Genomic DNA, 928324 nt, shown 5'->3' with positions numbered 1-928324 from the left:
ATTTTTGTCTGGACTTTTTTAAAGATTTTCAAAAAGTTTGTATAAGAATGAAATTAATAACTATACTTAAATATTATATATGCAAAAAACAAACGAAAAAAGAAGGACGGAAAAGAAAAAATCAAATATAGAACGACATATAAATATTAAGAGATGATAGATTCTTATAAAAATTGTACAAAGCAGCCGCCAACTATATATTAATATTGCTTCATAGATGTTGACGTAAGGCTTCGGAATCAAAAATTCTAGTAGAGTTCATTTTAGACTAAAATAATAGGAAAATGTAACTTACAATAGGATATTGGTGGTATTATAAGTTTTATTGATATTTATAGTAAGAAATTAGTGGTACTATAAATTGTTATTGTATTGCTTGGTTTTTTCTTTCTACATAACTAATATACAAGATACAATATTATACAGTATACTCCTTTTATCTTCGAATCTTCTTTAATATAAATTTTTATAACTTACATGGATGTATTAATTTTTATTGTAGCAATGTTAATGGACATTATTTACTCTACTCATATCCCAATCATCTGATAACTTTGTTACTCTTTGTTAGACATAGCAACATAAATCTCGAAATGAATTACAACCTTAAACATTTTGTATAATAAATAATATCAATAAACTCTGAATATTTATAATAACTCATTAATTATTATGTTGAGGCTAATTTGCTATTTACTCTAAACTGTGTGCTATCTTGGATCTTAACTGTAATATTACCAATATGAATATAAGTATTAGAACAAGAACATAACTAACGTGTTTCAAACTATCTAATCTGTTATAAATGATCTAACAACTCTTCCAATAATGTATTTATAAATATAATCTGTATTATGAACATCCCATTAGTAGAATATTATTTGTATTAATTTAACAGAACTATTTGTGATACTACAGTTCATTGTATTAAAATAATCTCTTTGATTATCCCAATACTAATACAACACTATGACAATGAGATAGAAAAAGATGATAATCTATATGAGCAATAAATAAACCTGCTACTATTACTTACTGAAGATATTTTTGATGTTATTAATATTATTAATTATTCATATCTCAACCAAGAAAGCTATCATTATTTAGAATGCTTTTATACTCTTAATAGAAATTTATATATTAATATGTTTGTTTGATCATCAGGTAACATATCAATAATGATCATTGCAACTATCTTAAATAACATCTTACTATCTAACAAGTTAAACATTTCTGGCTTATGTAATACACCAACTCAAACAGGTCTCTATATACTATACCCCTAACTCTTTCTCATTCTTTATCTTTTTCAATCTCAATAAATTTTAATTAATCAAAGAACATTTCACCTTTTAATCATTTCAATACATGCAAATGTACAAATAAAATAACTTGATTATTCATAAATCATGTGGCAAATTTTATTCCAACAAGAATGGCACCTACTGGTATTGGTATAAACCTTAATAAAAATTTAATATGTTTCCAAATTTATTTTTCTTTATCTAATGATATCATCATCGTAAATTGCAATATTCTAACAGTAGATGATTTTGCACTACCACTAATTGACTAGGTAGCAATTGCAACCAAAAATATTTGAACTAAGAAAGTATTGATGTTGTACAATTCATTAGAGAACTAAGCCAAAAATGACTAGAGGATAATTCACGTAACTGTATTGGATATCATTCAGTATATGCTCAAAAGTTAGAGAGTGAAATCATATAAAAGCACAATAAAAAACTTTACACCTAACCCAGACATAGCTCATAGCATTAATACACTATATGATATTAATTTTTATCCACAAAAGATGGCCATAACAAAAGAAACACTAGACATTTGTTGAAAGCTGCTGGTTCATAGAAAAAAACTTCCTGTTTCATTGTATTAAATATCTCATAACATCTTGTAAATTGATTACTCAAGCTAAACTAACGTTCTTTGTTTGAATAAGTTAGATAACACTGTATAAAGTAGGAAAAATCAACTTATCATTTGATAGTAATACTCAAAACGAACACTATTCCACTTTTCTCAATTGTATATAAATATGGTAACTCAGATAAAATAATTCCCACAGATCAGCAAAAAACCTACTTTCTGTTGTGTATCTCACACTTAAACCATTTTTGTTTTTAATTACAATATATTTACAAGTTCATACATGTGTATTATTTGATTTAATACTGTTGATTGTTGGATATTATGTTGGTGTTGTAAGAACTGACAACAGTGTTATGGAATTTTACTAATTGACATTCGGCAATAATGAATAAATTTTCATGAAGAAATATAATCTTGGTTATTGGTAGGGTGTATTTTTGTGAGTGATTTGGATGTAATATTTGTGATGTAGTTGAGTAGTAGTACGATGGTAGTTGGCATAGTGTTGATAATTATACTGTGAGGTTCATCCATATGAATAGATTTCATGGTAGTAGTATTGAAGTGATCACTATATGAAATTGATATGTGCTATCAGATTATATCATTTAGGTGGAAGATACTGTAAGTGTTTGTGTTTATGTATTTGTAAATACTCATAGCAATAGAGTAACCATACCATAAAGATAGATTTATTTTGTTTATAAATATCTTCCTTAGTAATAACCCATGTACAAAGTGGATTGTCGTGAATATACTCTCTATAGTTAAGGATATCTTGGTTGGCTGTATCAAATATATTTATGGAATAATTATATCATGTTGAATGGGAGTATCTCAATGTTATATAATGTGAATTTGTGAAGTGCATAGATCTCAACTGAGGATGTGTTCTTGTCTGTAAGCAGGTTTCCTTTGTATTGTTTACATCAGTGTTTGTGTGGTGCAGTGATTGATATCTGTTTGAGTTGTTTTTATTTGATTGAAAAAAGTTTTTGGAATTTAAGAAAAATTGGATTTCAGAAAAGAAAAAGAATGAAAAGATAAGAAGACAATTTTAGCATATGTTGGCAGTTACAGTTCTACAAACAGTGCTGTTTTAACCAACTTGTAGGTCTAGATCAAGAAAGTCGTGTAAGAATGAATAAGTGGCTATTCTATATTGTTTGCTATGGTATGGCATAATACACAATAAAAGATAGTATTGTGCAAAGTGATAGTTGTAGTGGGTAGTGTAATTTAATAAGAGCTATTACTAGGATATCAGTAGAAGTAGATGTATTAATGCACATAGCACTTCAAAATATTAAATGTATGGTAGAGAGAAGAGAATATAATGTATAGAAATAAATCTGACTAGTGAGATATTGTCGTGGTGTTATAGGGTATTGCTGTGTTTATGGCTTATTGAAATATAATTGAAGATCTCTTTAGTAATCTGAATTTATCATATTAAATGAGTGACACAATATCATGTATTTTAGTTATGTAGAATAAAAAACTAAGCAACATGAGATAAATTCACAGCACCACCAACCCTATTATAAGTAAACTGAGAACTCATCATACTACCAATATTCTATTATAAGTTTATATCAGTTCAACATGTTAATATTATAATAATTTTTAAAAAGGTTTTGATACAGAGACCATGAATTAACATATGACTGCTAGTGTCAATAACATCTTAGATAAATTTTCTTATTCTCTTGAAATAAAATATTCCAGAATGAAATACATAGAAAAAATGAGATTATAACAGATAACAAACAACGAAACTATTTATACATATTTTACTGTTCGTGGAGGAAAATCACTTGATATCCATATAAATAAAACTAAAGATTTTCTCGTATCATACCTTAATTTTATTTACACTTTTTGTATATTATTAAAAGCATGTTCTGCATAAAAAGTAAAGAACATTGCTATAATTTTGTGTACAAATAATTACATAATAGTCATAGAATACAATTGAGAATATATCTGGTTTATTCAATACATAAAGGTGCTAATTCTCAACAATAACTTCTACTATGTCTCATAGATAATGCATATAGTAAGAGTCCAGGTAGCTATTAACTATTAATAATTGTTGGTAATTAAATATGAGATCTAAAAAAAGTGTTAAGTTAGATCATGGATCCCATTATGTAATATGTATTACTTAGTCAATATTGGTTATATTGGTAAAGTTACATTTTTATTATTAGGTCTAGAGATATGGAGTGAGTCTACATCTTTTATCTATCCAAGTTATCTATTAATATTAATTCCAAGTCGACTATTATCAAAAGCTAATAATCATAAGGTTATCACAATTGGTAGCGTTTGGTATCATATCACTGAACACTTGAAACTTCTAAAGTGGTGTAATCTATCATATACAAATATAGTTAATTCAAACTCATATAGATAGTAGTTTACGATACAACAACTGCAGCCTGATAGAAAAGTAATAATAGTGAATAGGAATCAAAAAGGAAGAGTGGCAATTAATGACCTGTATCACATTGGATCCAATGAACCCAATTATCGGTGTGTGCAAGACACATACACCATGATATTTCCCAATCTTCATCTTTACTGTTTTGTTCCACTGTATACATTTCGTAAAAGTTCAGTTTCTATCTACTATTAACGCCATTTCCCAACAGCTCTTCCAACATACTTTGAAGTGAAACCACAACAAGGTTTATATTTCCAAGTAGTTTATCACAGATATGTGAATACGAATGACGTAATAGAAGATCATTGTTCTTCTATTAAAAATGCTGCCTGAGTTATGTTAACTACTTTGTAAAACACTATAGTTTTTCTTATTCAATATAATCCCATTGCATCCCTACAATATTCAGTAATAATTATTATACTAATTCTCACATACTATTATCATCTATTTCTATAATATTTGTTTTTATTAGCTTTTATTATATCTTCATATAATATTGAAAGTTTTTAATACTTATTTTAAACCGATTCTTGCATAGTATGAATATCAATATAATATTAAATATTCCAATCTTAAATTTATCTATTAAAAAACAAATGCTATACTATCACGTGTTGATTCTTCCATACTAATATCATATAGGTGTTTATTAACTACATCTCTATATGCTTTCATTGTACATATAATAAATTATTATACTTCTACAGAGTATATCCCTATAATAGCAATTTATTTTATGTCTGATCAAGTATCATATTTTGATATTAAGCAATGCTGTGTTATGCAATATAAATAATACTAAACTATTTTTATACATATATAAAATACTTATACCATAAAACTTAATAAACTATACAAATTACTAGAATTTTAGCATATATTTATTATTTCTTCAGGTTCAATTTTGTATCTTCTTGTTCACTAACTGATAATACCATCACAAATTACATCATTAAGTACTCTCCATCTGTTAGTCGTAACGAAATGATATGGAAAATTGTATATGTTGTGACAGTTCTAGTGCTTAAACTTATTAACAGTAGTTGAGTTTCAACGTGATCTAACAATCATATTTACTCATACCTAACATTAGCGATCTTTCTTTGGACAAGCATTTCAACTTACTTATTGTATATAATAATTTATATCTTTACAAGTATTAAACATGTCAAGGATATTTATATGTTTATTAAAATTATTGTAAAAATAATTATATATAAACGTATGTTGTATTTAATGATAATATATACTTTATGTTAATGAATCATAGAAATCCATATAAAGGGCCTATCAAAATAATAACAAGGTCAATTATATTATACATTTTCTTAATCATTAAGTAGAACGGACAAGTCACTTTATATGAGGTATAAATAGTGAGATGATGGTGGGTAAAAGATAGTTCATTTTTCTCTATTATTTAGTTTCTTCATGAAATTCTAGCATTAGAAGTATTCTCTATATGGAATAGTAATAACTAAATCAAACTTTAACTAGCTAAAATACAGCTGTGTTAGGATTGAATAATATTCTCTGCACGTCTTCTCTTTAATTATTATATATATATTATCGAATCAACTTACTTCAGACTTAAAAGTTGTTAGCTTACCTGGTAGTTTATCCCCTAATTCCTATTTATAATATTCAACTCTATGTATATATATATCTTTTATATATTATAATAAATATTCAATGGGGGATATTAATCAATATACTTATTATATGTTCATTTGTATTAATATATACCATAATAATATATAAAATAACAGCTTAGATAGACCTATATTTCCATATGGTATAGTATATTTAGTAAGTACTGTTATTTAATTAAGATATATTATAAAGACAGTTAATAAATTATGATATAAGGAGCTGTATATATCAATTGATAGTATTGATATGTTCATAAAATAGTATGAGGATCCATGTGTGTGAAGAATAATATATCGTATGAAGCAGACTACTAATACTAGATTATATACATAAGATACTACTGACAACACAGTAGTGTTATTTAAATATATGTACACCTTGGTATATAATTACTTTTGAATGTCCATTTCCACTTCACACTTACTGGAAATACTATCTCAACAGTACACTCTAAAACATTCTTTTTATTACTGATCTCACATATAACCACATATATTTGTCTCTCTCATTACCATTATCCATTAAATATTAATTTTTAAGAATATACAGTACAATTTCAATATCACATATTGATATATCATCATTTCTCGTTATATACAAGTATCATTTAGTGTTCACGCCTATCACAATATCAAGAATGTAATCTCCTTACACTCTACTTCATATTACAGATCTGTTGTGTCAAACTAAATCACAACATCTGCAATATATCAACCACATTTGTTTCATTCTATTAACAAGCACTTATTAAGCAACTACCACTCCTGCAGTTATTTTTACTTCCTCATAGTTTTATAGTCCACTTCTTTTTTCATTTTTTAATAATAATATTTTACAAGTTCTGAAATATCATCTCAAGAAACACAAGAGTAATATGATTCTAGCAACAAGAACACACAACAATACATACTTACTTAGGTTACCGTATTTTTTGCCAGTATATTATCTCCAAATTTAATTGACAATGAAAATGCTTCAACACCTTTATAATTCTTTATTTGTTTATATGATTTAATCTTTATCACAATCTAGCAATATACAATCATTCTTATCCATACAGTTGTTGAATTATGATCTTGTTTTGTTTTTTGATATACTATTTGCATAGTAATATCTTTTTATATCATATGGAAATAATTAGCATGTGCATTCGCAATCAACAATCACTTTCATTTACTAATTCCTGCACATCAACAAAATACAATATACTCAACTATGTTACATCTAATCCTATTCTATATGTATTTCCTCTTTAAATTAGTTCAATAAAATTCAAAAAGCATGATCACGAGAATCTAATATTGTTCAAAAATTTCATGGTTAAATCTTGTTTTTATTTATAAATAGACAGTGATCTCCATTAGCACACTGTTATTAATTCTTTTACCAATCAATTTCTTATTCTAACAGTATCACTTTATTTATCCTATTTTATCATTTCTTATAACATCTTAATACCCCTTTTATATTGGTCATTTGTTTGTTATTTAATTCTTAGAAGTTCTCTTTTCTTACCATTGTATTTCAACATATATATTCTTACTCTCTTTCAAGAGTTATCATGACAATGAAATATCAACTTTACCAAACTACTATTTTTTCACATCCATCTGTTTGCTTCGTGAAATTCAGATATATTACATTATCTCTTCTTCGAATAATTGTTTCATATAACTTATTCTGTGTTTATTATTCATAATAATATTATAACCTTTGGATAAACGTATCTTCTCACCACTGATACATCATTACATTTCCATACTTTTTTACTAATCTTTGTAAAGTATCACGCCTTCATTATACCTTATATTCTATGTTACTTCTATTGTTATATATTAGAATGAAATTTCCACAATAAAAAAGTAGTTATTATAGAATACCACTATTATATTTGTCAGCTGTCTTATATCTTAATGTTTTTCAATACAATATAAGTATGGTATCTAAGAAGGTATGCAACCCACTCAGCTCAATAAAAATAACACACAATATTTCAAATAGTTCATGTGGTATGTACTTGTGAATATTCTAACTAGTTCTATTACAATATGGTCATCTAGTACAACTTTGCTTTTTGATTGGTTGAACCAGTAAGAACCCTATATAGTGTCCATCAAATGGAATATGCAATTAGGAACATCACATTAGTTACTTCTTGTATATTTGTTATGCAATATCACAAAAATACAGTCTCTAGAAATAGTATTTATATGACTTAACCTAACTACAATAAAATATATTTATTAAATATCGTTGCTTGTATTTGTTCAAATTGTATGCACATTAGTCATTACTCCGGGTTATTCTTCAATCCTTGGATGATTGATATTCTAATATACTTTTAAATTGGCAGTGTCATTCTTGAAGTGTTATAATTAGTGTTCTTGTATACTCGTTCTTTCTAGTGTACAGTAAATAAACAGAAAATATTTTCAAAAGGCTAGTGGGAAAGTATAGAGTGAACCACACTGGAGAAATCTAGCAGATATAACATGAAATATATTCTAATCGTAGCATTCATTGTTTAAACTAGTTACTTAACACTCACAAAGAAATATACTAGTCAAAACACAGTTACGTGCTTTGTATTTTTTCAAATTTTTAAATATTTTTTCTCGATGTCATCACAGAATTTTTTTGCTGCAGCAGTTTTTCCATCAACGATGAGATGAAAAGTAGATTAAGAGAAGAAAAGGAGAAGAGAGTATTTGTAGTAATTATCTCTAAATAGTGATGTTGGAACTTTCATTAGATAGAAAACCGGATTTCAATATGCAGTGGTATATTTTATTTCTAACATGAATTGGTATATATTCATAGTGTGATAATATATGTTGTGTTTTTAAAATATCAATATACCTTCTTAGATATTATCATAGTTCAACTATTAAATGAAGTACATTAGCATTTCAATTTCTCTGGATAGAAGTTTATCTAAAGTGTTCTTTGCTACGCTAGTTTATTAAACTTTCATTATGTTAGTATATATGGATTATTTATTAATGTTCAGTTAAATTATTGTGGTTTTATAACTCCATTATTTGTTGTTGAATGTTAACAATTTCTGTGTTATACTGTTACTTTTATTATGTCGTCGAAATAGAATATTTGAGAATGAAACAAATGGAACAATGAGATTCCAACATATGACACCACTGGAATGCTGAGGAACTGTTGCTTACATGTCACAAAATGTTAATAATACTGCTTGCTTGATTTTTGCCATTCATAGAAGAGAAGTAACAAAATTTAACATACACAAAGACAACATTTTTTCAAATCGTGTTTCTTTTCCCGCATACTTTTCACATATTATCATTTCTGTGTTATACATACAGAAGAAGATGGAAGAACTTTAATACAATTTTGTAATATATATTTATCCAATTACAGTATTGAGAACGTTCATTATTTATCCAATGACTATGAGCACCAATTCTTAACAACTTTAATATACTGTAATAAAATATATATTGTTAATGTGAGGTGTGGGAGAGGCAACTATGAATTTACAGAATGATTATTCATATGCTATGACTATTACTATTATTCAAAGAAATCACAATCCACAAAACTATTTCTGAAAGTATTTCCTTCTCTCTTATTTTTGAGTTTGGAAAGATCATTGCATTCTGACAGTTAATTTTCTAGAACAGTAGTTGTCATAACTTTTTCAAATGAACTATACCATAGTACTCTTGAGAATAAAAATATGAATTGTATATGGGTAATTGTCAAAGAATTCATTTTCTGTAATTGATATAATTTCTGTATTAGTTATACAAACACTCTTACTTATACTCAGATATAGTTTTTAACTTGTTGTTGCTGGTCTTATTCTATAGTAAGAATTACCTTCGGATATCATCCCCAACATGAATGTATAAAGATATCTGTGAATGTATTTCATTATCACGACAATACATCATCTTATAAATTACTTATATCCCTATGGATCTTATTAACAACAAAATTATTACGTTAACATTAGGATAAGTTCTATTACATGAAAGTATTTGCAGACGCGTGACAATCGATAATATATTTTGTAAAATCTTGTATTAGACGTCAATAAACAAAATAGCAACCATTAGATAATCATTTTATCAATCTTTTTTTTCTACAAGGATAAGACAAAACAGAAAGAACCTATTCGTTTTTATGAATCTATGATTATATTACTGTTGTATTTATTTGTTTTTTGAATTGTTTCTAAGAACACTTTTAAAGTGGTATGATGGGGAATATTTGATTTTTCTTTTATGTTTTTTTGACAATACTTTATCAATAATATTCTTGCATTTGGTTTAATCATCATGAAAGTTTGGAAAATGTCATATCAATCCTTCGTATATTTATAGTTCTTGAGGTCTTGAATATGTTAATTTATGCTGTTTTGGCTGTATTGTTGTTAAAACACAAGTTTTTTGAGAATCAAAAGTATTAGGGTGTTGTTTATATTCTGTTTATATCTATTTAGCTAGTATTAATTCCTCACGTTTTGTAAATAGTATTGAAGCAAGATATCCGATTTCATGAATACCTTAATATACAATCTTGTGATGAGAAGATCGACCCAAAACATTACAAAAACTTATAAATATCTACAGTTGTAATTATATATAAATAAAGAGTTGTTACAAGTTCTCCAGAGAAGTGATCTTTATTTATATTTCAAACCACAGTGCTAAGAGACCTGTTTTAATAAATAAACAACAATAATAATATTTGTTGATTGTCTAACTTACAAATATGGAAAAATTATGCTAGGCTCTAAAGGTTCATTATGAGTACTTATTTATTAAGTTGTAACTATTTAATCCTCGCGTGTGATGTTCTGAAACATGATGAGATAAGAGAAATGATGTTGTCAATAATACAAATTAGAATGTGTGAGTTTTTGTAGTCGATTATCAAATAATCCACGTAGGAAATTTTATATCAAAGCTCACTTAAAGAGGTCTTTGATCCAGTTTGATAGATCGTAGGGATAATTATCAACATTGGATTATGATATAGTTGAGTCCAATATAATATAATTAGACAATATATCGTATGTTCACAAGATCTTTTTTGTTAAAAACTGATTTTGGTAGATCGTTGGTAATTTTTTTGAAAGAAGTAAAGTTGTGAAAGATCAATATGTATTTAATAATAAATACAATATATACTATTTGCATGGGTTTTCAATAAACGAGAAATCCAATTTACTAAATACTTAAAACATAACAACGTTAGACTTTAAGTCTACTATAGTTCAGGAGATACCATATTAGCATCCCTAAGACTCTAATCCCAAATGTTAAATCTACAAAACTATATTTCCATAAACAATTAAGATTATTTAAATTAAATATCATTTTAAATATTTTCATAGGATAAATGCTTGATCATAAACAGTAGAAAGATGGTATAGTGTTTAACATAAATCTATTTATCAAAGTCTTCTTTGAAATGAAAAACGTAAGCAGATTTTTCAAATTTGTGGCTTTCACTGCATATAGAACATGTAGATTGTTTTTGAATCGATCTTGTTTTCTGGAAAATAATTTTGTATTATTAGGCATAGAATATTTCTCATAATTCTCTAAAAACTGTCCAAGATATCTTTTCCCATGAGTAGAGCAAAAATTATTTCCCATGTCAAATGATTATATGAACAATTTATATTTAATCCACCAACTATACCAAGGTAAACAAAGCAATGAGCTCTTTCTAAAAAGTTTCTGAAACATATATATCACTATCTCTTTCTTTAAATTACAAAATATGAGTGAACCACAATTTTCGAATGAATAAAAATAACAACGATAGAGTTATTTATTTTGTGATAAATAAGTCAATGAATTTTGACCATTCTCTTTTCATGTGTAAGATATAGAAACAATGTAAACAACATAAACATAATACACTGGATTAATCTGATTCATCAATGGTTACTCTATCACATCTTATATTTACGGTCACATTTTTATGTTTATTATAGTGATATCATCTAGTAAATTTTATTGCTCTTTTAAACCTATAACATTCAATGTTATTCACAGTATCTGCTATCATGATATTAACATGTATCTTTACTATGGATTTATACATAGTAGACTAAGTTCATATCAACCACTATTACTTTCAATTATGTTTTTATTCTTAAACTGCTTACTTCATTTAGACATTAATAACTGGTAGATTGTATGGTATCACTCTTAAACTATGAACTCTTTGTTAATATACAACTTCTCTTGATATTACGTCTTAGACAAGAATGATACTACACAAACACATCACACTTAATTACTCTTAGCATCAGCTATCATGATCTCTTCATTATCCACCAATCTCATTTCATTCAAATTTCAATTGTCAATTTTCCTTTTTTCAAAATTTGAAAAAATAGTTCGAAAAAAAAATTAACAACAATAATAGCCACACTCATCGACAACCATATAAAATACAGATCCATATAACCATAAATAAACAGTTACGATATGCTTACTATATGGTATAACTTTGAACATTGCTAAACCACTATTTAAGATGGTATAGTTACACCACTGTATACTTAATAATCATTCATAAGTAGCTATAGAGAATATTCTCAAAAGAACTTACTCCATACATATATTGTAACTAGGGAAACTATTTATTAAATACCACTTTCATTTACTGTTATACTACTACTTTCATAATAAATATGACTATTTAAGAATTCTCCAATAACACATGAACACTATCCCTTACTAATATTTTCAATATGAAAAATATAATTATATCTTCTATATCACTTCATTATCCATCGAATGATAGTGTTATAATAATTTATGATCATATGCAATACTCTTTTGAAATTAACACATAATGATAACTGTTATAAACATAAATACAATTATGCTATATCCATAAACAAATTTACTATATCATCTTTTTACTCATATCTTACAGGATATTTATCCTTACTAATTCCAATCTATTATACATGGATTTGATTTATGGTTGATTTTCAATGCTTATGGTAATAATGATAAAAGACAAATTGATTTGATATAATGAATAATATTTTGATTATATCTTTATTTCATTCTACTGTACTACTTTCCCTGTTCAATAATTTTTGTTGTGTCTTTTATTCAGATGATCTTATTTTAATGTTTGAAAAATAACGTAATAAAAAGAGATTTTATCTCGATCTTTGAACATTGAACAACATTTAAGAATATACTATGGTGGAGTATTAACATGTTAATCTTTCAATTTACTATTCAGAAAATCTACTTTCTTTAAGAATTAGTCTGACATTATTATGACTGGATGTCTAATACTGTATATGGATCTCTAACTGCAACAAAGAATGATGAGAAGTTATTGAAATTCAAAAAAAAAAAAAATAAGAATTTAATTCCATTATAACATTAAAATAACAAGACATACTATATTTATGAATTAACATTTGCAAAAATACGACTGTGTTATGATAGTTTTACATGTTCCTTATTTAAAAAGAAAATTTTCACATTATCGGAATCCTTGGATAATTATTATTATTATTATTATTACAATATCTTTCACATATAGAGGGGACATTCTCCTGTATCTTGTAAATCTTGAAAGTTCTACATCCAGTAAAAGACAAAAAGAGATATCATATGTTTTCAAAAGAAGGTACATTACGAAATTCTGTGTATCTACATTTTTGTGTATAATATTCTTAACATGTAGAGTAAGTATAATATATCATCAGTGTGCAATTCTCTGCATTTGGGAAATAGCATGTTATTTCTCTTTCTTTCCCTTTTTTCCTTTGCTACCTAAAAGGAATCTCCATTTCTTCAAATATTGTTAGAGTAATTCTATAGTATGTCTCTACTGTTCATGTGAGTACAATAGTTATTGGATATGTTAGCTTACGTACAATTGAATATTATATTACAAAAAAGAAAGAAATAGAAGTATAACCATAAGTTTAAGCGAGTTAATAACAGTGACCATATTAACACAAATATACATATATATAGTTATTTGACTTAGCAAGATACAGTGGTATTTAATTAGTGTACATCCATGTATATATGTATGTATTATATGTTCCCTATGGATGTATTTGTATATACAGAGGACAGAAAGAAAATAATTAAGGAATGTGGGAATAAATACATTTGTCTAGTTAACTTTTCAGTAAATACAGGTAAAGAAAGATTGTAACTGTTTTTAAGACATGTGTCAAACCTTTTATTATGATCTTTGAATTAAACTAGCATCAAATCTTCACAATTACAATTTTTCTTAATTAGAAAAGATTTAAAGACCTTACATCCTTTAAACCATGATCAATCGATTTATACAGAAGTAAATTTCCTAATCACAATCTCTTTATTAAAAATTGCCAAAACATGTAGCAAAAACATACATGTATTAAAATGTCTATATAGCAACTATTAGATTGTATAATTGTATTGAATAATTTAAATTACTTAAAATTGGGAGAAGATATTATCGGTTTATTAGGAATGAGTAAATCTATTTGTGCTGTATAAGATATTTGAAAATCAAATAAATAATAAAAATACACAATATAAAAAATATTAGAATACTATATACTTATATAGAAATATTTAATTATTAAATTATTTAGAATTCTTTATTTTAAAATTTTTTGCCTTTAATCAATTTAAATTACCATGAATAATAATAAACCAATGCAATGGGCAACACTCCACTTCATCATATACATGGTGCTACCTTTACCTTCATATGATACAAGAGAAGGTACACCTTCATGAGGTACTGTGATAGCAATTGATGATGAGGATGGCTGTTCAGGAATATATTGGGAAACTTGTGGCACCATTGAAGGCATCGATGTTTCTGATCTTCTAGACTCATTATTACCGATTACAGTGGTAGATGTTCTAGAGTTTCTAGATGTTGGGTGATTTTTACCATTGGTAAATGCTGGACCAGGGGTAGTAGAAGTAACAGAAATAACTGGAGTTGCGTTGGAAGCAGCAGAAAGTGAGTTGGTCTCTTCTTGTTGGTTCTTTGAATAAACAGATTCAATAGAACTATGTCCAATGATAGCAGTCATACTTGTTTCAGAAGTTGCAGATGGTTCTGGACAATAAGTTGTAGTCATAGTAACTCCATTAACAACCGTAGTCAGAACAACTAGAGTGCCACTCAAAGTAGATTCAATCTTTTCACCAGATATAGTGGAGTTTCCATAGAGAGGAGATGGTACAGAAATTGGTGATGTCATAAAGCTACTAAATGGAGATGGTGTGATTATAACAACAACAACTTCAGTAGAGGAAGAGCCATTACTGTCAGTGACTACAGTTGTGTAGGTAGATGTGATTGGGACAGTGACTGCACCAGTGGTAGTAGTGGATAAGGTAGATGGAGCTGGAGTGATCACAACAACAACAACCTCTGGAGAGGAAGAGCCATTGCTGTTAGTAATAGTGGTGGTGAAGGTAGATGTGGTCAAGGCAGAGACATTCGCAGTAGTAGTGGTGTAGATAGTTGGGCCACTTGGAGATGGGGTGATTACAACAACAACAACCTCTGGAGAGGAAGAGCCATTGCTATCAGTAACAGTGGTTGTGTAGGTGGCTGTAGTTGGAGCAGAAACATCCGCAGTAGTAGTGGTGTAGATAGTTGGGCCACTAGGAGATGGGGTGATCACAACAACAACAACCTCTGGAGAGGAAGAGCCATTGCTATCAGTAACAGTGGTTGTGTAGGTGGCTGTAGTTGGAGCAGAAACATCCGCAGTAGTAGTGGTGTAGATAGTTGGGCCACTAGGAGATGGGGTGATCACAACAACAACAACCTCTGGAGAGGAAGAGCCATTGCTATCAGTAACAGTGGTTGTGTAGGTGGTTGTGGTTGGGGCAGAAACTGGAATGGTGGTAGTAGTGTAGGTGGTAGATGGGGATGGGGTGACCACAACAACAACAACCTCTGGAGATGAAGAACCGTTGCTGTCAGTAACAGTGGTTGTGTAAGTAGTTGTGATTGGAGAAGAAATATCTGCAGTAGTAGTGGTGTAGATAGTTGGACCACTTGGAGATGGTGTAATCACCACCACAACAACCTCTGGAGATGAAGAGCCATTGCTATCAGTAACAGTGGTTGTGTAGGTGGCTGTAGTTGGAGCAGAAACATCCGCAGTAGTAGTGGTGTAGATAGTTGGGCCACTAGGAGATGGGGTGATCACAACAACAACAACCTCTGGAGAGGAAGAGCCATTGCTGTCAGTAATAGTGGTTATGTAGGTGGTTGTAGTTGGAGCAGAAACTGGAACGGTGGTAGTAGTGTAGGAGGTCGATGGTGATGGAGTAATCACTACAACAACAACCTCTGGAGATGAAGAGCCATTGCTATCAGTAATAGTGGTTGTGTAGGTGGTTGTGGTTGGAGCAGAAATATCAGCAGTAGTAGTAGTGTAGGTGGTAGATGGAGATGGAGTAATCACAACAACAACAACCTCTGGGGATGAAGAGCCGTTACTGTCTGTGATAGTAGTTATGTAGGTGGTTGTAGTTGGAGCAGAAATATCAGCAGTAGTAGTAGTGTAGGTGGTAGATGGAGATGGAGTAATCACAACAACAACAACTTCTGGAGATGAAGAGCCGTTACTGTCTGTGATAGTAGTGGTGTAAGTAGTTGTAGTTGGGGTAGAAATATCCGCAGTAGTAGTAGTGTAGGAGGTCGATGGTGATGGGGTGACCACTACAACAACAACTTCTGGAGATAAAGAGCCATTGCTATCAACAACTGTAGTAGTGTAAGTAGATGTTGTTGGAGCAGAAATATCAGCAGTAGTAGTAGTGTAGGAGGTTGATGGTGATGGGGTGACCACTACAACAACAACTTCTGGAGATGAAGAGCCATTGCTGTCAGTAATAGTGGTTATGTAGGTGGTTGTAGTTGGAGCAGAAATATCTGCAGTAGTAGTAGTGTAGGTGGTAGATGGAGATGGAGTAATCACAACAACAACAACTTCTGGAGATGGAGAGCCGTTACTGTCTGTGATAGTAGTGGTGTAAGTAGTTGTAGTTGGGGTAGAAATATCCGCAGTAGTAGTAGTGTAGGTGGTAGATGGAGATGGAGTAATCACAACAACAACAACTTCTGGAGATGAAGAGCCATTGCTGTCAGTAATAGTGGTTGTGTAGGTGGTTGTGGTTGGGGCAGAAACCGGGCCTGTGGTAGTGGTGTAGGTGGTAGATGGAGATGGGGTGACCACTACAACAACAACTTCTGGAGATAAAGAGCCATTGCTATCAACAACTGTAGTAGTGTAAGTAGATGTTGTTGGAGCAGAAATATCAGCAGTAGTAGTAGTGTAGGTGGTAGATAGTGGAGGTACTGCAACTTGATAAATCTTTTCAGACACAGTAATGAAGTACTGGTTAATTGTAGAGGTTACTAAAGTTGAAAGAGTGGTAGCCTCGGTAATAGAATCTATAGTAGTAACAATTGTTGTCTTTGTAATTGGTTCAGATAACCATGGACATTGAGAACCTATGATATCCATCATGTATATATCAGTACCATAAAATTGGTAAAGAGGATCAGATGGTGTAACAATAATATTACCTTGAGCATATTCAGCATAATCATTTGTACAACTTGAGTTAAACCAGTAACGGTGACCATCTACTGCAAAATTAGTCTGAAGGTAGTAAGGTATGGTGCCCAAATCCTCAGCATACCATTTGTTAAAGTCTATATTTAAAAAAACGAATTCTGATCCGATAAAATTCACAACTTTAAAGGAACCTGGTACAACTTTTGGATTAATAATATACATACCATTGTGGACATTAAAAGTTTGTTCTCCAATAACTTCTGTGTTAAGAAAAATTACAGCCCCAGTATTACCGGTGACTTCACCTTCACCTTCTATAGGATTATTGAAGACAATACCTTTCATATCGTATCTACTACGTTGATACGCTCTTTGGTCGGCTAGCAATGCAGATAATCCACCAGAATTGATGATACCATTATTTGTCATAGTACCAAGGTACAAAAACCCATTTGTGGTGCCACCTTTATCAGCTGTGTCAAAATCAATAGTACCTGTGTTAATGAAGGAACCTGTTGGAGCTATAGTGAAATTAGTACCTGGCACAGTAGCAGCAGCATTTAATTGCGAGACAGTGAATGTACCAGAGTTATCAATACTTGCAGGTGCAATAACAAAATCACTGGCAGAACCTGCCGATTTAATATTTTCGATGTTGATGTTACCACTGTTTGTAATTGTTGTAGTAGAACCAAATTGTAGACTAGTTAACCCGTTTGTTGAATCACCAATAATGTCTAAAGAACCTTTAACATCAATATTGCCATTGAAGGAATATGAAGAACCAGATACTAATGCAAGAGTAGCACCTGATTCAATTACGATATCATCGGAAAATGTTTGATCACCAGACAAGGTTGTTGGTAATGAAATAGTTGTAATAGCGGCACTTACTTTGGTCACAAGTAATCCTAATAGTGACCACAAGATTAATGTCTGCATTTTAACAATAACAAAGGAATAATGGTTACTAATATTTTTTTATGTTATATAATCTTATCCAGCTATTTTTTTCTTTTCTTTGTTGGTTTTTGTTTGTGGACATTTTAGGAAAACACTCAGGAGAGCAAGAATGACACAGAAAACAAGAAACCAGAAATAAAGAGAATGAAAACAAGAATCAATTTGCAGACTGTATACAAATAGATATAGACCCACATTTATATATGTGTCTTTTGTAAAATATATATGACAATTAATCATTAAAGAAATTACCAAAAATGAGGCTGGAGCATTTAGTAAGATCCAAGTCCTTATGCTGAATGTATATGTGTGGGTGTGTATCATGCATGTACATTTCGACCATTCCAGGCTGATGTCAGTGTGATGTAAAAGATCTGCATATACTATTGTTTTCTATTCTTGTAGGGTTTACAAAAAGATCAAGAGTTTTTCTTTTTGTTTTTTCTTAAAACATAGTCATTTAATGTTCTATTTGTTGTGGAGCGGAACATGATCTGGAAGTATGGATGTATCTTGCTTGTATGTTTTAATTATTATTTTCAATAATAGTGGATAAGAATACTCAATGAATATATCTCTTACCTATGTTTTACTACTAAAGGTAAATACAAAACATGTATAGTTATATTCTCACTATTCAATTGTCTGTCTTGAACTAGTTGCCTATCTTAAACATAAAAAGTGGCACTTCACCCAATGAAATTGCTGAAATAGAGTTTTCAAATTGAGAATGTATCTTTACTACTTTATACATAAGGTACTAAGTTATGACAGGTACATACTCCACTAAGAAACACAAAATACTTATAGTGTGTTGATATTATCAAAAATCGATCATCTCAGCAACAAATGACAATGTGCATTTAAGAATTTGGCATAATTAGTTATTTCATTTCAAATTAATGTGCCTTGTGTGTTCTTAACATATTCTGTTTATTTAAGTTTTGCCTTATAAAGTTTAGAGACTTCATAATTGACAGGTCTTTAAACTATGTCATTTTCTTTTGTGCTTTGTATAGAAGGGCAAGGTTTGTGGTTTTTTTTTCTTTTTTTTTATGAAAATTAAGAAAATACAAGATGGGATTTTTCCCACCATTTTGACACCTAAAAAGGAAATATTGAACAATAGTTCAAGCACTTGCACATATTATAGAAAACACCATTGTTGTATTAAAATTTTTTTTTGAGTGGAGATCTGGAAAATTAATTGTTACCTTTTACATATCAGCTGACTGTATAGGAATTTAATTGTTTAATAATAATAGTACAAAAAATGACAGTTCAGTTCTGAAAATTTAAAATATATCTTTTGCTTTATTGTATGTGCAGAATATCACCAGATAACTTTTAAGTATAATAATTCTTTTTTAAACGTTAAAGTCAACAATTCTATATTTATGAAAGCATAGTGTAGGGGTGTGAATATTGCATTTTTTATTTTTTTCTTAGTTTCTCTTACTTGTAAAAATTTTTCTGTGTTTCTCGTTTAGATGCTCTTGAAAATAAGAAGAATCTAATCAAAAGGCATAGTAAAGAAATAGTTTAATAGGGTTAGACCATTATTGTTACGTTAAGTATAATGAGCCTGCATTATTTTTTTAATAGATACTTCCATTCATAATTAACTATTTCTGCACAAGTTTACATAGAAATATTCTAACTAGAGTTAATAAGAAAAACTGTTATAATAAAACTATTGTTGCATGTGGAACACATAATGTATTGAATGAAAACATTATATTTCTGAAAAGGTAATAGTTCAAATAAACAAACAAGCTCTTTCTTCTGGTATATTACAACAAGTACATAAAATATCCATAACAACAGTTATCTCGCGAAAAATAAAAGTTAGGCAATTGTGAGTGTTTTTTTTCACTGTTTTCCCATTTCTATTTGTGCTATCAAAACCAGTCAGTGTAGCTAATCTGTAAGCTAGGAGATGGCATGTTTGTATTTTATGCATCTATTTCTACAAAACTTAATCCCCTATTAATAATTCATAAGTATGATTTGGAATTGTTGAAAATTTGTTGTGAGAATTTTTATTTATCAATAAAATTAAACTTAACAAACTCATTTTCTTTGATGTCTTATCTAAAAGGTCACTATTATCAGTAATTTCCCTAGATTCACCACTACTGTTGGCCAACTTTTCAATATTGGTAATTTTTAATAGAGTGTAAGGTTCATTGTCAAATTCTCAGTTTCTTTGGAAATATTTGGTAAATCTGTTACTAGTTGTCCGATGTTAGAGCAGTGGTTTTTTATCAATTGATTTAAGGTTATTATTATTCTATATCATATGAGGAAGTAAGAAAATAGGAGTTACATATTAATAAATAATAAATTTAGTTTAGATAATTAAATTCTTTGAAAAAAAAAAAACAGTAATAGAATAGTGGTCATAATGTTACAAATTAAATGATATTCATCTTCTCCGTTATTATACAATAATTGAGCAAGTAATATTCAAAAATTAATAACGAAGAGATCATAATTTTTTGTTGTCTAAGGAAATGAAAACGTTGAAATTTGTTGAAGTATTTTCATTAAAGTTTTCTTAATGCTGAAGAAGAAATGGGATAGAAAAAGAGGTTAAGAAAGTTTTGAAATTCGATTTTTTTCAAGAATGTATTTTGATTATTTATATATCAAGTTATGGAAATTTTCTTATTCAATGTAACAAAATAATTATTTGCAAGTCTTAGATATGTTCCAAAAAGGGTAAAAATAAGATTATTTGGCATGAGATTTTATACAAAAACACTAATAGAATCAAAATGTAAAAAAGAGTTGATTTTTGATAGTTTTTAAAGTTCTTTTTCATACAAATAAAGTTCTGGTATTAAGGGTTAACGTTCTTACATATTTAATATGTAGTATACAATCTTAATTATAACTAGTATACACTTACAGTGTAGAAAGTTATAGTAAACTACTTCTATTTTCTTCTGTGGTACAATATATAAAAAGCATATAAAGGATAAAGACATGATATGAAAAAACTATTGATTTTATATATATTTATATTTAGCTTTTCTCTTTTATAGGTGACAATTTTTTTATCAATTTATCTTGGTTAAATTTATTAATAAGTAAGCAATAAAGGCTCTTTATTTTAATAGAGATTTGTATTTGCTAAAATCTAATTGACCTATCTATTTATTATGAGACATTCAATTTTAGTAGAATGTCAGAGATATTTTAGTATCAACCCATATTTCTTAGTTCTTTTAATTTATACCTGAGTCTTCATTGATGTAATTTTTTTCAATCTTTTCAGTTATTTAGTATGGTGAAATTATTTTGATAGAGATATCTCTAAACTTTTTTCAACAGTATCTCATTTAATATGTTATAAAGTCTGTACTGATATTATACATGAACTTACATTTTATTAAGTTGTTTTTATTAATTATTAAATTAAATATATAGCATACTATTACTATTGAAACATCATTTAGTTAGAATCTGATGGATAACTGATAAGAATATTCGTGCCAATAATCACTTCCGTCACAACACCCCTATAATCAGGTGTTTTTTGAATATGTTAGCGGTGTTAATCTAATCATTTTTGAATACATTTGAGAATGTAATCTACACATTAAATGCATACAGACACTACTGTTTCGCATTAATAATATTTGTATTTATAGAATAAGAATGAACTAAAATATTTTGGTGTAATATAGAATAAACCATAGTATCACATCTATTATTGCATATAGAGAATATGTAATATGGAGGATCTAATTAATAATTCTAGCTATATATATGTCTTATATTGAAAGAACAGGAGATAAATATATAAATTTCATACAACATTTGCTCTCAAAGTAATCAAATATACTGAACTGAGTAACATATATAGTAATAATACAAATACAATTATGACAAAAAAGTGAAGATTTATTTTTCAAGATTAAACTTGGAAAAAGAGAGTATGGTGTAAAATTTAGAGCAATTACTATTGCTATTCTTTCAATATTAATAAGATAATATCATTTTTTTATCAGGTTGGAAATTAGCAACACAAGTAAATCATTCTCTGATATTCTTGAACATGTAACAAAATCTATTTAATCTCAATAACATCTTTCAAGGTGGTAAGCTAATGTAAAGAATATACAATTACAATGCATTAAGAAGTACAAAAGTTCTCTCACTAAGTATCATGTTAGTCACTAGCAGGTAGTTTTCGTACAGATGGTCAAGAGTTATTTTGAAAGTTTACAAAAACCTTGTTTCTTAAAAGTAACATTCTTCAAGTGGACAAAATGTGTAATTTTTAATTCGACTAAATATCTATTATTATTACCTTAAGAAGCTCCAGGTATATTGATACGGCTATTTAATCAAAACTAATCCATTTTCTTTATATCTTTGTTTCCTACATGATATAATAGATAGCTTAAAAGTATCTCATTAAAAAGAACTATGCAACAAAGTTTATGTATATCAGCAATAAAAAGAAAGATTTAAAAAATAGGGTAAAAACAATCAGTTTAGAGTAAGAAAAGAAAGGAACTGACAATACAATCAATTTACTATTTAGAAATTGGAATAATAATTCAAATATTACATAAAGTATGAAAAAATCCTTGTATCAATATGCATGTTAAATGATACTATTGCAATTAACTTGTTTTTTAAAACTACCAAGAGATAATTTAGTTAAAAATTGCTCTGGCAATTCATCACAAAAATTATGAATTGATATTACTTAAGTAAAAAATAAAGTTGAAGAAATTAAAATAAAGACAAATGTTATCTTATTCATAAATGGATAATATTCTCACCATGCTTCTTTATTAATGACTGTTACTTATTATAGAGTTAGTAATTTTCAAGGAGAAAAATATTCTAGAAAGAGAACAAAAATAATGAAAGATCAACTTGTATTTATTCGTAAACAAAATATATAGTTATATATATTACCTATATAGGTTCTGAATAAACCAAAGATCCAATTTACTAGTTAGTTAGGTTATTGAAAATGTTAAATATAAAATCTACTACTTTCCAAGAATGTTGATCTAGTCAACTAGAAACTTATTGTGTTAGCAGCATTAGAATCAATTTTATTTGGACCAATCTGATTCGACAAAAGCCTTTGCAGACATATAACAGTAAATATCAATGACAATCAATGCAACAGATTTTGGTAAAATCCTGTATAGAATGTATGAAGGAAGAACAACAATAAGCAAAATAGCAGCTAGTAAATAAGTATCTAAAAACATTATAACAATCTCTTGATTCGTAGGAAAACGAGGTATGGCTTTTGATAAAATACAAACAGATGACAAAAAAGAATTACGGTTTCGCTATTTTTAAAAATCTATCTTTGTGTGAAAAAAAGCTTTTGACGTTATGTTAATATAACTCTTTCAAACTCTTAATTTATTTTTTTAATAAACAGAATATATGAACTTTTGTTCACCAAAGTTTAAAATATTTAGTAATTATTTACCATTCAAAAGTCTCGCTACTATTTTGTTGTGCTACATGTATCAGATTTTATATATTGGTTGCGTGTCCCTATTTACTAAATTATAAATATGCATTTTCTATATTTAGGTGTTCTAAAACATGATGACTCAAGGGGATTGATTCAGTCAAGAAAATGCATTAAATGGGTAACAATGGTGATAATAGTTGTTGGATAATCCAAGTAGGGAAAGTTATTTTATTTTTTATTCAAAAAGACCTTTGATTTATTGAGGTAACTGGTAGAAATACTCATCGATATTTAATTATTGTATATTTAATTTAATACGCTGCATAAAACTAACTTTTATAGTTTAAGTAGAAGTTTCATATGGGATCCAATACTAAAGATGGATGGATACCTTCTTCGATAAAAACCCTTACAAAATTTTGGCTTTTATTTATTGTTGATATCATCTATGTATCTTTTCCTGTCTTGTCATACCATATTCTACTCTTTAATCTGCATTAAATTCTTTCTCAAATACAATTTGTTCAGTATTGGTTCCTTCTTCCAAAAGCTTTCCCTCTTTGTCTCTTTTTCCTTTATGTAAACGACATCCATTATCCAGAGTCTGTTTTGTCAATTCCCTGTTTTCTTTTATGCCGTTTCAAATTTCCTTCACAAGATCTACCAAATTATTAATTACCATGGCTAACATATCAAAATCACTTTCTGTTATCCTTTTCTTACTTCATACACAATGCTTTTATTTTTTTTTTTAATTGAGAATGTATTAATCATATCATTATACTAGGAATATGTATACCTCACATCACATCTGTCAGCGCCAGCAGATAGAATTCTTAAATGGAAAGGAAATTATAATCCAATCTAAAGTAAATAACTGTTAAGATTTGCACTTTTTTAAAGATAAACCTTTTGTTTGACAGAAAAAGTTCGAAAAAATCTACGGGTTGCAGAATTTTTTATTAACAAATCGTGCATCTGTATTTTTTTGTTCCGTTTTGAGATGCTTCCCCTGGAGCAAGATCTAGAAAAATAGAATGTTCTATTTTTCTGAGATTTTGTTTACAACTGAGACAAAAAATTTCTCAGACTACATTTAGTAGTTTGAACATTAATTTTCCTACGACTGTTTTCATACCATGATTTTGATTGGCAGAGTAGAACATGCCATTATCAGGAAAAAATATAGTACCATTTACTTGGGTCTTTCAAGTTTATTGCAATCTCTAGCCCTAATGATGTTATATATGATCGGTTATAAAATCAAATTCGATATTAATACTAATTCATAATCCCCTACTTTCTAGTTTGAGTTGTCTCTGATCCAATATATTACGCATTTCTTCATACACTAGATATTCTATTGATATTCATAACAATATTAACATTAAACAAAATCATAAATTTTATTGTTTGTTGGAAATAGCAACATTATTTATTAGAATTTAGTGCACTCTATTGAGCGAAACTATTATGACTAAAGATATAATGGCTCTCCCATTCAAATTAATAGAAAATGTTCACTTGGAAATTTTATAATAACAAACAACATTTTAGTTCAAAATTATTTACAAAAAAACAGTTCTTTTTTACTACAATATTTTGTTATTTATGAATTATCTATTTATAATTTTTCTAAAGGCAACTGTGATATTTGATTTCTTGATAAGGGAGGTTCTTTTTTACAAAGAAGAATATGGTTGCAAATCCTTTGTTCACTAATAGCTACTACTTACAGTGCTGCTGCTAAATGGAGAAAATTGACTGCCTATTGTACTGGCTGTCCACCGAATGAAGAAGGTTGTGATAGTGGATTAAATCATGTTATTACTAGCGTTACTATATCTTATTCTATCTATACATATGTCTAGCTTACTACAATATTTATAAATAGAGACAAAGAGTCATTGAAATCATTACCTTTCCAATTTTCTTGATAGTTTTTTTGAACTTATTTTCAATGAAGCTGATAAATTATATAAATAAGATCATACAAAATTCCCCCTGCATAATGTTATTACTACCATAAATGACATTCTTATTTATAGATTGAATATATCTTCAGATGAGTTAAATAATGAAATTAAACTATCATTTATAAGGAGAGACACTATTTCACAGAATACAATAGAATAAAAAAGAAATTGGTACAATGTAAATTATGAATATGATTCAGCTGGAAGTTTCAAATATAAGTATTGTTCTGTACATCTTGAACATTATTTAACTATTTGATATAATTTGAATGACATCTGGAGTGCAGTAGATTCCTATATTGGTAATATGGTTGCATATCGTGATGTAGATTCTAGAGATGTTGACATGAACAATACAGCTAAAGTGGGGTAGGTGTAGAGTTTTAATAAGAACAAGTAAACTAGTTGTTTCAAAATCCTGCTTCTTTTGGTAGTTACTTTGAAATATGTGATAGAAATACATTTAATCAGTCTGCCAAATAAAAAATGCTACATTGCTATTATAATTGTTAGCGTATCATTTCTTATTTAGACTTTAATGACAATCTTCTCTTAAGCTCTGTTCTAAGTAGGTATTAATGGGGTGGTATACTTTTAAAGCTTAATATTAACCTTCCCTCTTGGAAAGTAGAAAATTAAAATATTTCTTGTTGACGAATTAAACAGTAGGCCACCTGATCCCTAATTTTTTAAAATTATGGATAAGTAATACATACATCGGTATAATCTGTATATGAATAAGTACATATCAATCTTTTATAATTTTTATTCTCCTCTTTAAAATGTTTTTCTTTTTGAAAAATCTTTTATGAACTATATTACTCTTAGAAAGTATAAAAATTTGTATTGAGGAGTTATGTACCTTAAAGGCTTATTATTAGCTTACTTTCTCAGTATATGAAGTATACAGAAGAATGCATGATGAAAATATAGTAAAATCTAGCAAGCCACAAGAGCAGAATAACTTTCTCTTAAATGAGGTTCTGTGTTACGATGATTTTGAACGGTCACCGACAGTATTAAACATTGATCTTGTTGTATGAGATTATTTTCCCAAATATAATTTATCTGCTATTGATACTAGATTACATAATTTTTTTTTAAATGGCAAACAATAATATTATTATGTTACTTTTGTTTTATAATATTCTCTGATACTTTTTTACTATCTATAATAGTTATGCACTGCTGTTTAAAAAAAATAAAAATAAGTAAAACTAATACTTATTATTTATTTGTTTTCTTTTTTTTTTTTTTTTGAATGCAATTATGAATGAAATAAAATATCCAAACTAAAAGCAATAAGAGATTTAAGTTTTCGTTTTGTTTCCACATTTATTGTAACATATCCAGTTGCTACGTTTTCATATTGAATAAGAATGAATAACATAATATGATTTTTTTTTCTACAAGACAGTAAATAATATATATAATCCAATAGTTCTTGTCTGATATGTGTAGTCCATATTGTTTCAATAGATAGCTGCTGTATATATCGACTACTTTAGACGGTGCATCTTGTTCAGTATTAACCAAGTTAGACAGTGTTACCAATTTATCTCCTCTATTACAGAGCAATTAAAATAGTTACAGGGAATCAAATTGAGGTTACTTGTCCCTGTGAAAACCATTTTTTTTGTCTTCTATTTCTCAATCTTTTTTGTTGTTTTCATCCATAGAATCTCATATTGACAGCATTCAACATCGTATCCAATTACAAAAAAATTTATGGATGTTTTTTTTAATCAAGAACACGCCAAACTAGCTTTGTATTGTACTGCATCGCACATTGTTTTAAATCTCAGCTTTTTTGGTGACTATGAAATTGCAAAACTGATCTTAGAAAAATCTTTCAGAATCTATTGTCTTTTTTTCTTTCATTTTTTTTCCTTAGCTATTTTTTTCCTTTTCTCTTTTTCTTTTTTTGTTTTTATTTCCAAATCTTCCTTGACCGAGAAAACGGGGAAGATACTCGATAAACAAACTGCATCACGGAACTTGTCCTTCCTTTTTGTTTGATACTTTATCCATAGTTCACAATTAAATTGTAACTGACCCAACGAAGGGTGGGCATATAGATTAATTGCCCTGCTAAATAATCCCTCTATTTATTGTTTTTGTCCCTTCTGAAATCATTGATGAAAAAGGACGATGAAGAGACCTAGTAATATGAATTTTCTTGTTATTTTGCTTTTCCACAAAAAATGGTGACATTATCATTCATCGAGGAAAAAAAACAAAAGATAAACAGTTTAATTCCATAATAAAGCTTCGGAGCAAATCGGGATGACAAATGTGACAAAAATTAAGCATCAAATTAAGCAGACATAATCACAGAAACAATTATTAATTTATAAAGGAATAATAAAAAGATATAGAGTCTTTCATTAACTAATAATTATTGTTTATTTTTTATCTAATAATATGTTGTTTTCTCAATAGGGTAAATTGATACTTTATTAAAAATACAGTTCAGTATAAAAAATGATTTAAATCAACGCTGACCGAGTCAAAATGTAATAATAATATATATATATATATATATACAACTTTTTTTTTATTGAATGCATTATGTTTCGAGTTTTATCGATATATTCAAGCACTCTATGACTTTCATATTGAACATTCAATTAAGGATTTTTATACACATTCTATCTTTCGCTTATTGGGTTGTTCATCGTTCCTACACACATTGTCAAACGCAATATTGAACATTATTGGAACAAACATATATATATAATGCTTAGTGTGCAAACTACTTCGTTGGATCCAGAAACAAGCACAAGTCAATATTTGAAGAACCAGGTCAAGGCTGGTTCTAGTGATATGGAAAAATCTATTTCATACTTAGCTCAAGGGGTGGAATCTCAAGTAGATGCTTTGTGTGTAAACGGTCCTATTGAATGTCCCTTGTATGGTCCTTTATTATTGAACTCTCCTCTTTTCAATAAAGGTACTGCTTTTACTGAGCAAGAGAGAGCCGACTTTAATTTAAATGGCTTACTGCCACCACAAGTAGAAACTCTGGATGAACAATTGGAAAGAGCTTATTTGCAATTGAGTAAATTAAAGACTGCTATTAGCAAAAATGACTATATGACCAATTTAAGAGTTACTAACAAGACTCTTTATTTTGCTCTAATTAAAAAACATATTTTAGAATTAGTCCCAATTATATACACCCCAACAGAAGGTGATGCTATTGCTTCATATTCTGAAAGATTTAATAAACCCGAAGGTGTTTTTTTGGATATTAATGACCCTGCTTCCATTGAAGAAAGACTGCAAAGTTATGGTGGTAAAGCTAAAGACATTGATTATATTGTTGTGTCAGATTCTGAAGGTATTTTGGGAATTGGTGATCAAGGTGTCGGTGGCGTTCGTATCTCCGTCTCTAAAATAGCTTTGATGACTGTATGTGGTGGGATTCATCCAGGTCGTGTCTTACCCGTTTGCTTAGATGTAGGTACAAATAATAAGAAATTGTCTAATGATGAGTTATATCTAGGTAACAAGTTTTCGAGGGTACGTGGTGAACAATATGATTGTTTTATTGACAAATTCATAACCGCAGTAAAGAAGTTGTATCCAGGTGCTATATTGCATTTTGAAGATTTTGGTGTTAAAAATGCAAGAAGAATTTTAGACAAATACCGTTATGAGGTCCCATGTTTTAATGATGATATACAAGGTACAGGTGCTGTTGTTGTAGCCTCGTTACTTGCTGCCCTAAAACATACACATAGAAAATTAAAAGACATCACAGTACTAGTTTATGGTGCAGGTTCTGCAGGCCTTGGTATTTCTGACCAAATTGTGTCTCATATGGTTACACATGGTCTTCCAATTGAAGAAGCCCGTTCTAGGATCTATTTGATGGACAAGGAAGGATTGATATTGGAATCACATAAAGCTATAGCTACTGAACAACAATATGTGTATGCCAAGCCAGATAAAGACTGGAAAGATATCAATACAAAGTCTCTAGTGGACGTTGTTGCCAATACAAAACCCATATGCTTGATCGGTTGTTCGACACAAGCTGGTGCATTTACTAAAGAAGTAATTCAAGAAATGCATAAGCACAATTCAAGACCAATTGTGTTCCCATTGTCCAACCCAACCAGATTACATGAAGCTTTCCCTGACGATTTAATGAAATGGACCAATAATAATGCCTTAGTAGCTACTGGTTCTCCATTTGAACCTGTGGATGGATATCGTATTTCCCAAAACAATAATTGTTACTCTTTTCCAGGCATTGGGTTGGGTGCCGTCTTATCTCGTGCATCTTGTATCAGTGATAGAATGATTTCGGCAGCTGTGGATCAACTGGCTGCCACATCAATGTTGACAGAAGGTGATTCTACTCCAGGGCTGTTACCAGGCCTTGAATCTATTGATGATACATCAGCAAGAATTGCTGCTGCTGTAATATTAGCGGCCCTTGATGAAGGTATTGCTACTGTTGAAGAAACATTATGTACTGACAACACAGATAAAAATATCAAGGTTCCTCGTGACTTTGAAAAATGTGTCAAATGGGTTAAGGAACAAATGTGGACACCAGTTTACAGACCACTGATTAAAGTCAAATATAACTCTGAACTTCATACTAACCAAATTTAATGAAATATTAATGTCTCAATTAAAATTATTATAGATTACAGAAAAAAAATAAGTATTTTATTGATAATCTTTACTTTAAATACTATATATAGATATATTTAAATATAAAGTGAATATCAATCAGATGTCATAGCAAGTCATAATGTAATATATTTTTATATTTACTCTTTATTTTATATTGATTTTTTTTTTTTGTTAAAGCAAAACATATTGTTTTTATGAACTTTGTAGGCCAAAAAGCAAGTTAATATTGTACAAAAGGATATAAAATGCCTTTATATTAATTTATTATTATGTTTAATTTTCTATAAACAATTTCAATTACATATATTCCTTAAGAAGAAATTTAAAAATAAAAAAAAACATTTGATCCTGTGAATATATAATGCTTTAGATTAATAATTTCATGGAATAAATATTTTTTTATTCAAACGACAAACTGGTCATGAGTATGTATAAATTTACATAGCTACTATTTCTAATATTGCATACATATATCAATGCCATTTATATATATTATGATTAAATATTTAATAAAGAAGGATAGAATATACAACTCATTCCAGCTCCTCTTCAATACACTTGTCAATCACTCTTTTGACTAATCTAGCAGATTTTTCGTAATCAGAGGCAATATTATATATATTAACGCTAAATCTGACCCACAGTTCATTGTTATGAGCAATAAATGGGGCAAATGTCTTATCCTCCTTAATCATTCTAGTTTCACATCTGAGCTTAAATTTTCTATAATCATCATAGGATTCAGATAAATTTTCAATGAATTTAGTATTTTTCTCATTTTTTGGGAAGGAGATATTAAACATGCCAATGCAATTCAAAGTGTGTGCATTGTTATCCAAAAATTTGGCTCCCGAACCAAATTCTCTTAATACTATATCAATAGCTTTTTTCTCTAACTCTTTTTGGTACTCATGAATATTTTCTTCGCCTCCACAAATATTTTTACGGAATTCAATAGCCTTTTCAATACAGAAGGCAGCACTATAATTAATGGTACCAACATACCAAAACTTTTCAATCAATATATTCTCTTCCACTTCTTTGTTGTTCTTTGTTGAATTTAGAGGGTAAGACCAAGAAATAGGAAAAGTTTGCATGAGTCTATGATGTTTAGGATCAACATAAATGAAGGCACAAGATTTTGGAGTACTAAACCACTTATGTAAGTTAGAGGTAATGAAATCTGGTTTCAATTCACATATGAAATCCATATTTTCTAAACCAACGCCATGAGCACCATCAATTAATGACCAGGTATCATATTTTTTACAGACTTTAATTAGTTCCTTGTAAGGGAACCTCACACCAGGCATAGAACAAATAGTGTCAAACATGCACAATTTGTACTTAGTATGGCTCAATTTTGTTTCAAATTTTTGAACAATTTCGTCATCTTCCATAGGGTAGAGGATATCAACGACATCAAATTGGAGATTGAACCTATCATGTAGGAAATCTACACTATATGCACAAGCACGATATGTAGAAGAATGGATTAATATTTTATCCTTCTTAAAATCCCATGGGATTGATCTCAAAACACAGTTAACAGCCATAGTAGCGTGTGTTATCAATATCAAATTACGGTAATCAACTTTTAAAAATTCACTTAATGACTTTAATTGATTAACGTATCTGTCCTTAGCTCTGATTAAGTAAAACTCATCCGGATCAAGTTCATGTTCTTTATTCATTGCATCCAAATATTCTAATATAGGTTTTGGTGTTAACCCACGTGACCCATGGTTTACTGGAATAAGGTCATCAGGAATATGAGGGAAATATCTCTTTCTAAACTCAGTACCAAATTGAGCCATTATGTATACTTTGTCTTTTTATTTTTTAATTTTCTGTTGTTATGTTGGGTTATTTGATGAAGGATAAAAAAACATTTGTTGAGATCCAAGAAGAATTATTCTTATCCAAAATTGATCACATCCCTATTTATATACAAGTATTTTTGAATATGTACGAGAATTTTGGGAATAAAATTGAGAAAAAGTGTGTAATTCTTGGCAAAATGTCCTTATAATGACACATTCAGGTATTTTTACCCTCCATGAGTGGATAAAAGTGTTTACCAATCTTCTGACTCATTATTTCCTTTCACATCAAAGAAGATCTGTTGCCATGACTACCAAAATAGAAAATGGGATTTTCACAGAAGTGGAAAAACAGACTCATATGCTTTCTTTAAAGAGACAAAAGGGCTTTAGGGTATAGTTTTATTTTTCACACAAAACATTCTCTAGAGGCGAATTGCATGTTAGAAAAAAATGTTGTAATTAGGGTTTATCAAAAATAATGTTAATGATATTGTTTAGTTTTCTGACAATTTCTGTGTTTACAGTGACAAAATCCCACTGAATTAAAAAAAAGCAGTATTAGGGCTTCATGTTGACTATTTGTTACATATAGATAATTTCCATGAGGGCAAAAATTGGCTCATGTCTGGTGTTCTGTGTAAAAAGACAGAAGGAAAGGAGTCAATGATAACTTTTGTTTTGGGGTGTGATGAGAAAAGCAAATCTGTGCAGTATTTGGCTGACTATTTATGGGTCACAATGTAACAGATAAATGCGGTAATTTATTTAATTGGTTTGTTGTCCAAGTAATAATGGAGAGAAGACAACTTTAGGGTATAGTTTATAGCAAATATGAAAAAAAAAATAAATATTGATTTGATAGGTTGGTATGGTATACTGGTAATTTTGGAACTTAATTCCTTTTTTGATATACAACATGATTTCAAGATAACTTGTATTAAAATTTTCGAGAAGAATCATTCTAAATTAACCAAATACTTGATGATGTTCTTAATTTTTTTTATTTCGAAGGTAAGGATAAAGTAAATCGAAGATGAGCTGAGCTAGTGGCAACATATATGGAAATATGTCAACTACAAAAACAATTAACAGTATTATTTAGGATAGGTTTATCTTTTTTAACAGCTCTCCCCAGGTTGTTACAAATTCATCTATAGTAATTGATGTAGGAGTAATACTACATGCTTCTATACTTTATTTGTCTGTATGGACAAAAATTTTCCTCGTTAATATATGTATATATAGTAAAACAGATAATCGTTTATCTTTTAAAAGGATTTTCCTTTCTCTAAAAAAAACATAACAATGATGTTAACTCAAAGACGTTTGGTTGAGGAACGAAAATTTGCTATACTTTCATAATTACTTCAAATTATTGAAAATTTTAACTTTTTTATTCTGCTTTAGTTGTGTTTTCATTTTTTTTTTTTATTTTAGCTTTGAAGTTTGGACAAGAAAAAAATTATTCTATATTGTACAGGAAGACATAAATATTTTTGACAGTTCAAAGAATTTCACAAAATAATACACTTTTAAGATAGTTTCACCTTAGAAATGGACTCAACAGTATAGGTATAATGTCTCAGGAATACCAACAATCCCAAAACAAGCGATTTATCCCATGTGAGGCAATTTTATTTTGTATTGAACTGACAGATGCAATTTTCAAGCCACCGGTAGGATCTACTGGTAGATCCTATTTACTTGAAATACTGGACTCACTACTAGAATTAATGAAACAGCTAATAATAATTAAACCTGAGAGTGGAATAGGTTGTTACTTATATAATTCAGACAAAGATTCTTCAGAAAATAACATATATCAATTGATACAACTAAGAAATATAAACATTAAAGCCATGAAAAAGATATCAAATTTAGTCGATGATGTTAGGTTGAATAGATATGATCTTCCATCTTTCTGTCAAATATCACAGACTAAGACACCATTAGAAAACTTGTTTATGTTTATTCAAGAACAAATCACACAAAAATTTCAAGATCAAAAGTCCTACAATTTCGGTAGAGTGTTTTTATTTACAAATAATGATTCTCCTGTAGAAGCACAAGATGAAAGTATAATAAATAGATTAAAACAAATTACAGCAGATTTATATGACCAACAATTCGTCAGCATAACAACTTTTTTTTTTCAGGATTCTGAAGATAAACCATTTAATACTGCTTTTTATAAAGATATCTTGAACAGTGGATCTTGGGTCAAGAACTCAACGTATGATGGGCCAAATGTGACTCCAATTTCTTTCAATGCGATTAGATCTCGAGTACTGAAGGCAAGGGATTCAAAACGTATTGCATTTAGGTGTTCACTAATCATATCCGAAGACCTTGGTATAAAAGTTGGAGTTAAAACGTATTCACTTTTCACTAAGGAAAAACCTGGTACTAAGTATAAATTAATATATGAACATGATAATATACAAGAAGAAGCATTTTCGTCGAGAAAATACCTTCATCCAAAGACAGGAGAAATTATTAACCCTTCTAAATTATGTAAAGTTTTCCAATTAGGAAATATTAATATTGAATTGACAGAAGAAGAACTTGACTCGGTTAATGAAATGTGTGGAAATAAAGGAACATATTTGAAAATAATTGGGTTTCGTTCCACAGAAAAATGTATACATTATTTTAACAACGTTGATAAATCATATTTTGTGTATCCAGATGAAAAATTGTATGTTGGTTCAACAAGAATTTTAGTATCATTGTTTAAAAATCTGCGGTCGATGAATAAAGTTGCGTTGGTTTGGGGTAAACAAAGAAATAGCACGAATGTCAGTTTTCATATTTTAAAGCCAACAGATGAAAGAGATATTAATGAAGGTTTCTTTTTGTATCGAGTGCCTTTTATAGAGGAAATGAGAAAAGTACCAAATTTAGTTTTATCTAACACAGATAGCAGTAATACTCCAGAAGATGATGCTCTATTCAATGTGACAGAAGCTATTGTTAACAATTTCAATCTTCGTAATTGTTACTCCCCGAAATTCTTCAGAAATCCCGTATTGCAAAAATACTACAATTTATTGCATAATTATCTATTACAACAAGAAGATAATTTTGGAGATAGTAGTAAGGTCAATGACTGGGTAAACGAAGATGATACGTTAGAAAAGTTAAGACATGTCAGAGACAAGATTTTAGCATCAGCTCACTCATCAGATAAAGATGCAAGAAAACTTAGTCTGTATTTTGATATATGGAATCGTCTATATGATAAAATAAAGCAAGAAGATGAAATAAAACAAGAAAAAAGAAAAAAACCAAGAAAATCATTACCTGATAATTGAGTAAGATAGTCAAAAGAAAGAAGGAAAAAAAGTTTTAATTTATTTTTGTGAAGTATATATTTGTTACATTTATACAGTTAGATATATTTATACCTAAAGAATAGCATTACAACAAAGTAACTATTTGTTTACCATGCATATCTTTTTACATTTTTTTGTTCATAACCATATGTGAAAATGACAAGATATATCTGTATAAAAGTTTGTACATGAAAATACACTAAATTTAACAAGAATCGGACAACGCTGTATCTCTTCCAAATTATATAGTATGGTAAAGTGTTTCACAGCTTTACAAATACTTTGAAAAATGGCTTTTAAGTAGACTCTACTTTCGTTTATTATGGGTACGGCTCCCGTACAAACTGAGGAGAAATACTGTTTGTTGTTTGGTCAAGTAAATAAGTTTATGTTGGTACTTTCGTTATTTATTGAATGGGATTCTCACAACTAATTGTGTTTATTATCACAAGATCTGAAAGCCGTTTAAAATTAAAAACATGGGGTGATTTTGAAAAGGCCCGATTTCTCTTCGCTCAAAAAGATATCTCCTTTAGGAAAAAAAAAAAAAAGAAAAAAAGACAGGGGTTTCCTTCTTAATAACAAAAATTACTATACATCTACTTGGTAATATTTCCTTTTTTTCTTTCTAGAAAATTGGTCAACCCTAATAGGAACACAAGTACATTGATAAAAAGTACAGAGACTCTTACTCTTAAATACTATTGCCCTAGATTGTTATGATTAATTAGTGAAAAATAGCACCGCCTCTAGTTCTATTGAGGGCGAGAAGAAGAAGATCATGATGGTAGGGAGGGGGAAGGGCAGAGGATGCTGACTATTTGAAGTTGTTTTTGACAGGTGATGATGATTCAGTAAAACCTGGAAATTGAAAAATATATATCACATAAGGGTTGGGTTCAATTTATATTTCTTCTTTATTTTTTTTTTTCTTGAAGTCTTGTAAGTCTGCCGCTCATGAGTCATTTGTATAATGATTGGAATACAGTTTTATGTTCAAGACATATTTATATTGAAAAAAAAAAGAAAAAAACTAAACAAGCTAATATATAAATACATCTATATAGCTTTGTAGTCATTTTAGAATTTTTAATACTCTGTTTTCTTTTATCTGTTTTTTTTTTTTTTAGTTAAAACAATTCCATTATGAGAGGCCTTGCTTATTTTAAAAAAGGTGACATTCATTTCACAAAAGAGTTGCCAGAACCAGTAATTACAGCAGACGATGAATTGATAATTGACGTCGCCTATTGTGGTGTATGTGGTACAGACTTACATGAATATACAGATGGACCAATTTTCATGCCAAAGGATGGGGAAGTCAATCCATTGTCAAATGAACCATTACCACAGGCAATGGGTCACGAAATGTCTGGTTATGTCGTTAAGGTTGGTCCTAAAGTGACCAACTTTAAACCTGGTGATAGAGTGGTTGTTGAGGCTAGTGCTGCATGTGTTGACCTGCATCGTTGGCCAAATTCAAAACATGCTAATGCTCCACAATGCGACGCTTGCGAAGATGGATGTGAAAATTGTTGTGATTACGCTGGTTTCACGGGTCTTGGTGTCTGTGGTGGTGGGTATGCTGAAAGAATGAAGGCTATTGAACATCACGTGGTCAAATTACCTGATTTTTTACCAATGGATGTTGGTGCATTGATAGAACCATTATCTGTTGCATGGCATGGGGCTAGAGTAGCTAAGTTCGAAGAGGGCAAGACAGCACTAGTCTTGGGTTCAGGTCCAATTGGGCTGGCTATGATTTTAGTGTTAAAAGCAAAAGGTGCTAAGAAAATTGTGGTTAGTGAACCTGCAAGTATTAGAAGAATGTTGGCTGATAAGTTGCATGTAGAGACTTTTGATCCATCAATACACAGTGATTCAGCTGTTGAAAAACTGCGTTCTATTCCTGACGCTAGAAACGGATTTGATTTTGCCTTTGACTGTTCTGGTGTTGAACCAACTTTCCATGCCGGTATTGCAGCTGTTCATTATAGGGGTACGTATTGTAATATCGCCATTTGGGGGAAAGGTTTGGATTTCAATCTGATGGACATTACTTTACAAGAAAAGAATGTAACCGGATCCATTGGTTACACTGTCGAAGATTTTAAACAAGTGGTCCACGCATTTGAAACTAAAAAGATAGATCCCAAGGAATGTAAATTATTAATCACTGGTAAACATAAGATTGAAGATGGTTGGGAAAAAGGTTTCTTGGAATTGATAAATCATAAAGACATCCATATTAAGATTTTATTGACTCCAAACAACCATGGAGAATTAGGTCATTGAGTTGGTTTAATGATGTTTATCATATTAATGCCACTTTTTTTTTTATTATACTAAAAATATTTTTTATTCTAATGCAAAAATACATATTTGTTGTTTATCAATAAGTAAAACAGTTCCTGTTTAGGCAATATAAGTTATATATCTACATATTTTATATCAGTACGTTGATTGTGTTTTAGCAATGTTGTTATGTTCTTTTTTTGAATGAGTGATCTTTTTATAGTGTAGAGTTTATTATCTAAGTGTTCTCTCTATTTTTAGGGCTAGTTAGGGTTTTCCTCAACACAATATAAAAAAGAAAAAAGAAAAAAATGATTTAACTTTTCTATATCTTTAAAAACAATACGATCTGTTATTGATCTCGAGGAAATACTTCGACTTAGTGGATAACAGATTATTACCGGAGAATCGATCACTCTTTAGTTACTTTATACATATTTTCTTTCATCGATCTTAAATACGCAATCATTACGTCTAAACGACATTCGCTTGTATTACCTGTTGGTTCCTTTTTTTTGCTTTTTTTTTTAAGCTCTTAACTCAGTAACAATCACAATAACAGAATTTAAGATGACAGAAAGCACAGAACTTGCTAAACCAACTGAAACAAAGACTACAGTTAAGAAATTTAAATGTTCTATGAAAGGATGTGATAAGCAATACACGCGATCTACACTTTTGAAGCAACATGTTTTATCACATACCAATGAAAGACCATATGTTTGCAACGTTTCTGGATGTGGGAAAAGTTTTATTAGACCATGTCATTTAAGGGTTCACAAATGGACGCACTCTCAAGAGAAGCCTCGCAAATGTCAGATATGCGGTAAAGGCTTTATTACTAACCAACAGTTAAAAAGGCACCTTACATCTCATGCAAACAAGACAAGACGTCAATACGAGAAACAGATGAACGAGAAAAATTTCGAAGAAGCAGAAAAATTATTGGCTTTACTTAATGAAATATCTTTAAAAAATCCAGACATAGCAAAGAGTAATGAAACAACAAACAAGATACCCCCTCTCAATAATGTACCTGAATTATCTACACAAGATCAGCAGATATATAATTATTTAGATGACAATATACCCCAACAGAGTAACTTGATGCCAGCAAATACAGCATTGAAATGTCCGTATACGTCATGCACACTTGAATTTCAATCGAGCCATAGTTTAGCAGATCATATGCTTGAATGTCATGTGATGAGTCCACTTACTGGTTTAACACCAATATATCCTGGAGATGAAGAATATGATCCCATATATGAGACAATTTTTGAACCTGAAGAACCGGTAAAGGAGTATGAAACTACCAAAGACAATAACGTACAAAGCGACACAGTTCCTCAATTACCTTCTCCTTCCTTAAGCACTAAAACAGATACACCAAATACCGTCGTTTCATTATCTGAATTGCTATTAGAAAAGCCCCAATACTCAAACTCTATCAACACAGTTGTGCCTGCTAATCTGAACTCCAGCAACGACAATGACATTAACAATGTGGTGTCGACAAAGAATGATAGTTTGGTGAACATGAATAACTCTCCTGCAAAAATTTCTGCAGACATTCAGACCATACCTGAGAGAAGTCAATATGTTTCACTTAATGAGGTGGAAAACGAATTTTTATCATGGAAGAATTCGTGTTGTAAGGAATCAAGTTGTTTGCATTTGGTACCTTTTCATTCTGCTTTTGACTTGATTGAACATTATGATCACTTCCACTCTTTTATTCCATCAAGTCTGGTCAAATATGGTTACATGTGTATATATGGTGAAACATAAGTTTTTGATTTTTTTTTTATTAGTTATCTTCTTATTTATCTACATATTTTTTTTATGATATTAGATTTGTGTCGGATGAGAAGAAAAGGGACATTATTGTTCATATGTAAACGCGTTAGGGATACAGGTGTAAATAATGAATGTCGATATATCTGTTTACTGCTAGCTTTTCTTGTGTTTATGTATATTTGTTTTGAATATGTATTAGGAAAACACACGTGAATGTCGAATTTAACAATTGCAATAATAGTAATAGTAATTTATATTAAGCGGGTTTCTGATAATGGTTTTAGAAATATGTTTCCTGTGTAGTTTTAAGCAAATTAAAGATGTACTATTTTTATAAAAAAAGAAATGGGTAAATAGGGGTGTATTAATGGATTGATTGACCTAAGGTGGATGTACTTATTTTGGTGTACCATTAATAAAGCTGAATTGTAGATAGGTTGAGAAAGTTTTGGGGAAACCACTTACTTGTTTATTATTATTATTATTATTGTTGTTGTTGTTGTTTTTGAGAAACCAAGCTGACTATAACTTAGAACAAAGCTAACCAGTTTCTAGTACATATTGTTTAGATATATATGTGACTAAGAGCATAACACAAATACAATATTGACACATTGACACAACAAAGAAACGAAGTGTGTAATTCTGCGTGATAAAACAAGTCATAGTGACTACATCCCTTAGTTTAAGATATTTGTTAAATCTCTTCTATAGATATGAGATCAGATAATAAACATATTTTGATTCGTATGTTACGTCAAGAGGGGAGGGAGGGAGCTATCTATTACGAATTCAACATTATTGTTGATAATTATTGTTCTGCCAGTATGATACAAATGAAAAACAGACATATCATTAGTCTTTTCAGTCAACACGACGGAAAAACCTCCCTCAAGACGTTTTGGAGAACACGGAAAATTCAATTAGGGTTTTCCCAAAGGAAGAATTATCAAAAACAATACAATTGTTCCGATATAATAAAGTTATGCTGTTTTAGTAAAAAAAAAAAAATCGGTACAAAAAAGATTTTGTGTTTTGTGTTTTGTGTTTTGTTTTTTTATTCTTTTTTTAATAGAGCAAAAACGTAACAGACGACGATTGTCCATTCATACCATTATACGAAGATTCTCCACGTTAAATTATGATATTGTATGTTGCTCTATCGAAATTCTTAACTGTTCCCAAACGTGTCTTTCAAAACCCTAATTGTATGAACCATGGATTTACTATGAATATGTAAAATCATAAGAAATTTGCCTTCTTTCCTTTTTCCTTTTTTCGTTGTTGAGCACTGTAAAGCAAATGATGATTACGCTTGTTTGTGTTGTCATGAGTGAAAGTATTTAAAAAAAAAATAAAAAAAAAAAAATAAGTAAATAAATAAGGCAAACAGGATCACGTGCCCATTATTTTGCTGAAGGCTTTTACAAATAATTGTGAACGGTTCGTTTTTCGAACGTTTTTGCTTTTATGTCCCGGAAGTTTTGTGGTGCCTGCTTTCATGATACTTTGTCTCCTCAGTTATATAAAAACTGTACATTTTCGACACTCGCTTCCTATCTTTTCTCAATTAGGTGTTACTCTTAGTTACTGCCACTACCTTAAAGTTTCTTTTTAAGATAACCTTAACCCGTTTTTTATTTTTTCTTCCTTTACGTTCCATTCTTTACATAGCTTGCGTTGTCTCATGTATATCTCTTGTGCTGTCTTTTTTTCGTAAAGTTAACCCCTTGATAAGCAAATCAGTGTTTATAACGAAATAAGAAAAATGGTTCATTTAGGTCCAAAAAAACCACCTGCAAGAAAGGGCTCCATGTTGGATGTCCCACAAGAATTGATGAGAGAATTAGAGGTCTTGGAAAATGCCTTTTCAGTTTCCAATGATCAATTGGTTCAAATTTCTGAGCATTTTGCCCATGAATTAGCTAAGGGTCTTTCAAAGCAAGGTGGTAATATTCCAATGATTCCTGGTTGGGTTATGGAATATCCAACTGGTAAGGAATCTGGTGATTATTTGGCTATTGACTTAGGTGGTACCAACTTAAGAGTCGTCTTGATTAAATTAGGTGGTGACCGTACTTTTGATTCCACTCAATCCAAGTATAGATTACCTGATGAATTAAGAACCACTCAAAACAGAGATGATTTGTTTGGTTTCATTGCTGACTGTTTGAAGAATTTTGTTGATGAACAATATCCAAATGGTGTTGAAAAACCATTACCTTTGGGTTTCACCTTCTCCTATCCAGCTTCTCAGGATAGAATTAACCAAGGTGTGTTACAAACATGGACTAAAGGTTTTGATATTCCAAACGTTGAAGGTCACGACGTTGTTCCATTATTAATGGCTCAAATTGAAAAGAGGAACATTCCAATCAAGGTTGTTGCCTTAATTAACGATACCACAGGTACCTTAGTTGCCTCTTTATACACTGATGGTGAAACTAAGATGGGTGTCATTTTTGGTACTGGTGTCAATGGTGCCTATTATGAAGTTGTTAAGGATATCCCAAAATTAGAAGGTAAATTAGCAGCTGATATTCCTCCAGAAGGTGTTATGGCCATTAATTGTGAATACGGTTCCTTCGACAACGAGCATGTCATTCTACCAAGAACTAAATATGATATCCAAATAGATAATGAATCACCAAGACCAGGTCAACAAACATTCGAAAAGATGTCTTCAGGTTACTACTTGGGTGAAATTTTAAGATTAGCTATTGTGGATTTACACTCTAAAGGTTTGATCTTAAAGGATCAAGATATGACAAAATTAAATACTCCATTCATTATGGACACTTCCTACCCATCCAGAATTGAAGATGATCCATTTGAAAACTTGGAAGACACTGATGAAATTTTGATCAAGGAACTTGGTATTAAAACAACGTTGCCAGAACGTAAAGTTATTAGAAGAATCTGTGAATTGATTGGTACTAGAGCTGCCAGATTAAGTGTCTGTGGTATTGCAGGTGTTTTCAAGAAGAGAGGTTACACCCATGGTAATGTCGCATGTGATGGTTCTGTTTTCAATAGATACCCAGGCTTCAAGGAACAAGCTGCTCAAGCCTTAAGAGACATTTTTGGCTGGGAGAAAGGTGAAGCTTCTTCTTACCCAATTGTCTTAAAACCAGCAGAAGATGGTTCTGGTGCTGGTGCTGCTGTCATTGCTGCTTTAGCAGAAAAGAGATTGGAAAAAGGTTTATCCGTTGGTATTATTGGTGCCTAAGAAAGTCCCATCTTATATCTGTTTCTCTGTTTAAATTTTTTTTATGATATAATGTAATAAAAGGTAAATATTACCAGCTACATTTTTATTTATGTCTTTGTCTATGACGTTATATATCTATTTTATTTCTTAATTCTGGTTAGAAAACATCTAGTATTATAAAGTATTATATAAATTCACTCTTGTCAAGATTTATCTTTCCAAAAAAGAAAGTCTGGTGTTGTAACTATTATTACGTATAGTTTTATGTTGAATGATCATTCATGTTTTAATATGATGTGTTTCAAGAAATCAATATTCGAAATGGTTAACAAAAAATGTAAAATAAAATACAATTTTATTTTAAATTTCCATTTTATTTTGAAGACATTTGGCTTAATTGATTTCAACGTCCGATCCAAAAAAATTTTGCATAATAGTGTCATTTTCTTCGATTGAGCTGGAATGGTTATCACTATATTCATTTTCTGAATTTTTATCCGTATCTTCTAAAATGCGATGTACTGATATATTAGGCAGTAACTTTTGATCATCGATTTCGTTTTTATTTGTGCTATTTTTGATCTTGTTATTATCGGAGTAATAGGGTGGTTCTAGTAAGGTATTATCACATTTTGACATGTCTTGCCAACTATCGGTGTCATCATTATTGGCTTCTTTTTCTTCCCCTTCTGAATCTATCACTATTTCTTCAATAGTCAGTATATTCATAGAAGGTTGGTGAAAACTTATATCTTTCTCATAGCTGTAGTATTTAGGAATTTGTGATGTCCCAAATTTATCTATTTCTGGATTGCTTAGATCGTATTTATATTCACGTGATGAGTGCAAGGAAAATCGGGTTTTTGATGGGCTCTCTGTATTAGAATACTTTGGAAATTTAGCATTTTTAAGTAATTTTATAGGTATCCCATCTTTACAGCAATAGTGTCTACATTGTTTTTTATCTTTGCAGAAGTGATTACATTCATAATTTCCATTAGATAGCATTTTTCTTGCATTGATTGTGCCCTGTGGATTTGCAAGATTGATTTGCATATCTGATTTTATAGAAAGTGACGGCATATTTCTATCTTCTTTTGGTTCAGTGGTATTGTTATGGCATAGACGTGTTTTGTCAGAGTCATTTGATTTATTGACCTTACTGAGTTTCGTTTCCTCATCTAAATATTGCAGTATACTATCGTCAGATAGTAAATCTTCACTCAATTGGTCTTCAACAAAAAGACATTTATCAAGGCATTTAAACTTTGATTTGCTTTTTAACATTTGTTTATATTTAAAGTCTATATCATCGTAAGAAAACTTAATGGTTTTGCCAATGCCAGCTATTTCTTGACAATTTAGTAAAAACAATACAGTAAACTCCGAAGAGTCGACCCTTGTTTTAAGTTTAAAGGATTTTGGTGACCTTAATTGTTTTAAAAATATTCTTCTGAAATCTAAAAGTTTTCCCTTATGATTGATAGATTCACAATCAACAGATAAATATTTACCATGCCATACTACAGATTTGTATTCAGCAGAAATTTCTATCTTAAATGTGATGTCTAAGGACGTCTCGTCGACTACTTCATATTTGTCTGGTTTCATTCTAATTATGAGGTTTGGTAAAAGGGATAGATCTTCCTTAATTTTGTTTCCCAAACCTAATCGTATTCCAAGATAATATTCAAGTTGCTCTTCACTCAAATTTGATATATCTTGAAATGTTAAAATTCTTTGATTGACCAATTTCCGATGAGCTACAAGTCCTATTAACTTTAGCTGACGAACAACGCCGCTTGAATCTTCCCAAGTATTACCATTAATGCACCTTAATAAATATAACGCATTTTTGAGAGAGTTTCCATCTCTTTTAGTAATAAATGTATCAATCATACATTTCAATAAACGTTGGCAATGTTTGAACACTAATAATTTATCTTGAATAACTGCCGCACGGATTTTAAAAGACCATTCAAAGAGAGGAAACTCCAAACCTCCTAATTCATATTGTATTAATAAAGACATCTTCTGGTATGTCTGATCTATAATCTGTCCTTGTTTCTTTCTTGTCAGGTAAGGATATCTAATTAACGGTGATAAATTTATTTCTTTATAAAAGCGCTTTTCATTTTGTCGTATTCTTAACTCTTTGAACTCTTTACTTTTAACCAGTAATGTTAGAACGTCACTTAATGTTAGGTTTTTCTCTATTCCAATAAAACATTTCATTGTTTCAAAAAGAATATAATGTCTAACCATTGCTTGTCCATATGGAGAACAAATAAATGTGTCATCAGTAACATTTATTAGCTGTTCTTCTATAAGCTCGTTAATTAACAAAGTACAAAAAGAGACTAATTCTGAATCTGCATCATTTTGTTGGTTAACAATTTTCCTGATTTGCCAATAGAATTTAGGATTCTTTTTGTAACGAACATAAAAAAACGTACGCCTTAACCAATTTATTGCATCAGTTGGTGATTTTATGGTTTGTAATGATATTTCAGAACATAAATGTTCATACATATTTAAATTTAATGTGCTTTCTAACAGATCATTTCCGTCTAGTAGATTTTCAAAATGCACTTTTTTGTTTGAATCAGTAATTATAATTGCACAACCTTCTCTCTCAAATTGCGGTCTTCCAGCTCTACCAATCATTTGTAGTATATCCAAGTTTGAGTAATCTTTATTTGCATGAACGTCCCATATACTTGTTCCCTTAATAACAGCTAGGTATGCAGGTAGGTTAACTCCAACAGCTAGGGTAGAGGTAGAGCACAGAATCTTTATATTACCATTCCGAAAGTTTTGCTCAATAGTATTTCTATCTTCTAATGATAACCCTGCATTATGAAATGCAATGCCTTTATAAATACATTCCCTTAATGCACTGTCATTAATCTTTAAATTCCGACTAGTAGTCTTGAGTAATTGATCTGTAGGAAAGTGACTTAATAAATATTTGGCTGTACTGATAGTAGAAGATCTCGTTGGACAAAAAATTAAGACTGGTTTTTGTTTATAATGGTGAAGAATAATTTTACATAATTTTGTATTGTAGTAAGCATCTTTCTGAAATTCGTTTTTACTATTGTAAAAGGAAAATCCGTAAACATGTTTTTCTAAGGACACTTGTCGAAATTCATCACTGAACGTCAAAGTTTTTGCGGATTCCCCGTCGCTTGATTTCAACCATTCAGCTATATCAGTTATATTTGGTATTGTAGCACTTGCAGCAATAAAGCGTATATTGGAACACAAAGTATTCATTCTCGTTAAAATCACCTCCAAAGTAGCTCCACGCGTTTCACCGATTGTATGAATTTCATCGACTAAGATTAGTTTTACCAAATAAAATAATTTACTGTAATCATTCCATTTTCTAGTTAATAGGTCCCATTTTTCTGGTGTGGTTATGATAATATTGGATTTTTTGATATTTTCAGATTCTTTATAAGTAGTATCGCCTGTGAACATTCCAATCTCCAAATCCAGTAAGTGCATACTGTTCCACTTATTTAGAATTTCAGTGCATAATGATTTTGTGGGGGCAATATATAATATTTTTAAATTCATAAGATCCAATTCATTTGAATTTATTATTAAATTAAGAATTGCTAATTCAAACAGAACCGTCTTACCAGAACCTGTAGGTGAAGATATTATGGCGTTAAATTTAGTTTGATAGATTAGTTGGAACGCCATTGATTGCATTTTGTTAAATGTTGAAAAATTAAAGATACATCTATACCTTTCAGGCAAAACATCCACCGATATCAAAGACTGTTCTTTTCTTTGTTCAAACCTAGATTCATTTGTGGTTTTTTTAATTTTGATAATTTTTCTTTTTTTTAATGGTATTGGTTCATTTGTTATTTGTGGAATGCATAAATTTTCTCTTGGAATGCTGTGGTTTAGAATGTTTTTTGCATTTATAGTATTGTGATTATTATTATTGTTATTGATTGAATCTTCGTTTATAGTATCATTTGTAGAAAAATCAGCTTTAGTGAAAATAGAGTCATTATCATATGTCATTGTATTTACTTCTGGAAATAAAGCATTATCATTATCATCCATATCAAGAAAAGTATTATGTTGCAAAGGCACAATAAATGGTTTATCAAAGAGACTGTTGTCATAGTTTTTATTTCTATTTCTTCTTTTTTTGCTATAATTAGAGTATTGTGATTCTTCTTCTTCCTTTGAGTTTTGTTGAAAATTGTAATTTTTTTCATCCATTTCATCTATGCTATTAGAATCACTTGATAAATCAGAACTGTAATCTATATTGAAGGGATTGTATCTTTATTTTTATATTATGCTATATAAAATAAAAATAAAAAGAAGAAGGTAGGTTAGTAACAGATTTTATAAATATTCTTTTTTGATTAAAATTGATAGAATTCTTTGATGTTCTGTTGAAAGCAATAAACATACGTCTATTAGAAGAATGTGCTTTTTTAACAAATAATGTCTTTTTAAGTTTTCCAAATTTAGTCACCATTTATGAGTTATTTTTTTTTTTTAGTTTTATATTCTTCTTGGTACTTTCTTCGTTTTGCTCTAACAAGGTGATAGTAATATTTTGTGGAATAATGGTCTTTGAAATAACTAAAAGAGAAATAAAGATATATATATATATATTATTATTATTATTATTATCCCTGGAGGTAAATTTAGCCGCCGAGAGATTCTTCCCCAAAATCCAAAACCCAAGAAAAAAAAAATAAAAATAAAAAAAAAAACGAAAAAAGGGGACTTCCAACATCCACACATTTGTAAAATTTGTGGCGGAATCTTCCGAAGAAAAAGAAGGGAAACAAAATGAAGAAGAGAGAATTACAATTCAAGTTCAAGTCCAATATACTTTAGTATATACAAAGTGGATGGGATGGGAATGAGTAATTGATAAGAGGTTGAAGAGAAAATAGAAACTAAATACCATTTGTTAGAAAGACGGTGTGTGTGTGTGTGTGTGTGTGTGTGTGTGTGTGTGTGTACAAAACTGTGTAGTTTGGAATTTTATCTAGTTATTCAAAAAGTAATGGACTCTCATAAGGCGGATTTTAATTTAGAAATCGACTCTGGTCGCATTGAAGAGATTAATGATGATTTGGGAAGTGAACAACAAATAGACAGTACGGATAAAAATAGTGGAAGGGGTGGGTATGATGATGATGATGATTTATTGATAGATGACACTGGTGTCGTAGTTGAGGATAATGGTAATGATGTTGATAATAGCAGGTGGATAAGTGGGAAAAGTGTCAGCGAGATGGAAGAAGATTTATTGAATTATGACTCGGATAATGATATGGATATCCAAGAAGACGAAAATTCTTCTAATATAAGACGCATAGCAAACGAATTACTACAAAAACCAGTTAATAAAGTTTTAATAAATTGTAATAGTGACACATTTTTATTATTTGATTATAAAAAGAATGGAAATTCAAAAAATATAGATGGACTAAGTTCAAGTAATGATAGTTGTAGCAATACTGTAGATGATGCGGACATTTCTTATCCTATTATCTGTGCTGATGATCAGATAAATTCACAGCCAAGTAATGTTTTGATGGCTACAATACGGCAATTTTTGGAAAGTTATTATGGAAAATTAAAATTTACTACTAAAGAGATAATATTAAACATACCATCTTTAGATATCACTCTTTTTGAGGATAATATTTATAATAATCAAGTCACTTTTGAAGATATCCAAACCATTTTTAGAATTCTTAAATCAAGATCGGAAAAAAATAATGAAGCTAATATTCCCAAGTTTCTGGTTGGTAATATTGAATTAAGACCAAGGTTTGTTGCTCGTTATAATACATTAGTCGAATTGACAGAGAGTTCGGCAACTCTAGAAAATATCAGACCGTTTTCCAATGATAAAAGTCACCCATTGGTATTAGATGATAATGTTGTAGATATGCAAGAGACGGTTGTGATGAATATAGATGAAGATGATGATAATGATGATGGTGATGATAAGAATAGGAAGAACAATAGGGAGGAAAAGGAAGAAATAAAAATTGGAAATATCAATTTTCCTGAAAAACGGTCTAATAATCAGGAAGATGATAATGAAAATATAAATTCTTCAACTGAAAGTAATATAGAAAATGGTGATTCCAAACTTAAGGATAGTGATGATGATTTATTGGAGATTGCATCAAATATTGAATAATCTGACTGAGCTAGATGATGATAACGACAACAGTATTGATGATGAAGTCATTATTTTTTTTAAGTTAACAATGCATAAGTATGGGTTGAATTTATATGCACTTATACATGTACATAGTTATATATATATATGTATATGTAAATATTCTTGTTATTTCAAATAGAATAGAAAATGTAAATGTATAATGTAGTTAACTATTCCGAAACAAAGTTTTAAATAATGATAGATGTAAATTGAAAGCAGATGTAAGGTATTGTTAGTGTTGAAATAAAATATTCTATAATGAAATAGATAGAACAATAAGATTTTAGCAGACACTAAACGATAAATTGTTGAGTAATAATTGTTGAGAGGTCACCAAAGGTTGTTGAGTTTGTTTATTAAATATCTTACTGTTCGTAGAGGAAAATGACTGAATGTTAACATATATAAAGCCAAGGATTTCATCATACATTATTTTTATCTTATTTACAATCTTTGTATATTATTATTTCTATGTTGTATATAGAGAAAAAAAGCGAAGAACTTTGTTATAATTTTGTATACTAAATCTGTTTAATATAATATTGAAAATGTTTACTATATATCCAATGAATAAAGGCGCTCATTCTCAACAGTTAGAATAGCTGATCAATAGTGTGTCTTAAATTAAAATGAGGGGGATAAATGCTCGTAAAAAAAGTATCTATAATATCTATATATGAAGAAATAAATATATTACTAATATAGTGTTATGTGGAGATGTATGAGAAAAGAGCTTGTTTTATGTTTGGGTTCAAAAAAATAAAATTTGCGGGATTAGCGGAATTTTCTCTTCGAAAACCTGTTTTGTATTTACTTCCTTTTACAATATACAAAAATACCTAGAAGAGCTTACAGAAGAGAACTCTGAACCAATTCCCAGAAACCACAATGCCTTTTTATTTGAACACATCAGCTATATTTCTTCTACTCAAATCAAAGCGTCAAAAAGTATGTTTATTAAATATTGGCTTTTTGATAAATCCAAAATAACAGCCGAGGTGAATGCCAATAAATATCTGAAGGATCCCACTAAAGAAAATTTGACACTTAGTAAAAGACAAGCGAAACATTTAAAAGCTTTATTTAGTAAATTAATTTCTACAGATAAAAATAATTTAAGTTGTAAAAACTTTCAAAACTTTGAAGTTGATTCTTTATTTCATATAAAGCATTTTAACAAGATAACAAAAGAAATTGAGTTACCAAAATGGAATGAACCCTCTTTAATAAACAAACGTGATTTTACTAAGGAACTAAAAACCACTATAAAGGAGAAAGTAACACTTACTAAAGAAGATAAAGTGTATTTAGAAAAAATTATATCTTTGCGAATTAGAAACTTATATGTCGATCCCTTTACAATTAAAATTCTTTGTTTTCAGGACACATCTTATTCCATTAATCTGATTAGTGCACCGAAGCATATTCACAATATTAAGAAATCAATTATAATAGAAAAATATATTCCAACAAATACATATCAAGACATAGACCAAGATACAGCACTATTAAACGAAAATGAAGATTTTAACTTATCCCCAATTGAAAAGATCATCCCTAAAATTTCCTTAGCTTTACTACCATTTGACACCATGGATCAATATATTTTTCATATTGATTCCAAAAAACAAAATAATAACAGTTTAAGAATACCAATAGATATATTAATATGGGATGTTAAGTATAAAGAACAGGAAAACAAAATTATTTCAACGTTTTTCAAAGAATTGGAATTGAAATTATTTGATATTGAATTCCATAAATTTGAATTCTTTAAATTTGCTTGCCATAAAAGATTAAAAAATAATTCAAAACCAACAAAAATCACCAAGTTTTGGAAGTTGTCCAAAATACAACTGAAACAAATGAAATGGTCTCCATTTAAAAAATGGAATAAACTGGAGGTATATAAAAGATTTCAAGATGAGCAAATATCATTAGTTGATTTTTCTATGCCCACTTTCACTTCTAATGTCACATTATATATTCCCAATACAGATTTGGATCTATATGAAAGAAATAGAGGATACATGAAAAATCTTCAAATTAACACTGAAATTATATTATATGATAAAAATAACGAAGCTTTAATAGAAGTAGATAGTAGGAGAAAAGAAAGCAAATCAAAAGATAGTTATGAGGGTGAAGATCAAAACAACAAAAATAGCAGTCACTTGCCAGTACAATCCAGTATTTTGATAGAAGGGTTTTCTGATAAAAAATCTCTAACCATACCCAAAAAAAGGTCATTCCTTGATTCTGAATTACAATCAATAATCGCAAATAAAAAGTCTCAAATGAAAGTTAACAAAAAAACTAGTGAGCAAACAGACAAAATATCACGAGATTATTCTACAAAGGAAGATATTACTGATATTTTTCGGAGTGGGATTTTTAGTAACTTTGAAAATACTACTGAACTCAGGCATATTGAACAGATGGGAAATGTATCAAGTCAATCATATTTTGATTCAAGTATAAGCAACCTTTTGCATGAGTGTTTTCCAATTGACTTAATTCCAAAATTTAATATTAAAGATAAATTGATCATATTCAATTCCAATAGGATCACTAATAATTATAAATTATTACAAGGGTTAATTAAACAAAAGGTACCGAGTTGTATCATTATAGAAAGATATTTTGCAACAAATTGTGACATAGTTTTAAACTATTCAACATGTATTATCTGTTTGGAATTAGCAAAATTTTTTCAAAGACGAGCATCTGGTGATCTTTACTATCTTGACATTTTAAAAGATTGTTTACAAGAGTATAAAAGAATAAAAATAATGTTTGATTATGATCCAGATTTGATATTTTATGATAATGATATTTTTTGGAAAATATATCTTTACCTCCCATTCCCTTGTTTTGAACTATTTTTTGTGCCTAATGGAAGTATATCCATACTAGTTCAGCATATGAATAAGTTAATTTGGAAAGAAACATCGACTAACATCTCTGTAGCTGAGCTCGAAGATAACAAAGATAGTGAAGATGATGAATATGAAGAGAATGGTAATAATAGTTACAGAGTAGAAGACATTTTATTAAAATTAAACTTTAATCCTATTTTAGCTAAAATATTAGTAAAAAAATACAACAATAATCTAACCAATATTCTTTTGCAAATAAATGATGGAGTTGATCCGTACCTTTTAAAAACTATGACCACATCGCAACTAAATCGATTAAAAAAGCTTAATTCAATTAATTGGTAATAAAATATAAATCTGTTCTCTTTTCTCTTTCTAAATAAAGAAATTCCCCTATCCCAATGACATTCTCTACCACATACATAAACCTTCTACTTATCTATAAATCTTAATTACTGTCTATGTTCTAGCCGGAGTTCTGTAATTTACTTTGAAGTTATGCAATTAAATCAGAATTTTTAGATATATATTAAATGAATAACCAAAAAACGAAGATTTCTATGTGTACCTATGAATATTGTGGACATCATTCTATTGATCCTCATGAAGAATATGATACAGTCCCTATTTATGTGTCACTCACTATATGAAAAAGTCAAAATCGTGGGAACAAGAAATACAATGTACTGAAGGAAAAAAAAAATGAAAAAAGACAAAAAAAAACCATTAAACAATTTACTTTTTTAAGAGTGTGTTTAAATCCCAATTTCATAAAAATTTGCCACATATAGGGTAAAGATATACAACAAAGAGTTGTTCAATGTCAATACCAATACAGAAACGATCTAGAAAATTCAATTAACTATTGAATAATCCAACAAGTAAGACATATCTAAATTTGTCTATTTTCATTTCTCTAGACATCTAATACAAATATAAAATTATTCGTAAAATCATACTAATTAATCTAAAATGAATCACGATCCATTCAGTTGGGGCAGACCTTCCGATGAAACTTATGGTACTTACAATAACACAATTGCTAGTGCTTCTCCATTTCCAAAAATGAATACGCAACAGCCAATAATTACAGGTACATCTGTAATTTCAATGAAGTATAATAATGGTGTCATCATTGCAGCAGACAATTTAGGTGCATATGGCTCTCTTTTACGTTTTAATGACGTTGAAAGATTAATTCCGGTAGGTAAAAGAACTATTGTTGGTGTATCTGGAGATGTTTCTGATATGCAGCATATTGAACAAATATTATCAGACCTAGAAATCGAAAATAATTATGATAATTCCTATGCTGATGATGAAGAAACTTTAAAGCCAAGTTATATATTTGAATATTTATCTACATTGATGTATCAGCGTAGATCTAAGATGAATCCGCTTTGGAATGCAATAATTGTTGCAGGTGTGGAAGATGACAAACCATTTTTGAAATACGTGAATTTATTAGGCGTAACGTATTCTTCTCCAACATTAGCTACTGGGTTTGGTGCACATTTAGCTATTCCACTTTTAAGACGTGTTATTGATCGTGAAGAGGATATTGAATCAACAAATTTGGAATTAGCAGAAAAAACCATATTAGAAAGTATGAAAGTTTTGTATTACAGAGATGCACATTCTTCCAGGAAATTTTCTTTGGCTATTATTGACAAAGAACAAGGTTTAGTTTTCAAAAAGGGATTACAAGTGGAGAACATGAGTTGGAAATTTGCAAAAGATATTAAAGGTTATGGTACCCAGAAGGTTTAATTGAGAAATCATTTGAAAATTGAAATTTTAAAATTATATAAATCCTTCCGGGAATCGACTATATCCTACATTTTTTTGTTCTCATCTTATCATAAATCTCAGAGAGATATGTTACAATCATGCTTTTAACATAAATATAACTATATACATGAAGAGATGTGTACGTAAATTATTTTTATTATTTAATGTTGTAATAGCCTTTTTTTTAACCTCTCGTAATCTTCTACCTGAAAGTTACGTGTGTAGGAAACGACACCATTCCAACTTTTCTTTTCTTTTAATTATAGTTTCTCATATTAGCTTGATGGTATGCTCTATTACCCAATAATTTATGCTCCTAAATCTTTGATTATTCTTTAAAATAATAAAATTGTGGAATATATATATATATATATATATGATTCATCTAAATAACAAACACATACATAATTATATGTTCTTACATCTCTTTATTTGTATGTGTATATTTATGTTAGTAACTAGTGGCGAACTTGTGAATACTTTGTCTTTTAGGATTCATTCTGTATAACAAATAGCAGCAGAGGAAAAGATTCTAAGGAGGAAAACAACTAAAAGGAGATAATAGCTGAATCAAAAAACGAATAACAAGGAAATAATAAGCTGGTTAATAGAAGAACAACTATAAAATTCGTAGCGAAGACACATGATATATACAAGCAAGACATAAATTTAGGAGATTAATATTCGAATATATAAAGTAAAGCAAGGAGGGGTACATAGCATAATGGTCTGTTTTGAAGTAATTATATTGGGTGGCTTAGGTGGTCCCTCTGAATTTTCTACTCAATGTTTCATGGTAAGACCACTAGATTCTGATAATTTGAAGTCAATTTGTATTGATGGTGGTGCTGGTGTAGGTCATATTATGGATACTTTACTTATTTCGGACGAAGATAGAAATGTCACAATAGAGGATTTCAATAGGGCTAATGACGATTTTAATAGATATTTCAATATCTGCCACAATAAGGACAGCAAAGACGTAAATTATAATGTGAATCCAGATAGATTAATTACTAAGAGAGTACGATATAATACAACTTCCTTAAGCAATGTTATTGATACAACTATGCTTGGATTTTCTAACAAGGTAATGGGTTTATTGGAGGATAAGCCAACCGTACTTCAGAAGGCATATAGAATATACCAAGGAATTATTAGTTACTTTATCACACATCCACATTTAGATCATATTAACGGTATGATCTTAAATTCTCCATTACTTGTTGACAAGGAAGTTGAAAGTAAAAAGACAATATATGGATTAGATTTTACTACAAATGCATTAAAATCATGCATCTTTAATGATATAATATGGCCAAATTTATCTGATTCCAAGATTGGTAAACTTCAAATAGAAACTTTGAATGAATATGATAGTCATCAATTACGAGAATTCCCAGAATGGGAGATTGTTCCATTCAGATTATGTCATGGAGTCAAAATTACCACTGAGATAAGAAGTTACAGTACGGTTTATCTTGTCCGAAACAAAGTCAAAAAGAATGCAATTATCTTTTTTGGCGATATGGATTATGACCAGATTTTGGTCAAAAATAACAACAAAGTGGATCTATTAAACATATTCTGGAACTATTTAGTTGAAGCTGTACCTTTAGCTAACCTGAGTGGCATATTTATAGAATGTTCAAGTTCAAGTAAAATAAAGGATAAACAATTATACGGTCATCTTTCTCCAAAACATTTGATAAGCGCTTTGAGAATGTTATATGACAAATATCTTTCGATATCTAACAGTAAAAATAGCGGTGACAATAAGATACAAAAGTTTAAACTAAATGTTATTATTACTCATGTTAAAATGGTGGCGGATTCAAGAGATTCAAGGGAAACTATTTTGGAAGAACTGAAACTGCTAGCTAAAGAACATGCTGAACTTCAAGATATAACTTTTTATTTGGCTTTAAATAAGTACCGGTTTGTTCTATAGAGACATCCAAATAAAAGTAATAATGTTAATATTCTGTATTTATGCTTGAGAAGAGGTTTATAATATATGTGAAGTATACTTAGGTAAGAAAAAAACAATTTTTATAAATTCCATGTATAAAAAAAATAATATCTAAATAATGTACGTATAATATACTCTCCTATCGATTAACACACATATTACTCTATTTGATATATATAAGTATATATATTTATGTACGTGTATGTATGTAGTTAGGATTTGCAGATGAAGAAAATGCTGATTAGTTAATTGAATTTAAGATTTATTTTTCCATGCTTTATACCTTTCACTAAGAATTGTTTCTCCATTCACTATACCTTCATATTCCTGATCATTTGATTCTATTTCAATCAATTTCAAATGATTATTATCCAATATTAACTTAAATGGTTTGATAATCTCAGAGTTTTCTTCATGGGGTACTATTTTTAATAACCACTCAGAGAATAAACCATACCATTTAATTGCATTTGTACATTTAGTAGCCAATTCCGGGTTGTGTTCTTTAAATAAAATGGGAATTTCTTCAGTCATGAATTCTTCTACAGTTTTTAAAACACTACTACCACTATTATTATTATTATTATTCCTACTATCATCATAGAACCCATATATGATTTTTGGTACACCCATTAGAAAACATCTAAGCCAAGTCTTAAAGATTAGAGTTTCAAACTTATGCGAATCGTTTAAATTGGATATGACTGGTGATACGCAAAGTTTTGCATAATGCTTTAAATCATCTTTATTATCCTGCTTAAAATCATAAACACAACTAACTTCCTCACTAAGTAAGAATTTTGATTTACTTATGCCAGTTTTCACCAAAGAGAAAAACTTATCTCCATTGTTCGATATCTTTCTGTGTCTTTTCTCAAGGATATCTCTTTCAATATATGGCAACGGCTGTGTCAGAGTGGATACTGTTTCAAATTTAAATGGAATATAATCTTGTATGCCCAATGGTCTCTTTAGAACGTCTTGCAAAGTCATATCTTTGATATATAGTTGTCCTCTATACGATATTAACCTCATGTCAATTGGATTAATCTTAGAATTTTCAAAAGATGCACATATTAACTTCACGATCGTTTCACTGTAGGCGACAATGTCACATTTTAAAGATTTACCTTTCAAAGTCTCATACTGGATTATTGTCTCCAGGATTGGATGCAAAGTTGCGATATCTTTGAACAATTGTTGACAATTTTTAAATTTTTTGAACCCACTGTTAAGTTCTATATTTTTGTCGATGTCACTATTTGGCAGATAATAATACTTCAATTTTCCATCATCAAAGGGGAATATATCGCCTTGTTGGTTTCTAGAATAGTATCCAACTTCTTTTGGCTGCTTAAGGGCAGTGGTAATGCCCTTTTGGTTGATGAAAAGACTAGCTGAAATTGCCATTGTCTATATGACTTGTAAAAGAAGTAACCGAGCAGGGCAAAAACTGGAATAGACTGTCTGTGGTAAAACAAAAAAAATGCTGAGGGGAGGGATGCAAAAACGGTCATTTCGACAGTTTATAGATCATATATACATGTATACATGCATTTGTATATTTGTTTGTGTAGCATGATATGATTCAACCTCTCAAGTCTTCGACTTTATTACAGTATATGAGAAAAGGATTCTTCATAATTCATTGGCCATTGTTTGTTAAAAAAAAAAAAAAAAAAAAGAGAATCCCAAAACGGAATAACAAAACCCGTAAACTTTCCGAGGCCCATATTCTGCATTCCGTCAATTCTCCTCCCCCGCATGTTATTTGATTCAATAATATGCAGTAATATAGAGAGGTCTGTTCTTCTACTGAATAATATTATACTACACAATATAGATATACAGTATGTAATTGATACATTATACAATCTGAGCTATTACATTTCTTCTCTTTCCCTTCTTCCTTTTTTTTTTTTTTTTAATTCTTTCCCTTATATAATCAGCAAGAACAAATGTTAACAAGTTACCAGTTGTTACAACTAGATTGTCATTAGTCATTGCTTGAGCGAAGAAATCACACACTAAGGAGTACCAGTAAAGTGATATAACGTGGATTATAACGCTCTTTCTTTATCTTCTTCACTACTAAAAAGAGAATTGAACATCTTCTAGACAGTGAGAGCAGTCCTCAGGTTTGTTTCTTGGTTTGGAAGAAAAGTTTTTTTTTTTCTTTGTCGGAAGAATACAAATAAAAAAAAAAACCAATCAAATAAACTAATTGCATCTAATGTTTCTTTAAACAACGTAATGTCCATTTTACCTATTTGTGTTTATAAGACTCTTTCACCTCCACATTCACCTCCCCAAACACACATCTAAAATGTCTACTACTTTAGTTATCAACGGTAAGGCACCAGTAGTCGCCTATGGTTCCTTAATTGCTGCTCGTATTGTCAATGCTTCCAAACCAGATACTGTCACCATCCAATTCGTTGATGACAAAAAGGCTGCTCCAGCTACTTTCAATGGTGATGCCACCGACTCCTTCAACAGAATAATCGCTTCTTTCCCAGAAGTCTTCGGTGAAGCCGTGGAATCTGAAACTGTCTCTCCATGGGTCACCGCTTCAGAAGAAGAATTTGTCATCAAGAATTTCCAAAAACTATCCCAATCCTTGGAAAAACTAGATCACCAATTGAATCTAAGAACTTTCATTCTTGGCGGTCTAAAATACTCCACCGCTGATATCGCTGTTTGGGGTGCCTTAAGATCCAACGGTATGGTTGGCTCCATCATCAAGAATAAAGTCTATGTCAACGTTTCTCGTTGGTACACCCTTTTGGAACTGGACCCGGTCTTCGGTGGCGCCCATGAATTCTTGACCAAATCCTTACAAGATCTAAAGAAGGCTGCTTCTGCAGGAAAGAAGAAGGAGAGCCACAAGGCTAACTTCGAAATCGACTTGCCAGATGCTAAGATCGGTGAGGTTGTTACTCGTTTCCCACCTGAACCATCTGGTTACTTACACATCGGTCACGCTAAAGCTGCCTTATTAAACCAATATTTTGCTCAAGCTTACAAAGGTAAGTTAATCATTAGATTCGATGACACCAATCCATCGAAAGAAAAGGAAGAATTTCAAGATTCCATCTTGGAAGATCTAGAACTATTGGGTATTAAGGGCGATAGGGTTACCTATTCCTCTGACTATTTCCAACAAATGTACGATATGTGTGTTCAATTGATTAAAGAAGGTGGTGCTTACTGTGATGACACCCCAACCGAACAAATGAGGGAGGAACGTGGTGAAGGTATCCCATCTGCTAGAAGAGACCGTTCTGTGGAGGAAAACTTGAGAATCTTCACTGAAGAAATGAAGAATGGTACCGAAGAAGGTTTGAAGAACTGTGTCCGTGCAAAGATTGACTACAAAGCCTTGAACAAGACTCTAAGAGACCCTGTCATTTACAGATGCAACCTTACTCCACATCATAGAACCGGCACCACTTGGAAAATGTATCCAACTTATGATTTCTGTGTCCCAATCGTTGATTCTTTAGAAGGTGTCACTCACGCTTTAAGAACCATCGAATACAGAGACCGTAATGCTCAATATGACTGGATGTTACAAGCTTTACACCTAAGAAAAGTTCACATCTGGGATTTTGCTCGTGTCAATTTCGTTAGAACCTTGTTGTCAAAGAGAAAACTACAATGGATGGTCGACAAAGGTTTAGTCGAAAACTGGGATGATCCAAGATTCCCAACTGTTAGAGGTGTTAGAAGAAGAGGTATGACTGTGGAGGGTTTGAGAAATTTTGTTCTATCTCAAGGTCCATCAAGAAACGTCATCAATTTAGAATGGAACTTAATTTGGGCCTTTAACAAGAAAGTTATTGATCCAATTGCACCAAGACACACTGCCATCTCTAATCCAGTCAAATTCCACATTGAAGGTGCTCCAGAGACTCCAAAGATTGAAATGAAACCAAAACACAAGAAGAATGCAGATGTTGGTGAAAAAAAAGTCATCTATTACAATAATGTGGTCATTGATAAGGATGATGCTGATTTGATTGATGCTAATGAAGAAGTCACTTTAATGGATTGGGGTAACGTTATCATCACCAAGAAGAATGAAGATGGTTCTTTGGAAGGTAAGCTACATTTGGAAGGTGATTTCAAAAAGACTAAGCATAAATTGACTTGGTTAGCAGACACTAATGACGTTGTTACTGTAGATTTAGTTGATTTCGATCATTTGATCTCCAAGGATAGATTAGAAGACGATGAAGATTTTGCTGATTTCTTAACCCCACAAACTGAATTCCACAATGCTGCCATTGCTGATTTGAATGTTAAGGACATGAAAGTTGGTGACATCATTCAATTTGAAAGAAAGGGTTACTTCAGATTGGATTCTTTACCAAAGGATGGCAAGCCTTACACGTTTTTCACTATCCCAGATGGTAAAGCTGTTAACAAGTATGGTGCCAAGAAATAAATTACACAAGATTTATTATGAAATAATTGTAAGTCAATATATGTATTTGTACGTATCTATCTGTATGTCTACACGTATATCTCCATACTTAGGTTCTTCTTTTTATTTAAAAGATACTTCTACAACAATAATTTAATTTGATCAAAAAAAAAAAAAAAGCAACAATAACAACAAGAAGAATAAGGAATTAAAATGTACATTGACAGTGTGTATCTAAAAACTATGGATCTCTTGTGCGGAGCCATCTATGCCTCCTAAAGTTAATCATTGTCATGATTCAATAGCGTCATCTTTATTTTATTGTTGGTCCTCCTCCCTACTTTTCTCACTTCCAACGAAACAAACTGTTCTATTTTTCTTCTATTGAAGATTTTAAATATTTGACTGATTGGCAAGGTGACGAATAAAATAGAGGTAAATTAGATAATGATAAAGGAGAGCATACTACTTGACATTTCTTTTCTACCCTATAAGATAGGATTACAGTAATACAGATTAATTGGAATACGTTGCGAAAACTAGTGGCAGACTAGAATCGAAAAGCAGTAGGTTATTGAAATAAAAAAAAATATGTCTGATTTAGACGAAGATTTATTAGCGTTAGCAGGTGCAGGTGAGGGAGATGAAGAAGAGGAAGAAGAAATCTTACTGTCTTCTTCAAAAAGAACAAAACAAAATCAAGAAAATACCTCCTCAAAAAAGAGAAGGATCGATGTAGATAGCGAAGAAGAGGATGAAGAAGATGATTATAATCCTAATGTTGTATCTGCTGGTGGTTATAATGGAAATGTATCAAACGAGGAATCCGAAGAGGAACCAAATCCATTCCCCTTGGAAGGTAAATATAAAGATGAAGAGGATCGTGAACACTTGGAATCCTTACCAGAAATGGAACGTGAAACTTTGCTATTTGAAAGATCTCAGATTATGCGTAAATATCAAGAAAGAAGACTATTTCGAGAGCGTAGAAGACAACAAGAAATTAATAAGAATAGAATGGCTAAGACTAGATCATCTGGAAGAACAACACATGCTACAGGCCACACAGAGTTGATGTCTTCAAAATTGTCTCAACTAAAAAAACAAAGAGAAAAGAAACAAAACCGTCGTTATAGTGATAATGATGACGATAATGAATATAAGGAGGGTGATGAAGAAGAAGAAGAGGATGAATATAACTATGAAGATGATTATAATGACGGTGATGAAGATTACCTTGAAGATGAGACAGATTATAATCCATTGGCAAGAAAATCGAAGTACGATGACCGAACTCATATTGACAACGAAGTCAAGTGGGCAGAAGATGAAGACAGAGATTCAGATTTAAATGATTTTAATAAGATAAAGGTTGGACGTTCTTTTGTGGCCAAATTTTGTTTTTATCCTGGCTTCAACGATTTAATGAAAGGCTGTTATGGTAGAGTGAATGTTGGTATAAATAAACGTTCTGGCCAACCAATGTACCGTATGGTTAAGATTGAAAGAGTTTTTTTACAAAAACCTTACAGTATGGGTAAGTTTTATACAAATCAGTATTTTGGTGTTACACAGGGGAAGGATAGAAAAGTATTTCAAATGAATTTTTTCAGTGATGGTCTAATTACACAAAGTGAATTTGATAGATACTTGAATGCATTAGATAAGTCAAATATGACAAAACCAACATCTCATGTTTTAAATAACAAGAGTAAAGAATTGTTTTCTTTTGTGAATGAACCACTCACAGAAAGGAAGACTGATGAAATCATTCGTAATAGAATGTTATTTAACAAAAAATTATCTGGTACTAACGCAGTTATTGAAAAGACTGTACTGAAGAATAAGTTACAATATGCCCGTGAGAATGGTAATGAAAGAGATATAGCTAAATACTCGGCACAACTGAGAAATTTTGAAAAGAGAATTAGTACATATGAGAAACATCATGAAAATGATCAAACTGGAACCAAGAAATTAGGTGCCTTAACATCAAAGAATAGAAAATTAAATATGGACAAGATTAAATATGCAGAACACTCAAAGAAGGAAAAGACACCCTCTGTTGATTCCAAGACAGATCCATTTAGTAGATTGAAAACAAGAACTAGAATGTATTACCAAGAAGTGCAACAGGAAGAAAATGATAAAGCTAAAGCGTTAGCTCAACAGAAGCAGATAGAAGAGGACCAAGAAGCTAAAGAACGTAAAGAAAAAGAACTACTGTTAGCCAATTTCAAGAGATTAGGTGGATTAGAAAATATAATTGGATCTATTGATATTAAGTTTAACATTGATATCTAGGTGCCCTACTATATTCTACAATGAACATTTATTTTTGACGATCTATTTGCATTTAAATGAAGTGCATTTATAAGATGTGTTATTATTTATTTTTTTACTAGTTTCTTTGTCTTATGTACTATGGTATGTAGCAATATTATAATAATATTTACGAAAAATAATGATTATGTTGATATGTGCAGGGGCTTACCATAGAAACGTACAAGTTCCTTCTGGTACTTTCAAATATACAATTTCATTCAAGTTTGTTTAGAATATTTTCAATTGCATGTTCAAGGATATAGTTAAATTGTATTCAATGGTGCAGTACTGTTTTGAATTGTATTATTTATAAGATTGTCATATATTTGCTCATTGACTCTCTTTAGTGATAAAAAAAGATGATAGGAAAGTGAGTTTCTTTTCAGATGACTTTCTAAAGACTGGAAATTTTCTACAAACAAAAGTGCAGAAGTGTACCAAAAAAAAAAAAAACTAATATGAATTAAAATACTTTATGTTATTTTAATAAAACGTGAAGATATGAAGAGATGAAGCGTTTCGTTTTGATGGATTCTTATCCTTATTTCTTCAAATTATGTATATGAACCAAGTATTAAAATAAAAGACGTCTGTATGCAATGAATAAAAGTACATTTTTTGATTGGTAAGATAGAGGGGAAGAAGACAAATAGGAAAAGATGACATGTTCAGATTTGGCAAACGATATTACAAGACTTGTTTATGCTGAATATGTGAAGTTGAAACCCACCAACAAACCCAAAGTGAAATCCAACGGAATCAGAGAATGCACAGTATTGGCCTCAATAGTAGCGGTACGTAATGACGGACAATCTATTGATGATTCATTACATATTCTTACATTAACCACTGGTGTGAAAACTGTCCCTGATTTGGAGATTGCTAGAAGTAATGGTAAGATGGTTCATGACTCACATGCCGAAATACTGGCAATTAGGGGGTTTAATGTTTTTCTCTTAAATGAGATGATCCAATTAAAGAACGGGGAAAATTCTCAATATCTTTTGAAGAGTATTAGAAATAGTGATAATGGTGACATTTCGAAATATCGGTGGAATTCCCAGTGGTCTTTAGCTTTATTTATTTCTAGACTACCTTGTGGGGATGCCAGTATGGATGCAATGGAATCCTCGTGTTTTACAGAAGATGAAAGACTAGTCAATATCTCCGATGATGATCCGTATCAGTATGTGATACCATCAAAGAACCAGACTTTGCGTGGCCGATTCAACTTCAAAAAGAAAGGATATGTAAGGACAAAACCAGGACGTCAAGATTCTAAAATGACATTATCTAAATCCTGTTCTGATAAAATTTGTCTTCGGCAAGTGATTTCATTGAATAATGCTCTCACATTTTGTTTAATGGATACCCCGGTATATTTAAAATACATGATAATCCCAGATATTGACAAACAGTCAAATAAGGCATTACATAGGTGTTTTCAAGAAAGATTGCAAAATTGTTCGTATCCTGTTCATTCTCTGGAGATTGTGTCAAGTCAAGACTGTTTTATTGATGATATCTCTAAGGATAAAGAGCCAAGTCCAATCAGTGTTGTAAAAATATTCAATGATCCAGAGTGCCGTGTTTTAGAGCAAGCGATTGTCAATGGAGTTAAGAATGGAACCTACACAAAGCCAGGCAAGCCGTTGCGAAGGGGTTGTGAATCAGTAGTCAGTAGATATGGGCTCTGGAAAAAAATTACAGACTTATTTCCAAACAGGGATTTCAACAGCTATACATATGAAACATACAAAAAAGAATTTAGTAGTGAGAATAAAATAAGAAATGATATGATCCTAGCAGTTAAAAAATGTCTAACAAAAGGAGAAGATTGGATTTGTACTCATAGAGACGATTTCAATCTTTAAGACGAAGGGAGCAAATGGCAAATGAGTTATTCTTAATAAAGAAAGAAAGGAAAAGAAAAAAAAAAGCAAACGAAACAAGAAACAAAAATCGTTTAATTGACTAGCATAACGGCCTCTATGGTCATAGTTGCAATCTGATGAGTTGTTTAGTTGGTGCATAAACCATTGCATCGACCATTTGGATCTATTTCGTCTGGATCAAAACAGTCACGTGCAATCCTACTCTGGAGAATTTTAATTTCGCATGACGGATTTTGTGTTTTATTGTTTTTTGTTCGTTTTGTCCACAAAAAAAAAAAAGAAAAAAGAAAAAGGAAATGGAACCAAATATTAAGAGATGATGAAATCCGAGACAGTCGATTAAAGAAACTGTACTTCATAACTACTTAATGATAGACTATGGGAACTGATAGACAGGAATCCATTTGTTACACGAGAAAGATAGTGGTTTCTTTCTTTCTTTTTTTTTTTTTTTTTTGGTTTTTTTACTGAGATTGAAATGAATTACAGTGAAGTAGATGCTGTGCTAGATTCGTTGACTCCTACAGATTTATTAGTTCCAATCAGTGGCAGTAACAGGCAACCTTTCAAGAATATTGTGGAGTTAAATGATGAAAAGGCTAGAGAAAATCATTCCAATAATACATTTATCAGTGTTGGAATCGACAGTGACGACAGCAGGGAACAGGAAGGCAGTGATGATTCAATGGACATAGATCAGAAATTGTCTAAAGCCAAGACGAGGTTACATCGTAGATATCTAAGGGGTATTCGTCAATTGTCTCTAATGGAAGATTTGACCAATGTTAGTAATCTTGCATATTGGAAGGCATCTTCGTTCAAGACTTCGAATCCAATTGAAAATGTTATAAATGATTATCCAGAATCTTATTGGCAAAGTGACGGTAGTCAACCATATATTGTAGATATCTATTTTAGCAAAAGGATAGAACTGGCACTGTTAGCCATCTTTTTTGGGTTTGAAATCGATGAATCTTATAGTCCGAAAGTGGTTAAGCTATATGTTGGAGATAGTATATCTGATCTAATATATTATGAAGAATGGTATATAGGTAAGATAACTCAGTGGTATGTAAAGAAGTTCCCAAGCCTGGAGGATAGTGAGGGAGAACAAAACATTCCCATTAGGTGTCATATATTAAGATTGGTATTCCCTGTAAATCATGATAATGGGAAAGACACACATCTGAGAGGTGTTAGAATATACACGAGAGATCAGAACAATAGAGCATTATCAATGATCTCAAATAACATGAGTTCTGCAGTAAAGGATACAGATCGTGTCTTGGCAAGTATAGATCCTAAAAGTAAGTTCAATGATGAATATTTTACAATCAGATAATAGCATCCATAGGTATGAAAGTATTTTGACAAACAATCATTGCTATTTAACGTATATACTTGCATGTGTACATCTCCATTACTCAAATTTATTCATAGTTAGCCAGTATTCCAACTTTTTAGTATTTGCTTCAACCCTTAATTCTCCCCAGCAGTATTTTAAAAGCTAAGTATTTTGGCACCTATTAAACACGTACTAAATAAAGGATAGCATCATTTTAGTGACCTTTTTTATATATATATTCATATCCTTCTTTCATTCCCTTTAACTATTTATTCATGGTCAATTGAATTATGCACATATATATACATATATTTTGATATTTTTTTTGTCTTCCATTAAAGAAATTTAAAGAAGAGAAAAAGAAAAAGTGAAAAATTTTATTTCAATTTTGAAGAGAAGAATTAATATGTTTAACAAGATTTGTATTATTTGAATAAGATACAAGTTTCGAATTAGCGATTACATTGGATCATTGTTGTCAATTGGAAAATATAATTAAATTTATAGAATCCAAAAGTGTTGGGTGTTATAATGTCTGATATAGAGACCGTGGCAAGACTATTATCCGAATCTGTGATTGCTTCAACAGCTAAAACATCAGAGAGGAGCTTAAAAGAATTAGAGAATCAAAACGGCTTTGGTTTAACCTTGTTACATGTAGTGGCATCCTCTAATCTTGCTATTTCAACCAGATTGGCAGGTGCTTTATTTTTTAAAAATTTTATTAGAAGAAAATGGGTCGATGAAAATGGAAACCATTTATTGTCCAATGATCAGGTAGAATTGATTAAGAAAGAAATTATACCGTTAATGATCTCTTTGCCAAATAATTTACAGGTCCAAATTGGTGAAGCAATCTCCTTGATTGCAGATTCTGACTTCCCCCAACGTTGGCCTGATCTTTTACAAGATTTATCAGGTAAACTATCTCCAGATGATATGGTATTAAATAAAGGTGTATTAACTGTGGCTCATTCTATATTCAAAAGATGGAGACCTTTGTTTAGGTCAGATGAATTATTTTTAGAAATTAAAATGGTTCTTGATGTGTTTACTGTTCCATTTTTAAATTTGTTAAAATTAGTCGATGAACAAATTGACGCTAATGTTAATAATGTCTCTCAATTAGATAAATTGATGGATGTTTTGTTACTTTTAACCAAACTGTACTATGATTTTAATTGTCAAGATATTCCAGAATTCTTTGAAGATAACATCACAGAGGGCATGGGAATTTTACATAAATATTTGTCTTACAATAATCGATTATTAGAAGATCCAGAAGATCCAGATCACGTCACTACCTTAATTAAAATAAAATCATCGATTCAAGAAGTGGTCCAACTGTACACAACTAGATACGAAGACGTTTTTGGTCCAATGATTGATAGTTTTATCGAAATTACCTGGCAATTGTTGACCTCCGCCTCAGAGGAACCTAAATATGATATTTTGGTCTCGAAATCTTTAGCATTTTTGACTGCCGTAAGTCGTAATCCAAGACACTTTACTATCTTTAACACAGAGGATGCAATGAATAGGGTCACTGAGCAAATTATTTTACCAAATGTTACTTTACGTGAGGCAGATATTGAATTATTTGAAGATGACCCAATCGAATATATTCGTAGAGACTTGGAAGGTTCAGACGATGACACAAGAAGAAAAGCATGTACCGATTTCTTAAAAGAATTAAAAGAAAACAATTGTACCTTAGTGACAAAGATTTTTTTAAATCATATGAAGTATTTCTTCGAAAAATACCAGTCCAACCCAGTTGAGTTTTGGAAATTTAAAGATTTATATGTTTATTTGTTTACTACATTAGCTATCAATGGTTCACTGTCTAATAATGGTGTTTCATCTACTAATCCACTATTAGATGTGCTTGATTTTTTCAAAAACCAAATATTACCAGATTTGACTAGTTCCTCAATTCCACATCTTATTTTAAGGATTGATGCCATTAAATTCATCTATATTTTCAGAAATCAGTTAAATAAAAATCAGTTAATTGAGTTAATGCCATTTTTAGCTGGATTTTTGCAATCAAATGAATATATTTTATACACGTATGCTGCTGTTACCATTGAAAGGATTTTAACTATAAGAGAATCTTTAACTTCTTCAAAACTCATTTTTACTAAGGAAGATGTAGCAGGTAGTGCTGAAGTGTTATTAAAAAATTTATTTGGTTTAATTATGAAACAAGGTTCTACTCCAGAAAAATTAGCGGAAAATGAATTTTTGATGAAAGCAAGTTTTAGAGTTTTACAAACAGCAGAAAGTTCAATCATATCAATTTATCCTGAATTAATGAATCAATTAATTTCTATTGTGACAATTGTTTCTAAGAATCCATCAAATCCAAGGTTTTCTCATTACATTTTTGAATCAATTGGTGTAATTTTGAATTATGCAACGTCGGATATTCTACCTAATTTGATTGATTTAATTATGCCAAGTTTCTTACGCATCTTGTCAGAAGATATCCAAGAATTCATTCCATATATTTTCCAAATTTTGGCCTTTTGTGTAGAAAAAGGATCTAGTATTCCAGATTCTATTAAACAATTGGCTCAACCACTTTTAGCACCATCAGTTTGGGAGTTAAAGGGTAATGTTCCTGCAGTAACTAGAATGTTAAGGGCTTTTGTTAAAACAGACATATCTGTATTTTCTGATTTGATTCCGGTTCTTGGTGTTTTTCAAAGATTAATTGCTTCTAAGGCATACGAGGTGTATGGGTTTGAGTTATTAGAAGATATTATGTTGACTATTGATTTGGATAAGTTAAGACCATATATGAAACAAATTGCAACACTTCTATTACAAAGATTAAAGACGTCAAAGACAGAACGATATGTGAAGAGGTTGATAGTATTTTTAAACTTACTAACTCTTAAGTATGGTGGTGATTTTATGATTCAATTTATTGATGAAGTTCAAGATAGTGTTTTCCAACAAATTTGGACTACTTTTGTCATACCTACTATTCCAACAGTGGCTAATTTATTAGATCGTAAAATTACAATTGTTGGTATTTGTAAGTTGATTTGTGAAAGTCCAATTTTTATAAATAAATACGGTGCTAATTTATTAGTTCCAACATTGGATATTATAATTAAAAATATTATCAGTGATAACCTTGGTCATTTAAATACAGAATATATTGATTTAGATAATATGGAAGAAATTTCCACATTTGGTTCTTCATTCAGTAAGTTGGCATCAGTTAGTGAAAAGCCTCGTGATCCAATACCTGAAATAGATTTGACTCAAGGTTTTAAGAATTATATTGCTAATAATATAAAGAAGTTTTTCAATTCAAACAATTCTAATATTGATACAAATACAATTATCTCCCAGTTAAGTACTGAATCCCAGAGTGCATTAAATCAAATTATGAGTAGTTAAAAAAATTATATAAATAAGTATGTATGAAAGTTAAATACATTTATATTGATTTACTATTAAATAATAATGATATTGATAAATCTAAAATGAAAATTTGTAGTTCAGATTGAGCATTTTTCACATCTTTATTTATGCATGAATATTATATGCATATCTATTTCAACATGCTTGATTGTTAGATATTAATAAAGGAACTCATAAATGTAGGACATACGGGAAGTAGAAAAAAGTGTCTTTTACACAAGATGTTGAAAAGATATATAAATATTTTTATTTGAAATAATATTTCAAAATAATGTTGTTGGTTAAATGAAATTTATCATGTTAAAAGTATATAATTTATATATAACTAGGTTGATACCAACGAGTCAAAAATCCAAAATGTTTTTTAACGATTTTTTTGTTTAATTTGACCTTTAAAGTTAGTTATTTATTTACAGGAAAGTCTGTGGTATTATTACCTATCTTATTTACCGTTAATTGACTTTTTAGTTTTATACTATCAGAAGTACTGATATTGCCAATTCTTGATTCTGTATTATTTTGTTTACCAGTATTGTCATCATGACAATTATTATTGCTGTTATTATTGCAGCTAGTGTCACCAGTGTTATTATCTTTATCTACTGATCTTGTTCCGTCACTTTCTTTTTGTTGTGATTCTTTTTCTTTAGCTTCTTTTTCCTTTAGAGCCTTGATTTCAGCAGCAGTCAAGAATCTGCCACCTTGACCTCTAGGCCTTCTCATGGCATGCTTATGTCTTGACTCATGTAAATATGGTTTTCTTTCTCTTGAAATACGCAATCTTTCCTCCAATTTAGCTCTGGCATAACGTCTTTTCAATATTCTATAATATTGTTTTGCATTTACGTAATAAGGTTGTTCATTTACATAGGGATCATCATCATTATTTGTATTTGTAGTTGCATTTATATCGTTATTTTGATTATTTGTATTATTATTACTAGTATCATTATTTTTATCAGCACCGTCATCATTCTGGTTTTTATTATTATTGGTATATACTGTGGACTGTAAGTTAGGTTGATCAAGCGAAGTATCAAGGCCATTGATAAAGGGTAGATCATCTACTATAACTTCAGATGTCTGTAAAGATGTTGGATTAATATCAGTGCTTGTTTCTTGTTGTCGTTGTGGCATTTGCTTTGTGGCATTTTGTGATATTCTAACAGGCCTTTCTTCATCAGTCAATTTTTTATTGATATTAGTAGGCAAGGATCTATTATTATTTATGGTTGAACTAATTGCGTCAATAAAGGGAGGAAAATCTTCTGTTGCTGTAGTGAATTGAGACGTGAATTTATTATCATTTTTGGCATTAGATGTTTCATTATTATTATTATCATTATTACCCTGATTGTTAATATTCTGTTTTTGGTTATTATTATTCAATTCATTCAAGATGTATAATTCAATCGATCGATTATCAGACTCTAGTTTGGTTGTCTGTATATTAGGCTGGTCATTTATATTATGAGTAGTAGTAATATTAGTATTATTATTTAATACTGTTTCTGATAGATTGGTTATTGAATCTTGTGCCTTTGATAGAGGGGTGTTAATATCGGTAACAAAGTTTGTATTCTGATTATTAATACTAGTGGTGACAGAACCGTTGTTCTCATGCTGCTGAGTATTATTACTTATGCGATCCTTGTTATTATTCAAACCAGGACTTCTATTAGAGAGGATATCATCTATTGAAGCGTTATTATTGATAAGATCAGTAATATTTTGTTGTTGTTGTCCAGTACTATTTGACTCTTGCACATTTGAAGAGTCATTATTGGGTGTAATTATATTTGATTCTACAGATAAAAAATTGTTTTCTTCAGGATTGATCATGGTCAAAGGATGTAAAAGAAAGAATATAGATAAAAAACCGTAATATACATATAATTTCTTTTTGTTTTGAGAAGAAAAGCGAAAAAAACAAAAAGAGGGATTAGGATGAAAATGAATGATAATAGTAATTAGCTGATAAAGAAAAGTAAAAGAATGTATAAATCTGTGAGTTTATCAATTCAGTCAGTATTTGGGTTGGGAATACAGGGTAGGAAGAAAGAGTTACGAAAGCGTTAGTATTGAATGAAAACGAATTACGGTGTTATTGAATCCGTTTAGGTTAATTGTTGCAGTATATTTGCTAAGACAAATACATGTGCTTATGTGATTCTCCACGAAATAGTTGACTGATATACACCTTGCTGATTAACGTTTTCTGGTATCTCCTTTACAAAGAAACTAGTAAAAAGGGAAAGGAAGGTGAACTGGAAACTGGAAATAGTCTTTCGCAAAAAGAAAAATAAAAAAAATAAAAAAAATAAAAAAAAAAAAAAAAAAAAGATTCCTACAAATGCAAAACAGTGTTTTTTTTCTTGTGTGTTTTTCGGAGTTTAAAGACTTCGGAATACGAATTGTAAAATTCCGTACTGTGCTTTCCGCAAAAATTCAGAATCTGGCGGGTTAAAAGAGGCATACAAATCCCGGAATTGGTGGAATTCAGTGTTTCCGTATGTAGCGATAATTTGTTTCTGCTGATTACGTAAGCAGCGTGCAACTTTATTTGAGTTGGTTGATTCATACAAAAATTTGCAAAATATGATATTCATATATTTATATATTCATAGATTTAGATCTATATGTAGAAAAATTATGTAAATGAACATATTTAGACTTAGCGATATCAAAAATTTTGTAAACCTTTAATTAGTTGTTCATGTTGTTCTTTATTATATTCCAGATTAGTTAAATTTGGGTTTCTTGTTTGTTGGAAAATATCTCTTGTTTTCTCGAAATACACAGTCTCTAAAGAATTTCTCATCTGTGATTCAATATCTTCGATCATAGTACCAATGTTAGTTAAATGTGCAATATGAATAGATTCTAAATTATCGGTTAAATCATTTACCATGAAGTTTTTTTCAGTTTGTTTTGTTAAATTGCCTGCCAATTTTATATCGATATTGGTTTTATCCTCTAAATGAAGTATAATGGTGGTCGTTACTTTGTAATTGTATTCTGATCCCTCGATACCGCTATTATCAGGGGAGCGTGTCACTTCTAATACATGGATACTGTCCCAATCACCGATGTTGCCCTTCTTGAAAAGAATAACACCAGCAAAATCTGTCTCAGAATCGCCTCTCTCTGAGTCCTCATCTTCCAAATTCCATAAATAAACACTTGATATCCCACCTTCGTAGTATAGATCTTTATAGATCTCAAACGAATCGTTGCACATAACTTCCAGTTTTCTTAGTTGACTGTTAGGAAAGGGGGATTCTTGTGAATCATCCTCATTTAATTCAGGGAAATATTTGTTTGACCATGGGGACCTATAGGAGTCAATATCACGATTATAATCACAGCACAAATATTCTTTACTTGAACTATCTGGGTCTCTCTTTACAATTAACTGACTATCTACAGATGATAATAAATCTTCGGCTAACTCAGGCTCCAAATTTATTAAATTGGTTAAATTGGTCTTGACTTTCGTTGGGTCTAAACGACGTAAAAGGTCTAATGCAGCATCATATTTTTCATCTAAACTCATTTTTTTAATAATATTTTTATTAACTATATGCTATGAAGGGGGGAGGGGAAGAAAGGAAATTCTATTTTTGTTCAACTCGGGATGTATATATATATATCATTGGAAGTAATATTAGTACTTTAGTAATAGGTAACACACGAACATAAGTATGCATAGCTTTTCTGTATACAACAATTTATTTGTCTATAATTCAAGTGGATAAATATGTGAATCAAAGACAAAGAGGAGCGAGGGGGGGGTAACTAAAAAAAAAAAAGAAAAAATAAAAATAAAAAAATAAATATAAAAAAAAAAAAAGTAATAATAATATTAATAACTATACATATGATTATATACAAAACGTAACTTTTATGATGCTAGCTTTAATGATGAAGGAAAACTGTTGAAATTTGCACCGTACTAATATCAATTCAATCCCACTACATCAATTGATATATGTGTCTGCATTATTGTAGTTATAATAAATGTTTTTTTCTTTTTTTTTTTTTTTTTGTTTTTAAAAACTATGAGAATCTGAATATGCTATATTTTATCAAAAAATTATTTATTAATTTATTTACTACATTATAGCAATAGTAATAAAACCAATAATAATGGAACTGATTTGTAAAACAACTTTGAATAATCTTTTCGTTTTAGAATCTTGTTTATCTTTTTGACTCTTAGTAATAAATTCAGGTAAAATAGATACCATTGAGATATATATTAATCCACCTGTAATCATCGGTAATAATAAAGATGTGGAAGTGAGAAACGAAGAAGAAGAAGAAGAGGAGGAGGAGGAGGAGGATGAACCTATTTCATTTAGATAGCAACCAAAGACTGTACCTATAAGAGAACTTAAGATGGTGAAAAAATGGGTTATAAGACAGGATTTGATTGAGATTCCATTGGATAATAATATTACAAAATCACTTAATTGATGTGGTAGTTCATGAAATAACATTGTGATAACCGTGATAATGCCAACCTCTTTTGAAGAATAGAAAGAAGACGATACAGCCATACCATCAGTAATGTTATGTAGTAATCCAAAAATAATGTTCAATATTATTGAAGCATTTAGCTGTCTGTAATTTGAATTATTGTCCTTTTCAGAAGTTAAAAGAATGTGGGAATGTGAGTGACTGCCATAATTATTATTGTTGTGGTTAGAATTCTCGATATTCTTGTCGTTCAAATTGGTGTCCGTTGTCGAAAAAATTCTAACAACTTGATCTATAGTGACAAACAATAAAATACCGAAAAAGATTCCAATGCCACTATTATTGTTATTATTTATGGTAGTAATGGATGTGGAGGATGATGATAAGTTATAGGCATTACATTCTGGTAATAGATGTAATAAAATATCACTTAGCAAAGTACCAAATGCAAAGGGAATTAATAAGATTCTGATAAGTGATGAGTTTAGATTAAATTTCAATTTAATTAATAGTAGAATGGTAGAAAATGGCAACAATTGAATGATTAGTGTAGCTAACATTGAGTTGTATCTATTTGACCATATAAATATCGACTGTTTTAAATAATTCTGTAACGATAATGACCATATAGTGATGAAATTAGGTAAATAGTTTGAAATTATACTATTTATTTGAAAATTGGAATGAGTATGAGAGTGGGAGTGGGAGTAGGCATGAGAGTGAGAGTGAGAATTGGAATAAGAATTAGAAAAAGTGGTTTCATGATTTAATTCGTGAGTATTAACATTACCAAAGAATAGGAATATTGATATGAGTATCCAATTAATATATAATTTCATGCTTCCTTAAAACTATCCATCAAAGAGCAAATGAACAATGTATAACTATGTGAATATACTTGAATATATTGAACCCAGTATATGGCCAAATCTGGCACCAGTTGAGTTTAAAAGTTAAACAAAAACCATAAATCCCTGAATATGGTTTTTAATGTTCTTTGGAAGAGTAAATGGTTTATTTAGTTAAATAAAATAAAGATCAGTCTATTGAAATAATTTTTCGTCAATAAAAATGACTAAGGAAAAGAGAGAGTAAAATATTAGTTAGCCCTAATATATCTGTTTAAATTTAAAAGAAAATTGGGTTTGGAGTTTTACCAACCCTAAATGGTGTTTCTTGCTCAGGAACAAAAAAAGAAAAAAAAGAGGAAAGAGGAAGAAACAAAGAAAAAAACAAGGAAATTTTGCAGACAGCCAGAAAGAAACTCAGGGAGTGCAATTAATTGCAAGGATAAGCCAGAGACAAAAATATTCAAGGGATCTTGTAAAACGTAAACCTCTGTTCAGCTACGATTCAGAGCCCTTACTTAATATATCACTTTCTTTGTCCTCGTAGAGGTTTATGGCAAGTGATACTATCGATTTGAAAATTTACTGGTAGTTTTATCCCTTTTAGCACTTTTTGGCTTGTCTGTTTTCCTCATAAATACACACACACTCGAACAAATATCAACCAATAAACAGACAGTTGCATAAATAAATAAAACAACACATATAATATTATTATCAACATATTATTTTACTTCTCCTTTTTTGAAAGAAAAACAAAAACCGTTTGAGATGCCTTTAAGTGAAGAACAACAATTTGAATTGGATCAATTCAAAAAGGAAGTTGAATTAAGGAATCCATCTGATTTTTTACAATTTGGTGCTAATTATTTCAATCAAAGATTAGAGGTGCAAAGAAAATTTATTAAAAAGCAAGAAGAGTTGAGTTTATCGAAAGGTATTGTCTTATTCCCTCCTATGTCACAGCATGATTCTATATCTTTAACCTCTCCGCAAATGATCAATTCTCGTTCTCAATCAAGAACTTCTATCACCTTTTCTAATCCAAATTTTGGTTCTAGCTCAAAACTTTCATTATCCAAAACAACAACAGTAGCAGCAGCTAGCAAGAATAATAGTAGAAGCGAAAGTGAGGACCCATTAGCTAAAACCCCTGATAATGAGAATTTACTCTTTAAGCCATCTTTCGCTACTGATGAAGATCCAATTAGTAATATAAGTATAAGTACAAATAATTCACAAGTTTCAATAAAGGCACCTGTTCCTGCACCTTCCTCTTCTTCTCCTATCACATCTGGTTCTCCAATTTCCATTACACAGAATTCCTCTAATCCATCCACTTTTAATAATAATATTTTTAAGGGTGGGTTTAATATAGGACAAGAGGCTTCTAGAAAGAGAATCAATTCTCCTTTGGATCCATCTGATCCTACAACAAAACGTAAGTCTACCCCACCACCAAACTCATCTTCCGATATTTCTTCTAATGATAACAACTCAAAGCAGCAGCAACAACAACAACAAGAAGTTTTTCATCCAATTCCATCTAGATTCAATGCAGAAAGACGTACTTCTGTTAGTGGTGAAACTCTACAACCATCTCACTTTGATAACTGGACTCCAGAAAATTATAAAGAAAAGACGGAGGCTCAATTGAAAAGATTGGAAAAATCAATTGGTAAGAATTTCTTATTTAATAGATTGGATCCAGATTCCAAGAAATTAGTCATTAATTGTCTTGAAGAGAAGCACGTTGAGGCAAACGATATCATAATTAAACAAGGTGATGAGGGTGATTATTTCTACATTGTAGAGGATGGTAACGTTGAATTCTACGTTAACGATGTTAGAGTTAGCACATCAGGCCCAGGATCTAGTTTTGGTGAATTGGCTTTAATGTATAATAATCCAAGAGCTGCTACAGTCGTGGCCACTACAGATTGTATACTTTGGACTTTAGATAGATTAACGTTTAGAAAAATCTTATTGGGTTCTTCTTTTAAAAAGAGAGTATTATATGATGATCTATTGAAATCTATCCCAGTTTTACAAAAACTGACTACTTATGAACGTAGTAAATTAGCTGATGCATTAGATACTCAATATTTCAATTCAAATGAAATTATTATTCGTGAAGGTGATAGAGGTGAAAATTTCTATTTGATTGAATATGGTGAAGTTCAAGTGATTAAAGAGGGTAAAGGTGTCATAGCTACATTAGGTAAGGGTGATTACTTTGGTGAATTAGCCTTATTAAAAGATGTTCCACGTCAAGCTACTATCAAAACAACAAAAAGGACTAAAGTAGCTACTTTAGGCAAATCTGGATTCCAAAGGTTGTTAGGACCTGTTGTAGAAGTTTTAAAGTTAAATGATCCTACACGTTAGATTCATTTTTAATTTTTTTTTTTATTATTTTCATCTTTTTTCTTCTTTCTTTCTAATTTTCTTTCTTTATATATATATGTATATGTGTGTGTGTTAATCCAATGAATCAAGAATTTGTATGCTGGAGTTATTATTCATAAGAGAGTTTAGAATAAAATAATTGGCAGGGTAACAATAAATTATAGATCTTTGGGAGCGAATCTTATGTAATAGAATTAATGTTCAAGAGTTTTGGTGATTATATAAAATCATTATACCACAAAATCTTGTTTAATAGTAAGTTACTTTGCTTCTGTAAATCTTTAGATTTCAGTATATATTTATTAGTTGTATTTATATATATATCATATAAAGAGAGAATAAGTTAATAAAAGGTTTGTAAAGTATGCAAAATACCAATTGTCAGGAATTAGCACGTATAGTTACTGGGTAAGTAAGGAACATTCTCAATATTATATTATAAAAATTATATTAAAGTTCTTCGATCTTCTTCTGTATGTATCATATAGAGATGATAATATATAGAAAGTATACAAAGGAAGAAATATTATATTGAGAATTGTTGGTTTTATATATTTTCATATCCACCACATCTCTTCTATGAACGGCATCAATTTAATGATTATTTTGTATTTTTGTTTTTTTTTTTTTTTAATATCAGGTTAAGAGATATTCGTATAAAAAGTAAAAATTTTTTGAATTCAATTAACTGGTAGTCAATAATTTCAAAAAAAAAAGGCCAATTGTGTCATGAAATAAAAATGTAGGGAGCTTAAGATGATATTCACTCCCAATTTGAAACAAGACTGGTGAATATATTTAAACTAAAATATATAGGATAGTATATATGTGTTCTGTGAATCATTATTCCCACAAAGTATAAACAACAAAAATAAAGATTGATTCGATGTTTTTCTATGAAAAAAGTTCCTCTAAACCAAAATATACAATGCATAATCTATAGTAAAAAAACTGTTTTACACAACCATACAATTATAAAAGATAAAAGGATAAATTATTATGGAATATTCGTTAAAAATAAAGGATATACAAATGAGTGACTCTAAACCTATACATATTTATATTATAAAAAAACAAGAGGAAAACTCTTATGTTTATTGTATATTACAACAACAATTTTATTAATAAATATCATTGAAGATATTTAATATGATTCACAACATTGTGACTTAAAACATGAAGAATCCAATGTACACAAGATATTTTTATTCAGAAGAAATACATAATAGTAATTCTATTATGCTAGGAATATTCACTGTAAATAATAACATAAGTGCTAGTCTTTATTACATTATCTTAAGATGAATTAAATGTAAGGTCCAAAAACTTGAGCTGTATATACCTTTTATTTATCACTCAACAGTGATTTATTGTATATTCATATCACTTACTATCTGTTTACTTGATTTGTCAAAGAGATTTTATTAAGACTATTTTATTTTTTTTAATCCTACATAAACAAGTATCGGCCTTTTACTTTATTAACTTTTTTTTGTCACTTATACCAAGCCATTAATTTAGCATGCTATAGCAGAAATCCAACAAGTATCAAGATATACATAAACTAATCAAATAATTTTTTAAAAAAATTAAACTTTTCAGAAGTATTTGAGTATGTATGCTATTAATGGTTAACACAAAATATAAGGTATGTATTCAATTATATAACATCTAGTTACCTACTACCGATCAACTTATAAAACAAATATGAACAATTGTTATTTAAATTATAAATCCTTTATAAAAGAAAAAAAAGAACAAAAAGAATTAACATCACTTATCCATGTAAAAAAAACCAATAGCAAGTTGATTTCATAAGAACAGAAAAAGAAAATTGCATATTAAATGCAATACTGTCAATCTTGAGTTTTACAAATTACCTTTATCTCCATTTGAGAAAAGAATAGTAACGCTTGCTGTTTGAAAAATATCACTAGATGACTGGGAAGAACTAATGGATGGATTGTAGTAATAATGTGGATAAAGCATCGTATGGAGTTAATAGCTATCAATAAATAACGCTGTAACAGAAACAGCTGATTTACTTTGAGTTGTGTGAGAAGAGTATTTAAATTACCAACTCTAAAAGTAAGGATTTGAGAATCATATTATCAATCAGTAGTTGCTATGCCCGTTTACAAAACTTTTGAGCCTTAAGAAGATATTGCAATTATGCTTTCGTATCTTGAATTATTATTATTATCAAAAGTTACCGTAATGTTAAAAACCAGTTCTGTCAGTGTTGGTAATATAGGTTGCTAAAATTAAAGTCAGAATTGTAGTTCTAGCATTTAACACACTTAAAAAAAGAGTAAGAAGAATAATCTTGATTTGCCATAATAACTTCTGAAGGTATAGCACTGTTAATAACTAGTGACTACTATACCAACCTTCACCACTTTTTGTAAAGACCATTTTGACAAAACTTAAAAATACAAATACAATAAAATATTTAGCAGGTGTGTCATACTTGCTAACCCTTAATCTCTTATAATGACCAACTGTCTTCGATATAGATGGATAATATGCCACAAACTGTAACATATTTCAGAGAAATGTCTCAAACTATTTAGTATGTCTAAATTGTCGAATAGTATACATAACATCAAATGTAATAATTTCTATAGAATTGCATATTTATACTATAAATTTGCAGAAAGAAGGAGATTACTGTGTAAAAGGCAAGTAATAAACAAAAAATAAATTCAATAATACTAGGTTTATTAGGGTATTTAATATTTTTTATTCTTTTATAATAATACAGTGCGTTTAAAAAAAATCTAGCCATTTATTCATTCAAAAACGGGTAAAAACCTGCTTTCTGACATATTATAAATTATTTGAAATATATTTATTCTTTAGAATTGTCTGCTAACCAATCTGATATTTCCTTTCTCTTTCTTTGTAAATCTACAAAATTTGGTGTAAAAGTAACTTCACCATTTGGATCGTTACCAATTAAATTATGAACATTATTAGCTCTACTTAATGATATATCTTTCAAATATTGGTCTGTAGTCAGTAACCTCAATTTATTATTGATCGAGGGTTTGATAGGATAATACTGTAATTTGGTAAAGGATAGAAAAGAAGTTAATATAAATAAAGCAAGTCCAATACAACACTCTAATTGGATATCTTTGGGCAATGAATAATGATCTTTATAATTTGTATTTTTCACTAGCTGATGAAATTCATAACTTGAAAACCCGGAATGTAGTACTTGTAATATTGACACAATATAAAGAATTTTTATAAGAAATGACATTAAAATCTTTTTTTTTACCAGTGTATGAGGTGACTTGTTTATTAAGTGATATAACTAAATTATCTGCTATTATGGTATTGTCTACGAATGAAAAAAAAAAAAAGAAGGACAGAGTAGTTACAACTAAATGTCAATTGACCAACTAATCAATGAATATATAAAAAGACAGATAATCCTTCTGAAAAAAAAAAAACAACACTGCGATGATTTTTTGTCAACTTGAAAATTCGTATTTAATGATAGAAGATAATTATTGTTTCTCCAATTTCTAATGCATATAAATACGGTATTGTTTTATTTTTTGCAGATTTTCCTATTATTAATTTTAAAAAAAAATGGTGAATACATGTGCCAAATTTATTTTCAATCCAAAGAAAGTTGCACTATCGAAAAAAGAAGAATCAGTAGTCTCTGATACTATACACTTAATATGAAAGTTCATAGAAATTAGATAGCAAAAAAACCAACTGGAAACCAATAGAAATAATATCGCCTTCTTCTATAATAATAAAGACAGTGAAAGATTTTTTTTTTATTTTTTATTTTCTAACGTTGAACGATATAAATATTTGGAATACTACAATAAACAAAGGATATAATCTATATAAATATAAATAAGTAATCAACCAACCAACCAATCTTAGATTTTGTTTTCTTCTCTTTTCTCAATAATAAATTCTTAAGAGCTTCAAATTCCATCAAATCTGAATAACATGTTGAATAATTCTCTAATAATCTGGAGAATGATTCTTCCTAATTCAATAGTGTTACCCACTCTGTTCTATAATACGAACTAACGAGAAAAAGAAACCTGCTTAGTGCATCCTCAGTTTTTCTTGGGTATTCCTGATCTATACAGGTTGCTATTCTTCTTTTCTATATATGCAGCTTGTCTCACTAAATCCATCCTTTGGAATCACATGCTTTGTGTTTATTTTTCTCGTATTTTAAACCCTTAGGGTTTCTTTTGTGAAATTTTCCGAACAAATAAAAGAAAAAACAAAACAACCTAAAAAAGCAGAATTTATAAAAACAAGGACTTCCGTTGTTTTGCCAAACAAATACCGAAAACCCTAACACAAAAAATATCTGGGTTATAAAATTTTTTTGAGTTTTACAAAATCACTGCAAACGACAGAAAATTGAGCGATGAGTTTAAAGAATTTTATTTTAGAAAGACCAAATAAACAAACAAATGGAGGAAAACAACTACTTAAAGTTACAATATTCCTTTCATATATACACACATGCGTAAACACATGTCTTTATATATATATATATATATATTTTACTCTTGTTTCGACATATCAACATAAGTCAATCTAAAGTAAACATCTATTTAAGCAAACATATACAGTAGGTTTTATCGACTAATTACAGCACACATAAAAGGGAAATACAAAAAAGAATAACAAAAACATATAATATCTTTTTGTTCCTCTCCTCAGTATCACGATATCTTCTTCTACTTTTAACAAGTGGTATTATTAACTATCACCAATATTTTGAACACCAACCATTTCTTAATTTTACATTTAATATAGATATATATACATATAAAAGATAGCAAAAAGAAAAGAAAGAAAAAAGAAAAGGGAATGAGTGCTAATAGTATTAATGAAGATATATTTAATCCAAATAATGATAGTACCTCTGCACCAAAGGAAGCTTCAACAAATGTAATTCCTTCAAATGCCACATGTCGTATCTGTAGAGGTGAAGCTACTCCTGATAATCCTTTGTTTCATCCATGTGAATGTAAAGGTTCCATCAAATATTTGCATGAACCTTGTCTATTAGAATGGATTTCAGCTAGAAATCTTGATGTAAATAAACCTGGGAGTATCATAAAATGTGATATCTGCCATTATCCATTCAAATTCAAAACCAAGTATTCTGATAACATGCCTGATCATATCCCGATATCTGAAATTGTAAAAAACTCCTTATTAAATTGTGTCGCTAAAATTTATTCTACTTTATTAATCGCTATATCGTTGAATTTATTTTTCTTTGGTATACCATTAGTATGGAATTTTTTTGGTAAGTGTTACACTTTCATGTTAGATGGACAACTACCATTTCATGGTCAATTTTGGAAAAGTGTTTTATTAGGTTATAGAGAAAAATATTTTTTTAATAATGAAAGTTTTGACTATTCTTTTTATTCAATTATTTTAACTCTTTTGGAAAACACTAAATTTTCATCTATACAAATTGCATTGATTATTATTCTACATTTAGCTTTGTATTTCCAATATGATATGATCGTCAGAGAAGAAGTGTTTAGTAAAATGGTCTTCCATAAGATTGGCCCCAATTTTTCTGTGGAGGAAATGAAAAATCGTTTAAAAGCGACCTTCCCTGCTATGGAAGATGAAATGCTAGACCAAGTAGCAACCATGATGAGAGATCGTGAAAGACGTGAACATGAAGCTAGACTAGACGAAGAAGAAAGGGCCTATAACAGACAATTTGATATACCTGAAGAAGAGATCGAACCTATCACCGAACACACAAATGAGCTTCCAACTGGTCAACAACAACAAGAAAATGAAGAAAATAATGAACAAGAAGAAGGTGGTCATGACACTGAAGTTAATGATCCAGATTATGTAATAGGTGATGATCATACTACCGATTCAGATGTTGATACTGTGGATTCTGAAGGCGATCATAATATCGATCCAAATGAAATTGATCATTTACAAGAAGAGAGAAATCAGGCATTAAGAAATGTTGCTGAAGTTGCTGAGGAAAACCATAATAACAATGTATTTGCTGAACCTTTAGTCCGTCCTGTACGTCCTCCACAACCACTTCAACAACCAAGGAATGCAAACGAAAACATCGATGCACAAGAAATTATTAATGAATTACAGGGCAACCAAAATAATATTGAACAAGTAGCACCATTTTTGATTAATATTAATTTAAAACCAACCATGGTTCTTGTTTATACTATGGCAGCAGTTGCAATTATTAGCATCTATATTTTGATTTCATATTATATTCCCTCTTTGCTTGGTTATATGCTAATTTATTTATACTCAAGTGTCATTAGTATATTTATTCGTGGTTTAATCAGTTTATTTCATTTAACAAATTGTGATAGTGTTTTTAGCTTATTGTTCAGTAAAAGTCCATACTTCAACAATATAGCCGCCTGGTTCAATGAAAATTTAGCTCATTTTGTTGTGAAATATTATCACGGTTATGTGCATAATACTCTGCCAACGTCTTTGTTTGTTAGAAGTGTACCTGCTCTAACAACTTATTTAACTGCTATTGCTATGATCTGTACTGCCTCAACCTATGTTTCAAAGGGTTACAGTCGTAGAAACGGTATGTCAAACTCTACTAGAAGATTAATCTTCCAATTGTTATTTGCCATTAGATGTACTTTTAAAGTATTCAGTTTATTTTTTATAGAATTGGCTGGTTTCCCAATTATTGCAGGTGTTATGTTAGATCTTTCATTAATATCGCCGATCCTTGATTCATCAACAAGTTGGTTATGGATTCCAAAAATGTGTTGGTTTTGGACTAAGGCTTCTATCATTGTTTATTGGATCATTGGAACTTTGTATATGTATTGGTTTGCCAAATATATTGGGATGATTAGACAATACATTATCAGACCAGGGGTGTTATTCTTTATCAGATCACCAGATGATCCAAATATTAAAATATTGCATGATAGTCTAATACATCCAATGGGAATTCAACTTTCTAGGCTTTGCCTGTCAATGTTTATCTATGCAATCTTTATTTTGGCTGGATTTGGTATCCATACTAGATTAATTTTTCCACTATTGTTTGCAAACAATTTCCTTAACACTTACAAACCATTTAGTGAAGTTAATTTTGTAAATGTGTTGACTATGTTAACATGTTTTTATTTAGCTAAATTAATCATTGAAAACAACAGAAATGTTATCGTTCTTGTTAGAAAGTATTGGATTAAAGTCTTCCAAGTTATCTCTAGAAAATCTCGTCTATCATCTTTTATTTTAGGGAAAGATTATTCTTTGGAACGTGGTCATATCTTATATCGTAATTATTTCTATAAATTTTTTGCGCCTAAAACTGCACAATGGTCCAATCCTGATTTATTCTCAAATCCAAAAACCGAAACTAGTGCTAAACAATTATTTAAAGAAAATGATATGATCCATGCATATTTCATTCCAGATGGTATGTTGATGCGTGTTCCATCTTCTGATATTGTTTCCAGAAACTATGTTCAAACAATGTTTGTTCCTGTAACGAAAGATGATAAATTATTAAAACCATTAGATTTGAAGAAATTAAAGGAAAGAAACCAAAAAAATGCAGGCGAGTTTGCTTACTTAGATCAACAGAATACAGAGTTTGACGACTATTTTGTGTGCTATGTTCCACCAAATTTCAAATTTAGGTACATCTCTTTAATTGTGCTAACTTGGTTGTTTGCATCTTTGCTGATTATTGGTATTGCGGTAGCTTCACAATACACTTTTAATACATTGACGCTAGTGATATTGCCTTTATTATGGGTCTTAAGAAAAAAGAACGAGTTAGGCTCATTTATTACTATAATACTTGATAACTACAAGCATGCCAACTTACAATATGTCTGTTTGGGTGCAATTATTTTATGTTTAAGCGTAGATTATTACCAAAAACATCAACTATCTAAATTCTTTTTCCACGAACATGCCATTGATCCACACGATGATCAACATGCTGTTAATGATGAACCAATAGAACCACAAGCAAATGAAAATCAGAGAAACCCACTTGAAATTATACAACAAAGCTGGATTATAAGAATGATTGCGGCTAGTTTTATGCTATTTATCTCTAGAGCTGTTGAAATAGTATACTTATGTATGGTCATGTACATGTGTTTCTTTTCTATTGGCTATTGGCTATCAAGATTGAATGATTATTTAGCAACTGGGAAATATAACCATCTTGCCTTAGATCAAGTTAAGGTAATTGATTCTGGTATTCAAATTGTTAGTTTTTTCGTTATTTCATACGTTATACTAGATACAAAGCCAACTGCCATTGGACGTTTAGCTAATCAGCCTATCTCATCTATAGTAAGAATTGTTTGGAGAAGTAAATTAAAAGCTACTTTGAAATCTACACTAATTCTTGGTGGATTCCTTATCCTTAATATGGGTGGATGCGTATTGTCTGAATACTATTTAAACCAGGGTGTTTTCAATACATTGGATGATTGCATGGCCTTTATAAAAATACACAATTTTAAAACAAAGGATTTTATGATAACACATACTACTGAGCTACATTTTACCATAATTAGTATTGTCAACTCTTTATTTATTTTAAGATACTTGATGACAAGTCTAAAGATATGGTTTGGTAAGGCAACACAAGATGTTAAAGACCAAGTTTATGCAAGTGGAAGAGCACTTGAAAATTATGATATACAGAATTAAGCAAATAAGCTTTAAGCAATTTCATTGATATACGATTATATAGTGAGAAATGTGCCATTTCTCATTTTCTGTGTATTGACAAAAGTTAGACGTATATAATTATCTAATAGAACTATAGACATGACATAAGTGCTACCGAAATATTTTGAAGAAAATGCTGTATGATGAATGTCAAACAATATATTATTTTAATAACGACTTAATATGCTATATAATGCTAAATGTATTATTAATGCAATTATTGAATGATCAGCCTTATTTAATAGCTAATCATCATCCAGAGAAATCAACTCATTTACTGGTTGCGATTTAATACCATCTCTAAGGATAACAGGAGAAAAAGTTTTTAGTATGTCGCTTTCATCAGTTTTTATAATATTATTTGTTAACGTATCCTTACCCTCAAAATTATTATATATATCCTTCTCATTCAATTCTTGTTCCATCTTTTCACTAATTACCTCTGCAGTGTCTCTCTTGTTAATCCTTCGTATGTCATTCGATACCACTGTTGAAGACTCTTTATCTTTACCTACTAGTTTAACATCTTCGTCGGCATCTGATACAATAACACTATGAGAAGTATCCTCATTCACGGAATCATCAAGGTATTTATTCGGCGATCTCAATAACCTATAACGTTGGGTATGGTAAGTATTGGACGATTCCTGCAACAATGATATCTTATCGTTCTTGTTTGTTTCATTTTCATTTCGGTCTGAACTTCTTATTTTGTTAAAAAATGGACTGAGGATAGGTCTGATATTTTTCTCCCTTTGATGATTGCTGTGATATTTAGTTGGAGAACTTTCTAAGAAATCAGTATCAACTATTGCTTCTTTTGGAATAGTTATACCAGTATAGTCGATATTGCGTGATGAATTTGGTGTACTGGATGGACTGGATTTCTGTGATTCAAGGTGTAATGGATTCTTGAAATGTTTAGGTACCTCTTCTGATGGACTCGAAGGAGGATCAGAAGTTAGACCATCACTGATTCTTGAAGTAGAAACATGTTTATCTTTACAAGGTGATACACTAACTTCTTTATCCGCCTTTTCATCTTTTGTAATTTCCTTGTCTTCTTGCAATTCCTTCTCTGCTTCTTTCACTTCTTTTAAAAGCTTGTTTTTGTCAGGTAAATTTGTATATTTTGACATATCTTCTATGATCTCAATATCTTCATCATCTTCATTATCATCCATACTTTTAGTATCGTTATCAGACTTGATACCTGTTCTTTCAATCTGAGCAGCTAAAAGTTGTTTCAAAACTGTCCTTAGGTTTCTCCTTTCTCTATTTCTCTTATTTTTTTCAAAATAATCATTCACAATTTTATTAGATTGTTTACTTTTACTCTTTGCATTTCTCCAAACATCCATAGTTGAAATAGGATCCTCAAAAAATTTAGAGATAGTTGATATAACATGAACACCACAATCACTCATATTTGGTTGCTGTGGGACTAAACATGTTTTCATTTTGATGCAATCTTTATCAATCAATATATTATATTTATCCTTTGCATATGCTATGATAAATTCTTTAATGGGGTCTACTTCTCTAGAATGTGTTCCCCTTAAAGAATCAAATGTTAATATTTCAATTACGGGACAACTTAGGGCAATATCATCATGACCTCCATTGTCTTTGAAAGATCCATCTTGCGTATTTATTAACATATTAGACTCCTTTGAGTTTTCTGTGTTTGAATGCATAGTAATTCTATCAGAGGTGTCACCTGCATTCATGTTTTTTTTGTTAGAGACATTAGCTGAATCATTTCCATTTTGACTATTATCTTCAATAGACTTGCAATCAATTGGAGTTTTTGTATTATTATTATTACCAACTGCATTATTATTATAATAGTTTCCTTTGACACTGTTATGTTTTAGCACAAAATCGTGATATATATCTAAATTAGTAATTATACAACCAAACCAATGATAACTTACATTTAATGGGATCACTACATATTTGCGATTCAATAAATCTGAATTTTGAACCCATTTTTTCACATTTTCATATAATTGATTATGATCACTTATCAATTTTGTATAAAAAAAGGATGACATAATATAAACTTCTTCTCTTTTAACAACCTTTCTGTCAATTGATTTTTCCACGTAAAATTTAATGAAAAAATCAATAATACTGTCATTTATCCAATCATTATTATATAGACATTTAAAATCTTGATTTGTCACTGTATAACATGTATTATCTTTAAACATCTGTTTAAGACATGGTTTAAATTCCTCTGGTTCTTCAAATGATACATTTGATTCTTCCAGATCTAAATCAAGCACCTGATGGCACTTCTGAAGATTATCTAAATTTCTCGTGGATCGCCTAACGTTCAATTGAAGTTTATTATTATCAATAGAATATGGATTTGTTGGTGAAGAGATATTGGAATAAAAAGAGGAGGCTGGAACATGCTTAACTGAAGTCACAGCCGTTGGCGTTTGACTAATTTCAGTATTATGATTTGGAATATGTATTTTCGTTACTGAGGATGTTGATGTTTTATACATGGATGAAGTATGCTTTCTTTTAGCACTTAATGAGTTAAAGAATGGCTTATTTAAAAAACTATCCTTCTTAATTCTTGATTGTTGATTGAAAATGGTTTTTATGGCAGAAGTAGCCATATTTTCATTGCCCAGATTCGAAATCCTCCTATGTATAGTCTTTAAAGTATCCATTATTTCTGTATGTTTATTTAATACTGAGATGTTACATTTAATATTAAAATGTGATAATTGCTTTTCAATTTTAGAGAGTCCATTCTGTGTTCGTGCCTCGTTATTTTCCCAAAGAATCAATCTAGTCCTTACTTTAAACCCACCATTACCAGTCTCAGAAAAAATGAAGATAGATTTATTCAAAAAGACCCCCAAACATGAATAGTTGGAATCAAAGTATAAATCATGACAATCCTTCTCAAATGATAAAGGTCTAGTCAAAAGGTCCTCTTCTTTATGCTGAAAGCTTATAAAACAGCCATTTTTATCGACTTTAAATTTCAAGGACACTTGATTAATAGATTGATAAGAACCTCTTTCGTTAATAAATTTTAAAACCCCAACCATTCTCATAAAAAGGGAAGATGGACCAGAACTTATTGGTGATGAATGTAGCAAACCTTTACCGGAAGTATGTGGTCTATTTTCCGAAGTGTCGGATTTATTATTAGCAAATTCGAAGGAATAAAGTTCTTTATTTTTATCTCTATTTATTTGATTAACTTCTAAGATTTGAGGTTCTGTATCGGTCTCTATGGGGTGGGAGGATGGTGAACTAGAGATGAGTCTTCTTGAATAATGTTCGATATCTTTATCTGTTACCATACGACCTGAATGAGGGGTAATATGGGAGAATGTCTTCTTATTAGCACCGTTATTGTTGTGTTCGTTAGCATCATCATTATGAGATGGAACAGAAGCTTTCGGTATTGATTCTGGGCTGAAGACAAATTCTTTAGTAACTAAATTATTATTAATATTTCTAACTATTTTAGGATCTTTTCTATAAGTTCTTCTTACTTTTGATCCGTTAAGTACAACTAAATCAGACTTGCTATTATTATTATTGTTGTCGTTGTTGTTACTGGTAGTATTAGTATTAGAATTAGTTATTCTATCCATTGGTGCCAATTCACCTCTAATCTTACGTCTTTTAACCATATTAAAACGACCGGCATATATATACATGTATATATGGCCATAGACACTTCTATTTGAAGAGATGTCTTAAATGTAATATCCAAAAGGTAGTAGAACGATTAACATTAGATATATTATAAATTATAATCTTCATTGATGCTAATTCAAGCAGAGAGATACTAATATATCAAAAATACAATCAGAAACACAAAATCTGAATCAACTTTCGTATTTCCCTTACTCATTTACTCTGTTTTTTATCTTTTAGATAAAGCCCTAACTTTCTAAGTATAAAAACTCTTTCAAAAACTGTAAAAACAAAATATACCCTAACTTTAAAAATGAACATAGAAAGGAAAAACAGTTTTTTTTCTGTTCTTTCCCTCTTTAATCCGCCATATAATTCTGTGCGGGATCTTTATTCCGCCACAGTTGTCGGCTCATCTCTTTTTGACTCAATTCTCGTTTTTGTTTTGTTCGTGTTTTGTTTTTGTCTACTGAACGTTGGAGAGAGAACTTTGGTTCCCGCCTTTGTTTTCTGTTGCCCTTATCGTTGTCGTTGATTTTTTTTTTTTGGTGATAGTGATGGAAGAACAAGAGAAAAACGAAACTATAGTGAAAGATATTACTCCCTCTTTACCTTTCAGATTTCTGCATCAATTCTGTCATTTAATGTGCCCACAAGTATCCCCTTGTACACTAGACAGTAAAATAAATTTTTATCACTTTTCAAGAGAACAAGAAGCATCCTTTGAAAAGAAGAGTGAAAAAAAAATAATCTTTCACAAAATATAATCTATCACTGTCCCTGCCTTCCACGCTCTTCGATTTTTCTAATAATGATAACCAGTAGAAAAACTGTTACAATAGGGTCCCGTCAAGTGGTGAACTTATTATACTCTTATAACAACCAAACCACTATCGGCTTACTCCAGTTATCTTCTAAGTTACACACTTCAAGATTATTATATGAACAAAATACAAATAAACATAATCAAAGAGAAGACACAAATGCAAATGATCCGAGGTCCCCATTAAGCATCTTCCGTGAAACCTTCAAAAAGGAATGGCAAAAATCAGCTGAGTTGCAGGATAACATTAAAGCTTTACAAGATGCATCTGGTCGTCTTGGTGAATCTGAAGCATATAAGAAGGCGCGTGAAGCGTATTTGAAGGCTCAAAAAGGGTCTACTATTGTTGGTAAGACTTTGAAGAAAACTGGGGAAGCTATGGAAGATATGGCTATTAAAGCTTGGGATTCAGAGATTGGTAAGACTACCAGAAAGGCTGCTGTCAAGACAGCTCAAAAGATTGATGAAACTTTAGAGCCTGTTAGACAAACCAAAATATACAAAGACGTCTCTGAGGTTATTGATGATGGTTCAAGTTCCAGTTATGGTGGGTTTATAACAAAAGAAGAAAGAAGAGAGAAGAGAGCTAAAGCTTTGGCTACTGGGCAAAGAGTAAGAGCTGTTAAGTCCAATGATGAAGCCGGAACTGCATTAGTAGCTACAAACATTGAAGCTAAAGAATCCATTGGTAAAAAAATGGAAGATTTTAAAGAAAAGACAGTTGTTGGTAGATCTTTACACAATCTTAAAGTTAGACTTTGGGATGAAAGTGAAAATCCATTTATCATATTCTTGAGAAAAATTACCAATAAGATTGGTAAATTCTTTGCAGAGACTGAATCTGGTAGAGTTTATTACCAATTTAAATTAATGGATCCGACTTTCAATAGTGCCTCTTTCACAAAGCACTTAAGAGAATACATCGTGCCAGAAGTCTTAGAGGCTTATGTTAGAGGGGATGAAGAGGTATTGAAGAAATGGTTTAGTGAAGCTCCATTCAATGTCTATGCTGCCCAACAGAAAATGTTTAAGGAAAAGGCTATCTTTTCAGAAGGTCGTATCTTAGATATTAGAGGTGTGGAAATCGTTAGTGCCAAATTATTACAACCACAAGATATTCCTGTATTAGTAGTGGGTTGTAGAGCTCAGGAGATCAACGTCTACAAAAATATTAAGACTGGTGAAATCGCTGCTGGTAGTGAAGACAATATTCTAATGAGTTCCTACGCTATGGTTTTTACCAGAGATCCAGAACATATCGATGATGAAGAAACGGAAGGTTGGAAGATTCTAGAATTTGTACGTGGTGGTTCTAGACAATTCACATGAACACAAAATATAAATAGACACACAAAGAAAACGAACAAACAAACATATTAATAAATTGGAAGTAATACAGGGAACTTATATTTAAAATATTTTATATGAATATAGTGAAGAATTCCTTGTAGAATATCATTTGCATTAATAGTAATAATAACGATGATCATAATATATTAATTATAATTCCTGTAGATATCAGTTACTGTTTAGTTATGTCAATGTAATATTTATAATCACGGTTAAAATTGACGAACAAAGGGTGCATACACAAATATAGAAACATAATAGTAAAGAGAGAGAGAGAAAACTTGTAAAGGGGCGGTACAATGTCACATTATCTTTTTTGGCTTAATCATAGACAGATAAGTGTATACATATATATATATGTATGTGTGTGTGTGTGTGTGTGTGTGTGCGATTGAATTTGTATAATGATACTACTTATCTGTTATGTTTTATTCTGCTTTGTCTTTGTTCTTTGTCGACACCGTTTGGCTTACGGCACTATCAAAAATGAAACATTATTATTTAACATACGTGGTGTATGGATGTAAAAAGATGGAGTATATGCTCACGTGACCCCAATAGTTCTCTCTTTTTTTTTAGTTTGTTGATTTCGATTTCCTTTAAAATAAAGATATGATAAATTTTACAAAAGGAAAGAAAAGAGGAAGTAAAGCGTTAAAAAGAAAGTGCAGACTCAATATCTCCAGAGAACAAGAAAAGATTGGGATTCTAGCGAAAGTTAATACTATAGTGGGTATATTAGGACAATTACATTCATCAACTTTCCAATATTTTATGATTTGATAATAGGTTTTTGTATAGGATCCAATACAACATAAATTAAAAAATAAATAAATAAATAATAAAGATATAAAAAATGAGCGAAGAAGGACCTCAAGTTAAAATAAGAGAAGCCACTAAAGAAAATGTGGATTTCATTTTATCAAATGTTGATTTGGCACTAGCTAATTCATTGCGTCGTGTTATGATTGCTGAAATTCCAACCTTAGCCATAGATTCTGTTGAAATTGAAATTAATTCAAGTGTATTGGCAGACGAGTTTATTGCACATAGACTTGGGTTGATACCTCTACAAAGTATAGATATTGAACAAATGGAATACAGTCGTGATTGTTTCTGTGAGGACCACTGCGATAAATGTTCGGTAGTACTAACTTTACAAGCTGTTGGTGAAAGTGAAAGTACGACGAATGTATATGCTAAAGATTTGACTATTGTTTCCAATTTATTAGGACGTAATATTGGTCATCCAATCATACAAGATAAAGAGGGCAATGGTGTGTTAATTTGTAAATTAAGAAAAGGTCAAGAATTGAAACTGACTTGCATAGCCAAAAAGGGGATTGCCAAGGAACATGCCAAATGGGGTCCCACAGCAGCCATTGAATTTGAATATGATCCTTGGAATAAATTGAAGCATACTCACTATTGGTATGAAGCGGATCCAGCAAAAGAATGGCCACATTCTAAAAATTGTGAATACGAAGATCCTCCGGTAGAAGGTGAATTATTCGATTATAAAGCTAAGGCAGATACCTTTTATATAAATGTAGAGACTATTGGTTCTATTCCAGTAGATCAAGTAGTTACAAGAGGAATTGACACTTTACAGAAAAAAGTTGCATCTATTTTGTTAGCTTTGACACAAATGGAACATGAAAAGGTTAATGCTGTTGGTAATATACAGGGGATGAATTCAGGCATGCAAGATCATGATTTTAACATGGGTGATATGAACGGTAGTTCATACTCTAATGCTGTAAGTGGAAATGCTCCAGGCGCCGGTGGTATCTATGACGATGCTTGGTAAATGTCATTAAAACACAATAATACATAGATATACCTATAAGCATACGGGCAAACAAACATATACATGCATATATATGTATATATGTACTCATTTGTAATAATGACATAATTACAAAAAGACAAGAACTCACATTAAGAAAAAGGACTTATTTCAAACCCTTTATACGTTCTGCTTGTGATATATTAATGTAAGAGGGAATTATTTTTTTTTTTAAAAAAAAAAGTAAAATCAGTAATTTTAACTACTATACAAGTCATAAAATCCAATCCATTTCTCTTGTAATTGATACATACCCTGCATATATAGATATATTTATTTTTCAAAAGAGTACTTTAGGTGATAATAGAAGGATAAGAAATAGTATAAATGTTAAAAACTTAAATGTTTTAGTGATGATTATTCCACTCACAACAATCTTCAAATTTCACCAAACTTCCACCAAAGATATCCAAAGAGCTACCATATGTTAAATCTACTTTACCTTTGCTTAATGTATCAACTAATGCCAAATCATCTATGCTTTTAGCACCACCTGCATATATAATTTTAATCTCATCGCCTAGTTCCTCAGTCCATTCAGCTAATTTACAGACTAACTGTTCGTCAATACCATTGCATAGACCTTCCACATCGGCTGCATGAATTAAAAATTCATTGGTGTACTTACTTAATCTAATAAATGTATCTTGGTTTAACTCTAGTGTAGTTAACGTTTGCCATTTATTCATTGCTACTATCCACTTTCCATCAGAAGTCTTTTTGCAACTTAAATCGACAACAAGACGATCTTTACCACATAATTCACTTATCTTAATCAATCTGTCAAGCAAAAAGTCACCGTCTTTATTGAATAGCCAACTTGTTATAATGACTTTAGAGGCCATCTTCAACCAATATAGACAATTGGTATCGTTAATACCTCCACCAACTTGTAAAAAATGTGGTGCAGCCAACAACGCTTCCTTTGCAGCATCATCATTATTAGGTCCTAATTTTATAACGTGAGCACCTGTGACATTATATTTTTTATACAACTTTGCATAATACGACGAAGGTTTTGAGGAGACAAAGTTAGTCTTTAAATTAGAATTGTTATTACTATCGCTTAAAGTCCCACCCACAATTTGTTTTACTTCACCATTGTGCAAATCTATACAACCAATAAATCTTGTCATTTTTTTATGTTAGATGCTGGAATTAAAACAATTTTAGTCTTATTCAAAAATAAATCATTCAACAAGTTAACTCGTAAAAAGCTAATGTAGTCTATTTCACTGGGCCTTTATTTTTTTTTGCACATATTTTTGTTTGTAGGTGTATGTCGAATTTTAATCATAAGAGTCATAGGATCTGTACACCACATAATACAAGAATATAATAGATTTTCAATTTTTAAGAATGCAAAAATCCAAGTTAAAGGATGATTTTGCAAATATCTAAAGGGTGTCAGCTGATACAGTGGAAAAGAAAGCAAGATATGCTTAATAGATGAGAACATAGATAAAAAGAGTGTGCTCAAAGTTGTTACACCCGTTTCATTTTATTGCTTTTCATAAAGAGAAGTAGAGCATAACAAAGAAAGATTAAGTGTAGCAATTGAGCTGAGTAAGGTTAATTTTAGTAGACAAGACACGACACATGCTCTCTTCAATCCACTATATTTGCTGTTATTATATTTTTTTATTTTTTCCACTGCTTTGGGACTGTTTTTATTGATCTTATCTTTTTTTTGTTTTTGTTTTTCTGTTGTTTTATATTTCGTATTTGTTTCTCTTCAAATGATATAATTACCTAAAACAGAAACCAGTACATTAGAATTGTATATGTTTGAAAATATTTACGTACCATCACGTAACTTCGCGATGCTCAAGGATAAAATGGATTATGTCCGTCCTAGTGTTCTTCTCAAACTGTGATCAATTATTCTGAGCCACATGATTTCCCAAGTAAGACCCAGAGAACACAGAAAACAGAGGTGGAGACTAGAACGAAAGAGCAAGAGTGGAGGGAGCATTCTTGTTTATCTAGAGATGTCTCAGAAGGAAGGAAATAACATGTGGAGAGCAAGAGATGGTGAGAGGTCCATTCTACAGAAACGATTGAGGGGGAGCAGGCGGGGAAGAACAGTGTTAGACAAAGCCTGTCAACTAGCAATTGGCTCTCTCCCTCCCTCCTTTCTCCACCAAAGAACAAGATCCTGCAATTTTCCAACACACGACAATTTCTCTATCTCTCCCTTCTACACAATTACAGAATCTGGGTTGTAAACTAAACACGCTAAACAATATTGCTTGGATTAATTCCGTATTCTGTTCATCTATCAACGTGTATGTGTGTGTATGTGTGGCAGAGTAGTGTCTAAACATCGTTAGGTATACTGTAAACTTATTCAGAGTGAGATAGAGAGAGAATAGACCCATCCCTCACCTGCATAATCAAGGAAATTATTCTCTCTTACGGTAGCAACGCATCAAGGCGATGTCAATTATTGTAAACTGTCTATTGTATTGCTTAATGTGTAACTGTAAACGCTAAGATCTTATACGTATAGTAGCATTGTAATACAAGGTGACTAGAGTTTGCTTGTAGCGCAATTATTTAATGGGTGTTCTGGATGCTCATTTTAAGTTACCAGCCGTTAAAAAAACCAGATAATTGATTAACAATGGGTATGTGACAGGGTGTGGAAGAGCATTGGAAGATATACAACAATAAACTGTGTTCAATTTTTTAATTAATAATAAAGTAGAAGAAGGAAATAGAAGCGAAAATACACTTGTACTGATGATTTTATTAGACTTTAATATACAAATCAGCAAAAAAAAAACTATATATGAATTTAAATTGTATACGGAATAAAGACTGCGGATCATTTAATAATTTTTTAATGTAAACAGATTGATTGTATTAATATTTTATACGATGTAGTAAGAATGTGTTTTGTTAAGTAATATCTGCTAAAGTTTTAGATACTTCTCTTCAATCGTTATTCGATATTGGTAAATAGTATTTCTACTTGGTCTACATTGAGTTATTTTTAAAAGATAATTGATTCCCCTTTTATATGCAGATCATATTTAAATTCACCTGTTTATTGTTGCTTCTAGAATATTAAAAGGAATTGATTACTAACAGAAAGTTACTTTATATCAATAATATATCTTTCTCGAACATGTTTTGGATATAAATATATATACACACTTTTTTTGTGCAGGTAGAGTTATTCGTAACCAAAGAAAGGGTGCTGGTTCCGTCTTCACCTCTCACACCAGATTAAGACAAGGTGCTGCTAAATTAAGAACTTTAGACTACGCTGAACGTCACGGTTACATTCGTGGTGTTGTTAAATCCATCATCCACGATGCTGGTAGAGGTGCCCCATTAGCTAAAGTTGTCTTCCGTGACCCATACAAGTACAAGTTACGTGAGGAAACTTTCATTGCCAATGAAGGTGTCCACACTGGTCAATTCATCTACGCCGGTAAGAAAGCTTCTTTAGCTGTCGGTAATATTCTACCTTTAGGTTCTGTTCCAGAAGGTACTATTGTTTCTAACGTCGAAGAAAGACCAGGTGACAGAGGTGCTTTAGCCAGAGCCTCTGGTAACTACGTTATTGTTATTGGTCATAACCCAGACGAAAACAAAACCAGAGTTAGATTACCATCTGGTGCCAAGAAAGTTATCTCATCTGACGCCCGTGGTGTCATCGGTGTTGTTGCTGGTGGTGGTAGAGTTGACAAGCCGTTATTAAAGGCTGGTCGTGCTTTCCACAAGTTCAGAGTTAAGAGAAACTCTTGGCCAAAGACTCGTGGTGTTGCCATGAACCCAGTTGATCACCCACATGGTGGTGGTAACCATCAACACATTGGTAAGGCTTCTACTATTTCTAGAGGTGCCGTTTCTGGTCAAAAGGCTGGTTTAATTGCCGCCAGAAGAACCGGTTTATTACGTGGTTCTCAAAAGACTCAAGATTAGACTTAATCTATTGTTTTTAATTCAGTTATTTTCAATCAATTTATCTCTAATCTTTATTACATATATGTTAACAGACAAAAACCCCCTTCTTTTGTATATTTATATGGTTTTTTAATCTAAAATATTATATATCTATATATGTGTCATCTTAATTAATCATGAACGGTTCCTAAATGATCTGTATGTTTTGAATATTTCATTATGAGTGAATAGATATCGTGCAGAGGTAGGACTTTTTCTAAAAGTTCATTGTTTTCTCTCTTGTTGTAACTCATCAAATTCACATGAGATGGTGAAATCATCTAAATTTTAGTGCATATTATAATGCGTATTCAATACTAAATTATTCTTCAATTATATATTTCCTGAAAATTTCATACCTTTTTAAGCAATAAGTCCATATGATACAATAGTGTTCTTGCTTTTTCTCTGACATCTAAAGAATCATCAAATATGTTTTGTTTAATAAGGGCATACAAACCAATAGCTTCTAACTTTTTACATCTTTCAACTGTATAATCACCTGCATGTACAGATTTTGTATTAATGTCATCGGTTGCACTCCTAAATGGATGAATAAATTCGTCACTTGCTTTATCGTTATCATCATTCTCCGTTTCTTCTTCTTCTTCTCCAGCGATAGTATGTCTATCTTCTCCTGTTAAAAGATTATACGGTTTTGACTCATTATTGCTACCATAAGTATTCACCTCATTGCTACTTCTACTACTTCTACTACTGCTACTACTGTCTTGAGTATCATTTATACTACTAGTATTATTATTCGCATTCACAGAAGAAGTACTCTTGTTAATATTATTTTCTGCTGTAGCAGTGTAACCTTCTAACACATATTGTGTATATGTTGAAAGAGACGAATTCCACAATAGATTATTTAGAACCCAAAGACTAGCCAATTTTAAGTCACTATCATTACCGTATTTTAATGAGTTTTGCGATGATTCAGATAAAATGGCCTTCAAAATCTCTAATATATCATTCTGTTCCACTACCAATCTTTTTTTATCTTCATTAACTGCTGCAATATTATTAATAATGTAGAGAATTGCTTCCAATGTTTTTCTTTGACATTTGTCCCTCATGTCTAACAGTCGCATCTTTCTTGCTAAATACTCAAATAAATAAGTAGAACCGACTTTCTTGTTTAATCCAGTTTTTGAATCAATTTTAAATTCCACATATTTAAATTTCTCAAGTAATACATTGACAACTCTTCTTGAATTACAAGTCAAATTTCTTAGCAGTTGACAGCATTGTTCTTGAACAGACCAATTTGGATCATTAATAAAATCTAAGATAATATCCAGTGGGATCCTCTGAAGTAATTTCATCTTCTCCGAATTTGGACAATTATACATTAAATGCCGTAATACCCATAATGAATAAGCCTTAATATCTTGTAACTTTAAATCTTTGAAAGCATCTGCCCTTTCTTTATTAAAATTTGTCTCTGAGTTAGGATTAAATAAACTATCAGTTAAAATTTCTTTAATAGTTCCTATTATGTCAGTCTGTAAAACAGAAACTTGCAAACTAGAGAACTCCACTATAAAATTGCAAATATTACCCAAGGTTAATTCCATTATCTCCAACTCAATCTTCAAAAAACTGTTGCCAACATCATATGTCATATGTGTTAATCTATATAAAACATTTAGCATTTTGGCTAGTGTTTCGGTAAGGTAAACTTTTTGTAATTTAGTCCTTAGTATAGTAATACTACGAGAAAATGATTTTAATAAATGTAACCAAGCTAGGACTAGTTTACTATCGTGTAGAGGTGGAAATTTTCTTTTGGTATGTAATTTATTTTTGTTGACAGATTGATAATATTCAATAAATTCATTTAATAGATTTATATGTGATTCAACATCACCCTTTAACCTCGTTAATATATTTGGAATATTAACCACAGCACATCTCGTCCGTTCTTCAAATGAAGAGAGTGATGCCCAAATGTGTACCATTTTAATTAATGTCTCTAAAATATATTGATTTTTCGATGATAATTCTATACAACTGGTAAATACATCAAGGAATGTCTTGTATAAATTTGATTCATCAATATACACTAAGATTGGATTATTTGTTGGGTTCTTTTCATTGAATAAAACTATTAAATCTATGATATAGTCGAAAGGATCAAACCAAAATGGTATATATCCATAGTCTAAAGATTGAAATAAATAGGGCAAATATTTTGTAATATTTCTTAGATTATTTGTATTGTTTTTATTTAAACTACTATGTTTAACATGTAGAAATGGGAAAAGCAGGAATTTCAAAGCAGATAATTTTAATTCGATGTTAGGATATTTTAATAAACTTGAAACAAACAGCATGACATGCGGATTTTGCCAAAGTTGTAAAGTTGAAGGATTAATTATTTTGCTGTTGATATCTATGTTATTATTATTACTACTACTATTGATTATTGAAATAGATGAATTAATTTCTGTGTACAGTACTAAACATCTTGACAGGATAGTACATTCAATAACGCTAGATATTTTAACTGGATTAGGGATTAAGTTAGATAAAAGGAGTCCTTTATTAGATAAACAATCATAGGCAACAGAATATGAAGTATTTTCTGATTGTTGTTGTGAAATTTGATAATTAATAGTTTCGTTATCTTTAGAGGAAATTAATAATGAATTGTATGAGTTATAAGACTCATTTTTGGAAAGCCTGACTTTTAAGGAATATTTGAAATTCATACCATGGATATATTTATTAATTATTTGAAATATTAAATCTTCTAGATATGTATTAAAAGTACAATCAAATTTCCAATCAGTATTGCTAATGTGAAGAAGAAAAGTAAATAACAAATCACATATAATAATATTACATGACATTCTATCATTACTGTTTATTGAAATATCGTTTTCATTCATAAATAGTTTGAAACTATCAATTAAATAAAATAAATATTCTTTAAATTGTATCAAATGCGGATACAGTAGATAAGGGCATTTATTAACACACAAATTTATGAGTTTAAAAAATTTTATATTTGTGATTAAATCATTTTTTATCAAAGTCTCATTTAAAGATATATGAGAATATAGGTAACGAACTGTCCTTAAGTAATCATGACTAATCTCTTCCCTTAACATGTCGTTAATATTCATTAAAGAATATAGTGTATCTAATCTTTTCTGCTGTATTAAAGGTGGAACTATTGATAAATCATTTAGTAGGCTATTAATAAAATCAAAATCTGGTTCGACAATATATCTAACATTCAATAATTGATTTTCACTAGAAAGAGAGGTTATCGATGGTAAATAAGGTTCTGTGACTTGTGTACTCATGATTTAAAGTATAATAGAGAAGTAGAAGGAGCCAATAGTAGCAATATGAATATTATTAATCGATAATAGCTTTTACCAAAAAAATAAGGGAGGGGAAATACTGTGATAGAATATATGAATCACTCTATAATAATCAGAAAAGTTTCTATGGATCTTGTTTCTTGCTACATATAATATCTATAGAATATCAACAACAATAATTTGTGTATATTAGCAGATGGTATTTTTCACTTCAGTGGTACTCAGTAAATCATGTTCTTCTATCTTCTTCTGAAAGACTCCCCTCTTTTATGAAAATTTAAAATTTCACTCTTCTGGGAAAGTTGAAAATTAATTATTCAAAAACCAAACAAAGTTAGATAAGAAACTTAATGAATGGATACAGATGATCTAAAAAGCTTGGTTAAATCATGTGTCAACAATATACGATTTATAGTAAGCATGTTTATATCAATATGATGATCAGAAAAAGAGAAATTTATTTTATCAATAATATCCTCACAATTGTTTGTTGGGAGGTAAAAGAAAAGAGGAAGAGGAGTAATAACGGTTAGAGCGTTTCATTTTTACTCCTGTGGGTAGTATCAGTATTGATTCAGTTATCAATTGCAGAAATACGCACCAATATATAAAAATACTATTTAATACTAATCTGGACAGATAGAAACAAAAATATTAATAAAGTCGTGCATTATGTCGTTTATAAGTTCTGATAACAAAGACTCTCAATTAATTGCTATGGTCGCAACTGGGACATTCGCGATTTGTATAGCCTACTTTATTTGGGGTGTTTTTGCAAAGAATCCAATTAAACAATCTACAGTAGCAAATAATACAAAATCAGCAAAAGATATACAAAAGAAGAAATCTGTTGTTCCATTGACGTTAGAGTCACAAATCGAGAACGTAGAATTGAGATATGAAAACGAGTTCAAACCAAGAATTCAAAAGTTACTAAAATCATTCAATAAAAATATTGAAAAAGATATTTATGAAAGAAATTATTGCAACGAAATGTTATTAAAATTATTAATTGAATTGGATGGTATTGACCTTGTTGATCTAGAGCCAGAAAGAAAAAAAATTCTCAAGAGTAAAAGAAAAGATGTAATTAAGCTTATTCAAACTGAATTAAAGCTTTTAGATTCTTTAGAATAAGCTGTACATATACACATAAATATAGATACAGTATATATAAAAAGCCTTCTATTAGAATTTTCTTACAACATCTATCAATTGACTGTTACCATGTGTGTATATTATATACATGAGATAGATTAGTTAACATACTTATGATACGAAATAATTCTATTTTAGATATATAGTTTATAAATAATATGAGATATTTCTATTATACAAAATTTTAGTAATAGTAAATGTTATATCAAATGTCTAGTTTATCTTGTATCTATTTATTTACTGTTATTATTATTATTTGATTGTATTTTCTACAATTTGTGAGTTTAATTTGGTACTTCAAATATCAACGAAACACCTTCATCACCAGCAGTAATAACTTTCCTTAATTGAGTTTGGTCTTTTGGATTCACTATTACAAAGTCTAGCACACCCATATTATGACCGGTACAAACAAATTTCTCCTGACCTGTTTTTGAATTGAATTGATAAACTTTACCATTAATACAAGATGCAAAAATGTCATCACCGTTAAATACTAATTTAGTAACAGAATCTTCCAAAGTGAATTTACGCCTAACTCTCCATGTATTAGTTTCATATAATATAATATCACCACAGACTAAACCAATGGCCATAAGTGGGAAGTTATGGGCCCAACTAATAGATTCAATGGATGCATCCAATTCTTCTTGGTCCTCCTTCAATTGTACTACAGTCTCTAAATGTAAAACAGCACCATTATTATTAGCATTTATGATTGCTACTATACCATTATTAGACCCAAGGGCAACGATACCAGCATTACCATTGGTTAATGTTGATGGAGCCACTGCAATAGAAACCCATGGAGCTAATAATCCTTTAATTTCGGCTTGTGTGATCTTAAAAGTTGGTTGGGCAGTATAACAGTTCCATCCAATGACAGTACCATCAACAGAACAAGTAACTAATTCCAATGCATTTTCACCTTGATCAATATTGATGAAATCACCATTAGTACAGTCTTGTTGATGAATAAACCCACTCATTAATTGTTCCAAAGTACCATCTGGATTAATTTGATAGCACCAGACAGACCCATCAGTAGCTCCGAAGGCGAAAATGTTATTTATAGTTGGATGACATTTTAACCAGACAACTTCTTCTACTTCATTTAATTCAGATGTCTTTTTCCACTGTGAACCACCCTTTACACCTATTTCAACTATAACTTTACCTGTCATGTCGGCGGTCACTAAAAATTTGCCATCAGCAGTAAATGAACAAGCAATAACAGATTCCGTGTGTCCATTAACAGATCCTGCAAATTTTGGTGGTTGCGAATGAGAAGTCCATAAATGAGCCACATTGTCACCTCCACCAGATACAACTAATGGTAAAGTTGGATGATGAGCTAAAGTAAATACTGAATCTGTATGTTTATCAAAATAGGTTATCGAATTGTTGGACATATCGATTTCTAAAGTTTCTTGTTCCATGGGAACGTCATTGCCAACATCCATATTTGCTTCTTCTTCATCTTCCTCCTCGTCAATCGGTTGGTCTTCATCATCATTAGTTGGGACAACTTCTGCTACTTCATCGTTATTTATGAATTCTTCTTGAGGCTCAACCTCGTGTTCAACTGGAATAGTTATATTATTAGATCCGTCTGCGGACATTATGTAATAATGGAATATATATTATATTTGAAATTTTTAATAATCCAATATATTGAAAATCAATGACGATTATAAGAACAGTTCTAGTAAAATGATCCTCTGTAAATATGGCTGTGAATTCAAACTGCTATGATGATAAAAAAAATCGATAAAGGAAAAGGGAAAAAATGTAAATGATGTGATATAGAGTTTTAAATACTTTTTATCTCTGTGGTTGATTTAAACGTTCTTTAACTGGGTATTCTTGAATATCGTTACAGAGTCAATTTTATTTTTGAGAGATCACTGTAACTTGGTGCTTACTGAACAGGTTTTTTATTTTATCTTATTTTTATTTCGAGGTCATCGGAATTTTTTTTTCTTTCTTTCTTTTCTTTTTAAAATTTTTCTTATTTTTTTACAACTTCTGTTCATTTGGGTTTTTGGTCTGCTTACTAAGCAATGGAGCTTGAATATTAGTAAAGAATGAATAAAGAGGCTGCTGACTATTGTATATTGCTGATGGGTTGTGACATTATGTATCATGTTAAAGTCTTTCCGATTTGTATATATTGTTACCGGGCTGATATTTTATTCTATATCTTATTTATAACAAGGTTAATTGATTTTCTATGTGTTTTTGTAAGTAATAAGAATATACCATTATATTCTTTCTAAATAAAATAAACAGGATAGTGTTATTATATTAAGGATATATTTAGCATTAGTAACAGTAATTCAACACTATCAGGAATTACTAAATCCTACAGTATTGTATTTAATTGTCATTTAATAACAAAAAATTGAATAGTAAAAGTATATGATTTTTTTATTGTAATACTCTTTTCTATTAATTCCATAGCAGCTGTGTAAAATAAACATTCTTGATTATTAATATTTTATCTATAATCAACTAAGTGGAGGAAGAAAAAAAGGTTTTTACAACTTAATAAAATTTTATAAATTACTATCTATAATATTTTTTATCAAATACACATGTGAACAAAAGTATGTGTTGATTTTGTGGAAATTTTTTAGATTAGTAAGTTCAGTCATATCAGAAGAATGATTATCTGAGAATATTTGTATATATTTATTTATATAACAGAATAAAATATATCAACTTGGTATTAATGTTTTTTTTTCATGTTCTGTGATGAGTAGCGTATTTAAAATTTAGTATAATTAGTAACTTTTGGTATTTATACATATATAAAATAAAATCAACTCAGTAGTAAAAACAATGCTCTGTGTTTACTTTCTCAATTCATGTCCAAGTCTTTCTTTTAAATATACAGGTGGAAAGAATAATTATGAATCATTGAATTAACAGTTATTCACAAAATATCACGTAGTTATTCAAAAAGAGATATTTCTTACACTGGATTCAATTAATCTTGTATAATTGATTGAAGTAAGAAAAAATTGGTTTAAAATAAAATATTGTCTAAAATGAGACTAAATTTATCTTTATTTTATGTTTTTTATCTATTTTATAAGAAGGTCTTATTCTTTTATATTATGTGTTACAATAATGTGGCTATTATTAGTGTTGGAGTCAAAATGTCACTCTACATTATTTATTACGATTATCTGTTGAAGTAAGATCTCAGTATCAAAAAGTTTATTAAAATTCATTATAAATACAATGAAACTATATAGACTTATAACAAGATATTTGTGGTACTATCAGTCTAACTTCTGTTGTCTGTTTTTTTTTATATTCTACATAATCACTATATAATATATAACAATATACAGTGTGAAACATTTTATATTAAAGTTTTCTTTGAGATAAACGTTTATAATATTTCCAATATATTATGATAAATTTAGATTATCAAAGATACATTTGATTATATTTCAACACAATCTGAGTAAATAAATATACCTGATGATTAATTATTCTAGAAAAAAAAATTAGACAATGAGACTTGTGGAAGGAAGAGCAAATAATAAAAAAAGAACTTTTGATATTGGATTATTAATAAATTGCATAATCTATAATGAAATAGATAGAACAATAAGATTTTAGTAGATATTAAACGATAAATTGTTGAGTAATAATCGTTGAGATCACCAAAAGTTGTTAAGTTTGTTTATTAAATATCTTACTGTTCGTAGAGGAAAATAGCTTAATGTTAACATATATAAAGCCAAGGATTTCATCATACATTATTTTTATCTTATTTACAATCTTTGTATATTATTATTTCTATATTGTATATAGAGAAAGAGCGTGAAGAACTTTATTGTAATGTAAGAGTTGTTGTATGTAAATGGATGAATCATATCAATTAGTATAAGTATAAACACCCTTACGTAAGCTCTATATATTACTATTTAATAACCCTGATGTTGTACTATTACTTCTTCTTGTTGTTTTCTTTTTCTTGTATGATATTAAGAGTTACTTCTTAATGTCATTACTAAGATGTATTTAAATAAGATGATTATCCCTAGCCTATCTCTCAATAATCAAAGGCCTCTTGACAAGATCTGATATAATTATCGCTCCCTGGAAATCCTCCAATCAGATTTAATACCTTATACAAGCCACTGCGCACATGGCTGTACCAATCCTCCACCCAAATACCCAGGTGTTACCCTCGGAATTGCGTATCTACTGGTGTACTAAATCTGTTTAATATTATGTTGAGAATGTTTATTATATATCCAATGACTACAGGCGCTCATTCTCCGCACAATGTTGTTTTAAAGTAAGGGATAATTCTGAAAATTTGAAAAAGTTTTTTTCACGTGTTGTTGCATATTGACACTTTTTTTTACAAAAAAAAAAATCTTACCAAATTTATAAAAACTGTTATAAACAAATAATTTTCTAGAAAGAATTGAAATCCATATCTATATTTATCATGTTTTAGATTTTAACAAGTCAATTATCCAGTTTTTTTAAATTTTAAAATAATTTTCAGGAAAATTATATTTTTATGAATTAAAAAAATGGTAACATTCCACTAAAAACAGTCTTTATAAAGAAAAATTAGTGAGTATAGTATTTATCTTCCAATAAATATAATATCTTATTCTACCCTCTATCCTAACCATTCATTTTGTAGGAATAATGTAAACTAACTGTAACATTGTGGTTGAGTGTAAAATTGGTTCTGGATTTTATGTAATTAGATAATCAATTGTTCTTGTATGACTATTCCAATTTAGAATTCAACGAAAAATACTTATTGAAATACTTTAGTGAATGATGTAAAGAGTTTATCAATTAAATATAGTACTAAGACATTTATACACTTAAAATATTTGCCATCATTAGACTGTTAGTAAGTATAAATGTCTGAATGCATTTATTAAAAAAAGAAAATTATAAAAGCAATTGGTAATCATTACAAAATCTAATCAAGAATATTTTTAATCCACAATTTTATAAATAATGGACCATTATTTTATAGCTCAAAATTTTACGTATATACAATCTATAATTGTATGTTTTTTTTCATTGTATGAGATAGGTAACAAACAATAACTGCTGTAATTCCCTATATATGACAACCTTCCATATATTTATTATTATCCATTTTATTTATTTAATCATGAAACTTTATTCAGCTTATTTTATAAAATTCTATTAGAATTTGGAGCCCTTAGCGTCCATAATAATGGTAGACATCATTAAGTTATAGATGCTTGTTGTGTTTTGTATTAAATACATGTATATACTTATTATATAGTGTATACAGTATGCATTCTTATATTTACTTTGACTCTTCTTTTAAGTTTTTCATTTCTCTTCAAATCTCCGAAAAACATATTTGGTGAAAAATAAAATGTCTTTCCAATATTGTGGTACATCTGCCCACCACATAGCATACAGAAAAGCTAATTAAAAAATAATTCTTATGGAAATGACAGTAATAAACTCTCATTTTCCAACAAAAACAATAGGTAAATTCTAGATTTGCCAAAATCTTATGTAATCTAATCTCTCTATTATGTAGCATCTAATGTTGTAGCATGTGTATGGCTTATTAAGACAATAAATAGTTCTAGATTCATTCAGGATCTTACGTAATCTTGATGGTAATAACTGTTATATTCTACGACAAGGATACCAATTACAAGGGCGTGTGGTCTAGTGGTATGATTCTCACTTTGGGTTGTTGTGACTTCGAGTATGCGAGAGGCCCTGGGTTCAATTCCCAGCTCGCCCCGTTTTCTTTTTCATTATTGTAAATGTAATAACGCTGAGGTTATGTGCTTCTGATAACAGTAGTTCTCGTTCAAATCTCAATAATTATTTCACTTGGATAGATATAGGATATAGACTCCTTCTATATCTCTAGATGTAATATTCCTATATATCTATATATCTATATCCCTAATCTAAGATAACGTTGTTGTTCTTCTTAGTTGCTCTCTTGTACTTATATTGGTTACTCCTGCTTTTATCTATGTTTGTAAAATTTTGCAAAAAGGAAAGTTCAGAAAAGTATCGTCAACCCTCATTTTTCTAAACAACCCCTAAACAGTAATATCAGGGATATTACAGTAAATAACAGATATACCTTTATACCAAACATGCAAAAAAAAAAGGTATATTGTATAAATAAATTATTGTTTCTATTTAATGTATTGAATTCTATAAACGACTCTCTGTCAATACTACCTTATTATATGCCCAAAAAATCAATATCTAAATAAATAAAAATTACTTGGATTGTGCATTCTCTCTCTTTTTTTTTTATTTACCTAGCACAAGAAATGTGAGAATTTACATAGCAAAAATAGTGCAAGTATTAATATATTTTATTAATCTCAAAAACTTTTCTAGTATTTACTCTTTAATTAATATAAGTTACATTAAAAAACTTGAATTCAATTTGCTAATTGCACAGTATGCCATCAAAAAATTTTATTTTCTAGCTAGTAGTTTTTTTGGACATTACTTATTTTAGTATAAATGAGTACATCTATTTATATCAACGTAACTAAATCATAAAATACTTTAAATCTAGCATGCAATTACTGTAAAAGTGATAGAGTGAACGAAAACTGTAATAAATAAATGCTTTCTACTTGTCAAACTCAATCACTTATAAAGAATCTCTTTTATACATAGCATGCGTAACCTTTATTCTAAATTTTGCAATTAATAAAACAAATAATATAATATTGTAAAAGTCTGAATAATATCATAAGAATACCCAGACGCTTATATTGTAAATTAAATTTTGTTATTAGAGTAAGATACAATTTCTTATTATTATTACAACTAAATATATATCTATATATATATATTTATACCTCAATATGGAATACATATTACATTTAACATGTTTCATTTATAAAAATGAATATAAAATTTTATGACAACAGTTAGTGTAAAAACAAACTCACACCTTCCTGATAGAATTACGATTTTCTTGCTGAACTGATTCTAGCAATGCATGCCTCTTTAAATTTTATCATTATTATCATTATTATACTTTGTTTTAGCTCGAGATAAATCCAAAAGAAAATCTTTCACGTTTTTTGATTTTATAGTTTTTTTCTTTTGATTGTGTTTGAATTCTGTCACAAAAAAATCTATTCTATGTGCCAGTGATTGTGTTAACAACTGAGAATAAGACTTGTATAAATGTGAATGTGCTTGCAATTTATCGACTCTTTCAGATAACTCTAATCTAATGTTCGAGGCGCTTTTATCTAATTTTTCAATATTGCTAATTAATTCAGGATCCATATTTTCTTTTATACTACTAGTATCATGCTCTTGTCCACTTAATTTTATGACCGAATTCCATTCAGAATCTGGATGCTTTTCATCAATAACTTTTTTCCACTCATCAATTTCATCTTTCAACTTACCGATCCTTGTATTTAAAAGCTCCAGATTTTTCTCGTTTTCGGCATTCTTCGGATTTGGTAACAATTTCTGTAATAATTTATTCCTAGGTTGCATATTGGGACCCTTTTTGATCTTACTTGATTTATTATCTAATTGTTTATCCTTGTTTTTCTTAAATTTCTTCATATTGAGCCCATCATAATAATATGTAACATTATCTGGGTCATTTTTACTAATTTCACTTATATTATCTTCATCATCAAATAATTCCTCTAGAATAGGATCCTCATTCAAGTCTAAATCTATATTATCTCCATTACTATTATTTAATCTTACTATGGTTTCCTTTCCCTGTTTATTTGTAGTATTTTTTGAATTAGATGGAGGACTCCAATCAATATCCAATGAACCATGCTGTAAGTCATTTATGAAGTCGTTAATAATACTTAATGTCATTCTCTTGGTATCTAAATATGTAGAAACTGTACGAGTAGGATCAGTTATACCATAGTAAGAATGTTTATTTAAAAAAGTAGAATTTCTTTCTTTAAAATCTTGATAGGTCTTAATTGCACACCAGGTGAATAATTGCTTTAACTTATTGGATGCATTTGTATTTGTCAAATGCCTATAATATTCTTTAGTAGATATATCAGGATGAGGCATAATCATACTATTTTCTCGATTGGATACAATGGACAACCTTCTACTACGATTACTGGACAATGTATATTTATTAGAAGTAGGCTGTTTACCCAAATCATTAATATTTGTCGGTATGGGAACAAATTGAGGAAATGGTTGTACAACAGGTTGTGAGCTTGGTGGATACTGAAAAAATGCATTTGGTATCGCTGGAATCGACCGAATATTTCTATTGGGATCATTAGGTTTATTATTAGAATTTGCATTGTAATCAGACGCATAATACTGCGGATTTATTGGAGATGTCGGCACAGGTACATAATACATTGGATACATTTGATTTGAATATTCTAAATTTTGATTTAGTGGTAATAATGTTGGGACATTTAATTTACTTTGATTGTTACTCCTACCAAGTGAAGAAGAAGTTGGCGACTGAATAGAATCAAATCCAGAATTTTCATTTTTGGATAATTTATTATAAACCCTGTTATGATTATCGTCTCTGTTATGATTATTGTTGAGATTGTGATTGTTATTTTGAGATGATGGTTGTACCGGAAAAGATGAATCAAAATTTTCCATTCTCTTTGGAGGAATATTTTGCTGTAATAAATCTAGTCTCTCGCCTAAAGTAGGAACACCAGACCTATTTTTATGTCTTTTAAATCTAAAACTTTCATCATTTTCTTCAGTATTACTATTATTATTATATTCCAAATCACCATGCTCTCTTTTCTTGCTAGTTTTTGTTTGTAAATCCTTCTGTGTGATCGTGGTGATAATTCTATTCGGAGAAATATCTATTTCACTTTCCTTTGGTAAATCTTGCACTGTTGATTGGACAACATTATTATCTTTTGATCCATGTATTGAATCATTCAAGGGCAGAATTTCCATTTTCAAAGGATAAACATGTTTCCTCACAGTGTTACCAGCCACATTTAATGAGTGTTCCATGTGTTATAAGAGAGAGTCACCAATATACCTTATATTTATCTCTATGTATGTATGTACATTTTCTTCTCAATATTCTTATATCATAATAAAATAGTGCTACTGTCAAAACAACATCAGTCTTTATCATTCATTATTTTTTCTTTTTTTGTTTTTTTAGAAGATTGCAAACAAAAAAAAAAAGCGATTAAATAAAAATTACCCTCATTGGTATTGAGAAAGCTACAATATATAAAAGACACAAGACATAGATTGATTCAGCGTAGATACTTGCTTGCCTGTAGAGAACAAATACCATATTATATTAGGGGGAGAGGCCATTTTATCTGTGATATATTATATTTGTATATGTTTGTGTAGGTTGGAGAATATTTTTTAACATATCTTGTAAAATCAACATAGAAAAAGAAGGAATTAAAACATCTTTCACCGTGTGTACAAATTCAATATGCTGCTATATACATTTCTTTGTTTTTCTATATGAGAATATTTTTTCTATTATCATGCAATTCTTGAATCAAAATTATACAAATAGGTGTAAATGGTTTTACTATAGTACATTATTATTAAAGTATTTTAAAATACATAAAGGAATATCTAATTTATTTACCAGTACTACCGAAGCCACCTTCACCTCTTTCACTTTGTTCTAAGGAATCAACAACCACAACCTCTGCATCATCCACAATCTTTTCCAAAATCAATTGTGCGACACGGTCACCTTTGCATACTTCGAAATCTTTCTTAGAATGATTGAAAAGAACGATTCTGATTTCTCCAGTGTAATCCCTATCGATAACACCTGCACCAGCTTGAATACCATGCTTCACTGCTAGACCAGAACGTGGTGCTATTCTACCATATGTACCTACAGGAACAGTGAAAGATATATCTGTGGAGACTAATCCTTGACCCATGGCTGGAATCACACATGGTTGAGAGGCATAAATGTCATAACCTGCGGCAGCAGCAGACCCCTTCGTTGGAACAGTGGCATCCTTGGAACGTAACTGAATCTTTAATGTGTGGTTGTTCTTAATTTGCTTAGCGTCAGTCATGATTGTATATATACTTTGATTTACTTATATGGGTGTGTAATTTTATGCAATATTTAACGATTATTCGGATGACTTATATTAGTAACTTCAATGAACGGGAAATGAAAGATTGAAAGTAGAAATGGAAAAGAAAAAATTTAAATCTAATATGGCAGAAGAGTTACAAAAAAAAGAATATACTTACATGCATATATACGTACATATATATATATATATATATATATATATCCATCTCTTATTACTGTTTTCTATTCCTATCAGTTTACTTCTTCAGTTTATAAAATTCTCTTTATGTCTTCGAGAAAAAATTAAACAGTTTTCGCGTTGGGACGCGTAAACTACTTTATTCTGAGTAAAGGAATACAACTCTGCTTGAAGATGTCTGCAGAATATATATACATGTATCTGTGAATGAATCCTAATGCTACAATAAAACTAACTCTCTACTCTTAAATAAAGCAAAAAAAAAAATCAGTACTTAAATAAGTAGATGAATAAATAAACAGTTAAGAATAAATAAAATAATCACACTATTAAGAATAATAAATATTATATAAACATGTGCTTGTGTTTGTGTCTATGCCTATTTAAAATGCTCATCTCACAGTTCCCACACTTCAAAAGTTACACCTTATTTGCTATATTCTACCAAAACTTCCACCATGATTTATTTGCTTTTTTAGTTTCCTTCTCCTGTCTTTGCTGCTCTTTTAAAGCTTCTATATTTTGTCTAACTTTATCTATTTCTTCTTGTTCACGTTTTTCCAGCTGCTGTCTTTTAGCTCTCTCCAAGACCGTATTATTTGAATATGAACCCAGATTACCTCTTTCGAACGGAGATTGTAATGGACCAGTCTTCCATATGGGGTCTTTACTGTTTGCACTCTCCTGAACTATTTTAATTAATTCCCTTTGTTCTTCTTCTCTCAATTTCTTGTTTGCTTCGTATTCTCTTCTTACCTCAGGTGAGAATTTACTAATTAATTCTTCATCTGTTGGACGACTATATTTATATAATAAGAGACCTGACCCAACAATTGAACCACCTACTATATAAACTCTAACCCAACGCCAAAACAATGATCTTTCCATCATAGATATATAAATATATATGTGTGTGTGTATGTTTGGGTATCTATCATAAAAAAATAAAATACTTTTACACTTGCAGTACTCACGCTATCCTTAATATACAGTTATATGTTGCCCCTCTTCTCTTCACAGAATACATTCCTTCATCTTGCATAAAATAAAACCTATCCCATTATTAAGATTTGTTGAATTATCATTAATCGCTGATCTTTATCCCCCCCTTCCTTTTTCTTTTTCTTTTTATTTTTTTTTTGTTTTGTTTTTGCTGTAAGAGTTTTGGTTTTGGTGATGGTTTCACCGATATACATTTCTTAAAGAAAAAGATGATGGATTTACTAGAATGACCACTTAAAGAATTACAATTTAATTGACAATTATATTGATATAAAGTTTATAAGGTACATAAATAACGATAAATAAATGAATAACAATCAAACGTAAAATACATTGAGTACATAAGCGAAACGAAGCCACAATACAGCACATTAAGATCAGTAAAACAATTAAGGAAAGAGACAATTGAATAAAACAAAGAAAAAATAACATAAATAGAGAAGAAAAAAAGAGTGTATGAGGGTTTCTTTCTTTCTTTTTTTCCTCTTTCCTTAGTTTGATTAACCCATGAACTCACCTAAAAAGAATGGAGTAAAAACTTTAATAGCAGTTAATAAGATCATGAAACCTTCTATTAAAGCCATTGGGAATCCAAGGAAACCACGTTCTTCGATTCTTAGGTAGATAGAGTAAATAGCAACGGCGAAAAACACCTTAGTTAATTGGAAGGGACTTGGTAATAAACCAGACAGAAATTGAATTGGGATGTTAATGCAATCTCCACCACGTTGGAAATATTTGAAACAACCCTTTTGTAAAGCTCTCAAGTTATCTGAGTCAGCAGCAAACAAAGAATATAATGCAACAGATAACACGTTAATGACTGTGTTGTAGCTCTTCTTGTCGTAATGGAAATCTAACAATTCGTCTAATACAGTAGCACGATCACTGAAATCTAAGTCACCGATCTTACGTAACAATAATACAACATCATTTAAACCAACAGTCATACCACCACCAGTCAATGGGTGTCTCATATTTAATGCATCACCAACGACACATAACCCAATAACGTCGTTCTGTCTTGCTGGCAAGTAAGAGTTTGGCATAACACGGAACTTACCGGTCTCCAAAGCAGAATCGAAGGCTTTAGAGATTTCCTTTGGTAAATATGGTTTAACATCTTTAAGCATCCAAGATTTGATATCCTTAGTTACTTTAGCAGAGTTGTATGCACATAAAATTCTAGTTTCGTTTGGAGAGATTTGGTAGACAATAATAGGCATATGGTTATCACCTAGGATGACATGACCATGGTGGTCTGTTGGTAATTTAGTGTCATACAAAGCCATACCAACAAAGGAGGAGTTCACGGTTGGAACATGTTCAGGATGTAGTTCTTTTCTAAAATGAGAGAAGATACCATCACAGATAAAAGTAATATGAGCTTTGAAGTCGACAACACCTCTGTTTGGAACATCCACTTTAGCACCGATGACTTCATTATTGCCACTTTTCAAGATCTCGATACAGTCCCCTTGTAAACAAGTCACATTTGGTTCTTTCTTAACGATTTCTCTTAAGTTATTCAAAAATCTACCGTGAACAAAGGCGACACCTCTTTCTCTTTCGTCATCTTCAAAGTCCTTTCTTTTGATGTATTCATCGTCTACTACTTGATCATTACCGTCATGGACCAAACCATCGATTTTAACTAATGGAGCGACGTCAGACTTATATGGATATGGGATATCAACTTTTTCACCGTTGAACATAACGGTATAACCGGTGACTGGTTGGGCGTCAATGTTATTTATGGATTGAACCATACCAAGAGATCTTAAAGCACGGACCCCACCCGGTTGCATTAACTCACCGACAATTCTATCTGGTTGAGTCCATTCTCTTTCCACAATTAAAACTTTCTTACCCTTTCTTGCAAGACCGGTAGCTACACATGGGCCAATAACACCGGCACCAATGACAATGGCGTCATATGTGATCTTATTATCAGCGTCAGTTAAAGACATCCTTTTCTTTTTTTTGTTATTATTACTATTATGTATTAAGTTTTGTTATTTTTTGGTTAACTATTGTTTTGCTGGTGCAATTGAGTTGATCTGGGTATAATTGACAAGAATTATTGCTTATACAACAATGTGACTTAAGAAGTAATAAAAATGAAAAAAAAAGAAGAAACATATAATTGGTAGAAGGAAGAACTGTAATCCAGCCAAGAACATGAAATTTTAAAACCAATTAGTAATCAATTGATAAGTTTGATTGTTGTCAACAAACTCCAATTGCTTACAAATAGGAAAAAGTCTCTAGAACATATATTTATATATATATGTGTGTGTATATTAAAAGGGTTTATTCACGATATAAAATGTCATAGATAATAATAAGCCATGCGCAAATCCACCTACGTCAATGTTAACGGTCTTTAGAAAGATATCGATAATATAAAAATAACCATATATTTCTTTTTCATTTTTCTTTTTTTTCTCATTACATTTCTTTCGTTTAAGATCGAAAATTTTTTTCTACTTTTTTTTCTTTTTTTCTCGGAATTCCTTCTTTAGAGGCTTATGTTTTCTTTTTATTTTTTTTTTGTTTCCGCTAAACGTCTTTTGCCTTGTATTCTTAGGGTTGTGCAACAGAATGATGCATTTTTTTCCCCACTGTTTGTTTGCCCTCTTTGTGGTAGTATCGGTCTCTCTTTTCTTGTCAGTTAACCCCGACAAAATTGCAGAACCCTAAATACACACTTAATTTTTTTTCTTTGTCTTTTTTTTTTTTTTTTGAAATTTCAATTGTCTTTTTGATCTGGAAATTACAATCATGACTCGTTTGAAAACAAGACAGATAAGAGATTCTAAATAATAATGATAATAATAAATACATTCCAAGACAGAGATAAACAACAGCTTGTAAAGAACAAAATTGCTCTTACTTAATATAGATGTATTATCTGTTTCCTTATCTTTGTTCTTTTCTGCTTGTTTTATTTCAATCAGTCGATGTATTTATTCATAGAACACGAATAAACATATATTCCCCTTATAGGTTTTCTGTGGTTCTACATAGGATGAAAGAAACTATGTGCAAAAAAAAAAAAAAACAAAAAACAAAATTGCATATATATGCCACTTGCCTTTTTTCTTTCGATCATAACACAATTATGTGTAATACAAGAGCCATCGTTCAATAAAAGTTATGATGGTTAATATCTTCTTTTATTGTAAAAAAGATCGAACAAATTGATAATTGTCCTTTCGACAACAATAATTTGACCAAACATTTATGCAAACAGCCATATATGTGCACATGTGTGTGTATGTGTGTATTATTGACAGAAAAAAAAGTTTTTGGATGATCAAGTTGTTAAATTCAATTTATATGATAAGAAACACAGTAACTTATGACTCGTCAAAAAACTTTCGTTGAAAAGTAGTTTCTTTTTCAGTATCCGTTGAAGTATCACTTCTTTGATATTGCTGACTTCTTGCTATATTATTATATTTTTTACTTGTTAAAAAAGAAAAAGAAAAGTAAGATCGAACTTCAAACCCGACATTTTCAAGATTCTTTTTTACGAATTGAATTCAGAAAAACAATTTAAACCTAACTCTTGTTTATAGATTCGAAACAATTGTATGTTTTTGATTATGTTTACTTAGAAAATATACCACTCTATTTCCATTAAGAAAAAGGTATGCATCCGTACTTAATGATCATTCTTAATCCTTTTTTTTTTAATTTTTTTATCTTATTTTTATTGTTTATTCTCAGATAGTTTTCGCCGGAGTTGTTTAAACGACTTATTTATTTATTTATTGACAAAAATAGCAAATTAAACGGCCAACAGTTTTCCTTTGTTTAACAAACGAGAACAATAGGGAATCGTTCTTCATCACTTTCTTTTCCTTTCATCTATTTTGTTTTGTTTTGTTTTGAAAGTGTTACTACACATTTAAACGATCCTTGCTACACTCATTAATATAGAAAGAGAACAAGCTCTTACAGCTTCTTCGAGTCTCTCTGTGCTGTCAGAAGACAAACTTTTTCTTCTGTAGCTTAGGCAGGCTTATTATTATTATTATTTTGTACTTGCTAGATATCCTGTAATATATTTATTTCTTTTTTGTGCATCAAGAGTATAGCTTATGCTATCGTGGGATATGAAGCTGAGAATTGGGAAAAATGGTTAATCTAAAGTCATTAACGGTTTAACGATACAACTCGGACAGTCTTGCTCTGTATAGATCCGAACATCATATTAATCTTTAGTACACATAAATACCTACACGTAAATATATACATACATACATACATACATATATATATATATATATAGAGAGAGAGACAGGCACAGACACAAAGAAAGGGCTTATCTATTCACAGTAACTCCTTATTAAATTTTCCAATTCTTTGAATGTAGCGTTAAATTTCTCTCTGTCACCAATGGTACCTTCAATACCACTTACACAAACATTCATACCTGATTTCTTTGTGCTACACACATTAACTACCAATGAAAAACCTAAAGTGCCAACATTTTGAATAAATTTTAAGTCTTTAATACCACCAGCAAATGGTTTCTTTTCATCATCTTCAATCTTATTATTTCCACTCTTATCAGTATGTAACCCGATATTACTTAATATAATACCACCACGCTGGTTTCCTAAATAGGAATCTGTAATTATCTTATCCACATTCTGATTCTTGTAGACAAAATCCAACATTAATGCGCCCAAACCAACATTATAATCTGCACTTTGTATCACTTCGGTATAGTATTGGCTCAATTCCCATATTTGGTCCCTTTTTATACTGGAAATTAAAAATGAATAATGGGATCCTGCGACGTTAGCCCCGTATTTATATTGTTCCTCAACTAATTCTTTTGGCAACGATTTTCTATGATCATTCGGTATACTTATATCCACGCCCATTTCATTCCATCTTCTATCCTTGAAGACTCCTGATTCATTCAAGACTATGAATAAACATGCTTGTAAAAATCCAGTCATGGAACTTTTATGTCTCTGTAAATTAGTCTTCAACTGTTGTACTTGGTCCCATCCGATATTGATATTGTAATGGAAATTTTCTCTACGATCCTCTTTGATCCTTTTCGTTTCACTGTCCTTAAATTTATACACCAGATATTTCATTATCATAGAGGTTACCATTAATTTACCCATTGCTATCCAATTAGGTCTGTAATCTATTCTCTCAGTGATGGGAATTGCTAATCTTTTGAATTTTGTATAGTCCTTATCATAATCATATATCTCCAAGGATCTACTGTTATTATTAACACTATAATCATTATCTATAGTGTCAATAATAATATTAGTAGCTTCTTTTCCCAACACAGCTAATCCTTTGTTAATATCTTTAAATAGATTTATACCACTCATCGCATCTGAACTGCAGTGATTACTAATATAAACGATATGCTTAAATCTCCTGGGGGTTTTCTGGTCAAACAAGATTAATAATCTCCAATTAGGTCTATTGGGTAGACATATAGGAATTCTAATGTTGGAAATCATTTCAGTCAAAGAACAAGTAATCTGGAATGCGTCATCGTTGAACCTTTTTATGATCGAATCCACAACGTCTCTGTATTCTTCTTGTTCATTAATTATAATGTCGTTCAAACCTAAATGAGGGACAATTTTAATGTAGTCGTGTTCTGGATAAGGTTTTTCCAAATACTGTTCGCTTAAATAGAACTCTTCATGGTTCGGATAATTCTTAGGAATAATTGTGTGAACTAATATTGGATTTTGAAAAAAAATTTCTCTTAAGATAGGCACCAATGTTTCAGTGTCCACATATGATTCAAATTCACAATATGTGGTGAAATTACCATAGAGGTCTTGTCTTTGTAATAAAGCAAAATAATTCTCTAAATGACCCATCCGACGAGCATGACCTCTTTCTAAAATATCTTCGCTTATCATATTAGCATTTGCTAACAAAGGCTCTGAACAGGTATCACTTTCAGTTGACATATTGTACCTACGTATTATATCACCTGTTATTCTGAAATGATAGACTGTGCTGGACTTTTGAAGTCAAGAGAAAGATTTCCAATTGACCTAAAATTATTCCTCTGGGAAGTTGATCAACGCATATACTTTTTTCTTTTCTCGCAAATATTCATTCTTTTATAAAAGGTTACTAGTAACTGACACATTTCAGTCAACTGAGGCGTTTTTTATCTGATGAATTCACATGGTAAGCAGAAGTTGTTGTTGTGTGTAGTAGTTAGTATCTTCGAGAGAAGATACAACTGAGCTTTTATTGTTGTTTTTTTCTTTTTTAGTTCTCGTTTAGAGATCTAAACGAATTTAAAACTTTGAATCCGATATAAAAACAAACTCAAATAATTCAGATCAAACTGTAGCGAATTAGATTTCGGAGAATGTGGATATTGTTTTTGATAATTAGGTGACGGACGTATGCTATGGATAGTATATATGTATATTGTTTTATATGCTGTATCCTTTATACAGTATCTCACTAATAATATAAACTATGGAATATACAAACAGATAAACTAGTAGAGTGAGAAGGTAAATTCAAAATAAAAAGAATGTATATCTAATAAATATTGTAATAGTATTTGATATAAACATACACATAGAGTATATACTATTGTATACTTTATATTTGAGACTAAATTACAAATTATCTTTCTTGTTAAGAAAACAATTGAAAAACACGTTAACAGTTGGTTGAGAAAGATATCATTATTTTTGGTTATTTTTTTGTAAACTATCTTATTACTGATTTAACTGCGTGTGCGTCATATTTCTATTAATATTTCTTGAACCATGATGCCCATGATAACGATGATTATTGTTACGTTCATGATGGCCATTGTTGTTGTGGTAATTGTAATGGTTGCCGTGATTGTGATTACCATTACTGTTCATTGCATGGAATGGAGGTGCATTAACAGGATATCCAAATGGTGTAACAGTATTCATATATATATGAGGAATTTGTGGTGATGCGGTTTGAGATGGTGCATTAGACCTCATATCTTCGCTTCCCCCACCACTACTACCACTACCACCCCCACCGGCCATCATGGGCATCATTGGATTACTCATAGATGGATAAAATACTGGTTGTGGATGGAATGGGATATACATGGCACCTCCTGAGAACCCACTCATCATCGGATTCATCCCTGCTTGAGCGTGGAATCCCATCATTGGTGTACCACTTATTCTCATGTTTGGTGTCATGCCTGCATACATGGCGGCCATACTATTATTAATGCTCATCATACCGGCAGCACTCATACTATTAGTAAATGCCAATTGACGTTGTTGCAATTTAATTTGTGCTTGTTGAACAGCTGTAGCTTCGTCAGGAAAATAGTTCTTAAAGGACTCTTCTACAGTACTATTCCATGTTGGTGCAGTGAAATATGGTTTTTCAACAAAAAATGGTTCCATCTCTTTCTCTTCATCATGCGATTCCTTAGTCTTTTGGAAGAAGTTGAAATTTCTGTTAAATAATTCCTTCTTGTTACCAGTTAATGATTTTTTGCTTCCAAAAAAACTACCTTGGTGACGCCTTCTTTGATGCATGGCATTATTTTTACCATTCATTTCAGAACCAAGGTTATTATCCTTTGACGAAGTTTTTGAATTTGTGTTCTTCGATGAAGTTTTATTTTCGCGTTGTTTAATGACATTTTTCATATCCTTTGGTACATCATAAGGGACTTTGAATTTTTCAGAGAATCTTTTTAATTCTTCAATTTGAGCTTCTTTAGTGGATGGTAATGGAATTCTAGGTTTAGGAGAATCTCTGGCAGATTTATGATGATTATGCAATGTTCTAGCTATAACAGAATCCTGTTGTAAACTTGGCTTTCTTGAAACTCCAGGTTTAGTGGGTTTATTTCCTGTAGAAACTTTGTTTGGAACCACTTTTTCGGATTTATTTGAATCAACTTTTGATTCTTTATCTACAGTATTGTTCTTATTTTGATCTTGTACTGTCGTTTTACCAGTTGTGGAATCTGCTGTATTATGACTGTTTACAGTGACAGCAGTGGCGGTAGTGTTGGCAGTTGTAGCAGTAATATTTTTAGATGTAGTTGACGAAATAATGGCTGGATCAGTATGATGGGGTTGATTTCTCAAAGTTGGTGGAACATATTTCTTAGTAGTATTTACACCATTTTTGCCACCATCATTAGCATTTTTCTTGATGTTATTGCTAGCACTTTTCTTTAATGATGCTAATAATTCATCACCTCTTCTGTCGACACCAGAGTATAAGTCCTCTTCATCCATCCCTGAGTCATCGATAATGATACCTCTATCTTCAGCAATGTGAATATTACCTGATACACCTTGACTTTCAATTTCTTCTGCCAATCTTTCAGCCTCTTTCAATCTTTGTTCAAAGTTTGGATCATCTTTATTAATCTTTGTAGTGTAAAAATGTTCATCATAAGTAGATTTAACACCAAATTTTTGTTCATTGACAGAGAATTGATCCCAGGGGCCAGAACTTTCCTCTAATGTTTCATGTTGGCTTTTAACAGCATCAATAAAATTTGAGTCCAGTGGAACATTTTCTGGAACCCATTTTTGCAATTCTCTTTCTTTTATAACAGGCTTGTTAGCTCCAGAAATATCGGCATCTGTCTTGAAAAATTTATTTTTAGTCGAAATTGAGTCACTATTATTCTTATTTCCATTAACAGGGGTTGAACTTCCACTAATATTAACTTTAGAATCACTCCATTTATCATTTAATGTAAAATCAATATTCTTCAACTCTATTTCCATCACATCGGAGCCATGAATTAAAAGATTCCCATCAGGTTGAAGGATAATAGAATTTTCATCTTCTCTATCACTACTATTATTACCATTGATAACAATAGCATCCCCCACTTTTTCAGGGTTATGTAAAATTATTTCTATTCCGTCCTTTGATTCTAAATTAGCAGCGATTAGTAGACCAGAGTATTGTGCACCAGAGGAAACAGTAACTTTGACTATGTGCCCAATAGTATTGATCATTAAATAATCTAAACGATCATTATACTGTCTTGTAGTGTCTAAAGATTCAAAAAAAGTAGATGAGGAACTAGTGGTGTTTCCACCATAGGTATTGGTGCTAGTGTTATTTGTTCTATTAGAAGGTGTTCTTTTCATTGATAGTAAATTATTAATGTTTTATTTCTTGACCAGAACCCTTATTTTATGAAAACTTAGTCAATCAATATGTATATGTATATATATATAGAAATATGCCTACTAGTCAATCAAAGGGGTGATAGGTATATTAGAATATTGACGGTAGTAACACTAATCCACAAAAGAAAAAAAAGAGAAAAGATAACTTGTTTATGTGATACACCTAGAATGTATATCCTCGATATATTCACTTCTCAGATTGTGTTTTTTTATTTTAAGCGTGTAGTTAAAGGCCACTTGGCATCCACAAGCACAGATTATAAAATTATTAGTAATAATGTAATACTTACCACCAAATAGAGGATAAAGCAACAATCTATACTGTAAGAAGTCTGAAGTATCGACCCAACGTTCTCTATCTACTGACACGTTCTCTTTTACTCTGTGCAAAATATTTTCATTTACTTATTCGCATTAATCGAATGATTCACTTGAATTCTAAGTTGCTGTTTTTTATTTTTTGTTTTTATTTTTTTTTTTTTGCGACAAACAAATAGAAATATAGGCGGGATATATAATCCGTACAAATTCCGTATATATTCTATAATCTGTCGACTGAGATATTATATGGAAGAACAGAATGATGAGGTCGAGAGTCAATAGAGATGGGTATATATATATATATACTGGTATGTGTGTATGTGTATATGCTATTATTGATTATTGAGTTGAGGGAAAGAGACATTTCGAAGCTTGTAAGTTCAATTGTTTGTTTTATGCAGGAAATAATTCTTGTAATTGTTTGTTTTGTTTAGTGGATAAGATGCGATCAATTATTTTGGTCATTGACGGTATAAATTCATTAAGTTGAGTCAAGGAAGGCAATGAATCGGCCACTATTTCGTACTGATCATTGTTGTTATTATCGTCATTCACTGCCAGATCTGTCGATATAATTAGATTATACGTTGCTATGTTCCGTCTCATAGGGCCCGCATATTTCAGTATAATATCTTCATTTTCCCCTTCTCCTTCTCCTTCTTCCTCTTCTTTTTTCTCATTATTATTATTGTTATTCAACTTTGATAGTTGATCAATTTTAATCAAACCATATTCATTTTGTAGAACTTTATTTACTAAAGGATGTAAGGTTTGGTCTAGTAAATTTTGCTTTAAAAGCTGATCATTTGTTCTTTTCAAATTCCTTATAAAGTTCTTAGCTTCGTTTAATTGATTAGACTCCTTTTTTAATTCTTCTTTTAATAAATGAACCTCTTTGGTCATATTATCGATTAAGCTTTGAATATGTTTCCTTTTAGCAAAAATATACTCTGGATCTATATCATTTCTTATTATATCGTTTGTATCGTTAGGGAAAACACATTTATGTAACTGTTTTCTAATCTGTTTAACGATATCCCCAATTAATTTCTGTTTCATGACGCCTACTTGGTCTTGATGGACTTTTGGTAAAAAATTGTCAATTTTTTTGGAGTACTCTGATAATCCAGAACTAATGGAATCGTACATATTATTGATCCATGGCTGCAATGCAATTTCGACTAAATTCGACGATATGGGACCCCATTTATAATCCTTCATTCTGATCCCACTTTTATCTATCTTAAACTCTTGAGTAAATTTATTTGATGCCACATTTGTCAAATCCCAGATACTTCCATTTTTTGAAGCGGTTCTGTTTGTTTCTTTATTTGTTTTATTTTTATGATGAGCACTAGGTTTGTTTGTAGGTTTCTTGATTTTATTAATCTTTGCATATCGCGTTACTAAAGGAACTTTTGGTTTCAAAAATGGAGATGATAAAATTTGTGGTGGTGAATTCAGTGGTATAGAGTTTGGTGGTATCGATGGTGTAGATTCATTATCACTTCGATAAAATAACTGGTTTTTACTCATTTAGAACATAAAAAAAAAAAGAATAGTGTCTTCAAAGACATACAGATAAATGTGTTTACAGATGTATATTAGTCAATTATTAATAGGGATTACACAGTTAGCTGTTTTGTATATTGCGTATTCTTTTTTTTTGTTCTGTTTTATTTTGTTTTGTTTAGTTTTTTTAATGTATATCATATTACTTTAAAGATAGAGGATGTTTTACAATATGTTTTTCTCTTTTTTTTTCTTTTTTTATTTTTTTGGTTTATTCTTTTAATTATCATAAATGAAGATTTTAAACTGCCTTTTGCATGCTGCGGTATAACATAATATACATAGAGAAATAAGGAAGAAGAAACACTTTTCGGTCCCCTATTACTATACATGGGGATAGATTTTGCTAAGAACACATACATAGACGATTATATTTGCATACATGGCAGGTTAGATTTAAACTATATATATTTGATGTATTTTTTTTTCTTTTGGGGGAAAAAAAAGAAAATTATTATATTTTATATATTCATATTGGTATAATAATCCACTACACTCGTGTAATATATATATTATTAATATTTATGATTAAATATGTGTATATGTGTGTGTACATTAGGAAAGATGTCAGCAAAAAAAATAGAAATAAATAAAAAAAAAAAAAAAAAAAAGAATAAGTGAAAATAATATCTTTCTTTTCTTATTTTATTTTACTTTAATTTTTTTTTATTCTTATTTTTTTTTGCATAAAACAATGTGAGAAGAAGGAAATAGTGCAGAGATTGAAAGATGTAACATTACTATCACTTAGAAAGATTCGTTGAAGTTGAAGGCTTCAGCAGCAGCGACTTGTTGTGGTGGTTGGTTAGCCTTCATGAAGTCAGAGACTTGTTTTTCAAAGAATCTAGACTTTCCGATAGAGGTAGTTTGTTCCATGAATTCGAATGGGTTAGCCACATTGTAGAATTTCTCGTTACCGAAGGATAATAATAGAGAGTCTGCTAAGTATTCGACGTATTGGAAGACTTGTTTTTCATCTAACCCGGAGTCCTTAATGTCAACAGTTTCGGCTAAGATTTTCTTTTCGATGTCGACGGCCTCTGTAATGATCTTGGTAACAACTTCTTGTTCTGGTTTATTCTTTAAATGGGCAAATAAAAGACAGGAGAAGTCAGTGTAGTAACCTTTGTCACGGAAAATGTTGGTGTTTGCTTTGTTGAAACCTGGAATCAAGCCTTGTTTGCCCAAGTTGAAGATGGCAGCATGAGAACCAGCTTGGAAGATGGCTTCCTTGGCAGCCAAAGCGACTAATCTTTCGGCGTATAGAGAAGTTGGATCGTGGATCCATCTGTTGATGAATTCGATCTTTTCGTTTGCAGCGGCGTTATCTTTAATGGTTTTGAATAGTTCGACATTTGCGGAGCCGTTAAAGTAGGCGTCGATAATAAAGGAGTAGACTTCGTCGTAGATATTTTCCATCATGATTTCGAAACCGTAGAAGGACTTACCTTCTGGGTTTTGTAATTCTGCAGAGAATTTTTCAAGCAAGTGGTAGTTAACGGTGTCTTCATTGACGGTTAATATAGCCAAAAGCTTACCTAAGAAGTCTTTTTGTTTTTGAGTGATTCTGCCAGAGTCTAAATCTTCAACGTCTTTAGACAATTCGATTTCTTCAGCTGTCCAGAAGGCAGCTTCGACCTTCTTGTAAGCAGCCCAGATTTCATGATACTTGATAGGGAACATAACGAATCTACGCTTATTTTCAATCAATAAAATTTCATCTTTTTCAGATTCTCTTAAAGCGTTACGAGAGGTTTCAAACTTAGCTAAGAATTGTTGGTGAGCTTCTGCCATTGTTAATCAATAATCAATAATCAATAATCAATAATAATAGTAATAGTAATAATAATATATATATATATATATATTTATGTACGCGTGTGTGTATGTGAATGGATGTGTATCTGCGTACTCAGATATATATGTTTGGTTATATATATGTATATATATTAGGATTGAAAGGAGAAAGAAGAGTAGATCAAGGATTAAAAGAAGATAGAAAATAAAAAGGTAAATCCAAACCAGTCTATATATATATATATGTGTGTGTGTGTATGTATATGTAAGTATTATATATGTAAATGTTGTGTGTGTACAAAGAAATCTACTAATCTATCTTTAAAAAAAAAAAAAAAAAAAAAAAAAGGAAAGAAAGAAAAGAAGAAAAGGGGAGAAGAAAATAAAAAAAAAAAAGGAAAAAGGAAAAAGGAAAAAAGAAAAAGAAAAAGAAAAGAAAAAAATAGGGGCAAAACTATCTAATAAAAATCACCAATACAATGGAAATAATACAATACACTGAAAACATTTACGAGAATGACTGGGAATTGAAAAAAAAAATAGAATAAAAGATATCACAATAAATAAAATTCAATAGTCAAAACTTTACACATTGGGGGGGAGGAGGAGGAAGAAGAGGAAAGACGATGATAATTTATTAGAGGCGTCTTATTTCACAGAAACAAATAATAGAAAAAAAAAGAAAATGGAACTAAAAAAATGGAATAAAAAAAAATTTTCATTTTCCTATTATTCTGGTTCTCTTTTCTTTTTTTTTTTCTTCTTCTTTTTTCCTTTTTCCTTTTTCCTTTTTTTTTTTATTTTTTGCAACGTCCACATAGCAACAATCCTCACAACGAAAATTTCCTAATCTGCCGCGCAAGTTTTTTTTTTTCTTTGTTTTTGTCGTTTCTTTTTTCCCTTTCCTTTTGGCATTGTCTCTCTTTTGTTTTTCCCTTAAGTGCCCTTAAAAATAGATGAGGAAGGCATAGAAATACAAAAATAAAAAATGGAAATGAAAAAGAAAAGCTATGAAAAAAAAAACGAGTGGGTCAAGGTAGTATACATCCTTGCACCACAACTATACAGATGATAAATTACGACAACATCAAAACATATCACAATAAAATTGGGGAAGATGACAATAATACAGAAAGAGAAAACAATCTTGTGTTTCGTTTTATTTTATTGTATTTCATTTTTCATTTTTTTTTATTTTTACAATCTGGTTATGTCTCCATGTAGTTTTCCCATTCACATTGCCGTTTTTCTTTTCTTTTCTTTTCTTTTCTTTTCTTTTGGTTTGTTTGTTTGTTTGTTTGTTTCCACTTGGATTGTGTCTACTTTGACCCACATATTTCCTTATACGGAAATTATGTTGTTACCACTAGCAACCAACGACGATGACGGGTTTTTCTTCAAAAACAACTGTTAGTACTTAAAACAAACGAACAAAATAAGTGAAAAAGACAAAAAGACAAAAGAAAATATATATACATATCAAAAAAATCAAAAGAACAGAGTATTGTTACTGATTAGTTTTTCGACTTCTCTTGTCTTTTCTTTTTTTTTTTTCTTTCTTTCTTTCTTTGGATTTCTATTCTCTTAATCATCTCATCGATTAAAATGATATTCTGTTGCCAATGACAAGATTATACTCTTTTTTTTTTTTTTTTTCACTAAAGACCTATCTTCAATTTATTTCTATAAAATGATACTTCTTTGGGTTTGTAGAGTGGGATATATAATGATTCAAGATTGAAAACAAATCCCCAGGTTCTTTTTTTTTTTTCTTGTACTTTATTTTACTTTTTGAAATTGTCGTAGTAAGTGATGTATAATGGGTATTTTTAAAAAACAAATGAAAAAAAGGACACAGACTAACTAATGTCGTATCAAATGATACCAAGTGGTTTTCTTGAAGTGATTTATATTTAGATCTTTATTGACCTTCTTTTATAACTAGTAGATAACAAGCACGCTAATATTAGTACCAGTACTAGTATTAGTATTATTATCAGTACTGGTATTCTTTACCATATAATGTCAGTCTGCGATTGTAGATATTTTAAAAAATAAATTATATGTATTTGTTTTAGAATGAGGAGCAACATACCACAACCACAATAAGTACAATAATCTTTACTTACATTCCTTAGAATAACTTTCTCAATATGTCTAGTTTAGCTGCTTTAAAAGAACAAATTAAACAAGAATTGGCTATTGTAAATGCACAAGAGTTGATAGATAACAGCTCCGATATTTGTGCCAATAAATGTCTCTTCGCTCCATACTCCAAGAATAATGATCATTGTATAGATGCTTGTCTCGGTAATTATCTATCCGCATGGAACATAGTCTCAAAGACATACATTAATAGGATAAAAGAGTCAAACAAATAAATAGATATGGGACTGGATTGAATATATATTCATAGAATAAATAAAATAGGAAAAAAAAAATTGTTTTACACATACAGATATATATATATATATACAGATATAAATTTATTAGTCTTTTGCTTTACTCTTTTTGATTTTCTTTTCTCTCTTTCTTTTTTATAACGTTTTTATTTTTTTTTATTTTTATTTTTATTTTTTTGATATTTGTTGGAAAAAAGGGATATAAAATAGATAGAAAAAAAATCCTTGTGGTCATTATTACTACTATTACTATTATTCTTCCTCTGTATCACCATTTTCTAATTTATATTTAACATCATCCCATAATTTACCTTTATTGTATGTGCTCCAAAACTTATTGATACCGACATCAAATGTAGTTTGGAAGACTAATGCACCGAGGAAAATGGATCCTATAAATACGGAGTTTCTTCTGAACACTAACTTATATAGAGATTGGAAGGACTTGTTTTATTCAGATAGAAAGGCAGATAGATAAGGTACAGTATTATTACATACATTTATAATTATTCAAATTCTTTGTTAGTAATAAAGAAAAAGCACTCAACATATATAAATATGCATGCAGAAATCTTTCTGACCATTTAACCTCAAACATACCATTTTGCTTCTTGTTATATTTTATTAACAGATATTGGATGTTGTTGAGTTGATATTTAAAAATTTTTGTTTCTATTTGGTGATCGTACCAGAATGTTTGCAACTTGTTTTAAACTAGCAACGGTAATAAAAAAAATTAAAAGTAAAAAAACAAAGTCACTAACACTATCAGTATTGAAAGTAATAGGTGAATATCAATAAATATACACAAATAGCATGCGTACACACACGTACGCAACTAACAGACAACGAAAGAAGTGAAATGTATATACTAATGGGGCTATTAGACGAAACTACAAATTAGCTGGTTTGAGTTTCAATATTATGTGTGTGAAGAAAACGCAATCATTTCCCTCTTCGCTTCCATCTCTTCTGTTAAATCCGTTCTATCGCTGTTTTTTTCTCTTTTTGCTCTTTCTTAGTCCCTCCCCTCCCATCTTCTTTTTCTTCCTAAACAAAGTAGAATTCTTTGCTGTTTTTGTTATCTTGGTGAAAGGGTTTTTTCGGAGATTTTTCGAAAATACCTCCTCTTTATTGGCCAAAATTTATGGAACTCGAATGTTCTAAACAAATTAAAACGATATGTATTAATTTTTTTTTCCTTTTGCTTATCTTGTCTATCTTGCATATAGTTACTTACTTATTTATAACATTTGTATAGAAATAACAGTACAGTCATAACGTCAGGTTGACGTCTTGCGATACATCCTTAATTGAGCGCCTAGCTGGGTATCCGCATCCAACTAGTTGTGATCGGATGTATCATTTTCTTGAGTCTCTTGTTCTTGATCAGAACCTTCATCATCATTCATAGCTTCTGGCTGCATATTTTCAGTTGGAAATTGAGGCTCTCCTAATAATTCAAAGAATGGTGTAGCTAAATCAATGCCTCCAGGAGTGTCTCTATTAGCGTCTGGTCCATTACGTAGAATTTCAAAAATTTGAAAGAAATTACGTACGTCTCCTACCGTTGTAGCTCCATTAGGCCCTCTGAAACCCCTTTGATTGGCATCATCATCACTGCTACTGCTCTCACTATCGTCTTCAACACCAAGACCCCTTTCATCATCATCATAATTTTCGTCTGCATTTTCTTCAAATCCAAAATCATCGGCTCCTTCATCTATATCTATCTCTATATCTTCATCTTCAATGTCATCGTCATCAATATCTCTATTGTTCACGAATGGTACACGTCTTACTCTTGGATCTCTATTGAATGTAAATAAAAATCCATTGGATAATATAGATAATCTGAACTCATCACCCATCACCCTACTGATATATCCAGGAATTTCATTGTTGATCCAAAGTTTATTCAAATGTTCATACCTGATCATATTTAACTTAGTCAAATCACCACGTTTCATTGCATTTCGGCCGGCTTCACCATGTGAATTCAAATATGGGGCTGATATAAAGATATGTGAAGATGGCATAGTAAGTAATAAACATATCTCTGATGTATTTGGCAATAAAAAAACACCAAAGGATTGAAAACAATGCTTCATTAGGTGGCGAGTCATTTCATGGTGTTCGATTGTGTGATGGATCTTTACACCACATGTCAAACATATCTTAAAATCTAATCTATTCTTACTGTTTTTAACATGTTGATTCTCCTCGCGTAATTTCATTTCCGGTGCTTTTGTGACATATGTATTTAAATACTCAGAAAGATTAATCAATTTAATTATACCACAATTCTCAATTGGATACTCCTTAACATTTTCCATAGAATCCTTAGAATTAACGATGATGGTTAGCAGCTGTGCAAAATTCTCAACTGGTGTAGTGATATTAACCAACTTATCAATATATTGAGGTAAACAATCTTCTGAAGAATCTGTGATGTTCTCTAAATTTATACTGCCTAAAATAAATGTCTTGGAATCATTATCATTGATCAAATTATAAAATACTTTAAACATTATTAAGCATCTCCTTAAAGTAGGTCTTAGATGTCTTAAAATGCATGAATATGCTAAATCATAATTTGTTAAACCATCTTGCATCATGACACAATTACTAATTAGACTAGTAAATAATTGCTTCACACCTTCATTACAATGATAAAATTGGGCATCTTTGGGGAAATTCATTGTCTGTTTAGTAAAACGATCACTAGAAACTACTTTCTTTATGATGGTCTTAATATAGCTCAATAGCACATCTAATATGATTTGTTTCAAAGTTTTACCATTATTAAAGAATAATGCACCGCGTACAATATCTTGAAAAACTTTATTTTCCACAGGATGGTTAGATTCTTTATATGGTTCAAATTCATTTTCTGGCTTACCAATAATATTAAACATTAAAATTATGGTTAATAGCATATTCCTTAAAGTTTTGAATTTTTGCTCTTTGTTGCTCAAAAAGTCGCAATTCGTATTTTTATCCAAACGTGATGAGATTTCCAGCATTGATATAGTGTTTGCCCAATGGTTTGCTAATATAACAGATGTATTGTTTTTATTAAAATCTTTGCTCCTTGAGATTTCTTTATCAAACGAATGAGAATCCTTAAAGATCATTTCAAATATAGAGTAAAGGGTCTTGGCATCACTAGCACTTGTAGGTTTTAAGGCTTTTGTTAATATTTCTAGGGAACAATTTTGTGTTAACAAGAAATCTAAGGTTAAAACTTCCTCACCTGCGTCATTTGTAATCGAATCTGTCGATCTTTCTCTTGAAAATCCTACTCCAGAAAAAATTGGTATCACACAATTTGAATAGGTTTGGCAAAGTGGACATATAAATGAAGTTAATGAAAATCTTTTCTTTTGTACGTATCTTTTGAAACAATTGTAGTGGATATGGTGATTACAGGAAACAAAAACTTTTCTAGAATTATCCTTATTAAATTGTTTCATGCTTTTAATTGTGGAAGGGGATTGGACCATCCCAGAAAGATCGTTGTTATTATAAAAACCATTCCATGGTAGCATGTAATCATGCGAATTTGAAATGTTTGAAGGACGGAATACAGGTGAATAATCTTGATATATTGGAATGACAAAAGTATCATTAGATGTATTATCTTGACATAATGAACAACTGAATTCTTCACCCTCCATAACTTTTTCTTTATGCATCATATCAACATCACCATCTTCTTCTATATTTGATTCTTCGAAGGCTTCTTCGTGCTCCTTTATAAATTTACTCTGTAAGTTATTAAACTTGGCCATCATTTTAGCTTGATGTTTCTTAGCTAATCTTTTCTTTCTTTCTCTCTCTGTCTCTTCAAGGTTGATACCTTGATTTAGTTTACGTTTCTTGTATGTATCTACACAATCTTTACCAAAGCTATAGGTTAATATAGAAAATATTTCCTCTGATTTCTTCATTATCATTTTCTCTAACAAATAATCTGCTTTATTTACAATACTTTCAGAAAAGACTGCACTTTTAGAATTAACGATAGATAAGAAAAGATTGCAAATTGGTAATTGTATGTATGTCTCAGGAATAGCTTGCTTACCATGGATTTGCTCATAATCCTTGAATATAGCATGAATTAAGTGTAACAATTCATTTAAATATGTGGTATCTTCTTTGTCTAGTGAAATTTGTAACAATTTATAGATAACTTTAACAAAAACAGTGTTATGTGTGAAATCACCGATATGCTTAACGTCTGGATCCAAGTGTTTAGGAGATATCAACTGTGGTTGTAATATTATTTTTGACACATCCTCTTGTTTAGTTTTGGCTATATGTGTTTTTATAACAGTTGCACTATTTTCAAACTCATTCCCAAGGTTGGATAATCTTAGTGGATCGATTTTTGAGTAATATGCATCTTTCAATTTAAAAACGGCGTTGTCAGCTAATCCCTTTGGTTCAACAAAGATTGATACTTCATATAAAGCTTTATCAAAATCTGTGGCATTTTCCGTGTAATAGTCAGGGACGAGTCTTAAAAGTTTTGAATAAGGTAATGGTTTTTGATATAAACTATAGATAATGGCATTTTTAATAAAAGCCATTTGCCTTTCTTCTTGTGAATCGAATTTTTGATAAAATTGTCTCTCAGATAATACTTCATAAACAAAGGTAATAAATTGTTGAATTAGTGATGAGATTTTATCCTTGTATACTGTATCGTCATATGTCAGTTTGCCTGTAAACCAATCCAACATTTCCCATCTATCAAGCATATTGTATATGATTCTTGGGATATCATCAGTTTCCCATAAAAGTGCTAGTTGATTTAAATGTATATCTCTTGAATATGAATTCAATTCAGGATTTTTTTTGTAATATGAAGCTTGATGTAGTACAGAGACACCATTTCTAACCCAGAATCCAATATCAATCTGTGAACATAAAACAACGGAACGTAATGAAAAGTCAGATATTTTTAAGAAGTCGAAAACAGATTTCCTTTCTGAAATGGTTTCTTCAGGGTTTGGACTTGACACTGCATCTGAATACATGACTGCTTCATACGCTTTATGTAATGGGACTTTTTCAATCAAAAATGAGAACAGTGTTTGAACAGGATTCATAAATGCAACTCTATCATTACTAACTACGAATTTAACTACTTCATGGGTATTATTTACCAATTTGTATGTCAAGGATTTATGACTTAAGAAGGTATTCAGTAAACTAATACAATTTAATAAAAGTTGTTCAGAACATGGTTTGTGAACCAATCTATTTTCAATCGTTTGAATAATAGAATATATGGTTGTAGTGTATTCTAGATAAGGGATGAAATGTTGATCTTCATGTAGGACATGATCACCTTCTTTACGCTTAATTTTCCATGCACCATTGAAAAGCTTACATAGGGTTACCAATGAGATAAATTCCATTGGTTGCATAATCATACTAGAATCCTCAACTTTGCTTAACAAGGTTTCAATAGTGTATAATCCTTGTTTAAATGAGATGCCATAACTCATGGTTGGATTTGATTTTTGCACTCTTTGCCATATTAAAGTACTGTTCTCAAACTTGCAAAATTCAACAAATATATCAATGATGGACCATAGAATATCAATAAAATAATTATTTGGATGATTAAAAATCATCAACGCATTGGTAGGACACGTAAATAATTGGACAATACATTCTCTTAAGGCTGTCAGTTGAGGTTCTCTATCCATATACGTTATAGACCTTGTCAAATGGTTGAATATTTGAACCAATTGTTCACAAAAAACTGGCTTATAAGTTACTGATGAGGATAATGTTGGAATAATCAAATTTTGTATATCTTTTCTGAACCGTTTCCAATATCTGTTATCAAAAAATAAGATGTATTGAAGTCTTGAATTTGCATATTTTCTGTCCATTACATGTTCTATTTTATTTAAAGAATTAGAGATAGAAGTCAAATCTGACTGAGAGACTCTTTTATGATGACCAATAGGAATTCTATTTTCTTCGTTGAGGATTGAACAATCTAGACATCTGTATGGGTTTGTAGGTGACAATTTGTTTACAAAATATTTAGAGATTGTGTCATACATATTAGTCTTTTCTTTATAACAGGGATATTCTGAGCATAAAACTTTGCCTAGTGTATCTCTAAATATTGTTTGGAAATCGTGATTTGGAATATTTAAGCAATGATTACACCATTGTACAATATACTTACAAGCCTCTTGATGGATATATTCACTCCAAGAGATTAAGGTAGCACTCAACCCATTAGTTTGGACGGCAAAAAATCCATCTGTTAAAGAATGAATATCTTCTGAACACTTCAGCATTGCTCTACCTTCACTGTCGATGTTAGAAGTCAATATATCAGTGTGGATATTGTCAGGAACACCTTGTCTTAATGCTGTGGTAGCCTGAGAATAATTATGGTACTCATCATTGTAAACCATTACTGTATAATTTTCTGGTTTTCCGATTCTTGGTTCAATTCCATCATTTCTATAACTTAAGTCGTTTAAAAACTCATACATTAAATCTTTGTTATCATTTTGAATCATTTCTCTTAATTTCAATGTTATGTCTGAGGTGAATGTTGGTAAAGGTTCGATACTTTGATTGAACACATCAATAAAATAATCGAATATTTCGGATAAAACGATTTCTAAAAGTCGTTCATTATATAACAGATTGTTATTATTTTCGTCTATATTAACATCTGGGTTATCCGTCATAATTTCATCATTATCATCGTTACTATTACTATTATTCTTATTTACTTTGTTTTCTACATCTGCATCTGCTTTACAATGCAATTTATTATGCCATGCTTCTTCATCACCACAGTCGCAGATACCGCTTGTGAAGTCGTTGCAAATATCGATATAAATATGATGATTTTCATGGTCCTTTGGATTAAAACAATGGATACATAGCACACAGGTATCGTCGTACCCACACTCCTGGCATCTGTATAGAGGTTCGCCTACTTTAAATTTTCTGCCACAGTTTCTACCTTGATGTCTAAACATTTGGTTTTTATTAATTGAATTCAAACTAATCTTATAGAAATCGGTGACAAAATTGACGTCGAAGACTTGATCTAGACTGGTAACATACGAATTTTTGTTGGGGAATAAAGAATTCAAGTATCTGCCTGAATCTGTGATCAAGAAATAAAGATATTTGAATACGAATTGTTTCAAAACACGATCCATTTCTGTTCTCTTTGTTGGATCCCTTACATTTCTAAAATATTCGATATCGTGAATAGACATCAAAGTGGATCGTATTTGAAGTCTTAAATCATCTTGATCGCCCATATTTGTCCTCATGTTATTTTTTTCTTTTCTTTTCACTGACTGTTTTGCTTGCTCACAACCAATTCCACCTATATTATTATTTTACTTATATGTTATCAGATGGCAATTCTGCAGAGATATCCTATGCATATATCTATATCTATACCTATATCTATATCTATATCTATATGTGTATTGTTCTTTGTTTGATTTTTTACAGAACTATTAGAGAAATGCGTGTAAGTTACTCCCTTTTTGTCTATCTATCTATGTATTTTTGAACTAGTTAAAATACGTTCTGTGTAAACTGCATAGAGTCTTGTGGACTGTCTTCCTTTAACTCATCCACTTCCTTTTCCCAAAATTCCTTCTTTAGTTCTTTTTTTTTTTTTTGTTTTTGATATTACGCACGCACGTCTTTTTTTGCCCCATCAGTTTTATTTTTTTTTTTTTTTTGCAAATGATTCAGTTCTTTCTTGGCCAATGACGAAATTCTCTCTGTGTTTCTTTTTTTTTTTTTTTCATTTAAATTGGTTTCTCAATCGGGTAACTGTCAGTCACATGATCTGTCGTATAGACAAAAAAAAAAAAAGAAAAAAAGAAAAAAGTTTTGCATGGAAAAACAATAAGGGAGAGCGCCTTTATTGTTTCCCTGAAGGGTAGAAAAACAAGAAAAGCAAGAAAATCCCTGGTATAATAAAGTTATTCAGGGTATTATAAAATGTAGGAGTGTAGTAACATGCCAGGATATGGAACACTTGAATGGTAATTGTGTAGCAGGGTGTCTATGCTGAACTATACTTGTGTTCCTAGGTTTCCTTGTTTTTTTTTTTTTTGTGATCTCTGGTGTTGAAGATGGTGGTTTCACTGGACATGGTGTTACCAAGTTTTCAATGAGATAAGAAAACTGGTTCTTGTGGGTAATAGTAAATTAGCTGTTACAAAAAGTATGTGTGTATTTTTTTTTTTAGATTTATCAATAATAAGCAAACGAGAATAAGAGTTATATGTTTGGTTCACTTTGTCAGATTCAACAAGTTTATAATTTATAAATGTTTATAAATAAAATTAATACCCATATTTTCGTATCTTACTTATGATGGCTCTTGCACAAAATATCTAACATATCTATTAAAAAAATAGTAGTTCTGTGACCAGTGAGAACAAATTGTTCTGTGCAAAACTTGAAATCTTTGCGTATGCATTAGGAACAAAAATAATGAAAAAAAAAAGGAAAAAAAAAAAGAGAGAAAGACCTTTCTTTTTTTTGGCCATGCTTTCTATATAGGAAAACATGAAAGAAGTTTAACTACAATTCACGTATTAACAACACTATCATATAACCATGATCATAATCTCAGTCATGAGTTTCAACGACAGATTAAATTTTAAACGTATCTCTTGATTTTTTTTCATTATTTTTGTTTTATTCCTATATACACGATCACCACATGACTCGGTAGTAAAACAGTTCTTTTTTTTCATTCATTTTTTCTTTTTCCCTTTCTTTCCCAATTTTTCGTGGGTAGTGATGTGCCATCACAAGAGAGAAATCAAATATTAAACATTTTGGTAAATCTAAGGTTTATATGAAAAAGAGAAGAGTGTATGAACTTCAATTATAGATAAAAGTATGTATTTTTATCAATCCAGAGAAAGCTTTAAGGAGGAACAAAGTAATTAGTAGTTGATTATTATAAAGAAGAAAAGTAAAGAAAGAAAAATCAGGTAATTTGTTTACTTTCCTTTCCTTCCCTCTTTTTTTTTTTTTTTTTTTTTTTTTTTTGATAAACATTAATATCCCACTGGTTATCATTCTGGTTGATTCAGCTGAGAATCAGCAATTAAATAGTGTATAAAATTCCAACTACCTACATATTTTGCTTATTGAAAGTTTCGAAGTGAAGTGTTAGAAGAAGAAAAGGATTTTTCGAAATATAAATTTAAACACAAATAATAATATCAATGTCTACCTCTAGACGTTCTGCCCATAGCAGCGGAGGGGGTCCAGTATCTCCCTTTATCAAAAAGGATAGATTTAGAAGGGCTTTCAAAAAGGCAAGGTCCACCATGCCAATCAATATTAAAAAGGAGGATCCAGAAGAAATTGAAGCTAGAGAGAAGAAGCTATTGGGGGTGGAGATCGCTACTAATAATATTTCATCGGTGAAAAAGGAAAATGAAGAATTTAATGAGTTTCCTCTAAGAGCCACATCGAAGGAAAAATTAGAGAACATGCGAACCCATTTATTAAAATTTCAAAGCAAGAAAAAAATTGAGTTTAAAAATTCGTTCCATTTACCTATTAGATTGCACAGAAAGGATACAAGAAATCTGCAATTCCAATTAACAAGAGCTGAAATTGTACAAAGGCAAAAAGAAATAGCTGAATATAAAAGAAAACAGGAAGAAGAGAAGCGCAATGACCATTCAAATAGCCATAGTAGAGGCAACTCTTCCAGTGGTCGTAATGCTACTCCTGTAAGAACAGCTATGTTACATGGTACACCAATTGTAGCAAACGGTAGTAGCAGCAATTCTAGCAGTGCATCCAAATCTTCCACTTCTAAGCCTGCTGCTAATGCACCCAGTTCCACTGATGCTAATAGTGCTGGTAACATACCTAATGGAGATACTAAACAAGGTGCTGATCAATCTGCTGCTCAATCAAATGATCAAGTGATTCCAATGATTACAAAATTAGAGGAAGCAGGTATATCAGAACATCCAGAAAAGGTAGGTATGGTTAAATATGATGGTCATGAAGACCCAGATGCTACATTTGAAACAGGAACCACGGATCCATTTGCTGATGTTGCGCCAGATGGAGGTGGACGTGCAAGAAGAGTTAACTCAAAACGTAAAACACGTCAATTGAAAGTGTTAGATGAAAATGCCAAAAAGTTGAGATTTGAAGAATTTTATCCATGGGTTATGGAAGATTATGATGGTTATAACACATGGGTTGGTTCTTATGAGGCAGGTAACTCTGATTCTTATGTTTTACTTTGTGTGGAAGACGATGGTAGTTTCACTATGATTCCAGCTGATAAAGTTTATAAATTTACTGCAAGAAACAAATATGCTACTTTGACCATTGAAGAAGCAGAAAAGAGAATGGATAAAAAGAATGGGGAAGTTCCACGTTGGTTAATGAAACATTTAGATAATATTGGTACCACCACTACTAGATATGATAGAACAAGGAGAAGACTTAAGGCAGTCGCAGACCAACGTAGCGTTGGTGGTGATGACGAGGAAGAACATGATGATAATTCTGAAAACGAATTAGATTATGATGAAGAATTTGCCGATGATGAAGAAGCTCCAATTATTGACGGTAATGAACAAGAAAATAAAGAATCTGAACAACGTATTAAGAAGGAGATGTTACAGGCCAATGCTATGGGTCTTCGTGATGATGAAGATGTTCCAGATGATGGGAAAGATGATTTGTTCAATGAAAAGAAGATTGACGAACAAGGTGAGAGAATTAAGAAAGCACTACAAAAAACTGAATTAGCTGCATTATATTCATCAGATGATGAAATTAATCCATATTTGTCAGAATCGGATTATGAAAATACAGAGGTTAAGAAAGAAGATGCAGAAAACAGCAAGGATAAAAGCGGTAATGAATCACCATCAAAGAAATCAAAATCTCCTCAAATTAAAAAAGAGAAATCACCAGCTAAGTTGGAGCCTCAATTAAAAGTCAAAAGTATTAAAGATTGCGTTATTATATTAAAAGGTGATAAGAAATTACTAAGGAACTTTCCTGCAGGCGAATGGAATCCAAATACTTCTAAACACCAAAGAAAAGATGATGTGAATAATACTACCGTAGAATCTACCGCTACAGTTGTTAAAACAGAAGAACCTGAATCTAAAAAGATTAAAACTGAAAATAGTGATGCCGATATACCATTAATTACAGAACAAGATATTAGAGATGCGATTGGTGATGGTAAGGTAAACGTCAAAGAATTTGGTAAAGCTATTAGAAAGAGATTCCCGGGTGCTGAAAATAAAAAACTAATGTTTACAATTGTTAAAAAACTTTGTAGAAAAGTTGATAATGAACATATGGAATTGAAAAAATAAAACTGTAAAAAAAAAATAAGAAAACAGAAAATTACTGAATAAGAGGTATTTGTATTGATAGGGATCTTAGTTAGCTGAACTAAGAAAGTATGAAACAATACTATAAAGACGTGGTTTCATATAATATTATAGGCACATATATGAGGCAAACTTACACGTATTTTTTTCGTTGTATTTTTGAAAACGATATTGAAAAATGAAGTAAATGAATAAATATTACAATCAAGATCATTTCTATGATTATATTTTTTACTTCCAGTAATGGTAAATGAAAGGAATTAACTTTTATATTGTACAGTGTTATTATATCATATAGAGGCATATTATATAAAAGAGTTTATAAATGTTTAATTATTTCCTCTATTTTAATTTCTATCATCGCCCTATAGTAGTCAGAACATCAGACAATTTCTATCATAGCGTCATCATCCTCATCCTCATCCTCATCAATATTTGGTTCAGTTTCTGCACTCTTTGAAGGCATCTCTTCGAAAGTTGTAACATCTGGGTCACCTCTCATTAGCATATTAACAATTCTGTAACATAATTCACCGATATCTTCATCTTCCACATTCTTGTGTAATTCTCTGATTAATGGATATACAGATTTACTTCTCATATACTCTCTTGCAGCCTTTGTAGTACATAAAAGCAAAATACTTTCTAAATGGACACATATAATTGCTGGGATAGGATCTCTTTTCTTGTCTTCAGGTAATAATTGCAATTCATCGGGTAAATTAAACATGTCTTCCTCATCGATTTCAGAATCCTTGGCATCAGCTATAGGTAACAGAATGTACGGTAATAAATTGATATCTTCATCTGTTAACAATCTCTCATGAGTTTCTGAATCAAACAATGAATTTTTGATAGTGGAAGCTACACCTTCTCTTCTTGTTTTCGAATCATATTTTTCAGTAAATACTAATAACTTTGAAAGTGGTACAACACCATCATATTCTTGACGGTGAATGAAATATTCTCTACCTTTTTTAAATCTAGCAATATCAGCAAAGAAATATGCTAGATAATCAAAGTTTGCATATTTATTTAATTTTCTATCGTAACCTTTAACAAAACAGTCCATTAAACAATCCATGATTTTATTACTACCAAAAATGGGTTTTTCATTTTTTAACTCCTTTTCATGATCAAATATTATTCTTTCCATGTCGAAGATCTGTGTAATAGCATCTTCCTTAGCTAAATTACTTAAAAGAATACACATAATATCTGCACATGTGTTAGACAAATCACAGATTTTGGAAGCAATATATCTAATGAAATCTGGTTCTTTAGCAATCAACCTTCTTAATTCTGGGTCACTTGACAAATTGACTAAAATGGTGACTGATTGTTGAACTAAAATCTTTGATTTTTCTTTAGCTAACTCTTTCAAATCCTGAATAGCTCTGCAGTTATCATACTTAAAAATAGAGGCTGATGGACCTGAACTAAACCCAACTAGATTATCTAAGGCAATTTGTCTTACAGCAGGTTGTGGCGAATGTAGAAAACTAACTAATTCCTCCAGCTGAGTAGGCATTTTTTTTTTCTATAATTTAAGGTTGCTGTTTTAATATAGTAATAAAAGAATATGGAGGAGACTGTGGTCAAATCAAACGGAGGCTAGCATGTCAGTGCAATCTTTCGATTTAAGGTTAAAATGCGATGAGCTTGCTAAATAGTTTTTCACTTTCAGTCTTTTTCATCTTTAAAAACTTTTCAAAAAATTATCGGAAAATTTTTAATTTGAAAATTTTTAGACTTAAATGAAAGAAAGAAATAATTTTGGGAAATACAATAATCTGTGTGAAAGAAAGGCATGTTTGCTAGACAACTTGTTTAAGGAAGGGTGCCTTCTTGACAAAAATGCGTTGCATGACAGGAAACAATACAACTTTACTAGTCTATTTAATATATTATCAAGAATATTAAGTGATTGGGTGAGTGATTTATTATTTTTAAGGTATACTATTGGAAACATTTGGTAAAAAATACAAAATGAGTGTGAATAATGTAGATGATAACGGGAATCCGGTGGTAGATTTGAACAGTGCCACTTCTGCTTCGATATTACAGAACATGGATAATGTGAATTATAATAAGAAGATGTATGTAAATGTGATGGATAAAATATCGTTAATGAGTGGTACAGTGACTGGGATTTTGCAATATGAGTCTCTTACCGGATTCCGTAATTTTTTCATAATATATTTTGGGTGCATTATTATCTATATCCTTTTCATTTGTAAGGGGAAGCCCTCCAGATTTTATGCTAATGTATTTAATGATTTGGTATTTGAACATCTTGTCAGAGAACTACTTGGATTTGTGATGGCTTGGACTTTTAGTTTTGCATTGGTTGGTTAGAAAGAGATGAGGAGGGGGAAATAGATTAATGTAGGTACAGACATGGAACATGTATAAGTGAAGGAATTATTTGAAAGTGTCCTTGAAGAAATGTATATCTGTATTATAGTATTTACAAATTATTCAGATAATTTCATATAAGTTTTATAAAACAATTTGAGAAGAACAATTTGAAGAATCAGTTTATATCTATTATATTAATGTATGTAAGTTAACGAACTTAAATTATCAAAAAAGAGAAAAATAAAGGGAATGGGGAAGTTAAATGAATAAAACTAATTAAATATTATTCTTTTAGAATTGTTTATGTTACAAAATGTTATATAATATATATAATAAAGTTAAGAATAAAATAAAATATAACAAATCAGAGCAATCAATAAAAACAAAAATAAAGATGTATTCAAATACTTTGCCTTGAAGTAAATAGAAGTAAGAAAGAGAATAAAACACATAAAAATAAAGTAGGATGTAATAAAATAAAATAGAACAAAAATATCAAAAGATAAAAGAAAAAAGTTTTTTGTTCAAAATTAAACCTTGATAGTTTCAACTAATGCAGCCAATTTTTCCACACTTGCTAAATGTCTGTTACCTAAAGCATTTGTGTTATTTAATTTATCAACATAGGCTCTAATGGCAGTTACAATTAAAATCTTGCTTTCGCCTTCAGAAACAGTTACTAATTTTTGAACAACATAATTGGCAAATTGATCTTTCATCATCAAGATTAATGGAGCATTATCTTCTAAGTTGGCTGCATGTTCGTTGTCTCTTGGTAAAATTCTTGAAATGATGGAATTCTTTTGTTCTTTTGTACCATATAAAATAGCTTTTTCTACCACATTAGATGCAAATTTATGTTTTGAAAATTCAACTACATTGTCAGCTACAATATCAATAATCTCTTGTTTAGTGTTGATCATTGGTAGACAATTAGCATCATCTGAACCATGTTGTAAAATGTGTTGAATCACATAATTACCATATTGATCTTGTAAAAGATATGGGATGAAATTTTTTAATTCATCTAAAATCACGGTCTGATCCTTGATTGTACCAAACTCTAACAATCTTTGTATAACACGACATCCATAAGAATGTGTAGATAAATGATAAATATGACCAATCAAAGAATTAAGCACAAATGGTAATAATTCAATTGGAATACATTCAATCGCCTTTTGAATCACGTGGTTACCATTCTGATCTTTAATCATCTTTAAGACACAATCAGATAATTCGACCACCAATTCAATTCTTTCTTCGGGTTTAATAAATTCCAGTGCTTTTTGAATGACACGGCATGCATACATTTGAACAGAAAGCTCTTTCATTCTACCCTTAAAATTTTCTACTAAAATACTTTTTTGGGTTGGCGTACCATATTCAAAGAATTTTTGGATTACATAATTCCCAAAGACATCATTAGACAGAATCAATATATGGTCTCTCAATTCGTTGAAAACAACTTCCTTTTCCGAAGGTTCAGCAGTAGCCAATTCCTTTTGAATAAATCTAGAACCATATTGATCCTTACAGAATTCCAAGGTGTGGCCGACAATATCCTTCAATGTGTATTTATTATCAGCATTATTTCTAATTTCTTCTAGTAATGGAGATCTATGATAACCGGAATTTTGTTGAGATGGAATGGTAGTTTTATGTCTTGTTGATTCATCAATATCTAAATTGCTATTGAATGTATTTTCATTTAATTTACTGATGAAATTTGGAGTAACAGTAGTATTATGTGGATCTAAATATGGATTGCCTGGATTGATTGTAATATGATTAGTATTTGGAATTTGTTGTGAATTAAATAGATTGCCTTTCTTAATATCATTGTTAATATTATTGTTGTTATCATTATTCTTACTTCTAGGATGCTTATTTACAGTTGTAGTTTTATTTGGGTGTTGTTGTTGCAATTTTTGAGAATGATGATGATTCATATTCAAGGCCATTGGTTTTGACGAAGGTGATGTAAATATCATTGGTACACCTTGTAAGCCTATATTATTTGAATCATGTAAAGCGTCATTTGTATCAATGTTGTTAATGTTGTTGATAATAGGAATATTTGATTCAATTAAGTTTTTGTTATTTACAGGCAAACTATAATCAGGGATAGATGATGGTACGTTATTATTACCATTATTGTTGATAGTAGCAGTAATACTAGTAGTACCGACGGTTGTATTATTTTTATCGTGGCTAATATTTGTTGTGTTTGGAATACCAGTATTGTTCATTTGATTGCTATTGTTGTTATTTGGCGGAATCTGTGGTGGGATAGAAGGATGTTGACCCAATGGATAAAACATCTGAGGAATGAAGCTAGTTGGAGATCCCAACGGAAACTGGGAGAAATTATTACCATAGAGGAACCCGTTATTTAAGATAGAATGATTGAAAAAGAATGGTGGAGACTTCATTTGGTCGTTCTTTTGTAAACTCTCTGGATTATCATTCATGTTGGGCTCATTGGTGTTGGTATTATTGGTGTTAGTATTAACATTGCTATTTTGTGAAGAAGTTTCATTATCAACCATGGCACTATTTTGCAGTTGAAATGAAGGGACTGTAGACTGATTCCAAACATTTTGGTTTGTTAAATTCGTGGCACTAGTATTATTGTTGGTGGTATTTAAATATTCATTATCCATACGATCATTAGCAGAAGTGTTAACAGTGGTGTTAACAATGGTGGGAGTAGAATCTTCATTTTCCAATTCTTTCGTACCTTCGATTAAGGATTTACCAAATTTTTCGAAAAATCCAGTGGTCGAAGTGGCACTCGAAGTAATATTTTGAATGGTGTGAGCATAATAATTTTCTTTATCATAACTTAGGTTAGTGTTACTGAAATTATTTACAGTATTATAGTTGTTGTGGTTATTGAACGATGAATTCAAATCATTTGAGTTCAAAGTGTTCATATTCAAATTATTAGAATATGTATCTAATAAACTCAATTTGTTTCTTAATTGGGTGGAAGAAGAATTATTAGTATTCACATAAAGTCCAGTGTTATTAGTATTAATGTTGTTGTTGTTATGTTGTGTATTAGTGGCATAAGTGGAGACATAAGGAGGAGCGGTGCCAACAGAATAGGTAGTCTGTTTATTATAACCAAAGGATCCTAACCCAAACCCTGTATTATAGGCATTGTTAATGTTTTGATCTAAATAAGAAGTTGATCCTTGACTTAAAAGATCTGATTCATTGTCACTTAAAGTTAAACTAGAACTTCTAAATCCACCTAGTTGTTTATTATTATTGTTGTTGTTGTTGTTACTAAAGCCATGTGAGTATTGTTGTTGAGACAGACCTGGATTAGATAGTGCACTTAGAGAGGACACAATAGATGCCAATTCTGCATCCATACCGTTTGGATCCATGAAAATGAGGTATTATGAATGAATAAAATAGTCTAAGCAATAGTAGTAGCAGTGGTCTGTAGTGGCCTGTAGTTGTAGTAGTAGTAGTAGTAGTAATATTTGCTATCGAGATAAGATTAAAGATGACGATAAAAGAATAAGAGAACCGATGGGCTTAATCAACAAGGATCAGGTATATAGTAATAATGATGAAAAGACATAAAATAATCGGTTTATACCTTTATATTTATGTGTATATGTATGTGTTTATCAATCAATCAATGAATCAATCAATTAATCTTTTCTCTCCCTCTCTTCTCTTCTTTTCTCTTCTCTTCTCTTCTCTCCTCTCTTGTTTTCTCTTTTTTATTTTTTTTCCTCATTCTTTTTCTTTTTTTTTTTTTCTCTCTTAAAGGCAACTTTTTCCTCTTTCCCTTTCTTCTCCATTTATTTATGTTGTTTTATTTTTTTTTTTTTTCAGTTTTTTTTTTTTGATTAATGGCGGTCACGTGATTATTTGGATTTTCTGGAAATGTCTGTCCGGTGTACGGATGTTAGATAAATGGGAGGAAAAGCTGCCATTCCCTTTTCTTTCTATTGTTTGCTATAATAAACATATCAATAATTAACACATAAACATACAGATATCCATATATCTATCTATCTATCTATGTACGTATGTATATTACGAGTAAGAGGGACGTAAAGAGAGGAGAGAATGAGAGAATGAGGGAAGGAGGTGTTTAGTGTCAGACAGATTTTGATTCTTTAGAAAAGTATTGTATATGTCCCTTCTTTCCTTCCTTCTTTTTTCCTTCTTTCCAAAAATAAAAAAAAAAAGAATAACTAGCTGAACAACTAACTGAACAATTATGTTGTTTTTTTTGAATCATTTCTACACATCATACATAATGTCAACAAGTATTATGATATAAACATTATTATATGAACTATCTACATCACCTTTTATGTAAACCCCCCCCCCTCCCCCTCCTCTCCTTCTCTGGTTGGGGACAGTAGTGATTTTCCTTCAATCATTGCAAAGGGAAGAATAGAATAACAGATAAACGTGGAAATATTGGAGAAAAAGCAAGGGAAAAAAATTACTGTTTCTAACCCTAATAATCTTTTTCTTTTTTTTCTTTTTTTCTTTTTTTCTTTCTTTTTTTTTCCAAACCCTCGCATTAAAAACAAACTCGCCAAAACAAAAGAAAACAAGAAATTGAAACTTGAAATCTGCAAAAAAACAAAGCAAAAAACAATTGTCTCGTTTAAAAACCAAAGAATTTTCTTTTGTTTCCTCTTCATTTTCTCGGGATTTCTATTCTATCAAACTTCTGTGACATATATTTGCCAATTTTTTTTTTTTATCTTTTAGTCTTTTGTTTCATTGTATCTTATTTCATTTGTATTTTTTTTTTGGATCGGGCCTGTAGTTAGAGGCTTATGAGTATACCAAATCTCATATATATATATCTATATATGTATATGTATGTGTGTATGTATGTATATATGTATATATGTATATATGTATATTATGTCAGTGGTTGATATATGATACAATATAAGAAACTTGCACCGCTGTTGCATATAGTTTTGATTCATATCGAGATCTATCTTACTATCATTTCCAATCTGACTATCTGATCTTCTTTTTTTTTTTTTGGTTAGTTCAATTAAATGGATAAAGAAATATAGATAATACATATATTTATATATAACACAAATACAGATATAAATAAAAAATAACATAAAATAAAATAAAATCATTATCACTATCACTATCATCATCATCATCATCACTACTTTCTACTATGGAAGTCATTGGAGAAGTTAGAAATCAATTTAGAAAATTAATTTCTATTATAATATTGCATGCCGGCCTTACCGTTATTATGGTATGTGCCCTTTATAATCATTTGGTAACGAATCTCTATGATAAAAATAAGAATATTACTAATAATAAGAATAAGAAAAATAATAGTAATAATGAAGAATTAGAATCGAATATAATTCCACATGACGATGATTTTAAAAATCAACATAATATTCCATTAATCAACGATAGAGAGCATGATATATTGATTCCTGCATTATCCTTCTATTACAATAAACTGAATATTATCGTCGAAGAGTTTCAGGTGATGACACCAGATGGTTATCCACTGGAATTATGGCATTTAAAAGACATGAATATCCCAGCCTCAACAAATAAAAAACCTATGTTGTTCATTCATGGACTACTGCAAAGTAGTGCCTCCTTTGCATCTGGTGGTGAAAATTCTTTAGCCTACTATTTCAACCAAAATGGTTTCGATATCTGGTTAGGTAATAACCGTATTGGGTTCGAATATGAAACTGAAAAGAATCGAAACGATAAGAATTATTGGAATTGGGACATGAATGAAATGTACAAGATAGATTTGCCAGTCTTGATTGACTTCGTTCAAGAAAAAACAGGCTACGAAAGGATTCATCTTGTCGGGCATTCTCAAGGCACAGCAGAGATTTTCCTAGCTCTCATCAATAATGTGGAAGACATCAGATCTAAAGTCGACACCTTCATAGCCTTGGCTCCTGCTTGTTATCCTGGTCCGTTAATACTCAACGATTCTAAAATTTTGAAGATTATGGCAAAAACTATAGATAACCCACTTGTCTTTGGTAATAAATCGTTTGTCAAAATAATGATGTTGACAAGACAATGGTTTCTTGGCACAAAATTCTTCGGCTTTATCTGTTACTTGTTCTTTTCCTATGTATTCGAATGGGATGATAAATTATGGGAAAGGGGTAAAACTGCAACACATTTTATGTTCTCTCCTGTCTATGTCTCTGTCAAATTAATGCAGTGGTGGCTAAGTCCAGATCCTAATAAAATATCATTTATTCAACACTCTTCAACCTTATTGTTTCCTGAAAACAAAAGATGGTTCGATTTTACAAATAGTGAAGAAGATTTATTTCCAAAGATTTTATTGGTTGTACCACATAGGGATAAATTGGTTGATGGCTTTAGGTTAATCGATCACTTTAATAAGTGCGAAGATCCTAGAATATTTAAATACTGGATATTCGACGAATATTCGCATTTGGATGTTTTATGGGCAACAACCGTACAAGAAAGAGTCGGTAAACCTTTAGTAGAAGCATTAAAATCATTCAGTCCATAAGCAGCCCTTTCTGTGTTCAGCTCTTCTCATCATAATTCTAGTATGACTATGCTTATAAATAAAAATAAAAATAAAAATAAAAATAAAAAGAAATACAATAATAACAACATGCTAATAATAAACATCATAATATGTATATAAATCTTATCTAGTTGAACTTGAACATACATATATATATACATATATATTATACACATATGCATAAATAATAATTTATTGAATATAAGAAGTAGTTAAAGTGACCCTTATTTATTTTGTTTTTAGTCATATAGATATCAAAATAATATTGAATATTCATGTATAATAAATTAACGAGATATGTATATGTAAGAATATACTATAAACGATCACTATTTACAGCTGATAATACTATTTATAAACAAAAAAAAACTTAAGGGAAGTGGGAAATGAGGTACCTTTCACATACCTTAAGTTGATATTTAAATTTCAAATCCATATGATTTCATACATTCTTTGTATTTGTTGATATATTCTTTACATTTAATCATACTATCTTCTTTATTGACATCTGTAAATAGTAAACACTCATCTCTCTTTTTCTTCTCGTCTAAACAAACACAACAGGGTTTTGGTTTTTCTGTATTTTCTGGATTGGTCTTAGTTTGATCAATTGATTCAGACATTTTTGCTTAGCTATGTATAAGTAATGTATTCTTGCTGGGGTAAGATCTAAACTTATATGTTTCCTATTTAAATATTTTAACCTCTTTTTATAGTGTTGATTGTTAGTTGAACTGATACATAACGTCTTCATCCTTTTTATAATGTGTTCCTTATATTATTTTTCTAAATATTCTCTTTTTTCTCTCTCGATTACCAAGACATTTAATGAAATTGTAATATTTATAATCATTTTAAAAAGGGAATATTCCTTGATACCTTTTATTTTTAGTTAGGTTATATTTGTCCAATTCTTTATTTCCATATTTGAAAAAACAGATATAATTAGGGTGTATTGTAATTTTTTTAGTGTCGTACCTTTTTAAGTGGCTGGGGAAAAAAAAAAAGATACATAGAAATCTAACCTTTTAGAAACGGTATTGTTTTCTTCTACAATAATAGGAAAGGTAAAAGTTTTTATATTGAACAATAGAAATCTATAGAAAACTACAATAAATAAAAGAAACAGTATATATAAGTATACACAAACAAGCAGTTTTAGATAGACAACTCCCTGACACTCTCTATAAATAAATAACTCAATTATACATCAAAATAAACGAAACATATTAAGGCTAAATTACAAACGAGTAAATGTGTCAACTAATCCTTCAACGTTGTAAAAATATCTGCAATTCCATTTCTGTCTTGTGCCAAGAAAACTCTTTGGTTTTCTAAAAATTTTTGTATCGCCCATTCTTTTCTCCTGCTACCATTTAATTATAAGTATTAGTTCGCTGATAAATTTAATAACATTATTTACTAATCGTACTTTAGGATATTTTGTCAATATTTATATGAATTATTACTAGTAATATGAAGCTGGTAAGTAGTTTGATTTAATTTTCTGTCAATTGAAAATAAAGCTCTCCCCTGATATGATGCTCATATCATCAAAACCGTCTATATTCCTGTTGGTAATATTATTTTCTTCTGTATTCAAAATATTAAATTCTCTAAATCTAATTGAAGTAGAGTTAATATTTTTAATTCTGTTATAATTTAAATCATGATTTAATAGTGAAAGTAATTTCATTGTAATTTAGAGTATATAACTTAAAAATGATGTTATTTTGATATACCATTTTTTAATGCAATGTTTAATTAATGGCTACATAGAAAATTTGCTATTGAATTTTTGTGGATAATAGGCACATTTCCAAAGATCCAGACCAGCATAGAACTCTTTTTTTATCAATATTGGTTTTTTCAATTTTTTTTTCATAACTAATTAATATATCTTACTGTGTTTTTTACCAGACAGCTGGTTTGCTAATAACTGTTTTAGATAATGGAGTTAAATGATTAATTTCTTTGTTAAGTCTGTATTTCTATTTTTATTTTACTATGTTATTTATAATGTAAAAAACAGCATCTAATATTAGGATTGCCTTTCATTTTAATGAATTGTTTTCCATTAAATTTTAGCTGCATGGTTTCATAAACTATATATATGTCGTCATAAGTATTGTCCACAAAAAGATTAGAAGCACTAAACTAGATTTGTTTTTTTCTTTCATTAAAACAAATTTATATATTCTATATAATACTTCTTTATCTATTTTTTCTAAGGTTCCCATAAAATGAAGCTTACTTCTTCTTAATTCCTCAATTTCATCTTCCATCTTAAAAAAAATTGGAACTCTTTCAGAAATATGGTCATCTGTCTTTTCATCCTGTTCCTTGTTGATTGATCGAACTTTGTTAATAATATAGTAGTTATTAATTAGATCATTTTGTATAGGTTATAAATCTTTTGCTGAAAAATACTTTTGTGGGTGTTCCTTGTTAAGTAATTACTGGCTAAAATATTAAGAAGAAATATTTTCAAAATATTCGTTTCTTATATATATATGTTTTTTATCTTATTATCTTTATTATTTTTCCCTTTTTGGAAACGTATCAAACTTTCTTTATTTACATGAGGTAAAGAAAAGAATATATTTAAATGAAAATCAGAAAGCCAATCAAAAAGAAATCATTTTCATTTTTTCTATAAAATTTAATATAATTAAAAACATTATATTACAGCCTTTAACGATTTTTAGTTCAAGGTTTTTGGTTAGAATATATATTTCATTAGTTACCTTTAATCAAATATTTTTCGAATATATATGCATATATTTCTTAATTTGAAATTAAAACAATAGATACAGAAGGATTTCCTTCTAAAAAAAATAATCGACTAAATATTAGGATAGAGCGTAGAGAATACAATGTTAGCGTGATTTGAACCTCAAGTATATATATTTGCATTCCATACAATATCTTTTTGCTTGGTTAAAACAATAGAAAGTAATCTTCATAGACAATAAAACAGAATACGCACTATTTTTAAGAAAACACAGTAATCATCGATTTTCGTGAAAAATAACATTTACGAGGATTTAGTCTTTTTGTGTAAGAAAAAAAATATATTCATTCAATTAGGATAATAGTGTTGTTAGAAAATTTAAAATAGTTTTTTTTATAATTTTTTTTTTTGCCATGCAATGCGATGAGCTAAAAATTATTTTTTTATATAGACCAAAATTATAATATGAGATGAGCTTGAAAGGATTGATATATAAAATATAATTTTAAAGCAAAAGTGAAATGTCAACAACTGGAATTAAATTAGAATAGTTTCCACTATCACTGCCATACATAGCACTATCATATTACTTTATATTTTATTGTATATCATATATTTAATTGATTGCTTTCATCCTTTCTAATTTTATAAAATGAAAAAATTTGATACTTTGGATTTTATTCCAACTATTAGTGATAGTGAAGAAGATGTTCCAGATTTAGATCTATCTGATGAAGAATTAGGTTCTTCTGTAGTAGTTAACACCACTAATCACAAAGAACAGAAGAAAGGTTTAACAAAAAATAAAAATAAAAATCGTGAGGAATTAGATGAAGATGTTCATGAGGATATTAATACTGATTTTACATTCCATTTAGACGATTCAAACCAATATGATACGAAGTTTGATGGTTGGAATTTTGACGGTGATAATGATGATAATGGAACAAACAATGATAAAAAAGATGTTGATTTAGATAAAATCATTAGAAGAAAAGGTGGACTAATTAAAATGGCTCACATTGAATCCGATAATGATGATGATGATGAAAAGGAGAAGGATAGTGAGGAAGAACCAGAAGCACATCAAGATAAGGACGAAGATGATGATGAATTGGCTATGGATGGTTTTGGGATGGGTGCTCCAATAAATGCTAGTGAAAACGAAAGTGATGAAGATGAAAATGAGAATTCCGAAACTGATTCCAATCAGGACTATACAAGTATATCAGGGGATGATGATGTCGACGATAAAGGCATCGATGAACAAGAAGATAATGAGGAAGACGAAGAAGATGATTCTGCAGAGGCTAAGGCTGAATTTTATGCTCCAGAAACTGAAGGTGAAGAAGCAAAACAACAAATTCACAAAACGTTTAATTCATTATCATTATCACGTCCAGTGTTGAAGGGTTTGAGTCAGTTGGGGTATGTTAAACCATCTCCAATCCAAAGTGCCACTATTCCAATTGCTCTTTTAGGTAAGGATATTATTGCTGGGGCTGTAACTGGTTCTGGTAAGACAGCCGCATTTATGATTCCAATCATTGAACGTCTTTTATTTAAACCAAGTAAAATCGCATCTACAAGGGTTGTTGTGTTAACACCAACTCGTGAATTGGCCATTCAGATTTCAGATGTAGCCAAAAGAATTGGTAAATTTGTTAGTGGTTTAACATTTGGTCTTGCTGTTGGTGGTTTGAATTTAAGACAACAAGAACAAGCTTTAAAGACAAGACCTGATATTGTTATTGCTACACCAGGTAGATTTATCGATCATATCAGAAATTCTGCTTCATTTAATGTCGATTCAGTAGAAATTTTAGTTTTGGATGAAGCAGATAGAATGTTAGAAGAAGGGTTCCAAGATGAATTAAAAGAAATCATGACATTGTTACCAGGTAAAAGACAAACATTATTATTTTCGGCAACAATGAATTCTAAGATTAAACAGTTGGTATCTTTGTCTCTAAAAAAACCTGTTAGAATTATGATTGATCCACCAAAACAGGCTGCATCTAGATTAACTCAGGAATTTGTTCGTATTCGTAAAAGAGACCATTTGAAACCTGCCTTATTATTCAGTTTATTAAGAGAATTAGATCCACAGGGACAAAGAAGAATTGTTGTCTTTGTTGCAAGAAAAGAAACTGCACACAGATTAAGAATTATCTTAGGTTTGTTAGGTATGAGTGTGGCAGAATTACACGGTTCTTTAACACAAGAACAACGTTTGGATTCTGTCAAGAAATTTAAAAGTCTTGAAGTTCCGGTTTTGATATGTACAGATTTGGCTTCTAGAGGTTTAGATATTCCAAAGATTGAGGTTGTTATTAATTATGATATGCCAAAGACCTATGAAATTTACTTACATAGAGTTGGTCGTACTGCCAGAGCAGGTAGAGAAGGTCGTTCTGTCACTTTTGTTGGGGAATCGTCTCAAGAAAGAAGCGTAGTTAGGGCGGCTATAAAAAGTGTAGAGGATACAAATAAAACCAATAACAATTCTGGAAGAGCATTAGGTAGAAATGTTAATTGGAGTAAAGTAGAAGAAATCAATAGTTTGGTTGATAAATCTAAAGACGTTGTTGAGGAAATCTTGGTAGAAGAAAAAGAAGAAAAAGAAATATTGAGAGCAGAAATGGAATTAAAAAAGGGTGAAAACATGTTGAAATACAAGGACGAAATTCAAGCAAGACCCAAGAGAACATGGTTCCAAACTGAAGCAGAAAAGAAGAACGCTAAAGTACTTAATGTATTAGCTAAGCAGAAAAAGACGGTTAATAGCAAAAAGAGGAAGAGAGAAGAAGCATTAGAAGTAGGTGGAAGGTTGTATAAGAAAACACAAAAAGACCGTATTAAAGATCAATTAAGAAGCCAAAGGGGTAAAAAGTCAGGAAAAAGCGGTAAGAAGAAAGGGAAAAAATGATATAAATAAATATTTTTACTAAATCAGAATTATTTACTAGATAGAGCAGATAATCAATAGTGTATAATACTATGAATATATCAAAATACAGAATTTAATCTACTTCTAAATATCCCAAATAAATAGGAGACTATGAATAATGCATGTGTGTGTTGTAAAATAATGAATTTTTCAAGGTTTGACTTTGTATATTTGGTTGGTAAAAATAATAAAATTTACTATACTAATAATTCAGTTGTGTACCTTTACTTCTAGACCAGGTAAGTTCTGAATCTATAAATGTATATATATCCATATATTGTGTATGTTAGCTTACCCTTTGTGTACAATATAGTTTATTTATCATATATAGACAGAAATCGAGAGTCATTTATTATATTTTATATTCCAAAAGAATATATCTCATGTGACAGATCTTCACATACAGGTCAAGATATAAAAATTATGGGTTGTAAAAGTGTGATAAGCTTATGGTTATGCATTTCTGATAACAATTAATCTTGTTAGAATAACAATAATACTTCACTTGGATAGATATAGGAATATTACATCTAGAGATATAGAAAGAGTCTATATCTTATATTTATCTGAGTGAAATATTATTGAGATTTCAATAAGATTAACTGTTATCAGAAACACATAACCTAAGGGTTATTACATATAGAGATATTAAAAAATCTACAAAAAGAATGGTTCCTAGCGGGATCGAACCGCTGATCCCCGCGTTATTAGCACGGTGCCTTAACCAACTGGGCCAAGGAACCACCTCCGGCGGTGGTTGTTATAGTTTGGACTTAGGATCAATTTTTTTAACAGTACTATTGAACGAATAGTAAGGGCAATAACAAATATATAAGAACGTTATATATAACTAGGAGGGTTAAGGGGTTATTGCTTGTTTTTTTTTTATATTATACAATGTGCTACATATAATTATAAATCAACCAAACATATAAATTTAGATACCAAAATACTGGTCCTTTATATATGAACTATGGGTTGATAGTTTCTTATTTGAGGTTCTGTAACGATTGTCACCATAGATACATTTCTCCTTAATTAGCTATTTAATGTTTCATGAATGTTTCATTTTGTTACATATTATTCAACAATCACATGGGATTTATCAACAAACCCTAAGTCCTATAAATCCAAACTAGAACTTTTTCTTGACAACTATCACAAAACCCTAACAATATTTTTCAACCTTTATCGTTTTTTTCTATATAATCATTATTTCAAGGTTGATCTACAACAATGGATATTGCATAACAGAGTAGTTATCACCAACAAGATTATATAAGATTCTGAATGAATCTAGAACTGTTGATATTGGGTGCTCTCAGCGTTCATAGTAATGGCAGACATCATTAAATTATAGATGCTTGTTATATCTTTTACTAAATACATGTATATACTTATCATATAGTGTATGTGTTGGAATTTGGAGCCCTCGGCGTCCATGGTAATGGCAGACATCGTTAAGTTATAGATGCTTGTTGTGTTTTGTATTAAATGCATGTATATACTTATTATATAGTGGATACAGTATGCATTCTTATATTTACTTTGAATCTTTTTTTAGAGTTTGCATTTCTTTTCACATCTATGAAAAACATATTTGGTGAAAAATAAAATGTCTTCTTGATATTATAGTACATCCGTACACCACATAATATATAGAAAAACTAATTAAAAATAACTTTTATGGAAATGACAGTAATAAACTCTCATTTTCCAACAGCATGCATTATATATTCTTGTATTTACTTTAACCCTTCTTTTAAAGCTTCTCATTTTTCTTCAAATCTCTGGAAAACACACTTGGCGGAAAATAAAATGTATTCCGCATATTATGGCGTATTTATGTACCGCAGAAAATATAATAAAAACTGGATTAAAAATCGGTTTTTAGGTTAATGACAGTAATAAAGCTCTTATTTTCCAACACTTTCAACATTTTATTTACTTAAACATTCAACATATAATTTTCTGATAAACCTTAAAATTAAAATTTCAACCTAGAATAATTTATTGACAAACATTATAAAACCTGAATTGTTCCAATGTGATTAAAAATATTATTGATAATCTAAATTCATCGTACTAAATGACTGGAAATTATAAAAGTAATTAAAAGAGAATTCGAAAATGGATTGAGTTACACTACATATTATTATATTTTGTATATTAGCTATGTTAGAACAAAAAGGGGCAAATATCTAAGATATTTTTATAATACTACTAATATTCTACTATATATAGTTAAGAAAATGTAATACTACCAACATCTTATTATAAGTTGATATTATTTTGTCATTTCAACTTGCAATGAAATTTGATAGAGTTTTTGACTCTGAAGTTTTGTGTTAATATGAATGACCATTTCTCAAACTTTTCTTAACATCTGTTTTCAATCCTAATATTATGGTTATTTCATAGCATTCTATGTTGTATTCTTGATGTGTTGTTATGAACATCAAATATAATTGCATTTTTTGAAAAAATTAAAGTGTATGACATACGTTTTTTTCTCATTTGAAATTTAACAATATAAATTATAATAGTTTTTATTAGTAGTTGAATATTGTTTATGTTTAGCTTTTAAAAATGGACAAAAAAATAAAAAAAAACAAAACTTTTTTACGTAAACCTTTTCAAATCATTTTATGAAATAACTGTGTAAGGGGCTATCACAAGCAATATATTAAAATATAAATATTGATTATGTATATAAACGCTTACAAATCATATAATTGACTGATTTTAACTATTGAATAGGTTAATCCTAGTTATTATCGATATTCTTGTTATTATTATTGTTTTTCCTCTAGGTTGAACCCATCAATAGAATACGAATGTCAATGCTGATAATTACCTTTGGTACTATCTCTCAATAATCAAGGGTCTCTTAAGTAAGCTTCTCAGTAATTTGTTACCAATGTTTATCCAACGATCAATCATTTGTTCAAGTACACTCAAAACATTGAGTCCAGAGTTTCAGTTGTTCCAAGTCTTTCAATATTTGGCGTTACCCACATACTACGTATTTCAGGATTTCCAATTAAGGCTTTTTACAATATATTATACTTTGAGAGTAATAAAAACATGCATTAATAACATTTGTAGATCAAATGCCTAATATTAGTTTATTTTCTTTTTATATAATACATAACCTATTGGCTAGGGCGAACTACCTATACTTATTATTATTAAGAAAACCTTTAACGCAACAAAATAAAATTTATTTACATATACGTTAAGATTGAATGATTCTTAATAACTAATAATATCTTATATGAACTTTCTTACAGTTTGTTTGAGAGAAGATTAAGTATTTCTCTACTAAAACAAGAAAACAGAAACTAGAATATTAAACAACGGGTTTTTTATGAAATTTAAATGATAAATAAATACATAAACCTCTCTGTTTATATTTTTTAGCGATTCCAACATACACAATATTTAAAAAATACAATTTTTATTTTTGACACTTTAGATATATGACAATAATTGTTTTTTGCTATAATTTTTTATATAATCAATAAATGAATAAAAAAATAATATGAGTTGAAAAAAGCCGCAAAACATACAAGCTAATGTAGAAATATATATATTTACATATATCAAACAGTATTTGTTATGAAAACTTTTTATATATTCAAATTTTATTAATATAAACTTGGATAAAACAGAAGTCCTAAAAAGTAATGTTTTCACAAAATTCAAATACAACCAGTTCATTATATATTAAAAATGTGACAACAATCCATAGAAACTCGTTGCTTTTTGTGACGCATACAATTCTAAGATATTTTGCAGATACAACAAGAACAGGTTCTGCTCAATACCAAGAAGGGATAACGTTAAAAGCTTTTATTGAAGGTCTGTCCATCTCCTTTTCCTATTTTATATTTCAAATAATATTATTTTCTATTTTCAGGAATATATTCAAATCCATATATCAACCAAATGCACTTTTACAAAAGAGAAATTTTAACAAAAACTGGATTACCACATTGTTTAACTCTAACATTAATGATTTCTTATCCCAAAAAGGCTTGGATGCATTTTTCATGTTAAGGTATTTAAAGGTTTTAACAATATTTTTTTTTATTCTTTCAATAATAAATCTCCCATTACTTTTGCCTATACATTATCAAGCAAACGTTTCTAAAAAAACATTAGAAATGTTCAATATGTCAAATATTGGAACTGAAAAAATGACATTACATTTTGTCTCTTGTCTTTTTACCATAATCTCACTTCATTTTGTGATGTACTCGGAAATATCTAAGACTAAACAAATTATTGATAATCATATTATGAAATATAAATACCAGAACATACTCCTTATATGTGAAAACAGAACTACTGTCATAGATATGAATCAAAAATTCTTAAAGATTGGTATTTTAAATAGAATTCAATATATTGCTAAAAATTACAAACAACTTTATCTGATATGGAAGCGTATATACAAAATGGAGGAAACTATAGAACAGATTGTCTTTCAAATTTATTTAGAAACATATTACCGAAGAATTTTCACGATAGTGCATTCTTCTTATATTCGAAAAATCATTTACCGACTTAAGTGTATAGGTAAATATGCCATATTTTGTCAAAAGACTCTTGGAATCCGCCTATTATCCTTACTAAAAAGAAGTGGAAAGAATTCTCTAGAAGCCATCCAAATAATCTCTCCAGCATCCAATTTCAATGAATCAAAATTTTTATACAGTAGATACATGTGTTTGACTGATCTCATACAACAATATAATTACCTTATTGAAAAATATCAGTATTATAGAACAAGAGATGAGAATAAGCAAACTGCTGACTTATTACCAAACCACGTGCTTAAAAACGTCATGATTTTAAATTTTAAAACACCATTTGAAGCAAAATTGTACAAAAATCTCATTGAGGATGAACATTACACAACCATCGCATATCAAGGTTTACACCCACAAGATATTATCTGGAAAAATATGGAATCCCATAATAGAGTGATTCATTTTTTAAAAGCCTCTTTAGCCAATATCTTAAGTATATTTGTAATTGTTGGATGGATAATACCAGTAGCACTAATTGCATCAATATCACAAATTCCATATATCACACTTTTCTTTCGAAATTCAAAGGATAAAATATTTGAGCCAGATTTTCTTAGTAACATCATAATGATGATTCTGCCAGTAATAACATTAATAATTTTAACAGAAGCAGTTCCTTTAATATTTAATTTTTTTGCATTTTTAAAGGGTTGTAAATCAAGAACTGAGGTTGAAAAAGATACTCAACATTGGTTTTTTGCATTTTTATTCGTTCATATATTCCTAGTGGTTACTATATCATCAGGCATATCGTTTATAATAGAGAATATATTGGATAACCCAACCAATTTTCCGACATTACTAGCACAGGAATTACCCAAAAGTTCCAATTTTTTTTGTTCTTTTGTAATAATGAGAGGTCTTTCTTATGCAGGTGGCAATTTTTTACGTTTCAAACAACTTTTGTTGGAGTTACATAGAATAATCTTCACTTTATCACCACCACATAAAAAACTCAAAACATTAAGAACGTCATTATTATTCCGATGGGGATCAATATATCCAATTTTTTCAATTTTAAGTTGCATAACTCTAATCTACAGTGTAATAGCTCCTTTAATCCTACCATTAGCTTGTATTTCTTTTTCAATAGTCAATCTATCATTTCAGTATTTATTTATCTACGAATACAACACAGAGAATAAATCGGAAACTTTTGGAAAATTATATTTACATGGATTGCTTCAACTTTATGCTGGAATGTATTTCCTCGAACTATGTTTACTAGGAATATTTTCTATTGGGAATCGTTATGATCTGGTGATATATATGCTGATTCTTTTAATATGTACAGCTATTGCACATTCAAAATTCACTAAACATTCTGCTTATGAATTTTCGCTTACATCTCTTCAAGATAATGATATAAAACCGACAAAGTCTGAAGAATATGTATCTATAAATAATTATTTTCATACATACCAACTACCAAACATTGATTATACCAAAAACCTTAATAAAATATGGATACCATATGATGATTATGGAGTAGCAAATGAACAAAAAGACACTTTGTATAAACTGTTTGGATTAATATGTGATATTGATAAATCTTACATGGGTGAAGATGGTCATATAAACTTTTATAACTAAATAATTAACTTGAAACCAATACAATAGACATAATTATAACTCATAAACCATTTTTATAACTTAGAAAAAAAGAAAGCGTCCTATTATGAATTGTTGTCATTTTTTTCTTCTCTTACATTCTTACTCCTGGGCCATATGCTGGGCAGCTTAATGAATTGAAATCTGGGCTCAACACATCTTTCAACAAACCATTTTTTTATCTGATATTCGATCAAACTTGCCACCTTCGGTGTATTTTCTAATTTTGATCTAGTACCAATTAAAGATGTCGTTTCAAATTCTAATACATACTCAGGAGAAAAAGAAAAAATCAAAAAATATCCATTATTATTTTCGTCTTCAACCTCTGCTTTCATTTGATTTGTATTTTTCTCTTCTAATGGATGTATAAACTCATCAGCTCTTGTTAAGGAAACTGTTAGTGATCCGTGAAATCTAACCACAGCCACTGTTAAACTGATTGGTAACGCTGCAAATGCTTTTTTGGGAAAATTCAATAATAGTTTTGTTTCAATCCCCAATGCAAGTCTATCTTTTAAATCAATATCTATTTTTGCTTCTAATTGTTGTTTTTCATTTTCAATTCTGCAATTTGAAAATATAGGAAAATTATTACCAATATCAAGCTCAGTTACTTTTATTGTATCCAAATAATCTGGGAATGTGATAAAGTTGTTTGTAAAGAACTTATTTAAAGACATCAAAATATTGTTTTTACTGACAGCTTCTTCCCTAAATTGTTCTATAATTTGTGCAATCAGGACATTAAACCAGTCCAGGGATTCTGATTTATGTAAATTAACATCATAAGAAGTTTTAGTTAAAATATTATTAATTTGAACCGACCTTTCCGATGTTTCATTTTCCTGGATATTACCGCTTTTATCAGTGATAGTCTTCACTTCTTCACCCCCTCTTTTCAATATGGTGGAAAAAGAAATCAAAGAATTTGTTAAAGTTGAAGTTAAATTGCTATTTCGTTGTGCGTCGTTTAAACCATGCCTTCTAAATGAAACAGAATTCTTTGGAATAGATGGATTATTATCTTTCTCCTTAACATCTGCGAATATGAAAAATTTAATAAAAAATATCAATAAAATGACAATACTTAACTGTCCAACGACCAATCCTTGTATAAATGACCATGCAGACGTTGTAATTTGTTTAGCACTATTTTGAATTTCTGATATTGATTTATTTAATATCTTAGACTCTTGCAAAATTTGATTCTCTTTAAAGATAGTCTCCGTGATTCCTGATAAATCTTGGAGTTTCTTAAAAAGATTATTTAGAGATGTTTCATTTAAATATTCTAAGGGAAAAGAAATATTTCTATCTATTGAAAATAGTTGTTTTAGAAGTAAACTCTCTATAAGGCTTTCGTCAAAGTCTACTGTCATATTATTATATTTCATTCTACTAAGATCTGGAAATTTACTTAAAAGGGAACCAGCATGTAGATCTACCATCTCTTTCTTTTTGGCACCATATAACTAGTAAAACAATTGAAATATTATTTTGATAATTCTAATTTAGCTTCAACACTCGTAACTGCTGTGTAACTATTATTAATAGATTTCATCCAATACGCATGGTTTCAACACATTACTTTATTATGTTGTTTCCTTCCCTATCTTGATATTTTGTATAAACTGATTTCTATTTTCAAAATTTAGTCCTTCCGAACAGAAGAAAAAGGATTAAAGAAAACATTCTCTGCACATAAGTAAGAATATATGCCTAAATACATCTTTCATACAATAATATCCAAATTATATACTTGAGGCATATGTATTTTAGGGGGCGTTAATTCGAATAGTTTCAAATTTTATTGGAATCAGATTGCAATAGTTTATCAATCCTTTATAATTATAGGTTACTAAAAGGTATTTGTTAATTGCCATTATTAGCACAAGTTTTAAAGACCGATCTAGAGGTTCAATGTTGAGCGAACCAGAATTTTACTTATCGTAAAAAATATTCAAAACTATTGTTTACACTACTTTTTTTCAAAGTTGTTCATCTAAACTCGCACTTACACTATGCAGTATGACAGAAAATGCTAGTACTAATATTTCACCATTATTATTGAACGAAGTATCCGAATTAACAATTCTTAATGATATACTGAAAAAACTAGAGGATGATGAAAGTATAAAATTGTCCATATTACACTCTGAATTATATTTTGATAATTTGTTGATTTTGAAAGAAAAAATTGATATACAAGCTTTAACACCAATACTGAATAAATTTATTATACATTGTAATACGGAGACTTTACTTGGAGATGTTATATCTAATGTATCATTTCTGAAATTATTAAATTTATTTTTATCAGTAAGCTCCTGGAAACAGCATATTACTGTGATTGGACTCATTTTAAAAGATTTTCTTAATAACCCTAATAAATATGTTAATCAGATTATAATATTTTTTGAACACACATTAAAAAACAATTATATCCCACCAAATATGATTAAATTTCTTCAGGATACCATATCATTTGAAGATCAAACAATTATTATTGCTTTGCATTATGTAAATTTAATTCTTAAAACACATTTACTTTTAACAGTTTCTCATCAGAAATTAATGGGCACATTAATACCAATTCTATTATCAAAAATTAACAATGAAAATCTATCTAAAGTTTTCATTTTTTTAGTACTTCGCTCTAAATCATTTGATATTAGAAATATTATTTTAAATGAAATAACATCTTCAATGTTACAACTGTATGAGTTTCTAAAAGCTGAAAGTTTACAAAACTATCCGCTATTAAGAGAGAAATTGGAGAATTCAATCAGAAATTTCTTTCCCATATATAATATTTTAAATAATAATGATTTTTCATTATTTGCTATAAGTTATGGTTCTCTAAACCTGCTACTTGCGGTAGACCTTCTCGCCTTTTTAAACAGTCCGCAAACATCATTTAGAGAACTTTTGTATGATTATTTGATATTTTATAATGGTAATAAGTTTCCCCTATTTAATATACTTTCCAAAATCTCTGAAAACGTCCACGAATTTTGCTATAAAAACAAAAACGAATTAAAAGGATTGCTATACCCCTCACTTTTTATTTTTCAGAAAAATTGCATTATCTATGAATTGTTGGTATTTCAACTACAATTATGGATGTCATTTGCCAACTCCAACATTACAAATAGTGATTTACAATCATTAATAGATTTAATACCTGTTGCATTAAAATTAATCTTTAAAGAAGTGTCTTCGATTAAATTAGATCAATCGTATGAGACTCATTTTAGTGCATTAAGAATGATCATAAAATCGTTAAGTTATGAAAAATTAAGATCATGGCAAATTGAAGCATTAAAAGGTAGATTTGACACAAAATGGTCTATTCAATTTAAAAGTTTCGATAAAATTTTAAAGTTGCAGGTATATGATTTTATCAAAAAACAACGGTTGTCAAAATTACAAAGAGGTACATGGGTCTCGGTTCAAAATCCATTAGATTTAGCACTAAAGCCGCTTTCTGTTTACTTCATTATTTTATCTTATAATCAAAATACACTATTAGCTAGAGAATTTTCTGAAAAGACAACAAAAATACCAGAAGTATTTGATAATAAGATTATTGCGAATGATATTAGTGGTACAAATTTTCCAACTATAAGTATATCGCTTCGAAGCATAGGAATATATGAATGTGAAGAATTTAACACAAAGACAAAATCTATTAGAGATCACACATATTTAATCAATAGAATCGACAACCAATATCTATGTGAAATTTCATTATTAACCAAAAGAAGAAAAGTTTTATTAAACTTTTTCATAGAAAATAAAGAAGATAAATTCATATGGTTTGATGGTTTACAACTACTATCTCCATTCCTTTTAAAAGAAAACTTATCCGAGGAAACAAAAGAACAAATAAATACCCTTACGAAAATAATAAAGCAATTGCAATTAATGAACTTATATTACGGTGATACTCCTTCTGGAACTGAACAAAACTTTATTAGCTACAATGATAAAGTTACAAAAATACTAGGCAATAATAACGATTACAACAACAGTGATAATGATATTGATGAGGATGCAGATGAAAATGATATTTATAACTTAGAAACTCTAAAAGAAATTTCCCAAAGCTCTTTTTACGATTAACACGTACATTATACAAATATTATTACATGAATATTTTTATCTTACTTCATTTTATATTATTGTTGTTCATGCATATGAATAAAGTTTACCTTAACAATAAGGGGGAGGGTGAAATAATGCAAATAAATGAATAAATTAGGAAATTGCTAAAATAGGCATATATATATGGACATGTATACACCTTTTAAGTACTGTCTCTTCCACTGTTTTTGCTAAAATCAAATATCTTAGAATAAATAGATAAACCAGTCAAATTTTAACAATTACAAATTAATAACAAAATGCGAAGAATGTATTATTTGCTTCTCTGTAAATATAAACAAAACATATTGATAAATTGGTTCCCTTTATAGATGAAATATACCTGATATAAAAAATATAAAGCTAATGATTTTTCTCATATCCTTTTTCTTCTCCTATATAATTTTTATATGTTATTTTCTCTGTATTATACATGCAGAAGAAGATCGAAGATCTTCAATTTAACTTTGTATACTATATCTGTATAATTATAATATTGAGAATATTCACTATTTTTCTAATGACTACAGGTGCCAATTCTTAATAGTTTCACTTTTTGCATTTAAAGAAATTAAACACTTGCTGAAGTCAATTGTTGATTTTATATTCGTTGTTTTATTCATTATAAAAATATTGATACGAAAAAAAAAATAAAATGAAATAAAACATTTATTAAATTATTTTCTTTTTGAAACCTTTAAATCCACCAGTAGTTTGAAAATTTGTGACATTTTTTATAAATACAATTAATTAACACCTGTATACAGTGAATTCTATTCAGTTTCTGTTAATGTTGTAGACACGTTAACTGTAAAGATTAATAAAAAATATCAACTGATAATTTTAAAACTTTCACAAAGTACTATTAAATATAGAATAAAAGCCGCAGCTAATTTCACTAATCTTAAATCCAAGAGGGAAAGTAAAGGAATTTTTACCAACATATATATTTAGAATTTTGGTAAAATGTTAGTTCAATCCTTAGATATAAATACTCTAAAAATCGTTTCCAAGGTTTTTACACAAGCATATATTCATGTTATTTTGAAAAAAAAAAATATTATTATTATACATATTTTTATTAAATTCTTCTCCAGTAGACCTTATTCATGAAAATAAGCCTAATATATACGTATCGTCTCTTTCTTTTTTTCACAAAAAAGCCATGAAAAAAAGGAATAGAAGACATCTCCTTTCCTCTATAAATTTAATCTTTCGTCAAAATCATAAGTATGCTTTATTACAAGTCTTGTTTGAAATTATATCTTTTTGTCTAGTGTCTCTTTTGTCTATTTGAAAAAGAAGTTTTTCTATGTTTTGTGTAAGTCTAAACGTTGCTTAACTCATAACAAAAAATAATAATATATATTTTTCGCCAATGGTAAAATATTAGTACCATTAAAACGAGAAGACCATCGTCCAACATATAACTCTAATATTAGATAAATCAACTTATTTTTGGATAATTTTTATTACTGAACACTATGCAGAATAAGTATTCTATTATCTGTGCAAATCACCGTCAAAAATGACCTTTTTCAAACTATAAAAAAATAGAGTTTAATACTAAGGCCAAAATTTTTTTTTATGTTTTATTTTTTTCGTTTTGATCCAAATTGTAAACATTGAAAAATTGGATGAATTAAATAAATTGTTATTGAATATTTAGAGAAAACTTGGTTATTACAATCAAACAAAAGGTTATTGGATTTAGAAAATGAGAAAACAAGAGGAGTAATATGAAATACTTACTATAATTTACAGTTATAATAATAATAATAATAATAAGTAGACATAAAATATGATAAATGTTAGTAGTTTTGCCGATGCTCAAAAAAGTCATAATATTATATATCCAAAATTTAGCGGATCAATAAATTTTAGTGAGGAGTGTATTCCATTTGTCAAATTATTGGATGGAAAAGAATCTTCTGAAGTTTTAGAGAAAAGATGGCAATTATATCACCAACTACACTCTACCTTTCATTCACAAGTTGATAATATTTTAGCTAATATTGAAACAGATTTGAAAAATGACATCTCCAGAATTTTATTAAATAATAATAATAACACAAGTATTCACAAAAAACCATGTTTTAATACCCTGTTTCTAATAGGATCCGACAGCACTACTGATCTGGATTATCCTAACATTGTCACTGGTACAGAAGTAAATACTGTTATTGATTTAACTCCCAAAGAATCACCTAACGTAAGAATGATGTTGCGGAGATCTATGTTCAAATTATTTTCCCATACAGAAGAAATTCTTCATAAACATAACATTAATGACAATAGAGATGAATTGGGTTATGAAAATAATGATGATAACGATCATTCCAAAGATAACGATACAAATAATATAGATGATCGGCCCTCTACAGCAACCTCCTATGATTTAACTTTAGTGGAAAACTTCAAAATATTATTTAAAAGAGATCTAAATATAGTATTCAACTTCAAAGATGTAGATTCATTTAACTTTAATATATTGAACGATTTTATAATCTTATTAAAGAGTGCCTTAAAATATGAACATGTCAGAATTAGTTTGGTTTTCCATATAAACACAAATCTTTCTAACATTGAACAAAATTTGAACCAATCTATTTTAAGAATATTGAAAAGAAAATACCATAAATTAGACGTTTCTAGCAATAAGGGTTTTAAATACGGTAACCGTATCTTTCAAAGTTTTTTAGATACTGTTGATGGTAAACTGAACTTATCTGAAAAGTTTGTAAAATTTGTATTAGATAAGATGGCAAACAATACTAACCATAATTTAAAATTACTTACTAGAATATTAGATTTTTCTTTAATGGCATATTTTTATCAAAATCCATTTTCTGTTTTCATTGATCCTGTCAATATTTCTTTTTTACAAGAGGATTATTTAAATTTACTTACACATTGTCCCACTTTTATGTTTTTCATTGATGAATTAGCCAAAGAAGAAGGTACCACGGACGACATTATTGGATTATTGACAAATAATAATGGTACATTAGAAGATTTTTTCATTGAATTTTTAGTTAGGGACAATCCCATAAACAGACATGCAAAACTCGTTGCAAATATATTAGAGGAGACATTGAATGTTATGGATTTTAATTTTATTGAACTATATTATAACCTACTTAAGGGTAACCTTGATAAATATTTAGAACGCTGGCCTGAATGTCAACCATATAAGGAAAAATTATCCTTTGAACCTATTGATACTATGTTTCAAGAATTGTTTACTTTAGATAATAACACTGGATTATTAACACAATCATTATTTCCATCTTATAAGGCAAATATAGAAGACGATTTATTGAGTTGGGAAAGGGTATTACCAATAGTCTCTATTCTTCAAGAAACAACAGCTGAAGAAATTGAAAGCTTAAAAATATTAAATAATTCCATGGCCCCTATAGTTTCTCAAATGTTCAAATTGTACAGAGAAGCTAACTCAATGATTAATCTTTATGACTTTTATGTTGCTTTAAGAGAATCATTACCTGAGGAATGTATTATGAATTTTTTGATTGAGCAATCTCAATATGATAAAAATTTGAAAAAATTTTTAACATCAAGTGATAAAGCTTTTGAAAAGACTGTGCTGATATTTTTCATGCAAGGACTATCTGATTTGAATCATCTTGGTTTGTTCAGACAAACTACTAATAAAAAGACTGAGGTTGTTGAAAAATGTGTTTGGAGGGGTATTTAGATATATTCTTTTTTTATTTCCCTAAGGGCCCTTTAATTATTATTCTTATTATACAAAAATAAAAAAGAAATTTTTAGTTATCATTTTCATAACATATAAACAACACTATTAGACAGCACACATATATAAAGATACATTTATAATGAGAAATATTAAACAAATCCTGTCAAAATAATAGGATCCATTCCCTTTTGTTTATTGTTTTCAGTTCTGTCTTCTGACGTAGACGAAATGTTACTGCTATTATTTGTCTCTTTTTTGTAAATGTTCATGACCAAACACAATATGATCATAAAAAAAATATTGATATTTCCCATAAACATGAAAAATATCCAGCTTAGTTTCTGATCAGAAATTAAACGTATCATACAGATAAGATACATTGCAATCACAAAATATTGGATCTGTGTATAAATAAAAGGTATTTGAGAATTTCTCGAATCATACGCAATCTTTATACAAAGAATATTCGGTAAAGTGCATACAGCTAAAGAATAACAAACACATTCCACAAACAAAAGACAAAAAAAGCTCATGATTAGATCTTCTCTTACAATTCGACTCTGGAAGGCAAACTTTAACAATATTGAATCTACGATATTGATTACAGAAAATAATAGGATAAATGCTAGAAAGATTTTATATTGCAATTCGATAGTTATTTCTAAATTTTCAAAGAGTTTATATGATAGTATGAAACCAATCAATGTTAACATAAGAAGAACCGCACCAGTAGAACTATCATGCTCATCTATAATAATTGTAAAATATATGGTATAACAATATAGGATAAACATTCCACAAGATACTTTCATTAAAATAGAAAATAGCAAAATTATTTTTTTCATTTTAATTGAGTCCTTATCTTCTACAATAGAGTTGTTTAAATAAAAATCTACTAAATCAACTTTATTTTTTGAGGGATATATATCTAGTTTATCATATAACTGGGCAAACTTTTTTTGATTTTCTTCTGCTTTATCATAATTACCTTTTAAAATTAACCAAAAAGGAGATTCTGGAATAAAAATTGAAAAGCAGTATGTTATTAGAGCTAACAACAAATATATCATAATAAGAAGGTCAGTATTTCTAGTTTTATGATTATGATTACATATATAACATCCTCCTAAAAAATGCATCAATATCCCTAATGTTTGAAATATTTCTAAAATTGTTATAAATTTATTAAAAATATCAAAGGGAAAAACTTCTGCTATGTACATCGGAACTACCAATTGTATTGCAAATATCAAAAAACCTTTAAGGGTCCTGGTCACCATACTAAGGACAAAATTAAATGGATTAATCAACTGAACTATGGTAATTAGTATCCAAAATAGTATTGCAAATTGAAATAAATCAACTCTTGATATGTTTTTATTTAAGTTATAGAAAATTATTCCACTAATGTTACTCCCCAAAAATAAAGATGCATTTAGTAATCCAAATATCCATATATTAGGGCTTCCTAATTTTGTTTGAATCTCAGAATCAATAGCAAAAACTGAAATAAAGACTATTTCTGTACCAATGATAAAATAAATAGAAGCAAATATTAAAATGATATATACAAATTTATATGTTGGTTGAACTCTTTGTACTGGTAAGAACGTTAATGGAAACAATAATCTTTTCAACATTTAATATATATTAAACTTGACTTTTTCTGGACCATATTCTAAGAAAGTTACTATGCTATCAATTAAAGTGACGCAAAAAAAAATAACTATTTTTATATTATAAGTACATACATATATATATATATATTTAGCATGACACAAAAAAAAAACAGAGAAAAAACAAAAAAATATAATAAAATATATGTCTAGGCCATTTATTGTGGTGGTTGTGAGAAAGCCTTAGCCTGTTGTTTATCTGAAAAGAAAGATATAACATATTGTGATTTTGTAATTTCTTTATACCATCTAGTTATGTTTGGATATTGCTTACTCCAATTTTGATCAAAAGCAAAGGTAAACCCAAGGTAAAAGCAACTTACTGAACTTAAATCTGCAAGTGTAATATGGTCACTAACCAAAAAATTATGATTTTTTAAACGATCTTCATAAATTTGAAGGACTGCTTCAAAATCCTTTCTTGCTTTTTCATGGGCCATAGCTTCATATGGAATTAAACCAATTAATGGACCGATATAATCAACTTCACGATTCAAAAAATTACTAACAGACAAAGATTTTCATCTTAAAATTTCTGATTCTTCCAATGTGGTATAACCTAGTAACTTTTTAACTTCATTTGTCTCTTTAGCAAATGTTTTAATGATATAGTTACAGATTGCAATTATTTCAGTCAAATAAATACCTTGCTCATTGTCAATCAATGCTGGGCATTTCTTTAAAGGAAACTCTTTTGAAAACTTTTCTTGCTCTGTTGCCATATCAACAGTAGTAACATTTGCATTGAAATAGTTGACAAGACAAAGTGGGACAATTGGTCTAATGTAATTTGGTGAATAATATAAAATGGTTGACATTTTTTTCTTTTTGATATTTAGAATTTTGAAAGTTTTATCCTTGAATAATAACAGAAAATATAACTTATGCTTGTTTTTGTTATTTTAGTTTGGCATGTTTTATATTGATTAAAATTTAAAATTACATATTCGACAATAAAAGATTTGTTTCACAAATTATAAGAATTTTTTACCCTGTATTTATACTTTATCTTTTATTAATCAATATTTTGTAAGATTTGTTTATTTGTACTATTGATTTGTGAAAATAAATTACACTGGTATACTCAGATACTATGTTAACTAAAAAAGGATGACAATAAATAAATCATGTTACTTATTACAGCCTATCAATTACAAAGGAACTTTCCAATGAGGTATTATTATCTTTTTGGGACAGATCTAAAGATGTGCTGAAACAATACAAACTCTGGCATATGGTTGCCCAAAAAGGAAGTTTGCTACCTGCAAAAAAACAACAAAGAAGTAAAAATGATAGATCACATAATAAACTATAAGGGATACTAAAGAGGTATTTGTAGGAGAGCTTTATTTTTGTTTTCAATAGAATATGGTAACATTTAAGCAAAATTCTATTACGATTTCCTTCATTTCCATTAACAGTATATCTAAATATTATTTTTTGTTGAATTTTGGAAAGTTGTTTAACATGTATCATTTTTTTGATTTGATTATTCAAATAGAAACAACTTAAAATCTCTTTTCTTTTCTTTTATTGTTGATACTATGTAATAAATAAATGCTTCAAACATTATTAATTGTAGCTTATTTACATCAAGTGAAAATATTTGACAAAGAATTGTCATAACATTTCACATCCCTACCAACTTTATTTTAGAGATATCTGATCAAACAAAAAAAGTGTACAAACATTTGATATACAAAAATATTCTCTAAATTTTTTTTACCTATGTATTAACATATATATGCATACTTATTCTTTTATTATTAACACCGTTTTGTTTTTTATGTTTCCATTCAGTTATTAATGGATAGATTCAAAGAACGAATTACAAAAAATCCCATCAATGCACTGAAAAAGTAAGCTGCAATAGATAAAGGTTTCTTATATAGAGCAGCTTTAGAATACCTATATTTAACAAGTAGATCAGCTTTGCCAATATCAGTAAATAAATTCTTGAACTCAAAAGTCAATTTAACATGACCTTCTTTCATATCAAAATAGGAGTGTTCATGAGCTGTTGATATAGATTTATAAGATACTGGAGAACCTGCATCTAATAATTCAGCACCTTCTGGAAGGTAAATTGTGACGTTAACATTGTCATAGACTGTATCTTGTGGACCATTTAAGATTGGGACAGTCAGTAAGAAAGTTTCATCATCATTTTCATATCTCTGTAGAAATTGGTTTAATGGGTTAGTCCAACCAATAGTAAAATTGTAAAACCAGCCACCAAAAATAGGGAATCTTGGTTTAATGTAGAAAGTATCCCCAACAACGTCAGTGGTAGATACCATACCAACTTTATCTGTACAGAAATGTTCTGTGGCTTGCTCTGGTAAACTCATTTCTAAAATATGAATCCATGGAATCATACCAAATTGGGCCAATTGACTACGCTTCATGAATTCTAATCTAGAGAATCCATCTGTTAATCCGACACCTTTGTTTGTCAATTCATAATATTCTTCAAATTGAATAGTAGATGCCCAGTGAGCCACCCAGATATCTCTTTGTAAATTGATAACTTCTTTCAAAGCAGGCACATGCTTGTAAATTAGATCTACATTGGATACTGTGTATGGTTTAATATCGTACCAAGGACCAAACTCTAAGGTATTTGTGTCGTCATTGAAAGTACCTTGTAAAAATTGATCTTCCGGTTTGTTATCCTCCTTCACATCACTCTTGGTTTTGACTAACAAACGACCTTCCAAAGTGGAATATGGAGATAGTGGTAATCTATTAGTACTAAAATATAATTGTTGGACTTCACCAATTTTGATCTTTGAAGGATATGGGATACCAGCGATATTATAGAATATTCTGGCAACAATGTCAATTTCCTTGCCTGGTTGAAGAGGAGTTGGCAATTCAACAACACCATAACTCAAAACAGTACCGTCTTCTAAAGTATTTAAGGTGTCAGATACATAACAATTTAATAAAGCATCAGTATTCTTAGATAATGATGCGGTTATTGTTGAGAGCTGATCCCTTAATTGTTTAGGAATAGGGATAAAGTATTGTTTCAATGGTTTATCAGCAATATTTTTGATAGTTAATTGAAAACTCTCAACGGTAAAAGTATGCTGTAGATCCAATTCTCTAGTTAATTTTATATTTTCCCAACCACTTGGTAGTATTCCTTGAGCAAAAGTTCCAATCAATTGGACCAATAAAAGAACAAAAACAGTTAAGGATTGCTTGGTTAACAACATTGTTACTAAGTATTGCTGACAAAATAATGTAAAAACTTTCAATTATACAGGTGAAATTGTAATAATTTAAAATCTTTTTATCTATTGGCCGTTTCTAATACTTAATGTTATCTATATACTATTTTATTACAATTGTCACCAAATACCCTCTATATTTATAATGTTAACTTCACTCTTTTTGTATGATTAGCGGTGATCAGTTGTAAAAAAACAACAATATTCCAAAGTAAGGTTCACCACTAAACAAAGTTAACTTGTTATAAACAAAAGCAGAGTTCTACTTCTCTTCCTTTTAAAGTGTTTTTTGAAATTTTCAAAAATTTTCTGTAATAGGGAGGGTAAATGCTAGCGCACATTGAGGTGAATCAAAAGAGAAAACAGTGTGAACAACTTAAAAGAAGAGACATAGATAGAGGTAGAAACAAATTTCTTAGTTCATCAGCTATAGAAATTTCCTTTCAGGAAAATGTAACTGCTGTTGAATAGATATGCGGAAAAGAGGCGACACTATTTACTTCCAATATAGCCAGTTGTCAGCTACCAATTTTCTTTTGTAGAACTCTTTTTTTCATTTTATAGTTTCATGGCAGCCGCTAATCCCTTTATGAGTAAATTAACTAAGATTAGCATCGGTGAACACGACAGAAGACATAATTGTACAGAAAAGAAAGATGATGATTACACAAGTGTACAGACTGAAGACACATCCACTTTAGAATTACTTAATAAAAAATCGGTTTTCTTTCCTACTGAACGATTAATTGGTGAGTCCATTCCCAATTTATTGGGGGAAATAGAAGGTAGTTCTGACCCAGGATATCAAGGATTTATCAAAAACACGGAGGAAGATACAATCTCAGATGAACTAGCACACTTTAATAATATCAAACTATCAGAAAATGATCAGTTGCTAAACAGCTATAATAATGTGGTGACACCTCAAAATCAATTTAAAAAAGACCTCGTAAATGGTAATCTTCCCTTTGTACCATTAACCAAAGATATCTCAGATGAGGAATTATTAGAAATATTACCTAGACTATATAATAGAATTCAAGTATTTTTACTAAGAAATCAATTATCCTTAAACTTTTTGAAGAGATTCAAATCCTATATTGGTTATTTAATTGAATTGGGGTTTAATCCATTAACTGACGAATATTTACTTCAAGTTCAAGACTGTCTTTCAAAGGGTTTTTCATTGACTTATGAAATGGAATCCATTATTAAAAAATTCTTGTTTAAACCAGATAATTTGATTTTAAAATTGGTTAATTATCAATTTGATAAAAGCTCAAATTTATTACAAATACACTTTTCATTATGGAAGATTAAGTTTGTAACCCAAAATAGTCTTACACTGTATGAAACATTTATCAAAGCTAAATTTCTCCATAAATGGACTAGCTCTTTTAATAAATATGGTATGGAATATAAAGAACAATCCAATAATGTTAATAAAACAAGATTAAAAGAATTTGGTTTTGACAAATTATTAATTGCATATGATACCTTACAACAGATGACTTTAGTAGCAGATAGTAAATTTAAGCAAACTATCTTCATGCGATTTAAAAAGATATATTCTTTATTAATGGAAGATGAAAAAATATTTACGCAAAGAAGAGATGACCTTTTAAGGAAACATTACCTAAAAATATGGATTTTTCAATTTAGGCTTAATGAATTTATCATGAGAAGGATATATTTGAAGAAAAAATTTTTATCAAAAATAAGGACAAAGTATGAAGATAGAGAAGCAATGATAAAAGAAGCTGCAACAGCTAGATATCTTCTTCTTACTAAAAAGACTATATTAACTTGGAAGAATCAACTGAAAAGAAAAAATAAAAAGCATGAAAAGTTGATCTTATCATATAGAAAATCTCTCAAAAGGAGATATTTTAATAGATTTTTGTCTTCTTATAAACTATCACAATCAATATCTATTGCAAGAGATCATTTAGATAAAACATTGACAAGCCATATTCTTTGTGAAATGTGGTATAAGAGACTGCAGGAGAGGTTACATTTCTATTCGTTCACAACAATACAAAATGAAGCGATGAAGAAGAAGTATATTCATTTAATTACTAAACAATTTTATCTACAGATAAAAGCTTATCAATTTAGAGAAGAATCCCTTTTGAAATATATCTGGAAGTTATGGAAAAAAAGATATTATCTTCAGAAGAAACTGACACAGTTTAAAGGAATTAATTCTAGACAAAAATATTTAGAATATTGGAACAAACAAACTAAATTGATTTTTCGATATCAAAATAGTGTTATATCAAAAATTTATTCAAAATATTTTACAATATGGAGGATTCATAATGAAAAAATATCATATTTGAATAAGAAAGAACTTGGTATTTACAAGAATAACCTAGGACGCAAATTCATACAAAAAATAACATCCAGGACTACTATTATTAGCAGTTTAAATAAAAAATGTGCTGTATTAATTAAAAGTAAAGTATTCAGTAAAATTAAAAGAAAATATAGTAAACTAAGAGAATTAAAATTAATGGGGAAATTGGAATGGCCCCAGGTATATTCGTCAATAATAATGAATACCTATTTACAAAAATGGATTAGCATTTATAATTTACTGAAGGAGAAAAGATTAAGGAATAATCTAAGCTTATATACTGATCATAAAAGATCCATGCTGTTAAATAAATATTTTCAAATGTATTATAGGAGATCTATTATATTATGCCGAAACCTGATAATCATTGCAGATGACATGAATAACCGTCGGTTATTAAAACATTTTTCTAATCTAATGCTGTCAAAATTCAATAACTACCAATCCGAATATCTTCGTGCCGATATACTAAAAGAAAACACAATTATATATGACATCTTCGCTTTATGGAAATATCGCTTGGATGAATTAAATAATCTTTTACAGCAGGCAATTAATGAGAAGAACTTGTATTTATTGTCTACATATTTACGGTTGTGGAGTATGAATCATTTTAAAATAGCTCGAAATGAAAGAACTGTACATTTGTTCAGACAAAGGTGGGAAAGAGCCACAGTAAGAGGTTTAATAACGTTATGGAAAATGAAGACAGAGAATCGTCGAGATCAAATAGGAAACCAATTTACAAGTCTGGGTTACTCTGGCATTGATGATGAAGGACATTTCTCTGACAATAGTAACATATCTCCACGTCATATTGTAGAAATGAGGACTCCTAAAAAACAAGTAAGCAATACCACTATTCCTGGATCGTTACAGATGAGAAGGTACAAAATGCAAGAGATGATTTCCCATTATAATAAAGCTAGAATTATTCCAAGTCCATTAAAAGAATCTTCTACGTTGCCTAACACTGTGAAAAAAAGATTACAATCGAAGATCATGTCGCGACAAACAGAAATTCCTAATGATCCCAGTAATCATACTAAAAGTCCTGGAAAATTACGTTTTAGTGATTTAACATTTTTGCGGCCACCTCCACAATCCCATCGATTGAAACACAGAAGCCAATCCGTATTAAATGGATCTCCAGAGAGAAGAATTCCAATTCCACAACTTTCCAAGCCTGGATTTTCCCCAAGATGACTGCATTAAGAATATCCATATAAGTATTAACAATGCATGTGAGTATATATATATATATGTGTGTGTGTGTATTATAAAAAGAAAAAGCGACAATTTTTGCAAGAATATAATCCATATCAGAGTACTTTCGATTTTAAGTCATATGTTGATCTCAAAAGGATATTAGAGTATACCTATAATTTGGGGGGATTGCTCTTTTTAATTTCTGTCTTATTTATATAATTAATTTTTTTCCTTTTGGAAAAGGTGCGGGTAATAAGTGGTGGCAAAATCAGAAAAAACAAATATTTTAATGGAATTTAAAAGACATTGCAGAGAAAGGGTTTGCTAATCTTTACCTGTGAAAAGAAGGACAGTTCTGTATTATTTATATGAGTACAATTGTCCAGTTGAGTTATTACATACGGTTGTATTATCTTGATCAACACCAAAATCAGTTGATTTTTTTAACTATCTGTCGTGCAAATAATAACATAAAAAAATAAAGGTGAAAAAAGATAATAATAAAGATAGCAGTAAATTCAATTGATTCATATTATTGCTGTTTTACTGACTCCTGATCTATTTTGTAAAAAAGCATTATATTCTTTATTGAAATTAAGTTGCATAAAACGAAATGAATGGTATTCAAGTAGATATTAACCGTTTGAAAAAAGGGGAAGTGAGTTTGGGTACATCCATCATGGCGGTTACCTTTAATGGTGGTGTGATATTAGGTGCTGACTCAAGAACCACCACCGGTGCATATATTGCAAATCGTGTTACAGATAAATTAACAAGAGTTCATGACAAGATTTGGTGTTGTCGGTCTGGGTCTGCTGCTGATACACAAGCCGTGGCAGACATTGTTCAATATCATTTAGATTTATATACAGCGCAATATGGTACACCGTCTATTGAAACAGCCGCATCTATATTTAAGACTATATGTTATGACAACAAAGATTATTTGACAGCAGGTATCATTGTAGCAGGTTTCGATGATAAAAAGGAGAAAGGTGAGGTTTACAGCATTCCATTAGGTGGTTCTGTTCATAAGCAAGATTATGCTATTGCAGGGTCTGGTTCGGCCTTCATATATGGTTATTGTGATAAAAATTATAAACAAAATATGAGCAAAGAGGAAACAGTCAATTTTGTGAAACATTCCCTATCTCAAGCTATTAAATGGGATGGGTCTTCTGGTGGTGTCATCAGAATGGTCATTTTAACTAAAGAAGGTGTGGAAAGACTAATTTTTTATCCTGATGAGTACGAAAATTTATAATAATATAATAGATAAAATACATAGTATTAAATATGATACATTGTTAAAAATTGTGTTACATGAATATTTTTAGTAGTTTTTCTTTCTTTCTTTCTTTTCTTTTTTTTTTTTCTTGTGTAAATTCAATATGAAAATATATCTGGCGTATATAATCTGGAATCAATAGACATTATCACCGATTCTTCTTAACAATGTTTTTGGATTGTCATACCAAAAATATTTATTGTTTTGTAAACAGTTTATTTATCTAAAGCATTTCTATTTAATATCATATAGTTAAACTCTTTTAAACTGAGAATTTTAATGTTTTTTAATTCAGAAAAATTAATATTGGATAAGTGCACACATATAAGGAAAACAACTACTGTTTAAGAAAAAATAATGACTTCTCTTTCAAATAGGGTAAATATGAAACATTGATTATTTAGCCACTTTTGTCTTTTATTTTTGAAACTATAGATTCCTATTTATTTATGGAAAAGTTATTAAAGCTCCTTGATGTATTAAAACTTTAATGGTCATATTTATGATATTTATTTTATATGAAAATAAAAGGCCTCTAAGACTCTGACTTCTATAAGTGAATTAATTTTATCTCTATGCTAGTAAATATTTTTTTTTCTAATTAATTTTTTCAGTATATATGGAAATAAATTCGCACAAACTAATATCAGTATTCTAGTAGTTTAATTGTACATTATCATTAGAATATTCTGTCAGTATTAGTTGTTTAAGACAAAAAAATAAAAAAAAAAGTACTATTAACATTTATTTAGTGGAATAACTCTGCTAAAAAAGGAAAATTTATTACTCCATAAGAATCATTTTTAACTTAGTTTTTCTGTATGTTATGCAGTGTGTGGCTGTGCTCTAGCAGGCAGGAAAGATTTTACTTTTCACTGAATGGGTTTTTCAAAGATTTGAAGAAGTAAAAATTTATAAAAGGGTTGAAATAAAAACTCTAATTTTACTTTCTACAGAAGAAAACAGGTGTACACATATGTTTAATATAAAATAGAACAAGCTTCTACAATTTAACTATGTATATTATTATTACAGATATTTAATGTATATTATCTTCCTAGCTAAGTCTAAAGAAAACTGTTGTAATACGTAGTGATCAGGTTCTTTTGTATGTTTCGGGGAAACACCAATAGTATCAACAGATATTCAAATAGTCGAGACAGTAATCAACTATAGTCGATAATATAATTACTAAAACAGTCATATATATTGAGCAGCTTTTATTGAGCTAATATATTTATTCGAAGTTACTTGGCTTGTTACTTGCTTGTTATTCTATTTTTGTTCATCTATAATATATAAATTATTTACAAGAAACGGTTATGGAAGATGATCTTTTATCTCCAGAAAACGTTGTTCTTTTATATGTTTTCTGGAGCTCGATCGATTATTCAGATTAGTACATTAATGACTTGACTGATTCACCCTAAAATTTATTACATTAATTTAGGTGCACTAGTGGATTAGAACTGCACCCCAATTCTCTAATCATGGTAATTAGTAATACACGTGGGACTTATTAAAACAATAGATAAATTCTAGATTTGCTAAAGTCTTATGTAATCTAATCTTTTTATTATGCAGCATCTAATATTGTAGCACGTGTATGGCTTCTCAAAACAATAAATAATTCTAGATTCATTCAGGATCTTATGTAATCTTGATGGTAATATCTATCCTATTCTGTAACAAAGGGCATGAGTCAGTGGCAACTTGGCCGAGTGGTTAAGGCGTAAGATTAGAAATCTTTTGGGCTTTGCCCGCGCAGGTTCGAATCCTGCAGTTGTCGTCTTTTTTGGACTTTTTGAAGTTTTTGTAATATATTGTCAACCCTCATTTTTCTAAACAAACCCTAAACAGTAATATCAGAGATATTATATTTTTACTTTATATATGACATATGAAATTCGGATATCACTATAAACAATTTTGTGAACTCTTTTTGACAACGACGTTCTTGTTTACATAACTATGTTTATCTGTATATATGTGTGTATTAATTTATTCCTTGTTTAGAGTATAGTTTATATATCATATATAGATAACAAATCAAGCTATATCTATCTATTTTAGCGTCTAGAAGAGTATATTTCTCGTAATCGAGTTTTCATCTATTATAATACCGGTATAAAAATTGAAATGTTAATATTTTCTATCATTATATCATTACAGACGAATTTTAGACATTTTAATAATTAATGCTGTTCTTGTTTTTTAGTAACTATAAACCTTATACATATCAATATTTCTATTTATCTGAAATACTTTCCATATACACTATATTTTGTAATGCATAAATAGGGAACAACAATCAGAAATTATTTATCATATTTTACATTCTAGTAGAGTATTTTTTTGTAGCAGGACTACATCTATCAAGGAAATAATATTTCCGAATTACTAAAAAAAATTTAAGCAATACAATAGGACCTACTACAAGAGATATGCTCTTCTAGAACATAATGAGTCGTTCTTGATCTTCCTCGTATATACAAAATCTATAAGTCATAATCTACATAAAAAAAACTTGCATAGATAGATGCAAAGTTTGCAAACAAGAAAAACATAAACACTGCCAATTTACTTAAAAGATTATAATGCCGTCTTTGATGACACAAAGAATAGTGTTTGTTATATTCAAAAGGAGTTTATTTGTGATATGTGAATTTATGAGGTGTAGTAATATTCTAAGAAGCTATTGTTAGAAGGACAGACTTAAAAATGTGAATGGTATATGATTTATATGTTTTGTTTATTATCTTCTTACTTTCATGAATATATGGATCCATCTCAAATTATTTAACTCACAGCTACATGGTATAAAAAAATTAAATAAGTTACGAAATAATGGTATTATACCTGAATTTTATTAAAATAATTATCCTTTTTTTTGCTTTTTTATACGTTTTGTTGAAATATAATTATTAGAGCTATGTTTGATAATCTAAATTCATCGTACTAAGTGATTAAAAGTTATGAAAATTTATAGTAAAGAAGATTCAAAGATAAAATGAGTATACTGTATAATATTGTATCTTGTATATTACTTATATAGAAAGAAAAGGACTAAGCAATAAAATAACAATTTATAGTACCACTAACTTCCTACTATAAATAATAATAGAACTTATAATACCACCAATATCCTATTGTAAGTTACATTATCTTATTACATTAGTTTAAAATGAACTCGACTAGAATTTTTGATTCTGAAGCCTTGCGTCAACACGTTTATAACAATTATAATCATTGCCTTCTTGTATAGAGTATAAATGAACAAAATGACTTACAAGGTGTTTATGAAATTTAATAGTAAGTTTTCATATTCACTATACATACATAATACACATTGATTATTAAAAGAAAATAGTTAATAATAGTAAAGGTAACAACGTATGACCACTACAACCCAAGATTACATTATATATATGCATATATCTCTAAATTATGTGTTTTTTATTGTTTATCTATTTATATATATTACTCCGTTTCCGTATTATAAAATACTTTTTTTTTATATTTGAGTATTTGATTTCAGACTCCTTATGTACTCAGGTAACGTTATAACTCAAGAAATATCCATAAGAATGTCTATTCAGGAATTTATCATCTTATTAAAATTTATTTTTATATATCTAACATGACGAAATGAAAACAACTGACCTCCACTCTCAAGCATGTCAACTATATTAATTTGTTTTTGTTTCAATTCTAATATGATATGTTGAAATATAATTATTAGAGTTATGTTTGATAATCTAAATTCATCGTACTAAGTGATTAAAAGTTATGAAAATTTATAGTAAAGAAGATTCAAAGATAAAATGAGTATACTGTATAATATTGTATTTTGTATATTACTTATATAGAAAGGAAAGGACCAAGGAATAACTAATAATACCACCAATATCCTATTGTAAGTTACCTTATCTTATTATATTAGTCTTAAATGAACTTTACTAGAATGTTTGATTCCGAAGCCTTGCGTCAACATGATATGACATAACATGAACAGATATTTTCAATTTTATAAATATAAATTAATATTAATAACATGATTTTATAATATACAAAATTATTGAGTAAATATAATAATAATGATTACAGAAAAATGAAATAACTAGAGTAACTTGTACGGTTAAATATACAAAGTATCATTCAACGTTCTTTTAAAGCTTTGTTTCTCTTTTCTCTTCTTCTTAATCTTTCCACTTTCTTAGCATGCATCCTAGCAGCCATTTTTTCATATCTTTCTCTTTCTGCCTTCTTCTCTCTTCTCTCACGTAATAAATTTATACGATTTTGACGAAGTGTTTCTTTCTCATTCTTTAATTCTTTCAATCTTTCTTTAAATTGTAAATCCTCCAGTCTTTTTTGCTTCTTCAATTCCCATGATGTCAAAGTTTTATTTTTTACCACTCTACCCTTTGGTCTAAATGGCTCTTTTTCTGCCTTCCATGGTCTTCCACTAACGTTTGGACCCTTGATTTTAGTTTCTTTTACCTGGTTGTTATTGGAATTTTCTGCATTCTTATTCATAGTTTCTTCACTCATGTTTTTCCACTTATTTGATTAAGAGGCAAATATTGACAATAAGTCTAGTAATTTTAATATTCTTAGCAATTTTCTAATCGGAGACAAGAATCAAGGAAAGTGATCTTAATGTTTTCAATTCCTAAGAATGTTTTTTTGAGCTCATCTCATTTTAGCTCATCTCTTTTTTAACTTTACAATTTTTCTTTTTTTCCTTTTTTATTTTAGAGAAATTCTCTTTTTGAAAACGGAATTAGGTTGTTTCCGAAAATGCTTGTCAGATTTTATGCTTCCACAAGATTGTTTTGTTCGAGCATTTAGTATTGCAATTATCTCTGTCAAAAGTTACTGTTGCTCATCGTTATGTATACAGAACACACATAAAAATATATATGATTTCTTTTACGTGAATATTTATAAGTTACTCCAATGATACAAAACTCTAAGAAAGTTAGAGTTGATGACTCTATCAAGTTAAAGTAATCTACCAAGATAAATTATATAGTTTGAAGAAAAGTCTTATACAATATTATCTTCATGGTTGCTAGGCTTTCTCATCTGTTGAGTAAAAATGCCACTTTAACAGGATATAAACAAGTCTTATCTCAAAAGAGATATGTTTTTATCCCTCGCGCAACATCTAATGTAAAGATAAAGAAAAAGCAAAAAATACCAAAAAGTTTTGAAACATGGGACAAATTGGATTCAACTGATTCCATGAGTATTGAAGATTCAAAAATTGTAGAAAAAAAATTACAGAAATTGCAAAATTTCACCAAAAATTTGAAACAAAAATTATCGCACTCCCCAAATCATTTGACTATAGCATATGAAACCTTAAACGATTTAGATAAAACAGATTTGGATAGAGATGCTGATGAAATTTATAGATCTTTAACATTTGATAATGAAACTTCGCTGTTAACAACCAAACTCAAACAAAAAAACAACTCACAAAAACTTCCTAGTCTTACGGATATTATATCCCAAACACAAGTTGCTCAAGCTACAAGTCTATTGCCAGAAAAAATCCAAAAGATTATAGATAATGATGAACTTATTATTAAATATCTGTCTAACAAAACACAACAAAATTGGAATCCTATAATTGAACAATTATATTCAAATAAGGAAAAAGTGAAAAAATTATCAAATAAAAGTTTCAAGAAATTTTTGTCCTTAGATATTCAGAATTTGTCATTCGACAGTATTAATAAATTAGATGAAATCTTTAATATATTTGTAGATAATAAACTAGAGAAATTTTCATTTGCCATGTATAATTGTCTTTTCAAGAATATCTCAAAATTATCTTATTTAGGTCCAATTCAAACTAAAGATGGATTAACTGACAATAATTCTATACTGTGTAAATTAAAAGATCTTATTCAACGATACGATAAAACTATTGAAAGTGCTCAAATTAAAAATAACAAGCAACTTACTGAAAGGGAGAAACAACATAATATGATATTAAATTATTGTATAACTTATACTTCCAAATCTTTAAATGTGACCACTGTGGATTATTTTTTAAAACATTTTAAGGAAAAATATGACATCTCACCAGATAGATTCACTTACACAAATATTATTCAATTTTACTCTAAACTAAATCTGTCAGATAGGGCATGGGATGTTTTTGATACTATGAAGTTTCTTTCTACAGCACATTCGCCTGATACAAAGACCTATAATAACATGTTAACAATTTGTCAAAAGACCAAAAATTATGCTAAAGCTATTGATCTATTCCACGAAATGAAAGATCGGAAGATTACACCAAGTGTAGAAACATTCTCCTTAATGGGAACTCTTCTAGCTACTTGTTCTTCAGACAATATTTCTTCAGAAGGTAACAATGAAGCATTAAGACTGTTAGGTTGGAAATTTATAAGTGGAATGATGAATAAAAATGATCTATTTAGTGTAGGTGCAATGATGTCTTTGGCTGCATATGATGGCGATGTGGCAGTTGCTCGTGCAATATATTTTGAATATACAATGAACCAATACCGACGTTTTAAACCACAAAGTACCAATGACACTGAAGCTTGGCAAAGAGCCATGAACCCAGTTTTATTTAATTATCTGTTACTTGCTTATTCAAAATTCATTCCTGGAAAAATCCCTTTATTAATTGGCTGGGACGAAGGACGTAATTTGAGAAGAGATTTATTAAATTTTGCTGATTACACTTTAAGAAATTATGAAGATTGTCAAGTTATATTACCCTTTTTACCATTGATAGAATTAAATGATATAGATCAAGTATTATTTGAATCTAATGCTTTATGGCACTTCCATTTAAATTCAGGCCGTGTAACTGATGATTATTTATCATACCCAGATATTTTTATTGAAGCTATAAATCAATTGATAAAAGAAGCCAAAGATTTAATAGAGCTACAATCTCATCTTTCAACAAAGTTAACTGATATGAAATCACAGAATTCTGTTAATTATCAAATACTTAACTATAAATGCCTTTTAACGTATTTAACCATCCCAGTAAGGTTAAACAAAAAGGAAGAATATTATAGGAGATTAAAACTTTACACATTTGATCAATGTGAATTAAGGCAAACTCTTGAATATATTATTGAAAAGAAAACTTTACCCTTGACCAACAATAAAAATGAGGCCGCCGAAATTAATGAATCTGAGAAGTATCTGACATTAATAAATTCTGATGTCACACAATTTTTTATCTCACTACAGCATAAACTAATGATGGAAAATTCATTATATGCCAATTGTATGAAAGCTGCAACTCAATTTCATGATTCCGATTTTGGATCTGATATTTGGAGAGCTCGTGGTGAATTTAGAAAAACTTCACATTTTACAATGCTATCTATGAAGGACAGAATAAATTCAGACACCGAATTTGCGAAAATCATGGTCAATTTTTTCACTGAACAAAAACAGTATACAGATGCATTAAGTATTATACTTTCTTCACAGAGATACATTAACTGGACATACCCAATGATAAAACCTTTACACCATGCCTTGATAGAATTGGAAGATAAGAGGTCCATTAATAGATTGTTAGAAGTAATTAATAAGAAGGACCCAATTAAAGACTTAAATTTACAAATTGAGGAATTATCTTTATAAAAATAATAATTCATTGTAAGTTATATCCTTAAAAATTATTATGAATAATTTGTTATTTATATAGATATAGATACTTGTAAATAAATATATTGATATGATGATATATAGTTGAATTCTTTTGTATTTACGTATACATAGAAAGAAATCTCTCTTTTCCAGATACTTGCATTTTTCTCCACTTGAACTATCACATTTGGCAATATTTTTTACTTTTTTTCTTTAACAACTCTAAATCTTATTTTAAGTTACTAATTTAGGGTATCAAAGCTGCTGTTACCATAGGCATCTATGTAATAAGTAACATCACTATATATGACTTTCAAAGAGATACAATGTAGAAAAATATTGATGCTCTTTATTTACATCTTAAGCAGAAGAAAAAAAAAACCTATTACATAATTAACAGAAATACCGAGCTACAGTGTAAATAACAATGAAGATTTTAAATTGATCACACAAAAATTTCTAAATAGATTAGTCATCACATACCCAAAACTAGTTATCTTTTAGCAGAATTCAACATTTTGTGATTATTTTTAAAATAATAAAATAAGAATACTACATACGCCATATCATATAATAAAATATGACCCACAATGTATTCGTCTCTGAATTTAAAGTGGTATGCATTGCTCCAGAAAACCGGTACAATTTATACTATTTGTTTAAGGCATAGTAAAATATATGTAATAATTAATAGTGAGATTATATATATATAAATCAAAAAGCAATTTTTTCAATAGAATGTAACTGTAAAGAATTTCTTCAAGTAGTTATTGCATAAGATAATGATAAGAAAGTTAAAGCAAAATATAATTGAGACCAATTCTGCAAAATCGATAATACCAAAATATAGACTAAAACATGAACATTAACAAAAAACAAGATATTCATAGGGGACGCTCTACTTCTTATTTCAAAACCTTAAGAAGCTCAGATCAAAATAGATCACACTTTGGTTACCCTTTAAAATGTGATTTAAATATAAAGAAGAAAAAAAATTCTTCAACTAAAAAATACCACAGGACTGTACTACAAGACTATATTTAATAAAACCAAATAAAAGACACAACTATTAACAAAACAATATTTTAGGAAGGTTCTATAACATTTAGACAATAGATATTTTAGCGAATGATTTTTGCAATTCTTAAACTAGTAAAATTAAATTTATGCACCAGAAAAAAAAACGTTTTTTTAAAAACTATGTAAATAGACAGACTTCAGAAAAAAAATTATTAGGCATACTAAACAATATAAAATCGAGAATTTGTACTAAGGCTTATTTTAGGAAGGTGATCTTTATTAGACTTCCAAAAAAAAAAACAATGGCTAATATGGTCATCTTTCCCAAAAGGTACCACTTTTAAGCACTTATCATTTTGAATCTTGAATGGTGCTTTCAGTAACAGGATATTATCACATATGTGACTAATACTTGTACAAGTATATTTCTTAGCAACTCAGATATCTAATATTTGAATGAAAAAAAGTTTTATTTAAACATTAATAGTGTTATGAAACCTATTTCCAAATCATCTCGTTTATTGTTGTGTACTCTTTTTCTTGTTCGTTCCCGATCTTTGTATTTTTCTTATTTCTTTTCTTTTTCTTTGTTTATATTGTTATTTTTTATTCTATGACAGATCGAGAGGATCATTTCTTTTTAGTGAGATCTTCGAGGTGAAAAATGTAAGTGGTAATAAATTGGATGTATAGTGTTGAATAGTACTTAATCCAACAAAAGAGATATTTGAGAAGACACACACCTATGTACATATATCTGTCCGCGTACCAATATCTTCCTTTATCATCCTTGTGAAATAGCAGACTAACAGCAGTTACAGATATTTATTACTCTCCCTCTCCTCTCCCCTCTTCTCAAACATGAACATTTTACGTACCTCAGTACCTTATAAATTAACCTTGATAAACTTACGTAATTCCTTAAGATATCAATCCACTCAAGTCCAACATAAAGAATTGAAAGGTATCAAAAAACTCATCTCTGTATATGGATACTCTGCACTAATAGTTTACATTGGTGTAACTTTCATTAGTTTACCTGGATGTTACTTCACAGTTCATTCTTTAGGTGAAGAAAGAATATCAATTTTATTGAATAGAGTGAAACAGGTATTTGGATATGGTGAAAGCGATGATAACGCAGTCAAAATAAAAGTAAAAGAAAAACAAAGACAAAGGCTAGAAGCAAGAAATAAGTACATAGCAGATGAAGAAGAGGAGCAATTAAAAGAGAACGGAGTGAATGGGACCAATAGATCCATGAGTGTAAAATGGAAATTAAGATGGGAATCCATTAAAACATCTCCTATTTTAACCGAGCTAATTTTAGCATATGGTTTACATAAAAGTTTAATATTTATTAGAATTCCATTGACTGCTGCAATTACTCCAACTTTAGCTAGATATTTACCTCGTAAAGTTGGTCAATCTTTTAATAAATCTACCATAACAATCTCGAATATCACTGCTAAAAATAAATCTACTACAGCCAATGATCCAATATATCCAAAACAACAGAAAACAGCCTTTCAAAAGTGGTTTAATGGGTTATTCTAAAAAAGAAAGAAAGGAAAAAAAGAAAAAAAAAAACGCTACAAATAAAAGTTGAAGCTGAAAGAGAAAAGAGAATAATACCTATATTTCATGCCCAAAATGAAACCATTAATATCTCTTCATATAACGAAAATAACCCTACAACATTATAGTGTCTTCTAGAGAAGAAAACAAGATTTTTTTTAAAAAAAAAATAATAATAATAATATTATTATTATGAAATTATAAACTTTCTCATATATCTGTAAATATGTACAAGCCAAATTTTGTACTTTATATTTTGTTTTTTTTAATTGATGATCTTAGAATAATAACTCAATATATAGTTGCTAAAGTATTGCTATATATTTAACTGTTCTTTTTTATCTTTTTTTTGTTTATGTTTTATCCCCAACCACTTATTTTTCCACAAAGAGAGAGGGGAGGGAAATGTTTTTACTTTGTTAAAGAAAAAGTAATCGTTTTTTTTTCTAACAAACATGCTGCAGCCGTTCGTCACACTGTCAACCAATCTCTTTATTTATTTATCTATTTACTTTTTTGGCAACCATGAAATATATTGTCTGTCTACCACAGACACGTTCCCTACGTGTAATGTCTCCTCCCAGGTCTTTTTCTTACCAACTCTCCACATATTTGAAAGTATTTGTCACTGCTACAGTAATTACTAACTTACTCATGCTATTGCTGGTAGTTTTTGCGTGCGAAATCTAAAAAAGGTTCCTTTTACTATTATTACATTTGAAAACAGCTTTCACATCGTGCTCTTTTTCTGTTCTTCTTTATCCATTTTAAGTTCTTGGCACACTTTAATCTGCTGTAATATATAGGCATATAAATATATATTTGTTCCTTTGACACGTTTGGCACCTTATCAATAAAGGTGATATTCATTTACAATCCTACCCCTCCCCTGATTATTTTCTTTCATTTTGTCTTCTTCAAATTCTTTTTACTTATCTTACGTTTGAACAAATAATCAATATATGAATTTTTAACAAAATACTAATACTGCTATTTGCATGGTTTTACTTTAATATAGCTACGAAAGTATCGCTTTTTTAGTTGTTAATATACACACATACTTCTGAACTTTTTATTTGGCTATTCACATATTATACACATTTATTTATTCTTTTTTCTTATAATATTACTGATGGATTCGCACTATGCTCTATCTTCTACAAATCAGTGCGATAAAGATGAGGATCGAAGTCTCTGCTCTTTGCAACTATATACCAATAACATAGATGAATTATTGAAATCTCCTTTAGTCAAGTCTTCTGAACCGTGTGCAGTTGATCGACATAGTTCTTCTTCGTTTTTAGTTGACTACAAAGATCTATACGATATAAATCATGAAACTAATGACAATTTGTATAATCTTGCAGATCATATTGCTGAAATGAACTATAAAGTATGGCTAAGCTCCAAGATGGTAAATATTTAGCCCTTACCAGTACTAATATACACATATGCACCTACCTATAGATACGCCTATATACATTCTACGTATTCATACATTTTTATTCATTTAGCTTAGATTGACTATTCTAAGTGGGTAACTGCATTCGCAATTGAGCACTAAAAAAGTTGAGCTCCCCTTTTCCTCGAAGTCCTTTCCTTTTTTATTTTTTTTTTACCATATTCTTATTTCCCCGGAAAATGTCCGACTTTGATCAGATCAAATCAAACTTTATTCAATAAATTCACTTTCATATAAATCCTTCACATCGGCACAAACATATTCAGGTAGATATGAATATATTGAGTTTAATGTATAATATACTCTTTATATAAATAATAGATGCAAGCGTATATATATATATATAGTGTGTGTGTGTATTAATGGAAAAGTATCTATTTTAATTGTTTTCCCCTATTTTATCTTATTAAAGTCTTCGAATATTTTTCACATGCCTTTACACCAAAATGTTCATTGGCCATATGTGTCACAGCAACATTACCATATAAATTAGTAAACCTTCTTCTTACCACAATATTGTTATGTGAGTCAGGCTGAATTTTAACTAATACTTTTCTCCATTCCATTGTTTCTTGCCATTCACGCGCTATTCTCTCTTGTATTCTGTTAACATTTTCGTTCGGGTACACAATTTTCTTATATATTGGTCTACCCAAATAATGTCTTGGTGGTAGTTGGTCCGGTCTATATATTCTATCATGTATTATACTATCTGTTCTGGCTTCTGGATTTTTAATGTATTCCTGTGAAGGGATTGGTGCTGTTAAAGTGGATAATGCGGACTTCACTGCTGACGCTTCATCTGGTGCATATTTAAATACATCTTTATTGTTGGATTCTATATTACTATTTATAACATCAATAGTTTGTGCACGCCCAAATTTCTTGTTTTTTCTTCGAACTTCCTTTATTAGATTCGGAAAATGCAACCTCTCTGATGTTTTAATATCCATGTCTTCTTCTTTTGGAATCTCTGATATATGCGACCCCTCTCTCAATTCCATCTGTGAATTACTTTCAGGTTTCTCATTATGCTTTACTTTATCAACATTAGCTAATCCCTTCCAATCAAGGTACATCAATGCAGCCGTACGTAATGGAACTATCCCATCATTTACTACATTGGCATATAAGGTCCTATTAGTAAATTTTTCAAATATAGATCGTATCGGCTCATGTGGAATAATCTCTAATATTAGCCTAGGAAACGCTTCATTGCCTTCCTCTATATATAAACCGTCTTTAGATTGAAATGGTGTATATTTTAAATTCAAATCTCTACCTGTTAACCCTAAAAATCCCATATCTAAAGGAACTGATAAATAGAAAGGGAAATCTCCAATAACACCAAGGTATGGTGATGCTAGGGTAATAAAATTTATTGGTTGAATCCTTTCAAAAAAATCGGGTCTTTTGACTTGGATGTAATGAATTGCCATTGATTGTGTAGGCCCACCTAATGAGTGACCTATAAAAGAGATTTTATCTATGCAATATTTTTCTTCTCCTTGTAGTTGGTCAACTAATTTTAAGATATAATCTCCAACTCGTTTTCCTAGATAATGAATACCCCTTTCAGACTTACCCATATTCCCCATATATCCACGAACGATCACATTTGAGTTTATGGAGTCATCTACAGAATTGGACACTTGTTCAATCTTATCTTTCATATATAACATATCACATCCAATATTAGAAAAGATACCATGTGTAATTATTACTAAATGGACAGACTTGTTATGTCCATACTTAGGAGGTAAGTTCCATAATGTGTTTTCATCCCATTCTTCTATATTGAAAGTCTCCTTATCTAAAATCGTTGTCTTAACTTGTCTAGATTTTTTGCTTTTTGTAACACGTCTTGACGTTCCTATTCTAATTGAAAATTTTATAGCTACAAATGATACCAATGCTAATTGAGATAAGATATCTACAATCCAACAATATGTTCCATCAGTTCCCTCAACTTGACTTCCTTTATTAAATCTTAATGTTGCTTTAAATGCTTGATCAGGTTTCAAATTTTCCATAAATTCAATGGGTTCTTTGCCTTCATATCGAATATTTTCATCATAATTGATTGGTCTCATATCAACATAGTACGAATAAGGCCCAGTAATCCAAACACCACGTAGCAATGGGCTCTCTTCATTTTTAATTCTTAAGTGTAAAAATTGATCTTCTGGTTTTAATATACCTTGTTCAATTAAACGATTTCTGTTAATAATGATTTTAAATCGTGACATTCCACCTATTTTGTGCTCTCTAAATTCATTAAATAATAATTTACCATTTTCGTAAGTAGACTGGAACATACTGAACTGTTAAGTTAGGTAATAATAATGATACAAATAAAAATAAAACAAATAAAACACAATTTAATTGTTGATTTCTTCTGACTTTCTTATTTGAGGTAACTAATAATTTAATTGGTTTTTATTGTATTTTTTTTTCGTTATTTCTTAATTTCTTTGGTACTTTAACAGTGAGTGAAACCAGAAAAATAGTACAAAACGACAATATTAAAATCGTATAAGCTCTTAGCCTATCCTTCCTTAGGTTATACTGTACACTATCTTATTTTATTCTGACTTGATGATTTACCTATTTGTTTGTGTTCTTTTTGTCTATTCTTTATTTCCTCGAGCTCAAATTTTGGATTTTCTAAATTTCAATATATTTTGCAATATTTATGATAAATCTTTAATCTGTGAACAAGCAAACAATAATATATAAAAGTGATATATATTTAAAAGAAAAATTCGGAGGAAGAACTAGCAAAAGAAAGTAACCAACTGGTTATATTTATAGTGATTATATTAAGAGTTCTAGGAATCAAAAAATTGTATTTTTTTAAAAATCTACTGAAATTATTTTGTAGAATTTGTACTATTTTTTACAGTACAATATAGTTGATGATATAGATGACGTTTCATTTATTCTGTTTAGTAATTAACCGTTATCAGTAAAATTTAATTTTTTTGTTTTCAACCATTAATATTGAAAATATTTTCTACCAGATTATTTTACAATAAAGCAACTTTAATTGTTGTTTATTTCCAACAAATAATAATAATATATATATACAGTGAAAAGATATAGCCATCTTCGGAACTACTCAAATTAACAAATATGATAGAAATAGAAGATATTACAGATAAATACAGGCTAGATGAACTGATATCAAATTTTTACAAAATACAAGACATTGAAAAAATTAATTATGCCCAATATTCACCACCAAACCAAAATGATCAATGGTCCATTTATATGGAATTCTTTTTAAGAAAGGAAAATCCTAAAATTTTGTTAGCCCTGTTATCAAGAGAATTATGGTGTTTTAGTATAAATAATGATCCTTTACCGAAATTACCGTCCAAGTTTGATATATTTAATCAAAGTATTAATTATTTCACAAACAATTTTACTGCTGATACAAGTCCTATTGAAGTCCAATATGTTCAACCAGTAAAATGCGGCGAATTTAATTCAGATTATTCAAAACCAAACTTACCTCCTTATTATGCACTTTTCTTAAAAGCCATACGGAGATCTATTTATATTAATTTGAGTATTAACTCAAATAGTAGTTTGATTCAGTATGGGAATGGATGTATATCGTTATTAGATAACCATCAAATCATTTCTAATTATGTAAAGTTCAGGTCCACAAACGGTAGTAAGACAAATATCAATAGTAATCCGATATTACAAATAGAACCCCATCTTTTTGCTAATAGTATACTTGCAGTATCTGTCTGCTTAAAAGATTTAAATTTAATAAAATTAAAAGAGGAACACTTACAAGATGAGAAATTTTTGTTGGCACATTCTCTCTATTTAGCACCTTCTGGCATTAGAATGAAGATTCTTACTGAGAATGGTTTATCTTCCTTGAATACCCCTTTTACTAAATCACCTAAATTATGGGCACCGCCACCCAATGCGGATATATTATTAAGAGCTTTGCAAATTTCCCATGGAATAACATTGAAGAAAAAAGATCAATTGAAGTGGATAGCGGTGATGCCAGATCTTGATTATTTAAATGGAAATACTCCAAGTATAACAAATTATAATAAATTATCTGCTAAGAATGAAAAAAAAATTATTTGGCCTTTAGATCTTTGCTTTGTTCAAATTCATGATGTAAAAAACAATATTAATAGCAATAATATTAGAGACAATAATATTCTTAATGAAACTTCTACAAATAATGATATCGAACTAAATTTTAATGATACAGATATACAATTTGACAATTTAAATGATGTTATGAGTACTATAGATGATTTCATACAAATACGACAAACTGCAGCACTGAGAACTCCAGGTAGTTCAGGCACATTAAATACGAACCCACTGAGCTCAGGAGGTGCATATACGGAACAATTTCAACAATATTATAAAAACACAGGTGTTTCAATGCTTCAACAATCATTCAAAAATAAGATATCCCCAACAAATTCATATTCAAACGTATCACCATCCTTGACGTCATCTATGGATAAGAATATACCTATTGATAATGATGCTTTTTCTACAGAATTTTCTATGACACCTATTACTACCTTAGACAATAACAATGAATTATTTTCCACAGAGAAGACAAAGGTAAAGATAGATAATTCTTCTTTATCACCTTTAAAAAGTATCGAAGACAAAAAATTAAACATAGAAAATCTAAGATTAGTCCAAGAACTTCATGAAACTCACGATAAATTAGAAAACGTTATGACTACTACAGAAATACAAATATTAAATGAATCTGACAACATTGACAACAATGATACTAATGATAAAGACTTATTTGGTGAGGATGACGAAGATGAGGATTCTAAGTTGATATTAATCAACAATAAAGAATCTGACAACAATCAAAGTAAACTAAACAAAATAACTGCCAACAAGTCAAATATGGATGAAGAAGATGATCTTTTTGGTGAAATGAATGATACATCTATAGAAGAAAAAAAACACGTTTCTGAAAAAGCTACTTCCGATGAGATTACGGAGGATATGTTCGGCATGTCTGATGACGAAGATAACTCGCGAGAAAATATGAGAAGTACAATCGAGGAACATCCTGCTAATGAGTCATTTTCTAATAATGAGAATAAAAAAGAAAATAACAAGCTAAGTTTAAAACGTAAATATTTAGATATACCATTAGAAGAAATTACGTTATCAAATAGTCCACTTTACACAGATCCAGGTGCACCTTTACCAATAGAAACACCTCGAGATAAAAGAAAAAGTGTTTTTGCTCCATTAACTTTTAATCCGAAAATTGAAAGTGATGTTGATAATAAATACAAAAATGGTGGTAAGTTTTCATTTAGTCCAACTCAAAGGGATGAAGCATTAAAATTTGATATATCTGTTAGTAATGTGTCAAGTTCAGATGATGATGAGGGTGAAGATGACGAAAGTGATTCGAGTTTTGAATCAATTGAATATAATAATATTAAACAAGAACTGAAATTATTTGATGGTAGTGTACATGATACGCAATTTTTAAACTATCAACCAATGCTAGGTGTTCAAGAGTCTGTTCCTCCGTCTTTGATATCCGGTGGTTATTCTTTATCTGCTGAGTCATATTCTAGGGATACTTCAAATCCAATTTGGAAACTTTCACATCCAACTAATGAACAAAATTTATCGCCAATAAAAGGTACTACTTCTAATTTTGTGATAGATACAGATAATGTGCCAGAACAATCATCTACTGAAGAGATTAAAGAATGCCTATCTGATATAGCAAAATCAGAAGATCTACCTGTTTCAAATTTACCGGTTACTAATCTCTATCAAACAAGCCCACTATTTAATACGCTTCCATTTTTGTTGAGACATATTCCTCTTTCTTTGGTTCCTGATATATATCTACCTTCTAATCCGAAAATAGAAATAACGACAGCAAACAAAGATATCTTAAATATTATTTGTGAACAAATTGTATTTGATAATGACTTACTGGATAACTTGAATATTCCATGTGTTACTTATGATAAAATAATTTTGAATTCAGATGGTTTTATTTCAAACACGATGCAGAATATGTTTCCATATTTTACTGCTCTAAATGGACCTGGATTGGTTAATAAAATCTACAGAATGAAACAACCTTTCGTATTTATCAAAAAGCAACATGAAATTATTAAAATTAAGTCTGATTCTCATCCCTTTGGCAAGTTTTTAAATTTAAAGCCACCCATGGGTAATAAAAATTTCAAATTTTTTTTATTGACCGATTCATCAGATATTGTATATGAAATGTTTGTATCTACATTATCTCAAGCGTATATTAATTATGAATTTGGGTTTTGTGAATTGCTAAAATTGACACCTACCGATACAAGTGGATTAATTCAATTAAAAACATTTGAACAAAGTGAATTATTGCTTCTTGCTGCTCAAATTGTATCATATTGCTCGACTAGTAAGAATTTAGGAAAAGATGCAACTTTACTGATTATATTGCCATTAGAAGTTAACACTCTCAACTGTTTATTATCTAATCTCAAAGTTTTTCAAGTCATTAGAGATGAAGTAAGATCCAAGATCCCACATATTGACTTGCTTTTAAAGGTAATACCACATGATTTCATAAAAAACCCTTTAACTTCAATAGATGAATATTACAATCTTTGTGTTAGCATTTACAATATTTTGTGGCCAAAAGATATTAAATTTACTGCAATTGCACATAAACTTCCAAGTAAGATATCTTTTAAAACCTTTCAAAATAATGATGGATTAAGTGCTATAACTTATGACTCTTATATCCATATAGCCTACTCTAGAAGCATTGACAAAAAGTGGGTATTCTGTGCGTTAAGTGATAGTGATGGAAAAACTAACAGTGTTAAATCATGGTACGTCGGGAATTCTAAACAGAAGTTTGATGATGCTTGTACACAATTATGGACAATGGCATTGCAATTGGCATATAAGAAATACGGTAAGATATGTTTGATTTTAACTAGATTGAACGGTATTTTACCTGATGATGAATTAATCAATTGGAGGAGATTGTCAAGTAGGAGTATTCATCTAGCTGTTGTTTGTGTTGATGAAGATACAAAAAATTCATTTTATGATGGGGATAGAATGTATCCAAGCTTTAAACCACTCGTTAGAAATCCTAAATTGTTTGAAATGATTGATTATTCTAATTTAGATAATTATGAGGTAGTTAACATAGACGATGATATACATGGTGTTATTTTTCAGAATCCATTTCCATTATCTAATTCTCAACATAGATGTGCTATAAAAAGTGGTGCCCTAGTTAGATTTAATGTGACTGGTGATAAAACGATATGGGACAAATTGGAAGTTAATTTGTTAAATTGTCCACATTCAGATAGTACTAAATTACTCGAGATTGTCTTAGAAGAATTTAGAAACCTTGCTGCTTTAAGTATATGGTTTGGTGTTTCTGATGGGAGAACATCACATATCCCATGGCATATTTTAGCAGTGAAAAAATTGATGAACACATTAGTGCATATAGAAGTTGATTTAAACGAATCTCAACCTGAAAAATAGTTGTAATATCGTCCCACTAGCTTAAAGTATATAATATACCTTAAACATATATAAATATACATATTTTTAATTAGAACTTATTTAAATACTAGAATATTAATATGATTTAAAACTACAACCTTCTATACATATATACATTCCATATATATATTATTCAACAGCTTCTCATCTTGTATATTTTATAGGTCTCTTAAGCTTTCTAAATCTACTTTTAATATCTAAAAGTGATTCATCAATTGATTCTAAGACTGTTGAGATATAGTATTCACCGCCAGTGTGAGTCCATGATACGCTATCTTCTTCAAAATTAAATTTTTCGACCTTCAATCTGCTTAATATATTATCAGTATTATAAAAATCAAGAACATAACCAGGTCTTCTTAAACTTTTTAAAGAAATAATCTTACAGCCCACTTTAACATTCTGTATCAGTTTTTCAACTTCTTTGTTTAGTTCTGCATCAAATAAGAAATTATTTATTAATAAAACATCACAATCTCTTATAATATTTTCTACAGCTTTATTAGCTACAAAACTTTGTTTTAAGAAGAACTTTACTGGACTTAAATTTAATCCCATAATTTTACAACGTTCTTGCAATTCTCTATGCTGATATTCCGTCATATCACTAGCCTCTTTCATAATCTCACAGCCTGCACTAAGCTTGCATTGATACTCAAGTGCTGCTTGAATAACACAATTTCCAACACCTGAACCCAAATCTAAAAAAATACTCGATTGATTTAAATTACACTGTTTATAAATTTTGGATAAAAAATTAGGTAATAATTCACCATAAACATAATTACTAAAGGCTTCATAATGTTTTAATTGATTAGCTCTTGGATAAATAGTTCGAATATATACAGTTTGCAAAATATCATGTATAAATGATACCGGTATTTTTTTTACACTTTTTAAATGATTAATTATTTCATATCTTGGTACTTTCTGAATCAAATTGTTATATTCCTTTACCATCCCAACAAAATATTCACCATTCGATATATCATATGCTTCATTTAATTTTGGTATTATATCGTCTTTTAATGATTGAGAATATGGATCGGGTAGATAAATTAGGGCAACATATTCTATAAATTTTCCTACTTCAACCATTGGGTTGTATCTCGAAACATCCTTTGAAAAATTTACTCTAAACTTTTCAGCCTTGTTAAAAAATAGAGGGTTTTGCAACTCTACCACAAGATCTTCATAAGATATTTGTTTTTGATTCATTGAAGCTTGATCGTCAGAATCCTTTCTAATTACATGATCTTTTATACTATTATTTTTTATGGTATTTTTATTGCTGTACCCTTTAGATTTTTCTAGATTCGGAGGATGATATCTTTTCTTATAACTGTCGATATGATTAGTAACTGTGATAGAATCACAAGTTTGTGCTATTGAAAAATTTTGGTATTTGCAAGCAGTTATATTAAAAAAATCGTTACATATATCAATAAATGGAGCATCCCAATTGAGAAATGTTGAAATATTATTAACACTGGTATTATCTAGTATTATATCATTTGGATTATTATAATTGTTATCAGAAATATTATTAATTTTACTTTCGTTTTCTGGTAATTGAGCTTCTTCTTTGTTAGACAGTATTCTATTAGATTGTTGACTAATACTTGACTTCTTATCCTTCTTATTCAAATGAATATATTCAATGGTAACAACAGTTTTCTTTTTGGAAAAAGCCTTCAAATTAGTTAACTTTAACTTTTGTAAATCTAAATCTTTCATAAAATTGTTTAATTTCGATGAATTAGTATTTATATCAGCATGATTTTCAATATGATTATTTTTTTGTTTCTTCTTGTTTGATTTACTGACTTGTATTAATTTATGCTTTTTCTGTTTAGATGTGGTAATATTAACAATTTTTTCCCTCTCTTCTTCTGCTATTGCTTTTATTTTTTTTTGTTTCACAATAAATTTTTCACCCATTTTATCTAAATCTTTTATATTTGGATGATCATCATAATAACTATAACTGTTCCCATCACCATTGAAATAATATTTTCTTGGTTTAGACCTTTTATAGGAAGTGGGTAAAGAATATTCAAAATTTGGATCATACCTACTAGCATCTTCCAATAATGATTCCAGTTCCCTTGCAGCACTTCTCTTTTTCTTCTTGGATTTTTCATTCAACGTAACTTTTACAGAATCTGTACTGCCATTAAGTAAGTTGTCATTTACATTTTTATCTTCAATTCCCGGTTCTATGTTATTATTGGTATTAGTCGTGAAAGAATCATCTATAATACTAACTGATTCACCAGCCCTATCCACCGAAAGAGAACCAGATTCCGGGGTAGGATATGTATCAACCGGAGTTATTGGCCTTTTCCCATTATATGACATTCTTGTGTGTTTATTATCATGTATAACAAAATTATTATGGCTATTATCTTTAGGATCTGGATGGATTGTTTTACTATTCTGTGTATCTTTTAAATCCATACCCATTCAAAATATTTGAATACAAAAGAAAATAATAATTAATAATTGAATATCAAATGTATATGTATTTATATTAAATTAAAAATTTGCACTCTGCAGAAATTCTACTAAAACGTCTTATATATTATAAATTTGATAACGTGTTTCTTTTTTTTTTGTATTGTATACTTATTATTTCTGCTTATATCAGGAATAATGACTTTTTAGTATTATGAGGTGGATGTATACTATAAAAATTTCTAAACAGGCATTTACTTCCAAACGTGATGACTTGTAAATATACTAATCACTACTTCGTGTATTTCAAATTGACAAGCTTTCTTTTCCATTTTTTTTTTAATTTTTGAAGAATTTTTTCTGTTTATCTTTTTTTTTTTCTTTTGATAAAAATTCAAATTGTAAATTTCAAAAGTTTGTTGACAAATCAGAAACAAATATTTATGCATGAAATATTAGTGATAGCATCATATATATATTTATATTGTATGCTTACATATATCCATCTATATATATATATATATATATATAGATTACTGACTTTCCAGATGCAACAACTGTTCATCGTCGGATGATACTTGTATCTTTTTGTTTGATAACTTACGTTTCTTGGAGGTGGTAGAATCATGTGTTTTCAAGTTCGGTATATCTATCTCATTTAGTTTTAAGACTTGAGTTGTTGATTTTTTCTGTGTAATAATGTTCTTGTTTTGACTATTATCATTAGTGATTGCTCTTTTAACAGGAAGTTTAGTTGGTGTAATACTTAGTCCATTTTTTTTATTTTTTATCTTATCTTGATTGTTTGTCTTATTATTTGTAATAACAGTATCTTTACCTTTATTATTTAGTGTTTCCTCTAATTTTTCATTCAATCTGCTTTCATCATACTTCTTCAATGATAATATAAATGAATCGATTTCTTTAGAATTACTTTTATTGCTTGAACTTAAAAAACGTTTATCATTATTACATTTATTATCATATTTTTCTTCATCATCATCACTGTCACTACTGGAATCATCAAATATTGTATGATTAGAACTTCGTGATTTGCTCGAGATACTTTTACCTAAAGGTGACAATAAATGAAATTTTGATTTATGCCCATTACTATTATTGTTATTTATATTCGTATGGTTGGCATTAGAGCATGTCTCCTCATTTGATTTTATGGGTGTTCTCATTTGAGAGTGATTATTAACGGTACTGACATTAGTATTATTAGACTTGTTGGAATTACTGTTAATTTTATTTTGCGTTGATACAGTTTGTTGTAAGCCTTGAACTATCGCTTGCAAAGTAATAATCTTCTCTTCTGATGCTATACGTTGTGATTTGTTTGTTTCTTTTAATTTGTCATTTTGCTTAGTTAAAGTCTGTATCTGCGATGATAATTTATTGATTTGTTTCTGTAATTGTAATGCAACCAAATCATTTGGATTGGGCGTATCGGTATTGTCTTTCCCATCCATTGACTCTTTCACCACTTTCTTTTTTTCTGCATCTTGCTCCTTCCTTAGTTGTAAATATATGTATTCATTATAGATTCTTTCTGACTCTATTACAGATTTATAATAATTAGTTAATAGTTGCAATATATTACTCATACTTCTTCTACTTCTAATTTTTTTTATTTTCCTACGTTTATTTATAACAATTTAAAATGGTATCCTTTACAAAGCCAAGTATCCACTGGTGTCAATTAAATAAACGTTGCTTCCTGTTTTCAAACAGTCTAATCTTTCCTTTTTTTTATAATACTTTTTGCATAGAACAGTACGGAACAAAGAACCCATGCAATTCAATAATTTAGTGCTACTTTCATGAATCTGCCACTTCCACACCTAACTTTCACTTTGAAGCGACAGATCAAATGAATCTTTTGATGCTGTTCAGTTCTCAATGGAGAAATTCAAGTCTTCGAGAGTTTCTCACCGCAATTCTTTTTATTTTTTTTGTTGGCAAGAAATCTAAAAAAACAAAATAAAAAAAAAGACAGAAAAGTAAAAGAAAAAGAAACGACACATTATTTTTATCTTTGTTTGTCTCTATTTTTTTTTTTTTATTTTTTGATGTAATAATTGACATGATATTATGCTAGAAAGAATATATTATTATTATTTAATATGAATGGTCCAAGGTATATATACCCGTACATACTACTATAGATATAGACATGTGTATCGATTGTCTGTTTATATGTGTTTGTTCATGATAATGAAGAACCAAAAAGAGAATAGATAAGCAAACAAATAAACAAATATGCAACAATAAGACTTTTCTGCTTTTCCTTCTCCCCTCTCTTTTATTTTTTTTTCTATTAAACTTCAAATGTACCATATGATTCAACGCCATAATCAGCCAATAACTGTTGTTGGCCCTTATCAACATCGTTAGTATAGGATGCAGTAATAGTAGTGGCAGTGGCAGTAGTATTGCCATCACTATCAATGCTTGTATTGATTAAAATAAATGACAATACAATCAGAATGGAGCCGACTATATACCATGGAGTGATTTGTTTACCCCTGAATATGAAATCACCAAACATAGCCAATGGCATTGTAAAACTCAAACCTATTGTAACAGTCAATGGAGACGTCAAAATCACGGCTTTAGCCCAACAATAGTCACTTAGGAAAGTAACCGAACTATTCATTATAATTATTGAAATAATTCTGAAATCCCATTTGAATTCGAAACTTTCCCAGCCAAAATAATTGAAAAGTACTAAAATTGGCCATAATCCAATAAATGTAAATAATCCAACAAATCCCAGATATAACCTGATGTCGATCTTACTTGAACCAGCATTATTTGTACGATTGTCATTATTGGAAATGTGTACTAAAGATTTTTTAAAAAATGTGCTGTAAACCCCATAAATTAAAGCACCTACCAATGCTAACACATTTCCGATAACGATACTTGCATATGAAAATTGATTGATATCGGACTGATTAGATACAGGAGTAGATTTAATAACAATAATAACAATACCAATAAATGAGATAGCCAACCCAATAAGTTTGTAAAGATTGATTGTATCAACCTTCATTATAACGCTAAAGAATAAGGTGAAAAACGATGCAGTTGATGACAATATAGTCTGTGCTGTCACTGAAGTATATAATAACGAGGTATTGGTGGTTACATTAGCAGCAAACCATAGAGTACAGAAGATCATACTCAACTTAATAATAGAAGACAGTGGTATTATTTCATTGTCACCAGCGCTATTATCGTAACTGTGACATTCTTTAGATTCATCAAATTTTTCATTATCGCTATCATTATCTGGTTCAATTAAATGTGCGTAGTATTGCGATTTGTAGGCTGTTTGAATATCCCAGTGACCGCCATTATTCCAGAATAATTTTATCAGTTGTTTTAAGAGGGGCAAAAGATATAAGGAACATGAGGAGATAGAACAAAAAGTGATAAATATGGGTTTTTTGTAGTAGTTGGATTCAAATATAGAATTCAATAAAAATGACGATGATACCCATGCCACAACCACGATAAATAACATAAACAGTCCCAGGTACCAATTATTATCTTTATTTGATAAGTTTATATATCTCAGCATTTTCATAATTTATGTTCATATATATATATATGTATATTTGTATGTTTAATATTCAATAAATTTATAATGCAACTTCAGATAAGCAAAAAGGAAAACAAAGAAAAAAAAATTAAAACAATTTGAAATCCAGGTTTTAGTCACTTCTTTATTATGTCTCTTTGATTAGAGAGAATTATAAAGATGATAAAAGTAAAAGTAAAAATATAATTATACGAAACAGGATACACTCAAAGTTTTGAAAAAGTTGAAGTCTTCATAAGGCTTGTTCTCGAAATGCTTCATTATTTAAATACATACATGATCTAAAATCAGCAAATAAAAGAGAATAATAATAAAAAAAAAATTAAACGTATTCCATTCTATACTTTATTCTCATCCTCTTTTTGTAAACACAATTTCTTTACTAACTCTACCCACTATCTTTAATGATATAGTCTCCTTGTTTCTGTGTTCTTTTCATGCCACATACTGATATCAATAATAATAACAACAATGAGAATAATAAACTATACGTTGCGTTTACTAGTCAGACAAAAGAAAAAAAGAGTCAAATAAAAAAAATAAATAAAAACTGTGTACACCCGTGCCGCACAGCCATTTAACTCGAACAGGTTTGGAAAGAATTAAAAAAAAAAAAAAAAAAAGGGAAACAACAAGTAAGAAAAAAATACAAAAATGACTCTCCCCCCCTTTGTTTGTAAAAATTGTGAGAGCAAAACAAAAAATGAGAGAGAGAACTTTTTACTGCTCCCAAGAAAAAAATTAAAAAAAAAGAAAACTGTGGAAACTGGCACGTGATCTACAGTTCTTGTTCAATTGGTTTGAATTGTGTAACATTTGCGATCGTGTTCGATTCGTCTGTGCCCCTCTTTTCTCCCCGTTCCACTTTCCCCTCATGGTATAATAATCAATTTGCACCGTACAAAATTTGACAAACATCCATTATTGGCAAATCCACCACACCAATTGTCTGTTCATGTAGATATTTATTGCTTGGCTCATTTATCGAAATCTCTAAATTACTGCTTCCATCTGTAATATATCTAAAATCATCCAAGCTCGGAGACATTATATCCTCTCTATACAGATTCAATCCAACGTATGCAAACATCATACCCATCAATCCTAAACATTCACTCCATATTAGCCATCTTCTATCCGGTAGTAAATCTAACAGAAACTGTAAAATTTTGTGGTACTTGTTGTTGCTGTTGTTATTGTTGTTATTTAATCTTGAAGGTTCATCTCTTGGTAACACTGATATAAGAATACATGTTACTAAAATCAAAGTAGCAATAAAGTGATGAACAAAAAAATAATAGTCTGATGATGTTGGAGGTTTAATCTCTCTTTGTCTCATTATTGGTAATGTTCTAAGAATTTTGTTTGACTATAGATCTTCATCTCTTATTTCTTTTTTTCTTTAAATGATATGAAATGAAACTATTTCTAATATATATATTGATTTGTATTGTTTAATACTTCAAAAAATCTTCTACTTTATATTTTTTTTTCCTTTTTTTTTTTTAACTTTGTTTTATTTTGTTTTTCCTTCTTCCTCTGTATTCCATAAAATAAAGTTGTTAAAAAATCACATAAATTAAAAAGAGAATTGGAAAGTGTTATATATGGTAAATCTCAATTAATAGTATCAACTAAAAATAAATAAAAAGGTATTGGAATATGTATATGCATATATATGTATATATATAATATTATTGAATGATGTAAATTTATGTTGTTCTTTACGAAGACTGCTACAGTAATATTAAGAGGTTATATTATTATAACTATTACTGTTGTTGGTGTTGGTGTTACTGTTGTTATTATTATTAATGCTAGTGTCTTGACCACTGTTTAATAATTTTCGTTCTTGTCTACCTTTTTTCATGACTTGTTTCAATGCAGCTTTATCTAATGGATCTAATAATTCAAATGAACATAATAAACCTTCGCTAACAGTCATCACTGCCCCCCAATTATCAAACTCACCACAATAATTTGGCGCAGAAAATACAGTGACAAGACTTCTGTCATTGAAGAATTCATATCCATCTTCCACAACCATATGTGCTCTGCAAACCAGATCAAATCCAAACTTATTTAAAAACTTGTTAATTGCTACCTTATTATAACAGTAACTAACACCACGTTCATTATCTTCCCATTCGTTCGGTGAATCTGTTGGGTCAGACCATAGTAAGTCATTTACTAACCCAAAATCAGGGACATCGGTAGGTCTACTCACATGTCGAATTTCATCCATCGAATTCAATACAGGTGACAGACCACCATGAACACAAAAGATTTTGCCTGTTACAATTGCTGCTAACGGCAATGTGTTAAAAGTATCAATGAAATGTTTCCACGTCTTGATATTACAACGACGTTTACATTCATCGTAGAAGCCATACACTCTTGTCACATTGGCGCATTCATGGTTACCTCTTAAAAGAAAAAAATTCTCAGGGTATTTAATCTTATAACACAATAGTAATAAAATGGTCTCCAATGATTGTTTACCACGATCAACATAATCTCCAAGAAACAAATAGTTAGATATTGGTGGAAACCCACATTTGGAGAATAATCTTAGTAAATCACAATATTGTCCATGCACATCACCCACAATTTTTACAGATGGTGATAATTCTAGTAATGTTGGTTGTGATAAAAATATTTCTCTCGCCATTCTACAGATCTGGGCAATCTCATAATTCTTCAAACAGACATTTTTAGTCCGCTTGGCTGCATATCCTGCATCAATTAATCTTTCGATACAATTATCAATGTCAACTACTTTTTTCTTTTTAGGCATCATCGGCATATCGCCCTGTAATTCAGAACTATTTACGTTCGTTATTGATTGTCCAACAATTGTATCACCATCACTTGATTTGGAATTTAAATTTAGTTCACCATCCTCTTCATCAAAATGCATATTTTTAGGGATTTTGGCTTTACTACTAACTTTTACATTAAAATAATCAACATCATCTAAGTTACCATTTATCATTTTGTTTTCATCAATAATGTTAGGTGTGTGAACAGGAGTACTATAGATTGTATATCCACTAATCGAAGCACTAGCAGAGTTTGAACCACGCCTACTAGCGCTAGTGCTATTACTGTTAGTGATAGAGTTATCAACTGATGTGCTGTTATTACTTAGACCTTTATTATTATTACTATTACTATTATTATTATCTGATCCTGATAATAATTCTTTTATGTGTGGATGAATACCTATATTTTCAGATTTTCTAGTACTACGTGGTCTGAACTGTGAAGCATTTATTAATAAATTGTTATTATGAATACTATCTGTTTGATTTGTGTTTTCATTAGACGGTCTTATATCATGCATAGAGTTATGACGTTTAATGGAGAGAAGATGTTTTTTACTTTTTGATGTAGAGGAAGAAGAATTTTGTCTTGACTTAGATTTAGATTTAGATTTTGGATTCTCGATGGAAGTATTAATATAATCATCGTTATCATCATCTGTGATAGCATACTCACTGTAAATTGGTGAATTACCTGATGTATTTGTACCCACTTTTTTTAAAATTGGTGTCATTGGTTCGTTATTAATGCTGTGAGTATTGCTGACTCGTCTTCTAGAAGAGGACGGTAGACTAGTAGAATTATTCATATTGTTGGTAACACTAAAGGGGCTTGCTGTTGTAGAGTTTGTATTGTTATTGCCATTTGATTTTAGCAGAATAGATCCATTGTTAGTTCTTAGTGAAGATTGGGATTGACGAGATTTTAAAGATTTTCCAGAATGTATGGTTTCAGTTCTATAAATTTGGATAGGTTTAGAAGTATTATCAGGATCCAAGTTAACAGGATTAAATGTATTTTGCTGATTAAATACATTTTCATGACTAGAACCGTTACTTGAAGTTTGCCTGTTTGTTTTTTTTACGAGTGTTTTCGGTTTTGAACCTTTTGCTATAGAAGTGTTGTAATCATTATCATTACTATTATTAGATATATAACTATTTTTAGTTTGTTTAAATTTATTTTTATTTCTTTTTATACTACTATCAGCATTATCTTTATTAGTTACATTATGACTAATTTTCTTATTAGAAGATATTTTGGAATTTGAATTACCCATAATCTATTCTAATATAATTGTTTGATTGAAATATGTACGATACCTATATTCTAAGAGGCCAAAATAAAATAAAACAAAAACTAAAATAAAATGCAAATGCAAATGCTATTGAAATATGTTTTTTGGTTTTCTTATTGAAAAATTTCCTTTTTTTTTTGGCACACACACACACTTCTTTCTCTCTTTTTTTCCCTTTTCTCTTTCACACTATACTGAAATACCGACGGTCTCCTAGTCAGAAAGAATCATGTAGACTTATAATATCCAAATGCTCTACAAAGCCCACACACTCACGTACATGGATAGTCTTGTATCTATGTGAAAGTGAGTGCCTCTTTTTTTTTCATATCTTTCTAAATCTTCTTTCTTCAATTTTTCTTAAACGTTAAAAGGTAAGAAAAAAAAAAAAAAAAAAAAAAAAGAAAAGAAAAATTACCAAACCCTAGGGCTTCTGTTTAGGGCAGGAGTGCAAGAAAATGAGGGTTTCTCGACTGCAACAGAGTGAGTGTACGGATCTGTAGGTAGGGTAAGTGTGTTTCCCCTTTGTAATCTCTTCATTACCAATAACAACTGTGATGTTAGAAGAGAAAGAAGAGAGAAGAAAAGAGAAGAGAAGAGGAGAGTAGAAAACGAAAGACTTGAGTCATTTGAATAGTGTTTTGAAATCAATTATGTATGTATAGGTGGATGGGTATTCATTATATATCCAATGGTTTTGTACATATATGTAATACGTGTGTAGACACAATACTATGCAATCTATTCAACAGACAGATTTTGATGCCTTCTCAGCTAAATTGGCCTGTATCTCAAAGGGCTATTTACCGACAAACAGGCAAGCTTTAATTGATCCCATCGAGAAATGGGACCAATTTTACCAAGATTATAAATCATTATATTTTGAATATTTGAATACTATCAAAATCTCAACTTTAAAGGGCAAAAGACTATTCTTAAAGATTACAAGAGCTATGCAAAGCTCACAGCCTGTGATGAACTATGGTACCTATTTAAGAACATTATCAATTGATATACCATTATTACAATATCTCAACAGTAACCTCATTCATAAACAATGTCAGATTGTTAATCTCGGTTGTGGTTCTGATTTAAGATGTTTGCAAATTTTGAATAACAAAGATATTTTCCCTCATGTAATAAAATATATTGATTTAGATTTTAAAGAATCTGTAGAGTTGAAACAATCAATCCTAAAATCTATTTCATCCTCCCAAAATTCCCTTGTGCCGATTGATACCACATGGGGTGGTAGATTTGAAGCAGTGGCTTCTGATTTAAATGATTTAGACAACACCCTGTTAATATTAAAATCAAAACTTGATGTTAAGATTCCCACAATTTTCATCACAGAATGTACACTATGTTATATCAAGGAAAAAGAGTCGCAGGATTTGATTGATTCAATAAGAACAGTTTTTGATTCTGGATTATGGATATCATATGATCCTATCGGCGGCGCTAATAGCGATAATAGGTTCGGTATTATAATGAAGGAAAATCTATTGATGTCTAGAAATTTGGATTTACCAACTTTGTTATTATATAATTCAAAAGAAAGTTATTCAAATAGATGGAAGAATTATAAAGATGTTAAGATTCAAAACATGTGGGATTTTTTAAATTCTAATCTTCATCCAATGGAATTAAAAAGATTGCAATCCTTACAGTTTTTAGATGAATTTGAAGAATTGAAAATTATGCAAAATCATTATGTAACAATGAATGCTCGGTGGTAATATATAAAAGTATACATACATATATATATATAAATCAAAAACGAAAGGGAAAATAAACATTAGTAGATACTCATTTAACGAAACAATTCACCGTTTGCTTCACCTTTAAATCTCCACTGTCCTGAAACATGTTTATCACTCTGTAGTTGGTATAGTCGCCATGCTTCTCTAATATGTTCAGGTAAAATTGGGCTATTATTATACCTTTCTATACTGACATCCGTTGAATTAAACTGTTTAACTAATTTATTATATTGATCAATCAGGCCTACTCTAATTTCATTTGTATTCTTGTTATCTTCTTTTAATAATTTATTGCCCTTTTGAATCTCTTTCATATTATCTTCTTCGTCGTCAAAATATTCATCGCTTTCGTTTATGTTAATATCGTCGTTTTCATCTTGTTCTAAAGTTGTAAGCAAATGATTATTACCGCTATTACTGCTACTATTATTACTATTAGTAGTAGTATGATAGTTATCAGAATCACTCTTAATATTTTTATCAAGTGTTAATCTTTCTACTAATATAGTCAATTTTTTTAAATATTTCTTTAATCTATGACCAATTATCTTTCTTTTATCAAATTGACAAATCATATAATTTATGAACCATTTCTTTCTAACTTCCAAAGTCAATTCAATAATCTCACCAGCAAACACTTTACCAATTGCTTGTAAGAAAACCCTAATATTCTCAGTTATATTCTGTCCACAGACAAGACTAGCTAATCTTTTAACTTGATTTTTATTCAACGATGTTCTGTGAAACACTTCAAATCGACTATTTTGGTCATCATCCAAATTTAATATTAATAACTTAAACTGGTCTTCAAAACTTAATTCCTCAATAGGTTGTAATTCTTCAAATTCTTCATTCCTTTGATTTTCATATATGTCCCGAATAAATGTCAGCCCTTGAGGTACTTTATTTATTTTATCACCTGTTGTTGTTATCTGATTATTAGTGCTGGTAATGGTAGTAGAGGGTATTTTAATTTGTTTCTTTCGAAGAGGTTTATAGTGTATTATATCAGAAGGAACAAAAGTATTCATAGTTCCGCCAGTTCTGAGATCTTTAATTTTCCACGATACATAGTCTTGATCTTCTGAGATAATTTGTTCAATCATTTGCTTGATAGAATAATAATTTGCTGGCGTTAAAAGTGGCGGATAATTCGTCTTTGGTATAGTATCTAATGGGCCTTGTGGTGGTATATCAGACATGGATGACTGTTTTTTATGGTGCTATTTATATAAGAAAATAGTTAACTGGGTCAGATAGAAATTACTAAGTTGCTAGTAGTAAACTCTCACAGGTAAATGTACACGTTTGTTTTGAAACACCTAAATATATTTACAGATATGCTAATATCTTTAGTCTTGACTACTTCTTTCCTTTTTAATACTTTACTTAAATATTATCATATGCCGTTGTTAAGTTATTTGAAGAATATTCATTTATTGTTTTTCCTCAGAAACCTTTACTTTCATTTTCTCTTTTTCTAAAGTACATTTTTCACAGGCCTAGATATAATAGAGAGCATCTATAAATAATAGTCTTTCTTTTATATCTTTTATTATCTAGATTATGTTGATTATATAAAGTTATATATGTTCATACAGATACATAAATACGTACATGTAGATATCTGTAAAGCTTCATTCTCCTCTATTTAATTATCTTTCTCTTTTTTCGAATTTTCATCGTTGTCGTGCTGTTCTTTAAAAACAGCTTTAAGGCCAGATAATATCACTACAGTCAATGGCCCCAATAAAGGTAGATAGACTGCCAATTTATGTTCTTGTGGGAAAAAGTTTTGTTGCAACATTTCACCATGAAAAAATGCTCTTTCACAATTTTTAACAATTTGGTTACTCATAATCAAACCTTTGTTCCAATCTTTGTCACTACCTTTAGATGGGTTATTCAATAAATCAATCAACTCTAACCTTGTATCTAGTGCATCAGTCAAATCTTGTAGGACTTCTTTAGGAACAGTCATTTGTTCAAACTGTTTTGTTAGTTTCACCAAAGACCATAATGTGTCAATCGACTTATTTAAGTTTTCGATAATTCTTATCCTCTTTAATGAATCAATGACTAAGTATGGTGATGTATATTCAAAATCTTTATCATCAGCATTGATTCCCTTATTACTGTTATTTGCAATGCCCAAGAAACTTAGTAAATCTTTAATGAATTTCAATAATATTGGATTCAAATATTCTTCTGTTATTAAGGAGTTTGCTTCTAAAGACGACTTGTTTACGATTAAAATCCCCCAACGAGGTACAACAAAACTACCCCACTCAACTGGAGCAGCAGTGATAGTACTATTACTGTCATTATTATTGCTCTCATGTAAAATTTTTAATCCATTAAGATCATTATTTTTATTTGGAAAAACAATAACTAAATTAATGGCATTTTGTTCGACAAAATAATTATTTGATGATAGCTCTGATAGGTCAATAATATGGGACAAATCATGCCATGTAGGATTATTGATTTGGTTCAATTTATTTAGATTCAAATCATTAAAATGATCTATCTGTGTATCAACAGTGAAATTATATAATGGAGATATTAATTCTCTGAAAGGTGTAAAAATCTTTGTTAAGCTTTTATCAATTTCCCATGATACCGGATTGCCATTACCATTTAATAAAGAGATACTTAAATGAATATTAGGAGTGTAGTTTATTGCAAATTGCTCGGAATCGAGAACACTATTATATTGATTTGGTTCTGTCTGACCAGGTTTTAAAATCCATTGATTATATTCAATTTGGAATGTATGTTCTACTAAGATTTGAGCAATGAAGAAAGGTAAATCATTACTTGCCACAGATTCATCATTAAAGTATATTGTGGTGACCATAGAATCATAAGGTAGACTATATCCTATAAATTCATCAAGTACTAAATCTACCACATGATAATTATCACGATTAGAATCATATTCTGTACTAATTAAAGTCTCATTGTATGGGAATATTTCTAGTGACCAGTCCACATATTGTCTTTTGGATCTTAATAAATAATTGACCTGGACTTGTACGGCATCATGAATATCTGGGAATCGATATGTATCAGATTTGATGAATACAGGGATGGTTAAGTGGATCTCTTTAAATTTAGCATCATGTAAAGTTTGGATATATTCAACAGGCAATATGGCTCTATATATGTTGGTTAATTTATACCAAAGCGGTATACCAATAAAAATATATAGCGCCAAAAATACTACTGCCACAGATTTTCTTAGTCTTAATGTAGTTGCCATTGGCAAATAAAGGATCGTCAATCAAAAGAAAATAGAGATAAAGGCTATAGAGCGGAGGTAAAAAAGTTGTTAATATAATTAACAAAAAAATGAATGGTGCAATTATTGGTTATGTTGCACGAAAAAGCTTTGTTAAAAGTTGGTCAAAGGCTGCAGTACTCAAGTTTTTCACCTAATCAGTAGTTGGTAATATCATCATCAGATTATGGAGGTTTGTAGTTCACAAACATATTTGGCGAATTCTGAAAGAAAGAAAAAACAAAAAACAAAAAAAAAAAAAAAAAAAGAGGGAAAATAACAAATGTCCATACAAAATACAGACGTCACGAAATAAGAAATGACACAATGACAGTTATCATAAGAAAAAGCTATCAAACTTATTATCAAAAGTATATTGAAGAGTTCATACAAGATATATTTAACTACTTATTCGTGTGCAAGATTCAAAATATGTTTTACTCTTTATATCTCTATTCACTTGCATATCTTGTCACACATTTAACATGTTAGAATAAAGACATAGAAGATGACAGTATATAATGATGATGACAATAATAAGTTAGCAAAAATGCTACGTGGGTACAAACAAAAAGGAAAATACAATAATAGGTGACAAATTTATCTTTTTTTAATCTTTTATGTCAAGATAATAAGGATATGATTCATACAGAGTAATAATCACAATAATTCACAAGAAGTGTCAACATCTCCTCATTACCCTTTTAACCACTCATATTAGGGAAGGATTCAATTATCTAAAAAGGCATTACTATTATCAAAACTAAGCGAATTCTTAGATTGTTTAAAATGTATAGTTGTTGGGAATTTATAATCACAAGTACAAATATTCCACCATTATCATTATTTGATTTTTTTTCTATTATTACTGTATATCTAACTATTTTATAAGTTTTTGCTAGTATTATCTAATTACTAGGTGTTTGAACATTTTATTGCAGTTTAACAACTTTATAATTTTATATTACAACTGGAATGAAATATAGAGATAGGTGGAAATACAATACTTCTATTCCAACCAAACTAAAAGGATAACAAATACACTCTAAAGCACAAATAAAAAAAGTTCTTAATTCTTTCAGTACTTAGAGTTTAAAATGAACTTTGTATATTTTGCTTGTTTTTCTTGGTTACAGATATTGTATCAAAACATTTGCTCCAGAAGAAGTATCACACACTTTCACATAATTTAACACAGTATAAAAAATAAGATAAAATAAAATTCTAAATTTCACTATATATATTTGTTCCTAATTTTAATTAATGTTTAATAATGACTATAATAATAGTAATAATAAGTTACTGGGGAAAGGGGATCTAAAACAAAAGGTAATACTAATGTAAATTTAAATTTAAAATAGAATAAAATAGAATAAAAGTTTTTTCAACACCACTTCTTGATATTCTTCTTTTGTTCTTTTCCGTTTTTTTGTTTGTATATGAGTAAGCCAAAGAAATAAATTGAAATAGGCATATTTTATCTAAGGAAGAAAGATAATAATAGTCTATACTAGAAATAAAAAATGAAAGATGAAATTGAAAATAAAAATAAAAAATAAAAAATAGAAAGGAGAAAGAGAATAAAAGTTTATTTTTTTCCTTTCCTTTCTTGTTTCTTCTTTTACCTGGTTGGAGAATGTTCTCTTGGAGCACCACTATCTCTAGTTCTGTAAGGATCTCTTGGGGTACCATATTCACCTCTTGGGGCACCGTAATCACCCATCGGAGGAGGAGGACCTCTTGGGGCACCATAGCCACCTCTTGGAGCACCATATCCACCACGGTATCCACCACGATAATCATTTCTTGGGCCACCGTAACCTCCACGATATCCACCTCTTGGAGCACCATAGCCACCACGGAACCCACCTCTTGGAGCGCCGTAGCCACCACGGAATCCACCTCTTGGAGCACCATAACCACCTCTGAAACCACCACGGTAACCACCACGGCCACGGAATCCACCTCTACTAGATCTTCTAATAGGTGGTGGATTGTCATCTCTTTCCACAGAGATGACAGAGCCTCTGACTTCAATGTTATTCAATTTGTTCAAGGCATCGTTTAAGATATCTTCGTTTGGGAATTCTAGAGCACCGGTACCATCGAAATCTCTTGTATTGACACTTGAAAAAGTCGTTTCTAATTGGTGCTCTCTTGCTAAATCTTTCAATTCTTGCCATGAGCAACCTTCTGGCAGGTTTCTTAAAGTAACACGGTATCTCTTAGCAGGTAACTTGGAGAAAACAACTTCTAAAGGTTGATTAGCAAAAGATTTACCATTAACTTCTTCGATAGCACGAGATGCAGCTTCTGGTTCTTCAAATTCAACGAATGCAAAACCATTAAGGATTTTAACTTCTTTCATTGGACCAAAGGGACTGAAAATTTCATTTAATTCCGATTCTTGGACATCTGGTGGGAATGGCCTAACAAACAATCTAGTTGTGGATAATTCACCGCTATCAACATCATGTGGATGACGAGTTGGAGGATGACCCTCATAGCCGTGATGTGCTGGTGGTGGTGGAGGATAGTTATGTTCATTACCATAAGGTTCTGGTGGAGCAGGTTGGTGTTGTGGTGGATAATAAGGTTGTAATTCTGGTTTTTCTGAGCTACCATTAGAGTCTTCTTCCATTGGAACATTCCCTTGTTCTTGGTCTTGTTCTTGTGTTTGTTCTTGCTCTTGCTCTTGCTCTTGCTCTTGTTCTTCTCCTTCTTGTTCTTCTCTGTTCTCTACTTGTTCTCCTTCCATGTTGACAGATTCTTCTTGTTGAACATCTTCAGTAACAGGTTCCTGTTCTTGCGGTTGTTCTTCAACAGTAGTTGGTGGAGGTGGAGGTGGAATGTCACCTTGAGAATTATTTTCTTCAGACATACTTACTGATATTCACTGGCTTAGCTAGTTTGAACTTAGTAGTCTCGATAAGAAGATAAAAATGAACACAAAGATAAGAGAACTGATGTAAGTAATAGAGTGGATACGATTCCTCTCTAGAAATAAAAGTCGAACAAGCAAAATGGTCAACTTCGTTATTAAAAAAAGGTATATGGTTCTCAGTTTCTTTCCTTCGTGTTTCTCTCTTCTCTTTCTCTTTTGGGCTTGTTTGGATGAAAATTTTCTTCTTGTGTGGGTGTGTGGATGTGCATTTACACTGCCCGTTCGTTAGAAATGACAAATGCTGTTCAAAAGCTTTTTGGATGTAGAATCACATCAATATTTACAGACCACATGACATGGTGATGATCTCAAGGATAATGCTTCGTGTTTTGATAAGACGCATTGATATTTGTGGGATACGGGTGGAGGAGAAGAAGGGTGTGGTTAATTTGCTGAAAATATGTTGTATATAGATATGTAAATATATATATGTTGTTGTTTTTCTATTTTTAAAAAAAAAAAAAAAGAAAGAAAGAAAAAAAGCAAAAGACTCAATTTAGTCTGGTTTATACCCAGATTGAGGAACCATATTGATCCATGCGGTTAGCTAATTGTTGGACATTGGAATTCCATTGAATCAATTTCTCATTCATTTTTTTGATTTGGTTCAAATTGATGATTCTTGGTTGAACCCAGGTAATAGTGACCAACTGATTAACTTGGTCGATTGACCCCTTGATTAAACCCAATGAAATGGCTTTCATAATGAGGTGCTCTACGTCAGTGATGTTATCAGTGAGGTGAGTTGCCTTGGCGATCTGTTCGAATGATAAGATTCTTAAATTTTCAACAAAGATCAATTCAATCAAGGTCATGATGCAAATCTTCTGTCTTAAGAAAAGTAATGTTGAAGTATCTGTTTGATTATCCTCTCCTGTAATGTTGAACAGGTTTAAGTCACGGTATGGAGATGATGGCTCAGCAGCTTGGTTTAGCAATTCATTGAATCTATTGAAATCACCTTGTGATAGACTGATCAGGATATCAACGACATATTTCAGTTTTGGGTTGACGGGACTGTTCGGAGCAGTGGAATCTGTTTGCAGACAGTCTTTTAAGATTGGATGTTGTAACAGTTCCCCAAAGTTATAGATTTTATCACCTTTGATTGCAGAAATACATAATTTTAGTTGCAGATCGGAATTTAAGTTTGCATACTCACTCTCTTTACCAATTACATTGTTATTGTTTTTATCTAAAGTAGACAGATATAACAAACTTGTTGTGTAAAATGAGTTATAGTCCCCTTTCAAATCATAATATATAGAATTAACTTCGTAGAACTTATTTATAATGAAGATCGGAAGTTCTTCCTTCAAACTACTGTTCAGGTTAGAATTGGAATTGGAATTGGAATTAGAGCGGGGATAGAAAATGCTGCTGTTATTGTTATTGAGATACAGGGATTCAAATTGGTTTAGATAATCTTTGCCGACAACTATATTGTTGAGATACAATTGGTTTTTAGAGATTTCTAAGTGAATCAAAAGGTTTGAGTACAGATAATTGATATAGTTCCTTCTTGGTTCATTTTTATTTTTCAATTCATTTAATTTCTTATCAAATGTATTTAGCAGGAATCTCAAATCAGATAAATTATGTTCATAGTTATTATCTTGGGAAAATAGCAGAAAATTGACAATGTCCAAGGGATTCAATTTATCTAAAAGAAAGGATAGGATGAAATCATTGTATAGATCTAGTGATAATTGAGGATCTAATTTGATCAACTGTTTCAGTTGTAAAGTCAATTGGTACCATAACTTATTGTTATACGAGTTAAGGATGGATTGGAAAAGTGAATAAATTTCAGTATTATGGCTGTTGTTATCATCATTATTATAGTGTTTTGTGTAGATGGTTGTCAAACGAGAGTCAATATCAGACATAATGTTATATATATATATATATATATATATATATATTCTTTCCTGTTTTAGTGCCTTGTGTTGGTTGAAACCACGACTTATGATAATACACTAGTGTTTCTACAACGAAATTCTAACATGATATTGCTACATCATATATCCAACAACCTTTGTAACAGAGTGATAATCACACCAAATAATTCTGTGGCAAATACTATTCATTTTTTGTGTATTTTTTTTTTCATTTTTCATTTTCTTCCACTCAAGAGAATGTTTTATTGAAATTGCACATCCGCACACCCAGACCCTCTGGGTTCTAGAACAATCAGCTCAAAGGGCGATCCGCACGGTGTTGTCATTGATTCTGTTCTTTTGTTCTTCCGTTCTAAGAGCAGGAATGAGTGAAAAAGAAAGAAAGAGAGACAAGAGGAAAGAAAAGAAAAGAAGACGGGAACTTATCTTGCTTTTTTCAGGTGACATAATCTATGCTAGTGGCATATGCAGATTCTTTTTGTGTGACACAACAGTATTGTTAGATAACTGAAAACCTCAATTATACTTTCAAACACACGCAAACATACAAACATATAAACGTACAAATATATATATATATATATATATATATACATATACACATATACACATATACGCATATATATATAAAAATAATACACAAATAAGCAATAATGGATGTTACTATTAAAGCTACAGATATGTCAGATGATCTGAAAGATCAAATACTCGCAACCATTAAAGAATTGATGGCACCATTAACTAACAATAAGTCGTTGGAGAGAGACGTCGCACATGAAATCAAAGTTAAATTAGATAAGGAATTCGAACCTACATGGCATGTTATTATCGGTAAGAATTTCGGTTCTTTCATAACACATGAACAAGGTCATTTTTTATATTGTTATTTTGGTCCATGGGCTATTCTACTATTCAAGACAGCATAAAAAAACATTAAAAGCATTAAAAACTAACAGATAGGCAAGAAAATGGGTAAATATATACCATTTAATAGCATACTCATATATATGTGTATGTACATATACTATGTAATTCCCTCCCATTAATTCCATATTATTATCCCTCGAGAAGAGAATTTCTGATGTTTTTTTGTCTTAGTACTTCTTCGTGTGAAGTTACATTGCGTCGGTAAAGTTCGAGAGAAAAAAAAAAAGAATAGCATATACATTATACACACCCTATCTTTTTCTTCTTATTTTTATTTTTATTTGATTTTTTCGATTTTTGCTTTGATATATACATAGAAATACAATATTATCTTTAAGATACAGAGTACCAGTAATATGACCAATAATATTATCATACATAACATTGAACAAGAACAACAGTAATAGGGCAATCTTAAATTAAAATAAGAAATAAAAAATAAAGAATAAAAAATAAAAAATAAAAAAAAATAAGTTGTAATGACCACTACCGCTCCTGATACCAAGGAAAATATTCTAAATGATCCTCCAATCATAAAGAGGAAAGTTGGCAGACCTGGAAGAAAAAAGCTGGATGTTGAATCCAAAAACAAAAGAACACAGCAGAATAGAATTGCACAACGTGCATATAGAGAAAGGAAAGAACAAAAGTTGAAAAATTTGGAGAATAAAATTGTTTGGTTGGAACAATTAAACTTACAGAATCTGAATGAAATTAATTTCATTAATGCTAATCTGAAAAGATTGTTGGATGATTTGAAACAATATAGATCCTTTAATGATGATGATCTTTTTTTACTGAAATTTTTAAATGAAAAAAATGATATTAAATCTCTGATTAATAATGAAATAAGTAAAATTAACAACAATCTAAAAGAGTCAAATATAAATAGAAGTAATCATCATGATGAAGATAATGATAATGATAATAAAGTTATACCTAATACGGATTTAAAATTGAATAATAATATACAACCTTTATCTTCCAATAATAATAGTTTTGATTTGATAAATACATGGGTTAATACTACAAGTATAACTAATAGCAATAGTAATAATAATTCAAGTAATTGTGATAGTAGTCCTGATATAATTGACAACAATATTAGTAACAATATTAGTAACGGTAATAATAATAGTAATAATAATAATAATAATATATGGGACTCTTTTCCTATATTAGATAATTTAACAAGTATTAGTAGCGACGATGTATTGGATTTCAATAACGCTTTTGAAGATAATAAAGGGTACAAAGATATTTTAAAAGTGAAAAATATTGATAATAATAATATAGATATAATTTTAAATAATATAGCATTTCCAGATATATGGGAAAATTCAAACAAAGATATGATTCTAAAGGATAATATTAATAATAATAATGATCTGGCGTCCAATTTAAATATTTTACCATTTGATTGTAATTGTGGTGGGGTATGTTTTAACAATCAAATATCATTTGATAATAAGTATAATGACGATAGTAATTATAATAATGTTGTGTGCAACAGTGCATGTAATAGTGCGTGTAATAGTGATGATGACAATGATGATGACTACAACGATGATACTGCTGTAATAAAATGTGATTTATTAACAAGACATTTACTAAATAAGGAATCCATACAATCAATAATAAATGATAAGAATTTTATGAATAACAATACCACTAATGATACCTTTAATGCTAAATTCCCGCTATCATGTTCGCATTTTATTAGGAGAATTAAAGTTAGAGATGAAATTTCTTTTGAGGATGAGGTAGAAAAGTTGTGTAATGAATTAATGATTAAATGTAGACATGATCCAGTTAATGAGTCAATACTGCTAGAGAAAGGGGAATTGAAAAAGGCTATAGTATCGTAACAAGGATAAATCTAAATATTATCATTTTTGTTATTATTATTATTATTATTATTATTATTATTATTATTATTATTATTATTATTATTATTATTATTATTATTATCACATGATGTTATGAAAATCTTTTTCAGCCTATCGTTTTATATAATGTCTTATTAAATTCCAATTGATCTATGATAGAACTCTTTTTTCTTTATCTCATTTAGTATCAGCAGCTTCTTCATAACACTTTTCATCCCACTTCCAGGTTTCAGAATCTGTATATACTTTCTCTTATTTTCTCTTTTCCGATTCTAGCTTGAAGACAAGAAATGAAAGCCATGTCAAACCTGTGCGGAACTATGATATTCCGTCAATCCCTCAATATTTCGTTATTGCGATTTTATTTTCCGTTCCGTTGTCCGATTTTTTCTTTCTTTCTTTTTTTTTTTTTTTTTGTCTTTTGTTTAGATTTTTGTAAAATGTAGACGTCAAAAGATTCAATATTTGAAGAAATTTATATAAATGCAACGATATTATACGTATGTATATATACACTTCTTATATACGAGTTTGACACAGAATAACTTTTAAGGTTTATACACTATCCCATTTATCTAAGTTTATAGTAGGATTAAGAAGGAGTAACGGGTGGTAGTGTGAGGCAAAAAATAGTGAATCGTTTGTTGGTTGATGTTATACTAGATAAAAAGCGTATTTATTAAAGTGAATTCAATTATTATTTCACATTCCTTTCTATTTGTTTGTTTTTATTTTTTTCTTATTTCATTTTTTTTTTCTTTTGGCACGGTTTTAAATTATAAATAATGTCTGATATTCCTTCTACAAATTTGGGTAAAATGATTGATCAGAGTTTGGCCAATTTATCTTTAAATAATAATGATATCGAAAATGTTGACCCTTCAAATGATTTAAATTCAAATGTTCTACAAAATAAAGATAAATTTTTTAGTTCAAATCTTAAAAAGGGCTTCAAAAGAAAGCGATTAGATCCAAGTCTAAATATAAATAGTTTAACGCCTTTGACACCTAACACAGTTGATTTTCCTACTGGCAATGACAATTCTAATAATGCTAATAATAAGAATACTACTAAAAAAGAAAATATATCCGTAGAACCAAAACCGATGTCTGCCACTGCAAGAATTATGTTGAAATTATATGGTGATAAAACCCAACAAATGAAAGAATCTAGGAAGAGTGAATCTGTTAAGTTGAACAAAGAAGTGAACAGTACGACCATTTCAAGTATCTCTAATAAAACCGTAGTTCCTGATATGGCAAGCAGTTATTCACGAGACGTACTGCGAAAATTTAATGAAAAAATTGGCTCCAAGAGTTCTAGGATATCTAAAACAGAAAAAAATGAAAATCTTTTAAATGAAAAGGATCAATTTAATCAAGATGATACAGATATTGATAAGGGCAACTTAACAAAAGAAAATTTTTATGAAAAAAATGCTAAGTCGGAATACATTAGTTCGAACACTACACTGTCATCAAAATCATCTGCTTCAACCTATTTTGGTGACACACAAGATTTATCTACGAAGGGTTTTGATGGTGATATCAAGGGAAGTATATTTAATGATACAGTTGAAGTCACATTAAAATGGAAGGATCATTTACCTGGTATTGATCCAAACACTAAAATTCTTATTATCAGTAAAGATATCGTTTCCACGTTATATTCGTTGAAAAATGAAAAAACTTCGTCTCCAACTATTTTTAATAAAGACACAAATTCACTAGCCATGGATTATGATAGTAAAAATAATGAATGGTATATGAAGAACCTTTTTTTGCCACCAGGGATATATAAATTACAATTTTCAATTAATGGTGGTATATATCATTCGAATTATTTACCCACTGCAACAAATACTAAAGGTAATATAGTCAACTGGTTTGAAGTACTGCCTGGATATGACATTGTAGAACCATTCCGTGAAGAGACTACAACTGCTCATACACATAATAAGAAACATGCAAATAAAGATAAGAAGGATCAATCATATAAATCAATAACTTCATTGACCGATTTTACTGGTGTATCAAGATCAAGTTCTTCTATAAATAAAAGAAATTCAAATTCATCATTTTTCATGTTTGGTTTACGTAAATTTACTACATTAGAGAAACCAACACTAAAGGTAAACTATTCTAATGAGATTCCTGAAATTTTTAAATTTGATAACCTGGATGATGATATGGATAGTAATGATGAAGGAAACGCTACAAATTTTGATAAAAATTTTGATTTTACATTATCAAAGGTAGTGGATATCAATCAAGACTCTTTATTCTCTAATATTCAAAGAATAGCTAAGATGACCACTGAAGAGGCAGAAGAGTATTTTTTAACAAAATATAAAGTTCCAGATTTACCCATTTATTTGAATTCTACATATTTGAATAAAAATTTTAATAAGAATAATACGATTAACAATATCATACCACATGTAAATTTAAAACATCTGTTAACAACATCAATCAAAGATAATACTGTTTGTGTTGGTTGTACTATAAGATATGAAGGTAAATTTATTACTCAAGTCATTTATGCTCCATGTGACTATGACAAATAGACACATAGCAATACTTGTTAATAAAATAATCTACTCAATTTCTGTCACTGGAAGACTTATATTGATATATTTATTTATCTATAGAAGGGTTAAGAACTGACAATAGATGATTTTTATATCTCTAGTGTATATAGTCACCACCTTTTTTTAATGATTAATGAACATTCATTCTAAATAGATATACATATATAAATTATGCAAGAAGTAAAAACAATATTATATATTATTTGTTTTAGTTATTTGGTTGATGAAGCATTTTATTCTGACTGTCATTTTGTGTAGTTTAAATAGTAACTACAACACAGATTTATAACTTATCGGAGTGGAATAATTAAGCCCATGTTAGTTATTTTTAGGTTTGAAATAAACTAGACAGACCATACAATAAGGTATTTTTGGGTTTATGTAAAGCATTTTTTCCCTACCAGTTATTTTTAAATAGCCATGCTAGATAAAAGAAAATAATCATCAAAAATTAACTCTGCTTTCATCAAAAAAAAAATAGTAGGTAATCAAAATTATTATATCCAATGAATTTTATATAATAACTCCAAGGGTAACTATGATGGTTCTTATTTCTCAAATTCATAACCAAAATAGTTATATATATCTTCCGCATTATAATCAAGCGTATCAAAGTCTGTATTACCATATTGAAGATATTTTTGTTCAAGCATTTCTGTCCAAGGCTGTACAAAATCTAACCCAATATTTGTACTTCCCGAAAACCAATCAATGGCTTTATCAGGTAATAACGGGTTGTCACTTGTTGATATTATGGTAGTGTCTAAAATAACATTGTCATTATTATGTATGATAGGATTGAAGGAGGAATTAACTATTGAGGCTTCGTTTTCTACTGTCATTATATCGGCATTGTTTTTGTTGCGTATATTTGAAAAGGATTTTGATGGTTCCACTATGGTCATATTACACTTTTTAGTAGTGTTGGAATCGTCCAAGTTGTTATCTTGATTTGGAACTACACATACTTTTACTTTCTGTTGCTTGTTAGTTTTATTTGTAGAGGCCAGTGTATTTCCATTATCCTTTGTATTAATCTTGTATAGAGGAGCAGTCGCAAAATCATTTGAATTGTCTTGTGAACGATTTTCTTTTATTATGATTTCACGATTTACTAATAATTTTTTGTTTTGTTCCTTTTTTAGAGTCATTTCTTTACAAAGATATAATAATATTGCTGAATATCTTAACGCCAAATGTAGTTCATCAGGGCTTGCTTCTTTTAATGTTATTGCAGCCAATTTGATAACATTAAGGGTTTCATCAAGAGATATACAACACAGTTTTAAAATGGTTCTAGCCTCGGAATTCCCGACCGTCTCACCTGAGTTGGTCAAAGTTAAATAACATTTTACCAGGAAAGAAACGGCACGAACTATTCGCATTACCCATTTGACTGGCATGTATTTTAATAATTTTAATTTATGTACTCTGACTGCTGAATACAATATTTCTTTGGCAGCGTTGTAAGCTTTTGCAACATATTTAGCACTTTTAGTAATTTCATTCATTCTTAATTTGGATTCTCTTGCATCAACTTGTAGTGCTAAAGAATAAATATATAATTGGCAATAATAATAATCACATAATAATGATTCATGCATAATTTGCTGTGTGTAATTATGTACAGTTCTCTTGTCTTTCTTTATTGAAATTTCATAAGCTTTGCCAGGTAAAATTTTCATACATTCTCTATAAGTATCATACCAGCCCTCGATTAATGGTGTTAATATATTAAGAACAGCGAGATTATGTACTTGGTTATTAGATGCCAATTTTCTTCTTCCTTTGTCATAGTATATTGTATCATATCCAATAAGTATGATACGTACTAATTCAATATTGGCTCTCTGACTAAAAGAGAATTTTAAAGGGTATGGAAGTTGATTTTGTTGTTGATGCTGAATAATCTCATCGTTATTTCTGGAATAATATAAAATATATTCATCATTTAAAAATTCCCTTTCTAAGTCTGTTAAACCACCTGGTCGTTCAATTTGAGCGGCTTTTAATATTTCGATCCACTTTTCTTTCTCTGGGTCGTCTTTTAATATTTGTTCTAAATAAAATAATTCATTTCCAATATTCGTTTGACCTTCTTCTTTACATATTTCATATGAGGTGATAGTTCGATATTTTTGTCTTTCAAAACTAATATCACTGAAGCTTTCAGAGAGGACGGATTTTTGATTCATATTCATTGAAGTCAAAGCATCTGATATATGAGCTGCAACAAACACTTTTGTGCTTGTTTCAAGAAATCCCATATCTTGAGCTAAACGAACTGCAGTACCTGTGAGCATCCAGGACATTCTGTCACTTCTCCTAATTGCACCAATACCTGTACTTTCCTCATTACCTTTACTATTAGCTTGGATATATTTATTTTTATCCGTATTTGCTTCTTTGGTGCTATTAGCATAATCAGCTTTTTTCCAGTGTATTTGTCTGGGATTCCATTCAGTAAATATAATAAATGCTAGCACAGTTCCAATTGATCTTGTACTAGCTTCAGCCCATATGGTTTGAGATATAAGTTTTTGGCAAATATCCCACAGTTGTTCATGAACCCTAATATTACGTTTATTATCTCTACCATTATTATATCCAATTTCATTGAATGTGTGATACCTTGTAGCAATGGTTAGTATTGCACAAAGTAATATAGGATATTGTGCCAATTCAGTTGGATCATGTAACTGAAGTGGAATGTTTGGAAAATAAGGATGCATAGTCGAAAAATAAAGTCCAATGAATTCAACTGCCTCTTCTTTTGTCAACAAGCCGGTGGGACCAATATAGTTAAAGTCAGAAAGTACTCTGTCAGGTCTTGGTCTAATCTTAGTTAACTTGTCTATAAGGAGGGAAAATGGTTTTTCAGGTCCATTTAAGTTATATAATGATGCAATAGCAGACTTATGCAAATTTCTGGTAAGTTTTCCGTTATTAGATAATGGTTCTTGCTTGTTATCAACAAATCTTTTTGACTTTTCAGTAAAAAGATTGTCTTTATTTAATTTGTCTTTTGCGCTTTCGACGGTATTATGTTTTGCAACTGTTCCAGCTGCATCAGCTAAAAATTGCAGTGTAGTTTGCATTGAAGCTAGTTCTAATCTCCATTTTTTACCACCGGAAAAATCATCATGATCTGTTATGTCTTCTCTATTTGTCAAATGTGTACTAATATTATTCTCAAGATTTTGCTTGGATGTGTCCTTATGATTTTTAATTTTATCTATCTTATCATTAGGGGATAAATTGTTGGGTTCTCTATCAGGGAACTTCACTAATTTAACTGTCCCATCTTCATTGGAAGATTTACAGGATACCTGTACGTTATTGATATCAGATAGTTTATTTAATGATTTAATTTCTTGTGAAACAGAAGTAGCATTGGCATTAATGGATACAGTATCAGTTACAATAGTTTGGCAATTCTCACGTATAGTATTTGTAAATAGACATTCCCTCTGTTGTCGTATACATCTTTCACAAGGTGGTGGATGTGGGTTATCTACAGGACCCAAATCGCATTTAACTTTCCTTATTCTGCAGTTTAAACATGCTTTGTAGTTTCGTTTCCATTTAAGTTTTTTTATTCTAACGTTCTTATTTAAACAATCTTTATTTTTAACAATCTTTTCCTGCAGATTATCAGATATCATAGAGCATCACTTATTATTTACGTTATGGTATATTTAGAATAACATATATGTTATTTTTAATAGTGTTACTTTCCAACTGAAATATTATCTTTTTTTTTTTTTCTCTACTTCATGAATTATATTAAAGAAAAACCATCACTAATGAATAAGATAAAATTATAGCAAAGTAGGAAGCAACATAAAAAGAAAGAACACTATAAGTACTTAGAAGCTTATATACTTATATTTGTTACATAAATAAAAACATTTTGTTTATATTTAAAGGATCAAAATTGTTGTTATTATTGTTAAATGTTTTTTTTTTCATTTATTTCTATAGTAAAGTTATTAAATCACAATATCTAATTTCCAATGTCAGGTATTGATGTTATAGACTTATATATATGCTGTAGATCTTAGTAGACCATAGTTCTGAGCTCATACTAAGTGAATTATTAACAGTCATGGGACTTGTAGAAGAAACTAGTAAAACTTTATTGAGCTTTTTTTTTTCGCATTATCACCAACTTTGGTTAATATTTATTTATCAAGTTGTAGTTCGGAAATTGTATTCTTTTTACTATAATAAAAGTTAGCAACACTATCTGTGACATGTGTACTGTATGTGTATCATTATTACATATGTAGCCATAAGGACATTACAGATCTTGTTTGAACAAATTTTCACATGTACTAATGTAATTTGACCTTACTACTGTGAATAATGATGGTTGACAGAGGTTTATATAAATAAAGGTTTAGTTGGTATCTAACCATTTTTTTTCTTTTAAGCAATTGATAGCACAATATTGTTATTTTGACTTTATTGCTTATCTTGCTAAAGTCTAATAAGGAATAAATATAAATAAATATAGGAGCTGTAACATAAAACAAAAAAAATAAAGATGATCACCTTATTTCTCGAATTGGCATTAGTTTTCCAACCAGCCACTAACAAAAAATTACACCATAGAAAATCAGGTCACTAAAACTCTGGAAGATTCAAGTCATTTGAATTAAAATTATTGTTTTGTGATGCTATACAATTTTGAGAATTGGAAATATCGGTATTTTAGGCATCACGGTTAATAATGGATTCAGATGAGGTTTCAACTATATTTGAAAATACATCAAACTCCGATCTATTATTATTCTAGCTTAATGAGTGACTGATGTTGATACTTCCTAATGTACTGGTTTTGTGCTTCTTTGTCATGGATTTTTTAAATAAGATGAAAATATCAAAAAGAAGCAACTTCCAAAGAAGATGAGGGCGTAGTATAATGGCTACTTGTATTATAAGAATCATTTTCAGATCACGAAAAAGGCAAACTAATTAAAAAAATGTCAGAAATAGTAGATTGAGTAATAGATCGAGCAGTAAGATTGGATAACTCCGACCATTTTAGAAAGGATCTTTGGATTTCGATGTTGCATAGAACAAGTAAAACAGGAAATAGAGAAATTAGGGTTAGATATTTTTCCTTGTTTCCATGTGGAAGTTAAAGATTGCTAGGAGTGAGGTTAAGTATATGATTTCTCTCCCATTTATTTGTTTTTTCTTTTGAATAAAAGAAAACAAAAAGGTGGAAATATGAAGGTTATTAAAGAAAAGAAAAAAAAAAGCACACGCTCGCAAACATATATATGTATGTATACATATATATATATATTGATTATTCCAGTCTTCTTCTTTTCGAATCATCATATGAAACATCACTATTAGGAGTTGTCATTGATGACCCATTTGATTTATTTTTACGTTTCTTAGACCCACCGAGACCACCTCCACTTTTTCCGGTCCCATCCAAATCGAATGCTAAATCTTCCAATTGAAAACCTGCCGATGGATTTTGAAATTCACTTGGATATGATCTCTCAAATTGGGATAAGACATTTGAACAAAGATCCCAGTCGATACCAGCGCTACTCTCGAATAATTTGGAGTCTCTATTAATCAACATCTGTCTCCAATCTTTGTCATCTGTCATATCAGTAGGACGGTGGACTTGGTTCATCATATCTGCATTTGTATTAAACATAATTGGTGCCAGCTCACCACCTTTACCATTCTCACGGGTCGGTATAACGGAGAATTTGCCGGAAAGGTCGCTTATTTGATTTTTGTAAGATTTACGTAGCTTTATAGCTTTTGATCCATCTATATTAGTTCGTGCAACTTGACGTGATATATCAGACAAATGATAGACAGATATTAAATCATCCAATGGATTTGGCTGCTGTATGGGGTAATTGATTGATGGGTCAATATAATAATAATAGGCAGGAATGGTTTGTTCAGTCATTTCTGGAGTATTTTTTTATTATCTATGTTATGTGATATTATTTTTGTGTATCGGTTATTTGGATAGTAGTTGTTAAATGGTGCTAACGTTTGTTTTTTTAAGGTGAAAAGTGGTATTATCTTAGTTGATGCCTGTGTTTATATATATATATATATATATATATATTAAGGGAAAGGAGGCAAGCTAATTATGCATTAAATTAATGTGTGTGACAACGTTCTCTTTCTTTTTTTTTTGTTTTGAAGTGCGTATTCTCAACAATATGATTTTGTAGTTTCAAAAATTACCAGTACTAAGCATATAACTTTGTGTTTTTACTGCTTTCTTTTTTTTTTTCTTTTTCTTTCCAATTTTTCAACTTATGAAATTTTCTGTGTTTTTTTTTTGTTTTTCCAATATAGCAGTAAGAAAATGAAAATACCAAAGAATTTTTCTTACCCTTTTTCTTTTGTTTTTCTGTCAAAAAAAAAGAAAAATAAACACACTTTTAGGCAAACCAAAAAAAAAAAAACAAAGACCCTAAAGAGGAGAAAAACTTATATTAACATTATTGTTGAAATCTATGCCATTTAGGGAAAGTCTCTTTTTTCTAATGTTTGATTTGGTATTTTTGTTTTTGTCTTACTTTCTTATTGTGAAGATTGTTCGTATACAGAATTACATAATACAGCATGAGACGAATTCGCAACAGAGTTAGATTGTGTCGTTTAAGAGATCGTGCCTTATAATGTTCTTTCCTTTCTCTTACTTTTTCTTACCTTCTTCTTTCTTCTCTTTTAGGTGTCAGTTTGCCTATCACATTCCTAGGTGTGTATATAATATATAAAATACTGATGCCTGTTATTCTTTCCCTACTTTCCCCTTTTGTGTTTCCTTTCTTTTTATATAGACGTAGTTTTGCCTGCTCCTTTGTACTGTTTCTTTGGAAATTATATTAAAATCTATATTGGATTTGTTTTTTCATGTTCTACAATTGGTTTGAATTTCCAAAAGAGGTGGTGGTAGTTAATGAAGGAACATTACTAGGTATATGAAATTATTTATAAATTTTATTTTATTTTCTTGTTTTCTTTGTTTTAATACTTGATTTTTTTTTTCAGTTTTCTTCTTTTTGGACCAAGCAACTTTTATTTTCCTTTGGATCATTTATAGTTCTTGCTCTGATTTACAGATAGTATGATTAACATTAGCAATCTGTATATGATAAAACTATAAATGGTACTACCATTAATTGTTGTGAGCTAAGTAGAGTGTTAGTGTTGAAATAGAATGTTTTATGATAAAATAGATAGAACAATAAGATTTTAGCAGACACTAAACGATAAATTGTTGAGTAATAATTGTTGAGAGGTCACCAAAAGTTGTTGAGTTTATTTATTAAATATCTTACTGTTCGTAGAGGAAAATGGCTGAATATTAACATATATAAAGCCAAGGATTTCTTCATACATTATTTTTATCTTATTTACAATCTTTCTATATTATTATTTCTATGTTGTATATAAAGAAAGAAAGTGAAGAACTTTATTATAATTTTGTATACTAAATCTGTTTAATATAATATTGAGAATGTTTACTATATATCCAATGAATAAAGGCGCTCATCCTCAACAGTTAGTTACAAAAAGAAATAGTTAAATAGGATTTTGAAATGTTTGCATTTTGCGTTTTAAGTTTTGTTGAAAAACACAAGTAAATTAAAAATCGACCACGCAAAATAAACATAATAACAAAGCACTTCAAAAATTGAAAAGTAGAAGATTTAATATCTATCTTTATAACGACTTAAGTGTTAAAAAATTATACAAGTATTGTACATTATTTTTATATATTGTTGACACTAGGCTTTGGAATAAAAAATTCTATTAACATTCACTTTAATTTAATATAATAAGATAATAAAACTTACAGTAGGATATTGGTGGTATTGTAAGTTCTCAGCTATTAATAGTGGTATATTAGTGGAACTACAAATTATTATTATGTTGCTTGGTTCTCTTCCTTCTACACAACTTATATACAAGATACAATATTATACAGTGTACTAATTTTATCTTGAGCCTTCTTTAATATAAATTTTCATAACTTTTTTTAATCACATGGTACGGCGGATTTAGGTGATTAAACATAAATCTAGTCATAGCTCAACATATATCATATTTATAATTGAGTATATTCCTGTATACTTTTTATTCTTCCCCTGAAAGATTTTTCTTTTTAAAATTCTAGTCATTTTTCTATAAAAAAATACTAACAGTTTACTAAGAACATTCTTTGGGTAAGCCAAACTAATGTATACATTTTCCATTTTTTAATAGTTATTCCATCCTGGCTCTAGTTCTTATCCTTACTCTAATGCATATTATAAAAAATTTATAAGAAGGAAGCGTTGTAGAAAATGAATTATCCTCATGAAAGTAGTGTCCTTTTATATTCTTATAAAACCCAACTGAATATCCATTTCCTGTTGTATTACGAATCAATTATAATTGTAATTGATTGATTAATTATGTTACTGTTGTTGGTATAAATAACCAAAAATATTCAAAATATTTATTTTTTTATCTTTTCAATAAAGGTAGCACTCAGCTTAATAACAGGAAACTGTTGTAATATGATGTGGTCAGAGTTTTGCGTTATTCAGGAAAGCGCTAGAAATATCAAACAGATAATCTATTAATAATCGAGACAATAATTGATACAATCGGTAATGCAATTATTAATACGGTCTTATATATTAACGGCTATATCGTGCTTATATAATTATGTTGGAATTTGGAGCCTTCTGCGTCCATGGTAATGATAGACATCATTAAGTTATAGATACTTGTTATGTTTTTGTATTAAATACCTGTACATATTTATTATATAGTGTATTCAGTATACATTCTTTTATTTACTTTAAGTTTTCTTTTAAAGTTTTTCATTTCTTTTCAAATCTTCGAAAGACATATTTGGTGACAATTAAAATGTTTTCCTGATATTATGTACATCCGTACACCACATAATATATAGAAAAACTAATTAAAAATAATTCTTATGAAAATGACAGTAATAAACTCTCATTTTCCAACATGCCCCTTTAATTGGTTTTTCTTATAACTTCCTCCTGTTCACTATAACTTAATGATTTCCATTACCAGCATTCCAGAGGACAGTGATTGGAAGCAACTCTTTGGGTGTTAATTCATGTTGTACAATCATTCTTAATTTATTTATATCTTTATTAGTAGTGGATTTTGTTAATGGATCTGCAGGATTTTCTTTTCCACTGATTTTTCTTAGACTTAAGTCTGAATCTAATATTCTTTCTTTTAATCTTTCAATTCTAAGTCCCAAAAATTTGGTTCTTGCTTTAAAATAATCTTGTTTCAACCAGTCCAATGCTGGTTTGGAATCAGTAATTACACATATTCTTATGTTTTTAAAATCCATCATCTTTTCTAATTTCAATTTTAATAGCAATGCAATTTTCTCAGCCTGATTTATGGCATCTAATTCAGCTTCTGCTGATGATGTACATAAAATTGATGATTTTTTTGAAAATCCATGGAAAAAATTGTTTCCTAACCATATTAATGCACCACATCTTGATTTAAGATCAAATTCAGATGCTAGCGAAGCATCTGAAATCACCGTGATGTTTGATATATTTTCTACTTCTTCTCTTTTAAAAACAGTCTTTGTATCTTGTGTTTTATAAACATATTTTAGTATTTGTTCGGTTAACTCAATTACCTTTTTATGAGGATATAAAACTAATCGAGCCATTTTACTTACTGCACATTCTATATCAATTCTTCCTCTAGACCTAATATAATTTAATTTACCGATTAACTCTTGTAAATATCTTACTTTCTTCTTGTATTCCTCTTTAGTCATAATTAATTTATCTTGTTTTGGATTTATTTTAAACTTATCAATATCTGGAATCATTTCTTCTTTTAATTTATCATTTAATATCATTGGATGTTCCTTTTCTAATCTCTTTATATAGCTAGTCATGCTTAATGCTATCTCCCCTTTTTCATAATCATAATTCAAATCCATTCCCAAAATATCTGTATTAAGCATATTATTTTTCATTCCACCAACTATTTTTATTGAGAATTGTTTTTCCAATGTATTTATAAATTCATCTAATTCTTGATCTGTTCTAGCAGCAATTATACAATCATCAACATATGCTGCTATCATTAAATTACCATCCTTTGAAACGAATAATCCAGGTGAGTAAATATTATCATATAGACCCATACCATTCATAGACTCTTTTAAGGTTTCATTCCATCTTTTAGGGCTTTGTTTTAGTCCATACAATGCCTTTCTTAATGGAGTAACCTTTCTTGCATTTTTTGGATGTTGTATATACAACTCTTCATTTAAGGTTGCATATAAAAATGCATGGTTGATATCTAAAGTCTTTAATTTCATCTTCTTATTGTTAGCAATAATCAATAGAATTCGCAATGAATCAAGACTTAAAATGGATGTTTCAATATCATTATAACTACTGCTTGTTTGTTGATCGCCTCTACAAACAATTCTGGCTTTATAAGTTCCATCTCTCTTAATCGTAAAAATAGAATTTGTTCCTACGATTTTATCCTTTTGTATTTTACTTTTGTCTATGGCAATATTCAAATCAATTACTTTCATATTAACTAGATTTTGTAATTCTTTATTATACGCTTCTATGAATTTAATCTTTTCTTCTAAATTTTGATTCTCAGTTATAGCTTGTTTATAAAATAATGCTCTAATCTTTCTTTCTGGAACACTTTCCCCCCGTGATTCAGGTGTGAATTCTTCCCATTTTTCTGTAGGAGTAATATAACGAATTATCTTTTTCTTCTTAAAAATCTTCTTAGGGTGTAAGTCTTTATTTTTTTTATCAATATTAGTTAAATTAATCTTGGGGATATTATCAAGATTGGTTTCTTCGAAGTTGTTTTCTAATAATCTTTTCTTTAATTCTTTAATTTTAGGTTTCCTTAAGGAAGTAAAGTTTTTTTTTGTCCAGTCTGTAGTATTGGTTGATTTAGTTAAATTATCTTCCTCTTTTGGTAATGTAGATACTAGTGAAACAGATTCTTTAGCATCATAATACTTTTCTTGTTCTTCGTCAATCTTAGCAACACTAATATCATTACTTTCCAGTGCCTTTTCTCTTTCTAGAACTTGTTGTAAACTGTTATTTTCATTGTTCTTTTCCTTTTCCTTTTTGTGTTCAGTTTCTATCTTCCGTTTTATAAAATTTTTAACATTGTCATTAATTTCTTGATGTAATTTATTATTAGTTGATCTCAATGATTTTGATGATTTCTTTAAATTATGTCCTATCTGACCTGTTATGTTTGTATCCATTGTTGTTATTTCTTCATGTTTCAAAATATTTTCTGCGCCTTCATTATTGCTTAATTCTATTTCTGATACTTTCCGTTGTTCAACATTATCTTTTTCTTTTTGTGTGTCTTCTTGTTCTATATTAAGAGTATCAGGTTCCTGTAGTGTTATATTGAGGTCATTCTCTAAGACTAGTTGTTTATCAGTTTCTAATTTCTTTTCTGTTGTATGTGTTTCGTTAAGTTTCTCCAAGGCATATGCTTTACTATGTTTAAATGAGTCTTCAATAATGTTTGTTTTAATTTCTTCCTGTTCAATCTTATTTTTCAATATATCCTTCCATTTACTTACCAATGAGTCTTGCATGAAACTAGCTTGATCATTTTCTTGAGATTTATATGTGCTGTTTAATTCCGGATATTGTTCGACACCAGTATTTTTATTATTATCATTATAATTAGTTTCTGGTTCATATTTGTTCACATTCAGTTCATCTTGTTCATCCTGTTCTGTGTCTACAGTATTTTGAGAAGTAATCAGCTCTTCTCCTAATGACTCTCTTGATTCCGTTTCCTCGCTGATATGTTCTTCTTCAACTTCAAAATCGTCAAACAATTCATCTAATTTAATATTTTCTATGCTTCTAGGTTCAATAATTGGCGTTACATCGTTAATTTCTTCTTGGATGTCATTTAGTAAATGTTCTTTAACTCTTATTTCATCTTCGTGTAAAACATCTACCAGATTATCATGTTCATTTTCAAAATCTGATGGTAACAATGTTACTATTTCATTCTCGTCATAATCAATGTCATTTATATCTCCAATTTTGTTTTTGACCTCATGTAAAAATGTACCAATAATATCATATCCTTTCTTCTCATTTAAACTGTGATTTATTGTATAATCTGGTAATATATAATTTGTGGTACTTATCACTCTTTTTTCTTTTGGTACATAAAAATAATATCCAAAACCTTTTGGATCCTTGGATAGTGTTATAGCCCTTTTTCCTGGTGCTTCTGTTTTTCTGCTTCTGTAATCCCATATCATAGCTGGGGCACCAAATGGTATGAATGATCTTAATTTAATTTTCACTTTATGTTTTGATATTTTCATTAATGGTGATTCTCCAACATTTTTGTTATATACGCAGTTTCTCACATTCACTGAAGCTTTAGCTGCATATGTCCAAAACCTTAAGGGAAGTCTTGATTGTAGCAATAATGTTCTTGTGTCCTCAATAATTGTTCTTATACCTCTTTCAGCTCTTCCATTAGCTTGGTGATCTTCAGTAGAAGTATATATAATATTAATACCGTTTTCGTGAGCTAATTCTTCAACTACGTGATTGTCAAACTCTTTACCCCTATCCATGATTAACTCTTTAACTTTTACATCGAATTGTTTTTCAATCCAATTTATATTGTATCCAATTTGTTCTCCTATTTCATTTTTATTTTTCTTGATATGGGTTGTTGCAATAATAAATCTCGATACACTATCCACCATTATGAGTAAATATCTTTCTTTAACATGCTCAACAGGACCAAATATATCCAAGCTCCAAGAAGCACCTGGTTCCTTTTGTGAAGTGTAGTGATTCATAGAACCAGTATAATGAAAGTGTCGATGTAATTTACCTGAAGCGCATATCTCACACCATATATTTTTAGAATTTTTTTTATCATTTATCATTTTCACATCATCAAAATTGTTCATTTCTATTGATTTTATTATTCCACTGGCTGGAAAATGATTTAAACGTAAGTGAGCTTCTAAAAGTGTGATATTAGGTTTTATCGCTAATGGATTAATAGGTTTAACTGCTCTAATTATCTTATCAGTCATCTTGACAGCTATAATTTTATCTGTATCGACCCATATGGTGTTTCCTAATTTTAAGGTTTTCGTATCAAACTCATTTTCTTTGTTCACTAGCGATTCATACCCTTTGTCTAAGGTAATGCCAGTTTCTTGATATAGTTTGTCTGCAGACAAAATTGTTGCATCTTGTTTTGGAGAATAGTATGCTGTAACACCAATTATTTTATTTCTACCTCCTTTAATTGGTAGTATCCCTTCTCCAAGTATTTCTATTGGGTTTCTATCATCCCCTACACCCCAATATTCTGGTCCTTTTATCAATGATGAAAAGTTTAATAACCAGTCTTTATTGTGTACCAAATGTATACCAGCAGCTGTATCAATAACTACTTTGTCATTAGTTTTATTTTTTGAGTATGTTTTTTTTATCTTTATATTGTACTTATTATGTATATCTTTAATGTTTGATTCTTTTCGAGTCTGTTGTTTTTTGTTCTTTTCGATTTTCATATTCTTTTCTCTGGAATCTATGTTAGTATTCATGTTCTTCATTTCTTTCTTGATGGTATTCAGTTCATTTACCTTTTCTTTTATTGATCTAGTGTTCTGATTCATTGATTTCACCAGGCCTAAGTAACTTCTTCTCTTCCTTGTCTTCTTTCTTATTATAATTTATTCCTTTCAAGTAAGTATTGTTATTATTGATTTTTCTACAATTTTTGGCATAATGTAAACACGAATTACAGTTAATACATCTTCTTTTTTCAATACGGGTTAAATTTTTTGATTCACAGTATTCTATATTCATCAATCTAATTGAATCCCGAATTGCTTTTATATATTGTTCAACATTCAATTGCCTTAAGTCACCTTTTAATTTACCGGTTAAAAAATTGTTAATCATTTCTTGTTTTACGTTTTTTGTTAATGATTCTTCAATTTTTGTTTTTAAAAAGTTATCATTTATTCTATAGAAATCATCTTTTACATGGCTCCATTTCTCTAAGTTCACCATGTACATAAATTCCTTGGTAATCCTTTCTGGTTCAGTACAGAACTCATCAACAATCAGTTCTTTCCACATTCTGTCCTTAACTCTTCTAGGGAATTCTTCACCTAGTAGCTGTTTAATAAACAAAATAGCTTCAATACCTGATTTTTCATCCAAGTCAAAATTTTCCATATCATCAGTCATAGAATTAATAACAATGTTTCTAATTATTTCCTCTTCATTTTTATCTATTTCTATTTTACCTGTCAATTGTGTAACATCATCAAAGTTCCATGATTTTAGATATCTGGATAATGATCTGAACCAGATTGGAATTTCCTCAATTTTAGATAATTTCTTGTTAAATTTATAGTTATCATTTTCATAGTAATATTTAATAATATTGCCATCTAAATTTTTAAAAGTATAATAAAAACCATATTCATCTTTCTTTGATAAAAGTATGTAACCTTTATAATTATTTATTTCTTGATTCTTTGGAATAAGATCTATCTTTTGTTCAACATCTATATTTTTTTCTATGTGAACATTGTCCATGTCTTTTCCAATTTTTAAAATCTTTTGTAGGGCCTCAATCAATTCCCCTAACTCTTTAGTTTTCTTTGTCTTTTCACTTACAGTCAAATCTGTATTAGATATGACTTGTACAATTTCTTTTTTCAAGTCATTGATTTGATCATTGATGATTTTATCGTTCCCAGTATCGTTATCATCAACAACGGCGACGCTACCATGTTGGAATTTGGAGCCTTCTGCGTCCATGGTAATGATAGACATCATTAAGTTATAGATACTTGTTATGTTTTTGTATTAAATACCTGTACATATTTATTATATAGTGTATTCAGTATACATTCTTTTATTTACTTTAAGTTTTCTTTTAAAGTTTTTCATTTCTTTTCAAATCTTCGAAAGACATATTTGGTGACAATTAAAATGTTTTCCTGATATTATGTACATCCGTACACCACATAATATATAGAAAAACTAATTAAAAATAATTCTTATGAAAATGACAGTAATAAACTCTCATTTTCCAACAAATTATACTATTTGCTTATTGTATTCTGCATTCGATGTTCGGTGGTTGCTTTGTTGGTTGTTCATTTTATATATAATATATTTAAATTATGTGTAAGAGAGGAGTAACAGAAAATAGTTCCATCTACAGAAAACGTTGTCCTTTTATATGTTTTCTGGAACTCGATCAACTATTCAACTTGATATATTAATGAATTAGTAATCCATATCTTTATTATTAGTTACAATAATATAATCGAAGATCATAGAACATTTAGAACAATATGTTATGGTGGAGCAGTAACAAAAATGTGTGAACACGCTGTATACTAGGTGGCAAATGGACGCGTTGAACTTAAAACACAATAGAGCACTTTAGATTCAGATAGAATCTTATATAATCCCGGTAGTGTTACCTCCTTATTCTACAGCGAAAACCACGTTCTTTTGCGGATTTAGCTCAGTTGGGAGAGCGCCAGACTGAAGAGTTATGACTTCGGTCCTGTTATCTGGAGGTCCTGTGTTCGATCCACAGAATTCGCATTTTTGTTTTATGTAAAAATATATATCATTTAATACGACATTATATGTAAATAGAACCATCTGCAGTTTTTTTGTTGTAAAACATAAGATTCCAACAGAGAATTATGTTTTTCTCAAATAGAAATACTATCAGGAGTATCCTCTGTGTAATGTGTAGTTCACATATTTGAATGCAAATCATATCAACATGGAAAAACGAGAACTCACCAATTAATACGCCAACTAGCTAACGCACAGTGATAGATGACAACATGATCCACAAATGCAAAGTTTTATTATAATGAAAGTATATTGGATAATAGGTAGATATCTATGACGTAAACTTGTGACTTTATTGTGTAAGAAAAAGTTTTTATCTTTTGATTCTTTGTCAAGTATTATATATGTTTTTATATAAATATCAATTACTTTAAAATTTGATAAACATTCACCATGGAGGTGAACCATTATGAAAAAAACAACCGAGCAACCGTTACGTTATCATTTTCAAAAAAATTTGTACACTTAATACATAAATAGCCATTATATAATTATATTCAAAGATCAGAACCTTCCTACAAACTTGATAAAAATTTCTGTTTATGAATCCTTGTATTAGATGTAACCTATTAACATGTAAAATTTGGATAAAAATAAACAAGGGCAGCCTAAGAATTAAAAAAAATAACTTAAGTTTATATAAAGGAATAGGACGGTCTCTTTTTTCATTTTTTTTGCTCAATAGAATCATTTTACGCTAAGCGTATTGCAGCTAGCCTTCCAAAAATAATGGGCTTTATTTGAACTCTATTCTCTTTATTTGTGTTGAGTCAGTTAAATGTACTTTCTTAATATTATTGGTTAAAATAACATAATACCATATGAAAACTTTTCATTAGCACAAATCACTTACCATTTTCGAGTTGTTTTGTTATAAAAAGACAAGTGTTAAATAGGTAATTACCTACGATATAGTTAAAGTTTAATAATTTTTAAGTACTAAATGCAATCTCCTTTATTGTTGCACCTTTGGAATCGCTGTCATCATCAAAAGTACCTATAACAGATAAGACAATATACCTTGATTTTAAATCATCTGTAAGATGAGAAGAATGATTAAAGCACCTTAAAGTATTATTGAAATTCAATTTTGAATAATCAATAACAAAATCTGTTTTGTTACTTGGTAACAATTCAATGGAGGACTTTTCCATCAATTCTCCAAAATAGGGCTCACTTGGCGTAATTTCTAACTTTTCTATTACTGTAACAAATTTCTCATAAAATAATCCTATATCGGGTACTTGTTTTCCTATAGTGTTGATTTTATCACTTTTCCAATCTAACACAGTTAATACATCTTTAATACATTCTTTATGATCTGTGTCAACACTGGAAATGTTTTTTAATAATTCATTAATAGTTTGTTTAACAGTAACTAAGGACGATTTTTCTAAGATAGAAGTTATATTTGATATAATCTGCTCAATGATATCACTATGAGGGAGAATTGACACTGAGAGATATTTTGCAGGTCTTTGTCCCCACAAAACCGTGCCTTTTATGATTTTTTGTGCATTTCCCCTTCCTAAGTCAATTAATAGTCTACCCTCAGCTTCCTTATCCAAAGGTTGCCAGTGTGTGTAATTATTGCCGTCAATAGCTGAGAAGCTTACATCTCCAGCCACACCTGCAGTTAAATTAGTAATATATTGATTTTCTGCAATGTTGTTGGCAATATTAAGCCCTGGCTTAAATAAGGGTAGAACGAATTCTTGTTTTGGATTTAGAATGTAATACTGACCAGTGTTATTCAAGCTAGCTGTTTGATGAGATTTGCTTTCATTATGGTGAACTGGGTTGTATTCATCAGTTGATCTTGTGTATACATCAATATCACGATCAACACTTAGCAATCTCTCAGGAACTAAAATTTTAATGGGCTTATTCCCATATTTGTGAACAATTGTACCGTTATAGTCATCAATAATTATGTCTAAAACTTGACCCATGTATTTAAAATTTCGTATTGCTAATCCACCTGGCATCAAAGGCAGTTGCATAGGGTTAAATTTTAATACCCTTGACATTCGTTTAGTTAATGGATCAACATCATAAGAATATCTTATTCCTGTTAAACCAAATAAAATACTTTGAAGAAATCCACCATTGGCTGTTAAAAATGGAAAAGCTGGTTGTGTAAATCCATTAGTGAGAAAATTATCGTCAGCCTGCTCACTGAATTGAGCAAAAGGCTGTCGTAAATAAGGTAATACCGATTTATAAAGATAGCTTTGTGATGATGAACCATGATTTAATAAACTAGCAGCTGCAGCAGAAAAAACAGGATATGTCATTGCAGGACCAGAAGCCGATTGTCTTTCAGAATAGTAATAGAGATCCTTGATTGCATTATACAGAATTGATTCATCGTTAATGTATCCTAGAGGGTATACCATTAATGTTACATCAGCTTGTTTAATTTCAACAGTATTATTCATTCCTGAATATTCTAGTGTAATATTAGATTTAGACCTTGGTATATGTATATTATGTGATACGTCTTCCCACTTTTCATCAACAGACTCCCCTAAATGGTTTCCAATATCTATAGCCCATTTTAACAAAGTCTTAATGCCAGCATTGGTAAAAGCACCATTGTTAATGTTATTCGCATATTCATCAGGATCAGTCAAATTATAAGTTTCATACTGCTTCAAAGTTTCATTATATTTTACATATTCAGTAAAAAATTGAGCAGCATCACGGACAATCGGCCACGTTGTGTATTTTAAATAGTTATCGTCTATCCCTGTAGCCCCATTCATATAAATTGAAAAAGTAGCTAATGCAATATCAACATTAATATGATACTCATAATCAATGCAAGGTCCAGTAGAAGTACAATTTGCATATCTTCCAGAAGTCCATGGATAAACAGCACCTGAATAACCTGCCCTTTCAGCGTTCAACCGAGCCTGTTGATGTGTTGAGTTTCTGTAATTGTTCATATTTTGTGCAACTTTTGGAAAAAATGGCAATAAAGCTGGTGCCATCCATATATCGGCATCCCAAAATACCATGCCACCATAAGAATCAGAAGAGAGACCACAGACACCTACTGGCAATCCTCTCTCTGAAACGTTATAATGCCTAGTATTTGCTAGCAACTGGTAAAGTGATGATCTTGCTGTCATCTCAAGTAGTGCATCAGAAGGAATTTCAATAAATGCATCATTATAAAGTGCGTACCATGCCTTTTTATGAGATGATAGTAATTCATTATACTTCCCCTTATGTTCCAAAACAATATCTTTAGCTACTTCTAGCGTTGAACAATTTTCATAGATAATATTCGTTTGAAATTCTGATGACATAATACCAACATATTTTTCTATCTGGATTGAAGGCGAATCTCTTGATAATATTGTTTTTCTGGCTAGAGATACTTTATTTTCTTCTTTTTGAAATAATTTCTCCACTGTCATATTGGAATTCTTAGTTTTAATGACACAGGTGGAATAAATACTTGCATTAGAATATGGTACATTATTCGGCTGTACGGTAATATAAATAGCATCATTTTTTTCATCGATGGCCAATTCTTTTAATACCGTTCTCTCTGAAGTTTTAAAATCCAAGATATCATATATATCAATTTCCAAATGATCAAAATTTCCAGCACCACCACCATCATGATCATCAATTTGGTCGATATTAAGTGAGATTTCCAGTTTCATAACACCTAGGGGATGAATTCTGCGATGAGCCCAAACCTCACTTTTAATATGAATCAATTTATTGTACCAATCCATTTCAGTAGTGACAATTCCATCCTTCATGGACAGGTTTTGATTATAGTTGGAAATATCATCAAGTTGAACATCTACGGGATTGAACCAAGCTGTATGGTTAATAATCCTTTGCCGGTCAGTCACTTTAATTTGTAAATTTGTCCATTCTGGGATAGACGCTATTACAGTAGAGTAACCCAAATCATCCAATTCTGGAAAATTAGTTGAATTTAAAGTGCTTTCAAGACTATAGAAATCTGAGATAAATGAGCCTGCGTACCTTTGATTTCTTAAGGGCCAACCGTTATTTAAAGTGCCTGGTTCGTCAGACCAGAAATTCAAAGTATCTAAAGCGTAACCAAACCCTACATTTGGTAACCTCGATCCTATGTAACCATTAGCGACATAAGGTTGTCTTGAATAGACATTTTTGGTAAACCATGTTGTACCTAAAATCATATTTTCATCGTCATAAAAGGAGGTATCGGAACCTGATAACAATTCATACAATTTTTTGGAAGATCTTCTTACTTCTGAATTGTATGTCAAGCTATGAGAAAAATTCGCGGGCTGGATTATACCTTGTCTTTTAAAATTAAATAAATCCGAAGGATTTCGACCTTGTTGAACATTAGAATATGTGTCACTCACAGAAGTTCTCATTATAGATGAAGCATTACTGAGGTATATAAAAAGTATTCCAACACATAAACTTATTACCATTATACCAGTACTCAACACAATTTTATAAAGACGATTTTTATTACTGTTTGAAAGGGAAGGAGAAGGGATATTTTCTATATCTGAGGTATTATCATTCATGGCAAACTGGTCTGTATGAATAAAAGTATCAGGAAAACTCAAATCAAAATCTGTTAACAGATAGGAGTCATCAGTTGTATCAGAATTATGATTATTATCATGAATATATTCTGATTCAGGCTTATTGAAAGGCACGTTATTTATTTTAAAAGTTTCATTAGATAAATTATTATTGCTATAATTGCTATTATTAGGATAAAAATTTTGATTTCTACCCTCATTAATATTACTTAAGAAAATATAAGCATGTTTACTTTTAGAAATAAATATGGACCAAATATTAGTAAATTTATCCATTTTTAAAAAACTTTTTACCCTAGAATAAATATATTGGAAAGGCAAGTAGGAACAGATAGATAAATGTTTTTCTTTTTTCTTTTTTTTTTAAATATCACATATGCCTAATTAACAATTAAAGTAGTAGTTCTTCTAAAAATTGTTGTACTAATAAAATAAAACCAGTATACATAAAAAAATAAAAAAAAAAAGAAATAGAATAAAAACTGACCGATCAATTCGTAACCAATCTGCTCTTTGTAGTCATATGATTTCCTTTTGAGTTCCATCAACTTTTAGACGATAAAGCTGGAGAAACCAAAAAAAAAATAAGTTCCTTCGAGGATTCTCTTCATTCTACCATTCTGTTTTAAACAAACTTGAAAAGAATGTGTTGTAAAATTGAATCAAATCATGTTCTTACTCTTTTTACTTCAAATATTCTTGATGTCATCGACTTGATCTTTTGAAGTTCTTTCCCCTCCCCTCTTCTCTCCCCTTTTTTATTTCTTTCCTTGTATTTATTTCTGAAAAAGAAGGCACTGGTTGTTGCAAAAGAAAACAAAACAAAAAAAAAAAAGAGAGGAGGAACTGAATAATAGTGAGTATTACGTAATCCAGAAGAATAATTTATGTTTGTAAAATATCAATGGTCATGAATAATAGACTAGTAAGTAATGGATCGTGAACAATAGATAATGAATAATAAATCGTATGCCAAACCACTGCGATTTGCTTAATTACCAGCGACCATTGTGTATTGTTTTTTTTCTTTGTTTAATTCTACTGCAGAAGAAAAGTACGACCCATTGTAAAATATGTTGTGTTATAATATAATACAATAGAATATATAAAACACTTCGAAAGTCTTCAACAATCATAATAATAATATATCAATGTAGGGTAACAAATTCAGTTTGTTGGTTTTTTTTGTTTTCCGTATGTTTTTAATCTGTCTATATTTAGGTCTTTTAATAAAACTTGTTTTTTTTTTTCATATTTCAAAATTTTCTTTAAAGCTAGATTACTAAACTAAACCAAAACCGCTACAGGGAAAACACTTAAAAGAATAAAAATATCCAACGTTTACAGTCTTCACGTGCAAGATCATATATATATATATTCTTTAAAACTTTCGTAATGAAACAGAATAATTTCAAACAAGCTTATCTCTACATTACTTTTCTCACATTTCACCCTTTGAGTTACTTTTTTGTCTGATTCTTTTTTCCTTTTCTCTTATTTTATTTTGCACACTACTTAGATATGTCGTCTATATCAGCTGAGAAGGATACAACAACTGTATCAGAAGACACTAATACAGGTGTCACAAACATACCAAATCAAAATGAACTCTCATCGAATAAAGAAGAAATCAAAAGGCCTAAAAGAGTCACAGATGATGATTTATACAGACGATCCTCACAATATAGACTTTGGTCCTTCACAACAGACTCATTAAGGGAAAAACGATTTTTAGTAAATGAAAACGCAACTTTGAAAGTGAAAGACTCTTTGAATAAATTTATTGAAGATAAACAAAATTCTTTATCCGATATAGAGATCCAAACAATAAAGTCAAAGGCAGTTCCTGTTACCCCGGATGAAGAACTTAAATTGGTTAGCTTTTATGCAAAGAAAGTTCAAATGATTGCACAACATTTGAATTTACCTACAGAGGTCGTGGCTACCTCAATCATCTTCTTCAAAAGATTTTTTCTAGAGAATTCTGTCACAGAATTCGATCCAAAGGATCTAGTTCATACTACAATATTTTTGGCATGTAAATCAGAAAATTATTTTATTAGTGTCGACTCCTTTGCCAAAAAAGCTAAATCAAAGAGAGATGAAATTTTGAAATATGAATTCAAATTACTGGAAAGTCTGAAATTTACTTTATTGAATCACCATCCTTACAAACCGTTGCATGGCTTCTATTTAGATATTCAAAATGTCCTACACGGTAAAGTGGATCTTAACTATATGGGCAAAATCTATGATAAATGCAAAAAAAAAATTACTGATGCATTATTGACAGATGTTGTATATCATTTCACTCCACCACAGATAAATTTAGCTGTATTTTTAAACGAGGATGAACAATTAATCAGAAGATACCTTGAATTGAAATTTAGTTCCACTGAAACAAATCAATTCACAGATTCTACTACCACTGCTACTACCAACAACAACAACAACAATAATAATAATGCTAATATTACTGAAAATGATGATAAGAAAAATGGCAATAAAGATGAAGAAAATAAAATTAATCTTGAAAGTTTATTGAATATAATATTGGACTGTAAAAAAATGATAGCTTCATATCAAACCATATCTACACAGGATGCAAAATTAATCTATGCTAAAATATACTACTGCAAGAATCCAAATGTAATTGTTCAAAAGTTGAAAAGAAAACTTGAACAAGCATCTGATGGTAACAGTAATAAAAATACAGAGCATGTTGATAAAAAACAAAGTACATAATAATTATTCATCTTGTGTATACATACAATGAATGCAGCAAATATGAAAAAAAAGAAGTATACTAACTATTATTCAATCACAACACAGTCATAGTATTACTAAAATTACCAAGTAGTTTTTTTTTTCGTTATATTGAGTTCAATATATGTATGTATGAATGTATTTACATGGTTATGTATGTCAGTCATGGTTGTTTAAAAATAAACAAGTAAACAGATAAATAAATGAATTTAATTAAAAATTAGTAATAATAATAGTACTAGTAATAACAGTACAATTACAACAATACTTATGCTTTAATTAATGTTGGTATCTTTGATGTTCCACCTACATCCTTACGTTCATCATTATCTGGACCTTCAACGATTGTATTCGTGGACATTTTTAATTTGTTTAGTTTTTCACCTTTACAAATTTTTGCAATCTCTGCAGCATCTAATGTTTCATATTCTACTAACCCTTCGGCAAGTCTATGCAACTCAGTACTCTTTTTTGTTAACAATTTTCTTGTTCTTTCCTCACTTTCTTTCAAAATTTCAATGATTTCATTATCTGCAATATCTCTTATCTTACCAGACCAACTATCCCAATTATCAGCTAAATTCACTGGGCCGACATGATCACTCATACCATACTGTGTAACCATGGCTCTGGCTGTACTAGTAGCATTTTGTAAATCTGACCCACATCCACTTGTAGTATTTTCTTTACCAAAAATGATCTCTTCGGCAATCTTACCACCCATACATACATCTAGACGAGCGAGACACTCTTTCTTAGTGATATCCACTTTATCCATTTCTGGCAATTGGAACGTGATACCCAATGCTCTACCACGTGGTAGAATTGTGGCTTTGTATAAAGGAGTGGCTCCATTAGTATACATTGCCATAATTGCATGACCTGCTTCATGGAATGCGGTGGCCTTTCTAGCAGCATCAGTTAAAACCATAGTCTTTCTTTCAGCGCCCATCAAAATCTTATCTTTAGCCCATTCAAAATGAGACATATCGACTGCTAACGCATCCTTTTGACAGGCATATACGGCGGCCTGATTAACTAGATTAGCTAATTCAGCACCAGATAACCCTGGCGTCCCACGTGCAATTATTGTGGGATCAACATCTTTACCTAAAGTAATTTTTTTCATATGATGTCTTAAGATATCTGCACGACCACGAACATCGGGCAAATCCACATTAACCATCTTATCAAATCTACCTGGCCTTGTCAGAGCTTTATCTAAGGATTCAGGAAAGTTAGTAGCCCCAATAATAATAATACCAGAAGTTTGGGAAAAACCATCCAATTCAACCAATAATTGATTCAAAGTTTGTTTAGCATATGCTTGATCTTTAGGATTACGTTTCCCGCCAATAGCATCTAATTCGTCGATGAAGATAATAGCTGGAGCGCGTGCCCTTGCTTGGGCAAATAAGTCTCTTATACGTTTAGCACCAACACCAACATAGACCTCATCAAACTCAGAACCTGACATAAAGAAGAAGTCTACACCAGCTTCGCCTGCAGTAGCTCTAGCTAGCAAAGTCTTCCCTGTACCTGGTGGACCAGTTAACAAAACACCTTTTGGTAACTTACCACCAAGTGATTCATATTTAGCTGGATCTTTCAAGAAATCTACAATTTCTTCTAGTTCAGCACGAGCCTCATCACAACCTTTAACATCATCAAATTTTACGTCAGTCTTAGCAACGTCTACTGATTTGTCTGCCACCTCGGTGCTCTTTAAAAGACTTGTATTCTCACTAATGTATTTGAAAGTTTCGGAGACACCATATGTTAATAGACCAACTATCAACAGCCATTTAACCCATCTAGAAACCACTGTTAAAGTGGATTCTGCTACAATGACATGCAAAGGTTCTTTTTTAGAGCCATAGAATGGAGAATACATAGATGGAAAGTTATTGCTTGGGTAATTATCACTGTTTGTTGAGGATGATGCTAAGGATGGGTTCACAGCGCCTGCGGAGCTTGCGGTTAATAATCTTTGTCTAACTGCATCAGCTTCTGAATGTCTTCCAGTTCTCTGTAAACCTTCCATATATAGTTCCATACATTCAGGTGAAGATGCAATACCAGGTGTTTCAAATCTTGAGACAACATATTGAGGGTAATTTGCTTGTAATAATAGTCTATAAAATTCTGCTTGTGCTTCTGGACTAGAGATATTTCTATTAGCCTCTTGTTCCTTTGTAGCCAATAAAGCGTGATTGATAGTTTCATGGTTAGATTGTTCCGATTCAATACTCTTTTCAGATTTACGTATATTTAAAGAGGAATACAACCTAGATGCCAGGGATTGTTGGGTAAATTTGGGGCTTATATCTGCATTAGTGGTGGCATTGGCACTATTGGCATTAATGTTGGTATTAGCATTGGTATTAGCATTAGTGTTAGTGTTGGTGTTAATGTTAGTGTTAATGTCGGTGTTAGCGTTACTATTAGTGTTATTTTCGGAATTATTAGTTGCCTTATTGGAAATAGAATCTGTGATTATATTTTTTTTATCATGATCAGAAATTTTGTTTTCATTATTTTCTATACTATTGGAAATATCACTTTTATTATCATCATTCTTTTCAGTGGAGTATAGTCTTTGTCTCCATTTAACATTGTTTAAAAATCTTTGAATATTATTATCATTATAACTGTTTTGATTAATCAACAGATTACTATATTTTGAATTAATAGAATAGTGCCTTGTCAGCAGCAATGGAGCAGTTTTAATATATGATGTTTTTTGTAAACTAGCTCGGATTATGTAAGATCCATTTAATAAAACGTTAAGTGTCATAGTCATTATTATTTGATCGACTTAGATATCTCTTGACCTTCTTTTCACTGTTAAAGAATAGCGTATATATATAGATAAATAGATAGATATAAAGAGATTTTTTTTATTGTCTTATTGTTATTTGACTCTTACACATCCAAACGTGCACGACAAACTCTCTCTTTCTCCCTATATACATATATGTATATAAGTGTAGATGTATCTGTGCTTATGTTTATGGGTATGTATGTATTTAATTGTATACACCGCTCTCCCTTTGATTTGCCTTGCCAGGTTTCATCCTCTTCGAATGTCCAAAACTTCTACTCCAACAAACGTAATTGTTATTCAACACGCTATCCAGTTAGTCCTTTTCAGCTGGATCACACACACACACACACAAAAGCTTTGAACTCACATAATAGATAATATGCACACACCCATTTAGCTGTCGTTGAAAGCGAGAAGAAAAAAAAAATGGAAAAGAAAGAAAAAGAAAAAAGACAAGAAAACAAAGCATAGACATCATTAGTTACGACTTTTTTTTTCCTATATGTATATTTTTTGAAGGACACCCAGACACCGAAAAATGCAGTGAGCTGTCTGGGTGTTCTAAATTTATTTATCTTTTTTTTTTTTTAGTGTCTTCGGGTTGGTTTGTTTTGTTTTGCTGACGTTACTTTTTTTTCTTTTTTGGTTTTGTTTTTTGTTTATTTTTGATTTGAAAAATACTAGGATCAAAGGAAAATGGGGTAAACAAAAACATAGATAAGTTTAATCAGCAGGTGCAGTTAATAAAACACTGAGTGTTATTTATTTATCGCTCAATGCAAACCTGAGAGATATATGTATCTACCAAGGAGTTCTTTGCACAAAAAGCAAAAATTAGTAAGTAATTCAACAAGGAAAAGCAAGGAATAGGTGAATAAATAAATAAATAGGTAAAAGTTGAATAACAAAAAAAAAATGAGCAGTGACGACGGTGAAGTTTTTGTTTCTGATGAAGTGAGACAACAAGTATTCCAAAGATTATCATCCAAACTAGAGAACCGTGTGTGTTTTGATTGTGGTAACAAGAACCCAACATGGACCTCTGTCCCCTTTGGTGTCATGCTTTGTATCCAATGTTCCGCAGTCCATAGGAATTTGGGTGTCCATATCACTTTTGTCAAATCATCCACTTTAGACAAATGGACTATTAATAATCTAAGAAGATTTAAATATGGCGGTAATCACAAGGCCCGTGACTATTTTATGAAACATAACGGCAAGCAATTTTTAGATACATCTAATTCCAATGCAAAATTGAAATATACAAGCAATGTAGCTAAACGTTATAAAGAGCATCTTGATAATTTAGTCCAAAAAGATACCGAATTATACCCCTCTGAACTAGTCCTTGATGAAAATGAAGTCGATATTGACACTGACACCGACTCTAGATCTACAAGTTCGTCAAAGAATGCCAGCGTGGATGATTTCTTCTCAAATTGGCAAAAACCAAAGAGTTCCTTAAACTCCACTTCCAAATTGAATTCAGGTAATTCAATCCCAAGAAATAGTTCTGCAAGTCCACTAAACTCCTCTAAGAATTCTCAGTCAGTTTCTTCAACCTCAACTGCCTCCAATAGACAAAAGTCCTCCATTCTAAGTGGTAATAATAGAAATATAGGTGCAAAGAAACATTCTATTTTATCATCCAGCAGAAAACCAACGAAATTATCCGCTCAGAAAGTTAACAAATCTGAAGCAGAAGATTTATTCGATCAATTCGAAAGGGAAGCAGAAAGAGAAAAACTGGAATCGCAGACAAACATGTACCAAAATAATAGTAATAATAGTAATAGTGGTGGTAGTGGCGCTAATAAATTTGTTTCCAAGCCATACACTAATGTTTCTGACGATATGATTAATAAAAGTAAAAATAACGATGATATAGATTTTCATGATTCTTTGGATGATTCCTTGGATGATGATTTGCCTAACAGTTCATCTAATTACTCTGTAGAAGATTTAAAACCTAAGTTTGCTAAATTAGGGTTTGGTATGACTCAAAATGATGCTAATGATTTGGCTAAACAATATACCGAGGCAAAGAGGGCTGCCTCAGGTCCTAAATATACTGGTAAGATTGCTGCCAAATTTGGCTCTCAAAAGGCAATTTCATCAGATCAGTATTTTGGGCGTGGTAATTATAATGAAGATGAAGCTAGAGAAGCTAGAGAAAAATTGAAAAGTTTTGATAATGCTACATCCATCTCTTCTTCTTCATACTTTGGTCAAGATCAAGCTGATGATAGTGAAAGTTCATTTGGCAATGGTTATACAGGGGGAATAAATGGTAATGGCTATAGCAATAGCAGTAATAATGGGTTCGTTGATTTTAGCATCAATGCAGATGATGAATTGCAAGTCATTAAAGATGCTATGGAACAAGGTGCTCAAAAATTGGGCAGTTATCTAAGGGACTATTTAAGAAGATAGAGAAACATATCTACAAGATATAACAGTACATAGGTAAATAAAGTAGAGTGAACCAAAAATAATAACATATAGTAATAATAGATAAACACATTTAAAACAGCATATGTCAATTATAAAAGCTATAAATATAAAAAGAGCAAAGCACTAAAGAAATAGTCCTGTTTTAGTAACTACATCTTCTCTATAAATTAGAATGCCTTGTATAGGTCATGAGCAAGAATATATGATAATATTAAAAAGAAGAAAAAGAAATCAAAATCTATAAAGATTAGAAAAATAATTACACCATGAAACTATCACTTTATTAATTTGGAAAAATAAAATGACACATTCTGGTAGTCACTACCAAAATCTTCTTTTCTTTCCAGGATAATTATATGATTGATTATCCCTCCCAATATCGGTATTATTTGCTTGAATAGTTCTTCTTTTCTTCACGTAATTTGAATAATAAATCTCAGTTATCAGTTTTTTGTTATAATCCTCCGGTCTTATACCACATACGTCACAAACTCTATTAACCATTCCTGGGTATAATTCTCGTCTGGTAAGAGATTCTTCTCCGTTCTGCAAAGTGTTAGCGTCGCCATTATTAGAATTGTTATTTCTATCATAATTTTGGATTAATGTCTGTTCAGGAAAACTTTGATTTTTGTTTAGATCATCATCACTCTCAATAACAGTTGACATTTTTTCAATGTTTGTCAGGAATACAGTAGCCTCTGGACTTGTTACAACTATGTAATGCTTACCCAATTGATTTTGCTTAAAGTTAATCCATGACTTCTTTCTTTTTCAAAACAATACCATATATCTCATCGCATTTACGATGAAGACTATATGTTTTCTTTTAAAGTTTCTATAAAATAGAAAAAAAAAAAAGAAAAAAAAAGTAATAAAAAAATAAAAGAAAGGAGCATAAGGTTTTATTGATTCTGTTCCATAGAAAAGCATCCATGTCGAGCTAAATGGGTGTCCAAAGACAATTTAGAGTATAAAGATATTTGGCTTTTGCATAGACTGGGTCTTAATACATAGTACGATACATTTGTCTAATGTATAATATGCTAGTGTAAAAATAAAATTTCTACCTTGGAATCAAAAGTGATACCCATTTTTCATGATCCGTAAGATGTATTTATGGTGTCTATTAGTATTAAAATTAATTATATGTAAGTCATTCAAGACCTTAAAGATAATGTGTGAAAAAAAAATAAACTTATTCCATCTTATTTTAACAGTTGTTGGTATTACCATATTTGAAAACATCTACTAGTAAAATAGTTCTACTTATTGGTAGTATGTTTTACTAATAGAATATTCAATCTTGTTTTTTTGCATTAGTACTAGTATATATTCTTATTATGAGGATCTTCGATATAATGAACATAGACGTCATAACCAGAACTTTTAGAAACTATTCTGGTATGGTGTGTGGATGTATAATATAACAGTCCGTCGTTTTTAAAAATAATATTGAAGAATTACCTAATTAGGAATATTAAATACGAAATCTTCTTTTGAGTTTTTGCGTGGTTTTCTCTTTTAATTTTCCTCGTTTTTCCCTTTTTTAGAGAGTTAGAATATGTATATTTCAATGAAAAACTGAAAGTCTCGAGTGTTACTACCTCCTCTCCATTGTATCCTATATGGTTGTTGTGGATGGTGTTGTATCTTAGTAGGAAGTTTGATGAAACTACAGGGAATCCTGCTGTAATTTTGCTCTTCACGAGTTCACTTTTCCTTCCAAAAGAGTAATGGAAAACTTATCGTGTGCTTTACAAACTATCCCTATCCCTCTCAGTCTGAGTATGCTAGACTCTTAGTAGTATGATATAGTCTTTGTGTGTCTATGTGGGTATGTAATACAGTGTTATGGTGATATCCAAGTACTTTGTGACTAGCAAAGTTTGAGACTGCCTGATTGTTTCTCAATTAATCGATCTATCCATAATAAAGATGATTCTTGATAAAATTATATAGAAAATATTTACGTAATGACCTGCTAGTAGTATTATATGTTGGTGCTAAGTTCTGATGTACTAGTGTATTTTGAATACTTTCTTGAGTCCCTCCACTTTTGAAAACCATAAAGACTGTGAATATTAAGGTATGTACCAGGATAAATATGCAAGTTCCAAGAATGGTGGATGTTTTCGTTGTTAGAATATAGACTAAATTATTGAAGATAAGATAGTGAGAAATATTTAAATATATTTTGTAGAAACTCCAAGATACATCCTAAAATCAGGTTTGATAGAGTACTAGAACGGGAGTAACAGCAAGATATTAAAGAATACAACATTTGAAAAGTAGAATAGGAAGATTAACAAGTTGAAAAGTCGTATCTCGGTTACCTTAATGGTTTTTATAATAATGTCCTTTATTTTGTTTAAATTAAACTGTATTTCACCTGAATTCCCATGGGACAGCTTGATTAGATACTTATGGTTATAAAATATTGAAGTACTAACAAAGAATGATCATAAAATAATAAAATTCTTAGATGTTATTATTTTCTCTCATATATTTTATTTTCTTTTTTTAAATAGAATGGCCTCTTCCTTACCACACCCAAAGATTGTCAAGAAGCACTCCAAAAAGTTTAAGCGTCACCATTCTGACCGTTACCACAGAGTTGCTGAAAACTGGAGAAAGCAAAAGGGTATCGATTCTGTTGTCAGAAGAAGATTCAGAGGTAACATTGCTGAACCAACCATTGGTTACGGTTCCAACAAGAAGACTAAGTTCTTGACTCCATCTGGTCACAAGGTTTTCTTAGTCGCCAACATTAAGGACTTAGAAACCTTAATGATGCACACCAAGTCTTACGCTGCTGAAATCGCTCACAACGTTTCCGCTAAGAACAGAGTTGGCATCTTAGCCAGAGCTAAGGCTTTAGGTATTAAGGTAACCAATCCAAAGGGTCGTTTAGCTTTAGAAGCTTAAATGGAATTTTAAATTAAAAACTTTATATAAATTAGTGTATTATGTGTTTTAGTTTAATTCTTTAAATAATATCAACATCATTTTTAATATTTACATCTTATATCAATTCTGTTTTCTTTTTGTGTTATACCTTGAAAATGGGTCTATATGCCACAACTATTACTATATATATAATTTAATTCAAATAAAGTATAATGGAATTTGGAATAAGAAGTATTATCATCTTCTCTCTACAATTCATTATTTAAAGTTTGGTAAAATGCAATAACTAAAAAAAGAAATAAGTTGCATATACTATATTATGTATATAAATATTAATACAGAAAATAGAATCTTAAAAGTTCATAACTGTAGTATATAAATATGAAGGCAATTAAAATGACTTATTAAATAAGTAGTGAAAACGAAAAAATGATTATTAGAATAATATAAAGCTCTAATTAGGAAAAAAAAATTAGGAAGATAAATATCACTTAATATGATAATATTTCTACATTTTTGAATTTTGTTTTATATCATTGTCTCCCATACATGGTGGTTTGGTGAATTTCTTGAATATTATAAGTAGAATTTACGGACAATCAAAGCGATCAATAGAACAATGATGGCTACTATAATTGGTGGAACAAATGATGAAGATTGAGGTTGATACACTTCGTTATTTGAAATTGTTTCAGCAGACTTTTCAGGTACATGTTCCTTAACATCCTCAGGTACTTGTTTTTCTTCTTTCTTTTCAAGTTGATTAGTTGAAAGATCAGTAGTGGCAGAAGTTGGTGTAATTTCTGCAGATGAAGTATTTTCTCTTTCTTCCATATTTTCTTCTTGTGCTACTTCTTCTTCCTTCTTGGTACCAACGGGTATAGTTTCTTCTTTGTTTTCGTTTGTTTTAACATCAGCGACCTCTGGTTCAAAATTTTGAGCATATTTAACCTTAATCTTCTTAGAGATAGCTTGAGAACCAAATTCTGCTTCCAATTCGGGCCAGGCTTCAGCAACACTCTTGTCACCTAAATCATGTGGGGCAGGTAGTGTTATAACCAAGAATTTATCACGACATTTGGTATCAGCACTTGGTTCCTCAGCTAAACCAAGAAAGATAACTTGTATTTGAACGGTTTCACCAGGAGCCACCACAGCAGCGTTTGGTCTCACGCAATAGAATTTTGGAGCAGTAGTCTTAACTTTGAAAGCTATAGTCTCTGAAGAATTGTTGGTAATGGTAGCATATTCTGTAGATTGTTCAGTTAATGGTGGTTTGTATTCTAAAACATCTGGAAGAATTTCAATGGAAGACATAGTGAATTATAATAAAGTTGTTGCTTTGTTTTTTTATTTAGTCTTTTTGAGGTTTGTTTGTTGTGCTCACTTTTTATTTAACAAACAATTAGACACACTGTTAAGTCGTCTTTAATTATGTATAATTACAAACTCTAATACTTAGTATTAGTAAATAGTAACTTTCGGTGTCAACTATGAGTCCCACTGATGTCAATTTACACAGATTAATCAATGATGTTCTTACTATTTGTTATTTGTTATTTGTTTTTTGTTTTCTTTTTTTTTTTTCCATTTTGTTTTTATTTTTTATTTTTTTTTCTTGTGTTTTCTGTTTCTCATCTTTAAAAAATTATGGTAGCGCTGATAGATTGAATTTCCTTTCTTACATCTTTCCTCTTCTCCTTTCTTTGTTGAGAGGTAGTGCTACTAAACTGTTTTATGTTGAAATATATAGAAATATATAGAAATATATAAACAGCAACTCAAATTAGTAGTTGGTAGTTGGACTTGGTATTTATAATGCATTCTTAGTAGGTACTCTGGTAGAGATTAGACAATATGTCCCACCGTTTTTTTCACATTTGATTAATGGGAATGTTTGTCATTTTGGGAAGTCATATAAATAGATAAATTAAGTCAATCTATATATATGCTTGTAGAAGAAAATAGATCCATATATCCAGATATGTAAAATATTTATATAAAGTATGTATAGTAATTCTGTTCTTTTTTATATTTTTTTTTTCTCTCTTCTGTCCTTCCCTCATTCTTTCTTGTCTTTTTGTATTTTATGTGATTCTAATAGTCATCACCTTTAGACACAATTTCCTTTTTATGTGGATGTAGTAGGATGGTATGTTCGAATTGAGCAGTGTAGGAACCTTTAACGTCTACTAATGGTGGGTAATCTTGAACATATCCCTGATTAACAAGATTCTGCAATGCAAACAAGTATTTCTCTTCGCCTAATCTATCTAAATAACGGCGACAAAATGGTAAAGTACCAAAATAAGTATCTATATCTTTTAATAATTTCTTAGCACTATTTAAATTAGGTGTTCCACCAACGTTGGCAACTCTAGCATAATGGGAACATTCACCATCACCAACTACGTAACCTCTACCGGTGGAGCCAAAGGTTTCTATAGCAAAATGTTCACCTTCCTCCATCTTTGTATTATCACCATTTTTAACAATAGGAACAGATTTACCAGCATGAATAGTCCATGGACCAATACTATGACCACACAGATTTCTACATGGTTTGACTTGATAGGTTTTCCCATTGATTTCTACTTCATAGGACTCCATAACTTCTTGGATAGCTTCCCCAATATCTGTTAATCTGACATCGATACCTGCTTCTTTTATACCCGTATAAGTAGCATCTTTCACAGCGGCTAATAAATTGTCGTACTGTGGGTCAAAGGCAACGGTCCATGCAGAGTCAATAATATTACCATTTACTTGAACACCAAAATCTACTTTCATAACATCTTCATATTTTAAAACAGTTTTATCTCCTGCATTTGGTGTAAAATGCGCAGCAATGTGATTAATCGATAAACCTGTAGGAAAACCAATACCTTGACTCTTTGGATCCGCCATCTGTTTCAAATCTTGTGCTCCTGTATATTTTCTTGTGGCATTTTCAATAATATCTGCAATATCAGTTAAATTCATGCCAGGTTTGATTTTATTTTGCACATTTCTCCTAACCCTTCTGTGGATCTCTGCACCTTTACGGACGTCATTCCAATGAGATTCTCTTTCCTTATCTCTTTGCAAATAACGCTTTTCTTCGTCCGTGGTCCTTGCTAAATTGAAATCTTGATCATAAACCATCCATTCACCTTCAGGATAAATTTCATTTGGATAATAATTAACAATATTTTTTATGGTGTTCTTCTTCTTCTTCTTCTTCTTTTTCTTGTTGTCATCATCAGTATTAACTTCTACTCGGTTATTCTCTGTTGTATTTACATTGCTATTAGATGTCTCCACATTAGACACTGGAACAGTCATGTCTGTATTAGTCTTCTCTGCCACTACGTCTTCGACCATATTTCCTGCTTGTTTTCTTGCTGAATGGATATGTAATAATTATAACTCTTGATAATAGTAATTTGGCACTAGAATATGAAGTAACAGTATCTCACACTAATAGTGCCTTAGTATCCATATAAGTATACTTATATGTTTACCATATTACGTATTTCTCTCGTAGTTGTTTTCTTTTTCTGTCTTCATCAATTTTCTATACACTTGGCCCAAATTTTAGATACAAACAACAAAAATGAATAAATAGAATGCGAAAAAAAAAAGAGGGAAAGTAAGAAATGACTTCGGAAATAAAAAGAGTTGATGGACAGGGGAAAAATTATTGCAAGAGAACAGAGAGTTGAAGACATTGGAAATATATACAAGATTTAGTTCTTGAAGAGTACGGGTAAGTTGTTTCAAGAAAACCTAATCACCTTCTCTCTCTTCTCGTCTATCCTTTTCAGACATTGAGGATTAATTGTCCCCATAGTATTCAATCAGTAGATCCTAAATCAAGAAAAATTAACACACACATATATATATACATATATATATATATATACACCATATTTGCATACAGGAATCATGTGGAAACAGAATACCTCACTCATAATACGTAGTGGTGTTACTTTTCAAAATAGTGGTAAAATATTGTTAGGAAGGCAATTTTCACAATTAACTACTCCTTTATTACAGAAAGGACAAAGACAAGACAATAATGGTAATATTAATATTCCTGGATTTTCGAATAATCCATTGAGAGACTTTACTTTACATGATTCAACAACTGGCTTAAATAAACCGTCATCACTATCTGGTTTGAAGATTGATTTGGACACATTGACCAATACTTCTGGTGCTATTAATAATCATAATAATAATAACAATAATAATCCATTCTCCATGGCTGATAATGCCAATAATGAAATTGAAATTAAAAAGAAATTAGAAAAGGCATTGTTATTAGAAAATTCAGACATTAGAGAAACTGCATTATCCACTAAATTTGGTCCACTTGCTGGTAGAACGGTGGATGTAATTAATAGCGACACAGCAACTGCATTTAGAAGGTTGGCTTCAATTTTATCATCAAATCAAGTGTGGAAAGACCGTAGGGATCAAAGATTTTACATGAAACCTGGTAAAAAGAAAGAACTAAAGAGATCACAACATCATAGAAGGAGATTTATGAAGGGATTCAAGAGATTGATGGATATCGTTAAAGATGCGAATAGAAAAGGCTACTAAGTGTAGCAAATGTTTATAAATATGCAATTGAAATCTTTTTGTCTATCTCATATCTTCTTTATTGAAGGGCCTATTCCTTTCCTGTATATAAGTTCTATATGAAGTATTCTTTTATAAGAGGAGTATAATCATGATAATATATCGTTGTTCAATAGAAAAAAATAATGACAAAAGTAAGAACTCGTGTAGTGTCATTCAGCCTTAGTAACTACCTTTCAAAAATTACTCTGTATGGTTGCAGCTTACTTTTCTACAATATTAAAGGAATTCATTAAGAAATGAAATTCAAAGAAAAAGGGATGGGTATATATATCTTCACTCAGCTAGACTTTTATCTGTTTGTAAATTGGTATGATTAATACAACTCAGCTTAACCCCCCCTCCCTCTTTCTCGCTTTCCCCCTTCTGTTTTTTAAAACGTGACGAATGTAAATGATAATCTAAATCAATTTTGATAAGAGCATGTTAAACTTGGTATGGTATAGATATGTTTATTTGTTTTGGATTTTCTAAATTTAAAAAATATATGACCCATTATTTTTAATGTGTTTTATTGAAAGAATAATTTATTATTATTATTTTCCATAAGTGATAAAAATGAGTACTTACATTGATGTTTACAACAGATTTTTTTAGTTTAATATGTATCGATGCATGTATTGAGTAATTATATATTGTATTTATTATCAGTAGATGATTTTTGGTTATTTAATTGTAAAACTATCATCCCCAAATATGATAATAAAAGTAGCCTATTGTTAAAAAGATTTCATGTTGTTAAGTTCATATTTCTTATATATTAATTTCTAGTCAACATCCTTTTCCCAAAATATGAAGTATATTTGTAAAATGTATATATTACTAACCCTCTTATTTATAGTGGACTAGTTTTAGAATGTTGCAAAACTAGTTTCATAATAGTTTAAAATTTTCTTTGACTATCTTATGTAAATTAAACAAATAGTGGTTATTTTTTAAATTTCATAAAGAAAAAATAGATTACATTTGAAATTGAAATTTTGTATAGAGATCTTGTAAAAATTATATCAAGTAATATACTAAAATATGGATATTAATTATATATATAAACACTTATAAAGCATATAGTGGTCAATAATAAACTAATAAACCAATTATTCTTGAATAATCCCAGTTATCTAGGTTAATCTCTACTTATTCTTCCTTTTAGTTGAACCCTATTAGGTAAAATATGAATGTTAATGCTAATAATTATCTCTGGCACACTATTTCAATAATCAGAGGTCTCGCAAGTAAATTCCTCAGCAATTTGCCACCAACATTAATCTGTTAATCGATTGTTTGAAGACACTCACAGCCTGACCCCAGAGTATACTTCACTCTCCCTTTACTTATCATATTATTTCTGATAAGATTTGGCTATTTGTATGTTTTGCTGTAGTCAATGCTGGTATACTTGTGGTTAGAATATATATTAACCTTTAAACTCTTTTTAGTTGTATATTATACAGTGTTCAAATTTTTTAGTATATTATTTTTCTGGCATCCTCCTAGTTAATGATAGCCTCTTGTGTGTGTACTTAGGCAACTAACTGAACTTTTTACAAATTATTTTTTTTTATTAAGAACATTTAACATGACTCAAGTATATGACAAACTGATGAAAAAGGTGCAAGTTGATACAAATCGTATTCTTCTTAATCTTATAATTTTTTTGTTTTCAAGAGCAAATGGTGAGACTCTAAATATTTTTTAATAGTTATATATAAATTTTCCAACTTCTATACTCTTATTAACTATTAACTAAATATATAATGTATAAAGTCGTGCAATTACTATTAAAAAATATTGCCTTATAGATATGGTATTACTAAATATTTCTTTTATCTAATGGTAGGGTGATACTTTTTCTTATTATTACAAAATTACTTCAACCTTTTTATAGGTTAACTTTATCAAATATATTAAATGTAGCTATTCATATTAGGTTTCCTTTCATTATCATTTTATTGACATTTTTACGCTTTTGATAGAAATCAATAGTATGCCAAATTAATTATATTTTATATATATTAAGATATCTTCACTATGCAAATATTCTTAATAAGTAAATTGTCGGAGCATTTAACAGCAAATCTTTTAAAGTGGTAATATTATCAAGTTTAATTTCTAAAACCAAAAAGAAGGTAACTAATTACATACTATACAGCACTTTAGTTACATTAATTTAGTCATAGCTTAATAATCTGTTCAAGTATATAAGTGAAGTCTATACCTTATATTTATTAAATTAAATTATTATTCGTATTATTATTTGTAAATCGACTAGATTATCGCGATTAGTAGAGTCATATGATATGTTTAATATATGGTTTTCTGAGACACAAACATTAACTAAGATTTCTTTTGAACATACAGTTTTTATTTTCCATTTTTATCCAGTATCACTTTAAATAATGATAGTTGAAGTGAAAGAATCAATATAACTTTTGCCATTAGAAAGCCATGAAGTGCCAAATAAAGAAATAATGGAAGAGAGATGCATGGTGTATCACAAGTGTCCCATAGGAAATGCAAAAGAAAAAAAATCCTAAGTTTAGGATTACTATGATAACAATTCTTATATTTAGTACTCTATTATCGCTATTTCACTTTAAAAGACTAAAAAAAACCATTATTCTAATAGGCTCAATATTATCATAACTTACACTATCACTTAGTGCTATAGTTAAGTATCATTTCAATTACAACTATTGGAAAACCCCATAAAAAAACAATATAATAGCTAGATAAAGTAGACTAAATTAGACTTAAATTAATCTCTAGTTTTTCCTATGGTAATGGATTTAGTGCAATTCTACATTCTGTCTACTTCAAATTTGCATCAACTTTTTAATAGTGAAATTCATCTTTTAGGATAATTATTTATTATCACATAGCATTTCATAAAATTGTTTTGACCTTGAACAGATTAGTACTCCTGTTAATGTATTTATATATGTATGCCTCTGTAACTGCTTAATTTCTATATCTTTCTTTTTTTTAAACTGACGTTTATAAGTTGTTGGTAAGTTGTTTACAGTTTAACTAATTTAGAAAAATCTAAACATCTTTAGCGTTTAAAGAAGGTTTTTTCATCATCAATATAGAATTTCAAGATAGTAAGCGATTACATAATTAAACAAACACATTTGTAAATATATATGTGGTCTTTTACCCCCACTGGTAGATAACAGCAAACATATCACCAATTCTTGCCAACGTCATATCATTGTTTACCTATCCAATCCTATTCTTAAGCATTACTTATATAGCTATAATCATGGATCTACCAAAAAGACCTATCAGAACAAGAGCAGGGTTCAATCATATGTTTGATATAAAAAATCTCTTGGGGGATCCATTTGCTTTGGCCACATTATCAATTGCGTTTATATCATGGATTATTACCCTTGCTGGGTCAGCTGCTTCTGCTTCCAATAATGAAACGTTTCCTCGATTCACGTGGTGGGGGATAGCATTTCAATTCGTTATCATAGTTGCTTTAATTTTATTTTATGCATTTGATCTTATAGACTATTACAGATCTTTCCTTGTTGGATGCATTTCTATTTGTTTTGTTTATAATACAAACAGTGCTACAAATTTGATATATGGCCTCGGTTCTAGAAAAGCTGCAGCCTCTGCGGGGGTCATATTATTATCTATTGTCAATTTCATCTGGATATTTTATTTTGGTGGTGACAATGCATCTCCAGTCAACAGATGGATAGATAGTTTCAGTTTGAACGGTATCAAACCGTCACCTTTAGAACATTCGAAACTTAGAGCACGTCGTAGATCAAGTAGAATGGCAACACATAATCTAGAAAATAATAACATGCATGACTATAACAATCGTAATACGAGATTTGCAAGCACAACGAGTTATCAAAACTACAATAACAGTAATTCAACTGAAAATGTGCCACAACATAGTTATATGTCTTCTAATGCATTGGCTGGATTTGAAAACACTGAGCCTGGATACACCCATCAAACAGATTATAAGAAGGATATTGACACTACTACAAATATAAGTAATATACATAAGAACCATAATAGTGGTCTTGGTGATACATTTATGTCTAGTACGAATGGCGACACTATGATGACAGGTACAGTAGGATTATACAGTGAACTAGGTGAAGAAGATAGTTTCCCATACATGGCCCGAGCATTATTTTCCTATGAGGCAGACCCCAACGACCAATATGAAATATCGTTTAACCAAGGTGAAATCTTAAAAGTAACAGATATAGAAGGTAGATGGTGGAAGGCTAGAAGAGCAGATGGCACCATTGGCATTATACCAAGTAATTATGTTGAATTAATTGATGCTGCTGATAAGTGAAAAAATAAATAATTGATTAATTAAGATGTAAATAGATAATATATATAAGTTGACATTTATAGATAGTTTTTAGTATCTAATCCAAAATAAAACAATTCTGTTTCTTTTGTTATCAAACTCTAACCGCCTCACAAAATACTGAGATAATAGAAACCTTGTATGCCTCACCTGTAGATATGTATACATACCAAATACAATAATAAATTCACTTATATTACAATTAAGATAACAAAGAAATTTCTCCTTGATTTGAACTAAATGATTATGAGATTCTTTTTTTAATATATATATATATATATAGAAAATATGATGTAATATTAATATTTGTATTCAATTATTAATAAACTTAAACAACAACACCGGAGTTAGAAGCAACTCTTGGCCATAAGTCGGCACATTCCTTACCAACTGGACCAGTGATAGCAGAACCCTTCATTTCACCCTTTGGATTGGCGATAACACCAGCATTGTCTTCAAAATATAAGTAAACACCATCCTTTCTTCTCCAAGACTTGGCTTGACGGACAACAATGGCTGGCATAACCTTCTTTCTTAATTCTGGCTTACCCTTCTTAACAGTGGCCATAACCATATCACCTAAGGAGGCAGCTGGTAATCTGTTTAATCTGGAACCAGAACCCTTAACAGCTAAGATGTATAAGTTTCTGGCACCACTGTTATCAGCACAGTTCATGATAGCACCAGTTGGTAAACCTAACTATTTAAAAATAAGAATACAGATTAAAAATTTTGCATGAAATATTCCAAATATACTATGAAATATTACAATATGTTATCATTTGTTAGTAATCTAGTCTCTATCAATCATACTTATCATCAGAATGTAAATTTTCTTGACACAATCCTTTCTTTCCACTCTTTTGAATAGTAATTACGTATCATCTTACTCTGATCTAAAAAAAAATAGTACAAAAATTCTGAGTTTAATTTCTTAGTCTATCACTCCATATTTGCTATCAACAAATTAATACGAATCAATAACAAATTGCATTTTGTAAAAACCAATATTCACTGTGCTTGTTATACTACTACTAATATTTTTCTTACATAACCCCAACATCAAAGAATTCTCTTATTCTATTTTCACATTTTCTCCTAGCTTACTGTCTCAAATAATTCCATTCTTCTCATATAATAAAAGTGTATTCAAATTTAACATACAGAAATTCTAAATTTAGTACCTTGAGCACCGTTACCTGACATTGTTACCGTGTATTTAGTTGTTTGGGTCTGTTAAGAACTCTTTACGAGTGGTTCGGGAGAATGTACTACACGTCAAGACTCCTTAATACTGCTTTTCATATAACCTTGATTCAACAGCATGAAGTACAAAAACGGTATTATGTTCCTTGCTTAGTAGAAAGGTCAAAACCAGACGTATAAACTCACAACGCCCCCATACAATACCTGTAGACCAATCTACCTACTGATGAGATTGACCTGTTGCTTGTCACATTACCGTTACTAGTTAGTTGGTGTTACGAAAATGAAAGCATCGTTGGTAACAGGTTAGTTTCTCTCCTCAACTGCTCAATTGGATCCCAATCCTTGCGGTAAGAAGCCTAAGACTAGAAAGACTAGAAAAACTGGAAAGACCAGAAAGAACAGAAACCTGAAGGAAGCCTCTTAGCAAGAGACAAACTAACTTTGGTCCAACAAAGAAGGTTCTACTGAACAAAAGACAGAAGGGAAGGTAGAAAGAGAGCAATGGTAGAAACCATTCGATGACATAACCCGAGAGAAACAACTGGTCCTTCCTACAGGAAGCAATTAACAGTACTGAGTCCTCCCCCCCTTCTTGCGTATTAAACACCTGTTCAACAATAACCATTGCGTTCCAAGGTTAAACATATCTGCCCGTTCTAATCATGCTTTACCCCCAAGAATTCATTTACTTTCGACCGAATATCGAAACGAACAGGTGATGCAACTAGGGATTACAACTGTAGAACAGAGAAAGGCTCATCCTACCCTTCAACGGCCCACAACACCAAATCTACAGCACTTTGCTGTTTTTCCTGCTTTTCAAAAGTTCGTTTCTAGAAAAGAAAGATATTTGCCAAATCAGGAAATACAGGAAGAGATTATACTTACCTTATATTGTAGACAAAAAAAACAAGAAAAAAAAATTATTTGTCAAAAATGTATGGGTGTTCATACTTAGACAGTCAAGGAGAATGTGTGGTTTATACAAAGGGGAAGACTCGAAATCGTTTATAAAATTTCATTTGCTTTTAATCTTACTGTGGGACATTTGAACATCGCAAGCTTGAATAAATGGGGAAAATAAAAAAAAAAAAAATGAAACAAAAGAAAGAAAAGCAAAAATACATAAGATAAGTGATCTGAACCAAACCAAAAATTACAAGATCATTATGCCCATCAATTATACATCTTGCGTATTAATCTAATAAACATGTGCCAAGTAAAGAGAGAATATATCAATGTACCTATAATCGTAAATCTTTAACAGACAAGTTAAAACTCGTTTTTATGAACACTATTTAGTAATTGAACGTTCACTATCAGCCTACAGGACATTGATGATTGTAGGAAAAACAACATAAAATCAAACAATAAGTGAAAATAGCTGGGGTCAATTTGGATATGTCCAACGTGCAAACAAATCTTTTTGTTACTGAAGACACAAGCGATCCAAGTATCACATTAGGAAATGAAGAGGCTTTAAATATAGAAAATGATGACGAGGCGTCTACAGATTTTACTGGGATGAGTTCAGATTCTAATTTACTGGAAATGTTGGATAAGGAAAATTCACATTATGAAAATAGAACTAACCAAACTTCTAATTCTATTTTACAAGATTCTGTATTACATCGTATTTCAAGTGATACACCAATAAATACTATTACACCATCAACTCCTCGTATAGAATCCAATAGCCATCAGGATGATAATCTGACAATAATTGCTGCTCAAGAACCACCATCTACAAATAAACATACTGTTACTAATGATAATAATAATATTACCACAATAGACTTAGATGTTGAAGAACAACAGGTAGTGGAAATTTTAGATGATGAAGAAGATGATCTAGAACTGAAAAAATCCAGAAAACCCCCTGAATCATACAAGCCGATTAGAGAGTATAAATGCCCAATATGTTTTGAACCACCAGAAAGGGCATTAATAACACAATGTGGTCATGTATTTTGTTGTGATTGTCTGTTTCAAATGGTCAATAATTCAAATCCAAGTCGAAATTTACAAAATAGTTATTTAGGACTATGTGCATTGTGCAGGTCTAAAGTCGATTTAAGGACTGTTGTACTACTAAGAATGAAACGTAAACAAATCCAAACATCAAAAGAGGAAAATAAATGATATTCACGATAAATAATATTACAAAAAATTGATAATAGGAAATATACAATTTTTTCTTAATTTTGAAATAATGATCATAGATCATCTTTTAATTAAGGTTAGTAAATGTAATCAATAATCAAATTTTAATTTTTTATCCTATATTACTTAAGGATATTTTATTATTTAATTAAATAAATCATTTTTTAAGTATAAATCAAAAGTTTATAAATATCGAAATAGAAAATAGTAATAAGAGGCACATCATACTTCTCTTTAACCATTGCTTTTAACAATGTTTCAAAACTGTTGTAATATTAGATTTATCTTTTCATTTTTCATTGCTACTTTACACTGTTTCATTATAATTCTAAAAAGGTGTTATTGCTTCAATTAATAATGTGAATAATATCAATGTTTTTTTTTTCATGTTTCAAATATCAAATACAGTTTTAACAAGTTATATGAAGATCAAATATAATTAAAAATAAAGGAAAATTATGTTAATACCAGTATACTACTATATTTACCACAATTTCTTATAAGATATCACGAACTTGTATAGTGATTTTTTTTTTCGAATAAACCAGGGAAAATATATAGGGTAAGTAATAAAAAAATAAAAGAGAAATTGATTTTTCAATACAATTATTATCGTGATAGAATCATCAATGTCATTGAGTAACTGCTATATTGAATCAATGCGATTAGATATAAACCCTTTTTCGAGAAATATAACAACGTACTATGATAACATATGGGAAATCCGTTTAGATAACATTTTATCTGACAAGTCGTCTACATCTATGGTCTCTTCGTTATCACTTGAACCATTAGAGATATTGTTTGAGAATCGATCTACTAAAAATGAAAGTATTGATTGTAGTGACGACACCGATACAGTTAATGATCTGTATGATAAACGCTTTTACTCCAAGTTATATGATACAACAAAATTAAGTCCAAATATATCGTTAACAGCTATTCATAGTCATCTTGCTGCTATTAAAAAGAAAGATAGCGTTGAGATGAGTATCAAGAGAAAATCAAAGGGTAAAAGAAATAATAAGGACAGAAAAAAGAAAAGTATTCTTCAAAAGAGTCAAGTCTCTTTGTTTTTTCAAAGACAAAAAAAAATTCGTTCAATGAAGCAAAATATTGATGAAACTAATAATACAGTTGGATTTGGCTTTTTCGCGGGGGATGTTGATAAAAGGCATGAAGCCTGTGCTATTGATGGGATAAATTATTCTACATCAATGAAATCACACAAAGATTGTGTTTGTCGGTCATTTGCAATATGTAGAAGCCCTTTGAGACAAGAAATCCGATAATAAACTATTACCACACTTGTTCAGTGATATATATATCTGTGTAAATGTATTTATATTCTTATTTCTATTTTATTCTGTATTTTATTAATTTTCAGCACTATTTTTACTCATATAGTTGATGGTCTATCATATATATACCTATATATATTCTGTCTGGATCATCCTATTGATCCTCATAGCGTCGTTCAATTTCAGCATTTTTGTCTGATTTTCCAGTAGTGTGTACTTTTTCTTCTCTTTTTCAGTGAAAGGGATGATATTTGATATTTTTCTTTGAAAAATTTAAAAGTAATTAAAAAATGAGATGAAAAAAAGGTCGATCATGTAGAAATGTATATTTTTACTATAATAAACATGATTAAGAATATCAAGACTTATTTGCTTTCACTATCGTCTATATATAATAATAAAAAGTCAATAAATTCTTTCGTTAACTAGTGTCACCGAAAAGACATAAATTCTGTTTTTTAAACAGCTATTCTATTTATCACACTTTTAAACACTTCTCAAAAAAGAAGGCGGAAACAATAATAAGATAGTTACTTATACAAATAAATAAATCAAACTATTTACTAACATACAAAAAGGCAGCACTGCAAAAAGAAATACTTTATATTGGATTTACTACGAAAGTCTATCTATAAGAGATAATATTCTATCAATGAGTAATAAATTATCAGCAATATTGTCAGATATTGACACAAGTGTACACTCTGAGTCCTCTCAACATAATATTAATGAAAACAATACCATAAGTCCAGATACTCCTAGGATTTTTCCTATCTATATATGTATTAATGAATATTCAAAAAGAATGGAAGATGAACTAAATATGAAACCTGGTGATAAAATTCAAGTCATCACTGATGATGAAGAGTATAATGATGGATGGTATTTTGGTAGAAATTTAAGAACTCAAGAAGAAGGGCTATATCCAGTTGTCTTTACTCAAGTAATAAGTGCTGAAAAAAAACCAACGTTAATGAGGGCGAAATCTGTAAAAAGATTAAATATGCCCCTTGGTGTAGAAAACCCAGAACCATCTAATAACAGTAACAATAGGAACAATGGTTATTTAGCCTCACAAAATGGGTCTAATAGCACTATACCAACACCATTAGAATTGCAAACAGCATCTGTAGCCCCATTTTCGAAATACCAAAATAACCAAGAGGCAGACAAGACTACTGGTGTAGAAACTAAAAATGCTTCGAATACAAATAATACTATGGATAAATATACTCTATCTAGAAATATATCTATGAAAAGTACGATGAGTGATATCGACAAAGCAATTGAAGAGCTGACTCATGAGCCTACAGAATCATTAAATACAGTGACATCTAGTACAAAAGAACCAGTTGGTTATAATATTGCAGAAGATACAGTGATCACTGAAACAGAAGACCTAGATCTAGTTGATCAATCACAAAGAGCTGAGACAGAATTTTCTGGTAAATCTCAGAGTTATGAAAATGTAAAAGATATTCGTGTAAAAGGTAAATATCTGGATCCAAAAAATGTTTATAATTGGAGTCCCGAGGAGGTATCTAACTATTTTATAAACTGTGGCTTTGATGTCGAATCTGCATCACGTTTTAAAAGACATAAAATATCAGGTGCTATTTTATTAGAATTGGAACTAGCACATCTAAAAGAACTAGATATTAATTCCTTTGGAACACGATTTGAAATGAATAAGGAAATTGAAGCATTAAAAAAGAATCTGAATGCTACATCAGCGGCAAGGAAGCCAAAAAAATCTAATATGTTAAAAGGATCAGTTCCAATATCCAAAGAGTTAATGCCACCAGCACATGTTGATAAAGATAATAGTCGAATTTCTCGATCCATGGTGGAATTAAGTACTACAAAATCAGACAAACCTGTTCTATCAAAGAAAAATAGTAACCATAACAATAACTTGGACAATAACAGACCTATCTCTTTGATGCTCAATGATCAGTTGACTAAGGATATTCGAGATGGGACTATAATATTGCCAATTACTGAAGATTTAGAGAATGAAGATCTATTTACATCTCCTAGAAGAGCACCCAAACCTCCTTCATATCCAAGTCCTGTACAACCTCCGAAGTCCCCAATGCCAAATACAAGGAAGAATTACACACCAAATACCAGTAGTAAATTGACTTATTCACCATCATCACTTTATCAAAATAAGAAAGACTCGATTATCAGACCAACCGCGGAAGATAAGGAAGGATCACACGATAGTCAAGTTATCAATAATTTACAGGTACCGAAAAACGAAAATTTGACTGTTCCATCATCCAATAAAGAAGTTGATCAAAGAAGTGTTGACTCAGATAGACCTTCTTCCAGTATATATGAATCGCCAGCATCATCAGTTTCAATTAGTCAACCTCCAGCGCAAAGTACAATGACAGAAGATACCGAAAATAAATATCTTCAAATGGAGGATTCGACTACTAATAATTCAGGTAATAAAGTGAAAAGAAATTCTTCTTTATTGTCATATTTTGGTAAGGGAGAGAAAGCGTCAAATGATAATTCCATCAGAAAGAGTACTTCTTTTAGTATAAAGCAAAAGGATGGTTTTACAACTAGTTCTATTAGACAAGAATTTACTGAGAACGCCACAGGGACTACACCAGACACAAAGAATTCCAAGTTATTAATTACTTCACCTGTGAAAAAGGATAAGGTTAGATCAGTAAGCGCTAAGGATCAATCGACAAGACCTATTGATATGAATAAGAAGATATTGGAGGATGATAAAAACAAAAGATCTGTAAGTGAAGTCATGAAACCAAAGACTTTACGTGCGATGACAACAAGAGCACCTTTAAAAAAACAAAACACAACAGCTTTTATGGAGGGGTTAAGAGACATCTCTGTAAGAGATGCATTAAAGACGGCTGATTATTCAGGTTGGATGAGTAAGAAGGGAAGTGGGACTATGAGTACATGGCGAACAAGGTTCTTTATCTTAGAGGGTACTCGGTTATCATATTTTACAAGCACAGCAGATACAAAGGAACGTGGATTAATTGATATTACCGGGTATAGAGTTGTTCCAGCAAGAGATGACGATAAATTTGTGGCATTATTTGCGGCTACCGCAGGGAAAGGGCGTTATTGTTTCAAATTATTACCACCACAACCAGGGTCAAGGAAAGGGTTAACATTTACAGAACCTCGTGTACACTATTTTGCCGTAGATACTAAAGAAGAAATGAGAGGCTGGATGGCTAATTTACTGAAGACTACAATTGACATAGATACCTCTGTTCCAGTAATTAGTTCATACAGTACGCCTACAATATCATTAAATAAAGCCAAGGAGATGTTAGCACAAGCTAGAAGAGAGACAGAAGCCAGAGAAAAGAAGAGATTAATAAATAAGAAAAATAACGGTGGGAATAGTTCTGAAGATTTCACAAAGAATAGCGGAATAGAAGAGGACGAGGATGAGGGAAGAAGATTATGGGAAGAGCAACACAATGCTACTATAGGTGGATCATCATTATCTATTGAGAAATCCGAAGAAAGGTTAGAATATAAAAACCGTTCAACAACAGATAATCATAATCATAATCATAATAGTAATAATAACAATGACTCTATAGAAGATGGGGTGTTTTCAAATTTACAGAGAACTAGTACTACAGGCAACACAAGTGTCGGTTCAAATAGTAATGGGTTCGCTAGCCCATATTTATTAGCATCGGGTATGCTATCCCCTGGTATTGGGCATAAAAACAATAGCCCAAGAAATACATCTAGTCAAACCAAGAAATCAAACGAAGATTATTTAACAGGCGGTGTTTTGTAAAAGAAAATCAATTAATCAATCAATCAACAAATAACAAAAATATATATCAAACAAAAAAAAGGGGGAAGAAACAGAAGCTGATCTAAATATACATGCATATATATATATATATAGGGAGAAATACTCAATATATACACTATATATATTATATCAGAAAGCCTTTTCTATAAGTTCTCTAATTAATTAAGATAAATAACTCTAGTCTCTTAATTGTTCTTTCTCTCCCATTCAACATTTGGAGAGCTAAGGTGATCGGATCTTAAGGGCAAAATCCGTCAACAGCCGAACAGACCAAAAGCGAAAAATAAAAAGTAAATAAAATAAGAAAAGACGGCTCTTTTTTGTTTGTTCTAGAAACGAATATTTTTGACGGTTTGAAAAAGTGTATGCATATATATTTGTGATACAGACAGTGAATGATGTGTTTCCAAGATACCAATTGAAAAAGAGAACAAGGATAGAAAACTATTTCTTATATATACGATACTGAATCATCTATTTGATGAAATATTTATATTTGGTGAGAAAAACAGTCCTTAAATGGATTTATATGCATGTAGAATGATTGATCGTGATGAGTTTTGTTCTATATAACGCCTTCATTTTTCTTGTTTTTTTTTTTTTCCTTTTCTTTTGTTTCATCTTTTTTTTTTTCTATGTAGATTACAAAAAAACACGACAGATTTTTAGGATCTGCGAATTTTCTTTTTCTTCCTTTTTTTATTTGTTTTTAGATTAGCTTTAAAGTAAACAAAACAAGATCTAATTATTACAAGCAATAATCTTTAATTATACAACTAACAATAATTCGGGCCCTAGTTAAGTACAGCGGTAATTTTCTTTTTCCCTTTTATTTCTTCCTATTATTTTTTTTATTTTTTTTCACAGTATAAAAGAATTAGACAAACAAACTATAAATATCATTTCTACTTCTTTTTATTTGTGACCTAAATTATATTATATTTAAATAGATTATAACAATTCCTGTCCTAATTACAACTACATTAATTGCAGTAACTGTAGGAATATAATTGAATAAAAATAATTAGGTTAAGTAATAAATGAGGTTTTCATACACTTTTTTAATACTAGGTTCAATAGCTCTCGGACTACTTCGAACTCTATTTGCTTTGGTTTTATCAAGTGATGATGGTTGGTTAACGCCGACAATTTACAAAAGCGGAGATCCAGTTGAAATTATTGTCAATAAAGTCGAATCTGATGTAACGCAACTACCTTATGCATATTATGATTTACCTTTCACCTGTCCTCCCACCATGTATAAGAAACCTTTACATTTATCACTAAATGAAATTATTAAGGGCGATCGTAAATGGCAGAGTGACTATAAATTAGTCTTCAACGAAGATAATGACTGTGAAGCACTTTGTGCGAGAAAGACAACAAAGGATGGTATGCAGACATTAAAAGATTTAATACAGAAAGGTTATGTGGTTCAATGGCTCATTGATGATGATTTGCCGGCTGCCACTACCTTTATATCGACTACTGATCATAAAAAATATTATGCATCAGGTTTCCCACTAGGTTTTGTAGATAAAGACACTGGCAAAATTTATCTTAATAATCATTTGATGTTAGTTATAAGATTCCATGCTATAGACGATTATAATTTTACGATTGTTGGGTTTGAAGTCTATCCTAAATCTGTCTCAGATTATCACTGTCCTGGCGCTTCAAAGGATTATGAACAATACGAGGTTATTGTCCCTACGGATCCAAATGAACTGACTTACATTCCCTTCACTTATTCTGTTTATTGGAGAGAAGAATTTGATATAGATTGGAATCATAGATATGATCTGTTTTTCCAAAATGGTGAACTATCTAATAATGTTTCTACAAAATTCCATTGGATAAGTCTGGCCAACTCAATTGGTATCGCCTTCTTAATGACATTTATCGTGTCATTAATATTTATCAAAATCAATAAAAATGATAAAGATATTTTAGATGAAAACTATAACGAATCTATTTCATTAATAGATAATTCCCATCAAAAGGATGTGCAAATGAAAAGGAAAAATTCAATCTTTGTAATAGCAAGAAGTTGGTATCATAATGATAGATCACCTTTACCTCATATTTTCATCTTTTTAGTATCAATGGGTGTTCAATTCCTCTTCACAATTATCGGATCTTTAACTATTTCCTGTTCATTAAACAAATTACATAATATCAGACACACCGTATTATCCATGGCCGTATTCTTTTTCATACTTGGCGCATTTATGGCATCTTATGTTGGCACATCTTTAGCCATTGAAAATAATAAATTAGTAACCAGACGGGGTTCTTTAAAAAATATTATCGTAAATACAACTATGTTCCCCATTGTTTGTGGTTCCCTGCTGCCCGGACTTGTTATGATCATTACAATCTGTCTGAATAGCATTATTTGGGCACATGATTCTACCAATGCATTGCCATTTGGCACCATTGTGAAACTGATCTCTTTATATTTTATCGCTTGTATTCCATTAAGTTATTTTGGTGGTATCTTCGCCCAAAGGAATAGAACAAAAGAGTACACAAGATTAAGAAGTGATTCAATTAAACTGTCTCCATTTGATGTAAAAAAAACCTTGTATAATAATCCAATTCATTTGAAGTCTTCAACTAACAATCTCCTAAAGAATATCAAAAGAAAACTTATACTTAACGTTAAAAGACTGGCATTAGATTCATTCACTGTTATTGTCATTCTCCTATGTGGTGTCTTCCCATTTTTTATCATCTATGTCGAATTACAATATGTTTATAAATCAGTTTGGCTAGAAAAGACGACTTTTTATTTCTTTTATGGGTTTTTATTAGCCAATATCATTTTGTTATGTTTAGTTATATGTGAGATTGCAATTATAAGCTCATATCTAATGATGACAGTATCGACAGAAAATTATGCAAACACCTGGAGATGGAAATCTTTCCAATTATCAAGTTCATGTGCTTGGTATATGGAATTTTATTCATTGTATTATGTCTTTAAGGTTTTAAATATTCGTGGATTTACGTCAATTTTCTTTTCCGTTTGCTATAGTCTCCTATTTAACACTTTGTGTGGGTTAGCCATGGGTTCTCTAGGTTATGTGGCAACCTTAACATTTGTTAAGCATGTTTTCAGACTTCGTTATAAACACTAATAATAATAATGATAATAATAATGATAATAAATAATTTTTCATTTTAAAGGAATGTCTTTCTTTTCCATCGTACCACTCTAACTGAAGGAATAAAAGATAGAATGATACATATTACAAATTCTTTAAATTGTGTGCATTATTAAAACAAAATAAGCATAGCCACGAAAAAGATGAGTAAGAACACTAAGTAGTTACACTATAAACTTCTCTTATACAATATCCATGACTCTCTATATTTATAATATATATATATATATGTAATATTTATGATATACAATAATTAATATACCTAAAACTGCATGTATAATTAGTAATAGCTAGAATATACTTCGAATAAAATCAATCTTTACTATATTGTAACAAGAGAAGTAGAACAACTACAATATCTATATTTATTGCCTTTACATTATTTTCTATTTTCTTTAATGTATGTATATATAATTAACTACACATGTGGATTTAAAAAATCAGCTTGCACTTTAGAATTCTATTGTACGATCTGAATCAATATTTTTGTTGTTATTTGTATTAATATCTATACCATGATATTGGACATATCCACCTATACCATTAATATTAGGTTGTGGAATAGAATCATTTGGTTGTATTTGATTATGATATTGACGGCCACTTCCATTAATATTAGTATTACTATGACTGTTGTTGCTGCTATTATTATTTTGATTATAATTTCTTCTATTCATATCGCTCTTATAATGTTTTTTGCTTCCTTGATATTGTCCCCCATAATGTCTAGCATCTCTGTTATATCTGTTTCCACCTCTATGATAATTCCTATTACCACTAGAATCTCTATTGTTTGAATCCCTATTATGTTGGTTGTTATGTATCTGTTGTTTTAAGTTATCTATAATATTATCTTGTAACTTAATATATTTAATATAGATACCCTTCAAGTAGATTTCTTTCATAGTAAGAATCTCCACGTCTTCTTTTACAGTTTGGTCAGTACTAGATCCATCAACTAACAATGAGGTTCTATATTCCTTGACATTAGACAGAGTTAGATTCATCCAATTGTCAACATTGGTTAACACACCTTCTACAATTTCACCACTCTTCAATTCAACACTTAATTGTTGTCCTCTAGCATTTGTTAATAGGTATAATGGTAACATGGCTCTCTCGCTCTCTCTCTATTTATCTATATATATATATATGTGTATATATATAGTTTGGAATTTTGTCTTTACCCTAGGTACGTTTTTCCCCTTTATTTATTGAAAACACACTTTTTTCCTAATCATTTATGTTTTGTAATTACTGATAATAACTACTACGTTTCTAATTATTGCAAGAGTAATAAGACCACTCTTTAATGCAAGATCGACACATTCATTTAATCTACCTGCCTTACAATTCATTATTTTTCCATCCTTCGAATTGGAAAACAGACAGTAATTAATGATTTCATTAAGAAGACAAAAAAAAATAAAAAAAAGACATTTAAAACGTAATTTCTCGTAAAGAATGAGATTTATAAAAAATAAGGATTTGCTAATAATATCATTGACTACGAATTTCAATGTATTCGAAAAAAAAAAACTAAACGTTGAAAAAAGAATAAGATATTAGGGTTTGTCTGAAACCCTACTTGCTGTTTTATTTATTGAATTTATATTTGGAACTTACAAGAATTTTAGCCGCCCATTAAATCATAAAAAAATCAATTTAAGTACATTCGTAGTTCAGAAATACTGTTATAAGGTCAGTTGTGATAATTACAAAGGATTTTTTAACAGTTAAGATAGTAATAGGTTCAAGAGAGTATGTCAATCTATAAGTGACTAGAAAAAGCGTTTTTCGTTTTGCAGTTACCAAGAGAGTTACTATCAAATATAACAAAGGATTTCAAGAGAATAGTATTTTATAATGAATACAGTTTTAGTGATAATAGACAATTATAATTATGATTTTTTTTTCTTATTCAAAACACTGAGTCAAAGTTATTTTGATTGTGCATTGAAGAATTGATAGTTATTTATTTATTTTTTTTTTATGAAGTAAGGAACCTATAATTATTTTATGAAATTTTATACATTTAATTTTCGTGACAAGTTATTAAGTTATTAATTTTAAGGTCAACAAGATATCGATTTTTTTCTTCCATATAAGATTGTTTATGTCCAAACTTATTGTTGAAAAAAACAGAATCTATGCTTCAATTATAATGCTTCTTTAAATTACAAGTAATAGTAAATTTATGATATGAAAGTTTATATTGAAAATACCATTTAGTCGAAAATATCTTTATTAAAAGCTTTCACATAACAGGTAGCACTAAAAAATATTATTATTTTTTATTTTCGCGGTATCTTTAACTAACCTATCAAGAAAGAAAAATCAAATATTGATGATGTTTGGAATAGACAAATATATTGTTGAAATATGATTAGAATTCTGTTTGATAATCTAAATTCACCGTACCAAGTGATTAAAAGTTATGAAAATTTATATTAAAGAAGATTCGAAGATAAAATGAGTATACTGTATAATATCGTATCTTGTATATTAGTTATGTAGAAAGAAAAAGACCAAGCAATACAATAACAATTTATAGTATCACTAATTTCCTACTATAAATAACAATAAAACTTATAATACCACCAATATCCTATTGTAAGTTACATTATCTTATTATATTAATCTAAAATGGACTCTACTAGAATTTTTGATTCCGAAGCCTTGCGTCAACATATATAGTAAGATACTAAACAATACTCATAGTTAGTAGTTTCATCTTCTGGACATGAAAAATTATACACTATGTGGTTTTATTGTTAAAGAGAGCCTTATTTCAAGTTGTAGAATTTTTTATTTGTGTTATGTAAAAATACCATTTAATCGAAATAGTTTTTTTATTGGAGGAAAATTGATGTTTCTAAACATAAAGAGAATATATTTAAGAAGGGAGCAATATACAAACTAGGCACAAGAAAGATTTTAATATATAATACCATCCTAAAAACAACTTAAGAATATACAGTTCAAGATTTGTTCTATAACCACTAAAGTAGATGAGAATTGAGCGTGCTACATTGAAAAAAAATTTTTTAGTAGGTAATTTTGCAAGATAAAATGATAATTTTTCCTTAAAGGAGGTATTGTTATTTTCTATATTTGTTTTCTAAGCAGGACATTAGATACATCACTTCAGTTGCTTTTATGGTTCTTCAACAAATATTTACAATAATCAACTTTTCTAAGCAAGGAAGTTAATAGTTAGGCGCTTTTAATGTTTGTTTCTCTTTTTTTTTTTTTTTTTTTTTTTTGCGTGTTCTTTTCTTTTTTTCTTTATAATATTTTTGTTTGTTTATTTAAAAAACGAAATAAAAAGAAACGTCGCGATGAGATGATTTTTAATAAAAAAATTTTTTTTTTCAAGTTAATAATTTCATAATTCCTTGTTTATTTAAATCAATCATCTTCTCCGTATTCAAATTTGTTACAGAATACAGATTTGCAAGCTATTGTTAGTATAACCTTACTTTTTCGTATACATAAGTTTGCTGAATTTATATCCAAAAGAAACAGAAACGATCATAGCATCATTGTTTCCATTTGTGAATTGTTTAATTCAATAATCCATTATAACCAAGAGATAAAACTAGTAAGTTTAATAAAAACAATTTCTCAAGATGGACCAACAGTTTTTGAGCCAACTTGAGCAAGCTTTGAATGCTATTGTTCAGCCAAACTCAGCAGGGTTAAAAGAGGCTACTAAAGTCTTACAAACCCAATTTTATAGCCAACCACAAACTTTGCCAGCATTAATTCATATTCTTCAAAATAACCCTAACGATTCCTTAAAACAATTAGCAGGTGTTGAAACTAGAAAATTGGTTTCAAAACATTGGGATGGTTTAGATGAAACTACAAAAACTCAAATTAAATCGTCTTTATTACAAACCGCTTTCACTGAACCAAAAGAGATTATTCGTCATTCTAATGCTCGTGTGATTGCAGCTATTGGTAATCAAGAATTAGAATCTAACAAATGGCCAGATTTGGTTCCAAGTTTAATTCAAACTGCTGCTGGTGATAATAGTCAAAATAGACAGACTGCTGTTTTCATTTTATTATCCTTATTAGAAGATTTTAACACTGCATTGACTGTGTATATTGACGATCTATTAAACTTATTTGCTCAAACAATTAATGATACCACTTCTTTAGAAACTAGATCTCTATCCGCACAAGCCTTAAATAATGTCTCTGCTTTAATTGAAGAACAAGAAAACATTGATCCAAATCAAGCTGCTAAGTTTGCTGGTTTAATTCCATCTATTGTCAATGTTTTGGATGCCGTTATTAAGGCTGATGATGCTACAAATGCTAAATTGATTTTTAATTGTTTAAATGATTTCTTATTGTTAGACTCTCAGTTAACTGGTAATGCCATCATTGATTTAATAAAATTAACTTTACAAATCTCCCTTAATAGCCAAATTGATGAAGAGGTCAGAGTCTTTGGCATTCAATTTGTCATTTCTGCCTTATCTTATAGAAAATCAAAGATCATTCAAGGTAAATTAGGTCCAGAAATCACTTTAACTGCCTTAAAAGTTGCTGCCAGTGAAATTGATGTCGACGACGAATTAAACAACGAAGACGAAGCTGGTGAAAATGAAGAAAACACTCCTTCTTTAGTCGCCATTAGATTAATAGCCTTTGCTTCTGCTGAATTGCCACCATCTCAGGTTGCAGCTGTTATTTGTGAACATATTCCTGCTATGTTACAATCATCTAATCCATTTGAAAGAAGAGCTATTTTATTGGCTATCTCTGTTGCTGTTGGTGGTTCTCCAGATTATATTTTATCTCAATTCGATAAGATTATTCCGGCTACAATTACTGGATTAAAGGATGCTGAACCAATTGTTCAATTAGCAGCTTTAAAATGTGTTCATCAAATGACTGTTGAGTTACAAGATGAAGTAGCTAAGTTTTATGCCGACTACTTACCATTAATCATCTCTATAATTGATTCTGCTAAGTTTTTTGTCATCTACCACTATGCCACTGTTGCATTAGATGGTTTACTAGAGTTCATTGCCTACGAAGCTATTTCTGACTACTTAGAACCATTAATGAACAAGTTATTCCATATGTTAGAATCCAATCAGTCATCTAAATTGAGATGTGCCGTTGTCTCTGCCATTGGTTCTGCTGCATTTGCATCCGGTACTGCATTTATTCCATACTTCAAAACGAGTGTTCAATATTTGGAACAATTTATTCAAAATTGTAGTCAAATTGAAGGTATGAGTGATGACGATATTGAATTAAGAGCTATGACATTTGAGAATATTTCAACTATGGCCAGAGCCGTTAGATCTGAAGCATTTGCTGAATTTGCTGAACCATTAGTTAATTCTGCCTATGAAGCTATCAAAACAGATTCTGCTAGATTAAGAGAATCAGGTTATGCGTTCATTGCTAACTTATCTAAAGTTTATGGTGAAAATTTCGCTACCTTCTTGCCAACCATTTTACCAGAAATTTTTAAAACTTTAGAATTAGAAGAATATCAATTCAACTTTGATGGTGATGAAGAAGAGCTAGCTGCTCTTGCTGAAAGTGGTGCAGAAGAAGACCTACAAAGTAAATTTACCGTCAATACTGGTATTTCTTATGAAAAGGAAGTTGCTGCTGCTGCTTTATCTGAATTAGCTATTGGTACCAAGGAAAGTTTCTTACCATATGTTGAAAAGAGTTTAGAAGTTTTGAACAAGCAAGTTGATGAATCTTATGGTTTAAGAGAAACTGCATTGAACACTATCTGGAATGTTGTTAAAGCTGTTTTATTAGCTTCTAAAATTGTAGAAGAATCATATCCAAAAGGCTTACCAGCTGGTTCTTATGTTGATGAAACCGTGTTAATGGTTATCAAGAATGCCAGAGAAGTGTCTATCCAAAATTTGGTTGAAGAATTTGAAACCACCATGATTATTACTATATTAGAAGACTTTGCTAACATGATTAAGAAATTCGGTCCAATTATTATCATGGATAATGGTGATTCTTCTTCTTTAGAAACTTTGTTGGTTCAAGTCACAAGTGTTTTAAAGGGTACTCATGCCTGTCAAACTATTGATTTAGAAGACGATATTCCAAAAGATGAAGATATGGATGCATCAGAAACTGAAGCTACCTTACAAGATGTTGCTTTAGAAGTTTTAGTCAGTTTATCTCATGCTTTAGCTGGTGATTTTGCTAAAGTGTTTGAAGGTATGAAACCAACTGTTCTTGGTTTATTCCAATCCAAATCTAAAAACAAGAGGTCATCAGTTGTTGGTGCAGTTTCTGAGTTAGCTCTTGGTATGAAAGAACAAAATCCATTTATTCAAGAAATGCTAGAGGCTTTGGTGATTAGATTGACTACTGATAAGTCCTTAGAAGTTAGAGGTAATGCTGCTTATGGTGTTGGATTGTTATGTCAATATGCATCCTTTGATATTTCTAGTGTTTATGAACCAATATTGAAAGCTCTTTATCAAATTCTACACACAGCAGACCAAAAAGCACTTTCATTGGAGGACGATGAGGCTACCAGAGAAACTATTGATAGAGCCTTTTCTAATGTTTGTGGGTGTGTTGCAAGAATGGTTTTAAAACATGAAAATTTAGTTCCTTTAGATCAAACCATTCCAGCTATTTTATCTCATTTACCATTCCAAACAGGTTTTGAAGAATATACTCCAATCTTTGAATTGATTATGAAGTTATACCAAGATAACAACTCTATTATTACTAAAGAAACACCAAAAATAGTCGAAATTTTTGCTGCCATTTTCACTAAAGAAAGTGAAAGAATTAAATTAGAACAAGAATCTACATTGGGTAGAGAAGAAAACATGGAAAGATTAAAACAATTCCAGACTGAAGAAATGAAATTAAGAGTTATTGAATTATTGAAATTCTTGAACTCTAACTATGACGGTGTTGTAGCCTCCAACCCTGTTTTAGCTCCATTAATTGCTTAGATGTATAGATAGAGATGTGGCTAATACAGCATAGCTTTTTTACAGTGTTTCGCACTTTGATCTCTTTGAATATATTTAATATATAAAATATAAACACAAGCTCATTCTTTATTTATCACTTCCTCACGTTCATATACGTAAGTAGATCATTTAATGTATACTATGAATTGTTTGTCAAAAAATACCCAAAAAAAAAAATAGAAATAATTTTGTCAATAAAATATAAGAATTTCACTATTGATCCAAGCATCATTGTTTGTTGAAACTATCAGAAGCATATTTTGTAAGCCTAATCTTATCCTTGTACAACTTCAAATAGTCAAGTTGTTCTTTCTTTGATTTTTTGTGACATCCGTTAAACTTTTTAATTTCCTAGTGATACACCCATACCTTCATCGCCTGTCTTGATTTTCCTTGTTTTTTTTGTTGTACGAAACCTTGATCACGTGATAACTTTGTGTTTGTTTGTTTGTTTGCTTTTTTTTTTTTTTTCGTCATTTGAAGATTTGGATCCGAATTCAAATTAAATAAGGAAGAAAATTTGAAGATTATTCCAATAACGACAGTATCTGTCAAAAGTAGTTGTTATTAGACTGCATTAAACTTTGGTCTTAACTAATGGCAAGCAGACTGTTAGAAGGGTGGAGGGAAGCAGACAATTAAGTTGACCAATAATTACTTAAAATATTGAGACATAGGCTACAACTTTAACACGCATATCTATACGTGTCCGTGTGCATGTGTATGCACAATAATTGTTTCATTTTCTATTGATTTTACTCTGCACTTTAATTAAGATTCATTTGTTTTGTTGTAATAGTTAGTATCAAAGATATATTTGTATTAATTGTATTGATATTTTGTTTTCTTTTTTTTTAAAAAATAATTGTATTTTTTTGCATATTCCATCAATATAGAGGTTAGATTATATTTTTCAATTTTATTACCATCATTATTTCATTTCATCATTTAATTACGTTAAGTTAATATCACAATTAATTTTTGATTATGTCTGTAAACTCTTATGGTTCACCAGCTGTTTTAAATGGATCACAACAATATATAATAACAAATGATATTCCTTATCAAGGACAATTTACGCCAAGTGAAGGTATGTTTCCCTTGCAACAACAACAACAACAACAAATACCGCAACAACAACAACAACAACAAATACCGCAACAACCACAGCAACCACAGCCGCAACCAATGTTTTCTCAGCAACCAGTATATCCATCAGTAACCACACCTGCAACCAATACTTTTCCTCAGCAACCTGCTGTATTTGTTCCTGTATCTAGACAAAATTATATGAATCCATCATCACGACAACAACAACAACAGATACCCACCCAACAATCACAATTACAACAGCAACATTTAGTAAATGCATATTCTCCAAACTATACATTAAATCCTGTATCTAGCATACCAACAAACGTTCCTAATCCACAACAATACGCAGGTTCTATGTTTCTAAAGCAAGGCCAACAACAACAGCAACCGCAACCGCAACAGCAGCAGTATCCACCTCAGAGTCAAACACAGTCGCAACCTTTGTATATGAATCATATACAACAAGGGCGACCATTTGATCCAACCATGCAACAGTGGATAATGACTCAGCCTATACCTGCAGGACCTCCTATACCTAATTCTTCCTTTGCTCCTGCTCCTGCTCCTTCTTCAATGTCCCCCTCTTCTTCATATTCTCATCCTATTTCAGTTGCCCCTACATCTTCTTCCTCTGAGCAGAAAAAAAAAGCAGGATACAATTCCTGCACGATCTTTTTTCGCAGCAACAACAACAACATGCCTTATACAATCCTCAACAATCTGTTCCTCATAGACAACCTCAAGTTAATTTTATGAAAAGTCGGAGGTATGGTACAATGCATCATATTCATGGTAACAGTAACAGTAATAATAGTAGCTCCATTGACTTTAATAACAAAAGTACCCATTGGAATAACAACAATATTGAAAGTACAAATATAAATATCAACACCAGGTTTACAGAGTTAGAAAAATCAAAGGAAACTTTAAATAACTATATTTTTGATTTTTTACAAAAATCCAAGTTTAACAAATCAGCAACTATTTTTAAGCAAGAAGCAAAATTGAATGATTCCAAAAATATTACACAATTCGAATATTCTAATACTTCAAAAGGATTTTTAATTGAATGGTGGCATATTTTTTGGGATTTATTTAATACAATAACAAAACGTGGTGGTACTGAAGTGGCTAATAAGTATTATCAAATTGTATCAAATCAAAGAAGGCGAGATAATTCATATAAGGCCCAGATGTTATATGCCGCAAAATTACAGAATTTAGCAGAACAAAGAGGTGAATATGGCGAGCACTCAAGGGATCCTTTATCCTTGTTACCTTTGATTTCCAAGTATCATAATACTAATAGTAATAATAATATACCAAATTTTGAGTTTAATAGAACAAAGAAAAATAATGATTATGATAATAAAAGCACTAATAGCAATTATAACAGTAATGGAAATACGAGTAGGAATAATAATCAAAATATGAACCAAAAGCAAATAAAGCCTGATTTTGATAATTTAAGTAATGGAAATACTATTCCACAAAAATTACCGATAGACCAACAAGCTAAATATGTCCAATTACCTCTTCAACAGGTTCAACAGGTTCAACAGCAACAAATGCAAATGCAGGTTCAATTACAACTTCAGAGACAAATTGAACAACAAAGACAGCAACAGCAACAATATCAGAAAAGGATTCCCAATCAGCAACAACAGCAACAATCTTCTGTGTTATACTTTGGTCAAGCTCAGAATCAAAATCAAATAAATAGTTCCACATTTCAACAGGCATCACCATGCGAAAATGTAAACAACATATCTCAATGGAGATCAGCACAAGTTTATAATAACCCAATGAAGTCTATGGAAGGCTTTTACAACTCTGTTACTGATTATAACGACTATTATAATGCAGGTGGTAGTAGTGATAAATGGGATACAAAGTCTGCTGTATCAAAATTCTCTAAACAAGATCAACTTGATGCTTATAACAATTATAAAAATCCTCTTAATGATAAAAAAGTGAATAACCAGAATAGGCAATACAGTATACAAGATACCGGTGAAGATAATACGGAAAATAATTTTGAATCAGTGAGTAATGATTATGCTACCTTGAATAACAATTCTAATCTTCCAACAGGGGACACTAACAATATGTCTATTTTGGATAATGATCTTACCTCTCCACAGAATAATAAAACTAAAAAATCGAGGATAAAAAACAAGAAGCCATCATTGTACGATACAAAGAAAAAAACTTGTATGAAATCATTTACTCCGTCAGTTGGTTCTTCCATAGCAACTACTTCAAAGACATCAGGATTAAACAAGAGTAAAAGTGAATCAAAAATAGACTTTCAAAGCAATGGTATAATGTCAAATAATAACAATATGAAGTACATAAACTCAAGCATTCTAAATACAGATACTGTCCTAAGTCCAGAATCTATAGGAAATAACGGCTTCAATACAAGTGCAGTACCTTCCTATGTATCAGAAAATTTAACATTCACGCCTCAACAAGGGGGTGTTTCTCCAAGGACTGGTGACCTACCAAATAATTCTAGTAACTCTAATATTAACACAGTGCAATCTTCGTTTTCTGCTGATACTAATTACACTAATAAGGATAAAGATAGTAGTCATAAATCGCATAGGAGCAGCATTAAAAACACATCAATGGTACATGAAAATGGTTTCTCTAATACGTCTTTTTCACAAAATAAATGGGTTCATCAGGATAAAAAAGTTGATAATATTGATTGTGCATCTATAAAAAGAAGGTCATCTGATTCATCTCTTGGTATTATTGATATAAAAAACAACCAATTTTTAACAGAAGAGCCAGGTAAAGATAGTAAAGGAAAGTTTATTCAACATTCGAGAAAAAGAAAAGAAATGAACAAGAACGAAAAACACTCAGAATCCTCTCGTAAAAGAGGAAGAAAGCCCAAAAAATCAAAGACTAGTAATCAAGACATTAGTGAAGCAGTGTTAGATAAAGATGAGAAATCTAGGGTTTTCAAACACCAGAATTCAAGTGAAAAAAATGAGAGAGATAAAACCATTATAAAAATGGGCGCATTATCAGACACAGAAGAGATTTTTGAAGAAAACGGTAAGAACCAAGTTAAAGATACTTCACTAGCTAGTTCAATGAACCCAGATATATTACAGTCCTCATTTAAAAATGATACTGATGATTTTGTAGACTTTAATTTTTCAAATTTGGAAGCTCCTACTACTGATCATTCCAGTTTAAACGCTATAATACCTAATGGTAATTCTGTTGAATCTTTTTCCATACTTTCAGGTAACCTTAATATTGGAGGAGGCCATGAAAATGATACTAGCAATAAAAAAGGGGCATCTCCAAATAATGTAGAAGGTGGAGATATAGACTTTAATTTTATAGACTGGCAATAAAATTAGATTGTTCAAGCTTTGGTTGGCCTTTAGACAACTAAAATTTAACACTCATTTCTGGTTATTTTGAATGGTTCATAACCTGTTTGTATCATTTTCTGCTTCTAATGTTTACTAAATATTATGATATATAAATTGTATATGTGAATGTTTGACAAGAAGTTATCCTATTTGATTGAGTGGATCTATAAGATAGACATATTAAATTTAAATGGGTATTAATGTTATATAGATTCATTCCTATTTTTTCTGTAATTTTTAACGGTTTGTACACTAAATATCCTGATATCCGGGTTTTTTTTTGTATTTTCTTTAAGCTCTTGAAAAGTGAAAAAAGTAAAGCTAAAGAAGATCAAAAGTTAAAAGATTCGATAACTTCGAGATAAGTTATAAGCAGGAAGAGGTTCTAGAGTACTTATTTCTATCCTCTTATTGATTAGGGGTGAGTTCCAGTAAGATATATTATTGGGTGTTATTGCATGTACTCACTGAGAGTTTAAATATACATTGCCTAATCATACAAGAGTGAATATTATTTTCTAAATGTCATTTTTTAGTACATCAAATAATAATACGGTATCGGCAACAATGACTACCGAAAAGGATCTAGCTAATGATATCATAATACAAAACCCTGCTGATGACTCGATTTCAGACATTGCATTTTCTCCACAACATGATTATTTATTTTCTGTTAGCTCATGGGATGGTAAAGTGAGAATTTGGGACATTCAAAATGGTGTGGCTCAGGGACGTTCTCAATATGAGCATTCAGGGCCTGCATTAACGACAAGATGGAGTGGAGACGGTACTAAAGTTGCCTCAGGCGGTTGTGATAATGCAGTGAGAATATTTGATGTAACCAGTGGTCAATCACAACAAATAGGGATACATGATGCTCCAGTAAAGAGTCTTAGATTTGTGAATTGTGGACCTACAAATACAGAATGTTTAGTTACAGGTTCATGGGATAAGACGATTAAATATTGGGATTTAAGGCAGCCTCAACCAGTAGCGACAGTAATGATGCCAGAGAGAGTTTATACAATTGATAATAAAAGACAATTATTAGTAGTAGGTACTGCTGAAAAACATATTATTATTATAAATTTAAATAATCCAAGTACAATATTTAAAGCAACGCAGTCACCGTTAAAATGGCAGACAAGGGTAGTGGCGTGTTATAATGAAGGTGACGGTTATGCTATTGGTTCAACAGAAGGAAGATGTGCAATTAGATATGTAGATGATGAACAACAAAAGAAAAATGGGTTTTCTTTCAAATGTCACCGTCAAACAAATCCTAACAGAGCTGCAGGCACTCAGACACAGTCTATAGTATATCCAGTAAATAGTATTGCGTTTCATCCTATATATGGTACTTTTGCCACTGCAGGTGGTGATGGGTCATTCCATTTTTGGGATAAAAATCATAGACATAGACTAAGAGGATTCCCTTCAATGCAAGCATCTATACCTGTTGTGAATTTTAACAGAAATGGTACCGTATTTGCGTATGCTTTGAGTTATGACTGGCATCAAGGTCATATGAATAATAGACCTGATTATCCAAATGTGGTAAGACTTCACGCTACTACTGATGCTGAAGTAAAAGAAAAAGTTAAAAAATAATATGCATCATAATTTAGAAATATGTATATATGTGTGTGTATGTACATAAGTATAGTTTAATATAGAATTAGGTATTATTAGTTTGTATTAGCGGGTGTGGGTTAAAATTGGTTTTTTTTTTTTTGTTAATTCCAACAATTTTTAAATTTTGTGATAGATGGACGTTATTCAAACGTTCTTTAACCCATTATTAGTAATAAATAACTTAGTTAAAAGACAATGTAGAAAATCGCAACTTTATGTTCTATGAGAAGAAAATAACCTAAAATTCCAATATTTAACTTCTAAAATATGAAAGTTTATTATCTCTTCTCACCATTCTTTTATTACTGGAACCACTTTCTGTTAAGAGCTTTTTTTTCTATATCATTTAAAGGGGAGCTTTTTTCATTTAAAATGCTTGTTACATTGATATTAATTGTATCAAATACTTTTTTCTTATCTCTAACCGCTAGATAATTACTTGGAATTTTTTTCTGTTTGGTAGTTTCCAAAAATGACTCATCCTCTATTACACTCTCAATCAAAATAGACATATCTGACAAATCTGTGGAATTTTTTTGATGGTAGTAAGCACCCCCAATATTAATTGGTTTAGGTAAAATAATGTGCGTTAGCTGCATTTCAAATATTTTTGAAGGTAATTTTTCTTTTAAACAATTGCTTTGTGGCCAATTTGGATCGATCTTAGCATATACTTTTTTATAATAACATTCATTTCTTAGATTAATACCACCATTCACTGACATTTCTAACTCAAACAGAAACCATAGTCTTGAAAAATCCACTGTTTTCATATTCTCATTACTACAAAGATAATGTGAACATATATCACTAGCTGTTTCCAATTCCCCAATATTTCTTTGCAAAAGTTTCAAATTTCTTGATGACAATGAAGTGCGAATACTATTCAATTTAGTTGAAAAAACATGATTACCCTCTGTTTGTCCATACTTCTGATTGAAGCTTAACCTTTCTCCACTATCATCATATAAAATATCGCTTTCTTTTTTTAAAGACAGTTTATTTTGTAACTGTCTCCCTGTCATATTTTCAATTTTAACATTTCGAATCCCTTCAGTTCCTCTGATTCTATTTACATTCTTGGATAAAAATGGCTCTTTACCTATTTTATTTTTTTTCTTAACCTTGTTATCAATATTTTTATATTGAATACTTACCATTATATATAGTTTCGTTTCTATAACCTTTTAGTGAACAGCTAAATAATAAAATATCAGTTTTTCTACTTACTTCTTCTCAAACATATATCAACACCAAACCTATCTATCTATGCATGTATATATCTATGTATGTATATATTTCGAACAAACTACAATGGTGCACTATTTTTTCATGTTACATGAAATGATAATTAAATAGGCGCTCAGTATTTCTTGTTCTTAATAATAATAACTTTTTCTCTGATAGCACCTACGCCAGAACACAGGTTAATAATTATGAGTATTCCACCTTTGTACATGCACAAATACATAGTTGCATTCAATTCTTAATATATGTAATTTTAGCTTTGACCTAGCTAGTAGTACAAATGTGTATCATATGATTCCCTTTATACAAAAAATGATATAAAACTAAACAGAATTAGCCAAACTTCCATTACTGAAGTTCATGTGAATATGAACACATAAATATTTCCAACATATAGAAAATTAGTTTGGAATTTTGTTTGAAAATTTATCATCACAATTAATTCACCTGATTTCTTCGGACAAAGTAATGTCATACCTTGAATAACATAAGAATAACTATTAAGAAACTACCCAAGACAGCGTCTCAGTCCAAAATTCATTAATAAGTACTTATTCCATATAATCATGCTTAGGTCATTGATAATTCTGATAATAATTGTTCCAATTCTCCTTCATATCTTTCCTTATTCTCAAAATACCTGATCAGATCATTATCATCATCACTACCATCATCGTCATTATCGCAACTTTTTTCCTTTTTTAATGGTGGTTGATTTCCCTGATCCTGAAACATCGATCTATATCGATTCTTATGAAAAGGTTCCACATTGTCTTCACTTCGACACTCTTCTTCAAATGTATCTACAATATCTTCTGGAATCGCGTATTCTAAAGCTAATCTTGCCAAATCATCAAGTTCTCTTTTCCTTTCTCCTTTCATTACAAATTCTTCCATTTTGTTTAAGCCACCTCTATTTTCTAACAATTTTCTTTCTCTTTCTTCCATTCTTTGTGTCTTTTGTGTCTTTTGCTTATTTTTGATTTTAGACAAAGATCCATCTTTTGAACTTAATGGCGATGAACCCATATTATACGGATTACTAGCATACTTCTGGGATCTCGCTGATCTGTCTTGTAAAATACTATTGACAATATTTTCACTATTTTGGATATCCACGATATCGGAAGACTTTATACATTTGGTTGGGGTTCTTGGAAACAATCCCAAATTTAAGGAAATTTCTACATTTAAGAAATTTGATTTTAAATCATTGTGGTTAAAAGAATTTGACATTATTCCATACTTGAAATTAAAATAGCCAATATTGTTATAGCTTTCTTCTCTAAATAAAATAATGAAGACTATATTCAACTGGTTTTCCAAAACTTTCCCCTACTTCTCAATCCATTATTCTCAAACTCCAACAGCCTTTGTTCTATAATTACTGAATATAATCACCTTCCAAATATACTCATCATTTTTACTTTTTATATATATATCGCATTTTACTCAAACTCAATTATCTTCTTTTTTTCCCATCTCTATTCTAAAACAATGGTGTCATGACTTTTCCGAATAAGGACATTTCACATCATATAAAAATGATAAATGAAGCCCACTATGCATATATACATATACATATTTATGCAGCTATAGAACAAATATACACATGCCTCGTATTTCAAAAAGAAGCAGAGTTGTAGTGAGGCATTTTACCGTCTTTTTGTCTGCTTTCATAAGTAAAAATAAAATAAAATTATATTTTCACATATATAAATTTATACAAGAATTAAAACAAATAAGAATTAAATATATAAAGGAACAATAAATAAGTATAATCTTTTTTCTTCAACTTTAATAACTGCTAATTTATTCAGTGAATATAAACAGTAAAATTTCTTCATAAACAACAAACCTTTCTATTTCCCTGTACAACTTTCTTAATCAACTTCTTCCACAGTTGGTCCTGATTCACCAGCTGGCCCAGAACCAGCACCAGGCATTGGGCCAGCACCAGGCATTGGACCAGTGCCCCCGTAAAATTTGGACATTATTGGATTGGCAATTACTTCCAATTCTTTTTGCTTATCCTTATATTCCTCCGTAGAAGCTGCTTGTGAAGCATCTAACCAGTCAATCGTTTCTTGCGCTGCAGTCTCCAATTTCTTGGAATCATCTTCACCCACTTTTTCTTTGAAATTGTTTTCATTGACTGTGTTCTTTAGGGAAAATGCGTATGATTCTAATTGATTCTTAGCTTGGACACGTTCTGCCTCCTTTTCATCCTCAGCTTTGAACTTCTCTGCTTCTGCCACCATTCTCTCAATATCTTCTTTTGACAATCTACCCTTATCATTTGTAATAGTGATTTTGTTAGACTTACCAGTACCCTTTTCTAGTGCAGAGACATTTAGAATACCATTAGCATCAATATCGAAAGTCACTTCAATCTGTGGAACACCTCTTGGTGCTGGTGGAATACCAGATAATTCAAACTTACCTAACAAATTATTATCTTTAGTTCTTGTCCTCTCACCTTCAAAGACTTGAATCAAGACACCTGGCTGATTATCAGCATATGTGGAGAAAATTTCTGATTTCTTTGTTGGAATAGTAGAATTTCTTGGAATTAATTTTGTCATTATACCACCTGCTGTCTCAATACCTAATGATAATGGGGCTACATCTAGCAATAATAAATCTTGGGTCTTACTAGATGTATCACCGGTCAAAATAGCAGCCTGTACAGCAGCACCATAAGCAACTGCCTCATCTGGGTTGATAGATCTGTTTGGTTCTTTGCCATTAAAGAAATCAGAGACCAATTTTTGAACTTTTGGAATTCTTGTAGAACCACCAACCAAAACAATTTCATCTATCTGTGATTTATCTAATTTAGAATCTCTCAACACCTTTTCAACCGGTTCTAATGTAGATCTAAATAAATCAGCGCATAACTCTTCGAATCTAGCTCTAGTGATAGATGTATAGAAATCAATACCCTCAAACAATGAATCGATTTCAATAGAGGTTTGAGCAGAAGAGGACAATGCTCTCTTAGCCCTTTCTGCAGCAGTTCTCAATCTTCTTAAAGATCTTTGATTCTGTGTAATATCTTTTTTATTCTTTCTCTTAAACTCCTCAGCCAAATGATTAACCAATCTATTATCAAAATCTTCACCACCTAAATGAGTATCACCTGCAGTTGCTTTAACTTCAAAGACACCATCATCAATTGATAACAAAGAAACATCAAAGGTACCACCACCCAGGTCGAAAATTAAAACGTTATGTTCTGCTTTACCCTTCTTATCCAACCCATAAGCAATAGCAGCAGCAGTTGGTTCATTAATAATTCTCAAAACGTTTAACCCTGCAATAGTGCCAGCATCTTTAGTAGCCTGTCTTTGAGAATCATTGAAATAGGCTGGAACTGTAACAACAGCATCTTTAACCTGAGTACCTAAGAAGTTTTCAGCAGTTTCTTTCATCTTTGTCAAAACCATAGAAGAGATTTCTTCTGGTGTGAAAACCTTAGTTTCACCCTTGAATTCCACTTGTACAGCAGGTTTACCATCTTTATTAACCACCTTGAATGGGTAATGTTTGGCATCATTGACCACTTCTGGATCATCGAATTTTCTACCAATTAATCTTTTAGCATCAAACACTGTGTTTTGAGGATTGATAGCAGCTTGATTCTTTGCAGCATCACCAATCAATCTCTCGGTGTCGGTGAATGCCACATATGAAGGTGTTGTTCTATTACCTTGATCGTTTGCAATAATTTCCACACGGTCATTGGCAAAATGTGCGACACAAGAATATGTTGTACCTAAATCGATACCAACAGCTTTAGACATGTTTAATTTTATATATGGTTTAATCTATTTGTTAATTTAGTTATTTTTTTTTCCAACAAATGTTGTGTTTTTGTTATTTTGATTTTATTTGATTGATACTAGTCGAGAAAGAAAAAAGGACTTTGGACCATACTGGACTGACCGTCAATGAGAAATATGATCCATGCCTTTATATATATATCAAAAACCCTACCATTAGCACTACTTTAGTGTTCATTCATAGCTTCTTACCTTTTCCATCTAATAATAACGTTCCCTATAATACTTATTAAAGACACCCTCCCCCTTTAAAGTAAGGAAGAACAAATAGAATATTAGAGAGTACTATTATTCTCCCCCTATGAAACAGAAGTGAACTTTCTGGAAAATACTAGAAATAGTAATTTACTTTTTTTATTTATTTTTTTTTAGCTTATATCTTCTTGTAAGGTAATTAATAAAAAAAGAAAAAAAAACCACTCAACTTACAAGGAGAGATTGAATACTGCAAATAAAAAACTCAAATATCACAAAACAGGTAATTTTCTTCGTAAGATTTACGCCATCAACTTACTACTGCTAGTAATAGTTAATGGTAACATAATCAAAAAATACATGGTGAAAATAAATGACTTCATAGGAAAATACATACATCCCTCCAAAATTGTTCGAGAGATAAAGGAAAAAATAACACCAAGATTCCATTGTTTTCGAGATTTTTCGAGAACTCCGTGTAATTTCTTCTATTGCTCTCTTTTTTTGTTTTTTTTCCTTTCTGTTTCCCTTTTCTCCTCCCTTAAAAACCGTTGTTTTTTTCGAGTTTCTTGGCTCCCTGTGTTCAGATCAGATGATCTAAGCCCATCTAGAAATAAATAACCACTATTAAGCTTCTGCGTTTTTCCGTTTGGTGTCAGTGTTCCTCCGTAAATGTTATTCTTTCTCTCTTACTGGTGTTTACCTATAATCCTTGAGACTAGTTTAATTGAGACCTGTTGTGTTATTATTATTGTCATCTTTATCTAAATATAGATAAGTAAGGAAATTCATTCTAAAAAGGAAAATACAACGGGGGAAGAGGTGGAGGAAGAGAAAAAAGCCAGTATTAAAATCCTAGGACAAAAAATATCCAATACTTACGAAGATAAGCTTGGGAAATAGATAAAAACTAGTTATTTCAGCACAATGTTAATATAACAGAATCAAAAAAATATTACTAGTATATACATCATGGTAGCTACCTATATATAAGACGTTCCACAACCATAGGTCCATCGTCCTCCTCATTATCACTGTCTATTGGAGGCAGCATAATTCCATCATCTTCTTGTATATAATCTTCCGCTTCTCCTTTATCCATTTCATTATTAGCTATATGATCGATTTGAGAGTTTCTAAGGAGGTGTGGCAGTTCTTTTTTTATTATTTCCCTTGTTTTTAACAGCTTTGGACCTTGATATGAATCCAATAAACACTTATGCCACATGGCCTCATTTAACAACATTTCAACGTATTCTTCAGGCAACATAGTCAATTGTTGGGATAATATTTCATCGATAATATGGACAACATCATTATCAGTGCCATTTTCATTTCGTATCTCTTTAGCAAAACAGAAAACTTCTATCATTGAATGCCACTGCAAACTAGAACCATAATTTCCAAACAAGATAGTATTCATATATGCAAATTGCAATTCACTATAATATAAATTCAATCTACCATTATAATATTCTTTTACTATAACCTCATTGAAATAATATGTCTTGTCAATATAATCCTCCATTTCATGACCCTTCCGGATTGCTGCCTTTGATTTTAATTTAATTAGTGTATATTCTAGGTATGGTTCATTATTGTTTTCAAATCTTGGATCACCATCATTTTCTTTCAATGCACGATTTTTCAAAACATTCCTCAAACTTTCATTCTCTTCTCGAGTAGTCATTGATGAATCTACAAACACAACAGGAGAATTACTTTGTGTTATTTTAATAATTTGATCCCACTTGATATATTGTATTAATGGTGTCCACATATCACCATCTTGCGTCTTAGGATATGTGACTACTGTACCTCTTTGTTTAAAAGATTCCAAAATATTTTCATATTTAGTAGCATCTTCTTCAATCTTCAACTCAAAACTCTCTGTGTCTCCATTATATTGAACATAATAGTTACTGCCTTGATGAATCCAGTATCCATATCTAACACCACCATGCTGGAAATGAATATTGTGCAAACCTTGAATTATCTCTATTATTCCATTAAATATTTGACCTTTGACAACATCAAATGAGTAATGATCCAGTCCAACGGTTACAGCAATAGGAATATCCGAGAATAGTATATTAATCATTGCCCTCGATGTGTGGGTTTCAATAAACCTTGCACATCATCAATTAAACATTGCACTATACAATGACCTCTTGTCTTACCTTTTTTTTTTTTGACGTTTTGGTTTAACCTACTCTAAACCCTAATATTTTTATATCAAAAACAGAGAAGAAAATCATCGTTGAAATATGTTTTTTTTCTTCTGAATTTTTTTTCTGTGGTTTTCTAATTAACACATATAAAAAGCATCATGTTTCTTCAATGACAGAAGGACAAGTGCTGACCGCTTGCCCAGCAACCTAAAACTCGCCGCGGTGTAAGTTACTCATAGTACTCTAAATATAACGTCCTCTTTCTAAAGGGAGAAGGAGCTTGTGAGTGCAGCGATCTATTAACATTAAACACACTAGATGGCTTTTGAAGGCTCACAAGCATTTAGTGTAGTATCATAGAGGAAAGGTGATTTTTTATCTTCTATGTAATGATCTCTTCTTTCTCTTTGCAGAACATTTTAATGATGAAAACAACTTTTTACACAGACCTGTTCTGACCTTAATTATTTAAGGAATGCAGAAACTCACTTTATTGCCTATTTTTTCTGATTTCTATTATATTCTTTTCTATCTATTTTTTCTTTGGCGGTTATAACAACTTCTAATAAGTATACTATCACTACATTTCTGTTTGTTTAATATTTCTTGATTTTTCTCTCTTGATATATCTTTCTCTTATCAGTTGCAAAAATCATTCATTTTTGTGTATTTGCATAGTGCAACGATCTGTTTTTCACAATTAAATTCTCTTTACTTCGTAGCTGACTTTAGAACCTTACGTAGTTACTTATAATATATGTATATATATCATGTACTAGAAAAGCTTATCCATATCACTATCACTTTAATATTTACTAATTCTTCTCCAAATTCAAAAATTCTATAACTTCCAGCAAAAACAAAAAACCCTAACCTACAACCCGCTCTCACTAGAAAAGAGCTATATCAAAATGGATATATTGTATATTTGATTTTAAATTAGTAAAACTAAATAAAAGTTATATGAAATGGTACATGAAATATATAGATTAAAATTAAAATTAAACTTTAGAAATTAACTTATTTCTTAGCAGTTAATCTTCTTAAGTAGAAAGCTAATTCTTCACCTTCTAAGATGTAACCATCACATCTACCAGATTGACCTGGTCTAGAAGAGATAGCAGCGTATAATCTACCAGCAGTAAATTGAGAGGCAACAGCGGTTTCAATCTTGGCAGCAGCAGCTCTAGAAGCCCACTTCTTTTCAGCGTTCTTGGATGGAGCAACAATTTCTTCTTCCTTAGAGCTCTTCTTCTTACCTAAGGTTTGACCGTAGTGACCTTCGTACCATTGCTTAAATGGAGTTGCATCAATTTGAACAATGGCGGACTTGGTTAAAGTGTTAGTTCTAACTAATTCGTTGTTAGATGGGTGGTAAACGACACCAACGATTCTAGTCTTCTTGGAAACACCTTCAGAAGCCCAAGAGAAGTTACCGGTTTCAATTCTTAAAGCTCTGAACTTCTTGTTACCACCTCTGGTTCTAACAGTGTGAATTCTCTTAGCACCAATCTTGGTGTTAGCTGGCTGTCTACCTAATTCGAACTTTCTCTTCTTTCTGAATTGAGCACGCTTAGCACCGGTGGCTGATCTTTTGTGACGAGAATCACGAGAAATACCCATTTTGCAACTGTAATGAAAATAAATAAATAGTATTAATAACAATAATCCCAGATGTTATAAATATTAATATATCCAATTGTTAGTAATCTCTTGTTCAAAAAACTATTTCAGAATTCTTCTTCTTTTTCACCCCTTTCCATATTAATATTGAAGCCAAAGATTAAATGGTAACTTGAATCAGTATGATTGTAATATAACGATCCCTCATTCCTAATCACCTTTATGGATACAATTTCTCGGTAAATTTGATAACAATTTTTCTATAACTCTCCTCTTTTTGTTCAATTTCAGTTTTCTTTCTTTTCTAAATATTAACACTCTCACACCTGCTGATTAGTACTCAATAATCAGATGCTTGACTCTATTCCACATTCCCTACTTTTTCAAACTATTTAGACTAATGCCATTATACGTGTTTCTTTGGAACGCCAATATCAAAATCTATAGTGCACTTCTTACATACGTTCTGGTGTGATTTGATTACGGTTTGCTAAAAGAACCAAAGGGGTGCCAATCAGGAAGAAAGCACATATGCTCTAATATAGATAATACCCAGGTACCAACATATAATAGTAGTCTGTGTATAACACACTATCCGAAATCTACAAGGTCAAACAAAGAGAATAAGCGTGATGGATAATACCCATTAGACAAAGGAAGACAGGAGGAAGGTTTCCCGCAACCACAGGACCTTCTCCCTCCTCACTACAAGAGTAACTCGATCTGAGTTGACACGAAGAAAAGAAAAGTGGAGGGAAACAAATGCACAGCGTGTTTGCTAGAAAGACGAGGGAAGGGATTAGAGGAATAAAATGAGGCGAGGGTGTTTCAGGTTACTTACTGGCAAGTAGCAACAGTTGCAATAGTCTTTCCCCTTGAAAGAACATTATTTGTCTGGGAGTGGGTTTTCGAATCATATTTCTGTGTGTCTAATAGAATTTCAAGGAGCGCATCCTCCAAACAATTTGGACTTGCTTTTTTTTTTTTCTTTTCCATTTTCCAAGAAAAAACATAATTAATCAAACATTAATTTCCAGAATAGGTAATTATACAAGATCTCTTAACTTTTTCCGAATTATTCGTATGAAAAGAAAAAAAGACGATAGAATGTACTGATGTTAGATTATAAGCCGTCCTTACAGTGTTTTTTGAGTCTAGCACTTTTCTGTTGCCATGGTGATAAACCAACTTTATCTGCACATAAAGAAGAATTGAGGCAAGAATGTTAATGTTAGATTATCTTAACTTTGATATTACTTTAACTCATTGTAAATACATATATGTAAAGTACAATAATATGCTCCAACTATATGAATTATTCCCACTAAATATAGATAAGTCTTGCTATTTTCTTTCCTTTCTCTTTCTCTCTTTATTCAAGTATATCCTTTGTGATATATAATATTGATAAGTACACAATTATAGTTTATTTCTTCATACTTTTTACTGATAGTATCTTACAACTCCATGCTGTTATTAACAATCTTGCTTTCTTTATGTAACTTGTTAATTTTCGTTATTCATTTTTACTATACAATAGCTGATTATAAGATAAGACTAACCAATATGTACTATGGAGATCAAGAACGTAATTCTTGCTTTTTTTTTTTCTTTTGTTCCTAAAAATACCAAGAGGAATAAAATAACAAAAACAAAAAAAAAAATGTAAACAAACTTTGTAAACAAATACCAAAATAAAATGGATTATTATTATACTAATCAATATCACTTACAAAAAAAGGGTTTCGGAATAACATATCTGCTGAGTAAGTATATATATATATATATATATATAACCACAGAAATTTATCATATCTGACTAATAATTATCTTCCTTTTAGAAGTAACAATTTTCCAATCTACTTTTAGCATTATATAAAAAATAGACATACGCCCTAATAATTTGAAATGTCTGACAAAATTTTAACGAATGGAGACCCAGTATTAGAAAATTTGGTAACTAACCCAACTATTGAGGCACCAAAAGAAATTAAGGTAGACGAAGTTAAATTACAAAGAGTAGCTAGACCATTAAGACATGTCAAGAACATTCCAGTGAAGGCACAAGTATTCCATTCTGATAAGGGTCCTATCACTTTTTCTTATGAAAACAAAATTAAATTACCCATCCCTAAAAACAAGCTGGTGGTAGATGTAAATTATGTAGGTTTAAATCCTGTAGATCTGAAAATTAAAAATGGTTACACGCAGGCAATATATGGTGAGGTAGGTTTAGGAAGAGAATACAGTGGAGTTATCACCCATGTGGGTGAAAACTTAACAGATAAATGGAGCGAAGGTGATGAAGTCTTTGGTATTTATTTCCATCCACATCTAGCTAAAGGTGCACTTCAAACAGCTATTTTAGTGAATCCAAATGAAGATCCAATTTTACTAAGACCTGAAAATGTAGATCCAAGGGAAGCAGCTGGTGCATTATTTGTTTTAGGTACAGCTTTTAACATTTTGGATAAGTTAGATAAAAGAGGCTATTTAAAACAAGATTCTAATGTTTTAATTAATGGTGGGACAAGTTCTGTTGGGATGTGTGCGATTCAATTATTAAAAAGATATTATCAATTAACCAAGAAAATCGTTGTAATCACGACTGGTTCCTCTGCAGAAGCTTTGAGAACATTTTATACTGATTTGGAAGGGGAAATAATATATGTTGATTATTTGAAATGTAGAGGGAAATCTAGTAAACCTTTAAGAGCTATGATAGAAGAACAAAGGACAACCGTATTTGATCCTACAACAGGGGATGAAATAAAAATTCAATACCTACAAGGGAAATTTGATATTGTTTTAGATTTTGTTGGAGGTTACGACATTGTAGCTCATTCATCCTATCTAATTCATAAAAATGGTGCATACTTAACAACAGTAGGCGATTATGTTGCCAATTATAAGACTGATGTTTATAATCAATGGGATAACCCTAAGGCCAATATGCGAAAAGCTTTCGGTTCTCTACTCTACTCCTATGATTATACTCATTTTTATTTTGATCCTAATGCCAAAACTGCAGCAAAAAACGACTGGATCAATAAATGTGGTGAATTCTTAAAGACTGGTGTAGTTACATGCAGAATTGATAAGGTGTATAATTGGAATGATATTGATGAAGCGATTTCATATATGAAAACACAAAGAGCCCAAGGTAAACTAATATTAAAGGTTGAAAGATTCTAAAAATACAGCTAATAGGTCGAGGATCTTGTTAAATACTTTTTTTGCAGCATTCTTAATTCTTAAATAAGTTGTAGTTAATCAAAGAAAGACAATATTAAATCTGTAAACCCATTATATAATTAACAAAATCATTTTACAGTTTCGCTTACAATCTTTACTATCAGCATAATCTTCTTATAATCCTATTTTTCTTCCTCCTTGATCAAATAGCCCATGCCAATTTAAAAACCTTTCCAATAATGTTCTACCTTTTTCTTTTTTCTTTTTCTTTTTTTTTTTTAAATTACATTCAATGCGAAGTGATTAAAACCAAAAAATTTTAGATAAAAAATTTAGATGATATCCAAAAAAAAAAGTATAATAAAAAACATGTCGATGAGATAAGTCATCTTAGGCTCACATCCTACCCACAAGTCACCCTTGTAGATGGGGCATGGTTGTTAACATTCTCACCATCTTTAATGACAGAATCCCAGGGTCCACAAAACTTTAATAATAAATCTGAGTTAAAAACTACAGAAGAAAATTCTAAAATGACTTCAAATAGCATAAAATTATTAGCAGGTAATTCTCATCCTGAATTGGCTGAACTTATTTCCAAAAGGTTAGGTATTCCGTTATGTAAAGTTGGTGTGTATCAATATTCCAATAAGGAAACTTCCGTAACTATTGGTGAAAGTATTCGTGATGAAGATGTCTACATCATTCAAACAGGGATCGGTCAAGAAGAAATTAATGATTTTTTAATGGAATTATTAATTTTAATCCATGCATGTAAGACAGCCTCTGCTAGAAGAATTACAGCCGTTATTCCAAATTTTCCATATGCCAGACAAGATAGAAAAGATAAATCTCGTGCCCCTATCACTGCCAAATTAGTTGCTAACCTATTAGAAACAGCAGGTTGTGATAATGTTGTTACCATGGATTTACATGCATCTCAGATCCAAGGTTTCTTCCACATCCCAGTTGATAACTTATATGCAGAACCAAGTTTCTTGAACTATATGAAGTTAAAGGTTGATTTGGACAATGCCATTTTAGTGTCCCCCGATGCAGGTGGTGCTAAGAGAGTTGCTTCATTAGCTGATAAGATGGATTTAAATTTTGCCCTAATTCACAAGGAAAGACAGAAGGCCAATGAAGTTTCTAGAATGGTACTTGTTGGTGATGTTACTGGTAAGACATGCTTATTAGTCGATGATATGGCTGACACTTGTGGTACTTTAGTGAAAGCTTGTGATACTTTATTGGAACATGGTGCCAAAGAAGTTTTCGCTATTGTTACACACGGTATATTTTCTGGTGATGCTAGAGAAAAATTAAGCAACAGTAGATTAACTAAAATCATTTGTTCTAATACTGTACCTGTAGAATTAGATTTGCCTGTTGTTGATCAAGTAGATATAAGTCCGACCTTAGCAGAGGCTATCAGAAGATTACATAATGGTGAATCTGTTTCTTACTTGTTTAATTACGCACCACCAGTATAATCATAACGAAAATAACAAAATTGAAAGTGAGAAAAAAATAATCAAAACATTATTTTTAAGAGTTAGGTTTATTTTTGTCTGTGCATACCCAGACAGGTTTAGTTATATGCTCACTCTTATTAATATTATGCTTCTCTATTTATAACATATATTTAATTAGATATTTTTTGCAAAAATGAAAAACAGAGATTAATTATTATAACATAAAAAATATAGGTAGTAATCACTAGTCATCATTCAAACCAATACGTAGTCCTCAAGATATAATATTATAATATAGTCAGAGCAAAAGTAGGTTACTTCATCATAAAACTTCCCAATAAGGATTTTCTCTTATTAGTCTTGTGTGTACTTTTATCATCATCTAGTTTATTATCGTTAAGTGGAACAATAAAGTTTGAATCTCTTTCTGAAATGTGACTAAATATATTATGAACTGCCATATCATTTATCTCATTATACTCATGCTCTTTGTTTAACCTTCGCAGTTTTTTCTCTTCTAACTCTCTTATATAATCATCTTTTTTTATTAAATTTTCAATTCTTTTTTCATATTTATCTTTACTCTGTGGCTTAATATCTGATACACTAACTATTTCTTCTACTTCACTACTGGATTTATCTCTAATCTCACATTTCTCATTATAATGGAAATTGTTTCCAAATACTTCCTTATAAAACAATACATATGCAGTCGTCTGATTATTTTTATCTCCAATAAATTTAAGGACCGTACTTTCTCCAACTGATTCTACAGTTTCATCATCGAACAATAACCACCCATACTGTGAACTTTTACATATGGATATATAATGTCCATGTCTTGAGCTAACTCCCATATGAACTACAACCGAAGTTAATTCATATCTTTTGTAAACTTTATTACCACAACTCATACTAGAAGAAACATCTAGAATTAGAGGATAAACAATTTTGTTAAACAATTTTACATTAGTTCCTAATTCTTCAGAATATTCAAACCTCTTTAAATGTAAAATCAAAATATGTGGTAGCATATCTATTGTAACAGATCTTTCCGCTTCTTGGAGCGAATTACATTGGTTGCAATAAAATTTATTTGAGCCCTTCAAAAACTCGCTTTGTTTGTAGTCATTAAACAACTCTTGAATACTGATATTCTCATCTTCATTTATTAATTCAATAGGAAAGTCTAAAAACGATTCGATATTTGATGTCTTACTGTCACAGGTTAAGCATTTTATAGTGCTTTTCATAAAACCTTTGAATTGGTCCTCGATAAAATTTATAAAGTTTGCAGGTACATAGTTAGAACCTCCCTCATGATTAATAGTTTTTAAATAGTCATCTATGCTATTTAGAATAAAACTTAATAATTCGTGTGCATCCTGCTGGGATGATGTTCGAAATAAAATATTTTCTTTCTTTAAGATCTGCATAAATTGTAATGGAGACACAATCCCTGTAAGCCTATCATTTTCAGTAATACATTCGAAAATATCTTTTAGTCCATTATAAATATTTGGTTTAGCCGATACATTCACCATATAATCAATATTTATAATAGGACCATGTATCAGTGCTGATTTTTTCCTCTTTTCACTAGTAAAATTATTAATGGAAAAATCAGAATTACGAATACCATTATTATCTTTTAATAAGGTAGTTTGATCGGGATTCAACAATTTTTCTATATTTGTATCAGATAACTTTGAAGATGGCGTCAATAATTGACTTTCAGATCGTATTGTTGAAATAGAAGAGGTTACAATAAAAGATGATTCAGTGGAGGTGATTGGAAAACAATTACTTCTGCCAACAATGATCCTCTGACAGCCTTCATGTAACTTTTCAGTTGCATAATCAGCTTTCATAACAGTGGAGTGAGCTGGTCCAATGTCATCCGCATATATATTCGCACTTAAATCTTTAACAACAGATTTATTATTAGGATCTTTACTGTTATATGTTTCTGGAGATAAACTTTTATTTTTTTTATGTTTAGAAAAAAAGTTAAATGAAGATGATTTAGTTTGGTTCTGATCTACTATATTATCGCTAATATTATTCATTATAGGCTTTTCCTTATTTACTTTAGTACTATTGTCTGATTCAACACAGTTTACTTGTTTATCATTTTGACACTTGTCCTTTTCCTTTATAATAGTTTGAAAACTCTCCATAGTAAAATATCTTTTTTTTCTTCCATCCATACTTCGCTTTCTATGTCTTCTTAATGTATTTACACTACCATTATTATTGCAATTATTATGACTATTTGTAGGTGTACTACTATCACGAATAAAGCCATTAGTTAAATGCAAAGGAAACGATAAAATAATAGCACGAAATGAATCTAAATAAAATAAACATTGTAAAACTGAATTACAGTAACAAGTGTTACCAAAATTTTCGTATCCAAATACTTTATTTGAACCATCACCAAATGGTAAATAATGACTATTTAACAATGGAATAGATGCATGAACTGTTTGTTGATCAACTGAGGAGTGAAAATAACATTTTTCAGTACTATAATAATCAGAATCTTGTTCTTTAGAATCTGAACCTTTAACTGTAGTCAAATCTAAATTTTTAGTAAAGATAATATTGTCCGAATCAATTATAGTTCTTGGTATAATATGATCAAGTTTAATATCATTATTTGTATGTTTATATGTTACTTCTTTACTCTCTTTAGTTCTATTGTAATACTCTTCCTTCTTATTGATAAGTAACAGCTTTTTAAAATGCATAATTGAGCAAGTAATTAATGTACCAATTGGTAAAAAAGGATATAACTTTTTTTATTTTATTTTATTTTTTTTTTGTTGACCTAAATTCTTTTGATCTATGGGAAATAAATTGCAATTGAATAACTAATATCTTAAACAACAATATGGAATATTAATAGTAATTGATAATTTTGACAAATATATTAAAATATATATTTTTAAATAACTTATTAACTCGACCTAAAGAGCTATGAAACTTTTATTTATTGAATCAGTGAAGGTTATGGAAAATCATAAAAAACTTATAAACCTATGCTATGACTATTTTATATTTCAAAAAAACACTAAACAGAAGGGCAAAGCAGGCAAATAAGAACGAGAAAGGGAATAAAAAGCTATGTCAGAGACATAGGTCGCAAAAGTTCTGCGTTAATATTTCTTAAATTACAGGATATCAATTAGAATGGAATACAATTGTAACTACGCCATAGTCTTAAATATATTCTTGATCCCTATGTAAATAAAAGGGTCAACATCTAAATTAGAAACATAGAAAAACAAAAAACAAAATAAAAGAAAAGAAAAGAAAAGAAAAGAAAAGTGTTTTCCAGAGAATTAGACTGTATATACCTCATTCACCTTAGTCCTGTTGCATCTTGTCTCTTGCAACACCCATCTTAACAGCAATAAATCGAAATCCCAAAACTCAGGGAAACTCAACAAAATTATAAAAAACTTGCTAGAGAGGAAACCAAATGGAACATTTAGCAAGATCAATCAAAAAACTCCCGCAACATAATAAAAACAAAATAGAAAAAAAAAAAAGAAAGAAACGTAATTATCCATAAACAATAAATCTATCAGAAACAATAAAAAACAATAACCCGCTATTTCCATTGTTTTCTTTTCCCCTTCGCTTTTTGTCTTTGTTTTAATTCTTCAGATCTTCTTTCCTTTTTCAGAATACGTAAGCCTGGAATAAAATAAGATACGTATAAAGTATTCATTATCAAATATATTAAACATAGATATAGATGCATATATTCAAGGGTATATGGTTTACAGTATGTATAATTTTTCAAATGTTGGGGTACACTAACAAATATATTTACATTAACATGAATTGAAGAAGGTAATGCGATTAGATGGGTAGTTTAATATGATTCCAGATTTAAAAAATAGTCATGATAATAACAACAACAACAATTATAATAATACTAATAATAAAAATAACATATAATTATGCACATTTATTCATCTTCCTCCCTTGGATCACCTATACCATCTTCATATATTGCAAATACACATTCTGCTTCTGGTAGACATGGAGAATCAACTACTTTACAAAACCTTTGACATCCACGTCCTTTTTTAAATGCCAGCCTTGTTGTAGATGAATGTGCCATAATGTTACCACCAATTGGTTTTTTAGGATCCGGATTGAAGCTCATTGCACCATCCACTTGTGCAACAACCTGATTTGTTACTACTACAGCAACACCAAATTGATCTGCTAATCTTTGTAATGCTCTCATAAACTTGGCTAAATGCATCTGTCTTGCACTCAACTCTCCACGACCAGCAAAATCAGTTCTGTATAATGCCATTACAGAGTCAACAATAATTAAAGAAAATCTGGACTCACTCATCATTTGGGCTGCTGCATCTAATAGCCTTAACTGATGATCAGCGTTGTACGCTCTAGCATATGCAACATTGTTCAAGGCATCGTCAGGATCCAACCCAAACCTCTGTGCAATTGAAACTAGTCTAATAGGTCTAAATGTACCCTCCGTATCAATATAAAGACATTTACCTTCACCGCCACCAATATCTAATGGGATTTGACAGGTGACAGCTAAGGTGTGACAGAGTTGTGATTTACCGGTTCTAAACTCGCCAAACAATTCTGTGATAGACCCAGTTTCAATGCCACCACCAAGCAAAGTATCCAAATTCTTTGAACCTGTCGTCAAACATATCATCTCTGATCTTCTCATATGGAAATCTGCTGCTGTAACAAATCCCATTGGAACCAAACGGGCAGCTTCATTCAATAGCTTATCTGCCTTAGCTTCCGATATACCCTTAATTTCCAACAGAGCTTTACGTGGAGCATAAGCTACTGCCTCTACCGTATGTAAACCATTCTCTCTCAATTTCTTCAAATCTGTGGTAGTAATCCCATTAACTTGTAACTTTTCTAGGGGAACAAACGATACTAGTGCTACATCCTCTTCTCCTTCCCCTCCTCCTCCCTCTTTTCCATGTTCATCATACTCTTTAACACCTGCCCCTGTTAATTCAGGATGTTGGTCTGTTATACCACCTAATGATTGCTGTGGTTCTAAAAGATGGTTTTCAGCTTGATCTGGATCTTCAAAATTTTGTTCAGGTTGTGTTTGGTCTCTTGGAGCTGTAGACATTAAAGACAATGATGGTTCTACTTGAGATGCACTCATACCTGACCTAAGCTAATAGTTCTATTGTTTGTTTTGTGGTTCTGTTTTATCTTTCCTTTATTCTATCTAATTACGGTATTATTGTAGCAATGATATCAGTATTTCTCAAACCTCATAAAGGTGGCAATAGGAAACTGAGCCCGTACTTGTTTTACGCGTTATTTCAGGAAATAACATTTCTGTATTTTATTCAAGCAACTTTCGCGTTTCTATTTATACTTACAACACACAAAGAAAAGAAATCACCAAAAAAAAAAAAAAAACTTTTTATTTTTTTGTCCTTTACTTTTAAGTTTCGAGAAAATAAAACCAAAAAATAAAAATAAAAAAAGAAAATAGAACAGGAATCAAAAATTTCTAAATCGGGGATCTTTTCCCAATTTGAGAATACTCAAAACTGATAAAAAAAATTTCCCTAAAACGTAATTTTTTCTGCCATGCTGGCCATTGATTTCTTTTTTGATGGAAAAAAAAAAGAATTCTTGAAAAAGTGACTTTTTGTGGATGTGTGGGTGCATGTATGGTTTGCTCAAAAAATCGTGAAATATGACAATGCAAACTATCATATTTTTTAAATCTTTTTGAACGAAAATAAATTCAGCTGATATAATTTGGTACGACAACCATCCTTCAAAGCGTCTTGCTCTTTTTATTCTCGTACTCTTTTTCTTTTCTTTTCTATGTTTAGAAGAGCATTCCCTTTTCCCTTTGTAAATTTGCCACTACTTTGTGAAATGGAAGAAGTTTAAAATAAAAAAAAAAGAACAAACTACTTATATATTACAAAACGGGGTTCATGTTGACAAGTTAATCCCTTTAGATACATATATATCATTCGTTAAGATCAATTAACATCATTTGAATTGACAAAATATATTCAAACTATTTGCAATAACAGGGTCAATATTATTTATTCCTTTTTGTAAGTGAAAAAAAAAACTAACAGCATAACACATAAGAAGCCAAAAACAAAAAACCTTTATTTTTTTATTTCTACTTTGATAATCAATATTTCATCTATAAAAAATAACAAAAATATAATATTCCACAATGTCTGATCCAAGTTCTATTAACGGTGGTATTGTATTGGCTATGGCAGGTAAGGACTGTGTTGCCATTGCGTGTGATTTACGTCTAGGAAATCAATCACTTGGTGTGTCTAATAATTTTGAGAAAATATCTAATTTTGGTCATGTCTTTTTAGGCATAACAGGCTTAGCTACAGATGTGATTACACTAAATCAAGTGTTCCGTTATAAAACTAACATATATAAACTTAAAGAAGATAGACCTATTGAACCAGAAACTTTTACACAACTGGTTTCCTCTACATTGTATGAAAAGAGATTTGGTCCTTATTTTGTTGGTCCTGTAGTAGCTGGGATAAATTCAAAAACAGGAAAACCATTCATTGCAGGTTTCGATTTGATTGGTTGTATAGATGAAGCTAAAGATTTTATAGTAAGTGGTACTGCATCTGACCAATTATTCGGTATGTGTGAATCATTATATGAACCAAATTTAGAGGCGGATGATTTATTTGAAACTATTAGTCAGTCTTTGTTGAATGCTGCTGACCGTGATGCATTATCTGGGTGGGGGGCTGTTGTTTATATCATAAAGAAAGATAAAGTCACAAAAAGATATTTAAAAATGAGACAAGATTAAATTAAAGTAATTTTCCGTACATTTTCTGTAATTACACACACACATACACCATATATATATATATTAGAATATAACTCCGAAAAATTATATACCTACCATTTCAATAGGTTAAGACATGAAACCTTTTTCTTATAAAATATTCATGCCATTAAACCAGTTCCCATCTTTTTATTAAACTATTTGTATTTTATGGAATTTTCAAAAAGTAAAAGAAAAGAAAAAAAGGAAACTTGGTAATTCTTCTGTTCCAATATATATATATAATAGAAAATAAAAAGTTACTCAATAACCTACCAGCATACCTTATTGTCACTATAAAAACACAAGTACTTCCATTCATACCGTTATGTTAGAGATTGATCAAAATCGAAGAAACAGAGAATTTCTGAGGTTTTTTGGTGCCTCTGCCATCTCCTTAATATTTGCAAAATTAACACGTAGAACTTTACTCAGTTTGAAATGTATGTAATAATATAGAAAATTGTCTATATATGTTTAGCAACAATTACTAACAAATAAACTGTTCACTTCCCTTTTCATTTATTTTTGCTTATTTATTTTGCAATTGCAACTTTGAAATTATAGACAATCCAAATGTTTTTCAATCAAATATAAGAATTCCAATTCATCATCATAATACCCTAGGACTACAAGCAATTACATTATCTATAGGATTGTCAACAGGTATTTTTTCAATGGTGCTTTTTGGAACATGCTGGATTGCAGATATTGACTCTATCGACGAATTCACTACTGGATTCAGAAAATTACTAAAACCATTGAATACAAGAAATAATGTAATGAATCACCAAGATAAGTTTTCCCTTACTGATGATCAACAGAGTTTAATAGAAATATGGGACTCTTTGACAAAATAATTTAACCATACTGTATTATTATATTTTACACATAACCTTATTCTCCTTTTGTAAATACGCACTTTTATTATATAATGTACCAATATTCAACCTCCTCCTATCCTAAACTCTTTTATAATGATTGTCACCATAATAGTTATTTTTTAATATATTTTCCTTTTGAGAAATTTGAAAAAAATAAATAAAATCCGATCTTGAATCAAAAAATAATATTTTTGTATACATGTGGTCATCATTGCCAGTCACAAAGCTATTAGAAAACGCTCAACATTTACAATTAAAAAACGAACTACGAAGTATATATATACCAACATATTAAATTGTTATATTCTGTCAATTTATTTTTTAGATTATTTTTTTTATTTCCTTAATATTCAATTTCTTTAGTTTATGGGCTGATCTTTTTTTTGTCTTATTATTGCATAAGAATCTATCCGAACCATGAATAAAGATAATATAGAACAACAAAACAATAATGTATCAAAACCAAGTAGGTCAATAACACCTCATTATAATACTAGTAATATAAGGAATTCTATATATAATACATCTAATAATGCTATCATGAATTCTAACACTGATCTTAATAATGATCACTCTAATAAAAAATCTTTGGTACTTGCAACTTCATTTTCACGAACAAAAAGAAATGAACCTCACAATATTATGTCTCCACAATTAAATATGACCTCCCCAATTAGTCCCTATTCTACAGGCCTTCCTAAGACTAGCATTACAAAAAGTCGACAAAATTTGAAATTAGAAATAGAACAGTTAGAAAACGAATTATTTAAACTCCGAAGTAAGAAACAGGATACAGAAAAATTTAGAGACACTTCAGAGACGGCTATATTTAGTGCAACTTATTCCACTGAACATTTACAAAAACATTCACAAAGAATTCGTACTAATACCCAAATAAGAGAAATCGATATGAACCTTAAGAAATTAGAAAGACAATTAGAAACCTTAAAATCTCAATACAAGGCTGTGAAAGATAACTATTCATCACTTAATTCAATTAGTGATCATGAAGATTCTTCTTCCGAAGATCATTTGGAAAATACTAATAACAAATACGTAAAATCAATTAACATAAACGAAACCAATGCCATTGATACTAATAACAGACCACATAATTTTTTTGATATTGGTAGTACTACTCTGCGTAATATATCTTCAAGAAGTAGTTCATTTGATCCTGATGATTGTAAATCTATAGAATCAAAAAATAATCAAGAATCAAATGTATTCATTATTCCAAAAATGGAAGCCTCAAAACAATCTCTTCCTGAAGCGAGTTTAATCAAAAATAAAAAAAGCCCAATAAAAGCCATTACCAACACTCATCCAGTAAAAGATAAGATGGAAACAGCAACTTTAGAAAGTGCTACTTGGTATATTAGTGATTATATGGAAAGTTTACAAGAAAATGATATCTCCAAGGAATTTATTCTAGAAAAATCAAATAATCTAATCAAAATTTTGAAAGATCACCCAGAAATCAGAAATGATCTAGTACTAACATCATTTATGAAGACAATTAAGAATCATTTTCTTCGTGACGACTGTTTGATAAGCGCTACTACATATAGAGTATGTCGATATTTGATTAATGGACCTGAATTCATTAAAATCTTATTTAATATGAATATTGAGACCTTTCTAGAAAAGTCTCTTATGAAGGACAATAAGTTTCAAGTAGAGAAGGAGCAAGCACTAAAGTTAATACAAAGAATGTCAGAATATGAGAATGGTATAACTACAAAAATTACACAGATATTAATTAATTGTATTGAAAGGAATAACGATATTTTAAAAGTTCTTTTTGTGGAAACATTATTAGAATTTTGCATTAAATCTCCTAAGATTGTCAACAAGTGCCAGGGCATTCATATTCTAAGTAAGCTATTACAAGAATGTAGTTCTTTCGAACTTTCTTCAGTTATATTAGACACAATTTTAAGTTTGATGGAATATCCAGCAACAAGGATATATTATATTGACGATTTTGATATTACAGTACTTTCATCTGTATTTTCTGATATGAACACAAAAAAGACTTTAAATATCGAGAAATTACAATCTATCACTATATTAATAACCAAAGCATTGAAAAATTATGCAGGATTTATGTTGTATTGTATGAACAACTTTAAACCCTTGAAGGATTTGTTGATATTTTTTCAGGTACCTCTTTGTGCTCATTATTTAATAGATATTTTTCTTGATATTTTAACGATTAAACCATTATCCTTAAAAGGAAGAGCAAAAAATGCAATTTTTAATGCTAAAACTTCAGAAATTCTTAAAGGTTCTGTTCCAAGCAATCAAGTGTTAGCTATAACGTTGGAAGTACTGAGCAGATGCAAATTTGAAAATTATCTGATTGATTTAATCAACTGCACTTTAGGAGAGGATTCGCATACTACAATGTCAACAAAGGCACGATTATTACTAAGTGAATATCTAAATTTGAGGTCCAACTTATTAAATGTTAGCTCCTTACCCAGTTTAAAAAAAACACATAATACGGATGTGTCTAAAAATCAAGAAATCTTTCAATTTTGCAAAACTGTTAACAAGTTAAACAGAGGGAGAAATACAATAGGTATGGGTGATATAGACAGTAAAGAGCAAATTAGACAGTATACAAAGTCCGTTAAAACTAATTCATTAGTTACAAATGTAGATGACCTAAGGTTTAGAAAAATGGTTTTGGACAGCAAAGTACTTCAGACTAAAGATTTTTCTCATTGGAATTGGGATGTAATTCAAGAATTACTTGAGGGACCACTGATGAATAAAAGACAATTGGAAGAATTGGCAAGATCCACAAAATTTATTCGGAGATTACTAGTATTTTATAGGCCTCTTAGATTAAGATTTTCTAACATTGATAAAGGAACACGATTGGCACAAAAGTACATTCAAGTAGGTTGTAAATTTTTTAAAGTGTTAACAAGAAACCCTGAAGGGCTGAAAATCTTTCTTGAAGATACTAAGATAGTTCCACAATTAGCGTCATTACTATACCGTGCTATGGAAGGAAATACTAATGATAATATTTTTAGTGAGGAAACCTTAAAAACTAAGATTGTAGATGGTTATTTTAAATTCGTTGGTGTGTTAACCGAAACGTTAAGTGGGATCAAGATTTTAACAAAATGGAATTTTTTTACTGTGATATACAAGATGTTTCAAGAGGAATCTTTCATTGGAATGAAGTTTCTTTTATTGACTCTTCCAGAACTAAATCTTGTTTATTCAGTGCATTGTAGGGTTATATTTGGGAAAGCATTAACTGCAACCAACAAGAAACTTAGAATAAAGGCAACAAAAATTATAGGTGACAGATTGAACAACTTAAATAAGCATGATTATAATCTTTATGATTCAAACACAGTTACCAAACTTCAAAAATTGAAATTAGAACTATTGACAAGACAACTATACGATTTATCTTCTTCTGTGGTAGCTATTGCTGACAAAGCTCTATACGAATATATTTTAAACGATGATGCATCTATTAATACTAAAATATCTATCAAGAAGTTCCTCAACCAAATGGTATTTATAGGATCGCCTATATTGTTCGAATTATTAAGTAAACCATTGGGCTTTAAAATGTTAGACGAAATTGATTTTGTGGAGAAAGAAAGAAAATCATGGCTTCTCACTAAGAATAGAGAGTATGTTATTATTATGGAGCAGTTTTTATCCAATGGTCAGTCATCACTTTCTATATTCAATTCAACAAGATACAATGTTGGTGATAAATTGCCGTTGCATTTCTATGAGAGTCTTTCTAAGACAGAAGGCGGAATATCTTTATTAACTCAGTCGGGTGACTTATTAAAATGTATTAATGTTATAAAAAAATATGTGGATACATTAGATGGTGGTAGACACAAAGATATCGATCCAACCACAATCAAGAGCATGTTATGGTGTTTAGGTTACATTGGTTCAACTGTACTTGGTATTTCGTTGTTGGACAATTATTCCATTGTAACAGATATCGTTCGTATCGCTTATGATTCTGACATTACGAGTATTAAGTTTACAGCATTCTTTGTATTGGGGTTAATTAATAAGACATGTGAAGGTTATGAAATCTTGGATGAATTAGATTGGAATTGTACACTGAGTATTATGGGAAAACCTGTAGGAGTTTCATTACCTTCCAAGTTGGATAAATTCTTAGCATTTAAAGAAAAAGCATGGACAAGCGATGTGGCATATAAAGAAGAGACTTTTGAATACAACTTATCAACTAATAAATTGATATGTGATAGCAACACTAAGATCACAAATTATTGCCTTGATGAATTATTAGATAATCAATATTATTCTCAAAGAACTGTTAAAAAAAAGAATTAAACGTTAATTTAATTTATATTATATGCTATATATCTACATAAATACATATTCATACATGCATATATATAAGTGTATTCTTTTATGATTGTCCTTCTAAATCTTTATGTAATAAAGGTATCTCTTTCATAAAGTTATAACTCTCCCTTAAAGATGGTGTTATATCCTCATTATCTTCATTATTATTACTATTATTTTCATGGATCTCATCATCTATCATATCATCCATATTTGAAAAATTTTTATCATTTGAATATTTGTTACAAATCTCTATTATCCTGTCATTATACTTTTGTAACGCAGGAACAATTCGAATAGCTTCCTCAGATAACATGGGAGGGTATATAGTGTTGTTGTTGTTGTTAGCAGTATTATTAGCGTTATTACTATCTATTTCTGATTCATTGAATATCGATTTAATTAAATCATCATGTTCTAAATTTTCCAATATACGTAAGGTACTAGATATTTTTCGTAGAAATGTTGCTGAAAGTTTCTCTAGACCAGCTAATTGCCTTTGATTTTCATCATATTTAGACAATTCTCTTTGATATTTATTGACTAATGGTGGTTTCTTAGACATAGTTAATCTATCTGAAATTATTTTGTTTCTTTATACCTTGCTTATTCTTCTTTTCTATTGTATTCTAAGTTTATTGATTTAATAATGCCAATTATTGGAACTATGTTTTAATAAGATGTTTAAATTTATAGTTATTGATTTATTTTATTCGATTTAACTTAGTTTCCGTATATATGGAGAAAGCTACTTTCTTCTTCTATATCTATATCTATGTCTTTATAATCTACATCAAAAATACTATTAATATTTGCACTAACCAAAATTTATTATTTTATCAACCCTGAACAGTTTACATTATATTATTCTAGGGTATTATTAAAAAAATCAAAAATATCTCTTTTAGCCCTTAAAACTCAAGTAGGGTTACTATTTATTTTCTAAATGTGTTTTTCTTCCTTTTTCTCTCCACGATTAGACAACTACACAAATTGTCAGTGAGTACAAAAGTTTTACTTCCCACAGTCACAGTTTTTCTTTTATTTTTTATTTTTTTTTTTTTTTTAAAAAAATTTCCACATTTATTCAAAAACAGAAAAACTGGGATATGTGGAAAATCACAAAAATTGTGGGACAGAGTCAACACAAAATTAAGAAGAACCAAGAAAAAGGGATACCGGTATTCTCGAAAAAAAAAAAAAAAAGAGTCACCGACAAATTTCTTTCTCGTTTTTTCTTCTTCTTTCCCTAAAAATGAGTGTTACAAAAAAAAAACACTGATAGCCGGAAACGGAGAAAAATTGTTGTTCAATATTTTCCTGTAGAATTACAAACCCTAATCTCCAATACAATCATTTTCCTTAATTGAAAACAATATATTGTTATAACCCTATTTATACTATTAAAAGAGAGCACAAACTACTTTAGTAATTTTCCAATGGTTGCTTTTTCAGCAATAAAAAGAGCATTATAACCCTAAGTTTTCTTTAATAAAACGATAGTCCTTGGTTGTTTATTTTATCCCTTTAACAGTAAGTAGACTTTTGTATTCCATTGAACCCTAGATTCTCTTTTCCCCTTATGAATTTTGGAAAATTGACCAATTTGAACGATGACTCTTATCGTTTAAGAGGGAATTGAAAGAAATATACATACTAGGGAATTAAACTGAAAAAAAGTGGTGGTGAATAAAATATTCTATCGTTACATACAGATTCTTGCCATTGTTGTAAGAATTTGTTTGTAGCAGTAGTAATAATAGTAGTATCATCTTTTTCATAGTAACATTTAACTTACTCCTTTTTTTTCTTACTTAACCTTAAAATTTTGTATATAAATAAATCTTAACTAGATTAAATCATGTATTTTCTACACTTGTTTTTTCCCCTTTATAGTACTAACATTTTTACAGTCCTTATTACTTTTCTTTCTGAATAATGAATAACACAACTACAGTGACTTTGGTCAACGCAACAACCCCCTACACATATATCTAGATATACAGAAAATGGTTAAATCCGCAGTTTTAGGTTTTCCAAGAATTGGTCCTAATAGAGAGTTAAAAAAAGCTACAGAGGCCTACTGGAATGGTAAGATTTCTGTAGATGAATTATTCAAAGTGGGTAAAGAAATTAGAGCTGCCAATTGGAAGTTACAAAGGGATGCTGGTGTGGATATTATTGCATCCAACGATTTCTCCTTTTATGATCAGATCCTTGACTTGGAAGTCTTGTTCAATGTTATCCCAGAACGTTATGCCAAATATGACTTACCATTAATTGATACACTTTTCGCTATGGGTAGAGGTTTGCAAAGAAGGGCTACTGAAACTGAAAAGGCCGTTGATGTTACCGCCTTAGAAATGGTTAAGTGGTTTGATTCTAACTACCACTATGTGAGACCAACTTTCTCCCATTCTACTACTTTCAAATTGAATGGTCAAAAGCCAGTCGATGAGTTCTTAGAAGCTAAAGAATTAGGTATTCAAACTAGACCTGTTTTAGTCGGTCCAGTATCTTTCTTACACCTAGGTAAGGCTGACAAGGATTCTTTGGATTTAGATCCATTATCCTTACTGGACAAGTTATTACCACTTTATGTTGAAATCTTAAAAAAATTGGCTGCTGCTGGTGCTGTTGACGTTCAAATTGATGAACCTGTCTTAGTCTTAGATTTACCACAAAATGTTCAAGATGCTTTCAAGACTGCTTACACCAAGCTGGGTCAAGAAGCGGGTTTACCAAATATCATTTTAACTTCTTACTTTGGTACTGTCGTTCCAAACTTGGAAGCTATCAAGGGCTTACCAGTTGGCGGTTACCACTTCGATTTTGTTAGAGCTCCAGAACAATTTGAACAAGCTGCTTCTATTATTGGTGACAACCAAACTTTATCTGTTGGTATTGTCGATGGTAGAAATATTTGGAAGAATAATTTTGCTAAGTCTTCTGAATTTGTCAACAAAGCTATCGCAAAGTTAGGTCAAGACAGAGTTGTTGTCGCTACTTCTTCCTCTTTATTACACACACCAGTTGACTTAGAAAATGAAAAGAACTTAGATGCTGAATTAAAGAACTACTTCTCTTTTGCCACTCAAAAGTTGACTGAAGTCGTTACTATTGCTAAGAATGTCTCCGGTGAGGATGTTTCTGCTGCTTTGGCTGCTAATGCAGAAGCTATTAAGGCTAGAACCAATTCTTCTTTGATTAATGATCCAGCTGTTCAAGCTAGAGTTGCTTCCATCGATAAAAAGATGTCTACTAGAGCTGCTCCATTCGCCACTAGATTACCTCTTCAACAAAAGAGATTTAACTTCCCATTATTCCCAACCACCACTATCGGTTCTTTCCCACAAACCAAAGATATTAGAATTAACAGAAACAAGTTTGCCAAGGGTACTATCACTGCTGAAGAATACGAAAAGTTCATTGAATCCGAAATCGAAAAGGTTATCAGATTCCAAGAAGAAATCGATTTAGATGTCTTAGTTCATGGTGAGCCAGAAAGAAACGATATGGTTCAATACTTTGGTGAACAAATTAAAGGTTATGCTTTTACTACTAACGGTTGGGTTCAATCTTACGGTTCCAGATATGTTAGACCACCAATTATTGTCGGTGACTTATCTAGACCAAAGGCTATGTCCGTTAAGGAATCTGTCTATGCCCAATCCATTACTAAGAAGGCTGTCAAGGGTATGTTAACTGGTCCAATTACTTGTTTGAGATGGTCTTTCCCAAGAGATGATATTGATCAAAAGACTCAAGCCTTCCAATTAGCTTTGGCTTTGAGAGATGAAGTCAACGACTTGGAAGTCGCAGGTATTAAGATTATCCAAGTCGATGAACCAGCCTTAAGAGAAGGTTTGCCATTAAGAGAAGGCACTGAAAGGGCTGCTTATACTGTCTGGGCCGCTGAAGCCTTCAGAATTGCTACCTCTGGTGTGGCCAATGACACTCAAATTCACTCTCACTTCTGTTATTCTGACTTGGATCCAAAGCATATTAAGGCTTTAGATGCTGATGTTGTCTCTATTGAATTCTCCAAGAAGGATGACGCTAACTATATTGCTGAATTCCGTGATTATCCAAACCATTTAGGTTTCGGTTTATTCGATATCCACTCTCCAAGAGTTCCATCGTTAGAAGAGTTCACTGCTAAGATTGAGAATATCTTAAAGACATATCCAGCTGAAAAGTTCTGGGTTAACCCAGACTGTGGTTTAAAGACAAGAGGTTGGGAAGAAACGAGAGAATCTTTGACTAATATGGTTGCTGCTGCTAAGCACTTCCGTACCAAGTACCAAAAATAAATTGATTGATATGCATTTTTATTTTTTTTCTTCTTTCAATCATAATAATAAAAATATAGGTAATTGATATTGATAGTGTTATATCTATATCGATTATTTCTGATTCAACATCGGGTGGTTATTATTTTAATTATATTTATATACTTTTTGATTTTATTCTGCATTTTTTAGATAAGTATTTTTTATTATATATCATGTATATTATAAATTTAACGCATTCAACATTCGTTTTCAAAAGAGAAGTTGGTTTTATATATATGTCAATATAGAAGTAGTGAATATAGGTTTACTTTAAAGTTTTTCAAACTATTAATTCTATTTACTTTCATTTTTTATATATTATATTTAATTGGAATAACTTTAAATACTACCAACTTTGGCGGCCCAGATTTCTTCAGCTTGAACAATAGTGTTATGATTAGCCATCATCTTATTCATGGTTTCAATATATTCATCATGTTCATCAGAGTCAAAAACGATACCACCACCTGCTTGTAAATAAGCAATACCGTTTTTATAAACCATAGTTCTTAAAGCAATACACGTATCCATTGTTTTGCCATCGTAAGACCAATTACCTACTGCACCTGCATAGACACCCCTTCTCTCACCTTCTAACTCTCCAATAATTTCCATGGCCTTAACCTTTGGAGCACCTGAAACAGTACCGGCAGGGAAGATAGATCTAAATGCATCAAATCTTGTCTTATCTGATCTCAAAGTACCACTAACTTCAGAGACCAAATGTTGAACATGAGAGAATCTTTGAACAGTCAACAATTTATCTACTTTCGTAGTCATTGGGTCACAGACTCTATTTATGTCATTACGTGCTAAATCAACAAGCATGACGTGTTCAGCACGGTCCTTCAATGAGTTGGATAAGATGTTAGCCAATTCATCGTCTTCCTCAGGTGTTTTACCACGTTTAATAGTACCAGCGATTGGGTGCGTAACGACCACATTTTTATTATTGGATTTGACCAATAATTCTGGAGATGCACCAATAATTTGGAAATCGAGACAATCGATATAGAAAAGATATGGAGATGGATTAACGGTACGTAGATGACGATAAATGTTGAAAGGATGTAAAGAAGTTGGTCTAGCGACTCTTTGGGATGGGACCCCCTGAATAACATCACCTTTCTTGATATGGTCTTTCAACGCACGTACATGTTTTTGGTAGCCTTCTTCACCGATGTTGGATGTAAAAGTTTGGTTCAAGGCAATTGGGGGTTGCTCAGGATATGGGATAGGTTTAGAGTTATCGTTTAAAGTATTGACAATGTTGGAGATGATTTCGGTGGCCACGGCATACCCTTCTTTCAAAGAGGTTTCTTTAAGGTTAATGTTGTGGATGATTTGGAATCTTTGGAAAAAATGGTCATAAGCGATTATGGTGTCACATAACATCAAATAGGCTTCAGGGACTTTCAACGTATCCTTCAATGGTCTTTCGGTCTTTGGTTCGAAATAACGTACACAATCGTAAGAGATGTAGCCAATGGCACCACCACTCAATTTAGGTAAACCAGGAATGTTGGATGCCAATTTGCATTTATTCATCTCATCTTCTAGAATATTCAATGGGTCTGTTTCTATACCTTCAGTTGGGCCAGTCTTAATGATTTTTCTTGGTTTGATACCTATAAAGGAGAAACGGTCCAATTCCATGTTAGTGTTAGCACTCTCTAAAAGAAAGGATTCATGTCTAGCAGGATTATTAAGGTCAGCCAATTTTAAATATGCTACATGTGGAGTTAAATCTAGTGCTGGTAAGAAAGTGTATACTGGGTACATATTGATAGAAGAATTATCATTTTCTTTGATTAATTGGTTAAGAGTATTTAAGTCTGGTTGGATCTTTATAGATGAACTCATTATGTTGTGTATTATTATGTTGTTATTATGTTGTTAAACTTATCAGTTATGTGGTACTGTCGATATGAAGAAATTTTGTTTTATAGTAGTGTCGGTTTCAATAGGTGGAAAAAAAATAAGTAAGTGGATAAGTAAATTAATCAAATAAAATTGGATACTTATGCTTGCTTGTTTTTCTTTTAGGTATTTCTTTTTTTAATGTATAGTAGAAAAGGACAATAACAGAACAAATTAAGTGTATGATGAAGTTGGAATGAATATGGCCGATTAGCACAACTGAAGGAAAAAGCAAAAAGGAGAAAGAGTAAGAGAAAGAAAAAGAAAAAGAAATAAGAAATAAGAAATAAGAATATTTTAAGAACTACAATAGTCTTTAACAAGGAAAGTTTTTCTACCCTGATTATTACAATTAAGAATCGTATGTTCACTCTGATCTATGACTATTTCATTGTAAGTACCTACCTTGCCTATATTTTCCAGATTTTTCAATAATTAAGTTTTTCGAAAAAACAAAAATAAATAAATATATAAATAAATAAATCAAAAAAATGAAAAAAAAAAAGAGATAGAAGGATCAGAGATAGAGAAATTGATTGAAGACTCGCCTTTTTTTATTTTTACCACTTTTTTTTTCGAACTCAACTTTGAGCGATGATGAGTCAGCGATAACAACAACCGTACACCCAAACGATTGAATGTAGCGATAAACGAACGGTGCATTTTGCGCCTTCGTCGAAGATGATTCACACCAAATTTACCGATGTCTTGCATTTTTTGTCCCGCGAATTGCCGCTCCTATTTTTCGTTGTGGGTGTCTGGGTTGTACCGTTGACAAAAACTAGGGCTTGGAAACAGAGAAATTAGGGCTGGTGGGCACGAGACACAGAGGAGGGAGACAAACAAACGGAGAAAAAAGAATGCGTCCGCCATTAAAAAAATAAAAAATAAAAAAAACAGAATAAAAAATAAAAAGGAGTTTAGGTGTTCTTTCATTTTTTTCTTTTTCTCTCTTTTTCCTTTTTATAAAAAATTCTTTGAGAAAAACCTGAAGACAAAAAAAAAAGAAATAAGAACAACTTATAACACATCATTCGAGAAGTTAGTTATATACCAATATTGATTTATCGCCTATTACCAAGTTGCTCATTCCTCCACGTCTTTTCTTGTCGTCTTGTATATCATAGATACCTCGTATTTGTAAGATCTGTATAACTTATTGCTTCTCCTTTAGTTTTTTGTTTTGTTTTCCCTTTGTCTTTTTTTCTTTTTGTTTCAATTTTGGCTCATATTCAATTGAACTTTCAATAGGCATAAACTCAATACAGGATAAAGGATACTAATCAATTGATTATTAATTGGGATCTTTTTTGTTGTCTTCTTCTTTAATTGGAATTTTTTTGTTATATACCTTGCCAAAAAAAAAAGAAAATAAAGTAAAGATCATTAGAATAGAGGAGCTTTTTTATTTTAATTGAGTTGTATTATTAAATTATTTTTGTCTAAATATAAATAATCAGAAGTCGACTCATTTGATTAAAGGAAAGAAAGGAAGAAGAAAAAAAATAAGTAAGTAAATATGGGACAGATTCTATCTAATCCAGTAATAGATAAGGAACATCATTCAGGCGAAGACTTGTTTACGGCTTTTGGTCTTTGTGCCATGCAAGGATGGAGAATGTCGATGGAGGATGCACATATAGTAGAGCCAAATGTTTTGCCCGAAAATGATAAGGATTATATTGCATTCTATACAATTTTTGATGGACACGGTGGATCAGGTGTTGCTCAATTTGCTGGCGAAAAGATGACCTCAATCTTACAAAAACAAAAATCTTTCCAAAATGGTGATTTATCTAAAGCCTTAATCGACACTTTTCTATCTGTTGATAAGGAATTGCTAAAGGACCCAATCTTGAAAAATGATCACAGTGGCTGTACTGCAACTACCATTTTAATATCCAAATTACAAAACCTATTAATTTGTGGTAACTCAGGGGATAGTAGAACTGTTCTTTCCACTGGTGGTCTGGCTAAAGCTTTATCCTTCGATCACAAACCAACTTTGACTTCTGAAAAGTCCCGTATTGTGGCTGCTGATGGATTCGTGGAAATGGACCGGGTTAATGGTAACTTGGCTTTGTCTAGAGCTATCGGTGATTTTGAATTCAAATCCAATGATAATTTGAGTCCATACGAACAAATCGTTACTTGTGTACCGGATATTATTCAACACAAACTAAATTATGAAAATGATGAATTTGTTATCTTAGCATGCGATGGTATTTGGGATTGTTTGACATCTCAAGAGTGTGTCGATCTAGTACATTATGGTATCAAGAAAGGTGATATGTCTTTAAATGATATCGCATCTCGTATCATTGATGTATGTTGTTCTCCAACTACAGAAGGTACAGGAATCGGTTGTGACAACATGAGTATCACTATTGTTGCTTTATTGAAGGATGGGGAATCTGTAGAACAATGGTTTGAGAGAATAAGAGCTAAAAATTATGATCGTCCAATATCATTTGAGTTGAAAAGAAAAGTTATATATAATTATTATGAATTTAAAGACGATAAATCTATATTTGATATCACTACAAAGAAACCACAGGAAAGATTTAATCATGATTCTAGTGCAGACGACGATGAAAATTCCATGGAGATTGATGATACAGATGCCGATGATAGTGAAGATGGTAATAAGAGAACAAAGAAAGGAAATGAACTTGGCGCATTCCCAATTGAAGCATTGTTAGGTAATGGAATACATTTGACTACAGGTTCAGATAGTAATACATATATTACAGGCAATTTGGTCGATATGTTAGCTACATTTAAAAAGGTGGCATCAGAAGGCCAGATTTCAATAGTTAATGACGTTGAGGGAAAAGAGGGAGAAGAAGAAGAAGAAGAAAATATCGGTAAGGATGGAAATGTTAGTTTGAGTGATAAAAATAGTAAGGATAAGGGTACTGATGATTCAAAAGAGAATAAATCTTCAAAAAGCCAAAACTGAAAGGTAAATAAACAAAAAAAGCATTTAAAAATATAGAAAAAAGAGAGAGAAACAGGGAAAGAGGGGTGTGTTTAAATTAATGAATTAAATGTAACTGATATTTTCACTGTATATATCATTTCTAATCAGCTTTGTAGTGTTAAATTATCTTTATTACTAAGAAACTTCATATTTTACGTTATTTTATTTCTATTCCTTTATTATTTATCTTTATCAATTCTATTAATAATAATGAAAATTGTAGTAATATCTCCATGCACTTAATTTTAACTACATTGTAGTACAATGAATAAAAATACAAATAGATCTATAGATCTTTCTAGTAGTGTAAACCAATGTATTTTTTTATTTGTATATATAAGTTATTTTAAAAAGATAAAATGAATGTGTAGAGAGCATTGAATAATTTGTCTAAATAGTTGAGTAATAAAGATTGAAATTTGGGCAACTTTTCAACAAAAATAGAAAAGAAAAATTGGAAATAAAAATTTCCTGTTTTAAAAAATGTTATGGAAATACAAATGTGTTTTACAGTATAGGCAAAATACTTTGAAGATATTTTTTTTCAAGTAGTGGGTATTTAATTGATGTTTTACCTCTACTTTTTTTTTTGAATTTTTTAGATTAAAATATTTTTTGTTTTCTCATATTTTTATAGATTACGCACAGTTTAGAAAAAGATTTCCAATAGATAAGAGGATAATAAAGAATATGATTAATAGAGATTATATATATTTATAATAAATAATATTTTCTAAGATATTCCTTCTATCTGCAAAATAATGAAAATTCAAATAAATTCTTAGTTGCTTGATAGCTAGCTATAATTTTATTTTATTAGTATTATTAACTACTACGTTAACTAAAAAAACTTTTTTTTATATTAAATGAGGAATGTGTTTTTGTAATACATATACTAGTAGTTGTAACTTTATTGAAGAAAATTTAGCACATGTATATTTACTTAATTAAGAACTTTTTAAATATGCAATGGTATACAGAAAGATTATCCTTGATCTAGATGATGTTTATGTTTATTGCCTGAATCAAGTTTTCTAGGCTAATAAGGAATCAGAATGTAGAATAGAGATTTCCGAATATAAAATGTAAATATTTTGTTTTACTATTTTTGAATGATTTATTTTTGCAAAGAATAAATTGCAGTTAGTTAAAGAATTGATCTAAAATATAATTACCGAAAATGGAAAAGATTCACAATAAAATTAACCACTGTTATTGTTGTAATAATGAAAACAAAAGGAAAAGTCAAATATATTATTGGAATAACTTAAATAGAAACAAAACACAGAAAAGATGTATCAAAAAAGGAAGGAATACGCTAAAATAAAAGAAATTTCTTATTGTATTCTTTTCTTTTTAGTTATTAGTTGATTACTTTGTTTTATGAAACAAAAAAAGTAAATGGTGACTATCTTTAGAGAATCAATTTACTAAGACGAATCTAAAAACTTAAATAGAGCGTTATAAAATAATAAATGCTCTTTATTAAATATCTATCTATCTAAGGCAGTATTTAATGGGAATAATGATGAAAATATGTAACATCTCTTATCAAAGTTTCCTCTACTTATGATTACTACAATTACTAAAACAGTAATACTGACTTCTGTCTCTTAAAGTTTTCATACAGTTGTAGATGTGTTCATATATTAGTATATTTGTTTTGATTAACTGGTGTTGCGTCTAACTCTATCTGGTAATAACATATAAAAAAAAATCTAGAATGTGTTTGAAAGAAGGAAATATAGTTACCTAAGACTGAATCCCTTTAAATAAGATTAGAAAAAATGTGAGTTTTCTGAAAAAATTACAAATTAAAAAGAAGTTTAGGTTAAAAAAACAATATTATTTGTTTTCTCAAATGTTTGAAATTATTTGAAATTAGAGTTCTGGAGAAGACTTTTTCATAGCCATCGAATTACAAGAAATTTATGTATAACTTTAATGAAATAAAGAATATCAAGACCTGCTTACAAACTCTCAATTTTCTCATGTATTTTTTTTCTCTTGAAACCTAATAGTATATTAAATGTTGAGCGTGTAAGTGAAAAGAAAGAACAAACATACAGCAATAACAACAACAACAAAAAAAAAAGAAAAAGATAGAAAGATAGTTTTCGGCTTATAATGTAGTAAAGAAAATGCATTTTGAGCCTTTTTTCTTTTTTTTTTTTGTTTCAGTAGTATTCATTGACGGTTAGTATCTGGAGTTCAAAAAGATCGAAAAGATACCTCTAAGAGCTATTCTATTTGAAAAGGATACGGAAATACACCATCCTGCAAACATGCTTTACTTTCATCCAAAATGAGGCAGTTCTCTTTAGGATTTTTAGTTTTTTTTTCCTTTTTTTTCTTTTTATTTTTCAATCAATCACAAAGTAAATAATTGTTTTTGGTAGCTCAAAAGAATAGGTTTATTCACAAACAAAAAAAAAATGAAAGAAAATAGTTTATAGCCCTAACTACTCTAATGTAATGTGTTTGAAGTTTCACTATATATGTTGTAAAAAGTAATAGAAAAATGCCTTGATTGCACGATCCATCCCAAACAGGAAATTTTTTTTGAGCTGTTTTTTTTCTTTTGTTTTCTTTTTTTTTTATTTTGTTTTATTTACTAACTCCATTAAAGTCTCGATGTAATTCCCGTTTACGTCAATTTCTCTATTGTCGTTTCTTTGTTGTGCCTCCGCCTCACTAATTTCCTCTTCCGGAACACGGAGCTCCACTTGAGCGAGGCTTTCCGCGATGATTTTTTTTCTTTTTAAATGAGGGGAAGATACACACACACAAAAAACAAATTAAAGGGGGGAAGAAGAAAGGACATAAGAGAAAACAGAGGTGTGGTGCATGGGTGTGCGGTGTATTCGACAACTGTCACTTCTCCTGGTCTCCACACACAAAACAAACAAAACCAAGAAAATAAAAAAAAGAGAAAATAAAGAAAAACAAAAGAAAAATACAAAAGAAAAACACAAATACTGTTTAATCTCATCTCATCGAAGCGGATCTCATCGCATTATGACGCTGTATTCTTAATTGTCGATGCCTATTGCAACTTCAGTTTTGTCCCTCTTTGTCTGTTTTCTTTCACTATTATCCATCTATTATTAGAATAAAGTAGCATACCTCTGTATTATTATTTTTTTTCTCTTCTTCTTCTTTGTCTGCTGCTGTCATAAGCTTATTGTTTGATGATTTTGACATGACAACCACAATGGTGTCTTCGTCGACAACAACAACAACGTTATTATAATCATTATCGTCATCACCGTCTTCATATGCTTCTTTTTCTCCTTCTTTCTCTTCTCCCTCTTTCTACATGTTATACAATCTTCTTTTATCTTTTATCTTACCTATTCTACTCCATTAACTGAATCTCCTTCTGTTCATTGAAACGTGTCCCACTTTTCTATCTTCTAATGGTTACAAAATATTACGTCTTGTTGCAACCATTTTCTTGCTTCTATATATAATATCTTGTATCTTGTTTACCGATCATCTATCATCCTCGAGGAAGTAATCCAAATCGACTATATCACTTGGATAAAAACCACAAAAGAAAAAAATAAAGAAAAATAAGCAAATAACCAATATTGTCATTGTTTTTATTTTTGCATGTACTTATAGGGCAGAAGTATCAAGTTTTTAACCGGTATAAATATCTTAAAAAGAAAAACAAAAAAAAGCCTAAACAAATACATAAATAATATTGATATAATATGTCTACCGCTGCAGTAACAAGTAATAATAACAATAAAAATATCAATAAAATTAATATTCCAAACATTATTGAAAATGACACAGATATCGATCACCCAATCATAAAACATACACATAAATTAAGTTCCAAAGACTTGATAAGTAATAACACTCATAACAAACATCCTTCATCATGGGAACCCATTGATGACTTACTGTTGCGTCATTTAAAAGAAATTAAAAAGATGGGTTGGAAAGAAATTTCACAATATTTTGAAAACAGAACCCCCAATGCTTGTCAATTTAGATGGAGAAGACTAAAATCTGGGAATTTAAAATCAAATAAAACTGCCTTAATGGATGTTACCATATTTCCAGGAGAGATCAAAATTTTAAATCCATATCCTGCATTTAATGAAAAGAAACAAAGGAATAAAGCGAAAGATAACAACAATGATGATGATAAGTTTAAAAACAAAGGGAAGGATAAGAATACGACTAATTATAATATAAGTAAAGATGACTCAAGTAATACAATTACTTTACCTAAGCCATATAATTCAATATCTGCCCCACAGGTTGTTTCTTCTTCATCTGATTCTAAAATGACAAAACTAGCTTCATTAAAATTATTTAGTGATAACATTTCTTCCTCGAGATCCCCATCTCTCACTACCAACTCTACTTCTGGTTCAAGTCTTAACAAGAGTAATATTTCTATTAGTAAACTTATTAATACTAATGATCAACATGAATCAATTACCACGTCATCTATTGATAATAGGAAGATGATTGGTGATTTGAATAGTGATAATAATAAAGCTGATAACAATACAATTCAAACAATGACTCAAAACAACACTTTACTGAATAAATTTGCTTCTCCACCATTACCTATTTCTTCAGAACAACCTGTTACGACCTCCAACAATACAAAAAATATCACATCTACCGATGGTAGTAATAATAATAATAGTAGTAATAGTACTAGTAGTAATTCTTGTGATGGAACGGTTAAGAAGTTTATTAAACCAAGATCATATTCTCATTCAGTCACTTCTAATTCAGCAAATCCTAAAATTTCTATCAACTCTCCACAATTTGCCAACTCAGATGATACAGAAAGATTCGGCTTTATTCCCAAAGTTTTCGTAAAATCAAGACGTGGTTCGTCCATCATAATACCTTCATCTCCAACATCTTCTTCCTCTTCCTCTTTATTAGGTTCTTTCCCCTCAGTCAATACTGCTTTAAATACAACTTTGACTACATCTAAATCAAGAAAGAATTCATTTGTCAGAAGACATTCATTAGTTACACCAACAAGCGCCTTGTCTTCAAGAAGATCATCGATGGTTATTGCACCAAATTCATTATCTATCAATTTTAATAACTATCAATTACCCACTGCAAAACATAGAAGAGAATCTGTCATCTCCAGAAGTCAAAAAGCTATATCACCTAATAACAATAACAATACTTCTTTGAATATAACAAAGAATTGGGAGGCACCTATGACTACAAATTATCTTTTTAATCATAACTATAGTTTTACAGACATTCCTGTAAATTCAGAAAAGGTAGTAAGAAAAAAGCATTTTATTCCATGGTCTATGCAAGAAGATCAATTGTTGTTAGAAAACCAATCTAGAAAATTGTCAATATCTGAGCTATCTATCTTGTTACCCAATAGAAGTGAGTCAGATATAGATGCAAGGTTACATTCATTGACTGAAAGGCTGAATAACAATAACAATGATGAAAGTTCAGAAACAAATACCGCCATAACTACTTCTGCTTCGTCTTCAGATTCATCTAAATTACCAACTCCACAACCTGAATTGCCAGATTTTGCGTCTCCAATACATTCGCCAAACCGTTCCTATATTTTGAATCAAACAGATCCAACAATAAATGCCCAAGAATTTAAGGATCATTTAGAATTAGATAGTCTGAGATCAGAAACTGCACAATCTCATACATATTCCTCAAAAGAGGTATCTCCATCTACATTTTCTCAAATCTCTTTGGATGACTCGGCATCTTCCTCTTCAAGTGTCACACATTCCAATATTGTAATATCAGATTACCGTACATTTTTAAAGTCTACAGGTCAAGAACATTCTGCTCTAGTATATCAAAATTTCCTCTGCTATCAACAACATATATTACAGGAGAGACAACAACAGCAGTCACAGACTACTTTACCAAGTATTAACACCATATTACAAAGATATTGAAAGCATTTTCTCTTTTCTAACGTAGTAATTCATTTTTTTTATTTAAGAAAACAAAACTTCCATTTCAAATATATAGTGAATACTCAACATATAGTTGCCAGTTTATTTTTATGATATTAAAACATTGAAAATTTTTTAGTAGTTAGTAAGTGATGCTTTCTATCTCTCTGTTATTTATAATTCATATACCCCTCTTGGTCAACATTTGAACAACAGTACGGTAACAAGTTCCAAAAACATTTCGTGTAAAACGATATATATCTTATGATTAAAAAGTGGAGGAAATAACAAAATAAAAAAAATTATACAAAAATAACAAAATATACAAGATACGGATGAAAATCAGATGATGAAAATATCAAAATGTATAATTAAGTATTGAAAATAGTGATCCACAGTCACTATACTACTGAACCAGCAAAAAAGTATCAACGATTTAACAATGTCTGTAACTCCACCAGGTGGTCAACGTACTTTACAAAAGAGAAGACAAGCTCAATCTATTAAAGAAAAGCAGGCTAAGCAAACCCCAACTTCCACAAGAAGTGCTGGCTTTGGTGGCTCTTCTAACTCCATCCTAAAGATCTTTACTGATGAAGCAAACGGTTTAAGAGTTGACCCATTGGTTGTTTTATTTTTAGCTGTTGGTTTTATTTTTTCTGTTGTTGTCTTACATGTTATTTCCAAGGTTACTGGTAGAATTTTCTAAGACAAATAAATAAAAGATATGAGAGAAGGGAACGCCAATAATAGCAATAATAATAAAAAGTGATTAGGTTAACGTATAAATATTCAAAATCTGAATTTGGTTTTGGTATCTTATTTTTTTATTTTATTTTCGAAATCCTTTTTCTGGTTTTTTTTTTACTATTTACTTATTATTTCTTTATTTTATTTTAATATCATTCTATTTAAACATAAACAGATAGATGAAGTACTCAAAAAATGTTATATCATTTTCTTTTTCTTTTATTGATTGCCACATAATAACTATATTTATCATAGTTTTATAAAATTATTTGAAAAGAATAATCTACGTTGATGTTGGATCTACGTTTTTTCGTATATATATACATGTCATTAGTACTAAAACAATATCGTCATACTATATATAAGTATGTGTGCTTAACACATATATTATTATATACAATGATATCCACTATTATATATTTGAATTAATGATAAAACCACATGAAATTTAACTTGTGTGATTTAATTCTTCATGATTACGATCAGTCCCAGTACCAATGGTTACATAATTACAGAGAGTCTCTTAATCATTTTTTTATATAAACCTAAAATACATGCCATTAAATGAATTAAAGAATAATTATATATATAAATCCAAATGGCTACTTAAAATATGAAAATGAATAAGTGAATCTATAATAGTATATTATATTAAATAACAGGCATAAGTAAATCAATATTTTAATAATTTTTGATATACCATATTATCAGTTTCATCATGATATTTATATCCTAAATCTTCTAAGAATTTTTGGAAAGTTAAGTTTTCTCTTGGTGGGACAGAGATACCGGCTAGCACTTTACCAATGTCAGAACCATTGTTTCTGTAATGGAAAAGAGTCAAGTTCCAAGATTCGCTTAAACCAGCCAAGAACTTGGTTAATGCACCAGGCCTTTCTGGGAATTCAAATGATATGATTTTTTCATTTGGAATTTTAGAAGCACCACCAACCAAATATCTACCATGAGATTTGGCTAATTCATTATCAGAGATGTCCACTGCATCAAAACCTAATGTACGTATTTGTTGCATAACTTGCTTGATTTCCTTTTCACGATCTACAACACTGAAAGAAGTGTAAATATAAGCCTTTGGAACTTCTGAACTGGATTCATGACGGTGTTCATTGTAACGGTAGGAGAATTCAGTGACTGCTCTTGGATGAATCACCTGTTGTAACCTCTTAAATGCACCTGGAATGTCTGGTAAGGTCACCAATAAAAAGACTTCTTTACCTTCACCAAGTACGGCACGTTCAGATACAAATCTTAATCTATCAAAATTCATATTTGCACCAGACAAAATTGGTACATAGGTGTATTTCGAGTGGTCAATCTCTGGATGTAAATAAGTAATATATTTTTTCATACCAGCAACGCTTAATGCCCCAGATGGTTCCACTATACTTCTAGTATCTTCAAAGATATCCTTTATGGCAGCACAAATTTCATCAGTATTAACAAGAACTACTTCATCAACGACCTCCTGGGATACTCTAAAGGTTTCTTCTCCAATCAAACGAACAGAAGTACCATCAGCGAATGTTCCTACACCTGGAAGATTAGTTCTTTTGCCATTTTGCAACGATGTATGTAAGGTGGCTGCATCAAATGTTTCTACACCAATAATTTTAATATGAGGAGCAATTCTCTTTAAATAAGCACCAATACCAGCGATCAAACCACCACCACCAACTGGAACAAAGACAGCCCCGATCTTGCTAGCATTACGTACTTGCCTTAATATTTCCATTGCAACAGTACCCTGGCCAGCAATAACATAAGGATGATCAAATGGTGGAATATTAGTTAAACCACGTTCCTTGGCCAATTTCGCACATTCAGCCTTAGCTTCATCGAAATCATTACCGTAAAGAACCACTTGGGAACCTAATCTAGAAACATTCTGATATTTAATGGATGGTGTAGACACTGGCATAACAATTGTGGCAGGGATATTTAAATGTTTAGCAGCAAATGCTACACCTTGGGCATGGTTTCCTGCAGAACAAGCAATAACACCTTGATTTTTTTGAGTATCATCCAATTTAGCAATCATATTGTATGCACCACGAAGCTTAAAGGAAAAAACAGGTAAAAGATCTTCTCTTTTCAATTGAATATTGGTGTTTAAACGGGATGATAACCCTACACCTTGACTTATAGGAGATTCTTCTATAACATCGTAGACGTTTGATCTTAATATTAAACGAACATAATCCGGGGTATTGTCTGTCTGTAATTCATCTAATTTAAGTTCTGAATGTAATTTCACCAGAGATGGGGATAATTGTTGGTGAAACCTAGCACGTAAAGTTAATTGATAATGTTGGTTTTGATACTGATTTCTTAATTGTGTAGTGCGAGTAAATACCATTTTGAATGGACTTCTTCTTAATAAAGTTGTCGCTGTCATCTTAAAAATATTATATAAAATAAAGTAGTTAACTTACTTTTAGCTTCTATCTCTTTTTTTTTTTTTTTTTAACTAGCTAATTGACACTTAATTTAAGTAAAAATATGAACAAATATAGTCGCTTTAGAATTTTCTTTTATACTTCCATATATCTACTAGTCTGATAGTACTTTTTAATTTGACAAACAATTATCTACCAATTGTTTTTACTCTAAGCTGGTATTGTCAATCAGTAGAGATGCAATAAGTACAAATAATCAAGGTTTTGTTTCTAATCTTAAAGAAACTTATTTTTGTGAGATATCTATTTGTTTCTTTGTTTATGTAAACAAATATTACTTAATAGCATTCAACTACCTTAGATTAGAAGTATTGATGGGAAGTCAATATGTCAAAAGAGAACAAGCAAACAGACTAGCATATTAACAGGAAGGAATAAGTAGAAGTTATTTCTGTATGACTCATCTAAAACATTAAACTTTTTTGTCAAACGAAGATTAGGCTAGATTAGATTAGACAGCCTTCTTCGATAAAAGTTTGAGATAGAAACGGTAAAAAAGTAAATAAAAAAAAAAAAAATGAAAAATTTTCTATTTCGTGTACAATTATATATACGTTTGTACCTCCGCAAATACCAAATCAAGTAATTACGTTCTCGAATTTTTCTGTTTTTTCTTTTTCATTTTTCAGTAGAATGCGTTTGCTGACACATATGTATTAGTAAGAAGGGGATTGATAAAGGTAATGAGAGTAAAAGAATGCAATGCTTTTAAATGTAATGAATTGTCAGTTGTTTTGTAAACAAACTAGTGATAAGATAAGATAAGACAAGATAAGGTAAGAAAAGATGATATAACATAGAGAAAGAGATAAATATGGTATGCGCCTATATTTACAACCACAATTTACTCTTCTTAAACATAATACATTAATATATATATATATATATATATATATATATATATATATATATATATATAGAGAGAGAGAGAGAGAGAGAGAAATTGTGTTTTGTACATATGTATAACTCAGAATTCATTTTCGAGATATTCTGGTTCGTTTGGATCAATTGTAAAAATTTTATCTGGATTCATGATCCTATTTGGATCAATGGCTAATTTAATTTTTCTCATTAAATCAACTGGTTTATCACCCAACTCTTGTAGAAGGAATTGTCTTTTTCCAATACCAACACCATGTTCACCTGTACAAGTGCCTTCAGCTTCTAATGCTCTTTTAACCATATTTTTTACCAGTTTATCACATGCCATTAATTCCTCTTTATTTGTATAAACAATAAATGCATGGAAATTACCATCTCCTGCGTGACCTACAATTGCATTAATCAATCCAGACTGGTCCATTTCATGTTTTGTCTTATTGATAACTTCTGAAAATTTCGAGATTGGTACTGCAACATCTGTGGTCCATATCTTAGCATCCTTAGATAATCTTTTAGCACTATCTAAGACGGACCAAAGAGCCACTTTTCTTGCTTCCCATAATTCTTTAACAGTATCTTCATCTGGTGCGTATTCAAAATTAATTGCATTGTGTTCCTTCGAGACCCTTTCCATCTCTTGAAGCAATTCTTTGATTATTACTGGAGTTTTACCACCAATCTTAAAGAATAAAGTTGGTTTTTCTATCCAGTCGTTCTTTTCTGTTTGATCATTGGTGTTGATTAAATGCATCATATTGTCATCTAACAGCTCCATTGCATTCACTGGGATACCTTCTTGTGTGATATTACTTGCACAGGCTGCAGCATCGGCGACACTTGGGAACGATACCACAACGACATTTTCGAATTGTGATTTTACATGACATTTGACAACAACCTCAGTGATGATCCCTAAGGTTCCCTCACTGCCACAGAATAACCCATTCAAATTGTAACCTGCACTAGATTTCTTTGGTCTTTTCTTTGTCTTGACAATGGTACCGTCTGGTAAGACTACGGTCAAACTCAAGATGTTTTCTTTCATTGTACCATATCTGTAAGCGTTTGTACCTGAACAAGAATTTGCTACACAACCTGCAAGCAATGCCCCTGGACCTGGGTCACAGCCAAATAACAGACCTTGATCATCCAAAAATTCGTTTAAATCTTCCCATGGGACACCACCTTGTACAGTAACATCTAGATCAGTTTTATTAAATTTGATAATATTGTCCATATACTTAGATATATCGATACAGATAGTTGGATGTCTAGTCGGTAAGAAATGGCCTTCCAAGGACGACCCACCAGAAAAGGGAACGACAGGAACATTAGCGTCATGACATAATTTCAACAACTTAGAGACTTGTTCTGTGGAATGCGGGAAAAGTACGATCAATGGACGCTGATCTTCGCTTGGATGGTGTGTATTAAAATCAGAGTCAGAATGTTGTTTTAGTTCACTGGCTGTGTTTGTATAGTTGTTTGGATCATTATTCAGGACATTTTTTAATTCAACTAATAACTTTTCGATCTGTTCTTTATCTGTGTTATATTCTAGTGGTTTAATATCATTTACGGAAAGGGTAGATTTTGAAACTTCGATACTTTGTTTTGAGACAGGTAAAGATGAGGGAAAGGAGGAGGAAGATGATGATGAAGAGAAAGGGTTATTTAAATAATAACCAATTGATCCTGCAATAGCGGCAATAATAACAGTAGAAAACCAGAATTTAGCATTTGAGTTACTATTGTTATTGTTATTGTTATATTTTGTACTGTAATAACAATGGTTTGTATTTTTAACGAAATTTGATTTTTTAATTGAATAAAAACGTTTATTTCTAAACAATAACGAATATTTTGAATAAGAGCAATTCAACGCATCCAATGGTCGAATATTTTCCAAAATGGATTTGGAGACTATATTCAACTTGGTCATTTTTATTCTGCTTCTTCTTTTTTTATTTATTTATTTTCCAAACAGAAAAAGAAAAAAAAAAAAAGAAAAGAGAAGAAAAGGATTAAACTGTACTGGACATATAAAATTACAAAAGGTACAGGAGGCAGAAACAGAATAAAAAAAATAAAAAGAAAAATAGCAAATGGTTATACCTAGTTCAGTTTAACGTAAATGAGCATGCTCTATATATAAGTTGTTGAAAGATTACAGGAGAAAAAAAAAAACGACAAAACACAAGGTAGTAAGAAAAGAGGTTTATTGGAACGAGAAAGTAGTTTCCACAGTATGTGATGTGTAATCGGATAGAGGTTTAATCTTTTATGCAAGGTACATGTGTACTTTCAAATAACACAAGTGTGGTATTATTTATGCAAGGTTTATATAGAGGTATACATAATTAGTAACTTTTTCAATATATAAAATTAAAGATCACCTTATTGGTATCATCTTAGGATTGAGAGAGATGGTTGGACAGTTAAGAATAAATAAGACAAAGATTGGATAGTTGATTGGCTAGATTAACAAATCCTAAAAGGGCTAATAAATGGCGTGGAGTTAAGAAAAACCAAAAACGTAAAAACATAAAAAAATAAAAAAATAAAAAAAGGGGCGGGTGAGTACAACCGGAAAAGTAGCGGTTTCTTAAAAAAATAAAAATATAGATACATACATACAAATTTATATATATATATATATATATATATGTGTGTGTGTCTATGTATAAATCCGATAGGAAGAGGTTCGGGTTAAAAAACAAAATTTTGTTTTTGCTTGAATGTCCGTAGTTATTTGGAGTTAGGGTTCATGTAAAAAAACGTCTTTGTGACTGTCTATTTACATGAATTTTGTATGTAGCTTTGATGAAATGAATAGTGCCAAGACCTGGCTATGAATTAGGAACGAAGAAAAAAAGAAAAACAAAAAAAAAATATTATAGTAAAAACTATTGAGTGTAAAAGAAAGTTGGTGGTCAATCTATCATTGAACATGCGGTTGTTGTTCATGTATCAATTATTAATATTGTTACATCGTTTCTCTTTTTTTTCAATTGCAACTAATCTTTTTAGGGTATAGTAAAAAAAAACAAAGAAAGTTAAAGCAGAAGATAATTTACAGTAGGGTTTTTGATGAGTTTTTAAAAGCTTTTCTGTAGAAATACTTTTTTCTTATTTTTGGTACAAGATATATTTGTATAAAGTATTTTTTTTTGTGTGTGTGTGTGTGGGTGCGTTTGTGGAAGAGGAGGAAAGCAGAAACTATTTGTGTTTGTATTTTATTTCCGATATCGCCCCAACAAAATTTCAAGAGATGAAGAGGATTTTTAAAAAAAAAGTTTGTTTTTTTTTTTTGGTTCTTTTTTTTTTTCCATTTCCTCTCTTCAATTGAAATTGTCTTTCTACAATTCGACAAAGACGAATAAAAACGTGGGATTCTATGTACATCCATACATCACACCGTGTTTCCCCCTCCTTCTTTCTTTTCATTTAAGTTAGAAAAAAAAAAAAAACAAATAAAAAGAAAGAAAAATCGAAGCGATTTGTTTCTTCGAGAACGGCAGTTTGTGTGTTTGGAAATTCCAATTTCCATGGATTATAAAAAAAATAAACAAATAAATGACACTGGTTTTGCATTTGTAGGAATCTTTTTCTTTTTCTTTTTTTTTTTTTCCTTTATTTTAAGTTTTTGGAGAGATTTGATTCCAGACATCTTCTTTCTCCCCCTCATTGTGACGTGAATGTTTACCAATTTCGCTTTATTTCTTGCCTCAATCCTAATCTTATTCTTAATCTTGAGTACATTCTTATTTTCTGTTTCTTGTAGTAATTCCTCGCATGTTCTATCCATCGTCACTTATTATCGCTTTTTTTCTTTCTTTATTTCTCTATTTCTAACTCGCTTCTCGTTCATTTCTCCTTTATCGTTTTCTAATTGATATCATATCCTGTGATATCCTGTGAATCACTATTGTTTATTTTATATCTGTAACTGTATATATAATTTAACAGTGAATATATCCATATCTAATATTCATATCCATTATTAATTATTAATTATTAATTACTGACTATTAATTTTCATATCTAACACTATTATTGCACTTTCACTCGTACAGACGATCAAAGAATAAAAAAAAACGAAAAAGAAGAGAAAAGAAAAGACACTAGACTAAAGAAAGTAAAAAATATTGAAAATGTCACAAGGTTATAGAGTGTCAACGGGTAGAGGAGGTGCAGGTAATATGCATTTCTCAAATGAAAAGATTTCATCACCAAAAATCATTCCTGAAGGTTCACAGACGCCAAACATTTTATCTCCAGTTTATTCGACAGGTAGGGGTGGAGCAGGCAATATGAGGAAAAATATTGATCCCACTATAACCAGAAAAGCACAGGATGTGGGAGATGTACCGGTACCCCACCATCATCATCATCATCTTAATAATAATAATAATAATAAAAATAATAACAATAAGAAACTCAATAAGCATACGGATAAAGATAAAGATAGGGATAAAGATCTTAGTAGCAAGAATCCTGACGTTAGTTATATGGATACTATTGAAAATACCATAACTGATTTGGATGTAGCTAATGAACCCTTTATTGCTTCTTTGGAAAATAATACAATGGAACCGTTGAATAGTCGTCATAGTCAATTTTTGTATCAGATTACTCGTACCCATACGAGAAACAGTAATGAGGAGGAGGAGGACGCTATCATTATAGATGAAGAAGACTATATTGCACCAATCACCAATGAGGATTTATTCGAAGATAATAATAATAATAATAACATATCTAAAGTTACCAACGTGTTAAGCAAGATTAGATCGCATATTAGTCCTGTGACATCTTCAAATAAAGATACGATTAACCAACAGGAGAAGGTTAAATTTATGAACACTGATCCAAAACAACATCATTATCGCAGTGGTAATGGTACTAAACTTCGGTTGGTTAAAACCATCTCTCATTCAAAAGATGGTTCGCCAAAGACTATCACATTGAAGAAAAGTCGGAGGAAAAGTAGTCACGGAGGTAATAAATCACCACCCCCAATTGTCATTGGTAGAGGTGGAGCAGGAAATATTGTGTCTCCGATAAACACAAATAGTAATCATAATCCCAATGTCTCCGTATCGAATTCAAATAAAAAGAAATCATCATTCTCATCACCGTCATCATCCTTATCAAAAGATAAAAATAACAGTAATAATAATATTCCATCCCAAAACAAGGAAAAAAAAGGTTTCTTATCATATATAATGAACATATTTGCATAAATTATATTTACATATATATATATATATATATATTTGTAATAATAGTAATAGTAGTTGTTGTGATAGTAGCTTTCTTTCTATATTTCATTTATATTTTTCTGATATATGATTTTATCATGAGATTATTAGAATTATTAAAAAAACAAATCAGAAAAGTAAAAGGCCATATTAATAAGAGATATCATACTATCATTAAATTAATAAAGAGAACAAGCATATGTAAAAAAATAAATAATATACAGTAAAATAAATATTACAAAATAGAAGCGACTTTTTGCCCAATTAAAATTTGATTCAACCTATACTAAGCAGTAGCAGTAACTTCTTCTTCTAGTAAATCAAATGTACGTGGAGTAAATCCACCAAGATCTGGTAAATAGCTCTTCTTGTCTAAGAATTCATCAATAGCTCTAGCACATCTTCTACCTTCTTGGATAGCCCAAACAATCAAAGATTGACCCCTTCTACAATCACCAGCAACAAAGATCTTGTCGTCCTCCTTATATCTGTAGGAGTCAGAAGATGTAGTCTTGATGTTACCCCTTTGGTTAACTTCAATCGATTTATTCTTAATCATTTCTGGACCAGTGAAACCCATAGATAATAAAATCAAATCTGCTTCTAGAACTTCTTCGGTGCCTGGAATTTCCTTCATTTCCCAACGTTTAGTTTCAGCATTGCGGTTCCATTCTAATCTTATAGTTTTGATACCAGTAACATTACCTGCTTCATCACCAACAAACTCTTTGGACATGATACTGTATTCACGTGGGTCATTACCATAACGTTCTTTGACTTCTTCGTGACCATAATCCACTCTCATGATCACTGGCCATTGTGGCCATGGATTATTTTCACCATTTCTCTTTGGAACAGGTTGTGGCAACAATTCTAAGTTAACAACAGATTTGGCGCCATGACGAGTGGCAGTGGCTAAACAGTCATTACCGGTATCACCACCACCAATAACAATAACCTTCTTGCCATCAATTTGTTTACGGACAGTTTCCAATTTATTAGATAATAATGCCTTTGTGTTTTGTTCTAGTAAACTCATAGCGAATTCAATGTTCTTTAATTCACGACCTTTGATGGACAAATCTCTTGGGATAGTGGAGCCAACAGCGAAAACAACAGCATCATATTCTTTCTTCAAATCTTTTAATAAGATATCCTTACCAACTTCAGTGTTATTAACAAATTTAATACCTTCTTCTTTTAATAAGGTTAATCTTCTCTCGACAATATCCTTGTCTAATTTCATGTTCGGAATACCATACATCAACAAACCACCAAATCTATCATTTCTTTCAAAGATAGTAACATTATGGCCTACCTTGTTCAATTGATCAGCACAGGCTAAACCTGCTGGACCAGAACCAATAATAGCAATTTTCTTATCAGTTCTGACCTTTGGTGGGTTTGCTTTCATCCAACCATTCTTATAACCAACCTCAATAATTTGCCTTTCAATTGACTTAATACCAACTGGATCATCGGAAATACCCAAGGTACAAGACCCCTCACATGGGGCAGGACATACTCTACCAGTGAATTCCGGGAAGTTGTTGGTTGATAGCAAAGTCTTCAAAGCTAATTCCCATTCATTTCTAGCAACAAAGTTATTAAATTGTGGTATCATGTTGGATACTGGACAACCGTAATTCAAATCAGATTGACAGAATGGAGTACCACAGTCCATACAACGAGAAGCTTGGATCTTAATGTCCTTGGCAGATAACCCATTTTGGAATTCACGCCAGTGCTTTAATCTTTCTGAAGGTGGAATGGTGTTTTGAGGTAACTTACGTTTGTATTTAATGAAGTTGGCCACCTTTTTGGTGGGTTTCTTTTCTGGAATGTAATCTTCAAGATCTTGTAATTTTGGTTCATCCACAGTTGATTTGTGGGAAGTGGAGACACCATTAGCTTCTTGAACTTCCTTCTTGGCAGAAGCGGCTTCTTCTTGTGCGATGGCTAAAGCCTTCTTATAATCACTTGGAATGACCTTGACAAACTTAGCAACATTAACATTGAAATTAGAAAGAATGGTTTCAGCTCTCTTGGAACCAGTTAATTCAAAATGTTCTTGGACCATCTTTTTGATGTAAGAAACATCTTCTTCTTCAACAGTCTCTAATTCGATAGTATCCATATTGATAACACTCTTGAAATTGTCTTTGTTTTCAGAATAGCAATATATAATACCACCAGTAGCACCAGAAAAGGCGTTAACAGAATGCATTTCAGTTAAAACAATAGCCCTACCACCAGTCATATATTCAAAAGCGTTACCACCAACAACAGATTCGATAACAATTTCAGCACCAGAGTTACGGACAGCAAATCTTTCACCAGCAGAACCGGAAATAAAGGCAGTACCAGAAGTAGCACCATAGAAACAGGTATTACCAACTATAACATTTTCTTCACTAACTAATTTAGATCCTTCTTCTGGTTTGATAATGATACGGCCGCCAGACAAACCTTTACCAACATAATCGTTAGCGTCACCTTCTAATTTGAATGTAATACCAGAAGGTAGGAAAGCACCGAAAGATTGACCAGCATGACCATGGAATTTAACAGTGATGGTATCTTGTGGTAAACCAAGTTCACCGAACTTTTTGGAAACTGTGTAACCTAAAGTAGGACCAACAGCCAGATCAGTATTAATGATCTTGATGTCTTCAATAGAAGTTGGGGTCTTGTTAGCCAAAGTGGCTTCAGACTTTTCAATCAACATATTGTCAATACGGCCTTCAAATTTAACATCGTTCTTTTTAGTGTTGAAAATAGAGGCACCTGGTCTAATGGATGCAGATGGTTTCAACAAAGCAGCTAAATCGATATGAGATGTTTTTGCATTTAAATCTGATCTGGTTCTTAACTTTTCTGTATGACCAACCATTTCTTCCACAGTACGGAAACCAAGTTTAGCCATAATCTTTCTGAAGTCTTCAATTAAGTTGTAAAAAAAGTTAATAACATGTTCTGGTTGACCCTTGAACTTAGATCTCAAGTATGGATCCTGTGTGGCAATACCAACAGCACAAGTGTTAGTGTGACATCTTCTTAACATGACACAACCCATAACAATCAATGGGATAGTAGCCAAAGTGAACGATTCTGCACCAAGTAATACAGCAACTGCAATATCAAAACCTGTACGTAATTGACCATCAGTTTGTAAAACAACTCTGTCTCTTAAATCGTTAAGTACTAAAGTTTGTTGGGCTTCAGCCAAACCTAATTCCCATGGTAAACCTGCGTGTTTGATAGAAGTCCATCTAGCTGCACCAGTACCACCATCATGACCAGAAATGGTGATATGATCGGCCTTAGCCTTAGCAACACCAGAAGCAATAATACCAACACCTACTTCAGAGACTAATTTAACAGAAACTTCCGCCACTGGGTTAGCACACTTCAGATCGTAAATTAACTGTTTCAAATCTTCAATAGAATAAATATCGTGATGTGGTGGGGGAGAAATTAGACCAACATTTGGAGTGGAGTGCCTAGTCTTGGCAATTTCTTTGGAAACCTTGTGTGCTGGTAACTCACCACCTTCACCTGGCTTAGCACCTTGAGCAACCTTAATTTGCAATTGATCAGCATCAGATAAGTAGTACGAAGTAACACCAAATCTACCGGAAGCAACTTGTTTAATAGCTGATCTCATTGTATCACCATTTGGTAATATTTCAGATCTTTCAGCATCTTCACCACCTTCACCACAATTCGATCTAGCCCCAATACGATTCATCGCGATGGCTAATGTAGTGTGTGCTTCTGCAGAAATAGAACCATAAGACATAGCACCTGTGGTAAACCTTTTAGCAATGACGGTCCATGGTTCAACTTCATCTAATGGGATTTCAGTAGAGTTTTCATAATCAAATTCAAGTAAACCTCTCAAAGTACATTCTCTAATTACAGCCATCTCCTTCTCAACATATTTAGTCCAAGCTTCATTATTATTGTTTCTGACAGAATCTTGTAAGTTAGCAATAGCAGATGGATCATTGACATGCTTCATACCACCATGTCTCCAGTGGTACTCACCACTATAAAGGACAGTAACTGGCTTAGATGGTAAAATATTATCTTCGGCTGGGAAACCACGTTCATGTAAAGTAAAGGCATCTTGAGCTAAAATTTCAAAAGTAGCACCTTTTATTCTGGAAGCAGTGTTAGTGAAACATAAGTCAACAACTTCGTCATCTAAACCTAAAGCTTCAAAGATTTGAGCACCTTTATAAGAGGCTAATGTAGAAATACCCATCTTCGACATAACTTTCATAATACCGTGGTCAATAGCATATATATAGTTAGAAATGATCTTGTCATCAGCAACTAAACCTTGGTCTTCATTTTTAACAGTGTCACGTAACAAACCCTGTTGGTTCAAAATAACTAAGGTTTCCATAGCTAAAGATGGGTAGATGGCATCACACCCATAACCTAGCAACAAACAGAAATCATGAACTTCTTTAGCTTCGCTAGTTTCTAAGACTAAAGCGACTTCTGCACGATTTTGTTTTCTAATTAAATGGTTGTGAATAGAAGAAACAGCAATTAAGGAAGCAATGGCAACTCTATCCTTGTTAACATTTCTATCAGAAATAATAATGATTTGCTTGTTGTATTTGACAATTAAATTGTTGGCTTCTTCGATGATCCTTTCAATAGTAGCTTTGTAACCTGATAAACCTTCTGATTTGTCAAAAGTTATATCAATAGTACCAACAGTCCAAGATGGATGAACTTTTTCAATATTGGCAATCGCATTGAATTGTTGTTTGGTTAAGATTGGTGTTTCCAATTTCAATCTTTCACATTGGTTTTCATTCATTTCTAGTAGGTTACCTTGAGGACCAACAAAACATTCCAAAGACATAACGTTGGCCTCACGAATTGGATCGATTGGTGGATTGGTGACTTGGGCAAATAATTGTTTGAAGTAATCAAACAACATGACAGGTGCTTCATTTAAGCAGGCCAATGGAGCATCATTACCCATAGAACCCAAAGCTTCTTTACCAGTTAAAGCCATTGGAGCTAATAATAACCCAATCAATTCGAAGGTGAACCCATTAGCTAAAAGGCGCTCATTATCAAGGACACAGTTAGCCGGTATATTAGTTTCAATTGGAATATCTTTAATTAATTGTTCTAAAGAGATTGTTTTATTTTCCAACCACTGGGAGAAATTTTCACGTGTGGCAATTTTATGAGTAATTGTGTCTTGATTTATAATAGTACAATTTTCAGCGTCCACAAGTAATAAATCACCTGGTTTCAATTTACCCTTGGAAATAACTAATTTATCATCAATATCTTGAACCACACCGACTTCGGAGGCACATATGATTCTATCATCAGAAGTAACATAATATCTACATGGTCTTAAACCATTTCTATCAACTCTAGCACCAATGTATCGGCCATCAGTGAAATTTAACAAAGCTGGACCATCCCATGGTTCCATTAAACAGGCAGCCCAGTCATACCATGATTTCAAGTCTTTGTTCATATCATCTTTATGAGCCTCTGGGACCATCATCATAATTGCTTCAGGTAAAGATAAAACTCCTTCAGTGACTAACAGCTCCAAGACATTGTCAAGAGATGCAGAATCAGACCCTTTATCAGGGATAATTGGGAACAGTTCATTCAAATCACCTAGATTCTTTGTTTTCATGGAACCTTCTCTTGCTTTGACCCAATTGATGTTACCACGCAATGTGTTAATTTCACCGTTATGAGCGATCCATCTCAAAGGTTGTGCTCTATCCCATGATGGGAAAGTATTAGTGGAGAATCTCGAATGGACCAAACCCATGAAAATCTTGAAATCAGGATCTTCCAAATCATACTTATAGTATTGGAAAACTTGTGCTGGAGTCAATTGACCTTTATAAACCATAACTTTGTCAGATAAAGAACATATATAGACTTTACTGTTATCATGATTAAAGATTTTTTCTAATTTTTTTCTAAATATGTATAATCTTTGTCTTAAGTCAGATTCAGACTTGTGTGGTGTAGTGGAGACAAATAAAGGCTGCAAAACTTTTATAGGAGCAGTTGGTAAGCAGATTGGATTTAATATCGATGAATCAACAGGAACATCACGCCATTGTAAAATCTTCAAATTTTGTTCAGCAGCCAATCTATCCCAAAGATCTGGGTTAAAGTACAATAAATCATGGAAAAAGACGTTACCAATGGCATAAGATCCTTGTTCTAAATTAGGCAACTGGAATTCACGTTTGATGAAGTCATGTGGAAGAGACAATAATATACCTGCACCATCACCGATACCATTATGAGACGCACCACGGTGAGTCATATTTACCAAAATTTGTTTAGCATCATTTAAAATATTATGGGTTGGATTGCTTGCCTTAGTGACAATGAAACCAACACCACATGCATCACGTTCATAATCAGGATTATAAAGACCAATAGGTTGACTTGGTTGTTTCATTGTTGTGATTGGAATTTTTGAAGTAATATTTTATAAAGGAAAAAAAATCAAAATAAATAAAGAGAAAATAACAAATGTATGAATAAAAATTATGAGTATGTCGTTTCTATCAGAAAAAATTAATAAATAAATAAATAAATAAATAGAGTAATAAATAAATAAAGAATATGGATAGGTCTGTTTATCCCTATGGTTGTTTAAAGTGTATCAGTATCTCCAACTAAAGATACGGGTGAATGAGAAAGATAGATGCGCGGTTGTTCCTAATTCTGGTTCTTCTTTTTACTTGGCCTTGAGGGAGAGAAGTATAGTAGCAGGGAATAAGTTACAAGTAAATAAATAAAGAGCCTGCTGTAAAAGGGGGAAAAAACAGCTAGCTACGACTGGCAAAGGATCGGTCAATGAGGCAACGGGAATGAGAACTTTAATGAAAAGATCTAGGTTCGTCTCACTAAAACAAGATTGGAACATAAAAGTTCTTATATATACTTCGGAAATATTAAAAACAACTTAAAGAAACCAGGAAATATCTAAAAGATTCATATTGGAAAATACGTAAAAAAAAATAATAGTAGTAACAGTGTTAATATTCCGGTTTAAAAGTAAACAAAGATACAGGAAGAATTTTTTAAGATAATAGAAAATGTGAAAAAAAAAAATAAATGAGAGGAGCATCGACTGAAAGGAAAAAGAATTTCCTTTTGAAAGAGAAATCTTGAATCGTTCAAAAATTTGCAGTGCATTTTTTTATTTTTGTAAGTGGAGTAAATTTTTTTTTTGTAGATAAAATTGAAAAAGGAAAAAAAGAAAAAAAGAACAGGAAAATATAAAATATTGTCCATTTGTTCTTAAAACAATAAAGAGATTATTGTTTGAGAGATGACTCTGCTTTGTTTGAAATAATTAAAAAGATTCAAAAGAAAAAAAGAAAAAAAGAAAAAAAGAAAAAAAGAAAAAAAGAAAAATAATACTGAGCCTTTAAATGTGTGGATAAGAAATAAGATTTTAAATATTTCTCTATAGGGTAATTTCCTAGATGTTCCGATCGGAAAAGGGTACCATATCTATTTTATTAGCTTGGTTGAATTGTGAACTTTAAAATGTTTGGAATATGTTGTGATGAGCCAGCTATAATAATGACAAATTCACTTTAAAGCTAGACCAGGAATTATTAGCAGAAGAGTAATGACTTCCAAAGGAATAAAATTATTGATGACAAAGGAATATTTGTCCAATTTTAAGAATCATTTAGAGAATAAGAATTAATAGTCAGACAGTGATGAATGTCGTTAGCTGATTATAGAAAAAGGTGATTTTCGGGGAACAACTAATTGGCCTTGAAAATTGTTCCTTGTCTTTATCAAATATTGAAATTAAAGATTATAAAGACTGATATGATTAGATGGAGATAAAAGTTGAGATAAGAAAGCCAATAAAATTGACACATGGAACAATAGTGGCACGTGATCCGATAAGCATTCTTGTTTTTGATTGGTCAATATTTTTTTATTATCCATTCCGGGATAGTTTTTTTTTTCTTTTGTTTTATATTTGCAATTTTTTTTCCATTTTCTTTATTTTTCTTTCTTTTGTTTTCATTCTGCTCTCATTTCAAAAAAAAAAAAATTGAATTTTACTGTCTGAAATATTTTGTATTGAAAGATTTGGTGTGCTCTACAACACACAGATAGCTTTAAAGGCAGCATTAATGTAAGAGTGCAATAATTACGACTTATTCTGACAGTTTTACGAGGATAATCTTTTTTATTTATGTTAGAGAAAGACAGTCTGATTAGATTATTGCTATTTTTTCTAATGTTAAATCTACGACAGTTGTTATTACTGGTAAAACGGGCGGGTAATAAGTGTTACTGAATGCCACAAATCATATTATTCTTGTTAATATAGTATCGTTCTTTTTTTATAACCATCTGATAGTTAGGTAAAAATATGCATCCAGCTCTTGAAAAAAAAGCTTAAATACTTTAATGTCTCATCATTCATGTAAGTAACGTGTAACTGTTTATTTCATATTACTTCTTGTTTTGTTAGTTAGACTCAATATATTAGAAATATCAATTACATTTTTTAATAGTCTGTATTGTTAATGTTATTAACTGATTTTGGCATGCTGTTGAAAAGAGTCGGTGTTTCAATAGTATATCATAACCTGATTTTGAAAATAACACCCTTCATTAAATACACATCGAAGTGAGTACAATTATGTATGCTTGTTAAATATTTTACAAGAAGGGTCTAAATAGCAAGTTTGTTTAAATAATCACGATAAATTACATGTTCAGCTATTATATGTTTTTATATTTTTATTGTTAATCTATTAGAAAATATGTAAACAACAATGTTTTTATCTTTCATTATTGTTACGTTGATTAGTGTTAGCATTATTAAAAGAATATTATCTTTCTCTTTATCTTATGAAATTAACTATCTTATCTCAATATTTACATTTATGTTTTCTGTATATCTTATCAGTAGTTTTTCCTATTTTGGAATACGTAATATTCTTCATTTTTTGTTTGTTTTTTGTTTACTTTTATTTTTAATATTTTTTTACTAATTTTGAACTTCTACAATGTTTTTTTTTTTTTTTTTTTTTTTTTTTTTTCAATCAATATGATAAGTTAGACCTCATACACTTTTAATCTCAACTTAGGAGCCACTTGTAATAATCTAGATGTTTTTTAAATTCCTTTTTGGTTATTAAACCCTTTTCACTTTGACTGAATTCATCACAGTTGTCTTTACTTTGTTCTAAATATTCATTCAAAGGTAACGACAAATTAATTAACCCATTCTTTGAATCTCTTTTAAAACTTATACTATTACTGTTGGATCTTCTTCTGTACTGTATTCTTCGAGACAAATCTGAAATACTTCTTGATTCCAAAGTCTCTATATCTTCACTAAGTGAATCTTCATGTCCATCATATTCCACTTGATGATTCTGCTGGTACTGAGTAACAAATAAATCCTGATTCCATTGAAATCCTTGTGATTGAGATAACGCAATATAATAATGGTAACAATGTTCAAACATCTCTTCTTTAGATAAGTCTACTTGGGTCTCTTCTTTAATTATTTCGTTATGTGTAGTTGAATATACTATTGATATTTCATTTTCCATCATAGCTTCAGATAAAAGAGTTCGATTTTCTTCATATGAATTTAACCTTGCCATAGCTTCATAAATATATATATATATATTTAAGAGATGATTTCTACCTTCACTTACAAATAGTTTATAATTTTTTGCTTTTCTAGGTGATAAGAATAAGAGTCCAATATCAAAATATAACGTGAAAAAAAAAATGAACACTACACTATTACAAATCAATATCAAGAAAACTTTTTATCTAATACAAGATTTATCGTTTGTTTCCCCCCCCTTCTCTTTTCTTCTATATATAAACATCTATATCTATTTATATATACATGTAAATTATTTAGACACCCTTTATTTAAACATAATTTTTTTTGCAGTATTAAATTTATATTTTTTTGATTCTTCTCCCCCCCCCTTTTTTTTTTTTGGCTTCTAACATATTCAGTAGTAATAAATTTGAGTTTAAAACTGTTACCTACTTATATTACTTATACTTTAGCTTGAACATTTGGTTAACATCTATATATTTACAAGTTGAGAATATCAATATTAGAATATCTTAGTTAGTCTCTTACGTTTGATGGAGTTAGTGCCCTTTTTAATACGCTTTACTCCTTTTTCCCAGATCTATAAACACACATAAGCATACACATATATAAAATCTTCAAAATTCACTTTTACTGACCTTAGTTATATAATTTCTCCCACATCTTAATCTGTTAAAAAAAATCCGATTTTGTTTTTTATTATTCTCTTAATTTAACCTTCATCTTCTTAGTTGTTAACAGCTTTCTGTCCCATTTGTTACCAGTTGCATGAAGATTAATAATATATATATATGTGTATAGAAAGAGAGACTGTGTGTGTGAAAAGGAGTAAGTGAGTAAGTAAGGAAGACAAAACGAATAGTGCCAGTGCTGGCCAACTTTAATATCTCTTTTCAGCGTTTTCTTACTAAATTATCTTTCTGTTTTTTTTTTGTTGCAGAATTATCTTAATCATTTTGAAAATTCTGCCTATATATTTTATATTTGACAGTCGAGACGAAAAAAAAACTTTTTGAAAGTTATAGTAGACTATACGATGTTTCAAAAATATATCAAATATTTATTTATATAGTCTTTCTTCATTGTCTGCTCTATATACTAGGAATTCTCATATTCCTGTTATACTCAACAACGGATAATATTCTTTGAAAATATCAACTACCAGATTTTTTCTTTTGTAGGATATGTTATATCCGTAGATGCTAAAATTTAATAAAATATATCCAATCACTACAAACATTATATATCTATCGCAACCAAGATTCTTTCCTTATTCTATCAACCTTTCAACATTCAAAACCACTCTCAGTAAGTATTTAATTAGATTGTTTTATTATTCAAATCAGCAAAATTATTTATCCTATACATATAATCGTAAAATGAGTTCAGGTGATAAGAAACAAGCTACTTTAGCGAGATTTTTCTCTTCAATGAAGAACAAAGATGATAATACAATTTCTGATAGAAAAATTAATACTAATAATAAGAATAATAAGAATAATAAGGATGATGACGAAGACAAAATACCTGATTCCATAGATACAGATGATAAAAACACTGTAAAAGAAAACCAAGTCATATCTCATGTTAAAAAAACAAGTCCTGGAATTTCTTCCTCTACTTCATCTCCAATATTGAAAAGATCATTTACTTCAATGAACAAAAATAATGACAATTCTAACAATGATGGCAGTAATAATATTAACGGAAAAGATGCTCAAATATCAAACAGTTTAAAAAAAAGTAAAACTGAATCAACCACATCCCTTAATACGTCTATTAACAGTGATAATCCCGATAATAAGAATAAAGAAAATTTTGTATCCGATATACCTTATTCAGATCTGTGTAATTTATTCCAAGAGATCGAATCTATATCTTCGAGACTAGCCATCATTAAACTATGTTCAGATTTTCTTATTGAAGCGATGAAAAAAGATCCACAAAACTTAATCACGATTACATATTTGTGTATCAACAAATTAGGTCCTGATTATGAACAAGGTTTAGAACTAGGACTTGGTGAAGGGTTACTAATGAAAACTATAGCTGAATCCTGTGGTAAATCTTTGAAACAAGTTAAATCAAAATATCATTCCATCGGTGATTTAGGTCAAATTGCATTAGAAGCAAGAAATGTTCAACCAACCATGTTCAAACCTAAACCATTAACCATTGGAGAAGTCTTTACTAATTTGAAATTGATTGCAAAGAGTCAGGGAAAAGATTCCCAAACTAGAAAAATTAAATTGATTAAAAGAATGTTGACTGCTTGTCAAGGTGTTGAGGCAAAATTTTTAGTCAGATCACTTGAATCTAAATTAAGAATTGGGCTTGCTGAAAAAACTGTTTTAATTTCATTAGCTAAAGCATTATTGATCAAAGAATATGATGAAGGTATTGACCCAGATATGAATCTATTAGAAAACGCAGAACAAAAGATTAGAGATGCATTTTGCCAAGTTCCTAATTATGAAATTGTAATCAATGCATGTCTTGAGCATGGTATAATGAACCTAGAAAAAGTATGTACTTTAAGGCCTGGGATTCCACTAAAACCAATGTTAGCAAGACCAACAAAAGCGATATCTGAAGTCCTAGACCGTTTTCAAGGACAAACATTTACATCCGAATACAAATATGATGGTGAAAGGGCTCAAGTTCATCTATTAGAAGATGATTCAATGAGAATATACTCTAGAAATGGTGAAAATATGACAGAGCGGTACCCAGAGATCTCTATCAAAGATTTTATTAAGGATCCAAACACCACCAAATCCTTAATTTTAGATTGTGAAGCAGTTGCATGGGATAAAGAACAAGGGAAAATTTTACCTTTCCAAGTATTATCAACAAGAAAAAGAAAGGATGTTAATATTAGTGACATTAAAGTTCGAGTCTGTTTATTTGCGTTTGATATTCTATCCCATAATGATGATAGATTGATCAACAAGTCATTAAGAGAGAGACGTGAAATTTTACATAAAGCAACAAAGCCTGTCCCTGGTGAATTCCAATATGCCACTGAAATGACAACATCTAATCTAGAAGAATTACAACATTTTCTAGACCAATCAGTTAAGGATTCATGCGAAGGTTTAATGGTCAAGATGTTGGATGGAGAAGAATCGTTCTATGAACCAAGTAAAAGATCGAGAAATTGGTTAAAGTTGAAGAAAGATTATTTAGCAGGTGTGGGAGACTCACTGGATTTATGTGTATTAGGTGGATTTTTTGGACGTGGGAAGAGAACTGGTACATACGGTGGTTTCCTATTGGGTTGCTATAATCAAGACACAGGTGAATTTGAAACTGCATGTAAAATTGGTACTGGTTTCTCAGATGAATTATTAGCCGATCTTTATAATAAGCTGAAGGACACTGTTATTGATGGACCAAAAGCCACATATGTTTATGACTCTGGTGCTGAACCAGATGTTTGGTTTGAACCTACATTACTATTCGAAGTTCTAACAGCAGATTTGTCGTTATCCCCTATTTATAAGGCAGGTAGTTCTACATATGATAAAGGAATTTCTTTAAGATTTCCAAGATTTATTCGGATCAGGGAGGACAAAAGCGTGGAAGATGCCACTTCATCAGATCAAATTATAGAATTATATGAAAATCAAGCCAGTTTACAGACCTAACATCATCATATTTGTCATTAACAAACTGTATAAAATATATAATTAGACATTTACTTACTTATAAAGACACAGATTTGACATTTATGACAGCTCCATTTCTCTCTCTATGATTATGGAACTTTGTATCAGGCTTATAATACGCTAAACATTTACGATTCATATCCATTTTTTTTTTCACTTTAATTTCATTTTTGTTTTTTTCTTTTACGCCTTTTACAGCACAGTGAAAATGCTATTAATGAAATAAAAAAAAAAAAGAAAGAATACAGGCGGACTGAATTGATTAACAATGTAAAATACAAGGGGAGAAGGGGAGGAAAGTTATAGAACAACATTCAAACTAAAAAGTCGAATTCACTGTCAATGAACACATAAAGCACATAATAGTATCTCATTCTTTGATAATTTATTATACAAATTAGACACTTATTATTTACTATAGTAAATTGATTGCTATACATTTATTATTATTTTTATCCATATGTTTGCTTCAAAATCAATACATGTTGAACGATTTTACTATAGAAGCTTCAACTTACCAAATGTTATTCAGTCAAGAAATATTGTTGGATTTGTTAGAAATGCTCTGGGGTTAGAGCCACCCCCATCCCCAGACGCTCCACAAGAATCAAACAGATTTCATCCTTGGGAAGAATCGCCCTGCCCTGATTTGCGCGCAAGAGCTATGAGGATTAAAAAATTAGCACGTTGTCCAGTTACTGAGAAGGATATTAGATATACATGTCCAATATCAGGTATTCCAACTCATCATTCCAGGGAAGCGTGGGAAATGGATAAGAATTACCATCAAAATAAAATCTATGAAAAATTAAAGAAAGTTAACATTTATGAACATGATCTAAGAAGTGGTAGAGCCTTCCCAGAATTTGATTTTCCATTAGAACAAGGATTTGATAGAGCGGTCAGTTTACAAAATTGGGATTTATTCTTTTATACAAGACAATTTTATTCGATGGATACCGAATTTGAATTGGCTACAGTCACAAAAATGTTAAGTTATCCCATCACAATTGCATCTATATTACATGAATATTCTCCATACTCTTATAATAAGAGAGGTCCACTAACTTTAGAAGGTTTGAAGTCCATTGCTGCTTTAAGATACACTCTATATCCATCAAAAACTAAAAATACATTACCAACTAACAACCCAATGAGAATCTTCATTGTTGGCGCCAGAGCTGAAAGTCAACTACCTGGTCATGTTTGGAAGCAACTACAGTTTTTGTTCCCTGCACAAGATTTTGAAATTCATTTTATAGGCCCTGAATGCCAATTAAATGAAACTAGACAAACTGATTCTACCAGTCCATTAGTGAAGAAGATTGATGATACATTATCATTAATATATCACCCACAATATTTTCATGAATTACATCTAGCCCAAGATTTTTACCCATATGACCCATACAATGATGTTTTTTTCATTTTCCACCCAGGATTTGCCTATAGTGATACTACAAATTTATGGATGAATGATACTATGAAAGGTCTTCTAGATACCAAATGTGCAATTTTTCATACTGGTTTCAATGAAAATGATATAATGAATGATGTAGCATTACTAAAAGATAAATATGATAGAGAATTAGATGTCTTATTAGAACCTGTCAAGAATGTATTTGGCAGTACCAAGTGGGAGCTAAATGATTACAATCCACAAGAAATCTATCAATTTAATATGTATATTACTGGTTTTAGAGGAAAGAGATACCGTGTTCAAAGAGCTTGATATCTTTTTATTTTTGCGATTTTGGTTTATTTTACTTTATTTTACTTTTAGTTTACTGTTGTCTTCACTAGTACTGAATGAACATTTTCAACACATAATTAAAGACCAACTATATCCAATATCTGTATATTTTTTTTTCTTGACTAGATCTAGTTTATTAATTTAAGCCTACTCCAACACATGTATATACAATTACATATATATATCACTAATGGTAATTACAATATATATACTTGAAATCTTATCTTTATGCCTAAACTCAGTTTTTCCTACTCCTGCTAATAATAGATAGAAACAATGAGATTTGCCTTTTATATAAGTATATATATCTTTATTACATGATAGCATTATAGAATAGAAGAAAATCTCTTTGACATTTTTCCCATCTTTGTGGGTCAAAAAATACATAGGAACCTCTTTCACTTAATCCATCCTGAGAAACTATTGGCTCCATCATTGGATCTTTAGTCAACCAGGCTTTCAAAGTCTTATGATATCTCCAATTTCTTTTTCTTAACTCCAAATATGTTAGTTCTTGAACCACAGTACCAGGATGTTTATAAAATAAATAAAAAAGTGTCTCATCTTGAAATAGCGCTACTTTTTGTTGATCTCTTTGTATTGAATTAATACATGGTGGCGTACACTCCGATTGAAGTACTTCAGGTATATTAGTGAATGACTCAGGTATATAAAATTGTGGTTCTACTTCACTTCTAGAAGTCTCAGCCCATGGGGATTGAAATGTCTCTAACACTCTTTGTCGTCTTAAATCCTTAGATATACCTAAAGAATGTAACATGGAAGCTAAATCAGCTCCAAGAGTCATTGAATGATCATATTTCTTGGCTAGTTCTGGATCATCTTGTTTAATTAATGGTAATAATGCTTGTAAACCGAATTTGTCCATTGTATCTTCTCACTTTAATGTGTTTTTTATTTCGATTTTATATTTGATTGGGGCAATTAAAAATCCCTTCCTACTTGCAATTTTTAGTTTAAAAGCGAACTAAAAAACAATAAATACTTGAATATATGTATCAGAATTTTAGTTTACACAGCTCTTCTAACAGATATATCAGATGCAATAATATTTTCTGTATGAAATTATAGAGCAAGTCCTGACCTTTTATTTTTAGGTCTTAGATTTTTTCTTTTGATGTTTTGTTCTTTAATTTTTGCCATGTAAAGATGAGTTCGAATTAAAAAAAAAAAAAATTAGAAGGAAATATTTACTGAGAAAACTTGCGATGAGCATAACATTCAAAAATGATGATAGCTGTTTGTATATGTAATAAAGAATGCATTCTTGTGTGTATAGAAGTTTCATATTACCATCTACAATGAATAGACTATTGTAGACTTAAAACTGTGAAAAAGAATTATATAGTACACTTTTTCATTTAAAGGAAAGGAAAAATAAATAGAGAAAGAAGGATTAATACAATTACACATCAATTATTATGGGTCAAAAGGAATCTCGTAGATATCAACCAAATTTGTTAATTACAGGTACACCAGGTTGTGGAAAATCCACTACATGTGAATTATTACAACGCAGATTACCAGATTACAAATATTATAACATATCAGATTTTGCAGAAAAACACAAATGTTACGAAGGTTATGATAAAGATCGTAAATCGCACATAGTCGATGAAGATAAGCTATTGGATGAATTGGAACCTTTGTTGCATGAAGGGAAGAGTATTATAGATTGGCACGTTAATGATGTCTTTCCAGAGAGATTGATCGATTTAGTTGTTGTTCTTAGATGTGACAATTCAATATTATTTGACAGGTTACATGCTAGAAAATACCATGAAAGCAAGATCCAAGAAAATTTAGACGCTGAAATTATGGGTGTTGTACTCCAAGATGCAATTGAATCTTATGAACAAGAAATTGTGGTTGAACTACAAAGTAATACAGTGGAAGAAATGGAAAGTAATATTGAGCGTATTGTTGAATGGGAGAAATTATGGTTAGAACAACATAAAGATGGTGTTACCAATGAGTTGCCAGAATATTTATTAAATAAGGAATTAAAAAAGAAAACCTCAGGAGAAGAAGAGAATGAAGAAAAAGAGGAAAGTGAAAAATCAAGTGAAGAGGAAGAAAGCAATGAATCAAGTGAAGAGGAAGAAAGCAATGAATCAAATGAAGAGGAAGAGGAAGACGATAAAAGATCAAAGTAATAAATGTGCTTTTAGGCATATACACTTCCTTATTCATTTATACATAAATTATGAATCTATATATCCACATACACACACACATATATATATTAGGAATAAACATTTGATTTGATATTTTAACTATCTTCCACAGACTTCTTAAAGGAGTTAACTAATCAAAATCAACAACCAATAGTTAATTCTCCTTCCCTATTATTAGTAATACGTTATTTCCTTTAAAAATTTACACTAATCACTATAGCTTATTTGATTTTACTTATATATATGTTTTTCTATGTATATTACAAGTTTTGGTTAATTTTTTCTCGATCATTTCTAATTTTATATTCCTCCAAGTTTTGCTCATCTCTAAATTTTAATATTGCATAAAAAAAATCCTTCCCATTAGTCAGACTAATACAAACAGTCTTATATAAGGCATTTAATTAACACCTGTACACAACTGAAACATTTTCTTTAGGATTAGAGGAGGAAGGGGTAAATAACCAAAATAATATAACTACTTATTCAGAAAAAGAAATAGAAGGTGATATTATATAATGTATTATGTGGTACTAGAAACGTCCACTAAATATCTACCAGAGGAGCCAAAAGATCAAACAAATATTACAAATTTCTGTTATATATTTATAGATACAAAGACGTTACAGACAATTAGTGAATCTTCAGAATCAGAATCATCACTGTTACTGAGAGAACTACTAAATCAATCTAAGTCTATTCCTGTAAATTATGATATATCCAATGGATTACAAATTGCTGTTGATAAATTGCATCAAATAATAATTGAGACCTTAAACAATTCCGAATTTATTATCTGTTCTATGTTTTCCACATGGACTCTTAAAGTTGTTTTACAAAGACAGGCTTTCGACGAAAATGTCAATTTACCAAATTTCTTAAAACATTTAAGGATATGTGATCTTTGGAAAGCATATGGTGTTTGGTATAATAATATTTATAACAATGATGTGATTGCTCCAGAAACTATTAATAGAAATGATATACAAGATCTGTTTGAGTCAAGAGGAGATCTAAATGATCTTAGACTAACTGGTTGTTTAACACTATTAGGTCTTACTGAACTGTGTCAAGGACAAAAAACTAAGACAATCAAAAAGGAAGGGAATTATGCTACTGATGATCAATCTAGGATTTCCTTACAACCCTTGAAAAATATTGACACGACAATAACTGTTCTTTCGAAATTATATTCTAAACAGAATAACAATGAGACTGAATTATATGATATTTTGAGCCATCTATACAATTTAGAATTAGATTTCAAAACATTTCAAGAAGAAGAATCCAATATTCTTTATATGACAAATCTCCCTGTAGACATTACACAAAGTGAACTAGAATCATGGTTTACCCAACATAATACAAGACCGATAGGATTTTGGACTTTTAAAAACATTGTAGAAACTCTATTTAACTTTAATAACTGTAATAACAACAATAATAACGAAGATCCATCTATTTGGCAATATAACCAATTCTCATACGTTGAAGAGTTAAACAGTATACCTGGATTTGTTATATTTCAGAACCACGAAAATGCAAAAGATGCCTTAAACTTATTGAACGGTAGATCAATTCTATCTAATGTTGCCAATACAAAACAACCTAAGGTAGTAGAACATATCATTGAATTACAACCATCTTCTAATAAAGTTATTGATCTAGCGAAGGAAATTTTAATATCGTTTCCACAGAGCAAAAATAAACCAAGACCAGGCGACTGGAACTGTCCATCTTGTGGATTTTTAAATTTTCAAAGAAGGATTGCATGTTTCAGATGCTTATTACCGATTCCAAGTGCATTACAAAAGATGAAATCTGAAACTTTTATACGAAATCATATCAACAACAACAAAAACCACAACAACAACAATACCGATGACACCACAAACAAGCATGGATCACCTAGTTCAAATTCGAATTATTATAACCATAATTTAATGACTACATATGATAAGGACACAAATTTATCTCTTTCACAAAATCCACGTATGTCCAATGACAATTTTACCAACAACACAGATGATAGAAATTCTGCAACCACCACCCTCATAACTGCTACTACCATCACTACCAATTATAATCCAAAAATAGCATATATAAATACACCTTCTTATGGTAACCACAATACACACAGTAATATACCATTCCGTGCTGGAGATTGGAAATGTGTTGTATGTGATTATCATAATTTTGCCAAGAATATTACTTGTTTAAGATGTGGTGAGCCTAAAAAAACAACAACATACTCAAAATCTTCAATTAATAAAACAAATCAAAATAAAAGTAATGAAAAAAGCAACAATAACTCTATTAATTTCAATTTGGAAATTAATACGACTAGAATGGACACTAATAATAAGATGGGAACATTAGAGGATCATTAGAATATACAAACTGTAGGGATACTAAATTTCCAATCAAGGTGCAATATTGTTGTGAAAAGAACAAAAAAAAAAATCTTATATAATATATACATATATTAAATATTATTTGTTAAAGAGAAACCTATACTTTATAATTCTTTTTGTCTTTTGCTCTTCTAATTTGTCTAAAAATTTAATACGGTTCTTAAACAATCACCATGATGTAAGTCTTCAAAACCTTGATTAATTTCATTAAATGGTCTAACATGGGTAACAAATTCATCGACCTTCAACTTACCTTGTTGGTAATCTTTAATCAAACCGCCCATTTCAGATCTACCCTTAACACCTCCAAAAGCACTGCCCTTCCATACTCTACCAGTGACCAATTGGAATGGTCTTGTCGATATCTCTTGACCAGCGGCAGCGACCCCGATAATGATGGATTGACCCCAGCCTTTATGACAGGCCTCTAATGCGTCTCTCATGACTTTAACGTTACCGGTACAATCGAAGGTGAAATCAAGACCACCGTCGGTCATTTCGACCAATTTGGATACTATTGTCTCACCTTCTTCCAAGTCCTTTAATGGATTAACAAAATCGGTGGCACCAAAATCAAAACTCCATTTTTTCTTGTCGTCGTTGATATCGACAACGATGATTCTAGAAGCTTCTCTAGCTTTAGCACCTTGAACCACGGATAAACCTACAGTGCCAGCGCCAAAGACGGCCACGGTGTCACCCTTTTGAACGTTAGCAGTTTTAATAGCGGCCCCATACCCAGTGGTGACACCACAACCTAGAAGACAAACTTTATCTAATGGAGCTGTTGGGTCGATGGCGACCACAGAGACGTCAGCCACCACAGTGTATTCAGAGAAAGTGGAACAACCCATAAAATGAAGTAAAGGTTCACCTTTTAAGTTGTGGAACCTAGTGGTACCATCAGGCATGACACCTTTGCCTTGGGTAGCTCTAACGGAACCACAGAGATTAGTTTTACCAGATTTACAGAATTTACATTTAGCACATTCAGCAGTGTATAAAGCAATAACATGATCACCTACTTTAACAGTATCGACGTCAGGTCCAACAGATTCCACAATACCTGCACCTTCATGACCTAAGATACATGGGAATGCACCTTCTGGGTCGGAACCGGACAAAGTATAAGCATCGGTATGGCAGATGGCAGTATTAGTGATCTTAATACGAACCTCATGGGCCTTTGGTGGATCAACAATAATTTGTTCCACAGATAAAGGCTTACCTGGAGCATAAGCAACGGCAGCAGTACATTGAATTGGCTTACCTTGAGTAGAAGACATTTTAAAAAAAGAAAAAATAGTGAATTAGTCTAGTTGGCTAGGGTACACGGTTCGCGTTTGAGATTTCTTGCAAAAAAAATAAGATAGAAAAGCGAAACGAGTCAAAAATGATAGTAATTGTATATATATATATATATACAAACCCAGTACTACTTATCCATCTAAGTTCAGCTTCCTATGCTACTCCTTTTCCTCATCGCCTTTACCACTTTTCCCAGCCACACTTTCTGAATATTTTCTTGATATCACTTTTAGAAGAAACGAACTAAAATAAAAAAAAAAAGAACCCACACGAAACTCGAACGGACAGTTTCCAAACGCTTTTATTACGTAATCACCAACTCCATGAAACGAAGGAAAAAAAAAGATAAGTTACTCATTAGTAATCACAAGAAAATGACTTCGTTTAAAAAGAGAGAGACAGCCCTCTTCCTTAGTCCCTTCTTTCCAGCTTATCGAACCTACATAACTAATTAGTATGTAAGTATGATATATTATCTTTGTACCAACTACTTTTTGTCGACAGAAAAAAAAAAAGAACAGACACCTCAATGTTCACTACATTGCATCTCTCTTTTATGTGACACAGAGAAACAATAAAGTCTGCATATCGAAATTTAACTCTTTTTTTTTTATTTTATTTTATTTTTCTTACGAATAGAAAATGTGAAAAAAGAAAAAAAAACAAATAAAAAAAGACGTAAACCCATACATCCATACTTCACACAATCGTTGTTCCTTTTGTTTTTTTTTTATTTTTTTCTTATTTGTCTTTTTTATTTGTATTGGTAAGGAGGGAAAAAGGGAAAAAAAAAAGCCCTCTAAAGGTCAAACGTAGTAGAAACCGACGCAAAAGGAAAAAAGATGGAACAACGTATGGATAGTTAGAGGTAAAAGAAAAAATCAAACAGAGATAAAGGAGAGAAGAGAGAAGAGAGAAGAGAGAGGAAAGAAGAAAGAAGAAAGAAGAAAGAAGAAAGGAAACAAATATAGATAACTTCTTTATTTTTGTTTTGCATTTTGTGCTTTTTTAAGCATATGGATGAAACTGGAATAACTATAACAACAACAATAATAATATCACCTGATCTTTTATTCTAATTCAACATTTGAATTCAGTCAGTTTCTACTTTCTTTAAAACATTATTCCAACAACTAAATATTTCTGCCAGGAAAAAAGGAAGCAAAGAAAAAGAAAAAGAAAAAGAAAAAAAAGAAATGTTACGTTCTGCCAAAAATATTGTCAAGGGCTACTCCTCCACAGAGGTACTAGTGCGTGATGCAACAGCAAACAACTCCAATGTGCCAGACAGGTTCCTCCTGGAAGAACTTGCCGATAAGTCGTATAATAGTACCGATTTCTTCGAGATTATGGACATGTTGGACAAAAGAATCAACGATAAAGGGAAATATTGGAGACATGTACTCAAGTCGTTAGTGGTACTGGACTTCTTGGTTAGGTTTGGTAGCGAGAACTGTGTGCTTTGGTGTAAAGAAAATATCTATATTATAAAGACTCTAAGAGAATTTATGCATACCGATGAGAGTGGTGCTGATGAGGGGAAAATGATCAGAAGCAAGGCTAAAGCCTTGACTTCTTTATTGTTGGATGATGAAAGATTAAAACAAGAGAGAGAATTGAATGGGAAAAGAAGAAAAGAATGGGGGAGAAGAGATAGAGATGGAGATAGAAATAGCTCAAGAAGTTATTTGGCTGATGAGGAAGATGAAGATTTAAGAAGAGCTATTGAGGAAAGTAAAATTACTGCAGAGGAAGAAGAGGCTAGGCGTAAAAGAAATGAACGTGAAGTGGAAGGGGAAAGGAGAATGGCTCTACAACTAAGTAAAGAAGAACAGGATCTAAAAAGATTACAAGAATTACAACGTCAACAACAGCAACAGATGCAACAAGCACAGCAACCTCAAATATATTACGATATATTTGGTAATCCAATTACCCCAGAAGAATATCTACAATTTCAACAACAACAAGCTCTTTTGGCCCAACAGCAACAAGCCGCTCTACAACAACAACAATATTGGGCTTTGCAACAACAACAACAGGCTGCGTTATTAGCACAACAACAACAACAATTATATGGCATTCAACAGGAAACCTTACCCACTGGCTCGAATAATCCATTTGCCAGAAACAAACAACAGCAACAAACAAGTACCATTTCAACATCTAGTACACCCTCTGAATCTCGACCACCTTCATCAATAACATCATTACAAACTTCATCAGCATCTACAGCAAATACTACTGTTCAACCACCATTACAACAGACTAGAACAGGTAATAAATCCATCACTGACAAATATAGTGCTCTAAATAGCCTATTAGCTACCGGTGCTGGTGTCGATACATTTGGTAATACCGGTAATCAACGTATCCCTGCTCAACACACACAAACAGGTACATTTATAAATTCACAAGGTACTGGTTATAGACAAGTCACAGAAAAAGATCTTGCCAATCCATTCTTTATTGGAACACAGTATACAGGCTTACCAAGTACAAACATTGTTCCTTCCCAAACTGGATATGGATTTGGTAATTCAACTAACAATACCACAAACAACAATAACAGTACTACTTTACTTGATTTGTAAAATTAACGGTTGAAACACAGTAAATCTAATCAAAGAAACAAACTTATCAATTAATTGTGTATAGCATTTTCCATATCCTAGTATATATAAGACAATATAAATTACATACCTATATTATTACGTTATAATTTTTTCTGCAACATTTGTGTACCATATCCACTAATATTAGCATTTCATAATATAAACTCTGTATCACCGCAAATCTAATTCATTCTCCAAAAGAACAAAAATCACTGAATCAAATGATGGAATTAAATTTCATAATAAAACCAGCTAATCCGTTTGCTATTCAAGATATGTGTGTTTTTTTTTTTTGCTTTTTGCTTTTTCTCACATATCCAACAGCAAAAGACCAATTATTCTCTCTATATCTCTTTCATTAAGAACTATTTCGTCATTATCTATCTCACTCTTTGGTTTATTTTCAATAGATCTTAATACAATTTCATCTGTAAACTTATCTAAATATTCTTGTAATTTTAATAACAAGTCTTCTTTAGTATTGGAGTCTAAAGTTGTATTACTACTTTGAAAAGAAGATACTAAGATCTTCTCAATTATATCAACCGAAATCTTCATAACTCTGACGAGATTTCCCCTACTTTAAATAACTATAATATCTTCCTAATTCTCCCAAGTTAATTAAAATAGAAAAAAAAACTTTACTGGTGATTTTTTTTAATGCATAAAAAAAATAATCCATTACTTTCTGCATATGATCTATATATGTATATATACATACATACATAAAAAATAAAGTAAAATGAAATAAAGTATATATATATATATGTATGATCATTATTTGTTCAAGATAACAACAGAATCTAATAGATAAAAAAAATGCAATATCATGACATTCCTAATAAAAATGCTTTCTTTATTCATATTTATATTTTTTTTATATTGTATTTTAATTTTTGTTTGAATTTCAAACCCAATTTAAATTTATCTCTCAAACCACTAAAATTGTTGCTGTTGTTGCTGTGGAATTGGTGGATATTGCATTTGTTGTGGATGTGGTTGTGTCATATAGTTTTGTTGAAATTGTTGTGGGTGTGGTTGTTGTTGTGTTGGGTGTATATTCATAGAAAACTGAGGATGATTTTGTTGTGGTGGAATATTTATACTACCAGTTGTATTCATATTATTGTTATGCGATATTTGAGTGTTTTGTTGATGTGGTTGTTGGTGTTGTTGATTATCCGTTATAGTCATTGGAATGGGTACGTTAGATGAGTCTTCAGCAACATATAATGATTTATCAATTGTGGCTGGAATAGCAGCAATTTCAGTACCTAACTCTTGTTCAATCTTATAAAGGTTGAATCTATCATTCCAATTAATTAAGTTAATGGCAAGACCTAAATGACCAAATCTACCAGATCTACCAATTCTATGTAAATACGTTTCTGCAGTCTTTGGGAAATCAAAGTTTATTACTACATTAACAGCTTGAATATCAATACCACGAGTCAATAGATCTGAACAAACCAATGTTCTCACTTTACCTTGACGGAATTCATGGAATACACGATTTCTTTCCTGTTGTTTCATTCTCGCATGAGAATAGTAACATGAATAACCTAAATCTGTAATTTTCTTGGCTAATAACTCCACTCTATTTGTTGAATTACAGAATATAATTGCCTGGTTAATTTGTAATTTAGAAAACAAAGTGTTTAAACAGTGCAATTTTTGTCTTTCTTCTACAAAAGCATAATATTGGGTAATACCCTTTAATGTAAGTTCTTCCATCAAATTAATTTCATAAGGTTTATTCAAATGTTTAACCATAAATTCTTTTACAGTTAATGGGAAAGTGGCAGAAAATAATAAAGATTGATGATTCTTTGGTAAGAAATACAAAATTTGTTCAATAATGGTTTTGAAATCACGTGACAACATTTTATCAGCTTCATCCATAATAAATAAATTACAATCAGAGAGATTGGCAATTTTCCTTGAGGCCAAATCAAGAACTCTACCTGGAGTCCCGACCAAAACATGGATAGTGTCGTTTAATCTTAAGATATCGTCTCTTAAATTGGTACCACCTGTGGTAACCATACAAGTGATCCCACAATGCTTACCCAAAGTTCTGACAACCTGGGAAGTTTGTAAAGCCAACTCTCTAGTTGGAACCATAATTAAAGCTTGAATTTTGTTTAAAGTTGGCTTGATTTTTTCCAAAGTTGGAATAACAAAGGCTGCAGTCTTACCAGTACCGTTTTTAGCTCTTGCTAATATATCTCTACCTGTGATAGCCACAGGAATAGCTTCTTCTTGGATTGGGGAAGGTTTTTCAAAACCGGCTTCAAAGATACCCATCAATAATTCTCTCTTCAAATAAAAGTCTTCGAAAGTGTTACCTTTAGTGTTCAGAACATCTTCAGTTTGTGGCCTAGTATCCTTTTTAGGAATATTTAATTGCGATTTCCAATCTTCACTCATCTTAAACTTACAAATAAGAAATTTAAAAACAATTAACTGCCCGTGTTTTAAATCCTAGTTTACTCTCAAATTTTTTCTTGCTTCCAAATAAAAAAAATAATATAATTTCTGATCTTAGTAGATATTGATATATGTGTATATGCAAAATTGGATAGTTAACAAATGATAAAAGTAAATGTATTAGTGGTATAGTTAAACAAGCTTAATAACTGAAAGGAAATAAAAAAAGAAATATTAAAAAGACAACTATAACAGATTAAAATAATAAAAAAAAATTTCTTCTTCTTAATATACCTCTAATATATAACAATATAATTAATATACAGTTTTAGATATTAGTCCTGGATATTGACAAAATAATAAAGTAGAAAAAAAAAAGATAAAGAACTAATATCTAACTAAATAAACAAAGAAATGAGCGTCCTTATTAATATTTTCTACTTATCCTTGTAATTTTGAAATTGAATAAATCAATAAAAAATAAGTCAGATAATATATAGGAAAAGTTGTGTGATTATACTCTTAAGAATTAATAAACAGTGAAGGAAGAATAGGTTATAGAGTGAACAATCAGTTTGTCCATAAATTAGAAAGTTTCTAGTAGAGTACTCAAGTATAAAAGAAAAAAAAAAGGTACACCAAGTTTGTTGTGTTCTTGTTGTTTGTTTTTGAAACTTTCAACGATATTTTTTTTTCTATTTCTGGTTTAATCACAGGACACGAAACAGTAAAAAATCACTTTCAACGGAATAGCACTTGTCAAAAAACACTGATCGAGAAAAAAAAACCAAACTGTTGTATGTGGTGTAAGGCTGTTACTATTTGAGCTTTTCTGTTTTCTTTTTCTTTTTTCTTTTTTTTTGTGCAGCCAATGACAGAACCTTTTGAAATATTATTTTTCACGAAAGCTGTCGAATATTGTCTTTTCTTAAAAATAATGCATATTCAGTTCTATTGTTTTTATACAAGCAAATATACTGTGTGTGAAATACAAAATATCTACATGCGAGTTCTTAGATTAAAGCAAATATGACATTATTAAAAACAGTAAGTTGTTTTAATGAAAGCACAGCAAAGTATGTTTTTCAAAAGGAAATCCTTCTTTGTTTATAGCTTTGATTCTCAAATACGAAAAAAAAAAAAAGATTCAGAAAATTGGACTGAAAATAATTATGAAGCAACATATTTTTTTCCCAGAAACCTGGAACAAAAAAAATCTTTAAAATAAATATATAGTATTTTGGAATGTATATAATTATATGACAAAAATCCTATAAATTTTTCTTGGCATTCATCTACTCATTTAAACATATCCATTTTATAATCCGAAAGAGTAAAGAACCTTATTAAATTTCTTTTATCAAATATTTCCATATTAATCTATTATTTGTTTCCCAAGAGTATTTTTAATAAATTTCTAAAAAAAGAAAAAACATTAAAGATAATAAAATATTGATATTTCTTTTTTAAAAACATATATATATTGAATATTTTCAAAATATTTTTTCTTGATATATTAGTAAGTAATTACCTGAAAAAACTACAATAATACTTAATCAATATTTATTCTACAATATGGAACAATCTTCATGCTATACTATTTCTTATCTTTTTTTTTTTTTTTTTTTTAATTTAAAAGGAGCAAAACAGAATCAATAAATGGAGAAAAGAATGAAAAAAAAAAACTGATCTTACTATGGTTACTAAAGAAAATACTGAATATTTTTATTGAGACAATGAAGAGATTGAACAATCACCAAACATTATGTCTGATCTGTTAAAAAATCAGATAAATTGCACGACAAAATTCTGAATACAAGTTACAGATATATTCTAGTGAGAAATAAGAAAATGTTTCACATTTAATATCTTTGTAAGCAATACTTTTTGACATCATAAGTATAATTCGTAAAATCAAATGTTTACCAACACACTTGTTAAATCATATTTTAAATCTTTAAAACATAATCAACTAAAATATAAAAGAATATTACAATTGGATTTTATTTTTTTGCATTAAAAACATCAAGACCCAATGAGAATACAATCCCAAATCTTAACAGTAAACTCAATATATCTTCATTATTCAGAAAGCATATCACCGATATATCTGTGCACTAGAAAAATATGAAAAAAAATAATATAAACCAGTCATAGCAAGAAATTAAAGAGAACAACATTAATAGAAGGAAGTTTTATACTAATTTGAATCTTTAGATGCCCAATCAAATCAACAGAAATTTAGCAATTACAGTATGAATAGATCTTTATTAAAATATTCCATCGAAAAGTTGAATAGCACTATAATACCATTTTTAAAATTTAGATCCTATATTTAAAGTACAACATCATTACTGGTAAATAGAAATCTATATCATAATAAACCTGAAAAAAAGGTAGCTCAGTCTTAATTCGATATAAAGGATGTTTTATTAAAAAAAAACAAAAGAAAATAAAATTCTAATGAGAGTAGCGATAGCAGTGATCATGAAGGTAATAAAAACAACACGTCATATTAATTAGAGTCGAAAGAACATGAAGATAGCGAAAATAACTTTTTGAAGAATAACTTTATTTTCAGTTGTTAAAATTAGACAAAACTACTCTCCAATTTCATCATACTAGATAGTTTAATACAGATATCAACCAAACATTCTGAAATAGAATCAGTACATCATATTATTTATGTTATCAGTAAATAAGTACTTATAACTAACTGATAGCTGGAGGGGAAGATCAACGATGTCAGTACTATTAGGAAATCAAGTTGATATCTTAACACAGCATGAGATTAGAATCTTAATTAGTTCTGCGGTATTGAAGAACGAATTGATATATTTACTTGTTCATAGTCTGTCTTAATATTTTTTGTTTTTTTCTTTAGTCCCTCAATTAGGTTATTTGGTTGTGAGAGTCAGCAGAAAGCTATCTAGCTAAGATTGTTTGACTGATTAACTGACTATTTACTTGTCTCTATAAACTATTCTCCCTATTCATTATAATTTTCCGAAAATATCTATTGTTCAGTGAAAAAAATTTGCTTTCCTGTTATTTTTCAAAAGAACAATACTGTTTCTAAAAAGCCTATTTTTTAATGACTTTTTTAAGCTATTGATGAAAAAGTTCAAAATTTGGATAAACTGTTTAAAGATATTTGTATTAACTCTTCCACTTTATGAATATATAGAAGTGTATATCTGGAAATGATAAAATAAGACAATAAGACTCAGAATCAGTGGTTTTATTTTTATTAAAACCTTCATACAGCACTATTCATACTAAAAAAATAAAACAAAACAAATTATACATTTCTCTGTTCGATTTTCTATTACACTTATCTTTTGTCAATTTGATTTCGCTTTATAAATTGTATCTGGACTTTAAAATAAAAGTATTTCAGTCTACTAAAAAACCTTTTTCTATCATAACACATATTTATTTTTTAATTATCCATTTATTTCTCTGTGCATATGCTTTTACTACCATTACTGATAGACCAACACTTGATATAAACTGTCTTTTTTTTCTTTTTTTACTGGAAATTACAATGGACATTTATGTACAAACAATAGAATGTTCTTCTAATAGTGCTACTGCTATGTCTTCTTCTTTAGATAATATTACTAGTATTAACAATGTTAAAACCAAAAAAAAATTGTTCCAGAATAATTCATTACAAAGAAAAAATCTAAAACATTTGATATTGTCCTCTAGCAATAATCAAAAAAATGGTATTAATCAAAATCTATCCAATCTGCCCTCAATAATTTCACAAAACGAACCCCTCGTTAAGACCAACACTATTACTACCATAGATAATAATAATATTCCAAATTTAGAAAATAACATGAAATCCTTATCAATAAATAATAATACAAAAAATACAACCATTAATAATATACCACAACAAATTGAAAAATTCCAATCAATGTCCTTACGAAGAAAATTTAATCATCGTTTAGATAATACTGCTAGAAAATCAAACTCTAATTCTTTACAGATTTCTGCGTCCTCAATTCCATTTATATCTTCCCCGACGTCATCATCCTCATACATTTCATCATCTCCTGATTCGAATATATCATCCTCACCATTAAAAAATAGCTTTACTTCACCGACAAAAACTGTGATAACATCCAACACTAAATGGAATTATAATAATAGCAACAATAAAATAATTGCCAACAATAACACATCATCTATTCCAAAACTATCAGGTGATAAAAATTTCCATCATATTCAAAAGATTACAGTTACAACATCTACAGAAGAAGTTATTTGTAAAGAAGAATGTATATATCAACTACAAGATATGGTACGATTAGGGAAAATTGGTGAAGGTAATTCAGGTACAGTAACTAAAGTTTTACATGTTCCAACGTCAAAGATACTCTGCAAAAAAACTATTCCTATTGATAAAAATAACGAGATTGTCACTAAACAATTAATAAGTGAATTATATATTATGAAGGCAATCAGGAAACATCCAAACATCATTGGGTTTTATGGGGCTTTAATCAACCATAGTATAAATGATGACTTGGTAATATTAATGGAGTATATGGATTGTGGATCTCTTGATAAAATATTATCTGTTTACAAAAGTTTCAAAAATAGAAAAATGACCCATGCTAATAAAACATGGTTTAACAACCCTATGGTAATATCAAAAATATCATACGCAGTTTTGACAGGCTTAGCATATTTATATGATAATTATAAGATTATACATAGAGACATTAAGCCGTCAAATATTTTGGTGAATTGCCAAGGTGAAGTGAAAATATGTGATTTTGGTGTCTCAAAACAGATAGTTAATTCTATTGCAAACACATTCGTTGGGACGTCAACATACATGTCTCCGGAGAGAATTCAAGGAAATGTATATTCGGCAAAGGGCGATGTCTGGTCATTGGGATTAGTTATTATTGAATTGGTTACTGGTGAATTCCCATTAGGTGGACACAATGACACACCTGATGGAATACTAGATCTTTTACAAAGAATTGTTAATGAAAGTGCACCGTGCTTACCTATAAATGATCCAAATTATAATTTCCCACCAGATATGATAGACTTTGTTTCTAAGTGTTGTATTAAAGATGCAAAACAAAGACCTTCCATTAAAGAAATGTTATCTCATATATTTGTTTTAAAATACAATGATAATGCTAGTGAATATTCAAAGGATTTTAACCTTTGGTGTAAGAAAGTCAAATCAAAGATTAGAAAAGATCGACAAATTAGAAAAGAAGTAATTGAAAGAGCAAAACTTGAAGCAAAAAAAACTAGTAACATAAATTCTTAGCCAGAACAAAATAAATTATTTCACAAAATAAAGTAATATTAATGGATATATATTATATATATTAGATGATTATTTTTTCTTTGCATGCTTTTTTCATTTTATGTAAAGATTTGGACATCATCATCGTTATAATTCAACTCTTCATGTATTTTCTTAACTATGGTCCGCTGCTCTTCTAAATTGGCTCCTCATACAAAAGAATTTAATATAATACCATGATGAACTGAAAATAGATATCAACAAATTCTTTGTTTCTTTTGGTTTTGCTTTTTTTACTAGTTATATTAATTATATAATTATATATAAGATATTATTGACAAAACATAAGCTTTATGAACAAAGGTGTTCACAGTTGCCATTAGAATTTATTTTTTACATTATTGTGAAATGGGGTTTTCTAATTTTCTCCACAATTGATAGGTTTCAACAGCTCTATAAAGACCAAAAAAGACTACAAGTCCACCTACAGATCTTAATGAAGTTCTCCACCATTTTGGATGAATCTTATTATACTGCTGCTCAGTCCATTGGGGATTGCTTTTTCTTGTTGGATATCCACTTAAGAGATAACTGCCACCAACAAGTGAAAATAGGGAGCTGAATGCATTACAACCAATACAATCTTCATCTACCTTACTTTTATCTTGATTGTTATTATTTTGTTCACCAATTCCATTAGGTTTAGGAGGATTGAATATCTTTAAAATATTGCTACGATCACTCATGTCTTAAGCTATTATTCTCAATATAATTTGAATTTTTTTTTTTAAATTTTTTTTATTCTTTCTTGTCTTTTGATGTTCTTTCTTCTATTTAGAAGCTTAAAAGTTCTTCCTGTAGTTAAAATATATCTATATCTAAGTATGCTATACCCTGTATAATTTTGATCACTGTCTATAAAAACAAAAGAATTAGCCAACCCAATTTCAAATTATGAACAACACTAATAAAGAATTAACAAGCTTTCAAAAGAAAAGATTGGAAAATATAAAGAGAAATAATGATCTATTGAAAAAATTAAATTTAAATAATATTATTAATCTTCCAAAAGATACACAATTGAGATCACCAAATCACCAAAGGAAAAAACAAGTGAAATCAGTTTCAAAGACTACTAAACGAGTTAAAAAGGAGAAACCTGCTGCTATACCAACTAGAAGATCGCGTCGTTTACAGGGTCAATCGGCTACAATTAATGGCGATGAAACTTCTAAATACTTAGATGACAATCTAGAACCTAAAAAGAATGTGAGTAACGGAGAAAACAATATGTCACCTGCACCTTGGGAAGATATTAAAATCTTGGGCGATGTTAAATTAACTGATATAATACAGGATACAGAGAAACTAGATAAATTAAACTCGTTAAAATTATCAAGTGGTGATTTCTTCAATGAGCTGCGTGAATTTCAAAGAAAACAGAGTAATAATGTGGATCAAGGTGAATTAATGTCTCTATCAGATAAATATGAAAGCATGAATATGATTGAAGCAAAAGTTATCTATGAGAGAATCTCCTCTCTTTATACTCATCCTGATAAAAATCAAAAAATTATTATTGCAGGTGATGTTTCAGGGAATATTGGTCTTTGGAATGCTAACTTTAAACAATTTATAGAAGACAATTATGATCCAGACGAAGATATTACAAGATTCCAATTATTCAATAAGAATATATCCAAAATAGATTGTTTTCCTAATCAATCTGAAAATTTATTAGCTACTAGTTATGATGGTAGAGTCAGATCAATAAATTTAGAATCATTGAAAAGCGATGAATTGATTACACTAAAGAATGAATACGATGATATCTTAGGAGTTAGTGATTGCCAGTTTAGTTATTCTGACCACAATATGTTATATATCACTACTCTAAGTGGTGAATTTACTCAGTTAGACGTAAGAGAAAACAATAAAAGTATTACTTTCAAAAGATTAGCCGATAAGAAAATTGGTTCTATGTGTATTAACCCCCAAAAACCATACCAGATTGCAACTGGATCTTTAGACAGAACTTTGAAACTATGGGATATTAGAAAAATCGTCAAAGAACCAGAATGGTCACAGTACGATGATTTTTCAAGCTATGAAGTAGTTGCAAAATATGATTCTCGTTTGAGTGTTTCAGCTGTTTCTTTTTCTCCCAATGATAATACTTTAGTATGTAACGGATACGATGATACAATTAGATTGTTTGATGTTAGTGATACAGGTTTAACATCTGAAGACTTAGTGCCCAAATTAACAATTAAACACAATTGTCAAACTGGGAGATGGACCAGTATTTTAAAAGCTAAATTCAAACCTAACAAAAATATTTTTGCCATTGCTAATATGAGTAGAGCTATTGATATATATACTAGTCAGGGACAACAACTTGCTCATATGAGAACACCCACGGTTCCTGCTGTAGTGAGTTGGCATCCCTCTCAAAGTTGGATTACTGGAGGCAACTCAAGTGGAAAAGTGTTTTTATTTGCAGAATCACCTTCTACATAAATAAAAGAAGAATGAGAAATTTATTTCACAGTATTTTCGTCTCTTACGATAAATTTTGATTTATTCATTCACTTGCCAAGTTCTGAATTCAAAAAGACTGTAAGAAAGATTATAGACAAAAGTTTAGGAGCTATGAGAAAAAAGTATGTCTCGATTAAAATATGTGTATATAATTAGATAGAAAACAATACAGTTGTGTAATAAAATCAGATTATTAAAGGAACCATCTGTATGTTTGTATAGGTATATCATTTATGAATGTCTTTATCATTGGAAATATATATTATCAAATTTAATGATGTCTGCTTCATTCACAAAATCATAAAATACTATTAAAATATGTACATTTTGTACTGTCTACCAACATTTCATATTTTTTTTAATACTGTCAACAAAACCATAAAGACATTACATAGAATTATACGTATGTATAAAACGCTTTTAAACTGTACTTTAAAATCATCTAATAAAAAAAACCTCCCAGAAACGTTATGTGACTTTTATTTGAGGTTAATTCTACTCTTTTGAAATCGAATTTGTTCATTTGAATTCTTATTTTATTTAATGTATATTAAACCTGCAAAAAATGAATATAAAATTCAAATGCAAAGTATAGAAAGTTTACAAGACATATAGACAACTATTTACAAGAAAGGTGCACAAATAGAGAAACATGCACTCTAATGTGTCAATCATTGAGCATTTATATCACTTGAATACTTTTACAACCAATTATAACATCTAATAACTTGTTTTTGATGTGTTTTCTATTTAGTAAGGCTACAAGAGGGTAAATTCAACAGGACTGATCTGCCTTAAAAATTAAGTTCGCAACAAAATTTTAAATATTGTTTTTTTTTATTTTTTTTTCGAAAAAAAAAAATAAAACGATATCGTATTGTTGTTTTCATAATTTCCTGTTTTGTTTGTTGTTTAGTTTGTTTGTTTACATTTTCATATTTGTGATCTCATAAATAAAGATACAACAACTATAGAAACAACAAGAAGAACAACTACATTACTATTAAAATTATTGAAATCCTTCTGAATAAACCTAAACAGATCGAAAATACTAAAACTAGACAAAACTAATTTTTTGCAATTGAATATAAAAAAGAAAAAAACCTTGGTTTAACTATTTAAAAAAAAAATAATTTAGCTGAATATCCAACATCATAAAATCTATCGGTATAAACGTTTTATATCATCTTTTGTTTTGCTTGGCCATTGCTCTCTTCCTTCCTTCCTAAATACATAGCTTTTAATTACTATTTTTCAATAAATTCCTGCATCTTTTTTAATTGCTATTTACATTAAGTGCTATATTATCTTCTATCAACAGAAATTTTTTGCTAATTACTACTCTACTGCTTACATTAGACTTTTTTTTTTTGATCAACTGATCATAACACAAAATATCAACATTAAAAATATGAATGAAACAAGACACAATTATCATCACCATTCATATTCTGCAGGATCAATCATACCTTCTTTATCCAAAGATAACATAATACACACCAATTCATTTATGGAGAGCAAATGGAGAAACAATAATATTGATGCAGAGTCTAAAAATTTACAAGCAGATGTTAGTCAGGATATTTCCATGGATAAGGAGAATCAACCGGCAGCAGAAAATGTCAGTATGAAATATAATAATCATAATAATAGCATTGCTAGTAATTCTACGATATTATCAAGAGCAACGATTGGGTCAAATATAAATCATCTCTCAACAACTTCATCAAATAGAAATTCGACTTCATCCTTTTCTGGTTTACATATACCTAAACATAGAACAGCACTTTCTGATGTGACTTCAAAAGTAGAAAATAAACAAAAATTGATACCTGAAAATGATGGTAATTATTTTTCAAGAAAAGAAAATATTAAACTGAATAATAATGAACAACTCAACCAAATATATTTGGATAATGAAAATAGTAGAATTTCAACTGATGTCGTTGATTTAGATAATTCAAAGGACAGAAGTAATAATATTCATGATAAGAAATGGAATAAACATCAAAGTGGAGAGACATATAATAGAAATATAACAGAAATTGCAGCAGAACAACAACGAAATGAAGCAACAATATCTAATGAGTATTCAAATGTAGAGGAAGATGACAATAATGACGTTCTAAGGAAACCCATGCAACCAGGATCAGATGATGTAAGTAAACAGATGATAGATGAAAGTTATCAAAAATATTATAGGTCTACGCCAGATCCCATGGATGAAGATACATATGATGTTGTAATGGTATCTGAACTAAGTAATGACATATTTGATTACATGAAACAGTTAGAAGAAAAATATAGACCCGATCCCAATTATATGCATTATCAACCAAATTTGAAATGGTCATACAGAAGAATTCTTATGGATTGGATTATTGAAGTTCATCAAAGATTTCATCTTTTGCCAGAGACATTATATCTTACAATTAATATTATTGATAGATTTTTATCTAAAAGTACGATCATCTTAGATAAATTCCAATTGGTTGGTATATCAGCATTATTTATTGCATGTAAGTACGAAGAAATACATTGTCCCACATTAAAGGAAATCATATATATGCTTGATGGCGCATATGATAGAGATGGTATTATTAAAGCAGAAAAATATATAATAGATACATTGGAATTTGAGATTGGTTGGCCTGGTCCTATGTCATTTCTGCGAAGAATAAGTAAAGCAGACGATTATGAATATGATATTAGAACATTGGCTAAATATTTATTAGAATCTACAATAATGGATTCTAAGTTAGTATCCGCTCAACCAAGTTGGCTTGCTGCAGGAGCATATTTTCTGAGTCGAGTTATATTAGGTTATAATTCATGGACACAAAAACATATTTATTATTCCGGTTATACACAACAACAATTAATACCATTAGCATCTTTACTAATTGAAAATTGTAAGGACGCACCCGCACATCATAATGCTATTTATGAAAAGTATTCACATCACCGTTTTGGATCATGTTCCCAAATCGTCGAAAAGTGGATAACTATAACAGAAAAAAAAATACGAGAGAAATCCAAGTAAAAATAATGTACAATTAAGATATTTCAGATAAGCATTTTCACGAGGTAATAGCAGCCACATAAACAAAAAAGACATATAAGAAGGATAAATAAAATAACAATCGGCAACCTAGGGCATTCTTTTTCAAATTATATGCATTTTTTTTGTCATTAATATTTGTAAGAAATGAAATTACTTTCTTGGTAGTTTTGTCATATTGGAAGTAATAATTTTATTCACAATACAGTATATCTCTATACATTCTCGTTAATGTATCATTTCTTTTAAAACCTATTAATCTATCTATACGTTTTATATACACAAAACAGAACAATCTTTTGATTATTTATAGTAATCCTATGTAACCATTTCTATATATATCAATACATTTCAATACATTCTATTTTAAACAAAAGTTTCTTTATTAATGATTAATACGAACTACTCCTATTTTTTTTGGTAGGCATTTTATTCCACTGGTATTACATATATTTCATAATGTGCTTCTATAGCTTATAGTTTATTTTACAATTTTTTCTTCAGGAGTGTAACATTTCCTTAGAAATATGACTTCTTCTGATTTTAATATAGTATAAATGTTAGCCGCCCAGAATTTCTATAATTATGCTATATACTTTTCACATTTAAAGCTAACAAACTTTACATACAATACACAGAAAACACACCAAAAGCAACAAAAAAATGACTGATCTAAGATCAAATGACACATATAATGACCAAAGCTTTTTGGAATATAGTTTTGATTCTCAAAGTTCAAAAATTATATGCTTAGACATTAATAAAAATAAATTAGGCATTTCAATTATAGATTGTTCTACTGGAACTCTAAAAATATTTCCTGTGGATTATACCCTTAGTAGAAAATATGATTCTGGAGAGTCCCAATTTGATGAGTTGAACAAATATAGTGGTGAAATAAACACAATAGTTGGACAAATCTTTAATGGATTAGTTCCGAATCTATGCCTAGTATCCTCAAGGTTAAATGAAAGTACATATCAATTTATCTCTAACAAATGCAATGAGCTTAATTGTAAATTGGAACTTCAGAGCAACCGGTACTTCAAAAAAATTGCAAATATTTTAACACTAAAGTTTGAAAGCAAAGAGGAGCATTCGATTCTTCAAAATTTAATAGCTCATAAAGAACTTGGAACAAAATGTACGGTTGGGACTGTTTGCTGCATATTATTCTTTTATAACCAGTATTCTGCAGTTGACAGTTCATATATACAAGATGCTACCACTGAACAGTATGCTAGTGATAACAATATCGCGTTCGTAAATAAACTTGAAATAATAGAGATAAATAATAGAATGCTTCTTGGTAACGATGCCTTCTATTCTTTACAAATTTTTGAATCGCAGTATAAAGCAACCTGTTCTAATACAGCTAATAACGGGTCTTTATCCTTATATGAGCTTTTAAATTATACATCAACATCATATGGAAAGACACTTTTAAGGTCGTGGTTGACATTCCCACTCACTGATGTCATTCAAATTAAAAAACGATATTCCATGATAAAGACATGGCTTTCCAGTTCAAACACTGTACATTTTGAAGATTTTAGAAGTTGTCTTAAGAAATGTCCTGATATTTTTACAGTTATTAATCAGCTAAAACAAGGCAAAGAAACATTTCAAACTTGGCTTAATTTAGATAAGTTTCTAACAACTGCAGCATCAATATTTCAAATCATTTGTTCTTTAAAATGTCCAAACTCCAATAATCTGATATTCCATATAAGAACAACTATTGATGGTACAAAATTTCACCATTTATCACAGATTCTTCAAAATGTTATTGATTTTGATATATCAAAAGAATTGAAGAGAGTAATAGTCTCAAACAATATTGATGAAAGATTAGAAGAACTTCGAACAATTGCGGAACATATTGAAGATCTAATAATAGAAGAGACTAATACAACTGAAAATATAATATTGGATATATTAACTGAAACACAGAAGGACAAAATATACAATAAATCTACAAATAAATTAACTAATTGTTTATTTTTGCCGGAGTTAAGTTTCTTAATAACGGTTAATAAAATTGTTGAAGATCATTTTGTAGGTTTTAGTAGTCTTGGTTGGGAAGAAATATTTAGAACAGACACAGAAATTTATTTTAGAACGTCACAAACAGAATCACTGACAAATAAATATGGCAATATTTACTCAACGATTGTTGATATTGAAATTGAAATTCTTTATAATCTAAAACAAGAACTTCTGTTAGAATCAAACTTGTTTTGTCAGTTTTATACACTGCTTGGTGAATTAGACGTATATCAATCATTTGCCCTAATTTCAAAGCAAAGAAACTATATAGAACCAATTATAACTGATAAGAGATGCTTAATAAACATAACAGAAGGTAGACACCCATTATATGAAACTTTTCTTGAAAATTATATTCCTAATGATATTTATATAGAAGGGGGTAATTTTGAAGACAATGAATGGAATAAACAAAATAATGAAAGAATTCAAGTATTAACAGGACCTAATGCGTCGGGTAAAAGTGTGTACTTATCCCAGGTAGGATTACTTATTTACATGGCACAAATTGGGTGTTTTGTTCCAGCATTAACTGCAGAGATAGGTATAGTTGATAGGATATTTACAAGAATCAGAACTCAGGAAAGTATTTCTAAAATTCAAAGTTCATTTGAAATCGACTCAGAACAAATTTCTGAAGCTTTAGCCCTATGTAGCGACAAGAGTTTGTTATTAATAGATGAATATGGTAAGGGGACGGATGTGGTAGATGGCCCAGCTTTATTTGGTGCTATTATTCTTTTTTTATCTGAAAAGATTAACTGTCCACGAACAATTGCATGTACACATTTTCATGGGTTATTTCATGCCAATGTTTTATCTACAAACATTTCTGGGGTATCTTTCTATCAAACTGATGTTATACAATCTGAAAATATAGATATTATCAAAAATATAACAAATGAAAATATAGGTATAACTTTTTTATTTAAAATAAAAAAGGGGATATCAAGAAATTCTTTAGGAATTTATTGTGCCAAAATATGTGGAATGAGGAAAGAAATTCTTGAGAGGGCAGTTCAGTTAAATGAAAGATTAGAGCAAGGTCTAGATCTTTACGATGAATTTCAGATGATTACCGAAGAAGATAGACAAAGTTTTGCTCAGAAACAAAAAATTATTAAGGCTTTCTTATCATGGGATTTGGACTTAGAAACCAATACAAGTAGTGAATTATTGAGAAAAAATTAACTGATATACTATCAGGTGAAGTTGATCCACTGATGTTAAAACAAGATTCGATGGGGAAATTATTATAATAATGTTTCACTGTTTTTGCTTTAGTATAGTCGTATTTAAAAATTCTATATAGAATTATATATTACAATACCATATTTATTATCAATAAACCACATGCCTAGAATATATTTGAAATGATATCTTCTTAGGTGCTTGCTCATCAACAATCCCATCATTTTAATTTATAGGAGCTCAATTTCTAAATTTAACAGATCTTGTTAAGTTCTTCTTAATACCAGTCTTTTCACCTTCATAAACACCAGATTGACCACCTGAATATACTGCACGAACAGATTTAAGTTTCTTTTGAGCTTTTTCATATTTCTTTCTTTTCTTAACACGTGCATTTCTGTTTTCTTTCTTTCTCTTTGGCGTTAAACCTTTATTTTTTAAGATTTGGTAGTTAATTGCACGCTTACCATCTTCACCAACTGCTTCTATGGCATCAGCTAACTTACCGTCTCTAGCAGCTATCAGAGCAGTTTTATGTGCCTCTTTACGGCTCTGTTTTCTTTCTTCCCTATTCCTTTGAATTTGATGATAATAGTCATTTATACTTTGATCATTAACCGATTTTGCTATTGCAGCCTCTTCTTGGGAATCATAATCATCGACACCCAAGTCTGTGCCATTTTTATCATGGAGACCACGTTGTCTGGCTTCTTCCAATAATCTTTGTTGTCTTTCATATAATCTCTCTTTGTATGGGATATCATCATCACCCATAAATCTATCCATTTTCTTATTACTTTGTTGATCAATTTTAGAAGTGTAGAAACGTAAAGATTTTTTTCTCTTTTTCTTTTCCTGCGCATCAATTTCTGCCATCTCAGATTCAACGAAATCATCAACAAGTTCGACATTATTAGTCTTATGACTTTCTTTATCAGCAAATGTCATTATTTGCTTTGGAGACTTTCTATCAATACGAGATAGACCGACATATTCCTCAAAATCATCTAGATCTGCTTCGTCACTGTTGTCACTATCATTTTCATTTGCCATATTATTATCAGCATTGTCGTCTGTCTCATTATTCTCATTCCCAGGAATGTTGTTAAATATTTCTTTATCTATTTCTTGAACATCTTCAACCATATCATTATCATCATATTCAAAATTTGTGTTCCTTTCTTTTTGAGTGTTAGAGTCAAAACTATTTGGTAATTCGTTGGCTTGTCGCCATATTTCCTTGGTTGTTAAAATGGCCTCCATAACGGGATGATTCTTCATGGTTGTAAAGTCCTCGTTATTATTAAATTCATGGGATAACACACCTAGATATGCAGCAATTGAACCAAGATATGTCGAAAGTGCAATGGCTTTAATTTTAACGAATTCATTATCTTGTTTTGAATTTTTCAGTTTATTAAGAACTTCAGTCAATTGAGTAAATTCCTTACAAAGTGGTAGGTATTCTGGAAACATGGTTTTGAAGTATTTCTCTTTAGATTCTTGGTTCATATTGCGGACATCTTTCAATGAAATATTATTATTACTAGTTTGCCTAGTAGACTGTTGGAATTCAGAGACATCAAACTCTTTTGCATTTTGTACCCATTCTTCTTCAATTTCATCATCTAGATAATCAGTCATATTTAATTCCTGTAAATGTTTCTTTTGTTGACGCAAAGCTTCCTTCTCAATTTCTTTAGCTGTTTCATCGTCATCCAGATCATCAGCACCATAGTATTCATTCTTAGTCGAACCCCAGGCATTCTCGTTATCTAAAATAGCCTCTTCATCCTCTAAAGGTCTTTGATCATCCTTTAAACTACGACCAAAAATTTGTCTGTACGCCTTTTCACTCTCCACTTGCATTTCATTTTCATCCTCATCTTCACTTTCATCAATATCACTAATATCCATAACTGCTTCTTCATCATCGTCATCAAGTTTATCTTCATCAGTTTGTCCATTTTCATTATATAATGTGGAATTTTCTAACAAAATTCTTTCATTTTTAGCAGCAAATTCATCTACTTCGTTCAGACCATATGGATCTTGTTCTTCCTCCTCTCTTCTGGATGCCCTTCCTTTCCCTTTGACCATTTTGGCAATTAATTTATTATTTAAGGCTGTTATTTTTGAAATGGTTCAACAGTTTGGTGGTATATATGTTTCAAGCATAAAGTACACAATACTAATATAACTGTGAAAGGATGAGATGAGCCAAAAATGATCTCCAAAAAAATTTTTTTATCTCTAAATACTTTTTTTTCTTTTTTTCTTTTACTATGATTTTCAGAAAAACAACAAAAAGAAAAAAATTACAACATAAATGAAAAGAAAATTGCAAATTTTGTATACAAGATGCTCATCAAAGAGCAGATATATTAATCAAAAATACAAGAAACGTGGGTTTGTATAAGCATAATTCAGCAGTTCTGAGAATTGTATTCATTAAGATAGATAGAAGTCAGTTGTTTTTGATAGTAATTTACATTGACTGGTTAGTTATCACTATTTTATTAATCAAGTAGACATAAATAAAGTAAGGATAACAACTGTAATAGTAAGAATACGCTTAATACACAGAGAGATAGTCTACACATAATGAGTTCTGGCCGTTTACCTTCTTTACGAGATGCTGCACAAGATACACTGAATAATCCAGGTATGAAAAAAAAGACCACGCTTAAATTTAAACCAAAAGCAGGTACAAGAAGATCAAAGGAAGAAAGAGAAGCATCAGCATTAAAGGTAAAAACAGAAGTATCAATTGAAAAAAAGGATAATAAGAATGGGAATCAACAGAATCGGATGGGTAATCAAAGACAGAGAAGAATCCCCAGGTATTTAGCCAACACACATGTTATTTCATCTGGTCCATTAGCTGCAGGTAATTTTGTTGGTGACAGTGGCCGTGGTGGAGGAAGTATGGCCAGAAGAGGATTTGTTAAAGTGGAAGGTGATAGTTCTTCTTTAGTCAAGAAGGGTTTATTAACCATTGAAAATAATGCAGATGATTCTGATGTAGATGAAAATGGTAGTTTTGGAGACGATAATGATGTTGATGAAAAGAAAGATTCTAAAAATCACGCCACTAAATTCAATATGGGTAGAGAATATAGAGTTGGAAAAGATGATTTTGAATTGGATGAGGATGATATCAATAGTGACATAGAACTGGATGACGAAGCTTTGCAGGCTAGAAGAATTGAGGAGATGTTTCCAGTTAGACCATTACGTATTAGACATGAGGATATATATGTACTAAAGAAGGATATAGAAGAATCTTTGACTGAAGCTGCAACACGTGAACAAACTCCTGGTGTTGTGGTAAATAACGAAGTGTCTTCACCATCCTCTGATATAAAGATGGAAAATGATGATAATATTAATGGTACCCTTATTGATACCTTGGAAAACAAGAGGGAGGAATTACAAGAAAAATTGAATAGATTGGATATTGGTTCAGAATCTCAGTCAATTGATGCTAAGGAAATGAAGATCGAAACTATTCAGGTTCATCGTGATTATGAAAAATTGAGAAGTAAGTTAAAAAGAGTAAATAATAAAACTGATAAATTTATATTGTTCCAATTACCATATGCATTACCCACTTTCCAAGATGTAACATCTAAGGATGAAGAAAATGAAACAAATGCAAAAGCTGTAAAAGTGGGGGAAGAAACAGAGGATAGTAATAATAACAATAATAAAAAGAATGACGATGTTGATAACAGTAGTACTAAAACTAATGGTAAAGGTGACACAAAAAAACCAACAACAAAAAAGACTAAAGCTAAGAAGAATAAGAAGAAGATTACTGCTGTTCCACAAGAAGAATTAACAGGAAGAATTGGGTCCTTAAGGGTTCATAAATCTGGTAAAATCACAGTTCGTGTAGGTGAGGTGGTAATGGAAGTAAGTAGAGGTGCCGAAACATCATTTATCCAAGATATAGTGGCATTAGATATGGATGATGAAGAAGCACCTACAGTAGAATACTTAGGTAGAGTTTGCGATAGAATCCTTGTTACTCCAAACTTTTTATAGGTGTTTAATGACATTTTCAATAGTACTGTAGCATTAACTTCTTTGAAAGAGAAGGAACTTGAAAAATATATTGGTACGATAAACCGTTTAACAAGGATATGGTGATATGCTATCATTCTTATCAATATATATAGATATAGATATAGATATATGTTATACAGTATATGTTATATACTGTATTGATCACATATTGCATATATTCATATCCAGGTAATTATCGTAGCATACGGCAAAGAACACTGTTTTTTTATGTATTTTTCTATTTTGGGCTATTTTAGCCGCTAAAACTTTTTTTTTTTATACTACTTTTTTTCTCCCCTTTTTTTTTTGCTGGTTTTATCCGCCGATCAAAAGCAAAGAAATTTTGTGGAAATAATAAAATACACAACACATACACACGTATATATATATATATATATATAAAGAGAGTAGGAAACTTCATAAAAACAGAAAATGATGTAGGGAAATTTACACAACGCTTCAACATCATTTTTATTAATTAATTTTTTAGGTATTATGGCATGACGTCAAAGCTATATAATTTATACAAGGAATAAGAAAAACGTTGTTTGACTAGTACAGCTGAGAATCTTTTTATTTTATATGTGTATTTTTGTCAATTACAACAACCTACAATGGACATTCGATCTGAATATACACATGAAAATGAACCAATTGATGATCCAGAGAGTCAAATAAACCATGTTGGTAAACGTAATACTTTTTTGTCGAAAATTTTTGGAATTCAAAGTGATGAAGCTAAAAAACTAATAGAAAGTGAAGAAATGAGTGCTTTTCCTCTTGAAATAAAAGAATCAAATAATAACAATATAAATGACACTGATAATAATATAGGTAACTCTAGAGAAAGTATTACAAGTAATATTAATATTCTTCCAAATTATATTCATAACTATGCGTCAAGAGTACCTGAATCAGATCAAGAGTCCTCTACTACGATATCTTCTCCATCATCCTTGGTAGTAAATATTGAGTCAGATAATCATACACTAAAATCTCAATCTGATATACTCTTAACTAAAAAAGAACAAATAAATAATGTGGAAAATGAAAGCATTGAATCTGTTCCTAAAGTAGGTCAATTCTCCATATATGAACAGTTTCAAAATAATAATAATAATAATAATAATAATAATAATAATAATAATAATAATAATAATAATAATAATAATAATAATAATAATAATAATAATAATAATAATAATAATAATAATAATAATAATAATAATAATAATAATAATAATAATAATAATAATAATAATAATAATAATAAAAGCGTTGATATAGATGGTTACAATATTGATTCTGAGAATAAACAGACTGAAAATGATAACCAATTAGATTCCAATCTTATTAATCAGAAATACTCTCAGTATTTTAATAAATATTTTAATACACATATTGATAAAAAAATACAAGAAGAAGGTAAAAGTTTTATTTTTAAAGAAGAAAATACAGATAATATACCGAAAAGGCCAAGCATTCTTCGACATATTTCTATCCTTAATAATACATCTTCAAATAAAATCCATACACTAAATGCAAAGGAGAAAGCTTTGTGGAAGTGGGCTAATATTGATAATTTAGATACTTTTTTTCAAGATGTTTATAATTATTACTTGGGAAACGGGTTTCTTTGTATTATGTTACAAAAAGTTTTGAATTTGCTAACTTTATTGTTTGTTGTTTACGTCTCTACTTATTTAGGTTATTGTATTGATTACTCACGGCTGCCAAAAGCACACAGTTGGTTTGAAATATCTCAAGATCAATGCTATAAAAATAACATAACGGGCTTTATTAAAGTTTTACTTTGGGTATTTTATATTTTCCTATTTTTAAAATTAATTCAATTATATTTTGATTATAAGAATTTAATTGACATAAAAAACTTTTATAATCATCTATTAAATATTAATGATGGTGAATTGCAAACCATTCCCTGGCAAAATGTGGTAAATCAAATCATTTCATTAAAAGATCAAAACGCACTGACTGCAAATGTAGTTGAAGTTAAGGCTAAAAATAGAATCAGTGCACTTGACATTGCAAACAGAATTATGAGAAAGGAAAATTATTTAATTGCTCTTTTTAATAATAATATATTAGATTTGTCATTACCATTGCCATTACCATTGTCATTGTCATCTTATTTAAGTTCTCACTTGTCACAATCCTATAATTTAACAAAGACTTTAGAATGGAACATTCATTTATGTGTAATCGGTTACATTTTCAATGAATCTGGATTTTTAAAACAAAATATTTTAAGAAAATCACAAAGACAATATATTAAGGATGAACTGAATAAAAGATTCATGTTAGCAGGATTTTTAAATATTATTTTATCTCCATTCTTAGTTTCCTATTTTATTTTACTTTATTTTTTTAAATATTTTAATGAATATAAAACGTCCCCAGGGTCAATTGGTGTTCGTCAATATACACCATTTGCTGAATGGAAATTTAGAGAGTATAATGAACTTTATCATCTTTTTAAGAAAAGAATAGATTCCAGCATACCTATAGCAGACCAATATACTAATCAGTTTCCTAGAGAAAAATATAATATTATAATGAAATTTGTTTCATTTATATCAGGGTCATTTGTTGCCATTTTGGCTATATTAACTATTTTTGATCCTGATTATTTTCTAAATTTTGAAATTACAGAAAATAAATCAGTTCTATTTTATTTAACTTTATTTGGTTCTATTTGGACTATCGCGCATAACTCAATATCTAAAGTGTACACGGTTTTTGAGCCAGAAGAAAAAATAAAGGAATTAAGTAATTATACACATTATTTGCCAAAGGAATGGGAGGGAAAATATCATATGGAGGAGGTGAAAGACGAGTTTTGTATGTTTTACAACTTGAAGATTATTTTACTTTTTAAAGAGCTGACAAGTTTAATCACTACCCCTTTCATTTTGTGGTTCTCACTACCAAAATCAACTGATTCGATAATTGATTTTTTTAGAGAATCGTCTGTATATGTAGACGGTTTAGGGTATGTTTGTAAATTCGGAATGTTTGATAATATGGAAACAAGAACAAAAACATTACCTAGTAACTTAACTTCGGGACCCTTGACTAATTCTGCTATTGTTGGTGGGGTAGAAGACTTGAGTGTTAATGAAGATACATTAAATAAGATGATACAATCATATTTATATTTTGCAGATGACTATAATGGTAAAAAGAAAACCTTTGGAAAATATCAGCTACCTCAAGGAAATCAGAATCTATATGGCACAAATAAAATTAGTGGTCAATATAAATATTCATGGGAAAAGCAATTTAAACCAGGACAAAATCCAAGGTTATTTCAGACAAATTTAACTAATTATCAAGATAGATATAGAAACAAAAATTCTAGAAATGATCAGTTGTATCAGAATAATACAACAAATTCATTTATTAAACTTTCATCTTCGTCATCAGTATATAATCACACAATTGGAGCCGGCAATGGGTTAGAATCAACAAAAAGAGAAGGAATTTTAAAACTGGTTAAGGAATATTATGAAAAGTCAAATGTTTAATTATAGTTTGAATATTTATTTTTTCTATATCTTCTCTACAAATATGTCCGAATAAATTCAATATATTTGAAGATGCGAGAATATTTCAATTACCTTGAAATATATATTTCTAAGAACAATAACCGACTATGGGTTATAAAAAAAATGATGTTAAAAGGTTCTGTATTTTGTAATTAAACTGTCTTATCGTTTTTTAATATGTTATAATGAAAACTTGAATATAAAACTCATTAAATAGCAGGTATGTATCGTAAATGAAACGTCATTAAGCGAGTATGTGGTGCTGCTACAATAATTGCAACAGTTTTTTCTGTGATAATTAGTCTCAATTGTAATTCTTAAACTTCATCAGGTTCTCATGTTGTTTTATATTTAATATTTCAAATAATAATATCTAATGAAATAAATACTATAAAAATGCTTAAATACTGGGATTTGTCTTTATTTTACAAATATGTGAAAATTTTTTGGGTTGAAGACATACCTGTATCTAGAAATTAGTATATTTTAAATAACCGATTATCTTATATAAATTACTTTTTGCCAGCACGAAGTTTTTTCTCTCTTTCATATTTGTTTTTTTCTGCACCTTCTTCAGTACTGATAGTATTATAGATACGGGCCATCTTAGCATGATATTCTTCATTTGCTTTCTTCTTCTCTTCAATTCTTTGCCTAGCTTCAAATCTCGCATCTTTACGGATTTCTTTCATAGTAAACTTACGTTCCTTCTTGATTTGGGCCTTCATCTTATTAATTTCATTTCTAGTTCTATCTGGGTCATAAGATTTCTTATCTGGGTTGAAGTTTTCTTCAAATTTAGGCGCATTTGATGGAATAGATAGTGGCTTGTGATTTTGTAATGTTAACGGTATATGTTTGTGGAATTTTTCTAACTTGATAATTTTATCGAAAATGTTTTTGGCTATTGTTAAAGTCTCAAATCTACGTATATATTGAGACAAAACTGATTTAATATTAATTATGATTTCAGGAAATGCAGGTAGATTTTTCCAAATGTTGGAGATTGTTGAATCTAATGAATGTAAAATATTCAAAAGAACAGATTTTTGAAAATCTGTAGATTGATTTATTTGGTCATTGAAAATATCATGTAAATGTATTATAGATGAATCATCGTTATCGAATCTTATATCATCTTTAAAAGTCAATTTATCTGTATCTATCCTGATAGCCATAGTTTCATCAATGTTGATAAATGTCGCTAAAATTTTTTCATAGAAGAAAACCAATTCTGGTATGTATCTTTTTGATATTCTTTGATATTGTGAAAGAATATTAACAATAACACTGGCATATGAAATTTTAGATAGACTGTTGAACTTAATTTGTTCCAAAAATTCAACCATTAAAATTACACAGGATGTAGCCACCAAATGATAATGGTCAGATGTTGAAAAAATGGCGCCAACAAGAATGAAAAACATTAGATCATCATTATTGAGGGATTTGAAATTTTCATTTTTAAAATTTTCTTGAATTTCTTTAATTATAACTCTACATTCATTGGAAAGTTCTTTATTGTATTTTTCAGAGACTGTTTTTAAAATTGATATTAAGGATTCTTGAACTTTTCTGAATTCTGCAATATTTTCTGAATAATCTTCGGTAGCCAAAAACAAGATGTGTCTTAAAAGAACAGCGGTGAATTTGCCTAGACGTTCTTTATTACCTTCAGCTAATTTTGGTTGATGATCTCTAATAATTTTTCTAATAATTTTTGGATGATCAGATAATGAGGATTGTTCTAAAATATTTAATAATGACTCATGATCATCTGGACATGAAATAGACTTATTCACTGTTATTCTTGCAATATTATCTTTTTCTTTGCTATTAGTCGTTTCTTGTTCTTGATCATCTTCTTTAAACTTAACGTCATCATCTGAATCCGCAATAATGTCTTCTTCATTTGGAAAATTGTCCTCTATTTCACTTTCCCAGAACCCATCATCTAAATCTTCCACACCTCTTTCATCACCATCCTCATCAACAAAAATTCCGTTCATTCTATCTAATCTTTGTTGTTCTAATCTTTTTTTCTTTTCCTCAGCCTCCTTTAATAATTCTTCTTCTGTCTTAGTTCTATCAGCTGGGACTGCTCTTTTATCTAATAAGAATTTTTTCACATTCATATCATATTCAATATCCTTCTCTGATTTAGTTTCAATAATAGGTTCATTAGAAGCTGGTTTTTGAAAAGCACTGGTATTAGAATCGAATAATTCAGCCATAACATCATCAAATTCATTATCAACATTTTCAATTTCATCTTCTAATTTTCTTTGAGCTTTTTGTCTTTCTTGTTTATAGAATTTGGATTTAGCAATGATTTCCTGCATAACTTCAGCTTTAGTCTTCTTCTTTGGTGGACCAGTTAAATTATCAAAACCTAAAGAATCTTCTTCATAGTGTGACCTTTTATTATTTTTAGTTGAAAAGAATTCATCGTTATCACTACCAAAATTATCGGTTTCATCCATATCGTATGATAAAGTACTACCCAGATGAGTTAGATTATTCTCGAATTCGTTTCCATATTCATCGTTTTCGTCGTCGTCATCTAGGTTATATAGATTTGATTTTCTCTTGGATTGACTTTGTTTTTCTCTAGTGAATCTCTCCAACATTTTCTCTTCTTCCGTCAAATTTCTATCTCTTTCACCAAATCTTTTGTCATTGATACCTCCGCGTCTATTCTTCAGTTGTTTTTTAACATTATAGGCTTTCAATCTTTGTTCTTCACCTATTTGTTTAGATATTCCAGGTTTCCCAACGGCTATAGAACCATTTTTGGGATCAGCCTTATACAATTTACTCTTTGTGTTTTTGATCTCAAATGGGTTAAATTGTTCTCTAATTTTATTTAGAGTCTTGGCTTTCTCTTCACGGTCATATTCTTTAGCTTGTCTCTTTGAATTTTTTTTATTTTTTTTTTATGTTTGCTTGACCAGTGAGTCCATGTGCTCTTAATGTTGCCTTTAATCTTTTCAACTGTGAGCCTGCCATGTTGGATCTTTACTCGTATCAAATTCGTTCTTGCCTTTAATTACTAGTTTATACCAGTGTATGAAATTATTAATCACCTAAACTATTCAAAAGAATATGTATATGGTATATATATATATCACAAATGTACACCCACACGCACACACACTCAAGGACAAATATGTTCACCAAAGTTACTTTTTTCCTGAAGCAGTATCACAGCTCATAGACACACGCAGATAATCTATCGATCAAGAGTAATACCAATAGAGGAAATGATGATATATCTGTTCCTTTGTCTCTCAACAATGTTGTATTTATTTGGCAGGCTCACGTCAACTTCCAGCTCATCTCTTCTTTCTTATTATCACATTTTCGAATTTCACAGCACCAACGGCTCATCGCAAAAAAAAAAAAAAAATTAAAAAAAAATTTTCTTTCACCTGTTTTGTCCAGACACCATGCATGACCGAATGCGGACATGGTCGTGTGAGATGACACAAAGCAAATAAAGCATTAGTGGCAAAAATCCAGAAAAGAATAGAGAGATTCCTTCTGAATTTGTTGCCAGAGAAGTTGAAGAAGAAGAAGAAAACGATACAGAAGCTGAAGAAGAAGAGTTTTTAGTGTGTAGATCCTTTACACCAATTTGGTGTTACTTCACTGATATATATAAACAAGTGAAATATATTCGCATATACAATTAGAGCAGTAGCCATGTCAAGAGACGCACCTTTGAAAGCAGAAAAGGATTATAGTGATATTTTAAAGGAGGAATTTCCTAAGATTGATAAATTGATTTTACAAGACACGGATTATACGGAACCTTTAAATAAATTACTTACATGGGAGAAAAAGACTAGACAAGCCGCAGATTTGTCTTCTTCCAAACAGGTCTTGGCTAAGATTGTAGATATGTTGGCCAATAAGGGACAATGGGATGAATTGAATGAACAGTTGATCTTATTATCCAAGAAGCATGGTCAATTAAAGTTGTCTATCCAGTATATGATTCAGGAGATCATGAAATATTTGAGAGATGATTCGGAATATAATGTCAAGATTGATTTGGAAAATAAGATTAAAGTCATTGAGACTATTAGAACTGTTACAGAGAATAAAATATTTGTTGAAGTTGAAAGGGCTCGTGTCACTAGAGATCTTTGTAACATTAAAAGATCTCGAGGTAAGATAGATGAAGCATGTAACCTTTTATGTGAATTGCAAGTGGAGACTTACAGTTCGATGGAGATGTTTGAAAAGATTGAATTCATACTTGAACAAATGGAACTTTGTATATTAAAGGGGGATTTCCAGCAAGCCACAGTTTTGTCTAGAAAAATTCTGAAAAAGACATTCCAGAATTCAAAATATGAATCATTGAAATTAGATTATTACAATTTGTTAATTAAGATCGGTTTACATAAAAATGAATATTTAGATATTGCTCAATATTATCAGGAGATTTACCGTACAGAATGTGTGCAAAACGATGAACAAAGATGGAAGGATGCCTTGGTCCATATTGTATATTTCTTAATTCTTTCTCCATATGGGAATTTACAAAACGATTTAATCCATAAAGTAAAATTAGATAATAATTTGAAAAAATTAGAGATTCAAGAATCTATGATTAAACTTTTCACCACAAAAGAGTTGATGAGGTGGCCAAACGTAAAACAAATTTATGGAACCGTCTTAGAAAAGGATCCGGTTGCATTCGGTGGTGAAAATAATAAAATTCATTGGGAACAATTGCAGAAGAGAGTCATCGAGCATAATCTTAGAGTTATCTCTGAATATTATTCTAGAATCACACTTGGAAGATTGAATGAGTTACTGGATTTATCAGAGGCTGAAACTGAATCATTTATTAGTGATTTAGTGAATCAAGGTGTCATATACGCAAAAGTTAATAGGCCAGCAAGAATCGTCAATTTTGAAAAACCAAAAGTTTCAAGTGAACTGTTAAATCAATGGTCGAATAATGTTGATGAGTTATTGGAGCAAATTGAAACTATTGGTCATCTAATTACTAAAGAAGAAATTATGCATGGATTGAAGGTGTGAAAGATGGGAGTGGGTAGGAAGTAAATAAATAACAAAAAAGAAAGAAGAGAAGATAATAGAATGAATTGATATTATTTGAGATATATATATATGTATATGTATGTGTATGTGTATGTGTATGTGTATATTTATGATATTACTTCTTTTTTTTATTTTTTTGAAAAGGTAAATCTTCTAGTCTTGTTATTCATTTTATAAATAGCCTCAAAATTTGTAGTGATTTACTACAGTTCAGTATCAAACTGACTGTATTTCTTGTGGAATGTAGCAAGTGTCAGTTATTCAATATGTAAATTTGCAGACAATCCTTTCTTGTTTTCTTATTTTTTTTGTGTCAAGACAAGAAAACGAAACATTTGCAAATTTCAGATGCGGAGAATTAGAAAACATAAAAAAAAAAATACGATGAAGTAAAATAAAAAAAAGGTGAGGTTCACTCCTTAATAAACAAGTGCAACAGACATACATCTGAAAAGTGTACAGACTATCTGTGATATTATCCACCTTAGTATTACCGTATTAACAATTAACAACAACACGGATAATATAAACTATTATAATATAATTTCTTTTAGCGTTTTATTCTGTTCCTTTTTCCCTCGTTATTATTCGTGTTGGCTTTTTTTGGCTTCCCATATTAATCTGTGCTTATTCTAATAGGTATACGTATACACCCATCCACACTCACACATATATGTATATGTATGTATATATATATGTAAATTAATACAGACTTATATATGAAAGAAATATAATGATAATAGATGGCGATATATCTCCCAATGAAATTCAATATGATAAGGATGAACTTATCAGATTTTGGAATTCCATGGAAGAGCTTTTGGATTACAATCAAATATCTAAATCAGAAACAGCAGACAATAGTGTAGCTAATTCTTGTTTGGTGAATTTTTTGAAAATATCTACAGATAAATATAAGGATCTTATTAACAGTGACAAAGATATCTACAGGTTATCCTTAATTCTAACTGAATCTCAAATCTTCACAAAGTACAAGGATTTTTGTATAAGTAAGTTGTTGTCATTATTAAATATAGACCTTTTAGAATTAAATATGAAATTTATTATTAGCTATATTTTGCTATTTGAAATTAAGAAAAATTTAAATTCAGTCGAACTTATATTGAAATATCAAGGGTTCACTGTTATCTATAATACTCTATACACACAGTTTGCTTATTTAAGTAAGTATGATATCACAGCTAATACGGGTGCAAATTCAAAAGGGAAAGTAGAGTTTACTGAAATCGATGCAGGTATCATTAATGAAATGAAACAGATTTGTACAGTGTTGATGGATATAATGTATCAGATATTCAAATACTGTAAATGTTCTATATCGAATGTCCAAATTGTTGATGATTTTTTTGTTCACTTTTTGATAAGCACGATAAGGTCGGATACATTGGATGACCTTTTCAATAATTCAGAATTCAAATTGCTGTTGGCTATCAATGAACAATATATCATGTATAGCAGAGAATTTAATATCGAAAATAAAATATTGAAGTATGTCATTAATAACAATTATTCAACAAACAAAACATTTTCAGAATTATTATTATTAACGTTTAATAGAAGTGAAGATCCATCATTACAAATTATGATGTGTAAATTACTATATTTAATTTTCTCAAATAAATCAAACAAAATTGCAGAGGATTTTTTCTATCTAAACGATTTGAATGTATTGGTAGATGTTTTAATAAGGGAACTACATGATATATCTGATCAGAATGAATTTCTGAGAAACACATTTTTAAGAGTATTGATTCCTCTATTGAAAAATACAGAATTGAATAAGACACACTACAGAAAACAAGATTTAATACAACTTCTAAACTATCTCTGTGTATTTGATAACATTTGTTCTAATGGTAATATCACATCTGAACATAAACTTACAGTTAGGTTAGCATTTAAATGTTTAAAAGAGGTTTCTTGGTTGAATAGTATTGACAGTATCAATAAGGAAATTGATGAACAAAATATATCATCTAAGAGAGCCTTTAGTATGTCTTCCATGTCTATGAACACTCCTACAATAATCAATAGAAGGCAAACTGATGATTCAGAAATGTTTTCCACCTCATCCTCCAACAGTGTCAGCAGTGATAGTCTTCATAATAACAATAATAACAGTAATGATAACAAAGGATATACGTATAGAAACACTTCATCTCAGTTAGAAAACAATAACCAATTTTATAATATGCTGTCAGACATATCTGCTGAATCTTTATGGGAAAGAAAAAACAAACCAATACCTCCACCTCCACCTCCACGTTTAAGAAAATCTACCTTAACTACGTCAACTGCAAATACCAACAGTAATACTAATAATAATAATACAGATTATAGTAGAAACGTAAATTAATTGGCATAAGTATATGGATATTAAAAAAAGATATTAAACCAGTTTCTTTTTTTTTTCATTATATTGTCAACTAACTTCTATTATTTCCATGACTATATAACTATTAATGACATAAATGAATCGATATTATATTAAACTTACAATAAGACAGAATAAAGCTGGAAAAAAGAATAAGAGTTGCTGATCAGTGATCGATTAATCTTGAGATTTTTTCATCAAATACAATCAATCCTTTTTCTTCTTTTAATTTACACTGAACTAATATTAATAAATTGTATAACATTTCCAATACAGGTGTCTCGACTCCGTATTTCTTGGCTAATTTAATTGGGTTACCTAATATAACTTCAATTTCCATTAATTGATGTTTTTGAACATCAACACACATTGAAGGTTTGAATAATAGATCTCTTGTGCAGTTGACAAAAAAATCGATAAATTTATCTTCCAATATTATCCCCTCCGCTTCTGCAATTCTAACAATTTCTTTCATTGCAGGTCTAAATATACCAAATTCAGTAGATTTTTTGTCTTTGCCGAATTCTAATGCTCTTGGAACGTCAAGACCTACCAAGGCTGTGGTCGTATTAATGGCAGCATTATATAATAGCTTTTTCCATCTAGAATAGCGCACCCTTTCATCAAATTCAATCGAATTGAAACCTTCATTTAAATAATAACTTATAAAGTTTTTGGCAGCAAGAATAGAGTCTTGGTCGGATGAATCAAAGGAACCAACGCTTAGATGTTCATGGCCTTGCTGATTAATAACACCTTTATCTATTTTGGTAGATCCAATGATTTGAATCCCAGACAAGATATTATAATTATATGTAGTTTTGTTGAAAGTTGTCAATATATCAGACTCGATCTCGATCCCATTTTGAATTAGTAGAATGTTACACTTCTTATCAATATGATAAGTCAAATTATTTTCCATAATTGGTCTGATGATCTCTGGTACACGAGACTGAAATGGTCCATCTGGAATATTTTTAGTGGTAACTAAGACATACTGATAAAATCTTTTTGGATCATCTTTGATTGCGTGTTCTACATTCTTGTATAGATGGTGTGGTTTCCAACCTTCTAAGTCACCATAATCACAGGAAGATATCTTGTAACCATGGACCTTTACATGATCATAATCCGATCTTACCACCAAGGATACCTCTGTTTTATTACAATGGAATAAGGATAAAGCTGCAATGACACCAACGCCGCCTGCACCAATGACAATAACGTGTGGTTTGTTACCTGAAATATTCGAGCACATGGTCATTGCTATAATATTGGCGAAAAGAAAGACAGGAAGAAAAGAAAAGAAAAAATGGTTATAGGTGAGTTATATTTTGCTATATGTTTTCATCAAAGTGTAATTGTCCCCATAACTATCCTCATAAATATGTACATAAAAATCTGGTATGTAGGATATAAATTTATATCTTTCAGGTGCCCCTACCTCTATTGATTCAAAAGACAATTAAAAGGGAAAATCGCTATCACTCGAGAAGCCGTAAAGAAAAATTATGTTCTCGAGATTGGATAATGAGATGTATGGGTCTATACAAAGATTGTTGCATCCCTTAATAAGCATGATGAGTAATCCTAGTAATTGCATTATTATTTTTACACCAAAGTGGAACAAAATGTAATAAACAGCAATTCTAAAGATAGAAGAAAGAGATAGGATGCGATTGACGAGAAAATGGGATGAAGAGGAGAAGAACAGGGAGGAAAGTAGTAATGTGATGTGTTGTGTTGTGGTGAAAGACAGTAAAAAGTTTAGAATTAAGCACGTCTATTCGATAGAAACTTCCTCAATATATGATTGCAATTCTTACTCTTCAAAAAAGAAAAAGATGGCAGAAAAAGTGTTATATAAACTGCCTATACTATATCTCCTTCGTATCTAATCTTTGTTTGTTTTGAAAGATAAATTAAGAGTGCCAAAATAATCACCCATTGCTTTTGAAGATACTATGAACCATGTTATTGGAGGAGTATCAGGGTATATAGGAAGGGTACAGTCATATATATGTATGTGTTTGTTGTTATTTAGTATTGGTAATTGGTGGTGAAGTTTGTTCGGTGCTGTGTTTATATGCTGTTGTGGTTCTTGTACGGTATTCAAGGCTGTTTGCCGCGATCATCATCTACGAAGTCTTTTCGTTAGGGTTTTGTTTTTTTCTTCTCGAAGGAATTTCTCTTTCTTTTTTTTTTTCATTTTATTTTGTATTTTATTTTTTTTTTCTTCTTTCATTTTTCTCTGAAGCAAAAGAAAAGTGGAAAAAAAGGCAAAAAATAGAGAGTGTTGATTTTTGAGATTGATTGGGATGTTTCCAAGATTGTTGTTAAATTTCTAGCACAGAGTGAAAGAATAAACTATTGAATTGTAGCAATTTGCAATTAAGTTTAGATATATCTGTAGGAATCGGTTTAATTTTCATTCTTCCTTTTTTTCTTTTTTTCTTTTTTCTCCATATTACGTTGTCCCTTTTTGAATATTGCTATTACATACTTACTAATACCCTGAGATTTGTTTAACTTTAAATTATTAATATAATGTCTGGCGTTTCAAGTGCAATGTCCTCTAGAGCAGCTGTTGGTCCTTCCAATGCCACTTTTAAAGGAAGAGAAAAACCACAAGAAGTACGTAAGGCAAATATTATTGCTGCAAGAGCTGTTGCAGATGCCATCAGAACTTCTTTAGGGCCCAAGGGTATGGATAAAATGATCAAAACATCTCGTGGTGAGATTATTATTTCAAATGATGGTCATACAATTTTGAAGCAGATGGCCATCCTTCATCCAGTGGCTAAAATGTTAGTGGAAGTATCAGCTGCACAGGATGCAGAAGCTGGTGATGGTACTACCTCTGTTGTTATCTTAACAGGGGCTCTATTAGGTGCCGCAGAAAGATTATTAAATAAAGGTATACATCCAACTATTATCGCAGAATCTTTCCAAAGAGCTTCAAAGAGGTCTGTTGAGATCCTTTTGGAAATGTGCCACCGTATTAAACTATCTGATAGAGAGGACCTAATCCGTGCAACCACAACATCCTTAAGTTCAAAGATTGTATCTCAATACTCATCCTTTTTGGCTCCATTGACTGTGGACTGTATATTAAAGATCGCGAATGAGGAATCAACAACGGTGGATCTAAATGATATTCGTTTGATTAAAAAAGTTGGTGGCACCATTGATGACACTCAAATGGTTGATGGTGTTATATTGACACAAACTGTGGTTAAATCTGCTGGTGGCCCAACAAGAAAAGAAAAAGCAAAAATTGGTTTAATTCAATTCCAAATTTCTCCACCAAAACCAGATACCGAAAATAATATTGTAATAAACGATTATAGACAAATGGATAAAATTTTAAAGGAAGAAAGAGCGTATTTATTAAATATTTGTAAAAAAATCAAAAAGGCTAAATGTAACGTTTTATTAATTCAAAAATCCATATTGAGGGATGCTGTCAATGATTTGGCGTTACATTTTTTGTCTAAACTAGGTATTATGGTGGTTAAAGATATTGAAAGAGAAGAAATTGAATTTCTTTCAAAGAGTCTTGGTTGTAAACCGATATCTGATATTGACTTGTTTACAGAAGATAGATTGGGTTCAGCAGATCTTATTGAGGAAATTGAAAGCGATGGGTCCAAAATCGTTAAAATTACTGGTATTAAGAGTCCTACTGCAAAGCCAACCGTTTCTGTGGTTATACGTGGTGCTAATAACATGATTTTAGATGAAACTGAACGTTCTTTGCATGATGCATTATGTGTGTTACGTTGTCTTGTAAAGGAAAGAGGTTTAATTGCAGGTGGTGGTGCTCCTGAAATTGAAATATCTAGAAGATTAACCAAAGAGGCAAGAGCCATGGAAGGTGTAGAATCTTTTATCTGGCAAGAGTTTGCACAGGCATTGGAAATTATTCCAACCACTTTAGCTGAAAATGCAGGGTTGAATAGTATTAAAGTTGTGACTGAATTACGTTCTAAACATGAAAATGGCGAATTATATGATGGTATCTCAGTGAGAAGATCCGGTACTACCAATACATATGAAGAGCATATTTTACAACCTGTTCTTGTATCAACTAGCGCTATCTCCCTTGCTGCAGAATGTGTTAAATCTATATTACGTATTGATGATATCACTTTTAGTCGTTAGAAGTCAAGAAACATAAGTAAATCTAATAAATAAAAGTATATAAACAAACAGGTAATATAATTTGGCCGGTTGTATAATATAAATATATAAAGAAGTATAATTATCAAATACTTTTTGGGATTTTCTTTTGGTCTAAAAATAACAGGAAAAAAAAACCTACGAAGAAAGAAGTTGAAGTAATGAGGGTGAGGGATGACTAAATGCACAACAAAAGATCGTTTTCTATTTTATAGTTTGTAGATTATATTACCATTATTAGTAGTATCGTTAATTATTTGAACAATAATTATGCTTTATCTTTTCTCTTTCCTAGAATATTTGATCAAGCATAACCAATTTGGAAATACAAGTTTTTTTTCTATGATGTTTACTAAACGTTATAATATAATGTATATATGTTTGCATGCATATATGTTTTTTGTTCGCAGCAAATATAAATGGTTTTGCTTGTGCAACTACCCAATTAGGAAAAGAGACATTGTCACAGATCTTGAAAGGTTATTATTTCTTGAGCTACTTTCTGTTTTCTGTAGTTAAACACTAATGGAATATGAAAAAAATAACATCAAACGTCAGAAAGTGAAAAAACCATCCTATAAAAGACATATATGATAATGGTACTGATCTAATCAAGTGAAAATTGGAAGTATAAAAAGCAGGGTTTCCGTTATAGTCATAATTATCATACTTTGACATCCACAGATTAGAAGTAACATCACTATTATCTCTCTTTCGCTCTCTCTTTCTTTGGATGAGTTGATCTTTCTGTATTTGTTTGTTTCGTCGCCATTCAGTCTTAATTTACACTATCTAAAATAGCTATTTTCCCCAAAATTCTTATAACTGTTACTTTAAAAAGGTTTCTATCAAAAATAAATAAAATGAATGTGTTAGTCTATAATGGTCCTGGTACTACTCCAGGTTCTGTGAAACATACTGTCGAAACACTACGTGATTTTTTGGAACCTTATTATGCAGTTAGTACCGTATCTGCAAAGGTTTTAGAATTGGAACCATGGGTGGGGAAAACATCTGCTCTTGTGTTCCCTGGAGGTGCTGACTTGCCCTACGTTAAAGAATGTAAACCGATAATACCAAAAATTAAACAGTTTGTGTATGGTGGGGGTATATTTATCGGATTTTGCGCTGGTGGATATTTTGGTACAAGTAAAGTGGAATTTGCACAAGGTGATCCAAATATGGAAGTAACTGGTAGAAGAGATCTAGCATTTTTTCCAGGGATTGGAAGAGGTCCGGCTTTTAAAGGTTTTCAATATAATAGTGAGATAGGTGCTAAGGCAGCTAAACTAATCACTTGCTATGGGGAGGAAGTGTACAACTATTTCAATGGTGGGGCAGTTTTTGTTGATGCTGATATTAAATCTAATGTGGAAGTATTGGCTCACTATGCTCAACAGACAGATGTACTATATGCAGACGTGAATGAACTTAATATTAAACCTGCTGCTGTAGTGTTATGTAAGGCAGGTGAAGGGAAAATATTGCTAACAGGTACTCATCCAGAATTTATTCCTAAAATATTAGAAAGATCTAAGGATTATGAGTTATTGAAACCAACTATAGCTCTTTTGAAGAATACAGATGAGAAGAGGAAAGCTTTTGTCAGATTTATATTAACCAAAACTGGTTTAAATTGTAATAATGAGTTTGGTAATGTTAGAGCACCAAACTTGACACCAATATTTGTTGCCTCACCAAGAAACTATGATAATATCCTCCATATGAAAGATTTACTGCTTAAAAATTTTAACTATTTAGATTCACAAGAAAATTATGTGGAAGGCCAAGATGGGACAGATAAATTCAGATTTTATGAAGGTTTCAGTAAGTCGCATGATGTAGCTAGTAAGATTTTACAAGAACAAGAACCAGAAGATGTGACTAAACCAATCATATTTCCAACTAGGGAAGAAATTTTACCACCATCTGAACTGATTCCAAATTTTGATATGCACAAATACTTTCAACACTTGAAACCAAGAAATACACTAGGCTCAATGCTAATGTATGGTGAAGTGGTCACTTCCACAAGTTCTTTGCTAAACAATAATAATGGATTATTATCCTCGATCCCCGAAAATTCTACCATTCATATTGGTACAATTCAAGTGTTAGGTAGAGGAAGAGGGGGTAATATATGGGTTAATCCTAAAGGTGTCGCAGCTGCAACAGCAGTGGTCAATTTGCCCCTAGTCTCTCCAACATCTCAACAAAAAATTTCTATTGTATTTGTTCAATATATTTCAATGTTAGCATACTGTAAGGCAATAACCTCATATGGTGAAGGTTATAGTGATTTGCCGGTGAGAATCAAATGGCCAAATGATTTATACGCATTAAACCCAAATTATTACTATAAAAACAAAATGAAAATCTTGAATACTGGATTCGATCATTCCTTAGTACCTCTAGTTGATATTGAACCTGCGTATTTAAAAATTTCAGGTTTACTGGTAAACACTCATTTTATTAATAATAAATATACTCTTTTATTAGGGTGTGGTTTAAATATAAGTAGTGATGGTCCAACCACATCATTGAATAGCTGGGTTGACATTTTGAATGTAGAACGTAAGGAAGCTGGATTGCCTGCATTATCTCATATTGAGCCAGAAATTTTACAAGCTTATTATATGAATAATTTGGAAGAATTATTATCAAGATTTGTGGATTATGGTGGAAAATCTATTTTGCCAGAATATTATAAATATTGGTTACATTCTAATCAAATTGTCACTTTATCCTCACATGGTAATATAAGAACTAAAATATGCGGTATTACTGAAGATTATGGTCTTTTAATAGCGAAGGAACTAAATTTTAATAGTACAAATGACTATACAGGTGCAATTTATCATTTGCAACCTGACGGGAATACTTTTGACATATTCAGGGGACTAATCGCTAAAAAAGTTTTGTGATTTCAGTAGTTTGAAAGTTTATACACTGATTGTATGTATGCTAAAAAATATATGGAATAGGCTGTTCATTATTTTTTAGTTGATTACTGCAATAGCACCGATTATTCTTAGAGGATCTACTTTTCTAAGAATACGTGCTTGAATGGGGAAACGTAAGAGTTATCGCAAGTAGCATATTAAAATATGGATATTAATTATGCATATAAACATTTACAAATTATATAATTGGTTGATTCTAACTAATAGATAGATTAATTTTGGTTATCCATATTATTGTCTTATTTTTCTTCTAGATGGAACCTATTAAATAGAATATAAATGTTAATGTTGATGATTACCCTTAGCACCATTTGTAAATAAGCAAAGATTTCAAAAATAAACTTCTCAGTGACTTGTCACCAATATCCATCAAACAATCGTTCGTTCATTCGAATATACTCACAATCTGGGACTCAGACTTTTGACTATTCTAAGTCTTTTACCTCGATATTCGGTGTTACTCATAGACAACGTATTCCAGGATTTCCAATTAAGACTTCTTACAGAAAAGAATTACATACAATTGATATAGTTAACGCTTTAGACATTGTAAATATATATTCGTAGGTGGATGTACAACTATTAAATCTAAATATTAAAATATTGTTTATGTTAGTAATAAACGTAAATTTTCGTTAAATTTTCTAGTTTCTATATTATACATATAAACATATCCTAAAGAAATAAGAGGCATATTATCATCAAACAGAGGTTATAAATAAAATTATATTTTGTCTTTCAGTAATTATTCATTTTCTTTCTTATCTGTACTGTTAGAATTTGGAGAATGTCTTGGCGATCCAGGACTATATGATGGTGATGTTGGAGAATAAGATGGTGATGTGGGAGAGTAAGTTGGAGATGTTGGGGAATATGAAGGTGATGTTGGAGAATACGATGGTGAAGTAGGTGAGTATGAAGGTGATGTTGGGGAATAAGAAGGTGACGTAGGACTGTAGGATGGAGACGTTGGGGAGTAGGATGGAGACGTTGGACTGTAAGATGGGGAGGTTGGGGAGTAGGATGGAGACGTTGGACTGTATGATGGAGATGTTGGAGAATACGAGGGTGATGTAGGACTATAAGAAGGAGAGGTTGGTGAATATGATGGGGATGTTGGGGAATATGAAGGTGATGTTGGAGAATATGATGGTGAAGTAGGTGAGTATGAAGGTGATGTTGGGGAATAAGAAGGTGACGTAGGACTGTAGGATGGAGAGGTTGGTGAATATGACGGGGATGTTGGGGAGTACGATGGTGACGTAGGACTGTAAGAGGGAGAAGTTGGAGAAAACCCTGGTGATGATACACCCCCAAATCCTGGAGAAGCAGGAGCATCACCGTATGAGGTAAATGGGGAAGTAGCACTACCGTAGTCTGCACCACCATAAGCAGTAAATCCACCTGACATTGAATCAGATGCACCTGAGTCAACTAATGGTGAAAACATTAATTCATCTTTGACATCAATATCAGCATTAATCAAACCATGATCATCAGCATATGGAGTTGCACCACCTTCCTCTCCAACTTCCAACTCTGTTATCTTTTGTTCAGGCATATATTTGACTAGAGATTCTTCGTCGATCATCACATCAAATGCACCAGTACCAACTGGAGCCATTTGGCCTAATAAAACATTTTCAGAAACACCACGACAATCATCTAATTCCGCAGCAGCACCAGCTTCGAAAAGAATTTCTACAGTTTCTTCAAAAGAACATCTCATCAAAGCACCAGTATTTGCTCTGTTGAAACCATGACGAGTAATAGATGTTAAACCACCTTGTGTGGTCATGACGTCAACTAATAAAGCCATATGACGGTAGTTAACATAAGAACCATCGGATGCAATGACATTGTAAACTTCTTTATACAAAGCGGCACGGCCTGCTTCAATACCTAGAACTTCCATAATATCAATGAAGGAATTTGTGTATATTCTGGTGGCATCGACACCAGGGACTTGCATTACTTCAGCAAGATTTACACCATCTGATTCTAATACCCATTCAGGAACCTTTTGGTATTCACCGGTTTCGCTAGGTACTTTACGATCATATTTCATCATAACCACACGCTCAATATTTTCAACACCACGAAGAGTGATATTTTCAAGCATGGTATTTTCTATTTTCTTTAGCATATGATCTTCCTCTGCTTCAGTTTCTGCATCTAATGATTTTGGACGAACAACACGACAACGTATGATTAATTTCTCAGCATTATCTTCAGACCAAATGACAAATAAGTCGTTCTTAAAAGTTTCTTTAATTCTTTCACCAACTTGACCCATAGTCAAATCTTTATCGTTCATTGCAGCACGGTCTAATTCTAAACGTAGTAACCAAGGAGATTGTTGATCCAAAGAAGCTTCCATTTCATCATCCAGCAATGAAAAGTGTAATTGAATAATTTCTTCATCTTCTTCGATAACTGTAGAACGTGGATCAGGGTCATAGTAAATTTCTGATGCCACCGTGACACTCTTTAAAGTAGTATGTTCAATTGCAGATCTGATTAGTTTAGCCTTTTCTTGATCTGATGAGTATCCATCTTCTAAATATACGGTTAAAGAAGGTGTTTTCATATTCTTTGCGACATTCAAAATTTCTTTCAAACGTGGGACACCAGAAGTAACCTTTTTAGAGGCAACACCAGCAAAATGGAATGTATTTAAAGTCATTTGCGTAGCGGGTTCACCAATAGATTGTGCAGCCAAAACACCAACCATTTCACCTGGGTGAACAACTGAACGTAAGAATTGTGCCTCAATATTATTCAGTACCCATTCAAAGGCTTCTTTAGTTAATCTGTATTCTTGTAAAACTCTTCTAGTAGCTAAACGTGAACGTACCAAACAGCAGAATAGTGTCACTGCATCCTCTTGGGCGCGCTGTATTATGTCACTTTTACCACGAAGTACAATAAGTCTTGATTGTAAACCTTTTACCCCATCAATGATATCACGAATTGTCAAATCAGATGGCTTAGAATAGTCAATTCTAAAGGTTTGTTGAGAATTTTGAATGATACGTCTAATGTTAACAGGTAATGGCCAGTTAGATTCACCATCAATAAAGACATCTCTCAAGAATTTACGGTCTTCAACCAATTGTTTGTATTCTTCATCTAATAACGATTGAAGCTTTAGATTGCCCATGATTTCAAAACCAGATTCTAGTAGGGTTGGATCTAAGGAGTGTTCAACATTTAATAGATCAACTCTGTATTTCTTTTCAAATGCAACATCCGAGCCTCCAATGGTATCAATAGATTGTTTTTCTATATATGAGGCATCTATACCATCTTCACCATAGATAAATTGAATAACATTTCCTAATGAATTTCTAATAGTATTATCATAATGAACCATAATATCTTCTAGGGCCTTAACTAAACGACGTTGAATATAACCGGTTTCAGCAGTTTTGACGGCAGTATCAATTAAACCTTCACGACCACCCATAGCATGGAAAAAAAATTCTTGTGGAGTCAACCCTCTCAAATATGAGTTTTCAACAAAACCTTTAGATTCTGGAGAATAATCATCTTTGGAAAAGTGAGGTAGAGTACGATCAACAAAACCATAACCAATACGCTTACCTTCAACAGATTGTTGGCCAACACAAGCAGACATCTGCGCGATATTAATGAAAGAACCCTTTGAACCAGCACTTACCATTTGTTTCACATTATTGGTATCATTTAAATTAACTTCTGCCAAACGACCTGCTTTATCTCTGGCCTCGTTTAAGTAACGTAGCACGTTATCTTCAAAGGATTCACGAAGTGTCATACCGTGTTTAGCTGTTAACAAATTGGCTTGTGCTTCCTTTGTAACTTCTTCAACCTTTCTTTTAGCTTCAGCAATAGTTTCTGTAATTTCTTTAATAGTTGCACCATCAGCGATGGTATCACCAATACCTGTGGAGAAACCATTGTGTAGCAACCAGAAATTAACAACTTTTTGAATATTACCAAATAATCTTGCACATACATACGGACCTTTCTCTCTTGTTACAACATGTATCAAACCACCACTTGAAGATCCAACGGTCTTTTTATCTACAACACCAAAGATAATTTGACCATCAATAATAAGCATACCGTTATCCTTTGGTGATAATAGTGTGGTACCTTCATCAAAACGTTGCAAATGGATACCTTTAGGGATTGCAGCAGATAATATTTGTTTACCGGTCCATAATGGTTTAGGTTTGACAATTGCTGGAGTTGGAATAACACCATCCCAATCAGGAATCCAATATAGCATATTTAGTACATGATCTAATTCCAAGAAAGTGTCCTTCAATGTTAAAATACGAATACCACACAATGTATCCTGCACAATACCCATACATGGTTTATTACTTTGTGGGGAAACAATCTGTAGTGGAACTGCACATAATTGGGATAATTCTGCTTTAGTTTCTTCAGATTGAGGGACATGTAGATTCATTTCATCACCATCGAAATCTGCATTATATGGAGAAGTAACAGAAAGATTCAATCTAAATGTAGAATATGGAACCACTTTAACTCTATGAGCCATCATTGACATTTTATGTAAAGATGGTTGACGGTTGAATAAGACAGGATCATCATCGACAATATGACGCTCCACTTTCCAACCGTACTGTAATTGAATGTCACCTGCTCTTTTACTATATCTTAAGTCAATACGATCACCATTATCACGGATAACATATTTAGCACCTGGGTGTTCATTTGGTCCATTACGAACTAATTGCGTTAGTCTGTCAATATTATATGGTGTAACAACTTCTGGGTATGTCAAAGTTCTAGCAATCGATTTAGGGACACCAACTTGATCTAGATCTAGATTAGGATCACCTGAGATAACTGTTCTTGCAGAGAAATCCACACGCTTACCCATTAGATTACCTCTAATACGACCTTCTTTACCTTTTAAACGAGCACGGATAGATTTGACTGGACGACCTGATTTTTGAAGTGCCTGTGGCTGCCCTGCAATATCATTGTCCATATATGTTGCAACATGAAATTGCAATAAACTTTCTGCTTCCTCGATGGCATGATGTGGAGCACCATTATGTTCTAATGTTTCCAGACTGATGTTTGCTTTTAGGATATCAGCCAATTTGAAAGTCAAATCATCCTCACCTCTTTGAGATTCATTAAATGAAATAGATGGACGAACTGGTGGTGGTGGAACAGGTAAAACGGTTAGGATCATCCACTCAGGACGAGAAAATTCTTCATTAAACCCTAATCTTGTTGAATCTTCCGGAGAAATGTGTTTGAAGATATTTAAGATTTCCTCTGTACTTAAAACTCTTTGCTCAGGCTCTTCACCGTCATTTATTTTATCCTTTTTCCAACTACCAACCAGTTTCAAACCATCTTTACGAATTGTTGGCTGTGCGTTACCACACCCACCTCTTGATACTAGTTGTGTTGGATCCGTTTCAGAAGGTACGTCGGTTTCACAAATCATTTTAGTTTTACAAAGAGTCCAAACAGCATTAAACCTTTTCTTTGGATCTTTTATGCGTATGGCTTGGCGCATTTGTTCGTTATGTTCATCTAATAATAATTTACCACAATGCATGCAAACAGACTCACAAACCTTTTTGATTCTTGTAATAAACCCAATATGAAACACAGGTTTGGCTAAATCAATATGACCAAAATGACCAGGACATTCATTCATACTTTCTTGACAGGTTTGACATCTTAAATTTCTATCTATAGAACCCAGTCTGGGATCGTTTAACCCACCAATCTTTGCTCTTGTTTGGGTTTCATCCATAGTTTCAGGAAATCTAATCTTGGCCACACTAATGGCACGGATTTCTTCAGGAGAAAACAGACCAAATTGAACTTCTTTAACAGTACGTAATGGAGCACTTGAATATTGTTGACCAACCATTTTCAATGTTTTTTTTTCTATTTTATTGTAGTTTATGTTGTATATCTGTATAAATATATAAGAGTTTATATTACTGGATCAAAATAATTTTCGGAAATATAGTTATTTGTATGACAATAAGTGGAAATAAAATAATGATATACTAATATTTGTATGATTATGAAGGTTTTATTAAAGTTTTTTTTTATTTCACTTGAGTCGAATGGGTTTATAATACAGAGGGGGTTAGGAGTAATAGATCTTTTTTTACTATATTTTTGTTCTATGGAATAATTAAAATGAAAAAGAGTAATGAAATATGTTAAATAATTAAGAAAAAGAGGTGTAATATAAATGAGGGTAGTCTAGAAGGGAAGTAGCACCACGGAAAACGTTCTTTTTAATAAGATATAATCCGAGTATAGAAATTGCTTATAATATGTAAATAGCAATATCACTCACCTTTCTAGTGCACTGAGAAAGTTCTGGTTTAACTCAATTACAAACTAAAAAGGAACAATAAAGAAAATTAAGGTTAATGCGTGCTAATATATATTTTTACTCTATCTTTTACCAATCAAACATTGTTAATAGTTGATTATTGTTTATAATGTTTTTTTAAAAATTTCACTTCAATTTTGGTCGATTTTCGTCAATTTTTTTTCTCTTCTCCTTTGTTTTCTTTTTTCTTCACTTAATTATCAGTTCCAACACATTTCGTAGATAGTGATGGGTCGGGTAACCCTATCAGTTTCATTAGTAAAGACCGTGGGCAGGTGTTCGAATTCCAGCGGTGTCATTAGTGTCATTATTCCAATAGTCTATATAGTAATGATGTTATCAATACGTGCTACTAACGTTATATAGAGGTCTATAAATTGGTGTTACTATAATTATGCTATGTATTAATACCAGTATCAAAGCCACACATTCTCTTCATCACTGTTTTCTTTTATATTAATTTCAATGTCATCAGAATTAGCAACATCTTCATAGTTATCATTATCATTATCTGATGGGTCCCATAGGCTTTTAGCTGAAGCTTGTTGGCATTTAGTTTTCTTATCCGATAACCCTGCAACAAGGGATTCTTTATTGTTGGGTATGAGTTTATCTTTTTTCCGTATTTGTTTTCTTTCTTTTTCTTCTTTTTCTTCTTCTTCTTTATATAAGATATCCATGATGCTAGTTTTATAAGAAGTGGTTATACGATCAACCAAAGGTAATCTGGTATTATCACCTTTTAAATGTCCATGATCTTCTATTATTTCACCTGTTTGTAAATTTAAAACATCACCCTGATCTACAACATTTTCATATTTCTCAATAATCTTGTTCCATACATCTCTCATTGTTTCATCTGCCTTTTTATGCCTTACCATTAGTTCATCATCCGTTAGCTTAGGTATGAATCTGTTTTCCTTTGATTTAATATATATGATACCATTTTTTTCTAAATATTCTAACTGTGAATCGTTTATTTTGGTTTTCCGTTTTATTATTTTATCGCCGTTACTAATAGTAGTACTAGTAGTAGTGGTGGAATTGTTACTCGTTACATGAGAACGCTTCTTATTTTTAAATGAAGTTGGATTTAATAAATCATGGCTCGTTGATTTCCTAACAGTGGTATCTCTCTTAATGTCATTTAATAACCCTTTTATTGCACCATGTAAAGATTTTTTGGTAAGAAGAACTTTTTTTTTGTTTTGATTTTTGTTCTTCAATTTCTCTTCCGTCTTTTTTTTTGCCATTTTAAGTAGTTAATAGATATCCTGATGCTTTAATATATACAAAATGTCATCTGCTATCAAAAGAGAATTTAAACAGTTTTTATCCTTTACAGTTTTGTAGATTTTGGAGCATGTGTCCTATTGTAGTACCTCTTTCTTCTTTTTTCCCTTCTTGTCATTTATTGAAAACTTTTGAAAAAAAAAAAAAGATAAAGATAATAAAAATAATAAAAATAATAATGATAAGAATGGAACCGAATGTGATGAGATTGAGTTTATTTCAGTTTATTAGCATCTATTAACTGAGAGACAAGCGTTATAGAATCATACATACGAACATATATAGATTATCTTATGTTTATCGCAATTTTTTCTACATTTCTGCCGATGTTTGTTTAAATGAAAGCAAAACAAGAAAGATGCTTAATCAATAGTATTGAATGGTCAATAACATGAAATAAACTTAGAAACACAATATAAAGGGAATTTATCTCTTTCAATGCCAAACAATATTTTTATTATAGGTAATTACTATGAGAATATGAAAGAAAATAATAATATATATTTTAGTTTCCAATAGAAACTATACCGACGGTAATAATAGTTACAATCGCAATAGTGCTTATGGCGGATCATTTATTTTTTGTTTATATTTGCACATGTAGGGAACACTATAGGTAAAAATGGAAAGGTAGTTTCTGGTGAATATCAAAGAGTACTGTCATAGTTATTACCCTTAAAATCCAAAGTCATGACCTTATTGATGGGTTTGCCTATTACAGTAAGTGGGCTTTTATTTGGATATGATACTGGGTTGAATAATAGTGCAATAAAATTACCTGTATTTACCGAAGAGATAACTGGGGATCCATTCAAGGTTTTTAATAGGTAAATATTAATCTTTGTGTCATTCTTTTTTTTAGTTACTTTTTTATGATTCTTTCATGGACTTGTCATTTATTATGGATATAGTGGAAAATTAACCATTATTGTGTCCAATTTATTATTGTTTATTATTCGAATATCATTACAAATTACTGCACAAAAAATTTGAAAGTTTTACTGTTTTTACTAGAGAGATGCTATGGGACAGTAGGGCTTATGCTGCTACCATACATGGAGTGTCTATTATCACTGTTGGGATGTGTTATCTCAGTTGTTAGTATATGGCTAATATCTACAATAATTCTTTTGTATCAAGTAGAAACAGGAAAAAGGCGTTTGAAAGGTGGTATAATCTTTTCATTTTACCATTTAATTATGATTGAGCTGTTAGTGTTTAATGGAATAGTTCAAAGTATACAGTTAGGAAATGATTTATATGTACATAGAATCCCATTAGGGTTATAATCCATTTGGTTAGTTTTCTCGGTCATAAGTATGATTTGTTTTTATTGGAAGGGTTTTAGATATTTTATTAATAAAATCGATAATGCAGTTAAGTCATTATTTTTCTTAAGAAGTGTGCTATAAGTTGATCTAAAATTACTAGAAGGACTTAATGGAATTAAAGTTATGTATGATTATGGGACATTCTTCAGTTAAACTTTAATTTAAGATTATGTCAAATCAAGTGGAGATAGACGTGAACATGGCCTTAGAATTTTTACAGAAATAATAATTGAAGACTCTCAACAATTTATGGGATACATTTTATTTTTTATCAAAGGCTAAGATTGTTTTTACATCACAGAATTAAGCCAGCCATATGTGATTTCATTGGAAATATATGTTGTTATTATAGTATTTAGTATATTTGGGCTGTTTCTCGATGAATATTTAGATGAGAGAAATGTTTTGATATAGGTGGGAATGGTTTTGACATTGTCTATTTTTTTTGTAATCGATATTAAAACTATAATTAAAATATACAACTTAATCTCTGTTACTGTAGTTTTTTGTTTGCAGGTTTATTATTGCATTTTTTTCAACATGGGGACGTATAGTAAATAATTGTTTTGTTGAATTATTTTTATTAGATGCAAGATTTAAAAGCATTACAAATTATATTGAAACTATTGGGTATTTATTTTTTTTTCTTTCACAATATTATATGTTATTTCTTCCTAAGCATGTTATATTTTCGATGTTTTTATATCTGGGATACAACCATTGCATTGGCTATTGTTGTTGTGTATTTTACACTTTATAAAATGAGTACTTTGATCTCAGATAAAATAGAATAATATTATTTGAGAAAGACTTACCTTGGAATCTGTTTTTTCTTTTTTTTTTTGCTTTCTATTTACTGAATGATAGACGAAGAAGGAATTAAGAAGGTAGTCCATCTAACTAACAAGAAATTGAAATAGAAACTGTAATAAATGATGAGGGGGGGGGTACTAACAATGAAAGAGAGGGTTAAGATACATTTTAGAATAATATATGTTACTTCGATAATGATCATAGTAATAATAATGAAATGTATGCTGATAATAACCTAGGAAAAACAGAAAAGTGTCTCTTAAAAAGTAATCTCTCATGCCAGGGATTTAATAAAGGACATCCATATAATATTGATGATATTAATGATTTAACAAATAAGCAATATGGTAAAATAAGAAATAATGTTATACATATGTGCAATGGTTTTGTTTGAATTTATATAATAGGAGATCTTTGTTTATTTTATTTGAATCAAGAATTAAATTTGTTGATATAATGAAACTTGACAATGCTACCATTTATTATTCAGACAGATATCCTATTTTAAATGGCAAACAAAAAATATGTTAAATGAAATTAATATTGTATTTTCAGACACTGCATCTTATGTAAATAATTATGTAGATTATGAGGTGATTCTAACCATTTAAAAAAGTAAATCATCAGATAATCATAATTAAAGAGGTAGAACGGATAATGAAGGACACAAATAGTTGATAAATACAATTTGAAATTCCAATAATAATAGTTGTAGTGGTGTTCATATCAAGAAGAGTTGTAATATTATAAGTAACACGATGGCATTGAATAGCAAGAGTAGAATGCGAAACATTGATCTAAAGGAAAGAAACAAAATGTCAAAAAAAGATGTAACAAAACAATTACCTATTCATGCATGTATATGTTCGTTGCTATAATTATAGTTGCCGTTATTTAATGATATGTTCTTTCTAGTTGTTAACTTACATATCCAAATATTTCTTTCTTTCATATATAGATTCTCATCGTTATACGAAGAGTTCTGATGTTTCTTCATATGATTATGTATTCATCCATTTAGAGGATTAACTATCAAAAATATCCTTATAATAACGTATGAAATGATCTGAGTGCAATGTTTCCTTTTTTTTCTTCCTTTTTTTTCTCTTTTTTTTTTTTATTAAAGGAAAAAAAATAACTTAAGAAATAAACAAAATTGTATTTATATAATCAATTATTGTATTGATTTATATTCATACTTGGTTGTTACAGGAGTCTTTGTGAGACAAATTCTCCAGGACAGATAAACAAGTGAAACAACAGGATAAGATATAACGTGCAGCAATGGGTTTATTTGCTTCAAAATTGTTCAGCAACCTTTTTGGCAACAGGGAAATGCGTATTCTTATGGTTGGTCTTGATGGTGCCGGTAAGACCACCGTTCTATATAAATTAAAGTTAGGTGAAGTTATCACCACAATCCCAACCATTGGTTTCAATGTCGAAACTGTTCAATATAAGAACATTTCCTTCACTGTCTGGGATGTTGGTGGACAAGACAGAATCAGATCCTTATGGAGACATTATTACAGAAACACTGAAGGTGTTATCTTCGTCGTTGACTCCAATGATAGATCACGTATTGGTGAAGCAAGAGAGGTTATGCAAAGAATGTTAAATGAAGATGAACTAAGAAATGCTGTATGGTTAGTTTTCGCTAATAAGCAAGATTTACCAGAAGCCATGTCCGCTGCTGAAATCACTGAAAAGTTAGGCTTACATTCAATTAGAAACCGTCCATGGTTTATCCAATCCACTTGTGCCACTTCTGGTGAAGGTTTATACGAAGGTTTAGAATGGTTAAGTAACAACTTAAAGAACCAATCATAAATATAATGAATGGGAACACTCCATTTTGACCAAATTAATCATACCTATTATACTGATAATTGAAAAGTCAGTATTACAATATATATTGCAGACGGCTGTATATTGTATATATAATTAAACATGCTTTTCTTTTTTGATTGAATTTGTCCATCTTTATATACTATTTTTATAATTTAACAGAAAAAGTAATATAAATCTTAGTTACATATCAGATTCTAAAATGAAAGATACTATATATTAAGTTTGTAATGATTGAAAATATGTTAAAGTCAAAGGTAACTTTAATGGTTTCTGATGTATATGTTTACATTGAAGTTTCTTTTTATCTCTTATACACATGATATGATTTCTACGACGAGAAAAAAAACTTCAATTTTAATGTATCATTTTTCATGGAAATTCCGAGTTGTGGCATCTTTACTACAAAATATAAAAATATATAAAGAAACCAAAAATTACAGTAACATAAACTTAAATAGAAATATAAAGATCAAAAACTTTTCTACTTTCTTTATACATTGTTTTATATTTATTTTTATTTTCAACTTTACTTTATTTCAGTTATTAGTCAATTATAAGGATTGAAGTATCCTAGAGAATTTTTTTTTTCAGATTAAACTTTAGAACTGTTGCGATACTTATAAACTAAAAAAGGAAGACGTGAATATTGTATATTATTGAATATTAAAAAATATTTTAAACAAATTGCATATTACTCCAAGGATACTAATAATACAAAAAATAAAAATACAAAAATAACGCTAACTGTGTTTATAAGAAGACATATAACTATTAAAATAGTAAATCATATAGACAGGTAAATTATTTTTTTTTTAATATCAATATATTCCATGTATATTTAAAAAACATATTTTTAATACTATCATACACTAGTAATGAACCAACCAAAACTAATTATGACAGAGAGTATTATTTTAGACAAAATATTAATAAAAATGTAAATTCTGATTCATATATTGGGGAACAACTATACGTAAGTTATATATATTTCTATAATTTTTTATAGACAAGAACATAATAAGAAATCTGATAATGTATTTTTTTATTTCTTAACAATCTCAACACCCCAATTCAATGTTAGATGATTGACCTTATCATCATCAATAAATTTTGAAACTGCACTATAATTACCTCTAGCTAAAAAGCCACTTGGTGCCTCACTTTCAGGCAACTCAACCTCATATACAGGTTTAGTTTTTGTATTTGGTGCATAAGAACCTAAATGGTCGTCAATCTTATCTACTGCAATCCCTGCTTTCTTAATATATTGAACGTATCTTAACCCAGTGATAATCTCATGTTGAACTTTGAATATTATCTTCAATTTATAAATCGAATTCTCTTTAATCTTATAACGCTTGCTTGCCAATTCTTTAATAGTCTGTTCATTTGTCAAATCAAACGTAATTGGTTCTTTCTCAGTATCGATGATCAATTGAATCTTTTTAATAACAACTCTTCTCTTATCTCCGGGGAATTCCAAAGGCAACACATCAGCACATAATCCAAGAGACTCCTTCCACTTTGCCAATGATTCATCTTCTGCATCTAATGTTTTATATTCATCTAAGGTCTTCTTAGCAGAAACCTTATAATGATCTTGACTTTGTTCATCATCAAATTCCTTGAATTCATTTTCAGTAGACATGTTGGCTTACTTTATTTTATTTTTTTTATATAGTATACAGTATTTGAGTTGATAGTAATAATAATATGGTAATGTTTCGATCCAATCTTCCTGTAACGAAATAAAATAAGAAGATCGCTTGCAATCTAAATTGATTAGTCCTTACTAAAATATATAACTGATCAATTAATTAGTCGAAAGTATATGAAACCAAGACGAAACGACTTTGATCCATAGTATATAAACCTGTTTGACCAATGTAAAACACGATTGAAAGGTTTAGATGCCTTTCTTCAAAACCTCCTTAAAAATTAATTATATAACGTCTACGATTTCCAAATGATCCTCATAAAATACAAAAAATATCCAAAAAAGAAAAAAGGAAAAGAAAAGAAGAAAAAAACTATTTTTTGGCGTGTTTCATTCTTAAAGCCTCGAGAAGACAAAAATAACCGAACCAAAAAAAGAAAAAGAAAATTAATGAAGTCTTTCGAGAAGAGAGGGCTAAAAACTTGAGAAAGAATGTTTTGCGTGGTGAGTCACCTAAGCTACTATCCTATTTAATTTTATGTTACCAATATTATAATTAACCATTTAGAAGATTCAACTAACTTGCAAAGGTTCATAAAATTCGAGAAGATTAATTTGAATTTTAAGATTGTAAAGTCGAGCAAGCACAAAAATAAGAAACTCGTAAAATGTTACTATTGATATATATACATATATGTGCGTCGTATATATACACATTATTATTTTGGAAGATTTTATCCATCTAAGTTCTACAATGGAACATCACTTTTAAAAAGTTACTACCGTAATAGGACAAACTTACAATAACAACATTTTTAAAATAAATAACAGATTGAATTTTTTTTATAGCCATTTCAATAGTGTACATTATCAACCAACCACTCGTAATTTCTTCTAAACCCAAAGTGAACAATGATTTCTCAAATTTTTATCGGATATATGTCACCACAATAATTAAATCAAATCAACGATAAATTAGGAAATTACCTTATCCTATATAAAACTTTGTAAAACTAAGGCCAACTCAAATGTTATTTTGGTAACTTTTGTTCTTTTTTTGAATAGAGACTACGAATCGTTATATTATTTTCTTCAATGATTCATGCACTTATTTAGATCATCACATACCAAACGTAACTGATAATGAACTAGTAAATTACCATATTTACCTTCTACAAAATACATTATTGCTGCTAGTATATTCTTTTTAACAAAATAATTCACTGAGATGAATATCAATCTTAACCTGTCTATTCTATACATTTAAATAAAAGTAAATCCCAAATGATATCTCCAATCTATTTGGGGCTAAAGTAATTAATAATAGAATCCAGTATATAGACAAATATGATATAGTTGATTTCAACACTAAGTTTTCAAAGAGTAAAACGTCATACATGAGAATGGAATAGTAACTAAAGTACAGTTTTTTTAAGTAAAAAGTAAGCTGGAACAAATTAAGAAATGTATTACGAGACAGCAAATGAAATTATTAAATGACATATGTCTTATCTTGCAGAGAAAAAATACAAAAACACAACCAAATGATTACAACGAGTAATAGATTTAGCCTTATATGTTGATATTTTACACATATACATAGTATGCTCTATTGTGTGAATACATTAGCAGGACGTACGGTATATTCCTTTGCTCAAGTCATTAGTCTCACCAAGCAAATCTTACAATAATAACAGTTGACTAGAATACAATACATCAGTTTAGAATAAAAAATCAGAGCTATCTTTCCAAACCACAGATAGTCAAAAAAATAATGTACTTAAGAAAAATTACATCCATGAGATCTTATAACTGCGATAAATAATTCTTAACATCATATATCTAGATTAAATGGGAAATAAATCTAAAGTATTCAAAATGATTTGCCTGGAGGTATCATTTTTAAATACTGTTCTATCTCTTGTATTTGAACAAATATCAACCCATTGTGACCATTACCAGAACAATAATGGTAGATAGAATTATTATTATCCTCTAACTTTATGTATATGTATATATATCAAAATACACATAATTACTTTGCAATCTTATAAAAACAAACGATTCAGAATATAGCGACAGCTGATTGATCTCTATATATATATATTGAACATGGAGTTTAATGATACATAAAACAAAAAAAATTGACATAAATATATAGTACTCACTGATATGATGAATTGTTAAGGAATTTAATAGGCGTACATCATTATTTTTATATTTATATATTTTATATTTATATTTTTGGGAAGACAAAAAAATAATAGGTTATGATTAATCAACTAATTAAAAAAATTAGTTATTTATTTATTATTTTTATTTTTTATTGTTATTATTATTATTATTTTTAGTTTTTTTTTATTTCTTATTTTAATGTTGTTCTTGATGAGAAGAAATGAATGATATCATAAAAAGTAGTCTGGTGTTTTCCTACTTACGGTTGGTTCACCAGGTCTAACAGATGGATCGTATTGTAAGAACTGTCTATTATTATTTTCATCAACTTCCATTATAGCAGCTTGATTCCCACATCTATAACAATAATTGGGAGCACTAAAAATAGTGACGACATTTTGCTGATGTGACCATGCATATCCCTCCATGACTAATTGATGTGCTCTAGCAACCAAGGACAAATCATTTGTATGGTTAAATTGTTCACTGATATCTTGACCAAATGTGAAGCCTGCACCTCTTGGAGAAATACCCCATCCACCTCTATCATCGGGATCGGACCATAATAAATCGCACATGGGACCCTCATGAGGAACTTCTTGTATCCTATTTAATTCTCTAACCTGATCAATTGTTTCTATCATTGGAGATAACCCACCATGTAGACAGAAAATCTTATTGTCTACCAATGCAGTGATTGGGAAATAATCGAACAGATCTGTAAACATTTTCCAAACATTTGCACTCCCATACTTTCTCAAACATTCATCATAAAACCCATAAACCTGTGTGATTTGTCTTGATTCATGATTACCCCTCAGTATAGTGATTCTATGAGGATATCTAACTTTCATAGCCACCAAAAAGGAGACAGTTTCCACCGAGTAATAACCTCTATCGACATAGTCACCCATAAATAAGTAATTTGTGTCAGGACAAGGACCACCAATCTTAAATAGCTCCATTAAATCATGGAATTGACCATGTATGTCACCACAAATAGTAACAGGGACATTAACGGGTTGGACATTATCCTCAAATTGTAACACGTCTACAGCCATTCTACAAAGTCTTGATACGTCATCTTCAGATAAGATCTCACATTTGGATAATTTTTCAATCCAGGCATCTAATTGGTTTATATTTGAAGGGTTTAGTTCTAAAGGTTTATTTGATTTATTGTCTGCTATACCAGAGGAACCAGGTTTAAAATCTATCTCTTGGTAATCATTCTCATTGTCACCGCCATTGCCACCATTATTAGTAATATTATTATTATTATTATTATTATTATTATTATTATTATTATCATTATTATTTCCGTTAGAATTTATCGTATTATTAGTGTTGTCATTATTTTCATTATCAGAATTATTTGAATCTTCATTAATTGTAGGAATCAATTGCTCTGACATAGCATCATGCATAGGTACATCCATATCCATATCCATATCCATGTCCATTATGTGTAATTATTATTTGATCTTATTAGTTTGAATATAAATAAACAAATATTGTGTATATATAACTATACGTATGGATGAATGTATGTGAATGTGTATGTGATATACGTTTCTTCTTATTTTCCTTTAAAAATTTAGACAAAAAAAAAATTATATATGTAAAAGAAAAAAAAAAGAACAATTTGGAAGGGGGAGAATGATAATAATAAAAAATGATGAAGAACGGGAAGTAAACTAAGGCAGAATAGAATTTGTAAAACTGTATTAGTAGTGATAGTAATAGCAGTAACAGTGATTGAATATCACTAATTGATTACTTGCTTGTGTATTTATCTTGTCTTTGTTTTACTGATCTAACAAAATAGAAGAAAAGACGAAAAAAAAATACAAATACAAAACTCAAAAATTAAATCTCACCAAAATAAAACGAACTTATTACAACAAAAGTTCTTATTGAATATTGTAGTATTTATTAAACGTATTAAAGAAACAATAAAAAAAAGAAAAGAAAAGAATAGAAAATGCTATCTTATATATTAGACTAAATTCTTGTTATATATTACACTGTATAACATAGCAAGAGACATAAAATACAGTTATAAGTAAGTAGTTAATGGTCAATAGTCACAGTAGTAGCAGTTGTTAGTTACTGTTCGAACATATTTCATAGTTCCTGTTTTTACACACACGACAGCGTTAATCCTGAGTCTCCTTTATTTTCTTTTCCTTTCTTTTCTTTTTGATTTCTACTGCTTTCTGAATTTTGTCACCTTCCCCTTATTTTTTTTTGTCACTTCACTTCGCTTCACCTTCAATTTTTCTTTTTTCTTTTTTCTTTTTTCTTTTTTTTTCCTTTTTTCTTTTTTGCGTCTTCCTCCTTTCTTGATGGAAAACTCCCAGCTAAAAAGGAGGGTAACGTAACGCAGTCGGCTTTTCCCTCTTTTTTTTTTTTGTTTTCTCCTCCACCAAATTTCTTTCAAAAGGTCACGGTATAGGGGAAGGGGAAAAGGGAAGGAAACAAGAAAAAAAAGTTGTTTCCGCGCTTTCCTTGGAGCTCGAACATTGCGAAATCGATACGTTCCACACCCAATCCTCGATTTCATCTCCCCCTTCTCTTTACCATCTCCGCATAGCTGGACACACCTAGCAGGTTTTTTAGAAAAAAGGATTTCGGAAAACTATTCCGCCAGGTGTTTAATCCTCTAAACTGTTCAGGATTCTGTTTTTCTTTTCTTTTCTTTTTCTCTCATTCTGATAGATGTAGGGAAACACTAATCATCCTGGAATAAATAGTGGAAGGAAAAATAGAACAAACACTCAAATTATAATACTGATTATTGATAATCAAAAAAAAAAAAATCAAAAATTAAAAAATTAAAAAATTAATATGTGTCTATAGGGTGGGGTGTATATGTGTATAATTTAAAATACACTAACTCTATCAAGAAAACATATAGAAGATAACTATTACAAAACAAAACAGAGAGAAACAAATCAATAAACAAACAAACTAATAATAAAACTTTGTTTTTTTTATTTAATTTTTCTTTTTTTGAAATAATTACTTACTTTATTCAATTAAATAATTGGGTGTGTACGTGCGTGTACCTGTATTTCTAATTCTTTCTTTATTATTTTTTTTTTTTATTTGGTTTTCTTTCTTTTATTTTATTTTCAATCAATCGACTTAATATAATTCCCTAGTGTTCAAATATTTATATTATAGATAAACTGATATCGGAGTTTTGGATTGAATATTCTCTATTGAAATACATTCGAATATACTTCCAAAAATAAAAATAAAATAAAACGATATAATATAATACAATACAATACAAAACTAATAATTATACCTTAATAATAATAATAATAGTAATAATTAATATTAATAATAATATTAATAGTTCATAATGGCAGGTACTATCGAAAATGCTCGTAAAGAGATTAAAAGAATCTCTTTAGAAGACCATGCAGAATCAGAATATGGTTCTATTTACTCTGTCTCTGGTCCTGTTGTCATCGCTGAAAATATGATTGGTTGTGCCATGTATGAATTAGTTAAAGTTGGTCACGATAATTTAGTAGGTGAAGTCATCAGAATAGATGGTGATAAAGCAACTATTCAAGTCTATGAAGAAACCGCAGGTGTCACTGTGGGTGATCCCGTTCTCAGGACAGGAAAACCATTATCTGTCGAATTAGGTCCAGGTTTAATGGAAACTATCTATGATGGTATTCAAAGACCCTTGAAAGCTATCAAAGATATGTCTCAATCTATCTATATCCCAAGAGGTATCGACGCCCCTGCTTTAAACAGAGACATCAAGTGGCATTTCACACCTGGCAAATATTCCGTCGGTGACCATATCTCTGGTGGTGATATCTTCGGTTCTGTCTTTGAAAATTCTTTGATTGATGACCATAAGATTCTTTTGCCACCAAGAGCTAGAGGTACAATCACTTGGTTGGCACCAGAAGGTGATTACACTGTAGATGAAAAGATCATCGAAGTAGAATTCGATGGGGTTAAATATACATACACAATGTTCCATACCTGGCCTGTTCGTGTCCCAAGACCTGTTGCTGAAAAACTGTCTGCTGATTATCCTCTGTTGACTGGCCAAAGGGTTCTTGATGCATTATTCCCTTGTGTTCAAGGTGGTACCACTTGTATCCCTGGTGCCTTTGGCTGTGGTAAAACAGTTATCTCCCAATCCCTATCTAAATATTCCAATTCTGATACTATTATCTATGTTGGTTGTTTTGAAAAAGGTACAAAAGTTTTAATGGCCGATGGCTCAGATAAAATTATCGAAGATATTACTGTTGGTGAGCAAGTGATGGGTAAAGACGGTAAACCAAGAGAAGTTGTGGGCTTACCACGTGGTAAAGAAACCCTGTATGAAGTCTGTGAAACTGCTCAACAACTCTCATCTAACCAAAGCATTTCTGGTTTAATCAACTTTGTTTGTTCTGGAAACCATATGTTAGTATTATGCACTCCACAAAGTGTTAAAATTAGTCATCATAAGTTAAACGGTAAGATGTACAGTAGTGTCGCTTATTTGGCGTCTGAAGACTTCAAAAATGGACAAATAGTCAGAGAAAAGACAAGAGTTTATCCACATGATCTATACGGTGAAGAAAAGGCTAAAAAAATGGCTAAAGATTTCTTTGTCAGTGTTGATCGCAATCCAATCTATTGGGAGATGGAAGCATCTAATTATATTAAAGTCAGTCACAATGTTAAAAAAGTTACCACACAGTTAATTAACCCAGTATTCTACCAGTCGGGCAAATTGGCCAAGCTTTTGAAGGATATCAATTCCAATCCATTATATGCTCCTCAAATTGCTTGGTTAATGGGTGTATGGGCAAGTGTTGGTTTTGTAGATCGTCCTGCGTTTGCTGCTGATCAATTAAATGATGAATTAGTAACCCGTATTACTGAATACAGTAACATTTTTGGTCTATCTGTTTCTACTTCTGAAAATAAGCCTTCATCTTTGTTTAACAAAAAGACCGAAGAAAAGATACTTTCCCAAATTGAAAATGGTGAAGTTCAAGAAGATGGCTCAATTATCTTTGATAATGAAGAGATTGAAGGCACTACAGATGGTGCATCTGGGTCTTTCTCTTTGAATGAGTATGGTGATATAGCCATAACTTTAAAAGCTAATGGGGTTGATAACAGTGATGCAACTACAAAGAATTGCTTCTGGAACACTATTACCTCACTCGGTATTAAAACCAAGAACGACAAGGGTAAATCTATCAAAGCTATTCCAGCCCATTTATCTTCTGATGATATTGAAGTTAGAGAACAATTCATTGCAGGTATGATCGATGCTGCTGGTTATGTTAAGAAAAGAGAAAACGGTGACATTGAAAGTGCAAGTGTCAGCACCATTTATGAAACCGTTTCTGATGGTTTAGTCAAGTTAGCTCGTTCCTTAGGTATCAGGGTGTCAGTCAATAAAGAAGTACAACATGTTGACAAAAACGGCATCGTTCATCAATTAGTACATCACATTTACCTAAGTGGCCCTGCTCTTAACGGTGTTTTGAGATTATGTGCTTCCACAAGAAACAGTGTTAGTTCACTTCCATTCAAAAGAAAAGCCGTTCCCTTCTATTTCACTCTTCAAGCTAAGGAAGAAGATGAGTACTATGGTATCACTCTACCTGACTCCACTGACAAACAATATTTATTATCTTCTTTAGCTCTAGTGCATAACTGTGGTGAAAGAGGTAACGAAATGGCTGAAGTTTTGATGGAATTCCCTGAATTATATACTGAAATTTCCGGTAGAAAAGAACCAATTATGAAACGTACAACATTAGTAGCAAACACTTCCAATATGCCTGTGGCTGCTAGAGAAGCTTCTATTTACACTGGTATTACATTGGCAGAGTACTTTAGAGACCAAGGTAAGAATGTTTCCATGATTGCAGATTCATCTTCAAGATGGGCTGAAGCTCTAAGAGAAATTTCTGGTCGTTTAGGTGAAATGCCAGCTGATCAAGGTTTCCCAGCTTATTTAGGTGCTAAATTAGCTTCCTTCTATGAAAGAGCTGGCAAAGCCGTTGCTCTAGGTTCACCAGATCGTACAGGTTCCGTGTCTATTGTTGCCGCTGTTTCCCCAGCAGGTGGTGACTTTTCAGATCCAGTTACGACTTCTACTTTAGGTATTACGCAAGTTTTCTGGGGTTTAGATAAGAAATTAGCACAAAGAAAGCATTTTCCATCTATCAACACATCTATTTCATATTCCAAATACACAAATGTGTTGAACAAATATTACGACAACAATTATCCAGAATTCCCAACTTTAAGAGATAGAATGAAAGAAATTTTATCTAATGCAGAAGAATTAGAACAAGTGGTTCAATTAGTCGGTAAATCTGCTCTATCTGATAGTGACAAGATCACATTAGATGTAGCTACATTAATCAAAGAAGATTTCTTACAGCAAAATGGTTATTCTACATATGATGCATTCTGTCCAATATGGAAGACTTTTGACATGATGAAGGCATTTATATCATATCATGACGAGGCTCAAAAGGCAGTCTCAAATGGTGCCAATTGGTCTAAATTGTCTGAAGCCACGAGTGATGTTAAGCATGCAGTTTCATCATCCAAATTTTTTGAACCAAGCAGGGGTCAAAACGAAGTCCATGGTGAATTTGAAAAGTTATTAAGCACGATACAAGAAAGATTTGCTGAGTCTACTGATTAATTTACTTGTGAACCTAATAATAATAAAGAAAAGAAGCAAAAGTAACGAAATAAATATAATTTAATAAAAGATTATAAATATAACAGTAATGAGACTGTATGATATACTCTATTATAATATAAAAATTTCCATATTATCTTTTTATTTTTTTATTTTTTTACTCTATTTATATCATCTCTAAATATTTTCTATGTACTTTACAAATATTAATAAAACAATATTTAAATGCTCTATAAGTGTATTACAGAAGTGAAGACACATGTTTGTTAATATTTGAGATAAGAACTGTAGAATAAGACTATTTATCAAAAGAGTTGATCTATATAGACAAATAAGATAAAACAAGCAAAAAAAAAGATACTTAATCAAACAACAGTTATTTATTTAATAATATTATTTAAATTTTTATGTGTCGTTATATAAATGATATTAACGGTATATATCAATTGTAAAAAAAGACATTTACTTAGATCTAGCTCTAACCTTCCGTCTCTTTCTCTTAAGTCTTCTAACTCTCTTCTTTTTCCATTTAGCTCTCATTATTAAAAACAATCATAAAATAATATGCGTTGTTTTTGGTGTTGATGAAATAAAGTCTTGTGCCAGAGAATAAAGACAAAAAACTGAAATTAACTAAGATATGTATTCCAAGTCCAAAGTAAAAAAAATAATCGAATTATCATTTACACTGCTTCCTTATATATATACATATATATCCACATTTATTTTTCTCAACCTATAAGATAAAGGGTTGGCACGGTGATCCAAAAAACAAAAGCAAATTAATTCAAAATGAAACTAAGGGATACTTAATAATTCTATTTGTTGCCCACCCCAAAAAACAAACAAACAAATAAACGAACAAACAATATACATAAATATATATATATATATATATCAACAGGCATATTCCCTTATTTACGTGATAACATTTATTTGATTTCAAATTGATTAAATAAAGAACAGAAAGCAAGCAAATCACCTTCTAACTTCAATCTATTTTATTTAAGTGTGATTCTCTCTGTTATGTATGTAATTTCCTGTGAGTCTAAAAATACAATGGAGAGTTTGTATATAGAATAAACCTTTCTTGTTTATTACTATCCTTCTGAAGAATCTTAACAAGTACGTCACCTATCAAACCCTAAAGAATATTCTTTAGGGTTTGATAATTTCATTTATATGTACATCTCCACATATTTATATACACAAAACAAATAAGTAATAAGATAAACGAAATTAAACCGAGATGGTAACGAAATCTTCTACTTTGCAGTCTTGACAATCCATCTAACTTAGTCTAACCAATATATACCAATTAGCTTGAAAAAAAAAAAAAACTACAACAACAAAAACTTAAATAACATCTTTTTTAATTTTTGCTAAAAAAACCTATTGCATTATTTGTTATATTATTATTATTATTAGTATTATTATCCTAATTTTGCTATATAGTTACAGTACATAGAAGGGTAAAATTGAAATGGATGATAAACATTCCGTTCAAGGAAGTGACCCTTCTGATTTAGACATTGATAAAGACAGTAGATCAATATCTCCACTTTCTCCTACAAGCTCTTTTGAAACATACAAAAATAATGATGCTCCAATAACTGCCATTCAAACAGATATAACAAACACTGTACTTATCACTAGCGCTGAAAAGCATCCACAAAGCGTTAAAAATAACATTACATTGAAAAAAAAAGGATAAAATATTACCCACTTACAGAAAACAGTTATTAACACATCCAGTATATCCTGTAACAGTTCCACCATTTGTTCTTGATGAAATCTACACAGATTTAGAGAAACAGTCTAGTAACTTCTCATGCCAAACCGATCTACATACTGAAAATATATCAGAAAGTGACTTGAAATGGTCAAAATTAGCGCATAATGTGGGAACAAATACTAATTATTTTCCGAGTAAATTGGTTCCTATTTTTGACAAGAAACAGGTTGGTATCAAAGATAATTATTCTATAATCAGTAATAATAGCAGAAAAACTGTTAATTCCTCCAAATTTTCAATAGATGATATATTTGATGCCGCAGAAAAGGAAAAAATACGAAATGAAATATTATGTGATTTGGATTCTGATTGGAAGGGTGATCAAAGGTTAGAAAAAATATTAAGATTTAAGAATTCAAATTATAATTTTAACAATAAAGACGAGGAAAAAAAATGGAAGGAATATTTACCAAGATTATTTGAACAAGTATATAAATCCGATGATCAACAAGAACAAGGAACTGAAGGAGATACCACTCACTTGAAAAATCAGGATGGGATGAGATCACAGTTAGAATATGAAACGGAAAAATGGAGAAAATATTTTGATCAAAAAGTGGTTAAATGGAAACCACATATCAGTAATTTTATTGATAATAGCAGAATTCTTCCATTAGCATTTAGAATTATTATTCTCATATTATCCCTAATATCTCTAGGACTCTCTGTAAGAATATTTCAAAATTCTAGAGACTATGCTAATGAAACACTAGACTCAATTCCACAACAACCGAGTACCATAATGGCTATATGTGTTAACGCAATTGCATCAATATACACGGCGTATATAGCACATGATGAATTTAAAAGTGCCCCCATTGGCCTAAGAAATATATCTGACAAGATGAAGCTGATTTGTCTTGACCTAATTTTTGTCATTTTTTCAAGTGCTAATCTAGCATTAGCCTTCAATACAAGATACGATACTAGATGGGTTTGTAGTGATACTTATCCTTTAAATGTGAATGGCCAAATTACAAAAGTATACCCTTTGGTCCCATATATTTGCAGAAAACAAAAAGCATTATCTGCATTTTTATTCATCCTACTATTCACTTGGATACTTTGTGTCATATTCAGCATGATAAGAATCATTAGACGCACAGTCCCCAAATGAAAAGCACAATATAATATAGAACAATCGAACAAAACAGAAAGCATATAGAATCATATCAATTTTATAAATATTATTCATATAGATAGACGTATATATTCATTTAGCATTTAAGAACTTTCTTTGATTATGAAATATTACCGGATTTTGTTCAATTCAAGCTACCTATATGAATTAGTTTGAATCTTTTTTCTTTTTATGGTGAAAATTACCCGCAAGGTGCTGTTAAAAGTCCTTCTTTCCTATTTCATTTTTTTTTTTTAAAGAAAAAATAATTTTTTAATAATAAAAAAAAGGTGGTGCTGGAAACTTGGTCATTGATGCTAGAGCAGATGTGGAAGTTTTAAAAGAAATATTATACGTGTCATAAAATTGCAAAATATCCCTTCACTTTCCGGAAAAAAAAATACCATCAAGAAATATACGTTCAAATAATTGAGTTTATCTTTTGTTTAATCTGTTAACATATTCAATATTGATTTCTTTTCCTCCAAGTAAATCAATATTTTCATTTTTCACTGAACAGAAGGAGCAACATTTTACAATTGATATATAAAGAGTAATTTCATAGAGATCTCATTTTTTTTATAACTTATAATTTTAATACCTTATTACTGATTAACAACCTTTTGTCTTAATTCCCACTGGAGGATCCTTAATAATTAAGTTAATACAAAGAACAACTTTTAGTGCTTACCTGATCTGTTTTAGTCTTTTATTCACAGTAATTTTACCCCCTCCAAGAATATGACTGAAATGCTACCTAGATCCGATGATTTAAACGCCACTTGGAATTTTATTCAACCTGGTATTAACAAAATTCTAGGAAGTGAAGATAGCCAATCAACCAAGAGAGTTAATAAGGTCTTATCACCAACGATGTATATGGAAATTTACACTGCTATTTATAATTATTGTGTGAACAAATCTCGTTCTTCAGGCCATTTTAATGCTGATAGATCTACTGACATTCCAAATCAGAGCTCAATTTTAGTTGGTAGTGAGATTTATGAAAGGTTACAGAAATATTTAAAACATTATATTAATAATTTTCAGAAACAACCAAACGAATCATTTTTAAAGTTTTATGTTAGACATTGGAAAAGATACACAATTGGTGCGATTTTTCTTAATCACACTTTTGATTATATGAACCGGTACTGGGTCCAAAAGGAGAGAAGTGACGGGAAAAGACACATTTTTGACGTCAATACGTTATGCTTAATGACATGGAAAGAAACAATGTTTGATCCTAATAGTGAAGTTTTGGTTAGTGAGATTTTGCAACAAATAACCGATGAAAGAGATGGCAAGAGTATCAATAGAGGAACCTTAACTACTGCAATCAAGTCCTTTGTAGCTCTAGGAATAGACCCACAAGATTTAAAAAAATTGAACTTAAATGTCTATATCCAAGTATTTGAAAAACCATTTTTAGCTAAAACTGAAGAGTATTATAGAGAATATTCCAGAAATTATTTAGCTACTCACTCTGTGAGTGAATATATCTTTGAAGCACATCACATATTATATCATGAAGAGAAAACATTAAGTATGTACTGGGACGAACATACCAAGAAACCGTTATCAGAGACTCTAAACAAGGTTTTGATTATAGAGCACGTTGACAAATTGGAATCTGATTTCATCACGCTTTTAGATTCGAGAGATGAAGCACAACTATCTGGGATATATAATTTAATGAACAGAGATTTTACTTTACTACCTAAATTGGCCGCTGTATATGAGGAATATATCAAGAATTCTGGTGAAAATGCAGTTAAACAACTATTAGCACAACACAGAGCAGCCATTGTTAATGATCAAAACCAAATGAATGATAAGAATCCCAACCAACGTTCTATCAATAAAAAAATAATGCTTGCTGCAACCAATTCATTACCACCAAAGGAATACATTAAAAAATTACTAGAGGTTTACAACCTTTTCCGTGGAATCACAATGGATTGTTTTGACAATGACACATTATTTGCAAAGGCGCTAGACAATGCCTGTAGAGAATATATAAACAACAATGAATTTGCATTACCACCGGGATCTCTTAGATCTGCAACCTCAAGAACATCAGAGATGTTGGCTAAATACAGTGATCAATTGTTAAAAAGATCTACCAAGTCTGAAATTTCTAAAGACATGTCCATTGATGATATCATGACAATTTTCAAATTTTTGACAGATAAAGATGCGTTTGAGTCACATTATCGTAGATTATTTGCCAAAAGATTAATTCATGGTACATCTACAAGTGATGAGGATGAAGAATCTATTATTCAAAGATTACAAAGTGAAAACAGTATGGAGTATACAGGAAAGATTACCAAGATGTTCCAAGATGTCAGATTATCTAAATTATTGGAGAATGAATTTGATGTTATGATTAAGAGATCACCGGATTATACTAGTGCCAAATATCCAGAAGTAGAACCATTCATACTTGCAGAGAGTATGTGGCCATTCACATATCAAGAGGTTGAATTCAATTTGCCAGAAGAATTAAAACCCTCACATGAACAACTGCAGAACTTGTATACATCAAAGCATAATGGACGTGTTCTCAAATGGTTATGGCCATTATGCCGTGCAGAATTAATTGCATCAATTGGTAAACCTGGTAGAGAACCATTTATCTTTACAGTAACATTATTTCAATTATCGATTTTATTATTATTCAATGAGTCTAATATATTAACCTTAGAAGAGATTCAGGATAAAACCAACTTGTCGATTCAAAATATTGCTGCATCCATGGTTCCATTCATTAAATTTAAATTACTTCAACAAATACCTCCTGGCTTGGAAGCTTTAATAAAGCCTGAAACACAATTTAAATTATCTACTCCATATAAAGCATTAAAAACGAATATTAATTTTGCAGGCGGTGTTAAGAATGATATATTAAATGTCCTTGCACATTCGTCTGATGTAAATGCCAGAAGGCTAGGTAAGAATCCTACAGGAAATGGAAATAACGCCACAGGCACAAATAGTGATGAAGAATTAACTGAATCCGAACGTATTGAAAAAGAATTAAGCACGGAAAGACAGATATTTTTAGAAGCATGCATAGTTAGAATCATGAAAGCTAAGAGAAAATTACCGCATTCTATGTTAGTTAACGAATGTATTGCCCAATCTCACCAAAGGTTTAATGCTAAAGTGTCCATGATTAAAAGAGCCATTGATAACTTAATTCAAAAGGGATACTTACAAAGATCTGATGATGGTGAATCATATTCATATCTAGCATAAAAAAAGGGTTTTAAGAGGAAAACAAGTGAATTTTTAGCCTATCTACAATGTAAGTTCATATAAAGTTCTAGTCAGTTATATTAAGAATAGTGATATATACATATAAATTCATAAGTTAAAATAAAAAAAGAAAGACAATAAGAAATAAAAAAAAAATTAAGAAATATAGTTGTATGTTTTATCCATCAACTGCGTAAAAAGAAAAAAAAGTATAAATTATTCATTTGGTTCATGTAGGATTGTAGACTATTTTATACAAAATTTTTTTTTGTCCTTTTAAAAGATACTAGTGATATAATTATGTAATAAGTAGCCTTACTCACCTTCATCTTTTCTTAAAATATATCTTTTACTCAAGAAATATACGACAAAGATATCTAACTTATAAAGGTTAGTCAGCCAGTGAAAGTTCACATTAACTCTCTTTCTTTAAGAAACTTCTCCATGCTTAGGTCTTTTTTGTTTTTTTTAACTCAGGATAGAAATCCCACTGGGAAAAAAAAAGAAAAATAAAACTGACGTAGAACAAACTGAAAATCAAACACAGACAAAATGGGATCAAGAAAAAAACAATACTCTTTCCTATTTTTGTTTTTCACCTTCAATTTTCAGAACCTTAAATTGCGAAACAACATTCGTCTAATTTATTTCTAGTAAATGAAATATGTGCAAACATTAGAAACTTCTTCTCGAAAAATCCAACTTTTAAATACAAAAAATGCGATATATCTATATATATATATATACTAAAAGAATTATTTCCTACTCTAATTCCTTTGTAAAACTTCAAGTTCGTATAAACAATCCCTCTCAAAACATTAAATGAGTAGACATTCTTCTTTTGCTCAACTTGCATGAAATTTCAGAAAAGTTCCAGAGCATTTTTAGGGTTAGTCCTCATTTTTTTTTATTTTCTCTATTTTTCCGTAGCTTTTTTCCCTCAATGTTTTTTTTTCCTGTGTATTTTTTCTCTCGAGTTTCGTTTTTTATGACTCCAAAATATTTTCGACTCCTCCTGTCATTCTTCTCTATGTGTGAAATGAGCAATAAAGGAAAAAAAATATCGTACGGATAATTTAATTATTTGCAATCTCGAGGGAGGAAGGAGAGAGCAAGAAACTGTGGTGACTCAATCTATTTTATTTTGTATGGCTCTGCTCTATTTCCCCTGGACTCTCTGACTAATTCAAAGGGACAAATATTGTATGGAATTATTTTTCTATTCTTACACGTCTCCTTTCCTTATATTGTTGAGCTTTTTATAGCTAGTCAACGGTATATAAATAATGTAAATATATATATATATATATATATACCGATGGTAAGACGCACATGTATTGCAGGTGTTTTTTTGTATAATTGTATAGGATCTAAGAATTTTTCAAATTACTTCTTTGGCATCTTCCTCTAAGACTTGTACACATTTATTTAATTACTGTCTACTCTCAATCTCAGAAAATCGTCCAATCCATTTTTTTACGTCTAACGTATACCATAAACACATATTAACATACACAAACACGTACATATACGTATATATATACCCATATCTATACATCAAACATTGAGCCGACCTGTACAAAAATGAGTGATACTGAATTTAAGAAAATCCATGAAAGTGATGCCTTAGCTAGGCATCAAGTTAATCCATATGGTCCTAACCCAGCTGACTATTTATCCAATGTCGATAATTTCCAATTGATTGATTCTACCTTAAGAGAAGGTGAACAATTTGCTAATGCTTTCTTCACTACCGAAAAAAAGATTGAAATTGCCAAGGCTTTAGATGATTTTGGGGTCGACTATATCGAATTAACCTCGCCTGTGGCATCTGAACAATCTAGAAAGGATTGTGAAGCTATCTGTAAATTAGGTTTAAAGGCCAAAATTTTAACTCACATTCGTTGTCACATGGACGATGCAAGAGTTGCTGTTGAGACAGGTGTCGATGGTGTCGATGTTGTTATCGGTACTTCTAAATTTTTAAGACAATATTCTCATGGTAAAGATATGAACTACATTGCCAAGAGTGCTATTGAAGTCATCGAATTTGTCAAGTCCAAAGGTATTGAAATTAGATTCTCTTCTGAAGATTCCTTCAGAAGTGATCTTGTCGATTTATTAAATATCTACAAGACTGTTAGTAAGATCGGTGTGAATAGAGTTGGTATTGCCGATACCGTTGGTTGTGCTAACCCAAGACAAGTCTATGAACTAGTTAGAACCTTGAAGTCTGTTGTTAATTGTGATATTGAGTGTCATTTCCATAACGACACTGGTTGTGCTATTGCCAACGCTTACACAGCTTTGGAAGCCGGTGCCCGTTTAATTGACACCTGTGTCTTGGGTATTGGTGAAAGAAACGGTATTGTCCCCATTGGTGGGCTAATGGCTAGAATGATCGTGGCAGCTCCTGATTATGTTAAATCAAAATATAAGTTACATAAAATCAGAGACCTGGAATTATTAGTTGCCGACGCTGTTCAAGTCAATATTCCATTCAATAATCCAATCACTGGGTTCTGTGCCTTCACACATAAAGCTGGTATTCATGCTAAGGCCATTTTAGCTAATCCATCCACATATGAAATCTTAAATCCACATGATTTTGGTCTAAAGAGATATATCCACTTTGCCAATAGATTAACCGGTTGGAATGCTATTAAATCAAGAGTTGATCAATTGAATTTGAATTTAACAGATCCGCAGATTAAAGAAGTTACTAGTAAGATTAAGAAGATGGGTGACATTAGACCATTGAATATTGATGATGTTGATTCTATAATTAAGGAATTCCATGCTGAAATAAATACCCCTGCCTTAGTACCTAAAAAGACTAAGGCCGATGAAGAGCCATTAGATATTACTGCTGAACCAGCCACTAAAAAAGCTAAGAAGGAATAAACTACCTTACAAAAACTGTAACTTTTTTCCTGTTTATCTAATTTTCTTTCTTTCTTTTTTTAGCATATTTCAAATATTCTGGATAGAAGTGACAAGAAATCTCGCAAGTTTTACAATATATTCAAAAATTCACGGTCCCTTTTTGATTCCTGATTTTTTTATTTTTTATGTTACTATCATTTTGTACATTGGTCCCACTTTTAAAGAAGTATTATAAAATACATACATATATATACGTCTTTTACTTTTATGTAATGAATAACTAATATTTAGATAAGAAAAAATCAATAGATATATTAAAGATAGGCAAATAGTGCATTATATGAAAACTGAAGGTTGACAATTGTGTTTTTATTTTATTTTGTTTTATTGAACCAATAACAGAAAGGAGAAGCGCAAATAAAGACAGGAGAGAGGAGTGGTTCTTCTAATTGCACGGCAGAAGACGTCCTTTTTTTTTTTGATTTTCACTAAAATTTCCGCCTCCTTCTTTTTTTTCATTTTTCTTTTGACAGATAGGAAAAAAAAACATAAGCTGAAAGTTTATAGGAAAAGTAGTAGGGGTTTTGATAAATCATATACATTTATCATTTTGAATTCTTACTTGATTATCCCAACTGGTGTACATTTTCCTTCTCCATTATCCTTTTATCTTGGTTATCCCAATATTGTTAATGTTTGGTGTTATAACAATTATAAAATTATTCTAAATATCTGACAAAACTTGACTTAATATAACATATTACTGCAACTGATTCATAATCGAAAGCAAATATCAAATTAATTTCATTGTATATATATATACATATACATACATTTTTTTCTCACCGAAACAATTTTATTGACTAGCTTATTCCTTCTAATCAACTTTACAACATTAATATAACACATACATTCAAAAATGCTGGTAACTCCACGTATTGTACTTTTTAATAAATCCCTGTTATTTAACAAAAGAGTACTCATCAATTCTTCAAGAACATATTTATTAGATACATCTTCAGGTGGTTTAAATTCATTTACGAAAAGAGAACAAGCTCAGGAAAACCAGTTTATTCGTAATTTAGAGAAAGAACAACTGGCACATATAAGGGAAGAAATTAAAAGACACAAGGAAGAATTGGCTTCTTTAGAAAATAAGATTAATGAAATATCAAAAAGACACAATAAAGAGGGCGATGAAGCAAAAAAAAAATAATTTTTTTTGTTCATGCTAAGTTACAACTCTATTTTCTTTTATGTTTTCTTTTTTTTCCCTTCTTCCTTTTTCTCCAATAAATAAGTATACATATATATCCTTCTATTATTTTGAGCTATATTAATTCGTTTATGCTTTTCCACATATTCCAAAATGCTAAATCCTTATTATATAATTATCAAGTTTGCTTCTATTCATTACAAACATGATCTCTATAAATTATTCTTTACATAACAAACACACCATTCAATATTTTTATCTTTTAATTTTAACTATATTATAATAAGATGTAGAACAAAAAAAGTAACAAGTATATATATTCTTTATTTACAAAGATAATTACGGTTATATTAAAGTCTGGAGTAATGACTTGTGAAATAGTTATAAGAAGTTCATTTCTTTCTTTCCTTTTTTTTTTTGATTAAATGTATAGTTTTTTAATTTTTTATCCCTTAAAATAAAATAAGAAAATGATTATCTTTTAGTTTAAATCAATATTTTTAACTAAACTATATGTGTTGTTATATATTATATAATTCTTAAAGATATTTTGAAAACCAAATTAAACCGAACATCTACAAAAGCTTCAAGCTTGAAATGTTTTTGTCTAACAATAACAACATGGCTATGTATGAAAAAGAAATAAAGAATATCTGATATTATTATTACTTTCTAATGTATAAACTATTGTTAAAGAAAGTAGTATCTTCTACTGTATCTAACTTGAATTATCAAATAAAAAAGAAAAAAAAAAAGCAAAATATAAGTATTTTGACACTAAGAAAACTGTATCAACAGATGTTTTCAATTTGAAAAGACATAATGAAAAGACACATCAAGAAGATAGTGTTTACTTTGCGATAAGTTCAAGTGCCTATCACTGACCCCCATCAGACTTATATAATCCGTCAATATTACATCCCAGTCATTAAACAGGTAAAAATAAGGAACAAAATATAATTTCGTTAAAACAACAATGACTGTTTTGAGTTTGGAGAGTAAAATAAACTGGAGTTTCCACATCATTATTTACATATTTGCAAGGATTTAGATATCCCACATTTATTTCTTTTCCTTTTTCTCTTTCTTTTGTGATCTTGCCGATCAAACTAAAACAAGGAAGCAAAATAACAGATTACTCTTTTTCAATTTTCACCTAAATAGGTAAAACCAGTAAGCTGCACTTATTTCCAAAAGAGGAAAATAAATGAGATCTGAGCTTCGTATGGGAAACTTTTTCGTAATGGCAGGAAATAGATGAGATAAAATATGTTATTTATTATTCTTTGATATCGGATTTTTCACGTAGTCCATTAAACCAGCATTTCTTTTATATTATTCTTTTTGTCTTTGTTTCTTTTACTTTGAAATCATGAAAATCGAATACTGTCTGGAGGGATTATACATAAAGACCACAATTGTTAATCTCCTATTGAATGTCAACGTAATCGAAAAAACAACCCATCAGTTTTTCTCTTTTTTGCCCCCTTCCCCCCCAAGATAATATTAGAGAGAATCTTCTCAATTATATACCATATTAGAAAAGTCATTTCATATCAATCTAACTCGTAGTTTTTTTTCTTTTATCAATAAACATAGCAGACACAAATAGGATTGTACACCACATGCCATGCTTAGTGATTATAGCACACTGATAGAGTTTAATAAAAAACCAGTGAGTGATGATATGGTCCGATATCTAGTGAATTTAACATCAAAGCTGATAAAAATACCAACCAATAAAGCATGTAATACATCAACACCCAATTTATCTACTTTTATCAAAAGATTGATCGTGCAATCCAATGTTCACACCTCAACATTAATGGCTACTGCTGTTTATTTAGCTAGATTAAAGAATATCATTGCTAAAGATGTTTATGGAATGGAAACTACGAGACATAGAATATTTCTTGGTTGTCTAATCTTAGTATCTAAAACTTTGAATGATACCTCACCAAAGAATAAATATTGGGCAGAATATACCGGAGGTCTCTTAAATATACAAGAGGTTAATACTATCGAAAGAGAATTATTGAAATATTTCAAATGGGATATTAGGATCGAGACCAATGATTTGTTAAAATCTTTGAAACCATTACTCGATAAACATAAAATTGAAATGATGAAAGAGAAGGAAAAGACCAATCTATTGTATTTTAACGCACCTTTAGCTGTTAGTCCTCGTAAAAAACCATTTTATGTGAACAACAATTTGTCTGAAGAGATAAAACATAAAAGGAGATCTACCTCTCAAGTATCAATACCATCTATATCATCGAATAGTATAAAGAGCAGTTTTGGTAACGCGGATCTAATATTTGAGAGAGAGGAGCTATCAAACCCTTATACTATACCACTAACAGAATCCTTTACAATAGAATCATCCAGAAATAATGATTCAATAACAATATCGAATAAAGGACAACCTAATTGGCCCATAAGATTTAGAAAATCAAATTATTTGAAAACTGATAAATTTGTAAAATTCAAAAACAGTCTACTGAAGAAGACATAAATGAATTCTAACAAGCATAACAAAAACGTCATTATAAAAATATGTAACTCTTCATTAATACATTAGCATTAATAATATTCTAATAAAAAAATTATAAAAAAACCATTCCGTATAATACATACTCATATATATATAAAACAGTATCAATTCATTGATTCAATTTTTCTAACAACTTAGCATGTAACTTACCTGTCTTTTCAAAATCTGTCTCTTGCGCAGGCCAACCAACAATTAGGCCGGTTTCTTTATCTCTCTTTGGAATCAAATGAAAATGAACATGATTAACTTCTTGATGAGCAATCTTACCATTGTTTTGTAGAACATTGTAACCTGGTACATCACCGTCAATATCTAAATCAAGCAATTTTACTAACCTCTTGGTAACAGGTAAAATATCAGCAAGATATTCATCTGGAATGTTATGTAATTTGGCACCATGATACTTTGGAATAACTAAAATATGTCCTTCTGCAGTTGGTTGAATGTCCAAGAAAGAGTAAGAGTGAGCAGTTTCAATCAATTTAAATGATGGGATTTCCTCTATATTTTAAAGAAAGATAGAAATAAAAATTAGATATATAAAAAAAAGTTAAAGAATTGACTGTTAGTATTCAATACAAAACGTCAAAGTGAAAGTAAAAAAAAAAAGCAATTCTAGAATTGTTGACATAAAAGCATACTTTTAAGAATCTTGCAAAAGATGCATGCAGCATCATGGACAGCAGCAGTAGGAATAGACATTAGTATTATATTCTTCTCGTATATGTTATTTTGTCACTTATTATCTGGAAAGATAGCAAAAGTTGAGAAGATTTAATATCAATCTATTATGTGTAAGTGTAAGTCTAGTAGTTACACCATATATATTTAAGGAAAATAAAAAAAACAGAGCTTTTTTAAAATCTAGTTCTGTTTGCATTGCACAATCTGCAATAAAAGTGTATGTTCCGAGCAACTTATGTTATCATTCAAAACGAACATTATGAACTTATTAAAGGTGAATGAATTAATGGGATGATTGTTATAGATGAACCGAGATATTTCATGGATATAATAAACAGAAATTAAGAGACGGAATGATTAAAAAGATATCTCCAAGAAAAAGTAAATAACAAGAGATATAATTAGATGTTGAAGAATGTATATGTTAGGATAGCTGTTGTTATTTAATTTGCATGGACCAAGAGTCTTACATATGATGCTAATCTATGTACGCTTCTTAAAAAGTCATGCATATAATTAAGAGTTTCGCCATGCTTCTGACCTGTTTTAACTAGTAAAAAAATGTATATTAGGGCTTAGTTAATAAATTAAATGTGTTTGATATATTTTTTTACCATCAAAATGCCAATAAAATAAATGTATAAATAACAGCAGTTATTGTAACGATAAAAAAAATTGTTATTTCTGAAACAACGTCTCTGATAGAAAGTAAATATATGACTGTATACCTTATACTGTATTCCTGGATAATTCCAGATTGGAATGTTGCTAGTTATTTTGTTAAATTGTCTTAAAGTTACCAATACATGTGACCATGCTCCATCTCTAAATCAGGGAAAAGGGGAAGTGGAAATTTCATTAATAATTGTCCAAAAGTGTTCAAACACAAATGTTAAACAGGAGGGGGGGATTGATACAAATTGGGTAAATACAACTTTCTGTTTAAACGGTTGGTTGATCAATGCGTTGCAGTACCATTGTACTTCCTTTCATTGCTCAATAGTTGTGCAAAAAAGGATCAAACACATCAGCAAAGACTTAGTACCAATTAGTAAACGAAGGTTTTACACCCCTAATCAATCAGTTCTGTTGAGTTACTAAGAATACAATATTACAGGTTATCAACTTTTCAAAAAAGGAATGAATTCTAGATACTCAATATTAATTTTCTTTTGATTTAAATAAAAATGAAATTGATGAAATTACAGAGTTAGGCTTGCAAAATAAACAACAAGGATTGTATTTAAATAGATAATATTATAAGTTTAATGAGGAGTCTCATGTGAAACTATGAAATGAAAAATATTATCGTAGTAAGAATAAAATTAACATCACTTGCAAACATTTAATAGATTTAATTGCTTTCACAAATATACATACATAGTCATATACACATACAATACTGATAATTAATGGTAGAAGAAATGTAAAAACAAACAAAAAAGAAAATAATACAATATACTATTATTTCTTCAAATATATCTCTCATTAATCATCTGTTATGTCTAAATCAAGATATTTCACTATATGGGGGTGGTGCAATCTGTTTATTTGAACAAGCATCCCCATTTTGAGACTCTTGGTTTGGTGGTATTTCACTAATCATGGATACGTTATTTGAACTTTTGTTAGAACTAATTAAAGGTGCTTGCATAGTTTCATATGAACCATATCCTCTTGAATTATTCCTATCATTTCTTTCAATATCAGCTATGCCTTGTTGAATAACATACACATATTCAGTCTGTCTTCGTAAGGGACTTGTAATTGTTATATAATAAAAAGCATGCACTAATCCAGGAAAAAATCCTAACATAGTTAATAAAATATTCAATAATAAATCTGAGGAGCAGAATCCTGATCTTAATAGGACTGCAATAGGAGGAAAAATTACTGCAACAATATATAGAATACAGTCTGACATGGAACAGATAACGCAACACATTTGACACTTTTTTTTTCTTTCTACCCTTATTAGAATTCTTAATAAAAATGTTATATATATATGAAAAAATTATAAAGTATGTAGTCTAAGGCTTCTCTGGTAATTTAATTAGTCAATAATACAAAACACAAGGACATAGCTTTAGTTTCAATATACCCTCTTTTGTCTTTTTATTCACAAAGGGGGCGTTTTACTATTTTTTTTTCCTATATCTTATTTTCTTTAGTTCCTAATGTGTTCCTATAAAGATCATTGAAAAATTGCTGATTTGTATTTGCCATGACAAAAAAATATTACAAACGCATGCGATTCAATACGGACAATATAGTCATAAAGTTATTCCCATATTATGCAATATATTGTTGTAAATAATAATGATTGGTATGTATCAGTGAAAATAATGAATTTAGTCATTTGGATAATGATTGGAGAAAAATATTAATAATAAATACTTGATTTATATATGCAGTGATTGTACAGGCATTATTATTCATATCATTTACAGTAAAAAGTCAAATGTTATATAAAATTTCTCGAGTTAATAGATTATAGAAAACTACATGATAAATACTCGTTCTTTTTGAACTTTTTGTTTTATTATCGGTTGATTTTTGATAATAATTGCTGTGCCTTCTTTCAACTATATATATATAGATACTGTTAATTGCAAAAGAAACACAAAAACGTTATTTATTAGAAAAATATGAATTAGACATTTTCAATTGTCATATATATATATATATCTATATAAGTATATATACTCTTTTTTTTTGGATAAACAATTACTTACAACCGTCGCTATTGTACCAAGCATTAAAGATAGAAAATTACCACGAAAAAAACAGTACCTCTTCAATCTAAAATAGAATAAATTATTTTGATAATCCACAAAATGTTATGCTTCATTATTGACAACTAAATGAAACAAAAAAAATTACATACTTATTAGCAACTTATCTTAACTATTTTTAAGACTAAATACAAAAGAAGTTTTAAAATAAGCTCTGGATTTGAATTTTTTTTTATTCTGAACAAACAGTTAATAATGCTTGTTTCCCCTAGTATTTTTGTAAGTAAGAGTCGATTGAAATAAAAATGGTAATCTATTTTTATGTATATCATTTTACCCATAATTCTTCACAGAGAACTTTTATAACTTGTAATTGAAGGTATATATGACTTAAATTTTTTCCTAATGCTTGGGAGCATAAGTTATTAAAACAATACGTTTTTCCTAATAGGCTAATTTAACTATCGATTTTAAAGACCTTATTAAAAAAGGCAACAGGACTAATTATGCTATTTTTCTGTTAAATGACTTATTATGGAAAACCAATCGCACATCTACATATGTCTATGATTACCTTAACAATATATATAATAAAAGTAATAAATTTTGGATAGGAAAAATTTTACAAGAAGTTCTGATTGGAAATTATAAACAACATAGTATATATGTTTATAGTAACTGTGCTCGTCCTCTGGATAAATAATAGTAGTATACGTGTTTTTAGCGTCCGCAATCATATTATATGTTATTATTTTCTGTTATTAATTATGTTAATATGTAGAGTAATTTTCCCTCCATTTCTTATTCGGGAATTAACAATTATATAAATATAATAGAAAATACAATATAATGTATATATACTATTCATCCAGATTAGAAAATTAATAAGTAAACTTGTCTACTTATATATCTTTACCTTTCGACAATATGTCATAATATATTGATCCATTTTAGTTCTATTTGATCTTATCTCTGTAATATTGAATGGGCATGACAAACATTTTCCTCCTTTGATATATTTACTTGTTTCCTAAACAGTTAATATATCATTCCAGCAATTTGAATAAACAAACGATCACCGGATTAATATTGGTGACACATTATTGAAAAGTTTATTTAAGAGACATTTGAGCATTGAAAGATGGAACCAGAGATAATTACCAGCATTGGCATTCATATTCTATTTAATAGATTTTGTCCAGAGGAAGACGAACTAGATTACCAAAAATAATTAGAACTAATCTATTTATTGGTTGGAATCAACCAATTATATAATTTGTAAGTATTCATATATATAATTAATATCCATATTTTAATATATCAATTATGAAAATTTAATCCTAATACTACTCATAAGATATTTTGTTAAGCTCATATCATTGAATTTTTTTATATGTTTTATTTCTTGTATTTAAAAGTTCAAGTATTTCAAAAACCTATTGCATATTTAGCCTTGAGAGGATTTTGAATATTTTTCAATTATCTCACTCACGGTCTAGTATAAATATAAGCTTAATTGTGAAAAATATTATTTTTTTTATGTTTCTAAAATTTTATCAACTCTGCCATCTAATTCTATTCCACAATACGGGTCTGTTGTGGAATAGAATAGTTATAACCATCAAGATTACATAAGATCCTGAATGAATCTAGAACCAATTAGTGTATTAATAAGCCATACATGTGCTACAACATTAGATGCTGCATAATAAAAAGATTGGATTACATAAGATCTTGGCAAATCTAGAATTTACCTATTGTTTTATTAAGTCCCACGTGTATTACTAATCACCATGATTAGAGAATTGGGATGCAGTTCTAATCCAGTAGTGCACCTAAATTAATATAATAAATTTTAGGGTTTGAATCAGTCAAGTCATTAATGTAGTAATCTGAATAATCGATCGAGCTCCAGAAAACATATAAAAGGACAACGTTTTCAGGAGATAAAAGATCATCTTCCATAATCGTTTCTTGTAAATAATTTATATATTATGTATAAACAAAATAGAACAAGCAAGTAACAAGTTAAGTAACTTCGAATAAGTACATTAGCTCGATATAAGCCGCTTAATATATAAGACCGTTTTAGTAATTATACTATCGACTATAGTTGATTACTGTCTCGATTATTTGAATTACTATTAATATTATTTGCGCTTCCCTGGAATACACAAAGAACTTCACCATACCATACTACAACAGGGTCAATAGGTAGTTGGTTCCTTGGCCCAGTTGGTTAAGGCACCGTGCTAATAACGCGGGGATCAGCGGTTCGATCCCGCTAGGAACCATGTTTTTTTACCTTTGTAGTATAAGATTTTCTAATGAGAATGTGACAGATGAAAATTGTCATAGATGAAAACCCGATTGCGAGGGATATACTCTTCTAGACACTAAAATAGATAGATATAGCTTGATTGAATGTCTATATATGACATATAAACTATACTCTACATAAAGAGTAAACTAATATATACAGATATACAGATAAACATAGTTATATAAACATGAAAAACAAGAAAAACAGGAACGTCGTCATCGACTAAAGAGTTCACAAGATTGTTTATAGTGATATTGGGATTTCATATGTCATATATAGAGTATGAAATACGGTAAATCATTTTTGGTTGTTGTCCTCTAGATATGATACATTATTGTACTTTTTATATATGGAGTAATCTAGATATATGTATATACAGGTATGTACAACATTTATTGATGAAAAACAAGAGCACTATCGTCAATTAGAGGGTTTACAAGATTATTTATGATGACACCAAGACAACATTTGTCGTGATTATACTTCTGACTAGTGCTTTATGGAAATGCGAGTTATTGATATTATCCTTGAGTCTTCTTTTTTGAAAAGTTTAGATACAAACGTAGGAGTAAAAATAACAGAAAAGAAGAAGGATCATAACCGATGAGAAGAACAAAAAAGACAGGTAAGTGTAAATTATATACTGATTAGTCAGTAGTAATTATAATAGTTTGGTTATATTTTAAAATTACATTTGAAAATATAGAGAAGGTAGATATTTTATGTTTATTTATTTTAGTTATTATTGTTAATATTTTTTTAAATTCACTACCATCAGGAGCTCGTAGCAATAGAGTTATCGTGTACAGAACCCTCATATAATAACTTAATTTTCTATTACAGATGTGAATATATACATTTTACAACAAAATAATTTGATATAGTTATAAAATTTAAAGAATGCAGACAATACTGGCTAAAATAAATAGTCTGCATATAAAAATATGTATATTATTCTTAGCTTCTCTGTCTCTAAGATTATTTAGTCCTTATGACAGTAATTTTTCAAGATGATGCTATACTGCCCTAGGATATATGGTATAATGAAGCTCTTCTTGGATAATACTACATTGTAAATATATATATATATGGTTAGCATGTGCCGTAGTTACTACATTCTAAAAAATATCATTTAAAAGGAAGTGTTGATAACCATTACCTTATGTTAAGATGATAATATGTACGTGCTCCATATACTCAAAATTAATACTGAGTGTGTTGAGAATGAGCGCTCTTATTCATTAGATATATAGTAAACATTCTCAATATTATATTAAACAGATTTAGTATACAAAATTATAATAAAGTTCTTCGCTCTTTTTCTCTATATAAAACATAGAAATAATAATATACAAAGATTGTAAATAAGATAAAAATAATGTATGATGAAATCCTTGGCTTTATATGTGTTAACATTCAGCCATTTTCCTCTACGAACAGTAAGATATTTAATAAACAAACTCAACAACCTTTGGTGACCTCTCAATAATTATTACTCGACAATTTATCGTTTAGTGTCTGCTAAAATCTTATTGTTCTATCTATTTCATTATAGAACATTTTATTTCAACAAAGTATGACAAGCTAAATTAATTTAGTCTAATCTAAACGAACAAGTCTGGTTAATTACACTAAATACCTTATATTTATTTGTTTGCTCATGTCATGATCCTTTCCTACTAACGCTATTTTAGAAAACTATTAAAATATATGTTTTTTTTTTTAAGAAACAATATTCGGGAAATTTTCTAGGAAGAAGGGTTTGCGTACCAAATATTCAAAATTAAAATATTACAGTGAACTTATTTTACATAAAAGCCCAAACAACACACTGAACAAACAATTTATAGCAACCTTACAATATCACTAATATTTTAATATACATAGATCAAGTATTCTATGAAATATCGAATGTATTTTTGCATATGTAGATATAAGTTTGTATAGGTAAATAACAATCAATTTTCATTAAAACATAGCACCTTACCTAAGGTGTAATATGAACACCTTTGGAATTTATTCAAAAATCCCCCAAGAATATTTAAGCTGATATAATATGTATATTTTAATATATAAAGTCTCCATCACTAATACAAATTAGAGTATATATATAACATTAATAAGCGTTTCATTCATAATACTGAATATACTAGGATCAATATCCTTACATTTACAAAAATATGCAATCCATAATGCCTCTTCTTAACTGTACAACAGTTACATTACATCCACAGCCCTTAGTAAAAGTAAAACTACATTCCAATATTGTCTACTATACATCCACACTCTCTTTATACCGAATCTTCTTACCTTGAGATACCTGATTAACCAAAGCATCAATATTTATTTGTTTTATTTTTAACTTCCTTTCATGAAGTTGTTTATAAACATATTCTAATTCACCTTTTGAAATAAGTATTCTTAAAAGAATATTTAACGTTGTATATGCCCTCTCTTGGCTACTTTTTTCTATTAAATTAAACTCTTTCTCATATTGTGATCGTTTAGCCTTCGAGGAATTGGCCATTATAGTCTTTCTCCGTTGGACTGTTGTTAAATGCCGACTGACTTCAATTTGTGATGACTCAGTTAACTTATCGATATATTTAAAATAAAGTGGCGTTAACTGAGAAATCTCCTTTTTCAGTTCTGTCACAGGTTTATCATAGTAAATAGGAATTAACAGTAAATTTTGATATTGCGTATTCTTCAAGCTCTCTAATGGAGGCCCTTCCCCATCATTATAAAAAAAATCAACACATAAAGCATCTAACCATGTAAACACAATTTCCATTTCAATATTAGTCAGCGGCCTTCCATAACCCATAATATTTGAAGTATTCCCAATATTCCATAAAGCTTTCTTAGCCTGCGCTAATTTGTGTTTCGCAATACCCAGTTGGGGCAATAATAAAATATCAGCTGTTCTTAGTAATCTATTCCAAACTTTTAACATAACCATATAAAGTAACTCTTGTGTCAAAGACTGTGCAAGAATATTCAAATTTTCATTTAAATAATTAAACAATGGAATAACAGCAGAATATACATCGTTTTCTGTACTTTTTAAAATTCCATTAGAACCACAAACTTGCTTTAAACCTTCTTTAGAGAATGTATAATCAACAAAAGGTGTAAATTTATTTACTATTTGTTCAAGTATTTCATCTCTCGTTCTCGATAATATTCTGTAAGCTTTACCTATACCAAATAATGGATCTAACTTTTCATTTTCTAGAGTTATCTCAACATTTAACTCACCTTGTGTATCTAAACAAAGGGTTTTAGCAGTTGGCAGACCATCGTCTACAAACTCTTTAGAGTTTAGTGATAAAGTTACTTTTCCACAAAGCTCATTTTTTCTTACCAATTTGAACCTCCCAGGAAAGTGAAATACATTAAATACTAAAGTCACTGCACTATCTGTCCTTGCACGTAGATCAAATTCTTGATCCCAAATTGGATTATTTGAATTAGGATAAATAATAGTTTCCCCTATTGTTTTGTGCTTTTCACTATGAATTATTGATACTGAGCTGTTTGATAAACCATTACTACTATAACCTCTTATATTATTTGCGCTTTTTACTCTGATTGTATAAATATTTACTGATGTTTGTGTCGACACTGAGCTTTTCTTTTCTATTGAATCCTTGTTTATAACTTCAGACAGTTTACTAGCATCAATTTTTGTTTCTAATTTTTCTAGCAGAGTAATCATCATGTCAATATTGTTAAGTATAGTACAAACTATTCTCTTAAATTTGTATGCTTTGGGAACTGAATCTTCAGCTGACGCAAGAAGGGCATTCCTTATTGTATGAAGATTCCATTTATTTGATTGGTGAGTAGCTAATACTTCCTCTTCTTGATTTTGAAAAGACTGGTCAGAATCCACCGAACTTTCTTTCAAACTTTTTCGTATTATATCAACAACGGTTATGCAGTATTGATAAATACCATTGGAAAATGCTTGCAACAATAATGCAATACTAATTGCATATGTATAATCATAGTTCCAATCAAAATTCTGCAACAAATTTAACGATTCATTTACCATTTTGAAAATATCAAGAACTGAAGAACTGTAAAAAATATCACCATTTAAAGGTTCCCATTTTTCTACCTTTAGTGCATTGATACACGTTTTACTTATTTCTTTAGAAATATTCTTTGAAAATTTAATTAAATATTTACTAAATGTAGATTCTAAATTGGACAAATTATTTTCCATGGTATTTACTTGTTGAGAGATATTTCTTATTTCCTTTAAAACTGAATATAACTCTAGTGCATCAACCGGTGAAATAACAGTATTTTTCGATTTTGATGACTTTTGAATTTGTTCAATCATTAAAGGTGTATCTATAGATACTGCAGACGTTAACATTTTTGCACATTCAGTGGCAATGTTAATCTTATCCAATAGGGGTTTTGTATACTTTTTCTGAATTAACGAAATTTCTTTAATTATTAACTCACAAATATTTTGGAAGTCTTTAGTAGTAAAAGTACCATCTTTTGGCAAAGTCTTTAAAAGACCATAGTAATATTCTTCACTGGTTTTAAAAATTGTATTCTTAAATATCTTGAGATATCCAGCGTCAAGAGAAGATCTTGAACTGTCATAAATATATCTATAATAAAATACTAATACAGACGAAAATTTTGGTTTAGTTTTTGCATATAATCCAGATAATAAATTATCGATTGTTTTAAAACATTTATTAGCAGTTATCTTAATATTGTTTTCCCATAGCTTAATATCTGATGCATTCCAATCATTAAAATCTATATCCCTTTCTTGCACCTTTAAAATCTTATTTTCAATTATACTAAACATGCTTTCCATTAAAGGAATATTAATTTCTTCATATTTAAGATTATTCTGGTTAATTGCAGCAAACAATAATGCAGATAAAGTTGATGGATAATTTTGTAACCAATATTTAGCAATTTTGAAAATAAAAAAAGATGCAGATTGGGAAAAACTCAAACAGTTTATTCCACTAGTTGATTCCAATCTCAAAACCAAGCTAAATAAAGCCTGAAGTAACACCCTCGGATTCGGTGGTACTATTACATTTTCCCTCTTAGAAGAATCGGAAGCCCTTCTGATAGTTCCAAATTTTAATAAAAGTTCATCAATAGAATGCAGTTGTTGTGATTGCCATCTTTCATAACTTTGTTTCTGCAAAAAATCATTCTCAGAGAAAAATCCTGTACCATTTTTTAAATTACGTTGTATAGTTGTATAATCTTTATAGATATTAAAATTTGAAGCTTCTGGAATTAATTTGATGATATCCTGTTGAACCACTAGTTTATCCATAGCAAAAAGTTTACAAAAATAATCTGAATATGGTATCTCATCAATTACAAAAGTTGGTTTTCTTTGACTGTATTTAACTTCTTGATTCAGAATTTTTGATTGAGAATCCACTGGTAATGAACTCACTCTACTTTGACCAAATACTACACTATGTCTCTTCATCTGCATTTTGGATAGTTTCATTGTATTTTTATACTCTTCTAATTTTTTGATATACTCTGTTGAACTACTTTGGGGTAATAATTTAATTATGAGATCAACAAAGCTAGATATTTGTTTGTACAATTCTTCGCGAGTATTTTCAATTGGTAACTTTTTTAATTCATTATTAGCTGCTTTAGTGAAATATACTATTAAATCTTCAACATTGCTCATATGAGTTAAAGTCGACTCCATTAAACTGTCCATAAATAAATCATTATTTAATTTCAAAAGACATCTTCTAAAGATTGAATTATCTACCTTTTTCCGGTTAATAGTAACATCATATAAATAATTCTTCAATGATTGCTTCAATATTTCTGTCAGCCTTGATTCATCGTCATCAATTAAAGTATTTTGTTGGACTGACATTAAGGCTATAACAGAATTACTATTTTGTGAGGTATCACTTTCATATGTGGAGGAAAGTGTCGCTATTTGTTTAAATTTTGGCTGATTAATATATTCTAAAATCAATATTTTTAGCACATACTGATATAAGTTATTGATAAATTTTGATGATGAATTTGAGTTTATATATACATTATTTTGACCATATTCCATTATTAGATTTTTCCTAAAATTTTAGATGAGCGGGCATAATCAAAATATTAATTGGTTAGATATACAAAGATACAATGTATATATACAGCAATTGATCTTTTCTGTCAGTATATACATACATGTCCACATTGAGTCTTTACTTATATGATGCAACCATTTTTAAACATTTTAATTTATCACATTAATTTTTCACTTTTCGCACATTTTTGATTTACATTAAAGATCTTGAATTTTTCAATTTTTTGTATTTCCGTGACACACATTCTTTTCAATACCTCTGTATGAAACCAAACCCTCTTCTATTTTTAAATGTAAGAGAAAGAGCCAAAACCATGTTGAGTTAGTTTAAAAAATACTTGGACGTTAAGTAAACTAACCGGCAAAATCAATAACTTTTGTCATCTTATTAGACTCATCCGTAACGTAACAACATAAGAACAATGCATGCTGTTTTGGTATAAATACAAGAATTGAATTAGCCTCATAGACGCAGCAGTTCAACAGAAAACTTCTTGAATACTTGTTTTTGCTATTTATTTTCTTTTTTTTTCATTCTACTCGTCCTTCCAAGAAGCCATATATCGGAAAGTATGTAATACACTGATAACTGCCATACCTTCCAATATCACTAGTAACTAATATTCATTCATTGTCCCCATACAACCTAATTTTTTTAGATTCTTATTTCTCCACAGAATCCTCTTCAACCTTTGTAGCACCTTGTTGTTCATCACTACCATTAATTATTACCACTTGAACATCTTTTTGTACAACACCATAACGGTATTTAAGTAATCTTTCAATTGGTATTTTCCTTAACCTAGAAAAGGTAAAATGATTTCCAAATATTGGTACTAACTTTTCATCGCATTCTATCACATCTGAATAATTTGGATCCTTTGATTTTAATTGATGTTGTTCTATATATTCTCTAATTTTTTTAATAATTTCAAATCTTGTGCCTTGTTTTAACCCTGTTATGGCAAATATTAAATCATTTGTCTCATAAACTGTTTTATTAAAACGAATATTGTTACTACTTTTCTTAATTAACCCCTTATAAACATAATTTCTGGCACGTTTCGTCTCCTTAATAGCAACTTGTTGAAGAGAATCTACCTCAGCCTTATCCATTTTTTTAATTTTAATACTAGTTAAATCAGTAGGAACTATTATTTCTGAGAGTAATTGTTCATCACTACTAACCTTTTTGTCCTTATTATCACCATCGACATCCGGATCTACCTGTGTATTTTTATCAACATGATATTTTGCTTCAATATAGTTTCCTTTCAAATTTCTTAAAAAATTTACCTCTCTTATTTGCATATGTTCTCTTTTAATTTTAACAATCCATAGTTGTTTGAATTGCTCCCATCGAAATTTTATAAATTTATATATTACTTGTTTATAACTATACAAATCAATCCCAAAAATTTCTCTTAACAAATAAAGAACTTTTCTTGTATTTATTGGTTTATCCAAATCCGATTTCATCCCTTGAAAGATAGAATCTATCATAGGTACAAGTTCCTCAAAATTATCATCACCAAGGCCTGCCATTAGAATAACTTTTTCATACTTCTCGTCTCTTTTCGTGTACACTATACTCTCGGAGATGTAGCAACAACCAATGGCATACAAATCTCTCTATTCCTCTATGTATGCTTAAGAGCTATGCTTTTTGCCAATTCAAAAAAAAAAAAGGAAAGTAAGTATTTAATGCTTTTCAAACTTTATCTTTTGCATATACTATAAGTTCTACAGTTCCTATTTTTAAGAATAAATTAGAGACACTCTCCCCCTCGATATTTCACATCTAAGGTTATTATTATAAGAACAACATCGAATAAATACTTTTGCAACTCTTTACACAAGTGCGTACCATCACCTTTAGATGTATAATTATTACAATATACATACACAGTTTGGAAAATGCTACTAGAACATGAACCAATAGACAAGTAAAAAACATAACAAGATCAAAAAAAAATACACTTCATAATAGGGGAAAATGCTTAAAAAATAATTTCAACTACTTAATATGAATGAAGACAGAATGAAACTACTAGTATGACTAATGCAAAAATACCCCTAACAATGAATTTAATATTATTTTCTACTATTATTATTTGCACGAAGATGTCAACATAGTTGATATGAAAAACAAAAAAAAAATTGAGTAGTATATGATCAGTTAATTAATATTATTAAAAAAGAAATACTCTTAACTATTTATTAACTTAAACAATTTAGTATCTTCTTTGTGGTCTTTGGTTTTGAGATCTGTCTTGGATGTAAGTACCTGGAACAATGTGTTCTGGTAAATGCAAGTAATCTCTTAGGTATTCAACACCTTCTTCAGTTAAGGTGTAGTAATAATATTGCCATGAGAATTGAGTCTTGACGTAACCCTTGGAAGTCAAAGATTGCAAAGCCTTGATAACATATAAGTTTTTGGTGTCAATTTCTTCGTGTTTGGCTTGGTTGAAATCCTTCTTAGCGACAACAACACCTTCTATTTAAATATTAAAAAAGACATGAGAAAAATTTATAAGGCATAACGAAAGCATGGAAAAACACATAGCAAACGTGCACACAGATATCAGTCCTCTGTTAGTAAAAATATTCGTACTCACTTATAATAGATAGTACAATCTATATTATGGTCAGGAAAAGGTCAGGTTACTAATGTCTATTCCCTAATCAATGAAATAGGCGATCGTTGAAAATGCTCAAATTTATCTTTCTACTATTTTTGACAAAATATTTTTCCTGAAATAATATCTAAACAGTCAACAATATTTCAATATAATAATCATTCAACGAATTTGTATTAAGTCATCTACCTAGCGGTTCCAGTTTTATCAATATATGGATCAACTGATGGCGATGTAATCATTTTTCTAGATTATGCTAAATATATTTATTTTTTCTCTGATTATTTCAACAGAACCATATACTTTTCACTACTTCTCCATCAAAGTATCAATGCTCTTACATACCTTGGAATAAGTATCTGTGGATCTTAGTTCTTTCTTCCTTTGGCATCAACATCTTGAACTCGTTGTATTTACTGTACTTGGCTTTCTTTTAGCTTGAGATCTACCACAACCATACACTACCACACTGAATTGCTATATACCAATTTTATGTATATGAAATACCACCCTACACAGTGATTAATCACTATTTGCTAGTAACAATAGCTGTAAACTACTCTGCCCGTACGTTTCACCAAGTTATTGAGAGTTTACTGATACTCCTTTGGTCCCCTTTCCTCTTCCAATGGTGAAATGAACAATATGAACAGGTCTCTCCTGCCAATCGAGTTTACTCTCCAGCACTGGGCTCAGAATTTGCTTTACGGAATTCGCATAGGAACTGATCCGTAGATTGTCCTACCCCCTTCCTGCAGAAGTGACTTCATGGTAGATTGGTTAACTCTACTACTACTAGACAATCTTAACGGCTGAACACTTGGAATAGCCACTACGGAGACAGAAACCTTTCCTTCTGGTTCGAAAAAAACAAACAGGAAATTTCTTTTCTGCGTGATACGGAAAAAAATGAAACTAATCGAAAATAACATTTTGCTATTTCCTAAAAGGGAATAATTATTTTTAAATTATTTCCATTAAAAAATTATATTTTGGGTGTCCTGATGTTATCAATTCAAAAACGTCGAAAATAAAGGTGTCAAGATTTTGCCTTATAGTTGTTTTAGGAAAAGCAGGAATAAAGTTAAATCTTGAACCGATTAATTATATTAAAATAAAGTAAATAAATGATTCACCATGTGCCATTTCATTCGGTCTCACAAAACATACATTAAAGCTTAAAGATTTGTTTAAGACCCCCCTTTTAGAGGCATATCAATAAAGAATAACTGGTTTATTCTGTTATTGCTATTGGTCGTTTCTTTTTTTTCAATAAATGATGTTAGTATGGAAGAAAATAATGAAGATATAAATATTAATAACAGGATACATTTTAATGAAATAAATAGATCATATCATGATTCATTTATTGAAAAACTCACTGCCGTTAGATATACACTAATAAATCTACAAAAAAATATATGTAACTATAAAATATTGAATATAACCCTCTTACATTGGATTCTATTACTCCTTTGGGTTTCAATTCTAATATATTTTACAACAATTTATAGGACATTTTATAACAAAAATAAATTATTTGCAACCATGTGTACAAACATTCTATTATTTGGGTTGTCTGATATTTTAGCGCAATGTATTTCATGCTTTTTTATGAGTTCCATTGACCCAATTCCTCAGTTGATTGATAACGCAAACTCACATATTATTCATAGTGTACTATACCGAAATACTAGTGAGAATATAGAAAATGATATTGAAAGTGACGATTATTCTGTCTTTAATGATTATGGCCTTACACCTGTCACATCTTATGACACAAATGTTTCCACTGATATCAATAATATATTTAATTTAGAAAATACACTTAGAAATGAGGAAAGTTACACTATATTTAATATATGGAGATGGATATGCTTTATGGGATGGGGCGCATTTATTTCAAACTTCCAAGTGCCTTGGTACAGGCTTCTTAATTTTTTTTTCACTACTGATCCAACATTAATCCAAACTTTTGAAAGAGTTCTTTGTGACCAGCTGGTATACTCACCTATTTTTCTTTTCCTGTTCTTTACTTATTCTAATTATGTGATAGAAGGTGGAAATGATAGCACTTTAAGAATCAAAATTCAAAGAATATATTTTTCTACTTTGGGTTGTAATCTTATAGTGTGGCCAATTGCACAGATCATCAATTTTTCCATTGTACCAAAACACCTTCAAGTTCCTTTCAGTTCATCTGTCGGAGTCTTATGGAATTGTTTCTTGTCAATGAGAAATTCATCAAATTCCATATGAACCAGTATCCAAAGGACGAAACAAATTAACGGGCTATAACATCTCAAAAATAACAACAACCTTTTACATATATATCTGTTACCTAATAGTTAATTATACAGTATACATATCACAATAATTTTTTAATATATTCTTATATTTTTTGCTACTCTGTTTTTTCTTGAAATAAGGTTTGATCGCATTAGGGAAATACAATTGAACCAAATAATTTAATATTATCCAAAAACAAATGAACATTTTAAAACCAAAAGTAATTTCTGTCAGTTGGAATAACTTGCCTATTAAAGAATTTACATTAACAAACATTAATATCACACTTACCAGAATAGAAAGTATAATATCAAAGATAAAACCAAAATTATGACTCATTGGCTCCCTATATGGTGGCCCAACTGACAGAATAACAGCTGTCAAAATATATTGAAAATTCGCTATAAAAAATAATATAGTGTTGTCAGTAGATTGCACTACATCATCACCACCAACAGTTGGCTTAATATACCAATCTCTTGTTTGAACGTATAACCATGGAATTAGTTGGAATAAGAAAATAATGGCAAAACTTAAAAATAATGGAATCAAAATCTTTTGTGACACTAGATTAGCAGAGGGTCTTTTTGAGCTCAATTTGTCATATGGTTTAGACCATGACATGAAAATTGCAATTGGGACAATAAGACATAAATCAATGTACAGAAATTGGAAATCACCCAAGTTAGACCCTCTACTGTACAAAATGGAAACTGTTATAAATTGAATGGCGGAATATAAACTCATATATTGGAAACATGCAAATGAGGTGACCAGTGATGACCTACCTTCTTTAATCACATCAAGAACGCAACTAATATCAAATATTTTTGAAGTAAAAGGAGCAGCTACTGAGGCTTCTGCTTCAGACAAAGAGATACCAATATCTGCAGCTTTTAGCGCACCACAATCGTTTGCACCATCCCCACAAAACCCTACTGTATAATCTAAACCTTGCAAACGTTCCATTAATTCATGTTTTTCATCTGGGGACATTCTTGCATAAATAGATGTTTTCAATAATATCTCATTAATATATTCCTCAGGTATATTATTCTCATTTGAAAATAATATTCGAAATACTTCACCAGTTACTGCAATAGTATAATCTTGATCATAATCAATAGGCTGTAATGTTATGGTGTCTAGTGTCTTTTCAAAATCGTCAACATTACGCCAAACTAAAAATTCATCATTAGGATCATTTAAATAGGGGACATAGACATTACTTGAAGTTACTAAGCCAGATTCTCTACCAACCGATATTGCTGTTAAAACATTATCACCGGTACACATTACAGTTTTAATAGAGGCATCTTGTAAAACTTTTAATGTAGGAGCTGTTGTAGCTTTCAATCTATTTTCAAATATAATAAAGCCCAAAAATTCCATATTGTTTTCAATATCTTCTCTAGCAACCTTCTGAGAGTACAACCATGTATGTTTTGGTAAAATCTTACCTGCACACGCAATAACTCTATGCCCAGAATGTGTATAATAATGTAAAATTTCATCGAAGTTAGAAGGTAAGGTTGCCTTGTTACAGATTTGAGCAATGACCTCAGGAGCACCTTTGGTAAAAGCCCAGTACAACTCATCACCATTTGGTTTCACAATAACACTCATTCTTCTCAATTCAGATACAAATTCAAAACTCCTTACTATCCCTAAATAATTATGGGCATTAGCCTTCGAAAATTTATTTGACTTTATATTTGTATCTGACGGATGGACTACTGCAGGTATTATATCGACGTTATCAGGAAATATAGATTTATTTGGATCATTTTTACTCAAATCATCATGCGTTTGATACTCAAATTCTTCACTATAATCCCAACCGGTAAACTGAAACATCTTGTGATCCAAGGGGTCACCAATCAATTCATTATCAACTAAGTTTAGTGAATGACAAGTCAACAATGCCATTAAAAAGTTTTTGTTTTTAACATCTAATGGAGAGGTGCAGTCATCTAAGGAATCCTTACTAAAGACATCATTTACATTCTGTTTCAATTCGCCAAATCTAAATAAATTATGTTCAGCAGGCTCCGATATTTGTACTCCCAAAACATCTAAGCCATCTTCGGTCAGAGTGCCTGTTTTATCAAAACACATTAAATCAACTTTCCCACCGACATTAACTCTTGTTGGGGCAATACAGAATATACCTTTCTTTTTAAGTCTGTTTAGAGAAAAACTAGTACCAATAGTCAAAGTTGCAGGTAAAGCTGGTGGAACCACAATAGTAATGATATCGAGTGCTCTCAAAATCATAACTCTTTTATCTAATCCTAATTCAATGAATTGAATACAACTTACTAAAAACCCAAGCAACGCAATTATTGTCATAACACCAATATATTTAAACGAATCTTTATAAAATTTAAACCCGGTTGGTTTTGGGAAAACCATGGAACGAATTAGAGAACCCTTTGTAGTTGAAAACCCTGTTCTGATGACCATTGCTAATGCTGCAGACTGATCTGGTGGAACTTTAACTCTAATGATCGTAGTACCATTAAAAAGAAATGACTTAGAGACAAAACTAGAAATCTGAGTATTTTCAAAATCTTCCATTAATTGGTACATAGTATCCTCTGTAGCAGGTATTTTAGAGATAGGAACAGATTCACCAGTCAACATAGACTCATTAACAATACAATCACCAGTAATTAATATAGAATCACATGGAAGAATATTTAAATTTGGATCTGAGATTTCATAAATATCACCAGGAACTAATTCACTAGAATTCACATTTGTCCAAAACTCATCCCTTAATACACGAACATCACATGAAAATTGTGACATATCTGCGAGATTCTTGGATGTTTTTTTGGTTTCAACCAAAGTCTCCATAATTGACATTATAGATATCAGGAAAATGCATGAAGCATAATAATAATATTCGTCTAAACTCCACAATATAATTGAAAAGATTTGAAATACGTAAAATGGATGTAGTACTTCGTTAAATAGAATCTCCGATGTTGTTTTTACCTTCAAGTTAATTTGATTTTTATCAAAAGCAAGTATTCTATCTTCTTGAACTAGACTTGGTAGGCCTTTAACAACTGAAGGTAGATGTAGCCAATCAGGATCAACCCAATTAGTGTTAGTTTTGAAAATATCTTCTACTGGAGAATAAATAAATTTAATATATCTATATTGGAAAGATATTAAAATTGGAATATTCGGATTGGGATCTGTTGTATGATGATGACGTGTTCCAATAGTTGAGTGGTTTGAAGTATCTAAAAAAGTTTCTTTTGTAATATGCAAAAGTGTACTTAAAGGTCTATTGTACCATTCTCTCTTAACATATTCTATTGAAAATTCACCAAATTCATTTTCAATAACAACCCATTCAGCTTTCCCTAATGGACATTTTACACCAATACATTTAACCTTTTTTGCAGGTAACCATCTCATTAATAAAGAAAAAAGCCCTATAGTTAAAATACAAAATATGTTGTATAAAAACACTTTTTTTGCGGAAGTTCGATATCCACCTATACCAATCACAATATCTTCTTCAGTAATATAAAACCTTTGAATAATCTGTTCTGGAGAAGAATTTGGATAAAATTTTTCATGATAGATAGGCTTTAAAAGTTCGTTCTGATACGTTCCCTTTTTATAATGACTATGAATATCATCGTTAACATTGTTGTTACCTTCTTCATTCTCTTGAGCATTTAAACTCGATGTTGATATAGATGTAGAGTCCATTGACGAAGTATTATCCAATATTTCATCTTCATCTTCCTCCAATTCAATAGGAATTCTTTCAGTAACACTATATCGAGATAAACTGGTGGAGGAATCAATAGAATTGGCACTATACACTTGAGATAGGTCATGTAAATGTTGTTGGAGTTGGTTTTGTCTAGCTAAAGACTCTGCTCTTGACAGAGGATGCCCTATATAACTGCCCGTAGTTCCGTAAGAACTACTGCCACTCCTAGATATAGATGATCTTCTGGAAAAGCTGTGTATAGATGATCTTTTAGATGGAATATCAGACCCGTAGATCCTTTGTTGTTCATATGATGGTTTTAAATCCCACTGGATGTCATAATCTGTGTTTTCTAAAGTTGCCGTCCCTTCAGCATCATGAATTTCTTCATTAGTAAAGAATCTAAAACTTTGTCTCCTTGATGATAAATTAGAGGAAGATGAAGAACGTTGTACACTAGGAGAACGCTCCATCAACGGTTGAGTATCTGCTACTGATGATCGTCTTCTTTGTTGTTGAGGCGTAAACCGAGAATTCAAAGACGATGAAAGAAACCCACTTGACTGAATAGAATGAGGATGATGAAAGGATACAAGAGAACTTGGAACTGCTTCAGGCCCCGTCCCAGAAAATGGCTCACCTGTATCTTGATCCAAGGTTAATCCCGAAGTCAAAGTAGCAGCAGTTGAGTCTGTCCAATTCGATGAAAATGACTGCCGTCTAGACCTTTGTCTTCCATCATACCTAGCCGAAGAATATAAAGATGGATCATGTTCAGATGATGTCATTTCACCCTAATGAAATATATTAATGTGACCTGTCCGTATAAATGTAACCAGCAAATATATATATACGTGTGTGTGTGTGTGTATACGTGTCCGTATAAGTATGTATGTCTGTGTGTTTTTAAGTGTATAAACATTCAGCTAATGAATTCATGTAATCTCTACATTTATCCATTCGGAATAATTAATACTTACCGCTTAATTATTCTCCGCACTATTTTTCTTCCCTCCCCCCGTTCCTTTAAACTAAATTATTCACCATTATGTCTAATGTGTTTCAAAACAGTTATTAAATGAGTGAAATGAAAAAAAAAAATACAGAGAAGATTATAGCTATTTTGTGGTGTACTACATGTCTGTCTAGCAAGGGAATAGATAATTCCATTTAAATGCAGTGTGTTATATATTTATTTAAAATGCATAAATAAAGAGATAAAATTGATAACCATCACGAATGAATGAATACTAAAATGATCAAAAAAACATATTTGAATTCAAGAAACAGACTGACTAATTGCGTTTATTTATAAATAGGAACATATAGGTTATGATAAGTATATATGTATTCCTGTTCATTTACAAAGACTCAGATACATTTTTTAATTCTTTTAATTTGGATTCAAATTGATCATAGGCAATCATACTTTTATGTCCCTCGTATCTTATTACCTGAACAAAATATTTATCATAATTTTCGAATATCTCGGCTGGAGAAGCTAACACATCGGCCTTCTCGATCAAATTAATGAATGTATCTCTTTTATCCCATCTTTGCTCTACCATAACATCAGGTAAGAATGTGGCGCTCAACAATTTACCGTGTTTAAAAGGATAACGAAATTTTAATTCTATTCCATGTTTACCAATTTCCCAATCTAATATATCACCAGTAATAGTCTGGTTATTATTTAAATAGATTGTAGTGAAATTACTCAGTATATTACAACCACACTTAAGTAGCGGTAATTCGTTCTTTGTTATTGGTGGAAATCGAGGGTCCTCTAAAGATGCTAACAAGGAATATCTTTCAATACCATAATAACAGGGTAATTTAGAGAACGTACCAATACAACCTCTCAAATGGTATTCATTACCATGTTTAGCTTTTTTCTTCCAAGTGATAAATAAAGATTTCTTTTCATTAAAATCAGTTGGATCAAATTCGGGGAACAATTTCTGATTTATTATATTTAACGAAGGATCGAACTTTATATGATCACTTGACTTATGATTTCCTTCGAATTTACTGCCTTTATTTAAATGATTGTATAAAGAATAAAAGGCCCAAAAGGCATATGGGGAGATTTTATCTTCTTCTATTAAATCCATAATAAACTAATAAACCAACCTCAAAAGATATGTTTTTTGGCGTAAATATGGTGAAAGAATAAATTAATTATGTAGAATAGCTATCAATAAGAATAGATGTATTTTATCCTCTCTTGTTCAAAACACACTTGTAGCAGGGGCTTACCCTTATACTCTTTTTTTTTTTGTTTTATTTTTGAGACTATTGGTAAATATATCCCAAAAAACCCTTTGTTCTCTTGATTACATTGAACTCTCATACACTAAAGCTTTACTTATATATATATATATATATGAGGAGTATCATGTCGGTAAGCTCTGTCCAAAAGTTCATAAGGAGATCTTTTACTTCTTTTCGTAATAAGATTCCTTCCCTCTCCCCTTTCTCCGTTCTCCCTTTGTTTCTTTCACCTCAACTGGTTTCGAATTTCTTAATGATGAAAAGATTCATCCATTCAAACAGGAAAAAAAAGAAAAAGAAAGAAAATTGATAAAACTAAAGAAGAAGAAAAGGAGAAAGAAATATCGAGGAGAAGACTTCATGTTTGAGTGGTACATCCAAGTCGCACCAATTTATATTGCGAATACTAGTAGTAGAATTTTTTCTAGAACTGTCCCCTTATCTATCTATCTATCTGTCTATCTCGATTTACATGTACATTATTGTGATAAGATGAGACCAATTTTTTTAACATTTTTTTGTTGGCTCACAATTCTTAACAGTGTTTTTTCGATCAATTCCTCACCAAGTAATTTTTATAATGACGATATAAATATAATTGAAGCAACAACTAAATCATTTGATAAAATTATTTATAGATCAAATTACACAACTCTTGTAGAATTTTATGCCCCATGGTGTGGACATTGTCGTAATTTGATGCCCACAATGAAAAAAGTGGCGAAAAAATTAAGTGGGTTAGTACAAGTAGTGACAGTGAATTGTGATTTGGAATCAAATAAACCACTCTGTGCAGAATATCGAATCGAAGGATTCCCAACTTTAAAAGTGTTTAAACCACAAAAGGTTAATTTTTGGAACACGAAAGACGATAAAACTAAAAAGCAAAAACCAAGATTGAAAAAACATATATTTGATAATTTTATGGGAGAAAGAAAAGTGTCTGCTATCGTAGACTATTGTTTATCAAGAATCAAGAATTATGTCAAGAAATTAGAGACATTAGAAAATGCATATAAATTAAAGAATCTACCTTACAATAGAACTCCAATGATTATCTTTAATAAAAATGATCGTGTTTCACCTATGCTCAAATCTATGGCAATTGATTGGCTAGATCATATACAATTCTTCTCGATCTATAATAAAAAAATATCGTTGCTCTCAAAAGATACCAGATTTTATACAGAGTATCCGAATATTGTGCAACAATTAAATAAATTGATTGAATCAATAAAGGATGTTCCAAATCAATCTCGTATGATTATTTTAGACTTTGATAACGATACCATAATTGAATATGATGAAAATAAGGTAATAAACAAAGAGAATCTAGTAGAATTTTTATTTGAACAATTTCAGATAAAACCTAGAGAGGGTCCATTTAGTGATCGTGAAAATTATTTAAATGTGTTGAAGAAAGGTTCCACTAAAAAAAATAAAAAAGTCAAGAGGAATAGTAACCAAAAACCTAAAAAAAACAAAGATTCTAACATCCATGATGAGTTATGATCAATCATGAGCATTTTTTAGCGATGGTTAAAGTCCTCCAACCATGCTATAATTTAATCAATAGAAATGGACCTAAAATCCTGTTTTAATCAATTCCTAAATTTTCATTTTTATTTCTATTCTTATTTGTTATTTCTACCTTTGGATTTTTTTTATTTTATTAAGTTAAAGAAAAAATATCAAAATGAAAAATAAAAATCCAACAAAATGAAAAATAAAAATCCAACAAAATGAAAAACGTAAGAAAGTTTTGCTCATCGCAAATTGTGATGTAAAACTTACGGCTTTCAATTGTACATACATATATAATTATCGTACTTCTAAAGCGTCTAGCGTACACATAGTAATAATAATAATAATATCCAAAGGTAAACACATATAAAATAATCAAGGTACTTTTACATTTTTTTCTTTGTTGTATACTTTTTTTGAAAATAAAAAATTAGTAAATCGCACCTCTAGTATATATATATATATATATATATATATATATATATTAACATTATGTCATATTATTTTAAAAATTTGCAACCCAACAATGATTCAGAAGATGAAGAAATTGATGAAAAAGAGTTAGGTAAGACACTAGAAAGAATAATGAAAAGAAGAAATAAAAGTTCCAAGGGCGATTTAAGTCAGAGTGGTGCAGAGGAAGTGGATGAAGATCAAGAAGATGACAGTGGGGATGATGATGATGAAATACAGACCATATCATTTGGTTCATTGAAAAAAGCTGAAGATATGTTAGCTGAGGAAGAAAGACAACAAAGGAGGAAAGTGAACGTTGAAAATTTGAAAGTTAGATCACACAACGAAGAAAATTCGGCAAGAAATAAGAAAACTTATAAAGAGGAACCATTCAATGATTCGGATGCAAACAGTTCATCTGAGTCAGATTCTGATGGTGTATTCTTTGAAGAGGAAGAAGATATGGGAAGAGGAAAGAATAAAAATAAATCTAGAAAAAGACATAAACATGCTCCGGTGGAATCCTCATCAAAAAAGCCAGTCTCAAAGATAAGACAAATTCCTGGGTTAGAGATTCCATTAAAACAAAACTCTAAATTATATGGTGACATTAGATTCAATAAAGCTCTAGGTGGTGTAAATACAGATAAATCGGTGATTAGACGACGCTATCAATTCTTGGATGAATACAGAGAAAAAGAGATAGCAGAGATGGAAGCATTATTAGAGGATCGTAAATTTTTGAATAAAATTAGCGATCAAGAAAGAGAAGATATGGAGAGAAAAGTGAAATCAATGAAATCAAGATTACAAAGTATTAAAAACAAAGAATTGGAGAATAAGATTATCAGGGATTATGAAAGAGAAATGAATTCAAATAATAAATCCAGGTATTATTTAAAGAAATCTGAGAAACGTAAAATCATTCAGAAATGGAAATTCGACCATATGAAAGCAAAACAACGTGAAAAGGTCATGGAAAGAAAAAGAAAGAAAAGATTGGGTAAAGAATTTAAACAGTTTGAATTTTATAACAGAAAGTAGAGAGGAAAGAAAGTATATATATTTATATATATTGCAAATAATTATTAAACATTATTGATTATTGATTATTAGATAAATTGAGATAAAGAGAAGTAAATGAAGATGATTATTTACAATAATATACATATATACATATATATGTATATATAAGTACGTATATGTATTTATAGTTATATGAGGTAAAAAGGGAGAGGAGATGGGAAACACGGAAGAAGGATAACAATCATAAACACACACACACAAACTCTAAAAATACATAAAATTAAATTAAATTCATTATTCGTTCATTTATCCTCCTTTGTCGTTTTTTTAGGGACAGCATCTTTGCCACCCTTTTCTAGCCATTCTTTAATGGATCCAAGATATATTCCAGTATTTTCATAACCGAACGATCTAGCTAATTCTTCAGCAGTTTGTGCTCTTGCACCCTTCGCACATAAAAAAATCAATTCACTATCAATTGAAGGCTTATTAAATTTGAAAATTTCTTTGAATTCCTCGGATTTTAAACCTAAAGCACCAGGAGCAGTCTTTAAAGGGATATTGATCGAATTTGGTAGTGTATAATCTTTTAATTCTTCTGGTTCTCTTACATCGATAAGGATTTTTTTGCTATCTGGATGCTGTACAAGTTGTTTAATATCTTCGAACCTATAAATCTTAGCAGCCTTTGTTGAAAGAGATCTTAAAAAAAAGGGTTGTTTATTTAAGATAGGTTTAATATTGGACAATTTAAACATAATTAACTGAATATAGAGAATGAAGTAGAGTGAAAGATAGATATATTCGAAAAAAAAAAAAAAAAAAAGACAAATTCCTTTAGCTTTTTTTCAGGTCTACAAATGACAATGATAACAATGAGATTGCGATGTGTATTTTTTGTTGTATGTCAAAATTCAAATGTCTACACATAGCTTAAGGACATAATAGATTTAAAGATGATGTAGTCATGTATTTTTTGTGTCTTTTTTTCATCATCTTTAATTTTCATCCTTCACTAAATAAAAAAAAAATAAAAATAAAAAGAAAACAAATAAATAAAAGTAGAAATTTCATATGCATTTCTGTCTTTTCTTTTTTTCTTTCAAATAAATATAAGTCAATAAACAAATAGAAACTGCAAGTTAAAAGAAAGAAGGAAATAAAATTGGCTCATATATATATATATATATATTGTAAAAATTAATCAGATATAACTTTAAATAGGTAAAGTAGCAAAAAAAACATCATTCATTAACAATTACGCATACATACATGTATATATTTAAAAGACTAATTTATCACCACCTTTTTCAACCCAGTCATTCATAGAACCAGAATAAATAGCAGTATTATGATATCCATTTTCACAAGCGACATTTTCAGCCCCTGCGGCTCTTCTTCCAGCAGCGCAAAGGAAGACCAATCTTTGATTTTTGGATGGTTTATCAACTTTAAAAGTTGATTTAAAATCGTCCTCATTTAAGGAAAACCCGTCTGGATGTGATGTATATGGAACATTTATTGAGCCTGGAATTTGTACAACTTCAAACTCACCCGGTTCTCTGACATCCACAATGACAGTATTTGGGTCTTTCTTTTTAACAATTTCTACCACATCTTGAAACTTTAGAACTGGTGCTGGTGTTCTTTGTGGGTGTTCTCCAGAAGAAGAAGCCGTTTTAGAATCATCTACTCCGTTCCATGCATTAACAATAGCTCTCCACATATTTTTTTTTTCTTTCTTCAACTAACCTGACGGCAAAGAATAAAATCCTAATTAGATGTTATTTGAATGTTTCTGGAAAACACAGATAAAAAATGCAAATAAGAACTACTAGTCGCCCTGTAGAACAAACCAAACCTTGTGGGTCTTTCAATCTACTGTCATTTGTCTCTTTATATGTAGTGCTGAATGTATTACAACTTCCACTGTAAACCATTTGGAAAAAGAAAGGAAGAAAAACAAAAACAAAAACAAAAAAAAGGGGACGCTGACTAAGGCAACCTTCTCCTTTGTGTAGTTCTTTTGTGTTTTTTGGTATTGTTCTAAGGCTTTTCTTCTTCTTTGTTTTTGATTTTTTTCCTTCCCTTATTTTTTATTTTTAGAAGAGAAAGATAATTATACAGTGGTGCACAGATGTAGATCAAGTATTCTTTTCTACGAAAGTAGTTTATTATTTTTTTTTTGCTGTTTTTCCAATTTGAGACAATAACCGTAAGTTATGAGGATCAGTACTAGTAATTTTTAATGTGTTTTATTCTATGTATAAAATATATATATCTATATATCTATAAATGTATATCAATCATCGGGTATATCATGTATAACTTGTATAAACTCACACGTTCTAATGCTGTGTATTCGTATCAATTTAATTTACTATATTTTTTCTTTCTTTCTTTCTTTATTAATTTACTACTATTAGTTTTCATCTAACGCAATCTCAAATCACTAACCATAAATTTACCTTCACCTAAATGATTTGTGTTACCCATAAATCTAACATTGAATGTCTTTTCTGAAATTATATAATCTATCACAGTAACAGATGTATTAAATACGATGATCTTTGTAACATCTTCAACATTTGGCTGCAACCATCCCATAATGGCTCTAATTGCACCACCATGACTTACTAATGCTATATTTTTGTTATTTTTCGAGATTGAATCATTTATTGATGAACTAATGCCCCTTTGTAATCTTTCTAAAAATATTGTTGTGTTTTCACCAAAATCTTTGAATGATTCCTTACCATGCTTATCTGCATATTTCTCAGCATCATTCACATGCATCCCTTCAATTGGCCCCATGAATCTTTCTCTTAAATCAGAATTCAACTCAACAGTCACCATATTTTGATTAGACAGATTCAAAACCTCTCTTGTTGTCTCTTGACAACGTATTAAATCACTCGAATAAACCTTATCAAATTTGATGTTTTGTTCCTTGATGTATTCTCCAAGTCTTTGAGATTGTTTGATACCATTCACATTCAATGGAATATCTCTGTGTCCTTGTAAAATCTTCTTTACATTATGATCTGTTTGACCATGTCTAATTAAAAATATACGAACGATATTGGCATCTTGGTTATTCTCATAATATTGTGTAGACTGAGTCATTCTTTATATATATATGTATAGCACTATGCAGTACTTTCTTATAGTTGCTAATGTTTATATGCTTGATTATAAGCGAAATATCAAAGATAAAATAAGACCAAGGTTACACCAACATCTATATACGTAAAATATATATTTTATTGTATATTGGTATATATATTCCCTCTAAAAAGTTTCCTGATTAATTTTGGTCAGTTACTTTTTTTTTCCTTTTGTTATTTATTTTTTGTCTTTTCTTTTTTTTTTCTTGAAGATTTCAAAAAATTCAAGTACATATCAACATCAATTAAAAAAAAAAAAAAAACAATAATTCCTATAAAATTGAATTAACATTACAACCATATTGACCTTCAAACAGCAATTATTTCCGTTTCTAACCTACTATAGGCCTGAATACTCACACAATATACTTCAAGCAGATATATATACATATATATACAAAACAAAATGCAGAACGAACCCATGTTTCAAGTCCAAGTGGACGAATCAGAAGATACAGAATGGAATGATATTTTAAGAGCTAAAGGGATCATTCCGGAGAGACCACCTTCTCCAACGCAACAAATAGAAGAAGCACTGGAAGAAGCATTAATTAAGCAACATGAAAATAGATTGGAAGGTAAAGATCTATCGGATTTGGAAGAACTGGAGGATGATGAAGATGAGGATTTCTTACAACAATATAAATTGAAAAGAATGGCAGAGCTGGCTCAATTACAGTCAAAATCTAAGTTTGGTGATGTGTATTACATTAACAAGCCTGAATACAATAAAGAAGTCACATTAGCAAGTAAAGGTAGCGAATCGATGGTTTCTGATCACCATGAAGATGATCAACATGATTCATCAAAGGGTGTTTATGTCTTTGTTCATTTGTCTTCTCAAAGTAAACTACAAAGTAGAATATTGAGTAATATTTTTCAAAAGATGGCACCCAAATATAAAGAAATTAAATTTGTAGAGATTTTAGGGAATAGAGCTATTGAAAATTATCCGGATAATAATTGTCCAACTTTACTAGTATATTATAATGGTGATGTGTTAAAGAATTTGATTACTTTATTAGAATTAGGTGGTAACAATACTACATTAAAAGATTTTGAAGAGTTAATGGTAAAAGTAGGTGCATTAAAGGATAATGATAATCGATTGATCATAAATCAAGATGATGATGATGATTCCAGAGAGGAAAGAAGATTAAAATATACTAATAACAAGGGAATAAGGTCAGGTATACAATCTAAATTTAATTTTGGTGTTGGATATTCAAATCTTGATAATAGTGACTCTGAAGATGATAATGATTTTTATAATTAATCATTATAAAACATTTGTATCTAATTATTCTGTGCATATTTTAGTTAATTTATAGAAAGTGTAATAATTTAAATTAACCTACTGATTTTATATGTACTTTTTTTTTCTTTCCTTTTATTTTCTTCCTTAATGCAATAGGATTTAATGCAATATGTAATCATGAAGAGAATAAAAGAAAACTGTATATAGTGTATAGAATATATCTTATTTAGAAATTTGTTTCACAGTAAAGAATAGTAAATATGCTTGTTCTTGTAAAACCTGTTCTTCTTTGAGTAAAGATATCATTGAATCGTTAAATTTGAACCATTGACCTGAGGATAATTTTACGGTAGCTGTATAATGACCTTCATTAACAGTACCCTTATGTGATATTATTCCAGTTAATTCATAAATAATATGTGGTGTTGGCAACCGTGGTTCACCATTATTACCATTAATATTACTGTTACCATAATCAATGTTATCATAACAATAATTACTCATTTCCAAATATAGAGGAAATGATACAAAATCATTGATTTTAACATTACTACCATTTATTAAATGCTTGAATCTTTTCAATTGAAATATTAAAACTGGTGATAGTTGATTTATTGTCAATTGTTTAATTGGGTCCTTCTCAGTTTGACATTTGGGACAATGAAATTCAAAATCGTGTAATTGTTCCCTTTTATGGAAACTTTCTAGACATTCATATAACGTTTTCTTGCCACTTATATCTAGTGATAGGTCTAAGTACGGTTCTATGACTGTCTTCGAATTATCATCACATTCAGAACATACTATAGAACTCTTTAAAGTCCCATTAAATGTGGCGTGGACAATACATGAACAAGAATTGAAATCTTTATTATTCGTATTCTTACCATCATCATTGTTACTATTATTGAGAGTGTCAGAATTATTTTTAATATCCTTTTGAAGTTTAGCACCATTGGAAGATGTTTTAATATAATCCATATGTAATTGATTCAGAATAAATTGTAGAAACTCATGAACATCTTGTTGTGAATAACCAGCATAGTTTTTATTTATAGACCAAACACAAGTCAACAAAGTTAAAAACCCATCATGACTATCGTTGTTATTATTTTCTGTTACAGAGCCAAACCATTCTGATATTATTGTATCAAATGCACATAACATACAATCTCGCCCATCCTTTATAGTACAATATGTAACATGATCCTGACTAAGAAACTTTTGTATTATATATTTGTTATGAATTAGGATCTGTAATACACTGCTCATAAAGCAGGTAGACCCCATGTTGACCAATCCATATAGACCATCTCTCCTAATTTGATCTGGCGGATGTGATTTATTTAAAATTGTGGAAATTTCATCCAATGATAGATTATTATCAGCCAACATAATTTGATCATTTACAATATAATCCATACAAGAGAAACAAAAGAGTAATCCATTACTACTATTTACACTAAACGAATGGCTATTTTCTATCGCGTGAGTTTGAAAATGTTTATTATCCCAGCAACCACAAAAATCACATTGTAGACAAACAAAATTTGTTCCTGCATTAAATTCATGGCATGTATGACATTCCATTAAATAAAGAATTTTATCTTTCCATGTTAATTTATCATTGAAGATTATTGATGCTTTGACAAGGTTATATGTTTTCAGTAATTCATTATTTGAATTGAATAGGAGATTCAAATGAGAACAATGTGTCATATTAAATGTAATTATCTGTTCTTGAAAATATGAATATTGTGTTTGTTTGTTTTTTTTTTATTTTATTTTGTTAACTTCTTTATGCGAATAAACAAGTATCAGATACCAAATCTCCCTTAAAATTATATGTTACAAACCGAACACAAAAATATTACAGTGTCAACCATCATATAAATGACAGCAACTAGATTCAATATTATCTCATCTCATCTCTGTTTTATTTCATTTTTTATTATCTTTTTTTTTTCCTTTAAAGTAATTCTTATTTTTTCCTTTTTTCCATAGCTCGTCCCAATTAACCTATTCACCACTGTCTTGCTTTTCAGAAAAGAAAAGAAAAGAAAAGAAAAGAACGAAAAGTTAATCCAAAGAATTTCTCGAGACCTTCGAGGTTTATTTGTTTGATTTTTTTTTGTCAAAATTCCTCTATAGGGAAATTATTTTTTTCTTTTTTTTTTTTGGGGAGGGGTAGAGGTGCAATGACAAATTCAATATGTACAATTAGGGTTGTCATTCTGAAATACTTAGAGATGCTAGATCATTGACTAAACTAATTAGGGTTGGAAAATAATAATATTTTTATATGGCAGGATCTATATAATGAAAAAGTGCTAGACCATATAAAATATATATACTATCACACATGCATATACATATACATATGCGTGTATATATTAAGTAATAATATAACCAATCAAGAACTGTCACTGTGAATGCAAATTAGGATTACTTTGAAAGAGTTTGTCAAGAAAATATTATTTTTATTCGAATGACAGGTTTTGGAATATCAAATATTTTATGTGTTCAAATCTAATAAAAAAGACAAAAAACAAAAAAATATAAGTTGTCTATGAATAAAGGGAATAATACCAATTTTTAAGAAACTGAAGATTTTTTTTTTAAAAGTGCATAGGATCTTAGTCCTAATTCTTTTTTTAAATTACTTTACTTTTACATAAGTCAATGTTCCTCTTTTCTGCATAACTTAGGTCTTCTGAAAAAAATGTTTTCAGAAAATATCTAAAAATGCGATTAGGGTAACAATCATTGCAAATACACCTTGTTGTGACCAGGCAGTTATTACCATAATATGGAAACTTGGTAAAGTGTACTTTCGAGAAAAGTTAACTTATTGACAAAAAACCATTAGATAGAGGAAAAAAGAAAACAGAAGAAGAAAAAGAAAGAAAAAAGAAAAAACAAAGATTTAAAAAAGCTAAAAAAACCGAAGGAGATCAAGTGAAAGAGCATAAAAGAATCAATAAATCATCATAATTACATGCCAGCACTTAATTTACTTTTTATTGTAAATCTATTGATGTTTGTTTTGTTGCGATAGTCATTTCTCTTTAAACAACTGATTCTCCTTGGTTAAGGAAAGATGAAAATAAACATCACGAAACTAAAGAAGTAGATGATTTAGTTATTTAATGATACTATAATTGATTACATGTCAAAATAAACACTACAAAATAACAAAACAATCAAGCAAAAAGTAAGAAGAATAAAATAAAATAAAATAAAATAAAATAAAATGACAATGGATACTACCAAAAAGATATTAATGTTACATGGATTTGTGCAATTAGACAAAATCTTCCGTCAAAAGACTGGTGGATTAAGAAAGTCTTTGAAGAAAATGGGCTATGAATTATATTTTCCTTGTGGTCCAGAAATTGTAGATAAGAGTACTTTAGTACATGGGGATGCTAATACTAATAATGATGAATCAAAAGAAACAATCGATAAAAATAACGTAGCCAGGTGGTTTAATACAAATATCGATAATGACACTTCTGAATTATATGGTTGGTGGGTAAGAACGGGTTCTGGTAAAAAGGCAATCCTTGAATACGATATCCCTCAGAATACGTTCAATTACTTACATGACTACATTATTGAAAACGGTCCTTTTGATGGTATTATCGGGTTTTCTCAAGGTGCTGGATTAGGTGGCTATATCACTATGGATATAAATAATATTTTAAATTTAGATTCCAAACAACAACCACCGTTGAAGTTTTTCATATCATTTAGTGGGTTCAGATTAGAACCAGAAAAATACCAAGCCCCTTATGAAAAGATTAATAATAAAGACAATCATGTTCCAGCTTCTTTGCATGTTCAAGGTGAATTAGACGCTGTTGTTTCTGAAGCAAGAGTTATGAAGCTTTATAACACATGGCCAGAGGATAAAAGAACATTATTAAAGCACCCTGGAAGTCACTTTATTCCAAATTCTAAACCATTTGTCACACAAGTCTGCAACTGGATACATTATATTGAACAATCTAATAGTACTAATTTGAAGAATAATGATAAGAAAGCAATAAATTTAGAAATAAAGAGAGATGTAAGAGAATCAAGTAAAAATACACTGGATGATGATTTGCTGGATATGATGAATAGTATCGGTGCATTATAAATAATGGAAAAAAAATATAACTTTATAATTAAATAATTAGTTATTATCAAGCATTAAAAGGATAGATAAAAGAATATTTATATATATATGATTACACCCATGCTCTAATAAATTATAAGCATATATGATAAATACCTTGGTGTTAGATATTTTCATATAAAAAGTATTTACACTATGAATCAAATCAGTTCAAGTGTGACATTTTAACATTTTTTTCTTTTTTAGACCCACATCGGAAGTGAAAAATCAAAAATAGTTAAAGGAAGGACAAGTCAATGGTGACAGTAAAAAAAAATTAATGGAAAATATAAAATAAAAAGTAAATAAGAAAATTAAATAAATGTATACATCACATATAGAAGTAAAAAGTTTATCGTTATTCATAATAAAGTTCTTTTATTTGTTGGAAAATGTATAGAAAAAGCTTATATATTCTAATAATTTAGCATTCATTAAAAACCAACGCAAACAGCATACTTTAACAAATATAATAAGAATAGAAAAAAGAAGCGATAGAAAAGCACTGCTATTAATTTCACGAGTTTTTTATTATATTATGATTACACGGTCTCAAACTATTCGAAGTCCTCCCAAATATGATTATATATCAGAGATTAAATTATTGCTCAACGAATCACAAGATATTAATATAAAAATTCAACATATTACAAATGATATTGTTCCATTAGAATTTGAATCATATACAGACTATTTTCTTATTAATACATTTAAGAGAGGTAAATCAGACAGTGGTAGGGTTGATATGTTAGATGTAAAATATAGAGATCATTCAAAATATTATCAGAAAATTGGAAAACCAAATGGACTTCTAAACGGTGCAGATGATACTATATCTTCTACCTCTACAAAAAGTGATAGTAATAGAAATAGCCAAGACACTATTATTGCTGGACTTAATAATACGAGCACCACATCTATTGAAGCTACTGTTACACCACCACCATCTCATTCATCATCGTTGGAATATTTACATAAATTGAATAATCCAATACAAACTTCAAGTAATAATAATAATATTAATAATAATGGTAATCAGACACCTATGGACTCAAATTCAGAGATTGTTGAAGTTGATGAGTTAGAAGATTTTTATGATAATACTTCAGGGTATAACATGACAATAAACACTGTAGACTCAGACATACGAAAGGAGAATATTCTTGACACTTCTGATGTTAGTACTGACAATGGTTCGGCCACTATTGATAGTAATTCTACTGGTTATAGAAGAAGATCTTCTAGGATATCTAAAAAACAAGAACAAAAACGATTAGAAAAAATACAAAAGCAAAAACAACTAAGAAAACAAATATTAAGTAATGAAGCACCTAAGAATTTGAATCAAAGTAGAAATAGTGCTAAGAATATCAATTTTCAAAATGAGAATACGTGTATTAATTATGAAGAAGGTCGTAATGGATCCAAATCAATTAATGAAAGTATTCAGTATCAAGAACAGTCTGATATCAAGGATCTTTATGAGTCATTAGTGCCCAAAGTAAAAGTGCCAAATAGAAGATCAGATTGGATTCTACCCCCTAGATTGAAGTATCAACCAGAAAAACAAATGCGAACCAAGGTTGTGGTCGATTCTATCAAAGTTCATGAGTTGATTGATACTGATAGAATATCAAAAGTCCTTTCCAGATTTGAGGGGGGTGTAGCCGGCATTAGAAAAACATTTAATATTGGCCGTCCAAATATATCATCATCAGGTAAGAGAATGGAATAATATTATATATACGTATATACACGTATATACACATACCAGTAAATAGGCAAATATTCTTATTGTTAATTATTGATAGTTATTCATAGGATGAAATAGCATTTAGTAGGCTTTCAGGGGTTGGTTTGGGACTAGTTACATGCGGTTTAATATTATGTTTTAGTAAAAACGCTTCCGTAGTTGGACCAATCGAAGCAATTTTGACATTAAAAAGATTATCCAGAAGTATTATTTGTTTTAAATATGGTATTATTTCTTTGATTCCTTGTGGACTGAAAATAACGATCCAAGTATTTGTATCAAATTTCATCTCATTCTTCAATTTTACTAAATTATTATCCAATGCTACGGTTTCATAAGCAATAATTTCCCTGATTTGATAGCCTTTATTTGTCAATTTATTTTTGATTATATCAGTTCTGACAAGCCCTACTAAAAATAAAAATTCGTTGTTATTGTTTGCGGTAGCTCCATGAATATTGGGTGGTGGTATTTGATCCATTATCATATCTGCTAGATTATTTCCATTACCACTGTCTTCTCCTAATACAGTTTTAAAACCACAACGTTTTAGAAATTCAGATGTAGCAGGTCCTACTGTGTATATGACTTTATTGAACAATATATTTCTTTGAGACTCACTCAAATTTGGTAAAACTTCTAAATAAAGACATTCTACGGTCCTCTGAGACGTAATGATTATATATTTTAAATTGTTAAGATATTTGTTATCAGTGAATAGCTGTACCAATTCAGTAGGACGATTTCTATGTTTTATTAATGTGATGAATTTAATCTTGTCGAAGTTATGTTTCTTTGAGGCTATTTCGTATTTATCTACTGGTACTGTTTTATTCTTTAAGAAGATTACTTGTTTACTTGGACGGTTATCCATGGGCAATTAGTTGAAGATATATGCTTTAATATGGACTTTATAAATTGATTTATGTTGACAATGAGATAGTTAAACTATTAGAACAATTGAGGTTATATTTTTTTTTCAATAGATGATTAAACTTGTTCTTTTTTTTCAAATATTCTCTATTATAGCAAAATAATCAACCACAATATTTAAACAAGATATTTTGGTAGTGAATGATCATCAATTAACAAAAGCAGTATTACTAATAGAATTTGTAGATAGTATTATTCAAAAATATATTTATAAGATAATAGTATACATATTAAAATTATATATGTAGTATTTCGATATTTACATATATATAGACAGATATAGGTATATAAAATTTACATTCTGTTATGACAATAGAGCAACTAGTATTAGTAAACATAAATGTATTACAGGAACAAACAATAATGAAAATAATATAGAAAGGATAAAAAAAAACTATTAGGAAATAAAAGATAATCCAACTCCTTTAATACTCCCCTAGCTTCTATATTATGTATAATCTCTATTTTTTTTTTGATTTTATAATCCATCTATTCCCATTCAACAGTTGCTGGTGGTTTGGAAGTAATATCATAGGTAACTCTGGCAACACCGTCAACTTCGTTAACAATTCTAGAAGCAACTTTCTTTAAGAAACTATGTTCGAATGGGAACCAGTCAGCAGTCATGAAATCAGTGGTTTCAATGGCTCTTAAAGCAATGACTTGTTCATAAGTTCTTTGATCACCCATGACACCAACAGATTTAACTGGTAATAAACAAGCAAAGGCTTGAGAAATTTTATCATATAAACCAGCCTTTCTGATTTCTTCAATGTAAATATAATCGGCTTTTCTGGCAATGGCAACTTGTTCTCTAGTAACTTCACCAAGGACACGAATAGCAATACCTGGACCTGGGAAAGGATGTCTCCAGACTAGTTCATGGCTGATGCCTAATAATTCACCAAGGTGTCTAACTTCATCCTTGAATAGTTCTCTTAAAGGTTCAATCAACTTCAATTTCATGTCATCTAATAGACCACCAACGTTGTGATGGGTCTTAATGGTTTGAGATGGACCTTTAAAGGAAATAGATTCAATGACATCTGGGTACAAAGTACCTTGTAACAAGAATTGAATTTCAGAACCATCCTTTGGTTTAATCTTTTCAGCTTCTCTTTCAAAGACATGGATGAAAGTGTGACCGATGATCTTTCTCTTCTTTTCTGGGTCGGTAACACCTTTCAAGTTGCCCAAGAATTCATCAGAGGCATCAACAACAGTCAAATTGATACCTAAACCGTCTACAAGAGTCTTCTTAACGGTTTCGGCTTCATTTAATCTTAAAAGACCATTATCAACCATAATAGCGTGGAATCTGTCGCCGATAGCTTCGGTCATTAATTTGGAAGCGACGGTGGAGTCAACACCACCAGAGACAGCACCGATGACTTCAGCAGTTGGACCAACAAGGTCTCTGATTCTTTGGATTTCGGTGTCAATAAAGTTTTCCATAGTCCAGTTTTGTTTAGCTTGACAGATGTTGACAGCAAAGTTTTTCAATAATTGTTTACCCATAGTGGAATGAGTAACTTCTGGATGGAATTGGATACCGTAGATTTGTTCAGTTTCGTGTTTGATACCACAGTATGGAGAGTTGTCAGAAGTGGCGATAGTCTTGAAGCCTGTTGGTAAACCATTTAATTTATCACCATGAGACATCCAAACAGTAGAGTTATCAATACCTCTAAATAGATCATTATCTTTATCTTCGACATGTAAAGTGGCAGGACCATATTCTCTCTTTTCACCACGATGAACTTGTTTACCGTTGATCCAAGCTAATTCTTGCATACCATAACAGATACCCAAGATTGGAACATTTAATTTGAAGATATCGTGATCAACATGAGGGGCATCTGGAGCATAGACTGAGTATGGACCACCAGATAAGATGACACCCTTTGGAGTCCAATCTAATTCAGCTATTTTTTGGGTGCATGGTAACATTTCCGCATAAATGTTGAATTCTCTTAATCTTCTGGTGATTAAATGAGAATATTGAGAACCAAAATCTAAAACCAAGATGGTATCGAAGACACTAGACACTTGTTTGGACATTGTGAATGTTGGTATTTTAGTTTAGAAGGAAAGACAAAAACAGGGAGAGGGAGAAGAAAGTAGAAGAATGTTAGTATAGTTTTATGGTTGGTGTTGACAGGTTACTTAAGTTTAAGCTAAAGAGAAGTAGGTCTTTTAGATGTCTACTGATGAGGATAGTAGTTCTTTTTTATGTGTGTAGTAAAATTTTACAAGATGAAAATCGATGGCTTCTACAAAGGAAATAAAATCAACTAAAAAAAAAAAAGAAAAAAAGAAAAGAAAAATTGAAAGAATCTTTGAAAATTTTCAAAAATTTCATCTTCGAAAAAATAAAAAAAAAAAAAACAGAAAACTAATGTTGTGATTTCTTTTTCCGTTTGTTATCCTGACAGGGGTTTCTGTGGGTTTCGTTGACTCTGGAAAAGTAAAATATGACTAAAAGAACACGTAATAGAGAATAGTTACGGTGGCTATACAAAACGGTAGAAGAGAGATTCAAATAACGGATGTTACAGCAATGTCCTGTCAAAACATTAAGTCAGGTATACAATTCGCTTGTTGTCAACCTTGTTGCATGGTTGATTTGTATTACTTAGTGAAGAACAAGTAAGGTCATGTCTATCCATACCAGATACTAGATATGTCTGACGGATGTCTACCCGAAGCGAACCAGAAAACAGAGTGTGAAACTACTCTTAATCTAGATTATTACCAATATATACACGAAAAAATATGTATATATACTGGTACCAGGCAGAAAAGAACAAAAGAAGGAAAGAAGCAAAGATATATTTGCTTTTCCCCCCAGTTTCCCTTTCATTCTACTTCCAGCCATTTAGGCTTAATAAGACATATGGAGGTGTTGTATGTCCAAGCTTGGTAATCCGGAAGAGATCAGTTTTTGGTCTCTTCACAAAGTGGGAGAGCAAAAGAGAAAGGTTTTGAATAGAGTGCATAGGAAACAAAGTCAACATGGACAGCGTGATTAGAATGAATAACCCAGACCAAGGATTGTATGTTTTTCCTTAGTTTTATCACCTTTAAATACTTTTTTCCTCTTCTATAATCAAGATTCAAGAAAACAAAATAACAAAACCTAATTTTTCTTTTGGTTTATATCATTTTAAACGATCAGTCATATAGAAGGTATCAGTTGTCGAGAAAAAAATTTTTTTTTTTGTTTTATTCTTCTTCTGTTTTACTCTAAGGACACCATACAATATGTATGTGTTTATCTGCTGTTGCATTTCAGATTGTGATCAAGTTCTATAAATTAAAACTACTCTCGCATTCATACATTTCCTATATTGAAATAATCTTCTTTATTCCTCGTTGCTATTACGTTCCAACTTAGCCAGAAGCAAAACAGATAAACAACTATGCCATGTGTTCTGAACGGCGTCACTTACAGAGATTTTTTCCTATTCCTGGGTTCGATGCCCTTAAGTTAGTTGTTTGGTTTGTTTCAACATTACAATGCATGGTAGATTAATGTATAATTTTTTTATGCTGGAAAGATGTATCTCCAATTGTTGAAAACTTATACGAGGGAAAGCCTTTCTCTTTCCTTCCATTTAAATAGGTTTTTAATGTGATACAATTGGTCATGTTTCTTTCAACATTCCTACGTATATATATGCGATGTATCCATTACTATTTTCTTTAATTTTTTTTTTGCACTATTTTCAATTTTTGACTTTATTAGAATTATATAAATTCACCTATATATATTTGCAAACTTGATTCTTATAGCTCATCCTTAATTTTCTTTTTGTCTGTGGTTCCTGCTTTATTATATGCCGGTGCAATAACAGCATATTCAACGTATAAATCACCAAAACCTTTTTTACCTTCACGAGGCATACCAAAGTTCGGTATTTTCTCAATTTCACCATTTAATGTGATCTTATTAACATCTCTCTTTAGATTAACTTGTTTTTGAGGATTCAAAAATTCAATAGTTCTTTCCCATCCACCATAGATTGATTCATTAAAAGTAATAACTTCGGTCCTATATAAATCATCTCCACGTCTTCTATAGCCAAGGTTATTTAATTCATTTTCTTTGAATATGAAATATAAATCACCAGGTGTATCAAAATCTGGACTTTTTTCAGCTTCGCCTTCCATTCTAACCTTATGATTTCTTTTAATCCCACCATTTGTCTTTAAATGGAAGACTTTGTTTTTCTTAGTCACTTTTGCACCCTTGCATACTTTACATACATTCTTAATGATTTTTCCTGTACCACCACATCTACCACACATTGATTGAATTTGTTGTGTCATTATACCCATTTGTATAATCTGGATCTGTACACCACGACCTTGACAATCGGGACACACTGTCACTTTCCCATCTTCTGACCCACTACCATGACAATGGTCACATATATCATTCAATGATAATGTCACATCCTGTTTAATACCTAAATAAAAATCCTTCAATGGCATATGATGTTCTGCAATCAAATCATTTCCGCGTCTTCTTTGTGCACCACGGGCACCATTTCCTGCACCACCAAACATTTGTTCAAAGATATCAAATGGGTCATGGAACATATTTCCTCCTTGAAAGCCACCAGCACCGCCACCGGCACCGTTTTTTAACCCATCTGCACCATATTTATCAAATACAGCTCTTTTTTCAGGATCACTTAACACTTCATACGCTTCACCTATTTCAATGAATTTGTGATGAGCTTCTTCGTCATTGGGGTTCTTATCAGGGTGCCATTTCTTAGATAGTTGTCGATATGCAGATTTAATTTGTTTTTCATTCGCATCTCTATTGACTCCAAGAATTTTATAGTAATCTTGTGCCCAGACTAAAGATGGGAAATAGAACAGAAATACTAATGATATTATCTTTTTTACAAGTGAATTCATTTAGTGTGGTTCAATGGATGATGGACCTTTATTTACTATTGTATATAGATAACAATCAATTTTTTCTTTTATTCGTTTACCGTTGTTCTGAGCAAGTGCTTCATACAGATGATAGATTTTTTTTGATATTATATATATATATATAGATAGATAGAGAGAGAGATAGATTTTTATTTTTTTTTTTTTAACATCTCGGTACTAATAAAAATATTTCTTTTTTCCTTTTATGCTCACGTAAGCAAAATATTGGATGTAAGAAAATGTTTTGCTAATTATGCAAAAGTTTATACAAATGATATCTTTTTTCAGACATAAATATATAATACGTATATATATATATATATATATACATTAGTATTATTATTAGTATTTCTCACTTCGAATGGACAAAAAAAAAAATAATTTATAAATCATTTTATATAATTATATTATTTATTCATGTCTTACTTAGGCTTCTTCTTCGTCCTCTTCATCTTCATCATCATCCTCATTACCTAAGGCAGCAAAGGTATTGAAACCATGGATTTGTTTATCCATGATGATATCTTTATTATCTGCAGGTCTTGAGGAAGAGATGTTCTTGTTGTTTGGTTTAATCTTGACTGTTTCTTGGGCTAAAGATTCAGTAGATCTGTTCTTTTTGTCACCATTGGAATTGGTTTCGCCTTCTTCTGGTTCTTCAGCAACTGCAGATGTGTTCTTTGGTTCAAAAGTAGCCCAACCTTCTTCATCAACAATAACCTTTGGCTTATGTTTGTTAACCTTTGGTCTACCATGGTGGTGAGAAGATCTTCTTCTATTGAAATGGCCGTGGTGATGGTTATGATTATGGTATTCCTCCTCTCTTAAGGCTTGCAATTGTTTGACTTTTTCGATCAATGCTTTAAATTCTACAGCATCGAAATTGACTGGTTTAACTTCTTCTGGTTTCAATTGCAATAGCTCCTCAATTGTGTATTTTGGCATGGCTAACTGTATAGTATAAATTGGTTTTTGAGATATTTTATTGTTACAGTTTTATTTCGCAGTGCTGGGAAAGTTCAATGGGTCCAAATTTATTCAGCTGAAAGCTCTTTATCTTCTTAAGCTTCTAATGTCGACAGTTAAAATTCTTCTTTTTCTTTCGTTTCTTTTCTTCACTTTCGAAGTGTGAAATGAGGAAACAAAAAAAAAATACAATAGAATGGAATAGAGTGTAAAAATTATCCAAAATCAAAAGAAAAATTGAAGAAATTATTTCGTTCTTAGTGCTTTCGAGAATAAGAATTCGTTTGTTCATCACAAAAATAATGAGGGTTTCTCTGCAATTTTACTACAATTTGTCGTTTTTGTTATTTCTCCTAGGGTTAGAGCTTTATTGGTTAGGCTTTGAAAAAAGTTGTGCAAGATAGTTCTACAAATAAGGAAATTTCCTATAGGGTTTATGCAAAAACAAAAAAAATATTTATAAAAATCAGAGTCAACAGATTAAAATATATCTTTTGGTAAAATTTTTGTTTGTTTGTTTGTTTTTGGGAGGAAAAAAACAGACAAAATATACCTCGTCATTTATGACTAAGCATTATTATGCATAGCGTGGGAATTTGACAATGTGTAAGGGAAACAAACTGTAACTAAAGATAATAAAAAGTAAACTGAATGGATAAAAAAAACTTATAGAGGAATCTTCAAGAAATAACTGCCGTAATGTAACTATTCTCTGGGAATGATCTCGTTTTGTCATTCTTATAATCAACTTCTATCTTCGAAGTAGTGCTTGCAAGATCCAACTGTTAAAACAGAAGAAGAGAAGTAATAAAAGAAGGTGGGGGATATATATTTGTATTCTGTAAATATGGAATTTTTGGCTATTCCATGTAAGAGAACCTTATCGGTGGATTTACTTAAAAATCTGGGCGATTTGATCAATAAGATATCGTTACAAAATCCATCACTATTCCAAAATGACTTAAATTTTGTTGATCAATTGAGAAATAACATCTTAGACACTGATTTATCTGATCAATCGTTAACTGACCACGTCTCTTATTATTATTTGATCGATAATTTAATTAAAAAATTCCCATCAGATCAAATTGGTTTTACTTGGTATCAAACTCTTTCTACTAGTTCAATCTCTTCAAACCAATATTCCTTTCAATGGGATCAAGTAAATGTACTATATAATATAGCGTCTCTGTATAGTCTGAGGGCTATTGATTTAAATCTATCTAACAACGGTTCATATTTGACAAAACAATGTAAATATTTCCAATTATCAGCAATCATTATAAATTTTATTGTAATAAACTATAATTCTAATCTATCAAGAGATCAAGAAATGAATCTATCATCCTCCAATGCTCCAGTAGCTGACACCCCCACCTTATTATCATTGAAATTTTTGATGCTCGCACAGGCAATGGAATGTTTTTGGCAAAAGGCAATTAAAGATAATTTGAAGGATAAAATTGTTGGCAAGATGTCTTCTCAAATTGTTCAATTCTATGAAGATACGATAAGATATGGTAAGAAAAGCATTTTGATTAGATCAGATTGGATCGATAAATTTGAGGATAAAAAATTATATTTTCAGGCAGTTACATTCTACAGAATGGCTAAGGACTACCATACAAGACAAAAATATGGATTTGAGATTTTTTGTTACCAAAGTGCATCAACTTGTTTGGAGCAATGTGGAATCACATCTGATAATTTTAGATCAAAGATTTATGAATCCTTACATGATGTAGAAAGAGATAATGATTTCATTTATCATCAAGCTGTACCATCTGACCCGGTGTCTTTAATAGAACCATTAAGTATGGTTAATATAGATCTTAATATGAGAGAAACACTATTCAAAAATATTTCAATTGATTTCAAAAAAATAGATAGGTTGTTTTATAAACTGTTACCTTTAGAAGTTATGGAATATGTGACAGTATTCAAGGAAAGACAACAACAGCATATCCAGGAAAGAATAATATCTCCGTTGTGCGCATTAAATAAACTATTAAAAGATAAAATGCTCGAAATAACAACTAACGATACATCTGTGATTAAATTAGCTAACATACATTCAATTCCGATTGAAGAACTTGATAAATACAAATATGCATTATCTGATTTAAAACAAAATCAAATTAATGTTCAAAATCAACTAAACTACATTGAAACAATGCTAAATGATGAAGAGGAAATGGATAGAAAATTTCGTCATAAATATGGATCATTGGTTACAACTATCGTTGAATCATCTACAGTTAATAAACCGTATTGGGATAAATTAAATATGTTGAGACAATATTTAAAACAGGGATTGGAGGTAGATATGAAAACTATGGAAGTTTTTGAAACCATTGATAAAGATTTAATTAGTGCCGATATTAAATTACATGTAAATAATGACCCATTCATTGAAAAAATTAATGATACCATAGAAAAGAGAGATACATATATTTCACAACTTGAAAATAAAAAATGGGATAACTCGATATTGCCTGAATTAATTGATGAATATAGATTAAGCAATAGTGTAAGTAATTTTGAATCAATATATTTATCACATCTTAATGCTACCTTTAAAGAGAGTATGTTATTTATTGAAAGTGAAAAGAAGATTAACCAAGATTTGATTTCTGCAATTGCCTTGAAGAAGCAAGAGGCTAAAGAAAACTATAGGAATGATGCAACCATTAAAAGATTGACTCCTCGTGATCTTTACATTGAAGAATTTAAATTTTCTTTAAAACTTTTAGAACAAGTTAAATCAAACATCATAGATGCCTCCAAATTTTATGAAGATTTGATAAACTCTGTCAATAATTTCAGTAATGAGGTGAATGAATATATTCATACTAGGAAATTAGAACATGAAAAAGTAAATACCCAATCACTGGATTAGAATATGGTATTCATATTTTCTTATACCACAACATGCATTCATATAGATATGTAAAGGATTAAAACAATGAATATGATTATATTTCTATAAGTCACCATTAATCTTTTGTTTTAACTTCCATTCTTCATATTGTTTTTTCTTGAGACCTCTTGTCAGATTGCTTCTATGTCTTCTGCTCTTTAAATGAATTTGCCAATTCTTCTCCCCAATGGCTATCAGTTTCTTGCCATCTGAGTCATTACATATATCACACTCATAGTGTTGCCAATCCGAATTTTTCTTTCGTTCAACTGTTTCCTTTGTGGATATCAGCTCTACCAATTCAGAAGGAGCTTGTTCAGATGTAATTTTTCTGTTATTTATAAATTCATTTGAGATATCTATGGCCCTGGAACAAACTAATTCATTCCATTTAGTTAAATAGGTAGCATTAAGTATGTATATATTTTCACCTTTGATATCTGGTATCAACATTTTCTTGATCCATTTGACCTGGCGTTTGGCATATTGTTTCGTTCTTATTTTCATTCTTTCAATACTATCTTCTAATTTGTTATTTTCTGGTTTTTGTAACCAAGGTAAAAATTCTTTATAACCAATGACTTGCCATACACCATTCTCACATTGTTCGGGTGTCAATTTATGATTAACAAAATATTTGTATAATTGTTGAATTTCGTCCATACCTCCTGTTTGTAACATCTTATCTACTCGATTGTCCAGTCTTTTATTTAATTGGTTTGGTTCACTGTATAACCATAAAAATAGAGTGTCATACTTTAACACTAACTCTTGTTTTTTGAATAACTCACTAGGTTTTTTATTTGTCATATAAAATATTTCCAGCATCCTCAGTACTCTTCGGTCATCATTTGGGTGGTACTTCATGGCAATTTCAGGATCTACTTGTTTTAGCAATTCGTATCTAGAATCCTTATTCCCTTCTTCACCTAAAATAGGATGCTCTTTGTACAAATCACTGATGTTATTTTCATCCTCCAAAGTTATGTCTTCCATTGAAGGTGTGATTTTATTGAATAAAACTTGTAAATAATAGTGTGTTCCTCCTACAATGATAGGTAATTTACCTCGATTATGGATATCATCAATTGCAGCTAGACACTCATTTTCAAATCTATGAATAAAATACTCCTCATTCCATGGAACATGGTTCATGACATGATGAGTGATACCTTTTCTTTCTGGAATGGGATGTTTATTCGTGATAATCGGGATATCTATATAAACTTGCATAGAGTCAGCATTAATACATTCACCATTAAATCTCCTAGCTAACTCAATGGAGAGATCAGATTTCCCAACACCTGTAGTGCCCACTATAACTATAATTTTTTTCTTTATTTGTTCCATTTTGGGTAATCGATTTATTGGTACGAGTAATTTTGAAATTATCTTCCACATTATATGTCGATAATAATAATAATGAGAAAGTAATTTCGGTAGTACTTGGCAGTGTATTTCTTTAATCATCTTTTTTTTTAATATTATTATTATTGTTCACCTTCTAATCAAGTCGTTTAGTCTTGGCTCAACTCATCTCACGTCACTCTATCCATCTCCCATGTGTCCTCTCGAGCAACAGCATTATGAAAAAGAAAAAAAATCTGAAAAAAAAAATAAAAAAGGAGGAGAACCCAAAAGAAATGAGAAAACATAAAAACAAAAAGACCTAGTAATTCAAAGTTGCCAACCCTGATTATTAAACAATGAGTTCTGTTAACAAAAGAATAATTAACCAAGCCCTAATATTTCTCCGTTTTGCAAATCACACCTAAAAAAAATCAAGAATAAAAAAAAAAATTAAATAAATAAAAAAAAGACTTGAGGATATTGTTTTACAGATCAAAAAAAAAAACAAAAAAAGAAAATAAATTTCCACAAAAAAAGTCCCCTTCAATTGTCCCAAAACAAAATATCATTTTATACGCCATATTAAAGAATTGAAATTACTAAATTCCCCGAATGAAAAGAAATAAAAAGTAAGGGAAATTTTGATCTCGAGGAAAACAAAACACAATAGCTCTGACAGTGCTGCTAACTTTTGTCCACTTATTTCCGCGATATTGCATGAAAATAATCTCTCTTCGGGGAATTAAACATGAAAGCAGACAATGCTAAAATAAACTCGAAGTAACAAATCATATATAAGAATCAGATTTAGACAATCTAGGAGTTTTCTTTTTTTAACTTGTAGAATATCCAATCTGCTATTAGATATCAAGTCCTTTCTTTTTTCTTTTGGGGCTTACCTTCATTTGTATCATTTTCTCTCAATATCTCTTTTGGTGTACACATATATATGTATATATTAGAATGCTTTTATCCCATCGTTCATAGGTACTTTATAGCTTCCTTTGCAACTAATCTACCCTTCTACTACTAACATCTCAATCGATAAAATAAACTTCTTAAAGTGATAAACATAGGGCAACTCAACATTATTCAAAAAAAAAAAATGTCAGAGGTTGTGGATAATGATGACATTCAAATCAAACAATCAGACAACAATCATCAAAATATAAATACAGGTCACAATAATTTAGAATGCAATATAAGTAATGGTAATGACGCTGAAAATAGTACTGATGTGGAGGAAAGTATATCAGATAACCAACCACGTTTAAATAAAGAGATACCAGCGAATAGTGACGCCCAAAATTCTTCCCTTACTCTGTCAAATGATGAGAAAAAATCTTTTGATGAAAATTCACCTGATGAAGATGAACCTATAGATCCAAAAAGTTTGGATTGGGATGGCCCAGGTGATATGGATAATCCTCATAACTGGCCATCTTGGAAAAAATGGTTTACTACAATGACCGCGGCATTCCTTTGTCTTGTCGTCTCCATGGGTTCCTCTTTATATGTTTGTTCAGTACCTGAGCTGGTTGCTAGATATCATATTAACCAAACGTTAGCTCTTGCAGGGTTAACTTTCTATCTTTTAGGTTTGTCTACTGTTATTGGTGCTCCATTGAGTGAGGTTTTTGGAAGAAAACCAATTTACGTAATTTCTTTACCTTTGTCCTGTCTTTTCACTATGGCAGTTGGTTTAAGTAGTGGTCACATGAGAATTATTTTACCTTGTAGATTTTTAGCTGGTGCGTTTGCATCTCCTGCCATGTCTATTGCATCCGGTACTATTATGGATATTTTTGATGTTGATGAAATGTCAGTTGCAATGACATTTTTCTGTCTGGCACCATTTATGGGTCCAATTATTTCCCCAATTATTGCAGGTTTTGCTTGTCAATACGAAAATTGGCGTTGGTCTCAGTGGATTCTTTTGTTTGCATCCGGTTTAATTTATCCATTTATTCTTCTAATGCCTGAGACACATAAAGGTGTTATCTTGAGAAAGAGAGCTGTTAAAAGAAAGATTAAATTAAAGGAGTTCACAAGAGAAGATCAAAAGGAATTTTTAAAAATTACCTTAACAATCACAGTGTTCCGTCCATTAAAAATGTTAGTAGTTGAGCCGATTGTGCTTGTGTTTTCCATTTATGTTGCTTTCATCTTTGCAGTTTTATTCGCATTTTTTGAAGCTTACCCAGTTATCTATCGTGGTGTTTATTTAATGGATATTGGTATTTCCGGTTTACCTTTTCTAGGTATTGGTTTAGGTTTATGGTTAGGGTCATTGTTATATATTATTATTGACCGTAAATATCTATTTCCCAAAGCACCAGAGGGAACACCCGATTTGGCTCATCCAGTGTCTCTACGTGTAACACCATATAGAGGACACAGAGATCCAGTCACTAACGAGTTATTACCTATCAACCCAGAAAGTTTATTATTATCATGTAAGATTGGTTCTATTGCATTACCAGTTGCACTATTCTGGCAAGCTTGGACTTCGAGGCGTGATGTTCAATGGATGGCTCCAATTGCTGCTGGTGTTCCATTTGGATTTGGCTTAATTCTAATTTTTTTCAGTGTTATCATGTACTTCTCTACGTGTTATCCACCTTTGGTGGTTGCATCAGCTATGGCTGCAAATAATATGTTAAGATATGTGATGAGTAGTGTTTTTCCATTATTCACCATCCAGATGTATGAAAATATGAAGATTAAATGGGCCTCGACTCTTTTTGCTTTAATCTGTATAGTTTTGGTTCCAACTCCATGGATCTTTGAAAGATGGGGCTCACAGTTAAGACACAAATCTCAATTCGGTTTTGCTGCTATGATGAAACAAGCAGAAATCGCAGAAGAGGTAGAAGAAGAATTAGAACGTGATAATAAAGGTGACGCAGGATCATTCTCCACAGCGAGGATGCATTCACATTATGATAATGCAGAGTTAACATTAGAGAAGTTGGACACTTTACGTTCTATAGAAACCAGCATTTCACACCCAGGAGATGCAGCAAAAAGCACTAATTCTTTGCGTAAACTTAGATCACATAGGTCCAGTACATCATTCAGTCATGTTGATAAAAAGCAGCATCATGTCGAAAGCCATAAAGATGATCACAATACGGAACGTCCAGATTTTGATCAATTGTTGGAAAGAACTGGCACTGATGTTGTCTCAGCGGAGGAGTCGAGTAATGTTTCTTCATCGTTGGTATAATCCAATTTTTAGCCATTGCATATTTTAAGTGAATTTATACATTTGCATTATTTTATACCCTTTTTTCCTAAAATACACAAAAAAAAGTAATTCAACTCTAAACTAAATTTTATAAACATAAATAATTAATAATACAGAGTATATATATGTATACCTTTTCATTAGTTCTTTTACATAAGTATTTATTTAACTGTGTAATTATAAATTTTTATAGATTAAGTTGTAGTATTCTTTTTAGTATAATAACATTGAGTTACATAGGGTAAAAATGGGTTATTTTACATATCGTATATATTTTACTGAAAATACATATATTAAAGACCAGGATGACTGGGGGAGAGGTGGGTAAGGAGAGCAAAGTCAATAATAAATTAATTTTTAAAAATATTATCTCCTTTGTTCAACTGAATCTTTTTATCTTGCCCACCACTGATAATGCCAACTTTTTCAGCCCATGTAACAGCAAAAACTTTATCATTGATACCCTTTTCAACAGATGGATCCTCTCTTGTAATTGTATACATGGCAGTAGTTGATCTAACATCCCATACTTTTACAGTACCATCGTGAGAACCAGAGCATAACATATATTCATTTTCAGGACATGTGTCAAGAGAAACAACAAAATTTTTGTGACCTATTAGCTGTTGTTGAGTGATCTTGGAAGTAGAGCTTACACGAGGGTCATGTAATGTAATATGCCTAGCACTGGATCCACAAGCCAAAAGATTCAAAGTTGGCATTTGTGCTAAAGATAATAGAGAATAGGAAGTTGTCTTTGTATCCACACAACGTGATGTAACTAAATCCCAAGTCTTAATTGTATGGTCCTGAGACACAGAATACCCCACTGTGTTATCATTCAAGTCGAAGTTGGCAGCTTCTACTGGAGCATTGTGTGATTCTAATAAAGCTAAAGGAGCACGTCTTCTAATTGAATTATCCTTTAAAGTCAATTTTCTTCTCTTTTTTGCCGCTGTTGATATTTTGTTAGAACTACTATTGAATTCTTCCATAGGATCCACAGAAAGCATTTCTTTATATATAGTTGACCAAAAACCGATAGAATTATCATAGGAGGCAGAAAGTATTCTTGAATTGATAGAAACATCAACAGACACAACAGGTGCTTTGTGACCAACTAAGATAGCTAGTGTTTTACCATTCTCGATGTTCTCATCGTCATCCTCTAGACCATTGTCCAAGTTGTTATCTTGTTTCAAGGCTTCATTTTTAGTTTTCCACAGACGTAAAGTATGGTCATTACCAGCCGAGATCAATCTTGTAGTTGAAATCACTCTTACAGCTTTAATAGGACCTGAATGGCCTGCATATTGCTTTAGTACCTTTCCAGACATATCCCAGGTCCTTATAATACCATCATAAGAACCCGATACAATGTAATTAGATTCTTTATCCACGTCAAGCGAGCTGACCCAATCATCATTATTAAAGGAAGATAAGTAGGAGGGAGGTAGAACGGCTCTGGTATATTCCAGATTCAAAGTTGTTTCGCTTGATAAACCCTTCTTAACCAGATATTCATCCAAGGAAGTACGTAATAATTCACCATCAATTAAAAAATCAAAGGGGATTGGTTTTTCTGTACCTAATAAATGGTTGACAATCTCGGATAGACCATATCTCTTTAAAGAGATTGGAGCATACATCGGAGTATCTTGAACATGAAGAGTTTCATCTTTTTCACGAGTAAAAAGTCTGATTTTCACTTGAGATTTATTACTGCTTGACATGTTATTCTTTGTATAGTAGAGTAGGTTATATTAAAAAATGAGGAAAGGAGGGGAGAGTGGGGGAGTTATTTGACAGGTTACTGCTTTTCTAGTGCTTACAAGTGCGATTTGCATTACGGTTACATTCAAAGCATATGAATATATTTTGGTATTTTTTTTATTATTATTTTTGTTTTGGGATGAGCATCTTTTTAGCCTTTTTTTTCAGTTGAAAAAATCTAACTCTTTTTTTTTTGCTTTATTTTTTTTTTTTGATTCAAGTGAAAAAGAAAAATTTTCTAAACTCCTCACTGTAAAAATAAAGTGAATTAAAAACAGAAAAGAAAAAAGAAACAAAAAATCGAGTTAAGATAAGTTAATTCAAAAATACAAAGAAAGAAATAAGGAACACGTATATCATTCAAGGATTATGGATAAGAAAGTTTCATTTACAAAATAGAGAGGAATATGTGGTATGGACAAGTTGTTAAGGTTTAAGTAATCGCAGGAATATACATTTATCCTGCATGTTTTGGCTCTTGGGTTTTATTTACAATCATTTAAATATGGCTTTTCGAAAGTAAAAATAAAAGATATTATATAGTGTAATCTTATTACAATACATGAGAGTCATGTTTAAAAATATTTAGAGTATATAGATATGTATGTTCAAATGCCACAACTCTTGCTATTGAAAATGGTTCAGGTTTTTTCTTTTTTTGATAGGTTTGTCAATGCTTGTTTCTAAACATGTAATAGATCAAAACTTATCATTACTGTTATTCTATTTATGTTATATACTAACGCAAGTGGGTGAGTGAGTTGTTTTGTTTGGTTCTGTTCTGTTTGTTGTGGGAATTGTTTAAATAGTTTTTTTTTTTACTTTCCTGTTTTGTGGTTTTCCGTTTTATTGACCGGTAACGCAATTTCGAAGGAGAGAAACGAAAAAAGAAACAACTTCGAGATCTTGACAAAGAAAAAAAAGAAAAAAAAAAACTAAATGACTAAATAAAGACATCCGAAACTCATCGAGTATATAACAATAATGACTTTCCGCCATTTTTTATTTTTTTTAACTTCGATAAAATAAAGAAACGAAAGATTATTATTGACAGATATTGTATTCGTGTAAAAACATAGAGTTGTTCTATTAGAATAACTAGTTGTTTTCACAATACTAGACAAATAGTTCCAGCATCTAAGGCTTGCGCAAAAAGCTGCATACAGAGAAATAAGAAAATGGCTTCATCAGTTCCAGGTCCAAGATCATTACCAGAGTCCCGTTATGATTTGTCTACTTATTGGGGTAGAATTAGACATTGTGCAGAGATATCAGATCCGTCAATGTTGTTGACCACTGAAAAGGATCTTGTTGCAGCACGTAAGATTATTAAAGCTTACCGTGAGGGTCAAATAGAGAAACCAACTCCAGAGTTTTGGCATGCTAAAAAACAATTAGATTCCACAGTGCATCCGGATACAGGTGAAACTGTTTTACTTCCATTCCGTATGTCCTGTTGTGTTCTTTCAAATACTGTGGTAACACTTGGTATGCTTACACCAGGCCTAGGTACCGCTGGTACTATATTCTGGCAATGGGCTAACCAATCTTTAAATGTGGCTATCAATTCTGCAAATGCCAATAAGTCAACAAAAATGAGCACTTCTCAGCTTGTCACTAATTATGCAGCAGCCGTTGGTGCATCTTGTGGTGTCGCTTTGGGTTTAAATAGTTTAGTTCCCAAGTTGAAAAACTTGTCCGCTAATTCTAGATTGATTTTAGGTAGACTGGTTCCATTCGCTGCAGTGGTCACTGCAGGTATTGTTAATGTCTTTTTAATGAGAGGTAATGAAATTAGAAAAGGTATCACTGTTTTTGACAAGAACGGTGACGCGGTTGGAGAATCTAAGAAAGCAGCTTTTATCGCAGTGGGGGAGACTGCATTAAGTAGAGTTATCAATGCAACACCAATTATGGTTATTCCACCATTGATCTTAGTCAGACTACAAAAGAACTTTTTAAAGGGTAAATCAACGGGTGTTCAAACTTTAGTAAATCTGGGGTTGATTACGGTCACTTCATTCGCTGTCCTACCTTTTGCTTTGGGTGTTTTCCCTCAAAGACAGTCTATAAATGTTAAGAAATTAGAAAATCATTTGCATGACAAACGTGACAAGGATGGTCATATTGTTGAAACAGTTTACTTCAACAGAGGTATCTAAATGTAATATATGGATATAGAGGAAAAGAAGAAGGAGAAGAAAAAAGAATATATATAAAGAAGTTTAGGGCATATATATTAATTAAGTATAATAAAAGACAAAAATATGTGTATATTAATCTATACATATAATATTAGATTACATGTTTATTTGTTTCTTGCTTGATATTGTGATAATAGTTATAGAATATGAAGATGTTTTGGACATGATAATGTTGATGATTTTTTAGTAATAGAGTTTAAGGTAAGAAATTAAAGTAATTATTTTAGATTGGGAGTATAGTTATAAAGAAAACTGTAAAATGATATAAAAATAGTGAAATAGTGGTAGATATAGCATTCCATATTTTTGAAAGAAAAAATTAATTTGAAAAAATCTTATTTTAAAAATACAAGCTACTTTATTCTTGTAATTCTTTAAGGTCTTCTATAACTTCATAGAATATTCTTTTGTATATACCTTAAAGATAGGGAAAGTTAGTTATGTATAGATTTTATAAGGCATGTAATTTGCTATTACACATTTTTAATAAGTTCAAGGATTAGGATATTTTAGTATATTAATTAATAAATGTTTTTAATATAAATAGTTGACCAAATCATTTTTTTTTCTTTTAGATTTTTAAAAAAAAACATTTTAATTGTAACCTGAAATAAAAGGTTTTCAAACAAAATATTAAAAGAATTCACCATCTATTTCTGTCATATTTGTAAAAAAAAAAAAGGGGAATATATTTATTACCACAAAATATTTATTATTACCCAAGACAGATCAAATATCTATCTTTATTTTATTTTATTTTATTTTATTCTTTTTTTTGAATTTAATAAACTGTTTTTGTTTTTCACTTCTAACTTTTGAAAACTTGGCTTTCATTTTTAAAAATAAAACAAAGATTTTTTACCTCCTTATTGTCAGTTTAAAAAAAACCTGAAAAAAAATATATATATTTATTTTATTTCTTAATTTAAACAATTTGAAGTGGACATTCAATAAGAATACACATATACATGAATTTTTTTTTACAAAGAATACGTTTAACTTAATAATAAAGTGTGACATTGTATTACTACTTCCATAGGTCATTTTAATTAATTATATTTCATTAGTAAAACAATCCACTTGATTGTAGGACTACTAATGACAATAAGATCTTTAACAGGAGGCGGTCTTCATGTGGATTAATAGCTACAATTTGTAATACCTTCTTTAACTGAACACACATTCTAATTTTTTTCTTTATTATCTTTCATTTCATCAATAGGAATCGTTCAATACGAAATATTTCAACAATCAACAATCATGTCTCAACGTTATAAATGACGTATTTTTTGTTTTTCGGAGAAGTGATAAGGAATTTGGAAAAAAAGGAAAAAAAAAAATAGCTACTCTTCTTCAATTATTTTTTCTGTAAGAATCATTCTATATTCAATAGGAGACTAATCTAAACTAAAGTTTCAAAAAAGTGGTAGGTTGACTTTCGAATTAACATTTCTGTAGAGATCCTTTGGACCTTGTTTCTTGTTCATTCTTGTTCCCTGTCTTTCACATCTATTTTGTTATCTTTGCTTATTTAAATTCAAACAAATTAAAAAAAGGTGTTTAATTGCTATTAGGATTGAAGCACAGCAGTATAAGGGGAGCTATATTAGCTTACATAACTGCTTAATTTAACCACCTGATCTCGCTAAGCATAAATCTATACAGTTTAATAAACGACAAAAAATATAAATTCCATTAACAATTACCTGAGATAAACAAAATTGTTGTACTTGTGATATTTTAAATTTAAATTTATTTGCTACTCTAATATTCATCTAATTAGCTGTTTTACATCCCAAAAGTTTTTGATCTATACTTTGTAATAATGAATGGATATAAAGAAGAAGCCATTTTCCGGTCAGCGGAAATGTCTTTACTTCAATTCTATATTCCTCAAGAAATTTCAAGAGAAGCAGTATACACCTTGGGGAAACAAGGTATTGTTCAATTCCGTGATTTAAATTCTACAGTTCGTTCCTTCCAACGTTCTTATGTCAACGAAATAAGAAAATTAGATTCTGTTCAAAGACAATATCGTTATCTTTACACACTTTTGGAGAAACATAATATTCAACTGTTAGAAACAGAAGATCAATTAGATGTCAACAATATTGAATTTCCGAGCACATCTACCATTGATGATCATGTTGAAAATGCCACCATTCTTGAGAAGCGTTTAATTCAAATGGAAGATGCCAGAGAACAAATTAAATTGCAGAAAACAGATTTGGAGCAATTCAGATATGTATTGCAAGCTGGTGACCAATTTTTTAATACAAGTAGCGATAACATTAATCCAAGTGAAGAACATCAATCTTTAGGTAGACGGGACAGTATTGATTTTGAAGCTACTACTATGGGACAACATGGTGTAAGTTATGTAACTGGTGTTATTCCAAGAAACAAAATTGCAAGCTTAGAGCAAATCCTCTGGAGAGTATTAAGAGGTAATTTGTTATTTAGCAACATTGAAATTAATGAATCTATCTATGACTCTAACTCGAAACAATACATCGCTAAAAATGCATTTATTGTCTTCTCACATGGTGATTTAATTCTAGATAGAATTAGAAAAATAGCAGAATCCCTAGATGCTAAACTATATGATGTTGATAAATCAGCAGAAAGACGGTCTCATCAATTACTTGATGTAAACAAGAGCTTAGAGGATTTATACACTGTTTTAGAGACCACTACCACCACCTTAGAAAGTGAGCTTATTGCAATCTCAAAGGAATTAAATAATTGGTTCCAAATAATTTGTAAAGAAAAACATGTTTATGAAGCCTTAAATATGTTCAATTTTGATGCTAACAGAAAAATTCTAATAGCTGAAGGTTGGGTACCAAAAGATGAAATATATAATTTGCAAGAATGTCTAAATGAAATGACGACCAATTTAGGCCTTGATGTTCCGTCTATTGTCCAAGTTTTAGAGACTAACAAAACTCCCCCCCACTTTTCATAGAACAAATAAATTTACCCTTGCTTTCCAAAATATTTGTGATTCTTACGGTATCGCCCAGTACAGAGAAGTTAATGCTGGTTTACCAACAATTGTTACTTTCCCGTTCATGTTTGCCATTATGTTTGGTGATCTTGGTCACGGTTTCATATTGACTTTAGCAGGATTAACACTTGTATTGAATGAAAAAAAAAATAGACAAGATGAAGCGTGGAGAAATATTTGACATGGCTTATGTTGGTAGATACATCATTTTATTAATGGGTCTTTTTTCAATGTACACTGGATTCCTATACAATGATATCTTTTCAATGACAATGACCCTTTTCAAATCAGGTTGGAAATGGCCAGAATCTTGGGAAGTAGGAGAGTCCATTGCTGCCACACAAGTTGGTACATATCCAATAGGCCTTGATTCTGCTTGGCATGGTACTGAAAATGCTTTACTTTTTTCCAATTCCTATAAAATGAAACTTTCTGTTTTAATGGGATTCATTCATATGTCTTATTCTTATATGTTTTCCTTAATGAATCATTTATATTTCAATTCCTTCATTGATATAGTGGCAAATTTCATTCCGGGTTTAATATTTATGCAAGGTATTTTTGGTTACTTATCCATTTGTATTGTTTACAAATGGAGTGTCGACTGGATTAAACATGAAAAACCTGCTCCAGCGCTTTTAAATATGCTAATCAACATGTTCTTATCTCCTGGTGTTGTTGATGAGGAGTTATACCCATATCAAGATAAAGTTCAAGTCATATTGCTAGTCCTTGCATTAATATGTGTTCCATGGCTATTAATTGTGAAACCATTGCATTTCAAATTATCTCAAAAAAATAAAGGTCATATCAAGTTACCAGCTCATAATGATCTTGAAAGTTCGGAAGTGGAAGGTGATGAATTCCTACACAGTAGTAATGAAATAGATGAAATATACGAAACTTCTAACAGTGATGAGCATGAGAATGAGGAAGGGCATGACGAAGAATTTGGTGATGTTATCATCCATCAAGTTATACATACAATTGAATTCTGTTTAAACTGTGTTTCACATACTGCATCATACCTACGTCTCTGGGCATTATCTTTGGCACATGCCCAATTATCAAGTGTTCTGTGGTCCATGACTATTAATTTAGCCTTTGGAGTCACCGGTATTACTGGTGTCTTAATGACTGTGTTTTTGTTTGCTATGTGGTTTACGTTAACTGTCTGTATATTAGTCGTAATGGAAGGTACTTCAGCTATGTTACACTCTCTACGTTTACATTGGGTCGAATCTATGTCAAAATTCTTTGTTGGTGAAGGTATTGCATATTTACCATTTGAATTCATTTACCAAGACCTATCACTAGCTGTTGCTGCAACAAGTGTAAAAAGTAATAATAGTTAAGGTTTAACGCAGGCCACAACATAATCCTAAAACTTTATTTGCACTTCTTTAATTATTCATTTTTATTTAATTCTTTACCATATTTTAGTGTCTATAGATAAGGATATAAATAAATACATAAAAGAATATATTTGTTTAATGCTAACTAGTTTTATTTACATATATAATCCATCAATTAATTCATTAAAATGTTACAATTACAATCAAGACCACCAGAAACTAATAATTTTCTTGAATTTTGAGGATTCATAAACGAATCCATATCAATACAATTAACAAAACTTAAATGGTAATTCTCCCATATTTTAATTGCTTTACCATTTTCATAATTCCACAAACGTATGGATTTATCATCACTACAAGAGAAAAAAACTGGATTCGAATAAGAAACTTTTAAATCTCTCACCCATGAGGTATGTCCTTTGAATTCTTTAACCATTGTAAAACGATTATCATCTTGATTTATATTCGGTATTGGTGCACCGCTTGTAGTGAACTTTGGTGTTGGTATTTCCCACATTTTTATAAGATTGTCTCTTCCGGCTGTTAAACAATATTTGAATCCCATCTTATTATTATAAATATTTTCTCTGTAATTCAACACACTGAAGGTAGTGGAAGAAAGGGATGCAGTGTTTGTATTATTTTTGTTTATTATTGGTATAAACTTAACTTTTTCAATTGGAAAATTATGACTAACTCCTATAGAGAGTCCATTCCCTGTAGGCCAATGAGTTAACCTAACACTAGTATCATGGCCTGCTGATAAAATATATTCACCAAATACGTCAATAGATCTAATCCAATCTGAATGTGCGTTATTAATTGATTTAATACACCAACCGTTATGTATATTCCATATTTTAATCGTATTATCTCTAGAACAAGATACTAATAGAAGAGTATTGCTATTATCATTACTACTAGTGTTATTATTATTATTATTATTGTTGTTGTTGTTGTTGTTATCATTGCTTCCACTATTTCCATGGAAAAAAAATAATTTAATTTGCGATATAATATGATCATGGCCCATTAAAGTTTTGAATAATTGATATGATGCTGGATTAATTGAATTCCATTCCCATACTCTAATACTCATATCTTTGGAAGATGTGACAATAATAATAGAGTTTTTGTTACTAGTACTAGTATCACTGTTATCATCATTGCTAGAATCAGTTGAATACTTTTGATCAGATACAACTCCATTATTTATTGTAACATCAATTGAAGTTATTGCAGTAGTATGTGCATTGATTGATAACAAAGGTAAAGAAGTATTTAGAATATCAAATAAGTATAATTTTCCATGATTTGTGCCAATTATAACAATAGGTAAAAATGGATGTAGTTTAATTGCTGTAATCGAGGATTCGACTGTCAATGAATTGAAAATCGAACTCTTTGGAATCCATAAAGACATGCTATTGCTATTATTATTATTATTCAGGACAAGTGCATTATCATGTGATGTTTTGTTTACTTGATCTTTTAGACTATCCAATTGAATATTTAGTTGCTTAATGGTTGATTCTAATGTCATGATCTTTCTTTGTAATTGCACGATAGAATCCCACTTCCTTGGCAACAATAACTGTTTAGGATGTGAATCAACCACTACTTCATTAGAATGTCCTGTATTCTTACCAACTTTGTCATTATTCTCATTTGGTATTCGAAATAATTTATTTAAATTTTGAATCAAATGGCCTCTTGATATTATATCAGATCCTGAATTATTATTATTCCTATCATTATTAAAATGCCAATCTATATATTCTATAATAGATTTATCCAAATCTAATTTTTGTTTTTCAGATAATGGCACTTGCCATTTATGATCTGCATTCATAATTGTTATCCCCCCACTGTCCTAAACACGGCAAATCCTATAGACAAAAATAACGATAAAAAACGAGTATAATGACAAGAGAGTAAAAGCAAGAAAACAAATATCTTGATGTTGATAACCAACTGGAATATAATTTTTACTTTCGAGAAATCCAATGTTTTCCAGTAATCCTCATTGAAGATTTCTAAGGATAACAAATAAAGGCAAAAATGAAAAGGGAATATCAAGGGGGGAGGGGAGGAATGGGAAAAAATGTTTTTTTGCAATTGACACCCTAATCAAGGGGCACCTTATCAAGTCCAAAAAAAAGGAAAAAGAAAAAAAATAAAAATATAAACCCTAACTCATGTTTCACCATTTTCAAGGTATTTATATTTTCATTTGAATATACTATGTACCACCGTATACCACCATATACTACCATATGCTTTACATATCATATATTATTATATTATATACATAGTTTTTTTAACAAATGCATATAGTGTATATTTGGAGATCCCAATCCAAAGAATGACCATCTCTGTACCTCCTTATGTTCCCTATGCATTCTACTCTAGTTAGTGGCATGATTCTTTTTGGATAATTTTATTAGTGTCGCCCTGTGCGGTATTGCCCGGCTATAACACACTATATGATATTCTATCATTTTCTCATTTTTTCTTTTCTCTTCCTCTATTGTTGTATGTCGTTGCTATTATTTCAAGATATAAAAATAAATTCAAAAATAGAAAATTTCTACATTCAAAAAAATAAGAAAAAAAAACCACTCGGCTAATAAGAAAAAAAAATAAACAAACAAACAAACAAACAAAAACAAAAAAAAATAAATAATAATAATAATAACAACAACTATAAAAGAATATGATTAACAGTGATTGATCTAATAAAACGTTCACATATATATACAAAAAGCACAAAATTCATACATAAATAGAAAAATTAATGAATAATAATTGACTTATTGTGTAGTCAGGACGACTGCACAGCATTGTAGACAGAGATACTGGGTAGACTGTAATTTAAATCCAGTTATTACTTTGTAAATTTCACTATATACTGTATAAGTAACTGTTACGGGGTGGAAGCGAGAGGGAGGAGATGTTAGAAAGATTTACATAAGAGACCTTAAAAAAGAAAATATAATTGGTTGAGTAATGATTACTTGTAGCTCTTTAAGTTTTTCCATAACTTTATCATACATTACGTATATAGAAAATGTAAACCATACATTTTTTTTTTTAAAGTGTATAACTTATTACTATTTTACAGGCAATATTGGATAAATTATATATATATATAGAATATATATGTCATATTACAGGTGCAAGAATACAATTATATACACAGAGAACTGTAATTCTACATTTTTTTTCCTCCTCTCTTATCCTTGTTATTGCTCTAATACGTTATCATATATACCTCTCTATTGCAGTTATCAAAGGGAAACACCAACATCCAACATCCAACAAATTCTGCGTTACTTGCTGTTACCATGGAGATTTGTCTCACTTAATTCCTGGTCTTCCTCTCCTTCTTTCTTCCCTTTTTTTTGTATTTTATTTTACCACTCCTATTGTTATTCAATTCGGCTGTGAGTGAAATCCTCATTCTTTGCCCAAAGAGGAAATTCGTCGGGTCGAACAGCAAAAGCAAAAACCAAAAAAAAAAAAAAAAAAAAAAAGAAAAAAGAAAAAAAAAGAAGAAAAACAAAAACAAAAACAAAAAACGGGAAATAATTTTTTTTTTTCTTTTTTCTTACTTTTTTAATTTTTTTTAGTGCCTATTTCCCTCAATTTTGTTTATTTATATGTATATTGTATATTTTTCATTGCAAAGAAAATATATATACCAACATGATTACACACAGATTCTGAATAAACAGAGATCATGTAAAAAGTATTGAATAGACGGATGAGTAAATGCAGACACTATGGCTATTTTATAACTTTTATAGTGGCTTAATTTGTTAATCAATACTATACTATATCTCTATATACTTGATTTTTCCTCCCTTCTTTTCTTACCCTCCTCCCCCTCCGCACACACACACACACACGCAAGCATTTGTATCTGCATTTGTATCTATATCTGTATTCGTATTTGTATTTGTGATCACTCTACTAAGATATCTGAAGAAAGAAAATAATATTGTCTTCCAGAATCGAAATAATCTTTGAAAAAAAAAATAGAATACAAAGATAGAAAATGGTAATATTGTCTAAAAATCCATTTCACCATACTTCTAATAATAATAATCATACTAATACTAATACTAATACTAATATTCATGATCTACACTTAAATGATAATTCTTCCATTAATGTCGTACCATCAAATAATTCTATAAATAATAATAATAATAACAATAACAATAATAATGCCCCACCTTTGCTGAAAAGAAGCTCTAAATCTTTTCTAAGTTTTCTAAGTAGAAAACCAAGTATGGAATCAATTAGAAGTGACAAATCAAACGACTCCTCTTTTTATATAAATTCTAATTCTAATCATCCTCACAACAATAACAACAACAGTACTCATAGTCATGGTCATAGCCATACCCACAATCATAACCGTGATAACAACACTAATATACCTACATCTCCAAGATTAAACCATCATTCACATAATTATGCTCATCATACATATCACTCTAACAATGGTTCAAACTCCGATTTAAATGACCATCTTGATAAGAATAATACTAACCCTATTACTCCAAAACCTTCTCATTCTATGTCTGAATTGAAAAGATTTTTCAGATCTTCCAAAAAATCTGTTGTTAATTTACATCATTTAGCTACTACACATACATCTATCTCTTCTCCATCCCATAACAACCACCTTTCTTCTTCTTCTCATCAAAATAAAAACAAAAATAATCATTTGCATGGTTTACACTCTTCTATTAACCACCATCCTTATTCAACTACTACTTTAAATCTAAATTCCCATCTCGTAAATCCAAATGATCATAAATCTCATACAAATTCTGCTATTCCGCCAAGTTCTGATTCTGTTTTGTCTCTGTCCAACACAATAAATATTTACCATGATGATACAATCCTAGCACAAAAATATGGTAAATTAGGTAAAACGTTAGGTAGCGGTGCAGGTGGTTCAGTTAAAGTCCTTGTGCGTCCGACGGATGGTGCCACTTTTGCAGTTAAAGAGTTCAGACCACGTAAACAAAACGAGTCAATTAAACAATATGCAAAGAAATGTACTGCGGAGTTTTGTATTGGTTCATCTTTACATCACCCAAATATTGTCCAAACTATTGATATCTTCTCCGATTTCCATCAAAATAAATATTTCCAAGTGATGGAGTATTTGCCTGTCGATTTCTTCTCTGTTGTCATGACCGGATTGATGTCTCGTGGTGAAATCAATTGTTGTTTTAAGCAGATTGCTAGTGGTGTTAAATATTTACATTCCATGGGTTTAGCCCATCGTGATTTGAAATTGGATAATTGTGTAATGAACACCAGCGGGATCTTGAAATTGATTGATTTTGGTAGCGCTATGGTATTTAGATACCCATTCGAAGACCATATTACTATGGCTCATGGAATTGTAGGTAGTGACCCATATTTGGCACCTGAAGTTCTAACATCCACAAAGTCATATGATCCGCAATTTGTAGACGTTTGGTCAATGGGGATAATATTTTGTTGTATGATGTTGAAAAGATTCCCATGGAAGGCACCAAAGATGACTGATGAAAATTTTAAATTGTATTCAATGCCTGACGATTTTCCACATGACTATGTCCAATCTGCTAAGCATCACGAACAATTATTAAAAGAAAGACGTGAGAGACGTGAACAAGAAAAACTCAGCTTAACTGAACAAGCAAACCCAAGTGATAAAGTTAAACAATTACCTACCCCAACTGATGAAAATGATAAAAAAATTGAAAATGATAACACTAACGATAACGATAATGATAATGATAATAATAATGATAAAAACAATAATAACGACAATGAAAATGACACTACTAATGACAATAGCAATAATTACCAGAAAACTACTGAGGCTGCAACTGATGCTCCTGCAGCAGCATCACCTAAAGATAATAAAGATATCGTATCCATACCGAAAGATACAGAGAAACAAGAAAATAATACTAATAATACTCATCAAAATACAAAACCTGTACCATCCATTCAGTTAGAGAAGGCTAATACGACCGCATCTATTGAAAATAATAAACCTCCACATCATCAAAGAAAAATCATTCATGGTCCATATAGATTGTTGCGTTTATTACCACATGCTTCAAGACCAATTTTATCCAGAATTCTTGAAGTTGATGTATCTAAGAGGGCTACTTTGGATGATATCTTCAACGATGAATGGTTTTCAAACATACCCTCATGTACTATTGACGAAAAGAATAACATTGTTAGAGCTCCAGGTCATCATCATACAATTGTTAAAGATGGAAAGACTTATAAAATATAACTGTAAAGGACTTTTATAAAATTTCTTTCCTATTCTCTATTTTGTTTTTAATTTATTTTATATAGAATTGAGATTATTTTATTCCTCTTTGTTGTTTATTTCATATTTATATATTTGTTTAAAACAAAAAAAACTTATTTATCTATATTTAATGATCTACCTGTATTCTAAATTAAGAAAATAAAGGCCTTAAGATCACGTAGAATCTTATTTGTAATTAGATTACTATTTACACGATGAAGTTATTTTTTTTTTGGTTCCTTACCCCCTCTCAAATATATTGTCATTCTAAAAATAATTTATATGTTCCCGTTTGATCAAACTAAATTTATCATCGTCCCTTTTATTAACAGTTCCTGTATAATAAAATAAATTAATATTATCAACGCCCCACTTATTCGTAAAATCTATGGTACCATTTTTAATATTGATACCATCAAATTTAAATGACCAGTAACATATCAATCTATTTATTAAAACTTGCCTATCTATAGGATCATTTACCATCAAATTCAAGTCTTCATTTGCATAATAAAGTTGTCTTTCCATAATATAATTGACTAATTCATTATAAGAAATATTAATGGATGTATCCTGTTGTGAATTTTGTGATTCAATTATTCTTTTCAAAGTTAGCCAGTCATCTACAATCAAGTACTTTAATAATGTATTAATCTCATTAGACAATTTATTAGTTTGATTAAAATATTCCCAAATCTTCAGTTTCCAACGTGGTTGTTTGTTTATAATCAAATTCTGTAAAAAACGTAATTTATCTTTATTTGTCAAGGAATATACTGTATTATATGGTTCTCTTTGAGGATTTTGTTTCGATATTGATTGGTCCCATAATATTTTGCAAATATAATCACCTTTGGAATATTTTTTACTTAATTTATAAAATGCACCACTCCCTAAACAACGATATAATGCCAGTTGTGGTCTTAAATAAATTAACAAAAAGGTCAGTTCTTCAAATAATAGTAGACATAGTATAAATTTAGGTAATTTATAGATCTCTCTAAATCTTAGCACATCATGAACGAATTTTTTTCTTGATAATTGTGGAAACATTTGTTTTAAATTGTTCAACTCTAATTGTCTGAACACTTCATGAACATCAACATTTTTATGTTGTCTCCATAATATCCAAGAAGTCTTAATTGATTCCCTATATAAGAACAGTAGTTTTTTACCAACACGAAACCCTAAAGTTGGCCACTTTCTCCAACGTGATATTTTACTCACATCCTCTTGATTCTTTAATTTGTACGTTAGTGGCAAGGTCTCTGGTGAATTTAAGCAAGGGTCGTAATCATCTTTGATATCCTTTTGGCTAGTAATTAGCCTTACAATTTTAGTTGAGTTTACTAGGGGGTCAGGTACAAATTGTAACTTCTGTGTTTTGATTAATTGATTCAAAAAAGCATAAAGTGTATTACTTTTGGTTGACTCTTGAAAATCATTCTTCGATGAAAGTGTAAATGGAGTTTTTGAATTTAATCTCAATGTCCTCGATATACTATACTTACACGAGGACAATCTTATTATACACCCCCGCAATCTTTCAGTCATTAACACTTTTCTTTCTTATTCTTTTGTTTGTCTTTGGTTTTTTAGTCAATATAGTGGATAATGATATTATAACTAAGTTTTGTTTATAACTGTTTTAAAGATCGTTAGCTTTCAAGTTCAAGTACATATATAATTTCAGGTAATTTTTTTTGATTGTAGACACACATCTTTTAAATATTTGAGAAAGAATATTGTGTTCGATCCTAAATCATTAGTTGATATTAGCAAAAGAATCTCGATGATTGTTAATAATAGAAAAAAAATACTTCAACAAAAAGAATATGACATATTCACTTTACATATATTCATATGAAGACAGCACCTTCCAAACTATTGTTTTTATAACTATATATAATATTAGAATTATTGATGTAATAGATTATCAGTTTTGGGAGAACCTTCGTTTATAGCTATGTTGCAATTAAACACATATATACATATATATACCAGACCAAATCAACAGGGAAGAGCAAAATCATACCTTTGATGCTAACATATCATTGGCTTTGGAAACCATAGTCACAGCCAGATCAGTGTTTTCATCACCTTCATATGTTTTTAAATATTCTTCTAAATCTTCTTTAAATTGTCTGATTTTATTGTATAATATAGGTAACAATCTTTCTGTATCCTCTAAAATTTCTTTTTGTTTCTTTAACTCATATGGATCAACCTCCTTATCTGCTTCTAATTTTTCAAGAAGTTCTTTCTGATCTTTCTTCTCCTGAATATAGTAGTTTTCTTCCTTCATTAATCTTTGTAAAGATTTAACCTTAATCTCTAATTGAGTTGGTGCCATCTCTGAAAATTAGTTGTTAAGTTATGTCAATAGTATATAATAAGTTAAAATTGGATAGATATGCTTCCTCTTGTTTACTATCTTGTTAACACTATGACAAAATCAATATCCTGACGTAATTTCTAACTCTAGTTAAATTGTATCTTAATATTGTAATAGTACTCTTTCAAACCTATTATCGCTAGGGTGTGCGTACACAATCTTTCAGCTGTCTTGTGAGTTTTTTAATCTTTGAATTTTACCACCTATCTAGAATAAAATAAAATAAAATAAAAGGAAAAGAAAAGAAAGGAAACAAGGAAGAAGACTCTATACAAAGGAGAAACAACTTTATCAAATTTACATCCCAGGACGCATGACACAATACTGTAAGGTATCCCATAAATAATTATTTTTTTGCTTGAATCATATCCAATGCCTGGTATACCATACTGTATAGCGTGTTGCACCAAACAACAACTTATAAAGACATACCATATCCTACAACCTATTCATAATAAAAACTTTTAGGGTATAATGCTGCTAACTATTTATATAATGAATATAATTACATTAAACTATACTTAATGGGCTTACAATGATTATTGCAATCTTGGTATTTGCCCACATTATTATTAACTATATGTAAAATACTATTATCAACAATGTGATAAATAGCGGATCGTGATAGTATTTTAAACATTTAGTAAATAGAATAAAGTATAGGTACTAGCGTTCCGAATATACACTACTGGATAAGGATAGAATTGTATTTTGTTTTGCTAACTTAATATGATCTATTTTTTCCTGTAATTGTTGAATGGTATCAACTCTAGGATGGACCATTAATGATTGTTTTGTAGGATACTGAGGTGAAATAATATAATCATCTTCCTCCAACTCCGTATCATTTCCATTTGAATAATCTAACGTTGCAATTGTAGGTTTTATTTCAATTTTTCTTAACCTCAAGACCTTGATTTGATTAGTTCTTCTGGTATTATTCTGAACATTTAAAGACATAGTACATAAACCTTGCGATAAATACTTTTTCGTATCTTCATCACTTATAGCAGACGGAATCTTTGTAATAGATAAATCGGTCAAAGAATCAAAGTCTTCCAATGCTGTATTATATGCAGAATTTGAATCTATGGTTGCAGATAAGTTCGGTGAATTCAAGGAATATGTTCTCTCTGTCATAGAACTAGAAGGAGTAGATTCTGTAAATTCATTACAACCATCAAGTACATTTAACTGTGTGTCAATTGAATTAAATGTTGGAGTTAACGGCATATTATTTATTTTTGTAGGTAAACATAAATGATTTATATCTTTTGCTCCAAATTCCCTTTGCATCTTATTCATATTATCAATTTTGACAACATGACTTAAAACTCTTTCTAATTCACGATTAAAAACAGTTGCCTGTTGTTTATTTGCAATCTTTTCTTCACTATTATAACAAGAAATAATATCCTGAAATATCTCACTATCGTTGTTATTAGAAGTAGTTATATCATTAAGATTTTTTATGTGTTTAGAAAAATTTTCTTTGTCATTGTTTGTCTTTTCATCTAATATAAATGATTGTTCATCATTAATCACCTTTTCTTTAACTTCCGGCAATTCATGCAAATCAAATAACTTTCTAGATGAAATCCTTTTCTGTAAAACTCTACGCTCTTGCAAGTTCTTTGGTCTTAATTCGTTATTTGATTTATTTGTATTCCCATATCGAGAAAGTGAAATTTTAGGGATAATAATACCACTAATATTGCTATTATTTTTAGATCGAAATTGTGTTTCTCTATCTAATTGCAATCTTTTCCTATAATCATGAATAAAAATTCCAGGGACTGATTCTAACGTTTTCTTAAGTTTCATGGTACCACCGAATTTTCTTGATAATCTTTTACCATATTTATGATCATCAATATCTTCCGAATTTACAGGATCATCCTCAAACTGAAATGTTGGAATATTCATTAAATCTGCTGATGTAAGTGTCATTGAAGCAGGTCGAATAGCATCAACATTAGGGTCAATTTTTTCCCCTAAAAATTTTCTAGGCATCGTTTCTTGTGTTCTTATAGTTGGTATTTATGCGTATACTAAATGAAAAAAGCTACAAAAAGACAAAACCTATTGGATAGAAATGTTTAAGTAAAACTTTTAGCTAACCAAAACATATCAAAGCCAAAGCTAAAATCAGAATCAAATAATGAGAATTTTCAAAGAGATAATCTCTAAGGAGGACTCCCAAAACCAGCATATTCTGCAACAACCATTTCTATATATATATACAAATATCGATTACCGTTACATAATCTATGTGTCAATTATGTTACTGTTATTTCTATTAAATAGATATTACTGTTTGGTATAATTTATTATTTATTGGTGCTGGTTTTATGCTTTTGTGGCGCTGGGTTTTTTTTAATGTCATCTTTGCCTAAAAAGGAAGATTTGTCGAGGTCCGATGTCGTTACCAGAAAAAGAAAAACAATTGTGGAACACAAGAAGTCGATTTACGAAGACAAACAGATACAGAACCACAAATATTGCATTGAACATTTGGTATTTATTGCTTCACGATGTGTATATTGAGGAGTAACTCCTATGCTTAATAAATAGAGTTTGTTCACATATTTATTAAAGTAGAAAGTTTTTAATGGCATTAGGGAAAAATACATATATCTGAAGTGATGAATAAATCAATAAATTATGGCACCGTTGAATATTTCAATACCTTCATGCATAGTTATTTAATAAATAGATTTATATGTTACATATGATTTATTCCATACAATACTGTTGCTAGCATCATTTAGTATTGCTACGAAAATATTGCTTGATTCTTAACGGTGATATTCCATTCCTTGTTTTGCTTCCCATTCCCTTAATGCTCTATCCCATTCATCCTCATTATCTACATCAATCTCCTTTTCCTCCATTTTCTTCTCTTTCAGTAATTGTTCTCTTCTTGCTAACTCTTGTTTATCATATTCTTCCTTATGATCAATCCATCTATCTTGGATATCATAATGTTCCCTCATTGCACCTTCTCTAGTGGCCTCAGCCCACACAGTATCTCCACCAACCTCCGAAGATCCAAAAATATAACCATTAGCTTTATCTATAACACTCTGTAGATTAATCATGCTTTCCTTGTCATCAATAGCTAAGACTTCAAATGAAACAAGACCAAAATCACTAACTAATTCACTGATAGTCTCTGTCAATTTACTGTATCGTTTACCTAACGGACTACCACTAGTCTCCTTTTCTATGTAGGGTATCAAATAATCTAAATCTTGTACTTCGGTGTAATAATCCAATCTGAAAGGTAGTTCACCGTATGATTTTAACATATCTATCTTTGAAAATACATTTATATGTGGTAGATCCATCATAAGCATTGACCGTAAAGCCAATAGGAGAATAGAAACATATTGAGATGGTGACGTTATATAGAAACAATCAATCAGATTAACGACGCAAAATCTCATATCTAATTCCTTCTCCAGCCTTTTGAAGATATGAAACAGAGAAGAATGATGTGTGAATAATTCCACTTGCCCAGGACAATCAAAGACTAAGTATGCTTTTTCTTGTTCTACTAATGTCTTGATCTGTAAAATAAACAAATCAATGGATTGATTCAGGGATTCCATGGCATACATTAATCCACCGTTGGGTCCTAACTGTTGTTCAGACATGATTTCTTCTAAGGTGATAAAATCTCTAATATCAATTGCACAGGGATATGGTAAGTTATCATTTGCTGGATCCATATTAATGATCTGGGAGTGTCTCCCAATGGCGTTAAAAAATTGAGAACATCCATTACAATAAGTCGATTTCCCGGATCCTGGTGGTCCAATAACAATTTGAGCGAATGACATTATAAAAAAGAGTCAAAATATCAATGATCTTAAAAGTAGAAAAATGGTATAAAGTGTTGGTTTCTTCTCTTCTAGTATATGTTTCAAAACACTGAAAAACTCAGGTAAAAAAGACAGTCCGAATATGTCAACTGATTTTTACTTAAAAATCTTATCAGATATCTTAACTTGCAGTCCAGAAGTTTATATTATTATCATTATTATTATTATTATTTACCCATTTTCACTTTCTCATAATTATTATCACTACCACATATACTTGATTAACAATTTTTCATTTACTAATAATTTCTAAATTTCCGAATTGCAAGAAATGAAAATAAAAAAAAGAAAAAGAAATCTTTATAAAATAACAGAAAATATTTTGTAGTAAGACTAAAAAAAAAACCACTGTTCAAATAAATAATACTGGATATTGAGTTTTATATTGTAATATAATATGAGTAGATTAATATTTATGTATAAATATTGTAAAAAAATTTATAATTTTCTGTGTGGATCAAAATTGTTTATTATAAAAGATATTAAATTGTATCAAATAGTGCCATTTTCTATGTTATCTTTTATGAAAATATATAAATATATATATTATGTTACAAGTAAGTAGTAACCTACAAAAAAGGACATTCCACGATATACAATACATGTTATATTATAATGTTTTTTATCTCTTTGCTATTATTATTCTTTGTATTTATTATTTTAACGTGAACATACATAAGCCTAACAACTAACGTTCAAAAAAATCATGTGCATCATGTACATCATCATCGAATGAATCGTCACTGTTATGATAATAATCGTCTGCACTATCAACATCAGAGGAGGAGTAAATTGCATCACTGCTCAAATGATCAGCTTCATAATCAGATCCATTGTATATTGCGTATCCATCCTCATCAAATTCGTTTTCATCTTCAATAACCTTCATTAAAGTTTCACCCTTTATCATTGATTTAGGTTCAACCACATAGTTTCCTTCAATATATGAATTAGTCAATTTACTTTTTGCACCAATGCGTACATTAGGACCCACAATAACGTTTTCTAAGATACATTCATCTTCAATAACTGTACCATCTAAGATTATAGAACCACTGATACGACATTTTTTACCGATAATACAGTTATTTCTAATAGTAGACAATTTAACAGAACTTTTTTCACCTAATATAACAGATGGATCAACCAATGCATCTGCACCAATAGCAGATGAGGATGCAATCAGAGACGATGTAGTTGATTTGATCTTTAGTACAAATCTATTTGCATCCATCAATGTAGATAAATTATTAGAACGAATAAATGTGGCTAATGATGGATTAGGTAGGATAAAAATACCAACAGTTTCTCTCTTTTCTTTAACATGTCTCCAGGATCTTCTTGCTAAATCTCTAAATAATTTAGATAGAGTTGTATTTGTGTTAATGCTATCAGGAATCAACAAGTTATTGTTATGTTTGAAATATGATGGATTAATGACACATGAGTTTCTATTTTGAGAATTGTCATCATCATCACCATTATTTTTATGTTTATGAGTGTTGTTTTCATTATCAATACTATTATTAGAGGGTAACTTTTGTGAATTAAGATCATTAATATTTCCGACATCTAAATTGTTATTATCAGCTAAACTTGTATCGCCATTGGTATTATTATTATTATGATTATGATTATGATTATTATGATTGACGCTATTGCTATGATCATTATGATGCTGTTTCCTTGGTTTCTTTAAGAATTGACATAATTCATAAGAACAGAAATATATAGAAGAATTCAACAATTTAGTAGAAACAGTAATATTTGGATATTTCCATAACAAATGTGATCTAATCTGTAGATATTTTGTCTTTGTAACATTTTCATTCGAATAAATATCCAACAAAATTGGTTGTTTTTGAACCTCTTGATGGTCAAAATCATCGTTATAAACAGTGAAGATTTGATCTTTCTTCATTTTTTTCTTATCCAAGGTGCTATCCAAAGCGTTTTGATAAAAGACAGAGATTGCCAAATTATCGTCGTCTCTGTTATTATATTGGTCAAGGAAGATTTGTGGTGGTATATCAGTGATGAAATCACATGGTAACAAGACAAAATCCATTTTAATCAAAGGCAAAAGCTCATTAATCAAAATTTGTCCCATTGATGCTGAACTGGTAGGTATAAAATTAATTTTTTTCAAATGTTCCATCTTCAAATTACTACCACCGTTACTACAATGATTATGATTGTTATTATTACCACTACCACCATTATTATTAGTATGTGAATGTAAGTTTGATTCAATAATTTTGTATTGTTCATATCTCAATTTAAGAAATTCAGAAAGACCAAACTTAATAATATCGATTTCATCTTTATGAGCAACAATATTAATTTCATGAAAATCTGCCTGATCACACCAGTCAATAACATATTCAATCATAAAACGATTAGCTACAGGCAATAATGCTTTTGGTAAATGACCGGTTGCTGTGATAATTGAATCATTAATATCGAAATCGAAATCTAAATCGAAATCCATGTTAACAATGTCATCATTGTTAGCTGTATCATTGTTACCACTGCTATTACTACTAGTTGTTTTTGTCCTTGCCTTTGTATCTATGTTTATATTTGTGGTAGCAGAAATAGAAGCAGTAGTATCAGTGGGATTAGAGTTAGTATTAGAAGTATCCTTGAGACCAGATTGTTCCAGGTTATCATTAAACTCACCTAAGGTAGAACTTGAAAAAGGCGATAAGTTATGCCCCCCACCACAGAATATGAATGCTTGTAATTGCATTTTTATTTTTTATTTCAATATATCTAGATTTCTCTCTATTCTAATAACAATTGACAACTGACAATAAAAAAAAAAATTAATAGTAATAATAAAATGAAAAAAAAAAAAAAAAACAGATATCACCTGTATATTTTAATCCAGCACTAACAACTATAATTAATATACACCAAGGTGCGGTAGTACTTTTGTTGGAATACGAAGAAGATGATGCTATCGATCTGTTGTTCGTCAACAACTAACGTCAAGCAATCCACATCATTTCATTCCACCTCACAGTTTCCCTCACTCATCGAAGCTTCGCACGTTTGCTCATAATAATAATAATAATAATAATAATGATAATAATAATACTCTTCATAACAAACAATAACAATTAACAAAAAATGGAAAAAAAAAATAAAAAAATTTTTTTCTTCTTTTTCGGATTTCTAAAGGAATTAGCGCAGAAATAAATCCGTCAGAAACCCGCCTTTTATGCTCACGTGACTTATAAAACCCACAAACAATAGGAAAATTTGATGTCTGAGTGTTTCACAAATGATGTGTTTAGAACACCCATACCTCCAGCTGCAGTTTTTGCGGGAAAAAGCAAAAAACCAAAACAATAAAAAAAAAAATAAAGAAAAAGAAATAGAAAAGAAAAAAGAAAAGAAGAATTGAGTTTTTTGTTTTTGTTTCATTTTCTTTTGCATTTTATTTTGCCACTGATAAGAAGCTTGTTTAAAGTGAAAGGGGATTATAATGTATTGGTTGACGAGTGTGTTCTATTAACTTCAAACATACGTTTGTTAAAATATGCTATAGAAGATCATAGTACATGAGTCTGAACATTCAAACGTCTTTCCCAGTAGTCATACAAATACAAATACAAATACAAATATAAATATAAATATTAATACATAAACATAGACGCACGCAGATACACAACATGAGTGAGGAACAAGATCCATTATTAGCAGCTTTAAATGATCAAGCTCAAGAAGAAACTAGTACAAATGAACACTCAATAGCTCCTCAAGATTCGTCTGTTCAAGAGACTTCTAATATCCCAGAATCTGTCGATCCTGAAAAAGAAGCATATAATAAGGCATTGACACAGTTTAAGAAGAAATTAATGGAGCATCGTAGATTTGATGATCAATTGAAAGCGCGTAGACAAAATATACGAGATTTGGAAGCTGAATTCGATAAGACTGAAAATGATATTAAAGCGTTACAATCCATTGGGCAGCTGATTGGTGAAGTCATGAAAGAGTTATCCACTGAAAAATATATAGTCAAAGCATCTTCTGGTCCTCGTTATATCGTAGGTGTTAGAAACTCTGTTGATAGAACAAAATTGAAAAAAGGTGTTAGAGTTACTTTGGATATCACTACATTGACTATAATGAGGGTTTTACCAAGAGAAACAGACCCATTGGTTTATAACATGACTACATTCGAACAAGGTGAGATATCCTTTGATGGTATCGGTGGGTTGACTGAACAAATCAGAGAATTAAGAGAAGTCGTAGAGTTGCCCTTGAAAAACCCTGAAATCTTTCAAAGAGTAGGTATAAAGCCGCCAAAGGGAGTTTTATTATATGGACCTCCAGGTACTGGTAAGACTCTATTAGCTAAAGCAGTAGCAGCTACCATTGGTGCAAATTTCATCTTTTCTCCAGCCTCTGGTATCGTGGACAAATATATCGGTGAATCTGCAAGAATCATTCGAGAGATGTTTGCCTACGCCAAAGAACACGAGCCCTGTATTATATTTATGGATGAAGTTGATGCCATTGGTGGCAGAAGATTCAGTGAAGGTACATCTGCTGATAGAGAAATTCAAAGAACTTTGATGGAGTTGTTAACACAAATGGATGGGTTCGATAATTTGGGTCAGACAAAGATCATTATGGCAACTAATAGACCAGATACCTTAGATCCTGCTTTATTAAGACCCGGTAGACTAGACAGAAAGATTGAAATTCCTTTACCAAATGAAGCAGGTAGATTGGAAATTTTTAAAATACATACTTCAAAAGTTAAAAAACATGGTGATTTTGATTTTGAGGCCGCTGTAAAAATGAGTGATGGTTTCAACGGTGCTGATATTCGTAATTGTGTCACTGAAGCTGGTTTTTTTGCTATTAGAGATGATCGTGATCATATTATACCGGAAGATTTAATGAAGGCTGTTAGAAAAGTAGCTGAGGTGAAGAAGTTAGAAGGTACTCTAGAATATCAAAAATTATAATCCATTATATATATGAAGAGGTAAATTTTTAGCAAATATATAGGGAATATAGATAGGAATGAGATAAAGATAAATAAAGTAAAATGAAGAAGGTTGTACTTGAAAATGTCTTATACTCCCTGTTGTTATTTTCTAAATTTCCTGTATCCATAAAAATATGGAATATAAAGTTGGTTTAATTTATTCCATCTATATTTTTCTTTTTTTTTTATTCTGCTTCTTTAATTTTAAAATGATCATTAAACTCTATATCCAAATGCTTCTTCAATTGACTGAATTTATTACCAAAATTTTTGTGACAGTAACTACATATTAAATCAGATTTCTTTATAGCATTATCTTCTATTTCTTCTTTATCAGGTATCGTGTCTAAGGGTAATTGATCATATTCAATGAAGAAACTTGTATTAAATGAGTTATAATGTTTCTTATTTTTCAACTTCATAGAATGAAAATCCTTAGTTATAACATGAATATGTAAATTTTTCATTGATGGAGCACTATGTACCCCAACTTTTATAAAATTGTTTATAAACGAATTCTTATCAGTTAGATCATTTGTTAATATTTCAAATTTTCCAACAAAGGATTCGTAAATGTAGTTTTGGCACCATATAATATACTTCTGTAAAATATTGTTCTTTAACTCAATGTTGATAGCTATTGATGGATGCTTTTTAGTTAATTCTGGATCTCTTGGTAATATTAATAAATGATATTCTGATTTATTGAATTGATCAGTAATAATAGTAGCCTTATCATCAAAATAAATTACTATATTCTCATCAAATGTCTCTGGATGGAGAATATATGGGGATAAAGCATATGACCATGACATTTTAATACAATTAATTTCTCCATATCGTAATAGACTTACTCACAGTTATAGAACTGCTTCTTTCAGATGAAATATTTCTATAACCAATATTCTTTTTCCTATCAAGCTATCTCAAAGGTTTTCATCGTTTTTTATCTAACTACCATTTAAAAGAAGAGATGAAAAAACGAATCTAACAAAAAATATATATATAACATAAACACATACCCTTCAGAACCAGAATAAACAAGATAACAAAGCCCATCAGATAGCTATATATATATAATATTTATACAATAATTAAGCATCAGCTGATCTACTTAAAGATTCATTTAATAAAAGCTAAAAATTAAAAAGATGAAGCAAAGTAATATAAGACAACGCCATAAAAAATTGTAATAAATATATATTAATATGAATAATAGTTACAAAAATTGATTATGAATTGTCTCTCTTTTCTTTTTCTTTCTTTAATATGCATATTTATTTATTTACCGATTGATTTGCTTTTAACAATACATGTCTACCTTTGCAAAGCTTAAATAAGGAAATATGTCAAAGGGAACACTAATCCTGTCTTCTAATTATCAGTACATATACGAATGAATTCATCTTCATTGATTTCTCCATCTCCATCAAGATCAAACTCATCAATCATAGCTCTTAACTCCTGATCTGTCAGATTTTCACCCAATTCTTGTGCAACTTTTTTCAGATTCTTTAAAGATATTTTACCTGTATTATCTTCATCAAATAGTTTGAATGCCCTTTTAATTTCATCCATTGGATCACGATCCATTATCATTTCACCAGATACTATAAAAAAGTCATCATACGATATTAATCTGTTACCAGAACTGTCGTATTTGTCAATAATTTCAATTACTGATTTATTATCTAATGTAAAACCCAATGCTCTTAATGCTACTTTTAATTCATGATAATCTAAATATCCATCATTATTCATATCAAATAAATTAAATGCTTCATAAATCTCTTGTTTCTGTTCAGCCAATAATTCTTGATTAATATTGGCATTAATATTGACCCTTGTATCTTTATATCCCTCAGTTCCTGGATTGGAAACTCTATTTCTCAAATTATTCATCATTCTTATGGTATGTTTCTATTAGTTGTTGCTTTTCCTTTTTTTATCTTGTTTTTCAACTCACTTACCTCAATGAAAGTACAATTCTTCTTTTCTTTACCACCAAAGCCTGAATATTGTATATTCTTATATATTTTTCTTTTGAAATCCACCACAACCTCCTTTCCATAATATATTCATGAAAGACCTCTAACTATGCAACTATATATTTCTCCTTTATTATTGAAGAAAGCACAGATTAAACATTGAATATTTTATTCTTCGAGAAATGAAAAATTCAACAGATCAAAAAAAAAGAAAAATACAAAAAAAAAGTTACAAAAATCTTTACAATGAGATTTGTTTAAAGGCATATTGTCTGTCAAATTAATCTGTTTGGGAGTGTAAATCACATGTGTAATCGTATCTTTTTGCCAATATTTACAACTCCATATCAATCAGGAATCCATAGTGATTTATATCTGCGTGTATATAACTGATGTTGTTTAATAATTTGTTTTATTTACACTGAAAAAAGATAACAATATATCAGAAAAAAAAATGGTAGGACGATATTCTAGAATACAAGACGATATTATAATTGGAGAAACAAATAATGAAATGAGTCGAAATTCCACAGAGGTTAATTTGATAGAGACAGATGAAATGGAATTCTTCGATTTGGAAAATTTACAAATGACTAATGAAGATAATAATGGTGACAACAACAACGATGACCATACCAACCTTCCCTTTATAAATAATAACAACTCTAGTAGCACCACTAACATTAATAGTAGTATTACTTCAGGTGATACCATTTATAATAAGATAAAACATAATATAATAGTTCCAATACAAACTAGCATTATCGAACCACTTTCTGAATTTGAAAGGCTAATGACAAGAAAATTGGATAAGTATTTAACTCAGTTTGGTAACCCACTAATTTTGAAAAGATTTTTATATATGCTTGTTGTATCCATAATCATGTGGGTTATATGGAGATCTGGCTTTATATTTGAATACTCTAATGGAACCACCTTTTCTAATCATGATATGCTACTACAATATGTAAATGATCATATTGATTTGAATAAATTTGAAACAGATTTACAATATTTAACTTCTATGCCACATAAATCAGGTACTAGAGGAGACATGGCTATAAAAAATTACATAAAAAAATATATGGAAAATATTCATTTAAAGGATGTAGCAGATAAAAAGTATGAGGGTTACGTGAATTATCCTGATTTGATGAACAAGTCTACACTCTCTTTATTTTATAATAGTGTAAACACCGAAAATGACGAAGATAACAAAATTGTTGAAATTCAACTAAATGAATTAAATTTTGTTTCGTTAACAATTAATGATCAACTGAACAAGACCAATATCATATATGGCCATTATGGCACTGAAAGAGATTATTTACAATTAACAAAAAAGTTTCTGCTTGAGGACCCGTTTGTTATTTTATTACATTTTGCACCAGATGATATAATTCCAATAAGTGAGCAAATTCTTTTAGCACAAAAATATAACGCACAAGGTATTATATTTGTATCAAACGAATACGGTGAAGATTTTAATGATGCGATTCAACAGAGGAGTGCTGGGTTATTGCAATATGGTTCCGGCGATGTTCTGTCTGTACAAGCTTCATCTCATGGATATCTTGACCTTTTGAATTCAAAAAGAACTGAATTATTACCATACGTTTCTATTATATCAATATCATCTAACCAGGGAAAATTGATTCAATCTAAATTTGATTCAAAGGGTTCTGTCCTTTTTGAGAATGGTTGGTATAGTGGTAATGGCAATGATATACAATGTAAAATAAATGTAACCAGTGTGATAAAGGAAAGACAACCAATTTATAATGTTATGGGTAAAATTGAAGGAAGGGAACAACCAGAGAAAGCAATAATCATTGGTGCTGTAAGAAATTCTTTACATCCAGGTGCATTATTTCCAAATATGGGATTAACTTATATGTTAAGTATTATGGAGTTACTTCAAGAATTAAAGTTTAAATATAATTGGGTCCCATTAAGAAGCATATACTTTATATCATTTGGTGGTAGTGAATATAACTATATTGGGTCCACTGAATTTGTTCAAAAGGAATCTTTAAGATTGCAAAAAGAGATCTATTCTTATATAGATATTAGTCAATTGTCATTAGACCAAAACATAGATATCATGGCACACCCCTTATTGCAACCACTATTTGAAAATTTTCATGGAATTGGGTCAATACTATCAAAGAATGTTACTACAATGAGTAAATATGGGGATTGGACACCGTTTTTGGCAAACGGTATTCCAACAGCAGCCATAACATCAAAGATTGTTAATAATAAAAATATTCCAGTTCATTCTTTCATGGACACATTTGATTCTATACAAGGTAAACTTCATAAAAAAAAATATCAAAATATTATTAAAGCCAATATTTATTACACAATTGGTATTATATTAAGATTGACAGACGCTCCTATGATACCATTCAACTTATTACATTTTACTAAAGTTATCAATGAAAAAGTATTTGACTTGAAGATCAAATATGATCGACAATTAAATTTCAAAAACATAATTAGAAGTTTGTTACAATGGAAAAAATTGAGTCAGGAATGGATCCAATGGCAGTTAAAATGGCATTCCCAATTCAAAATTAAAAATCATTCAATCAAAGTAGAAGAACCGTTGTCTATATCAAAACAAAGGTGTGCGTGGAATTTAAAATTAAGTCATATTGGTAAAAAGACAATCTATGAATATGGTTTACCCGAGAGAACTTTCTATAAGAATATCATTATTGGTCCACCCTTTTGGACTGACTATGGTACTATTGAAGGTATTGATCTTAATATTGTTGAGACCAGTAATGATGGTGTGATTCTAAGGGAAGACTTATGGTTGTTCCCAGGTTTTCATGATGCAATTTGGAAAGAAGATTGGAATAGTGCACAAGAACAACTTAACATAATTTCTAAAGTTTTAAATGAAGCAGGTCACTCTATTTCTAAAGAATCAACCGAGAATTTGAAATATTAACTTATAGAATTTACCGCATATAAAACAGTATATACTATTATTCAAATCATTGGCATATTTTTGAAACTTGTTTTTCATCTTATTCTGTTCTCTATAGATAACTCTGTATACAAAAAAAAATTGTAGCACTGTCAAAATTGTCTTATTTTATTCATCTACTTCACTAAGTAGTCTTAACTATCCTACGAATTTCTAACATACATAGACGTATGTATACCTAAACATCGAGTATATTACTAATATTTATTCATATATATATATATCAAAGTAAATATTTATCTATCTATATATAAATAATATAATATAACTCTCTATAACTTATTATTGTATAAATGCATTTGGAGGTAAATTACCTACACTATTTTGAAACCCAACAATAGCAGTTTCAAAATTCCATCCACTTTGTTCAGCCAACATATATGTGTATTCTGAATTTAATTTAGTTTGTAATTGTAGTTTGTTTAATAATTCCAACTGAACCGGACTTAATTTAGCTTGAATTTCAGGTGGTAATTGTAAATGTGGAGATATCATAGTAGAATTATTTGCTGGTGTCATTGGCACAGTACTATTAGATGGAATAGAAGTACTAACATTCATAATTTGATTCATTACAGGTTGGTTTGATGTTGGCGTTGGCGTTGGTGTTTGTTCAATATGCCACGATGGTGAACAGTAGGATCTAATTGTCAATAGATCGGAGGCAATAATGATAGAATTAGTAGAAGCATTGTTTATTATTATCCAAGTTCTATCAAATGATTTTTTAGATAGTCTTTTATTATTTGAACTATTTTGATATCTTTTATTTCTCATTGAAGTCTTTTTATTATTATTATTACCATTAACAGAGTCATTTAGAGGTTTATCTACTTCTTCATAATAGCCATGCAAAGTAATCAAATATCCATTGACTTGTTGGTATGTTACAGCCTCCACTGAGTAATCATTTGGATTTTCTATTAAGAAATGCTTGGTTTTGGGAATAGAATTGAAAAGCTTACTGATTTGTTCCGGACCTATAGCTAATCTCTCTTGTAATAATTTAGGTGTTGAAATCTTGGTAAAGTTTCTGGATGTAGTTAAATAATGACCAAACGATGGATTCTGATCAGCTTCTTTGACTGTAGAACTTGGAACTGAGGAATCTGTGGCAATTGAAAACTGAGATTGTGGTGTATATAAATTTAATAATTGGGATCTGTCTTGATCCCAAAGATTTAAGAAATTGGAGATAAAATTAGTAGAAATATTGGAAATGTTTTGATCTTCAAAGAAAAATGGTTGGAATTTAGTTAATTGTTGATTTATATTTGGCATGATTGAAAATACGGATTTTAATTTAGCTTCGTCTCGAACTAAAGTGTTGTCTAATATTGTTAATTTAGGGAAAATATTCAACATTTCTGTACGATACATTCTATCATTACAGATTTGATTATTAATCATTAACAATTCTCTTAAATATGGAAATTTATTCTTCCATTGATTGAATACCTGAAACCTATTGAAATGGTTATTGGCTAAGCAAAGATTTTTCAAATTTTTAAATATTAAATGTAAATTGGATATTAGTGACAAATCTTTCAAATTATTATTGGCTAAGTTTAAACTTTCTATTGATTTTAACTCAGTTTCGTTAGATGCAACCTTTAAAACAGCTGGTAGGACTTTCGATTGTCTAGCCATGGCACTAAACATATTGTTATTAACCAATTCTGGATCGTTGATCAATTCACCTAAATTCAACATTTTGTTTTGACGATCATATCTTTTGTAAATAAGATTTCTAAGAAATTGGACAGTACTTGAGGTGCCATTACTGGAATTTGAACCAGACTGTGGGCCAATATCAATTTTCAAATTATTACCTGCAAATTTTGCACCATTCCACTTTTTAACATCTTGTGCTTGCTGTTGGTTATTCACATAACCAACGACTAAAGAACCTTGTACAGTTGCATTCATTATGGAGACGCGAGCATTTCTGCTAATAAAATTCAATACATCTTGTAAAGAACCATTTTGCCAATTAGCAATGGTAACCTGGACTCTATTTTGCATCAGTTGTTGTTGAGCCATATTCGATATATTATTAACATTGTGAGACATCATTTTTGGCTGTATGTATCTTTATCTTTATCTGTTTACCTATATATATATATATTTGTTTATTTTCTTTATTGTTTTGGTTTGCTCTTTTTATTTTTGTATAACTTCAAAAAAAAAAAAAAGGTAATAAAGCTCAATTATCTGTTCTCATAGACAAAGACACTTAAATTCAATTATAATAATGGAATTTGATACAGTTTATAACCTTGTGGTATTCTTCATCTCCCTGACATAATCATTCAGAGATCCTCTTGTATAGCTTATGTAAAATGTCATTGAAAATTAAGAATAAAAAATTTTTTTCTTTTCTCAACATTTGAAAAAGTCTGTAAAATAAAAAGAAAGAAAGAAAGATGAAATTCTATTTTCTTACTTTTTTTCTTTTTTCAGAAGAAAATGTAAAAAAAAAGAAGAAAAAAAAATTGAAAATTGAAAATTGAAATTATTGACTGAAATGAAAATGCAAGAGAAGAACAGAAAGAGAAGGAAACCGCAGTTAAAAAGAAGTGAGAGATAAGGAAGAAATTATTATTAATCGAAGGTGGTATATACATTTGTATATGTTGTGGCTGCTTAGTAATATAACTAACTATATATATGCGTGTGCGTGTGCGTGTGTGTATATGGATAGGGTAATATTTTTATCTCTTATAATTGTCTTCTTAAAATTATTTTTTGAGCTCCACTACAGTCATCTAGTTCATTGGGTTCTAAACTATTCTCAAATAGAGGTTTGAAGTCTCCGTGGTCTATGAACCATCTAACAACTTCATTAAAGGATGATTTTACGGGGTTGGTATCATAATCCCATGGTAAATATAAAGTAATATAGCGTTGATGATTGGTTTTGGCCAAATCAATGATATAATCTAATATATAATTAAAAATATTTAGATCAGTAACAGCTTGATAATTGGACAGTAATACTATGGAATAAACATATATCCCATTATCTGACTTTCTGTTGGTGATTAAATCACAATTTATATAGCCAACAGGTATTTCATTGTTGACATATATTAACTTAGAATAGTCTTTATTTAATTGCAGATCCTTTGTCTGTTGTTCCTTAGGACATGTTTCATTTAATTTTAGAATAAGGCCGTCATGTGTAGGATAAATATTGTCTAAATTGATACGCATATGTAAACTTTTAAAAACCAACAAAAAAAATGAAAGGAAAATAAAAAAAAGCAAAATCTAGGCTAAGTTTTTTAAGAACAATTAGGATAAAGACTTCACTTTAAGTTCATTTCACTTTTTCCATTTGTTAACTGCAATGAGGTGAAAAGGTTCCATAGACATAATATAACTTTCTTTATCGGTTTTTCTCTTTCTTTATCCTCTGTTTATTTTCTTTAACGAAAAAATAAAAAATAAAAAATAAAAACAGACAAAAAGAAAATTAAAAAATCCTACATATAATGCGTTATTATTCCTTTACCCTTCTATATACACATGTACTTAATTAATTGATAACAATCTCACCTTTAGAATTGACTCTAATCAATTTTAAAGTTGACATGGCTCCAAATGATCCGTTCCAATTCCTTAAAAATTTAACATTTTCTTCTAAAGTCAAATCAGGTATTTGGAAACCTTTATCAAATTCTTCCATTTCCAGTTTTTTCTTATTTTCTAACAAGACCTGTTTATTATGTGGCGGTCTATTTGGTCTTCTTTTGGATTTAAATTCTTCAATCTCTTCATCATCTCTATTTATAAATAATTGAATAAAACTAGCTATCTCATTTGCGTCGAATTTTGTACAGTTTTTATATTCATCTAGTGTATTTATTAAATCTTGAATGAACTTAACACGTGCTAATTCATTCGATCTTCTTTCTGTAAATTCCTTTTTCTTTGATTGTAACTTCGCTTCTCTCAATGTGGCTCGATTAATTTGTTTGAATTTTCGACCATTTGGATGTATTGTAACGTCTTTCCCTGTAGCTTTCTTCTTGATATGTAAGTTTTTATGTATCTTTGATAACGACTTGGATAATGGCATTATTCTTATATATCAATATCTTTGTGGATACACTTTGCACATTATCTTTGATCACTCAAAAAAGAATGTGTAATTATCCGTTTTGCATTGAAACACACACACACACACACACATACATACATACATACACATTTATTTCTACCAAATATAATCTCTTGTTATTTTTTCATATTTTCCTCATCTCATCATTTCGAATCTTCCAATTTTCTCTTTATTTTCTTTTCTTTTTTCAATTTTTTTCGGTACAAAAAAAATTTTTTTTAATTTTTTTTCTCGATGAATTCCGTTTTTTTTAATCCTTTCTTTTCTTTTTTTTTCTTTTTGCTGTAGGAAAGCGGGAAGGAAAATTTTTTTGTAGTAGTAAATTTTATTATTATCATTTTTATTGTTAGGATACACGGAAAATAGTGCATGACTCACTAATGATTGCTTATAAAGTTGGATATATATGTATATATAAATATAGATATGAGTGAGTAATTGAGTGTGTGTGTATGTGTAGAGTTTTTTAGGTTCATGTTTTGTGTTATTTTATAATATATATTTACCAGTCAATTAAATTTAAAGGCACAATCACCTAATATTACAGATATTTAGCTATACATACATATATATATACAATTCTGTTCTAAACAATGTCCGTGTTATACAAGTTGATTTCTCCACAAGAATTTATCACATTATTAAAAGCCCAACAAGCAAAACAACTTGGTGCTGCAAAAAGAATTATACCAGTTGACGCCACTTGGTACTTGCCAAATGCGAATCGTAACGCTAAAGAAGAGTTTTTGACTCAGGAAAGAATCCCAGGCTCAATCTTTTTTGATATTGACAGCATCAAAGACACCGAATCTCCATATCCTCATATGGCACCACCAGCTCACAAATTCGCGGAAGCAATGAATCAGTTCGGTGTCTTGCCTAATGATGTTCTTGTCGTTTACGACAGAATAGGTAATTTTAGTAGTCCTCGTTGCGCTTGGACTTTAGCATTGTTTGGCCATCCTGAAGTCTATCTTTTAAATAATTTCACTGAATATCAAAAATTAAATGGTCCAATTGAAACGTCCTCAGTAGATAAACTCTCCCCATACACACCTACCAACAATTATAATATCAATAAAGACATTTCGGAGGAACAAGTTGTCAAGTATGATGAAATGATGGAATTAGTTCAAAGCAAACATTTCCACGATGGTAAAATTCAACTGTTCGATGCAAGATCAAATGGTAGATTTAAAGGTGTGGATTCAGAACCAAGACCTGGGCTCTCTTCTGGTCATGTCCCAGGAGCTCAATCTTTACCATTTGTAGACGTATTGGATCCTGTGACCAAACAATTCCCAACTGATTCAAAGGATATGAAAAATATTATTATTGAAGCTATTCGTAAGAATAATGGTAATACTAAGAGTAAAGAAGATGTGGAAAGAGATTTAGAAAATAATCAAATATATACCATGTGCGGTACCGGTGTCACTGGTGCTATCATAAAAACTGCTTTCGAACATGCTGGCTATAAAAATATTAAATTGTATGATGGGTCATGGACTGAATGGGCTCTAAGAAATGGTGATGACTCTTCGTTAATTATTAAAGATTTGTAAATAAGGTTGTATATGTCATCTTCCTTTTATTAATATAGCATTTTGTACTTATATATATATATATGTATATATATTCTCCATGATCTCAAGAATTGCTAGATAGAGGTTAATTTTATTTCCTTTCCATTTAGTTTGTGCTTTCTATTTGCCTTCTTTTAATATTGACAAAGATTTGCGGAGTTTCAAATTAAAAATGTAAAATAAAAACATTGAATGAAGCGATAAGTTTTATATATTCAATAAGGACATATCTTTGAAATATTCATTACAATAAATAGGAGAACTGCAAGAGAATATCGTAATTTAAAAAAATTTTTTTTCTGTGCAATGTGTATATACTATTATATATAAATTAAAGTGTCGATGATTTGGACAAATTTTTTAATAAGGGTAATGATAAAAGAAGTTTTAAAAATGATTTGTCTACATTAAACTGTTAAACCATAAACGATTTAAAAAAATCAACACGCATGAAAATAGCTCTTTTTCTTTTTTTTTCACAATAACAAAATGAAAATTTAACACAATTTTCTGTATTTAGGGTTTACAATCAGTTAGTTCCTATTAACATGTTGAGAGATCTTAATGGTAGTAAACTCACTTAGATAATTATGATAGTAAAAAAAACCTTTTAAGTGGGGAAGAAGAAGTAAGGGTTTATTTAATATTATAGTTTTGCTCCTGTAAAAAACAAAAATTTAGTTCATTTTTCCTGTAATGCCAGTATCTGGTGGATCACTCTTTTATTTTATTTAGTCCAACTAAATAACATTATGCAGTATTGTTAGATTCTAAAGAGGTATTCCTTCTGATAGTTATCAATAAAGCATTTAATGCTGGATAAATCATTGCTCTAAATACTTACACATTTCAGGATGATGAAGTTGTTAGTAACTTACTACTGTTTTAGGATATTAATGGTCAAGAGAAATTACAAGCGAAAAGAAATACATTGATTCTTTTTTCCACTGAAGAAGATGAGAACGAGGGGTTTTTTCCATGTAGAAGATGAGACAGACGATGAACTCAATAGTCAGGAATTTGAAAACAAAAGTAAAAGTAAAAGCAAAGATCAAAAAGTCTATGAAGATGCTGCATCTAAACGTGTATGTTTTAGTTTCTATTAAAAAGGTTAAGAATAGGTTGATAAAAAGCCAACTTAAAAAAAACTATTCATCAAATAACAAGTGATATTCAGCAATCACCAGCGTAAATGGAGATTATGTTTATGATATTTCTTCTTGTTCTATGGCATATTAATGTTTTTTTTTTTCAGTCTTGTAACTTATTAGTACTTAGTTTTATTTATTTGTTTCTTTTAATTTTAATTATTTTTTCACAAAGAAAAGGAATCTCCGAAAATTACTACTTTAGGAAAGATTGGCAGTCCTCAAAATTTTAATATCAAAGACAATAGCATTACATACTAAAAGTTATAATGCCAGAACACTCTCTTGTGATTTTTTAACATCACTGAATATCACATGTTAAAAACAAACTAAATGTGAATCTTATATATAAACATATAAAAAATACATATTTGGTCATTTAGTTATTTATACATGTATGGAGAAAAATACAATTAGTTAGAAAAAAGAATTATCAAATTATGTCACTCCCAGGTTTGGAACCAGGTCATACAGGAAATACATTATCTTTAGATTCAGATAGTATAAATGATCCAATTAATGGACCAATTAATATATATAATGGAGACGTAAAATTGGCAAATAAAGACGAACCACAATACTTGACCTTATCTATTGGTATGCAATGGTCTTTAGAATTAGGTAAACAAGATCTAGTAGGTCAGCATGTCAAAATTTATATCACTGTTCTGTCTGGTATTTGTGAAGTACTGGGTACAGAACTAGCAAATGATGTAGAATATTGTTTTCAAGATTGGAATTTTAGTGTACTGGCTATTGAAGATTCTCGTATCAAATGGAGACTAGTCAATTTGATGATACCTTTAGACGACCCATTCATAAATAATGTTACTCCCAACGATAATGCTAAATATGTTTACAATTTGCATTTTGCCATTGAAAAATTGAGATGTTCATCATTTACAGGGCCTAAAGTTTTAATCCTAGGGAATAAGAACACCGGAAAAACATCTTTATCAAGAATTCTTTCGTCCTATTCAATCAAGAATAAAGCATATCAACCGATGTTTATTAATTTAGACCCGGAACAACCAATTGTTTCCCCACCAGGTTGTATCATGGCTACACCGATATCTGATTTGATTGATTTACAATCTCCCTTTTGGAATGAATCCCTGACAAGTGGTGCAACTAAATTACACAGCAGGCAGCCTTTGATCAAAAATTTTGGTTTCGAGAAGATAGAAGATAATTTTGATTGGTATGTAGATACTGTAAGACAGATGTTGGATACTGTCGACAGAAGATTATATAATGATCCTTTAGTTCAGAGATCTGGTTGTATTATTGATACACCATCATGTTTTTATGAATCTTATGAAAGTTTTGAAAGTGTTTTAAATATGATTATTTCCAAGATGAAAATAGATATAATTGTTATTTTATCAGCCAATACTAATAATGACATTTCGACTACAATAAATGCTGAGCCAATAAACAAAATCATTGATAAGAATAAATGTTCTGTGATTAAGTTACCAAAGTTAACTGGGGTTATACCTAACGATGATGCATACAAAAGATTGCTACAACGTCTTGCCATAAGAGATTATTTCTACGGTGATTTGAACACAGTCATAACACCCTATGTGACTAGTTGTGATTTCACAGATTTAATTATATGGGAATTACCCGTCAATAACAGATCTGACACATTTAATGGCTCAGCAAATGTAGGGGATGCATCTATACCTAGTAATAATCAGAATAACGGTAATAATAATAACACTGAAAATGATATGTCAGCAGACACAGTAAAGTCATTAACTTTACAACCTGTAGAAGTGAATCAACCAAATCTACAACATGCTATTATCACTATATATCACTGTCCTAAGAGAACTGAACCAAAGCAAATATTACAATCGTCAGTAATGGGCTTTGCTTTAATAACAGAAGTTAATGAAAAGAGACAAAGATGTAAATTGTTATTGCCTGTTCCAGGATCATTACCCAAGAATGCTTTAGTGTTAACGTCTTATAGATATTTAGAATAGTCATTGTTTGTGATAATATATAGTATAATATTTACTAAAACATGGTTAATATATCCAGTTTGTAAGAAGATGTATATATATATGTGTGTGTGTGAATCTATTTATATTAAAAATCAACAACATTAAGATTAGAATTACTCGATTAGGAAACTTGATCTTGCGGTCAAATTTATTTAGAAGAAAGATTAATAGCAAGTTGGTTAATTGAAATTGCTATTTGGTATTGTTAAGATATAAAAGGAATAAGTATAAGAATTAGATCATAACTAACTGAATAATTATTCTGATTAAAAGTGTTGCTTATTTATTAGTTATCATCATTATCCTTTTTTTAATTTCTTTTTATTTTCATATATTAAAGAAAAAGTTTATAAAGAAATGGCAACACATTTTACTATAAAATCTACGGTCCCTACACCTTATGATGTTTGCATTTTAATCATAATCTATTTCCATGTATCTGTTCCAAAATCTGTTTCTTTACGATTGTTTTTAAGATTGATCTCTTCTTCTGTACTAAAATCAACTCCATTTAATCCAATTAAGAAGCATATTGTATTCCAATCATCGGATCAAGTACCGCTATTTCCTAGTCTAGATGATATTTTAGAGTATTTGATAGATAAATCACCCAATAACTTGGATATATGCTTGTGTTTATGTAAATCCTTAATATCTATTAGAACAATCGACCAGTTATTTATTTTGCAGTGTATATTATCGAATAGGTATAATGATAAAAGAATAAGTTATTTAGGTAATTTTGTCTCATTGTGTAGCACAAAACTTGATCTTTCAACTTTTGATGACAGATTGTTGCTATTATACAACTTAAAATCATTTATAAAGAAATCAAAATGGATTATTAAGTATTCAACAGAAATTGACAATTGTAAATATAATTTTATATCCAACATTGAAACAGACTATAAAAAAAATATTAAAAATCAGGTCTATCTGGATATTAGCAATACTGATAATTATCACTATGGGAATGATGATAAAGATTTGATGATAGATACTTTTAAGTCGCTTATTAATAAAACTATGTCTGTAGAAACATCAAATCAATTACATACAAGTATAATACTATCTGATACTCATTTCCAGAATATAATCAATTACCAAATAGAATTAGCAGTGCAAGGAAAAGACAAAAATGAAAGTCAACAACATGGTGAAATAGATAAGTATTTTGAAAACGTGACACTCAACGATATCACAATGTTCCCCTCGATCCACATATTAAAGTATTTCATTTACATTAATGAAAAAAGGTATCAAGATGCTTTATATGAATTGCATTCATATTATGATTATATTTTAGCCAGGAATGGAGATAAAAACTTCCATATATCTTTATTGCATCTTGGGGTATTTCACTCGATTTTTGGTGATAGTAAATCACCAATGGCTTCTTTTGAAGAAGCTTTCAAGATAGCTAGAGAAAATAGAGATATAAAAACGTTAAATTATATACATTTGACCATTTTAAGGTATATGGAAGATTATCCAAAACAAGTTATATCTATACGTGACAGAATAAATAAGATAATAGATAGTTTACAAAGAATTGATGGTCAAAATAATTCTCAAATATTTGAAGGTGCGTATAGAGCTGACACATTATTTTGTCTTAAGTCTAATAAAAATTTAATTAAGCTTTTAGAGTCTAATTTACAATATTTAATAATATCGTTGCAACAAGATAGATATAGTCTTCTAGATGATGATTTCAATAATTCCATTTTTTATTTTTATTCTAAAATTTGGAGGTACTTGGGCTACACAGATATAAGTGATGTCTATGAGCTCTTTTATGAAATGGATCCAATTGATAAAGAAATTCGAAAGGGATTTGAATTATTGAATAATGGGAGAAATATTGATTCAATCGTCAATAATATGTATTTGCCAACCTTAAAGTATGACCAAGAAATGTACTTAAATCTTTTACGAATTAAAAAAATGATATTAAATGATGAATTGGATGAATCTTTACGACTTTTAAACGATCTTAGTGATCAATGTTTAACTTTATATCAAGATAATTTTTGGCATTTCAAATATGTGATAGAAATTTGTCAACTACTTATTAATGTAGATAGAGGTCCAAGAGCACTACCTATTCTCGCTAAACTAATAAATGAAACACGAGAAAATAAAAATTCTTTACATTCAGCTCAATGTCTATTATTGTTATGTCACACTTTAGTTCAAATGAAGAAGTATAATGATGTTTATAAAATGCTGATAAGGGATTTGGATTTGTTATTGCAATTTGATGAAACTAAGAATGCAGCCATAAAAATATTTACAAACGTTGTAAAGGCTTCGATGATTGCGTTAAATTAAAACAACAGAACAAGTGAAAATACATAATAAAAAAAGATACATTTAAATAGTTGAAACTACAATATTGCTCATATATAGATGTCTATATATATATATATATATGCATAGAAATATCGTAAAATAAACTATAGAGAAAATAGATGTAAATGAAACAATAAAATTTGATTTAATAGTTACATTTGAAGAGTCCATTTTAGGTATTGAAAATATATATGTGTGTGATATATGCAAAACTATGGTAATAAAAAGTTATAATAAGAATAAAAAGTTATAATAAGAATAAAAAGTAGATATTATCATTTATTGCAATATTTTTTCTCCTTATCAATCAAGCTGCATATATACCAAATAACAGGACGTCTAGTTATCTAGTTAACAACAGTAGAATTTGACCAGAATGCACCAGTAGGTTGAATTGTAATAGTTACATATGATGTTTTGGCGTCTTCAGTGACAGTAACATATTGAACCTCTGGAAAAGCAGTTATAGTAACATATTCAGTCTTTGGAACACATCTTAAAGTAGAATTATTGTTGGTGTTACTGTTATGAATTGAACTAATCACTGTGGTCAAGAGAGTAGAAGTGATGGTAGTGGTGGTGTGGTCGATGTTTACAGTGGTAGAGTTGGTATATAATGGCATAGTTGGAGAAGCATTTGCAACTTGTCTATCAATAAAGGAAGGAGCGTTGGTCACAGCAGCATTGGTTGAAGCAATAGTTTCATGATTTGTTGAGAACGAAGAAGAAGTCATGGTACCAGAAACAATGGGGTTTTTAGTGTAATAATAAGTCTTGTAAATCGTATTGGTAACATAAAAAGTAGTAGTAGAATCAGCGTAAGTAGACACATTTTCAACCGGTTCAACAGAATAATCTGGTGTAATGGTTGTAGTGCCAAAGATGTTAGAGTTAGTTGTAAGAGTAGCAGTATTGTTAGAATACAAACCTTTGACAGCAGTAGCACCAAATGCAAATAAAATAGCAACTTTTTTAAAAATCATATTTAAAAGTAAGTAAGTAATTTGTAGTAAACCAGGAAAATAATAAAAAAAATAAAAGTATTGATAATAGAAAAAAATTAAAGGAGCGACTAGGGTTAGTTAAGTTAAATTTATATATAAAAAATAGTTAAAGAAAGGAGCGGACGAGACTTATGTGGCTCAACTATAAAGAAGTTAATACTTTGGTATTGGATTTTCTTGTTAGAAGCTAGTTCAATAAAGTAGTCAAATTAAAAACTTAGAAGCTTGATTTTTTTTTTCAAATATTACGCAATTGAATATCAGAAATCCCTGGTTGGTGTTATTTTTTTCGTAATATTTTACTGAATTTAAAGTTTAAAATAAGCTTCAGTAAGAAAACGATAGAAATCTCAAAATTTGTTTTTAGTAGAATCCATTTAAACTTTTCAGCGGAAGGTTGAAACCTTTCGGGTTTCAACATATGCTGTGAGATGAAAAATTTAGATAATATATATATTAACTGTCAACTTGATAGTCATATGAATAAAATAAACAAACAAATTCCAACCCAGTTGTGGATTTTCGTGATTGCGTTACAGGTTATCTAGGGTTTGGCATTGGAAATAATGCGAGTGTTGATTATATCTTTGTTGATAAAAATGTAATGAGGTTCAAAATGGTATTGTCTTAATGAAAAATGACGAAATCTTATGGAACGAAATTTTTCGCGATTACAATATTAATTTTTTTTTTTTTTTTAGATTTTCTGATTTCCAAATTTTTGAAAAACAATATGTGAATAAGCATTTCGTGATATTTCAGAATTCTTCAATGATGAGACATGGAGAGATATATAGGAATAACAACTGAATAACTTTATCGTTGTTGTTTGTATTGGTGAGATCGTTGAATAGAGTGGAAGAGATATCAGAAATGGAAATGAGATCATATCTCACATCTTCAACAATACTATATACTTTATCAAAATCTAATTTTCTACATACACAAAGAATAACACAGAAATGGGCATTATATTATTAGCAGTGCATAGGTAAGGTAATATTTATTCTTTCATATTAGAAGCATGATAACAGTAAAAGAACTAATGGATCTTTGATAATTTATACTGTGTTTTGTTAATATGTTTTTGAAGGAATAAATTCAGTAAAACTATTAAATTTTCAGACAATTACTATACAGAATAAATGATTTAAAAGACGGTATGATTGTTCAGGAAAAACAGTTCTACATAGCAAAAAATGATTCACATTTATATTGAGTATTCAAAATATTTTTTGTAGACAAACATTATATGGTGTAAGTAGGTGAAGTTGGAGTAGGGGAGGAAGTTATTTAGATATTTTTAACAGCAGAATAGATTATTTTTTAGTTTTCACTTGTGAAAAATTCTAAGGATAAATCATTTAGTATAGCTTCTTCATTTGTTTTAGTTTGTTTATCAGTAAGTAATTGTTGTATCATTCCTGCTATAAATTTACCATTATTGAAAACACTTTCGCTACCTTTTTCAGAATTGTGTCTCAAGGGTAGAATAGTCTTCATTATTTCCCTAAACGAAGCAAAATGTGTAGTAAATATTACATTTAAGTCATGATTTTTTGACGAATTTGCTATGCAGTTACGTAAATAAATCCCAATGGTCTTGGTTAATTGGAATAAAAAGGCTATTGAAATATTTTTATCATTTGCCATTTGATTATTATTTATTCCATCCTGCAGTTTAAAAATCGAATCCCAAAGTTTTAACAATATTGTCTGAGATGTCTCTTGCCTGGCTACAAGTAATTTGTCCATTACCAAACAACAGATAAAACTATCTCTATCAGTAAGGAAATCAATAATTTCTTCTTGATGTGGTAATCCATTTTTTTGATCAAGTAAGCGAACTATCGACCCACTTGGTAACACAACAATAATCTTTTTCAGTAATCTGTCCATGAGGTCAGATAAACTTGGGAAAAATTGAGTTTGCTTAGAACAACTTGCTAATGTAGAAAACAACATTACCACATCGTCATTTGTTAACAATATAGCATTTGTAATATTAATTAATTTTCTCAAAATATCTAAATAACCTTGGTATTCTAATGGATCTTTTATGTAATTGGCCACTTCTATAATATTGGATAAGGTTAATTCCTTTAATATATCGTTTACATCAGATTTAGAATTAATAGAGTTTGACAAAATTATCAGAGCAGCAGCAACCATGTAACAAGATTTAGATTCCATTATTATTTTGTAACAAATTTCACGTTCTGTTATATTTTTATTTGTTGGTATAGTTGATATATTCCCAGAAATAGAAACAAGTCTTCTCATAACGATTAATTTGTTAGCAAAAAATTTATCATCCAATAGTTTTACCGTTGTTAATAATTCATTTTGTACTATAAAAATTTGTTTTGAAGTGAAATCAATAGTAGTATCTTCTCGTAAAATGATATTTTCAAGAATTTCAGATAAGTTAAATAATAATTCTGATTGTGGATCTTCCTCATAAGGCTTTTCTTCTACAGTTGGCTCTATAGTATTTTCGTTGTTTATTATATTCGCGGATTTTTCATCGTTATTACTATTTTCATTTTCTTGTTGTGGAATACTTTCTAGTACAGTTGCGACACGTTTACAAAATGTGGATAGAAATAGTAATGAATCTATAAAAAAGGGATATGTGCATTTAGCTTTTAAAAAGTCAAGGATTAAATCAGTTGCTAAGACCGTGTTATCCGTTTCTTCTTGGAATGTATGTTCACTATTATGTAAATAATTTAGAACAGGACCTAAGAACATTTTACCAATATTTAAAGTATAATCATTATTTTGAAGTATTAAATTTCGTAATAACACAATTGATCTAAATTGTAAATTTTTTAGGATATCATTATCATCATTTGGCAACTCTATCATATTTAAAATCTTCACTAGGTAGTAATCTAGTAGTTTGTTTTTAACATTCTGTATAGTGTTCGAGGATGAATCAGATATTTTTAATAGAAGTTGCCTATTTTTATCATTATCAACAAGACAATTTGCTATACATCTTATTAATTCGGATGCTAATTTCCAATATTTTATATTATTAATATTTTCAGGTTCATGGACAGCAGTATCTAGTATATCTTCAAGGACTCTTGATATCTGTGTTAAGAGACCAGTTTCTCTCACAATATCTCTGTTTTGTGGAGACCTTAACGACACTGCTAATTGATCCATGACGGTGATATAACTTTGTAGGTAAACATCTTCCACTGGAACATCTTTTATTGACTCTGCATTGATTATTGGTTGTAAACCAAATAATATATCTTCATAATTCATTTTTGACTTGAAAAAAAAGAAAGAATTGAGCAACGGAATATATATTTCGTTAATTAGGGTTAGTTAACAATTGTATGTAGATTTCTCTTATAATCTTTCCACGAAATTTTTGTTCTAATGTTCTGTGTGGCATATAACTTGAAGCCTGTAGAAGATACTTGCAGTATTTGCCATTCTTTTTGTTCTCGAGGGGATTTTTAGTTTTTTTGTATTAAAATATATTTATATGTAGATGTTGTTTCAGGTATTTTGGTAGCGGCAAAAATATTTTTGTAAGTAAAAAAATAAAAAAAAAAACAATAAAAAAAAAATAAATCGATTTTAGATTATTCGAACCTGATGACATTTACAAATAGTTGAATGTCAGAAGAGATAATATTATTTGTTAAAGATATTCGTTATAAATCTTTAAAGCTTTTTGAGTGGTGATATTGCTAGATGATTTGTATATTAATATCAGAGAATCTAAAAAGCTGTTGAATTTGTAATCTTTTTTTTTATGATATCTTCTTTCATTTATTTATTATAATTATTTTATATGTTTGATCCAGATACTTTACCATATTACGATCCTATCAGTGAAAGAAAAGTTGCTGTAATTACAGGTGGCACTGGAGGAATAGGTTACTACACATGTTTACATCTTTACATTCATGGTTTTAGTGTATATTTATGTGGCAGAAATTCTCAACGAGTAAATAAGACTATTAAAGATATTATAGAGGAAGCTAAAGTGAGATATAGAAGAAAGCAGAAGAATGGAATAATAAATTGTTACGATATAAGTAAGTTTGGTTCGTTGCATTATATCCATTTAGATCTTAGAGATTTAAGATGCACAGAGCGTGCGTGTGCAAAATTGATTAAATTGGAGAAGCAGGTGGATGTGTTGATCAATAATGCAGGCATTATGGCAATACCATTTGAAACCACAATAGATGGATTTGAAATTCAACTACAGGTTAATTATATATCCCATTTTTTGTTTACAATGAAATTATTACCTTTGGTTAAAGCATGTCATGGACGTATAATAACATTATCATCTCTCGGACATTTTCTACAGTACAAATATTGGTGTTTGAGTGAACAATTCAATTATTTTCCAAACATGGTCTTTACATGGTTTCGGTATGCAGTTTCAAAGACTGCATTAATTCAATTTTCAAAAATGTTAGCTATAAAGAACCCAGACGTATTATGTGCATCCTTGCATCCAGGTTTAGTAATGAATACAAACTTATTTAGTTATTGGACAAGATTACCAGTTGTAGGAATATTCTTCTGGATGTTGTTTCAAGTAATCAATTTTTTCTTTGGTGTTACTAATGAGCAAGGATCTATTGGAACTTTAAGATGTGCTATGTCTACAGAATTAGACAACGAAAGCGACAATGGTAAATATTTTACTACAGGTGGTGTAGAATCTAAGAGCAGTAGTATAGCTAATAATTTAGATGATGCTGCAACCACATGGATATGGACTATTCATCAACTGAACGATCGTGGATTTCAGATATGATAGAACAAATAAATGAAAAAAAAAAACAATATTATTAAGTAGTAGGTTTTTTCTTTTATTATTATATGTTTATTAACACACACAAGTGTAGAAATATGTACGTATATATCTGATTTGTGTATAATTGTTAACTGTAGGCAACTTTATAGATATCATAAGTTAAGTTTTCTTTTACTTTAGAATACCCTTCTATTGTCTATTAACAAGTCATTGTTATTATTACTATTATTATACCTTATAAACTGAAAAAAAAAAAAAGAAAAAAGAAAAAAGAAAATCAGTAATTTTAGATTGTTGTATGGCACATTCCTAAAACATTGATATCCAAAAAAGGAGGAGTTAGTGGACCCTTGTAATCATTCCATATATCTTTATATGTTTTTTTCTTTTGATTCCTCTTTCTTGAGAGTACATCACATGGTGTATGTATCTCTTCACAGAAGAAAAGCAGAAGAAAGCCGTTTCCGGCTGAAAAGAAATTATAAAAAAAATTTTTTCTCATCTCTGCAAAAAGTTTTCGACAAAAAGGAAGAAAGAGAGAAAAAAAGAAAAAACAAAAAAAAAAGAAATTCACAATCTCTCTATGAAAAATCACAATTCAGATATATGATTAATGCTTGATATATTATTAGTGTCTTAAGTCGACATAATGATCTGGTGTTAATTCACAACACTCTTGGTTATTCCTCTAAGACCTTACTTAAATTGTTACTTGAATTTTTCATTTTCTGACTTCTTGTCGATTCTTGAATAGGATTAATCTATATATATTTTTTTGTATTCCGAGAATAAAGAACACCGTAATAGACTCTAAGGAAAGAATAAAATCCAACAAATTATCTAAGGATATAACGGAATGTCGACCAGGTTAGTCTTGGAAAACACTGCACGTAGAGATGCTCTTATTGCAATTGAAAAGAAGTACCAGAAGCTCTGGGCTGAAGAGCATCAATTTGAATTAGACGCTCCATCTATTGATGATGAACCAATCACTATGGATTCTGAGGAATTACAAAAGAAGTACCCAAAATTTATGTCCTCTATGGCTTATCCATACATGAACGGTGTTTTACATGCCGGTCATTGTTTCACTTTATCCAAAGTCGAATTTTCTATTGGTTTCGAAAGAATGAATGGGAAGAGAGCTTTATTTCCACTAGGTTTCCATTGTACTGGTATGCCAATTTTAGCTTGTGCAGATAAATTAAAGAGAGAAGCTGAAATGTTTGGTAAAGATTTTATGAATGTTCCAAAGGAAGATGAAGAAGAAGAAGTTAAAGAGGAAAAGAAAGAAGAATCTGAAGATGTTACTAGATTCAAGGCAAAGAAATCCAAAGCTCAAGCCAAAAAAGGTCGTGGTAAATACCAATTTGAAATTATGTTACAATTAGGTATTCCAAGGGAAGAAGTTTACAAATTTGCTGATGCTCAATATTGGTTAAGTTACTTCCCACCTTTATGTCAAAAGGATTGTACCAGTTTTGGTGCACGTATTGATTGGAGACGTTCTTATATTACCACTGATGGTAATCCATATTATGATGCTTTCATCAGATGGCAAATGATCAGAATGAAGGAAGCAGGTAAGATTAAGTTTGGTGAACGTTATACCGTCTATTCTGAAAAGGATGGTCAAGCATGTATGGACCATGACAGAGCCTCCGGTGAAGGTGTTACTCCACAAGAATATGTTGGTATTAAGATTGAAGCCACTGAATTTGCTCCAGAAGCCAAGAAGATTATTGAAGAAGTAACTGAATTAGATCACTCTAAGAAATTCTATTTTGTTGCGGCTACTTTAAGACCGGAAACCATGTATGGTCAAACATGTTGTTTCGTTTCTCCAAAGATTGAATATGGTATTTTTGACGCTGGTGACTCTTATTACATCACAACTGAGCGCGCCTTCAAGAATATGTCTTACCAGAAATTAACTCCAAAGAGAGGTTACTACAAACCAGTAGTTACCGTCTTAGGTAAACATTTTATTGGTACAAAGATCCATGCACCAAAGTCTGTATTCTCTGAATTAAGAATTTTACCTATGGAAACCGTTATTGCAACTAAAGGTACTGGTGTTGTTACTTGTGTCCCAAGTAATTCCCCAGATGACTGGATGACCACTAAAGATTTAATAAATAAATCTGAATATTATGGTATTAACCCAGAATGGGTTGTTGACCTTGAAAAAGTTATTCCTATTATTCATACAGAAAAGTACGGTGATTTAACTGCTAAGAAATTATGTGAAGAAATGAAGATCCAATCTCCAAAGGATACCAACTTATTACTTACAGCTAAGAAATTAGCATATAAAGAGGATTTCTACTCTGGTACTATGATCTATGGTGATTATAAGGGTGAAAAGGTTGAAGATGCTAAAAACAAGGTCAAAGCTGATATGATTGCTGCTGGTGAAGCCTTTGTTTACAATGAACCAGAATCTCAAGTTATATCTCGTTCTGGAGATGAATGTATCGTCTCTTTGGAAGATCAATGGTACATTGATTATGGTGAAGAATCTTGGAAAGAGCAAGTTTTTGAATGTCTGGAAGGTATGGAACTTTTTGCTCCAGAAGTTAAGAATGCCTTTGAAGGTGTTCTTGACTGGTTGAAGAATTGGGCTGTTTCTCGTACCTATGGTCTAGGTACTAAGTTGCCATGGGATCCAAAATATTTAGTTGAATCTTTATCTGATTCTACTATTTACCAAGCATTTTACACCATTTCTCATTTGTTATTTAAGGACTACTATGGTAAAGAAGTTGGTCCTTTAGGTATTAAGCCAGAACAATTAAATAACGAATTTTTTGACTACATCTTCCAACACAGTGACAACACTGAAAACATTGATGTTCCATTAAGATCCCTACAAATCTTAAGAAGAGAATTTGAATACTTCTATCCATTAGATGTCTCTATTTCTGGTAAAGATTTGATTCCAAACCATTTAACATTCTTTATTTACACACATGTTGCTCTATTCCCTAAGAAGTTCTGGCCAAAGGGTATTAGAGCCAATGGTCACTTAATGTTGAACAATGCTAAGATGTCTAAGTCTACCGGTAATTTCATGACCTTAGAACAAACAGTTGAGAAATTCGGTGCTGATGCTTCTCGTATTGCTTTAGCTGATGCTGGTGATACTATCGAAGATGCCAACTTTGACGAATCTAATGCTAATGCAGCTATTTTAAGATTGTACACTTTAAAGGAATGGGCTGAAAATATTGTTAAGGATGCCTCTAGTTTAAGAACTGGTCCAATTACTGAATTCTTCGATATTGCTTATGAATATGAAATGAATAGTTTGATCGAGAAGACCTATCACCAATATTCGTTAACCAACTACAAGAATGCTTTGAAATATGGTTTGTTCGATTTCCAAGCTGCTAGAGATTACTACCGTGATGCATGTACTACCATGCACAAAGATTTAGTCTTACGTTACATCGAGACTCAAGTTTTATTATTGGCTCCAATTGCACCACACTTCTGTGATTATATCTACCGTGAAGTCTTAAAGAAGGAGGGATCTGTACAAAATGCTTCATTCCCACGTGCCACTAAACCGGTTGACAATTCAATTCTTTCATCTTTGGACTATGTCAGATCTTTGCAAAGAAGTATTAGAGAAGCAGAAGGCCAAGCCTTAAAGAAGAAGAAGGGTAAAGGCTCTGATGTCGATGCTAGTAAGCCAGTAAGATTAACCTTATTAATATCTGAATCCTTCCCAGAATGGCAAGATAAAGTTATTCAAATTGTTTCTGAAATGTTTGCTAATCAAACTCTTGATGACAATAAGAAGATAAGAGAAAAGATTGAACCAAAGGAGATGAAGAGAGCTATGCCATTTGTTACTTTATTAAAGCAACGTTTAGCTACTGAAGACCCAGAGGCTGTTTTCCACAGAGAACTACAATTCAACGAAGTTGATGTAGTTAAGGCCGCATTAGATAAGATTAAGACAGCTGGTCAAACTTTGAACGTTGAAGAATTCGTTGCGATCAGTTTCCCTAACGGTAGTAACGCTGGTAAGGATATTTTCACAGGTGCTGAAGTTGAATTACCACAAGCTTCTCAAAGAGCTATTGAGAATGCTATTCCAGGTAATCCAGGTGTTGTTTTCCAAAACATTTAAACTGCAATGAATAGATTATTTGTAAAATAAGGTTTTTTATCTATATAAATCAATGTAGATATATACGTATATATGTACGTTTGTATGTCTTATGAACTTTTTTTTGTTATTATAATATAGTGTATTTTTTTGATTAATGATATCATTTATTAAGCATTAAGTGGAAAACAAAAGAGAAGAAAGGTAGCGATTAACTAAAAAAAAATTAAAAATAAAAGTAATAAATATGGTATTAGAATATATTGGAAATGAATGTATCTATACTATATAAGGATGCATACGTATATATATATATATATATAATTTATATGTGTAAATTAATTGAATACATGATGTTGATCGTAAAGAAACAACTTAGGAGTTTGAAGGCAATTCCAATTTATCAAATATAACTTTACCCTCAGCAAACTTTTTAAATCTATTTAGAAGCTTGTTCGATGCATGATATTCCAATAAATGTTGCTTATAAGTCTTGTTTAAAACACTTCTTGAATTTATGAAAAGATAAGGAAGTTGAGTATCATCATCATCGTTTAATTTATAAGCTTTGATATAGTCTTGTAGTAGATTACCATTTGTATGTTTATTAAGATCCACAATAACAAGTTCGGGAGAAATTTCATAATTATTTAAAAGTATATTTTTCAACAAATTGCTCTTATTTAATTCGTCACCCATCGAGGTAGCATCGATAAATAGGACAACTGGGGAGGTATTCAATATCTGATGTAAAGCTTTCATTGGGTTAAAAGAACCTTTGCTGGTGGCATCTAGAGAATAAGATGATACATGGTTATTACTATTTGTTGTAGACTTTTTCATTGAAGTAGTTTCAACTTCTATTTTCTTTCTCATTGAAGAGATTTGTTCTTTAACTTTCAAATAATTTTCTTGAGCCTCATTATTATAAGTTGTTGGAGATGAAGGTGTGGTAACTGTAGGTTTAATTGTGGTAGTGATACGAGTTCTAGACTCTATTCTGTCAGTAATGGATATTGTCTCTTGATTAGCATTTTCATTTTGTGAAGGAACTGAAAGTTTGTTAGCTTTATTACCAAACACGGCCGTGGTCTCTATATAGTCATTCCACGTATACAATAAAAAACAAAGCAGACCTATAATAACAAATGAACATGAAATGACTCTTGTTAATTTATTAGAAGGTTTCTTATTCCAGGTTTTCTTAGTCATTTTTTCTCAATAAAATAAAAAAAAATGTAAATATAAATATAAATATAATGCAATGTAATATAATATAATATGAAAAAGTAAATTATTATATATTCTCTTCGGTCAATTGGACCTGTGTATATTTTACCAAATATCGAAAATGTGATAAAAATTCAAGAAGAAGAAGACAAGAAGGAAGAGGTGAATACATCGAAGAACAAAAGTCACTTGAAGGCAAGGAAGGAGATTTAGGTATATGCTATAAGTATAAGATACCATTTATATATATCTTTGAAATAAAGTGGGAAGGAAGACAAGGAAATGGAAGGTGAGAGGAGGGTGAGATGTTTATTTGTCCATGTATTATTTGGCATTGTTTCCAACTCTTTTCCACCGATATCCCCCTCTTCTATCACTATTCCTTAGAGAGAAGGACCCAATGTTGGTGGTGATTTTAAAGATTTGTTTGACTCGAATTGTCACAGAAATGTTCGAAGATCAAAAACGAAAATAAAGATTTTATTGTTCTGCTTTCTTATTTGGTAAAAAGAATGAAAAAGGATAAAACAATTGAGATACGCGAAAATAAAAAAATAAAAAAAGGAAAAAAATAAAAAAAGGAAAATAAAACAAAAAATAGGAAATGTGCATAAGAGAATAATCCATAAGACAATAGATGGATCAAATAAATAAATTCCAGCTCAAAGCCCCAAGGAAATAAACAAAGAAAGGAAAATTAATAAGAAAAAAATCTTAAACGCTGCCACTAAAAAAAAAGATAAGAAGAGAAAAGAAAATAAAAAATCTCTCTAATCTTTTTTTTTTCTTTTAATGTTTTTCCAAATTAAAAATTCCGTGGATTTATTTTTTTTTTTTCATTTGTCCTACAAATTTGAATAGATTAAGGACAAAATGGGTAAAATGATTTTCCATTGAAGCGAAATTGTGTAAATAAGGTTACGGTCATGTGATTTTTTTTTCTTTTTTCTTTTTTCTTTTTTCATTTTATCTTTTCTGATTTTATTTGCTTCGTTTTAATTTCGTTCTTACAGCGAAACCGGATTTTTTTTTTTTTTGCTTCGAAGAAATGGCAGAAAGTTTCGTGGTAACGTCTTATGGTAGAGTAATGTAATGCATATTTCTGTTCGTATATTCATATGTTGATGTAGTAAGATAATAACAGTATTCCTCAATTTAGATTCTACAGCCAGTACATTATTCGTGCAACTCAAACAAACAAAGAAGAAGTGAAACAAGAAGAATTATCCAACATTCTCATATTAACACAAGGATAATTATATGATTTAAGTTCAGAGCGTGTTTCGTATTTAGTCTCTTGCTGTTGACGAATCAAAATTGTAAGAATCGTAACATCTATCTTTTTCCAGGAATGAAGGAACGATCGACCGATTAGGAAGAGAAAGGAAAAAAAGCTACTAAAAACTACGAAATGGATATACCATGTACAGACATTTATGTTCAAATATATGTATATATATATTTTGAATTAGATTATGTCTATGGCTCTTTTCTCCATATAAAATCATAATTACAATTACAATTACAATATGATGTAATATAATCTACATAGAACAAAAAAATAAAGCAAGCACAAAATTTGCGTAAAACATCTTGGAAGTTTCTCTTTTAGGAATGTGTGGGTGTACAGGTCCATCTCCTTTTTTTGTTTTTTTTGCTTTTTGCTTTTTGTTTTTTTTTTTGCTTTTTTTATTTCTTGCGAAACTGACAGTACTGTCAAATTAGTAACGTCTGTAAATAATAATAACAATAATAAGAAATAATAATAAGAGTAATGGCAGTTACTAATAGCAAGTGAATTAAGTATAGTCAAAGCACTTATGGCCCTAGAAAAGGATAGTTTTCTTAAAGAAAGTTAAATAATATAATTACTAAAATATAAATTATTAATAATAAAGGGAAATCAGGATAAACTAAAATAAGTTGATAAGACTACTTTTTATAGTTTCCTTTTTTATTTGTTTGATTTTAGTAATGTTTATTTGTTATTTTTATCATTTTTAAAGGACAATAATAAATAAAGGGAAAAAATAAATAAATAAATAAGTAAGTAAGTAAATAAGTGAGTGAGTGAGTGAGTGAATAAATAAGTAAATAAGGGTTAGAAAGAGATATGGCATTAGACTATAAAGTAAATGAGTCAGATTCTCCACTTAGATTTAGAGGTCAAACAAATGATCAATCAAATAATAAAAATAGTAATAGTAATAGTTGTAGTAATGATACTATCATTTCGAACACTACAACATTAAATAATAACAATAATAATAATAATAATAATAATAATAATAATAATAGTGGTAATAGTAGTATAAATACTACTAGTAGTGATTGCGATCAAAATAATAATCAAATAGATGGTTCGGTTACAAATGAAAAGATTATTATAATAGATAATGATATGATTCAAGAAATTAAGGATACTACTAATCAAGTGGAAACTTCTATCTCTGAAGAGACATCAGGTTCAGTATCATGTAATAAACCAGTCCTGGAATCATGTTGTTCCCCGGCTACTCCGTTTCAAAGAAGATTACAAACTTTGGCTATTGCATTCCATATATCTACAATACCTGGTTTCATTATTCTGACTCTTTTCTTACTGTCCTTCCCCATTTTTTGGGTCTTACTAATACCGTATTTCATTTATTATGTTTTTGACAGGACTCCTGCTAACGGTAATATATATAAAAGATATTCCCCCTGGTTTAGATCACTGCCCATATGGACTTATTTATGCGACTATTTCCCTCTGAAATTACATAAATCCTGCAATTTGATTCCCACTTTTATTGATCCAAAGAAAAGATTCTCCGCTACGGGGCCTCGTTATATCTTCGGTTATCATCCTCATGGAATAGGTGCTCTTGGTGCCTTTGCTACTTTTGCTACCGAGGGCTGTGGTTGGTCAAAACTATTTCCTGGGATCCCTGTGTCTTTACTAACTATCGTTACACAATTTCAAAGTCCATTATATAGAGATTATTTGATGATCCTAGGGATAACATCTGTGTCTAAGAAAAATGCTTTGAAGGTGCTGGACACTAACCAATCCATATGTATTGTGGTTGGAGGCGTTAGAGAGTCATTATTAGGCTCTACTGATTCCATTGAACTGATTCTAAATAAAAGAAAAGGTTTTATTAAATTGGCTTTACAGACAGGTAATGTCAGTTTGGTTCCCGTGTTTGGGTTTGGTGAAACCAAATGTTTTAGAGTCTATGAGACTGAAAAGGGGTCTGTTTTGAATAAATTTCAGATTTGGGTCAAACAAAAAGTAGGTTTTACCATACCTATTTTCTTCGCTAGGGGCTTGTTTAATTATGATTTTGGTTTGATTCCATTTAGAACCCCCTTGGATATTGTCGTTGGGAAACCAATATATATCAAAGAAAGATATGATCATCCAAATCAAACTATAATTGATCATTACCATAAACTCTACGTTGATGAATTGAAAAGAATTTACTACTCTAACAGAGATAAATTTGATTGTGGGAACGTTGAATTGGAAATAGTTGGTTGAAACGTCTACAGGGAAAGAGTCGGAAGAAACAAAAAGGAAACAAAAACATTATTTCAAGAATATAGTTTTAATTATTACAAACACCTCAATTTATACATGCACATATATACATATACATTTAAATATATATTCTTGTACAGTGAGAGTGTAAATGAGTGGATTTTGATTACATTGACTCATACATTTACAAAAAGCAAATTAGACTCGATTTGAATAATAATGAACACTAATATAAAAATTGGATGGTGTATGAGGGAGGACTAAAAGAAACTATATTGATACTTTATTAAATTACCAGGCAAATCTCAGTTGTGATGCTGTAAACACTGGTACTTTCCATTTCAATTTGGTTGGATCAATATGATTTCTTTTTTTCTTTTGCAAAATTTCATATCTTTTTAAAATGTCATCATTCAAAAATATTATATGTTGGCCTTTATAATACCTTAAAATATTCAAAGTCTTAGCAGTATGAAGAATATCTGTAGTGTTCATCGATGTCAGGGAACTAATTTCATCTATAGTAATTTCTTTACCATGTTCTACCAGTAGTTTTATCAATACATCAGACCAATATGCTCTGTATGATAATAAACCTAAATCAGATAATGGTTTTTCAGGTGATCCTACTTTGCCCTCCTTCTTTGATAATTCGTAAGAGAATTCAATTAATAATCTACCATACCCCATTCTTTGATATTGTGGTAATGTTAAAATACAAGCTAGATTATATCCATCAGCAGATTCCTTTTCCTTAGAGAAATATCCTACTAAATGATGGCCCAATTTATCTCTTTTAGTCATACAATAAAATAAAAATGGGTCAACATCATAATATAAGGTTTTATGATCTAAAAACAATTTTGATAATAGACATAGATTTCTACACCAAGTTCTTTGTTTTCTACCATCTATTTCAAAGAATGATATATTATCATCTCGGTAGATCTCATTGCCAGGTGGATGACGTAAAGTACATTTTTTCCTATATCTTTCATATTGTTTCTTGGATGCAAAATATTGCAAAGTAAAATCATCTATATATATTTGGTCAGCATCAGTTAATTCTATAGGATATGGAGAAAAATACCAAGGTTCAATCTCATATTGGCCAAAAATTATTTTATTTAAATTTCTAACTCTTGCCACTTCATGAGGGTTCTGTGTCATTGAACCGGATGTTCTTAATTTTTTAATTTCATCTTCATGCGACAAATTATTATTTTTAAGACCTTGCACATTTAAATTATCTAAGTCCATTATATCAGTAGATTCAGGTGAAACAGAAACTTCAGATCCTTTATGTTTTAATTCAACACTACTTTCTAACACAACTGGAGTAGTCTGTTTCTTCTTCTTTAATCGTTTATTTTTTATATTATCTAAAGTAGGTTCTTTGGGAACTGGATACAATATATCTTTATCCAAATTGATTCTTTCACCTGTTATCCATTCGTCTAGACGTTTATTGTAATTAATATAATGAACGTAGAATCTTGGGGGGTCTCTTCTGGTATTGATAGACAAAATTTCTGCTAGTCTCTCACCATCCTCCTTGTTTGTTACCCAACATTGACATTTAATTATTAATTCATCAACACTTTTTATCTTCTTTGGAATGGTTGTAATCTCTTGAGGAGGTGGGATCATAATGTTAATTATAATAAAAGTTATCTAAAATTAATTGTTCTTGTGTATGTAAAAAGGAAGGAAAAAAGGTAATCGAGCACTGTTTATGTTTCTATTGTTGTTTTTTTTAAAAGGAATACCAATATAAGTAGTCGTTTCTTTGATAATAAATGACTTTTCACTGCATCTTATTAAGCTGTTTCACAATGACTTTATTTTAGATGTATGTAGTACACTCTGTGTACACCGTTCAAATTTTGATGCATGTGTCTGGGTGTCTCTATATCTTTCTTTTCTTTGAAGAAAATTTTTGGAATCGCTGAAACAAGAAATGTTTTAATAAAATGAAAGGAAGTCATCTCATGTCGGATCACTGCTATACGAGTTTTAATAAGATGTCTTTATCTAAGTAACCTCCTACTATTAGTTTACAATAGGTATAAGTGCTCAAACATATACATTTAAAAATGTCTGAACAAATTAAAAGGCATATTGAAGAGGCAACAATTGCGGCAGAATCGAATAACAAAAAATCTAAAGTTTCTTCAATCGCAGTGGATGTGACAGATATCACAGAACAAGATGTAGGGATTGCTTTATTTTTATCTTCTGATTTACCAGGATTTAAAGGACAGATAAAGCAAAGGTATACTGATTTTATGGTTAACGAAATTAATAAAAATGGTGATGTTGTACATTTAACAGATAAAGGTTTTAAGATGCCAAAGAAGAAAGAATTATCTAAAGAAGAGATTAAAGCAAAAAAGGATGAAGAAATCTCAAAGAGACAAAATTTTGTTGTTGAATCACACTTAAGAAAGCAATTGGTTGATATTTTTGGTGAAGATGATGTTGCCAAAATTGAAGATGTTTATCGTCATGCAACAAAAATGGAATCTGTAAAGTCCTTTGCTGATAAAAGTGTGAGGACAGAGATTCATCAATTACTTCGTAAGGCTTTTAATAATGAGCTAGAGTCTGTCACCACTGAACAGAATACTTTTAAGATTGCTAGAAACTCCAGGAATTCTCGTGTAAGTAAAGAAGAACTTATTGAACAAACCAAAGATGAGAATGGTGTTGAAAATTGGGGATATGGACCATCGAAGGATTTCTTATATTTCACTCTATATAAAGAAAATAAGGATACTATGGATGCAGTTAATGTTATTTGTAAACTTTTAAGAGTTCCAACAAAATTAATGAGGTTTGCTGGTACTAAAGATAGGAGAGGGGTTACTTGTCAAAGAATGTGTGTATCTAAATTAAGAGTTGACAGAATTAATGCTTTAAATAAGACTTTAAAAGGCATGGTTGTGGGTAACTTTAAGTATGAGGATTCTATTTTAAGTTTAGGTGATCTAGGTGGTAATGAATTTATCATTGTAATTAGAGATGTCACTTTTGATTCAGGTGCAAATTTAACTCTGGAAGAAACCCTTCAAAAAGGTTGTGAGTCATTGACTAAAAATGGATTTATCAATTATTTTGGTATGCAACGATTTGGTACTTTTAGTATTTCTACACATACAGTTGGTAAAGAACTTCTTGCTGGTAATTGGGAAGGGGCTGTTGAATTAATTCTATCTGATCAAGATAATGTCTTACCAAAATCTAAAGAAGCAAGACAAATTTGGAAAGAAACAAAGGATGCATCTTCAGCTTTGAAAAAGATGCCAAGACAGTGTATTGCAGAAAATGCCATTCTTTTTTTCTTATCAAATCAAAGAAAGGAGGAAAATGGTAATTATTCTACAACAGCATATTATAGTGCTATTATGAAAATTCCAAGAAACTTAAGAACCATGTACGTTCATGCTTATCAAAGTTATGTTTGGAATTCTATGGCTAGTAAAAGAATTAGCTTGTTTGGCTTGAAATTAGTCCCTGGTGACCTAGTTATCGATACAAAGAATGATACTAGGATTATTATGAATGAAGATGATTATGAAGTTGATTTTAATGAAGATATAAGAGAAGCTGAGTTTATTCGTGCTAAGGTTTTGACACAGGAAGATATCGATTCAGGTGAATATTCTATTGATGATGTTGTCTTACCTACACCAGGTTTTGATGTCTTGTACCCAAATAATGAAGAATTAAAACAATCTTATATCGATCTAATGAAAAAAGATAACATGGATCCATTTGATATGAGAAGAAAAGTCCGTGATTTTTCAATGGCAGGCTCTTATAGACATTTGCTTCAAAAGCCAAAGGAACTGGAATATAAAATTATTCATTATAGCGAGCCCACTCAACAGTTGGTTAACACTGATCTGGAGATATTAAACAATACTAGAGCTATGGAAAGTGGTCAAAAATACATGAAGACCAAGCTTGAAAGATATAATCCAGATAAAGGTGGTGAAAAGACTGCTGTTGTATTAAAATTTCAATTAGGTGTATCAGCATATGCTACAATGGCACTTCGTGAACTTATGAAACTAGAAACTTCACGTCGTGGGGACATGTGTGATGTAAAAATATGATATAAATCTGATATTTTTTTTAGACAGTTTATAGATTGCATATGTATATGTCTATACTGGAAAAATATGATGTATAGTATATTGTTAGTAACTTTATAGAAGTAACAAGCTAATCACTAGTTGATAGTGTTTTTTTATAGATTTTTTATGGATCTTCTATTAGTGAGTAGTAAAAAAATTGTACTGTTAAAACAAAATATTGTAAATCATTGTCTAAAAATTTCTAATTTTCCTCATGATTATTGTACCAAACTATTATTAGGTGTTATTCAGCGTGTTCAATTTTATTTTTTTAAGAATATTAAAAAATTGTTGTTAATAATGATAAAAAATAATAGCAAGAATAATATAAATGGTAATTTATTGCTATAATATGTTATTTAATGGCATTTAAGCAAAAACCTTGTCAAAAATTTTGATACAAACATGTATAGTGTTTTCTTAAGATATAAAAAGCAGAGACGCACAGTTGGATATGTGGGAAATCATAATTACTATTTTTTTTCATTTTGTTCAAAAAGACATTTTTTAAACGAGAACCAAAAAAAAAGCAAAGTTACTTAATTTAAATAAGCATGGATAACTTCCAAAGAGTCGATATTTTTAATGAAAATCCTTATACCCAATTAACCAGCTCAAAAGCAAACAAATCCCTCCGTATACATTCTACTGGAAGGGAGAGAACTTTCAGAAGGCTATTTGGTTTACTACGATCTGCCAAGAATAATACTGCTTTCAATAATAGAGATCAACCACAATTAAAGACAGGTAAAAAGCTCACTGATCTTCCAACATTTCATAGCATAAAACATTTTACATGCTTGGATAAAGATGTACCAAATTATCAAAAAAACCAAGATAAACTAGTTTTTAACTTAAATGCACATGCAATTGCTCAAACTGGTAGTATTCATGCGGAAGCGGAAATATTCAATCATATATTTAATAATACCTATGACTCTATCAGAGAGTGTAGTAACGATCTGAATACTAGAATATGTTTTCAAAATATCCCTAATGATACTGGTATAACAAGTATAATTTCTCAAATTGTTGGAGGACCATTAAAACGAATTAGAGTGATTCACAATAATGATAAGAGAGGGACTTTAAAGGAAGTTCAAATTGAATTTAAGAATAGGATGGGTGCAGAAGCTTTCATGAGATATGGTTGTAGGTCTCATTTTAAAATAAATGGAGTGCATTTAGAGCCCCAGTGGTCATTATATCATTATTCTGAAAAATCAATACCAAATTTCAAATTATACAACGGTGAAGAAGTTAGTCGTTCATTAGTTTTAAAAAAATATTCCGATAAATTAAAAAAATCTTCACATTGCAAAGAACTTAATATCCCTTTATACCCTTTAAATGTATGTGATATTATTAACGATTTTTCAAAATTTGGTAAAATAATTAGTGTTGTTCCAGTGGTATCCAGAAAACTTTGTATCTCAATATTTTATATGGATATTCAAAGCTCAATAAACGCAATTGAAGCTTACCATAAAGAAGGATCTCCACTCTTCCTTAAATATTCAAAAGTTTGGTTGGTATGGTTTGGAAAAGATGTTTCAGATACACCGTCCTTAGAGTTTTAATAATATAATATTAACTAAATCTATGTGAATCTATGTGAATCTATATATCTATATATAAATAGGTAGATATGTATGTATATAGTTCTTTATTTATTCAACTATGAGTTTTCTATTTTTTGTTTTTAGTTTAAAATATATGTAAAATACAATTAATCATTTCAAAAAGGAGGCACACTTACACAGAAGCAGTCTTATCAAAAACAACTAAAAGACCTCCAACTAAATGTAGAGAACCCGTTACATAAATATCCAATGGCTCTTCAGAAAATGTCTCAATTTTTTTTACAGCAGTTTCGATACTAGATGTTACGATTGCCCTGTTACTGCCTGTAAGTTTTTTCCATTCATTTACTAAAGCTTGTTGCACTGACAAATTTTCAACTTCTTCTTTTGAGGTGTTCATTGATACCAAGTCTGCACTATAACTTCCACTTTCCCATGTCACATTTGTAGAAAATATTGCAAGGTCAAAATCTATATCTTCTCCAAGAGTATAACGAAGATTCTCTAATAATTTTGATGCATCACGAGTCTGCTGATTAAATAATAATATTTGTTTGTTTTTTGATTTCAGAGCAATACTTCTATACCATCTAGATGCTGCTGAGATACTATCTATTGTATGTGCACCATCAATATACCATGTATTACGACCTTTTTTAATAGTTTGGCAACGGCCTTCCCAATTTGTATCTTTCAATCCCTCAATTATTTTAGCCGGTAATCTTGATTCTTTATGAAGTGGAACTTTATCATTTATAATGTTTAAAGACTTCAGAGTTTGTACAGCTAAACAGACAGCAAGAGATGCATTAGACTTTTGAAATTCACCAGCAATACCCAATGGGATATGGTTCAACTCTTCAAAAACTGGCACTTCCTTCAAGTCTGTATTTCTTTCTGATGCCCTTTGCTTTAAAATTTCTAAACCCTTTGGTGGTTGATCACATACTGTAAAAGCTGGTATTCCATTTTTAAAAATACCACCCTTATTCCACGCTATTTCATTAATAGTATCTCCTAACAAGTATGTATGGTCAATACCCAACAAAGATACACCACAAGATATTGGTTTTTCAATAATGTTAGTGCTATCATATTCACCCCCAATACCCACCTCATATACACAGCTATCACAGCCCTCTTGCATAAAAGTATGAAATGACAATAAGGTAAGGTACTTAAAATATCCTGGTTTACTGCCTAGTACCATATGTGGAAATTTTTCTAAGGATGAACTAGTTGAATCAAGTCGATTCCAAATATCGAAAAAATACTTTGTAAATTTGTCCTCAGATATTGGCTCACCGTTTATTCTAATTCTTTCTCTAACTGTTCTTAAATGTGGTGATGTATATAGACCAACTTTTGGAAGTTTTTCATGATACTTTTGAAGGATAGATGATGTAAATGCAGCCGTAGACCCTTTCCCCTTGGTACCTGTAATATGCACCACGTTTAATTTATTGAAATCAGTAGGGGTATATCCAATTCTCCTAACCCATTCCTTCATTTCTAATATACTCATTTCATTTTTTCTAATTCCAGCTTCACGAATTGCCATAATATTGGCATAATTCGATTGCAAAGAATTTAACGCATTTATGGCATCATCGTATGTTCTAGAAACCATCTTTAATGTAGATGATAATTTCATTTAATATGATTTTACAAGTTTCAGCCATTAAAAATAGTATGACTATCCAAAATTATACGTAAAAATTTAATATGCCCTTTGAATAAAGCTCAATCAAAATGTTTTCAACTATTTACTCTATTTTTTTTATTTATTGTTTTTTATAGTTGAGTCATGCTTTTTACAAAAATATTATGTGTATATTTAAGATTTTCAAAATCAACAAAAAAAAGACGAATTTACATGCAAAGAATAAGATTAGTTCTTCACAAAATAGTTCAATACAGGCACTCTTAAAAACAATACATAATATAATATAGGTATAATTAGATAGATTAAATGACTTATAATTATTGTGTTTTTACAAAATTACATTTAATGCTAATCAAGACACAATAAAGATACATATTAAGTGTGTGGGTATATAAATAAGTAGATAAATATATCAAAGAAACGTAATATATACAACAATAATGATGCTTTCAGTGCAGATAATCTTTTTTGTTTTTTTTTCTTTAATTTTACTTGCTTTTCTAACTATTTAATTATAGCACTATTTTGGAACATCAAAAATAGCTTGAATCCAGCAACGGTACATCTTAAGTTTTCTCTTTCTATTAACAAGAAGACGTCTGTCAACAGCAATTTTATTTTCAACAAAGTAGTTCTTCTTGGTAAATATTTCTCTTAATTCTTCTTCTTTAAAGAAATAGACTCTAGTACCATCACCTCTAACATAAAAGTTATCTTCCATAAACCTATTCTTCTTGAATCTAATTTGTGCCATATCACCAAATGAATACTCACGGAATAATATCTTACCACCGGGTTTCATGATCTTACGCAAATTCTCCATAGCAATATCCCATTCAGATGGAGATAATGCACTAAAAACAAAAATCATAACTGCAATATCTACTGAATGTGGTTGTATTCCATCTGGTAATACTCCATCTGGATTTGCTAAATCCCATACACTAACTGTTCCGTACTTTGGATCGAATTTTTCTGAATTCTTAACTAAATTGACAGCCTTTGGAGCATAGTCTGCACCAACCAATGTCAATTCTTCATTTTCATTGTTCTCTAATATCGGGAAAAAAGTATTACCTGCCCCACAGCCAATTTCAAATATTGTTACGGGCCCATAATTTTTCCTAGTTGAATTGTAAAGGATTGGAAATTCAATTTGTAACCATTTTCTATCTTTGAAGAAATTTTCTCTATTATTTTTATAAAAAATATCCCAATACCTAGCTGGATTGCCGTTATACAATTTTTTATCAAAATCTGATACAGGATGTGATTTTTGTTCTTCAATTTTTTTCATGGCTTCTTCAATTTGCTCTTCACCCCAATCAACATTATCCCAAGCATTATGATCCCATACATCTGATTCGTCAGTTAAAGCACGCTTCCCAAATTCAAAGGGTTCATCACGGCCTAGTCTTGAGTTATCAGTTTTCGACTGCTTTACGTCATCTATTTCATTCTGTTGCCTTTCATGGGCTAGTTCATCAAAAACTTCTTCTTTAGCCTCTTGTGTCATGGCTTCTATCTCATCAGTCTCGTAGTTAGAGATGCCTAAGTCCAGGATCTTCCACAACTTCCAAATTGTCCACAATACTATTATTGTTATCATCATTATCATTAGCTGTAACATTGTTCGTAGCAACGTCACTATCATTGTTGCTATTGTTATTCTTCTTCTTCTTTTTGTTTTTCTTCTTCTTCTTTTTATTCTTCGAAGAAGTCGATTCAGCAGTGTTTTTCTCACTTTCTTGTTGTTGGTCTTTTTCTTCCATTTGATTTTGCTCTTCTTTTTCTTCTCTTTCAATTTGACTGTGACCTTCAGTTGATTGTTGAGCAGGTTCGACTTGTTCTGATTGTTCCTCTTTCTTTTGTTCATCATCTTCCGATACTTGTCTTGACTCTTCTTCAACTGGAACTTCTTGGGTTACATCTTGATTTTGCTCTTGATTTTCTGTTGAAGTGTCATTTTTTTCAACAGATGATTCTTCTACAGAAACTTTTTCATCAATCTTGTCTTCTTGCTTTTCTTCTTCTTGTAGAGGAGTTTCCGCTAAATCTGAATTTTCCTCCTTTTCAATTGTTTCCTTTTCAACTTCCTTTTTAGCCAATCCAAATCTAGATGCACTAGAAGAGACTTCTTGAGAAGTCTCTTTGGCAATATTTTCAAATTTCTTAATTAAATCTGCAACACCCATAACCTAGACTTGCAACAGTACTTAATTGTTCCTTATCTCGTACTGTCAAAGGTGAACTGAATAAGCTAGTATAATGAAAGTTAAAGCAAATTGAATGAGGAAAGACCAAAAAATGGGGGATGGCATTAGTTTTATTTAAAGGAATTGAGCATCAAACAAATATATGTTTATCATACCATATATTGAAAGAAGGAGATTCAACGTGTGGGATAAACAAAAAAAAAAAAAAAAAGAAAAAGAAAAAGAAAAACGTCTCGAAGTGAAGATTATCCCGTGTTAAATTGAACTTGCCTATATTCTATTTTTTGTTTTTTGTTTTTTGTTTTTTTTGTTTCATTTTATTTCAACTCATTTTCTCACATTAGAGAAAATTCATAGCATCACAAGAATTAAAAAAAAAAAAAAAAAAAGAAAAGAGAAATAGAAAGGAAGTCATACAAGACTCAAATTAGAAAGGGGAGAAAGGTGATTGACAGTGACATAAAGGATTGGTTGGTGCCAGATTAAATAGAAGTGTAAAGATATCTTGACTAAAAGTCAAACAACTATATAAAAAAAAGGTTAAATTAAAATAGATTATTATCCTGTTATGTTTCTTTTACATACACAGGCCGAATATTATTACTATATGATAATGCTAGTATATAAACGTATATAGAATAAATAAAACTTGACAAAAGTTTAACATGTGAGTAAATGCTGTCTGTGTGTTACGCTGCTGTAACTATGAAAAATGGTAGACGATTAGAATTGGAAATTAAAACTAAAAATAAAAAAAAAAATGCAGAAAAGGCGAATTACATTCCTTTCTTGTAGAATTAATATATCCTTTTAAATCAATTGAAAGTCGTCAAATAATTCAGGTTCCACCTTAGTTAAATCTTTACCAAAAATGATAGCATTGACAGGTTCTTTGTGGCCCTTAAGTATACCTGCCTTGGGAACGAGTCCAATTCTATCGAACTTGAAGTGATCCCATATTTTCCAGCTTCCGACATTAGTCTCAAAGACAAGGTTATAAACAGAATATTTATAACCAAGTAAGGGTGCCCATTTCAAATAAACCTGGGCTAACCGGTATCCAATCTTTTTTCCTCTTTGAGAAGAATTGACTAAGAAACCAGCATTACAGATATGCGAACAACGTGGCATATAGTTTGGTTTAATATAAAAAGTACCCAAAAACAATTCATTCCAGTCTTCAATTTAACAAGATTCATCTTCTTGTAAAATGTTAAGATTGTCGGTTTGTAATAGAATAACACACATCGAATGAACCCAATAATGACAAAACTCATCAAGAGTCAAAGGATCCAATTGAGGATACGTGTCACCTCTTTCGATCTCTGCATTGAATTCCTCATGCATCAAAGATAACAATTTTTTTGGAATACAGGAATAATGAAAGATTGGGAATGCAGTGGCAACAATATCACTGTTTTTTAATTTGAATTGAATTGGGTCTAGAGTTTCCATTAATGGTCTATCAAATGATGGACCATCATGTAATAATGATGTAGAATACTTGTTGACAGGTGAATTCTTTTTGATTGGATCTTGGTCGATAGTCATCACTTATGAAAAAAAGTTAGTTTAAGTTTTGGAATGTATGTTCTTTTCTGAGTTGCTGTTTTATTATTGGTACTATCCTAAATTTTAGTTCGTTTCTAAAAAGAATTAGAAAGAAGATGGAAAAACGAACAAGAATAAAAAAAAAAAAAAGTAAAAAGTAAGATCCAATATTTAAATACAAATTTTAAAGATTGATCTTGCATATATCAAATGACTCACATTGAAGAAAAACAAAAGAAAAAAAAAGGAAAATTCAAGAATATAATGGAACATTATAGAATAAAATTCGATTGATGGTTCAAATGAGAATTTGTTAAATAATAACGATATTTTTTTGATAGAAAAGGTTTCGAAAAAGAATCGAACATGGGAAAAAAAATAAGAAACAGAATTTGATTTTTTTTTTAAATGCTAGAAGTAATTTGAAATATAAAAACTGAGGAATAAATAGATTTACTCTATATTGTACTTATATCTTGTGTATATGCTTGGGCCTTAAAATATTAATATTATCACAAAATGATAATTAGGTTGAAGTGAAAAATGATTTCTTACTTTTTGCATAAGGATTTAAAGTTATTCAGAAAGACTTTATTTTTAGCTTTCGTTGAAGGTAAGAACCTCATGCTGCCTTCTTCTTCTTCTTCTTCTTCCACACCATAATCTTACCTTCTCTGTTTATAGAGTTCATTTCTTCCTTTACACTATTTGTCACATCCATTTCTTTTCTTAATGATAAATGATTAAGAGAAATAGAAAAAAAAAAGGGGGGGGGAGACAAAAAAGAAGAAAAAGAAAAGGGGAGAAGAGTATTGATGTTGCATATAGAACAATGGACAAATAGAACAGGGACTGACACATTGGTGGGGATATTACAATAGTACAATAAAGGATAAGAAAACACATTATCTGTGCAATTATAATTGATATAATAAGATGAAGATGACGATAGAGAATGTTTATATATTATTATATAAAGTTCGGAGTTTGTTTGTCCTTTCTATTGTTGTTGCCATAAATGGAAAATAAATGACACAATGTCGGGTATAAAAGAAGGACATATATATATATATAGTATGAAAACAGAAGAAGACATCTGCTAAAAATGGTAGAAAGAATATACCATCTGCATTATCTTTGAGGTTTATATTATTTTTTGAAATTTATATCGAGCAACGGCTACTAATATAAAAAAAAAATAGAATAAGAACAGTATGGATGAACTAAATGTAAAACAAAGAATTAAAAGCATTTTAATTGAAATACACCAAAATTGCATTGGTTTAAAGATAGGAGATGTTAATAGTAAAACATATATTAGGATTCTATTACAACATTTGTTAACGCTCATTAAATCGCCGATATCACATCCAAGACATAGGAGAAGAGCACAATTGATTTTAGTCTCAATAATTTTTATAGTTGTTGGATCTATCTCAACTGTTTCTTATGTTGGATCTAATTTAATATCTAAATTTATTCATTTTTATAAGTATTCTTCAGAGAATCAAATGAGAAATAAAAGTTTGAATTTATTTAGAAGAAGTAGATCTCAAATGAATTTGAAAACTGGTGCTAGAATAATGTATATTAAAGAAGACTATTCTTACAATAACAATAACAACAACAATAATAATAATAAAAGTAATAGTAATAAAAAAAGATCAGAATTTGAATCATTAATAAAAACTAACCATAACAGAAAAAATATGATACATAACAAAGATATTACTTTTCATAGTCATTACAGCAATAATGATGCTTCTACCTATGATAAAAAGAAAAGTATTAAAAAGAAAAAAATTTATATCCCTCCAAAGAATAATGATCTTTATGAGCACGATAAATTTATATTTAAAAGTGTGGACATAGGAAAGACAAAATCTTCTTTATTCTATTCGAAATTTTTAAATCAAATTAACGTTATATCTAAAATCTTAATACCTTCAATCTTTGATAAAAATTCTTTTTTATTAAGTTTACAAATATTTTTTCTAATTATGAGAACCTGGTTATCTTTATTTGTCGCAAGGTTAGATGGTCAAATTGTAAGAGATATTATTTCAGGCCAAAGTAAAAAATTCCTTATTGATTTACTAATATGGTTCTTAATCGCTTTACCAGCTTCATATACTAATAGTGCTATAAAATTTCTACAACGAAAATTAAGTCTTAATTTTAAAGTCAAATTGACAAGATATATCCATGATATGTATCTTGATGATAGATTGGCTTTTTATAAGTTATTATTCGATTCTAAATCAACAAGTTCTGTTTTGAAAAATATCGACAATTCAATATCCAATGATATAACAAGATTCTGCGATGCAACTTGCTCAGTGTTTGCTAATATTACTAAACCTGTGATTGATCTGATATTTTTCTCCATTTATTTAAGAGATAATTTGGGCACAGTCGGTGTAGCCGGTATCTTCATCAACTATTTTATAACTGGATATGTATTAAGGTCTTATACACCTCCATTGGGTAAATTAACCAGTGAGAGTTCTGCTGCAGATGGTAATTATTATAATTATCATGTTAACATGATAAATAATAGTGAGGAAATATCCTTTTATCAAGGCACAGAAGTGGAAAGAGCTAAAATCAAACAATTATATGAAACATTAATGGACAAAATGTTGATTGTAAGTAAGAGAAAATTCAATTATAATATGATTGAAGATTACATTCTTAAATATACTTGGTCCGGTTTAGGTTACATCTTTGCGTCTATACCAATTATAATGTCTTCTTTTACATTAAGTAAAACAAAGTCAAATGAACAAAATAATATGAAAGATTTTATTGTCAATAAAAGATTGATGCTTTCTTTAGCTGATGCCGGTTCTAGATTAATGCATTCAATAAAGGATATATCTCAATTGACCGGGTATACCAATAGAATTTTTACCCTATTATGTGCTTTACATAGAGTTCATTCGGAACATTTCAGTTATGGCGCTACTAAAGAACTAATACAATTAGTAAACAATGGTGAAACAACCACTTCATTGCTCAAGTATATTAAGCATGAAAAAGAAGATATTATTGCAGGTACAGTGCAGCATAATTTTAATGGTATCAGATTAGAAAATATTGATATTATCATTCCATCACTAAGAGGTAAGCATGGAATAAAATTAATTAAAAAATTAAGTTTCCAAATTCCACCTCATATTGACCCTGTATCATCAAAAGCACCGTCTATTCAAGATTTAGTAGCCATGAACGATATTACTTTACCATTCCTCGACGCAGACAATTCTAGTTTATTAATATTGGGTCCTAATAGTTGTGGGAAGAGTTCTATTGCAAGAGTCATTGCAGGTATTTGGCCCATATATAATAAATATGGTCTACTGTCAAGACCCGATGAAAAATCATTAATTTGTATTCCACAAAAACCATATTTTTCAAGAGGAGGTACCTTTAGAGAACAAATCATATATCCTATGTCCTCAGATGATTTCTTCGACAAGGGCTTCAATGACAGAATATTAGTTTGGGTTTTAAAGGAGGTTCGTTTAGATTATCTTTTAAAAAGGGAGAGAGGTTGGAAGTACTTAGATACTGTAGCAGATTGGAAAGATGTGTTAAGTGGTGGAGAAAAACAAAGAATGAATTTTGCCAGAATTATGTTCCATAAACCGAAATTTATTATATTGGATGAGGCTACAAATGCTATAAGTGTTGACATGGAGGATTATTTGTTTAATATGTTAAAAAGGTATCGTTTTAATTTCATATCTATTTCCCAAAGGCCCTCACTGATTAAATACCACGATTTACTATTAGAAGTTTCTGGTAATGAGGGTAAATGGGAATTGAAGACACTCGGTACAGATGAAGCAATAACATCCATTGATAATGAAATAGAGGTTTTGGAGAAGAAGCTGCATAATGTTGAACAATGGAAACAAGAAAGAGATCATTTACAACAAATATTAACTGTTATATAAGTTCTTATTGCTCGGATAATAGATATGATTGATTTACTTTATCAAAAAAAAAATTATTATGATAAAGCAAAATCATAGTTCTATAATGCTCAGTTATTATATACCTACCATTCTTTATACGACCATGGCATTTTACCCTCAACATATTTTTTGAAATGTTCACTATCTGTCAATTCTGTTTCATTAAAATGAAACATTTTGAGACCATCATATCTTGCTATCCTTTTATATGGATTTCTGCCATTTTTCTTTTTAGTTAAACTATTTTTCCTTGCATACCAATCATTTTCAAACAAACCAAGAGCATTCTTCTTTTCCATATATATCAAATTCTCAAAATATCTATTCAATTGTTCCTGTGAATAATTTAAAGGTTCAGGTTCATATGAAATATAACGAATAATATCCTTAGGGATATCTAGTGCTCTTGCATGACAATTCAAAAATCTTGATTCTTTAAAACCAAATCCTATAATAGTAATATGTTTAGGATACCACTGAGTAATTTCTTTGAATCGAAGTATGGAATATAATAAATTATCAAAAGAATCTAATGCATATTCCTCTGTGTTTATATATCCATTGGAAAAGAGTGTGTTGACACTTATATTATTCGATTCCAGTTGTTTAACAATGTTTTCTAGTAATATCCTGATCTCTATATCAAATAATGAAGTCAACTGTTCGAAACCATCTTTAGTAGTAGCTAAATTTACTAATTTTTTCATCAGTAGAAAATATGATTGAGCCTCACTTATTGGACCGGCATCTATTTTCGTTTGAGAACCGCTAAATAGTATAACACTGTTTTCATAATCAAGTAATAGTTCTTCGATCGCTTTTAAAGATTGCTTAATAAAGACTAAGTGATCATTACCTTCAAGTTGAAATGGTGCTAAATACCACTGATCTGATAATTGACCATAATTGTTATCGTCCGATGCTGAATCAATTTTCCAGATTCCGTGACAAGGTAAAATAATTAAATGATTTCTTGGCATAGTTTGCTTTATTTTTTCTTTATATTTTTTTTTTTTTAAATGAGAGGTCAGATATTTTGTGAGGCAAAAGAATCAAAGAAGTGGTTTTGAAATTGTTATTTTTTCAGGCTTAAATTTTCTTCATATTCATTTTTCTATTGGTCATTTTTGTTGCCTGTATATTGCTCAAAACTGATCTCGCATCTTACCTATTAAAGTATTACGAGAAAATCATGAAAATTTTATCTAAAACGTATTTGTGTCATTCGGTTGAAAGTATTTCAGTAATAACAGCGGGGGAATTACCAGATATCTTTGGACTAAATAATCAACTACAAATACTGATATAAATACGCGATTCTTTAGTCACCCTAGTGGTGGTTGAATAATACTATACATAACATCTTGATGTACTTTATAATAAACTATATAAAGCGAAATAAACAAGAACTTCAATATTACAATAAATTGTTATGTAACTTAAAACATTGGGCTGTCTGGAAAACAACAAATAAGATCAAATATAACTAATAGAATATACAATAAATTATGTAAAAATATATAAATGTGGATATATGTACAATAGATCATGGTCTATACTTTGATATCTTCCTCCTGCAACCATTTATCTTGAATAAAAGCCCAATGTAATGCTGTGTTACATTTTCTATGTTCTCTACTCCCTAACTTTTGACCGCTTTGGATATTTTTAGTTGATAGACCTGCCATTTTGGATAATGCAACTAATTTGTTATATGTATTACCATTCAAGTCAGGTTGTATCTGCTCCTCGATTATATCGATCTTTTCAAACCATCTATTCTGCCAAGGTGTGTTTCCCGCTTCTTCCTTTTTCCTTAATTGTCTTTGTTCATTCTCTAGCTTACTTTTAGTTTGTGAAATTAATTTCATATCACCTAATTCAATAGCTCTAGCAACATCATCCCAAGCTTTTCGACTTTCTAAACAATGTTGTTCAGATATTGGTTTTACACGTAACGAATGTGGTTTATATTTGGAAACATCACTAAATAATACTTCTTTATTGCCATCAGTAATTGTGGAGACACCAGACCATTGTCCACTTACTGTGAACAAGGGTTTATCACGTTTCTCCATTGCAGCGGTATTTTTGTATAAGTATGCACTAAAAGAGTTTTTTTGACCTGAAAAATAACCCTTACCAGAATAATCAATCTTCCATATCATACCATCAGATGATTGGATATATGAACTATCTTCTAATTCTACATATGGTCTTGCAACAATGATACCTTCCAAATGTAGTGCTGGTAATGTTATGAGAAATGAGTGACCATTAGTCTCCAGGATGGCGTGACCGTTTTGTCTAATATTTAGTTTTAGAGTCTTTGAAAAGGATGATTTTATTTGAGTGTACCCTTGAATGCGAATATTATGATCCTCATTAAAAATAGAAAAGGCATTAACTGGTGGATGATGTGATACTTGCTCTGTTAATAAAATAGTGTCATCCTTTTTTGATCCATCATTTTCCCATTTACCAACAAATAATTCTCCAAGAAACGGATTTAAGGGTTTTTTTTCAAAGCGGTCTCCTTGGGTACGAGATGTATATTGGCATTTCAAAGTGGCTAAATACCATTGTAATACAGCTAACATTCTTGTTACATTTGGTGATTTGACTGATCTAATCTGAGGGAAAAAAGCTTCGTGGTTATGTTTATTTATTTGGGCAATCGCTAGAAACAAATCTTGATATGTCCCCCAGTATTGTGAGAATTCTGATAACGAAACTGGTGAAAGAATAAAAGGTGGAGCAGTAAAGGCAGATAAATCACCAGAAAATGAGGATACAGATTTCAAAAAAGACGTCCAGGAGGTTGTTTCAGAGTAGTCTGTCATACTTTTAAGCAAGTATCTTGTAGTAAATATTTATATTTATAATAATGTCTATCTACGGTTTTTCTACTAATAATTCCCTGAAGGAAAGGTAGAAATTCATGAGAAAATAGTACAAGTGGTACAAACTGATTGTAGTTAAATATAAAGGTGGCTTCAAAGTAATTTTAACATCTCCAGATATCACAGTTGTTTATGACATCTTTATATATGTTTTAAGACATTCTAATATTAGAATTGAACATAGGGTATCGTTTCACAAGAGAAATAGTCGTATCAAATAATTCTAATCATATTCCTCCATAAAAACAAAACACATACATCATTAATACAAAAAAGGATAGGGATAATCACAGGATGAGGAGGAGAAGAAAAATAAATTGACGCAATTCCTAGTAACTTGAAACAATCACTAGTTACATACTTTGCTTTATCTAGTATAATCCTTTAAATTGTATTCTTTTTTCTTTTTTTTTTGGGCAACGTTGCAATATACAAATATTGTAATATGCCTGTCTGTCTGTTGCTAATCATCCTTAAACAATACACAATAGTAAAAGCTCATCGCTATTCTCGAGAAATCGAAATAAAAATAAAAAAAACAAATTTTCAAGAATGGAGTTTCCATTTTTTGACAGATTTAAGGAACGAGAAAACAAAAGACAGGACTGTAATACAAGGCTGTCGTTTAGTTACTGTCGTAACCTCAGTGTATACGATAAGAGGAGTTTTCTTGGAAGGTTGTGACTTTCATTTTATTTGATTATTCGCCTTAATGAATTGGTACAACTGATTTTAGTAGAGTTAGGCAATATTATCGTATATAAATAAGTAAATCATTGTGGCTTGGCTTTGAGATTTTCTAGATCGTTAGAAACGCTTGGTATTATAGTTAATCACGTAATTTGTCATTTGTTACAGCTGAAAAATTATTATACTTAAAATAAAAATACAACCAAATAAGTATTTACAGTAACATTCCTAGTGTCATTTCTATTTTAGGAAAAATAGATATTTTAACCATACGATGTTTTTAATTTGATACAATTAAAACAAAAAAGGAAAGAGAGGGAAAATAATTAGACTTAATATTAAATTATCTTCAATAAAACACTACACAAGCTTAAAAACCCATCGTACATATGTGTGACTCTTATTGAAATAATATTGATAGTAGGTTGAAAATAAGAGAAGGGGCAGTATAATTATGTCTACTTTCTGCTGTAAAGCGTGTATTCAAAGTGATAACCCTTTTCATTATCTTCATTTGAATTAGGTAATTTAACATCAAATGGGAGAAATTCAGACAAATCTGATTTTGGTCGTTGTTGAAATTGTTTTACTAACCTTTCTTTGTTTAAAAAAGTATCCATGGTAGGCACCATATTCTGTTCATCATTTGGTAGTATTTCTAATTTGGTTATTAACCAATGATCAATAAGATTAAATGCTGATTCATAAATTTCACCACCACCAATAATGTATATTCTTTCTATATTAGGATGGAAAATGTTCAACTTCTTGATGGCGCCTTGCAGAGAGTTGATCTTATAATAATTAAGTGTATTTTCATCATTGATTTGTTCAGAGATCAAATGTTCAGTAAAACTTCTTGAAATAACCACATTCATTCTATTCGGTAGGGGTCTGGATCTTTTGGGTATAGATTCCCATGTTTTTCTACCCATTATCACTGCATTACATTTATTTGAATCAAACGTATTTGTGGTTACTTGTTTAAAATATTTCATCTCTTTGGATAAACGCCATGGTAAAGTACCCTGGAAGCCAATCCCCATTTCTGGTAATAGTGCAGCTACTATTGCAATAACAGGTATCTTAGATGCAGTCATGTTTGATTTTAACCTTAGGGGGCATGAAAAAAATAGAAACAAAGAAGAAGATTAGGTGTAAATGCTTCTAGAAGACAATAAATTAGATCTACTTTTAGCTTGAATTGAAAGCAACAAGCGTTTTAATGTTCTTTCCTTTATATGCAATGTTTGCTTGTTTGTCTTTGGAACAATGGCCGGTTATAATCTTTTATCAAATTTTCTTTTGAGTATGAAAATTTGCAAAATTTAAATAAAAAAAGAAAATAAAAATGTCAAAACTATACTAGAGAACAGTTCAAAGGAACCAAAGAATCGAGAAGGGGAGAAAAGGAGACTAATTTTATTTCCTGTATATACTGAATAGATGCAATTCAGAATATAAGAAACTAGTGAAGAATAGAGTTAATATTTACATAATAATTTTATGTATTTTTATTAGAAATAGTTAAGTCTCTTTTATTTTATCTCTTTAATAAATAAAAACTTGCATATTTGTTATCATTTGCTAGTGTTGTTATTATTATTATCATTTACAAAGAAAAATAATTATTATATATCAGTAGAATTTGTTGGTTAAGGGAAATCTAGCAAATATTTCAAAAGAAGAAAGCACACAATGTTGGTAAAAACAGTAAAGAGAACTGTATCAAGAGATGCATCAAATAATGAAGTATTTGTTCCAATAGAAATTATAGCTACAATACCAAATAATATTGATAGTGAAAACAGTAAACGTATCCCCATATCTTTGACTTTCCGTAATGTCAATGATTCACAAGAAATTGCAAAATTACAATGTTATCACTATGCGATTCCCAGGTACAACTCGAAAGACATCGTGGATATACCACTAATATCTTCAGTTAATGATTGGATCAGTGAAGTATCAAGAAAGATTGCAGTGTCTATAGCGAGGAAATATGGTAAACCATGTTATGTTGCTTGGAGTTCATCACAAAGTATTGAAAACACCAGCTTCCCAATGGACCAACTGTTTATTTTGAAAAAGTGCAAAGACCTATTGGAATCTATTATTGCATAAACTAGCGGGTAGAGATACAATGAGGAATAAAGTACATAATAGGTGATCCACACACAACAACGCATATTTAAACACACATGTGTACATAGGTATATACACATACATATATAAACTCACGTGCATATATATATAAACACACATTCAGTATTGATGATTTGCATACCCCTAAATCATTCATCAAACCTTTGATGAAATTTAAATTAGGAATAAAGAAATAAAAAGTTGATAAACTTGTCAGACTGCCATTCCTACCCACCCAATATTCTATCCCATCCACGAGAGATGTACATAGAAAGGGTAAAGATCATCGCGCCAATTATTTTTATAGACCTAAAAATAAGTCCACTTGCAACCGGCAAAATCAAATTTAGTTTTGATAATTTAAAATATTAGATGACCGAACCGCTAAGGATTGCAGACCAAGCTAATGTTAATTTTTAAATTTAATAAATTTGAAGTCTCACTCTTAGGTAAGAAGGCTATGCGGCTCATCAACCAAGTTGGATTCAGTGACTTTTTTGAAGAGTCAAAGAGTGACGATTCCTATAGAAATGATCCTACTGTTGAAGGTGTTAGTCAAATAAATCAAATAAAAAAAAATTCTGTAAAATTAGTTGCCAAATAGGCCAGGAAATAATGTATGCTCTCGTGTAGTTTTATGTTAATCGAGGGTACACATGCACACCTTCCACCAACAACAACCATACGAAGCACACATCATTTAAATCAATAACTTATGGGTATAACACATACTGAAGTACGTCGACAGTTCTCTTAGGAAGGGAATGAAAGAAAAACAAAGTAAGTAAGAAAGAAGGTTAGCCAATCGTTGGCAACTGACATTCAACGCCTTTTTATATGTTTTCTAACTCAAATTGAATTCTCTTGCTTTAGTGAAAAAAAAAAAAGAATACACTTCAGGTTACACTTTTCTATTGTTTTCAATCTACATCGTGCAGTATGATATTTATATGGAAAATGTTAGGGTTTTATAAAAAGTTTTAGCACGTCAACAAAATAAATAACCAAGAAAATTGAGACTGTTTTTAAACCCATACATCCATAGTAATAAAAAAGTGCTTTGCTGTTTTTTTTTTTCAATTAAATGTATGCAAGAGTTCACTGAAATTTTCTTTTCATGGAATATGAGATCAGAAACTTCGTCTGTCCATTTCATTTTATTTCAACAACGCACATTGACCAGTTAATTAATGGACTCTCAGACCTAGTTAGATGCAATTTACGCGTGATTTCTCTCTTTATTTTCTTTCTATACACGATTTTCTTATACATGGAGTGAGGTGGGAGACAGAGGATTGGGAGAGCAACTTTTTACTTGTAGCTCAGGGAACCAACAGCTGCCTGTTCTCAAAGAAACTGGGATCCTGACCCTGGCCTGGCCTTTTCCTTCCCATCTTTCCAATTAGAGAGAGGGTTGAGGGAAGGTGAGATTGGAGGTCTGACTTCTACTCCTCACAACACACATGAGAACTAGTAATGGAGACCCGTAAACTAGGTGTTTCCCGCTTTTCGCTCTTTGTGTAGCACCGTAGCAATGCAGCAAGCAGTAATAGAATATTCACCCCAAGCAGGTCTATGTCCTTTTACTAGCATACCTTACTACTCCTCCATCGTGTTCTAGCAACTGTCTTGCAGAACTTCTTTACTGTAGAGTCAGAAACAACAACATGTTTTGTATTATTGCGAAAATTTCGTTAGTATTGTTCGATACTCCACCTATCTGTGTAGGTTCCCTGTTAGTGCATACTAGTTAGTACCTGTAACTTGCCATAACTGATTAGTCGTTTACGATAACTGATAGAATGCAAAGTGCTATATCTCTTAGGTGTGTTGGATTTTAAGAACTCTCTACTTATAACTCTCTTGCCCCCCCTTGGACCCAGAAGACGAAGCAAAATCAAACACAAAGATGGCTGAATCCCACAGATGTATGTTTTTTTTTAGTCTATAATCAATTTTGGAAATAAAATAGGAGACTACCTCTGTATTTGAATATTAATATTGAATGTTGAGTGTATATCAGAAGAATATGTGTTATATTAGTAATAGTTGCATTAAAATGACTGTGAAAAGAAAAAAAGAAGAGAATTAGAATGTTTCATTAGTGTGAACTAAGTCGAAGAGATATTATGGGGATTTCCCAGAATTTTAAAAATTAGGCGTATTATATTTTAAGTTTTTTTCCCAGTTGAAGAGATAATATAAACCTGTGACAATTTCAACAAGTGACTGAAATGGTTCAGAAGTATGAAGAGTTTTGTTCTTATCTAACAGAAAATAAGCATATCTTTATTTTTTTGGTTTTTTTGGACAGATTGTAGTAATATAATAATAAAGTAATTTACATGAGCTAGTCATTTCGTTTATTAATTATTGGAAAATGATACTAACAAATTTCTTGTTCTTTTATGAGAATAATGCCGTACATATTAGTTTTACATTATAATATTCTCATAAATTATGCATATATAAATCTTTTTTTTGAACAGTATACGTCAAAGGTAAGCACTTATCCTACCAAAGATCCAAGAGTGTTAACAACCCAAATGTCTCTTTATTAAAGATTGAAGGTGTTGCTACTCCACAAGAAGCTCAATTCTACTTGGGTAAGCGTGTTGCTTACGTCTACAGAGCTTCTAAGGAAATTAGAGGTTCTAAGATCAGAGTCATGTGGGGTAAGATTACCAGAACTCACGGTAACTCCGGTGTTGTTAGAGCTAAATTCAGAAACAACTTACCAGCTAAGACCTTTGGTGCTTCCGTTAGAATCTTCTTATACCCATCTAATATTTAAATAAAAATATAATAAAGATATTTTAAGTATTTTTTTATTTCGTAATAAGAAGTAGCTATTTTTAATCATTACTACTAATATAAACATAAAGTTAGTCCTATAAATACAATCAATTATCTGTTATTACTATTATTATATAAATATATCGTATAAGTAAGATATTTAATAATATATCATTGTAAAAAAAAAAATAAACACGTAATATTTTTTATATGTTATAGATGGGCATACTGTCAATCACTTATTTTGCTTCTTCGACTTTTCCAGATTGAATTGTGTAATGCTTTGGACAAAGTCAAGTGTCACTCTCATATATATTTAAAATGAATGTTTCAAATTGAAAATGTGAAAGAGAGAATGCAATGCTCTATTTTTTTTTTAAAAAAAATTTTATTTGTATACTAATATATATATGTATGATATATATATAAAGTTTCGTTAATATATGTTATCAGTTTTGAATGATTAATTATAAGAATATTATATTATAATATGGTACTTTTTCTTTTAAAGAAATCAATAACTTTCCTAGCAGTTGAGGAATCTCGTCTAATAGGTGCATCCGTTTTCTTTTTATCTGGTTTTAGAGATGAAATCATTATTGATGATCGTTTGCTTTTCTTTTTCGTTGTGGCATTGGAGTTAATAGTATTACTTACTATTTCTTTATTATCTATACTATTTGATGCGTGGTTAAGATTATTATCAATAGGAGTAAAAGAATTTTCTTTTGTGCCAGTGTTTCTGTATGTATCGTTTGCATCTACTGTACTTGGTGAAGCAGTTGGATATTTTGCACTATTTCTAGAATCTACTCTAGTTTGATGTGATGATATATTTCTTGGATGGTGCAGATAAATATGCAGTGAGTTACTATTCTGCTTAGTATTTATAGAAGAAGATCTTCCTGGTCTAGATGAAGTTTTCCCATTTTCATCAGATCTTAAACTAGATTTAGCAGAACTATACGTTGAATGGATAGACAAGAAACTAAACCTCTTCTTTTCAGTAATGGAAACAGATTCACTTGATGCTTTAAAAGATGACTTAGAATCATTGTTTGTATATACATGTTTATTTGGGTTAAATTCTGTTTCTACAGAGGATTTCGAAATAGTGTTTATCTTATTACTATTTTTATTTATTATTTTTTTTGATGGGTTATTATCATTTGGGACATTTTTCACATTAACACTGTTCCTTTTAATGTTAATATAGTCATTTTCTTTATTATTTTGGTTCTTGATCGGTAGGAATGAGCTTTTTATGTTTGTACTAGTATCAATATTTGAGCTATTTTCATTTATAGTGTCTATTATAGCTATATTCTTGGGTTCATATTGATTTAAACTTTTCTTAGAATATGTTTTACTGTATTTGTTATTATTGCCGCTGCGTAGATTAGTCACTGTGGTGTTATTATCATTTAATATTACAGGTTCTAAAGATGGATTGATTGTAATATGTAATGTTGTAGGTCTAGGCTTTGAATGAACTAATTTATTAGATAAGTTTGTTGTTTTTAAATCATGAGGAGGAAAGTTTTGATTTATGTCTATATCTTTAGATAATATATTACTGAGAGTCGGTTCATCATTTGGTGTTTTTGTCATATCTTCGGTATCATCCTCTTTTAAAATATTTAATTTATGCATTGATGACGATAACTGAGCAATTCTAGACTCTTCCCATGCAAATTTGGATGTTAATGAATTGTGTGTGTTAGAAATCATAGAATGAGGTCTTGTCTTCGGTCTACGGTTCGATGTTGTACTTCTTGGGGATACTAATGTTGTTGATCCTAACTTTCCAGCAACATCCCAATCATATGATGATATACTCAAGAAATCATAGTATTTGGCCAACCATTCATGTGCCCGTATTCTTTCAATGGTATATCTTTTCCTTGGATCTGCTACTAAGATCTTTCTTAGTAGATCTCTTGCTAATGGATTAATATAATCAGGAAACTTTAATGGGGTACTAGTGATATATTGATACAATCTAGCTATGTCATCGCCATCAGGATTGGCTGGATCATCATCCCATGGTAAATAGCCAGCAAGCATGGCAAATAAAATCACACCACACGACCAAGTATCAGCCCTGGTACCTTCATAAGGTTGTGTGGTGACTACTAATTCAGGTGCTGCATAGCAAGGGGAACCACATGATGTGTTCATCAATCTTTTTTGTAAAGAGAATTCATTAACAAAACCAAAATCTGTTATAATTAAATTTTCATCTTTATCTAGCAATAAATTTTCCAACTTAAGATCTCTGTGCACTAAACCTTTATAATGCATATAGCCAACTCCACTGATTAACTGTGAAAATAATTTACATGCAATATTCTCCTTTAACCGTCTCTTTCTTTGGATATATTTATAAAATTCACCTCCTGATGCATATTCCAATACTATACCAATGTATTTTGAATTCTGTAATATTTCTTCTAATTTGATTATATTTGGATGGTTCAGATATTTTAAAGCATTAATTTCACGATATATTTTCATTTCTTTCTCTGGATTGCCTTTTAAGTTATCTCTTCTAATCAATTTAATTGCTACTTGTTTCGGTATTTCATTGGAACTAGCAATTTTGGTCCAACCTAGTTTAACTTTACCAAATTCACCTTCACCTAGTGTAGAACCGATTATATATGGTCCAAAAGTCACGTATTTTTTCACAGGTTGAGAAGAAAGGTTTTTATTTTCATCATTGTCATAAGGTAAACTTGTTTTCACACTACTTGTTGACTCATTCATGGAGAAACGTTTTTTTGTTGAGTAATTGAGTAATTCAATTCCAAGTCTCTTTTCTCCTTTAATTAAGAGAAACTATAAGCAAAGAAATAATTAGAATGATACAATATGAAATAATAGAATGTTGCAATATATATATATATATATATCAAAGATGTAATCCCAAAGAATAGTGTAATTTATAAAGTAACAAGCAATTGGTTTAATAGGTGCCTTTTTTAAATACGAAGTTTCACCTATATATGTCGTACTATCCGTCTAACATTTTTTTCATATCTAAGACATTCTCTTTGTGTTTGATCTTTGTTTCTTTTATTTAATTGCTTTAAAAGAAAAATAAAAAAAAAAGAAAAAGAAAACAACACAAAACAAAACAAAACAAAAAATAAAATGAAACGCGGTTGCCATGGAAAAAGCAGTTAAGTAAAAATTACAGATTAAAACTAATCAGGTTGGTGGGAAATCTTGGTAATACAAGTTATAAAAATAGAAATTGAATTATGATGATTAAGTTATTGGATAATACAATAAGGTTATTCTTTTATACTCACATCTATGCACATAAGCGTATTTCTTTTTTTACTTTTTGTCTTTGTGATAATATAGAGACGTAAACACCTGTAACTTGATACATGCATATACATTACAATTTTTATTTCATTATTAAAAATACATTACAATAAACACATAGCTAAATAATCATAATAATAATACTAGATGTTACATTTCATCATATGTACAGGCGGGAGAAATGATGTGAGATAGGAAATTTTGAAAGATAAAATAAACAAGTAAGCAGGAAAATAAAAATAAAAAAAAAGAAGGAGAGAGAAAGAGAAGTCAATTGTTACGTAATATAGTAAAAAAGACCAATCTTTATTCAATTATCCTCTAACTTAACAACACCAACTTTAGCGGGTCTGATAACTCTATCATTTAAAGTGTAACCTAATTGTTGTACATGGAAAACTGTACCGGGTTCTTTATCCTTTTGAGCCAATTCAAAAGTGGCTTCATGCTTATTTGGATCGAATGGCTCACCTAATGGATCCAATTTTTCAATACCATGTTTTCTTAAGGTGCTTTCAAAGACATCCTTGGTCATTCTAACACCAGTATATAGGTCACTAATTTCTTTAGATTTCTTGATATCTTCCTCTTTAAAAGCAGCCAAGGCGTGACCAAAATTGTCAACTGATTCTAATAGATCTTTGGCAAATTTTTGTAAAGCAAAATCCTTTGCTTTTTTAATATCTTTTTTGGTAACTTCTTGTAAATTTCTAAAATCAGCAACAGCTCTTAACAATCTATCCTTTAATTCAACAGCTTCTTTAGTCTTAGCGTCCAATTTTGTTTGTAAGTCCTGGATTTGCTTCTGTTCTTCTGTCAAGTTAGTATTTTCATCTTTTTTGGTTGCGCTTTCCTTCTTTTCTGTTTCTTCTTTTGGTTTAGCTTCATCAGCATAAGTCCTTAATGAAAGTCTCATAATAGAAGGTTGAGGAACAGACATAATTCTGGAATTGGCAGCAAAGGCCATGGTTCTTGGAACAGTACTGTATCTAACTGGTAATCTGGTTAAGGATGCGGTAAATGCTTTCATGTTTGTTTGATTGGTAATATTTCGTTGTTGTTATTTCTTGCGTTGTTGTGAAAGAAGGGAGATACGAATATTTGGCAATAAAGTTGATCAATATTGGTATTACTATTGATTTATGCACTCTAATTTTAAAGTTGTCCTGCCAAGATCATAAAAACAAAAAGAAGAAAGACATGCAAAAAAGAGAATGGAGGAACAAACAATTAGATTCAAATTCTTAATGCAAGCTTTAATATATCACTGTTTAACTTAGAATCAAAGATTTTTTCTTCTGTTTGTTTCCTTGTCATCAATAAAATGGTCGAGTGACTGATTTTGATTTTGATTTTTATTTTTTTTTTTTTATTTCTTTTTTCAATTAAATTCCTGTGGAGTTTGCCGTCGTCGTTGATGTCGATGTCGCTGTTTTCCGTTCTTCTATGCAGTTGCTATTTGGGGAGAAAAAGTGGAGAATTTACATCTGCTCTTGTTTTTTTTAAAGCTTTTGGGGGTTTGTTTTGTTTTTACCTAAAAGTTCAGTGTTGGAGATCCAACCAAAATACACAAAAGTAGGGTTTTTAAAATTATTCTTAGATTTTACCCACAAAAAACATAATTTTGTAAGGCAATATTTATTTTTTTTTTCAGATGGGGAAAATCCAAATGATCAAGGATACAAATATTAGAAGTCAAGGAAGAAAGAGGAGAAGGAGAGGGTTCACAAACAAAACTATTAAAGATTCTCGAGGTAGTTCAACATAAATTTTGGTGATTCATTGTGAAATAAAGACAACAATGAAAAGCATGTTAAAAGATATCAAAAAGTTATAATAATTGTGGAATAAAATAAATAATATTAGACTCATGATTTATCTACAAGATATGATATCTTTTACTTTTTTTCTTCATATATTTTATTAGTTGAATATACCGTAATAAGCTCCAGTAACGGCTTGATTCATTTTTACTTATTAGTAACATAGTTATATATTACTAAGTAATTTCTGCTCTATCCATAAGGCTGCATGCATGTAAATAATATATATATGTGTGTGTGTGTGTGTAGATATTGTGCAAAAAAAACTGAAAAAATGAAAAAAGTACATTGAAAAGTTATGTGAATATTAGTAAATGTGATTTCACAAATTACTTCTTTAACGTATTAATATAATTTATTCATCCTCCCAGCATTTTTTAATAAACTTCGCCATATTAACGTTCTTTTTCATTTGACCTTGTATCCATGGATGTTTCAACATTTGTCTAGGAGATGGTCTTTCTTTTGGATCCTTTTTCAAACAATATTCGACAAAAGATTTAAATGAATTACTCCAACTAATATTGTTCTCTGGTTCATCTCTTAATTCTGGTGTAAAAGTTAATATCATGACTAACAATTCAATAGGTGCAATATTGACAGTAATCTTTTCTGATCCAAATGGGAAATGGCCTTGGGCTACTTCTAAAATAGTTAAACCAAGTGACCATACATCACATGTAACACTATATGGTTCACCCTGGATTCTTTCAGGTGCCATGTAAAAGGATGTGCCTGTAAAAGTGGTCGCTAATGAATTTACTGCTTCACCACTAACGCCAAAATCACACAATTTTACTTCACCTTTTTCATTAAATAAAATATTTTGTGGTTTGATATCCCTATGTATAACTTTCTTTTCATGTAGATAGGATAGCCCTCTTAATACATCTTCAGCTATCTTTCCAAGAACTTTTTCACTAATTCTACCTCCACGTGCCAGTAAGTTTTTATATACTGCATCTAAGGATTTACCACCCATGTATTCCATAGCGATATATATTGAACAATTCAATTCATCTCTAAACATTCCGTAATACCTTACAATATAATCAGATTTGAAACTTCTATTGAATTGTAGTTCTCTAAATATCTGTTTTTGGAATTCGGGATCTGTGTTTAAAATATTGATTGTTTTAAGTGCGAATATTTTACTGCCTGTTTTTAATCTACATTTAGCCACAGATCCTCCTGCACCTTCTCCTAACATTCCTAATGTGACTATTTGATTTTTAATGTTGGCATCTTTCCAAACAGATTCATCTAATTGATCTACATCTCTTTGAATGAGTATAGAATCTAATTCTTGCGACTCACGCTCTATCACATTAGATAATTTAGTGTTATTTTTCTGTGGACTATTGTTTGTGCTCTCACTTGTTCCATCTTCATATGAGGAAATAATTGTGGAGAAATATGAGTCTGTAGAATCTGCTAAGTTATCCATTAAATATAAAGGTTTATTACTATTATGATTACTATTACTAGTATTATTGTTACTACTACTATTGCTGTTGTTATTACTCATATGTGTATCATTATTGTTCATTCGAACTGGGAATTTCGAGATGGTTTCAGAACCTGCCGTTATGGATATATTTTTCAATGCATTAGACAAATCTTCATCAACCATAGGTGGAGATGGACGTCTATTTCTTTGAGATGAAAGTGATCTAGACGTTTTTGTTGAAGTACTTTCAGAGATTATATTTATATTCAGTTGTGGGATTGGTGGAGGAAGAGGCCTGTTTTTCAAAGTGATTGGTGATTTTGAAGAATGGGTTGATGATATAGGCGATATTGTTGGTAAAGATAATGAAGGAGCTTGGTTAGGTTTTGAATTAGTAGGACGTGTATATATGTTGGGTGATAGTTGTCTTTTTGTGTTATTCTGCCCGCTGGTCATCATGTCAGTTTGAATCGGTACATCTAATGATACGTTTTCTTTGTAGGATATAGATGTTTTTGGTTCATCCTTATCTTTGAAAATAGGACGGTTTGGTGATGGTGTGGAAACATCATTGATTAATGATGGTAATTTCAGTTTTGGTGCATTGGAATGTGATCTATGTGATTCAGGTGGTCGAAAAAGTGATGCCATCTCTTAGTTTATACGACAATGTTTATGCTATATATTTCTAGCAAATATTGTTTTCCCTTCGTGATTTGTTAAAAATGCTTTTTAATATGTATTGGAATATGTATATGTATACAGATCTGTTTATATGTGTCTGTGTATGTCTATATGTATGTGATAGTATATTTCAAGATGGATCTATTCGTATGTACTATAAGTTGATTTCCTTTGATCCATATAAGGAATAGTATATTGATATGTATGGTTTTTTTTATAGGAAGAGAACAGAATAAGATCAGCTAGTTAATAATAAAAAAAAATGATAAAAAAAAAATTATTTATATGTGTGTATTAGCTATGTTTTGGGAAGCGAAGGAAGTGAGTCCATCTAAAATTGAAAGTCACTGTTTTATTTTACTTGATATACAGTCAAGTACGTATCCACTAGATTCTTTTTCTACACGTATCTATCTTTTTCTACGTTTCTGTATATTATCATTTTCTTTTTATTCAAAAAAAGAAAAAAAAAAAAATAAAAATAAAAAAAAAAAAAAAAAAAAAAGAAGATTATTTGTGATATCTACAAAAATTTTTTTAAGATTTTTTATAATCTGTATTTCTTGCATTTTCTATATTGTCAATAGCGAAGAAAAAAATGTTCAAGCTTATACAATTCTCTTAAGTCAGTATCTCCCATGGAGTAGAAGATTTAGTCAGTAGTAAAGGTTATGATGGTTTGTCTATACTTGTAAAAAGGTCGTTAAATGACATAGTTGCTAAAAACTATGGAATAGCTTTACCAATTGAGGAAACATGATTTAGAGTTGATGGAGAGTATCCCTCTATTCCTTATTACAGCAATAGTTATAAAATAAAGTATTAAAAGTTATAATTTTATAAAGCTTGTTTGTTTGCTTGTTCGTTTATTATCTGAATAAAATAAACTGAGGTGTGTCTTATGTTACGTATATATGCATATGTTTATGTATATATGTGTATACAGGTGAAATATTAAATAATGAAAGGGAGTGTCAAAAAAACACACTGATAAAAGAAGAACTGTGCGATTGTATCAGAAAGGAGAATAAGAAAAAGATAAATAGAGATTCAAAGAAAAGATAAAAAGAAATACAAAAGTTATATTTAATTAATCTTATTTTTTTTTCATCTCCAAGTACCTACTCTTTACTATTTTCAGCTTCTATAGTGAATGGTTTGTAAACAGAAACTAACGAATCATCATCGACAGTTCCAACATAACCATCGATAATTGGATGCCATGCAACAATGTTCTTTTTACCCTTCTGTTTGGTTAATCTTCTTGAAACACCAGTATGGACAAACTTTAAGGATTGAGTTTGTAATTCTTCAGTTGCATCTTGTGGTAGATTAGAAGTATCATCCTCATCATAGTTGGATAAAGCATATTCCATATCCCAGTGGTAGACATTACCAGAGCCACCAACAGTAATAACTTCATATGGTGCAGTGTAGGAAAATTGGACATCTTCGACAGAATCGCCACCGGAATGGTAGAAGTTTGCAACTTCCTTCTGAATTGGTTCTTCACCATTTTGTCTATTTGTGAAATCAGTGGTAGCATTTTCAACAGCGCGTACATCCCATAACTTAATAACACCAGTAGAAAAACCGGTGACAAACAAGTTATTGGTTACAGTGGAAGCATCAAAGGAGGTCAATCTTCCATTTTGAGGATCACTCAAAACGAATAGAGGTTTATCAGCAGTTCTAACATCCCAGAATCTTAAGACGTTATCATCAGAACAGGATGCAAATAAATGGTTGTCAAAGAATCTGACAGTGTGTGCAACATTGGTACCTGGTACGCGAATGGTTCTTAAGATTTCACTTGGTTTACCTGCATTATCGATAATTTTCAAAATACTTTCTTCAGTAGAACCACTTGCTTGGGATTTAACAATAGTTTCAGAGTCGAATGACAAGCCAAAATCAGCAACAGCTAAGGAGTTTGGTCTAACATGAGAGTGCATGGCAGCAAAACTAGTGGCAGGACCCATCATTTCTTGAACTATATGAACTGGGACTTTAATACCATCTTTGAACCAAGCTAATGAACCATTCTTGGACATAGCTACTAAGGTGGTGTCATTACTGTTTCCTAAATATTCTACCTTAGAGACAGTTTCACCTTGATAGACCCAGGATGGACTCAAGCGTTTCTGTTCCACAGAAGCAAAAGCATCTCCGTATTCATTTTCTGATTTTGGCACTTTTTCTGTGATTGTATCGTCGATAGGTAAAGAGCAATCGATTTCGTAGATATCAGAACCTTGGGAGTAAATGATACTTGTGTTAATAGCGTTTGCTTCCTTGTCTGGTACAATTTTGTTGCTAAAAGTGATGGATTTGTCCTGGTGTAAGGTAGAATCAACACGAGAAACAAACTTTGGCTTCAAAGAGGAGATATGTTCATAAGTTGATGGTTTATATATCTTAGTCATTTTTGTCTTCTTATGAGGAATTATATGAGATAGGGTGGTAAGCGTATGATTTAGATAGAGAACTACGATGTTTATTTTATTTTACTTGGATTGTGTTTCATAAGGTGTAGAAAAATTTAAACGAGCAAACTAAAATACAAGAGCAAGAGAAAAAAGGACTAAAAAAGAAAATGGAGGAGGGTATGGAAGGACAAACGATTCAAAGTGACTAAATCTGTGTAAATATAGAAATTGAACAACAATTAACTAAAGAACTTGTATATATATGTCTATATATATATATTTATATTTATATTTATATATTTATTTATGTGTTTCATGCAATAATGAAAATAGATAATGTGCTGAAAATTAAGGAGGATGTTTTTTTTTTTTAATGTCATCATCTTTTCTTTCATCAATAATAGCTACAGTTTCCCCTTTTTTTTTCTTCTTTTCTTTTTTTGTTTTTTTCTATTTTTTATTTTTCTTCGTTCAGCCTCCTCTCTTTTTCGTTGAAATGTATGGGTTTCCCCTTTTTCTTTTTTTTTCTACCTTTTCTTTTTCTTTTTTTTTGTTTCGTTTTGTTTTGTGTTTTATTATTTTTTAGATTTTTGTTTTTCCGGTAAAATTGAAAAGAATAGAACAATAGACCAAATTGTTTATTTTTATTATTAGTAATAATTATTTAAGTTTTTTATTTTCCCTTTGTGTTTTCCCGTTTGTATAGAAAAAAAATTGTTTGCAAAAGAAAATAAGAAGGAAACAAGTCATAGAGAAAAGTGAGGTGATGACATTTTTGAGATAAAGAGGAGACAAGGGGAGGGAAAGAAAAGAAAAGAAAAGAAAAGGAAACAACTTAAGGGCAAAGATACACTTGTATTATTTATTAGAATGAGTGTGAACGTATTTAATTTGTAAGGGGAATGGAGGGAGTGGAGAGAAATCGAATATATGGTTATGAACTTCAATTAACTAAATCAAACATCGTTATGTCTGGTTTTCTGATACTACAGATCCTTAAAGACCACAGATATGGCGCCTCCAGTGATTCAGAAGAGTAGTAGTTTAGATTCTAAACTAGATGCTGCGTTGATCTTAAAACATTGATGAGTATGCTTGAAGTAATAATAATTCAGCAGTGTTGTTTAGTTTTAAATGATTTTTTATGCTTTGCTATAATTGAGGTGTTTCAATAATTTTTCTTTATTTCTTTTTTTTTTTTAAATGTGTATATGCAGTGTAGTATAGCTATGAATTATTCTTATTGTATATAGAGTATATAAATTTCTTTCTATTCTTAGAATTCTTGTGGGAAAAATACTTCGAACAAAAACCAAATGTTGGTCTTCTATATATACCGTCTTATGTAAACTGTTATGACTAGAATGTCCTATTTTAAGATTGATTGATAGTGCAGTGTTTTGTTTCTTTCATTGAGAAGACTGTCCTAGTAATTGGTATTGATAAAAATATAATTGATAAGAGTAGTAATCAACTTTTTTTTTTCCCTTAATTTAATGATATTTTGTACAGTCTATAAGCAAATATCTCAATGCAAGAAGTGGGTTCTTCACTTTGAAACTTTTTGTACTGTCCTCAAAATTGTTTATTTTTTGAGTCTCTCTACCTGGTACCCTAAAATTTTGTGTCAGGGGTTTTTCTCAAGAATAAGATTCTCTTACTTTTTTGGTAATATTTTTAACATATTGTTTCTTTTTTTGGTTCTTTGTGGTAATAATAACAGTAATGTTAAAAAAAGACCTATTCAGAAGTCTTAAAAAAATATAATCAACAAAATAGCAATAAGTTATATACATTTGGTAAAAAGCTCTCTTACAACAGAACTAATATTTAGTTCCATTGGTGATTGCATAAAATCGTTATATTATAGAGTCTCATTTAAGAAGAAGCTGGTTTGCCCTGTGATTCTTTAGGTTTTACTATAAATTAACATTATTTTCTTTTATTTATATATCTTATATATATAGAGAAAGTAAGCTAATCATACATTCTTTAAAATAATATAACATAACACATTAATACGCAACTTCTACTATTTTCTAAGAGTAAATAATTTCTTCCATAAAAATAATCATTTGAATATATATAATAACACTTTAATGTAAAAAATAATCCAGTTTAATCCAATTTAAGCTGACAAAAGGTACATAGCATATCTATACATATGTAAGAAACTAATAAAAAAGAAAAAAATTAAGGAGATTTAGATGAAAAATCTGTTTTTATGCCTCTTTCTTTATTTTTCTTTTTCTTTTCAATTACTAAAGACACTATTTTTCATATCAACTTAATGTATATTAAGTTCCCTTACTAGTTTTTACTTTTCTTCATTATTCCTGTTTATATCAATCATGTGGATTACTGCTTTTTAACGTGAATGGTTTATAAACTGATACTAATGAGGAATCATTAACTGTACATACAAGATCATCAATAATTGGATGCCATGCTACCGTATTCTTTCTTCCAAATTTACTACTACTGCTACCATTATTATTAGAAACACCACTATGGAAAAATTTCAAACATTGACCTTGTAATTCTTCAAGAGCTGGTATACTGTTTGTTGTAGTCCTTCTTACACGTTTCGATGTAGAATATTGCTGCTCATTATCATCGTCATTTCTAGAAAAGAAATATTCCATATCCCAATGATAAACATTTCCTGTATTGCCAACAGTTAAAAACTCTGCTGATGAAATTTTTGAAAATTGAACATCAATCACAGAGTCACCACCAGAATGACATAAACTGACCAATTCATTTTGGATTGGATCTTCTCCATTCTGCCTATACGATAGGTCCTTAGAAGCAAATTCCACAGCACGGATATCCCATAACTTAATAACACCTGTCGAAGTACCCGTGATAAATAATTCATTTGTAACCTGTGAAGCATCGAATGCTGTTAACTTACCATTCTTAGGTTCACTCAAAGAAAAAATAGGTTCATTAGCAGTTCTAACATCCCAAAATCTGACTGTATTATCGTCAGAACATAAACCAAATATATTATTATCAAAGAATCTCACTGTGTGCGTCACTGTGGTACCTGGAACATGTATTACTCGTAGTATTTCTCCCGGTTTACCAGAATTATCTACAATTTTCAATATACTATTTTCTTCTGTACCATTTGCCTGTGACTTAACTAACGTCTCTAAACTCTCAGATAATCCAAAATCAGATACAGCTAAATCATTAGGTCTCTTATGCGAATGAATAGCAGAAAAACTAGTAGATGGCCCCATCATCTCTTGTACAATATGAATAGGCACTTTTATCCCATCCCTAAACCAAGCCAATGACCCATTTTTAGACATAACAATAACTGTACTATCTTCTGAATCATCCAAATATGCCATTTTAGCTATGGTTTCTCCAGAGTAAATCCATTTAGAGTTCAGTTTTTTTGTGCTTGCATCTTCGAACGCGTTGATGTCTTTGTTATCTTTGTGAATAGAATCGCTGGTTTCTTTATTCTCAAATCCTCCACTAAGTAAACTTTCACTCTCTTTATAAAAGGAACCCAATGGTAAATTGCAGTCAATTTCATATATATCGCTACCTTGGGAATACAGTAAACTCGTACTCAAAAACCCACGTTCTTTATCAGGAATAACTTCGCTTCTAAATATGATAGTCTTATGCAATTTCCTCATATTATCTACACTACTAATAAAACTGGGTTTAAAACTGGAAAGATGATGATATAATGAAGGAGTAGATCTCCTCCATAAAGCAATAGATTTTCTTTTATGCTGAGTCATTTGGGTAATTATCCAATCTTATGTCCCTTCTTCTTTTATTATTATTATTTTTTTTACTGCTCACTATTTTAGTTTCTGGAATATCTTTGAACCTATCAAAGATGTAAATTTTCACTATACTTAATTGTCTTTGTAAATCGATGAATCTATGTATACAATCATTATTAGGCAATGGAAAAATAGTCTATAATTACCAAAAATAAGTAACTAGAATTAATCCTTCCATCTCAAAGATTTCCAAATTCAACACTTATGGATGAAACCCCACAAAAGGAAAAGGCATCGTTCAACTTTCTTTTTATTAGATTTTTTTCCTCGAGTTTTTCAAAAAAAAGAAAAAAAAAAAAGTAAAAAAAAAACCAAAAGCAAACAATATTAAAAACAATACCTTATTTTAAAACAAAAGAATAGAATTATAAAAGGCATAAAAAAACAAAAAAATATTACAATAAAAATTTTGACAGATACAGAAATACAAAACAATACATCAAAACTATTGTCCAAAATAGGAAAATACTTTTATTTATTAATTGATTAGTTGAGCAGTTTCTGAAAAAAAAAAATTAGGTTTATTCATATAGCAGTAGTATTGAGTGTGCTTAACAGATGATTTCAAAACGTTAGAATTCTCTATAAAGTCATATAAGCCCTAATATAAAATATGTATTGATAGCATAAACAAAAAAAATATAACTTTTGATATAAAAAAACACAATTATACTGATTCAAGAATTAGAAATGTGAATTACACAATAATCAACTGGTAAATAGTATTACACTTAACTAGTTGACTGGTAATGCTTGATTTTGCATAAATTTAAAAAATTTTCAAAAACAATTATAAGGACTTTATTCCATTCCCAAAATCTAAACCTAACTTAAAAGCTTGACATAAAATATATACAATTGTTAAGTTGTGGGCAAACATGTTATATAGATATACGTACATTAAAACAAAAAGAATAAATAAAACATCTTTTTCAACACATCGAGTTTATCATGAAATACTTCAGAAAAGTATCAAAAAAAATTGTTCAAAGTTTTCCTTAATAAAAAAAAAAACTGTTATTAAACATTTCGGCACATATATATTTGTCTAATAATTATGATAAATTGCTCTGAACCAGTACAACAGACAGGTATTGTATTCATTATATATTTCTTTAAAAGTTATTTTTTCTGTTCATCTTTATTATCTTCATTGTTTTTAGCTTGACCTGTTAAGAAATATGCTGCATTATATATCTTCTCTAATTCTTGTTTATTAGCTGCCACATTCTGAATTAATTCATCCATAGTAGCCATACCTTTGGCTTTGATAATAGCTCTCCTTAATTCTTCACCAGATGGAATACGAGTTAATATCTTGCGAGACACTGGTGTTGATGTACCTGAATCAAGATTTGGAGTAGATAGTTGAGGAACAAAATCTTGCTTATCAGATGCATACATGGTCTTACTCTCGTTATCTTCATCTTCATTTCTAATTTTAAACTCTTCTTCCGATAAGTCTTTATCTGAAGGATACATCGACCTTTGTTGCTGTACAAAGAACCCCCATTTATGTAGTTCACCCTCTTCCTTCTCTTGTAATTTATTTTGAAGTGATGTTGAAGACGTAGATTTATAAAGAATAGGTTTACCTGTGTTTATATCTACTATTTTATTATCATCCTCTGTTGCAACTGTATGTGGTACCGTTGAATCATTCTCGTGGTCATCTTCCCCAACCACTTCTGCCATCAATCTAGCCGAATCTAAATGTTTTAATAATGGCCTAGAGACACCAACAGATGTTATAGATTGCTCGTCTCCATTGTTAATCGAACTAACAAGAGAATCTTTGATGCTGTGAGGTATAGTTGGTGTCGATGTGGCAACCTCGATAATATTCTTCAAATTCTTTTCTAATAACAATAATCTTAATAAATTCTCTTTTTCCTTAGATGGTAATTCACCGGTTTTCCTTTTTTCAAAAACATTATCAATAGTTTCTTGAACATTTTGTAATAGATTTTCTAAGTTTTCAAAATATTTCTTCAATATATAATTCTTAGTAGCAACAAGATGTGGGTCTTTATCCATTAATGTGTTGTTGTTCAATTTTTTTAACACATCATCTGCAGTTTCAGCTACTAATGAACCATCAAACAATAATTGATCTTGAGAAGATAATGCATCAACCTGAATATCTGAATTAACAGCGTGTTGCATATTCTTCATTAAACACAATGCAATTCTAGACTGGATTTCGTCAGGTACTTGATCATAATCAATGTCCAAGGAAAATAAATTAGGAGAATCACGGACCAAAGCATACAATGTAGCCCAAACAGTGTTTCTTGTGAAAAACTGTTGCTTATATATATCCTTTTTATTACTGAAATTATTTTCATTCCTACTGGTATTGATAATACCATTACCATGAACACCACCACCATTGGATGTATCGTTATGTTTCAATTCATACAATAATGAGATGTGAGAAAGCGTTTTACATTTCGATAATATGCTACATAGTACGATAATTTGTCTGTACTTCAAATCATTATTATCAATATGAATTCTCTTTAAGTTAGGAAATCTAGGTAGATATTTGTAAAGATAAGGAATGATGCCAGGAAACACATCTGGCATGTTTGATAAATCTAAATATTTCACATTAGGTAACCTTGACAAATACTTTAACAATAATGCTAAATCTGTAACATTGGAAATATTGGCGTTATTTAAAGTGAAATATTGTAGATTATCAAACGGTAGGCTAGAAAACTTCTTGGCAAATATCCTTAAAAATGGATCCAAGTTATTAAAAGAAAAATCAACACCTTGTACAGAATAGCGTGACATCCAATCTAACACGGTTACTAAATAGTCTTCTGTTATCTCAGTAGCAGCCAAACCTAATCTAATCCCTATATTATCAGAGCCATTAAATTGCAACCCATTCAAAGATGTCACTGACAAACTTGATGCCTCCAAATAAGATTGGCGGTACTTCTCACCAAACACAGTTAACAAATTCTGAAATTGTGACAATGGAATATGAATTAACTTGATCCCATTTAACAATAATTCTTCTAAAGGTTTGCCTTTTCTTAATTTTATCACATCAGTCAAAAGGTCCCACTTCATATGTTCTCTATAATCCTTTAAAGATAAATCTGATTTCGTCTTTGTTTGTGATATATCTAACTTAGTTAAAGATTCATTCTTAAATAAAAACTTACAAAAAAATGGCCAATCACTTTGTGAAATGACTACATTTCTCAGTCCTATTTTTTCTAGGGTAGTTGAAGTAGCCAATGAACTCAAAACAATTCTAAGCATTCCCGAATTTAATGTAACGTTATCAAAAATAACATTATGGATAGGTACGATAGCAATAAAATCACAAAATGATAAAATATCGATTAAAGTAGGTCTAGGATTTAAAAATTTTAATACGTGTAAAGGGGCAGTCTTCCCCTTCAGTTGTCGTAATGTAGAAGGGATTGGTAAAATTTCCCTTAAATGACAGCATCTTGTATAGATGATATCCAGAGTCAATACAGAGGATGTGTGTAACTCTTCACTTTGTCGGAAATAATGTTCATGAACATTTAGTTGCTTATCTATATTATTATTTGATACATTAATAAATGTTGAATGGCCACCTATAGGATGCTCATCTTCAATATTATTACCATTACTATTAGTAACTCTTCTACTGTCATCATTTTTATTAGGGTCTATAAATAAACCAAACTGTTCCTTTGTCAATGAAAGAGAATTTCTCCTATGTACCCTTTCACTAAAACTTTTCACTTCTTTCGCCATCTTTTCAGCAGCCTTATGTGCTTCTTGTTGATGTTTCATAGATTCTTTCAAATATCTAGTGTAAACTTCTAATGCGTGTTTATACTCTTTAGAGTCCTTTGTAATTTTAAGTTGAGGATGGTTATGTTCATCACCAGTATTAGTTATACCAACAGATATTGAAGGAATATCACTTATCATATCATCTGGAATAAGAACATTCCCAACCTTAGGTTTTCTAGAAGGCAGTTGCTGTGCTGGGTCACCTTCAAATTTGTCGACTGCAAATGTGACTCTTTTTAATGGAACATTTAATAATTGACCCAAAGTTGGCTTGGATGACGATTGATGTTCTATAGATGCTGAAATGCTTTCATGAAGGGAATGGTGTTGGAATACTGGTGATGGTGAAGATGGAGACGCATATGAATGGAAATCAGGACTACCCACATGCAAGGGGATACTATTTCCAACGTTATGTGGACTAAAATCATCATCAATCGGGTTTGATGTTGGTATATGAGGTATATGCACACTATCTTTTTTATTACTTTCATGTTGACTATCATTTGTACTGTGGCTGGCACTTACACTACTTCTCCTGCTAAATAGAGAACTGATGAAAGATTTTTTTTTCCCTTCTATATTGTTATGGCTGTTATTAGTAGTAGACGTTGGTGTACTATTCATAATGTTCATAATATGCGACATAGAAGAACTTCTACTTCTTGTTGGAATATTTCGAGAATTACTGGACTTTTCAGGGAGAATGGCAGGCTTAACATGCTCGGAATCTGACAAGTTATCTAACGAGGCACATGATATGGAAGAAGATCTAGGTCTTCTGTCAACAGTATTCAAATGTAATTTATCTGAGGTAACAGTCTCATGATTATGATTGTTATTGTTATCGACTGTAGTTGTAAGGGTAGCTGTAGTTTTATTGGCAAAGGAGTGTGAATTTTCATTAGCCTGACCAGTAGTAGGTTTGGAATTGGTAGACACTATAATAGGTTTGAGTTTATTTTTTCTCTTTCCCTTATATAACCAATCTAGGGGGACATCAAAATCACTAGGTGGAGGTAAAGAAGTCATTGATATCAATACTAGCTTTCGTTCATATACACAGCCTTCTTTTATTCAACAACCTGAAAGGACTGAATAAGTAAATGAAACGAACGAACAAACGTATATATATACATATATATATATATATATATGTATGTATTTATATAAATGTACAAACCTTATCTTCAAAGTGTTATAATAACATAGTAATAACCTGGTTAGATCTTACCTATTTTAATATATCTTCTCTTTCTCTCATGTTGAAAAATCCGTTTTGTCTTGGCCCCTTAAATTTTCTTTTGATTTTTTTTTTTTACTGGTAGATTTTCTCTTTATCGAAATTTTCTATACGCAATGATAAAAAAAAGGCAAAAAAAAGAAAGAAAGGACAAAAGAACAAAAAACAAAACTAGAACAAATAAAATCGAACCAAGAAAACAAAAAATGTTAGTTATTTTCTCTGTTTTTATTTTGGTTCTTTAAAATGACACATTTGTATTGATACGAACCTGGATTATGCTATATATATAATTGAGGAAAGAAAAACAAGTGACAAAACATTTTAAATCGACTTGTAATTTATCTGCAACATTCCATGTAAAAAAAAAGGGCAGTTATTGCTTTGTTGTTTAACATAAGTCAAATCACTATAACACAAGATGATATCTTTGATAATATAAAAGAATTAAATAAAACAAACCTGATATCCAGTTTTGTTTTCGTTCTTTGAATATCCACTTTACAGTCTTGACTTAGACTTTCTAATGAAGTATACTTATGGTGACTATCACAATTAACGCGATGGATATCTTGGTTTGCACACATCCTGCAAAAAAAAAAAAAAAAAAAAAAAAAAAAAAGAAAATGAAGATAAACAAACAAAAAAAGTAAGAAGATAAAGATAAAATAAAATGAAATAAAAAAACAACACAAGAATTGAATGAAATGACCCGGAGTTATAACGACGGAGAAAACAAACCTACACAATTTGTTAAGTTTTTTTTTCTCCCGTCTCCTCCCCCCTCTGCACCTCTCTTTCTCCTTCATTTACTTCCATTGAATGAAACACAAAAAATTGAAATAATCATATAACAAGAAAAAAAATAATCGATAAACCGGGCCGGAAATAAACGTCCACGTGACCCACACCCTATTTTTTTCCTAATTTTTCTTGATTTTTCCTTAGTTTTTTTATCGCAGGAATTTAGTATTCAGCGTTATTTTTCCTTACTTGCGGTGTTTTCTTTTGTTTTCGTTCTTTATTTGTTTAGCGCGTAAAGCCCTGTCCTCGTAGGTCCCGGACGTAGTTCTGAATAATTTTGTGAGAGTAGAGTAATATAGGCCGGGAATAATACTCTGTGATTTCTCTCTGCTCTATCCCCAAAAAACATCAAGTGAGGTTGGTTTTAGTAATCGAAAAACAGTCGATTTTTGGATTCTGGATTCCTCATTTTTCCTCACACTTCTCACAACTCTTTTCCTTTTTCTTTTTTTCTTTTTATTTTTCTGTTTTGAAGGAATTAAAATTGAGTTGATGATTAATTAGATAATTCCTTTCCTTTGTGTTTTTCTTTTTTTTTTTTTTTTATATTATTTTGTATCGCTTTATTGGTTTAATTTTAATCACTATATCTAAATATATAAAAGTTACTTAATCATACGTACATACATACATACATACATACATACATACATACGTATATAAATATATATATATATATTTACATCTTGATCTTGAAACCAGATAACTTTGTTTTTTTTTTGTTTCCCTATAGTTCTCATCTATCCATATCTGCTACTATATTTGCAAATATACATACATCTATATTTATCAACGTAAACTATCACAGAGAGGAAGAAAACCATATATACACCAGAAACTACTCTATTGGCATTCATAACACGCAAACATAAATTAATATTACTGTATTATTACTATTATTATATCATTTAATAGCACCACTTATTAAAGCATTTAATAATAATGAACTCATCTATACTATTTTCAAACATACTCAAGCCAACAACATTTAGATACGTCCCAAGAAACATAATATCTTCTTCCTCAATAATATCGAGAAGACTGTATCATCCAAAAGTTATTGATCATTACACTAATCCAAGAAATGTCGGTTCTCTGGATAAGAAGGCCTCTAATGTGGGAACCGGTATAGTCGGTGCTCCTGCATGCGGTGATGTTATAAAATTACAAATACAGGTGAATGACGAAACCGGTGTTATTGAAAATGTTAAATTTAAGACTTTTGGTTGCGGTTCCGCTATCGCTTCTTCGTCTTATATGACTGAGTTGGTTCACGGTATGAAGATCGAAGATGCTCAAAAGATTAAGAACACAGAAATCGCGAAAGAATTGTCATTGCCCCCAGTTAAACTGCATTGCTCCATGTTGGCTGAAGATGCTATAAAAGCCGCAATCAAGGATTATAAGTCAAAGAGACACACTACTACTAAATTAACTTAAACTAGTAAATAAAAATAAAGATAAAAAATCAAATTAAATCAAATAAAAAAAAAACTATAAAAAAAGGTTGTAAAATGAAATATAATTTTAAAATCATATATGTAATAGAGTTGACGAACCACTGAATAATAAGCATATACATACACATCATATATATGTATATGTATATGATTAAATAGTATCCATTTGTAATAATATCCTGTTTCATATATATACATATATATACATTATCGTTGGCAATACATTTATTTCTATCAATCAACATTCTTTATTTTCTTATCTTCCTCCTTTTTATCAAGACTATTGTTAATGTATCCATTATATATAATGTCTTCCTTTTGATCCTCTTAAGCTTCCATTCGTATTTAGTGATGTAAAATATATTGATTCAAAGCTTTTTCTTTTTTTTTTCCCAGATGTTTTGTCAAAAAAAAAAAATTTACCAGTCGAAAATAAGAAGTGTATGCGCAGGAAGAGATGATTTAGATGGTAAACATATATTATTATACCAAATTGCAATACAATTCTTCCAGTTACATATCGCAACACTTCTAAACCAATCTATAGATAGAAAAAGACAACAGATAACAAAAAACAGATAGCAGAAATAACTTTTTCATTATGTCTAACACTTTATTTGATGATGTATTTACAGTGACAGAAACCGATCCGGGTCGTTATAATAGAATCTCTCGTATCGAAGCCATATCAACCACTCAAGAACAATGTAAATTGACACTAGATATAAATATTGAACTATTCCCAGTACAACCACAAGAACAATTAACAGTTACTCTAGCTTCTTCTTTGGATATCGACTCTAATAACGATGGCAGTAACAGTAGTAGCACTGGCAGCAAGACTAACAGTTGGAGACCTCCACAACCAAATGAAAGATCGTTGGCTGATGATTATGATTATGTCATGTATGGTACAGCCTATCGATTTGAAGAAGTTGCTAAAGATATCATTGCTGTCTATTATTCCTTTGGTGGTCTTTTGATGAGATTGGAAGGTAACTACAGAAACTTAAATACCTTAAAACAAGAAAATGCATACTTATTAATCCGTCGTTAAAGAAGATACAAATATACATACATACACACATAAATACGTACATATATATATATATATATATATCAATGCTTATCATACTCTAGTAAAACATACCACAATATTTATCATAACACCTGCATATATTGCCATTAATTGTCTTCTGTTAAATAACCCATCTTGCCGTATTAATATTAAACTAAATATGCCTAGTGTGAAACCGATCGTTATACCAATCAGCAAATCAATGTTATGTTTGAAATTTCCTATGGGTATAGAGTTAAATTGTTCATCTGCGCCATCATCTCTAACATCATTTTCCATCCATCTCTCTTCCAGTTCTCTAACTCTGTCCATATCAGTGTTTGGATTTAAATTATCTCCATTTTCATTTCCATTTCCATTATTACCACCAGAATTTTCATCATCCATATATGCAGCATGGAATTGTTGTCTTAATAAATTAATCTCTTCATCTGAAAAACCTAGTCCACGCAATCTATCAAACCCAATAACACCCATAGGTTCAGAACTATCATTATTCTGGTTTGTTCCACCCAATGTATCATCCCTTAAATCATCATTAATTAACTCTGAAGGTGATAATGATTCAATACCAACCATACAATGAATGAAAAATGGATTATTGTTAGGGCCATTTGTATTAAAATATTTCGATAAACTTGATTTAAATCGTGATTCGTTGATATATACCCCATTTTTCAAAAATTTTAAAGATTTATCGCCACATTGTTGTGATCTCAATGATCTAATATTACGTCTCAACCATTTATAATCTATATCAGACGGTATATGAGAAATCACTAATGTGGGTATTGTATCATCTGAAAATATAACCTTAATCTGTTTAGTACCAGTTTGATTTGTGTTCTGACTTACCGGTAACAGGGGTTCACTTGACATTATTAACCTAATGAGTAAATTTCAAATAAAATTATAATAATCAAATAATTATATTTATATACATGTACACTTTTTTTTTACATCTATATCTTGTTAAATCAGTTATTTAATATTAAACATTTACTAACCAACCATTAGTTTTGAAGGATTAGTTTTGAAGGACAAGTACTGCTTTTGTTCAATATTCTGTCCCACTTACTGTTTCTTTATAAAACCCCTATGTTCTTTCTTAGTCAAAATTGTCTAAAAAAACCCATTATTTTTTTTCCCGAAACCTAAATTCTAGATTTCTTAGAAAATTAAAGAAAAAGACAAAAAAATTTATGAAAAAAGAGGGTAACCCTTCTGAACCAGAATATATATAAAGAGCATAATTTTCACGTCGCAGGAAAAGCGCAGTGTAGTTATATTACCTTACTAAGATGTCCTTTTGAAGAGTGATCCTTCGTACTTCTTGTGACTTTGTTTCACTTAAGAAATAAAAGTAACATTAATCGTGCGGATTAATTCATCCAGGACTATAAAACCGTGTTGCTTACCTTTAGATCGTAGACAGATCTAGTAAGCGTCAAGTCCATCGGAGAGATCAAGGAATTCAAATGTTATGCGAATTGTGCGTGTAATTTTTGTTTTTTATGTTCATCTTAATGCCCTTTTGTGTTTTAGAAGCTTATGATGTATTTTATGTATATCGTCAACTTTAAATGCAAGGGCTGGTAGGACATACATACCACAATTTACTCTTTTCATTTTGTCTTTTTTCTTCCAATAAAAATTGTTACTAATGATAATTTATTAAATAATGGAGAAAGAGGTAGTAGTCTATCTTAATTTCATTCAACAATGTATTGTGTTGATTTTGTGTCGAATCTTCTAGTTTGGTCTGATCTAGTTTTTTATTATTAGTTATTTCCTACCATTCCTGAACCGACTTACGTATGTTATATGAATCATTCTTCTTGTGTGGCTTTGTATATATTTACTAGGTAACTTTTTTTTTTCTTTTGTTCTATATGCCCTTGTTATTATTTTGTGCTCGCGTATGAAAGGAGTATAAAAAGATATTCTTAGCAAATACCGTTGTGTTACTAAAAAACAATATGAAAGATAATCTTTCATATTGTAGCTCATTCCTTCTGAATCAAAATATATATATATAAGAAATAACACAACTTAAGATTTAATTATTTAAGAAAAGTGGTTAATTATGTGTTTTATGTACCCTTTTTCAATAGTTATTAAGTAGTAACAGCATGTTGAAAAAGAAGTATTTTTAAAATGTATTAAGTACATACTTTTAAAAGTGAGATTTTCACAAGTAGAACAAGTATTAGAGATAATTCCAAAACGAAGAAAATCAACTTACAATAGTATTCATTGTGACAGGAAATTTAACAAAATACAAATTTACCCAAAAGTGTATATATATAATTATGTTTAAATAAATAATTAACAAGGCAGTGACAAAAAGTCATTTGCTGAAGATTCATATGATTAAATATATTCAAAAGTACTATATATCATACCATCTTCAAAGCCCATTGTTTCAAGCTTTGGATCAACTGTATACATCCTTTTTTTTTTGTTTAACTTTTTTCACCCAATTTTCAAAAAATTCTTTTTTTATGTTTGACATTTATTATAGTAAATCTAGAAGGAATTTCTCCTAAAAACTATCCTTTTTTCAACTTAATTTTTTTTTTTTGTTTTTTTAAAGAAGAAGTAATCTGTTGAATAAAAAGAATACTATCAAAAAGATCATACCATCATGATTCGAAAATTCAATTACATTTTTTTGCATTTTGTATTTACATATTTAAAACAAAATAACATGTCTAAAGGGTGCAATTTCTGCATGTTCTTATGCCTTATTTTATTAGTACCATTCTATGGAGAACAATTCGGTTTGGTTTTTTTTTTATTCAAAGACAAAAAACAAAACATAAAAAAAAGAAAGACAACATGGAAATGACAGCGAAAATTTATATGGCCATTCGGATGTCTGGGTGCAAAGAGTTTTATCGTCAAGATTGGAAAACTGAATCGTTTGATCATTTGCAATAATCATATTCATAACAATAACAGCAATAATAATAAAGATGAACATGATTCAATTGAGATTACCTCTCTAGATGGAGAGGATGAAAGGGTGTTTTATCGTTTTTTTTTTTGATCTTTTTATTTTTTTTTTTATAATGACACGTTCAAAATTGTTACATTACTTATTTTTACTGCTTTATTTGCTCTTATAGTCATAGATAAGAAGCTCTAATATCTACATCTACATAAAATAGTAATAATAAAATACAATTAATCACATGAAGAAAAGATGAGGTTAATTACATTTCCTGGACAAGGTACCTCGATTTCTATTCCTGTATTAAAAGCATTGATTAGAAATAAACAAAAGGAATTCAATAAAATTATAGAAAATAATGGACCTAAGACAAATGACTTAATCAATTATATCTTTCGAAACCCTTCAAGTCCTGGTAGTATTGCTGTTTGTTCCAACCTATATTATAAACTATATGAACTTTTAGAACGAGATAATATAAAGAAACGATCACAGGATTATTTGCTATTGGGACATTCGTTAGGTGAATTAACCTGTTTATGCGTGAACAATCTGTTTACATTAAGAGACTTATTCAATATTGCAAATTATAGAAATGAACTAATGGTCAAATCCACTGAAAAATATCTTATAGCACATAAAATGAATCATTCTACAAAATTCGAAATGTGGGCTTTATCTTCGCCAAGGGCAACCAATTTACCTTTGCAGGTACACAATCTATTACAGTCAATAAGATCCATGGCCCCAACTATTGCAATAGCTAACGTCAACAGTATCAAACAATGCGTCGTCACAGGTCTTGTAGACGATTTGGAGAGACTTCGAATCGAGTCTCAAGCAAGGTTCCCGGCATTGAGAATCACAGAATTGACCAATCCAAATAATATCGCATTCCATAATAATAACGTTCTAAGACCTATCCAAGAGCCTTTATACGACTATATTTGGGATATACTGAAACTAAATCATCAAAATACTACTACTGAATTAATGTATCCAATAGTTGGAAATTTAGATGGCCGTATATCGTTACTTGTACATCATGCAATTGAGAGGTTCGTTAGATGCAGTTCAAATACAGTGCAGTTCACATATTGCTATGATACAATAAATTCCTTTGTACCAAGAGAAAGAATTAAAGGTAAAAAAAACATTTCTATATCAATGGGACCAGGAAATGTAATTTACAATTTAGTAAGAAGAAACTGCGATCTTGAATCGTTTGAGTATTCTTCATTAGCAACAATAAATGAGTACCATAATATGATGAATAATCCAAAACAAACAAAAACTTAATCAGGAACAAAAACAAAGAAAAGAAAAGAACAGAAAAAGTATTGGATGGAAGAGAAGAGGAGGAAAAGAGATTATTATGATAGATTAATGTCAAATAATCAAATATAGCTCCGCATCTCTATTTTATTACTCTTTATTTATTTAAAGTTTCTTCGATGTTCTTCCATTACATGTAAATAATTAAAATAAAACTATCATTTATATTTTTTTTTATTTAATTATATATACGTGATTAAATATTTTCTTCTCCCCAATGCATACATACAATATAAAACCATATATACATATTTAGTTGCATATGTGTGTGTATGTGTAAATATATATACGTGCGATTAGATTAAGGAAATACTGGATTAATCGTTATGGTGGGGCTCTTTGGTGGTGTGTTTATAGAAGATAGTGTTTTATCATTATCATCTAACTGCTCACCATCAATATCTGCGTTAGCTGCGGATACTATATTTATAGTCTCATTTATACTATATTTAGAGTTAGAGTTTGAATTCATCTTTGGTAGGGGTTCTCTATAATAATGTAATTTATCATCTTTACTAAATTTTACTAAGGTTGGAGATTCCAACAGACTATTATTTGGTGATAGAGATGGCGACCCTAGAGATAAAGATCCTGTAGTAACCCCAGTCTTTAGCGGATTTGTCTCCAAAGATAGAATAGGTTTCTCCTTTGAATTTTCCTGTGATTCTTTATCAATATTTTTGTTAGCATTGGATTTGATACTATTTATATGTGAAAAGGGATTCGTAGTTTTATCATAAGATGTAAAGTTATCATTCATGGAATCATCAAAAGAACGTGCTCTTGGATTAGATCCAATTAATAATGATTCAGTTAGAAACAACTTCATTGGTTTATCAACGCACTTCCCGTCTTTTAAAAAATCATACGTCTTTGAAGCCGACGTAGAATCATCAAATATAATCACTATTCTTTGCAAAAAGGGTAGCGGTGTGAAATACTGTAATTTAGACCTTAATTCAGGAAATTTTGTTTCAAATAACAAAGTCTCAATAGTCTTTGGCCATTTTTGTGTGAACTTATCCTTTGGAATATCAGTAATTAGAATTTGAGTCTTTGTTTGATCTTGTTGCATTGTGCTATATATTATAATATTTGATTTTCACTATTTTTTTTCTTTCTTTAATATTTGTAGATATATCTGGATAATATTAAAAATAAAAAAGTAGACAATTCTATTTCTTAATAACTTCTGTCAAAGCCTTATACAAAAAAATAAGATAATTATATATGTTCTTTACACTCTTAAGTGCGTGAAATGTCTAATTTGATAATTGAGGGGTTCAAAAGAAATAAATTAAATATTTCAAATCCTTTATTTTTCCACAGCTTTTAAATAATATATATTTTTATTTTATTTTATTTTGTTTTTTTTTTTTTTGGTTTTTTTATTTCTTAGTGAACCTTTTCCTATGGATAAGAAGATATAAGTCGTTTTTATTTAATTATAAGTAAATTGATAGCCTACAAGAGATGAAGAAGGCGGAGGAAGAGGAAGAAGAGAAGGAAAAAAAGAAAGAGGAGGAAACGATCTAGGATGTAGTTGAGTAGTTTCTCCGTTATTAGGAAGTAGTGTCTCTGGTTTTAGACTATATATGCACGTGTCGTGATATCGCAAATGTACCTAAACAAATGAAGGCTGAAAATAATTAATTAGGTAACTATGAGGATAACAATACGATGGTTTTTAGCTTTCTAACACCATTTCAGCCTTGCATTGTATCGTACGTCATCAATGTAACAATATAAAACAAAGCTGCGTTATTAATTACATGACCAAGAAGCTCATCATGTGACAAGGATTTAAATTTGTATCAACTTTCTTTTGCAAGCTACTATATTGGCTTAGCAAAGGATCATCCTTGCTCTCTTCTTTTTTAAACATATTCCCTTTTCTTATTTAGTAAATCGCATTATCACTAATTCTAAGAACTGTACAACTCAGGTTTTCTATGTCTAATAAGACGGAATGTACAAGTACAAGTCTTCCTCCTCTTCTGCTATTGATATTAACTTCCCACTGTCGAGCAATCCAACCAAATATTACACTTGTTCAACAAAGCACAGAATGGACATGTAATAGTTTGAATTAAACTATACCTCCTCTTCCTTCTCTTCCCCCTCCCCAGTTCCCCCTCTTTGTAGGGAAAATACATAACAGCTACCATTATTTTTTTTTTCTTTTCTTTTTTTTTTTTTGTTTTTTTGTTTTTGTTTTTGCTCAAAAATCCATATATATATTTTTACAAGTTGTTATGTCCCTTACAATTGTTGCAATAGAGCGAAGAGATATAATAGTAATGCCATTGTCTCTTAGCTTCTGCGTTCTGCTAAGCCTCGTCATTTTGAAAGCCTCTTTTCGATTACGGTTCATAAACTTAACTTGGCTTTATTGCTTGTATGTGTGTGTGTGTTCCGTTGTCCTCTTTGTGTTGAAATAATAGATTAGAGTCCCTGAAAGAGAAGTCCATTTCAGACATTCCACCAGTCAAATATAACTCTATTGATAGAGGTTCTCTTAATGTCTACCGCCCTCTTTCACTTCTGTTTGTTGTAGAAGGACATTGAGACTCTATTATTCTTCTCTTATAGCTATTGTGATTGTATTACCTTGTCTTTATGATGTTGTAATTGGCCAAAGCTTAATCCTTTATTCTTGTGTATTTCCTTTCAGGAACTTCCATATTGTGGCAACACTTTCCACACGTATACAATGTAATATATATATATATATATATTTCGACTATAAACAGACATGTATCAAATGTTCGTTCAATGGATACTGATAGAAAACGCTATACCATCGTTAACTTTGTTTTTTATGCCTTAGTCCTCCGTCTCTTTGGTGCTGGTTTCTTAGTTGAAGTAGCTTTCTTTTTAGTTGGTTTAACTTTTTGTTTGATTAACTTGTCCTTCTTTAAGTCTAATTCCGTATCATCTTCGTTATCATCATCATCTGGCGTAGCGTTGGATGTGTCTGCATCCACAACATCTTCGAAATCGGGCTGGTTAATAGAACCGCTTGAACTACTTGAACCCCCACCTCCTATACTGGATCCTGTCTTATAAATTACCACAGGATGTGTCATACTGTTATACTTTCTTGTGAAGGAACTTTTCACTGCAGTAGGTATCTTTTTGATTATTAAATCAGTCTTGTCAGGACCAATCATAAAGTCCATCACAACATCCCAATCTTCCTTGGTCAAATAGTAATCATCCATTAATTGGATTACCTCCGCTATACCCTCACTTCCGTCTTTCACCAGTGGACGCAACAATCTACTATATAAAGTGGGTAAATAATTTAATCTGAGACCAACCTTGTCTGTTGAAGTGCTCAATCTGGTATGATATTGCAATTCCTGTAACAACCTGTAATATTTATTAGTCCTGGAATTTTGGCCCAACCAACTTGTAAAATTGATCCTTCCCGCCATATGTCCTGCTACTTTTGAAGAAGGGCGTACAGAAGATAGCACAGCATGTAGTGGCAATAAACTCCACAATTGTTCACTGCTCCGAATCCTTCTTTCTACTAAATCACCTTCTGATATGCTGTCTGCTGCTTCTGCAATCATGTCTAATGGAGATTTGTTCACTGGTAAGTTTCCTGGTTTACAATGAATATAGTTTTCTTGAATCATCAATGGTGTGAAATCCAAATCATCAAAATATAACCCAATCTTGTCATTTAATGTAAATGTATTGGATCCAAGATCGGTATAGATATGCCCGTCCAGCAATTTGTGCGTAATATCAAACGGTTTCAGTGCAACATTCTTTTCCCAGGATTCCGAAATTTCCTTAATATTATCATGTCCAATTGATTTTGTGGTCATTGAGATAGTAGACAATAAATTGATGATTTGTCTAATATCGCCCCTTGTGGTTTGTACCAATTTATCAATAATCGTTGGATCCAGTTTAAACCCTTCCCTAATTGAGATAGTCATCAATCTAGCTTTAATACTATTTGCATCAGGTCTTCTGAATTGGATGTCAAGACATGTTCTATCAAAGGGTCTCATTTTAGGTAAATTACGTTCGTTACATATTAAAATCATTGGTGTGGTAGTCTTACGACAAAATTGAGCTAATTGACCTACACCACCACGATCACCACCACTCATACCATCAACTTCATCCATGATAATAACAAATTTTTTACCGTTGACATCATCAGTATTACTTTTATTTTTAAAATACCCAACAACTGACATATTACCTAAAGCATTTTTTACACCTTCATTTAATAATGATTTAGAACGAACATCGGATGCATTTTGTTCGAGCACATCATAGCCAAACTGTTTAGCTACTAAATGAGCCGCTGTCGTCTTCCCAATCCCTGGTGGACCAGATAGCATAACAGTTCTGTATATACCCGTACCATCTCTCCCAGGGCTCTTGAACCCCATTCTTTTATTTGAATCCCAGTTTTTCAACCAATTCACTAATTTTGTTATCGGACCTTTATTACCACATATTTGTGATATATCAGTTGGTGCATATTTAACAGTCCATAATTTATCTTCGTCTCTAACCATATCTTCTTGTTTAATGGATTTACCAGAGGCTTCTGCTTGTTTGATTCTGGCTTTTTTCAATTTTTCCTCTTTTAACATAGCTTCTACTTCTCTTTTTGTTTTTTCTTCCTCCTCTTTCAATTTTTGTCTTGCCTTCTCTGCTGCAGTCCCGGCTCCGCCCTCTTCTGGCATCCCTGCTATTAGTTGTTTAAAACCTTCTTCATCTATTGCCTTAATCTTTAGTTGTCTAATTTTCTCCACTTTTCTAGGCCCTGCATCGTCACCTAATACTACTACTGATGTCTTGCCAGATATAGATTTCGTGACTCGTGCACCATATTTTTTGGCTAAACTTTCTGCTGCACCTCTTTCAATTGTAGGCAATACACCGGTGAAAACAATCGTTAAACCTAACAGGCAATTTGGTGAACCTTCAGGAAAATCGCTCGGTGTTTCTCCAGTACCCTCCACATCTTGAGTCCCACGCGCTCTAAAATCAAATTTAGCATCTTCTTTGACATGAACGCTATTTAGGTCAAGAGATGGGATTTTAGCTAGCACCTCTTCCGCGGTGAGTTTATGTTTGGAAACATTTGCAGGAACTGTAAAGTTTTCGTCTACTCTAATTGCTTTAGAGGACACATTTTCTTTTTTTATAGAATTGATTGATTGTTCTCTATTCTTTATAGGGACAATAGGTATTGGCTTAAAAACAAAAGGCTGATTTTCTTTTGTTTCAGTGGTTTTATCATGCTGATCATATGTATCTTTAGACACTGAAACTTCTTTATTTTTTTTCCTCTTTGGTGAAGGTGAATCTATGATTATAGTGTCTGGTTCTTTTAATCTTCTCTTTTTGGATTGCAATTCTAAAAGATCTTCATCATCATCATCATCTAGATCGATTATATCATGTTTAGTAGTTGTAGTTGTAGTTGCAGGTACAGTAGCTGCCCTAGCGGGTTTTTTGGTGTTTGATATGGTACTCTTTGAACCTGATTTCCTCCCCTTACCAAAGAAGTCAGTGATATCTACCATTTTGTCATCACACAAATTAATAGGGTATGTTACCTTTCCTCTAGTTATAATACGACAATCCGTATCAATTACTCCAACAGAAAAAAAAATAAAACAAAAAATATATAGAGAGAGTCAAAGTTTCTCTTAAGATGATTATACAGCACAGTGTTAACTATCTGCTTGTAATTGCAAATAATATGAGCTTACATATATGATTATCACATTTCCTTCAATGAGATCACCTTCTAATCCTTTAATGAAATCAAGATTTTCCATTAGAAGTATGTTTTTATTCTCTTTTCAACTGAGAAGTTAAAAAAAGAAAAAGTTTTGATGTCGTTGTGGGTTTTTGATTTTTTTTAATTTTTTTTTCTTTTCTTTTAAATTCACATTTCTTTCATTCATTTTTGATGTAAGATGGCAGGATAAATGGAGGAAGACACATGTAGAAGATATTAAGTGAGCGAGTAAGTGAGTCTGACTATGTGTATGTATGTCTGTTATATGCGTATAACAGAATATCAACCTTCTCTACTGGTCAATGTGCCTTCTCACCTATAATTTAATCATTGGGAAAAAAAAAAGAGTGTTTGGTTGTAAGGTTTAATGAGAAGTTACTAATAGCAGAATGGGTAAAAATAAAAAGAAGGGAAACAAGAAGAAAAACAGCCATGTTCCAACTAACATATCTGCAGAAAATGATAATCCGAAACATAATGACAATGGTATAAATGATGTCTCTTTAGTAGACAAAAAGGTGTCGTCTAATATAGACAATATTGATGAAAAGAATAATGTTGAGGATGCTCCTCAAAATGGAGATGAGAAAGAAGAAAAGGAAGAAGGACAGCAACAAAAGCAAGAAGAACATATACCAATTAAAAATAATACGGATGATAATGATATAAAAGATGTGGATACAAAGCAACAAGGCTCAGAGGAAATAATGAATAATAAAGAGGAAACTGAAGTTCCAGAATCACAATTGAATACAGATCAAAATAATAATTCAAAAGACTCAAATCTCGTATTAGAGTTGGAAAAAGTTAAGAATGAACGTGATGCTTTGGAAAATCAATATAACACATTGTTAAGTAGGATATCCGCAATGAAAAATGTCTTTAGTAAGATGAAAGAATCCCAACACGAGTTAGAAACTGTTCAAGAACAGTTAACTGAATATGAATCGCAAAACACTAAGATGAAAAATAAACTTGCATCTATGACCAAAGATAATGAAGAATTAGTCCATACTATAACTACGCTAAATAAAGAATTGACTACTTTGGAGAATGATTATGAGATCCTCCAGAATAGATGTGATGAATATGAAAATATTATTAGTGAATATGAAACGAAACTAGAAGATCACGACAACAGGAATGATTATCAGATAAAAGAATATGAATCCAAGATAAATCAGTTGAACGATGAGATTGAAGAATTGACAGTAATTGTAGAGAATAATAAACAAGATTCAAGAGATTTAAAAGATGAAAGGGAGGAATTAAAATCTAATCTGGAGATTCTTCAAAAAAGTGAAGGTCAATTAAAGGAGACTCTAAATGAATTAGAAACCACTATTCAAAATAATGAAAATCTATTTAAAGAAGAAATAAAGGAAAAGGATCAACAGATTAAATCCTTACGGATTCAGTTGGATAATAGTATTGAGAATGAAAAAGTATCTTCTCAGCAAATTAAAAATTTACAATATGAGGTAGATAAATCAAAAGAAATAGCAGAATTAAAGGATAAATTCGAAAAGGAGAGTAAAGAACAAGCTTTACAGATTGGCAAATTAAGACACGAAGCTATTATATTGAATGAACATTTAAGAAAAGCATTAGGAATGTTAAAACAGTCTAGTGAATCAGAGACAGTTGATAAAGAATTAATATCTAATTTATTAATTTCATTTGTGTCTATTCCAAGAGCAGACCCTAAGAAATTTGAAGTTTTACAATTGTTATCTAATTTTTTAAATTGGGATGATGATAAGAAACAACAAGCAGGATTAATGAATAACCTTAATAAATCTCAAAAAAGAAATGGCTCTGTCTCTAAAACACAAAGTTTTGTATCTTTATGGACAGAATTCTTGGAAAAGGAAAGTGAGTTGTAAATTATTAAATATCAAACATACATATCTAGAGATTAAACGATACTATTTTATATAGATAGATAGAGAGAGATGTATATGCATGTGTATGTATGTATGTATGTATCACATATATATTCAAACAAAAATAAAAAAAAATCAACAAGGCATACACAGAAGAATAAATCAAAGGGAAAAAAAGTAAAAAAAAAAGAGTGATCTTGAGGATAGACATAGTGATACAACACTTATAAGGATCACTCTTTCGTATAATATTGTTTATACTGTTTTAAAAGGTTGTGTAATGAATATATATACACAAATATACATATATATTCTTATATTTATTGGCTGGAGCAGTTAAGAAGAAGAAAAGAAAAAAAAAGAAAATAAGATGCTAAGAAGAACTCTATTAAATCCTACAAACAAATCTATATTAATTCGATTTAGCAGCACATCCAGTAATGAAGCATACAATGGAGTTCTTACTACTTTAAAGAAGGATTTAAAAGCTGCTCTTGTGAATAAAGATGAGATTAAAAAGAATACTATAAGAAATATGATGGCAGCCTTGAAAAATAAGATTATTGATAGCAAGACTCATACTATCGATACTTTTGAGATATATACAACATATGAAAAGATGATCAATCAAAGAAAGGAGTCAATTGTGGAATATACATCAAATAAAAGAGATGATTTAGTTAAAAAGGAGCAAAAAGAGTTAGAAATTATCAAGGAGTATCAAAAGTTACTTCCTGTAATATCTAAAGATGAGTTACACTCGAAAGTTAAGAATTTGTTAGAATCTTTGAAAAAAGAAGATTCTAACATTCAATTGAAAGATATCTTTAACAGAATTGATTGGAAAGTGTTACCATTAGAGTGGAATGCATCTCCAAATATGGTAAAGAGTAACATTGTGGAACAATTCAAAGAAATGTCTAATAAGACCAAATGAACATATAAATATAGTATTTATCTTATTCGCTCTCTTAAATACTTGTAAATATCAAACTATTATCTACAATAGTATATTAATCAAATATCGTAATTTTTAATATTTCAGACTTTCTTATGCTCCATGTCCTACCTTACTCCTATACATCTATATCTCTCATATCTATCTGTGTATACATACTTATATATGCAAACCCGGCTCTTTTAGAGCAGAGATTGACTAGTTAATTTATTCATTAATTAATTAATTGATTCATTGTTTTGTTTAGTCAACACCACAAGGTCATCTTGAACGGTATTTTTCATCTTTTCCTTTTGCTTTCTTTTGAAAATTGTTCAAAGTTAGTCTGCAATAAAAAGCAATATTGAAATCTACAAGAACAAGAAAAGAAAAAGTATTAGATACAAGTTTCAGTATTGTAATACTCTTTCACTGTCTGGCTTCCATTAGTACCTTCTGACTATTTAATAGGGGGAAAAATGTGTAAAAAACATTACTAATAGATTTGTAAATCAAACTTCGATATACAGGTAAACTTATTTTATAATTACACTAATGGTAGCAGTATGTAACAATTAGTAGGAGTAACAGGGAAATATGTATATTAAATATATACTTTAATACTAACAGAAATTTTGATGTTATTTGATTTATAGGTTAATAGGTATAGTGATTTTAATAATAAGGATTTCTATTAAGCTTATAGATCGATGATTTTACTTATTTATTTATTTGTCTATTTACTTATTTTTTATGATTATTTTTAGACTGTAAAGAGGACGGTACGAGTTAAAACAACACAGCATATTTTACCAGATTTGGATCCGGTGGAAGGATTCCCTATGAGAGAATGGTCGATTGAAATTGTTTTATTAGATAAAGATAATAATGAAATTCCATTATCCATCGTTGACAGAGTAGTGTATCACTTACATCCAACTTTTGCAAACCCAAATAGAAAGTTTACAGAACCACCATTTAAAATTGTGGAGCAAGGATGGGGTGGATTTGCATTAAATATCAGTCTTTTTTTGTTGGATAAAGGTGGTGAAAGAAAGATTACACATGATTTGAACTTTCTTAAAGAGGAATATGAAGTAGACCATATAATTTCGGCACCAATTAATATAAATAAACCAAAATTAATGAAAGAATTGGCCAAAAGTGGCTTAGTACCCTCAGAAGAATCGCTTATGAGTAATAAAAGAAAGGCCTCATCAATGTCATCATCTTCTACATCATCGTCTGGAACTACAGCAACAACAACAAATGCAAGTGTTTCTAATAGCAAGGTTTCTGCTGCCAATGGATCCAGTGAACCTAAGACGAAAAAGAGCAAACCTTCAAGTCAGCCAATGATTAAGGGTTCCATTGACATTGAAAGACTTGCGTTTGGTATGACAAAATTGAAGGATGATGATTTAGTAGAAATCGTCCATATAGTAACCAGTAATACAGCACCAGGAATGAATTTTACTAATAATACTGAAGAAGGGGAGTTTACAATGGATCTCTTTAGTTTACCTGAATCTTTACTACAACTTTTGTGGGATTATGTTAAAACACACGCAGAAAAGAAAGATGATAAGGACTCAAAGGATTCGAAAGATAAAGATAGTGAAAAAGAGAAAGAGAAAGAAATTATTTAAGAAAAAGAAAAATAGAGATATTTTTATACAGTTTTATAAATACAAACATATATATTCAAATATATGTATATATAATTGATACTCTATATATCTTTTTTTCTTCACAATTTTATCAAATCTTTTTAACCTAGTTAAAAATAATGAAGGAAAATTAAGAAATTAATAAGAAGATCAAGAAAAAGAGAAAAAAAATATAGAACGCTATATATTGTTTGTGTAATATGTATTCACTCTTGAATTTTGCTCTTTAAATACAGAAGGAGAAGAACATGAATAAGATTCGAACTATTGCATACCATTGTGTTGTAAAATTATAGAAACCCATGAATTGTATTGCATGTTTATTAACACCATGGGACTTGAGATTGTCATAAGAGTGAAAACTCAGCAAATTGTAGTTGAGGAGAGTGAGGACGAGAATGAACTTCCATTAAGAAAATGGATGATTACTATTTGCATGTTAAATAAAGATGGTGAAGAAGTCCCTGCAGATATTATTGCACATTGTATTTATCATTTACACAAGACATTTGAAAATCCAGTACAAAAATATACTGAACCGCCGTTTACTATTATTGAAGAAGGATGGGGAGAATTCAGTATAAAGATCATATGTAAACTTATTGCAAAATCTGGAAAATTTACCATTTATCATGATTTATTGTTTCAGGACAATGCTTATGCAGTTGACTACTCAGTTCAGGTTCCTCTGAATATTGGTAAACTGAGAGCTGTTTTACAGAAAAACTTTACCCTACCTGAGAATCCTATGGAGGGTTTGACAAAAAGTAATAGACCTAGGTTAAGTTGGGGAAAAGTCCTCCCTACATTTGACGAAGATATGATTACAGAATTCACGCAGATTATTCTTAATGACCCATCCGTCAAAGCTGAAATCGATAGACATGATCGAACTGAAAAGGTATATCTGTATTTTGGACAATTTCCAAATGAGTTGTTGGAAAAATTGGTAGAATATACTAATACTGTAAAGAAGAAAAATAAAGAGTTAAAATTACACGAAGGTGAGTCTCTTGCTGAGAAAGATGAATTGATGGAAAATCAGCTGGAAGGATTGATTTAATCAAAAAATGGAATATTTTGACATTGTCAATGGTTTCATGAAAACAATATCATCAAAACGAAGAAATATGTATATAAGTTAAGACAATATATTAATATTTCAAAAATTGTTCAATTATTAATAAAAAGTAAAGTAAAGATTAAAATTTCCCCCTGTGAGTTTGAATTATGTATATATATATTCTTTAAAAAGTTATGTTTTATCTTTTTTTAAAATGGTTCAGCAGCATACGATACTGAAAGCTATTTTTTATATTATTTCTACAAGCATTCGATTGTTTTCGGAAAAACAGCAATTTAAATGGTCTTGGGTATATACAAAAATGGAATATTCATTAATCATATATATTTAGAGTTATTGCCTTTTAATTACTATTTATATTTATCTTGAATCATAATGTTAGTGATGTGATTTTTCTGATCATGAATACGAAGGTGTCCATATTTTCATTATAGTATCCCATGACCCAGTACAGACAGCTAATCCATCTGGGCTGGTTTTTACACCAGTTACTCTATTTGTATGTCCTTCGAGTTTCCCAACTACTTCTGTGTTCAATATATCCCAAACAACACAACCCAAATCTGTATAACAAGCGTACATTAATCTACCAGACTTACTAAAGTCAATGGAAACAACACCTTGATTATCTAAATAACTAGAAGATATTGCAGAAATAGTAGGTGATTTTGGAGTAGTACTATTATACTGCATAGTCGAGGGAGGGTAATAATGTTTTAAGTTATTATATGTATCTGTGATAGTGGTGGTGGTAGTAGTAGTGGTAGTAGTGTTTGTGGTTATAGTGGGATTTACACCTCTTTGATGTTCCAATCCTACAGATAAGGTATAGTTAGCTAAAGAGCAATCCGATCTTAGATCAAACATACTAATAGTACCATCGTCACTCCCTGTAAGAATAGTATTATCACCATGGAAAAACTTGACAGTACTGACATCACTATCGCTTACAAAGAAGTTTTGAACATTTGCTTGCATTCTTGTATCCCATATATATAGATAACCATCAGAACCACAACTAGCAAATATATTATTTTGCTCTATATTATTAGGTAAAGATAAAGCAAGAACATCACCTAAATGATCCGTGTACTCTCTTACTCTTTTAGCTTTTGGAATGTCCCACAATGCGCATGTCATGTCCCCGCTTGCACTGAGTATCTGGGTTTCACCTAAAAAATCGATACTGGAGACATAACCAGTATGTCCCTTGAAGATAGATATAATATTCTGTTGAACTCTGTTTTCCTTTGAAATTTTATATATAGTACAATTATTATTTAGACCAGCACTTGCTACAAGATTTCCTGAGGGCGATATTGCACACGACAGAACCCATTGAGAATCTAACGGAATAGCATGTTGTTTCAAACCGGTTGCAACGTCCCAAACCAGCATAAATCCATCCTGGCTGGCACTTAAAATATTTTTTGAATTTTTACTCCATTGAAAATCTGCAATTTTATTATTATGTCCTTTTAAATTGACAATTGGTTTCAGATTAATTAATTTTTTATTCAATGGTGGAACTTTTCTTGTCATCTCAAATAAATCTGCATCTTGTGTTTTTTTCTTTATTTTATCAATTTGGATATATAAATTTTTGGTTTCTTGTCGTGCAAAATTTATTTTTTGTTGAATATCTTCCTCTATTGATGATATATCTTGGATTATAGGTGTATATTGATTTTTAGAGAAGTCCAATCCTGCAGTTTGCATGATTTTAAAGTTCAACGTAACCAAAAAATAAACGATTGAATAACTAAATGAACTTCTTTTAAGAACGTTAAAGCAATTTACTCTTATTGCCTACTGTTTCGATAATTTTTGAATGTTTTTTTTTGAAAGTTGATGTTGGTATTAGTTTTACAAAAAAATTAGTATCTAATGATAAAATCTTATTTAAAATAAACTAAAAAAGTGATTATTTTATTAAAAAGGTATGAAGTTACAGTAATAAAGAAAAAAGAATGAGGGTAAATAAAAATTGATAATAGTAGAAAATAATGGTATCCATACCAAAGTCATATGAATAATTTAGAAATATCTATTGATATTTGATTATTTATTTAATTTTCTTTTTAAAAAAATGTCATTATATTCTGTATGTTTTATATCGTAATATATTTTTTTAAAAAAAAAATGTAGAAACCTCAAAAAAGTTGGTGTCACCTCCAAAAAAACAATGTATTATGCCATGGCAAAAGAGCTATATATAAAATAATGGCTCTTTAATTTATTTATAATATGTATATCTACATCCAGAGACGGAAAGTTTCAGTATGTTACATCAACCATATGTGATTTGAATAGTTGTGTAATATGAATAAAGCAGATTTATTAATCATACTTCGAGCACATGAACTAAAAAAATAGAAAAGATAATATCATTTTAATAATATTATATTTGGGTTACAGTACTTCTTTATTAGATTAGCTCTCTAGATGTTAGTTGTTCTGGTATTCTTATATATTTATTAAAATGTATATCAGAGTTATGGTACACCCATAACAAAAGTTTTAACAATATAATATTATTGTAGTCATTAGTGGTACATGTTTTTTTGAGCAAATATTTGCATTTCTATTTAAAAAGGTGTTTTTTTTTCTTTTTTCTTTCATTCTTCTTATAAAATTAATGTTCGATGATTGGAAATAATATTTACTTTATATAATTGTTTTTATTCATTTTTCTTTTTTTAATATAAAGACTAAATAAAAATAATTATAATATGATATAACAGTAATTATTGTCATTCCATCCCATAGATTAAATATTTTTGAAAACATATTTACTAGTCATTTAATGATTCCTAGCCCTTTGTATTCTTTATAGTATCTTTTTTATTAAAAAATTTTGGCTACAAAAAAGAAGAAAAGAGCAAAACGTTTCAGATATCTCTTACCAAAAACGGAAATTAATCAAATCATCTTTTTTTGTTAAAAAAAAAAACATAAAATATTCTTCTTTTTCCCTATTTTGATATTTATTCCTAATTAGTATAGTGTATCTCGTTTGAGAATTTGAGTTTATTCTCTTCTATCGAAAGAAACAACAACAAAGCAAATAAATAATAACTCTTGAGTTGGAAAATCGATTATAAAGACATCAACTATGATCATTTAAAGAAGACGAAAGGAAAAGTAGTTAGGAACCTACCACAAATAAGCTAAAGATAAAAAAAATAACAACTAAGATATAATTACACTTCATTAACAATAGACTACCATAGGATTATTCTATAAATAGGGTTACAGTAATGGCCAACCCACATATAAAAGTAGATATGGTAATACAACTCAGAGGCTTTGTTACAATGAGGCCTATACTAGGTGGATCGTCACCAATTAATACATCAACTAGAAGTGTTTTATTAAGAACAACAACATCCAGATATCATTCTTTTGTATTCCCACTAAAATCCTTTCAGATGATCCAGTATTTCCATCTTACATCAAGAAACATGAAAAATTTATATAGCAGGAATCTTCAAATTATCACAACTAAAAGATTTATTTCAATTTTCCCCAAAATTATTAGTAAGATAGTTAGAGTTCCGGTATATATGGGTGGTGGTATGGCAGCAGCAGGATCATATATTGCGTATAAATTTGAAGAAACTACAAATTTTACTATGGATAAATTAGCTCAATTAAAAGACTTTTCTGATTCAATGAAGGATAAGTTTCAGAATATTTTCTCTAAAGATGAATCCTATAATGGGGGGTCAGGATCAAATAGTGACAGTGGCAGTGGAGGTGATGGAATACCTTCTGCTACTTTACTTGCTGCCTTAACAGATGAGGAAAGAAATGAACTAGAAGCTGAACAACGAGAAAGGAAACTTCTTGAAGAAGCAGCTTTAGATGGGGCTGATTCTGATGATTCTGATGAAGATTTAGCAGATACAACACAAGATGACATGTTGAATTTAACCAAACAAATGATTGAAATTAGATCAATATTAAGTAAAATCGACTCAACGTCTTCACATCTAACATTACCTTCGATTGTAGTCATCGGTTCACAATCCTCAGGGAAATCCTCCGTCTTGGAAGCTATCGTTGGTAAAGAATTTTTGCCTAAAGGCTCTAATATGGTTACACGTAGGCCTATTGAATTGACTTTGGTTAACATCCCTAATTCATCGGAAATTACTGCAGATTTTCCAGAACAGAGATTATTCAATTTAAAAGATTTTAAGGAGGTTAAACGTATTTTAATGGAACTAAACATGTCAGTCCCATCTTCACAAGCTGTCTCAGAAGAACCAATTCGATTAACTATCAAGTCATCTAATGTACCGGACCTTTCTTTAGTTGATCTACCGGGATATATCCAAATAGAAGCTGCAGATCAACCAACTGAATTGAAAAGTAAAATCCGTCAATTGTGTGAGAAGTATTTAGCAGAACCTAACATTATACTTGCGATTTCTTCTGCTGATGTCGATTTAGCCAATAGTTCCGCATTGAGAGCGTCAAAGACTGTGGATCCTAATGGGTCAAGAACCATTGGTGTTATTACCAAGTTAGATCTTGTTTCCCCCGAAATAGCAAAAGATATTTTAAATAATAAGAAATACCCGTTAAAAATGGGCTATGTTGGTGTTATTACTAAATCACCAAGTAGACCGCATTACAGCTTATTTGGTGAAAGCATGAGCCCTGATTCCTCATCCTCTCTGGGTGGCATTTTTGGTAAGAAGTCTAATAATAAACTGCATGAAAAATATAAGGTGAATCAGGTTGGTTTACAACAAATGGAATCACGTCAGTTTGAAAGGATGTATTTTAAAGAAAATAAAAAATACTTTAATAATTGCCAAGTATCAACTAAAACTTTAAGAGAGAAATTGATTAAAATTTTGGAGATTTCAATGTCTAATGCTCTAGAGCCTACATCAACTATTATTCAACAAGAGTTAGATGATGCATCATATTTGTTTAAAGTTGAATTCAATGATAGGCAATTAACACCAAAGTCCTATTTGTTAAATAATATTGATATATTAAAATTAACAATAAAAGAATTTCAAGAGAAATTCGATAGATATAAATTAAAATCTATACTGAAAGCAGAACTGGATCAAAAAGTATTGGATTTTCTGGCAAATAGGTATTGGAAGGATGATAATCTCTATGAGCTTTCTTCGAAGATAAAGAGTAACGATGAGATGGTATATTGGCATAGAAAATTAGAATTAGCTTCCTCAAGTCTTACTAAAATTGGTATTGGTAGACTTTCTACTAATCTGGTTACTAATGCCATCTTACAAGAACTAGATAATATTTTAAACAAAACGCAATTGAAGAATCATGATTTGATTAAAGACTTAGTTAATAATACTGCTGTAAATGTGTTAAACTCTAAATTTTATTCTACTGCAGATCAAGTTGAAAATTGTATTAAACCCTTCAAGTATGAAATTGACTTGGAGGATCGTGATTGGAGTATGGCAAAAGATCACTCTGTGAGACTGATAAAGGAGGAATTGAGACAATGTAAGGAATGTTTTAATCTTATTCAAAATCATATTGGAAATAAGAAATTAAAGAGGGTTATGTCGTATTTGGAAGAGGATTCATCAAGGCCAGAAACTCTGGGTATATCTAAAATGCTACTAGAACGTGGTAAAGAAGCATTGTTCTTAGATAAGAGATCAAAAGTACTTCAGTTCAGATTGAATATGTTAAAAAATAAATGTCGTTCAAGGTCTGAAAAAGATAGATGCCCAGAAATATTTCTTAATGCTGTTAATGAGAAATTAACATCAACAGCAGTATTATTTTTAAATGTGGAACTGTTAAGTGATTTTTTCTACAATTTTCCAATTGAGTTGGACAGACGATTAAGTCAGTTGAGCAATGAACAAATTGAGTTATTTGCTAAGGAAGATCCAAAAATATCAAAACATATTGAGCTACAAAAGAGGAAGGAACTATTGGAATTGGCTCTAGAAAAGATTGATTCTATATTAGTATTTAAAAAAAGTTATAAGGGTGTGTCAAGGAACATTAAATAAGAAGGAAAAAGGAAAAGAAAAATTGAAATATATGTACGCTCAGATTGTAATATAGATATTATTAATGTTAATACAAGGTATTGACAAATGTATATATAATTAAATATATTCCCTTGAATAATAACATTATCACGTTACTGATATGATAAAAAATATTGGATCATTTCATCATAGCATGCTATATATTGGTTTAAGTTTTGTACCATTGATTTTCTTTGTTTTCTTAGTTCATTGACAATTATAAACAATAGATCATCTTCCATATTCCACACATTAATTTTATTTTTCTTTTTAAGTTCGTTTCTAAACAGACATAAAACATAATCTAATGTGATGTATACACCAGTACGACCACAACCCGCAGAACAATGAACTAACAATGGAGTGTTCCGATGTTTTTTTAAATCGGTTTCACTGACGCTGAAAGAAGGAATATCAAACCGAATGTTTTTATGAGATTTCAACAGTGCAAGGAACCTGGTATCATCATAGGTTAATAAAGTGCGTATCTTATAAATACTTAAAATATCTTTAATATTAATAGTGCATGAATCTGACCAATTTGTATATTGCAATTGATAAACTATATGTTTCCCAATAATATTATTTAGAGGATCTGACCTTGTTAAATGGAATTGCCGTAATATGATCCCATTTATTCCACATAAATTATCCCATTGATCAATTAGTTGAACATTTAATTTTGCGTTGGTATTTAGACTTTCACCCCAATATATATCCCATTTTTTCAATTTCAATTCTTCATTAGAATTTAAAGATATGATTACTTTAATCTTTTCATTCCAAATCATATCCCAGAAATCATTGATTGTATTTGGCAATGGTGCTTGTGTAGCAATATAATGAAAGTTATTGTTTATTTGAGGAAATTTAATAAAATTTGCATTAAAATAGTCATTTGAATTATTTAATTTGACTATTGAATGTTCATACGGTAAATTATTAGAATATCTGTTTTTTTCAAATTGTTGAATTCCTTTATCAATTTTATAATTATTTAATGGAGTAGGTAAGATATCAGAATCTGTAGAACAAGTGGATAGCGGTGTTGTATCGTTATTATTACCATTAAAAATAGTATTTAATGAGTTTTGTGGGATTGTCACACTAAGTTCCTTAAATTTGTGCTCGAAAGTCTTTTGTCTTTTGAATTGTTTTTGTAAAAGGGATAAGGAATAGATGTTTATATGTTGTCCTTTAAATTGTAATGATTTGTTGTTGAGTAGAGGGGGTATTGTGCACAAATTCTCATTTTGAGAGGAAGTTTCAGTGTTATTGATTAAACAGGATTTTAACCTCATGTGCTCTAAATGTTCTAAGATATTAAATTTAGTCCATAATGAAGACAAAATAATTTTTTCATCGTTTGTGTCTATAATCTTTTTCAGCCAAGTAGGGAACATATTTAGTATATCATTTGAGATGTGATTATCGTTATTGTATAGAGAATCTAATGATTTGATATGAAAATGTTTTAATAGTGAGGTTGGTGAATATTGAATTAGATCTTCTTTCAAAGAATCAATGAATAAATCAGTGTGTTTTTTTGTACTTACAGGTAATTTCAAAGATAAATTAAATTGTCTTTTTTTAGGCATTTTTTGGGTCGGTTTTTTACTTGGTAGTATTGTTGGAACGGAATTAAAGGTTTTAGTATTATTTATTTGGTATTGATTTGATTCATACAACATAATTTGCAATGTGTTGCCAACATTCTCTTTCATAAACTGAAAGAATTTCAGTATTAGCCAGAAAGTTGATATTTGACAACTGTTTAAAGTACTAATTCCATCGTAGAATACATATTTGGATATTTTCTTTAAATTATCAAATAGGTCGTTTATTGAACCTGTATTATTATTTGGCGTAGTTATTTTTATAATATCTTGGAAGGTTAGATCTTTTATATTATCCAATGTATTTAAGTTATCCAGATGGAATATTTGGAATGAATAAGGATATATGTTATCACCAATATTTTTGTTATGATTATTCAACAGATTTGAGGGTAAAGGTTGATCATTATTTATTAAATCAAATAGAAAGATACTTTGATGATCTGTTGTCAGTTTTTTATTGGGAAACACATCAACTGGTAAGTTCACACCTAATTTTTCACTATTTTCTATTATATCAACTGAATTTAATGATGTGACAATCGTATTAGACATATTTTCTTTTATAAAATGGATATTTGCGTTATAGTATATTATATTCTTATTGGTTCTCTTACACGATTGGATATACATTTAGGTGACTAGTGCAACAGATATACAAAAAAAAAGTATACAAGCATATATAAGCATACATTTATATATATATAACTTAATCAAGAATACTCCCTAGTAGTATGAAGTGCATAGCATTTATTTTATAAATAAATCAAAAATAATATCAGGAGGAAATCTCTTTATAGCAAGACGTGGGGACTCATAAGAGAAATAATAGGCCATTTCAATAAAACAAAAAAGAAAAAAAAATAAAAACAAAAAAAGAATCCTTGGCATTGAACAAAAATTTAAAGGAGAGGAAGAAAGAGATAACATTCTATTGTTTTCTCTTTTTTCTATTTTTCGAGCTTCCGTATTTCAAAAATTAAAGTTTAAACAAGTAGACAAATATAACTTGAGACATACATTAAACACACAGCCACCATTCTTTAATAAAAGTAGAGAAGGGGGGGAGGGTGAATCAATTTGATTCAAATGTCAACAACACCAAGAAATAACATCAATATTATTTATGGATATTATATTTGAAGATTTTATTAGTGTAAATATAACGTGTTTTCTTTCTTTCTCTTTTTTTGCTCCGTTTTTTCTGTTTTTTTTGTTTTTTTTTTTTAGTTTTCGCTGTTCGAGATTGCTACGTTTTCTAAAAATAGATTTAAACGGCCTTCTCTTCAAACATTTTCCTATCTAGGAAATTACACGGAGAAGAGATCTGTGCACCACACAAACTCCGTGTTATTTTCTGTTGCTTTTTTAAAGCGATAAATAAATAGACAATGTGTGTGCATATAGATTGATAGAAATATACCGTGTGATTTCCTGCTATTGATTATACCACACACAGAGGTATACACGTATACATACTTTTGTGTACAGTTGTGGGTCAAAGAGACACTTAGGAGAGGAAAAATAAATGTGTAGATTTCTATCAAAACAAATGTCTTGATAATGGGTTATAACAATTGTTATTCTTTTATTTTTTATTCTTTTTTTTGGTTTCTGTTTTAATGTAGTTCATTGACTCTTAAAAGCTTAAATAATGTACATATCTGTATAGTACATATATATGTGTATATGTGTATGTATGTGGTGAATATATTATTTTCTACATTCTTTGTTCTTTTATGTCAATTTTCTGCTTCTATAATTACAACAAATCTAAGATATTGTAAAACTTGAGATTGAAAATACAAGAATATGTAAAGATCATTTAAAGATCTATCTTTTTCTGGGAAAAAAAATTAAAGACAATAAAAGAAATTATGAAAAGTTTAACTTTTCTTAAGTTATAAGCAACAATCTTTTTAGAGATCTGGTAGTTATATATACCCTTGACAGTGTTCCTTTGTTTTTTTTTTTTTTTTACTTTATCTGTACAATTCATAGATAACTATACTTGTTGTCTCTCCTTATTTTTTTTCCCTTATTCTCTGATTCTGATCTTTGATATGGATACAGTTCAATAGATATAAAAAGATTTTAAGTCTAGCTGTAATAAGCCACATATTTAGTCTAAAATAATACTCCATATTAATGGTATATGATATTTGATGAATTTAATATAGCAAAATCATCCTCTTTATATACTGTTTCTTTTTGATGATACTGTCTATTTAGAAGTCTTAACAGAAACCACCTAACTCAGGGTATGTATTTGAATGTCTTACTTCTGATATACATATATATAGTATCAATTTTATCTCCAATATACGAAATTTAGGGTTTAATCACGTGATTAGGAGCTAAGCTAACAGGCAAAAGGAAAAAAATCTAGGGTATCTTTATTGATTTGATCTTATAGTTAAGTTCTTGCATTCTCTTGTTTGTAGCTCTAGTGATCAAAGTATTACTTTACCGAATGTAATAATGACAGAAAAACAGATTCTTGGATTATTTAGTGGAAAAAAAAGTACCTCATTTCTTCTTGTTAAGAAACAAAGCTATTAATGATAGACAGATTATTCGAATAAATAGCAGACTATACTAGAATTATTATATCATTGTAACAGATTTTACTGTAGGCTTTTCTGATAATGATAATGACAGCTATGAAAATTAAGAGATTTATAAAGGAAACTAAAAAAAATATTTCAATATAATGATCTTGGCTACACCATATTATTCAGATATTTTTTTGTTGAAATTGGATAATAAATTAATAGAAATATTTACAAAAGATCCAAAAATATCAAAAGATTATGTGGTAAGAAAGATTTGCAAGGATTTGTCGATTCTCAATCTATATAGTTTTCAGCAAGCTTTCGGTGAAGTAGTGGAAGATATAAAAAATATGTCTGAATAAAATAAAATAAAATTTACTCTGTTCGTGCAATTCATATAAGGCAGCTTACTGTATATAATTGATTGGATTAGTCTCATTTGTTATTTCTATCTTCAATTTGAAGCTATTGCCTAAATAAAATATGTTTTTTTTACTTTTTCGCAATACGAAATAAACTGAAAAAAAAAATACCATAGTGAGAAAAAAAAAGAAAAAAAGAATGCATTACCCTTTTTTCTCTATGTTATATTAGTCTTTTTTTTTCTTTAATATTTTTGGTTTCGTGGGATTTTGATATTGTGAAAAATTTTCAATAGGAGATGTGATGAGTAAGCGATTTGATTTATAGATTTAATATCTCTTTGTAGGTACGCATTTATATACATGTATTATTAGAACTCGATACTTGTATATATAGCTTTTTCTTTTTCTTCTCCTGTATAATACACTATAGTAACGTTATTGCCATAGGTTGACATATATCGATCTAAGAGAGTGCAAACATTTGGGTCCCTCTCTGTACTGTTTGAGGTTGTTTTTGAATGAAATCATCAAGATAAAGAGAATAAAAAAGGAATATGGTGGTTTCAAATAATAGAAAAAGAACTCATTCTCATTCTGGTATGGAAAAGGATGAAACATTTGATGAATTATTGAAGCCAGTCTATAAGGGAAAGAAATTAACCGACGAAATCAACACTGCAGAGGATAAATGGAATCTATTACCTGCATTTTTAAAGGTTAAAGGTTTAGTGAAACAACATTTAGATTCATTCAATTATTTCGTAGATGTGGACCTTAAAAAAATTATTAAAGCTAATGAACTGATTCTCTCTGATGTTGATCCTGAATTCTATTTGAAATATGTAGATATTAGAGTCGGGAAGAGGTCAACTTCTTCCACTAGAGATTATTTGACTCCTCCTCATGAGTGTAGATTAAGAGATATGACCTATTCAGCCCCTATCTATGTTGATATAGAATATACTAGGGGCAGAAACATTATCATGCACAAAGATGTAGAGATTGGTAAGATGCCAATTATGTTAAGATCAAATAAATGTATTCTTAATGGTGCTGATGAACGTACAATGGCTAAATTAAATGAATGTCCATTGGATCCAGGTGGTTATTTTATTGTCAATGGTACTGAAAAAGTTATCTTAGTTCAAGAACAGTTGTCAAAGAACCGTATTATTGTGGAGGCAGATGAGAAGAAGGGAATTGTTCAAGCCTCAGTCACTTCTTCTACACATGAAAGAAAGTCAAAGACTTATGTGGTGACTAAGAATGGAAAAATTTATTTGAAACACAACTCTATCTCTGAAGAACTTCCAATTGTCATTGTCTTAAAGGCGTGTGGTGTTGTTTCTGACTTAGAAATTATGCAATTGGTCTGTGGTAACGATAGTAGTTATCAAGATATTTTTGCTATTAATTTCGAAGAAGCTTCTAAATATAATATTTATACCCAACAGCAAGCTTTAGAATATATTGGTACTAAAGTGAAAACTATTAGAAGACAAAAATTGACTGTATTACAGGAAGGTATAGAAGCTATTGCTACTACAGTTGTGGCACATTTGACTGTGGAGGCATTAGATTTTAGGGAGAAGGCCTTGTATATGGTAATGATGACACGTAGAGTTGTTATGGCCATTCACAACCCTAAAATGGTGGATGATAGAGATTATGTCGGTAATAAGCGTTTGGAATTGGCTGGTCAACTGATTTCATTACTATTTGAAGATTTATTTAAGAAATTTAACACAGATTTTAAAGCAAGTATTGATAAAGTATTGAAAAAACCAAATAGAGCTATGGAATATGATGCCCTGTTATCTATTAATGTTCACTCCAATAACATCACAAGTGGGCTAAATAGAGCTATCTCCACAGGTAATTGGTCCTTAAAGAGATTCAAGATGGAAAGAGCAGGTGTCACTCACGTTTTATCCAGATTGTCGTATATTTCAGCTTTAGGTATGATGACAAGAATTTCTTCTCAATTCGAAAAATCCAGAAAAGTTTCTGGTCCAAGAGCTTTGCAGCCTTCTCAGTTTGGTATGCTTTGTACAGCAGATACACCAGAAGGTGAAGCCTGTGGTTTGGTGAAAAATTTGGCTTTAATGACGCACATTACAACAGATGATGAAGAAGAGCCGATAAAAAAACTTTGTTACGTCTTAGGTGTAGAAGATATTACTTTAATAGATAGTGCATCTTTACATTTACATTACGGTGTTTACTTGAATGGTACCTTAATTGGTACAACTAGATTCCCCACAAAATTTGTTTATCAATTCAGAAATTTGAGAAGAACCGGTAAAATATCTGCATTTATTTCTGTCTACACTCATGCTGATCAAAAGGCTGTTCATATTGCCACTGATGGTGGTAGAATTTGTAGACCATTAATCATTGTAACTGATGGTAAATCCCAAGTGACAGCTGATCATTTAAGAAAATTAAAGAATGGTGAATTAAACTTTGATGATTTCTTAAGATTAGGTTGTGTTGAATATCTTGATGTAAATGAAGAAAATGATTCCTTCATAGCTCTATATGAAAAGGATATACAGCCAGCTATCACCCACTTAGAAATTGAGCCATTCACTATCTTAGGTGCTGTTGCCGGTTTGATTCCTTACCCACACCACAATCAATCTCCTCGTAACACATATCAATGTGCGATGGGTAAGCAGGCTATTGGTGCTATAGCATATAATCAGTTTAAAAGAATTGATACATTGTTATATTTAATGATTTATCCACAACAACCAATGGTGAAAAGTAAAACTATTGAACTAATTAACTATGATAAGTTACCTGCTGGACAAAATGCAACAGTTGCCGTTATGTCATATTCTGGTTATGATATCGAAGATGCTTTAGTTTTAAATAAGGCATCAATTGATAGAGGTTTTGGCCGTTGTGAAACTCGTAGAAAGACGACAACTGTGTTGAAAAGATATCCAAATCATACACAAGATATTATTGGTGGTATGAGAGTTGATGAAAATGGAAAACCAATATGGCAACACCAAGCTTTAGGCCCTGATGGTTTAGGTGAAGTAGGTATGAAGATTGATAGCGGTCAAATTTATATCAACAAGTCTGTACCAACAAACTCTTCAGAACCATTTTCAGGTTCCTCAGATACACAATATAGAGAAACTCCAATTATTTATAGAGCACCAGAACCATCTCATATCGATCAAGTTATGATGTCTGTTTCTGATAATGATCAAGCTTTGATTAAAGTGTTGTTGAGACAAAATAGAAGACCAGAATTAGGTGACAAATTCTCATCCAGACATGGTCAAAAAGGTGTTTGTGGTATTATTGTAAAACAAGAAGATATGCCTTTCAATGATCAAGGTATATGCCCAGATATCATTATGAATCCTCATGGTTTCCCATCTCGTATGACAGTTGGAAAGATGATTGAACTGGTATCTGGTAAAGCCGGTGTTTTGAATGGTACATTAGAATACGGTACATGTTTTGGAGGTTCTAAACTTGCAGACATGTCTAAGATCCTTATTGAGCAAGGGTTTAATTATTCTGGTAAAGATATGTTATATTCTGGTATTACTGGGGAATGTTTACAGGCATATATTTTCTTTGGTCCTATTTATTATCAAAAATTGAAGCATATGGTTTTAGATAAGATGCATGCAAGAGCAAGAGGTCCAAGAGCAGTGTTAACTCGTCAACCAACAGAAGGTAGATCAAGAGATGGTGGTTTAAGATTGGGTGAAATGGAAAGAGATTGTGTTATTGCTTATGGTGCCTCTCAATTATTGTTAGAAAGATTGATGATTAGTTCTGACGCATTTGAAGTTGATGTTTGCAATAAGTGTGGTTTAATGGGTTATAGTGGTTGGTGTACTACATGTAAGAGTGCAGAAAATGTAATGAAGATGACCATACCATATGCTGCTAAATTATTGTTCCAAGAACTGTTATCTATGAATATTGCTCCAAGATTAAGACTGGAAAACATTTTTGAAGAATAGTTGCACAATCATTAATTTTCTTGGTGTAACTTGTAAAAACATTGAAAAAATAATACAAGGAAAAAAAGTAGATAATATAAAACCTAATAAATAAATATTTTTTTACAAATATTGTGTAGGTTAAAACTATTCATGTACGATAATAAACCGTTTATGCATCGAATCAACAAATTGGATATTGTTTATTTAAAGTAATAATAATGTCTGTAAACACAAATTACATAAAATATGGATTGAAATAATAAATGAATGAGTATTCGAAATTATGGTACAAAATTTATATGTATTTAGATAATAAGTTATTTCGTATATATAGTTAGATAACTCTATTGTATTAAGTAAGACTAAATCCTTATCATAACATTGAGTAAAATCTTTTAATTATCAGGCATTACAATATCTTCTTCTTCCGTTAGCTTAGCAGATTCAACTTCTTCGTTTTCTCTATCGTTTTCCTCTAAACTTTCTCTCATTAGTCTAGCTTTTTCTTCTTTAACCTCACGTTGCACAACAACATAAGCACCTAAAGGAGTCTTTTCCCATGGAATATTATTTAAGAATTTATTAACTTCTGTCTTATTACTTGGGCTAAAATCAACATCTGATCTTTTCTCTTCAATATATTTGGCATTTTTATTCAACTTTTCAATAATATTGGATAATTGTTTATTTAATTTGATATTATTGGAAGTCTTGATATAACGACGTAAAGAGATAACTATTGGGGACACTAGTTCAGGGAATGAAACACTCTTTGAATATAAGACAAAATATTCAGCTAAAAGATCGATTAATTGTTCAGCTAAACCTTCTTGATAAACCTTCGTCCCTAGATAAGCTTGAGTACATTTAATATTATGATCAAAATCAAATGCTTCTAAATTATTATTTTTTTTAGATGGTTTAGTGAATGCAGTAGATATTAAAATTTCTGAAATAATTGGGAAAATTGGAATAAAAACACCTGTATTTTGAGATAATCTAATTAATGATCTTACCAGATAAAATCTTAATGGAAAGAATTGTGGAGTTGGGATTAATCTAGCAGTACCAATGGTAACCTGGATTAATGGGTAAATCAACTGTCTTAGAGGAGACTCATGGCCTTGTTCTTTTTCTGGATTACATGAGAAGGATAGAACACGAGACCAAAAATCTAAGGAATGACAAAATTGCCAATTGTAGACGATTTTGTATGCTTCTGCAGAATTAACTTTACTAGATTTCTTGGATGTGGTTGTTAAAGTGTTTCTTAAATGGATTGCTAACTGTCTAATATTTTCAAAACCTATTTGATAACTTAAAGTTTCGTCAATGCCAAATAATTCAGAGGCCGAATTTTTTTGGAAGTTAATTAATGGCATAGTACGAATATTAGTCTTACGACAACTTTTAATAAAAGTAGAATATGTAGTCTTTAAAATTAGTTCTAATAGGGACTTTTTAAATTCTTTAGCAGCATTGTGTAAAAATGCAAAAGTTGCAATTTGAGTTTGAATATCTCTTGTTGTAGCCCATATTTCAACAATTGATTTAATAACTTCTTTTAAAATTCTTCTATACGATAATAAATATGGCATTAATTGATCAACAGAATGTAAAACTAGTGCAGCAGTTTCAGTGTTATTAATATCGTTTAGTAAGGTCAGTAATGATGGAGCATGTGCTTTAATAATAGAGGAAATCTTAGAAACATTTGTTCCGGATGGTAAAGTTCTAGCACCTTTATTTTCCTTATATGGAATCATCTTTTGAACAGCTTGTGGCAGACTCTTCAAAGCAACGAACATCAACTCATGGAAGGCCTTTTCTTCAGTAATAACATATTTATATTCTTCAATAGTTTCCAAGTTGTTAATGTTGACTGCAACTTTAAAAGCAGTAATAATATTTCTAAAAAGTTTTAAGGATGGTTCTTCACGTAATTGGTGTTTCCATTCTCTAACTAGTTTTACAGTCAAATTGATCTTTTCTGAAGAAGTTTCAACATCAGAATTATTTTCACTATTTTCATCATCAGAACTGTCTTCAATAGCATCTAATGGGTTGCTTGCAGCTAAATCTAATAAGTCTTTATCATTTTCTTGTAAATATTTAAAAAATTCAGGATCTTCTTTTGATAAGGCAGCAATGTTGGAGGCCATATCTTGATCATTGTCATAAGAGGAATCAGAATCAGAGGTTGTATCGCTTTCAGATTTAGATTTATTCTTTTTATGCTTTGTAAATTTTTTATTTTCCTTTGGTAATTCGATGCCTTTATCGAAAAATTCTTCAACAGAAAGATCTTTAAAGACTTCCTCTTTAGCAGACTTTTTTAATTTTTGTTCTTCTCTAGTCAAAGCCGCATCTCTTTTCTCTTCTTCTGTTTTATTACCACGGCGACCTTGGATCTTCTTCTTTTGTTTCTTTTGTTCCTTTCTGTGTTCCAAGGTACGTTTTAGATGTTTCGATTGAAATTTCTTAGTGGCTTTCGATACTTTCCCCATATTGTTTTAACTTCTTAACTTGATAGCCACTGTTACTTTTGCTATAAATCTAATTGATAATTGGTTAACAATAGTATCAAAGCATATACATAAAAAAAACTTGACCTAATATATATATATAATATAGTATATAAAATAGTTGGTCTTAGATGGATGTTAATTCACTTACTTCTAAATATCTTTACTTAGTTAAAATTATTTCAATCTCATCGCAGGAAAAAAATTTTTTTTTTTCAATTTTTAAAATAACCAAAAATTTGTGGATCGTTCAAGACGATGAAAAGAGGACTGGTTTTAAGAAAATAAACAAAATAAAGGAAAGGTAGCCAAAAAGATTTGTATGTCTAAAAAAATAAAGAGAAAGGATATCTGTGCTTAAACATAAAGATTAACTGCCCAGGGAATCATTGATGATACATGATATAAAGAGTTACATTAGAGGTCGGTAGAATGTTTATCACATAGAAGTAACTAAATAGAAGAGAAAGCATAGGTACATTTGTTGCTGTTTTTTTATGTTTTCAATATTTGGTCTATGCTACCCTGTTTCGTTTCATCATTAATTTAGCAATGTGTTCTTTGTTAAGATTAGCATGGATTTACAAACAACGAGTGGTTTGTTGGAATTCACCTATTTGTAGATATATTAATTGTAATTCATGTGGTGTGGAATTACAAAATACAAATGCTGATAAGAGAGGATATTATCTTATTCCAAAGGATAAGATAAAACGTGATTCAATTCAAGATATAAAATACTTGTTATTTAGTCAAGATATACAAAATTTTCATGAGTTGCATAATCAAGGAATAGACACAATTGAAAATTCCATTACTACAGCTGCAGATGTACGTAATCCTTTAAATTCCCCATTGATCTGCAAACGTTGCAGTGACCTTTTATATCAAAATAAATATGATATAAATGATTTTAAAGGTGTTTCTCTTTCAAGTATATTACAAAAGATACCGAGACATAGTAGATTAGTTTTGATGTCACCGTTGAATGAATTTCCTTTCCACATAGATAAGAAATTATTGCTGGATAAAAATTATAATCCAACTTTAGTGTTAACAAAAAGTGATCAAATTATATCGAAAAAATTCTTACTCCCTACTGTACTACCAAAATTTTTTCAGTATTTCTTCAAGACAAACTTAGATATTAAGAACTCAATTTCTATTGTTGGAATCTCAACGGTGAAAAAATGGAATATCGCTAACTTATTATCCATGTTGGGTAAAGAATCATATTTGGTTGGAAATGCTAATGTTGGGAAATCTACTCTAATCAATTCGCTCTTAAAAGATTATTTTGGTTTTAAAATGCATTATGATCAAAAGGGAAAACTAACAAAACCTAAAAACGTTGATACCATAGTTGACCATAATATCAATTCATTTCTCCGATCACAACGAGCTGGTGTTTCATATGTACCTAATATGACCCAAGCAGTACAGCCTTATCAAATTAACAATAAAATTATTTATGATATGCCAGGTTATTCGACTTTACTTCATAGTGATAATAGTGATTCTCCGGAATGTGATCAAAATTTGGAGATATTAATAAATAAGTCTTGGTTGCAAAGGATTAGGAAGACAGAGTTAACTAACTATAAAAGAGTTAAGAATAAACCTTATTCTTCTTTTAGTGGAACTGAAAACGGATCTGTATATACTGTTGGTGGTATTTTTTATTTAAAGGCACCACCAAACACTATTAATAAGATAACAAAATATATTCCAGGTGAACCAAAGGTATTCAAAAATATTGATAAAGCGTTAGAAGTATTTCAAACTTGTTTGTCCAGTGAATCAAGTTCTCCACATCCTTTATCTAAATATTGTGGGATTTTACCAACTCTTTGTAGAAAGGACGCGTTTGTTAGACATATTTTACCACCTTTTCAAGGTAGTATTGAAATTGTTATTAAGGATATTGGTTATATTTTATTACGTCCCACTGGTAAATATAAATATAATGGAGTATATGAGATTTGGGTTCCAAAAGGTATTGATGTTTGTATAAGAGAACCATTAGAAAAAATTCTTGAATCATATTCTGAATTTTTGAATCAAAAAAAATCATCAAATTATTTTTCTAGTCAGAAAAGACCCTTAGTGTCGTCTACCTATCCAATGTCCTTTGAGGAAAAAGAACCACTTCAAAGAATGAAGCAAATGTATATCGAACGTACTTCACATGATCTATTGAACCAGCGTTATATTAAGGAGGACCCAATGACAATTGTGTCACATTTGCATTCTATTCCACCCAACTTATATTGGTATTATAAATGGTGATTTATATATTGGATCCAGTAGAAAAAGATTTTTTTACCAAGTTATTTGTATATATAAATAAGCAATGAATGAAGTATATATCACTCATTTCTTTGTATAATCTCTTGTTCATATATAGTAAAAACGTTAATAATAAAAAAACTAAATTCATTTTATATCTAGTTTACATTATATAAGTTAAAAAAAAATTATACAATAATGATTAGTCTATCTACAATGTTTATAATCATCTTGAATTGATGAACTACGAAAAAAAAAAATAACGATATACTACTATACAAATGCGCAGATTAATAAAATAGACTTAATTGTTCAGAGGTAAACGGAATATTAAAAAATTAACTACAAAATAAAAGCGATGTAAAACATTCCATTGGTAAAACAGACTTAAATCAACTCTATCTTTTCTACGATGGTCGACAAATAATTAAACATAAAAAAATCATACATGCTGAAATACTATTATAGTATTTATGTTTAAAATGAGATATATTTGAAATGTTAGTAAAATACAACATTAGAAAATAATCTTCCAGGCAAAAATGAAGATACTTTTCTAAGTAAAAATAATAGTAATAATAAAAATAACAGAAAAAATGAAAAGCTTTGTTCGAGCTTCTTGCATAGTAATATATTCACATAACAGACATGGCAAACAGGTAATCATTAACTGTGGGAGCAAGTATCAAAAAAAATAATAATAATAATAATGGTAGAAAGGTGAGGAATAAATGAAGTACAAGAAACAAATAGTCAACTACAAAAGTTAAAAATAATTTAAAGTTGAGAAAAAAAAATAGAAATGTAAATTTCAATTATTCACCACCATGAGTTACTAGTGTTGCTGGAAACATTACCCCAGCCATCATTACCACCTCTAAAAGAGCTACTTCTAGAGCTGCTATTCCAACTGTTACCACCTCTTGAAGAGTTGTTACGGCTGTTGCCCCAGCTGTTACTGGAATTTCTAAAATCTCTGTTACTGTTGTTACGGCTGAAACCAGATTTAGATCTATTGGAACCACTTCTAGAAAAGGCAGCAGCAGTTCTTAAGAAGTCTGGAACTTCTTGATTAGCTTCAGTTAAAAGTTCAATTAAACCCTTCACAACGTTGGTGTTATCCTTGTTGAAGAAAGCAGTAGCAAGACCAGTGTTACCAGCACGACCAGTTCTACCAATTCTATGGACGTAGTCATCAATATCGGTTGGCAAATCATAGTTGATAACATGGGTAACGTTTGGAATATCTAAACCTCTGGCAGCAACAGCGGTGGCGACTAATAAATTAGCACGACCTGATTTAAAGGCAGCCAAGGCACGTTCTCTTTCACTCTGGGTACGATCACCGTGAATAGCAGTAGCTCTGAAGTTTTGCATAATTAAGAAATCAGTTAATTGATCAGCCATTCTCTTAGTCTCAACAAAGATTAAAGTTAAGCCTTCGTCACTTGAGGCTAACAAATCTAACAAAGCAGATTTCTTGTCTTCATTTTCAACGTAAAGAATAGTTTGGGTAATGTTTTCTGAAGTGGAACCGACTTTACCAACAGATAGGAAGATGTAATCACCCAAGAAGTCACGGGCCAGATGTTGAATATCGGTTGGGAAAGTGGCAGAAAACATAAGAGTTTGTCTTTGACCAACTGGTGGCATATCAGAACCTTCCACAATTCTTCTAATTTGGATTTCGAAACCCATATCTAACATTCTATCAGCTTCATCAAGAACTAAATATTTAACATTAGATAAAGAAACCTTACCACGGTCAATCAAGTCACTTAATCTACCTGGTGTGGCAACTAAAAGATCACAACCACGGTCCATTTCTCTCATTTGGTTACCAATTGGAGCACCACCATAGACAACGCATGGTTTCACCCAAGATCTGTAACAGAATTTCTTAGCTTCATCAAAGATTTGGGTAGCTAATTCTCTAGTTGGAGCTAAAATAACAGCGGTTGGATATGCCTTCTTTTGGTAATAGTTTTCGTTGTGATGAATCTCATTTGGTCCATTTTTAAAGGATTCAGACAAAACTGGGAAAAGGAAACCACCAGTCTTACCAGAACCAGTTTGAGCACAAGCCATTAAATCCCTACCTTTAGAAATGATTGGAATAGAGTATTTTTGGACTGGGGTAGGTTTGGTGAATCTTGCTAATTTAATGTTTTCCATTAGTAGTTCGTCTAAAGGTGGAGAAGTGAATTCTGTGATTGGTTCTGGAACATCTTTACCAGAAGCTTCAACTGGAATTTCATCATAATTATCGAAATTAATACCAGAGGATTGGAATTTTGGATCATCTGCTGTACCGAATAATTCCAATTCCAATTTTGGATTATGTTTACCAGGCACATGTTTCCCATCAATCCAGGCACCTCTGTTAAAAGCAGGTTTTGGACCCCAGTTGCTGTTGTTGTAGTGATTATTGCCATAGTTGTTGTTGTATTTGTTGTAACCATTGTTGAAGAAATTGTTTCTGCCATAGTTGTCACGGTTACCACCAAATCCACCACGGTTGTTACCATTGTATCCACCATTTCTCTGGTTGTTAAATCCAAAGAATGAACCACTGTGGTTGCCACGGTTACCACCGAAATCATTAGGTCCTTGATTTTCTGGAGATCTTGACTTTCTGTTACCATTTCTTAAATGTGGAGGAACATATCCACTGTTTCCACCATTGCTTGATTCTTGAATAGACAAATTTTGCATCTTTTCATTTAATTCAGTCATGTTTGCACTACTTTATTCTATGGAATAATTTGGTATTCAATTATCACAGTAGTATCTGCTGGTCAACTATTTCTTTTTTTTTTGTTTTAAAAAGTAAAATAGGATAGCAGACTCTTTGAATCAGCATATATTAATTAATGTTTGAAATTAGAAGATGCTTCAAGATTTAACCAAGTGGTAATAGGAATAGGATATATAAACATTAGTGTATGCTTTATAAATCTCTTGGAGAAGATATAAATTTTCAAAAAAAAAAAGAAAGAAAAAAGAAAAGTAAAGAAATTTCTGGAATTGAATAAGTAAAAATGGTGTATGGGTTAATAGGGTCTATTCAATAATATTTGAATTGTTTCTGTAAAGATTATGAAAATTATTAGGGTCTCTATATTTTGTTTGTGGGGGGGACAAAAAAAAAGGAGCGGTATACACTTTCATCTTTATTGAAATATTGGTAGGTCAGTATAAGAAGGGTAAAAATATAAATATTATGCATTATAAATAATTGGAACATTCCAGAATATTGTAAAACATTATCTAGGCTTAAGATAATGATGAATAGGATAAGATTTATCTAGGAGGAATGTTAGAATTAATTGTGAAATATTCGAGATTTTTTCCTTTTTAGAATTTGATGTAAGTTGACAAAGTAATAGGGAATACATATTTCTTGTTGTTGATACAAAGTGAAATTTTTAAAAACAAAAACAAAAAGAAAAAAAGAATACAAATATATTTTACACAGATCTTGACTTTGTTATTATTATTATTATTATTATTATTATTTTAGAGGAAAACTTTTGCTTAGTAAAGTGACTGACTGAAAATAGGGTTTTAAAACGTTTTAGATATAAAAGTGGTTGAGGAAATACAAACAATGTGAGGTTTGAAGTAAGTTTATGATGTTTTTTTCGCTGACCGAAATGATAAACAAAAAACAAAAAAAAAAAGCAAAAAAAAAAAATTTTCCATTTCCATTTTCTTACTTTTTTTATTTATTTACTTTTTTCAGATCACGTCACACGACTTCACAGTTTCTCCACAGAATTTCTGTTCTGCGATTAGTAATCGTGATTACATAATACTTAGTTGATGGCCATAAATACAGTTCTTCTTTTTTTTCTTTTCTTTTTTTTTTTTTGTTCAACAGGAGAGACATTAAATTATATAAAATAAATATAAAATAGATATAAATATAAATGTAAGGATAATGGTGTTGTTAATTGTTTAGTGCTATTAGATGTATATTATTCTTTATTTTTTTTTCTTTCTTTTTTTTCTTACATTAGAACTCCTTTTGTAGAAGGAACATCATTAGTACCATTTGGAGAAATCGCTTCTCTTAATGCGACAGCTAATGCTTTGAAAGCGCTTTCACTTCTATGATGATCGTTGAAACCCCGCAAACAATCCACGTGCATGGTAATTCTGGCTGCCTCGGCAAAACTCTCTAAGAAATGAGGGATCATCTCACAGGATAAGTCTCCAATTTTTTCTCTTTTTAACCCTAAATTCACAACTGCATATGGTCTATTTGATAAATCTACAACTGCACGAGATAAAGCTTCATCTAATGGGGCAAACCCAGTGCCAAATCTTTTGACACCTCTGACAGCACCTAAGGCATCATTGAATGCTGTACCCAACGCAATACCGCAATCTTCAGTGGTATGGTGGTCATCGATATGTAAATCACCAATACATTCCACGATAAGAGACCATCCAGAATGTTTAGCTAAGGCATGAATCATATGGTCCAAAAATCCAACACCTGTGTGAATGTTGATAACTTGGGATTGGGTCTTTTGTGATGCAACATCTTCTTCAACGGTTTGTTTTGGGGGTAGGATGGAGTTTGGTAATTCAATTGGCCCGCCTTTTAACGAAATTGCAATTTGAATTTTAGTTTCATTGGTTATACGAGATACAAATGCTTGTTGGGACATAGTAAATTATTTGCTTGTTTGTTTAATTATTTTATACACATAATCATTTATATGCTTCAAAAGTGTGTGTTTTTAAGTAAATGTATGTGTACAGAGATGGCTAACGTTTAACTGTATTTGTCTCCATGTATCCAAAGTGAACCACTGATGTTATATACTGGAACAAGTTTATGAATCATGATTCATTTATGACGCGGAAAGAAGAAAAAAGAAAAATAAGAAAAATAAGAAAAAGGAAAATAAAAAGAGAATCATGAATGGCATGCGAAGCGCAAAATGTAAAACGCAAAATGAAAAAGGAACAGGTGTATAGAACCCAATGGCTATAGAATGAACTGTAATACGACTCTTCTTGTCTTATGGACTGCCAGTTGACTGAAATTGTTCTATTATAATAACTGGAACTAATATACAAAATATACAACAAAAAGAAAAAGAAAAAGAAGAAAAAAAATAGAATAAAAAAATAAAGAACAGGATTATAATAATACTTGTAAATTTCACAAATGATAATACTTAATAAAATAAGGTCTCTAGATCTCTTTAGATTACCCACTCTTAGACGAGTCTCATCTATAGCGATTAATACGGTGAAGAAAACATCATTTGATAAGAAATTCGATGGTATAGTCAATAAAAAAACCAAACCATGGGAAAGAGATGGGTTCCCAGATAGAGAGACATGGTTCAAAAAAAAATATGCACATATTCATGCTAAGCAGAAGAAAAAACAAGCTTATTTGGAACAATTGGCAAAATTGCATGAATTGAAAAAACAAGAAAGGATATCTCATAAACAAAAATATATTAACAACCTTAGTACCACCAAACAAAGAAACACAATCAGTAAATCTTCTCTTTTGGAGTACATTTATGGGAAAAACTGTGTTATAGCTGCATTAATGAATAAAAATAGAAAGAATTTTTATAGATTACTATATTCAAATGACTCTGTTTTGAAAAATAATCCACAATTGTCACGATTGATAAAGGAAAAAAATTTGAAAACAGTCTTGACAAATAAGCATGAATTGACCTTGTTGACCAAAAATTCTGTACATAATGGTCTTGTATTAGAAGTAAAACCGTTAGACCCATTAGAAATTACTCATTTAGGACCTGTGAATATGGAGGATGCAACTTTTCAAATTAATACATATCAAAATGAATTCGATTCCCCGGTATTAGCATCATCACATAAGAATATTGTGCATTGTAAATATATGTTAAAGCAAAACTCTAATAAATTGTATCCACTTGGTGTTTATCTAGATGAAGTTACTGATACACATAACTTAGGTGCAATACTAAGAACCTCGTTCTATTTAGGAGTTGATTTTATAGTAATCTCAAGAAGAAATTGCGCACAATTGTCGCCTGTAGTGAACAAATGTAGTAGTGGTGCAATGGAGTATATCCCAATTTATATGGTTGATAAACCTTTGACATTTTTTGATAAATCTCAAAAGAAAGGGCAATGGACTTTTATTACCAGTTGTATAGAACAAAATAACAAGAAGACTCAGATATCTAAATTACCCTTAACAGATATGCATGGTTTATTAGAACATGGTCCAGTTATGCTTGTTGTAGGGAATGAAGGGCGTGGCGTTAGGACTAATTTACAATTAAAGAGTGATTTTGCTGTCCAGATACCTTTTGGTGGACCTGTAGAGTCCCAATCAAACATTGATTCATTAAATGTTAGTGTTGCAACAGCAATACTTTTGTCCAATTTACTACCTTCTTCAGAATCGTAGAATCCTACTATTAATGGCGCTATCACGTACCAAAATCACTACCCGGATTTAATCTCGAAAATTTTTGTTGAAATTATTTTTTTTCTTTTGTCTTTTCGAAACTTTATTTTTGGGTTTGCTCGAAAAAAAAAAACAAAAAAGGCTTTGTCAAGAAAAGTTAGTATTTCATCTAAAGATAGTTTTGTTTATTTCCTTTGTAGACAGGATTTTCGATTCTGTATTTATCCTTGTTACTGAAGATTTTGTTATTATTGTCTTGTACATATTGATAATCATTCGATTTCGTCATATCTTGGCTGGTTTCTTTGCATATCCATATATAGGTATATACTATTTAAATAGAAGCATATATTATCTAGTATAACTAAGGATATAAACATGTCTTCCACACCAAAGGGTAAGTCTAATAATAACAATTTCCAAAAGATTAAACGTCCAGATGTTTCTGTCAGAGACAGGAAATTGGACACCTTGAATGTCCAATTAAAGAAAGTGGATCAAGAAATCACTTTATTAAGAAAGCAAATTGATCAATATCAAATCAATGACAAGACTGCTAATGAAAGAAAGAGTTTATTGGATGAAAACAAAGAAATCATTAAAACTCAAGCTAATCTAAAAACTCGTAGAAACAATATCCACGACACCATTAAACAGTTAGATGCCCAAATTAAGAGAAAGACTAACGAAATTAACGATAGATTGGGTAAGAAAAACCAATACAACTCTACTGCTGCAGCTAAGCAAAGAATTGCTGAAATCGAAGACATTATTGGTTCCGGTGATCTTTCCATTGTAGAAGAAAAAATGATGGTTAAAGAAATGCAATCTTTGAATAAATTAATGAAAGATCTAACTTTGGTTGAACCAATCAAGAAATCTATTGATACCGACAAGGCTAAGATTGCTGAGTTGAAAGAGCAATTATCCACATTAAATTCAAGAGAAATGTCCAATAAGTTTGAACAAAATCAAAAGAAATTAGATGAGTTGCAAGCATCATCTCAAGCTGTTTACGATAAGAGACAAGCTCTTTACAACAAACGTACAGCCTTATACAAGAGACGTGATGAAATTTACGCCCAAATTAGACAAATTAGAACTGATTTTGATAATGAATTTAAGGCTTTCAAGAGCAAATTAGAAAAGGAACGTTTAAAGCGTGAACAAGATCAGTTGCTATCTAAAGTCTTGGAAGAAAAGGAAGGTGCTTTAAGTAAGTTGCAGGAGAAATTAACCCATGCTAAAACACCAGCTTTTACTTATGAAATTGAAGCAATTGAAAATTGTTTGGTGTTATTAGATCCAACTTTTGAAAAACCAAAGAAGAATGTTTTAAGTGAAGTTACTGATAGATCCTTAGATACAAAAACAAATATCAGAAAAGTTGAAGCTAGTGACCTTGTCATGGTTGAGAAGAAGGATGATGGTTACACCAATACAGCTCCATCCAAGTCTAAGAAATATAAGAAGAAGAGCAAATCTAAGTCTGCTGCTAATCAAGGTGAATCCAATATTTTTAGCAAGATTGATGGTAAGTTCTCCTTAGAGCCAACATTAATTGCCACCTTGGCTGAATTAGATGTTATTGTCCCAATATCAAATGATGATGTTGCAAAGACTATAGAAGAATTAAAGACAAAATTGGAAGATTATAAATCTAGACAAGAAGAACAAACCACTAAGAACATTGCTGATGCTGAAGAGGAAATTAAGGAATGTAAGGCTAAATATGATGCTAAAGAAGAAAAGATTAAGAAAGATTTAGAAGAAAAGAGATTAAAAGAACAACAAGAATTAGAGAAAGATTCTAATTAAAGAGTAGGGATTTTTGTAAAGTGTGAAATATCCTTTACCTTATCTTGCCTATATGTTTTCTTTCAATATTTTATTCTCTAGTAAATATATACAATTGAATTCCCAATAGTTATGTCTTTTCTTAGCGTTTGATTATTACTTTGTATAATAATATGCTATGTAGATATAAAAAAATTTTTTTTTAAGGATATGCTCCATATTCTCATCAATTACAGTTAAGTTGATAATGGTAATAATGATTCTAACCAGTAAAAAGTGCATCTCTATTTTATATAATTACTAAATGTTGGGTTTATATATATTATGTTTGACATTTAACTAAAAATCTAAAAAAGAAATAGAAAGGAAACAAGATAAGAATGATGTGGTACAAGGAATAATAACGATTATTGACTTAAAATATAAATTGTAAGTTTACATCCATTGGATGTGACGCCGATAGCTGTGGTTTTTGAGTATATTTACCAGATAACTCTTGTCTCATGTTTTGTAAAAGTGATAAATAAGATTGCTGAGGTTGTTGAGTCAATACTGTGATAAATGCCCATGACATAGCACCGATATTCTTACCGTCTTCAACTGCATCAGCAGAGGTTTGGTCATCTTTTGAACCTGAAAACATGACAACGTCAGCTGCAGAAAATTTGTACTGCCTTACACGGTCTCTGTCCACGTTATTAGTCATTGAGTTCTTTACAACACCAGCAATACTAGTTAACGAACTGATTAAAGCTGCTCTATTCCCAGTAGCATATGCCATTGCTGCTTGTAACCCACCAGATCCAACATCTTTCCACATGTTAGGTTCCTTGACTACACCTTTGGTAGAATAACAATACGGTAAATCCAAGACACTACCAGAATGACACGAATCAAATAGAGCAGTTAGTCTTACACCTTGTGATAATGGTCTAACCATAATTTCATGCATTTCATCATCTACGATATGTCCATTGATTTCAAAATCCACAGGATAAATAACAGAATCGTATCCACTCTCTTCATCACCATCAAGATCCTTAGTTAATCCACCGTGGCCAGAATAGTGGAAAAATAAGGAATCGTTAGGTTGAGCATCTTTGACCAACCACTGCATAGCTCTAATCATATTGGCTCTAGTGGGTACAGAGACCATGTTTTGTTGGTCATCAGTCAATATGACAATATCATCTGCAGAATATCCGTATCTAGTAGTTAAAAAGTTAAAAATGTTATGCGCATCATTAATACATCCACGTAACTCATTCTTTGAACCAAAATAATTTATACCAATAATTAAGGCTTTACGACGTCCAGTACATTGGGAGTAACTAAATTGTTGATTGGTTTGATTAACACTGTATGATTGTGCTTCTTGTGGTGGTGCTTGTAAATATGTTGGTTGGGAGTAGTGAGATGGAGCATTTTCATATTGTGGATTTGAAATGGAATGTGGTGGGTTATTTAGTGTTGGATAATATCCATTATCTTCATAACTTTGATAGCCCTTATTGGGTTGCTGCATTGGTGGACGTGAAGGTGGTCTAGAGTAACCATTATTATCGCGATGGTTCACAAATCCTGGTGGCGGGACAGGTGGTCTTGCATACTGTTGTTGTGGAGGGGGGTAATCAGACCTCTCATATCTATCATTAGAATTATTATAGTTATTGTTTCTATAACTGTAGTTTCTGGAACCTGGATACATTTGGTAAAAATATTAATAATTGTATTTTGTAACTTTTTTCTAGTACTTATCTTTTGGATATATACTATATTACTCTTTATGTATATGTGACGTGGTTATGATGGGGAAGGCAGTGAAGAAGGAAGAGGAGACCAACTGTTGAATGTTGCAAGAAAAATTTAGGTTTTATATTTCTAGAACCGTATTCTATAGTTATGTTTCTACTGTATATGACTGCGTCTGCGCCCTATTCTGAGCCTCATGACCTTCTTCGATCCTTTGTGAAACAGATATTATGTGTAAAATTCTGTAAATCAATCCAGGAGATTCATTTCAAAGATCACGTGAACTAAGAAATTTCTTGACAAAGAGGCATAACAAAATAAATCAGCGGTGCAAATTCACAAAAAGTTTTTGATTTTTAAACAGTAAGTAGAGAAGTAAAAAAATTATGAAGTCATTTATTTCTATACGGTTATGTACGTCATTTAACTGATAATAAGCTGTTTAAAAGTTTAGATATTTGAAAATCTTTTGAGTTTTAAACAGGTAGTATATTCTTATTGACTCTAATTATTTTTTTTTCTAGTAGAGAGAATAATCTTTTCGATTTAATTGATGGAATATATATCCATAATGATTAGGAACCTTATTTTTCAATAATTTTATGTAAATGTCCTGAAATATTAAATACTTTTCCTAGCATTGTTTTTTTATATTCAAGTCTTATTTTTCCATCGAATATGTTTTCATAAAGTAGGATATTATAGTCTGAAATAAATAAATCTACATATATAGATTATTTAGCTTTATATAATGGCTATTAATCTCAGGAAATTTTAAATGATATTGTAACTTTTTACTTCTATATTTTTGTAACAATGCTAGGTTACTAATGATAATACATTTTTTGCATTCCTTTTCCTTCGTGAAGAGCTTGACAAAGTAAATATTATGAAAATTGTAATTCTTGTTTTTAGAGTAATTTTATTTTTTATGTATTTTTTTTTTTTTTTTCTGGTGAGAGAGAGGAGAAACAATTTTCTATAAGTTGTTATAATATTATGTCAGAATATGTCTTTTTGTTTTGTTTTGTTTATTTTGCTAATAAACTTCTTGATATCTAAAATGTTTATAATTGGGACATATATTCTCAGTTTCAAGAAATTAAAAAAAAACATTTACAACAAATTTTTAAAAACACCGTTAACCACCTTTAACCAAAGAGATATCTTCTGTTTTTTTAAGATATAAAATTTATATTATATTTTAACCTTAACATAAATTCACTTACTATTTCGGTAATACTTATGTAATATTAAAAGTAAATTACAATGAACGTCTAACAACAGAAGTTTTTTTGAACACTATAAAGATAGCAAAACCTGTAACTAATGAAACTAATTTATCTAATCAAAAAGAATTAACTAAACATTTCAACCATTATAAGTAATTAATCATGTTGTTATAGTACCAATAATGTATTGATATAATCCTCATTTACAAAATCTCTGATCTATTCTAAATCTGTGCCATATGTGAGTGGAAATATGTAAACTCATATAATTTAACATTTATATATATATATATAATTATATACCTATTTATACAGCAAGAAAATCACATTGAATGATATAATATTTAAAATAGAGATATTCTAAACTCTTTGAAAAAAACTCTAATATCTTATTTGTAATTGTTTATCATTAAAGTGGCTCCATATTTTTTCCTTATCGTTATTATTTCTTGTTTCTTGTCTCTATTTCCTTCTGTTTTTTTATTTTTTATTTTTTCTTGATATACTTATATATGAAAAAACAAAAAAGATAGATTTTATCACGAACTATAAATGCAACACCTCTCAAGATATTTAATAAAAAAAAAATGTTATCACTGAATTGTACTCATATATGTATATGTATATTTTCTGTGTCTGAAAAAGATTTTTTTTTAGTTAAATATTGTTTTAGAGAGATTAATACAAAAGAATAACATCAAACTGTAAATATGCCTTTATTATCTAACAAAGTGTAACCGAAAGAAGTATATTTTTGAATCAGAAAAAGTTAATTGTTTGGCAATTGGAATATAAGGAATGATCAACAATAAAAAAGTTATGTAGATCCACCTTCACTGTCTTTGCTTATCAAAGGTTCATCTTGAGAAGAAGTTACACTAATCAAGTATGTGTGAGTTTTAAAAATAACAGAAATAACCTTTTATTACATAAATTTATCAAATTCGAAGAATATTAATGCCAGTAGATTTCTGAACCATTTTTAAAACCAATTAACATCAAAAGCTAACAGTGCAACAAATAATCAGAACAAATATGGGTATAATCAGTGTTTAATATTCTACATTAGCATTAGAGGAAAATCGACTACTTTCGAAATAGAACTCTCATTGGACTTTTCATATTCAACAACAATATAGAAAGAGTTGTTTTCCCCATCAACATAGTCTAGAAGTCATATGTTAATTTTACTTGTGCAACTCAAGAGGAAGAATGTACTAAAAATACGATAAAAAATTATCTGAAAGGATTATGAAATGTTACCCATTTTCATAATCTATAAGTAGTTGATAGCTCGAAAAAAATTATGTTATTTGAAAAATAAAAAGAATATTTTAACAGAATAACCTTTCAGGAAAATCCATTTGGTTGTTATTTGATATAGTGATTTAAGAATATAAATGTTGGGTAGAAAATACAAAGATTGGTGATAATCATATTTACTTGTGAAAAACTCTACGTATTTTTTTTTGTCTAGAGATCGGATACAATTCTATGAGTTCTTGCTTTCTATGAACAGGAATCAAACAGCGTAGTGAATGAGCTTTGAACTTTTGATTATAATAACCAGACTAGAAACGATAAAATATTAGAATCTTACCCAAGCATCGACGATATTTATTACATTAACATGTACATAATAAATGATATATGATATTGTTGTATCAAACAAGCAACTTTTACCTTGTACTTTTTGACCCTAAGTGTATATAAGCTAGGAACAATTACAAGGTTATATTTGCATTACATCCATTAGAAAGGAAACAAAAAGACAAACTAATAGATAGGTAACTAAAAAAGAAGCTCCTAAGTAAACAGGTTCTTGTTTATCTACTCCTTCTTCTATCGTCTCAACATATAATGGATAAAAAATAAACACACTCAAAAATGCAGAGATTTACTCGTTATTTAATCAACCGATTAATCTTTTTTCTTTGCTATTTTTTTATTAATTAATATTTTTTCTTTGCTATTTTCGTTATTAATTGAAGTTTATGTGTCACAAAATCAATTACAAATAAGTGTTAAAAAAAGATAGATAAAGACTTCCTGTTTCTTCTAGTTTATAAAACATTTCTTAGTTTGTGTCTATATTTTGATTTGTATCTTTCTTAGTTTTGTTAAGTATTAATTATTATCTTTCTCACTTTGTTTTAACAAACCACAAGCTTTTTTACATAAGAGACATTATATATATACATATTAGTGTTTCATTAAGTACAAAAAAGTTTTTAGGAAAAGTCAGTTTGTTGTTTTATTTTGCAAGTTATTCTAGTCAAAAATGGTTTATGATACTTGGAGTTTAGAAACTCAATTAAAATATAAACCTTCATCAATGAATAACAGACAAGTTGTTTATGAACACACTGATACAAGTAATTTTAAAAAGGTTTCATTAAATACGTATCCAAATCTTAGGAAATTTAGATCAACAAATCCATCCTCACAAGTAGGAGGAATCACTTCTGGGCTAAGAACTCTGGTTATTTCATATGGCTTAGTAGATATTCCTAAGCGTTATAGAATTTCATGTACTAAAAAAGAGTGTGCTGTAAAGGAAAAACATGCAACACCTGAAGATACTTTAACTAAGAAACAAGTAACGGTGTTTGACAAATTTCAAAGGAATGTGTCTGAAAAAGATACATATTCTTATTTGAACCACAAACAAACTAAAGCTAAAGAACACTCACTATTAGAACAAATATTTCATGAAATAGATCAGTTCGGACTAGATGCTGCTACAGCTGATTCATGGAAGAGATATACGGTTTCATGTGCTGCAAGGCTAGGTTACAAAAAAGCTATACGCATGATGGAATCATGGGGGTTGGACAAGTCTCAAATAATGTTGGACGAATTTCAAGAGAATATGCCTGAAAAAGATGCAGATTCTTATTTGAATCACAAACAAACTAAAGATAAAGAACACTCACTATTAGAACAAATCTTTTATGAAATAGATCAGTTTGGACTGGGTACTGCTACAGCTGATTCACGGAAGAGATATACGGTTTCATGTGCTGCCAGGTTAGGTTATAAAAAAGCTATATGCATGATGGAATCATGGGAGTTGAACAGATCCCAAGGAGTTGTGCCCAACAAAGGGAGTGTTACATATATTAGACCAAGAACAATCCCAAAACAAAATATTAGAAGCGTAGAAGAAAATATTAGTAAGACAAGAACTCATTTGATAGACGGATACCAACTTTCTATACCGAAGAAAGAAGAAGTCACACATGATAAGTTGGACAAAATTCCAGAACAAAATATTAGAAATAAAGAAGAGTGTTTTGCTAAGGTGAGGGCTCCTATGCTAGAGGAATATCAACTTTTTATACCCAAAAAGGAGGAAGTCATACATGCCAAGAAGGAACAAATCCCAAAACAAAATAAGAAGGAGGAAGTTGCACATACTAAGAACGAACAAATCTCAAAACAAGACAGGAAAAAGGAAGTTACACACAGTAGACAGGAACATATCCAAAAAAAAAACAAGAAGGAAGATGTTTCACCTGTCAAGAAAGAACACATCTCAAAACAAACCGAGAAAGAAGATGTTTCAAATGTTAAAAAGAAACATATCCCAAAACAAAACAAGAAAAAGGAAGCTACACACAGTAAACAAAAACAAATCTCAAGACAAAATATTAGAAATGCAAGAGAACATTTTACTCAGGCAATGAATCTCATGATACAAAGATATCAACTTCCTGTACCCGAGAAAGAAGAAAGCGCACATGTTGAATTAGACAAAATTCCAGAACAAAATATTAGAAATGCAAAAGAACATTTTGCTAAGGCAATGGATCTCATGAAAGAAAGATATCAACTTTCTGTACCCAAGAAAAAGGAAGTTACACATGCCAAGAAGGAACAAATTCCAGAACAAAATATTAGAAATGCAAAAGAACATTTTGCTAAGGCAATGGATCTCATGAAAGAAAGATATCAACTTTCTGTACCCAAGAAAAAGGAAGTTACACATGCCAAGAAGGAACAAATTCCAGAACAAAATATTAGAAATGCAAATGAACATTTTACTCAGGCAATGAATCTCATGACACAAAGATATCAACTTTCTATACCCAAGAAAGAGGAAAGCACATATGTCGAATTAGACAAAATTCCAGAACAAAATATTAGAAATGCAAAAGAACATTTTGCTAATGCAATGGATCTCATGAAAGAAAGATATCAACTTTCTGTACCTAAGAAGCAGGAAGTTTCCTGTGTCAAAAAAGAATGTTCCACAATGCTACAAACCAATAATAACACAATAATTCTTAAATCATCTAGAAAGAAACAGAAAGGTGAACAAGGTCCAAAGCTAGGATGTAGTACAGGAAAAGATTATGTATCAAAAAAAAAAACAATTGTAAAAGAAGAATCACTGTTAAAGGAAGATTATATTCTTAAGCAAAAACAAACTACTAAAAAACAACAAATAAAGAAGAAAGTTACCTTTAAGCCTATTTCCCCCGAAGCCTCAAAGTCTTTGATAATCATTGGTGAGTCCAAGAAGGAATTATTTGATGAGAAAAAACGGGACATCATCATATCAAGAGATAAACACATTGAAGAGAAACATAAGACCATAGACACAGAAGAAAAACAAAAAGTAGACATCAGACAAAAATCTCCTGTACCAGCAAAAAAAATTGTGTCTCATTCCAAAAATATAACTCCAGTGGACTCAACACCTGCTGTTGTTATCGCTAATACAAAACCAGCCACTTCTACTGAAAAGGAAGATATTACAAAGAAATCCTCCGTACCAACAAAAGAAATCATTTCTAATTTTAAAATCATTGCTCCAGTGAACATAATACCCCCTGTTGTTATCACTAAGACAGAACCAATCTCCCTTACTGAAAAGGAAGATACCACAAATAAATCATCAGTTCCAACACAAGAAATTGTATCTAATTTCAAAAATACAACTTCAGTAAATTCAACACCTGCTGTTGTTGTCACCAAGACAGAGCCTGCTTCTTCTGCTAAACAAAAAAATATCCGTACACAAAAACACAAAAGTGATGTAGAAAAAAATAAATTACTCTTCTCAAAAAAAGAAGAAGATGTTACAAATCAATCTGCAATACCAACAAAGGAAATAATTTCTAATTTTAAAATCATAAACCCTGTAAATATAATACCCCCTACTGTTATCACTAAGACAGAAGCAGTCTCTTCTACTGAAAAGGAGGATACCACAAAAAAATCATCAGTTCCAACACAAGAAATCGTGTCTCATTCCAAAAATATAACTCCAATGGACTCAATACCTACTGTTGTTGTTACTAAAACAGGACCTGCTTCCTCTGCTAAACAAAATAATATTGTTACACAGAAACCCAAGAGTGGTATAGAAAAAATTAAATTACTCTTCGCAAAAAAAGAAGAAGATACCACAAAGAAATCATCAATACCAGCAAAAGAAATTGTTTCTAATTTTAAGACCATAACTCCTGTGAATATAATACCCCCTACTGTTACCACTAAGACAGAATCTGTTTCCTTTAATGAAACAAAAAATGTTCCTAAACCAAATAATCAAAGTGGTTTACAAAAATTTACATCTTTCTTTAAATTTCATAAGAAAGATCCATCAGAATTATCAAGTTCACAACCACATAGCTGTATAGTAAAGGAACAAAAAGCACCAAAAGAAGTGCAAAAATCACAGAAAATACCAGAACTATGTCCTGACATGGTAGATGATGTCAGGAAAAAGTTCTATGAGGTCTATCCAAGCCAAAAAGATCCGTCGGAGACAAGGCAGCATTATCCTGATAAACCATTAGCACCGGGGCTCAGAGAACTAATCAACAGCAAAATTACTAATGAACCCTATCGATATTTAGATAGGGGGACTAATAAAGTCGAAATCTTTGACCCTTACTACGTCCCAATCGATGATTCTATGTATGATTCATCATTGTTTGATGATACCGAGTACATCCTCGAAACCGTCCTTGCCAAAATGGTAAAACGGGATGGATGGAAAGGTAGAATGGAGAATTTTAAGTCATCGTGTGAATATATGTCATTTGCGACAGATTGCATTGTCTTAGACAGCACTGTCCTAAATGGGATACGAAATGGTAGTAATTATGTCGGTTCAGCCATATCCAAACTTTGGAAAAAAGACACTAAAGATTCCTAACCAACATCTTTAGTAGTCTTTTATGCGCTGTTCTCAACTCAAGGCTCATATAGAAAGATATATTTATCGAACAATACATCAACCAAGTAATGTTCGTGCTCTCTTCTTCTTCCAATTTTCGGAAGAAATTTGTGCCTTATCAAAAAATAAATTACTACATTTCGTTCTACTCTACGTCATAAAAAAATATTACTTAATAGCTTCATTCATAGTATTGGTGTTAACAGGATGCGACATTAAATGCTGTTTCCCAATTTAAAATAAGCAGTCCTCTAATATTTACAAAAAACCTGGTTTCACAAAGACATACAAGTTAAATAAATCATAAAAAATTTAATATATCAAATCATACCCTGTACTAAGACAGTAACCACCGAATGTCTGACAGGATTATTTTTTTTAGACTGATAGTTATCCACAACTTAGTTGTACCAGTTTATATTGGATTGCCTCCGAGCACAAATTGATTGTATTACTAGATTGACAATTTGTAAGGTGTTTTCTGCAAAAAAACAACAAAAAAAACAACAAAAAACAAAAAAAAAACAAAAAAAACAACAAAAAACAAAAAAAAAACAAAAAAAACAAAAAACAATAAAAATAAAAAACAATAAAAACAAAAAAACAAAAAAAAACCTTCTTTCTTTTTCTTTACTATGTTTTCTCTTTTTTATATCAAATATAGCTATCCTAATTTAGTTCATTATTTTCATAATTTTTAATTACTTTTTGCTTCCTCTTTATTACACTGTAATTATACACACACACACACACATACATATATATATATATATATTCAATTCTTGTGTTCTTGTTCCGCTTCTACTTCTTGCTACCACTCCATGTTTATATCTGGATAGCATATTTAGAAGTTATTTACCTTATTTGAATGACTGTGGTCTTTGTTCATTACTTCAAAGGAAAATAACCATACAGTGATGAAGATTAATTAATATCATAATTTCTAGGTAGAGTAGCCCTCATTCTAATTTTCTAATACAATTTGGTATTTCCAATACAACCGAGAGGATTGAGAGGAGAGGAAGGGGCGAGAGAAAAGAATAGAAAAACAACACCACTTTAAAGTTTAACCGAAAAAAAAAAGAAAAAGGAGGGAAAAGCATGACCAAAGCCAATTATAAGATTGGTTTAATATGTAGTCTACTCTACTATACAAATTAGATCTAAGGCTAGATAAGTGATATTTGGGTCGTGTCATATCCTACAAGGATTTATGTAGAAACATTTTAAATCGACATGCCCTGATAACATATTAGAAAATTGATAATAGACGAGTACCTATTCAAATTACACAAGGTTGAAAGCTTTCAGATAATCAATTGCTGCATCTTTATGACATAGATTCTCATTATAAGTAATATCCATGTGTATCAACTTCTATCCTTCTGTTCCCCCTAACGGTTACTATCAAATGTGTCTATGGGGTAGTACACTAGTAATCATGAATAAAAAGAAAAAAAAATAACAAGATGAAGATGACGGTTCGGTATATTAAACGACTAATTATACAATTTCATAATACATTATAGTGGCTCATTTATTAATTTATTAATTTATTTATTTGTCCTTTGGTTTCACCAACGAAAACGAAGGAGGAAGAAAAAACCTGACGATGGACAAAAAGGACGCAGACAAAAAAAAAAAAAAAAAAGAAAAAAGAAAAAAGTAAGATGATTTTTCTTCTTTGTTACAAAATTTAAACCCGCCAAAAACTGGCCAAAATTCTCTTAATACCGGGCATTTCCAGCGGAATAAATAAACGGCATTTGTATTTATTCTACTATACAAACAGAAAAAAAGGAAAGAAAAAGAAACTGCCTCTCTTCCCTCCCTTCCCGTCCCCCTTTGAGTATTGCTGAATTACCCGTACAGTGTGAGCGTATAGTAAAACGAAAAACAAAAAAAAACCAAAAAAAAAAAGGGAAAAAAAAGAAAAAAACAGACAAATCTGATCACGGATATCTATTTCCGCGTCGCTTCTTGCCATCCCGCACCTGACGTATTTAAACGGAATGTTTTTTCTTTCTCTTTTCTCTTCATTTCCTTCCTCCCTCCGCTTCACCTCGGTTGTGTGGGGGGATAGTGGAAAATATCGTGTTTGTTTACTTGAAATCTATTCCTTGGCTCTTGTTTCAGTTTGCATAGACTTGCCTCCAATATAATTTATAGGTGTGCATGTATACGCTTATTAAAAATATATATTAAAATATATTTTGTATTACTCTACTCCAAATATCTTATATCCATAATCTTCAATCGGAATTTATTTGTCTAGCTAGGCTCACTTTCCTTTACGGTATCCTCCCTTTTATTGTGTTACACACACTATTTTTTTTTTCTTTTTTTCTTTCCTTCTTTCTACCATCTCCCCTTCCTTCATTCTAATAGACAGGACTTCACCAAATTATAAATCTCCGGGAAAAAAAAAACCAAATAAAACAAATAAAATAAACAATGTCTCCATATCATCTTATCGTTAGAGACGGAAGAAAACTAGCCTATGTTAAACATGAACCAACCCAACAATTTTTCAATGGTAGAGAAGTAATCCCAAACAAAGAAGTGGTTTGTTCTTTTATTAGATTGTGTTCGAAGGACTCCGGCAAAGAAAGACTTTATTACCCTTTAGAAAGTGAGAATAAGTTTTATTTTGAAGACCTTAAACCGGGTAATCTCTTCGTTACACCAATCGACGAATTAAAAGAAGATGAGGTCATCAATGAAACACTTTTAAAAGCTTTGGCAGAGAATAATCCAAACTTATTATCCACCGAGACTGAAGGTATTGCATCTTCATCTATGCTTGAACATGACCATGAACATGAAAATAATAACGAAACTGAACATGAACATGAACATGAAACTACTGGTGAAAATGAAGAAGTAACCGATGAACCTGCTGTATTGCCTGAACACAGACATCCAGGCCTTGTTTGTACCTGTATCTTAGATAACAACCCTGAATTGGACTCAAGTGATTTCCCTCTATTGTGGAAGAATCGTAAAAATGCTAATATATATTCATTATTTTTCACATTTTATAATGAATTTGATATCTTATGCCAATACCATCATAATGGACACGTATGCAACAAAATCATCACATTCAAAAATAAATTGCAACAATCAAAGGATAGAACCAAAGCAATGGAAAAACATTTCAAAATTGATCATGATATAAGAACCATTGACTTAAGTCAAATACCAACTATGCTATGTTTCGATAGACCAAACGTCCAAAGATTAAGCTCAGATATCTACAGAATTATAACCAAGAATAGAATTGGGGTTGCAAGTCTTCCCAAAGTTCCTGTCGCAATACCTTCTACAAAGGCAGAGGAAGTGCCAATCGAGAGAAACGCAAATGTATATGATTTCACTTTGGCAGAAAAAGCATTCATTGATACTGCAAAACTATTCAGAAAATGGAATATACCATATCAAATATTCGATGATCCTGATTTTCAGGCCTGGGCTAAGATGTATATGAAGGAATGGGATTTTTCAAATAATAGTAGACTAACTAAATAAACTTTCTCCTATTGTTATCCTCTCATCTTCCTTTCCTCCTCTTGTATATTAAAAGAACAATACAATACAATATATATACATATATATAGCTGTATAAACACCACTTTTAAATAATACAATTAAGATATTCAACAAGAATGGATCGAATAAATGACTATGAAATCATAAAAATAAAATAAGCTAAATAACTTTATACCTTTATTTAAAAAATAATTCTGCATTTACACAAAACAGCAGACACATAACCCTTGTGTTTTCCTAAACCACTAGAAGGTAAATCTGAATTTCAAAGATGTAAGCGACTTATGGATAAGATTATTCTACACGTTGATAAATTTCAGTCAAAACAGCTAAAAAATCATAAAAAAGATAATTAAATATTATAATTTATTTTGTACCTATGTTTGACTTGATAAAACTTTGAGCAAAAAAAAAAAAGAATACAAAAGCGGATTAAATAAAAATATGAATCATAATCATATCAAATACATAATGTGTAAAATAATTCTAAAAGAATAATACTTTAATCTTTAACACATCAAGTCAAAAAACTATGTCCGTTGATACAGAAAAAAAAATGTTAAGAATTGAAATGGTTACCAGTGTCAATGAGCCGTTATATCATATGAAATTCAGATTGTTTTTTTACTCAAAATTTCCACCCTTTTTATTAACTCCTTTTTTTTGGTTCTAATTACAGAATATTGAGTATAAAAGTTAAAGATTGCAATATAAATTAAAACAGAAATAAGAGGGGAAAGACTTAACATTTTTAAATGTCATCATAAACTTTTCAGTTTTTTCCATTATTACCTTACCAAGTGGTTTCTACTATTAAATATGTAAGAACAAAAAGGAAAAAGAAAAAAAAAATAAGAAAAGGAGAAGTAGTATAGTTTTATTACTTTCACAACTCACTTAACCAAAAATATCTAATACCAATACAATAAGATTCAAACTAAAATAGCTTTATAATATTGAATTGACAAAAGAAAAATCCTTTCTGGATAATAACTCTCTCATTGGACAACAATACTATCATAGGATCATAAAACAAATAAGAAAGTAAGTAAATTTTTTTCCAAACTATTGTTGTCTATAATAAAAGTTTAGCCATCAAAAATTTAACTCATCTTTGCTCCACCTTCTTTCCTCTTTCTTTTTTCTTTATTCAGTTTATTTTCTTAATTTAATCATATACAAATGTATATAGAACATAAGTTCTTATATTACTGTATCGTGATACTAAATACTTTGAAAAATTGATAAAATCTAACATTATTTGCCATTTCTTTCCTTGACACAGGAGGAAATCTCTTTCAAACGAGCCAGACAGAAACTCGCAAAGAATAAAACTTTGTAATGTCCGATAATACTTCTTAACATGTTATTGATTTTTCTTTGTATTTTTTATTCTTTTTTCCTTTTTTGTTTATTGAAAAAAAAAAAAAGAGCTCTTTTACCCAACCTGAACATGTAAAAAGTTCTTATGATATTTACCGTATATTCTTATATTCTATTTTACCATCTTTTATGTCCTTTTACTTCCCTCATACTTTGCGTTTTCCTTTTGTTTCTATTTTTCTTTTGTTTCAAGTCAAAGAAAAAAATAGCAATTTGCCAATAAAGTCCAATTTCTTAAACAATATAAAAAAAAATAAAAATAAAAATGAAAAAAGAAAACACCGATTTCTCTAAATAATAGCTTTTTTTGTTTTTTTGGCATCCCAATTTTAAACTTTATCCGAGCCTTTTGTAAAAATTAAAGTTTTATTATTAAAAAACGATAACACAGAAAAAAATACAAAAGAACAATATATACCAAGAAGTCACCTAATTGTTAAAAAAAAACCTATTTATTTTTGGTTTTTTTAACTTTTGTGTTTATTTTTTCTAATATTTTTTATTTTTGACAAATTTTCAGAAGTGTATTGTTCTATTTGTAAACATGATACTTTTGGCCCTGATTGTGTTATGCAACCACCAAGGGGTTAAACAGGAGGCCTATTATTCTAATACTATAGAAAAACCGTAGTAAAGAATTTCTATTTTTTTGCAGATCTCAACTTTTTGTTTTTTCTTCAAGCAAAAAGTTTTGTGATTATTGTTAATATCTCCCACACTTTCTCGTTTCTCCTCCCAATTAATTCATGACTTTCCTGAAAAATAAAATTTGACATTATGCGTTGCTCTACGTTTCAACTATATTTATATGTATGTTTTCTATTACACCTTCTGCATTTTCTTACTATCTTTTTTTCTTTCCCTCTTTCTCTTATTTCTGATATACCTTCTAGAAACTTTTTCCTATGCTCATGAGTGGTTTATTATTATTTTAACGCTATCCCATATTTTCTATTTTGGATTTATTATTAGATTGTTTTGTTTACACTACCTATCAGTTTAATATTTTCCTTATTTGGATTCATTGACGTGAGATTTCCTAACAATTTTCCTATACACTTACACATTATATACATACATACATACGTACATACCTACATATATAAATACACCCATATTTTCGCCATTCTATGGAAATACAGTAAATTGTATTAAATACAAGTAAATACAAGCCTACACATTTCCTTTACACGAGATAATACGAAACAAACAAACAAACAAACAAACATATATATATAGAGATATATATCCTGTACTGATACCCAAATATAATTAAAGTAATAACAAAAAAGACAAGAGTAATAAATTGTTTTCAAATAATATCTGTTTTATTTTTCATTACTATAGTGTTTAAAATTCATTAAAGACATTCACACATACATACATAACAAAAAAATAAAGGCAATAATAATAAGCCGATATATGATTGTTAACTGTTTCTGATTGCGTATACATCAAAAATATCGTGTTCTTAAAAAACAAAGACTAATAATAATTCAATTATCATATACAGATATTTTATCTTTTTTTAACTAATGGAAACAGATGACTTCCAACAACTCAGTTCTGATATACTTCGAAAATGCAGTAGTCTAGCATTAAATATGAACATGTTACCTATGACGTTTTCTTTATTATCAAAACTTTTATCATATGATTCTGTAGATATTAGAAATATATTATTACTAGGTAATGCATATTTGAAAAATAGAAATTATATTAATGTCATACACTTGTTAATGGATGCTATCAATTCAAAAATGGACTATATTGTTAATGATTATAGACTTTGGAAACAATTGGCTTTTGCATATTATAAATTAAATAAATATGATGATGCACACCACGCTATAGCGCAAGCTTTAAGCTCCGTATCGTCACCTAGATTAGCTTATGAAAGACAACAAGCAAATTTAGAATATACTTCTTCTTCATATGCAAAAAAATTCATCAAAGGGAATATAAATACAACATTTAATTCTTTTAATCCTAATACTACTACTAATAGTATTCCTGGTAATGTGGGAAATGACGAACTAAACACAAAGTCTACCAATAATACCAACATCAATAATAACACTACTATTAGCAATGATGAGAATAATACCAGTAAACATATTATACCATATACTGTCTTACTGCCGAAAAAAGAAGAGGAAACTTTGAAATATAAAATTTTTGTATTAAATTGTAGAATTTCCTTATTAGCCTCCGAAAAGACTCATTCCATATCTTTATTACTTTCTGATTTCCAAATGGCATTATCACAAATCGATTTTCATAAAAATACATCATTGTACTTAGAAGTACTGATCACGAGAGCACAAATGTTCCGCAAATATAATGTAGTGGATAAATGTAGACAAGATTTGATCCAATGTTTAACTATTCTAAATGAAAATAAAGCGAGGTTTAAAAGAGAAGATCTCTCACATAAGGTTGCGTATTGTTATTATTTTCTAATTACTGTGGAATTCTTACATAATTCAGATTTTGAACTGGCTTTAAAACTAATCAAAGAAGTTCATACCAATTTTCAATTACCTGCCTTTTACTTACAAAAATTTCTTATATTGGAAGCGTATATAAGAACAATTCACAACCCAAAAGATGGGAAAAATTTTGTAGAAAGGTTAAAAATGGAGATACCAATCATTACTGACACAGTTAAACCAAAATTCTTTTATGCATTAGGTAGATTAGTCTTACAAAATTCAACTGATGAAGATATTGAGACTACCTACAACTATTATCAAGATGCATTGAGTATTATACCTACAGATCCGATAATTTGGATATCAATAGCTTCACTTTATTTTGATCTATGCCAATATGAAGATGCATTATCCACATATTTACAAGCAGCTGGTCTAGCTTCCTCAAGTGAAATTTTACAAAGCTGTAGTATATTTGAAGTTAAATTTTATAAAAAATTTGCTGCTTTAGCCTGGTTTGGTATATCACAGGTATATTGTGCTACGAACCAAATAAATAACGCTATTTCTGCCATTAATGAAGCTATAAATATCTTCAGAATGGAAAAAGATAAAATGCATATTAATGAATTAGAAACAATCAAAGGCAGACTACAGGATTCACAAATTAAGTATAGACGTTTGAAAGAATCAAGGACAGTTCAAGAAATAATAAATAGCGAAGAAGGGCTCTCAGATAGTGAAAAGAGTTCTTCCTCAACATCAAAGAAAAATGTTAAAATAGATTATACAATTCCTGATGTTCCATTTGAACTTCTAACAGAATTTGAAACATATCAAGATCAACAAGTATTTACTTGTGAATATGAATTGGATCCTGTTAACATCACAGATCCTGAATTGGATATCATTATTGACAATATTCAAATGTCGCAAAGTCAACATACACCGGTAATAGTATCGAATAATATTTCTCAATTAGTTGATACAAATGCAAATAGCTATCCGTATGGATTAGGTTATAGACCTCTCAATTACACAGAAAATACAGTTACGTATGGAGCACCTATAAACACTATCCAACTGGTTCCTAACCAAGTTTTTTTTCCAACTATGTGTCCAGACTCTAAAAATACTGGGTTTGAAAATACTACAATATCTGATCCAGAAGCATATCCTGACGCTAATAAATTTATGATTATTCCACAGGAAAAACAAAATGGCAAAATGTCATTCATAACTCATATTGATCATCCACTCACTGCTGATGTTAGCAATGAAAATACTATAGAAAGATATAATACCATTACTAATAATAACTCTCCCATGATGTAAACAAAAACACATCTACTAATAATCAAACGCCTTATCAAAAGTTGTCTTTCATTTGTACTATATATACTAACGACCTGATCGTAAATTTGTTATTTTTGGGATATACGCCAAACACATAATTTAAATATACACTAATTTAAAAATTAAACTTTGAAAAATTTGTCCACTCCCTTCTAAGGTATTTCAATTGTCTATATTCATTGAATACAACCCAACAGGTGAAACAAGTTATATATTCTATATATATATTTTTGTATTATATCTACATAACTTTTATTACACATCATAATTCTATGTATTTCTTTTGGTGAACCATTCCCTTTTCTCTATTACTAAAAGAATAATCTATTGGAGCATATGTTAACAATTCATCGAACGCCGGTACTTTTCTTCTATGTTCGCCGTCAATTATAACTTCTTCATCGTATTCACCCCAGTAACATATTACTGTCATCCCCAATTTATCAATATCCTCAATATCACTACTATTCTTTGATAAGATACTGTCTTTAGCCATAAGACTATCAGTTGACAAGATTTTCGGAAACCAGCGAATTCCTATATGATAATATTGTTTATCAAAATCCAATTTGTGGAGTTGTAGCTCTTCAATACCTTTGCTCCATTTAAATGTATCAAGAACTTTATTATGGTTATCTTCATAGATAATCACTTCCTTAACACTGGAAATATCACTTCCAGTCCCATTAAAATAAACACTGCATGCTCTGTTTTCTTTCACATGTAACATGATATCTGCATATATTGGCTCGTATTTAGAACGGCTTCCATCTTTCCGGTCATTTCTTAATACTTGAATAGACATGATATCTGGTTCACCATTGTTTGAATCCCAGTCTATCAGATTGGGAGGTATACCTTGATAAGTACATGTCTGCATTTGATAGTCACAATCTATCCATCCAGAACCTTGTCTAAAACTTGGTAAATCTAAAACAAAATGCTTAATGTAGCCTAAATTAGTACCAACACCACCAAGTGTAACCAATCCATCCAAATCTTGACTAAATTTTATTTGCAATGGGGTAGTTGCTGTAAACGGGGTTTCAAAAATATTAGTTACAAATAGCCCTAAAAATATTACGATAATAAGAGAGATCAACTCAATTCTTAAATTCAAAAATGGTGAATAAAGTAAGCCTAAGATAATTGTTCCAAGAAACAATATATCCCAAACAATATCTAAGGACTTATTTGATCCAATAACCGTTTGAGATGTTGCATCTAGTACTTGAAGAATGCTTTGATATGTTATAAGTAATATTAAGAAAATAATAACCAGCTGAATGGTCCACTCGTATTGACTTCTAGTTATCTTTGGAGTAGTTTGAATTTTCGATGATGCTTCATTCTCTTGATACAGATCCGGTACGGTATCAATCAAAGGAGCTCTTTCGTCTTCTACACTATTGGAAACCGATGTTCTTGATGTTTCTTCAACTTCTTCGCTATTTTGTCCCTGTATCGTACTATCATAACTAGAACCAGAGGTAGATCTAGAACTAGACACGATAGATGTATTTTTTGGGGCTATTTTGTATAATAATGTTGCCATAAATTTCACAAAAAGCGTGAGTGACAATCCTACAAAAATCAAAGTAAATAAGTAAACACCTGTATTCTGATATTCACTTAAATAAAGACTGACAGTTGTGTACAACATAACTAACCAGAATACTGCAGTTATTTCAATCAAATTAATATCTTTAATTTTATCATCAGGCCAAAAAAAAGCGATTATAGGATCAATGATTAAAATAATAAGTAAAAATTCCAACAATAAAGTAAATAATGGAGTATATGAATGACGGAATACAATAAATGGGTTCATATCCCTCATAAATACTTCAGTTACATTTATAGAACCAATAGCAATAGTTACACAAAAGGGCAGTCTTAACCATGTTACAATATTGGAATTATGCAATTGATGTTTATTTTTGGTTAAAATATATAGAACAATCAACAACAGAGGAGACACTATAATAAGAATAAAGTTAATAATAAATAAGTCATATCCACTCAAGGTGAAAAAGTATAACCCCATTATATCAAAATATATTGCCGGATTATTGTTAAACGAAGAAACATCGTCCATTTTACTTAAGAAGGAAGACAATTGCCAAGATATAAATAACATGTTCCACAAAGCTTCCTTTGATGTATGTTTAATATCATCACTCTTGGTATGATAAAGGTCTCTTGGTTTATAAAACGCTATATCCCAACCACGATACCCAGCATTAACATAAACTTTATAATCAGTTTCGCTTGATAAAACCCTTCTATTAAACCCTTCTTGGAAAATAGAATTACCGAATGGTTGTATTTTCACAGCGTCTTTGTATATCCTTGCTGTGTCAATATCAGATGTTCTAAACATAACAGCCTTACTGCCCGTCCCCATACCTTCTAAATTAATGAAATATTCTACCAAACTCGACCATTCATGATTCAAAAAGTGAGAGGCACCTAATAAACCAAATTCTTCGTCATTATTAAAATTAAAAATCAAAGTCCTCCTTGGTTGATTTAAAGAATAATATTCTAGTAAAGCTAACATTGATGCCACACCTTTTCCATCATCTGTAGCACCATGTGATGTTGGAACTGAATCAAAATGTGACGATAACAAAAGTGCTGATAGAGATGGGTCTTTACCTTCCAATTTTACTAGTATATTTGATGATTCAAAATATATGACTCTTGTTCTAGTAGAACTTATATTGAAAACATCTTGCTGCTTACACAAACTATATGATTCATTGTGCATATCATCTTGTAGTTCTGCATAATTAACGTCGTGTGTTATTTCATTAACCCGATTCCAAATATAATCATGTACACGGTCATTATCCCTTGAAGTATAAGGATGGAAGGAAAATGTAATATCTTGTAAATAATTCCATGATCTTTCTAAATAAGGTCTTATAGGAATTGGGCTATCAACTGGTGGTAAGGTATATTTATATCCAATTTCATTCCATAAATAAAGAAGAAAAATAAATAAAGATCCAATAAAAAAGAGCAGAGAAGTATTAGTCTTTCTATACCCAAATATTAAACTTAAAAATTTTGTAATTGACATAGAATTGTGTATTTAATATTGAAGGTGATACTTAAGTAATAATATTTATGCTATCTACAATCTATATTCCTTCTTATGGAACCTTTTTATTTTGTTCACACTACTTGATATTACCAAATATTAAAGAAATGTAGCACTAGGACACGAATGACGAAAAAAGAGGATTATAAAATGATCATAAACATACAGAAGTTTTAAAAAAATGATAGAATATCCGAGATTCTTGTTTTTAACAGTTATGTGTTGATTCATAGTGCTGATAAAGAAGTCTTGCTATCTTCTCTTCCCAGAAGTACTAAAAAGAAAAGAAAGAAAAAACAAAAATATCAAAATAATAGATATCAAATTAAAAATTACAAGATAGATAATAAAAAAAGTCCTTCACATTCTCTAAAAACAGTCTATAATATTGAACAATATTAGTGAAATCAAAAATTTCAACAACATAATATATATAGTTTATATTATATATTCAAATTAATGGCTTGAAAGAAAGAAAATTATTTGAAATGTAAATGCTTTTTTTGATAGTTAGGTGATTATTCTTCAACATACATATATCTATTCCAGAGGTATATAAAAGACCTCCATTTTTAGTTAGGAGCTAAACGAAGTACTTATTGATAGGAAATTTAAGTAATGACGGACAAAGAAGAAACAAAATATAATTGGAAGATTCCCCTTACATTTTCAATTCAGAATTAAGTAATATCTTCGTCAAGACGATTTCCTTCTTTAATGAAGAGAAAACTTATTGTATCAGACATTTTTTTAACACTTTTTGCAACAACGATGTCGCGTAGTTTTGTTGTTTTTGTTGGGTTTATATGTTTGTAACCTACCAAACACTCTTTAATAAACTTTGTCTGTTTGTTTTTCTCTTGTGACTGCAAATTCTCCATTATTTTTTTAACCTCTAAACCACTTGTCCACTGGGTCAGTTTCATTTTATGTTCCTGTTTACAATCACCTTCTTTAGAAACAACATGATCTGTTATATTAAGGGATTCTTTCCTGTTAAGAAATCCTGTACCCTCTCCTTCACATGAACATATTAAATCATGCGTGTTAGATTTTGTATCTGTAAGAATAGTGAATAAATCTTTCAAATCTTCTTGACTAAAAAGATTATCCTTATAATTTATCTTCTTTTTTTCACTATCCAAGAATTTTTGACTCAAACTATGTTTCATTAATTGCCTTTGTAATATCTTTTCATCAATACAACCGGTAGTAACTAGTCTATAAATATAGCAAGGTCTTTCTTGTCCTTGTCTATGAATCCGAGACATAGCTTGCAAATCAACTGAAGGGTTCCAATCATTATCAAATAAAATCAATCTTGATGCACCAATTAAATTTAACCCTACACCACCTGATTTAGAACTTAACAAAAAAGCAAAGATTGATTTGCTTCTATTGAAAGTTGCTACTATGGAGTCCCGTAATTTCTGTGGTGTGCTACCATCTAATCTAGATAAAGACATTTGCCTAGAGTGTAAGATATTTTCTATAATATCCAGTGTTTGAGTGTAATTAGACACAATGACTACTTTTTCATTTGATGTCTCTTTCTGTATCTGTTCCAGAAGAGAAATCAATACTTTTAATTTACCTGAATCTATGATATGACCATATTTAGCTTTAGTTTCATTATTATTAATCATTGAATTATAATAAGAATCATTTTGTAACAACGACGGCGAATTGCATACTTTTTTCATTAAAGTTATTAGTCCTAATGAAGAATTCATTGTCATATGAGAAAAATCTAATTGAGATTCTTGTAAAATTGTATAAAATGCAGAAAGTTGAATCTGTGTCGGTTTACAAAAAACGATAATATCCGTCTTTGGAGGTAAATATTTATGTAAGATATCATTAGTTCTTCTTAATGTAAATCTTTTTGTAATTTCTATCAGTTCCTTTGACCGTTCTTCACCAAGTTCTTGAATATCTTCATTGAAACTATTGGACGTCTCTCTTGCTTTTGAAATGGGTATAATAAACCTTTTTTTAAAGAATTGAAATGACCCAAAAATTCCTGGGTTAATAAAATCGGCAATTGTATAAAATTCTGTTAAATCATTCTGAATTGGTGTCCCTGATAATAGAATTTTTCTTTTAATGTCCAACTCTTTCAACACATTCAATATTTTTGATGTGCTATTTTTCAGTCTGTGACCTTCATCACAGACTAACAAATCAACATTCATTGGAGATCCCTTTTTGCATTGCAATTCATTTGATAAGTTCAAAAGCTTTTCATACCCAACAATTAAAACCTGATATGATTTCTGAACTCTTAAAAAATTTTTGACGGCAGTTTTATCCATATCAACTGTATTATGTGATGAAAGGGTCAATACACCAACTTTATTCATTCCCAACCATTTATGAAATTCTTTAACCCAATTGCCTATTAATGTGACCGGACAAACTATCAGCACTTTCTTACAAAGACCATTTAGTGGGACACCAGATTGCGAGCATTCAACCTTAGAAGCAAAGGGGGTTTGTTTCAACAGAGTCCAAATTATAGTGATAGTCATCAATGTTTTACCAAGTCCCATATCATCCGCAAGAAGACAACCGGAAATATCAGAATCATATTCCAAAAGAAGACTTTTGTCTATGGGAATATCTGTTGTATTTGACTGTTGCAATCCCAGTAGACAGTCATATATAAATTTGACACCTTCCTGTTGATGTTTTCTTAAAAGCTTTCCTAAAAAGGGATCCACAATGACGTCTACATCTGCCTCTTTACACTTATTCATAATAATAGGGTTTAATATTTTTGTAATATCAAATACTGGTTTATAATGTTTTGTATTCAGATTGTTATTAGTAAATGCAACTTTTTGATTGGTTTGTAAAGATAATGGTGTGTAAACTTCTGATTTTTTAATGACTGATTTAAAACTTTTCACTGTGCTTTGGTTAAACAATTGCGAAACAGAAACATTTGATTTAGAAATCCCTGATGATGATGCATGCATAGATGGTTTAGTTTCGTTGATAACTGAATTTTCTTGCTTATTATTACCTCTTAACAATTCCTGTAAATTCATTAATTCGTCATTTTTAACTAGTCTATAATCTATTTGAAACTCCCAACCTTTACTTTTAAAAACGGTATCCAGTATTCTTGATTCATCGTCTCTTGTGACAATCAAACTTGTCATATATTGACCAGACTCATCATAAAAAACCAATTTATTCTCTGAAAGCTTCTTATAGATGGCATACCCATCACCAGTCCATGTCTTTATCTTCTTGTTAGAAAATTTCCTATGCATCATAGTAAAACATTGAACATTATTTAAAGAATTATTCAAATTGCTGACCACATTTGTTAGAGACTGAGTAGAAATCTTACTTTGAATCTTCTTCGTAGGCAGGTCCTTCTTTGTAACATAATTTGTATTAATTCTTCTTGGAGGTTTGAATGGTTTGTTTTCATATTTAGGGAGGGGAATCATAGAGGATAAGAGACAGTGTCTATATCAAAGTATCCTAAGAAAGAAAAAAAAATAGTTGCAGGAAGTAGTAAATCATATGCATGTACGTATGTATAGATGTATATGTATATGTGTCTTCAGATAGTAAAATATACACATATTTTAAGCGCCATGTAGCTTTCTAAATAAAATCAAAAAAAAAAAGTCTTCTCTTTCCTATAGTAAAAAAAAATTTCAAAAAGTTTTTTCTTCTATTTCTTCGAGTTTGCCATCGCCTATTTAATACGTATAAATACCTAAAGGGGTAAAAAAAAAGCAAAAGACAAAAAAAAAAGTAAAAAAATTCGGACTTTTATAAATTTTTGTTTCATCTCATCGCTTTGTTTTGATATACAAAAAAAAAACCTAACGTACGATTATAGTGAAATATGCGTGTGTATGTGTATATCACAATTTAATATTGCTATATATTTTTGTGCTATCATTATTACCACTGTTTCTACTACTATCACTAAAAAATATTTATGACATAAATATATCACTTTTTAAGTGGGGGTATAAAAAAAACACATATTGTAAATTAATATTAACAGCCACCTATCAAGTCTTCCACTCTTTTCTGCCTTTTTGTTCATCATTTTATTTAATATAATCATGAGTCAGACATACATAGGTGAAAGATGTTAAAAGATATCAAGAGTGAAATTTCTATTAGATTAAATAAAAATAAAGATGAGTTGATTATTGAAAATGAGGAAAAAGAAGAAGAAGAAGAAGAAGAAGAGGACCCAAGACAACCGAATAAAAAGATTCATAAGAAATCAATAAAATCAATATTATTACCCAATAGTTTTATTAAATCATTTAAAAAACGAAATTCAAATAATGATCTAGAAAAAAATAGTGATGAATTAGAACATATTATCAAACAACGTCACACAGTAATGATTTCTCTAGGGACTGGAATTGGAACGGGTTTATTAGTAGGTACAGGCAAAGTGTTATCTCAGTCGGGTCCTTTGGGTCTAATGATCGGGTATATTGTGTCTTCTATCATGGTATACCTGATTATTCAAAGCGCTGGAGAATTAGGAGTTGTCTATTGTCGAATGGTTGGTAATTTCACAAGGTACCCAAGTTTATTAGTTGATCCTGCATTCGGTTTTGCAATCTCTATTATCTACACCTTTCAATGGATAACTGTCTTGCCATTACAGTTAGTGACAGCTGCAATGGTAGTCGAATGGTGGGAAGTATCAATCAATTTAGACTGGTTTGTACTAATAATCTTTCTCTGTGTTATACTAATTAATCTAGGCGGCGCCAAAGGTTATGTGGAAGCCGAATTCATTTTCAATATATGCAAAATATTAATGATATGTGGGTTTATCATTTTGGGTATAATTATCATTGCTGGTGGCGTAGGTACGAGTGGGTATCTTGGAAATAAATATTGGAAGGATCCCGGATTGTTTGCAAATGGTTTCAAAGGTGTATCTGTTGTATTCTGCTATGCTGCATTCAGTTATGGTGGAGTGGAGACGGTGATATTGACTGCTGCAGAACAGAAGAATCCAGAAATATCTATTCCAAGGGCAACAAAAGTGATAATTATCAGGATTTTACTAATATATTTATTAACATTGGTAATAATATGTTTCTTGGTGCCTTACAATGATCCGAAGTTAATGGGTTCAGTTTCTTCCTCCAGTGACTCCTCAACATCAGCAACAACAACAACAACAACATCTTCTCCCTTTGTAATTGCAATCGAGTTACATGGGATCAAAATAATCCCCCATATTATCAATTCTGTAATACTGATAGCGGTAATATCAGTGGCAAACAGCTCATTGTACGCTGCTCCAAGACTATTGTTATCATTATCACAAGAGGGTATATTACCCAAAACGTTGCAATATATTGATCAAAGAGGAAGACCGTTAATATGTTTTACGATAGTGATTATTTTTGGCTGTTTAGGCTTTGTTGCCACCAGTGATAAAAGAGAAGAGGTGTTCATATGGTTATTGAGTGTCTCTGGCTTATCACAAATCTTTATATGGATGTCAATGTGTGCCTCCCATATAAGGTTTCGCTATATTTTACATGAACAAAAAAGACTATTTATGGTATCAGAACAACAAATATTGGAATATGATAGATATAAATCCAAGACAGATGTTTGGGGGTCTATCATTGCGTTGCTAATATCTATTTTAATACTTGGATGCCAGTTTTGGGTAGCATTGTTTCCCATTGATGGAGAGAATGGAGTCGATTTAAAAAATTTTTGCCAAAATTATTTAGCAGGACCAATAGTCATTGTGACATATATTGGTTACAAAATATATCTTAGACAGTGGCAATTGTTTATTCCAATTGAAGATGTAGTTTTACCTGACATTAAAGCATGATTTCTCTACTATAACCATGTATCTATTTATGTAATCACGGTATAATCAAAGAAAAAATATCAAAAAGCAAGATAAACAAAAAAAAAAAAGAAAAATGCGCTATAAAAAAAAAATCAATGAGAAAACGTTCCTTCCGAACATCGAACCCACGAACAAATACAAATATGAAGAAGCAAAAAAAAAAAAAATAAAAAAAAAAAACAGACATCCTCACAATTGGACAATTTGTTTGAAAAAGAAAACAACGCCGTCTCATGACGGCACAGAAAAAAGAAAACCTTATCTTTCTCTGAGTATAGTGAAAGTTAAATCCGTAACCGGTTTTTCTTCCCCTTTCCTTCTATCTATTTTTTAGTCCTTTACAGGACATATACTTTTGGTATTGTTTACAAACTGTGGTCATACTGGCATAATTGTTTGAATCATATTGTGTTCACAACAACAAAAAAGAAAGACCAGTAAAAGAAAAAATCAATTCTGACGTATCTCTATTGTTAAGAATTGTGCATTGCATTGTCTGATTAATGTAGATAAGCAAGAAAATGAATTAAGGATAAAGAACAAGAGAAAAAAAATCTTACGTTTTGTATTATCTAATATTTTCTTGGTACAAAATTGGTCCATCTCTGTGACTTTTATCGTTTCCAGACCTATGCGTGTATAGAAATGAAAAAAAAGTAGAAGAAGAAGAGGGGGGGGAGAGAGAAAGAAAAGGAGAAAAGAAGCAGAGCAGACACACAGAATAAATTATACCCATTCATCAAAAAAATAACAAAAAAAAAACGTTGACGTGCCCTTGGCACCGCCTTTTTTTTTTGTTCTGCTTCTTCCACCCCAATGTTCACTTACTTTTTTCAAAACAGTTTTCTTTTTTGTCTTTCAGAAATGAATGAGTAATTTCTTCACCCTAACAAAAAAAAAAAGAAAAAAAAAAGGAATCACTGCTTTTTTACTTTCTTTTGTGAATCTTCCACCCCGACGACGGCGATAGAGGAGAAGAAAGGAAAAGAAAAGAGGAGAGAGAGGGGGAGGGGGCCCAGGAAAAAGAAGACATTTCTTCGAAGAATATATGCATCTAAAAAGTGTGTAAAATAAAAGAAATCTAAAATACGCTGTATACTATGTATTCCCCCCTGGTGTAATGCTCTCCACAGTTGCAGGTTCATATAAATACCCTATAATTAATTATAACTGTGTACTTTTCTTCGTTTGTTTTCTTCCTGATCCCCGTCTATTATTACCATCTTCGCGCTTGTCTTGTTATATAGCTCTTTCGCCTCATAATAAACACGATAAATCACAAATACTTTACAAGAGTTGATATATCTTAGGTCGTGTTTTGACTTTAGCATACCACTGTTAGTGTATTCATTTCTCAAATATACTTATTCATATACACTTTTTCAGATAAAAAAAAATTAAAATAAGAGAATATGTCCGAGCAACACGTTTCATCATCAGGTTCTGGTGATGGAGATTCAACAGCATCTATCTCAAAAAGAAATATAGAACATATCAAAGAAAAATCTTATGGTGAATTTACCACCGACGGGATTAACCGTCTTGATTCTTCGAAGTCTAAAAGTATTTTAGCAGATTCTAATTATAATAAAAAGAGTTCAATTTTTACCAGATTTATAGATTCATTCAAACCTCCAGAAGAAAATGCACATCCAGATGAGGACGACGATGAAGATTTGGAAAGTGTTAATACAAGAAGAACCTTTGCTACTGATAGAAACTTGAAAAAGGCTATGAAATCACGTCATGTGGTTATGATGTCTCTTGGTACTGGTATCGGTACAGGTTTGTTAGTGGCAAATGCAAAAGGTTTACATTATGGTGGTCCCGCCTCTTTGGTCATCGGTTATGGTCTTGTCTCCTTCATTACTTACATTATGATCCAAGCAGCTGGTGAAATGGCTGTCACCTATCCAACTTTACCTGGTAATTTCAATACCTATTCTTCCATATTTATCTCTAAACCTTTTGGTTTTGCTACTGTCTGGCTTTTCTGTATACAATGGCTAACCGTTTTACCGTTGGAATTGATTACTTCTTCAATGACTATTCAGTACTGGAACGATAAAATTGATGCAGACGTGTATATCGTTATCTTCTATGTCTTCTTATTATTTATTCATTTTTTTGGTGTTCGTGCATACGGTGAAGCTGAGTTCATTTTCAACAGTTGTAAAGTACTCATGATTGCAGGTTTTATCATCTTTTCCATTGTTGTCAATTGTGGTGGTGCAGGAAAGGACGGTTATATCGGTGGTAAGTACTGGCACGATCCAGGTGCATTTGGTAGCGATGATTCTATTGGTAGATTTAAAGACGTTTGTTACGTTCTTGTTACTGCATACTTCTCCTATGGTGGCACAGAATTATATGTGTTATCCGTCAACGAACAGGAAAATCCAAGAAAATCAACTCCAACTGCAGCAAAGCAATCCATTTACCGTATTTTGATCATTTATCTATTGACCATGATCTTAATTGGTTTCAATGTCCCACATAACAACGATCAATTAATGGGTTCCGGGGGTTCTGCTACTCACGCCTCCCCATATGTCCTTGCTGCATCCATTCATGGTGTTAGGGTCGTTCCTCATATTATCAATGCAGTTATCTTGATCTCGGTCGTATCTGTCGGTAACTCTTCATTATATGCAGCTCCTAGATTATTAGCATCATTAGCGGAACAAGGCTTTGCTCCAAAATTTTGGGCTTATATTGACAGACAAGGTAGACCGCTATGGGCTCTATGTACTTGTGCTGTCTTTGGTCTTATTGCCTTTTCTGCGAGCTCCTCCCAAGAGGAACAAGTCTTCACTTGGTTAGCCGCCATTGCCGGTCTTTCTGAATTATTCACATGGTCCTCTATCCTATTAAGTCACATTAGATTTAGAATGGCCATGAAAGTACAAGGCAAAGATCTGGATGAGTTAGGTTATAAAGCAAATACTGGTTTCTGGGGATCTGTCTACGGTGTATTTTTCAACATTTTAGTGTTTATTGCACAATTTTGGGTGGCATTGGCTCCACCATCAGGTTCAATGACCGCTGAGGGGTTCTTTGAAAGCTATTTGGCTTTCCCAATTTGGCTTGCTTTTTACTTTGGTTATATGATCTGGAAAAGAGATTGGACATTCTTAACTAAACTAGACGAAATCGACTTGGAGACTCATAGAAGAATATATGACCCAGAACTAATGAGGCAAGAAGATATGGAGAATAAAGAAAGAGTCAAGAATGGTTCGATATGGGTCAAATTGAAATATTTCTGGTGTTAAATAAACAGAAAGACAAAAAAGAAAAAAAAAAAAAACAGAAAAGAGAAAAATATAGAAAGGTACTTGTGATATGGAGAAGTTTTTGAAATTATTATCTTTTCTTTCACACATATCTTCTGTTAATATCTCTTAATATATTAAGGATTGTTATCTGTCCGCCTTTTAATACCTATTTCTTAATATTCAAGTACATATTAATCTGAATTTTATCATTTCTTCCTCCAGAAGATCACAACTGTATTTATTAGATAGACCACTACATAGCATTGTACAGTGTAGTATAATAAAATTATTGTTAAATATTCGATAACTTGTTTTCACCGTTTTTGTTTTGTTTCTTACACACCTGTGGTTCAGTTTGAATGGGGGTGTGTCGAGGCTATTAAAATAAACATATATAGTATCAGAGAATTCATCGTTCCGAAAATCTGTTGAAAAATTTACAATGCGTTTATTCTTAATTAATTTATGAGAATGTATATATCCTTATTTAATAAATATAAAAACAAAAATTCAAATAACTTAGTATCTTCTTTGTGGTCTCTGGTTTTGAGATCTGTCTTGAATGTAAGTACCTGGAACAATGTGTTCTGGTAAATGTAAGTAATCTCTTAAATATTCAACACCTTCTTCGGTTAAGGTGTAGTAGTAATATTGCCAAGAGAATTGAGTCTTGACGTAACCTTTAGAAGTTAAAGATTGTAAAGCCTTAATGACATATAAGTTCTTGGTATCAATTTCTTCGTGTTTTGGTTGGTTGAAATCCTTTTTTGCAACAACAACACCTTCTGTTTTTAAAAAAGAAAAAAATTAAAAGAAACAATATATTTATGCAAGGAAAGAATTATTGAAGTATATTAACAACTATATCGTCATTGTAATATCAATAAAAAGTAATCGCTGTTAGTAAATAACAATTCTTATAACTTTTATATTTACCGATCGATTTCAAAATTATGATAAGTGTTAGAATCTTTTATATCTCTTTTTGAATATTCACCCTGGACTACTTTTCATTTTGTTGTCTACTGCAATTGATAGTATACACATTGTAATTTCTTTGAGCTCTTCCCTAAGTTAAAGAGTTGTAATAATTTGGAACTTTCATAAGTAGATCTTTACTTTCGTATTACTTGTTTTCATAAATAACCTTTAATTATATAACATTTAACGCAATAGACCCTAAATTTTAATCATTACAATTCTGGTTCCTTTTATTCCTTCCTTATCTTATCTCACCCCTGGTTACGAACCAAACATACCTTGAAACAAGTATCTGTGAATCTTAGTTCTTTCTTCCTTTGGAATCAACATTCTTACAACTTTCTTTTTACTCCACTGCTTCTATATAAGGTTTCCAAGACTGTCTATAATACCACTCCAGCAATACCTAAACATTTGTAATAAGAGTTACACCAGATAACTAATACGGCAAACAATACAACAACAATACAAAAAAAGAAAAGAGACTTGAAGTTACGTAAGAATTCCTCTCATCCAGACCTGAACATATTTTTAGAATAACTATATTATGGGCCATCAAGTAAAGAACTTTAAAACTTCATAATAGCACCACGGAGTAGATGTACGGAAATTAACTAAAACCAATTCTCTCATTTAGCGTTTGCACAAAATCCAAGTAGTATTGTCACTTACTACTTAAAGAATCAAGGATCTAAATCCATAGCTACCTGAATCTCATCGCAAAAAGTACGCAATTGAAAAAAAAAAATAAAAAGTTAGTAAATAAATGAAAGAATACATAAAGACTACTTGCGACCTCAAACAAGTCTGCTATTTTTAAGATTTGTGATTTTTTTTTAAATCATAATGCCACAATCTTTAAAAACCGATCTAACCTAATCCAGCAGTACTTTTAGTTTTTATCTACAGTGGAAAAGAAAAATAAAATATATGATGCACCGATGTAAAACAGTCCCAGCATAAAAGTGTTTATTTAAAAACCGTAATAAATGATTTTATATTTTCTTGAAAATTTTTCAATAAGAAAAAAAAAATTATTGATATTTCGCAGGTACCTGGCGATGAGCTATGAAATTAAAAAAGTAGATGATCTTATATAAGTTATTACTTGCCCTATTGTTAGACACGATCCCCATACAAACACAAGAATCCAGAAATAATCATTATTATACCCTCAACTACCATTTTGCTGTGAACGTAACACTATGGTTTCTTCTTCAAAAAGAAAGAGAAATGAGGAATTTCCCCTTTCAAGAGAAGACAGCACACAAAAACCAGCAACATCTTTATTAGTAAAAAATAGTGACAAATTATCTTTCCCAAGAGGTGGTGGATCTGTATTAACTCCACTAGAATTGAAAAAAGTTGCTAATGAAGCTGCAAAGGATGCCTTATTCGGTAATTCCAAAGATACTGTGGAATCAGCAAGACCTAAAAAAAAGAAGAAACTGGATAAAAACAATAAATCAAAAGACAATGTAAATGTTGAAAATGTAGACGAGCAAAAACTCTCTGTTATTCCACACATCAATTTTAAAAACTTAAGAGTAAATTCCACTTTATTAGGTCAAATCACTGAAATATCTAAATATGATATCTGTGTAACTTTTACTGATAACATATCTGGTTATGTAAATATGACTCATATTTCTGAACAGTTTACTAAAATATTAGAAGATTTAGATGACAGTATGGATTCTGATGAAGAAGGTGAAACTAACAAAGATACAGCTGAAGATGAATATGAATCTGAATCTGACACTGAATCTAATAAGAGTACAAATCATAAAAATCCCGAATTACCTGACTTACATAGTTATTTCAAGATAGGTCAATGGATTAGATGTACTGTCATCAATAACAGTGCACTTGACTCTAAGGTAAAGAAGAATAAGAAGAAGAGATTAGAGTTGACAATAGAACCATCTATTGTCAACTCTTTTACAAAAGATGACTTGCAAAAATCCACTGCAATTCAATGTTCTGTTCAAAGTATTGAAGACCACGGTGCTACCTTAGATTTGGGTATAGATGGTGTAACTGGGTTTATTTCTAAAAAAGACACACCAAACTTTGACAACTTATTACCAGGTTCTGTTTTTCTTGGTAATATTTCAAAGACGAATGATCGTGTTATAAATGTTAATTTGGATTTTAACCAGCACAAGAATAAAGTTACTCAAATATCTTCTGTTGAAGCTGTTTTACCAGGCCAACCAGTAGATTTACTATGCCAACAATATGTGGATAAGGGTATTGCTGGTAAATGTTTTGGGATGATCCCTGCATTTGTTAGCTGCTATCATTTGAACACTTTTAAAGAAGAAGATATTAAACATAAATTTGCACTTGGTTCTAATTTACAAGGTAGGATTATTGCTACCCTATATGACAAACATGGTGAAAAAACAATATTGTTTTCGACTTTACCACACATTGTCAATCTTTCACCCGAACTAAAACAGACAGAAGCATTGAACGCCTTCCCAGTAGGTTATATATTTGATACTACTAAAGTCAAAGGTAGCGATGACTTTTACTTGTACCTAGCATTAAACAATGATTTAGTTGGTAGAGTGCATAAATCTAAGATTGGGAAGTTAGAAAAAACAGATGATTTAGAAGCCAGAGTAATTGGTTATAACACCATTGATGGGTGTTATGAAATGACTACGGATTCTCAAATTATCAAACAAAAGTATTTAAGAAACAAAGATATTCAAATTGGAGAAGTTATTCCAGGGTGTGAAATTGTATCTGTGTCTTCTAATGGAATTCAATTAAAAATCTTTAACGGTCAGTTTATTGCCAGTGTACCACCTATGCATATATCAGATACCAGATTAGTCTACCCAGAAAGAAAGTTTAAAATTGGTTCAAAAGTTAAGGCTAGAGTCCTGGATGTTGATGGCAAAAATCATATATATGTTACGCTAAAGAAAACACTAGTTAATGTTTCCGACGAGGATATTCCACTAGTAACATCCTATGATAAGGCAGCAGAACTCCACGAAAAGAACGAAAAGACTGTTGCTACAGTTCAAGCATTTAAGCCATCAGGATGTGTTCTTACGTTCTTTGGTGATGTTAGAGGTTTTTTGCCAAATGCAGAGATTTCTGAAGTATTTGTAAAGAAACCAGAACAACATTTAAGATTAGGTCAAACCGTTACAGTCAAATTATTAAAAGTTGATGTTGAAGGAAAAAGAGTTCTTGCAACTTGTAAGCTTGCCAACACAAATGCTGAAGCCCAAAGAAAGGCTATTGAAGATATGGTTCCTGGTAGAACTATCGTTGATGTGACAATAGTTGAAAAGACTAAGGATTCTTTAATTGTTTCAACCAAGGATTTGGACTTACGTGGTATTATTTATGTTGCACATTTATCTGATGACAGGATAGAACAAAACAGAGCTGCCCTGAAAAAGATTGTTGTAGGAACCCATTTACAGGGTTTGGTTATTGACAAAGAAAATAGAACCCAAGTTTTTAACTTAACATTGAAAAAGTCTTTAATTGAAGCTGCAAAAGCAGAAACTCTACCAATTACATATAAGGCTATTACAACAGCTTCCAAAAGCACGTTTTTCCCAGCTTATATCAAATCTATTTCTGACAGGGGTTTGTTTGTCGCATTTACTGCTAAAAACGTTGGGTTGGTTTTACCAAGTTATGCTGTTGAGAGTAGGGATGTGGATATAACAAAGAAATTTTATGTTGGACAATCTGTTAAGGCTGCTATACTCAGATTTGATGATACAAATGAACGATTTTTATTAACTTTGAGAGAGCAGAAATCTTCTGTCCAAAACAGTAAAACAGATGAAATTACTGGTGCCATTGATAGCAATATCAAATCTGTAACAGACCTTGCAGAAGGTAAAGTAATCAAGGTTAAGGTCAAGAATGTAAAAAAGAATCAATTGAATGTTATCATAGCAGATAATATTCATGGTAGAATTGATGTTTCTGAAGTGTATGATGAAATTGATAAAATAGAGGATAAAAAAGCGCCACTAAGCATTTTTAAAAAGGATCAAATATTAAAAGGTAAAATCATTGGTAAACATGACATCAGAAGTCATAGATTCCTTCCAATAACTCATCAAATAAGCAAAGCTTCTGTATATGAATTGTCTATGAAGCCTTCAGTTCTACTTCAAGATAAGGCTAATTTAACAACTATTCAAGATGTTAAGATCAACGATGAATTCCTTGGTTTTGTTAATAATTATGCTTCCAATTATTTATGGTTAACTATCAATCCTGATTTAAAGGCTAAACTACCATTGGTTGATCTATCTGCAGATGGTTTAGATATTTCAATGAATATTCAAGATAATTTCCCACTAGGTTCTGTTATCCCAGTTAAAATTGACTCTGTTGATTTAGAACATGGCTTTATTAATGCTGTTAGCAAATCACATATTGTAAGAGACTATGAACATTTGAAGGCTGGTGATATAGTTCCAGCTCGTATCTCAGGTATTTATGATAAATATGTTTTGTTGGATTTAGGAAATAAAGTAACTGGTATATCGTTCATAACTGATGCTTTGGATGATTATTCAATGTCCTTAAACAGTGTGTTCGGAGATAGACTAAATCAAGTCCTTGCTGCCAAGGTCCTTTCTGTGGATACAGAAAAGAAAAAAATCAGCCTATCTCTAAGATCAAATTCACCTATCTCACCTAGTATTACTTCTCATAAAGATGTAAAACAAGGTGATATTGTGCATGGTTTTGTTAAATCTGTCACTAATAAAGGTTTATTTATTATTCTTGGAAGATCACTTGATGCTTTCATACCAGTCAGCAAATTGTCCGATTCATACTTAAAAAATTGGGAAAAATTCTATAAGCCAATGCAACATGTAATTGGTAAGGTTGTTTCATGTGATGATGATGAACATGTCTTATTAACTTTGAGAGAATCCGAAGTAAATGGTGAATTACAAATATTGAAAAATTACTCAGATATTAAGGTTGGTGATATTTTTGATGGTTCCGTTAAGAATGTCACCAATTTTGGTGTCTTTGTTAAACTAGATAATACTGTTAATTGTACAGGTTTAGCTCACATTTCGGAAATTGCGGAAACTGCTCCAAAAGACATATCAACTCTATTTGGTCCTGGTGATAGAGTAAAAGCTATTGTATTGAAGACTAATCCATCAAAGAAGCAGTTATCTTTAAGTTTGAAGGCTTCCCATTTTGCTAACAAAGAGCATGTTAAAGAACAAAAGAAAGATGAATTTGAAGAAGATCAGGATGTGGATATGGATGCAGTTAATTTTGATGACAATGACTCAGAAGACAATTCAGATAATGAGGAAGAAACTCATGTTGTTAAGAAAACTTCAATATCTACAAATGGATTATCATTAAGTACAGATTTTGATTGGACTGCTTCTATTTTAGATCAAGCACAAGAAGATGATGAGTTTGATGAGGACGATGATGAAGAAGTTGACTTCACTGAAGGCACAAAACATAAACACAGAAGAAGAAAAGAAAAGATTGTTGAGGATAAGACTATTGATATTAATACTAGAGCTCCAGAATCTGTTAGTGATTTCGAACGTCTGATTATTGGTAATCCAAACTCCTCTGTTGTGTGGATGAATTATATGGCATTCCAATTGCAATTAAGTGAAATTGAAAAGGCTCGTGAAATTGCAGAACGTGCTTTGAAAACTATTAATTTTAGAGAAGAATCTGAGAAATTAAATATTTGGATTGCTATGTTGAACTTAGAAAACACTTTTGGTACCCCAGAGACTTTAACTGAAGTATTTAAAAGGGCATGTCAATATATGGATTCCTACACCATTCACACCAAGTTATTGAGTATTTATCAAATGAGTGAAAAATTGGATAAGGCTGTTGAATTATTTAAGGTTACTGCCAAGAAGTTTGGTAGTGAAAAAGTATCCATATGGGTTGCATGGTGTGATTTCCTTCTTTCAAACAAACATGAAGATGAAGCTCGTTCAATCTTAGCTAGCGCCTTAAAATCATTACCTAAGCGTAATCATATTGAAGTTGTTAGAAAGTTTGCCCAACTAGAATTCAGTAAAGGTGATGCCGAAAGAGGTCGTTCCTTGTTTGAAGGTTTATTGGCAGATGCACCAAAGAGAATTGACTTATGGAATGTATATATTGATCAAGAAATTAAGGCTGATGAAAAGAAAAAAGTTGAAGAATTATTTGAAAGGGTTATTACTAAAAAGATAACTAGAAAACAAGCTAAATTTTTCTTCAATAAATGGTTGCAATTTGAAGAAAATAAAGACGATACTAAGATGATTGATTATGTGAAGGCAAAGGCTTCTGAATATGTAGAATCACAAAAGAAAATAGAGAGTGATGAATAATTCTACAACTTAAGAGAGTATTATTATTTAGATGTTGGTCTGCTTACGGCAAAAAGAAAATATTAGTTTAGGTTGATGAGAATTTTAGGGTATAATGATATGATTTAAAAACGTTATTTTATTTTATTTTATCTTATTTTGTTTATATTGTATAATAGTTAAAATCTACTTTTTTGTATAATAATAGTATGGTATACATATGTAAAAAAAGTATTAATAAAGAAAATGGAAAAAATATGGTTAAACACTAATTTATACATAAAAGGATTTATAAGAATTCACTTTTTCAAGTTATCAATGAATCGATTTTGTTCTTCTTGTTTTTTCTTTCTTTTTTTATCTCTGTTTTTTATGTACACATATATAGATATATCTGAAGACAAGTGCTAGAATGTGATATCTTGTTTATTGAAATAGCTGTCAATTCCTAGGTTCATCAACCTTCAAATCATATAATTCTGTATAAATATCGGGCTTAAAGGGCCAGTTGATAAACAATTGCGTAATATATTCAAACTCTTCGAAAGTGAAAGTAACCGGACATCTGTTCATCAATTGTTTATCCTTGATAGTTTCCAAATAATATTCTCTTGCACCATGGCCCAGGGATTCAACAGCATCAATAAGAGGTGTTCTTCTTAGAATCATTAATTGTTTTGTGACATAATCCCATGTATCGATATCAATATTATGGTCTTTTGGATTAATTTCTAATAAAGATATGGATTCATCAGAAGGATTACTAGGGAAAATATCGTTTGGGTCATCAATAAAGATAGGATCACATTTTTTTATAAGTGTTGGATCGAAATTTTGTATTACTGTTAAACTCTTTGAAAAAGCCACCAAATTGGTATCAGCAAAAGCTTCCAAATAGAGAGAACATTTATTACGATGCTTTGTTCCAGGCAGAGCTAGTAACTTAATGGCAGTTTGGGTAGGTAACCATAGTAACATTTTAACATTCCCATACTTCATTAACCAATTCTTATAGCCTAGACAACTTAGCCACTGAATTATCAAACCTTCATATTTACGTTCCGTAACATTTGCCATTATTAGAAACTCGTTATGTAAATGTGATTTATTTTGAAACCCAGGATCTAATTGTCTTTCTTTTTCTATTAAATCGGTATATGAACTCCAATCATAAGGATCTTTCCGTATTAGGGTCAATTTATTCCCATTATTATACGGGACCAAATATCTGTCTTGAAAATCAACATATGAATTCCTAATGTCCATCAAAAAATGTTGTTTTGGAGTGAATTTATTATTGAATATCACTGAAGTCTGGCCAGGACCAGGATATAAATCCAAAACTTTAAGATCGTGGCAATCATTGGGGTAAACAGTATTTAATTGTAATTTGGAAAATATTCTATCACACACAGTAGGGTTAACCAAATATTGGAACTGATAGTTATATTTGATGGAACTTATTTCTTTCAAAGTTGGGACCCTGATAGGCATTTTCTCCTATAAATCTTTTTCAAAATTTGTCTAGACTAACATGAATTTAGGCAATTTCATGTAAGATATATTTAAAAATATATATTCAAAAGCTTCATCTTACAGTACCCGTTTCTTCTGTACAAATATGTGGAGCTGGTTATACTAACAATCATCATTTACTCTCTTCTTCCTCTCTAGTTGGTTCTAACAGAACAAAAGAAAGATTTAGAGAGTTTGAAGCATTGTGTTTTGTGTACATCCACACACCCCATCATACATATCTTGTTATTTGTTATACTTGCATTGGCAGATGTCTACTATAAGGTGTTTGTTGCTATTGGTTGTAGTATAGAATGACTACTAGCATTACTTGGTTCCAGCAGATAAATGCGGGCATATTAAGTTACATTATATAGTGTTTCTGGTATCATATAATATATACCTATGTATGTGTATATTATATATATATTAAAGTCGGTAATGAGTGGGAAAGTGGTCTCCAAAAATAAAAAATAAAAAAAGAGAAAATATAAAGTAAATTATCATCTATTTTACTGAAGTTTTAACTTTTCATTGACTTACAACGTTCAAAAATATCAGTGTATTATATCTACAAAAACTTCGTTAGATTACTCATATATTATTAAAATGACCGTAGTGAAGTTAAAAAGGTCTAAGACTGAGGAGTCCTCCGAAGAACCCTCTCAGACTAAGAAAAAGATTAAAATTAAGACAAAATTGAATGAGGATAACACAAAGGTTATACCTAAGATAAAGATAAATTTGAAAAAGGAGAATCATGTAACTTCCAATAATATTGTTAAGAAGGCAGGTCCAATAAAAATAAAACTAAATTTAAAGAAGAAAGAAGAAAATAATAGTGGAATCAAAGTGAAAAGACATGAACCAAGAGTACGAGTTAAAGCAATTCGTATTCCTGGTGAAGGATATGATTCAGAAGATTCAGATGTTGAGAGTGACCCTTTAATTGAATCCGGTATTATACTAAGGGTTGTACCCGATACACAAGTGGATTTTGTCAAAAATTCTATCGAAGCTGGTGATTATTCAGGTATAGGTATTAAATGGGTCACAGATAGACATGCAGTGGTAATGATTAATGGTTACATGTATGGTGCTATCCTCGTTGATCTACCTACTATCATTGAAGTCAATAAAAGTGTGGATAGAAAAAATCTTTTAAAGACCTTTGATATTAGCCAAATGTTGCTGTGCATCAGGACGATTGATAAAGAGGAGGAAGTATTTGATTTACAAGTACCTGATACTGAAGATCTCGTTAGTAATCATTATGAAGACATCATACAGGAGATCCATAGAGAAAAAATCAAGTTACTAAGGCAGCATTTAAGTCATGGGAACCATGATATGACCCCTCAACAAATTGACAAAATTGCAGTAAAATCATACGATTATAAGCATGGGTTGACTGCACCATTATATAATGTTAGAAATCGTAGATTTAGAAGGAAAATGAATTCGGTAGAATTCGAATATGTGGAGAATGTAGTAGAAACACTTTTAAATGAGGATGATAAAGCTGAAGAGGTCACATTCGAATTAATTACTGAAGAAGAAATAAATACAAAGCCATTACCATTGACTTCACAGAGTCATTTGAATCTCTCATCTCAACAGCAAATGGACTCTTTGACTATTAAAACGAGTCCACCATTATCAACTAATATTTCAAACAACTCAGATAGTAATTTGGAAAAGCGTGAAACTACAGACAAAGGTGAGAATATAGAAGAAGAAGAAAAAGAGGAAGAAGAGGATGATGATGAATTGGATCTTGAAGCTGCATTTGAAAGTGACGAGGATGATGATGAAGCGAAAAATTTACAAGAAAAATTAAAGAATCAAAACGAGGTTACTTCTAATACTGAAAATAAGGTTACTAGAGAGGGAGAAGATTTAATTGAAGGGTCTGCTGCTGAAGAAGGTATGGTGGAAGAAGATGAATCTGAAGAAGACGAGGATGAAGAAGATGAAGAGGAAGAAGATGAAGAAGAAGAAGATGATGATGATGATGATAATGAATTAGGAGGAAGACGAAATGAAAAGAGACAACATATTGAATTGTTAGAAGACGAATTAAAAGAATTGGAAAGTACATTAACGCAAACAATACGTAAAGTAGAAAAGGCTACTAATCCATTGTTAAAATCGAGATTTGTGGAAAGTATTAAAAAACTTGAGAAAGAAGTTGAATTGAAGAAGAAACAGTTGAAAGCAAATGAAGAATCAATACAGTATAGTTCGAAGATTGAAGAAGACTCAACTAATAATGATGATGAAAGTCAAACACATATCGATAATAAGCAGCAAGAACAGTCCAATAATGATGGAGAGGAAGATGATGATGATGATGATGATATCGATGATGACGATGACGTCGAACCAGATGAAGATGAGGAAGAGGAGGAGGAGGAATCTTTAGAGGATAATAATAGAGATGCTGGACAAGAACAAACAAATAACATGGAAAATAATGCAGATCTAGAGAATCAAGATGAATCATTAGATCAGAATGATCTGGACATGATGATGCTGTTTGGAGCTGAGGCAGAAGAAGATGAAGAGTAAAAATACATCGTGATCTCAGAAAGAGGAGGGAGATAGTAGTGTTTTTTTAACATTTAAGTTAAATAGTTAAGCATTTTTGATTATATATATAAAGTTTGCATCCAATATAACCTAGGAAAAGGATCTTCGATGCCTCTGCTACAGTAAGATGTAATAGTCAGTGTAGATTTTGTATATTACAGTTTTTTGATGTTAACGTGTGAAATGATGGTATGATTATTTTTTAAGAATTATGAAATGGCATAAAAAAGAAAGAAAGAAAGAAAAAAATCGTGGCCGGTTTCGAATTTCAATTTTATCTTTTTTGTTTTCTGTATTTTCGTGATTGAAGAGTTGAATGCAGAAGACATGTATGGTATGCAGTAAATCCAATTTATAAGTATATAGCCGCCAATTATTTCATCTTCATTGCGACTTATATTATTCTCTAGGTATACATACATCATAGATATATAGATATTCTTTTACATATTGGTTATATTAGAAGAAACCTAGAGTATTATCTTATATATCCTTTAACACACCATCAGCAAACTAGTGGATATCCTTTTTTATTGAGGCCATATATTTCGGTTATTCACTATTCATACCTATTTAACAGCAATTATAAATATTCATATCACACTTTGCTATATTGCTTTCAAATAGTTATTGCACATAACAATTGTAAAGGTGTTCCTTTTTTTTTCACTACTTGTTCCAGTAGATAGCTAACTACATTAGGATAATACTATTTTGCTAATAATGAATATAGAGATACCACAGAAACAGTTCACTAAGGAAGAAATTAATAGATGTTATATTAGGTGGCAACAACTACGTAATGAGCATGGCGAAAACGCGCCCAATGTTCCAGAATTTATATTTTTAACAAAGACTTTGCAGGTAGCTGCTAGGCAACAACAGGAATTACAACAGAGAAATAATTTGAATAATAATTCTGGAAACCCTGATAATAATAATAGTAATAGTAGTAGTAATCGTAATAATGGAAGTGTCATGGATAACAACAAAATCAATAAGATTCCTAGCGCCACTAGTGGTATGAATCCTGATGGCCAATACATCAATTCTAATTTATCGCAAACAGTTAATATACGAAGTAATAGAAATGATAATGTTGTTACTAGTCCAGCTGAAAGAAATGTTGATGTTCAGATGAATGCAAATGATATTTATAGAACTGCATCTAATCTATCTAATAATATCCTAAATACACCGAATTATGTACCTCAAACTAAAACTTTATCTTTAGATGAAGCAGTTTCTCCAAAAACTAATTCCGGGAATACAACATTGAGAAATATGCCTAAGGATTCTATATATGGTCACGTTCAAGATAATAATAATAATAATAATAATAATAATAATAATCCCCCAGACTAAATAAGCAACCATCACAAAAAATGGTTTATAATCAAACACAACAACAAGCAAGTCAAAATGTTCCAACTTCTCAGAATTCTCAGCAGACTACTTCACATCCAAATATATTTACACCAAGCCAATCAAACTTATTGAGAGCCCAAATCACAGCTTTAAAGTGTTTAGTAAATCACCAAAATGTTCCAATTGAATATCAAGCTATCATTCATCAATCAGTTTCTCATCCACCAGATTTTAAAAAGATGTTAATAAGTTTAAGTGAGTACTTGCGTATGAAAAAGGCATATGAAGCAATGTCAGCCAGTCCAAAAACGAATCTGTCATCATCTATGAATCAAAATTTGGCATTCATTAATCAAAAATCACAAGTAGTTCAATCTCCTGTAAATGTTGTAAGTAATGGCCCTCTGTCTGCTGATCACATTAATAATATTCCTAAGCCTCAGTCCTCACCGAATCAAGAAATATCACAGATTAATAAAGGTGGCATGCTTAAGACAACTAAATCTCCAAGAGCTAATAAGATCAAAATAAATAATACCGGTAATAATATGAATCTCGGATCAGAAAAAACTAAGATATCCAAGTTTGCTGAGAGAGAAATACCAAGTAAAAATGCAAAAGATGAGAATACACCAGTTAGTTCAAATCAAGAAGTTTTGGATAAGATGCATTCACGAGATACACAGTCAAAAATATCTACAGAAATTCAAAGAAAAATTATTGAAAATCAGGAACCTCCTGAACCAGCACCTCCTATTCCATTAGATGAATTCAGGAAAAAAAATGATATGGCAGAAAAAATAATTGAAATTGAAGATCCAGATATCATGGTTGATTCCTATTCGTTGCCATCTATAATTAATACAGAAGTGGCTTATGAATCTCTTTTTCCAAAGGATCCTACAGATTTTACTATAATCCCTTCATTATTGCCAGAAGGTATTGATACACATACAACCGCTGAAATATATCAGACATTAATTGCATTAAATCTAGATACAGCTGTGAACGACTGTTTAGCAATTTTATTAGACGATAAAGTAGATAAAATAACAAAGGATAAAGCCATGGTTGATTATCGTGCATTGCAGTTGTTGCCATTACAAAAAGCAGTAAGAGGGCACGTTTTACAATTTGAATGGTATCAAAATTCATTACTTACTAATACTCATCCAAATTTTCTTTCCAAGATTAGAGATATTAATATTCAGGATACTCTCTTAACAGAAGAGCTTTACAGGAAACATGAATTACAACAGTATGAAAGGAGAAAAAGGGACGGGGCTAGGAGATTGGAGTTTATTTTGGATAGATCAATAAAACAATTTAATGGTAGACTAGAAAATAGAAGTAGAAGAATAAAATTCGGTCATAAATTAATTACTTTACATGGTAATCTTGAAAAAGAGGAACAAAAGAGACAAGAGAGAAAAGCAAAAGAACGTTTGCAAGCTTTAAAAGCTAACGATGAAGAAGCATATATCAAGCTGTTAGATCAGACAAAGGACACAAGAATCACACATTTATTAAGACAGACCAATGAGTTTTTGGAGTCTTTAACAAATGCGGTGAAGGATCAACAAAATTTTACAAAGTCTATGATTGAATCACATCTTAAAAAAGATGGCGATGAATCTAGTACGTCTGCAACTCCTGCCTCTTCAGTGAGTGGTGAAAATGGGCTAATCAATGTCGATGTAGAGGAACAAGAGAATGCTGATTATTATAATGTGGCACATAGAATCAAAGAAGAGATTAAGCAGCAACCATCTATTTTAGTTGGTGGTACATTAAAAGAATACCAGATAAAAGGTTTACAATGGATGGTTTCTTTATTTAACAATCATTTGAATGGTATTTTAGCAGATGAGATGGGGTTAGGTAAAACTATTCAGACGATTTCATTGTTAACGTATTTATATGAGGTTAAAAAGGTTCATGGTCCGTTTTTAGTTATTGTTCCCTTATCGACCTTATCAAATTGGAGCAACGAATTTGCCAAGTGGGCTCCAACACTTCGTACTGTTTCTTTTAAAGGTACACCTGCTGAAAGAAAATTAAAGCAAGCCACAATTCGGAGTGGTAATTTTGATGTAGTGTTAACTACTTTTGAATATATTATTAAGGAAAAGGCATTATTGTCTAAAATTAAATGGGTTCATATGATTATTGATGAAGGCCATAGGATGAAAAATGCTCAATCAAAGTTGTCATTGACCTTAAATACATACTACCATTCAGACTACAGATTAATTCTTACTGGTACACCATTACAAAATAATTTGCCTGAACTATGGGCGTTATTAAATTTTGTCCTTCCAAAGATTTTTAATTCTGTACAGTCATTTGATGAATGGTTTAATACACCATTTGCAAATACTGGTGGTCAAGATAAGATTGAGTTAAGTGAAGAAGAAACTTTATTAGTCATTAGAAGATTACATAAAGTGTTACGTCCTTTCTTGTTACGTCGTTTGAAGAAAGATGTGGAAAAAGATTTACCAGATAAGGTGGAAAAGGTTATCAAGTGTAAGATGAGTGCATTACAACAGATTATGTATCAACAGATGTTGAAACATCGTCGTTTATATGTTGGTGATCATACGAATAAGAAAATGGTTGGGCTTCGTGGATTTAACAATCAATTAATGCAATTAAAAAAGATATGTAATCATCCCTTTGTCTTTGAAGAAGTGGAAGATCAAATCAATCCAACTAGGGAAACTAATTTTAATATTTGGAGAGTAGCGGGCAAATTTGAGTTATTGGAAAGAGTTTTACCAAAATTAAAGGCTACAGGTCATAGAGTTTTGATTTTTTTCCAAATGACTCAAATTATGGATATTATGGAAGATTTTCTAAGATTTATGGATATAAAATATCTTAGATTGGATGGGCATACAAAATCAGATGAACGTAGTGTTCTTCTAAGATTGTTTAATGATCCAGAGTCTGAATATTTTTGTTTTATTCTATCAACAAGAGCAGGTGGTTTAGGGTTAAACTTGCAGACAGCAGATACTGTTATTATTTTTGATACAGATTGGAATCCACATCAAGATTTACAAGCACAGGATAGAGCACATAGAATTGGTCAAAAGAATGAAGTAAGGATTTTACGATTGATTACTGAACACTCTGTTGAAGAGGCTATTTTGGAAAGGGCTCATAAAAAGTTGGATATTGATGGAAAAGTTATTCAAGCTGGTAAATTTGATAATAAATCTACAGCAGAAGAACAAGAAGCTTTATTAAGGTCGTTGTTAGAGGCAGAAGAAGATCGTAGAAGAAGAAGAGAAGCTGGTGATTTGGAAGAGGATGAATTGAATGATAGTGAGATCAACGAATTGTTGGCTAGAGATGATAACGAATTAGCAATATTTTCTAATTTAGATAATGAAAGGGCTGTAAACGATTCAGAGTTGGGTATTAAAACTAGACTATTTGATATCTCAGAATTACCAGATATCTATACAAAGGAGATCCCAACAGAAGAAGAAGTTAAGGAGAATGAAACGTTAAAATTAAGCGAAGGCAGATCATCTAGAGATAGAAAGAAGACAGTTTATAATGATGATCTTACGGAAGAGCAATGGTTGAAGCAATTTGAAATTACAGATGATGAGAATGATGATGATGATGAAATTAGAGGAGGTAGAAAACGGAAAGGACAGGCTGATAATTCTTCTTATAGGGTAAAGCAAGCCAAGTTGGAGAATAATGGAGATGGTATTATACCAGAGACACCACTAACTATAGCAGGCACACCTGAAGGGTCAATGAATGATCATGCAACAGTATATCAAGAACAACAGGATGAAGAAGGTGCTATTACAACAGCAGGCAAGACATCCATCAAGTCTGCAAGAACTTCAACAAAAACGAGGGCCTCTAAATCTACACGTGGTCGTGGTAAAGGTCGTGGTCGTGGCCGTCCTAGTAAAAATAAGAATGGATTACATTATATTAGGGTATTAGATAATACAGCACTTCCATTGGTAGAACGGGAAGCGATTTCAAGTCAAGCAGAGCTTATTTATGACTTTGCATTGAACCATAAAAATGAATTAGGTAGACTGTTGTCTCCAATTTTTATGGAAAGACCACCAAAAACTATATATCCAGATTATTACTTATTAATCAAGTATCCTTGTGCATTTGAAAACATTAGATATCATATTGATAATAAGCTCTATAATTCCTTATTTGAAATAGTGGAAGATTTCCATTTGATATTTTCGAATGCTAGGGTATATAATACGGAGGACTCTGTGATCTATAATGATTCACTAGAATTAGAAAATCAAGTGATTCAAAAATATCAAGAGATTACTAATGATACAAAACCAATTGATTTTAGTGTATTTGATTCAAAATTTGCAAGTACTCCGTTGATAATACCCTCCAATGTTAATACTTCGGTAGCCTCGGTGGCAAATAGTCCAATACCTTGCACGGTATCGCCATCCTTAGAATAATTTTCTAAAAATGTGTAGTGAATATGGAAGTTATTGGGTGAAGAATAATAGAGAGGAAGAAAAAATGGTTAAACTAAGGTTAGTACAAAAGTACTTCGGTTTACATTTTTTTTGAGGTTGCAATTGTGTAATAACATCTAATAACAATTATAAAACACAGAATTCTTGTGTGAGATAATATTGCTAATAATCAGTATTACTCTTCAATGGTACATTAAAAAAGGATTTATCTTGTTAACTAATAAGTAATTAGTTATGCATACAGTGTAATTTAGATAGAAAATAAAAACTATATATGTGTTATATTTATATATATGAAAATGTGGATATAATGACTAACTATATTGTTACCTCCAGCAGAACTTTTTTTCTATTAATGCATTAATAAGTTCAAACTGTTGATGGGTAAGTTGTTTTTGCATGTTTATTTTTGATTTGTTTTCTGTTGTACCATTTTTTTGAGATAGTGTATCAAATACCGATTCGATGCCTATTTGCCCAAGTTCTTCCTAATAACTGTTGTGAAGATCGGTGGTGCATTTTATACGGTGAAATCCTGAAAGGAAAATGAGGGATTCTAAGATTCGAACAGTAAGACACTATGTGTATAAATAGGGAGTGTGTATGAACTATTATTAGTGATTGGTGATATATTTACTTTCTTTGGTGAGGTTGAGAGATGTGTATATGTTAAAACCGAACTAGTACCCAAAAAAAAAACTAGAAATGTCACAAGGTAGAAAGGCAGCAGAAAGATTAGAAGGTAAAATTGTTTTAATTACTGGTGCATCTGCAGGTATTGGTGCAGCTACAGCAGTCGAATATATGGATGCGTCTGATGGTAAGACCAAATTGATTTTATGTGCTCGTAGACTATCTAAATTAGAATCTTTGAAGAACGAGCTTTTACAAAAATATCCACATGCAAAGATTTATATCGCAGAATTGGATGTAACTAATATTGATGCAATTAAACCGTTTTTGGATAACTTGCCAGAAAAATTTAAGGATATTGATATCTTAGTTAATAATGCTGGTAAAGCTTTAGGCTCTGATCCAGTCGGTGAGATTGACATTGAGGATATAAAGGGAATGATGGATACAAATGTTATTGCATTAATTAACATGACACAAGCTGTATTGCCTATATTTAAGAAAAAAAATTCAGGTGATATCGTCAACCTTGGTTCAGTAGCAGGAAGAGAAGCGTACCCAACTGGGTCCATCTATTGTGCATCCAAATTTGCTGTAAAAGCATTTACTGATAGTTTAAGAAAAGAATTGATTAATACTAAAATTAGAGTCATATTGATTGCACCTGGTGTTGTTGAGACTGAATTTTCAGTCGTAAGATATAAAGGTGATACTAAAAGGGCTGCTAGTGTTTATCAAGACGTATCTCCTTTAATGGCAGAGGATGTTGCCGATTTGATTGTTTATTCTACTTCAAGACGTAATAACACTGTGATTGCAGACGCTTTAATTTTCCCAACTTCACAAGGTTCTCCATATCATATCTACCGTAATACTTCTAAATGAGGAAAGTCTGGAGATATCCACTAAAAAAATTTGTTAAACGTTGTGTAGCAAGTTGTTATGTTAATAATGCACATTATATTGTTATATACTTGTATTGTAGTCAACATTCACCTTTGATTTTTTTAAGTTATTCATATTTCTTTTTTCTCTTCTTCTGTCTTTCTTTATATGTTTTAATAATCCATTGTATATTCTTTACAGTGTTTCTGTCAATGCCAGAATTTACATTAATATGTAAGCTAGTGCATTGAACTCAATTTATCTTCTTGTGTTGTCTTGTCCTGTTCTGATTTGTCCTATCTTCAAAAAAAGTTCCTTAAGATTAGAAATTTCAAGAAAATGGAAAAGATAAAGATGGAAAACTCTCGAGACCATGTAATCTGCGGATATTATAGATATATATATATACGTGCGTTTGTATGCATACATATTAATACAAGTGCTACAATAAATGGTTAAACTCCCTAAACACAGAGTAATTGGTAGGTATCACAGTGCAATAGGGGCTAAATAATTATCCTGTATTTGTGTGTGTGTGTTTATGTGTGTATAGGGAGGTTCTAAAGAAAAAAGGGAAAATGCTTACTAAATATATGACACAGGTGTTTGTTAAATTTAATCCATTTGGGAAGGAAGGTATGTTGTTAGGTATTTGTTGAATGGATTCTTTATAACTGCAAGGTGTTTTGCTACAATATTTTTATATGTATCTAGTAGTCTGTATCTATTATCAGTGAGTTACTTTGTTACTAACATTCTAACTTTATCCATTATTTTATTCCTATTTCTTGATATAATTAGCTAAAACTGCAAGACTTATAATGGCATCCATCCCACCTAAACAACGTGTATTAGGTACAAAGATGACACAAGAATTAATCACTGATCCAAATCAAGAGCCTATGATAAAAGTCACTTTTAAGGACAAAAAAGTTATGGAATATAGTTTATGCAATACAAATTTTGAAGAACTTTCAAATATATTTGACACACATTCAAGAAAGTTGAAAATTAAAGAAACTATCCAGCAACAATAACAGTTCTTTGGAATCACAGTCGTTTGCATTTGCTTTTATATAATGTTTTATATACAAAGAGGGAAGGAGGATTCTTTTTGTATTAGGTAATCGAAATAGAAACTTGTAAATACATATATTTATAACAGGTAAATGAATAAATAGATAATATTATCTTATATGACAGTGTCAAATGAGATTTTTTATTGTCGTCGATTATAATTATTGTTTCACTAACACTTACATGTATATATTTGTACAGGGATATATATTTTTAAAATGGAAGTTTGAAAGAAAAAAAAATAACTGGAAGTAAAAGTAAAATAAAATAAATTAAAACTTCCTAAGCATGTTAATCAGAGATGTCTTTTTTTTTTTTGAACCTACCTATAATGTCACAGTGCACTAGATATACAGGAGTGTATGTTTATGTGTATATAGTTATGGAAAGTTTTGTGTCTTTGAATATATTGGGTATTAGATCGGTGGAACAAGAGAGATAAATAAACATATTTTATTTGGTTTCATTTAATATGGATTTACCAGATGAGGATACAATTCGTATTTTAATTACCACAGATAATCATGTAGGTTACAACGAAAATGACCCCATAACATGTGATGATTCTTGGAAAACTTTTCATGAAATAATGATGATTGCTAAGGATTACCAAGTAGATATGATATTACAGAGTGGAGATTTGTTTCATATAAATAAACCTTCTAAGAAATCTTTGTATCAAGTGATGAGATCCATTAGATTAGCTTGTATGGGTGATAAGCCCTGTGAATTAGAATTGTTAAGTGATTCTTCAAAAGTATTGGGTTATAGTGATTTCACTAATGTTAATTACGAGGATCCAAATTTTAATATATCTATCCCAATGTTTGCGATTTCAGGAAATCATGACGATGCCACTGGTGATTCCTTACTTTGTCCTATGGATATTTTACATGTTAGTGGGTTGGTGAATCATTTTGGGAAGGTTCTTGAGACTGATAAGATTTGTTTATCACCACTGTTATTTCAAAAGGGGAAAACTAAATTGGCTTTGTATGGATTACAATCAATTCGGGAGGAGAGGTTGTTTAGGACTTTTAAAGAAGGGGGAGTTACTTTTGAGGTTCCCACTATACGTGATGGTGAATGGTTTAATCTAATGTGTGTTCATCAAAATCACATAGGACATACCAATACAGCTTTTTTACCCGAACAGTTTTTACCAGATTTTTTGGATCTTGTAATTTGGGGACATGAACATGAGTGTATTCCAAATCTAGTCTACAATCCTATAAAAGAATTCAATGTTTTACAACCAGGATCGTCAGTGGCTACATCCTTATGCGATGCTGAGGCTAAATCTAAATATGTTTTCATTTTGGAGATTAATTACAAGCAGAATAAAAGTCAACCAAGGTTGATTCCGATCCCATTGACGACAATAAGAACATTTAAGATGAGAAATATATCTTTAAATGAAATTCCTTTTTTAAAGCCGCACGACAAAGAATCTGTTACTAAATATTTAATTGGACAGGTTGATGAAATGATTGATGAAGCAAATAAGGAGACTAAAGAAAAATTGAGGCAAAATGGTATTGAAATTGATCAAATGAATCAAGATGATGATTTAAATGAATTATCAATCACTATTCCACTTCCTTTAATAAGATTGAGAGTAAACTATGCTGGACCAACGTCTTCAAATAAAAGTAACAGTGGTTCTGGCACGATTACAAATAGTAGAATAATTGTTAATGATATGCTGGATTATCAAGTGGAAAATCCTAGAAGATTTAGTAATAGATTTGTTGGTCGTGTTGCCAATAGTAATAATATTGTTCAATATTATAAAAGGAAGAAGCCAACAGTTGCAAGAGATAAAGATAAAAATGCAGGTCCTAGTAATGATCAAGTAGGTAATTTATCAGTAAATAATAATGAGAATAGTAATAATAATGGTGAATTACAAATCGAACTGTTGGTTAATGATCTTCTAAACAAAATGCAATTATCTCTGTTACCGGAGGTTGGATTTAATGATGCCATTAAGAAATTTGTAGATAAAGATGAAAAGACAGCATTAAAGGAATTTATCGATAAGGAGTTGGATAATGAAGTAGATTTATTGGTTTCTAGTGGACAATTTTTGGATAAAGAAAATCCTGAGGATATAAAGGTATTAATTAAGGAAGTTAAAAGGGCAAACACATCAAGAAAAAAGTCAGTTTTGTCGTCACATATTGCTTCAGAAGAAGATTCTGTCAATGTAAATAGGGTGTTACCTGACGATCCCTCTTTTACTAGAAAATCTTTGGACAAAATTGATATAGTTTCCCGGAGATCCTTTAAACCAACAGAGTTAGTATCTTCAGTAGACAAAACATTGAAAATGCAAAGCAATAGTATATTTCGAAAAAGTTCCCCAGATTCAATTGTTATATCAGATAGTGATGAAAATATACAAAGTTCTGATAATGATCATATAATTATGAGTGGTGATAGTGATGATAATAGGGGTGAGGATTATTCAAAGCAAAAATCAAGTATTTCAAATCAGTCCTTTACACGGAGGAAGAATAAACTAACAGGTAAATTACAAGCATCAAATTCTTCTAAAAGAAAAGTAGCTAAGACACCCCGAACAGATATATTAGAAAGTTTCTTGGCAAAGAAAAGGAGGTAATTTATGTGGATACTATTTGGATAGAATAGTCTTTAGAATAAATTTATAGTTGTTATATATTTATTATGAAGAATTAGAAAATTAGGAGTATTATAAATTTGTTTTTATTTATTGTGTATTCCTTTCTTTTCACAAGAAAGATATTGTAAGGGGTTACCTTAAGTGGTATACAAAAATATGGATATTAATCATATATACAGATACTTGCAAATTATATAATTGGTTAATTCTAACTAATAAATAAATTAGTCTTATTATTCAGGTTATTATCATTATTCTAGCTATTCTTCTAGACAGAACCTATTAGATAGAATACGAATATTAATGTTGATAATTACGTCTGGCACTATCTCTTAATAATCAAGGGTCTCTTAAGTAAACTTCTTAGTAATTTGCCACCAATGTCCATCCAACGATCGTTTGCTCGTTTGAATACACCTACAATTTTGAACCCAGGGTTTTGGTTGTTCTAAGTCCTTCACTTTGACAATTAGCATTTTCAGCAGACTAGGTATTCCAAGATTTCCAATTAGCTCTTCTTACAGGATGCTGATTACAAGTTGCATTAAATAGTGGAAAAAAATATATTGGTAAAAAGTTTGGACAGAACTATTATTATTTCTCCTTAAAAATGGTGATTATTCTTTAAAAATAGGTTTTACTCTCATAATTAATGAATAAAGTGTTAAAAAGAAGGCACAAGAGGTAGAAGTTTACAAATATAGTTAAAAGCATATTATAAAAAGTTTTTATTTTAAATATGATAATTATGATTAAACATTGTAAAGAAGTTCTTTATTTATTTATTTCAGTACGTAACAATTGTTTTCTTTCCCGACATTTTCTTTTCAGTCAATTTCTAGTGTATGGGGATAATATAAAAAGTAGGCATTAATAGAAGGAAGAATTTTTATTTTTATGTTAAATATGGATATCTTTGTAATAAGAATGTATGAAATTAGATGATAAGTTGAATGTATGTTTTTAATAAAAAAAATACAATAAGAAGAATCTAATTTCATAGAAATTTCACAACAGAAACCTATCGTCAATCTGGAATATTTTTCTTTTATTAGTACTATTATTGTTTAGGGTAACTGTTGTATTATGAAGTGGTGAAATTCTTTGTGTATTCCAGGGAAGCACAAATAATATTAATAGTTATTCAAGTAATCGAGACAGTAATCAACTATAATCGATAATACAATTACTAAAACGGTCTTATATATTGAGCGGCTTTAACGAGCTAATATATTTATTCGAAGTTACTTGGCTTGTTACTTGCTTGTTGTTCTCTTTTTGTTCATATATAATATATAGATTATTTACAAAAAACGGTCATGGAAGATGATTTTTTATCTCCAGAAAACGTTGTCCTTTTATGTATTTTCTGGAGCTCGATCGATTATTCAGATTAGTACATTAATGACTTGACTGATTCACCCTAAAATTCATTACATTAATTTAGGTGCACTAGTGGATTAGAACTGCACCCCAATTCTCTAATCATGGTGGTTAGTAATACACGTGGGACTTATTAAAACAACAGGTAATTCTAGATTTGCCAGAATCTTATGTAATCTAATCTTTTTATTATGCAGCATCTAATGTTGTAGCACGTGTATGGCTTATTAATACAATAATTAGTTCTAGCTTCATTCAGGATCTTGTGTAATCTTGATGATTATAACTATTCTATTCCACAGTAGTAGTCGCGAGGTTGAGGCGCAAGTGGTTTAGTGGTAAAATCCAACGTTGCCATCGTTGGGCCCCCGGTTCGATTCCGGGCTTGCGCAGTTCTTTTTTGATCTTTTTTCTAGAAGAAGTGGAAGTGAAATTTTTAAGCCATTATGATATATGGGTCTAATCAGATTTTATAATCCTGTTTTTGTTTATTTTATTTGTTTTTTTTCTGGTTTGGCAGTTTATACATTCCGCAAAGAATCTGATGTTTATTATGTAAAGCAACAATTCACCTAATTAAATTCCGCAATTCACGATTGCTGTTATGTGTTTATTGTAACAAGCCATCTGGCGGAATAAGCCTATATTTAGCGCGGTTTTTAATGTCCGCATGTTTAAAATTAAAGACCGTTTAGGAAATTCAAAGATAGCCAAATTTTTGGTTTTTAGAGAATCTAGACTTTCCAGAGCCCAAAGGCAGTTCCTTTTTTTTTATTTTTCTTGTTTTTAACACAAAAAAATTTTTTTTTATTTTTTTTTCTTTTTTTTGATTCAATTTTGTGGTGGAAAAAAATTTTTTTTTTCTGTTGGAAAGTTGAGACATGTTACTCATTTCTTTGAGATTATATATAAACTAACTTGAAGATTTGTTTTTCAATTCACTTTTAAAGCACCTTGTCTTACCATTGAACAAAACTCTTTGGATTTTTTTGCTTTCAATACAATTGACATTTACGTTTGCTTGACAGTCCTTTCCCCTTTGTTCCTTTTAGTTGAATAAAAAAAATCACCAAAGAAAAATGTCTCAACCACAAGTTACTGTTCACGCTTTAACCGGTGAAGCTACTTCTACCGCTTTACCATTACCAGCCGTTTTCTCTGCTCCAATTCGTCCAGATATTGTCCACTCTGTGTTCAAGTCTGTTAACAAGAACAAGAGACAAGCTTACGCTGTTTCTGAAAAGGCTGGTCACCAAACCTCTGCTGAATCCTGGGGTACTGGTCGTGCTGTCGCCCGTATTCCAAGAGTTGGTGGTGGTGGTACTGGTAGATCCGGTCAAGGTGCTTTCGGTAACATGTGTCGTGGTGGTCGTATGTTTGCTCCAACCAAGACCTGGAGAAAATGGAACGTTAAGGTTAACCACAACGAAAAACGTTATGCCACTGCTTCTGCTATCGCTGCTACCGCCGTTGCTTCTTTGGTCTTAGCTAGAGGTCACAGAGTTGAAAAGATTCCAGAAATTCCATTAGTTGTTTCTTCTGACTTAGAATCTGTTCAAAAGACTAAGGATGCCGTTGCTGCTTTGAAGGCTGTCGGTGCCTCTGCTGATTTATTAAAGGTCTTAAAGTCCAAGAAATTAAGAGCCGGCAAGGGTAAGTACAGAAACAGAAGATGGACTCAAAGAAAAGGTCCATTAGTTGTTTACGCTCAAGACAACGGTATTGTTAAGGCCTTAAGAAACGTTCCAGGTGTTGAAACTGCCAATGTCGCCTCCTTAGGTTTATTACAATTAGCTCCAGGTGCTCACTTAGGTAGATTCGTTATCTGGACTGAATCTGCTTTCTCCCAATTAGACGCTATCTGGGGTTCTGAAACTGTTGCTTCTGCTAAGTCTGGTTACTCTTTGCCAGCTAACATTGTCTCTACTACTGACATTACCAGAATCATCAACTCTTCTGAAATTCAATCTGTTGTTAGACCAGCTGGTCCAGCCACCCAAAAACGTACTCATGTTCAAAAGAAGAACCCATTAAAGAACAAGCAAATCTTATTAAGATTGAACCCATACGCTAAGGTTTTCGCTGCTGAAAAGTTAGGTTCTAAGAAGATTGAAAAGAACGCTTCTAAGCCAGCTGCTGTTTTCACCGAAACCTTGAAGCACGATTAAATAGTATAACAGATAATATTTGTATAATAGACTGAAATTTTTTTTATTCATTTATATAATTAATTATTTTTAATATACTATTTTTTTCTGAATTTTTTTTTTTCGCTATTAGTTTTCTATAGTATGATGGTATTTAAAAAGAAAAAAGGTGGTTGGAAAGATAAAAAAAAGATAAAAGTAACAAGAGGGAGAAGAAGGAGAAGAAAGTATTAGGATAGAATGGAGTATACAAATAATATAACTCAATATACATATATTTCTGAGGTTGCATGTGAATATTAATCAATTAATATTAGTCTATATATTTCTAATTTAATATTAATAAAATTAAATCAAGCAAAATGAGAGTAAAACAGAAAAGAAAGAAATAAAATAAAACTCGATTCTTTTCTCTTAAATCAATGCATTAAATAAACATTTTCATTTTTCTTTGATCTTTCTTTAGAATCAGTTCCATGAGCCTCAAACTCATAGGTAATTTTTATATCCAAATCTCTATTATTTGTCTTGTTTGGTTGGCATGTTAATTCACCCTTGAGAATATCACCAGCTTCAGCCTCTAAATCATCCTCTAAATAAAAAACAGTTTGTTTCCAGTGAGTATATGGTGCAAAGGGACTTGTGGAAAATCCTATTGGTTTTTTACCTTTTGGATGTGGAAATTCAATATCGAACCAAGCGATTAACCCATTAATCCAATCTTGTCTTTTAGCTTCCACTTTGAATGAGGTTTTGAATGAAAGATCTGACACTTTGACAGTATTTAAGTCGAATTCAATAATTTTATTCTTTGTGGTGTTGACTAGATGTCCCTCAACAGTATCCACAATTGGCTCTCTCATAACTAATGGAATAAATGGCGAATAATCAAACCCATAAACATCTTGCCAATAAGTTAGTTTCTCATGTTTATAATCAGAGTCTTCTAAACCAGCTAAATGGATAGAGCATTTATCTGGAAAAATTAATCCACCTTCAACCAAATATTTATCACGAGCATATAAAACAGTATCCAACATGGATTCGTATAGAAGGAAATAACCCATCCATTCAGAAATTATAATATCAACTTTTGGGAATGGCAGTTCTACATCCTCTAATTTTCCACGTAATAAAGTAATTTTATCAGAAAATCCGTTTAAATCGACTATCTCTTTTGCCATTTCGATGATGCTAGACATATCAACACCGATAACATGTTTTGCACCATGTTTTGCTGCAAACATGGAAAGAATACCGGTACCACAACCAACATCTAAAACAATCTTATCTTTGAAAAGATCTTTATTTTGAATGATTGCATTTCTGTAAGATAAAGTGCGTACAGTATCTTGCAGCATTTCTTCGTGGATACCATAGTTATCGTAGGAATTGAAATAATGTTGTTCAAACTCATTTAACTCAGCTTTGTTAGTAGCAGAATCTTCAATTCTAATCTTACTCATCGTTTCTATTTTATGTTGTATATTTCTTTAGTAATGGTTCTAAGAAGTAAGTACGGGTGACTCGATAATTGTTTAGATAGATCAATGGAATCCTGCAAATTTAAATTCAGCTATAGAAAAGATCAAATAATAGTTGAGTTTTTGATAGACGTAATTATTGCAACACTTCCTCCATGGAGATGCCCTCCTCTTAAAATTAAAGTTTTTTTTTAAAGAACTCAGTTTAATTTTTTTTTCGTAAAAGAAAAAAAATACAATTATATATATGTATAAGAAGTAATGCAAAAACATAATTGCCTTATGCACTAAGCAGGGGATCACAAAAAGAAACCTAGTACAATAAAAATGACTGGGGTAAAAATATACTTAGTTGCCCAGTGTAGTTACATTAAATTACAGATTTTATTTTAATGTTTGTATACTTTATTATTGCTAGAATTTGAAACTTTTTGAAGCGTAGTGTGTGGCAATACGGTTTTTCCTTTCTCCTTTTCTTTCTCTCAAAAGTATATACAAGTACAAAAACTTGATGATTTATTGTTAAAAAGTCATATATTTACGTTCATTAAAGTCATACTAATATAACAAAAGTGCTCTACAAAATATACAATATACGCATACATACGTATATAAGGAAAATTATATTCATGGGGCTAATCTAAATACTTCCCAAGAATCATTTTCTGATTTTCTTTTATAAACAAAACGGTCGTGTAGACGGTTGGGTCTCCCTTGCCAGAACTCAATCTCTAATGGAACGACCCTTAAACCACCCCAGTATGGAGGGCATGGAACGTCTTCAACCCCTTCCCATCTCTTTTCATTCAAGACTTTACGTTCTTCTAATTCATCTCTATTTTTGATAATCTGTGATTGTTCAGATGCCCAAGCACCAATCTTGGATCCTCTTGGTCTTGTCTTAAAATAACGTTCAGAAGTTTCACGATTAACAAATTCAGTAAAACCCTCCACTCTGACTTGTCTATGTAAGTCCTTCCAAAAAAAATTCACTGCTGCATTTGGATTAGTTTTGATATCATGGGCTTTATTTGAAGTACCCCAATTGGAATATATTACAAATCCTCGAGGGTCCAGTTCTTTAAATAAAAGCACCCTAGAAGAGACTTTACCACTTGGTAATTCAGCTGACGAGAATGTAATAGCTTCTGGTAAAGTCTCCTTTGGATCATCCTTAGCTTCGTTAAACCATTTAGTGAATTGTTCAATTGGATCTTTTTCTAAATCTTCTTCAGATAATGTGAATTTATCGTATTGGTAAGTTTCTGGAGCAAAAATAATTGGTGTTTGAGTTTTTTCAGATTCTGAAGTCATTGTGTTAGTAGGATATTTTTCTTATTAAAATTGTAGTCTCTGATATCGACTATGATAGGTTAAATGATTGAAATAAAGGGGTGGTAGATTAAAAGTGGTTGTTAAATTGATATTGATAATGATATAAGTTTAAGGAATAGAACAATATATTAATTTGAAAAAGAATGCAGAGTATTTTAAAGAAATCTCTTATGGTTAAGGACGCACAAAAGGATTGGATCTTTATATATATATATATACATATGTGTGTGTGTATGCATGTACGTCTGTAATTCATAAATATGCTTTATCTTTCAATTTTTTATATCTCCCAAATTTTAATGATTTCTTTCCATTTCTTTTCTTTACTTTTTTTTTACCCCTGTCAATTTTTTTTTCTTCCGTTGTGTTGACTAAATTAAGCATATTAACAGAAGAAAAATGGTGATGGAGTCAGCATATTTGTCATCATTTCGTTTTGGTTGGAGAAAAACATGTGTTCTATCAGAAGTATGTATACGTAATAGTAATAGGACTGTATTAGCATCAGCACTATCAGTAATCAAAATCTTTCTGGGATTTTATTGATGAACAATTGTGAATTCATCCTCTGTAAAAAATTTCCTTGATATTAACTTCACAGAAAAGGAGTAATATTCTATATGATATAATTCTTTCTCAAGAAGAAATCGACAGCAATATTCTTGTTCAACAATACTGTAGAAAATGTCATATTTTTTTTTTAATATATTCCTTCAACTGAAGATAATTTAATAAAAAAAAATAGAGATGATAATTTCATATATAAATATAATTAATAAAAAAAAGAAAAAGAAAAAAAAAGACTTCCAAAAATTGCATTTCTTTGATATAATATCATCTTTAGTAGTTTCCTATTAATACTCAAAATTTGTATATTTACTACCATAAGAACATGTGAATCATCAAAAAAAGATATTCTATTATTCTCTTGTTGTACCCTAAAAAAAGAAATAATTGATGATAGTAAAAGATACTAAAAAAAACACAACAGGATAATGAATTACTACTATGGAGCAATACTAGTATAAATGATATTTTATACTAAGAAATGTGCATATCATTAAAAAAAATAACTACCATATTGGCATAACTAATATGGATTAGATACTAAAAAAAAAAGGTATTTTTTTGTTGTTAAGGATTATGGATATAGAAATGAAGAATAATAGGAAATATCACATTGTTGATTTCATATAATTTAAGAGCCCTAGTATGTTGACCCTACTGGGAACTTAGGAATAAAATATCTGAATCAACTCTTGTGGTAATGAACAATTTTGATAAGCATTAATAGTCACTAATGATATAAAATATTAAAGAAACATATATTTATTCAAAAACCTCTCCAAGTAAAAAAACAAAAAAAAATTGCATCATAGAATGGAATGGAATAACAAAAACACTAATAATATGGGTAAAGGGAAAATAACCTAGCTTTTTGCATCTCACATCTAATAACAAACAAGAGTAATAATCATGAAATATTGATTATCATGAAGAATAAATAGATCATCCAGAGAATAAGATTAGTAAGTGGGATAGTTGTAATAAATGAATTTTTCACTAAATACAACCGTCTTTAAATGGTTCTAAACAAAATTCACTAAAAAAAAAACCATTCATTGTTAATAGAATTGGAAGTTCATAAAATTGAGATAAAATAAAGTATAAATAAAATGGAAATAGTAGTGATATGATAAACAATTTAATTTATTATCTTCAAATAAAATCCTAACTGAATTCAAAAGGATTTACTAAGATAATAAAAAAAATTATAACAATTACCATTAGAAGAACAAAAAAAAACAATAATGTCCATGAAACATAAAACTATCCACTTGTCATTTGTTAAAATTTTCTAGAGTGTCAGGGATTAACCATGAAATATTCATATTTTCAATGAGATAAAGATTTAGATAGTCAAAATAATCTCCAGTTATGTAAAAATATTTCAAATCCGTATAAATCCAGAAAGCAAAACAAATTAGAAGTTATGCACATGTGGTTTTCTTCCATTAAATTATATATATTGTATAATTTTTGAAAGAAAAGCAGCTGACATGCGGAGTTCTTATTTGGTAAAAAAAATCATACTATTTACTATTATCACTATTTTTTTTACTCATATTATCTCAAAATTACCATTCTATATTAAATTATCCAAGTATTATCCTGTTTGCATCCTTTTTCTTCTTCTTAAGTAAAAAGATTGATCATCAATTTTTCTTTTTTTATTCTTCTTATCCATAAAAATCCTTGTAAAGAAATAGTCATTACGTGTATGGGTGTATGTAAGAGTACTCAATATTTTGAATTAGGCAATAAAGATACACTGTTAAAATCAATCAAGTATGGTTTTAACATGTTCTGAGAATTCCAGTTGAAAAAAAAAAAAGAAAACACACCCAGATAACGTAGCGATCTATAAGGTTTTTACTTTTTTCTTTCAAACTAAAATCAGAATGGGTACTTTATTATTAGATAGTAAAAGATAATTCAAAAAAATAAATCACACTCTTCTTACAACTAATTACCGACTACTAATAAATCATGTTACATAGACAACTAAATGTTCTAGGAACAGATATTTGATGTAGTACCATGACTCTTAATCTCTGAAGTATTTTGGATAACTTGATTTTCAGTAATAGTTTGTTGTTTAAAAAATCAAAAATGAGAGCAAAAGTGAGGCACTGTTAGTCCAATTTAAGTGATAAAATCTCAGTGATACCAATTTTTTATTTCTACAAGGGTAAGGTCTTTTGATATTTTGGATAATATCCAGTTTGGTATGAAATAAATGTTAGAACTCCTATACAAGACGTGATAGAGAGGTAGCAAACGATATTAGTTTTATACAAAATAGATGTTATTTTTGTTGTAAAAATAAAGATACAATACACGTTAAAGCTTGTACGCAAACTAGAATCAAGAAATAATGTTTTCCGAAGTATTATTATTTGCAATCTCTTCTAAAAGTTGGACTTTGTTTTCCTTTTTGGGGCACACTTGTTAGAGCGTTTTTCAATTTTTGATTTCAAGTTTTTTGGCATATGGCTCTCTATGCTAATACTGATAATGAGGGAGAATTAGAGTAACACAATCGTAAACACAGGATTAACCCTCCTTAGAATATTCCTGTTAAATATATCGAATAGTCTTTTTATAAGCATATACTACAAAGAGTTTTATAGAAAGTATATCTTTATTTAAAACGTGCGTAAAATATCCAAGAATTCTATTGAAAGTTGTTTTCAAGAAATGAAGTGATAAATTTTTTCCATTTATTGTTATTCTATTTTGTTAAAAATCAAGTTTTTACAGCTTGCAGAAAGTATTAGGGAACGAGTTATCTTTTTTTACCTAGTAGAATTTGCAAGTAATAGAAATGTTTATTTCTCTCTTTTTTTTCTATTTTTTTGAGTTAATGCTTATTTATTATTGTTCATTTTAATAAAATATTATAGTGTTTTATTCTTAGATATTCTTATATACATTCGTAATATATAATTTGGCCTTAAAGATTAGTTTTCGGAAAAAACAGTACAATTACATTATACCCTAACCAGATTAAATTTGTTTTGAATAAAAAAAACTTCCTAAGTGAAAAAGGCATCCAAATTTACTGATTTTGTGGACAATTTTTAAAGAAGACTGTAATTTCTAGTCCCAGCACCATTACCTACAAATTAATTAAAGATTATTTAAATTAATTTTGAAAAATTTATAACCCTAATTTGAGTTGGTTTTTACCACTTTATTTCTCTGTTAGATTAGTTGACCCTTAAAAAAATTAAAAATTTGTCAATAAGGATATATGAGGGTAACCAACATTTTATCTGCAAATCTAGAAAAAAAAGAAATATAAAAAATAATTTGGTTTATTTTCGTTTTTTATAAAAGCTGGATGATCTCCAGTTCAGCTATTTATTAGCTGTTGGGTTTGGTAGTCTTGTTTTATTACGCTTGTTCTGTCTTTGCTTAAATAAGATCAGGTTAAAAATAATTTGCACCAGTATCATTGGCTGTCTATGTCTCACCAACATGTGGACGGTCTCTCTAAGCTGGGAGAGTAAGTTTTTTAATGAGATGTTTAAGTTCTGCTATTTGGAGATTAATATGACGTCAGATAGCCCTATTACATTTCATAAATTTCTTAGCGTATTCTTGTGTGGTGTATATATAGGACATCATCGTAAGTTCGCCATGTCTATTTATTTATTAAAATTGGACTTGTTAACTCCCTGAGAGGAAAAATGGAAATAAGGGCTTTGTAGATTAAAAGAAGAAGGTGAATAACTGGTTGAGTCTTGTATCATTAGACTATATATGGTATGTATCATTAAAATGGAACGTATGCATAGATAACGAACCAGGAATCATTTATCTATTTTAGTATTCTAGAATATTATATCTTTCGTAGTAAGTATTCGTCTGTCACACAAACAGTAATATTTCTGATATTACTGTTTAGGGTTTTGTTTAGAAAAGAGAGGCTTGACAATTTTTTTTAAACTTTCCTTTTACAAAATTTTACAAGCATCGCTAAAAGCAGGAGCAGCCAGTATAAGTACAAGAGAGTAACTAAGAAGAACAACGAACAATGGATGAGGAATGAAGAACAAAAGAATAAGGAACTAAGGATTAAACAAATCGAGATATATAGTATATAAGTGTATACTATTAGGTTATTGTAAATTAGGGATATAGATATATGGGAACATTACATCTAGAGACATAGAAAGAGTAGTCGATATCTTATATCTATCCAAGTGAAGTATATTGTGATTTCAACAAGGCTAACTGTTACCAGAAACACACAATCTACAAGTTATCGCATTATTACATCTTATAAAAAGATCAGCAAAGTTTATGCTTCCAATCGGATTCGAACCGATGATCTCCACATTACTAGTGTGGCGCCTTACCAACTTGGCCATAGAAGCTCTTAACTGTTATTCTGTCCTAGATATGTATATTTTATTATAATAAATTTAATAGAGTTTTTGATACTAAACCTTTACAGTAACATAGAAAGTTGTTGTTTATATTTTGTTACTAGGTGTAATTGTCAATATTTAAGAGTTTTCACAAATAAAAAGACGGGTTATGTTAAGATTAGTGTAAATATAAACACTCTTATTTGATCTTTATATAAAAAATTAAATGGTAATTCAAGTGTGTTATTATTAAAATTACAGGGCTATTTTAGGTAATTTATATATTCAATATTAGACATGGTAGGTTGTAATATGTTATAATTATTTGGTTTAACTTTTGCTTTGGAAATTTTTAGTAAAATAAGTAAATTAAATATTGTGGATTGTTTATTCTACTAAAATATTCCAATCGATACATAACTGTTTTAAATGAACAATAGATTGTAACTAATAAGTTGTATTTTACAAAAGTTTTCCTTTAATAATTTATGTGTGTGAAGTAAACATTCTTTTTTAGAGCTTTAATTTTAAAATAATTACAAAAAGTTAGCAGATAGAGAATCTGTAAATTCGTATCTAATTTAGCAACTATTTAGTAGTTATTTAGCATATATAAAGATATTATTAATGTTTATAAACTGTTTTATTTCAAGGAATCCAAGCTAAAATATTATCTAGTAAGAGAAAATTTAAATTATAATTTGTTTTTTTACCTTTTCATTTTTTGTTAAGTAATACACGGCTTTGGTAAATACGATCAAAAATTTTTCACAAAAAACATTTTAAAAAATCTGTTGTTTGTCTGTTGTTTTTCTCGATTCTTAATGATTTATACAAACAACCTATGCAATTATATAATGGTTATTATTGTATATATATTTCATTATCATTCACTTTTTACTCTTTTTTAAATTAGTTTTTTTTCTTAAGAATTTATTTTTTCTTCTTTTTTAAAATGGTGTTGTGTGATGAATCAAATACACAAATTTTATATTCTTTAAAAAATTTTTTTGATTAAGTCATAAGAAGTGATTAAAAAAACATGATATGACAAAACAGGTGCTATTGAAAATATAGAGTTTAGCCTAAATACCCCGAGATAAAAACAAAATACTTGAGTGTTTTTAACTGTGTTGAATTGCAGCATTTTAGACATGATAATTTAATTTTTTATCTACTTGAAAAAGTGTTGGGTCAAGATGGCTTCATACATTTTTATTATTGATTTTGAATTTGTGCATGACTTAATATTTTTTATTAAACTACCAATTTTTTTAGTTTAAAATCTTGTAGTTTATGTATTAGGGTATATTTTAAACGAGATTTGGTAAGCAAACTAGTGTCTATTACTGCATATCATTTCAAGGTTCAAAAATAACTATTTATTTTTTACTTAATAGTTTTACAATTTCCCCAATCTATTAATGGTAGTATTATTGTGATTCATAATGTATATCATACAAGTTAAAAATAGTGTATAAACACCTTAATAATGGATAAAGTTATATGTGAAAGTTCAATCTTGTAAAGAACTATAAAAAAAGTACTTGATGTATTACTGATTTTTATGAAATAAGAGGTGGTTGATCTATTTATTGGTCTATATTACACACACACATATCTATATTCTGCTCTTTTTTGAAACGTAGTCAGTATTTTATTGTCTGTTCTTATACAAATTTTAAAAGACAATGATGAAAACCAATTGAATTTATGTACAAGTATAATTGTTTTTAGTTGCATATATATATATAAATAGAAGATCTGGCAAGTTAAAGATATTATTGATTTAGTTCATTTCTTTAGGTATTACTTTGTTAAAAAAATAATTATTTGAAGTATTGCCAAAATTTTTGGTTGTAGTCTCTTTGTATAGAAAATATAAAATAGAAGTGTCACTTGTGCATAAAAAATTCACTCAAAAGAGTATTATTCAAATAACCGACGAAAATATATGGATTATTTTCAATAGGACTTTTTAATTAATATGTATTAGTAATAAATTTCCAATTTATCACGCCCGCTTACTAGGTAATTGAAAAAATACAGTGGTAAATTGGCACCTTTTATTAACTCTTTCATTGTACGTAAAAATTATTAGACGAAATGTACTTGCATTTTTTATCGTATGAACAAATGTAATATTAATAAAAATTTTTCTTATGGTTAAAAAATTCGAGTGTTCTACTTAAAAAATTTGTATGAAAATTCTTTTACTTATGCATACTCTTTTTTTGTAATTATATATTCATACTGGGAATTTTTTATAACAATCAATATATCACTAATCTAACGTTGTTCTGGCTGATAAAATGGATTTTCTTCTTGAGAAGCACTACTCTCTGCTAAATTCTGCAGTTCTGGGTGATTCTCTAATGAACTAATATTCAATTGATCTAACAATCTAGTTGAGTGAGGTGCTGATTTTAAAGGGCTGTTTTTCCAAAGTCCTACAGGTACACCTTTCTCATTTTCTTTTTTTCTAGCATTAAATTTAGAATTTTCATTAGTAGATTCGGATAGCTGTTTCGGTATTCTAGTTTTTAGTCTTTCTTCTAGTGTTTTTTCTTGTAGATGACTTATTAAATCTGTTACTTCTTCCTTTGAAAGTGTCAGGGTTGTGGCTGGCCGTCTTAACATAGTTGGTTATTATTTTAAGGTTCAATAAAGATCCCATATCTTTAAATACATGCGTGCTATATGTAAAAACAAAATGGTGAATGTTAAAATATATTTAATATCTATATACATATATATATATATAGATCTTTAAAAGTTGGTTTTTTTTATCGTCTGTTTTTTTTTTTTTGCAAATTTAATTTTTCTAACAAGTACGAAACGAAAGGTATATCCGAATAAGAGGACCTTTTACAACTTATAATTATATGAAGATTATTATCTGTTGACTAGTTTTAGTGGCAGAAAACTCTACAAAAATGGTTTTACTTATTAATGTACTAGTATTTTAGTTGTAATTTAAAGATTATGTTGATTCTGTATAATGAGACGTTTTTTTTAATTATCGCCCACGTCTCATTTCCTGAATGCAGTTAAATATTACAGAGTATAATATTTTAAGAGCGTTTATTGATGGTCCAAACAACTTCTACTAATTATGTTTTAATCTCTTCTCATAAAGGAGATAGAAGAAATTTTATCCTATGTAGTATTTTGGATTGTTGTTCTGTTTGAAAACATAGTATGTTAGTAAATCTTAAAAATTTGATTTCAATACGGTTCAACTAGAGATGTGTTACCGGCATTTAATCAATTAAATGGATATATATAAGCATATATAAAACACAAATAAATATTTAGGCTTTATTAAGGTCGTCTATTTTTCCAATATGCAGTAATAAAATCTATTAGAACATATTGTTTCGGATAAGAAGTGTTCTTGTATGGTTTATTAATTTTCTTCTCTAAGTTATGTTATGCTGTTTATATTTTGTTTTGTATTTTGACACATTTATAGTTTCTATGTATTAAATATATCATTAAAGATAGCGTTAATTTAAATGGGAATAATTGATAACCAAAAAAATAGCTTTCATAAAAATTAATTTTGAAACTTCTTAAAATGATAGATGGAATAGGCTATACAATTATTAAATAGTTCTTTTTTATTTACTATCATAGTATTTTTTGTATCACTGGATTTGAAGGTATAAATTTAAGACAATATAGTACCTTATGATAAAATGGCATTTTTGATAAATTGTTTTATTTTAGAATGATCTTTGATTCCATCAGTTTCAACACCACCAGACACATCTACACCAATAACACCATAAAGCTTAAACGCACTACTAACATTTTCAGGGGTTAATCCGCCTGCTAATATAAAGGATACTTCGTTTGGATCCTGTTTCTTAGCCCATTTATTGATTTCATCCCAGTCTAAAAGTTCACCAGTACCACCTATAGCAGAATCAAAGAGTGGTAAAATTTTTTGGGAATTTTCTGACCTAGTAATAGTTAAGACTTTTTCACAATCTTGTGGGAAGACACATCTTTTTATAAGTGGTTTCTTTATTGAATCAGAATATTCTAACCAGTCTTCTTCGCCATGTAACTGGATTATATCTAAGTTATATTTAACAGATAGCTCTTTAACATCTTTTATTGGCTGATTTTGAAATACACCAACCAGTTTAACATTATTATTGTTAGCTTGTAAATGAATCCAGTCAGAGATTTTTATCGCTTCGTCTGACGAAATGGTTCTTTTTCTATTTGGTACACATATAATACCGATATGAGTGGCTCCATTTAATACAGCAACTTGTGCATCTTCTAAGGATTTTATCCCACACACTTTGATTATCTTCATTCTGAGTGTTGTTTGTCTTTGCAGCACTTTTCTTGTTGTAATTTGGTAAACTCATACTATTGGTGTGTATTTACAAAAAAAAAAATACACACATAATTAACTTTAAAATAAAGCCAAGAGAAAAACACATGAAAAATAAACAAACAGCGTAGAACAAACAAAATAAAATTACAGAAACGTTACGTTAAACTTTTATATTTTAATATTATATGATGTGTATTATTATTATATAAGTAAAGAATGACTTAAGAATATTACATAAATAAAAGTATCATTTAATAGAATCTAGAAATGTGAATGATGTGGCCCGTACATGATTATATCAGAAACTATGAGTACATTGCAGAAATACGTTTGTTTGTCTATCTAAGAAAGCATTTATGATCTTTCACCTCTTAATCTTCTAGCTAATTTGATATCCTTCTTTTGGATGGTGACTCTCTTAGCATGGATAGCAGCCAAGTTAGTGTCTTCGAATAAGGAGACTAAGTAGGCTTCAACAGATTCTTGTAAAGCACCAATAGCAGAAGATTGGAATCTTAAATCAGTCTTGAAATCTTGAGCAATTTCCCTGACCAATCTTTGGAAAGGTAATTTTCTGATCAATAATTCAGTAGATTTTTGGAATCTTCTGATTTCTCTTAAAGCGACAGTACCTGGCTTATATCTGTGTGGCTTTTTGACACCACCAGTAGATGGAGCGGATTTTCTAGCAGCCTTGGAAGCTAATTGTTTTCTTGGAGCCTTACCACCGGTAGACTTTCTAGCAGTTTGCTTAGTTCTAGCCATTTTATGTATTTGTGTATATGCGTGTCTTGTTTGTTGACAGTATATATGTTCTCTTTTGTCTTAGATCAAGAAAGAGTTTCAGGAGTAGGAGAACCTTCAGCATAGAACACCCAGAAGTGAGAAGAAAATAGTCTGTTTATATATGCAGAAAGAAGTTTTCTCCAACATTCCATTCAATAGCTAGAGTTGTTTTTCAAACACGACGCAAACACCCTATAGAACGAAAATAAAACAAAAGAAGTTAACAAACTTTTTACCCGTGATTATTACAATAATTAAAAAATTTAATACTCGTAATAATAGAACATTATGTTACAAAATTGAGGGCTGAAAATGAAAAAGAGACGAATGTTCATAATATTTTTTCTAATTCTGTTAACAGTTAAAAAGCTACACTAAAGTAGGGCGAAATTTTCAGACTGAATTAGCTATGGTCAGTCTACGAAATTTTGGGTCCGATAGCTTTGTTTGTTTTTTGAAAAAATCAATAGTCGTGCGCGTACTGAAAATTTCGCCCCACTGACCATAGTTAATTCAGTCTGAAAATTTCGCCTCATGTTCGGTAATCATTTCGTTATTTAATAAAATAAGTGTTTTTATTATGGTCAGATGGGAAAAATACATATAATGGATTCGCTCCTTGTAAACAATAATGGAGAAAATTAAATCCCAACTTGGGTAAAATTAAAGACAGCTGAATTGATGAATTAGATAGTTATATAAAGGCATACATTTCGTTCAAATTCCTTCTGGGAGTTTTGTCTGTTTGAACTGTTTTTCTTTTCTCTCTTAGTGCTGTTTGTCTTCCTATTTTTCCTGTTGGTCAGTAAACAAGTAAGCAAAACAAGCTATTACAAATATAATATACATAATTAACAATGTCTGGTAGAGGTAAAGGTGGTAAAGGTTTAGGTAAAGGTGGTGCTAAGAGACACAGAAAGATTCTTAGAGATAATATTCAAGGTATTACTAAGCCAGCTATTAGAAGATTAGCTAGAAGAGGTGGTGTTAAACGTATCTCTGGTTTGATTTACGAAGAAGTTAGAGCTGTCCTAAAGTCCTTCTTAGAGTCTGTTATTAGAGACGCTGTTACTTACACAGAACACGCTAAGAGAAAGACTGTTACTTCCTTAGATGTTGTCTATGCTTTGAAGAGACAAGGTAGAACCTTATATGGTTTTGGTGGTTAATTTTAAATTTCTCTTTGTTTTCTTACTGTAGCCCTAATATCATTTATTCATCTCATTTACTCCGATTTAGTTTGGAATGAAATAGGAAAAAAACTATTTATATTCAATCAATCAATCACTAATAAAATATATTAAAAAAATATAAAAGCACATTTATATACTTTCATATAGTCCAATATTCACGTCAAATATTAGTTTGTATTATAATACATGTCATCAAGAAGTTTAAATTTTCGTTTTTTTGGCGTCTTATTTTACTGTGTAAGATATAATTAGTTATTATCTGGAATTGTTTGTGTGTGTAAAGGTAAGCCGAAGTTGTGTTGAGAGAGGAAACAATAATATTAATATAAAATTAAAAATATTAATAACAATTTTATGTAAAAATTTGTAATATGAAGGAGTTGAAAACTTTTTTTTTTCATAGTGTGGAAAATTATAATAAGAAAGAAATTCTCAAGAATATGAATTATGATTATTTCTTTAGTTTATTTTTGTTTTTATTAAACAATTCTGGAAATATTATTAGGGGTATCTTTGATGATCTAACTTTATCGTAGTAAATAACTAAAAAGATATAAAACATTGTATCTAAAGAAAACTCAACTGTAAAATGACTTATGTGGTACATTATAACTTATATGTTAGTTGCGTAGAATAGAAAAAATCAAGCAATATATGGAAATATTATAGTATTATTAACAATTTATTATAAATGTTATAGAAAACTTATAATATTATTAATATTTTATTTTAAGTTTATATATTTTTACTGTATTAGGTTTATGCTGAAGTTTAATAAAGTTTTTGAGACTGAATCTTTGCATCAATAATTTTAATTTTTATTCTTGTAAATATTATTAAAGCATGAAGTGAGTAAATTATGTGAAAATGAAAAACATGTTAATTGTAACCAGTAGTTTTATTACATTGATATAGGAAGAGTAATTTTATTTGGGAAAGTCATTTTCTTCCCAAAACTGTTATCTTTGGGTAAGATTTTTAAGATATTTTTAAGTTTTTATAAAATGTTTATTTTTCAACCTTACTTCCTGGTTTTTAGAATTACTTTGAAAACTAAACATTAATTTGTTAAATCATAATGTCTTAAAAACAAAATAATAAAAATTTTTTACACACGAAGTATTAGTACAAGAAACCAACAAAGAAAAGAAGCACAACAAATACTGTTAAATACATAATCGATCTAAAAAAAGGGAAATCTATAATATTTAATATATAACAAATATCTAAATTATTCTTCTCTTAAAAAACAATTTGGAATCTCTTACTTTTTAGTTTCAATGTACTTTCTTAACATAATAACAATATATCCCATCAAAACCCTATAAAATCAATGTTAAACATACTTTTTTTAATCGTTTCATAGCTTTTATTTGATTTTCTACTTAAACTGCACAGAAAAAAATTGAAAATAAATTCTACCTCTTATTTCCTTCCTACTTCTTTATACGCATTGTTCCTATATAGAACCTAGTTCATATTATTTACCACATTTTAAATATTAGAAATAAGCTATCTTCTACCGTCCTTTTTTTGCATAGAAAATTTGATTTAGAATATTCATTCTTATTTAATAACAAGTTATTTTTTTTTAAAGCAAAGTTTGGCTAGAGTTTACTCCATATTCCATTAAAAGTACAATAAATTAGAAAAAAAAGATTAATATTACTACTACAAAGGAACTATATGATCAAAAATTCTTCCTTTCATTATACTCCTTTTCTTTCGCACTTTGCTGTCTATTATTTGACAATATCTTATCTTGTTTTTGGCTAATTTAAATAATTCTTAACATATAATCAAGTCTAAAACTTTGCAACTAAAAGCACCATCAATACGATTTCCTTAACTACCTGTAATCTCTTTAAATCTTTCTATAATATAACTGTGTTTTAAAATTTTCACAGCATAAGCATGTAAAACCTGTACTTATAATCTACAAAAAAAACTGAATATACTTTTCTTTTAAAAGATCTAACTCCTTCAGTTAGTCCTGTATTTCTACGTATTAGTAAGTTAATATTAATGTAACAAGTTTTATTTTCTCTAAAAACCGTAGAATATTTCCTTTTAATTAGTAATTTTGAAAATCTTAAAAATATAAACAAGCACTCAATAAATACGATAATAACAAAAAAAATTTTTTCTAACAACAAAAAAAATATAAAATAATAATCACCATAGTAAGTCAAATTAAGTACCTTCATTATTTTGTTAATTCTTCATACATATTTCCCTCTACATAAATCCACTGTGAATTGGTGTGGAAGACAATAGATTCTAACTTTTTTCAATGTTCAGTCATAATATTAGATCTTCACCTCTCGATGGATTACAAAATAATCTTAGACCATCAAATAGTATCATATCTTTTGATTCTATTTTAACTAATTCCCGGTTGTTAGATAAATTAGATCTCTCAAAGGAAGACGAAAGTATCCTTCTAGAAGAAATAACGAGAGAAAATAATAATGCTGATGCAAACAATAAAGATCTAAATAATATAAGACTATCTGACCCTATCCATGATGATATAAAGATACTTGAATTAAACAAAGAGTCATCAAAAGAAAACATTAAACAAAATACAACTGAATCCTATATAATCAGCTTACCAGCTTCTCAATTTCCTTCACTCAAGCTTAATAATAATATTAGCATACGCAACAAATCTACAAACCAAAATGATATTCCTTTATACACATATTCTTCATCTAAAAGGATAGATATTATTAACAATGACAATACCACAAATCCACTGATTAAAAATATTCTTAGCAATATAAAATTTAACGATAAATCTCTACAATCAAGAGTTGAACAACATTACTCCAATACATCAAGATATTCATATATTGTGGAAGAAGATACCGATTCTATTAGAAATTTAATCATTGAAAATATCCCAGAAAACAATACAAACCTTATGGTTTCAAGAAGACAAAATTTAAGTACCAAAAGTAATATCAGTACAAATAGTCAATTTTCAAAAGCTTCCCTACAGTTATCTAGTCCATTAACACATGAGACTACTAACTCTGAGTTGCAAAATATAAAAGTTGAATCATTTACTCTATCCAGCCCAAACTTAAGCCCCACTAACGAAAGCAAACCACCATTGATATTCTCAAAATCTCATAAGAAGAAGAATTCGTTAAGTTCTTTAAAGAATTTACTGAAAAAAAATAAAAACAAAAGTTCTCCGGAACAAATTAGAAGGAACAATAGCAATAAGGATTTTAATAATGAACCTGGGAAAAGCTTCAATCAACATTTGGACTTAAAATTTTCATCTTCAAATTACAATAATGTTACATCTATTCGTAAAACAAAAAGTTCATCTAAACTAATTTTTTCTCCACAACCACAACTTTCTCCCCAATCAAACAACTTACACGTATATGAAGAAAGTAGTTATCAAGACATAAAAAAACATACGTGCAATGTTAATAACAACCCAACCACAAACAGTAGCAGATCAAGGCAAGTACCTTCACCAACTCATAAAAGTTTAACTGGAATTGCAAGTCCTATTCACAAAAGATCAAATTCTGCTTTTAACCACATTGTACCTCTGACCCAATCAGTACTAAGTTCTCCAGTTTCCTCTACACACAAATCTGCAGTCCAGAATTATGTTTCTCCCTCCAATTCACCTCAAGAAAATGGTCACTTCCAAGGAAATTTATATTCAAAAGACAAGATACTGATCTCTACTGCCATAGACATGAGAAAAGCAGGAAATCTACATGCCTCAGCTCTGAAACTAAGACAAGCGTGCCAGAAAGGGAACAAAACAGCATTTCTTTTATATGGGTTGGCTTTACGATATGGCTACGGAGTAGAGATCGATTATATTCAATCTTTCTATTATATAAAGTTGGCAACCTCGATAAAATCCTGGGATAATGATGTATTTAATCTTGAAATCAACCCATTCCAACTAGAAAGAACCATTAATGAGTCTATTCCATCTAAGTTAGAAGAACCATTAGTTCCAGCATTATTTGAATGTGGTATTGCATATTTAAAGGGATATGGTATTCAAAATATTGACGAATACAAAGGCCTAAAGTGTTTAGAGAAGGCTGCATCCATGGGTCATGTTGACTCCATGTGCCTATCTGGTATAATATGGTCTCAAGAACCAGAAATAAGCGAACAATCATCCAAATCAACTTCCTTTGATAAAAATATCAGAAGAAAAAAAAGACGTTATAAAAGCTGCTGCCTGGTTTAGAATTGCAGAAAAAAGAGGTGCGAATTTAATTGGATCTGATTGGATTTATAAAAAAAAAATATTTAAAAGCAGCAGAGAATAGGTGATAATTTAGCAAAAAATGATATTTAATATTCAGTAGTATTCATTGACTAATATATAATTCAAAATGTAATAATAACAGTATATAACTAAATTAAGTAGAAATCACAAAATTCACAAAATTCACATTACTACAAACTTTAGTAAGAATTTAACAAAATTTCTTAAAGTACACAAAGTACTCGTCATATTAAGATTATATACTTTTTTGCTGTAATGTATTGATAAAGAAGTAAAAATTATATACAAATCAAACACTAAAAAATTATAAATTACCAATATTCACAGTCTTCACAACAGTGTAATCTTCAATACCATATAATGAACCTTCTCTACCAAAACCAGATTCTTTTATACCACCAAATGGAATGGCAGCATCTGAAAATATACCAGTATTACAGGACACCATACCAGCTTCCAAAGCCTCAGCCATATGGAAAATAATATTGATATCTTTAGAAAACACATAAGATGCTAAACCAAATTCGGTATCATTTGCTTCTCTGATTACTTCTTCCATAGAGTTAAAGGTGAAGATTGGACATAATGGACCAAATGTTTCTTCCTTGGCAACCACGGCACTATATGGGACATTTGATAAAATACATGGTTTATAAAATGTTGGACCCAATTCTGGAAGTGGACCTCCCTCTGTTACTACAGCCGCACCTTTTTCAATAGCATCTTTCTTGTGATACTCAACTTTGTCTAAAGTTTGTGTATTGATCAAGCAACCATGGGTCGTTCCCTTTGAAAGGCCATGTCCAATTTTAAACTGTTCAACTTTACTCTTCAATAAAGAAACAAATTGGTCTAAAATTTCGGCCTGAACATATATTCTATTGGCACAGACACATGTTTGGCCTAATCCTCTGAATTTGCAAAGTAGAAGTTGATTTACAGCATGTTCAATATCTGCATCCTTAAAAACAATAAATGGTGCATTACCCCCTAATTCTAATGATAACTTCTTAATATTAGAAGCTGATTGTGCCATTAATATTTTTCCAACTCTTGTAGAACCAGTGAAAGTCAATTTTTTAATTAATGGTGATTCACACAGCATAGTACCAAGTTTAGCAGTTTTAGTGCCACTAATCACAACATTGAATGCTCCAGAAGGAACACCAGATTTTTCAATTAAGTAACCTAAGGCTAGAGCTGACAATGGTGTTTCATGATCAGGTTTGACAACCACTGTACACCCTGTAGCTAATGCCACTGCTGCTTTTCTTGTGATCATTGCACTTGGGAAATTCCAAGGACAAATTACTGCACAAACACCGATAGGTTGTCTGATAGTGAACACCCTATTTGAACTTATAGAAGGTTGGATTGTAGCACCATATTGTCTCGGAGCTTCTTCCGAGTACCAAAGGAAATAAGAAGCAGCATATTTTACTTCTGATAAAGCATCTGCTAAAGACTTACCATTTTCCAAAGTAATAATTCTGGCTAAATCATCTGCATTTTCCAACATTAAATCATGTATGGTACGTAACCATTGTGCTCTTTGTCTTGGTGTTGTATTTTTATAAGTGTTATAAAAGGTATCATGGGCACCTTTAATGGCCTGTTCCACCTCGTTAAGAGATAAATCTGGTAAAGTATTAAGAATCTTTCCATTGGCAGGGTCGGTCACATTAAAAGTTTCACCACTTTCACTCTTTTCCAACCAATGACCATTAATAAATGGACCTCTTCTAATCAACTCCTTATTTTGGATGTTCTCCAACAAATAAGTAGTCTCTGCCATATTAATTTAATCTATTCTATTTATCAAAGCCCAAATATATTATTAACTATACACAAATCAATACCTATGGAATATTGGTATTTAAACTTTTCTTTTTGTTTTTATATCATAAAAGTAGATCACACAATGATACTATTCAGAATATTTTGTTAGATTATTCCCTCCTCCCTTTTATAATTTTTGGAGGATCATAAGGATTTTTTTATTTTAGCAAATCGTTTTTCCCACTTTGATAAACAATATGGTATAAAAAAAGTATTATTTGATGAGAAAGATTTGCTAATTCTTTCTCTCTCTTTTTTTTTGTCTTTAGTCATTAGTTTACTGGAAGACAAATATTTCTCGTACAGGTTTCAATCAAGAAGAATGAAATAAAAATGACCCTTAATGGTAAACAATGTTTTGTCCATTTTCCCATTTTCCTCTTCCTTATTCTTATCACTGAAGTTTAGATATAAACATGTTCTATTGTCAAGGAAGGAACTTCTCTTTTAGGAATGATAGAATCATGTGCGGCTGTGCATACAGTGGGCTTTTTGTCGGAATTTATGATCCGAGATCAAACAACAGTATAAAATGACCAGATTTTGTTATACAATGATATGTTAACAAATTCTCAAAATGACATTTTCGAGAGCAATGATATGAATATTGCAGATACAAAATGCATTAAACTTGACATAGTTTCAAAAATTCAAAAGTTTTCATAAACTTTTCACAATAATGTTAAACATTTTTGAAGAATGTATCTGCAAAAAAAAGAAAAAATCTAATAATACTAAAAAAAAAATGCAAACAGCCACCATCGCAATATTATATCTTTTTTAAACTCCAGTAACAATAACAACTATATAATTTTCCAGACAAAGGAACAGTTTTGTCAAAATATATAAGTATGCTTTTTTTTTTGTCTTGAGTTTTTGTAGTTGCAAAATTGAATATGTATTGAATCTGCTTCGCAACAACCACAAATTAGTTACTAAAAACCAGAGATAAACCATAAAATAAATACATTTTCATGTATATAAAATAAGTTACAGAGACATTGATAATGTCTGATTATATCCAAAAAACTAAACGTTCAGTGATAAAAAGCTATTTGCAGGGGAATCAGCTAACTTGGGTTTGCAATATATATATATATAACTAGTAGATTTAACTTTCTTGGTTTCATTAAAAATTGAAAATTATTGTTATTATTTGAAGTAATTAAATATTTTGAAAAATTCATAATGGCATATTGATATAACTTACCTCCCTTAAAGTTACAAGATCTTGTTAACGTTTTACTGTTGATATAAGCCAATAACAATTGCTAATTTTGTTCACTTGTAGGTTTAGGAGAGGTATATTCATTATTCTGACTGCTTAGATGGAATTCTCCTCTGTCGTCATAAAAACCAAGATCCACATTTTCGTTTGGAATTTCTGAGTAAGTGGGTACATATTCTTCAGGTTCTTCGCCTGTATTAGTATTATAATCATGTTGAGATTGCCAATAAGAGGGTGGTGTTAGCCAAGAAGTACCGTATACTGGCCGCCTTCCCGTTTTTAATCTTTTGATATTGGTACAAAATGCACTAATTATAAGGGATAAAAAAAAGATACCTACCAGTCCTAGAAGAATTCCTCCATATATCCATCTAGTATTAGTTGATACTGAGCTGATATTATTTTCATTTGTAATATTATTACTTGAAAAAGGAAAATCTTTCCTGTTGATAAGTTGTTCCTTTTCATCCAATAATATTTCATCTCTCAATACTTTTTTATTTCTATTGATACCATTTGTTGTGATACAATTCTTCCTATCATATCCAACAATATCAGGTAAATCTCCTAAATGAGAAGCTTCTATAGTTGGGATATCTATTAGTGTTTTTAATGTATGTGTTGCTTTCTGATAACTACTTTGAGATGTTAAGAATAGGCCATCTATTACACTATTATTTATTATATACTGTAACCAAAAGAATATGATAAAATATTTAAACATTAAAGAACTCCAGACAGTTTAAATATTCACGTATTACAAAAATTCAAAAAAGGTTTTCAAATCTTTCCATCTATCTCCAATTTATCTATTTTTTTCTTTTGGAAAGGAAAGCTTAATTAATTTACTTAGAATAGTAATATGTTAATAAAATACTCTCACCTTTACCAGTAAAGATTTTTTTTTACACATTTATATTTTTAAACTATCACCAATATAATTACAATTCTATATAAATGCCTATAAGACTTTATTAAGTAACAAACACTAATGATTTGTTTTTTAAACCCAATTAAAAAGTTCATCAAAAATAATTATTTGTTGATTATTCTTAACCTCCTTTTCTTTTGTTCCCTGTATTCTGCACTTTATTAATTTCAAAAATCCTGACCCTTCAAAAATCTAGATATTCTAAAATATTACGTTAAAGCATATTATTGTCATATACAAATATTCACATACATATAGGGGTGAACAAAAAACAATAAAATAGAAGATAAAGATTAATAGTAATTAGTCTTCTAAAGATTAGAGGTATAAAATAAATGTAAAAATATTTATTGAACCTCAAATAGTACCCTAAAGAAAATAACTAGCTCTTTTTCTGACAAATAAAAAAGTATTGTAATAAACAAAATTTGATCTTCCCTTACCAAAGTTCAATCTCACAGTATTTTTTTTTTTTTTTAAATTCACTCATAAGAAGAATTCTAAAACTAGCTTAATTATACTTCTTCTTAATATAATCATATCCTTGATAAATATTCCGTGACCGTTAATTTTAAAAAATGACTTTATAAAAACACACTTAACTTGAGAGTCTTAAGTAAACATTGTCTTTAGGTTAATTTCAATCCTATAAAAATGTTGTCCCCATTGATTGAGTAATATGATAACCATCAATCATCACAACATAACTGTCACATCTGAAAAAATGATATTTAAAAGAATAAGACTGCTAAGTTTTTCTTCTTCTAAAAGTAAAACAATATTAACATACTTTAATTGTTCTTTCTTTTAATTAGTCTCACAGTATTTTTTAAGAAAATAATAACAATATTCTATGAGAATGTTTATTTTCAATGTTACACGTGTTGTTACAATTGTTAAGTTTTATATTCCGTAGATTCCGAACTTTTATAAATCTTTCACAAAGTATTTCACGGAGAATAAAAAAAAATGCAAATCATAGTTAAGTAACAAAAAAATTAATACAAACATATTTGTTATTCATAAATGGTAATACAAGAGCTTACTCTCTAACAGAAGAGTTGAAAATTTTTATGAAAAATTATCACATTACATCAATTGTACTACTTTGCGACTGTTAGTCGCACTGCAAACTTTGGCCAATATCTGTAAGATGACAAACAATATTCCTAAAGAATATGTCTGGTTTAAGCATTATGAAGTATATCTGAAACTATTTTTCATTTTTATAACACTTCGATTGTACCAATATGTTTTAATATGGCTAAGTCCTAGCGTACAGTTTGATACATCTACTATATTGTTTTTAAGAAAAGTGACTTTTGCAAAAGATCCATCATTATACAAGATGGGTAATAAATGCCTATGGAATAAATTATTATCGTGGGATTCCATTTTTTTTATCAAAGGCATAGTTAGTGGATTGATAAAATATCCTGAATTTGACTTTGAATTGATGTTTTCCAGATTATGGGTGCAATTAATAAGATTTCTGTTGAATGTAATAAACACACCTATTACAACAAAAAACTTTTATTTTATTCTAAAGTTTACTGTTTTTGTGGAAAATATTTTGCATTTCTTAAGTGTTATTATTATTTATCATCTCACTATCTTAATCTATAGTGAAAAAACAATTGTTACTACCTACACTACAGTATATGCTAAAAAAGTAGCAATATTATCGGCAATATTATTTATCTTTACGAGTGGTTCAGGATTTTTTATTTCAATTTATTCAGAACCGCTCTCATTCTTTCTTATATTTCTTGGTTTGTGGTTTAGAGAAAAGTCTATAGTTAGAAATGAAAATGTGTCCAATCAAAACATCATGAAATTCAAAATTGGATTATACTCATCAATATATTATTTAGGGACTATCCCTCTGTTTACCTTGGCTGCATTGAATAGGCCGATTTGTGTCTTATTAGGACTCATTTATATTTATGATCTCCTTTCCATATTGCAATATTTTGTCATGAAAAAACGATTTAGTGAGGATTTATCCACAATAATTAGACAAATAGTAGCTCTCCCTTTATTATCTGGAACTATAATGTTATTAACAGTGGTATATAATTGGTACTATATTCCATTTAATAGATTTTGCCCCTCTGGAGGTGAATGGTGTAATGAACAGATACTAAAAAGTATACCATTTATTACAAAACAGTCATTTTATTCTTTTATCCAAGCAAAATACTGGAATATAGGTTTCTTAAACTACTGGACATTGAATAACATTCCAAACTTCATAATAGCAATACCTCAGTTCATTATACTTCTTAAGTCGATACATCACTTCATTATTAATCTGCATAATTCGCCAAATAGATGCAACACTATTATACCATTGGTAGCTATTACTATTATATTTCTTTTTATAGTTTTATTTCTTGCGCATGTTCAGATTATCAATAGGGTTTCAAGTTTTATTCCATTACATCTATGGTATATATCCGAAACACTAATATCAGCAAAAACCAATAATCAAATATCTCATTATAAAAAATCACCCAACTTAAATGCAAATGGTGTCAACTTTAACAATACAAAAATGATTTGGGTAAAACTGTATCTTGGATGTTTATTTTTTTGGGTGTCCATTCAAACAGTTCTTTTTGGATTATTCTTACCACCAGCTTAAAGAAAAAAAAGCGTTTGTCAAATGTATACGCTTCACATATATAAACTTTTATAGATATGTACAAAGAAATATACGCCTATCAGTTGAAAAATTCAATTAATCAATTAAAAGAAAAATTACATACTTATATATTCAATAATTCTTTTATTACGTATTAAAATCTATTTTTTGTTTAGTTCTTGAGCCTTTTCGAATTCTTTTTTGAAATTATCAGCATTTTCTTTATTACCAAATCTAATAGCAAAAGTAAATGCTTCTGGCTCACCATCTGCAATATCAGCTGTACACGTATAAACCCAAGATCTATCAGAACCAATGTTTGGTTTTAAGACATATTCTGGGGCGATCATATGATTTGCACAGATTTTTAAAGTTTTATCTCTTCTCATCAATAATCTAACTTTTTTGGTTTCTTTATTTTGTAAAAATTTACAGTCACCAGTACCTCTTTCCTTCCATTCTTTGTTTTCTGGATCGAATCTAAATAACTTAGCTCTGACTTTGTAAAGAACGGTTTCATCTTCCTCCAAAGTTTTTACATCAACCTTTTCTAAGTGAACAACCGGTTCGAAATGGACATCTGGCTCTGCTTCGTCTTCATCTTTCTTCTTGTCATTTGATTCTTCTTGTTTATCATCTGTACCTTCATCTTTTTCCTTTTTTTCTTGCTTCTTACCACCAAACATAGAAAAGACGGCAGAAGTTGGAGGTTTAGCTTCAGTAGTTGTAGTGGTTGTTTCCTTTTTTTCAGTAACGTCAGACATTTTTTCTCTCTTTTTTTTTTTTTTTTTTTTTGCAAACACTTATTGAGATGTATAGTGTTAGGGATATATGTAATACTCAATTGTTTTCCAATCAACCTTTTAACTAGTTACTGGAATCTTAATTGTAATGTGATCTATTTATTTAAACTTGTCAAACACAGTACATGAGAAAAAAAAATTTTTTGTCTCTTTTTCCTTTTTCTTTTTTGAAGCGGTACTGGGAAATATTACCAATTTGTTACCCAGTTTTAATTCCGAAAGGGGTTTTTTGCAAAAACCCGACGACAACAATAAATACAATTAATACGCTAACAAAAAATTAAAAAAAAAAACAGAGAGAAGAAACCGAGAAAAAACAGTAAAATTCTTTCAATTTCGGAAAGCAATTTGATTTAAAACTAAATACCCCCTTCTGAAAATTCCGAATTAGGGTTGTTTGCAAGTAAGAAGAATTGGAGGAAAAAGAAAAAATAAAAGGAAAAAAAAAAAAAGAAATACATATTCCTTAACAAAATTGAATGGAATGGAACAGGAGGTGATCAGCCATCGTGTGCTGTACACAAGAACAAGAACAAGAACAAATACAACAATTATAACTATAACTATAACTATTACCATGACAGTAAGTCTGTTAGCACTAGCCTGGTTTCTTACAATATCTTACGCTTGCATTTTTGGATAGCCATTACAGATAAAAATTGGAGTATTAACCCCCCTTTTTAAGTGGCTATTATAGTTTTTATTTACTTCAAAATAACAACCTAGAATGTCCCAAATAAAAGATCATATACAAGCAGCAAAGCACAGTCAAGAGATATCAACTTCGTCAAAATCGTTACCATCTGATTCCTCTGATTCCCCAAATTCTATTTCATCCAAATCTGTGCCAATTACGTCTACTACGACTACTACTACTTTGAATAGTCAGTCAAAAAGGCGTCATAGAAGATTGTCTTCTTTATCTGAATATACTGATCCATTTTCTGATGCTGAAGTATATTATGGTCCAGTAACTGATCCAAGAAAAAAGAATGATTATACTACAGGTACCTTTCATGGTACCACTCTCAACGATAGTAACTCAGCTAGTAATGCCTTTGGCTCCAATCTTATGAGTGATCTCACTGCTACGAATGAAAATCGCATGACTGATAAATCAACCCCTCGGAGATTGAATAGAACAAGAACTATGAGTGTTTTTGACAATGTATCTGATTTTAAAAAAGAATTGGTAAATGATTACCATTTAAAGAGACGTGGTTCTGAAGATGATACATATTCATCTAGTAAAGGAAACAGAAAATTTTTCATTGAAGACGTTGATAAAATCTTGGAAGAATTACTGCGTAACGAAGATACTGATAAAAATTATCAAATCACTATTGAAGACACAGGACCAAAAGTTTTAAAATTGGGTACAGCAAACTCGTTTGGTTACAGACATGTTAACGTCAGAGGAACCTATATGTTATCTAATCTTTTACAAGAATTAACTATAGCCAAAAGCTTTGGAAAACACCAAATTTTTCTAGATGAAGCAAGAATTAATGAAAATCCCGTGAATAGATTATCAAGGCTTATATCAAATCAGTTTTGGAACAGTTTAACTAGAAGAATAGATTTATTCAATATAGGTGACATTGCTGCAGACACCAAAATTGATACACCAGAAGCAAAAAATCCAAGAATTTATGTCCCACATAATTGTCCAGACCAGTACGAATTTTTTGTCCAAGCATCTCAGCTGAATCCCTCAATGAAGCTGGAAGTGGAGTATTTGCCAAAAAAAGTGACACCAGAATATGTCAAATCTCTAAATAGAACTCCAGGATTGTTAGCACTAGCCATGGAGGAACATGTTAATCCATCTACAGGTGAAAAGTCTTTAATAGGATATCCGTATGCTGTACCTGGAGGCCGATTCAATGAACTATACGGATGGGATTCCTATTTAATGGCATTAGGGTTACTAGAAAGTAATAAAATCGATGTTGCAAAAGGCATGGTGGAACATTTTATATTTGAAATTCAACATTATGGTAAAATTTTAAACGCCAATAGAAGTTATTATCTATGTAGATCACAACCTCCCTTTTTAACTGATATGGCATTGAAAGTATTTGAAAAACTTGGTGGTAGTAGCAATCCCAATGCTATAGATTTATTGAAAAGGGCATTTATTGCAGCAATAAAAGAATATAAAACTGTTTGGACAGCTGAACCAAGATTGGATCCTGTAACAAAATTATCATGTTACCACCCTGATGGTATCGGTATTCCACCTGAAACTGAACCGGATCATTTTGATACTATATTATTCCCCTATGCCAAAAAATATAATTGTTCTTTACAAGAGATTAGAGACATGTACAACAATGGGCAAATTAATGAACTAGCTCTTGATGAATTTTTCTTACATGACAGAGCAGTTAGAGAGTCAGGACATGATACAACATATAGATTTGGAGGTGTTTGTGCCTATCTTGCTACAATTGATTTGAATTCCTTGTTATATAAATATGAGATCGACATTGCAGATGTAATTAAAAACTATTTTGATAATAAGTTTGTTGATCCACATGATGGTTCCATATCTACATCGGAAGATTGGTTAGATTTGGCTAAAAAAAGAAAAAATAGAATCAATAAGTACATGTGGGATGAAGAATCTGGTTTCTTTTTTGATTACAACGTGAAAACAAAAAAGAGAACTTCGTATGAATCTGCAACAACATTCTGGTCTTTGTGGGCTGGGCTTGCAACTCAGAAGCAAGCTTCATTAATGGTCGAAAAAGCCCTTCCCAAACTAGAAATGCTCGGTGGTATTGTTGCCTGTACTGAAAGCTCAAGAGGTCCTATTTCCATAAATAGGCCTATAAGACAATGGGATTATCCATTTGGATGGGCTCCACATCAGATATTGGCTTGGGAAGGATTATCAAAATATAGTTTCAGAGATGTTGCTACACGCTTGGCTTATAGGTGGCTATATATGATGACAAAAGCCTTTGTTGACTATAATGGTATTGTAGTGGAGAAATACGACGTAACAAGAGGTACTGATCCACATCGTGTTGAGGCAGAATATGGTAATCAAGGTGCAGACTTTAAAGGTGTGGCCAAAGAAGGTTTTGGATGGGTTAATACAAGTTATTTACTAGGATTGAAATATATGAATAGTCATGCTAGAAGGGCTTTGGGAGCCTGTATTCCTCCCCAACCATTCTTTAAGAGTTTAAAACCAAGTGAGAAATCTGCTTATGGTCTATAAGGTTAGATATTAATTATAATAAATGATAATCATTAATTATTCAAAGCATCTGCTTGAAACGATATATATTCTATTAATTATTTAAATTTGTTTTTTACGTATATATAGGAAGATATAAATTCACTATGTATTGTTCATTTTATTACAGTTTGTTATGTTACAATTTACGATAGAAAGCACAGTAAAAGGAAACCTATAATGTTCTTGTATAGTGTACGACATATACGAAAACATATATATATAATACATGTGGAAAAAGCATATTGCATTATAATTATTACACAGTGACTAATGATCCTGTTTATTAGTGTCATGTGATTGATGTTATTCTTGTGAGTTTACTAAGTATGTTGGTATTTGAAGTGATATTTGGTTTGAAGTAAGCACAATTTCAAATTTTTCATTCAATAAAATAATATTAGTATTGTTTTGAATAATAAAGATTTTTAACACAAAAGTCAAGATTCCAAAAAAGTTCTAATTCTTAATTAACACTGATGGAATTAAAGAAAAATATAATATCATGTTTACTTTCCCAACTGATATTAAAGACGAATTTGTCTCCTTTTCTGGTGATGAAAATGAAGTCAAAGATGTTATAGATTATGCCAGAAACACTTCCTAGGCTTTTCTTGTGGATACTTTAGATATTTCCTAGGTTCACTCTAGAAACATTAAACATGTAAGAATTTTATTGTTATACTTTATTAAATACTCTGTCTTAGAAAAGATTAAAAAGAAAATTCAACAGTCTTCGTCACATTACCTACCCCAAAGAAATTAATTGCTGATAATACTACTGTTAGCATTAAAATTGGTGCTAAGTCAGATAATTCTGATGTGATTAAGGTTGTTTGTAAAAAATTAATTTCTTTAATTTTTTTGGACAAATTAGCTTCTTTTTTTGAAAGCAAACTAATATGTCGTTGTCAATAAAATATCTGATAATAATTTAAAAAATTTTATAATAAAAATAAAATGATTTAGCCTGGATTATTTCTTTTATTTTTTGAGAAAAAAATAAATAGGTGTATATAAAATACTTTTTATTAAAGAAAAGTCTGTTGATATACTTTTGCTAATAAAATACGTTTTTTATTACTTGTTTTAGTATATTGGCCAATAGGAGTTATATTTTTTCAATGTATATATTATCCAATATTTTGGAAAATGTGAGTGAATTCTGGAAAGAACATAGATAGTTATAATTATACTAAAAAAACACTTGATATATCTGCCTGAATTTATCCAAGAAAGGCATATATTTTGCTGTTAGACATGTGATCTTTGATACTTTTATTTTTAGATAGAGCTCAAGTTAGGTACAATAAGTTATTATTGATGGATATAGGTTACAGACATACTATTTTTGCAATAATTTAATAAATAGCTAGATTAGGATGACATATTTTGGTATACTAAATATTTCCAAAATCGTATTTTTGAACGGAAGAAATTTTAAATTTATTTGTATTTTGCAGTCATAAGATTTATGAAAAGTCAATAGTCTACAATGAAATATCCTTTAAAAAATTTACCGACAATTTATTTATCATTCCAATATGTTTAAATACTACAGATCTTAGTGGTGTTAAACAAGTAACATTGTTAGCATAAATTGCATAGATAAAACGGGGTAGATAAGTGTTAAATAGAGATATATTTGGGGTTTCTTGTCCATTTTTTCCTTTAGAATTAATAAAAGTAGTTAGACTAGTTACCTTTGAACTATACTTTTATTTGAAATCTCTCGAAGAATTTCATACTACATTCAATATATAAGGTACACCTACTTTCTCGGTACCAAATATTGTTGTCGTCATTGCCAGGGTTGATGTTAATAGATGTCTTAGCAAAGTCAAGTATTTCCTCTCAATAAACTTTTAGTTTTTCCTAAAAATTAACTGATAATCTTACCAGTTAAATATCTCCCTCTTTAGCAATTATCCTTTTAATGACTATCTTTATCATCTGGATAAAAACTTTTACTGCTATTCTTTTTTGTCTTAATTTTGGTTTTTGATTTAAGAGTAAATCTGAACTTTAGAAGTAGTTTTTTTATTAAAAAAGTTGAAATTTGTTACAGAAGTTACTAAAACCAATTTCACTTTTTATATAATTTTTTTTAAAACTTTTATTCTAGTCTGTTCAAATCATTTTATTAATTAGGTATAAATTTTAAAAAATGAGATACTTAGGTAAGTTTAAAATGCATTTTGGTAATTTGATGATGTTATTTTCAGAGAGATTTACTTCTGTAAATTTGGTAAAATTTTCAAATGAAGTTTTCAAGTTGATTTTTCGTATTATCATAAAATTTCCACAATAGTGTATTTAATAAAGATGTTAGTTAAACTCTTAATCTAATTATATACTTTTTAATAGTATGCTTAATAATATGAGAAATAGAACTTTTATTACTTGTTGAAATTTAAAAGATGTGGAGTAATAACTTATAAGTTATAATGGAACTGTATGAACCGTATTTTTACAAGTAATCACTCACAGTATTAAAAAATAGATATATTATATACAAAACTATGCATTTCGTATATAAAGTTGTGAGTAAAAGAAATTATTTCTAATTTTTATAGCTTGACTATTTATACTTTTCAGAAAGTTAATTTTGAGAACAAAAAGTTTTTTACAAAATTTTCATTGAGTCTGGGTAATATCTCAACATTACTATTAAAATCATTATTAATTTTAATTTTAGTTAATAAGTAATTATTGAGTAGTTAAAAATATGAAAGCAGAGAGTGTTCAAAATTATTTCTCTAAAGGGAACAGTTTGATGAATCTTTTAAAATATTAATAAATTTGGACGTGCTATAATTAAGGCCTATATTTTGTAATAATCTAAGTTCTTTTCTAACATTAGGGGTATCTATTCTGAAACTATAGAGTATATTTGTTAGTATTACATAAAGTATATGAATCATTGATTATTATTATTTATAGAGGATAAGCCATATATACAATTTTTCAGAGTATAAATAAAGGAACAAATTTCTTTTTATAAAATGTGTTTTATGTATTCTTTTTTAGGTTTTATTTATTATTGGAGTTCAAGAAATCAATGAGTGTATAAGTAGGAATGATTTATTAATAACTTTTAGTTGAGGTTAGAAATACTTATTAACATGGGTATTATCATCGTCCATTGCAAAAGAATTTATTAGTATTATCTATATCACACAAAATTTCATAATGATATATAATGTACCTACAAGTGCCCTTTGCAATACTTATGCTTTTATTTTCAAATGACAATCTTTCTTTCACGAAAGAAAAGATTAGAGAATGTACATTATATTATAACAAGTAATAGTGAGACATGAAATACTTTATAACAAAATATTAATATCTTAATATACGATTATATTTAATCACATGAACAAATAATAATTATATAATTTTAAAAACATGTTAACATAATTTATTTTTATTTTTTATTTCCGAGATATTATATTTTTTATCTTTAACGTGTTAAATGATATTACAATATATTTAATAAATTTTTTTACTATTTACAAAATTGGAACATAATCTATTTTGTTAAATTTCCCTATATGGTAAAATATTCATCATAAATGACGAAGTGAAACTAGTAATTCTGCTCTTAAACATGAATAATAATCATGTTTTAAATTTATCTAGTAATAGTATCTTCGAATACATCCTTGGAAAAATCAAGCTTCGTGAAAATGGCCATTGACATGCTGCAAAGAAAAACGGCTTATTTTGGAATAATCTGTCACGATGTGTGATGTAATTCACACGCATTTATTTTTTATAAAAAAACATAATTGAAATAAAAAAAGAAAGATTTAAAAAATACATTTTATAAAAAGAAATTTTGTTTACTTTGCTTGTATCATATAAGATTGTATATTTAACGTTTTTAAGGTTACCAAGATTAAAAATTAATTCAAAGAAAACAACCACTGATTTTGTCTTTCCGCGATGTTTCACAGATAGGCAACGAACTATCATAATGTATGGATTACTTTCTAAAATAAAATTCAGACACATGCCCTTAAGTTGTAGGTGAAATATCGATAAAAGAATATGAAGAAAAAGAAATTGGATTATCTAAAAATAAAGACGGTGAGACGACAATATATGAATAAAATTTTGACAGGTATGCAGGGAATGTCAATGCTAGTAATCAGGTAGAGGCTTATGATTGATTTGAGAAAGATGGATAGATGATAAGGAAAATGAAGAAATTTTATTGGTTTAATTTGAATTGTAGGTTTTTAATGATGGTATTGTAGCTTGAATATGAATTGGAAAAAATGTAGGTATTATAGTATTAAGGTTTGGTGATATTGAAAAAAGAATTATTGGTAGACAGGAAAATTACCATTGTTGAGAAAATTAGGATTAGGTGAAACATTTTGGAAAAGGGAAGTGGAGATATAACTTACCTCTATTGAATTAGCAATAGGTGGTGTATAGAGAAACATTATTTTGTGTATTAAGTAAATGGTCTTGGTTATTATAATTTCGGTTAGCTTTTTGTGTTAGTTGAAGTATTTTATTAAAACATATTATTAGCAACAAAAGCTTTATTAATAGCAGGAAGATAAAATCTGTAAATGTTATATTTTAAAGCACAACAACCATAATATACCAAAGCAAAGATTTGTTTGTCATTTTTATTAAAAAAAAAAAAAAAAAAATAGAGTGATGTAGGCAGCACAAGAAAAAGTATATAGATGGTTGGAATTAATAGCATTTTTTGTGACTTCATATTACTTATTATAAGGCATTTGATTCTTGTATCAAATAGATAAGATACAGATCGATAAATAGACAATATAAATAAGATTCTATGATTATATATATTAGATATGCATGATTACTATTAAATGAGCTCCTTTTTTTGAATGGAATATTGTGCACATTTGTAATTATTATTTTGTTAGCTATGCTGTAAGACGATTAATTGGTGTTGAATATCATTTTTTTTAGAAAACTTTTGTAATTATTTGTTACAAAACATACTCTCATTGTAAGCTCTTATTAAAAATACTTTTTAGCTTCCAAAAGAAGAAAAGTGAGCTTTTTGTTGAAGTTGAAAGGCTACAGGTAATTATTTTTAAAAGATGGTACAAAAAAACACATTATTTGATAAGTTCGTAAATAGAAGAAAGTAAGTCTAGATTTTTAAATAAGGAGAAGTAGATATTGATTTCATAATGTTTCACACATACATGTTATAAGTTACTAAGAGAGTTTTTATCATTAGTAATAGTAATACTAAGCTTTTGGTGTGATGAAAAAGGATTAGAATCTGAGGAGAAAACAAAGTTTTATTTTAGATCAATAGTTAAATTATGGCATGTTGAAGGTTTAGTGCATTGTATTAAGTTGTAGTGAATATTGAATCTTTCATTAATATAGTGGACAAAATAAAGATAAAAAGAAAATAAAATATCTTTAGAAGGAGAATGACAGCAAGAAAAAACAGTTCAAATGTAGTTATAAGCATAGTATGTAATCATATACAACATTTAAATAGATATTTGTTAAATTTGTGATATATTTATCTAGATATGTTGGGAAATCAGTAATAATATATTGTTTTCTTTAACATCTCGGGAGATAAAAGCCTCAAAAATGGTAAAAACAATAGCTTTTATAGAAGTAGAGATCATATGTAAAATCAAAAGTGGACGAGTTGATGTCTTAGGTACATTATTTTATATTTGTTGTGATAAGATACAGGTAAACTCAATAATAATTTGACTAATGATTTGTTTTAGGTTACATTAGGTACTTTTTGAACACATAGGGGAATAATTTAATTGAGTGAAATATTATATATGTTTTCTGTTATTCTTTTTTCTTGCTTATAATATGTATATATGTATATATGTATATATAAATAAAGTAACAGGCTGCGAAATTTATTCCATTATGTATTTCATGGCTTTGAAGAACATTTAAGATTTTAACATATAGAATTTCTAATTATAGAATTGTGGCTTAATGTATTTATAGAGTTAGTATATTGTTATTTTTGAAACTTGTGCATTATCTGTGTAAAGATATAAGAATTTGTTTGTTCTCTGGAACAAGTTTTGTATTGTGGAAGAAATAATTTTGCAAAACACATAAAATTGTTACATAAATGATGAAATAAAGCAGATTGTAGATTATACTGTCACAGTTGGAATCTGTTTTAGGGATACTTTAATTTTGTTTTATAATAAAACATACATTTATTGTCTTCGAATGATATTTTTTTATAAGTAGCTAGATATTATTAATTCGTTGGAAAACATTAAAATCCTTTAAAAAAAAAATGTTTCAATTGTTTATTTATTAAAACTACAAGTGATCCAACTGGGATCAAGTGGAAAAACAATCCTGTAACTAGCACGAAAATATCTAAACGAAGGATTGATACAATTTCGTTAACAATGTTTAGTATAGAACCCCAAGGCTACTTAGTAGATTTCTAGGGAATAGTACTTACATCAAATTTTATTCAAAAATTTTTTAATGGTGTTAAAATATGATTAAATATATTATTAATGATCTAGATTCATTATAACAAATAACTAAAAATCAATAAAAAATTATATTGAAGAAGACTCAAATATAAAATACTGTACATTATTTATTATACTTTGAATAGATATATAAATTAAAAAACACAAAGCATATAATATAAAGTTGTAGTATGACTAACATTTTACCATGAATAAACTAAAAACTTAAGAATAACACCAGCTTCCTAATATAATTTTATATCATTTCATTGTATTGATTTTATAATAAATTTAAATGAAATATTTGTACTGAGATCTTGCAACAATAAATGATTAAGAGACATACTAGAAGTAACTTTTAATATTATTTAAAATACAATAACATAATAACAAGTTAATAATAAAACAGTATTGTTATTATTTAATGTTATATAGAACCTAAGTAAAAGTGTTTATACCTATACTGGTTAATATTATTTATCCATTAACCTATAGAAACTCTCACAAAAATATGCCATTGAATATATCATTTATTTGAAACATCCAAAGGGCACTTGATATTAATCCAACTAAAACTATCATAGGACATATTGTCATATGTGGAACAACACAAACATCAGCTATTGAACCAAAAAGAATAAATAGAATGATAGAATCCTTTAAAATCTTTTGTAATTTTGGATGTGTAGAAGTGGATGTAAAAGATTCTATTGACTGAATAATTGTCCCTTCTTCTTTATAAGCGTGAACTGATGTTTTCTGAAATATACTTAATAAATTATTTAAGTTTGTATTGAGATTCTTAATAAGAATTGATAAAGCTTCTCTTTTAAAAAAGTATGGTTTTACATTAATGGCATATGTTAAACCTTTATTGAGTGACTTTATATGAATTCTAATATCTAAAGTGTCTGTAGCTGTTATATTATTTATTTTATCCTTTAATAACTTTTCCAGAAAAAAGAGACTGTTAGAGGAAGAATATTTATATAAATTATAACATTCTTCTAGTTGATTTTCTATTATGGAAATGTTGTTTTTGTATATATTATTTGAAAAATTGCTGAGTAAATTCACTAGTTGTAGCTTAGTACTATTGTATGTACATTCATTGGTATTTAAAGCCATAAGAGGATTGGCAGTAAAAAAAATCAATAGTCCAATATACATTAAATACATCCTTTTTTTTTCCTGGTTTTAGCAAAAAAAAGTTGTTTCAAGCTTAAAATCAATATTCAATGCTTTAATAAGTTTAATAAGAATAAAAAATTGGTAGTATTTATTTAACTGCCTTTACCGTTGACAAAAAAAAACATCAATAAATAACCAAAGTTTGTTATAAATTGTTCTCATTAAATATGTTAATTTTTTTTTCTCAACACAGATTTAATAATACAAAATAATATTTTTATAAATCATTAATAAATATAGCAAAAAGAATTAATTATTATAAACAAAGCTTTTTAGAAAATACAGCATCAAGTTATTAAGTCGCCTTTCTAAATAAACGTGACAATAGAAAGAAAAATATGGAAATAAACATCTTTATTTTTTTAAAGTGATAACTACAACCATACTATATGTATATATATAATACACAATTAATATATTATCTAATGCACTGGCCCAGAAACACAGATTGCAAAAATATATAAGCGAGTAAAACGACAATCAAATGCATATGGAACTAAAGAGGGTAAATTTTTACTCTCAAAAACATTATATTGAATATTACATTTACATGCTTAAAAATTACCTATTTTTAATGCTTTCTTTTCGACATATTTTCATAATTAGATACAGAATATTATCTTATTCAGGCCTGGGTAGAGGAAGAGTATTTGGTTACAGCTCTAGTACCTTCAGAAACAGCGTGTTTAGCCAATTCACCTGGTAATATTAATCTAACAGCAGTTTGGATTTCTCTAGCAGAAATAGTAGACTTTTTGTTATAAGCGGCTAACTTAGATGCCTCGGTAGCAATTCTTTCAAAGATATCATTAACAAAAGAGTTTAAAATAGACATAGACTTCTGAGAGATACCAGTGTCTGGATGAGTCTGCTTTAAAACTTTGTAAATGTAAGAAGAATATGTTTCTTTTCTAACTTTAGACTTCTTCTTAACGTCAGTGGAAGTAGAAGTCTTCTTAGCAGCTGGCTTTTTTTCAGCTGGAGCTTTAGAGGCGACTTTGTTTTCAGACATATCTTTAACTGTATTGGAACTGTTTCTAATAAATGCTTATCCACTTAATAGATGGTTACTTTCTATATCAGAGAGAAATCAAATAAAGATAAACGTGCTAATTAATGTAGATTTGAAGTCTCAACCAACGTTGATTAACAGACGATCAGTTCTACAGTCATACACGTGCAGAAAAAAGAAAACGAACGAAAATATTCAATAAAACCTAAAGTACAACCTTGACTTTATATACGCAACAATTTTGGGTATATCTTGCATAATGAATTATGAATTTACAAATATACATAAGTATATATTTTTATCAATGCTAACAACTTAGAAATAGCAATGCCTTTACCAGACCCAAAAATTGGTGACTGTATTGTTTTAACAAAACATTAGGCGAGCATAAACAAAAAAAAAAGGGGCAAAGCGAAATTTCAGGAACAAAAAAATTGACACGAAATTTTTACTTTTTTAATTTTAGTTAGTGCTGAAAAATTCGGATATTTGGAGAAATTTTCAGTACATGGTTTTAAAAGGTGAAAACTTATACTCTTAATGGTTGGAAAGGACAAAAAGTTGTACTAGAATATCGTAGGCTGGAATGTTATTGCAGTGAAATTTTCAGCACAAGGTACTATTCAAAGTTAAAGAGTGGTTTCATGTGTTTGCTCTTATCAACAAAGTTTGAAGCAACTTTCTCTTTCATTGTTTACTGCATATTACAACCAAGGCAAGTTCTACCAGCAGTTTACATTTGTTAATATCTGGATCATATCATGAAAATATGCTATACAAAATCCTATAAAAGAGATCTAACTTGAACTGTATGGAAGCTACCTTTCCGGTTTTGCATCTTGTGTTTATTTTTTCTCTCACTTGGTATATAGCGTCCGTAAAAATTTCTGCCAATTGTCCACTTCTTACACCAAGAAATATCAATTATATATTCAACTATCAACAAAACCTATAAACATTACAGTGAATTCTAAACATGTCCGGTGGTAAAGGTGGTAAAGCTGGTTCTGCTGCTAAAGCTTCTCAATCCAGGTCTGCTAAAGCTGGTTTAACTTTTCCAGTTGGTAGAGTTCACAGATTACTAAGAAGGGGGAATTATGCTCAAAGAATTGGTTCTGGTGCACCTGTTTACTTAACTGCTGTTTTAGAATATTTAGCTGCAGAAATTTTAGAATTAGCTGGTAATGCTGCCAGAGATAACAAAAAGACCAGAATCATCCCAAGACATTTGCAACTAGCAATCAGAAACGATGACGAATTAAACAAGTTATTGGGTAATGTCACTATTGCACAAGGTGGTGTGTTACCAAACATCCACCAAAATTTATTGCCAAAGAAATCTGTCAAACCTACCAAAGCATCTCAAGAATTATGATTTACGTGTCTTGGGTGACAACTAGTTTCAGGTATCGTATACAAATATAATAATACATGGTCTATGTTTTTATTTAAATCCATTAACTTTAGAGATAGATAAATAAGTTTAGAGCCAATGCCATATCAATTATAAAGGTGCAATCTATAATACAAGTGTATTGAAGTATAGGAGTTACATGGCTAATTATGATATATAAATTGACCACTTATTGCTGATATTCCATTTTGTTATTTGACAAAATTCGGCACATTCCATCATTGTTTGAGGCTTTACACGACTTGTGTGTCAGCCAATAATCGTTCATATGTAATTTAGTCTATATTTTTTATAAAAAATTACTAAGTCAGAAAGCGTAACAAGAGTGTGTACATTTTTGTAGTGAATGCTGTACTATTTCTCTTAATTCTTCTGTTTCCCTGGAGCAGTAGACTTTTGTATCTTCAAAGTCTATCCTATATTACTAAACATTTAACTCATGATGGTTTGTTTTTAAGTCGACAATAAAAAATAGTGTGTATAAAAGACCATCCTAGATGCTGCAACAGCCACTGTCCTACGCTCCTCTGACTATTGACACAATCTGATACAACAGAAAAAGTTTAGACAGATTTCTAACACATTTTATGATATATATGGTGTTTACATGCTTAGACTATCTGAATGAACATCACACAGCAGGATAGTTGTTCTGGAATATCGAGTGAACCACTTTTCAAGCAATATTCAATTCTCTTTAACATTTTTTGATAATCTCTTATTGTCTAGCCAATAGAGTGAATTGAAATTTTTCTCTTTTTTTTCACATATTTAGAAAAATTTAAAAATAAAAGTACAATTCAAATAAAGGCATAAAAAAAAGAAGAGAAGCTGACAGGAAAAATAAAAGGAGAGTCATCGTTGCAGTGTTTTAAAGAGGTATAATTCCTTGTTATAAGATAATGAAAAGTGTATCTAAACTTTATATACAAACATTTTATCAACACCATTAGAAAAGAGAGCCCTGAAATATTATCTCTAATATTTACTATAATACTTCTAACACAATATTCTCTTTTTTTTGTTTCTGATTAGTCAAAGTATATTATAATTATGTTTCGTTCACAATTAATTAAGTCTTCGAGAATAGTTACACGTTCCTATGCTAATGCTGCTGAAGCAACGTCCATTGCTGGTGGATTAAAGTTGAACTTTGCTTTACCACATGAGACTCTGTACAAAGATACTTTGGTTACTCAAGTGAATCTTCCGGCCCAAAGTGGTAAAATTGGTGTTTTAGCTAACCATATTCCTACTGTAGAGCAATTAACACCAGGTGTAGTTGAAGTTTTAGAAGATGGAAAAACATCTAAGAAATTTTTTATCCCAGGTGGATTTGCTACAATGCAACCAAATTCATTACTTTGTGTTACTGCGGTAGAAGCGTTTCCTTTAGAATCTTTTTCTCAGGAAAATATTGCCCAATTATTAAGTAAGGCTAAGGAAAAGGCTACATCTCAAGATGAAAAGGTTTCTGCCATTGCCAAACTTCAAGTTAACGTTTTAGAAGAACTACAAAATGCCTTAAAGTGAGTTATTCTTATGGATACTAAGTGGGTATCCGTCTTTATTCTTATATATATATAAATACATATATTCTTTTATATTCTATACTATTCTATTCATATAACAATAAATAAATACACGATCTTTTTTGTAGCAAGTTTTTAGTCTGTAAATTTTCCATTGGGCAAGGAGCAGATACTGTATGCATATACTATAGATACTATAACAAGCGTGACCTTTAATCAGTATATTAGATTAAATCTAGATAGTAAGTTTTTGGAACTATAAACAAAAAGAACATTAATAGAACATGACTATCTCAACATATTTTGTACAATAGAAAGTCCAACCTTACAAGGTGAGAGGCCTTACTAAAATACCTTTGGATATTAGAACTATGTAGTTATATATACCTTAAGTGCAATAATTTACTATAGGTCATAATATTTCAAATAAACTGTCATAGTTTACTAACTTTTTATTTTAACTATTCCCTTATATTGGTAGCTGTACATTTTGAGGAACTTAGATATAGAGTCATTATAGCTTTTCTAACAACTTGAAGGGATATTCATTTCATACACTTTTTAAAAAACGAGGTTAAAAGAGTACTGAGCAAAATATTTACCCTATTCTCCTTTCTCTCTGAAAATATCCACTTGAAGGCATAAAATGTATTAGAATCTTTTACATGATATACCCAGGCAATAACAAATAACCATACACTTTTGTAGATAATACGACAATAAAAGTCTCTTCAGAGATCTTTTTGAAATACTCTCCCTTCATTTTTGCTATTTCCTACTCCAATTTATTTCTAAATAATTAAATTAAACTCGTCATAGACTCTTGACAGCTTACAAATACCTCTTTTCGTTATAGACTTTACAAATTCAATAACCGTCACATTTGTAAAGAGGCGAAAACCTTTTATGTGTTACAACTTTTTCAATTTTTTTTCCTCACCAAAAAAAAAAGTAAACATCGAAATTTCTTGACGCGAAATTTTTAAATTTTCAATATTTTTTTGTTAACGACACGTTAACATGGTGAAATTTAAGAATAAACATAAATAGATTTAGATTTAAACTTACACATGCTCTTGTAGATGATATCAAAAGCTACAAGACATCATAAAACAACCTAAGCTAGAACATAAATAAATATAAACCAATACAATCTTTTAACAAAAAAAAAGTAAAAAAAAAAAATACATAATACTTCTATTTGCTATCTAAATTTCTTTTTATAACTTTGCTATCTCACCAATAAAAAAAATAATTATATAGATAATTTTGCAAGATTAAGACTTTTCCAAAAAAAAAATGGACACACAACAACCAAGCATAATGTTGAACATGGCTAATAATCAAAGTCCTTTGGCCCAAATATGGCTTGCTTCAAATATGTCCAATGTTTCTCGAACATCGGTTTTACAAACTGATATAAGTAAATCTGTTCGAGCAATCGAAAAAGTCGTAGGTTACAATTTAGAAAATAGAAACAATTCAATTTTAGAAAAAGATAAAGGGCATGCTTCAATTAATAATATTACGTTACGTACTTCAGGTGAATTATTACATGGTGTAGTTCGTGTCTATTCTAAACAAGCAGGTTTTCTTTTATCTGATATTAAAGATACATTAATCAAGATTAGCTCATTGTTTAAGGCATCTTCAAAAATTAATGTAACGATGACAGAAAACGCCACTATCGCCAAAATTGGTCATTTAATTTTAGAAGATACAGTCACAGAAAAGGAAGTGCTTGTCTTACCTACTCTAGGTTTTTTAGATGAGAATATTTCTTCTGCATCAAATTTATTGAACAAGTTTGATAATATGGAACGTCAAGTTCAAGGAGCTACCAAAACAACTAATCCAAATAATTCTTTTGATATATCCATTGAAGTTGGTAGAAGATTTGATTCTAACGAAGGTCCCAATATCCATGAGAACTCCAATCTTGATCTAGATTTCGATATACAAGATGTTAATGGTCAAAATACTTCTATCCAGGACAAGTCATCATGGATTGAAGGTACTAGAAATACAGAACCTACAGTTGAACATTCGGAAATGAACATTAATAGTGGCAATACAAATTACCATGATAATGATTGGAATCTAGATTTTGGAAATAACGAAGGGATAAATATGGATACTGATATATCACATGATTCTATTGAACTCGGAAGAAGAGCTGAATCGGTGGATATCCATGAACCAACTGACTTTGGATTTGACTTAGAACTTGAAAAAGAACAGTCTGAATTGGAATTGGAACCAGAAACTGAAATCGTCAACAATGAAAAAAGGCATAGCAGCAAAAAAAGCACATCTACCAGAAATCCCTTATTAAAACACACCATTCCAGTTGAAAGCGACTTCAGTCAAGAATTAACAGATGAAGAGTTGAAAAACGAATCTTTGACAATTGTGTCTAAGCATGCAGTAATTAAAAAACATTCAATAATAAAATTAAACCAAAAAAGATTGTGGGAACAAATGATTGGTAGTTTAGATTATATTCCTAATGTCATAACTACACAATATCTAGATTATCGGAATCTGAAAAAGCCAAAAGTTACAAATAACACATATGAAGGTATTGAGGAACCTGAGTATGATAATTCATTAGATTTAGATGCCAATTCCTTGGGTAACGGAGAACCCTACCAGGATTTAGAGCCAGATATTATTGCTCCTTTGGATGCAGATATTACTAACCAATTGAATACTGAGGAGCATATGGACGATAATGATATTCTTTCTAGTCCTTATAAGAACAATAATGTGAGTAACAACGATAACGATCAACACATGAAGCTACCGACCAGCGAAAATATTAACCCTACAATCAATCATATTGTTGAAACATTAAAGATGAAAGAAGATTCAATTTTATTTAATGATTTAGTTGTCGAACAACATACCAAAATCCATCAAAATAGCAACCCTATTTCAAAACGAGAAGCCAGTGATGCCTTTTTCAATATGTTAACTCTAGCAACGACAGGATGCGTAGATTTGGTCCAAGAACAATCATTTGGTAAAATTCACATTACAAAGAATGCATCTTTACTAGACGAATATATAATAGCCTAAATAAAGTATTACAATTTTTCCCTTATTATAACGTCTACCTTGATTATTAGTCTGTAGGAAGAAAGCGAATAACCTTAAAATAACTTATATTGGTGACCAAATCTATAATATCAATTTTTATATTACATTATATGAAGTAAAATATAAAAGTAGCAGATAACTTATAAAATGTGGTTTAATGTAAAACAGCTCAGAAAAATATTATTTATAATTAGAATTCTATAAAAGCATTTTTATATCACTACCATAGTTATTACTATACATATATATATATATAATTAATATAGTCTTTTTAAATAAATGATATAGGATAGTGATAATTAATATTATATATTTTCAAAGATTTTTTTTTTTTTTGATTTTTATTTTTATATCATAAATTTATGTAAGGAAGTTTAAGTATACTTCATCCATATCTGATAACAGTACTGATTGCAGTTAAAGACCAATAAATTACTTTTTTATTTCAAAATATAGTATAGGAATCTACATGGCTCACCGAAAGACCTGGACACCTATAATATATTGTATGTGAAATAACCATAATACATCAAAACTTTATGCTTCAATTACTATTAAAAGCATCAAAGCGATATCCGAAATGTCAATTTATACGTTTTTATATAGACAAATCAAAATATAGCTAATAAATGCCGCTTCATTTAATACTGCAAAACAGAAGATATAATAAGCTTATTTAAATATCCAAGTTATAACAAATTATTCGGTACGCTTTTTTTTTTTAGTTATTATGCATCAGAAGGGTCATGAATATATATTAAAAGGGGGGTCTGGGATAAATATTTTTTGAACTCTTAACTTATTTTTGTATTTTAAGTATTATTAACAGATAATCAACTATCATTACTCCATCAAGAAGTATAACTCACAAATTAGTCCACAAGAGTATTAAAAAATATTATCTAAGTATTAATTATTTCACCAGAAAAATTTGGGACAATTTAAGAACTGTTCTACCAAAAAGAATTAACTCACATAAGAATGATTTTTTAACATTGATAAACTGTGTAATAAAATGAGTTTCATGAAGAAGTTCTAAGGAGTGAGATGTATATATCATCATGTATCTTATTCTTTAAGTTTACCAAGTCATAACCACCTTTTTAAACAGTATTCAGGGTTTATATATTACTCATTTATATTATACTGTGAAAAATATTGAAGATATACTCACCATATATTTTAAGTATACAGGTAGTAGAATCATTTTGATACATTAATATTAACGAAACAGTATTAACAATAACAAATATCCACAGGGCATAAGAATATACAAGTCAGTCATTGAAGAAAAAGGTCATTCTTGCATATTTTATTTATTATACAAAAAATAAGGAAAAATATCACATCTCAGATGGATATATAAATTCCATTAATTTATTCAACATAACACACAACCATATCTCTTTTGAAATACTCAGTCATATTTAAACAGAACTCTATGAATTTTAAAATAATGTCTTTTGTAATAAAATAAAATAAAAAAGGTTATCATGATGTGTGAAGTAATGAGCTACTATATCGACAATATGTAAGAGTTGTTGTATGTAAATGGATAAATCATATCAATTAGTATAAGTGTAAACACTCTTACATAAGCTCTATGTATCACTAATTAATAACCCTGATGTAGTATTATTACTTCTTGCTGTTGTTCTTCTTAGTCTTGTATGATATTAAGAGTTACTTCTTAATATCATTACTAAGATGTATTTAAATAAAATGATTACCCCTGGCATATCTCTCAGTAATCAAAGGCCTCTTGACAAGATTTGATATAATTCTCACTCCCTGGAAATCCCCCAATCAGATTCAATACCTTATAGGAGCCGCTGCGCACATGGCTGTACCAATCCTCCACCCAGACACTCAGGTGTTACCCTCGGAATTGCGTATCTACTGGATTTCAAGTTGGGTTCCTTACACAATAATTATGGGTAATAAGCAATTATATATGATGAATAAAAAAATTCTTAATTTCGTTCTCTTTATTATATGGTTGACAAATCATACTTTTTATTACAAATAGTTTAAATCAATAATATACAATACCCTATTAGATCTGAGTGTAGTATATTTTTCTAATTCATTCTATAAAATCTTTTACAACATATTATTATATTACAAAAAGAGTTATTTGTTAGATATAGAATTATGAGATATAACGATATTTTAAGAGGCTATCATAAAAAGGACTAGATAATGTTATGGATGCGCAAAAGCGAGGAAAAATATAGTAGATGAAGACCTATTACGAGAGGTATACTCCTCTAGAACACTAAAATAGGCAAATGACTCTTAGTTGTTGGCTATAGATGATACATAAACTATACTCTATACGAAGAATAAACCAACATATATAGGTATAAAGGCACATATATGTATATGAACAAGAAAAACAAGAACATCATCGTCAACTAAAAAGTCCATAATATCGTTTATAGTGACACCAGGATTTCATATGGCACATAATATAAATTTTTAGCCAGAATATTGCAGTTTGAAATTTTGCAAGGGCTGCAAAAATTGATTTCGCCCAGGATCGAACTGGGGACGTTCTGCGTGTTAAGCAGATGCCATAACCAACTAGACCACGAAACCACCTTAATTTTAAGAGTGTTGTAGTATGGTGTGGTGAAGTTCTTTGTGTATTCCAGGGAAGCGCAAATAATATTAATAGTAATTCAAATAATCGAGACAGTAATCAACTATAGTCGATAGTATAATTACTAAAACGGTCTTATATATTAAGCGGCTTATATCGAGCTAATGTACTTATTCGAAGTTACTTGACTTGTTACTTGCTTGTTGTTCTCTTTTTTTCATATATAATATATAAATTATTTACAAGAAACGGTTATGGAAGATGATCTTTTATCTCCAGAAAACGTTGTCCTTTTATATGTTTTCTGGAGCTCGATCGATTATTCAGGTTACTACATTAATGACTTGACTGATTCAACCCTAAAATTTATTATATTAATTTAGGTGCACTACTGGATTAGAACTGCATCCCAATTCTCTAATCATGGTGATTAGTAATACACGTGGGACTTAATAAAACAATAGGTAAATTCTAGATTTGCCAAGGTCTTATGTAATCCAATCTTTTTATTATGCAGCATCTAATGTTGTAGCACATGTATGGCTTACTAATACACTAATTGGTTCTAGATTCATTCAGGATCTTATGGAATCTAGAACTATTTATTGTCTTAATAAGCCATACACGTGCTACAACAAAGAGTGCTATAATATGAGATGGTTAACTTCTTTTGTATATTTTGGGGAATCGCAAATAATATTAACAGTTATTCAAATAATCGAAACAGTAATCAACTATAGTCGATAATATAATTACTAAAACGGTCTTATATATTGAGCTGCTTTTATCGAGCTAATATATTTGTTGGAATTTGGAGCCTTCAGCATCCATGGTAATGGTAGACATCATTAAGTTATAGATTCATGTTTTGTTTTGTACTAAATACATGTATATACTTATTATATAGTGTATACAGTATAAATTCTTTTATTTACTTTGATTCTTTTAAGATTTTCATTTCTCTTCAAATCTGTGAAAAACATATTTGGTGACAAATAAAATGTCTTCCTGATATTACGGTACGTCCGCACACCACATAATATACAGAAAAACTAATTAAAAATAATTCTTATGGTAATGACAGTAATAAACTTTCATTTTCCAACAGTTCGATATAGCCGTTAATGTACAAAGACAGTATTAATAATCATCTTGCTGATTGTATCAATTACTATCTTTGATTATTAATAAATTATCTGTGTGATATTACTCCCGTTTCCCGACTAATTAATAAAACTAAAGGCCACTTACCTATATAACATGAAGTGTTTTGACTAAGATTTAACATAATTTTTATTAAATAGATAGATTATAACTTATAAACTATGACTAATTATTGAACTATTGAATGGATAGATGGGTAATAACGAGGTAATATAGAAACGCTATTATATTAGAGTTATTTTTTTATTCATTGACTCATTATTGCTTGACTGACTCTTTTTTCATTATTATATTTTTTATATACAAGAATTGTTACAAACTAATCTCAACCATTCCAAACTGTTGTCCTTTTATATATTTCTGAAACTTAATCAATTATCCAACTTGTTGTATTAGTAAGTGACTTATACACCACTATCAACAATTTAGTAGAACCTTAAAAACCTCTTAGCCAATAGTAGGCGTAGCAAACAATCACACTTCACTAACTTATTAGGGATACTTACTTTGTTTGAACTTATACATGACTCACTCATTTTTACTGAGTCATCTATATTGTCTGTTTGGAAAAATAGTAATTTATTTTCTGAAATTAATATTTTCTTTTTTTAAAGCCTAATTCTTATTTGTTTAACTTAAAGAATTTCATCTAGTCTACAATATGCGATTTTCAATTTATCAATAATCGTGTGTTAAATGTTTAAGCAAATCAAATATTTAGTCCACTATATGAAATAATACTGAGGAATTTAGGTACATAAAAAATTAAGCCATAAACTCCAGATGGATTTTAATGAATCTTGGTACATTGTAGAAGTCATGAACACACCAAACTTCTCATTTCTTATGGCTTGCCAAATATATCTTTTTCGTAGAATGTATGAAAAAAATAAAGTCTTCTACAAAATTCATAAAAAACGATTCTTTACAAAGTGTTGAAAAAATACATGATATGATCATCTTAATATATTCCATTAGGTCTTAGCCATTGTTTAAATTTCGAGACAACTAATTTTTTTACTAATCAATATATACTTTGTCGGGAGAACACAGTATTCAAACCCACGTTTCATTAAGCTTATTGAGTCACCTTTCAAGTTCCATCTAAACCACACATTGGTATTCTTTTTTAATTATCAAAACTAAATGTATGTTCTTAATTCCCTATCTAACTTTATAAAAGTATAAACAAAAAACAAAATGCAATTTATAATTCTCAATAACAACCGTTAAAAATTTTTTTTTGACATTAGATTTTAAACTTATCCTTATTTAGTGGAGCTGAGTGTCAGAGTTTTCCAAAAAAGTTCACATGCTTTCAAAACCAATAACATTAAATAAATCAAAGGTTACTGAAAACAATAGAATAATTACTTAAACTTCTTTTTTCTAATCACTTTATTGAACTTCTACAAAAAGACGAGAAGACAATTAGAATCGGAGAATAAATTTTACACCGTCCTTACAAGTACAAAACATAAGAACTAAGATATAGAATATTTTCATTTCTTATTATTTTTCTTCATTAACCAATCCACACAATTAGGATACCATAAGTTCTACTCACATGACACTTAAATATATCTATGAAAATTACTTTTGTTATAGTAACATAACTATACCTATAAAAAGCATTATATAAAACAAAGGGGATAAAAGTGAAAGCAACAGGAATTATTACAAATCCTAAAGCTCAGAATCTTAAATAAACTTGATTATCGATGAATGTAGTACTCAAGACATTTTCATCAATATCTCCTACAGTCCACATAAATGACTGAGTAGTTATCCATCATGCTATAAACCCACCACAACTAAACGCATTTGTGAAATCTTCATGATGGAAAGCATCTGCAGTAGCCCAAAACTTAGAAAATATAAAAAGAATCAATGCAGACATTGTAGCTCTATAATAACATGTATGTCATTTTTTCAGTAAACTGGAAATCAGTGCAAAAACCTGTGTAATTTGTGTTACACTATACAAGACATACTTATAAAGAGCACAACAATCTAATAGCTCAACGTTAATATATTCAGAAATTAGTACATTATAAAAAATTTTTCACGTAGTATTATCCATAAATAAGAAGATGTAGTCTTTTGAATAAAAAATTTGATATGGCCTCTATAAAAATTAAATAATGAAAAACATAAGTCCATTAACATGAATCGGATTTCTTGCTGATTTATATATAATCTGGAAAAATCTGTTGAATTAGACAGCTTAAAGTTAATTTTTATCAAAGAGTTATATAAAGATAAGGTTATATTAGATTAATATTTGGCTTCAGCTAATATTTTTCATCATACATTAATTCAATTATTCTTTTTTCATCCCAATCTCAAAAACATTATAGTTTTAGTTAAAAGTTGAAGAATTGGAAATATGCCAAGTTTCAGGCCCATAACAATATAATTAATATGTTCTTCTATTCTATTATATCACTATTTTCATGAGGCATTGCATACAAAACTGTTAATCATTATAAGAAAGTCAATATTTTGGTCATCATACAAGATAATCAGGTCTAATCCAGTGCTATAACACCTGTAACAAATTTATTTCCAATACTAATCTAAAAAAATACTTGGTCAATGACGCATTTATCATAAATTTACATTTAAATCAAAGAATAATCTTCAAACAAATAAAGATGTTGACAATTAAGTTACCAACCTCACTCATGATGACTTCAATACTGTAAAATATTTCCAAACTGTTTATAGATCAAGATATGATTCAGTTCACCTACTCAAACAAATGATTTTATTGGTGATTAAAGACATTATTGTTCAAAATTAACTATTTGACGAATTAAAAAGATACATAAACAATAGAAAGAGAAAAAAACAATAAAAACAATAATAATATTAAAAATATAAAAACTTATCAAAAATGGTAATGCCAAACTTTCAGAATTCCGAAATGATGTGAATTTAAAATTTAATGAACCTTTAAGTTAGAAGAAAAAGAAGAAACTTGTATACTTACCAAAGAAGTTTTAAAAATATAAAAATGGTAATACACCAAAAACAATCATAGAATATAGTTAAAATAAAAGTAGTATATTATTATTATTATTTAGTTATTATCAGAGCTTTGTTTTTTCCATTCAATCATATTTTGCTTATACAATTCATTATAATGAGTTTTCTTTTGTTCAGGTAAATTCTTCCACTTTTCTGCAATCTTTTTAGTAATTTCAATTTGATCAATATTTGGAAATTCTATTTTCAACTGAGATCTTATCTCATTTCCAAACAAAACAAATCCATTGACTGGTTTCTTCGGTGGTAGTTTACTTTCTATTTGAGCCAATTGATCTTTGTATATCTTATAATTTTGATTATATTGATCAACGAAAGGTTGTTTTTCCACTTGAGATAATGTTGCCCATTTGGCACCTAATTTAGAAGAAATTTGCATGGTAGTTAATTCTGGATTTTCTCTTTTAATCTTTGGTCTCTCCACTTTAGTAAAAAGGATATATGCAGAGGCTGGTTTTTTCAAACCTTTATCTTTAATCAAATCCTTCTTTAACTGTGCTCTTGAGAATGCATTGGCTTGATTAATCACCGAAGTATGCAAAAAAACCCCAGGAACTCTTTTAGTACCAAATGTACTTACAATATTTTTTAAAGACAACATATTTATTCTTTTCTAAATTTGTTTTCAATTTAATACAAACCTCAACACAGAAAAGAAACAACTAATAACAAAAAAAAATTAAAGGAGAAAAATGTTTAGCAGAGATTCTAGTTTATATATATATGTATATGTATTAGTTCCTACACTAAATTAAAAATACTTCTTGTTTTGCAATAGCTATCGGGGGGGGGGGTAACTATGAATTTAGAAAAGAGTAATACAAAGTTTTTTAACTTTTTAATGCTTTTGTTTGTCCCAGTAATCCACTTTCTCTTTTCGTCTCTTCTTTATTTCTCTAATTTTTCTTTTCCAAACACAAAAAAAAATGTCACAAAATTCGCTTTCGATGTGCTTTTTCCTTGAAACGAAAAGAGGGTGGCCAAATTGGTAAGGCTTTTCAATTTTTTTTTTTGCATCTTCGTTGGTTTGTTTCGTTTTTCTGTCTTAGCAAAAGGGGAATTCCGATAATTCAACTACTATCGTTTAAAAACATTCCAATTATGAAATCCGAATTATTAGAACAGAGGAGCAAAGCAATTAACCTTTACTTAAAGAATATATTTGTATATGACAGGTGCCGTATTAACATACATATATATATATACAGCTACATATTATTGTTGTCTGTATAGACTTTTCTGAAAGAACAAATAGCTAACTATTAAAAATATATCAGCCACACAGATTCATTAGAGAATCAAATAAATCAACAGACAAGAAAAATATAAAAAATAGATCAAATGGTGTTAGATATTAGACAGTTCATTAACATAGCAGGGGTATTAAAAGATTTGAAGAGTTTCAATTTTAGTGTATATGGGAAATGGTTTGGATACATCAATATTATCCTATGCATTGCTTTAGGTGTTGCCAATCTTTTCCATATCAACGGTGTCATTGCATTTGGTATAGTAAGTATCATTCAAGGACTAATCATATTATTTATTGAGATCCCATTCTTATTAAAAATATGTCCCTTGAGTGATAATTTTATTGAATTTATCTCTAAATTTGAAACAAATGGATATCGTGCATTATTTTATTTGGGTATGGCAATCATCCAATATTGTTCATCAATATTAATGATTACTAGCCTACTTGTCGTAGCCATTGGTTTAACTATTTCAGCTGCTTCATATGCTGTAGCATATGCCAAACATCAAGAATTCCAAAATACTAATATCATTAAAGATCCAACTGATCCTACTTTCCCACATGAAGCTGTTATAAGAGAAATGGTATAATTAATTAGTATTAAATATGTATATATGTATGTATGTTATCTTTTGTTTTAACAACACATAAGATTCTTATAAGAAAGATTAAATTTATTCATATCAGCATTTCAAATATCATGAGAAATTTATTTAAGAGCATCTTGCTTTTATCTATAAAAAATTTTTAAAATGACTTTTAGCAACAAAGAGTTTAAAGTACCTTTTTCAGAAAGTAAAACACTCTTTAATTATAAAGAAAAATCTTTTTGTAACGAAAAATTTTCTTTTTTTCTGCCAGATTGGCCTCTAGAAAAAAGTGATGAACATATCCTTATCAACTAAAATAGAAAACAAAACTTTACAGACTAAAATCTTCTTATTAACCCATTTTGGATGTTCATGAAGACAGTTAAGAAAACTTTTAAGAATATAGTTAATAGAAACTATATCTCCCCAACTCCCATTTCTTTAAAGTGTCACAAAATGGATCCAATCCCCTTTTGTTGAACTTTTTATATCGATTTCCTTCGTAATTATTTATATAAAAAATAGATTCAACTTTAAATTTATCTATTTGTTTATCTTATTTTTCATGTTCATTGCTTTGATTGATTCCCTATTAGGACTGCATTTTTCTCCTTTTCTTATTGCTTATTTCTTGAAGAACATATGATTATATGTACTTTAACAAAGGATCAACTAATGTACATAAAAAACCCTACATAAAGATATTCAACTGATAGATTATTTCCATCCTAACTTGATAGCTTCATCATAAGTTGGGTAATCAATATAACCCTTTGCATCTGGACTATAGAAAGTACTTCTATCATACTTATTCAATGGTAAACCTTCTGCTAGTCTTTGGACTAAGTCAGGAGTAGAAATAAAGTATCTACCATATGCAATTAAAGTTTGATCATTCAAGGCTGCTTTAGTAAGGTCTGGATGGGCAGCAAAATTACCAGCTCTGATTACAGGTCCTTTCCAGTGATCGTAAACAAAGTCGTTGCTGTGTTGGTAGTCAGCACCGTCATCATTTTCATGCCAGCCTTTGGTGACTCTTGGTTCAATAAAATGTACATAAGCTAAACGCTTACCATTTTGTGCTCTTTTTTCTAATTCGTCTAAAATATATGAATACATTTCAAAGACTTCTGGTTCATCTGCACCAAGCATACCAGCAGATCTATAGAATGGAGATAATCTAATGGCGACCCTTTCAGCACCAATAGCGTCGATTAAGGCATCTACAACTTCTAGAGTAAAACGTGCTCTGTTTTCAATTGACCCACCATATTCATCAGTTCTCTTGTTAGTGCTTGCATTTATAAATTGCTGTAACAAATAACCATTAGCACTATGAATTTCAACGCCATCAGCACCAGAAGCAATAATTTTTTTAGATGATTCTACATATTCCTTAATGTATTGTTTAATTTCCTCCTTTGTAATACCATGTTGTTTAATACCGGCTTTAATAGCAGCTTGTTTAGTCTCTTCATCCATATATACATCGTCTGAGGCCGAATCATAACGTAAGCCATCTCTTGCCATACAATCTGGAAAGGCTTGTCTGCCTAAATTCCACATTTGAACAAAAACATACGATTTATTATTGTGAATCTTTTGAAAAATTTTCTTCCATTGTTCATTTTGTTCATCTGACCAAATACCTGGAGCGTTATCATAACCACCAGCTTGTGGAGAAATAAAAGAAGCTTCAGTGATAATCAAAGTACCAGGGGTTTGAGATCTTTGAGCATAATATGTTGGAGTAAGATCGCCGTTTGGAATATTCCCTGGGTGAAGAGCTCTCATTCTAGTGACAGGAGCCATTACAACACGATGTGGTAGTGTGATCTTACCAACTTTAATTGGTTTAAATAAATCAGTATCCTCTAAAGCGACTGGTTCAAAATCTGTAGAGAAAGGCATTGTAATATTATAAATAATATGTAATTTCTTGATTCGATTAAATTTTTTTAGATATGTTGAATTGTTGTACTTGTGGTTTACTGTTACTTTAGGAATTATTGTAGATGAAAATTAATATTTAATAAATGCAAATCTTCATGTTTATCAATCGAATTCTAAAATTATATGTTAATTATATATCTTTTTCTCGACCATGATTTTTTTTATGATAATTTTTGATATGACTTAATACTTCATTATTTTTTCTTTTCACAGTGTTTTACTATTATTAGTAACAATGGTAATATTAATAATTCTTTTCACATACATATATCTGTATAATGTTCTTCTTATGTAATCAGGTAATATTGTTTTTTTTTCTTCTGTAACTCTTTCTACAGTATCACCCAATCGGACGGTTTTCTATTGTTTCATGAAAGTGTATCTACTCTTCGGTTCTTCCATTTTTCTTTAGTATGGGAAATTGAGTTCGAAAAACAACAATAGAGAATGGAAACTTTAATTCTTTCCAAAGAACATTATATAAGACAAAATATTTCTATTGTTTTAAGAAAATTTCCATAAATTTTTAAAACCCTAAAGGTTTCTATAAAGATTATCAACTATAAAAACTTAATCTTCTGTAAACCTGATTGTAGTTAATGCTTAAAGAAATTTACAAAAGTATATTTCTGAATAATAAAGGTTTGTATTGATTAAATATTGCACAACATTTATGACAATAAAAACTTATACAAGCTGTTGAGAAGTCAAATAATTAAACTTTAATATTTTATGCAATATACAAAATTACTTCAAGTAATTTTGGAAAATTTTTTGTACTATCCTTTACACTAATACAGGATCTCATTTCTTTTTGAGATATCTTTAATCCTTATTATGTGAATGTTAAAAAAGGAAAACTACACTTTCTTTGAAAAAACCCTATTTTTTACATTGGACGGGAATATTATCTACTCACCAGATAAGTAAAAAATTTTAGTTTTTATTTGTGTTATTTTCAAAATAAAAAAAGAGGAGCGTAACTAAAAAAAAAGAAGAAAAGATATCTCGAAGACAAAAGACCAAAGCAATCTCTTTATACTCGGCCATCAGAGTTATCAGAGTTGCTTTTTGTTTGATGATAAAGACGAAATAAAAAGTATATTGTATAAAAATTAAGAAGACAATTAGAAAAAAAAAAATTGTTGTTCACATAGAAGATACAAAAATTACTAATCGGCTTATAAAAGATCTTGGAATGAAACAGTGGGAATAATGGTTATAGAAACTGCTAATGTTGTTTTCATATTTTGGAAAAATTACAGCTCATTTAGTCGTTTTTATTTAAGTTTTCTTAAACTCAGCAAACAAAGAAGAGAGATAAAAAGTAATAGAAGATTATTGTACTATCTTAACTTCTGCTCGCCTTCTGTGTGAATATATAATCTTTCTATGCATATTTTATCGTGTTAAAATGTCTTGCTATTTAATAGTAATTAAAACATATTTACGATTATAATATTACTATTTAATGCACAATCATAAAAATTTTATATATTTTCAATATTGTATACGTGTTCCAAAAGTCTAAATATCCCTTAATTTAAGTAAATGAACAGTAAATTTAACATATCTATAAAAACCAATATACAATTCAGAAGTTATTTCAATATCTTGATTCCATCGCTTCTAAAAGTTTTAGCACTTGTAACCTCTTTATTTACGTAGTTTTTCTTTTACAAAAAAATATCTTATCAATTAGAAAAGACAATGATTAACCATTATAACAAATTAAATTTCTAAAGAAGAAAACCCTTTTGTTAATACATCACTATTGCTCTTCTTATTCTGACTTTCCTCGGCATTATCTAATTTTTGAGCATAGTTTGAATCTAATGGACGATCTAGACCTTGATAAATGTTATTATTTAGATTAGGATCGTTGCTCATAGAATATGGACTGGTAAAATTACCAAAATTCCAAGTACCACTATTGGCATAAGACATAAAATCATTATTAGAATCTAATCCAGGAACAAATGGTATGTTGGTACCTGGAATCTGGAAAGACATGAAATTTTGCATATCAAATCCTTGATTAAAAGCTTGGTTCCCCATGTCAACACCCATTCCCATTCCCATGTCGAATTGCCTGTTGGAAGTTTCTTCATAATGATTCTCCTTTCTTGATTGCATCTTCGTCAATTGAACAGTACAGATTTGTAAGTTGTCTAATGGACCCTCAACCAAGCAGCCCTTTTCTCTGAAGTGAATTAATAAATGGTTCCACAATAGGTTTTTAGATAAAGATCTTGGATTTCCAAGGATAACCAACCCATATTTTGCACGTGTTAAACCTACATTTAAACGACGAGGATCTCTTAAGAAACCAATAGCTTGCTGTTCATTTGCACGAACACAAGACAAAATGATATAATCTTTTTCACGACCTTGAAATGCATCTACAGATGCTATCTCAACTTTAACATATAATTCCTTATCCATAGAACCGTTCATTTGCATATATTGTAAAATATATGCTCTCTGACCTTCATAAGGAGTAATAACACCAATTTGTTCTGGTTTTACACCATCCTTAAATAATCTTGTTATAATACGTTCACAGTTCATAGCCTCAATTCTGTTTAGATATGATGTACCATTGCCTGATATTTCTTCTCTACCATAGTTTACCCAGAACATCATTGGTACACCATGTATAGGCCATGGGAATGAACTTTTTGTAGCAGTTCTTTGTTCAATAGTAACACCGTTTTGTAAACTACCCTCGTAAAACATATTACTTGGGAATTCACTTAAATGTGGATTCATACGATACTGAACTTCAAGTCTGATTGGAACATGTCCTAGAGAAATTAGCCTTTCAAACAAGGATTGTTTTAACCCTGCATCTGCTGCTTTTCTTTCTAAAATAACCGGACCCAATTGTTGATGATCACCAACCAAAATTACTTGTTTTGCGCCTTTGACAATTGGAATTAAACATTCAGGTTCAGTAGCCTGCGTACTTTCGTCAATTAATACTGTTCTAAATTTTGTATCTAAACGTTTATCACCAGCACCAACACAAGTACAGCAAACAACATCAGCTTTATTTAAGATCTCAGATTCAGACTTTTTGACCAATTTAACAAACTTCTTTGTATCAGAAGCTGATAATTCACCCACTTCTTCTTTTAATTTTAATAATTTTTTCAATTCACCTTTGGAACTTCTACCCACTAAATTATGTAACGCTAAATCAGAGACAGAACTTTCAACATCTTCCCTTGATTTTGCAGTCAACCTTACCACTTTTAAGCCAAGATCACGTAATTTGGCAGCTAAATGATCTACCGCAACATTAGAAGGGGCACACACTAAAATTCTTTCCTTATGTAGTTTAGCAAGATGATACACAATGGTAGCAGAAGTGACTGTCTTACCAGTACCTGGGGGACCTTGTATTAACGATAATGGTCTTTGCAGTACATGTTCAACAGCATGTGATTGTGACGCATTTAATTTATTAAAATGTGCAATGGAGAATTCCTTTGGAAGTGGGACATCAAATGTAATATCTACAACATCATGACCAAGAATCTTGTAATACAAGTAACCTGAGATAGATTTTTTGTCAACAGCGAACTTTTTCAATGCATCTTGCATTCTATCATATGATGTACCTTTCCAAATAAATTCTGCAGTAAAACCAGTCGTTAAATGTGTTGGTGGTGGAGTTTTACTTGGCTTTAATTCTAGTGTGAATGTATCTTGGAAACTATTAGGTAAACGTACAATATAACCACGACCTTCCCAATCAGGATGCTGCAAGCCTGAATAATATAGAACCATTTCATCCCCAACTGCAACCTTTAGTTCGTTGGATTCAAAGGTAGATAAAGAGAAAGAGGCCAAATGTCTATTATTCAATGCTAAGGACCATGAGACAGAGATATGCTCTAAAGCTTGTGATTCTTTTAATTGTTTATCGTAATCTGCTTCCAATTTAATTAATGGTCCATAAGACCTTTGGTATTCGTAAGCATCTTGATATCTTAATAATAATGGTGGAATTTCTTCTTGTTCCTCTGGAATATCGATATCATTGATTGTGGCATCCTTGTTAGATCTCCATTTGGCTTCTAATTTGGATATTTGACTTGGTGTAATTAATCGGGCCTTTAATTTGGCTTCATCATCAGGTTCTTCTGCAACCCACGAAAGAAATTGTCTATTTTCGATCAATGGCAGCCATTGCTCTGTATCCCAATTTGGATTTTTAGTCTGTGCACATGGCATTCTACAAAGAAGAACTACTATAGCTTCACTTTTTGCAGAAACAAATCCTAATAAAAATACATTCTTTCTTCCACAATTATAACATTCTAGTACTGTATCACCTAAATCTGAGTCAGGGTGTAAAGAAACGACACTATGATGCGAAAATACTAAATGATTGATGATATGCGAACTGTTTGATCCATTCTTTGAATTGCAAAACCATTTATTACAAACATTACATTTGATAACACATTTGGGAGAATCTATACCACAATAGGCACAAGCACAGTCGTTTTGGAAAGGTTGAATTGCCTCATTATTCTCTTGTGAATTTGGACCGACATGAGGATGAGAAGGGATGTCGGCATCATTACCAAAATATAATTCTTCCTCTGCATCTAAAATTGGATCTGTATTTGGAACTAACTCATGCGACCCCATAGTTGCTTGACTAGATTAAGTGTATAGGGTGATTTATAATATTGTGAAATACCATATTGTTAATATGTCTTTCAAACAAAAAGTTAAGTACGTTGCTCTACTACTTTTCATATTTTTGTTTTTAATATTTGTTTTATTATAACTGACAATTTTTGCTTTCAACAAAAAGTTCAAAAAGAAAAAAAAATTTCGCTCTAATATGAACTTGTGCTGCCTAAAGGAAGGAGGAGGTTACCCTCAAATGAGTCCTATGGCGGAATACAAATACTGAGTGTTTGTCGTTAAAGAAAGATAACACATATTAACTTTAAATTATGTGATGTGATACTTGATGTAGCTTTCCATTAATTGTTCATTTTCAAATAGTAAGGAAGATCTCTTAAGGTAGGAAAAGATTATGGTATTTCTGACACTTCATTAATTGAATAATGATCCTCTAATTTAATAGAACAATATTTTTACGAATTGGATTAAGGAGGAGAAGATTTTATGTCAAGTATTGGAGTCAAATATAGTTATAGATCAGTGACTATTCGTTTAGAATACTGGTCCATCTAAGTTCAGTGAGAAATGGAATGAAGAATGTAGTTGATAATAATAAAAAAATAAAAGGTTTATGAATTTTTAAAATTTACTGAAATACTCATATATCAATCGTTTTGATAGATGATGCGGACGATATATCAGAGAATGTTATTAGAATTTACTTTATGATACATTCAGATAATATTATAAGAAGAAATAGTGCAAAATATATGTCAGTATATGTATGTTGAGAATGAGAATTCTCTTTTTTTAGGATTTTTGTGATCACTAGCTGCTTAGCATGTTACATAATATTAATATAGGTCTAAATGTGTATATGTAAAGTAGAAGGAGGAGAAAGAGGGAGGAAAAGAGAAGAAAGGAGAGTAAAATAGTTAAAGAATTAATTTCATTAACCATATAACACTATGTTAGAATACTGTACTGAAAGAATAAGAATAAAAACTATATAAATGTATAAAAAATTTATTAATAATATTTATTGACTAAATAAGAAAATGTGAAGAGAAAGACATATAAAGATGATTAAGAATCAAAAAAAAAAATAAAAGAGAGAGGGAGGATATTTTTAAAAATGGCATTTAAAATGTTTACTGATTAGGCAAAAGAATTTGCTAATGAAACTTTAATGAATGATTTTCTAGTTGGTTTTAGTCCATGAGTCTTTTTTAATGCTGCATTTTTCCATTTTATTAAATGGGAAGTTGGGGTTGATTTTTTCTTATTAGTATTTATAACGTCAGTTGATGTTGTAGAAGATGCACTAGATAATACAGAAGTAGGTGACAATATAGATGACGAAAGATTGTCCGAGGAATTTTCAATTTTTTGTGGAATTGAAGCAGATGTTTTGCCTCTAGTAGATGTTGTATTAGATGATATAGATTTTGCTTCTTTAATGGTGTGACTATAACCACTACTGTTGCTATAATGGTTCTTACTATTATTATTATGCCTACTGTTAGTACCAGTGCTGTTAAATGGTGGTGGTGATGGTGATGGTGATGATGATGATGGCGAAGTAGTTATGGACTGTGTATTTGGACCAACACAGGATGAAGATAATTCATCTAATTCACTTGATACATATTTTTCCAAACCATAGATATGGGTGGGAATAGCCAAAGAAGAACTCTGTCTTCTTAGTGAATTACAATGGAAATCCGAGATATAACTATTATTCCTAGTAATATTATTGCTACGAGAATTAGAAAAGTAATTAGCAGAAGAAGTTCTTGTTAGAAAGGCATCCTCCCTTTTTGGATAGGGCAATGGGTTAGCAGCGGCATTAGAATTTGATCGAGAAAGTTGGTGTATGAGGGCGCAACTGTTTGCTCTATTGTGTAATTGAGGTCTCTGTGGGACAGATACGATATTATGGAGTGGACTTGTATTAACTTTTCGTAATGCATGTTTAGTCATGTCTAGTTTAGCATCATCACTGTTATGTCGACGTGTATATTTGTGTGTATGTTTTTTTTCGTTTTCTTCTTCATCAGCATTGTCTTCCTCTGTGTCTGCATCATCGTCAAATACGTCATTAAAAATTATTTTTTGCGGGAGTCTTCTATTGGGGATGTTTTTATAAAGTATATTGTCTGCAGCAATGGGGATGGGTATTGTTGTTGATGAGATGGTGGTGGTGACGGTAGCATCAGTAGGTGCTATAGAATCTTCGCAGTCACACGCATCTGAACATGGATCCTGCACAGCTCTTTCAAAAATATCGTTGTAGGAGGACATTCAAAATAAAAATGTGCAATCACGACTAAGGAAATACGGACAAGTAACTTAATCAGTTATGAAGCGCAGTCAAAAAAAAAAAATAGGTCGGGGTTATATATATGGGGTTGTGTATATTTACATATATATTTATAACTACTTTTCTTTTTTTATAAGTAAAACATTGATTTCAACTTCAGTACTACACACACGTATTAACAATAAGATTGGCAAAAGAAGATGGAAGGAAAAGAAGAAAGAAAGACAGCAATAGGGCTTGTAACAACATATTTATAACTGACATTGAAAAAAGAAAGAAAGAAAGAAAGAAGGAGTGGCTATGCCAGAGGCGCTACAAAAATAAATATATCTACACAAATATATATTTGCTTTTAAAGAAACAAAGGAAGAGAGAAGAAAAGACATTTTATTTGTTTTTTTTTCAACATATATAAACTCAAAGAGATATGATTACCCATGAAAAATGGTAAATTCCTCACATTCTTTGATGCAGAATAAGTGTTGCAAATAAAAATGAAAAAAAAAGGAGGGGAAAGTTGTTTTTTTTCTATTGAGATCAGAATTGGATGATTTTGAATTTTGTTTCTGGTTGTTGATTCAATATTTAGGTTTAAGAATTAAAAAGAAGAAATAAAAAAAGGGGGGGAGAAGAAGACGATGGGAGAAAGAAAGGTGGAAGAAAATCGCAGAAAGTGGACAATGGAAGAGAAAATAAGTAAAATGACTCGACAGAAAATAAAAAGTGTAAAAATAGAGTTTTGAAAGGGATGAGAAAAGAAATAAATAATAAAATAGATAGTGGCATGCTAAACAAATGAAAAAGAATAAAAAAGAAAAAAAGAACAAAAAAAAAACAATATCGAAGTAGAATTATAAACGGGGTGAAGTGTTCTTGATTTAAAAGTTGGTAGTAACTTTTAACTGATTAAAATGAAATTAGTTAGAAATTGCTAAAACAACGTTAGGTCTTCATATAAAATTCAACCAGAATTTAACTATTCAATAAATTCCTCTTTGTTAATTTGTCCTTTTCTTTGTTTTTGTTAAATAAAAGAGAAAACAAAAGAAGTGGACAATTGTTTGGTTCATCTATTATATTTTGAAAATCATGTTATTCTTGATAGAGTTGTATTGTAATGCTGTATTATATTACCTTAGATTAAGTTGTATTGTCGTTTGGATATAATGTGGGGCGATAATACGACCTTACAATTATATTGTATTTACATCCGGACATCTCATTCAGTCTCCCTTGATTATTGTTTTTTTCTTTTTTTAGTCAACTAAAACAACAAAAGAGTGTATTATTATGCATTTCAATGGGGTAAGGGTGTACGGATGTGTAGTTGTTCATTCAATCACATTTAAAGGTTTTTTTATTTTTTCCTATTTTTTTTGCCGTTTCTCATTAAATTTATTCATATAACAAGTCTTCTAGAAAAATGTATCCCTAAAGAAAAGCCATTAGAAGCTTTATTACAACTCCACCGTGACACGTTGCATATCTAATCTTTTTTTTTTTAATTGAATCATAAGAACATTGGTTGGAACAAAACCTAATAATTATTCAAGGACAGTAGTGAATATACAGAGACAAATAACGACATGATCCACCACAAATTGCCTTTTTGTAATCGTTGTTGTATACACGTTTTTAATATTAGCGTATTGTCTATACTTAGTTATTCTAAGAATTTTTTTTTCCTTCCACCCACCTACTACTATTACTGGATACTAGGAAGAAGACATAAGGCTGGTAGGTGTAAACCTGTAACTCGAGTATTTTATATGAATTCTGTATAGAGTTCAGACTGAGTAAATTATATTAAGATGACAAAAATATAAACACATTCCTTTTATGTGTTGATTTTTCTATAAAATTATAATCCTGCAAAAGAAAAAAAAAAAGAGATTCATAATGATTCCAAGACGCATACTGCACAACCTAATTTTATATTACTATTGTAATTGTAGAGGACTCAGAATATTGTTTCCAGTCTGCTATGCTTGAATTGTAGACCTTCTAAAGTTCTCTTCTTGTAACTTTGTTCAAGAGATATGGCAGGTTTTAAATCTTAGAAAGGAATATCAGCTGGTACATAAATTATTCTATTGGACATAAGTTATGTTAAAGATTTCATCAAATACCCTGGAGTGAATATAAACATACATACACCCAAACAACTTTTAGATATGTTCGCAGGAAACATCACGAATTGTGCTGTACACACACATACACACACTATATAAACAAATGATAAGTATTTATCTATCTTCTTGTACTCTTGGTTATATTACTTAATTGATTTATTAAATTACGGTATTAGTATATTATTTATATTGGTATATAGTCATCAAAAGTTCCTTTTTTCCATTTATAGAGAAACATAACTATAAAAAAAATTAAAAAGAACCTAAAATCTAGGGTAACAAATGCGGTTGTAAAATAGGGATATGCATGAAAAATATTAGAAATTTTTCAATTAGAATAATAAGGCAGCAGCAACAGCAAGAGCACCTGCACTGACACCATATTGAGCAGCACCGTTTTCTGATTGAAGTTGAACGCTATGAGTTGCTTGGACTTGACCGTCACCAATTTGAGAAATAGCTGCAACAGTGGCAGCAGTAGTGGCTTGAACTTGACCATCACCAATTTGGGAGACAGCAGCAGCAGTGGCTTTTGTAGTTGAAGCAGCAGAAACAGAAGCAGAAGTAGAGGCAGAAACAGAATTGGAATCACCACCAGTTGGAGTGTAGTCAGGAGCATGGGAACCGTTTGGAGTCCAAGCGGATAATGCTATACTAATAGCATCACTAGCACCAGTTTGAGAAACGTAGAAGGATCCAGCAGTAGATGTTGGAATTGCATAGAAATTGCTAGAACCCTTGTAAGTAAGTTCACTGTCTGAAATAGCAAACCCGGTAGAACCTTCAGCCTCAGTACCTTCGGTCCATCTACCATCTGAACCAATTACAGCATATTTACCATTAGAAAACTTTAATTTTCCGTCATCTGTGATAACACTGGACAAGGCGTCAAGACCACCAGATAGAACTAAACCATTTTTATCATATAGACTTAATAAATGAGCAGGAGAGGCAGAATGAATAGACACAATACCAAATTTTGGGGAATCGGCAAAAACAACGTTAGCGAAGGCTAATAAAGCGCAAGCGAATGTAGAAGTTAATTGCATTTTAGTATATTTGTCTGTTGTGTGAAGATATATTTGTAGTATGATACTTTTTCAGTTTATTAAAAAATCCAGGATTTTTCTTTCTGGCTGATTTATTCTATTTGTAAAATTACATTTAAAAAACGAACGCAGAAAAGTTTTCCCAATCTCAAATACTCACTTTATATATGTTACAATTTTTCATAACTTGAATGTTTCTTCAGAGTTAATACTATTTATATTTAACTCGAGGACTGAGGAGAAAAAAAAAAGAAAAGAAGTCGAAGATGTAACCTATTTACTAAATTAAGTAATGCATAAACAAATTAATTATTGAAATATTTCCTTTTTTGGAAATTGAAGTAGTTTATTTTTCAATCTATTTTTTTTTTCAGGAGAGAGATTAATTACTGTAGATAAAAATAAAATACATTTATCCTTTTTGGGAAAATTGAAAATTTTTCCATGTCATAAATTAATCCCAATAATTTCCTCATTAGGAATACTATATCCGTTTTAGGTGAAAAGAAATATGGGTTAATATAAATTACGTCATTTTTTAGAATCATGTATATACTAAATCTTTTTTTAGAGTTATTAGTCAAGTTTAGTAACGAATGAAAAAAAGAAACTTTCAAAAGAATATCCTGATTTAAAATTTTTTTTTGCAGCATGTAAATATTATTATTACTTATTACGTAAGGTGTTAATAATTTTGACACATTTACCAACAAGAACTGTTGTATAGAAAGCATTAACAATTAGTTGTGTGTCTCTAAGGTTATTAAACCCGAAATTTTCAGTTTTATTATTTACTGTTTTTCGAATGTATTTAAAATTTACTATTACTGTTTATTTTTTTTTTAGGAGTCTTCATAGTCAAAGACAGGATACACATTAAATCGGTCAAAAATTCATCTAATGAATGAAAGGTCTTGCTTTGAAAAATAAAAATATTTTTTCTGGGATCTATATTATACCTTATAACAAGTTTACTGGATTTTGGAATGCATGAATTTTGGTTTTATTTCAGTTGATGTAATATATTTATCTTTCTTGGGATTGTAAGATTTTAATTAGGTAGGTTCTTTTTTTTATTAATTTTTTATTGGAGGAAATATGCTTTAAAATTTTCGATCAAGCTAAAACAAAAAATAGAGTATATTGGAATATCTAAATATACGTCAAGAAATATTACTTATATAAATTTATACTTTGACCGCAGTCTTTTTAATTAACTTAAATTATTTAAAAAAAATTGAAAATAGACATCAATTGAATATATAATTAACTAATAGTGATAACATTTTAAAAAAATGACATCTAAGAAAAAGAATTGGAAGTTAGTTTTAATATAAATCATGCGTAATGGGATTTATTGATTTTTAAGACTAAAAAAAAATTTTTTTGAATATGATAAATATGATTATATCTTGGGACTTTTATCCATTAAAAAGGCGTTGTTTTGTTAAAGTCAATGAAATTGATACTTATTCCCTGCGATGTTTGTTACATATGTTAAAAGTAGTCAAATTTAATATTAACTTAAGATACAATATTCTTATTGTAGTTCCTTATTAGTTCATTGAATTGTTTTCACATTCCTTTAATGCGAAAATTAGAAACTTTAACATTATAACTATTGATAATGTTTTAGATATTATTGGTTAACAATATGTTCTTGACTATATTGTTTACAATAAAATTACCAAAAAAATAATAAATACCAGGATACAAATTTTACCAAGATAAAATCACATATCATGATGATAATTGTTCAGAAAAACTTTTATATGTAAATACTGTTCAGTATCATTCTAACCATTAATTACGACTAATTGAGTATTGCAATATAAAGTCCAGAAGAAATACCTAAAAATTATAGTTTAAATATTTCTCCAAAATATGGGAGAAAAATGCTTATCTTTGAAGTTGTAAAATACTATTAAAAAACAACAGTTAGTTTATCTATTATTAAGGAGTTAAAATTAAACAGAGATTTTAGTAGAGATTCCAAAAATCAACTATTTTATTGTTTATTGTGGTTACGGTCTTATTAATAGGATAGTCGATAGTACATTGAGAGAATGCCATGATATTATAAGTGATTACTAAGGCAAAAGATATCTGTTAGCACTCCTATGTGTTTTTCATCTTAAAGTCTAATATGTTAAATGAAAGAATTTATTGAAAAAACTATTGATCTAAGGTGCAATTTTGGATTTATTACAATTAATACGAACAGAAGAAATATCGACGCTATTCCAAAAACTAAAGAGTTACTGTTACGATGTATTCAATCGTGTTTGTCAGCATTTGAAGAAACTTGCAAAGGAAGAAAATACGGATTGAACAATGCCTAAAAGCAATAGAGTTATATGTGATTATTTCATTTGATAATGAGTAATTTAATAAGGAATATTTCAATCAATTTAGTGCCTATTCAGTAAAAGAAAAAAGAATTTTCAAAGAAATTACAATTAAAGCAGTCAACATTATAGTCGTAACTGTCACAAATTCTCCGTTTTTCTATGCAATTATAACATAACAGTCTGGTTCAAAAGGCATCTTATCAAAAAAATGAAATTTTGGCAAAGAAGATTTACAAGAAATTATTATTCAAATTGATACTGTTTAAACAAATTGAAATGAAAAAAAATTAAAAAAAAAAATTAGCATCTTGTTAAGGAATACTTAATACTATATAAGTTTTCCGTATAGTTCAGAAGAAAGAGAATTAATATTCCTTAGATGACTAATATGTTGGTTTAATTTAACTTAAAACCATTAATATACGGATAATTTAAGACAATTAACATGCATAAGACTAGATCTTGCTTTTTCACAGCATGAATGAAAATTTAGTTCGCTATTATGTGTTCAGGTTTTGCAATTGGCAACTTCCCATTAACATTTTTAAAGATCTCAATAGTAATAAACTCACTTGGAAAATTGTAACATTAAAAGAAATAAGCACGTTAATGAGTGAATTAAAAGTGAATTCTTTAATAGAGGAAGATAGAGTAGGAGTTGATTTAGCTTTATATTTAGGTTCTTGTTTGAATTAAAAATCTAGTTCTCTTTTTCTCTACAAGTACCAAGTAGGATATTGTTCTACTTTACTTAGTCTGAATAAAGATCATTATATTACTGTAAGGAACCTAACTGGAAATCCAGTAGATATGCAATTCCGAAGGTAATACCTGAATGTCTGGGTGGAGGATTGGTATAGCCATGTGCGCAGTGGCTCGTATAAGGTATTGAATCTGAGTGGAGGATTTCCAGGGAGTGATAATTATATCAGATCCTGTCAAGAGGCCTTTGATTATTGAGAGATATGCCAGGGGCAATCATCTTATTTAAATACATCTTAGTAATGATATTAAGAGCTACCTCTTAATATCATACAAGAACAACAAGAAGAAGTAATAATACTACATCGGGTTTATTAATTAGTGATATATAGAGCTTACGTAAGAGTGTTTATACTTATACTAATTGATATGATTCATCCTTTTACATACAACAACTCTTATAATTACTTTGTTAAGTGTTAGGAGAGTATTTATTCCAATAGTTATTAAAGAAGTAGCTGATGTTGGACATATCATTATGATAAATGTTCAGCTATTCCAGAATGATATACTTTAAAAGTTCAAAAACACAGAACCTATGAAGAGAAAAAAAGATCATTGAATTAGATAGAATGATTATATAACTTGGTTAGGAAGTATAACTCGAAATTTTTTCAAATCAATACTCTGGAGTCCCCAGTTTAACAATAGTAAATCCAAGTAGTTTAAAAAGGACTCTGGTCAGTGTTTTGTAGCTATATATTGAACGAATTTTATTTGTTCTCATTATTTGGAGAATTACTCAATCTGTATAATAATGTAGGCATATTTAAAAGTTGATTATTTTTTGTCTTTTGAAAAGTATTTTTAATTGATAACCACCTTATTCAGTATAATCACTAACCAACAGTGAGATTACATAGATAATTATCAAAAGCAGATTTTTTCTCTATTCAAATTTTAAAGTTTATTGATCTATTTCTTCCCATCTCTTTACATGATCTTGAGTTTTGAAATTCCTCAAAGTTTTATATTATATTATTATAGTAATGCTCCTGTTTAAATGGATTTTTTTTTATTGATGGAGACGGAAGATAAAATATTATGAAAAAAAAAAAATCCAGTGACAGATAAAGATTAGGATCACGATAATCGCTAAGGATATTATTCTACTAAGAGTAGACGGATAATTTGAAAGAACATTGAGAAAGGTACAGGAGAGGGAAAGAGAAAGAGAAAGATATAAAACGTTTATTCACTCTCTCTTGAAATATACAAAGAATATTATTCTTCTATTCAATAATGTATTTTACTATTAAAAGTATTAGATTACAATAAGAAGCATTGTTTTCTATAAGTTACTTACGATAGAGGCGATGTTAAATTTATAATAAAGTAATTGGATCTAAACTATTGTTATTAACAGGATATTTATTATGCTTTGTTTTTAAATAAAACAACAAAGGTTTTAAGTTATAGGATCATAAAGTTGATCACATCTGAAAGTTGATCTTTTAAGTAATCATTATAAGAGGTATGGAGTATTGTTTAAAGTTTTGTAGTTACTATTGGATAATATTTGAAGCTAAATAGAATGTTTATCTTCTGAGTTGCCTACTACAGTTTCTGTTTATTGTCTTTTTGAAGAGTTTGTAATGCTTGTTTGTCTATATTTAATACTTTGATCTAAGGTCTTTTAATTAATTAGATTAGTGCTTTCTAAGGTTCTATATGGGTTCATGGATATTGTTAAAAATAGATAAATCTAAAAGGCGGTTATTATACAACACATGTACTGAATACATAAAACTAAGAAATTGAGGAAGTACTCTTCCCTCCCAGTTATAAATGGAGAAGGGAGACTGCGAATTATCCTTGTAAAGGACAAAAAACATAACAAGAAGAATATCTAAACATTATGTGAAGAGAACTTCAAAAAAAAAACTTCGGTATCGTATTAAACTGCTTAAATTAAAAACGTTATATAGTATATAATAAGAATGTATAAATAATGAAAACTTTCATCAAATGTAGTTATACCAATAAACCCTTAAAATTTCTTAAAGAGAGAAAAATAAAATTATATTTTTAAGACAAAAGAAAAAAGAAAATGATAATGTTATCTATCACCCTTATAATAAGAAAGCAGCAGCAGCAGCAACACCAGCACCTAAACCAGCAACAGCCTTAGCAGCACCGTTGGAAGAGAATTGGGAAACAGTAGCAGTGGTGTGAGCGGAAGAAGAAGCAGTGGCGTGAGAAGCAGAGGCAGCGGTGTGAGTAGCTTGGATTTGACCATCAGTAATTTGAGAGATGGCAACAACGGATTCAGCAGAAACGTAGTTGATTAAAGCGGCGGTGGCAGCAACGATAGCGGTAGTGAATTGCATTTTTATTTATTACTGTATATGCGTAAGCGAGTGGTTTGTTTTGTTCGGTTTCTTCAGACATTGAGAATCGATAATGAGGTAAATGTTTTGGAGAACACCTCGGAATTGATGTTTGAGACAATTATCCTGCATTTATATATCAAATTTTTTGAAGATTGATTCTTATGAACCTACTATTTATCGAATGAAACTTGTTTTGTCTTATTTTGTTCTTTAGAAAAAGAAATTATGTAATAAAAAAGTAAGGAATTGTTTTGAATGCTACAAAATATATTTTGCTTTTACCCACTTTGGAAATGAGAAACGGTAAACGCGAATATAATTTATTGTAAACAAAAACCAAAAAGGAATCACAGACGCGAATGCAAAAAGCCGACAAAAAAAAGTAAACAAAGAAATACAGTGTCATATATGCGTTAAAACGATCTATTGTGATGTTTGTTTGGTTTTTTGGCATATACCCCTAGGTCTCCATGAAATATGATAAGGTTAGGGTTATGGATATGGAATTTTAATGGTTTTGAGATTGTTTTAATATTTTTAAAGGGTCTTACATGCTACTGGGCCTAGACGTTTAAAAAAAGTAGATAAAAATAGTTACAAAGATTTTAAGCCTGCGTTGATATTACGTTAGGATATTACTTCACGCTCTTAAAATAGTCATGTTAAGTTTGATGTTTAATGAGAGTAAAAATATATGGAAAGATTTAAATTATTATGGATCACTAGAATAAGGTATTACAACAAGGGTAGTTAGGTGATCTTGTTTCTTGATTTCTTATTAGCTGGTTAACTGTATGGCACAACTCTGTTGCAATCAGGGTTTTCTTTGGTGATAAGAAAAAAAATTTATAAAAAAAAAGCAACCGAGAATTAGGGCTTTTCAGAAAAATTATTCTATCGCGGTTATAAGATACGGGGGGAACAAAAACAAAAGAAAAGAAGATTCGCGTTTTCAAAGTTTTTATATGTAAAACTATCCTGACGACCCTTGCATATGCTATTGTATTATGAGGGCTAGCCAAGATGTAAAAAAGGGGTAAAACGCGAAAAAGCAAAGAATATATTTGTTTACATATTTGAGAAATTACTATGTTGGTTGCTTTTTTTTTATTCTGCTTCTATTCTTGTCAATGGCTAGTCTAGCTCATTTTTTCTTTTCTGTGTAGGACAAAGAAAAACTCCAATTGTGGGCAAAGGATCTTTGCAAACAAGCACGGATTTTAGAGAAATATGTTATTTCTGACATTTCTTAATTTCGGTAATTACAGAAAGAGAAAAAAAAAAAAAAAAAAGAATGTCATGTTTTATATTCTAAATCAGTTAGAACGTTTCAGATATTGCAAATGTCTATGTTTTTGGATTTTCTTCATTTTATGACAAGAATGTGTTATATTTTTGTTGCGAATATATTCTTAGAAATAGAATTTGGATATTTGATAACATTGTGAGCCAATGGGATTTTTTTTCTTGTGTGTATTGTTCCCTTCTATGGTTTTAGGAGGCTACTAGAAACTATAATTACAACAAGAAATCGAACTCAGTCGTTACATGTGGAAATTTGATCGCAAGTGATGGTTCTAAATCCAACTTTCTATCATGTCGGGACAATATACATTAAAAAAAGAAGAAAATAGAGAGACTGTGAGAAAGATCTTGACAAATATAACGGAAACTTTGTTCAGTTTATTGAGCTTTTATTCTCTTAAAAATGAAGACTAATCTTCATTAGTATATGTTTTACCCAGTATGGGCTTTGCACGCAAAATATTACATTTGTGAAAATAATATGATGAAATATGTTGTAATATCATGTAAATTATCTAAAAGATGTAATCAACAATGCGTATGTTAATAAGGTATGTCATATTTAAACCACATATGTTTGAATACAACAATACAGTAAGAAAAAAGATGGTCTATTTTGATGGACACTTGTTTGAATACCCTTGTAACTTAATGATTCTTTTTTGTTAGTTTGTCACATGAGATTGAATAATTTAAGTGTGTGTTAAGTATATCAAAACATATTTGCGGATAAATCATTAAACATTATTAATCATAACACTATTAAAAACTAATAAAGGAAGTAATGGATAAGAAATAAGTGAAAATCGATTATTTGTTTTAAAGTTGATATTAGTTACAAAAAAATGGAGAAATGTAAAGAAACAACTTTCACAAGTTCACCCTTAACATTTTTGTAATTATATTATATTTTATATTTATTATTTACACAGGAAAAAAAAGAATTCTAATTATAGCAAAATAAACTAATAACTTTATTAAGTGTCTATAACCACTAGTTTCACCAACACCTTGGGTGGATCTTCCTATGAATGCGAAATATAAAAACAGTAAAAGTTGATGTCTTACGAATCTATTTCTATTACTTATTTCAAGAAGACTGGAATGAAGTCTTGTCAGTCTCACTCAAAAGAAAATATTAGATCTTTATGCCTTAAGTATATAGCTCCAAAGTGATAGTAAGATAAAAATCCCTTGGTAAATCTCAAACATTTTTTTAAACAAAGCTGAGTGATGTCAGAAAAATAGAATTGTTTACAAATATAGAAAATGCTGTACTTAGTATTCGTTTAGCAATTAAATTATTTATTTATGAAAGTATTGATAAAAAAGGTTCATTTCTACTATATTAGTACTGTGCAATGCGATTGTACATAGAGTTAGAGAAGAAAATGGTATTCAATTACTGCCATTTTAAACTCTGAAAATAGTACGTTCAAATATGATCTTTTTTAAAAAATTAGAAAGAATAATAGATAACAGTGATAACTTTCAATGTATTACTACAGACACAAAAAAAAGCATAATATTCATATCCGACCTTGTTTTTGCGATATAACGGAGATAACTTGGCTGCCAGGCTTAAGTATGAATAAGAAAATTTAACATAAATACTGAGGAAACCTGTCTGGAAAGTTACATATAAGTAACATTGATATCAAAGCTAGATAGAGAATAATAAAAATATTCTTCGTTAAAAAATAGTATTCCTGTATATAAAAACAATTAAAAACCTTTTAATGTTGATTATCTGTTAGTATTAGTTGAAATTTTGATACTTAATTAGAATGCTTGAGTACCTGATTGTGACGGCAAAGGGGAAACAGATCAAAGATTATCAAATAATTGTTTATGCGGCCTGTATTTTTGAGAAAAAGAAATAACATGTTTTAAAGCAAGCAAATACATACACACAAAAAAAAAAAAGATAAACACTGCTTGTACAATATTTTCCCTTATCTTTGACAATTTTAGGTTGAAACAACATCTAATATTCCATTATTTTAATGACAATAAATAGTATATATTCGAGTTGTTATCTTCATTGATTATGTTTTGTTTTATAGTTTTGAGTAAAGTTGTTTATGACATATGAAAAATTCCTATTGCTTTAAAAGAGTGTTAGTGTCTACAAGGAACCATCGTTTCATATATTTCAAAGATGTTTTATATACTACTTAAATGTTTGTAAACTTACTTGTTAGATAATATTTGTTGTTAATAGTAGGTTCAAGGTCTACGGATACTTAATACAGACTTACTTTTGTAAATATAATTATTTAAAAACACGATGGTTCTTTTTGAGAGGAAAAAGAAAAAAGAAAGAAAAGTGCTCGCAAAGAAAAAGTCTTTCCCTGGCAGCCCCCATACTTTCTAAATTGGGATAAAGGATGGACCACTGTCTAGAATCATAGTAAAAGAAACAAAAGCACAAGTATTAAAACTTACAAATTATTGGATGTATTAAACTAAAAAATATAAAAATATAAAATATTAAGTATTAAGATTATAGATATTAAACGCGTGATTAAATCATTAAAAACATTAAAATTAAGTACTGAATATTAGAGAAAAAACCTTAAGAGATCTTGTAGACCTAGTTTCTACCAAACATTCTCTTGTAGACTGGCTTGTCATCATTAGCTAAGGCATTGACATCGTAATCAGCACCTCTCTTAGATGGTGGAACCCAACTGGTAGATTTCCATGGTAAAGTACCTTCTAACCACATAATATTAACTTCTTCTAAAGTTAAACCCTTGGTTTCTGGAATGAAGAAGAAAACGTAGAAGAAAGAGAAACATAAACAACCCATGAACACGTAACCGTAATAGAAGTTGATAGCCTTGGTAATAAATGGAGTGAAGAAACCAATTAAGAAACCCCAAATCCAGTTGCAACCTTGAGCAATAGCCATACACTTAGACTTAACTCTTAATGGGAAAGTTTCGGAGTTGACGATATATGGAATTGGAGCCCAAGTGGTAGCGAAACAGAAAATGTAGAAACAAGTGAAACAAATCATACAGTTACCAGCACCCTTGGAGGAAACAGAGGTATTCTTACTACCATCTGGGTATAATCTAGTGACACCAACAGAAGCGTAAATAACCATACAAGCAGTCATGGTGGCAGCACCCCATAACAAACAAGTTCTTCTACCATATCTACCAACTAAGTAAATACCAACGAAAGTAGAAGCAAAGTTAACAATACCAATGACAATAGAAGTTTCGAAAGAATCCTTCAAACCAACAGCCTTGAAAATAGTAGTACCATAGTAGAAGAAGTAGTTATCACCAGTCAATTGCTGTAGAGATTGAATCATACAACCCATAATTAATCTTTGGAAAACCTTTTCTTTAACAGAGAATAATTCACCCCAGGAGGCAGTACCAGCTTCTCTTTCAGCTTCAATACCAGCTTGAATCAACTCGATTTCGGCAAGAACAGATGGATCATCAACAGAGACCTTGTTAGAAATGGCAACAGAACGCTTGGCTTCTTCAACTCTACCTTTTTCACATAAATAACGTGGAGACTCTGGAACAAAAGTCATACCACCGATCATGAACAAGGCCCAGGCGAAACATAAACCTAATGGAACTCTCCATTGGACTGAGTTAGAGTAGTTCTTGGTACCATAGTTAGTACAGTAACCTAAGAAAATACCTAAGGTAATCATCAATTGGAAACAAGCGACTAAACTACCTCTTAAATGCTTTGGAGAGACTTCAGCGATTAACATTGGGGATAAAACAGCAATACCACCAATACCCAGACCGGAGATAATTCTACCAATGAAGTATTGGAACCACTTGTTGATAGTAGCAATTTGAATAACAATACCAACAATGTAAATAACAACGACAATAATCAAACCCATTCTACGACCGTACATATCACCGGCTTTAGATAAGATGATACCACCGATAGCACAACCAATGTTAAGAATAGAGACAATTAAACCAGTTCTGACAGTAGATAGATAGTGTTCACCACTGTGGTTGACTTGACCCAATCTTCTGATGAAATCTGTTTGGTTAATGAAACCAGAAATGGTACCGGTATCCCAACCGAACACGAAACCACCGAAGGCAACCATAACACACATAATAGAAATGGTAACATATGCAGAAGCAGGTTTCACTGGCATTTCTGGTAAATGCTCTTCAGCACCATCACTGTTGTAATCCTTTAATTCGTCACCCTCAGCCTTGTTAGACGGAGTGGAGATAATGGAATGAGAATCATTTTCTTGTTGTCCAACGACAACTTGACTTTCATCAGCCTCTGACATTATTTTTTTTATTCTTGTTTATTTTAATAAATATGATAACTTTTCAAATTAAAGTTGTCTCGACGGTCTTCCTGAACGTGATATGACAGAAAGGAAAGAAAGGCGACTGATGCGAGATTCACCTAACTTGAATATTGCTTCTTTATATATGATTTTTTTTATTGATTGATGAATTTTGATTACTTTGTATCGCTAATTTTTTGCTCTATATTTTGAGCTTCGAACACAATGCGAAAAAATTTTTCATTCCTATCTCGAATCGGCTTCTACTCCTCGTTGTTGCATATTGTAGCCTCCTCCAGATTAATTTCTAAACAATACAATACAAAAAAGTAAACCTAAAAATGAAAAATGAAAAATAAGATCGTAAGATCTTCTTGAATGCCCCTGTTAGTAGGGGGAACATAACAATATGGGAATTCTGTGTAATACAACTTCAGTAACAATAAGAAAAGGAATTTTTGTAGAGAGTACAATATACGCAAAACAATATGAAGATTATTATCGGTGTACAAATGTGGGGCCCTAGAAGGACATAAAAATTTTCTATTGTTCTTTCTGTTGAACATCCCCCGAATTCGGGGGGGAGGAAAGGTTTTTTTTTGTACGATGTACTGTCTTAACATTATTAACTAAAAAGAAATTTAATGTTAAAGAAGAAAAAGTAAGTAAAAAAAAGTAAACTGAAATTCATTTCTTTTAAGAAATTCTCACATTTATGTGGGGTAGAAAAAAATAGAAAGTTCCGTTGAACAATAAATGACATATTTTATTATTTTTTTTGATTGTTCTTTTTTTTTGTGTTGATCAAATAATATAGAAATTAGGGTTAAAATGAAAAATATAATACAAAAAGAAAAATTTTATTATTTAAGTCACCCCATACTATAAAAACAAAATTAATTAGAGAGTTTGCCTGTTTTCTAAAAACCCTTAATATTATTCTAAGTTTATTATAATGTATGGTATACACTGCTTTTGAAAAAGTAATACAAAAAAATTTTCTAAGAAAGCTATAAAAAGAAAAATTGACCCCCGTATACTTGCTTCGGGGCCTATTGTTTAGAAACTCAATAAAAAAACTTTTACAATACAGTATTTAGCACAATAGGACGGAATTTTGCTAGTGTTTATATTTTTCTGTAAATGGAAAACATAAAAAATAAAAAAAAAAACACTTTGGAAATTTTGACAAGAAAATAATTGTGGATTTTAAGTTCCCTAAAATTTCAGGCAAATTTAGAACAAAAAAGGTGTTTAAAAAAAAGAGGAAAAGCCTTATCGAAATGAAGCAATGAAGCTAAATAGTGGGAATACAGAAGGAACAGAAAACAAACAGCTTTGGGAATATCGTGAAACAAAATTGTAGGATTAAGTAATTATTTTTTCTTATATTAGTATTAATATCTATTTACGAAAGGAGGGAAAGGGTTTTCCAGTCAAGAGAAACTACTTTCTTGTATCATTTACTTGAAGTATCGTTTGTTTTCTTAACAACTATATTTTCAAGAAAACACCGAAGTATTACTATAACTTGTCTGTTCTATGTAGAAATGTTTTTTTTTTTAAAAAATGAAAATGTGATACCAAACACCTAAAAAAAATTATATGCAAAGGATGTCGGTGTTATTCTTTTGTCGAGTCCTGGAGATAATGGTTTTTGTTAAAATTAGAATATCTAATGTAGACATAAATTTGAAACGAAAAATTTCTTTTTCTGGAGAAATTACCATTGTATAAATTAAAAAAGAAATAAACTTTTTTTTTTCTGTAAAATTTTCGAGAAAGAATAGTTCCTAGAAAATTTTTTCTAAAAACAGAAACAATAGCAAGGAGAAGAAAAATTTTTTTTTATTTTTTTTATTTATTATTGTAAAGTGGGGTTATTTTTCATATCAATAAAGCTAGAATTAGGAAATTATCTCACTATTGACGGCGTCTTTTTAAAATCTCTTACACAAAAAGTCTTGTAAAAAAAATGTACCTCTAAAGAAAAGTTTCTGGAATTTTTATTACAACCCTACTACCTTGCACTGTATGTCAAATGTTTTTAAGGCTGAACTATAATAATATTGGTTTGAGCAAAGACCAGTTATTATCCATGAATAATTGTATAGGCAGTAATGAATATACAAAAGCAGGCAATGCTATGACTTCTCGTTAATTACTGTATGTGATTGAATATACGTCTTTAGTATCAACATATTTTTTATACTTAGTTACTGTAAAGAATAACTTTTTTTCCTTTCCAGTTGTCCAACTAATACCACTAGACTTTAGTAGAAAGATATTAAATGACTAGTTATAAATCTATAAATTGGATATTTTACATGAATTTCCCGCAGATTTATAGTATCGTAGAAAAATGAATACATAGAGAAGAGAAGTTCATGGTCGAGTTTTCTTAAAGTATATTATTCAGTCTGAAACTCTACACGAAATCCATGTAAATGCATGGTTCCAAAATATTTTTTGAACAAACCCTAACTTCAGATAACTATAATTATTCAGAGAATACAAAATCTTGTCTTCTGCCCGACTTTTTTTGTATCGGTGTTATATATGTATCTCTTTTTATTTTTTTCAATTTTTTTGTTTTTAAACTCTTTTAGTGCGCTAACATTTGTCCCGACCACAAGAAAAATTATACAATACTGGAAAATAGTAAGGATTTTAATAATCATATTATCAATAACTCTCTACTATGTAATGTTACATATGGAAACTGTTATGAAAGATTAAAGAGATATTAAGAACTAAAAAAATCAACTGATAATTAACAAAATATCAAAAATTTTGTAATCTATTATATCTAAGTTTATTGTGTTGGGCTTTATAGGTTATTGTTCTTATTTTTTTTTTTAAGATTTTTCTTAACCAAATCTAAATAAAAAGCAGTTTTGGTTTAAACAGTAAATCAAAAAAGTAAATATTGTAGGCTAAGATGATAAGTTACTGTTCATTCGATCTATTATTTTATGTATATCTATTTTAAGATAATTAGACATATTAATGTGGGGTAGTCTAGTTAAACCGCTCCCCCCCTCCCCACTCCCTACAAAAATAAAAATGGGCAAATGAATTATTACAGTATTAAAATTGTATTAATCTTTGAATAAAAAGTTTCAAAGTATTTAGAATAATAGACATCTGTAGGCACAGATGAAAAAGCAGTTTAACGGATTGGAACTTTTCCTTATTGCCTTATTTAATGTCTATTTTTATTTTTTTTTTTTGTTGATACTTGCACAATTTGTTAGTGTGATAAAAAAAGGAGGGAGGGCCTCGGTTTTGTGTTTAGAAAGATTTTTAATTCTTATTTAAAGTATAATGTTTTTACTTTATGTCAAAATATATGTTGTGTTGGCTAATCTCATATTTATAACAAAACAAGAATGCTTAAAAGGAAAATTAGTACATTCTTATTAGAATTAGTGCTGTATTTTTATCTTTTACTCTCTTTTTGTATTGACCTGTTGAGGCAAGGCTCCGGAATTAAAAATTCTAGTAGAGTTCATTTTAAACTAATACAATACGATAATGTAACTTACAATAAATTATTGATGGTATTATAAGTTTTCTGGTTATTTATAGTAAGAAGTTAGTGGTAATATAAATTGTTGTTGTATTGTTTGGTCTTTTTCTTTCTACATAAGTAATATCCAAGATACAATATTATACAGTATGCTTATTTTATCTTCGAATCTTCTTTAATATAAATTTTCATAACTTTTAATCACTTAGTACGGTGAATTTAGATTATCAAACGTAACTTTAATCATATTTCAACATGATCACTCTAGATGCTTTTGAAGATTACTTGTTCACTTAATTTTTTATATTTTAATTTGTAGTACTCTTAGAAAAGAATATTATATAACTAGCGATGTAGAATTGAAAAAAAAATAGCAACACTAATAATATCCCCCAGTTCTTGATAAGGAAAGAGGGTTTAGAATATGTAATAGAAAAATATTGTTTAGGGTTTTTTTATTAGTGTTTATTAAGCTTGAATGTATCTATTTCGTGATTGGTTGTTATTTAATAAAAAGGGATTTAAAATTCCTTTCAAGTGATTTGTTTCTTGGCTTGCAAAGAAGTAGAGTTGATAATTGTTACTGTTTAAGTATTTTTGAGAGATACTTTAGGCAAAAAGGTGGAAAAAACATAGAGAATTTAAAAATAATAGTCCATAAGATGCTCTTTAATCTTGTTTTTTATGTCGTATTAATTATATAACTTATAATAAGAATAATCGTTCACAATATTATTTTGCTACAAACATTCTTGACTTAACATATACTATTTTATATATTCAACATTATATAATGGAACTGTTTCTAAAGATCACCTTCGTTTATTTAATTAAAAAAGTATTATATACAAAGAAAATAAAATATTTTCATAAAAGTGGTGTAAATAAAAAATTAAACTTTGTTACAATATATTGTAAGAGTTGTTGTATGTAAAAGGATGAATCATATCAATTAGTATAAGTATAAACACTCTTACGTAAGCTCTATATATCACTAATTAATAAACCCGATGTAGTATTATTACTTCTTCTTCTTGTTGTTCTTGTATGATATTAAGAGGTAGCTCTTAATATCATTACTAAGATGTATTTAAATAAGATGATTACCCCTGGCATATCTTTCAATAATTAAAGGCCTCTTGACAAGATTTGATATAATTATCACTCCCTGGAAATCCTCCAATCAGATTCAATACCTTATAGGAGCCTCTGCGCACATGGCTGTACCAATCCTCAACCCTTACACTCAGGTGTTACCCTCAGAATTGCGTATCTACTGGATTTTCAGTTAGATTCCTTACATATATATCATGGCTGTTCATTGTTAACTAGTATTTTAATATTTCTTGAAGTCATTTTTTCTGTTGAAATTTTTTTCTTTTTTATTTTAACTTTGTTAATGATTTTATTTAAAACAAAGTTAATGGGTGTACAAAATTAAAGTGTTCTTTTATCTTGTATATTCTCAAATCTTTCTTTTATTTTATAAAAATATATTCTTTAAAAAAAAATAGGTTTTATTAAGTAAGTATTCTACAAAATTAGTGATTAAATATTGTTATTTTAATGAAAAAAATAATGAAGTGTTGTTATTTTTGAGTAAAAAAAAAAACTTAATGATTTTCTTTATAATAAAAAAGAAGGGTTTCAATTTTTGTTTGCAATTGTATCTGTTTTCATATTTTAAAGGTTTTTTTTGTTTATTCTTTTTAGGAAAACTGTTTTTGTTACTAATGTATCTGATTTTATGAATATCAAAAATTTTTGTTTATTTTATAACTATGTTTTATAGTTTTGTAAATATTTATCATTTGTATAAAAAAACTTAATTCCAATAAAAATTACCAAGTAAAATTTAAAAATAAAAAAAATTTTTTTTTAGTGAAAACACCAAAACCAGTCTCTATTAATAGCAACGAAATAAACAACAGTTGCCATTATTGCCTTAAGAAATAGTAAATGGAAATATTATAAGGCAAAAAAAACAAACATGTATGAAAAATTGTCTTATTTTATTGTTAGTGATCTTAACCAGAAAAATATTTTTTTAAATTCTTTTACCTTTCAATTAATGAATAATTTTTAAATTTAAAACAACTTTATTAATATAATTCAAAAATTTCTTCTTTCCTTATTTTATATTGGATATAATTTTTCAGTGTTTCCTTGTCCTTAGTAACTACTACAAATTTTAGTAAGAAGATAATAATTTACTAGATATCATAGAGGAACACACAAGATAAGACCAAAAAAATACAATACGAGTTAAAATAATAATAAAAATATAATTACGGCTTACACAAAACTTCAGTATTAAAGACTCCATTAAAATTTATTATAGATTACTATAACAGAATAACATAAACTTACAATAAGATATTAGTGATATTATAAATTTGCAGCTACTTATAGTAGAATATTAATGGTACTATAAATCTATATTATATTGCTTTCTACTTTTATTTTTGCTGGAGTGATATATTACCGGTTTGGGTAACATGTAAATATATCAAAAAGGAAAAATGTTTGTTTTGCACATTCAATATTACGGAGATAAGATCAAACAGAACCAAAATAAATTAATATATTATGAAAAATTGCCAAAAGGTAAACATATATAAGCAGACGACTTTGCTTATTAATTTTCCAATCTGGATGAATAATTTATATACATTTTATCATATGTTTCTTTTATATTTATATAATTATTAATTCCCAAATATGAGATCAAGGGAAAATTACTCTACATATTAACATAATAATAATACATAATAATAACATATAATATGATCACCGACGCTAAAGACATGTATACTAATATTATTTATCCAAAGGAATTTTACATAACCAATATACAAAATATAATAATATATAGTTGAATGCATTTTATTGTCAAGCTTTCTTTTATATATGTTCTTATAATTTCCAGTCATTTAATACAATAATTTCAAATTATCGACATCTCTACTTATTTTTCAACAAATATAAATTATTATTGGTAAAAATACCTACAAAAAGTGGTAATAAACAGCATCAGAAACTACTGTAAATTTATTAGTTTCTTTCAACATATTTTTATTGAAAAAAATTAGATAGTAACATTTTATTACTTATTTCTAGATTGAAAAAGTGGAAAACAAACTGGTTTACTTATTTTAGAGATCTGAAGTTCCCAAGACTCATTTAGAAAATAAAAATACCTCTCAGTAAAAATGACAAAATATCAATTATTAAAAAGTCCAAAAAAAAGATATAATTTTCTTAAATTTATTAAACAAAGTCCATTATTGGAACAAAATATTTTTTAAAAAAAATAAAGCAGCTGAACTAAAAAAATAAACAATATAAAGATAACTAACATATTTTATCGTTCAAAACCCAGATCAACAGTTATTGAATTTAAAAGATAAGTAACTCTTTAATATACTCACCCTCCTACAAAGAAATACTCATCTTAATAAATTCATCTCACTTAAGATCACCAGCATCTGATTCATCTATATAAAATTATTCACTACATCTTTTTAATATAAAATATTAACTATTAAAAGAAAAACACATACAAACCGATATACCCATACTTCTTTTCGTAAAAAAGTTTTTCTTTCCATTGTTCTTTTCAAGATATATTATTTTAGTTACATTTTTCACAATGAAAGATGATTACAGGTATAAAAAATATATATATAATATCGGAAACCACATATCTATAAAGTAACAGCAAAAAATAAACCACTTGCTTTTAAAAGAAAAAAAACAAAACAAAACTAAATCTAAAAGAGAAACGTAAATAAACAATCATAAAAATATCTATTAGAAAAAACATTACTATGAATAAAAACTATACATGCATAAAATTAAATATTAAATATTAAAAAAACCCTTAAGAGATCTTGTAGATTTAGTCTCTACCAAACATTCTCTTGTAGATTGGCTTGTCATCATTAGCTAAGGCATTGACATCGTAATCAGCACCTCTCTTAGATGGTGGAACCCAGTGGGCAGATTTCCATGGTAAAGTACCTTCTAACCACATAATATTAACTTCTTCTAAAGTTAAACCCTTGGTTTCTGGAATGAAGAAGAAAACGTAGAAGAAAGAGAAGCATAAACAACCCATGAACACGTAACCGTAATAGAAGTTGATAGCCTTGGTAATAAATGGAGTGAAGAAACCAATTAAGAAACCCCAAATCCAGTTGCAACCTTGAGCAATAGCCATACACTTAGACTTAACTCTTAATGGGAAAGTTTCGGAGTTGACGATAAATGGAATTGGAGCCCAAGTGGTAGCGAAACAGAAAATGTAGAAACAAGTGAAACAAATCATACAGTTACCAGCACCCTTGGAGGAAACAGAGGTATTCTTACTACCATCTGGGTATAATCTAGTGACACCAACAGAAGCGTAAATAACCATACAAGCAGTCATGGTGGCAGCACCCCATAACAAACAAGTTCTTCTACCATATCTACCAACTAAGTAAATACCAACGAAAGTAGAAGCAAAGTTAACAATACCAATGACAATAGAAGTTTCGAAAGAATCCTTCAAACCAACAGCCTTGAAAATAGTAGTACCATAGTAGAAGAAGTAGTTATCACCAGTCAATTGTTGTAGAGATTGAATCATACAACCCATAATTAATCTTTGGAAAATCTTTTCTTTAACAGAGAATAATTCACCCCAGGAGGCAGTACCAGCTTCTCTTTCAGCTTCAATACCAGCTTGAATCAATTCGATTTCGGCAAGAACAGATGGATCATCAACAGAGACCTTGTTAGAAATGGCAATAGAGCGCTTGGCTTCTTCAACTCTACCTTTTTCACATAAATAACGTGGAGACTCTGGAACAAAAGTCATACCACCGATCATGAACAAGGCCCAGGCGAAACATAAACCTAATGGAACTCTCCATTGGACTGAGTTAGAGTAGTTCTTGGTACCATAGTTAGTACAGTAACCTAAGAAAATACCTAAGGTAATCATCAATTGGAAACAAGCGACTAAACTACCTCTTAAATGCTTTGGAGAGACTTCAGCGATTAACATTGGGGATAAAACAGAAATACCACCAATACCCAGACCGGAGATAATTCTACCAATGAAGTATTGGAACCACTTGTTGATAGTAGCAATTTGAATAACAATACCAACAATGTAAATAACAACGACAATAATCAAACCCATTCTACGACCGTACATATCACCGGCTTTAGATAAGATGATACCACCGATAGCACAACCAATGTTAAGAATAGAGACAATTAAACCAGTTCTGACAGTAGATAGATAGTGTTCACCACTGTGGTTGACTTGACCCAATCTTCTGACGAAATCTGTTTGGTTAATGAAACCAGAAATGGTACCGGTATCCCAACCGAACACGAAACCACCGAAGGCAACCATAACACACATAATAGAAATGGTAACATATGCGGAAGTAGGTTTCACCGGCATGTCTGTAGCTTGGACCATTTGATCATCAGCATCATCCTTGTATACATCTCCTTCAGCCTTGTTGGAAGGAGAGGATATAATAGAGTTGGAGTCTTGAGCAGCTCCTGATAGTTGTTCTTCTTCTGACATATTATATATTTTGGGTTTTTATTCTTTTTATTTTTGGTTTTTTGGTATGTTTATTCAGAAGAGAGAAAACTTTAAGGAAAGACTCGAGGAAATGATAGATGCATTGGTCCTTTATATATGTTTTACGAGAAGACACTCAACTCGACAGTTTCTTTTATTTCTCTTTGTTTTTTTTACCCCAGCTCAATTAAAACAAGAAAGAAAACAAAAAAGAAATACTTTTAATAATAGCACTATTGTAACTTTCTTTTCATCAAACATAGTAAATGGTCGTTACTTCTCCAGTTCACAAGATTACCTTTCTTTTTTTTTCTACCCCATATAGATTAGATAATAGTTTTTTTGGCTAAATACAATAGCATCTATTGTTCCGTACTTCAAAACACGGAAAAACTTTTTTCCCATACTTTCCCATATTTTCCCGTGGGGCCCCGGATATTTCTCCATTACAATTGAATTATCGTTTCTCCTAAACGGCAAAACTAAGAGGAATAAAAAAAAACGCAGTATAAAATGAAAAAAATAAACACATATAGGATGGAACGGAAAAAAGAAACAATATAATTCCTTTTTTTTTTTCCTATATGGAAAAATTTTTTTTCCTTTACCCCCCCGCAGACGCACAACTACAATTGACAATTAAAAAGGAAAATAAATTGCGGAGAAAATTTTTTAAAAGGTTTTTTTTGTTCTATAGCCCAATGGAAGAACAATACCTTACAAAGCCTTTAGGGTTTTATTACTTTTTCCCGACTTACACAGACAAATTGAGAAGTAACTACCTCAGTACTTTTTATTTTATTGTAATCGGTCACTTTCCTTCCAATATTAAAGATTTTAAGAAAAAAAGAAAATTCAATAAATGTGTTATAAGCTTATCAAACAAAACCTTACTATTGCTCTGGAGTTATATTGAAAACTAGTATGATTAAGTATAATACTGTTTAATACTACCAAGATATGCATATCAATCTTGACTATTAGTTAGATTCTTAAACATCATTCGAGACAATTAACTTACTGGTCAGAAGAGAGAAATTTGGATAGATATAGTTTGATTTTCATTTAATACCTGTAAATGAACTAATAGTTTGACTTATATTTTAAAAAGATACCAAGTATTTTATAGAATTCCTCACATATAATAAAGATCATGGTTTAATACTATACAAAATTTCCAAAGAGTAATTAGGTTTAAGAAAGTTTTTTTTTTTTTTTGAAAAAATAATTGAGTGTTTTTTCTAGGTTATTCAAAGGAATGTATATAGATATGACTATTATCCTTTTTGGTTTGAAAGGGCTCATAATTATTCCAGAGAACAATAGTGTGTTTCTAGTATATGATATTAATCCGATAAATGTGCATTTTTCTGTACCCCACGGTTTCCCCATACATTCACAAGGGGGAGAGGGGTTATTTTCATTTTCATTTTCATTTTCATTTTATTTATTTATTTTTTTTTTTCAAATAAAAATACATATTGTTATTTCCTCGCTCTTTTTCTTCCGAATAACAATTATCTACACAAATATAATATTTCTAATTAACTTTATTGTCTTAGGAAGATAAATTACTATAATATACTGCTAATAAATGCAAAACTATATCAAGTGTAATTAGCAATTTATGTACGAACTGAAACTGAAGATTAAAAAAATTGTTTTTAACCACAATTGACAAGATAAATAAGTCTATTTTGTTATTTTGAAAAGAAATAAACACAGAGTCTATCGAGATCTTTAGCTTCTAACTGTAGTTCTAAATTAATTACAATTACATATAAAATAAAATAATAAAAAAAAATGGTACCTATTGTTTTTTGTATGGCACTCAAAATACCTCCACTAAAAGTAAAACACAAATATATACTATACTAGCTACTACTTGATATACTCATGTAAATTTCTTTTTTAATCTCTTTAGACCTATTTCTTTCTAATCTTTTTGTGGATGGGTTTGTAATACTGAAATCTATCGAACATATGTATGTTGTTTTAGTAAGAATACTTGTATAAAAACCAACAGGATTCTTCTCTTTACTTCATAGCAATAGCACATTCTTGTGTATTGCTATATAAAGCCTTCAATATCACTCTAATGATTCTTTTTTTTTGTTATTTTTTTATCTTTTTTTTACATTATGTGTTTTTTTAAAAAAAACGAAACTACTATTGTTATCTTTCTGAGCTGATCATGGAAAAATTAATTCGGAATCGGAAAAACTCTGACAAGACGGCCGGAATAACTTTCTTACTTTTTTTTTTTCTTTTTTATTGCCTTTTTTTCCCGATCATAATAAAATACAAGTAAATATATTCAAAAACTAATATCAATCAAAAAATTTTTACAATTCAATTAAAAACACCTCGGTTCGTTTTCCTACTTTGGAAAACTTACCAACCGGTTAAAAAAGAGGAAATAACGAATTACCATATACCTTTATGAGAGAGTCTGAATTGTCCTGCTACTAAAGAAAGCCCATAATTAAAATTAGTTGCCCCTCTCTTCCCCCTTCTTACTTTTTTTGATCTCATAATTACTCCTTCAATAACTTAGTTTTATCTTCCCTCCTATAACCTCCTCACATCTAATTATATACCCCCATAAAAGCGTTATTTTTATGTATGTAAATCTAAATATTTATAGCAATTTTTTTTAGAAACCAACTCATAAAATGTATATCCCTTACGTATATGACGTTTTGTTATAATAGTGTGAATAGACTATTAACAAGTATTTTACGTATTTCCCCACAGTATATTTTGAATAGCAAAAATTCACGCTCATAACAATTAAAAAATATATATCCACTTTCATTCCTTTCTTGCGTTATATTGTTCCATAAACACTTGAAATCAAAATACATATTCTTTGTTTATACCAAGAATAATATCTCTAGAATTTCCTTAATTACATTCATCTTTCTTGACTGATTCAGGTTAAAACTATATATAGGTTCTTTTTTATAGTAGATATTTTAGCACTTACCTATGACGTGGACGTTTTGAGAACATATAAAGTAATTCCCCCTTATGTCTTCGCAACATTCTCCTTTTTTGTAACTTCAAAGACTTGTATTTTTTTTGTCTCTAAATATAAATACATTTTGACCATAAACTGACCTAAGAATGTTATTTTCTGTTCAGTGTTCTTCCAGTTATTATAGGTTTTTTTTAACATATAGCAGTACCTTGCTTTCTTTCACTCTTTTGCAAATTTTTTCAGTTTATAATATAACATTTTGAATTTTCTTAAGAAAACTGTCCTCTCTGTTACTAATAGACTAATAATGAATTTTTAAATAGAAGTGTTCCAACTAATATTTTTAATGTCGGTATAATGTCTGTTAATAAATACACTTGTCTAATCATTTCTGAATAGACAAAGTGAACATTCTTGAAGAAAAGTAAAAGTTCAAAAAAGTATTGGACTATATCTATTATACACAAATTATATAGAATAAATATAATTACAATAAATTAATAATTAAAGGGGAGTTTCTAGTATTGGATTATATTATTTTTTTTTGTTATATTATTTAATAAGAACAACATGTAGTTAGTAAATGATAATAATTGTATTAAAATATAATGTAATGCAGATACGTTAAGGAAACTATTATAAAACAAGTCTAAGTAGAAAGATAAAAAAAAGTACAGGAAGAAAAAAAATAAGATCAGATAAAAAGTAAATGATTATTCCCAACTTAGAACTTTTGGTATCACTTTATAATAGAAAGAGAAAGAAGAGGCAGTGTTGATAATAACTAATTATAGCAGAACTTTGAAAAAAAAACAATAACTATATTTATTTTGTTCTAGTTTTCGTTGTATGATTCTTCTGTTACTGTATCAGATTTAGAGATAAAAGTAACTTCAGCCCAACCAAAACATTTTTTCTTTTCATTATCACCGATTTGTAATGTAAAGTTTTGGTCGGCGTACTGATAAATAAAAGGCTTAGTACCAGCCACACCAGAAACAATATTCTTAACAAAACCTGGAATTTCACCCATAACATCAACTCTTTCTACTAAATTAGTTAATGGACCTTCAAGGACTGCAATTAGTTTATCTTTTTCAGCTAATGAATTCTCATCTGTAATTTGGTCATCTGTTAATCTAGAAGAAAACCCATTGAATGTTACCTTGATATTTTTTGGAACATTCCAACCAACTTCATCAATTTCAGAATTTAAATGTTGATAATCGTTATTAATAGTTACAGAAAGAATGGAGTCTTTATCTGTGATAATACCGATAGATACTTTTGTGTTTCCATATGACTTAGGAGTAATAAATTCCATTAAGACAACTGAGTTCTCATCAGAATGTGTAACTGCAAAGTTCCAAGCTTTGGCGGCATGATGTGGTTTCATACCTTGAAATGCCATTACAAACATACCATAACATGGTGTATCTTCCGAAAATTCAATAGCTTCATCTCTGTACACTTTTTCAATTTCTTCAAAATCACTATCGTAATCATAGTCGCTAGAATCTTCATCCTCAGAATCATCTTCCTCTTCTTCTTCTTCCTCTTCCTCCTCTTCCTCCTCTTCCCCTTCTTCTTCCCTTTCTTCTTCTCCTTCTTCTTCACCTTCTTCTTCTCCTTCTTCTTCACCATCTTCATTTTCATCACTATTACTTTTCTCCTCATCCTCTTCATCTTGTGGTACTTCTATTTTCAAATTGATGGTACCATGAACCAGATTTCTTGGCCAGAAATGATGACTCATTGTACCCCATGGTTCATCTATATTCTCACCATAATATGTGGTTGGATCATCACCAGCTTTCACACCAGGTGTACATCTAGTAAAATATAAATCAACTTTAGACAATTCACAGACATTAGACACAAAATGGTAAGTATTATCATCGTCTGATAACTCAATAGATAAATCATCAGCGTAAAAATTTGGGCCATCGATTCTAAAATTTTCTAATTTTGTAGATGTCCAAATATTCAAACTCTCTGGATCCAACGCATTGAATATTCTGAAAGTAAATTGTGCAGCAGTACGCATACCAAGCACATTTGAATGAATAATTTGTGCAAACCCTGTGATGCCACTCTTTGAATCGCTAAAATAAAATGTAGCAGTTTCCACGTTAGTGAAATCTGGAGCCTTCCAACAAAAATCCTTTCTAGTAGCTTCTCTATAAGGCTGTTTCCCCTCCAATCTTTCTGTCACAGAATGTATATATTCTTTTCCGTATTCTGGTTCTGCAATACCAGTTACAGCAGAAATACCACCTTGAATCCACTTTAACATTATCTTGGTTTATTATTATTATTCTTATTTTTATCTACTGCTTTATATTTTTTTAATATTTGTTTCAAAGCTTATATACACACAAACCAAGCTTCCACCAGGATTAGAAATATGACTATGATATCTGTTATAGCTGAATGTACTTTGAGATCTAGGGTAGCCACCTCATGAAAATTTTTACTACAATAGGTAGACTTAACTATTTATCACTTAGCCAATCAACATATTAATCATCTCAACTCTTCTGTTTAGTAATTAGTAAAAAATAAACAAACAAAAGAAAAAAAAAATTTACGGCTTTTGTCACCACCAAAAAAAAAAGAAAAAATGGCTTTGAATTTAAGTATGGTGTCTTGATCTTCAACAACTTGACAAAAACAGGAAAAATAGAGAGAAAATCCTATATAGCCCTAATTTATATTTTTGCAATTAAAAATTTTTTGCTAGTAATATTTTCAATACCCTCCTTTTACTTTTTATAATTTCAGGAATGCTTTTATTAAATATTATGTCACGGCACTAGTATGTCATATATATTCATATCTATATCTATATAAATACATGTACTTGTATAACCAATATAGACCATCAATATATCTGATACATGTATACTTTATTACATACTATTCAGTTTACTAATAGACTTTATTCAATACACTTCTTTAGGGATAGTATAATAGATTATAAATGGGACATATCCGTGTCACGTGATATTTTACTATTTTATCAATGGAGATCTGCAAATAAAAAAAGATCAGGAAAAAAGAAACTACCAAATGAAAGGGAAATGAGAGAATGGAGAGGATTAGAGGGATATACAGGGCTACAAGTAAATAGGTTGGAGTAAATCATTATGCGCATGCTTTTATATAACTTTTTACCACTCGATACGTGCAGTTAAGCTTTAAAATATATTATTGTTTAATTAGCCCAAGAGAACGAATATATTAGGAGAGAAGAATCATTTTACGGATATAGCATACAGTGATATGTTTAGGTCATCATTAAAAAGCTTGACTAATAGAATAATATCCAGATCAGTCACAACTAGATCCTTGGAACGATTGTTTAATAAAAAACCAATCCCTGGGTTAGTATCCGTAGAAGGTTGGCAACGTGGATGTATTGACCGTATTAACTATTACTCAAAGATGCTCAATGAATCCATTAAAGGGAATGAACTTTTAGAAAACAAAAGTGTCGAAGAATTAATAACTGAATGTGGTATGTCTCCTTCAAAAAGAAATATTGCAAATTATGCCTCCTTATTATATAATCTCGAGTTTTCTATATCTTCTCTAAAAGATACTAATAACGACAGTAGTACTAGTAATGGAGACGCCCCTCTATTAAAGGAAAAACCAACAAAATTTTCTCTATTAGAAACACCTGATTTATCTTTAGATTTTAATAACGAACCTAGATTTACTGCGCATACCCTATTACAAAACGCTATTGAATCCTCGTTTAGTTCCATGGTTCAATTTAGAACTTTATTACTTAACTCTAATATGGCCATCTCCGGTGATGGTTTTACATGGCTAGTAGCGAGAATATATAAACCAAAGATCCAAACAATGAATAATCAGATGGTTGATGACATTAAATACGATAAGCTGTTTGTGTTTAACACCTATAACGCAGGATCACCATTTATTATGAATAAATCTAATCTAATTAATAATTTGGAGAAAGAGTATAAAAGATTGGAAAAAGAGAAAACACAAAATAACGATTCAAATTCACAATCAAATGTCTCAAAGTCTGCATCTTCTTATTATAACGAAATTTTATCATCGGAGGAAATTAAAAAAATCGCTTTTAATGATACCACTTATGCTCCATTGTTAGCAATTGACGCATCTCCAAAGTTTTGGTTATATGATTATGGTGTGTTTGGTAAAAAAGAATATTTAAACAGAATATGGGATTCAATTGATTGGAGTATTGTAGAGAGTAGACTTCCTCAAAAATATGAACTAAAATATGATTGAAGAGCAATAAGAAAAAAAAATATATAATGAACATACACACACATCTATATATAAATCAAAATTTATCATGTACATAATAACAAAATATATATTAAAAATAAGTTAATTCTAAAAAACAAGTTAGCCCATCAAATATACCTCTGAATAAATTATAAAAAGAATGACTTATATCTTTTTTTTTCAATTTCTTATTTTAGGTTTTTATATTATATAATATGTGTGTACATATTTATATTTACCTTACCATATGGATAGACGTAGATCTAATCAATATTTTCTACTACTAACCTTCAAACTCTTTACCCTTTTCAATAATTTGCTACCAGCTGATGCCTTCTTAGTGGCAGTTCTAGATACATCATTAAAACCAACACTACCTTTTTCACCATTTCCACTACCAACACTTAAATATATATCATCTTCATCTTCTTCTTGGCCTTTCTTTCTATCAAAATCTCCCCTAAATTCTACTTGACTCGAACCAGCACTACGTGTTACCATTGGATTTCTTACGTCAACTTTGCTTAATTGTCTATCATCACTATTAAAACTATTATATCTATTTACCACTGGACGACTATTGGTGCTCAAATTTCTCCGGATATTATTAGTATTGTTTACAAACCCATTATTGTCAATATTATCATAATTATTTCTTAGACTAGAAGAATTAGAAGATCTATAAGATATTGTCTTACCCCTTTGTACGCCCAAATTATGAGAAACAGTACCTACAGCTGGTGCACCATCCAAAAATGTGCTTGAACCTAAACCGTAAGTTTCCACCCCATGAACTTGTTGGGTCCTGTTTTTAGTGTCCATATTCTGTATATACTTTGAAGCAGAACTTCTTAAAGCATCTTTTGACGACGAATTTTTTGAGGAATATAAAAACGAATCATCATCAATATCATCTACGCCAAATACTTCACTCATAGCAGATTTCTTTGTAATAGCACCACCAATAGTACTATTTGGACCATCTACAGGAAACGCAAGTACTGGTGCAGATTTATTATTTTTATTTCTATGTGGAGCACATGCATCAAATGGACCATCGTGATGGAACGATCCACCAAATAGTCCAGTAACATCCAATTTATCTATTGTGTCCACATTTTTAGATACAATAGCCACACTTTTCCTTTTATCCTTTTTATTTCTAGAACTTGTCGAACTTCCATGGCTCCTGCTTGAATTATGATGTTGATGTCTTTGCGTTCTTTCAATGGTGCTGTGATGACGTTGTGGAAGCATTTCAGATGGTCGATTACCTCCATAATGATTATTATTATTATATGAATGCTGTATGGATGGAATAGAATTAGAATGATTTCTACTAGCCTGACCTAGTGCTTGTTTTTCTCTTGGATATTTATTATTAGAATTAAAATCTGTACTCTCCTCATAGGATGGCGGTGGTGGCTGTGAATTGATCTCTATACGATCTACATTTGCAAAACTATTTTTTAATTCTGATCCGTCACTTTGCTCCATATACCTTCTTCTTAGCTGTTCTTTTTCCTCCTTAGCAGTAATATGCTGTGGTCGGTCCTTATACTGTGGTGGAGAAAATTGTGCTCTACTATCTGATTCATACTGTTGTGGTGAAAATAACCCAGAATGTTCTGGGGTAATAGCTGCATCGTCAAGGAATGGGTTAGTAGAATTTCGTTTGGTCATAACAGGACGAGCTGCATATGTATCCGAACCATTAGAGTTATTGTACATTGAAGTTGTTTCCACCTTATTTTGACCTATCTGTGGAGTATCATATGGGTTCCGATTACTATTATTCGGATAGCCTGGTTGAACATTTGAAGTAACTTCATCAGTCCTAAAAGGATTTGTGGAAGAAAATGGCCTTGCTGATCCGGGTGTTTGTTGATATTCCATTCTTAATCAGGCCTTAATGTCTATACCTATCTATATATAAATATATGTATTTGACTAAATTAAATCCGAATAACCTGTATTCACAGTTGTATCTTTATATTAATATTTAAATAAGAAAAACACGCCTTCTTCTTCCTTTTCCTTTTACTCTTGGTTTTTACAGTCAAGTTGGGACAATACAGCCTTCTGATCACTCAACTCTCCTCAGCAAAATTTTGCTTACTTTTCTCTATTTTTCATTTCTTCACATCTTTTCTTCCAGAAGTTTTGAGGAGAGAAAGCTTAAAGCGATTATATAACAGTTTTTTTAGTCACGAGAGACGACTAGTGTATATATAACCATGCCAGTATAACAGTTATAATAATTATTGTACTAGTAATAACAGAACTACAGTGTGTGTCTTAGTTGTAAGTGTATTATGTTGGAGTAGTTCAGTAGTATTCAAGCTTGAAAAAGAGGGAGAGGGAAAAGTGGATGAAAGGAATGTTGTTTATTATTACTGATTCATGAGATTATAAAGATGTTCCATGCACTCGATAAGCTTTAATACAATAATAAAAGCTTTATACATACTAGAATAGATGTAAACAAATAATTGTACATGATTATATATATATATATGTATATGTATATATGTTCTTATTCATCTATAACCATAACGTCAACATAAATATTGTTGATGTGGCTATGATACTGAACCATGTTGATAGATCCATATTTGACCATACTGATTTATTGTTTTGTGGATCAATGAGTATCGGTAGGGCCCTTCTTTGACCATAATTAACAAATGCTGTACCAGTGGCATTGATCAGTGATTCCAAACCAGATCCATCTAGAGAGAAAAAACTGTAGGGAGAGGTGCTCTTCTTGGTTGTTGAAGTTCTAGATGTATCATAAAAGGATCTACCCGCACCTGATATCAAACCATTGGAATTAACAATGCCAGTAAACTGAGCTGGAACATCAGCTGCTGTAGTAGTCACATGTATGGACAAATGCGTTCTAGTTATTGCACTACGACAAGTAGCATATGGAATGCAGTCAGAAGTAATTGCTTGAATCGATAAGTTTTTAGCAGCACTAGATTTAGATACCAATGCAGAAGCAGAATTTGTCGCCACTCCTTGACTTGTTGAAATAGTTGTATCCAAAATGATATTTTTTAAAGTTTTTGCCTTTGCAATAGCCACGGAATAATTTTCCATATCAACAGCAATATATGAATTTCTGATAAATGATCTACCTAAGATACTAAATCCAATATCAATATCAGAAAATAGCTTTAATGAACATGCTGTACTGCCATCTGAAAAATGCATTTTCATAGATGTTTCAGGATCGATAGTTGTTGATAATAGATCTAGAAGTGGTACTTCAACTACTAATCCATCAAAGGTAAAATCTAAATGAGCATCTGTTTTAGAAATAGAACATGGAACTAACCATCTACCTAAAGATTTCACATAAGTAGCTTCTAACTGAATGGCAATTTGAATAATAGCTGAAGGGGGAAGATATAAACCACTAGTTGTAGAATCTAAAAGGACTGGACTCAAATACTGCTCTGATGTCACATTTACTTTACGTCCATTACGATCACTCATATATATAGGTCCCATTGGCAAGATTGGCAACCCAACAGTAGAAGTATTTGAATATGAACCAACATAAGGTATCATATTAAATTGATAAAATGAACCTTCGTATAAGGAGGCATCAACACCACCCAATAATAAAACACCTTCATAATCATTAGGTAAAGGCACCAAATGACCACTGGAATAATTATAAGTTCTATTCCCTAACCATAACGAATATGATTGAGTAGGAATAATACCATCAGATGTAAATTTTTCTAAAAACATTAAAGAATTATTTAAGGCTGAATTCCGTGATTGTATACGCTGTAAATGTACATTACCACCTAAACCCAAGGCCCCAATATCATCATCTGTATCCTCAATACAGGCTAATGAGGAATTCTTTAATTCTATAAAATTATTTGTCAAAACTACGTTTGAACTAATTGGTGTCATACCTTTTGATTTATTGATATTTTCAATATAAACCATCTCTATATCAGTAAAATTCCAATTATCTTTGAATATTGTTCCATTGAAATTTTGTCCACCATCCTGATTATCATCGAACTCCAGAGATGTAAATTCATCTATCTTGATTGAAGATGTGGATCCTCCTGGATAATATAATCCATCATTAAGACAGCCACTATTTAACTTGTTACATTGTGCATCCAATACTCCTGACAAGAACCAAGTGTATGGACTGGATGTATCTATCAACAATCGTTGTTTTTGAGGTGGTGTGCCAAGTGTAACGTTTATATAATAATCACCAGTATGCATATATCCAACTGTGAGTTGTGGAAGGCCATACTTTTTTATAGATGTAGAATTATTATTGCTTATTGAGGTTGACGTTGCAAAAACAATTCTCCAATGGAGACCATAGATAAGTTGAAGTATCAGAATCCAAGGAGAGACCATCTCGAGCTGTTACTTTATATTTGTATATAAAAAAAACAGAAAATGATATGCTAATGTCTCTAATACCTTAGTGTCCTAACGTAACATTCGATTGTTGTTATACCACGTTCAACTAAAAGTTAACTGATGAGTTTACTTGTTATCATCCTCCCTCCCACAACAAATATCTGCTTCTACTTATTATATAAGATTGTGAGGCTCGAGATTATTTCAGCCATTTTTTGTGTATTTTTATTTTTAGATTTCTTTTAATTTTTTTCTCTTTAAGGTCCGAAAGTCAAATAAAAAAAAAGGCTTAAAGAATATTTTGACAACTCTTTGGGCTTTATTTGGGTTCTCCTTGGACAATATGCATAAACAAAAAGACATATGTTATTACAGAGATTGATTGTATGATGAGATAGTTATTGATATAACTACTAAAATATAGCTAGGCCATAACAAAAGCTTGTTTCTAGGTTTTTCACTGTTGATAAGAATATCTGAATGATTGTGTATAAATGACGATAAGGATCTGATTAAAATACTTGGAGAAGAAACATTACCAATCAGAATAGGCAGAAATTATACCATTGATATTCCAAAATATTACTCTTCTAAATGAAATGCAACTATTTTTTTGGCGGAGAAATTATATCGAGAAATAGATACTATCTTGGGAAAAAAATATAAATCATTAATGAACAAAGAATATGATGTTAACACAAAGTAGGTTCTAAACCTGTGCAGATAAAGCTTTTATGAATGTATGAAAGTACACATACAACAACAACGTGAGTAAATTATCACTAATGAATATATCTGATCGTAAGGTGGAAATTATATTAAAATCTTTTTATATCATTTGATATTTCAGCTACGATTTAGGATTGTAAATACAGTAACGTAAAAGTTCCAGGTAAATGAGCCATAAGACTTTCCATGGATATGAAAGAATTTAACTAGTATTTTTTTATGATGACGGAAGGACAAATAATGTACACTACTTATTTCATATTACTTGATTCCACAATAAGTGACAGTTTAAATGAAAAAAAAATGGACGAGATATTATCAGTGCATATGTAACTAGGGTCCAAACCAAGGTTGGGGACGTACAACTGGAAGATTTACAACAAGAAGAAGAAAAGAATTAAAAAAATATTTACTTAGTGTTATACGAGAAGACGTTAAACATATAATATTAGTTATTGAACTAAGAACTATAGAAAAATACACACTTAAAGGAGTTCTTTAAAGACAAAACAAACTCCATAAAAATTACTAAAAGATAAAATACCAGAAACAAAGTTGATTTTACAGTTAGAAAACACAGTGCCTATGTAGTCAAAATTGTCTATAGAAGTAATCAGCAGTCATAAAAATATTGAAACATACGTTTCAAGTCTTAATTTGTTACGATTTCTTTTAATTAAAACTAACAACAAGAAAATGAAATTGGAGATATTAAATATTAGACTCTCATTTCGTAATAAGAATGAAAGTCTTATTGCTATTCTCTTCTCAGGGAAACTATTTTTTTAATGGAAGAATATTTTATTTTTTTTTTCAACGAATGGATCTTCCGAAGATTTGAAGAAATGAAAAAAAATTTTAAAAGAGTTAAAAAAATAAGTGGTAAAGTACATATAAGTGTATACATTTACTTGATACAAAAAAAAAACAGGCCTCCGTGACTTAATGACGTTTACTATTACAATGAGCACTAAGTGCTTTAAATTTCATTACATTTCCGTATGTGACTGTTGCAAATAAACGCCTGTATTCATTTGATATGTATTAAACAGCTTCAATTATATTGTCATTGTCATTATCATTATTATTTTTATGCTATAAAAATTGTATTAAAATTCGTTGATCTTCTTCTATATTTACAATAGAAAGATGCTGATATATTCAAAACCCACAAGGATAGAAACATGATATGAAAAAATTATTGACTTTAGATATATATTCATATCTAGCAGATCTCTTCTACCGATAAGAAATATTTATCAAATTGTTTTGTGTACATTCACTGATACATAAACAGTTTATATGTTACATTTTGATGTGGATTTGTATTTGCTAAAATCTGATTGATCTATCTATTTAATCTTAAGAAGAAGGAATGAAATCTAAAAAGGTTTTATAAATTGACTAATTCAATGTAATATTATTTACTTACCTGACATATTTGTTTCTAAAGATAACCGTACTATAATTGCAATATATGTTGACAACAATTACCTCTAACCTGGCTCTGCTTTTTTGGTTTGAAAATATATATAAATTCTTTAGTGATCCTTTCTGGTTCAGTATGGAACTCAGCAACAACCAATTATCTTCACATTCTGTCCTTAACGCTTCTGGGAAATTTTTCACTTAGTAATTGTTTGATAAACAAAATAGTTTCAATACGCGATTTTTCATCAAATTCATAATTTTCCATATCACCGGCCATAGAATTAATCACAATGTTTTTGATCATTTCCTCTTCATCTTTATCTATTTTAATAACACCTATTACTTGTGTTACATTATCAAAATTCCATGCTTTGATATAGCTAGACAATGGTTTGAATCACATAGGAATTTCTTCAACTTTAGATAATTTCATGTTAAATTTGTGGTTGTAATTTTCAGAGCAATACTTAACAGCATATCTATTTAAGTTTCTAAAGGTGTAATAAAAACCATATTCATATTATCTAGACAAAGGTATATGGCTTTCATAAGTGTTTGTTTCTTGATTCGTTGGAATAAGATCTACCTTTTGTTCAACATCTATCTTCTTTTCTCTGTGAACATTATCTGTGTCTTTTCCAGTATTTGAAATCTTCTGTAGGGCTTCGACCAATTCCCCTAACTTTTTAGTCTTTTGTGTCTCTTCATTTACAGTCAAATCTATATTCAATATGACTTGTACAACTTCCTTTTTCAAATCTTTCGTTTGATCGTTGATGATTTTGTTGTTCCCAATATCTTTATCATCAATAACGGCGACACTACCATGTTGGAAGTTAGGGCACTTAGTGTCTATGGTAATAGTAGAAGTAATTAAGTTATGAAGATTGTTGGAAAATGAGAGTTTATTATTGTCATTTCCATAAGAATTATTTTTAATTAGTTTTTCTATATATTATGTGGTGTACAGATGTACCATACTATCAGAAAGACATTATACACTATATAATAAGTATATACATGTATTTAGTACAAAACACAATAAGCATCTATATCTTAATGATGGATATTATTACCATGGACTCTGAAGGCTCCAAATTCCAACAAAGATTTATTTTATCTTTATGTTTAAATACATATATACCGATCATATATTATTTTTCATAAAAAACTTCTTTTACTTCTTCAAGCAAGTCTTTTAAAAATTTTTCAATATTTTTGAATCTTTGAAAAAAACATTCGATGCAAAAAACTAAAATTTTATACTTATATTTATGGTACATTCATACGTCACACAATATACAAAAAACCTAAATTAAAAATAATTTTTAAGAAGATGACCATAATGGACTCTCATTTTCCAACAAAAATAAATCTTCAACCATCTAGATAAGAATGTGCTATATTTGAGTTATCTGATCACATCAATCTGCACGTCCCTGTATTCAATAATAAAGAAGCCAACGTCACCGAGATTACCTAAGATTCTAGCTGAATCTAGAATTACCTATTATGCTTTAAGTGCAACATGTTCACATACCTCTACTACTGCACCACCATAAACTATTATTCCAAATGTTCTATGAAGTTCCATTATATTATTATAACTAACAATAAAGATATGAGCTACCAATCCATTAATATATCATGTTGAGTAATTGATACATTAATAGACTTAGTGATCCAAACCCTAATATTTATTATAATAAGTGTACGACATATTAAAACAATAGATAGTTCTAAATTCATTCAGAATCGTTTATAAACTTAGTGGTAATAACTATTCTATTCCACAACAGCTAATGTTATAGTTTGGACTTAGGACTAATTCTTTAACAGGACTATTGAACGAATAGTAAGGGCAATAGCAAATATATAAGAACGTTATATATTGGAGAATTAAGGATTATTGCTTGTTTTTTCTATTTATGTTTTTATACAATATATAGATTATTTACAAAAAACGGTCATGGAAGATGATTTTTTATCTCCAGAAAACGTTGTCCTTTTATGTATTTTCTGGAGCTCGATCGATTATTCAGATTAGTACATTAATGACTTGACTGATTCAAACCCTAAAATTTATTACATTAATTTAGGTGCACTAGTGGATTAGAACTGCACCTCAATTCTCTAATTATGGTAATTATTATTCTATTCTACAATAGCTAGTGTTGTGAAATAAAATAGTTATAACCATCAAGATTACATAAGATCCTGAATGAATCTAGAACCAATTAGTGTATTAGTAAGCCATACATGTGCTACAACATTAGATGCTGCATAATAAAAAGATTGGATTACATAAGATCTTGGCAAATCTAGAATTTACCTATTGTTTTATTAAGTCCCACGTGTATTACTAATCACCATGATTAGAGAATTGGGATGCAGTTCTAATCCAGTAGTGCACCTAAATTAATATAATAAATTTTAGGGTTGAATCAGTCAAGTCATTAATGTAGTAACCTGAATAATCGATCGAGCTCCAGAAAACATATAAAAGGACAACGTTTTCTGGAGATAAAAGATCATCTTCCATAACCGTTTCTTGTAAATAATTTATATATTATATATGAAAAAAAGAGAACAACAAGCAAGTAACAAGTCAAGTAACTTCGAATAAGTACATTAGCTCGATATAAGCCGCTTAATATATAAGACCGTTTTAGTAATTATACTATCGACTATAGTTGATTACTGTCTCGATTATTTGAATTACTATTAATATTATTTGCGCTTCCCTGGAATACACAAAGAACTTCACCATACCATACTACAACAGCTAGCATGTTGTACGCTTTGGTAGCTCAGTAGGAAGAGCGTCAGTCTCATAATCTGAAGGTCGAGAGTTCGAACCTCCCCCAGAGCATCTATTTTTGCATGCATTATATAACGTAAAGTGTACATTATGATCTACTTTTTTTATGTGACATTATAGCAGAAGAAGCCCTATTACGAGAGCTGTAATAGATGACAACCCGATTACGAGGGATATACTCTTCTAGACATTAAAATAGACAGATATAGCTTGATTTTGTTGTCTATATATGACATATAGACTATACTCTACATAAAGAGTAAACTACTATATACAGATATACAGAAAAACATAGTTATATAAACAAGATAAACAAGAAAACAAGAGCGTCATCGTCGACCGAGGAGTTCACATGATCGTTTATAGTGACCTCCAGATTTCATATGTTACAAGAGCTGTACACTTTTAGAATATAAAATATAATAAATGATTCATAGTCATTATTCTCTAGTATATGCTAGATAAACTATATCGTACCCAAAGAGTGGTATAAGCAAATAAAAACAAAGGTAGATACGTAGTTTATCCATATAAGAGAAAACGAGAACGTAATTGTCAACTTAAAAGTTTGTTGAAGGTATATTAATGGAATATACCCATGATTCATATTTTGTTTCATGAACTATGTTAAAAATTCAAAATGTTGATTGATATAGACTGCAACAACATTTAGATATTACTATCTCACCTTATTTCCAAATATAGATGTATTAATATTTAAATAATATTTTAAAATCTATCATCCTATTGAAAAAAAAAGTTTGATTAAGACTGCTACCACATTTAATCCGTAACAATGTCAGGTATATTCACACACACATACACATATATATATATATATCAAATACACTTAAAAGAGGATAATAGCGAACATATATGAAATAATAACACGACCTAATTTACAATGCAACTACTATTTATTGTGGACACAAATACAGCATTTGTTAAACATATTTCCCTTGTTTTTCCATATATATAACTGTAATCTCTTTTATTAATGCTATTATATACTCATAAATATACATAAATTATATATACATATATATATATATATATATATAATGTCTTTTGTTAATGTCACAATACTGCAAATAATGATAATATCTCATCAAAGAAATCATTATGTAATTTTTCATTTTACTCTTTGTTTTATTGCTTCTCTTCAACCATAAGACACAGTTTCCTAATTAGGAACTTTGGCACGTGACCTCCTTACTTTCATAGTCAATCCTGTTTTTTGTCTTTAGTTTTTTTTTTGACATGGCAAATGAAATATTTCTTCTTTTCCTCATTTCTTTTACAATATAGTAAAAAGAACTGTATTTAACAGTGTTAAAGTCTGTCTATATTGACATTCAACGACCAATTGTAACACTACAATATAACCAATTATAAGATAGTCGATCAACTAAACAAAATTTTATTAAAGGTGTGCAAGTTTTGCCCTTTATCACTGTTATTTATTTATTTATTTATTTATTTTTCTTTTCCATAAGAAAACTATAAGGTTGAGTTAACCAGATTATATTTTCTTCATAACTTGAAATATTCATTTAGTATATTACAATCATATTTGCTATTTAGTTGTCAGAAAAAACAAAGAAAACACATACTTCTTCTAGAAAAGTATATAGGAATTTCCCATGTCATTTGTTGAGCAACTAGACAATCTGGTAACCAAGTTTGGCGACAAATCCACACTCCTCACAGACAAATTTACTATTCTTTCTGAAATTCAAGATTTATTGGATGGAAAATTCGGCAATGATTTCGAATTGTGTATAAACAAAATAGTCCCCTCCCTCGTTTCTGGTCTTAATGAAATCACAATTTCCTTTGATGAAAATTCTAACGAACATAAACTGAGACACAATATTCTAGAATTATTAAACTCATGTTTTAGTAATCAATTATCAGAGGAACTAGTTAATAATGTTTTGGATTGCTTATTAAATATATTACCCAAGGAAAATGAAGAGAATGGTATTATTTGTATGAGGATCTTAACTCTTCTATTCAAATCATTTAAAAATATATTACAAGAAAAAGTTGAACAATTTATATGCATAATTATCCAATGTTATAAAAATTCTCGTGAGTTAGTTAATAAGGAATTCGATCAAAATAACGATCTTCTTTCCAATGACATTGTTCCATTAAAAGATCCCTTGTCACAAAATTTATTAGATGAAAATATACACTCTTTTAACAGTGAGTTCTCTAATGAACTAACCACTATAAAAGATGATTTCTCTATGGCAGACAATGAAAATTTGACTGTAAAGAAAGATACTGAAACCGATAACAGTTATACAGCAAATGTTACTGCTGGTTCATTAAGAAGTACTATGCATTCTTTTAAGGTCTTATCTGAATGCCCAATTACAATGGTAACACTATATTCTTCCTATAAACAACTAACAAGGACTTCTCTACTTGAGTTTACTCCGTTAGTTTTGGAATTACTTAAACTTGAAGTTGACAAACAAAGATTGGCAAGACAAGAAGCTGAAGCTAGAGGAGAAAAGTTTACTGATGTAGCACCTGGGATCACCAATAGAGAAGTTTATTGTGAATTCATTTTAGCTCAAATTAAAGCAACATCCTTTTTAGCGTATGTATTTATTAGAGGATATGCCACTGAGTTTTTACAAGGTCATGCAGAATTTGTTCCTGATTTAATCATTAGATTATTACAGGACTGTCCATCAGAACTTGCATCTGCCAGGAAAGAACTTTTACATGCTACTAGACACATTCTCTCCACAAATTATAAAATGTTTTTCTTATCAAAACTTCATTATTTGTTTGATGAAGATGTTTTAATTGGGAAAGGTTTTACTACATATGAGATACTAAGACCATTGGCATATAGTACCGTAGCAGATTTTATCCATAATGTTAGAATGGAGCTTCGATTAGATGATATAGAAAAGACCATAAAAATGTATACCCGCTACCTGCTAGATGAATCATTAGCCTTTACTGTTCAAATCATGAGTGCAAAATTATTACTAAACCTTGTGGAAAGAATTTTAAAATTGGGAAGAGAAAATCCTCAAGATGCACCCAGAGCTAAGAAAATGCTTATGATTATTATTAATGCCTACATGACAAGATTCAAGATTCTAAATAAACAATATGATAACATAATGAAACGCCACAAAAAATACATTCAAACACGAGATGCCAATTCCAAAGAAATTAAGAGTTTGGTAGAAATAGAGGATATAGGTATAGACATTTACATGAAAAAAGTATTCAAGGTGAAAAATTCTAATGAAAATGATCTTCCTTCACACCAGTTATCCCATGTTTCAGAAGCCGACTCTGAAGGTGATATAAAAATGACAGATGACTTAAAAGTAGAAAATGACAGTCAAAATAAACAAAAAATTGATGATATATTTGATCTTCGATATTTCAATTCTATTAAAATCAGCCAAAATCCGAATACGGACCCCATCAAAGATGCATTCTATCTTTATCGTACCTTAATGTCCTTTCTCAAAACTATTATTCATGATTTGAAAGTATTTAATCCACCACCCAATGATTATACACAAAATCATACTAAACTATGGACTGCCATATCTAGAGTCTTCTCTTATGAAGAAGTAATTATGTTTAGAGAACTTTTTCATGAATGTATTATTGGGCTGAAATTTTTTGCAAACCCTAACCCACCACAACAGATCACGAAAAAACATTTTGATATCACTGTTCCAAGCCTACCTGTCACTGCGACAAAGGATGGTAAAGAATTAATGGAATACCTAGCTTTTATATTTATCCAATTAGATAGTACAACATTCAATGAAATTATAGAAACTGAAATGGAATTTATTTATGAAAGAATGCTAGAAGATTCTGCACTGTTACATGTTGCACAGTCATTCCTTACTACTGAAATTACATCAGCTAATTTCTTTAGTATATTATTAAGATTTTTAAATACCAAATTAAAAGATTTGGGAAATGTGGATTTCAATGAATCTAATGTATTAATTCGATTATTTAAATTGTCATTTATGTCAGTTAATCTATTTCCAAACACAAATGAATTGGTTTTATTGCCTTATCTAAACGACCTAATCTTAAATTCTATAAAGTATGCAACACAAACAGAGGAGCCATTAGTATACTATTATCTAATTAGAACATTGTTTAGAAGTATTGGTGGTGGAAGATTTGAGAATCTTTATAGATCTATTAAAACCATTCTTCAACTTTTACTTCAAACATTAAATGATATGATATTAACAGCAAAATTACCTCATGAACGAGAATTATATGTTGAACTTTGTATAACAGTACCTGTACGACTTAGTGTTTTGGCACCGTATCTTCCATACTTAATGAAACCATTAGTTTATGCTTTACAAGGATACCCTGAACTAATTTCACAAGGGTTAAGAACACTAGAATTATGTATTGACAACTTAACGGCAGAATACTTTGATCCTATTATTGAACCAGTCGTTGATGATGTCTTAAAATCCCTATTTAAGTTATTACAGCCTCAGCCATTTAATCATACTACAAGTCATACAGTTGTTAAAATTTTAGGGAAACTTGGCGGTAGAAATAGAAAATACCTTAAGCCCGCTAATGATTTAGAAATTAAAGATGAATTGAATTATGATCTTAATGCTTATTTCAAGGCTAAAGGAATGCCAAATGAATTCGAACTTTCTTTGACAACTGGTGTAGAGTCAGCCTTGGATATTATCATTAGTTACAAAGCAGATGTCAGTTACAAAATTAGTTCTTTTAACTATCTTTCAAAAATTTTGATGCTTTTTTTAAAATCCTCTATCGAATTTCCAAAAGATTATGCAGAATCAACCAAAAAAGTTTTTAAAGCTCAGACTTTGGATAAATATGATGTGGAGGAAAATTTTGAGTTAGGACAATCGAGACCTAAAAATGAATATTCATATCAAGAGAAACTTTTACTAAAACTATTAGAGGCGATGTTTATAGCAACTTCTATCAAAGAAATAGAAGGAGAAGCAACTCAATTGTTAAATCACATAACTGATCATTTTTGTTTATTGTATGTTAGCAATGTAGCATTAAGAAAAAGAAACTTAATGAATTTGTTTAACCTAGATATACAACAGCCTGATTTTTCATTAGATAGCACTACTTTGATTCATGCTGTTTCTTCATCATTAGCCAGTCACATTCCAGATGTGCAAAAAAGTGCAATATGCATAATCAATAGAATATACAAACAATCTGAATTAATATGTGGCAAAGAGTATGTTTTTGAATACTCACTAGTATACGAGCTAATAAAGCAATTTATGCATAATTGTTATAAAGAGGCATTCTATGATAAAAAGGCAGGTATTCTAGGTATCAAAACCCTCATCAACGACATTAAGATATCTGTTGATTTCCTTGGAAAGGCCCAACCAGATCTGGTTAATGCCTTTTTATTTGTTTTAAAAGATACACAAATTGGTGTTTCTACCCAAATAACAGAAGATGCCGAGAGACTATTAATTGAAGTTCTTAAAATTACTCTTAAAGGAGTATCAGAAACAGATTTGGATTCAAAGCTTCTTCATCATACTATAACTGATATATGTATCGGATTAAGCAACTCACAAACCAGCGTAAGAAATGCATGTCAAAAATGCCTAACAGTTATAAATGAGGTGACAAACATTCCTGTTGTAAAGTTAATAGACAGGTCAAAAAAATTTTTACTCTCACCAATATTTGCAAAGCCACTTCGTGCACTTTCTTTTACTATGCAAATTGGTAATATTGATGCTATAACTTATTGTTTAGGATTACCTGATACCTTTTTAACATTTAATGAAGAGCTTTTCAGATTGCTTCAAGAAGTTGTTGTTTTAGCAGATGCAGATGATGAATCATTGTCAACAATTCAAAGAGCAACTGAACATCAAACATCTGAACAACTTGTTCAATTAAGAATTGCATGTATAAAACTACTTACATTGGCTCTAAAAAAGCCAGAGTTTGCTATGGCTCAATCAGGTAACCTCAGAATTCGTGTGCTGGCTGTATTTTTTAAGACCATGCTAAAACCATCGACTGAAATTATTGATACTACATACGAAGCATTGAGGAGTGCTCTAGAAGAAAATTCTAAACTACCTAAGGAATTACTACAAAATGGTTTAAAGTCAATGTTAATGAATTTATCTGACCATCAAAAATTAACTGTATCTGGACTATACGCATTGTCTAAGCTACTTGAATTATTAATCGCATATTTCAAAGTCGAAATAGGTAGAAAGCTTCTTGATCATTTGGCTGCATGGTGTCGTATTGAGGTCTTAGATAGTATATTTGGCAAAGATATCAACAAACAACTCCCAACAGAAATTATTTTAGGTATTATCAACATATTCCACTTACTTCCACCTAAGGCCGACATGTTCTTAAATGATTTATTATTAAAAGTTATGCTCCTTGAAAAAAAATTAAGAATTCAATTAGATTCACCATTCCGTCTTCCTCTTGCTAAATATTTGAATAGATTCCACCATTCTGTCACAGAATACTTCAAAAAGAATATGGCGTTAAGACAGCTCGTAATATTTATGTGCAAAATCATCCAGTACCCCGAAGCAAAAGAACTTGCAGAATCGTTTGAAGCCGAAATTCCTAACTTCTATTCATATTATATGACCAATTTGTCCACTAACCAAATTAGGGCAGTTAGCTTCTTTGCTAACATAGTTGATTTATTTGACACTATGGCCAAGATAAAAGGTGAGGACTGGTTAAAGAGTCAAAGTAATATGGTGTTTCAATTAAAAGATATGTTAAATGCAACTTATCACACTATAACTTCCAACTCCTTTTTTGTTGACGAATTACAATTAGAACAGGCTATTTCAAAATTTCAACCATTATATTTAAAGACTATTTCCTATCAACATGAAGAACAAGACACCTTGCTATTGAGTTTCATTGATTTCTGTATTTTAACAAGTAATAAAGTTCCTCATTCAGTTCTTCAATTCATCTTTGACAAATACATGCTTTCAACAAAAAATAATGAATGTAATCAATTTTTAACAAAAGCCATTAGTCATATGGTAAAGTCAAAAAATAATGATATCCAGAAATATATTGCAAAAAATATTGTTAATAATATTTTAGTTTACCAGGGTGTGATGAATGGTTCCTTACGATTGCTATGTGATGATGACAAAAATTCTGTGGACTGGTTAACTATGATTCGTGATGATCTCTGGAAACCAAAAGATTCTAGCATCCTTACAATTTCCTCGGATAAATTAGATTTTTATAGATTTTTCCTACTTCAAATTACAGCTTCTTTTATAAAGTGGGCTCCTACTATTTTTACTGATCTTAGAAAAGATATTATTAAGTTTGTTTGGAACTTGTTAAAATCGGAAGATATTCTAATTAAGCAATCTGCCTATTATGTTATTTCCTTATGTATATCTAAATTCGATTTCCCTACTAATATCATTACACAAGTTCTTGTTGCCTTAATGAGAAATTCGAACAGCGAGGGTCGTTATTTAATTACACAATCTCTAAACTCTATTGCCCCTGTCATAAATAGAGAAATGAAAAAAACCAAATATCCTAAGGAATGGATTGATTGGATTAAACGTGTTCTATTTGAGAATAATTCAAGTCAAAATAATAACACATTATATCAGTTCATGGTAAATCATAGTCGTTTACTCTTTGATTCTAGACATCTATTTGTTTCCAACATTATCAATCATATGAATAAAATCACGTTTGTAAACAATGCAAATGCTGATATGCATGCACTAGCTATCGATCTGGCATCACTTATTTTAACCTGGGAAGAAATGGCCTTACAAGAAAGCAAATCAAACAAAGTCGATACAGATGGTGATATTGAAATGTCTAATGCAGAATTTAGTGAAAAAACCGCTCAAAAAGGCCAATATACTATTCCAATTCACCAAAGAGAACTTTGTATTTCATTTTTGATTCGTTATATCTGTGCGACCGACCATAGGGCAAGTGAAAGCGAGCATGGAATAAAAGCATTGAACATTCTCTCTCAGTTATTATCGCCAAAACATTGGTCAGACGTTAATATAAAATTATCATATTTTGAACGATTTTTTGCAAACGTCGACTTAGTATCTGAAAATACTGTGTATTGCTGCATCAATACCATAGATGTTTTGTATATATTTATCCATAGTCAACAGTCTCAATGGATCATGGAAAATTTGGCCATTACTGAATCTCTTTTAGAAAAATTGATCAAAATTAATCATCATGACATCCAAGAATCATTACAGAAACTATTGAACATCATCTTAAAGTCCATTAAACTTCATGAAAGTAGTATAGCCACACCAGAGGAGAAACCATTAAATACTTTTGTTAAGAACTTGATTGAGACAATAAGCACTGATCTACAAGGAACAACTTCTATCCCAGCTGGTGTCACTTTAGTATGGACTCTGTTTGTCAACTTCTCAGAATCCATTGATTCCTTATTACCTCTTATTATGAAAAGTTTTAATAAACTTTGTAAGGATCACTTGAGTACTTCTCAACCAAAGGATGCTATTGCATTAGAGGAGGCAAAAATAACTACCACTTTACTTGAAAAATTACTATGCCTTCTCTCAACCAAAATATCTGCTTTGGGAGATTCAAGACGTCCATTCTTATCGACAATCGCATTATTAATTGATCGTTCAATGGACCAAAAATTTTTAAGAAAGATAATCGACATTTCAAGAGTATGGGTGTTTAGTGACGAAATTTTTCCTACAGTGAAAGAAAAAGCAGCAATTCTTACGAAAATGTTAGCATTTGAAATAAGAGGTGAACCATCACTTTCCAAAATGTTCTATGAAATTGTTCTAGAACTATTTGATCAGAAAAAATTTACCAATACAGAGATCACGGTAAGAATGGAACAACCATTCCTAGTAGGATCCAAAACACAGGATCCTCAGATTAGAAAAAAGTTTATGTCAATTCTACAAAATAGTCTGGAGGAAAATATTAAAGAACGTTTATATTATATTATTCGCGATCAAAATTGGGAATTTATTGCTGATTATCCATGGCTTAATCAAGGCATTCAACTGTTATATGGTTCATTTGATAAAGATCATATATTAGAACCACGTCACAATAATACATTCTTCCTTTCTACCATGCTTCATGAGTACTTACCAAAAAATAGTGATATCAAAATAAATGATAATTTAGAGCCTTTGGAGAATTTCATTAATGATCACAAAAAACATATGGAGAAATTGTGCACAATTAAGGCATGGGATATTTTAGAACCATTAATCGAAATATTCTATCAAAGTCCAAAAGCTATTCAAAAGACCTGGTCTAACCTTTTTGTTCAAGTGTATCAGTGCATACCAAGAAGTGAAAAGTATGGATTTGTGCGTTCTTTGATTACTCTTTTATCAAAACCATATCATTCAAGACAGACAAATACAAGATTCAACGTTATAACTATGCTACTTGAATCAATAAGTAAAATAGATAGCTTAGAAATTCCACCACACCTCTTAAAATACTTAGCTATATCCTACAACTCATGGTACCAATCTATCAATCTCCTAGAATCTATGCAAGAGAATCCATCTATAGATAATGTCAAAATAATAGAAGCTAATGAAGATGCCTTGTTAGAATTATACCGTAACTTGCAAGAAGATGACATATTTTATGGTTTATGGAGAAGACGTGCCAAATTCAATGAAACCAATATTGCTTTATCTTATGAACAAGTTGGCTTATGGGACAAAGCTCAACAACTTTATGAAGTTGCTCAGGTAAAGGCTCGAAGCGGTGCATTGCCCTATTCTGAATCTGAATATGCTCTTTGGGAAGATAATTGGATTCTTTGTGCAGAAAAGCTTCAACAATGGGATATTTTGACAGAATTAGCCAAGCATGAAGGATTCACCGATTTATTATTGGAGTGTGGTTGGAGAGTGGCTGATTGGAATGCTGATAGAGAAGCACTAGAACAATCTGTGAAAAGTGTTATGGATGTTCCAACACCAAGAAGACAGATGTTTGAAACCTTTTTGGCTCTTCAAAACTTTGCAGACACCGGAAAAGGAGACCAAGAGATTAGAAGATTATGTGACGAAGGAATTCAATTGAGTTTGTACAAATGGGTATCCTTACCACAAAGATATACATCTGCCCACAAATGGCTTCTACATGGATTTCAACAATACTTAGAATTTCTTGAAGCTACACATGTTTTTACAAACCTCCATACTACTACTGCTCAGAACATTGATTCTAAGGCTCAAGAAGTAAAAAGAATATTTCTGGCCTGGAGAGATAGATTACCCAATGTTTGGGATGAAATTGATTTGTGGAATGATTTAGTTACATGGAGGCAACATACATTCCAAGTAATTAACAATGCCTATCTTCCATTAATTTCTACATTACAACAAAATGGTAGCAGCAATGCCATCAACACACATGCCTATAGGGGCTATCACGAACTTGCCTGGATTATCAATCGTTTTGCACATGTTGCTAGAAAACATAATATGCCAGATGTATGCATAAATCAACTTGCAAGAATATACACCCTACCAAATATTGAAATTCAGGAGGCATTTTTGAAATTACGTGAACAGGCAAAATGCCATTACGAAAATATGAATGAATTGACTACAGGTCTTGATGTTATTAGTAATACTAATCTGGTTTATTTTGGTACTAGTCAAAAAGCAGAATTTTTCACACTTAAAGGTATGTTCTTGTCAAAATTAAAAGCATATGATGAGGCGAATCAGGCTTTTGCTACTGCAGTTCAAATTGATTTGAACTTAGCTAAAGCGTGGGCTGAGTGGGGCTTCTTCAATGATCGCCGTTTATCTGAAGAGCCCAACAATATTAGCTATGCTAGTAATGCAATTAGTTGTTATCTTCAAGCTGCTGGTCTTTACAAGAATTCTAAAACAAGAATTTTATTATGCCGTATTTTATGGTTAATAAGCATGGACGACGCTGCAGGCTCTTTATCCAAGGCCTTTGATTCGTTCAGAGGTGAGATACCGGTATGGTATTGGATATCATTTATTCCACAACTACTTACATCATTATCTCACAAAGAAGCTAATATGGTTAGACAGATTCTAATCCGTATTGCAAAGACCTACCCACAAGCCTTACATTTTCAACTTAGAACTACAAGAGAAGATTTCGCAGTCATTCAACGTAGAACCATGGCTGTTCTTGCAGATAAAGGAAGTAATTTAATTACATCGCATAACGAAGACACCCGCCAACCTTGGGAATACCTTCAAGAATTGAGTAACATATTAAAAACTGCATATCCATTACTTGCTCTTTCTTTAGAATCTTTAGTTGCTCAAATAAATGAAAGATTTAAAACAACTACTGATGAAGACTTATTTAGACTAATAAATGTTTTGTTAATAGATGGGACATTCAATTATAATCGTTTACCACTTCCAAGAGAACATTCAAAGCTTCCAAGCAATACAGAAACAAATTTAATGAGACTTTCTGAAACATTATTAGATCCCCATATTAGACCCAAATTTAATGCTGATTTTATCGATAGCAAACCAGACTTTGAAGCTTATTTAAAACGATTACGTTATTGGAGAAAAAGATTGAAGTGTAAACTTGACAGAGCTCCTCAAGTTGAGTACCTTGAACGTATTTGCCCAAATTTAAGCAATTTCCACCACCAAAAGTTTGAAGAAATTGAAATTCCTGGTCAGTATTTGTTAAATCACAACAACAACCATCATTTTATCAAAATTGCTAGATTTTTACCTGACATTAAATTTATACGTGATACTCATGCGTCACACAGAGTTATTAAGATTCGTGGCCACGATGGTAGTATCCACGAATTTTCAATCCAATCTCCTGCTGCCAGACACTCAAGAAGAGAAGAAAGAATGTTCCAACTATACCGGTTATTGAATGAAATATTATCTAAGAACGTTGAAGCTAGAAGACGTAATATCCAATTTAGCATTCCAATTGCTGTACCATTATCTCCTCAAATTCGTTTAATGAATGATAGTTCATCTTTCACGACACTTCACAAGATTTATGACGAGGCTTGTTCTAAGATGAATATTGATCCTGATAATATTCAAGACTTTATTTTCAAAGAATTAAACAATGCTTACGATAAATCATTGCCAACACCCGATATAACATTAGTGAAAATTGAGATTTTTAATTCCATTCAATCTCTATACATTCCTTCCTCAATGCTGAAGAATTACTTCACTAACTTATACAATCAATTCGAGGACTTCTGGTTATTCCGTAAAAACTTCGCATCTAAATATGGCTCATTTACACTTTTGTCATATATGACAATGATTAATAATCGTACACCAAGTAAGATTCATGTCGATAAAAAATCAGGTGATGTATTTACATTGGAGATGCTACCATCGAGGTATCCATTTGAGAGAGTTAAACCATTACTGAGAAATGCTGAAATCAACCTCCCACCAGACGCTCCAATTTTCCATAATAACGAACCAGTACCATTTAGACTAACACCAAACATTCAAAAATTGATTGGTGATTCCGCATTAGAGGGCATATTCTCGATTGATCTATTTACAATAGCAAGGGCATTGCTTGAACCAGAGAACGAATTAAACACTTATCTGACTTTATTTATCAGGGATGAAATAATTTCATGGTATAGTAACTTACACCGTCCAATTATTGAAAATCCACAATTGAGGGTTATGGTACAAACTAATGTTGACTTATTAATAAAGAGAGTAGCACAACTTGGACATTTAAGCTCTACTCCGACAGTAACAACCCAAGTTGTCTTGGATCTGATTGCATTAGCCGTTAATCCAAGAAATTTGGCTGCTACAGACGTAAGTTACATGGGATGGTTTTAGATATAATTATTATGAAATAGTTTTATTAAATCTATTATACTAATCCTCTATAAATATGTTATGTATCTGATGCTATTTTGTATATTGCTGCTATTATTATTACTAAATATAACCTGCAATTTAAGTAAAGAATTAATGTGATATAAAATATCGACTTTCAACCATTAAAATTGCAACAATAATTTATAATAGTTCTTGTAATGAATATTAAAATGCAAATATACATGACATTGCGTTATATACATGGTTTCATTTATTTACTTAACTGTTGGTCTACAGCAGGTTAAAATTGCTAATTCAGTTATTCATATTTCACATTTAATTTATTCAAACAAGCTGAAATCTCATTGAAAACAGCCTCATCAGATTCTTGTCTATCCATAAATAAAATATCCGAGTCCAAACTATCATCTAAATTAGAATCCTCATTTTCGCCAACTTTTTCACTATTATGATCATTTACAATTTTATTAATATTTAAATCATGAACCCTCGAAGGAAGTCTTTGTGGGGGTAAACCTTCCTTAATTACACTGTTAATTTCCATAATTATCGATTTATTTATATTTTTAGGTATCGGCCAATCAAATCTAATAACATAGTACAACAATATGAAATGATTAAGATTAAAATTTCCTGAATATATTTTTTCATACCATAATCTTGCGTCAGAATATCTTTTTAAATGAATTAATTTTAAAACCATTGAACAACAGATGTTGAAATTCAATGGTGTTCGATTTATTTGCATGATATTTAATAATTTTGAAATCTGGCTCATTGACAAATATTTATAAGATGATTGAATCAATAATGTAGATGGACAATTATGATTAACATAGGATTGTGGGATCCTTTTATAAAAATCATCATGATGACTTGTCTTAGTTATATTTTTATTTTTACTAGTAACAATTCTAACTGTTTTAGCTAATTTTTGAGAATAAAAATCTAAAAGTATCTCATATGCTAATTGATGGTCGTTGAGCTCAAAGATAATATTTTTTAAAAATTGTATCAATACGCCAGAATCATTTTTCCAAAAATAATAACTCTTTCTAGAAGAATTCAATTTATTAATATAATTATGATATAGTTTTAAGAGGACATCTTTATTACACTCTTTTGATAATATCATACTATTCTTTTTTAATACTGTTAGATACAATTCAGTGAGTACTGGAGCCAAATCATCAATCTTAAATTTAAGGTTTGTGTTTAAAAATTGATTTAACGAATCACTCGTCAATATTTTTAATTCAAGTGGAGCCAAAGTCGATACTTCTCCATTAAAGATCCATCCAATCAGCCCCAAATCATTTAATATTTGTTCCATGTTAGGTGATCTCACAGAGGCTATTAAGAATTGGATACTTAATTTAGGGTCATGGAATGCTCGCAGAGTAGTTAATAATTCCAATAACAATCTTTTTTGGAACTGAAAACTTGTAAATAATGTATTCAACAAAGTTTTAGAACCATCATTTCCAACTTTAATCGATTTATTGTTTAAATATGATATCATTTGGAAAATTTCATCATTTTGACCATTAATTCTTAATAATTTTAGAATCTGTAATAAAGGTTTATTTAGGATTGCCAAATTTCCAATAGTAGTTGAAGCTAAAGAAACAGAGGTAGTTGATAAAGAAGAAGAGGAAGGTACTGAGAGTGTTAAATTATTCACAGATTCAATAATTAATTTAAATATTGGTAAAACTAGTTTCCAATTATTTAAATTCGATAAAACAGTCATTAATTCAACAAGAAATTTGATGAAGGACCTTTGTAAGTTCAATCTTCTTTTATTTTCAGTTAAAAAACTTTTGTTGTTATTTTTAGTTTGTAGTTGGTTTAGTTTTTCAATTAAAGCTGTTAAATAGTATGGTACAAATCTCCAGTTACCTCTTTTGATGACATTATTAGTCAATAGAATCATTGTATCCCAATCGTAGATTGATATAAATTTTTTAATAAAATCATTTTGACATAACTTATAGTGATCATTTGTTGTTTCAGCCTTATTATTATTAACATTATCATTGCTATCAGATAGTGTAAAATTATCAATTAAGTATTTTTCTAATGTGACTAATTGAATGTCTAATTCAGAGGATTGCAATAATTTATGAATTAGCCTTTTAGAATAGATAGATGAAGTCAAGTTAATGTTCCAATTAATCATGTTATTAATATGATCATATATTTGATCCTTAGATAAATTTTGATAGAACCAAAGATGAATTGCATTAGATAAATAAATAGTCTTTAAATCTCTGTTAATATTAGTATTATTATTACCAGCTTCATGTTTGGAGCATGAGTGATATTGAAGTTGGATAGTTTCATACAGTTTTATTAGTTTGGAATTAGTTTTTAGTTTATTTTTGTTTAGAATTCTCAAAAGATTTGCTTTAAAATCAATCCAATTATAATCCTCATTTGAAACTAATAAAGAATTGGTAAACTTATTACCAACTGATGATATAGAATAATATCTATGTAGAATTCCTGATCTATTATGAATACTAATAAATCTTAAAGAATTGCTAACAAGATTATTGCATCTTTTGGTGAAAGATCTAAATGAAATCCTAGTCCTAGAATCAAAAGAATATATGCATGTTGTATGAAAGCCTCTTAAACCAGATTGTATAAATCTTAACCATATTGTCATAATGTGACATTACCCGTAAATTTTCTACTTTATATAATTGGGATTCCAGATATACACTGATTTGAATGAACACTTAAAAAAAGAAAAGAAAATTTTGATAATTTTACAATCAAAACAAATCACAGTATTAGAATGTAGTGATAACGACTATTCACTACATTAATGTATACACATATATTTGTAAATTCCAACAGAGCAGTTTTTAGTTAATATAGTCATATATGTATGTGTAAGTATTGATTGTCAATATTTGTTTCCATTGATAATTCTCGAGCTCTCACCATTATAATCCATCAATCAAACAATAGCTGGACCTAAAAAGAAAAAAAAGAGAGAAAAAAAGAGAAAAACAAGAGAGAAAAAAAGAGAAAAACAAGAAAAACATATTCTTTGAGACCTACGTTTTATTTACAAAACCTTAGTAAAATACAATATAGTTACACGAAAACCCTAACTAATAAAGCAAACAAAAAAGCAAAATAATTATATAAAAAATACGCCCTTTCTTTCACGTGACTACTCCCAGCCAAAGGCCAGCCAAACGGCTCATAATGTGCAAATGCAATAGAATTAGGTCTATTTATTTTGGGGAAAATGGACACAATCCTTTTTATTTTTTGTTCATGTCAACTTATTTCCTAATTTAGCAATTTGAACCAGTAAATGGGTGATGGAGCCAGATTTAGTTGTGCAGAAACGTATTATATTATTTCATTACTAGATACTAAGAATAAGAAAGGGAAAACGTATGATGAGTATAATAAAGTAAAAAAGAGACAAATGTCCATCGATATCTTCTATAATAATAACGTACTCAAGTTACTGGCCCTGCAATAAATGAGATCTTTTTTCATGTCGAATAAATGAATAAACAAACACAAACTATATATAGACAAACGAGATTTATTAATTAAAGTTATAGTGATTATCTGATCTGTATGATCTCTTATCAACCGTGATTTTTTGTATTCTGGATAATATAATAAAACTACTTTTTCTGTATCTTCCCATATCTGTTTTTCTAATGCCAAGATCTTCCGACTAAATCTAACTTTTCTTCTTGTATAACCTTTTCAAGACCACTGAAGGCATACTGCCATTACTATTGTTATTCTTACTTGGAAAGCATAAGCAAAGAAATAAAGATACACAGGAGAGCTATTACCAACTATCAAACTGATTCAATTAATAGCATATAACTTCACAAGAAACTGTTTTTTTTTGCTGAGCTATTAAGAGTATTTTCTGTGTAAAAAAAGTACGTAACCAAGAACAAATGATCCCGGACGCAAATAAGAATATCAATCATTATTACAAGATCGATTTAGATCAAACTAAAAGACCAAGTGAAAATTTATATCATTTATTACACAAGGATTCAGTATCGAACAGCAATTGGAATCTTAAAAATAAACCTAGTTTCTGTTCGTTTGTTTCAAGTGTACCATCATTAAATTCGATCGAAGGAAATCAATCTATTCTATCGAAAGAATCTATAGCATCAAATTCTACTACAACCTCCCCTAACCTTAGCACTGCTAACACTGATACTACTACCACCAACATAATCCCCCCTGATCAATGTTGTAACCACCATTATTTAACGCCATCTCAGAGATATAGATTAAGAAAGAATCAGAATCAAAAACAATTAAGAAATTACATATATAACAAAGATTTATATTCATATGAGAACAAACATCAAAACCAAAAGGAACTAGAAGATCGATCAGAAGTGGCTCATTCGTATGCTTGCAATATCGATAATGATATAGATGATTCAATACTCTGGAATATTCCAAAGACCCACTACCCTTATTTCAACCCTTTGAATTCAAAGAATGTTTTAGCCACTGTGACAACTATACCAGGTATTAATAATGGAAATGAATATCCATGCAAGGATGAAAACAAACAAAAAATCAATCCTTCTTTTAATGAGTCGAAAATTATATCTGATATGGTCAGTACTCTATCAAATCAATATACTATTGAAGTTTCAAAAAAAACACATGATCGAGTCAAAGATAGGTATCAAAATATAAAAAATTTGCCAATTGAAATAAAAGAATTGAATTCAATGGGGTTAGAAGATATGAAATGTGTATCTTCGAATAAATTGAAATATTTGAATCAAGGTAGACCTATTTGGTTACCACCAAAAACAACTCATGAGATTGAAAAATATAAGACTGAAATGAAAAATTGTATGGATACCATATATAAAGAAGAGATGGTGAGACATAAATGGCTAAACGATTATAAATTGTTCATTGAGAAAAGTTATGGAAGATTATTCAGTTATAATAACAGCAGTAGTCATAGTAAAGTGGGTAGGACAAACTGGATTCAAAATATAAAATTTCTTAAACAAATTATAAAAAAAATCCCATTACCATATGAATTAAGGTATGATATATATATGGATCTATTAGACAAACCAGAACATTTTGAAGATTTCGATAAAATTTATAATAAATATGAAAGGATTATTCAAAATGATAGCTACCCGTATGATAAGTTGTTGGAGATAAAAGTTTTAATTCAAGATAAGATTGAAAATAAAAAAATTTTAACAATTGATGATCAAAAGATCTTATCTACAATATTTTTCTTACTAAAACTTAAATCCATATCTAATCAAGGGTTAATTAAAGGCGATGAAATAATCATCCATCATTTAATTAAAATGAATAAATTATCAATAGAACAAATATGGAATTTATTACAAATAATACAATATAATATTAACAATAACAATAATAATAGCAACAACAACAGCAACAATAATAATCTATATGAAAATGATTATGAATGGTATTGTCTAGAAACACCTAGAATCATGAAATTATGGGATACTAGGAATGACTATAAATATACGTATTGGTGGGATATAATGGAAAGAATTGATAATATTGATCTTTTCTTTTGGATTCTTGATACTATTGTTGTTATTACTAAAGATTTTACAAATAAGACTCGGTTAGCTCCAACACAAAGTTTGAAATTTATGATATCATTACCACTGTTAATTACAAGAGATTATCATTATGGATGGGACTCATTAAGTTTGATTCATGATACAAGTAAGTACAGGTTATTATTTCCTGGAGATGATTCTACAGATTTATTATACAAAAACTATCGTTTCATGTGTAAATTATGGGGATTAGCAAATACCCTTTAGTTTCTAAAAAAAGAATACATACAAACGTAACATGTATATATGAGTATATATAGAAAGAGATTAGCACAGACATCAACGAAACAAAGAAGAGAAGAGTAAATATATTCTTTTTTTCATAATCTTCTTCTTATATTAATTACACTAATAACAATGAACAGGACAATAAAAAATAAAAGAACAAATGAATCTATATACATTTTTTTCCTTTCTCTTTTCTTTCATTTCATCACTTTGAAGATTTTTTTTTTATTTTTATTTTTCTTATCAGATTGAGTAATTATATATTTAGATATATTGTGACTCAAAAATGATAAAAAAAGAAGAAGAGAGAAGAACAGATAGATTTCATATAAAAAAATACATACATACACATATATACTGGGGTTAGTAAGTATATTCTCATAGAAGAATGGAAAGTTAAAAAAAAATGATTAGTGATTCATTATGGTCAATCATATCCAATATAAATGGTAGTATATCCTTCTGTGCATCTTTTATATCATTATTCCCACAAATCATAGAAACATACCATGACAAGACAGTGGCTGGCCTGTCGCCATATTTCTTACTGTGTTGGTTACTAGGGGATATCACATCATTAATTGGTGCATTATTGACAAACCAGTTGATGTTTCAGATCCTATTGGCTGTATATTTCTTATTGAATGATTTATTTGTATGTGGACAGTACTATTATTATGGTATAATACACAAGAATAAATTAGCCACTATGGGTCATGAAGCTGTTCCTGTATTAAGTCAAGTCAGTAATAGTGGTATAAGTAATAAGAACAACAATAAAAATAATAACAGTAACGATCATAATAGTCAATTGATGCCACAAGAAAACGCTATTGATACCAGAGAGACTACCACTAACAATAACACAATAGGAAACGCGCAATTCTTAACTGGATTAATAACTGTTGCATCGAACACAGTGACTATGGCAGCTGCGATGAGATTTAAAGGTACCAATGCAATATCACCATCATCATCGTCATTATTACTATTATCCCAATTAAATCCGATGAGTGGTGATAGTAACAACAACAACAACAATCATAATAGTAATAACAATTATAATAGCAATAATAATAGCAAGCATATTATACATAAAATAATATACAACGATCCGACAAGTATAGGACTAATATTATCCTGGATAGGAGCCAGTTTCTATGTAGGAGCACGTATCCCACAGTTAATCAAGAATTATCAACGTAAGTCAACAGATGGGCTTTCGCCATTCCTTTTCGCTACTACGTTGTTGGGCAATGTGACATATGATATTAGTATCTTGACTAGTTTGAGTTTCATTCACTGTGATGATAAGATTGAATTCCTTAAAAGAGCGGCACCGTTTATATTCGGGAGTGCTGGTACAATTATATTTGATTTGATATACTTTTATCAATATTATATTTTGTATGCAGAGGACGTGAAATTAAGAACATTGGAAAGAGAACTATTGTCACCAAGAGTCAGTGAAGAGACGCCATTATTATCCTAACGTGACGGTCTGTACGATCCATACATACGTATATGCATATATACATACATACATACATTCATACATATAGATATGCATGTGTGTGTACATCAGGGATAGTTTGAACAGGTTGCTACAACCTTCTTTAGACCTCTTCCAAAATTTCTCAACCTTTTACAATTCTAGACACCATGTATTAGTAAAACCTACCATTATACATAACGTAAGCCAGATATTTTACAAAATGAAGCAGAACTTTCTTGGAGGATATAAAAAAGAAAAAAAACCATTTTGCTCGAGTACACAAAAGAACAAAAAGAAAAAAAAGTTAAAATAATGTGTTTGGTGTAGGAATGTTACACCCCTTGATTTGGGAATATTCTTGGCAAATCGATGATCTTTTTTTTTTTTGTTTTAGCCAGCTGGCCGGGCCCGTACTTTTGTTTCTATGCCACTATGTTACCCTACTACTATGTTATCCGGTTGATCTGGCTGTCTGTTGATCTGTCTTTCTGGCCCGCCAACCCAAGTTATTTGGAGGACTTGCCTGCCTATTTTGCTCGAAAAATCGTTTACTTTTTTTTTTATTTTTCTTTCCTTTTTGTTTAACTTAACAATCTCGATCTGGCCCCTTTTGGACATCCCTCCCCCTCTTTCTCTCGAATGAGTAAGCAGTTCTTAATAATCGAGTCTTGTCTTGTTGATTACTCAGCTAACATAATACAGGATTACCTGATCTCTTTTTCTCTCCGTTTTTTCTTTTTTTCTTTTTTTCTTTTTTCTTTTTTTCTTTTTTTCTTTTTTCTTTTTGAAAACATCCTTTCAATGCTTACTAAGTGCCTCTCATCCTTTCACCTTTTCACCCTCTCTTTGTCTCTCGTACTTTCTATTCTTTTTCGTATATTTAATATACAAATACAAATATATATATACAAACGCACACATAGACGCATACACACACACATATATATATACGCGTATATATTCCAACTTTTATATTCTTCGTACTGTCAATCTCTTAAACATATTTTTTCCATCTCTTTTTGTAATAGTATTTGTTCAATTGAACAAAAAAAACCATAAAACTGTACACTAATATTAATCAATCAATATCACAATTATCAAACCGGTTTTAAGATTCTTACGTACTAATAGTTCAATCAAACAAAACATAAACAGAATGGCTCATAATAAAGTTACTATCATTGGTTCTGGACCAGCTGCCCACACCGCCGCCATCTATCTAGCTCGTGCCGAAATTAAACCTGTCATGTATGAAGGTATGCTAGCTAATGGTATCGCAGCAGGTGGTCAATTGACTACCACCACAGAAATTGAAAACTTCCCTGGTTTCCCACAAGGTCTAACCGGTTCCGAATTGATGGACAGAATGAGAGAACAGTCCGTCAAATTCGGTACTGAAATCATCACTGAAACCATCTCTAAAGTCGACCTATCCTCAAGACCTTTCAAACTTTGGACCGAATTCAATGAAGATCAAGAACCTATCACCACCGATTCTATCATCCTAGCTACTGGTGCCTCTGCCAAAAGATTACACTTGCCTGGCGAGGAAACTTACTGGCAACAAGGTATCTCTGCCTGTGCCGTTTGTGATGGTGCCGTGCCAATCTTCAGAAACAAACCTCTAGCAGTTGTCGGAGGTGGTGACTCTGCCTGTGAAGAAGCCCAATTCTTGACCAAATATGGTTCCAAGGTCTACATGATTGTTAGAAAGGACTATTTGAGAGCCTCCACTATCATGCAAAGACGTGCTGAACAGAACGAAAAGATCGAAATCCTTTATAATACCGTCACATTAGAAGCTAAGGGAGATGGCAAGTTATTAAACGAATTGATTCTAAAGGACGTCAAAACCAACCAAGAAAGATCTTTACAAGTCAATGGTCTTTTCTACGCCATCGGTCATACCCCAGCTACTAAGATCGTTCAAGGCCAAGTAGATACCGATGAAGTGGGCTACATCAAGACCGTTCCTGGTTCTTCCTTGACTTCTGTCCCTGGTGTCTTTGCTGCAGGTGATGTTCAAGATTCGAGATATAGACAAGCCATCACTTCTGCTGGTTCTGGTTGTATGGCTGCTTTGGACTGTGAAAAATATTTAACTGAGCTAGAATAAATTTTTTGATCATGCTCCCATGCAAGGATTTGTTATATCTCTATTATTTATTTTTCCACATATACACGCACTCTCTCATATACATAACCTTCCCTCTCTTTCATATGTATATCTTGTATACTGCATATAAATGAATAAATCTGTACTTTACTATATTCTTTCTGCCTTTTTTATACCCTCTCTCTCTCTGTTTTGTTTTCTTCTTCTTTTTTTTCCTTTCTATATATATGTTATCTGTATATATATATATATGCATGTGTATATAGTTGGATGACTCATCTTTCTTTCCTTTATCTCTCAATGTTCGTCTTATTTTAATAATTTTATAAGCCTGTGCTCCAGAAAATAAAGAAGGAAAAAAAAATTGAAATAGAGATAAAAATAGTATTAATCTAGAATAGGATTCTTTCCTCTGCTTAGACATTGTTCACACTCATACACGACCATAAAAGAAAAATAGTATCTCATACAATATTCGTATACTATAGATCTAGTTATATTAAAATTACGATATTCAATAATATAAAGAACTATAACGAAACAAGAAGAAATGGATACGATTGTCCAGAACACAAATAAACTATTAACTTCGCCTCCAAGTTTAACTCCAAATGATTTATATGAAACTATTAACATTATAATTCAGATATTAGATACAAATAATCCTAGTGATGACACAGAAAATGCCAATATGATCAAAATTGCAAGTTTTCTGTCATGTCTTAGAACCACTGGCCTGGATCATAAAGCCGAATATATTGTTCAAGCAGCAAAAGCCGTACTAAATTATTCCCATCTGGTTCCACCTCAACCGATAAATTATGATACCACAGACAATAAGCAACTAGTAGTTATGGATATTGTAGGTACTGGTGGCGATGGACAAAATACTTTTAACGTTTCCACATCGTCTGCGATTGTAGCGTCCGGGATTCCAGGTATCAAAATCGTAAAACATGGCGGGAAGGCATCCACATCGAATAGTGGAGCAGGTGATTTGATCTCTAGGTTAGGCTGTGACCTATCAAAGGTTAATTCAGTTACTGTACCTCAATTATGGTCCAACAATTCGTTTTTATTTCTTTTAGCTCCATATTTCCATAACGGAATGAAATCTGTTGCATTAATAAGAAAACTGATGGGTATTCCAACTATTTTTAACGTGCTAGGTCCCTTATTGCACCCAGTGGTGTCAACTGTAAATAAAAGAATTCTTGGAGTCTATTCCAAGGAATTAGGATTCGAATACGCAAAAGCAGCATCTTTGATGTATCCAAATAATGAAATTTTTGTAGTTTGGGGCCATGTTGGATTAGATGAAATATCTCCTATTGGTAAAACCACAATTTGGCATGTTTCAAATAATGAAACAGTGAACAAAAAGAATCAAAATATTGAAGTATTCGAAATTGAACCATACATGTTTGGCTTGAAAGAACATCCATTATCTGAATGCTTATCTTTAGGTCCGATTGAAAATGCACATATATTAAAAGATGAAATTTTATCAGGTAAATACAAGTTGGGTGATAATCATCCAATCTATGATTATATTTTATTAAATACTGCTGTGTTATACTGTTTAAGTGTTGGGTCTCGTGATTGGAAACAAGGTATTTCGAAAGCAGAAGAAAGTATACAATCTGGTAGTGCATTGAGGTCATTATCAAGATTTATTGATGAGGTTAAAGGTCTTTAAATAACAATAATTGTAATACTACCATTATTACATTACTATTACTATTACTGCACATACACACACATCCATATATAGACACTTCAGATATAACCATATATATACATATATATATATATCATATCACGTGTTGAAATCTAATGTATCAGATTTCTAATTAATTGTAAGTAATTATTCTACAATAGATTCGGTAGTCAATAGGGCTGTTGAATCCTCATCAAAATTTCCAACTTTTCCTATCAAACCCCTCCTTAAAAAAAGTTGATATTGGAAAAATAAATGCAAAACCCTAACTCATTGGCACGAAAACTATTTCTTTTTTTTTTCGTTTTTTATTTTTTCCCTTCTTTTTCTCATATTTTTCATATTTGTAAAAAAGAACGTCCCCTTTTTCCGAATATTAACACAAAAACGCGTCAAGCAGTTGTTTATTTTTTTTTCTGTTTATTATCGAAGTAAATAAAAAAAATAAGTAAATTCATATAGATAAGTAAGAGATAGATACAACTGTTATTAATTGGTTAGTATCAGCAGAGAAAAAGAAGGAAAGAATAGTTCGACATAGTGATATCGCTATAGTTACTATCTTTTTTAGTCCATTTATAACTTTTTCTGTTTAACTTCCAAAAAAAAAAAAGGATAGAACTGCATTAAACTATGGAATTTACTCCAATTGGGTATATAAAGGGCAAACAGTCTTCACAGACCACTAATAATGTACCGCCTAAAAAATTGGACCTGAATATATCAAAAACTACAATTGATGAAAATGTCAATGTGTCAAGCATACAAGAAGGGAACGAAAATGAGAATCAAGATGAGGAGGAAGAGGATGACGATTTAGGTCCCATGAAAAAACGGGTGCGTTATAGTATAAATAATTCTATGAGACTATTTAATGACGCCTCTCAATTCGATGATACCATACCTGAAATAACTCATAATAATAATAGTGTTAATGGGAGCGCAAATCGAATATTACCTAATATCTTACCAACAGAATTCGATAAAGATCATAATGATATAATATCAAATAACAATATATCCAACCCAATTAAACAACAACAGGAAAGAATAGAGAGTTATATTAAGACTATTTCAATATTGAAACTGAAAAATGATGCTTTAATTAATATATTGAAACAAGATGATCCAAGTAAGTTAGATTCAAATTTAAAGTTAATAGACGATTTGTCTAGGGAGAAGGATAAGAATAATATTTTACAAAGAGATAACAATTCTTTACAATTGGAAATTAATAATCTGAAGGAAAAATTAAATGATTTAGCAAAGGAAGATGACGAGGATAAACACAATAGTAAAAATTTGCAAAATATCCATGAAGATTGTGAGAGAGAACAAAATAAATTGAAATCTCTTTTAGAAAAAAATAACTCAGAGATCGAAAATATGAATCAAAAGATAAAATCTCTTGAAACTGAATTAAAAGATACTAATACGAAGAATGCTACTACTATAGCTTATAAAGATCAAAAAAACATCGAAATTATAGAATTGAACAAAATTACTGAAGAGAAATTGAATAAATTAGAAAACGAACTTAAAAAGTTATCAAATTTGGAAGATCAACATTTAAATGAAATTAAGTCATTAAATGAAAAATTGAAAAAATCTCAAGAATTATTACAAAGCCAAGAAGTATCTTTTAATGATAAGATTCAACATTTACAAAATGATAAAAACACACTAAAAAAACAATTAGATTCCGAAATTAGTAAGTATGAATCAAAGATTAAAACTTTACAAGAAAATATTCAAGATTTTCAAAATAATATTAATGATCAGAATGATTTAATAAATAAACAAAATTTACACACACAGAAAATTTCGCAGTATGAAAGGGATTTGAAGGATAAAATTAACGAGTTGGAAGATTTACAAATCATTTTAAATAATAAGACTAAAAATTTGAAAGATCTAGAAGAGAAGCACAAGGAATTAAATGAAAATTACAAACAGTTAAACTCAAGATATGATTATGAGATTCAAAAAAGGGATAATTCTATTCATCAAATGACTAATAATTTAAATAAATTAAAGGTCGATTATGAACAGGAATTAAAGAATAAAGATGAATTAAATAATGTTATTCATTCTCTAAAACAAGAGATTATAGATTTAAAAAAGACTCTATCTTCTAATCAGTACGAATTGGACAATTTAAATGAAAGAGAAACAGATTACCATTTAACTAAAAAATCATTAGAAAATGAACTTAGTGATTTAAAACAAAAACTTCAGAAGAAAGAGACTCAGTTGAATGATGTGAAAGACGAACTTAGTAAACTTCGGACAAATAATGAAAGAGAATCAAAATTGGTTGAATCCAAAAATACAGAGATATTATCTATCAAAGGGCAATTGCAAGAGATTCAAGATCAATTATCTAAAAAGACTAGTGTTATAACAGATAAAGAAAGGGAAATAACTAGGCTAATTAGACAGATACATAACTTTGAAGAGACAAGAGATCGCTTAAATGATCAAATCAAATCTAAAAATGAGGAGATAATTAAATTAAACAATAAAATCAAAAATTTAGAGAATCAAGTATTTCAAATGACGATTAAAAAATCAGATGAAACTTTAAATATTATTAATACCAAGAATAATGAGATCCAATCACTGAAGAAAGAATTAAATAAATTGAATGATGAATTAGACAAGACTTTAAAAACACATGATTTAATGGAAAATAGATTTTTACAGAAGAATGAAACAAAGGTAAAAGATTTACAGAATGAAATAAAATTGTTAAATGATATGATAAATAATAAAAGTAAAGAATACAATCAATCAGTTGAGAAGTTAAATGATGAAATTAATGATTGGAGAAAAAGGTATGATTCACTGAATGATTTATTACAAAGACAATTAAGTGATACCACGGCAACAAGAGAGATATCACCCTCAAAATTTGGTTCCTCCTTAACTGATAAAGAAAAAAATTTAAGAAACGAAATTAACAAGTCGAATGAAGACAAAGTTGAACTTTTAAAAACTATAGACAGATTGGAGTTTAATTTGAATAAATTAATAGTTGAAAATGATAAATTAAAAACAACGAATATTGAATTAAAAGACTCTCACTCAAAATTATCCGATGGATTCGCTAAGTTATTAAATAAGTATAAGGAAAGGAAGATTGATTATAGTAATAGATTAATAGATCTTGAGAATGAAAATATCAGATTAGAGAGAATGTATGAAAAAGGAAGGTTAAACAATTTTTCAAGAGACACAGAGAAATCATATTCCAGTTTGGACAATGACATGACACTGAATAGAGAATTTAATATACAAGACAGTAAGATAGATTATTATAGACTAAAATATCACAGAGAAGTTCTTCGAAATAATGATCAAAAGATTATCAATGAATATTTAAAAAATGTATTAAATGCTACAATACAACAAATGCAAATTGATTCAAATAGAATTAAGAAAGAGTTATTAACAAATAATCTACAACCATCTGAGCCGTTATCATCATCGCCATTGTTTACAAGGTATTCTCCATATGCAGATAAACCTGCTAGATTTTATAAAAGTGAATATCAAATTATGTTAAGAGATAAATTTAGAAAAAGGATTTTTCAAATAGTTTGTTGTCTAAGATTAAAGGAAGTTATGGAATCTAATAGTAGATATAACAGAAGGTTGCAGTATCTCGAAAGGAAGATAAAAAAATTTTATGATAGTAATAATGATAGATTTTCTTGGTAAAAATAAAATACATATGCACATATATACGTATATAATATACACAATCAAGCATCATTCAATTGCACCCTTACTCTTTATTTTATTTTATTTTTTCATTTTTCTTTAGTTGATTATATTCTGATCTAATAGATTGCAAACGGTCTTTAAAAGATTGAACTATCTGGTCGATTTGATCCATCATATCAAAATGTGTTTCCAATTCGTCACATTTTTCTAATATATATTTTAAATGATCAATATTTGCATTAATTAATCCATCGATAATATCCGCTTCAATCAATCTATTTTGTTCCATACATAGAAGATTTGTCCTTAATTGGATTGATTGTACATAATCATTGATCTTATATAACAAGTAGTCATAATCTAGAATCAATCTATTTATCCCTAGATCATTAACATCTTGATCTATCTTTTGTGAATCATTTCCTGGCTCTTCCTCTGTTACTACCTCTTCCTGTGGAATGTCTTCTTTCTGACCCATTCCAAAAGCATGTGGATCCACCTCATACTCTCATATGAAGCATGAATTATCCTACTTACCAACTACAGAAGAGTGTTATACGACTCTACCTGACTTTACAATCTCTTATTCCAATTATTTGTTTTCATCTTGTAGCAAGGTGGAAAATAGAGGAAGAAGGAACATGTTTATATTCGTGTAATATCCGTTGTCGTTGAAAATGATATAACAATCCTCGAAAATTTAAAAATAAAAAAAAAATGAAAAAGAAATTCCGAAGGCCATTGGATTGATAAGAAAAAAAGAAAACAGAGAGAGAGAGAGAGAGAAAGATTTGATTTATACAAAAAGGAAAGATAAACATGTGATCTTTGAAAGAGAAAACCAGACAAACATAAAGATTATTAAAATTGCTAGTTGTTGATCTAGTTGATATATTGCCACTAGAATAGAACTTCCCATTAAAAGAGGACGGCATAAGATAAGATTGTGTTTTTTTTTTGGTTTTTTTTTTTACTTTTTTCAATTAACAAATACATAAGCGATCAGATAAGCAGGTTTATAAAATGTCTGGTATTTATTTAACAGATCGCCCAGTGAGAAGACCTCCTGCTACAGGGAATACCCTATTGAGAAAAATTCAGAGGGCTTGTAGAATGTCTTTACTCGAACCTGACTTAGCTCTTAATTTGGATATCGCCGATTACATTAATGAAAAACAGGGGGGGACTAGTTATGACGCATGTAATGCTATTGTCAAATTGATTAATAATAGAGATACTCACACTGCTGTCTTTGCATTGGCTCTTTTAGATGTCCTTGTAAAAAACTGTGGATATCCTATCCATTTGCAAATCTCCAGAAAAGAATTTTTAAATCAATTGGTTAGAAGGTTCCCTGAAAACCCACCTTTACGTTACTCAAAAGTTCAAAAATTGATTTTAACTGCTATCGAGGAATGGTACCAAACCATTTGTAAACATGCAACTTACAAAGATGATTTGAATTATATCAGAGATATGAGAAGATTATTGAAATATAAAGGCTACATTTTTCCAAGAATTCATGCTGAAGATTTGGCTGTTATGAGACCCACCGATCAATTAAAGACAGCTAGTGAAATCCAAAAGGAACAAGAAATCGCTCAAGCCGCTAAATTGGAGGAATTAATTAGAAGTGGTAGACCCGAAGATCTAAAAGAAGCAAACAAATTGATGAAAATCATGGCTGGTTTTAAAGAAGACAACCTTATCCATGCTAAACAAGCTATTAATAACGAATTAAACAAATTGAGACGTAAAGCAGATTTATTGAATGAAATGTTGAATACATCTAATAACGATGCAGATTTAACAAATAATGAAACTATTGAAGAACTTTATGGATCCTTGAAAGCAGCCCAACCTAAATTCCAAAAAATCATTGAAGAAGAACACGAAGATGACAATTTAGTTCAAGATTTGCTGAAATTTAATGATGTAGTTAATCAATTATTAGAAAAATACTCTTTAATTAAAGCTGGTAATAAGACTGCTGCATCAAATATTAATCCAGAATCTATCTCAACGGAAAACAACTTTAAGACTACTGGGGGAGCTCTGGCTAATGAAATAAACTTGATTGATTTTGACAATACTGATAATGATAACGATAATACAGCTGTAGATAATATAGCTTCAGCACCTTTCACTAATACTATGCAAATCTCCACTAGTTCTTCAAATGATCCACTTGTCGATTTATTAGGTGATTTATCCCTCTCAAACGATAAATCTTCAAATCAAGATAGTTTCTTAAACGTTGGTGAAATTTCCTTAGGATCTGAACCTAATTTGTTTAATAGTAATAGCATTAATAATAGCATTAATAATACTACCAGTACAACAAACACACTGGATTTGTTGGGTGATTTTAGCACGCCAACTATACAACCAACTTCTCCAACCTCTGAAAGAATATTAGTTAACACAGATTCAAATATTAAGATTGAATTGGAAATTAGAAGAGAATCCGATTCTGTTATTAACCTTAAAATCTTTTTCTCCAATTTGTCATTTAGTCAAATAACTGGTGTAACTTTTGCATTGGCAGTGCCAAAATCCATGCAATTGAAATTACAACCTCAATCCAGCAGCATTTTGAGTGCTAATATTAAAGATGGTATTACACAAGAAGCTTGGATTGAGAATGCATTGATTAATTCTGCCAAACCACTGAAACTGAAATGGAAAGTTACTTATTCTATAAATGGTGTTTCACCAATGGAAAATACTTCTATCTTAACATTACCAAAGATTTAAAGAAGTGAAATGAACAATTATAATCATTGAACAACGATATATGTATATATATATATATATATATATATATTAAACATTTGTGTATTCCGCCTACTATTCACTCTATTACATGAGTGGCTGACAATTTTTTATTACTCTATCTGTTTTTTCAAATATTCGATTGCATGAAAGCATGAAAGAACATTGTTTAGATATCCCTGGTAATTCTCTTAAATGGTACAGATTTATTGATAAGTGTTCAACACTCCTTTATTATATATAGTAGGAATATTATGCAATTAATTATTTTAGTGAAATAAACCCTATATATAATATTTATCTGTTTAATGATGTCCAAGATATATTATAATATTTAAACTATTTTTGAAATTTTTGTAATATTTCACCTGGTGTTGGTGAGCGGATTGTACTCTTAATAGTCTCATTTGTCTGTAGAGGTAGATTATTATTAATAGTATCTATTTTACTCTGACCACTATTATCATTACTACTCTCGCTATTATTATTATTATTATTATTATTATTATTATTTTCAAATGCATTCTTTATGGAAGTGTTATTATTTATTTCATTATTAATGTGTGTTGGTAGATTATTCAGGGATTTATCATCATTAGGTACCTGTGAAATTGTCTGATTCGATCTTTGCTTCACCTGTGTTAAATTCTGCTGCAATTGCTGCTGTAAACGTTGTTGTTGTTCATTTTTTAATGTCTTGTAATATATTCTTGCAGTCTGGAGCGCAGTTTCAAGGGTGACATTTGGTTTTTGAAGTTGAATTTTTCTAGCATAAAGTTCAATGATCTCTTCTTCAGTATATCTAACTTCACTATTGTTATTGACATGTTGTCTTACTGGGATATTTTTGTTATTGATATTTGTTTCTATATTACCAGGAGGGTTACTGTTAATGTTGTTATTATTGTCTGTGGATCTGGATTGATTTCTTGATGACCCCCTTGAAAGTTGAATTGATATTTGAGATTGACGATTAACATTCTGTACCTGGCTCGAATTGTTAGCAAAGTTTTGACTTTGATTTGGATGTTGATTATTATTTTGTGCTGTTTGCAATTGCTTTTGATGTAGTCTATTTTTAGCATTTCTCCTCAATTGCATATCCCTTCTTAGAGCTTCATCCCTTTGGGCTTTTAATTGTGACATCTCAGCTGGTGTTGGAATCTTCATATTCCTACAATCCATAGGTTTTCTTGGTTGTGTAGGATTTGGCCGTGGTACATTTTCTCTCTTTTTAATGCATCTCCTTATAACCTCAAACATACTGGCCCAACGTAAACGTCTGTGACCTCTTTGAACAGATTCATTTCCAACCCCTAATGGTGAGATTCTTCTATTTTGTCTCTGTTGGAATCTATGTGCCTCAATTAACCACTGTTGTGCACTATGCGCTCTTGGACCTTTCAAATCATTGAAATTGAACTTTTCGTTTAGTTGAACAAATCTCTCGAAGCATTGCCAAGGTGTTCTTCGTTCAATATTAGACAAATATGACTTACTTGATCTATGAATCATATTTGCACTTATTAATTCCCAGTTGTATGCATAAGTATTAATGTTTCTCACTAGTTCCTGATCATCTTCTGGAAGCCAAATAGTTGGTGTTCTGTTTTGTAAGTATTTTAGTGATGGGACAGGTGGTGGTCTTAGGTAATGACTTCTCCTATTTCCATAAAACATTCCTCTTCTTTTGCTTAATTGGACTAAAGATTGTTCTTCTTCGACAAATTGTCTTTCTACCAATTTATAAAATTCTTCGTCCTGTAATGTTACAATTGATTTGGAGATTGGTGCAAAAGGAATACTATTATGTTTTTTTAGTTCATCATTCTTCTTTATACCCGTATAAATGGGAACTTGATATATAATATTCTTCTCAGTTGAACTGAATTCTGATAGAGATACATATAATTTAAATGGTTTAACATCTCTTTCTGAGAGTATTTTTTCATATTCTTCGGCAGAATATTCTGGTAATTCTGGTAGATTAATCTCATGAGATAAGTCTGGTTTTTCTAATAGATTAGATACATCAATGCTTTTTGTTTCCAGCAAGCTGTGAATATTATCATTACTTTTTATGACAATTGTGTCAATATCATCTTTCTTTGTCTCCGCATCTTTTGTGTTATTAGATAATTCTTGTTTCTTGTCATCTTTTGAAGAAGGAATTGGTTTAGTTGTATTTTTATCTATTTTGTTTATATCAGAAGCAATATTTTCTAGAAAAATTGAACCTCTATCAATAAAAATTTTCCTCTCTCCATTAGAAGGCCCATTAACTATAGCAACCTCATTGTTAATTTCAGCTATCTTACTTTGCTCAATATCTGATTTATCAAGACATGTCTGATTGTGAAGATTATCTGTAGAAGTACTAATTTTTTTTTCGAAAACAGTTTTACTGTCCTCGTTATTATTTTTTTTCTGGTCATTCAAATTATTATTTTTATCAAGTTGAATTTGACTATTAGTAACATTTTGTGTATCTTTATCTGGTTTCAAAAAATCTTCAGACAATATTTTTAACTCATTATTTCCATTATTAACATTTTTAGTGTTGTTATCCAAATATTTTGGTGGTTTGGTCTTAATACAACAGACTTTACCATAGTTCCAATAATCCATAATTGCTTGTGCTATTGTGGTACATACAGCAATCTTATATTTTTTTCCTTCGTAGAAATCCGCTTGCATCCATTTGGCTTCATCCAATAATATTTCATAATATGTATGTTTATTAGTCCACGGATCAATAAATTTTTTAGGTTGTCTCAATGACCATAACCCCAATCTCCTCAGCTCCTCGATCCTTGAACTTACTACAGTTATTCTTGACTCATTTAATGCACTATTTATTATTTCTGTGGTCAATGCTTTATGTGTTTTTGGAATCAAATTTACTAAAGGTAATGTTTGAGCCATGTATCGTAATTCTGCCAACGGTACCGTTTGTGGGACTTTTGAAGGAATATTATCTTTCATTAGCAAGTACACATAATCTTTAGCATTTATATTGTTCTGTAAATATCCATCTGTACGTTCTATCACTTGTTCTTTCTCTTCTATTAAATCTTTAAGTAATGGAGTTTTTACCTTTTCGTTGGATGAAACTGGAGTTATCCCAGGTGGTTTCATATTAGGATCGATATAGAAAGTGGTTCTTATAAGAGGTGTTTTCTTTGAATTTACAGGTGTGGTATTTATTGTATCGGTAGATATTGTTGGTCCTATATTTTTGTATGTGTAACTGACATCTTCAAAATGGACTTTATTTTTCTTTCGGATTGGTTGATTAGGATCATCTATATTCGGAATTACACTATCCCCCTTCCGTTTGGTACCGGTTTGTAATTCTAAGTTAGAAGAATTATTACTACCGGTATTATTAATATTATTGGGTGTTACGGTAGTAGAAAAAGATTTATTGTTTGTAAAATTCGAATCGTTTGAAATTGTCCTTATTTCTCCAACATTTATCGTATTCAATGGTATCTTGATGTTTTTTTTGTCAGGACTTACACTTTCTGCTTTATAATTTGGCATTGTTGAAGTAGTAGGTACCGCTACACTTTTACTTCTGTTATTTCTAGTGTTACTGATTAGATTATTATCATTATTACTGTTATTTCTCAACGTCTGAATATTAGTTGTTGATATACTTTTCTTTCTAATATTTTTCAATGAACCTTTTGGCAAAATATTAGAATTAAATGGGGAAGATATTGGGCTTTGATTTGGTAAAGAGATTTGATTTTGATTAGGTAAAGTATTAAGTTGAAATCTCTTATTTCTATTAATATCATTTTTATTTAAAAACAGATTTAGTTCATTGTTAAATTTATTTTCATCTTTAATATGCAACAATTCATTTAATCTGGATACACAATACAATTCAATCAATTTTTTATTCCTAATGGTTAAAAGGTCAATATAGTTATTATAGTTATTATTATTATTGTCATTGTTACTATTGTTCGTGCTATTACTTGAAATATTCACTTCATTTTTTGTACCATTATTTGTTTGATTTAGATTTGACATATGTAAATGTATATTTGTGTTAAACGTAGATGACATTTGAAGATTTCTAAAAGTTTCTTATAAGCTATTTTATTTGTCATTAACAACGCACATCAATCAAACCAAATTATGTGTAAAGTTTGAATTGGATACACTGGAAGATATGTTATAAAGATTATTTAATACACTAATTTCTGATCCTTTAATAGAGGAATAAAATAAGATTTGATAACTTAATAATAGAAAATAAAAGGAGAAAAGGTATAAAAAAAGGGGGAATAGGTTAGTCTATAAGAAAACTCTATCAATTGTGCTAAAGTCAGTTATCGTTTTTCTTCCTTATCAGATATTTTTTCTCTTTTCTCTCTAATTTTCTTTATCTAAACATACATCCATCATCCTTTAAACGTAATTCTCTAAATTTTCTGCGACAAAAAACAAAAAAAAAAATAAGAAAGAAAGCGAGAAATATAAAACAAAATAAATAAAATGGCGGAAAGTAGTTAGAAAAGCAAAACCGCAATGTCGGAAAATCTATATCCAAGCGGATTATATGCATTCCGCTTTATTTAAATTTAAATGTTAATAATATTATCAAGTAGATACAAAAAATTGGATACAGGTATATATATATATGTATATATATATGTATGTATATGTAGGTATGTAGGTATGTATGTTCATTGGGTTACCATTGTGCAATTTCATTTTCTAAATCTTCAATCCCTGATATCAACCCTTCATGTGTTAAGACCATATAAGAACTGATAATACCTTTTCTTGCTTCGGTTTCGAAATGGATCTTTGCGTATTTCTCAAAGAATCTGTCTTCTTCATGAAAATAGTCGATCTCTTCCTGTTTAACACGTTTATTTGACCTCTCTGAATTATTATTTCTAGATGAATCATCATCTATATCGAAATTCACTTCATATTTTCTAGTCGCAATCAAATAGAAGTCATAATGTTCCTTATCGCTTTCATTTAAGCTCTTTGATACGTCTTCAAGAGTAATTTTATATAATGGAGGAACCACTTCAGGTGGCATATTAATTAACCTTTCACTTACAACTAATGCACACGATTTATTGCCAGTATTGTCTATAGTTTGCAGGAAAGTGGACAACTTTGGATCAACTTTTATTAAATATTTTACATAGTCACATGTTTTATTATCTTTGTAATCGATAAATGAAAGAAAACAATATGGATCAGACTCAGGACCGTCTGTCTTGATCGTGGTCATTGGAGAAGCTAGCATCAAATCTGCTAATGCACTCAATTGGATTCTATTACTTTCCTGTGGACCAAATAATTGACGTGAAAGATTCTTTAATGCATGGAAATCGATGTCAGGGTTACCATTATAGAAATCAAAATCTATATTGATAATTTCATCAGTGTCATCATCTTCTTCACCACCGACTTTACCCTCATTCTCCGAATCTGTACTACTAATATCTATCTCAGACTCCTCGCTAGTATTTTCGTTCTCTTCATTACGTCTCTTTCTACTAGTTAATTCACTCAATTTAAGAGTAGTAACCATTGTATTCAATCTGTATATGTATTTTTTTTTTTTTTGTTGTTGTTGTTGTTGTTGTTTTCCTCAAACTCAGAATTCTTGAGTCAATACTATCATGACGTGCTTAAGGATAAGACATGGAAAAAAAAAGGTAAAAGAGAAAATAACAAATACGTCTTGGACTTAATACTAAGTCAATATATTTTATGGAATACATTGAGTTCTTCATCATACTTCTTCATTCTGCAGTGAAAAATTTTTTTTTTTTATTTTTGTCTCTTCATTCAACCTCATCGGTACTTCCTAAGAGACAAACTCGGGTGAAAAAAAAATACATATACATTTATATTTGAAATTAATGCGACAATTTCGTTCTGAGATGAAAAGAGTTAATAGTAAGAGACCAAGAGTAAATTTGAAGTAGGGTGTTAAGACGCAAATTTAGAATTATGGTGACAAATTAAGATTAGAATATAAATATAAATATAGAAGTTTTATTTTGAAAAAATAATAACAAAAAAACAAAACTAAGGAATATTTCTTTTTCTTCTACTTTGTTGCTTTGAACTAATACACATAACAGGATAATATTGTCATATATATTCGATAACATACTAATAATGTCTGAAGTTAAAGACCTTTTGAAGGAAATTGAACAACTGAAGAGGGAAAATGCTAAACTGAAGAAACAAGTCAACAATTTCCAATCGTCTTCTGCCAATATCAGTTATCCATTATCACTTGAAGAATATAGACGTTATGGGAGACAAATGATTGTAGAGAGTACTGGTGGTGTTCAGGGGCAATTAAAGTTGAAAAATGCTAAAGTACTGGTGATTGGTGCTGGTGGGTTGGGTAGTCCTGCTCTTCCATATCTTGCTGGTGCTGGGATTGGACAAATTGGTATTGTAGATAACGATACTGTTGACACGTCAAATTTACACCGCCAAGTTATTCATGATTCTACAAAAGTCGGAATGTTAAAGTGCGAATCTGCAAAACAAGTGTTAACTAAGTTGAATCCTCACGTCAATATTATCACATATCCAGTTAGATTAGATTACAGTAATGCATTTGATATCTTTGAAGGTTATGACTATATATTAGATTGCACTGACACTCCTCTAACAAGATATCTAATATCAGATGTAGCCGTCAACTTAGGTATCACTGTTGTATCAGCTTCCGGATTGGGCACTGAGGGTCAGTTATCAATTTTGAATTTTAAAGAAGTGGGACCTTGTTATAGATGTTTCTATCCAACTCCTCCTCCACCTAATTCTGTTTCCTCATGTCAAGAAGGTGGTGTTATTGGTCCATGTATTGGCCTAGTTGGTATATTAATGGCTGTAGAAACTATTAAGTTGATCTTAGATATTTACACTATAGACAATTTCCAGCCATTCTTAATGATGTACTCAGGTTTTCCACAACAAACTTTGAGAACTTTTAAGATGCGTAACAAGAAGTCTGATTGTAAATGTTGTGGTGATAATCCAACTATTACTAGACAAACAATCGAATCTGGAGAAATTAATTATGAATTATTCTGTGGATCAAGAAATTATAATGTGTGCACACCTGATGAAAGGATATCTGTAGAAATGTTTGAAAGTGACTATCACTCTGTTTCAAAGGATAACAACTATATCCTTTTGGATGTTAGACCTTCACATCATTTCAATATATCACATTTTCCAAATGCTATTAATATTCCAGTAAAAGATTTGAAAGATATGAATGGCTCTGTTGATAAGTTAAGGGAAAGGATACCACATTTGAACGATAACAGTGAATTGCTGGTTTTATGTCGTTATGGTAATGATTCTCAAATTGCTACCAGGCTTCTAAAAGATGTTTTCAAAATATCAAATGTTAAAGATATCAAAGGTGGCTTTTTCTCATATATTGATGAAATAGATCCTTCCATACCAAAGTATTAGATATAACATATACTAAAAATTAATAATAAAGATAAAAATAAAAACTCTTCATAATATAATCTCATTCCTGTTTCTACATATCTTTATACTTTAATATATATCTTTTTACACGTAACACCTTTCCAAATTATTTGGAAAATGGTGTATCTTTATTGAAGCGGTAATTTTTCAATTGTCAATAATCCTGCATTATTACTAAAAGCATAAATCTTACAGCCTCTAATGGTTTCATTCCACTTGATAGAGGAGATTGAGACACCAGGCGGATGTATCCCAATTTTGTTGATTTCACCATTAACTGACCTACAAACTTCATAAGTATGATCTAATCTATATTTCTTCTGTTGCATATCATAATCCCACCCCCATAACTTTAGGGATTTGTGAATAGTATTAGAATTCTTGATCCCAGTTAAAATTTTTCGCGACAAATTATCAATATATACTTTGCCATCAGCAGTACCTGTTAAGAAAAAGGGATGGAATTTTGCTGTTCCCAAAGAGGTTACTGTGGATTCTCTTGACATAACATTATGTGGTGCAAATGATGCTTTAGCAGTTAATGCTCTAATAGAATTAGATGCATCACTGAACAATAACAAGGACAATTGTGGGGCATATACTATTGGCATGATGTTATTACCACGAAGTCTTGATACAGTACATTTTGTGCTAAATATATCTCTTGGATCAAATAAATGGAAATAGCCATCAACTGCTAACGCGCTTACAGTAGTTGGTTCAAACGGCGAATATGTTGTCACTATAGATACAATAAATGTATCATGAATTTTATGATAATAGGAGGGTATTTGATTAGAATCAAATATATCAAATTCTGCAACATATCCATTTTTAAAACCACATACAATGGATGTGGGTGATATGTAATCAAAACATGTTATATTTGAATCATTTAACGATATTGAGATAGAAGCCTTTGTACATTGCAATAAAACAGGCGAGTCCTTCTCTTCTACATTATGGATCTGTAAAGCTTTGAATGAACCATCTTGAGCAATAAATGTTAATAAGCCTATATTTTTGTCACTATTATAACCTTCATGCCATTTTAAATTCCAAGCATCACCAAAATCATGTAAAATGGTTTGTCGTTTGACAAATTTAAGGGTTTCTGGTGTGAATTCTATAATTTCAATACATGATATATGATTCTCTCTATCAAACATTTCTAAATGTGGATCTGATGGGTTATCCATATATTGTGAAAGTGCAATTGCTAAATACTGATGTTGTGGTTCTTCTATATTGTCTGTGTCAGACTCTTTATTTAACCATGCAATATCAGTTATTAAGGCACCTGAATTATATATGAGGCCTTGTCTTTTATCATTTTCAAACACTGGAAACTCAATCTTATCTCTATTCTGTAGAGATGACTCGAACTCGCCTACAATAACATCTAATGGTTCTTTTCTATACATGAAGAGTGTTTCGAAGGTTTCTTGATTTATTTGTGTATAATTGGTCTCTTTCCGAACAAACATTTCATCATTTATTTGGAATTTATTACAAGCTGGTTCATTACTTACATAAAATTTGGAATCATGGCTTATATTAGATTTTGGGAAATCAAAAAGATTAGATTCAAAACCTTCTTTAATCTTAGCTAGTTGTAATAATTTATCTTTATTTAAACCATATATTCGTTCTAATTTATCTCTAGTACTAGATAGCTCCTTCAAAGCTCTAATAATCCTATTTTTAGTCACATATATAGATTGTTTTTTTGACATAGCTTTTTGTCTTTTAGGTTGATTTATTTTGGTGGGGTCTTTTGGTTTTCTACCTCTTTTCTTTCTTGTTTTAGTAGCTCCTTCATCTATTACAAAATCATTATCATTATTTTGATCAGATTTCAAATCTTCTTTCAGATTGTCATCTATCATCATATCATTGTCATAGTCATCCTCCACTATACTAGTGTTATTTTCAGACTCACTATCTTTATCACTCTCGATCAATACAAAATCCTCATCATCAGATTGTGCCTTCTTTTTCCTATTCACTTTTTTCTTATTTCTAGTTCCATTTACGTTAGGCATTTTAGAACCTCTCTTCATATTTCTTTTCATATTACTAATCATATCGTTTGATCTAATAGCTATATCTATATTATCTAAGAAATTATCGTTATTATCTGTACCCTTATTATCCTCATCTTCTATTTGAGTAGTATCATTTAAAGATGCCATTTTATTCAAAGTCTCCGATGCCTTCTGTGAGGCTGCTCTTCTTGATCTTCTTCTAGGGGTAGCATTCTTTCTTTGTGTATTTTCATCCTCTGGAGTTGTAATTGTAGTAGTTGCACTATCATGCTCTTGTGAAAGAGCTCGAACAGCTTGAGCTAATATTTGACTTTGATGATCATTCATTGCAAAAATGAACTCTACCACTAGCTTTCTTTTTCTTTGAGGAGGTCTATATAAGTTAATTAGATATTCTGACTTGTTCTATCAATTAGATAACCTCTTTCCTCTCCTTCAATGAAATGTAAATGTGTGTCAGTAAACTATTACATCGGGAAATGAACCAAATGCATATATATAGAACTGTTAGAGTATTAACATCAAAATAAAATAGAAAAAAAATCACTTAATAGAAATAGAAAATATAAGAAAAAATGAAAATAAAAGAGAGAGAGAGAGAGAGACACGCGCACATATATATTTATGTATAGAGAGTATGTGTGTGAAAGTGAAACTCACAGAAGGCTGGATTGTTTAATATTGATAGGGTCTTTATGTACTATATATGGTGAGCATATACTATTGAAGTGGAACTAATCCAAGAAAAGGCTTGTTACATAACTTCAAGAGAAAAATTGAAAAGAAAAGAAAGGACATGTGATTTAATTGTATATGTATGTATGTATATAATCATTTCTATACGGTTTTTTTTTTTTTTCAAGAGTCGAATATCTTAGGAATCTTGTAAGTTTTGTAAAGCATTTTTCAAATCTTCGATTAAGTCATTTGGATCTTCACATCCAACAGAGACTCTAATTAAAGTTTGGTCAATATAAGGATCGGTCATTGCTCTCCATTCGACTAAAGATTCAATACCACCTAAAGAAGTTGCATGATGGAAATATTTTAGTTTCAATGGGAATTGTTTACATTGTTCTTTGGTTTTCAAGGACAAAGAAAACACAGGACCATACCCACCTTTTAATTGCTTTCGAACAAAGGGTTCACTTTGTAAAGAAGAATGGTACAATTTATCTAGCACTTTATTATATCTGGAACGGTTTTCATTCAAGAACTTTACTATTTTGGTAGCCGTCTGTGATTGCTTCAGGATCCTCATTTCGAAAGTCCTTAGAGACCTTAACAACAGATAACTCTCCAGGCTCGCAATATTTGTACCTAAATAAATTCTATCCTCTCTTAATTGTTTAGCCACTTGAGGATCTTTGACCACAATGACTCCACTCAACAAATCTGAATGGCCGCCAAAATATTTCGTAGCAGAATGCATGACAATATCACAACTGAACTCCCAAACGTTCTGTAAAGGTGGCGGAGCAAAAGTTGAATCGACGATCAATCTGGCACCTTTTGAATGAGCCAATTGTGCGATCTTGTTGATATCAAAAGATGTGCCGTACGGGTTGACGGGTGTCTCCAAATGGATCAAATCACCTTCTTGTGCATACTGGGCGATATCTTCCAATGGATATTGTTCCATGCCGTTAGTACGAGTGATGATGTTAGCAGCAGCACGACAGCCATGGTAGCTTTGTCCGATAAATAATCTTTTAGGTTTAAAGAAGACGACAGCAGCATAGAATGCAGAGACACCGGAATTGTAGATGATGGCGTGACCGTCTAAGATGTCAGAGAAGATGGACTCTAGACGGGTGGCATTTGGATGAGCTAGTCTTGAATAGATAGGTCTCCTTTCCATGAAATCTAAATCTTCACGTTCATTCCAAGGAATCAAGTCATTATTATCGTAACGGAAGGTTGTTGAGACATTGATTGGGGGAGCTACATCAGAAACTCGATTGTCCTTATCATCATCATGAATCAATTTAGTAGCCAATTGGGTCATCTTTTATAATGATAAATATATTTTTTATTCCCTTTTTCTTGTATTGTCTTGTCTTTACTTCCCCTGTTCTAATATGGTATAAGATGAAAGAAATATTAAGTATCTTTTATTAAGCAGAAGACAGTGGGAGGGAGAAAACAGGAGGAGAGAAGGAGCATATGGAATGGTACAATTGGTAGATAATAGTACTTCTTTATGTATATATATATGTGTGTGTAAAGAAGAAGAAGAGGAAGGGTTTGGCAGATAGATAGACAGATAAATCTAGCCTTAGTCTATTTAATCCCTCGAAACCCAGTCAAATCATCTAACATTTAGATATATAAGGATCCAAGCATGGATACACCCACACACTAGATAGGTGTTCAAAGAAGTATATGAGATAAAGTCACGCACACTCAAGCATACCCACCCACAGTTCTTGCAGGATTTCTGGTAAACTGTGGGTTTGTCGAAGACAGTGGGATTTGCAGAGGCTCGAAGCTGTTTTCTATTTCATGTTTATTTTTCTCTTACTCGCGATGATCAAACATCAATAACTAAAAAAAAAAAAAAAAAAGCAGAATTTTGAGAATCAAGTGGCAGACCAAGATATTCCATTGGACTCTACTGGGCTAGGTGAGACAACTTCTAGACGAATAAACTGCGTAGGTGGGTTGATCTGTGTAAATATGTATATGCTTCATTACCATATAGAAAAATAACTAAATCAGTATTAGATCGAAATTAGAGTAGTAGCTAGACAAATATTCATTAAAAATTTTTTTCTTTCGTGTCCTGTAGGCTAATTAATATACTCATGAGTGATTTTGATGATGATTTTTTTAATGTTGCAAGGGATGATATTGATGATATAGACAATAGCTCTACTGTCTTGATTCAATCAAAGAAACAACTTGGAAATACAACTTCTAAACGGCCTAATCTATCAAGTTCAGTAGACAATTTACCGACATTTAATAACATAAACACACAAATTATAGACTCTGATGAGAATACGGATAACAATACAGATATAAACAAAACAGAGGTAAGAGGAAGGTCCAAAACAAGAAACTCGTATATTTCTATATCCTCTGGTTCTTCAAGGGAAAGTTCTTTGAGTTCCGTTAGTAGAGATACAGGTAGTAAAAGGGTTAGAAGTAGATCAAGTTCATTTGAAATTGAAAGTCAATTTGAATCTGAAATGAAAAGACGTAAAAAAATTATGAACCAACTGCATTCTTCTGATTTAATAGAGAATGACGAAAATGATGATTTTTTCAAAGAACTGGAACTAATGAGTAGCTCGTCTATAAATAGTAAGAGTCTTGGCATTAATAAGGCTAAAGATCATATTAATGATGATGATAATAGATTTAATACAATAGACTTAGATTTGCAATCAACAAGTAACGACAATAATAATAATAATTGTAATATAGTGTCTTCCACTTCTTCTTCAAACCCAAAAAGAATATATAAGATACACTTTTTATCTAAATTAGAAGGAACAATAAATAAAAGTGTTCATGTTAAAGTATTGGGTAAATATACTTTTGAAAACATATTGCCTCCGGCATTAATGGGATTAGTTAAGGCTTATAAGGTACCTAAATCTTTGCAAAGATTTTATGAACCCGATAATGTTGTGTTGTATAGAAATGAGAGTATGAAGTTGTTTAGATTTATGAATTGTAATTCTTTGAATATCCCACAAAGTTTTGAAAATGAGATATCTGATGTTGAAATTGTTTTGGTATCGAAGGATAAAGAAACAGAATATGAAAGGATGGTTAATGAAAAAATATTCGACGACGAATCAATTCTAGATGATATACACCTGGATTTGGATCAAAATGATATGAATTTCCAATCTGGGCAAGAACTAGAAAGAGAAGAACAAGAGAGAAAAGAAAAAAACGAACAATTACTTAAAATTGCTCTGAGGGGAGAAGATAATAAGAAAGTTTATGCTAATGTTAGAAATTCGACGTCTTTTCAAAAATTAGTAGATTATTATAGAATACAAAAACAAATTCCAAAAAACAAAAAAATTATACTGTCATTTGAAAATGATCAATTAGATTTAGGAAAATGTATTCAAGATCATGAGATTGAAGATGAAGATGTTATTGATGTTATTATCAAATAATATATATATATATATATATGAAGTAAACAATACATAGATAATATATGTTGTTATTATAAATTATTTGCAAAAGGACAAAACTATTGGAAGTAAGAATGAGTGTTCAAAAATAAAAAAAATAGTTAAGAGATTTAGAATACCACTCTGTTTTATTATTACAAGAAATATGTAAGGAACCTAACTGGAAATTTAATAAATACGCAATTCTGAGGATAACATCTAATGTCGAGGTGAAGGACTTGGAACAATCGAAACTCTGGGCCCAAGATTGTGAGTGTATTCGAACGAACATATGATCGTCGGATAGACATTGGTGGCAGATTATGAAGAAGCTTACTTAAGAGACCCTTGATTATTGAGAGATGGTGTCAGAGGTAATTATCAGCATTAATATTTATGATCTATCTAATAGATATAGAAGAAGAAGAGACGAATATCCAAGACTACTCTATTTAATAGTTGGAATCAACCAATTATATAATTTGTAAGTGCTTATATATATAATTAATATCCATATTTTAGTATATCACTTGAGATAACCCTTATAAAATACTTTGGGTTTAATTCTTTGGAGCCATTAATTCATGAATACCTTTTCCTCATACAAAACTTAAAACGAAACCGCATACTACTACTACTACTACTAATAATAAGAAAAATATCATAAAATATAATCCTTCAAACCGTTTAAAATAATCAAATGGTATAAACATTTTTTGGATGTTTATTCTGTTCATTTTTATATATAGTCCATTAACACCTTATGAAATGTTGAGAAATAAGAATGAACGATATTTTCTTAATAAAAGTGTGGTTGACCAACCAAATGTACGATATATGGTTTGTTTTCTATATTAGAATAATGAAACATAGTGTGTATTACTTTTATTCAAACTTGACGTGGATAAATGAAACACCTAAAAGTTTTACCTATCATTAATAAAACAAGGACAAAAAACAAACCACAGGATATTGATTCTCAGAAAATAAGCAAATATACGTTGGGTGAAATAAGTAGTTTTCTACCTTCAGAATTAAATGATTCGCTATAAAATGTGACACAATGAGAAGGTCTAAACTAGAAGAGGAGATAGCTGTTTTATTAATTTTTTTTGAGTATATGAAGAGATCATGACTATATATATAATGTGCTTATTATTACTAGTTTTAAATCCTTATGGAAAAAAGAAAAAAGAAAAAAGGTTTAATTCATATCCATTTTATTGTAATTTGATAGTTTGAAATAATTCTAAATATAGTGGTCGAATTTTCAAGTACCTTCTTTATGTAAAATATTTGTCTTTGTGTAAAAGAATATAATAACAAACTAAAATATATACTTCTGTATGTTCTTGAGTTTGTGAAATTGATGTTTTGTGATTCTTTTGAAAACGTTGATATATCAACGAAAACGGTATGTTTTAAAGATTTTTGTTGAAATTGTGGGTGCAAATACATTGGGTTGGTAGTAGTGAGGTATGAATCTATTAACAGAGTTACTTTATGATACTAATCATCTTGTAGTATATTGTCTTAGTAGACTTTTAATAGTTGGTATCTATCTTTGAAGAGAATAAACTTTATTTTCATGTTATTCAAACTATTTCCAGAGAGTGTTGTTTTAGGAGATCAAAGATCAATAATGTGAAACATTATACTTTTTCAATTTTCAATTTAATTATGTTCAAAATTTATCACTTTCTAGCAAACCAACAGCAGCTAAGGCCTTGTTGGCGCAATCGGTAGCGCGTATGACTCTTAATCATAAGGTTAGGGGTTCGAGCCCCCTACAGGGCTTTTTTTGTTTTATTTTTGGACAGTTCGGTAATATCCTTATATACGAAGCCCATGTTCACGAGGTGTTGGTTATTAAGTACAAGTACGAATATTCAATAGTAAAATAACATTACCCTTGAGAGAGGCTACTGTAACAAGGTTTTAATATTATTACAGGCACATGAGCAAGAGATAGAATACATACATGTATAAGTATATGTATGTGTGTATGTGTGTGTGTGTGTGATGTCATCATCACTTTTATTTGTATAATTTATTATCGTTTCTCTAATTTTGCATTACATTCTACTACCGTGTGCAGTGATCTCAGTAGAAGGTGGCAAAAATTAGAAAATGTTCATTTTCTAATTTGTTGTTTTTGCATTTTTTTTTGTTTGATGCAATTGAAGGAAAGTGTTTGTTCCTCAGGGGACACCTTGAATGAGTAGTATGAAATATCATTATTGAAAAGAGTAGCAAAAAATAATATTGGTTTACTATTGGTTAAATGACATTAAATTAAATTAATTAGTATATCAAGAAAACAGAGACCCATATATCCATATATCCATATACCCGCAAATACATATATATATATATATATATAACAAAGATGAGTGGTGAAACAATCGTAAAGGAGTCATCAAAGATGAACACAGAGGAAGAATCATTTATTAAGAAGACTTTAGATGAAGATGACCAATTTGAAGATTTTCCAGTGGATACATGGCCGGACAGTGAGACAGTTAAAGCTGCTGGTTTAACCGAAAACTTATGGGAAGAGAACTGGGATGACGTTGACGTAGATGATAACTTTACAGCCAATTTAAAAGAAGAATTAGAAAAGCATAAGCAGCAGCAGCAGCAACAACAACAACAACAGTGATTGTAGATATATGTTTAATGTTTACGCAAGGATAGACAGAATAAGTTATAATAATAAACAAAATTATGCACGACAAACACTTAAAAAAAGAAACAAGAAATAGAAAGAAAGACAGAAGAATCAAAAGGGAATTGTATGGTAGTCCATAAGGTTATAAGTATCTTTTTTTTTTGGTTTTTTGGCTTACTTTTTCTTTTTTTTTTATATTGATGGGAGTAAAAACATAAAGTAGGCAAGATAATAGAAGGAAAATGATGTGAGATTGTACATCATCAGAAAAAGTGATGTACATGAATTCTCACACACTTTATTATGATACTTTAGGTGATGAGTTTATAAACATATTACACATATTCAAACCCGATTTTTATCATTTGTTTGTCATTTCTAATACTTCTTATATTTCCTCCTAATTTTATTAAAATTTTACATAACACCCAGACAATCATATCCATTCATACATACATATACGTATTTATATTTACATAATAAGGCCAACCACCACAGTAAACAGTGTCCCCATTCTATTCGAGTTTGTTTAATATTTATTCATCTATTTTGTAAGAAATTGTTGTCACTACGATGTTGTGACCCCGTTACCCGGCTTTTCTAGAAAACACATCCGGACACCCGGCCCAAAAGCTGGAAAATAAATTATTGGCAGTGGATAATAAAATGGTAAGTGATAACAATGATGATGTTAATGGGTAATACGAGGAAATTTGTGGAGAAAGGTACACTGGCAGTTTGCTGGTGGCAATCTTGATGCAGGTTAAGAATAAAATAAGATAAAACAAGATAAAAGATAAAGGTTTATCTCTCTACACAGAAATACACATAAATACCTAATATCCAATATCTAATATTTACATATATATATTTATATCTTTATATATATGTATGTTTGTTACATGAACTGGTGAGTTAAGTTGCATACAGTTGATTAAGTTCAAGTAATAGAAAAGAAGGTATTTGCAAATATACAGTAAGAGGTAGAATCCTATTTATAGTTACAAAACAAAAAATAAACAGATAGACCGATACATAAATAAACAAACAAATAAACAAATAAATAAATAAATAAATAATGGCTACTTTAGAAGAACTGGATTCCCAAAACTTGCAACAAGACGAAGAATTGGATCAGGAGATCCTAAGCTTATCCGCACAAGAATTACAGACAAGAAGTAAGCTCTTAGATAATGAAATTCGTATTTTCAAATCAGAATTACAAAGATTGGCTCATGAGAAAAATGTCATGATAGAAAAGATCAAAGATAACAAAGAAAAGATTAAGAATAATAGACAATTGCCTTATTTAGTGGCTAATGTCGTCGAAATAATGGATTTAAATAAAGTCGATTCAAAAGAAAATAGCGAATCCAGCACACAAGGTGGTAATGTGAATCTCGATAATACAGTGGAGGGTAAAGCTGCAGTAGTAAAAACTTCTTCCAGACAAACCGTGTTTCTACCAATGGTTGGTCTTGTGGATCCAGATAAATTGAAACCAAATGACTTAGTTGGTGTTAATAAGGATTCTTATTTGATCTTGGACACTTTACCATCAGAGTTCGATTCCAGAGTGAAAGCCATGGAAGTTGACGAAAAACCTACAGAAACCTATTCAGATGTTGGTGGATTGGATAAACAAATTGAAGAACTGGTGGAGGCCATTGTATTGCCCATGAAAAGAGCTGATAAATTTAAAGAACTGGGAATCAAGGCACCAAAGGGTGCCTTAATGTATGGTCCTCCTGGTACAGGTAAGACTCTTTTGGCACGGGCATGTGCTGCTCAGACTAATGCCACTTTCTTGAAGTTGGCTGCACCACAATTGGTTCAAATGTTTATTGGTGAAGGTGCAAAGTTGGTTCGTGATGCGTTTGCTTTGGCTAAAGAAAAGGCACCAACTATTATCTTTATCGATGAATTGGATGCTATTGGTACTAAACGTTTTGATTCAGAAAAATCTGGTGATAGGGAGGTTCAAAGAACTATGTTAGAATTATTAAATCAATTGGATGGGTTCAGTTCAGATGATAGAGTCAAGGTTCTTGCAGCTACAAATAGAGTTGATGTCTTGGATCCTGCCTTATTAAGATCAGGTAGATTGGACAGAAAAATTGAATTTCCATTACCAACAGAGGATTCAAGAGCACAAATTTTGCAAATCCACTCTAGGAAGATGACTACAGATGAAGATATAAACTGGCAAGAGCTGGCAAGATCTACTGATGAATTCAATGGTGCCCAGTTGAAAGCTGTCACTGTGGAAGCTGGTATGATTGCTTTAAGAAATGGCCAATCATCAGTGAAGCATGAAGATTTTGTGGAAGCTATAGGGGAAGTTCAAGCAAGAAAATCAAAATCTGTTTCATTCTATGCATAAATATATATATACGTGTGTTTATATATATAAAAATAGTAAAAATAACAATAAACGCAATCGTATTATAATTTTTGTCAATATTATATCATAATAAATTAATCTTTTATTATCTATATCACACACATATATAATCTCTTTGTTACTTTAATCTAGCATATATATTTCACCACTTATTCCTGCACATAATATCTTACTGGTCTCTTGTGGGTGCCATGAAACTTGTGTGATTGTCTTTTTCCCAGGAATAGATATTGTCTTTAACAATTTTGTGGTGGTCCAATCCCATACTAATATTCTACTTCTGATATCTCCAGAACAAATATAATGACCATCAGGTGAAAATGTTAGTCCAATGCCAAACCCTGATGATTTTTGTCCTCTAAAAACTTTATTTGAATGACGTTTATATTTAGGTTTCATCGAATAACTGTAGATTGAATTATCCATACTTTGAGCACAAAAGTATCTTTCTGAAGGATGTATATTAATAAAGGGCATAGAATGTTGAGTGGTATCACTAATTTGCTTGATGGGTATATTGATTTGATTATCCCATATACGTACTGTTTTATCTTCGGATGAAGATATAAATTTAGATCCATCAGGAAAATAACGCAGTGCTAATATCCCTGCTAAATGATGATCGTATTGTTGCACTAGCCCATCTTTTTCTCTAACACGTAGATCATAATGCATAATCTTTGAATTAGACAATCCAACAATAAATTCATCACCGTTACCCATGGGTCTTGAATCGATTGAATTTGGTAAACTTTGAAATTTTAGTTTTTTTGTTACTTTGCTAGTCTCAGTATCCCATATTTTAACATTTCGATCAAATGATGAACTAAGAAATTTAGAGCCATCGTTAATGAATTTTAAAGCTTTGATTGCATTTGAATGCCCTAGATAATCTTGGACACATTTCCTGTCTCCATAAAAATTCCATAATTTAATAATATTATCATTCCCACCTGATAGAAATAAATGCCCGGTTTGAGGTAAGAATTCTAATGTATTGCATCCATCGTAATGTCCCTTAAATGTATATATTATTCTCTTAGGTAAATAACATTTGAATGACTTTGATGGTTTATATAAATCTACTTCAATATCCTTTAGTGGGGATAAAAATGGTTGTTTTTTCTTACCATTATGCGAATAATCTGTATCATAAAGAGTGGACGTTTCTTTTTCTCCCTCTGATAGACTCACATAAGCATTTTCTGATTTGTCGTTATCATCATATTCACTGGTATTCATCAATTGTAAGCCTGCAATATCTCTTGAATTATATTGCGATGCATTATTATAATCATTTATACTTCCCTCTACATCTTCACTTGAATCCTCATCACTGCTTGACCATGACCCCCACGGCCCTTTACCCTTCCTTTGTAGTTTTCTTCTTTTCGAATCTGCTTTTGTAATCTTTTTAATTCTTTTTAATGAGCCATTGTTCCTGTTTGCCACTTTGTCTTCCACAAGATGTTTATCTAAATCTGATTCAGTATCAGATTCCGAGATATAATCACGCACTAAATTCATTACTCTATTCAATGTGTAGTCTTTTCATTAGATGTTGTATCGTTACGTTGTGTATAAGCTCTGTTGTATAGATAAAAAAAGTGCAATCTTTTCCTAACAATTTTTATACATATGTAGTGAGAATAAGATGGTAATGAATGAGACAAAAAAAATTAAAGAAAATTAAACAATACTATAATTATCTAAATTAGTCCTAAAAATATTAGTAATAGTAGTTGTAATAGTACAGACTCTTAGAATATATCGATCATTCAAGATTTCTCTTGGTTAAGCTATATAGATTCAAAATTTGTCAATAAATAATGATATGCGATTGTATATAATATATATACTTATATTTATAATGGTGGAATTTCATAAAAAAGGATATCATTTTGATAAGAATTCCTGATATAAACAAAATATGTTAACACATTGTAGTGACTAAAATCTAGTTTTGATTATAAATATACAGAAAATCCTACTTCCTTTGACGTTTTACACCTATATAACATGCCGAAGTAAAATAAATATCTTTATATTATACCAGATTCACTTCTTTTGTTTTTTTAACTTAGAAACAATATTAGCAATATCTGATTTGTTGTTTGATTCACTAGATATTATTGGATTTGATCTTTTCTTATTATTCTTTTTATTTCTACTACGTTTACTACGTTCTTCTAAAATGGTCTTCATTGTGGAAGTTTCTTTAAAATCTGGTTGGGAAGGATCTATAGCAAAGTCATGATCTTCAAAAATTTCCTTAAATCTATCATCTTCAAGGTTTGGTTTAAACTCATCTTCCACAATTCTATCTTTCTTTTGATATTTTGATTTCTTTTTCTTTTCCTTTTCTGATTTGAGAATGTCATTCATATTGAAATGTGCTTTTTTATTAATAGTGCTGCCTGTGTTATTTTCATCTTCATCCATCATTAATAATTCTAATTCTGCTTTAGATTTAGAATCCAATTTATCCTCAACTTTTTTATTCTTTTTATCTCTTAGCGATTTTAATTTTGCCTTCTTTTCTTGTTCTGCAGCTTGTTTCAATTGTTTAACTCTCTCCTTTCTAGCTTTACGACGTTCTTTTTGTTTACGTTTTATTTTATCTATTGTACTTTCTTCCTGTTCCTCATCACTATTACTCTTAGACCCATTGTTTTCATTGGCATCTCCGTCCAATCCAGGAGTGAATGTAATCTCCATATCAACACCTTCATCGTCTTCATTGTCTTCATCATTATCACCATCTTCAGTCGAAAATTTACTTCCATTATTACCAAAAACGTTAGATGTAAAAGAATTACCTACTAATGCTTTTAATTTATTCTTAGAAGTTTCATTGATGGTATCTTCTTCATCTTCACTGTCAGAAGCAAGGTATGCTTTAAAATCCATGTCATCTATCTCTTTTTGTGAAAAGGCCCTCTTTGCAATTTCTATTCTATCCGCAGGAGTCTCATCCCACGTTAATTTGACATTTGAATGTTGTAATGCATCGGTGCTGAAATTCAATGGTTTATAATTCTTTGGTATAGAATCACATTGGTCTCTTGGCTCATCATGAAATTCCATACCTTCTGGAACATATCTAATATCAATCATATTGGCAGTGGATTCATATTCAGTGGAATCGCAATTGTCATAAATGGATTTAGCTGTTTCAATATTGTTGCAATAGACAATTGCATAATAATATCTTAATCTTTCCAATTGATATTGACGTAATGCTTTAGTATCTACATCTTTTTCGGCATCACCTTCTTCATAAAGATCATTAATATCGACATCAGAGACATCCTCTTCTTCTTCAACATTTTGATTAGATTTGTGTTTTGATTTTTTCTTTTGAAATAATTCTCTTGGTGGACCCTCCACTTCTTCACGTTTCATTCTTTCCTTACCAAATTCACTAGGATAAATGCAAATCTTTTCAATCTTACCACCATTTGGAATAAAACTTGAGAAAGTGATCATTAAGTCAGAGGATTTGACATGATCCCAATCTAAGTTTACAACAGCTAACGTCTTTGAAGGATCACCTGTTTCTGGTTGTGATTGGTTTTCAATTTCTGAAGAAAAATAGCCTTCTTCATCACTATCCATTTCGCTTTCAGAAGACTCTGAATCTGAGGAAGTATATTCATCAGAAGAACTGACATAATCAGAAGGGACTTCCCCACGAGCTCTATCGACTATTTTCTTTGGTGATTCTACTTCTTCTTCTGCTTCCCTTTTCTTCTCATCATCATCATCACTATGTTCCTCTTTGTCTCTGTTTTTATCTTCAGAAGATTCATCTGTTGATTCTTCCTCTTTTTCAAAATATTTATCAAAATCTTTTAAATCCTTTTCATTAGAATAAGATTCATTAATCTTTCTACCATACTTATCAACTTTAGCTCTTCTTTTAACCTCTAAATCTCTTTTGCTAAATCTGTTATCTAATTTAACTTTTACATCTTTCTGTTTAGTATTTCTGAATTTTGGATCACTGTAAAACTTAGCAAATCTTGGATCATTTGTTCGATTGTTTTCAGACATCTTTCTTCTGTTTTGATGAACCTAACCAGTTTTTTTAAGTCTATAATTATGAATATAATTGTATGTTTCAAAATATTAGATTGAATAGTAGAACATATGTAATCGAGCGATGATAAATACTAGGTTTAAAACCAGCAAGTCATTTGAATCTACGAAGTTTTGTGGAACTAAGAGGAAATAAAATGAGATGAGATGAGATGAATTTGAATTGTCGCAGAAAAAATTTTTTTTTGTTTTCAAGCTTTTTTTCTTTATTTTTTTGTTTTTCCAAAGAGACTCGACAAAGGGACAAAATCCTAATCTAGGGCTATGAAATAGGATATACACCATTGTTATATAGAGGTGGGATATGTCACAATATCGTTTATATGGTATTATAAAGAATAAGTGGTAGAATCAGTTAATATATACGTCAATATATAAACATATATATGCATTTATGTGCTCTGAATTAATTTTATTTCTTTGATTTAGTTTTCTTAATCAATTTTTTCTTGATATGCTTCTTAACTTTTGTCTTTCTTTTTTCTCTTTTAGCCTCTTTAGCCTCTTGCTTTCTTTGTTTCTTTGATTCTTTATCTTCATATTTCTTCCCCTTTAATGGCTTTTCCTTTTCATCATCATCATCATCGTTATCAATATAGTCTTCTTCTTCTTCTCCTTCCTCATCAAGTTCACTATCCTCTTCCTCAGATTCGTAATTATCAGAACCTGAGGTTGAGTCATTAACAGCATAAACAGAATCTTCATTTTGCATTTGTTTTACAGCAGTGAAATTCTTTTTATTATCATGAGCCAACAAACTCTTTAAAAGATCAAATTTCCCCTCACTGAATCTATCAAAATCCCTTTCTTCCAGCCCATTCAAATTTCTCACTAGATATAAAGATCTGAATATTTCATCTTCAGCTTCATCTTCTTCGGTCTTCTTAATTGGCAAATTTTCCTTAACATAATCTTTTAAATCATTGTAACTATGATAATCGCCATTAAATTTATCTAGTTTCTCAGATATAACAAATTGGAAAATAATTCTTTCGGGGAAGATCTCCACACCCATTTTATAAAAATATGAATTAACATTTTTGATATCCATTCTTAAGAAATCTAAACTCATCGGATGTTCAGGTTGTACAGACTGCGATACGTCGATAACATACAGTTTATTGTTATGTACCAATGTATTATATTCAGATAAATCTGCGTGTACTAATCCACACACCTGATATAATAATCTCATGTAGGAGACTAGGATATAATAATAATTAGATATCTCATCTTTATCTTGAAATTGGTAGTCTCTGAGTCTTGGAGATGCAAATCCATCACCACGGTTCAAAAATTCCATGACAAGAACATTGTTTTTCACTTCAATTGGGCGTGGAACTGGAATCACATCACTATTATAGATTCTTTTCAAATTCCTGAATTCCTTTTCTGCCCATATCTTGATCATTTTTCTTGGATTATGTTGTGATCTAGAATTTCTGAACCGATATTCACCATCAACGTATCTTTCACGATCTTTAAACACTAAAATTGAAGTCTTGAAGATTTTGATTGCATATTCTTTCTCTTCTAATTTTTCATTTTTTAATGAAGGTTGTTGTTCTAACTTGTCGATAATATCCTCTATCTTAATATTATTGGATCCCTTTGGAGTACCATCACCAGCAAAAGCGTGGTATACGTTAGCTTCTTTGCCCGTAGAAAGACAACCATTAAAATCGGATATGATACCACGGTTCACCAATGCTCTAAGAAATCTCATTGTACGTGGATCCAGTACATTTTCTACGGTAGCACGATTAGCTTTGTCCTTATTTGTTTTATTTATTTTGAATGATAGTTCATCTGTTTTAATTCTATGTGAATATTTATCCAGGATTTGTGTGTTGATATGTTCTCTTCCATCTTTATCAGCAGAAGATACTTTTAAATTTTCAAATTTCTCATTTAAAGACATTATTTAAAATGATCTATGTGTTTTTTTTTCGTCCTCCTCCTTTCTTCTGGCTTTTACGATATGATTGTTGAAAGATATTATGTGATATTGATTCATTTTTTTTTTTGGCATGTTATTTAAAGAGAGATGACCATAGAAATACATATAGAAAAGAATCAAATAAAAAAATTTTTTTTACTTTATTTTTCTGATTTGTTTTATAATAAAAAGTGAAATTTTGCAAGGAATAGAAAACAGAAAAAAAAAAAAAAGAATATAGAGATACTTAAACTAGTCTCTATATGTTTTTATATGCATAAGTATAACTTTGCAACATAAAAGTGTGAACAGGAAACATTGATTTCACCAAAAGTTAATAGACAGATTAACTATAATGGTTAGAGAAAGATCAAACTTACCAAAAGTATGTGAAAAGAAAAAAAATAAAAAAAAAAAAAGAAAACTACTACTATTATTATTTAAGTGACAAGAAACATAATATAGATTACTAACAGTCTGATGAATCTCAAGGTTATATATATATGTATATATGTACATGTATATATGACTTTAGATCTGGTTATTGTTACTAATACGGTAAATTTATAAACAAATATATATATATATATAGACCTTTTTTGGTGTATTACCTTTATATATTGGTATCGAGATTATATTGGGGATTACAATATTAAACAAATGCAGTGGTATATTTGGTATCCTTGCACTATTTACCGGACATCCATTAGATTTGATGCAGTGGATAAGTTATCTTTGGTGTGTGATAACATTGATTATCTATTCACAAGGGTTGTATCAAATCCATAAACCGCAACTTTACACATTTTCACAAATTTTTGTTACATTTACATTTGATAGTATAATAACATTAATTTTCACGTTATGGTTCACGTCGAGCTGGTTCAATACAGATAATAATAGCAATATGGATGTTAACATTATTAACTTGTTGAATAAAAGAGGTGAGTCCCAAGCCAGCCAAGGTGCAAGTGCGCAATACGAATATGCGATTACGATTATGATCACTATGGTGAGCATTTTATTCAGATTGTACTATAATTGTGTCTTGGCATCATTTGTACAAGAATTGCTTAGAAACCCCAAATTTTTGGTTGATCAGGATGATATTGCACAAGATTTGAAAAATAAGAATATTATAATAAGATTTTGGATTAAGAGTCAACGTATCTCATATCACTGGTGTCGTCGTTTCCTGATGTAGTTGCAACAATAAATATTAATACACACACACACACAGATACATGCAGATATATATATCTGCATCTTATATCTATTTAAGTGAAATATTATGGAGATTTGAACAGGAACTACTGATATCAGAAACACATAAATATATATATATATATACGTATGTGTGTATGTGTGTATGTATGTAAGTACATATTGCAATACAGTTCTAATATTGTAACATAAAAAGTATTACTGGTTTGTTAATGACAGGAGAATCTGTCTACTAAAAATAAACGCTATTTCATCTTCCATCTTCACATGGTATCAGAATGCCATCGTCAGTGTAAATTTTGCTTCTTTTATTTTTTTATTATATCTAATGCCTCTTGAAAACAAAAAAAAAAATAAAAAAAACAAAATTTGTTAAAGTTGCCTCAGCCAGCAGTATCCCCTAATTTTTCTTTTGTTTCCCGTTTGCCTTAAAATGTTTCAATTGTGTGTGTTTTCTTTTTTTTTTTGTTTTCTGAAAAGGGAGGGCTGTGCGGTTCATTCCTGCGTTTTGTTCTTTTTTTCTCCTTGTTATTTTAGGGTATTTGAAAACCACATGAATAACAAAACCAGAAAGAAACAAGAAATAACAAATAAATACAATAACAATAATATTTCAAACTTTCTCTTTGATCAAACAATGTAATTTCATCGTTTCTCGAGTATTTGGGAATCGGTCATATGATCTCATGTGTCAAATTGTTCTTTTTGTTTTTTTTTTTATTATTTTGGAAAGTCTTTTATCCTCGAAAAAAAAGAGAAAAAAAGCTAGGCACAACAATAGCAATATATTGAATATCATTATAGATAAATAAACAAGGAAACAAAAACAAGAAAATAAGTGAATTTTCCACTCCCTTCCCTTTTCAAGTTTAAATATTTTGAAGATAGGTTCATTTTGTTTAGCATTTTCCTTATTCACCTATTTTGTATATATTTATATATATATACGATTTAACAAAGAGTAAATAGAATTATCTTCGAAACAAAATCACTCTCGTATCCATTAACTGTTCTTTTTTTTTTTCTTGTTCTTTTTTTTTCTTGTCTCCTTCTCTTTTCTATACGTTACTTATAATAACACCAAAGAATAAAAAAAAATCGATTCAATTCTTTTAATCTATAAAGTGACCATACATAACAATAAACAATGTCTATTCAATTAACTAAAAACAACAATACTGTGCAACTAAATTCTGGTGCTGTTATTCCCCAAATTGGTCTTGGTACTTGGAGATCCACTGGTGAAAAAGATGGTTACAACGCAGTCCTTGCTGCTTTAAAAGCAGGATATAGACACATTGATACTGCTGCCATATATTTAAATGAAGACCAAGTGGGTAAAGCTATCAGAGACTCTGGTATCCCACGTGAAGAAATCTTTGTTACCACAAAGTTGTGGGGCACACAACACCAAGAACCAGAAAAGGCTCTGAATGAATCTTTAGAAAGATTGGGTCTGGATTATGTTGATCTTTATTTGATGCACTGGCCTGTTTGTTTAGGCCAAAATAGCATTAAGGATGGCAATCTTCTATGTATCCCTCAACTGCCAAACGGTAAACGTGATGTCATTATAGATTCTTGGAATTTTAGCAAGACTTGGGAATTAATGCAATTGTTACCAAAGGACAAGGCTAGAAATATCGGTGTCTCGAATTTCTCAATTAATAATTTAAAGGAGTTGATGGCCTCTCCAAACTTTAAAGTTGTTCCTGCCGTTAACCAAATCGAATTACATCCAAGATTACCACAGACTGAGTTGATTCAATGGTGTAAAGAAAAGAATATTCAAATCGAAGCTTACTCCCCACTAGGTTCAATGGACGCACCAATCTTATCTGAACCTTTGATCTTGGACATTGCTAAAAAACTAAATGTTACTCCTGCTCAAGTCGTGATCAGTTGGCATGTACAAAGAGGTTACATCGTTTTGCCTAAATCTATCCATGCTGATAGAATTGAATCCAATTTGCAGACTTTTGTTTTACCTGAAGACGATTTTAATAAGATCTCTAATTTGTCTAAAGAAAAGGGTGAATTAAGAGTCTGTAACATAGACTGGTCTCCATTTGTTTGTTTCGTATAAATACGCTTTATTCAGGTTATTCAATATAATAGTTATACGTATGTCTGTATATAACTTCTATATATAATTGACTGCAAAAATAATTTGTCGGTACATTGTCTTTTTTTTTCTTGAATCTTTTTGTTTTTGCCGTTATTATTCTTCTTACTTTTTTTTCCTACTTTTAAATTGAAATCGAGGGCCCTCATCACTGTCATCACTATCATCTTTAAGAGTATTTGATTGTACCTTTTTGTTTGATGGGGGCATGTTAATACCAGAATTTGTTTCTTGATCATTTAAAGAATAAGTTACATTGGGCATGTTATTACTTCTATTATATACCTTGGATTTTGGTTCTATCCAAATATCTTCATCTTCACTCTCATTGACAAACAATCCAATATTCATATTGTTATCACCATAGACATTGTTATAACTATTATTATTGATGTTATTGTTATCTTTATTTATCTCTAATGACAAATATTCATTTTCAAAACCATCACTATTTCTCTCGTTATTATTCTTTTTATGGAAAGATTCATTATTGGTAGATGCAAACCTTTCATTTAGCATTTCTCCTACATTGCTTGAGTCTTTTTGCGGATATCGGTCAACTATAGAATATGGTCTAGTCTCAACAAATTGTCTTGTTAACATATTAACACTGTTAGTTAATGAATCGTCACCACTCAGTGATCCACAAGGCCACCTTTTAACAAATTTTTTGAAATTTTTACGCCCTGCATATTCACCTTTTTCTAGCCTCATCTCTTTTGGCAGTTTGCCAGCTTTCACTAAATTTGAATTGGCCTCAATAAGAGCCATATTTGAAAACTTGTTGATGGCTTCCTCTGTTAATTCGTCCGGTTCTATTTGAACCATATTATTGCGATATTTAGTGATTTCCTTAGTCTTTGCAGACTGGATAGTTTTTACAAGAGTAATATTGGGTTTGCTTATTGATTCCTGACCATCCTTGACTTTTATCTTCTTTTGCACATCTTCTTTTTCTTCGTTCTCCTTCTCTTTCAGATCTTTTGTTCCTAAAAGCTTGCGTTTTTTAGGTTGATTTTCCAAGACACTTAAATTATTTGTTATCTCTGATATATTATTCAAAACTGTATTTTCAAAACTATAATTGATAGGACTTGTGATAATTCTATCAGACATTTCTTTAATATCAGTACTTTGTTTTACAAAATTTTTTCTTAAAAGATCATTATTTAGATTACTTTCTTTTGTTATTTTCTCGTTAGAATTAGTATCTTGATCATATGTCTCTATTTTTGTGGGTGATTTTTTATCTATTAATTTTGATTCACTATTTGTATGTGAAATATCATTAATTATATTTTTTATACTTTTCGATCGATTGGCCTCTCGGATCTCACCTTCATCCTTCTCAGATATAGGGTTATTTATTGCTTGTGAGAACTTATCTTTGATAATTTTACTAGTTTGTGTATCATTCTTTGTACTCTTCGATTTTCCTTCGTTTTTGGACTTATGGTTTGTTAACTTAGTAATTTGACTTGATTGTGACCCACCGACAAAAAAATCTAATGGGTTTAATGCTTGAATCTTTCTTCTAATCAGTCTTTTTTTCTTTACGGGTACAGGGCTCGGTTCAGCAGGTTCTTCTAAGGATCTAGTATATTTTTTAGCCGCCAGATTATTGTTCGTTTCATCTTGAACAGTCTCGATTGAATTATATTCATTATTAACCCTATGATCAACTGAATGGGATTTGATATCATGATTTAATTCTAAATTTTTTATACATAATTCTTCAAATGTCCTTATTTTTAAGTCATTTATAAATTCATCAGCTGTATAAATCTTTGCTTCACTTATATTACCTAATATAGTTAGAATTTTGTTGTTTATTATTCTTTGTGGATGTTTTAAAATTATTATATTTTTTAATGAATTTCTTAATTGCAAATAACTTTCAAATTTTTCATTATCTTCAAAAATTTTAATTGATCCTTGGAACTCTTTAACGCATTCGATTAATTTGTCTAGTAATTCCTTTTCATAATTATGTTCTTTATTTAAATAAATTATAGTAATATCTCTAATTGAATCGATGAGATTTTTTTGAAATATTCTGGTTCGCTCTAATAAATGGGCTAATAATGTGTTAAAATCAGCAAGCTCTTTTTTTAGCTCGTTCAATAACTCAAAGATAAATTCTTTTGAAACAAGTGGAATTTTAACTATTAGCGCAGATAATTTTGCTAAGGAGCTGATGGTTTCATCTTGAATCATAAAAGACCTTGTGTTAGATTCATAATGGAAATCTAATATTGTATTAATACCAATATCATATAATTTAAATTGATCACTATGTAATTTTAATCTTGATTCACTAGATGTGATTATGTTTAAAGACATTTTTTTAATTAAGACTTGTATGGGTGCAGTGCCTAATTGTAATATCAATGGAAATTGAATATCTGCTACATTAAAGGATATAATTTCTCCTACTTTTAAATATTTATCTTGGTATATGGTAGCTTTGCCAAAATTGTTAACAGTAAACATTTTATTTGATCTTATCCATTCAAATTGTACATGCTTACGTGATATACTCCGATCATTTTTAATGTGTAATGTATTTTGATTTGAACGTCCAATAGACACTGGTTGACTATCTTTCATTGCTTTAGCAACATGAACAGTAGACCCATCATGCGCTTTGTATTGGTATTCTATTATCCACATTGTTGTGTATATAGAGAATTAAAAAGAATAAAGGCCAGTGTATACTTTATACTGAGCTCATCTTAACTTCAATCATTAGACATTGTCGTTTGATCCTATGATATTTCGAAGTATTGTCTTATAGAATATTGTTTAGTGATAATAAAACTTCATTTCTAGTAATGCAATCAATTGAAATTCAAAATAAAAAAAATAGATCTAGAAATAAAAAACCGACGATTGGCATTTCTCAAACGAAGAAAGGTTATCATTTTGGTGAAGTCAAATATATTCTAAGATGGTATTCTCTAAGACAGTGTTAATTTATAGGAAATATACCAGTCAAAGGGTATCAATACATGAGAATATAAGAAGAGGGTTGATACATGAGACAAGGAGAAAAGAGAATTAAGACTGTTGAAAGGGTATCTAATAATAATAGCAATATGTTATGCATTTACAAATTTTGATGAATGTATATATGTAGGTTCTATATATGTTCAATTACAAGATTACCCATTATATGTGATTCTTATAGATATTTTTTTGGGATATGCAAGTTTGGTGGGATTCGTTGTAATCTCTTTATTGCAATATTTCGTTTATTATCTATGATCAGTTGAAATGGTTGTGCTGATGATACAATATCTTCAAATTTCTCTTTAGTTATACTCATATCAATTAATTTAACAATTGATCTAACACAATGTTTAGTCCATTCTTTAGCTACATTTAAATTGTATTTACGACTTAAAGTTGAATTTCGATTATTCAATTTTTGATAGAATTCTTTTCTACTATATCGGTTAATATCAATTAACAATCCACTATAATTATCTCTTGTTCCAATAATCACATCACAGTCTGGCACTAATTGAGTCTGTATCCAAGTTTTCAATAACTTATGTCTATGATGCACATTTCCCATAGATAATGGACCGTAACATTTCAATTCAGAATAAGATTTGGTTATATTGTTATATGCATCCATTTCACTTCTTAGTAAAAGTAGAATGTCTTCATCTAATTTGTTTTCTACTATAGAAAAAGTATATGATGGAATTATAGTATTGCCAATATTGCCGTCATCATTGGAAACATTGCTATTCTTTTTTACTCCAGTAAGCAAATTTTCAAATTCAAATCCAGAATTAGATCTTTTTTGATCCATTAGAGACATTTTAGAAGGATCTATCATATTTGTTTTTCTATTAGTACTTATGTCCATTGATATGACAATGTATTTTCCCTTTAAAAGAACACAATTCCATTTATGGTGTCGAGGTTTGTTGTAATCGAACAAAGTCATCGCCATATCGATAATATGATGTCTTGCAGATATAATCACATATTTATAATTTTGGCCATATTGTTTATTATCATGACTATGTGTGGTCTCCCAATCCATCATATATTCAAAACAAGGTAATGGGGTATTCAATAAATCTTCAGACATTAATGGGATGGTTCCATTGAACGGTTTAAATAAATCATATCCTATGTAAGGTTTGATTAGCACTTTACAATCTGATATAGATTGTTTTTTGGCTAATTGTGCGATGTCATCATTTAATACTGGGATTTCTGATTTGCTTAAGTTTTCTTCACCTATGGATAAATTACCATTAGAATATGAAGCCACGTTTTTACTGTCTTGAAAGAATGGTTCTAACTTCTCAGGGAAGATATTCCAGTCAGGCCGAATATTCTTGAATTTGTGGAAGGATATAGAGATTGGTCTACTCTTTTCAAAACCCAATTTCAAATCGGAAAGTTGGTTTATTGTGTCTTCAATTTCTTTGTTCTTCATTGCTTGTTCCAACGAAACCTCATATGCATTTATGGTATAAAGCAATGCTATTCATTTGTTCCGTATGATGGTTTTATATTAGATATACTGGAGCAGGTGAATGCGTAACATTGATGCATATTCTTTACTGATCTTAGTTCTTTTTATTGTCTTTTCTTTTATAGATATTTTTTTTCTTGTAATGTGATTTATTCTTCTTTCCTTCAAAAGGTAAGTAAAAGAGAATAAATTTGGTTAAAAAAAATAACTGGAAGATTTAAAGTGTGTTATGGTTCAATTGATTCTATGTATTATTCAGTATAAATATATTGTAATAGGTTAATAGATTGACATACATACAAGTATCAAAAGAGAAATAAATACACAATGGTTGAATGGGTTGCTATAGTTTACGATAAGCCAGGTTCTGACAGATCCATCTGTAGACCAGAACATTTAGCTGGTATTCCACCTTTAGTAGAACAAGGTAAATTAGTTTGTGCTGGTGCTATTTATAATGAACCAACCACTCCAGGTGGAGAACGTACTTTTGCAGGTTCTCATCTACAAATTGTGGCTGATACAAAGGAAGAGGCTTTGCAGTTGATTCACAATGATGTTTTTGCTAAGAACGGTATTTGGGACTTAGATAATATTATTCTTTATCAATTTGGTTGTGCCGTTCGTAAGGCGAAGAATTGAAATGGTAAGGACTAAAACCATCATTAATAAGGATAATTAACTGTATATCTCCATGATAATCAACGAATTATATATATACATATGTATTTGTGTATGCGTACATATTTTACTAACTTCATTTAATAGAATATATTTATATATTCTTTATGATTACTCTTTTTATTTCTATTGCTATGTTTAATGCTATGGTAACGTTAAATTAGATTACTTTGCTAATAATTAATTTAAAATAACCTTATATAAGACACACATCCTCTTTACAAAAAGAAGTGTATGTGGATAGTGAGTTGAATGAGAAAAAAATACTCCTTGATTAAACTTTAAGAAACTCTAATCTACATTTCTTTTCTTTGAAAGCTACTAAAAAGTGGAATCATTTCTCGTTGTTTTACATATTATTAATGTGTTTCTTTAAGAAAAGGGTCAACAATAATAAGTCACAAGTTAAAACAGATTTACCATTTGTTCCAGTTGAAGATAGAGACATAAATAAAGAAGGTTATATTTCGGGTGTTTACTATTCAAACTGGTCTCCGTATAAACCACGTTCTCACTTCCCTCATGATATTAACTTCAATCAAATATCCCATGTGTTCTATGCATTTTTCGTAATAGATTCAAAAACTGGACGTATTAAATCTAGTGACACTTGGTCTGATTTTGAAATGACTATAGAACCAATTAGGAATATTAACAGTGACAGGTATGGTAAAATTAAATTACTTGGTTGTATCGGTGAATTATTTTGGTTGAAGATGGATTATTTTCGGAGAAACAATGAGGGGTTTAAGACAATCATGTCGGTAGGTGGTTGGTCGAATAGAGAATTATTCCCCAAAATGGTTAGAAGTCAAAAGAAAATGGACCAATTTATTGAATCATGTATTGATACTATGTTTAAACATGGATTTGATGGGATCGATTTGGATTGGGAATTTCCTAAGGATGATGGAGTTGAACCTAAAAAGTATCTCGAAATTGTGGAAAGATTGAGATCCGGATTAAATGAGTTAGAAAGATCAATTTGGGGTCATGCATGTAATAGATTTCATCTTTCTGTGGCAACTCCAGCATTTGAAGAGAAATTGAAGATTTTACTAGTCAATAAAATGAATCCATACATAAATTTTTGGAATATGATGACATATGACTATTATGGGGAATGGTCAGAATATACAGGTCTTCATTGTAACCTTTATAATGGTATGAGACAAAAAAGGATTGGCTTACAGGTGCAATATAAGCATGATTCTAAATCCAATGATGAAACATCGTTAAATGCAGATTCGGCCATAGCATATATGAGAAAACAATATAACATTCTGTCTTCAAAATTAGTTCTGGGTATGGCTATGTATGGTCGTGGGTTTACTCAAGTGTCATTACCTAAACCAGTTTCTTCATCACTATTATTAAATGATCCAAATACATTCTTGAAGAAAAAATTTAAAGGTGTCGGTGGTGAATCTGAGGGAGAATCAGGAATCTGGTTATACAATCAACTACCAATTCCTAATAGCAAAGAAATGTTTGATCCTGACCATGTGGCCGCATATTGTGTGGATGTGAAGAATAAAATATTAGTTGGCTATGATAACGTAAATTCTACTCTAGTTAAAAGTGAATATATTATGTCTAATGGATTAGCAGGTACATTTTGGTGGGAATCATGTGGAAATACTTGGGACGATACCAGTCGTTCCCTTGTGAATACGTATGTTAAGAGAATAAAGAAAGTGAATAGAACTCAACATAATATATATATGGACAAAAAGGTGCAAGTTTATTATATTGAAAGATATGGGAAGAATGGATTTTTAACAGAACTACTCTCAAATGTATAAGTATTGATGATTTCCCTTCCTCCTTCCTCACGCATATACACTATGGCTTTTTTCTATATAAATTTTATATAATCATGTATACTTTTACATACAATAATAATGTAGTTCCGGTGTTCATTTAATTTTTTTAAACCATGATTACAATAACCTATTATCAGCTCATGTACATGTACATCTCTACATATGCATACGGTTGTCTATTGTTGTATTTGATCCATATGGCTGTTTTCATATATTTAGGAAACTGACCTTCTTTTTTTTTTTTTTCAAAATTAAATTTAAATGATTTAAACAAATAAGTATTAAAGCAAAGTTGAAACAGAAGAATAAAAAATTGTTATTATATAGGGGTAATAGAAAAGAAACGAGGCTAAGAGTAAGTGTCATAAAGTTTACACTAATAATATATTATTTATTTGACTCACTGAATCTTAACGCTATTGGAAAGAAACTGGGCTATTCAACAAAAAGAATTTAAATAGAAAAAATTATTATTATGGGGGCTAAAACGTCAAAACTTTCGAAAGATGATCTGACTAGTCTAAAACAGTCGACATACTTTGATAGAAGAGAGATTCAACAGTGGCATAAAGGTTTCTTAAGAGATTGTCCGAATGGATATTTAACAAGGGAAGATTTTGTCAAAATATATCAACAATTTTTTCCATTTGGTTCGCCAGAAGATTTTGCTAACCATTTATTTACAGTATTTGATCACGACAATAATGGATTCATTGAATTTAAAGAATTTATTACTGTTTTAAGTACTACTTCCAGGGGTACATTAGAAGAAAAACTAAGCTGGGCATTTAGACTGTATGATATAAATAATGATGGGTATATAACATATGATGAAATGTTGACCATTGTAAGCAGTGTTTATAAGATGATGGGATCCATGGTGAAATTAGATGATGATGAAGCTACGCCTGAATTACGTGTTGATAAAATATTTAGACTTATGGATAGGGACAAAGATGGATATATTACACTAGACGAATTTAAAGATGGATCTAAAGTTGATCCTACCATAGTTGGTGCATTAAATTTATACGATGGGTTAATATAGTGTGGGTTGTATATTATTTTTTATTTAATTTTCAGGTATATGACGATATAAATGTGCCTAGAAAGATTATGAATATAAATTGGGTATACTGTGTGATGTAGCAATGTTTAAATAAATCTACTAGTAACAGTTATGGAAGTATGATAAAGAATATATAATTAGAATAAGTTCAATTGAATCTAATAATCACTGTCTAAAAAAGATGTGACTTCGATATCTGGATTCTGTGATTTAAATAGTTTTAAGATTCCTGCACCAATTAAATATGGTATTTCTTGTGTGTCTCTTGAATTTGTCACAGGTTTCATTTCGTTATTTGGTAGTAAAAATCTTTTCAAATATTTATTGTGAATATCTCTGACAATTACCCATCGTACTTTAAATGCTAAACCAAATTTCCCGTTATTTGACCAAATGCTAGTATCTAGATCATCTCTTAAATCAGATATCATTTCAGCAACACCACAAAACTTTCCAGAACCGTTAACAGAAAAGAATAAAAATAATTTAGAGTATTTATTAGTGTCTAAGTTTTTAAATGATTCAGACAGCCGTTTGTTACCGAAATGTGTTGAAGACCAGATGCTGTTGTAAAACGATTTTTTAACGTGTTCCAAACTATTTGATTTAATAATAAAAAATTTAGAATTTACGGGTATGTTGATCCATGTAGGAATTATAGCTGAACTTTTTATGGATTTATAATTATTATGGATTTTCATGTTATTGTGGTTATTGTTATTAGTCATATTAAGATTTAAAGTTGTCGGATAAATTCTTTGAGAAGAAGAGAGAGAAAGGGAGTTTTGTAAATCACCACAATTAATGGTAGGATCTTTATTTTCATTTAACTTTTTTTTTGTTGTAGTTGTTGGTTGTGATAGTATGTAGTCTAAATTTGGCATAGTTCGTGGAATAGAGTTTCTGTTATCATTTATATAATTTACCTGGAGTTGCTTAATACCATTTGAGCAAGTATTATAAAAATAATAATTTTTTGAACAATCTATAGTATTATTACTATTTAAATTGTCATGTAAAGTGTTGTTGTTATAATCGTTGATAGGATTGTTATGGTTGTTTAATAAAAGATGTGTTTGATTTTCTGTATTGATTGTAGTGGTTGAAGATACAACAAAAGTTTCCAAATCCTTCAATGAATCTTCAATAGTCCTATTGCATGGTATTATCTTTGGAGAAAATTGTGAATTATTAGAAATAAAACTAGTGTTCATAGTATTGTTTATTTGTTTTTGCTTTACGTTTTCATATATATTGTATGTATATATAAATATATCTATATTGAGAGAGAAAGAGAGAGAAAGAGATCAACTTTAATTACCTTTTAACTCTTAGAAAAATGTCAAAACTAGTGTTTATTTTTTGTGCTTCTTGTATCAATATTATTCTTGTATCTTAAAAAATAAATAACTAAACATATATATATATAGTTGTTTGACAATATTTATAAACTATTACTTTGTTGGGAAATGACAAGTGACAAGTGTTATCTATGTTGTTCTCATCAGAGATCTAGATTCAACAACAAGGGAGGGGGGAGGGGAATGAAAGAAGAGTGTGAATGCGAAAGGAGGGAAGAGTAGTATTGGAATACCTTTAAATGGATTCTATCTACAAACAACCTTCATATAACATATTCTTTATATTGCTTCCATAGAATGTTTGTCTTCCCGTTTCGTTTCAAGTTCTATCTATCTTCCTCTTTCCGGTAGCCTTTTTCTCAAATTTCATAGACTCTTTTAATTTTCCTTAGGGGAGAAGTTCTTATTCTTTTTTGAATATTTGTTGAATAAATACCACGATTGCTATTGTGTTTGCTGTTATTGTACTTGTTTCTGTTTTTGTTTCTGTTTGGTGTTGCTGTTGTGGGATAATAGCAGCTACAATAGAATCGGCAGTAACAATAGTAGCGAGGATAACAATAGGGGTGGGGCTGATAAGAGGAATGTATTGTCTCACCGTTGTCTCTGGTGTTAGGGGAAAAACCCCATTAATAGTTTACCCAAACAAGAAATAAAAAAAAAAAGAAGAGAAAAAGAGAAGTAGCCGCCGAGAGAAAACCTCTGCTTTAAAAAATTTCCTTCCCCTTCCCACCACAACCACCCGCATACATACACACACAAACACACACATACTAACAGCTGTTCCTTATTTTAAATTCACAAAGAAACCAAAAAAATAGAATATCCCTATCTATCTTTCATTTATCTAGTTATTATACCTCTTTAGGGTTTCGTAGCAGAAAAAAAGACATAAGATTCGATATATTATCAGAGAGTTCAAATATAAAGGTCTACTTCTATGTTAGGGTTGTCATATATATATATATATATATGTGTGTGTGTGTGTGTATATCTAGCAATCTACAACTTTCTATCATGGAAAGCAAGAAAAAGACAGTGTGAGTCATTATTACACGTTATGTAGTAATAATAATAATAAAACAAAGTTGACTCAAGTGTTTCGAAGAACATCTAAAAGGATAAGTCGCAATATTTAATATCATTTCTTGATCTAAGTTATTGAAGTTAGAATCCTTTTATTTTAAATTACTTTTTGTTTATTTTAAATTGAAATTGCCAAAACTAAATATAAAATGTACTTTTCAAACTGAAAAAAAACCATCTAGTAAAATAAACAATGGCTTACAACAAATTATTCAAATAGATAAATGTATATTCGATAGTTGATATTTTCAGTTATTTTGTTAACAGAGAGCCTCAATATGATAAATGTTTTTGTTAAAAATATTCTTAAAAAAAAAAAATTTAATAGAATGAAATAATATAAACTTATAAGAAGATATTGATAATAATAATAATGTAAATTCTTAACTTATTATTGTAAGGTATTAGCGGTACCCATAAATTTATCTTATTTTGCTTGGCTCTTATATTTTAGATACCTAATATACGAGATACAATATTATACAATGGGTTACATTGTATAACTCATTTTATATTCGAGTCTTCTTCAATATAGATTCTTTTTTTGAGTATCTAATATAATGAATTTAGATTTTCACAAACCTAGCTAATATTATTTCAATTCTATTCATATTATTTTTGATACCTTTTTTTATTCAAAAAATTGTTGTCAAACAGACTACTCTTTCTGTGTGCAAATACACCATGCCCAAGACCTTCGGAAACACTTCACGGAACCAACTTTGCTTTTTAATGACAGATTCCGTGGCAAAAAACTTTTTAGGTATAAACTTTTTCTGATAGGAACAAAAAGCAAAGAAAAAAAAAAGAATTTGGTGTCAATCCATTTTTGTAAACAAATGTTTTGCAATGTTTCAATCTCTTTTCTCTTTTTCCGATACCCTTTTCTTTTCGAGAAATTTTAAAAAAACAAACAAAACAAACATAACAACAAAAAGGGCTTTCTATCTTAGATTTTGCATTTATTCTTTTATATTTTTTCAAAATGATCCAATAATTGTTACCTCCAATTGAATATTTCTAACAGACTGTAAAAGAATAAATAAAATCGAAATTTATTAACAACGTCGAATTGTAAAATGCTAATCAAAGCTTAGCTTCTTGTAATATTGTCTTTAAAATTTTTTTTTTTTCCATTTTTTCATTTTATTTTTCCAATTTGTAAGATGTAGAAATCTTTGTCAACATGATAAACTTGACATGTTAACTGATAAAATAAGTGAAAAAAATTGAAAGAAAGAGAAAAAAATACTCTCAAATGTTCATTTATTTTACTTTACTTTACTTTACTGTATATGTACTATGTTACACTGTGTTGAATAGACATCCTCAATACATTGATATATGTTAAAAAAGACGATCTCAATCATTGGTTCAGGCCCATCTGGGTTTTATACTGCTTATAGATTATTAAAAAAATCTCCGATTCCCATTCATATAAAGTTATGGGAAAAATTACCAGTACCATTTGGTTTGAGTAGATATGGTGTAGCACCGGATCACCCAGAAGTTAAAAATTGTGAAGAAACTTTTAAGCTTTGCTTCAAAGAACATTTCAATGACTATGATTATAATAATTGCACATCATCACAAGATCAACAACAACAACAACAGAATAGTATCGAATTCATTGGTGGCGTAACTGTTGGGGGTTCACATATTAAACTGAAACAAATAATAGATAATCAAGATATTGTTATATTTAGTTATGGTTGTCAAAGTGACAGGAGATTGAATATCCCTGGTGAACAGACTACCAAAGGCGTTTTCACTAGTAGAGAGTTTGTGAACTGGTACAATGGACATTTTGATTATTCACTGTCTGAAAAATTCAATAATTTCCCATGGTCCAAAGTGAAAAATATTGGTATAATCGGTAATGGGAATGTCGCATTAGATCTAACGAGAATATTAATAAGTAACCAAATTGATGAAATTTGGAATAATACAGATATATCAAAGATTGCATTAAAAAATTTGCAGAATTGTAATATAAAAAATATTGAATTAATTGCAAGAAGAGATTTTTTAAATTCAAAATTCACAAACAAAGAATTAAGAGAATTGTGGGAGTTGGAAAAATATGGAATCAAAGGTACTATCAATAAAGAATTTTTCAATAAAAATCAATTCGATATAAAGAATATGGACCGTACATTAAAAAGACGGGTAGAAATGTGCGATGAATATATGAAACCATTCAATGAAAGAACTAAAAAAAACTATAAGAAGTTTAAACCACTGGACATAGTCACTAAAACCTGGGAATTGGATTATTTGAAGACACCATTAAGAATAAATAAAGATTCAAATGGTTACATTAAATCACTAACACTGTGCCATAACATAATAACTCCAGAAAACAGAGTGGTTCCACAATTAAATGAAAAGATCACGTATAATATTGATTTGTTGATCACTTCACTAGGTTACAAAGGCGTACCATTACCTGAGTTCAAATCCTTGGATATTGGTTTCCAAAAAGACCATATATCTAATGTTAAAGGACATGTACTTTCTTCTAGTGGAAATATAATTCCTGGTTTGTATGCATCAGGGTGGATAAGGAGAGGTAGTCAAGGTGTGATTGCATCCACAATGCAAGATTCCTTCGAGGTAGCGGATACTGTTATAAAGGACTTGGCCACTAACCTCAATGGTCAGACAAACTATCCAAAAAAGTTGAATGTTGAATCCATCCCCCATATAACTTGGTCTCAGTGGGAATCGCTAGACAAGGAGGAACATAGACGTGGTCAACTATCTTCAAAGCCAAGAGAGAAGTTTTTATCTATAAAAGATGTCCAGGACCACTTGTCGTCTTTATAATAAAATTTACAGCCAATGAATTTCGAGCAAAATAGAAAATTTCCATTTCTCAATTTCTATCTTCTCCCTTTTCCCTCTGTTAGTCTCTTATTCTTTTCTATTTTTTTTTCTTTTTTTTATTTTTTTTTTCCTGTTTCGCAAAACGCATTTTTACTTCACCATGCAATTTTTTAGTTTGCTTTATCGAGACCAAAGCAAAAAAAACAAACATTGGGGAAGAATAAGTAAATTGTCCAAATCAGTAATAGACACCATTCCTTTTTATTGTGATTACTTCCTTCCTGGTTTCGCATAATTTAGTTCCCTATATCCCTTCACATTCCTCCTACTTGTAATACCATTTGCTAACCAAGAAAAAAAATATCAGAATATAGTATAGATAAGTAAGTAAGGGATTTACTTATCGGTGTCAGACTAAAGGGATCATATCTATTAATACCTGCTCTATCTCATAAATACCGTTCACAACAAAACTAGATCACATATTATTATATTTGTCTAGCTTTTTAGTGTGTATACTTATTATTTTGTTAATATTAAAACTAATATCTAATTTTTATTCTTTTCAATTTTAAAAAAGAAAATCACATATCCAATGATGTTGAGAAACATGCTATTTAGACGTTCCTTAACCACTTTAATCCCACCAAAGATCGTTTCTTCCAATCAAGTAGCTAAAGCTCCAAATGCTAAAAGAGTGTCTAATATGGTCAATTTTTATAAATCATTACCACAAGGACCAGCTCCAAAGAACAGTAATCCATCCGGTCTAATTAATTGGTATAAGGCTAAATATTTCGAGAAGGAGAGTGTTCAACCTCTTTTACATTTAACTGCCGCTATTTTGGTTTTTAGTTACTCTTTAGATTATTACTTCCATTTAAGACATCACAAAGATGGGAAACATTAAGAGAAACCATTGTAATTGAATAAATAGATGAACGTAGAAAGTATTTTATATTAATAATAATCATGATTATTATTTTAAAGCATAAGGATCAATATACTTTCGTTGTGTTTTTCTTTCTTTTCTTTTTTTTTTAATAAATTTCAGTTGTCCTGTCTCTTGTGTTTAAATAATTCTAAATATTAATATACAGCAAATAAAAGTTTAATATATATATTCCTATTTTATTTTTATTCAATTTAGTAAATTTAGTTTTTTTATGATATTACTATAAATTCACTACTTTTTATATATATACACACACACACTCTCTCTATATATAGTTATATACATCTGCATAAATATTATACCTCACTAATATACAGCACTTGAGTTCCTCTTAGGAAAATATCACTGGAGTATTTATGGAGAAGTCCATTATTACTATTTTCATAATGTTCAGTGGTGGATGATAATGTTACGTTCATAAACCCATCAATTGATTCTAATGTACCGGTATAAAGCATCCCAGAATGTAATTTCACATTGACTGGTTTTCCAATAATATTTGTCAAAAATTCTGTAGAAACACTAGCTGAATCTGTGGAAGACATCTTATATTATTATCTTTTTTCTTTTCTCTTTCTTTTCTTTTTCTATTTTTTTATGTTGTCGTAACCTACACTGTCGCTTATACTTTTGTTGCTATTTTTGCCTGAATTGACCAATAAGTACTTATTTTGTTGGGTAATGAAGCATCGGTATGTAACTCTATTGCACTTTCAATCCTTTTTTACTTTTCACTTTTTACTGCTTTCTCATCGTTTTTTTGCTTTAACTAAGAAAACAAACCAAAAGTGATTGATTTGGAAAAAGATTTCTTCTTTCGCTCATCATTTCCGTTTTAGTAACCATAGTACTAAAGTGGTAATATTATTCCTAACGGGGAAACAAGATGTGGCCATAGGTCTAAAAATAAATTTCTTTTAAAAAACTACTAGTCCACAAAAAATTAAAAAAGAATAGAAAACAGGATTTACGGACAGGCAAATAATTTAGATGTTCAAGAATTTCTACAGAGATGACAATTAACTGACAAAGAGAGTGAAAATTAAAGATCTTTCTATCTTCTCTCTTTTTTTTTCTTTTTCGCTCTCTTTTTCTATTTTTGGATATAGCTTAAACTGAGGTAATATTTTGATTGAATTAGATTATTAAATTGTGTAACCATAAACTTAATTGTGTTAGTGTTCATAGTGGTGCTGATAGAAAAATATAATAGCTAAGGTTCAGTTGATAGGAATCTGATTCATTAAATAAAATTATTTCCTCTTTCAAATATATATATATATATCTATAGATAAATTAAGGAATACAACTTTATATTATAACTATTATAGACTTGGTTAGCATAGAGTATTTAAAATTTTTACTTCTAAAAAATTAATGACAGAACCTCAAAAACAATCAAAAAATTCTACGTTGACATGTTGTCAGTGTCATCTTGATATCACAGATGGTAAAATATATGAAATTGATGATTTTAAATGGCATGAAGACTGTTTTCATTGCTCACGATGTCATAAAAAATTACAAAAAAATGATGATTTTATTACATTACCTCAAAATATAGAAATCAATGACATTAAATCATGCAATTTAATATGTAATGATTGTTCTAGAAATTGTCAGCATTGTGGTAAACCAATTAACGATATGGCTATCATACTATCATCCAATGAGGCATATTGTCAAGAATGTTTTAAATGTTATAAATGTGGGAAATTAATTGAAGATTTAAAATATGTGAAGACAAGAAAGGGATTGTATTGTATCAACTGTCATAAAATATTATTGGCTAAGAGACAGTTATATAAAGACAAACAATCAAAACAACGACAAGATAAAGAACAACTTCCAATTTATATACAATATCAAGAGAGAGGACCTACATCTGTTAAGCAGAACACTCCAGAGTCCTTTATTTTGCCCAAAAGGTCAAGTATGAGACCCAGGAATGATTATCTTTTTAATAATGTTAATAACTATTCTACTCATAGGCATTCAAGGTCATTATCGAATTCAAAATTTGAACAAAATATCCTTGAACAGACATCTAGATTACCATCAACATCATCTGGAAATAGTGTTAATGGATTAAAGATAAATCATTCTAGAAGTATATCTTTGGATGATGTTTTGAATGCAACATTACAAAACGATACTTCTTCTTTAGATGATGTTGAAGAAAATAATAATGACAAGGACAATATAACAAATGATACAAAAAACTTTCAACAAATTGAACATTTTGCATCAAAAGATATCGGAAGTAGTAGATCATATTTGACTGCATCAACCAATTCGATCTCAAATAACAGTATTGCCACCTCAAATAATCCTGTTTCCCATAATATACCACATGATGATGAGTACTCCAGTCCTGCAAGAAGTAAAACAAGTATCTCGGATATAACAGAAAAGAATAATATGAATACATTGCCAAAAACACCAGAAATAAACAAGAGGAGTTTGAATGTTAATCAAACCATAGATTTACCCTTAAATAGCCCTATGTCAATATTTCAATCTAATAATTCTGTGATAAAAAAGTCACATAACAATGAAAATGAAAGAATAGAGAAAAGATCTTCAAGAATTATGGATACTTCTCAAGAAAATCATATAAACAGTTTATCTTCGTTGAATGAAGGACTTGCATTACAGTTTGATAGTACGAATGAACAAGGATCAAATATGATAACACCCGACACATATATTCATTCTACTAATATTTCAAAAAGTAAAAATATAAATAATAGTTTTATTACAAATGGTGTCGGTAATACTCGCAGTAATAGTGCTACCAATTCTGGAGGGAAAAAATTAGGTAGATCTTTATCATTAAAATCTAAGAATTTTTTTAGTCATTGGAAAAATAAAAGCCATAATGTAACCACAAATGATCCAAATAAAGTTGCTGAACAACATAAATCATCCTGGATAAACAACGAAAATTTTGATACACATTCGGGTTGGGGTGTACATTCAAGTCATGAAAATGATATGTATATTAAGGCCAATAAAAACACAACTGGTGCTAATAAAATCCCTGCTTCTTCTATTCGACATTCGAGTAGAGGTAAGAGTGATACATTAATCTATGACAGCTCCCAATTATTGGTTAACATGAATGTTACAAAACCGACAAACACCACTATATCCTCAACAAGCTATTCCACTCCAAGAAATCAACATCAAAGAAACAATAGTAATATATGGACTGACTCTAGGTCAACATCAGGTGTAGCAATGTTTAGAACACCACCTTTAGATAACCAAACAATGTTCAGAAGAATGCCACAGTCGGTGTCAAGTTCTATTTCTAAACATATTCCTACCTCTTCTGAAAGTAGTATACTTGAAAAGAAACAAACAACCAACCTCAACGAAAGTACTCCTATTCTGACGAATGGTACTAAAACGGATAACTTTACCTCAGTAGAAGAATCCTCAACTTCAACAATTAATAAGGACACTTTAGATATTAAGATTACCAAGACTGCGTCACAGAAATCTGCACAAGATACTGACAGTGATTCAGAGGATGAAAATAAAAATTTTGCGGATAGTGTAGAAGATATGGATATAAAATTGAGGAAAATGAAGCTTGAATTAAAGGAAATGGAGGTCTCAAAACAGAAATTAATCATTGAAATCGACAGTTTAAGAAGCCAAAGAGATGAACTTGTTGATGAAGTTAGGAAATTAAAACAATCCAAACAAGAATACTTTGACGAAGAAACAAATTTATCAAAACATAGTAATGTCGGTATATTGAACGATGGAGTAAATATGACTAGAAAGAGTTTAATAGGGTCAGACAATGAAGAGATACATTCTCATTCCACTTTAAACGGCAGTAAACCCAAATTTTGGAAAATATTTGGTAATAATAACTCACTGCATAACACCACAGAAAACCTAAATACCACTACCCATTTATCGGCTAATAAAGTGAACCTAACTCCTTCACAAAATAGAGCAAGATCTAATAGCGAGAATTTTTCAAATAATATATCCAATAATGGTGCAACCAGTACAGTAGCCTCATTAACATCTGCCACTTCTACAGAATACAAAAGTGTTTCAGATACTTCAAATTCTATGAGCACTTATTATAATTCAACATTATATCAATATTGCCTTAAGAGTCAAAATGTTTTAAATGTACCAGACATCATCTTTAAATGTATTGATTTTATAGAGACAAATAAACGTAATTTGGAAACTGAAGGCCTTTATAGAAAATCTGGGTCTTTATCATTGGTTGAGGAAGTGGAAAAAAAATTATATACGGAAAATAGTGATTTGAATTTGATATGCGATGATGTTCATGTTGTTACGAATGTATTAAAAAGATTTTTGAGAAGATTGCCTGATCCCATTATTTCCTTCGAAATATATGACCCATTGATATCTTTAGTAAAGGATGACAAACTGATTGAAAAATTGCCTTTAATTCAAAATGAAGAAACGGACATTGATAACAATTTATTTGAATTTGTTAAGGAATCGATTACTAAGTTACTAAGACAATTGCCACAGGAGAACATAAGAGTGTTGTCCTTAATAATAAAGCATATAAATTTAGTTTCACAATACCATAGATTCAACTTAATGAATCTTCATAATTTGGCATTGGTTTTTACACCAAGTTTAATGCGGGACATCACAGGGGAAAGAGATATAGAGGATATGAGAGAAAGAAATTATATTGTTGAATTTGCATTACTACATAAATTGATATAGATTTTATCATTTCCGAAGGTACTCCAATATGATGATAACTAATTTCGATGAGTCATATATAGATTATAATAAATACATAATGAATATAGAGAAACATTATACATGTAAGAAATAATATAATGGTATTTACAATTTTTTCAAATAAAATAAAGAAGAATAAAATAAATAGAGAAGATGGGAGTGTTACCATTAGAGAGAATAATATTAGTGAATGTCTTTAACATTTGGTTGCGATAACATTTGAAGTTTTCTTTTACCCATTCTTAAAAGATATTCTATTGTAGTAAAATCTTTTCTCTTCAAATCTCTATATTTATCAAACTCACTATGAATATATTTTAAAAAATGTAGTCGATTTTCTATAGGCTTCGTGTATACCATTCGTACCCATTGGCGATAGGAGTGTAAAACATCTCTTTGCAATCCAGATAATCTTACCATATCTTAAATCTCCTTTTTCTTTTATTTCCTTATCTTCTCCTTAAACCAATTACTCTTTTGATGGATAATCACACACCAAGAACAAACTGGATTGGGTATGAATTACACCAATATATAAAAACCGAAAGTGTTGTGTAACGTTTAACTGCTAGGACTAAATTTACTAAATCCTATGAAGTATAATAAAAGTTCTTTAAGGTTAAAGATCAAACACTCCCCCCGCCCCCCTTTTTTTTTTTCCTACATTAGTTATGGAGAGAATCAAGAAAATAAACAAACAAACATAATATGAAATAATTAAATAATGCAACTAATGAAAAAAAGATATTTGTTTTACAAGAATCTCAGATGAAATAAAATATACAATGATCTTAACACACAGCAAGAGTTTATGATAAGTTAAAAGTTCCAAAGTGTTACTTTATTCCAATTCAAGACTAAATATGATACACTATAGCAAGAAAAGAAAAGGTTAACATTACGCTTCTTTTATCTGCCTAAAAATATAGGTATATATAAGTATATTTGTGATCTTTATTTGTTTAGTTTATAGGGGATTTTTAAGAAGATAGAGAGTAAAAGAGAGAAAATAACAAAATTGTATTAAATTATTTATATCATTTGTTGTTGTTATTGATTAATCAATGAATTTCAAGATTAGTCGGTAATCTTGATAGATAACCTTAAATAAACCAACTATAGAAAGGTCACGAAGCCGAGAACTAATTATTTTGATCGTTTTAATTGACAATGAATCAGATTTAATGGAAAACGATAAAAATAATACTACTACCCTCCTCCCCTCCCTCTTTCCTATTTCGTGTGATATCAACATTTTATATTTGCACATGCGGAAGAAAAAAAAATGAGAAAAGCCGCCGATAGCCGATGACTGACGGGAAAACACGGCAAGACCTTGTTCGGCATGACATGGTAAAACACGGAGTTCCGCCAACAAATGGTGTCATTAAAATACCTTAGACACAAATAACTTTCATTCCATTAAAATAATATGTGTCAATGAATTCCCCAATAATTACATACATATATAAAGAGTGAAATATATTGACTGCAAGGTACCAAAAAAACTAAATCAGTTAATAGATGTAGAAAAAATTAATTGGAGCTTGATTTACACAGTTTTCCAATCTGATGAGTGTTATAATATAGTATCCTTTGATATTTTTGTTTAATCCAAAATTGTAACATCAAAAATTAACTAATAATAATTACTAGCACAGTATCTTACTATATTTTAAAGGCAAATTTATAACTTTATTCACTATGACGCTAATAAAATCTCAGCAAATAATTTCAAACATACAAGAATCAAAGACTGATGAGTTTAACGCTGATCATTCAACAAAATTAATTCCATTCGGACAATATCTATTTCAAAGGATCATTACTGCAGGTACTAAATCGATTTTTGGTGTCCCTGGGGATTTTAATTTACCGCTTTTAGAATATCTATATGAACCATCGCTCATTAAACAGGGATTAAGATGGATTGGTAATTGTAATGAATTGAATGCAGCTTATTCTGCAGATGGGTTTTCACGCTATTCAAATAAAATTGGATGTGTTATTACAACATATGGGGTTGGTGAATTGAGTGCTATAAATGGTATTGCTGGTGCGTTTGCAGAAAATGTTAAAATTTTACATATCGTAGGTGTTGCCAGAAAAAAAGATTCAAGACCTAATACATCTAATTCAAGGAAAAATTTACATCATTTAGTTCCTAGATTAAAAGATGCTAATTTTATAGGTCCTAACCATAAAGTTTACTACGAAATGGTTAAAGATAAGGTTTCATGTTCTACTGAATGGTTAGATGATATCAATACTGCTTGTAACAAAGTCGATAAAGTTATTAAAGATATCTATAGGTATTCTAAACCAGGTTATATTTTTGTTCCTGTAGATTTGGTGAATCAGCTTGTCTCTGTTAATAATTTAGTTAATGAACCTTCTATTTCCATGAAAGATTGTCTTGATAAACCATCCGTTACTACTCTAAATGAAATTACCGATATAATTTGTAATTGGATATACCAGAGTAAGGCACCAGCCATTATTGGAGATGTCCTTGTTGACAGATATGAGGCTAATAAGGAACTAAATTTGTTCATTAAGAAAACACAAATATGGAATTTTTCAACTGTTAATGGAAAATCAATAATCGATGAACTTAACCCATACTATATGGGTCTTTATAACGGTGATGAAGGCGCGCCATCTGTGATTGAAAGGTTTTTGCAGTGTGACCTTATTCTAAATTTTGGTATTGATGCTAATGAAATCAACCATGGCCATTACACTTTTAAATACAAGAAAGACGCTAGAATCATTGAACTTCATCCTGAATATATTAGATTTATTGAAACTGATACTAACACAGAAAAAATAATTAGAGGAATAAATTTTGTTTTTATCTTAGAGGAATTAATTAAAGAAATAAACCCAGTGTTTTTAAATTTCCAATATGATTCTAAAGTAAAAGCATATACCAGTCAAGAAGTCTATCCAGATATAGAAAATGTTGATTCTGAAGAGCAGGATATTACTGTGGATCGCTTAACAAAAGCTATTTCAACTTTTTTTAATCCAGGTGATGTTGTAGTCTCTGAGACTGGCGCAATCTACTTTGCCTTTCGAGATCTTGTTTTCCCCAATCAACTTAAATATATTGCACAAGGGTTTTATTTATCGATTGGGACAGCTCTTCCGGCTGCATTTGGTGTTGGAATTGCAATGCAAGATTATCCACGGTGCCATATCACAGACGACACAGTTCCAACAGATTATGTACCAAGATTAATTCTGTTTGAAGGTGACGGTTCTGCACAAATGACTGTACAAGAAATGACGTCAATGTTGAGATATCAAGTACCTGTTGAATTATTTATTTGGAATAATAACGGTTATACTGTAGAACGCGCAATTTGTGGCCCTACAAGATCATATAATGACATTATGTCTTGGAATTGGACAAAATTATTTGAAGCGTTTGGTGATACTAATTGTCAATATACAGTAAGCACATTGATTGAAACAAGATCTAAATTAGCGTGGAAAATGAAACAGTTGAAAAATAAAAAAGAACGTGACAATATAGAATTGATGGAAGTTCAGCTTGGTGTATTGGACTATCCAAAGCAATTGCAGAGCATGGTGACAGCTGCAAAGGTTAGACAGAAATTGGAAACGATGGAGGATCATCCTGCTGCTTGAATTTGCTAGTTTTGTCCTATCCTTGTTTTATTAAATATATTCAACGCATTTAATACATGATAGGTTTTTTCTTTTTCTTTTTTTAATATATACTATATATATATTTTGTCATTTTCAATAATAGAACCTCAAGGTAATAGCAGCATATACTTCAAATATATAATTTAAAAATATGTATGATAGAAATAAATTCTTTGAAAAATATGGAAGTTTTTTTTATAATAAGTATAAGATTGCATTGAGACATATAATAATGAAATGAATGACTTCAGTAATTTTATTATTGAACAAACTACTAATAGCTTGCAACTATTCAATAATTAGAATTTAAATAATAATAATAATAATAATAAAACAGCAGATAGCATTATTCTATTTTTAAGAGAATATTATGAAATTAACAATGATGTGTGCAAATGCTTTTGCTACAGAAACAAATATTTCATAAAACAAGAGAACAATACAAATTTTATAAAAATGATAGTCATTCTTCAAGAATCTATAAAAACAAAACTAATAATATACTTGAGCCTAGTTAATAAAGAATCGAAAGGTACAATTAATTCCCAAAGATAGATATTAATTTTTACATTATAAAATATCGATAAATCATTTTTTTTAACCGTGTTTTATTGATGGTTAAAATACATCAGCAACTATCGCAAACATATTTTATTTCAACCACTTCACCCAATATACTACAAACAGCATTCTTACACGTTGGCATAAATCAGTGATTGTGCAGATTGAACAATATATTCTTTCCAAGTGACAACAAATCTTAGATCCATATATAGAAAAGTACTTTTCATTTACGGAATATTTATATTCATAAAAGATATTTCTCCACTCTCTCGTATAAACTTCTGCTTCTCTTTTAAAAAAACTTTTATTTACTTCTTTTAATAACCAATCTTATAAATTATAGCTATCTAATTTTATACTAGCATATAAAATTTACTTGTTAAGACTACAACAGAGTGGCAACTTTTTTTCGTAAGTTCCTTTTATGTGCTTAGATTTGCTTAAAAACATAAACTATTGTGTATTTTAAATTGCTTGATACTAGTTAACATCCTTTTGTAAATTTAGTTCTTATTCAACTCTTGAATACATACGAACATCTTCTAAACCATTAAACAACTTTCCTTATAAAAGTTTTTACCATCAGAAATACTGATGACAACTTTTAATTTAGATCGGAGATTGTTAAAGAACTAGACACAATGACAGCACTTCTACTATATTCTAATCTTACGTTTTTAACTTCATTGAAACAACTTTTCTTTTAACTGTATCAAGAAAAAAAAATCTTATCAAAAATAATAAAATAGATTTATAACCATCTCATTACAACCATAGAGTTCTGAATAATAGGTGAGAGCAGGCTGCTTGTTCCTATGTGTATGTGTATTTACCCTGTAGTGATTGTTATGCGTTTCATTTTAATCGAAGTTTTTCATTTTATTTTATTTTCCTTCTTTAAGCGGCAAAAATAAATTTTTGCCCCTGTTTTAATCATCAACAGTCAACAAAAAAAAAAAAACAAAAAAATTTATATAAAAAGACAACAAAATTTTCTAAAAAACACAAAAAAACCACGAAATTTTTTCTTTCTGTAAATATCATTTTCGTTTTTATAAAGGTAAGATTCTCCAATTCAGAACTCCACTTAGATAAAAGGCTAAACATTTTTGTTTATTCCAACTGAGTAAGGTGTTTAAGACAAGTAAAAAAGAACCAAATTTTTGAAAAATCCTCCCTTTTCATACACCCTTCTCATTAATACTAAACATATATAATAACAACAATGGCTGGTAACTTAGATCAATCTTTAGATGAAATTATCGGTAAAAGATCCCAGAACCGTCGTAAGATCGGTCCAAGAAGAGCTGGAAAGCAGGTCAATGTCCATCGTAGCCGTGCTCCAGTAAACAGAACAGCTGCACAAAGAAGTGTTAGGGCTCCAGTTAACGCTGTTTCTAGAGTTGCTAGACTTCTAAATTCAAACAGCCATGTTAAGGTTAATGTTGAAGGTTTACCAAGAGATATCAAACAAGATGCTGTTAGAGTATGTTTTTTTGCTTTTCCAAATTTTTAGAAACAAAATTATATTTAAGTTACAATGGAAGATAAGATCAAGGTATAAGAATAGAATAATTTTTTCTAATTGGATTATTGTTTTTTTGGAAGGAAGAACGGAAAAAAGAATGTTATTTTTTTTTCTTCAAAAATTCCGCAGGCATGCATATTATCTCTTTTTAATTATATTGCTGACAGGAGATCGCAGTGTAAATTGCAAAGAGAGTTAAGTGATTGATTAAGTCAAATGTTAAATATATTTGTGCGTTGAGAAAGGATATATATTTATTATCTTTTCATACTATGCCATGCATTCCAGTATTTTGAATAGCTTAGCGAACCTCATGTTCTACTTAATTATTAATTTTTGCATTGATTATAGACTGGGTGGCTAGAATTGTACTTTAAAACAACACCATCCTAACTAGATAAACCCTAGTTAGTTCGTCTTTGTATTGTTTGACAAGAACTCGTTTTATCCAACAATAATGTGGTTTAGTTCTTTTTATGCATTATTGAAATTGAGTTACTGTAATAATATTCTTATGAAGGAGCAATTAAGTTTGTTTTCTTTCATTTTGGGAGGAATGGATATTAATTATAAAAAACACGTGATTATTAAAGTATAAGACTTTTTTAGTTTAAGTGTTATCATGTTTCAAAACAATTTGACGTACAATTCTCTCACCTAATGAAACCCTACTGATCTAATGCTAATTATAACTTGTCGTTTTTGCTAAGTGAAATTCAAATGCAGGTATCGATAATTATCTTAAATCGTTTATCACCGAATATTTGAATACGTTTATTTTTTTTTATCCTTTTGATATTCTTGTGACTTTTTTACCTTTGTAAGGTTTTTTTTTCAACCAAGAAAATAATATGTGACAAAATCCAATATTAAACTATTTTGTTATCTTCCCTATTGTATTAATCTTTTTTAATTCATAATGAATTATATAGTGACTAACAATCTATTTTTTATTAACAATATTTGTGATATTATTGTTATTGATAGTGATAATTTTTGATATAGGAATTTTTTTCTACTCATGTTGGTGGTGTTACTGGAGTATTATTATCTTATAATGAAAGAGGTTTATCTACTGGTATGGCCAACATTACATTTAAGAATGGTGATTTGGCTCAAAAAGCTGTTGCTAAATTCAACGGCGCACCAATTGATAACGGGAGATCGAGATTGAGATTAAATATTATTGTAAGTGCTTCTGCTGCATCCACTGCTGTTGCCAATCAACAAGATTTATCTAAAAGAATTAAACCATTACCAGGTAAAGTCAGAAGCCAACCTGCTCCACAAAGAAATGTCCACAATAGACAAAGAGGTCCAAACAGAAAAGCTGTATTAGCTAAAAGACAACACCAAAGAAAACCTAAGCCAGCTAAGAAAAGTCTAGAAGATTTAGATAAGGAAATGGCCGATTACTTTGAAGATAAGAAGGCATAAGCAATATAAGGGTTTAAAAGTTGTTGTTGTTTCTTCTTTATTTTTTAAACCCCGCTCCCCTTCCAGAATAATAATATATATGATTGATATTCAAAATTATTTATATCATTATAAAAATAAATATTAATAATAACATTATATGTAACTCTATATGTGATTTCAATAAACCCTCTAATGTTTATTATATTGCTCACATAATATTTTTAGAGATATGTAATAAAATATCACTCCTTTCGACACTTTGTGCTGATACTTTTTTTATTATATAATCTAAAACCTTTTAAAAACTATATATAGATAATTATTTCAATAAACCCCAAAATTAAATATAAATAGAAGCTTGAAATAAACGAAAAAGATATTAATCAATCTATTTTAATCATTATTACTTCTTCTGTTCCAAAAACCTAATTTATCACCTCTTTTTCTCGTTACGGCACTCACACCACCAGCTTCATACTTACTTTTCCTTTGAAAAGCATGCGCATTTTCAACATTAGGGTCTCCATTACTATTACCCTTATTTGAAGCAGATTTTGGTAATGGGAACCCAGGTTTAACTTGCGCTATATTTGCATAGTAATCATCTATCATTTTGTCTTTACTCTGATTTAATGCGACCTCATAGTCATCGATCATTGCTTGAGGTTTAAATTTTGCGTCTCTTTTTGACTTAATTATTGATTTTACAATATAAATAGAAAGGGCACCACCAAGAAATACGTAACCTACTGTCTTACTGCACGTAAAAAAGCAAAAAATAAATCAATCAAACTTAAATATAAAAGGATAAAATAAATAATATAATTGTTGTTAGTAAATTAATTTAAAATATATTCTTGGTACGTTTGTTTGTCTATTTGTTTTCAAGTCAAATGATTATTAAATAGTAGGAGGAAAAAGACACATATGATATTAAGGGGAGAATTGTGTCAACATACCCAACTTTCCTAAAAGAATTGAATGTCTCCATTATTAAAGGTATTTCATGTGGTTAGCTTACATTGTAATAAATACTGCACTAAAACGTTGCAACTAAATATCTATAAAACAATACACGTATGCATATATATGTATATATATATTCTACTAACTCCTTTTATATTGTATATGAATGAGTAAAATGGATGCTCCTTTTTTTTTAAAATTTCCCAATTTTTTTTTAAACTTTTCATGCACTATTATTTACAATAAGAAGAAAGTTGAATCTTAAAGTTACAGAAAGTTCAGTATAATAGATTCTTTTCTTCTATATTGGATAAATGAAATCAATTCTATTACAATGTCCATGTAGCTGACTGTATGAATAATTTATCATCATATCTATATGGATGTGTGTCTGTATTATCCAGCTAGGTTTTATAGTCATATAATAATCATTCACAATTGTTCTGGTTGTACCATATTGGATCTTGTGTGATGTACGCTTGGGCGTGGATTACAAAGATTGACTGTATTAAAAAAAATAAAAGGTCATCTCCTTTCATTTTCTATCATGTCAACTCATATATTCATTAAATCGTTCATGTTAATTGATTGTTCTACCTCAAATATAATTAATAAAATAAAGGAAAAAAAAAACAAAACAAAAAAGTGAAAGAGTTCCATTTTGTTTAATGTCATAGTTTAGATAAGGTTTCATATGTATAAAATACAGTAGCATTCGCAGGCACAGCCCTGATCAACGTTATACCTAAACCACGATAGAATCCTGTAACTCCATATTTTGTAATTACTTTTCTAATAGCATTTTTCATAGAAATATGATCAATCTGCATAATCGATTTGACTGTATCAGCAGGAAAGATGCTAGCATTGAAGGCAACACCTGCGCTAGCACCACTAACTAATAGTTCCCAAGTCTTATTTTCTTTATCCGGATGTCTTTCCTTTAACTTGCTTTTCATTAATTCATATGTGGCAAACCATGCAACCCCACCAAATGATTCTCTGATAAATGTTCCAGATTGTCCTTGCCATAATCCCAGCAGGCTTCTCTCCTTAATTACATTTGATATAGTAGGGAAAATTTTAGTAGTTCTTTGTTCAGCACCTGGAACACTATTAGCTAAATTAGCCACTTGTAGTTTACATTTAATTAATTCCACAGGGGTCAGAACGAAACTGGCACACGAACCAGAGATAGCACCGGATATAATAATATTAATCAATTCGTTAACACTAGTATGCTTGTTTAAAAATTTAGAGGTTTGATTGTATGCGACAAATAAAGTAGCATTCTCCAAAGAAGCACCAAATAACGGAGATCCAATTCCTTGGAAAAATCCTTTGGTTATACCTTCATGTTGGTATGTATATTTTATACAGGACCAAGTGGTTGGAAACATCTTAGCTCCTTGTGTTTGTAGCCTGACTTTAACTGTATCAAATGGATATTCTATAAATTTTCCAAATGCACCTGCAATAGACCCATTCAGTATATCTTTAAACGCAGAGTTTTTATTATTTATTACTGTTTGTTCAGTAGAGGCTGTTGTTACTAAATCTTTGGAGTCCATTGATTGTTTCTGAAAAGATTGAAGTGAGCAAAGAGGGGAGGAATAGATTGATTATAATTGATGTGATGGCAATAGTAGTAATAAGCAAGTAAATAAACAATATGAATCGATGAGTTATTCAAAACTTGATAAATATATACATATATATTTAAAAATAGTAACGAGTGTGAAGATAATACACTATTGCGTAAGAAGAAGCAAAACAACTAGTTTTATAACAATGTTAACTGTGATACTTCAATACTGTGAATATCTATAATTAGTAATTGACACTTGCCTTACAAGTATTGAGATCAGTAAAAGGAAAAAAGAAAAAAAAACAGCGTAGTCGATAACTCAACACATCAACCACACTCCAAATATAGAAAAGAGAAACGAAAATTGAAGATATTGATACTAAACAGCACATGAACTTTGCATGCCAAATATTAATCTCAATTGATTTTTATTTATTTGTTTTTTTCTTGCCATACTATGCAGAATGAATGATCATTTAATAATCGAGGATATGTGCATGACTTCCTTGAGAAACATCTGAAGATCGGCCTGCATCCCGAAAAAGAAATTTTTTTTTTTTTGATCGAGCCTCTTAACTGTTAATTATTACAGTGCTTATTACTGTGTTGTGTTGTGTAGTATCTTACAATTGACAAGAGATACCTACATATAAATTAACTTATTGATAGATTGGTGAAAATCATTATCTACAGCAGCTGTTTCAAGAAATTTTTCTGCTTAATCTGTAACAAAAATCCTGCCTAAAAAACCCTAGTTGTTAATTGTAATTAGGATGCCATATTTCTTTCCAAGCTTTAAGCAAAACTATCTACCAGGTATATATGTAATAGAGTGCACATGAAGTTGTATGCACATCAGTAGAAGTTTCGTAATTTCATTAATGAGACAATTATTCAGTACTTTATAAAGAAACTATTACACTTTAAGGTAATCTAATGTGGCAATTGTCTTAATTGTATTGTCGTATCACACTGAATGGCGTAAAACAGAGACAGATGATTGACTCATTAATATTTTCAATTGAAGTCTTTTCTTTAATAAAAAGTTAACCAAAAAAAAAAATGGTAGATGTAACAAAATACAGAAATCAAAGCGGAATTTGATTCCGCATAATTCCGATAAGGGTTTCAAAAAAGAAAACAATTCCATGCTTTTTTCCAAAAAGGCCATGTGACTAAATACATTATCCGGGTAAATATTTGGTGTTTATCATTTCAGACGGTCTAGAACTTTGGAATGTCGCAAAAAAAATTTTTTTTCTTCTATTCTTTTCTTTGATTATTTTTTATCCCCATGGATAATATCTCTTTTTAAGTTTTACTATGTGATGTAATTTTTTTTTTCTTCTTTTTCTCCCCCATCGATTGTTTGAATATTTTCTTATAAAGGATTTTTATAACTGTTGGATGCATATCGTTTTTAGATTGCACTCTTTTCAACTTATCTTGTAAATTCCTTACTATCCTTTCTGTCCTTGTGTTGTTTACATGTATTACACTCTTAAATCTAGTTTTTATGTCGTATTTGATTCCTTCGTTTTCTTTTACTTCTGTCCTGAAAGAAACCAAGGAATAGTCTGCACTTTTGCTTAAATTGATTATTTCAGTTTCTAAGAAGTCCCATTTATAAAGAACCAGTTGAAGAAACCGTCAAAAAAAGAAAAAAATGAAGTACTTAGCTGCTTACTTATTGTTAGTTCAAGGTGGTAACGAATCTCCAGCTGCTGCTGACATCAAGAAGGTTATTGAATCTGTTGGTGTCGAAGTTGACGAAGCTAGAATTAATGAATTATTAGCTTCCTTAGAAGGTAAGGGTTCTTTAGAAGAAATCATCGCTGCTGGTTCTCAAAAGTTTGCTTCTGTTCCAGCTGCTGGTGCTGCTGTTGCTGCTGGTGCCGCCGCTGGTGCTGCTTCTGGTGCTGCCGCCGCTGAAGAAGAAAAGGAAGAAGAAGCTGCTGAAGAATCTGATGATGACATGGGCTTCGGTTTATTCGATTAAGAAGGATTAATAATTTTATAGAAAACACTTTTTTTCTTTATGAAAAATAGATACATACATACATATATGCATACATATATATATATTTTTTTGTATTTAATATTTTGTATAAGTAAGTATATCTATAGTTATTATCTAATTAATTTGAATTTTTAAAATTATTGACAATGTGTGATTTTTTTTATGTGTTACCTATTTTCTACATAATTTAAGGTCATGTCGATATATATATGCGTATGCGTAAGCTTATGTAAAGCAGCGATTATTTTAATTCATTTAAAATGGATTGTAATCTTTTTATCTGGTCCTTATCCTTCGGATCAACAGATTTAAGTTTGATTTCCAGATTATATATTAATTCTTCTAATTCTTCAGTAATTTTTTTATTATATATAGTAATGTATTCTTTGATATCATCTGTGCCCATAGTTTCAATAATGGAAGATCTTAAAGCATCTAATTTACTACATTGTAACTTTAATTTATCTAATTCATCTTCACCAATTTTAATTGCACGACAATGATTTATCAATTCCTCTCTTAATATTTTGTATTCTTTTAATTGATTTTCAGCATCTGTCTCAGTGGTCACTAGTTCTGGTAGTTTATAGATATTATTAATCAAATAGTCCATGTCATAATAACCATTATTAGGATTACCATTTGGGTCAAGACCATATGAATTTATAACATTATTTGATTTTAGAATGTTTCTATGATAAAGTGTTTTAATAATCTCCTTTCGTTCTTCTAAATTCCGGTCATATTCCATATCTATAACATTCCTTGTAATTATATCTCTTGCCATTTGACTAACATTTTGCATACGTAAAAGTTGCAGCCTTGAATTTACCAGTCTTAATACTTCTTCAGGTATACCATGTTGAATTGATTTATTTGGAGAAGTTGAATCATTTATGATATCAATTTGGTTATCAATAAAGTTTGATAGTTGCTCATGTTGATTGGATGAATTTGACATATCATAAATCACATTAAGCTTTTTTATAAAGGTACACTTTATATATTATGGTAAATATATATGCAGGTGGATATATACATATATGTATGTATATATTTGTGTGTGTATGCACAAATTAGTAACTGAGCTTGAAATTAAGCATCACCAAATAATCTAGTTAATAATGATTCTTACCTTCAATTTCCTATTTATGTTTTATTTTTTTTTCCATCACTTTATTTTATTTTTCGTTATAAGAAGATCATTAAGCATTTAAAAAAAAATCTATATGCAGGGAAAGAGAGAGAGAATTTATATAAAAAGAAGTTTATATATGAGTGAGAGAAGAGCAGAAAAATATTTGGACAGTCCATATTATGTATGCATTCTTAAAAAGAAAAAGAAAAAAAGACTCTATAAAATAAAAAAGACAATTTTAATAAGTTATTAGTGTATCATTTGTTAAGAAAGGAAAAGTGATTATCATAATTTAATATGTGTTAATTTCATTTCCAGTGTATCAAAAAGACTCTGGTCTTGATTTATGTTTTTTTTTTTCTTTAATTTTATATTTTGGAAAAAAAAAGGCTTAACTCCAGAGACTCATTTGTTATAATTCCCTCTACAAGTAACAGAGAATGTCAAAATAAAACATTTTAGGACAAACAAAACTCCGGACCCAAGCTGCAAGTGCAATCTAATTAACTGTTAAATATATGTTTGTAATAAATTACTGGGAAACTTATTAAACTAATATCTGATTATGGGGAAAGAGAAGGTGTATGCATGTGCAGGTGAGTACTATAAGCATAGATGATTATCAACAAAACAAGCTTAATAAGAACTATACAATTGGGAATCAACAACTGCATAATTTGTAAATGTATATATGCACAACTAGTATCTGTATTTTAATAGATTTACTTGAGATAACCACTTATTAATACTATACAATTTGACCAAATACATCATGCAGTTATGACCAATGTACTAATACAAACAAATAACTATAAAAGAATTATATAATTTTACATCTTTTCTACTAGCTCATCCTCACCTCCCAAATAATAAGTCAATAGCAACATCATGACCTTATATTATGATTATTATGATTATTATGATCGTTATGATTGTTGTTGCTATAAGTTTGTAGCAGCATAGATTGATTTTACCTAAACAACTGGAGCATTAGGCATCATAGTTGGTTTGAAATGGAAATATGAATTATCTTCTGTAACAACACAACAATACAGGGAGTACCAACCACAACAACTGGACAGGATACCGAAATAACCACCTGCCATCTTAACATTATTATTATCAATGAAACAACCGATACATAATAGTAAGAAAGTCAAATCTAAGAAAGTCAGTAGAAGGAATAGTCCCCAGGTACTCTTTAAAGTACACATCAACATCAAAAATGTGAATACGGTCCAGCCTGCAAGGAAAAACCCGATAATATTATTTAACATAGTTGTATCATCACCATATGCAGATATACTATGGAACTGATCTGTATTAATACAACCCCATGAGATCCAGAATCCACCGAAGGAACTGAAAACCGTCATAGCATAAGTATCACCGGTAACGAAACATAAAAGACCTGCAAACAATTCAATAGCACCACCGAAAAACATGAAACAACTGATTAACAATTTGACATTAGTGACACCACGAACATTTGCATTGACCAGGGATAACGTTAGACATGATAAGGAGAAGGACGCTAGCCCAAGAGGGACTGGATTGGCTAATTTTCTAACAGTAGATCTTTCACGAGTTGGATAGGCGTCGGAATCATCTATCTCCGGTCTTAACGCAGCTATTAGATCTGAACGTTTATATGTAGTATCACCTAAAGTAACATAGTCTTTATTATAGAACACCTCCCCAACACTTCTGATAGAGACATCCACACCTTGTGATTTCTCTATTTCCAAAGATGAACTCATTGCTATTAATACTTATTTTTTTCCACTAAAAATGATATATACGTAACTTTTTGGACTTGACTTCAAAGGACAAACTATATCTTTTACTTTTACTTTTTTGTTCTTTCTTTCTGTCTCTCTTTACTATTTTTTCTTTTTGGTTACTGTCTATCAAGTTTTAAGATACCAAATACAAAGGACAAGAAGTGATAATAATGACGTTAAAAGAGATACACTTGAAAGCAGCTATAAGGTATAAGTCCTTTTAAGTGAACTCATAGACTGTTGGAAGAGGAAGAAAAAAACTTAAGCAATTGAAATTGCAATGCGCATATAATATACAATTAAAAAAAAAATAAAAAAAACAAACAAACAAATATAGATATCTTATCTGAAATGCTTTTTATATTGTTTATCGGCGGTGCAAGGAGCAAAAATATTGGAGAACATGGTTCCAATACAAAATGAAAGATGACTCCTCCGCTTTTTGTATAAAATTTTAGTATTTTTCCCAGGATCACTAAATAATTACTACAACCTTAATGCAAGAGTGAATGATGTCTACTGCCTCTACACCGCAGGAAAACGAAAAGCTCCACAAAATAAAACAGAAAAAATAAAGAAATACAAGAGAAAAAAAAAAAGCAACAAAAAAGGACATCGAATATGTGACAGCCGCGTTTGTGTCCCGCCAAAGAAATTGAAGAAATAATCCTTCGAAATTTGGCGACTCGATGATTCCGCTTACCCGTTTAGGGAATCAAATTGTTGTGGCTCCGTTTAGCAAAACTATGAAAATAAGAAAAAACCGGATTTTATATGAGCCGATTTTTTTCTCGCAGAAACACAGTTTTATTTTTTCTCTTCTGGAAGATCTGCTTTTTGTGTTTATATATATATATAGAGAGAGAGAAAGAAAGAGAAAATTAAGGGTCTCCTTGTCGTGTATTGTTATCCTCCTCCCCGTGCGCCGATTGTGACACGACAACGCTGGCTTCTTATTTTCTTGAAACGGAAAAAAAATAGAATTTATTTTTTAAGTTGAGGGTAACCCATTTTTTCTTCATCTTACATAAATTCTTTGCGTGGGTGAAACAAATATACTACTAATAGTCTGACGGTTTCACCCCACGCAAGATAGAGCTTTTTCTATTTTGTGTCAACTGATGGTTAGACTTCTCTTGCAAAGTAGCCTGTAGTGTGTGGAACAAGAAATTAATCCCTACTTCCTTATAAACATCCTATTGTAACTCCCGCTGTCTGAATAGAACTTAGCACCAAATTTCTGTGAGTTCTCCTTCTAGAGAAATTTAATCTTTCTGGCAATCTTGAGATCTGTCTTAAAAATTCAAAAGTAAAAAAAAAAAAATTAACAAAAAAATTTTTTTTTTTCTCATTTGCTCTCCATTGTCAATCTGCAAATTGACACAAGGCCTTAAAATTTTTTTCTTTCCTTTCAATAAAAGTGGTGTTTACATTATATATATTTTACTATCCCTGTTTTACCTCCTTATTTACTTATAAAACGTGCCTCTTGTGTACTTGTTCCTCTAATTAGAAGAAACTTTCCTTTTATTTACCTTCTTCTTCTTGGCTTTCAGATCCCCGAGACACCCCCCTAAGAAATCAACAAAATAAATTCAAGATGGTTGCTTTCACTGTTGACCAAATGCGTGGTTTAATGGACCAAGTTACTAATGTCCGTAACATGTCCGTTATTGCCCACGTCGATCATGGTAAATCTACTTTAACCGATTCTTTAGTCCAAAGAGCTGGTATTATTTCTGCTGCCAAGGCTGGTGAAGCCAGATTCATGGATACCAGAAAGGATGAACAAGAAAGAGGTATTACTATTAAGTCTACCGCTATTTCCTTATATGCTGAAATCCCAGAAGAAGATGTCAAGGACATCAAGCAAAAGACCTCTGGTAGCGGTTTCTTAATCAACTTAATCGATTCTCCAGGTCACGTCGATTTCTCTTCTGAAGTTACTGCTGCTTTAAGAGTTACCGATGGTGCTTTAGTTGTCGTCGATACCGTTGAAGGTGTTTGTGTCCAAACTGAAACCGTTTTAAGACAAGCTTTAGGTGAAAGAATTAAGCCAGTCGTTGTCATTAACAAGGTTGACAGAGCCTTATTAGAATTACAAGTTTCCAAGGAAGATTTATATCAAACCTTCGCCAGAACTGTCGAATCTGTTAACGTTATTGTTTCTACCTACGCTGACCCAGTCTTAGGTGATGTTCAAGTTTACCCATCCAAGGGTACTGTTGCCTTCGGTTCCGGTTTGCACGGTTGGGCTTTTACCATCAGACAATTCGCCAACAGATATGCCAAGAAGTTCGGTGTTGACAAGAACAAGATGATGGAAAGATTATGGGGTGACTCTTTCTTCAACCCAAAGACTAAGAAGTGGACTTCTAAGGAAACTGATGCCGACGGTAAGCCATTAGAAAGAGCCTTCAACATGTTCGTTTTAGACCCAATCTTCAGATTATTCGCTGCTATCATGAACTTCAAGAAGGACGAAATCCCAGTCTTATTGGAAAAATTAGAAATCACCTTAAAGGCTGATGAAAAGGACTTAGAAGGTAAGGCCTTATTAAAGGTTGTTATGAGAAAGTTCTTACCAGCTGCTGACGCTTTGTTAGAAATGATTGTCATGCACTTACCATCTCCAGTTACTGCTCAAAACTACAGAGCTGAACAATTATACGAAGGTCCAGCTGATGATGCTGCTTGTTTGGCTATCAAAGCTTGTGATCCAAAGGCTGACTTAATGTTATACGTCTCCAAGATGGTTCCAACCTCTGATAAGGGTAGATTCTACGCTTTCGGTAGAGTTTTTGCTGGTACTGTCAAGTCTGGTCAAAAGGTTAGAATCCAAGGTCCAAACTATGTCCCAGGTAAGAAGGATGACTTATTCATCAAGGCTATTCAAAGAGTTGTTTTAATGATGGGTAGATTCGTCGAACCAATTGATGACTGTCCAGCTGGTAACATTATCGGTTTAGTCGGTATCGATCAATTCTTATTAAAGACCGGTACTTTAACCACCTCTGAAACTGCTCACAACATGAAGGTCATGAAATTCTCTGTCTCTCCAGTTGTCCAAGTCGCCGTTGAAGTCAAGAACGCTAATGACTTACCAAAATTAGTCGAAGGTTTAAAGAGATTATCTAAGTCCGATCCATGTGTTTTGACTTACATGTCTGAATCCGGTGAACACATTGTTGCTGGTACTGGTGAATTACACTTAGAAATCTGTTTACAAGATTTAGAGAACGATCACGCTGGTGTTCCATTAAGAATCTCTCCACCTGTTGTTGCTTACAGAGAAACTGTTGAATCTGAATCTTCTCAAACTGCTTTATCCAAGTCTCCAAACAAACATAACAGAATCTACTTAAAGGCTGAACCAATGGACGAAGAGGTTTCTTTAGCTATTGAAGAAGGTAAGATTAACCCAAGAGATGATTTCAAGGCCAGAGCTAGAATCATGGCTGATGAATACAACTGGGATGTTACCGATGCTAGAAAGATTTGGTGTTTCGGTCCAGATGGCACTGGTCCAAACTTAGTTGTTGACCAAACCAAGGCTGTTCAATACTTAAACGAAATCAAGGATTCCGTTGTTGCAGCTTTCCAATGGGCTACCAAGGAAGGTCCAATTTTCGGTGAAGAAATGAGATCTGTTAGAATTAACATCTTAGATGTTACCTTACACGCTGATGCTATTCACAGAGGTGGTGGTCAAATTATTCCAACCATGAGAAGAGCCACCTATGCCGGTTTCTTATTAGCTGAACCAAAGATTCAAGAACCAGTCTTCTTAGTCGAAATTCAATGTCCAGAATCCGCTGTTGGTGGTATCTACTCTGTCTTAAACAAGAAGAGAGGTCAAGTTGTTTCGGAGGAACAAAGACCAGGTACTCCGTTATTCACTGTCAAGGCTTACTTACCAGTCAACGAATCCTTCGGTTTCACCGGTGAATTAAGACAAGCTACTGGTGGTCAAGCTTTCCCACAAATGGTTTTCGACCACTGGTCCACTTTGGGTTCTGATCCATTAGACCCAACCACCAAGGCTGGTGAAATTGTTGTTGAAGCCAGAAAGAGACACGGTATGAAGGAGGAAGTTCCAGGTTGGCAAGAATACTACGACAAATTGTGAATAGCTTCATTAGCAAATGCTATGCAAGCTTCATTGTTTGTTTGTAGTATAAATCTCGTCATTCTATCTAATGTTATATAGTATAATTAATTTTCAACTCTCATTCTATTTATATATTTTAACTAATAAAGCAAGGTTATATTTTTAACATTCTATTATCTTGCAGGTATGCAATAAGGGAAAGATTTATAATGTATATAAACATTTGGATATTATAAGAACAGAAGTTTCAGGCTTGGTTTGTGTTGTACTCTAGAATAAAAAAAAAAATGAATCGTTTTTTTCTTCTAGATTTCATGTAATTTTACTGATTTTAGTACAGTCTTTTTTTTCTTTATTCGACGAGATAAACAATACTTAACATGAGTAAAAGCATAATTTTATAGCTGCATATATAATGACGCAAATTTCAGATCATATAAAGATACAAACATGCAAGTAGATAAGTATATTCTGGCTCTATGTGATTAATCCAATGAGCCTTCCTAACAACTTGAAAAGTTTTTATGTACAATGGTTGGATGAATTCATTGAAAGGTTAACACCAAGACAAGAACAGCTTAATTTGACATACAACAAAGCCAAAAGAAACCTAGAAGATACTGATGACATATTTTATTATCCGCAGGACTTGAAAAAAGTAAAAGGTATTGGAACTACTATTGTCAATAGATTAGAAAAAAGACTGGAAGAATATTGCAAAGAAATAAATGTACCAGTTCCAGACAAAAGTGAACTAGTAGGTTCACCTCGAAAGAGAAAAGTAACTGCTTTGAGAATAAATACTGTGGATCAGAATGATACAGTTCGTGAACTAAATGAAAATATTACTCAGACTAAGAAAAGAAAGGTCAAAGAGTATATTCCGAAGAAAAGGTCAGGTGGTTATGGGATTATGTTAGGCTTACTAGAGTTGAAGGCATACCGTAGAAGTGTAACAAAGGAAGATATCATTCAAGTAGGGCAAAAATACATTAGCGTTAGCATGATACCAAATCATTCAACAAAAGAATTTTATGGAGCATGGTCATCAATCTCTTCTCTGAAAAAGCATGAATTGGTATTGGAAGAAGGTAAGCCCAGAAGATATACACTGACTGAAAAGGGTGTGCAATTAGCAAAAACATTAAAATTGGCGGACAATCTTGTTTTTGATACAGATGATGAGACAGAAAATCCAATAAATGGTGATTTTGAGGATACGGAAGTTAGTGCTGATTTGAGTATGTTATTAAAATCAAATAAAGTAGAAACAGCAGAGAAAAGGGATTCATCATTTATTGAAACCACATTTCAAAATATTAACTTATCTAAGAATCCAAATACTGGTGATAATGATACCCTCAATAATACTTCATTTGATGCTGCTACAGACTCAGGACTCAGTGAAAGTCAGCGAATTGTAAGAAGGCGATTTGAAGGAATAAGCTATGAAATTTGGAAGAGTAACACTTTTGAGATTTACCCAATAATTGACTACAGAGAAATAAAATCTCAAAATGATCGTGAGTTTTTTTCCAATGCTTTTGCAAGGAAAAATATGAAACATGAAATACGGCAGCTATCATTGGGTGATATTGTATGGGTGGCCAAAAACAAAACAACAGGAACGTTATGCATATTAAATACCATTATTGAGAGAAAAAGACTTGATGATTTAGCGATGAGTATTCGTGACAATAGATTTATAGAACAGAAGAACAGATTAGAAAACTCCGGTTGCAATTATAAATATTATTTAATAGAAGAAATAATGAGTTCGTCGATTTCAAATATGTCAGAAGCACTGAAGACAGCACTTTGGTCGATACTTATATACTATAGATTCTCTATAATTCGAACATCCAGCTCTGAACAAACTGTAGATAAACTTCATGCCTTGCATACAGTGCTAAGGCGAGAATATTCCAAAAAAGACCTACTTGTCTTGTTTCCTAAATCATTAGAGAATCAGCAAGATTATCGAACTTCTTTACAGAGATTTAAACTTGAATTTAGTCAAGGTACTAACATCGAATGTTGTCATACTTTTGAAACGTTTCAAGATATAATGGGCAAAAGAGACATGAGAACGGTAGGCGAGTTAACTATTCAAATTTTGATGTACGTTAAGGGAGTATCTTTGGAAAAGGCAGTTGCCATTCAAGCCTTATATCCGACCTTAAATCATTTACTATGTGCTTATAGATCATGCAAATCAAACCTAGAAGCAAAGCAACTATTATATATGAAATTAGGCAATGCTCCAGGTAACAAAAGAATTACAAAAGTATTATCTGCCAAAATTGCAGATGTATTTACTGCAGACTAATGCGCATGTTACTGTATTTTATGGACAAGAAAACAAAATATATATATATTCATGCATTCAAGTAAGAAGATACTCCCCTCTTTAGGAGTAATGTGTCACAAAAAAGTCCACAATAAAGCATTATCTTATCTGGCAATGACATTTGGTTCCATAAATCCATAGAACTCAGGTAAAAGGGATATTGATTGATATCTTTAAATGACGATAGAAATTAAGACAAAGTGTAAAAAAGGAAATTGAATCATAAATTCAATTATTATCATAATGCTCCTTTACAATATAAAATAAAGGCAAAAGTGAGGAATGATCATAACTAATTAATAATATTTTATGCTAGCATAAAGCATTATTTTCAATAAATGTATTCTCGGCTATCTCCATAAAAAAACAATCAATATAAATATTTTAACTTTATAGAATATTACATATAAAGAAAAAAAACATCACTCAAGCACATGATTTGCTTCTTTCTGTTTAATATATAATAAAAATAAAGATATCGGCAAGTAAAAATTGACTTGACAAATTTAACATAAATCATATAGTGATATTTGATTCAAAACACATTGGAAAGTGAATTGTTACATTGATCTTAACATATTTCATTTCTTTATTAAACAACAAAGAATATTATTTACCAACAGTTACACTGGTTTTTTCCTTAAAAAATCGCTAAATAATACCTAAGAGAATAACTGAAATAAATAAATAATTATTAAAGTTTCCATATTATCAATATCATCTAAATTTTATACAAATATATTTTAACAAGTTTATATATATCGATTTTTTCATAGAAAATTATCCAAGACATTACAACTTTTAGTTAATAAGAGCAGATACATAAAAATACTGTTAATAACAGTAACCTATTTATCTTAAGTGTTTTGAAATAGAAGTTTTTAGGATAAAATTAATAGAAAAATAGGATTTTAGCAGATATTAAGCGATACAAAACTAGATATTTATGATTCAGACGTGATTAAAAGTTGATAAAACTACCAAATTATTTTTTGTTATTTATGGAGGAAAACTACCTGAGGTCGTAGAAAAAAACAATTATAGAGAAAGTTTAGCTACTTTTTATATTAACTTTCAACCACTTTTCGTATATTAACATCACTTCACAGCAATTTTCGCAGCTGTAATATCCCTATACTACTGTTTAGGGTTTTGTTTAGAAAAATAAGGGTTGACGATATTTTTCTAAACTTTCCTTTTTGCAAATTTTACAAACATCGATAAAAGCAGGAGTAACCAACATAAGTACAAGAGAGCAGCTAAAAACGAACAATAACGAACAAGAACAAAAATAAAGAACAAGGAACCAAGAATTAAATAAGTAGAGATATATAGTATATAAGTGTATACTATTAGGTTAGCTTAGATTAGGGATATAGATATATAGATATATAGGAATATTACATCTAGAGATATAGAAAGAGTCTACATTTTATATCTATCCAAGTGAAATATTATTGAGATTTCAGCAAGATTAACTGTTATCAGAAACACATAACCTAAGGATTATTAGAGCAGCAAAAAATGCGTAAGCCGGGAATCGAACCCGGGCCCCCACCTTGGGAAGGAGGGATTCTAACCACTGAACTACTTACGCAAACAACTACTAACAGCGTTAGTGGAATAGTATGATTATAACCATCAAGATTCCATAAGATCCTGAATGAATTTAGAAATATTTATTGTCTTAATAAGCCATACACATGCTACAACATTAGATGCTGCATAATAAAACATTAGATTACATAAGATTTTGGCAAAATCTAGAATTTACCTATTGTTTTAATAAGTCCCACGTGTATTACTAATTACCATGATTAGAACTGCACCCCAATTCCCTAGTTATAGTAATTGGGTGCACTACTGATAAACGGTACAATTATTATGGTCATAAGTAATACATGTGTGACTTTTTAAAACAATAGGTAAATTCTAAATTTGTCAGAATCTTATGTAATCTTGTTGGTGATGACTCCTCTATTATACAACAAATAATTTCGTAGTTTAGACTATAGAACTGACTTGAAGAATTACACTATCAAATGAATAGTTAGGGCAATAATAAATATATAAAGACGTTATATATAGGAAAATTAAACGATTATTGCTGATTCTTTTTTTTCTTATACAATATATTACATACAATTAAAAATCAAACAAAAACACAAATTTAGATAATAAGATGATAGTACTTTATATATAAATGATGTGTTGATAATTTCTGTTGGAAAATGAGAGTTTATTACTGTCATTTCCATAGGAGTTATTTTTAATTAGTTTTTCTATATATTATGTGGTGTTCGGATATACCATGATATCAGGAAGACATTTTATTTTTCACCAAATATGTTTTTCACAGATTTCAAAAGAAATGAAAAACTTAAAAGAAGCCCTGAAGTAAATACAAGAATTTATACTATATACGCTATATAATAAGTTTATACATGTATTTAGTACACAATAAAAAAAGCATCTATAACTTAATAATGTCTGCCATTACTATGGACGTTGGGGGCTCCAAATTCCAATAATAATATATATAAATTATGTATATGAACGAAAAAAAAAAAAAAGAAAGGGAGGGAAAGTACTAATAGCATATGATTTCTCAATAGAATATATTAGAATTTTAGCCGTTATCAAGTATCCATATCAGTATAGCGAAACATAAATCATTCTTTTGGATACGAAAGGAATTGTAACGATAACTAATAATTTTACATTATTAAATATTCAAATATTTTTTTTATGATTTTTTTTGTTTCCTATGGTAAAGAATTCTTGTTTTTTCAAATTCTTAGTATATAACTTATAAAGATAATATGATGCCATGAAGGACAACCTTACAATAAACTAAACAAAAATAGAAAAGACACCATATTTGGTTTGATCAATATGGGCCAACTCTTTATAAATATGTGGTTTACTCATGGAAATATGCATCTTTTTGCTCACTATTCATGGTAAATAGTACACGCCAATTTGCAAAATGTTGTGTCTCTAACTCCTTCTATCTCCATTCCGTGACTCTTCCGTGCGGCATTTGTGTTGGAATATGCGGAATATACATTTGTTAACCAAAAAATAACAGAGAAAGGCAGAGAGCCAGAAAGAATATCCAGAAAGTAAAGGATATCGATTATTTCAGAAAGATCTGATCACCTTTTTAAATTCATGAAACTTTTGAAGCCTCTATTTTAAGGAGACATGATTTCAAAAGATATATGTATTTTTCGAAAAAAAATATTATGAAAGAAGATGAAGACTAGGAAGTACTTCATTTTCATCTAAAAATATTCTTTTTTTTAAAGCTTTTACTGTTGTACGCGGTACTTATAACTATTATAAATAATAGGAAGGTAATTGAGTACCCCTTGGACAAGAGCTTATTTATAGTCTATACAAAGTTTGATTGATATATTTCTGTAATTACGACTCATTATTTTTTTTAAAACAGATATGGCTCGTGAAAGTAGTTTAATAACAATTATTGGTGAGGATGGATATGCTAGAATTCGTCAGACCAAGTGTTTGTTGGTTGGTGCTGGGGGTATTGGATCCGAATTACTTAAAGATTTGATCCTAATGGAGTTTGGTGAGATCCATATTGTCGATTTAGATACAATTGATTTGTCCAATTTGAATAGACAATTCCTATTTAGACAACGTGACATTAAACAACCTAAATCCACTACTGCAGTGAAAGCAGTCCAAAGCTTTAGTAACTCCAAGTTGGTGCCATATCAAGGTAATATAATGGATACAACTCAGTTCCCACTACATTGGTTTAAGCAATTTAATATAATATTTAACGCCCTAGATAACTTGGCAGCTAGAAGGTATGTGAACAAGATCTCTCAATTTCTTTCTTTGCCATTGTTAGAAAGTGGGACTGCTGGTTTTGACGGGTATATCCAACCTATCTTTCCTCAAAAAACAGAGTGCTTTGATTGTACAAAGAAGGAGACACCAAAGACTTTTCCAGTGTGTACAATTCGTTCCACTCCATCTCAACCTATTCACTGTATTGTTTGGGCAAAAAATTTCCTTTTCAATCAATTATTTACGGATGAAGATAATAAGAGTGATGATGAGGAAAATAAAGAATGGGGCACTACCGATGAAACAGAAATAAAGAGAATCAAACAAGAGACAAATGAGTTAAAAAGTTTACAAAAAATTATTTTAGATAAAGATTTTGACCGTATTCCATATATTTTACAGAAATTGTTCATTGATGATATTGCTAAACTTCTACTAATAGAAAATCTATGGAAAAATAGAGTTAAACCCTTATTGCTAGATGAATCAATTATTAAAAATAATTGTCATGATGCCAAAGAAAAAATATCATCGAATAAAGTATGGGATATCAATTATATTATCCAAAATTTTGTTGCTGCAACTAAAAAATTGTCACAAAGAATGGAAAGGGAGGGAAGCCATATTGAATTTGATAAGGATGATGAAGACACCTTGATGTTTGTAGCTATGGCTGCTAACATTAGAGCATATATATTCCACATTCCTATGAAATCTGTTTTTGACATTAAACAAATTGCTGGGAATATTATACCTGCTATAGCCACTACTAATGCCATTATTGCTGGTTTATCAGCAATTACCTCCTTACGTGTGTTAAATTTATTGGATAAATTTGCATCATTAAATGATGTCACTAAATTAAATATGGCTTTTACTGCAATGGCAAGTAATATGACTACAAATAGATACCTATCTAACCCTCAAGTTGCCCCCCCAAATTGTAAATGCCCAGTCTGTGTTCAAGTTGTTCGTGGGGTTGTACAAACATCTGAAAAATTGAATGCATCCACTACCTTAAAAGATCTAATTAGTTTATTGAAAACTAAATACGGCTACCAAGAAAATGATGATGTTTCAATTTTGGATATTAAGGATCAAAGGTTATTGTTTGATTTTGATTTTGATGATTTAAACGATCAAACTTTGGAAGATTTGAAATTTATCAATGGAACTATCATTTTGTTAAGTGATGATAGTGATAATGACTTGATAAAAAAACCAGTTGAATTATATTTTAATATAAATAATAATGTTGATAAGATTGTTTTACCAGATTTACATATTCCTGTAATTGAACAGAAAATACCACAAGACAATAATGAGGAAAATGAAGTTTTAACTGTCGCTGAGAATGGTGAAATTGATCAAGACGTATACATTATAGATGGTGACGAAAGTGTGTCAACTGTAGATAATAATGACAAGAAAAGGCCTCGTGAGAAAGAAGATTTAGAAGAAATTATTCAAATTGCGAAAGCTCCTAAAACAAGTTAGATTTCACATACAATTTTTTTCTTACAAGAAAGTATTAAAATGTCTCTTGTTATATTTGAAATTAGTAGTATATATAATACAAAGTTTTCTTTCTGATGTCCATTTTGTATTTTATATATGTATATGAATATAAAGAATAAAACACTGATATATACGTAGTAGAGATCAATAAAGTAATATTTCTCTCTTTCTTTCTTTGTTTGTCTTATTTTCTTTGCTGTAATTTCTTAAGTTATATTTTATTTTGTAAATCGTTGGAACCATGATTCTCTTCTTTTAGTCTTTGTCGTGCGCCCTGTAATATCACCTTCATTAGACGATGAATATTCCAGTAATTCATCGCTGGACTTATTAAACACATTGCTTAATACCATGGACAAAGGTCTGTTGGAATTACTGTTGGAACCATTAATACGGAAACCAGGTGAGGAGGTACTATTGCCACTTAATGTTCTATTTATAGGAGGTACAGTTAAAGTGTTCTTATTAATTGAAGTATTCATGGTTGGAGAATTAGTATCATCATCGAGATCATCGTCTACATCTTCTATTTCAGTTGTAGTAGAATCACCCGCATCACTTAAGAAACCTGGCTTATGTAACCAAGGAAATAACGTAGTTCTTCTTCGGTTACTAACTATCATGTCAGGTGGAGTAGGCGCTGAACCAATCGATCTAGAATGCGGCCTTCTAATAATGTTCTTGGGGTATTGAGGTCGCAGCTGAGATGCTGATGATACAGTAGGTGGTTTCAGAGAAGATGATGATCTTTTCGCAGAAGGTTGCTTAGGAGTGACAACATCAAAAGATTTATTGGTTTCAGAATCATTGATAGTCACTCTCGGTGGTGTAACGTTGTTTTTCAAGGGGGAGGAATGTTGTTCCAAAGATGGCTTTATGGATGTCAACGATTCCACACTATTATTATTTTGATTATTCATGTGGCTGCTTGATCTTTCTTGCTGCTCCTTTTTAGCTATCTTCAAAAGACGAGGTAATAATTTATAGGAATATTCTATAAGGAATTCCACTACAAAACGGGACAATTCGTATTCTTTTGGATCCATATCATGTTGTGGATGAGATAGAAAGGAAGGTTGGAATATTGCTGCTAGATTTCTTGCAGACATTAGATTAAATTGTGATTGCCTGGCAAATAAAGACAAAAGATCTAAGAGATATATGGTCAGTTGTTTTGTATCGTTATTTAAATGTATGAATAAAGTTTCATAGTCTTTTAAAGCTGCCCGAATATCTCTACTCAATTTTTTTCTATGACGAAGTTTTTTCTTTCTTTGTAATTCTTCTTCATCGATCTCACCTTCATTTTCTCCTTTCTGCTCCTCTTTTGTTTCTTTATTATTGTTTTCTTTCAAAGCAGTATTATTGTTTTCTGTAGTTGTCTTTTGTTTCTCTTGTGAATTATCATTTTGTGTTGATTGTTTATTAGTGTCATTGGGTTTGTCTAACACATTCTCTTTATTTATACTTTCTTCAGGAATATTATTATTATTAATTGTTTCAGATGGAGTAATTGGATTCTCTTGACCTGATTTTGAATTATCAACTTTACTACATATATTTTCTGTAGGGATACTTTTCTTGGTATCCTTATTATTACTTGTATCTTTACTATTATTATTAGTAGTAGTAGTAGCAGTATTTTTGTTACTATTATCTCTATCTTCAACCATCTTTAACGACAAAGAATTCGTCTTATCTGCACTTGGGTGTGATACATGATGTAGTGCCATATGTTTCAGTATTCTAGGTCTATTTCTTAAAGGATTTCTAAAATCTTCATATAAAGAAAGTGGAATTAACGGTTCTTGTAAATTATTTAAAAATCTTCGCAATAAAGATGCTACGTCATGTACACTATAACCATCCCAATTATTAAATTTTGAACCATAGTCGGGTCCATGAGAGAAAATGTATTGCAATTCTTTAACACGTTTAGAATTTCCGGCAATTCTAAATATCCCTGAAGTTTCTAACCCATTTGATTTTAAGAAAGCACCACACTTAGCGACTACGATAGGTATTCTACCAAAGCTGACTAATTCACTTTGCACAATGACTTCAGCAGATGCAGCAGATAGTGAATCAGATAAAGACACACCGAAAACATGTCCATTAAATCCATTCTTATTGTTTAAGAAGGTATCTCTATAGACCTTATAATCATCAGTTTTTGTGGTGACAACATGAGAACTTAATCTATTAGTATTGCTATAGAAATTAGTTTTTACATTATGACTTGAGGACGTGTGAAAAGAGTTTGGTCTTGTGGAGAGAATCGGCCTTACTCTAGGTGGAGATGCAGTGGAAGTGGTTTTATTCGAGTGTAAATTAGCAGTTGCAATTGCTGAGGTAGTAGTTGTAGTAGTTGTAGCATTGGCTGTAATAGTGGAAAGTTTTTTCACTGAAGGTATAGATGTAGATAGATTAGCACTAGTAGAGTCAGAATTTTTTCGTGACGGTACAGGGATAGAGTCAGTTGACACACTCTTGGGGTTATTAATAAATTGTTTCCAAAATTGTGGCATACTTTCACCTTTAGAATATGGATGTAAATATGGATGTATAGATTATTTTCACGGTGTCAATGCTTTTCTTTTTTTAGTGTTATGTATCTTCGCTTTAATTAAGAAAAAAAAAGAAAAAGAAAAAAACAAGCCTTGTGAAATTTGCCTTAATTAGTGTTCGCAGATATATTACAAGACAGGTGGATGTGATGACACTTTGACTATTAGATCTAACTTTTGACTTTAATAATATTGGGAGACAGCGGTGGATAAGAGTATAAGAATTCAACTGAGCATATAAAGGGGGAAATAACGATAATATTATGGAAATTTTCTAAGTGATGGTTTATTATTTCAATTATTAGTTGTTTCTAAAAATACTCTAGGCCAATTAGTAGTTTCTCTTTAAATGGTAAATGCTAATTGTGAGACTATGCAAAACCAAAATATTATAAATTAAAGTTGGAAAGAGTTTATTTCTGAAGATGGATTTTAACAATAATATTTCGTCTTATTTTGTTTCTTCAACTTAATCTCTTTTAAAAAGGGACTTGAGGTGAGAAATAAAAAACAAATAAATAAAATGTTTCTTAGTTATCAAAGACGAAGCAAAGGAATAAAGGACTGTGAAGGAGCTAGTTTGACCTTAAGTCACGAGTAACAAATGTTTTACTAAATAGAAATCTAGTAACTATATAAAGTCTTTCTTCCAATTCAATTCAAGAATGAACAGATATAAGGTTAATAGCATTAGATGCCTTATTTCTGAAAGTATCGTTGCTTTGCAGGGAAGAGAGACCCAAAAAGAGAATTGCAAATTGTTGAAATTTGCCAAATCTGCGTTCTCTTATTGTGCAAAAGTAGAAAATAAATTAACAGGAATATCTAAAGAAGCGGCATGGGATTTCCTAATTGGAAGATAACTTCCCAAGAAGAGTATAAAGTGGCCAAAACATATAATTGACTTCCACAATAGGGAATACCCTACCAAGATAGGAAGTTAAGTCCAGCCTTATTCTATTGTTTCATTTTTAGAGGCTAATTTTCTAATTCTTTTTTTAATTTGTTTTTTCCTTTTTTCCTTTTTATTTTTTTTTTTTTAATTTTTTAATTTTTTTTCAATCTCATTGTTATTATTTTATGGTTTTCTTTTATTTTTGAAAAAAAAAAACATTTTGAGTAAGACTTGCAGAAACCCTAATGTGAGTGCCAAAAATTCTTAAAATAGAAACCTGTGTTACTGATAAAGTCAATTGTGATAAAAAAAAATATATGTGTGTGAAAAAAAAAAGTCGATTCACATTTTTTTTGGACAAGAATAAGGAGTGGTTCGTAAAGAATGACTACCCACGCCATTACTCCTCTTTTTTTTATATTGTTTTTTTTTCCTTTTTTTTTAAGAAAGTCACTTGTAATTTTTTAAATAGCCCTAATCTTAAAAACTTTTTAACCTTGCTTCAACTGAATTTACAAAAATATAACCTTATATATTTATATTTATGTTTATATTTTCATTTGTCCAGACATTAAGAAGTTTGATGAGGGATTACAGAAGGCTGAATCTTACAGTATCATATCACTAGAGCAATTTAGTGAAATTATTAATCTTCTTTTAATTAACCAAATGAATTCATGTCAATAGTACTTATCATGTATAGTTTATCCATATACATATAGTGACTACATTATCATATATACTTTAAATAAACATACAAGAGAGCATAAATATAGAAATTGGGAAGAAGGTATGCTAAAAGTTTTTGTTAATTAAAAGAAAAAAAAATATATATTTTAAATGTTAGTAGAAAAATACAAAAATAAAGTTGAAATAGACGTGTATATTCTTTTTTTTATTGATTCAACTGGACATAGTTACCAGGAAATAAACCTTGTTGACCATTATATCTACCTGTCCACCAGTCATTAACATCTGCTGAACGCTGAACAACTTCAATAACTGCACCAGCAGGGAAGGATAAATCACCTTCAGCTTGTGCTTGATACTCATATAGTGCCGTTACAGTCTCTGTCTTAGGTAATGTACTACCAGTAGCAATACCGGCAGGATTACTATATGGTGGAGGCATGGTATTGTTCATCATCATGTTTGGTTGTTGTGGTTGTTGAACTTGACCATATCCCATAGGTGGTGACATTGGGTTATTATGACCTTGTTGTGCAGCTTGGTCATATCCCATAGGTGATTGACTATTACCAAACCCTGGGGTGGATAGGCTAGGACTACTGGCCCCATATGCACCTGGAGTCTCATTACCAGAAGCGTAACGTTTTTTAGTCATTTCTAGTTTGGCTTTAGAATAGCCGATCTTAAAATGTGTGATAGTTAATGCATCAGTTTGTTCTTCAACATTGCCTCTCTTCGCAATAAAAGCTTCGACAATATCACTATTTAAGTCGAAATATGGAATCTTCATATCTTGGAATTTATTGTAAAGTGTATAAAAGATGTTTAATTGCATATAATAAAAGGAAACAAATAAAGGTTGAACAAACTGTGCTTCTAGACTGAAAAGAATAGGTAATTGATTCTTTAACATTTCATTATAATAATCATATTCTTGTTGGGCCACTTCCATTTCAGCTTGAGCTTTATATAATCTTTCTTCATCCTTAGCAGTAGGTTCCTTTTTATTTTGATATTTATTGACAGTATTTAATCTTCTATCTAAGTCTAATTTTTTATGATTTCTCTTTGTTGCCATTTTACGAATGTATGTAATAATCTTTAATAATTCTTGACATGGTTTAACAACTTTGTCCTCAATTAAAGCTAAGTCAGGTTTCAATGTTTCTTGTAATTCTGCCACTACGGCTCTATATTGCTCACTTGCTTCAATACCTTGTGGATTATCTTCAGGGATAGTGGCATTAGGGTCACTCATTTTACCACTAATTGGTTTGAAAATCTCTTCCATGGCTTTAGCAAATCCTATTTGATGGGTTAACATCCCATTGACTGCATTACTATAACGTTTAGATTCTTCACTTAATTTTTTAGTATCAGTTTCTAATTCTTTGAATCTACGTTCTGCATCTTCGTAGACTGGATCTATTGTTTGCTCCCCCATTTTAAATTTTTGACGGAAACTTTGGGGTGCTCTAACAATTGCTTTAGTAAAACCTTTGAAACTCATTTTTTTTGTTTATTTTTCTTAGATTGATAATAATTTTTGGTCAATAGCACTAAGATATTCTGTATATGCCTTAAAATGTGGTAATCCTGCAAAGAAAAATAAATAAATGGTAATGTTAATAGGTGTAATTTGTTATTAGGCCAACTACAATTACTCTACTAGAATGACTTAGTAGCAAACGTACACTAAAAAAGCTAAAAGAAGCTGTGAGTGTTAGAGTTAAAATCTACTGAAAATGCTTGAATAACTATTGGAATATATCGGTATTCTCTCAATAATTCCTTTTTATTCTTCTTTCCATCCATCTTAATATTTTACAAAGCCCATCTGATTACCTGCCCCCATTTTCCTTGCATCACTGCCTATGGGAAAAACAACAAAAATAAAAACAAAGAATAAAAAAAACATTATAAAAAAAAATAAAGCCTTTAAGATAAAAATAATCAGCCGTTGTAAAAAAAGAAATATAAATTAGGTTTTTAGAAGTATGTTCTAATATTACCATTTCCAGATTTTGTTTTCTTTAGGGTTTTCTTTATTTTTATTTCATTCTCTAGAGAAATTCTACGTATATTAAGAGATAAGGCAGTTTTACCTTCAGTAGAGGTTAATGAATCAAGCAGTCAAGCATTTCTCATTACTATAGGTGTGGTTTTGGAAGACTCGTTTCAGTGCTTTAATTGTTTATGTTAGATTCGAATTTTCTGATTTAATAGTTCAATTGAACAGAATCTCTCAGTGTGATCTGTTGTCTGTTATGCTGCATTATAGTTAATTAGATGAGTTATTTTGAAATAGGAAAAGGCGGTAAATTAGTTTATTCACACCAAGAATATATGTAAATATATATATATATATATATGCACTTTTGTTCTTATTTATTGACTACCATAGAAAGGATAAATAGAGAGACAGGAAGTAAAAGAGAGATAGGAGTATAGTGTTAAAGGATCATGGATCAATCAACCCAAGGTTGTGAAACTGAAGATATTTATTGTGATTGTTATTCTACATTATCGCAAATTACATCTACTACAATCAATGACATTGATTCATTGCCGTATAATTTTAATTTGAGAACCGTACTTATTTTAGTAGGAGCAACTGTAGGTGGGCTATTATTTGGTTATGATACAGGTGTCATATCTGGTGTTTTAATTAATCTGAAGGCCGACGATTTGAATCGAGCAGATTTGACAGACTGGCATAAGGAGATCATAACCTCAATTACTAGTGTTGGATCTTTTCTTGGTTCAATATTAGCCTTTCCCTTAGCAGATAAATTCGGGAGAAAAATTTCAATGTCTATATGCTGTATTATTTTTATCTTGGCTGCTTTTTGGATGGGATTTTCCATAACTTTAAGTTGGTTGATAATTGGAAGGTTTATTGTTGGTATTGCAATTGGAATCTCTGCACAATGTGTACCAATTTATTTAACAGAAATATCACCTGCAAGGATTAGAGCCACTATTCTGGTATTGAACTCTATTGCAATAACAGGAGGGCAATTACTCGCATATTTAATTGCATTTGGTTTTGATTATCGTTATTACAATATTGAAAATAAACAATTTTGGAGAGTATTATTTATGTTATCTTGTGTTCCTGCATTTTTTTTCCTTCTGATCTTAGATTTTATACCAGAATCACCACGCTGGTTAGTAATGCAAAAGAAGTATAAAGAGGCTTTAATGGTATTGGACATTGTTTATCCAAAGGCTGATACATATCAATTAAATTTAATTTTACAAAAGATTGTTAATGATTTGAGCATAATTTATAAATATCAAGATAAACCAGAATTAAATAGAATTCACACCACTCATTTGAAGAGAAACAGTGTATATGATCAATTAGTAACGACTATTGTCACACGTAATGAAAATATGGCATTATCATTTAGTGATATAGTTGATAATAGTGCTGATAGTAGTACTGAGTCTGAAACAACTCCACTACAAAACAATAAAAAACATTATAACAGAAAGAAACAAAGACATAGAATGGAACCAAAAGCTAAAAGAGCATTATTTGTCGGTTGTACATTAATGTTCTTTCAACAGATAACTGGTTTTAATGCATTCATGTATTATTCTCCAATAATTTTTCAAAGATTCGACTCAATTAATAATCCAATCCTACCATCAATTATTGTTGCTTTAATAAATTTTATTTTCACTTTTTTAGCACTAAAATATGTTGATATATATGGGAAAAGATTAATGTTATTATATACAATATGGATAATGACATTTGGGTTATTACTTTCTACTATGGGATTTGCAAGAAATAACGTTACAATATTAATAGTATCAATAACAATATTTGTTGGTGGATATGCATTAGGGATGGGGTCTATTCCATGGTCATCAGTTGAATTTTTGCCTTTAAATAGAAGATCATTTGGGGCATCATGTATATCGTGTACAAATTGGTTAACTAACTTTCTTATATCATCAACATTTTTAAGTTTGTTGGATAAAGTTGGTGATGAAGATTTAATGTTACTGTTTGCTATTTTTACAATATTTACATGGTTATTTGTATATTTTTGTTATCCAGAAGTGAAGGGGTTAACATTAGAAGAGATTGGAAAAGTTTATGAGAATGGTATTGATGTTCATTATATATATAGAAATTACCATTAATTATGTTATTTTGCTAAGTAATTTCTCCTTTTTTTTTGTCAAAACCATGATGATGTGTATATTGTATGTATATTCCACACTAATATAAATATTCTATTATACAGAAAAAAAAAAGACTACAAAATACAGACAATAGAAATGATATGTATGTATATTATGTGTGTGTAATGAGTGAATAGAAAGATTTAGAGAAGTAGGGAGAAGAAGAAAATGTGAATGCAATTAATAGCGTTCTTTTAATCTAGATGCGACAATACGTAAATTACCATAAACTTTACCTGGTGGGGACCCAAGAATCAAACTGACCACAGCCTCTCTAGCCATTCTAATATGGGTGAATCCACCAAGTATATGTATTTTACTATCAGCTAAAACGATTCTAGTTCTTGTTGCATTTTCAATAGCAAATTTGGTCTTACCATCTTTACCAGCAATACGACCGATGGCTCTTGCTAAATGATTACCAGTCAAAGTCTTAACATCTTTAATTTCAAAAGTCTCAATATATAAATCATCTAATCTTAATAGAGCAATGGCATCATCCAAATCGAAACCTAAAGTGAAAGCTTTGATGAAATCAGCACCCTTCTGTAAAGCACCAGGGTCTACAGTATGTTTTGGATGTGTTCTTAATTCAACAGTCTTTGTTTTTAGATTCATTCTAACTTGTAGTTTCAAATGGTCAACTAATGGAGGATATATTTTGGTCCAATTGTTTCTCAAGGGAGTCATTCTATGTGGTGGAACTGGAACTTTCCTACTCTCTAATTTAATCTTCGTGTTCTTGGCATCATTTGCAGAACCAAACTTTGGTTTGCCTTGCTCATCAAATATGATGCCCTTAACTTCCTTTTTTTTTTGTACTATGTCTTGTTCTAAATTCTGTAGTTCTGTATTTTGTTGTTCCATATCTTGATCTAATAAAATATCGTCGTCGTCGTCATCATCATTTTCAAGAGATTTTGTGTTATCGATCCCTATAATTCTGCTTGCAGTAGAAGCAGTATTTGTAGTGGAACTGGAGTTGTTAGCTGCATTATCAGAAGATTTCTTGAGAGCAGTGGGGGCCACCATATTTTTTAATAATAATAATAATAATAATAATAATAATAATAATAATAATAAAAGTGTATCAAATCAAATGGATATGTATAATTGTATATGTGTATCGAATAGAGTGAGATAGATAAAAGAAAAAGAAAAAGAAGATGGTATGGGGTAAAATGGGTATATGAGGTAAGTTAAGGTTTAATATAAATATTGGTTGAATATTATCGGAAGCTTAACAACAGTAATCTGCAAATAAAGATACGGTAACTTATAACTCTTAAAGAAGGGATTATTAATACTGATAATAACGACGTGTATCTGCCAATATAAGAAAGAGGTAAACACATTTTGGTTAGATGCGATGAGATGAGATACCTTTTTCCTTACAATTGAAACAAATTTTCATCATGAAGAAAAATTTTACCATCAGAATTGCTTTTTTTTTTTTCCTACTGTCATCTGTCCCTCGATGTCTGTACATCCACACACCACACCATACACACAAAGAAAAAACAGCGTAACTGAAAGCAATGGCATCTACTTTTTTGTATATTAGGGACAGATATATTGAAGATGAAACCATCATGGTCAGAGGTCTCTGACATGCAGTACTTTCAGTATACCATTGCAACAACGTACCAAGTTAATTTAATTTAGAAGATGCCTAGACACTAAGATTGTTCAGATACTAAATAATTTTCTAAACTATCCAAGATGTGTGTTCTTGTCATCACTAACCAAATACTGTTCAATGACACTAATCAAATCAACATCAAGATGAAGATAACATAACAAAAGGTATCTTTTTTTATCTATTTAATAATGGATAAGGTATTAAATCAGTTTTAGTAACTACTCTAGTCCTGTATATAAGAAAAAAGGTCACTTTCTTACAATTGAAAGATAATTTGCCGTGACAGTACTTTCTTGATGGCATTCTAATGCTAGTTATTGTATATATAATTTTTAAAGCAGATTCTTCGAATGGTGTTCCTGAATACCTCTTCATTTTTGCAAAAATATAACGATTTGATGTCAAAGACATTCGCTTTCTCTCTCTTCCTGTTTATATAATATTCTATGGTCAGATTTATATACGCACACACATAGATATATAAATATATATATCTTATTTTCTAATTTATTTTAATTAGTGCTGAAACAAAGAAAATTAAATAAAAAGTTTGGTCGAGAAATATATAAACTGACTGAAGATACAAAAGAAAGCAAAGCAATGTGCATTTGACTATGTAGTATACTTTAGTCGGTCGATACTGAGATAAAATAACTTTTTATTATATATATGTATGTATGTATGTATGCACGTTTGTACATATCATAAAAGATAAGAATATATATATATTATAAAAGAAAAGAAAAGAAGTGCAGAATAGGTAAGTAAATGGATCAGTAAATGTGATTGGTTATATACATTTACACTTTAAAGAGATATGTTACGATTATATAATACAAATCACATAAAGACAAGAAACGTTGCTTCTTTATTAGGTTTCTATAAGAAAAAGAATATGCTCAATCTGATCTTGAGAAATTATATTTATAGGTTCGACACGCATCATCAGTCAATTAGATACTTACATGCTTCAAATACCAGATGTACTTCCACTCAGAAGAATGATAAGTTACTATCTAATTTAAAACAACAATTTAATAACATCAAACAGATTACAATAAATTATTGTGTACAGTTTAATAATCACTTTAGTAAATTGAAAGTATCATTAAAGGAAGCAAACAGAAAGATTATGGAACAAGAAGCCCAATTCAAGAAAACGTATAATAATAATAATACACATAGCAATACACACACTAATAACTCAAAATTTAATGGATTATTGTTACCATCAGAGATTGAGTATAGGAGGAAATTATGGTCAAGAAAATTGGAATTTTACCTGGATTCATTGCAGGAAACTTTATTTACAGCCACTAGGGCATTAAATGATGTCACCGGATATTCAAGTATACAGAATTTGAGAAACTCAATAAATCAGATGGAGAATGAGTTGAATTCAATCAAATTAAAAGTCAAAGAGAGCAAAAAAATGTATAATGATGCAATCAGCCAGAGGATTCAATCTCAGAATGAAGTTAATGATCTTTTACAAAGAAAGGGGACATGGTCAAGTGAGGATTTGGAAAGATTTACCAGATTATATAAAGAAGATACAATTAATTCAAAGAGAGTAGAAGAATGCAAACAAGAATTGAATGCCATTGAAATGGAGGAAGATAGATTGACTAACGAATTATATAAGTCCATATTGACTAGATATCATGAAGAACAAATCTGGTCAGACAAGATTAGAAGAACTTCCACATGGGGTACGTTTATATTGATGGTGATCAATATATGTCTTTTCTTGATATTCCAACTGTTGTTAGAACCATGGAAAAGAAGGAGATTGACACGTAGTTTTGAGGATAAAGTTAAGGTTGCTTTAAACACATATTCAAAGGAACAAGAAAATTTGATATCAATAAAAATAGAAAAAATGTTATCCTCATCTACAAGACAAGTGGTGCTAGTTGACGATAGTAACCAGCAGTACGAGATGCAAGAGGACAAGAAAGAGATGAATAATAACAAAAATGATTATTATAAAGAAGCTCAAAGTTTGAATCAAGATATAAATCCATATGTGGTCTTTAAACAACTTTATTCCAAATTGACTCAAATTCCAAAAAAAAGGAATCTAGAATTCAATAATATTGAAATATATATATTCTCTGGTACATTATTACTCTTAGGAAACTTGCTAACTATTATTGTGTACAAGCTAATTTAGACCAATTCTATAAAATGCATAGATGTTATGGAGACATATAAACATATAAATATATATACGAATAAATGGACCTATTTAAACTTCTCACTCACTTACATTTCAACACAGTTTGACTTACTCTCTTCAAAAAACACCACTTCTTTAAAGTTGGGTGAACCATAGAGAAAATTCTCTTTCTGCGTTTCTTTCGCTATTTTCCTGTTTCTTTTATAGAGGGAGAAATCAGTTTGGTGGCAATAAGAAGGAAAAAAAAACTAACAACAAAAATAAAAATAGAATAACAAAAAATAAGAAGCAAGAAGTAATGAGAATACACACTACTATCACTAGGTTTAAAAGATTATATAGTATAAGTACTAACCAATTAAAAAAAAAAAAAGGATAAAATAAAATAAACTTGTTCTATTTTAAGATTGAAGTACACGCACACATATAAATAAATAATTACTTAGACGTAATAATGGAAGAATTGGGAATTACTAATAACTCAGAAACAGTAGTGGAATCAAAGCTATCTAACATTAAAACTTATGGTTCTTTGTTATCTGAATTAAATAAGGACATATTATCCAAGGTCAACAGCAATTCATTGTACGGGAATACCGCCAATTCAGATATTTACTTAAAACTAAAGAAATTGGAGAAAGAATATGAACTATTAATTCTACAAGAAGATTATATCAAGGATGAACAACGTCATTTAAAGAGAGAATTATTAAGAGCACAAGAAGAAGTAAAAAGAATTCAGTCTGTTCCTTTGGTCATTGGTCAATTCTTAGAGCCTATCGATGAAAACACTGGGATCGTTTCAAGTACAACTGGTATGAACTATGTGGTCAGGATATTATCTACTTTAGATAGAGAATTATTGAAACCTTCTATGTCTGTCGCATTACATCGTCACTCTAATGCCTTAGTAGATATTTTGCCACCAGATTCTGATTCAAATATATCTGTGATGGGTGACAATGAAAAACCTGATGTGACATATGCTGATGTTGGTGGTTTGGATATGCAGAAACAAGAAATTAGAGAAGCAGTTGAATTACCATTGACTCAGGCTGATTTATATGAACAAATCGGTATTGATCCACCAAGAGGCGTTTTATTATATGGTCCACCTGGTACAGGGAAGACTATGTTGGTTAAAGCTGTAGCAAATAGTACAAAAGCATCTTTTATTAGAGTTAATGGGTCAGAATTTGTTCATAAATATCTTGGTGAAGGTCCAAGAATGGTTCGTGATGTGTTTAGATTAGCAAGAGAAAATGCACCATCTATCATCTTTATCGATGAAGTAGATTCAATTGCCACAAAGCGTTTTGATGCACAAACTGGTTCAGATCGTGAAGTACAGCGTATATTGATTGAATTATTAACACAAATGGATGGTTTTGATCAATCAACAAACGTTAAGGTCATTATGGCCACCAATAGAGCAGATACGTTGGATCCTGCTCTATTAAGACCAGGTAGATTAGACAGAAAGATAGAATTTCCATCCTTACGTGATAGACGTGAGCGTCGTTTAATATTTGGAACAATTGCATCAAAGATGTCTTTAGCACCAGAAGTCGATTTGGACTCTTTGATCATTCGTAATGACGCATTATCTGGTGCTGTCATTGCTGCAATTATGCAAGAAGCTGGGTTAAGAGCTGTAAGGAGAAATAGATATGTTATTTTACAAAGTGATTTAGAAGAAGCATATGCATCTCAAGTTAAAACAGATAGTGACGTAGATAAATTTGATTTCTATAAATGATTTACTATTTATTGCGTCTGTTTTAAGCCATTTTCTACTAATGACATAAGTACATACAGATAAATATATATAGGTGTACATGATGATATGTAAGTTTACATATTATAAATATATTTTCACATGTATTCCTTGTAAAAAAAAAAGCTAAATATTTTACTATTGATTTAGATATACTTTTATGTTTATAGTATTGTAGGCTGTTAGTATGGTGGCATATTCATCTCTTTTTTTATACAGATATTTGACATGTACCTTTCAAAGTTTGGATTCAGTTATTCTTTCTTGTTTTCTTCGTTCTTTAATATATGAAATATGATATGATGCTAAGCCTGGAGTAAACGACGATATATCATTAAAATTGAAATGATCAAGATCTAGATGTGCATAAGTATGAAAATTATCAGTTATATTATAATATGATTTTAAAGTAAACAATTTTGACCTCACTGAATCAGGTGCAATTAAAGTTATATTTTCATTTTTAATCAATAGTTGATTTATAGTAGAATTTAATAAACTTAAGTTACAACCTTTTAGATCAATTACATGATTTTGATTAACTGATATGATTTCATCAAAATCCAATGTCTCTATTGTACCATTAATTAATTTTGTTGTTGATACAGTTATATTCGAATTCATGTACATCCATGTGGGAGGCATATAAGTTTTCCACCATACATGTACACCAAAATCTGTGGTTCTTTCTTTATTTTGTTGATAATACATCATCATTTTTATAACTCCACTCTGATGGAAACATCCCAGAATCATAGCCATTATTATATTATACAATAACCAAATCGAGACCCATCTTTTACAAGGAACATTGTTGAATGCGAGAAAAATTAATGGAGTCAATGGGACCAAAAACCTTAATTCTTGATGAGGGAAAATGGAAAGAATAAATAAAGCACTTATGATTGACAAAAGTGGCAGATTACAACTATTTAATTGATTAAATTTATGTTTTTTGATCTCGGTATACACTAGATATAATCCAGGTCCAAGTATTTGAGGCATGTTCACTAAGATATGGGTGTATCTGGGATGTAAACCATGTAATTTTAAATTAGACGTCTCTAGGTTATATTTAAGATTATTCCAAGGAGCTAAAACATAAGGATACGATATATTTGATTGATTAAGATTAAAACTCCATGTATCAAGCTGAATACAACATAAAAATGTAATAAAGCCCGTAATACTAAATAAAAGAAAACTTTTCCACTGATGGATATAATATCTAGAAAATAAAGTGAGCGACGGTAATAAGATAAATGCGGGGAAAGTCATTCTATTGAATATACCGATTACAATTAAAAATGCAACTAAAATATTGGTAAGGTATTTTTTTCTATGTACATTATCTTTATTAATATCATTATTGTTGGATGGATACAACGATAACAGATTTTTATAACAAACCAAAACACTTAATAATATTAAAGTTTCTATTGAATTTGAGAATGAATGACTCTGTATTGTATATGTAATATATGAGGTAGAAATTAAAAATTCAATATAATGTACTGTTTTAGGAACACCAAACTGTTTAAGAAACCATTTATAAATAACAACATATGACAAATAATGTTGTAATCTAACCAAAGATAGGATAATAGTTGGATCCTGAATATTCAAAACTTTGAATAATACAAAATATAATGGTCCATAATACAAATACAATGGTACAAGACTTCTAGCAGGATATTCACCTTGGAATTCCCACGAGATTGTTCCCTTGATACCACCAAACTTTTGTGCTAGGATCTCTATGGTTTGAAAATGTTCATCGCTATGAATATATGATGGCTGTATAGCAATAAGCAAACCGAAGACGTAACCCCAATAAGTTAAAGATTTTAGTTTCGGTAGCATGCCATTCCTTCTCTTTTTTTTCTTTGCTAGTCGTATATATATATATATAGATATTTCTTTTAGTTATTTTTATTTGTTTAGGCTTTATATGAGGATGGAGTAACAATAACGATATTGAATCCTAATTTCCCTGTTAGTGATCTAGCTTTTGAGATATTTTATAGTTTGCTAAACCTTAAATTGTCCTCATATGGTATGATGTGTTAGTCAATTGGATCTTTATTGATCTTTAAGCTTTTTAAATTCAATGAAGAAAGCAGATTCTCAGCTTAATAAATATATTTCGACTAAAGCCGCCTATTTTTCGCAATAATTACTTGAAGATCACGTGCCCTTTCAGGTTTCAACTTTTTGTTAGAAATTTTAAAAATTTTTTTTTTTTCTTTTTTATTAAAAACAAAACAAAATTTGAAAAAAAAAAAAAAAAGAAAGAAAGCGATGAAGGTAAACGAAAAGAAGTAATTATTTGGCGTCTTTCGTAATATTTTCACTTCTATTAAGCACGCTGTTGTTTGTTATTTTATAGGTATAGAGTTGCTTTTCCATCAACTTTTATTAAAGGTTTTGCATGGATGACTAATTCATATCGTTTACAGCTCTGACAACTACTAGAAAAATAAAAAGAGAAGAGGAGCATTCTATTGTACTTTGAAATAGTTGTAATAGGATCTTTCTGTCAAGATGTTAGATGAGCAAGCCATTCTATCATGCATTGAGCATACTATGGTTGCTGATGCCAGAGTCATTAGGGCTGCTGAATTACAATTATATGAAATTGAAAAAGAGGCAGGATTCACTGTCTTTTTACTAAAAATTGTGTCTAATCAAGATATTGCATTAAATGTAAGAATGTCTGCAGCTATTTATTTTAAGAACAAAGTTCAAAGATCATGGAGGACTGAAAATTCAAATGAAAAGGTTCATATTGGTGATATTAGGGAGGATGAAGGAAATATGATAAAAGAAAACATCATTCCAATCTTAATTAACAATTGTGAAAACAATCATATCAGACCTCATCTTGCAGAAGCTATTAAATATATTTTGACTAGATCTACATCATGGGATTTATCTTCTACTGTTATTGAATTGTTAAATACTGGTAAGTCTGAATACATATATGCAGGTTTATTATTAGTCTTTGAAATGTGTTCTGCTCATAGATATGATATGACTGGGAAGAGAGACCAGATCGATAATTTTATAATAACTGTTTTTCCAACTATTGAAACTCTTTTATCTAATTTGGTATCAGAGACTGATTACAAATCAAGTGAATTATTATATTTGATCTTAAAATCGTTTAAGTATGCTTGTTTAAATAACTATCCACAATATTTTAACGATATGGAAAAATTGAATTCTTGGATCAAATTACATCTATTTATTTGTGCAAAACCATTACCAAAGGAAGTTCTAGAGTTGGATTATGCTGATAGATCATTAGATAAGAGGGTTAAAGTCAATAAATGGGGATTTGGTAATCTAAATAAATTCATTCACAGATATTCAAGATCTACAAAACAGATTAGTGAAGAGCTTGTTCAATATATCTATAATAATTTATGTCCAGAAATTATCCAAGAATATTTCAAGATTATTCAAAGTTGGAAGGAGGGTTCTTTATGGTTAAGTGAATCGTCATTATACTATTTGGTTCAATTGTTTGAAAAATGTTTGATTTATGATGGATTATATTCTCTAATTGAACCTCATTTACAAGTTTTCATTGAAAATGTTATTTTTACTTGTTTATGTGCATCACCTCAATCTGTGGAATTATTACAGGATGATGAAGAGGAATACACAAGACGTTACTTTGATATGAACAAAGAAGGTAGTACTGCAGATGTAGCTGCAGTCGATTTCATATTTGTTGTTGGTCATAAGCGTCCAGAAAAATTAAATATAGTATTGCCATTTGTAAACAATGTTTTAAATGAATTTGTTTCTTCACCAACTTTAGAGAATGCTTATAAACAAGAAGGTGCTATGAGAATGATTTCTACTCTATTTAGTTTTTTTGATTCAAATACAGAAGCTATAGAGGGACTTTTTGCTCATTTTATTAGTAAGATTATAGGACAAGATAAATATCCATTTTTGGTGGCAAGAGGACTTGAAACCATAGCTAATTTTGATTCAACATTTACTAACATGGAAACTTTATCGATGATTTATGAAATGACATATAATCATCTTTTAAACAGTACAATTTTACCAATTCAGATTGAAGCTGCAGATGCATTGAAGACTCTGGTTGTTTCCAACCCAGATATCCATCCTCACATTTCCTCTCAAGTTCCAGGCATAATGGAGAGATTATTAAAATTATCAAAAGAATTTGAGATTGATACTATTGCTGAGGTTATGGAGGCTCTTGTTGAAAGGTTCTCTGATGAATTGACACCATTTGCCAACGATTTAGCATCCAATCTTGCTGAACAATTTCTTAAAGTGGCGCGTTCTATGGTTGAAAACAATGGAGGTAGTAGTTCCAGCGGTAATGCATACTCAATGGGTGATCAAGATCAAGAAATTCAGGCAAGTTCGTTGTTACAGACTATGACTACAATGGTTATGTCAATGAATAAAGTTTCTTTGACCACACAGTTTGTGCCAGTTTGTAAGTTTGTTATTCAAAACGCACAAATCATTCTTTTGACAGAAATTGTGGATTTGATGGATGCGTTAGCATTATCTTCGAAGACCCTATATAATCAATTTACACCAGAGATTTGGGATTTATTTCATGATGTTATGGATTCTTTTGAGACTTATGCATTAGATTATTTTGAATCATACGAAGTATTTTTTGAAACTGTTGTATTATTTGGTTTTCCACAAGATCAGACTTTCGTCAACCCATTTTTACAAGTTTTGTCTGTAAAGTTACAAAGTGAGATAGACTATGATGTGGATAGTGTGTTAATGATATTACAAATGTATGCATTATCTATGAAGGATATCCCATTATTTGATGAATGTATCAAATTTGGTTTTGCACGTCAAGAAGAGTTGGGTGTGGATCAAAAGGAGTTAGTGAAATTATTCCTGGCATATTTATCAATTAAGCCAGCAGAGACTTTAAGTATAATGGAATCCAATGGAATTACATTAGATTTTTTTAAGATATGGTTTGACTGTTCTTTGACTAGTGTATTTGGCATTAAATTACAAATTATGGCCATTTTAAACTTTTTACAGATGACTGATTTACCTGGATCTGTTATTGGGTTTGTTAATGCATTTGCGAATAAGTTAGTCAAATTAGTGGAGCAATTACCAAAGGCTATCAGAAGACACCAATTGATAAGTGAAGGTAATGGTGATGAAACGGGTGGTGCTGAAGAAAGTAACATTGATGATTTGAATCCAGAAGAAGAAGATGCATTCTATGAAGATTTAGAAGATGACTTCAAGGAGACACCATTAGATGGAATTAATTCATTTAATGAAGTTTATCAATTCTTCCAATTATTAAAGAATAATAATGCAGTAAGATATGAAGAGATTATTAATTCATTAACTGAAGAAAACAAATCATCTTTAGAAGTGATATTAAATTTCGTTTCAGAAAAGAATCAACAGTAAAAATAAAAAATAAGAAATAAAAAATAAAAAAGGAATATTTGTGTAAGATAATGATGTAAATATATATACATATGATAGAATGAAAAGGTATAGAAAGGGAATGAATAAGTAAATAAATGACAGAAATCAAAAAAAAAAAAAAAGAAAAAAATTGGAAGTAATTAAACATAAATGTGTTTTTGTATATCATATTAAACATGTAGATTATATATATACGTATATGTATACTTGTATGTATATGTATTTGTATTTGTGTTTGTGTATCAATTTTCTTCTTTAATGGTCGATGTATTGTTCATATGATTATCTGGTACTGGTATTGGTGTTGTTGTTGTTGCTGTTGTTTGATGTAACTTAGATCTAGATTTTCTAAATAGTTCTTCTTGTTGTCGTAGCAATTCTTCTTCGGTTAATCCAGAGTTTCTAAATTTACTATCCCTTCTTTCTCTTATCCTTTGTGTACCTTTGAATTCAGTTAGAGCGTGTTCTAACAACGGTACAAAAGAATCATATTCCAATTCTTTCAATGCAGCCAAGACATGTTCAGGAGCGATAGTCTTTTTCGAATCATTTTCTGCCATTTCAGAAGACATTGAAGATAAAATCATTAAGAATTCTATGCCGGATTTAATTACAATTTCTCTTGCGTCCTTATTAAAAGTCAAATCATCATCTAAAATCTCGGTTATCAGTTTTTGTACAGTCGCCTTAGGCAAAGATATATCATCTTTATCTAAACCTGCCATTATGGAATCCAATATATGTTTGAATGCGGATATATATCGTATTATTGATATAATGTTTATTATATGTTTAAATTCACCTATTTACACGTTTGTTTATATCTTTAAATCTTGATTTTCTTTTTCTTTTTTTAGTAATAACAATAAAGTACCTTATATCTGACCAAAAAAAAAAAAAAAGACTATATATATATATATATATATGTTTGTTTGTATGTAAACAGAGAGGAATGAATATAAACAACAGCCACAAGAATAAAAGCTAGGGTTGATCAAGAATATATTTGTATTTCCCAAGCATCAAGATAAAAATATGAGGAGGAAAACAAGGGCACAGGAACGAAAATTGGGAAATAACCGATTATTTACTATTTCTCACAGAAGAAGACGGGAGAGCTCAGTTTTTGTTTTTTTTTTCTTTGTAACTTTCCTTCTTCCAGACTCTTCTACAGTCCTTCATCCTTTTTATAGTTGGACCTCTTACCTATTCAGAAATCAAAAAAATAAAAAAAAAGAATAAAAATAAAAATAAAAATAAAAATAAAAAAAAGAAGAGAAGAGAAGAGAAAGCCAGACGAAACAGGGGAAGGGGAATAAAAAGCAAAGCAAAGCAAAACTCTCTGCAAGAAAAAAAAAAAATAAAACAGAAAAAGAAAAAAGAAACGACAATTTTGAGAAAAAGTACTGCTTTTTGGTGGATTGGTGAAAACAGAAAAAAAAAAGGACGAAATGTACAAGAAACTGTTAAATAAAGGTAACTGAAAATGTAAACAAGACGTTTGGAGTGGGTAATATGATTAATCACAACTTTTAGGTATATAGTTTCTTGTAGATTGAACAGCTAATGTCATATGTATATATATGTATATATATATATACATATTGTGTTTCACTTTCTTAGATGACAAGCTATGTAAAAATAGAGAATAGGGCAATGAGAAGAGAATTAAAAGACAAACCCTTGATACCTTTAAAGAAAGTTTTCTACATTATCAATAATACCCTAACTCAGATGGTCAGTTAGAAGTAAACGTAAAAGTAAAAGAGGAGAATTATTTTATGTCTCTCGCAAAACCAAAAAGATTATTGTTTTTGTAAAAATTTTCTCATTTCTCTTTTTTTACTCTTGCAAACGCGATTGCAAATGCGATGAGCGATGAGATTAAAGGTGAAAAAGAAAAGAAAAAAAAAAGAATTTATTTTTCCAGTTTTTTTTTCTCTTTTTCTGTTCTTTTCTTTTTCTTTTTTGTTATAAAAAATTTTTTTTTTTTGTAGATGAACATGTTGTCTTTCTTTTGTTCGAAGGACTTGACTTCTTCTTCAATTTTAATTATATCCTATTATTTTAATATTTAATTGACTATCTACTTCTTCAAATTTTTAATTTTTTTTAATATTAATACACATATGTTAATATTTTTCTTCTCTTTCTTTTTTTTTTTTGTTTTTACTCTGCCCAAAGTTCTATATTATAATGAAGAAATAGTTTGTCTGTTAGTTCTCTTTAGCTATTTTTTCTTTTTGTTAGCAATGGTTTTTTTTTATGATACTCTTTCTTTTATTTTTTTTTTTTTGCTTTTTTAAATCGAAACATGGATAAGAACACTCAGATCCTTCTTTCTTCCTAATTTCTGGTCTTGTACTTTTCCTGGTTGTATCTATTTCATTAGAAGATTAAGAAATAGTAACTGAGGTAGCAAAGTTGTCTGTCTATTTTAATCCTATCACTATCTTAGTTAAGATAAACAAATTGGAAAAAGTATAACAAAAAATTATAATAAAAGAAAAAAGATGAGTGACGAAAAGCAGTATATATCGTATAATAACGTTCATCAACTATGCCAAATAACAGCCAAAAAAATCAAGAACTTTAAACCAGACTTAATTATTGCCATCGGTGGTGGTGGTTTCATTCCTGCTAGAATCTTAAGAACTTTTTTGAAAGAGCCCGGTGTTTCAACTATTAGAATCTTCGCTATCATATTATCTCTATATGAAGATATACATACAGCTGTTGGTGATGAAGCTGAAAAAATTGGTGTTAAAATCAATAGAATCCAATGGATCGATTATGAACAATGTAAATTGGATTTAATAGGCAAAAACGTTCTTATTGTAGATGAAGTTGACGATACAAGAACAACTTTACACTACGCTCTACATGAATTAGAAAAGGATGTCGAAGAACAAGCTAAGGCAAAGGGAGTCGATTTCGAAAAGAATCCAGAATTGAAAACAAAATTTGGTATCTTTGTGTTACACGATAAATTGAAACCAAAGAAGGCAGACTTGCCAGATGAAATCTTATTAGACGAAAATCGTTATTTTGCTGGTAAACAAGTACCAGATAAATGGTTTGCCTACCCTTGGGAATCTACCGATATTGTTTATCATACAAAGATGGCTATTAAACAAGGTAACGACATTTTCTTCGAGGATGAAAGTGAACTTCAAGCAGAACAATAAAATAGCAACAAAATTCTTCCTATCACACATTTCTTCCCCCTCCCCCTTTCCATTTAATCTCACTTTTATATTTGATTGTGTTTGTATTTATAATTAGTTATACTTAGTATGTATTATATAGCATTGTATATTTGAAAATTAGAAGGGGATTGAATAAAAGGAAATCTATGTATAGTAATAATAATAATATATAATATATGATATGTAATATCTTATTTTATTGTAACACATATATATACATTTACACTTTCTTTGTATTCACTTGGGGTGTACTCAACACATAAAGGTATGTAAACTATTCCTTGTTCGTTATTTTAAATCACCAAATAATGTAGGTATAATATAATAATTAACATAGAGATTATTTGGTAGTTTCTATTCATCTTTTGAAAATGATAATAATGATTTTAGAACCCTCTTCAAAATATTTTTTGAACTGCAAAACTCTGTTATTAATTTCTGTCTCTGATAACTTGGGATCATTTGAAATAAAAAAAAAAGAAAAATTGCTGAAAAAAGATATGTGTCACACAGCTCATACAGATTCTCAGGACTTCACAGGCTTTGACTAACTAACAAAAAAACTGTCAACTTTTATTTTTAATTTATTTGCAAAGACTATGTGTGTAAAAAGTAGGACCTTGAGTATTTCGAATTTAGAGAATACCGGTTAGTCTTCTTTTTGCAAAAATCTAGCATTTGGAAGAAATGGCTCAGAAGCACTTATTAATAAATTTTTGGCCTGATAAAGATAGTTTATCAAATTTTTTTGGTTAGGTTGGTCATTGAAGATGATTTTAGTAAGTCTAGTCTAGCCTGGTCTATTGATGATCACCGTATGTATTGAAACATATAAAGCTCTTCTGGTTTCTATGAATATGGGCCTCTTATGTCCATATAATAACTATCATCTACACAAACAATTCAATTTATCTTTTTTTTTTTGGCGGGATGGCGGAAACTTGTTTCCGGATGAGGCTTAAATCGAACATTACAAAAGAATTAAAAGTAACATTGTGTTTTGTGTCAGTTACACGGGGGTGAAAGTTGATGTCTACAAAGAATAGTGAAATTGATTATTTTAGTATTTAGAAAAGGGACAACGAAGTTTGAGCAAAGAGACTTATATTGAATAATTATTCGTGTATAAATCGCCAACCATCTATTTTATAACATACTATTTTAAACATGACCATTTCCACCATCCCAATATGGTTAGACTGTGACCCTGGCCATGACGATGCTATCGCCATTCTTTTGGCATGTTTTCATCCTGCATTCAACCTATTAGGAATATCTACATGTTTTGGTAATTCATCTCCAGATAATACTGATTATAATGCAAGGTCATTATTGACTGCAATGAATAAAATCAATACCATCCCTATATATCGTGGAGCACAAAAACCTTGGGTCAGAAAAGATTTAAAATATGCACCAGATATCCATGGTGAGACTGGGTTGGATGGTACCACATTATTACCAGTACCAGAAAGAGAAGCATGTAGTGATATGACCTATTTAGATGCTATGGAACAAGCCATTTTAAAACATGAAGGAGAGATATCTTTAATCTCTACTGGTGCAGTGACATCGGTGGCTAATTTATTGAGACTAAAGCCAGATCTAATAGATAAAATCAGGTTTATAAGTATTATGGGCGGTTCATTCAATGGATTAGGTAATAAAAATCCAAATCAATCTGCAGAGTTTAATATTTGGATAGATCCACACGCGGCAGAATTTGTATTAACTAATCCATTAATAGCCCCAAAATGTATTTTATCACCATTAAATTTGACACATAAGGCTATCGCCACTAAAGAGATCATTGAAGAGAAAATATATCCACCACAACTACATAAGGAGAAGTTGAGGACTCTATTCTATGAATTATTTTTGTTTTTCCAAAAAACATATAAAGATGTTCAAGGTTTTACCAATGGTCCACCCATACATGATCCAATGACTCTTTACCCCTTGTTACAATTTTATAACTATGAATCAAGTGATGTTGTGGGATTCAAATATATGAAAATGGATATCGACATCATTACGGATTTGAACAGTGAGGATGCAGGAATGATTTTTTCTATAAAAGAATATGATGACCCATTCCAATCAAGTGATGATGAATATGAGGATGGTGTGCAGTATCAAAACTTAACTACAAGTCCTGGTGTGATTATTGGGTACGATATTAATATTGATTATTTTTGGAAACAAATACTCAATTGTTTGACGCTGGCTCAGAAATCTTCAACAATTGAAGGTTAATAAAGGATACTTTAGAGTGATTTGGTTGCTGTTTAGTTACCTTTTTTTCTTCTTTTCCTCGTTTTTTTTCAAAATATTTAAATATGTATTTGTATATATATATCTGTATATATCTAGAATGTAAATATTTTTTTGTTTGTTTTTAATGTTAGATTTTGTCTTAGTTTTTTTTCTGGATTATGCACCATAAGAAGCTATGCTCTTTTATATAAGGGAGTATTTGTTGTGTCAGAACTAACAGGACTTATTTAATCAATTTTTTTGTTCTCTTTCAAAAAAATCTAATTTTAGGTCGGAGGGGCAAAGAGGTCCACCAGAAGTCATTCTTTCTTTCCAATCTTTGGATAATTTGACATTGAAATTTTTCAATACCTCTCTTATTGTTACTTTCACTTCGATTAAGGCCAACTTTTCCCCAAGACAAGCTCTTCTACCACCATGAAAACTACTTAAAGAACCTTCGTTTTTTCTTCTTTTCCATTCGGTATTAATACTGTCAATTGTTGTGCCCCATCGTAATGGATCAAAATCATTAGCAGTTTTGCCCCAATGTTTTAGACTGTGAGTTGTTCCAAAATTATTATATCCAACATATGTGTCTTTTGGAATTATAATGTTATTACTCAAATGACACTTTTTAGTAGTCTTTCTATTTATTATAGTATTTAATGGCGGATACATTCTAATTGCTTCAAAAACAAAAGCAGAAAGAAGTGGTGCTTCTTTTAATCCAACAATATCTTTGATATTTTTAGTCTCATTCCAAATCTTTAGTTGCCAAGTGTCACAGTACTTGGCTAATAAATAAAGACAAGTTGAAATCAGTAATTGAGGATTTTCATGACCAGCAACTAGCAAGATTACAATGTTATCTGTTAGCTGGTTATAATCTATAATCTCATTATTATAAGCTTTAATTAAATCATTGACAACAAAATTAGTTTGTTCAAAATTATAATTATCAATCACTTCTTTTCTAACTTTTTCAACTAAAATATGTCTAAAACTTTTCACATCTTTAAAAGCTTTTTGTCTTTGTGGTAAATGAAGTAAATCAAAGAAAGGGAATGTTAAGAAAAATGGGTTAAATATTTGTTTTTTAATTCTAATAAGATGTTGATGAAGTGGATTGTACTCTTCTTCCAATGTTTTAAAATCAAATCCTAGAACAACTTGTGAAATGTTATCCAAAGCTAGTCTTTGAATCAATAAAGGAAGAAAATTATTATGATTTTTTTTTTGATTGGCTTCATTTTTTCCCGAATGATCATTAGAAGTAGCCACTTCATTTTTTAATGTTTTTTGAATTAATTTACAAAATTTTTTTGCATTGTTCTCTAATGGAGAAGCATTAAAATTTTGTAAGCCATCACTCATAATACTTCTATATTTTTTCCAAACATTGCCATGTGCGCTAATTATGTTGTCACCAGTGTAAGCAGCAATAACACTATATGGTATCTTTTTTTGATTTCCACTTTTAGCGAAAGTATTTTCATCTTTAAAGATTTGCGATAAATATTCTGGCCTCGAGACCAAAATATTCCACCTTGATCCAAAAAACATTTTCACAGCACCATATTTTTCTAATGGTTCTCTTAAATACATGTTGAACATATCAATTTGATCAATTTCAAATATTGAAGGAAGAAAGATGACATAAAATGGAATAGTTGGGATTGTTTTCGGAAAGTTTAATGGAGGTAGAATTATTCTTAATATGAAAATAAAAACACTTAATAGAGAGAATAGGATGGATTTCCAAAGAAAAGTGTTTAACATCTTTTAAGAAGAAAAGAAAAAATGAATGGATAAATAGAGGAATAGGTAGGGTTTTTGCTAACTAAAGCTCTTGCTGTCATTATTATAAAAAAATATTATTAGAGAATGGGAAAGAATATATATTCTTCTTTTTTTTTAGGTTAACTGTTAATATGAGTAAATAGATATGAGTATATATATACATTACATAACAAAGTATATACTTTACACTTTAATTTTAGTTTTTTTAAGTGTTATTAGTGATTTTATTAAGGTAAAAAGTATATAAATTTTTTTGTAAACCCTTCAATGTTTATACTATTAATACCTATTGACAGAGGGTTTTTATTTTCTTAATTACTTAGTGCCTTAAAAAGGGTTAGGAAATTATCATCATTTATTTCCTTAATATAATTATTTGTGAAAATATACTTATTAATTTGCTTGAGTGTTACATTTGCATTCAAAAGGAGTTAGTTGACCCTAATGTCCTTAATTTTTATTTATTTTATGAAATACATTTTTAATGTTTTGTTTTCGCTCGACTGGATTCTTGAATGGGGAAAAATAAAATTCTTGAATGATTTTTTCTTAGAAGTGAAATGTAAAAAATTTTGAAGTACTTCTCATACTTACTGCTGAACTATACATTCTCAATTAATTACTAGAAGTACCAAACCCTTTACTTCTATCATGTTATATAACTTAAGAAACACAAACCTTCAAATAAGCTCCCTTCAAATAGGAAAAATGTTTAAAGGACTATCAGTAAGCCCATTTCAAATCATAAATTTTTTTTGATGTAAAGTAAATAAACATTAACACAAATATATATATATATATCAACACAAACTTTGTGTATTTAGATTCTATAATCTTGATATAATTCTTCTAATAGTCATTCTTTTTTTCTTTTTCTTTTTTTTTTGACTCACAAATGACATTTGATCGTAGTTATAACTGTCTCTTCTCTCATTGATTATCTCAGGTTCAAGGAAACTAAAGTAATTCAGCAAATAAAATGACTATTATTGATAAATTATTTGCATATAACAGTACTACTCCGAAAAGTCCTTTGATTATAAAGGAGTGTGTTTCGGAATGTGGTAAAAAGCAAGATGAAGACACTCAATGTGATTCATCTACATTTAGCAAAATTCTAGCTCAATATTCTAGAGATCAAAGTACTGGAACGTTATTTAATATTGAAGAAAAGGAGTCTTGTCATTTTGAAAGTCATTGGAACACTTTTCATGAATCTTTTAAAAACAACGCTATTACTAATACGCATCCTATGAAAGTTCATAGCAAAGCAGTTCAAGTATATAGCATTGAAGGTGATATAGTTGAAAAATTAACTGAAAAAAAACTCTATAGTGTAATCATCTACGAGTATAAGAAATCAGGTGAAGATCAAATAAGAGGGATAATATCTCATACAAAAGTTGAAGATACATTTAATTGTTGGTTCATTTTTCATATCTTAGACCAAAGTCGTTTGAACAACAACTACAAACTTATTTTTCAAAAATCAATTGCTTATCATGAATTATTTGCAGATTATTTTGCCTCCAATTTAAAGAATACTGTGGAAGATGATCAATGGGAAGAGAAGGGAAGACTCTATTTCATCAAAAAAACAAAATATTTCACAGATAGACATTTGCGGATAGAATGTATTCTGCCAGCCTTTCCTTGTAAATCCTCTAATAAAAACAAAGTTTGCGGTACAGTACCAGATAAAGGCGAAGAATTAGCTTTAAAAAGATTAATTAAGGCTACTGAAGAAGTTCAAAGTTTTTACCCACCAGGTGTAAAGTTTTGGATTGTTAGTGATGGCCATGTTTTTTCAGATTGCATTGGTGTCGATGATGATATTGTAAGTCATTATACTAGTAAGCTTCATCAAATGTATGAACATATTAGAACAAAAGATAATGATGCTATTGGATTTTGTGGGTTAAACGATATTTTCTTCAACGGTATCTCTACAAAACAATTTGACCCTGCTTGGGTAAAAGAAGTTGAAGTCGACCATTTTACAGGAACTAAAATATGCTCGATTAGTGATGTTTCAAGACAAATATTGATGAAAGGATGCGACACAGATGCTGGAAAATTGAGAAGAGAAATTACTACTGATGGTCACCCACGATTATATCTGTATAGGGGTTTCTCTAGATTTATGATGGAAGATCTATTGTTATTACCTTACTTTCAAGATTTTTCAAAGAAAAAACTTAAAAAAATTACTTCAAAAATCGCTTTCAATATGATAAAACGAAACGATGCATATTCAAATCTTGTTGAATTAATGTTTCCACATCATATCAGAATTTCTATTCACGCCCATACTAATAGTGGCCCTAAATTTGGGGTTAAAGTCATTTCTAAAGATCAGTGTCGTATTGTTCGTGACTTAAATGAGTTGATTGAACCTACTTTTGAGGATCTTCTCCACATTCCAACTCCTTGGCATAACTGTGTCGTTAGAGTAATATATAAGAATTCTCCTGAGTGTTACTTTCTCACTAAACATGAAGTTGTGAAAAGTGCTATTTCCAGTGGTAAGTTCCAAGGCCATTGGGAGGACACGTGTTTAAAAGCAGGTGAGGGAGGTCACTTTATCCTTAATGAATTATGATTCTAACCCTATTTTTTTATATATATACTTTTATTTCCTGATTCTGTGATTTTTTGTCAATTACTTCCTCCTCAGAATATTAAATTTATTGACAATCTTTAATTAATAAAATATTTATTTGTATAGTATAGTGTTCTTTTGATTAATATTCATTCTTTTTTTTTTATTATCTTTAATTATTTATGTTATCTAATATACATAAATATATTATTATAATAATTATTACATATGACAAAATTTTTTTTTCATTATAGTGATGACTTGGTAATGCCTTTACTTACCAAATGTCAATGAAAAGGAAGAAGCACAACAAATCATAATACCCAAAAATAAATCCAGATAATCTAAATAGCACCAAGATAATCTTCCTTGATACTCCCAATAGCGTGGATAGAGCTAACTTGGCTTATACAACCCTCAATCTTGACTCTAATTCTACTCTTTATGGTAATCACATCATCTGAACTTTGGTAAGATGGAGGGTTTGATCCAGCATTGAAAGTTAAATCCTGAGGCATTAAATGTTTAGTGACAAACACTTTCATGGGCCCTACTTGAACCTCAAAACCATGTTGTGAACAAGACACTACTGTACCATCAACAACTTCACCCTTAAATGGTTTAAAAACAATAGCTCTATATTTAACTGTAAATTCTGCCGAACCATCTGTGGGCAATATTCTACCACGTTCAATCTCAATTTTATCATAATCTAATACACATAAGATATAACCAAATTTACCTGTACATGAACCTTCCACTTCTTGAAGTAATTTACTCCTCAAGAATTGTTTCATTCTTGGTCCAAAATAGGATGGATGTAAAGTGATATTTAAAGATAAATCTTTGATGAAAAACATCTTTTGAGCAATTGCAATAATAGGAAAATAAAAAACAATTAATTTTTTAAAAAAATATCAAGGAATATATAAATGCAAAGTAGGTTTAATGAGGGCGAGGGTTTATTTTTATTGGCGTTAAATGGAAAAAACAATAAAGTCTGTATAATATGAACGTAGGATAGAAAAGAATGAAAATCTCAGGGTTATGCAATGAATTAGGTGGTATAAATGGTTAAAAAAAATCAGAACTAGCAGCGAAGGACTGTTGAGTTATGTGACCTCGGTACTCTTTATTTGTTTCCTCCTATTACCACAAAAAAAAAAGAGACAAAAAGAGTAACACCCTAACTAAACTCAAACAAACAGTTAATCTTAATTGATTTTGCTCTCACGGTGTACAAATCACAACACTAACCTACCTACCAATATGTCTAACTACACACACCAACCTTTCAGGCAATTTTTCTTTTTGATATCTTTTTCATTTATTTTTTGTTTTTATGTATATACGTTTTTTTTTTTCAGTATCTTGAAAAAATCACTAAAAACGAAAGTAGAAGTTTTTGTCGAGGAAACTATGGACATCTAAAGCTTTTTAATGATCATTTCTTCCCTTCAAAAATGTATGATACAAATATGAATCAAGGAAGAAATAAGCGAAAAAGATACTATTTCAATAGGTGGGAAACCAGCAACATAGGAATAGCAATTAATCTTTTATTTTCTCCAAGAACTTATCAAAAAAGCGAATAAGTGGTAGTGATTGAGACATGCCCAGATTAGTTAAATCCCTTAGTGAAAAGATTTTGGAAAGAACTAAATCTGCTATTCAAAGTAGTATTACAAAAGATTCCTTAACCTCAACAGGTAGTAACTTAATTCCTCATTTCAAAGTCGGTGGCAAAGAATTATTCTTTCCTAAAGCACGTATCATCTTATTGCGACCCAATGCTAAACACACGCCATATCAAGCCAAATTTATTGTTCCTAAATCCTTTAATAAATTAGACCTACGTGACTATTTGTTCAATGTATATGGGTTAAGAGCATTGAATATCACTACTCAATTGTTACATGGTAAATATATGAGAGTATCACCATTTGCTGGAAGATACAGAGGTCCTCAAATCAAGAAAATGACTATTGAGATGGAAGAACCGTTTATATGGCCATCTGAACCATCTATCGGCGAAAATGACCATTGGAATAAGTCATTTATTGAAAAAATGAATAAGTTTAGTGAAGCTCAAGAAGAAAAAAATGTTGGGTCGAACAAATATAAACCGGATACTATATTCTCTGGCCTAATGTTGGATGGACAGTACGGGTACGGTGCACGTCCATTTATAAGTCATCGGATGGAGAGTAAGATGCAAAATGTAAAGAGGAAATCTGAAAAGAAAAGGGAGTTTTTAGAAAATGTTGCGAAAATAGATGAATATTTAAAAAGAGAAACAAATACAAACCTATAATGTTTTAAAGAAAAAGACAAATTTTATATATAAACCTAAAAAAAAAAGAAAAGCAAGAAAAAGAAAGAGATGAGGTAAGATAAGACCAAAAAAGAGTACTTCCACAGTCCTGTAAATAAAAAAAAGGTAAAGAAGAAACAGAAAAAGGTTGTATATATTGATATATACATACTTGTGTAAATGATTTTATCCATACTATTTATGACAAGCGACACTAGAGATCTTCTGACTTTTCCTTTTTGCTATTTTACCGCTGAACATAACTATCTATATAGCAATACTACACTTCTCAAGGTCTTACAGTTTCTAACTAAAACATAAATTCCTTAAGTTCTAACTAAGTATCATTAAAATTACACGTTTCCTCCTTTTAAATGTACAGTCGTTCTTGTCCCAAGAATACAAGTATCCCATTCATTTTATTTTTATTTGTCCATGACAAAACAAATACCAATGATTATATATATATATATATACGATAGCGATCTACTTAAAAAAACTTATATATTCCATAGTCAATAACATTGAATTACGAAACAAGTGCAACTAAATTATTTACCTTTAACTTCTTTAGATCTTCCTTTTTTTCATAATATTTTGAATCCTTTTGAATGAAACTTACAAGTTCCTATATAAACTAGGATCCAATCGCTTGCTTTTTTTCTTTTCTTATTCAATTTGTCTTTTGTTAAAATATCTTCTAAAGGTAAATATTATTGAATATTTTTATTTTTTTAAAATAGTAAAAGTTAACTGTTAGGTGTACAATCAGTTTAAAGATCAATTAAACAAAAAACAAGTCTTTTTTTTTTTTGGTTAATCACTATTTATTTATAATTACGGCTACTAAACCAACGAAGCTATAAAGAAGGAAGAAAAAGTTTTCTATGTTGCTCAACAAAAAGAAAATTAAACAGAGTGGAAATAAACTTTTGCGGCAAAATTCAATAATATTTTACATAAAGATCTGTTTGGTCTAATATCCAAAGGGGTTCTCTGAAACTCCTGTTTTTTTAAAATATTGAATAAAATGATTGACTAGTTTTGTTAAACAAGTCACATATAATACACTAAGTTACGCTAATGTTATTCTTATTACTCACATTCTCTTTTACCCCTTTGAGAATATCTTATTTTTTTTTTTATTATCCTTTTTTTTTGTACGGCAAAATATTTCTGCGGGGCTATCACAAAGATAAATAATAGGTTGTCCCTTTCTCCGTTCAATAAAAAAAATAGAAACATATTTAAAAACGGACTTTCTAAAACAATTCTATTGTTAGAAAGAAAAAAAACTTCTTTGAAAATAGTTAGTTCCCCGAACAATAGATATTATCAAATATGAGTACTTCTAATCCCCTAATTTCTTAAACTTTTTTTCTCCCTATTTTTTTGTTTTTCATTTGGTTCAAAAGAAAGTGACGTTCTTCCCCACATCGCTCCCCACCCCCTATTTCTACTTTGCTTATATCCTAACAATCAAATTTATGTTCTATGTGCTTTTCTAATTTAGTTATTGGATAATTGTTATATTCTTCTGAAACAATTCTTAAATCCCCTTTGACAACATCATTAAAGGTGAAGAAACAAAAACACTAACTCAAAATAAAGTTTCATTAAAAGGTTGGCCAGTATTGCCTAATCGATTATATTTCACTCTGTCCTCCTTCTTTTCTTTCACAATCATATAACCTCTTAACAAAAGATGCTGATATACAAATACTTTTTTTAAATTGATTAAGTAGAAGATAAGATTTACATAGGAGGGATATAATTCAAAATGCCATTATAGTAAATCGTTAGTAGATAAGTAATCTTATTTTCTGTATGTCTGCTTGATTATCTATTTATAAAATTAATAAAAGAGTAAAGCAAAGAGAATGGTAAATATCATTGACCGAATCAAATCTTGTAGCTAGTATATCCTTCTTAGTAGCAGAAGTAGAAACTAAAAAAAATACTATATATGTTTATACCAAGTTGAGCTATAGTGTTGAGGTGATTTCATTTAAAAAAAGAAAGAAAACATTTGTCTTCATATTTTTCTATTCTAAT

At 30.2% G+C, this 928324-nt stretch overlaps 353 protein-coding genes, 11 non-coding genes and 1 pseudogene across 364 annotated transcripts; 178 read left to right on the top strand and 187 right to left on the bottom strand.

Moving 5' to 3' along the window:
• Positions 1-14657: 14657 nt before the first annotated feature.
• On the bottom strand, positions 14658-18527 carry PWA37_001837 (uncharacterized protein; the record flags this gene model as incomplete). Its single annotated transcript, XM_064858451.1, has 1 exon — positions 14658-18527. One exon carries the CDS (start codon positions 18525-18527, stop codon positions 14658-14660), a length of 3870 nt encoding a protein of 1289 aa, XP_064715158.1.
• A 10200-nt stretch (positions 18528-28727) lies between these two features.
• PWA37_001836 (NAD-dependent malic enzyme) lies at positions 28728-30617 on the top strand (the record flags this gene model as incomplete). Its single annotated transcript, XM_064858450.1, has 1 exon — positions 28728-30617. One exon carries the CDS (start codon positions 28728-28730, stop codon positions 30615-30617), a length of 1890 nt encoding a protein of 629 aa, XP_064715157.1.
• Positions 30618-31174: 557 nt separating this feature from the next.
• PWA37_001835 (uncharacterized protein) lies at positions 31175-32458 on the bottom strand (the record flags this gene model as incomplete). The annotated part of the gene is made up of 1 exon (XM_064858449.1): positions 31175-32458. One exon carries the CDS (start codon positions 32456-32458, stop codon positions 31175-31177), a length of 1284 nt encoding a protein of 427 aa, XP_064715156.1.
• A 1586-nt stretch (positions 32459-34044) lies between these two features.
• On the top strand, positions 34045-35781 carry YKU70 (ATP-dependent DNA helicase YKU70; the record flags this gene model as incomplete). The annotated part of the gene is made up of 1 exon (XM_064858448.1): positions 34045-35781. One exon carries the CDS (start codon positions 34045-34047, stop codon positions 35779-35781), a length of 1737 nt encoding a protein of 578 aa, XP_064715155.1.
• A 1167-nt stretch (positions 35782-36948) lies between these two features.
• On the top strand, positions 36949-38097 carry BDH1 ((R,R)-butanediol dehydrogenase; the record flags this gene model as incomplete). Its single annotated transcript, XM_064858447.1, has 1 exon — positions 36949-38097. The coding sequence occupies one exon, from the start codon at positions 36949-36951 to the stop codon at positions 38095-38097; it is 1149 nt and encodes a 382-aa protein (XP_064715154.1).
• A 570-nt stretch (positions 38098-38667) lies between these two features.
• FZF1 (Fzf1p) lies at positions 38668-39888 on the top strand (the record flags this gene model as incomplete). The annotated part of the gene is made up of 1 exon (XM_064858446.1): positions 38668-39888. The coding sequence occupies one exon, from the start codon at positions 38668-38670 to the stop codon at positions 39886-39888; it is 1221 nt and encodes a 406-aa protein (XP_064715153.1).
• Positions 39889-41665: 1777 nt separating this feature from the next.
• Positions 41666-43126, top strand: PWA37_001831 (uncharacterized protein; the record flags this gene model as incomplete). Its single annotated transcript, XM_064858445.1, has 1 exon — positions 41666-43126. One exon carries the CDS (start codon positions 41666-41668, stop codon positions 43124-43126), a length of 1461 nt encoding a protein of 486 aa, XP_064715152.1.
• A 375-nt stretch (positions 43127-43501) lies between these two features.
• Positions 43502-47359, bottom strand: HFM1 (DNA helicase; the record flags this gene model as incomplete). Its single annotated transcript, XM_064858444.1, has 1 exon — positions 43502-47359. One exon carries the CDS (start codon positions 47357-47359, stop codon positions 43502-43504), a length of 3858 nt encoding a protein of 1285 aa, XP_064715151.1.
• Positions 47360-48164: 805 nt separating this feature from the next.
• RMR1 (Rmr1p) lies at positions 48165-49316 on the top strand (the record flags this gene model as incomplete). Its single annotated transcript, XM_064858443.1, has 1 exon — positions 48165-49316. The coding sequence occupies one exon, from the start codon at positions 48165-48167 to the stop codon at positions 49314-49316; it is 1152 nt and encodes a 383-aa protein (XP_064715150.1).
• Positions 49317-50290: 974 nt separating this feature from the next.
• Positions 50291-52564, top strand: ZIP2 (Zip2p; the record flags this gene model as incomplete). Its single annotated transcript, XM_064858442.1, has 1 exon — positions 50291-52564. One exon carries the CDS (start codon positions 50291-50293, stop codon positions 52562-52564), a length of 2274 nt encoding a protein of 757 aa, XP_064715149.1.
• Positions 52565-53191: 627 nt separating this feature from the next.
• PRE4 (proteasome core particle subunit beta 7) lies at positions 53192-53989 on the top strand (the record flags this gene model as incomplete). Its single annotated transcript, XM_064858441.1, has 1 exon — positions 53192-53989. The coding sequence occupies one exon, from the start codon at positions 53192-53194 to the stop codon at positions 53987-53989; it is 798 nt and encodes a 265-aa protein (XP_064715148.1).
• A 745-nt stretch (positions 53990-54734) lies between these two features.
• Positions 54735-55961, top strand: PDE1 (3',5'-cyclic-nucleotide phosphodiesterase PDE1; the record flags this gene model as incomplete). Its single annotated transcript, XM_064858440.1, has 1 exon — positions 54735-55961. One exon carries the CDS (start codon positions 54735-54737, stop codon positions 55959-55961), a length of 1227 nt encoding a protein of 408 aa, XP_064715147.1.
• Positions 55962-56237: 276 nt separating this feature from the next.
• Positions 56238-57392, bottom strand: RAI1 (decapping nuclease; the record flags this gene model as incomplete). The annotated part of the gene is made up of 1 exon (XM_064858439.1): positions 56238-57392. One exon carries the CDS (start codon positions 57390-57392, stop codon positions 56238-56240), a length of 1155 nt encoding a protein of 384 aa, XP_064715146.1.
• Positions 57393-58308: 916 nt separating this feature from the next.
• Positions 58309-60432, top strand: GUS1 (glutamate--tRNA ligase GUS1; the record flags this gene model as incomplete). The annotated part of the gene is made up of 1 exon (XM_064858438.1): positions 58309-60432. One exon carries the CDS (start codon positions 58309-58311, stop codon positions 60430-60432), a length of 2124 nt encoding a protein of 707 aa, XP_064715145.1.
• Positions 60433-61002: 570 nt separating this feature from the next.
• On the top strand, positions 61003-62715 carry RTF1 (RNA polymerase-associated protein; the record flags this gene model as incomplete). Its single annotated transcript, XM_064858437.1, has 1 exon — positions 61003-62715. One exon carries the CDS (start codon positions 61003-61005, stop codon positions 62713-62715), a length of 1713 nt encoding a protein of 570 aa, XP_064715144.1.
• A 680-nt stretch (positions 62716-63395) lies between these two features.
• Positions 63396-64610, top strand: TAD1 (tRNA-specific adenosine deaminase; the record flags this gene model as incomplete). Its single annotated transcript, XM_064858436.1, has 1 exon — positions 63396-64610. The coding sequence occupies one exon, from the start codon at positions 63396-63398 to the stop codon at positions 64608-64610; it is 1215 nt and encodes a 404-aa protein (XP_064715143.1).
• Positions 64611-65109: 499 nt separating this feature from the next.
• Positions 65110-65973, top strand: DOC1 (anaphase promoting complex subunit DOC1; the record flags this gene model as incomplete). Its single annotated transcript, XM_064858435.1, has 1 exon — positions 65110-65973. The coding sequence occupies one exon, from the start codon at positions 65110-65112 to the stop codon at positions 65971-65973; it is 864 nt and encodes a 287-aa protein (XP_064715142.1).
• Positions 65974-66507: 534 nt separating this feature from the next.
• CSE1 (importin-alpha export receptor) lies at positions 66508-69393 on the top strand (the record flags this gene model as incomplete). Its single annotated transcript, XM_064858434.1, has 1 exon — positions 66508-69393. The coding sequence occupies one exon, from the start codon at positions 66508-66510 to the stop codon at positions 69391-69393; it is 2886 nt and encodes a 961-aa protein (XP_064715141.1).
• A 426-nt stretch (positions 69394-69819) lies between these two features.
• HAP2 (transcription activator HAP2) lies at positions 69820-71259 on the bottom strand (the record flags this gene model as incomplete). Its single annotated transcript, XM_064858433.1, has 1 exon — positions 69820-71259. One exon carries the CDS (start codon positions 71257-71259, stop codon positions 69820-69822), a length of 1440 nt encoding a protein of 479 aa, XP_064715140.1.
• Positions 71260-72100: 841 nt separating this feature from the next.
• On the bottom strand, positions 72101-72973 carry CAP2 (F-actin-capping protein subunit beta; the record flags this gene model as incomplete). The annotated part of the gene is made up of 1 exon (XM_064858432.1): positions 72101-72973. One exon carries the CDS (start codon positions 72971-72973, stop codon positions 72101-72103), a length of 873 nt encoding a protein of 290 aa, XP_064715139.1.
• A 559-nt stretch (positions 72974-73532) lies between these two features.
• YKE4 (Zn(2+) transporter YKE4) lies at positions 73533-74738 on the bottom strand (the record flags this gene model as incomplete). Its single annotated transcript, XM_064858431.1, has 1 exon — positions 73533-74738. One exon carries the CDS (start codon positions 74736-74738, stop codon positions 73533-73535), a length of 1206 nt encoding a protein of 401 aa, XP_064715138.1.
• A 780-nt stretch (positions 74739-75518) lies between these two features.
• Positions 75519-77135, top strand: BCY1 (cAMP-dependent protein kinase regulatory subunit BCY1; the record flags this gene model as incomplete). The annotated part of the gene is made up of 1 exon (XM_064858430.1): positions 75519-77135. One exon carries the CDS (start codon positions 75519-75521, stop codon positions 77133-77135), a length of 1617 nt encoding a protein of 538 aa, XP_064715137.1.
• Positions 77136-80007: 2872 nt separating this feature from the next.
• EMC5 (Emc5p) lies at positions 80008-80424 on the bottom strand (the record flags this gene model as incomplete). The annotated part of the gene is made up of 1 exon (XM_064858429.1): positions 80008-80424. The coding sequence occupies one exon, from the start codon at positions 80422-80424 to the stop codon at positions 80008-80010; it is 417 nt and encodes a 138-aa protein (XP_064715136.1).
• A 1598-nt stretch (positions 80425-82022) lies between these two features.
• Positions 82023-85877, top strand: SSM4 (E3 ubiquitin-protein ligase SSM4; the record flags this gene model as incomplete). The annotated part of the gene is made up of 1 exon (XM_064858428.1): positions 82023-85877. The coding sequence occupies one exon, from the start codon at positions 82023-82025 to the stop codon at positions 85875-85877; it is 3855 nt and encodes a 1284-aa protein (XP_064715135.1).
• A 266-nt stretch (positions 85878-86143) lies between these two features.
• Positions 86144-89596, bottom strand: ULP2 (SUMO protease ULP2; the record flags this gene model as incomplete). Its single annotated transcript, XM_064858427.1, has 1 exon — positions 86144-89596. One exon carries the CDS (start codon positions 89594-89596, stop codon positions 86144-86146), a length of 3453 nt encoding a protein of 1150 aa, XP_064715134.1.
• Positions 89597-90387: 791 nt separating this feature from the next.
• TIM44 (protein translocase subunit TIM44) lies at positions 90388-91728 on the top strand (the record flags this gene model as incomplete). Its single annotated transcript, XM_064858426.1, has 1 exon — positions 90388-91728. The coding sequence occupies one exon, from the start codon at positions 90388-90390 to the stop codon at positions 91726-91728; it is 1341 nt and encodes a 446-aa protein (XP_064715133.1).
• Positions 91729-92605: 877 nt separating this feature from the next.
• Positions 92606-93559, top strand: RPB3 (DNA-directed RNA polymerase II core subunit RPB3; the record flags this gene model as incomplete). The annotated part of the gene is made up of 1 exon (XM_064858425.1): positions 92606-93559. The coding sequence occupies one exon, from the start codon at positions 92606-92608 to the stop codon at positions 93557-93559; it is 954 nt and encodes a 317-aa protein (XP_064715132.1).
• A 386-nt stretch (positions 93560-93945) lies between these two features.
• Positions 93946-94734, bottom strand: HIS6 (1-(5-phosphoribosyl)-5- ((5-phosphoribosylamino)methylideneamino)imidazole-4-carboxamide isomerase HIS6; the record flags this gene model as incomplete). The annotated part of the gene is made up of 1 exon (XM_064858424.1): positions 93946-94734. One exon carries the CDS (start codon positions 94732-94734, stop codon positions 93946-93948), a length of 789 nt encoding a protein of 262 aa, XP_064715131.1.
• Positions 94735-96224: 1490 nt separating this feature from the next.
• RPL2B (60S ribosomal protein uL2 RPL2B) lies at positions 96225-97534 on the top strand (the record flags this gene model as incomplete). The annotated part of the gene is made up of 2 exons (XM_064858423.1): positions 96225-96228; positions 96774-97534. The coding sequence occupies 2 exons, from the start codon at positions 96225-96227 to the stop codon at positions 97532-97534; spliced, it is 765 nt and encodes a 254-aa protein (XP_064715130.1).
• Positions 97535-97908: 374 nt separating this feature from the next.
• Positions 97909-100875, bottom strand: VID28 (glucose-induced degradation complex subunit VID28; the record flags this gene model as incomplete). The annotated part of the gene is made up of 1 exon (XM_064858422.1): positions 97909-100875. One exon carries the CDS (start codon positions 100873-100875, stop codon positions 97909-97911), a length of 2967 nt encoding a protein of 988 aa, XP_064715129.1.
• A 693-nt stretch (positions 100876-101568) lies between these two features.
• On the top strand, positions 101569-102033 carry SNL1 (Snl1p; the record flags this gene model as incomplete). The annotated part of the gene is made up of 1 exon (XM_064858421.1): positions 101569-102033. One exon carries the CDS (start codon positions 101569-101571, stop codon positions 102031-102033), a length of 465 nt encoding a protein of 154 aa, XP_064715128.1.
• Positions 102034-102338: 305 nt separating this feature from the next.
• SQT1 (Sqt1p) lies at positions 102339-103676 on the bottom strand (the record flags this gene model as incomplete). The annotated part of the gene is made up of 1 exon (XM_064858420.1): positions 102339-103676. One exon carries the CDS (start codon positions 103674-103676, stop codon positions 102339-102341), a length of 1338 nt encoding a protein of 445 aa, XP_064715127.1.
• A 4076-nt stretch (positions 103677-107752) lies between these two features.
• Positions 107753-107842, top strand: PWA37_001805. Its single transcript has one exon. It is a non-coding gene; the product is annotated as a tRNA-Pro (tRNA).
• Positions 107843-109086: 1244 nt separating this feature from the next.
• DSN1 (MIND complex subunit DSN1) lies at positions 109087-111084 on the bottom strand (the record flags this gene model as incomplete). Its single annotated transcript, XM_064858419.1, has 1 exon — positions 109087-111084. One exon carries the CDS (start codon positions 111082-111084, stop codon positions 109087-109089), a length of 1998 nt encoding a protein of 665 aa, XP_064715126.1.
• A 599-nt stretch (positions 111085-111683) lies between these two features.
• DUT1 (bifunctional dITP/dUTP diphosphatase) lies at positions 111684-112139 on the bottom strand (the record flags this gene model as incomplete). The annotated part of the gene is made up of 1 exon (XM_064858418.1): positions 111684-112139. The coding sequence occupies one exon, from the start codon at positions 112137-112139 to the stop codon at positions 111684-111686; it is 456 nt and encodes a 151-aa protein (XP_064715125.1).
• A 645-nt stretch (positions 112140-112784) lies between these two features.
• CBP4 (Cbp4p) lies at positions 112785-113234 on the bottom strand (the record flags this gene model as incomplete). Its single annotated transcript, XM_064858417.1, has 1 exon — positions 112785-113234. One exon carries the CDS (start codon positions 113232-113234, stop codon positions 112785-112787), a length of 450 nt encoding a protein of 149 aa, XP_064715124.1.
• A 611-nt stretch (positions 113235-113845) lies between these two features.
• ERG1 (squalene monooxygenase) lies at positions 113846-115315 on the bottom strand (the record flags this gene model as incomplete). Its single annotated transcript, XM_064858416.1, has 1 exon — positions 113846-115315. The coding sequence occupies one exon, from the start codon at positions 115313-115315 to the stop codon at positions 113846-113848; it is 1470 nt and encodes a 489-aa protein (XP_064715123.1).
• Positions 115316-117682: 2367 nt separating this feature from the next.
• Positions 117683-119317, bottom strand: ATF2 (alcohol O-acetyltransferase; the record flags this gene model as incomplete). The annotated part of the gene is made up of 1 exon (XM_064858415.1): positions 117683-119317. The coding sequence occupies one exon, from the start codon at positions 119315-119317 to the stop codon at positions 117683-117685; it is 1635 nt and encodes a 544-aa protein (XP_064715122.1).
• Positions 119318-120091: 774 nt separating this feature from the next.
• On the bottom strand, positions 120092-122497 carry PBP1 (Pbp1p; the record flags this gene model as incomplete). Its single annotated transcript, XM_064858414.1, has 1 exon — positions 120092-122497. One exon carries the CDS (start codon positions 122495-122497, stop codon positions 120092-120094), a length of 2406 nt encoding a protein of 801 aa, XP_064715121.1.
• A 756-nt stretch (positions 122498-123253) lies between these two features.
• OKP1 (Okp1p) lies at positions 123254-124396 on the bottom strand (the record flags this gene model as incomplete). The annotated part of the gene is made up of 1 exon (XM_064858413.1): positions 123254-124396. One exon carries the CDS (start codon positions 124394-124396, stop codon positions 123254-123256), a length of 1143 nt encoding a protein of 380 aa, XP_064715120.1.
• A 783-nt stretch (positions 124397-125179) lies between these two features.
• RNR4 (ribonucleotide-diphosphate reductase subunit RNR4) lies at positions 125180-126226 on the bottom strand (the record flags this gene model as incomplete). Its single annotated transcript, XM_064858412.1, has 1 exon — positions 125180-126226. One exon carries the CDS (start codon positions 126224-126226, stop codon positions 125180-125182), a length of 1047 nt encoding a protein of 348 aa, XP_064715119.1.
• Positions 126227-128382: 2156 nt separating this feature from the next.
• TIM13 (protein translocase subunit TIM13) lies at positions 128383-128610 on the top strand (the record flags this gene model as incomplete). Its single annotated transcript, XM_064858411.1, has 1 exon — positions 128383-128610. The coding sequence occupies one exon, from the start codon at positions 128383-128385 to the stop codon at positions 128608-128610; it is 228 nt and encodes a 75-aa protein (XP_064715118.1).
• A 273-nt stretch (positions 128611-128883) lies between these two features.
• QCR9 (ubiquinol--cytochrome-c reductase subunit 9) lies at positions 128884-129081 on the bottom strand (the record flags this gene model as incomplete). Its single annotated transcript, XM_064858410.1, has 1 exon — positions 128884-129081. A coding segment is annotated over one exon (198 nt), but the record flags the coding sequence as incomplete, so codon positions are not given.
• Positions 129082-129974: 893 nt separating this feature from the next.
• On the bottom strand, positions 129975-135965 carry UBR1 (E3 ubiquitin-protein ligase UBR1; the record flags this gene model as incomplete). Its single annotated transcript, XM_064858409.1, has 1 exon — positions 129975-135965. One exon carries the CDS (start codon positions 135963-135965, stop codon positions 129975-129977), a length of 5991 nt encoding a protein of 1996 aa, XP_064715116.1.
• A 1932-nt stretch (positions 135966-137897) lies between these two features.
• Positions 137898-140036, top strand: TFG1 (transcription factor IIF subunit TFG1; the record flags this gene model as incomplete). The annotated part of the gene is made up of 1 exon (XM_064858408.1): positions 137898-140036. The coding sequence occupies one exon, from the start codon at positions 137898-137900 to the stop codon at positions 140034-140036; it is 2139 nt and encodes a 712-aa protein (XP_064715115.1).
• Positions 140037-140436: 400 nt separating this feature from the next.
• On the bottom strand, positions 140437-141585 carry HGH1 (Hgh1p; the record flags this gene model as incomplete). The annotated part of the gene is made up of 1 exon (XM_064858407.1): positions 140437-141585. One exon carries the CDS (start codon positions 141583-141585, stop codon positions 140437-140439), a length of 1149 nt encoding a protein of 382 aa, XP_064715114.1.
• A 458-nt stretch (positions 141586-142043) lies between these two features.
• On the top strand, positions 142044-142412 carry EMC6 (Emc6p; the record flags this gene model as incomplete). Its single annotated transcript, XM_064858406.1, has 1 exon — positions 142044-142412. One exon carries the CDS (start codon positions 142044-142046, stop codon positions 142410-142412), a length of 369 nt encoding a protein of 122 aa, XP_064715113.1.
• A 533-nt stretch (positions 142413-142945) lies between these two features.
• Positions 142946-145816, bottom strand: PUF3 (mRNA-binding protein PUF3; the record flags this gene model as incomplete). The annotated part of the gene is made up of 1 exon (XM_064858405.1): positions 142946-145816. The coding sequence occupies one exon, from the start codon at positions 145814-145816 to the stop codon at positions 142946-142948; it is 2871 nt and encodes a 956-aa protein (XP_064715112.1).
• A 1793-nt stretch (positions 145817-147609) lies between these two features.
• On the top strand, positions 147610-148968 carry YEH1 (sterol esterase; the record flags this gene model as incomplete). The annotated part of the gene is made up of 1 exon (XM_064858404.1): positions 147610-148968. The coding sequence occupies one exon, from the start codon at positions 147610-147612 to the stop codon at positions 148966-148968; it is 1359 nt and encodes a 452-aa protein (XP_064715111.1).
• A 440-nt stretch (positions 148969-149408) lies between these two features.
• COX17 (copper metallochaperone COX17) lies at positions 149409-149612 on the bottom strand (the record flags this gene model as incomplete). The annotated part of the gene is made up of 1 exon (XM_064858403.1): positions 149409-149612. The coding sequence occupies one exon, from the start codon at positions 149610-149612 to the stop codon at positions 149409-149411; it is 204 nt and encodes a 67-aa protein (XP_064715110.1).
• A 2763-nt stretch (positions 149613-152375) lies between these two features.
• DRS1 (putative ATP-dependent RNA helicase) lies at positions 152376-154652 on the top strand (the record flags this gene model as incomplete). Its single annotated transcript, XM_064858402.1, has 1 exon — positions 152376-154652. One exon carries the CDS (start codon positions 152376-152378, stop codon positions 154650-154652), a length of 2277 nt encoding a protein of 758 aa, XP_064715109.1.
• Positions 154653-155341: 689 nt separating this feature from the next.
• On the bottom strand, positions 155342-155417 carry PWA37_001786. Its single transcript has one exon. It is a non-coding gene; the product is annotated as a tRNA-Ile (tRNA).
• A 2945-nt stretch (positions 155418-158362) lies between these two features.
• Positions 158363-160864, top strand: SPO75 (Spo75p; the record flags this gene model as incomplete). Its single annotated transcript, XM_064858401.1, has 1 exon — positions 158363-160864. The coding sequence occupies one exon, from the start codon at positions 158363-158365 to the stop codon at positions 160862-160864; it is 2502 nt and encodes an 833-aa protein (XP_064715108.1).
• Positions 160865-160947: 83 nt separating this feature from the next.
• Positions 160948-162333, bottom strand: MMM1 (ERMES complex subunit MMM1; the record flags this gene model as incomplete). The annotated part of the gene is made up of 1 exon (XM_064858400.1): positions 160948-162333. One exon carries the CDS (start codon positions 162331-162333, stop codon positions 160948-160950), a length of 1386 nt encoding a protein of 461 aa, XP_064715107.1.
• A 580-nt stretch (positions 162334-162913) lies between these two features.
• Positions 162914-165010, top strand: LMO1 (Lmo1p; the record flags this gene model as incomplete). The annotated part of the gene is made up of 1 exon (XM_064858399.1): positions 162914-165010. The coding sequence occupies one exon, from the start codon at positions 162914-162916 to the stop codon at positions 165008-165010; it is 2097 nt and encodes a 698-aa protein (XP_064715106.1).
• Positions 165011-166832: 1822 nt separating this feature from the next.
• Positions 166833-168749, top strand: ORC3 (origin recognition complex subunit 3; the record flags this gene model as incomplete). The annotated part of the gene is made up of 1 exon (XM_064858398.1): positions 166833-168749. The coding sequence occupies one exon, from the start codon at positions 166833-166835 to the stop codon at positions 168747-168749; it is 1917 nt and encodes a 638-aa protein (XP_064715105.1).
• Positions 168750-168901: 152 nt separating this feature from the next.
• PWA37_001781 (uncharacterized protein) lies at positions 168902-170392 on the bottom strand (the record flags this gene model as incomplete). Its single annotated transcript, XM_064858397.1, has 1 exon — positions 168902-170392. One exon carries the CDS (start codon positions 170390-170392, stop codon positions 168902-168904), a length of 1491 nt encoding a protein of 496 aa, XP_064715104.1.
• Positions 170393-170949: 557 nt separating this feature from the next.
• PWA37_001780 (uncharacterized protein) lies at positions 170950-171246 on the bottom strand (the record flags this gene model as incomplete). The annotated part of the gene is made up of 1 exon (XM_064858396.1): positions 170950-171246. The coding sequence occupies one exon, from the start codon at positions 171244-171246 to the stop codon at positions 170950-170952; it is 297 nt and encodes a 98-aa protein (XP_064715103.1).
• Positions 171247-172224: 978 nt separating this feature from the next.
• Positions 172225-173652, bottom strand: OST1 (dolichyl-diphosphooligosaccharide--protein glycotransferase subunit OST1; the record flags this gene model as incomplete). Its single annotated transcript, XM_064858395.1, has 1 exon — positions 172225-173652. One exon carries the CDS (start codon positions 173650-173652, stop codon positions 172225-172227), a length of 1428 nt encoding a protein of 475 aa, XP_064715102.1.
• Positions 173653-174235: 583 nt separating this feature from the next.
• Positions 174236-177232, top strand: SFI1 (Sfi1p; the record flags this gene model as incomplete). The annotated part of the gene is made up of 1 exon (XM_064858394.1): positions 174236-177232. The coding sequence occupies one exon, from the start codon at positions 174236-174238 to the stop codon at positions 177230-177232; it is 2997 nt and encodes a 998-aa protein (XP_064715101.1).
• A 616-nt stretch (positions 177233-177848) lies between these two features.
• On the top strand, positions 177849-178499 carry PRE3 (proteasome core particle subunit beta 1; the record flags this gene model as incomplete). The annotated part of the gene is made up of 1 exon (XM_064858393.1): positions 177849-178499. The coding sequence occupies one exon, from the start codon at positions 177849-177851 to the stop codon at positions 178497-178499; it is 651 nt and encodes a 216-aa protein (XP_064715100.1).
• Positions 178500-180229: 1730 nt separating this feature from the next.
• PWA37_001776 lies at positions 180230-180314 on the top strand. Its single transcript has one exon. It is a non-coding gene; the product is annotated as a tRNA-Ser (tRNA).
• A 2367-nt stretch (positions 180315-182681) lies between these two features.
• Positions 182682-183077, bottom strand: CGR1 (Cgr1p; the record flags this gene model as incomplete). The annotated part of the gene is made up of 1 exon (XM_064858392.1): positions 182682-183077. One exon carries the CDS (start codon positions 183075-183077, stop codon positions 182682-182684), a length of 396 nt encoding a protein of 131 aa, XP_064715099.1.
• A 516-nt stretch (positions 183078-183593) lies between these two features.
• Positions 183594-186179, top strand: CCM1 (Ccm1p; the record flags this gene model as incomplete). Its single annotated transcript, XM_064858391.1, has 1 exon — positions 183594-186179. The coding sequence occupies one exon, from the start codon at positions 183594-183596 to the stop codon at positions 186177-186179; it is 2586 nt and encodes an 861-aa protein (XP_064715098.1).
• Positions 186180-186944: 765 nt separating this feature from the next.
• Positions 186945-187073, bottom strand: PWA37_001773 (uncharacterized protein; the record flags this gene model as incomplete). The annotated part of the gene is made up of 1 exon (XM_064858390.1): positions 186945-187073. The coding sequence occupies one exon, from the start codon at positions 187071-187073 to the stop codon at positions 186945-186947; it is 129 nt and encodes a 42-aa protein (XP_064715097.1).
• A 993-nt stretch (positions 187074-188066) lies between these two features.
• On the top strand, positions 188067-188762 carry NAT2 (Nat2p; the record flags this gene model as incomplete). The annotated part of the gene is made up of 1 exon (XM_064858389.1): positions 188067-188762. The coding sequence occupies one exon, from the start codon at positions 188067-188069 to the stop codon at positions 188760-188762; it is 696 nt and encodes a 231-aa protein (XP_064715096.1).
• A 1881-nt stretch (positions 188763-190643) lies between these two features.
• PWA37_001771 (putative hydrolase) lies at positions 190644-192563 on the bottom strand (the record flags this gene model as incomplete). Its single annotated transcript, XM_064858388.1, has 1 exon — positions 190644-192563. One exon carries the CDS (start codon positions 192561-192563, stop codon positions 190644-190646), a length of 1920 nt encoding a protein of 639 aa, XP_064715095.1.
• Positions 192564-193380: 817 nt separating this feature from the next.
• SSN2 (Ssn2p) lies at positions 193381-197805 on the top strand (the record flags this gene model as incomplete). Its single annotated transcript, XM_064858387.1, has 1 exon — positions 193381-197805. The coding sequence occupies one exon, from the start codon at positions 193381-193383 to the stop codon at positions 197803-197805; it is 4425 nt and encodes a 1474-aa protein (XP_064715094.1).
• Positions 197806-197970: 165 nt separating this feature from the next.
• Positions 197971-200292, bottom strand: DOT1 (histone methyltransferase DOT1; the record flags this gene model as incomplete). The annotated part of the gene is made up of 1 exon (XM_064858386.1): positions 197971-200292. The coding sequence occupies one exon, from the start codon at positions 200290-200292 to the stop codon at positions 197971-197973; it is 2322 nt and encodes a 773-aa protein (XP_064715093.1).
• A 524-nt stretch (positions 200293-200816) lies between these two features.
• LRS4 (Lrs4p) lies at positions 200817-201893 on the bottom strand (the record flags this gene model as incomplete). Its single annotated transcript, XM_064858385.1, has 1 exon — positions 200817-201893. One exon carries the CDS (start codon positions 201891-201893, stop codon positions 200817-200819), a length of 1077 nt encoding a protein of 358 aa, XP_064715092.1.
• A 713-nt stretch (positions 201894-202606) lies between these two features.
• On the bottom strand, positions 202607-203881 carry THI74 (Thi74p; the record flags this gene model as incomplete). Its single annotated transcript, XM_064858384.1, has 1 exon — positions 202607-203881. One exon carries the CDS (start codon positions 203879-203881, stop codon positions 202607-202609), a length of 1275 nt encoding a protein of 424 aa, XP_064715091.1.
• A 901-nt stretch (positions 203882-204782) lies between these two features.
• Positions 204783-205235, bottom strand: GPI19 (phosphatidylinositol N-acetylglucosaminyltransferase GPI19; the record flags this gene model as incomplete). The annotated part of the gene is made up of 1 exon (XM_064858383.1): positions 204783-205235. The coding sequence occupies one exon, from the start codon at positions 205233-205235 to the stop codon at positions 204783-204785; it is 453 nt and encodes a 150-aa protein (XP_064715090.1).
• A 408-nt stretch (positions 205236-205643) lies between these two features.
• PWA37_001765 (serine/threonine-protein phosphatase) lies at positions 205644-208001 on the bottom strand (the record flags this gene model as incomplete). Its single annotated transcript, XM_064858382.1, has 1 exon — positions 205644-208001. The coding sequence occupies one exon, from the start codon at positions 207999-208001 to the stop codon at positions 205644-205646; it is 2358 nt and encodes a 785-aa protein (XP_064715089.1).
• A 752-nt stretch (positions 208002-208753) lies between these two features.
• Positions 208754-209758, top strand: PPM1 (leucine carboxy methyltransferase; the record flags this gene model as incomplete). The annotated part of the gene is made up of 1 exon (XM_064858381.1): positions 208754-209758. The coding sequence occupies one exon, from the start codon at positions 208754-208756 to the stop codon at positions 209756-209758; it is 1005 nt and encodes a 334-aa protein (XP_064715088.1).
• A 74-nt stretch (positions 209759-209832) lies between these two features.
• Positions 209833-210984, bottom strand: TAF11 (TATA-binding protein-associated factor TAF11; the record flags this gene model as incomplete). Its single annotated transcript, XM_064858380.1, has 1 exon — positions 209833-210984. One exon carries the CDS (start codon positions 210982-210984, stop codon positions 209833-209835), a length of 1152 nt encoding a protein of 383 aa, XP_064715087.1.
• Positions 210985-211433: 449 nt separating this feature from the next.
• Positions 211434-213047, bottom strand: GPI17 (GPI-anchor transamidase GPI17; the record flags this gene model as incomplete). Its single annotated transcript, XM_064858379.1, has 1 exon — positions 211434-213047. One exon carries the CDS (start codon positions 213045-213047, stop codon positions 211434-211436), a length of 1614 nt encoding a protein of 537 aa, XP_064715086.1.
• Positions 213048-214686: 1639 nt separating this feature from the next.
• On the bottom strand, positions 214687-215946 carry NPL3 (mRNA-binding protein NPL3; the record flags this gene model as incomplete). Its single annotated transcript, XM_064858378.1, has 1 exon — positions 214687-215946. One exon carries the CDS (start codon positions 215944-215946, stop codon positions 214687-214689), a length of 1260 nt encoding a protein of 419 aa, XP_064715085.1.
• Positions 215947-216515: 569 nt separating this feature from the next.
• Positions 216516-217898, bottom strand: RPN9 (proteasome regulatory particle lid subunit RPN9; the record flags this gene model as incomplete). The annotated part of the gene is made up of 1 exon (XM_064858377.1): positions 216516-217898. The coding sequence occupies one exon, from the start codon at positions 217896-217898 to the stop codon at positions 216516-216518; it is 1383 nt and encodes a 460-aa protein (XP_064715084.1).
• Positions 217899-218563: 665 nt separating this feature from the next.
• Positions 218564-218836, top strand: DYN2 (dynein light chain; the record flags this gene model as incomplete). Its single annotated transcript, XM_064858376.1, has 1 exon — positions 218564-218836. One exon carries the CDS (start codon positions 218564-218566, stop codon positions 218834-218836), a length of 273 nt encoding a protein of 90 aa, XP_064715083.1.
• Positions 218837-219316: 480 nt separating this feature from the next.
• On the top strand, positions 219317-220705 carry CAD1 (Cad1p; the record flags this gene model as incomplete). The annotated part of the gene is made up of 1 exon (XM_064858375.1): positions 219317-220705. The coding sequence occupies one exon, from the start codon at positions 219317-219319 to the stop codon at positions 220703-220705; it is 1389 nt and encodes a 462-aa protein (XP_064715082.1).
• Positions 220706-221511: 806 nt separating this feature from the next.
• SIP1 (Sip1p) lies at positions 221512-223293 on the top strand (the record flags this gene model as incomplete). The annotated part of the gene is made up of 1 exon (XM_064858374.1): positions 221512-223293. One exon carries the CDS (start codon positions 221512-221514, stop codon positions 223291-223293), a length of 1782 nt encoding a protein of 593 aa, XP_064715081.1.
• Positions 223294-223865: 572 nt separating this feature from the next.
• On the bottom strand, positions 223866-226982 carry ARO80 (Aro80p; the record flags this gene model as incomplete). The annotated part of the gene is made up of 1 exon (XM_064858373.1): positions 223866-226982. One exon carries the CDS (start codon positions 226980-226982, stop codon positions 223866-223868), a length of 3117 nt encoding a protein of 1038 aa, XP_064715080.1.
• A 1655-nt stretch (positions 226983-228637) lies between these two features.
• Positions 228638-229267, bottom strand: ROX3 (Rox3p; the record flags this gene model as incomplete). Its single annotated transcript, XM_064858372.1, has 1 exon — positions 228638-229267. One exon carries the CDS (start codon positions 229265-229267, stop codon positions 228638-228640), a length of 630 nt encoding a protein of 209 aa, XP_064715079.1.
• A 3123-nt stretch (positions 229268-232390) lies between these two features.
• On the bottom strand, positions 232391-236992 carry PWA37_001754 (uncharacterized protein; the record flags this gene model as incomplete). Its single annotated transcript, XM_064858371.1, has 1 exon — positions 232391-236992. One exon carries the CDS (start codon positions 236990-236992, stop codon positions 232391-232393), a length of 4602 nt encoding a protein of 1533 aa, XP_064715078.1.
• Positions 236993-237038: 46 nt separating this feature from the next.
• PWA37_001753 (uncharacterized protein) lies at positions 237039-238232 on the bottom strand (the record flags this gene model as incomplete). The annotated part of the gene is made up of 1 exon (XM_064858370.1): positions 237039-238232. One exon carries the CDS (start codon positions 238230-238232, stop codon positions 237039-237041), a length of 1194 nt encoding a protein of 397 aa, XP_064715077.1.
• A 688-nt stretch (positions 238233-238920) lies between these two features.
• Positions 238921-239016, top strand: PWA37_001752. The gene has a single exon. It is a non-coding gene; the product is annotated as a tRNA-Leu (tRNA).
• A 970-nt stretch (positions 239017-239986) lies between these two features.
• Positions 239987-243907, bottom strand: ATH1 (alpha,alpha-trehalase ATH1; the record flags this gene model as incomplete). Its single annotated transcript, XM_064858369.1, has 1 exon — positions 239987-243907. The coding sequence occupies one exon, from the start codon at positions 243905-243907 to the stop codon at positions 239987-239989; it is 3921 nt and encodes a 1306-aa protein (XP_064715076.1).
• A 1245-nt stretch (positions 243908-245152) lies between these two features.
• On the top strand, positions 245153-246376 carry CCL1 (TFIIH complex kinase subunit CCL1; the record flags this gene model as incomplete). The annotated part of the gene is made up of 1 exon (XM_064858368.1): positions 245153-246376. One exon carries the CDS (start codon positions 245153-245155, stop codon positions 246374-246376), a length of 1224 nt encoding a protein of 407 aa, XP_064715075.1.
• A 289-nt stretch (positions 246377-246665) lies between these two features.
• On the bottom strand, positions 246666-249200 carry YME1 (i-AAA protease YME1; the record flags this gene model as incomplete). The annotated part of the gene is made up of 1 exon (XM_064858367.1): positions 246666-249200. The coding sequence occupies one exon, from the start codon at positions 249198-249200 to the stop codon at positions 246666-246668; it is 2535 nt and encodes an 844-aa protein (XP_064715074.1).
• A 939-nt stretch (positions 249201-250139) lies between these two features.
• On the top strand, positions 250140-251657 carry GLO3 (ADP-ribosylation factor GTPase-activating protein; the record flags this gene model as incomplete). Its single annotated transcript, XM_064858366.1, has 1 exon — positions 250140-251657. One exon carries the CDS (start codon positions 250140-250142, stop codon positions 251655-251657), a length of 1518 nt encoding a protein of 505 aa, XP_064715073.1.
• A 342-nt stretch (positions 251658-251999) lies between these two features.
• On the bottom strand, positions 252000-252347 carry PWA37_001747 (uncharacterized protein; the record flags this gene model as incomplete). Its single annotated transcript, XM_064858365.1, has 1 exon — positions 252000-252347. One exon carries the CDS (start codon positions 252345-252347, stop codon positions 252000-252002), a length of 348 nt encoding a protein of 115 aa, XP_064715072.1.
• Positions 252348-254210: 1863 nt separating this feature from the next.
• RPL32 (60S ribosomal protein eL32 RPL32) lies at positions 254211-254606 on the top strand (the record flags this gene model as incomplete). The annotated part of the gene is made up of 1 exon (XM_064858364.1): positions 254211-254606. The coding sequence occupies one exon, from the start codon at positions 254211-254213 to the stop codon at positions 254604-254606; it is 396 nt and encodes a 131-aa protein (XP_064715071.1).
• A 558-nt stretch (positions 254607-255164) lies between these two features.
• Positions 255165-255905, bottom strand: PWA37_001745 (uncharacterized protein; the record flags this gene model as incomplete). Its single annotated transcript, XM_064858363.1, has 1 exon — positions 255165-255905. The coding sequence occupies one exon, from the start codon at positions 255903-255905 to the stop codon at positions 255165-255167; it is 741 nt and encodes a 246-aa protein (XP_064715070.1).
• A 780-nt stretch (positions 255906-256685) lies between these two features.
• Positions 256686-257951, bottom strand: MAP2 (methionine aminopeptidase; the record flags this gene model as incomplete). Its single annotated transcript, XM_064858362.1, has 1 exon — positions 256686-257951. The coding sequence occupies one exon, from the start codon at positions 257949-257951 to the stop codon at positions 256686-256688; it is 1266 nt and encodes a 421-aa protein (XP_064715069.1).
• A 564-nt stretch (positions 257952-258515) lies between these two features.
• Positions 258516-259178, top strand: MRP21 (mitochondrial 37S ribosomal protein bS21m MRP21; the record flags this gene model as incomplete). Its single annotated transcript, XM_064858361.1, has 1 exon — positions 258516-259178. One exon carries the CDS (start codon positions 258516-258518, stop codon positions 259176-259178), a length of 663 nt encoding a protein of 220 aa, XP_064715068.1.
• Positions 259179-262479: 3301 nt separating this feature from the next.
• SHO1 (osmosensor SHO1) lies at positions 262480-263550 on the top strand (the record flags this gene model as incomplete). Its single annotated transcript, XM_064858360.1, has 1 exon — positions 262480-263550. The coding sequence occupies one exon, from the start codon at positions 262480-262482 to the stop codon at positions 263548-263550; it is 1071 nt and encodes a 356-aa protein (XP_064715067.1).
• Positions 263551-263896: 346 nt separating this feature from the next.
• Positions 263897-264774, bottom strand: RPL23B (60S ribosomal protein uL14 RPL23B; the record flags this gene model as incomplete). The annotated part of the gene is made up of 2 exons (XM_064858359.1): positions 263897-264268; positions 264733-264774. The coding sequence occupies 2 exons, from the start codon at positions 264772-264774 to the stop codon at positions 263897-263899; spliced, it is 414 nt and encodes a 137-aa protein (XP_064715066.1).
• A 1404-nt stretch (positions 264775-266178) lies between these two features.
• On the top strand, positions 266179-266919 carry SLX8 (SUMO-targeted ubiquitin ligase complex subunit SLX8; the record flags this gene model as incomplete). The annotated part of the gene is made up of 1 exon (XM_064858358.1): positions 266179-266919. The coding sequence occupies one exon, from the start codon at positions 266179-266181 to the stop codon at positions 266917-266919; it is 741 nt and encodes a 246-aa protein (XP_064715065.1).
• Positions 266920-267569: 650 nt separating this feature from the next.
• SPR6 (Spr6p) lies at positions 267570-268232 on the top strand (the record flags this gene model as incomplete). Its single annotated transcript, XM_064858357.1, has 1 exon — positions 267570-268232. One exon carries the CDS (start codon positions 267570-267572, stop codon positions 268230-268232), a length of 663 nt encoding a protein of 220 aa, XP_064715064.1.
• A 661-nt stretch (positions 268233-268893) lies between these two features.
• On the top strand, positions 268894-272052 carry BOI2 (Boi2p; the record flags this gene model as incomplete). The annotated part of the gene is made up of 1 exon (XM_064858356.1): positions 268894-272052. One exon carries the CDS (start codon positions 268894-268896, stop codon positions 272050-272052), a length of 3159 nt encoding a protein of 1052 aa, XP_064715063.1.
• A 1061-nt stretch (positions 272053-273113) lies between these two features.
• Positions 273114-275216, top strand: TMN3 (Tmn3p; the record flags this gene model as incomplete). The annotated part of the gene is made up of 1 exon (XM_064858355.1): positions 273114-275216. The coding sequence occupies one exon, from the start codon at positions 273114-273116 to the stop codon at positions 275214-275216; it is 2103 nt and encodes a 700-aa protein (XP_064715062.1).
• Positions 275217-275695: 479 nt separating this feature from the next.
• On the bottom strand, positions 275696-276355 carry LSM4 (U6 snRNA complex subunit LSM4; the record flags this gene model as incomplete). Its single annotated transcript, XM_064858354.1, has 1 exon — positions 275696-276355. One exon carries the CDS (start codon positions 276353-276355, stop codon positions 275696-275698), a length of 660 nt encoding a protein of 219 aa, XP_064715061.1.
• Positions 276356-278875: 2520 nt separating this feature from the next.
• KAP123 (karyopherin KAP123) lies at positions 278876-282223 on the top strand (the record flags this gene model as incomplete). The annotated part of the gene is made up of 1 exon (XM_064858353.1): positions 278876-282223. The coding sequence occupies one exon, from the start codon at positions 278876-278878 to the stop codon at positions 282221-282223; it is 3348 nt and encodes a 1115-aa protein (XP_064715060.1).
• A 1008-nt stretch (positions 282224-283231) lies between these two features.
• Positions 283232-286719, top strand: PWA37_001734 (uncharacterized protein; the record flags this gene model as incomplete). The annotated part of the gene is made up of 2 exons (XM_064858352.1): positions 283232-283948; positions 284023-286719. 2 exons carry the CDS (start codon positions 283232-283234, stop codon positions 286717-286719), a joined length of 3414 nt encoding a protein of 1137 aa, XP_064715059.1.
• Positions 286720-287262: 543 nt separating this feature from the next.
• GLE2 (RNA export factor GLE2) lies at positions 287263-288351 on the top strand (the record flags this gene model as incomplete). The annotated part of the gene is made up of 1 exon (XM_064858351.1): positions 287263-288351. The coding sequence occupies one exon, from the start codon at positions 287263-287265 to the stop codon at positions 288349-288351; it is 1089 nt and encodes a 362-aa protein (XP_064715058.1).
• Positions 288352-288677: 326 nt separating this feature from the next.
• Positions 288678-289535, bottom strand: MAM1 (Mam1p; the record flags this gene model as incomplete). The annotated part of the gene is made up of 1 exon (XM_064858350.1): positions 288678-289535. One exon carries the CDS (start codon positions 289533-289535, stop codon positions 288678-288680), a length of 858 nt encoding a protein of 285 aa, XP_064715057.1.
• Positions 289536-290193: 658 nt separating this feature from the next.
• On the bottom strand, positions 290194-290859 carry RTT105 (Rtt105p; the record flags this gene model as incomplete). Its single annotated transcript, XM_064858349.1, has 1 exon — positions 290194-290859. One exon carries the CDS (start codon positions 290857-290859, stop codon positions 290194-290196), a length of 666 nt encoding a protein of 221 aa, XP_064715056.1.
• Positions 290860-291506: 647 nt separating this feature from the next.
• PWA37_001730 (uncharacterized protein) lies at positions 291507-293429 on the bottom strand (the record flags this gene model as incomplete). Its single annotated transcript, XM_064858348.1, has 1 exon — positions 291507-293429. One exon carries the CDS (start codon positions 293427-293429, stop codon positions 291507-291509), a length of 1923 nt encoding a protein of 640 aa, XP_064715055.1.
• A 1213-nt stretch (positions 293430-294642) lies between these two features.
• AAR2 (U5 snRNP complex subunit AAR2) lies at positions 294643-295764 on the bottom strand (the record flags this gene model as incomplete). Its single annotated transcript, XM_064858347.1, has 1 exon — positions 294643-295764. One exon carries the CDS (start codon positions 295762-295764, stop codon positions 294643-294645), a length of 1122 nt encoding a protein of 373 aa, XP_064715054.1.
• A 1090-nt stretch (positions 295765-296854) lies between these two features.
• On the bottom strand, positions 296855-297457 carry RPS8B (40S ribosomal protein eS8 RPS8B; the record flags this gene model as incomplete). The annotated part of the gene is made up of 1 exon (XM_064858346.1): positions 296855-297457. One exon carries the CDS (start codon positions 297455-297457, stop codon positions 296855-296857), a length of 603 nt encoding a protein of 200 aa, XP_064715053.1.
• Positions 297458-299365: 1908 nt separating this feature from the next.
• Positions 299366-300652, top strand: PWA37_001727 (uncharacterized protein; the record flags this gene model as incomplete). The annotated part of the gene is made up of 1 exon (XM_064858345.1): positions 299366-300652. The coding sequence occupies one exon, from the start codon at positions 299366-299368 to the stop codon at positions 300650-300652; it is 1287 nt and encodes a 428-aa protein (XP_064715052.1).
• Positions 300653-301113: 461 nt separating this feature from the next.
• PRS2 (ribose phosphate diphosphokinase subunit PRS2) lies at positions 301114-302145 on the top strand (the record flags this gene model as incomplete). Its single annotated transcript, XM_064858344.1, has 1 exon — positions 301114-302145. One exon carries the CDS (start codon positions 301114-301116, stop codon positions 302143-302145), a length of 1032 nt encoding a protein of 343 aa, XP_064715051.1.
• Positions 302146-302441: 296 nt separating this feature from the next.
• Positions 302442-304880, bottom strand: UBP9 (putative ubiquitin-specific protease UBP9; the record flags this gene model as incomplete). Its single annotated transcript, XM_064858343.1, has 1 exon — positions 302442-304880. One exon carries the CDS (start codon positions 304878-304880, stop codon positions 302442-302444), a length of 2439 nt encoding a protein of 812 aa, XP_064715050.1.
• A 1229-nt stretch (positions 304881-306109) lies between these two features.
• Positions 306110-307321, bottom strand: RAD51 (recombinase RAD51; the record flags this gene model as incomplete). The annotated part of the gene is made up of 1 exon (XM_064858342.1): positions 306110-307321. The coding sequence occupies one exon, from the start codon at positions 307319-307321 to the stop codon at positions 306110-306112; it is 1212 nt and encodes a 403-aa protein (XP_064715049.1).
• Positions 307322-308371: 1050 nt separating this feature from the next.
• PUP3 (proteasome core particle subunit beta 3) lies at positions 308372-308989 on the top strand (the record flags this gene model as incomplete). The annotated part of the gene is made up of 1 exon (XM_064858341.1): positions 308372-308989. The coding sequence occupies one exon, from the start codon at positions 308372-308374 to the stop codon at positions 308987-308989; it is 618 nt and encodes a 205-aa protein (XP_064715048.1).
• A 695-nt stretch (positions 308990-309684) lies between these two features.
• On the top strand, positions 309685-309867 carry PWA37_001722 (uncharacterized protein; the record flags this gene model as incomplete). Its single annotated transcript, XM_064858340.1, has 1 exon — positions 309685-309867. The coding sequence occupies one exon, from the start codon at positions 309685-309687 to the stop codon at positions 309865-309867; it is 183 nt and encodes a 60-aa protein (XP_064715047.1).
• A 441-nt stretch (positions 309868-310308) lies between these two features.
• On the top strand, positions 310309-314250 carry TSC11 (TORC2 complex subunit TSC11; the record flags this gene model as incomplete). Its single annotated transcript, XM_064858339.1, has 1 exon — positions 310309-314250. One exon carries the CDS (start codon positions 310309-310311, stop codon positions 314248-314250), a length of 3942 nt encoding a protein of 1313 aa, XP_064715046.1.
• Positions 314251-314329: 79 nt separating this feature from the next.
• Positions 314330-315991, bottom strand: IES5 (Ies5p; the record flags this gene model as incomplete). The annotated part of the gene is made up of 2 exons (XM_064858338.1): positions 314330-314841; positions 315979-315991. The coding sequence occupies 2 exons, from the start codon at positions 315989-315991 to the stop codon at positions 314330-314332; spliced, it is 525 nt and encodes a 174-aa protein (XP_064715045.1).
• A 283-nt stretch (positions 315992-316274) lies between these two features.
• Positions 316275-318578, top strand: MET6 (5-methyltetrahydropteroyltriglutamate-homocysteine S-methyltransferase; the record flags this gene model as incomplete). The annotated part of the gene is made up of 1 exon (XM_064858337.1): positions 316275-318578. The coding sequence occupies one exon, from the start codon at positions 316275-316277 to the stop codon at positions 318576-318578; it is 2304 nt and encodes a 767-aa protein (XP_064715044.1).
• A 360-nt stretch (positions 318579-318938) lies between these two features.
• Positions 318939-320462, bottom strand: TRP2 (anthranilate synthase TRP2; the record flags this gene model as incomplete). Its single annotated transcript, XM_064858336.1, has 1 exon — positions 318939-320462. The coding sequence occupies one exon, from the start codon at positions 320460-320462 to the stop codon at positions 318939-318941; it is 1524 nt and encodes a 507-aa protein (XP_064715043.1).
• A 1576-nt stretch (positions 320463-322038) lies between these two features.
• Positions 322039-323481, top strand: PTC2 (type 2C protein phosphatase PTC2; the record flags this gene model as incomplete). The annotated part of the gene is made up of 1 exon (XM_064858335.1): positions 322039-323481. The coding sequence occupies one exon, from the start codon at positions 322039-322041 to the stop codon at positions 323479-323481; it is 1443 nt and encodes a 480-aa protein (XP_064715042.1).
• Positions 323482-327221: 3740 nt separating this feature from the next.
• DOT6 (Dot6p) lies at positions 327222-329441 on the top strand (the record flags this gene model as incomplete). Its single annotated transcript, XM_064858334.1, has 1 exon — positions 327222-329441. The coding sequence occupies one exon, from the start codon at positions 327222-327224 to the stop codon at positions 329439-329441; it is 2220 nt and encodes a 739-aa protein (XP_064715041.1).
• Positions 329442-329883: 442 nt separating this feature from the next.
• Positions 329884-330150, top strand: SBH1 (Arf family guanine nucleotide exchange factor SBH1; the record flags this gene model as incomplete). Its single annotated transcript, XM_064858333.1, has 1 exon — positions 329884-330150. One exon carries the CDS (start codon positions 329884-329886, stop codon positions 330148-330150), a length of 267 nt encoding a protein of 88 aa, XP_064715040.1.
• A 714-nt stretch (positions 330151-330864) lies between these two features.
• ILV1 (threonine ammonia-lyase ILV1) lies at positions 330865-332607 on the bottom strand (the record flags this gene model as incomplete). The annotated part of the gene is made up of 1 exon (XM_064858332.1): positions 330865-332607. One exon carries the CDS (start codon positions 332605-332607, stop codon positions 330865-330867), a length of 1743 nt encoding a protein of 580 aa, XP_064715039.1.
• Positions 332608-333635: 1028 nt separating this feature from the next.
• Positions 333636-335492, bottom strand: DLD1 (D-lactate dehydrogenase; the record flags this gene model as incomplete). Its single annotated transcript, XM_064858331.1, has 1 exon — positions 333636-335492. The coding sequence occupies one exon, from the start codon at positions 335490-335492 to the stop codon at positions 333636-333638; it is 1857 nt and encodes a 618-aa protein (XP_064715038.1).
• Positions 335493-337704: 2212 nt separating this feature from the next.
• PAR32 (Par32p) lies at positions 337705-338796 on the top strand (the record flags this gene model as incomplete). Its single annotated transcript, XM_064858330.1, has 1 exon — positions 337705-338796. One exon carries the CDS (start codon positions 337705-337707, stop codon positions 338794-338796), a length of 1092 nt encoding a protein of 363 aa, XP_064715037.1.
• A 304-nt stretch (positions 338797-339100) lies between these two features.
• GLT1 (glutamate synthase (NADH)) lies at positions 339101-345292 on the bottom strand (the record flags this gene model as incomplete). Its single annotated transcript, XM_064858329.1, has 1 exon — positions 339101-345292. The coding sequence occupies one exon, from the start codon at positions 345290-345292 to the stop codon at positions 339101-339103; it is 6192 nt and encodes a 2063-aa protein (XP_064715036.1).
• Positions 345293-347957: 2665 nt separating this feature from the next.
• Positions 347958-348491, bottom strand: UGX2 (Ugx2p; the record flags this gene model as incomplete). Its single annotated transcript, XM_064858328.1, has 1 exon — positions 347958-348491. The coding sequence occupies one exon, from the start codon at positions 348489-348491 to the stop codon at positions 347958-347960; it is 534 nt and encodes a 177-aa protein (XP_064715035.1).
• A 1171-nt stretch (positions 348492-349662) lies between these two features.
• CDC9 (DNA ligase (ATP) CDC9) lies at positions 349663-352113 on the top strand (the record flags this gene model as incomplete). Its single annotated transcript, XM_064858327.1, has 1 exon — positions 349663-352113. The coding sequence occupies one exon, from the start codon at positions 349663-349665 to the stop codon at positions 352111-352113; it is 2451 nt and encodes an 816-aa protein (XP_064715034.1).
• A 481-nt stretch (positions 352114-352594) lies between these two features.
• Positions 352595-353866, top strand: PWA37_001708 (uncharacterized protein; the record flags this gene model as incomplete). The annotated part of the gene is made up of 1 exon (XM_064858326.1): positions 352595-353866. The coding sequence occupies one exon, from the start codon at positions 352595-352597 to the stop codon at positions 353864-353866; it is 1272 nt and encodes a 423-aa protein (XP_064715033.1).
• A 334-nt stretch (positions 353867-354200) lies between these two features.
• CDC36 (CCR4-NOT core subunit CDC36) lies at positions 354201-354776 on the bottom strand (the record flags this gene model as incomplete). The annotated part of the gene is made up of 1 exon (XM_064858325.1): positions 354201-354776. One exon carries the CDS (start codon positions 354774-354776, stop codon positions 354201-354203), a length of 576 nt encoding a protein of 191 aa, XP_064715032.1.
• A 553-nt stretch (positions 354777-355329) lies between these two features.
• On the top strand, positions 355330-356064 carry FAP7 (nucleoside-triphosphatase; the record flags this gene model as incomplete). Its single annotated transcript, XM_064858324.1, has 1 exon — positions 355330-356064. The coding sequence occupies one exon, from the start codon at positions 355330-355332 to the stop codon at positions 356062-356064; it is 735 nt and encodes a 244-aa protein (XP_064715031.1).
• A 539-nt stretch (positions 356065-356603) lies between these two features.
• Positions 356604-358475, top strand: NRP1 (Nrp1p; the record flags this gene model as incomplete). Its single annotated transcript, XM_064858323.1, has 1 exon — positions 356604-358475. One exon carries the CDS (start codon positions 356604-356606, stop codon positions 358473-358475), a length of 1872 nt encoding a protein of 623 aa, XP_064715030.1.
• Positions 358476-358639: 164 nt separating this feature from the next.
• Positions 358640-359785, bottom strand: SFA1 (bifunctional alcohol dehydrogenase/S-(hydroxymethyl)glutathione dehydrogenase; the record flags this gene model as incomplete). The annotated part of the gene is made up of 1 exon (XM_064858322.1): positions 358640-359785. One exon carries the CDS (start codon positions 359783-359785, stop codon positions 358640-358642), a length of 1146 nt encoding a protein of 381 aa, XP_064715029.1.
• A 1218-nt stretch (positions 359786-361003) lies between these two features.
• Positions 361004-362401, top strand: ENT1 (epsin; the record flags this gene model as incomplete). Its single annotated transcript, XM_064858321.1, has 1 exon — positions 361004-362401. One exon carries the CDS (start codon positions 361004-361006, stop codon positions 362399-362401), a length of 1398 nt encoding a protein of 465 aa, XP_064715028.1.
• A 330-nt stretch (positions 362402-362731) lies between these two features.
• On the bottom strand, positions 362732-362980 carry MHF2 (Mhf2p; the record flags this gene model as incomplete). The annotated part of the gene is made up of 1 exon (XM_064858320.1): positions 362732-362980. One exon carries the CDS (start codon positions 362978-362980, stop codon positions 362732-362734), a length of 249 nt encoding a protein of 82 aa, XP_064715027.1.
• Positions 362981-363361: 381 nt separating this feature from the next.
• DHH1 (DExD/H-box ATP-dependent RNA helicase DHH1) lies at positions 363362-364852 on the bottom strand (the record flags this gene model as incomplete). Its single annotated transcript, XM_064858319.1, has 1 exon — positions 363362-364852. The coding sequence occupies one exon, from the start codon at positions 364850-364852 to the stop codon at positions 363362-363364; it is 1491 nt and encodes a 496-aa protein (XP_064715026.1).
• A 3547-nt stretch (positions 364853-368399) lies between these two features.
• STE7 (mitogen-activated protein kinase kinase STE7) lies at positions 368400-370160 on the top strand (the record flags this gene model as incomplete). Its single annotated transcript, XM_064858318.1, has 1 exon — positions 368400-370160. The coding sequence occupies one exon, from the start codon at positions 368400-368402 to the stop codon at positions 370158-370160; it is 1761 nt and encodes a 586-aa protein (XP_064715025.1).
• A 377-nt stretch (positions 370161-370537) lies between these two features.
• Positions 370538-370885, bottom strand: DMO2 (Dmo2p; the record flags this gene model as incomplete). Its single annotated transcript, XM_064858317.1, has 1 exon — positions 370538-370885. One exon carries the CDS (start codon positions 370883-370885, stop codon positions 370538-370540), a length of 348 nt encoding a protein of 115 aa, XP_064715024.1.
• Positions 370886-371093: 208 nt separating this feature from the next.
• CMR1 (Cmr1p) lies at positions 371094-372659 on the top strand (the record flags this gene model as incomplete). The annotated part of the gene is made up of 1 exon (XM_064858316.1): positions 371094-372659. One exon carries the CDS (start codon positions 371094-371096, stop codon positions 372657-372659), a length of 1566 nt encoding a protein of 521 aa, XP_064715023.1.
• A 1432-nt stretch (positions 372660-374091) lies between these two features.
• CLB3 (B-type cyclin CLB3) lies at positions 374092-375723 on the top strand (the record flags this gene model as incomplete). The annotated part of the gene is made up of 1 exon (XM_064858315.1): positions 374092-375723. One exon carries the CDS (start codon positions 374092-374094, stop codon positions 375721-375723), a length of 1632 nt encoding a protein of 543 aa, XP_064715022.1.
• A 681-nt stretch (positions 375724-376404) lies between these two features.
• On the top strand, positions 376405-378981 carry MSH5 (MutS family protein MSH5; the record flags this gene model as incomplete). Its single annotated transcript, XM_064858314.1, has 1 exon — positions 376405-378981. One exon carries the CDS (start codon positions 376405-376407, stop codon positions 378979-378981), a length of 2577 nt encoding a protein of 858 aa, XP_064715021.1.
• Positions 378982-379221: 240 nt separating this feature from the next.
• Positions 379222-381081, bottom strand: SAS10 (rRNA-processing protein SAS10; the record flags this gene model as incomplete). Its single annotated transcript, XM_064858313.1, has 1 exon — positions 379222-381081. One exon carries the CDS (start codon positions 381079-381081, stop codon positions 379222-379224), a length of 1860 nt encoding a protein of 619 aa, XP_064715020.1.
• Positions 381082-381585: 504 nt separating this feature from the next.
• RPC53 (DNA-directed RNA polymerase III subunit C53) lies at positions 381586-383031 on the top strand (the record flags this gene model as incomplete). Its single annotated transcript, XM_064858312.1, has 1 exon — positions 381586-383031. One exon carries the CDS (start codon positions 381586-381588, stop codon positions 383029-383031), a length of 1446 nt encoding a protein of 481 aa, XP_064715019.1.
• A 635-nt stretch (positions 383032-383666) lies between these two features.
• ATG9 (autophagy protein ATG9) lies at positions 383667-386600 on the top strand (the record flags this gene model as incomplete). The annotated part of the gene is made up of 1 exon (XM_064858311.1): positions 383667-386600. The coding sequence occupies one exon, from the start codon at positions 383667-383669 to the stop codon at positions 386598-386600; it is 2934 nt and encodes a 977-aa protein (XP_064715018.1).
• Positions 386601-387133: 533 nt separating this feature from the next.
• Positions 387134-389630, bottom strand: NOP14 (snoRNA-binding rRNA-processing protein NOP14; the record flags this gene model as incomplete). Its single annotated transcript, XM_064858310.1, has 2 exons — positions 387134-389367; positions 389573-389630. The coding sequence occupies 2 exons, from the start codon at positions 389628-389630 to the stop codon at positions 387134-387136; spliced, it is 2292 nt and encodes a 763-aa protein (XP_064715017.1).
• A 696-nt stretch (positions 389631-390326) lies between these two features.
• Positions 390327-391679, top strand: RPN5 (proteasome regulatory particle lid subunit RPN5; the record flags this gene model as incomplete). Its single annotated transcript, XM_064858309.1, has 1 exon — positions 390327-391679. The coding sequence occupies one exon, from the start codon at positions 390327-390329 to the stop codon at positions 391677-391679; it is 1353 nt and encodes a 450-aa protein (XP_064715016.1).
• A 754-nt stretch (positions 391680-392433) lies between these two features.
• On the top strand, positions 392434-394077 carry LDB17 (Ldb17p; the record flags this gene model as incomplete). The annotated part of the gene is made up of 1 exon (XM_064858308.1): positions 392434-394077. One exon carries the CDS (start codon positions 392434-392436, stop codon positions 394075-394077), a length of 1644 nt encoding a protein of 547 aa, XP_064715015.1.
• Positions 394078-394261: 184 nt separating this feature from the next.
• On the bottom strand, positions 394262-395359 carry PWA37_001689 (uncharacterized protein; the record flags this gene model as incomplete). The annotated part of the gene is made up of 1 exon (XM_064858307.1): positions 394262-395359. One exon carries the CDS (start codon positions 395357-395359, stop codon positions 394262-394264), a length of 1098 nt encoding a protein of 365 aa, XP_064715014.1.
• Positions 395360-396642: 1283 nt separating this feature from the next.
• Positions 396643-398259, top strand: CCT4 (chaperonin-containing T-complex subunit CCT4; the record flags this gene model as incomplete). Its single annotated transcript, XM_064858306.1, has 1 exon — positions 396643-398259. The coding sequence occupies one exon, from the start codon at positions 396643-396645 to the stop codon at positions 398257-398259; it is 1617 nt and encodes a 538-aa protein (XP_064715013.1).
• An 881-nt stretch (positions 398260-399140) lies between these two features.
• Positions 399141-401201, top strand: BPL1 (biotin--[acetyl-CoA-carboxylase] ligase BPL1; the record flags this gene model as incomplete). Its single annotated transcript, XM_064858305.1, has 1 exon — positions 399141-401201. One exon carries the CDS (start codon positions 399141-399143, stop codon positions 401199-401201), a length of 2061 nt encoding a protein of 686 aa, XP_064715012.1.
• A 784-nt stretch (positions 401202-401985) lies between these two features.
• RPO21 (DNA-directed RNA polymerase II subunit RPB1) lies at positions 401986-407157 on the bottom strand (the record flags this gene model as incomplete). Its single annotated transcript, XM_064858304.1, has 1 exon — positions 401986-407157. One exon carries the CDS (start codon positions 407155-407157, stop codon positions 401986-401988), a length of 5172 nt encoding a protein of 1723 aa, XP_064715011.1.
• An 896-nt stretch (positions 407158-408053) lies between these two features.
• SCM3 (Scm3p) lies at positions 408054-408890 on the bottom strand (the record flags this gene model as incomplete). Its single annotated transcript, XM_064858303.1, has 1 exon — positions 408054-408890. One exon carries the CDS (start codon positions 408888-408890, stop codon positions 408054-408056), a length of 837 nt encoding a protein of 278 aa, XP_064715010.1.
• A 3468-nt stretch (positions 408891-412358) lies between these two features.
• Positions 412359-412904, top strand: ARF2 (Arf family GTPase ARF2; the record flags this gene model as incomplete). Its single annotated transcript, XM_064858302.1, has 1 exon — positions 412359-412904. One exon carries the CDS (start codon positions 412359-412361, stop codon positions 412902-412904), a length of 546 nt encoding a protein of 181 aa, XP_064715009.1.
• Positions 412905-413967: 1063 nt separating this feature from the next.
• RDI1 (Rdi1p) lies at positions 413968-414573 on the bottom strand (the record flags this gene model as incomplete). Its single annotated transcript, XM_064858301.1, has 1 exon — positions 413968-414573. The coding sequence occupies one exon, from the start codon at positions 414571-414573 to the stop codon at positions 413968-413970; it is 606 nt and encodes a 201-aa protein (XP_064715008.1).
• A 2414-nt stretch (positions 414574-416987) lies between these two features.
• PPH21 (phosphoprotein phosphatase 2A catalytic subunit PPH21) lies at positions 416988-418220 on the bottom strand (the record flags this gene model as incomplete). The annotated part of the gene is made up of 1 exon (XM_064858300.1): positions 416988-418220. The coding sequence occupies one exon, from the start codon at positions 418218-418220 to the stop codon at positions 416988-416990; it is 1233 nt and encodes a 410-aa protein (XP_064715007.1).
• Positions 418221-420130: 1910 nt separating this feature from the next.
• Positions 420131-423463, top strand: VMA1 (H(+)-transporting V1 sector ATPase subunit A; the record flags this gene model as incomplete). Its single annotated transcript, XM_064858299.1, has 1 exon — positions 420131-423463. One exon carries the CDS (start codon positions 420131-420133, stop codon positions 423461-423463), a length of 3333 nt encoding a protein of 1110 aa, XP_064715006.1.
• Positions 423464-424946: 1483 nt separating this feature from the next.
• On the top strand, positions 424947-426375 carry SRF1 (phospholipase D regulator; the record flags this gene model as incomplete). The annotated part of the gene is made up of 2 exons (XM_064858298.1): positions 424947-425141; positions 425203-426375. The coding sequence occupies 2 exons, from the start codon at positions 424947-424949 to the stop codon at positions 426373-426375; spliced, it is 1368 nt and encodes a 455-aa protein (XP_064715005.1).
• Positions 426376-427119: 744 nt separating this feature from the next.
• On the top strand, positions 427120-429642 carry CDC53 (cullin CDC53; the record flags this gene model as incomplete). The annotated part of the gene is made up of 1 exon (XM_064858297.1): positions 427120-429642. The coding sequence occupies one exon, from the start codon at positions 427120-427122 to the stop codon at positions 429640-429642; it is 2523 nt and encodes an 840-aa protein (XP_064715004.1).
• Positions 429643-431226: 1584 nt separating this feature from the next.
• On the top strand, positions 431227-432546 carry PWA37_001678 (homocitrate synthase LYS21; the record flags this gene model as incomplete). The annotated part of the gene is made up of 1 exon (XM_064858296.1): positions 431227-432546. One exon carries the CDS (start codon positions 431227-431229, stop codon positions 432544-432546), a length of 1320 nt encoding a protein of 439 aa, XP_064715003.1.
• A 901-nt stretch (positions 432547-433447) lies between these two features.
• On the top strand, positions 433448-433744 carry STF1 (ATPase-binding protein; the record flags this gene model as incomplete). The annotated part of the gene is made up of 1 exon (XM_064858295.1): positions 433448-433744. The coding sequence occupies one exon, from the start codon at positions 433448-433450 to the stop codon at positions 433742-433744; it is 297 nt and encodes a 98-aa protein (XP_064715002.1).
• Positions 433745-435374: 1630 nt separating this feature from the next.
• On the top strand, positions 435375-436262 carry PWA37_001676 (cyclin family protein; the record flags this gene model as incomplete). The annotated part of the gene is made up of 1 exon (XM_064858294.1): positions 435375-436262. The coding sequence occupies one exon, from the start codon at positions 435375-435377 to the stop codon at positions 436260-436262; it is 888 nt and encodes a 295-aa protein (XP_064715001.1).
• A 148-nt stretch (positions 436263-436410) lies between these two features.
• Positions 436411-437003, bottom strand: PWA37_001675 (adenosine 5'-monophosphoramidase; the record flags this gene model as incomplete). Its single annotated transcript, XM_064858293.1, has 2 exons — positions 436411-436802; positions 436943-437003. The coding sequence occupies 2 exons, from the start codon at positions 437001-437003 to the stop codon at positions 436411-436413; spliced, it is 453 nt and encodes a 150-aa protein (XP_064715000.1).
• A 1492-nt stretch (positions 437004-438495) lies between these two features.
• Positions 438496-438930, bottom strand: SNA4 (Sna4p; the record flags this gene model as incomplete). Its single annotated transcript, XM_064858292.1, has 1 exon — positions 438496-438930. One exon carries the CDS (start codon positions 438928-438930, stop codon positions 438496-438498), a length of 435 nt encoding a protein of 144 aa, XP_064714999.1.
• Positions 438931-441939: 3009 nt separating this feature from the next.
• On the top strand, positions 441940-442015 carry PWA37_001673. The gene has a single exon. It is a non-coding gene; the product is annotated as a tRNA-Ile (tRNA).
• A 2300-nt stretch (positions 442016-444315) lies between these two features.
• PWA37_001672 (uncharacterized protein) lies at positions 444316-448140 on the bottom strand (the record flags this gene model as incomplete). The annotated part of the gene is made up of 1 exon (XM_064858291.1): positions 444316-448140. One exon carries the CDS (start codon positions 448138-448140, stop codon positions 444316-444318), a length of 3825 nt encoding a protein of 1274 aa, XP_064714998.1.
• Positions 448141-448821: 681 nt separating this feature from the next.
• Positions 448822-449703, bottom strand: PWA37_001671 (SWIB/MDM2 domain-containing protein; the record flags this gene model as incomplete). Its single annotated transcript, XM_064858290.1, has 1 exon — positions 448822-449703. One exon carries the CDS (start codon positions 449701-449703, stop codon positions 448822-448824), a length of 882 nt encoding a protein of 293 aa, XP_064714997.1.
• Positions 449704-450392: 689 nt separating this feature from the next.
• On the bottom strand, positions 450393-450662 carry RPS10A (40S ribosomal protein eS10 RPS10A; the record flags this gene model as incomplete). The annotated part of the gene is made up of 1 exon (XM_064858289.1): positions 450393-450662. A coding segment is annotated over one exon (270 nt), but the record flags the coding sequence as incomplete, so codon positions are not given.
• A 1425-nt stretch (positions 450663-452087) lies between these two features.
• PWA37_001669 (uncharacterized protein) lies at positions 452088-453059 on the top strand (the record flags this gene model as incomplete). The annotated part of the gene is made up of 1 exon (XM_064858288.1): positions 452088-453059. The coding sequence occupies one exon, from the start codon at positions 452088-452090 to the stop codon at positions 453057-453059; it is 972 nt and encodes a 323-aa protein (XP_064714995.1).
• Positions 453060-453152: 93 nt separating this feature from the next.
• YPK9 (putative acid anhydride hydrolase) lies at positions 453153-457619 on the bottom strand (the record flags this gene model as incomplete). The annotated part of the gene is made up of 1 exon (XM_064858287.1): positions 453153-457619. The coding sequence occupies one exon, from the start codon at positions 457617-457619 to the stop codon at positions 453153-453155; it is 4467 nt and encodes a 1488-aa protein (XP_064714994.1).
• A 573-nt stretch (positions 457620-458192) lies between these two features.
• Positions 458193-458945, bottom strand: PWA37_001667 (uncharacterized protein; the record flags this gene model as incomplete). The annotated part of the gene is made up of 1 exon (XM_064858286.1): positions 458193-458945. One exon carries the CDS (start codon positions 458943-458945, stop codon positions 458193-458195), a length of 753 nt encoding a protein of 250 aa, XP_064714993.1.
• A 520-nt stretch (positions 458946-459465) lies between these two features.
• On the top strand, positions 459466-460617 carry MPD1 (protein disulfide isomerase MPD1; the record flags this gene model as incomplete). The annotated part of the gene is made up of 1 exon (XM_064858285.1): positions 459466-460617. One exon carries the CDS (start codon positions 459466-459468, stop codon positions 460615-460617), a length of 1152 nt encoding a protein of 383 aa, XP_064714992.1.
• Positions 460618-461121: 504 nt separating this feature from the next.
• On the top strand, positions 461122-462129 carry RRP36 (rRNA-processing protein RRP36; the record flags this gene model as incomplete). Its single annotated transcript, XM_064858284.1, has 1 exon — positions 461122-462129. One exon carries the CDS (start codon positions 461122-461124, stop codon positions 462127-462129), a length of 1008 nt encoding a protein of 335 aa, XP_064714991.1.
• Positions 462130-462413: 284 nt separating this feature from the next.
• On the bottom strand, positions 462414-462869 carry RDL2 (thiosulfate sulfurtransferase RDL2; the record flags this gene model as incomplete). Its single annotated transcript, XM_064858283.1, has 1 exon — positions 462414-462869. One exon carries the CDS (start codon positions 462867-462869, stop codon positions 462414-462416), a length of 456 nt encoding a protein of 151 aa, XP_064714990.1.
• A 524-nt stretch (positions 462870-463393) lies between these two features.
• RDL1 (thiosulfate sulfurtransferase RDL1) lies at positions 463394-463837 on the bottom strand (the record flags this gene model as incomplete). The annotated part of the gene is made up of 1 exon (XM_064858282.1): positions 463394-463837. One exon carries the CDS (start codon positions 463835-463837, stop codon positions 463394-463396), a length of 444 nt encoding a protein of 147 aa, XP_064714989.1.
• Positions 463838-464544: 707 nt separating this feature from the next.
• Positions 464545-465237, bottom strand: PWA37_001662 (phosphoglycerate mutase; the record flags this gene model as incomplete). Its single annotated transcript, XM_064858281.1, has 1 exon — positions 464545-465237. The coding sequence occupies one exon, from the start codon at positions 465235-465237 to the stop codon at positions 464545-464547; it is 693 nt and encodes a 230-aa protein (XP_064714988.1).
• Positions 465238-465684: 447 nt separating this feature from the next.
• On the top strand, positions 465685-466554 carry PLP2 (Plp2p; the record flags this gene model as incomplete). The annotated part of the gene is made up of 1 exon (XM_064858280.1): positions 465685-466554. The coding sequence occupies one exon, from the start codon at positions 465685-465687 to the stop codon at positions 466552-466554; it is 870 nt and encodes a 289-aa protein (XP_064714987.1).
• Positions 466555-466758: 204 nt separating this feature from the next.
• Positions 466759-468255, bottom strand: UBP8 (ubiquitin-specific protease UBP8; the record flags this gene model as incomplete). Its single annotated transcript, XM_064858279.1, has 1 exon — positions 466759-468255. The coding sequence occupies one exon, from the start codon at positions 468253-468255 to the stop codon at positions 466759-466761; it is 1497 nt and encodes a 498-aa protein (XP_064714986.1).
• A 1534-nt stretch (positions 468256-469789) lies between these two features.
• Positions 469790-470680, top strand: FSH3 (putative serine hydrolase; the record flags this gene model as incomplete). The annotated part of the gene is made up of 1 exon (XM_064858278.1): positions 469790-470680. The coding sequence occupies one exon, from the start codon at positions 469790-469792 to the stop codon at positions 470678-470680; it is 891 nt and encodes a 296-aa protein (XP_064714985.1).
• A 556-nt stretch (positions 470681-471236) lies between these two features.
• RFM1 (Rfm1p) lies at positions 471237-472433 on the top strand (the record flags this gene model as incomplete). The annotated part of the gene is made up of 1 exon (XM_064858277.1): positions 471237-472433. The coding sequence occupies one exon, from the start codon at positions 471237-471239 to the stop codon at positions 472431-472433; it is 1197 nt and encodes a 398-aa protein (XP_064714984.1).
• Positions 472434-472509: 76 nt separating this feature from the next.
• On the bottom strand, positions 472510-473325 carry HEM4 (uroporphyrinogen-III synthase HEM4; the record flags this gene model as incomplete). The annotated part of the gene is made up of 1 exon (XM_064858276.1): positions 472510-473325. One exon carries the CDS (start codon positions 473323-473325, stop codon positions 472510-472512), a length of 816 nt encoding a protein of 271 aa, XP_064714983.1.
• A 548-nt stretch (positions 473326-473873) lies between these two features.
• On the bottom strand, positions 473874-475445 carry GUA1 (GMP synthase (glutamine-hydrolyzing); the record flags this gene model as incomplete). The annotated part of the gene is made up of 1 exon (XM_064858275.1): positions 473874-475445. One exon carries the CDS (start codon positions 475443-475445, stop codon positions 473874-473876), a length of 1572 nt encoding a protein of 523 aa, XP_064714982.1.
• Positions 475446-477173: 1728 nt separating this feature from the next.
• On the bottom strand, positions 477174-478316 carry SCJ1 (Scj1p; the record flags this gene model as incomplete). The annotated part of the gene is made up of 1 exon (XM_064858274.1): positions 477174-478316. The coding sequence occupies one exon, from the start codon at positions 478314-478316 to the stop codon at positions 477174-477176; it is 1143 nt and encodes a 380-aa protein (XP_064714981.1).
• Positions 478317-478763: 447 nt separating this feature from the next.
• Positions 478764-479282, bottom strand: CAF20 (Caf20p; the record flags this gene model as incomplete). The annotated part of the gene is made up of 1 exon (XM_064858273.1): positions 478764-479282. The coding sequence occupies one exon, from the start codon at positions 479280-479282 to the stop codon at positions 478764-478766; it is 519 nt and encodes a 172-aa protein (XP_064714980.1).
• Positions 479283-480150: 868 nt separating this feature from the next.
• RIM20 (Rim20p) lies at positions 480151-482202 on the top strand (the record flags this gene model as incomplete). The annotated part of the gene is made up of 1 exon (XM_064858272.1): positions 480151-482202. The coding sequence occupies one exon, from the start codon at positions 480151-480153 to the stop codon at positions 482200-482202; it is 2052 nt and encodes a 683-aa protein (XP_064714979.1).
• Positions 482203-482286: 84 nt separating this feature from the next.
• On the bottom strand, positions 482287-483693 carry MOD5 (tRNA dimethylallyltransferase; the record flags this gene model as incomplete). The annotated part of the gene is made up of 1 exon (XM_064858271.1): positions 482287-483693. One exon carries the CDS (start codon positions 483691-483693, stop codon positions 482287-482289), a length of 1407 nt encoding a protein of 468 aa, XP_064714978.1.
• Positions 483694-484678: 985 nt separating this feature from the next.
• TPO4 (Tpo4p) lies at positions 484679-486802 on the top strand (the record flags this gene model as incomplete). The annotated part of the gene is made up of 1 exon (XM_064858270.1): positions 484679-486802. The coding sequence occupies one exon, from the start codon at positions 484679-484681 to the stop codon at positions 486800-486802; it is 2124 nt and encodes a 707-aa protein (XP_064714977.1).
• A 371-nt stretch (positions 486803-487173) lies between these two features.
• Positions 487174-488556, bottom strand: YTM1 (Ytm1p; the record flags this gene model as incomplete). Its single annotated transcript, XM_064858269.1, has 1 exon — positions 487174-488556. The coding sequence occupies one exon, from the start codon at positions 488554-488556 to the stop codon at positions 487174-487176; it is 1383 nt and encodes a 460-aa protein (XP_064714976.1).
• A 1218-nt stretch (positions 488557-489774) lies between these two features.
• On the top strand, positions 489775-490758 carry FSF1 (Fsf1p; the record flags this gene model as incomplete). The annotated part of the gene is made up of 1 exon (XM_064858268.1): positions 489775-490758. The coding sequence occupies one exon, from the start codon at positions 489775-489777 to the stop codon at positions 490756-490758; it is 984 nt and encodes a 327-aa protein (XP_064714975.1).
• A 1867-nt stretch (positions 490759-492625) lies between these two features.
• On the top strand, positions 492626-493768 carry VPH1 (H(+)-transporting V0 sector ATPase subunit a; the record flags this gene model as incomplete). Its single annotated transcript, XM_064858267.1, has 1 exon — positions 492626-493768. The coding sequence occupies one exon, from the start codon at positions 492626-492628 to the stop codon at positions 493766-493768; it is 1143 nt and encodes a 380-aa protein (XP_064714974.1).
• A 1572-nt stretch (positions 493769-495340) lies between these two features.
• PAC1 (Pac1p) lies at positions 495341-497020 on the bottom strand (the record flags this gene model as incomplete). The annotated part of the gene is made up of 1 exon (XM_064858266.1): positions 495341-497020. One exon carries the CDS (start codon positions 497018-497020, stop codon positions 495341-495343), a length of 1680 nt encoding a protein of 559 aa, XP_064714973.1.
• Positions 497021-499228: 2208 nt separating this feature from the next.
• Positions 499229-501490, top strand: HRK1 (putative serine/threonine protein kinase HRK1; the record flags this gene model as incomplete). Its single annotated transcript, XM_064858265.1, has 1 exon — positions 499229-501490. One exon carries the CDS (start codon positions 499229-499231, stop codon positions 501488-501490), a length of 2262 nt encoding a protein of 753 aa, XP_064714972.1.
• A 288-nt stretch (positions 501491-501778) lies between these two features.
• PNT1 (Pnt1p) lies at positions 501779-503065 on the bottom strand (the record flags this gene model as incomplete). The annotated part of the gene is made up of 1 exon (XM_064858264.1): positions 501779-503065. One exon carries the CDS (start codon positions 503063-503065, stop codon positions 501779-501781), a length of 1287 nt encoding a protein of 428 aa, XP_064714971.1.
• A 475-nt stretch (positions 503066-503540) lies between these two features.
• RBL2 (Rbl2p) lies at positions 503541-503864 on the bottom strand (the record flags this gene model as incomplete). Its single annotated transcript, XM_064858263.1, has 1 exon — positions 503541-503864. One exon carries the CDS (start codon positions 503862-503864, stop codon positions 503541-503543), a length of 324 nt encoding a protein of 107 aa, XP_064714970.1.
• Positions 503865-504572: 708 nt separating this feature from the next.
• On the bottom strand, positions 504573-505919 carry DSE3 (Dse3p; the record flags this gene model as incomplete). The annotated part of the gene is made up of 1 exon (XM_064858262.1): positions 504573-505919. One exon carries the CDS (start codon positions 505917-505919, stop codon positions 504573-504575), a length of 1347 nt encoding a protein of 448 aa, XP_064714969.1.
• A 785-nt stretch (positions 505920-506704) lies between these two features.
• Positions 506705-507751, bottom strand: GPN2 (GTPase GPN2; the record flags this gene model as incomplete). Its single annotated transcript, XM_064858261.1, has 1 exon — positions 506705-507751. The coding sequence occupies one exon, from the start codon at positions 507749-507751 to the stop codon at positions 506705-506707; it is 1047 nt and encodes a 348-aa protein (XP_064714968.1).
• Positions 507752-508481: 730 nt separating this feature from the next.
• On the bottom strand, positions 508482-510545 carry GCD1 (translation initiation factor eIF2B subunit gamma; the record flags this gene model as incomplete). Its single annotated transcript, XM_064858260.1, has 1 exon — positions 508482-510545. One exon carries the CDS (start codon positions 510543-510545, stop codon positions 508482-508484), a length of 2064 nt encoding a protein of 687 aa, XP_064714967.1.
• Positions 510546-511473: 928 nt separating this feature from the next.
• On the top strand, positions 511474-512781 carry RPT4 (proteasome regulatory particle base subunit RPT4; the record flags this gene model as incomplete). The annotated part of the gene is made up of 1 exon (XM_064858259.1): positions 511474-512781. The coding sequence occupies one exon, from the start codon at positions 511474-511476 to the stop codon at positions 512779-512781; it is 1308 nt and encodes a 435-aa protein (XP_064714966.1).
• Positions 512782-512989: 208 nt separating this feature from the next.
• Positions 512990-513619, bottom strand: HNT3 (DNA 5'-adenosine monophosphate hydrolase; the record flags this gene model as incomplete). Its single annotated transcript, XM_064858258.1, has 1 exon — positions 512990-513619. The coding sequence occupies one exon, from the start codon at positions 513617-513619 to the stop codon at positions 512990-512992; it is 630 nt and encodes a 209-aa protein (XP_064714965.1).
• A 559-nt stretch (positions 513620-514178) lies between these two features.
• CDC31 (centrin) lies at positions 514179-514709 on the bottom strand (the record flags this gene model as incomplete). Its single annotated transcript, XM_064858257.1, has 1 exon — positions 514179-514709. The coding sequence occupies one exon, from the start codon at positions 514707-514709 to the stop codon at positions 514179-514181; it is 531 nt and encodes a 176-aa protein (XP_064714964.1).
• A 537-nt stretch (positions 514710-515246) lies between these two features.
• Positions 515247-517754, top strand: TRE2 (putative zinc metalloprotease; the record flags this gene model as incomplete). Its single annotated transcript, XM_064858256.1, has 1 exon — positions 515247-517754. One exon carries the CDS (start codon positions 515247-515249, stop codon positions 517752-517754), a length of 2508 nt encoding a protein of 835 aa, XP_064714963.1.
• Positions 517755-518075: 321 nt separating this feature from the next.
• Positions 518076-519869, bottom strand: PWA37_001636 (uncharacterized protein; the record flags this gene model as incomplete). The annotated part of the gene is made up of 1 exon (XM_064858255.1): positions 518076-519869. The coding sequence occupies one exon, from the start codon at positions 519867-519869 to the stop codon at positions 518076-518078; it is 1794 nt and encodes a 597-aa protein (XP_064714962.1).
• A 645-nt stretch (positions 519870-520514) lies between these two features.
• On the bottom strand, positions 520515-521009 carry PWA37_001635 (uncharacterized protein; the record flags this gene model as incomplete). The annotated part of the gene is made up of 1 exon (XM_064858254.1): positions 520515-521009. The coding sequence occupies one exon, from the start codon at positions 521007-521009 to the stop codon at positions 520515-520517; it is 495 nt and encodes a 164-aa protein (XP_064714961.1).
• A 325-nt stretch (positions 521010-521334) lies between these two features.
• TMA16 (Tma16p) lies at positions 521335-521877 on the bottom strand (the record flags this gene model as incomplete). Its single annotated transcript, XM_064858253.1, has 1 exon — positions 521335-521877. The coding sequence occupies one exon, from the start codon at positions 521875-521877 to the stop codon at positions 521335-521337; it is 543 nt and encodes a 180-aa protein (XP_064714960.1).
• A 635-nt stretch (positions 521878-522512) lies between these two features.
• TUM1 (thiosulfate sulfurtransferase) lies at positions 522513-523484 on the top strand (the record flags this gene model as incomplete). Its single annotated transcript, XM_064858252.1, has 1 exon — positions 522513-523484. One exon carries the CDS (start codon positions 522513-522515, stop codon positions 523482-523484), a length of 972 nt encoding a protein of 323 aa, XP_064714959.1.
• Positions 523485-525093: 1609 nt separating this feature from the next.
• Positions 525094-526650, top strand: CLP1 (cleavage polyadenylation factor subunit CLP1; the record flags this gene model as incomplete). The annotated part of the gene is made up of 1 exon (XM_064858251.1): positions 525094-526650. One exon carries the CDS (start codon positions 525094-525096, stop codon positions 526648-526650), a length of 1557 nt encoding a protein of 518 aa, XP_064714958.1.
• A 378-nt stretch (positions 526651-527028) lies between these two features.
• APC5 (anaphase promoting complex subunit 5) lies at positions 527029-529005 on the top strand (the record flags this gene model as incomplete). Its single annotated transcript, XM_064858250.1, has 1 exon — positions 527029-529005. The coding sequence occupies one exon, from the start codon at positions 527029-527031 to the stop codon at positions 529003-529005; it is 1977 nt and encodes a 658-aa protein (XP_064714957.1).
• Positions 529006-529373: 368 nt separating this feature from the next.
• On the bottom strand, positions 529374-530009 carry SRL1 (Srl1p; the record flags this gene model as incomplete). Its single annotated transcript, XM_064858249.1, has 1 exon — positions 529374-530009. The coding sequence occupies one exon, from the start codon at positions 530007-530009 to the stop codon at positions 529374-529376; it is 636 nt and encodes a 211-aa protein (XP_064714956.1).
• Positions 530010-531356: 1347 nt separating this feature from the next.
• Positions 531357-533312, bottom strand: BEM4 (Bem4p; the record flags this gene model as incomplete). Its single annotated transcript, XM_064858248.1, has 1 exon — positions 531357-533312. One exon carries the CDS (start codon positions 533310-533312, stop codon positions 531357-531359), a length of 1956 nt encoding a protein of 651 aa, XP_064714955.1.
• A 538-nt stretch (positions 533313-533850) lies between these two features.
• Positions 533851-534834, top strand: ENV9 (Env9p; the record flags this gene model as incomplete). The annotated part of the gene is made up of 1 exon (XM_064858247.1): positions 533851-534834. The coding sequence occupies one exon, from the start codon at positions 533851-533853 to the stop codon at positions 534832-534834; it is 984 nt and encodes a 327-aa protein (XP_064714954.1).
• An 856-nt stretch (positions 534835-535690) lies between these two features.
• CDC60 (leucine--tRNA ligase CDC60) lies at positions 535691-538975 on the top strand (the record flags this gene model as incomplete). Its single annotated transcript, XM_064858246.1, has 1 exon — positions 535691-538975. One exon carries the CDS (start codon positions 535691-535693, stop codon positions 538973-538975), a length of 3285 nt encoding a protein of 1094 aa, XP_064714953.1.
• Positions 538976-539329: 354 nt separating this feature from the next.
• PWA37_001626 (uncharacterized protein) lies at positions 539330-540166 on the bottom strand (the record flags this gene model as incomplete). Its single annotated transcript, XM_064858245.1, has 1 exon — positions 539330-540166. One exon carries the CDS (start codon positions 540164-540166, stop codon positions 539330-539332), a length of 837 nt encoding a protein of 278 aa, XP_064714952.1.
• A 2131-nt stretch (positions 540167-542297) lies between these two features.
• On the top strand, positions 542298-543710 carry DGA1 (diacylglycerol O-acyltransferase; the record flags this gene model as incomplete). Its single annotated transcript, XM_064858244.1, has 1 exon — positions 542298-543710. One exon carries the CDS (start codon positions 542298-542300, stop codon positions 543708-543710), a length of 1413 nt encoding a protein of 470 aa, XP_064714951.1.
• Positions 543711-544001: 291 nt separating this feature from the next.
• ESA1 (NuA4 histone acetyltransferase complex catalytic subunit ESA1) lies at positions 544002-545360 on the bottom strand (the record flags this gene model as incomplete). Its single annotated transcript, XM_064858243.1, has 1 exon — positions 544002-545360. One exon carries the CDS (start codon positions 545358-545360, stop codon positions 544002-544004), a length of 1359 nt encoding a protein of 452 aa, XP_064714950.1.
• A 446-nt stretch (positions 545361-545806) lies between these two features.
• On the top strand, positions 545807-547831 carry PUS7 (pseudouridine synthase PUS7; the record flags this gene model as incomplete). The annotated part of the gene is made up of 1 exon (XM_064858242.1): positions 545807-547831. One exon carries the CDS (start codon positions 545807-545809, stop codon positions 547829-547831), a length of 2025 nt encoding a protein of 674 aa, XP_064714949.1.
• A 575-nt stretch (positions 547832-548406) lies between these two features.
• On the top strand, positions 548407-549432 carry SSP2 (Ssp2p; the record flags this gene model as incomplete). Its single annotated transcript, XM_064858241.1, has 1 exon — positions 548407-549432. One exon carries the CDS (start codon positions 548407-548409, stop codon positions 549430-549432), a length of 1026 nt encoding a protein of 341 aa, XP_064714948.1.
• A 175-nt stretch (positions 549433-549607) lies between these two features.
• MET7 (tetrahydrofolate synthase) lies at positions 549608-551089 on the bottom strand (the record flags this gene model as incomplete). Its single annotated transcript, XM_064858240.1, has 1 exon — positions 549608-551089. One exon carries the CDS (start codon positions 551087-551089, stop codon positions 549608-549610), a length of 1482 nt encoding a protein of 493 aa, XP_064714947.1.
• Positions 551090-551621: 532 nt separating this feature from the next.
• On the bottom strand, positions 551622-553296 carry PWA37_001620 (hypothetical protein; annotated as a pseudogene).
• Positions 553297-554127: 831 nt separating this feature from the next.
• PWA37_001619 (N-acetyltransferase family protein) lies at positions 554128-554448 on the bottom strand (the record flags this gene model as incomplete). The annotated part of the gene is made up of 1 exon (XM_064858239.1): positions 554128-554448. One exon carries the CDS (start codon positions 554446-554448, stop codon positions 554128-554130), a length of 321 nt encoding a protein of 106 aa, XP_064714946.1.
• Positions 554449-554502: 54 nt separating this feature from the next.
• Positions 554503-554868, bottom strand: PWA37_001618 (uncharacterized protein; the record flags this gene model as incomplete). Its single annotated transcript, XM_064858238.1, has 1 exon — positions 554503-554868. The coding sequence occupies one exon, from the start codon at positions 554866-554868 to the stop codon at positions 554503-554505; it is 366 nt and encodes a 121-aa protein (XP_064714945.1).
• Positions 554869-556082: 1214 nt separating this feature from the next.
• Positions 556083-558830, top strand: PXA1 (ATP-binding cassette long-chain fatty acid transporter PXA1; the record flags this gene model as incomplete). The annotated part of the gene is made up of 1 exon (XM_064858237.1): positions 556083-558830. One exon carries the CDS (start codon positions 556083-556085, stop codon positions 558828-558830), a length of 2748 nt encoding a protein of 915 aa, XP_064714944.1.
• A 104-nt stretch (positions 558831-558934) lies between these two features.
• Positions 558935-559831, bottom strand: PWA37_001616 (uncharacterized protein; the record flags this gene model as incomplete). The annotated part of the gene is made up of 1 exon (XM_064858236.1): positions 558935-559831. One exon carries the CDS (start codon positions 559829-559831, stop codon positions 558935-558937), a length of 897 nt encoding a protein of 298 aa, XP_064714943.1.
• Positions 559832-560404: 573 nt separating this feature from the next.
• PWA37_001615 (OSBP family protein) lies at positions 560405-561694 on the bottom strand (the record flags this gene model as incomplete). The annotated part of the gene is made up of 1 exon (XM_064858235.1): positions 560405-561694. The coding sequence occupies one exon, from the start codon at positions 561692-561694 to the stop codon at positions 560405-560407; it is 1290 nt and encodes a 429-aa protein (XP_064714942.1).
• Positions 561695-562902: 1208 nt separating this feature from the next.
• On the bottom strand, positions 562903-563544 carry DFR1 (dihydrofolate reductase; the record flags this gene model as incomplete). The annotated part of the gene is made up of 1 exon (XM_064858234.1): positions 562903-563544. One exon carries the CDS (start codon positions 563542-563544, stop codon positions 562903-562905), a length of 642 nt encoding a protein of 213 aa, XP_064714941.1.
• Positions 563545-564142: 598 nt separating this feature from the next.
• POC4 (Poc4p) lies at positions 564143-564568 on the top strand (the record flags this gene model as incomplete). Its single annotated transcript, XM_064858233.1, has 1 exon — positions 564143-564568. One exon carries the CDS (start codon positions 564143-564145, stop codon positions 564566-564568), a length of 426 nt encoding a protein of 141 aa, XP_064714940.1.
• A 1930-nt stretch (positions 564569-566498) lies between these two features.
• On the top strand, positions 566499-567383 carry RPL33B (60S ribosomal protein eL33 RPL33B; the record flags this gene model as incomplete). Its single annotated transcript, XM_064858232.1, has 2 exons — positions 566499-566517; positions 567079-567383. The coding sequence occupies 2 exons, from the start codon at positions 566499-566501 to the stop codon at positions 567381-567383; spliced, it is 324 nt and encodes a 107-aa protein (XP_064714939.1).
• A 485-nt stretch (positions 567384-567868) lies between these two features.
• KIN4 (putative serine/threonine protein kinase KIN4) lies at positions 567869-570154 on the bottom strand (the record flags this gene model as incomplete). The annotated part of the gene is made up of 1 exon (XM_064858231.1): positions 567869-570154. The coding sequence occupies one exon, from the start codon at positions 570152-570154 to the stop codon at positions 567869-567871; it is 2286 nt and encodes a 761-aa protein (XP_064714938.1).
• An 877-nt stretch (positions 570155-571031) lies between these two features.
• Positions 571032-571751, bottom strand: MGE1 (mitochondrial nucleotide exchange factor MGE1; the record flags this gene model as incomplete). The annotated part of the gene is made up of 1 exon (XM_064858230.1): positions 571032-571751. The coding sequence occupies one exon, from the start codon at positions 571749-571751 to the stop codon at positions 571032-571034; it is 720 nt and encodes a 239-aa protein (XP_064714937.1).
• A 1148-nt stretch (positions 571752-572899) lies between these two features.
• MKK1 (mitogen-activated protein kinase kinase MKK1) lies at positions 572900-574645 on the bottom strand (the record flags this gene model as incomplete). Its single annotated transcript, XM_064858229.1, has 1 exon — positions 572900-574645. The coding sequence occupies one exon, from the start codon at positions 574643-574645 to the stop codon at positions 572900-572902; it is 1746 nt and encodes a 581-aa protein (XP_064714936.1).
• Positions 574646-575799: 1154 nt separating this feature from the next.
• On the bottom strand, positions 575800-577104 carry PWA37_001608 (uncharacterized protein; the record flags this gene model as incomplete). Its single annotated transcript, XM_064858228.1, has 1 exon — positions 575800-577104. One exon carries the CDS (start codon positions 577102-577104, stop codon positions 575800-575802), a length of 1305 nt encoding a protein of 434 aa, XP_064714935.1.
• A 2348-nt stretch (positions 577105-579452) lies between these two features.
• PWA37_001607 (uncharacterized protein) lies at positions 579453-580877 on the bottom strand (the record flags this gene model as incomplete). The annotated part of the gene is made up of 1 exon (XM_064858227.1): positions 579453-580877. One exon carries the CDS (start codon positions 580875-580877, stop codon positions 579453-579455), a length of 1425 nt encoding a protein of 474 aa, XP_064714934.1.
• A 1170-nt stretch (positions 580878-582047) lies between these two features.
• HER1 (Her1p) lies at positions 582048-585770 on the bottom strand (the record flags this gene model as incomplete). The annotated part of the gene is made up of 1 exon (XM_064858226.1): positions 582048-585770. The coding sequence occupies one exon, from the start codon at positions 585768-585770 to the stop codon at positions 582048-582050; it is 3723 nt and encodes a 1240-aa protein (XP_064714933.1).
• Positions 585771-587727: 1957 nt separating this feature from the next.
• ISU2 (putative iron-binding protein ISU2) lies at positions 587728-588225 on the top strand (the record flags this gene model as incomplete). Its single annotated transcript, XM_064858225.1, has 1 exon — positions 587728-588225. One exon carries the CDS (start codon positions 587728-587730, stop codon positions 588223-588225), a length of 498 nt encoding a protein of 165 aa, XP_064714932.1.
• A 621-nt stretch (positions 588226-588846) lies between these two features.
• Positions 588847-589302, top strand: RPB8 (DNA-directed RNA polymerase core subunit RPB8; the record flags this gene model as incomplete). The annotated part of the gene is made up of 1 exon (XM_064858224.1): positions 588847-589302. The coding sequence occupies one exon, from the start codon at positions 588847-588849 to the stop codon at positions 589300-589302; it is 456 nt and encodes a 151-aa protein (XP_064714931.1).
• A 72-nt stretch (positions 589303-589374) lies between these two features.
• Positions 589375-590202, bottom strand: DSC3 (Dsc3p; the record flags this gene model as incomplete). The annotated part of the gene is made up of 1 exon (XM_064858223.1): positions 589375-590202. One exon carries the CDS (start codon positions 590200-590202, stop codon positions 589375-589377), a length of 828 nt encoding a protein of 275 aa, XP_064714930.1.
• Positions 590203-592531: 2329 nt separating this feature from the next.
• Positions 592532-593578, top strand: MCT1 ([acyl-carrier-protein] S-malonyltransferase; the record flags this gene model as incomplete). The annotated part of the gene is made up of 1 exon (XM_064858222.1): positions 592532-593578. The coding sequence occupies one exon, from the start codon at positions 592532-592534 to the stop codon at positions 593576-593578; it is 1047 nt and encodes a 348-aa protein (XP_064714929.1).
• Positions 593579-593915: 337 nt separating this feature from the next.
• RCN2 (Rcn2p) lies at positions 593916-594689 on the bottom strand (the record flags this gene model as incomplete). Its single annotated transcript, XM_064858221.1, has 1 exon — positions 593916-594689. One exon carries the CDS (start codon positions 594687-594689, stop codon positions 593916-593918), a length of 774 nt encoding a protein of 257 aa, XP_064714928.1.
• Positions 594690-596433: 1744 nt separating this feature from the next.
• Positions 596434-599181, bottom strand: RFC1 (replication factor C subunit 1; the record flags this gene model as incomplete). The annotated part of the gene is made up of 1 exon (XM_064858220.1): positions 596434-599181. The coding sequence occupies one exon, from the start codon at positions 599179-599181 to the stop codon at positions 596434-596436; it is 2748 nt and encodes a 915-aa protein (XP_064714927.1).
• A 610-nt stretch (positions 599182-599791) lies between these two features.
• RUD3 (Rud3p) lies at positions 599792-601288 on the top strand (the record flags this gene model as incomplete). Its single annotated transcript, XM_064858219.1, has 1 exon — positions 599792-601288. The coding sequence occupies one exon, from the start codon at positions 599792-599794 to the stop codon at positions 601286-601288; it is 1497 nt and encodes a 498-aa protein (XP_064714926.1).
• A 370-nt stretch (positions 601289-601658) lies between these two features.
• AIM41 (Aim41p) lies at positions 601659-602225 on the top strand (the record flags this gene model as incomplete). Its single annotated transcript, XM_064858218.1, has 1 exon — positions 601659-602225. The coding sequence occupies one exon, from the start codon at positions 601659-601661 to the stop codon at positions 602223-602225; it is 567 nt and encodes a 188-aa protein (XP_064714925.1).
• An 842-nt stretch (positions 602226-603067) lies between these two features.
• PWA37_001597 (uncharacterized protein) lies at positions 603068-603874 on the top strand (the record flags this gene model as incomplete). Its single annotated transcript, XM_064858217.1, has 1 exon — positions 603068-603874. The coding sequence occupies one exon, from the start codon at positions 603068-603070 to the stop codon at positions 603872-603874; it is 807 nt and encodes a 268-aa protein (XP_064714924.1).
• Positions 603875-604211: 337 nt separating this feature from the next.
• Positions 604212-604958, top strand: SAS5 (Sas5p; the record flags this gene model as incomplete). The annotated part of the gene is made up of 1 exon (XM_064858216.1): positions 604212-604958. One exon carries the CDS (start codon positions 604212-604214, stop codon positions 604956-604958), a length of 747 nt encoding a protein of 248 aa, XP_064714923.1.
• Positions 604959-605378: 420 nt separating this feature from the next.
• On the bottom strand, positions 605379-606698 carry STE4 (G protein subunit beta; the record flags this gene model as incomplete). The annotated part of the gene is made up of 1 exon (XM_064858215.1): positions 605379-606698. One exon carries the CDS (start codon positions 606696-606698, stop codon positions 605379-605381), a length of 1320 nt encoding a protein of 439 aa, XP_064714922.1.
• A 1541-nt stretch (positions 606699-608239) lies between these two features.
• Positions 608240-611005, top strand: MGM1 (dynamin-related GTPase MGM1; the record flags this gene model as incomplete). The annotated part of the gene is made up of 1 exon (XM_064858214.1): positions 608240-611005. The coding sequence occupies one exon, from the start codon at positions 608240-608242 to the stop codon at positions 611003-611005; it is 2766 nt and encodes a 921-aa protein (XP_064714921.1).
• Positions 611006-611139: 134 nt separating this feature from the next.
• On the bottom strand, positions 611140-613275 carry PTP2 (tyrosine protein phosphatase PTP2; the record flags this gene model as incomplete). Its single annotated transcript, XM_064858213.1, has 1 exon — positions 611140-613275. The coding sequence occupies one exon, from the start codon at positions 613273-613275 to the stop codon at positions 611140-611142; it is 2136 nt and encodes a 711-aa protein (XP_064714920.1).
• Positions 613276-616116: 2841 nt separating this feature from the next.
• RET1 (DNA-directed RNA polymerase III core subunit RET1) lies at positions 616117-619560 on the top strand (the record flags this gene model as incomplete). The annotated part of the gene is made up of 1 exon (XM_064858212.1): positions 616117-619560. One exon carries the CDS (start codon positions 616117-616119, stop codon positions 619558-619560), a length of 3444 nt encoding a protein of 1147 aa, XP_064714919.1.
• A 377-nt stretch (positions 619561-619937) lies between these two features.
• On the bottom strand, positions 619938-622049 carry NOC2 (mRNA-binding ribosome synthesis protein NOC2; the record flags this gene model as incomplete). Its single annotated transcript, XM_064858211.1, has 1 exon — positions 619938-622049. The coding sequence occupies one exon, from the start codon at positions 622047-622049 to the stop codon at positions 619938-619940; it is 2112 nt and encodes a 703-aa protein (XP_064714918.1).
• Positions 622050-622619: 570 nt separating this feature from the next.
• Positions 622620-624356, top strand: GEP3 (Gep3p; the record flags this gene model as incomplete). The annotated part of the gene is made up of 1 exon (XM_064858210.1): positions 622620-624356. One exon carries the CDS (start codon positions 622620-622622, stop codon positions 624354-624356), a length of 1737 nt encoding a protein of 578 aa, XP_064714917.1.
• An 819-nt stretch (positions 624357-625175) lies between these two features.
• DED1 (DEAD-box ATP-dependent RNA helicase DED1) lies at positions 625176-627092 on the bottom strand (the record flags this gene model as incomplete). Its single annotated transcript, XM_064858209.1, has 1 exon — positions 625176-627092. One exon carries the CDS (start codon positions 627090-627092, stop codon positions 625176-625178), a length of 1917 nt encoding a protein of 638 aa, XP_064714916.1.
• A 1277-nt stretch (positions 627093-628369) lies between these two features.
• HIS3 (imidazoleglycerol-phosphate dehydratase HIS3) lies at positions 628370-629035 on the bottom strand (the record flags this gene model as incomplete). Its single annotated transcript, XM_064858208.1, has 1 exon — positions 628370-629035. One exon carries the CDS (start codon positions 629033-629035, stop codon positions 628370-628372), a length of 666 nt encoding a protein of 221 aa, XP_064714915.1.
• Positions 629036-629541: 506 nt separating this feature from the next.
• MRM1 (Mrm1p) lies at positions 629542-630795 on the top strand (the record flags this gene model as incomplete). Its single annotated transcript, XM_064858207.1, has 1 exon — positions 629542-630795. One exon carries the CDS (start codon positions 629542-629544, stop codon positions 630793-630795), a length of 1254 nt encoding a protein of 417 aa, XP_064714914.1.
• Positions 630796-631173: 378 nt separating this feature from the next.
• Positions 631174-632613, top strand: BFR1 (Bfr1p; the record flags this gene model as incomplete). The annotated part of the gene is made up of 1 exon (XM_064858206.1): positions 631174-632613. One exon carries the CDS (start codon positions 631174-631176, stop codon positions 632611-632613), a length of 1440 nt encoding a protein of 479 aa, XP_064714913.1.
• A 394-nt stretch (positions 632614-633007) lies between these two features.
• MCA1 (Ca(2+)-dependent cysteine protease MCA1) lies at positions 633008-634300 on the bottom strand (the record flags this gene model as incomplete). Its single annotated transcript, XM_064858205.1, has 1 exon — positions 633008-634300. The coding sequence occupies one exon, from the start codon at positions 634298-634300 to the stop codon at positions 633008-633010; it is 1293 nt and encodes a 430-aa protein (XP_064714912.1).
• Positions 634301-637857: 3557 nt separating this feature from the next.
• Positions 637858-641748, top strand: PWA37_001584 (uncharacterized protein; the record flags this gene model as incomplete). The annotated part of the gene is made up of 1 exon (XM_064858204.1): positions 637858-641748. The coding sequence occupies one exon, from the start codon at positions 637858-637860 to the stop codon at positions 641746-641748; it is 3891 nt and encodes a 1296-aa protein (XP_064714911.1).
• Positions 641749-644223: 2475 nt separating this feature from the next.
• PWA37_001583 (uncharacterized protein) lies at positions 644224-645300 on the top strand (the record flags this gene model as incomplete). Its single annotated transcript, XM_064858203.1, has 1 exon — positions 644224-645300. The coding sequence occupies one exon, from the start codon at positions 644224-644226 to the stop codon at positions 645298-645300; it is 1077 nt and encodes a 358-aa protein (XP_064714910.1).
• Positions 645301-648239: 2939 nt separating this feature from the next.
• Positions 648240-650474, top strand: PWA37_001582 (uncharacterized protein; the record flags this gene model as incomplete). The annotated part of the gene is made up of 1 exon (XM_064858202.1): positions 648240-650474. The coding sequence occupies one exon, from the start codon at positions 648240-648242 to the stop codon at positions 650472-650474; it is 2235 nt and encodes a 744-aa protein (XP_064714909.1).
• Positions 650475-650757: 283 nt separating this feature from the next.
• Positions 650758-653583, bottom strand: PFF1 (Pff1p; the record flags this gene model as incomplete). The annotated part of the gene is made up of 1 exon (XM_064858201.1): positions 650758-653583. One exon carries the CDS (start codon positions 653581-653583, stop codon positions 650758-650760), a length of 2826 nt encoding a protein of 941 aa, XP_064714908.1.
• Positions 653584-654284: 701 nt separating this feature from the next.
• Positions 654285-657068, bottom strand: RDH54 (DNA-dependent ATPase RDH54; the record flags this gene model as incomplete). The annotated part of the gene is made up of 1 exon (XM_064858200.1): positions 654285-657068. One exon carries the CDS (start codon positions 657066-657068, stop codon positions 654285-654287), a length of 2784 nt encoding a protein of 927 aa, XP_064714907.1.
• A 659-nt stretch (positions 657069-657727) lies between these two features.
• Positions 657728-659464, top strand: PWA37_001579 (uncharacterized protein; the record flags this gene model as incomplete). Its single annotated transcript, XM_064858199.1, has 1 exon — positions 657728-659464. The coding sequence occupies one exon, from the start codon at positions 657728-657730 to the stop codon at positions 659462-659464; it is 1737 nt and encodes a 578-aa protein (XP_064714906.1).
• A 1433-nt stretch (positions 659465-660897) lies between these two features.
• Positions 660898-662760, top strand: PWA37_001578 (amino acid permease; the record flags this gene model as incomplete). The annotated part of the gene is made up of 1 exon (XM_064858198.1): positions 660898-662760. One exon carries the CDS (start codon positions 660898-660900, stop codon positions 662758-662760), a length of 1863 nt encoding a protein of 620 aa, XP_064714905.1.
• Positions 662761-663282: 522 nt separating this feature from the next.
• Positions 663283-664074, bottom strand: RPS10B (40S ribosomal protein eS10 RPS10B; the record flags this gene model as incomplete). The annotated part of the gene is made up of 2 exons (XM_064858197.1): positions 663283-663548; positions 664023-664074. The coding sequence occupies 2 exons, from the start codon at positions 664072-664074 to the stop codon at positions 663283-663285; spliced, it is 318 nt and encodes a 105-aa protein (XP_064714904.1).
• An 875-nt stretch (positions 664075-664949) lies between these two features.
• Positions 664950-670121, top strand: RRP5 (Rrp5p; the record flags this gene model as incomplete). The annotated part of the gene is made up of 1 exon (XM_064858196.1): positions 664950-670121. One exon carries the CDS (start codon positions 664950-664952, stop codon positions 670119-670121), a length of 5172 nt encoding a protein of 1723 aa, XP_064714903.1.
• A 420-nt stretch (positions 670122-670541) lies between these two features.
• MTF1 (RNA polymerase specificity factor) lies at positions 670542-671594 on the bottom strand (the record flags this gene model as incomplete). Its single annotated transcript, XM_064858195.1, has 1 exon — positions 670542-671594. The coding sequence occupies one exon, from the start codon at positions 671592-671594 to the stop codon at positions 670542-670544; it is 1053 nt and encodes a 350-aa protein (XP_064714902.1).
• A 630-nt stretch (positions 671595-672224) lies between these two features.
• Positions 672225-674186, top strand: TAF7 (TATA-binding protein-associated factor TAF7; the record flags this gene model as incomplete). Its single annotated transcript, XM_064858194.1, has 1 exon — positions 672225-674186. The coding sequence occupies one exon, from the start codon at positions 672225-672227 to the stop codon at positions 674184-674186; it is 1962 nt and encodes a 653-aa protein (XP_064714901.1).
• Positions 674187-674930: 744 nt separating this feature from the next.
• PWA37_001573 (uncharacterized protein) lies at positions 674931-675572 on the top strand (the record flags this gene model as incomplete). The annotated part of the gene is made up of 1 exon (XM_064858193.1): positions 674931-675572. The coding sequence occupies one exon, from the start codon at positions 674931-674933 to the stop codon at positions 675570-675572; it is 642 nt and encodes a 213-aa protein (XP_064714900.1).
• A 5207-nt stretch (positions 675573-680779) lies between these two features.
• ORA1 (oxidoreductase) lies at positions 680780-681592 on the top strand (the record flags this gene model as incomplete). Its single annotated transcript, XM_064858192.1, has 1 exon — positions 680780-681592. The coding sequence occupies one exon, from the start codon at positions 680780-680782 to the stop codon at positions 681590-681592; it is 813 nt and encodes a 270-aa protein (XP_064714899.1).
• Positions 681593-682413: 821 nt separating this feature from the next.
• On the top strand, positions 682414-682629 carry MRPL44 (mitochondrial 54S ribosomal protein mL53 MRPL44; the record flags this gene model as incomplete). Its single annotated transcript, XM_064858191.1, has 1 exon — positions 682414-682629. One exon carries the CDS (start codon positions 682414-682416, stop codon positions 682627-682629), a length of 216 nt encoding a protein of 71 aa, XP_064714898.1.
• Positions 682630-683141: 512 nt separating this feature from the next.
• On the top strand, positions 683142-685295 carry MRE11 (MRX complex nuclease subunit; the record flags this gene model as incomplete). Its single annotated transcript, XM_064858190.1, has 1 exon — positions 683142-685295. One exon carries the CDS (start codon positions 683142-683144, stop codon positions 685293-685295), a length of 2154 nt encoding a protein of 717 aa, XP_064714897.1.
• A 1725-nt stretch (positions 685296-687020) lies between these two features.
• PWA37_001569 lies at positions 687021-687091 on the top strand. Its single transcript has one exon. It is a non-coding gene; the product is annotated as a tRNA-Gly (tRNA).
• A 687-nt stretch (positions 687092-687778) lies between these two features.
• On the top strand, positions 687779-688867 carry PWA37_001568 (uncharacterized protein; the record flags this gene model as incomplete). The annotated part of the gene is made up of 1 exon (XM_064858189.1): positions 687779-688867. The coding sequence occupies one exon, from the start codon at positions 687779-687781 to the stop codon at positions 688865-688867; it is 1089 nt and encodes a 362-aa protein (XP_064714896.1).
• A 398-nt stretch (positions 688868-689265) lies between these two features.
• On the bottom strand, positions 689266-690312 carry HMT1 (protein-arginine omega-N methyltransferase HMT1; the record flags this gene model as incomplete). Its single annotated transcript, XM_064858188.1, has 1 exon — positions 689266-690312. The coding sequence occupies one exon, from the start codon at positions 690310-690312 to the stop codon at positions 689266-689268; it is 1047 nt and encodes a 348-aa protein (XP_064714895.1).
• Positions 690313-690957: 645 nt separating this feature from the next.
• PDX3 (pyridoxamine-phosphate oxidase PDX3) lies at positions 690958-691644 on the bottom strand (the record flags this gene model as incomplete). Its single annotated transcript, XM_064858187.1, has 1 exon — positions 690958-691644. The coding sequence occupies one exon, from the start codon at positions 691642-691644 to the stop codon at positions 690958-690960; it is 687 nt and encodes a 228-aa protein (XP_064714894.1).
• Positions 691645-696538: 4894 nt separating this feature from the next.
• On the bottom strand, positions 696539-696611 carry PWA37_001565. The gene has a single exon. It is a non-coding gene; the product is annotated as a tRNA-Thr (tRNA).
• Positions 696612-698894: 2283 nt separating this feature from the next.
• CDC26 (anaphase promoting complex subunit CDC26) lies at positions 698895-699245 on the bottom strand (the record flags this gene model as incomplete). The annotated part of the gene is made up of 1 exon (XM_064858186.1): positions 698895-699245. One exon carries the CDS (start codon positions 699243-699245, stop codon positions 698895-698897), a length of 351 nt encoding a protein of 116 aa, XP_064714893.1.
• A 1051-nt stretch (positions 699246-700296) lies between these two features.
• On the bottom strand, positions 700297-700938 carry TRP1 (phosphoribosylanthranilate isomerase TRP1; the record flags this gene model as incomplete). The annotated part of the gene is made up of 1 exon (XM_064858185.1): positions 700297-700938. One exon carries the CDS (start codon positions 700936-700938, stop codon positions 700297-700299), a length of 642 nt encoding a protein of 213 aa, XP_064714892.1.
• A 378-nt stretch (positions 700939-701316) lies between these two features.
• HHT1 (histone H3) lies at positions 701317-701727 on the bottom strand (the record flags this gene model as incomplete). The annotated part of the gene is made up of 1 exon (XM_064858184.1): positions 701317-701727. One exon carries the CDS (start codon positions 701725-701727, stop codon positions 701317-701319), a length of 411 nt encoding a protein of 136 aa, XP_064714891.1.
• Positions 701728-702605: 878 nt separating this feature from the next.
• On the top strand, positions 702606-702917 carry HHF1 (histone H4; the record flags this gene model as incomplete). The annotated part of the gene is made up of 1 exon (XM_064858183.1): positions 702606-702917. The coding sequence occupies one exon, from the start codon at positions 702606-702608 to the stop codon at positions 702915-702917; it is 312 nt and encodes a 103-aa protein (XP_064714890.1).
• Positions 702918-705234: 2317 nt separating this feature from the next.
• On the top strand, positions 705235-707181 carry DSF2 (Dsf2p; the record flags this gene model as incomplete). The annotated part of the gene is made up of 1 exon (XM_064858182.1): positions 705235-707181. One exon carries the CDS (start codon positions 705235-705237, stop codon positions 707179-707181), a length of 1947 nt encoding a protein of 648 aa, XP_064714889.1.
• Positions 707182-707527: 346 nt separating this feature from the next.
• UGA2 (succinate-semialdehyde dehydrogenase (NAD(P)(+))) lies at positions 707528-709018 on the bottom strand (the record flags this gene model as incomplete). Its single annotated transcript, XM_064858181.1, has 1 exon — positions 707528-709018. The coding sequence occupies one exon, from the start codon at positions 709016-709018 to the stop codon at positions 707528-707530; it is 1491 nt and encodes a 496-aa protein (XP_064714888.1).
• A 1315-nt stretch (positions 709019-710333) lies between these two features.
• PWA37_001558 (resistance to Congo red protein) lies at positions 710334-711014 on the bottom strand (the record flags this gene model as incomplete). The annotated part of the gene is made up of 1 exon (XM_064858180.1): positions 710334-711014. The coding sequence occupies one exon, from the start codon at positions 711012-711014 to the stop codon at positions 710334-710336; it is 681 nt and encodes a 226-aa protein (XP_064714887.1).
• Positions 711015-712374: 1360 nt separating this feature from the next.
• On the top strand, positions 712375-713868 carry GPI18 (GPI-anchor transamidase GPI18; the record flags this gene model as incomplete). The annotated part of the gene is made up of 1 exon (XM_064858179.1): positions 712375-713868. One exon carries the CDS (start codon positions 712375-712377, stop codon positions 713866-713868), a length of 1494 nt encoding a protein of 497 aa, XP_064714886.1.
• Positions 713869-714029: 161 nt separating this feature from the next.
• YRB1 (Ran GTPase-binding protein YRB1) lies at positions 714030-714632 on the bottom strand (the record flags this gene model as incomplete). Its single annotated transcript, XM_064858178.1, has 1 exon — positions 714030-714632. The coding sequence occupies one exon, from the start codon at positions 714630-714632 to the stop codon at positions 714030-714032; it is 603 nt and encodes a 200-aa protein (XP_064714885.1).
• A 766-nt stretch (positions 714633-715398) lies between these two features.
• PWA37_001555 (alpha,alpha-trehalase) lies at positions 715399-717903 on the top strand (the record flags this gene model as incomplete). The annotated part of the gene is made up of 1 exon (XM_064858177.1): positions 715399-717903. One exon carries the CDS (start codon positions 715399-715401, stop codon positions 717901-717903), a length of 2505 nt encoding a protein of 834 aa, XP_064714884.1.
• Positions 717904-724910: 7007 nt separating this feature from the next.
• Positions 724911-725588, bottom strand: IRC18 (Irc18p; the record flags this gene model as incomplete). Its single annotated transcript, XM_064858176.1, has 1 exon — positions 724911-725588. One exon carries the CDS (start codon positions 725586-725588, stop codon positions 724911-724913), a length of 678 nt encoding a protein of 225 aa, XP_064714883.1.
• A 637-nt stretch (positions 725589-726225) lies between these two features.
• HTB2 (histone H2B) lies at positions 726226-726612 on the bottom strand (the record flags this gene model as incomplete). Its single annotated transcript, XM_064858175.1, has 1 exon — positions 726226-726612. One exon carries the CDS (start codon positions 726610-726612, stop codon positions 726226-726228), a length of 387 nt encoding a protein of 128 aa, XP_064714882.1.
• A 976-nt stretch (positions 726613-727588) lies between these two features.
• HTA2 (histone H2A) lies at positions 727589-727987 on the top strand (the record flags this gene model as incomplete). Its single annotated transcript, XM_064858174.1, has 1 exon — positions 727589-727987. The coding sequence occupies one exon, from the start codon at positions 727589-727591 to the stop codon at positions 727985-727987; it is 399 nt and encodes a 132-aa protein (XP_064714881.1).
• Positions 727988-729079: 1092 nt separating this feature from the next.
• Positions 729080-729559, top strand: ATP16 (F1F0 ATP synthase subunit delta; the record flags this gene model as incomplete). Its single annotated transcript, XM_064858173.1, has 1 exon — positions 729080-729559. One exon carries the CDS (start codon positions 729080-729082, stop codon positions 729557-729559), a length of 480 nt encoding a protein of 159 aa, XP_064714880.1.
• A 1298-nt stretch (positions 729560-730857) lies between these two features.
• MCD1 (kleisin alpha) lies at positions 730858-732639 on the top strand (the record flags this gene model as incomplete). Its single annotated transcript, XM_064858172.1, has 1 exon — positions 730858-732639. The coding sequence occupies one exon, from the start codon at positions 730858-730860 to the stop codon at positions 732637-732639; it is 1782 nt and encodes a 593-aa protein (XP_064714879.1).
• Positions 732640-735186: 2547 nt separating this feature from the next.
• Positions 735187-735262, bottom strand: PWA37_001549. Its single transcript has one exon. It is a non-coding gene; the product is annotated as a tRNA-Val (tRNA).
• Positions 735263-737954: 2692 nt separating this feature from the next.
• PWA37_001548 (uncharacterized protein) lies at positions 737955-738122 on the bottom strand (the record flags this gene model as incomplete). The annotated part of the gene is made up of 1 exon (XM_064858171.1): positions 737955-738122. A coding segment is annotated over one exon (168 nt), but the record flags the coding sequence as incomplete, so codon positions are not given.
• A 1392-nt stretch (positions 738123-739514) lies between these two features.
• Positions 739515-740081, bottom strand: ABF2 (DNA-binding protein ABF2; the record flags this gene model as incomplete). Its single annotated transcript, XM_064858170.1, has 1 exon — positions 739515-740081. The coding sequence occupies one exon, from the start codon at positions 740079-740081 to the stop codon at positions 739515-739517; it is 567 nt and encodes a 188-aa protein (XP_064714877.1).
• Positions 740082-740821: 740 nt separating this feature from the next.
• On the top strand, positions 740822-741325 carry TVP18 (Tvp18p; the record flags this gene model as incomplete). The annotated part of the gene is made up of 1 exon (XM_064858169.1): positions 740822-741325. The coding sequence occupies one exon, from the start codon at positions 740822-740824 to the stop codon at positions 741323-741325; it is 504 nt and encodes a 167-aa protein (XP_064714876.1).
• A 717-nt stretch (positions 741326-742042) lies between these two features.
• PWA37_001545 (alkene reductase) lies at positions 742043-743236 on the bottom strand (the record flags this gene model as incomplete). Its single annotated transcript, XM_064858168.1, has 1 exon — positions 742043-743236. One exon carries the CDS (start codon positions 743234-743236, stop codon positions 742043-742045), a length of 1194 nt encoding a protein of 397 aa, XP_064714875.1.
• A 1773-nt stretch (positions 743237-745009) lies between these two features.
• On the bottom strand, positions 745010-747943 carry NAM7 (ATP-dependent RNA helicase NAM7; the record flags this gene model as incomplete). The annotated part of the gene is made up of 1 exon (XM_064858167.1): positions 745010-747943. The coding sequence occupies one exon, from the start codon at positions 747941-747943 to the stop codon at positions 745010-745012; it is 2934 nt and encodes a 977-aa protein (XP_064714874.1).
• Positions 747944-749086: 1143 nt separating this feature from the next.
• On the bottom strand, positions 749087-750232 carry PWA37_001543 (uncharacterized protein; the record flags this gene model as incomplete). Its single annotated transcript, XM_064858166.1, has 1 exon — positions 749087-750232. One exon carries the CDS (start codon positions 750230-750232, stop codon positions 749087-749089), a length of 1146 nt encoding a protein of 381 aa, XP_064714873.1.
• Positions 750233-752715: 2483 nt separating this feature from the next.
• On the bottom strand, positions 752716-753432 carry CWP1 (Cwp1p; the record flags this gene model as incomplete). The annotated part of the gene is made up of 1 exon (XM_064858165.1): positions 752716-753432. One exon carries the CDS (start codon positions 753430-753432, stop codon positions 752716-752718), a length of 717 nt encoding a protein of 238 aa, XP_064714872.1.
• A 5185-nt stretch (positions 753433-758617) lies between these two features.
• CWP2 (Cwp2p) lies at positions 758618-758875 on the bottom strand (the record flags this gene model as incomplete). The annotated part of the gene is made up of 1 exon (XM_064858164.1): positions 758618-758875. One exon carries the CDS (start codon positions 758873-758875, stop codon positions 758618-758620), a length of 258 nt encoding a protein of 85 aa, XP_064714871.1.
• Positions 758876-762779: 3904 nt separating this feature from the next.
• PWA37_001540 (sugar porter family MFS transporter) lies at positions 762780-764483 on the bottom strand (the record flags this gene model as incomplete). The annotated part of the gene is made up of 1 exon (XM_064858163.1): positions 762780-764483. The coding sequence occupies one exon, from the start codon at positions 764481-764483 to the stop codon at positions 762780-762782; it is 1704 nt and encodes a 567-aa protein (XP_064714870.1).
• A 7436-nt stretch (positions 764484-771919) lies between these two features.
• PWA37_001539 (sugar porter family MFS transporter) lies at positions 771920-773608 on the bottom strand (the record flags this gene model as incomplete). Its single annotated transcript, XM_064858162.1, has 1 exon — positions 771920-773608. One exon carries the CDS (start codon positions 773606-773608, stop codon positions 771920-771922), a length of 1689 nt encoding a protein of 562 aa, XP_064714869.1.
• Positions 773609-777426: 3818 nt separating this feature from the next.
• Positions 777427-778887, bottom strand: SVF1 (Svf1p; the record flags this gene model as incomplete). The annotated part of the gene is made up of 1 exon (XM_064858161.1): positions 777427-778887. The coding sequence occupies one exon, from the start codon at positions 778885-778887 to the stop codon at positions 777427-777429; it is 1461 nt and encodes a 486-aa protein (XP_064714868.1).
• A 989-nt stretch (positions 778888-779876) lies between these two features.
• Positions 779877-780881, top strand: MRP1 (mitochondrial 37S ribosomal protein mS43 MRP1; the record flags this gene model as incomplete). Its single annotated transcript, XM_064858160.1, has 1 exon — positions 779877-780881. One exon carries the CDS (start codon positions 779877-779879, stop codon positions 780879-780881), a length of 1005 nt encoding a protein of 334 aa, XP_064714867.1.
• Positions 780882-781148: 267 nt separating this feature from the next.
• On the bottom strand, positions 781149-782777 carry PAL1 (Pal1p; the record flags this gene model as incomplete). Its single annotated transcript, XM_064858159.1, has 1 exon — positions 781149-782777. The coding sequence occupies one exon, from the start codon at positions 782775-782777 to the stop codon at positions 781149-781151; it is 1629 nt and encodes a 542-aa protein (XP_064714866.1).
• A 648-nt stretch (positions 782778-783425) lies between these two features.
• Positions 783426-785288, bottom strand: YPS7 (putative aspartic endopeptidase; the record flags this gene model as incomplete). Its single annotated transcript, XM_064858158.1, has 1 exon — positions 783426-785288. One exon carries the CDS (start codon positions 785286-785288, stop codon positions 783426-783428), a length of 1863 nt encoding a protein of 620 aa, XP_064714865.1.
• Positions 785289-787974: 2686 nt separating this feature from the next.
• On the bottom strand, positions 787975-789048 carry PWA37_001534 (uncharacterized protein; the record flags this gene model as incomplete). The annotated part of the gene is made up of 2 exons (XM_064858157.1): positions 787975-788298; positions 788995-789048. The coding sequence occupies 2 exons, from the start codon at positions 789046-789048 to the stop codon at positions 787975-787977; spliced, it is 378 nt and encodes a 125-aa protein (XP_064714864.1).
• A 1205-nt stretch (positions 789049-790253) lies between these two features.
• PWA37_001533 lies at positions 790254-790326 on the top strand. The gene has a single exon. It is a non-coding gene; the product is annotated as a tRNA-Met (tRNA).
• Positions 790327-791918: 1592 nt separating this feature from the next.
• Positions 791919-803207, top strand: TRA1 (histone acetyltransferase TRA1; the record flags this gene model as incomplete). The annotated part of the gene is made up of 1 exon (XM_064858156.1): positions 791919-803207. The coding sequence occupies one exon, from the start codon at positions 791919-791921 to the stop codon at positions 803205-803207; it is 11289 nt and encodes a 3762-aa protein (XP_064714863.1).
• Positions 803208-803508: 301 nt separating this feature from the next.
• Positions 803509-805884, bottom strand: ATP22 (Atp22p; the record flags this gene model as incomplete). The annotated part of the gene is made up of 1 exon (XM_064858155.1): positions 803509-805884. One exon carries the CDS (start codon positions 805882-805884, stop codon positions 803509-803511), a length of 2376 nt encoding a protein of 791 aa, XP_064714862.1.
• Positions 805885-807160: 1276 nt separating this feature from the next.
• On the top strand, positions 807161-809071 carry SBE2 (Sbe2p; the record flags this gene model as incomplete). Its single annotated transcript, XM_064858154.1, has 1 exon — positions 807161-809071. The coding sequence occupies one exon, from the start codon at positions 807161-807163 to the stop codon at positions 809069-809071; it is 1911 nt and encodes a 636-aa protein (XP_064714861.1).
• A 427-nt stretch (positions 809072-809498) lies between these two features.
• YPQ2 (Ypq2p) lies at positions 809499-810584 on the top strand (the record flags this gene model as incomplete). The annotated part of the gene is made up of 1 exon (XM_064858153.1): positions 809499-810584. One exon carries the CDS (start codon positions 809499-809501, stop codon positions 810582-810584), a length of 1086 nt encoding a protein of 361 aa, XP_064714860.1.
• A 1159-nt stretch (positions 810585-811743) lies between these two features.
• Positions 811744-812703, top strand: TRR1 (thioredoxin-disulfide reductase TRR1; the record flags this gene model as incomplete). Its single annotated transcript, XM_064858152.1, has 1 exon — positions 811744-812703. The coding sequence occupies one exon, from the start codon at positions 811744-811746 to the stop codon at positions 812701-812703; it is 960 nt and encodes a 319-aa protein (XP_064714859.1).
• A 550-nt stretch (positions 812704-813253) lies between these two features.
• On the top strand, positions 813254-814402 carry TRP4 (anthranilate phosphoribosyltransferase; the record flags this gene model as incomplete). Its single annotated transcript, XM_064858151.1, has 1 exon — positions 813254-814402. The coding sequence occupies one exon, from the start codon at positions 813254-813256 to the stop codon at positions 814400-814402; it is 1149 nt and encodes a 382-aa protein (XP_064714858.1).
• Positions 814403-815056: 654 nt separating this feature from the next.
• Positions 815057-818146, top strand: SPC110 (Spc110p; the record flags this gene model as incomplete). The annotated part of the gene is made up of 1 exon (XM_064858150.1): positions 815057-818146. The coding sequence occupies one exon, from the start codon at positions 815057-815059 to the stop codon at positions 818144-818146; it is 3090 nt and encodes a 1029-aa protein (XP_064714857.1).
• Positions 818147-818225: 79 nt separating this feature from the next.
• Positions 818226-818630, bottom strand: CNL1 (Cnl1p; the record flags this gene model as incomplete). The annotated part of the gene is made up of 1 exon (XM_064858149.1): positions 818226-818630. One exon carries the CDS (start codon positions 818628-818630, stop codon positions 818226-818228), a length of 405 nt encoding a protein of 134 aa, XP_064714856.1.
• Positions 818631-819175: 545 nt separating this feature from the next.
• Positions 819176-820909, top strand: GGA1 (ubiquitin-binding protein; the record flags this gene model as incomplete). The annotated part of the gene is made up of 1 exon (XM_064858148.1): positions 819176-820909. The coding sequence occupies one exon, from the start codon at positions 819176-819178 to the stop codon at positions 820907-820909; it is 1734 nt and encodes a 577-aa protein (XP_064714855.1).
• Positions 820910-821266: 357 nt separating this feature from the next.
• On the bottom strand, positions 821267-825007 carry EAF1 (Eaf1p; the record flags this gene model as incomplete). Its single annotated transcript, XM_064858147.1, has 1 exon — positions 821267-825007. One exon carries the CDS (start codon positions 825005-825007, stop codon positions 821267-821269), a length of 3741 nt encoding a protein of 1246 aa, XP_064714854.1.
• Positions 825008-825638: 631 nt separating this feature from the next.
• Positions 825639-826499, bottom strand: BCP1 (protein-transporting protein BCP1; the record flags this gene model as incomplete). Its single annotated transcript, XM_064858146.1, has 1 exon — positions 825639-826499. The coding sequence occupies one exon, from the start codon at positions 826497-826499 to the stop codon at positions 825639-825641; it is 861 nt and encodes a 286-aa protein (XP_064714853.1).
• Positions 826500-827095: 596 nt separating this feature from the next.
• Positions 827096-828418, top strand: UBA4 (Uba4p; the record flags this gene model as incomplete). Its single annotated transcript, XM_064858145.1, has 1 exon — positions 827096-828418. One exon carries the CDS (start codon positions 827096-827098, stop codon positions 828416-828418), a length of 1323 nt encoding a protein of 440 aa, XP_064714852.1.
• A 149-nt stretch (positions 828419-828567) lies between these two features.
• TFC6 (transcription factor TFIIIC subunit TFC6) lies at positions 828568-830814 on the bottom strand (the record flags this gene model as incomplete). Its single annotated transcript, XM_064858144.1, has 1 exon — positions 828568-830814. One exon carries the CDS (start codon positions 830812-830814, stop codon positions 828568-828570), a length of 2247 nt encoding a protein of 748 aa, XP_064714851.1.
• A 547-nt stretch (positions 830815-831361) lies between these two features.
• On the bottom strand, positions 831362-832495 carry PWA37_001519 (putative cystathionine beta-lyase; the record flags this gene model as incomplete). The annotated part of the gene is made up of 1 exon (XM_064858143.1): positions 831362-832495. The coding sequence occupies one exon, from the start codon at positions 832493-832495 to the stop codon at positions 831362-831364; it is 1134 nt and encodes a 377-aa protein (XP_064714850.1).
• Positions 832496-833294: 799 nt separating this feature from the next.
• Positions 833295-834629, top strand: ESC2 (Esc2p; the record flags this gene model as incomplete). The annotated part of the gene is made up of 1 exon (XM_064858142.1): positions 833295-834629. One exon carries the CDS (start codon positions 833295-833297, stop codon positions 834627-834629), a length of 1335 nt encoding a protein of 444 aa, XP_064714849.1.
• A 1723-nt stretch (positions 834630-836352) lies between these two features.
• PWA37_001517 lies at positions 836353-836427 on the top strand. The gene has a single exon. It is a non-coding gene; the product is annotated as a tRNA-Lys (tRNA).
• Positions 836428-837018: 591 nt separating this feature from the next.
• SEM1 (proteasome regulatory particle lid subunit SEM1) lies at positions 837019-837291 on the top strand (the record flags this gene model as incomplete). Its single annotated transcript, XM_064858141.1, has 1 exon — positions 837019-837291. The coding sequence occupies one exon, from the start codon at positions 837019-837021 to the stop codon at positions 837289-837291; it is 273 nt and encodes a 90-aa protein (XP_064714848.1).
• A 1087-nt stretch (positions 837292-838378) lies between these two features.
• On the top strand, positions 838379-839683 carry RPT5 (proteasome regulatory particle base subunit RPT5; the record flags this gene model as incomplete). The annotated part of the gene is made up of 1 exon (XM_064858140.1): positions 838379-839683. One exon carries the CDS (start codon positions 838379-838381, stop codon positions 839681-839683), a length of 1305 nt encoding a protein of 434 aa, XP_064714847.1.
• Positions 839684-839827: 144 nt separating this feature from the next.
• On the bottom strand, positions 839828-841231 carry CDC40 (Cdc40p; the record flags this gene model as incomplete). The annotated part of the gene is made up of 1 exon (XM_064858139.1): positions 839828-841231. One exon carries the CDS (start codon positions 841229-841231, stop codon positions 839828-839830), a length of 1404 nt encoding a protein of 467 aa, XP_064714846.1.
• Positions 841232-841762: 531 nt separating this feature from the next.
• On the bottom strand, positions 841763-843760 carry ESF1 (pre-rRNA-processing protein ESF1; the record flags this gene model as incomplete). Its single annotated transcript, XM_064858138.1, has 1 exon — positions 841763-843760. One exon carries the CDS (start codon positions 843758-843760, stop codon positions 841763-841765), a length of 1998 nt encoding a protein of 665 aa, XP_064714845.1.
• Positions 843761-844217: 457 nt separating this feature from the next.
• Positions 844218-845726, bottom strand: RIO1 (protein kinase RIO1; the record flags this gene model as incomplete). Its single annotated transcript, XM_064858137.1, has 1 exon — positions 844218-845726. One exon carries the CDS (start codon positions 845724-845726, stop codon positions 844218-844220), a length of 1509 nt encoding a protein of 502 aa, XP_064714844.1.
• Positions 845727-846459: 733 nt separating this feature from the next.
• Positions 846460-846948, top strand: KEI1 (Kei1p; the record flags this gene model as incomplete). The annotated part of the gene is made up of 1 exon (XM_064858136.1): positions 846460-846948. One exon carries the CDS (start codon positions 846460-846462, stop codon positions 846946-846948), a length of 489 nt encoding a protein of 162 aa, XP_064714843.1.
• A 1167-nt stretch (positions 846949-848115) lies between these two features.
• PWA37_001510 (uncharacterized protein) lies at positions 848116-849054 on the top strand (the record flags this gene model as incomplete). Its single annotated transcript, XM_064858135.1, has 1 exon — positions 848116-849054. The coding sequence occupies one exon, from the start codon at positions 848116-848118 to the stop codon at positions 849052-849054; it is 939 nt and encodes a 312-aa protein (XP_064714842.1).
• Positions 849055-849198: 144 nt separating this feature from the next.
• Positions 849199-851766, bottom strand: XRS2 (Xrs2p; the record flags this gene model as incomplete). The annotated part of the gene is made up of 1 exon (XM_064858134.1): positions 849199-851766. The coding sequence occupies one exon, from the start codon at positions 851764-851766 to the stop codon at positions 849199-849201; it is 2568 nt and encodes an 855-aa protein (XP_064714841.1).
• A 511-nt stretch (positions 851767-852277) lies between these two features.
• Positions 852278-853555, bottom strand: DXO1 (Dxo1p; the record flags this gene model as incomplete). The annotated part of the gene is made up of 1 exon (XM_064858133.1): positions 852278-853555. One exon carries the CDS (start codon positions 853553-853555, stop codon positions 852278-852280), a length of 1278 nt encoding a protein of 425 aa, XP_064714840.1.
• Positions 853556-853921: 366 nt separating this feature from the next.
• Positions 853922-854236, top strand: PWA37_001507 (YciI family protein; the record flags this gene model as incomplete). The annotated part of the gene is made up of 1 exon (XM_064858132.1): positions 853922-854236. One exon carries the CDS (start codon positions 853922-853924, stop codon positions 854234-854236), a length of 315 nt encoding a protein of 104 aa, XP_064714839.1.
• Positions 854237-854637: 401 nt separating this feature from the next.
• On the top strand, positions 854638-856080 carry CTS2 (putative chitinase; the record flags this gene model as incomplete). The annotated part of the gene is made up of 1 exon (XM_064858131.1): positions 854638-856080. The coding sequence occupies one exon, from the start codon at positions 854638-854640 to the stop codon at positions 856078-856080; it is 1443 nt and encodes a 480-aa protein (XP_064714838.1).
• A 496-nt stretch (positions 856081-856576) lies between these two features.
• FRQ1 (frequenin) lies at positions 856577-857149 on the top strand (the record flags this gene model as incomplete). The annotated part of the gene is made up of 1 exon (XM_064858130.1): positions 856577-857149. One exon carries the CDS (start codon positions 856577-856579, stop codon positions 857147-857149), a length of 573 nt encoding a protein of 190 aa, XP_064714837.1.
• Positions 857150-857328: 179 nt separating this feature from the next.
• PHO92 (mRNA-binding phosphate metabolism regulator) lies at positions 857329-858384 on the bottom strand (the record flags this gene model as incomplete). The annotated part of the gene is made up of 1 exon (XM_064858129.1): positions 857329-858384. The coding sequence occupies one exon, from the start codon at positions 858382-858384 to the stop codon at positions 857329-857331; it is 1056 nt and encodes a 351-aa protein (XP_064714836.1).
• A 2577-nt stretch (positions 858385-860961) lies between these two features.
• On the top strand, positions 860962-862446 carry ARH1 (NADPH-adrenodoxin reductase; the record flags this gene model as incomplete). The annotated part of the gene is made up of 1 exon (XM_064858128.1): positions 860962-862446. The coding sequence occupies one exon, from the start codon at positions 860962-860964 to the stop codon at positions 862444-862446; it is 1485 nt and encodes a 494-aa protein (XP_064714835.1).
• Positions 862447-863041: 595 nt separating this feature from the next.
• On the top strand, positions 863042-863356 carry ATP17 (F1F0 ATP synthase subunit f; the record flags this gene model as incomplete). The annotated part of the gene is made up of 1 exon (XM_064858127.1): positions 863042-863356. The coding sequence occupies one exon, from the start codon at positions 863042-863044 to the stop codon at positions 863354-863356; it is 315 nt and encodes a 104-aa protein (XP_064714834.1).
• Positions 863357-863697: 341 nt separating this feature from the next.
• LSM6 (U4/U6-U5 snRNP complex subunit LSM6) lies at positions 863698-863946 on the bottom strand (the record flags this gene model as incomplete). Its single annotated transcript, XM_064858126.1, has 1 exon — positions 863698-863946. The coding sequence occupies one exon, from the start codon at positions 863944-863946 to the stop codon at positions 863698-863700; it is 249 nt and encodes an 82-aa protein (XP_064714833.1).
• Positions 863947-864778: 832 nt separating this feature from the next.
• RGA2 (GTPase-activating protein RGA2) lies at positions 864779-868144 on the top strand (the record flags this gene model as incomplete). Its single annotated transcript, XM_064858125.1, has 1 exon — positions 864779-868144. The coding sequence occupies one exon, from the start codon at positions 864779-864781 to the stop codon at positions 868142-868144; it is 3366 nt and encodes a 1121-aa protein (XP_064714832.1).
• A 204-nt stretch (positions 868145-868348) lies between these two features.
• On the bottom strand, positions 868349-868585 carry SDH6 (Sdh6p; the record flags this gene model as incomplete). Its single annotated transcript, XM_064858124.1, has 1 exon — positions 868349-868585. One exon carries the CDS (start codon positions 868583-868585, stop codon positions 868349-868351), a length of 237 nt encoding a protein of 78 aa, XP_064714831.1.
• A 1284-nt stretch (positions 868586-869869) lies between these two features.
• ARO10 (phenylpyruvate decarboxylase ARO10) lies at positions 869870-871822 on the top strand (the record flags this gene model as incomplete). The annotated part of the gene is made up of 1 exon (XM_064858123.1): positions 869870-871822. The coding sequence occupies one exon, from the start codon at positions 869870-869872 to the stop codon at positions 871820-871822; it is 1953 nt and encodes a 650-aa protein (XP_064714830.1).
• Positions 871823-873632: 1810 nt separating this feature from the next.
• On the top strand, positions 873633-875372 carry YRA1 (RNA-binding protein YRA1; the record flags this gene model as incomplete). Its single annotated transcript, XM_064858122.1, has 2 exons — positions 873633-873893; positions 874941-875372. 2 exons carry the CDS (start codon positions 873633-873635, stop codon positions 875370-875372), a joined length of 693 nt encoding a protein of 230 aa, XP_064714829.1.
• Positions 875373-875747: 375 nt separating this feature from the next.
• On the bottom strand, positions 875748-876345 carry COI1 (Coi1p; the record flags this gene model as incomplete). Its single annotated transcript, XM_064858121.1, has 2 exons — positions 875748-876111; positions 876314-876345. 2 exons carry the CDS (start codon positions 876343-876345, stop codon positions 875748-875750), a joined length of 396 nt encoding a protein of 131 aa, XP_064714828.1.
• A 646-nt stretch (positions 876346-876991) lies between these two features.
• PWA37_001495 (uncharacterized protein) lies at positions 876992-877891 on the bottom strand (the record flags this gene model as incomplete). The annotated part of the gene is made up of 1 exon (XM_064858120.1): positions 876992-877891. The coding sequence occupies one exon, from the start codon at positions 877889-877891 to the stop codon at positions 876992-876994; it is 900 nt and encodes a 299-aa protein (XP_064714827.1).
• Positions 877892-879574: 1683 nt separating this feature from the next.
• On the top strand, positions 879575-879907 carry RPP2B (ribosomal protein P2 RPP2B; the record flags this gene model as incomplete). Its single annotated transcript, XM_064858119.1, has 1 exon — positions 879575-879907. One exon carries the CDS (start codon positions 879575-879577, stop codon positions 879905-879907), a length of 333 nt encoding a protein of 110 aa, XP_064714826.1.
• A 262-nt stretch (positions 879908-880169) lies between these two features.
• On the bottom strand, positions 880170-880889 carry NKP1 (Nkp1p; the record flags this gene model as incomplete). Its single annotated transcript, XM_064858118.1, has 1 exon — positions 880170-880889. One exon carries the CDS (start codon positions 880887-880889, stop codon positions 880170-880172), a length of 720 nt encoding a protein of 239 aa, XP_064714825.1.
• Positions 880890-882040: 1151 nt separating this feature from the next.
• ATO3 (putative ammonium permease ATO3) lies at positions 882041-882826 on the bottom strand (the record flags this gene model as incomplete). Its single annotated transcript, XM_064858117.1, has 1 exon — positions 882041-882826. The coding sequence occupies one exon, from the start codon at positions 882824-882826 to the stop codon at positions 882041-882043; it is 786 nt and encodes a 261-aa protein (XP_064714824.1).
• Positions 882827-884450: 1624 nt separating this feature from the next.
• Positions 884451-886979, top strand: EFT2 (elongation factor 2; the record flags this gene model as incomplete). Its single annotated transcript, XM_064858116.1, has 1 exon — positions 884451-886979. The coding sequence occupies one exon, from the start codon at positions 884451-884453 to the stop codon at positions 886977-886979; it is 2529 nt and encodes an 842-aa protein (XP_064714823.1).
• A 475-nt stretch (positions 886980-887454) lies between these two features.
• Positions 887455-889290, top strand: MUS81 (Mus81p; the record flags this gene model as incomplete). The annotated part of the gene is made up of 1 exon (XM_064858115.1): positions 887455-889290. The coding sequence occupies one exon, from the start codon at positions 887455-887457 to the stop codon at positions 889288-889290; it is 1836 nt and encodes a 611-aa protein (XP_064714822.1).
• Positions 889291-890835: 1545 nt separating this feature from the next.
• On the bottom strand, positions 890836-890909 carry PWA37_001489. Its single transcript has one exon. It is a non-coding gene; the product is annotated as a tRNA-Gly (tRNA).
• A 1861-nt stretch (positions 890910-892770) lies between these two features.
• On the top strand, positions 892771-894630 carry UBA2 (E1 ubiquitin-activating protein UBA2; the record flags this gene model as incomplete). Its single annotated transcript, XM_064858114.1, has 1 exon — positions 892771-894630. One exon carries the CDS (start codon positions 892771-892773, stop codon positions 894628-894630), a length of 1860 nt encoding a protein of 619 aa, XP_064714821.1.
• Positions 894631-894869: 239 nt separating this feature from the next.
• On the bottom strand, positions 894870-897179 carry SAC7 (GTPase-activating protein SAC7; the record flags this gene model as incomplete). Its single annotated transcript, XM_064858113.1, has 1 exon — positions 894870-897179. One exon carries the CDS (start codon positions 897177-897179, stop codon positions 894870-894872), a length of 2310 nt encoding a protein of 769 aa, XP_064714820.1.
• Positions 897180-899008: 1829 nt separating this feature from the next.
• On the bottom strand, positions 899009-900313 carry RVS167 (amphiphysin; the record flags this gene model as incomplete). The annotated part of the gene is made up of 1 exon (XM_064858112.1): positions 899009-900313. The coding sequence occupies one exon, from the start codon at positions 900311-900313 to the stop codon at positions 899009-899011; it is 1305 nt and encodes a 434-aa protein (XP_064714819.1).
• Positions 900314-901266: 953 nt separating this feature from the next.
• On the top strand, positions 901267-902964 carry CIN10 (Cin10p; the record flags this gene model as incomplete). The annotated part of the gene is made up of 1 exon (XM_064858111.1): positions 901267-902964. The coding sequence occupies one exon, from the start codon at positions 901267-901269 to the stop codon at positions 902962-902964; it is 1698 nt and encodes a 565-aa protein (XP_064714818.1).
• Positions 902965-903186: 222 nt separating this feature from the next.
• PNO1 (Pno1p) lies at positions 903187-904038 on the bottom strand (the record flags this gene model as incomplete). Its single annotated transcript, XM_064858110.1, has 1 exon — positions 903187-904038. One exon carries the CDS (start codon positions 904036-904038, stop codon positions 903187-903189), a length of 852 nt encoding a protein of 283 aa, XP_064714817.1.
• Positions 904039-905465: 1427 nt separating this feature from the next.
• On the top strand, positions 905466-906824 carry SHE9 (She9p; the record flags this gene model as incomplete). The annotated part of the gene is made up of 1 exon (XM_064858109.1): positions 905466-906824. The coding sequence occupies one exon, from the start codon at positions 905466-905468 to the stop codon at positions 906822-906824; it is 1359 nt and encodes a 452-aa protein (XP_064714816.1).
• Positions 906825-907284: 460 nt separating this feature from the next.
• Positions 907285-908589, top strand: RPT3 (proteasome regulatory particle base subunit RPT3; the record flags this gene model as incomplete). The annotated part of the gene is made up of 1 exon (XM_064858108.1): positions 907285-908589. One exon carries the CDS (start codon positions 907285-907287, stop codon positions 908587-908589), a length of 1305 nt encoding a protein of 434 aa, XP_064714815.1.
• A 255-nt stretch (positions 908590-908844) lies between these two features.
• Positions 908845-910470, bottom strand: SMP3 (glycosylphosphatidylinositol-alpha 1,2 mannosyltransferase; the record flags this gene model as incomplete). The annotated part of the gene is made up of 1 exon (XM_064858107.1): positions 908845-910470. One exon carries the CDS (start codon positions 910468-910470, stop codon positions 908845-908847), a length of 1626 nt encoding a protein of 541 aa, XP_064714814.1.
• Positions 910471-911151: 681 nt separating this feature from the next.
• SXM1 (Sxm1p) lies at positions 911152-914064 on the top strand (the record flags this gene model as incomplete). Its single annotated transcript, XM_064858106.1, has 1 exon — positions 911152-914064. One exon carries the CDS (start codon positions 911152-911154, stop codon positions 914062-914064), a length of 2913 nt encoding a protein of 970 aa, XP_064714813.1.
• A 263-nt stretch (positions 914065-914327) lies between these two features.
• NCB2 (negative cofactor 2 transcription regulator complex subunit NCB2) lies at positions 914328-914810 on the bottom strand (the record flags this gene model as incomplete). Its single annotated transcript, XM_064858105.1, has 1 exon — positions 914328-914810. One exon carries the CDS (start codon positions 914808-914810, stop codon positions 914328-914330), a length of 483 nt encoding a protein of 160 aa, XP_064714812.1.
• A 1788-nt stretch (positions 914811-916598) lies between these two features.
• On the top strand, positions 916599-917273 carry HPT1 (hypoxanthine phosphoribosyltransferase; the record flags this gene model as incomplete). Its single annotated transcript, XM_064858104.1, has 1 exon — positions 916599-917273. One exon carries the CDS (start codon positions 916599-916601, stop codon positions 917271-917273), a length of 675 nt encoding a protein of 224 aa, XP_064714811.1.
• Positions 917274-918461: 1188 nt separating this feature from the next.
• On the top strand, positions 918462-919550 carry URH1 (trifunctional uridine nucleosidase/nicotinamide riboside hydrolase/nicotinic acid riboside hydrolase; the record flags this gene model as incomplete). The annotated part of the gene is made up of 1 exon (XM_064858103.1): positions 918462-919550. The coding sequence occupies one exon, from the start codon at positions 918462-918464 to the stop codon at positions 919548-919550; it is 1089 nt and encodes a 362-aa protein (XP_064714810.1).
• A 252-nt stretch (positions 919551-919802) lies between these two features.
• Positions 919803-921332, bottom strand: DIT2 (putative cytochrome P450; the record flags this gene model as incomplete). Its single annotated transcript, XM_064858102.1, has 1 exon — positions 919803-921332. One exon carries the CDS (start codon positions 921330-921332, stop codon positions 919803-919805), a length of 1530 nt encoding a protein of 509 aa, XP_064714809.1.
• A 1000-nt stretch (positions 921333-922332) lies between these two features.
• On the top strand, positions 922333-923955 carry DIT1 (Dit1p; the record flags this gene model as incomplete). The annotated part of the gene is made up of 1 exon (XM_064858101.1): positions 922333-923955. One exon carries the CDS (start codon positions 922333-922335, stop codon positions 923953-923955), a length of 1623 nt encoding a protein of 540 aa, XP_064714808.1.
• A 344-nt stretch (positions 923956-924299) lies between these two features.
• RPB7 (DNA-directed RNA polymerase II subunit RPB7) lies at positions 924300-924815 on the bottom strand (the record flags this gene model as incomplete). Its single annotated transcript, XM_064858100.1, has 1 exon — positions 924300-924815. One exon carries the CDS (start codon positions 924813-924815, stop codon positions 924300-924302), a length of 516 nt encoding a protein of 171 aa, XP_064714807.1.
• A 752-nt stretch (positions 924816-925567) lies between these two features.
• Positions 925568-926269, top strand: MRP20 (mitochondrial 54S ribosomal protein uL23m MRP20; the record flags this gene model as incomplete). Its single annotated transcript, XM_064858099.1, has 1 exon — positions 925568-926269. One exon carries the CDS (start codon positions 925568-925570, stop codon positions 926267-926269), a length of 702 nt encoding a protein of 233 aa, XP_064714806.1.
• Positions 926270-928324: the final 2055 nt, after the last annotated feature.

Source organism: Arxiozyma heterogenica (assembly GCF_036370985.1).
Source record: "Arxiozyma heterogenica strain weizmannii chromosome Unknown scaffold_17, whole genome shotgun sequence".
NCBI lineage: Eukaryota > Fungi > Ascomycota > Saccharomycetes > Saccharomycetales > Saccharomycetaceae > Arxiozyma > Arxiozyma heterogenica.
This window is presented reverse-complemented; position numbering and strand designations above follow the sequence as displayed.